Below are 1121776 nucleotides of genomic sequence, written 5' to 3'. Positions count from 1 at the left end.
ATCTGCTGGCGAGCTTCAAGCACTACTAGCGGCATGCTTTTGAATTGGCTAAGTGAAAGGAAACGTTTGCGTAACAAATTGGCGTAGCGCAATTTACGAGCGACCCTTTGCAAGACGAGATGTAACTAATCTGTTCCTTCTGACACCTTTAACTTCGAAGCGAACGCGAATGACTTCGCACCCAAATTTCCTTCACAGTAATTTACAGTGTCGGATATCGATATACTATACTACAATAATCTAAAATGTTTACATGTATTTTACTAGATACTGGGCCTTTCGAAGAATTTTGATAACATGCAGCAGTCTTCTATAACTTGGACTGCAGATACAGTAAATTAGCGGTAACTACACTGATCATTCACGAAGAGCTTGTGGTCTGTGTTACCTTTTGCATCCGCTGAGCGCACTATCACCTTGGAAGTAATTCCTCGTTTTGTTGGTCTATAATTATTTACTTTAATCTGGAACCGTGAACTGAATTATTTTTTTACAGTAATTTGTTGATACTGAAAGAAAAAAGAAAAGAAGTTTACATTAACAAAACAGCTTGAGTATAAAAATAAATCGCAGCGGTCGTGACTAACATTTGAATGTCATTTAAATGGCGGATGGTGCCTCGTTCATAGAATGTAAAACGCAGCCTTTGACTCTTAACGCTCTAATTGACTGCGTTACCGTCTTGTATACATTTCAGGTTGCGGCAGCAGGAGGGTACACAAAATAAAAATGCATTACAGGTCTTCGATGTTATTCAGAATTCAAGTTCAGTTGTTTTCGAAGCTTACCACACTTCAAAAAGGTATCTAGAAAGTTTTGCGGCTGGACTGAATAATTTTCATGCAGAACACAGAATGATATACTGCACTGAGATTGAAACTAAGATTTGATTTCTGATGTGCTCCAATAACTCTGACAGAAGCATTACTGTTACTTATTAATGACTTAGCAGTGTGATATAATTCTCTCGAACTCGCCGCTCTTTTCGTAAATTCGAGATCGATTGCAACTAACCACTCTATTTCTAATCGATAACTTCAGATGAATAGCCCTTTGTAAGGGGTGCACTCACCAAAACTAGAGTAAGTAGTACGATAATTACGGGTAGTACTGGTAGCATTTTTAGGGAAAGAGACACTGGCACCTTTTTTGTTTGTTTTGCACATAATGAGGACCGCACATCGTTCAGTGCTAGTCAATTGTGTATTTTACATCCTTTGCAAAGTGTAACTTATATTTATAAGTAACATAAATTAGGGGAAGTGGCAATAAAACGACTATTCACGTTGGTGTATAGAATATATGAGTCTGGCGATATACCATCTGACTTTCGGAAAAGCATCATCCACACAATTCCGAAGACGGCAAGAACTGACAAGTGCGAGAATTATCGCACAATCAGCTTAACAGCTCATGCATCGAAGCTGCTTACAAGAATAATATACAGAAGAATGGAAAAGAAAATTGAGAATGCGCTAGGTGACGATCAGTTTGGCTTTAGGAAAAGTAAAGGGACGAGAGAGGCAATTCTGACGTTACGGCTAATAATGGAAGCAAGTCTAAAGAAAAATCAAGACACTTTCATAGGATTTGTCGATCTGGAAAAAGCGTTCGACAATATAAAATGGTGCAAGCTGTTCGAGATTCTGAAAAAAGTAGGGGTAAGCTATAGGGAGAGACGGGTCATATACAATATGTACAACAACCAAGAGGGAATAATAAGAGTGGACGATCAAGAACGAAGTGCTCGTATTAAGAAGGGTGTAAGACAAGGCTGTAGCCTTTTGCTCCTACTTTTCAATCTGTACATCGAGGAAGCAATGATGGAAATAAAAGAAAGGTTCGGGAGTGGAATTAAAATACAAGGTGAAAGGATATCAATGATACGATTCGCTGATGACATTGCTATCCTGAGTGAAAGTGAAGAAGAATTAAATGATCTGCTGAACGGAATGAACAGTCTAATGAGTACACAGTATGGTTTGAGAGTAAATCGGAGAAAGACGAAGGTAATGAGAAGTAGTAGAAATGAGAACAGCGAGATACTTAACATCAGGATTGATGGTCACGAAGTCAATGAAGTTAAGGAATTCTGCTACCTAGGCAGTAAAATAACCAATGACGGACGGAGCAAGGAGGACATCAAAAGCAGACTCGCTATGGCAAAAAAGGCATTTCTGGCCAAGAGAAGTCTACTAATATCAAAAACTGGCCTTAATTTGAGGAAGAAATTTCTGAGGATGTACGTCTGGAGTACAGCATTGTATGGTAGTGAAACATGGACTGTGGGAAAACCGGGACAGAAGAGAATCGAAGCATTTGAGATGTGGTGGTATAGACGAATGTTGAAAATTAGGTGGACTGATAAGGTAAGGAATGAGGAGGTTCTACGCAGAATCGGAGAGGAAAGGAATATGTGGAAAACACTGATAAGGAGAAGGGACAGGATGATAGGACATCTGCTAAGACATGAGGGAATGACATCCATGGTATTAGAGGGAGCTGTAGAGGGCAAAAACAGTAGAGGCAGACAGAGATTGGAATACGTCAAGCAAATAATTGAGGACGTAGGTTGCAAGTGCTACTCTGAGATGAAGAGGTTAGCACAGGAAAGGAATTCGTGGCGGGCCGCATCAAACCAGTCAGTAGACCGATGAAAAAAAAAAAAAAAAAAAAAAAAAAAGTTGACTGCGTAACTTCGGCGCTTTTATGTAACAAAAGCAATTAGTTTTGATGTAAGTATATTTTGCAAGCATGAACATAAAAAGTCTATTTTATTATTTACTATTGTTGTTATTTTGTACTCAATGAAATGTTCTTCATCATGATCAAAGACAAGAGTTTCCTATTATTAATGATAAGTGCGAAAGGTGTCTATGAATATCAGAACTATTTTTTTTAAAGCTAGATGAAGAATGGAACCGAAGTTTGACTGACACGTTTTTCTTTCGCGTCAGTTGCTACGAACTGTGACCTCTCTCACAGGAAATCACAAATCCAATCACATAACTGATACGATATTCCATAAGCGCGCAATTTCACTGCAAGCCGCATGTGTGGTACAGTGTCAAAAGCCTTCCAGAAATCCAGAAATACGGAACCGATCTGAAATCCCCTATCAATAGCACCAAACACTTCATGTGAATAAAGAGCTAGTTGTGTTTCACAAGAACGATGTTTTCTAAACCCATGTTGACTGTGTGTCAATAGACGGTTTTCTTCCTACGTAGTACAAAAATGTTCCGCAGATTACGGGGCCCTTTATATGTACATCCTGATTCAGGTTGTAGACAGTTCACCGCTCGTGGTTTCTGGGAAACCTTGTGAAACTCTGATCATACACGCAAACAAAACGATCGAAATCAGATAACACCCGGTAGGGGTGCTACACCCTAAGCTACAGATAACGCGATTGCGATGTTAACTGACCAAGGCTTCTAGGGAAACTACCTTCGTCTAGCTTACTTATGATGGTCTACGGTGGCCTAAGGTAGTTTTGCTACTCCTTTGTAAACTATAGCTTAAAATTATACGGAATAAAAGTTGACTCTGATGTAGCATAATAACCATTTCCGGGCACTACATAATATTTCTTTATATTATCGTCCCTTTCCTTATCGGTCTTCCTACTTACATTTACGTCGTCAGTTTCTTTCCTGTGATACTTGTATCCTATTCGGTTTATCTTTTATAAATTATATCCAGCTTTACTAACGTGCATTGGAAGTCACATCCACATCTTATTTGCAGTGACACAATAGCTTTTGTGGGAGTGACCTACTATCAGCTATTCCTCCAAAGCCTGATATGCTCATCTTAATTTTGACACTTTTCTGCAGAAGGCTTTTGATGCAGCTGATGTATTTGAGCCAAAGCACAAGGTCAAAATACTACTTTTAGTTATGAAATGATATTTAATTACTACCAATTAATGAAGATGATATTTTAATTACTGTTAATTACTTAAAACATCGAAACTCGAGTAATAATCATTTATGTACAGGGTATCCAAAATTTTATAGTTCTAGTTTCAAAACGCTGTAGAAAGAGTACCACTCTCAGAATGACGTCAGATTTGACGAGTATACTATTGATGCAGGGGGAAGCGTCATGGAACAATAAATAAATAAATAAATAAAATAAAAAATTAACTACGATTTTACCAGTAGATAGCGCTTAAGCGTCTTAACGTAAACAGGATCGACTACAAATGACAGATGAATCGCAATGTGGTTTGAGCTGCACATTACACCACCCGTAATGTGCAATGTGAACGACAAGTTCAGTTGCCAACAGTTGTAGCACTATTAACAGGGTTAGGTAAGACCATCCACCATGGCAAGGTCGTATCACATCGAATGGAAAAAAACGGTTTTCGACTATCCTGAGGCCAAAACAGCATAAAAAACAAAATTATATCAGTTTTTAATAGTCCTAGGGCCAAAAACCGTATAAAAAGCAAAATGACATCGGCGTTCAACTATCGTGAGACTGTCCATCGATTTCTGTCACAAGCTGAAATAGCGTGGTCCGCAACACATGGAGTGTCTCGTGAGTCACTTTCAGAATGCGTTGCGCGATGCGTGCCCGCAGGTCATCTACGTTCGTAAGTGGAGCACAGAACACATCTTGCAGATAGCCACGGAGCCAGAAGTCACACGGATTAATTGTAAATGTAGGCTTCCGCGGCCGGTGTCACAGTCAATAAAATTCTTCTGGGTTTGACGCCGCATTGTCAAGTTACCAGTACACCGTGAGGAAGGCGTCTTGCAATAGTCGCCGAAACGTCAGAATTTTATAGTTGATAATGCGGCCTCAAACCCAGAAGAATTTTATTGACTACACCGAAGTTCAGGTGATGTGGACGGGCAGGCTGTAGGGAAATGAAGCGCCAAAGAAACCGGTATAGACACGCATATTCAAATACAGAGATATGTAAATGGGCAGAATACGGCGCTGCGGCCGGCAACGTCTATATAAGACAAGTGTATGGCGCAGTTGTTAGTTCGGTTACCGCTGCTATAATGGTAGGATAATCAAGATTTAAGTGGGTTTGAATGTGGTGTTATAGTCGGCGCACGAGCGAAGGGGCGCAGCATCTGCGAGGTAGCGATGAAGTGAGGATTCTCCCGTACGACCATTTCACGATTGTACCGTGAATACGAGAAATCCGGTAAAACATCAAATCTCCAACATCGCTACGGTCGGAACAAGATCCTGCAAGAACGGGACCAACGACGACTGAAGGGAATCGTTCAACGTGACTTAAGTGCCACCTGTAATATTATTGGGATTCCCGTCGTATGAAAGCTCTGAGTACCCTTGTAAAGGCACTCACCTATCTGTATATTAAATGATCAACGTATGAGATGAGACCTATTCTTTGAAAGACGTTTGTTTTATACAATTTACGTAACTGTAAAGATGCGCATCTAGCGCGGACGCTAATACATCGGTCCGCAGCTCGTGGTCGTGCGGTAGCGTTCTCGCTTCCCACGCCCGGGTTCCAGGGTTCGATTCCCGGCGGGATCAGGGATTTTCTCTGCCTCGTGATGACTGGGTGTTGTGTGCTGTCCTTAGGTTAGTTAGCTTTAAGTAGTTCTTAGTTCTAGGGGACTGATGACCATAGATGTTAAGTCCCATAGTGCTCAGAGCCATTTGAACCATTTTTTTGCTAATACATCGATTGCGCAGTCAAAGAAACATTTTAACAGAAGCTGAACTGAACGTTCCGCTTCGATCTAAATAAAAGATGACAGTAAAAACTTTTGTAGATCTTCAGATTTTATCGTACGTCTGCTTGTAATGTGAAAGCGTAAAGAAGGTCGACTTTAAGCCATAAAAGTGAGCGGTCTTGCCAGCGTGCAGACAACATTATTAATTAATAAAATTCCAGTAATTTATTTTCGATACTGTAAACCGGCGAGTTATAGTTATGAAGGTGTTGAACGGTGCAAGGATTGTCTTGAAGGAAGGAGAAAAGTAATGACTGTAATTTGTGACAAAAACGTGAACCAAGGAGGTAGCGCAGGACAGGCTGAAATCTGACGGCACCATGCAGCTAGAAAAGAACTTACTTAAATTTATACTGTTTATAAATAAGCTCTAATTGCTTGTGAGAATTGTTTGAATATATTTGGTGTTTACCAGATTTCTTATTCTATTCTTTTCCTTTATATTTTTTTATCTCCATATCATATTATTTTTATAAATGTCAAACAGCCTTTACTACAGCAGAGAATACTGCGGCATCCTGGTCGTAGACAGAAGGCCGCTCCTTGTCTTCTATACAACTCATAGCTGCCCCATTTATTAATGATTTCATGTGCAAATGCAATTTTTTTATTGTTCATTGTTAAAGGCCCCTAGGTGATTATAAATGTCATACTGATTACGTAAAGAAATCCGGGTTGTTATTTTCCAAATAATATAAGTCTTTGCGTAATCAAAAAACTAGCCTCCTTCTGACAACGATCAGGAGTCGACCAGAAGACGGACGTCTTCGACCGCTTTCGTGTTTCCTGTGGCAAAGCTGTGTCAAACTATATAATATATATAATTTTCAGATTAAAATTGAAAGAATTGAAATATATTTAACTTATTTGTTTTTTTTCTTTTATCATACTAGACACCCTTCCGCAAATTGCTGCATATTTCAATGCTGGGCCATCAACAAGTATCAGCGTGCGAACCATTCATCGAAACATGATCGATATGGGCTTTCGCAACACAAGGCCCACTCGAGTACCATTGGTGACAATACGTCACAAAGCTATACGCCTCGGCTGGGCCCGTCAACACCGACATTGGACAGTTGATGACTGAAAGTATGTTGCCTGGTCTCGTTTCAAATTATAACGAGCGCATGGACGCGTACGGGTATGGAGACAACCTCGTGAATCCATGGCCCAACCATGACAGCAGGGACTGTTCAAGCTGGTGGAGGCTCTGTAACGGTGTGGAACGTGTGCAGTTGGAGTGGTATTGAAGCGCTGATACGTCTAAAGACGACTCTGACAGGTGACACGTACGTAAGCATCCTGTCTTATCACCTGCATCCACTGATGTCCACTGTGCATTCCGACGGACTTGGGCAATTCCAGCAGGACAATGCGACACCCCACACGTGCAGAATGGCTACAGAGGGCTACAGGAACACTCTTCCGAGTTTAAACACTTCCACTGGCCACCAGACTCCCCAGACATGTACGTTATTGAGCATATCTGGGATGCCTTGTAACGTACTGTTCAGAAGACGTCTCCATCCCATCGTGTTCTTACGGATTTATGGACAGCCCTGCACGATTCATGGCGTCAGTTCCCTCCAGCACTACTTCAGACATTAGTCGAGTCCATGTCACGTCGTGTTGCGGCACTTCTGAGTGCTCGCGGCGGCCCTACACAATATTAGGCAGGTGTACCGGTTTCTTTGTCACTTCAGTGTAAATTTCCCATGTTTGGCGTGATCCTTCGCGCAGGAAATTGCTACCTCGCAGCTCCAGACTATAACTTCGAATGCAGGAATGTAGCCTTGTTATGTTCGACAAAAGGCAGGATGCTCCTAATGTAATTGATCCCACAAACTGCACGGGACATCCGCCGCTGCAGGCGTGAGATCTGATCAACATGCGTACGTCACGCAGACTGAGGCGTTCGCCTGCTGTGACGCGCGGCGTATTCCGCTCGCGCTGCTTCCCGGTTCCCAGAAGCTGTGCGACGGCTCGTCACGCAACGCAGAGCAACGGAATTTTTTTCACTTGTATGCTACCGCCGCTGTCACTGCAGCTTTCAATTTTATCTTTGGCGTTCGCTAAATTTGTGGCTAACCGGGACTGGCGGGAAGGGGGGGGGATGGGGTGGAGTGGAGGTGTTGTACACAAATACTTAAGGGGGAGGACAGTATGACGGCCAAAATATTGTTAAAATTGAAGACTTTTTTTATTCTCACTGGAATGTATTGTAAGTAGGCTGTTTATGTTTTCTTATTGGCAACGTTACGTAGCGCTCTGTATGAAAATCACTGGCTGTGCTGTGTGCAGTCTGTGGCTAGTTTGCATTGTTGTCTGCCATTGTAGTGTCGGACAGCGGCAGCTGGATGCGAACAGCGCGTAGCGTTGCGCAGTTGGAGGTGAGCCGCCAGCAGTGATGGATGTGGGGAGAGAGATGGCGCAGTTTTGAAATTTGTAAGACTGTCATGAACTGCTATATATAATATTACTATTAAGGTAAATACAGTGTTTGTTCTCTATTAAAATCTTTCATTTGCTAACTATGCCTGTCAGTAGATAGTGCCTTCCGTAGTTAGAATCTTTTATTTAGCTGGCAGTAGTGGCGCTCGCTGTATTGCAGTAGTTCGTGTAACGAAGATTTTTGTGAGGTAAGTGATTTGTGAAACGTATAGGTTAATATTAGACAGGGCCATTCTTTTGTAGGGATTATTGAAAGTCAGATTGCGTTGCGCTAAAAAATATTGTGTGTCAGTTAAAGCACAGTCTTGTATAATTTTTCTAAGGGGACGTTTCAGTATTAAACATTGAAGTTTTTACTGCTATTTTCTTATTGAAAAATATTAATATCTTCACTGTGTAATTGGGATCTTCCAGCAGCAGCTCTGAAAGGAGGTAGATCGACGGTTGTCCTGTAACTCCGGTGAACCTGAAACATGACATTAACGTAAAACAATGAACTGGTAGCCAAGATCGCAGGAATTCTTTTTATTCCATGATTACCGGTTTCGGCGAAACTAAAGCCGCCATCATCGGGTCTTAGGACACATACACGTTACAACATCAAGGCAAACAATGGTGATATTAATAGTTGCCTGTAACATGCAGGCCTTACAAAATTGCCGTACGTAGCACATAGGCGTCCTAGAGAGATGACATTATAAATGTTAAGTGTCTCCATCACATACAAGCGCAAGCCAGGTACTAGATACTAGGTAGTATCTAGCTGCATGCCACAACACAGTCACAAACAACACAACAGTCATAAAAAAATAAACACCGGCACCACATACTAAGACTGTAGTAATAAGGTAATGGCGCTTGGGAGGAGAAGGCTCGAAGAACTTTTATTCGGAGGCTCCTCCTCCCCAATGGCATGCTGCATAGTGTTTACAGTACACTGCACACAAGCAGTCATGTATTGCTGGTTTCACTGTATGCAGACAGAAGTATATTCTCTTCTCTATTCAAAGCTATAATCAATGAATTTTATATGTCAGAAATGTATTAAGTTATTTAAGGAATAAATCATTCAAGTAGCAATTAACTATATTCTATTTCAACTAACAAGCTACAAACGTAAGTGTATTTCTCATGTGAAGCTAAAATTCATGTATTCCATGTATGAAGTGCTCAATCAGAATTTAATCCTTGTAATCTGTGTAAACATACATTAGCGCAAACTATTTCAGATAAGAATAGCTCGAGGTTGTACCGAGACCTTCTCATCTGAAATAGATAGAAATACGCCATTACCAACCAACATGCTACTTAGACTGTATTACTCATCCAAATACAGCATATCACTTCCCTCTATATACACTCCTGGAAATTGAAATAAGAACACCGTGAATTCATTGTCCCAGGAAGGGGAAACTTTATTGACACATTCCTGGGGTCAGATACATCACATGATCACACTGACAGAACCACAGGCACATAGACACAGGCAACAGAGCATGCACAATGTCGGCACTAGTACAGTGTATATCCACCTTTCGCAGCAATGCAGGCTGCTATTCTCCCATGGAGACGATCGTAGAGATGCTGGATGTAGTCCTGTGGAACGGCTTGCCATGCCATTTCCACCTGGCGCCTCAGTTGGACCAGCGTTCGTGCTGGACGTGCAGACCACGTGAGACGACGCTTCATCCAGTCCCAAACATGCTCAATGGGGGACAGATCCGGAGATCTTGCTGGCCAGGGTAGTTGACTTACACCTTCTAGAGCACGTTGGGTGGCACGGGATACATGCGGACGTGCATTGTCCTGTTGGAACAGCAAGTTCCCTTGCCGGTCTAGGAATGGTAGAACGATGGGTTCGATGACGGTTTGGATGTACCGTGCACTATTCAGTGTCCCCTCGACGATCACCAGTGGTGTACGGCCAGTGTAGGAGATCGCTCCCCACACCATGATGCCGGGTGTTGGCCCTGTGTGCCTCGGTCGTATGCAATCCTGATTGTGGCGCTCACCTGCACGGCGCCAAACACGCATACGACCATCATTGGCACCAAGGCAGAAGCGACTCTCATCGCTGAAGACGACACGTCTCCATTCGTCCGTCCATTCACGCCTGTCGCGACACCACTGGAGGCGGGCTGCACGATGTTGGGGCGTGAGCGGAAGACGGCCTAACGGTGTGCGGGACCGTAGCCCAGCTTCATGGAGACGGTTGCGAATGGTCCTCGCCGATACCCCAGGAGCAACAGTGTCCCTAATTTGCTGGGAAGTGGCGGTGCGGTCCCCTACGGCACTGCGTAGGATCCTACGGTCTTGGCGTGCATCTGTGTGTCGCTGCGGTCCGGTCCCAGGTCGACGGGCACGTGCACCTTCCGCCGACCACTGGCGACAACATCGATGTACTGTGGAGACCTCACGCCCCACGTGTTGAGCAATTCGGCGGTACGTCCACCCGGCCTCCCGCATGCCCACTATACGCCCTCGCTCAAAGTCCGTCAACTGCACATACGGTTCACGTCCACGCTGTCGCGGCATGCTACCAGTGTTAAAGACTGCGGTGGAGCTCCGTATGCCACGGCAAACTGGCTGACACTGACGGCGGTGGTGCACAAATGCTGCGCAGCTAGCGCCATTCGACGGCCAACACCGCGGTTCCTGTTGTGTCCGCTGTGCCGTGCGTGTGATCATTGCTTGTACAGCCCTCTCGCAGTGTCCGGAGCAAGTATGGTGGGTCTGACACACCGGTGTCAATGTGTTCTTTTTTCCATTTCCAGGAGTGTATTACAAATTATTCTTAACCACGCTCATCGTATTACATTTTTTTCTGTGACATTTGCTTTGTATAAATTAAATTATATTCTCATCAACCAGGTAGTAACAAATTATATGGAACCATTTTAACAATTGTTAAGCATTCAATTCGGTGCAACCTCAGAGAAGTCTTTACATATTATGTTCTTTATATTATTAAAAAAAGCATTAACAACTGTATACCAATAAGACAAAAACAATGAGAAGTCTTTGGTATTAGATTCAGAAGCATCCGATCCACCTTACATTTCAAGGCGGTGGGTTACTCTGTACTGTTAATGAAATAAATAAATAATACCTTCACAGAACAGGTGCACTTCATCGCCGATTTTGATTTGAAGGGCATTTGCCACGTGCATTAACGCAGTACGGCCTACACTGAGTAGACATGCGGCCAAATCTGAAGCGACGTTGACTATTTCGCTTGAGCTGGATGTTATTTTCGGAGCGTATCTCCAAATGAGACTATTGGAACTTCAAATTTTGAGTAAAATCGCCCAAACAACGCTCCAGCAAATCAGATTTACTGAGATCGGTATAAATAGGGGTGATGGTATGGATAACGACTTGTGGCAACCGGCTCTCTAACATGAAACATGAAATTGGCGTATCATCCTAATCCTTACAGATAAAATTTTAGTTCATCCTAGGGAATTGGGAAAAAAAGTTTTTTGGCGAAATTATAGATATTTGAAAAAAAAAACGGGCACTCGGCTTCAAATGGTCACAGAATCGTTACTTTTCGGAGTTCGCGCGTAATATTTTGGGACATAATTCTTCAATGGGTATACACTCGAATTCCGTACTAAAAAATGTCGAGTTTTTTTGACTGTCACACTTTCGCTCCCCCTTATGACTGAAGTTGAAGCTGATGCCAACCACTGTCAGGATGAAGTTAAGCCGAGGTTGCTTACCTGTTGGCGTCATCCCAAAGTATGCAATAGTACAGATCCGGAATACATGTCGCATCGCACATTGCATCCCGCCCGCAGCAGAGTTCTGAAGACAATCCTGTCTAGTGAGCGAAATATGCGATAAAGAAAAAATTGTATCCGACGTACGATTGCTCCACAATTTTTTCTGCATTCCCTGTTTCCCCCTGCAAGCGATGCTTGCTAATTTTTTGTTCGTTCTATTTATTTAACGTGATCACATTAAGGTACTCAGGCGCTCTCTTACATCGGAACAGGGTTTTACACGGACAATACTTTTTACCTCACGGTTTTCTGTTGTTGTGGTCTTCGGTCAAAAGGCTGGTTCGATGCAGCTTTTCATGCTACTCCATCCATTTTCACCTCCGAATAATCACTGCAGAGCACAATTTTAAGAAAAAAAGGATCTGTAGCACTGACACTTTGCGATCTTAGTAAGGCGTTTGACTGCATTCTTCATAAGATACTCCCAAAAAGCTCAGTGAGCATGGAGTTGTAGGCACTGTTCTGACAACCCTCCAATCTTATTTGGGAAACAGGATGCAGATTGTATCAGTCGAAGGATCACTAACACAAGGGTCGGTAATGAGCCCCTCCCATTCCTAGTTTCTGTAAATGATTTAAGCTCTCACGGACAGTACTTGCAATTCGCAGATGACACGAAAGCCACTGATACCAGCAAGGCTCAATAAGAAGCATATGCTTTGGAGGAGGATATTGGTGGTTTAACGTCCCGTCGACAACGAGGTCATTAGAGACGGAGCACAAGCTCGGATTAGGGAAGGATGGGGAAGGAAGTCGGCCGTGCCCTTTGAAAGGAACCATCCCGGCATTTGCCTGGAGTGATCTAGGGAAATCACGGGAAACCTAAATCAGGATGGCCGGACGCGGGATTGAACCGTCGTCCTCCCGAATGCGAGTCCAGTGTGCTAACCACTGCGCCACCTCGCTCGGTAAGCATATGCTTTGTTTGATGTTACAAAGGAATGGTTTTGTTATAAACAAAGCGAAAATCAGTGAAGAAAAAATTCAAAAATTGACAAGAAGACACTGTACATGTGTGTGACAAACCATCACGAGTCATATTTCTCCTGAGGAAACTGAAACATGTGATAACTAAAAAAAAAAATGGCTCTGAGCACTATGGGACTCAACATCTTAGGTCATAAGTCCCCTAGAACTTAGAACTACTTAAACCTAACTAACCTAAGGACATCACACACACCCATGCCCGAGGCAGGATTCGAACCTGCGACCGTAGCAGTCCCGCGGTTCCGGACTGCAGCGCCAGAACCGCTAGACCACCGCGGCCGGCATGTGATAACTGATCAGTATCTGCTGATGGTACTGAACATATCTTTACTCCACAATGTCATTCAGTATCTCGTCATTAGGTACTCGATTTACCCACCTGAGCTTCAGCATTCTACAGTAGCACCACATTTCTAATCTTTTCTTGTCCACAGTCGAGTCAGGTATGGCCTGTTATGCTCGCCCGGTTAGCCGTTCGGTCTAACGCACGGCTTTCCGGACTGGGAAGGAGCACCTGGTCCCCGGCACGAATCCGCCCGGCGGACTTGTGTCGCGGTCCGGTGAGCCGGCCAATCTGTGGATGGTTTTTAGGCGGTTTTCCATCCGCCTCAGCGAATGCGGGCTAGTTCCCCTTGTTCTGTCTCAGCTACACTATGTCGGCGATTGCTGTGCAAACAAGTTCTCCACGTACGCGTAGACCACCATTACTCTACCACGCAAACATAGGGGTTACACTCGTCTGGTGTGAGACGTTCCCTGGGGGGGTCCACTGGGGGCCGAACCGGGGAATAACCCTGAAAGAGAGGTTCGGTGTGGGGCGGCGGAGGGGTGAAGTAGACTGCGGCGGTCGTCGTGGGGTTGTGGACCACTGCGGCTGCGGCGGGGACGGAGCCTCTCCGTCGTTTCTGGGCCCCTGGTTAACATACAATGGCCTGTTACCATGGGGTCACTCTACAGGCTACAAGAAAATAATGCTACAGCAAAAAAAAAAAAATAGCAATAAGGATCTTAATATCAAGCAGAAAACTGCACCACTGCAAACCCATCTTCACACGTTGAGGCGTGGCGCCTTATACCTCTCCTGTCTAGAGCCTGTGTATCGGGAGAATGACTCATGCGTGCACGGTGACAGATGGTCTGTAGCGGGTTCAGTCGAGTACGTAGTTCTAATTTTCATCTGCTAGAGGATAGTAGCGGACAGGACGAAAGAGAAAGAATTGTAATGTAGTTAATAATTTTGACCACGAGAGTCCAGTAGTGCACAGAGACAATTCAAGAAACAGGTCAAAAGAAAGTTTTTGTGAATTGTTCTGTTTATTTCTTGAAGACTTTTTTGTTTATTTATGTTTGTACAGTTTTGTATATGCTTTTTGTAGTGTGAATGATGCGTGAATGTGGTCTAAAGTAAATATGTAATCATTGTTCTACTGATGAACGCTGTAGGGTGAGAAAGTTTTAAGATAATATGAATGCAGACGACGGGGAACTTTGTACCATTATATGGTAAGTAAGTTTATGGTAAAAGGAAAGTTAATTCGAGTACAAGTGTGTTATTTGTTGATTGGTTAGTCATGAAAAGCGCGGACCAACGCGGGAGAATAATGTTTTTGTTTTGGCCTTAAAGAAAACTGACTAATCTGAAGGGAGTGAGTATTCTTCGCGCGTCTTTTCTCTTGGAGATGTAGAATGCTTACAGCAGTCTAAGGGAGTCGGAGCCCAGTCTTTCATTGGTACAGTCGTGTAAAATGGTTCAAATGGCTCTGAGCACTATGGGACTCAACTGCTGAGGTCATTAGTCCCCTAGAACTTAGAACTAGTTAAACCTAACTAACCTAAGGACATCACAAACATCCATGCCCGAGGCAGGATTCGAACCTGCGACCGTAGCGGTCTTGCGGTTCCAGACTGCAGCGCCTTTAACCGCACGGCCACTTCGGCCGGCCAGTCGTGTGTAGTACGAGCTCCGAAGGAAGTCATAATTTGCCGGTCTTAGTTGTGCTACATGTTTCAGAAGTGTTTTAAAATGAAGGCATATTTATTCCGGTATGTTTTTAGAAAGTATGGATGTTTTAAGTAATTTTGTGTATGAGAAAAAACAGTAATTCAGCGTTGCATATTGAGCAGATCGGTGAATAAAACCTTGTGAGTGCTTTAGACACCGATAAACTTAATAGTATGGAGAGCATTTTCATTTAAGAACAATCTGTGCTTAGTAGCTTTTCAGATTTCGGGAAATACGTTAACATAAACTTGCTAACGTGCATGACTGTGTGAGTATTAGCACGTCTTGGCGGTGAGCGTGTACATTATCAAGGTTCAGAATATACCGAAGTTTTGCCAGTATTTCCACCTTTCATTCAAAATTAAGACCTTTTCCCTATTCTTAGAATAGTTACGTTGTATGCAGCCTGGAGCGAATTGCAGTACCATAGGTTTCTGCTCGGCTTTCCTACCGGCGATCTGCTGCAACGAGTTCACAGGTAGGTGCAGGTAAAGGACGAACGAAACCGCGCCGCCGCAACGTCTAGGAGTGATGATAATTTTCAGTCAAAATGTCTTCATCTGTCTCAGGTAAGTGAAAGAAAATCATGAAACATTCACCAACCGGAGTGACGTCCACAATTACAAAACGCGCAATAAGGACAACATAGACATCCCAAGCTTTCGAATCTACATGGCTGGGACTGTTCTCCAACAGTAGCTGTTAAAATGTTCAACCGTCCAAGCCCTAAAATGCAGCCCTTGGAAATGGTGAAATTTCGAGGGAAATTGTCGCAAAATCTACACCAAAAACCACTGTACCGTTTCAATGAGTTCTTTGACAGTGAAACAGCGAACTGGATTGCCCTAAAAGTGCTCTACTCAATGAAATGAACTGAACATGAAATTGTTAAAAAGTTCTCACGCTATATGTCAGTAAGTGTTACGCTATACTCATGAAAATTTGTTCTTGCATTATTATGCACACTTATGCTAATTTGTTCTTGTATTGTAATGATTGTGTAACCTTAACCTTGTAACACTGACTCAGCCTATCCAGTGGACTGGCGTCCGATGTAACTATTATAGCATAGACTCCAGAGAAAAAAAGAGTATAAATTAAATTATCGATACACAACAATGGAAGCTATATGTGCGCTCTCAGAATTTGGTACAAAAGGGATGAACGTTTTTTGTTTCATTGTCTTCTTGGTTCTGATGTTCTAGCTGACGGATGCTTATTGTTCACGGTCTGTAACTAATACAATTATCTGTAGTAATACTAGTAATATTTTGAATATATACAGGGTGTCCCAGCTATCTTGTCTACCCAAAATATCTCTGGAACAATAACAGCTATTGGAAAACGACTTTCACCGGTATCAATGTAGGGCTGGGGTCCATGAATGTACATATTTGGAAACATTCTAAAACGAAAGCATATGTATTTTTTAACACAAACTTATGTTTTTTAAATGAACCTCCCATATTTTTTCTTCAGCAATCCATAGCATGACAAAGCACATACACAATGGCGTTGATTTCATCGCCATATTCCCATTACATCCCGAGATATTGAGACGCGAAGTTGACGCTTGAAACACCCGACATGCGCTGCTAGCGCACGTCCTGAGACTCAGGCGTGAACCCCATGCTGCCCGTAATCGCGATGTGATTGACATGCGTAATCACACTTCCGTACTTACCAAGAGGTCCGAAACGAATAATACGGTCTGCTGCCATCCTGCCTTAACGTCGTACATTCCAGCAGGTATTTATCCCATAGGCTAGGGGTGATGCGGTTCTGTAACATATCTGTGTACCGCAACATTAGTCACAAAGATAACTTCGCTTATCGTTAATCCGTTACTAAAAAGGTAATGCCGTTCAACGTTAAAACTTTACTTTACTGTAGATCTAGCGCAAGTGAGAGTTAATCGTTCACTCGTAATAGTAAAATTCATGTTGATGGTTTTAGTGAAACGAGCAAGTGGACTAAAAGTTTTACCGTTTTTTAGGTAAAAATGTTTTGATTTGGGAAGTTCAGGTAGGACATAGAAGGTGAATGTAAACATGTTTAACCAATTAGTTTTATTATCACATAATTATCAATGTTATGTTTATCTAATGCGTTAAATGACAAATTGTTGCAAACAAATGTTTCTTAACATCACTGGGTAAAATGGCCCTTTGTAGAAACTTCCACTGTGATACCAGCACTACATACTAAACATAGCGTTCACATCTCATGCTCAAAGTGATGCCCATTGGCTTGCATACATAGGGTCACTCTGCGGATGAAGGATGCCCTACTTCGTGCTACTGTTTCCTCTTTGATGGTTGTACAAGCATCAATAATGCGTTGCTTCATGTCCTCTGGTGTTGTTGGTTCATGTTGGTAAACAGCATCCTTCACTGCTCCCCAAAGAAAATAATCCAGCGGTGTAAGGTCCGGAGATCGGGCAGGCCACCAAACTGGGCCACCTCGTCCAATCCATCTACAAGGGAACTTACGGTTCAGACGTCGTCGTGCTCGTAAGGCGTTATGTGCAGGGCATCCGTCATGCTGATACCACTTGACCATTCTCCGGTTCAGAGGTACGGTGTCCAAGAGAACAGGAAGATTGTGTCGTATAAACCTGGAGTATTGTCTGCCATTGTGGATGCCATTTATAAAGAAAGGTCCGATAATGGTATCTCCAATAATCCCACACCAAACATTAACTTTCCACGGACGTTGATGCTCTACCTGACGGAGCCATTTTGGATTGTCTGCGGACCAATAATGCATATTATTCATATTGACAATTCCTTTGTTGGAGAATGATGCCTCGTCGGCAAAGAGAACATCTGCAAAAAAATTTGGATTTGTCAGAAGTTTTTGCTGAGCCCACCGACAAAATGTTACCCTATTGCGGAAGTCATCTCCATGAAGATCCTGGTGTAAATGAACATGGTAAGGATGAAATTTATGACGTTTAAGAATACGCTGTGCACTTGATTTCGACACACCAACTTCACGTTCAATTTGACGTGTGCTGATTTGAGGATTCACAGCTATGGTAGCGGGCACAGCAACTTCAGCACGTTCATCTGTGCGTGTTCTAGGACGATGTCGAGGTCTTGGATTTAAGCTTCCCGTTTCACGTAGACGAGATGTGAGACGACCAAACATCCGGCGCGAAGGCGATGGCTTGTCAGGGAATCGTCTTCTGTACAGTCGTTCTGCCTGAACAGCATTTCGTCCACCTACAACAGGGTACAGTACAGGTATGTAGAGTAGGGTAGAAAACAGACATATTAACTTAATAATCATAATGTTCGCTAACAGCACTATCAACAAACAAGCAATCTCATAACGTATTTCCCGTCAACGTACATTCTTCATGTGTGTACATTATACTGTACAGTATAAGTTCCACAACACAACGTTTATTCACAATTTGTACTACCTCCGTGCCGTCACTAGATTACTCTGATGCACTACACTGGCAAGCGGTGTACTGTACGCCAAAGCAACAACAAATGGGATGCTCGGAGGGTGGTGGAGTACAGGAGTTTGCATGGGTCGCAAATCATAAACAAGGCGAAGTGGTAACTTCAAATGGCTCTGAGCACTATGGGACTCAGCTGCTGAGGTCATAAGTCCCCTAGAACTTAGAACTACTTAAACCTAACTAACCTAGGACAACACACACATCCATGCCCGAGGCAGGATTCGAACCTGCGACCGTAGCGGTCGCGCGGTTCCAGACTGTAGCGCCAGAACCGCTCGGCCACCAGCGGCCGGCGAAGTGGTAACTGTGGCAGTAGTGCGAACCACGTTGGACACTTGACTAGGTAGAGCCAGGCCCTGCGCGACAGTCACAATGGGTCATATAACGCATTAGATAAACCTTATTTTGGGTGTGCAGGATAAACAAGACAACCCGACGGGTGTACACCGATCGGTACTGGTTCATATTGTGTACGTAGATACGTAAAACGTGCAAGAGGGAAACCATTATGTGCTTATGAGAGTTGATGGCAGCAGACCGTAGTATTCGTTTCAGACCTCTTGATAAGTATGGAAGTGTGATTACACATGTCAATCACATCGCGATTACGGGCAGCATGGGGTTCACGCCTGAGCCTCAGGACGTGCGCTAGCAGTGCATGTCGGGTGTTTCAAGCGTCAACTTCGCGTCTCAATATCTCGGGATGTAATGGGAATATTGCGATGCAATCAACGCCATTGTGTATGTGCTTTGTCGTGCTATGGATTGCTGAAGAAAAAAATATAGGAGGTCCATTTAAAAAAAACTTAAGTTTGTGTTAAAAAACACATATGCTTTCGTTTTAGAATGTTTCCAAATATGTACATTCATGGACCCCAGCCCTACATTGATATCGGTGAAAGTCGTTTCCTAATAACTGTTATTGTTCCAGAGATATTTTGGGTGGACAAGATAGCTGGGACACCCTGTATATAAAAATAATCATTCAAAATTGTGTTTTTGTCAATAGCAAGTACCTTCCCTACCCACGATTTAGTTACGTAATAATTAAATGTTGCCCTGGCCATTTTGTATGGGCTGATTGTTGAAGCGACGCCATTAATAATAAAAATGATATATGCTATTTTAATAGTCATTTAATGCTAAAAGTATTAAAAGAAATAATCTCAATAATTACAAAACGGCGTCTTGTAATATTTTCCAATTCATTTTTGGCCAGAGGTACAGTTTTATTAAGACTAATTTCTATAAATGTGTACGCTGCCATTGCAAATAGGCAGCAATCCTGGAGCATCAAGCCTCACAGAAAAAAATGATTAAACACTGTGTTTAATTGGCTTATCGTGTAATATTAAAGAAAGATGTTTTTAATCCATCGTTGGAGTACATATGATATTTCTGGCGATAGCGCCCTGAGAAAATTTAGCCGTGGCTTTTAACAAACATAAAGTATTTTTTAACAAAACATTTCATTCAATTATCAGAATATTCTCTTTCATTAAAAGAAAAGTTACGTGATACTATGGTGATAGATGGTAAACCTACATCCATTTGAACATAGTTATCGCATTCGAACCTTAGTATCTCTCTCTACAAACTGATGATTTCTTGAGGCCCCAGGCTGTATTCTACCAGTACATTCCTTCTTTTAGTCAACTTGTACCATAAATATCTTTACTCCCCAATGTCATTCAGTACCTCATGGTGTAGAGGCTTATCTCACTAGGGGTAAGATAAATACTGCCTACAGGAAAATTAGAGACCTTTGGAAAAAGGAGAACTACTTGTATGAACATCAGGAGCTCAGATGGAAACCCGGTTCTAAGCATAGAAGAGAAAGCAGAAACGTGGAAGGAGTATATAGAGGGTCTACACAAGGGCGATGTACTTGAGGACAATATTATGGAAATGGAAGAGGATGTAGATGAAGATGAAATGGGCGATACGATACTGCGTGAAGACTTTGACAGAGCACTGAAAGACCTAAGTCGAAACAAGGCCCCGGGAGTAGATAACATTCCATTAGAAATACTGACGGCCTTGGGAGAGCCAGTCCTGACAAAACTCTACCATCTGGTAAGCAAGATGTATGAGACAGGCGAAATACCCTCAGACTTCAAGAAGAATATAATAATTCCAATCCCAAAGAAAGCAGGCGTTGATAGATGTGAAAATTACCGAACTATCAGTTTAATAAGTCACAACTGCAAAATACTAACACGAATTCTTTACAGACGAATGGAAAAACTGGTAGAAGCCGACCTCGGAGAAGATTTGTTTGGATTCCTTAGAAATATTGGAACACGTGAGGCAATACTGACCTTACGACTTATCGTAGCAGCTAGATCAAGAAAAGGCAAACCTACGTTTCTAGCATTTGTAGACTTAGAGAAAGCTTTTGACAATGTTGACTGGAATACTCTCTTTCAAATTCTGAAGGTGGCAGGGATAAAATACAGGGAGCAAAAGGCTATTTACAATTTGTACACGAACCAGATGGCAGTTATAAGAGTCGAGGGGCATGAAAGGGAAGCAGTGGTTGGGAAAGGAGTGAGACAGGGTTGTAGCCTATCCCCGATGTTATTCAATCTGTATATTGAGCAAGCAGTAAAGGAAACAAAAGAAAAATTCGGAGTAGGTATTAAAATCCATGGAGAAGAAATAAAAACTTTGACGTTCGCCGATGACATTGTAATTCTATCAGAGACAGAAAAGGGCTTGGAAGAGCAGTTGAACGGAATGGACAGTGTGTTGAAAGGAGGATATAAGATGAACATCAACAAAAGCAAAACGAGGATAATGGAATGTAGTCGAATTAAGTCGGGTGATGCTGAGGGAATTAGATTAGGAAATGAGACACTTAAAGTAGTAAATGAGTTTTGCTATTTAGGGAGTAAAATAACTGATGATGGTCGAAGTAGAGAGGATATAAAATGTAGACTGGCAATGGCAAGGAAAGCGTTTCTGAAGAAGAGAAATTTGTTAACATCGAGTATAGATTTGTCAGGAAGTCGTTTCTGAAAGTATTTGTATGGAGTGTAGCCATGTATGGAAGTGAAACATGGACGATAAATAGTTTGGACAAGAAAAGAATAGAAGCTTTCTAAATGTGGTGCTACAGAAGAATGCTGAAGATTGGATGGGTAGATCACATAACTAATGAGGAGGTATTGAATAGAATTGGGGAGAAAGTACTGGGAGATGAAGAAGCTTGCACAGGATAGAGTAGCGTGGAGAGCTGCATCCAACCAGTCTCTGGACTGAAGATCACCACAACAACAACAACCTCATCATTAGTTAGTTCGTCTATCCAAATGATCTTCAGCTTTCTATAGCAGCACCACATTTAAATATTTTTCTTGTTTGAACTGCTCATCGGCCTCATTAGCTTTTAATTTCCGTTCAAGCGTACACGCCAGACAAATACCTTCAAGAAAGACTTCGTAACACATAGATTTATATTAAATGTCAACATATTCCTGTTTTTCGGAAATGGTTTTCGTGCTGCAGCCAGTCTACATTTTGTATCCTCTCTGTTTCGGGAATCTTCAGTTACATTTTCTGCTTAAAAAGCAAAACCCTTCATCTACTTTTAGTGACTCAGTTACTACTACCCATTTCCTTCAGCAACGCCTGATTCAGTTCGACTGCATTCATGACTCTTGTTTCACATTTGATGATGTTAATCTTATAGGCACTTTTCAAGACACTATCCATTCCGTTCAGCTGCTCTTTCAAGACCTTTGTCGTCTCTGGCAGAATTACAAGGAAGAGCGGGGATTCCTAACTATAAGGCCAAAGCATTCACTAGAGCAGGCCAATGTGAACACTGGCCAGCATCGTTCGGTGGTTCCCTCATGTTGTTTGAATCACAAAGCCATTCCTGACACTTCCGTCATATATTGGCGAGAACAAATGTTTAAGGTCGGTGTTTGGCATAAAACATCGCTCGAAATTGTTCCAAATGATTTCTCTGAAAATTATCTTCACGAAACCTCCTGGCAGATTAAGACAGTGTGCCGGACAGAGACTCGAACTCGGGACCTTTGCCTTTCGCGGGCAAGTGCTCTACCAACTGAGCTACCCAAACACGACTCACTCCCCGTCCTCACAGCTTTACCTCTGCCAGTATCTCGACTCCTACCTTCCAAACTTTACAGAAGCTCTCCTGCGAAACCTGAAGAACTAGCACTCCTGAAAGAAAGGATATTGCGGAGACATGGCTTAGCCGCAGCCTGGGGGATGTTTCCAGAATGAGATTTTCACTCTGCAGCGGTGTGTGCGCTGATATGAAACTTCCTGGCAGATTAAAACTATGTGCAGGACCGATACTCGAACTCGGGACCTTTGCCTTCAACGGGCAAGTGCTCTACCAACTGAGATACCCAAGCACGACTCACGCCCCGCTTTACAGAAGCTCTCCTGCGAACCCTGCAGAACTAGCACTCCAGAAAGAAAGTATATTACGGAGACATGGCTTAGCCACAGCCTGGGGGATGTTTCCAGAATGAGATTTTCACTCTGCAGCAGAGTGTGCGCTGATATGAAACTTCCTGGCAGATTAAAACTATGTGTAGGACCGATACTCGAACTCGGGACCTTTGCCTTTCGCGGGCAAGTGCTCTCTCGCAGGAGAGCTTCTGTAAAGTCTGGAAGGTAGGAGACGAGATACTGGCAGAAGCAAAGCTGTGAGGACGGGGCGTGGGTCGTGCATGGGTAGCTCAGATGGTAGAGCACTTGCCCGCGAAAGGTAAAGTTCCCGAGTGCGAGTCTCGTTCCGGTACACAGTTTTAATCTGCCAGAAAGTTTCATATCAGCGCACACTCCGCTGCAGAATGAAAATCTCATTCTGGATTATCTTGACAAGTTAGTTTAGTAGCCACTCGGTGTGTAAATGGTAGTGAAACCATACTTAACCTCTTAGCAACAAATAATCCTGAGCAAACAAGGGCCGTCATGATGGATACAGGGATTAGGGACAATAAAAGCGCTGACTGAGACCGAATACCGTGACAGCCAGTTCGCGAAAAATAAACCGAAATTGTACCTATTTAAAAAACCAGATAAAATTTTGGTTGACGTCTTAAACAGACAGTCTCCTCTCCTCCCAAACTAAGAGTAGACCAGATGTGGCTTAAATTCAGAGGAGTAGTGTCGATGTCAGTTGACATATTTATACCAAAAAGGTTGATAGAGATGGGACTGATCCTCCATGGTACGCAACACAGGTCAGAATTGTGTTGCAGAAGCCGGCAGTTGTGACCGAGTGGTTCTAGGCGCTTCAGTCTGGAACCGCGCCAGAACTTCAGTCGCAGGTTCGAATCCTGTTTCGGGCATGGATGTGTGTGACGTCTCTAGGTTAGTTACGTTTAATTAGTTCTAAGTCTAGGGGAGTGATGACCTCAGATGTTAAGTCCAATAGTGCTCAGAGCCATTTGAACCATTTTGTGTTGCAGAATCAACTAAAAAGGCATTCCAAACTTAAAGAAAGTGGAAGATTTCCAATATTGGCCATTTTCAGCTCATACTTCAATAAGAGATGTTTTTAATAGTTTCCATAACGAAACTCTCTCGTAATCTGGCAGAAAATCCAAAGAGATGCAAGAGACACTCTATGCTTTCGCTGTCCGATACCAATGGTAATGTTTCTAAACACAGTTTTGCGAATTCCTTTCACCAAAGAAGACGACGGAAATATTTCAAAATTCGAATTAAGAAGAGCTGCAAACGTAAGAAACGTATAATTCGAAGTCTGTGTGGCGAAGCAGCTCATATCACTTAATAAAGGCAAGTCTTCTGGACCAGATGGTATACCAGTTAGATTCCTTTCAGAGAATTTTTATGTAATAGCGCCATGCTTAGCAGTAAATACAACAGTTCACTCGACGAAAGGTTTGTACCTAAAGACTGGAAAATTGCGTAGATCACACCAGTAGTCGAGAAAGGAAATAGGAGAACTCCGCTGAATTACATACTTTTAACACTGACGTCGATCTGCGGAAGGGTTATCGGAGATATACTGTTTTCAAACATTAGGAATTGCCTCGAAGGAGACGATCAATTGACACGTTGTCATCACGGATTCTGGAAATATCGTTCTTGTGAAACACAACTAGCTCTTTATTTACATGTACTAGTAAGTATTATTGACGGGGGATCTGAAGTTGATTCAATATTTCTATATTTCCTGAAGAATTTTGACATAATTCTACACAAACTATTTGTAATAAAATTTCGTGCCTCTGGAGTATCGTCTTTGCCCAGGAAAGTGTTATACGCCTTCTGCGGTTCTTAATCTCAGCAGACAATTTGAGCAGCCCTCTTAGATTGTTCGCTAACGTTTACCGCGTAATGAAATCTTCAAAAGATCAAAACGAATTGTGAATTGATTTAGACAAGATATCCGTTCAAATGTTCAAATGGCGCTAAGCACTGTGGGACTTAACATCTGAGGCCATCAGTCCCCTAGGCTTAGAACTACTTAAACCTAACTAACCTAAGGACATCACACACATCCATGCCCGAGGCAGGATTCGAACCTGCGACCGTGGCAATCGCAAGATATCTGTATAGTACAAAAAGTGTCAATTGACTCCAAATAATGAAAAGTATAAGGCCATCCATGTGTGTAGTGAATGGAATCAGTTAAATTCGATTAGACGATAAATGATATAAATCTAAAGCCTGTCATTCAGCTAAATACTTGGGGATTACAATTACGAACAACTGAAACTGGAACGATAACACAGATAATATTGTGGGGAAGGCGAATCAAAGACTGAGTTTTACTGACAGAACAGAAGTTGTAACAAAGGCACTAAAGAGACTGCCTACACTACGCTTGCCGGCCGCGGTGGTCTAGCGGTTCAAGCGCTCAGTCCGGAACCGCGCGACTGCTACGGTCGCAGGTTCGAATCCTGCCTCGGGCATGGATGTGTGTGATGCCAGGCTAGTTAGGTTTAAGTAGTTCTAAGTTCTAGGGGACTGATGACCACAGATGTTAAGTCCCATAGTGCTCAGAGCCCTTTGAACCATTTTTTTACACTACGCTTTTTCGTCATCTGCTAGAGTATTACTGCACTGTATGGATCCTTACCATATCGGGTTGACAGAGACCATTGAAGAAGTTCAAAGAAGGTAGCTCGTTTTGTGTTATGACGAAACAGGGAAGAGAGTGTCACGAACATGATACGCGAGTTGGGATGCACTCATTAAAACAAAACGCGTTCTTTGTTGCGGCGAGACCTTTCACAAAATTTCACTCACCAAACTGGTCCTCCGACTGCGAAAGTATTTTCTTGTCGCCCACCAGCATGGGGAGAAGTTAAAAAATGGTTCAAATTGCTCTGAGCAGTATGGGACTTAACTTCTGAGGTCATCAGTCCCCTAGAACTTAGAACTACTTAAACATAACTAACCTAAGGACATGACACACATCCATGCCCGTGGCAGGATTCGAACCTGCGACCGTAGCGGTCACGTGGTTCCAGACTGTAGCGCCTAGAACCACTCGGCCACCCCGGCCGGCTGGGGAGAAGTGTCCATCGTAATAAAACAAGAGAAAACAGAGCTCGGACGAAAAGATTATATGTCCGCTTTTCCCGCGGACTGTTATGGGCTGGAACGGTACAGAAATAATACGTAGGCCGTTTGATGCACTTTCTGTCAGGGATCTAACTGTGAATTCTAGAGTAGTCATATGGATGTTGCTACGTGTCATTTAGTGAGATGCCTAAGAGAAAATACGTTCCGAAACAACAAGAGAAAGATTTATTAACAAAACAATTGAACACTGCAAAACAAAAACTTCTCACAAAAATTAATTCAAAACTCTCTCAGGCTTCTATCAAGCGTGCGCCTGGAAAATAACTAAGTGAATTAAGATGACAGGATGTAGAGACTTATCCAGTTTCCCACGGGAAAGAAGTAGAGTGCGCTCGGCAGAAACCGCCCGAAGATACTTCTCGTGGGCGAATCTGGAGGCGTCCGAAATCCCGCTGCTGTGCCTCCTATTGGTCTCTGATTAGGATCAGCCGGCACATGTGTTGGCACAGAGCATCTGCGGAGAACTGCGGATGACTGGAATTGCACCGCTGTAAATAGATGGTGCGCGGAGGCACACTTGTGGATCTATTTTCGCGCACGTAGGGAAGTAGATCCCCAGCGAGGAGAACTGGTGATGGAGTTAGTCGTGCCGTCTGGGAGGCGACGCCTTGGAGGTATGTAAGTATGCGATGCCCCTCTGTCCGAAGGATTGCCGATGCCTCAGGCATACGGATCGTACGAGGGCTGTCCAGAAAGTAAGTTACGATTGATCGCGAAATGGAAACGACTATGAAAATCCGATAAAGCTTTGCAAAGATGTGTTTGGCAGTGTCTCTAGTATGACTCTAGGTAGAATTATGTCGCTCTTTTCATTCCTGAGCTCTTAGTGAACGCGTAAAGATGTTATAGAAAATAGTGTCTCCCGCCAAGTACGAGGGCCTGGTGACAATTTTCCCCTGAAGCTATGCAACCAACATTACATAACGGTCGTGCGGTTTCTTCTTCAAGACAATTCTCAGCCTCATTCTGCAGGGGCAATGAAGTTGTTCCTGCATCGTTTCAATTGGAAATGTTTGGTTACCCACAATACAGCCCGTAATTGTCTCCCACTGAGTTTAATCTCTGCTCAAACGAAACGCTGGCTATGAAGACAACGTTTTGGCACAGACAACGAGCTTTAGGCCAGCGTAGAGAATTGGCGGAAAGCACTGGCGGCTGCCTTCGATGATGAGGGTATTGGAAAGTTGGTACAACGCTACGACGAATGTCTGAGTCAGAACGGCGACTACGTAGAGAAGTAGCTGAAAGGTGTAGCTGTTACAAATGAAACATTTCTGATTTTCACTGTGATTTTCATTTCGCGATCAATCGTAACTTACTTTCTGGACAGCCCTCGTATATGATAGATGTGGATCTCGTTTCCCAGCCTGGTCACGCCATAGCACAACCGTTCAGACATTTGTCTAGTGCGTTTGACATGGACGCATTTGACCTGCAATCTTCGGTAAAACAGTGTGACTGCAGTAAGTATCGAGCATTCGGGCTGCATTCACATGATAGGAAACCGAGGGAGTATTGAAATTAGGTAAAACCATGTCCTTACGCGTTATATACTAAAGCGCCAAAGAAACTGTATTCAAATACAGAGAAATGCAAACAGCCAGAATATGGCGCTGCAGTCGGCAACGGCTATATAAGATAATATGTGTCTGATGCAGTTGTTAGATCGGTTACTGTTGCTATAATGGCAGGTGATCAAGATTTAAGTTAGTTTTGACGTGGTGTTTTAGTCGCCGCACGAGCGATGGGACACAGCATCTTCGAGGTAGCGATGAAGTGGGGATTTTCCCGTACGACCATTTCACGAGTGTGCCATGAATATCAGGAATCGAGTAAAACATCAAATCTCTGACTTTGCTGCGGTCGGAAAAAGATCCTTCAAGAACGGGACCAACAACGACTGGATAATCAAAAAAAAAAAAAAAATGGTTCAAATGGCTCTGAGCACTATGGGACTCAACTGCTGAGGTCATTAGTCCCCTAGAACTTAGAACTACTTAAACCTAACTAACCTAAGGACATCACAAACAACCATGCCCGAGGCAGGATTCGAACCTGCGACCGTAGCGGTCTTGCGGTTCCAGACTGCAGCGCCTTTAACCGCACGGCCACTTCGGCCGGCTGAAGATAATCGTTCAACGTGACAGAAGTGCAACCCTTCCACAATTACTGCAGATTTCAGTGCTGCGCCATCAAAAAGTGTCAGCGTGCGAACCATTTAACGAAGCGTCATCAATATGGGCTTTCTGAGCCGAAGCTTATTCGTCTACTGCACGACACAAAGCTTTATGGCCCGCCTAGACCCCTCAACACCGACATTGGAGTGTTGATGACTGGAAACATATTGCATGGTCGGACGAGTCTCATTTGAAATTGTATCGAGCGGACGGATGTGTACGGGTATGGAGACAAGCTCATGAATCCATCGACCCTGCATGTCAGCAGGGGACACACAAGTTGGTGGACGCTCTGTAACGGTGTGGGTCGTGTGCAGTTGAAGTGATGTGGGACCCTGATACGTCTAGATACGACTCGGTCAGGTGTCACGTATGTGAGCATCCTCTGATCACCTGGATCCATTCAAGTCCATGCCGACGGGCATGGGCAATTCCAGCAGGACAACGCGACACCCCACACGTCAAGAATTGCTACAGAGTGGCTCCAGGAACACTTTTCTGAGTTTAAACGCTAGCCACCACACTCTCCAGCAATGAGCATTATTGAGCATATCTGGGATGCCTTGCAACGTGCTGTTCAGAAGAGATCTCCATTTCCTCGTACTCTTCTTTATGGGCAGCCCCGCAGGATTCATGGTGTCAGTTCCCTCCAGCACTTCTTGAGACATTAGTCGAGTCCATGCCACGTTGTGTTGTGGCACTTGTGGGTGCTCGCGTGGGTCGTACACGGTATTAGTTTCTACGGCGCTTCAGTGTATTTTGCATTGTAAGTAGGTTGTTTATGTGTCTGTATGTTGGCAGCGCGATAGACTGCATTAATAACTCTATAAGAGACTCTGTGGCCTGTCGCACTAGCAGTTGGAACTTAACAGTCAGCGGTGATTGAAGTTAGAGGTGAACAGCCAGCAGTGATGGTAGCTGGGCGTGAGTAGTCAGCAGTGTTGGAAGTTTGCAGTATTAGCGTGAGTGGACGGTCTGAATGTACGTTCGTTATTGAGATTTATTACAGATGATTATATAATTTTTGAACTGGATATCACATTATTAAGGTAAAAATACATTGTCTGCTTTGCAACAAAATCTTTCCTTTGTTAACCATATGCCTATTAGTAGTTAGAGCCTACAGAAGTTAGAATCTTTTATTTAGCTGGCTGTATTGGCGCTTGCTGTATTGCAGTAGTTCGGGTAATGAAGATTTTTGTAAGTGACTTATGTAGTGATTAGATTATTGTTAGGATTTCTTCTTATTCAGGACCATTCTTTTGTATTAATTATTTGAAGTCAGGTTATCATTTTTGAGCAGTCAGATTACGTTGCGCTAGGATATTGTGGATCAGAGTTGTAACGATAAGAATAAGTAAAGAGAGAGTAGGCTCAAGTACGTTCAGTTTCACTCAGCAGTTTAAGCGGGTTCACTTGCATTCAGCAGTTTAAGTACACATTTTTTATTAAGAAGTTTCAGCATGTAGACTTGCCGTGCATAATGCTGTACCTTTATTCTCGTTTTCGTTGCTTTCAGAACATGTGTTGACAAGAGGTGTGCACATTCCGCTTTTAACCTGGCCATGCTTGCCTGCTAGCCAGGCAGGCTGGCTGCCGCACGTTATCAGTAGAACTGGCAGTCTGCTTTACTCTCATTCAAGCCAAGCAGGCTAAAGGATTGTTGCTCGGCTGCCCGTGTTCCCGCGGTGCTACGCTACGCAGCAGTTTATTCCGTACTTTTTCCGTATAGCGCTATAAGTAGGGTTCAGACGTTTTTTACCCGAGTATCACAAAACGAGGCCCAATATACTATATATACTCGTTTTGGGTAATTTTACTCCAGAAAGCTGTGGATTTTATTTGTCATTCTTCCACTTATCGTCGTATTTCGGGCTTATTTATTTACGTTCGCTGAATTCATTCTAAGTGGCCAAAGTAGTTAACTCTAAAATCCTCAAACATGGAGTTCGTTTTTCATACTATGTTAATCTAAAAAGTACATATCTGAGAGAAGAAGATTTTCTTCCATACCAAGCTTTCTTCGTACTACGTTGCATACCACTAGAATTCCGTTTTTAATATCGATGAGTCGTATATTTTTCCTATTTCAATCAATGTTAGCCATAAATTTGGAAAATGTATGTACTGATAAATGACCTCAAGTCTTTAGCACAAATTTCCACCCACTTGTTAGCCACTAAGTCTTGTCCTCTTTAAAAACATTATGGAGTGAGGAAACTGCTGGTAAAATTTTCAAGTATGTTGCAACGTACTCGAGGTTCTCGAATCAGTGTTTAGTAACATTTTACACGATTTGCATTGCGAGACACCTACCGATTTATTTGAATCTGCCTCACAAACACACGAAAAATTTCCCTATGCTGTACTTGGGCTCTGTTTCGTCACTGGTATTTATTACCTAATTCTTAATTTCTCATGTTTGTTTTGTTTGTTCACCTAGCTGCTCCCACCTTTAAAATACCTGAGCTACAGACAGACGTAGCTATTCTATTGTCACGCTGGATCTGTTGCGAGGTGCAGCGGGCTGAAAGGGTTCCGCGAGGCTTGTCATGCCGCGCCGAGGTAACTACATCTACATCTACATTGATACTCCGCAAGCCACCCAAAGGTCTGTGGCGGAGGGCACCTTACGTGCCACTGTCATTACCTCCCTTTCCTGTTCCAGTCACGTATGGTTCGCGGGAAGAACGACTGCCGGAAAGCCTCCGTGCGCGCTCGAATCTCTCTTATTTTACATTCGTGATCTCCTCGGGAGGTATAAGTAGGAGGAAGCAATATATTCGATACCTCATCCAGAAACGCACCCTCTCGAAACCTGGACGCTACACCGCGTTGCAGAGCGCCTCTCTTGCAGAGTCTGCCATTTGAGTTTGCTAAACATCTCCGTAACGCTATCACGGTTACCAAATAACCCTGTGACGAAACGCGCCGCTCTTCTTTGGATCTTCTCTATCTCCTCCGTCAATCCGACCTGGTACGGATCCCACACTGATGAGCAATACTCAAGTATAGGTCGAACGAGTGTTTTGTAAGCCACCTCCTTTGTGGATGGACTACATTTTCTAAGGACTCTCCCAATGAATCTCAACCTGGTACCCGCCTTACCAACAATTAATTTTATATGATCATCCCACTTCAAATCGTTCCGCACGCATACTCCCAGATATTTTACAGAAGTAACTGCTACCAGTGTTTGTTCCGCTATCATATAATCATACAATAAAGGATCCTTCCTTCTATGTATTCGCAATACATTACATTTGTCTATGTTAAGGGTCAGTTGCCACTCCCTGCACCACGTGCCTATCCGCTGCAGATCTTCCTGCATTTCGCTACAATTTTCTAATGCTGCAACTTTTCTGTATACTACAGCATCATCCGCGAAAAGCCACATGGAACTTCCGACGCTATCTACTAGGTCATTTATATACAGGGTGTTTCAAAAATGACCGGTATATTTGAAACGGTAATAAAAACTAAACGAGCAGCGATAGAAATACACCGTTTGTTGCAATATGCTTGGGACAACAGTACATTTTCAGGCAGACAAACTTTCGAAATTACAGTAGTTACAATTGTCAACAACAGATGGCGCTGCGGTCTGGGAAACTCTATAGTACGATATTTTCCACATATCCACCATGCGTAGCAATAATATGGCGTAGTCTCTGAATGAAATTACCCGAAACCTTTGACAACGTGTCTGGCGGAATGGCTTCACATGCAGATGAGATGTACTGCTTCAGCTGTTCAATTGTTTCTGGATTCTGGCGGTACACCTGGTCTTTCAAGTGTCCCCACAGAAAGAAGTCACAGGGGTTCATGTCTGGCGAATAGGGAGGCCAATCCACGCCGCCTCCTGTATGTTTCGGATAGCCCAAAGCAATCACACGATCATCGAAATATTCATTCAGGAAATTAAAGACGTCGGCCGTGCGATGTGGCCGGGCACCAACTTGCATAAACCACGAGGTGTTCGCAGTGTCGTCTAAGGCAGTTTGTACCGCCACAAATTCACGAAGAATGTCCAGATAGCGTGATGCAGTAATCGTTTCGGATCTGAAAAATGGGCCAATGATTCCTTTGGAAGAAATGGCGGCCCAGACCAGTACTTTTTGAGGATGCAGGGACGATGGGACTGCAACATGGGGCTTTTCGGTTCCCCATATGCGCCAGTTCTGTTTATTGACGAAGCCGTCCAGGTAAAAATAAGCTTCGTCAGTAAACCAAATGCTGCCCACATGCATATCGCCGTCATCAATCCTGTGCACTATATCGTTAGCGAATGTCTCTCGTGCAGCAATGGTAGCGGCGCTGAGGGGTTGCCGCGTTTGAATTTTGTATGGATAGAGGTGTAAACTCTGGCGCATGAGACGATACGTGGACGTTGGCGTCATTTGGACCGCAGCTGCAACACGGCGAACGGAAACCCGAGGCCGCTGTTGGATCACCTGCTGCACTAGCTGCGCGTTGCCCTCTGTGGTTGCCGTACGCGGTCGCCCTACCTTTCCAGCACGTTCATCCGTCACGTTCCCAGTCCGTTGAAATTTTTCAAACAGATCCTTTATTGTATCGCTTTTCGGTCCTTTGGTTACATTAAACCTCCGTTGAAAACTTCGTCTTGTTGCAACAACACTGTGTTCTAGGCGGTGGAATTCCAACACCAGAAAAATCCTCTGTTCTAAGGAATAAACCATGTTGTCTACAGCACACTTGCACGTTGTGAACAGCACACGCTTACAGCAGAAAGACGATGTACAGAATGGCGCACCCACAGACTGCGTTGTCTTCTATATCTTTCACATCACTTGCAGCGCCATCTGTTGTTGAAAATTGTAACTACTGTAATTTCGAAAGTTTGTCCGCCTGAAAATGTACTGTTGTCCCAAGCATATTGCAACAAACGGTGTATTTCTATCGCTGCTCGTTTAGTTTTTATTGCCGTTTCAAATATACCGGTCATTTTTGAAACACCCTGTATGTTGTGAGAAGCAATGGTCCCATAACACTTCCCTATGGCACGCCAGAGGTTACTTTGTCTGTAGACGCCTCTCCATTGAGAACAACATGCTGTGGTCTGTTTGCTAAAAACTCTTCAATCCAGCCACACACCTAATCTGTTACTCCGTAGGCTCTTACTTTGTGTGGTGTGCGTACTGTGAGACCATCAGTACACACACCATGAGATTATTTGACTGGTCGCTCTAACTAAGTAGGCGAGTGTCAGCAATATGTCTGGTGGTCTTATCGTGGCGTGTTTATCTTCTGTCATTAGGTCAGACGATAGAAATGCCACTTGCGCACTTAGAGTAGCAGATTGACGGTGACCAACTTTAAACAGAACTGGATTAATTTTCAAACACATTTATTAAAATAATAACAAGCATAAAAATAAGTTAACTTGGTTCTGGATGCTATTTACAATTGACAATCTGAAGTTCCTTTGGTCTTTCTACGTTAATCTTATTCTCACATATCTCTGATACTTGACAAAGTGTCTATACATTTATCTTCATGGCTATGTAGATAATAGGATAATCTTATTAGGCGCAGACGGAAACTTGATTACAGACTAATGCAGACTAATGCAGACTGGTGCAGACAAATGCAGACTGAGTAATCGGAGGTCTGTACACTCATTATAATACCTCGAGCGTTCAGGTATCACTGCGCGAGTGTGATCCGCGAGGAGAAAAGGTTCTACGTTAGCAGCAATCTCATTGGCTGCATTACATATTAATACGCGGATCGGCAGAAGCAGAATTTGGTCCGTCTCTAAGACGCCGCCATCTCGTAGAGCGGAGACGGACGAGCGCTGCACCTGTGCTGTTGTGCTTAGCGGGGCGCGCTCTAGTGGGAAAGTTGTGTACGCGCTGACTACGCGGAACTATGTACACAACACTTTGTTTATCAGGCGACAGTGCCGAACTGTATCGAACGCCTTCAGGAAGTCAAGGAAAATGGCATCTACCTGGAAGCCTGTATCTAATATTTTATGGGTCTCATGAACAAATAAAGTGAGTTGGGTCTCACACGATCGCTGTTTCAGGAATCCATGTTGATTCCTACAGAGTAGATTCTGTGTTTCCAGAAATGACATGATACGCGAGCAAAAAACGTGTTCCAAAATTCTACAACTGATCGATGTCGGGGATACTGAGATGCAGCACGAGCCGTAGATGACAGGGACGAGCGATGGCAGAGGAGATGTGTACGGGAGAGCAGACGTGCAACTGTTGAGCAACTGACCACACAGGTGAACCAAGCGGCCACCAACAGTGTCTCCTCAACGACCGTTCAGCGAACGTTGCTGCCTATGGACCTACACAGCCGGCGCCTTCTTCAAGCACCCATGTTGACTGCTGTTCATCGGTGAAAGAGGCTGGAATTTGCGCGAATGTACCGCAGCTGGGCGTCCACCGAGTGGCGACAGGTGGACTTTTCAGATGAATCTCAATTTATGCTCCGTCGGATAGATGGCCGTTGGCGTGTACTGTGCGAAACGTCTGAAAGAAAACAAAGAGGAAGCGTTCTGGAATGGGGAATATTTTTGAGGCATTCGCCGGGTAATCTCGTCAATATAGAAGGCACAATGTATCAGTACAACAACGCATCTACCCTCAGAGATCATGTTCATCGCTATATGTACGAGCGTAAGTCAATTATTGTCCGCAGAGTACACTACTGGCCATGAAAATTGCTACATCAAGAAGAAATGCAGATGATAAACGGGTATTCATTGGACAAATATATTATACTAGAACTGACATTTCATTACATTCTCACGCCATTTGGGTTGCATAGATCCTGAAAAATCACTACCCAGAACAACCACCTCTGGCCGTAATAACGGCCTTGATACGGCTGGGCATTGAGTCAAACAGAACTTGTATGGCGTGTACAGGAACAGCTGCCCATGCAGCTTCAACACGATACCACAGTTCATCAAGAGTAGTGACTGGCGTATTGTGACGAGCCAGTTGCTGGGCCACCATTGACTAGACGTTTTCAATTGGTGAGAGATCTGGAGATTGTGCTGGCCAAGGCAGCAGTTAAACATTTTCCGTATCCAGAAAGGCCCGTACAGTGCAGTCGTGCATTATCCTGCTGAAATGTAGGGTGTCGCAGGGATCGAATGAAGGGTAGAGCCACGGGTCGTAACACATCTGAAATGTAACGTCCACTGTTCAAAGTGCCGTCAATGCGAACAAGAGGTGACCGAGACGTGTAACCAATGGCAAATCATACCATCACGCCGGGTGATACGCCAGTATGGCGATGACGAATACACGCTTCCAATGTGCGATCACCGCGATGTCACCAAACACGGATGCGACCATCATGATGCTGTAAACACAATCTGGATTCATCCGGAAAAATGACGTTTTCCCATTCGTGCACCCAGGTACGTCGTTGAGTATACCATCGCAGGCGCTCCTGTCTGTGATGCAACGTTAAGAGTAACTGCAGCCATGGTCTGCGACCTGATAGTCCATGCTGCTGCAAACGTCGTCGAACTGTTCGCGCACATGGTTGTCTTACAAACGTCCCCATCTGTTAACTCAGGGATCGAGAGGCGGCTGCACGATCCATTACAGCCATGCGGGTAAGATCCCTGTCATCTCGACTGCTAGTGATACGAGGCCGTTGGGATCAAGCATGGCGTTCCGTATTACCCTCCTGAACCCACCGATTCCACATTCTGCTAACAATTGGTTCTCGCCCAACGCGAGCAGCAGTGACGCGATACGATAACCGCAATCGCGATAGGCTACAATCCGACCTCTATCAAAGTCGGAAACGTGATGGGCCATCACAGAAGTTGGGAAGGAAAACATAGGTACAAAGAAGGTAGCTGCGAAGAAACCATGGTTAACAGAAGAAATACTTCAGTTGATTGATGAAAGGAGTAAGTACAAACATGTTCCGGGAAAATCAGGAATACAGAAATACAAGTCGCTGAGGAATGAAATAAATAGGAAGTGCAGGGAAGCTAAGACGAAATGGCTGCAGGAAAAATGTGAAGACATCGAAAAGATATGATTGTCGGAAGGACAGACTCAGCATACAGGAAAGTCAAAACAACCTTTGGTGACATTAAAAGCAACGGTGGTAACATTAAGAGAGCAACGGGAATTCCACTGTTAAATGCAGAGGAGAGAGCAGATAGGTGGAAAGAATACATTGAAAGCCTCTATGAGGGTGAAGATTTGTCTGATGTGATAGAAGAAGAAACAGGAGTCGATTTAGAAGAGATAGGGGATCCAGTATTAGAATCGGAATTTAAAAGAGCTTTGGAGGACTTACGGTCAAATAAGGCAGAAGGGATAGATAACACTCCATCAGAATTTCTAAAATCATTGGGGGAAGTGGCAACAAAACAACTATTCACGTTGGTGTGTAGAATATATGAGTCTGACGATATACCATCTGACTTTCGGAAAAGCATCATCCACACAATTCCGAAGACGGCAAGAGCTGACAAGTGCAAGAATTATCGCACAATCAGCTTAACAGCTCATGCATCGAAGCTGCTTACAAGGATAATATACAGAAGAATGGAAAAGAAAATTGAGAATGCGCTAGGTGACGATCTGTTTGGCTTTAGGAAAAGTAAAGGGGCGAGAGAGGCAATTCTGACGTTACGGCTAATTATGGAAGCAAGGCTAAAGAAAAATCAAGACACTTTCATAGGATTTGTCGATCTGGAAAAAGCGTTCGACAATATAAAATGGTGCAAGCTGTTCGAGATTCTGAAAAAAGTAGGGGTAAGCTATAGGGAGAGACGGGTCATATACAATATGTACAACAACCAAGAGGGAATAATAAGAGTGGACGATAAAGAACGAAGTGCTCGTATTAAGAAGGGTGTAAGACAAGGCTGTAGCCTTTCGCCCCTACTCTTCAATCTGTACATCGAGGAAGCAATGATGGAAATAAAAGAAAGGTTCAGGAGTGGAATTAAAATACAAGGTGAAAGGATATCAATGATACGATTCGCTGATGACATTGCTATCCTGAGTGAAAGTGAAGAAGAATTAAATGATCTGCTGAACGGAATGGACAGTCTAATGGTTTGACAGTAAATCGGAGAAAGACGAAGGTAATGAGAAGTAGTAGAAACGAGAACAGCGAGAAACTTAACATCAGGATTGATGGTCACAAAGTCAATGAAGTTAAGGAATTCTGCTACCTAGGCAGTAAAATAACCAATGACGGACGGAGCAAGGAGGACATCAAAAGCAGACTCGCTATGGCAAAAAAGGCATTTCTGGCCAAGAGAAGTCTACTAATATCAAATACCGGCCTTAATTTGAGGAAGAAATTTCTGAGGATGTACGTCTGGAGTACAGCATTGTATGGTAGTGAAACATGGACTGCGGGAAAACCGGAACAGAAGAGAATCGAAGCATTTGAGATGTGGTGCTATAGACGAATGTTGAAAATTAGGTGGACTGATAAGGTAAGGAATGAGGAGGTTCTACGCAGAATCGGAGAGGAAAGGAATATGTGGAAAACACTGATAAGGAGAAGGGACAGGATGATAGGACTTCTGCTAAGGCATGAGGGAATGACTTCCATGGTAATAGAGGGAGCGGTAGAGGGCAAAAACTGTAGAGGAAGACAGAGATTGGAATACGTCAAGCAAATAATTGAGGACGTAGGTTCCATGTGATACTCTGAGATGAAGAGGTTAGCACAGGAAAGTAATTCGTGGCGGGTCGCATCAAACCAGTCAGTAGACTGATGACAAAAAAAAAAAAAACGCATTTCTCCTTACTCGAGGCATCACAATAACGTTTCACCAGGCAACGCCGGTCAACTGCTGTTGTGTGAGTATGAGAAATCGGTTGGTAAGTTTCCTCATGTCAGCACGTTGTAGGTGTCGCCACCGGCGCCAACCTTGTATGAATGCTCTGAAAAGCTAATCATTTGTATATCACAGCATCTACTTCCTGTCGGTTAAATTTCGCGTCTGTAGCACATAATCTTCGTGGTGTAGCAATTTTAATGGCCAGTAGTGTAGTTATAAAATTTTATTGTAATCAAATACGAAACTTACAAGAACATCTTTTTGGACATAGTCTCCTTGCGTTTCAACGCGCTTGGTCCATCGTTGTAGAAGCTTCCTGATGCCCTCATAAAAGGAGGTTCTCGGTTGAGCTGCGAGCCAGGAATACATCGCTTCTTCCATTGTCTCGTCCGAGTCAAATCGACGGCCCCTGAATGCCTGTTTGAGTGGACCAAACAAGTGATAGTCAGAAGCGGCAACATTGGGACTATATGGAGGATGATCCAGTTCTTCAAATTAGAGTTTCTGGATCGTTTGAGCCGTTTGGGCAGCAGTATGAAGACGGGCACTGTCGCGCAACAACACAACACCTTTTGATTGCAATCCTCGGCGTTTGCTTCGAATTGCAGGCTTTAGCCTGGCAGTAAGCATCTCACTGTAACGTACACTGTTTATTGTGTCCCTTTCCCCTAAATGGTCCAGTACTGGACCTTGTGCGTCCCCAAAGATCGTAAGCATGAGCTTTCCTGGCGACGGTTGGGTCTTGAACTTTTTCTTGCACGGCGAATTTGGATGTTTCCATTCCATACTCTGTCGTTTACTCTCCGGCTCGTAATGATGGACCCATGTTTCGTCACCAGTAATGATCCTGTCTAAGAAGTTGCCCCTTCGTTACCATAGCGATCCAAATGTTTTTTTGCAGATATCCAAGCGCGTATGTTTATGCAACTGTGAGAGTTGTTTTGGGACCCATCTTGACAAACTTTGTGAAACCCAAGTCTGTTGTGGATGATTTCGTAGCCAGAACCCCGACTACTTTCCAGACGATGTGCCACTGCGTCAATAGTTAATCGTCTGTCTAAGAAGATCATTTCACGTGAACGCTCAATGGTTTCTTCATTTGTGGCGGTAAATGGTCGTCCGGCTACTTTATCGTGCGCAACATTTGTGCGACAATTTCGGAATGTTTCAATCCATTCGTAGATACTCCGTTGTGGCTTACTGTACCGAAAGTCTTCGTTGAATTTTGGCCCCTGATACGCCTTCCGACCACAAGAAACGGATCACTGAACGTTCCTCTTCTTTGGTACAAATAGACAGCGGAGCAGCAATGATTAACAGCACGGCAGCGATAACGAAACTAACCTAGCAGCTTGAAAATTGCAAAGATATAACAACAAATAAACAAAGAATGCGTCATCAACCTAAAACGATTGTACTACCAAAATAAACAAAAATACAACTAAATTTCGGATAATAATTGACTTACCCTCGTAGTTTGTTTTCCTGCACACGAGGAAACAGCAGGTAAACGCAACGTGTCACACAGCCCTGAGTGTAAGTGTGTGGTTCAAAGAGCACTAGAATCAGCTTACCTTACTCCCCTTGCCACCAGACTCGCTGAATTAAAACCCAGTCGAGATTCTGCGGGACCACCTCGGTCAGGTTGCCTTCTTCTGTTGCTATTCTAAAGTCAAATCGTGTTATTCATGGACATATTCAGTGTCTGGAATTATATTTGAGGACATAAACTGCGTTGTATGAGCACACAGGTATAGTTTTGGAAGGTAAGGCAGCTTACAACATTAGATGTGCGAACCATTCACAAAGTTGGGTTGCCCAACGAAGAGTGGACATGTAATGGAACAGAAAATAGCCTATGCTCACTGCCCTAGACAGTGTGGTGGTTCCCGGGTACTGGTCGCCGCTGAGAAACGCCCTGCCTGTTCAGTAATTTCACCAACAATAAGTGACTTCCAAGCCAATCCTCCCGCAAGTGAATGACCATTCTTTAGGAAGCTTGCGCAATTCGACCCTTTAACCTGAGCCAGCCACCGAACCTCAGTCACCAGTCTGTGTTCCTGAAGTTCTGCATGACACAGAAACATGGTTCCTCCTGCCTAGTCGGCCCCGAGCAGCTGCATTTAAACCCTTGGGGGCCACCCCATTGTCATCAGACATTAGGGAAATAATGTGACATCCAATCTGTTCCCGCCAGCGCTGTAGCAATGCCGCTGCCATCCCTACCATTGTCAGGCTTCGAACCTCTGCCCACCATGTGACCACCCGGGCGCTTGGGCAGCTGAGAACTCTTCCGCCTTCAGGGACCCTGATGTGAGGGATTGACAACCTATCGCTGCTAAGGTTCCAACGGAGGAGCCCTGTGTCACTGGGGACAAAATGCAGCCTCGCCGGGTTGACCAGCTGTGGACTGGGTAATGAGAGACTACATCACCGATCAGCAGTCACAGTGGCTGTGCACAGCCTGCAGGAGATCAGCATACCGTGAGATACTGTGTCAGTGTGTTAGGCATACTCGCCGTCAACACCAGCAGCATTGAAGTCTAATGAATGTAAATAGACAGCAATAAAGGGGTTTCTGTTTTCACGAGCTACCTTTTCTGCTCTACCTGCATGCATTGGTGGTGGGAAATCACAGCTCATGTCATGTCATCCTACACATCCTTTTACAAAAAATGTTTGTTGAGAAGAAACAAATGGATAACAGAAAAGGCAGGTTCTGAGTTCACGACGTGATGATGACTGGTAGGAAACTCAAATGGAGGCGGCTGCCCACGTGGGAAGATAAAATGATGGGAGGTGAAGGAGGACATTTTGTGATGGACAAGAAAAGACCTAGAGAATGATCTAATTGAAGATGACATACAGAAACAAGGAGGACAAATTTGGAGGGGGCAGTAGATTTCAAATAGATGACAATGACAATGTGTCTCTGTTATAGACTGTGGAATGACTTTTGACTGTAGGGAGTTATGTATCGGTTCCTGGCCCCACCCAACGCTCAGTGGTGGTCGTAATTCTGATCCCCAGCGCAGGATTTCTGAGTTCCAGGGGACGAGAACTATTCTCAAACCTGGAGGTAGTGATGAAAGTGAATATGGTATAGAGATGTAGACATTGTGACGTAAGGAAATTTGGGTCGGTCCAGGAGGTGTGCACGATGAGTCTAATGGTAAAGCGATCGCTCGCAAAAAGCGGGAAACCAGGGTTCGAGTTCCAATTCGGCACAAATTTTCATCTGCCACGAGTAGGTACACTATGTGATCAACGTATCCAGACACCCCCAAAAACATACGTTTTTCATATTAGATGCATTGTGCTGCCACCCACTTCCAGGTGCTCCATATCAGGGACCTAAGTAGACATCGTGAGAGAGCAGAATGGAACGCTCCGCGGAACTCACGGACTTTGAATGTGGTCAGGTGATTCGGTGTCACTTGTGTCACACGTCTGTACGCGAGATTTTCACACTCCTAAACAATCCTAGGTTCACTGTTTCCGATGTGATAGTGAAGTGGAAACTTGAAGGGACATGTACAGCACAAAAGCGTACAGGCCGACCTCGTCTGTTGAGTGATAGAGACCGCCGATAGTTCAAGAAGGTCGTAATGTGTAAGAGGCAGACATCTATCCATACCATCATACAGGAATTACAAACTGCATCAGGATCCACTGCAAATACTATGACAGTTAGGCGGGAGGTGAGAAAACTGGGATTTCGTGGTCGAGCCACACATCAGGCCGGTAAATGCAAAACGACGCCTTGCTTGGTGTAAGGAGCGATTGAACCGTAGAGAAATGTTGTGTGGAGTGACAAATCACGGTACACAATGTGGCGATCCAATGGCAGGGTGTGGGTACGGCGAAATGCCCGATGAACGTCATCTGCCAGCGTGTGTAGTACCAACAGTAAAATTCGGAGGCGGTGGTGTTATGGTGTGGTCGTGTTTTTCATGGAGGGGATTTGCACCTCTTGTTTTGCGTGGCCCTATCACAGCACAGGCCTACATTGATGTTTTAAGCACTTTCTTGATTCCTACTGTTGAAGAACAATTCGGGGATGACGATTGTATCTATCAACACGATCGAGAACTTGTTCATAATGCACGCCATGCGGCGGAGTGTTTACCCGACAATAACATCCCTGGCCTGCCCAGGGTCCTGACCTGAATCCTATAGAACACCTTTGGGATGTTTCGGAACGCCGTCTTCGTACCAGACCTCAACGACCGATATCGATACCTCTCCTCAGTGCAGTCCTCTGTGAAGAATAGGCTGCCATTCCCCAAGAAACCTTCCAGTACAGAGTGGAAGCTGTCATGAAGGTTAAAGGTGGGCCAATACCATACCGAATTCCAGCATTACCGATGGAGGGCGCCACGAACTTGTAAGTCATTTTCAGGCAGGTGTCCGGAAACTTTTGATCACATAGTGTAAGAACATCTGTACCTAATACTTGTTCAGTAAATTTAATTCGAAAAGAATGCTGGAGAAACGTTGTGTGGAGTGACGAATCACGGCACACAATGTGGCGATCCGATGGCAGGGTGTGGGTATGGCGAATGCCCGATGAACGTCATCTGCCAGATAGTGTAGTGCCAACAGAAAAATTCGGAGGCGGTGGTGTTATGGTGTCTTCCATTAATCCATCTACACGTGTGGCTGTTTTCAATTACGAGTGATTATTTACCATGAGGTGGCAGACACCTTCTAACACTTCTGTAGCTTCCACATGGTATGGAACACAGCCATTCATAAAGGTGCACCGAGCTGCCTCTAAAATAACTCAGGCGCCTGCAGTTAGGGTTAGCCTTTTCAGAGAGCGCAACTGGCTATATCTATATCATGCTCCCACCACATTGTTCTGCAGATATTATGGTCGAGATGAATAAAGGGACATAATGTATTAACTACTTGATGGATATGGATGAAAGTGCGGCACACGGTCTGCTAGTCACGCACAAGACGTTACATGCCAGATGGCGTAATGTCAGCGTGACTGTAGAGTCTAATGCGGCTGACCCCGTAACACGAGGCAATAGAAGGAACTGGAAACGACAGTGTGTGTTAATCTCCGAGCAGTTACGGTGCTCTCTGGTGGCTTTCTTCTTTATCATATGGCACGGAGGCAACGTCTGAATGACTTCACAGGGGCAAGAAACGTAGGGAAACTGGAAGAAGAATGAACTGTGACGAGTGTAGACCAGGAGTCTGGTATTTGCTCACAGCATTGTTTCACGAGAGCTGGGAGCGTTACCTATCACAGGAACTGCCCAGACGATAGGAGGTGGTCGACCTCGGTCAGCTACAGCAGCAGCAATACGCCATGTTGTGCAACAGTCGAGAAGGACCGACATCAAACAGTGGGTGCAATTGGAACTACATTTAACAGGACTGTAAGGCACTAATCTCACGCTCCACAGTCGCACGGCGACTGCATGGAGGTTGTCTCTCCGCAAAACTCAGAGAGATACAGCTACCTAAGGCCCTGTAAGATAGCCTCTCGCGCTACTGTAGAAACAGGGTGGTTGAATGGCGCGCGGGAAGTCAGAAAATGATTAAAAGAATCAGCAAAGGTTGCCCACGAGGGTTGATCTGTGGTCCCGTGTTTTGTGATATCACGTTTGAACCCCTCCTACGTCATCTGGATGAGGATAACCGTGAAAACTGGACGAAAGCCTACGGAGATGACCTTCTACGTTTGGTCTCCGCGGACTCAAGAACACAACTCGAATCCCAGCCAACACAGCTACTCACAAGCATCAGACAATCGTGCAAACATAATAAACTTCAGATGACTCTGCACTAAACAGTTCATATACTACTAAAAGGAACACTACAAGGTGGAATATTTACTTCGAAAGAAGACGAAGTAAATACACTCCTGGAAATTGAAATAATAACACCGTGAATTCATTGTCCCAGGAAGGGGAAACTTTATTGACACATTCCTGGGGTCAGATACATCACATGATCACACTGACAGAACCACAGGCACATAGACACAGGCAACAGAGCATGCACAATGTCGGCACTAGTACAGTGTATATCCACCTTTCGCAGCAATGCAGGCTGCTATTCTCCCATGGAGACAATCGTAGAGATGCTGGATGTAGTCCTGTGGAACGGCTTGCCATGCCATTTCCACCTGGCGCCTCAGTTGGACCAGCGTTCGTGCTGGACGTGCAGACCGCGTGAGACGACGCTTCATCCAGTCCCAAACATGCTCAATGGGGGACAGATCCGGAGATCTTGCTGGCCAGGGTAGTTGACTTACACCTTCTAGAGCACGTTGGGTGGCACGGGATACATGCGGACGTGCATTGTCCTGTTGGAACAGCAAGTTCCCTTGCCGGTCTAGGAATGGTAGAACGATGGGTTCGATGACGGTTTGGATGTACCGTGCACTATTCAGTGTCCCCTCGACGATCACCAGTGGTGTACGGCCAGTGTAGGAGATCGCTCCCACACCATGATGCCGGGTGTTGGCCCTGTGTGCCTCGGTCGTATGCAGTCCTGATTGTGGCGCTCACCTGCACGGCGCCAAACACGCATACGACTATCATTGGCACCAAGGCAGAAGCGACTCTCATCGCTGAAGACGACACGTCTCCGTTCGTCCCTCCATTCACGCCTGTCGCGACACCACTGGAGGCGGGCTGCACGATGTTGGGGCGTGAGCGGAAGACGGCCTAACGGTGTGCGGGACCGTAGCCCAGCTTCATGGAGACGGTTGCGAATTGTCCTCGCCGATACCCCAGGAGCAACAGTGTCCATAATTTGCTGGGAAGTGGCGGTGCGGTCCCCTACGGCACTGCGTAGGATCCTACGGTCTTGGCGTGCATCCGTGCGTCGCTGCGGTCCGGTCCCAGGTCGACGGGCACGTGCACCTTCCGCCGACCACTGGCGACAACATCGATGTACTGTGGAGACCTCACGCCCCACGTGTTGAGCAATTCGGCGGTACGTCCACCCGGCCTCCCGCATGCCCACTATACGCCCTCGCTCAAAGTCCGTCAACTGCACATACGGTTCACGTCCACGCTGTCGCGGCATGCTACCAGTGTTAAAGACTGCGATGGAGCTCCGTATGCCACGGCAAACTGGCTGACACTGACGGCGGCGGTGCACAAATGCTGCGCAGCTAGCGCCATTCGACGGCCAACACCGCGGTTCCTGGTGTGTCCGCTGTGCCGTGCGTGTGATCATTGCTTGTACAGCCCTCTCGCAGTGTCCGGAGCAAGTATGGTGGGTCTGACACACCGGTGTCAATGTGTTCTTTTTTCCATTTCCAGGAGTGTATTCCAGAATTTCAAACCAGAACAGCTGTTAGCATGGGTGACATAAAAGTAGATATCTTACAAGGGAACCTCCCCATCGCACCCCCCTCAGATTTAGTTATAAGTTGGCACAGTGGATAGGCCTTGAAAAACTGAACACAGATCAATCGAGAAAACAGGAAGAAGTTGTGTGGAACTATGAAAAAAATAAGCAAAATATACAAACTGAGTAGACCATGCGCAAGATAGGGAACACCAAGGATAGTCTAAGCCCATGAGCGCCGTGGTCTCGTGGTTAGCGTGAGCAGCTGCGGAACGAGACGTCCTTGGTTCAAGTTTTCCCTCGAGTGAAAAGCTTAGTTTTTTATTTTCAGACAGTTATTATCTGTCCGTCCGTCCGATGCGAGGTAATTGCGCCGTAGTATGGGGACGGTACACCTAAACGGAGAAATTTGAAAACGTTAAAAACATATGTTTTGACAGAGCACAGGGAAAACTGTGCGACTGTGAAACTGTTGCATTCATTTATTGCAGTTTATGTGACAAACTCTTATTTTCATCACTTTTTTGGGAGTGATTATCACATCCACAAGAAAACCTAAATCGGGCAAGGTAGAAGAATCTTTTTATCCATTCGCGAAGTGTACAAGTTAGGTGGGTCGACAACATATTCCTGTCATGTGACGCACATGCCGTCACCAGTGTCGTATAGAATATATCAGACGTGTTTTCCTGTGGAGGAATCGGTTGACCTATGACCTTGCGATCAAATGTTTTCGGTTCCCATTGGAGAGGCACGTCCTTTCGTCTACTAATCGCAAGGTTTTGCGGTGCGGTCGCAAAACGCAGACACTAAACTTCTTACAGTGAACAGAGACGTCAATGAACGAACAGACAGATCATAACTTGGCGAAAATAAAAAATTAAAATTTTCTCTCGAGGGTAGACCTGAACCAAGGACCTATCTTTCCGCAGCTGCTCACGCTAACCACGGGGCCACGGCGCTCATGCGCCCAGAGTATCCTTGATGTTGCATATCCTGGACATGGACTACTCAGTTTGTATATTTTGCTTATTTTTTTCATAGTTCCACACAACTTCTTCCTGTTTTCTCGATTGATCTGTGTTCAGTTTTTCAAGGCCTATCCACTATGCCAACTTATAACTAAATCTGAGGGGGGTGCGATGGGGAGGTTCCCTTGTTAGGTGTTGCGAAACAACTCAAATTACTTAAGAAAGGCAAGTCTTCCGCTCCAGATGGTATACCAACAGGTTCCTTTCAGAGTATGCAGACACAATAGCGCCTTTCTTAGCAATCATATACAACTGCTTACGTGACGAAAGGTCTGTTCCTAAAGACTGGAAAGTAGCAGAGGTCACACCAATATTCAAGAAAGGAAATGGGAGTAACTCATTGAATTACAGACCCCAATCACTGACCTCAATTTGCATTAGGATATGGAGCATATACTGTACTCGAACATTATGAGTCACCTTGAAGAAAATGATTTATTGATACATAACCAACACGGATTCAGAAAATATCGTTCTTGTGCAACACAGCTAGCTCTTTATTCCAATGAAGTAATGAGTGCTGTCGACAAGGGATCTCAGATCGATTCCATATTCCTAGATTTCCAGAACGCTTTTGATACCGTTCCTCACAAACGATTATTAATCAAATTGCGTGCATGCGGAGTATCGTCTCAATTGTGTGACTGGATTCGTGACTTCCTCTCAGAGAGGTCACAGTTCGTAGTGATAGACGGTAAATCATCGAGTGGAACAGAAGTGATATCTTGCGTTCCGAAAGGTAATTTCATGGGCCATCTGCTGTTCCTGATTTACATAAATCATCTAGGTGATAATCTGAGCAGCGTCCTTAGATTGTTTGCACATGACGCTGTAATTTACCGTATAGTAAAATCGTCAGTCAATCAATTCCAATTACAAAATGATCTAGAGAGAATTACTGTATGGTATGAAAAGTGGCAATTCGCACTAGTCAAAGAAAAATTCGAAGTCATCCACATGGGTACTAAAAGAACAACGGTAAATTTCGGGTATACGATAAATCGCAGAAACCTAAGGGCTTTCAGTTCTACTATATACCTAGGAATTACAATTACGAGCAACTTAAATTGGAAAGATCACATAGATAATATTGTGGGGAAGGCGAAACAAAGACTGAGCTTTGTTGGCAAAACACTCAGAAGAAACCCACTGAACATACAGCCTACATTAAACTTGTCCGTCCTCTGTTGGAATATTGCTGCGCGGTGTGGGATCCTTACCCAGCAGGATTGACGGAGGACATCGAGAAAGTGCAAAGAAGGGCAGCTCGTTTCGCGTTATCGCGCAATAGGGGTGAGAGTGTCACTGATATGATACGCGAGTTGGGGTGGCAGTCACTAAAACAAAGGCGGTTTTCTTTGCGGCGAGATCTAGTTACGAAATTTCAGTCACCAACTTTCTCTTCCGAATGGGAATATATTTTGTTGACGCCCACCTACGTAGGGAGAAATGATCATGATAATAAAATAAGACAAATCAGAGCTCGAACGGAAAGATTTAGGTATTCCTTTTTCCCACGCGCCATTCGAGAGTCGGATGGTAGAGAAGTAGTATGAAAATGGTTCGATGAACCCTCTGCCAGGCACTTAAGTGTGAATTGCAGAGTAACCATGCAGATGTAAATGTAGATGAAGGTAATCCTACCATAAAACTACACGACATCAGCATACACAGACAACGGAAAATACGATATCTTGATGTGCAACTCGACGAACGACTGCCATTTGACGAACACATCAGTACAACGACTGAAAAGGCTGCCAAGATCGTGCACAAGTTGGCCAGACTCAGCGTAACACACAGTGAGAACTTACCATTGTGCGCTGTTTGAGTGTGTGGTCTGTTCTGCAGCCGGTGCGTGGGCCCATCGAGTTCGTCTGGTGATGAGTAGGAACATCGTGCGGTGAGGGTAGAGAAGTGCCCTGGTAAGGCTGTCAGGAGATTTCAACACCACGTCGGTGGAATCACACTGCGCGGTGCTTGGACTCTTCCCTATCGACATAACTATTCGATTTCGGGCTGCAATGTTCTGGCTGAAGACAGGGAGACAGTAGAGGGTAATCGAGATTACCGGACAGGACATTACCCATAAGTGCCAACTCGTTAAATGGTGGGTAGATACCTGGCGAAGGGAATGGGAGTCAAGCGGCAAGGACTGTAGGGTATATCATGTCTTCCCGGATATCAGAGAACGTCTGAGACCGATCCGTATCAATCCCAGCCACGGTATGATTCACCTTATGACAGGTCACGGCCCTTACCCTGCGCACTTACACCGCGTAGGTCGCAGCCGAAGCTCTACTTGTACATGTGTTCTAGCGTTAAAAGTTTTTTTTTTGGCTTTTCGTATTTAACCAAATATAACATTGATGATGATAATTTATGGCAATGTTTGCTGACAAGATAAAGAATGCAACCTTTTAACACTAGATTGCGTACTCACGGCAGTTCTCCTTGGCCGTTTTTTTTTTGGTACGACTTGGAAAGAGAGAAAAATTAATGAATGATCGACGATGCGTCGGTTCTCGATTGTGTTCAGGAGACGTACAGATTGATTGCGTGAAAATAGTTTCTCAAATGACCTCTCAACCCGGATTGCTTTCACGCAATCAGACTCTTCAATGAAATTACCTAAGGGACCTATTTGAATAATAAAAAAAAATGCAAAACAGTGAAATTTTGTAAAAAAAGTTGTCAGATCGGAAACTGAACACATTAATGGTCTCCCAAATACAATCGAGACACCGCGATAAAGAGCGAACCTGTAACAAAGTTCATTTAAACATAAACATTATTTGTGGTTAATTTAAAGAAAAGAATAAGCATAGATTTTCTGTACAGTGAAGCATCAATATATTCTTAAAGAACAAAGGCGTTAAACTATAAACATTAACAAATGTACAATGTATACAAAACTTACATTTTTATGTTTTTCTCATACATGGAGCAGTCCAACAATCGCTGCTTTTGTATGTGTGATATTTTGTAAAAATTAAATATCCTGGCGTGCGCGTAAGTATTTTTTATCGTCACAAAGTTTACAAAAGCTTTTTTTCTTGGTGATAACGTGGTTTTTCACACTAAATGAAATATAACTTGTAGCGGTGCTACACAACACGTCTTAACAAGTCGGCGACCAAACATCGAAGGTAATGAAGTACATGTTAAGATATCGGCGACCAGAAGTACAACTAACTATAAAGACTCTAGAATTTTCCTAACAAATGATAAATTGTTCTTTCTTCTGTTTCGCAGCTTCTTGCTATCAAGCGCTGCGGCAATGATTTTAAATATCTGCGCCCAGCGAGTCATAGTGTTTAAAAGTACCTTGGTATAGGCGCACGTTATAAACAGATTTCGTTTCTTTACTCTCGCGTTGTCATGCTTAGTATCATTACAAACTACAGCTCGATGGCTGTCCTTTTCTCATATGCAAAATGTCTGAAATCCAATAATATCACAGTGTGGAACATCGAACCCAGAACACATACTTTTTCACCGTCACCGATACAGACCAGCACACCAAACACCAGCGCCGAAACTGATGGTCTTCCCTCTCGGTAGTACAACGTGGCGATCCGCAACTCGGTCTTCTTGCGACCGTACATTATCATGAACATCTCTGCCAGCAATCATGTACAATGGCTACATTCCCGCCAAGTCTTTCTGCAATATCACAGAAGGAACTACCAGCTACTCGTAGCCCTATTACACGACCTCGTTCAAACTCAGTGAGGCGTCTTTGTCGCCTTAAATGCATTCTTAACTAACATCAACTCAACACGTTCAGTCTCAGAGCTAAACAACGCTCATGACCTTTGCAGCGTGCGTTTAAAGCAAACCTGATTTGCATCCTCACAGTGGCGCTACTAGCGGCAATCTTCTGTGAATGGCGAGAAATCTGAATAAATACCATCTTTCAGATGTAGAAATACGTCTACCCACTTCCGTTTACGTAATAATTTGGAACACCTGCAGCCGTCCTTTCGACGTTATTTATTTCACAGCTACCAGTTTCGGCGATTCAGTAGAGCATCTTCAGGCGTTAACGGACGCCGTGGGGGTGAACTCCGTTTGTGTTGCGGTTTTTTTCCCGCTGTACTGGTCCGTGACTGGCAGTACCCAAGAACGATTGACAACGACAAGGGATCGCACTGTACCAACGTCTCTATGCCGTTACTGCAGAGTATCCTGTTGCGCAAAGTACTTAGGCCACCAGTCGACCACCACACCTTCAATTAGGTACAGTTTCTTACTTTTAAATAGATGTTAAGACTGCAGAACGCTATCTAGTTGCAGGAGATTCCAGTTGGAGAGGAGCCTCTGATGACAAGAATCTAGCCCGCGCCGCAATCACACTGGTGGCAATGAACTAATCGGACACGAAATCAGCCTTGGTACAATTAATATTGCAGCCACCTCAACCGCTGACCATGCAAACAGCCTCTCTGCCACAAAATGAGAACAACACGCTGCCTAGACACGACGCCGAAATCGTACCAAGCCACGATAGAACTACGAATAATCACTTAACAAAATTCACACACCAATTGATTACTGAAGTTAAGCAGTAGTGAATAACTGGGCCTATTTCATGAACCACTATCGTTGTCTACGATACTGATCTAGTCGGAGCAACAAATTACTTTAATTTCAGTACCTGATGAGCTCACAACGCAGTACGTACTCTCTGACATAAACTCGGAACTACATTATTACTTGTACTAAAATACCAATCTGTCTACCGTCTTGTAATGATTATTCTGTTTATGGACACTTCCATTACTATTGTTAGGAATTAAAACATTTTTAATTCTCCCTTAAATATTTTTCCAACTCGACGCAGCGATAATATATAAGTGATGAGACTTCGCATGCGCCACAGAATAACGAATCTTTGTTAGTAGCAAAATCTTTGGCCTTTCCGTAAATAATTCAATTACTTCAACTAAACTTATTCATCATTTAGAAAACTTTTTCTCTTAATTGAAATCTTTTCTTTAATATTGAGAAGATCTATTTTCAGTAGCTTATTTATAATTTCATTCGTTCAAGGACCTTTTACCAAACACATTAAAAAACACCATATTATACGCGATATCGACTCCACTGTATGAATATCTCTGAATTAGACTCGTTTATACTTCCGAAAATTCTATAGATATATTCACACTAGATACCAATTAAATAGTCTGGAAGGTTTCCTTTGTTGTTGTTGTTGTGGTCTTCAGTCCTGAGACTGGTTTGATGCAGCTCTCCATGCTACTCTATCCTGTGCAAGCTTTTTCATCTCCCAGTACCTACTGCAACCTACATCCTTCTGAATCTGTTTAGTGTATTCATCTCTTGGTCTCCCTCTACGATTTTTACCCTCCACGCTGCCCTCCAATACTAAATTGGTGATCCCTTGATGCCTCAGAACATGTCCTACAAACCGATACCTTCTTCTGGTCAAGTTGTGCCACAAACTTCTCTTCTCCCCAATCCTATTCAATACTTCCTCATTAGTTATGTGATCTACCCATCTAATTCTTCAGCATTCTTCTGTAGCACCACATTTCGAAAGCTTCTATTCTCTTCTTGTCCAAACTATTTATCGTCCATGTTTCACTTCCATACATGGCTATACTCCATACAAATACTTTCAGAAATGACTTCCTGACACTTAAATCTATACTCGATGTTAACAAATTTCTCTTCTTCAGAAACGCTTTCCTTCCCATTGCCAGTCTACATTTTATATCCTCTCTACTTCGACCATCATCAGTTATTTTGCTCCCCAAATAGCAAAACTCCTTTACTACTTTAAGTGTCTCATTTCCTAATCTAATTCCCTCAGCATCACCCGACTTAATTAGACTACATTCCATTATCCTTGTTTTGCTTTTGTTGATGTTCATCTTATATCCTTCTTTCAAGACACTGTCCATTCCATTCAACTGCTCTTCCAAGTCCTTTGCTGTCTCTGACAGAATTACAATGTCATCGGCGAACCTCAAAGTTTTTATTTCTTCTCCATGAATTTTAATACCTACTCCGAATTTTTCTTTTGTTTCCTTTACTGCTTGCTCAATATACAGATTGAACAACATCGGGGAGAGGCTACAACCCTGTCTTACTCCCTTCCCAACCACTGCTTCCCTTTCATGTCCCTCGACTCTTATAATTGCCATCTGGTTTCTGTACAAATTGTAAATAGCCTTTCGCTCCCTGTATTTTACCCCTGCCACCTTTAGAATTTGAAAGAGAGTATTCCAGTCAACATTGTCAAAAGCTTTCTCTAAGTCTACAAATGCTAGAAACGTAGGTTTGCCTTTCCTTAATCTTTCTTCTAAGATAAGTCGTAAGGTCAGTATTGCCTCACGTGTTCCAACATTTCTACGGAATCCAAACTGATCTTCCCCGAGGTCCGCTTCTACTAGTTTTTCCATTCGTCTATAAAGAACTCGTGTTAGTATTTTGCAGCTGTGACTTATTAAACTGATAGTTCGGTAATTTTCACATCTGTCAACACCTGCTTTCTTTGGGATTGAAATTATTATATTCTTCTTGAAGTCTGAGGGTATTTCGCCTGTTTCATACATCTTGCTCACCAGCTGGTAGAGTTTTGTCAGGACTGGCTCTCCCAAGGCCATCAGTAGTTCCAATGGAATGTTGTCTACTCCGGGGGCCTTGTTTCGACTCAGGTCTTTCAGTGCTCTGTCAAACTCTCCACGCAGTATCATATCTCCCATTTCATCTTCATCTACATCCTCTTCCATTTCCATAAAATTGTCCTCAAGTACATCGCCCTTGTATAAACCCTCTATATACTCCTTCCACCTTTCTGCTTTCCCTTCTTTGCTTAGAACTGGGTTTCCATCTGAGCTCTTGATATTCATACAAGTCGTTCTCTTATCTCCAAAGGTCTCTTTAATTTTCCTGTAGGCAGTATCTATCTTACCCCTAGTGAGATAAGCCTCTACATCCTTACATTTGTCCTCTAGCCATCCCTGCTTAGCCATTTTGCACTTCCTGTCGATCTCATTTTTGAGACGTTTGTATTCCTTTTTGCCTGCTTCATTTACTGCATTTTTATATTTTCTCCTTTCATGAATTAAATTCAATATTTCTTCTGTTACCCAAGGATTTCTACTAGCCCTCGTCTTTTTACCTACATGATCCTCTGCTGCCTTCGCTACTTCATCCCTCAAACCTACCCATTCTTCTTCTACTGTAGTTCTTTCCCCCATTCCTGTCAATTGTTCCCTTATGCTCTCCCTGAAACTCTGTACAACCTCTGGTTCTTTCAGTTTATCCAGGTCCCATCTCCTTAAATTCCCACCTTTTTGCAGTTTCTTCAGTTTTAATCTACAGGTCATAACCAATAGATTGTGGTCAGAGTCCACATCTGCCCCTGGAAATTTCTTACAATTTAAAACCTGGTTCCTAAATCTCTGTCTTACCATTATATAATCTATCTGATACCTTTTAGTATCTCCAGGGTTCTTCCATGTATACAACCTTCTTTCATGATTCTTAAACCAAGTGTTAGCTATGATTATGTTGTGCTCTGTGCAAAATTCTACCAGGCGGCTTCCTCTTTCATTTCTTAGCCCCAATCCATATTCACCTACTATGTTTCCTTCTCTCCCTTTTCCTACACTCGAATTCCAGTCACCCATGACTATTAAATTTTCGTCTCCCTTCACAATCTGAATAATTTCTTTTATTTCATCATATATTTCTTCAATTTCTTCGTCATCTGCAGAGCTAGTTGGCATATAAATTTGTAATACTGTAGTAGGTGTTGCTTCGTATCTATCTTGGCCACAATAATGCGTTCACTATGCTGTTTGTAGTAGCTTACCCGCATTCCTATTTTCCTATTCATTATTAAACCTACTCCTGCATTACCCCTATTTGATTTTGTGTTTATAACCCTGTAGTCACCTGACCAGAAGTCTTGTTCCTCCTGCCACCGAACTTCACTAATTCCCACTATATCTAACTTCAACCTATCCATTTCCCTTTTTAAATTTTCTAACCTACCTGCCCGATTAAGGGATCTGATATTCCACGCTCCGATCCGTAGAACGCCAGTTTTCTTTCTCCTGATAACGACATCCTCCTGAGTAGTCCCCGCCCGGAGATCCGAATGGGGGACTATTTTACCTCCGGAATATTTTACCCAAGAGGACGCCACCATCATTTTTCCTTTAACCCCAATAAAATTGGATTTATTTTCCCTCTAGGTATCTCAATATACGTTGGTTATCACCATTGAACGAGTGCCAGCAAATATATTATCAGTCCCCACAATACGGAAACAAGTAATAAAAAAAATCAAACAAAAATCCTAAATGTCACCGCCACTTTTCAACTAACCTTAAGTTACAATTTAAAAGCAAATCTTGACCTCCAGGCGTTGACCACACGCGACCCGCTAAGTTCCCTAACATTTAAATCGGCCACTCGTCACCTTGATGAATCAAGTTTTAGTTTAGCTACGTGTAGCTCGTTGAATGGTTCCTTCAATTTACTATCGCTTGTCTACTCAGTGATACGTACACACCATCACCGTATAGTGAAACAGTTCGTCGTTCTATGAGCTAATTCGCTGTCTGCTGCAAGCTAGTGGTCTTGAAAATACAACTACCAACACGTGTTCGAGACTTCCCTTCTCGATACACACACGCACAATACGCAGACCACCTCAATAAAAACGACAAGCAACCCAACTACCTCTGGGCGCGTCGCGACCACTCAACATACAATGCAGACGGGATATCGGTCACAGCGATTCCACAAAACTCAGCACCTAACAAATCAATCTCTCAATTAAGTCAGGCTCACGCGGGACTCACCCCAGCAAATTTTACGAACGAGACTGTTCCCACAACTATAATCGACAAAATTCCGTGCACTCTCCCAAGACTTAGGTGTCAGCTGAGTAGCCTCACTACACCACGCAGTGAAACGCTGTAAGATCAGACCTGATATACACCACTACCACCACTTGGTCGGTGAGAGGTCTATCCGGGAACTAACTAACCCTTTTCGTTGCACAATAGGAACCATTTAAAACGAACAAACACGCAACGGCACGTCAACTTTTAACAATTAATGTAATAACCATCGATGCTGTCGATTCTTCGCAATAGCGGCCGGCTGCTGCACGTCAATCAGGCAGCATCTCTGGACGCAGCGAGGGCGATATGGTATATCGCTGCAGTCGCGCGTGCTCGCCACCTGCTATTCCGTAGACGCTCCCATATCATCTAGAACACAATTTGATTTTGGTTTTACCACATCATACGCGTATATTATCGTGACCACCAGGTGTTATCATTGATTTATCACGCAGGACGCTCAGCACCAGTAAGGGCGAACGTACCCCGTGCGTTTTGACACAGCACACCGCCAGTGTATATGCAAGCACTAGGAAGATGGCAACAAGTGTGTTTCCATAAATTTCGCGGAGAACTTATGACATGATGTGGGGAGACACCTGACAGTTCTATATGTTATAAATATGCCGGGAAAATACCAGGTAACACATCTGCGAAATTGAATTCGTGGGTTATAAGCTTACCCCACACATTCAAAACTGTTTTGCTTCTTTGTAATGATACTTCCAAAATAAATTAAGAAGAGGTGCATTTTTAGCTTTTCTCCCCCAGTCATCCTCAGCTGCATGTAATATTATAGTGACAACTTTTAGTGTCGTCCATATGTATACATATGAGTAAAACCAATTTTATCATCAAGAACTCCACTCAGAAATGAAGGAAGAATATAAAAACATAAAGATCACACTTTAAAAAGAAAAAAAGGCAAATAAATTTTTTTCAAAAACTGGTTTGATGCAACTCTCCTTGTCTCTCTCCTGTTCAAGACTCTTCATCTCCGAACGTCTACTACAACCTACATCTTTCTGAATCTGCTTACTGCATTCATCTCTTGGTGTCACTCTAAGGTTTTTACCTCCCGTACTTACTTCCAATATTAAGTTGGTGATCCCTTGATGTCTAAGAATATGTCCAGACAACCGATCCCTTGGTTTAGTCCAGCTGTTGGACAGGTTTGCGTGACCTTGATGCTATAATGCCAGACGCATCACCCAGCCAGTCAGCGCGCTTTTGTTCACTGCCAGGTCTCCGTAGACATTCTGCAAGCACCTCAGAAGGTCTGCGATGCTCTGGTTCTTCGCTAAAATAAACTCAATGACAGCTCTCTGTTTGAAACGCATCTCTGCTATAGACGTCATTATGGAGGCTACGTAAAGCGCCGCCACCTATCGGAACTTCATGAAGCTGTATGGGCTGAAGCAGGAATATTTCACGATGTCCCATAACAGATTCCACAATTTTTTCAGCTGAATTATGGCGAGAAATAGTTTTGGGTTACTTATCGGTGCCCCTTGTACGTTGTAGAAAGTCAGAAAATGCCAGAACTGTTTCTAACACGAGAGAAAGTGTTTAGTATGTAAGCCAAAGTAGTATACATACAAATGTGTTTATATTTCAGGGCCTTTATGATGCGTTTCACAAAATAAAGGCGAAACTCTTATGGCATAATGAAATTGGTTTTATTCAGTTGCACTTGACGGAAAAAACCTGAAAAATGTCAGTTTGAAAAATAAATTAGTTTACTGGACGTTCTTAGAAATATCAGACGTCACGCAAAAAGCCAATACAAATGCTCCCCCAGTGTAATGGAAAAGTGGTGCGAGGTGAAAGGGCGCAGAAGGTGAAGGCGCTAGCTGCCTGAGCGATGGTTCCCGCAGGAGTGGAGAGCGCTAAAGAACGCTAGCAGCGCGAATACGCGCGAGCTGTGAGCTTCAGCGGCAGTTTGCACTAACGGCTATCCTTGCCCGGCTGAAATTTTGATGGCGCGCAAGAAAAGTAGGAGTCCAGGGAGAAGGGAAAAAGTGCAGCACTGGCCGTGGAGAGAGAGAGAGAAGAGAGAGAGAGAGAGAGAGAGAGAGAGAGAGAGAGAGAGAGAGGAAGGGGGGGGGGCAGGGAGGGAGCGAGAAGGAACGGGACGTGAAACCTCACGGGGAATGCTACTGCACGCGACCTGCATTCAATTACGTGACCAGCACCGGCGTACACTGGGGCCCCTTACCGTTATGCAACCCAACTGTCAGCACAGTTGCGCCGGCTGCCCTTAGCTAGGCGGAGCACTGCAGAAAGAGCGAGGTCAACATTACAGTTCCCAAGCTGTTGGCTCGTGGTTAAATACCTTCACTTTCTTGTGCACTAGAAATTACTCCATGGAAGAAATTCTGTGCAAACGAAAAACATCCGCTAAATCATCCATTCTTTTCTTTATTCATACAGGGTGAGTCAGTTGCTCCTATGGGTTTCCTCTTATGCTCTTAGTGTTATATGTGGCCTTCAAAAACAACGCTAATTTAAGCAAGCCCGTGAGGGTAATGAAGGAGAAACTACTTTGTAAATTTAATAACGTTTACAATTCGACCGAAGCTTAACCCTTACAAGCACAATGGTTACTTAGTACGGAGTCCTAATGTAATTGCTTTTTTTATGCTGTTAAAATTCGCAAAATTGTTAGGTAAAATTTACACAAACGTCAATTTTACAATTTTTTACTGCTCGACCAAGCCGGTGGCAAAATGAAGCCGGTCAACGAAAACCAAAAAAAGTTAGAATGTGAGAAATAATTCGTGCAGTCGCAAATTTTTTCTACAGTGGTAGGAGGGAAAGCCATGAACAACATACTAGAAATCCAGAGCGCTGGGGTCTGAGTGTGGGAGTGGGGGTGCGTGAAGGTTACCCTCGTACGTTTTTCTTGAAGAACTCGAGAACTACTGCCTCTAGCGAAAACGTATCCCATGACAAAATTTCACTATCTTAAATTTCCTTCAAAAAGCTCTGTTCAGTTTTTCTGTAGCGGGCGAGGGAATTCGAAATTCTCGCAATGGTATATGAAAGTCAGATATAACATTGTGGGATGCATAAAACGAGGGCACTAGGGCCGTTGAATCACCCTGTGCACCTAATATATTTGATGTGGTACAGGTCTAACACGTGTGAGACTGATTCTGATCTATCTTCCTACCACAGTCGCGCAAGGACGCTCTGTGAGTGTTGAATCTACAGGCTGCAAGGTAGGACGGTACCATCTCACGCATGCAGAGTTCGAAAGAGTGCTGCAGGACGGACACTGATGTAATTAGACAGTGATCTCAACGTCGGTTTCACTACACTCCCTGTAAAGGAAACATTATTGCTAACAGAAATTAGTGTATCGGTTCAGGCGTAACTATATGTTAGAAAAAAAAAAAATGGAAATCTTAGATTTTCGTTATTAAGGTTTATTCTGACTCTAAGTATGAAATCATGAAATAGCAATTTCAACAAAATTACGTACAGGGTGGTAAAATATTCATACTGGGTGTTCACAACTTTGAAGCGAAATTCCTAACTATTATAAGGTTCTTTAATGGTAATATGGTTGATGACCATATCTGGGGGTCGATAAAAATACAAACAAACTAAATACAATTGAGGCCAGAGATATCAATTAAACTAAAATGCACAATGAAAATACCCAAAATTGAATGGGGGTTGTAGCATTACACGGGTAATCGTCCGTATAGCCCTCGAAATCTTTAAGGAATAATCTTGTGGGGATGTCCTTTGCAGTCGAATATACCTTGTGCCACTTGAGAGTAGGAGAGTCAAAACAGGTAGTAATCCATGAATTCATCTCAAGTCGATATTTTTTTGTTGTGAAATCTTTTTTGAGTGATTGTCACAGTATACATGTAAATCATTTCAAAATTTTTTTAGTTATTTATGGAGTAAAGAATTTAATTAAGTATAATATGTTTTAGGATCAATAGGTAATGAGTCTTTATGAGATGGACATAAATGTGTTTTGACATAGCAGATGACAATGCTGCGTTATGCGTTATATTTTTTCTCTTTGGGAAGGATGATACCTTCTGAGTTGCTCGAGTGCGCGGACAAGTCGTAATCGAGTGCAGGTCCTCTGTAATTTTTATGAATGGACATAGAACTGAAAATTCACAACCCGGAGATGGTTTAGAAAATATTCTAGGGAACCCCGGTTAAAATTTTGCTACAAACAAATCGCGAGCGGTCTTCGAAATATCGGCGCGAAGTTTGAGATACGCGGTAGGCTATCGCGCGTTATAGTCGCGTGAAGGATTAAGTGACACTCACCGTGATTTATTGACATTAATAATAATAATAATAATCAAAGGATTATCGGAAGGGACAGTAAGTGTTCTTGATGCTTAAAGCAAGTGTGAGTTTGAATACGACAGATATTAATCACGGAATAGTCAGCTAGTTGATACGTTGCTTAGCAACCTATAAACAGATTGTGATAGAATTACCGGAACGATCATTTCAATCATTAGTGGCCACTACACACACACACACACACACACACACACACACACACACACACACACCAGAAAACTAACTACTCTCATTGTGAATGGCATTTGGAACGGATGAGTTTTGTTTCAGCTCCATGGGATCAATAAACTTCATCCGAAGTTGAAACTTTACAAACTGTGTCGTGTTCATTCAGTTTGGTAGAACGATAGACATTATAGTCTACACTAATATTGACCTTTTTTTCTGAAAGGGAGCACTTACCTTTTTCTTTTAGAGGAATGTTTCTGTTTCAGTCATCAATCTTCTCAAAACGGAGATAAGGGTTACACTCACACATAGCACTGCGTCACCGTGATGAACCACCCTGCCTTTTTATGTTGAAAACCCTGAGATATAGCCGCGGTACGACGAAGGAAGAAGGAAGAGGAGAAAAGAAAAAAGGAGAGAGGTGCGAGAGGAGAGAAAACAGGAAAGAAAAGAGAGAGGAAGAAAAGAAAGAGAGGGGAGGTCACGGGCTCGGTAAAGAACAATCAAAAAGAAGTACAAAATTAAAACAATTCATAACTCTACAGTGGCTGATCAGTCCTTTTTGTTAGGTCGGACATCTCACGTGCCTGCTTCAGTTAAGCCCGAAATCGTGAATATGTTTAACTACAGGTCATGGTTGAGTGTACGAAAATTATGAGTGATTGAGACGACTGCAGTTCTTAGTGTCAATTGAATATCGCTTGCTGACGTGGCTCGAGTGCGTGTGTTTACCTTGTGTCGCTGGCGGCAGTGGCGGCTGTATGCGCGAGCTGTGAACCTGAGAAGCTATTCTAAATCTGTGTCGACTGTTAAACACCAGTCTGATACATTCCTACATCTTCGGTGAAGTCGAGACACCTATTTGTTCCCTAGATAACTTAGTTGGCATGGTACACGCAATTCGGCTGGAATAGCGCGTACGTCGTTGCTTTCAAATCGCTTGCAAGCGTTAACTGTCAGTGCTCGGTGCGATTCTCCGTACTAGGAGAGATTGCAGTTTAACTCCTTACGAGTTAAGACGAGCCTGTGAACAAGTGTTCACATAACGACTCTCGCAATCGTCTCAGCTCTGCGCGAGTCCAAATGGTTCAAATGGCTCTAAGCACTATGGGACTTAACATCTGAGGTCATGTCCCCTAGACTTATAACTACTTAAACCTAACTAACCTAAGGATACCACACATAGCCATGCCCGAGGCAGGATTCGAACCTGCGACCGTAGCAGCAGCTCGGTTCCGGACTGAAGCGCCTAGAACCGCTCGGCCACAGAGGCCGTCTCTGCGCGAGTCACTTTGCTCAAACAGTCGACGATTTTCTGCAATACAAGAAGCCAAGTACTCTGTCCGCAGTTTGCCTATATCAAAGCTGGTGGCCATGCATTTTCTTTGTGGCCAATCAGGGCGTTCGTACTTGTTATAACTCCACCCACTAGACTTTTTGTGGTCTATCACAGGTGTTGTTTCTTTTGTAGGGCAGAGTTTAACTTAACGTAATACTGAGATAAACAGCTTTTACTTTCATGCGAGTTTTAACGCAGGTGGCTACAGTGAACCACCAGTGTTTAAGAGTTGGGTTTTTCCGGACGTTTATCTGTGATCTCCGGCTGTGACCCTGTAGAAAGGCTTTGTGAAGGGTCGTCGTTAAAAGCAGGGATAAGGGCTGCTTTTGCCAGCGGCCTATGCGGTGGCTGCGGCGTCTCTTGTGTACGCGTAAAATTCTCCTTTTCTTCAGAACTGCGTCTCGTGGCTCGGGCTACGGAAATCTCTTGCACGCAATTATTAGTGTGAGTGTTAGTGGTTTATATTCATGAAATGTCAGTTTGTTTATTCGCTTCGCTTTGCCTATCAATAAAATTCTTACATTTTCACATACCTATGTCGTGTGACTTATCGAGTTGGCTGGAATTGTTTCGGGAATTCAATGTAAGGTGTGTTATTTGTTTGACAACTTACACAGGTTACTCACAGCTTGTGCAGTAAAACGACTGAGGTTGCTAGAATAGAAGGTCAAGAAAAGGAAGCAGGTCTAGAGAAAGATGTGGGCCAACGTTGTACGTCATCCCCCGTGTAACTCAATCTGTACATTGAGCAAGGTCTGAAAGAACCAAGAAAAATCTGGAAAAGAAGTTAAAGCTTAGGAAGAAGAAATTAAAGCTTTGAGGTTTGCTTGTGATGTTGTAATTCTGTCAGTGACAGCAAAGAACTAGGAAGAGCAGTTGAACGGAATGTATGGTGTTCTGAAAAGAGGTTATAAAGTGAATATCAACAAAAACAAAACAAGGTTAATTGAATGTAGTCGAATTAAATCAGGCGGTGCTGAGAGAATTGGATTAGGATATGAGACGCTGAAGGTAGTAGATGAAGTTTGCTATCTGGACATCCGAAAAACTGGAGAGGTAGACTGCCTCATGCAAGACACCATTTTGTAGTTTTATTTTACGCAGACGTGTTTCAGACTTTTGTGTGCTATCTTCAGTAGGCTTTTGTTTATTTTAATTTTGAAAAATTATTGTTACAATAAATCTCTTGTCTTCGTTACATGAAATTTATTCTAAAAATTCTTTACATTTGCAAGAAGAGCGATAATTAAGTGTGAAACATTTTACGTTACTGTACATATACTACAAGGTTAAGACTATGTCACTGAGTTTAGGCATTACGTGTTGTTCATTTACGAAGTGGTTAAAGATTTTGGTTTTGTATCAGATTTGGAAATAATGTGGATGTATACACTTGTCTACATACGTCGCATGACACTGTTAAATGTGTACCTTGGTAGCTTTAAATTTGCCATGCATTCTACGGCTACAATCAGCAAACAATGAAATGTAATTTATTTTTGTGTTTGTTGTACATTTCTGAGTGGGAATCGCTATATACCGCATTATTCAGTGTTTTATTTACCGTTTTTGATGTTGTGGTGTGGTGTGATATTTTATTTTGACGTATTGATATGTTCATTTCTTTTACTGTTATCGTTACACCCGCATTTGCCAGACATGCACAGAGTTTGTCGCCTTTTGACTCGTTGTTGTGTCTGTGTGGTGTTTTTTTTTTCGTTTTGTGTCTGCTTGGGGTGTAGCGCGCGAATTTAAAGCGTTGTTGACGTATGGTATGTTTAGCCTAAGCGCGCACACGTTTGTGTTTGTGTGTGTGTGTCTGTGTGTGTGTGTGTGTGAGGGAGAGAGAGAGAGAGGGAGAGAGAGAGAGAACAGAGGGAGAGAGGGGGGGGGGGTGAGTGAGGGTGAGAAGGAGTGAGACGAAGAGGCAGGTAGAGTGAATGATGTGCAGAAAGTGGGAAGAAAATTTAATTTTAGAGGATGGACCCTATGCAGTTTGGGTGGGGGGTGTTATTTATACACTTATTCTACTGTCGCAAAGACGGTTTTAATTCACAATGTGTTCATTTAGTACTTTATTTCCTTGGGCTATTGATTTTTAGAAGCGATAATTTTTTCTTTTGTTAATTTCTTTGGTATAGGCTGTTAGTAGTACTAAGAATTTTTAAATTTGTCTCCGTGTACACTGGGCTATTAGGTGATCAGTAAATGATGAGTGTGCTATTAGTTTTCAGTGCTCTGTGATGTTCTGTATACTATGTTCTAAAGTTCCTGGACGTTTAACCCATGTACAGTGATTGGCAGCAATTGCCATTCTGGCTGTATTTGTCTATGTTGGTGGTATGTCTTCTATGTCTATTCTGTATTGTGTTGTTGATTCATTATGCTATGTCTCTTTAGGATGTTGCTCACCCTGTGTGTAGCTTTGTCGTTATAAGGTATTACGTGCCATTTGTTGCTTACTTTCTGCTGATTTGTTGTGGGCTGTTCTTATCTGCATCTGTGTGTATGTTCTCTGATTATGTGTTGCCTGTATTCTTATTTTGTTGTTTCTTTTATCTACTGGCTATCAATCATACTGATTCATATGTGCACTTTCTTTTTTTTGTGCTTACTTCTTAGGTGTTCTTCAGTCTGTGTAATTAGTTTCTGAAACTGGCTTGTTTATTGGTTATGGGGTGAAAGGATTGGTCATAAATGATTATGCTGATGACTGCGGTTTTGTCGCGAATTCATGTTTGTTATTTCTCTTGAGTATGTGAGGTCTAATAAATAGTCTTTTATCTGTTGCTGTTTCGATGATGAACTGTATTTGTAGATGGATTTTGTTTTTGTCATGGTGAAGTACTTTTGTATGAATATTTGGTTCATGTAGTAGAAAAATTATATTAGGCCTATCTACATATCGTTTCCAATATTTTATTTTTATTTGCTTTGGTTTTATATTTTTGTAAAAGATTTGATGTTCTGTGTGATTCACCAATATGTCAGATAGGAGACCACTGATTGGTGATCCCATAGGCAGTCATTCTTGTTGAGAGTAGAACTTATTGTCGAATGTGAAGTAGTTTTGTTCTGTGATGAGCTTGACTATGGCTAATTTTAGTTGTATGTTTGTTGTGGGCACGTTTCCTTGTAGTTGCCGTTTCTTTCTGGGGTGCTGATAGTCTCTTATGTTGGGATGGGTGTGCACATGGAAAATATGTCAAATGAAATTAATGTTGCTGTGTTTGGAAAGATTCCATTTCTTATTTTTTGTTTTTTATGTGTTTGTATATTGTCTGTAGTAATGTGCATGTCTGTTTGGCTGGGTCGTAGGTATGTGTATTTGTGAAGTTCATCACGGTCTTATAGGGATATTTTTTGTGAGTTTTAGGCAATGATTTCAAAGTATGGGTCTCGGGATTTTTCTGAGCATCTTTTTAATCTGCGTGTCTGTGAAAATTGTTTCTATGTTGTTCAGAGTTTTATGTAAGTGTCTGTAGGAAGTTTAAAACCCGGCGGACAAAACACCTCATAGTACTGAAGCGTAATAGCTTCGATCCGTCGTTTAGTGATCACTTAATACACAGAATCACCACCAATGATCATAAAAATGATTTAAAAATTCTTTAAACTAATAACACCCTATACCAAAAATTTGCAGTACAAGAAAATTATCACATCCAAAATCAATAGCGCAAGAAAAGAAAGTAATAAACGAATACATATCACTGTGAAATAAAATCCTCTTTTCCACAATAGAAGAGTTATATAAATAACACTCCCCCCCCCCCCCCCCCCCCACCCATACTGCATACTCCAAAAATTTAATGTTCTTCCCCATACTCCATACTATTCACTCTACATGTTTCTCTGAAACACACATACAGCCTAAGTTAAATATCCCAAACGTCAACAACAAGTTAAATTGACGCACCACACTCCAAACAAATATGACACGAAACAAATTAACAGCACATAGGCACAACAACAAGTGAAGTGGCGGCAGAAACGCGGTGCTTGGCTGACAAATCATACAAAATGCGAGTGTAACGACAAGAGCGAAAGAAATAAACTTATTAACACGACACAAGCAAGGAAAAAAACACCAGAACAACAAAAACCGCAAATAACACGCAAAAAAATTGTAAATTTGTGGTTAAGGTCTTTTGGGACCAAACTGCTCAGGTCATCGGTCCCTAAGCTTACGCACTACTTAATCTAACTTAAACTAACTTACGCTAACACACATACCCATGCCGGAGGGAGGACTCGAACCTACGATGGGAGGGGGGGGGGGGGGACCATGCGGACCGTGACAAGGCGCCCAAGACCGCGCAGCTACCCCTCAAAATAACGCGAGATACACAGAGGTGGCAAAACTCATAGGGTAGACATATGCACATGTAGAAATGGCTGTAGTATCTCATACACAGCGTAAAAAAGGGCAGTGCATTGGCGGAGCTGTCATTTGAACTCAGGTGTTTCGTGTGAAAGATTTCAGACGTGATTATGGCCGTACGACGGGAATTAAGAGACTTTGAACGCAGAATGGTAGGTCTAGCTAGACGCATGGGACATTCCATTTCGGAAATCGTTAGGGAATCCGCAGTGTCAAGAGTGTGTCGCAAATAACAAATTCAAGCATTACGTCTCACCACGGACATCGCAGTGGCCGACGGCCTTCGCTTACCGACCGACAGCAGCGGCGTTTGGGTAGAGTTGTCAGTGCTAATAGACAAGCAACACTGCTTGAAATAAACGCAAAAATCAGTACCCGTTAGGACAGTGGAGCGAAATTTGGCGTTACCGGGCTGTGGTAGCTGACAACGAACACGAGTGCCTTTGCTAACAGCACGACGACATCGCCTGCAGCACCTCTGCTGGGGTCGTGACCATAAGTAACGTTCCCTGGCAGCACACACACTATTAATAAACTAAAATTTAATTGTACTATATACGTCGCTATGAAGCAATTTGTATATACTGTAATTATTTAACAAAACATATTATTTAATTTTGTATAAAGGACATTCGTTATTATTGTAATATTTCCTGTAATAATATTCTCGATGTATTTATGATTGTAATATTTCTATACTCATAATGTAATTACGAAATGTGTCAATATCTGCGATAACAAAAAGATAAAATACAGCCGCAGATTGCAAAGAGACATTAACGGTTGACAGTGATATAAATAGGAATACATAGTGTGCATTCTTTGCCTTCTTCCTCGAGAGCTGAGAGAGAGAGGAACCTGTGACGTAGCATTTTATGAATGGGTAGACTTCATCTGTCTGTATCTAGATTTAGCCGCCATTAGAGGAGAAATTACAAACTAATGTAAGTTGAATTATTGTTGTGGTCTAAATACATTATAATTTATCAAAAGTGTGTATTACTAATGTAAATTAGCTTGCCCATGTCATCTATAATATTTCTTTAAAGAATTTTCATGGCAATTATCGCTGGTGTTGCTGGGCTGTGCCGCGACCGAACGATTTGCAGCGTCGGCACATTTAAAAAACTGTTCCGCTAAGAAAAATTTAACCAAACCCGTAAATCGGGAGCAGATAAAAATTAGCAGTGAATTAAGAAAATGTTTTTCTTTTACAGCGATCCTGAGACTGACGGAATTTATTACTAGTTTCACATTTGTGCATTCATAGGCGGATAGTTAACGTTGAAATTTAACAATTTGTTGGTTCTTTCAAATAACTTAAATGTATAGTGAAGTGTGTTTTATCAATGATAATTAAACGTCGGCTTGGAAATATTTAACCATTTTCTGCTAATAGAGACAGTCTTGTGTTCCATAGCTAACGCCGGGAAAGAATTCAGTAAATATTTTTTAAAAAAAACCCACTGCATTTAGAAAATGTGTGCCAAGGCCGAATTATGCAAAAGATATAATTCTCAACTAAATATTCTTAATCAGTTAATATGAATTTATCAGCATGAGAGGGTTGGCTAAGTTCACGTAATTTTAAATGTACTTAATTCTGTCTAAATGAATTTTTATTACCACACGAAAATAAGAGGTTCTACAACAAAGTTCGTACTGACTGAAAGAAAGCAAATAATAATGACAAAAAACAATTTAAAAAAAAGGGTAACTATTTATTTTTTTAATTTAATTTCATTAAACATACCATACCATAGTTGCCTACAATAACTGACAAACTCCACAGCAGAAAATAACAAATTCACAGAATATTAATCCCCACTACAATCACTTCAACACAAGTTCGCAAAGAAGTCAACCAAATATACTGTGATCCCATAAATACGCCCTGTACCTAACAAACTTAGTTAAAAAGAAGCATACTGAAATGATATCCTCAATTAACAACAATCTAAAACAAGAAGTAAACCATGATATACACTAAAGCGCCAGAGAAACTGGTGTAGGGAAGCGTATTCAAACATAGAGATATGTAAACTGCCAGAATACGGCGCTGCGGTGCGCATCGCCTATAAAAGACAAGTGTCCGGCACGTTAGGTTGGTTACTGCTGCTACAACGGAGGTTATGGAGATTTAAGTGAGTTTCAACGTGGTGTTACAGTCGGCGCGCGAGCGATTGGACACAGATCACCGAGGTAGCGATGAAGTGGCGATTTACCCTTACGACCATTTCACGAGTCCACCGTGAATGTCAGGAATCCGGTAAAACATCAATTCTCCGACATCGCTGCGGCCGGTAAAAGATCCTACAGGAACGGGACCAACGACGACTGAACAGAATCGTCCAACGTGACAAATTGCTGCAGATTTAAATGGTGGGCCATCAGCTTGCGAACCATTCAACGAAAAATCATCGATATGGGCTTGATGACAGCTCGACACAAAGCTTTAGGCCTCACCAGGATCCGCCAATACCGACATTGGACTGCTGATGTCTGGAAACATGTTGCCTTGTCGGACGAGTCTCGTTTGAAATTGTATCGAGCGAATGGACGTGTACGGGTATGGAGACTGCCTCATGAATCCATGGACACTGCATGTCAGCAGGTGACTGTTCAAGTTGGTGTGGGCGATGCAGTTGGAGTTCTATGGGACCCCTGATACATCTAGATATGATCTCTGAGAGGTGACACGTACACAAGCATCCTGTCTGACCACCTGCATCTATTCATGTCCATTGTGCATTCCGATCGACTTGGGAAATTCCAGCAGGACAATGCGATGCCACACATGTCCAAAATTGCTACAGAGTAGCTCCATGAAGACTCTTCTGACTGTAAACACTTCCGATGGCCACCAAACTCCAGAGACATGAACCTTATTCAGCATATCTGGGATGCATTGCAACGTGCTGTTCAGAAGAGATCTCCACTCCGTCGTACCCTTACGGGATTCATTGTATCAGTTCCCTTCAGCACTACTTCAGAGATTAGTCGATTGCATGCCACGTCGTTTTACGACAATTCTCCGTTCCCGCGGGGGTCATACACGATATTATTCAGGTGTACCAGTTTCTTTGGCGCTTCAGTGTAAATCCTTACAATGCTCCCCACAGTAAATCGGGAATACGCAAGCCGAATGAAATTGGTGCCAGAAGTTTGATATTGGTCAGACTGGTGTAAGTTTCGAGATAAAGCACGAAGAGCACCCTGATGCTTTAAAACTTCCTGACCTAATCTGCATCTGCAGCTGCCATGTTATGCAGCTGCCATGCTAAACAGAAACAATGCAGTGAGAAACATTGAGAACATGTATTTATTACACCTAGCATAGGAAGGAGCCTCTGCGATTCGGTTAGAAGAACACACAGATGGACACACACACACACACACACACACACACACACACACACACTAATCGTATTCTCTACGAGCAGGAAGTGTTGGGTTATACTCTTTTCCCAAAACGTGTGCACAGTGCTTTTCACACTGCACTATAAATAAAGTTACGCCGCATACCTTCAGATCAAGTCATTTGTCTTCCAATATTGCATGTCTTTGCTGTAGCCAACAGGTTTTAAGGTACTAAAAATGTGATAAATGTGTAGTTTATCGTTGGCAACAAAATTCAGACGATATACGTGGTTTCAAATGGACTTTTAATCACATAAAATGCGATGAGGAATTAAATGTGATAATTTTAACAAGTTTGTTTGCGTGGACTTCCTCCGCAGCAAGCATAGAAATACTTGTTTTGTAAATAAAACTGCCTTTTGCTGCTGTCACTTCATTTATTTTTCCCAGAAGCGTTTCTCGTTTTTCTTGTTCTAAGGCATCATCAGTGGGATCTCTAATACCACCCAATATCTTTAGACTCACTTATCCATGAACTCTCCACAGAACACTGAAACTAAAAGTCAAATCAGCTGTCACCAAAGCTTCCACACACACACACACACACACACACACACACACTCTCCAGCTTAATCTCTCTGTCTCATAAACACACACAATATAAGCATCACGAATAGAAGTTGTTTTGAACATATAATTCGTTAGATTGCCAACAAGTAGGTAAACACACCAATGAGGAGGAAACATGTAATGAAGTTGCAATATTTACTTTGTTGAAAGCACAGTGGCCGAATAATAGTTTTATCGAGTGCCAACTGAACAATAGTACACCACAGAAAAGAAGGAGAGACATGGTGAACAATGTTAAAAATGTCGGAATTCTGTGCTTATATGTCGGTAATAAAGACCAGACCAGATGATAGGAAACCCAAATCGTAATTAATTACTTTTTTACATTAAAATCGCGCCGTGAACTCTTTGATAATCTAAAAATAACAAAACTGTATCGTTATGGATCTCACTGATGATGCCTTAGAACAAGGAAAAGGCGGTTTTATTTACAAAAAATGTGATAATTTTGATTTCTATGTTATTTTGTCAAATCAGTCAATAATGCTCGAATACTCTAAATGTCATTTTTCCTCTCTCTATATGCTGTATGCTAATTGTAAAATACCTGCATCAATCTTTCTCAGCAGTAGTACATCCATAATTTTCTTGGACAGCCGTGTGTCATAGCATCTTTGAAGCTCATATACCTTCTCTGTATTTGTTTAAGTCTGATATAAGAGAGTCAAAGGCAGTGTGCCTGGATAATTAGCCTTGTTGCCTAACTAAAACCACTGTATGTGAAAAGATTAACAAGAATATGGATGGTGTTCACTGGACAAACACAGTGAAAACATACGTTGCAACGGTCATCTCACCTAAGTTGTATCCTAAAATGAGTTTCTGGCGCAACCATCGCAGTCACAAGCGATTGCAGGTTTCCTCGGCGTATTATTACGATGAAATCTTCTCGGTTGATCAGTCCATCATCTTAGTTTGAAGATGATGGTTGCGACACTCATCGAAACGTTGCGACAAGACGACACTACCACTCGTCGATCACCGAGAAGATTTCATCATCACTGTGACAGTTTTGAAACGGAAAATTTCTATTTATTCTAGGGCAACTCGCCTACAGATCCAAGTATGGCGTATTTTGATAAAAACTCGTAAGCCAACTAACGATGAATACTGGAATTTTAAACAGGTAACGGTTCTCTTTTAATATAGTAAACCAAAACCAACTTGCGATTGGATGCTGCGGTATGGTATAAGCATACTATCTCCCATAGCAGGCACGGTTCTCCAAGCATGCCATTATTTGAGAAAACAACAATCTCATCTGGTTGCCCGTAGCAATTCTGGCTACTCGCTTGTTATTTTCGCTTCATATTTATTGAAAAAATATTCTGCTTGACAACACGAGGTTGAAAATTCATCAGCTAGATAGCCACAAGCATCTTATGTCTTTACGTACGACTATTTCTTTCAGAGAATGTAACATACGGCCCCTCAACCCCTCTGTGCTGTCTGTCTGCGACTAGGGTACGAGAAGCAAGTCTGTTGGCTGTAACATTTTGGTAGGCAGAAATCGCGTCCTGCTCGTGGGACAGAGTAGGAGAGTACGCCGTCAAAAGAGCGAGCTGAGTTAGACGTGGTGTCTGTTTGCGGAATCCAAACTGATCCCCTTAGAGAAGATCTTCGTTCGGTCAGAATACTCGGGCGTAAAACGTGATCCAAAAATCTACAACAGAATGACGTCAGCTATAAAGACCTATAAATATTTCTAATTTTCCCATTACCCTTCACGAAAACGGGAATGACTTTCACCTTTTTCCATTCGTTTGCAACTCTTTCTTTTCACAGTGATCTACGATAAACTGCTTCTAGAAGAAGAGCAAGCTCTTGCCCATAATCTATATACGGGGCGAGGCACTAACTATTGCCCCCTAGAATAACTCCGAAAGTATGATAGTAGCTGAAAAGTTTGTGGGACTAGACAAATGTTGCATGAGACAACGGGCGCCATAATATGACGTTGGTTTTTTGTTGCTAGGTGGGGTAGCGTCAGAGATATGAAGGTCAACTTTGTTTTTTTAAATGGGATGCTATAGTTTGGTACTTATTTTCTGATAGCGGCTATCGAGACGAATCCAGTGACGTGTAAGGTCTTTGAAGGTAACCGAAGGTAACAAAGGTGGCATGAACGTCCATTTACAGAAGGTGTTCGAAGTGATGACCATGGTATCAATGCAGTGCTACAATCTTCTTGTCATGGATTGAGTGGTATTCCTTATCACAGCGGCACTTATCGAAGCACAGGCTCTGACAATTCTCTCTCGCATGTCTTCAGATGTAGTTGGAACGCCTTTATAAACAATGTCTTTTACGAATCCCCACAAGAAAAAATCCAGAGGTGTCGAGTCTGGCGAGCTTGGCGTTCGTGAGGGAGGGAGGAGACTCCAGTCTTCATCCAGACATCCTGATTTAGACTTTCCGTGGTTTCCCTAAATTACTTCAGGTAAATGCCGGGATGGCTCCCATCTTTTCCGAACCAGTCCTGCTAGTAGGTAAATATCGGTATGTGTGAGGTATGTTTCTTCTGAAAGCAGGTTAATTTTATTCAGGATTATAATACTTCATATTATTTCCCACTCTTATTTTTTAACATAATCTCCGTTCAGTGCGACGGCCTCACGTCACCTTACTGCGAGGGCTTGAATGTCCGCACTGTACCATCCTATTGGTCGGCGTCGGAGCCAACGTCTTGCTGCATCAATAACTTCCCCATCATCTATGTACGGTTGCCCGCGGAATGCATCCTTCATTGGACCGAAAAGGTGGAAGGTCCGACATCCGGGATTTAGGGTGGATAAGGAAGAACAGTCCAATGAAGTTTTGTGAGCTCCTTTCGGGTGCGCAGACTTGTGGGGGGTCTTGCATTGTAATGGAAAAGAAGTTCGTTTGAATATTTGTAGCGACGAGGACGCTGAAACTTCCTGGCAGATAAAAACTGTGTGCCGAACCGAGACTCGAACTCGGAACCTTTGCCTTTCGCGGTCAAGTGCTCTACCATCTTGTGTGAAGTTTGGAAGGTAGGAGACGCGGCACTGGCAGAACTGAAGCTGTGGAGACAGGTCGTCGATCGTGCTTGAGTAGCTCAGGCAAAGGTCCCGAGGTCCCGAGTTGAGTCTAGGTCCGGCACACAGTTTTAATCTGCCAGGAAGTTTCATATCAGCGCACACTCCGCTGCAGAGTGAAAATCTCACTCTGAGGGCGCTGAAGTCGTTTCTTCAATTTTCTCAATCGTTGACAGTAGCGCAATATACTTCACATTTGATCATTGCACCAGGAGGGTGGACATCAAATAGAATAACCCCTTCAAAGCGGTCGCCATTGCTTCACCGCTTGATGGTGCGGCTTTGAACTTTTTCTTCGCAGGAGAGGTGATGTGGTGCAACTCCATGGATTGCATTTTGTTTCTGGTTCGATGTGGTGAGCCCATATTTCATATGACGATATCCAACAGAAATTTTTCACGATGAGCCTCGTAACGCGAAAGCAGTTCCGAACAGGTGGTCGTTCGCTGCTCGTCGTGGTCTTGTGTTAGATGGGGAGCAACCCAGCGGGCTCACATCTTTGATTACCCCAAGCTGTGGACAAGTGTATCAGAACCACCTATGGGGACATCCAGTTGGGAGTTTGTGATCCGTCGGTCACCTCGTATGAGAGTGTCCACACGTTCCAACATTGCAGGTGTCGCAGCTGTGTCTGAGCGGCCTGCAAGCAGGAGAAGGTACAGGTTTGCTCGATGTTAACAGGCATATGCCCAACGACTCGATGTGCTTTTGTTCACTGCCATGGCTCCGTAGACATTCTGCAAGGTCCTATGAATATCTGCGTGTTCTGTTCTTCCGCGAAAACAAACACAATGACTGCTCTCTGCTTGTAACGCACTAGTGTTACAGACGTTGTTTTGAATGCTGCGCACACTACTGGCCATTAAAATTGCTACACCACGAAGATGACGTGCTACAGACGCGAAATTTAACCGACAGGAAGAAGATACTGTGATATGCAAATTATTAGCTTTTCAGAGCATTCACAAAAGGTTGGCGCCGGTGGCGACACCTACAACATGCTGACATGAGCAAAGTTTCCAACAGATTTCTCATACACAAACAGCAGTTGACCGGCGTTGCCTGGTGAAGCGTTGTTGTGATGCCTCGTGTAAGGAGGAGAAATGCGTACCATCACGTTTCCGACTTTGATAAAGGTCGGATTGTAGCCTATCGCGATTGCGGTTTACCGTATCGCGACATTGCTGCTCGCGTTGGTCGAGATTCAATGACTGTTAGCAGAATATGGAATCGGTGGGTTCAGGAGGGTAATACGGAACGCCGTACTGGATCCCAACGGCCTCGTATCACTAGCAGTCGAGATGACAGGCATCTTATCAGCATGGCTGTAACGGATCGTGCAGCTGCGCCTCGATCCCTGAATCAACAGATGGGGACGTTTGCAAGACAACAACCATCTGCACGAACAGTTCGACGACATTTGCAGCAGCATGGACTGTCAGCTCGGAAACCATGGCTGCGGTTACCCTTGACGCTGCATCACAGACAGGAGCGCCTGCGATGGTGTACTCAACGACGAACCTGGGTGTACGAATGGCAAAAAATCATTTTTTCGGATGAATGCAGGTTCTGTTTACAGCATCATGATGGTTGGATCCGTGTTTGGCGACATCGCGGTGAACGCACATTGGAAGCGTGTATTCGTCATCGCCATACTGGCGTATCACCTGGCGTGATGGTATGGGGTGCCATCGGTTACACGTCTCGGACACCTCTTGTTCGCATTAACGGCACTTTGAACAGTGGACGTTACATTTCAGATCTGTTACGACCCGTGGCTCTACCCTTCATTTGATCCCTGCGAAACCCTACATTTCAGCAGGATAATGCACGACCGCATGTTGCACGTCCTGTACTGGCCTTTCTGGATACAGAAAATGTTCGACTGCTGCCCTGGCCAGCACATTCTCCAGATCTCTCACCAATTGAAAACGTCTGGTCAATGGTGGCCGAGCAACTGCCTTGTCACAATACGCCAGTCAGTACTCTTGATGAAGTGTGGTATCGTGTTGAAGCTGCATGGGCAGGTGTACCTGTACACGGCATCCAAGCTCTGTTTGACTCAATGCCCAGGCGTATCAAGGCCGTTATTACGGCCAGAGGTGGTTGTTCTGGGTACTGATTTCTCAGGATCTATGCACCCAAATTGCGTGCAAATGTAATCACATGTCAGTTCTAGTATAATATATTTATCCAATGAATACCCGTTTATCATCTGGATTTCTTCTTGGTGTAGCAATGTTAATGGCCAGTAGTGTCAATCCATCCGAAGTTAATGAAACTATAGGTGCTGAAGTAGGAACATCCCACAATGTCCCACAAGAGACCCCGCATTTTTTCAACTGCAACTGGCCGAGAAAAAATATGAAACGTTTCGCATTACTTATTGAACGCCCCTTGTACATCGTCCTGTTGATGGTCACCAAATCTGTTTATCACTCATCTCATTCATTCTCTTCTCATTACTTTCGCCTCACTGCAGTTGACTCTCACTGTATATTTTCAGGTCTTTAGACTGCTATGCAATCCATTTTACAATTCTCCCGTAGAAATTTCAAGTCGTCAGCGAATCTTATCATTCATAACCTTTCTCTCTGAAGTCCACTCTTCAGAATTTCGTTTATTTCCGTTGTTGCTCCTTCGACGTATTGATTGAACGACAGGAACCAAAGCAGTTCCTTCCAAATAACGTCTAGGCGTATGCGTATTTAGCGATTTACAGTGGAACGACCTGATAAAATTAATCGCAACACAGACAGATGCCAGTATGGATGAATCCTCAGGAAATGAAGTCCATCAATAGTTGGATGATGCTCCTTAGTATGAGGTCGGTATCAGATAGGCTTGATAGAGGAAATAGAGAAGATCCAGAGAAAGGTGGCGCATTTAGTTACAGGTTCATTTAGTAGGCGCGAAGGCGTCACAGTGGAAGACTGTGCAAGAGAGGCATTCTGCATCACTGTGTGGTTTGATCCTAGAAGAGTCAAGAAACATAAGATATCCTCCCACGTATATCTCGCGTAAAGACACAAAGATAAAAGATAAAATTAGACTCGAACTCTCACGGACGCTGATCTGCAGTCTGTGTCACCTCAAACAATCCGCGGCTGCAACAGTAAAGTGGGAAGTTACAGAGGTACGCAATGTACTGTCCGATACACACTGCTAGTATAGAGCAGAAGTATAGAGGCTCCATCCTCGTCTTTCACCCGCATTAATCCTAGCACTCGTTCCCGGTCTTGGTGTTAAATAAATACGAGGAAATTGGCTTTTGCAGCAGCCGCATGCCTCTCGCTCGCCCGTGCGGTTAATCTCTATAGCACATGGTACGCAGTAGCGGCTTGGAACGTGTGTCGGAGTGACGTGTTAGTGAGTTAGGCGCGTCCCCGCCGGCGAGGAAAGACGGGGAAGTAAATGAAGGCGGCCTCCGAGTCGCGGTGATACCCTCGCTCAAAGCCGACAGAGCGCCAGAGCAAATTTACTCCACGCGAGGTCGTCCGCGTTCTGCCAGACCCAGGGGACGAGGGCGGAGGCGGAGGCTTCATCATGTCTCCCACCGAGGCGCAGATACCACGTTTACTCTGCAGCCGCGGTCGCCGCCGCCCCACATACTACTGGCAGCGGCGAATATTCGCAGTAAGGCCGTGAAGTGTTTGCAGTTCCACAAACCGTGTAGGCGAATAGGATATAGGTGCACCAGTTCCGTCAGTACATTCTTTTTTTTTACGAATTCGTTCAAAGAGTGTCAAATGTACACTGCTGGAAACAAATGAAGTACCCTCGACGACTCGGCACAGTTGCACTACGCTATAATATTAGGTTGGTGCGTAAGTTAGTAGCGCTTTTTTGCGTTCAAACTTTTGGGACTAGAGGCTATGGTCGGTGTAAAAATTGCTTCCTAATGTTTCGTCTCCAAGTGCGGGAGACATCTCACGAGGTAGGAGCGGCTACTGACAGTAAGGCTTCAGGGGCTATCCCATTTATAGACGGCGTAGAGGGTACGTCAAGTGATGAGGGCTTTTCGCTTAAAAATAATCGATTGTAATTCAGTTTGTGCGAAGTTGACATCCATATTTTATCTAAGTTCAAACCTTTTTCTTTTCTATTACAGTTATTAGGGTGTAGAGAATATCTATTGCTTAGTATTGGTTTTGGATAATAATGCGGTGTCCTTGCTAAAACACTCGTCTCATTGTATTTTTTTTTTAGTTCCCATCTCGAAAAACATGTTCTCCTACGGCCAATTTTTCGATATGCCTCAGACTATAGTTCCTTTTGGTTTGGCTATGCGGGTGTAAACGAAGACCGTCTCCCACTCGTGGTGATACCCACCCATAAATCTGAGAGAGCGCCAGTTTCAGTATACACTGAAGAGCCAGAGAAACTAGTACGCCTGCCTAATATCGTGTAGGACCCCCGCGAGCACACAGAAGTGCCGTATTACGACGTGGCATGGACTCGACTAATGTCAGAAGTAGTGGTGGAGGGAATTCACACCATCAATCCCGCAGGACTGTCCATAAATCTGTAAGAGTACGAAGGCGTGGAGATCTCTTCTGAACACCGCGTTGCAACGCATCACAGATATGCTCAGTAATGTTCATTTCTGGAGAGTTCGGTGGGCAGCGGAACTGCTTAAAATCAGAAGGGTGTTCCTGGAGCCACACTGTAGCAATTCTGGTTGTGTGGGGTGTTGCACTGTCGTGAAGGAATTGCCCAAGTCCGTCGGAATCCACAATGGACACGAATGGATGCAGCTGATCAGACAGGAGGCTTACGTACGTGTCATTTGTCAGAGACGTATCTAGACATACACTCCTGGAAATGGAAAAAAGAACACATTGACACCGGTGTGTCAGACCCACCATACTTGCTCCGGACACTGCGAGAGGGCTGTACAAGCAATGATCACACGCACGGCACAGCGGACACACCAGGAACCGCGGTGTTGGCCGTCGAATGGCGCTAGCTGCGCAGCATTTGTGCACCGCCGCCGTCAGTGTCAGCCAGTTTGCCGTGGCATACGGAGCTCCATCGCAGTCTTTAACACTGGTAGCATGCCGCGACAGCGTGGACGTGAACCGTATGTGCAGTTGACGGACTTTGAGCGAGGGCGTATAGTGGGCATGCGGGAGGCAGGGTGGACGTACCGCCGAATTGCTCAACACGTGGGGCGTGAGGTCTCCACAGTACATCGATGTTGTCGCCAGTGGTCGGCGGAAGGTGCACGTGCCCGTCGACCTGGGACCGGACCGCAGCGACGCACGGATGCACGCCAAGACCGTAGGATCCTACGCAGTGCCGTAGGGGACCGCACCGCCACTTCCCAGCAAATTAGGGACACTGTTGCTCCTGGGGTATCGGCGAGGACCATTCGCAACCGTCTCCATGAAGCTGGGCTACGGTCCCGCACACCGTTAGGCCGTCTTCCGCTCACGCCCCAACATCGTGCAGCCCGCCTCCAGTGGTGTCGCGACAGGCGTGAATGGAGGGACGAATGGAGACGTGTCGTCTTCAGCGATGAGAGTCGCTTCTGCCTTGGTGCCAATGATGGTCGTATGCGTGTTTGGCGCCGTGCAGGTGAGCGCCACAATCAGGACTGCATACGACCGAGGCACACAGGGCCAACACCCGGCATCATGGTGTGGGGAGCGATCTCCTACACTGGCCGTACACCACTGGTGATCGTCGAGGGGACACTGAATAGTGCACGGTACATGCAAACCGTCATCGAACCCATCGTTCTACCATTCCTAGACCGGCAAGGGAACTTGCTGTTCCAACAGGACAATGCACGTCCGCATGTATCCCGTGCCACCCAACGTGCTCTAGAAGGTGTAAGTCAACTACCCTGGCCAGCAAGATCTCCGGATCTGTCCCCCATTGAGTATGTTTGGGACTGGATGAAGCGTCGTCTCACGCGGTCTGCACGTCCAGCACGAACGCTGGTCCAACTGAGGCGCCAGGTGGAAATGGCATGGCAAGCCGTTCCACAGGACTACATCCAGCATCTCTACGATCGTCTCCATGGGAGAATAACAGCCTGCATTGCTGCGAAAGGTGGATATACACTGTACTAGTGCCGACATTGTGCATGCTCTGTTGCCTGTGTCTATGTGCCTGTGGTTCTGTCAGTGTGATCATGTGATGTATCTGACCCCAGGAATGTGTCAATAAAGTTTCCCCTTCCTGGGACAATGAATTCACGGTGTTCTTATTTCAATTTCCAGGAGTGTATTAGGAGTCCCATATCACTCCATGCTCCACATCATTACAGAACCTCCATCAGCTTGAGCAGTCCCCTGCTGACATGCAGGGTCCATGTATTCATGAGGTTGTCCCCATACCTGTACACATCTATCCGCTCGATACAATTTGAAACGAGACTCGTCCGACCAGGCAACATGTTTCCAGTCATCAACAGTCCAGTGTCAGTGTTGACAGGCCCAGGCGAGGCGTAAAGCTTTCTGTCGTACAGTCATCAAGGCAACACGAGTGGACCCTGGGCTCCGAAAGCCCACAGACTCTTGTAGATGTCCCAGCATTGAAATCTGCAGCAAATTGCGGATGGATTGCACTTCTATCACGTTTAACGATTCTCTTCAGCCGTCATTGGTCCCGTTCTTGCAGGATCGCTTTCCAGCCGCAGCGATGTCGGAGATTTGATGTTTTATCGGTTTCCTCATATTCACGGTACACTCGTGAAACGGTCGTACGGGAAAATCCCCACTTCATCTCTACCTCGGAGATGCTGTGTCCCATCGCTCGTGCGCCGACGTACAAACTCACTTAAATCTCGACAACGTGCCATTGTAGCCGCAGTAACCGATCTAACAACTGCGCCAGACACTTGCCGACCGCAGCGCCGTATTCTGCCTGGACACGCATGCCTACACAGTTTCTTTGACGCTTCAGTGTACAGACACTTGTCCGCAACTACAGTGTCTCCAGACCTTACAGGGCAATGACGGGCCTGACTTTAACTCGTGGAGCTTCTCTGAATGTTCTGACTACGGAATAGGAATAGAAAAGCAACTGGAATCACTCAACAGAGGAAAGTCCACTGGACCTGACGGGATACCAATTCGATTCTACACAGAGTAGGCGAAAGAACTTGCCCCACTTCTAACAGCCATGTACCGCAAGTCTCTAGAGGAGCGGAAGGTTCCAAATGATTGGAAAAGAGCACAGGTAGTCCCAGTCTTCAAGAAGGGTCGTCGAGCAGATGCGCAAAACTATAGAACTATATCTCTGACGTCGATCTGTTGTAGAATTTTAGAACATGTTTTTTGCTCGAGTATCATGTCGTTTTTGGAAACTCAGAATCTACTCTGTAGGAATCAACATGGATTCCGGAAACAGCGATCGTATGAGACCCAACTCACTTTATTTGTTCATGAGACCCAGAAATATTAGATACAGGCTTCCGGGTAGATGCTATTTTCCTTGACTTCCGGAAGGCGTTCGATACAGTTCCGTACTGTCGCCTGATAAACAAAGTAAGAGCCTACGGAATATCAGACCAGCTGTGTGGCTGGATTGAAGAGTTTTTAGCAAACAGAACACAGCATGTTGTTATCAATGGACAGACGTCTACAGACGTTAAAGTAACCTCTGGCGTGCCACAGGGGAGTGTTATGGGACCATTACTTTTCACAATATATATAAATGACCTAGTAGATAGTGTCGGAAGTTCCATGCGGCTTTTCGCGGATGATGCTGTAGTATACAGAGAAGTTGCAGCATTAGAAAATTGTAGCGAAATGCAGGAAGATCTGCAGCGGATAGGCACTTGGTGCAGGGAGTGGCAACTGACCCTTAACATAGACAAATGTAATGTATTGTGAATACATAGAAAGAAGGATCCTTTATTGTATGATTACATGGTAGCGGAACAAACACTGGTAGCAGTTACTTCTGTAAAATATCTGGGAGTATGCGTACGGAACGATTTGAAGTGGAATGATCATATAAAATTAATTGTTGATAAGGCGGGTACCAGGTTGAGATTCATTGGGAGAGTCCTTAGAAAATGTAGTCCATCAACAAGGAGGTGGCTTACAAAACACTCGTTCGACCTATACTTGAGTATTGCTCATCAGTGTGGGATCCGTACCAGATCGGGTTGACGGAAGAGATAGAGAAGATCCAAAGAAGAGCGGCGCGTTTCGTCACAGGGTTATTTGGTAAGCGTGATGGCGTTACGGAGATGTTTAGCAAACTCAAGTGGCAGACTCTGCAAGAGAGGCGCTCTGCATCGCGGTGTAGCTTGCTCGCCAGGTTTCGAGAGGGTGCGTTTCTGGATGAGGTATCGAATATATTGCTTCCCCCTACTTCCAAGGAGATCACGAATGTAAAATTAGAGAGATTCGAGCGCGCACGGAGGCTTTCAGAGAGTCGTTCTTCCCGCGAACCATACGCGACTGGAACAGAAAAGGGAGGTAATGACAGTGGCACGTAAAGTGCCCTCCGCCACACACTGTTGGGTGGCTTGCGGAGTATAAATGTAGATGTAGAAATGTCAGCCGAGTTAGCGTCGGTTGCCGCAAAATTCTGCTGCAATTCGTGTGTTTATCAGTCTGTGAAGTTTTAGCTTGTTGACGCTGCATGTCTGGTTGTAGCAGTGGTCTGTGGAACATTCCCACACCTGCAGACCAGCTTCTGGACGTCCGCGTAGTACACAGGCATGACAAGGTGGACACATTGTGCGAGCAGCGTGGCCGACCGAACATCTACCAGGGACCATATCCGGGCACACTTTGCACTTAACTGTGTCATCCTGGGCCACTAGTAATCGGCCGCAGGACTAACAAGGGAACCTCCCCATCGCAGCCCCCTCACATTTAGTTATAAGTTGGCACAGTGGATAGGCCTTGAAAAACTGAACACAGATCAATCGAGAAAACAGGAAGAAGTTGTGTGGAACTATGAAAAAAAAATAAGCAAAATATACAAACTGAGTAGTCTATGTGCAACATATGCAACATCAAGGACAGTGTGAGATCAGGAGCGCCGTGGTCCCGTGGTTAGCGTGAGCAGCAGTGGAACGAGAGATCGTTGGTTCAAGTTCTCCCTCGAGTGAAAAATTTAATTTCTTTATTTTCGCAGTTATGATCTGTCCGTTCGTTCATTGACGTCTTTGTTCACTGTAATAAGTTTAGTGTCTGTGTTTTGCGACCGCAGCGCAAAACCGTGCGATTAGTAGACGAAAGGACGTGCCTCTCCAATGGGAACCGAAAACATTTGATCGCAAGGTCATAAGTCAACCGATTCCTCCACAGGAAAACACGTCTGATATATTCTATACGACACTGGTGACGGCATGTGCGTCACATGACAGGAATATGTTGTCGACTCACCTAACTTGTACACTTGGCGAATAGGTAAAAAGATTCTTCTACCTTGCCCGATTTAGGTTTTCTTGTGGATGTGATAATCACTCCCAAAAAAGTGATGAAAACATAAGAGTTTGTCACATAAATTGCAACAAATGACTGCAACAGTCGCACAGTTTTCCCTGTGCTCTGTCAAAACATATGTTTTTAACGTTTTCAAATTTTTCCGTGTGTAGACCGTCAAATCCTTCATATGTCCAAGTAAATCTGAACATGTCCTGGAATTTTGGAGAACGAAGTTGATTGTGTGTGTGTGTGTGTGTGCCTGAACTTTGATAATTGTCTGAAAATAAAAAATTAAAATATCTACTAGGGGGGAAGATTCGAACCAAGGACCTCAGGTTCCACAGCTGCTCACGCTAACTACAGGACCACGGTGCTACTGAGGTAGTACTATCCTTAATGTTACATATCTTGAGCATGGACTACTCAGTATATTTTGCTTATTTTTTTCATAGTTCCACACAACTTCTTCCTGTTTTCTCGATTGATCTGTGTTCAGTTTTTCAAAGCCTATCCACTGTGCCAACTTATAACTAAATCTGAGGGGGGTGCGATGGGGAGGTTCCCTTGTAAGATCACGTATGCCTCTGGCCAGCCTGACTACACGACACCGCGAAGCACGGCTACTCTAATGTCGTTAAAGAGTTGACTGGGGAGGGGATTAGCGCTCTTATGTCTTCAGTGACAAGAGTAGACTCTGTCAGTATGTGACTTCAAGTGGTTCAAATGGCTCTAAGGACTATGGGACTTAACATCTGGGGTCATATCCCATAGACTTAGAACTACTTAAACCTAACTAACCTAGGGATATCACACACATCCATGCCGGAGGCAGGATTCGAACCTGCAGCCGTAGCAGCAGCTAGGTTCTTGACCGAAGCGCCTAGAACCGCTTGGCCACAGAGTGTATGTGAGTGATGGACATGCAGGTATACGGCGGAGACCTGGTGAGCTGGCTGCTCCAGACTGCGTTCTCCCTCGTGCCACAGTTCCCAGCGCAGAATTCATGGAGTGGGCCATCAGTTACAGCTCGGGGTTGCTTTTGGTGTTTCTCCAGGTAACAATAACCAGCACCTGCTGCAATGCACAGGCTGTTATCCCCGTGCTACTGCCTTTTTTTCGACAGGAAGGTGATGTACATTTTCAGCAGGACAAAGCACGTTATCATACGACTGCTGCTTCGTGGTGTTCAACTGCCCCGGCCAGCGAGATCTCCAGATCTGTCACCAGATGCTCGTGTGGGACACGATGAACCTGGAATTTACTCGTTCTCGAGCGCCCGCGTGAACCACTGCTGAACTTCAAGAAAAGGCACCTTTACAATCGTTTGCATGCGGGAGTACACGCGTGCGTTGCCGCCAGTGGAGGGTTAAACTGAGTATTGGTGCGACTGTTTGGGCACCCTTTATCGCGACGTGTGTTTCTCTTGGTCTGAATTTGCTATCGTATATTCCCAGAACGATGAACTACCTGTCACCTCACTTGTCAGTAAAATGACCGTGACCTCTAGGGAGTTGCATATTTTTATGGCATTATGTTGGGAGCTCATGTGGGTCACGTCATACGAAGTGGGAAAAATTAAAGAGGCCGCCTAGAGTGGATGATGCAAGTAGGGTTGCCATCTTAACGTAAATGAAATTGTTCTGAGCCAGTCTTATGCTGCCCACTCGGTACAACGAGAGCTTCTAATAAATTGACTCACCGGACAAAACAGTCATTCCTTCATGAGAGGAAACTGGTCGCTTTGGAGCACTGTAGGTGGTGTCGAACTGCTACAAGGTCATGGGACCCCCCACTGGTGATGTACAGGGTTGGACAAAAATATGGGAACACCACGAGTAATGGGTGCTTGAACATAAAGGCAGATGTCAGACAAGCCTGCAGATCGCACTGTTGTGTTTGACCACGAATGGCACCTGTGCAGTGTGCTCAATACATTGCAAGAGTTTATTGTAGTTAGAACAGTGTCCTTAAAGTAGACAGTGCCATATGCTGGAGCTAAGTGAATTCGAACATGGTCAAATTGTTGTTCGTATGACGGTTGCTTCCATAAACAAAGTAGTCAAAGTATTTGGTGTTTCGAGAGGCACAGTATCGAAGATTTATACCTCATATAGGGAAAGCAGGAAAACACCATCCGATTAAGACACAGCGTGAACGGAAGGGTGTATGTATAATTGTTCGAAAGGGGACGTTTCAAACTGCATGGATTGCATTTTGTTTCTGGTTCGATGTGGTGAGCCCATATTTCATATGACGATATCCAACAGAAATTTTTCACGATGAGCCTCGTAACGCGAAAGCAGTTCCGAACAGGTGGTCGTTCGCTGCTTGTCGTCGTCTTGTGTTAGATGGGGAGGAACGCAGCGGGCTCACATCTTTGATTACCCCTAGTTGTGGACAAGTGTATCAGAACCACCTATGGGGACATCCAGTTGGGAGTTTGTGATCCGTCGGTCACCTCGTATGAGAGTGTCCACACGTTCCAACATTGCAGGTGTCGCAGCTGTGTGTGAGCGGCCTGCAAGCAGGAGAAGGTACAGGTTTGCTCGACCTTGTTACGATGATGACAGGCATATGCCCAACGACTCGTTGTGCTTTTGTTCACTGCCATGGCTCCGTAGACATTCTGCAAGGTCCTATGAATATCTGCGTGTTCTGTTCTTCCGCCAAAACAAACACAATGACTGCTCTCTGCTTGTAGCGCAGTACTGTTACAGACGTTGTTTTAAATGCTGCGCACACTACTGGCCATTAAAATTGCTACACGACGAAGATGACGTGCTACAGACGCGAAATTTAACCTACAGGAAGAAGATGCTGTGATATGCAAATGATTAGCTTTTCAGAGCATTCACACAAGGTTGGCGCCGGTGGCGACACCTACAATGTGCTGACATGAGGAACGTTTCCAACCGATTTCTCATAGCAGTTGACCGGCGTTGCCTGATGAAACGTTGTTGTGATGCCTCGTGTAAGGAGGAGAAATGCGTACCATCAAGTTTACGACTTTGAAAAAGGTCGGATTGTAGCCTATCACGATTGCGGTTTATCGTATCGCGACATTGCTGCTCGCGTTGGTCGAGATCCAATGACTATTAGCAGAATATGGAATTGGTGGGTTCAGGAGGGTAATACTGAACGCCGTGCTGGATACCAACGGCCTCGTATCGCTAGCAGTCGACATGACAGGCATCTTATCCACAAGGCTGTAACGGATTGTGCAGCCACGTCTCGATCCCTGAGGCAACAGGTGGGGACGTTTGCAAGACAACAACCATCTGTACGAAGAGTTCGACTACGTTTGCAGCAGCATGGACTGTCAGCTCGGAGACCATGGCTGCGGTTACCCTTGACGCTACATCACAGACACGAGCGCCTGCGATGGTGTACTCAACGACGAACCTGGGTGCATGAATGGCAAAACGTCATTTTTTTCGGATGAATCCAGGTTCTGTTTACAGCATCATGATGGTCGCATCCGTGTTTGGCGACATCGCGGTGAACGCACACTGGAAGCGTGTATTCGTCATCGCCATACTGTCGTATCACCCGGCGTGATGGTATGGGGTGCCATTGGTTACATGTCTCGGTCACCTCTTGTTCGCATTGACGGCGCTATGAAGAGTGGACGTTACATTTCAGATGTGTTACGACCCATGGCTCTACCCTTCATTCGATAGCTGCGAAACCCTACCTTTCAGCAGGATAATGGACGACCGCATGTTGCAGATGCTGTACGGGCCTTTCTGGATTCAGAAATAGTTTGACTGCTGCCCTGGCCAGCACATTCTCCAGATCTCTCACCAACTGAAAACATCTGGTCAATGGTGGCCAACCAACTGCCTCGTCACAATACGCCAGTCACTACTCTTGATGAAGTGTGGTATCGTGTTGAAGCTGCATGGGCAGCTGTACCTGTACACGGCATCCAAGCTCTGTTAGACTCAATGCCCAGGCGTATCAAGGCCGTTATTAGGGCAAGAGGTGGTTGTTCTGGGTACTGATTTCTCAGGATCTATGCACCCAAATTGCCTGAAAGTGTAATCAGATGTCATTTCTAGTATAATATATTTGTCCAATGAATACCCATTTATCATCTGCATTTCTTCTTGGTGAAGCAATTTTAATAGCCAGTAGTGTATCAATCACATAGTAATGCTACCAATAACACAAACAAAACCTATACCAAACCAAACAAAAATAACAGTAGCACAAATTACTGCTATGAATACGTACCTTGTTACTTATATTTTGCTGAGAATGTCACTGCGTTCAGAAGAGTTTTGCTTTTCAGAATCACTCTGTAGAAATCTTCACATGCCATTTCCAAATTCATCTGAATAAAAATCTCTGCTTTCACAGGTTCAACTGACATTTTGTTTCTAGTATCCGGCCACAACACTCGTTCAACGTGCGCGTTACTGACAGGAATTGCGAGCACATGCATTGTTTTGAACAGATTTGGTGCATCTGCTTTTTCGAAAACTCACTCCACAGTTAACAATAATTATCATTCTTCCTATCTAGATTGGATACTACCGATTTGAAAACAGAAAACTCGTGATACAGTTCGTTTCCATCGAAACTAATTTTCAATTTCTTTCGCTCTTCAAACAAGTCATTAAATGAAAATAGTTTTGGTTGACATGAATATAGCACGGACACAATTTTGTACACATTAACATTTCAAATGAAGTTATACCATTTAATAAGACAGTTTTATAATCTGTCGTAAGCAAGTATACACACTTTTACTGGGACATTCTTTTCTTCTTATATAAGGTATTCTGCAGATGTGCTAACTTCAAATACATAAAAATTATCCTCTTTATGACGGTCTATTTGGTTCTTTATTTCCAACATAACCTCGTGAACGTCTCTGGAAAGTGTATCCTCTTTCTCCAAAAGTCAAATTGCTTAACAAAATACAGGTAAAATGGCTTTAAAAAACACAGAAAACACTCTGGTAGTGTTACTGAATACTCGTTCGTTTCGTCTTGTTGTGAAAAATTTCCAATTAATATTGTATGTTTTTTCCTTCACCCCGTGCTACGTAAAACATCTTAAAAAGTGGCTACATCTTATCAAGACGCTCCATAGCTGTTTGCCTGGACAACAATCGCAGTACGTCGCAGTATTTGACTGTAGTCAAGCTGAGCAACTCGAAAACTGTTTTTAGTTGGTCCGAGTTTTTTGACAACGAAGAAAATTCCGAATATGTTTTAAAAAACTAGATTTCTACATCGTATTTTAAAAGCTTGAATTCAAGTTTGGCACAATTATGTAATATATGACAACAACAGTTGGCTTTGATAAGTGTGCGTTTTCTTCTTTTAATATAGTAAAGACAGAATTGCGTTTACCGAAATTAACTGAGGCGTTGATGGAAGAATAAAAGACTACATTGTTTAGCGTTACTCAATTTCCAGCAAAATATATTTTAGTTTATTTGAAATGGCTACTGCAGATTCGTTTACATCATCAGAATCAATAGTTTCGTCACATTTTCCCTTGTCTTTGGAGAGGTACGTTACAACTACCGGGTAATGTCTTTCATGGGCCTTATTTGAAGCGTGTGAACCTAATGAAACATTTTGCTTCAATTGGCTTAGTAGCTTCTCTTTAGCATAACGCAGAAGCACGTTACTAACGTCTCACTTTTATTTCGGCCACAGCTTACTTTCGTTACTACAACCTGAAAACATGTGGATATAACTTATTACCACAATTCGAGGCTGTAAGAATGGTGGTGTTGCACACCGTGATAAGTCAAAGTTAATTCCGTTGCAGTGGTTTTATCGACTTCTTAGAAAATTATTTTGGTAAGAACTTAAGAAGAGATTGATTTTACTTTTGAGCGGTAATAATCGCTTTGTGTTTTTCTGATTTTAAACGCTTGGTGACGGAATTCACGCTGCCATATTTAACAGTAAATGAGATACTGCATATTCTGCACTTATACATATACTCATCACTATAAACTTTTTGTAACCACTCTTTATACTACTCTTCCTGCAAACCATTCTTCACGTAACGAACTTAAATATCGTCTCTTCACGTCTGTTTAACGATTCACTACTGTGAATAATGAAATCTAGACTATTCACGCACGAAGCGAGTGTTTCAACAATTGCCGACAAACTGACAGCTGACAATGGACGAACGAACACAAAGAAATAGGCGTTACTAGTTGACACGTAGCCGCGATTTAACAGCATTTCTTTGATAATGTGCTAGCCGAAATTACAGACACAACAATGAAAAGTTGTGAAAGTAGTAGAAACGTAGCGGTTTGTTGCAACAAATTAGTGTTGGAACAAAATCATTCAAAATGATTAAAGAGTGAGGTTATATTCAAACCCGTAGATTAAAGTCACTGGCCCATATACTCGGAGAATTCATTTCAGATCCAGACATTGCCAACGCTCGGCACACGCCGACCCACACTTACGATGAAGACTGCTTAGTGGCAAGAGTAAAACATGGCGGAGGTTCGGTGAAGATTTGGCCAACTATATAGCAGTATTCCGTTGGCCCCACGGTTACTGTCCGAGGTCGCACTATTGTCAAGGAGTACGTGGAAATTCTGACTGATGAGCCCGTCCCCTGGTGCAATGGCGATGGCGTGTTCCAAGAGGGCAGGGCCGCTGACTACACGCCTCACAGCACCCAGGACTGGTTCTGTGAGTACGGGGATCAACTGTCTCATCTCACCTGAACGCCACGGTCACCAGAGCTCCATATTATTTAGTGAGCCGTGGTAAAAAATTGCTGTTTTGAAGAGCGCGCCGCAGCGCGTTGTGTGAAGCAGTCGCCCTCCGTTTCTGGCGGTGGCGCCGCTGTGGCAATCGCAGCTTTGGTGTCTCCCTCTGGTGGGAAAGGGGAAAGGTGGCCTGTTCACGTGCATTTAAGGGGCGCTATGAGCTCGGCAGGGAGGGGTTACACCCCTCTACCATCCTCCACACCTACAAATCCTTAATCCGTCCCATCCTCTGTTATGGCAGTCCTGCCGGGATATCTGCCCCCCCCCCCCCCCCAAATTCTATAAGTCCCTCCAGATCCTTGAGCGTCATGCACTCCGCCTCGCCTTCCGTACACGCCTCCCGTCCCCCACGCGGATCCTCTATGATCTCATTCCTTTCCCCCATCTGCTCCTATTCCTCGAACATATCCGCATCCTCTACACCTCCCGCCGTCTTGAACCCCCTCACCCCCTGGTTGCTCCTCTCCTCTCCCATCCCCGCCCCCTGCCACGTCTTCACCGTTGTGTCCCCCCTACCCTCTATCTCTACACCCTAGATCTCCTTTCCTAAGGTGGCTTCCATCAACTCCCCCTCCCAGATGATGCCGTCTCTCCCTCCATTTATCCTTCCTATCAACTCTGATCCTCACCCCCCTCCTTTCCTCCGTCCTTTCCCTGGGCTCCCTCTTCCTCCCCCCTTCCATCCTGTATTTTCTCCCCGCCTACCCTCTCTCCCTTCCCCCCCCCCCTGAGTCCTTTTGTACTCCCCTCCTCTGCCTTCCCCACTCCCTGGCACGTCTGCTCAGCACCCCCCACCCCTCTTATGGATCCTCCTCTTCCATTGGCTCCTCCCCCCCTCCCCCTTCACTTTTCCTCTCCTTCCCCCCCCCCCCTTTTTCCCGTCATCTGATCAGTTTCCCCCCACCTGCTCTCGGGTGTCGTATGTCATATTTGTGCCAACTTTTAGCGCAGTGTTTAAGTGAATGTTCAGTGTTGTGCGTCCTTCCACAGTGTTACGAACAGAAATCATGCTGTCGCTGGGTGTGCTTTTTATATCTCTTGCGAACAGAACCGAGACTGTCGCCGTGTTTTTTAATTGTCTGTCTATTATTTTTCTGCTTCCTGTGTATTTTTATTAGCATCATCCACCCTGTGTTTTATGTTTTACGCTCCAGAATTTTCTGCCATTTTACCTTTAAGTCACCGATTTTCTCGCCAACTGTTATTATTTTTTATTATCTTCATCTTTTTAAAACAAATTCTGTAGGCTGAAGAGCGGCGTAATAAGCTGCTGCCAGCCCGCCCCCTTTAGGGGGAATCGAAACTCAGTAAAGGAAAAAAAAAAAAAAACTCGGCAGGGAGTCAGTCGGAGTGAGGCTAGGTCAGTCTCGCGTCATCAGTTGCTGGTCTGTCTCTCGTTCGCATTTGTGCGGCAGTTAGTGTCTGTCTGTCGACGCAGTGCTTGTCTGTTGTTTGGATCAAACTTTAAGCCAGAAAATGAGAGTCTTGCCACTCCGCCAGTAACAGAACTCAGCTAGTGGTCGCCCGGTCGGGGCTGAGTTCCTGCATCTGCGCGTTAGGCCGCCAGTCTGCTCGAGTTGCTCGGGCAACGGTCATTGGCGGTTGGATCGGTCGGTTGGTCGGTCGCGCACCGAGACACGAGATGACTTGTCCGCCTTGAGCGTCGGCGCATGTGAGGTCCCCGCGTGACTCCAGTGGGCAGCGCCGTATAGAAACGGCTAGTGGCTTCGCGGTTCACAAGAGAGCAACAGGAGCGAAACCACGACATCGGGCTGGCCGGTGCGAGCTGCGACGCAGTGCGACGGGAGATCGGCGCGCCTTCCTGCGTCAGTTGAAGCGGCTGACAGCGGACGGTTCGGGAGAGCATTTTGGGGGTGCTGTGCCAGGTCTTCTCGAGAAATCGCAGTTTATTAGAAGTTAAGTGATTGGAGATATGTTCTTTCATTTACTTGTTAAATTCTACTTGTTTTCTTGGTGAGGTCACCAGCCGCTTTATTTTGGGGTCGGCCCACCATTCTTCTCCGTTTGCCCAGCCGCGGGAAGGTGGTTATTTGTGAATTGGGTGATCCGTTTTTCCCTTGTGGAACTGGGGAGGTTTAGAGCAATCTGCGGTTCGGGTTGTTTAGTGATCCTCCTGTCAATCTACCATTCATTAATAGCTGCCTCTGTCATGTTTGTCGAATTCGGTGTTAACGAGTTTATTGCTTAAAGACCGAATTCTGAAATATCTTGCCTATCATCTTGCGAGGTGGTATATGTGTAATGTAGAGCATGTTGTACATCTTTTGTTAGTCTGCACTTTACGGGTTTTATTTAAATAGTCATTTTAGATTGTAAGGTTGCCACCCTTCCACCGTAAGAGTCCTTTAAAAAAATTGCACTTTCGGTGGCAAATAATTTGAGTGCTGTACCATTTCCATCCCTCTTACGGGGTGCAGAGATAACGTGTTTGTGTGAGTTGTTAAAATTTTTTTAGTTTGAAGTAGTCTGGTGTGTTGCAGATTTGCACCAGTGTACCCTTTCAGAGGTTGTTGCGAGCGGTCATGACTACGGCCTTGTTGGAAGGGAGCAGGCAAGCTTCTCAGCCCGAAGGCCCCTACTGTTAACATTGTTCTTTCTGCCTCTAAATAAAATTTTAACTTGATATTTCGAGGGTACTTTTCTGCTTATAATTTTTGTTTTTGGAAAGGCTTTTAGGAATAAAATTCACATTTGTTAAAGGTAATTTTATTTTCCATCAGTTACTTCCTGGCAACTACTTCCACGCTCATCTAGTGTGATTAAATGTGTTAATGTTCTTGATCAATCGCTAGTAATTAAAGTGAATTCTTTAAAAAAAATTGAAAGTAAATTCACGGCTCGTTTAGACTTTGTGGCCTACTTTGGAAAAAAGAAGCGCTTTCGCTGTTCGCCTCCATCATCGTTGCCTGAACTTGGCGCTATTTTTCTGGAAGAAGATTCCTTTGAAAACAATACAGAACCCGTATTTATCCATTCCGAGAAGACTGGAAGCTGAATTGAAAAAAAAAAAGGTTCAAATGGCTCTGAGCACTATGGGACTCAACTGCTGTGGTCGTAAGTCCCCTAGAACTTAGAACTACTTAAACCTAACTAACCTAAGGACAGCACACAACACCCAGCCATCACGAGGCAGAGAAAATCCCTGACCCCGCCGGGAATCGAACCCGGGAACCCGGGCGTGGGAAGCGAGAACGCTCCCGCACGACCACGAGATGCGGGCAGCTGCATTGAATGCCAACAGTTCTCCTACACCGTATTAGGCAAGTTAGTGTCTTGTGTTTCTGGTATTTCTATAGTTTGGTCTACTCCTGTATGACGTAATTATACTGTTGCTGTTGTAGAAATAAGGAATACCAACAACCGTAATTCATGAAATATGTTAATTACGTGACCAGTTTCGACAGAACATTTGTGTCATCCTCAGGCCTCTACTTAGACCGAATGGTGATATCCAATCCTCGGTGCATTAGGACAGGTACCACGTACACTAAAGCGCCAAACAAGCTGCTATAGCCATGCGTATTCAAATACAGACATATGTGAAGAGGCAGAATACGGCGCTGGGGTCGGCAACGCCCATGAAAGACAAGTTTGTCGAGCATTGTTAGATCTGTTACTGCTGCTACAATGGCAGGTTATCAAGGTTTAAGTGCGTTTGAACGTGGTATTATAGTCGGCGCACGAGCGACGGGTCACAGCGTCTCCGAGGTAGCGATGAAGTGGGGATTTTCCCGTACGACCATTTCACGACTGTACAGTGAATATCAGGAATCCGGTAAAACATCAAATCTCCGACATCGCTGCGGCCGGAAAAAGATCCCACAGGAGTGGGATCAACGACTACTGAAGAGAATCGTTCAGTGTGACAGAAGTGCAACCCTTGCGCAAATTGCTGCAAATTTCAATGCTGGACCATCAACAAGTGTCAGCGTGCAAACCATTCAACGAAACATCATAGATGTGGGCTTTCGGAGCTGGAGGTCCACTCGTGTGCCCTTGATGACTGCACGACACACAGCTTTACGCGTCGCCTGCGCCTGTCAACACCCGACATTGGACTGTTGACGACTGGAAACATTTTGCCTGGTCGCACGACTCTAGTTTCATATTATATCGGGTGCACGGGTATGGAGACAACCTAATGGATCCACGGACCTTGCATGTTAGCAGGGGACTGTTCAAGATGATGGAGGCTCTGTAATGGTGTGGGGCGTGTGCAGTTGGAGTGATAGGGGACCCCTGATACGTCTAGATACGACTCTTAACAGGTAACACGTACGTAAGCATCCTGTCTGATTGCCTGTATGCATTCATGTCCATTGTGCACTCCAACGTACTTGGACAAATCCAGCAGGACAATGCGGCTCCCCACAGTCCAGAATTGCTACAGAATGGCTCCAGGTACATTTTCCTGAGCTTAAACACTTCCGCTGGCGACCAAACTCCCCAGACGTGAACATTATTGAGCATATCTGGGCTGTCTTGGAACGTGCTGTTCGGAAGAGGTCTCCACCCCTCTTACTCTTTCTGACTTATGGGAGAATTGCAGAATAAATGGTGTCAATTCCCTCCAGCACTACTTGATACATTAGTCGTTTCCATCCCACGTCTTGTGGCCCTACACGATATTAGGCAGATGTACCAGTTTCTTTGTCTCTTCAGTGTATATTCACTGCTGTCATGGATTTTTATTTACATGACGAATGCACTCCAATCGTCTAATAACTGTCACAGTTGTTGTTAGATGGTTGGTGTGCACTCATCGTTCCAGGGCCAGTATCCAGGATCTCAAGGTCCAGTTACAACATTTGTGGGCCAAGTTGGCTCAGCAGAGGATACAACGGCTTGATATACTCTTCCCAACAGGATCGGTCCATGGATTCGTGCAGTGGTGGTGCAACATCATACTGATAAGTGAGCTCATTCTGCCAAGTTGTTTGTAAATTCCACTCGATTCTGTTATCATTGAAATAGCTTCACATATCGTTCTAACCTGCGAGGTTTCGTTTCCTTCTTCTCTTCACTATTTTCAGCATGTAGTGTTCAACGAGGGCTCAAAGATGTCGCTCTTCCGAACTGTGGTTGTCTGTAGAGTTTTGCATTATTCGACGCCCCTTACCATGATCTTATCTTTTTATTAGTCTTTTCTGTGACCTGTAAACAGAGGTTATGGCTGCTTGGCATGTACATCAAAAGCCACTATGAAATGATGATCGCTTACGTGTTAGAGACGACGGCAATGAAAGCATTCTGACAGCCTGCATTGTCGAATTCTGGAATAGACAAGTGGTTATTGTTTAGGACTCCATCTACCGTGAAGTGTTATTGCGTATGTGCTGAGCGGAACCTCAACAGCCCTTCAACACCAGGGAGATTGTAGAGCCCAATCCGTTGTATGATGACCTGAATATAATTCAAAACCACAAAATTTCTCTGTATTTTTGGAAGGAAAATATTAACTGTTAGGAAAAAACTGTCAGTATTAGAGAGTAATAAAGATATATGACTGCGATTTTTCTGTGGGGATATTTCTAGGATATTTATGGCGTGAAACGTACGTCAGGGTGAACAACAGAATTTTATTTATTTGTTTTTCTATTTTTAATACTATAAAGACCATCATCAATGGGTAGGAGCAGTTTATAATTGTACCTAATATATTGAATATAACACAAAAATAAGGACACACAAAAGAGACTCACTGTCTTACTTCCTCCATGAGCTTCAACAGGACTGTTAAACACTAAACACATTCCTCCTTTGGTAATTCCCATCCCAGTAGAAACATTAGGAAATGGCAATTTTCCTATCACTTCAGTCTTACTAATAAGTGAAATGTGTTCTCCATCTATTTTAAAAGTATTTTAAAGACGACCAGAAATAATTAAACCTTAAACCCAAATACGAAATAACCTTTATAACACGAAAAATACCATAACCACCTAACTTTAATAAAACAGCAGTAATAATTACTCTACCTGAAATAGGAGCCTCTCCTAGCTCGCAGCGTCTGGAGCCATAATTTCTAGGTAATTTTCCAGCACTTTTTGTGTGGTGCAGACATATCTGTAGCTGTATGAATTCGCCTTTCCTCCCCAAAATGGCTTAGCCATGTCTCCGCAATATCCTTTCTTTCAGGAGTGCTAGTTCTTCAAGGTTCGCAGGAGAGCTTCTGTAAAGTTTGGAAGGTAGGAGACGAGATACTGGCAGAAGTAAAGCTGTGAGGGCCGGGCGTGAGTCGTGCTTCGGTAGCTCAGTTGGTAGAGCACTTGCCCGCGAAAGGCAAAGGTCCCGAGTTCGAGTCTCGGTCGGGCACACAGTTTTAATATGCCAGGAAGTTTCATATCAGCGCACACTCCGCTGCAGAGTGAAAATCTCATTCTGGAAACATCCCCCAGGCTGTGGCTAAGCCATGTCTCCGCAATATCCTTTCTTTCAGGAGTGCTAGATCTGCAAGGTTCGCAGGAGAGCTTCTGTAAAGTTTGGAAGGTAGGAGACGAGATACTGGCAGAAGTAAAGCTGTGAGGGCCGGGCGTGAGTCGTGCTTCGGTAGCTCAGTTGGTAGAGCACTTGCTCGCGAAAGGCAAAGGTCCCGAGTTCGAGTCTCGGTCGGGCACACAGTTTTAATCTGCCAGGAAGTTTCATATCAGAGCACACTCCGCTGCAGAGTGAGAATCTCATTCTAGTTTCCTTTCTTTTCTTTGCATTTGCCAGTTTTGGTCACAGACGTAGCTTTCCCGCTCTCCTGCTTTAGGCCTACTCCTTTTTTGTTTGGACGTTTTTCTTTTCTGGCAGCGAATTTACTGCGGGAGGTGTGGTCGCCCGCAATTGTGCTGCTGGCGTATTGGAAGGGCGGTAACACCCGTCAAGTGTCTGGGTGTGACTATTCGAAATGATCTCAAATGGAATGATCAGATTACCCAAGTAAGGGCAAGGCGACATCTAGATAGCGGTTTATTGGTAGAATCGTGAAGCGATGCAGTCCTTCAACAAAGGAAATTGCCTACAATTCTTTAGTTCGTCCAGTCTTATTGTTCGTCTGTATGGGACCGTTACCAGTCGGGTCTGATTCAGGAGATTGAGAAGGTCCAAAGAAGAGCGACAAGATTCGTGACTGGTAGATTTAACCATCGCGAGAGGGTTACAAATCTCATTGAAAGTTTGAAATGAGACACACCTGTAGATAGATGACGCGCTAAACGGAAGGGACTGCTCACAAAATTCCGAAATCCGATCATCGCCGAGGATGTAGAGCATATATTATCATCTTTCAAATCGCGCAGTGATTACCATTCAAAGATAAATTAGAGCTCGTACTGAGGTGTTCAGACAGTCGTTTTTTCCTCACGCGATGAGCGTGTGGAACGCGGGTGGGGGGGGGGGGGGGGGGGAAATATGACTTTGGCGCGAATTGTGCCCTCCGCCACACACCACTTGGTGGCTAGCGGACTATATACACTACTGTGATTGTATACTGCTTTATAGGTGTGGATGGACAACGGTGGTTTTCCAGTCTATCGCTTTGAGCAGAATTTAGCACGACTGGAAGTCCCCTGCCCTTATGTTTTCTCTATAATTAGGTGTTTCCTTCCTGATACTCAGATTTACCTCGAAGGCCTCCTGGAGAAAGCCGCAGTTAGCTGCAGGATCCGGTAGAACCGCTGTGGGAAGAAGAGAACACGTTAATCAGGAGAATGGCTGGGCTCCTCCAATCAGGCGGCCGCTGGTGAGGGCGTAATGCCGCCGGACAGCGACTCGTCCCGCCAACCAATCCCCTGATTAGCGCCGTCCAGGGACGGCCGTGGGTGGCGGGGACCGCGTATTAGCGGCTCCGTAACGTCACCGGCAGGAGAGCGCGCCACCGACACAGCAAAGTAGGGCGTACGTCTCTTCCAGTAAAGGTTTCAACGTATATACTGCCGGCCATTAAAACTGCAGCATCGGGAATGATGGCAAGTAATGAAATTATACACTACTGGCCATTACTCCAAAAAGAAATGCGGATGATAAACGGGTATTCATTGGATAAATATATTATATTAGAAGTGACATGTGATTACATTTTCACGCAGTTTGGGTGCATAGATCCTGAGAAATCAGTACCCATAACAACAACCTCTGGCCGTAATAACGGCCTTGATACGCCTGGGCATTGAGTCTAACAGAGCTTGGATGGGGTGTACAGGTACAGCTGCCAAAGCAGCTTCAACACGATACCACAGTTCATCAAGAGTAGTGACTGGCGTATTGTGACGAGTCAGTTGCTCGGCCACCATTGACCAGACGTTTTCAGTTGGTGAGACATCTGGAGAATGTGCTGGCCAGTGCAGCAGTCGAGCATTTTCTGTATCCAGAAAGGCCCGTACAGGACCTGCAACATGCGGTCGTGCATTACCCTACTGAAATGTAGGGTTTCGCAGGGATCGAATGAAGGGTAGAGCCACTGGTCGTAACACATCTGAAATGTAACGTCCACTGTTCAAAGTGCCATCAATGCAAACAATAGGTGACCGAGACGTCAAGGGTAACCGCAGTCGTGGTCTCCGAGCTGATACTCCATGCTGCTGCAAACGTCGCCGAACTGTTCGTGCAGACGGTTGTTGTCTTGCAAACGTCCCCATCTGTTGTCTCAGGGATCGAGACATGGCTGCACGATCCGTTACAGCAATACGGATAAGATGCCTGTCATCTCGACTGCTAGTGATACGAGGCCGTTGGGATCCAGCACGGCGTTCCGTATTTCCCTCCTGAACCCACCCATTCCATATTCTGCTAACAGTCATTGGATCTCGACCAACGCGAGCAGCAATGTCGCGATACGATAAACCGCAATCGCGATAGGCTACAATCCGACTTCTATCAAAGTCGGAAACGTGATGTTACGCATTTCTCCTCCTTACACGAGGCACCACAACAACTTTTCGCCAGGCAACGCCGGTCAACTGCTGTTTGTGTATGAGAAATCGGTTGGAAACGTTCCTCATGTCAGCACGTTGTAGGTGTCGCCACCGGAGCCAACCTTGTGTGAATGCTCTGAAAAGCTAATCATTTCCATATCATAGCATCTTCTTCCTGTCGGTTAAATTTCGCGTCTGTAGCACGTCGTCTTCGTGGTGTAGCAATTTTAATGGCCAGTAGTGTACTTGTTCTGGAAACACATTACGCTGAGGTGACAAAAGTCACGGAGTATCTCCTAATATCGTTGCGGATCTCTTTTTGTCCGGCGTGATGCAGAACCTCGATGTGGCATGAACTCAACGAGTCGATGGAAGTCCCCTGCAGAAATACTGAGCCATGCTGCCTCTATTCGTGTTGTGGTCTTCAGTCCAGAGACTGGTTTGATGCAGCTCTCCATGCTACTCTAACCTGTCAAAGCCTCATCATCTCCCAGTACCTACTGCAACCTCCATCCTTCTGAATCTGCTTACTGTATTCATATCTTGGTCTCCCTCTACCATTTTTATCCTCCACACTTCCCTCCAGTACTTAACCGATCCCTTCTTCTAGTCAGGTTATGCCACAAATTCCTCTTCTCCCAAGTTATATACATTAGCTATTCAGTATTCTTTTCTAAAGCTTCTATTCTCTTCTCGTCTAAAGTACGAGGGCTGTTCAGAAAGTAACCTCCGATTGGTCACAGTGCGGGTTGTGGGGGGAGTAGCGACGCCATCTGTGCGTTCACGCACTCAACAGGTCAGTCGGCATCAAGCCGTGGTCGAGTGAACGTCGTACCTGCGCTAGTTTAGTTTTTGTGGCAGTTTGAAATGTGTGCTGCAATAGAAAACCCCGCCAAATGTGAAGTGCGTGCTGTCATAAGGTTTTTTACAGCCAAAGGATATTCTGCAGCAGCTATTCATTGTGAGCTTTGTGCCGTGTACGTACCAAGAGTTATGAGTGAAGGAGTTGTCCGTGAATGGGTACGTTTATTTAAAAGTGGACGAGAAAACGTTCATGATGAAGAGAGGAGTGGTAGACCATCATTGCTGACTGATGATGCAAAAGTTCGTGAAAATCGACGTTTCTCAATGTCGGAGTTGTCTACTGGTTTTCCACAGATTTCTAAGACTCTCTTGTACGAGATAGTGACAGCAAGATTGGGTTACCGTAAGTTCCGTGCACGATGGGTGCCCAAAATTCTTACCGACCACCACAAAACTCAAAGAATGGCCTCTGCATTAGACTTTCTGTCACGTTATGAGGACGAAGGAGAACCATTGTTAAACAGAATCGTGACCGGTGACGAAACCTGGATTAAGTACGTGAACCGTGAGACAAAAGAACAATCAAAGTTGTGGGCACATTCAAATTCGCCTACCAAACCAAGAAAAGCCTCGCAAGATTTTTCTGCCAGAAAACTGATGGCAACGGTGTTTTGGGATGCCGAATGGGTGTTGTTGGTTGAATTCATGGAACGTGGTACGACCATTAATCAAGACGTGTACTGTGAAACAATAAAAAAGTTACGACGGGCTATACAGAACAAACGCCGTGGTATGCTGACTTCCCGTATCGTTTTTTTGCACGCTATCGCCCGTCCTCACTCTGCTCGCAGAACAACGGCCCTTCTTGAGTCCTTCAAGTGGGACGTTATCAACCATCCACCTTACAGCCCAGACCTGGCGCCAAGTGATTTATCACCTCTTCATGCATTTGAAGAAATGGCTCTGGTCACAGCGGTTTGATGACGACGAAGAGCTCAAAGATGCGGTCACAGGCTGGCTCCAGGCACAAGCGGGTGATTTTTATGCAGAAGGAATTTCAAAGCTTGTGAAGAGATACGATAAGTGCCTCAATCGCTATGGAGGCTATGTAGAAAAATAGTGCAAAGATGTAAGATGTATATATTAAAATATTTTTATTTAACTTGGTGTATTTTTTTAAATCAACCGGAGGTTACTTTCTGAACGGCCCTCGTATTTATCATCCATGTTTTGCTTCCATACACAGCTACACTCCATACAAATATTTTCACAAAGGACTTCCAGACACTTAAATCTATACTCGATGTTAACAAATTTCTCTTCTTCAGAAACGTTTTCTTTGGCATAGCTAGTCTACATTTTATATCCTCTCTGCTTCGACCATCATCAGTTATTTTGCTCCCCAAATAGCAAAACTCATATACTATTTTAGGTGTCTCATTTCCTAATCTAATTCACTCATCATCACCTGATTTAATTCGGCTACATTCCAGTATCCTCGTTTTGCTGTTGTTGATGTTCATCTTATATTCTCCTTTCAAGACACGGTCCATTCCGTTCAGCTGCTCTTCCAGGTCCTTTTCCTGTCTCTGACAGAATTACAATGTCGTTGGCAAACCTCAAAGTTTTTATTTCTTCTCCCTGGATTTTAATTACTTCTTCCAACTTTCTTTTGTTTCCTTTACTGCATGCTCAATTTACAGATTGAATAACATCGGGGACAGGCTGAGCCATGGCTGGCTCATGCTATGCGTTGGATTAAACCTTGGTTGCTATTCTGTGTTTAGTCTCCCTCGATTATCGCGATTGTGCTGTTATCCTCTCTTTCTGCAAGTGGCAGCAGCGGTGTGTATCGGTATCCGTACCTTGGACTATCTTTGGCCTGGCGCTTATAGTTTCTGGCTGGGCTGTGTGCGGGCAGTTGGTCGGTTGGCGTGGAGCAAAGTGGAAATCTCCGTGGCGCGTAGTTTTGCCAGGCCCGCTGGCGGTCTCAATGCAGTGTTGGAGTGTGTGGTGCTGTTTCCATTGCTACGAGGTTCGTGGCTCACCGATCCTGGACATGAAAGTTGAGTTTTGACTTAAGCTACTGCAAGTCACGACTGTTCACTTTGTGTCGTTTGGAGTTCGTCGTCGGCTGATGAGATATTCCCGCAAGCAACAACATGTGTTTTCATGTTGGCAAATTTTAGCCACCCTCTGGTGGAGTTTAACTGTACTTGGTTATCTGAATTGAATGCATAGCAGAATCTTCTGCCTTGTGGTCGTTAACGGTCCGGTTAACTGCCCTAGCTGTTGATGTAAATTCAGGCAGTGTATTTTCGTCATCGTGTTGTCGCTGTCCAGCACGGTGTGTAGTTTGACAGCTCAATGTTTAATTGGTTCTGGGCGCCAATACTTTATACGTTGTCCCATTGAACTCCGTGTTGTGTGCTGGTCGGGTGGAGTGGAAGTTATCTTGTCGGTGGGTCCATTGACTGTCTGTCGGTTGGGTTGTCGTCGGATCGACAATGGTTGGGCCGACTGCCTGTCTCACCTAAGCGAGCGTTAGTGTTTGAATTCCAGGCCGAGCTTAGGAAACTTCTGAGCGCCTTTGGGTGTACTGTCTTTTCTTGTTTGTCCTTGTTGTTTGTTCTCGTATGGCTTCTAGTCGATTTTTAGATTGTTGTTTTGCCCTTAAGGCGTCAGATGGTTTGGGCCTTCAGCCTAATTTAAGAACAGTTTTACGTAAAGCCTTTGGCATTTTTAAAATTAATGTTATTGAGTCTTAAGTGTTGGGCCTTCAGCCGGTTTTGAATTTAAATTGTTTGCTCTTAAAGTGTCAGATTCTTTGGGCCTTCAGCCTAATTAAGGAACTTTTTTAACACAAGGATTTGACTTTTATATTTCTGATTTTGGATGAGCTTTAAGTTATTAGCTTTCAGCCGTTTTTAAATTAAAGTGGTCTTACCCTTAAGGAATGAGATTGTACGGCGCATTCAGCGGTAATTAAGTTCCAAAACTAAAGCTGTGTTTTTTTTAAAAAAAAAAAAGATTTTCTTGGGTCTTGTAACGTCTGATCAAGTAAAAGGTTGTATGTTCGAGTGTAACAGCCGCTATTTTGGCCCCTTTCCACAACTTAAACTACCTGTCCTGTCCTGCGTCTTCAGCAGGGCGTTTCACAGGCTACAACCCTGTCTCACTCCCTTTTCAACCACTGCTTCCTTCTCTTGCCCCTCGACTCTTGAACTGTCATTTGGCTTCTGTACAAGCTGTAACTAGCCTTTCGCTCCCTGTATGTTACCCCTCACACCTCCAGAATTTGAAAGGAAGTATTCCAGTCAACATTGTCAAAAGCTTTCTCTAAGTCAACAAATGCTAGCAACGTAGGTTTGCCTTTCCTTAATCTTCTAAGATAAGTCGTAGGGTCAGTGATGCCCTTCGTGTTGCAAAATTTCTACGGAATCCAAACTGATCTTCCGCGAGCTCGGCTTCTACGTTTTTTCATTCGTCTGTAAAGAATTCGTGTTAGTATTTTGCAACAGCGACTTATTACACTGATAGTTCGGTAATTTTCACACCTGTCAACACCTGTTTCCTTTTGATTGGAATTATTATGTTCTTCTTGACTTCTGAGGGTACTTCGCCTGTCTCATACATCTTGCTCACCACATGGACGATTTTTGTCATGGCTGTCTCACTCAAGCCTATCAGTAGTTCTAATGGAATATTGTCTACTCCCGCGGCCTTGTTTCGATTTAGGTCTTTCAGTGCTGTGTCAAATTCTTCACTCAATATCATATCTCCCATTTTATCTTCATCTACGTCCTCCTCCATTTCCACAAGATTGCCCTCAAGTACATCGCCCTTGTATAGACCCTCTATATACTCCTTCCACCTTTCTGATTTCCCGTCGTTCCTTAGGACTGCTCTTACATCTGAGCTTTTGATATTCTTACAGATGCTTCTCTTTTCTCAAAAGATCTCTTTAATTTATGTAGGCAGTATCTGTCTTACTTTTAGTGATATGTTTCTACATCCTCATTTTTGAGACATTTGTATTCGTTTTTGCTGCTTCATTTGCTGCATTTTTATATTTTCTCCTTTCATCATTTAACTTCAATATCTCTTCTGGTATCCAAGGTTTTCTACTAGCCCTTGTCTTTTTATCAAGCTGATCCTCTGCTGCCTTCACTACTTCATCCCTCAACGCTACCCATTCTTCATCTATTGTATTTCTTTCCCCTGATCTTGTCAATCCTTCTCTAAAGCTCTCTCTGAAGCTCTCTACAACCTCTGGTTCTTTCAGTTTATCCTGGTCCCATCTTCTTAAATTCCTACCTTTTTGCAGTTTCTTCAGTTTTAATCTACAATTCATAACCAATAAATTGTGGTCAGAGTCCACATCTGCCTCTGGACATGTCTTACAATTTAAAACCTGGTTCATAAATCTCTGCCTTACCCTTATATAATCTATCTGAAATCTTACAGTGTCTCCAGGCCTCTTCCATATATTCAACCTTCATCGTGATTCTTAAACCAAGTGTTAGCTGTGATTAAGTTTTACTCTGTGCAAATTTCTACCAGGAGGGCTCCCTCTTTCATTCCTTACCCCCACTTCATTTTCTAATCTTTTTCCTAGTATCGAATTCCTGTCCCCCATGACTTTTAAATCTTGGTCTCCCTTAACTACTGTATATGAATAATTTCTTTTATCGGATCATACATTTCTTCAATCTCTTCATCATCCGCGGAACTAGTTGGCATATAAAGTTGTACTACTATGGTAGGTGTGGGCTTCGTATCTATATTGCCTACAATAATGCATTCGCTATGCTGTTCGTAGTACCATATACGCGTTCCTATTTTTTTATTCATTACTAAACTTACTCCTGAATTTTAAAACTCACTACTCCTGCATTACCCCAATCTGATTTTGTATTTATAACCCTATATGCACCTGGCCAGAAGTCTTGTTCCTCCTGCCACCGAACTTCACTAATTCTCACTATATCTGACTTCAACCTACTCATTTCCCTTCTTACATTTTCTAACCTACCTGCCTGATTAAGGGATCCTACATTCCAGACTCTGATCCGTAGACCGCCAGTTTTGTTTCCCCTGATAACAACGTCCTCCTGAGTAGGCCCGGCACGAAGATCCGAATGGGGGACTATTTTTCCTAAGAGGTCGCCATCATCATTTAACCATACAGTAAAGCTGCACCCCCTCAGGAAAATTATGGCTGTAATTTTGCCTTGCTTTCAGACGTTCGCAGTATCAGCACAGCAAGGTCGGTTTGGTTGATGTTACTAAGCCAGATCAGTCAATCATTCAGACTGTTGCCCCTGCCACTACTGAAAAGGCTGCTGCCCCTCCTCAGGAACCACACGTTTGTCTGGCCTCTCAACAGATACCCCTCCGTTGTGGTTGCACCTCCGGTACGGCTATCTGTATCGCTGAGGTACGCAAGCCTCCCCACCAACGGCAAGGTCCATGGTCCGGGGGAGGGTGTGTGGGTTGCCTCTATAATTTCGAAAGTGTTTTCGGTGTATTTGTTACGTTCCGAGTTACAAAATGTAAATTTAGGATACACGTGACGTAAGAAACGGCGTATATTACAGAACGAAATGTCAGAATGAAATTAGCAAATAAAAAAAGTGCTCCCCAATCCAGGATCGAACCCATGCATGTTAACCCAAAACTCTATCCGCTGCACCAACTGTGTAGCACAACCGATATCTCCTAACAAAGCTAGTTACCATACATGTGGTTACAGTGTTGCCAAATTGCCGCTGTTTAACGTCCTTTTGCTGCTGGCTGCACTCGCTGGACGAAAATTTGCGAGAGATTTTTTCATCGCTGGCATGTGAGGAGTCGAGCTGCGAAGCCCGAGTGCGCAAATTTCGCTTCAGCCTGTATAATGGAGCAAAACATGATTGACCCACCTGAACCGTGGTAAAGATTGTTGTTTTGAAGAGCGCGCCGCAGCGCGTATTGTGAAGCGGTCGCCTTCCGTTTCTGGCGGTGGCGCCGCTGTGGCAATCGCAGCTTGGGTGTCTCCCGCTGGTGGGAAAAGGGAAAGGTTGCCTGTTCAGGTGCATTTAAGGGTCGCTATGAGCTCGCCGGTTGGTCTGTCTAGGTGAGTCTGGAGTCAGTCTGGGGTCAGTCGGTCAGTCTGCGTCAGTCTCTCGTCCCCAGCTTGCTAGTCTGCCCCTCGTCCGAATTTGTTAGGCAGTTAGTGTCTGTCTGTCGTTCGGAGTGCCAGTATGTCTGTCGTTCGGATCAACCTTTAAAGCCGAGGATAGTGGCTTCGCGGTCGACACGAGAGCAACAAGAGTCAACCGACGACATCAGTCTGGACGGTGCGAGCTGCGATGCCGTGGTGTAGCTTCATCATAGGTTTAAGAGTAGTCGAATCATAGCTGATAAGGAAAAGCTGAACGAAGCGAAAAAGAGCGTAAAGAGAGCAATGAGAGAAGCATTCAACGAATTCGAACATAAAACATTGGCAAACAATCTAAACAAGAACCCTAAAAAGTTTTGGTCATATGTAAAATCGGTAAGCGGATCTAAATCCCCTATTCAGTCACTCGTTGACCACGATGGCACCGAAACAGAGGACGACCGAAGAAAGGCAGAAATACTGAATTCAGTGTTCCGAAACTGTTTCACTGCGGAAAATCGTAACACAGTCCCTGACTTCAGCCGTCGCACGGACGCCAAAATGGAAAATATTGAAATAAACGATATCGGAATTGAAAAACAACTGCTATCACTTAGTAGCGGAAAAGCATCCGGACCAGACGAGATACCCGTAAGATTCTACAGTGATTATGCTAAAGAACTTGCCCCCTTTCTATCAGCAATTTATCGTAGATCTCTGGAAGAACGTAAAGTACCTAGCGACTGGAAGAAAGCGCAGGTCGTTCCCATTTTCAAGAAGGGTCATAAATCAGATGCGAATAATTATAGGCCTATTTCGCTTACGTCAATCTGTTGTAGAATAATGGAACATGTTTTATGTTCTCGTATTATGACGTTCTTAGATAATACAAATCTCCTTCATCATAACCAACATGGATTCCGCAAACAGAGATCATGTGAAACTCAGCTCGCCCTATTTGTCCAAGAAATTCACAGTGCCGTAGACACTGGCGAGCAGATTGATGCCGTATTCCTGGACTTCAGGAAGGCATTTGATACGGTTCCGCACTTACGTTTAGTGAAAAAAATACGAGCTTACGGAATATCGGACCAGGTTTGTGATTGGATTCAGGATTTCCTAGAAGAAAGAACACAACATGTCATTCTTAACGGTTCAAAATCTGCAGATGTAGAGGTAATTTCGGGAGTACCGCAAGGAAGCGTGATAGGACCTTTATTGTTTACAATATACATAAATGACTTAGTTGACAACATCGGTAGCTCCGTGAGGCTATTTGCAGATGACACGGTTGTCTACAAGAAAGTAGCAACATCAGAAGACTCGTACGTACTCCAGGAAGACCTGCAGAGGATTAATGAATGGTGCGACAGCTGGCAGCTTTCCCTAAACGTAGATAAATGCAATATAATGCGCATACATAGGGGCAGAAATCCATTCCAGTACGATTATGCCATAGGTGGTAAATCATTGGAAGCGGTAACGACCGTAAAATACTTAGGAGTTACTATCCGGAGCGATCTGAAGTGGAATGATCACATAAAACAAATAGTGGGAAAAGCATGCGCCAGGTTGAGATTCATAGGAAGAATTCTAAGAAAATGTGACTCATCGACGAAAGAAGTAGCTTACAAAACGCTTGTTCGTCCGATTCTTGAGTATTGCTCATCAGTATGGGACCCTTACCAGGTTGGATTAATAGAAGAGATAGACATGATCCAGCGAAAAGCAGCGCGATTCGTCATGGGGACATTTAGTCAGCGCGAGAGCGTTACGGAGATGCTGAACAAGCTCCAGTGGCGGACACTTCAAGAAAGGCGTTACGCAATACGGAGAGGTTTATTATCGAAATTACGAGAGAGCACATTCCGGGAAGAGATGGGCAACACATTACTACCGCCCACATATATCTCGCGTAATGATCACAACGAAAAGATCCGAGAAATTAGAGCAAATACGGAGACTTACAAGCAGTCGTTCTTCCCACGCACAATTCGTGAATGGAACAGGGAAGGGGGGATCAGATAGTGGTACAATAAGTACCCTCCGCCACACACCGTAAGGTGGCTCGCGGAGTATAGATGTAGATGTAGATGTAGATGTAACTGGTTCTCCGAACGCTTCTGGGCCCCTGCAGTTAGCATCTTGTGGAGCTTGGCTCGGTCCTTACCTCGTGCAGGGATGTCGGTTAACCAGTGGGCGTGTTTCCTCTGCATGGCTGGGTCCGAGCCAGTATTTGAACCGTCGTGTGTCTGGAAGTGAGTGGGAGACGCACCAGCAGGGCAGTCGCGACGGAGCAGCAGTCGCGGACGGAGCAGCGGGCAGTCGGTCGGTTGGTGCGGACCAGGAAAGACGGCAGATCGGCGCGCCTTCCTGCGTCCGTTGAAGCGGCTGGCAGCGGACGGTTCGGAAGAGAGATTTGGGGGTGCTGCGCCAGGTCTTCTCGAGAAATCGCAGTTTATTAGAAGTGATTGGTGATATGTTGTGTGATTTACTCTTGTTAAATTCTACTTCAGGTTGCCCTCCATGGGGTGGGTGCACGCAACGACTGTGGTTATATTGGGTTAGATAGAGCAGCAATCAGTCGTAGAATTAAGTTGCTTTAATATGACATTTATAGTCACAACGCAGATCAGATTTCGACCTGTGTCGGGTCATTATCAATGCAGTGCGGAATTGTAGCAGTTGTTTTCTTGGTTAGTCTCTCGTCCCCAGCTTGCTCGTCTGTCTCTCGTCCGCATTTGTTAGGCAGTTAGTGTCTGTCTGTCGTTCGGAGCTGCCTCTGTCATGTTTGTCGGATTTGGTGTGTTAACGAATTTATTGCTTGGAGCGTAACGGCCTAATACCTGAAATATGTTTCGACCTTGCCTATCATCTTGAGATGCTGTATATGTGTACTGTAGAGCATGTTTGGCCAACCTTGTATAATTTTGTGTAAGATTGCATTTCATGGGTTTTTATTTAAGTGGTCATTTTAGTATATAAAGTTGCCACCCTTTCTTATAACTTAAAATCAAGTTGCACCTTCGGTGGCAAGTTAATCTTTTAGTTTTAGTGTTTTGTACCATTTCCATCCCTCCTACGGGGTGCATAGTTTGTGTACTTGTGTGAATTGTTAAAACTTTAAGGTAATCTGGTGTGTTGCAGATGTCTTTCAGAGGTTGTTGTGAGCGGTCGTGACTACGGCCATGTAAAAAGGGAGCAGCAAGGTTCTCAGCCCGAAAGCTCATACACTCAAAAATCTGTTTCTTTCTGCCTCTGAATAAATTGTAACTTGATATTTAGAAGGTGCTTTCTGCTCATAATTTTAAATCTGTTTCTTAAAAAAAAAGGCTTTTAGGAATAAAATTCCCATTTGTTAAAAGCAATTTCATTTTAATTTCATCAGTTACTCCCTGGCAACTACTTCCACGCTCACATAGTGTGCGTAAATGTGTTAATGTTCTTGATGAATCGCTAGTAAATAAAGTAAATTCTTAAGAAAAAGTTTTGAAAGTAAATTCACGGTTCACCACCTTCCACCGGGCTGCCTCCACACCCTTCTGTGGCGATCGTTGGGAGTCAGGCAAAACTAGCATCGGTCAGTGAAGAGAATCCGGGTTCCATACCTTCTGCATGCTCCCATCATGGTATGGTTTGGGGGTCAGGATGGTTTGGTGGTAGTGCCAACGCCCCATGAAGCGCCTCTGGGGCACCCCGTGCTCTCGCCCTTCCCCATCTCTCGCCCTCCTATGCTTCACTCTTCCTGTCGCCCCGGCGTTTCTATTGCCTCTTTTTTTTTTACCCGTTTTCCTTTCCCATCGACTGGACTGTGCTGTTGATGATGTTCCTCCGTTAGTTGTTGACAGTTTGGATTGTGGGACTGATGACCTCGTTGATCGATCCCTCCTTCCCCTCCCTTTCCTAATTAACCAACCAACCAATATTCTGTATGCATAATGTTGCTCAGCGCTCATGTTCCAAGTTGGAGTTAACTTAGTTGTTTGAGTGGAGATATACAGCCCAGTCACATTAACCTGGCCACTGCATATGTTCGACATCAGCTTGCAATAATCATTCACAGATGGCAGGTGGCGGAACTAGTAGTGAAGGATATATAGGGGAACTCGGGGCGGAACGGGATACTTAACGTTTAACAATTTCTATAAAATAAGGGACCACAAGGAAACACTTCTTAAAGAGATAAAAAAACACCTTGTAGTGTAACCTAATGTACCTTATTTTAAAACCACTTAAAACAATACATTTTGCATGTTTTACGATTATTCAAAGAATGTCTTGCTTATTTGAAAGTCTTGCATATTTCCCGTTCTGCCCCACCCACGGGGCAGAATGAGATTAATGTATTTTTTGTTAAATTTTTGCATAAACGTTGAATTTGAATTACGAATATCGTATTAAACTATGGCAAAATGTTGTATAACAGGCAATTGAGATTAAGGAATGTGTAATTTATACAATTAAAAAGTCATTCTTCAAAATAAGAAAATATTTTAGTGTCAATCTGAAAAAAGTACATTGCTTAATAACCACTAAACCACTAACTACCAGCCCTTTCGACAAATCAGTATTTCTTCTTCATCTTCACTGTCTATGCCAGCACATGAATTGTGTGCCCACTCTGGCATGCGACCCAGCCCTCGTTTGAAACGGACTAGAAGTCCCCACAGTAGAGACACTCAGCATCCTCTCTCTCTGATTCTCTCTTCTCCATCATCTTCTTCCTTTTATTTTTCTTATGGTCTTTGAAGTCCTCTGTTTTGGTTTTTTTGGGTGTACAGTATTTCGTCTTGTAGTCCACCGAGTCTGCACTGTCCTGTTCCGCCCCAAGAGCACCTTTGAGGTTAACATCTTTTATGGAGTGTAATAACTGACGTATTTAAACGCATTAAATAACTAAAGTACAACAAATGCCATGCAGAATGAGATTTTTACTCTACAGCGGAGTGTGCGCTGATATGAAACTTCCTGGCAGATTAAAACTGTGTGCCCGACCGAGACTCGAACTCGGGACCTTTGCCTTTCGCGGGCAAGTGCTCTACCAACTGAGCTACCGAAGCACGACTCACGCCCGGTACTCACAGCTTTACTTCTGCCAGTACCTCGTCTCCTACCTTCCAAACTTTACAGAAGCTCTCCTGCATAACGAAATTCTGTCAAACATCATTCGTTACCACACTTGTCAATTTAGTTATCGACAGAAGCGGAAAAAGTAGGCTGTAACAAGTATGAAATTCTACAAGATATATTGACATCCACAAGTCGCTGGTTCACAATAAAGGTAGCAATAAAACGCATTGGGGGCGCAGGAAATTCCTTAAAATGGTTTTACCGATAGTCTATCTGCATCCATCGAGATTAGAACCGAAAACAAACCAGACCTCCCTTGCAGTAGCAAATACCTTTCACTACATTAACAGACAACCCAGGCTAACAACCCTCTATTATTACCCCAGACACGAATAAGCCGGCAATTTGGCGATGAAAATGACAAAATAATCTGCAGTTCCTGTTGCATAGACTTTCTGGACTAAAAAAAAAAAAAGAATTTTCTACCTTTATGTCACCGCTTATGTGACGATCATTCGGGATGTTTATCGAAATAACAAAATACTGTTGTTAGCGAGTAACTTTAGTATGATAATTCTGCACCACCCCAGGAAATAAACGGCGACATAGCTGCCAAACATATTCTATAATGTTTCGAATTCTCCATTAGACTCACCACAACCAGAAAACGTTCATTAGCCGAAGTGTTTCTTAAGCTAGCTAGCAATGGGAATACTCTCACTTCTAAAACACGGTGGCATTAATAGTGGTATCTGAATTACCACGTGTATAGGCAAATGGATTTTATTTGCATTCCTATAAAGGTGATTTGGATCGAAAGCGTAGCTACGATTAATATGCTGATGTATCGACTGCAGCTATAACATTTCGAATAAAGAGTAGGGTGAATTATTCATGTGGCCCCCATCTTCAGTAACTGTCGAAGCTATTATCGATTTAGGATTTCGTCACCTAAATCGGTAAAAATGGAACCCTACTAGTCTCACTTTTTTGGTCATCTATCTGTCTACCCAACCCTTGAAATCCGTTTACCTCCAGTACGGGCAGATATAACAAGCGGAAATGTGTTGCGCTTCCTGCGGTATACCGTCCCTTGGTGGAGTAAAAAAGTGAGCTTCTATGTCAACGCAATCTGAAGATACGACCGATATGTAAATTTACGCGAAAGGGCAAAAAATTGCTCTAAGAACTATGCGACCAAACTGCTTAGGTCATCAGTCCCCTAGACCTAGAACTACTTAAACCTACCTAAGCTAAGGGCCTCACACACATCCATGCCCGAGGTAGGATTCCAACCTGTGACTGAAGCAGCCGTGCTGTTCGTGACTGAAGCGCCTAGAACCGCTCGGCCACCACACCCACTGAAAACCTTTCCACCATTAACAGAATTTCGTTATGAATCTTCACGCTTTGCTAAATTTGCACACTTTCATGGTAGTTCAGCAACGGTAATCCAGTGTGCCTGGTCTGAACGATGACACAGACCGTTTCGTGGCCGAATGCGCGTAATATTTTGCTAATTCGTAACGATGTGGGGTACTTTGTCTTACTAAAACAGTTATCTCGATAAACTGGAATTCATTTTTACTAGTACAGATCATACTAATTAGCGTTTCTTCTTTTATTTATATTTTATATTTCCGTGTTGTGTTTAACACATTAATCAGCGTTAATACAGTCTTACACATGATTGAAATCAGTCTGACAAAGTTCGGATACTTTTTCAATTTCACGCCTGTGCATAGTATGTTGGTAGCACTTCGTCGCCTTGCCTGTTATGCTGTGTATCACACTTCAAAGCTGTGCGGTTCAGCATAACGAAAAGGAGGGGGCTCTCGCTCATTTTGTCCACGACTGTAAATGTACAGACAAACAAATGAGTACAATTTCAGAAAAATTGGGTGATCTATTCAGGAGAAAGAGCTTTACAAAATAATCATCTTGTGGTACAGTTCTTCTTGTTGTCTCCGTGCTTGCTAAGAAAATGGGATGAGAAGTTCCGCCTTATGGAAGACACCTTTTTTGTTTAGTTTCACCCATACATGTTTCAGCACTTTTGTGCTATTGTCAGTGGGCTCATTTTTCTTAATTTTTAACTGTAAATTTGTTGCTACATACTAACATTTGTGTTGTTTACAACATTATGTGGAAGTTACATTTATAACTTAATTGGGGAAAAGTGGGTGTAAGCATTAGTTAACGTACCTTACATGATGTTATTGTCCGTTTATTTTGATAGCTATTCTGCTACACAAAATACAACTTGTCATCTGCAAAACAGCAAAACGTAATCTATTTTCTGTTTGTTATGCATTTACGAACGGAAATAAGACTGTAATGCTTACACCCACTTTTCGCCAATTAACTTATAAATGCAACTTCCACATAATGTTGTAAACAACACAAATGTTAATATGTAACAATAAATTTACAGTTAAAAATAAAAAAAATTGAACCCACTGACAATAGTACAAAAGTGCTGAAACATGTATGGGTGAAACAAAACGAAAAAGGTGTCTTGCATAAGGCGGAACTTCTCATCCCGCTTTACAAATTCATAAAGTCAATAACGCATTGGTCCACGTCTAGCCCTTATAAAAGCAGTTACTCAGCTTGGCATTGATGGACGGAGTTGTATGTCCTCGTGAGGGATATGGTGCCAAATTCCGTCCAAATGGCAGGTTAGATCATCAGAATCCCGAGATGGTTGGGGAGCCCTATCCTTGACACTCCAAAAGTTCTCAACTGGATGGAGATCCGGCGAACATGCTGTCCCAGGTAGAGTCTGGTAAACACGAAGATAAGCAGTAGAAACTTTCGCCGTCTCCATGTGGGCATCCTCTTGCTGAAATATAAGCACAGGATGAGTTGCTACGAAGGGTAACAAAATGCGGCGTCGAATGTCGTCGATGTACCTCTGTGCAGTAGGGGTGTCGCAGATGACTAAGGGGTGCTGCCATAAGAAAAAAAGGCACCCCACACCATCATTCCTGGGCTGTCAGGTCGTATGGCGGGCAACAGCCAGGTAGGTATGCCTCTGCAGTCCAGGGAGTCTCTAGACACGTCCTCGAACTGGAATCTCGTTGGAAGTGTACTGTCTTCACTGATTTGTCCCGCTTCGAATTGAGCCCCGATGTCCAGCAAAGACGTGTCTTGAGACGTCATTTTCAGCAGTGTGATACCAGCTTCGCTCTCGCCCGCCATCAGCCGACAATTGGACAGATTTGGGTACGACATCCAACAGCTCTAGCAATCAGGGCCAAGCTGAATAACTGATTGCGTAAGGGCAGAGACGGACCAACACGCTTCTGACTTGCTCAATTTGTAAAGATGTTCCCCTTGAATATATCACACAATTTTTCTGAAATTGTAATCATTTGTTTGTCTATACATGAACGTCACGTCTACTGATTTCCGTCTCATTCGAATAAATCCTTCGTGGTGAGCCTTTTTTGGCTTAGAGTGTATTTTGATTAGAGTGAGCAATAAAACAAAATCAATAATTCTATTCACGACTGCAGGGACAGTGCGTTCTTTTCAACCGCAATGGTGGGTTACTTCTGCCTCATTTATACACACTGAAGTACGCAATCTACATATACATCTACGTGTTTACTGTGCTATACACAATAAAGCGCGTGGAAGAAGGTTCAATGAACCACCTTCAAGCCTTCTCTCTACCGTTCCACTCTCGAATGGCACGCGGGGAAAATGAGCACTTAAATTTTCTGTGCGAGCACTGGTTTCTCTTATTTTGTCGTGATGATCATTTCTTCCTATGTAGGTGGGTGCCAACAGAATGTTTTCGCAATCGGAGGAGAGAACTGTGATTGAAATTTCGTGAGAAGATCTCGTCGCAACGAAAAACGCCTTTGTTTTAATGATTGCCACTCCAATTCACGTATTATGTCTGTGACACTATCTCCCCTATTTCGCGATAATACAAAACGAGATGCCCTTCTTTGTACTTTTTCGATGTCATCCGTCAGTCCCACCTGATGCGGATCCCACACCGCACAGCAGTACTCCAGAATAGGGCGGACAAGCGTGGTGTAAGCAGTCTCTTTAGTACACCTGTTACACCTTCTAAGTGTTCTGCCAATGAATCGCAGTCTTTGGTTTGCTCTACTCACAATATTACCTATGTGATCGTTCCAGTTTAGGTTATTTGTAATTGTAATCACTAAGTATTTAGTTGAATTTACAGCCTTCAGATTTGTGTGACTTATCGCGTAATCGAAATTTAGCTGATTTCTTTTAGTACTCATGTGAATTACTTCACACTTTTCCTTATTCAGGGTCAATTGCCACTTTTCGCACCATACAGATATCGTATTTAAATCATTTTGCAAGTCGTTTTGACCATCTGATGTCTTGACAAGACGGTAAATGACAGCATCATCTGCAAACAATCTAAGATAGCCACTCAGATTATCTCCTATATCGTTAATATAGATCAGGAACAATAGAGGGCCTATAACACTTCTTGGGGAACAACGGATATTACTTCTGTTTTACTCGATGACTTTCCGTCTATTACTACGAACTGTGACCTTTCTGACAAGAAATTACGAATCCAGTCGCACAACTGAGGCGATATTCCATAGGCACGGATTTTGGTTAGAAGACGCTTGTGAGGAACGGTGTCGAAAGCCTTCTGGAAATCTAAAAATATGGAATGAATTTGGCATCCCATGTCGATAACACTTATTACTTCGTGAGTATAAAGAGCTAGTTGTGTTTCGCAAGAACGATATTTTCTGAAACCGTGCTATGTGTCAATAAATCGTTTTCTTCGAGGTACTTCATAATGTTCGAATGTTTACCTATGGTCAAAAAGAGTATTCAGGCCAATCATACGGAGAATTCATGAGAAAGTTTTCATTTGAAATATCTATCTGTATTAACTAGGACTATACTTCGTACAAAAGTCAGAGGGAGCTTGTGGGAACGCCATAGCGGTAATCTTGCGAACAGCTCGTTGGCGGTCACATGATTACTAGAAGGTCTTTGCTTCTACACTGGTACACAAAACTTAAGGACGAAAGTAATTTTCGCATGTGCTATTGCCAAGAAACATGGTTCGAGGGATCTTAGACTACACAGAAAAAGAACTGCTACAGTAGAATACAGAAGGTAACTCAAAGAAGTACGCAATGAGACTATCAGAAATGACATTTTTATTCAAATTATTACACTGAAGTCATAGCGATTTATAATGATGCCCAGGACATGGCTCGTAACATTATGGACGGAAATGCATACTATACAACTTCCTCCCATGCTGGCCACAAGTTTAGTAAGGAGTTCTTCTGGTAGATAGTTCCATTACTCCACTAGTTTGGTTGACAACTGCTAGCTGGTCATTGGTCCGCATAAACATGTTGCAATACGTCTCCGCAACGCATCCCACGCCTGCTAGACGGGATGTATGTTGTATGTCAACTGAGGACCTAGGAACGACGGAGAGGCTCCGTCCCCGCCGCAGCCGCAGTGGTCCACAACCCCACGACGACTACCGCAGTCCACTTCATCCCTCCGCCGCCCTACACCGAACCCAGGGTTATTGTGCCGTTCGGCCCCCGGTGGACCCCCCTCCCCCAGGGAACGTCTCACACCAGACGAGTGTAACCCCTATGTTTGCGTGGTAGAGTAATGGTGGTGTACCGCGTACATGGAGATCTTGTTTGCGCAGCAATCACCGACATACTGAGGAATAACCAGCCCGCATTCGCCGAGGCAGGTGGAAAACCGCGTAAAAACCATCCACAGACTGGCTGGCTCACCGGACCTCGACATAAGTCCGCCGGGCGGATTCGTGCCAGGGACCAGGCGCTCCTTCTCGCTCCCGAAAGCCGGACGTTAGACCGCTTGGCTAACTGGGCGGGCAGACGGGATGTAAGTTAGGGCAAAGGGCACGTTCATCCTTTCACCCAATATCCTCTCGTTCCCCCACTGTGCTGTTCGACTCAGTCGCGCACTGTTATTCATAAAAATCAAGTCAATGTGGAATGCGCCTCTGGAAAGACACACATGGGAAGGAGTACAGCGTTACGATAATGTCGACCGGTGCGCGTACCTTGTTTGGGGATCTGGAAGTCAGTACGCCGTGCTATATTATGCCTCCCCACATCACAACACCAGGGCCACAAAATCGATCATTTTCTGCAGTGTTCCTGAGTGCACTACTTGTTCCCACATTTCGCCATATGAAGGTACGTCCAGAACCACTACTGAGACAGAATATGCTCTCAGCCAAGGTGGGGACACGACCCCATTGTTCTTTGGTCCGGTCCCTGTGCTCTTGGCACCATTCCGAAAGGTGCAGCTGATGTGCAGGTATTGACAGCATACAAGGTACTGGTTCGTCAGGTAAACTGAACACTCCCACGCTGTCGCCTTGTCGGTGTGGAGCGTGAGACTACTTTTCTTGCAGTCGTGTGAAATGTCGTTGGCATTGCACCCGCTTTTTGACAAGTGTCCCTTCGTGGCTGTTGCTCAACGTAGCGGTCACCTGCTGCCATAGTCGACCTCCTGCTCCCCTTCGCACACCAGTGCTTGTTATTCTGAATGCTCTCCATGCACGTGGAACAGTACTGTGAGCAAACGTCTGCGCTACACTCGTCACACTCCATCCCTCTTCCAGTTTCCTGATGATCCTCCGCTGTGCAAAGCCATCCGAATGTTGCCTCTGGCCTTTTTGTAATGTGCGTCATTACAGGTCGTTGACTGCCACGCGCTGTCTTTCCCTTCCCTTCAGCTACCTCGTGTTGTGGTGCCTGCCCCATTTGACGATATAGTGATGCTGATCTCAATCCGAGCCCCACGAGAAAGGCAGGCCGCGGCGCGTACGTCACAGCACAGAGCCAACAGCCGTCTCCGGCAGGGAGCGAGTAACTATTTCAGACGAGTTTCATAATTTTGGGCCGGCCGGTGTGGCCAAGCGGTTCTAGGCGCTTCAGTCTGGAACCGCGTGACCGCTGCGGTCGCAGGTTCGAATCCTGCCTCGGGCATGGATGTGTGTGATGTCCTTAGGTTAGTTAGGTTTAAGTAGTTCTACGGGACTGATGACCTCAGATGTTAAGTCCCATAATGCTCAGAGCCATTTTGAACCATAATTTTTGTCTGCATGTTCAAATGCATGCAAGTTCTCGACAGCACACGACAAAATTTAGACCTTTAGTTGGAATATTTTCAATTAAATTTTGATTTCCCGTGGAACCTGCACGGAGCCGAGCATTTGTGAAGTGTGCTGGACAAGCCCACTGGTGTGACGTCACAAGTTAGTTGTACGACCCTTATATCTCTCTAGCCCCGCCTCTTGCGATGTGACGTTCGGCTTTCTGTGCGTGACTGGGAGACCTCTGGCGACATGTCCGCACACGTTCGTTCATTCCCATCGAGTAGTTGATACGTAATGTTACTTTGTCTATCTCGTCCTTAACGTCTGCAGAGCGATGTATTATCAGGTACTTTGATCTGTGTCAGTTTTTGTCATTAATTATGAGACATCCCAGTGTGCGTGGTTGGCAAGATTGGTAAAATATCAAAGCCGATCGCAGAATATATGGTATATTTCCAGACATCAAGGAGAGGATGCTTATGCGCCATGTGAATCAGTCTAGAAGCATGATTCACTACCTGATGGGATATGGAGCAAACCCTGCATATTTAAATCGGATAAAGGAATGGCCAACGTATTTGTTTATATGTGGTGACATTGGTACATCTACGAAGATTGTGAACTCAAATAATAGGCACTCATGTACTAAGTCACATTTTTAGAGTCAAAGACAGACGGAAACTGGTGAACAACGTAGGGAACTTTGAAAATATTTAGAAAATAAAGGCACTGCAAGAGACAACCAATTGAAACTGTGAGTGAGAGTATATCAACGTGGATTCGCCAATGCCACAATTAATTTTGTACAGAAGGGGACGGGAGGCAGTAGATATGTGACCAACACAATGCAGGTATAGCAGAAGAAGGAGAATTAATGGGAACTTGCAGGTCACTTATGTGTATCTCCAGCGGGAACAGACTGCGGGGGTCGGTGCGGTGGATCCGTTAGGTCGCACTGGTTGACCTCACTGGCACCAGCTCATCTGTGGCCCCATCTCGGAGCTGACGTGCAGTGGGTTCGAGATTGTCTGGAGATGGCACGGGTTGCCTAGAACTCCAGGTCTACAGATGAAGCATGCTGTGTTCACATATCAGGGAGTTACTCGCATAGAAGAAAGTAATGGTAGCATCGATCATTCGCAACAGGCGCTTCTTGGAGAATATATTTCCTGAACACTGCTGTGTCCCAGTGGTAAAAATTAAGAACTGTGAATAAACCATCTGCAGCAATGGTAGAGTACATGATTAACAAATGTAGTTTTATGATTTAAGGACTTTGTGTGTTTTTCTTTACATGTCATATTTCATAAATTTTCAATTTCCTGCATATTTAAATTGACGAATTATTGAAAATGTTTACATAACAAACCTTGAAGCAAATATTAATTATAGTTTTATAGAACTATCTGTAGCTATGTGAAAACACGACTCGCAAGAGATTCCAGACGTCGGGTGTCGAATCGTAAGCACTCTACAATGTGAAACGTCTACTTAGGAAAATTATGAATCACTGTGCTGATAAACCTCTACGTTATTTGATTTTCAAACAGCTGAGCAGAACTGAACGTACTCAGACATTTCGCTCTTTACCTATTCTGATCAACACTAAACTGCACACAATATTTTTAGCGCAACGCAATCTGACTTTCAAAAATCCCTACAAAAGAGTGGCCCTGACTAACAATAACCATATACCTTTCACGAATCACTTACCTCACAAAAATCTTCGTTACTCGAACTACTGCAATACAGTGAGCGCCAATACTGCCAGCTAAATAAAAGATTCTAACTACTGAAATCACTAACTACTGATAAGGCATCAGTTCATGAGATTCAGTCTTACAAATTTACTGTCTCTGATGGACACACGTCCAGATCATCCGCTCTCAAAACTCCGCCATCTCTCTCCCCACATCCACCATTGCTGGCGGCTCACCTCCAACTGCGCAACGCTACGCGCTGTTCACATCCAACTGCCCAAGCGAATGTTCCAACAGTGCCAACCAGCCACAGACTGCACACAGCACAGCCGGTGATTTTCATATAGAGCGCTACGTGGCGTTACCAGCATAAAAATCTAAACAGCCTACTTACAAATGTACAACACAAATGAAGGATGCCTTTTTCGAGACCACGTAATTGTTTCCCAGTGCGACGCACAACTATGATATTTGGGTCACCGTTGCCTACGGCCTTCCTGTCTAACGGTGCAAAGGCTTGGCGGCCTCTGATGTCGGGCTCTGCGGCGCTTCCAACAGCGAGGTGGCCGCATCTGCGAAAAGAGAGGCCACAGCTCAGAAGTGCACGTGACGTGTAAGGTGGATTAATGATGTCAGGTTGGCAGCAAATTTCACGACAAGTCTGCCCACGCCACACGCCACTGTGATGTGTCCCACTACGGGACGGCCGTCACATACCCTCTTACGCACATTTCATTTCTTTTGAAGTCCTATGGCGGTCAGAACCCCCATGACCAACGTTGAAATCACGAGATTTTGTTATGGGTGGCCGAGGAAAGCATTTGAGACACCACTACTAAGGATAAACAAGAAAAATTGTTGTCATGAGGGGTGTCAATGAAATCACCCCTTCCCTTGGGGTATTGTTTCCCACACATTTTGCTGTCGCAGACGACAGTTCGCTATGTGATGAGCAACAAGAGGACGTTCTTGACAATGTTCGACATTGCTGATACCCTCCCGGATGATTCAACCTTTCTCTAAGGACACTGTGTCCGGCAACCACTCTGAACGACGTCTGACACCGTTGGGGTGTTTGTGCGACCCCATTTTTGCTCTCGTATACAGAGTGGAACCGTTGGATGAAATCTGAAAGTGAACCGAAGCAGCAAAGGAAGTTTATGTTTGCTCAGCCCTCCATTTTCATGCCCTGCTGCTGCATAATGACAAGTGTGTGTACAACATTGACACGTGAGTGAGTAAAACGGCAGAGGGTCCCCCTAAGACCCCACAGTTCGGTAACACCTACAGTGATGCCTCCTGTGGGCGTCTGTCAATGTCGCACCGCCCTCCCCCACGGGATCCCGCGAAACAGGAACGCTGGAAAAGCATAAACATTCTTTGTTGCCTTGGATCACTCTTACATTTCCTCCAGCGCTTTTGCACGGTCCCTACTGGCTCCACTCTGTGTACCATAGCATCCGCAGGTGCCGGTTGCGGATATATCCGCGGATATCCGCGGTATTTGTTACTTGGCGGATAAGATCGCGACCGGCGCGGATATCCGCGGGTCATCTGCGGATAATGAGCAAGGCATCTGCCCAGTACGTATGTTGCAATGTTAGTTCAAAACTTCAAGTCTGTTGACATTCTTGGAATCTTTCAGGGCCAGGATGGAGCGGATATCTGTTGTCCTTAGCCCCTGGCTACGACCGACGTAGTTGTACCCAAGAGACCTACGCCTAATCCGTTTCCGCGACCGTGTCTTTTGTGTGGCCTGTGAAGTGCTCTTTGGGTGGCAAACCTGCCCACTGTCTACCAGACAGGTGCCTGTTGCAATTTTCCGCTGCCTTCAGTCAGCGCTTTGTAGTGACCGAGTGACAACGTGCATCGTAGCAAATATCAGTGAGGGTCCTTTCTTCAAATGAACACCATAACGCTGGATACAATTTCGTGTAAGGTGAAAAAAGGTGATTTTACATTAGTGAAGGAAAACAAATTGAAATCGCCAATTTGGAAAAAAATTCGCATACGTGTTTGATGGCAACGAAAAGATAAAAGATATAGTGGCTTGTTTTGCATGTAAAAAAGTATATTCCTACACTGGACACAAAAGTGGAACTTCAAATTTGCTAAAACATTCGTGTGAGGCTCCACAAAGCAGCATAATTACTTATTTAAATACTAAGAGAGACGTGAAAGTTCCTGAAGTTCCGCCAAATTTGAAGACAGCCGCGACAGAAAAACTTATCAATCTTGTCAGCAAAGAAATTTTACCATTCGGAGTTGCGTGTGGATCTGGGTTTTTCTAGACGACACAGTTTCATATTGATGTGGGGGCCAAGCACGGTGCAGTGAGTGCTAATGAACTGCTACCTCATCCAACCACTCCTAATTTCTATAACCACTGATTTTGTTGTCACTCTTCGGAAGACGAATTATTTCTTCCAGACAACGTCAATTATTGCTGGCAGTTTAACTTTTTCACAGGTGCGACAGAGTTTTGCAGTGAAGACCAAATACTGCAAATATTTTCACCTGGAAATGACGAGGACTGAACGCGTAAGCTATAATATAATCATCAGCTGACATGAATGGCTTCAAAATTTGACACATCCAAGCAGTGAGTACAAAAGAACTGTCGGTAAATGATGCAATGTGCTAGTAACAAAAACCATCGTCATTTTCAGCTGCCTTGGCACAAGAGCAACGAAATATAGTTGTTTCTATACACGTATTTTCATCATTTAATACTATTACATTGAATTTTATTTTTTTAAATAGCGTTTCCAATCTCACGAGATCCGAGCCGCTACTATGTGTGCTCCGGAGCGCCAATGCTTTCCTGTTTGGAATGGTCTGCTTTAGAGTAGGTATAGAGCATTTCCTGTGATTTAAGAAGTCAAAAGTAGTTAAGTTGTCGCAGAAATGGCACCCTAAAAATAACTATGTCATTACGTACCATAATTCTAAGTACTACTGTCTATTACTATTAATTACTCATTCAAAACTTAAATATATGCAAATGCTGATAAGGAACTTGCGGATGCGGATTAATTGCTGCGGATGCGGATGCGGTTGCGGATTAGGACCTTGTGGATGCGGTGCGGATGCGGATTGCACTTTTCTTATCCGCGCAGACCTCTAGTTGAAGTGTACGGCGAGGTGTCAGCAATGTCGAAAGTTGTTGCTCATCGCACAGCAAACTGTTGTCTGCGATCACGCAGTGTGTGGGAATCAACGCCCCAAGAGAGGGCATGATTTCATTACACGCCCATTATACCACTTCCTATGGGCTTTCCTTGTCTATTTTGAGCGGCGGTGTGTCTGAAATGAGTCAAATTTCGGTGTTAGGAGACAATTATGGGGTTTGGAAAAAGTGATTCTGTATTGCACAGTATGTGGTAGTACACTGAAGAGCGAAAGAAAGTGGTACACTTGCCTAATATCGTGTACAGCCCCCGCGAGCACGCTGAAATGCCGCAAAACGACGTGGCATGGACCCGAATAATGTCTGCAGTAGTGCTGGAGGTTTTTTTTTTAATTTATTGTGATTTTAATACCCGTACAACAACAGGTAGGCTGGCAGCAGCACGTTACGCTGCTCTTCAGCCCAAGATATTACAATGGTAAAACAGAGAAGACACATGAGTTGGAACAATCGGCGGGGAAGAAAAAACAGTAGACACATGAACAAAAAAAAAGCATGAAGCCGTTCACACTCGATGACAATCCACACTACAAACTGTTGACACGACGCACAAGCACTGATGATTTCGATGGTACACGTGAACGATGTAGCGTGACGGTGAACACTGAACACAAAACACGACGGCACACACGAGACACGGATGGCGATGATCTCCTGCGCGCGAATGTCCACGTAACGTGTGCGAGTCTGGGGACCTGCCCAGAGGGGATGAACGGTGAGGGGGGGGGAGAGGGGGGAACAAAGATGCCAATGGCAGAGGAGATGGGAGGAGGAGTAGAGGGACAGGGGTTGGGGAAGCCCAGGGGAGGAGTGGGGAGAAAGGGAGGAGGGAGGGGAGAGAAGGGAGGGAGGGTGCCCAAAGGAAGAACAAACACACAGGAAGAGGGAGGGAGGATCAAAGTTGGTAGGAGGGGTAGATGGAGGGGAGGAGGGCATCATCAGGGAGGGTGAACTGGCGGAAGCCACCTTGGCAGAGGGTAAGGAGGGTGGAGAGATGGAGAGCAGGTGGGACGTGGGAATACAGGTGCAGCAGCGGGCGGGGGTGGGAGAAGATGGGGGAGACAAGTGGGTGAGGAGGATCGAGTTTACGGGAGGATCCATATCCGTTTAAGGAAAAGGAGGAGGTGGGGGAACGGAATGAGGTCGTACAGGACACGCGTGGGGGAGGGGAGACGGATGCGATAGGCGAGGCGGAGTGCATGGCGTTCAAGGATCTGAAGGAATTTGTAAAAGGTAGGGGGGGGGGGGCGGAGATTCAGGCAGGATGGGCAGATGAGGGATTTAAAGGTGTGGAGTATGGTGGAGGGGTCCAGACCCCATGTACAGCCGGAAAGGAGCTTCAGGAGACGGAGTCGGGAGCGTGCCTTGGCTTGGATTGTCTGGAGATGGGGGGTCCAGGAGAGGCGACGGTCGAGGGTGACCGTGAGAAGGGTGGGGGTGAGGGCGATAGGACGGCCATAGATGGTTAGATAGAAATCGAGGAGACAGAAGCAAGGGGTGGTTTTGCCTGCAATGATCACCTGGGATTTGGAGGGATTGACCTTAAGCAACCACTGCTTGCACCAAGTGGTGAACTGGTCAAGATGGGATTGGAGAAGGTGTTGGGAACGCTGCAGGGTGGGGGGCTGGAGGGAACTGACACCATGAATCCTGCAGGGCTGTCCATAAATCTGTAAGAGTACAAAGGGGTGGAGATCTCTTCTGAACAGTATGTTGCAAGGCATCCCAAATATGCTCAGTAATATTCATGCCAGGGTGTTTTGTGGGCAACGGAAGTGTTTAAACTCAAATGAGTGCTCCTGGAGCCACTCCGTAGGAATTCTGGAGGTGTGGGGTGTCGCATTGTCCTGCTGGAATTGTCCGTCTGAATGCACAATGGACATGAATGGATGCAGGTGATCAGATAGGATGCTTACATACCCGTCATCCGTCAGACTCGTATCTAGACGTATCAGGAGTCCCATATCACTCCAACTGCACACGCCCCACACCATTACAGAACCTCCACAGCTTCAACAGTCACCTACTGATATACAGGGTCCATGGATTCATAAGATTGTGTTCATACCCGTTCACGTAGATCGGCTCAATGCAGTTTAAAACTAGACTCGTTCGACCAGGCAGCATGTTTCCAGTCGTCAACAATCCAATGTTGGTGTTGGCGGGCCCAGAGGGCCGTAAAGCTTTGTGTCGTGCAGTCACTAATGGTACACGACTGGGCCTTCGGCTCCGAAAGCCCATATCGATAATGTTTCGTTAAATGATTTGCACACCGACACTTGTTGATGGCCCCACACTGAAATCTACTGCAGTTTGTGAAAGGGTTGCACTTCTGTCACGTTGAACGATTCTGTTCAGTGGTCGTTGGTCCCGTTCTTGCAGGATCTTTTTCCGGCCGCAGCGATATCAGAGACTTGACGTTTTACCGGATTCCTGATATTCACGGTACACTCGCGAAATGGTCGTGCGGGAAATTACCAACTTCATCGCTACCTCGGTGTTGCTGTGTCCTATCGCTCGGGCGCCGACTATATCACCACATTCAAATTCACTTAAATGTTGATATCATGCCATTGTAGCAGCAGTAACCGATCTAGCAACTGCGCGAGACACTTGTTATCTTATATAGGCGTTGCCGACCAGCGCCGTATTCTGACGATTTTCGTATCTCTGTATTTGAATACGCATACCTACATCAGTTTCTTTGGCCCTTCAGTGTACAATGTTTTCTTGGAACCCGGTATCAGTTGGAGATTTCTGTCTAACGGCTATCAGCGGAAACAAAAATTTGATTTTCAATATTTAGAGTAATTGTCGACCAAATTTGAAAATTTGAAATGCTGTCGTGCTCTACTCACTAAAACGAATAATTTTGTTTTAAAGTTCAACACAATAAGAACAAGTTTCGGACCGAGTAACGATAAGTTTTCCTTGAGGCAGCGTAACTGAATATCAGGGCTCTATACATCTAGTATTTGAGAATGAGAGCAGTTAGCGGTAGGGAGGGGAGCTGCATCCCGTCAGCCTTGCCCAAGGACACCTCCAAACCTCCGCACCGTTCTTGCTGAGGAATGTAAAGAGATCATTTGAACCGCCTCGTAGAGAGCAGGTCACGTGGCTGTGGAGCACGTGTGGCTCTTAGGGGTAACCATATCCCCTCTTAACAGCTGCATTTGTTGTGCAAGATATTTCCCAGTTGCTATTTTCTTACAAATGTGTGTCTAGGTTAGCTATCAGAATATCGTGTCTCTGGAACGTTGTATGGCAGATGCATAGTGACTGAGCTGTAGACGGTTGCTTTCACATCGCCTCCGCTGAACACTAGCGCATCCGCGGCGCCACACGCGGACAGGTAATTAGTATGGGGGGAGTGCGGCAGGCACCCGCCGCCACTCACCTCCGCGACCTCCGCCCTTCGCAGCGGCGCGTTGCACCTGCCAGTGTGTGCCACCTCGGGCCTCTTTGTGCTCCACTCCGCCTTTATACGGCGGCCTGGAGGCCCAGGCGGGCCCTGTTAACATGTAATGCGCACGCCGCCAGCGCAGATGGGCCGAGAATTCAGCGCCGCGCCGCCAGAAGAGATTTTAAAAAGAAATAGCGCTCGTACGCAGTTCCCGCACCATCTCGCCGTCGTACGCTTTGCTAAATGCATACCATAAACGTAGGCATGACGTTCCTAGGGAACTAAGACGCTCCATCCGGGAGGAACGGAGCAAAGTGGTAGGAATAAACCGCAAGAGAAAGCATGTTCGACGCTCAAAGGGATCCCGCATTGCGGTCCTGGGCAAGTTCCAGCCTGTTACGAAGTCCCAGGCGTGTCTCTGTGTCGTGCAGATGACTGTGGTCAGTGACTGTACAGTATAATGTGTTTGCGTTGTTATGGGAACTCAGTGTCACAGGTGTCCCACTGTGCCCGATCTTCTCGCACACCTTGAATTCCCGATTGGCGCGCAACCACTGTGCAGCCATCGCCGTACTGCTCATAAAAAAAAGGGTTCAAATGGCTCTGAGCACTATGGGACTTAACATCTGAGGTCATCAGTCCCCTAGAACTTAGAACTACGTAAACCTAACTAACCTAAGGACATCACAAACATCCATGCCCGAGGTTCCAGACTATAGCGCCTAGAACCGCTCGGCCACTCCTTCCGGCGTACTGCTCCACCGCCTGGTGCCACTGAGACACCTCCACCACCAGGACAGCACTAGGCTGAACGTGAAAATATTAAGTTTATTTTACAGTTCCGTCTTGAACACCCAAACTTTTACACTTCGCTATTACCGGTTTCGGCTACAGCCACCTTCTGATGCAGACAAAAACAGTCATGTAACCAACTAAGTTCAGTTAGCTGAAGCGGTCTGTAACAGGCCTGATGGAAATGAGCCCCTTACGCGGCAGGTCCGGCCGCCTTGGTGCAGGTCTTACTACATTCGACGCCACATTGGGCGACCTGCGCGCCGTATGGGGACAAAATGATGATGAAGACGACACAACACCCAGTCTCTGAGCGGAGAAAATCCCCGACCCAGCCGGGAATCGAACCCAGGCCCCTTAGGACTACAGTCCGTCACGCTGACCAGCTATCTTCTTTTTTTTCTTAATCCAATTTTGTTTGTTTTCGTTCGTTGCATCTGCTCCAGGCGGACATCGCAAGACACCCGTTTCATTTCGTCGTTGATCCATTAACTCAGTTTTTTTATTACAGAAGGCAGCTAACTCTCTGACCGAACACGCTGAGTTACCGTGCCGGCATGTCACTAAAGATATTAACAACCGTGCATGATTAGCGCCTATTAGACGGAGGGGGTCCGACAGCCGATCAGTTTCAGTCGGATTCGATCGCGTCTCCATTATTACTTTGTGCCAAGAAGCGCTCTCAGCAAGGGAAGTCTCCAGGCGTCTCTGAGTGAACCAAAGCGATTTTGTTCAGACATGGAGGAGATACAGAGAGACAGGAACTGTCGATGGCGTGCCTCGCTCAGGCCGTCCAAGGGCTACACTGCAGTGGATGACCGCTACCTACGCATTATGACTCGGAGGAACCCTGACAGCAACGCCACCATGTTGAATGTTCGTCCAGTCACAGGACGTCGTGTTACGACTCAAACTGTGCGCAACAGGCTGCATGATGAGCAACTTCACACCCAATGAGTGTCGCATATGCCTTCAATCAGACAATCGTCGGAGACGTGTTTGGAGGCAACCAAGTCAGGCTGAACTGTCCAGCGAGTGCAGCAAGGTGGAGGTTACCTGCTGTTTCGGGGTGGCATTATGTGGGGCCGACGTACGCCACTGGTAGTCATGGAAGGCGCCTTAACGGCTGTACGATACGTGAATGCCATCCTCCGACAGATAGTGCAATCATATCGGCAGCATCGTCTTCATGGACGACAATTCGCGTCCTCATCGTGCTCATCTTGCGAATGACTTCCTTCAGGAAGGAGTGGCCAGCATCTTCTCCAGACATGAACCCTCTCGAACATGCCTGGGATAAATTAAAAAGGGCTGTTTATGGACGACGTGACTCACCAACCACTCTGAGGGATCTACGCCGAATTGCAGTTGATGGAGTGGGACAACCTGGGCTAACAGTGCCTTGATGAACCTCTGGATAGTATACCACGACGAGTACAGGCATGCAGCAGTGCAAGAGGACGTGCTACTGGGTATTAGAGGTACCGGTGTGTACAGGAATCTGGCCACCACCTCTGAATGTCTCGTTGTATGGTGGTCCAACATGCAATGTGTGGTTTTGATGAGCAATTAAAAGGGCAGAATGATGTTTATGTTGATCTCTATTCCAATTTTCTGTATAGGTTCCGGAGCTCTCTGAACCGAGGTGATGTAAAACTTTTATTGCTGTGTGTATAAGAAAACTAAAAAATATTTGCTTGATTGACAGCCATGCGTACCAGCTATATAGGTATCAACGTCATATTATACATATAGGTGCAAAGTAAGTGCTGGTGTGACTTTGATGTGTCTGGTATTTACACAAATAAATGAGGCCAGCATAGGACACTACAGTCAGGGTAGATGAGTAACCAGTATCGTAAATGTAATATTTAAGTCAGTATGCGTAGTCATTACCTAAAATTACTTCACATGGTAAAATGAGTATCTGACAATAAAACCTGTACTGACATCTAATATTTGGAATTAGATCCATACCTAAAATCCACATGAAAAGTGCAAATAGGAATAATGGGAAGTTCTTAGCCTGGCAAAATAAAACACAAAAGTGTGTAAAAGCGAGTATAAAAAGTTTCAAAATAAAATCACATCTATAAATCGAAACCTTCCAGCAAGACAAAACAATTAAACCATAACCGTAACGGCAAGGAAATTAACGAACATCCGGAGTGAAATCTCAATGTTATTTCTTTTGTCATGCTGGAAGATTCCGATTTATAGATGTGATTTAATTTTTAAAATTCCTATACTGGCTTTTACACAATTGTATGATTTACTTTGCTAGGCTAGGGCTTCCCATTTTTACTATTTGCAGTTTTTATGTGGATTTTAAGTGTGGATCGAATTCCACATATTGGATGTTAGCACATGTTTTATTGTCAGACGTTCATTTTGCAGTGTGAAGTAATTTTAATTGATGACTACGTATACTGTATTTTTACTATTAAATTTCCAATACTGGTTACGCATGTGCAATAGCTATAGTGCCGTATGCTGGCGTCATTCATTTGTATAAATACCAGGTCATCACCAGGACTTACTATGTACCTACGTGTATAATTTCACGTTGATACTTACATCAGAAAATTTTATGGTATGTATGGCAGGAATGCATGGCTGTCAATCATGTAAATATTTTTTTATTTTGATGTATCACCGGGCCTGTTATAGGCTTCGCTTAAGCTAGTTGAACCTAAGTTGGTTACAGCACTGCTTTTGTCTGTAGCAGGTCTGAATCTGGCAGTAGCCGATGCAAGTAATACTGAAGTGTAAAAGTTTGTGTGATTAAGATGGACCTGTAATACACTCCTGGAAATTGAAATAAGAACACCGTGAATTCATTGTCCCAGGAAGGGGAAACTTTATTGACACATTCCTGGGGTCAGATACATCACATGATCACACTGACAGAACCACAGGCACATAGACACAGGCAACAGAGCATGCACAATGTCGGCACTAGTACAGTGTATATCCACCTTTCGCAGCAATGCAGGCTGCTATTCTCCCATGGAGACGATCTTAGAGATGCTGGATGTAGTCCTGTGGAACGGCTTGCCATGCCATTTCCACCTGGCGCCTCAGTTGGACCAGCGTTCGTGCTGGACGTGCAGACCGCGTGAGACGACGCTTCATGCTCAATGGGGGACAGATCCGGAGATCTTGCTGGCCAGGGTAGTTGACTTACACCTTCTAGAGCACGTTGGGTGGCACGGGATACATGCGGACGTGCATTGTCCTGTTGGAACAGCAAGTTCCCTTGCCGGTCTAGGAATGGTAGAACGATGGGTTCGATGACGCCGGCCGCGGTGGTCTCGCGGTTCTAGGCGCGCAGTCCGGAACCGTGAGACTGCTACGGTCGCAGGTTCGAATCCTGCCTCGGGCATGGATGTGTGTGATGTCCTTAGGTTAGTTAGGTTTAAGTAGTTCTAAGTTCTAGGGGACTGATGACCAAAGCAGTTGAGTCCCATAGTGCTCAGAGCCATTTGAACCATTTGGTTCGATGACGGTTTGGATGTACCGTGCACTATTCAGTGTCCCCTCGACGATCACCAGTGGTGTACGGCCAGTGTAGGAGATCGCTCCCCACACCATGATGCCGGGTGTTGGCCCTGTGTGCCTCGGTCGTATGCAGTCTGTGGCGCTCACCTGCACGGCGCCAAACACGCATACGCCCATCATTGGCACCAAGGCAGAAGCGACTCTCATCTCTGAAGACGACACGTCTCCATTCGTCCCTCCATTCACGCCTGTCGCGACACCACTGGAGGCGGGCTGCACGATGTTGGGGAGTGAGCGGAAGTCGGCCTAACGGTGTGCGGGACCGTAGCCCAGCTTCATGGAGACGGTTGCGAATGGTCCTCGCCGATACCCCAGGAGCAACAGTGTCCCTAATTTGCTGGGAAGTGGCGGTGCGGTCCCCTACGGCACTGCGTAGGATCCTACGGTCTTGGCGTGCATCCGTGCGTCGCTGCGGTCCGGTCCCAGGTATACGGGCACGTGCACCTTCCGCCGACCACCGGCGACAACATCGATGTACTGTGGAGACCTCACGCCCCACGTGTTGAGCAATTCGGCGGTACGTCCACCCGGCCTCCCGCATGCCCACTATACGCCCTCGTTCAAAGTCCGTCAACTGCACATACGGTTCACGTCCACGCTGTCGCGGCATGCTACCAGTGTTAAAGACTGCGATGGAGCTCCGTATGCCACGGCAAACTGGCTGACACTGACGGCGGCGGTGCACAAATGCTGCGCAGCTAGCGCCATTCGACGGCCAACACCGCGGTTCCTGGTGTGTCCGCTGTGCCGTGCGTGTGATCATTGCTTGTACAGCCCTCTCGCAGTGTCCGGAGCAAGTATGGTGGGTCTGACACACCGGTGTCAATGTGTTCTTTTTTCCATTTCCAGGAGTGTACAAAGTGCCACAGTATGATCACGGATTAATTCTCAGACTTCAATTGATAAAGCATTAATCGATGGTGCTGTATTTTCACTGTGCTCCGTGTGCTAGACATAACTTTACAGCAAAAATGTAAGCACAAACTTTCTGTACACAGCTCAATTTCGGTTCATATCTTCACTGAAACACATAGCATTACACTTGTGCATGTGACTGTAACGCACATAATGAGGATCATTCCTATCAACAATGACGATGGGAAGAGAAGTTTTCTAGTAGAGTTGATCATTATTATTTTAATGTACCTGATGATAGCTCCACGCTGCCGAAACGCGTCGTGGTAATATATGTAAGTAAAAAGCAACTGAAGCAGTAAAGAATGTGGCATACAGTCGCTGACCTCAAGCAATTCCATGCGACTTGGATAAATCTAATCTCGTGGATATTTTATGCGTTTGATAATAGGCTTTTCATTGTATGATGGCATGTGCTCCACTAGTTTGAGGTTGCAAAAAACCTAGTATCATTACTAAAACATCTTTATAACAGCCATGCTGCAAACAAAGGTGGATAGTGGATACTCGGAGTTTTTCGGTGTGACAATTGGTGTGAGAAGAGGTTGTATACCATCTGTCACCTCATCTCTATAACATCTACGCCGAGTATGTCGTCAGGAGCGCACTGGATGGATGGGATGTGGCAGGAAAATCGACAACCTAGGCTTTACGCTTTGCAGATGATGGATACTACTCTCATTGAAGGGAGGAAGAACTTAGAGATCTGATTTGTGGGGTTAGTCTAAGTTTCGGTGAGGTGAGAAAAAGCGTACACATGGCTATTGCCAAGATTTAGATCAAATCCAACTCACAGAATGCTTAAAGGATCTGGATGTCATGAACGATTAAATGTATCTAGGAACTCTGATCAATGACACAAGAAAATACAATAAAGAAATACAACGACAATTGGACCTGGGAAGAAGTGCAATGCTTAAACTCACTAAGAACTGGGAAAAATTCCAAAGCAAAGAAAATGCGCTCGGTGGAGGCGATGGTATTCGATGTGTTCTTGTGCGGCTGCGAGACCTGGACGGTGAAAGCCAGTAATAAAAGCCGAATTGATGCCTTAGAGATGTGTTGTTGGCGGAAGATGATACACGTACCATGCACAGAAAGAAGAACCAATGCTTCCATTGTACACTGAAGAGCCAAAGAAAGTGGTACACCCGCCTAATATCGTGTAGCACCATCCGCAAGCACCGCAAGTGCCGCAACACGACGTGGCATGGACTCGACTAATGTCTAAAGTAGGACTGGAGGGAACCGTCACTATGAATCCTCCAGGAAGAGGGTGGAGATCGCTTCTGATCAGCACGTTGCAAGACATCCCAGATATGGTCAATAATGTTCGTATCTGGGGAGTTTGGTGACCAGCGAAAGTGTTTAAACTCAGAAGAGTGTTCCTGCAGCCACTCTGTAGCAATTCTTGCCGTGTGGGGTGCCGCACTGTCCTGCTGGAATTGGCCAAGTCCGTCAGAATGCACAATGGACATGAAAGGATGCAGGTGATCAGACAGGACGCTTAGGTACGGGTCATCGAGACACAATGGTATCCAAAAAACAATGCCGTATACGTAAACGTTATGTACATATCTGATATATTTGCTTACCTATTTTCCGGCCGCGGAGGTAGCCGCGCGGTCTGGGCATCTTGACACGGTTCGCCCCTTCGGAGGCTCGAGTACTCCTTCGTTCGCCCCTTCGGAGGTTCGAGTACTCCTTCGTTCACCCCTTCGGAGGTTCCAGTACTCCTTCGGAGGTTTGAGTACTCCTTCGTTCGCCCCTTCGGAGGTTCGAGTACTCCTTCGTTCGCCCCTTCAGAGGTTCCAGTACTCCTTCGTTCACCCCTACGGAGGTTCCAGTACTCCTTCATTCGCCCCTTCGGAGGTTCCAGTACTCCTTCGGTCACCCCTTCGGTGGTTCGAGTACACCTCCGTTCGCCCCTTCGGAGGTTCCAGTACTCCTTCGTTAGCCCCTTCGGAGGTTCCAGTACTCCTTCGTTCGCCCCTTCGGAGGTTCGAGTACTCCTTCGTTCACCCCTTCGGAGGTTCGAGTACTCCTCCGTTCGCCCCTTCGGAGGTTCCAGTACTCCTTCGTTCGCCCCTTCGGAGGTTCAAGTACTCCTTCGTTCGCCCCTTCGGAGGTTTGAGTACTCCTTCGTTCGCCCCTTCGGAGGTTCGAGTACTCCTTCGTTCGCCCCTTCGGAAGTTCGAGTACTCCTTCGTTCGCCCCTTCGGAGGTTCCAGTACTCCTTCGTTCGCCCCTTCGGAGGTTCGAGTACTCCTTCGTTCGCCCCTTCGGAGGTTCGAGTACTCCCCGTTCGCCCCTTTGGAGGTTCGAGTACTCCTTCGTTCGCCCCTTCGGAGGTTCGAGTACTCCTCCGTTCGCCCCTTCGGAGGTTCCAGTACTCCTTCGTTCACCCCTTTGGAGGTTCCAGTACTCCTCCGTTCGCCCCTTCGGAGGTTCGAGTACTCCTTCGTTCACCCGTTCGGAGGTTCCAGTACTCCTTCGTTAGCCCCTTCGGAGGTTCCAGTACTCCTTCGTTAGCCCCTTCGGGGGTTCCAGTACTCCTTCGTTCGCCCATCGGAGGTTCGAGTACTCCTTCGTTCGCCCCTTCGGAGGTTTGAGTACTCCTTCGTTCGCCCCTTCGGAGGTTCCAGTACTCCTTCGTTCGCCCCTTCGGAGGTTCGAGTACTCCTTCGTTCGCCCCTTCGGAGGATCGAGCACTCCTTCGTTCGCCCCTTCGGAGGTTCCAGTACTCCTTCGTTCGCCCCTTCGGAGGTTCCAGTACTCCTTCGTTCGCCCCTTCGGAGGTTCGAGTACTCTTCCGTTCGCCCCTTCGGAGGTTCCAGTACTCCTTCGTTCGCCCCTTCGGAGGTTCGAGTACTCCTCCGTTCGCCCATTCGGAGGTTCCAGTACTCCTTCGTTCACTCCTTTGGAGGTTCCAGTACTCCTCCGTTCGCCCCTTCGGAGGTTCGAGTACTCCTTCGTTCGCCCCTTCGGAGGTTCGAGTACTCCTCCGTTCGCCCCTTCGGAGGTTCCAGTACTCCTTCGTTCACCCCTTTGGAGGTTCCAGTACTCCTCCGTTCGCCCCTTCGGAGGTTCGAGTACTCCTTCGTTCACCCGTTCGGAGGTTCCAGTACTCCTTTGTTAGCCCCTTCGGAGGTTCCAGTACTCCTTCGTTAGCCCCTTCGGGGGTTCCAGTACTCCTTCGTTCGCCCCTTCGGAGGTTCGAGTACTCCTTCGTTCGCCCCTTCGGAGGATCGAGTACTCCTTCGTTCGCCCCTTCGGAGGTTCGAGTACTCCTTCGTTCGCCCCTTCAGAGGTTCGAGTACTCCTCCGTTCGCCCATTCGGAGGTTCCAGTACTCCTTCGTTCACCCCTTCGGAGGTTCCAGTACTCCTTCGTTCGCCCCTTCGGAGGTTCGAGTACTCCTTCGTTCACCCCTTCGGAGGTTCGAGTACTCCTTCGTTCGCCCCTTCGGAGGTTCCAGTACTCCTTCGTTCGCCCCTTCGGAGGTTCGAGTACTCCTCCGATCGCCCCTTCGGAGGTTCCAGTACTCCTTCGTTCGCCCCTTCGGAGGTTCGAGTACTCCTCCGTTCGCCCCTTCGGAGGTTCCAGTACTCCTTCGTTAGCCCCTTCGGAGGTTCGAGTACTCCTTCGGGCATGGGTGTGTGTGTTGTCCTTAGTGTAAGTTAGTTTAAGTTTGATTAAGTAGTGTGTAAACCTAGGGGCCGATGACCTCAGCGGTTTGGTCCCATAAGAACTTACCACAAATTTCCGAAAATTTCTTATTTGCCGACAGACGCTGCATTCGATGCACCTGTGTTGTTCCCTGTAGTGGTGTGATGTCCACAGCGAACGGCAAGCATTGCTATATACAAAACATGTGGTTCCTGCACGTCAGTGCCTTCGTGAAATTGAAGTGTGCACATCGCTAGTATGACTCCACGAGTGGAGTGCTGCAATTGTAGACTTAGATCTATTCGCCAAATTGCGAAACAGTGTAGTGTGTCTTTAGGGAGAGTGCAATACACCCTTCACCGCCAGAAGACAACAGGTAGCAATAAGGACATACGACGACCAGGACGACCTCCTAAAACAACTAAAAGTTATCATAAATATATTAGAATTACCAGTAAGAGAAATAGATTCAAAACAGCGTCCCAAATTCGTGCAGAATTGGTAGAAATGAACAAGACAACAATATCTGTTGCAACAGTAAAAAGAAGACTGACTGAAGCCGGCTTGAAAGGATGTGTCACAGCGAGAAAACCCCTTCTAAGGCCCACAAATACTTGAATGGGCTAAAAACATCTTAAGTGGACATCGGAAGAGTGGACGAAGGTCTTATTCGCCGATGAATCGAAGTTAGAGATTTTTGGAACCAGAAAGAGAATATTTGTTCGCCGATATGTAGGGGAAAGGGTAGCCCAGCAGTATGTTCTGCCTACACTTAAACACGGTGGAAGTTCTATTATGGTTTGGGGATGCTTTGCTGGAGATAGAGTTGGCGACATTGTGAAAATAGAAGGATTTATGGATCAGAAGCAGTACCATCACATACTTTAGTATCATGCAATATCAGAAGCATTGTGCTTAGCAGGAAAAGGGTTCACCTTACAACAGGATGATGACGCAATACATCGGTCGGCATACTGTAAGAATTACATTGCATCAAAGGAAAAACAGACGTATCAGGGAAGTTAATATATCCAGCAAGGAACATCTCTGAAATATTGTTAAGGCTGTGTGAAATCATATGGTTTCACCATACCTACAAAAATTGATTGACCGCATGCCTCGAGTTTGTGAGGCAGTCATTAAATCCAAAGGAGGATACTTTGATGAAAGTAAAGTATAATGGTTGTGATTGTATTGTACATGTGGAAGTTAATATAATTATATTTTACGAGAAATAACGTTTGATTTGTGTTGTAAATCTGAAATACCAGGGTGTATTGAAATTAATGAACGGTAGTGCACTTCTCACCTTGGTTGTTTTGGAATAAAAAACACAGTTGCATCAACGAAGCGAAATGCGTCGTATTACTGGATAAAATATGCATAAAAGCGTCTGAGAAGACCTTCCTGACGCTGCGTTATCCACGAAAGCACTGTAGCGATTTCTATTTAAAACAAATTTTGTGAGGTAACAGCAGAAATTAATAACTGTAAGCAGTGACAAACAGTAGTTTGATAACTTTTTGGGAGATTCAACACAGAGGGGCCGGCTTCGAAGCAACGTACAGAGTAAATCTGTAGCACCAGCATCCCTTACTACACATGCCTGATATTCTCGCTCCACTCTCCATTTCCCGCATTTGTGACAGTAACATCAGCCCCAGGGGACGTCCGTTTACTAACAGTAAGGCAGGCCACTACTATAGTATAATTCGAGTTTCGTCTGAACCGTGATGTGGATTCAACAGATGAATAATTCTTTCCGGATTTTTAAATGGGCAGGTTTTGCACTGTAGTCGTGCTCCTTGCTCGTCACAAAGACCTACTACACTGAAGAACCAAAGAAACTAGTACAGCTGCCTAACATCGTGTAGGGCCCCCACGAGAACGCAGAATTGCCGCAACACGACGTGGCATGGACTTGACTAATGTCTGAAGTAGTGATGGAGGGCACTGACACCATCAATTCCGCAGGGCTGTTCATAAATCGGTAAGAGTACGAAGGGTGGAGGTCTCTTCTGAACAGCATGTTGCAAGGCATCCCAGATATGCTCAATAATGTTCATGTCTGGGGAGTTTGGTGGCCAGCGGAAGTATTTAAACTCAGAAGAGTGTTGCTGGAAAGGGCACGGCCGACTTCCTTCCCCGTCCTTCCCTAATCCTATGAGACCGATGACCTTGCTGTCTGGTCTCTTCCCCCAACCAACCCAACCAACCCGGATGGTAACCCATCCAAGTTCTAGCTAGAGATGGGTAGTTCGCGAACGAACGGGTGCAAAGGAACGGTTCACCAAGATGAACGAAAGGACCGAGGAACGAATTCCAAGGAACGATCGGTTCATAGTTGACTTCGGTCGCGGCGGTCTACTTATAGTTCCCGGGAACGAGGAACGATGGCTTCATAGGTCACTTCGGTCTCGGCGGTCTACTTATAGTTCCCGGGAAAGAGGAACGATCGGTTCATACTTCACTTCGGTCGCGGCGGTCACTTGGGCACTTCTCGTTCCAGCCTCGGTCGCGTCCTCGTCTCAGCCTCGGTCTCCCTCGGCCGCACTCGTCGTTCTTCGCATGACCACCTGTCTCAGTTCCACTGCCGACTGCTCCTAGATAGTTCAGTATCCAGTTGTTCGTTTCGTTCACTGCGCTCGCCCATTTTACATGTGTTCCAAACTGTTCTTGGGTGTGGCTATTCAGCGTCCAAGACCGGTAATCAAAAAGTATTTTATAGTTACGTAACTTACATAAAAATCACGTTGTATGTAATAGGTACGTCTTTTCAGGTAACTTCATTATATCGATGAACAGCAGAAGACATACTTATAACAAGTCAAGTTTTTTTTTTTTTGTTATTCATATATTTTTTGGTTTCATCGACTTGATTTAGCAACTAACTTTCAATAATATGCTTAATTTTTAGTGTAATAAAATTCATATAAAACGATTGTCGCGTATCTTTCATATAGAGAACATTACATTTAGGAAGGCTCTAATTATTTTTAGGTTTGGTGGTTTCCAATTTGCATTACCTGCTAGTTTGGTTTCTTTGGAAAAAAAGAAGTGGGTCATTTTGGCTCAGTAGGAAAAGCGGTGTCTCTCCATTTGAAAAGACATAGAGTACATTAAATCGTATTTACTTATTATCTCAAAAACATTTGTTCAGAAGGAGCTTTCAAACCAAAAACTTTATTACTGCGAACTTAATTATTATTATTATTATTGCTGCATTAACTTTAATAATGCAACATAAAAACCTAATTTTTACTAAGCGTGTGACGCAAGTATGATGAGAAAACCACATTTTTTTTATGCTTCCGTGAAGTCTACTTCGCCTACGAACTCAGAGACAACGCGAAGTATATATAGGGTGTAAACGATTATTGTTTACAACTTACAACGTAGCATAGCTATGTAGTGGAAGTCGAAACGAAGAATTTTATACAAGACACTTGTGGTCTATTAAGTTGGGAAACAGCCACCAAAAGATTTACAAGACTATATGTGCTATAGCCCATGCGCGTGGCGTGAGATTTTCATGTTCTCTTCTCCAGCTCTCTACACATCGTCATCGATTGTTTCGCCATTGTTGCTTGCATTAGCTTGTTATTTCTTCACTGCTTAATTATTACATGTTTGTCTGTTTGTTGTATCTGTTATGAGTAAAAACTCTGTACTCCAGGGGAGAGGCACGTGCCCCCTCTTGGTGCCCTCCATCCTTCAGTCATCTACACTACTGTTGTTGTTGTTGTGGTCTTCAGTCCTGAGACTGGTTTGATGCAGCTCTCCATGCTACTCTATCTTGCCCAAGCTCCTTCATCTCCCAATACCTACTGCAACCTACATCCTTCTGAATCTGCTTAGTGTATTCATCTCTTGGTCTCCCTCTACGATTTTTACCCTCCACACTGACCTCCAATGCTAAATTTGTGATCCATTGATGCCTCAGGACATGTCCTACCAACCGATCCCTTCTTCTAGTCAAGTTGTGCCACAAACTTCTCTTCTCGCCAATCCTATTCAGTACCTCCTCATTAGTTACGTGATCTACCCACCTAATCTTCAACATTCTTCTGTAGCACCACATTTCAAAAGCTTCTATTCTCTTCTTGTCCAAACTATTTATCGTCCACGTTTCACTTCCATACATGGCTACACTCCATACAAATACTTCCAGAAACGACTTCCTGACACTTAAATCTATACTCAATGTTAACAAATTTCTCTTCTTCATAAACGCTTTCCTTGCCATTGCCAGTATACATTTTACATCCTCTCTATTTTGACCATCATCAGTTATTTTGCTCCCCAAATAGCAAAACTCCTTTACTACTTTATGTGTCTCATTTCCTAATCTAATTCTCTCAGCATCACCCAACTTAATTTGATTACATTCCATTATCCTCGTTTTGCTTTTGTTGATGTTCATCTTATATCCTCCCTTCAAGCCACTGTCCATTCCGTTCAACTGCTCTTCCAAGTCCTTTGCTGTCTCTGACAGAATTACAATGTCATCGGCGAACCTCAAAGTTTTTATTTCTTCTCCCTGGATTTTAATACCTACTTCAAATTTTTCTTTCGTTTCCTTTACTGCTTGCTCTATATACAGATATACTAGTTTTCAGTTTTTCATGAGAACCATATACCAAGCACAAATGAATGGTGAACGAGTAAAAATAAACGGTTCCCAAAAAAAGAACGATCAGCAGTGAATTAGTTCCCAGTGATGAACGAGTTTGCCCATCTCTAGTGCTAGCCCAGCCTGACAGCGCTTAACGGAGACGATGCCCCACTGCGGCGAGACCATTGGCACAGTTGGCCAAAATTAATGTTGCATATTGCTCGGACTACCGTTTAAAACAAGGCGACGAGTACCTATCACTCCCAACGTCCCCGCAGCCGGAGACACCGGAGCGGCAGCCATGCCTCGCCTCGGTGCAGAAACGCGCGGCAGGTGGGCTCCAGTTTCCCTGCGAGTGCCCTAATGGGCCCCCGGCGCCGGTGCTACGCTGGAGGCTGCGCCGCACCAATTAACGCCGGCGCCAGACGCGCCCTGCAGCGGAGCGCTCGTGTCCCGCTGCAACGAGTCCACTTGCCGCGCCTTCCCGTCCCGTCAAGGTCGCCGTTCCTGACGATGGCTATTACTCCGCGAGGCGACGCGGCAGCTGCGGAACAGCTCCCCTTCTTCCCCGCCATTCCGTTCGAGAACAAAGCGAATTACACTACTGGCCGTTAAAACTGCTACACCACGAATATGACGTGCTACAGACGCGAAATTCAACCGACAGGAAGAAGATGCTGTGATATGCAAATGATTAGCTTTTCAGAGCACTCACACAAGGTTGGCGCCGGTGGCGACACCTACAACGTGCTGACGTTTCCAACCGATTTCTCATACACAAACAGCAGTTCACCGGCGTTGCCTGGTGAAACGTTCTTGTGATGCCTCGTGTAAGGAGGAGAAATGCGTACCATAACGTTTCCGACTTTGATAAAGGTCGGATTGTAGCCTATCGCCATTGCGGTTTATCGTATCGCGACATTTTTGGTCCAATTCCAATGACTGTTAGCAGAATATGGAATCGGTAGGTTCAGAAGGGTAATACGGAACGCCGTGCTGGATCCCAACGGCCTCGTATCACTAGCAGTCGAGATGACAGCCATCTTATCCGCATGGCTGTAACGGATCGTGCAGCCACGTCTCAATACCTGAGTCAACAGATGGGGACGTGTGCAAAACCATCTGCACGAACAGTTCGACGACGTTTCCAGCAGCACGGACTATGAGCTCGGAGACCGGTTATCCTTGACGCTGCATCACAGACAGGAGATCTTGCGATAGTGTACTCGACGACGAACCTGGGTGCACGAATGGCAAAACGTCATTTTATCGGATGAATACAGGTTCTGTTTACAGCATCGTGATGGTCGCATCCGTGTTTGCCGACATCGCGGTGAACGCACATTGCAAGCGTGTATTAGTCAATGCCATACTGGCGTATCACCCGGCGTGATGGTATGCGGTGCCATTGGTTGCACGTATCGGTCACCTCTTGTTCGTACTGACGGCACTTCGAGCAGTGGGCGTTACATTTCAGATGTGTTACGACCCGTGGCTCTACTCTTCATTCGATCCCTGCGAAACCCTACATTTCAGCAGGATAATGCACGACCGCATGTTGCAGGTGCTGTACGGGCCTTTGTGGATACAGAAAGTGTTCGACTGCTGCCCTGGCCAGCACATTCTCCAGATCTCTCACCAATTGAAAACGTCTGGTCAATGGTGGCCGAGCAACTGGCTCGTCACAATACGCCAGTCACTACTCTTGATGAACTGTGGTCTCGTGCTGAAGCTGCATGGGCAACAGTACGCCATCCAAACTCTGTTTGACTCAATGCCCAGGCGTATCAAGGCTGTTATTACGGCCAGAGGTGGTTGTTCTGGGTACTGATTTCTCAGGATCTATGTACCCAAACTGCGTGAAAATGTAATCACATGTCAGTTCTAGTATAATATATTTGTCCAATGAATACCCGTTTATCATCTGCATTTTTGCTTCGCGTAGCAATTTTAATGGCCAGTAGTGTATAATATAGTCTTATGTCTCACAGACACTTTCTCTTACTGCATCATATGTCTTTTTTGTGTTACACACGCGCATGAAATACGGCAGGGAGCTGGTGTTGAGTGGAAATGTAATGAGCCATAACGAATTTATTAACGTTTCTAAAAACACTAACGTATTAATTTTTAAAAAGCAAAGAACCTAGAATAACAATAAATACCTCCAGAACTGAAAAAACTATATTTCAGTAACACAACTGATAGCAAACACCTCAAAACGGCAACAGTATAAAATCGCTTCCTTTTAGTAAAGTATATTAAATGAAGTAAAAATAGATTTACATTATAAACAGCAAAATATATAAGCAAATGAATATGCCACAAATATCAACCATCGGCTATTGCCAGTAATTATCAAAACGCCATTGCCTTCGCAGTAGCCAAAATGACTGACAACTCTGGTTCAAATTTATGATGATAGAGGCGGGGGCAGAGGCAACGCCAGTAGCAATAATTCCTCTTTCTCTGTCTTCGCTACCACATTACTACAAACCTTCATTAAAAATTTCAGTCATGGTACACAGGCATCTTTAACTAGACCACAGTTAACAAGAGATAGAATCACCTATCCTGTAACACAGAGAACTCGTTAATTATTTAGTAAAAATTAAAGATACTGCAAATGCACAAAAGTACGAACGTTGTGCAGGAGAATTTGACTTGACTACTGAGGCATAAAACTTTTTAAAATTTTTTGCAGTAGATGCTAACAATTTAGTAAGCAGCTCGAGATTGTGATACTAGCCAACAGGTAACTATAGACATACCTCAGAAATAAGATGGCTAGATTAAACAATTTTCACTGACTATAAAGTGGAATTCGTAAATCAGAAGAATTGCGTCTGCATTCTATACCCTTAGATTCTAAAGTTAGTTTGGAGGAGTGACAGCCACAAACCCACGCACATTGACAGAACTGAACCCACGTACTACCAGGCAAAACATTCATAAATAACGCATTTATATGTATAACAATGGGCAGCCAGGATACGGAGTCAAAATAGCCACCACGAGACGCAAAGTGACTTGTACACTAACCGGATGCTCACCGTGGTACCTCGTAAAAACCAGCGCCCATTGACAAACGCTTGCTTAGATAGCGCCGAGAGAAGGATGTAACGAAGATTACTCGTGGTCGGAAACCCACGGGTATCATCCAGCAGACGCCACAGCGTCCAGTACTTGCAAAGGTCACACCGGACTCCAACCTGGCACCACAGTGGACACAAACTGCTTGCAACTTCAGTAGCACAGGAACGCGGAATACTGTGCGTCGTGCGAAGTGGCTTTTAACGATTATTGTCCACGGTTGCGACCAACGCTCGGCCCCGCCAAACCCGCAGTGAGCAAAGGCACATCACTTGCCAGCGGGCAACGGCAGATGCTTGGCCACGACAACGCGCCGCCTTACTTGCTCTCCCGGCCGCCCGTGTCACACTCTCCTTCTCTCTAGGTCCCACAGTCCTTAACTACCTTCTCCTCCGACCTCCCCCCTACCGGGGACAGTAACGCTCCATGCGCTCTTGCCCCCAGTATATATATATATATATATATATATATATATATATATATATATATATATATATATATGGTGTTACAAAAAGGTACGGCGAAACTTTCAGGAAACATTCCTAACACACAAATAAAGAAAAGATGTTATGTGGACATGTGTCCGGAAACGCTTAATTTCCATGTTAGAGCTCATTTTAGTTTCGTCAGTATGTACTGTACTTCCTCGATTCACCGCCAGTTGGCCCAATTGAAGGAAAGTAATGTTGACTTCGGTGCTTGTGTTGACATGCGACTCATTGCTCTACAGTACTAGCATCAAGCACATCAGTACGTAGCATCAACAGGTTAGTGTTCATCACGAAAGTGGTTTTGCAGTCAGTGCAATGTTTACAAATGCGGAGTTGGCAGATGCCCATTTGATGTATGGATTAGCAGGGGACAATAGCCGTGGCGCGGTACGTTTGTATCTAGATAGATTTCCAGAACGAAGGTGTCCCGACAGGAAGACGTTCGAAGCAATTGATCGGCGTCTTAGGGAGCACGGAACATTCCAGCCTATCACTCGCGACTGGGGAAGACCTAGAACGACGAGGACACCTGCAATGGACGAGGCAATTCTTCGTGCAGTTGACGATAACCCTAATGTCAGCGTCAGAGAAGTTGCTGCTGTACAAGGTAACGTTGACCTCGTCACTGTATGGAGAGTGCTACGGGAGAACCAGTTGTTTCTGTACCGTGTACAGCGTGTGCAGGCACTATCAGCAGCTGATTGGCCTCCACGGGTACACTTCTGCGAATGGTTCATCGAACAATGTGTCAATCCTCATTTCAGTGCAAATGTTCTCTTTACGGATGAGGCTTCATTCCAATGTGATCAAATTGTAAATGTTCACAATCAACATGTGTGGGCTGATGAGAATCCGCACGCAATTGTGCAATCACGTCATCAACACAGATTTTCTGTGAACGTTTGGCAGGCATTGTGTGTGATGTCTTGATTGGGCCCCATGTTCTTCCACCTACGCTCAATGGAGCACGTTATCATGATTTCATACGGGATACTCTTACCTGTGTGCTAGAACATGTGCCTTTACAAGTACGACACAACATGTGGTTCATGCACGATGGAGCTCCTGAACATTTCAGTCGAAGTGTTCGTACGCTTCTCAACAACAAATTTGGTGACCGATGGATTGGTAGAGGCGGACCAATTCCATGGCCACCACGCTCTCCTGACCACAACCCTCTTGACTTTCATTTATGGGGGCATTTGAAAGCTCTTGTCTACGCAACCCCGGTACCAAATGTAGAGACTCTTCGTGCTCGTATTGTGGACGGCTGTGATACAATACGCCATTCTCCAGGGCTGCATCAGCGCATCAGGGATTCCATGCGACGGAGGGTGGATGCATGTATCCTCGCTAACGGAGGACATTTTCATTTCCAGTAACAAAGTGTTTGAAGTCACGCTGGTACGTTCTGTTGCTGTGTGTTTCCATTCCATGATTAATGTGATTTGAAGAGAAGTAATAAAATGAGCTGTAACATGGAAAGTAAGCGTTTCCGTACACATGTCCACATAACATATGTTCTTTCTTTGTGTGTGAGGAATGTTTCCTGTAAGTTATATATATATATATATATATATATATATATATATATATATATATATATATATATATATATATATATAGGGTGAGTCACCTAAAATTAACGCTGGATATATTTCGTAAACCACATCAAATACTGACGAATTGATTCCACAGACCGAACGTGAGGAGAGGGGCTAGTGTAACTGGTTAATAGAAACCATAAAAAAATGCACGGAAGTATGATTTTTAACACAAACCTACGTTTTTTTAAATGGAACCCGGTTAGTTTTGTTAGCACATCTGAACATATAAACAAATACGTAATCAGTGCCGTTTGTTGGAGTGTAAAATGTTAATTACATCCGGAGATATTGTAACCTGAAGTTGACGCTTGAGTACCACTGCTCCGCTGTTCGATCGTGTGTATCGGAGAGCACCGAATTACGTAGGGATCCAAAGGGAGCGGTAATGGACCTTAGGTACAGAAGAGACTGGAACAGCACATTACGTCCACATGCTAACACCTTTTTATTGGTCTTTTTCACAGACGCACATGTACATTACCATGAGGGGTGAGGAACACGTACACACGTGGTTTCCGTTTTCAATTACGGAGTGGAATAGTGTGTGTCCCGACATGTCAGGCCAATAGATGTTCAATGTAGTGGGCATCATTTCTTGCACACAATTGCAATCTCTGGCGTAATGAATGTCGTACACGCCGCAGTACATCTGGTGTAATTTCGCCGCAGGCTACCACAATACGTTGTTTCATATCCTCTGGGGTTGTAGGCACATCACGGTACACATTCTCCTTTAACGTACCCCACAGAAAGAAGTCCAGAGGTGTAAGATCAGGAGAACGGGCTGGCTAATTTATGCGTCCTCCACGTCCTATGAAACGCCTGTCGCCCGTGTTTGTTACAACACGCAACTGAAAGTAGGAGGTTCCAAGCGTCAACTTTAGGTTACAATATCTCCGGATGTAATTAACATTTTACAATGCAACAAACGGCACTGATTACGTATTTGTTTATATGTTCAGACGTGCTAACAAAACTAACGTGGTTCCATTTAAAAAAACGTAGGTTTGTGTTAAAAAACATACTTCCGTGCATTTTTGTATGGTTTGTATTTAACAGTTACACTAGCCCCTCTCCTCACGTTCGGTCTGTGGAATCGGTTCGTCAGTATTTGACGTGGTTTACGAAATATATCCAGCGGTAACGTTAGGTGACTCAGCCTGTATATATATTGCTGCTATTCACAATATATATAAATGACCTTATGGATAACATCGGAAGTTGACTGAGGCTATTTGCGGATGATGCTGTAGTATATCAAAAGGTTGTAACAATGGAAAATTGTACTGAAATGCAGGAGGATCTGCAACGAATTGACGCATAGTGCAGGGAATGGCAATTGAATCTCAATGTAGACAAGTGTAATGTACTGCGAGTACATAGAAAGAAAGACCCTTTTTCATTTAGCTACAATATAGCAGGTCAGCAACTGGAAGCAGTTAATTCCGTAAATTATCTGGGAGTAGGCATTAGGAGTGATTTAAAATGGAATGACGATATAAAATTACTCGTTGGTAAAGGAGATGCCAGACTGATTCATTGGAAGAATCCTAAGGCAATGCAGTCCGAAGAGAAAGGAAGTAGGTTACAGTACGCTTGTTCGCCCACTGCTTGAATACTGCTCAGCAGTGTGGGATCCGTACCAGATGGGGTTGATAGAAGAGATAGAGAAGATCGAACGGAGAGCAGCGCGCTTCGTTACAGGATCATTTATTAATCGCGAAAGCGTTATGGAGATGATAGATATACTCCAGTGGAAGTCTCTGCAGGAGAGACGCTCAGTAGCTCGGTACGGGCTTTTGTTTAAGTTTCGAGACCATACCTTCACCGAGGAGTCGAGCAGTATATTGCCCCCTCCTACGTGTATCTCGCGAGGAGACCATGAGGATAAAATCAGAGAGATTAGAGCCCACACAGAAGCATACCGACAATCTTTCTTTCCACGAACAATACGAGACTGGAATAGAAGGAAGAACCGATAGAGGTACTCAGGGTACCGTCCGCCACACACCGTCAGGTGGCTTGCGGAGTATATATCGGGTGGTTGTAATTAAACTTCTCCTGTTTTATACGTAACGCGGAAACTAATTACCGTATCAGTAGCAAACATGGTAACATTAAAGTTATGGGGTCCATGATTTCCATGCGTCACAGCGTCACCGTCCAGTTCCAACGACGGCCACCAGGTACCGTGATCAGTCATCGTGATTCGCAGTCCCACACACCTGACCAGTCGCAGTGCACTTGTTGACATGTCAACATGATCTTGGATAAAGGGAGCAGGGCAAGTTCTGTTATCAAAACAATAATAATACTGCAGCTGCACTTCGAGAATATCACCGGCTGAAAGGATTACGGAAGGGTGTTCTTTCTCTGCCTGCTGTGCGGAGCATGATGAAGAAGTTCGAATCAATTGGAGAACGAGGCGGACGAGTGGTTGCATCACAGGTAGTTGATGAAATCCCTGTTGCTATGGCAGACAACGCTGTGCGCAATTCCAGATCGTCAGGCAGTGCGCCTGCTGTGTCACGACAGCTGAACATCCTGTTGCCCACCGTACGGAAGGTGCTTCGAACCATTCTCATATAGTATGCGTTCAAGATCCGTATCGTACAGCAGCTTGCACTACCGAACGCACGACAACGTGTTGACTTCGCTCTCCACCTTCTTGAAACGATTAACCAGGGCTTGCCCTGGACTATCCTATGGACAGACGAAGCTCATTTTTCTCTGACGGGTGAGGTGAAAACACAGAACTGCCGAGTATGAGGCTCTTCACATCCAGTCGCTGTGCATGAGGTTCCTCATTGGCCCACTCTTTTTTGAACAGATTGGCGCTCAAGGGACAAAGACGTGCAGTTTGACTGGCCAGCGTTACTGCGATCTGCTTCGCCAGCATGTCATACTCGCCTTAGGCGTTGAACTCAACGGCTTTCTTGCAAGATGGTGCCCCATCGCACATAGCTCCTGAAGTTCACCTGCTTCTCCGAAACACATTTGGAAATACTTGGCCGGCACGACAACCTGATCTCACTCCCTGCGATTTCTGGTTGCCGCGCTACCTGAAAGACAGGGTTTACCCAGGGGAACATTCACACGTATGCTAATCTGAAGCGCAGCATATCTTGGATTTTGAAATTGCATTCACATAATTTTTAAAATAAAATTTTGACAGAAAGTATGAGACGTTCTCCATGCTTGTTGGTGCGTTTGTGTGCTGTGTATGGGCCTGTTATTTGCCTGTACTTTTTCCCTTTGCATAGTTGTGCACTGAAGTCTCCTACTACAATTTTAACATGTCTTTTTGGTTCAAAATGGGTCAAATCGCTCTGAGCACTATGGGACTTAACATCTCTGATCATCAGTCCCCTAGAACTTAGAACGACTTAAACCTAACTAACCTAAGGACATCACACACATCCATGCCCGAGGCAGGATTCGAACCTGCGACCGTAGCGATCGCGCGGTTCCAGACTGTAGCGCCTAGAACGGCTCGGCCACACCGCCCGGCTGTCTTATTGGTATTTCATTTGTTGTTTCTTCCATGTCTTAGCAAAAGTCTTCGACTTCTTGTGGTTTCATTTTGTGATCGTTTGTCGGTGCATGTGCATTGGTGATTGTGTGTCTTTTGTCTCCTGATTTGAAGGTTAGTGTGCAGATTCTTTCTAGTACTGAACTGAAATCTAGAACGTTATCTATGACTCATTTGTGAACCGCAAATCAAAACCTGTTGGTGTTCCTCTCCTGACAGCAGGTTTTTCCTTTGTATGCTGTGGTTTTCTGTGCTGAATTGGCTTTCGTCTGTGAAACACGTCTCTTGTATTGCGAGGATTTCGCTGTGAAATTTTTCCAGAACAAATGTAAGCTGTTTGAGTTTGTCTATGTTGACCAAGCGTATTTGTATTGACCGTGTCAATACAGTATGTGCGAAGAGGTTTCGAGAAGCTGCCACCCTTCTCCTTTTCGTGATGTTCCTGGTCGCCCCCCCCCAACCCCCCCCCCCCCCCCTGGCCGCTGTGGGCGAGAGGTTCTAGGCACTTCAGTCTGGAACCGTGCTGCTACTACGGTCGCAGGTTCGAATCCTACCTCGGGCATGGATGTGTGTGATGTCCTTAGGTTAGTTAGTTTTAAGTAGTTCTGAGTCTTGGGGACTGATGACCTCAGATGTTAAGTCCCATAGTGGTTAGAGCAATTTGAACCTGGCCCCCCCAGAATCTGATGACCAGGAAAGTCCAGTATATTTACTGGGGCTTGTGGTAGTGGATATTTTTCCTGTTGTTTCAGCATGATCGTTTGAGGTTGAAGATGGTTGTGATGACCTCTGTTAGCTATCACAAATGTTAAAGACTTGAATGTTAAGATCAAGACATATTTATAGCAGCTGCACCAACTAGGTGAACAAACGCTGACTTCTAGCCGATGGATGCCAGAACAGACACTAATGGGTTTAGGCCTATATTAGTATTTGGTCCTCACTGGGAAATTCATTTCCCCAGCAGCACCCGTATCTGGGAGGCTTGCCCCTATCCGTCACCAGGGGAGGCGTCCGATGGGGGATCTAACAACGTCACACAGGAGGCTGTTATTATTACTTTTAATCCATACTTATTGTAAATACGATATAGACATTTACATCCTTTGTTTATGAATTTTACGCAACGGAAAGGATACCAGCCGCTGAACAAGGCGAGAAAGATAGTGAAAAAACGAACATTTTCATAACGTCAGAGGAGGCCCCAAGTATTGCCCTATTGTCGACTGAAATGTGATGAAGAAGAGAAGCCACATAAAAAACAAGGCGATGACGTGGTGAGCGTAAGGAAGGGCTTCAGGGGAAGAAAAGAATGGTGAGTGTTGTAATCTAGTCCTTATTTGCGAACCGCATTTTGTTCCTCTTATTTTCGAAATTTACATTTTACGCCGCATACACTGAGCTGAAGCAGTTGTGCAAAACGCAAGATTCCAGTTCTCACGCTAGCTGACGTAGCCGCTGGACTATCTGGCACTGCCAGGGAACGGTGGATCAGCGGCAGTGGCTAGCCGTAATAAAGACAGGTACATCAGCGCACACGCTACGTAGGGAAACCACAGCCAATCTCGAGCGAAGGAAGTGATTTGGTTTAGCAAATATTTACTAATAAAGTCGAACGTTTCCACTACAGGCAGTGGTGGCTCGTAGATATACATTCTGGGTATTCACAAATTTTTGAATTCAGGTAAAGATGGGAGTGCGAAATTAATAGCATGTGCTATAATAATAACATGCATAGCTTGTCTGAAAAAAGAAATGTTTTTGTGGAATTTTGTTGTTTTGCAAGCAATGAAGTACGGCTTATGGCAAGAACGGAATAATGTTTAAACTTTCGTTACTCTCCATTTCGCGTTTTTGTGTAACTGGGAGTTTTCGTGCTTTTCTATTTTTTCGGAAAAATGTATAAGATCCGTAATTCATGTGTTAGTTAACGAATTAGCTTCCAGGCTGAAAATCAGGCATTATTAGTTGCACCCACACAACAACTTATGCTTATTACACAGTTCTTTGTTAAACATTCACTTGTAGTCACGCCTGTTTGATTTAGTCACGTTCTCGGACAACGCATTTAGTCTGGGAGATCCTACTTCCTTTGCGGCTAACTTATCCTGAGAATTTTCGTTTCATGTTACCGCTTAATACAGGTTCAACAGAGTTCATATTGATACTTGAAACCTCCTTTGAATGTAAAGAATTAATGTGCTGGTAAAACTTCTACGTTACTTGATTTTCAAACTCCAGAGTAAAACCGAACGTACAGAGACTGTTTTCTCTTTACTTATTCTCATCACTAAACTGACACACAAAATTTTAGTGCGACGCAATCTGACTTTCAGTAATCCCTACGAAAGAATAGCCCTGAATAACAATAACCTATACCCTTCATGAATCACTTACAAAAATATTCGTTACTGGAACTACTGCAATACAGCGAGCGCCAATACTGCAAGCTAAATAAAAGATTCTAACTACTGAATGCACTGACTACTGATAGGCATATAGTTAGCAAATGAAAGATTTTGATAGAGAACAAACAATGTATTTACCTTAATAGTGTTCAAATGTCATAATATATACACATAAATTCTTGACATCCAGTTTAACAGATTTCCTTTTTCTGACGGACACACGTCCAGATCGTCCGCTCATATCAACGTCTCATAACTCTGGCATTTCTCTCCCCACATCCACCACTGCTGGCGGCTCATCTCCAACTGCCCAACACTATACACTGGTGAATAACTTCCAATAACGACTCCAACCAGCCACAGACTGCACACAGCGCAGTCAGCGATTTTAATACAGAGCGCTACGTGGCTTTACCAACATAAAAACCTAAACAGCCTACTTACACACTGAACCGGAAAACCGATTCATGCGACCGCTACGGTTCGAATACTGCCATCGGGCATGGATGTGTGTGATGTCCTTAGGTTAGTTAGGTTTAAGTAGTTCTAAATTCTAGGGGACTGATGACCTCAGAAGTTAAGACCCATAGTGCTCAGAGCCATTTGAACCATTTTGAACCGATTCATGCACAGTAAATTACCAACTCCAAACACAAACTACCATTTGCGGAAATTATTAAATTCAAGTAGTACTCTCTAACAAAAATGTCACATGACAAGAAAACAAATGAGGTGCTGAGAGCCGTAAGGGCCAGAAGCACACTGTCATCGTCCACCCATATTGAGAAACCAGTAAGACAGCTTTTCGAGAATGTTCAGATATGTGTACAATGTGGGCCTACAGTACAGAGAAACAGATTTCAGAAGCATGAATAAATGCTACAGTCTCACAATAGACGGTGATGTGCCTTGTGTTTCTTAGCGCCTCAAACGGATTACTGTATGATAAAATACCAAACTTATTGTACTATATCTCATTCAGAATCCCAGAAAATAGGTTTTTGCATCAGTGTAACTATAACACATACCGATGTCCGATCTAATTTTACTATACATTGAGTGAACTGCCGTATGTGTGGCGTGTGCTACTGCCTAGCGGGATTTATGGCATCGAACGTGGTGTAAGTATGCTGCAGCGTGCTACAACCTGGGGGCATTAACGTAAACTTGTAGTTGAGTGTTGGGGGATAGCAGCCAAGCTGTGAACCGTGCACGTTGTTTATCAAATCCCTATGTATTTGGCCTGTAAGGTAATTACGTCACTCAAGTTGCAAATGCGCAGAAGTTCCTTAAAATGATGCCAAGTTTCACCGAGTCTTAGAGGACCAATACAGTACAGTGCAGTAGATTTACACACATCAAAAAAAGGTTTTTCATCACCTCTGTTACGAGAGTTTCGTAACCTGTACAGAAAAATCGATTAGAGATCAACATAAACATCATTTCCGCCCTTTATATTGCTCATGAAAACCAGACATTGCCTGTTGTACCACCATACAACGAGACCTTCTGAGGTGGTGGTCCAGAGCGCTGTACAGACCCGTACCTCTAATACCCAGTAGCACGTCCTCTTGCATTGATGCATGCCTATATTCGTCGTGGCATACTGTCCACAAGTTCATCAAGACACTATTGGTCCAGATCGTCCCACGCCTCAACGGCGATTCCGCGTTGATCCCTCAGAGTGGTTGGTGGGTCACTTCGTCCATAAACAGCCCTTTTCAATCTATCCCAGGGAGTTTCGATAGGGTTCATGTCTGGAGAACATGCTGGCTACTCTAGTCGAGCGATGTCGTTATCCTGAAGGCAGTCATTCACGAGATGTGCACGACGGGGGCGCGAATTCTTGTCCATGAAGACGAATGTCTCGCCAATGTGCTGCCGATATGGTTGCACTATCGGTCGGACGCTGGCATTCAAGTATCGTACTGCCATTACGATGCCTTCCCGACCACCAGCGGCGTACGTCGGCCCTACATTAAGCCACCCTAAAACAGCAGGGAACCTCCACCTTGCTGCACTCACTGGACAAGTGTGTCTAAGGCGTTCAGCCTGACCTGGTTGGCCCCAAACACGACTCCGACGATTGTCTAGTTGAAGGCATATGCGACACTCATCGGTGAAGAGAACGTGATGCCAATCCTGAGCGGTCCATTCGGCATGTTGTTGGGCACTTCTGTACCGCGCTGCATGGTGTCGTGGTTGCAAATATGGACCTTGCCATGGACATCGGGAGTGAAGTTGCGCATCATGCAGCCTACTGCGCACAGTTTGAGTCGTAACACGACGTCCTGTGGCTGCACGACAAGCATTATTCAACATGGTGGCGTTGCTGTCAGGGTTCCTCCGAGCCATAATCCGTAGGTAGCGGTCATCCACTGCAGTAGTAGCCCTTGAGCATGTCATCGACAGTTCCTGTCTCTGTGCATCTCTTCCGTGTCCGGACAACATCGCTTTGGTTCACTCCGAGACGCCTGGACACTTGCCTTGTTGAGAGCCCTTCTTGGCACAAAGTAACAATGCGGACGCGATCGAACCGCGGTATTGACCGTCTAGGCCCGGTTAAACTATAGACAACACGAGCCGTGTACCTACTTGCTGGTGAAATGACTGGAACTGATCGGCTGTCGGACCCCCTCCGTCCAATAGGCGCTGCTCATGCATAGTTGTTTACATCTTTGGGCGGGTTTAGTGACATGTCTGATCAGTCAAATGGACTGTGTCCACAGCCAACGTCTATCTTTAGTTCTGGGAATCGGGGTGACGCAATACTTTTCTTGATGTGTGTATTTGAGATTACCGCATATACATTATGTTTAACAGCAGTGAAAGAAAACAATAAATCCGCAAGGTATCAAAAGTCAGGGTGTTCACGTGCTCCTGTGCTCTTACACAACAACCGCCACTGACTACAGGTATTAGGTGAAGCCTACCGGACATTCGTACTTTCTTACACCAATGTTGCTACGCAAGAAATCAGACTTTTCAGTCAGCAAATGAATAATGTTTCAGGTAACGAAGTTGTACGAACAGCTACGGTCTTGCACGATTGTTAAGTACGAGATCTCCACTGCGCACCGTACTCGCCAGTTGCCAATATGACGTCTTCCAAGAGAGTTCTGCCGTATGAGCATGCTCTCGAAAGGCACTAGTTTTTGAGTTAATAAGTGATGTATTGTTTTAATATATAAGAAATATCAGCCTCGATTGCGGTAATGAAACCAAGCTTTACCTAGGTTTCAGCCCAAGTAATTGAGCCTTCTTCAGAAGATATACCTGAATCTATAATTAGTCTAAGAGGGCGTGGTATAGAAATAAAACTAAAACAGCCTGAACAGGCGTAGTCACATTTTAAAAATGCTGTACATAAGTACTAAGTCAACACCAAGACTTGACTTGAGCTCTGGCGTGCGTCTCGTCTCCATGGACGCAGTGCGGTGGGCCTCGGGAGCTCATGTGAAACTTAGTAGGACTAGGTAACGCGCTGCACATCAACACGGCAGCGCTTAACAGTTATTACTGACGCGCACTGCGCAAAACGGAGAACACAAAACGGTTTGAGTTGTCCAGGCACCATTTTTACTAGAACTGAAGTGGGTGCACACTGCTGCTAACTAGCGGGAAGCATGTAAAACTCGAGAATTTCCTCTTTCCAACAGTACGTTGTTCACGGACATATCCCAAATAATGTAATACTTATGATTTTTTTTAAAAAGTCAGATGATTCTTTTTGATATACCCTGTATTTTGCGGGACACAACAGCAGCATCAGCGAAAAATCTTCCAGTGCTGCAGATACTGGCTCAAATGGTTCAAATGGCTCTGAGCACTATGGGACTTAACTTCTAAGGTCATCAGTCCCCTAGAACTTAGAACTACTTAAACCTAACTAACCTAAAGACATCACACACATCCATGCCCGAGGCAGGATTCGAACCTGCGACCGTAGCGGCCACGCGGTTCCAGACTGTAGCGCCTTTAACCGCTTGGCCAATCCGGCCGGCGCTGCAGATACTGTCCGGCAAATAGTTTAATTAGGTATTTTCACGTTCCATGGACCATTAGTATGATTAATCGTAATGACGTGTAACAAATCATTTTATATTCATATTGTACATACATTTGGAAATGTGGCTTCATGCTGAAGATTTATTAGATTTTTTTAAAACGTACAGATATGAGTTATTGATTCCTGTCCACCACCTTCTACACATTAGAAAATTATAAATTCTTTTACGGAATACAAGGAACTGTCAACGAGAAACCTTTGTCAGTTTGTTTTCACATTTTGCTACGCCGGCCGGAGTGGCCAAGCGGTTCTAGGCGCTACAGTCTGGAACCGCGCGACCGCTACGGTCGCAGGTTCGAATCCTGCCTCGGGCATGGATGTGTGTGATGTCCTTAGGTTAGTTAGGTTTAAGTAGTTCTAAGTTCTAGGGGACTGATGACCACAGCAGTTAAGTTCCATAGTGCTCAGAGCCATTTGAACCATTTTTTTTACTTTGCTGTCTTTCAAACATTTTATGTCACTGGTTCAGCGATTAAAAATTTTATTTGCAGCACTCCGCATCATTTTTTGTGCAATAGACAACCTTAGTGTGCAGTAATAAAGGTCATTTTTCCTCTGGTGTTCATTTTGCACTGCAGTGTATTATTTACAATATACATCATGTGGGGAATAAATATACTGCGAAGCACTAAGCAGAATGCCCATCTTCTTAAACACAATGTCTACAAGATGATCGTGTGTGAGCTCCGCATTGCACTCTTACAGATCATTTTTGAGCAATGAAGACTTTCTATCTTAAACATATGCTGTGTGACATTACTGAATGAAAATTCGCGGAACGTATCAACTTACTGACTTGTCTCTGTCCAAGATTTGCAATGATTCGAAGCGCAAATGTGGCTGATCTAAGATCTTTCAGAGGTTTCGAAATGTGTTTTTTGCAGTTTAAATTCTCATCAATATGGAAACCTAAAATTATAAAGTTTCCTTCCCATATGTCACTGTTATCACTGGTGCAGTACCTCTATATGTGCAGAACTGAATACCTAATGTCTTTCTGAAACTGAAGGTGAGAGCATTTGCGGAAAACCACTCAATATTAAACTTCCTGGCAGATTAAAACTGTGTGCCCGACAGAGACTCGAACTCGGGACCTTTGCCTTTCGCGGGCAAGTGCTCTACCATCTTTTTTTTATAATTTCATTTTGTTCGCTGTTGTTCGTTGCATCTGCTCGGGGCGGACGTCGTAAGACATCCATTTACGTTCGTTGTTGATCGATTGACTCAGTTTTTTTTTATTACAGAGAGCACATAACTCTCTGACCGAACACGCTGAGCTACCGTGCCGGCTCTGAGCTACCGAAGCACGACTCACGCCCGGTACTCACAGCTTTACTTCTGCCAGTATCTCGTCTCCTACCTTCCAAACTTTACAGAAGCTCTCCTGCGAACCTGGTGAACGATATTTTCTCGTGAAGTTCATTAAAGAAATTGTTTCTTTCTTTTTTTTGTACTGCTAGTCAGCATTTAAAAATAAAAAAAAAATTTCCTAAAACTTTGTACTTGTGTTATAGGCCAGTTTGAATGTTTTACTTCTGATGAAAGCACTCTTAATAGTTGCCGAAACCTAGTCAAAAGACTTCACTTTTGCGACCGAGGGCTTTATTGCTTTAATTTTAATCTGCTTTCGTATTCGAAAAATGTAACAACGAAGTTCTTGTTTTGTTTTTCATTTTTCTGTCACACCTTCCGTCTAGCGGCCATTTGAATTTCTTTTAGTATCCCACCAGGAAAGAAACACAGAAATAAAAGTGACATCTAAACAAAAGAACATCGAAATACGGAAAATAAACGACAAAAGCTCTTAATAACTCAAAAATCTTACGTGTTGGAATATTTTGAATGGTCGATTCGGATTCTATACACCAAAATAAACTCTAATTGATATATCACTTCCCAGATGCAAAATGGCTGTTGAGTAATGTAACGGAAATGGCAAATTACAGCCATTATAACGGGTAGACCTCTTTTATTTAGATGGCTTTTCGTGCAGAACTAGCGTAAACAATTTAGGTCAAGAAGCCTAGATTGTGCGGCGATTGGGTCCGGAGCGGATCCAAGTAAGTGTGTACCGAGCACTAACCTGGGGCAACATATTCAGATACAGTCTGCGCGGAGAAAAAGAGTCCAGGCAGAAACATTACAACCTGTTTCTCCCCCTTCCATCCACGCACCTCCCCACTCATATTGCTGTGAAAACTGCTATCGGCAGTTCTACGCAGTAGATACATGTATCGGGATAGCATGTTGGGCGAAGAGGTGTGACTAGTTCGAAAGCTGCGCTGTGTGCAAAGATACTTGTTCTCCTACATCGCACACCCCTCCACTGCCGCTGGAAATTGCTCAGCCGGGTACTCTAGGCGATAGATACGGCTAACAGGCAAGCACGTCGTGCGAGGAGGTGTGGACAGTTCTAGCGCTGTTCTATGATCATAGATACCTGATCCGCACTCCCCCCTGGGCCCGGAGACCGTGCCGTTTCCAGCTCCAGAATGCTAACTATCCAGCTCTAGGCGAGAATAATAGTTGCGCCGACCAGGCGACTATAAGCTGCATGGAAGTGTATCGCAGTTCTACGCGGGTCTAGGACGATGGAGTGGGTAGTTTTGGTGCTGGGAGCGGAGATGTTGGCGTTGGAAATAGTTGCAGGGACCAGGACTGCACGCTGGGCGAGGAGGTCTTTCCTAGAGCAGCGAGCGCGGCGCGTCCTAGACAAGCCCCCCCCCCCCCACCAGCACCCGGCGGCAGCGGGAAAATAGACCAACGCGAAGCGGCACTCGTCTAGCCCCGGCCGCTGCACGCCGGCGAGTGTGGAAGGGGAAAGGGCTGCCGCGCATGCGCAGATCGCCGACGCACTAGCTAGAGTAACAGTCAAAGAGCAACGTACCGCCCATACAGTATATATACATGAGTGGAGTGAGTACAGACTACACCGCATGTTCTCGACGTCAAATCGTGTTAGTCACGTGATTTTAGGGGCGACACCTCTTGTTTACAACTTGCGGTAATAGCGAAACTTTAATACTACACGTATTGGCCTTGTTTAATGTGAAATTTAGTAACGAAAAAAAATGGCTCTGAGCACTATGGGACTTAACATCTGAGGTCATCAGTCCCCTAGAACTACTTAAACCTAACTAACCTAAGGACATCACACACATCCATGCGTGAGGCAGGATTCGAACCTGCGACCGTAGCCTAGAACCGCTCGGCCACTCCGACCGGCAAATTTAGTAACAGCTACGGTGCAGTGCTGTCGTTGCTGTGTATGTAAAGAGAAGTATGTGGAAGGAGGACCAGTTACTTTTCATAGTTATATACAGTCAAGCAGGGTAACCTTGTACCACTTCTTTCCATTTATTGAAAATACTGAACACAAGATAGGTTACACATCACAACAGAAATTGCAAGTATAAAATATAACATCAATAATTACTGAGTGCTTGAGAAAATGAAATGTACATTAACTATGCCCTATTAGAGTAAAATTTTTATTTTATTTCTATTACAAAGTTGTACTGTAATTTAGACTAACTTTAGACCAGCCTTAAAAAAATGTGTTTTTCCCATATCTAATGCTCTGGATAAATTTCGATCTTGCCAGGAGAAAATCAAGTGTTAAAAAGAAGTAAAAACAAACATTGTTAATTCAGTATTGCAAGTTTGATTTGAAGTATCAAGCTGTTTGTATAGATCTGGCGTTGTTCAACTTAAATCACTGTTGCCAGAAGCTCACTTCACAGCCCATGCAATTAGAGCATAATCACCACCGTGAGAACTAAGATGGAAACAAAACTGGAATATTAACTAGGAACCCCAGAGGTAATAAAACTGTTACTTTTAGTACAAAATAATGCAAGTATGTGGAGCTGCATCCATTTGAAACAAAAGTTCTAAGTGGTACAAAGGTACCCTGACTAGTAAAAAGTTACTCCGATTGACTGTACAACAAATGTATAATTGTAAATGTCATAGTGACATGAGACACCTTAAAAATTGGCTCTCAGCACTATGGGACTTAACATCTAAGGTCATTAGTACCCTAGAACTTAGAACTACTTAAACCTAACTAACCTAAGGACATCACACACATCCATGCCCGAGGCAGGATTCGAACCTGCGACCGTAGCGGTCGCACGGTTCCAGACTGAAGCGCCTAGAACCGCTCGGCCACTTCGGCCGGCTGAGACACCTTATATGTTGAAAAATATCGAGACACGGTTTTATAAAGTCTTGTATTGTAAATATAATTTCTGCGATTTTACGGCCGTACGTTTACGAGGCAAGTGCTAGATAAATTTGCAAGTGTGTTTGAGTGAACTGCCGGTGAGTGTATACATATCGGTGCTATGTTCGCATGCAGACAAAATGTGTGATTAATTTCCTCCAATTTATAGAGGCTCTCAAACACTTGCGTGTATGTAACTGTTACTGCACAAGATAGTTTCCTATGAGGAATCGTTGTAACGTAATTAATTAGAAGAGATTCGACAGTGTGATCAGCGCAATAGAAAAGGTAAAAAAATATATTGTTGTCTGCCACTTCATTTATTACTCCAAAACGGGTCCTGTATGTTTTATTTTTTTGTGCATAGTTCATGGTTTTACTTTTCTGATGACATGGCAAAAGAATGTTACAGATATTTTACTTGTCTATAAAGAGCAGAAGGGTAAATAGAGAAAAAATTGAAAATAATAATGGACACGCAGGTGGTGCAAATCGCTTACCGTATTTACGAGTACTATAACAGTGTAACCGTTTCATAGTTCCAAATGCGTTGCTTCTTCGTAACCCTTGGTGCCTCCACAGTGTCATTGTAACGAAATTAATTACAACAGAGATTTGACAGTATGAATAGGCACAGTACAAAACATAAAAAACATAATATTGGCTGCCACTTCTTATCCCGTTACCGAAAAAACTGTAAATAAAGTGGAATCTGAGCTATGTCACTGTGATGAAGAAGCACAATACCATTGCTCTTCACGTCTGTAAGCCAACTTCATTTCCTGGTATCACATTGTTGAGACGTCTGTAAAACGCATATACAAAGTTTCATGGTACTTCCGTAGGTGATCTATCTGTAGCAGCAGAGTAATAACACTCCAACTACGTTAAGCGCTATACGGTCTAAAATGCACCGTCCCAAAAGCACATGACTTGAGCTACAGGAGACACTTTCTGACAGAATTCTCATTCTGCGCATTAGAATGCTCAATCCATAGCCGTTTATACTCTGTGGTACCGCCCACTGGTAATGTTGTTGTTGTTGTTTCGGTCACTAACCCCATAAGGTTGTTTCGACGCAACTGCCCGTCCGTTGCGCGTGCCAGCTACTCTCCATTTCAGTACAAGAGCTGCATGCAGATCAACAGCGGTCTGCCTCATGTGCCCATAATCCAGGTCTCCCCCACAGATTCATTCCATCTTCCATCTCTCGAATTACAGTTTTCAGCAATGGCGCATTTTGTAATATGCATGCAACCATTCTCCTCATTTCAGACACTGGTCTCAGTGAACACACTAGTCTATATAGTATGTAAGCAACTGAGGCACTGAGCACCATAAGAAGTAAAGCACAGATGCAAAGTTCTGAGATAAAAATGTTCGTAGTGCCACCCACCAGTCTCATAGGTGTTCCTTGTATTTCAACCAACATCCAACATTTCCTATGAAACAATGATGTACGCACTGTATGTTACGAGATTTTAATTAATATTTAGAATTATTATTATTAATGTTAATTCACAAAATTTTCATGTATAAGCTAGTGTCTCTGTGACAGTTGTGAGTTTATTAATTAATGTGAAACCATAATCATAAAATAAAGAATAGTTACCTAGATGCACCACTCACGCACAATTACGACCCATTCCAGCACTTCACAGTTCTCATTACCATTTTCTTTAAAACTAGAGTACTAAACCCTTGTAAAACTTACGATTGCAGCTGGTACCAATTCACGATTCCTGCCAATCTGGTATTGTCAGTATAGGGTGCCAAATGGGACATTTTGGAATTATTTGTATGTGACGTACCTTTGGAGACCCTATACCTGTAATCAACTGGTGCATAAACTGTGAATTATGACTTCCTTTGAATAAAATGTGCAGTAGTAAAATTTACGATTTCTTAGTAACAATATGACCTTTCCTCCTTTAGTGTTCTAGGGTTACTTTAAGATAAAACTGTTTGTCTATTTTAGGCATAAAATCTTGTACTTTTGTTATGTCTTTGTGATTCAAGGTTGAGATTTGCCTTCCACCTACGTATTTGGGCACTGGATTTTGCAAAGCATATATAAACTATGGGGAAAGGACAAACTGTGGTCTTCCTCGACTAGATCTGCAGAAAATGGGGTCCTTCCAAGACTCCAATGAAGAATATGTCACTTTAAACAACAGTTTCCGCCAACCTGTTGAAAACATCGTCATTGGATAATTTCTGAAATGAACATGGTTACCATGTACGGCATTTTGGTTTAGTCGTGAGGTATGGTAAACATTCTTAAAGGTTGTCGAATCCTCAGTAACCATTTTACAGGCTATCTAAGGTTTATTTCAGTTTTGTGAAATAAAGACATGGAGCTGAAGAAAGTGCAAAAAGGAAGGAATGTAAGTAGATGCGACCTGGATAAACTGAGAGAACCAGAGGTTTTAGGGAGCTTCAGAGCATTAGACAACGACTGACAAGAACGGGGGAAATAAACACAGTAGAAGAAGAATGGGTAGCTTTGAGAGATGAAATAGTGAAGGCAACAGAGGATTAAGTACGTAAACAGACGATGGCTAATAGAAATCCTTGGGTAACACAAGAAATACTGAATTTAACTGAGGAAAGGAGAAAATATAAAAATGCAGTAAAAGAAACTGGCAAAAAGGAATACAAACGTCTCAAAATTGGGATCGACAGGAAGTGCAAAATGGCTAAGCAGGGATGGCTACAGGACAAATGTAAGGATGTAGAGGCGTACATCACTAGGGGTAATATAGATACTGCCTACAGGAAAATTAAAGAGACCTTTGGAGAAAACAGAACCACTTGCATGAATATCAAGAACTCAGATGGAAACCCAGTTCTAAGCAAAGAAGGGAAGGCAGAAAGGTGGAAGGAGTATATAGAGGGTCTATACAAGGGCGATGTTCTTGAGGACAATATTATAGAAATGCAAGAGGATGTAGATGAAGATGAAATGGGAGATATGATACTGCGTGAAGAGTTTGACAGAGCTCTGAAAGACCTAAGTCGAAACAAGGCCCTGGGAGTAGACAACATTCCATTAGAATTACTGATAGCCTTGGGAGAGCCAGCTCTGTTAAAACTCTACCATCTGGTGAGCAAGATGTATGAGACAGGCGAAATACCCTGAGACTTCAAGAAGAATATAATAATTCCAATCCCAAAGAAAGCAGGTGTTGACAGATGTGAAAATTACTGAACTATCAGTTTAATAAGCCACGGCTGTAAAATACTAACAAGGATTCTTTACAGACGAATGGAAAAACTGGTAGAAGCCGACCTCGGGGAAGATCAGTTTCGCTTCCGTAGAAATGTTGGAACACGTGAGGCAATACTGACCCTATAACTTATCTTAGAAGCTAGATTAAGGAAAGGTAATCCTACGTTTCTAGCATTTGTAGGCTTAGAGAAAGCTTTTGACAATGTTGACTGGAATACTCTTTCAAATTCTGAAGGTGGCAGGGGTAAAATATAGGGAATGAAAGGCTATTAACCATTTGTACAGAAACCAGATGGCAGTTATAAGAGTCGAGGGACATGAAAGGGAAGCAGTGGCTAGGAATGGAGTGAGACAGGGTTGTAGCCTCTCCCCGATGTTATTCAATCTGTATATTGAGCAAACAGTAAAGGAAACAAAAGAAAAATTCGGGAGTTAGGTATTAAAATCCATGGATAAGAAAGAAAAACTTTGAGGTTCGCCGATGACATTGTAATTCTGTCAGAAACAGCAAAGGACTTGGAAGAGCAGTTGAACGGAATAGACAGTGTCTTGAAAGGAGGATATAAGATGAATATCAACAAAAGCTAAACGAGGATAATGGAATGTAGTCGATTACGTCGGGTGATGCTGAGGGAATTAGATTAGGAAATGAGACACTTAAAGTAGTACAGCAGTTTTTCTATTTGGGGAGCAAAATAACTGATGGTGGTCAAAGTGGAGAGGATATAAAATGTAGAGTGGCAATGGCAAGGAGAGCGTTTCTGAAGAAGAGAAATTTGTTAACATCGAGTATAGATTTAAGTGTCAGGGAGTCTTTTCTGAAAGTATTTCTATGGAGTGTAGCCATGTACGGAAGTGAATCATGGACGATAAATAGTTTAGACAAGAAGAGAAAAGAAGGTTGCGAAATGTTGTGCTACAGAAGAATGCTGAAGATTAGATGGGCAGATCACGTAACTAATGAGGATTACTGAATAGAATTTGGGAGAGGAGGAATTTGTGGCACTACTTGACTAGAAAAAAAAGGATCGGTTGGTAGGACTCTTTCTGAGGCATCAAGGAATCACCAATATAGTACTGGAGGGAAGCGTGGAGGGTAAAAATCGTAGAGGGAGACCAAGAGATGAATACACTAAGCAAATTCAGAAGGGTGTAGGTTGCAGTAGTTATTCGATGAAGAGGCTTCACAGGATGAAGTAGTATGGAGAACTGCATCAAACGAGTCTCTGGACTGAAGACCACAACAAACACAAACTGTAATCTGAGTCTACATAAGCTCCTGGGTATGCCTTACAATCCGATGTCAGATTTCGGAATCTCCGCCTGCCCATTATGTGATCTAACTGAAGTCTTGCCGTACCTCAAAGTCTTTTTCAAGTATACCATCTCCTCTTGTGATTCGTGAACAGAGTATTCGCTATTACTGAGATTTACTGCAGAACTCAATTAGTCTTTCCCCTCTCTCATTCCTAGCACCAAGACCATATTCTCTGGTAACCTTTTCTCCTACTCCTTCCCCTACAACCGCATTCCAGTGCGCGAAGACTATTTTTCATCTCACTTTACGTATTGAATTATCCTTTCAATATCCTCATATTCTTTGCCTATCTCTTCGTCTTAAGTCTGCGACGTCGGCATGTATACCTGAACTATCGTTGTCGATGTTGGTTTGCTGTCGATTCTGATAAGAACAACGCTATCACTGAATTGTTCACAGTAACACACGCTCACCTTCCTAATCATAACGAATCCTACTCCCATTATACCATTTTCTGCTGCTGTTGATATTAGCCTATACTTATCTGGCCAGAAATAATTGTCTTCTTTCCATTTACCTGCACTGTTCCTCACTACATCTAGATTGAGCCTTAGCATTTCCCTTTTCAGATTTTCTAGCTGCGCTACCAAGTACAAACATCTGACATTCCACGCCTCGATTCGTAGAACGTTATCTTTTCGTCGCTTATTCAATCTTTTTCTCCTGGTCGCTTCCCCATTGGCAGTCCATTCGCGGAGGTCCGAATACGGGACTCATCCGGAATCTTTTGCTAATTGAAAGGTCATCACCATTTTTTTAATTAACGGGGCTACATGTCCTGTGCATACACATTATGCGTTTTTAACGCAGTGGTTTCTGTTGCCTTCTGCATCCTTATATAGTTAATCATTGCTGACTCTTCCTCTTTTAGGGTCAAGAGAGTGCTCTGAATCTCTGTTCGTTCCTCCGCCCTCTTTGACATTGACTCTGTTAGATTGAAGGTGATTCTTACCCCGGAAGTCTTCGACCATCATTGCTGCAGATTGTTATTTAAGCTTTAAGCAGTGGTGTGATTCTAACCTGGGACCGAAAATGTTTTGTTTACTAGTTAAAGACGGTACTCCTAGACCATGGGTGCACCGTCTGAAAACAGAGATCGTGTGAAACGCAACTCGCACTTTTCCGACATGACATCCGAAAAGCCATGGATCAGAGCAGGCAAGTAGATCCAATATTTATCGATTTGCGGTAATCGATTGACTCACAGGAAACCCCTTCAATGCGAGGTCGCGAAAGCCCAATAATGTTTACGGCGTTTGACGCCCCACGTATTGTCTAGCATGCAACCACAGTATTCGCTGCTGATGGTAGCAGGGGGGCGATGCTGGAGTTATCCAATGGTGAGCGCAACATGAGGCTACGGAGCGTAGTTGAACTGGTTAGTCGTCGAGTAAGTCACGACAGTGCTACAGTTCCAGTGGTGTTGATACAAAGCAGAGCAATGACAACGATAAAAAAGCGAACATTCCATTTATATCCACAACAACACCAAGGAATTTCTCAGCGTGACTGAGCTGGTGCGCTGCTGGCACCAGTCTCCATCGACTCTCATGACTATCGTCTGTGTCGAATTTCGATGCCTGCTTGGCTTCGCACCTTTGGCGGAGGCTGTTTAACTGCGGCCCGCGCGCTCTCTTCCCTTCAGTTGCGCGCTCTCTTCCCTTCAATTCGGGTATCAGCTGTGTCAGCCGCAGTCACGTGTGCCGTGGTGTCCGTATGCAGCTTGGCGAGTGGTCGACGAAGGAGTGTGGGCCGCTGCCGCGGCGTGTTCAGCCGTTGTAACGCAGATCCGCTGCCGACTGTGATTGGGGTTCTCGGATACGTGAAGGACAGATTTCCTTGGTGTCTCTTGCATGTGATTCAAAGTCAATGAACTGGGGTCGTCGAAGTGTTCATCGGTGGGTTCTGTTTATGATAACTGAATACCCCTGTGCAGTGAAAACTATCTTGGCTGTTTCAGTTACCTTTGATCTTGCTGCCTGATACGTTGACGGCCATAAGGGAGTGCTAGTGACGTACAGCCAATAGACATGAAGCCGTGTTTAATGCATACCAAGTAGTGCGTAAGTTTGTGCCTGGCGTTCAGAAGCGGGCCGAAATATTTCCCCTAATTCATTTTCTATTTCATTTGTTGTTTTAGAGGTTGTCTAATCAAATCTTAAGAGTCACTGTCATGTACGTTAAGTCTGCTTAGGGCTCATTTGTGCCGCGTAGAATTAAAGGTTTATTGATAACTGGTTGGGTTAATATCCTGTGTACCTCGTGTGTCGGAATGTTGTCTGGCGCTGATGTGTATATAAATCGGATAACTGGCGGTGGTCGACGCGAGGAAGCTCCGATCGGGGTATCACGGTGGCAGAGATAAAATGAAGGACCTGGGTTGGTGTCTATGGTTACGTTATTAACATGCGGAAATTCCATCTTGCCGGTGGAGCGTTATGGTTTTCCGCAAGCTTACTTCTAGATCAAAGTTGAGTATATTTTTATTTCACCTTCTGGTCCGTGCATCTCCTGTGTCTGTTAGATCCTTTCGGTTTGCTCGCGTCCATCAGAAATTTACCGTAAAGTTGAGGCGGTCCCATGTTAAGACGATTCCATATGTTATTATTATATTGAATGTATTATAATCCTGATAAATAGTCAGAAATTTTAAGACCAATTTTGGAAAGATCTGAGCTTATTGGACTTGATTAATGTTCATAGCAGGGTCCTGAGTTACATGAAAATCGGTTTCTATGTCAGTTGAAGCATGTTTGAGATTTGATTAATTATGGTTTTATGAATATTGTTTTAATTAATGAAAGTTGGCTAAGCAAATTGTGAAAGATCTTAGTTTGTTGGACTTAATGCATTCTTTAGCTGTTGGAGGCAGCCAGAGTTTTGATGTGAGTCATGTGAAAAACGGTTCCATCTAAGTCATGACGGTTGTGTGATTTAGTTCACTTAGTCATATTTGATTAATGAACATTGTTTTAATCATTGAAATTTGGTTGACACAATTTTGAAAAATGTGTGTTGCTGCTGTTAATTTGATAAGAGCAATATGTTTGTAACAAAGAAGTCTTACAACTAAAAACTGGTTATGTGTTTAATTTCGGTGTGTCGAAAGACTCCATGCATCAGTGACAAAGAAGTGACAGATGAAATATTAGCGTTTCTGCATGGTAAGTCAGTGGAATATGTGTTGTTCCATACGCTCGACTTTGCGGATTATGTACATGAAGAGTACTATGATGACGTTACGTGCTTAACAAGTGAAAGTGATATTGAAAGAGGTGACGAGCCATGCATTTCGTCATCGTTGTCGGACAGAGAGCCACAAATCCCGTCGCCGGTGAAAAGTAGTAAACGACAATCTTTGTTCGAGGAGAGGGTACTAAACATTATTACGTACATGGAAGATCATCCGCAGCATTGTAAAAAAAAACAGTTATGAGCAGATTGGGAATAAGAAAAACTACAGATATTCAAGGGACGACAAGGCGCAGTTTGTTATCAATACTGGAGTCTTCGCTTTTGTGAGTTAACGAACATTTCGCTTTCATTTAAATATATGGCCGAAAGAGTCAGCCTACAGGAATTATAAAACGAACCCTGTCGTCCAGGACCGCGAGCCACAAACGGCGTACGAGATGGGGAAACTCACAGGCTTCTATTGTGTACTAAGCGCTGTAGCGTGCGAGTGAGACAGACGAGAACCTGCGTCGTAGGGAAACCCAGTAGAAGGCTTTTGTGGCCAGGGAGATGTAGCACTGTTAAATATGGCGGACCTAAGATCGATCATAAAGGGAAAGATTTATGGAAACTACTTCATTCTATAGTAATTCAGGGAATGGAGTCACAGGAATTTTAGTCTGCCATCCTCCATAAATTTTCATGGTGATCCCAATAAAACTTGAACATTAATCATATCTATAATAGTTTAACACTTACTGTTAAAGTGAAATTAACAAGTTTTGAAACAAAGACCTGAATGCTAAAATCTCAACGCTTTGGTCGATTTTAACGATCGATATTTCATATAGATACTAACCTTACGACTTATCTTAGAAGAAAGATTAAGAAAAGGCAAACCTACGTTTCTAGCATTTGTAGACTTAGAGAAAGCTTTTGACAACGTTAACTGGAATACTCTCTTTCAAATTCTGAAGGTGGCAGGGGTAAAATACAAGGAGCGAAAGGCTATTTACAATTTGTACAGAAACCAGATGGCAGTTATAAGAGTCGAGGGGCATGAAAGGGAAGCAGTGGTTGGGAAAGGAGTGAGACAGGGTTGTAGCCTCTCCCCGATGTTATTCAATCTCTATATTGAGCAAGCAGTAAAGGAAACAAAAGAAAAATTCGGAGTAGGTATTAAAATCCATGGAGAAGAAATAAAAACTTTGAGGTTCGCCGATGACATTGTAATTCTGTCAGAGACAGCAAAGGACTTGGAAGAGCAGTTGAACGGAATGGACAGTGTCTTGAAAAGAGGATATAAGATGAACATCAACAAAAGCAAAACGAGGATAATGGAATGTAGTCAAATTAAATCGGGTGATGCTGAGGGGATTAGATTAGGAAATGAGACACTTAAAGTAGTAAAGGAGTTTTGCTATTTGGGGATTAAAATAACTGATGATGGTCAAAGTAGACAGGATATAAAATGTAGACTGGCAATGGCAAGGAGAGCGTTTCTGAAGAAGAGAAATTTGTTAACATCGAGTATAGATTTAAGTGTCAGGAAGTCGTTTCTGAAAGTATTTGTATGGAGTGTAGCCATGTATGGAAGTGAAACATGGACGATAAATAGTTTGGACAAGAAGAGAATAGAAGCTTTCGAAATGTGGTGCTACAGAAGAATGCTGAAGATAAGGTGGGTAGATCACGTAACTAATGAGGAGGTATTGAATAGGACTGGGGAGAAGAGAAGTTTGTGGCACAACTTGACTAGAAGAAGGGATCGGTTGGTAGGACATGTTTTGAGGCATCAAGGGATCACAAATTTAGCATTGGAGGGCACCGTGGAGGGTAAAAATCGTAGAGGGAGACCAAGAGATCAATACACTAAGCAGATTCAGAATGATGTAGGTTGCAGTAGGTACTGGGAGATGAAGAAACTTGCACAGGATAGAGTAGCATGGAGAGCTGCATCAAACCAGTCTCAGGACTGAAGACCACAACAACAACAACAACATTTCATATAGAAGAGCTTAATTAAAATGACAAATGTTGTAGCCGGCCGATGTGACCGAGCGGTTCTAGGAGCTTCAGTCTGGAACCGCGCGACCGCTACGGTCGCAGGTTCGAATCCTGCCTCAGGCATGGATGTGTGTGATGTCCTTTGGTTAGTTAGGTTCTAGGGGACTGATGACCTCAGATGTTAAGTCCCATAGTGCTCAGAGCCATTTGAACCATTTTGTAGTTCATACCAACTAGAACCACTGGACACATTCAACCTCTGGATGTTTGTTTTTTCCGTGTCTATAAAACATATTATCGCCTTACCTGTAGCTGCGGCTTGAAGGATAGCCAGTTTCGCAGTAATCTCCACTACAGATTGTGTCAGATTTGGTTGCATGCTATCACATTCCATCAGTTCTCATTACCCCGTGACACCAGTATGATTCTATATGAATTCTTTAAGAGTGGATACTGAACGTAATTCCCAAGGAGTTCGAGTTCGATCTTGATGGTGCGAATCTTTGTGATAACTATGGCGGGCCATTTTCGATTCGATGTTCCTGTTGGAAGTTAATGGTTTCTTTGGAACTTTTCTTGTGTATCGACAATGTGAAGAGTAATATATACATCCATTAGAAGGTTGATGTCTGGACCTCCTGGACCTTATTTTCTGTCGCCTTCCTGATGCACATGGTGAGTCATTAGCAGCTAATATTTTTTGCTGTCAAAATTGTTAGCAAAACACTTTCAAGTGAGCCTTACTAAAGATTGAACTTGTGACCACGCGTTTAAGGGGTTTCTTGTCAGTACCATACCTGCGCTTATTATCAAAAGTACCGTAATATAGGGTAAGTAACGAAATTTTTGACTGGACTGATGATATTTTGGTAGGGGGGACAGAAAGTTATGTTGGATACAATCATCTATTGATGTAGAAGTATCTTCGATTACGTACCAGGGACCCTTACTATACACAGTTTATATTAATGAGCTTGCAGATAACATTAGTAGTAGCCTCAGATTTTCCGCATGTGATTCACTTATCTACAATGAAATGCTGCCTGAAAGAAGCAGCACAAAAATTCAGTCAGATTTTGATAAAATGTCAAAGCGGTGCAAAGATTGTTAACTTGTTTTAAATGTTCAGAAGTGAAAAAATGTGCACATCACAAAACGAAAAAGCTAATATTCTATGTCTATATCAATGAGTCACAGTGGGAATCGTGCCACTCACCAAAATACCTACGGGTAACACTTTGTAGAGGTATGGCATGGAATGGTCACACAGGCCCAGTCATGAGTAAAGCCGGTGGTAGACTTCGGTTTATTGGTAGAACACTGGGGAAGTGAAAGTAGTCTACATGGGAGATTACTTACAAATGGCTCGTGCAACCAGTACTGGAGTGTCGCTCATGTGTGAGGGACTGGCAGAGATATTCAACGGATACAAAGAATGACAGCAACAATGGCCAGAGATTTGTCCAATTCGTGGGAGAGTGTCATAAAGATGCCGGAAGAATTGAAGTGACAGACATTTGAAGACAGACGCAAAACGGAAAGTCTTTTTTGGCAGGGATAGTCCACGAGCATCAGAAAATTATGTGATGTGTTTGCGGGAAGACAGTTAGATACAGTGCAAAAACAACTAACACAAGCTGAAGGGGGTACATGTTATCAGTGCTGACAATATCTGCACCTATACCCCTAATACCGTCTACGCTACAACCACGTACGTATGACTGAGGACAAGATTACTTTACTTACAGTACACACAGAGGCACTTAAGCAATAATTCGTCCTATGCTCCATAGTGTGGAATGGGAGAAAGGCCCTAACACCTGGTACAATGTGACCCACCCTCTGCCATGCACTTCGCAGTGGTTTTGCAGAGTATAGATGTACATGAAGATGCATCAGGGGATGTCTTGTAAGTCCATTGGCGTCTCTGACAGCATTACAGTGTCAATGGCAGACTGCAGAATTTTGTTCCCGAATTTTGATATCCATTCCACATTTCTCCTTGGTTTGTCTACTGCTTGACTAAAACAAGGGAGAGGTGACAGCCCTGTCTCACACCTTTTTCACTTACTGATCCACTTTCATGTCTTTCGACTCTTGTAATTAGAATATGATTTCCATAGAGACTAGATAACTTTTCTCTCCCTGTATCTTACCCACGTTGCCTTTTGAATTTCTTAGAATGTGTTCCACAGAACAGTGCGAAATTTTTGTTCTGAATCAACAATGCTAGAAACGCACGTTTACCTTTCGTCAACCTATCTTCTAAGATATGTCGTATCTAATAATCTTGGGCGATTGGAAGCCGGTTCCACAAGAAACAGGTATGCGACAATTTCGTGTGGGCTTGGAGTAGGAATGAAAAAGGAGGAAGACTAATTTAGTACTGTAATTGCTTGCAGTTCGTAACAGCAAATACTCTGTTCAAAAATTACAAGATGAGCAAATATACTCCGAAAAGGCCTGGAGATACGGTTCGAGCTGGATTACATCTTGGTCAGACACAGATTCCCAAATTAGATACTGAATTGTAAGTCGTACGCTGGAGCAGATATGGACTCAATCACAATTTAGAAATGGTAAAGAGTAGTCTGAAATCTAACGCAATCGTACGGAAGAATTAGTGTGGAAGGAAGTGGGAGACAAAAGTAATGAGGGATCATGAGAAGCGTTTGAAATTAGCTAAAGACCTAGGCTATGTACTACATAGGGAGATACTTAAGAGACAACACGTTCCAGACCAATAAAGGAAAGGTTTATTAACCAAAGCAACAGACACTTCTCACAAAAAAGGATACAGAAATCTCTCAGTCTTCTATCAGGGTTGCGCCTGGAAAACAACAAAGTCATTTAAGATGACGGGACGTAGAGACTAATCTAACGAAGATTCCCACGGGAAGGAAGTACAGAGTACTCGGCAGAAGCCGAAGATACTTCTCGGGAGCGATGTTGAGAGGTCCGAAGTTGAGCTGCACTGTCTCCTACAGGGCTAGCATTAGCCGGCACGTATGTTGGCCCAGAGCGTCGGTGAAGAACTGCGGATGATTGTAACTGCGCCGCTATAAATAGCCGGTGAGCGGAGGTACACTTATGGATCTATTTCCGAGCACGTGACTCGACAGAGGGAAGTAGATTCCCAACGAGAAAGACCTGTAGCGGCAATTATTACGCCGTCTACCTCTTTCGATATGACTGTCACCGCTGTCCAGAGTCCCCGGACGTGATTGCCTCGGAGGTCGGCAGAGTGCGATGCCTTCACGTCTGAAGGGTTGCCGATACGCAAGGCGTACCGCTGGTGTTGTGTTGTGTTGTGGTCTTCAGTCCTGAGACTGGTTTGATGCAGCTCTCCATGCTACTCTATCCTGTGCAAGCTTCTTCATCTCCCAGTACCTACTGCAACCTACATCCTTCTGAATCTGCTTAGTGTATTGATCTCTTGGTCTCCCTCTACGATTTTTACCCTCCACGCTGCCCTCCAATGCTAAATTTGTGATCCCTTGATGCCTCAAAACATGTCCTACCAACCGATCCCTTCTTCTAGTCAAGTTGTGCCACAAACTTCTCTTCTCCCCAGTCCTATTCAATACCTCCTCATTAGTTACGTGATCTACCCACCTTATCTTAAACATTCTTCTGTAGCACCACATTTCGAAAGCTTCTAAATGGCTCTGAGCACTATGGGACTCAACTGCTGAGGTCATTAGTCCCGTAGAACTTAGAACTAGTTAAACCTAACTAACCTAAGGACATCACAAACATCCATGCCCGAGGCAGGATTCGAACCTGCGACCGTAGCGGTCTTGCGGTTCCAGACTGCAGCGCCTTTAACCGCACGGCCACTTCGGCCGGCTCGAAAGCTTCTATTCTCTCCTTGTACATACTAGTTATCGTCCATGTTTCACTTCCATACATGGCTACACTCCATATAAATACTTTCAGAAACGACTTCCTGACACTTAAATCTATACTCGATGTTAACAAATTTCTCTTCTTCAGAAACGATTTCCTTGCCATTGCCAGTCTACATTTTATATCCTCTCCGACCATCATCAGTTAATTTACTCCGTAAATAGCAAAACTCCTTTACTACTTTAAGTGTCTCAATTCCTAATCTAATTCCCTCAGCATCACCCTATTTAATTTGACTACATTCCATTATCCTCGTTTTGCTTTTGTTAATGTTCATCTTATATCCTCCTTTCAAGACACTGTCTATTCCGTTCAACTGCTCTTCCAAGTCCTTTGCTGTCTCTGACAGAATTACAATGTCATCGGCGAACCTCAAAGTTTTTACTTCTTCTCCATGAATTTTAATACCTACTCCGAATTTTTCTTTTGTTTCCTTTACTGCTTGCTCAATATACAGATTGAATAACATCGGGGAGAGGCTACAACCCTGTCTCACTCCCTTCCCAACCACTGCTTCCCTTTCATGCCCCTCGACTCTTATAACTGCCATCTGGTTTCTGTACAAATTGTAAATAGCCTTTCGCTCCCTGTATTTTACCCCTGTCACCTTTAGAATGTGAAAGAGAGTATTCCAGTCAACATTGTCAAAAGCTTTCTCTAAGTCTACAAATGCTAGAAACATAGGTTTTCCTTTTCTTAATCTTTCTTCTAAGACAAGTCGTAAGGTTAGTATTGCCTCACGTGTTCCAACATTTCTACGGTATCCAAACTGATCTTCCCCGAGGTCCGCTTCTACCAGTTTTTCCATTCGTCTGTAAAGAATTCGCGTTAGTATTTTGCAGCTGTGACTTATTAAACTGATAGTTCGGTAATTTTCACATCTGTCAACACCTGCTTTGTTTGGGATTGGAATTATTATATTCTTCTTGAAGTCTGAGGGTATTTCACCTGTCTCATACATCTTGCTCACCAGATGGTAGAGTTTTGTCAGGACTGGCTCTCCCAAGGCCGTCAGTAGTTCTAATGGAATGTTGTCTACTCCCGGGGCCTTGTTTCGACTCAGGTCTTTCAGTGCTCTGTCAAATTCTTCACGCAGTATCGTATCTCCCATTTCATCTTCATCTACATGCTCTTCCATTTCCATAATATTGTCCTCAAGTACATCGCCCTTGTATAAACCCACTATATACTCCTTCCACCTTTCTGCATTCCCTTCTTTGCTTAGAACTGGGTTGCCATCTGAGCTCTTGATATTCATACAAGTGGTTCTCTTCTCTCCAAAGGTCTCTTTAATTTTCCTGTAGGCAGTATCTATCTTACCCCTAGTGAGACAAGCCTCTACATCCTTATATTTGTCCTCTAGCCATCCCTGCTTAGCCATTTTGCACTTCCTGTCGATATCATTTTTGAGACGCTTGTATTCCTTTTTGCCTGCTTCATTTACTGCATTTTTATATTTTCTCCTTTCCTCAGTTAAATTCAATATTTCTTGTGTTATCCAAGGATTTCTATTAGCCCTCGTCTTTTTACTTACTTGATCGTTTGCTGCTTTCACTACTTCATCCCTCAGAGCTACCCATTCTTCTTCTACTGTATTTCTTTCCCCCATTCCTGTCAGTTTTTCCGTTATGCTCTCCCTGAAACTCTCTACAACCTCTCGTTCTTTCCGTTTATCCAGGTCCCATCTCCTTAAATTCCCACCTTTTTGCAGTTTCTTCAGTTTCAATCTGCAGTTCATAACCAAGAGATTGTGGTCAGAATCCATATCTGCGCCTGGAAATGTCTTACAATTTAAAACCTGGTTTCTAAATCTCTGTCTTACCATTATATAATCTATATGATATCTTTTAGTATCTCCAGGATTCTTCCAGGTATACAACCTTCTTTTATGATTCTTGAACCAAGTGTTAGCTATTATTAAGTTATGCTCTCTGCAAAATTCTACAAGGCGGCTTCCTCTTTCATTTCTTCCCCCCAATCCATATTCACCTACTATGTTTTCTTCTCTCCCTTTTCCTACTGACGAATTCCAGTCACCCATGACTTTTAAATTTTCGTCTCCCTTCACTACCTGAATAATTTATTTTATCTCATTATACATTTCATCAATTTCTTCATCATCTGCAGAGCTAGTTGGCATGTAAACTTGTACTACTGTAGTAGGCATGGGCTTTGTGTCTATCTTGGCCACAATAATGCGTTCACTATGCTGTTTGTAGTAGCTAACCCGCACTCCTATTTTTTATTCATTATTAAACCTACTCCTGCATTACCTCTATTTGATTTTGTATTTATAACCCTGTAATCACCTGGCCAAAAGTCTTGTTCCTCCTGCCACCGAACTTCACTAATTCCCACTATATCTAACTTTAACCTATCCATTTCCCTTTTTAAATTTTCTAACCTACCTGCCCGATTAAGGGATCTGACATTCCACGCTCCGATCCGTAGAACGCCAGTTTTCTTTCTCCTGATAACGACGTCCTCTTGAGTAGTCCCCGCCCGGAGATCCGAATGGGGGACTATTTTACCCCCGGAATGTTTTACCCAAGAGGACGCCATCATCATTTAATCATACAGTAAAGCTGCATGTCCTCGGGAAAAATTACGGCTGTAGTTTCCCCTTGCTTTCAGCCGTTCGCAGTACCAGCACAGCAAGGCCGTTTTGGTTAATGTTACAAGGCCAGATCAGTCAATCATCCAGACTGTTGCCCCTGCAACTACTGAAAAGGCTGCTGACCCTCTTCAGGAACCACATGTTTGTCTGGCCTCTCAACAGATACCCCTCCGTTGTGGTTGCACCTACGGTACGGCCATCTGTATCGCTGAGGCACGCAAGCCTCCCCACCAACGGCAAGGTCCATGGTTCATGGGGGGGAGGGTACTGCTGGTATATGGCGTGAATGCTACGATAAGGAATAACGCAGCAGACAGTTCAGTTGAACAGTAGTGCACATCTCTAAAAACAGCAATCACGGATGTTAGAAAGACATATCTAGCTACGAGGAAGGTACCTGGGAAGAAACGTTGGGTAACACATGGAATACTTCATCAGTTGATCGACGAAAGAAGGCAGTACGAAAGTGCTCAGGGGGAGACAGGAATACACCAAGCAATACAAACGACTCAGCAACGAAGAAAAAAAGGTAATGATCGTCGGAAGGACTGACTCAAGCTGCAGAAAAGCCAAAAAATCATCCTTCGGTGAAATTAAAAGTAAAGGCGGCAATGTAAAGATTGCAATGGGAATTCAGCGTTAAACTCTGAGGAGAGAGCAGATATGTGGAAAGAGTACATTGAAAGCCTGTATGAAGAAGAGTCATTGTCTGATGACACGATAGAAGAAGAAATTGGAGTCGATATGAAAGAGATAGGAGTTCGCTAAAAACCGGTGTAACTCTTGTAATTCGGCGTTGTAGCATATTCTACAGCCTTCTTCCTCCCTTATTGGCCCATAGATTTTTCGTAGTATTTTCCGCTCAATGGTTCTTAGTGCATTTTTATCGTGTTCTGTCAACGTCCATACCTCTGACCCGTATGTGACAACTGGGCGGACTAGGGAATTATATATCAGCAGTTTAGTTTTCCTTCTAACAAGGCTATTTTTGAAAAGTTGCTTGTTTGCAAAGTAAGCTCTGTTTCCTGCTTGTATTCTTTCCCTTATAGCCTTTCCTGTTATTTGTTATTAGGGTGCCCAAGTAGTTGAAAGAGGACACTCCTTTGAAGCATTTCCCATTGATGTTTAGGTTTTCAGGGGTTCTTCTGGCCTCAGATTGTGACATTACCATATATTTTGTTTTGTTTTCATTTACTATGAGGCCAATTTTTAAGGCTTCTTTTTCCATTGCCCGGTATGTTTCTAGGAGTGTATTGGTATTTCTTCCTACTATAGAATGTCATCAGCGTATGCACATATCTGGCTAGTTTTCATAAATATGGTGCCCCCTTTGTTGATTTTATTTGCTACAGTATGAAGGGCTATGTTGAACAGGACAGTGGAGAGATTGTCACCTTGCTTCACACCTTTATTAAAGTCAAAGCTTTGACTTGTTCTGCTAAGGACCTTTACTTTTGCTCTTGTCTCTGTCATGGCCATTCTGATTAGTGTTACTAGTTTAACACATATACCAACTTCTTTCAGTACTCTGTATAGTTCTTGCCGATTTATGCTGTCAAAGGCTTGTTTGAAGTCAAAGAATAGGAAATTCAGATCTATATCATATTGATAGAACTTTTCTATCATTTGTCTTGCCACAAATATGTGATCAGTTGTTCCTCTGTCTGGTCGAAAGCCACACTAATATTCCCCTAGTATGCCTTCTGCACACTTCTGTATCCTTTCGTTTAATATACTTGTGAAGATCTTATAAGTTGTACTTAGGGGTGTTAGTCCTCTATAGTTTTCACATGCTGTTCTGTCCCCTTTCTTATAAATGGGCATTATTATTCCAGTTTTCCAATTATCTGGCATAGTTTCCCATATATCTGATATTAATGTGTTCAGTTCCGTTATTACAGCCTCACCACCAGTTTTTATTAATTCAGCAATTATGCTGTCTTCCCCAGGGGCTCGATTGTTTTTTGACTTGTGCACAGCCTGGGAGACCTCTTGTAATGTTGGCTTTCTTGCCTCATTGGTTTCATTGTCTACTTCCAGCTCCACTCTTCCCTCCTTTGCAGCTGTCTCTTCATCTTCTAGGCTGGTGCTTAGTGTATCTTTGAAATACTCTGCCCATTTTCCCACTATCTGTTCTTCCTCCCTTATCATTTTCCCATCTTTACTGGAACAGGCCGTTGTTTTTGGTTGGAATCTATTCTTCATTTTGCCTATGGCTTGATAGAACTTTCTTATTTCACTCTGTTCCTTTAGTTCTTCTAGTTCTTGAAATTTCTTCTTATTCCACTCTCTTTTCTTTCTCTTGTACAGTCTGTTAGCTCTTCTCCTTAATTCTCTACATTGTTCCACATTGTTTCTGGTTTCTCTCTGTCTGCTTTTCCACTATTTTTCATGTATTTTTGGCAGTTGATTCACGAAATACAAACCTATCATCTATCCCTCTTGTAACAAGAACATGCATTTTACCCCACCCAAGAGCAAATGTAAATTATGTATTAGACTATTTGCACATGATGATGGACCCACAGAGGCGGAGATGCATCGGGTAATGTAATAAAACACGAAAAAATGGTGACTGAATGCCTTTTTATTCTTACTTCCTGTGAATTAAACAGAAGCGACAGTTCTTCTCCGAGCGCCTGTTATTGGCAGTTTCCTCGGAATTCAGATGAAACTGCTAGGCGAAATTCGTTAGAGATGAAACAGGTACGCAGATACATGTGACATACAGGGTAAGCACAAAGTCTTGCCCTGATTATAAACATTTATAACAGGATAACCGTTTGACATAATAAGTTACATTTGATGCCGTTACATGGGTTAGTCTTACTAGTTGTTGTGACCAATAGATGGCGCTATTTCTTCAGAACACCGACGCCGTTTGGTAGGTCACGTTAGTTGCTGGCGAAATGGCGGCGAAGCAGGAGAAAGCGCAATGTGTGCTTTGGTTTCACGAAACGAAATCGCCCATCAGTGTTCAGTGTAAATTTAGGGCTTCTTATGGACGCAGCCCTCCTGACGTTAAATCAATAAAGCGATGGTGTGCAAAGTTTAACGAAACAGGCAGCGCTGAAGATCGCCCCCGAAGTGGCAGGCCTCGTGTGAGTGATGCAGCTGTTGATCATTTTCGGCAATTGTTTCGACGGAGTCCGTCTAAATCAACTCGTCAAGCATCACGTGAACTTCAAATACCGCAAGCAAGTGTGGTGAAGAGTCTTCATGAAAGGCTTAGGTTGCATGCTTACAAAGTGCAAATCGTGCAGGCCTTGCAACCGAATGATTTGCTGACACATGCTGAATTTGCAACTGAGATTCTCAACAAGATTGATGGCGCTAACAGTTACTTAAATCGCATATGTTTTACCGATGAATCCACCTTTCATATCAGTGGAAAGGTAAATAGGCATAATGTCGGTGTATGGGGTTCAAAGTCTCCACATGGTACTGTACAGCTGCAGCGAGACAGCGAAAAAGTGAGTGTTTGGTGCGGCCTCATGCATAGCAAGGTTTTTGGACCGTTTTTCTTCGCGGAATAATCCATTACCGCTAATATTTACTTAGACGTTTTGCAACAGTTCATTATCCCACAGTTAGAAGAATATCAACCATGGATACTTTTCTAGCAAGATGGAGCACCCTCTACCACACATTACTAAATACATAAACAAATTAAATATGCACATATCAAGGAAATAGCAACAAAAGGTAGGCCAGTAGCCTAATGTCTCTGTGCTTTCTAAAACACAGTAAATATTTAACCAATTTCTTCATGAATAGTATATATCGGAATAAACAAAGACATATATGAATAAATATATTTATAAGGATGCTGCTACCGTTTTTTCGTGTAACTGTGGAGTACTTATGGCCTGACACGATCGATAGTAATCGGTCACTTTCACCTTCAATAACTCAGGTACTATTAAAGTTACATGCCTGTAATTTATAAAAAAAATTAGGTTTACACTAATAGCTTTCTAACGACACATCGATCGACGAAATCGGATGAACCGTTTAGATTTTGGAAATTCGTTACTGGGTGTTACTTATATAATTTACCATCAGATACTAAACTTTAAACTAATAAAGATATTGAAAATCTGATTACACCATCAGAATCGTCGCGCAAATAATAGTCATATATATGTTTGTTTTTGAGGTATCATGATTCATCTGGCTACTATTACTTTCTATACGAACTGTGAAATGTATGCCATGATGGTTTCAGAAAGTTCGCCATCTTTGGCACTCTCGGCATACAAGTCTCTTTCATCGACACGGCGTCACCATGGAATTCCCAGCCACGCGCTCGGGCTCGACCCCTCTTGCTTTGGCCAGCGCCCGGCACCACGGTGGTCGGCCTGCCGAGCAGCCCGTGCGGCCACTCCAACTCCGAACTTAGAATATTTTCAGGGCGCCACAATTCGTCTGTTACCTGACAGGGTATAACGTGTTCATACTGAGGCGTTGCAGTGTTACTGACTCTTTTGTCACGGTCATTGACGGCGCTCAGGAGGCGTTTATGTGCTCCCTCTGTTTTGACTCTGCAGGCAGTAACTGCGCTGTTTAGAGGTAGCTAGTGAACGGCCTATTCCGAAGTGTATTCGCCCACGACACACAGGTTCCAATTAGTGCTTCTTGGTATGACCTGCGATCAGTTACAACTCGCGGTCACATTTTGTGTAACCATTTGCCGCTATATTGTACATGCTGTCCCGCTGCTACTGCCATTTCTTCGACAGGTAGGTGACGTTCTTTTCCAACAGGACAACGCGCGTCACACACGGCTGCTCCGACTCAGCGTGCCCCTCGTGGGGTACCCACAACTGCCCCGGCCAGCGAGATCACCGCAGCTCTCGACGACTGAACACGTATGGGATATGATGAAGCGGGAAATTACTCGTGCTCCAGAACCTGTAAGAAACATTGCCGAATGGCAGCAAAAGGCGTAATATACAGTCATACTCATAAATTAAGGATAATGCTGATACATGGTGAAAAAACGCTCTGGTGGGCGGTTTGCGGGTTTAAATCACCTCGCGGTATGACCATGCGGTGCATTTGACCTGCGGTCGTCGCACGGTGACGCTGGCAGCAGTCCACATACGCAGAGGTGTGTTGGTGCATGTCAGAGTACGGTGCAGCGAGTAAGTGTGCAGACGTTTTCAGACTTGCTAATGGTGACTGTGTGTTAAAAATGGCTCAAAGAACACATATTGCCGGCCGCGGTGGTCTCGCGGTTCTAGGCGCGCAGTCCGGAACCGTGCGACTGCTACGGTCGCAGGTTCGAATCCTGCCTCGGGCATGGATGTGTGTGATGTCCTTAGGTTAGTTAGGTTTAAGTAGTTCTAAGTTCTAGGGGATTGATGACCACAGCAGTTGAGTCCCATAGTGCTCAGAGCCATTTGAACCATTTTTTTGAACACATATTGATGGCGTTATGAGGCATTGAATACTAGGGCGACTGGAGGCTGGTCAAACACAGAAGGCCGTAGCACGGGTCCACCGTGTGGCACAAAGTGTGATCTCAAGATTATGGCAACGATTCCAGCAGACAGGAAACGTGTCCAGGGGCTACAGTACGGGACGTCTACAGTGTACAACACCACAAGAGGACGGATATGTCACCATCAGTTCCCGCAACAGACGACTACGGTCTACTGCAGGTAGTCTTGCTCGGGACCTTACCGCAGGAACTGGAACAGTTGTCTCCAGACACACAGTCTACAGACGACTGAACAGACACGGTTTATTCGCCCGGAGACCTGCAAGATGCATTCCACTGACCCCTTGTCACAGCAGAGCCCGTAAAGCCTGGCGTCAAGAACACAGTACGTGGTCATTGGAACAGTGGTGCTAGGTTCACGGCCGAGTCCAGATATAGTCTGAACAGTGATTATCGCCGGGTTTTCACCTGGCGTGAACCGGGCACCAGATAGCAACCCCTTAATGTCCTCGAAAGGGAACTGTACGGAGGTCGTGGTTTGATGGTGTGGGGAGGGATTATGATTGGTACACGTACACCCCTGTATGTCTTTGGCAGAGGAACTGTAACAGGTCAGGTGTATCGGGACGTCATTTTGCACCTTTTCAGTGTTGCAGTGGGTCCCACCTTCCTCCTGATGGATGATAACGCACGGCCCTACCGAGCTGCCATCGTGGAGGAGTACCTTGAAACAGAAGATATCAGGCGAATGGAGTGGCCTGCCTGTTCTCCAGACCTAAACCCCATCGAGCACGTCTGGGATGTTCTCGGCCGACGTATCGCTGCACGTCTTCAAACCCGTATGACACTTCAGGAGCTCCGACAGGCACTGGTGCAAGAATGGGAGGCTATATCCCAGCAGCTCCTCGACCACCTGATACAGAGTATGCCAACCCGATGTGCGGCCTGTGTAAATGTGTATCGTGGTGTCGGGGCACATGCGCAGGAAATAGTGGCGTTTTGTAGCACATGTGTTTCGGGACGGTTTTCTCAACTTATCACCAATACCGTGATCTGTGTCGTGTGTGTTCCCTATGTGCCTATGCTATTAGCGCCAGTTTTGTGTAGTGCCACGTTGTGGGGCACCACATTCTGCAATTATCCTCAATTTATGCGCATGAGTGTACTTGCGATAGTCAATCGTAGGATGCCATTTGGCACCTTTATGATCGTTTGCATACGAGACAGACGCCTGCCTTGTCGCTAGATGTAAGGGACTGTGCGAACCGTTTACTGTGACATGTGTGTTTCATTTTGTCAGAATTTGTTGACCATGTTCTCCTGCCATGATGAACTACCTTTGGTAGCACTTGTCAATAAAATGACCTTGTCTTTTAAGGATGTTTCACTTTTTCCTGCAGTTTGCAACGACTGTTCAGAATTGAAGCATCATTTATCGAGCGTGCCTCGTAACTGAAAAAAAAGCAACTTGGTAGTGTGAAGAAAATAATTTTCTGTCGTAAAACTACAGCAAATGATGATAGAAACGCCACTACCATGTTAGCAGCATTACCCAACGGTCCAAATGTCACTACAAGGTTTAAGGGGAAGCCAAATGTAGCGAACGGTTTGGTTATCGCTACAACTCGCATTTCGGATATCCGAATACTTCCGGCAGCCAAGCGTCTTTCACTGTTCCCCTGCAAGATGACAGTTTTTCTGCGCAGTCCTTAACACTACTCATGTGTTTCGTAATCCATTTACTTAATGCGGCTGCATATAATTGATCAGTTAGCATTTCACTCTCTTTAAGGCTCTTCTGAATATTTATTTATTTGCTATTTTCGTTTGGTTTATTATCTGTGTACATGAACAGACAGTAGGTTGCACACGAAGTGCCATGAATATAGCAAATAATATTTTAACATAATTTCAACCGCATTAGTGCAAAGAAATTTTTTGTAGCCAAGATAGCGTTCAAAACTGTTTTTTATAGACTGGTTTCGACAGGTAAGACTGTCACGTTCGGATCTTTAAAATTTTTTTTGGGTTGTATGGCATGTGTTTTAGTGAAGAGCATATGGCACATTCCAAACAGGTTTGTCAAAAATAAAACTGTTGACAGGTTTGTCACTAAAAATTAACACAGCTGAAATGCACCCTGTGGAGCCTTGGATATCTACACTCCTGGAAATTGAAATAAGAACACCGTGAATTCATTGTCCCAGGAAGGGGAAACTTTATTGACACATTCCTGGGGTCAGATACATCACATGATCACACTGACAGGACCACAGGCACATAGACACAGGCAACATAGCATGCACAATGTCGGCACTAGTACAGTGTATATTCACCTTTCGCAGCAAGGAAGGTGCTATTCTCCCATGGAGACGATCGTAGAGATGCTGGATGTAGTCCTGTGGAACGGCTTGCCATGCCATTTCCACCTGGCGCCTCAGGTGGACCAGCGTTCGTGCTGGACGTGCAGACCGCGTGAGACGACGCTTCATCCAGTCCCAAACATGCTCAATGGGGGACAGATCCGGAGATCTTGCTGGCCAGGGTAGTTGACTTACACCTTCTAGACCACGTTAGGTGGCACGGGATACATGCGGACGTGCATTGTCCTGTTGGAACAGCAAGTTCCCTTGCCGGTCTAGGAATGGTAGAACGATGGGTTCGGTGACGGTTTGGATGTACCGTGCACTATTCAGTGTCCCCTCGACGATCACCAGTGGTGTACGGCCAGTGTAGGAGATCGCTCCCCACACCATGATGCCGGGTGTTGGCCCTGTGTGCCTCGGTCGTACGCAGTCCTGATTGTGGCGCTCACCTGCACGGCGCCAAACACGCATACGACCATCATTGGCACCAAGGCAGAAGCGACTCTCATCGCTGAAGACGACACGTCTCCATTCGTCCCTCCATTCACGCCTGTCGCGACACCACTGGAGGCGGGCTGCACGATGTTGGGGCGTGAGCGGAAGACGGCCTAACGGTGTGCGGGACCGTAGCCCAGCTTCATGGAGACGGTTGCGAATGGTCCTCGCCGATACCCCAGGAGCAACAGTGTCCCTAATTTGCTGGGAAGTGGCGGTGCGGTCCCCTACGGCACTGCGTAGGATCCTACGGTCTTGGCGTGCATCCGTGCGTCGCTGCGGTCCGGTCCCAGGTCGACGGGCACGTGCACCTTCCGCCGACCACTGGCGACAACATCGATGTACTGTGGAGACCTCACGCCCCACGTGTTGAGCAATTCGGCGGTACGTCCACCCGGCCTCCCGCATGCCCACTATACGCCCTCGCTCAAAGTCCGTCAACTGCACATACGGTTCACGTCCACGCTGTCGCGGCATGCTACCAGTGTTAAAGACTGCGATGGAGCTCCGTATGCCACGGCAAACTGGCTGACACTGACGGCGGCGGTGCACGAATGCTGCGCAGCTAGCGCCATTCGACGGTCAACACCGCGGTTCCTGGTGTGTCCGCTGTGCCGTGCGTGTGATCATTGCTTGTACAGCCCTCTCGCAGTGTCCGGAGCAAGTATGGTGGGTCTGACACACCGGTGTCAATGTGTTATTTTTTCCATTTCCAGGAGTGTACATATGTAGCAATGCTCTGATACTTTTCAGCTTTTAAAATCCACAATATATACTGAAAGTGCACATTTATGCCAATGTTTATATTTAAATGACGAATTAAGCAAATCTTAGAGCCTTCTCGCCTGAAATATGAGAAGGTTTTCATATCAGTGAAATTATAACTTAGTATTTATATTTTAGTTGAAAGTATGTTAAATAGAGAGAATGTTTTATAATTGAGATGACTTCTATTGACAGTAAATAGTAACTTTTATAAGTTAAGTTAGTTACATGAAATTTATCTTTTGCAGTTTCTGTAGCGAAGTTCTGGAAGAAGTCATTCAGCGGTAAATATGTTTTTTGGCTGGTATACCGGCTAGCTTTTAAAGAGCAGGGTAAAACTTTGCTAAGAAAAATACTTTCTCTTATTAGTGTCCAGAAGTGGGGTCGACTAACGATGAAATATAGAATATGTGAGACTCTGGAAATCTAACTAATAAATAATTTTGTAAAAACCATCCCGTTTTTATTTTACAATAATTCTGATTATTATTTAGAAAAATTGTTTCGTACACGTACAAGTTTCATGGCAGACATCTTCTGCAAAGAAAATGCAATGGAATTTGCCAACTTACGGCGAAAATTGGTTATCGTGTACAAAGTTTAGGTCTGTTTAGAAATTAGAATGCCCATCAGCAGAGGAAATCATCGTGGAAAATAATAATATCACAGTAATTGCGATGCATGATATGTCATAAGACACAAGGAATAATTACAATATTAAGAAATAGAACTCACGAGAACTAAACTTTCTGACAATATAGAAGCTGATAGTTCGAGATGCTAACAGAAAGACGGTAGAACAATGGAGAGCGCAAAGTCGGTCACGCACGTAACTTATAGTAGTAACAGAGATGTTAATGCCGCGCCGATCACAGTAAGCTTGGCATTAACACTCAATCAGCGTTACGTGGTCGCTGTGGTTAGCGCAAAATATATATTTCCTTAAACATAAATAGTTAATTATTTCTACCGGGTCACGGGAGGTGTTATTTCACAGCAGATCCCCACCCTCTCCACAATAGCAACCTCTTATTACAAAGTTTCTGCTCCTTCCGTCTCAAGTGACCAAGCATATCAATGACCTATTAAAAATTGTGTCATAATGTAATACATAGCCAGCATTAATGACAAAATTTAAGCAACTCCATAGAGCTAAAACACATCAGTAGAAGATGTCCACTTGTGGCCGAAACATTGGTTTCTCCAGTATTGTTCAAATGGTACAAATGGCTCTGAGCACTATGGGACTTAACATCTGGGGTCATCAGTCCCCTAGAACTTAGAACGAGTTAAACCTAACTAAGGACATCACACACATCCATGCCCGAAGCAGGATTCGAACCTGCGACCGTCCAGTATTGTGTTATAGTCATTTTTCTGGTATTTCTAGTTTTATACAACATTGGAGGAGAACAGCCATCTTATTGTAATAAAATTATTTCAAAGCAGTCCTGATTGCAGCCTATGTTAACTTCTGACTCGGCCTTTTAATTTCGGGCCATCATCAGAGTTTTCACTGTAATAACAAAAGTAACAGTGCTATATTACGTAGAGAATCCAATGTTGTAAAAGTATAAAACGATATATCATTACCCATCTGTAGGACGGCGATAGCGCCTGACCTGCTGTGGATGCCTCAGTCATTGTAACTGATGCTGGTGGCCAAGCAGCCACGCGTTATGTAGTGCACAGGGTTAAACTAACTGGAACAATTAGAAATTTCTGTTTACTATAGGAAAAGCTCACTAGCTCTGTTAAATGAGCAGTTAGATTTTCATGAAAAAATCCTATTTGAATTATTCGAAGACGTCTTTTGAAATAGAAGCTACTTGCTCCTGCAACTATTTATGGTTCTATTTCATTTTTGAGTTTCTATGTTACAGCCACTTTCACGGTTTTTAGCATCAAATAGACAATAAATCTTACAAATATTCCTCATCATTTTAATAGTTGTGACTGTCTTCTGGAACAGTCGCAGGAATATTAATTTATAGTACCAGAGACGTCAACGATTTTACAAACGACATGTATACATAATTTCCACATTTTTACTGCTCTTCTTAATACTTATTTTTATTCTAAGCTCCAAATGTTTCTAAATTATTTGTAACAGATCGTTTCCACTAGCAAACAGTGATTTATTCCAGGTTATCAACAACAACATAATGGGGCTACACTGGGGCCACTTCTGTAAACAATGCCTCTTTTATCTTTGGTGAGTGATCTCCAGTGTTATACAAGCGTCAATTACATCTTTGACAACTGACAGACATATCAACCTGGATGTCTCCAAGGAAACGCTGACGTAATATGTTATAACAAGCACCAAGAGATGGCACAGACATACAACGATGCATTAGGATTCTCCATTGCTTTTTAAGACTTTAAATAACTGACAACTAATAAAAATATGTCAATATGTATAATTTTCATATTAATACCCCATACATTTGCTTTCATTATGAATAAATAGCAGTAGCTATAGAACTAACGATCTTATAGTGCTAATTATTTCATTCAGACGACGCTCTGGACCTCACTTAACACATTACACTAGACTGTCGTGCATTTTACGGGTCTGGCTGTAATGTACACTACTGGCCATTAAAATTGCCCGGCCGGTGTGGCTGAGCGGTTCTAGGCGCTTCAGTCTCGAACCGGGCGACCGCAACGGTCGCAGGTTCGAATCCTGCCTCGGGCATGGATGTGTGTGATGTCCTTCGGTTAGTTGGGTTTCATTAGTTCTAATTTATAGGGGACTGATGACCTCACCGTGTTAAGTCCCATAGTGCTCAGAGCCATTAAAATTACTACACCACGAAGATAGAGGTCGCCTATAGCGATTGCGGTTTATCGTATCGCGACATTGCTGCTCGCGTTGTTCGAGATCTGTTTGCAGAATATGGAATCGGTGGGTTCAGGAGGGTAATACGGAACGCCCTCGTATCACTAGAAGTCGAGATGACAGGCATCTTATCCGCATGGCTGTAATGGATCGTGCAGCCACGTCTCGATCCCTGAGTCAACAGATGGGGACGTTTGCAAGACAAAAACCATCTGCACGAACAGTTCGACGACGTTTGCAGCAGCATGCACTATCAGCTCGGAGACCATGGCTGCGGTTACCCTTGACGCTGCATCAAAGACAGGAGCGCCTGCGATGATGTACTCAACGACGAACCTGGTTGCACGAATGCCAAAACGTCATTTTTTCGGATGAACCTAGGTTCTGTTTTGCAGCATCATGATGGTCGCATACTTTTTTGGCGACATCGAGGTGAACGCACTTTGGAAGCGTGTATTTGTCATCGCCATACTGGCGTATTACCCGGCGTGATGGTATGGGGTGCCATTGGTTACACGTCTCGGTCACGTCTTGTTCGCATTGACGGCACTTTGAACAGTGGACGTTACATTTCAGATAGAAGAAAGATTAAGGAAAGGCAAACCTACGTTTCTAGCATTTGTAGACTTAGAGAAAGCTTTTGACAATGTTGACTGGAATACTCTCTTTCAAATTCTAAAGGTGGCAGGGGTAAAATACAGGGAGCGAAAGGCCATTTACAATTTGTACAGAAACCAGATGGCAGTTATAAGAGTCGAGGGGCATGAAAGGGAAGCAGTGGTTGGGAAGGGAGTAGGACAGGGTTGTAGCCTCTCCCGATGTTGTTCAATCTGTATATTGAGCAAGCAGTAAAGGAATCAAAAGAAAAATTCGGAGTAGGTATTAAAATTCATGAAGAAGAAATAAAAACTTTGAGGTTCGCCGATGACATTGTAATTCTGTCAGAGACGGCAAAGGACTTGGAAGAGCAGTTGAACGGAATGGATAGTGTCTTGAAAGGAGGATATAAGATGAACATCAACAAAAGCAAAACAAGGATAATGGACTGTAGTCTAATTAAGTCGCGTGATGCTGAGGGAATTAGATTAGGAAATGAGACAAAGTAGTAAAGGAGTTTTGCTATTTGGGGAGCAAAATAACTGATGATGGTCGAAGTAGAGAGGATATAAAATGTAGACTGGCAATGGCAAGCAAAGCGTTTCTGAAGAAGAGAAATTTGTTAACATCGAGTATAGATTTAAGTGTCAGGAAGTCGTTTCTGAAAGTATTTGTATGGAGTGTAGCCATGTATGGAAGTGAAACATGGACGATAAATAGTTTGGACAAGAAGAGAATAGAAGCTTTCGAAATGTGGTGCTACAGAAGAATGCTGAAGATTAGATGGGTAGATCACATAACTAATGAGGAAGTATTGAATAGGATTGGGGAGAAGAGAAGTTTGTGGCACAACTCGACCAGAAGAAGGGATCGGTTGGTAGGACATGTTCTGAGGCATCAAGGGATCACCAATTTAGTATTGGAGGGCAGCGTGAAGGGTAAAAATCGTAGAGGGAGACCAAGAGATGAATACACTAAGCAGATTCAGAAGGATGTAGGTTGCAGTAGGTACTGGGAGATGAAAAAGCTTGCACAGGATAGAGTAGCATGGAGAGCTGCATCAAACCAGTCTCAGGACTGAAGACCACAAAAACAACACGACCCGTGGCTCTACCCTTAATTCGATCCCTGCGAAACCCTACATTTCAGCAGGATAGAGCACGACCGTATGTTGCAGGTCCTGTACGGGTCTTTCTGGATACAGAAAATGTTCGACTGCTGCCCTGGCCAGCACATTCTCCAGATCTCTCACCAATTGAAAACGTCTGGTCAATGGTGGCCGAGCAACTGGCTCGTCACAATACGCCAGTCACTACTCTTGATGAACTGTGGTATCGTGTTGAAGCTGCATGGGCAGCTGTACCTGTACACGCCATCCAAGCTCTGACTCAATGCCCAGGCGTATCAAGGCCGTATTACGGCCAGAGGTGGTTGTTCTGGGTACTAATTTCTCAGGATCTATGCACCCAAATTGCGTGAAAATGTAATCACTTGTCAGTTCTAGTATAATATATTTGTCCAATGAATACCCGTTTATCATATGCATTTCTTCTTGGTGAAGCTATTTTAATGGTAAGTAGTGTAGATTACGAACCTTAATTGAATATAACCTCTTTCTGGATTAGTTAAATTTAAAAAATAAATATTTAAAAACGAAGACTCAAAACGTTATGTAAACCGTTCCCCATTGGCTGGCGGCGATGTCTTGGGCTCTGCAGCGCCCTCTCTCTACCCTATACAACTCAAGACTGCTTAGCCATCAGCATCAGTTAACAGTGACTGACGCCTCCACAGCGGGTCTGGCGCCATGGCGGTCATCCAGTCCAATTCTTTCCTAGAATAAAACTACGATATCTACTTTACACGAAGAGCTTGACTCCGTCGCCCAACAACGTCATCTACACAGTGACATACCAAATCAAAAACAGTAGCTTTAGAATTTTACAACAAAGTGTGATCAAAAAGTCGCGCACGTAAGGATCACATATTATTTGGGGCACTTAAGACAGGGCACCGGAATAACTGAGCCACTGTTAGAGATGGAAGAAAATCTGTCAAACAGAAGCTGCTTAACTTGAAGGGGAACATAGTTCGGTGTTAATCATTTTTTCGTAGACAGTTGGTAGACGAGACAATAATGATAGTCAACTTTATTTTCTTAAACGGATTGGCATGTTATTTATTTATTTACTTACTTGAGTAATCCTTTTGGAGGGTACGATAAATCAACTTTGGTTTGGCTTTCTTCTGTTTAATTTTGGTTGCTCCCAGAGTTCCTTCACCCTTCGAGAGTTTGAACCTTTTCTTCCTGGGTCCACTTTCTTCCTTTTGCAGTCCTCTTTCTTTTCTAAAATCCTGCCGTTTTTGTTGCTTCTCTAAAAAATATTCTGTTGTCTATTATTAAAATTCTACTTCCAGTATTTTTCATATTTTTCTCTTAATTTCGGTGAACCATGTGGACTTGGATTTGCAGCTGTTGCTTAGTCTGTTATTATCCAAATGTTTCCATGAAACTGTAGTTTTTTCCTCATCACATCCGGTACCTTTTCCATTTTCAAATAGAGCTCTCTGTTTCGTTTTAAGTTGTGTTCAACTATAACATTACTTCTAGTTCTCGGTATTTTCCTTAGAATTCTTCTTTCAGATTTTTCCAGTTTTTCAAGGTGCACAAATCTTGTTAGTTTAAGTATTTATACTGCATGCATTGTTTGATGGTGCTATGATTATCTTTTCTTAGATTGTGTTGTTATGATTTTTAACATTTGAATGGGCATCATTGAAATTTATCATGAAGTGCGTTTGTTTCAAATGACTTTTAGTTCTATTTTGTCTCTTGTTTCTGTAGTTCTGTGATTTGTCATTTGGTACTATCCGGTGAATCAGCAATTAATGTCATGTTATCTGCAAAATCTAGAAAATCTATGTGACTCTATTTGGGTTTCTTCCCAGCTGATGGATTTTCTCCATTTTTTACTATCTTCTCTAACTTGCAGTTGAAAGGTAGGGCTGAGAAACCATCTCCTTTACTTATTCCTGATTCTATTTCTACAGGTTTTGGCAATTCCCCAATAAACTTTATTTTTGATGTTGTGTTTCTTAAAGTTCCTTCAATTATTTCTATTGTTTTATTGTCGAGACGATTCCCTTTACGTTGTCGATTAGTGTATTTCTATCAACTGAGTCGTATGCCTTTTTAAAAATTGCGAAAGTTATCTACTGTTTCAACTTTCTGATTTTCATCGTTTCTGTTATGTTCTCTAGATATACTATTTGCTCCGCACCATATCTTTTCCTAAATCCTGCTTGATACTCTCCTATTTCTGGGTCGAGTATACATTCAGCTCTCCTTAAAAGTGCCATGGACAAATTCTTATAGGTCACTGGCAAGACGGAGATCCGTGTATAGTTGTCAGGATCAGTTTTTTTCCTTTTTTATGTAGTGATGTATTAATGCCTTTGCGCATTCAGATGTAAGCTGTCTATTGTCCAAATTTCGTAAATGATCTCTGTTAGATATACAATAATGTTGTCACTAGAGTATTTCCACAATTCGGCAATTACATTATCTTCGCCTGAAGCTTTGTTATTTTTAAGTTGTTTTATGATTTTCATGATTTTTCTCTATTGTTTGTGGCTTTGAGTCTGGTTGTATTTGCATTCATTTATCAAAATGAAATTGTTAGTTCGCAGTTGTATAGTTCTTTGTAGTAGTTAGCACGCATTCTGCAGTTCTCGCTGTTGTTGTATGCAGTCTTTTGTGTTTTTGAATGTGTAAACTGTAAACTTGATGGTGTGTACGTCTTTTTGATTGTTTTATGAATGTCCGTTGTGTTGTCATGTTTTAAATATGACTTAATTGATGAAAGTTGATCTTTCATATGTTGTATTCTGATCTTTTTGAGGCTTTTTGATGCATGTTTCCTTGCTTCTATAAGACGTTTCCTGTTCTTAGCATTGTTATTTGTGTTTCAGATATTTTAGGATCGTTGTCTCTTTGTAATTAACATGTCACAATCATCATTCCACTGGCCAAGTTTTCATTTCTTTTTATGAGAAATAATTTATTCTGCAGTCTGAATCATGTCTTTTTGAAATTGTTACCACCATGTAGATATTCTTTCGCAATCATTTACTGCAGATAACTTACGTGTGTCAAACTTTCAGGCATGGTATTGGTTCTCTTTTCTGAATACTGGTCTAACCTTGAATTTAATGATAGGTAGGTGGTGGGCTGAATCTAAACCAGCGCTCTTGACAATTTAGCATTGAGTACCTCCATTGCAGAGTGTGTATTTACAGCAACGCGATCGAGTTCTTTTTCACCACAAATCAGATTTGGTAATACCCACGTAGTTTGTTTTCTAGGAAGTTTTTTTGAAGAATGTAGATTTCAGTAATGTGTTATGCTGTCAGCACGGGCTTAAAAGTCTTTCTTCTTTGCATTCGTTCTTTCACGTGTAGGGAATTTTCCTACAATTGATCTGCGCTGCCGTTCTTTGCCAGTTTGTGCATTAAAGTCACCAAACAGTAATACTTTATTTTTAGATGGAATGTTATGTTATTTACCTTTTAATAATACGTTTGAAGACGTATACAGTGCATTAGGTTGAACAATTATTATCTTAAATAAGACCGCGGTGTTGACCTTTTGCAACTGCATTAACAAATTCACACAATGAGATTACGATGAAACGTATAGTAAATAACTTAATGACAGTAAATAACTTACTGACAGTACGTAACTTAATTACATCAGATAACTTTATTACAACACATGTTCAAAATGCTGGCCATTAGCAGTAACACATGCTGTAAATTGATTGGATGTGACAATACCGCACACTGAATTTCAACTGAGCTGATAGCAGAACAAGCTTGTGTAATATGATCTTTCATGCCTTCCCCAATGATTGGAATTTCATTGAAAACATGTTGTTTTAATTTACCTCACAAGTAAAAATCCAGAGGCGTTAGATCTGGCGTACATGGATGCTATTATGTGTTGCCAGAGCGATGAATCCAACTCTCTACGCATCGGTTGCTCATAACCTCTGTAATTATCCTTATAGGATGTGCAGAACACCCATCTTGTTGGTACCACATCCCTTGCCTTATGTCCAGCGGGATGTATTTTACTAATAATGGCAGTACCTCTGTTAACTCAAAATACCTCTCACTACTTAAGTTCGAATCAATAAAATAGGGACCAATAATTCTATTACTCAGACGACTGCACCATACGTTGACTGACCAAGGACTTTGTTTGTCCACTTTTCCCAGCCACAGTTGATTTTCAGAGGGTCAGAATTGCATGTTGCGAAGACTGACGCGCCAATGGTTTGTAAATGATGGGCCGGCCGAAGTGGCCGCGCGGTTCTGGCGCTGCAGTCTAGAACCGCGAGACCGCTACGGTCGCAGGTTCGAATCCTGCCTCGGGCATGAATGTGTGTGATGTTCTTAGGTTAGTTAGGTTTAACTAGTTCTAAGTTCTAGGGGACTAATGACCTCAGCAGTTGAGTCCCATAGTGCTCAGAGCCATTTTTTTTGTAAATGATGCTTCATGTTCAAATGACAAAAACATGCCATCTGTTTGCAGTTTCCGTAGCTCTCACATGGAGAATTGTACCCTTCGTCGAAAATCAACGCTAAGGAGCTGCTGATGAAGTGACATGTGGTGTGGCTGAAATTTATTGGAACGTAATATTCGCAAAACACTTCTTTGATTGAGTCCTGGCTCGCATTCCAGCTTTCTTGCACTAACATGTAGATAATGTGCTACAGCTGCTAAGATATCAACTACATGTTACCCGACAGTTGCTGACTTGAGCCAGTTACGTTTTTTATCATCGACGTTTCCTGTTTCCTGAATTGTTTGTATTATGTAAAAAAGATAGATCGCGAAGGTGTTGCACGTTCAGGATATCTTTCAGCATACAATCGCACTGCTGCTCTAACACACTAAAGCGCCAAAGAAACTGATCTTGTCATGCGTATTCAAATAGGGAGATATGTAAACAGGCATAATACGGCGCTGCGGTCGGCAACGCCTGTATAAGAAAACAGTTGTATAGCGCAGTTGTTAGATTGGTCACTGCTGCTACTATCACAGGTTATCAAGATCTAAGTGAGTTTGAACCTGGTACTGTAGTCGGCGCACGAGCGATGGGACACAACATCTCCGAGGTAGCGATGAAGTGGGGATTTTCCCGTAAGACCTTTTCAGAGAATATCAGGAATACGGTAAAACGTCAAATCTCCGCCATCGATGCGGCTGGAAGAAGATCCTGCAAGAACTGGGCAGTTGACTCCTTCAATGTGACAGAAGTGCAACCCTTCCGTAAGTTGCAGCTTATTTCAGTGCTGAGCCATCAACAAGTGTCAGCGTGCGAACCATTCACCGAAACATCATCAAAAAATGGTTCAAATGGGTCTGAGCACTATGGGACTCAACTGCTGTGGTCATAAGTCCCCTAGAACTTAGAACTACTTAAACCTAACTAACCTAAGGACAGCACACAACACCCAGCCATCACGAGGCAGAGAAAATCCCTGACCCCGCCGGGAATCGAACCCGCGAGCCCGGGCGTGGGAAGCGAGAACGCTACCGCACGACCACGAGATACGGGCGAAACATTATCGATGTGGGTTTTCGGAGCCGAAGGCCCACTCGTGTACCCTGGATGGCTCCACGACACAAAGCTTTACGCCTCGCCTGGACCCGTCAACACCGACACTGGACTGTTGATGACTGGAAACATGTTACCTGGTCGGACAAGTCTCGTAAAATTGTATCGAGCGGATGGACGTGTACGGGTATGGAGATACCAGCTCGTGGAGGCTCAGTAATGGTGCGTGTGCATTTGGAGTGATAAGAAACCCCTGATTCGTCTAGATATGAATCTGACAGGTGACACGTACGTAAGCATCCTGTCTGATCACCTGTATCCATTCCTTTGTGCATTCCGACAGACTTGGGAAATTCCAGCGGAACAATGTGACCCCCCAAACGTCCAGGATTACTACAGACTGGTTCAAGGAACACTCTTCCGAGTTTAAACACTTCCGTTGACCACCAAACTCTCAAGCCATTGGGCATATCTGGGATGCCTTGGAACGTACTCTTACGTATCCTCTCGTAATCTTACGAATTTATGGACAGCCTTGCAGGATTCATGGTGTCAGTTCCCTCCAGCGCTACTTAAGACATTAGTAGAGTCCATGCACTTCTGCGTGCTCACAGGAGCCCTACATGATGTTAGGCAGGTGTACCAGTTTCTTTGGCTCTTCAGTGTATTTTGGCGACATTCGCCATAAACAAAACCGTATCAACTTTCTCAGCTTTTTCTTAAAACATTGTGGTGATCTAATAACTTTATGAAGACTATGTCTACTCGCTACGACGACAAACCACAGACCAACCATATAAACACTTGATCTCTGAAGTGAGTGGAATGTTGTTTACATTCGACAGTCTTCATGTAACAGATAAACACACGAAACCTGCAGTGAGTGAAATGATGTTTACTTTCGAAAGGGACCTGTCAATAATGCGACAACGTAGTGTACCTGTTCTTTGCTGCTGATACTCTATGATTAACGGAGGCTCATACTTAGACAAACCTAACAGAACCTAATGCACTGTGTATTCAGAAATATTAATAAAAGGTCACATATATAAGATGTCAATCCATTTAAAATAACAAGCTCGCTATCTTATCTCCTCTACCTTTCCACCTACGGAAAAATGATGAACCCAACACTATGTTTTCCTTTAAGCTAAGAAGCTTAGTTTGAAAGATTTTCTTCTAAGTATGAGAATGAAAACAGTCCAAGTAGGATGTAATCTGTTTATTATGTGCACTATTGGCCAATTTCAACCGGGGGTCATTTTCAGGGACATATTTTAAGCTTCAGACTTCATTTCACAATCTTTTCCACCGATGGTATACATGAAAAATAACTTAACAAAAAAATTCGATACGTTCTGCCGATTCCGCGTTAATTGACACTGAAGTTAGCCAATCACACCGTTGCGCGCACAGATTCAAGCGCCTCGCCAGATACAATATTACTGCCAGTTGCTCGCATAGCGTAAATGATAGCTCACGAGACTGCTCAGCCTTTGGCTCGGGTTAGATCTGTACTACCAACCATGTCCAATGTTTGTATCGCTCTGTTGTCCGGTCTCTGACAGGACTCATTAATTTGCGCTTTCAACGGCCTGATTGAATAACTTTAATGGTAATTAACCCAGAAACGGCGCCACACATTGGATTTTTCTCTTAACAATGATTTCTCAGCACAGTTTTCCCTACAACACCCTTACAAGCTTCTCAGCCTGTTTCTGCCTACCCTATATATATATATATATATATATATATATAGGGGTATAAGTGCAGAATTTTTTCTATTGGTGACCGAGACAGTACACAGAACAATATTACATCATTATTTACTTCATTTGAGGACTAATAATTATAGCTATTCCGAGTATGTCTTTAGGTTGATTAATACCCCCCAATAAGTGTGACAAGAGCAAGCCGTTTTTAATGCTTATTTCTTCCTGGGCAGCAGATTGGTGTTGGAGTTTGGACGCAAATGATTACTCTGTATTAGGGCTGTCGATATTTTTAAAAATATCAGGAATCAGATATAACGATATTCAAAAAAACATGTCATTATAAGCTCTCGACATGTCGACAAAAAGTATCGATATGGACAAAAAATATCGACGTATGGACGTACAAAAATATCGTCAGCACTTTGTAAATATACTGTCGTTTTTGGAGTAGATTTATTATTAGATTTTCTGTACATCAACAAGCTAGGGGCCTGCGTTAAAGCAAGAACTGAAAGAGAAACAATTAATTTGAAAGTCTGGATACATATGTTTATACATTTTGGTTGTTTTAAGTTAAGAACAGCGTTTTGTTTATACAGTTGGTGTGCAGGTTACTTACGGTGTTTCTTTACATATCCTGCTCCTTCCGTCCCTGCTAGCAGCTGTTGACGACGAAAGACTTCGATTCACATTTGCACTTAGCAGTTTTTGCCATTCTGCAGTGGCTACACAATGGACTAGCATTCGGGAGGACGACGGCTCAATCCCTCGTCCAGCCATCTTGATTTAGGTTTCCCGTGATTTCCCTAAATCGCTCCAGGCAAATGCCGGGATGGTTCCTCTGAAAGGGCACGGCCGACTTCTTCCCCGTCCTTCCCTAATCCGATGAGACCGATGACCTCGCTGTCTGGTCTCCTCCGCCCCAAACAACCCATTCTGCAGTATTTCTTCCGCTGCATTATTTACACTTGACTTTTGCAAGGTGTTTCTCATTCTGCACAGTAAAATTGTGTGTCTCTTCGTTTGTTTTCGTTAACGTTGTGAGCTCACAAGAAGTGCCTCTACTGAAGTGTTTGATTTGACATGATATATACACTACTAGCCATTAACATTGCTACACGAAGAAGAAATGCAGATGATAAACGGGTATTCATTGGACAAATATATTATAATAGAACTGACATGTGATTACATTTTCGCGCAATTTGGGTGCATAGATCCTGAGAAATCAGCACCTAGAACAACCACGTCTGGCTCCTGGGCATTGAGACAAAGAGAGCTTGGGTGGCGTGTACAGGTACAGCTGCCCATGCAGCTTGAACACGATACCACAGTTCATCAAGAGTAGTGACCGACATATTGTGACGAAGCACTTGCTCGGCCACCATTGACCAGACGTTTTCAATTGGTGAGAGATCTGGAGAATGTGCTGGCCAGGGCAGCAGTCGAACATTTTCTGTATCCAGAAAGGCTCGTACAGGACCTGCAACGTGCGGTCGTGCATTATCCTGCTGAAATGTAGGGTTTCGCAGGGATCGAATGAAGGGTAGAGCCACGTGTCGTAACACATCTGAAGTGTAACGTCCACTGTTCAATGTGCCGTCAATGTGAACGAGAAGTGACCGAAACGTGTAACAAATGGCACCCCATACCATCACGCTGGGTGATTCGCCAGTATGGTGATGACGAATACACGCTTCCAATGTGCGTTCACCGCGAAGTCGCCAAACACGGATGCGACCATCATGATGCTGTGAGCAGAACCTGGATTCGTCCGAAAAAATTACGTTTTGCCATTCGTGCACCCAGGTTCGTCGTTGAGTACACCATCGCAGGCACTCCTGTCTGTGATGCAGCGTCAAGGGTAACCGGAGCCATGGTCTCCGATCTGATAGTCCATGCTGCTGCAAACGTCGTCGAACTGTTCGTGCAGATGGTTGTTGTCTTGCAAACGTCCCCATCTGTTGACTCAGGGATCGAGACGTGACTGGACGATCCGTTACAGCCGCGCGGACAAGATGCCTGTCGAGTGCTAGTGATACGAGGCCATTGGGATCCAGCACGGCGTTCCGTATTATCCTCCTGAACCCACCGATTCTATATTGTGCCAACAGTCATTGGATCTCGACGAACGCGAGCAGAAATGTCGCCATACGATACACCACAATAGCGATAGGCTACAATCCGACCTTTATCAAAGTCGGAAACGTGATGGTACGCATTTCTCCTCCTTACACGAGGCATCACAACAACGTTTCACCAGGCAACGCCGGTCAAGTGCTGTTTGTGTATGAGAAATCGGTTGGAATCTTTCCTCATGTCAGCACGTTGTAGGTGTCGCCACCGGCACCAACCGTGTGTGAATGCTCTGAAAAGCTAATCATTTGCATATCACAGCATCTTCTTCCTGTCGGTTAAATTTCGCGTCTGCAGCACGTCATCTTCGTGGTGTAGCAATTTTAATGGCCAGTAGTGTAGAACCCTGTGGAACTACTTTGTGTGTGTGTGTGTGTGTGTGTGTGTGTGTGTGTGTCACTGAAAATTTGTGAAACTATCTTGTACTAGGTAGAAACGTGAGAGGAGTGGACCTGAGTTGACGATTTTTTTTTCACAGGTTACCAACACTCACAGTGTGAACGATACAAATGAACAGACATAAACATTGTTACTGTGTGGATTGAGAAACAGTTTGCAATAGTGAAGTGTAAATAATGCACCTCAAAAAGTACTGGATAATGGCGAAAACTGCCAAGTCCAAATGTGAATCGGCGTCTTTCGACGTCAAACGCTACTAGCAAAGAGGGAAGGCGCAGAACATTTAAAGAAACACCGAAAGTTACTTCCACACCAACTTTATAACAAAATGATTTTCTTAAACTACAACAACCAAAATGTACAAACATATGTATCCAATCTGCAGAATAACCACGGAAGATGCCTTATGAACTGAAGCGAAACATGTCTGGTGTAAGCCGCCCATGGTGGCCGAGCGGTTCTAGGCGCTTCAGTCCGGAACCGCGCGACTGCTGCGGTCGCAGGTTCGAATCCTGCCTCGGGCATGGATGTGTGTGATGTCCTTAGGTTAGTTAGGTTTAAGTAGTTCTGAGTTCTAGGGGACTGATGACCTCAGATGTTAAGTCCCATAGTGCTCAGAGCCATTTGAACCAATTTTTTGTCTGGTGTAATTCTTTTTAATTAAATTGCAGTCAGCTCAAGACGGATATCCAACAGCAACAGAAAAAATATACGGGGTGATTCAAAAAGAATACCACAACTTTAAAAATGTGTATTTAATGAAAGAAACATAATATAACCTTCTGTTATACATCATTACAAAGAGTATTTAAAAAGGTTTTTTTTTCACTCAAAAACAAGTTCAGAGATCTTCAATATGGCCCCCTCCAGACACTCGAGCAATATCAACCCGATACTCCAACTCGTTCCACACTCTCTGTAGCATATCAGGCGTAACAGTTTGGATAGCTGCTGTTATTTCTTGTTTCAAATCATCAATGGTGGCTGGGAGAGGTGGCCGAAACACCATATCCTTAACATACCCCCATAAGAAAAAATCGCAGGGGGTAAGATCAGGGCTTCTTGGAGGCCAGTGATGAAGTGCTCTGTCACGGGCTGCCTGGCGGCCGATCCATCGCCTCGGGTAGTTGACGTTCAGGTTTATACCAACGTTTAATACACCACCTATCAGGAGGTTTAACACCATACTTCGTTCGAAATGCACGCTGAACAACTGTCGTCGATTCACTTCTGCCGTACTCAATAACACAAAAAGCTTTCTGTTGAGTGGTCGCCATCTTAGCATCAACTGACGCTGACGCCTAGTCAACAGCGCCTCAAGCGAACAAATGTACAACTAAATGAAACTTTATAGCTCCCTTAATTCGCCGACAGATAGTGCTTAGCTCTGCCTTTTGTCGTTGCAGAGTTTTAAATTCCTAAAGTTGTGGTATTCTTTTTGAATCACCCTGTACATTGGGTCTCTTTATGCCAGGACAAAGTATGCCATGACATGTTACTATACGAATGTATTGTAGAAATAGATTAATATATGCGAGCAGAAAGCCCATCGTCTTTTAAAGTGCATTTAGTGGTTTGTCCGAGAACTCCTGGCCACGCGCTGTGTGCGAGGAAGTTGGCATTCAGCACACGACTCGCATTCACACCGCTCCACGTACACCGCCTCCCGCACTGGTGTTCTGCCACTGAAAGCCGGGCGGGATTCCGGTGGCACGGTGACCCACATCTCCAGCCAGACTCATAAATCGGATTGTCGCCAGCAGAGGCGCTGCAATTAGCTGCGGTCTGTCCCGCTGAAGCGGCCGTTAAATTGCAGGAACAGCAGAGTCCTCAGCGAGGTCGCAAATCAGTGGCTAGTGGGGCCGTCCCTCTGTGTCAGAGGAGGGAGCGCCTCTGGCCAGGGCGCACGGCTATGGGCGGCGCCGAGCCTGCGACTGCGTTTACATGCGTCACATCTTCCGCAAGACGAAATTTCGGAAACCGTTTTTCGTTGTCGAATTTACATTTTAAGGTCTGAAGCGGATTTGCTAGTCCTGTTAACTTTTAAATATAACACTTATTAGAATATGGACCCCAAAGTATTTCTACTTATATTTATCACATTTTTTTGAAATTTTAGAAAATATTTTGTTTACGTATTTCTCATGTACATTTAATCGTGCTGAAACAATTTTTGGTTGGAAAACATGTCTTATCGAATTTTAGTAGCAATTTTCAAAATATGTTACATTCTTATTTACTAAAACGTATTGATTTCCAAAAACATAATAAAATTTGAAATTTTAAAAACTGGATTGAATCTACTTATATTTTCAGAAAGTACACAAAAAGTAGAATGATTTAGTGTTTTTGGAAAAGTGAAATCATTTAAAGATTGTCTTATAATACCACACAAAAAAGTTACTTTTTTCTACGAAAATTACCCAAATCCTATTGCATCATAGTTATAGGCTCTTATGAAATAAAAAACTAATTAAATCGGTTACCAGGAGTTTTATATACACACTATAAACTACATTTATTTCACATAATGTTAATAAAATTTTAGATCATTGAATTCTAACAAAGTTAATTAACCGTTAAGTGAAAAATGTAAGAAAAATTGATGCCGGCCGGGGTGGCCGAGCGGTTACAGGCGCTACAATCTGGAACCGCGCGACCGCTACGGTCGCAGGTTCGAATCCTGCCTCGGGCATGGATGTGTGTGATGTCCTTAGGTTACTTAGGTTTAAGTAGTTCTAATTTCTAGGGGACTGATGACCTTAGAAGTTAAGTCCCAAAGTGATCAGAGCCATTTTTGAAAAACTGATTATTTGCCTTGAAGTGGTTTTCTACTCCGTACAATCTCTGCAAACCGTTGCACGATGTTCCTGACACATAGCACATCGGCATGATGAACAGAGGAGTTTTGCTTACCGATCTCTTGCTCGAGGACAGAAGGAGCAGCGTTGTTTTCTAGGTGGTTCGACGTCATTTGCAACTTGACGTTCTGCTGGAATCTGCAGTATTTCTCGAATAGCAAGTTTGATTCCTCTCTGAATCGTCGGAATTTGCAGTCGTTCATAGAGCCATGGTTTTATCAAGAGGCTACAGGTCCACTCACCCCACTGCCGTCCCACACCGGTTCGGCACCCAGTGGACCCCCCCCCCCCCCCTTCAGTCTTCACGTGACAGTACACCAACTACGAGATCAGGCCTGAGATGACTACCGCCTCCGAGACTGCCATGTGTCCGAGTAATGGATATGGAACACCACAGCCGTACTTTCAAAATATTTATTATTCCGACTACTTTCAACGCTACGTTTGCCTCATCCTCAGGTCCTACAAAAAACCAAATAAGCACTTCCAGTCATTGGCTCATATATCATATTGAGCCAAGAGTGGCTGTGTTCCTGCCATCATGTATTTTACACCCTGTTTTTAACGTACTTCCACCTCACTACGTTAATTTAAATTACTACTGTCACTGAGTTGCTGCTTTGCCTGACCGTGAGCGGCGTTAGCAGCGCATATCGATATATCCCCTCTCGTAGTATCTTCGCTCGACGGGTATTACTTCCCGGTCGTTGTCTGTCGTAAGCGAGTTCGGATTGCGAGTTCGGGTTGCGAGTTCGGATCTGCCAGTCAGTTGGAACGTGTCTGGAGCACAGTCGGGACCTGCCAGTCGGGGAATTGCATTGCGGCACTAGTGTAGTCGGGTTGGAGCAGCAGTGAGGTCTGCGTCGACATGGCTCGCCCCACCATTGCCGCCACGCATCACTTGAGCCGGGCCACGTCCTACCGGACGATCCGTTTTGGCTCGCCGATCGTTCGTGAGTCGTGTGTGTGTGTGTGTGTGTGTGTGTGTGTGTGTGTGTGTGTGTGTGTGTGTGTGTGTGCATCGACTCCCGATTTGTCTTCGTGCGTGCTTAGTTACTGTTGGGTATTGTTCAGGTCTTCGTGCAAGTGTTTGTCAGGTTGTGTGTGTAGTTGGTGTTATTTCCACTGACAAGTTATTTTAAATGTCGTCGGCGTATTGGCTCTGAGAGGTCGCTCGTCTCATCGGGTGACGACTAACTGGTTCTCCCTGCGCTTCTGGGCCCCTCCAATTACCATCTTGTGGAACTTGGGTCGGTCTCTTCCCGGGGCAGAGATGTCGGATAGCCAGTGGGCGTGTTTCCTCTGCATGGTTGGGTCCGAGACAGTATTTCCTCCGTCGGGTGTCTGGAAGTGAGTGGGAGACGCACCAGCAGTGCAGTCGCGACGGACCAGCAGGCAGTCGGTCGGTTGTTGCGGACGAAGGAAGTTATCTCCACGCGGTGCGGTCGGCTGGGGCCGCTGGCAGCCCCTGCACCGTGTAGGAGCGTGCGAGGCTGTCCGATCGCCACGAGCTTCGTGGTTGACCGACCCAGGACGTGAAAGTTAAGTAGCGGTTTCAACTACCCAAGCCACGCCCATTCATGTTGTGGTGGTTCGTTTCGGTGGTTTGCTGTTGGGGAGGTTTTCCTGTGACCAACACCGAGTGTTTCTACTGCTGAAATCTAGCAGCCATTTGGTGTAATTATCTATTTTGGTCGACTACTATTTGAATCCAACAGTGGAATTTTCTGTCTTGTGGTTGTTAGTGTTCTGGTTACCTGCCCTGGCCACCTGCGTAATTTCAGGCAGCGCCCTTTCCTCACATGTTGTCGCTGTCCAACATTGTGTGTAATTTTGGCAGCTAATACATACTCCAGTGTGGATTATCACGTTTGTAATCTTTCCAGTTTGAGTTCTCATGTACTGACTGACGGGAACCACGTCGTTATGTCGGTCGGTCCGTGGCTGCCCCCTGGTTGGGTTCCGACGGATGAAGTATAGTTGGGCTCACCACCTGTCTTGCCTAAGTGAACGAGGGCAGACCGATCTCCCTGGAGGCTTCTGAGTGCCACCGGTGTTTAATTATCTGATGTCAGCTACTTTAAATTCAAGGCTTACCGTTATTTTTTTTTATTTTCTTAAAATTTTGCAAAATTAATTCTTACATTTATCTTTCAAGGTTAAACATTGCGGCCTTCTGCCTTCAGAAGATTATGGTAATTTATTTTACAATTTTGAATCTTAATTGTGCCATTCAGCCATTCGTATTACACCTTGCATATGTTTGTTCTATCTGCTTAGCCTTAAGGCTTTCCACGTAGCCATGATAAGTTTTTTTTATTTATTTGATTTGCCTCTTTAATTGCGTTTTAATCTTGTTGTTAAACATTCTGGCCTTCTGCCTTTAAAACTCTATGGTAATAAATTCTAAAATTTTGAAATTTAATTGTGGCCCTCAGCCATTTGTATTGCACTTTGCATATGTTTGCTTGTTTTCTTTTTAAATTATTTTATTGATAGCTTAGTTGGGTTTTAATCTTGTTGATTTGTTAAGATTTCTTGTTTGGAGGCCTTCAGTCGTGAAAGAGTTGCATTCGGTAAAGGTCCGGCTATGTGCCGCTTTGGTTGTAAAGGTTATTGAATGACAATTGGAAGGAGAAAATGACCTCAACCTTTGGCCCTTTCCACAATCCTATTACCTGTTCTGCCCAGCGTGTTTAGCGGGCGTATCACATACGAACTACACAATGGCTATTCATCGGGAGTGTATTATTCGACCGTGTTGTCACCACTGTTCAACTGAACTGCCTATTGAGCTATTCATTATCGCAGTATCTAGAACTTCAGAGTACTTCAAACATCTCTCTTCATTGCTTAGTACTTTCGTATCTCGCATTAATTCTTCCTGACATGTCTCTTAAGCTTCAGCAGTTTCTATCATTACTAAATTGAGATGTGCGTCTATATCTGCTCCTGGGTACGCCTTACACTGCAGTATCTCATATCGCATTCTTTGCCTGACCGTGTAGTAATCCAACAGAAATTTCCCCATATCACTGTGCCTTTTCCAAGTATACTTCTTACTCTTGTGATTTCTGAACAGTGTATTCGGAGTTACTAGCTGAAATTTATTGCAGAAGTCAATTAGTCTTTCTCCTGTCCTACTGACATTACGAAGCCCACAATCTGCCGTAACCCTTTCTTTTACTCCTTTCTCTCCAACCGCAGTCCGATTCCTATTGATTATTAGATTTACATCTCGCTTTATGTACTGAATTACCGGTTCAATATCCACATGTACGTTCTCTTTCTGTTCATCTTGTGCTTGCCTGGACTATCGTTGTTGGTGTTGGTTTGCTGTCGATTCTGATGAGAACAACCCTGTCACTGAACTGTTCACGGTAACACACTCTCTGCCCTACCTTTCTACTCCTAACCAATCCTATTCCTGTTATACCACTTTCTGCTGCTGTTGATATTATACTGTACTGGTCTGACCATAAAAACTTGTCTTCTTTCCACTTCACTTTACTGACCCCTACTACACTCCTGGAAATTGAAATAAGAACACCGTGAATTCATTGTCCCAGGAAGGGGAATCTTTATTGACACATTCCTGGGGTCAGATACATCACATGATCACACTGACAGAACCACAGGCACATAGACACAGGCAACAGAGCATGCACAATGTCGGCACTAGTACAGTGTATATCCACCTTTCGCAGCAATGCAGGCTGCTATTCTCCCATGGAGACGATCGTAGAGATGCTGGATGTAGTCCTGTGGAACGGCTTGCCATGCCATTTCCACCTGGCGCCTCAGTTGGACCAGCGTTCGTGCTGGACGTGCAGACCGCGTGAGACGACGCTTCATCCAGTCCCAAACATGCTCAATGGGGGACAGATCCGGAGATCTTGCTGGCCAGGGTAGTTGACTTACACCTTCTAGAGCACGTTGGGTGGCACGGGATACATGCGGACCTGCATTGTCCTGTTGGAACAGCGAGTTCCCTTGCCGGTCTAGGAATGGTAGAACGATGGGTTCGATGACGGTTTGGATGTACCGTGCACTATTCAGTGTCCCCTCGACGATCACCAGTGGTGTACGGCCAGTGTAGGAGATCGCTCCCCACACCATGATGCCGGGTGTTGGCCCTGTGTGCCTCGGTCGTATGCAGTCCTGATTGTGGCGCTCACCTGCACGGCGCCAAACACGCATACGACCATCATTGGCACCAAGGCAGAAGCGACTCTCATCGCTGAAGACGACACGTCTCCATTCGTCCCTCCATTCACGCCTGTCGCGACACCACTGGAGGCGGGCTGCACGATGTTGGGGCGTGAGCGGAAGACGGCCTAACGGTGTGCGGGACCGTAGCCCAGCTTCATGGAGACTGTTGCGAATGGTCCTCGCCGATACCCCAGGAGCAACAGTGTCCCTAATTTGCTGGGAAGTGGCGGTGCGGTCCCCTACGGCACTGCGTAGGATCCTACGGTCTTGGCGTGCATCCGTGCGTCGCTGCGGTCCGGTCCCAGGTCGACGGGCACGTGCACCTTCCGCCGACCACTGGCGACAACATCGATGTACTGTGGAGACCTCACGCCCCACGTGTTGAGCAATTCGGCGGTACGTCCACCCGGCCTCCCGCATGCCCACTATACGCCCTCGCTCAAAGTCCGTCAACTGCACATACGGTTCACGTCCACGCTGTCGCGGCGTGCTACCAGTGTTAAAGACTGCGATGGAGCTCCGTATGCCACGGCAAACTGGCTGACACTGACGGCGGCGGTGCACAAATGCTGCGCAGCTAGCGCCATTCGACGGCCAACACCGCGGTTCCTGGTATGTCCGCTGTGCCGTGCGTGTGATCATTTCTTGTACAGCCCTCTCGCAGTGTCCGGAGCAAGTATGGTGGGTCTGACACACCGGTGTCAATGTGTTCTTTTTTCCATTTCCAGGAGTGTATATCTAGATTGCGCCTTAACATTTCCCTTTTCAGATTTTCTAGCTTCCTTACCAAGTTCAAACTTCTGACATTCCACACCCAGATTTGTAGAACGTTATCCTTTCCATGGTTATTCAATCTTTTTCTCATTGTCACATCCCCTTTGGCAGTCCCCTCCTGGAGATCCGAATAGGGGACCTGCCAAGAATCTTTCGCCAATGAAGAGATCATCATGGCAGTTATTCAGTTACAGGCCACATGTCCCGTGCATGCACATTATGTGTCTTCAATGCAGCGGTTACCACTGCTTGTGCGTCCTCATGCTATTAAAATAAATGTCGTGTGACTAGGGTCTCCCGTCGGGTACACCGTTCGCCGGGTGCAAGTCTTTTGATTTAACGCCATTTCGGCGACTTGCGCGTCGATGGGGATGAAATGATGATTAGGACAACACAACACACAGTCCCTGAGCGGAGAAATCTCCGCCGCAGCTGGGAATCGAACCGGGCCGTTATGGTTGACATTGTGTTGGGCTGACCACTGAGCTACCGGGGGCGGACCTCATGCCGTTGATCATTGCTGATTCTTCTACATTTTAGGGACAGATTCCGACCCCATGGGTAAGAGAGTGCCTCTGCCCTCTTTTACAAGGTCGTTGGCAGACCGAGGGTGACCCGTTATGCCGGAGGTCTTCGACCGCCATCGCTTATCAAATGATGCAAATGGCTCTAAGTGCTAGTAGATTTAACATCTGAGGTCATCAGTCCGCTAGACTTAGAACTACTTAAACATAACTAACATGAGGACATCACAAACATCCATGCCTGAGGCAGGATTCGAACCTGCGACCGTAGCGGTCTTGCGGTTCCAGACTGCAGCGCCTTTAACCGCACGGCCACTTCGGCCGGCTAAAGCCACTCGGGCACAGCGGGCGGCCATCGCTTATCATTTTTATTCAAAATTTAACCAGTGGTAAGGTTCGGACCCTGGTCCGAGCACGTTTTGATTGGTAGCGAAAGAATAAATGTTCAAACGTATGTGAAATCTTATGGAACTTAACTGCTAAGGTCATCAGTCCCTAAGCTTACACACTACTTAACTACACTCCTGGAAATGGAAAAAAGAACACATTGACACCGGTGTGTCAGACCCACCATACTTTCTCCGGACACTGCGAGAGGGCTGTACAAGCAATGATCACACGCACGGCACAGCGGACACACCAGGAACCGCGGTGTTGGCCGTCGAATGGCGCTAGCTGCGCAGCATTTGTGCACCGCCGCCGTCAGTGTCAGCCAGTTTGCCGTGGCATACGGAGCTCCATCGCAGTCTTTAACACTGGTAGCATGCCGCGACAGCGTGGACGTGAACCGTGTGTGCAGTTGACGGACTTTGAGCGAGGGCGTATAGTGGGCATGCGGGAGGCCGGGTGGACGTACCGCCGAATTGCTCAACACGTGGGGCGTGAGGTCTCCACAGTACATCGATGTTGTCGCCAGTGGTCGGCGGAAGGTGCACGTGCCCGTCGACCGGGGACCGGACCGCAGCGACGCACGGATGCACGCCAAGACCGTAGGATCCTACGCAGTGCCGTAGGGGACCGCACCGCCACTTCCCAGCAAATTAGGGACACTGTTGCTCCTGGGGTATCGGCGAGGACCATTCGCAACAGTCTCCATGAAGCTGGGCTACGGTCCCGCACACCGTTAGGCCGTCTTCCGCTCACGCCCCAACATCGTGCAGCCCGCCTCCAGTGGTGTCGCGACAGGCGTGAATGGAGGGACGAATGGAGACGTGTCGTCTTCAAGGATGAGAGTCGCTTCTGCCTTGGTGCCAATGATGGTCGTATGCGTGTTTGGCGCCGTGCAGGTGAGCGCCACAATCAGGAATGCATACGACCGAGGTACACAGGGCCAACACCCGGCATCATGGTGTGGGGAGCGATCTCCTACACTGGCCGTACACCACTGGTGATCGTCGAGGGGACACTGAATAGTGCACGGTACATCCAAACCGTCATCGAACCCATCGTTCTACCATTCCTAGACCGGCAAGGGAACTTGCTGTTCCAACAGGACAATGCACGTCCGCATGTATCCCGTGCCACCCAACGTGCTCTAGAAGGTGTAAGTCAACTACCCTGGCCAGCAAGATCTCCGGATCTGTCGCCCATTGAGCATGTTTGGGACTGGATGAAGCGTCGTCTCACGCAGTCTGCACGTCCAGTACGAACGCTGGTCCAACTGAGGCGCCAGGTGGAAATGGCATGGCAAGCCGTTCCACAGGACTACATCCAGCATCTCTACGATCGTCTCCATATGAGAATAGCAGCCTGCATTGCTGCGAAAGGTGGATATACACTGTACTAGTGCCGACATTGTGCATGCTCTGTTGCCTGTGTCTATGTGCCTGTGGTTCTGTCAGTGTGATCATGTGATGTATCTGACCCCAGGAATGTGTCAATAAAGTTTCCCCTTCCTGGGACAATGAATTCACGGTGTTCTTATTTCAATTTCCGGGAGTGTACTTAACAATTTTGGGAATAATTTCTACACAGGAAGCACAAAACGAAAATTAGCGTGGACAGTAACATACAATTTCAAACAGTGTTACGTTCGTACCACTATTGTCTCTTATGTTTCGTGAGAACCGAGTTTCATTACGAAAAATTTAGTTTATACTGAAATAAGAGCTATCGGGTACGTATGGATTAGGTGCTGGAGATTAATCTCTGATTTATAAACAAGGGGATATTAAAGAGAATTATATCACAATGCTAGGAAAAAATTACAAGTGTGTAGAAGATAATTCTTGCTTAGCACAATGTCAATTGCCGCAAATCTTTTTTGGATCGATGGAGTAGCTGAGAAAATATTAGATGTCCGTCTTCCGCAGAATAAGTAAAGAATGAGAAGAAGCGACCCACTGATGTAGTAGCGTTATGTAACGCCATAACCCTATCCAACTCAATAGGTTATGGGATTCGGAGTCCAATAAATTTCCAAAGCGTTCAAGAGCATCGGAAACGGTGGCTTCTGGCGTCCGCTAAACCTGTATACAGAATTCAAGTCCTCCCTCCCTGACCGGCGCGCACTCTAAGAGATTGCACCGCTAGACTCCGCGAGGTAACCTGCGGGTAATGAAATTAAAGGGACCGCGGAAGTCGCTTCGCTAAAGACGAAATGCGCTGCAACCTCTCTTCCTTTATGAAACAGTGGGAGTAGTTTCATGGAATCAAGAACCAATTCCCCTTGTAGTCCTGTGGAAATAAATAAAGGATTCTAAGTTAGAGATATTTCCAGTCCGGATCTAGCAAAGCTCAGATTCTATTCAGTAACGAAAAGCTCTAAGGAATTTTCAGTTTTGGATAGTATTATGCAACCTTCTACAGAGTCGTAGTTAGTTCTTAGCTCATGCTTAGGTCATTTCACGATGCTGTAGTTGGCAGCTCAGTACCACAATAAAATTTTTTGTGTGTGTGCAGTTCGGGTCTGCTCCACAGAAATGAAACGAAAACGTCGGGATAAAATTGTAACAAGTCGTTCGTATCAATATGTAATTTGGCTTTAGCAGAGTAATATAACGGTTACAGAGCAGCTAAGTCACAAGTCTGGATTGTCGCTAAGCGCTCTATGCCCGATGGGCGGGCTACGTAATATCTTTGCGCCGTTAGTCCAAAGCATTCGGTTGGCACTGGACTCTTAGATTTTTTTGGATTTCTTTCCAAGCGAGCTTTCCCCTGGCTTTTGTTTTCTATAATTCTGATCATGTTGACGTGTCGTATGAAACGACGTCTTATTACATTTTATTGTTTTCAGTGCAATACGGATTTCCACTTACGAGGTCTGTGCAATAAGTAATGCAATACATCTTTTTCTCGGCCAGTTTCGGTTGACAAAATGCTGAATTTGTTGAGAGACATCATGGAATATTGGACTTCAGTCCCTATAGTTTCATGAAGTTCCGTTAGGTGGAAGCGCTATATGATGATCAGCGCCCATACAAAGTCCCAATTTTTACATGGTCCAATCTAGCCACTGTCACAAATGATGATGAAATGATGAGGACAACACAAACACTCGTTCCCCGGGCACAGAAAATCCTCAACCCGGCCGGGAATCGAACCCGGGACCCCGTGATCCAGAGGAAACAACGCTAGTCACTACACCACGATGCACTGTACGTCTGCAACGGAGGTGCCTTCTAAGCAGAGAGCTGTCATTGAGTATCTTTTGCTGGAAAACCACAGCATCGCAGATATTTAAAGGCGCTTGCAGAATGTCTGCAGAGACCCGGCAGTGAACAAAAGCACGGTGAGTCGTTGGGCGAGGCGTATATCATCGCAACAAGGTCGCACAAACCCGTCCGATCTCCAGCGTGCCCACCGGCTGCAGACAACTGTGACTCCTGCAATGTTGGGACGTGCGGACAGTCTCATTCGAAATGATCGACGAATCACAATCAGACACCTCGCTGCACAACTGGACGTCTCTGCCGGTGGTACTGACACACACGTTCACCATTTGGATTACTCAAAAGTGCGTGCTCAGCGGGTCCCTATCAAAAGACCATAAGGAGCAACGAAGGGCCATCTGTTGGTAATTTCTTGAGCATTTCGTGTCTGACAGAGACAATTTTTTGTCGAATATCGCCAGAGGTGATAGAGCAGGGTTCATAACTTGGAACCGGAATTAAAACAGCAATCTATGGAGTGCCGTGACACATCACCTCCGAAGAAAAAGTTCAAAGCAGCACTCTCAGCCATGGCGAGGGTCTTCTTTGGTTGTCAAGGGGTTATTCTGTTTGGTGTCCTCCATGGTGCAACGATCAACTGTCAGGTGTAATGTAGTACCCTCAAGAAAGTGAAGAGACGACTTGGTCTTCGGTGGCTCAGTCGGATAGAGTGTTTGCCATGTAAGCAGGAGATCCCGGATTCGAGTCCCGGTCGGGGCACACATTTTCAACTGTCCTCGTTTATATTTATTAACGCTTGTAAGCAGCTAATAGTCTGGATTTCATTGTAATTTGATTGAAAGCATTCGTGCCACAAAAACGCAAACGAGCTTGTTCTTCTCCATGAGAGCGCAAAGCTTCACACGGCTCTACACCCCTGAGATGAGCTCACAAAACATCCACACTACAGCCCGGATATCGCAACTTCCACTTGTTTGTCCCAGTGATAGATTCACTCCACGCGAGGCAGTACGTGGATGATGCAGCAAGAGGTTGGCTCCGACATCGATCATTAGAGTGGTTCCACGTGGTCGTACAAGTCCACCCGGTAAGGTGCGTAAGGCCATCGCAATGACAGAGATTATGTTGTAGCCAAAAGAATGGGGAATAATAAGATGTATTGCAATCCTGAACTGAATCAAACTGCTTTCAGAAAAAAAATGTATTGCGTTAATTACTGAACGTCCCTCGTATATTCCGGCGAATATTTTAATTGTCTCGTCTTGGATCGCAGTTGGGCCTCGCGATATCATCGCAAATACACTGAAGCGCCAAAGAAACTGATATAAGCATGCGCATTCGGCCGGCCGGTGTGGCCGTGCGGTTCTAGGCGCTTCAGTCTGGAACCGCGTCACCGCTACGGTCGCAGGTTCGAATCCTGCCTCGGGCATGGATGTGTGTGATGTCCTTAGGTTAATTACGTTTAAGTAGCTCTAAGTTCTAGGGGACTGACGACCACAGATGTTAAGTCCCATAGTGCTTGGAGCCATCCGCATTCAACACAGAGATATGTAAACAGGCAGAATTCAGCGCTGCGTTCGACAACGCCTATAGAAGACAAGTGTCTGGAGCAGTTGTTAGATCCGTTACTGCTGCTACAATGTTTATTATATTTTAATTAATTAATTGATTAATTTATAAAATTTGTTTAAGAAATTCTCTGCTTCTTATTTATTTTTGATATTTTTAGTTATGATTTCCAGTGGTTTTATTTAGTTTTTAGCTTCAGTCTTTTAAAAGCTAAAGTTTGGTTTTAAGTACCACAGGAGAGCTACATATACACTCCTGGAAATTGAAATAAGAACACCGTGAATTCATTGTCCCAGGAAGGGGAAACTTTGACACATTCCTGGGGTCAGATACATCACATGATCACACTGACAGAACCACAGGCACATAGACACAGGCAACAGAGCATGCACAATGTCGGCACTAGTACAGTGTATATCCACCTTTCGCAGCAATGCAGGCTGCTATTCTCCCATGGAGACGATCGTAGAGATGCTGGATGTAGTCCTGTGGAACGGCTTGCCATGCCATTTCCACCTGGCGCCTCAGTTGGACCAGCGTTCGTGCTGGACGTGCAGACCGCGTGAGACGACGCTTCATCCAGTCCCAAACATGCTCAATGGGGGACAGATCCGGAGATCTTGCTGGCCAGGGTAGTTGACTTACACCTTCTAGAGCACGTTGGGTGGCACGGGATACATGCGGACGTGCATTGTCCTGTTGGAACAGCAAGTTCCCTTGCCGGTCTAGGAATGGTAGAACGATGGGTTCGATGACGGTTTGGATGTACCGTGCACTATTCAGTGTCCCCTCGACGATCACCAGTGGTGTACGGCCAGTGTAGGAGATCGCTCCCCACACCATGATGCCGGGTGTTGGCCCTGTGTGCCTCGGTCGTATGCAGTCCTGATTGTGGCGCTCACCTGCACGGCGCCAAACACGCATACGACCATCATTGGCACCAAGGCAGAAGCGACTCTCATCGCTGAAGACGACACGTCTCCATTCGTCCCTCCATTCACGCCTGTCGCGACACCACTGGAGGCGGGCTGCACGATGTTGGGGCGTGAGCGGAAGACGGCCTAACGGTGTGCGGGACCGTAGCCCAGCTTCATGGAGACGGTTGCGAATGGTCCTCGCCGATACCCCAGGAGCAACAGTGTCCCTAATTTGCTGGGAAGTGGCGGTGCGGTCCCCTACGGCACTGCGTAGGATCCTACGGTCTTGGCGTGCATCCGTGCGTCGCTGCGGTCCGGTCCCAGGTCGACGGGCACGTGCACCTTCCGCCGACCACTGGCGACAACATCGATGTACTGTGGAGACCTCACGCCCCACGTGTTGAGCAATTCGGCGGTACGTCCACCGGGCCTCCCGCATGCCCACTATACGCCCTCGCTCAAAGTCCGTCAACTGCACATACGGTTCACGTCCACGCTGTCGCGGCATGCTACCAGTGTTAAAGACTGCGATGTAGCTCCGTATGCCACGGCAAACTGGCTGACACTGACGGCGGCGGTGCACAAATGCTGCGCAGCTAGCGCCATTCGACAGCCAACACCGCGGTTCCTGGTGTGTCCGCTGTGCCGTGCGTGTGATCATTGCTTGTACAGCCCTCTCGCAGTGTCCGGAGCAAGTATGGTGGGTCTGACACACCGGTGTCAATGTTCTTTTTTCCATTTCCAGGAGTGTATGTCCCACAGTGTCTATTTCGCTGATACTCCTCGTCGGAACTGCTCCACCTGAAATCTCTAAAATGTTCATTTCGCTACGAAGATCGTTCGGTACAACACAACTAGGTGCTATATTGCATGATGCGTATGGATTTATGCGTATGAATTGATGTGTCAAACTTTATTGTTTCTGAAATATTCTCTCGAAGAATATTGACCATGAAAAGATGCAGGCTGGCACCATCATTCCACACGGCACGTGATATTTGAAGAATGTTTGTAAAATCTTTCATAAAATGATAAATAAACGCCTTGAATGCATATTATTTTCTTTAATTTGTTTATTGTGCCATCGACTAACTAAACATTCACAATGGAGCTTAATAGCGTCGAACAACAATAGCAAAATCTTTCCAAGATAAAACACGTCCAATCTCTGTAATCGCTTCACACAGAGTCCTCAAATATATATTTTTGGTTACTTATTCCAGAGAGATGCGTCCGTAGCACGGAATGTCCATTTCTCGCAGGCAGTTTGTACAACTCTCGGGATTAATAATTCGCCGCAGTTGGGTCCTCATGTTTTACTGTTTACAGTCGATGACAAACTGAAGGTTCTTAAACTTTGAGCGAGTTCTTACTCGTTATAGGCGATGGGACACATCATCTGCGGGGTAGATGTCTACTCCCGACGTCCATATTTATATGACACTATGCAGTGTAATACAGATGGGCCCAGCAACATGCCAAATGTCCCACTCAGGATTGGCATCACGTTCTCTTCTCCGATGAGTGTTGCATATGGCTTCAACCGGACAATCGACGGAGACGTGCTTAGAGGCAACCCGGTCAGGCTGGACGCCTTAGACACACTGTCCAGCGAGTGCAGCAAGGTGGACGTTCCCTGCTGTTTTGGGGTGGCATGATGTGGGGCCGATGTACGCCGCTGGTAGCCATGGAAGGCGCCGTAACGGCTGTACGATACGTGAATGCCATCCTCCGACCGATAGTGCAACCATATCGGCAGCATATTGGTGACGCATTCGTCTTCATGGACAACAATTCGCGCACCCATCGTGCACATCTTGTGAATAAGTTCCTTTAGGATAACGACATCGCTCGACTAGAGTGGCCAGCATGTCCTACAGACACGAACTGTATCGAACATGCCTGGGATAGATTGAAAAGGGCTGTTTATGGACGACGTGACCCACCAACCACTCGGAGGGATCTACGCCGAATCGCCGTTGAGGAGTGGGACAATCTGGACCAACAGAGCATTGACGAAAATCGTGACTGGTAGCAGATGAGTTATTTATAAACAAACCTATTGTTTTCACAGTCGCAGCCTTTCAGATCCATTTATAATGAATCATATCAGGCTCTTATTCTAGAATCTAATATACAGAAACGAATTGTTGTTCGTTCGTCTTTTGTGTGCTCCTATACCAGTCATCCGAGTTGTATTGTGCACGCCCTAGAAAGTTTCTGTGGGTGTGAGAAACTACTCGCAGGGATTGGGGTGGAAGTGACATATAAATATATTGATTGGCGACTCCATAGTGTCCTGTGCACTACGACCAGATAATGGGTATACTTGAAAGGAGAGACAGCATTGGTCGTATATTTTTGTTTATTATCGCAAAATCGATTTTCTGTCACTTAGTGACCATCTTCAGTGCTGTAATATATATTTTTGTTTATTATCGCAAAATCGATTTTCTGTCACTTAGTGACCATCTTCAGTGCTGTAATATATAACTTAAATTAGTAAGCACTGGTGTCAATAAGCTTATGATCGCCGTAAGCTTATTGACACCAGTGCTTACTAATTTAAGTTATATATTACAGCACTGAAGATGGTCACTAAGTGACAGAAAATCGATTTTGCGATAAACAAAAATATACGACCAATGCTGTCTCTCCTTTCAAATATAAATATATTCTTCAACGACCGACATTAGCAAAACCATAGCTTGCGGGGTCACTAGACTTACTGGTGGTGATACAGGAGCGCGTGTTTCAGGGCCAGAGATTATGCTATACAGCTCAATACCATAGAGTAAATATCTCTGGAGTGAGCATTGCGTTCTGCGCATGTTGTCAACATTAAACCAGGATTGTCACGTGATCTCGGGACTTCGCTGTGTCTGTCTGCTTTCTGCAGCGTTTGAAGTTTATAATACCAAGAGTTTTTGTTGTGTTTCACCGTTTGTTGATAGTGTAATAGCGATGGTGAATTACGTTGTTGCTACGGATGCAAAGAAAAATATGTGAAAGGAGGGATAGGAACTTTTCATGGGTACATTCCATATAGCTCTAATTATAGTTTTCATTTTAGTAAGAGACACTGTATACGTTTAAAAATTTCGAGACGCATTATAATTAAAACTTGATTCTGTAGACCTATTTTTCTACCATTTTATGACTATAGAATAGATATTACGGCTCGTACAAAAGCTTACAAACAATCGCTTCCTCTCGTAAATTTGCTAGTGGAACAGGAAAGGGAAAGGTTAGTTGTTTCAGTAAATACTATCCTCCATGCATTTATCAGTGACTTGTCAATTATGTATATAGCTTACTCCGTCTACTATTTATTTAATGAACTGCGAGCAAGTACTTAAAATGCGTTAAATAAATACCTCAAAGTGCCACCAGTAAGAAAAATTGTGCTTTAGGTCGCAAAAACGATAAAATAAATACGCAGAAATACAAGAAAAAAGGAAGAATTAGCAGGGATATAATCGCTAATGTGTGGTAAATTCGGTGTTTTTCGGACACTTGCGAAAGTACAACGTACTGTCAAGTCGTTTTGCAGGACTATCACTGCAAAAATGTACTTCAGGCTCTGTAATACTATAAAGTGCGGTATCATACCAAAAACTACCAAAAATCGAGTGCATCCGAACTATGACACGTATCGCAAAGAAGCTGAATGTAATATCACTTGCCCTTAAAAGTTACGTAGCTGGTTTATTCCCGGTATCAAATGGATACTGTTAAAATGTCTGCGCAACATATATAAATAATCCACGACACGTACGAAAAGAGTCCGTCTGTACTAGGGATGTAGTGACATTCTAAATATACAGGGCGCTATACGAACAAACACACGACGTCCCGAGGTCACGTGACCAGGCCGGCAATGTATGTTGACAACACAAAATCTGTTCTGCGCATGTGAGTGCTCACTCCAGAGATATTTACTCTATGCTCAATACCACAGTTCCATGTAACATCTCCCCTACAGTCGCACGGTGTAAAACAGCAGAGAATTAAACAGTTGCTGGCGACAGTCCTTGAAACGACAATCAGTTACTGACTGAATTATAAATTTCGTTAGAATTCAGATGAAACTTCAGGGCGAAATTTGCTAGAGCCGAAATGTGCGTATAAATTTATGGGAAATACATTAAATGCATATGAAATATATGTGCATGTTACGTAATAGGGAATGGTAGGGCTTGGCAGAACTGTGAGTGATCATAAGTTTTGAACTTTCATTTAACAACATACCAAAGAATCAACATTACAACAACCTTAATTACTTATGGGAGCATTACGTTAAAATCCAAAACAGAATCGCAAAATAACAAGAAATTTTCAGTAACAGTCTGATACCCTCTCAATCAGACCAAGATACAAAAGTCTTGACACCAAACTATTTCAAATTCAAAATCAGGTAACAGGCCACAATGATGCCAAGCACAATATTTAAACAAATAACGTAACAAAGTTACACTGGGGAAATCCACGAAATAACCACAGTTTAAGAACACACAACAGATTCAGAGCACCACATACAATCATAGCCATCAGAACACATGTATGAAAGTTTCCTCTAAAAAATTGTGCCCACGGTCTGCTCAGTAACACAGAGAGAACAAATCAGAAATATGAGAAGGTATAAGGAATATCATAACAATACAAAATTCCAAAAACAATGAAAAACGTTTTCAATACGTCTCAAAATAGTTTTAGGCCTTATACTCAAAGTGAGATCATGGGAAAGAACATTTCTACATCGACATCTACATGGATAATCCGCACATTACACGTAAGTGCCAGGCAGAGGGTTAACAGAACCACAATAATTCTCTATTATTCCACTCTCGAACACCGCTTGATAGAACCACAATAATTCTCTATTATTCCAAACACCGCTCGGTATTAAACGAACACCTATATGTTCCCGTGCGAGCTCTGATTTCCATTATTTTATTATGGTTCTCGTTTTTCCCTATGTAGGTCGGCTTCAGCAAAATACTTTCGCATTCGGAGGAGAAAGATGACTGAAATTTCGTGAGAAGATTCCTCCGCAACAAAAAACGCCTTTGTTGTAATCGTGTCCAGAGCAAATCCCGTACCATGTCCGTGACAGTCTCTCCCTTATTTCGCGATAATAAAAAACGTGCTGTTCTTCGTTGAACTTTCTCGAAGTTCTCCGTCAATACTGTCTAGTAAGGATCCGAGACCGCGCAGCAGTACTCCAAAAGAGGACAGAAAATCCCAGTGTAGGCAATCTCTCTAGTAGATATGTTGCATCTTCTAAGTGCTCTGCCATTTAACAGGAATAAGCAGTATTCATAACGCAAACCAGTGCGACAATTACAAGGATACTAACATCAGAGCCACCAAAATATGCCAACGGCTTACTTTACTTAGCCCAGCTTACGTCACCTGAGTACTTCTGCGCAGCTGGCCGAAGTGGTTACGGTGAAGAATCGGAAAGAAGAGTAATTTATAAGAAAATGGATAAGCCACGTAATAACGAAAGTCACCCTAATCCAGACAAATGGTTCAAATGGAAGCACTATGGGACTTAAATTTGACGTCATCAGTCCCCTAGGCTTAGAACTAGTTAAACCTAACTAACTTAAGGACATCACACACATCCATGCCCGAGACAGGATTCGAAGCTGCGACCGTAATTTCAGGCAATGTTCTTTTTTGGGTGAAGTTAACTATATTACAGTATTTCAAATTCAAGGGTACCAGCGGAATTTTCTGCCTTGTGGCCGTTAGTGTTCCGGTTACCTGCCCTGGCCACTAACGTAATTTCAGGCAGCGACCTTTCCTCACCTGTTGTCGCTGTCCAACATGGTGTGTAATTTTGGCAGCTAATACATACATCATTGTGGATTATCGCGTTCGTAACCTTTTGTGTTTGAGTTCACATGTACTGATTGATGGCAAGCAAGTCGTTGTGCCGGTCGGTCCGTGGCTGTCCCCTGATTGGGTTCCAACGGATCAAGTATACACTCCTGGAAATGGAAAAAAGAACACATTGACACCGGTGTGTCAGACCCACCATACTTGCTCCGGACACTGCGAGAGGGCTGTACAAGCAATGATCACACGCACGGCACAGCGGACACACCAGGAACCGCGGTGTTGGCCGTCGAATGGCGCTAGCTGCGCAGCATTTGTGCACCGCCGCCGTCAGTGTCAGCCAGTTTGCCGTGGCATACGGAGCTCCATCGCAGTCTTTAACACTGGTAGCATGCCGCGACAGCGTGGACGTGAACCGTATGTGCAGTTGACGGACTTTGAGCGAGGGCGTATAGTGGGCTTCGCAGTTTTCGAGATACACGTTCACAGGCTTCCGTAAGAATAATCTGCTCTTGTCCGAGTCGTTAATCTCAATGGATTTCCCCATTTGCAGCCCATATCTTCGCTAGGGTGATTTCCCCATTTGCAGCCCATATCTTTTCTAGGGTGATAATCCGTCCTTGCCTGTTCTGCGTTGCTGCGTTTTGTGATGCAACAAACCGTAAATAAAATGTGACTAACTATTAATATGACCATAAATGTAAAATTCTGTGGATTTTAAGCATCTCCGTACTAACTCCATAACAAAGACATACAGTCTGTATTACGCTACGGCAAAGAGATAATTATCCCATGTTGGAGATTGAAAGAGAGATGTTCTGTGTCGGGTGCAGAGTAGATTGTTGTAAGCCGGGTGGACGTACTGCCGAATTGCTCAACACGTGGGGCGTGAAGTCTCCACAGTACATCGATGTTGTCGCCAGTGGTCGGCGGAAGGTGCACGTGCCCGTCGACCTGGGACCGGACCGCAGCGACGCATGGATGCACGCCAAGACCGCACCGCCACTTCCCAGCAAATAAGGGACACTGTTGCTCCTGGGGTATCGGCGAGGACCATTCGCAACCGTCTCCATGAAGCTGGGCTACGGTCCCGCACACCGTTAGGCCGTCTTCCGCTCACGCCCCAACATCGTGCAGCCCGCCTCCAGTGGTGTCGCGACAGGCGTGAATGGAGGGACGAATGGAGACGTGTCGTCTTCAGCGATGAGAGTCGCTTCTGCCTTGGTGCCAATGATGGTCGTATGCGTGTTTGGCGCCGTGCAGGTGAGCGCCACAATCAGGACTGCATACGACCGAGGCACACAGGGCCAACACCCGGCATCATGGTGTGGGGAGCGATCTCCTACACTGGCCGTACACCACTGGTGATCGTCGAGGGGACACTGAATAGTGCACGGTACATCCAAACCGTCATCGAACCCATCGTTCTACCATTCCTAGACCGGCAAGGGAACTTGCTGTTCCAACAGGACAATGCACGTCCGCATGTATCCCGTGCCACCCAACGTGCTCTAGAAGGTGTAAGGCAACTACCCTGGCTAGCAAGATCTCCGGATCTGTCCCCCATTGAGCATGTTTGGGACTGGATGAAGCGTCGTCTCACGCGGTCTGCACGTCCAGCACGAACGCTGGTCCAACTGAGGCGCCAGGTGGAAATGGCATGGCAAGCCGTTCCACAGGACTACATCCAGCATCTCTACGATCGTCTCCATGGGAGAATAGCAGCCTGCATTGCTGCGAAAGGTGGATATACACTGTACTAGTGCCGACATTGTGCATGCTCTGTTGCCTGTGTCTATGTGCCTGTTGTTCTGTCAGTGTGATCATGTGATGTATCTGACCCCAGGAATGTGTCAATAAAGTTTCCCCTTCCTGGGACAATGAATTCACGGTGTTCTTATTTCAATTTCCAGGAGTGTATATTTACTTTTACACTGAATGACTGAAATATCTGTCTGCATGAGACTGGTGTGACAATAGCTTTAAATTTGTTACCTGTGTTATTCAAAAGAGCCTGTGGTCGCAATGCTACAATTGTTTACCAACTACAGACAGCTCCCATCCCCAAATTTATTAATAAACAAGACCCTTTACACTGGTCAACCAGAACATTACGACAACTGCTGACCGCGTCGTTGGATGCCATCCGGTGGCGTTTCGGGCATGTAACGCGGTAACGAAAGTACGTAAGCTTTAAAGTTTTTATTTTTATTTTCTCTATTATTTAATGAGCGTTTTGTTAATGTGATTCCGTATTATTATTAATTGATTTTTTGTTATTGTTTGGTTTTGCGATTCCTTTTCACTGTTTGCTGCTTTTATTTGAGTCCTTTTAATTATGTTTGCGGTGGTTATGAAGTCTATATTGCTTACTGTTCTCCGTAAATTAAAGAACACGGTAATACCGTATGCGTTTCGCAGCAGCAGATCTCGTTGAGTCTCCTTGCTGGAACTTCTCCATCTGCAATCGCTAAAGATAATTTATAGCTCTACGGAAATCGATCGGTACAGCCAAGTGCTATGCTGTGTCACGTGTATTGCATGTGGCGTTCAACTTAATTTCGTGAAATGATTTTTGGTCTTCGGAGAAATATTCTAGACGAATCCCAAACCCGTGTAAAACTGCAGGTTCGCACCATGAAACCACACAACTCTTCCGAACGACTTGCGTCTTTACAATGACTGAATATTTCTTTTGAAATGATTAAGGGTTATGAACTATACACATCTGATACTCCTTTTGTGCTATTATGTGTATTTATTTTCTTCAATACCATAAAATATAGATTGAAACTTCCCCTTTTGTATGAAAAGAATGACTGACCTCGTAAAACTTCTACGTTACTTGATTTTCAAACTCCAGAGTGAAACTGAACGTACTGAGACTGTTTACTTATTCTGATCATCGCTAAACTCACACACAAAATTTTAGCACGACGCAATCTGACTTTCAGTAATCCCTACAAAAGAATAGCCCTGACTAACAATAACCTATACCCTTCATGAATTACTTACCTCCCAAAAATCTTCGTTACTCGAACTACTGCAATACAGCGAGCGCCAATACTGCCAGCTAAATAAAAGATTCTAACTACTGAAGGCACTAACTACTGATAGTCATATAGTTAGCAAATGGAAGATTTTGTTAGAGAACAAACAATGTATTTACGTTAATAGTGTTCAAAAGTCATTATATATATATATATATATATATATATATATATATATATATATATCCAGTATAACAGATTTCCTTTTTCTGACGGACTCACGTCCGGATCATCCGCTCATATTAACGTCTCAAAACTCTGGGATTTCTCTCTCCACATCCATCACTCCTGGCGGCTCACCTCCAACTGCCCAACGCTACGGGCTGTTCACAGCCAACTGCCCAACACTACACTGGCAAATAACTTCCAATAACGAGTCCAACCAGGCACAGACTGCACACAGCGCAGTCAGCGATTTTAATAGAGAGCGCTACGTGGCGTTACCATCATAAAGCCGGGCTGAGTGGCCGAGCGGTTCTAGGCGCTACGGTCGCAGGTTCGAATCCTGCCTCGGGCATGAATGTGTGTGATGTCCTTAGGTTAGCTAGGTTAGATAGTTCTAAGTTCTAGGGGACTGATGACCTCAGATGTTAAGTCCTACAGTGCTCAGAGCCATTTTTGAACCAACATAAAGACCTAAACAGCCTACTTACATAGAAACCTAAACAGCCTACTTACAAGATTACTGCCTTAATGGCGGCTTACAACAATCTACTCTGCACCCGACACAGAACATCTCTCTTTCAATCTCCAACATGGGATAATTATCTCTTTGCCGTAGCGTAATACAGACTGTATGTCTTTGTTATGGAGTTAGTACGGAGATGCTTAAAATCCACAGAATTTTACATTTATGGTCATATTAATAGTTCGTCACATTTTATTTACGGTTTGTTGCATCACAAAACGCAGCAACGCAGAACAGGCAAGGACGGATGATCACCCTAGAAAAGATATGGGCTGCAAATGGGGAAATCCATTGAGATTAACGGCTCGGACAAGAGCAGATTATTCTTACGGAAAGCCTGTGAACGTATATCTCGAAAACTGCGAAGCTCGTCGAATGTTGACTTGTTGCTGTCGTGAACATACACAGGGTGAGGTAGAAGGACTGCGAGACAACCGCTAGACGCTAAAGGTTGGACGTGCACGACTCTTCACAGTACGTAAAGTAGGATAGATGATGATCTGTGGCATCTCTGCCGAAATAGCACAATGTTAGAGCACGCACAAGTGTTCCGGAGCACACCGTTCATCGTACACTGTCGAACATGGAGCTCCGCAGCAACCGTGCCTACGTGTTCAGATGTTGACCCAACGAAATCGTCAATTAAGATTGCAGTGGGCACGGGACCATCGGTATTCGACCGTCGATCAATGGAAACGTGTCGGCTCTTTTGGTGAATCACATTCTTGTGACACTGGATCGACGGCGTCCCCACAAACGCCATGATCGGGGCGAACGACGATTCAAACCGAGCAGCGCGCCACGGAGGCAGGCCCCTGGGAGCAGAATGAAACTAACTGTTACGGCTGAAGCGGGAATATTCCGCGATATCCCACAGCAAATTCCGCATTTTCTCAACTGAAATTGGCCTCGAAAAAAATATATTGCGTTACTTATTCAAAGCCCCTCGCAATTTTTGCGTTAACCCTTAGTTTCTGAATAATCTTTAAAAAAATAGATTTCTGTATCTAGATTTGAGTGAGCTGTGACAGTCTGAATATTGGTGCGGGAAAATAGATGTTTTGAGATAATGTTTTTTGAAGTTTCACTTTATTACCCTTGTTTAATTTTACTTAGGAAAAAAACTCTGCATATATCTTACCCTTCAAATAGCCCTTTTTCAAATGGTGTGGACTTTTTCAGTTAGCATTAAACATTAAGTGGTTAACTCTATAAGATCTTCAGTATATTACAATGTACAAAAACCAAATAAATTAGACCCAAACTGAAAAAAATTTCCGTCCCCTGCACGGCTTTTTTTTTACTATTTGCAAAGCATTGGTATTTTTACTCTGTGATACGGATTTCAGTCAAAACTTTGATTTTGAAGCCATTAATGGGCTCAAAAGCATCTAAAAGTTTGAATTCACAAAACTCCCCTAAATGGATTACTGAGATCCTGTGTTTCATAATGGCCAAGGGATTTGATTTTCCACTCCGAAAATACTTGTGTCCGATGGAGTTCAAGATCGTTCACAAAGAGCCTTTGTTTCTGAAATATCTGGCTTGTAAGGTAGTAGCAGTAGTAGTAGTAGTAGTAGTAGTAGTAGTAGTCGCTTTTTTCATCTGCTAGATCTCTTTTTACGAGGATATAGGACATATCAAAGTATTTATAAGTTTAGACCAATTTAAAATAGCTAATTCGTATGCACATACATTTACGGACTTCTAGTTAGAGACAATCATTAGATTTACTCCTGGTATACAATACTTTTTCTACAAATAACTTATTAAATAATGTAATGCCACACTGTTGACTCATATCTATCAGTCACTGCACACACTTTACACACATTGTTTCATAACACTTCGCTCACTACACACACACACACACACACACACACACCGGTGATCTCTGGGCCATTTTCCGCACCACAGCTTCCCATTTGCTACACTAAAAAACCGAGTCAGTATCCCTCTATAATGAGATGTTGGGCTCAGAAAGAGGAAGAGGTATTATGAAAAGGAAAAAAGAAGGGAAAAAAACAGTGTGAAGGTGTTATGTGGAATATTGGATGTTTTATAATCATTATTATTATTTATGTATAACATTTTTTTTTACCAAACCCCTGCTCCGGTTCTTCTTGAGAATTCTTATTGAGCTTCTGCTTATACTTGAGGACACAAAATGTCTTTTTCTTACTCCTTGCAGTAAGTCCTGATGTTTTTAAAAAGATAATCTTTTCGCTGTCTTGTCACCCTTCTGTAATTTCTGCACCAGGAAACACAGCGGGTGCATTGTCTTCGCGAAAGATGCGGTGCGCAAATTCATTTCCATCAATGTCCATTTCGCAATGTACGCTCCATTTGTAGCTAACGATAATCTGAAAATGGATATATTTGGTAATTTAAGGTACTTTGTTAGCATTATTATTTTTCAAGACATTTAGCCGGTCATATGCTCTCACATCAACTTCACCTTTTTCATTTCTAGCAGTAAAGTAGGCTAAACATATATTGAAGGTGTAGGTTTTTATTGCTAGAGTAACGCCAGCTGTCAACTGACAGTTTTAGGGCTGTCAAGCGCAAATTGGTGATATCTGTAGGAATTTATAACTCTCGTATGAAAATGGACCACTTGTCTTTTTCAACATTACAGAATTCGCAAAACGTTCTTTATGCATAGCTTCTCAAGTTCTTAAAATGCCTATAAAATTTAGAAGATACTATTTTGTGTAGCTTAAACATTGCACACGTAGCTGCGAGATTTAGAAAAGGCAACTGTTGTTGGGCCAATGTTATTTACCTATAATGACCAGAGGTCCTTCTTCAGTATACTGACATCGATTGCTTTCAATTATATTATTTATTGCTGTCATATTCCAAGAACTTTAAACTCGTTACAATTGTTTACAAAATGAAGTAAATTACTACAACACACAAAAAATCGAACAAATATTTTACATATTATCGAGCATTTTTGATGGTGCTGAAAATTTTACTTCTCCAGCAAGAGGTCCGTTTTCTCTCCCTGTCTCCAAATTTAAAACGCTGCCTTAATCTACTCGTGTGTTATGTTAAGGGTATGAAGCAGTAAATAAAATATTAAAGTTACAAACTGAGTGTGCGTCTTGAGGTAGAGAACTCACAGTGCAAAATTACCCTGACTATACTCAGCCATTACTAGCTGCACGTAACATGCGCTGCCTGGCCTCTTATCTTTCTAAGTAGGTACACATATACAACGCACACACATTTATACCTACAGAATAAATGAAAGACTATTATTTCTTGTGCGTTAAATTAGTTTGTTTGTTTGCTCGCTGCTTCGCTCGCTTAAGCTGATGTGATTTACAGGGTGTTTCAGAAATGTTGCGACAAACTTCGAAGGGTTGAAGAGAATGTTTTGAGAAACAAGTCAAGGATAGGAACCCGTGTCGGGAAACGTCATCCAGCGACGATACAGAGCGTCGAAGTTACAGGCGCCGGTGTCTGTCACCCCCTCGGCAGCAGACGTGACGTTATACGCTGACGGACCGTAGGCGCAGGGTCTCACAATGTACACTCATGCTCATAAATTAAGGATAATGCTGATACAAGGTGAAACAACACTCTGGTGGGCGGTTTCCGGGCTTAAGTCACCTCGGGGTAGGACCGTGCGGTGCATTTGACCTGAGGTCGTCGCACGGTGGCGCTGGCAGCAGTCCACATACGCAGAGGTGTGTTGGTGCATGTCAGAGTACGGTGAAGCGAGCAAGTGTGCAGACGTTTTCAGACATGCTAATGGTGACTGTGTGTTGAAAATGGCTCAAAGAACACATATTGATGTTATGAAGGGTAGAATACTAGGGCGACTGGAGGCTGGTCAAACACAGCAGGTCGTAGCACAGGCCCTCCGTGTGCCACAAAGTGCGATCTCAAGATTATGGCAACGATTCCAGTAGACAGGAAACGTGTCCAGGCGCTACAGTACGGGACGTCCACAGTGTGCATCACCACAAGAAGACCGATATCTCACCATCATTGCCCACAGACGGCCACGGAGTACTGCAGGCAGCCTTGCTCAGGACGTAACCGTAGCCATTGGAACAGTTGTCTCCAGGCACACGGCTTACAGACGACTGAACAGACATGATTCATTCGCCCGCAGACCTGCAAGGAGCATTCAACTGACCCCTGGTCACAGGAGAGCCCGTAAGGCCTGGTGTCAAGAACACAGTAAATGGTCATTGGAACAGTGGTCCCAGGTTATGTTCACGGACGAGTCCAGGTATGGTCTGAACAGTGATTCTCGCACGGGTTTTTATCTGGTGTGAACCCGGAACCAGATACCAACCCCTTAATGTCCTTGAAAGGGACCTGTATGGAGGTCGTGGTTTGATGGTGTGGGGTGGGATTATGATTGGTGCACGTACACCCCTGTATGTCTTTGACAGAGGAACTGTAACAGGTCAGGTGTATCGGGACGTCATTTCGCACCAGTATGTCCGCCTTTTCAGGGGTGCAGTGGGTCCCACTTTCCTCCTGACGGATGATTACGCACGGCCCCACCGATCTGTCGTCGTGGAGGAGTACCTTCAAACAAAGATATCAGGTGAATGGCGTGGCCTGTCTGTTCTCCAGACCTAAACGCCATCGAGCACGTCTCGGATGCTCTCGGTCGACGTATCGCTGCACGTCTTCAAACGCCTACGACACTTCTGGAGCTCTGACATGCACTGGTGCTAGAATGGGAGGCTATACCCCAGCAACTGCTCGATCACCTGCTGCAGAGTATGCCAATCCGTTGTGCGGCCTGTGTACGTGTGCATAATGATCATATCCCATACTGATGACAGGGTACATGCGCAGGAAAGAGTGGCGTTTTGTAGCACATGTGTTTTGGGACTGTTTTCTCAACTTATCACCAATGCCGTGGACTTACAGATCTGTGTCGTGTGTGGTCCCTACGTGCCTATGCTATTAGCGCCAGTTTTGTGCAGTGCCACGTTGTGTGCCACCACTTTCTGCAATTATCGTTAATTTATGAGCATGAGTGTAGTTTGTGACTCAGTGATCGCAACTGATTGCTACGATGTTCGGTGGAAAAAATGGAGCTATCTGCTGTGTACAAGAGCCCTGTCTCCAATGAATGTGATGCTCTTTTGCCTCAATGGATGACGGTTTCGCAGTAAAATTTTCTCCTGCAACCCGCTAAAATCACCGATATTTTTCGGTATACAGGGGGAAAATAAACTGCAGATACAAACCCATATCCGAAAGCATCATCCACCGCGGCAACAGAGCATCGCATTCATAGGAGACAAGGCTTTTGTAGGCAGTAGTTAGGTCCATCTTCTTCAGTGACTGCTGCAAACCCGTTCTGTCTCATTCCGCCCACGTTCCGTCCTGGCGATAAGGGCCGATTTTACATCATTATTTTTTTAAGTTGCTTTGGCCTAGTAGGACCACATGAAATAATTTATGCATTCTTTCTTTTCTCCTTTCTTTCTTTCTATTGATTTTTGATTCTTTCCCTACATTTTTCTCTTCTTTCTTCTGTCCGTATTGCACCTTTTTCTTTGTTTTCTCCTGGAAGCCTTTGGCCTTTGAAACCTTCTGCTTTTAAGCTTTCTCTTTCTCCTATTTCTTCCTACATTGTTTCCATTTCCCTCAGGTCTGCTTTAACTTCTTTTATCCACGTCATTTCAGGCCATGTCACAAATTTCCAGTTCCATTTATGAAATATCCTCGTAACTGCTTAAAGTCCCGCCATGGCGAATTGATCACATATATAGTCTTGCGTTTCATTAGAGCTGCCTTAGAATATAAGACCGCATCTTGAATGGTTTTGTAGTAACTTGGCCGGTGGGCTATGATTATAAACTAAAGACATGTAAACCGAAATATAGTGAATTTTTAAACAGTTGCTAGAATAAAAATTTGGGCCGTTGCTGTTTTCGCTAAGACTAAAACTATTGATTGGCGACTCCATAGTGTCCTGTGCACTACGACCAGATAATGGGTATACTTCGAAGGAGAGACAGCATTGGTCGTATGTTTTTGTTTATTATCGCAAAATCGATTTTCGGTCACTTAGTGACCATCTTCAGTGCTGTAATATATAACTTAAATTAGTAAGCAGTGGTGTCAATAAGCTTACGGCGATCACATAGACTAAGCTTATTGACACCAGTGATTACTAATTTAAGTTATATATTACAGCACTGAAGATGGTCACTAAGTGACCGAAAATCGATTTTGCGATAATAAACAAAAACATACGACCAATGCTGTCTCTCCTTCAAAGACTAAAACTGTTGCTTTCTTTCAAAGAAAATTTATGCCTGTGTATTAATTTCAATTACTAGAATGTCTTAAGAATTGTTTTCTTTTTATTACCTTTTCTATTCTCTCGTGTTAAGGTTGTTCTGGTAGGTTTCTCCTACGTTTACAGTCTTGGTGAAAGTCTTCAAGACTATCTGTGTGGCATACCCGAAGGGACTTAATCTAAAATATGCACTGATGAGCCAATACATTATGACCACCTGGTTAAAAGTTTGTTTGGCCGTCTTTGGAACGAAATACGTCACTCATTCTGCATATCAGGGATCCGGCAGTTTCTTGGGAGTTTTGTGGAGCTATGTGGCATTGGATGTGTACAAACAGGTCATATAATTCGTCTAAGTAACAGCCCGCTGATTTCAAATGGTTCAAATGGCTCTGAGCACTATGGAACTTGACATCGGAGGTCATTAGTCCCCTAGAACTTACAAGGGAACCTCCCCATCGCACCCCCCTCAGATTTAGTTATAAGTTGGCACAGGGATAGGCCTTGAAAAACTGAACACAGATCAATCGAGAAAACAGGAAGAAGTTGTGTGGAACTATGAAAAAAATAAGCAAAATATACAAACTGAGTAGTCCATGCGCAAGGTACGCAACATCAAGGAGAGTGTTGGCTTACGACCGCCGTGGTCCCGTGGTTAGCTTGAGCAGCTGCGGAATGAGAGGTCCTTGGTTCAAATCTTCTCTCGGGTGAAAATTTTAATTTTTTATTTTCAGATAATTATCAAAGTTCAGGCACTCACACATAATCAACTTCGCTCTCCAAAATTCCAGGACATGTTCAGATTTGCTTGGACATATACAGAATTTGACGGTCTACGCACGGAAACATTTGAAAACGTAAAAAAACATATGTTTTGACAGAGCACAGGGAAAACTGTGCGACTCTGAAACTGTTGCATTCATCTGATGCAGTTTATGTGACAAACTCTTATGTTTTCATCACTTTTTTTGGAGTGATTATCACATCCACAAGAAAACCTAAATCGGGCAAGGTAGAAGAATCTTTTTACCCATTCGCCAAGTGTGCAAGTTAGGTGGGTCGACAACATATTCCTGTCATGTGACGCACATGCCGTCACCAGTGTCGTAAAGAATATATCAGACGTGTTTTCCTGTGGAGGAATCGGTTGACCTATGACCTTGCGATCAAATGTTTTCGGTTCCTATTGGAGAGGAACGTCCTTTCGTCTATTAATCGCACGGTTTTGCGGTGCGGTCGCAAAACACAGACACTAAACTTATTACAGTGAACAGAGACGTCAATGAATGAACGGACAGATCGTAACTTTGCGAAAATAAAGTAAAATTTTCACTCGAGGGAGGACTCGAACCAAGGACGTTTCGTTCCGCAGTTGCTCACTCTAACCACGAGACCATGGCGCTCATCAGCTAATATTCTCCTTTATGTTGCCTATCTTGCACATGGACTACTCAGTTTGTATATTTTGCTTATTTTTTCATAGTTCCACACAACTTCTTCCTGTTTTCTCGATTGATCTGTGTTCAGTTTTTCAAGGCCTATCCACTGTGTCAATTTATAACTAAATCTGAGGGGGGTGCGATGGGGAGGTTCCCTTGTTAGAACTACTTAAACCTATCTAAGGACATCACACACATCCATACCCGAGGCAGGATTCGAACCTGCGACCGTAGTGGTCACGGGGTTACAGACTGAAGCACCTAGAACCGCTCGGCCACACCGGCCGGCCCGCTGATTTCCCTACGTAGTGAGGGCGCCCAATAGCGACCCAGATGGGTTCCATAAGGTTTAGATCAGGCGAATTTTGTTGCCGAGACATCAACTTGAGCTAACTATAATGCTGTTCCAAGCACTGTAGCACGGTTCTGGCTTCGAGACTCGGACAAGTATACTGCTGAACGATGACATCGCCGTCGGGGAAGACATCAAGCATGAAGAAATGGAGGTGGTTCGCAACTGTGAGCCTATCCCACGCAAACGCAGGAGAATGTCTCCCAGAACGTGAACGTGAACGTGAACAAAAGCACGGTGAGTCGTTGGGCGACGTATCTGTCAATCCGTCATCAACGCAACAAGGTCGCGCAAACGTGTCCGATTCCCCGCACGCAGCTGTGGTTTCTCCAATGCTGGATTGTGGACACTCTCACTCGATTGGCAAATCGCAATTAAACACCTCGCTGCACTCCTGGCAGTGCTGCCACTGTTGGCAATGCTGACACACTCGTTCACCAGTTGTGGGGTACTCATAGGTGGGTTCCTAACAGGACTATCTGTGTTGAATTGCTTACGCCTTAAGGGGCTCCGGAACGCCCTATACTTGCAATGTTAAAATAACGCTTTTAAATTACATCTTTCCTCACAAAGTATTTGAGGTAGGAAGTTGAACTTTTTACAGATTATTTATTGGAATATGGGCTACAACTTAACACAGGGATTTTACAAATTTTTAGTTAAGTTATTAAAGATGATTTTTTTTCAATTGTAATGAAAATTCACAACATTTTTTTTGCAATTTTTTATTTATATATTCAAAAATATACAGTTTTTTGGAAAAAGGCTGTGTTAAATTATGCAGAAGGTACTGTGTAACATTTACTGAAAGTTTGAAACAAATGTTTGGAAGATCCTTAGAAAACATGTAATTAGTATGAGAAAATAAAAGTTTTGGGAATCGAGCGACAAAGATTGGATTAACTTTTTAGTGCATTCCAGGTCCATAGGATGGATTATCTTCATCCTCTGCAAACTCCTCCTCCAGCTTCCTCTTGTTCCTCCTCCTGTTTACTCTTGCTTGTATTTCTAGACTCTTTACAGCCCTGTCTGCAGCCCGAAGGCGTTCCTTGTCTAAAGCAAGCATCGCTCGTACCATGTTAGAACCTATCTTCATTCCCATATTTCTAAATACCTTGCACCTTACAATGTTGCCATCATTGAAAGTCGCAACAGCATCATACACACCAAAGTGAAGTGTTTCTATTCCAACAAATACAGTCTTGGGGATTCTCGAGCATATAACACTAGTTACACTTTCATTGGGGTTTTGAGTTTTTCCGTGAATACACTTTTTCAACAGTTCAGGTGCTGCTAAGTCTCTGAAAATAGGTTTTATCACCTCCATTATTGCATAATATTGCATAATATTGCATAATAACACCATTTGACAGCAGTTTAACAGCGCCACAGTGGGTCACGCCCATGTAGAACACATTTCAAAAAAAAATTTAAAAATAGTTGTAGTCGTCGGAATTGAATAAATTATATATCTATTAAAAGGTAATAGTCTGCAGATTCAGAAAACGCAAAAAAGTACAAATTGAACTTTCCATGATTTTGAGCCTTTCCGGAGCTCCTTAAGAGGCTACCCCTAATGTTGTTGAATATCGCCACAGCCGATGATACATGGGTTCATCACTTCGAACCGGGAACAAAACGGTATGGAGTGGCGTCACACCATCTCACCTCCGAAAGCAAGGTTCTAACGCGCAATCTCAGTGGGTAAAGTCATGGCGACGGGCTTCTGGGACTGCGAAGGGGTTCTTCTGTCTGATGTCCTCTCTCGTGGTGTAACGATCAACTCGGAAGTGTATAGTGCTATCCTCAGGAAATTGAAGAACGACTTCAACGTGTTCGTCGCCACAACAACGGGGACGAACTTTTCGTTCTCCATGACTACTCAAGTCCTCACACAAATCTGTGTACCGAGAAGACTGTTCTTCCTCGTCCACCCTTCTCACTGGCATCTTCCGACTTGCATCTGTTTGGCCCAATGAAGGATGCGATTTTCAGGAAGCAGTGCGTGGATTAGGGGCAAGTTGTTGATGCTTCAGGACGTTGGCTCCTACACTGACCAGTAGAGTGTTACCATGCGGGCGTACAGGCCGTCCCAGAAAGGTGGCGTAAGGACATTGAACGGAAATTATGTTGAAAAATAGGGTTTATAACCAAAAGAGTGGGCAATAATATGGTGTATTGGCATCCTAAATAAAAACAAACTATTTTCAGAAAAAAAGCGTGTTGCGTTACGTATTGATCGCTCCTCGTATATGCAGAATTTGTTCTTAAATATGCCAAATTAAACAACGATAATAAAATGAAGCTTTAAAACTCATTAGCCAACGGCGATACTGCAGTGATAACATCGGTTCCCGTCAGGTTACCGAAGTTAAGCAGTGTCGGGCTGGGCTAGCGCTTGGATGGGTGACCGTCAGCTCTGCCGAGATCTGTTGGCAGGCGGGGTGCACTCAGTCCTTGTGAGGCCATTTGAGGAGCTACTTGACTGAGATGTAGCGACTCCGGTCATCAAAATTGACAACGGCCGGGAGAGCGGTGTGCTCACTACATGCCCCTCCGTCTCCGCATACGGTGACGCCTGAGGCCGGCCGCTGTGGCCGAGCGCTTCTAGGTGCTTTAGTCCGGAGCCACGCGGCTACTACGGTCACAGGTTCGAATCCTGCCTCGGGCATGGATGTGTGTGATGTCCTTAGGTTAGTTAGGTTTAGGTAATTCTAAGTCTAGGGGACTGATGACCTCAGATGTTAAGTCCCATAGTGCTTATAGCCATTTGTACCATTTTGACGCCTGTGGGCGGAGCATGATACGGCGGTTGATCGGTACCGTTGGGCTTTCTACATCTACATGGACACTCTGCAAATCACATTTAAGTGCCTGGCAGAGGGTGCATCGAACCACCTTCACAATTCTCTATTATTCCAGTCTCGTATAGCTCGCGGAAAGAACGAACACCTATATCTTTCGTACGAGCTCTGATTTACCTTATTTTATCATGGTGATGGTTTCTTCCTATGTGGGTCGTTGTCAATAAAATATTTTCGCATTCGGAGGAGAAAGTTGGTGGAGAAGATTTCGTCGCAACGAAAAATGTCTTTCTTTTATTGATGTCCAGCCCAAATCCTGTATCATTTCTGTGATAATACAAAACGTGCTGCCCTTCTTTGAACTTTTTCGATGTACTCCGTCAGTCCTATATGGTAAGGATCCCACACCGTGCAGCAGTATTCTAAAAGAGGACGGACAAGCGTAGTGTAGGCAGACTCCTTAGTAGGTCTGTTACATTTTCTGAGTGTTCTGTCAATAAAACGCAGCCTTTGGTTAGCCTTCCCCACTTTTCTGAGTGTTCTGTCAATAAAACGCAGCCTTTGGTTAGCCTTCCCCACAACATTTTCTATGTGTTCCTTACAATTTAAGTTGTTCGTAATTGTAATACCTAGGTATTTAGTTGAATTTTACGGCTTTTACGTTAGACTGATAATGGACTGTTCGGATGGAGTTTAGTTCTTATAAAACGCGTTATCTCAAAACACTTATTTTCCATCACTAATATTCAGCCTGTCATAACTCACTGACATTTTGATATAGAAGTCAGTTTTTTCACAGATTGATCAGAATTTAATGCTCAATGTAAAAATGACAATAATTCAAAACTCAAAATTTTCGTCAAGTGGTCTGTTTTCGCTTTCCGTTTCCCGTTTTTAAAAAATGGTTCAAATGGCTCTGAGCACTATGGGACTCAACTGCTGTGGTCATCAGTACCCTAGAACTTAGAACTACTTAAACCTAACTAACCTAAGGACATCACACACATCCATGCCCGAGGCAGGATTCGAACCTGCGCCGTAGCAGTCGCACGGTTCCGGACTGCGCGCCTAGAACCGCGAGACCACCGCGGCCGGCTTCCCGTTTTTAAATCTGGTTGTTTTAAATGTTTTTGTTACGTCTACAACTTCTTCTACACCTACATGGATACTCTGAAAATCACACTTCAGTGCCTGGCAGAGGGTTCATCGAACCACCTTCACAATAATTCTGTATTATTCCACTCTCGAGCAGTGCGCGAAGAAACGAACACCTACATCTTTCCGTGCGAGCTCTGATTTTCCTTATATTGTTATGGTGATCGTTTCTCCCTATGTAGGTTGGGGGTGAGCAAAATATTTTCGTATTCGGAGGGAAATATTGGTGACTGAAGTTTCGTAAGAAGATTCCGCGCAACGAAAAACGTCTTAATGATGTTCACTCAAAATCCTGTATCACGTCCGTGACACTCTCTCCCCTGTTTCGTGAAGATACAAAATGTGCTGCCCTTCTTTGAAGTTTCTCGATGTACTCCATTAACTCTATTTGGTAAGGATCCCAGACCGCATAGGACGGACAACCGTAGTGTAGGCCGGGTTCGATTCCCGAGCGGGTTAGGGATTTTCTCTGTCCGGGGACTGGGTGTTTGTGTTGGCCTCATCATTTCATCATCATCATCATTTGTGACAGTGGATAGATTGGACTGTATAAAAACTGGGATTTTGTACGGGCGCTGATGACCGAGCAGTTGAGCGCTCCCTAAAAATCAAACTAGTGTACGCAGTCTCTTTAGTAGATCTCTTGCACCTTCTAAGTGTTCTGCCAATAAAATGCAGTCTTTGGTTCGCGATCCCCACAATATATTCTATGTGTTCTTTCCAATTTAAATTGTTCGTTATTGTATTTCCTAGGTATTTAGTTGAATTTACGGCATTTATATTAAACTGATTTTTCGTGTAACTGAAGTTTAACTGATTCCTTTTGGATGATGATGATGATGATGTTTGATTTGTGGGACACTCAACTCCGCGGTTATCAGCGCCCGTACAAATTCCCAACCTTGCCAGTCATCTCGAGGCAGGTGAAAATCCCTGACCCCGCTGAGAATCAAACCCGGGACCCCGTGCTCGGGAAGCGGGGTTCCTTTTAGCACTCATGTGCATGACCTCATACTTTTCATTTATTTAAGGGTCCATTTCCAATTTCCACACCATTCAGATGTTTTCTCTAAATCGTTTTGCAATATTTTTTTATCTTCTAATGACTTTTCTAGACGATAAACGACAGAATCATCTGCAAACAAGCTAAGACAGCTGCTCAGAGCTTCTCCTAAATCGTTTACCTAGATAAGGAACAGCAGATGGCCTAGAACACTACCTCGGGGAACGCCAGAAATCACTTCTGTTTACTCGGTGATTTTCCGTCAATTACTACTGTGACCTTTCTGACAGGAAATCACGAATACTGTCACATAACAAACCGCCCCCCCCCCCTCTAGCCCGCCCCTCCATCAGATAGGCAACTTGCAACTGGGACCGTCTAACTGATTTATTCGATCAGTGATACAACTACGCTCTAGGAATTTCAACAGTAAACTGAACCGTGAAGCACAATACATCTCTTGTGGCGTCTTTATTGATATCGGACAAATTTCAGCGGACAATGGTAACACGGTATTGCTCTAATTTGACCTCCTCCTAGTGTAATCCGCCAAGCGAGTGCGTCCAGTGCATCGAGGCGAAACTGCATACCCACCCCCGACCGTGTTGTGTTGTGTCATTGGCACGCGCCTGCCTTGCTAACATAACACAGTTAATAGCGCCTGAACTGAGCTATCTTTCACGGGCGAGCATTGGCGATCGCGGTGCACGCAGAACGAGGATCCGCAGCGCAGCGAAATACGAGGATTCTACCATCCATCGTGTTTCCACAACGGGGAGAGAGCTGGAGCGAATTCCCGCCTCTGGATTGCAAATGGGGCGACCGCTTCGAGCGCAGACCGCTGAAGTGCGGTAAACTGTCTCCTATTCCGCGCGAGTTTTTCCGGTACATGGGCAACACCACTAATTCTGCCTTCCGGATGGAAATGCGTCCCGTTCGCTTACCAATGTCATTCCGGTATTCTTCACGCTGCGGCAGTGCTCTCGCGAATGGCGAATGTACGAAATGTTTTTTTTTTTTTTTTTTTTGTCATCAGTCTACTGACTGGTTTGATGCGGCCCGCCACGAATTCCTTTCCTGTGGCGCTACAGTCTGGAACCGCGCGACTCCTACGGTCGCAGGTTCGAATCCTGCCTCGGGCATGGATGTGTGTGATGTCCTTAGGTTAGTTAGGTTTAAGTAGTTCTAAGTTCTAGGGGACTGATGACCTTAGACGTTAAGTCCCATAGTGCTCAGAGCCATTTGAACCATTTTTTTCCTTTCCTGTGCTAACCTCTTCATCTCAGAGTAGCACTTGCAACCTACGTCCTCAATTATTTGCTTGACGTATTCCAATCTCTGTCTTCCTCTACAGTTTTTGCCCTCTACAGCTCCCTCTAGTACCATGGAAGTCATTCCCTCATGTCTTAGCAGATGTCCTATCAGCCTGTCCCTTCTCCTTATGTGTTTTCCACATATTCCTTTCCTCTCCGATTCTGCGTAGAACCTCCTCATTCCTAACCTTATCAGTCCACCTAATTTTCAACATTCCTCTATAGCACCACATCTCAAATGCTTCGATTCTCTTCTGTTCCGGTTTCCCCACACTCCATGTTTCACTACCATACAATGCTGTACTCCAAACGTACATCCTCAGAAATTTTTTCCTCAAATTAAGGCCGGTATTTGATATTAATAGACATCTCTTGGCCAGAAATGCCTTTTTTGCCATAGCGAGTCTGCTTTTGATGTCCTCCTTGCGCCGTTCGTCATTGGTTATTTTACTGCCTAGGTAGCAGAATTCCTTAGCTTCATTGGCTTCGTGACCATCAATCCTGATGTTAAGTTTCTCGCTGTTCTCATTTCTACTACTTCTCATTACCTTCGTCTTTCTCCGATTTACTCTCAAACCATACTGTGTACTCATTAGACTGTTCATTCCGTTCAGCAGATCATTTAATTCTTCTTCACTTTCACTCAGGATAGCAATGTCATCAGCGAATCGTATCATCGATATCCTTTCACCTTGTATTTTAATTCCACTCCTGCACCTTTCTTTTATTTCCATCATTGCTTCCTCGATGTACATATTGAAGAGTAGAGGCGAAAGGCTACAGCCTTGTCTTACACCCTACTTAATACGAGCACTTTGTTCTTGATCGTCCACTCTTATTATTCCCTCTTTGTTGTTGTACATATTGTGTATGACCCGTCTCTCCCTATAGCTTACCCCTACTTTTTTCAGAATCTCGAACAGCTTGCACCATTTTATATTGTCGAACGCTTTTTCCAGGTCGACAAATCCTATGAAAGTGTCCTGATTTTTCTTTAGCCTTGCTTCCATTATTAGCCGTAACGTCAGAATTGCCTCTCTCGTCCCTTTACTTTTCCTAAAGCCAAACTGATCGTCACCTAGCGCATTCTCAATTTTCTTTTCCATTCTTCTGTATATTATTCTTGTTAGCAGCTTCGATGCATGAGCTGTTAAGCTGATTGTGCGATAATTCTCGCACTTGTCAGCTCATGCCGTCTTCGGAATTGTGTGGATGATGCTTTTCCGAAAGTCAGATGGTAGGTCGCCAGACTCATATATTCTACACACCAACGTGAATAGTCGTTTTGTTGCCACTTTCCCCAATGATTTTAGAAATTCTGATGGAATGTTATCTATCCCTTCTGCCTTATTTGACCGTAAGTCCTCTAAAGCTCTTTTAAATTCCGATTCTAATACTGGATCCCCTATCTCTTCTAAATCGACTCCTGTTTCTTCTTCTATCACATCAGACAAATCTTCACCCTCATTGAGGCTTTCAATGTATTCTTTCCACCTATCTGCTCTCTCCTCTGCATTTAACAGTGGAATTCCCGTTGCACTCTAAATGTTGCCACCATTGCTTTTAATGTCACCAAAGGTTGTTTTGACTTTCCTGTATGCTGAGTCTGTCCTTCCGACAATCATATCTTTTTCGATGTCTTCACATTTTTCCTGCAGCCATTTCGTCTTAGCTTCCCTGCACTTCCTATTTATTTCATTCCTCAGCGACTTGTATTTCTGTATTCCTGATTTTCCCGGAACATGTTTGTACTTCCTCCTTTCATCAATCAACTGAAGTATTTCTTCTGTTAACCATGGTATCCAGTGGCAAATGCACGCCGGGCAAAACGTACACAACCCCTAAGAGACATCCTGCTCAAACTATCAGTTGACAATATTCAGAAAATATCGTTCTCGTGAAACACAGCTAGCTCTATTTACTCGAACTAAGGAGTGCTGTCGTCAGTACATAACAAATTGATTCCACATTTATAGATATGCAGAACGCTTTTGACACTGTTCTTTACGAGCAGATTCTAATGAAATGGCGTGCCTACGGACTCCCTCTCAGTTGCGCAGCTGGGTTCGTGATTTCTTGTTATAAAGGCCACAATTCGTAGCAAATGACGAAAAGTCATCGATTAAAACAGAAGTAATACTGGCGTTCCCCAGGGAAGTGTTATAGTGTCACTGCATTTCCTAATCTATGATTTAGGAGACAATCTAAACAACAGTCTTAGTTTGTTTTTTGCTGATGAAGTCATTTACCATGTATTAAAACCATCACAAGATCAAAACCAACTGCAAAATGATTTAGGCAAGCTATCTGTATGGTGTGAAATGTGGGAGTTGGCTCTAACTAATGGAAAGGTTGAGGTCATCGACATGCGTACTTAAAGCAATTTGTTAATTTTCGATTACACGATAAATCACACAAATCTAAAGGCTGCCAGTTCAGTTAAATAGCTAGTGATTACAATTACGAACAACTTAAAGTGGGAGGAACACATGCACAAGGTGTGGGGAAAGTGTTTTACTGGTAGAACATTTAGAAGATGCCACGGATCTATTAAAGAGATTCCTACTCCACGCTTGTCCGTCCTCTTCTACAGTACAGCTTCTGGCTTACATCCGCAGGACGCCGAAAAAGTTCAGGGAAGGGTAACTCATTCTGTATTATCGCAAAGCAGGGGAGAGAGTGTCATGGACAGGATTAAAGAGCTGTGGTGGCAGTCATTAAAAAAAGGTGTTTTTCGTTGTGGGCAAGATCTTTTCACGCAAATTCAACCACCAACTTTCTCCCTCAAGAGCGAAAATATACTTTTGGTGCTCGCCTACATATCATCATAATAGAATAAGAGAAATCACAGATAGAATTTGGACAGTTCTCGGGTATCCGACCGGGTAGTGTCGTAATTTCATCACAATATTTCGGCAGACGTACACGCTGCCATCTTCAGGTGGTTCCTGACGAATGCTGTGCTGTTCCTCTCGGCACCCTATATATTCTAGCCGTTACCCCCTCCACCGTTCCTCTACTGGTGTCTTTAGTGCGGCCGGCGCGGCGGCTACTGGAGGTTGTGGGGGAAGCGGCGCCTGGGTCTGCACTGGGGTCTGCAGTCTCCCTGCTGCCGCCGTCGGGGGCGGTCCTCGATCTCTGGGCCCGAATCTTTCTCTCCAGGCTGAGTGCAGGGTTCCAAGTCTGGCTACGTCGAAGGCCGCTGTCTTTATTAATTAGCTCCACAATCCTCCTGGGACTGCGTCACTAAAGAGGCTATCGAAATCCGACTACAGGACGATCTAATTAATAAAGACAGCGGCCTTCAACTTAGTCAGGCTTGGAACCCTGCACTCAGCCTGGAGAGAAAGATGCGGTCCCAGAGATCGAGGACCGCCCCCGACGGCGGCAGCAGCGAGACTGCAGACCCCAGTGCAGACCCAGGCGCCGCTTCCCCCACCACCTGCAGTAGCCGCCGCGCCGGCCGCACCGAAGACACCAGGAGAGGAACGGTGGACGGGGTAACGGCTAGTATATATAGGGCGGCGAGAGGAACAGCACAGCATTCGTCAGGAATCACCTGAAGATGGCAGCGTGTACGTCTGCCGAAATATTGTGGAGAAATTACGACGCTACCTGGTCGGGTACCCGAGAACTGTTCAAATTGGAAATACGCCGGGGAAACTACAGATAGCAAATCACAGAACTGCAAGATTTAAGTATTCGTTTCTCTCGCGCCCTCTTCGAGAGTGGAACGGTAGAGAACTAGTCCGAAGGTGCTGCTATGAACCCTCTGCCAGGCGCTTAAGTGTGAACTGCAGAGCAGTCATGTGGATGTAGAACAGAGTGAAAGCTGCTCTGCTGCCTGTTTATGTAGGGTCGGTGAATAAGTTCGTACCGTGTTTACAAAGCGAGGATTTTATGTTATTAGTATTAAATACACTGTATTGCACTATAATGCAATACACAATAACAAGAGTGATATGTTACACACTGATGAATCACTATCTTCGTCACTGACCGCGTGCCAGTGCTCAGGTAGGAGTTCACTGTCCCTCATGTAGAAATGTTGTCGTTTCGACTTGAAGAAATATGTTAAGCAGTTGCTGAGGAATGCGTCATCATGAAACACTTGTCCCTGAATTATGTTAGTGACCAGAAAATATAATAATCATAAGGGGATAAGTCTGGTTAATATCGAGGGTGAGGAAGTGGTTCCCTATCAACAAAGTTTTCAACATGGCTGCTTAGGTTCAGTGACCGTTTATAAAATTAAAGTTGAAACAAATGAGCCCTCAGTCACAATTTTTAGTCTTATTAACCGGGTTTCAACGCATCTAAGAGTGCCTTCATCAAAATTTAAGTGTTTAAAGTGGCCTATAACATAATTACAAATTCCAGAATGAGATTTTCACTCTGCAGCGGAGTGTGCGCTGATATGAAACTTACTGGCAGATTAAAACTGTGTGCCCGACCGAGACTCGAACTCGGGACCTTTGCCTTTCGTGGGCAAGCGCTCTACCATCTGAGCCACCGAAGCACGACTCACGCCCGGTACTCACAGCTTTACTTCTGCCAGTATCTCGTCTCCTACCTTCCAAACATTACAGAAGCTCTCCTGCGAACCTTGCAGAACTAGCACTCCTGAAAGAAAGGATATAGCGGAGACATGGCTTAGCCACAGCCTGGAGGATGTTTCCAGAATGAGATTTTCACTCTGCAGCGAAGTGTGCGCAGATATGAAACTTCCTGGCAGATTAAAACTGTGTGCCCGACCGAGACTCGAACTCGGGACCTTTGCCTTTCGCGGGCAAGCGCTCTGCCATCTGAGCTACCGAAGCACGACTCACGCCCGGTACTCACAGCTGTACTTCCGCCAGTATCTCGTCTCCTACCTTCCAAACTTTACAGAAGCTCTCCTGCGAACCTTGCAGAACTAGCACTCCTGAAAGAAAGGATATAGCGGAGCAGGAGAGCTTCAGATGGTAGAGCACTTGCCCGCGAAAGGCAAAGGTCCCGAGTTCGAGTCTCGGTCGGGCACACAGTTTTAATCTGCCAGGAAGTTTCATAATTACAAATTAATGGGAAAAGAAAATTTTTTACATAAAAGTGTAAGTAAAATGGAAATGCCGAGCGGCTAGGGTCTCCCGTCGGGTAGACCGTTCGCCTGGTGCAGGTCTTTCGAGTTGACGCCACTTCGGCGATCTGCGTGTCGATGGGGATGAAATGATGATGATACGGACAACACAACACCCAGTCCCTGAGCGGAGAAAATCTCCGATCCAGTCGGGAATCGAACTCGGGCCGTTAGGTATGACATTCCGTCGCGCTGACCACTCAGCTACAAGGGGCGTACAAAGTGTAAGTACTGGCTAACAATACAAGTCAAAGACAGTACTTTTCCCATAAATTTGTAATTATGTTCAAATGTTCAAATGTGTGTGAAATCTTATGGGACTTAACTGCTAGGGTCATCAGTCCCTAAGCTTACGCACTACTTAACCTAAATTATCCCGAGGACAAACACACACACCCATGCCCGAGGGAGTACTCGAACCTCCGCCGTGACCAGCCGCACAGTCCATGACTGCAGCGCCCCAGACCGCTCGGCTAATCCCGCGCGGCTTGTAATTATGTTATAGGCCACTTTCAACATTTAAAATCTGATGAAGGCACTCTTAGAATTGTTGAAACCTGGTTAATAAGACTAAAAATTGTGAATGAGGGCTCGTTTGTTTCTACTTTATTTCCCAATCAAGTTCGGTAATTGCATCCGTGGAGTAACGACACAGGTTTACGAATGGCCAGACTTATTTCCTGTTCAATACAAGCAGCAGCTTTTGCCGTTGCGTTTCTTGGTAGTAGTTCATGACGAACCATACCAGTTTTAGTTCCACCAAAGGCACATGATTTGTTGAAGGTGTGCCCCATTCTTCACATGGAGTGTTGATTTCATTGACGGGCTAAGCTATTCTTTCCTGTTACTGAAGTTCAGATATAGGCATCAGTTCTGGTTAGTTGTAGGAGTGTTTTAAATGGCTCTGGGCACTATGGGGCTCAACATCTGAGGGCATCAGTCCCCTAGAACTTACATCAGTCCCCTAGAACTCACATCCATGCCCGAGGCAGGATTCGAACCTGCGACCGTAGCGGTCACGCGGTTCCAAACTGAAGCGCCTAGAAACGCACGGCCAAAACGGCCGGCGGTGTTTTAAAGGAATGGCTTTTGTCTATGGAAGCCAAACGATGACGGGCCAGCAACGAACGCATGAGTATTTGCTGATTTTTGTTACTGTCGCTTGACACATGTAGATACCATGTACCCAGTTTCTGTACCTTAATAAATGGAAACGGAGCACAATGGTTGTGTGATCGGACGCGATTCTCTCAGCAAATTCTTGTCTCCCATGCACACCACAAACTGTTCTCCATTAAACTCGAGAGTGAAATCTTTTAGAAGTCTTCAGTTTTCTCTGCTTTGCACTCCAAACGACTAGTCTTGAAAATAGCCAGAAACAAGCTGTTAACAAGATACAAGCTCCTGTTCACAACAATAAACTCCAAATGGAAAAAACAATGGAATAACTAGTAATCAAAATTTGAAAATGCAGTGGTGCCAACCCAAAGAAGAACTCCACGGACTTTTAGTTTACCTGAGAGTGCATAGCAAGCTATGACTCTGGTATTAACGCCCTGAAAATATTGCCCTTGCTTTGAAAATTCGCCCAATAATGAACAATAATGCGGTCCGATTATTGTTAATGAACTTAAGCGATGTACTTTCCATATTGTGGCTGGTCACTTATATTGATAGTAATTGTTCATGGCGAATATCTTTGACCTGTTGCTGGGTAACGGAAGGACGCCTTCCCAGCAGGAGTCAAGGAAGTGGTGATTACAGCTGCATATGGAAGTACACGGCATACTCGGGAAGTCTTGTTCGGTTGGTAGACCTATGTACAGTTCGGGGTCTGCTGTGCTGCGGACCTGTTGACGTCCCCGCGGGCTGAACATCACGTGAAATCGGCAGCCTCGTTTGTGGTGTGTATTTATGCGCTGAGAGGCCGCCAGCTACTCAACCGTCTGGGAAGAAAGAAACTTGGCTTGGGAATCTTCCTTGCCTCAGGACTGTGGATTTTATGGTGAGCACCTATTTCCAGCTACGAACTGTAATTTTGAATGTGATAGACAAGTATTGTGGTCCTAGGAATTCTGATTATTTTTCTAACTTGCGAGGGATTTTTCGATAATTTCCAAGAATGATTGCCTATCGAAGTCGGGGGGTCCAAACGATACATGTCGAACGTGCGATCGTAAATCGATCATGCGACCCCGGTGGCGGGCGTTGTGAGTAAGTTTACAGGGGTCGCTACAGCAACGACTAAAGAACACCAATGCAAAAATACTTGTAGTTGCAAAGGAGACGACTTACCTTACTCGTTTCGGTGTTGTCATCATGTGAAAGTCCATTACGGTGGTCTGGATGGATAATTTGGAAGAATCGAACCATGTATTCTTCCTGATACTCGTTCGTTTTCCGCACTGTCCGCAATGAAATTGTAAACGGTATTTCAGCATCGAAACTGTTCTTATGAAGTTTTACACACTTCGCACCACCACCTTGTACATAGTTCCTTCTTTCCTCGTCCGTTGGTACTCCACACTTGCGACAAAAAGTCGAACAATTTTCTACGCTGGATAAACATGGAATTACATTTTTGCATGTGACAGGATCCGCCCAAGAAACGTCAAGAACACCAGATACCCCACTCATGGTGGTGACTGTGGTGGTGGTGGTGGTTAGTGTTTAACGTCCCGTCGACAACGGGGTCATTAGAGACGGAGCGCAAGCTCGGGTTAGGGAAAGATTGGGAAGGAAATCGGCCGTGCCCTTTCAAAGGAATCATCCCGGCATTTGCCTGAGACGATTTAGGGAAATCACGGAGAACCTAAATCAGGATGGCTGGAGACGGGATTGAACCGTCGTCCTCCCGAATGCGAGTCCAGTGATGTCCCACTCACTAACGACATAAATCGTCTGGGGTTCTCTAGCAACTCTCAAATAATTCGGAGAGGTAGGTAATTTAGAGCAACTAAAGGAATGACGGAAAACAGATAAAAATGACGATCACAAATAGTTGATCACAACGCCCGCCACAAGAGCCGCATGATAGACTTACGATCGCACGTTCGATATGTATCGTTTGACCCCCCCGACTTCGATAGGCAATCATTTTTGGAAATTACCGATTTTTCTGTGACTGGGCGGATGTACTGTGGGGCGTATATGTGCTCGTTTGCTTCTGTACTGGGCTACTTAGCCACTTGGAGGATGTTTTGTGACTTGTGGCAAATGTGAGCTAATTATTAAAATTTCAATTGGCTATTTTGAAATCCTGTTGTCATACTACTGAGTGGTGTGATGTGTTAGCTTCAGTACAAGCTACGCGTTTTTATATTGTTTGGGGACTTCTTATGCTTTCTTGACACTTATGTTTTTTGTGCTCGTCAACCTTTCCCTACTAGTGGGTGCACGTGTTTTCTTGTTTTAGTAGTATTAGTATGTTGCGTGGAGCTAAAGGTCATTTCATAATTATTCTTGTATTGAATTTAAGAGGGAGCTCGGAAGAGGGCCTTGCTGTATTGTCCTGTATGTCGTAAGTGAAACTACGTTCACAGCTAATAAAAAAAAAAAAGGAGAGCTAGAGGCACCTCGGGGTTCTGTTTAATCCTTTATAAACTACTGGACAGAAGTGTCTGGCTAGCCAATTTCATGTGTGCATTTACCATAAACTGTTTACTGTTCTGCTGCGTTTCTGTGTGCTCGTCCCTTGTGCTGTTATTACGCTGCATGTTTTTTGCCTCTCTCTGCAACCCCAGTGGGCTTAAGCTGAATTATTTAGTGTTTGTGTTGTTGGCTGTAGACAGCCACTAACTGTTTTAACTGTTACTTCCTCTAGTTGAGCTTTTAACTTAATTTTATTCCCTGAAAAAATTCTCTTTTAACTTAAAACTGTGCAGGCAGGCGAACTTTCTCTATAATACCTAGTAGTGATCACAGTTAATTTCTTAGCTTTCATAACAATGTAAATGACTGGTATTAACCCTAATTATTATCGGCTACTGATGTCAAACCCTTTTGCTAAAGTTATTTGTTAAAGTCTTTGATAGTGCCACCGAGAGGTGAATGTTGATATATTACTGCAATTGTCGCTTTCAGACTGTTTTAAAATTTAAAATGAGTTTCACGTTCACCTGTACCTAAGTTCGGTACTCTGTGCATGTTTAACGTTTTGTGAGGTCTCACTTGTTACAAACATTTGCTTGGCTGCGACCTGAGCATTGTGTGTTAAAAAGAATTTGACGACCATTTTAATATATCTCGACAAACGCCATTTACAAAGTTTTACAGGAGACATGTTTTAGTTTAGTATTGATGACTCAAAAAATTTAGAAAAATACAAAACTGGTCACCCATGTAACAGGGATGTATGAAGGAATAACTGAATTTCATCACTAACCTCCCTTATTGAGAAAAGAAATTACAAACTGCAAATTTTTATGCAACTCAACATATCCAGTATTTCATGCGTTTGTCGTTTACTGTATTATGCTAGGTGTTGTAAATATACATTGTAAGTATTTAAATTCAATGAGCTCTTAAGTATATCACATTTTATAAGTAATGTAATTTAACAATGTAATAGTAAATTTATATTTTTATTGTAAGTTAACATACAAACAAAAGTTTCCACAGTAACAAAATCTGCTTCTCACATTTTAAACCTATTATCAAACTCATAGTGATAAGTTTAAATGACAATTAAAACACTAACACATATTTTAATACAGTGGTTAGATTTAATGCTGAGTGAAATCCAAAACAATACTGAAACACAGTCATCTTTAATGTAAAGGGTTTTCCTTATACAGAACTTCCTATTCAGTAACATTAGCATTTCCTTCTACATCTTTTGAACAGAACTGTTTACATTCCTCTAAAACATTTTCAAAAAAATACACAAACTTGTTCATGTTATTAGGTTTACTTTTGCTTACATGATTCACTAATGGAACTTGAGGCGCTTGGAACTGAAGCACCTTAATATCTATCGGCTAAACAAAGTATTTGGAAAATGGCGTTGTGACCTGATTTTAGGTCTTCTTCCAAATTGCAGTACTCTTGCCTCAGATACACTAAAAGGCAATTTGGTTTTCATTACATAAATGGAGATTGATTTCAAAGCATAACTTTACCCCAAACGTTAAGAGCCCCAAATTTTCCCAGAATATCAGTATTCTGAGAGCAGATTTATTGCTTCGTGTTTTTGTAGCTCTCTTTCAATAAGAAATAGTTATGCCCTCATTTTGCAAAAATAATGCTAAATTCCTTTAAATATCTTTGAGGTTTCAATGTAATTCATAAGCATTGCCGTTACTGTGGAGTTTTTGTTTTGGAAACCATAAGAACCAGAAAATAATCTGAGACTAAGATTTTCTCTTACTCTTTTGACGTTGACGACTCCTGTTTTCCATTACCTTTTTCACCTCTTGGACTGTTTCATAATATTGTGAATCATCTTAATAATGAAATTCCAATCAGAACGTTCTACAACAGCTACTAACCGCATAGTGAAACAGGAGCTGACACGAAAGAGCATCACGTGTGACAATGTGCTTTGTTGTCTAATAATTGCTTAGCAAACGGCTGGTTTATCTTGAAAGATTTTGTATGATTGCCCGACAATAAACGCATGCTACTTTAAAGGCTACTGGATTTAATTTTTAAACTTTATGTTCAAAATTTTAACCCTGAAAGAAGGATTAGTTGAGTTTTGTGAAGCCTTGAAAAATGGCGATGTCAAGTTGTGTGAAAATTTTCTATATTCAAGTAACTGTTACAAAAGGAAACATTCAGTTTTGTTATTTATGGACATGTTATGTAATTTGCCCAGAGCCTTACTACTTCCCATCCACCTCCCTACCGCTTCAGAAAAGTGAGGCAGTAAGCAAATTTTTATAGCACTATGGAATATGCAAAGAGGGCTTAAACATTAATTAAAGGAACACAAACTGCAAGCCATATTTTCAACCATTCTATGCAAATGTACGAGTAACTGCACAATTTATGCCCAAATACCTAACAACATGAAAATGGTTCATTCAGTTGCGGTGTGGAAGCGTCAGTTGCTGCGAATTTTGCGCTGAGGTTATTTAGCTGTAAAATGTAAATAAAACAGGAAGCTGCCGTGTCTGCTGAGTGCAGATTATCGGTATAGTAAGTCTGCTGAAGTTAGCTAATTTTATATATGTCGTGCTTGCACCTGCTAATAATAATAATACAGGATTTACAAGAAATTAAGAAAGCAGAGAGAAAGATTATTAGAAATATTCTGGGACCACGATACACACAGGACTGCAAACCATCGAGACAACAGAAAAAGTATCAAAAATCGAAATTGACATCAGGAAGAGATGAATGAGTTCTATGGACACCTAGACAGATTACCTGGAAACAGAGTAACTAAACGTCTATTAGACTATGTGACATCCCTTAAAGCATCAATACCTTGGGTAACTGAAGTTAAGAAGGTTTTGACAAAAGCAAAAATTGACGTAACAAACACATCAGACAGGGATACATTCAGTAGCAAAATTGGTAAGTGGAAGTTTATTCCAGAGATGGAAGCAAAACGATACCGACCAAAATGGACTGAAGAAAGAAAGAAGGCCTTCGGGGAGAAAATGAAGAAATATTGGGAAAATAAGAAGAACCCTAAGAAAGATTGAAAATCACCTGCTTATAATTCTCCAAGGGGACATTCGCTAATAATAATGATAATGTTAATGATAATGATATTAACAGAGGATAAACGAGAACATGTTGAAATGAACTTGATACATACGATTGAAAAATGGCTTTCCTAGGGAAATTACTCGTGAGAGATTTTAAATCAACTACAGTTGTTATTTCGAAAACACACAAGGAAACTGGTGAACTGTATATACTAATGTCCTCTAACGGACCACGTGGGTGTACACTATGGCACATTCACAGGTGAGTGACTGTAGGATAATAAAAGATGACTTAGACAAATTGGTATGAGTGGAAAAATGTAAGTTAATGCGGATAAGTAGGAAAAACAAACCCGTAATGTTCGAATACGGCATTAATAGAGGCCTGCTCGACACGTAACGTTGCGAAGCGATACGAAATGGAACGAGGATATGAGGATTGTGGTACGGAAGGCGAGTGGTCGACTTCGGTTTATTGGGAGAATTTTAGGAAAGTGTGGTTCATCTGTAAAGGAGACCAGCTATAGGACTAGAGCTCTGCATTTCGATGAAAACAACCGCTCGAGCACTTCCCATTTCGTGCCGCTGCTCGACGGCTGGGAAAGGCCCACGCTGCGATACGACTGTGGCCGTCTAATGCACCATGTGGCCAGTTGTCCTCCACCTCCCGGTTATCGGTTGGACTGTCGAGCACTGCCGGGCGCTCGAGCGTACTCACAATCTCGGCCGGTGGCAGTACAACCGCCGCGCGCTGTACAGTGCCGATTCGCATTAGAAACCGTGTGTCAACGCAGTTGACGACCTGGCTTTGAGCAGCGCGGACAGCGTTATGGATAAACCAAGTATAGGTCGTAAACGTTCCATTCATGAAACGAAGAGAAGTATTATGGAGAGAATTAGGAGCGGCTTATTAGTCCTGAAGGAGAAGCTTCTGCTGGTTTCGTGCAATGTACCGCATGTGATACCATACTTTCGTACCAGTCACGCACAACAGGTATGATTCGGCACTGCAAAAGTAACTGCGGAGCAGAAGTCCACCGGCCACTTGCAGTACCAAGTAGCATAAAGAAAGTTGTTGATAGGTTGGTCGATATGAGTGGAATAGATTTGCTACCGTTAAATACTTGTAGTAAGGTTCAAATGGTTCAAATGGCTCTGAGCACTATGGGACTTAATTTCTAAGGACATCAGTCCCCTAGAACTTAGAACTACTTAAACCTAACTAACCTAAGGACATCACACACACCCATGCCCGAGGCAGGATTCGAACCTGCGACCGTAGACTTGTAGTAAGATTGGCTTCAAGAATTGTTCGCAGGAGCTCATCAATGTTGGCGCCACTTACGGCAAAGTCAGTATAGATGTTCTTCCTCACCCTACCACTGTATCGCGGCATATTAAAGAAAAGGCAGACAAAATACGGGTGACAATGGTGCCCAAGCTAATATGTGCCTTAAAGAACAAAATGTGCGCTTTAGACGCTGATCTGTGGCCTGATAACTACAAGAAGAGAAATTTTTTGACTGTGACGTCGCATTATGTGAATGATGAGTGGCAGCTAGAAACGCTTGTTTTTATAACAGCCGAGTTTCCGGACGTACCTAAGACAGGAGAGAACATACGGCACGAAATCGAAGAGCGGATGCTTGAGTTAGGAATTAACAAGAATGATCTTACGAAATGTTACTTTGTCACCGACCAAGGGGCTAATATGAAGAAGGCACTTGAATCTTACGACCGTTTGCTTTGCTTTGATCACTGCTTGATGACCGCGCTTCGCCACCCATTTCAAGAGACGTTCTTAGAAGACGAAGCCCCTGAAATCCTGTCGTGTCTACTATCAGCAAAAGCTATAGTAGGCTATTTGAAGAGATCGGGTCACTCGGGCCGTCTGCGTCACTCTGTGAAGCAAGAAGCTGCAACTCGGTGGAACAGTATACTGTTAATGCTCAATTCCGTCATAAGTCAAATCGACGATATTCCAGATCTACTAGAATCCCGGGGGCAATCGACACTGTTAGAAACCTTCCAAGAAGGGTGCGTACGAGACGTTGTCGCTTTTCTAACCCCCTTTAAAGAAGCAAGTTTGGATTTGGAAACTGCAAAGGTAACAACGCTGGAACGTGTGCTGCCGTGGTACAGGAGTCTGTTACATCATTGTGAACCAATAGACAGTGACAACGAGGTAAGAACACTTTCTATAGGTTACGATCCTTTATACAACTGTTGAATTATCAGAGTGCAGTTATCTATATTGGGTTTCCTTTCCAGCTCATGGCGAAAATAAAAGGGAGAGCAGCATATTTCATCACAGAGAACTCCAAAATTGAGGGTATCCATTACGTTACCACGGTTCTATGGCCATTTGAAGAAACTTACAGCAGACGAAAAGCAAGCCGCGTATGCTGAAGTTCGACGATTGTACTCGGAACTGCCCGCAAATGGTAAGGTTCATTCACTGAAACCAATTAGTAAACGAATGTTTGTTTGTCTAATCTGCCATCATTCGTTAGATCAACATTTATTACGTCTACAATGTGATATTTGGGAAAGGTTTCGCAGCTTAAACATTCCACAATGCGTTTGATGTAATTTGTGCGATATATATAAAATGTCACCGTAAATATAGTCGTTTAGTAAACAGTAATTCTAACTACGGTGTATACATATTTGAAGGTGACAGGAATATCTTACGGATGTTTTCATTCATGTTTAGAGTCCATTCAAGCAAACAGTGACCAAGTTCTTCCCATGAAAAAGTCCAGGATGGACTGGAGTTCGGATGAGGACGACGAAGATGGACACAAAGTTACTACCAATGAACTCGACAGGTACCTTTCGCTCTCCAAATCCGACTGTAGCTGTGCCGAAGGACAAATTTTGCAGTGGTGGAAAACGCACGCGGGGTTATTTCCAAGGCTGTCGGTAGTAGCCAGAAGAGTTCTCTGTATTCCTGCCACCAGTGCTGCCAGCGAGAGAAATTTTAGCCAGGCCGGTCATCTGATGTCCAGATAAAGATCGTGCTTGGTATCAGACAAGGTGGATGATCTCTTATTGATCCATCACAATTACGTAAGTATTCACAACATACCACGTAATCACAAGGAAGGAAACATTCCTCAAACTATAAATGTATGATTCCACTTTCATTGACTTCACAGGAAGAAGTTCAAACCGCCAGCTGTAGTAATAGCTTCAGGAACACAAATGACGCATGTGTATCAGGGAGCACCAATGACGAAAAACGTATTGTATAGTCATGATTCACTTGTAACGTTATTTACAGGTCAGCTTTTTGTTCAGAAATTAACGTTTCTGCAACAAAATTTCGTGAGTATTACTTTTAACTCCGTCATTCCTTGTAAGGTGTCAGGCAAATCCAACACCTTCCATGAAAACCCTGACATGATAAGCAAATCCAGTAGTATGTCACATAGCTCCGAATAAATCGTGACATTAAATTAACCGAAGTAATACGAGTAACGAGTGAGCAAATGGAATACCACAGACTAACACAAGAATGCCTAAATGCATGTCATACCTTCCCACCGTGAGACGGACGCAGTTCCGAGGGGAGAAACGAGAACAGAAGCCGAGAGCAGAACCGTGTTAAGCGAGAAGGCCCTACGATAAGGGACGGACACCCACGTCGCCAGCTAACCGCTAGGACCACCCCAGACGCAAGTTTTAGCGTGAGACTTTTTCGCGTCTCTGTTACGTCAGGACCACCCCCCAGTCCATGTTAAAAGCTAGAGCCCTCCAGAAGAACAGTATAGATCTTACGATAACACCCCAGCCCGCAAGTTTTAGCGCGCGACTTTTTCGCGTCTCTGTTACGTTGCAAACTTTAAAAACATTGCCCCACCACGAAAAGTATAACGTTTCTCATTGGATAGACAGAATTTTTGTAGGCGGAGCTTAAGGTTAACATTGAGACCCTGATTGGTCAGATGAGAACACAGCCAGATAGTTTTTTTAAACCAACTTCGGTAAATTGTAGTAAGGAGAAGTTAGGACAGGAGTTGCTTCCGAGACGGCGAGGTGAGCGGAGCTGTGTTGCTCGCCGCCCCCGGACGAACACCGACAAGGTAATGAACGCACGCGATGCCGCATAACAGCGCATAAAGCTTCACTCAGAACTGCAGAAGTCTCATCTGTTACACCCCCCTTTTTGCGTAATACTAGTGTCGATCGTCAATTAAAGCTCATGGTGTTCACATTTGCCACTTGAAGTAAAAATCTGAAACTCGATGATTTTTCTGTTATATAGTTATTGAGAAGCCACATCAGCCACTGTAATTTACGACAAGTTAGATAAATAATTAAAGATAATTGAGGGTCACTGTAGACCATTTTGATAGTTTTCTCTTTTGTGAAACTTAATTTAAACCTAGATTATAGATGTGATATGGCATAGGTCATCCTTTGATCCATTGCAGAACTTGGAAACCCACTCAGGGAATATTCGTTCACATTTTTGTTGAACGCAGTTGGTTTTTACCATCCTGTATTAAAACATTTCCTTTTATCAATAGTGCAATTTATAAACAATGTTTTGTGAGTAGAATAAAATTTCCAGTGGCAAACTTAACTGCTTTTTCGACGTTATTTTACCAGCTAACTAAAAATAGGAAAGCCTCGAACCCCTTCCACTAAATTTAGTTAGTATTAAGATTGTTTTACAGGGAGTGCAGTGGAGCTGACGCCGAAATTATTAAGTATTTGGTTATATCATCGCTACTCTCACTGAACTCTTCTGAGTTCTACACGTCATGTGTGGTCTGACGTCTCCTTACCAGCAACAGGTCCCAGGTTCAAACTAGTCAATTCCCTAAACAACACGCTCAGAGCGTCGTTGCGCGAAAGTGGTAGGGAGACACGATATAGAACAAACAGACACCACGCAGAATGTTAGATCCTTCCCGATCCTGCATTCAATGTTAGTACAACGTATACGTGGCCGAGTTTGGAGATAGGCTACACATAGTCCACGATTAGACTGCTGTGTTCCAGTTTTTCTACCGAACGGAACAAAATACTTCATAAAGACATTATAGTTTTTAACGTTACAATTACTGGAATACATGATAACCTCAAAGGCGAAACTCCAGTAGTCTGCAACATATTAACAAACATCAAATGTAACATATACAAGTGTATTGTTTAGGTCATAGAACTGGTAGTAAACAACGAAAGACATTTGTAAAAGAAATAAGTGAGTTGTTAATGTGAAGCGGTGGCCTCTGATCTCAAGGAGTGTTACGAAGCGCCGCTCGCTGTCACTGAGTCCACCGGTTACTGGCGACCGGCCGAGCGCTGGCCATCGGCTGCCCACAGCCAGCGGAAGAGAACGCTCGGCCGCATACCCCCGAGAGCCAGAGGGGCGAGCGGGACTCGCCGGTAAAAATCGGAGATAATGCAGACCTCTATATAGGACGCTACTGCGACTTATTCTCCAATGGTGCTCGAGCGTTTGGGATCCGTACTACGTCGGATTAAAGGAAGATATCGAAGCAATTCAGAGGCGGAGTGCTAGATTTGTTACCGGTAGGTTTGTAGGTTCGAACAACACGCAGGTGTTATAGAGTTGCTTTGAGAGCTCAAATGGAAATTCGTGGATGTAAGGCGACGTTCTTTTCGGGGAACATCACTGACTGGTTTGATGCGGCCCACCACGAATTCCTCTCCTGTACAAACCTCTTAATCTCAGAGTAGCACTTGCAACATACGTCCTCTATTATTTGCCGAGTGTATTCCAATCTCTTCGTCTACAGTTTTTGCCCCCTACAGCTCCCTCTAGTACCATGGAAGTGATTCCCTCATGTCTTAACAGATGTCCTATCATCCTGTGCCTTCTTCTTGTCAGTGTTTTCCGTATATTCCCTTCCTCTCCGATTTTGAGCAGAACCTCCTCATTCCTAACCTTATAAGTCACCCTAATTTTCAACATTCGTCTGTAGCACCACATCTCAAATGATTCGTTTCTCTTCTGTATCGGTTTTCCCCACAGTCCATGTTTCACCACCATAGAATGCTGTGCTCCAAAATTTCTTTCTCAGTTTAAGGACTATGTTTGATACTGGTAGATTTCTCTTGGCCAGGAATGCCCCTTTTTGTCAGTGCTAGTCTGCTTTTGATGTCCTTCGTGATCCGTCCGTCATGGATTATTTTGCTGCCTAGATAGCAGAATTCCTTAACGTCATATACTTAGTGGCCATTAATTCAGATGTTAAGTTTCTCGCTGTTTTCATTTCTGCTACTTCTCATTACTTTCGTCTTTCTTCGATTCACTCTCAGTCCATGTTCTGTACTCATTACATTGTTCATTCCATTCAGCAGATCATCTAATTCTTTTTCACTTCCACTGAGGATGAATGTCATCAGCGAATCATATCGCTGGTATCCTTTCACCTTGAACTTTAATCCCACTGCTGAACCTTTCTTTTATTTCCATCATTGCCTCTTCAATGTACATATTGAACAGTAGGGGCGAAAGACAACATCCCTCGCACGGAGGTATATACACAGTCGGTTTCCCTGTCTGTGAGCGGAGCAAGAAAGGATACATTCAGAAGCAAAACTGATAAGTGGAAGTTTGTTCCAGAGATGGAAGCAAAACCATACTGACCAAAGTGGACTGAAGAAAGAAAGAAGGCCTTCGGGGAGAAAATGAAGAAATATTGAGAAAATAAGAAGAACCCTATGAAAGATTGAAAATCCCTCCGCCAGGCACCGTACGGTGGCTTGCGATGTATTTTCGTAGATGTTGATGTATATAAACACTGAAAAATAGTGCCATATACTTCACAGTCCCCATAACATTACGTAAAGAATAGGAAAGTAATGTCAATGACCAGCTATACCCTTGGATGACTCAAAGAAAAGTATTGATCCTTGCACAGTGAAGCAAGGACACGGGCCGAGCAAAGACCTAACCCTGCTCCCATGGATACAAGAGTATCCTGCACTTGCAACGCGAGCAAGCTACGATCTTACTAAAAATTCTGAATGCTGCAGTTTAGTATTGTCCACATCAGTAATATTGTATAATGAAATAATAAGCAACCAGTTGACAGATTTCGGGCACCTGGAGTCCTTCTTCAGAAGGTTATGCCTATCGCATTATTTGCGAGTGTCAGTAATAAAGTGCACACAGCACAATGTCGTGGTTCCAAAAAATACACTCCTGGAAATTGAAATAAGAACACCGTGAATTCATTGTCCCAGGAAGGGGAAACTTTATTGACACATTCCTGGGGTCAGATACATCACATGATCACACTGACAGAACCACAGGCACATAGACACAAGCAACAGAGCATGCACAATGTCGGCACTAGTACAGTGTATATCCACCTTTCGCAGCAATGCAGGCTGCTATTCTCCCATGGAGACGATCGTAGAGATGCTGGATGTAGTCCTGTGGAACGGCTTGCCATGCCATTTCCACCTGGCGCCTCAGTTGGACCAGCGTTCGTGCTGGACGTGCAGACCGCGTGAGACGACGCTTCATCCAGTCCCAAACATGCTCAATGGGGGACAGATCCGCAGATCTTGCTGGCCAGGGTAGTTGACTTACACCTTCTAGAGCACGTTGGGTGGCACGGGATACATGCGGACGTGCATTGTCCTGTTGGAACAGCAAGTTCCCTTGCCGGTCTAGGAATGGTAGAACGATGGGTTCGATGACGGTTTGGATGTACCGTGCACTATTCAGTGTCCCCTCGACGATCACCAGTGGTGTACGGCCAGTGTAGGAGATCGCTCCCCACACCATGATGCCGGGTGTTGGCCCTGTGTGCCTCGGTCGTATGCAGTCCTGATTGTGGCGCTCACCTGCTTGGCGCCAAACACGCATACGACCATCACTGGCACCAAGGCAGAAGCGACTCTCATCGCTGAAGACGACACGTCTCCATTCGTCCCTCCATTCACGCCTGTCGCGACACCACTGGAGGCGGGCTGCACGATGTTGGGGCGTGAGCGGAAGACGGCCTAACGGTGTGCGGGACCGTAGCCCAGCTTCATGGAGACGGTTGCGAATGGTCCTCGCCGATACCCGAGGAGCAACAGTGTCCCTAATTTGCTGGGAAGTGGCGGTGCGGTCCCCTACGGCACTGCGTAGGATCCTACGGTCTTGGCGTGCATCCGTGCGTCGCTGCGGTCCGGTCCCAGGTCGACGGACACGTGGACCTTCCGCCGACCACTGGCGACAACATCGATGTACTGTGGAGACCTCACGCCCCACGTGTTGAGCAATTCGGCGGTACGTCCACCCGGCCTCCCGCATGCCCACTATACGCCCTCGCTCAAAGTCCGTCAACTGCACATACGGTTCACGTCCACGCTGTCGCGGCATGCTACCAGTGTTAAAGACTGCGATGGAGCTCCGTATGCCACGGCAAACTGGCTGACACTGACGGCGGCGGTGCACAAATGCTGCGCAGCTAGCGCCATTCGACGGCCAACACCGCGGTTCCTGGTGTGTCCGCTGTGCCGTGCGTGTGATCATTGCTTGTACAGCCCTCTCGCAGTGTCCGGAGCAAGTATGGTGGGTCTGACACACCGGTGTCAATGTGTTCTTTTTTCCATTTCCAGGAGTGTATATGGTGGACCGTGACGCTGTGCTGTATGTACTTTATTATTGACACTCGCAAATAAGGCGGTAGGCATAACCTTCTGAAGAAGGGCACTAAGTGCTCGAAACGGGTCCAGAAATTAAATTTCTCATATGGAGCTTATTATTTCATTATATACGACTGCAGTTGCTGAATACGGACAAAATACTAAACGTCTCAGTAACACAAGAGACAAAATGTCTGCAAATCGTTAGCAAGTAGTAAGACGTCAGCAACTCCAGGCGGCCATGAAGGGAAGAGGTTAGATCGAATATCTCGCAGGCCTTGCTGTCCCACCATACTTGAAACTCTGCTGCACTCGAAGTACAGGGGGAAGATATGCTTTTTCTCTAACATATCACTGACAAGCGGCCAGGAAGCCAGTCCGCAAGTTTCTGCACGTATGCAACATCCAGTCGAATGCACTCCTTGATGGTTAGATACTCTACAGCTACCAGTTTGTAGGGACGTTGCTGTTCGAAATAGTCGCTGACATTTTCTATGGGATTAAGATCTGGTGATTTGCCAGGCGATTTGAGGTGTGGTACGATGCCCGACTATTTGTCAAACCAGGAATATGTGCGTGCAGCCCTGTGAAGACGGAAAGGGAGTTGCTGCAGTCCACAGTTTAGACGAGAGGACCACATTCGGTCGCCTAAGGATGTTGAAGTAAACATAACAGTTAATTCAAAGTAGCCTGAAAGAGTGGACCCAACGAATGGTGCGAAAAACGTCCCAAAAACATGACAGATACACCTCCAGTCTGAAATACTCCCTCCACGCACTGTTAAACGGTTCACCAGGCCACCGATGCATTCGACCCCTTTCTTCATTTCCCATTTTTTCAACACTCTGTTAGTGGAAATGGCATTAGAACCATTACCCATTGCACAGAACTTATCCATCGCTCTGCACGGCCAGAAATTACCTTACGTTACGGTGATTTTTAGGCAGGATTAATTTTTGTAGACGTCAGTTGCCACAAGCGGTAGGTTTACGCGGGAGGGGGGGGGGGGGCGAAAAGTTTCTAGCCCGAGATACGAGGGTTGGAGCTTAAATAGTGGCAACTATTTATTCACAACCGATACGAAAGAGTTACATGTTTGCACCTGTTACTGTCCTTCAAAGTAGTCACCAGCGTTGTGTAGAACCAGTTGCCAGCGACGTGGAAGGCGTAGTATACCGTTAGCAGAGCCTGGTCTGTTGATGGTGCGAATGGAGCGGTCTACTGCCTGTCGAATCTCTGGAACAGCTCTGAAGCGAATGCCACGAAACGGTTCCTTCATCTTCGGAATCAAATCAAAGCCACATGGACTTAAGTCCGGGAAGTATGATGGATGGTACAGTAATTCCCAGTCCCACCGACCGAACAGAGCAGCAACAGCTTGCGCTATATGCCCCCGCGCGTTGTCGTGCAAAATGATGGGTCTCGTGCGCAGAAAGTGTCGCCGCTTCTTTCGCGAAACTGGTCGTAGGCGATGCTCCAAAAACGAACAGTAATACTGCGCACAGACGGTCTGCCGTGGAGGAACGTAATGCGTTGGGGTAACAGCATCACAGTCGTACACGAGAATTACCATAACTTTCACCATACCGGGGCTCTGACGCACTTTTAACTTTCGTGGCGACCCATAATGACGCCATTCGTTGGATTGGCGTTTCAGTTTTGGCTCGTACGATGGGGCCCGTGTCTCATCCAGCGTTACGATACGGCGTAAGAAAGCCTCTCCTTCGCGCTCATAGCGCTCCAGCTGCGTCTGAGCAGCGTCGTAACCCATCCACTTATGCATTTCCGTCACGTCATGTGGAACCCATCGTGATGCAATTTTTCGCATGCTCAGGCGTTCCTTCAGGATGCGAAGCACAGTCGTATGCGCTAACCCGGTTTCGTGGGCGAGCTCACGAATCGTATGGCGTCGATTACTGTCCACTAGTGCGGCAACAGCATGCACTTCTTCAGAGACGCTAGGACGACCTGCCCGATGCATGTCTGCCACAGTTTGCCGAACTTCGTTGAAGGCTTTTATCCAACGTGCCACTGTTTTGTACGGCAATGCCGATTCCCTGCACGCCTCTTGAAGACCTTGATGACACTGTCATGCTGTCTGACGTCTGACACTTTCAATCTTGGTCCAACTCCGTTGTTCCAGTTACTAAACATAGTGACACCGTTACGTTAGACCGCTCGCTCACAAGTGACTGTTTTTCCCTCGATTGTGCGCACGCCGGCGACGTGATCGGGCGAGTCCACTTGCTCGGAGGTAAGGTAGGTATGTCAACAACGTGTGCTATCAGTGACAATAGTAGATTCTATTGCGTAGTGTCTCTACAGCAGTGTTGCCACTATATAAGTTCCAACCTACGTGATTACCGCAATCTGTCGCACAAACAACGCTACCTACTTTTGCAGTGACCCTTTGTGTGTATGCAAGTTAAATTTCGCGGCTCCGGCTTCGTTGGTTTTGCCCCTAGGATGCGTTGTATACCTTAGTGTAAGAAAAATGGCGGATATAGAGAGAATCAAGAACCGTGTTGAAACTGAATATCTTCATTTCAAGGGAATGACGTCCAAGGAAATAGCGGAGGACATGCGGAATAAACGACAGTGCTCCGTCTAACACAACAGTGAAAAACTGGGTGTCCTCTTCAGACGTGGAAGATGCTCGAAGGAGTGGAAGGCTTGTCACCGTTGCCACTGAAGAAACAGTGACTGCAATTCATGATACGATATTGCAGGATCGTAGAACAACGTTGCAGCACATTGGAACCACATTTGGAATCTCCCACGGGCGTGCTTATGACATTGTTGTGGATATTTTGGGAATACGGAAAGTTTCATCTCGGAGGGTTTCGAAAGACTTGAATGCAGATCAGAAAGGGGAGCATGTGCAGTGTTGTGAATAAATCGTCCGCCAATTTAAAGCGGATGAAGACGGCTTTCTTTGAAGGTATGTTACAATGGACGAAACCTGGGTACATCACTTTGATCCTGAGACAAAACAACAGTCACAACAGTGGAAACATCCTTCATCCACTACACCAAACAACATTCCGGGGCCGGCCGTGGTGGTCGTGCGGTTCTAGGCGCTCCAGTCCGGAGCCGCGCTGCTGCCACGGTCGCAGGTTCGAATCCTGCCTCGGGCATGGATGTGTGTGATGTCCTTACGTTAGTTAGGTTTAATTAGTTCTAAGTTCTAGGGGACTGATGACCACAGATGTTAAGTCCCATAGTGCTCAGAGCCATTTGAACCGTTTGAATTTGAACATTCCGGGTGCAAAAATTAGCCGGTAAGGTGATGGATCGGTCTTCTGGGATATAGAAGGGGTAATTATGGTGGATTATTTGAAAAAGGGCGTAACTATCAATGCACCCTCCTGCGCCGTTCGAGAGAAGAGATAAAGAAAAAAAGCGTGGAAAATTGCCTCGCAGAGTTCTTTTCCATCAGGACAATGCACCAGCGTACAAAGACCTCACAACACTGGAAAATCTGACTGACTGCGGGTTCGAATTGCTACCCCTTCCGCCGTATTTTCCAGATTTGGCTCCATCAGACTTTTTTCTTTTCCCAAACCTAAAAAAAGATCTCAAAGGACGACGACTTGACAATGATGCAGTGATTAATGCTGTGAACGCTAGGTTGGACTCGAAATCGAAGACCTTCTATTTGAATGTTAAAAAATGACGTAATTCCTCCAGCTGTATTAAGGTGTTGGTATTATTGGCAACTAGTTTCGATGTAGTAACATCATCATCTTCAGGCCCTAAATACAACATACCATACATAAACAACCAATGCAACAACAGTAATTTATGAGTTATTATATACAAAACAATTCTATTATAACCATATTACATAATCGATAATTTTAATGAAATTAATTATATTTTTTATTATTTTATTATTTTATATTTATTATTTTATTATTTATTAATTATATTTTTGGTCATTTCCATTAAAATGCCATCACTCTGGACATTAGCCATTTACGTGGTATCGTCGGTAGTCCATATAAGCAATGAGTGGACCAACATTTTATCCATTATAATAACGGCTTGTCGCTTAAGCTTTTATATACTTCCATTTTTTAATACCTGATATTAACCTATAATAAAACGATTGTGCATGTACAGCTTCATTTGTATTTAGTGATACCACGTAAATGGCTAATGTCCAGAATGATGGCATTTTAACGGAAATGACCAAAAATGTAATTAATTTCATTAAAATTATCCATTGTGCAATATGGTTATAATAGAATTGTTTTGTATAGTACCTCATAAATTACTGTTGTTGCATTGGTTGTTTATGTATGGTATGTTGTATTTGGGACCTGAAGATGATGTTGTAACAACATCGAAACTAATTGCCAATAAAACCAACACCTTAATACAGCTGGAGGGATTACGTCATTTTTTAACATATATTAAACCAGCTGACGTCCTAAGTCGTCCATTTTAATTATTGATATACGAAGATTTTATTTGAATGGTTTGAAGAAGTTATCTGACCGTGCCCGCTAGTGTATTAGTGTACAAGGGTATTATATTGAAAAATAAATTGGTATTATAAAATTTCTGTCATTCTTTGTATGTTAGGCTAGAAACTTTTCGACTCCCCCTCATATAGGCACCGTTGACACCGGCTGGCAAAAGACATACGACAAGTGGGCTATTGTTTGACCCCTCAAAAGCAACAAGCATCTGACTCAATTCAGCTCAGCTTATAACATGCTATCCAGTCAGAACTGTTCCCTTGTCAATTATGTCTCTTGCAAATGACACTGCAACCGCGGCTGTGCTTCATCACACAGTCGCAGGCGAGCAACAATCATTCTTCTTATAAAAAACAACTGAGGGTAAGCAGTTGATTTAGGACAGAGAACTGATCACTGTATACAAGGCACTAAGGAGTAAGGCACTTCAACGATGACATTGGTGGTGGTCCACTCACTGCTTATATGGACCACCGACGACTTGCAGATTCCATACGTAATCCAACAAAACACTGTGCTCCACGCTAAATCGGACACTCACCTTACGTTGCACAATTTACTAGTGACGTTAAACGACTGATGGGCGTGGACAACGTCGTGGTTGATTATCTATCTCCAGTTCACATCAGCAACCAAAAACTCGACAAGGCCCAACAACAGAATACACAAATCTGCTATCTCCTACAGGATACTACGACTGGTTTGGAGCTTGAGTGACGTGCTGTTCCTGGTCCCTCCACGCAAAACTGGTGCGGTGTGTTGCAAAACTGCTTCCACCCACTAGTCCCACTCACTGTGAGGAAGCATACTTTCGATAGCTTGCATGGGCAGTTAACCTGGGAGGTCGCCCCACAGCCATATTTTTGATGGACTGAGGACTGATTTGTCTCGGTGGATATGAAGCGAGATTGTAAATTGTAGAACCCAACCGTCCACGACTTGCCAACACTACAAAACTGGTCGACGTGCACTTTCGAAACAACGGCGATGAGAAACACCCAACCGTCGGTTACAACATGTCCACCTCTGCCTGATCGACCTCCTAGCAGAGTCGGGAGGAATCCAGTACATTCTTTCCGTGATCGGTCATGTCAACCACTGGGTCGAGGCAACACCCATTCTGGACATAACGGCGGAAACAATGGCGAGAGCGTTTGGTACAACTGTGGATATCCAATCTCGGCTACCCAGCATCTACACTACTGGCCATTAAAATTGCTACACCAAGAAGAAATGCAGATGATAAACGGGTATTCGTTGGACAAAAATATTATACTAGAACTGACATGTGATTACATTTTCACGCAATTGGGGTGCATAGATCTTGAGAAATCAGTGCCCATAACAACCACCTCTGGCCGTATTAACGGCCTTGATACTTCTGGGCGTTGAGTCAAACAGAGCTCGGATGGCGTGTACAGGTACAGCTGCCCATGCAGCTTCACACCATATCACAGTTCATCAAGAGTATTGACTGGCGTATTGTGACGAGCCAGTTGCTCGGCCACCATTGACCAGACGTTTTCAATTGGTGAGAGATCTGAAGAATGTGCTGGCCAGGGCAGCAGTCGAACATTTTCTGTATCCAGAAAGGCCCGTACAGGACCTGCAACATGCGGTCGTGCTTTATCCTGCTGAAATGTAGGGTTTCGCAGGGATCGAATGAAGGGTAGAGTCACGGGTCGTAACACATCTGAAATGTAACGTCCACTGTTCAAAGTGCTGTCAATGTAAACAAGAGGTGACCGAGACGTGTAACCAATGGCACCCCATACCATCACGCCGGCTGATACGCCAGTATGGCGATGACGAATACATGGTTCCAATGTACGTTCTCCGCGATGTCGCCAAACACGGATGCGACCACCATGATGCTGTAAACAGAACCTGTATTCATCCGAAAAAATGACGTTTTACCATTCATGCACCCAGGTTCGTCGTTGAGTACACCATCGCAGGCGCTTCTGTCTGTGATGAAACGTCAAGGGTAACCGCAGCCGTGGTCTCCGAGCTGATAGTCCATGCTGCTGCAAACGTCGTCGAACTGTTCGTGGAGATGGTTGTTGTCTTGCAAACGTCCTCATCTGTTGACTCAGGGATCGAGACGTGGCTGTACGATCCGTTACAGCCATGCGGATAAGATGCCTGTCATCTCGACTGCTAGTGATACGAGGCCGTTGGGATCCAGCACGGCGTTCCATATTACCCTTCTGAACCCACCGATTCAATATTCTGCTAACAGTCATTGGATCTCGACCAATGCGAGCAGTAATGTCGCGATACCATAAACCGCAATCGCGATAGACTACAATCCGACCTTTATGAAAGTCGGAAACGTGATGGTACGCATTTCTCCTCCTTACACGGGGCATCACAACAACGTTTCACCAGGCCACGCCGGTCAACTGTTGTTTGTGAATGAGAATCGGTTGGAAACTTTCCTCATGTCAGCACGTTGTAGGTGTCGCCAACGGCGCCAACCTTTTGTGAATGCTCTGAAAAGCTAATCATTTGCATATCACAGCATCTTCTTCCTGTCGGTTAAATTTCGCATCTGTATCACGTCATCTTCGTGCTGTAGCACTTTTAAAGGCCATTAGTGTAGGATTCCAGTACACCATATGATTTGCTACGTTCTGGACTACAAAACCATATTCTTCAACATAGTGTAATTCTGCTCAAGGCAACGGCCTTACTTAACCTTACTGTGACAGCCTGTATGACCGCACTGTACAATTCGGCTAGTCGACGTAGGGAACCAACACTTTGCTACATCAATAACCTCCCCATCATCCACGTATTGCTTTCTGTGGAGTACATCCTTCATTGGGTCAAAAAGGTGGAAGTCAGGAGGGCCGAGTTTCGGGCTGTAGGGCGGATGGGGAGGAACAGTCTAATGAAATTTTGTCCGCAGAGGAGAAGTTTGTTTGCGTTTTTGTGGCGACGGAAACGGTGAAGTCGTTTCTCCAGTTTCCTGAGGGTAGCACAAAACACTTCAGAGTTGACTGTCGCACCAAGAGGAGGAATTACCAGTTCAGAGCCCCAGAAGACCGTCACCATGGCTTTACCAGCTGAGGCTCCGGCTTTGAACTTTTTCTTCAGATGATGATGACGATGATTTTTGGTTTGTGGGACGCTCAACTGCGCGGTTATCAGCGCCCGTACAAATTCCCAACCTTTGCTCGGTTCAATCTCGCCACCTTCATGAATGATGAGGACAACACAAACGCCCAGTCATCTCGAGGCAGGTGAAAATCCCTGAACTCGCCGGGAATCCAACCCGGGATTCCGTGTTCGGGAAGCGAGAACGCGATCGCGAGACCACGAGCTGCGGACTTTTTGTTGAGAGGTGGTGTGACGCCACTCCATCGATTTCATTTTGTTTCTGGTTCGAGATAATGAGCCGATGTTCCGTTGCCTGTGACGATGTTCGACAGTCGCGACCAGTCTCGTAACGCGCAACCAATTTCACACAGATGGTGCTTCGTTGCTCTTAATGCTCTTCTGTTAGGCGACGGGTAACCCCCTTCGAGTGCCCCAAATGGTGGACTAGTGTGTTCACACTACCTACTGAGACGCCCACTTTAGCGTACAGATGTCTGGTTGTGACACGTCGGTCACCTCGAATGAGAGTGTCCGCACGTTCCAAGACTGCAGGAGTCACAGCTGTGTGCGAACGGTCGGCACACGGGTGATTGGACAGGTTTGCGTGACCTTGTTGCGATGATGGAAGACGCCTCGCCCAACGACTCACCGTGCTTTTGTTCCGTGCAATACACTGATTTTCCACCGAAAGACACAATGAAAACTCTCTGCTTGGAACGCACCTCCGTTACAGACGCCATTTTGAAGCCTACTTATAGCGCCTTCATCTATCGGAAATTCATGAAACTATAGGGCTGAAACGGTAACATTACACGTTGGCCCACAACAAATTCCACTTTTCTGAGCGGAAATTGGCCGAGAAAAAATATGTGTTACATTACTTATTGAACGACTCTCGTTTTGCCGGCCGCGGTGGTCTCGCGGATCTAGGCGCGCAGTCCGGAACCGTGCGACTGCTACGGTCGCAGGTTCGAATCCTGCCTCGGGCATGGCTGTGTGTGATGTCCTTAGGTTAGTTAGGTTTAAGTAGTTCTAAGTTCTAGGGGACTGATGACCACAGCAGTTGAGTCCCATAGTGCTCAGAGCCATTTGAACCATTTTTTTGACTCTCGTTTTGGAAAGTTAGACTCTTTGGTGGGGAGTTTAGTCTCTCGCTGGAAGAATATCTTTGTCTTGCTCATTTCGTTCTTAACAGTTGTATCACGTACTCGTGTTTCTTTGTGTGTGAGTCTTTATCAGTAAAGTGTGTGCTAATTGCTTTTACCGGCGTTCTACTTTTTCCTGTAAGCGTTCCCTGCTGGAATGTCCACAAACACTTCGAACATCAACATTACCCACCAGACATTACTCCGAACAATTTTCATGCGTTTGCACACACCAAAGAAATTCTTCTCAAGACATATCCATGCACTTCCGAAGCTGTGGAACGCGCGTCTTACACGTCATGTGAACCAGACTCGTATAGACGGAGGAAAGAAAATACTACTATTCAGTTTTAGCAACGTGCTCAGATATTTGAGCTGTAAATGGAGAAAAACAGATTTAACGTGAAACTTTTTTTGAATAAAAATAGATGATATGTTGAGTACTGTGTACTATATCTGATTTGGTTTCCTGTCTTTAATTTCGTACGTGTTTTTGTTGTAATCCTGAGCAAACCGAGTGGTGTAACTGCAGAAATCTAGTCCAATAACAATGAATCGTCAAAAGTATCGCAAACTGTATAATTGTATTCGAATTAAAATTTTTACCAAATAAATTGGGAAATTTAGAACTCTCTGTTAAATAAGCTGGTCTGTGAGACTGTGTTGTGCAGTGCAGTGGACACTGATGCAGTTTGTGACGTCACTACCAGACCCGCAATTTCAACACACACAACTAACAGAAAAAATGCTTCGTGAAATTAAAGAACGAATTTTGAAAGAACACATAACCAAAAATGTTTCCCCAAAAACACCCTTTGATTCTATATAAGCAGCCGACTAAATAAAATTCCAGACGCTAGATAACATACATGCAAATGTAGCACAGCATTGTGCATATAAGTCTGTCTGTCTTTCTTTCTTTTGATTACACCTGAGTCCCAGAGTTTGCAGGGTCGGAGTGGTTACTATCGGATTTGGCGCGCTTAATTTGAAGGGGAGGCTGGATGCCCTTCCTGCCGCCACCCCATACCCCCCAGGACACAATCTGTGTACCCCAGCTGTCTGCGTCTAGTGTAAATCATGAAATGATGCGAAAGTGTAACTGAGGCGAGACGTGGGGACCAGCCCGATATTCACCTAGTGGGATGTGGAAAACCGCCTAAAAACCACATCCAGTCTGGTTGGCACACCCGCCCTCGTCGGGTAGATTCGATCGTGGGCCGGCGCACATACCTGAGTCCAGGAAGCAGCGTATTAGCGCCCTCGCCTAATCTGGCGGGTCTGTATAAGTCTGCGTCATAAATGAAATCTAAGCCGATCTTTACCTAAACTGAACCTGATAACAACTTTGAAATGCAATGCGTGACTGTGAATGATTTAACTGTGTCCTGACTGTAATTTTAAAGTGGCCCTAAGAAATTTATGTGTCTCACCTATGACAACAGAGTCTCGGCACTGCTCGAAGTGATGTCGTAAAATACGTAGCGCAGCAGCGAAACAGCTGAAAAGAGTAACGCCTTCCGCAGTGCATTAACCTCCCCATCATCCATGTACTGACACCTGTGGAGTTTATCCTTCATTGGGCCAAAAAGGTGGAAGTCGGAAAATGCGAGACCTGGGATGTAGAGTGGATGAGGAAGAATAGCCCAATTTTAAATAGGTCATGCTTTAGCTTCAGCCTCAGTGTTCCAAAGTGCAATCCGGCGACATACATAATCAGAAAATAAAATTTGTGAGGAATGGCGTCAAATATTGCATTTACTGAATAATGTAAGAGAGACTAGCATTCAAAAACTTTATTAAAACTCTGACCTTAACAATCGCAGTTATCTATAGGAAAATGACCTTTTTGTATAACAAGTAATAAACCGGGGTAAATGAGCCGTAAATTTAAAGCTTTTGAATGCAGGCCACGTGCACTGATAACTTTACTTAAACGCTTCTGAACAATGCAACTAACTAACTCGAACCAACAAAGAAAAATTCCTCTAAAATTTTCCATTTTCCACACATATCATAAATTCCAGAATGAGATTTTCACTCTGCAGCGGAGTGTGCGCTGATATGAAACTTCCTGGCAGATTAAAACTGTGTGCCCGACCGAGACTCGAACTCGGGACCTTTGCCTTTCGCGGGCAAGTGCTCTACCAACTGAGCTACCGAAGCACGACTCACGCCCGGTCTCACAGCTTTACTTCTGCCAGTATCTCGTCTCCTACCTTCCAAACTTTACAGAAGCTCTCCTGCGAAACTTGCAGAACTAGCACTCCTGAAAGAAAGGATATAGCGGAGACATGGATTAGCCACAGCCTGGGGGATGTTTCCAGAATGAGATTTTCACTCTGCAGCGGAGTGTGCGCTGATATGAAACTTCCTGGCAGATTAAAACTGTGTGCCCGACCGAGACTCGAACTCGGGACCTTTGCCTTTCGCGGGCAAGTGCTCTACCAACTGAGCTACCGAAGCACGACTCACGCCCGGTCTCACAGCTTTATTTCTGCCAGTATCTCGTCTCCTACCTTCCAAACTTTACAGAAGCTCTCCTGCGAAACTTGCAGAACTAGCACTCCTGAAAGAAAGGATATTGCGGAGACATGGCTTAGCCACAGCCTGGGGGATGTTTCCAGAATGAGATTTTCACTCTGCAGCGGAGTGTGCGCTGATATGAAACTTCCTGGCAGATTAAAACTGTGTGCCCGACCGAGACTCGAACTCGGGACCGTTGCCTTTCGCGGGCAAGTGCTCTACCAACTGAGCTACCGAAGCACGACTCACGCCCGGTCTCACAGCTTTACTTCTGCCAGTATCTCGTCTCCTACCTTCCAAACTTTACAGAAGCTCTCCTGCGAAACTTGCAGAACTAGCACTCCTGAAAGAAAGGATATTGCGGAGACATGGATTAGCCACAGCCTGGGGGATGTTTCCAGAATGAGATTTTCACTCTGCAGCGGAGTGTGCGCTGATATGAAACTTCCTGGCAGATTAAAACTGTGTGCCCGACCGAGACTCGAACTCGGGACCTTTGCCTTTCGCGGGCAAGTGCTCTACCAACTGAGCTACCGAAGCACGACTCACGCCCGGTCTCACAGCTTTACTTCTGCCAGTATCTCGTCTCCTACCTTCCAAACTTTACAGAAGCTCTCCTGCGAAACTTGCAGAACTAGCACTCCTGAAAGAAAGGATATTGCGGAGACATGGCTTAGCCACAGCCTGGGGGATGTTTCCAGAATGAGATTTTCACTCTGCAGCGGAGTGTGCGCTGATATGAAACTTCCTGGCAGATTAAAACTGTGTGCCCGACCGAGACTCGAACTCGGGAATTACGCGCAGGCAAGCAGTGCAGCAACAATACTGCCTGGATATCTTCAGAGTTCTCAAAGTAGCCTTTACCAAATTATGTTTCCAAAATCCTCTTTATATTTATCTCAATGTTCTGGAAACTATGTGATCAACGCTCGACTCACTTACTTGTCACAAAATTCTCTTGAGACCGATGACCACGCTGTCTGGTCTCCTTCCCCAAAACCAACCAACCAACCAACAAAATTCTCGTAACAACGACAATGATAGTGACTGCCAAAGATCACATTGCTTCTACTCACAAGGAGAGTCCAAGACGTTGCGATCACGGATTATTTCAAACCTTGTACATCTTCAATAGGCCATAAAAACAACATAATCTGCAGGTAGTAAGGTGCACATCTCTGGCAAATCCGAGAAAATCGCGAGAGAAGTTTTAGGTATGTATTATGTAACTGATGTATCTGTGCGTAGGTGCCGGACGTTGGTATTCATGCCAGTCAAGTGGTTAGCGTTCGAGCATAGTAGGACGAACTTGTATGAGGCCACAGTTCGAGTGCCGCTCAAACCGGCAAGTGTAGATTATGTGACATTCAAAAAATTTGCACTTACGCTACTCGTTCTTGCTACATGAACAACATCTCACCTCTACTCAGGTTGACGGCCAAATGCGGCCTGCCTCTGTGTCTGCAGCTCGAAGCGTCGAAGTGCGAAGTAGTTCCGGGTACCTTACCAGATTGCATGTACACACATCAAAAAAAGTTTTGCATCACCGCCGTTCCGAGAACTCCTGAAGATAGACGTTCACTGTGGATGTTGTATCACAGACACAGTCCCTTTGACTCTTGAGAGATGTCATTAAACCCGCCCAGAGATGTAAACAACCATGCGTGAGCAGCGCCTATTAGACGGAGGGTCTCCGGCAGCCGATCCAGTCATTCCACCAAGAAGCAGGTAAACAGCTCTCGTTGTCTGTAGTTCAACCGTGCCTGGACGGTCAATACTGCTTTTCGGTCGAGTCCGTATTGTTACGTTGTGCCAAGAAGGCCTCTATAATGATGAAGTCTCCCACGCACGGGTTCCCGGGTTCGATTCCCGGCGGGGTCAGGGATTTTCTCTGCCTCATGATGGCTGGGTGTTGTGTGCTGTCCTTAGGTTAGTTAGGTTTAAGTAGTTCTAAGTTCTAGGGGACTTATGACCACAGCAGTTGAGTCCCATAGTGCTCAGAGCCATTTTTGAATGATGAAGTCGATGCATTAGCCAAACAAGCGGCAACCTTAGGCACCGTCCTGGATCTGCACCTTCCTTGTACAGACTACTTACGTGAAGTCAAGGATCACGCAAGACAACAATGGCAGGAAATGTGGAACGTTTCTCAACAGACAAAAGGCGGTTATTACGCAGTGCTACAACCTCGGATTCCTTCACAGCCGTGGTTCATGAGGACACATCTGGACCGATCCACGATTTCTACCATCATAAGGCTCCGTTACAATCATGCCTCTTTCCCACAACATCTACATCGGATCAACGTTTACAGTTTACCAACATGTGAGTGTGATCCTGAGTCGGAAGCTGATGTCAGCCACATCTTATTTATGTGCCCCAAATTTGACGGTGAACGGTTGGTCTTTCTGAAGACATTGCTGAGTATGGGCTACCATCTTCCTCAATCAGCTTCTTCTCTTTTGTGTACTAAAGACGTTCGTCTATATAAAGTGATAGTTAACTTCATCAAGAGTACTGGTTACAATCTGTAGGTTTTAATGGTGTACGTAAACTATAAATATGTCTTGCTGATGAAGATGTTTCAGAAGTGGTGTGAATTGTAACCCAAGACATTTTTAATTATTTTCCAATTCAATTCAATTAAATTTTTAAAACATCTTGTACAAAACTGTAACAGTTAAGCTTTTTATTCTTGTAAATATGCATTTCTGTATTTGTTTATTCAATTATGTGTACATTGTCACTATGTGTTGCCGATGGCTAAATTGAGTACACACTCAAAGGCCAAATAAAAAAATAATAAAAAAAAAGGGTTCTCAACGAGGGAAGTTTCCAGGCGTCTCGGAATGAACCAAAGCGATGTTGTTCGTACATGGATGAGACAGACAGATAGGAACTGTCGATGACATGGCTCAGGCCGCCCAAGGGCTACTGCTGCAGTAGATGACCGCTACCTACGAATTATGGCTCGGAGGAACCCTGACAATAACGCCACCATGTTGAATAACGCATTTCGTGCAGACACAGGACGTCGTGTTACGACTCAAACTGTGCGTAATAGGCTGCATTATGCGCAACTTCACTCCCGCCGTCCATGGCGAGGTCCATCTTTGCAATCATGACACCATGCAGCGCGGTGCAGATGGGCCCAACAACGAACCGAATATACGGCTCAGGATCGGCATCACGTTCTCTTCACCGATCTGTGTCGCATATGCCTTTAACCAGACAATCCCCGGAGATGTGTTTGGAGACAACCCGGTCAGGCTGAACGCCTTAGACACACTGTTCAGCGAGTGCACCAAGGTGGAGGTTGCCTGAGGTTTTGGGGTGGCATTATGTGGGGCCGACGTACGCCGCTGGTGGTCATGGAAGGCGCCCTAACGCCTGTATGATATTTGAATGCCATCCTGCGAGCGATAGCGCAACCATATCGGCAGCATATTGGCGAGGCATTCGTCTTTATGGACGACAATTCGCGCCCCCATCGTGCACATATTGTGAATGGCTTCCTTCAGGACAAAGACATCGCTCGACTAGAGTGGCCAGCATGTTCTCCAGACATGAACCCTATCGAACATGCCTGGGACAGATTGAGAAGGTCTGTTTATGGACGACGTGACCCACTAACCACTCTGAGAGATCTACGCCGAATCGTGGCTGAGGAATGGGACAATCTGGACCAATACTGCCGTGATGAACTTTTGGATAGTATGCCACGACGAATACATCCATGCATCAATGCCAGAGGACGCGCTACTGGGTATTAGAGGTACCTGTGTGTACGGCAATCTGGACCACCACCTGTGAAGGTCTCACTGTATGGGGGTACAACTTGCAATGTATGGTTTTCATGAGCAATAAAGAGGGTGAAAATGATATTTATGTTCATATCTGTTCCAGTTTTCTGTACGGGTTCTGGAACTCTCGGAAGCGAGGTGATGCAAAACGTTTTTTGATGTGTGTACAAAGGATTTCGCGAATCACGACAGGCACACATTTTCAGGAAAACTCCATGGATTTTTTTATTTGCGTGTCGAGTTATAAATATGTTTGTTCTAATAATTAAATTTAATTAAAAATAGTAAGTTGTCAAATAACATTAAATTCACTAAATATTCATGCAAATACACCTGGCTTTTTAAAATTATATTACCTCTCAAAGTCATATAAGTTAAATAATATACCAGTGATGAAAACAATATAGGTTAAAAATTGAGTTCGTCCTACGAACCTCGAACGCTATCCACTTTTTTTATATCTCATTTTGTTCGTCATTGTTCGTTGTATTTGTTCGGGCCAGACGTCCCATGATGCTTGTTCGAGTTCTTAGTTGATTCATTATCTCAGTTATTATAATACAGTGTGTCTAACCCTCTGACCGAACACGCTGAGCTACCGTGCCGGCATCCACTTAATCACCATGAACTTTGACATCTAGCGCCTACGCACTGGGACATCTGTTACCTAATAGACGTGTAAAATTACTGATGCTACTTTCTCGGAATTGCCAGACTAATGCACTTTACTACTTGCACATTATGCTGTTTTAATGGCCTTCTAAAGCCTTACAAAGTTTGAAATAAACACCCCGATCCCAACGCCATGGCTATGCGAGAGGCGTTCAATGAATTCGAAAGTAAAGTTCTATGTACTGACTTGGCAGAAAACCCTAAGAAATTTTGGTCTTATGTCAAAGCGGTAGGTGGATCAAAACAAAATATCCAGACACTCTGTGACCAAAATGGTACTGAAACAGAGGATGACAAACTAGAGGCTGAAATACTAAATCTCTTTTTCCAAAGCTGTTTCACAGAGGAAGACTGCACTTTAGTTCCTTCTCTAGATTGTCGCACAGATGACAAAATGGCAGATATCGAAATAGATGACACAGGGATAGAAAAACAATTAAAATCGCTCAAAAGAGAAAAGGCCGCTGGACCAGATGGGATACCAGTTCGATTTTACACAGAGTACGCGAAGGAACTTGCCCCCCTTCTTGCAGCGGTGTACCGTAGGTCTCTAGAAGAGCGTAGCGTTCCAAAGGATTGGAAAAGGGCACAGGTCATCCCCGTTTTCAAGAAGGGACGTCGAACAGATGTGCAGAACTATAGACCTGTATCTCTTACGTCGATCAGTTGTAGAATTTTGGAACACATATTATGTTCGAGTATAATGACTTTTCTGGAGACTAGAAATCTACTCTGTAGGAATCAGCATGGGTTTCGAAAAAGACGGTCGTGTGAAACCCAGCTCGCGCTATTCGTCCACGAGACTCAGAGGGCCATGGACACGGGTTCACAGGTAGATGCCGTGTTGCTTGACTTCCGCAAGGCGTTCGATACAGTTCCCCACAGTCGTTTAATGAACAAAGTAAGAGCATATGGACTATCAGACCAATTGTGTGATTGGATTGAAGAGTTCCTAGATAACAGAACGCAGAAAGTCATTCTCAATGGAGAGAAGTCTTCCGAAGTGAGAGTGATTTCAGGTGTGCCGCAAGGGAGTGTCGTAGGACCGTTGCTATTTACAATACATATAAATGACCTTGTGGGTATTTTGCGGATGATACTGTAGTATATCGAGAGGTTGTAACAATGGAAAAAAGTACTGAAATGCAGGAGGCTCTGCTACGAATTGACGCATGGTGCAGGGAATGGCACTTGAGTCTCAATGTAGACAAGTGTAATATGCTGCGAATACATAGAAAGAAAAATCCTTTATCATTTAGGTACAATATAGCAGGTCAGCAACTGGAAGCAGTTAACTCCATAAATTATCTGGGAGTAGGCATTAGGAGTGATTTAAAATGGAATGACCATATAAAATTAATCTTCGGTAAAGCAGATGCCAGACTGAGATTCATTGGAAGAATCCCAAGGAAATGTTGTCCGAAAACAAACGAAGTAGGTTACAGTACACTTGTTCGCCCATTGCTTGAATATTGCTCACCGGTGCAGGATTCGTACCGGATAGTGTTGATAGAAGAGATAGAGAAGATCCAACGGAGAGCAGCGCGCTTCGTTACAGGATCATTTAGTAATCGCGAAAGCGTTACGGGGATGATAGATATACTCCAGTGGAAGACTCTGCAAGAGAGACACTCAGTAGCTCGGTACGGGCTTTTGTTGAAATTTATAGAACGTACCTTTACCGAGGAGTCAAGCAGTATATTGCTCCCTCCTACGTACATCTCGCGAAGAGACCATGAGCATAAAATCAGAGAGATTAGAGCCCACACAGAGGCATACCGACAATCTTTCTTTCCACGAACAATACGAGACTGGAATAGAAGGGAGAACCGATAGAGGTACTCAGGGTACCCTCCGCCACACACCGTCAGGTGGCTTGCGGAGTATGGATGTAGATGTAGACGTAGATGGCCTCTTGTGGTGCAACATATCGACTATTGAAGACTACTGGTCGCCAAATGGCCAAAGTGCAAATATGATGTACGACGCATGGAACCAAAATATGGAGCTCACATCACATTACTTGAACACCAAAAATAAACTAGGGTAGTGAAGGCCGATCTGACGTCTATAGAGGAAATGGACGAAGGCAGCTATTGTGGGAGGTATGGTTCAAATGGTTCAAATGGCTCTGAGCACTATGGGACTCAACTGCTGTGGTCATCAGTCCCCTAGAACTTAGAACTACTTAAACCTAACTAACCTAAGGACATCACACACACCCATGCCCGAGGCAGGATTCGAACCTGCGACCGTAGCAGCAACGCGGCTCCGGACCACCGCGGCCGTGGTGGGAGGTATTATGGGAGTTAAATAACAGCACTGAATCAAGGAAGCTGCTAGGCATCATACTGGCAGACTATATAGTCTCACGGCGACGCTCCAAATATGCAATTAGCAACTAATTACTGTAAAGGCAGCACTATGAATTCCAGCATGACGTGGCTATGCCAGCTGGATTCCTAGGGTGCCCACGGAAGGTGGCGGCGTACAGAAACAGCTTAAATATGTGCAGGCTGGCGCGGTCTTCGTCGCTGCAGGAATCTCCCATTAAGATTCTTTCCGGAGCATGCGACGAAAATTGCTGGGAGAAAATCAGTACGCCCCGCTCGGACATCGAGGTGATATATCGGCGGGGTAGAGGCACTGCTTCAGAGGTGAGAGGTGCAGACGTTAGACCCTTAGTGCAAGGATAACGCAAGAAAATTTAACGCACTGCGCTTAGGTAGGCCAAAAGACCCATTATTTTCGCTGGATACAACAACGAATGCGTAATATCTAGGAGAACGCATCCGGAGTGAGCCAAGACGAAACGACCGCACAAAACTTATAGGAAAAGTAGAAGTCACTAGGTGAAACCTAGATCAACACTGAAATTTTAACTAATCAACATTGCAGTTTCACGATTTATAGCTAACACTGAAATGAAGTTCTCCTCCATACACACTTTATTCAACATTTATTTAGTCAACATTTGCTTTTCTACGACCGTCATTGATCTAGATGGTTTCAAAATTTGTTGTGGAGCATGAATAAATTTTCAAGCTTCATTATGGTAAATCCAGCTGTCCAAAATGTTCACGTCAATTGAAATAATGGTAAGGCAGAAATGAGCATTGTCACCCATGCCCTTCTAGGAACAATAAATACAGTGGTAGGTATTAAAACGTTTCTTAGTTTCTCGCGTTGCGTGCTAATATAAAACCAAGAGATGGCGTCGAGGTTTCGTCAAGCCATCTTAAGAACCATCGTTACCGCTACAGGGCGGAAAATGTGGCCATTAAGTGGTTCCTCTAAGTCTGAAGGTTCTCTATCAGAAAAGTGATAGTAATTTCAGACGTTCACCTCTATCCAGTTCTGTGAAGATGTCTAATAAATTTTCTTGTTCCATTCTTAAACTGCAGCATTCACTTCATGTGTGCTACAGTCTTTTTCTGAAATTATAAAATTTGCTCGGAAGAATTAAAAATTTTGTCGAAAGAATTAAGGTTTTTCCAAACCTGAGAAACTACTCAAAGTCACAACATGTACCTAGGAACAAATTTCCTATTCAGATTTAAAAGTTTTGCAGTCGAGATAATCTTGTCAGTACTGTGTTTCATAGTCTATATATTACATTGATAGTACTGCACATCAATAATAAGCAAGTTAAATCAAATTAAGAAGAAGTATTGTGAAAACCGATTAAAAGTTAAAAACATTTTGAAATACACTGACGGAAAAAGTTGCAACACGAAAAAATAATGTAGAGTTATGCAACTGCGGGAATACATAATGTAAGTGATTAACATTCCAAGATCCTAAGTTAATGTAGCTGCGAGATAAGCCGTCGCGAATGTGAAATGCTGGTGCAGTAACAACCGGTGTTGCTGCCGGAATGTTGAATGCAAGCATGCAAAAGTGCATGCATTGTGTTGTATAGACGCCAGATGTCAGTTTGTGGGATGAAGTTTGTGAGTAGTCTGTTTGTGTGTTTGTATGTTGGCAGCGCTATAGACTGCATTAATATCACTGACAGCGCTCTGTGGCCGGACGGAGTTGCAGTTGGAAGTTAATAACAGTGATGGGGGTTAGCAGTGTTAGCGCGGGCGGTGGTTTTGACGTGTGTCCGTCATGGAGATTTAATATTGGATGGAAATGGATTGTAAAATCATTATTGATGTATTTGCTAATGTCTCGGAAGTGGAATTAGTGATGATTATATAATGCTTGGAACTGGATGTCACATGATTAAGGTCAAATTTGCTAAATACATTGTTTGCTCTTCAACAAAATCTTTCCTTTGCTAACCGCATGACTATTAGTAGTTAGAGCCTACAGTAGTTAGAATCTTTTTATTTAGCTGGCTGTAGTTGCTGCTTGCTGTAGTTGGTGTCATGAAGATTTTCTGTGAGGTAAGTGAGTTATGAAATGTATGGGCTATTGTTAGGATTTCTTCTAATTCAGGGCCATTCTTTTGTGTGAACGATTTGAAGTCAGATTGCGTTGCGTTTGTTTATTGTGGGTCATAAAGGAATAGGATAACTTTGGATTGTACTTGTCAATGAAAATTCTGTAGGTTAGAGTTGAAATTATGAAAACAAGTAAAGTGGCTGTAGGTTCAGTTTCACCCAGCGGTTCAAGAAGGTTCAGTTGAATTCAGCAGTTTAAGAGACAAACGTAGAAGTATCAAGTTGATGCCAGTTGCATTTGGTCGTTCAGTACAGGGACAGTTAATGCTGTTTGTGCATGGCTTTAGAATTGTCGTCCGATGATGTCCCATATGTACTCGACTGATATGGTGATCGAGCAGCCGAGGGAAACATGTTGACACTTTGTAGAGGATGTTGCGCTACAAAAGCGGTATGCGGGCGAGTGTTGTGCTATAGGGAATCCCCCTGGAATGCTGTTCATGAATGACAGCACAATAGGTCGAATCACTAGATTTTCATACAAATTTGCACCATGAGAGCGTTCCTGCTGTCATACGAAATCACACCCCAGACCGTAACTGCAGTTGTACAGCACCCTGATAATGATAATTTATTAATTTATTACAGAATTACTGTTTGACATAATAATGTGTTACTAGCTTTTTTAAGACCACTTATGTTAGTAAACCTCAACTTGTGCTCCCTTGGTAGTTCGGAGAATGTCAAGGCGGTATTCCAGTTCCCTCCAGGTGTTTCTTAACATGTGTTCTGTCACAGTACCCACAGCATCTTGTATGCTAGCCTTCGTCGACGTCAGCAACTGGTGTGACGAAGACTCTGCCCTTGATATAGCCCGATAATGTAAAGTCAAGGGGCGTAATGTCTGGAGAGCGGGGTGGCCAGGGTGTTGGACTGTTCCTTCCTGCCGGCCGCGGTGGTCTAGCGGTTCTGGCGCTGCAGTCCGGAACCGCGGGACTGCTACGGTCGCAGGTTCGAATCCTGCCTCGGGCATGGGTGTGTGTGATGTCCTTAGGTTAGTTAGGTTTAAGTAGTTCTAAGTTCTAGGGGACTTATGACCTAAGATGTTGAGTCCCATAGTGCTCAGAGCCATTTGAGCCATTTGAACTGTTCCTTCCAGTTCACCGATCCGGAAATGTTTCATCCAGGAAATCACGCAGTATCAAAGCCCAGTGGGGCGGTGCTCCATCTTGCTGGAAAAGTATCCATGGTTCATATTCTTCTAACTGTGGGGTAATGAATTGTTGCAAAACGTCTAAGTAAATGTTAGCGGTAATGGATTTTTCCGCGAAGAAAAACGGTCCAAAAACCTTGTTATGCATGAGGCCGCACTAAACATTCACTTTTTCGCTGTCTCGCTGTAACTGTACAGTAGCATGTGGAGACTCTGAACCCCAAATACGGACATTATGCCTGTTTACATTCCACTGACATGAAAGGTGGATTCATCGGTAAAACATATGCGATTTAAGTAATCGTTAGCGCCATCAATCCCGCTGAGAATCTCAGTTGCAAATTCAGCAACTGTCACAAATCATTCGGTTGCAAAGCCTGCACGATTTGCACTTTGTAAGCATGCAACCTAAGTCTTTCGTGAAGACTCTTCACCACACTTGCTTGCACTATTTGAAGTTCACGTGATGCTTGACGAGTTCATTTAGACGGACTCCGTTGAAACGATTGCCGAACACGATCAGCAGTTGCATCACTCACACGAGGCCTGCCACTTCGGGGGCGATCTTCAGCGCTGCGTTTTTCGTTAAGCTTTGCACGCCATCGCTTTATTGATTTAACGTCAGGAGGGCTGCGTCCACAAGAAGCCCTAAATTTACACTGAACACTGGTGGGCGATTTCGTTTCGTGAAACCAAAGCACACATTGCGCTTTCTCCTGCTTCGACGCCATTTCACCAACAACTAACGTGACCTAACAGACCTCGTGTTGTGGAGCACTAGCGCCATCTATTGGTCACAACAACTACACTACTGGCCATTAAAATTGCTACACCATGAAGATGACGTGCTACAGACGCGAAATTTAACCGACAGGAAGAAGATGCTGTGGTATGCAAATGATTAGCTTTACAGAGCATTCACACAAGGTTGGTGCCGGTGGAGACATGAGGAAAGCTTCCAACCGGATTTCTGATACACAAACAGCAGTTGACCGGCGATGCCTGGTGAAACGTTGTTGTGAGGCCTCGTGTAAGGAGGAGAAGTCCGTACCATCACGTTTCCGACTTTGATAAAGGTCGGATTGTAGCCTATCGCGATTGCGGTTTGTCGTATCGCGACACTGCTGCTCGCGTTGGTCGAGATCCAATGACTGTTAGCAGAATATGGAATCGGTGGGTTCAGGAGGGTAATACGGAACGCCGTACTGGATCCCAACTGCCTCGTATAACTAGCAGTCGAGATGACAGGCATCCGCAAGGCTGTAACGGATCGTGCAGCCACGTCTCGACCCCTGAGTCAACAGATGGGGACGCTTGCAAGACAACAGCCATCTGCACGAACAGTTCGAAGACTTTTGCAGCAGCATGGACTATCAGCTCGCACACCATGGCTGCGGTTACCCTTGATGCTGCATCACAGACAGGAGCGCCTGCAGTCGTGTACTCAGCGACTAACCTGGGTGCACGAATGGCAAAACGTTACTTTTTTGGATGAATCCAGGTTCTGTTTACAGCATCATGATGGCCGCATCCGTGTTTGGCGACATCGCGGTGAACGCACATTGGAAGCATGTATTCGTCATCGCTATACTGGCGTATCACCCGGCTTGATGGTATGAGGTGTCATTGGTTACCCGTCTCGGTCACCTCTTGTTCGCATTGACGGCACTTTGAACAGTGGACGTTACATTTCATTTCAGACGTGTTATGACCCGTGACTCTACCCTTCATTCGATCCCTGCGAAACCCTACATTTCAGCCGGATAATGCACGACCGCATGTTGGAGGTCCTGTACGGGCCTTTCTGGATACAGAAAATTTTCGACTGCTGCCCTGGCCAGCACATTCTGCAGATCTCTCACCAACTGAAAACGTCTGGTCAATGGTGGCCGAGCAACTGGCTCGTCACAATACGCCAGTCACTACTGTTGATGAACTGTGGTATCGTGTTGAAGCTGCATGGGCAGCTGTACCTGTACACGCCATCCAAGCTGTTTGACTCAATGCCCAGGTGTATCAAGGCCGTTATTACGGCCAGAGGTGGTTGTTCTGGGTACTGATTTCTCAGGATCTATGCACCCAAACTGCGTGAAAATGTTATCACATGTCAGTTCCAGTATAATATATTTGTCCAATGAATATCCGTTTATCATCTGTATTTCTTCTTGGTGCAGCAATTTTAATGGCCAGTAGTGTAGTAACACTAACCTATGTAACGGCATCAAATGTAACTTATTATGTGAAACGGTTATTCTGTTATAAATTTTTATAATCAGGGCAAGACTTTGTGCTCACCCTGTATGTCCAGTGTGTCTAGCACGTAGACAGCTTGGTTGCAGGTGCTGAACTGGCCACCTTCTAACTAACACACGGGCATCAATGGCTCCGAGGCTGAACCATCTTTCATCACAAAACACAATAGACTTCTTCCCGGCCCTCCGATGGGCTCTCATTTCACGCCATTGATGTCCCAAATGGCGGTGCTTGCGGTCGGTGGAATACACGCTACCGCGCGTCGGACTCGTAGTAGTCCTCGATGTAACCGAATTATAACACTTTTTTGTATCTCTGTAGTGTCAACTACAACTCTAATTACTGCTGCAGACGCAGTACGATGCGCCAGAGCCATACGCCGAAAACGATGGTCTTCCCTATCCGTAGTACCGCGTGGCCATCCAGAACCGTATATTCTCGTTACAACCGCTGCCAGCAGTCAAGTACAGCGGCTACCTTCCTGCCAAGTCTTTGTGCAGTATCGCAGAAGGAACATCCAGCTTCCCGTAGCCCTATTACACGACCTCGATCAAACTCAGTGAGGTGCTGATAATGGCGTCTTGGTCACTTTAAAGGCATTCTTGACTAACATCAGCTGACAACGCCCAGTGTCAGAGGTCACGGCCGGTGCAGAATGTATTTAAAGCAAACCCGATTTTGCATCCTCATACTGCCGCTGCTTGCACCACTCCGGTGTGACTGGTGTGAAATTTGTGTAGACATCATCTTTCAGATTTAGAAACGCGACTACCAACTTTCGTTTATGTCGCACAACTTCTTCTTTGTGTTGCGATTTTTTTCCGTTATTGTATTTTATTAAAATAAAGCTGTATTTACTAGTCTATGTGTTACATCATTACTCTACTACACGTCAGTAATCACTAAGTTAAATCAAATTAAGCAGAACTGTTATGAAAAACCAGTTACACGTTAAAAAAATTTTGAAATAGAGGCTGTTGGCAACCAACACATATTTCCATTTTCAAGAGAGGGAAAATTGTAGAAGACGTTAACGGGAGACGAAGAAGATAGAAAGAAGGATCCTTTATTGTATAATTATATGATAGCGGAACAAACACTGGTAGCAGTTACTTCTGTAAAATATCTGGGAGTATGCGTGCGGAACGATTTGAAGTGGAATGATCATATAAAATTAATTGTTGGTAAAGCGGGTACCAGGTTGAGATTCATTGGGAGAGTGCTTAGAAAATGTAGTCCAGCAACAAAGGAGGTGGCTTACAAAACACTCGTTCGACCTATACTTGAGTATTGCTCATCAGTGTGGGATCCGTACCAGATCGGGTTGACGGAGGAGATAGAGAAGATCCAAAGAAGAGCGGCGCGTTTCGTCACAGGGTTATTTGGTAACCGTGATAGCGTTACGGAGATGTTTAATAAACTCAAGTGGCAGACTCTGCAAGAGAGGCGCTCTGCATCGCGGTGTAGCTTGCTCGCCAGGTTTCGAGAGGGTGCGTTTCTGGATGAGGTATCGAGTATATTGCTTCCCCCTACTTATACCTCCCGAGGAGATCACGAATGTAAAATTAGAGAGATTAGAGCGCGCACGGAGGCTTTCAGACAGTCGTTCTTCCCGCGAACCGTACGCGACTGGAACAGGAAAGGGAGGTAATGACAGTGGCACGTAAAGTGCCCTCCGCCACACACCGTTGGGTGGCTTGCGGAGTATGAATGTAGATGTAGATGTAGACGGATGGGAAGTGTGCTTCAAAAATTCGATTTTTAAATTTTAGCATATTTGATGCGCCTGGTCTTTCCTGCGTGAAACAGTTTTTGTTTTATATAAATACGACAATTGTTTCGTGAGATATGATGGTTTTCCTGACACTCGGTCTTTGCCCGAATGATCCTCACACTTGGTGCAAGTACAGGAGAAGTGCCAGATATGACCACAAACATTCTTTACCGGCATCAGTAATGAATGAAATTAAACCCATATTTAGAGACCTTTGTAAAGATACCTTGTTGAAGAAATGTCTTCATGGGAAAACCCAAAATTTAAATGAATGTGTGAATTCTGTCATTTGGAACCGGTTAGCGAAAACTGTATCCGTTCAGCTTACAACTCTCTAATTTGATATTTATGATGCTATTTTATGCTTTAATGATGGTGTAATTAGAAAATTGGATGTTTTGGAATTATTAGGCATAAAATCTAGTGGAAATATTGAAAAATCCTTGGTGCAAATAGATAAAGAGAGAATCCGAAAAACAGATATTGCTAATTTAAAATGCCCAAAAGAAGCCAGACGGGAGAGAAGAGGGATCAAGAGAAGAAAAGAGAACTATGATTCAGATGATGCTCAATATGGTACAGGAAAATATTAGTGGTAAATAATTCTCATCAATAACTATACTAGAATTGCATAATTAATCTTTACATGGATTTTTCTCAAAATTACATTTTTCTACTTTCAGGTACGATTATTTGATAAACTAATGGGGTTAGAAACATGAAATTTGGTCAATTTGTACTGCAGATGGTAATAAGTTATTACAAGTAAATTAAGAACCATGAAACAATCAGAAACTGCACAACTGTACAAAAAAAATCAGTTTTACTAATGAAAGAAAATTTTTTTCTTCAAAACAATAAGAGGTATTATGGTCATTTTACTTGTAAAGTGACGCATATATGTTGTATACATGCAGTAAAAATTTTCATTGTTTTATCACTTATAGTTCTTTTGAAAAGTGTACCTATTAAAGGGTAAAAGAGGATTGGCAGAATAGGGATAAAAATTGCCTTCCGTTTCCCCTTAAATAAACTGAGTTCATTTACAAATATCTAGTGTTCCATAGTAGTAAGCCTTGTTCTGCTTCAAGGTACAAGACGGCGCACGATTGACGAAGTATGGCTTAACCCTCTATTGCCCAAATTATTATTTCCTGAAAAAAAAAATATTTATATGCACAGAATGTTAGAGAATAATGTATTTAACACATATCAGGTGAATTTTTGTTTTTGAAAAAAATTATTTTTTAAAAATAGTTCTGTGACTCTGAGGTCACAGTGGGCAGTTACATTGTTTGTATATAAAGCAGTCATATTGTAACACTCAAGTCACACTGGTCAAGAAAGAAATAACGATCCTAATGCGAAATATAACGATAAAATTTGACGTGACTTCAGAGTCACGGTGGGCAGTAGAGGGTTAAGAGTCCACACATTATATAGCTAGTTTTTTTAAAAAAAGCACAGGATTTTACTCACCAGGAAACTCCGTAACTGAAGGGTTAACAGGATTTTTCCAAATAGCTTTAATATATTATCGAAATGAAGTCCCATGCTTCTTGACAGAGCGTAGGGGAACGATGCGGGAGACCCGCACCGCACCGCAACGCAATGTCCGAATGGAGGTGGTTTGCCGTTGCCTTCCTCCGACCGTAATTGGGGTGAATGATGATGATGAAGAAGACGACATAACAACACCCAGTCATCTCGGAGGAGGTGAAAATTCCTGACCCCGCCGTGCTACACAGTAACAAACTGTTCTAACACCCCCCCCCCCCCCCGCCCCCCGCCCAGGAAACCTAATCTTTGACCCGAGCCTCGATCAGCAGCGGATCATACCTAATCCGTATCTCGAAGTTGCTCCGAACAAAGTCGTCAGCTTAGGACGTGGTCTAGTAATTGTCAGTCTCTGCTCGCACTCGGCCCTGCCGCCGCATGTGCGGCAGCGTAAACTCGGCGGCGCTGCCCGGGCTCAGGGGGCGGCGGTCTGGAAACTCGGCCCGCTGCACCTCTGAGGGAACTTGGCCCGCCGACCGCTGCCCCAGTGTCTACAAGGGCGAGAAAAGGGCGCGCGCGGCCCCGCAGTTCCCTCAAAGGGCCGTCCTCGCCTCGGCGGGCACGCAGACCGGGAGGAACGCCAGCGTCGCTCCGCTTAAACTGCCCCGCGAGCGAGCAGCTCAGCTCAGCTCGCGAAGTTGATTGCGCCGGTGGCAGCACACTTGACAACGTGCCACCAGATAGAGGGGAGGGCGCGTCGGATTTTTCTGCCTTTTTTTTTTACATCACATACAGCTGTAATAATAGACGCGTGCACTGATGCACGGCTACATACAGTCACTGTTTTTGAAGTTTTCTCTGTGTGAGGTTTTGCGGTAACAATGAGCACTTACCGAAAAACAGTAATATCAGAAATTGAGTCCGCCTGGATGCAAAACACCTTGTTATTCGTTTATTTCTTTATTATCCCAAACTAGTTTCGGCGACAAATGTCACCATCATCAGAGTTCTTTTTTTTTTTTAATCTTATATATTGTATTGGCCTGAGGACTTTCTGACAACAGTAATGATTCCATTACCGAAGAAACAAGGAACCAAGAAATGCAGCGAGCACAGGACAATCAGCCTCATTTCACATGCAGCCGAAGTGATGTTAAGAATAATTAATAAAATACTTGAAAAAGTAATGGAGGAGAATCTTGGCGAGGAGCAGTTTGGCTTTAGGCGGAATACGGACACCAGAGATGCAATAGGGCTCCTACGAATCTTGGGAGAAAGGTTTATTGAGAAAGGAAGAGACCTATATATGTGCTTCATCGATCTAGAAAAGGCATTTGACAGTGTGGTTTGGGACAAGCTGGCGACTATAATGAGGGAAAAGAGAGTGGACTGGAAAACCAGAAGACTTATAAACTCATTATATCTTAATCAAAAAGTTTGAGTTAAAGTGAGAGGAGAAAGTACAGACTGGATCAGACTAGGAAAAGGAATAAGACAAGGATGCTGTTTATCACCTACTCTTTTCAACCTCTACTTGGAAAATATGATTGGCCAATGCTCATTAGATGACAAACGAGTAGAAATTGGAGGAAGAAGAGTAGGGTGTTTGAGATTTGCTGATGACATGGTCCTTCTAGCCACAGGGGAAAAAGAATTACAGGATTTGGTGGACACCATTGCAACTAACGGAAAAAAATATGGAATGAAAATTAACACAAATAAAACAAAAGTATTGGCACTAGGAGGAAATAAGGAAATAAAAATTATGCTGAATGGAGAAATACTAGAACAGGTGCAAAATTTTAAGTATCTTGGAAGTAGGATAGACACCGACTGGAAGTGCACCACAGAAATTAAAACAAGTATAGCAATGGCAAAAGAGGCGTTTTATAAGAAAAGGAGAATCTTCTGCAGCGGTTTGGACAGAGAACTCAGAAAGAGACTCATAAAATGTCTTGTATGGAGTGTTCTTCTATATGACGTTGAAACGTGGACTATGAGGAAAAAAGACAGAGAAAGGCAGGAGGCTTCTGAGATCTGGACATGGCGGAAGATGGAAATAATAAGTTGGATGGACAGAGTAAAAAATGAAGAGGTACTGAGAAGAGTGGCAGAGAAAAGACAGTTACTAGATCTAATAAGGAGAAGAAAAAGAAATTGGATTGGGCATATATTAAGAAAGAATGACGGACTGATAAAAACAGTTTTAGAAGGTTATGTAGAAGGGAAAAGGAAGCGAGGAAGGAAGAGATTCCAGATACTGGATGACATGATGGACGGTACAACATACAGCAGCCTTAAGAAGGAAGCAATGGATCGCAGAAAATGGAGAGGCAAAGGACCTGCTAATATAGCAGATAACTGATGATGATGATATTGTATGTTACAGCATGTTTTAAGCAATTATTGGCGCTGTTTGCGACATATTTCCTGTGCTCTTTTTTTCTGTTGCCGTCTTTTTACTTAGCGAACATCATGTCATGTTCGTTGGATGGTATGTGGCTGCTTTTATACACATAAAATCAAAACTTTTGCAGTTTGTTTCTGATCCAGAATATTACGTAAGCAATCAAGATGGCGTAATATTCTGGATCAGAAACAAACTGCAAAACTTTTGTTTTTCTGTGTATAAAAGCAGCCACATACCATCCAACGAACATGACATGATGTTCGCTAAGTAAAAAGACGGCAACAGAAAAAAAGAGCACAGAAAATATGTCACAAACAGCGCCGGTAATTGCTTAAATCATGCTGTAACGTACAATATATAAGATTAAAAAAAACCCACTGATGATGGCGATATTTGTCGCCCAAATTAGTTTGGGATAATAAAAAAATAAACGAATAACAAGGTGTTTTACATCAAGGCGGACTCAATTTCTGATATTACTGTTTTTCTATGCAAACACGGACCAAATGGAAGAGTTCCAAGGTAATATTATAGCACTTACCAAGTACGCGAGCGAGCTTCCTGGTAGCTTCTTTCTGGTCCCGACCGGCGTACGGATGACTATCTGCTGCTTCAATGCGGTTGCCACTACAGTTTGTGAGTTAACGAGCATTTCGCTCTCATGAAATATATGGCCGAAAGAGTCAACTTTCAGGAGTTGAGAAACGAACCCTGTCGTCCAGGACTGAGTACCACAAAGGGCGCAGATTCACCACGAGATGGGGAAACTCACAGGCGTCTATTATCTGTTGAGGCCTAAGCGCTGTAGTGTGCGAGTGAGACAGACGAGAACCTACGTAATAGGGAAACCCAGTAGAAGCCGTTTGTGGCCAAGGAGACGTAGCAGTATTACATATGGCGGACCTAAAATCGGCCATAAAGGGAAACATTTATGAAAACTATTTAATTCTGTAGTAATGCAGGGAATCAAGCCACAGTAATTGTAATCTGCCATCGTCAATAAATTTTCAAGGTGAACCCAATAAAACGAATACTGACCATACCTATAATAGCTTAGGATTTACTGTTAATGTGAAATTAACAACTTTTGTAGCAAAGATCTGAATGCTAAAATCTGAATGCTTTGGTCGATCTTAACGATCGACATTTCATATAGAAGCGCATCATTAAACTGATAAATGTTGTAAGTATCATGCCAGCCATTGTGGCCGAGCGGTTCTAGGCGCTTCAGTCCGGAACCACGCGGCTGCTACGGTTGCAGGTTCGAATCCTGCCTCGAGTATGGGTGTGTGTGACGTCCTTAGGTTAGTTAGGTTTAAGTAGTTCTAAGTGTAGGGGACTGATGACCTCAGATGTTAAGTCCCATAGTGCTCAGAGCAGGGCCGCACAAGGTGCATGCACCGGTGAATCGCACAGTGCAGAGTGCAGAAGGCGGCTGCGCTATGTTGACGACGGTGCAGACCCCCCACTCCTCGGCTTTGCGCAACAGCGGTGCCTCTCACTTCCTTAGCTCGTGTCGCTCGCGCCGCCTGTCTCGACCTGTTTCAAAGCTTTTATCCTGTTGTCTTCGTCATTGCCAAATACTAATGTACACTAGGTGGAGAGCTTAGTTTGGTGTACCGGTACAAAAGAGATTTATATAATAAATGTAATAGTAACAATTTTAAATTTGGTTTCAACACAAATGTATCTTCCTATGTGCTCTTTATTTTATTTGCAATTATGCTACTAAGATCAGGAACAAGAGATTGGCTGACAGCAATTCTGAGAGAATTTTTTAAATTACAATTAGAAATACTCGCACGCAATCTAGTTTTTGTACAAGACAAAACAGAAAAAAACCTTTCACATACACAAGTGGAACCAGACATAGAAATAATCTTTCGTGCTTCTCTGTGTAACTTGGGAAATTCTTCCTTCGGCAAATTCTGATAGAATTGGAGCAAACCTTTTGTATTCTAAAACACATCATTTCGGTGAACATCGCTTTGCAAATCAATTAGTTAGAAATGTAAATCTGAAGGCGCACTTCCAATATCCATCGAAAAAGGTTTCACAAAAACATCGAGAATTGGCTGCAGGTAGGTAATTTCCTGAAACAATAACAGAGCCAATGTTAATAAATGAAAGTAATGTAAGCCGTTGTTTCGAAGTACTAAAATGCGATAGATTTCAATAAACATGTAATGTGTACTATGGGTTTTAATGTAAAGTTACACTTGCATATGTAACGCAATCTCCTTTATTTAGCTGTATGTCATATACCGGCACATTACCTGAAATCGGTCGTTAAACGCATTTTCAAGGGATTGTAGCACCTCGACGTATTTTTCAAAGCGCGCTCCTTCCTGCACAGATGCTGTCAAACATAAACATAGTACCGTTTTGATTAGAGCGGTTATAAAAATCAGGCTGTTTTAATAAAGGTACAATTTATATCTCGCCTACCTAGTTCAGGAAACTGTTGCGTATTTTTCTCTAAAAGGTTGTTTTTGAAGAGCTTCAGTTTATACTGGAAAGCGTTTATTTTGCTGATCATATCGTTGATGAGATTGTTTTCTTTTTGGAGTTTCAGACTTAAATCATTTGGGAGAGCCATAATGTCTGCTAAAAATCCTAAATCAGCTACCCATTCAGTGTCATGAAAAAGTGGCTCCGGACGGCCTTTGCTCTCCAAAAACTGAGCCACAGTGTGACGTAGTCGAAAAATTCAGGAAATCATTTTCCCTTTGCTCAGCCAGCGCACCTCAGCGTGGTAGGGAATATCTGGATACTCCTCTTCAAAGGAAATCAAAAATTCTTTGAATTGACGACGAGCGAGTCCATGAGAACGAATGTAGTTCACGATACGCACCACTACCTTCATCACATCTTGAAGACCGATAACTTTCGCACAAAGAGCCTCTTGGTGTACAAAACAACGAACGGAAGGTAAATTCGGCATGTTAAGTTTTTTTTCGCAGTAGGCCAATAAACCCTTTTGCTGTACCGCACATTGCTGGTGCCCCGTCTGTGGCTACGGAAAACAGCTTTTCCCAAGGCTGTCCTATTCCTTCAGCAGCCATTTCAACAGCTGCTAAAATATCCGCTCCTGTAACAGTGTCCTTCAACGAAATCATGTCCAGGAGCTCTTCCGTTACATGTAGGTCGTCGTCCACGCCACGCAAAAATATTGCTAACTGAGCCGTGTCGTTAATATCCGTAGACTCATCAAGTGCGATGGAGTACGCTGGGAAGTTTTCAATTTTGGCTGCCAGTTGTTCATGCAAATTCTCAGCAATGTCGTTGGTTCTCCGATGTATTGTCATTCTGGAAAGTGGTATTCTGCTGTACGCGGGAGCTAATGTGGGATTCATTGTCTCTACTACGTCCAACAGTTATTTTTATTAATGGCCCGTCCATAAATGGCCTCCCAGCTCTTGCTAAACGTAGAGCAACTTTGTAACTAGCTCTGAGAGCCCTTTCGGAATACCTCTCATCTTCTTCACCCTAAAGTAGAGAAAAAAAAATGTTATAAATAATTTATGCGAAAACGAAAACTAAGGAATCCAAACAAATGTTATTTCGTTTCGCATGACCTTTAACCAAAATATACATGCTAAAGTACTTGCAACAAACCTCGTTTGTAGATACAGGCCGGCCGCGGTGGTCTAGCGGTTCTAGGCGCTCAGTCCGGAGCCGCGCGACTGCTACGGTCGCAGGTTCGAATCCTGCCTCGGGGATGGATGTGTGTGATGTCCTTAGGTTAGTAGGGTTTAAGTAGTTCTAAGTTCTAGGGGACTGATGACCATAGATGTTAAGTCCCATAGTGCTCAGAGCCATTTGAACCATTTTGTAGATACAGAATTCTCTTCCGCAAGAGTTTGCAACTTCCGTAATTCTTCCTCTCTGGCATCCTCTGTTATATCACTATACTTTTCTGAAAGCAATTTCCTGTAGTGACTTTCAGTTGACGATTTTCTGACACACGTAATTATTGTACCGCAGATTAGACATTTGGCTTTATCGTCGCAACGCACAAAAAAGTAGGAGAGTTCCCATTCCGGTTTAAATTGACATTCGGCAATTTTCTCTTTTTTTGGAGCAGATGGTACCATTATTCCGGTAATTGTCTTGCACTTACGTATTCCAATGTTGACGAAGCCGTCTGGCAGCGCATTCGGCAGCGCACAGCGTCGGCCTCACCTAGCAAGCCGAGTTGAAGCGAAGTATGCCGAGTTGAACCGATGCACTGTGCAGGCACCAACACCGACTCAAAGGAAGGCCTCGGCGCTTGTTGGTGACGTCACGTCAGCTAGGCACGGCGAACGCTACGTCTGTTGCAGGCAGAAACACCTGGGCGTGCTTAACACTATAAATCTCTTATTTTTGGACTAAATGTTTGGTATTGTTTTGGATTCTGCAGTTTTATTTAGACGAAAGATTTTCTTACTATCGTAAAGCTATAGATGAAGATCATAGTTCTGTATTAATGAGTCCTGTCGAAACAAATGTAGATCAATATGAGATCCTTTGCCCCATTGCAAGTTTCGGAAATTTTACATTCAAGTAACTATATTTACTTGATCCATTTTGCTATCGAAACTTACCCCAACCCCATTACAATGAACTCGTTTCTTTTATTTATTTATTTATTTTCGTTTGACATCGTCACTGGAAATGTGAACTAATTTACATGTGTAAATGTCCAACTGTTGCCAGTCATTAGATTACAGTCGTTTCCAACGAAAGGAATTCTAAACAGGAAACAAAATAGCTTCATACATCGAAAACACTGCTGAGCTTAAACTTTTTTAAACATGCACATTAGAAAAGATAAACATTTCCCTCTTGCAACTGAAAGGAGCAACTTTATAAGATAAAAAAAATTTATTTGATAAAACAAGTATCCCTCTTTTGCCTCTTCTTCTGTCCCCCACCCCCTCCCCCAACGTATGCAATCGCAAGATATTTCATTAACATTAAGTGCTCCTCACCCCATAGTCAACCAAGATACCTAAAGAAGAGCACCAAAATGTTCACAGTTTCTTGTAAAAGCAACCCAGTACAAACGCAACTTCCTCAGATTTACAAATAAGGTAAAGAAGCACGAATTCTGTTGCTGTTGGACCATGAAGTTGTTTTTGTACGTCAGTCCTTAAAAAAGGTGGAAATTTAAGTTCAGGAGTACACTATTTGTTACGAAGTGTAATGAATTGCACAATTAATTGATTGCAGAAATCTCTCAGAACAATGTGTGTTGGTCAACTACCGCCAATAGTTTCACATTTTCCTGTGTCAGAGAGGGAGACACCACCATTATGAGTATGCCTGCAACAGACTTGGCTTTCGCCGTGCCTACCTGACGTGACGTCACGAACAAGCGCCGAGGCCTTCCTTTGAGTCGGTGTTGGCAGGCACTCGCTGCACCTCGCTTTGCAGGCGTGCGGTTTTCCGTGTTTGTACGGCCCTGGCTTAGAGCCATTTGAACCATTTTGTAAATATCAACTCTGTAACTTTATTTGTCTAAAAGATATAGTAAATTTAAATTATCAGTATTTTCAGTTAAGCATCAGATCATCATTTCCTCCGCACAAAAGACATTGAACGATGACAGCATGACACATTATTGATCATTAGGTAATAGAATATTTGTTATAAGTTTAGTGCACAACAGTTACTCTTGTTCTTTATTTATTTATCAGAAAGCACACTGGTGCAAGGCTACTGGCCGTGACATTCAAAGTTAAGAAGGAAATTGTATTAGTTTTATGTAAAAGAATTTAATAGTGTATATTGTTGTTGCTTTGTTTAGAACGTGAAAGTGGTCAAGCTTTGATTATTTAAAAATGTTAAAATGTAAAGTAAGGTAGACTAAGCGCTAGCCAATCAGATGGACGGCTTCAGGAAAGGGAACTGTGCTAGACAGTTGAGCGAGGCGGTTCGGTGCACGGAAAGAGTGGCCGGAGACGGGAAGAGGGACAGTTCGGCTGGAGACACCAAAGTGAACATTTCGGATTGACACGCGAAAGCGGACAGTCGGTCTTTAGGCAGCTAGGAAGTGAAACGACTTAGGAAATTTCGCGTTGTGTGGTATCGCGGGGCCGGCCGTGGTGGCCGTGCGGTTCTAGGCACTTCAGTCCGGAACCGCGTGACTGCTGCGGTCGCAGGTTCGAATCCTGCCTCGGGCATGGATGTGTGTGATGTCCTTAGGTTAGTTAGGTTTAAGTAGTTCTAAGTTCTAGGGGACTGATGACCTCAGATGTTGAGTCCCATAGTGGTCAGAGCCATTTGAACCACTTGGTATCGCGGGACTCACAGCCTGAGCGGTGAGCAGTCGAGCACCTGGTGTGAACTGTAACTTTTCGTGTAAATGACGAGGTGGAGTATAAGACTTGTGTTTCGCGATGAAATTGTGAATGATCGAACTGTCTCAAATGGATATGCGCTCGAGTGTAACTCTAATTACAACCACTTTCGCTATTGGTTTGCTTTCTGAATAAACATTATTCTAACCGAATCGCAACTGTGTGGCCTACATCATTTATGGGTCGTTAATTTAGTTCCCGATATTATTATTACTGTTAATATACGTTACATTAACTTTCGCAAACTGTCCATCAGTCAGACAGTCACAAGTGTCTAATTTAGGGCGTGTAATGCGACACGTGCTGTTCAACCCCTAGACGAGTTTGAGCCAAAACATTTCGACGAAGAGGAACCGCATGTGAGCTCGAACACCTTTGGGATGTTGGCTCGCAAGTTTCACAAAACGTTGCACTGTTCCCTCGGATGTGCAGCATGCCCGATGGAGCGGGCACTGCGGCGACTACAGCCACTATGAAATACCTGAAACGTATTCGCAATTGCGAATACGGACAACCGTCAGCTGTATAATGGAATAACGACAGTGAAAATTTGTGCCGGAACGGGACTCGAACTCCGATTTCTCGCTGGTTGTTCACTAGGGCACTGACCGACTTGTCTCACAGTGGGATAAATGTATTAAGAGTTATGGCGATTAGTTTTGAAATAATAAACAATTTACATACTCTCTCCCATGTGTATCGTTTTGAATTGAGTACCTTTTATGCAACTGCGACAAGGATTTCAGAAGAAATAAGACTGTGCGTCCCACCCCTTTGGAAGACGAAACGGTAGAAAATATTCTTTGATATCGTTACTTTTCATTGCGACATTTAAATAACCGTACCGTAATGTGCCTCACTCTGAAAAAAAAACTGTGTTCAAAGGGCTACATACGGAATGTTACATATACCTGCTCGTGCAGCTGTGCTGAACTGCTAATCATTTGCATATCCAAGCATACAATACACTTCATGCCGATTTGACTTTCGCCGCATCACGGCTTTATGATCAGTAGTTTTAATGGGCACATGTATGCAGGAAGTCACGCCTACTGTCCCACTCTGGGATAGACAAGAACAGTGTTAATTCTGACGCTACAAGGAAATGTTTCAGACGAAGGTTGTTTGATTCCAGAACTATACGATTAAGATTATATACGTCTTTTTTTTAAAAAAAAAACCGCTGTCACTAACGTTTTTCGAATGGGGCTATGGACAATTTTATGGCAGAATAACGAATCTGTGTGGGACAAATTCAGTGTTGTAACAATTTCGTGGACATGAAAATCAATCAGAGACTAGAAGTGCGCTGAATGTAGGGAGTTTTTCGTGCTATTGAAGCGGCCGTTTGAACGCAGCGCTGCACACTCACGGAAACCAGTGCGGGTGAAGTAAGCGGCGCGTCTTCATCCACATCTGCCCCAGCAAAGCGCTGCGAAGTGCACGACAGAGGGTTCCTAGCGTCCTACCACATCTTAGGGTTTCCTTCCACACCATTCGCGAACCGAGGGCGGGAAGAATGAGTATTTAAGTGCTTTTGTGCTCTCTGTAATTTTATTTTTCTTTTTTCCGCCTGCTGGGGATGTGGTACATTCCTAGATTCTTCACTTGATGCTGGTTCTTTAAACTCTGTACGTGCCATTTCGCGGGATAATTTGCTTCTATCTTCAAACGTTCTGTAGTCGAGCTTTTTCGTTATTTCCCTCATGCTGTCTTACTAATTACGCAAACCTATGAACCTATGAACATTACAACATTTTTGTTCATTCCTCATTACTAGAAGGGCATTCTGTTAGAAAAAAGGTGAATGGCCTTTCAGATCATGATGCGCAAATTTTAACTTTAAAAGATTTTTATGCTGCAACTCGTGTTAAATATAGTCATCAGCTGTTCAGGAAAGCTGATCCGGTTGCTGTAGAGACCTTTGTAAACCTTATAAAGGAACAAGAGTGGCAAGATGTTTATAGCGCTGAGACAGTAAACGATAAATATAATGCTTTTCTAAAGACCTTTCTCATGCTCTTTGAAAGTTGCTTTCCGTTACAACGTTTAAAACAGGGTACTAGCACAAACAGGCAGCCTGGGTGGCTGGCTAGAGGGATAAGAATATCTTGTAGAACAAAGTGGCAATTATATCAAAACGTTAGAAACAGTCAAAATCTAAATGCAGCAGCCCATTACAAACAGTATTGTAAGGTGCTTAAAAATGTTATTAGGAAGGCAAAAAGTATGTGGTATGCAGATAGAATAGCTAAGTCTCAGGATAAAATTAAAACCATATGGTCAGTCGTAAAGGAAGTTGCTGGTCTGCAGAGACAGGTCGAGGATATAGAATCAGTGCGTAGTGGGAATGTCCGTGTTACTGATAAGTCGCATATATGTACAGTATTTAATAATCACTTTCTGAATATAGCAGGTGAACTAAATAGAAACCTAATTCCAACAGGGAATCATATAGCGCTCTTAGAAAAAAGTGTTCCGAGACTGTTACCTGAAATGCTCCTACATGATACTGACAAGAGGGAGATTGAGTTAATAATTAAATCACTAAAGACCAAGAACTCTCATGGATATGACGGGGTGTCTAGCAGAATACTGAAGTATTGTTCTATGTATGTTAGCCCAGTACTTAGCCATATCTGTAACTTTTCCTTTAGGAGTGGTCGGTTTCCTGATCGATTAAAATACTCGGTAGTGAAGCCACTTTATAAAAAGGGAGACATTGATAATGTTGACAATTTTAGACCTATTTCTATGCCATCGGTGTTTGCTAAAGTTATCGAGAAGGTTGTATATACAAGGTTACTGGAGCATTTAAATTCACATAATTTGCTGTCAAATGTTCAGTTTGGTTTTAGAAATGGTTTAACAACTGAAAATGCTATATTCTCTTTTCTCTGTGAGGTTTTCGACGGATTAAATAAAAGGTTGCGAACGCTAGGTGTTTTCTTTGATTTAACGAAGGCTTTTGACTGTGTTGACCACAAAATATTACTGCAGAAGTTGGACCATTATGGAGTAAGGGGAGTAGCTTACAATTGGTTCGCCTCTTACTTTAAGAACAGAAAGCAGAGGGTAATTACCCGCAATATTGAGAGTGGTAGTGATGTTCAGTCCCAATGGGGCACTGTTAAGTGGGGCGTTCCCCAAGGGTCGGTGCTGGGGCCACTGCTGTTTCTTATTTATATAAATGATATGCCTTCTAGTATTACAGGTGATTCAAAAATATTTCTGTTTGCTGATGACACCAGCTTGATAGTGAATGATCTTGTGTGTAATATTGAAACAGTAACAAATAATTTAGTTCATGAAATAAGTTCGTGGCTTGTGGAAAATAATTTGATGCTAAATCACAGTAAGACTCAGTTTTTACAGTTTCTAACTCACAATTCAACAAGAACTGACATTTTAATCAGACAGAATGGGCATGTTATAAGCGAGACGGAACAGTTCAAGTTCCTAGGCGTACGGATAGATAGTAAGCTGTTGTGGAAAGCCCATGTTCAGGATCTTGTTCAGAAACTAAATGCTGCTTTATTTACCATTAGAACAGTATCTGAAATAAGTGACACTTCAACACGAAAAGTAGTCTACTTCGCATATTTTCATACGCTTATGTCGTATGGTATTATTTTTTGGGGTAATTCTTCTGTTTCAAAAAGGGTATTTTTGGCTCAAAAACGGGCTGTTCGAGCTATATGTGGTGTAAGTTCGAGAACCTCTTGTCGACCCCTATTCAAAAATCTGGGAATTCTGACATTGCCCTCACAGTATACATTTTCTTTAACGTCGTTTGTTGTTAGCAATATTAGCCTATTCCCAAGAGTTAGCAGCTTTCACTCAGTTAATACTAGGCAGAAATCAAATCTGCATGTAGAATGCAGTTCCTTGACTCTTGTGCAGAAAGGAGTGCAGTATTCTGCTGCATCCATTTTCAATAAGCTACCACAAGAACTCAAAAATCTTAGCAGTAGCCCAAACTCTTTTAAGTCTAAACTGAAGAGTTTCCTCATGGCTCACTCCTTCTATTCTGTCGAGGAGCTCCTGGAAGAGCTAAAAAATTAAGCAAATTCCAGTGTTACATTGTTGATTGTCTTCATTTAAACTTATGACTTGTCACCTGAATATGTTTCTTTTTCTATATTTCATTTTATCTGTTTCTAATATCGTGTTATAATTTCATGTATTGACTCGTTCCATGACCATGGAGATTTCTCCTTAATTTGGTCCCACGGAACAATAAATAAATAAATAAATAAATTAATTAATTAATTACGCCCCTTAGTTGCATACGTTCCGTATCCACTGTGAGTTTGAAAGCTAATTATCTATCTTCTTCATTAAGACCGACCGAAAGTAGTACTACACTGCACAACATAATTAAAGGGTCACTGTTTTGAAAATCAGCAACTGCCTCCCATTGCAATGCATAAATTTGAAATTTAGCTCAAAGGCGCCTAAAACTTTCCTTTGTAACGGATCAAAAGGGTCGTACGTTGCGGCTCAGATATGCTTCAGACATAGAGCTGTTGACATATGCGGAAAAAGGCCACAGTTCAGAAGTACATGTTAGGTTCGGGTGGTTCAAAATGGCTCTGAGCACTATGGGACTTAACATCTGAGGTCATCAGTCCCCTAGAACTTAGAACTACTTAAACATCACAGACGTCCATGCCCGAGGCAGGATTCGAACCTGCGACCGTAGCAGTCGTGCGGTTCCCGACTGAGGCGCCTAGAACCGTTCGGCCACCGTGGCCGGCAAGGTTCGGGTGGGTCGAGGATGTCACATTGTCACCAAATTTCAGCACAATTTCGCCAGCGCCTCCCCGGACTTGCCACACGGTGGGAGAATCATCGGACCTCCCGTTACCCGCATTTCACCCATTCTTTTGACGCCTCTCCGAGGGAGGTCAAAACTGCGACGCCCATGGTTGAAATCAGGCGGATTTCTTATGTGTGGCCGAGGAAAACATGTTAGCCGCAAAGCCGCTCAGAACAGACAACGAAAAGCCCTCATGAGGTGGCAGAAGGAGCGTCAGTGATGCAACCCCTTCCCTTGAGGCGTTAATTCCGGCACATTTCGCGGTCCAAAACGGGAGTACGCAGTGAAATAAGCAACAGGAAGAAGTTGTCGACAACGTTCGACATTGCCAACACTTCCCGGGACGATTCAGCACCATCTCTGAGGTCACCGTGGTGCTGCAACACCACTGAACGTGGTCTGATCCCTCTGGAGTATAGCGCGACCGCAGTTTTTGCTCTGGTATGTAAGGTAGGTCCACTGCTGACTGTTCAAAACCGTTCGACGAAATTGGAACAAGAATCGCAGAAACAAAGGGTGTTGAAGCTTTTTCAACCCTCCTGTTTCGCGCCCTTTTTTGGTGTGATCTGGGGGGAGGGGGGGGGGACGACGACGACGACGACGACGACGACGACGACGACTTGAAACATTGACAGGTGTTTGAATACAATGGCAAAGATTCCCTCTAAAACCCCTCAATGCAGCAACACCCTAGGTGCCATACACACATCTTTGTTGACAACGTTACAAATGTACGTGTACAGAGACTTCGACACTCATTGAGCCGAGAGGCCCTTCATTGTTGCTAAAGAGCCTGCTTAAGCGTACACAGAATCTAAGGTGTGTCGAAGGGGATGCCTGCTCTCAGGCGTTGGAGCATCAGCTGAGACGTGAAGGGGTAGACAACAAACCAACTGAATTTCTAAAATCATTGGGGAAGTGGAAACTAAAAGATTATTCAAGTTGGTGTGTAGAGTCTATGAGACTGTCGACGTACCATCCGACTTCTGGAAACATATCATCCATACAGTTCTGGAGATAGCAAGAGCTGATAAGTCCGATAACTACCACACTCAGCTTTACAGTTCATGTATCTAAGTTGCTGACAAGAAACATAGAAGAATGAAAAGAAAACTTAGTGTCTGTTGGATGACCATCAGTTTGGGTTTAGGAAATCAAGACTGAAGAGAAATGGAAACACGCTCATTGGATTTTTCGAACTATAAAATGTGTGACTGACAGTGTAAAATGATGCAAGGTGTTCGAGATTCTGACTGAAGCTGCAGGGAAAGATGGGCAATATACAATGAGGCTGGAAGACCAAGAACGAAATGCTCGGATTAAAAAGAGTGTAATACATGGATGCAGTCTTTCATCCCTATTGTGCAATCCGTACATCGAAGAAGCAATGACAGAAATGAAACAATATTTCCTGGACCGATTTCGAACTCGAGACCTTTGCCTTTCGCGGGCAAATACTCTGGGTAGGAGACGAGATAATACCAGAGGTAAAGCTGTGAGCACTGGGCGTGAGTCGTAGTTGGGTCGCTCAGTCGGTGGAGCACTTGCCCGCGAAAGGCAAAGGTCTCTGGTTCGAGTCTCAGTTCGGCACACAGTTTTAATCTGCCAGGAAATTTCATATCAGCGCACACTCCGGTGCACAGGGAAAATCTCATTCTGGACTGTTTCAAGAGTGGGATTAAAATTCAGAGTGAAAGGATATCAATAATGAAATTCGCTGATGACATTGCTATCATGAGTGAAGGCTGAGAGGAAATTACAGGGTTTATCGAATGGAATGAACAACCTAATGTACAGAATATGGATTAACAGTTAACTGGGAAAAGAAAAACGTAGTGAGATGCAGCAGAAATGAGAGTATCGAGAAATTTCACATCGAAATTGGCCGTCAGGAAGTATACAAAGTCAAGGAATTCTGCTGTCCTGAAAGGAAAATAATCCATGACCGGACAGGAAGACATCAAAAGCGGACTTGCACAGTCAAAGAGGACATTCGTGGCCAAGAGAAGTCTACTAGTATCTAACATAGGCCTTAATATGAGGAAGAAATTTCTAAGAACATACGTCTGGAGAACAGCATCGTATGGTGGTGAAACACGGATTGTGGGAAAACCGGAACAGAAGAGAATCAAAGCATCTGAGATGTAGTGCCACAGACCAATGCTGAAAACTAGGTGGACTGATGAGGTAAGGAATAAGGAGGTTCTGCGTAGAATCGGAGAGGAAAGGAACATGTGGAAAACACTTACAAGGAGATAGGGTGAGAGGGTATCCGTTAAGACATCAGGGACTGACTTCCATGGTACTAAAGGGAGCTGTAGAGGGCAAAAACTGTAGAAATGTACGTTTGGAGCACAGTAGTGCATGGTAGTGAAGCATAGACGGTGGGATAACCGGAACACAGGAGAATCGAAGTGTTTGAGATGTGATTCTACAGAAGAGTGTTGAAAGTTAAGTGGTCTGACGAAATTAAGGTATTAAAACGTTTTTCGTAGAATCGGCAGAGAAAGGATCTTTCGAAAACAAGAAGGAACGGGATACAGGACGTATGTTAGGACAACAGGGAATGGTAATACAGGGAGCTGTAGAGGGTACAAACTGAACCGGAAGACAGTTTGGAATGCATCCATCACATAATAGGTGTACTGAAACGTTGTTGTTGTTGTTGTGGTCTTCAGTCCTGAGACTGGTTTGATGCAGCTCTCCATGCTACTCTATCCTGTGCAAGCTTCTTCATCTTCCAGTACCTGCTGCAACCTACATCCTTCTGAATCTGTTTAGTGTATTCATCTTTTGGTCTCCCTCTACGATTTTTACCCTCCATGCTGCCATCCAATACTAAATGGGTGATCTCTCGATGTCTCAGAACATGTCCTACCAACCGACCCCTTCTTCTAGTCGAGTTGTGCCACAAGCTCCTTTTCTCCCCAATTCAATTATATACCTCCTCATCAGTTACGTGATCTACCCATCTAATCTTCAGCATTCTTCTGTAGCACCACACTTCGAAAGCTTCTATTCTCTTCTTGTCCAAACTATTTACCGTCCATGTTTCACTTCCATACATGGCTACACTCCATACAAATACTTTCAGAAATGACTCCCTGACACTTAAATCTATACTCGATGTTAACAAATATCTCTTCTTCAGAAACGCTTTCCTTGCCATTGCCAGTCTACATTTAGTATCCTCTCTACTTCGACCATCATCAGTTATTTTGCTCCCCAAATAGCAAAACTCCTTTACTACTTTAAGTGTCTCATTTCCTAATCCAATACCCTCAACATCACCCGACTTAATTCGACTACATTCCATTATCCTCGTTTTGCATTTGTTGATGTTCATCTTATATCCTCCCTTCAAGACACCATCCATTCCGTTCAACTGCTCTTCCAAGTCCTTTGCTGTCTCTGACAGAATTACAATGTCATCGGCGAACCTCAAAGTTTTTATTTCTTCTCCATGGATTTTAATACCTACTCCGAATTTTTCTTTTGTTTCCTTTACTGCTTGCTCAATATACAGATTGAATAACATCGGGGAGAGGCTACAACCCTGTCTTACTCCCTTACCAACCACTGCTTCCCTTTCATGTCCCCCGACTCTTATAACTGCCATCTGGTTTCTGTACAAATTGTAAATAGCCTTTCGCTCCCTGTATTTTACCCCTGCAACCTTTAGAATTTGAAAGAGAGTATTCCAGTCAACATTGTCAAAAGCTTTCTCTAAGTCTATAAATGCTAGAAACGTAGGTTTGCCTTTCCTTAATCTTTCTTCTAAGATAAGTCGTAAGGTCAGTATTGCCTCACGTGTTCCAGTATTTCTACGGAATCCAAACTGATCTTCCCCGAGGTCGGCTTCTACTAGTTTTTCCATTCGTCTGTAAAGAATTCGTGTTAGTATTTTGCAGCTGTGGCTTATTAAACTGATTGTTCGGTAATTCTCACATCTGTCAACACCTGCTTTCTTTGGGATTGGAATTATTATATTCTTCTTGAAGTCTGAGGGTATTTCGCCTGTTTCATACATCCTGCTCACCAGATGGTAAAGTTTTGTCAGGACTGGCTCTCCCAAGGCCGTCAGTAGTTCCAATGGAATGTTGTCTACTCCGGGGGCCTTGTTTCGACACAGGTCTTTCAGTGCTCTGTCAAACTCTTCACGCAGTATCGTATCTCCCATTTCATCTTCATCTACATCCTCTTCCATTTCCATAATATTGTCCTCAAGTACATCGTCCTTGTATAGACCCTCTATATACTCCTTCCACCTTTCTGCCTTCCCTTCTTTGCTTAGAACTGGGTTGCCATCTGAGCTCTTGATATTCATACAAGTGGTTCTCTTCTCTCCAAAGGTCTCTTTAATTTTCCTGTAGGGAGTATCTATCTTACCCCTAGTGAGACAAGCCTCTACATCCTTACATTTGTCCTCTAGCCATCCCTGCTTAGCCATTTTGCACTTCCTGTCGATCTCATTTTTGAGACGTTTGTATTCCTTTTTGCCTGCTTCATTTACTGCATTTTTATATTTTCTCCTTTCATCAATTAAATTCAATATTTCTTCTGTTACCCAAGGATTTCTACTAGCCCTCGTCTTTTTACCTACTTGATCCTCTGCTGCCTTCACTACTTCATCCCTCAAAGCTACCCATTCTTCTTCTACTGTATTTCTTTCCCCCATTCCTGTCAATTGTTCCCTTATGCTCTCCCTGAAACTCTGTACAACCTTTGGTTCTTTCAGTTTATCCAGGTCCCATCTCCTTAAATTCCCACCTTTTTGCATTTTCTTCAGTTTGAATCTACAGGTCATAACCAATAGATTGTGGTCAGAGTCCACATCTGCCCCTGGAAATGTCTTACAATTTAAAACCTGGTTCCTAAATCTCTGTCTTACCATTATATAATCTATCTGATACCTTTTAGTATCTCCAGGGTTCTTCCATGTATACAACCTTCTATCATGATTCTTAAACCAAGTGTTAGCTATGATTAAGTTGTGCTCTGTGCAAAATTCTACCAGGCGGCTTCCTCTTTCATTTCTTAGCCCCAATCCATAATCACCTACTACGTTCCCTTCTCTCCCTTTTCCTACACTCGAATTCCAGTCACCCATGACCATTAAATTTTCGTCTCCCTTCACTATCTGAATAATTTCTTTTATTTCATCATACATTTCTTCAATTTCTTCGTCATCTGCAGAGCTAGTTGGCATATAAACTTGTACTACTGTAGTAGGTGTGGGCTTCGTATCTATTTTGGCCACAATAATGCGTTCACTAAGCTGTTTGTAGTAGCTTACCCGCGTTCCTATTTTCCTATTCATTTTTAAACCTACTCCTGCATTACCCCTATTTGACTTTGTGTTTATAACCCTGTGGTCACCTGCCAGAAGTCTTGTTCCTCCTGCCACCGAACTTCACTAATTCCCACTATATCTAACTTTAACCTATCCATTTCCCTTTTCAAATTTTCTAACCTACCTGCCCGATTAAGGGATCTGACATTCCACGCTCCGATCCGTAGAACGCCAGTTTTCTTTCTCCTGATAACGACATCCTCTTGAGTAGTCCCCGCCCGGAGATCCGAATGGGGGACTATTTTACCTCCGGAATATTTTACCCAAGAGGACGCCATCATCATTTAATCATACAGTAAAGCTGCATGCCCTCGGGAAAAATTACGGCCGTAGTTTCCCCTTGCTTTCAGCCGTTCGCAGTACCAGAACAGCAAGGCCGTTTTGGTTATTGTTACAAGGCCAGATCAGTCAATCATCCAGACTGAAACGTAAAGGTCCGAATATTTTATGTGAAAACTCTTAAGGCTTTTTAGATAAAACAAACGATGCTAACATGCCTACATATTTGCAGTCCTCTGCCGCTAGAATTGTAGCGTGTAAACTAGCGGCGTGTACCGTAATTATGTCAGTGCATGAGAAAGAGCGTGCTGCAATGGAGACCGAATTCGAAGAGTTCGTCCACACACGGAGTACCTTCTCCTTAAGCATGACAACGCCAGACCTCACACGGCCGCTGGGACATCTGCAATTATCCGATGCCTTTGATTCACTGTCATCGAACATGCTCCATACAGTCAGGACATGACCAAATCCAATTTTCGTCTGTTTCCGGAACTTAAAGAACACCTTCGAGGACTTCACTTTAATAGTGGTTGGTTGGTTGGTTGTTTGGGGGAAGAGACCAAACAGCGAGGTCATCGGTCTCATCGTATTAGGGAAGGATGCGGAAGGAAGTCGGCCGTGCCCTTTCAAAGGAACCATCCCGGCATTTGCCTGGAGAGATTTAGGGAAATCACGGAAAACCTAAATCAGGATGGCCGGACGCGGGATTGAACCGTCGTCCTCCCGAATGCGAGTCCAGTGTGCTAACCACTGCGCCACCTCGCTCGGTCACTTTAATAGTGGTGAGGCGCTGCAAGCAGAGGTGACTTTGTGGCTCCGTCAACAAAGTTAAACATTCCACGGTGACGGTATCAACAAACTGGTCTTTCGTTGGAGAAATGTGTTCGTCGCCAGGGTGACTATGTTGAGATGCAAGTTTGTAGACATGGAGAATGAAGACGGAGACGTTAATAAAGTTTATTTTATTTAATAAGTTTCACATAAAAAATTCGTGGTATTACTTCTCAACACACCCTCCTGCAACCTGAGTGATGAACCACACATCGTCAGTTGCACTAAAATTAAAAAGGCTGGAATGGGGAGAAGAGCTTCCAAGATGCTACTCGAGGCGGGTGTAAAATGAATGCGTGCAACGAAAATAATGAACGCTAAAATGAAGATTTGGCCCTGTCTGACTACCCCCTGAAGCAGATCTTAGGATTTCTTAATGATGATATCTCCTCAAAAAAAAAATGGTTCAAATGGCTCTGAGCACTATGGGACTCAGCTGCTGAGGTCATTAGTCCCCTAGAACTTAGAACTAGTTAAACCTAACTAACCTAAGGACATCACAAACATCCATGCCCGAGGCAGGATTCGAACCTGCGACCGTAGCGGTCTTGCGGTTCCAGACTGCAGCGCCTTTAACCGCACGGCCACTTCGGCCGGCCGATATCTCCTCCTCCTTGCTCTTTAACATATAAATTACAACATAAACATAAATGTATGATTAAGGGAACTAGTAACTATAAAATGATACATGCTGTTTCTGCTTATACATTTATTGTAGATTAAAACCCCTTTATATTACAACTGTTTATATATCAATGTCCAGTGGACATAAATAGATATAAATGAATTTCATTACCAATACGATTGATCAAGCCCAAATCTGCCCCTTTTTTCCGCTACGCTATCTAATATAAATAACGCGAGATGACTGACATCATTTACGTACCAAACACTAGAAGACAGTACTTTCAAAGATGATCTACAGTGGTGTGCAGCCTCGGTGGAAATAAAATTTACGTGATCACAGCTGTTTATAGCTCTAATAATCCGAAGCAATTAGCAATATCATCATATGTACTGTGTCCAGTGTGTCGGAGTGATGGTTCTCGTACACGTCTGCAACAACGGAAGAACTTCAGCCACAAAATATATAAAAAAAAACCACATTCAAACACTAGGACGGCACAAGACGGCCCTCTGACTAATATAACGTAATACTGTCTTCTCCTCTCTGTGTTCTGCAGACGAGAAACGCGAACTCCCAGCTACAAGTACGGAGTTCAGATAACGTCTCAACGTGAGTATATGCAGAAGAAGTGCTGTCAATCACTGAACGCTGCGTACTCAACGACGACTCCCAACCCGGAGGCGAAGTCCAGAATCGTATAAGTTCGCAACAGTACAGTGCCTAACCGTTATAACTATAAAATCTCCTGAGAGAAAAGACAAGTCCGTCTGTACCAACAAAAACTGATACTCAGCGACCGTCAAACACAAGTACTCTAAATGGAAGATCTCTTTCTCTCCACCGCTGGCTTCCCAGCAAACCTTCCCTCCCTCGTAACTGCAGAAGGCGAGTCATATTCTCGAAACCACGGAATATTCTCCCTCTCTACAGATTCTTCCGAATGCCGACCAACCATATTTTAGTCTTTTGTCGTACGGTTCTCAGAATAAAATATTCTTGGAAATAACCCAGCCTGCGATTTCCGAGGTCACGCTTCCTCATTCCTCTCTGCTGCGTCCAAAATTTTCGAAGTTTCCGAAGTATTATCCGGTTATCCTTTCGGCCCTACTACAACACCGGCCGGCCGCCGCTGTATTGTGCTTCCGCGCTCAGATGCCCAGACCGTCCGTCTTGGCACTTCCTATGTGAAACAGGACAAACAGACCTGTGCTGGCTTTTCCACCCAGGGCTTGAGTTACACCTGCCGTTTCATTTCCACTGGCGTTCCAGCCTCTACTAGTATAGGCAATCATTCATTATGCCGTTTTGCACTCCATCACTTTTCATGCAATAAGCGTTAACAACTATTTACAAGGTGTACATGACAATGTCAGCCTTCTTTAACTATTCATATATACGATGTACAAACTATCAAATGATACCTAATTCCGGTTGTAAATCACACCTAAGTATGTAGACGAGTGCTTGTAAGGTGCAAAATTATTGCCACCTTGCAAGCTGGTGACAGAATAATTAAGAAGATATTCAGTGCGCTGCCTGAAGCAAAGAGGACCTCTGGATAAGCAAAGCTAATCTCAGAGGAAGGTACGACAACTATAATTCAAAATTGGAAGAATTCGGCTATGAACAGGGAGTACTGGAATAATGTTCCACTGATAGCCACGGCTCATAAAGGAGTGTCTTGCCACTGAACATGATGGTGATAAGGCAATATGATCTCAGTCAAATACAGCCTAGGACCTTTAACTGGACGCAAAGGAGATATACGAAGGTAACAATACCCAGGGTAGTTGTGAATTTGACCCCGCGAGAAGTGGCATGCACTCGAAGTAGTGCTGGAGGGAACTGACACCAAGAATGCTGCAGGGCTGTCCATAAATCCGTTAAGAGTACGACGGGGTGGAGATCTCTTCTCAACAGCACGTTGCAAGGCATCCCAGATACGTTCAATAACGCTGATGTCTGGAGAGTTTGATGGCCAGCGGAAGTGTTTAAACTCAGGAGAGTGTTCCTGCAGCCACTATGTAGCAATTCTGGACGGGTAGGGTGTTGCATTGACCTACTGGAGTAGTCCAAGTCCGTCGGAATGCTTAATGGGCATGAATGGATTCAGGTGATGAGACAGGATGCTTACGTACGTGTCACCTGTCAGAGTCGTATCTAGACGTGTCAGGGGTCCCATATCACTCCAACTGCAGACGCCCCACACCGCTACAGAGCCTCCGCCAGCTTGATCAATCCCCTGCTGGCATGCAGGGTCCATGGATTCGTGAGGTTGTCTCCATACCTGTACACGTCCATCCACTCGATACAATCTGAAATGAGACTCCTCCGACCAGACAACATGTCTGCAGTCAGCAACAGTCCAGAGTCGGAGGGTCCAGGCGAGGCGGAAAGCTTAGTATCGAGCAGTCATCAATGGTACGCGAGTGGGCCCATATCCATGATGTTTCGTTGAATGATTCGACAATTGTTGTCGGGCCAACTTTGAAATCTGCAGCAGTTTGCGGAAGGGTTGCACTTCTGAAGAATTCTCTTCAGTCGTCGTTGGTCCCATTCTTGCAGGAAATTTTTTCTGGCGCAGCGGTGTCGGAGATTTGTTCGTGTTTCCGGATTCCTAATATTCACGGTACGAAAGTGCTGAGACGCAAGTGCTGCGTCCCTTTGCTCGTGCGCTGACTGTTACACCACATTCAAACTCACTTAATTCTTGATAACCTGCCATTGCAGTAGCTCTTACCGAGCTAACAACTACGCCAGACACTTGTCTTACGTAGGCGTTGCCGCCCCCGGCGCAGTATTCTGCCTGTTTACATACCTCAGTATTTGATTACGCATGCCTACACGTGTTTCTTTGGCGCTTCAGTGTAGTACACATAGGTGGCCACGTTCACCTTTGAACTTTAGATTTTCCTCTTGTTCCGACCAAGCGTAAATTCTGGTGCTAGTATAACTGCGTCAGCTTTCTGCATAAGGGAAGCAGAAAGCCGCATAGTCCTGTTGTTTACACGCTGGCCACACAGTTGTGCATTTGCTTGCAACTTGCGAGTTGGTGCCGAGAGGAACGGGCTGAGGAAGGGCCTAAACCGCCAACACACAGCACCACAGCACTTTTGCTGTAGTGCGGAGCGAGTGTTGCCTCTGACGTCACGCACAGTAGCGGGTGGGCTGCCAAGAAGTTGCTATTCTATCTCTTTGCAGCAACGCAGCTTCCAGCTAGCCACAGAGGCTACCTCACGCCGTAAGCACAAAGAGACCTGGAGGTAAGCATCCACGACAGTGGTCAAATCACCTCGTGCAATAGCACCTCTAGGCCTGATAACGGCTTCAATTCGGTGAAGAAGATAGTGGAGGCGATAGGAAATACTATCAGAAATATATTTGCCGAACATTAGACATAAAAATATTTCGAAGGTAATAGTACAAAAAATTGAAAAAAACTCAAAATTTTTGTGAAATGATTTATTTAAAAATAAGACATACACCGAACAGAGAGATAAACTGGTACACCTACCCAATATCGTATAAGGGCCCCGCCAGCATGCAGAAGTGCCACAACACGACATGGTATGGACTCGACTAATGTCTGAAGTAGTGCTGGAGGGAACTGATACCATGAAACCTGCAGGGCTGTCCATGAATCCGTAAGAGTATGAGGGGTGCACATGTCTTCTCAACAGCACGTTGCAACGTATCCCAGATGTGCTCAGTAACGTTCGTGTCTCGGGAGTTGGGCGGCAAGCGGAGGTGTTTAAATCCAGAAGAGTGTTCCTGGAGCCACTCTGTAGCAATTCTGGACGTGTGGGGAGTCGTATTGTCCTGCTTGAATTGCCCATATCTGTCGGAATGCAAATTGACATGAATGGATGCAGGTGATCAGACAGGATGCTTATATACGTGTCACCTGTCAGAGCCTTATCTAGACGTATTAGGGCCCCATGTCACTCCAACTGCACCTGCCCCACACCATTACAGAGCCTACGCGAGTTGAACAGTCCCCTGCTGACACGCAGGGTCCATGGATTCATGGGGCTGTCTCCATACCCGTACACGTCCACCCGCTCGATACAATTTGAAACGAGACTCGTCCGATCTTGTAACATCTTTTCAGTCATCAACAGTCCAGTGTCGGTGTTGAGTGGCCGAGGCAAGGTGTAAAGCTTTGCGTCGTGGTACACGAGTGGGCTCATATCGATGATGTTGCGTTTAATGGTTCGCACGCTAACACTTGTTGATGGCCCAGCATTGAAATCTGCAGCATTTTGCGGAATGGTTGCAGTTCTGTCACGGTTGACGATTCTGTTCAGTCGTCGTTCGTCCCGTTTTTGCAGGAACTTTTTCCTGCCACAGCGATGTCAGAGATTTGACATTTTACCGGCTTTCTTATATTCACGATACACTCGTGAAATGGTCGTACTGGAAAACCCCGACTTCATCGCTACCGCGGAAATGATGTGTCCCATCGCTCGTGCGCCGACTGTAGCGTCACATTCAAACTCACTTAAATCTTGATCAGCTGCCGTTGTAGCAGCAGTAACCGGTCTAACAACTGCTCCAGACACTTGTTGTCTTATATAGGCTTTGCCGTCCACAGCGCCGTATTCTGCCTGTTTTCATATCTGAATACGCGTGCCTATACCAGTTCCTTTGCCGCTTCAGTGTATAAGGGGCGTTCAAAAAGCTTGTGTTTGAGGGCATTGCTCAGCGTACACTCCTGGAAATTGAAATAAGAACACCGTGAATTCATTGTCCCAGGAAGGGGAAACTTTATTGACACATTCCTGGGGTCAGATACATCACATGATCACACTGACAGAACCACAGGCACATAGACACAGGCAACAGAGCATGCACAATGTCGGCACTAGTACAGTGTATATCCACCTTTCGCAGCAATGCAGGCTACTATTCTCCCATGGAGACGATCGTAGAGATGCTGGATGTAGTCCTGTGGAACGGCTTGCCATGCCATTTCCACCTGGCGCCTCAGTTGGACCAGCGTTCGTGCTGGACGTGCAGACCGCGTGAGACGACGCTTCATCCAGTCCCAAACATGCTCAATGGGGGACAGATCCGGAGATCTTGCTGGCCAGGGTAGTTGACTTACACCTTCTAGAGCACGTTGGGTGGCACGGGATACATGCGGACGTGCATTGTCCTGTTGGAACAGCAAGTTCCCTTGCCGGTCTAGGAATGGTAGAACGATGGGTTCGATGACGGTTTGGATGTACCGTGCACTATTCAGTGTCCCCTCGACGATCACCAGTGGTGTACGGCCAGTGTAGGAGATCGCTCCCCACACCATGATGCCGGTGTTGGCCCTGTGTGCCTCGGTCGTATGCAGTCCTGATTGTGGCGCTCACCTGCACGGCGCCAAACACGCATACGACCATCATTGGCACCAAGGCAGAAGCGACTCTCATCGCTGAAGACGACACGTCTCCATTCGTCCCTCCATTCACGCCTGTCGCGACACCACTGGAGGCGGGCTGCACGATGTTGGGGCGTGAGCGGAAGACGGCCTAACGGTGTGCGGGACCGTAGCCCAGCTTCATGGAGACGGTTGCGAATGGTCCTCGCCGATACCCCAGGAGCAACAGTGTCCCTAATTTGCTGGGAAGTGGCGGTGCGGTCCCCTACGGCACTGCGTAGGATCCTACGGTCTTGGCGTGCATCCGTGCGTCGCTGCGGTCCGGTCCCAGGTCGACGGGCACGTGCACCTTCCGCCGACCACTGGCGACAACATCGATGTACTGTGGAGACCTCACGCCCCACGTGTTGAGCAATTCGGCGGTACGTCCACCCGGCCTCCTGCATGCCCACTATACGCCCTCGCTCAAAGTCCGTCAGCTGCACATACGGTTCACGTCCACGCTGTCGCGGCATGCTACCAGTGTTAAAGACTGCGATGGAGCTCCGTATGCCACGGCAAACTGGCTGACACTGACGGCGGCGGTGCACAAATGCTGCGCAGCTAGCGCCATTCGACGGCCAACACCGCGGTTCCTGGTGTGTCCGCTGTGCCGTGCGTGTGATCATTGCTTGTACAGCCCTCTCGCAGTGTCCGGAGCAAGTATGGTGGGTCTGACACACCGGTGTCAATGTGTTCTTTTTTCCATTTCCAGGAGTGTATATGCAACGTAGCGCTACTCCGATGCCGGTGTATGAGCAGCAACATGTTGACAAGGGACTGGTTTGGTATTCGTGTCTTATCGTCGTGCGTATGGTAAATGTCACTACAATATGCGTCTCAAGAGGACCAACGTGCTATGAATGTTTTCTTGGCTGCCGAATGCCAAACACCGGTATACTCTCAGACTAAAATGAAGACTGTGTATGGGGCATCATGAGTGTCAAACACCACCATTATGTGATGGTGCCCCAAGTTCCGTGCTGGTCACGATTCGACATCGCCATATCGCAAAGGTCGTAACGCAGGTTTTAAGCCAACGCAAGTGGGAGATACTCGAGCAGTCGCCCTATAGTGCTGAAGTCTCCCCATGTGACTATCTCTCCCTCGGTCCCTTAAAAAAAGATCTTGCAATGTCGACGATCATCTTGCAATGTCGACGATTCCTACCGAATGAGGATGCACGGCAGGCAGTTACGGACTTCTTCAAGCATCAGAACACGGTGTCTTACCAGATGGATATCTTTAACTTGATCCGTCGGTGGGATGACTGTCTCATTGCTTACGGCGATTTTGCCTGATTGACATATCGATTCAGAAGCATTTGACCTGACTTTGAATGATGCCTGATATCATAAATAGCAAACGAGATGCCGACTCAGAACTGAAAGTTCAATGTTTAATTTACGATCTAGGACATATTTGCTCCGTATGATATCGAGCATCATTCAAACGCGTGTCAAGCGTTTCTCTAATCTATTTGATTTATTACGTTCAGACAAATCCTTTCACAAAACACTCAACCGTTTAATTAATTTTTTTTTAATTTCTAGTTTTGTTCAGAAAGCGTGAAATATTGTATATTTAAATGTCGATCGGTATGCTATTATTTTCTTAATGAACGTGATTTTTTTCAGCAATTAAATTTTGTTTCAAATTAATAATTAATTTTTTCTAAATTGCTCTGATTAATTTCAAGCAATTATACCGTTTTTTGTAAAACTACACCTCACGCTGATCAATTTGATACCCCATTTATCCATTTGCCTATCTTCGTTTGGCCATGAAAATTCGGTTCAAATAGTTCGAATGGCTCTGAGCGCTATCGGACTTAACATCTGAGGTCATCAGTCCCCTAGAACTTGGAACTACTTAAACCTAACTAACCTAAGGACATCACACACATCCATGCCCGAGGCAGGATTCGAATCTGCGACCGTAGCAGTCCCGCGGTTCCGGACTGCAGCGTCTAGAACCGCACGGCCACCGCGGCCGGCGCTCCTGTCTGTGATGCAGCGTCGAGGGTAATTGCAGCCACGGTCTCCGAGCTGATAGTCCATGCTGCTGCAAACGTCATCGAACTGTTCGTGCAGATGGTTGTTGTCTCTTGACTGAGGGATCGAGGCGTGGCTGCACGATCCGTTACAGCCATGCGGATAAGATGCCTGTCATCTCGACTGCTAGTGATACGTGGCCGTTGGGATCCAGCATGGCGTTCCGTATTACCCTCCTCAACCCACCGATTCAATATTCTGCTAACAGTCATTGGCTCAAATGGCTCTGAGCACTATGGGACTCAACATCTTAGGTCATAAGTCCCCTAGAACTTAGAACTACTTAAACCTAACTAACCTAAGGACATCACACACACCCATGCCCGAGGCAGGACTCGAACCTGCGACCGTAGCAGTCCCGCGGTTCCGGACTGCAGCGCCAGAACCGCTAGACCACCGCGGCCGGCTAACAGTCATTGGATCTCGACCATCGCGAGCAGTAATGTCGCGATACGATAAACCGCAATCGCGATAGGCAACATTTCGACCTTTATCAAAGTCGGAAACGTGATGGTACGCATTTCTCCTCCTTACACGAGGCATCACAGCAACGTTTCACCAGGCAAGGCCGGTCAACTGCTGTTTGTGTATGAGAAATCGGTTGGAAACTTTCCTCGTGTCAGCACGTTGTAGGTGTCGCCACCGGCGCCAACCTTGTGTGAGTGGTCTGAAAAGGCTGCTTGAAAGTGAAGTTATTCACATGAGTACTGAAAGAAATCATCTAAATTTCGATTACGCCATAAGTCACACAAATCTGAGGGCTGTAAATTCAACTAAATACTTAGGGATTACAGTTACAAATAACCTAAACTGGAACGATCACATAGATAATATTGTGGGTAGAACAAACCAAGGACTGTGATCCATTGGCAGAACACGTAGAAGGTACAACAGGTCTACTAAAGAGACTGCTTACACCACGCTTGTCCGCCCTATTCTGGAGCATTGCTGTGCGATGTGGGATCCGCTTCAGGTGGGAATGACGGATGACATCGAAAAAGTACAAAGAAGGGCAGCTCGTTTTCTATTATAGCGAAATAGGGGATATAGTGCCACAGACATGATACGTGAACTGGAGTGACAATGATTAAAACAAAGGCGTTTTTCGTTGCGACGGGATCTTCTCATGAAATTTCAATCACCAGTTATCACCTCCGATTGCGAAAACATTCTGTTGGTACCCACCTACATAGGGAGAAATGATCATCACGATAAAATAAGAGAAATCAGGGATAGCACAGAAAATTTAAGTGCTTGTTTTCCCCGCGTGCTGATCGAGGTTGGAACGGTAGAGAGACAGCTTGAAGGTGGTTCATTGAACCCTCCGCCAGGCTCTTTATTGTGAATAGCAGCGTAATCACTTACATGTAGATGTAGACGGCACACTACCTTGCTTGTGTATTGTATGTTAACCGGGGACCTAGAAACGACAGAGAGGCTTCGTCCACGCCGCAGCCGCAGTGGTCCGCAACCCCACGACGACTACCGCAGTGCACTTCATCCCTCCGCCGCCCCACACCGAATCCAAGGTTATTGTGCGTTTCGGCCCCCGGTGGACCCCCAGGGAACGTCTCACACCAGACGAGTGTAACCCTTACGTTTGCGTGGTAGAGTAATGGTGGTGTACACGTACGTGGAGAACTTGTTCGCGCAGCAATCACCGACATAGTGTAGCTGAGGCGGAATAAGGGGAACCATCCCGCATTCGCCGAGGCAGATGGAAAACCGCCTGAAACCCATCCGCAGACTGGTCTGCTCACCGGACCTCGACACTAGTCCGCCGGGCGGATTCGTGGCGGGAACCAGGCGCTTCGTCCCGCTCCGAAAGCCACGCGTTAGACCGCTCAGCTAACCGGGCAGGCCTGCTTGTGTATTAGCGATATCGACGCGGCTGTCGGAGAAAGGTAAGGGACGAACCAGAGCGGTGTAAACACTGGACATGTACAACGACGCGGCACGGCGGTCAGCTGCTACGGAAACAAGCAATGTAAACAGTCACTGGGTCGCCAACAACGTGTAATTCGTCTTACGTAAACAATGAACTAAGTACGACCAGATATTGTCTCTTTTACAACATAACCATAACGAAGGTGTGGTAGTAATAAAAACTGACATCAAATAAAATGTGTTTTCCTTACAAGGGAACCTCCCCATCGCACCCCCCTCAGATTTAGTCATAAGTTGGCACAGTGGATAGGCCTTGAAAAACTGAACACAGATCAGTCGAGAAAACAGGAAGAAGTTGTGTGGAACTATGAAAATAATAAGCAAAATATACAAACTGAGTGGTCCGTGCGTAACATAAGCAACATTAAGGAACGCGGCAAGTAAGGAGCGTCGTGGTCCCGTGGTTAGCGTAAGCAGCTACGGAACGAAAGGTCCATGGTTCAATCCTATCTCAAGTGAAGAGTTTTAATTTTTTATTTTCAGACAATTATCAAAGTTCATGCACTCAAACATGATCAACTTCAGTCTCCAAAATTCCAGGACATGTTCAGATTTGCTTGGACACATGCAGGATTTGACGGTCTACACACGGAAAAATTTGAAAACGTATGTCTTGACAGAGCACAGGGAAAACTGTGCGCCTGTGAAACTGTTGCATTAATTTGTTGCAGTTTATGTGACAAACTCTTATGTTTTCATCACTTTTTTTGGGAGTGATTATCACATCCACAAGAAAACCTAAATCGGGCACTGTAGAAGAATCTTTTTACCCATTCGCCAAGTGTACAAGTTAGATGGGTCGACAACATACTCCTGTCAGGTGACGCACATGCCGTCACCAGTGTCGTATAGAATATATCAGACTTGTTTTCCTGTGGAGGAATCGGTTGACCTGTGACCTTGCGAGCAAATGTTTTCGGTGCCCATTGGAGAGGCACGTCCTTTCGCCTACTAATCGCACGGTTTTGCGGTGCGGTCGCAAAACACAGACACTAAACTTCTTACAGTGAACAGAGACGTCAATGAACGAACGGATGGATCGTAACTTTGCGAAAATAAAGATAGTAAACTTTTCATTTGAGGGAAGACTTTAACCAAGAACCTCTCGTTTCGGAGCTGCTCACGCTAACCACGGGACCACTGCGCTCCTGAGCTAACGTTATCCTTAATGTTGCCTATCTTGCGCATGGCCTACTCAGTTCGGGTAGTTTGCTTATTTTTTTCATAGCTCCACACAACTTCTTCCTGTTTTCTCGATTGATCTGTGTTCAGTTTTTCAAGGCCTATCCACTGTGCCAACCTATAACAAAATCTGAGGGGGGTGCGATGGGGAGGTTCCCTTGTTAGTACAAAACCTATTTCCAAGTAATTTGTTGTGCGTTAATTACAATAGGCTGTTTCCTCTTCGTACAACACTACAGTAAGTATTCAAAATGCCCACTGTTCGATTTGACACGTGCTTCGTTAAGACGAACCCAGTTTCGTCGCTCTCGTTAACACACACGCACATTCGCCTTTATGGTACTGGCACCATCGAAAATCCTCTGCGCAAGTTCGTCCTCATTATTTATTTGCTCAGCATAAATAAGTCCCTTCATAGGGCACGAAAAGTAAAAATTCAGTGGATCTAAAGCAGGACTCCACGCTGGCCGTCAGTGTGGACCAAAACTTCCTAGCCATCATCTACAGCAATAGATACATTCATACCGCATAACTTAATAAGAGACGGGACTGATCCACCATGGAACACGAAACACGTCAGAACCTTGTTGCAGAAGCAATGAGAAAAGCATGCCAAATTCGGGAGAACGCAAAATGCCGAAGACTGTCTAAGTTTCACGGAAGCTCGAAATTTGGTGCGGACGTCAATGCGAGATGCTTTTAATAGTTTCCACAATGAAACATTGTCTCAAAATATGGTAGAAAACCCAGAGATTCTGGTCGTGTGTAATGTACACCAGTGGCAAAAAACAGTGATAGCGTGACTGCGCGATAGCGATGAAAATGTTACCGTTGATGGCGCCACTAAAGCGAGGTTACTAAATACAGTTTTCCGTAATTCCTTCACGAAAGAAGACGAAGTAAATATTCCAGAATTCGAACCAGAACAGCTGTCAGCACGAGTGACATAAAAGTAGATATCTTAGGCGTTGCGAAACAAATCACTTAAGAAAGGCAAGTCTTTCGGTCTAGATGGTGTACCAATCAGCTTCCTTTCAGAGTATGCAAACACAGTAGCGCCTTTCTTACAAGGGAACCTCCCCATCGCACCCCCCTCAGATTTAGTTATAAGTTGGCACAGTGGATAAGCCTTGAAAAACTGAACACAGATCAATCGAGAAAACAGGAAAAAGTTTTGTCGAACTGTGAAAAACATAAGCAAAATATACAAATTGAATAGTCGATGTGTAACATAAGTCACATTAAGGACCATGTTATAAGACGAGAGCCGTGGTCTCGTGGTTAGCGTAAGCGACTACGGTACGAGAGGACCTCGGTTCAAGTCTTCCCTACAGTAAAAATCTTAACTTTTTTATTTTCTAACAATTGACGTGTGTCAATTATTAAAGTTCAGGCACTCACACAATCATCTTCGCTCTCGAAAATTCCAGGACATGTTCAGATTTGCTTGGACATATGCAGGATTTGACGGTCTACACGGAAAAAATTGGAAAACGTTAAAAACATATGTTTTGACAGAGCACAGGGAAAACTGTGTGACTGTGAAACTGTTGCATTCATTTGTTGCAGTTTATGTGACAAACTCTTATGTTTTCATCACTTTTTTGGGAGTTATTATCACATCCACAAGAAAACCTAAATCGGGCAAGGTAGAAGAATCTTTTTACCCATTCGCCAAGTTTACAAGTTAGGTGGGTCGACAACATATTCCTGTCATTAGACGCACATGCCGTCACCAGTGTCGTATAGAATATATCAGACGTGTTTTCCTGTGGAGGAATCGGTTGACCTATGACCTTGCGATCAAATGTTTTCGGTTCCCATTGGAGAGGAACGTACTTTCGTCTACTAATCGCACGGTTTTGCGGTGCGGTCGCACAACACAGACACTAAACTTATTACAGTGAACAGAGACGTCAATGAACGAACTGAAAGATCATAACTTTGCGAAAATAAATAAAGTAAAATTTTCACCTGAAGGAAGACTTGAACCAAGGACCTCTCGTCCCGCAGTTGTTCACGCTAACCACAGGACCACGGCGCTCCTGAGCTCAAGCTATCGTTGATGTTGTATATATTGCATATGGACTACTCAGTTTGTATATTTTGCTTATTTTTTTCATTGTTCCACACAACTTCTTCCTGTTTTCTCGATTGATCTGTGTTCAGTTTTTCAAGGCCTGTCCACTCTGCCAACTTATAACTAAATCTGAGGGGGGTGCGATGGGGAGGTTCCCTTGTTAGCAATCTTATAAAACCGCTCACTTGACGAAAGGTCTGTTCCTAACGACTGGAAAGTAGTACAGGTCGCACCAATATTCAAGAAAGGAAAAACCCGTTGAATTACAGACCCATATCAGTGGCCTCAATTTGCAGTAGGATTTTGGAGCGTATACTGTACGCGAACATTATGAATCACCTTGAAGAAAATGACTCATGTGCAACACTCTTTATTCTCATGAAGTAATGAGTGTTGTCGACAAGGGAACTCAGATCGATTGCATATTTCTAGATAACCAGAAGGCTTTTGATACCGTTCGTCACAAGTGACTACTAATGAAATTGCGTGCATATGGAGTATCGTCTCAGTTGTGTGACTGGATTCATGATTTCCTCTCAGAGTTCACAGTTCGTAGTGATAGACGGTAAATCATCGAGTAGAACAGAAGTGATATCTGGTGTTCCGCAAGGTAGTGTCATAGGCCCTCTGCTGTTCCTGATTTACGTAAATGATCTAGGTGATAATCTGAGCAGCCCCCTTAGATTGTTTGCAGATGACGCTGTAATTTACCGTCTAGTAAAATCATCAGTCAATCAATTCCAATTACAAAATGATCTAGAGAGAATTACTGTATGGTGCGAAAAGTGGCAATTGGGACTAAACAAAGAAAAGTGCGAGGTCATCCACATGGGTACTAAAAGAAATCCGATAAATTTTGGGTATACCATAAATCGCACAAATCTAAGGGCTGTCAATTCGACTAAGTACCTAGAAATTACAATTACGAGAAACTTAAATTGGAAAGACCACATAGATAATATTGTGGAGAATGGGAAACAAAGACTGCGCTTTGCTGGCAGAACACTTAGAAGATGCGACAAACCCACTAAAGAGACAGCCTACATTACACTTGTCCGTCCTCTGCTGGAATATTGCTGCACAGTGTGGGATCCTTACCAGGTAGGATTGAAGGAGGACATCGAGAAAGTGCAAAGAAGGGCAGCTCGTTTCGTGTTATCGATCAATAGGGGTGAGAGTGCCACTGATATGATACGCGATTTGGGGTAGCAATCACTGAAACAAAGGCGTTCTTCTTTGCGGCGAGATCTATTTACGAGATTTCAGTCACCAACTTTCTCTTCTGAATGCGAAAATATTTGGTTGGCACCCACCTACATAGGGAGAAATGATCATCATAATCAAATAAGAGAAATCAAAGCTCGAACGGAAAGATTTAGGCGTTCCTTTTTCCCACGCGCCATTCGAGAGTGGAATGATAGAGAAGTAGTATAAAAAGGGTTCGATGAACCGTCTGCCAGGCACTTAAGTGTAGGCTGCAGAGTAACCATTTAGATGTAGATGTAGATCCTGGAAATCGTCTAGTCAAAATTCTTCGTAGTCTGTGACCAATGGGAGGTGAGACACCATCGTGGAGGAACCACATGTTATGACGTACGGCTAACGGAATATTTTCTAATGAAGGTACACTCCTGGAAATTGAAATAAGAACACCGTGAATTCATTGTCCCAGGAAGGGGAAACTTTATTGACACATTCCTGGGGTCAGATACATCACATGATCACACTGACAGAACCACAGGCACATAGACACAGGCAACAGAGCATGCACAATGTCGGCACTAGTACAGTGTATATCCACCTTTCGCAGCAATGCAGGCTGCTATTCTCCCATGGAGACGATCGTAGAGATGCTGGATGTAGTCCTGTGGAACGGCTTGCCACGCCATTTCCACCTGGCGCCTCATTTGGACCAGCGTTCGTGCTGGACGTGCAGACCGCGTGAGACGACGCTTCATCCAGTCCCAAACATGCTCAATGGGGGACAGATCCGGAGATCTTGCTGGCCAGGGTAGTTGACTTACACCTTCTAGAGCACGTTGGGTGGCACGGGATACATGCGGACGTGCATTGTCCTGTTGGAACAGCAAGTTCCCTTGCCGGTCTAGGAATGGTAGAACGATGGGTTCGATGACGGTTTGGATGTACCGTGCACTATTCAGTGTCCCCTCGACGATCACCAGTGGTGTACGGCCAGTGTAGGAGATCGCTCCCCACACCATGATGCCGGGTGTTGGCCCTGTGTGCCTCGGTCGTATGCAGTCCTGATTGTGGCGCTCACCTGCACGGCGCCAAACACGCATACGACCATCATTGGCACCAAGGCAGAAGCGACTCTCATCGCTGAAGACGACACGTCTCCATTCGTCCCTCCATTCACGCCTGTCGCGACACCACTGGAGGCGGGCTGCACGATGTTGGGGCGTGAGCGGAAGACGGCCTAACGGTGTGCGGGACCGTAGCCCAGCTTCATGGAGACGGTTGCGAATGGTCCTCGCCGATACCCCAGGAGCAACAGTGTCCCTAATTTGCTGGGAAGTGGCGGTGCGGTCCCCTACGGCACTGCGTAGGATCCTACGGTCTTGGCGTGCATCCGTGCGTCGCTGCGGTCCGGTCCCAGGTCGACGGGCACGTGCACCTTCCGCCGACCACTGGCGACAACATCGATGTACTGTGGAGACCTCACGCCCCACGTGTTGAACAATTCGGCGGTACGTCCACCGGGCCTCCCGCATGCCCACTATACGCCCTCGCTCAAAGTCCGTCAACTGCACATACGGTTCACGTCCACGCTGTCGCGGCATGCTACCAGTGTTAAAGACTGCGATGGAGCTCCGTATGCCACGGAAAACTGGCTGACACTGACGGCGGCGGTGCACAAATGCTGCGCAGCTAGCGCCATTCGACGGCCAACACCGCGGTTCCTGGTGTGTCCGCTGTGCCGTGCGTGTGATCATTGCTTGTACAGCCCTCTCGCAGTGTCCGGAGCAAGTATGGTGGGTCTGACACACCGGTGTCAATGTGTTCTTTTTTCCATTTCCAGGAGTGTAGTTGCAATGTTTTCTCTAGAGAGTTCCGGTAATTGTTACTAGTCAGTCGTGCAGAAAAAGCGGCGCTGAAAATGCGTTGCTACTACTGGGCGCTGATTGTGTACGCTTCACGTGTGTGTGTTATGGAAATTCGTTATTTCGTCGCGAGTGAAGCGCGTTTCATCTGTGCCTAGTATTTAGTTTACAGTATCATGCAGCGCACTTTGTAACAAAAACCACGCTGAGAATTCTGGTCACAGAGGGAAATCTTGCGCTTCCAACGCTTGTACGTGTTGAATGTAAGGCTTCAGATGCTAGTCTTTGAAAGTGCGAGTCAGCGATACACCCACTTGGCGGGCAATACTTCGAGTACTGTGAGTAGGGTTTTCGTGGATGCGGTCCAGGATTTGTTCCTCAGCTTCCAACTTAACGTTTCTCTCATTGTGGGCCTCTGCCTTCCGCGCAGGATAGTAAAGAGCCAGTACCTCTCAATCTATGCAAATTAAATATGAGGTGCGACAATAAAGTAATGAGACTGATTTTCTTTGCAAGATGTGGCAACCCTGCAGGCTTGCGTGTGCACAATATCTTTGACCTCGGTCTATAAGCTGCTTCTAGTCCAAGCGGCACATCGATGCAACTGCTCAGTCGTGAGTTGTGCTGTAATAAGTTGACACGTGTTTGTGTCTCTCGTCACGGAAATTGAACCGCATAATATTGCGCAACGGTATGCCATTTCTGTTTGGTTTAAATTGGGTGAAAGCGCGACGACAACTTACGGTAAACTTCAGAAGGCTTTTGGAGAGGAGGTTATGTCAAGAGCTCAAGTTTTTCGTTGGCATAAAATGTTTAGTGAAGGCAGAACGAATGTTGAAAATGAAGACCACAGTGGACGACCATCAACCTCACGGACGGATGTCAACTTGCCCACGGTGCGTGAACTCGTACGATCTGATCGAAGATTATCCGTGAAAATGATTGCAGAAGAACTGAACATCAATCGAGAAGCGGTTCGTCTAATAACTGAAGATCGAAGATTATCCGTGAAAATGATTGCAGAAGAACTGAACATCAATCGAGAAGCGGTTCGTCTAATAACTGAAGATCTTGGTATGAAATGCGCCATCCCATACTGCTCTGTCAGTACAGCAATTTTTAACCTCGAAACAAATTTCAGTACTACCACAGCCACCCTATTCACCAGACATCGCTCCGTGCGACTTTTTTCTATTTCCAAGAGTCAAAACGGCGGTCAACGGACTCCATTTTCAAACAACACAAGATGTCCAAAAAGCTGTGACGAGCGTCTTGGAGGATATTACAGAAGGTGAGTTCCAGAAATGATATCATCAATTGCAGAAGCGCTGGAAAATGTTTGTACAATCAGAAGGAGACAACACTAAACTTGACTAAAATGGTAAGCAACAGTTTTATTCACATCAGTCTCAATACTTAATTGTTGCACTTCGTATGTACTCGCAAGCAGTATTCTGTCGTGATTTATTTAATAACAAAACGGAAGGGTATCAGAACAGAGAATACGTTGGATATACAGAATTAAACGTAAACATAAACTACTGTACTTTCTTACGAATGAATCGCAAAGTAATCGAGTAAAAATATAAAAGTAGAGAATTGTGATGATATATACCTTGGGTGAACAGCGACAAATGTCGATCGTGCAGGAAGTATTGGTTGTGGGAAGCGTTGTCGATAAGTACGTACAGCTACCCTCGCAACACCTTTTGCCTCGCCATAAATTAAATGTATATCACGTCGTTCAGCGATAGCAAACCTTCCTTCTATTCTGATGCTTAACGGAGTTGCAGTAACGTCTGCACAGGTAACTCGACATCTGTCGATGATCGGCGTATTTCAGTGACGTTGTTGCCCACGTGTTTGAGACTGACGCTTGTAATGTCAGTATGTGCAGCGGTAATGTCTACTTTTCCAAAAACGTCGTCCGAAAATGAACTATTCTTTTCCGGGACAACCGTAGGAAATTGACAAACATGTTAACAAAACAGTTCCCCACAGACGTTTAATGAACAAAGTAAGAGCATATGGACTATCAGACCAATTGTGTGATTGGATTGAAGAGTTCCTAGATAACAGAACGCAGCATGTCATTCTCAATGGAGAGAAGTCTTTCGAAGGAAGAGTGATTTCAGGTGTGCCGCAGGGGAGTGTCGTAGGACTGTTGCTATTCACAATATACACTCCTGGAAATTGAAATAAGAACACCGTGAATTCATTGTCCCAGGAAGGGGAAACTTTATTGACACATTCCTGGGGTCAGATACATCACATGATCACACTGACAGAACCACAGGCACATAGACACAGGCAACAGAGCATGCACAATGTCGGCACTAGTACAGTGTATATCCACCTTTCGCAGCAATGCAGGCTGCTATTCTCCCATGGAGACGATCGTAGAGATGCTGGATGTAGTCCTGTGGAACGGCTTGCCATGCCATTTCCACCTGGCGCCTCAGTTGGACCAGCGTTCGTGCCGGACGTGCAGACCGCGTGAGACGACGCTTCATCCAGTCCCAAACATGCTCAATGGGGGACAGATCCGGAGATCTTGCTGGCCAGGGTAGTTGACTTACACCTTCTAGAGCACGTTGGGTGGCACGGGATACATGCGGACGTGCATTGTCCTGTTGGAACAGCAAGTTCCCTTGCCGGTCTAGGAATGGTAGAACGATGGGTTCGATGACGGTTTGGATGTACCGTGCACTATTCAGTGTCCCCTCGACGATCACCAGTGGTGTACGGCCAGTGTAGGAGATCGCTCCCCACACCATGATGCCGGGTGTTGGCCCTGTGTGCCTCGGTCGTATGCAGTCCTGATTGTGGCGCTCACCTGCACGGCGCCAAACACGCATACGACCATCATTGGCACCAAGGCAGAAGCGACTCTCATCGCTGAAGACGACACGTCTCCATTCGTCCCTCCATTCACGCCTGTCGCGACACCACTGAAGGCGGGCTGCACGATGTTGGGGCGTGAGCGGAAGACGGCCTAACGGTGTGCGGGACCGTAGCCCAGCTTCATGGAGACGGTTGCGAATGGTCCTCGCCGATACCACAGGAGCAACAGTGTCCCTAATTTGCTGGGAAGTGGCGGTGCGGTCCCCTACGGCACTGCGTAGGATCCTACGGTCTTGGCGTGCATCCGTGCGTCGCTGCGGTCCGGTCCCAGGTCGACGGGCACGTGCACCTTCCGCCGACCACTGGCGACAACATCGATGTACTGTGGAGACCTCACGCCCCACGTGTTGAGCAATTCGGCGGTACGTCCACCCGGCCTCCCGCATGCCCACTATACGCCCTCGCTCAAAGTCCGTCAACTGCACATACGGTTCACGTCCACGCTGTCGCGGCATGCTACCAGTGTTAAAGACTGCGATGGAGCTCCGTATGCCACGGCAAACTGGCTGACACTGACGGCGGCGGTGCACAAATGCTGCGCAGCTAGCGCCATTCGACGGCCAACACCGCGGTTCCTGGTGTGTCCGCTGTGCCGTGCGTGTGATCATTGCTTGTACAGCCCTCTCGCAGTGTCCGGAGCAAGTATGGTGGGTCTGACACACCGGTGTCAATGTGTTCCTTTTTCCATTTCCAGGAGTGTATATAAATGACCTTGGGAATAACATCGGAAATGCAATGAGGCTTTTTGCGGACGTTGCTGTAGTATATCGAAAGGTTGTAACAATGGAGAATTGCACTGAAATGCTGGAGGATCTGCAACGAATTGACGCATGGTGCAGGGAATGGCAACTGAATCTCAATGTAGACAAGTGTGATGTACTGCAAGTACATAGAAAGAAAGATCCTTTATCATTTAACTATAATATAGCACGTCAGCAACTGGAGACAGATGCCAGGTTGAGATTAACTGGAAGAATCCTAAGGAAATGCAATCCGATAACAAAGGAAGTAGGTTACAGTACACTTGTTCGCCCACTGCTTGAATACCGCTCAGCAGTGTGGGATCCGTACCAGCTAGGGTTGATAGAAGGGATAGAGAAGATCCAACAGAGAGCAACGCGCTTCGTTACAGGATCATTTAGTAATCGCGAAAGCGTTACGGAGATGATAGATAAACTCCAGTGGAAGACTCTGCAAGAGAGACGCTCAGTAGCTCTGTACGGGCTTTTCTTGAAGTTTCGAGAACATACCTTCAACGATGAGTCAAGCAGTATATTGCTTCCTCCTACGTATATCTCGCGAAGAGACCATAAGGATAAAATCAGAGAGATTTGAGCCAACACAGAGGCATACCGACAATCTTTCCTTCCACGAACAATACGAGACTGAAATAGAAGGGAGAACTGACAGAGGTACTGGAGGTACCCTCCGCCACACACCGTCAGGTGGCTTGCGGAGTATGGATGTAGATGTAGATGTTTTACATCAATTACTTGAGCTCTACCAACAGGATTTTTTTGGCACCTTATACCATTTACACCCTATACAAAAGAGGCGACGTAAAATACGAAATAGAGTCGCATTCTGCGAGTGTACATTGAGGTCAGCTGTTTGCGTCACATGAAAATTCATGCTGGACGGGAATACGAACCCGGATTGCCCGCTGATCGCTAGCCTTGACCACATCAGCTATCCGGGCACACCTCATCCGAAGGGAATTTATAGTCGCACAGCTATCATTGTCAATGACAGTATTTGTTGCATCACACATGTCTGAAGTCGGTGACTGCCTGCTGCACATCTTCGTCTGACAGGAATCGTCGACCGCTCACGGCCTTTTATTAGGAACCAAACACGTGATAATCGCACAGGAAGAGATCGGGACGATAGGATTGGCGCTCGAGTGGCTCCCACTTGAGCGGCGTAACAACTGCGTCACGACATTTGCTATTTGGGGCGCACGCTACATGAAGCAGCAGCACCCAGCACGAAACGTGGCGCACGATTCCACAACAGATGTCTGAAGTCGGTGACTGCCTGCTGCACATCTTCGTCTGACAGGAATCGTCGACCGCTCACGGCCTTTTATTAGGAACCAAACACGTGATAATCGCACAGGAAGAGATCGGGACGATAGGATTGGCGCTCGAGTGGCTCCCACTTGAGCGGCGTAACAACTGCATCACGACATTTGCTATTTGGGGCGCACGCTACATGAAGCAGCAGCACCCAGCACGAAACGTGGCGCACGATTCCACAACAGATGTCTGAAGTCGGTGACTGCCTGCTGCACATCTTCGTCTGACAGGAATCGTCGACCGCTCACGGCCTTTTATTAGGAACCAAACACGTGATAATCGCATAGGAAGAGATCGGGACGATAGGATTGGCGCTCGAGTGCCTCCCACTTGAGCGGCGTAACAACTGCGTCACGACATTTGCTATTTGGGGCGCACGCTACATGAAGCAGCAGCACCCAGCACGAAACGTGGCGCACGATTCCACAACAGATGTCTGAAGTCGGTGACTGCCTGCTGCACATCTTCGTCTGACAGGAATCGTCGACCGCTCACGGCCTTTTATTAGGAACCAAACACGTGATAATCGCATAGGAAGAGATCGGGACGATAGGATTGGCGCTCGAGTGCCTCCCACTTGAGCGGCGTAACAACTGCGTCACGACATTTGCTATTTGGGGCGCACGCTACATGAAGCAGCAGCACCCAGCACGAAACGTGGCGCACGATTCCACAACAGATGTCTGAAGTCGGTGACTGCCTGCTGCACATCTTCGTCTGACAGGAATCGTCGACCGCTCACGGCCTTTTATTAGGAACCAAACACGTGATAATCGCACAGGAAGAGATCGGGACGATAGGATTGGCGCTCGAGTGGCTCCCACTTGAGCGGCGTAACAACTGCGTCACGACGTTTGCTATTTGGGGCGCACGCTACATGAAGCAGCAGCACCCAGCACGAAACGTGGCGCACGATTCCACAACAGATGTCTGAAGTCGGTGACTGCCTGCTGCACATCTTCGTCTGACAGGAATCGTCGACCGCTCACGGCCTTTTATTAGGAACCAAACACGTGATAATCGCATAGGAAGAGATCGGGACGATAGGATTGGCGCTCGAGTGCCTCCCACTTGAGCGGCGTAACAACTGCGTCACGACATTTGCTATTTGGGGCGCACGCTACATGAAGCAGCAGCACCCAGCACGAAACGTGGCGCACGATTCCACAACAGATGTCTGAAGTCGGTGACTGCCTGCTGCACATCTTCGTCTGACAGGAATCGTCGACCGCTCACGGCCTTTTATTAGGAACCAAACACGTGATAATCGCATAGGAAGAGATCGGGACGATAGGATTGGCGCTCGAGTGCCTCCCACTTGAGCGGCGTAACAACTGCGTCACGACATTTGCTATTTGGGGCGCACGCTACATGAAGCAGCAGCACCCAGCACGAAACGTGGCGCACGATTCCACAACAGATGTCTGAAGTCGGTGACTGCCTGCTGCACATCTTCGTCTGACAGGAATCGTCGACCGCTCACGGCCTTTTATTAGGAACCAAACACGTGATAATCGCATAGGAAGAGATCGGGACGATAGGATTGGCGCTCGAGTGCCTCCCACTTGAGCGGCGTAACAACTGCGTCACGACATTTGCTATTTGGGGCGCACGCTACATGAAGCAGCAGCACCCAGCACGAAACGTGGCGCACGATTCCACAACAGATGTCTGAAGTCGGTGACTGCCTGCTGCACATCTTCGTCTGACAGGAATCGTCGACCGCTCACGGCCTTTTATTAGGAACCAAACACGTGATAATCGCACAGGAAGAGATCGGGACGATAGGATTGGCGCTCGAGTGGCTCCCACTTGAGCGGCGTAACAACTGCGTCACGACGTTTGCTATTTGGGGCGCACGCTACATGAAGCAGCAGCACCCAGCACGAAACGTGGCGCACGATTCCACAACAGATGTCTGAAGTCGGTGACTGCCTGCTGCACATCTTCGTCTGACAGGAATCGTCGACCGCTCACGGCCTTTTATTAGGAACCAAACACGTGATAATCGCATAGGAAGAGATCGGGACGATAGGATTGGCGCTCGAGTGCCTCCCACTTGAGCGGCGTAACAACTGCGTCACGACATTTGCTATTTGGGGCGCACGCTACATGAAGCAGCAGCACCCAGCACGAAACGTGGCGCACGATTCCACAACAGTGGCATTTGACAGGCGTGGTGTCCCATAAGCATTCTTCATTTTCTGTTGGGTATCTGCTGATGATTGTCTTTCGTTAGCCAAGAAAAAAAATGTCAGCACATTGGTCCTGTTTGGATGCATTTGGTAACAGCTTCGCTGTGGTTAACGTTTCCGCATTTACGGCACGCTCGTCGGAAGGACATGAGTGCCACAATAATCCCTTACCAACATGTTGGTTCTCACATGTTGAGAGCAAAACCATTATGACCATCTCGTAAGGTGCCCACAAAATGATTCAAATGGCTCTGAGCACTATGGGACTTAACATCTGAGATCATCAGTCCCCTAGAGCTTAGAACTACTTAAACCTAACTAACCTAAGAACATCACACACATCCATGCCCGAGGCAGGATTCGAACCCGCGACCGTAGCGGTCGCGCGGTTCCACACTGTAGCACCTACAACTGCTCGGCCACCCCGTAAGGTGTCCACATTTTCGGGCCTTACATAAGCTGCGTAACGACGATACCAAATAAAATCCCCAGCAAATAACGATATTATTGACAACACGAAATAATTAGAGCCATCTCATGTACAGAATAAGAAAGGATTTACCCTTTTACGACAGGGGCATGAGTAATACAGGGTGATTCAAAAAGAATACCACAACTTTAGGAATTTAAAACTCTGCAACGACAAAAGGCAGAGCTAAGCACTATCTGTCAGCGAATTAAGGGAGCTATAAAGTTTCATTTAGTTGTACATTTGTTCGCTTGAGGCGCTGTTGACTAGGCGTCAGCGTCAGTTGATGCTAAGATGGCGACCGCTCAACAGAAAGCTTTTTGTGTTATTGAGTACGGCAGAAGTGAATCGACGACAGTTGTTCAGCGTGCATTTCGAACGAAGTATGGTGTTAAACCTCCTGATAGGTGGTGTATTAAACGTTGGTATAAACAGTTTACAGAGAATGGGTGTTTGTGCAAAGGGAAAAGTTCTGGACGGCCGAGAACGAGTGATGAAAATGTAGCACGCATCCAGCAAGCATTTGTTCGCAGCCCAGGAAAATCGACTCGCAGAGCTAGCAGAGAGCTGCAAATTCCACAATCAACTGTATGGAGAGTCCTACGAAAAAGGTTAGTTATGAAACCTTATCGTCTGAAATTGGTTCAAGCACTGTCTGCAGCTGATAAGATTAAAAGAATCGATTTCTGTATTTTTATCCTTGCTCAAATGGAAACAGATGAATCTTTCGTTTCAAAGATTGTGTTTAGTGATGAAGCAACTTTCCACACTAACGGGAAAGTCAACCGTCACAATGTCTGTATATGGGGCACTGAGAATCCGCGGGAAACAACTCAGTATGAACGTGACTCGTCTAAGGTGAACGTTTTCTGTGCCATTTCAGCCAATAAAGTTTTTGGTACCTTTTTCTTCGAAGGTGCTACTGTAACTGGACTACAGTATCTGGAGATGTTAGAGAATTGGCTGTTCCCTCAGCTCTAACAAGAAGCACAACAATTCATATTTCAGCAGGATGGAGCGCCACCACATTGGCACTTATCTGTCCGTAACTACCTGAACGTCAACTACCCGAGGCGATGGATCGGCCGCCAGGCAGCCTGTGACAGAGCACTTCATCACTGGCCTCCAAGAAGCCCTGATCTTACCCCCTGCGATTTTTTCTTATGGGGGTATGTTAAGGATATGGTGTTTCGGCCACCTCTCCCAGCCACCATTGATGATTTGAAACGAGAAATAACAGCAGCTATCCAAACTGTTACGCCTGATATGTTAAATGTAGGAATTGTGTAATGCGTGAGCAATTTCGCTGTTAATCGAAGAATGATCCAACATGGTACGTAATTCTGTCATTGACTTCCTGTCACCCACATGTCGTTGGCTGCACAGGCAGTGAGTGCTATCTGTTCTTGAAGAAAATCGTGTCAGGCTAAGCATTTGTTCGTGTGGAGATTTGGTAGGATGTTCTGTTAGTTTTTATGTGTTTTGTGTCGTTTATTTTTGTGTGCTCCATTGCCGCTTGCTGTCAAATAGTATCTTGAGATTACGTCCTCACTGTACCCCCCAAATTCAATATCCGTAGCCATATTTTGTGCATAATTATCAGAACCAGTAGCCAATAACCAATGTATGAGTATGGAGGTTACGTATGAAAAGCACTTCAATGCCGTGAACAGTAAATTACGAGGCCACTTGGGTGTAGATGTTGAGCACCTCAGCGCATGAAGTATATTGTGTATGCTTTGTTCACCTTTGAGGTTTGCTCAGAGTCCCATAGTAAACTGCATCTTTAAACGATAATTACCATTAAATGTTCACGCTAGTAATTTCAATCACCTGATACCGCCAGTAATACAATCCTGAAGAGATTCATCCCCTAAAATTACACTGAGTCAGTAACTGAATTAGAATCTCGTGTGAATATTTATCGCGACAGACTGTGCTGGAAACGGTCTTATTCATTTACTTTGGTTGCGTTGTCCGTCCCCTTTGCGTTACCCGTTGTGCCACGCTGTTTAATTCTGCCACGTTGTTTAATTCAAGATTAAAGTAAGTAATTAATTAAATGAATAAATATTCGAGCCATCCTCTATTAATCATCAACAAGCACTGAATCAAAAAAAGGTAACGGGTTCGTGAGCAGTTATAGAAGCTCTAACGCACGCCGTCAGGCAACGAGTAATGAGAATATTCGACAAACTGTAGGCTTTCATCTGTCGAGTCCGTTTCACTAGAATATAAACAAGTGAAAGGTAGGAGGCTTTCAACGTGACAGAATGGCAGAAGGGAGTTGTTTGTGTTTGGACGTGCGCCGTGAACTTATCAATACTGTCTACACGAGATGACGTACATCGCGCAATCATGTGACGCGGATTAAAACGAGTGGTCGTAAATAGACCCTAACCGACAGGAACCAGAAGCTACTTTCAAGCACTATTAGAGATAGCCGGTTTCAAACTCGATAGGAATTAGAATGAGATTTTCACTCTGCAGCGGAGTGTGCGCTGATATGAAACTTCCTGGCAGATTACAACTGTGTGCCCGACCGAGACTCGAACTCGGGACCTTTGCCTTTCGCAGGAGGGCTTCTGTAAAGTTTGGAAGGTAGGAGACGAGGTACTGGCAGAAGTAAAGCTGTGAGTACCGGCCGTGAGTCGTGCTTCGGTAGCTCAGTTGGTAGAGCACTTGCCCGCGAAAGGAAAAGGTCCCGAGTTCGAGTCTCGGTCGGGCAGACAGTTTTAATCTGCCAGGAAGTTTCATATCAGCGCACACTCCGCTGCAGAGTGAAAATCTCATTCTGGAAACATCCCCCAGGCTGTGGCTAAGCCATGTCTCCGCAATATCCTTTCTTTCAGGAGTGCTAGTTCTGCAAGGTTCGCAGGAGAGCTTCTGTAAAGTTTGGAAGGTAGGAGACGAGGTACTGGCAGGAGTAAAGCTGTGAGTACTGGGCGTGAGTCGTGCTTCGGTGGTAGAGCACTTGCCCGCGAAAGGCAAAGGTCCCGAGTTCGAGTCTCGGTCGGGCACACAGTTTTAATCTGCCAGGAAGTTTCGATAGGAATTAATAATCGTAAACATGCTCCGTTGTAGGCTGTCATGCGATTAGCTAATTTCGACCAAGCGTCATTGTCAAGCACCTGTAAAACCAACATGTAAAAGCGTTACATTGTCTGCAGACATCGCCATGTATGCAGACAATAACACTTTACACATCTCACATTAAGATAAAACATTATTGTACAAAATGTTACTTACATAAGTTTTTTATGTCATTTTCAAATCAGTCTTAATTACAAGTAACAAGTAGCCATATTCCGTCATTTTACGAAAGGATCCGCATTACAGTGACACCTTTTTAGATCGTATTCTGTACTTTGCTCTATGAACAACACCATGGTTACTGAAGGCAGCTGGTAATTTGTTGTCACAGATACATATTCATTCAAAGACTTTACGACTCTCGATAGCACTTTTCATAGACACGTTACATATATTGCTGGCGTGCCAGACTTGATTGATGTCATGTCTGACAACATAAAGGGATACAAAAGGACATTAAATATTGCATACATTATTTTAAACACCATATTAACAAATATATATATATATATATATATATATATATATATATATATATATATATATATATATATATGAGGCACGTACAAAATCCCACATATAATTGAAATAGAATATTCCATCAACTGCTGGCGTTCCAGGTATAATGATTGTTTTATATCGTGAATCATGAGTGTCTGAGAGCTATTTCTAGACACACTGAAGCCAGACCTGACTATTTGTACAGAAAGGTAACCCACAGATGATGATGGAAGCAGAAGAAATGAATTAACATTTGTGCCACGGCCGGGACTCGACCCTCGGTCTCCTTGCTTGCAAGGCAGGACAGCTAACACAGCACTGTAGTCAACATTGCTGCATGCAAGTCGAGTGCCCTCCGCAACACAAACTTCATATTTTCAGGTTATTTTTCCCCTAAAATGCCACTACTGCCAGGGCTCTCCTGCATTGGAATAGTACCCCAGTGTTGGATGTAATGGGAAAGAACTGTACCATCGGTGATCTTACAGATCTTATAATTAAATTTTTCGCCTGGCAATAGTGATAATGTAGGGGGGAAAATAAGCTGGAGATGTGAACTGAAGTTTTATTTGGGAGATCACTCGACTTTAGCTCGTGCAGCAATGTTGACCACAGTGCTGTGGTGGTGAAATGGTTAGCATTTCTGCATGGTAAACAAGGAGACCCACGTTCGAGTCCTAGCCGTGGCATAAATTGTGATTAATTTCTTTTGCTTCCATAACTATAGCATATAAAGGTGAGACTTAAATACACTCCTGGAAATTGAAATAAGAACACCGTGAATTCATTGTCCCAGGAAGGGGAAACTTTATTGACACATTCCTGGGGTCAGATACATCACATGATCACACTGACAGAACCACAGGCACATAGACACAGGCAACAGAGCATGCACAATGTCGGCACTAGTACAGTGTATATCCACCTTTCGCAGCAATGCAGGCTGCTATTCTCCCATGGAGACGATCGTAGAGATGCTGGATGTAGTCCTGTGGAACGGCTTGCCATGCCATTTCCACCTGGCGCCTCAGTTGGACCAGCGTTCGTGCTGGACGTGCAGACCGCGTGAGACGACGCTTCATCCAGTCCCAAACATGCTCAATGGGGGACAGATCCGGAGATCTTGCTGGCCAGGGTAGTTGACTTACACCTTCTAGAGCACGTTGGGTGGCACGGGATACATGCGGACGTGCCGGTCTAGGAATGGTAGAACGATGGGTTCGATGACGGTTTGGATGTACCGTGCACTATTCAGTGTCCCCTCGACGATCACCAGTGGTGTACGGCCAGTGTAGGAGATCGCTCCCCACACCATGATGCCGGGTGTTGGCCCTGTGTGCCTCGGTCGTATGCAGTCCTGATTGTGGCGCTCACCTGCACGGCGCCAAACACGCATACGACCATCATTGGCACCAAGGCAGAAGCGACTCTCATCGCTGAAGACGACACGTCTCCATTCGTCCCTCCATTCACGCCTGTCGCGACACCACTGAAGGCGGGCTGCACGATGTTGGGGCGTGAGCGGAAGACGGCCTAACGGTGTGCGGGACCGTAGCCCAGCTTCATGGAGACGGTTGCGAATGGTCCTCGCCGATACCACAGGAGCAACAGTGTCCCTAATTTGCTGGGAAGTGGCGGTGCGGTCCCCTACGGCACTGCGTAGGATCCTACGGTCTTGGCGTGCATCCGTGCGTCGCTGCGGTCCGGTCCCAGGTCGACGGGCACGTGCACCTTCCGCCGACCACTGGCGACAACATCGATGTACTGTGGAGACCTCACGCCCCACGTGTTGAGCAATTCGGCGGTACGTCCACCCGGCCTCCCGCATGCCCACTATACGCCCTCGCTCAAAGTCCGTCAACTGCACATACGGTTCACGTCCACGCTGTCGCGGCATGCTACCAGTGTTAAAAGACTGCTATGGAGCTCCGTATGCCACGGCAAACTGGCTGACACTGACGGCGGCGGTGCACAAATGCTGCGCAGCTAGCGCCATTCGACGGCCAACACCGCGGTTCCTGGTGTGTCCGCTGTGCCGTGCGTGTGATCATTGCATGTACAGCCCTCTTGCAGTGTCCGGAGCAAGTATGGTGGGTCTGACACACCGGTGTCAATGTGTTCTTTTTTCCATTTCCAGGAGTGTATCTCGGGAAATAACTTAATTATAGGATAAGCAGCGCCCTCACACTGAGGTAAACGTAGTTCCGAGCATGAAAGAACTTCACCGCAATTCGACAACTCAGCTACAGCAGTCAACAAGGTCGTGTAAGACAGTTAAAGTTTCTGGTGCGATGTACTTTCCTAAGTACTGAATATTGTGCTGCAAGAGAACAGTTTGTTAATCTGTGCATCAAGTGATGTTTTAATAGTCATGATATGGGGCTGAAGATAATTTCATGGGCAGTTCTTCAGTATTTGGATGTCATCAGAGATACTGTGTCGCTTGGAGGCTTGCTTGGACCATGTCTGTTCTGCATGATGCGCGGGAGATGACGCGCACTGTTAATTGTGAGATGAGGAGAAACAGTTGTCGGCAGTGGTGTGTCATGAGTACGCCATAGGCCGAGTGGTACGGTTGTAGTTGTATTCTGAGGAAGTGGAACATATTGATTTGCTAATTGATCATTTGATATGGGAAAGAGACAGAAGCATTTTGAGAAGAAGAATTTGTTGTGATTACTTCAATCAGTGATAGAAGACGATTTAATTTAATTGACTTGAGATTTTGTATTTGATTGCGGTAGCTCGTAGTTACACATTTTTGGTTCAGACATCCAGAGACTTGAGCTTAGGGAAAAATTAGCAGCTAAGCATAATTTTCAATATGAATTTGGGAGCAGGGATAACTGTTGAATATTTAATCTCATTTTCACGAGTCGCATTTTTGAAAAGATCTCATTTGATGTTAAAGACTGCTTACGTTTGTCAACTCATGGACTGTAATCTTTTGTGTATTAATATTTGCGAAGCAAAGAAAGATAACTTTTTAATATAGAACTTTTTTGATCAGAAAACTAATTACATTTGCTATTATAATTTATCCCAAGACATTTTCTGCAACCAAAGTCCTTGCCCAAATATGAGTTATCATTTTCACTTATTCAGATTTGTTATGAACGGGGTACACTTTGCCCTTTTTTTAAAGAGAGTGCATTGCCCCAGGCAAATCTCATTGTCAGTAGTTAGTTGCAGCTCAGCTAATGCGACGCGCTTTCAAGACAGAAGCAGTGTCACGGTGTTCCCATTGAGCAGAACGAATTTATCAGTTTAAAAGTTTAATGATTCACAGCGTTGAATTCAGAATTACGAATGTTTAAACAGACAGGGACTCAAATAGGCGCTTTCAAGCTACTTTCTCACGGTGAATATGTTCAAAGTTTTCGAATTCCTATATTGAAAGTCTACGTAAGCTTACAGATGGCTTGCATTACTAGCAAGCGAAGCTTTTAATGAATAACAACAATCATATTATTTTTATTAAGGTAAACTGTCAGTCAGTAACAGTTGTAACTTATCAAGCTATACTGTCGCAAAGATCTGTATCAGTGTTAAGTAAATCTTTTATTTACTAATATTTCTGTGTTCTAGTATGATAATCATTCTCCCAGTGCAGTCAAAGAAGTCACAGTTGTGGCTGGACCAGAGGAGTTCCTCGTAACGACAACAAGTGATCTAAAAGAATTACATAAAATTTTTAAAAAATTCAATAAAAATCTTTGAATAGTGAAGGTCAAAAGTAAATAACTCTAAGTCATGACTACTTTCAGCTGGTTATACAATCCGCCGTGTATTCAATGAAATCCCTTAAAGTTATATGTTTGCGATCTAGACTGTTAAAAGATTGTATTAAAATATTTGGGAGTCTCACTGACATAAATTACACGTAGTATTACCATTGGTACTTGGAATTTTATTAGCGATTCTTCCCTCACCTTTTTATACAGGGTTCTGTATGTGGTCCATGAATGTGACTGAATCTTCAATTTTTTTCGGAATATCCTTTTCGTTTCTGAAGGAGATTGTATTTCTGAGGAAGTGGAAGTCATTCTCTATTTTCTGGTCGTTTATTAAAATTTTGTTAGTCTTGATTGTGGTGTCACCGCCAGACACCACACTTGCTAGGTGGTAGCCTTTAAATCGGCCGCGGTCCGGTAGTATACGTCGGACCCGCGTGTCGCCACTGTCAGTGATCGCAGACCGAGCGCCGCCACACGGCAGGTCTAGAGAGACTTACTAGCACTCGCCCCAGTTGTACAGCCGACGTTCATAGCAGTGGTTCACTGACAATTACGCTCTCATTTGCCGAGACGGTAGTTAGCATAGCCTTCAGCTACGTCATTTGCTACGACCTAGCAAGGCGCCATTACCAGTTATATTGAGCTTATTATAAAACCTGTACCGTCAAGAGCGATGTACACCAATCATGGATTAAAGTTAAGTATTACATCATCTACGTACTTTATTTGCAATTCTCAAGACATTGCCCTGTTCCAGACCTCACGCCAGTCTGCGTGTAGTTAAACGCGTGCATTTCGGCCTCCTCTAGCAACACGGTGTTGGCACTTCTGCCAACACTTCATATGGCGACGAAGATTTAACGGTCGTATTGCTCTAAATTACATGTGCCATGGCTTCGTCACAATCTCCAGATGTACTGTCCGAATTTTATCGCTTGCAGAATCAGCAGACGCAGGCCTTACTGGATGCCCTTGGACAGCTCGTCCAGGGTCAACGTGCGATGCAAAACGATGCGGCGGCCGCCACTCCACCACTACCGCAGCCACAACACGCAGTTGCACCACCTTTTCGTCCTTTTGATGCGGCACTGGAAAGCTGGACGGAGTGGTCACGCCAATTTGGATTTCATCTCGCCGCCTACAGAATTCAAGGTAATGAGCGGCAGCCATTTCTTCTTTCCGCCGTAGGCGTCCACACGTACCGAGTGATAGTGAAATTGTTTCCCCGACGCGACGTAGCAACTCTGTCCTATGACGAAATTTTGTCTGCATTAGATGCATATTTCAAAGAATCAGTCAATGTCGTTGCAAAAAGGTATACGTTCTTTCGTACAAAACGTACGGCCGGTCAAACTAATCGGGAGTGGGTTGCAACTTTGCAAGGCCTTACTAGGGATTGTGCTTTTGAGTGTGAATGTGGACTCCCTTATTCAGATACTATGGTGCATGATGCAATTGCACATAACGTTTCTGATGTTCGTATCAGGGAACAGATATTGAAACTAGTCAATCCCTCCCTTCAACAATTGATGGACATATTGGATCGGCAAGACACACTTGACTTTGATCAGGAATCATTTGCAACTTCGCCAGCCGTGTGTCACGTTAACCGGCCCACCGGGCGCGCTGCACGGAACAGTAAACAGCCCTCGCGCTCGTCCGCGCAGCTGCTGCCAAGCACTACGCTACGTTTGCCGCGCCAGAAAGCTAATGCAGTGCTAAAATCATGTCCGCGGTGTGCTACTAGACATTCGCGTCAGAATTGCCCATCACGCCAAGCTATTTGCTTTTTCTGTAATAAAAAAGGACATGTTCAAAGTGTTTGCCAGAAAAAGCTACGAACGGACACTCACAACCATTCCAGGCCCTTTGCTTCGCGCCGGAATCGGAATCGAACCAAGACTACTCAGGCTCGTGACCCTTTGCCCATGGAAATTCATGTAGTTAATTCCACTCCGCCCAGTGCCGCTCTCACTAACAGTGACTGTGTTCGTCCCACAAATAGTGTGCGTCGACGTCGACGGAAATCACGTGAATTAGCAAGTGATTCTGTACCAGTGTTTGTTCACGTTGCACGAGACAGCCGCTCTTGTCGTCAGCAGGACAATAAACTTTTTGTAGACTTGGACATTCATGGCCACGTAATTCCATTCCAGCTCGATACCGGAGCTGCAGTTTCATTGATCAATAACGACACGTACAACCAGCTGGGCAAACCTCCGTTGCGAGCCGCAAATGTTAAGTTAACTACATATTCAGGACAAGCTATCCTTGTGTTAGGACAGTGCAGCCTTCTTGCAACATACAAGGGACAAACAAAACTTGTGTCATTTTACGTCCTTCGTTCTTCTTCTGCAGTGAACTTGTTTGGTTTAGATTTATTTCAGTTGTTTAACTTGTCTATAGTCATCAGGTCCTGTCAGTGACCCAGACTGTGCCTTCAGCCAGTGATTCTCGTCTGTGTGACGAATTTGCGGACATTTTTGCACCGGGCCTTGGTTGCGCTAAGAACTATAAAGCTAATTTGGAACTGAAAGTCAACGCGCAACCAAAATTTTTCAGAGCGCGCAATGTTCCCCACGCATTGCGTGATGAGGTCGCAAGAACATTTACACAATTTGGAATCACAAGGTGTGATTGAACGTGTGCAGGCTTCTCTCTGGGCATCACCCTTAGTAATTTTGCCAAAACCTTCCGGAAAATTGAGACTTTGTGTGGACTTCAAGGCAACAGTAAATCCACAACCAGTGATTGCAACTTTTCCTTTACCCCGCCCGGAAGATCTTTTTGACAAACTGTGCCCGGGCAAATATTTTTCGAAGTTGGACCTCGCAGATGCGTACTTGCAAATACCAGTGGACGATGAATCCCAGCGCATCTTGGTGGTTAACACGCATCTTGGTTTGTATCGATTCAAAAGACTGCCATTCGGGTGTGCATCCGCCCCTGCATTGTTTCAGCAATATCTGCAAACTGTTTGTGCGTCGGTCCCTACGGCAGCAAACTATCTGGACGGTATTGTGATCTCCGGAAAGACGGAAGAAGAACATTTAGCCAATCTCAGATCATTATTTCAGGTCTTGCGACAAAATGGTCTTCGCTTGCGGAAGGACAAATGTGTGTTTTTTGCTCGTGACTTACCCTATCTGGGACATGTAATCAATGTCCACGGCATACATCCCAGTCCAGAACACCTCCGTGGCATACAAATACTTGCCTTACGCCATTCGATCCCCAGAAACCCCTTTTGTTGATGGTGGATGCATCGGATTTCGGGATCGGTGCTGTGCTTGCGCACAAAGATGGATCGCATGATCGACCTATTGCCTTTGCGTCCAAATTGCTCTCGTCTGCGCAAAGAAATTATTCTCAGATCGAGAAAGAAGCATTGGCTCTCGTGTTTGGTGTTACTAAGTTTCGTGATTTCTTGTATGGTCGTCACTTTACCATCATCACAGACCACAAACCTTTGACATCGCTTTTTCATCCGAACAAGCCTGTACCTCCACGTACAGCGCAGAAATTCATTCGCTGGTCTATTTTCCTCTCGCAGTACCGCTACGATATCTTGTATCGGTCCACTGCTAAGCACGGAAACGCCGATGCGTTGTCCCGTTTGCCTGTTGCTGAGGATAGAGCATTCGATTCTTCCGAATTTGCTTGCATGTTCATAGATTCGGAAACCGATGACGTGGTCGAATCGTTTCCGATTGATTTTCGTCGTGTAGCTACAGCCACAGCTGCTGACCCTGTCCTTGCTACCGTTTTGCGTTTTGTTGCTACGCAATGGCCCTTGTCAAAGTCACGGATCGAGGATCCGATGGTTCGCCGATTTTTTGCTCACAAGGAGAGACTTTTTGTTCGACGTGGTGTTTTGCTGTTGCGTTCTGATTATGATCAGTCCAGGGTCGTGGTCCCACGTTCGTTACAGTCCTCTGTCTTACGGCTTCTCCACCGAGGACATTGGGGTATAGTGCGCACGAAACAACTTGCTCGTCAGCACTGTACTTGGTTCGGAATTGATGCTGCGATTACGAATATGTGCTCTTCTTGCATGGCGTGTGCCGAACAACAATTCGCACCGCCGCGGAAATTCTTTGCATGGCCAAACGCCACTTCCCCTTGGCAACGCTTACACATTGATTTTGCTGGTCCATTCTGGAATGCTAGATGGTTGGTTCTGGTCGATTCATTCAGTAATTTTCCTTTTGTTGTCAAGATGCCTTCCACGACGTCATCTGGCACCATCCAAGCGTTATCTGCTATCTTTTGTATTGAATGTCTTCCACAGACTATTGTTTCCGACAATGGCCCACAATTCAGGTCCGCAGAATTTCAGTCATTCTGCCAGGCCAATGGTATTCATCATCTTACATCCGCGCCGTTTTCGCCTCAGTCAAACGGTGCCGCTGAACGATTGGTCCGGGCTTTCAAGTCACAGATGTTGAAGTTGAAAGAGTCGCATTCTCAGGAGGAAGCGTTATTGCTCTTTTTGTCCTCGTATCGCTCTCCGCCCCGAGATGGTCGTTCGCCGGCTGAGTTGCTCCACGGTCGTCCTCATCGAACCTTGATGTCTTTGCTACATCTGCCGCATCAGGTTCCTGTGCAGCGGCAGCCACCGGCTTTTGCTCCAGGCGACGTTGTCTATTATCGCAACTATAGAGGTTCACGGCGTTGGCTCGCAGGGCGCATTCTTCGCTGCGCATTCTTCGCTGCCTCGGCCGCGCTATGTATCTGGTTTTGGGGGCCTCTGGTAAGGTGCGTCGGCATCTCAATCAGCTGCGCCTCTGTCGTCGCACGGGTTCTGGCGCTCCCCGTCTGCTTTCAGCGACGGTGCCATCAGGTCAGCACCCTGGCGACCCATCTACTGGCTCGCCTCATCCCCAGGTGTTACCGACGCTGCCTTCCATTTTGCCCCATGGCGACGCGACGCCGCCGCCGCCTGTTCTCCCGCCGGCGACGCCCGCAGTGGACGCTTCGCTCCAAGCGCCAAGCGCCTCCCTGGGTCACGCGCCGCCGATCGCTTCCCGTGACCAGCTGTCCCCCGCAATGGAACTCTTGCCCGCTCCGGACCAGATGTCGTCTTCGCCCGTCGGGTGCGTCGCCCCGATGGAGGTCGACCCTTCGGCCCCTCCTGTCTCTCTGCGGGCGCATACACCGGATGTTGGCGTGCACTCTGGACTAGGTTTTCAGGCGTTTCCTAGCTCCCCTCGGACCGAATGGCCGGGTGCGGGTGGCACAGCCTCGCCTGTTGTTAGGCTCCCCACCTCGTCGCATGCGTCAACATGGGGTCCTCCCCACGGCGGGCGGAAGCCTTATAACACAACCGTACGCCGATTTGCGGGGGAGGAATGTGGTGTCACCGCCAGACACCACACTTGCTAGGTGGTAGCCTTTAAATCGGCCGCGGTCCGGTAGTATACGTCGGACCCGCGTGTCGCCACTGTCAGTGATCGCAGACCGAGCGCCGCCACACGGCAGGTCTAGAGAGACTTACTAGCACTCGCCCCAGTTGTACAGCCGACGTTCATAGCAGTGGTTCACTGACAATTACGCTCTCATTTGCCGAGACGGTAGTTAGCATAGCCTTCAGCTACGTCATTTTCTACGACCTAGCAAGGCGCCATTACCAGTTATATTGAGCTTATTATAAAACCTGTACCGTCAAGAGCGATGTACACCAATTATGGATTAAAGTTAAGTATTACATCATCTACGTACTTTATTTGCAATTCTCAAGACATTGTCCTGTTCCAGACCTCACGCCAGTCTGCGTGTAATTAAACGCGTGCATTTCGGCCTCCTCTAGCAACACGGTGTTGGCCCTTCTGCCAACATTGATCTCAAAAGCCATAACATTTATTTCTTGGGCCGAGATTATTAAGCTGTAATTCTTGGCAATAATATTTAATTTATAGATAGTTCTTTGAAGGGTGTCATTCTTGACAGATAAAGGAAAAGAGTGAGTTCATTGGATCATTTAGTTGGTTATAGCTATCGCTATAAAACTATTTCTTGTACCTAGTGTGTCTGTTGTGGCTGTCTGTCCCGACCACCTGCATACTAGGCTTCCCTCAAACAACGCTAGGTATAGGGGACACCAGAGTCGCCAGGCGAAGCGAGACAACCAGCAAATTCTAGCGGCCTGTTGCAGAGATTGCTAGCAGAGGAGAACTACATTGAAGCACCAAAGAAACTGTTATAAGCATGCGTATTCTAATACAGAGAGATGTAAACAGGCAGAATACGGCGCTGCGGTCGGCAATGCCTGTGTAATACAAACAAGTATCTGGTGCAGTTGTTAGATCGGTTACTGCTGCTACAATGGCAGATTATAAAGATTTAAATGCGTTTGAATTTGGTGTTAAGTCGGCGCACGAGCGATGGGACACAGCATCTTCTAGGTAGCGATGAAGTGGGGATTTTTCTGTACGACCATTTCACGAGTGTGCTGTAAATGTCAGGAATCCAATAAAACATCAAATCTCCGACATTGCTCTGGCCGGAAAAAGTTCCTGCAAGAACAGGACAACAACGATTGAAGAGAATCGTTCAACGTGACAGAAGTGCAACCCTTCCGCAAATTGCTGCAGATTTCAATGCAGGGCCTTCAACAAGTGTCATCGATACGGGTATTCGGAGCCGAAGGCCTACTCGTGGATCCTTGACGACTGCACGACACATAGCTTTACACCTCGACCGGATCCGTCGACACCGACCTTGCACTCTTTATAACTGGAAACATGTTTCCTGGTCGATAGAGTCTCGATTCAAATTGTATCGTGCGGATGGAGGTGTACGGATATGGAGACAACCTCATGTACCCATGGACCCTGCATGTGAGCTTGGGCTAAGCTGGTGGAGGCTCTGTAATGGTGTTGGGCGTGTGCAGTTGGAGTGACATGGGACTCCTGATACGTCTAGATACGACTCTTACAGGTGACACGTACGTAAGCATCCTATCACCTGCATCCATTCATGTCCACTGCGCATTCCGACGGACGTGGGAAATTCCAGCAGGACAATGCGACAACGGACACGTCCAGAACCGCTACAGAGTGGCTCCAGGAACACTCTTCTGAGTTTCAACACGTCTGCTGGCCACCAAACTCCCCAGGCATGAACATTATGGAGCACATCTGGGATGCCGTGCAACGTGCTGCCCAGACGAGATCTCCACTCAGTGGTACTTTCAAGGATTTATCGACAGCACCCCAGGATTCATGGTGTCAGTTCCCTTGCACTATTTCAGACATTAGTCTTGCCGCACTTCCGCGTCCTCGCGGGGCCTTACACGATATTAGACAGGTGAACCAAGTTCTTTGGCTCTTCAGTGTGTAATCTCACTATCTGATACTTGATAAGCTTCATGCATTCCAGCACCCCGAGGGCAAATGGCAAATGCACCAGAGGAAAAATCCCAGATCTCTCCCTTCAAAGAAATCCAAAGCTGTTCACCCAAGTTGCGGCGAGGTCATGGCAACCTCCTTCATCGACTGCATGGGCTCTCCGCTCGTGGAATTCCTCGAGTGTGCAGCCACACTGAATGCGCAGTGCTGTGAACACACTCTGCAGAAACTTGCAACGCGCCACGATATCAAAACGCCCTGGAATGCTGTCGGGCGGAAACACCCTATTGCACGATAACTCGCACCCCCACCCTGCCAATCAGACGAAGGCTGCTTTTCTGCGATTTGGTTGGGAAAATCCTCTGCACAGCTCGGGTCTTTGACCGTGTGATTTTCACATCTTTGGCCACCTGAAGAAAGACTGAGCGGACGTCGGTCTCAGTCGGAAGGGGAAGTAGAAGACTGTGTGTGATTGTGGATCCGTCAGCGGACGACCGTGTTCTACGAAACAGCAATTGGTTGTCTTGTCTCCCAGGGGGATAATTTTTTTAAGGCATGTGGCGCTTACTTTTGAACGGAACGATACCATGGTCCTGCTATGGCGGGTGTTCGGTTTTCATTTGACTGCCCCTTATAATAATCAATAAGTCCTTGGTCGCTTTCCGGAGGAAGTGGCACCAGCTGTGTATACACAGGTCACGCGATTCCCGTGAATTACGAGCCTGTGGTTAGAAGGTACGCCGTTGGCACCCAATAGCGACCCCCATTGTGTTCCATGGGGTTCACATCAGGCGGACTTGGTGGCCAAGGCAGCAGCAAGAGTGCACAGTCCTGCTCCTCAGACGCTGTACCGCGATTCTGGCCTTCAGACACGGACACTTATCCTCCTGGAAGGCGCCGTCTTCATAAGGAAAGACATCAGGAACGTATATAGGCGACCTCAATAGTGATATGTAGTCTCCATCTGTCGTCGTGCCTTCGATTACTGCCGCAGGTCCCTCAGAATCCCAGGTGAATGTCCCCCTTAGCGTAATATCGATCCCCAGGCCTCAGTCTGCGGCATTGTGCGTGTTCCGAGTCGAGTTTTTGATACAATATCGATATATACACTCCTGGAAATTGAAATAAGAACACCGTGAATTCATTGTCCCAGGAAGGGGAAACTTTATTGACACATTCCTGGGGTCAGATACATCACATGATCACACTGACAGAACCACAGGCACATAGACACAGGCAACAGAGCATGCACAATGTCGGCACTAGTACAGTGTATATCCACCTTTCGCAGCAATGCAGGCTGCTATTCTCCCATGGAGACGATCGTAGAGATGCTGGATGTAGTCCTGTGGAACGGCTTGCCATGCCATTTCCACCTGGCGCCTCAGTTGGACCAGCGTTCGTGCTGGACGTGCAGACCGCGTGAGACGACGCTTCATCCAGTCCCAAACATGCTCAATGGGGGACAGATCCGGAGATCTTGCTGGCCAGGGTAGTTGACGTACACCTTCTAGAGCACGTTGGGTGGCACGGGATACATGCGGACGTGCATTGTCCCGGTGGAACAGCAAGTTCCCTTGCCGGTCTAGGAATGGTAGAACGATGGGTTCGACGACGGTTTGGATGTACCGTGCACTATTCAGTGTCCCCTCGACGATCACCAGTGGTGTACGGCCAGTGTAGGAGATCGCTCCCCACACCATGATGCCGGATGTTGGCCCTGTGTGCCTCGGTCGTATGCAGTCCTGATTGTGGCGCTCACCTGCACGGCGCCAAACACGCATACGACCATCATTGGCACCAAGGCAGAAGCGACTCTCATCGCTGAAGACGACACGTCTCCATTCGTCCCTCCATTCACGCCTGTCGCGACGCCACTGGAGGCGGGCTGCACGATGTTGGGGCGTGAGCGGAAGACGGCCTAACGGTGTGCGGGACCGTAGCCCAGCTTCATGGAGACGGTTGCGAATGGTCCTCGCCGATACCCCAGGAGCAACAGTGTCCCTAATTTGCTGGGAAGTGGCGGTGCGGTCCCCTACGGCACTGCGTAGGATCCTACGGTCTTGGCGTGCATCCGTGCGTCGCTGCGGTCCGGTCCCAGGTCGACGGGCACGTGCACCTTCCGCCGACCACTGGCGACAACATCGATGTACTGTGGAGACCTCACGCCCCACGTGTTGAGCAATTCGGCGGTACGTCCACCCGGCCTCCCGCATGCCCACTATACGCCCTCGCTCAAAGTCCGTCAACTGCACATACGGTTCACGTCCACGCTGTCGCGGCATGCTACCAGTGTTAAAGACTGCGATGGAGCTCCGTATGCCACGGCAAACTGGCTGACACTGACGGCGGCGGTGCACAAATGCTGCGCAGCTAGCGCCATTCGACGGCCAACACCGCGGTTCCTGGTGTGTCCGCTGTGCCGTGCGTGTGATCATTGCTTGTACAGCCCTCTCGCAGTGTCCGGAGCAAGTATGGTGGGTCTGACACACCGGTGTCAATGTGTTCTGTTTTCCATTTCCAGGAGTGTAGATACTCCCTTCCAAAGATTTCGCTGTATATCGGCGATAATTCCCCTCCATTATATCTGCATAACGATACATAAATGCCACAATAGTGTGGCGATATTTTTATTTTGTATTACAGTTTTTCGCAGTGTTTGGAATATATTTGAAACTGTCCTTGTGCAAGTGTAGTAAAACATAATTTTAGTTTCACTGTGTGAAGGGGTTTTGTTACTTTTTGAGCTTTCATCACGTCTAGTCTTTCTTTTGACTGTGTGAAGTAAGTATAGTTGGCATACCGACAGAAACTGTATGGTGTAGTAGCTTGGGTCAGCAACTTCGGTTAGTTAGTAGAACGAAAAGCCAGTCCAAGTTGCTAAGTATTACTTTTTATTCATTCGGTGACTTACATTTTCAGTGCATATCTGTATACACTGTAATTGTTTACCGCACAGTTATGACGTCTTCGGAAATGCCATTTTGGACTTGGTTTGAAAATTGATCTCGTCCCGCAACTTGTCATCGAATGAGTAAAAAACAATAATTTGAAAGTTTGACTGGTTTTTCGTTCTACTGAAAACTGCAACGTTTAACTTCACCGAGCAATTTTGACACTACATTTGTTAGGTCGCTGGCATTTGCAGAAATAAAAAGCAGGGAAATCGACATGAAGCGCTCCAGACAAATCCGACATGTGACGAAACCGAACTACGGACCATCGAACACCTTTCATTGTGCCACTTGCCTACATTTACCACTATTAGGAAAGCGGTTATCGCTAAGCGTGAATATGCCGCTATCCTTACAATTCTTGCTCTTTGGGGGTTAAGGAGGCCGCTAGTTTGTTGATGTACAGTATATATAATAATAAATCAATACTTAAATGTACACGTCTGAAACCGGTGGTAGATTTACAATGTGCAGCCTATATTTTTATAGGCTGATACGACGATATTTTTTCGCCGATACTTCATTTTTTTCTCTATATCGAGGGCCAATAGTGAAATATCGATATATCGGATTCCCGGTATTTTTAAAAACATCAACAGTTATAGATTCGAGCAGCCGTTGCCCCTGATGACGGCTTATCCGGATACGAGCGTCGCGCTGATGGAGCAAGCGACGGGGTGTATCTGACTACGTCACATATTGCTATTGTTCATCATTTTGATTTGCAGCTCCTTGCGTTGCCCGTGTTTGCAGTTAAAATTGTTGGATGTGAGGTCCGCCAGTTATGCAAAACACCGTTTCTTCTCAGTACCCAAACATGTTACGACACCACTGTGCCATCATAGGCGGATTTTCGTTTTTATTTATTCTGTAATGTGAACATTTTTGTTAAATGATTATAAAACTATGTGCATCTTTAGTTCAAACAATAGATCGTTTCTTTTTGTAAATACCTTTACATTTGGTGTGCATGAATTTTCTTGATCACTTGTGTCTTAATTACTACAGGTACCTTGTCATCTGCAACCAGACGATGTTGATGAGAAAGTTTTTTGCTGGGAGTTAACCTATCTTCTAGAATGTAAATTAGTTTGTACGATGTTTTGGCGCCTATATTCGTTTTTACTTACGTTTTCGTGTGGCAAGCACTTCAATTCTCGCATCATTTGAATTTTGTTTGTTTGTGTGTGTGTGTCTGTGTGTATAAAATGCAAACAAAATTAAAATTTGGCGCCGAGCTCTCTGGTGAACAAATCAACACTGACTGGGCTGGGACTTGTTGAAAAAACTTGGAAAATTGCTGCTCTCTCTTTCTATACATGTATATGCCGGTTCCAACTGCCAATAAATTCTTTTCTTTTAATCTAGACCCAAGTAATTAAGCTTTTCTTTCTTTAAGCCCAGATCCATAACCAAATCATTAAGCTCGGTCTGAGCAAACAATTTGAGCTCTAGACTTTCTGTATTACAATGGAATTTATCATCATCTGGTTCATCTAAATAACATTTACATTCTGTTGGAATAGAATTTAAATGATCTGGTGGTTCAGGAACTGGCAAATCTACACCATGCCCTACTGGTCGGATGGCGGACGGAAGGTTAGGGTAGCTTATTACCTTCTTGTTTTTCGAATTATGTCCAGTACTATCAACACTTCAAAAGTAGAAATCATCAGAATGATTTCTTGACTCTGTCCATATCTTAGGAACAGCAAATCGAAAGGCTTTTTTCTCCTTTTTGCATCATTTCTCAGATCTTCAACATACACATAACATACTTTATGTGGCGCTCAAGAGTTATCTTGAACACCAAGTTTAGATCCAAAGTATGGTAGATAAACATTTTTCACAAAGTCTGTAATGTTTCTTTGGTGTTTTTTAATCACAATTTCACCAAAAATACAACAAAAACTGTCAGCAGAGTTTTTACGACCACGATTAGACATTATACTGAACACATGTACAGGAAACGGGAAAGTGAGGTTAGATTGTAAACAAAAAACCATCTAGAATGAGATTTTCACTCTGCAGCGGAGTGTGCGCTGATATGAAACTTCCTGGCAGATTAAAACTGTGTGCCGGACCGAGACTCGAACTCGGGACCTTTGCCTTTCGCGGGCAAGTGGTAGAGCACTTGCCCGCGAAAGGCAAAGGTCCCGAGTTCGAGTCTCGGTCCGGCACACAGTTTTAATATGCCAGGAAGTTTCAAAACACCATCTGTTAACACAAAAATAGAATCAACCTTTTTTGCCAGCAAATGTTTTTCAGCAGTCCTACCAACGTCATCTACGGTCATTACACCTCAATTTTAAATTATTTTAACTATAAAAAGCTGTTAAATTCTTTAAAAACCGCTTAATTTAATAACTTTAACTATGAAACGTGAAGAAATGGTGATACAGTTTTTTAAGTATCATATTGGATTTCCCACCCTAAAAAACGTAAGTTGTTGTTGTTGTGGTCTTCAGTCCTGAGACTGGTTTGATGCAGCTCTCCATGCTACTCTATCCTGTGCAAGCTTCTTCATCTCCCAGTACCTACTGCAACCTACATCCTTCTGAATCTGCTTAGTGAATTGATCTCTTGGTGTAAGAATAAGGTATTTTCAGGAGCAAAGTTTTCCCATCGTTGGCGTGTGTTGTTTGAGAACTCTTCGAGCCACTTACATGATTGCTCAGTCGCCTCTGCTACGCTTACATACTGCGTCGCGCACCTGCAACGACACCAGATGGCACCAATCTAGCGGTGGGCGGTGATCATAATGCTGAGGCAGTGTATATTTACTAGTGTCACTTGAAGGCTTAACCGGCACGTAGTTCAAAACGTGGAGGGGAGATAGTCACAGGCGATAACTGGGAGCGTAGACGGGGGAGGGGGTGGTGTTGCGTGTGCGTGGCCTGAGTCATGCTGTGACTGGGGGGGGGGGGGAGAGGGGGCGGCGTATTGATTCGCACACGGCTGCACGCCTCGGTCACGCGAGACGCAAAAGCAGACGCCGCCGCGCAGACAGGCCAACTATGTGTCGGCTAGGGAGGAGAGCGGTATGTGTGGTAGTGGGGGGGGGGGGGGGGAGGGGAAGGAGGCGTCAGCCGCTGTTGGGGCTCACGCGCACACACACGCACACACAACTAGTCGAATTCGCCAGGCGTCTTACTGTTAGGCCGGTTTTTACAGGCGTTTTCATCAATGTTATCAGATACGCTGATGACACTGCCTTACTTGCAGTCGGGCTGGAAGATCTGCAAGGATTACTAACGGAGTATCGCTTCAGCTGCGCGACTGGATATGTGATACCCTGTCAAAAAGGTCACGGTACGTAGTAATCGACGGAAAATTACCGAATAATACAGAAGTAACATCCAGCGTTTCCCAAGGAATTGTTACAGGCCCTTCGCTGTCCCTAACCTACATAAATGATCTAGGAGGCAATATGAGCAGCCCTCTTAGATTGCTTGCAGGACATGCTGTCATTTACCGTCTACTAAAGTCATCATAACATGAAAACAAATCCCAAAATGTCTTACACAAGACATGTGCATGCTACTAAAAATGGCAATTGTCTCTCAGTAAAGAAAAGTGTGAAGTCACTCCAGTGTAGAAAAAGAAATCCGCTAAATTTCAGTTACACATTAAATCACACAAATTTAAAGGCTGTCAATTCGACCAGGAATTACAATTACGAACAACTTAAAATTGGAAGGATCACATAGTTAATGTTGTGGGGAACGCAAACCAAAGATTGTGTTCCATTGGCAGAACATGTAGTAAATGGAACACGTTTACTAAAGAGACTGCCTACACTACCCTTGTTGGTCCTCTGCTAGAGTATTGCTGTGGCGTATGGGTTCCTTACCGGATGAAATTGACGAACGACATCGAAAAAGGTCAAAGAAGGGCAGCTCGTTTTGTATTATACCGAAATAGGGGTGAGAGTTTCAAGGATATCAGAAGCGAGCTGGGATGGCAATCATCAAAACAAAGGTGTTTTTGTTGCGGCGAGAACTTTTCACGAAATTTCAATCACATTCTCCGCTGATCTAAAAAAAATTTTGTTTTCGCCAGTCTACATAGAGAGAAATGATCAGCGTAATAAAATAAGACAAATCAGAGCTCGCACAGAAAGATTTAAGCGTTCATTATTCCCACGCGCTGTTAGAGAAGGGAACGCTACAGTAATAGTGTGAAGGTGGTTCGGAGAACCCTCTGACAGGCGCTTAAATGTGAATTGCAGAATAGTGATGTAGATGATGTTGATGTAGACTGTTGAACGCTGTTACTGAGGAGAGAAATGCCCTGCCGTTACCTTTAAACATCATAAAGAGAGAGGGACTGGCTGTCATCAGAGTTCGAGATGACGTTTGGGGCACTCTTGCACTCGCTAATTATAAGATCGAAAATATTCCATCTTACAGCACGCGAGGAGACATTTAAGCAGTCATTCTTGCCGCGCTTCGTTCGTTCTGGAACGGGAAAAAACCGTGATACCTGGTACAGTGGGACGTACCCTCTTCCATGCGCTACACAATGTTTGCAGAGCATAGATGTAGTTAGTTAGTTACTCTCATGTTCCATGGATAATTTTGCACGACAAATCATCATGATGTGGAACGAGTCGTTTTAAATTCATATAGCAAATTAATTTGTAAATCTGCACTAATGCTCATAAATTAAGGATAATGCTGATATATGATGAAACAACGCTCTGGTGGGCGGTTTGAGGGTTTAAATCACCTCGGGGTATGACCATGCGGTGCATTTGACCTGCGGTCGTCGCACGGTGGCGCTGGCAGCAGTCCACATACGCAGGGGTGTGTTGGTGCATGTCAGAGTACGGTGCAGCGAGTAAGTGTGTTGAATATGGCTCAAGGAACACGTATTGATGACATTATGAGGGGTAGAATACTAGGGCGACTGGAGGCTGGTCAAACACAGTAGGTTCTCCATGTGCCACAAAGTGTGATCTCAAGATTATGGCAACGATTCCAGCAGACAGGAAACGTGTCCAGCGCTACAGCACGGGACGCCCACACTGTACAACACCACAAGAAGACCGATATCTCACCATCAGGGCCCGCAGACGGCCACCGAGTGCTGCAGGTAGCCTTGCTCGGGACCTTACCGCAGTCACTCGAACAGTTGTCTCCAGACACACAGTCTACAGACGACTGAACAGACATGGTTTATTCCCTCGGAGACTGTGCAAGGTACATTCCACTGACCATTGGTCACAGGAGAGCCCGTAAAGGGTGTCAAGAACACAGGACATGGTCACTGGAACAATGGTCCCAGGTTATGTTCACGGACGAGTCCAGGTATAGTCTGAACAGTGATTCTCGCCGGGTTTTCATGGGGCGTGAACCAGGTACCAGATAGCAACCCCTTGATGTCCTTGAAAGGGACCTGTATGGAGGTCGTGGTTTGATGGTGTCGGGTGGGATTATGATTGGTACACGTACACCCCTGCATGTCTTTGACAGACGAACTGTAACAGGTCAGGTATATCGGGACGTCATTTTGCACCAGTATGTAAGCCTTTTCAGGGGTCCAGTGAGTCACACCTTCCTTCTGATGGATGATAACGCACGGCCTCACCGAGCTGCCGTCGTGGAGGAGTACCTTGAAACAGAAGATATCAGGCGAATGGAGTGGCCTGCCTGCTCTCTAGACCTAAACCCCATCGAGGACGTCTGGGATGCTCTCGGTCGACGTATCGCTGGACGTCTTCAAACCCCTAGGACACTTCAGGAGCTCCGACAGGCACTGGTGCAAGAATGGGAGGCTATACCCCAGCAGCTGCTCGACCACCTGATCCAGAGTACACCAACCCGTTGTGCGGCCTATGTATGTTTGCATGGTGATCATATCTCATATTGATGTCGGGGTACATGCGCAGGAAATAGTGGCGTTTTGTAGCACGTGTGTTTCGGGACGGTTTTCTCAATTTATCACCAATACCGCGGACTGACAGATCTGTGTCGTGTGTGTTCCCTATGCGCCTACGCTATTAGCGCCAGTTTTGTGTAGTGCCACGTTGTGTGGTACCACATTCTGCAGTTATCCTCAATTTATGAGCATGAGTGTATTTGTACTGTAAACATCACCATATAATATTTGAAACATAGATAAAAACGTCTGCGGAGTCAAATAATGAAAACTGTGACTTTTCTCAATAAATTCGCTGTAGAATTGAACACCTCAGAAGTGCTTTCTAGAAAATGGAGTGGCTCGAACTATCCGTGACGTATTACACTTCGCACTCAACAACGAAGTGTGGATAACTGCTATGGTTTGATTGAATTGCGGAACCTGGACTGTTCTTTTCTGAAAAAAATCATCACGGGCGACGACACTTGGTGTTATCAATGCGAACCTACCACACAACTACAAAGTGTGGAAATTCGCATTAAGGGTCAACGCTTTGCCGACATAGTCAACATTCAAACCAGTGTGAACAATATCACTTTTCGGGCAGTTTCTCATCGTTGTATGTATGATCATTTTGTGCATTGTACTCAAATAGTGAAAGAGGGGGTGGGGGTGGGGGTGGGGAGAATATGTAATCTGAAGCATTAAAACCACCATCTCAACTTTCCTCTATTTTTTATTAATATCTTCTCAAAACTTTTTAGACTGACAAGATATTTAGCCTTCTGAGCTGGAACATATCCACAATATCACCACCAAAATGGGATAACGAAACATTTGAAAACATTCACGAACATTCTGCAACGTTCTAGTTTTGCAACATTCTAGAAAATTCTTGAACTTTCTAAAAGATTCTATAACTTCCTCAAATCTTCTACTACATTCTTCATACAGTGTCTAAGATTATAGAAAAAACATGGCACCAGTCTCGGCCACTTAGCACTCGATTCCCAGCTGCTTCACTGACTTCCCATGGAGGCCTTTGGTACAATGCCCTGTTCCACACAAGGAATAAGAGAGGAGACAGAGTAAATGAGTTCTGTAACAAGTTTCAGCAAGTAACAGCGAATACTCTGTTCAAGAATCACAAGAGGAGGAGATATACTTGGAAAAGGCCGGGTGGTACGTGAAGATTTCAGTTAGTTTACGACATGATCAGACAGAGATTCCGAAATCAGATACTGGATTGTAAGGCGTACCCAGGAGCGGATATAGGCTCAGATCGCAATATAGTGATGATGAAGAGTAGGCTGAAGTTTAAGACATTAGTCAGGAAGAATCAATACGCAAAGAATTGGAATACATAACTACTAAGGAATGACGAGATACACTTGAAGTTCTCTAAGGCTGTAGAAAAAGCAATAAGGAATAGCTCAGTAGGCAGTACAGTTGAAGAGGATTGGACATTTCTAAAAACGGCCATCACAGAAGTTGGAAAGAAAAACACGGGTACAAAGAAGGTAACTGCGAAGAAACCATGGTAACAGAAAAAATACTTCATTTGAGCGATGAAAGGAGAAAGTACAAAAACGTTCCGGGAAACTCAGAAATAGAGAAATACAAGTCGGTGAGGAATGAAATAAATAGAAAATGCAGGGATGCTAAGATGAAATGGCTGCATGAAAAATGTGAAGACGTCGGAAAAGAAATGATTGTCGGAAGGACAGACTCAGCATACAGGGAAGTCAGAACAACCTTCGGTGACATTAAAAGCAAGTGTGGTAACTAAGGGTAGAACGGGAATTCCACTGCTAAATGCAGAGGAGAGAGCGGATAGGTGGAAAGAATACATTTAGAGCCTCTATGAGATTTGTCTGATGTGATAGAAGAGAAAACAGGATTCGATTTAGAAGAGATAGGGGATCCAGTATTAGAATTAGAATTTAAAAGAGCTTTGGAGGACGTAAGTTCAAACAAGGCAGAAGGGATAGATAACATACTATCATAATATCTAAAATCATTGGAGGAAGTGGCAACAAAACGTTGGTGTGTAGAATGTATGAGTCCGTCAACATAGCATCTGACTTTTGAAAAAGTATCATCCACACAATTCCGAAGACTGCGGTAATTATCGTGCAGTCAGCTTAACAGCTCATGCATCCAAGTTGCTGACAATAATGGAAAGGTAAATTGAGATGTGCTAGAAAAGGTAAAGGCACGGGAGAGGCAATTCTGACGTTACGGTTGATTATGGAGGCAAGACTAAAGAAAAATCAAGACACGTTCATACGATTTGTCGACCTGGAAAAAGCGTTCGATGATGTAATATGGTGCAAGATACTCGAAATTCTGAGAAAAATAGTGGTAAGCTATAAGGAGAGACGGGTAATATACAATATGTACGAGAGCCAAGAGGGAATAATAAGAGTGGACGACCCAGAACGAAGTGCTCGGATGAAACCAGGTGCAAGACAGGGATGTAGTCTTTCCACCATACTGTTCAATCAGTACATCGAAGAAGCAGTGATGAAAATAAAAGGAAGGTTCAGGGGTGGAATTAAAATTTGAAGGTGGAAGGATATTAATGATACGATTCGCAATGACATTACTATCCTGAGTGAAAGTGAAGAATAATTACATCATCTGCTGAACGGAATGAACAATCTAATAAGTACAGAATATGGACTGAGAGTAAATCGAAGAAAGATGAAAGTAATGAGATGCAACAGAAATGAGAACAGCGAGAAACTTAGCATCAGGATTGGTGGTCACGAAGTAGATCAAGTTAAGGAATACTGCTACGGCCGCGTGGGATTAATTGAGCGGTCTAAGGCGCTGCAGTCCCGGCGGTTGGTCCCGGCGGAGGTTCGAGTCCTCCCTCGGGCATGGGTGTGTGTGTTCGTCCTTAGAATAATTTAGGTTAAGTAGTGTGTAAGCTTAGGGACTGATGACCTTAGAAGTTAAGTCCCATAAGATTTCACAGACCCAAATCTGCTATGAAGACAGTAAAATAACCAATGACGGATGGAGCAAGGAGGACGTCACAAGCAGACTAGCAATGGAAAAAAAGGGCATTCCTAGCCAAGAGAAGTCTACATCAAACATAGGCCTTAATTTGAGGAAGAAATTTCTATGAACGTACGTCTGGAGAACAGCATCGAAAGGTAGTGAAACATGGACTGTGAGAAAACTGGAACAGAAGAGAATCAAAGCATTTGAGATGTAGTGCTACAAACGAATGTTGGAAGTTAGGTGGACTGATAAACTAAGGAATGAGGAGGTTCTGCGTAGAATCAGAGAGAAAAGGGATATGTGGAAAATACTGATAAGGAGAAGGGACAGGTTGATAGGACAGCTGTCAAGTCATCAGGGAATGACTTTCATGGTACTAGAGGGAACTGTAGAGGGCAAAAACTGTAGAGAAAGACAGAGACTGGAATACACCCAGTAAATAATGAGATGAAGAGGTTGGCACAGGAGAGAAATTTGTGGCGGGCAACATCAAACCAGTCAGAATGATAACACAAGAAAAAAAATCTTTGAAGCCTACACACACTACCAGGTTATCCGATGGCGCTAATGAGCTACTGCATGGACTTGGGTAGGCGCTCCGGTGCTGGATCGAATTCGCTCAGCGGATTAACGACGAGGACCGGTGTGCTGGCCGGCCTGGATTTGGTTTTTAGGCGGTTTCCCACATCCCACTAGGTGAATATAAAGTTGGTCCCCACATCCCGTCTCAGTTACATGACTCACAGACATTTAAACACGTTCGCACTATTTCCTGGCTTACACTAGACGCAGACAGCTGGGGTACACTAATTCCGTCACAGGGGTGGGGGAGGTGGGGAGGTGGGGGGGGGTGGTGACAGGAAGGGCATATGGTCACCCTCTGACTCTGCTGCTGTTGTTGTGGTATTCAGTCCAGAGACTGGTTTGATGCAGCTCTCCATGCTACTCTATCCTGTGCAAGCTTCTTCATCTCCCAGTACCTACTGCAACCTACATCCTTCTGAATCTGCTTAGTGTAGTCATCTCTTGCTCTCCCTCTGCGATTTTTACCCTCCACGCTGCCCTCCAATACTAAATTGGTAATCCCTTGATGCCTCAGAACATGTCTTACCAACGGATCCCTTCTTCTGGTCAAGTTGTGCCACAAACTTCTCTTCTCCCCAATCCTATTCAATACTTCCTCATTAGTTATGTGATCTACCCATCTAATCTTCAGCATTCTTCTGTAGCACCACATTTCGAAAGCTTCTATTCTCTTCTTGTCCAAACTATTTATCGTCCATGTTTCACTTCCATACACGGCTACACTCCATAACAAATACTTTCAGAAATGACTTCCTGACACTTAAATCTATACTCGATGTTAACAAATTTCTCTTCTTCAGAAACGCTTTCCTTGCCATTGCCAGTCTACATTTTACATCCTCTCTACTCCGACCATCATCAGTTATTTTGCTCCCCAAATAGCAAAACTCCTTTACTACTTTAAGTGTCCCATTTGCTAATCTAATTCCCTCAGCATCACCCGAGTTAATTCGACTACATTCCATTATCCTCGTTTTGCTTTTGTTGATGTTCATCTTATACCCTCCTTTCAAGACACTGTCCATTCCGTTCAACTGCTGTTCCAAGTCTGTGACAGAATTACATTGTCATCCGCGAACCGCAAAGTTTTTATTTCTTCTCCCTGGATTTTCATTCCTACTCCGAATTTTTCTTTTGTTTCCTTTACTGGTTGCTGAATATACAGACTGAATAACATCGGGGAGAGGCTACAACCCTGTCTCACTCCCTTCCCAACCACTGCTTCCCTTTCATGCCCCTTTACTCTTATCCTGTTTCTGGTTTCCGTACAAATTGTAAATAGCCTTTCGCTCCCTGTATTTTACCCCTGCCTTGTCAAAATCTTTCTCTAAGGCTACAAATGCTAGAAACGTAGGTTTGCTTTTCCTTAATCTATCCTCTAAGTGAGTTAAGCCTCTACATCCTTACATTTGTCCTCTTGTCATCCCTGCTTAGCCATTTTGCACTTCCTGTCGATCTCATTTTTGGGACGTTTGTATTCCTTTTTGCCTGCTTCATTTACTGCATTTTTATATTTTCTCCTTTCCTCAATTAAATTCAACATACCTTATGTTAGCCAAGGTTTTCTACTAGCCCTCGTCTCTTTACCTACTTGATCCTCTGACACTAATATCCTCAAATCCGTAGTAACCAGGCCGTCGCTGCATTGAAGTGGGACAAAGGTCCAAAGAAAATGATGATGATCTTTGAAGCCTACACATGGAGTTCGAATATAAATGGTGTTTCATGGATTGGTATAGAGGGGTGCCGTACTATATATCCCCCTTGAGGTTCCGAGGATGGTTTGTGGAATAATAGCAGGACATTTGGACATACCACACTTACATTTATGATAAGGGTGTAACGAGTGCATGAGCAGACATTTTTATATGTGCTATCTTAATGCGTCGTCAGCACAACAGTATGATGGTTGATTTTTCTCTGCATCAAACAGTGTGCCCACAAGCATGTTACAAACCTGATGTTTAATACACGGTAATAATGCACCACTAAGTTGATTTCACCGGTCAATATAGACTAACCACGTTACAAACATTATGACCTGAAGTTTTCTGCACATCATAATGCATCACTAAGTTGAGTATCAGTATAGACTAACCGTTTTGTGTCAATGCATCCACACTTCAATACCTGACTTGCTGCTCAGGGGAAAATAAACATTAATGGCTTGCTCCTGCCACGTGTACTTGGAGTTACTAGCCAACCCAAAAACATAAAACTTGTAATAGCTATAATTATTGGTCCGCAAATGAAGTAAATACTGATGGAATTTTGTTCAGTGATCATAGTGAAGGACACAGAGATCTCCCGTAATATTGTGTCACCACCACCTAACAAAGTGTGAAAGGGCATCGTTGTGATTCTCCATTTGCACAACTGGTCGAAATGTGCAATATCCAGGTTTGTAGGATTTTCGTATATGACAGCAGCCCAGTGGTGAACTGCATGCCAATTTGAAGGTTCTAGAAGACCACCACGAGGGAGTATTGCCATACTGCGCACCAGGTATAATGCAAAATCCTTACAACTGTGTCTGCCATCCAAGAACAAATAGTGGACTCCCTGCACGAACTCTAACCACTATGGACGGCCACAGGGATTTCCATAAACACTAAACTACGAATATTTAGAACAAACGTGAAAGCAGAGCTGATATACGGTGCTTGAATCACCAAGAGTTTGCAAGTCTTGCTTAATAGATATCATAAGAAAATTCTTAAAATCTTTTGATAATTATGAACTCTAATGAAAACCATTGGATTCGAACAAGAGGAGAGGATATCGCCGTCCAATTCAACACAAGAAATGGAAGTGGATTGGACACACTTTCCGAAAAAGCAAGCTCTCCGCTGGAACCCACAGCACAAAAGGAAACGTTGGAGACCAAGAACATCATGGAGGAGGATAGATCGAGAAGAGACCAAAAAGGAGGGGAAAGCATTTGCAGAGTGCAACATCCTCGCCCGAAACTAACTTGCGTTGGTGGAGCTTTGTGGGAGCCCTATGCTTTGCACGAAAGCAACAGGAAATAAGTGTAATAAGTCAAGGCGCAAACAGCTGACTTTGGAGTGGTGCCGTGACTGGACTGTGAAGCTTGGACTGGTGACATATGTTGTCGCATTGTGTTCAGCTACGAGTCGTGGTTCTCCACTACCCCTGACGATCCTCATCGGCCATTACGGTGACGACCTGGACAGAAGTATCGTTCTCAGAATACTTTGAAGAGGCACTGAGATGCTACTCCTGGCGTCGTGACGTGGGGGGCCACTGGCTGTGACTTCAGGTCACAGCTGATAGAGCGAATTCCGACGACGGAACGCGGAACATACTGCGTCGCCATGTGCTACCTCTCATCCGACAGTACGATGTCTGATCAAAAACTTCCGGAACTGTCCACAAAATTTTGCCTTTTACTTATTGTGGATGGTATCCTCCAAAATTGACACATCGCTCTGAACGCCATTTCCGGAAGCACTCTTCGTACGCTTTTTGCTGGATCGCGTAGAGCGCCGCTTGCCAATTTTCTTTTATCTCGTCTATCGTTGCAAATCTTCGTCCTTTCAACGGGGTTTTGAACTTTGGAAATGCAAAAAAGTCCTCAGGTGTAAGGTCTGGAGAGTACGGATGATGAGGCAGCGCAGTGATTTCGTTTCTTGTGCAACAGTCACGCACCAGCAGGGATGAATACGTGGGTGCCTTATCGCGATGCAAGACCCGAGAATTGTCTCGCCACATTTCAGGCCGTTTCCTTTCCACATTTTCTCGCAGCCGCTCCAACATGTCCCGATAGTACCACCGTTTAATAATTTGTCCATGTGCAACAATTCATGATGAACTAATCCTTCAGAGTCAAAGAAAACCATCAGCTTGGCTTTGACATTTGACCTTACCTGATGAGCTTCTTTCGGCCTTGGAGAATGTTTCCCGACCCACTGTGAAGACTGAACCTTGGTCTCAACATCATAACCGTAGACCCACGCCTCATCACCAGCTATGACTCTCTTAAGGAGCATCTCTTTCTCATCTGCACGATCCCAAATCTCTTCAGAAGCTGCGACGCGAAGGTCTTTCTGTTCTTGACTTTTGAGCCGCGGGACAAATTTGGCGGCAATTAGATACATTCCGAGATGCTGTGTCAGGATTTCCTGACATGAACCAACTGAAATGTTACCTCCATTGCAATCTCTCGGACAGTCAGTCTTCGAATGGCACGCACAATTTCGTTGACATCGAAGGGCGTCCATCCGGCCATTTTTAAATCGTAACACCGGGTACGGCTTAAGCACTCACCACCGTAGGCTGTCTGCTCCATTTGGTGCGTCTCCGTAAGGGTTTTCTTAGATTTCAAGCAAAATTTAATGCAGATGCGCTGCGCTTCTAACTCTGCCATCTGGAAATTTGCAAACTGTGCGACACAACTCTCTACTCTATCCAGCACTGAACAGTAACTATAACATACAACAGTGAAACTTCCGGCAGTTACACATTAAGCACAGACGTGTGCAGGGATGCCAACAGCATTTCGCTCCAACACACCACTGGCGCGAAATTACGAATGTTCCGGAATTTTTTGATCAGACCTCGTAGTGTCATGCCGTTCTTGAAGAAGACAATGGTTGTCCACACATGTCTCATTGAACTGCCTGCATTATGCTGAGATAGTCCTGTGGCTAGCAAGATCCCCAGATCTGTCCTTTATGTAACGTCCCCTTTGGAAAAATTTTGAATGACAGTGCTGGTAACACTCTTACGTTATTTTATTTTCAAACAGCTGAGCAAAACTGAACGTACTCAGACATTTCTCTCTTTACTTATTCTGAGCAACACTAAACGGACACGCAATATTTTTTTAGCGCAACGCAATCTGACTTTCAGTAATCCCTACAGAAGACTGGCCCTGACTAACAATAACTTATACCTTTCATGAATCACATGGTGTTTCTGATCATGGTGCACAGCTAGTTACAATATATGACATAGCTCCATTCAGCAATACTAAACAGTCCTCCAAAGTAGTACGTTCAGTCAATGATTTAACAATTGCAAAGTTCAGGGAAAGCCTACAGCAGTTAGACTGGGATGAGGTGTACCGTGAACCTGATGCCAATTTAAAATATAATTTATTTCATGACATTTTTGTAAATGCATTTGAAAACTGCTTCCCCAAGAAAATAGTTAAATATACTCGTAAGAAACCTTGTAACAAACCATGGCTTACTAAGGGTATAAAAATATCTTGTAACCGGAAAAGGGAAACGTATCTGACAGCAAGAAAGAGTAGTGACCCAGAAACTATCAAAAATTATAAAAACTACTGTGTTATATTAAGAAAAGTTATTAAAAAATCCAGGAGTATGTGTATCATGTCTGAAATCAGCAACTCTGATAATAAAATTAAAACAATTTGGAATATTATTAAACGAGAAACAGGTCAACCAAGAGCAGAGGAAGACAGTATTACCATCAAATTGAATGAAAACTTTACGAACAAAAAGTCAGAAGTTGAAAATATTTTTAATAATCATTTTCTAAATGTTGTGGATATACTAGGATCCAGGTGTTCATTAGAAGATGCTAGGCTGTTAATGGAAGAGGCCATACCCATGCAATTTGATACAATTGAAATCTCACCCACTTCTCCCTCTGAAATTAGGAAAATAATAAACTTGCTTAAAAGCAAAAACTCACATGGAATTGATGGCATTTCCAGCAAAATACTAAAAGCTTGTTCTCAACAGATAAGTAAGATTCTCAGCCACCTGTGTAATAGCTCTCTGGAACAGGGCATTTTCCCTGATAGACTGAAATATGCTATTGTTATACCTTTGCATAAAAAGGGGGATAGATCTGATGTCAACAATTACCGTCCAATCTCCCTTCTAACAGCTTTATCCAATATTTTTGAGAAAGTAATGTATTCAAGAGTAGCTTCACATATCTGTAAAAACGAAGTACTAACAAAGTGTCAGTTTGGTTTCCAGAAAGGTTTTTCAACAGAAAATGCCATATATGCTTTCACCAGTCAAATTTGGAATGATATGAATAACCGAACACCACCCATTGGGATTTTTTGTGATCTCTCAAAGGCTTTTGATTGTGTAAATCATGAAATTCTGCTAGACAAGCTCAAGTATTGTGGCATGAGTGGGACAGTGCACAAATGGTTTAATTCGTACCTAACTGGAAGAGTGCAGAAAGTTGAAATAAGTAGTTCTCATAACATGCAAAGATCAGCAAATTCCTCAAACTGGGGAACTATCAAGAATGGGGTTCCACATGGGTCAGTCTTGAGTCTTTTGTTGTTCTTATTATATATTAATGACTTGCCATTCTATATTCATGAAGAGGCAAAGTTAGTTCTCTTTGCTGATGATACAAGTATAGTAATCACACCTGACAAACAAGAATTAACTGATGAAATTGTCAGTACTGTCTTTCAGAAAATTACTAAGTGGTTCCTTGTAAACGGACTCTCACTGAATTTTGATAAGACACAGTACATACAGTTCCATACAGTGAATGGTATGACGCCATTAATAAATATAGACCTTAATCAGAAGCATATAGCTAAGGTAGAATATTCTAAATTTTTTGGTGTGTCCATTGATGAGAGATTAAATTGGAAGAAACACATTGATGATTTGCTGAAACGTTTGAGTTCAGCTACTTATGCAATAAGGGTCATTGCAAATTTTGGTGATAAACATCTTAGTAAATTAGTTTACTACGCCTATTTTCACTCATTGCTTTCATATGGCATCATATTTTGGGGTAATTCATCACTGAGGAATAAAGTATTTATTGCACAAAAGCGTGTAATCAGAATAATAGCTGGAGTCCACCCAAGATCATCCTGCAGACATTTATTTAAGGATCTGGGGATATTCACAGTAGCTTCTCAGTATATATACTCTCTTATGAAATTTGTTATTAACAACCAAACCCAATTCAAAAGTAATAGCAGTGTGCATAACTACAATACTAGGAGAAAGGATGATCTTCACTATTCAAGATTAAATCTAACTTTGGCACAGAAAGGGGTGAATTATACTGGCACTAAAGTCTTTGGTCACTTACCAAATAGTATCAAAAGTCTGACAGATAACCAACAAGTATTTAAGAAGAAATTAAAAGAATTTCTGAATGACAACTCCTTCTACTCCATAGAGGAATTTTTAGATATAAATTAAGAAAAAAATATAAAAAAATAAAAAAATAAAAATAAAAAATAAAGAAAAACAAAAAACACAAAAAATATAGTTGTTATATTAACTTAAGTATGTTGTTAAATTAACCTAATTATGTCATGTATTGGAAAATTCGACTCGTTCCACATCATTACGAAATATCGTATTCATGATCCATGGAACTTGTATTAATCTAATCTAATCTAATCTACTTACCTCACAAAAATCTTCGTTACTCAAACTACTGCAATACAGCGAGCGCCAATACTGCCAGCTAAATAGAAGATTCAAACTACTGAAGGCACTAACTACTGATAGGCAAATGAAAGATTTTGATAGAGAACAAACAATGTATTTACCTTAATAGTGTTCAAAGTCATTATATATATATATATATATATATATATATATATATATATATATATATATATATATATATCAGTTTATGACATCCAGTCTCACAAATTCCCTTTTTCTGACGGACACACGTCCAGATTGTCCGGTCTCAAAATTCTGCCATCTCTCTCCCCACATCCACCACTTCTGGCGGCTCACCTCCAACTGCGCAACGCTATGCGCTGTTCACATCCAACTGCCCAACACAACAATAGCGAATATTCCAGCTACCCAAACCATCCACAGACTGCACACAGCACAGTCAGTGATTTTCATACAGAGCGCTACGTGGCGTTACCAACATAAAAACCTAAACAGCCTACTTACACTTGGTACATCACGTATGGGACCAGCTTGGACACCAACTCCCAGTGCCAGTGCCTAGGATATCGAGTACCAGTTGTGGGCTGTCTTGCATCAGGAGAGAATACGATGGCTGTATGACACCATTCCCAGTCCAAACACTGGACAGGTCGAGGCCGGCGGTTGTGACGAAGTACTGATAGGTGGGCGCTTAGTGCCAAGTCGTTTGTAATGTTGGCCAACGTTGTAATCCCTGAAATAACGTAACATTCCACCGAGCGAGGTGGCGCAGTGGTTAGCACACTAGACTCGCATTCAGGATGACAACAATTCAAACCCGCATCCAGCCATCTTGATTTAGGCTTTCGCTAAATCGCTCCAGGCAAGGTTCGGGATGGTTCCTTTGATAGGGCATGGCCGACTTCCTTCCCCATCCTTTCCTAATCTGATGGTGACCGATGACCTCGCTGTTTGGTCCCCTCCCCCAAATCAACCAACCAACATCACGTACCCTCTCAAACCGTGAAGTTTTATTTCTTTTCCACTTCCATTGTAGGTGCTTCAGTTTCCTTGTATGGCAGCATATTTAGTAAGGTGGGACATCCAATCCCAGACAATAAATTTTCGAGTGATTTTGAGAATTGCGTCACAGTGCTTTAGGAAGTGGTGTTCGCTCACTGAGCTTAAAATTAGAGAAATATGAAGAAAATGGAAGAGGGCGTGGGTGTTAGGTCCTTTTGTTGCGTGAAATGAGAAGTGAGTCAGACAGGGAAGCAATGGTTTGTTTAGGTTTCGCGCTGTGAAGGAGACAGAGAGAATGAGTGAGACGGAGAGTGAGGGGGAGACAGGGAGACGGATGAGCAGGCAGGGGCAGGAGATGGATGAGCGCAGCTGCTGGCCGCCGCCCGCCATCCGTCACGCCGCTGCGGTCAGCTGTCGATGCCACCGCACTCGGGTTGAGGCTTCCAGTCGTGCTGCACCGGGCCCTCGCAAAAGCCCATCAGCAGTGGCCACACTGCAACGCACGACCAAGCTATTACTGCAGTCTAGCGTATACAGTCCCGACACTCAATGCTGTGGAAACTGTTACCTTCTTCTGTTAGAACGACACTAGCGCCCCTAGCGGGAGAAAGTCAACCGTGAGATTAATGCTTACTTTTCTAGTTGATTAACGAAATAGCTACTATATTTTTGCGTTACAAACATTAATAAATTACAGTGGCGTAGCGTGAGGGGAGACTTTGAGACTTAGTCTCCCCTGTATTCTTGCTTAAAAAAGACGCAATAGTAATTCATAACAAAAATATCAACAACTTTCTACTAAGAGCACTAAACGTGCGAAGACATCCGTTTTGTAGCCCGCGTAGCCGCGCCCTCAGTATTGGTTTATCTGCCTGCTTGAGACTCGACTGCTCTCAGTCTCTGCCTCCCTACTCTTCCCTTACCTGGCTGTGTTAGTGGCATTCTCGGCTCCCCTCCACTTCCCTTCTTTCACGAAGGCCGGTGCGCTGCACTTGCTAGCAGCTATCGAGACTAGTCTCTGCCGCTTCTATGCTGGCTTTTAACACGGAAGTGAACAGTCGCGCCGTTTGTGTTCATAGTCATTCTTGTGTGATTTTAGTGCATATTTTTGTTGTGTCGCCAACATGAGTGAGCCAGAAACTGAACACCTCATAGAATTTTTATTAAAAATGCATTTTTCTACATTAACATACGAAAAAAAGTGCGAATTGAAGGACAAACTACCTGCTCCTATACTCAGTGTAAGTGAAGCCAAACAAGAACGCACTTTTCAGACAGCCTCGTACGAAAAGTATGCTTGGCTGCCTGCGAATGCAGTTAATAACAGATAATATTTGTTATATATGTCTTCTGTTTGATGGTGAAAAGGAATGATGCAATGAGGACATTTGTACAATAAAGAACTTTGACAGGCAAGCACAAAAGTATCAAGAACCTTCAACATTGCAGCGCGTCAGCAATCGTTGGTTAATATATTAAAAAACTAGAAACCCGCCTCGACTGCGAAAAAAACACCTAGTGTTTACCTAGGTTTCGGCGTAGATAACTACACCTTCTTCAGAGCAATAAAACCCACAAGTGCCTAAGAAGACCTTTGTCAATGAAAGTTGCATCCAGCAGGAGAGTATTGGCTCGTCTTATTCAGGCAATTGTATTTCTTTGTAAAAAAGAACTAGCATTTCGCGACCATCGAGAAGACGAATCCTCCAGAAACAAAAGTAACTATCTGGAATTGTTGGATTTACTAGCTCAATGAGAGCAGTTAATCCGAGACCATCTGTCATCATCTTCAAAGAAACTTCTCCAGATATACAGAATGATACAATAGAAATAAATGATAACTCTGGAACTTAATGAGAATATTAAATCTGTAATTCATAACTGCAATTTCATTTCGATTCAGGCTGATGAAACATTAGACGTGTCATGCAAGAATCAAATGAGTATAGCATTCAGGTATTGTATTGTAGACAAAATTGAGGAAAGATTGGTTGGATTTTACGATGTTTCTGGAGATAAAACTGCTGAAGGTTTGTCAAACATTGTTCATGCAGTATTGAAAGAATGGAATGTGGAAGGAAAAGTGGTTGGTCAAACATATGGCGGGCAGAGAAAGAGGACTACAACAATTGGTGAAGCAGTTTTGTCCCTATGCGATGTTTATTCATTGTTACACACTTCAACTGAATTTGGTACTGTTACATGCCTCCAAAATCATACGATAAGTAAGCATGTTTTGAGCTTACTGTATCCCATTCGTTTTTCAGCAAATCATCAAAACGAACTGTATTGCTAACTGAGAAAGGATTGAAACTGCCACATGCAAGCAACACACGCTGGAACTTTGTTCCAGGGAAGTTTCAACAACATCTAGTCATTTCTTAGGGCTATATAGTGTTTTTAATTATATATTTGATGATACAGACTCTCAGTGGGACCCAGAATCTTTGGGCTGTGCTGTGGGAATGAAACGATGGATGGATGATCCTACGTTTGTGTACTTGCTTTGCTTCTACCGAGGGTGCGTTATGTTGATCATCTCTTTAATGTTCTTCAGTCAAAATCTGTCAGTATAACTGCTTGCCACGACGAAATAAGAACTGTTTTGAGAAACTTAGCCAGCCGCGGGTGGCCGAGCGGTTCTAGGCGCTTCAGTCTGGAACCGCGCGACCGCTACGGTCGCAGGTTCGAATCCTGCCTCGGGCATGGATGTGTGTGATGTCCTTAGGTTAGTTCGGTTTAAGTAGATCTAAGCTCTAGGGGGCTGATGACCTGAGATGTTAAGTCCTATAGTGCTCAGAGCCATTTGAACCATTTTTGCTCAGAGCCATTTGACAAATTTACGACAATTAAGAACGGAAACATTTGTTGATCAATGCATTAAATGCACCTTGTGTTTGAATGGCAACTTATCATTCTGTGACAGTCAAAAGACATATCTCAGGGCACTAACTTACGAGATACTGGATTTGCAAATTGTTCAGATGGAAAGAAGGTTTCAAGACTTTCCCCAAATTCGGCTTGTTGAACTTTTGAACGAAAAGTGTTTCCCGAACTATCAAAAACAATGTCCAAAGTTGAAACTGCTTCAGTTATTAGAACAGTACCCTTTTTTCAAACAAGAACAACTTGAAAATGAACTGTGTAACATATACGCTGGTGAGAAAAAACAATCTCCAACAATCCTCTTAAAGTACATTTTCAACAATGATTTAGACTCTGTTTATGAAGAAACAACGAAGTTCCTGCGTTTGGTTTTGACCCTATCCGCAACTACAGGAAGCAGTGAACGAAGCATGAGTGCTCTTAAGCGAGTGAAGAATTATTTAAGGAATTCAATGTCCAACACCCAGCTGTCATGTTTGAGCACGTTAGCAATAGAAAAGACACTACTTGGAGAGCTATCCAATGATCAGATCTTTGTACACCGAGTTATAGACTTATTCCTAGAAAGAAAAGTCAAGCACATTGCACTTGTGTACAAGGAAATATAAGTGCTTCTCTTGCTGCTGGAGTTCTACAAATTTGTCATCGTTTCTTGAACAAGTTATTTATTATTATTATTATTATTATTATTAATATTATTATTATTAGTGGCGGTGGTAGTGGTAGTAGTAGTAGTTGTTCTTGTTTTATTTGATCCATTTTGTTTCATTTGTTTAAATTATTGTTTATTGTACTATTTTGTCTCCCTATAATAACTGCAGTGTCTCCCCGACCTTTACAACCACGCTACGCCACTGGTAAATTATCAAGAGTCATGAATCATCGTGAAATACCGTATCTCACAGACTATACAGACGCTGTTTTTTCTCCTAAAAATTTTCTCCAAAATTCAGGAGCATTTTGCACTAGAAATTAATGTAAAAAGGCCCAGTGGTTGATTTAAAATTCCGGCCAGTATTAAAAAAATGGCCTTTATTCGATGCCTTGAGAAAGCTATCTGTACACGGCAGCAATGGAGCGATGCTACGAACATGAGATGTGGGGATTCATAAGTTTGCTAACACTGTCTCACTCCCATTCCGCCATCACTGTCTAGCCCATTACGAGTCACTGCAGTCTACTGTGCCAGTGAACTTGAAGTGAAAGTTATTTGTGTTATCTGTTGTGTCTAGTTCATACAGTCTAGACACAATGAGTGTAGCTAGGTGCACGCTAAACTAACGCAGACGGGCTTGAAGTTCTGGAACATGAGACTTATTAATGAATAAGAAGAAAAGTACGTAGCGTTTTTAATACTTATCTTTAATTCTCTTGTTGGAATACATCTCTCTTGAATATTAGTAAGCTATAAGCACTGATACAAATGGCGCCTTGCTAGGTCGTAGCTATGGACTAAGCTGAAGGCTATTCTATCTGTCTCTCGGCAAATGAGAGGAAAGCTTCGTACGTCTGGTCGCAAGCTATGTCTTCCGTACAACTGGGCGAGGTCTAGTCCGTGTCTTGTGACCTGCCATATGGTGGCGCTAGGTTGCGATTACACAGTGGCGACACGCGGGTCCGACATGTACTACAGGACCGCGGCCGATTTAAGTTACCACCTAGCAAGTGTGGTGTCTAGCGGTGACACCACATTATCGGTAATAGTACAGTATTTTTGTAAGCACCTAATTTCGTGATGGAAAAAAACAAAAGGTATTCATATGATGCGGGTTGTAAATTGAAAGTAATAGCATATGCAGAAGAACATGGAAACAGAGCAGCTGAGTAGTATTTCGGCACTCCACAACAGAAAAAATCCATTTCCAATTAACCGCCTGGTAAAGAAGCAATGAAAAAAAGGAAGACTAAAAATGTGCAGATAGAGCACTCAATGTAAAATGGCCAAAACTAGAGCATGACAATTTTCAGGGATTTTAAAGTTCAGGTCGATTTTGCAGATTAAGAATTGGTTTTTGGTTGGTAAAAATAATATTTTTTAAAAAATTTCTTAAAGAAATTAGTCGTAGAATCTTATAGTCCGTAAAACAGGGTAAATGTAAAACGAATGCATCTCATTGATTCAGTATATAAGCTACAACTCATTGATGAAGAAGTCCTTTCGAATATCTGTATAACTGCAGTTTGTTCTGCTGAGATGGTTGGGACATACACTTAGGAAAGCAAATGAACATATCGCGAAGGAAGACCATTATTAGATCCTGCAGGGATGATGAAGACGAGGCAGCGCCAAAATGATGCGGAGACTATCACTTGAAGTAGAAAAGCGTTCCTGGAGCCACTCTGTAGGAATTCTATACGTGTAGAGTGTCGCATTGTCTTGCTGGAATTGACCAAGTCTGTGGGAACGCACAATGGACATGAATGGATGCAGGTCATCGGACAGGATGCTTACGTACATTTCACCTGTCAGAGTCTTATCTAGAGACGTATCAGGGGTCCCATACCACTCCAGCTGCACACACCCCAGCCATTACAGAGCCTACACCGGCTTGAACAGTCCCCTACTGACCTGCAGGGTTCATGGATTCATGAGGTTCTTTCCATACCTGTACACGTCCATCCGCTCGATGCAAATTTGAAACGAGACTCGTCCGACCAGGCAGCTTGTTTGGAGTCATCAACAGACCAATGTCGGTGTTGCGCCCCAGGCAAGGCGTAAAGCTATGTGTCGTGCAGTCATCAAGTGTACACGAGTGGACCTTCAGCTCCGAAAGCCCATATCGATAATGTTTCGTTGAATGGTTCGCACGCTGACACTTGTTGATGGCCCAGCATTGAAATCTATAGCAATTTGCGGGAGGTTTGCACTTGCTCCACGTTCAACGATTCTCTTCAGTCGTCGTTGGTCCCGTTCTTTCAGGATCTTTTTCCGGCCGCAGCGACATAGGAGATTGTTTTACCGGTTTCCTGATATTCAAGGCATACTAGTGAGGTGGTCGTACGGGAAAATCGCCGTTTCGTCACTACCTCTGAACTGCTGTGTCCCATCGCTCGTGTGCGGACTGCAACACCACGTTCAAACTCACTTAAATCTTGATAACCTGCCATTGTAGCAGTAGTAACTGATCTAACAGCTGTGCCAGACACTCAGACACTTGTCTTATATAGGCGTTGCCGACCGCGCTGCCGTATTCTGCCTGTTTACACATCTGCATCTACATCTACATCTACATCCATACTCCGCAAGCGACCCTACGGTTTGTGGTGGAGGGTACTTTGAGTACCTCTATCGGTTCTCCTATTCCAGTCTAGTATTGTTCGTAGAAAGAAAGATTGTCGATATGCCTCTGTGTGGGCTCTAATCTCTCTGATTTTATCCTCATGCTCTCTTCGCGAGATATACATAGGAGGGAGCAATATACTGTTTGACTCTTCGGTGAAGGTATGTTCTCGGAACTTCAACAAAAGCCCGTACCGAGCTACTGAGCGTCTCTCCTGCAGAGTCTTCCACTGGAGTTTATCTATCATCTCCGTAACGCTTTCGCGATTACTAAATGATCCTGTAACGAAGCGCGCTGCTCTCCGTTGGATCTTCTCTATCTCTTCTATCAACCCTATCTGGTACGGATCCCACACTGCTGAGCAGTATTCAAGCAGGGGCGAACAAGCGTACTGTAACCTACTTCCTTTGTTTTCGGATTGCATTTCCTTAGGATTCTTCCAATGAATCTCAGTCTGGCATATGCTTTACCGACGATCAACTTTATATGATCAGTCCATTTTAAATAACCCCTAATCACTCCTAATGCGTACTCCCAGATAATTTATGGAATTAACTGCTTCCAGTTGCTGACCTGCTATATTGTAACTAAATGATAAAGGATCTTTCTTTCTATGTATTCGCAGCACATTACACTTGTCTACACTGAGATTCAATTGCCATTCCCTGCCCCATGCGTCAATTCGTTGCAGATCCTCCTGCATTTCAGTACAATTTTCTGTTGTTAGAACCTCTCGATATACCACAGCATCATCCGCAAAACGCCTCAGTGAACTTCCAATGTCATTTATATATATTGTGAATAACAACGGTCCTGCGTCACTCCCTGCGGGTCGACCGAAGTGGCCGTGCGGTTCTAGGCGCTGCAGTCTGGAACCGCGAGACCGCTACGGTCGCAGGTTCGAATCCTGCCACGGGCATGGATGTGTGTGATGTCCTTAGGTTAGTTAGGTTTAACTAGTTCTAAGTTTTAGGGGACTAATGACCTCAGAAGTTGAGTCCCATAGTGTTCAGAGCCATTTGAACCAACTCCCTGTGGCACACCTGAAATCACTCTTACTTCGGAAGACTTCTCTCCATTGAGAATGACATGCTGCGTTCTGCTATCGAGGAACTGTTCAATCCAATCACACAATTGGTCTGATAGTCCATATGCTCTTACTTTGTACATTAGACGACTGTGGGGAACTGTATCGAACGCCTTGCGGAAGTCAAGAAACACGGCATCTACCTGGGATCCCGTGTCTATGGCCCTCTGAGTCTCGTGGACGAATAGCGCGAGCTGGGTTTCACACGATCTTCTTTTTCGAAACCCATGCTGATTCCTACAGAGTAGATTTCTAGTCCCCAGAAAAGTCATTATAGTCGAACATAATACAAAATTCTACACTACTGGCCATTAAAATTGCTACACCAAGAAGAAATGCAGATGATAAACGGGTATTCGTTAGACAAATATATTATACTAGAACTGACATGTGATTACATTTTCACGCAGTTTGGGTGCATAGATCCTGAGAAATCAGTACCCAGAGAAAGCACCTCTGGCCGTAATAACAGCCTTGATACGCCTGGGCATTGAGTCAAACACAGCTTGGATGGCGTGTACAGGTACAGCTGCCCATGCAGCTTCAACACGATACCACAGTTCATCAAGAGTAGTGACTGGCGTATTGTGACGAGCCAGTTGCTCGGCCACCATTGACCAGACGTTTGCAATTGGTGAGAGATCTGGGGAATGTGCTGGCCAGGGCAGCAGTCGAATCTGTATCCAGAAAGGCCCGTACAGGACTTGCAACATGCGGTCGTGCATTATCCTGCTGAAATGTAGGGTTTAGCAGGGATCGAGTGAAGTGTAGAGCCACGGGTCGTAACACATGTGAAATGTAACGTCCACTGTTCAAAGTGGCGTCATTGTGAACAATAGGTGTCCGAGACGTGTAGCCAATGGCACCCCATACCATCACGCCGGGTGATACGCCAGTATGGCGATGACGAGTACATGCTTCCAATATGCGTTCTCCGTGATGTCGCCAAACACGGATGCAACCATCATGATGCTGTAAACAGAATCTGGATTCATTCGAAAAAATAACGTTTTGCCATTCGTTCACCCAGGTTCGTCGTTGAGTACACGATCGCAGGCGCTCCTGTCTGTGATGCAGCGTCAAGGGTAACCGCAGCCATGGTCTCCGTGCTGACAGTCCATGCTGCTGCAAACATCGTCGAATTGTTTGTGAAGATGGTTGTTACCTTGCAAACGTTCCCATCTGTTGACCCACGGATCGAGACGTGGCTGCACGATCCGTTACAGCCATGCGGATAAGATGCTTGTCATCTCGACTGCTGGTGATACGAGTCTGCACGGCGTTCTATATTACCCTCCTTAACCCACCAATTCCATATTATGTAACAGCCATTGGATCTTGACCAATGCGAGCAGCAATGTCGCGATACGATAAACCCGCAATCGCGATAGACTACAATCCTACCTTTATCAAAGTCGGAAACATGATAGTACGCATTTCTGCTCCTTTCACGAGGCATCACAACAACGTTTCACCAGGCAATGCCGGTCAACTGCTGTTTGTGTATGAGAAATCAGTTGGAAACTTTCCTCATGTCAGCACGTTGTAGGTGTCGCCACTGGCGCCAACCTTGTGTGAATGCTCTGAAAAGCTGATCATTTGCATGTCATAGCATCTTCTGTCGGTTAAATTTCCCGTCTGTAGCACTTCATCTTCGTGGTGTTGCAATTTTAATGTCCAGTAGTCTACAACTGATCGACGTTGAGATATAGGTCTATAGTTCTGCACATGTGTATGTGAATGCGCTTATCTAGACGAGTTTCCTTGGCGCTTCAGTGTAAATACGGGGCCGTCACATCATACCAGATTCGTTAGCGGCACAGTTCTCTTGGACGACGGTGCCTTGCTACAAGGGCGAAGGTTGCAACGGAGGTCCACAGTTTCTCTCTGTGGCTGGTCCACGGTTCGACCATCTCTGTTCGCAAGGGGCTCGGAGCCAGCCATCAGTGGGCCAGACCGGGCCTTTGAGCACTGTAGTCCTGGTGGGAGGTAGGGGGTGTCGCATCCCGGCTGCTGCAGAGGACACCCACCATTCAGTGTCCGCCTTCCACTCTCGCACAGAGAGCGGGTGGGCGTGGCGCGAGTGCTCCTGGTCACCAGAGGCCGGCGTGAGGACATCATGGAAGTCCGCAGCTGTTGTGGAGCGCCTGTCGCAGTTCAGCCTGGGGCGACGGTGCTGCGTCCCCAGCAAATCGGGGCGACCAAACCGCGGAGTCAGCGGAATTCGACGTGAGCGGAACGGCCGCCCGTCGCAAAGAAAAGTGAAATAATTTTTTCATAATGTGGGGCCACAGTCATAATATATTTCTTTAAAGACAGTACCGCAATTAGACTGTTTTCTATTCGCAGTGTTACATTTACACGATCATGAACGCAGCATGTCATTCTCAATGGAGAGAAGTCTTCCGACGTAAGAGTGATTTCAGGTGTGCCGCAGGGGAGTGTCGTAGGACCGTTGCTATTCACAATATACATAAATGACCTTGTGGATGACATCGGAAGTTCACTGAGGCTTTTGCGGATGATGCTGTGGAGTATAGAGAGGTTGTAACAATGGAAAATTGTACTGAAACGCAGGAGGATCTGCAGCGAATTGACGCATGGTGGAGGGAATGGCAATTCAATCTCAATGTAGACAAGTGTAATGTGCTGCGAATACATAGAAAGAAAGATCCCTTACCATTTAGCTACAATATAGCAGGTCAGCAACTGGAAGCAGTTAATTCCACAAATTATCTGGGAGTACGAATTAGGAGTGATTTAAAATGGAATGATCATATAAAGTTGATCGTCGGTAAAGCAGATGCCAGACTGAGATTCATTGGAAGAATCATAAGGAAATGCAATCCGAAAACAAAGGAAGTAGGTTACAGTACGCTTGTTCGCCCACAGCTTGAATACTGCTCACAAGGGAACCTCCCCATCGCACCCCCCCCCCCACCCCCTCAGATTTAGTTATAAGCTGGCACAGTGGATAGGCCTTGATAAACTGAACACAGATCAATTGAGAAAACAGGAAGAAGTTGCGTGGAACTGTGAAAAAATAAGCAAAATATACAAACTGAGTAGTCCATGGGCCACATAGGCAACATCATGGACAATGTGAGCTCAGGAGCGCCGTGGTCTCGTGGTAGCGTGAGCAGCTGTACAACGAAAGGTCCTTGGTTCAAGTCTTCCCTCCAGTGAGAACTTTACTTTCTTTATTTTTACATCGTTTTATCTGTCCGTTCGTTCATTGACGTCTCTGTTCACTGTAATAAGTTTAGTGTCTGTGTCTTGCGACCACATCGCAAAACCGTGCGATTAGTAGACGAAAGGACGTGCCTCTCCAATGGGAACCGAAAACATTTGATCGCAAGGTCATAGGTCAACCGATTCCTCCACAGGAAAACACGTCTGATATATTCTATACGACACTGGTGACGGCATGTGGGTCACATGAAAGGAATATGTTGTCGACCCACCTAACTTGTACACTTGGCGAATGGGTAAAAAGATTCTTCTACCTTGCTCGATTTAGGTTTTCTTGTGGATGTGATAATCACTCCCAAAAAAGTGATGAAAACACAATAGTTTGTCACATAAACTGAAAATAAAAAAATTGAACTTTTCACTCGATGGAGGATTTGAACCAAGGACCTCTCGTTCCGCAGCTGCTCACGTTACCACGAGACCACAGCGCTCCTGTACTCTTAAAGTCCTTGATGTCGCCTATCTTCCCATGAACTACTCAGTTTGTATATTTTGCTTATTTTTTCACAGTTCCACACAACTTCTTCCTGTTTTCTCACTTGATCTGTCTTCAGTTTTTCAAGGCCTATCCACTGTGCCAACTTATAACTAAATCTGAGGGGGGTGCGATGGGGAGGTTCCCTTGTCAGCAGTGTGGGATCCGTACCAGATAGGTTTGATAGAAGTGATAGAGAAGATCCAACGGAGAGCAGCGCGCTTCGTTACAGGATCATTTAGTAATCGCGAAAGCGTTACGGAGACGATAGATAAACTCCAGTGGAAGACTCTGCAGGAGAGATGCTCAGTAGCTCGGTACGGGCTTTTGTTAAAGTTTCGAGAATATACCTTCACCGAAGAGTCAAACAGTATATTGCTCCCTCCTACGTATATCTCGCGAGGAGACCATGAGGATAAAATCAGAGAGATTAGAGCCCACACAGACGCATACAGACAATCTTTCTTTCCACGAACAATAAGAGACTGGAATAGAAGGGAGAACCGATAGAGGTACTCAGGGTACCCTCCGCCACACACCGTCAGGTGGCTTGCGGAGTATGGATGTAGATGTAGATGTAGATGTAGATTGAACCGTATCATCTTCATCTTTGCCTAGGTGGGGTGTGTCGTCTTCCGGAGCCTTGGCTTTGCTCTGCCGCGACTGGTCCGTTTGCTTTTAAATTCCGGAGGGGGAGAGACCAGCTGACGACGAGAGTATCGAGTGCTGCTGCCGGAGTGAGACGGGGAGTTTAGTTTCCGATCGTGTGGCAGCGCAATGTTGCGTGAAAGGTGGTATAACTGCCTGTGAACGCACGTGATTGCTACGAGAGTGTGTACTCGGGACGGCGGCAGTCGTTCTGGACGGGCTGTGTGATAAGGAAGCTCGGCGTTGCAACTGTTGACGCGGCGTGTCCGCGTTGCTATGGCGGAACTGGGGCGATTGACATAAGTCGAGTTGGTGCTGGTTGCAACTATGTCGCCGAATGCTTGTCTGCCTTCTGGACTAACGGTGAGAATTTCTTGACTTGACGTGTCTCAGTCAATTTCTGCCCGTGTCGTCGGGTGTGTTTTTCTCTAAGGTCGTGTGCCATGGTGTTTCGCAATTTTAGTAGGCTCAGGCGTGCCCGAAATCCCGATTCAATGATCTGCTGTTATATTGTCAAGTGTAACCATCACTAGAAAAGAGTGTCAACTCTCTGTGCCTTAATAACTGAGCCTAAAATATTATCTGTGGTTGAAATTTTATTCTGACCCAAGTGCAATAACGATCTTGTGTTTTACAATTTGTTAAGTGGTATTATTATTTAGTACTGGGCGTCACATTTACTAAGTCGAAGATTTACGAAGGCCAGTGGGCGTCATTAACAGTTCCTGCCTAGATAGGCGTTATATTTAGAACCATGTGTTTCAATGTTTAGTAATTTTTGTTTTATGTGTTATAGAGAGTTGCTGTCATGCCCTATGTAGACGATTCACCACGTTGGTGAAGCTTCTAGTTGTTCTGCAGGTCTGTGCCATATTGCTAAAGCAGGCAGTTCTAGCACAGCTGATTGTAAATTTTTCTTAGTGGTGAGGAGCACGGGCTGGCTTTAAGTGCTAACTCACTAACTTCAACCATTCTCAAATATTTATTACTACTGATATTCAGGCCCTTCAGGCCGAGTGCCGACATCAATACCTCTTTTTGGTTATTAATTTTATCTTGTTAGCTTGTATCTGTCTGGGAGACCCGGAAGCATGACTTCCCCGTTCACTGGACCTGAATCCGTTGGATTTCAGGCTATGGCGACATGTAAAGGCATTTGTCTACACCCAATCCATCAACCATGGACATCAGAGAAGCGGGTGACCAATGCCTGTGACGCAATCTGAATGGAGCTAGGTGCACTGGAAGGGTTCGTGGTTCACAGCGATGTGTGTCAGGGCTGCTTGGTAAGCACATACAGGCAGCACTGCCTACCGTATCTGTATCCACGGGACAGACAGATGGTGTTGCGGCGTAAGGTCAAGCGCCGGCACGCCAGTCGGGAACGATGGAGCAGAGAGGGCTGTGAACAAGACGTCAGCCAATCGAACGCTGACCGACCCCTCTCCAGGACGACAACGCGACAGCCGCGGCCTCTATGCGCAGAGAACATGCGTGCAGTAGCATCGAGACCGGGCCCTTCAAGACCAGCTACTTAGGAATCGTTTATACTGAAGAAGCGTTTGGGCTGTGCACGACTCGTGTTCATGCCATATACCATATTGTTCGTCATCTTCCATTACGGCACTGCCGCCTCGTTTTCTTATACCATTTACCGGCGTCACTAACTTCCTGCCTTACTTGCCGGCGATCGGCAGCAGCAGCTCGTATCGATAAGTGCACTGTCGTATCATCTCTGGAGCGACCGATAATACACTCCTGGAAATTGAAATAAGAACACCGTGAATTCATTGTCCCAGGAAGGGGAAACTTTATTGACACATTCCTGGGGTCAGATGCATCACATGATCACACTGACAGAACCACAGGCACATAGACACAGGCAACAGAGCATGCACAATGTCGGCACTAGTACACTGTATATCCACCTTTCGCAGCAATGCAGGCTGCTATTCTCCCATGGAGACGATCGTAGAGATGCTGGATGTAGTCCTGTGGAACGGCTTGCCATGCCATTTCCACCTGGCGCCTCAGTTGGACCAGCGTTCGTGCCGGACGTGCAGACCGCGTGAGACGACGCTTCATCCAGTCCCAAACATGCTCAATGGGGGACAGATCCGGAGATCTTGCTGGCCAGGGTAGTTGACTTACACCTTCTAGAGCACGTTGGGTGGCACGGGATACATGCGGACGTGCATTGTCCTGTTGGAACAGCAAGTTCCCTTGCCGGTCTAGGAATGGTAGAACGATGGGTTCGATGACGGTTTGGATGTACCGTGCACTATTCAGTGTCCCCTCGACGATCACCAGTGGTGTACGGCCAGTGTAGGAGATCGCTCCCCACACCATGATGCCGGGTGTTGGCCCTGTGTGCCTCGGTCGTATGCAGTCCTGATTGTGGCGCTCACCTGCACGGCGCCAAACACGCATACGACCATCATTGGCACCAAGGCAGAAGCGACTCTCATCGCTGAAGACGACACGTCTCCATTCGTCCCTCCATTCACGCCTGTCGCGACACCACTGGAGGCGGGCTGCACGATGTTGGGGCGTGAGCGGAAGACGGCCTAACGGTGTGCGGGACCGTAGCCCAGCTTCATGGAGACGGTTGCGAATGTTCCTCGCCGATACCCCAGGAGCAACAGTGTCCCTAATTTGCTGGGAAGTGGCGGTGCGGTCCCCTACGGCACTGCGTAGGATCCTACGGTCTTGGCGTGCATCCGTGCGTCGCTGCGGTCCGGTCCCAGGTCGACGGGCACGTGCACCTTCCGCCGACCACTGGCGACAACATCGATGTACTGTGGAGACCTCACGCCCCACGTGTTGAGCAATTCGGCGGTACGTCCACCCGGCCTCCCGCATGCCCACTATACGCCCTCGCTCAAAGTCCGTCAACTGCACATACGGTTCACGTCCACGCTGTCGCGGCATGCTACCAGTGTTAAAGACTGCGATGGAGCTCCGTATGCCACGGCAAACTGGCTGACACTGACGGCGGCGGTGCACAAATGCTGCGCAGCTAGCGCCATTCGACGGCCAACACCGCGGTTCCTGGTGTGTCCGCTGTGCCGTGCGTGTGATCATTGCTTGTACAGTCCTCTCGCAGTGTCCGGAGCAAGTATGGTGGGTCTGACACACCGGTGTCAATGTGTTCTTTTTTCCATTTCCAGGAGTGTATTTCCGGGTCATCGTGTGTCTGGCAGTCAGTTCGGGACGGACCAGCAGTGCAGTCGGGACGCAGCGGCAGTGAAGTCGGGGACGGAGCGCCGGTGAGGCGCCGACAGCCAGTGCTCGCCGACCGCTGGCGGCACACTTGAACCGACCGACGGAGGGAGCGGGACGACCGGTGGTTGGTCGCCTCATCGGCCGCCGTATACTTGCTCCTTTCACCGTTTCCGGGCCTGGGAAGTTGGTCGGTTGGCGCGGAGCAGAGAGGAAGTCTCCGCGCCGCATTGTTTGGCCGTGGCCGCTGGCGGCGTCCACGCACGGTCTGAGTGTGTGGTGCTGTTCCCATTGCTACGAGGTCCGTGGCTCACCGATCCCGGACACGAGAGTTGAGTTTTGACTTAATCTACCAGCAAGTAACGACTGTTCACATTGTGTCGTTTGGATTTCGTTGTCGGCTGTTGGGACATTCCCGTCAGCAACAACGTGTGTATTCAAGTTCGCAAATATTAGCCAACCTCTGGTGGAGTTTAACTGTACTTGGTAATTTTGAATTGAAGTGCACCAGTACAATCTTTTGCCTTGTGGCCGCTAACGTTCCGGTTACCTGCCCTGGCCGTTGACGTAAATTCAGGCACTGTATTTCCTCATCGTGTTGTTGCTCTTCAGCACGGTGTATAGTTTGACAGCTCAATGTTTGATTGTTTGTGGGCGCCAATACTATCTATGTGGTGTCACCGCCAGACACCACACTTGCTAGGTGGTAGCTTAAATCGGCCGCGGTCCATTAGTACATGTCGGACCCGCGTGTCGCCACTGTCAGGATCGCAGACCGAGCGCCACCACACGGCAGGTCTCGATAGACTGACTAGCACTCGCCCCAGTTGTACGACGACGTTGGCAGCGACTACACTGACGAAGCCTTTCTCTGATTTGCCGAGAGACAGTTAGAATAGCCTTCAGCTAAGTTAATGGCTACGACCTAGCAAGGCGCCATTTGTACCCTTGCATGTATCTCAAGATAGTCTCACTTGTATCATCAAGAATGCTGTATAGCAAAGGACGATATAAAAGTTAAGTGTTCTAGTAGCTACGTTCTTTTCTTTATCACATTCATTACGAATCCTGTTCCAGACTTCGCGCCAGTCGGCGTGTGTGTACGTGTGCCCTTTCGGCTACCCGTCTCTGTGGACTGGCTGCCTTGTCAGTCCACTACAATCTACGTTGTCCCATTGAACTCCATGTTGTGTGCTGGTCGGGTGGAGCGGAAGTTATCTTCTCAGTGGGTCCGCTGACGGTCTGTCGGTTGGGTTGTCGTCGGATCGAGAATGGTTGGGCCGACTGCGAGCGTTAGTGTTTGAATTCCAGGCCGACCATCGGAAACTTCTGCCTTTTCTTATTTGTTCTTGTTGTTTGTATTTGTATGGCTTCTAGCCATTTTTAAATTAAGGTTGGCTCTCTGGCTCTGAGCACTATGGGACTTAACATCTGAGGTCATCAGTCCCCTAGAACTTAGAACTACTTAAACTTAACTAACCTAAGAACATCACACACATCCATGCCCGAGGCAGGATTCGAACCTGCGACCGTAGCAGTCGCGCGGTTCCGGACTGCAGCGCCTAGAACCGCGTGGCCACCGCGGTCGGCAAATTAAGGTTGTTTTGCCCTGAAGGCGTAAGATTGTTTGGGCGTTCAGCCTAATTTAAAGAACTGTTTTAATTTTAAATTTAATTTTGTTAAGTCTTAAGTGGTGGGCCTTCAGCTTAATTTGTCCGCAGGTCGTGGTCGTGCCGTAGCGTTCTCGCTTCTCGCGCCCGGGTTCCCGGGTTCGAATCCCGGCGGGGTCAGGGATTTTCTCTGCCTCGTGATGACTGGGTGTTGTGTGATGTCCTTAGGTTAGTTAGGTTTAAGTAGTTCTAAGTTCTAGGGGACTGATGACCTCAGATGTTAAGTCCCATAGTGCTCAGAGCCATTTTTTTAATCAGCCTATTTTGAATTAAAGTTGTTTTTCACTTAAGGTGTCAGATTGTTTGGGCCTTCAGCCTAATTAAAGAACTGATTTAAGATAAATTCCTGATTTTGGTTATTAAGTTCTAAAAATTAATGTGTTTTTTTTTAAATATTTCTTGGCTCTTGTAATGTTTGGTCAAATAAATAAAGTTGTATGTTCGAGAGTAAGTGACAGCCGCTCATTTTGGCCCCTTTCCACAATTTAAACTACCTGTCCCGCCCTGCGGGTTTAGCAGGACGACTCAGCATTATTATTTTGTATGTCGTCATTTGCTTGCGACACATCTGTGTAAATCTAAAGTTAGGTACTGTCAATTACTTATCGTAATAAAACTCATTAATACGATTTGTTTGAACTGTTTGTCTAGCGACCAGAGAAAGAAGGTTTCCTAGACACCCCATATTCGACGACTAGCCAGGATTCAACAGATGGGAAATGAGAGGAGAGAATGGCCCACGTGTCGACAGGTGTCTTTTTTCCAGACATATCGCGTAGTACTGTCAATGAAATTCTGCTGTTGACCACAATGTCAATACATAAAACTGCCCGACGTTTAAGCCACTGTTGCAAATGGCCTACCTCGGGGCTTTCTGCTGAGCTGACTGCTGGTTGAGAGAGACTTTAGATCTTGAAAGCTATTCTTTCATGGGACGCCACAATGAAAGTTAACCCCTGGGGTGACTATATAAATTGACTGAGAAGGTATGAAAAATTTAGTTTACTAACAACATGTATTTTTCAAAAGAAAAAAAACATATAGTTACTGATTGAATGCTGTAAAGAACTAACAGTTGGGTTAAGAGAACAATGGTCAAGGATCCTGGATGGCAGAAGCGAGTCAAGCATTCTCGCCCTAAAAATGTAGTAAGCGAGGTCGGGTGACGAGTTCGGGCTTCCAGTCAGTGGGAACGCGTCTGGAGTGCAGCCTGGACCTGCTAGGAGTTGCAATGCGGCACTGGTGCAGTCAGGTTGGAGTAGCGTCGACGTGGCTCTCCCGACCATTGCCGCCACGCATCACTTGAGCCGGGCCACGGTCTTTCTGGATCGTCGGTCGGTCGTCCTACCGGTCGACTTGTGTTGGCTCGCCGATCGTTCACGAGTCGGCCGTGTGTGCGTGCATTGACTCCCGATTTGTCTTCGTGTGTGCTTAGTTACTGTTGGCTATTGTTCAGGTCTTCGTGCAAGTGTTTGTCAGGTTGTGTCTGTAGTTGGCGTTATTTACACTGACGACTATTTTAGATGTTGTCGCCATTCTGAGAGGAGTCGGTCGGTTGCTGCGGACCAGGGAGGATATCTCCACGCGGTGCAGTCGGCTGGGTCCGTTGGCGGTCCCTGCGCAGTCTCTGGAGCTGTCCGATCGCTACATGCTTCGTGGTTCACGGACCCAGGACGTCAAAGCTGAGTAGGGGTTTCAACTATCCAAGCCATGTCCATTCATGTTGTGTGGTTCGTTACGGTGGTTCGCTGTTGGGGGGTTTTCCTGTGAGCAACACCGAGTGTTTCTATTGCTGAAATTCGAGTGCACCTGCGGAATTTTCTGCCTTGTAGCCGTTAGTGTTCTGGTTACCTGTCCTGGCCACTAACGTAATTTGGGGCAGCGTCCTTTCCTGACCTGTAGTTGCTATCCAACATGGTGTGTAGTATTAACAGCTAATACATATTTCATTGTGGATTATCACGTTCGTAACGTTTTGTGTTTGAGTTCTCATGTACTCATTGGTGGCAAGCAAGTCGTTGTGTCGGTCGGTTCGTGGCTGTCCGTCGCCTGGTTGGGTTCCGACGGATCAAGTGCAGTTGGGCTCACCACCTGTCTCACCTAAGTGAACGAGGGCAGACCGACCTCCCTGGAGGCGTCTGAGTGCCGTTTTCTTTATTGTCCTTCTCACAGGTGTTTAATTGTCTGTTTATAATCTATCATAGCCAATGATTTAAAAATTCTTGTTTCTAATGGACTTAATGTATTTTTGAATTTTGGAAAATCAATTATGGGCCTTAAGCCGCTTAAAACCCTATTCATGAAATTAACCTTTAAGCAAAAACATTACGGCCTTCTGCCTTAAACGATTATGCTAATAAGTTTTAAAAATTTCAATTTAATTGTGGCCCTCAGCCGCTTCTATTGCACCTTGCATATGTTTGTTCTATCTACTTTTGCCTTGAGGCTTTTCAGCCTAATTGTGATACCATATATATTTTAATTATTTTATTTGCTATTTTAAATGCAATTTTATTTTGTTGACTTTTAAGAATTCTTGTTTGGAGGCCCTCAGCCGTGAAATAATTGCCTTTTTGAAAATTGTATTTCTAAAGGTTCTGCTATGTGCCGTTTTGGTTGTAAAGGTGTTATTAAATTACAATTAAACACCTTATTTGGCCCTTTTCATAATCCCAATCACCTGTTCTGCCCTCCGGGTTTAGCGGGCGTTTCACCGTGCTTGATTACTCTGTGCATTATTTCTTGCCATTGGTGGAAACAGGCGAATTAGAAAAGGGACGGTAGCTGTGACGCAGCGCTGTCCACTTCCTGTCATGTGCGAGCTGCGGCGTGCCTGCGCCCAGTGTACGTGCAACCAACGCGGTCTGCCGCGCGCTGTCCTCCAGTAGAGGTGTCACTGCCAGGACGCCGAAGTCTTTGCTGGTCCTCTCTATTCATGTTGACGGGTCGCTTGGCTATTTCTACTGCGCCTCTAATCTTCCTCCTGAACGTAAATGGCTGTATCGCCAGTACGCGGGCTTCGCGGAATATTATCTCTTTATCGCAGTCATCCTTGTGCTCCACCACCGCTGACCTGGTGCGTTTCCTGCAGTTCGTGTGCTGATCGAGCGGCCCGCCTCGCCTACATACGCCAGTCCACATTCGCTATTTGGTAGACTCCTGCAGTATTTAGCTTGTCGACCGCATCTTTTATTTTGCTATTGCTACGAAAGATTGCCTTGACGTCAGCTCGGCGGAGAATTTTGCCCACACTTTCAATGACTCCTTCTACAAATGGTAATAGCAATACGTTCTGTGCTTCCTTCTGCCCTTCCCTATTGCCTTCATCTGTCGTCATACTTTTATCTGTCCAATTCTTGCCATAACTATTGGCTCCAAAGATGGATGTGAGATTTCGTATTTCCGCCTTCAGGCGTTCCATCATCGCTAAAGTGTCAAGGGAGGACTTCTTCTCCATAGGATAATGGTGCAAGGAGTCGTGCAGGTACCAAACCTGCTAGTCGCCTTCGTGTGTACTCTATACCAATATTCAAGAAAGGTAGTAGGAGTAATCCACTAAATTACAGGCCCATATCGTTAACGTCGATATGCAGCAGGATTTTAGAACATATATTGTCTTCGAACATTATGAATTACCTCGAAGAAAATGGTCTATTCACACACAGTCAACATCGGTTTAGAAAACATCGTTCCTGTGAAACACAACTATCTCTTTGTTCACATGAAGTGTTGAGTGCTATTCACAAGAGATTTCAGATCGGTTCCGTATTTCTGGATTTCCGGAAGGCTTTTGACTCGGTACCACACAAGCGGCTCGTAGTGGAATTGCGTGCTTATGGAATTTCGTCTCAGTTATGTGACTGGATTTGTGATTTCTTGTCAGAGAGGCCACAGTTAGTAGTAATTGACGGAAAGTCATCGAGGAAAACAGAATTGATTTCTGGCGTTTCCCAAGGTAGTGTTATAGGCCCTTTGCTGTTCCTTATCTAGATAAACGATTTGGTAGACAATGTGAGCAGCCGTCTTCGGTTGTTTGGAGATGACGCTGTCGTTTATCGACTAATAGCCTCATCAGAAGATTAAAACAAACTGCAAAACGATTTAGAAAAGGTATCTGAATGGTGCGAAAAGTGGCAGTTGGCCCTAAATAACAAAAAGTGTGAGGTCATCCACATGAGTGCTAAAAGGCTCTGAGCACTATGGGACTTAACTTCTAAGGTCATCAGTCCCCTAGAACTTAGAACTAATTAAACCTAACTAACCTAAGGACATCACACACATCCATGCCCGACGCAGGATTCGAACCTGCGACCGGAGCGGTCATGCGGTTCCAGACTGTAGCGCCTAGAACCGCTCGGCTACCCTGGCCGGCAGTGCTAAAAGGAACTCGTTAAACTTCGGTTACACGATAAATCTGTCTAATCCAAAAGCCGTACATTCAACTAAATACCTAGGTATTACAATTACAAACAACTTAAATTGGAAGGAACACATAGAAAATGTTGTGGGGAAGGCTGACCAAAGACTGCGTTTAATTGGCAGGACACTTAGAAAATGTAACAGGTCTACTAAGGAGACTGCCTACACTACGGTTGTCCGTTCTCTTTTAGAATACTGCTGCGCAGTGTGGGATCCATACCAGATAGGACTGACGGAGTACGTCAAAAAATTCGAAGACAAGCAGCACAGTCTGGAACCGCGCGACCGCTGCGGTCGCAGGTTCGAATCCTGCCTCGGGCATGGATGTGTCTGACGTCCTTAGGTTGGTTAGGTTTAAGTAGTTCTAAGTTCTAGGGGACTAATGACCTCAGACGTTAAGTCCCATAGTGCTCAGAGCCATTTGAACCATTTGTATTATCGCGAAATGTGGGAGAGAGTGTCACAGAAATGATATAGAATTTGGGCTGGACATAATTAAAAGAAAGACGTTTGTCGTTGCGCCGGAATCTTCTCACTAAATTCCAATCACCAACTTTCTCTTCCAAACGCCAAAATATTTTGTTGACACCGACCTACATAGGGAGGAACGATTACCACGATAAAATGAGGGAAATCAGAGCTCGTACGGAAAGATATAGGTGATCATTCTTTCAGCGCGCTATACGAGATTGGAATAATAGAGAATTGTGAAGGTGGATCGATGAACCCTCTTCTTGGCACTTTAATGTGATTTGCAGAGTATCCATGTAGATGTAAATGTAGACGTAGATAGTCTGTCGCCAATTTTACCATCAGGCTTTTGGTAAACTACCTCGTCGAGGAAAGACGGCACCCCACTCTTTACAATCTCCACAACAAATTGTAGTATTCTGTGCTGTTGATTGAGATGTTGGTAGAACTTGTGTAGTTATTGCTTTGCATCTGCCCGGATGACGATAGTATCATCAACATATCGGAGCCAGCAATCAGGGCGTAATGGTGCGGACTCGGGGGCTGTTTCGTCAAATGTCTCCATGAAGATGTCTGCTGAAACAGGCGAGAGAGGAGAACCCATATCTACAACGCCCGTCTCTTCATAAAACTCCCCTTTCCACCTGAAATAGGTGGTCGTTAAACAGTGGAGCACTAGTTCACACATGTCAGCTGTCACATGTTCTTTTACATGATCATCATGTCTTGCTGCTACATCCGTGAATAAAGACTTCACGTCAAAATTAACAATCACATCGCTAGCTAAGACACACTTATCTTTTAAAAGGGTTACGAAATGGGTGGAGTGCTTGACACACGAATCTGAGTGGCTCATTAGCAGTCGAAGCTTCGGTGACAGTTCTTCTGCTAGTTTGTAGGTCGGTGAATTAATACTATTTGATACATGATTCCTTAATCGTAGTGCCCTACGGTTGCAGGTTTGAATCCTTCCTCGGACATGGGTGTGTGTGATGTCCTTAGGTTAGTTAGGTTTAAGTAGTTCTAAGTTCTAGGGGACTAATGACCTCAGCTGTTAAGTCCCATAGTGCTCAGAGTCATTTCAACCATTTGAACCTTAATCGTACAACACTTACACACCATATCTTAAATACCATAAGAGGAAGCGGGATGGAATCATGGTTGGTAGCCACAATTTATAATTAAGACAGTTTATTGACATTGCCCCTTAAAAAATTGACAACTACAAACTGTGGACGAGCCACTAGATAAAACTTTCCAAATACAGTTACAAACCCAACGTACTCAGTACTCTAACAAACAATTCCAAATTAAGAAAACAACAGAGCTACTGATAAATTTGAGAAATTCAAACTCCCATATAGGACTTCCCTCAAAATAGATATAATGAAACAATTAGAGGCAATGGGTGACTTAATAACGCTTGAACGCTAGTGCCAAGCTAAGATGCCATTACATAACATGATAGAATCACTTAAATAAAAAAAATCTATAACAGAGACACTGATATTTAAAAAAATATATGTTTACGTGCTCAGATGTGTTAATAAAAAATTAGTAAAAAAGGCTGCACAAGGATCTCTGCAGATGCTATGCAGCTTAAGGTTTAGCCAGTTGGCAGTCCCTAATATTTATGAAAACAAGTTCATATACAAACAGGCTATATATATATATATATATATATATATATATATATATATATATATATATATATATATATATATATATATGCTTAATCCGCCTTGACGGGGGGAAGATAAATACTAAACTTTGGAAGGCGATATGTGAACAACTCCCGGTAGTGGCCAGGTTCTTAAACACTGCCAGGCCTCGATCTCGGACGACATTTCACTCCCCGCAAACGCGCTGGCACAGTTAAAAGTTTCTGGCCGAATCACAAAGACATTCCAATAACTCTTGAAACATAGAAACACTCGTCAGAATCCTTGACTCACTTACACATGGACAACTGTATTAATAGAGTACAGGCTTTAAAAACAGCAACATAAAATCATCTGATTTGCAAGAGACACAAAGCACTAGTAAAACTTCTGAGAAAATTTTCAAATAACGACCACCATTTAACTAGGCCAACTGAACTCTTCCACACCGTCTTAAGTTTCGACTGTGAAAGTCTCGCCATAATAATAGTTTAAAATCTCTGAGTGCGTCTGTGAACAAACAATTACGACGACTTACTCCATATCAGGTACACAATACGAGCGAGCGGGTTCCACAGCTTCAAATTTTGTTCCCAGCGAAGTCAGAGAACTTGTATCCCCAAGCTGCCCACGTCGGCAAAACGCCCGATCAATTTCCCACCATAACATATAACGGTCATCACACTCTTTCGGCAGCTGTTGACACTCGTCTCCCCGCGAACGTCACGGGATCTCGAGGGTTACCCGTCGAGGGCTTACAACCAGCTCGCTTTGCCTGCGAAGACGCAAGATAAGACACGCGAGAAGCAAAGACAGCGTACCACAACCACAATCGATCTCAACGATACATGAACAAAATAAGACTGGCGCCAGCTCACCACGGCTCACTATTCACTATGTGAGCCGTGGCGCCATTCAGTTCGTAGACCTGCCTGGCTCCACTAGTTCAAGGGCAGTAGGCTATCGACTATCCCTCTTACTGCCCTGGTGCCAATATCTATGAGGAAGAGTTGGTATCTACGGCTTGTGTCCTCAGAAGCTCTTTGCTTGCCTTATATATATATATATATATATATATATATATATATATATATATATATATATATATATATATACTCCTGGAAATGGAAAAAATAACACATTGACACCGGTGTGTCAGACCCACCATACTTGCTCCGGCCACTGCGAGAGGGCGTTACAAGCAATGATCACACGCACGGCACAGCGGACACACCAGGAACCGCGGTGTTGGCCGTCGAATGGCGCTAGCTGCGCAGCATTTGTGCACCGCCGCCGTCAGTGTCAGCCAGTTTGCCATGGCATACGGAGCTCCATCGCAGTCTTTAACACTGGTAGCATGCCGCGACAGCGTGGACGTGAACCGTATGTGCAGTTGACGGACTTTGAGCGAGGGCGTATAGTGGGCATGTGGGAGGCCGGGTGGACGTACCGCCGAATTGCTCAACACGTGGGGCGTGAGGTCTCCACAGTACATCGATGTTGTCGCCAGTGGTCGGCGGAAGGTGCACGTGCCCGTCGACCTGGGACCGGACCGCAGCGACGCACGGATGCACGCCAAGACCGTAGGATCCTACGCAGTGCCGTAGGGGACCGCACCGCCACTTCCCAGCAAATTAGGGACACTGTTGCTCCTGGGGTATCGGCGAGGACCATTCGCAACCGTCTCCATGAAGCTGGGCTATGGTCCCGCACACCGTTAGGCCGTCTTCCGCTCACGCCCCAACATCGTGCAGCCCGCCTCCAGTGGTGTCGCGACAGGCGTGAATGGAGGGACGAATGGAGACGTGTCGTCTTCAGCGATGAGAGTCGCTTCTGCCTTGGTGCCAATGATGGTCGTATGCGTGTTTGGCGCCGTGCAGGTGAGCGCCACAACCAGGACTGCATATGACCGAGGCACACAGGGCCAACACCCGGCATCATGGTGTGGGGAGTGATCTCCTACACTGGCCGTACACCACTGGTGATCGTCGAGGGGACACTGAATAGTGCACGGTACATCCAAACCGTCATCGAACCCATCGTTCTACCGCCGGCCGCGGTGGTCTAGCGGTTCTGGCGCTGCAGTCCGGAACCGCGGGACTGCTACGGTCGCAGGTTCGAATCCTGCCTCGGGCATGGGTGTGTGTGATGTCCTTAGGTTAGTTAGGTTTAAGTAGTTCTAAGTTCTAGGGGACTTATGACCTAAGATGTTGAGTCCCATAGTGCTCAGAGCCATTTGAACCATTTGAACCATCGTTCTACCATTCCTAGACCGGCAAGGGAACTTGCTGTTCCAACAGGACAATGCACGTCCGCATGTATCCCGTGCCACCCAACGTGCTCTAGAAGGTGTAAGTCAACTACCCTGGCCAGCAAGATCTCCGGATCTGTCCCCCATTGAGCATGTTTGGGACTGGATGAAGCGTCGTCTCACGCGGTCTGCACGTCCAGCACGAACGCTGGTCCAACTGAGGCGCCAGGTGGAAATGGCATGGCAAGCCGTTCCACAGGACTACATCCAGCATCTCTACGATCGTCTCCATGGGAGAATAGCAGCCTGCATTGCTGCGAAAGGTGGATATACACTGTACTAGTGCCGACATTGTGCATGCTCTATTGCCTGTGTCTATGTGCCTGTGGTTCTGTCAGTGTGATCATGTGATGTATCTGACCCCAGGAATGTGTCAATAAAGTTTCCCCTTCCTGGGACAATGAATTCACGGTGTTCTTATTTCAATTTCCGGGAGTGTATATATATATATATATATATATATATATATATATATATATATATATACGGGTTCGGTGGCCCGAGGGCAGAGGCACCAAGTTTGGGGATTGGCGGTAGCGTCACGACAAGAGCCGGTCATCAGGTCCGAACGGCCGAAGCCACGAGCTGCGCAAGGAGGGCCAGCGCAGTGCGAAGATACCGGAGCACTTCACCGGGGTCAGCATCGACTACAAGGAGCAGGCCGACATCCCGTCGGTTGGTTGGCAACATTAGTGGCCGACGACCGCTCGTGGCCTGGCTGCCCCCTTCTACCTGGCTGTCATCGTCACCACTCAGTAACAGCCGCGACGCATCGTGGATTCAAGGAGCTGTTTGCTGATAAAGGGGAGTAACATTCTGTAATCCTCGTGGTGATTTGTTTCATTGTCTACCTGCCCCCCCTTATTATTTTCTGGCTTGTACCCGACCGTCAGAGTTTTACTCAGTCGGCTCTTTGGTCGTAAATATAGGCCGTAGTATTGTACTAAGACACTGGTTGTCGTTTAAAAATTTGCCCCGTTACTATATCGCCTTTCTTTATTATTTTCTGGTGTGTACCCGATCCTCAGACTTTTACTCGGTTGGCTCTTAGGTCCAAATATACACCGTAGTATTGTACTAGACACTAGTTGTCGTTTGAAAATTTGTTCTGATATTATATTGCCCTTACTTCCTAGTTCATACCCGATCGTTAATATTTTAATGAATCAGCTCCTGTTCGGAAATACAGTCGGAACAAATGTACCAAGGCACTTGTTGCCGTTAAGCAGATAGGTGTCTTGTGGTTAGATTTAGAGATTAACCGCTTCAATTCCTTGATTGTAATTGTATTTTAGGTAATCTGAACTATCTGTTGTACTAAGCTGTGCGTTCCTGTCTTTCAAAGACCGGGCCACTACTGGTGTAATTTTAACAAGATCTTGTGGTTCCGACGAGTGAGTTCTCTTGTAATAAGTGCTCATACGTAATGTTCTAAAACGTTCCTTCAGAACGGCCTTCATAACTGAGAAGCAATTAAACTTTTCACATATTAACGGCCAACTGTCACCAGGGCTTTAGCCAGAAAAAGATTGTCAAAAGGGGCGGGTTGGGATCCAGCCACACCTTGTTGCTGATTGAGATGAAAAGGTTTCTCCCTTTGAAGCAAGCCTCATCATTGTCATAGTTGTTTCCTAATTTGTTTAACTTTTACCATAGGTGCACATCTTAACCCCGAACCTTTCCAAATTTAAAAAAAATTACGTCACTTGTTTGAGTAATTGAACACTCTTCTCATCAATATTACTTATGTGTTTTCGTGTGTTGCAGAAGGGCATTTAATAAGAAAAACGCAATCGTTAACTCCGCTGTTTCACCCGATAACGGGCGTTCTGCAGGTCCAGGCCCTTGTAATTATTGTCATGTTGTTCCTGTTTTGATTTCTCTTGTAAATGCTTCTTCATTTCACAAATTTGTTGATTTGTAAGGAAAACAAATTTATGCTTATATGTTGTTAAAGAAACATGTGTGAAAAGAAAGTTACATTGGTGAGTCCTCCCTTCCACGTTTTTCTTAATACCAGTAAATACCACGTATCACTATGGACCTTAAAGGAAAATCCTCTTTCTGGACCTCCATTCCTCCATACATCCTCGGTGCCTGTGAAACTTGCGGGATGAATCTGTTGACCGTGTCGAAGTTCATTCTAGTTTGGGTCATATACACTCCTGGAAATGGAAAAAAGAACACATTGACACCGGTGTGTCAGACCCACCATACTTGCTCCGGACACTGCGAGAGGGCTGTACAAGCAATGATCACACGCACGGCACAGCGGACACACCAGGAACCGCGGTGTTGGCCGTCGAATGGCGCTAGCTGCGCAGCATTTGTGCACCGCCGCCGTCAGTGTCAGCCAGTTTGCCGTGGCATACGGAGCTCCTTTAACACTGGTAGCATGACGCGACAGCGTGGACGTGAACCGTATGTGCAGTTGACGGACTTTGAGCGAGGGCGTATAGTGGGCATGCGGGAGGCCGGGTGGACGTACCGCCGAATTGCTCAACATGTGGGGCGTGAGGTCTCCACAGTACATCGATGTTGTCGCCAGTGGTCGGCGGAAGGTGCACGTGCCCGTCGACCTGGGACCGGACCGCAGCGACGCACGGATGCACGCCAAGACCGTAGGATCCTACGCAGTGCCGTAGGGGACCGCACCGCCACTTCCCAGCAAATTAGGGACACTGTTTCTCCTGGGGTATCGGCGAGGACCATTCGCAACCGTCTCCATGAAGCTGGGCTACGGTCCCGCACACCGTTAGGCCGTCTTCCGCTCACGCCCCAACATCGTGGAGCCCGCCTCCAGTGGTGTCGCGACAGGCGTGAATGGAGGGACGAATGAAGACGTCTTCACCGATGAGAGTCGCTTCTGCCTTGGTGCCAATGATGGTCGTATGCGTGTTTGGCGCCGTGCAGGTGAGCGCCACAATCAGGACTGCATACGACCGAGGCACACAGGGCCAACACCCGGCATCATGGTGTGGGGAGCGATCTCCTACACTGGCCGTACACCACTGGTGATCGTCGAGGGGACACTGAATAGTGCACGGTACATCCAAACCGTCATCGAACCCATCGTTCTACCATTCCTAGACCGGCAAGGGAACTTGCTGTTCCAACAGGACAATGCACGTCCGCATGTATCCCGTGCCACCCAACGTGCTCTAGAAGGTGTAAGTCAACTACCCTGGCCAGCAAGATCTCCGGATCTGTCCCCCATTGAGCATGTTTGGGACTGGATGAAGCGTCGTCTCACGCGGTCTGCACGTCCAGCACGAACGCTGGTCCAACTGAGGCGCCAGGTGGAAATGGCATGGCAAGCCGTTCCACAGGACTACATCCAGCATCTCTACGATCGTCTCCATGGGAGAATAGCAGCCTGCATTGCTGCGAAAGGTGGATATACACTGTACTAGTGCCGACATTGTGCATGCTCTGTTGCCTGTGTCTATGTGCCTGTGGTTCTGTCAGTGTGATCATGTGATGTATCTGACCCCAGGAATGTGTCAATAAAGTTTCCCCTTCCTGGGAAAATGAATTCACGGTGTTCTTATTTCAATTTCCAGGAGTGTAGTAACTTGTCTTCTAGTTTTGACCAATACTCTGCTACGCGATACCGTTCTCACCACGTGTGGACAGCGGCCGGTGGCATTCCACGCTCGTTTGTCACCTGGTTACTGTCTTTGGCCGCGTCACGGGTTTGTCTCTCAGCTGCTTTCTTCCTTGTCGTCGTCATCGTCGGGACGAGGACTTCGCGTAGCGGCTCGTCCTCGTCTAGGTAGTTTGTCCTTCTCCTGGTCTGTTGCCCTGCTTGCAGTCCGTCTGTCTTTCATAAAATATTCCAGGCTATTGTGCCTTGGTCTGATGAATTTCACATTAAAACCGAACGTTTCGTCCTCATATGCGGAGGACATTGACAAGGGGGGTCGTAGCTGCTTTGAATGTTCGATTCATACCCTGGCTGTCTTGTTACAAGATTACGCGTCCTCCCGGGAGGTGACATGACGTCACATGCTTTGTATACCCGGCGCAGTCGTCCGTTGTCTGCTGTTGCTGTGACCCAGTGGTGGAAGACGAGTACACATCTTCCCGAGCACCGGATCGAGCGAGGTGGCGCAGTGATCAGCACACTGGACTCGCATTCCGGAGGACGACTGTTCAAACCCGCGTCCGGATTTAGGTTTTCCGTGATTTTCCTAAATCACTTCAGACAACTGCCGCGATGGTTCCTTTGAAAGGACATGGCCGAAATTTTTTCCCCAACCTTTCCTAGTCTGATGACCTCGCTGCTTGGTCCCCTCTCCCAAATCAAACAACCAAGCAGCACCTACATCCAGATGTCATTCAATCTCACGCCCTTCTCTTTCTTACTGAAATTCTTGGGGTGTTTTAAAATCGCTACGTCCTCTCTTATAGCCTTTCATAGCATGCGCTTGTGGCTGCCAGTATTTGACTCCTATCAAAATGAATGTCGTGGTCTCCTGGCTGTAAAGTACGTTTCACAGCAGGTGGTACGTCAGTCTCCCCTCTTCTACAACAGCCCTTGTGTTCTTTATGATCGTGATAGGTACAGAAAGCTGGCTGAAGCCAGAGATAAATTCTGCCGAAATTTTTACAAAGGCAGAGACGGTATTTAGAAAGGATAGATTGCATGCAACCGGTGGTGGCGTGTTTGTCGCTGTTAGTTGTAGTTTCTCCTGTAGTGAAGTAGAAGTGGAAAGTTCCTGTGAATTATTATGGGTGGAGGTTACACTCAACAACCGAGCTACGTTAATAATTGGCTCCTTTTACCGACCTCCCGACTCAGCAGCATTAGTGGCAGAACAACTCAGAGAAAATTTGGAATACATTTCACATAAATTTTCTCAGCATGTTATAGTCTTAGGTGGAGATTTCAATTTACCAGATATAGACTGGGACACTCAGATGTTTAGGATGGGTGGTAGGGACAGAGCATTGAGTGACATTATACTGAGTTCACTATCCGAAAATTACCTCGAGCAATTAAACAGAGAACCAACTCGTGGAGATAACATCTTGGACCTTCTGATAACAAACAGACACGAACTTTTCGATTCTGTAAGTGCAGAACGGGGAATCAGTGATCATAGGGCCGTTGCAGCATCCCTGAATATGGAAGTTAATAGGAATATGACAAAATGGAGGAAGGTTTATCTGTTCAGCAAGAGCAATAGAAGGCAGATTTCAGACTACCTAACAGATCAAAACGAAAATTTCTGTTCCGACACTGACAATGTGGAGTGTTTATGGAAAAAGTTCAAGGCAATCGTAAAATGCGTTTTAGACAGGTACGTGCCGAGTAAAACTGTGAGGGACGGGAAAAACCCACCGTGGTTCAACAACAAAGTTAGGAAACTACAGCGAAAGCAAAGAGAGCTTCACTCCAAGTTTAAACGCAACCAAAATCTCTCAGACAAACAGAAGCTAAACGATGTCAAAGTTAGCGTAAGGAGGGCTATGCGTGAAGCGTTCGGTGAATTCGAAAGTAAAATTCTATGTACCGACTTGACAGAAAATCCTAGGAAGTTCTGGTCTTACGTTAAATCAGTAAGTGGGTCGAAACAGCATATCCAGACACTCCGGGATGATGATGGCATTGAAACAGAGGATGACACGTGTAAAGCTGAAATACTAAACACCTTTTTCCAAAGCTGTTTCACAGAGGAAGACCGCACTGCAGCTCCTTCTCTAAATCATCACACAAACGAAAAAATGGCTGACATCGAAATAAGTATCCAAGGAATAGAAAAGCAACTGGAATCACTCAACAGAGGAAAGTCCACTGGACCTGACGGGATACCAATTCGATTCTACACAGAGTACGCGAAAGAACTTGCCTCCCTTCTAACAGCCGTGTACCGCAAGTCTCTAGAGGAACGGAAGGTTCCAAATGATTGGAAAAGAGCACAGGTAGTCCCAGTTTTCAAGAAGGGTCGTCGAGCAGATGCGCAAAACTATAGACCTATATCTCTGATGTCGATCTGTTGTAGAATTTTTGAACATGTTTTTTGCTCACGTATCATGTCATTTCTGGAAACCCAGAATCTACTCTGTAGGAATCAACATGGATTCCGGAAACAGCGATCGTGTGAGACCCAACTCGCTTTATTTGTTGATGAGACCCAGAAAATATTAGATACAGGCTCCCAGGTAGATGCTATTTTCCTTGACTTCCGGAAAGCGTTCTATACAGTTCTGCACTGTAGCCTGATAAACAAAGTAAGAGCCTACGGAATATCAGACCAGCTGTGTGTCTGGATTGAAGAGGTTTTAGCAAACAGAACACAGCATGTTGTTATCAATGGAGAGACGTCTACAGACGTTAAAGTAACCTCTGGCGTGCCACAGGGGAGTGTTATGGGACCATTGCTTTTCACAATATATATATATATATATATATATATATATATATATATATATATATATATATATATTACCTAGTAGATAGTGTCGGAAGTTCCATGCGGCTTTTCGCGGATGATGCTGTAGTATACAGAGAAGTTGCAGCATTAGAAAATTGTAGCGAAATGCAGGAAGATCTGCAGCGGATAGGCACTTGGTGCAGGGAGTGGCAACTGACTATTGACATAGACAAATGTAATGTACTGCGAATACATAGAAAGAAGAATCCTTTATTGTATCATTATATGATAGCGGAACAAACACTGGTAGCAGTTACTTCTGTAAAATATCTGGGAGTATGCGTGCGGAACGATTTGAAGTGGAATGATCATATAAAATTAATTGTAGGTAAGGCGGGTACCAGGTTGAGATTCATTGGGAGAGTCCTTAGAAAATGAAGTCCATCAACAAAGGAGGTGGCTTACAAAACACTCGTTCGACCTATACGTGAATATTGCTCATCAGTGTGGGATCCGTACCAGATCGGGTTGACGGAGGAGATAGAGAAGATCCAAAGAAGAGCGGCGCGTTTCGTCACAGGGTTATTTGGTAAGCGTGATAGCGTTACGGAGATGTTTAGCAAACTCAAGTGGCAGACTCTGCAAGAGAGGCGCTCTGCATCGCGGTGTAGCCTGCTGGCCAGGTTTCGAGAGGGTGCGTTTCTGGATGAGGTATCGAATATATTGCTTCCCCCTACTTATACCTCCAGAGGAGATCACGAATGTAAAATTAGAGAGATTCGAGCGCGCACGGAGGCTTTCAGACAGTCGTTCTTCCCGCGAACCATACGCGTCTGGAACAGAAAAGGGAGGTAATGACAGTGGCACGTAAAGTGCCCTTCGCCACACACCGTTGGGTGGCTTGCGGAGTATAAATGTAGATGTAGATGTAGGTAGAACATGTAATAAGATTGCTATGCATTAATGTCACAGTACGTCAGAGAAAGGCAAAGGTATTCTTTATCACTTTGTGCCGTAGTGCGCTTAGATACTCGTAATTATTTTTAGATAGTATAGTCATGGGTGACTGGAATTCGTCAGTAGGAAAAGGGAGAGAAGGAAACATAGTAGGTGAATATGGATTGGGGGGAAGAAATGAAAGAGGAAGCCGCCTTGTAGAATTTTGCACAGAGCATAACTTAATCATAGCTAACACTTGGTTCAAGAATCATAAAAGAAGGTTGTATACCTGGAAGAATCCTGGAGATACTAATAGGTATCAGATAGATTATATAATGGTAAGACAGAGATTTAGGAACCAGGTTTTAAATTGTAAGACATTTCCAGGGGCAGATGTGGATTCTGACCACAATCTATTGGTTATGAACTGCAGAGTGAAACTGAAGAAACTGCAAAAAGGTGGGAATTTAAGGAGATGGGACCTGGATAAACTGAAAGAACGAGAGGTTGTAGAGAGTTTCAGGGAGAGCATAAGGGAACAATTGACAGGAATGGGGGAAAGAAATACAGTAGAAGAAGAATGGGTAGCTCTGAGGGATGAAGTAGTGAAGGCAGCAGACGATCAAGTAGGTAAAAAGACGAGGGCTAATAGAAATCCTTGGGTAACAGAAGAAATATTGAATTTAATTGATGAAAGGAGAAAATATGAAAATGCAGTAAATGAAGCAGGCAAAAGGGAATACAAATGTCTCAAAAATGAGATCGACAGAAAGTGCAAAATGGCTAAGCAGGGATGGCTAGAGGACAAATGTAAGGATGTAGAGGCTTGTCTCACTAGGGGTAAGATAGATACTGCCTACAGGAAAATTAAAGAGACCTTTGGAGAGAAGAGAACCACTTGTATGAATATCAAGAGCTCAGATGGCAACCCAGTTCTAAGCAAAGAAGGGAAGGCAGAAAGGTGGAAGGAGTATATAGAGGGTTTATACAAGGGCGATGTACTTGAGGACAATATTATGGAAATGGAAGAGGATGTAGATGAAGATGAAATGGGAGATAAGATACTGCGTGGAGAGTTTGACAGAGCACTGAAAGACCTGAGTCGAAACAAGGCCCCGGGAGTAGACAACATTCCATTAGAACTACTGATGGCCTTGGGAGAGCCAGTCATGACAAAACTCCACCATCTGGTGAGCAAGATGTATGAGACAGGCGAAATACCCACAGACTTCAAGAAGAATATAATAATTCCAATACCAAAGAAAGCAGGTGTTGACAGATGTGAAAATTACCGAACTATCAGTTTAATAAGTCACAGCTGCAAAATACTAACGCGAATTCTTTACAGACGAATGGAAAAACTGGTAGAAGCGGACCTCGGGGAAGATCAGTTTGGATTCCGTAGAAATGTTGGAACACGTGAGGCAATACTAACCTTACGACTTATCTTAGAAGAAAGATTAAGAAAAGGCAAACCTACGTTTCTAGCATTTGTAGACTTAGAGAAAGCTTTTGACAACGTTAACTGGAATACTCTCTTTCAAATTCTGAAGGTGGCAGGGGTAAAATACAGGGAGCGAAAGGCTATTTACAATTTGTACAGAAACAAGATGGCAGTTATAAGAGTCGAGGGGCATGAAAGGGAAGCAGTGGTTGGAAAAGGAGTGAGACAGGGTTGTAGCCTCTCCCCGATGTTATTCAATCTGTATATTGAGCAAGCAGTAAAGGAAACAAAAGAAAAATTCGGAGTAGGTATTAAAATTCATGGAGAAGAAGTAAAAACTTTGAGGTTCGCCGATGACATTGTAATTCTGTCAGAGACAGCAAAGGACTTGGAAGAGCAGTTGAACGGAATGGACATTGTCTTGAAAGGAGGATATAAGATGAACATCAACAAAAGCAAAACGAGGATAATGGAATGTAGTCAAATTAAATCGGGTGATGCTGAGGGGATTAGATTAGGAAATGAGACACTTAAAGTAGTAAAGGAGTTTTGCTATTTAGGGAGTAAAATAACTGATGACGGTAGAAGTAGAGAGGATATAAAATGTAGACTGGCAATGGCAAGGAAAGCGTTTCTGAAGAAGAGAAATTTGTTAACATCGAGTATAGATTTAAGTGTCAGGAAGTCGTTTCTGAAAGTATTTGTATGGAGTGTAGCCATGTATGGAAGTGAAACATGGACGATAACCAGTTTGGACAAGAAGAGAATAGAAGCTTTCGAAATGTGGTGCTACAGAAGAATGCTGAAGATAAGGTGGGTAGATCACGTAACTAATGAGGAGGTATTGAATAGGATTGGGGAGAAGAGAAGTTTGTGGCACAACTTGACTAGAAGAAGGGATCGGTTGGTAGGACATGTTTTGAGGCATCAAGGGATCACAAATTTAGCATTGGAGGGCAGCGTGGAGGGTAAAAATCGTAGAGGGAGACCAAGAGATGAATACACTAAGCAGATTCAGAAGGATGTAGGTTGCAGTAGGTACTGGGAGATGAAGAAGCTTGCACAGGATAGAGTAGCATGGAGAGCTGCATCAAACCAGTCTCAGGACCGAAGACCACAACAACAACAACAGTAAGCTTTTGTTCTTGTTAAGATTTAATTTCTTGAGAGAGGAGTCTGTTCTTTATTGTGTAGTACAAATCGACGCCATTGCAAGATCTTGAAGGAAATTTGTATATACATCTATATATATGATAGAGAATCGCTAAGTCATGTGCTAGAAGACTTGCATTGACACTAAATTCAATAAAACTTCGTTCATTGAAAAAGGTACGTGTTATTTCCACAAACGACGTATACTCAAGTGTGATATATTAATGAATACCAGCTCGAGAACAATTCCGACGGGAGCTTTCAATTCTAATTGATTTGATGCTTTCTTCGGAAAAGAAGTGATATCACGGATAATTTTTTTTCCGACAATATTTCTAAGAACTGAAGGCAAATCTGATTGCTATGCAACAGAGCCCCGACGAATATTTCTCCGCAACTTTGATTAACACTTTCAGCTTCAATACAGCATCTGCAGCACCTGGAGCAGATCGCTATGACAACTGAAGCGTATAGTGTGAAAGCAGTTTCACTCATCGCCCTGTGTCCCACCAACGGTGTATGTGTGCACTACAACAGCACACACACACACACACACACACACACACACAAACACACTTTTGTAGTACCCACATACATCTCCCCATAAATACACGCAATCCTATAAATACCTGTTTATTCCAGCGGTTTGTGAGCCTCCTTGGCCAGTTTTAGGTGACCCCTCTCTTCCGTGTGGACTTACAGCTTACAGCGACGCTGCCTTTTGCCACAATTTCTGCTGTAGGGTCAGCAACGTCAGGCAATGTCGGGTACCTGTGCATCGCTATAATTTTTGAGCGGCGGTCTTAACGCCGTTTCTAATTCAGCGGACCAATAACCACTCTTAATCAGTGCACTGATGAAGTGTTTTAATTCAGCGCCAAGCAGTTCTGGTTCGCAAATGTTCCTTTCCCTAATCACCAATGTTTTTACAGTGCCTCGCTTTGGTTGTGGACGGTGAAGAAATAGCACAGCAGTTGCGTTAAAAAAAAACATTTCAACTCGTCTAGTGTATTGTTTCTTCACATCTGCATTCTTCAAAAACAGTGGTTGAAAATGATGAACAATAATGTAAATTATAATGAAATGAATACTTCTAGCTGCATACAGACTTTGATATAAGTCAACGGGGACAGTTGAAAATGTCTGCCCCGACCGGGACTCAAACCCGGGATCTCCTGCTTACATGGCAGATGCTCTATCCATTCTTTTTTTTTAGATCTCATTTTGTTCTATATTTTTCGTTGAATTTGTTCGGGGCGGACGTCCGATGACAGCCGTTCAGGTTCTTTGTTGATCCGTTTTTTTATATTTTTTATTACAGAGCGTAGCTATCCCTCTGACCGGGCACGCTGAGCTACCGTGCCGGCAGTCAATGTTGATGATGAAGGACACACAACACCCAGTCCCCTGCCGGGAATCGAACCCAGGCCACCGAGGAGACAGAGGATAGTGCGACTGCACGGACTACCGTGAGACCCACATTCCCAACTTATTCTCCGGCACCATATTGATAGTGCCCCTGCCCATTATACTCATTACTGGCGGCGTTTTGCCGATTCCCGTAAGAGTTCGGGCACGGTTTGTGCATCCGCACAGAAGAAGTGGTCAAATGGCCGGTGAGCCTTAACTATGTATATATATGAAGATGGTTCCGACATGTCCGAAAGAACAGATACCGTCTTCATATACAGGGTGATTCAAAAAGAATACCACAACTTTAGGAATTTAAAACTCTGCAACGACAAAAGGCAGAGCTAAGCACTATCTGTCGGCGAATTAAGGGAGCTATAAAGTTTCATTTAGTTGTACATTTGTTCGCTTGAGGCGCTGTTGACTGGGCGTCAGCGTCAGTTGATGCTAAGATGGCGACCGCTCAACAGAAAACTTTTTGTGTTATTGAGTACGGCAGAAGTGAATCGACGACAGTTGTTCAGCGTGCATTTCGAACGAAGTATGGTGTTAAACCTCCTGATAGGTGGTGTATTAAACGTTGGTATAAACAGTTTACAGAGAATGGGTGTTTGTGCAAAGGGAAAAGTTCTGGACGGGCGAGAACGAGTGATGAAAATGTAGCACGCATCCAGCAAGCATTTGTTCGCAGCCCAGGAAAATCGACTCGCAGAGCTAGCAGAGAGCTGCAAATTCCACAATCAACTGTATGGAGAGTCCTACGAAAAAGGTTAGTTATGAAACCTGAACGTCAACTACCCGAGGCGATGGATCGGCCGCCAGGCAGCCCGTTACAGAGCACTTCATCACTGGCCTCCAAGAAGCCCTGATCTTACCCCCTGCGATTTTTTCTTATGCGGGTATGTTAAGGATATGGTGTTTCGGCCACCTCTCCCAGCCACCATTGATGATTTGAAACGAGAAATAACAGCAGCTATCCAAACTGTTACGCCTGATATGCTACAGAGAGTGTGGAACGAGTTGGAGTATCGGGTTGATATTGCTCGAGTGTCTGGAGGGGGCCATATTGAACATCTCTGAACTTGTTTTTGAGTGAAAAAAAACCTTTTTAAATACTCTTTGTAATGATGCATAACAGAAGGTTATATTATGTTTCTTTCATTAAATACACATTTTTAAAGTTGTGGTATTCTTTTTGAATCACCCTGTATAAATAATCTAAATGACAAGATTTGCCTTTGCGGTGGGCGGAGACGTGTGAGAGGAAACGCTGACGTAATCGGCGTTGCTGATAGGAATTGCAACTTTTAACTTCACAGCGCAGTTTTGACACTACAACTGCTAGGTCGCTACCGTTTGCAGAAATAAAAAAAAAGACAGGGAAGTCGACATGAACTGTTCCGGACAAATCCGACACGTGACGTAACCGAACGACGGACCCCGGGCAGCTTTTATTGTGCCACTTACATGCAGTTACCATTGTTATCAAAGTGGTTACCATCAAGCAACATGCATTGTTTTCCTTTCAATTCTTGGTTTAAGGGAGATAAACGGGCTGCTAGCTTGTTGATGTACAGAATAGCAATAAATCAATACTTAAACATAAAGATTTAAAACCGGAAATATATTTACAATGTGCAGCCGATATTTTTATAGGCTGCTACGTGTATAGCTTTTTGTCGAGATATCGATATACCTACTATCTTCTCCGACATATCGAGGACAGATTATAATACTTCTTTTAATATCGATACGCCGGATTCCCAATATTTTCAAAAATATCAACATCCCTACTGGCTACCGACGAATGAGCATAGCTAGGTTCGGTTTTTAAGTAGGCTGTTTAGGTTTTTATGTTGGTAACGCCACGTAGCGCTCTGTATGCAAATCACAGTCACTGACTGTGCGGTGTGCAATCTGTGGCTGACTGGACTCATTGTCGGAATATTCGCTTGTGTAGAGTTGGGCAGTTGGATGTCAACAGCGAGTAGCGTTGCGCAGTTGGAGGTGAGCCGCCAGGAATATATATATATATATATATATATATATATATATATATATATATATATATATATATATATATATATATACTCCTGGAAATTGAAATAAGAACACCGTGAATTCATTGTCCCAGGAAGGGGAAACTTTATTGACACATTCCTGGGGTCAGATACATCACGTGATCACACTGACAGAACCACAGGCACATAGACACAGGCAACAGAGCATGCACAATGTCGGCACTAGTACAGTGTATATCCACCTTTCGCAGCAATGCAGGCTGCTATTCTCCCATGGAGACGATCGTAGAGATGCTGGATGTAGTCCTGTGGAACGGCTTGCCACGCCATTTCCACCTGGCGCCTCAGTTGGACCAGCGTTCGTGCTGGACGTGCAGACCGCATGAGACGACGCTTCATCCAGTCCCAAACATGCTCAATGGGGGACAGATCCGGAGATCTTGCTGGACAGGGTAGTTGACTTACACCTCCTAGAGCACGTTGGGTGGCACGGGATACATGCGGACGTGCATTGTCCTGTTGGAACAGCAAGTTCCCTTGCCGGTCTAGGAATGGTAGAACGATGGGTTCGATGACGGTTTGGATGTACCGTGCACTATTCAGTGTCCCCTCGACGATCACCAGTGGTGTACGGCCAGTGTAGGAGATCGCTCCCCACACCATGATGCCGGGTGTTGGCCCTGTGTGCCTCGGTCGTATGCAGTCCTGATTGTGGCGCTCACCTGCACGGCGCCAAACACGCATACGACCATCATTGGCACCAAGGCAGAAGCGACTCTCATCGCTGAAGACGACACGTCTCCATTCGTCCCTCCATTCACGCCTGTCGCGACACCACTGGAGGCGGGCTGCACGATGTTGGGGCGTGAGCGGAAGACAGCCTAACGGTGTGCGGGACCGTAGCCCAGCTTCATGGAGACGGTTGCGAATGGTCCTCGCCGATACCCCAGGAGCAACAGTGTCCCTAATTTGCTGGGAAGTGGCGGTGCGGTCCCCTACGGCACTGCGTAGGATCCTACGGTCTTGGCGTGCATCCGTGCGTCGCTGCGGTCCGGTCCCAGGTCGACGGGCACGTGCACCTTCCGCCGACCATTGGCGACAACATCGATGTACTGTGGAGACCTCACGCCCCACGTGTTGAGCAATTCGGCGGTACGTCCACCCGGCCTCCCGCATGCCCACTATACGCCCTCGCTCAAAGTCCGTCAACTGCACATACGGTTCACGTCCACGCTGTCGCGGCATGCTACCAGTGTTAAAGACTGCGATGGAGCTCCGTATGCCACGGCAAACTGGCTGACACTGACGGCGGCGGTGCACAAATGCTGCGCAGCTAGCGCCATTCGACGGCCAACACCGCGGTTCCTGGTGTGTCCGCTGTGCCGTGCGTGCGATCATTGCTTGTACAGCCCTCTCGCAGTGTCCGGAGCAAGTATGGTGGGTCTGACACACCGGTGTCAATGTGTTCTTTTTTCCATTTCCAGGAGTGTATATATATATATATATATATATATATATATATATATATATATATATATATATATATATATGACTTTTGAACACTATTAAGGTATATACATTTGTGGAATGAGAATAAAAAATATTATCTTCGGAACCAGAACACAATAAATTCTCTATTCCATGTAAATCCAAATCATTTATGGTTTTTTTATATAGTTCTAAACCCATATCCAAAAACCGTTTGAATTTTGGGTCAATCAAGTTAATAAAATATGGATGACCTGATGGTATTACATTCACTAAATTTTCTGGTGGTATACAATTGTATGACATTAATATGGAAAGTACCTTTTTTGCCGTCGTTTCAGGGTTGCACCTTTGGTAGTCAGAGATTGGCTTGCGCTTTGTATGAGGCCATTTACGTGACCCATCTCTGGTGAGTTCTTGTTGCAACTGATCATTAATTCGAGGGTTTTCCCTTTCCAATACTGAGAGGGATCCCTCGATGAAACTGACCCATTGTACAATTTCAAACTCACCAGGCACTCTCTTATGGGTTCCTCTAATCCAAACTTGTCCCCGACTTGGCCTTTTTTGCAAGAAGAAATATATGAGTATATTGAACCAGTCGAGGTCGGACATTGCTGTGATTGCTCTCCTTCGTCGTGGACATTTCTTAATTCTGGTGGCAATAAATGGGTCAACCCTAAATCGGCATCTACATCGTCTAGAGGAGTACGTGCAATCGTGGACGAGGTGGATGTGGTCGTCATCATGTTTCCATATGATAATTTCTCCAGGGTAGACTGATGCGATAGAAGCAATTCGTCTACTAAATTCATCAATATCGTTCGGTCCTCTGATGACAATGACATCAGTGTAATACCATCGTTCTGAGATTTCAGATATTCGCAAAAGTTCTGGCAACCAAACGATAATTGTGAACAAGAATTTTCGAATTTCGTCAAACAATTCAAAATTGTTAATATGTATGTCCCTAAGGGTCCATCGGTTGCTCCCAACTAGCAGTTCAATCTCGTAGCAATCCAAATGAAGACTTTCAGGGTTGGGTTCGTCAGGTGAGCGTGAACCAGCGTGAAGATCGACTGGAAGATCTCTGACAGCGTCTCCATTAGAACTCTGCAAGTAACAGACCAGGTACATCATCATCATCGTCTTCTGAATCAAAGACTGCGCCCAATGAGCCACCGCAACGTACACTTCTGAATAAAGGACTATTGGCACAGAACATGCACCAATGACTGTATTGCTTCATTTGTGGAGGACAAATTACACCATTTGAAAAATATGGTGCCCTCGTAGCCATATTAATTTTCATACCATTGAGAAGCGGTTGCAGTAACGAATTGCGCCAAGAATTTGTTAATTTATATAAACAACTTTCACAAATAGTAAATACCAATTGTTTATAAGTAATTTCATAAAAAAAGATTTTAATTTTAAATCGACTCTGCCAGAATGTAGCAGTGTCTAAGAAAGACATAGTGATTAAAGCGAGAATGTCCCATGGAACTGGAACTCCAGCTCTTATTTTAGAAGATGCTTCTATTGCATCACTGATAATTTCGTTAACCATTGGGACATTTTCGCTTCTATCAAAAATATAGCATTATGGCAGACGATACGAATTTAACATAAAATTGAATTTTGAATATCGGAATTGGAGTAAAATGTCTTCTCGTACCGTTTCTGGTACTTCTAATTCATATACATCTAAAGCATTTGTAAGTCTTCCACAAACAGCAATCCGTGCAAGTTTGTACAAACTGTCCATTATTTAGAAATGTACTTACTATTTCTGGCAGCTCTTCACAGACAATAGATGTGTTGGGCGTGTAGTCAGAGGACATACTGTGAAGGCAACAATTTTAAGCCCCTTATATACTAAACAATTTCCGTTATCAATACCCACATGACTGTCACTCCAAAAAGAGAAGTTTCACACGCGCCAACCTTTTGCTGGCGTGGGTGCTTGCTCAGATAATTGTCCTTAAAGGACAAATTATCTCGGCGGGACAGTGACGCCGCCATCGCGACCTTCGGACGACCCGGGGGGCCCCTTTTTTTTTATCAGTTGCTGACCCTCGAATCATGAAACGACGCGACGCGTCATGTTTCGATTCATTTGCTAACTATGCCTATCAGTAGTTAGTGCTTTCAGTAGTTAGAATATTTCGTTTAGCTGGCAATATTGGCGCTCGCTGTATTGCAGTAATTCGAGTAACGAAGATTTTTGTGAGGTAAGTGATTCATGAAAGGTGTAGGTTATTGTTAGTCAGGGCCATCTTTTGTAGGGATTATTGAAAGTCAGATTGCGTTGTGATAAAAAAAATATTGTGTGTCAGTTTAGTATTGATCAGAATAAGTAAAGAGAGAAATGTCTGACAAGGGAACCTCCCCATCGCATCCCCCTCAGATTTAGTTATAAGTTGGCACAGTGGATAGGCCTTGAAAAACTGAACACAGATCAATCGAAAAAACACGAAGAAGCTGTGTGGAACTATGAAAAAATAAGCCAAATATACAAACTGAGTTGTCCATGCGTAAGATAAGCAACTTCATGTAGAGCGTAGACTCAGAAGCGCCGTGGTCCCGTGGTTAGCGTGAGCAGCTGCGGAACGAAAGGTCCTTTGTTCAAGTCTTCCCTCAAGTGAAAAGTTTACTTCTTTTTTTTCGCAAAGTTATGATCTGTCCGTTCGTTCATTGACGTCTCTGTTCACTGTAATAAGTTTAGTGTTTGTGTTTTGCGACCGCACCGCAAAACCGTGCGATTAGTAGACGAAAGGACGTGCCTCTCCAATGGGAACCGATAACATTTGATAGCAAGGTCATAAGTCAACCGATTCCTCCACAGGAAAACACGTCTGATATGTTCTATACGACACTGGTGACGGCATGTGCGTCACATAATTGTCTGAAAATAAAAAAATTAAAATATTCAGTCGAAGGAGGATTTGAACCAACGACCTTTCGTTCAGCAGCTGATCACGCTAACCACGAGACCACGGCGCTCCTGCACACGAGTTGTCCTTGATGTTGCTTATGTTGCACATGGACTACTCAGTTGTATATTTTGCTTATTTTTTTCATAGTTCCACAAAACTTCTTCCTGTTTTCTAGATTGATCTGTGTTCAGTTTTTCAAGGCCTATCCACTGTGCCAACGTTTAACTAAATCTGAGGGGGGTGAGATGAGGAGGTTCCCTTGTGAGTACGTTCAGTTTTGCTCAGCGGTTAGAAAATCAAATAACGTAAGAGGTTTGCCAGCACAGTCATTTCATAATTTTTCTAATGGGACGTTACATGCCTTGTCTTGGAAGCGGACGTACACTGATGAAAGAAAAAAATCGCAACACCAAAAATGAATGATGTAGAACAATCAAATTTACGGAATACGTCTTAGTAACATATTTAAGTCAGTAACATTGCAAGATCACAGGTCGATGTAACCGCAATATAAGCCATTCCAAATGTCAAATGTTGGAACATTAAAATCCCGTGTAACAGGCAGAATATTGTGTAGAAGCATTCAAACGTGCATGCATGTGGGATGGAGTTCCATGCTTTTGTATGTCCGTCCTGTTAGCAGGAAGTCTCTGGGACGACGGCCGTTTACTGTCGTGACAAAAATAAAAACACCTAGAGCCGTCCTTACGATTTCATTTTATTTTGTTAAAAAATGCAAGAAATGAAATCACAAGGACGGCTGTAGGTGTTTTTATTTTTGTCACGAGTTCCGTGCCTGTCGCGTTTAGGCGGTCAATACAGGGACGGTTGATGCCATTTGTTGATGATGCTGGAGTCGTCGTCCGATGATGTTCCATACATCGATTGCAGACAGATCTGGTGATCGAGCAGCCTAAGGCAACATGTCTGTAGAGCAGAGTTACAACAGCGATATGTGGACGAGCGTTATCTTGTTGGAAAACATCCTCCGGAATCCTGATCATGAATGTCAGCACAATGGGTCGAATCACCAGACTAACGTACAACTTTGCAGTCAGGGTGCTTGAGGTAAGCACGAGAGTGCTCTTGCTGTCTTACGAAATCACACTCGAGACCGTAACTCCAATTGTAGGTCAAGAGTGTCCAGCACGTAGACAGATTCGTTGCACGCGTCTAACCAACAGCGGTATCGAGGCAGAACCAGTTTTCATCAGAAAGCACAACAACCTCCAACTTGATCTCCAACGAGCTCTCGTTTGACACCAATGAATTCTCAAATGGCGGTGTTTTGGGGTCGGTTGAATGCACGCTACAGGGTGTCTGACTCGGAGCTGTCCTTGAAGTAGCCGATTTGTAACACTTCGTTGTGTCACTGTGGTGTCAACTGCTGCTCATATTGCTCCTGCAGATGCAGTACGATGCGCCAGAAACGTACGCCGAACACTATGGTCTTCAGTCTCGGTAGTCCGAAGCCCGGTCTTCTTGCGCCCGGAAGTTCTCGTTACCACTGCTGCCAGCAATCATGTACAGTGGCGACATTCCTGCTTTCTGCAATATCTCAGAAGGAAATTACAGCTTCTCGTTGCTCTGTTACACGATCTCATTCAGACCCTCAATGAAGTGCCGATAACGGCGTCTTTGTCGCCTTCAAGACATTCTTGACTAACATCAGCTCACCACGTCCCATCTCAAAGGTCACAAACGCTCAGGACCGTTTAAGCGTGTAGTTAAATCTGATTTGCATTCCTGATTTTGCTACCAACGTCACTCCGATGCGACTGGCACGAACTTTGAATGGGCTTCATCTTTCAGATGTAGAAGCGTTTCTGTCGCACAACTCCTTGGTTTTGCGACATTTTCCCCTCACTGTATATACTTATGTCGCAACATTTGAAAAGGAAAAAGCTCTTTTTTAGAGCGATGGAAAGTAGTCTGACGGCCGGGTTAGAAACTTGAAAGCGAAGACCACACAGTGCAGGATATTTGTATGTTTGTGGTATGTGATGGTGTCCTGATATGATTAGATTAGATTAGATTAATTATTCATTCCATAGACCGACAAAAGAGGGGATCCTCCTGGGTGTGCAACATGTCAGATAAACACATTACAAAAATGTAATTAGAAAAACATGAGTTTCATTAATTTTAATGATCCTCAGTCAATAAACAGTAAAATTATGTACATGAATTAAAATTAAACTTCTAATATTCACAGATTAACAATTACATCTGCTTTCATTAAAGCCATCATCCACACAGTAGCTAGTTACTTGGCTATTAGCCGGCCGCGGTGGTCTCGCGGTTCTAGGCGCGCAGTCCGGAACCGTGGGACTGCTACGGTCGTAGGTTCGAATCCTGCCTCGGGCATGGATGTGTGTGATGTCCTTAGGTTAGTTAGGTTTAAGTAGTTCTAAGTTCTAGGGGACTGATGACCATAGATGTTAAGTCCCATAGTGCTCAGAGCCATTTGAACCATTTTAGAACTTGGCTATTACAACCAAGTATTGTCAAAAATTAAATTATTCATTTCAATGATCCTCAGTTAAGAACAGTCAAATTATGTACAAGATTTAAAATTGAACTTCCGCTATTTACAGACTTAAGACATACATCTGCTATCTGTACATCCATCATTCACACAATAGGTAGTTACTTGGCTGTTACAACCAAGAGTATTGTTAAAAATTAAGCCCACCAGGTTGGCCGTGCGGTCTAACGTACGGCTTTCCAGGCGGGAAGGAGTGCCGGTCCCCGGCACGAATCCGCCCGGCGGATTTGTGTCGAGGTCCGGGAAGCCGGCCAGTCTATGGATGATTTTTAGGCGGTTTTCCATCTGCCTCGGCGAATGCGGGCTGGTTCCCCTTATTCCGCCTCAGCTACACTATGTCGGCGATTGCTGCGCAAACAGGTTCCCCCCGTACGCGTACACCACCATTAGTCTACAACGCAAACATAGGGGTTACACTCGTTTGGTGTGAGACGTTCCCTGGGGGTCCACCGGGGGCCGAAACGCACAATAACCCTGGGTTCCGTGCGGGGCGGCGGAGGGGTGAAGTGGACTGCGGTAGCCGTCGTGGGGTTGCGGACCACTGCGGCTGCGGCGGGGACGGAGCCTCTCCGTCGTTTCAAGAGCCCCGGTTAACATAACATAACATTGTTAAAAATTGAAGTATAATAAATTTTCATTAAAATGGTCTACTGCACTTGTTTAGAAATTCATCGATGGAATAGAAGGAGTAGGTCACCAATAATTCTTTTAATTTATGTTTAAATTGTGCCTTGTCTGAAACTAAATTCTCAATGGTTGCTGGTAACTTATTGAAAATATGTGTTGCTGAATATTAGACTCCTTTCTGGGCAAGAGTAAGTGATTTTAAAACTTTATGTATATTGTTCCTATTCCTAGTATTGATACTGTGTACTAAGCCGTTAGTTGGAAAAAGAGATGTATTATTTACAACATACTTCATTAAGGAATAAATATACTGAAAAGCTATGTTTAGTATGCCCAGTTTTTTGAATAGGTTTCGACATGACGCTCTTGGATTCACACCACACATTACTCTTATTATACGCTTCTGTAAGCTAAAAAATTGTTCTCGGTTTGTGGAGTTGCACCAAAATATGATACCATATGACACAATGGAGTGAAAATAAGTAAAATATGTCACCTTTTATATTTATATCTCCAATGACTGACATCATTCGCATTGCAAACACAGACTTGTTTAGGCGCGTTAGCAGTTCGTTAGTATGTTGCTCCCAACTGAATTTATTATCAAGTTGTAATCCCAAGAATATTACTCTCTCAACTTCTTCTATTTCCATGCCATCATATTTTATACACACACTAGAAAGAAATAGCTCCGAGCACTATGGGACTTAACATCTGAGGTCATCAGTCCCATAGAACTTAGAACTACTTAAACTAACCTATGGACATCACACACATTCATGCCCTAGGCAGGATTCGAACCTGCAAACGTAGCGGTCGCACGGTTCCAGGATAAAGCACCTAGAACCGCTCGGCCACAGCAGCCGGCTAGAAGGAAATATATTGGAAGTTCTGAACTGTATATAGTGGGTCTTCTCAAAGTTTATTGACAGTGAATTGGCTATGAACCACTTATTAATGTCAGCAAAAATTTGATTAGCTGCCCTTTCTTTATATTTGATTTACTATTTACTGCAATGTTTGTATCAGCTGCAAATAAGACAAACTTGCCATCTGGTAATGTAACAGATGACAGGTCATTAACATATCAAGAAAAAGTAGTGGACCCAGTATGGAACCTTGGGGAACACCACATGTAATTTCTTCCAGTCAGATGATGTCTGATTGCCTACTGCTGAAGTGTTACATAATGACACCCTTTGTTTTGTATTAATAAGATATGACTGAAACCACTTTGCAGGACTACCAGTGATGCCATAATATTTTAATTTATGTAAAAGAATCCCGTGATTCACACAGTCAAAAGCCTTTGACAGGTCACAGAATATGCTTAGTGTTATTCAGAGCTCTGAACATAACGAAGAAATTCAATTTACAAAAACTTTATAATTCCTTCCACCAGAGGATTATGCACACTTCGCGAACAGCGAGAAGCGGAGGTGCCAAAATTAAATAAAGACTGTGAAGTGATGTGACTGAATGAATTATTCATAAAATGAGAGCAGAGAAATAAACGTCTGAATAATTTTCTGCAGCATTTTAACTGTGAAAATACAGTTTTGTTTTGAGGACGAACATACAAGAATGAATCTGCAGTTCGAGGAAGTTGCCGTATTGCCTTTCAGTTTGCATCTTCACTGATTTCCAGTTGATGTTGACAACGTGGAAAGTGAGCTACAGTTGGCTGGAACTTGTGAGTGCAGCCCTGCAGTGTGACAGTCGCGTGATAAGTGGCATACTAAAAGTCAGTCTTCCGGACTTACTTCCTCATTATACATACATTTGCAAGACTTAACAAGTCTGCAGCTATGATAATGTCTACATTTGGATCTACATAACTGTGCTAGTAACTTTTCCCGCAATAAAGAGAACGAAACCAACCCAAAGAAGGTCACTGACAGCAAACTTAAAAGCTTGTCTTTGAATTAGCAGTGCTGAAAAAGTGGTACCAGACATTGATGCTTTAGTGAGAAGCAAAATAAGTAATATTCAGGGACATCCTGTTCTTCTGTGTTAAGCGGAGTCATATCGCCGTATGTTTACAATGTTAAAATGCTCCGTTTTCTCAGGAACCTGCTAAGTATGTAAATATGAGATTTTTACCAAATATTCTCACATGTCTTGTGAATGTACTACTCTACATTCACTTTAAAACGTCAGTTAGGAAAGACGTTATGATTTTTTCCGTAAACATATAATTTTTTGATGTAAATTTTCACAAATTTAATTTCTTGACCTTTAACTATTAGAGTAAATACAACTAAAGTAGACCTACAACATCACGGTACTATCTACGTTATGTGGCAAATAATTCATAAGTGTAGATTCAGAAGTTTCTGAGAAAAAGGAGCATTTATACTGAAAAATTTCATTTTGAGAAAATTGTGTTTTAAAGAAAAAATTAGTACACAATCGACTGATACATACAAAATACGTTAGTATTCTCATGAGTGGTAGTCTTCATCTACTTCTTCATCTTCCTGAACCAAAGCTACCTTTCTTTCCTTTATTTGGATCTGGTTTCCTTTCACATCTTGTTTGCTGCAATCTCTGTCTTCATGACTCGCTGTTGGTACAAGTCCATGCACTGTTAATAGTGTTTTAACCTTTATGTACTCCAAGAAGTTCCAAAACCTATAGTGTCAAGGAATAGCCATCATTAAAACAAAAGACTGGCCTTTCAATAAAAACATTTTTGGTATCCTTGACCATACAACATTGTTAAATGATTTGTTTGCATTCTGTGTTTTGCCATTCAGACATGTCTGTAACAACTATGGATGGGGAAGTTGCCGAAACACAGGTTTCATGGCAAGCACAGCATTTGGTATACTAATTTTCAATTGATTCAAATGGCTCTGAGCACTATGGGACTTAACTTTTGAGGTCATCAGTCCCCTAGAACTTAGAACTACATAAACCTAACTAACCTAAGGACATCACATACATCCATGACCGAGGCAAGATTCGAACCTGACAGAAGCGCCTAGAACCGCTCGGACACCCCGGCCGGCTACTAATTTTGTAAGAGAGGGTCTACTTATCTTCCTCTTTTGCCTTCAGGTATATTCACCAATCATTGGAACACAGGTTGTGGATTGGTTCAGCATCTGTAGGCAGCGTGTGGAAATAAACTGCCCAAACAGCTCTCTTCATACCATCTAAATTTCCCTGTTACTTCTAACAGCTATACCGTAATACTGTGTAATCTGATCAATTTGTTTGTCAGTCGACGCCTTATACTTAGACCATCTGATAACTTAGTACTTCCAAACTGCTGTTTTAATCTACGCATTCTCGTACCCAACCTCTGACGTGAATAATGCGTTCTAGTTTTGTAACTGACAAGTCACTACGGGGTTTACTCTCCACCACTGACGCAAAACAAATTATCAGAAATGTCAGTGCAAAATTATTTTCAAATATTTATTTAAAATTGTGAATATTAGAATATTTCAATACAACATACACCAAATTAAACAAAAATATCCATATTTTCATAAATTGCGTAAAAGTAAAAATGTCAAACTTTGTCATTTTTGGGCCGTACAAGTCCCGTTAAACGCCTAAATAAAATCTTGACGAAATACAAGCTTGTCTATCGTCCTAAAACGGTATTCATCATAAGGCTGCATCGATTGTAAGAAATATTACGTTTCGTACTTGGATGCCCGATTTTCCTTGCTTCGTCAAAAAATTAAAAGAGATGATTCATTTTATTGTCATTTCTTATTAATTCAATTGTTTTAGAAAATGAATTTCCCATGATACGCTTTAGTGAGCCAGCTTGCAGCGATAACTGAACCACATAACATGACTTTACCGGCCGTAGAATTAAGACTCGTTGCGAAGATATCTATCTGTGATACCGCCCTGCACTACCTTCCCTTCTACATCTACATCTACATTTATACTCCGCAAGCCACCCAACGGTGTGTGGCGGAGCGCACTTTACGTGCCACTGTCATTACCTCCGATTCCTGTTCCAGTCGCGTATGGCTCGCGGGAAGAACGACTGCCGGAAAGCCTCCGTGCGCGCTCGAATCTCTCTAATTTTACATTCGTGATCTCCTCTGGAGGTATAAGTAAGGGGAAGCAATATATTCGATACCTCATCCAGAAACGCACCCTCTCGAAACCTGGCCAGCAAGCTACACCGCGATGCAGAGCGCCCCTCTTGCAGAGTCTGCCACTTGAGTTTGCTAAACATCTCCGTAACGCTATCACGCTTACCAAATAACCCTGTGACGAAACGCGCCGCTCTTCTTTGGATCTTCTCTATCTCCTCTGTCAACCCGATCTGGTACGGATCCGACACTGATGAGCAATACTCAAGTATAGGTCGAACGAGTGTTTTGTAAGCCACCTCATTTGTTGATGGACTACATTTTCTTAGGACTCTCCCAATGAATCTCAACCTGGCACCCACCTTACCAACAATTAATTTTATATGATCATTCCACTTCAAATTGTTCCGCATGCACACTCTCAGATATTTTACAGAAGTAACTGCTACCAGTGTTTGTTCCGCTATCATATAATCATACAATAAAGGATCCTTCTTTCTATGTATTCGCAATACATTACATTTGTCTATGTTAAGGGTCAGTTGCCACTCCCTGCACCAAGTGCCTATCCGCTGTAGATCTTCCTGCATTTCGCTGCAATTTTCTAATGCTGCAACTTCTCTGTATACTACAGCATCATCCGCGAAAAGCCGCATGGAACTTCCGACACTATCTACTAGGTCATTTATATATATTGTGAAAAGCAATGGTCCCATAACAGTCCCCTGTGGTACGCCAGAGGTTACTTTAACGTATGTAGACGTCTCTCCATTGATAACAACATGCTGTGTTCTGTTTCCTAAAACCTCTTCAATCCAGCCACACAGCTGGTCTGATATTCCGTAGGCTCTTACTTTGTTTATTAGGCGACAGTGCGGAACCTTCAGACACCTTTCCGAGCCATACGCCCCCGCGAGCCAGCCTGTTGCTCACTGCTCGTAGAGCACATTGGTAAACAGGCCTGCCTTAGAATTTGTCCGACTAGCGCCGCCTCACGTGCTGGGTGCGGTATAAAATTACCTCGTGGTTTCGTGGCGACCGCTCACTCCGACTTGCGCGCTGGGGATTAAGTGTCGCGTCCAGGCGTGCGCTGGTGAAGCGAAATACCAGGGGTCGTAACCGTGAAGGGGAAAGAGTAGATTGTGGCGACCTGCCAGGGTGAAACTGCGCGGCGGGTCAAATGGGGCAGTACAATGGGGGCGGGAGAGAGGGGGAGGTAGGTGACACGGAGGGTGACCGTAGCCAGGGTCCCGCAAAGGTCAGTGGGTCAGGGCTGTAGGGCGTAGGGCAGGGTAGGGATGTGGCGTCACAGCCGCATTTAAAGATTTGCCCCTTTCATCAAAATGAATGACAACGTCAGGTACTTGAGAAATAAAAACAATATCTAATTTTCTGAAAATATGTCGTCTGTGAAAGACAGCGATATGTGAATCTTGGCATTAGTGTCTGTCGTAAATTGTAAGATACTAATGTATATGAAACCATTATAAATATTATGCACCAACGTACAATATAACTCTCGGGGCTAAGTCTAATAGACGATAAGGTCTCCTTGGAAATTACGAGGGCCGTTTGATAAGCCTGGTAGAAAAGCAAGGCAAAACTTTGGTTTCGTAAACGATTCACCTTATTCCTCGACATAGTCTCCTTTGAGAGAGATGCACTTTGTCCAATAATCCTCCAGCTTTTTCGACGCCTCGGAAAAATACGAGGGTTGGAACTTTAATAGTGGCAGCTATTTACTTAGAGCTCATAAAAAATAGATACGTGTTTCAAAGTTTTACTAAGTAGTCACCAGCATTGGGTATAACCCGTTTCCAGCGACGTGGAAGTCGTAGGATACTCTTAGCAGTGCCAGTTGTGTTGACAGCTCGAGCGGTTCGGTCTATTGCCCGACGAATTTGTATCAGTTCTGAAGCGAATGCCGTGAAGTGTTTCCTTCAGTTTAGAAATCGAGTTAAACTCACAAGGCCTTAAGTCAGGGGGGTGCAGTAGCACTTAGCAGCCCCGTCAGTCAAACTAATCAGTAACAGCTTGCACTGTACGTGCTAGAGCATTGTCCTGCAAAATGATGGTCAGGTCCTGCAGAAAGTGTCATCACTTCTGTCCCTAAGCTGGCTGCTAAGTGCTATACCACCTACTGCAGTCCCCTGACTTAAGCCCTCGTGAGTTTAAATCGATTTCTAAACTGAAGGAAACACTTCACGGCATTCGCTTCAGAAGTGCTACAAATTCGTCGGGCAGTAGACCGCACCGCTCCAACTGTCAACAGAACTGGCACAGCTAAGAGTATCCTACGACTTCCACATCGCTGTCAACGGGTTATACACAATGCTGGTGACTGATTTGAAGGCCAGTAAAGCTCTGAAACACGTATCTATTTTGTACGAACTGTAAATAAGTAGTTGCCACTATTAAAGTTCCAACCCTCGTAGGTTCTGTCGAACTCTGCAAAACACACGTTGAATGCAACTATTACTTCCTAATTTGATGAAAATTTCTTCCCAGCATGCTAAAGTTTCAAGGGATCAAGAATAAGTCACTTGTTGCTAAGTTTGGTGAACGAGAAACCAATTCAAAGCCCAGTTCACGCCACTATTTTCGCTGATGTGTGGAATGGTTCATTATCCTTGTTTAAGTGCCAACCATGATCTTATTTTCAGACAACGCAAATTTCAGACGATCCAGCAATGAAACATAATAGGGTCCAGTTAGGGTTCTGTCTTTTTCCAAGTAAACTATGAGGATTGTTCCCTGCGAACCCAAAAAAAACAGTGGCAATTACCCGCTAATTAAGCGGTCTTTACCTTTTTCATTAGCCTTTGCCCGTTGTTTTGACTGCCATTTTGACTCTGGAATGTGATGATGGGTCTGGGTTTGGTCAACAGTCACAAATGGGCACAAAAAGCATTGCAGATTGCGATTAAACATCGCCAAATGTTGTGCCAGTTGCGCTTTTGGCTGAGTGTGTGCAACCGTGGCACCGCACTCAGCTTCTACAGAGCCAATTCTGCTTGCAGGATATTTTGCACTCCCTCAGTGCAAAAGCCTAAAGTCTCAGAAATCTCACGAGTTCTTCTTCGGTGCCCTTGCATTGCCATAGTAGACTTGTTAGTGATTTCATTTGTGGTGTCCTCAGTTGGACGATCGGAGCGCATTTCATCTTCGGTGCTTCATTAATCCACCTGTAAATGGTCTTAAATGATGATGCAGAGTCCACGTGAACTTCACCCAATTCTGTTTTGATTAGTGTGGCAGTCCAAGGCTTCAAAGGACACTGTTTAATAGGAGCAAGACACTCGGTTTTCTTCATTTCCAATCGCAGTCGACACACTGACTATTCAGACGGCTGTCAACAGAGAACTGTGACCTATACATTTGTTGAAATTCTTTATACAATCCTTGGAGTAATCAAGTTTACCAACCATGAAGACGCAACAAAAATGTTCCATCCCTTCATAGAAGTTTACCACACTTATCACAGAACTCTCGTAGCTATTTCTTGATCGCCGTCGCTGAGCTGTATCATTAAGTGTGGGTCCGATTTACACGTGTAGGTTGAATGTCCATTAAAAGTATAAAGAATTCTTTTTGCACTAAGACTACTTCATTAGAAGAACGTATTTCATTTTATATGAAAAGAAAAGACAAATTTCATTTGCTGCAAATGCGGTAATTAAATACAAAAACCCTTCGTTTGGTTCGCGATTATTTCAAAAGCCATTTTCTGAGTGATTGCTATTTGCGTATAACATTAAATAAAAAAAATTATTTTCCTACAAGTCCGATAACTTTTCTCAGTGTAATTATTCGGAGAGGAAAGTTCATTTCTTTTTAGGGTCAGTAAAATAACAAACGAATTCTTTCCAAGCTATCTATGGGCCGTAACTATTTTGCAGTTTTGAAATAAATGAAAGTTAACAGTATTATTATCGTTATTTTTGACTTTTACAAAAGTAATTGTTTGCTGATGATGCTCTCATTTACCGTCTCGTAAAGTCATCAGATGATCAAAACGACTTGCAAAATGATTTAGGTAAGATATCTGTACGGTGCGAAAAGTATCAATTGATCCTGAATAAGGAAAAGTCTGAAGTTATTCACATGAGTACTACAAGAAACCAGCTAAATATCAATTACGCGATAAGTCACACAAATCTGAAGGCTGTAAATTCAACTAAATACTTAGGGATTACAATTACGAATAACCTAAATTGGAACGATCACACAGATAATATTGTGCGTAGAGCAAACCAAAGACTGCGATTCATTGGCAGAACACTTAGAAGGTGCAACAGGTCTGCTAAAGAGACTGCTTACACCACGCTTGTCCGCCCTATTCTCGAGTATTGTTGTGCGGTGTCGGGTCCGCATCAGGTGGGACTGACGGATGACATCGAAAAAGTACAAAGAAGGGCAACTCGTTTTGTATTATCGCGAAATAGGGAAGATAGTGCCACAGACATGATACGTGATTTGGAGTGGCAATCATTAAAACAAAGGCGTTTTCGTTGCCACGGGATCTTCTCATGAAATTTGAATCATCAGTTTTCTCCTCCGATTGCGAAAACATTCTGTTGCCACCCACCTACATAGGGAGAAATGATCATCACGATAAAATAAGAGAAATAAGGGCTCGCACTGAAAAATTGAAGCGCTCGTTTTTCTCGCGTGCCGTTCGAGAGTGGAACGGTAGAGAGACAGTTTGAAGGTGGTTCATTGAACCCTCTGCCAGGCACTTTATTGTGAATAGCAGAGTAATCACGTAGATGTAGATGTAGATGTACACTGACGTGACAAAAGTCCTTGAATACCGATACGCACAAAAACAGAGGGCGCAGTATGGCGTGCACAAAGTATGAGAGGGCAGCGCATCGGCAGAGATGTTATTTGCACTCGGGTGATTCATGTGAAAAGGTTTCCCACGATTTTATTGCAGCCCGACGGGGATTAACAGACATTGAACGCGGAATGGCAGCTGGAGCTAGACGTATGGGACATTCCATTTTAGAAATCGCCAGGGATTCGCAGATATACAGTGTCAAGAGTGCACCGAGAATACCAGATTCCAGGCGTTATCTCTCAGCACGAATATCTGCTGGGCCGATGGCCTTTGCTTAAGGACCGACAGCAGCGGCGTTTGCGGAGAGTTGTCAGTGCTAACAGACAAGCAACACTGCGTAAAATAACTGCAGAAATAAATGTGGGACGTACGAAGGACGTATCCCTTAGAACAGTGCGGCGAAATTTGGCGTTAATGGGCTGTGGCAGCAGGCGACCGACGCGAGTGCCTTTGTTAACAGCGCAGCGTTGCCTTCGGCGCTTTTCCTGAGCTCGTGACCATATCTGTTGGGCCCTAGACGACTGGAAAAGCGTGGTCCGGTCAGACGAGTCCCAATTTCGGTTTCAAATGGTGGGCTTCGAGTGTGGACGACACCCACGAAGTCGTGGTTCCAAGTTAATAAGTCACTGTGCAGGCTGGTAGTGGCTCCATATGGTGTGGAATGGACTTGATCGGCGGCCGCGGTCGTCTAGCGGTTCTAGGCGCTCAGTCCGGAACCGCGCGACTGCTACGGTCGGAGGTTCGAATCCTGCCTCGCGCATGGATGTGTGTGATGTCCTTAGGTTAGTTAGGTTTAAGTAGTTCTAAGTTCTAGGGGACTGATGACCACAGATGTTCCCATAGTGCTCAGAGCCATTTGAACCGTTTTTTTGGACTTGATCCTTTGGTCCAACTGAACCGATCACTGACTGGAAATGATTATGTTCGGCTACCTGCATACCATTTGCAGCCATTCATGGAATTCATGAAAATGTGTCATCTCACCGAGCCACAACAGTTCGCGGTTGGTTTGAAGGCCATCCTGGACAATTAGAGCTAATGATTTGGGCAGTTCGATTGCCCGACTTGAAACCCATAGAACATTTATGGGACTTAAACCGGCAACACTTTCATAATTATGGACGGCTATGGAGTAAACATAACTCAATATTTCGGCAGGGGGAATGTCCCAAAGAACAGATACCATCGGTGACCGTGCACCTCTCTTAGAATGAAATGATAATTAAATCAAGACCATAAGCTGTCGACAGGCCTTGATATACATCAACGGGGATAGTTGAAAATGTGTGCCCCGACCGTGACTCGAACCCGGGATCTCCTGCTTACATGGCAGACGCACTATCCATCTGAGCAGCCGAGGGGACAGAGGGGATGTGGGTCTCACGGGCAGCGTGCAAGGGATAAGTCCCTGCAGTCGCACTATCCTCTCTGCCTTCGGTGGCTCAGATGGATAGAGAGTCTGCCATGTAAGCAGGAGATCCCGGGTTCGAGTCCCGGTCGGGGCACACATTTTCAACTGTCCCCGTTGATGTATATCAACGCCTGTCGACAGCTTAGGGTCTTGATTTAATTATCATTTCGATATTCGGAGGTATCCCGTGACTCTTGTCACCTCAATGCAATTTGGCTCCAGTTTTCTTGTAACGTTAGCGCCAATGACAGAGAGTTCCAATAAATAATTTTGCATAACAGTGAACATTCGTTATTACCAGATTCATAACATAAAGTCAATTTCACATGCGGTAATACTTTGGTGATACGTTCGGCCGCCAAACTCCTACCCGCAGAGTGTGGGGGAGCGCTGGCCATGGGGTCCTTATGTCGCATCTCAGCGAGCGTTGATTAGTTCCAACTAGGTTTCTACCGTCTGCTGGCCACTGAATTTGGAACAACAGGAAGGACAGGGATAACTAAACTTTACTTGTGCATGTACAGAGTTTGTTCAAAAGTTTAGAGAGTAAAACTATCCAGCTAACCAGAATCGATAGAGCTACGCGATTTTCCGTACGAACGACGGTGTGGGTTCTTGTCTAACTAGCGGGAATTGGCGCCGTCGCCTTCTGTCAGCGACAGAGTGAGTATTTGAGTTTCGCTTGTAGTGTGTTTTGGCGACGCGTCGAGATGAAGCGGTTAATCGACCAGCGATACGAAATCAGATTTTGCTCTGAGCTCTAAATAATCGGGCTCTGACACGTTGAGACTGATTTAGGAAGCCTTGCAGGCGGAAGATAATTCCCAGGCCAGATTTTACGAGCAGCACAAGGAGTTGCCGGATGGCCGAGGAAACGTCGACGACAAAAACAGCTTCTGGCGTGCGTCAGCGTCCCGAATAGACGAAAAAGTGGAGAAAATTATCTGATTTTGTCCATTATTAATGGTTTTGCGAAATCCTGCGATGGTGAAAACAATGATGTTTTTTACAAATAACTTTCCTGCTGGAACTTCCTGGCAGGTTAAAACGGTGTGGAGGACCGAGAATTGAACTCGGGACCTTTGCCTTTCGCGGGCAACTGCTCTGCCATCTTAGCTACCCAAGCACGACTCACGCCTCGTCGTCACAGCTTGACTTCTGCCTCGTCTCCTAGAGCACTTGCCCGCGAAAGGCAAAGGTCCCGAGTTCGAGTCTCGGCCCGGCTCGTAGTTTTAATCTGCCAGGAAGTTTCATATCGGCTCACACTCCGCTGCAGAGTGAAAATCTCATTCTGGACACTTTTCTGCTACCAGTCACGATTTTCTTTTATTTGTATTTCCAAATGATTGCCATTTCCAAGCGTGTTTTCCCTTTGTATTATGCCATTTTTACGTAATGTTTTCGATGTTTGAGGTTCTGCTTTGTTCAGTTGACTTTGTTGACTTTGCTGCAATGGATATGATGATGAGGTCCCATACTTCGAGGAACGCACCGCCGACTAGGCAAGGTCCTAGTGGAGGTGGTTTGCCATTGCCTTCCTCCGACCGTAAAGGGGTGAATGATGATGACGATGATGATGACGACACTATAACACTCAGTCATCTCGAGGCTGGAAAAATCCCTGACCCCACCGGGAATCGAACACATCTATTTTTAGTTATCGAATTTTACATGTACACTCCTGGAAGTGGAAAAAAGAACACATTGATACCGGTGTGTCAGACCCACCATACTTGCTCCGGACACTGCGAGAGGGCTGTACAAGCAATGATCACACACACGGCACAGCGGACACACCAGGAACCGCGGTGTTGGCCGTCGAATGGCGCTAGCTGCGCAGCATTTGTGCACCGCCGCCGTCAGTGTCAGTCAGTTTGCCGTGGCATACGGAGCTCCATCGCAGTCTTTAACACTGGTAGCATGCCGCGACAGCGTGGACGTGAACCGTATGTGCAGTTGACGGACTTTGAGCGAGGGCGTATAGTGGGCATGCGGGAGGCCGGGTGGACGTACCGCCGAATTGCTCAACACGTGGGGCGTGAGGTCTCCACAGTACATCGATGTTGTCGCCAGTGGTCGGCGGAAGGTGCACGTGCCCGTCGACCTGGGACCGGACCGCAGCGACGCACGGATGCACGCCAAGACCGTAGGATCCTACGCAGTGCCGTAGGGGACCGCACCGCCACTTCCCAGCAAATTAGGGACACTGTTGCTCCTGGGGTATCGACGAGGACCATTCGCAACCGTCTCCATGAAGCTGGGCTATGGTCCCGCACACCGTTAGGCCGTCTTCCGCTCACGCCCCAACATCGTGCAGCCCGCCTCCAGTCGTGTCGCAACAGGCGTGAATGGAGGGACGAATGGAGACGTGTCGTCTTCAGCGATGAGAGTCGCTTCTGCCTTGGTGCCAATGATGGTCGTATGCATGTTTGGTGCCGTGCAGGTGAGCGCCACAATCAGGACTGCATACGACCGAGGCACACAGGGCCAACACCCGGCATCATGGTGTGGGGAGCGATCTCCTACACTGGCCGTACACCACTGGTGATCGTCGAGGGGACACTGAATAGTGCACGGTACATCCAAACCGTAATCGAACCCATCGTTCTACCATTCCTAGACCGGCAAGGGAACATGCTGTTCCAACAGGACAATGCACGTCCGCATGTATCCCGTGCCACCCAACGTGCTCTAGAAGGTGTAAGTCAACTACCCTGGCCAGCAAGATCTCCGGATCTGTCCCCCATTGAGCATGTTTGGGACTGGATGAAGCGTCGTCTCACGCGGTCTGCACGTCCAGCACGAACGCTGGTCCAACTGAGGCGCCAGGTGGAAATGGCATGGCAAGCCGTTCCACAGGACTACATCCAGCATCTCTACGATCGTCTCCATGGGAGAATAGCAGCCTGCATTGCTGCGAAAGGTGGATATACACTGTACTAGTGCCGACATTGTGCATGCTCTGTTGCCTGTGTCTATGTGCCTGTGGTTCTGTCAGTGTGATCATGTGATGTATCTGACCCCCGGAATGTGTCAATAAAGTTTCCCCTTCCTGGGACAATGAATTCACGGTGTTCTTATTTCAATTTCCAGGAGTGTAGTTGTTGGCGAAATATGGGAGAACTTGTACTTAGACTCCATTTGTACATGTTGTACGTTACACACAGTTTTCTGCGCATAGTATACATTGAAAATATCTTTCATAAACAAACAGTTACAAAGACGTTTCTGACGTAGTTGACATAATGTTACACGTATTCCACAGACTGTGATATGCTTTTACATAGAGGGTATTTATCTTAACAATATGGATCACAATTTGCTTACATCTATTTTATAATGGTGCTTATTTCTATGTGTTACTGTTGATATACGGGAGCTATTTGGAAAGTAAGGTCCGATAGGGTGCGAAGCGAAAACCGAAGTGAAAATCCGATGAAGTTTTGCACAGGTAAGTCGGGCAGTGTCTCTAGTATGCCCGTCGATGGCGTCACGTCGCTCTTTTCAGTTCTCAGCACACAGTGAGCATGTAAAGATGCGTACAACAGTAGTTTCCCCCGCCAAGATTGAGGGCCTCGTGTGAGATATCACCTGAATTCATGCAGCCCACATAACATAACTGTCATGCGTTTCATTCTGCATGACAATTCCCAGCCGCACTGTGCAGGGGCAATGAAGTCCCACCTGCAGCGTTTTCTATGGAAACTGTTTGATCGCCCACAATAATCCCGTAACTGACTCTCTCTGAGTTTCATCTCTGCTCACATGAACCGCTAGTGTTGTGTACATAGTTCCTCGTAGTCAGCGCGTACACAACTTTCCCACTAGAGCGCGCCCCGCTAAGCACAACAGCGCAGGCGCAGCGCTCGTCCGTCTCCGCACTACGAGATGGCGCTGCCATAAAGACGGACCAAATTCTGCTTCTGCCGATCCGCGTATTAATATGTAACGCAGCCAAAGAGATTGCTGCTAACGTAGAACCTTTTCTCCTCGCGGTTCACACTCGCGCAGTGATACCTGAACGCGCGAGGTATGATAACGGTTGTACAGACCTCTGATTAGTCAGTCTGCATTAGTCTGCATTAGTCTGTACCAGTCTACATTAGTCTGTACCAGTCTATAGTCAAGTTTCATCCTGTACCTAATAAGATTATCATATTCCTGTACATAGCCATGAAGATAAATGAATAGACACTTTGTCAAGTATCAGAGATATGTGAGAAAAAGATTAACGTACCAAGACGAAAGGAACTTCAGATTGTCAATTGTAAATAGCATCCAGAACCAAGTTAAGTTATTTTTATGCTTCTTCTTATTTTAATAAATGTGTGTGAAAATTAATCAAATTGGTCACCGTCAATCTGCTACTCTAAGCGTGCAAGTGGCATTTCTATCGTCTGACCTAACAGCAGAAGATAAACACGCCACGATAAGACCACGAGACATATTGCTGACACTCGCCTACTTCGTTAGAGCGACAAGTCAAATAATCTGATGGTGTGTGTACCGAAGGTCTTACAGTACGCACACCACAGCTAGCTATGAAGACAACGTTCTGGCACAGATAACGACCTCTAGATCAGCGTAGAAAATTGCCAGAAAGCACAGCCGGCATCCTTTTATGACGAGGGTATTGGAAAGTTGGTACAATGCTACGACAAACGTCTAAATCGTCCGTGTCTGCTCCGCTTAAATACCTTCATTACGGCGTTACGTGTCCGCATCGCCATCAGGCGCCATCCAACGTTGCGGTGGGCAGTGTTCATGATGTTTTGGCTTATCATTGTACACCAGGGCTTCACAACATACGTGCTCGCGGAGCAAGCTGTGAGCAGCAAGGGGCGAGCACGGAGTAGCGCGAGCACGCTACCCCCACTACCGGACCAGAGCGGAGAGTGGGGAGAGTCACGTGGGGTACACAACAGCTGCCGCCAGTCGACGTAAATCCGCGGCCACCTGCAGGGATATCACTCACGAATTGTTACTGCGACAAATAAAACAAATAAAGGAGAATGTAGATGTGCCACATAATTTTACTAGCTTAGTGTATGCCTCTACCATTTGTAGACACTGAAACTAAAGAATTCCACGAAAATCCTATATTTTCAACACTTTCTTCGCTACTTAAAATATCACCTCCGGTTGTAGTGTTCTTCATGGCTACTACATCGAGGAGCTCCTCCCTCACCTGAAGATCTCTATTAACACCTCTAATAAATATGGCAAGCTACGCTGTTCCAGTGATATCAACACTTTCGTCCAGAGCTAGAGAATACGCCATAAAATCTTTACAGATATTTGCAAGCTGGCTCTGGACGTCGTCTGCCATATCCTGTATGCGACGCATAATGGTCATGTTAGATAATGGCACAATCCGAAATAGTTCAACTTGAGATGAACACAAATGCTCCGCTGCAACTACCAAACATTCTTTTATTAAATCGCCATCAGTTAAGGGGCACAGGGATTTTACTAAAAGCAAAGCAATTTTGTAACCCACTCTGAGAGCTGCCTCAGTTGATTTTTCTTCATCATCCAGATCTTCTTCGGATAGCTTCCTTTTAAGTTTAATAACTTCCTGTGCACGATCTGGTTAATCACATTTTCCACGTCCGTAGTCTTTCGCGTGGTACGACATATAATGTCGCTGCAAATTAAATTTCGTAAAAGAATTCAGCGTTTTGTGACATACTAAACATTTTGCAACACCATCTTTTTCTGTAAACAGATACAATTCCTCCCATTGGGGGTTGAACTGCGAAAGCATGGTTGGGGTTACACAACGGCGACTTCACATGATTCTTAACCAGCGAAGTGACTGTTAAGAGCTGATCTTAGTACTTTAAACGTTACACAGTCGGCGCGAATTCAATAGGCACGCTGCGGCCCTATTCAAACGTGCGCGCGCATTTCCCCTCCCTCCCCTCCCTCCCTACTCCGCGACCTTGCAGCTGCTCGCGAGCACGTGCCTGAGCAGACGCGAGTACTCGCGCTCAAAACCGGCCATTTGTTAAGCCCTGTTGTACACTATGGTTAAAAAATTAACAAACACTTAAAACTGAAAGTTGAGGATACTTACGTGGAACAGTGGGCACATTCAACAACATAAAGTTGTGACATGCTGGAACATAGATCCCAGTAGTGTATAATCTTGTATATGTCGTGCTATAAATCCGTACGTTGAATCATATACCATGCGAGCAGGCATGGAAAACCTCAAGTCCAAATCTCGTGTCACTGACTTGGCGAACACATAATAACGGCGGCGAAATGACAAAGATGTTGAAATGAGTGTGAATTCCTCAGGGACCAAACGTCTGAGGCCATCAGTCCCTAGACTTACACACTACTTAAACTAACTTATGCTAAGAACAACGCACACACCCGTGCTCGAGGGAGGACTCGAACCTCCAGCCGCTCAATCCGTGACATGGCGGCCCAAACCATGCGGCCACTCCGCACGGCGGACATAGATGCAGACACCCAAATAACGTCAGCCTGAAAGCGAAAAGGCGCTGGTATACAGAGCCAATGTCACGTGGTTTGTAGAACGTGTGTTTAGAAAGAACAAAAGTGGCAGAAGTAAGTGTAGAATAAAAACGGAATCAGCAAGTATGAATCAAAGTTTAATTTAAAGGGCATGGATGTGTGTGATGTCCTTAGGTTAGTCAGGTTTAAGTAGTTCTAATTTCTAGGGGACTGATGACCTTAGAAGTTAAGTCCCATAGTGCTGAGAGTCATTTGAACCATTTAATTTAAAAGTGAGTAATGCTTAAATACGTAATTCTTTTAAGATGATGTCTACTGCAACTAGGCAAGTCATTTTAAGGGGACAATGTACGTGAAATTCGCTGGAATTCGACGTTTTCTGTTTTTTACTCCATAATGTACTTTGGACTTTCCTGAACATTTTCATATATAATACATTGAAATCAGACAATTGTGAGACCTTTAAATAATATTTTGAATGTTGACATGTGACTGTCATATTTCGCGGCTACGCTTGTACTGCCACAGTTAAGCAGTCGTATCTTGGGAACTACTCTGTCTAGGCGGCTGTGAATTGCTTTGGTTGTTTGCCTACTCCTATGTCTCAGAAGTTGGCATTACGAATAAACCTAAAAACCAAGCTGTGTAGCACAAAACTGTCTCATGGCAAGACAATAAAATGTGCTGGAAGACTAACGGACAAAGTTATTGATGAAGTACAGGAATATTATGGGAAGGCCATTAGAGATAACTGTGACAATTTAGAGACGATGAAAAGAGCTGTGCGAAGCACTTTCTTTCATCGAATATCAATCGATGAAAAGCCGTCATGCTTTGTGTCCATCTCCTCCAAACACTTGGTGTAGATATAGGCAAACTTAATTTTCTGCCACCCTGCATGAATTTACGCATAAAGATTCTCTTCCTTTGGCAGTAATGGAGGCAATCAAACCTATTTACAGAGATTTGGCAAATCCTGAGCTACTAAAGAAGGATTTACATGGGAAGACCCAGATTGTGAGTAAGTCCTTCAATAACGTTGTGTGGTGCCGTGTGCCTAAAAATGTATTTGTTGGCCTTCTGACTCTACGGATAGCAGTGTCTGATGCTGTAATAACTTTCAGTGGTGGGAACTATGAAAGACTTAAGGTTCTAGAGAAGTTAGGGGTAAGATTTGGACAGAACAGAGCTAAAGGACTGCGGGAACTGGATGAGCTTCGTGTACGTGAAGCAGACTTAGCTGCTCAGCAAATGAAAAAAGAAGCAAGAAAAAAAGGAGGAGGCAAGCTCTAGGCTGTTAGGCTGTTGTGACACAGAAGAAGACGCAGACTATGGGCCAGGTCAATTCTAGTGCATAAAAGACGCAGAAATGTAAGTCTGTACAAGAATTTGTTGTAAAAAAGGTTTTAAATCTCAATATCTATGAACTACATTTTTTGAAATAAACGACTCGTTTTCTAAAAAAGTACTGATGGTAGAGACATGAAGTTTTCACAGCATGCCAACTGTGAGATTCAACACATATGAAACTAGAATAATTAATAAATAATTAAAATATCCTCAGTTGTTCTGTTTTTATATTCATTTATTTACAAAATTCTGTAAAAAATGAGTATTTGAAAAAAAGATAAAATGTCCCACAATACAATTTTAGTAATAATTCTAGTTCGGTGTATCTGGAAAGGTGCATTCAATAATTATAGACATTTGTAAGTTGGTGACTTAAAAAGTTTCCAAGAAAATTCGATAATTTAACATTGGCGACATAGGACATACAATATTCCCATAATTTTACTGTTTCATGTATCGGTTACGATTAGTTCAAATGTGTGTGAAATCTTATGGGACTTAACTGCTAAGGTCATCAGTCCCTAAGCTTACACACTACTTAACCTAAATTATCCAAAGGACAAGCACACACACCCATGCCCGAGGGAGGACTCTAACCTCCGCCGGGACCAGCCGTATAGTCCATGACTGCAGCACCTAAGACCGCTCGGCTAATCCCGCGTGGCGTTACGTTTAGATGTACTTCTGTGTTTAGACTTTACCTACTTTTAAGTCACTGTTTCCATTTTCTTTGCGGATTCCATTTTTATTTAGCACACACTTCTATCAAATGGTTCAAATGGCTCTGAGCACTATGGGACTTAACTACTGTGGTCATCAGTCCCCTAGAACTTAGAACTACTTAAACCTAACTAACCTAAGGACATCACACACATCCATGCAGGAGGCAGGATTCGAACCTGCGACCGTAGCGGTCACGCGGTTCCAGACTGTAGCGCCTATAACCGCACGGCCACGCCGGCCGGCACACTTCTATCACTCTAGTCCTTTCTACGCACACTGTCGTGTCCCGAGTGAGAAGGACACGTAGTAATTACAAGGGCTTACATCGATCGATGTAATCGATGGACGAATTTCGCGTAGGCAGCCTTCAGAACTCCGCCCTGTAAAGAATCTAGATACTAAAGAGGGTGTTCAGGGACACGGAACTCGGTGTACAGTCTAATCAAACTCAGACTAATAAACTTCATTGTAAGTTCACTTCAGGTACAACTGACTTTAGCTTCTGCTATTGCCGGCCGCTGGTGGCCAGGCGGTTCTGACGCTAGTCTGGAACCTCGCGACCGCTACGGTCGCAGGTTCGAATCCTGCCTCGGGCATGGATGTGTGTGTTGTCCTTAGCTAAGTTAGGTTTAAGTAGTTCTAAGTTCTAGGGGACTTATGACCTGAGCAGTTGAGTCTCATAGTGCTCAGAGCCATTTGTACCATTTGACCCTTCTGCTATTCGATGCACAAGGTTACAATATACGTAACTCTGTCAGTTGTACAGACCTCCGATTAGTCAGTCTGCATTAGTCTGTACCAGTCTACATTAGTCTGTACCAGTCTATAGTCAAGTTTCAGCCTGCACCTAATAAGATTATCATATTCCTGTACATAGCCATGAAGATAAATGAATAGACACTTTGTCAAGTATCGGAGATATGTGAGAAAAAGATTAACGTACCAAGATGAAAGGAACTTCAGATTGTCAATTGTAAATAGCATCCAGAACCAAGTTAAGTTATTTTTATGCTTCTTCTTATTTTAATAAATGTGTGTGAAAATTAATCAAATTGGTCACCGTCAATCTGCTACTCTAAGCGTGCAAGTGGCATTTCTATCGTCTGACCTAACAGCAGAAGATAAACGCGCCACGATAAGACCACGAGACATATCGCTGGTCTGTCTGCGGTGTTGCCGTTGCAGTAGGCGTCTGCGGTGACTGCAACAGGAGGTGCTGAGTATGAAGGCTTCGCTACAAAGAGAGAGTGGATGAAAGGATGTAGAATGTTCCGTATTGAAAGAGTGCGCGAGTATTTTTGATGAGGAAGGCGGAATAAGGGCTGAGGCACTGTTTCCGTACTTTTCTGTCAGAGCCTTTGAAAGAGGAGCATTTACGCCATTTTCGCCCTCTGAGAGGAGCATTTTCCGGCTGTTAATAATTTGCATCTCGCAAGTAACAGACGAATCCAAAAACGTTAAGCGCTTCATAAAAGTAGTTTTCATGCTCAGCAGGCAAAAAAAGCTTGCGGAGACGATAATACTTCTAGTTGACGTTGGTGACTTCAGCTGTGAGCTAAGTTCGTATTGCAATATATGTGTTATTGAGAGAACACTGAGTTTAAACACTTTCGCTGACCACCAAACTCGCCAGACATGAACATTATTGAGCATATCTGGGCTGCCTTGCAACGTGGTGTTCAGATGAGATCTCCACACCTCGTACTCTTACAGATTTATGGACAGCCCTGCAGGATTCATGGTGTCAATTCCCTCCAGCAGTAGTTCAGACGAGTCCATGCTACGTAGTACTGCGGCACTTTTCTTGCTCGGCGCGTCCTACACGATATTGGGTGGGTGCAACAGTTTCTTTAGCTGTTCAGTGTATTATGCAACGTTCATAATCTGCTTCAGTACTGATATTTAGTTGTTTAGTTTTCATTGTGCACATAATTAATTTCTTCTGATATTTAATTAGATTCGTCTTTTATTTCAAATTTTGCAATTAATGAAGTTTAAAGTTTTGTTTCACGACACTATTCACACGCGCAACACAGGACCAACCAGCCGACCGGAGTGGCAGAGCGGTTCTAGGCGCTACAGTCTGGAACCGCGAGACCGCTACGGTCTAAGTTCTAGGGGACTGATGACCTCAGCAGTTAAGTCCCATAGTGCTCAGAGCCATTTGAACCATTTTGAACAGGACAAACAGTCAGTTTTGCTCAGCAATTGCATATGTTACCTACAGTACGTGTTACGCGAGCAGAAATGGTTCAAATGGCTCTGAGCACTATGGGACTTAACATGGACATCACACACATCCATGCCCAAGGCAGGATTCGAACCTGCGACCGTAGCGGTCGCGCAGTTCAGGACTGAAGCGCCTAGAACCGCTCAGACACATCGGCCGGCACACGAGGGGGACGGTTTTTGAAGTAAGGATACTCAGTTTTCTCACGTGCAGACATTGTTTTACAAATATCTTAGAGTGTTTGACGACCAGTAGTCCGTAGCTTTATCGGCACGACTCTCGTTGCTGCAGCAACGGTGGTCGCCCTGTTGACAGACATCGGAACTCGAGACGTGTGGATACTAGTCTTGCTGCACAAGATCGTATGGCATGGCTGCACGACTCTTCACGCAGTGCAAACAATATGACTGTCTCTTTAAAGTCAGTACCGCCATTAGCCAGTTGTTTATTTACAGTGTTACATTTACACTTACAAAATGATGATTTCGGCTTCAAAGTGCCATTGTCAAGTGTTTTAAGTGTTATACGTTTTCTAAGATGGCGTACTGTCGTATTAAAATACACTATAACATGATTGTGTAAATGTTACACTGTAAATAAACAACAGTCTAATGGTGGTACTGACTTTAAAGAAATATATTATGACTGTAACCCCGCATTAAAAAATGGTTCAAATGGCTCTGAGCACTATGGGACTTAACATCTTAGGTCATCAGTCCCCTAGAACTTAGTACTACTTAAACCTAACCAACCTAAGGACATCACACACATCCATTCCCGAGGCAGGATTCGAACCTGCGACCGTAGCGGTCCCGCGGTTCCGGACTGCAGCGCCTAGAACCGCACGGCCAGCGCGGCCGGGCCCGGCATTATGAAAAAATTATTAATATGACTGTCCTTTAGGGCGCTGACGCAGGCGCGCTCGTATGTATGTGTGTGTGTGTGTGTGTGTGTGTGTGTTTGGTCAGTCACCTAAAACTTGCACCACAGATATTGCGGAAAGGAAAGTGTTATTGAAGTGCGATTTTCAGAGAATGTGTTGGCAGGCAAGGATTGCCGGCCGGGGTGGCCGAGCGGTTCTAGGCACTACAGTCTGGAAGCGCGCGACCGCTACGGTCGCAGGTTCGAATCCTGTCTCGGGCATGGATGTGTGTGATGTCCTTAGGTTAGTTAAGTTTACGCAGTTCTAAGTTATAGGGGACTGATGACCTTAGAAGTTAAGTCCCATAGTGCTCAGACCTAACACCAACTGACATTTTCTTCTGGGGTGCAGCGAAAGCAACTGTCTATAAAAACCGCCCAAAATCCATCGATGGATTGAAAACTGCAATACCCACTTTCACTGCTTCTGTTAGAGTAGAAATGTTACAGCTTGTGTTTGGAAACATGGTTAGACGAATTGAACTGTGTATTCAACAACGGGTGGGCGTGGGGGACACACGTTCAACATTTAACGTGAAAATTTGTAATTAAAAATGAATTAATAACTTGCACTTCAGTGAGTTTCATTTCGGTATATTCACTGTGGCATACAGCACGCGCGGCTAACAATCGTACGGCACTGCGGAGAGACCCCGTATAACGCGCGTGTGTGTGTTTAATGTGACATGAACTCGCAGATTAAAAGAGGGCAGTCTTCCAGTGTTAAACGGAGGGAGCTGGCTGAGTTGGCAGGAGGAGGCGGCATTTCGGATGTATCGCCTTACCCTGGCGGGGATAACTTTGCCCAGCTGCCAATACCACCGCCGCTAATGACTGTGGGGAGCAGTGGGGCGTGACGGCAGATAGCGGAGGGAACCCACTGCCACAGTCGCTGGCTCTGCTCGCCTTTATCTCTTCCTCTCGTTCGGACGGGTGTCAGAGGGCACGTACCGGCAGAGGGGTAGTTGTGTTCTGCCGGCGACTGAACTGGACAGTTGTGGAACAATCGCTGACCGACAGAAAAGCAGGAACCGGCACGTAGGCGGATGTTAACCGACACGCGCTAGGCTACAACGAGGGTAGTGCACCAAGTCATCTAAGCGAACCATAGACCGATGTGCCCATTGGAGGTATAATAATGACGACACAGACTTGAAGACAACGTCCGCCGTGCCAGTAGCCTCAAACATTAGCTCCTAGCTCCTAGTTTTTGTCAAAAATGCCACATTACGTCATCTGCGGGGGTACTGAAATGTAAAGGATCAAATTTCATTTGTAAGTGCGCTGTTTTAAGCGAAATTTTCTTACATATACATTAGGTGACCCGGCCACGCGCTCCTGTGGCTCAGTAGTTATAATAAGTTGAACTAATTTTCGACTCCTCTTTTTAATACAATCAAATTAATATTCACTAATAACGCTGAAAATACTTCAGCCAACTTTAAAACATACGGGACTGAAAATGAAACGTTAGGCAAAATTTGCCGGCCGCTGTGGCCGATAGGTTCTAGGCGCTACAGTCTGGAGCCGCGCGACCGCTGCGGTCGCAGGTTGAATCCTGCCTCGGGCATGGATGTGTGTGATGTCCTTAGGTTAGTTAGGTTTAAGTAGTTCTTTCTAAGTTCTAGGGGAATGATGACCTCAGAAGTTAAGTCCCATAGTGCTCAGAACCACTTTTTTAGGCAAAATTTGAAAGTGATTGGTAAAGTATCGGTATGCTGAAATTAACCACAAACCAAAATACAATTTTTAAATTTACGTTTTATTCATCTCATATTCAACTATAGTTTGTAATCAATGACTTATTTACAAATACTTGTTAAATTAATAACATGTAAAAACTGAATTTTATAAATGAGGTACATAACATTTATTTTTAACTATTGTTTCCATTATTTTAAATTATTACAATCTAAAATTTTCGATTATCTAAGCTCGAATTGGTGCACAATATTTTTGGTTAACCTGTGTTTTGCTAACACGAATGGATTTGATCGTTTCCCCACAAGTGAGCAGGCGACATATAGTTGCCCATGGGAGAAACACGGATTTTCCAAGGCCAAACAGTTAATAGACATTGTTTGGCCTTGAGACTTATTGATGGCCATCGCGAAAGCGAAACGAATCGGAAATTGAAGCCTTCTAAATGGTAGTGGAGATTCTGCCGGTATCATCGGAATACGTGGCAACAGGACGATTTCTCCTTTGAACTTTCCCGTCAAAATCGTTGCTTCGAGAACATTTCCGCTGAGCCTTTTTATGACCAAACATGTACCGTTGAATAGTCTAGGTGGGTTTAAATTATGGAGAAGAATAATCTCTGTATCAGTCTTCACCTGAAGATTGTGTGGTGGCATTCCTGATACATCCAGGGATTTTAAAAATTCAATTGAAAAATTTACGGCTTCGTTTTCATCAACTATTGTGTCGATTGATTTAAAAGACATAAAATCACAGGGCAACAACTGTTGTATCTGGAAATCAACATGTCTTGCTGCCAGAATATCACGATTATTAAGCCAATTATGACCTAAGTAATTATTCAATATATCCAGCAAGACACTCTCAATTAGTTCAGAACAACAGTGCAGAAATTTCTGGCAATCTGATCTATTGTGTATTTTGATGCAGATCAGTTACATCCATTCCAATATCCAGTAATTGCTTATAAAATACTTGTGCCAATGGATCATTGTGCAATTGTACTCGCATGTTCATGGTCAATCGAAGTATCTAGACACTTCGCCATTAACAACGATTGTTTTAAACATGCGTTAATCTCATCGGCAAAAGTAGAGCGAGGAATGACTGGTAATGACTGTTGGAAGTCACCCGACAGTAGTAAGACAGTATCACCGAAAAGTTTATCGTTGCTTTTCAAATTTTGCATACTTCTATTAAAATGCTTCGAGTGAATGTTTATGAGCCATAGTCCACTCATTCCGAATTATAATGGACCTCTGTTGCAACACTGCAGCCATTCCGTTCTTTTTTTTTTAATGTTACACATTGCGTTTGGTTTGTTATGAACCTCTTATGGCAACTTAAATGTTGAATGTGCCGTTCGTCCAGCATCTAACGATGTGGCAGCCATGTCTGATGATGCAACTGCCAATGCAATTTTCTGTTGCGACCGTATCTTCTCAAGGATTAATGATATTAAAAATGTCTTACCGGTTCCACCTGGTGCGTCTAAGAAAATAAAACCGCCTTTTTCAGCATCAACGGTCAGCATGATCCGATGATAAATTTTTTTTGTTCAGGTGTTAGTAATTACTCATTATTCGCATTAATTGTAGCTAAGTCAACGTCGTTATACTGTTTTTCTCGTTGCAAATCACTGTTAAGTAACTCGGTGGCCGGGCGATCAAGTGATGGCAAATTTGAAAATGCATAAATCTCCGATCAACACTAATGCTTCATTATATATTTCTGGTATGAAATCTAGATTTGGACATTGGTATGTTTGTTTAATTCGGTGCAATATGTATTCAGTCATATAGCTTTTATATTTTTCTCACAAAGTCGTGACTGTGTTGGTTAACGTGTCGTTAAAATAACTGCAAGCAGATGACGAATGCTATTCGGCGTGGATGTCGAAGCTTCATCAACAAGCATCGAGTCCCAACGATTGTCTTCTTCCAGTAGTTGCAACTCGCGACAGGCATCTTGATATGTATTGAACACTCGACCATTAACTGTTCGCAAAAATTCGAAAGATGTTGGTGCGGGAATATTCACCGACAACAAACGCAAAAAAAAAGCATTCACGTTGTTTTGGATGTATCGTGTAAAATCCTCCCAATGCCTTGGCTTTAAATATGCCTGAGATTGATGAATGTGATTTTCCTTGTTTACGTGGCTCCCATTTTTTCCCTATTTTATTTCATGTAAAATAGCGTGTAACATCGGCATTTAATGATGTTTTCCGAATCGGCTTAACACAACACATTTTTGACAAAATGTGAAAACTTCAGTTAGTGTCATTTTTGGTGGCTCAAGTGCTCTTTGGAGAATATTTTCTTCAGTAAAGTATACACGTTGACCGTTTTCGAGATGTACTGCCAGACCCTGGATAGAATGGTTTCCTACGTGTGTGGGAAAACTAAAAATACCCCACATAGCTTTGTTGCTGTTGATATACCCACCCATCTAGTATCGTGTTATTTCGTCATTTTTGAGCCGTGGCGAGCTGGCGCCAGCGTTATTTTGTTCGTGTATCATTGAGCTCGATTGTGTTGGAGCTATCTCTGCTTGTGTCCATTATAATTATCCGGGCTGTTATGCCGTGGTCGGTTGATGAATTCTGTCTCAGAGCTAGAAATATTTGTGAACCTGAGTTGCTCGACGCTGAGATGGGACATCTCCACAATGCACTAATGAAGAACGAATATTCGTCCGCCGAAATAAAACGTGCGTTGAGGCAGCCACGCAGAAATCATACTGACGTACAGGCTACTGCAAAATCTAAGGTTTTCCTGCCGTTTGTTAAAAATGTAACGGAAAGAATAGGGAGGATCTTGACGAAGCGGAATATTACCGTAATTTACAAGCCCACCAGGAAGATACAGCAATACCTTAAGCCTGCGAAGGACGCTCGCAAACCTTTGGAAAAAGCTGGAGTGTATAGGATCCCATGCAGCTGTGGTGATGTTTATGTGCGTACAACTAAAAGAACTGTTTCCAAACGTTTGGAAGAGCACAAGGGAAATTGTAGAAGAGGAGAAACGGAACGATCAGCTGTTGCGGAGCATGCTTTCCAGCTAGGGAACCACAATTTTCGTTTCGAGGAGACGCAAGTACTAGCGGCCACAAGCGGATACTACGAAAGGCTCTACAGGGAGGCAATCGAAATCGCTAAACACCCAAATAATTTCAACCGAAAGGAGGAGTGCGTGAAATTAAACGGTATATGGATACCGGTGCTAAAGAAGATGTGTACCACCCGTCCACTACTGGGTGGTGGCAACGGCGATCGACGGCGACGGACAGCGGCCAATTGCACTGACGTTTTCAAAACACGTGACGTCACACCGCGGCGCTGGAGCGAGCGGACACGGAATTTAGCGGCAGTCAGTAGCGAGCCAGTGGGTGTGTTGGACCTTCCATAGACCTACGGACCCCCTTGAAGATGTCTCCCGCAGTCGGAGACGAAACGTTAAAAGGGAATTGAGACAAAATTCATCAACCGACCACGGCATAACAGCCCGGATAATTGTAATGGACATGATATTTACGGCCGTGAAAGTCTACATTTTACTGTCTTCTGGGTTGGTGGGCGAAGGGATTTGGTTGTTAGCCTTCGACGGGTAACCCCCGAGATCTCGTGACATTCGCGGGGAGACGAGTGTCAACAGCTGCCGAAAGAGCGTGATGACCGTCACATGCTGTGGTGCGAAGTTGGTCGGGCGTTTTGGCGACATGGGCAGCTTGGAGATACAAGTTCTGTGATTTCGCTGAGAACAAAATTTGAAGTGAAGCGGTGAAACTGTGTAACCCGGTCCTTCGTATTGTGTGCGTGATATGAAGTAAGTGGTCGTAATTGTGTTTTGTTGACCGACGCACTCAGAGGCATTTATGTTTTATTATTATGGTGAGACTTTCTTAGTCGAACTAAGTTGGTGTGGAAGAATTCAGTTGGCCTAGTTAAATGGTGGCCGTTATTTGAAAGTTTTCTCAGAAGTTTTACTAGTGATATGTGTTTCTTGTAATCAAATGATTTTATGTTGGCGTTTTCAAAGCCTGCACTCTATTAATACAGTTGTCTATGTGTAAAATGCTTAAGGTCAAAGTTGAGAATTTTTCAGTAATGTAACGTGTTCCTTTACACGCTTACTCATATATCGGGTCAAAGGTTCTGCCGAGTAGTTCTGTGTTTCAGAGTTATTCGTATGTCTTTGTGATTCGCGCAAAAACCTTTGACTGTGCCAGCGCCTTTGCGGGGAGTGAAATGTCATCCGAGGTCTAGGCCTGGCAGTGTTTAAGAACCTGTCCACTACCGGGAGTAGTTTACAAACCGCCTTTCAAAATTTAGTATTTATCTTCCTTCCGACAAGGTGGGTTATCTTGTAGATGTATATAAATATACAGGGTGATTCAAAAAGAATACCACAACTTTAAAAATGTGTATTTAATGAAAGAAACATAACCTTCTGTTATACATCATTACAAAGAGTATTTAAAAAGGTTTCTTTTCACTCAAAAACAAGTTCAGAGATGTTCAATATGGCCCCCTCCAGACACTCGAGCAATATCAACCCGATACTCCAACTCGTTCCACACTCTCTGTAGCATATCAGGCGTAACAGTTTGGATAGCTGCTGTTATTTCTCGTTTCAAATCATCAATGGTGGCTGGGAGAGGTGGCTGAAACACCATATCCTTAACATACCCCCATAAGAAAAAATCGCAGGGGGTAAGATCAGGGCTTCTTGGAGGCCAGTGATGAAGTGCTCTGTCACGGGCTGCCTGGCGGCCGATCCATCGCCTCAGGTAGTTGACGTTCAGGTAGTTACGGACAGATAAGTGCCAATGTGGTGGTGCTCCATCCTGCTGAAATATGAATTGTTGTGCTTCTTGTTCGAGTTGAGGGAACAGCCAATTCTCTAACATCTCCAGATACTGTAGTCCAGTTACAGTAGCACCTTCGAAGAAAAAGGGACCAAAAACTTTATTGGCTGAAATGGCACAGAAAACGTTCACCTTAGGCGAGTCACGTTCATACTGAGTTGTTTCCCGCGGATTCTCAGTGCCCCACATACAGACATTGTGACGGTTGACTTTCCCGTTAGTGTGGAAAGTTGCTTCATCACTAAACACAATCTTTGAAACGAAAGATTCATCTGTTTCCATTTGAGCAAGGATAAAATCACAGAAATCGATTCTTTTAATCTTATCAGCTGCAGACAGTGCTTGAACCAATTTCAGACGATAAGGTTTCATAGCTAACCTTTTTCGTAGGACTCTCCATACAGTTGATTGTGGAATTTGCAGCTCTCTGCTAGCTCTGCGAGTCGATTTGCCTGGGCTGCGAACAAATGCTTGCTGGATGCGTGCTACATTTTCATCACTCGTTCTCGGCCGTCCAGAACTTTTCCCTTTGCACAAACACCCATTCTCTGTAAACTGTTTATACCAACGTTTAATACACCACCTATCAGGAGGTTTAACACCATACTTCGTTCGAAATGCACGCTGAACAACTGTCGTCGATTCACTTTTGCCGTACTCGATAACACAAAAAGCTTTCTGTTGAGCGGTCGCCATCTTAGCATCAACTGACGCTGACGCCTAGTCAACAGCGCCTCAAGCGAACAAATGTACAACTAAATGAAACTTTATAGCTCCCTTAATTCGCTGACAGATAGTGCTTAGCTCTGCCTTTTGTCGTTGCAGAGTTTTAAATTCCTAAAGTTGTGGTATTCTTTTTGAATCACCCTGTATATTGTATGTTATCTGTTCTTACACGAAACTGTTTCCTTACATGTTAGCCACTGGCAACTGGCTAAACTTTAAATTGCATAGCATATGCTGAGTTCCTTCCGCAGCTCTTTCTAGTAGTCTTTTATTAACGCGTCTGAGCACGTGAATATTCATTTTTAAATATCAGTGTTTCTGCTGTAGTTTTTTATGTAAGTGATTCTATCATGTTATGTAATTGGATCTTAGCTTAGCACTAGTGTTGAAGTTTCATTAAGTCGCCCTTTATTGATAACTGTTTTCATTATATGTATTTTGAGGGAAATCCTATATGGGAGTTTGAATTTCTGAAGTGTGCCAGTAATTCTGTTTTGTTAATAAGGGAAAGTAAAGCTAGGGGTATTGGTGCCTGGAAACGTTAAGTTTGTAATTGACCTTTTAACAAGTGCTTCTTTAACGGATTGAAAAAGTAAGTTTATAAGGGTATTTTAGTGAAGAATGTTAAGTGTGGCCATCTTTGTATAATAACTGGGTTTATGGAGTTTGATGAAGTGACTATGTGAAGTAACTGATAATTGCTATGCTTAAGGTTTCTATAAATGACTGGCACATTAAGTTCTTTTTCTCTTAAGGGACTGTTTATTTGAGTACTGAGTACGTTGGGTTTCTAACTGTATTTGCAAATATTTACCTAGTGGCTCGTCCACAACTTGTAATTGTCAAATTCCCTAAAAGCCGTAATGTCAATAAACTGTCTCAATTATAAATTGTGACTACCAAACATGATTGGATCCCGCTTTCTCTTTTATGGTATCTAAGGTATGGCGGGTAAGTGTTGTGCGAAAAGGGTCCACGTACCAATTTTTATTTATGTGTTGTACATCAAATACGGCCAAATCACTACCTTTATTAACGTATTTGCATGTGTACTTAATGGATTTTACGGAACTGCAAATCTCGACATTAATATGAGACCTATACGTTTTTGAAAGCACTAGTAAGTATGGTGCTACCCACTGATTGCCGATTTCAACTTGATTTGTAGAATGTGATATTCGCAATGTAAATGTATGGCCACCATTCTCAGCGTTTCTGCGGCGATACAATGGCTAACAGTCGATTCTCACTTTTTCCACCTTCCATGCATGGCGATGTCATGTTACAAACACTGCACGGTCCGTGGATCAGGTGACTGGTAACAATATCAGATAATTCTGGGTCAATTAATGAATCCGGAAATTCGGCAGAAATTATTTCATCAATTTCTTCTGGGTGGTGTTTATCTTCAAGCCAAATCAAAATGTGAGAATGGGGCGAACTTCGCTTTTGCCACTTAACACAATACAGCCAGCAAAGTGTGTTACCGAAAACAAAATGTTTTACGATTAAATCAATTAATGATTTTAATTTTTGTTTGAACACACTTGCAGTGGTATCATGACGATGTATTGCTTGTTGGTCTGGTACTAACAAAGTTTGTACTATTTCCTCCCATTTCGGATTACATGGAAATGTAATAAACAAATCAGGACGACCATAATTACGTACGTAAGTTATCGCATCCTGTATGTACTCCTGCATGTTCCTTGGACTGCCTATGTAATTTGAAGGTAATATAACTGCAGTACCGATGACAACGGCGTTTAAATTATACCGGTGTTTCAGCATCTCGCAAATGGATGTATTCCTCCTATCGTAATGTAGCCTGGTTGAATAAAATAAATAATAAATGTCCACTTTCGATCTTAACGTACACATCCACAACGTACTGATGACATCGAAGGACATAATTATCTTGATTAAGTCTAATCATCAATTGGCGCACGTAGTAGTTCATTGAACTTCTTCATTCGTTTCATTGCCTAAAAAGTGAGTTATTAAATAGTTAGAAAAATTAAGAATAAGAAATTAAAATCAATAAAATAAGGAATTAAATAGTTAAATATCAAACTTACCAGTAACTGGATCACAGTTTTTGATGTTGATGTGATATTCATTATGCCCTTGACAGAATATTAGAGGGTATGAAAGTGTGTCGTACGAACGGTGTAGGACTGAAATTGTACTAACAGGTCTCTCTCGACGTGTGATTTTGTTGTCTCTGTATTCAACTGGATCACCAATCATAATACCAGCGACATCATCTACGGTTGGTGCGTTGAACCTGCCAGCGTATTCTCCTGATGGTACTTTGTCGGCTTTGATGACGATTAGATAGTTGTCGTTTCATAATTGAGGGAACACTCTTTTAAACAACAGAATGTGTTGAGTATCATTTTGCAAAAAATGTTTCAACAATTCCAGAATTGCTTTCTCACTTCCTTGTTCGATGTAATTATACTGGCACCGAGTTGTCTCGCGTTCCTCATAACTGCCCATAAAATAAGTTTAGAGAAACTTCGGATCATCATTGGGGATCGGCATCAGCGACTCAATCTTATGATACACCTGGCCTTGGATTTTGAATATAATTTCAGAATTATGCCCATCAGATATGATATCGCAAATTTTAGTTGCCCCAAAGGACGTGATTTGAAAGTAAGAATTGTATTTGCGTATAATGAGTAAAAACAATTTCGAATCCTTTGAGCCGGCTGGGGTGGCCGATCGGTTCTAGGCGCTACAGACTGGAACCGCGAGACCGCTACGATCGCAGGTTCGAATCCTGCCTCGGGTATGGATGTGTGTGATGTCCTTAGGTTATTTAGGTTTAAGTAGTTTGTTTAAGTCACAGCTGCAAAATACTAACGCGAATTCTTTACAGACGAATGGTAAAACTGGTAGAAGCCGACCTCGGGGAAGATCTGTTTGGATTTCGTAGAAAGTTCTAGAGGACTGATGACCTCAGAAGTTAAGTCCCATAGTGCTCAGAGTCATTTGAACCATTATTGAATCCTTTGATTCGCCAGCAAGAAGTAAGTGTAAAGGTTCCGGCGGAGTAGAAAGAGGTGACAGTACAACTTTTCCTGATGTACAACACATACCGAATGCTTCACTGAGGAATTTTAACGATTGACAGTATTGGCATATTTTGTCCATCGCACCAATTATAATTTTAGGACGTGCAGAGTAATCAATGTCTGGGACATATTCGAACGCGTGGCGAACAAATGATGCATGTCTTAATTTGCAGGGCTGGTTTGCTGCCTCTCTCTTTCGCGTTTTCTCAATGTGGTCATGTGACGTTCTCACGCCGTTCTTGTCCTCGATTTATTTTGTCACAGACGTTCATCCCGCTGTTCTTGAGATTCTTGTCTACGAATTTCAGCTGTTCTGATTCGCTGAGGTGCGTTACTTGCCACGATTTCTTCTTCCGATTCAAGAGCTCTCTCAACAAGTTTGCGTCGTGCTTCTGTGATTCACGCGTCGTTAAGGTCAGAGTAGTTCCACGGCGTCATATGTTTCAAATAGCTCTGAGCACTGTGGGACTTAACATCTGAGATCATCAGTCCCCTATTACTTAGAACTACTTAAACCTAACTAACCTAGGGACATCACACACATCCATGCCAGAGGCAGGATTCGAACCTGCGACCGTAGCAGCAGCGCGGTTTCAGACTGTAGCGCCTAGAGCCGCTCGGCCGCGACGCTATACTAAAACTGAAAAAATGATAATATTTATTACTTCAATAAATAAATTAGATGAAATTAATGAATGAATTAATTAACAATTAACAGATTAAAAATCAGTATAAAATATACAGGGTGTTACAAAAAGGTACGGCCAAACTTTCAGAAAACATTCCTCAAACACAAAGAAAGAAAATATGTTATGTGGACGTGTGTCCGGAAACGCTTAATTTCCATGTTAGAGCTCATTTTAGTTTCGTCAGTATGTACTGTACTTCCTCAATGCACCGCCATGATTTCATACGGGATACTCTACCTGTGCTGCTAGAACATGTGCCTTTACAAGTACGACACAACATGTGGTTCATGCACGATGGAGCTCCTGCACATTTCAGTCGAAGTGTTCGTACGCTTCTCAACAACAGATTCGGTGACCGATGGATTGGTACAGGCGGACCAATTCCATGGCCTCCACGCTCTCCTGACCTCAACCCTCTTGACTTTCATTTATGGGGGCATTTGAAAGCTCTTGTCTACGCAACCCCGGTACCAAATGTAGAGACTCTTCGTGCTCGTATTGTGGACGGCTGTGATTACGCCATTCTCCAGGGTTGCATCAGCGCATGAGGGATTCCATGCGACGGAGGGTGGATGCATGTATCCTCGCTAACGGAGGACATTTTGAACATTTCCTGTAACAAAGTGTTTGTAGTCACGCTGGTACGATCTGTTGCTGTGTGTTTCCATTCCATGATTAATGTTATCTGAAGAGAAGTAATAAAATGAGCTCTAACATGGAAACTAAGCGTTTCCGGACACATGTCCACATAACATATTTTCTTTCTTTGTGTGTGAGGAATGTTTCCTGAAAGTTTGGCCGTACCTTTTTGGAACACCCTGTAAATATCAAAATAGAAAGCAAACAAGAAATACTTACACGTTTTCGGAATGGTATGGACAGCAATCGAACTATCACTTTAACAAGTCACAGCTGCAAAATACTAACGCGAATTCTTTACAGACGCATGGAAAAATCTGGTAGAAGCCGACCTCGGGGAAGATCAGTTTGGATTCCGTAGAAATGTAGGAACACGTGAGGCAATACTGACCTTACGTCTTATCTCAGAAGAAAGATTAAGGAGAGGCAAACCTACATTTCTAGCATTTGAAGACTTAGAGAAAGCTTTTAACAATGTTGACTGGAATACTCTTTCAAATTCTGAAGGTGGCAGGGGTAAAATACAGGGAGCGAAAGGCTATTTACAATTTGTACAGAAACCAGATGGCAGTTATAAGAGTCGAGGGACATGAAAGGGAAGCAATGGTGGGGAAGGGAGTGAGACAGGGTTTAGCCTATCCCCGATGTTATTCAATCTGTATACTGAGCAAGCAGTAAAGGAAACGAAAGAAAAATTCGGAGTAGGTATTAAAATCCATGGAGAAGAAATAAAAACTGAAGTTCGCCGATGACATTGAAATTCTGTCAGAGACAGCAAAGGACTTGGAAGAACAGTTGAACGGAATGGACAGTCTCTTGAAAGGAAGATATAAGATGAAAATCAACAAAAGAAAAACAAGGATAATGGAATGTAGTCGAATTAAGTCGGGTGATGCTGAGGGAATTAGATTAGGAAATGAGACACTTAAAGCAGTAAAGGAGTTTTGCTATTTGGGGAGCAAAATAACTGATGATGGTCGAAGTAGAGGATATAAAATGTAGACTGGCAATGGCAAGGAAAGTGTTTCTGAAGAAGAGGAAATTGTTAAAATCGAGTATAGATTTAAGTGTCAAGAAGTCGTTTCTGAAAGTATTTGTATGGAGTGTAGCCATGTATGGAAGTGAAACATGGACGATAAATAGTTTGCACAAGAAGAGAATAGAAGCTTTCGAAATGTGGTGCTACAGAAGAATGCTGAAGACTAGATGGGTAGATGACGTAACTAATGAGGAGGTATTGAATAGAATTGGGGAAAAAAGGAGTTTGTGGCACAACATGACAAGAAGAAGGGACCGGTTGGAAGGGCATGTTCTGAGACATCAAGGGATCACAAATTTAGTATTGGAGGGCATCGTGGAGGGTAAAAATCGTAGAGGGAGACCAAGAGATGAAAGCACTAAGCAGATTCAGAAGGATGTAGGTTGCAGTAAGTACTGGGAGATGAAGAAGCTTGCACAGGATAGAGTAGCATGGAGAGCTGCATCAAACCAGTCTCAGGACTCAAGACCACAACAACGACATGAACAGCAAAGGAAAAAAATTACCTATAAAGTTTTATGTTATTATTTTTCTGTTAAAAATGGTAATAATATACAAGCGCCACAAAGCACAATTACATTAAAGCGCCAAAGAAACTGGTATAGTCATGCGTATTCAAATTCAGAGATATGTAAACACGCAGATTACGGCGCTGCTGTCCGCAAAGACTGTATATAACAAGTGTCTGGTGCAGTTGTGGATCGGTTACTGCTGCTACAATGGCACGTTATCAAGATTTAAGTGAGTTTGAACGTGGTGTTATAGTCGGCGCACGAGCGATAGGACACAGCATCTCCGATGTAGCGACGAAGTGGCGATTTTCCCGTACGACCATTCCACGAACGTATCGTGAATATCAGGAATCTGGTAAAACATCAAATCTCCGACATCGCTGTGGCCGGAAAAGATCCTGCAAGAACGGGAATAACGACAACGTAAGGGAATCATTCAACGTGACAGAAGTGCAAACCTTCCGCAAATTGCTGCAGATTTCAGTGCTGGGCCATCAACAAGTGTCAGCGTGAGAATAATTCAACGATACATCATCGGTATGGGCTTTTGGAGCCGAAGGCCCAGTCTCATACCCTTGAGGACTGAACGACACAAACGTTTACGCCACGCGTGGGACCGTCAACACTGACATTGAACTGTTGATGATTGGAAACATATTGACTGGTCGGACGACTCTCGTTTCAAAGTATATCGAGCGGATGGATGTGTACGGGTGCGGGGACAACCTCATGAATCCATGGACCGTGCATGTTAGCAGGGGACTGTTCTAGCTGGTGGAAGCTCTGTACTGGTGTGGGGCGTGTGCAGTTGGAGTGCCATGGGACTCCTGATACGTCTAGATACGACTCTGACAGGTGACACGTACCTAAGCATCCTGTGTGATCATCTGCATCCATTCATGTCCATTATGCGTTACGACGGACTTGTGCAATTCGAGAAGGACAATGCGACACCCCACACGTCCAGAATTGCCACAGAGCCGCTGCAGGAACACTCGTCTGAATTTAAACACTTCCGCTGTCCACCAAATGCCCCAGATATGAACACTGGGCGTATCTTGGATGCCTTGCAACGTGCTGTTCAGAAGAGATCTCCACCTCCCTCGTACTCTTTCAGATTTATGGGCAGCCATACAGGATTCATGATGTCAGTTCCCGCCGGCACTAGCTCTGACATTAGTCGAGTCCATGTCACATCGTGTTGTGGCACTTATGCGTGCTCGTGGGGGCCCTACATGATATTAGGTAGAAGTACCAGTTTGTTTGGCGTTTCATTGTATAACACAGTACGGAGTACATTTATAAAATTGGTACACGAGGAATTAAAATAGCACTGTTCTGTCGTAAACACAAAAAAATATCGCGTGAAATAGATTCCAGCATCTAGAAATCGAAACACGACACCATATGCTGCATGTCTTCCCAACCTAGATGTCAAAAGATGTTATCGTGTTGTGTCGATGAATTAACTTTACACCGACGTCTGTTAGCAAACGTAGAAGTTACAAATAAGTGCACATTGTTGTCATATAATAAACAATTAATTTGCAGTAACAAGTACTGAGGACAATAATCGAAATAAAGGTATCCTGTCTTTATAGTTGGACCAAATTACACATAGTCGCAAAATTTCAAGATCGATTTAGTAGTTTCAGCGTTTATCCAGGACATACCATTGTGACACGAGATTTGTATATATACAAGGTGGACTATTGATAGTGACCGGGCCAAATATCTCACGAAATAAGCATCAAACGAAAAAAACTACTGTGGTGTCACCGCTAGACACCACACTTGCTAGGTGGTAGCTTTAAATCGGCCGCGGTCCATTAGTACATGTCGGACCCGCGCGTCGCCACTGTGTGATCGTAGACCGAGCGCCACCACACGGCAGGTCTCGAGAGACGGACCAGCACTCGCCCCAGTTGTACGGACGACATTGCTAGCGACTACACGTACGAAGCCTTTCTCTCATTTGCCGAGAGACAGTTAGAATAGCCTTCAGCTAAGTCCATGGCTACGACCTAGCAAGGCGCCATTAACCATATCTGGAGAGAGTCTCACTTGTATTATCAAGAGAAATGTACCACAATGAATTAAAAGTTAAGTATACGAGAAGCTCCGTTCTTTTCTTTGTAGCTTTCATCACGTATCCTGTTGCAGACTTAACGCCAGTCGGCGTGTGTGTACGCGTGCCTTTCGGTTACCTGTCACTGTGGACTGGCTGCCTTGTCAGTCCACTACAACTACAAAGAACGAAACTCATCTAGCTTGAAGGGGGAAACCAAATGGCGCTATAGTTGGCCCGCTAGATGGCGCTGCCATAGATCAAACGGATGTCAACTGCGTTTTTTTAAATAGGAACCCCCAGTTTTTATTACATATTCGTGTAGTACGTAAAGAACTATGAATGTTTTAGTTGGACCACTTTTTCGCTTTGTGATAGATGGCGCTGTAATAGTCACAAACGTATAAGTACGTGGTATCACGTAACATTCCGCCAGAGCGGATGGTATTTGCTTCGTGATACATTACCCGTGTTAAAATGGACCGTTTACCAATTGCGGGAAAGGTCGATATCGTGTTGATGTATGGCTATTGTGGTCAAAATGCCCAACGGGCGTGTGCTATGTATGCTGCTCGGTATCCTGGGCGGCATCATCCAAGTGTTCGGATCGTTCGCCGGGAAGTGTTCAGCCACATGTGAAACGTCAACCACGACGTGCAACAAATGATGATGCCCAAGTAAGTGTTTTAGCTGCTATCGCGGCTAATCCGTACATCAGTAGCAGACAAACTGCCCGAGAATCGGGAATCTCAAAAACGTCGGTGTTGAGAATGCTACATCAACATCGATTGCACCCGTACCATATTTCTATGGACCACGAATTGCATGGCGACGACTTTGAACGTCGTGTACAGTTCTGCCACTGGGCACAAGAGAAGTTACGGGACGATGACAGATTTTTTGCGCGCGTTCTATTTTGCGACGAAGCGTCGTTCACCAACAGCGGTAACGTAAACCGGCAAAATATGCACTATTAGGCAACGGAAAATCCACGATGGCTGCGACAAGTGGAACGTCAGCGACCTTGGCGGATTAATGTGTGGTGCTGCATTGTGGGAGGAAGGATAATTGGCCCCCATTTTATCGATGGGAATCTAAATGGTGCAATGTATGCTGATTTTCTACGTAATGTTCTACCGATGTTACTACAAGATGTTTCACTGCATGACAGAATGGCGATGTCCTTCCATCATGATGGAAGTCCAGCACATAGCTCGCGTGCGGTTGAAGCGGTATTGATTAGCATATTTCATGACAGGTGGGTTGGTCATCGAAGCACCATACCATGGGCCGCACGTTCACCGGGTCTGACGTCCCCGGATTTCTTTCTGTGGGGAAAGTTGAAGGATATTTGCTATCGTGATCCACCGGCAACGCCTGACAACATGCGTCAGCGCATTGTCAATGAATGTGCGAACATCAGGGAAGGCGAACTACTCGCTGTTGACAGGAATGTCGTTACTCGTATTGCCAAATGCATTGAAGGTGACGGACATCATTTTGAGCATTTATTGCATTAATGTAGTATTTACAGGTAATCACGCTGTAACAGCATGCGTTCTCAGAAATGATATATTCACAAAGGTACATGTATCACATTGAAACAACCGAAACAAAATGTTCAGACGTACCTACGTTCTGTATTTGAATTTAAAAAAAAAACCTACCTGTTGCCAACTGTTCGTCTAAAATTGTGAGCCATATGTTTGTGACTATTACAGCGCCATCTGTCACAAAGCGAAAAAAGTGGTCCAAGTAAAACATTCATGTTTTTTTACGTACTACACGAATATGTAATAAAGAATGGGGTCTCTTATTTAAAAAAAACGTAATTGATATCCGTTTGACCTATGGCAGCGCCATCTAGCGGGCCAACCATAACGCCATCTGGTTTCCCCCTTCAAGCTAGACAAGTATCGTTCTTTGTAGTTTTTTCGCTTCATGGCTATTTCGTGAGATATTTGGCCCGGTCACTATCAATGGACCACCTTATATATAAGGTTGCATTGTCACTATTCTCTGTGTCTTCTGAGGCTCAGTCGGATAGAGCGTCTGCAATGTAAGCAGGAGATCCCGGGTTCGATTGCCAGTCGGGGCACAAATATTCATCAGTTCGTGTTGATATTTATCAACGCCTGTAAGCAGATAACGGTCTGGATTTCACTGCAATGTCATTCTTCGAGAGCTGTAACTCTACCAATGGTATCTGTTGGGCGGATTGTAGAGGGACAAGAAAGCTTGACTACCGTCATCAGTGGTTTTCCGCCAAAACAAAATCTTTAACATGAAACTTCCTGGCAGATTAAAACTGTGTGCGGGACACAGACTCGAACTCGGGACCTTTGCCTTTCGCGGGCAAGTGCTCTACCATCTGAGCTACCCAAGCACCAATCACGACCCGTCCTCAGAGCTTCAACTCTGCCAGTACCTCGTCTCCTACCTTCCAAACTTCACAGAAGCTCTTCTGCGATCCGTGCAGAACTACTATTGCCGGAAGAAAACTTTGCAGAAGAGCTACAGCGTTGCAGGTATTCGTAGGCGCTTGCGGAATGTCTACGGATACCTGTCAGTGAACAAAAGCACGGTAAGCCGTAGGGCGAGGCATCTCTCATCATCCCAACAAAGTCGCGCAGACCTGTCCGATGTCCGGTCGGACACATCTGTGACTCCTGCAGTGTTGGAACGTGAGTACACTCTCATTCGGTGATCGGTGGATCACAGACACCTCGCTGCTCAACTGCACGTCTGTGTTGTTAGTTCAAATGGTTCAAATGGCTCTGAGCACTATGGGACTCAACTGCTGAGGTCATTAGTCCCCTAGAACTTAGAACTAGTTAAACCTAACTAACCTAAGGACATCACAAACATCCATGCCCGAGGCAGGATTCGAACCTGCGACCGTAGCGGTCTTGCGGTTCCAGACTGCAGCGCCTTTAACCGCACGGCCACTTCGGCCGGCTGTGTTGTTAGTTCTGACAGACTCGTCCACGAGTGGGGTGCTCAAAGGAGAATGTCCACCGGGTTCTTCGCCGCCTAACAGAAGGCCATAAAGAGCAACGAAGGACCATCTGTGGGGAAATACTTGCACGTTACGAGGCTGACTGTGTCAATTTTTTGTGGAACATCGTTATAGCCGATGAAACATGGGTTCATCATTTCGAACCGGAAACAAAACGGCAATCCATAGAGTGCCGTCACATCACCTCTCCTCCAAAGAAAAAGTTCAACGCCGTTAAAGTCATGACGACGGTTTTCTGAAGGCGTTGTTCTGTTTTATGTCCTCTCTTGTGGTGCAAATATCTACTCATAATTGTATGCTGCTACCATCACGAAATGCATGAAACGACTCCAGCGTGTTCGTCTCCATAAAAGTGCAAATGAACGTCTTCTTCTCCGTGATAACGCAAGGCCTCATACAAGTCTGCGCGTCCGAGAGAAGCTCATGAAACTTCATTGGACTGTTCTTCCTCTTCAGAGATTATGTAGAAAGATAGGAATACTGAATAAAACAGACCTGCTTTTAGGAGTAATGTGTTGCATTTCTTATTGAAAACCCCTCATATATTGTTGTTATAGCTTTCAGGCTGAAGACTGGTTCCCTGCAGCTCTCCAGACTACTCTGTCATATACAAGCCTTCTCATTTCCCAGTAAATGCCGCAAACTACTGTAGTGCCGCGGAACAGTAAAGAGTTGGAAATGTGGAATATTGTCAGAGTTTCGTTGCCTATGACGAGAGCCAGAGGCAGTAGGTTAGCCAAGAGGTAAGAGGATTGCACATGTATCGGAATGTGTCGTCACGCAGGGGCAGTGGCCTGGTTACACACAACGGGTGAGAGAGAATTGCTTAGCACGCGGGTTTGTGTTAGACGGAGACTTTCGTAAAGACAGAGGTATAGCGTCAGCTCTACTGCATTTCACAACTTCGCCGTCGCTCGTGCTTCCTTTAAATACGCCAGCTTTGATAGCAACAAGGCACTCGCAGTTAGACTTGCACTGCGTCACTGCGTAGCGCTCAGATCGGTGATCGACATGTGAATCTTTATTAAGGAGATGTTGCAGTAAGGGCGGCCCATCCAGCAGTAGACGTGAGGGGACAGTACCAGCTCTGGTCCTCTCTGCTGCCGCTGTCAGTCATCGACCCAGGATTAGCAGACATCGCGGCAGACTCGCTCGCCTCCAATGCTGACCACATCAGTGAGCCGTCGTCGAGATCGTGCGGGGCCTAGGCCCTGTGCATCCGCCGTCACGACCGGGTGAGCCGACGACACTGGGGGATTGCAGCCCGTTCCGCCCATCCACTGCGGACGAGCCACCAGGAGGAGCAGGGAAGAACACGGGGTGGGATACACTCCGCACTACGAGAACGCCTCTCGTGCCGACAGCGCCGGGACTCCAACCCGGAGCCTCCTGTTGTCCGCCGCCGAGCCGACCTGCCAGCCGGACGCCGTCAGCCACGCGCGGCCGAAGTAAGGGCATTCCTCCGCTACGTCACAGCACGCGGCGCTGCGCTAGCAAGACTGGTGCGACCAGGAGGTGGTGTCAACTACGAGTCAGCGAGGACTCAGGGAAGGTCGTTGATATCACCAAGCTCAGCCAGCCTGTGTAGGCGGGCCACATTGTACTCGGCAGGAATAAATGTTTCTTTTTCGTTTCTGACGCGTCCACAGTCATTTCCTAGCATCCTGACAGCTGGAGAGGTCACCGCTCGGCCTCCACTCCACCGTAGGCGACCGGGACCACCGGGGCGCCTACAATACATCAGTTTCAACCTGGTGACAGTAGTGAAACTTTGGTGTCTTTCTACAATCCGCCCCCTCCCCCTTCAGACATGTCTGAAAGAACAGATACCATTGGTGATCTTGCAGCTCTCGAAGAAACAGTGAAATCCAGACCATTAGCTGCTTACAAGCGTTGATAAGTATCAATGGGGACATGTTGAAAATGTGTGCCCCAACTGGGACTCGAACCCGGGATCTTCTGCTTACATGGCAGATGCTGTATCCAACTGAGCGATCGAGGACACAGAGGACAGTGCAACCGCAGGGACGTATCTCTGGCTTTCTCCACGTGAGACCCACATATCCAATGTACTGTCCATACACTACATTTGTAGTGCCCTGCCCATTATACTCGTTACTCACGGTAGTCAATCTACCGATTCCCGTAAGAGTTCGAGCAATGTGAGTGCATCCACTGAACAAGATCATGGCCGGTAAGCCTCATCTATATGAAGATGGTATCTGTTCTTTTGGACATGTCCAAGTAAAGAGTATAGTGGACAGGTGCACTACAAATGTAATGTGTGGACTGTAAGTTGGAAGTGTGGGTCTCACAGGGAGCATGCCAGAGATAAGTCCTTGCATTCACACTACCCTGTGTGTCCTCGGATGCTCAGTCGGATAGAGTGTCTGCCATGTAAGCAGGAGATCCCGGGTTCGAGTCCTGGTCAGGGCACAAATCTTCATCTGTCCCTGTTGATATTTATCAACGCTTGTAAGCAGCTAATGGTCTTGATTTCAAATGGTTCAAATCTCTCTAAGCACAATGGGGTCCGCAGCTCGTGGTCGTGCGGTAGCGTTCTCGCTTCCCGCGTCCGGGTTCCCGGGTTCGATTCCCGGCGGGGTCGGGGATTTTCTCTGCCTCGTGATGACTCGGTGTTGTGTGCTGTTCTTAGGTTAGTTAGGTTTAAGTAGTTCTAAGTTCTAGGGGACTGATGACCATAGATGTTAAGTCCCATAGTGCTCAGAGCCATTTGAACCATTTTTAGCCACAATGGGACTTAACATCTGAGGTCATCAGTCCCCTAGAACCTAGAACTACTTAAACCTAACTAACCTAAGGACATCACACACATCCATGCCCGAGGCAGGATTCGAACCTGCGACCGTAGCAGCAGCGCGGTTCCGGACTGAAGTGCCAAGAACCGCTCGGCCACAGCGGCCGGCGGTCTGGATTTCATTGTAATTTCATTCAGCACTTGTTTTGGTCAAGTTGCGCCGTAATTTTCTTTTTTGCTCAATTGAATTCTGTACTACTTCATCACATAGTTGATCTGTCCATTTAATATTCAGCATTCTCCTGCAACATCCTATCCTGTATCCCCTATATTGACGATCACGGATCCTGAAGATCATGCGCCGACCTTACTGTGTTCCCCCATAGATGGCGATGCTGTGTACTTTGGATCCAGTTTTCATGGACAGCCAGCTACTGAAGTTGCTTTTCCAGTTCATACTATCACTTCCTTGGTCTTCCAATTGGACGCATTCCATCAGATTTTCCCATTAGCATGCCTTTCTAATGGCATGTTTCTGGTCTGCTTAAAATGTCCCCTAATAGGCTTTCATTTTTTGCTCAATGTTCTCTTGTTTCATTAGGCCGAGCATCTGGTTCCTTCTTTGTCTCCATGTGTTCTCTCTGTGGATTGATCCAAAGATCTTTCTCATGATTTTCCGTTCAAAGATCAGCAGGTTCTCTTTATCTTTTTTTGTGGTACTTAATGTTTCTGTCCCATATAACAACACTGGCACTATCACTACAATACAGGCTTTACATTTTATCTTAACAGCAGATTTTTGGATGACATTATCTGCTTCAGACACAAATAAGTTTTAGACCCATTGACTATACGTTGATTCGTTTCTTGTTCTTAGGTTATTATGCTTGTTGAACCAGCTGCCAGGGTAGTCAAAAAATTTTACACTCTGGTTGTATTCCGTATTCCAACCTGCAATGCGGCATTATTAGGGGCTCCTCTGAATACTTCTCTCATTTCAGTCCTCTCCAAGTTAATCCTGAGACCATCTTACTGGTATTCTTTGCCAAGTCCTGTAACACCAAATTTCGAAAACTATCTTATTGTCTGTGTTGCTTATCATTACTATATTACTTCCGTAAAAGGCTACACTCCAGACAAATATCTTCAGAAAAGACTTCCTAACATTTAAATTTATTGATCAAATGAATAACGACGTTGTCTGCTCGTGGGCATTGAAATTAATCGATGGGTAAGGTTGAAAAAAATGTGCCGAACCTGGATTTTCCGTGTCTCGCGAACGGTCGCCTTGACCGCCTCGGCTATCCGGACACCTTCCCTAACTGAGCGCCGGCCGCGGTGGTCTAGCGGTTCTGGCACTGCAGTCCGGAGCCGCGGGACTGCTACGGTCGCGGGTTCGAATCCCGCCTCGGGCATGGGTGTGTGTGATGTCCTTAGGTTAGTTAGGTTTAAGTAGTTCTAAGTTCTAGGGGACTTATGACCTAAGATGTTCAGTCCCATAGTGCTCAGAGCCATTTGAACCATTTGAGCCTAACTGAGCCAAAGTCCCAACTTATCCACACACTACTGACGTAGCACCCCTGACCATTACACTCACTACGCGTAGCGATTGCTGATTCCCTTAGGAGTTCGAGCATTCTTGTGCATCAATACGGAAAAGATCATTGGCCATATCGCCCTAGTTGTGTGGATAAGTTGGAAATTTTGGTGGCTGTGGATTGATGTCCGGATAGCTGTGGCAGTCAATGACGACCGTTGGGGAGTACCGGAAATTCTGGGTTCGAGTCCCAATCCGCACATATTTTCAATTTTTCCCATTGATTAATTTCAATGCCCACTAACAGTCAATGTCGTTATTCCTTTGATCAGTTGTCATGTAAAGGTGCAGGATCAATGCTGGGGTCTGTCCGAAAGAACAGACAAAACTTATATAAACTGATGGAAAATAAATAAATAAAATCGCAACACCAAAAAGGAGTTGTGTGACATGCACGAAAGTTGGAAGGAGTGTTTGCACATCAGAAAGAAGATGTCTATTCTAAAACAGCATAAGTGTGGCGCTAGCAGTTGATGTTAGTCAAGAATACCTTTAAGATGACAAAGACGACATTATCAACATCTTGAGAGAGGATAAGTTACTCTCTCACCTATTTTCCGCATACAGAAAATCGTTAAAGATTTTATTACAATCTGACACACCTTGAGCGAGACTCTAGCAAATTAACAGCCTGAGCAGACCTTAATGGAGCCTGGTAGGTAGCTAAAACCATGAGGTATTTTTATTGTTCTTTGCTCGTAGAAACGGCTTGTTCGGAGTTGAAAGCAATTGGCGGCGATCCCATCTCTCAGTTGCTGGACAGGCCCACTGCTGTACAGGGCAGTCAGGGCAGCCACTCATTGAGATGGATCTCCAGCAGAACAGTGCCGCAATACCTGCCATGGTGCCAGCCGAAGCGTGGGCTGGGGGCGATGGTTTGAAGGATACGTCTACACAGTGGAGTTGTAAGCCAGGCATTGTGTGCAGAGCCACGCGTAATAAAAATTCACAAGTTTTCGTGTTTGCCGATACTGCAAATAGGCCTGTGAACCATTTCCATTGGCTGCCTCTATAGTATAACAAATTCCGACATCTGAGAAACGTTTTTGAGATAGAATCCTTATTACACCTCATAGCTAGGAATAACAAGCTCCAAGGCAGAGGTGATTTAGATTAAGATCTTTAAAATTGTATCTGTTTGCTTGTTGCCATGGGAAGAGATACAGCTTCGGAGAAAGTTTTCCCCCTCTGCGAAAACTTAAAAGCCAGTAATTGGCGGTTTCCTTTTTTTTCCAGAGATGCAGATTTGTTAACTCTTGTCCTGGTTCGACATGAGTTTGTGCTTTCATGTTGGGGCAGATTTAGCGTCTCTAGAGCGCTGTGATGAGCTCAAGACGGGGCGAAGGAGGTCTCTTTCGTGCACTCTACGGGAAAACGGATTTCTTTCTTGAGAAGTGCGAAGCACTTGGGTTCGGGACTTTGGTCTGGTAAGGACTTCTAGTCAAGGCTCTGTCATGTGTGTTTGGTACTTGGGACCTGTCCTGAGACTGACTTCACTTGCGAGTGGTTTAGACTGTGGAGCCTGTGGTGTTCTTACTGTTAGGAAAGTTTATTAGCTTTTAAATGAAAGAAGTAAATAAGTAAGTAAGTGAGCTCAAGTCTGTCTAAAAGGTAGATGGTATCGACATTGCATTACTTGTACAGTACTTCCAAGGGGACTAGATTCATTATAATCATTTAAAGAATCAGGCGGGGGGGGGGGGGGTTCCAGTTTGTGCTATTGCCTAGCGAACATATTCACTATTATAACAGAAAAAAAAACAAATGATCATCATCATCATCATTTAAGACTGATTATGCCTTTCAGCGTTCAGTCTGGAGCATAGTCCCCCCTTATAAAATTCTTCCATGATCCCCTATTCAGTGCTAACATTGGTGCCTCTTCTGATGTTAAGCCTATTACTTCAAAATCATTCTTAACCGAATCCAGGTACCTTCTCCTCGGTCCACCCCGACTCCTCCTACCCTCTACTGCTGAACCCATGAGCCTCTTGGGTAACCTTGCTTCTCCCATGCGTGTAACATGACCCCACCATCTGAGCCTGTTCACCCTGACTGCTACATCTATAGAGTTCATTCCCAGTTTTTCTTTGATTTCCTCATTGTGGACACCCTCATGCCATTGTTCCCATCTACTAGTACCTGGAATCATCCTGGCTACTTTCATATCCGTAACCTCAACCTTACTGATAATGTAACCTGAATCCACCCAGCTTTCGCTCCCATACAACAAAGTTGGTCGAAAGATTGAACGGGGCACAGATAGTCTTGGTACTGACTCCTTCTTGCAGAAGAGAGTAGATCGTAGCTGACCGCTCACTGCATTATCTTTGCTACACCTCGCTTCCAGTTCTTTCAATATGTTGCCATCCTGTGAGAATATGCATCCTAAGTACTTGAAACCATCCACAGCTCTGAAATATTACTTTGCAAACTTTCCATCGAATCTGCCATCACAACTAAGTCTCCGCATATGCAAGACTGCTTATTTTGTGTTCACATATCTTAATCTCACCCAGCCAGTATATTGTTTTCAACATATGATCCATAAATAATATGAACAACAGTGGAGACAGGTTGCAGCCTTGTCTTACCCCTGAAACTACTCTGAACCATGAAGTCAATTTACCGTCAACTCTAACTGCTGCCTGACTATCTATGTAAAGACCTTTAATTGCTTGCAAAAAAATGGTTCAAATGGCTCTGAGCACTATGGGACTCAACATCTTAGGTCATAAGTCCCCTAGAACTTAGAACTACTTAAACCTAACTAACCTAAGGACATCACACACACCCATGCCCGAGGCAGGATTCGAACCTGCGACCGTAGCAGTCCCGCGGTTCCGGACTGCAGCGCCAGAACCGCTAGACCACCGCGGCCGGCCAATTGCTTGCAAAAGTTTGCCTCGTATTCCATAATCTCGTAGAACAGACAATAACTTCCTCCTAGGAACCCGGTCATATGCCTTTTCTAGATCTATAAAGCATAGATACAATTCCCTGTTCCAGAACTAATTTGCCGTAAGCTAAAGATCTGGTCCTGACAACCTCTAAGAGGCCTAAACCCACACTGATTTTTCTCCAATTTGTCCTCAACTAATACTCGCACTTTCCTTTCAACAATACCTGAGAAGGTTTTACCCACAACGCTGATTAAAGAGATACCTGTGTAGTTGTTACAATCTTTTCTGTTTCATTTCTTATTATATTTCTAGATTTTATCTGTGTAGTTTACTGATATAAAGAAAATACGAAACACCAGAAAGTTACTAGTTCCCAACTGATATGGGAAAGCCTTTGAAACGGAGCCAGTCTCGCAGAGGGCAAATCTCGCGACCGAAGCATTCGTCTTGTCAGGCTCGGTTATTTGTAATCAGAATTCGCCTGAATTTGCAGCGACGCGTAGCATTTAAGCGGCGAGTTATTTAAACTGTCCGTGCGAAAGAGTGACGTTCTTTCTCGCCGCGACTTGCATTTCTAGTGGGGCAGATCGTTGTGCGTGCCCCTGCCCCCACCAGACCGCGTCCACGGCGCCTATCGATTGGATAACAGCGCGCACGCGCGGGTTTCTACGCCAGCGACGACGGCGCCGCGCAGCGGTCCGGTTCCGAAACTGCAGCTCCCTCGCAAGCGCGGAGCGAGCAAACTTCAGTTGTCGCCTGACTTCCGCGCAAAGAGCACGTTATAGAGAAAAGAAGTATCGTTTGCGACCGATAGAAGCGCATTTGATTACAGAAGGCAGGCGCGTACAAGAGCACGCTACTGCTGTCGCTTTTCCGTCGCTCCGGTGAGTAGCCTTCTAACTTTGCTAATCGAACATCACCTCCGGGTATTGGATATTTACTTTTTACTTTCGTAGTGCGCACTCCACACAACAGAACAAATCCGCACAGCTGGAACAGGATGCAATAATTTCACGCCCACGAACAACTTTTTCACTCAAATAAAGTCCTTATTTACTGACGTAATAATTTAGAAACAGTGTTAAGCCAAGTCCCGACGAGTAAAGGAAAGAAAAATCTGCACAATTGTATTTCTTTGACAGTTTCGTCGCTGTAGTCTACACTTGTTGCCAGGTTTAAATTTTTGAGAACTAAGTAGTACAGTACTTTTCACAACATATTTTTTATGCTGTTTTCGAAATTAGTATGTAATGCGTAGACACACAGCGTCAAAGAGCTATTTTGCTCGTAGACAGCATGTTGCATGTAACTACTGTTCTATGGGAAGTTAATTTACTGCGGAAAATTCACATCTACTCAGTTTTATTTTATTTTATCTTCGTGGTTTGGTTGTACTCAGTAGAAGAAATCGAGACAGCAGAAACTGCATACAATTATTTCGCTCCTACCTATTTCTTAACGCTACCAAATTCCCCTTTTACCAGTATAATGATTTTGGGACTATTTTTAAAAGAATGCATGTAAAATATCGTCTCGTAGAGCAAAGTAAGAAATCGGCGCAGTTTTATCGTTTGACAGTTCTGTCGGAGCAGTCCACACTTACTGTTTGGTTTATTTTTGGGTGTGTGCTGTATATTAGAATGAGAATTACCATCCGCCTGTGAAGGAATGTTATCTTCGCGGTGTGCATTCAGCTCAATAGACACCTGGAACTACTAAAAACTGAAACTGCCCGAACTACTAGTACATGCGATAGTGTCACGCCCACTTACAGCTTCTTCAATCAACCGAAGTTCTTATTTCCTAAACAAACCATTTTGTAACAAATTTAAAAGAACCCTCGTAAAATGTTACATGGAGCAATGCAAAATACATAGCCTGTTCAGTTTCATCTCGTTAAGAATTTCGTCGGTGTGGTGTGTTCAAAAATGGTTCAAATGGCTCTTAACACTATGGGATTTAACATCTGTTGTCATCAGTCCCCTAGAACTTAGAACTACTTAAACCTAACTAACCAAAGGACATCACAAACATCCATGCCCGAGGATTCGAACCTGCGACCGTAGTAGTCGCGCGGTTCCGGACTGAGCGCCTGAACCGCTAGACCACCGCGGCCGGCCGGTGTGGTGTGTACACGTATTGTATGGTTAATATTGTTGAGAATCAGGTACTACTGTACTTCTTACAAAAACATTGTGTTGATTGTGAATGTTAGAATGAGCTAATCTACGCTGGGAATGAACGAATTTCTGTTACAGCTAGGGTTACCGTATTTCGAAGTGAACAGACCGGGCGTATTACAAACAATCTTTATGCGAACCCTAATGGCTTACCTTTTTACGAAAGCATATTTCTCGTTTCCTCGAACCTTCTTAAGTAACTCTTTCTTGGATTTGATGTTATCATAGTACAATCCACAGTACCTGATCTCCTACCATGTGATATAGAGAAGAAACACCCGGAAGGAAATAAACTTGAGACGATACTAGTAATGAGCTATATATAAGTTACACATGGACGCAGGACGCAAAGCTGCAGCTTTTGTGTGCCCTGTTTTCGAGCTCATAATTATATTCATTTATACTAGCTGACTACCTACCTATTTCTCTATCTCCACCTTCCCCCTCTCTTTGTCCATCTATTTCTATCTCTCCTCTCTCTCTCTCTCTCTCTCTATCTCTCTCTCTCCATCTCCTCCTTCGTCTCTTCTCTGCCCAACTTCTCCTTCCTCCTCTCTCTCCATCTCTTTCGTCCTCTGTCTTCTTCCCCTTCCTCCATTCTCTGCCCATCTCCTCCCATCCCTCTCTCTGTCCACCTGCTATTCCTCCTCTCTCTGCTCATCTCTTCCTCCTCCACTCCTCTTTTTCCATCTCCTTCTCTTACATTTCTCTGCCCATCTCCTCCTCCCCTTCCCTCTGTTCATGCCCTTCCCTCATATCTCCTGAATTGTGTATAGTACAAGTACATTCAACAGCATTTGTGGATACTGTCTGCTAAATGTGTTGCGAATAGAGTTGGTACCAAAGAGGCAAGAAATGTAAACGTAATTTTTTGCCTAATGCAGCAGTTTTACGGCATGAGCAACAAAATGTAGTAAGCGAAAACCTTTTTTCGTTTAGTCATCTTGTGGAGGAGATCAGCGAGAAAAAGTTTCGTAAAACTTTGAAATTATATGTAAAGTTTGTTGCAAGTCACTTAGTTCTCTCGTTCTCAAATACTGCATAGTAGATAGACCTATAGCTTATGCAATGTATACATTATGCAACAAGTAGTGTGGAAGTATGCAATAAACACATTGAATATTGTATCATAATTGTAGTCATTATTCTGAATCGTATCGAGTAGCACATGCTAACCAAGAAAGGAATTTTCACCAGTATGATATAGTTCAAAAATCAGAGTTAATAGCTGTCTCAAAGAGTAAATATCTTCTCATTATTCGCGTAATATTCTTCAAATCAGTAAGTATCTTGTACTACACACTTTCTAAAGTAGCCTGTGTTCTATCTCAGGGCTCAAGCGAGCTGTCTCTTTACCAAATAACGGTAAATAAAGACAGCCAAAACAGTTGCAGGATAAAGATTTATTAAAATTCTTGACCACGGTTTCGGTATATGTAAATATACCTTCATCAGAAGTAAACTACCTAAAATCACATCCAGCAATGGAAATTCATAAAACAATTGTGCCAAAGGCGTCGTCACAATTGTCGGCACAATTGTTTTATAAATCTTCATTGCAGGATGTGATTTTAGGTATTTTACTTCTGAGGAAGGTATATTTAGATATACCGAAACCGTGGTCAAGAATTTTAATATATCTTTATCCTGCAACTGTTTTGGCTGTCGTCATTTACCGTAAAGAATTTCAACAGTTTCTGTTTCAGCCATGTTTAAAATCTTTACCAAATTTCATCGAAATTGATTCACTAATGATAAATTTAAACGTCACGCATGATGTGGCAGTTTTTGACACATCTTAGTGTTTATGACATATATCCTGAACTATCTGCGGTACATAGATACTGCTCTGCAGGTACATTCAGTAGTCACCATTGTCTGCAAAATGTGTTGCGAATACAGTTAGCAGTAAAGAAGTAATAAGTTAAAACGTCATACCTGATGTGAAAATGAACAGCGAAAATGTAGTAAGGGCTAAACTTTTTTCCTTTCATCATTATGTGGGGACTAGCAGCGATAATACGTTTCGTAAAGGTTTGAAATTATGTATAAAGTTCGTTGGAAGTCACAAATTGCCCTCGTTTTTCAAATAATGGATAAATAAATTCTGCGCATACGCGCATCTTGGTCTACAGTATCTTTTTTCTTTTTATCTCCAACCCCGCTCCTCTGATAGGTAGGTGGTTGTTACCCTCACAGCGATTTTTTTCCAGACAGTTAGTGATGTGTGTACCAGATTTGGTTGAAATCGGTCCTGTGGTTTGGGAGGAGACGTGGAACCTACGTACATCCATAGATCCATACATTTCTATAGTATGTACGAGTATTATATATACATATATATATTTCGTGTTGCGATTTTGATGAAATATGACCTATACAGCGCCCCTTGCTTTGGTAAAGTTATCAGTGGAAACCGAATAAAAATTCGTTTAATAGGTTAGGAGATTAGCATGTTCAGACAGTCAGACAGACAAGAAAGTTTTAGTAAACTTTAAAGCACGGTTTATTTTTTTCGTGATCTGATTTAGAGGAACAAACTATGCTCAGATTTCATTAAAATTTGTCTAGTAGTTTTTGAAGACTACTGTGTTAAAAGACAAGCAAGACAGACATCATTGCTTTACAGTTTTGTTATTAGCATGGATTTGAAACCTAACTGCACATCAAGCATTCTGCATCATACACAGTTGTTCCTTTCCGCAGAAACGGGAATTCCCTCAGCTAATTGCCCCTAAATTTGCATTTACAGTTACCTTCAGTCATATTTGAAACGCTCTTTATAATCACAACAGCTAATATCAACGTTGCGGCCGCAAGGACGTCCATCTCGATACGTGGCCCGCTAACTGCAGAGCAACCAAGTTGAAGGTCGAGACACAGTGCCATGACAGTCGAGGATCGCCACAAATGTTGGTAAACTGTTTTAATTTCTTCCAATTTGTGCCCAGTCTCTATTTCACTCCACCAGATCACATTTGACATCATAGAACAACAATCTGACTTGAAAGTCCAAAAATCGGGTTCTCCTTACTGTTTCATAAATTTATTAGGTCTACAACTTTGCTTCCGCCGTTTTGCAATAGACGGCTGTAGCGGCAAGTGAGATTCGGGTTATTGGTCATAGGTGTAATACAATAATCTTAGTCATCTGTAACACTGGACTCGCATTCGGGAGGACGACGGTTCAATCCCGTCTCCGGTCATCCTGATTTAGGTTTTCCGTGATTTCCCTAAATCGTTTCAGGCAAATGCCGGGATGGTTCCTTTGAAAGGGCACGGCCGATTTCCTTCCCAATCCTTCCCTAACCCGAGCTTGCGCTCCGTCTCTAATGACCTCGTTGTCGACGGGACGTTAAACACTAACCACCACCATAGTCATCTGTAAACATAATGCCATAAAAATATTAGTCGGTTTGTGATTGCATCATGAGGTTAAAGTACGTCAACTTACGTACCCATTTCTCGCCATTTGCGGGAAGTTTTAATTTTCTGCTTTAACATGAATAAATCTGCGGCTGTAGCTCTTAAAATGCTGGTTAAGATCAATGGTGAGGGAACTATTAGTGGAAGAACGTGCAGAGAGAGTTTTCTATGCCTTAAGAACGGTGATTTTGATGTCCAAGACCGGCATGACGGCGGCAGACAGAACGTTTTCGTAGCTACTGAAACAGACGAAGACAGTCACAGGACATCATTATCGAAAGCAACTGATGCGTTAGAGCCCAGCACTGAAACACAAACGGCCACAATACAGCGATAGACACGTGAAGGTAATTTTGCAGCAGGTGAGTGCTCGACCCCATGTCGCAAAACCCGTCAAAATATACACGGAAATCTGTAGATGTCATGCACATGTACGCACAAACATATAATTACAATGTCAGGGAACTGGCCGATGTATTCAAAAGAAAGGGCTTAACAAATGGTTCACATGGCTCTAAGCACTATGGGACTTAACATCTGAGGTCATCAGTCCCCTAGAACTTATAACTACTTAAACCTAACTACATCACACACGTCCATGCGGGAGGCAGGATTCGAACCTGTGAGCGTAGCAGCAGTGCGGTTCCGGACTGAAGCGCCTGGAACCGCTTGGTCACAGCGGCCGGCAGAGGTTAACAAACTGAGCAAGTAAATAATGCGTTGATCCACCTCTGGCACCTATACAAGCAGTTATTCAGCTTGGCATTGGTTGACAGAATAGTTGGTTGTACTCCTGAGGGACATCGTGCCAAATTATGTCCAATTGGTGCGTTGGATGTTCAAAATCCCATGCTGTTTGGATGTTCCTTCCCATAATGCTCCAAACGTTCTCAAATGGGGATCTCCAGTGACCTTACTGGGCAAGGTGGGATTTGGCGAGCACGAAGACAGAAATTATCCTGCCCCGAAATATAAGTATACGATCGCTTGTCATGAAGGGCAACAAAACAGGGCATAGAATATCATCCGTGTGTGTTGTAAGGGAAGCTGAATGGTCCTTGTGACAGACTGTCAATCTTCTGGGCCCGGGTTCGATTCCCGGCTGGGTCGGGGAAATTTTCTCCACCAGGGAAAGGATGTTGTGCTGTCCTCATCATCATCCTATCATCGACTGCAGGTCGCCAAAGTGACATCAAATTGAAAGACTGGCACCTGGCGAACGGCCTGCCCAGCAGGGGGCCCCAGCCATATGATTAAATAAAATAGTAAGGGTGCCGCAGATGACAACGAGATGGGGGCTGCTGTGAAAAGAAATGGCAGCCTGGACTATCACTTCTGGTTGCTGGGCCGTATGGTGGTCAAAGGCCAGGTTATTATTTCGTCACTGTGCGGCACGTCTCTAGACATGTCTTTGGTCTGGAATCTCATTGACTGGAGTAGAATTGCTTTCAGTGAAGAGTGCCGCTTCAAGCTGAACACTGATGACCAGTGAAGAGGGGAGACACCCCTGAAAGCAGTGGGATACCGACCCGACTGCGGCCCACCAGACAGCCCGACAACCAGAAGTGGTGGTCTGGAGTGCCACAGTACAGCGATACGTCGACAATATTTTGCGTCTCGTTTTGTTGCCCTCCGTGGCAAGCCATCCTGGGCTTGTCCATTATAATTATCCGGGCTGTTATGCCGTGGTCGGTTGATGAATTCTGAGGTGATTCCCAACGTTTCGTCTCCGACTGCGGGAGACATCTTCAAGGGGGTCCGTAGCTTGATGGAAGGTCCAACACACACACTGGCTCCCTACTGACTGCCGCTAAATTCCGTGTCCGCGCGCCCCCGCGCCGCGGCGTGACGTCACGTGTTTTGAAAACGTCAGTGCAATTGGCCGCTGTCCGTCGCCGTCGATCGCCGTTGCCATCACCCAGTAGTGGACGAGTGGTACACATCTTCTTTAACACCGGCATCCATATACCGTTTAATTTGACGCCCTCCTCCTTTCGGTTGAAATTATTTGGGTGTTTAGCGATTTCGATTGTCTCCCTGTAGAGCCTTTCGTAGTATCCGCTTGATATTTCCGGCCGTGAAAGTTTACATTTTAGCATCCTGGGCTTACATTTCAGTAAAATAATGCCTGTCTGCACAAGGCAAGAGGTTCTGCTGCTTGACTTCATGTTCGTCAAACCCTAACCCTGGCCAGAGAGGTCTCAGGATCTCTCCAGAGTTGACAATCTTTGGAGTATCATGGGTCAGAGTTTGGCACGATATCCCTCGGGAGAACATCCGACAACTCTGACAATCAATCCCAAGCCAAATACCTGCTTGCATAAGGGCCGGAGGTGGACCAATGAGGTTATTGACTTGCTCAGTTGTGAAACTCCTCCTCTTGAATACATCACCCTATTTTCTGAAATTGTAATCATTTATTTGTCTGTGCATAAACATTTCTACCTGTTTCCGTCCCATTGGGATATTTCTTTCATGGTGCGCCGCTTTTTTCCATCAGCCATTATTTTTGAAACATTTGTTTAGTTTACCACAAGGGTTGGAACTTTAATAGTGGCAACTATTTATTTATACCTCGTACAAAATAGACACATAACGTCGATGAAGAAACAATTCCGCGTAACTGACAAATTGCCGATTTTTCGTTTTTCGGTCAGATGATGTCGTTGACCGTACATGCATCTACTCTTAACGCCAAAATGCCGAATTTTTAATTATTTACCATGAAAAAATTATCTAAAACAATACCGCGTATGTGACACAGCAAATAAACAGATGGCAATACCGCGTAACTGTAGAGAATTAAGTACCACGTATCTACGATCTATAAGATACTGTAAAAAATACCGCGTAAATACAAAAGCACGCGCAGCCACAGCACATTGTTACTGCCTTACTACGTATTTAATAGTGTTCGAAAGTGGTTCCATGCTTGTAGCTTCATTCGTGGTAATGGACAGCGATATACACTCCTGCAAATTGAAATAAGAACACCGTGAATTCATTGTCCCAGGAAGGGGAAACTTTATTGACACATTCCTGGGGTCAGATACATCACATGATCACACTGACAGAACCACAGGCACATAGACACAGGCAACAGAGCATGCACAATGTCGGCACTAGTACAGTGTATATCCACCTTTCGCAGCAATGCAGGCTGCTATTCTCCCATGGAGACGATCGTAGAGATGCTGGATGTAGTCCTGTGGAACGGCTTGCCATGCCATTTCCACCTGGCGCCTCAGTTGGACCAGCGTTCGTGCTGGACGTGCAGACCGCGTGAGACGACGCTTCATCCAGTCCCAAACATGCTCAATGGGGGACAGATCCGGAGATCTTGCTGGCCAGGGTAGTTGACTTACACCTCCTAGAGCACGTTGGGTGGCACGGGATACATGCGGACGTGCATTGTCCTGTTGGAACAGCAAGTTCCCTTGCCGGTCTAGGAATGGTAGAACGATGGGTTCGATGAGGGTTTGGATGTACCGTGCACTATTCAGTGTCCCCTCGACGATCACCAGTGGTGTACGGCCAGTGTAGGAGATCGCTCCCCACACCATGATGCCGGGTGTTGGCCCTGTGTGCCTCGGTCGTATGCAGTCCTGATTGTGGCGCTCACCTGCACGGCGCCAAACACGCATACGACCATCATTGGCACCAAGGCAGAAGCGACTCTCATCGCTGAAGACGACACGTCTCCATTCGTCCCTCCATTCACGCCTGTCGCGACACCACTGGAGGCGGGCTGCACGATGTTGGGGCGTGAGCGGAAGACGGCCTAACGGTGTGCGGGACCGTAGCCCAGCTTCATGGAGACGGTTGCGAATGGTCCTCGCCGATACCCCAGGAGCAACAGTGTCCCTAATTTGCTGGGAAGTGGCGGTGCGGTCCCCTACGGCACTGCGTAGGATCCTACGGTCTTGGCGTGCATCCGTGCGTCGCTGCGGTCCGGTCCCAGGTCGACGGGCACGTGCACCTTCCGCCGACCACTGGCGACAACATCGATGTACTGTGGAGACCTCACGCCCCACGTGTTGAGCAATTCGGCGGTACGTCCACCCAGCGTCCCGCATGCCCACTATACGCCCTCGCTCAAAGTCCGTCAACTGCACATACGGTTCACGTCCACGCTGTCGCGGCATGCTACCAGTGTTAAAAGACTGCGATGGAGCTCCGTATGCCACGGCAAACTGGCTGACACTGACGGCGGCGGTGCACAAATGCTGCGCAGCTAGCGCCATTCGACGGCCAACACCGCGGTTCCTGGTGTGTCCGCTGTGCCGTGCGTGTGATCATTGCTTGTCCAGCCCTCTCGCAGTGTCCGGAGCAAGTATGGTGGGTCTGACACACCGGTGTCAATGTGTTCTTTTTTCCATTTCCAGGAGTGTAGATCTTTTTACTGAAGAAGAAATTGTTTCTCAGCTGAAATCAGCTTATGAAAGCTGAGAATCGTTCCTGAGAGTGACTGACAGCGGTAAGAAAATTGTTTTACTATTCACGTTTGAATGTTAGTAGCACCGCAAGTGTCTTATTGTGATATAAACCAGAACGCCCCCACTTCGCTCGTTCTGTGCTTTATTCATTTCTGCCAAACATTTATAGACTGCCCACTTTCTTGTGGGATCTCCTATAAATGCAGAACAAACAACAGGCGAGAAAAGTCGTAACGCTGAAGTTACACTCACCGAAGAAGAATTAATTTCGTATATGGGGTTCTCGGTTACTGTTCCTGCAGCATATAATGGCGCAGGTAGATTTTCTTGGCATTATTGTTAACAGTATTACCGATGCCGTCGTTCTCATAAATACATCAATTTGAGCTTCATCTTTGTCTGCTTAAATTAAGTTATATATATTTTTCCATCTAGAAACTTCAGTGGCTGTATCCAACAACGCTCAAAATGAAACCGCAGTCACAGTTTCCACTAGAGAACGACAGTACTTCACAGTCATCGCTATGCGATGGTGCTCATTGTTTGCCAAACACTCTGGATAAATTATCGGAAGATCACGGCAGCAATAATGATGCTGACAGTGAAGGCCAAGAATTTTATGGTGACGTAAGCAGTGACAGGAAAAGGAAGTCTAAACCACATCCTGATGATTGGAAGAAAAATGCCAATAAAATTCTGAGAATGCGTGGACAGGCGTATATTGGATACAAAAGAAGTCGAATTGGTAAAATCACTCATGATACTCCAAAAGAGGAGCGAAAATTAGGTCCAACATGTACTTCGAAGATGTACCAGAAATCCGTTTAAAGGAAGTGTCATCAGTTTTCTGCTGATGATAGGCAGGCATATTTAACACATTTTGGGGAACCATGTCATCAGATCAGAGGAAGGTTTACGTTATCAACCTTGTGGACGTAATTCCAACCAAACGTCCAGGGAAGAACACTGGCGAATCCAGGAAAAAAAGGACGCTCATTTATCATTTGAAAAACGAGCTGGGGAAACATAAAGTATGCAAAAAGATGTTTCTCAATACTCTCGGGATCAAAGAATGGACTGTCCTATATTCGCTGGGTAATTCCACACATGGGATGAGTCCTGATACAGAATCCTTCATGAAAGAATTCCTGGACACTCTTCCGAAACTTCCGTCGCATTACTGCAACAAATTCTCCTCGAATTTGTACCTTGAGCCTATTCTACAATCCAAACAACAGCTGTATGTACTCTATGTGGAAAAAGGTCATGCGGAGAACGTTTCACCATTAAGTCGGGCTACCTTTAACTTTATTTTAGAAGATGGTAATATTACCTTATTTTCCCCCAAGAAAGACCAGTGCGACTTGTAGTTACAGGCTTGGTAACTTGAGTGAAGACATGTGGAAGCAACACACAGAACGGAAAGAGAAGGCAAGGATGCAAAAAGATGCTGACAAGAAAGAAGCCCAGCAGAAGTTCTGCTCAGTGTACATCACGGACTTACAGGCCGTTAAAGTAGCTCCATTTTTAAGTGCAAGTGCAGTTTATTATGAAACAAAGTTAGCTGTTCATAACTTGTTCGATGAAGTATCATGATCCATCACAGGTGATATGTGCCTTGCAAGGTCTTATTCCAACATTTTGATTACGACTGTAGTAACCGGATTCCATAGAAATCTTCCGAACAGTGTGTAGTCTCCGCACATATAAAAGTAACAATAACGGCTGGCGGTATTTCTACAGCAGTTAAGTAATTCGTTTATGATCATCACTTCCTTAAAACATTCACTTCATACTTAGTCGACTACCAACGTTAGTGTTTTACGTGGTTTAGCGCCGTGGTGCCGGTGAAATGGGCCAGTTTCTTTTCTGAACCTGTCAGTCTTCACCCGTTATATAATGCTGACTTATGTTTAGCATCATTTACCACCTTTTTGCAGCGCAGCTACAGAAGTGTCAGCTGATGTGCATAATGTGACACCATGCACGCGTGGAAAAGCAGAGAACAAGATCTGACGTGCTCTAACACGAATAGCTCAACTATGCCTATCATATATATTTTTCAGTTAGGTGATAGTACAAAATCAGTAATGACGACAAAACGATATAAATATTTCATCAGTTCAGTGGGCGACAATACCTTCACAATAACATATTTTTTGTTGGAAGAAATGTATTCAGAGTTGCGAATTGAATTAGACTTCAGATGCACAATTTATTAGTGGCAAATGGAAATTTCTCCGGGACCTGAGCACGAACGTGGGTTTCTCACTTTGCGCAAACGGTCGCCTTAACCACCTTTCCTTATTTTAGTAGTACCTACCTGTTTCTTCGTCATTATTTGTCATTCGGCCTTTGCGGATGTCGCATTACACCTCTTCAAATTCATCGATGAACTTCACTTAGTCTTTCTTGTAACAGAACACGCTGAGCTATTCCGCTGTCCCAGTTCGGCTATCCTTGCACGCCTCAAGGACCGACCTAAATCTCCATGTGCCATTGAGTGACCACGTCATGTATCGATATGTATTACACCAATGTAGATGTTTTGAAATAATGTTCATTGATCATAGTTATTACTTTGTGAATTTTCTGTATAGACTTTTTTTATATTTGCGTCTTGTTGTTGGCGATATGGTTCTATAAACCCAATCCAAATAAATAGAAAAAAAGACATAATTAGTAGTGAGATTAGGAGTTTTATAGGGGACTGCTGAAGTCACACATCACACGTGTTATATGTCTTGCATAGGTCTTATTGCAACATTTTGATTACTTCACGTAACAGTTTGATAGTGCTATTGCAGTCGACACTTAGAGCCAAACTAACCTCTATACAGACAATCGAATTAGAGTAATCGGCTATGTTTTAACTGATATTGATTTACTTAACATTAGTAATCCCCATGCCTGATGCTTTACAAAACTGAACTGCCATGCATAAAATAGCTTCAAACATTTCATTACAAATGAGTTAAAGTGCTAAATATTTGACGTTAAGCACGCAAATCCCTTATGCCTGAAAACGAAAGGCCCTAATTATGCTGGTTTATTATTTGCGGATTATTCAGCCATAGAACATTGAAAAACTCAAAAAAAAGGAATGTTTTAACAAGAGCTGGTTTTTCATGCAGCTCTCTTATTTATGCGGTCACGTGTGCTGAAATGCGTACCATGCAGTGATATAATTTTGTAGATACATTCAGTGCTACATGCGGATACTCTCTGGCAAATATATTGAAAAAAGAATTAGTATTGAAGACGTAGTAAATCAAAACATCATGTCTAGAGTTGTGCTGTGCGAAATCTGCGGTTCCGTAGTCTCGGTACACTACATAAAATGACGTAGTAAATTGTAGGCTAACCGGTGGTATTGGAAGCACTGCCAGGGATAGAAACTTAAATGAATGTGTAAGAGAAACTGAGAGTCGATGATTTCTCTCTCTCATTTTCATTTCTTTTTTTTTTTTGTTCACAATTAAACAATTAAACCGCACATTATTCAATGTTACTCCATTGTGTATTTTATATCCTTACAGAATATAAATTGCTTTTTACAAGTAATAAAAATTATTTGATCACGTAACTTCCGCACTTTTACGTAACGAAAGCAGTTTGTCTTAACGTAACTAGAGTCTGCACTCAATAGAACATTCTTCATCCTCATCAAAGTCAAGAGTTGCCTCTTATTATTGATAGACGTGAAAGTTGTTTGTGAATAAGGGAGACATGTTTTATGTAAGTTAGACGAAGTATTGAAGAGATGTCTGATATATTTTTGTTTTGCGCCTGTTTCTTATTTCAGCTTTGTGTTGAGGAAATTTGCGTTTTGTAGCTCTGTATGACAAATCTGTATTTTTTCTTTATTTTTATTTTAGCATCCCACTGTCTCACGTTACAAATTAACAGTTTTCGAGTAAAACGTGAATCAAACATTGACAATTTCAGTTTTCCTATGGATACTTTTTACTTTTAAGTAACAGACAAGACGATGACTATTTTGAGCAAACATGTTCTGTGAGTTACCTGGCCCTTTAAGTATCCGCCCTCAGTTTTTTCAGGGGAATCTAGTAAGACACTGATCGTATATGTAAAGAAAGTGATCGTTATGAGGTAACGCCTGATAGGTATGCAACACACCCAATGTACGGGTAATGCAGGTACGACTTCAGCTGACCACAGCTATTAAGCAAACTACCGTTGTCTAAGCTTGCTTATGACAGTCTCCAGTAGCCTACAATAGCTTTAAGTCTCATCATGTCTGGTGCTGAAGTTTTCTGCATGAACAGGATAAATGTGATAAGCGATAAACTTTTTTCCTTTTGTTATTTTGTGTGGGGTGGGAGAGCGGAGTTGTCATCGAGGAAAAAAATTCGAAAAGGTTTCAAATAATGCGTAAAGGTTGCTGGAAGTTTCTGTCTCCTCTCATTCTCAAATACTGGAAGAACGGAGTCTGAGCGATAAGCTGCTCTCTCTCTGAAGACATGTTCACTGTTTTAATACAGCTGCCAACGCATCCCGCATCTCTGTCGCCAAACGCCTCCATCTCGCATTCTTCCTCGTCTTCTTCTATTCCTGTTGTCTCGATCGCTTTTTGGATACATTTTCTATTGTATTGTATGGAACTGGTGACCTAGAAACGACGGAGAGGCTTCGTCCCCGCCGTAGCGGTTCACAACCCCACAGCAGGCTACAGCAGTGCTCTCACACTACCGCAGACCCACACCGAACCCAGGGTTATTGTGCGCTTCGGCCCCCAGTGGAACCCCCAAATGGTTCAAATGGCTCTGAGCACTATTGGACTTAACTACTGAGGTCATGGACTAGAAGCAGCTTATACACCAAGGTCAAAGATATTGTGCCTATGCAAGTCTGCAGGGTTGCCACATCTTGCAAAGAAAATAAGTCTCATTACTTTATTGTCGCACCTCGAACATACTCAGCAAAAGACTGTGACAGAAAAAGAAAGTAAGTCAGATTCACATATTCGTTATCTTGTTGGACGTGGTGCAAGGAAGTTTGTCACTTACACAAGAGCACATACTGAGGAACTGATACAGCAGTTAACAGCCTGTTAAGTGAATGTAGCAGAATAAGGACACATGCATTCATTAAAGGGCTCCGGAACGCCCTATACTTGCAATGTTAAAATAACGCTTATAAATTACATCTTTCCTCACAAAGTATTTGAGGTAGGAAGTTGAACTTTTTACAGATTATTTATTGGAATATGGGCTACAACTTAACACAGGGATTTTACAAAATTTTAGTTCAGTTATTAAAGATGATTTTTTTCAATTGTAATGAAAATTCACAACATTTTTTTGCAATTTTTTATTTATATATTCAAAAATATACAGTTTTTTGGAAAAAGGCTGTGTTAAATTATGCAGAAGGTACTGTGTAACATTTACTGAAAGTTTGAAACAAATATCTTTGGAAGATCCTTACAAAACATGTAATTAGTATGAGAAAATAAAAGTTTTGGGAATCGAGCGACGAAGATTGGATTAACTTTTTAGTGCATTCCAGGTCCATAGGATGGATTATCTTCATCCTCTACAAACTCCTCCTCCAGCTTCCTCTTGTTCCTCCTCCTGTTTACTCTTGCTTGTATTTCTAGACTCTTTACAGCCCTGTCTGCAGCCCGAAGGCGTTCCTTGTCTAAAGCAACCATCGCTCGTACCATGTTAGAACCTATCTTCATTCCCATATTTCTAAATACCTTGCACCTTACAATGTTGCCATCATTGAAAGTCGCAACAGCATCATACACACCAAAGTGAAGTGTTTCTATTCCAACAAATACAGTCTTGGGGATTCTCGACCATATAACACTATTTACACTTTCATTGGGGTTTTGAGTTTTTCCGTGAATACACTTTTTCAACAGTTCAGGTACTGCTAAGTCTCTGAAAATAGGTTTTATCACCTCCATTATTGCATGAGGCAGACTATGCTTATGAGTGTACACTTCACCAGTTAGCAATCCTTTGTTATATTTACACCAACTGTCTTCTTCTTTGGGACACAAGCTATGTTGGGGATTTTCATCGTCTTTATTGTTTACAGTAATAACACATACCTTTGGCTTTCCAATATTTCTCCTTTTCTTAAAAGCCTTCAGAGGATTTCTAATAACTTTACTTTTATTCATTATTATACTTCAACAAAACAGAGACTCAAGAAACAGAATTAATTACGAATATTTTCGAGATAACGACAGAGTAAATAAACATGAAACAATCGACAATCACACCAGCGATACATATTGAACCATCACAGGTTAGCCACAACACATACTTTATCTCACATCACTAAAATGTACCTGATGAACACGGACGTTAATAATAACACCATTTGACAGCAGTTTAACAGCGCCACAGTGGGTCACGCCCATGTAGAACACATTTAAAAAAAAATTTAAAAATAGTTGTAGTCTTCGGAATTGAATAAATTATATATCTATTAAAAGGTAATAGTCTGCAGATTCAGAAAACGCAAAAAAGTAAAAATTGAACTTTTCATGATTTTGAGCCTTTCCGGAGCCCCTTAAAAACTAAGCCTAGTGTCATATCATTATGCTAGTTCCCTTTAACTATTCCAGCATTCCAGGTCTTGTCATGAGTTGATCATTGGTTCAAAAATGGCTCCGAGCAGTATGGGATGTAACTTCTGAGGTCATCAGTCCCCTAGAATTTAGAACTGCTTAAACCCAACTAACCTAAGGACATCACACACATCTATGCCCGAGTCAGGATTCGAACCTGCGACCGTCGCGGTGGCGCGGTTTCAAACTGTAGCGCCGAGAACCGCTCGGCCACTCCAGTGGAACCGCCTCCCCCCCCCCCCCTCCCTCCCCCCCCCCCGCCCCCCTGGAACATCTCACACCAGACGAGGGTAACCCCAATGTTTGCGTGGTAGAGTAATTATGGTGTACGCATGCGTGGAGAAAGTGTTTCCGCAGCAGTCGCCGACATAGTGTAACTGAGGCGGAATAAGGGGAACCAGCCCGCATTCGCGGAGGCAGATGGGAAACTGCCTTAGAACTCATCCACAGGCTGGCCGGCACACCGGACCTCGACACAAATCCGCCGGGTGGATTCGTGCCGGGGACAAGGCGCTCCTTCCAGCCCGGAAAGCCGTGCGTTAGACCACACGGCTAATCGGGTGGGCTGGACGCCTATTAGCCATCCCTTTCGTGGGCTTCTTCTTTTCTACGTGAACACCTCTGCAATTCACACTAAAGTGCCTGCAGAGGGCTCTTAGAACTATCTTCATACTGTTTCTCTACCATTCCACTCTCTAACAGCGATTGAGAAAATGAACACTTAAATCTTTCTGTACGACCTTAAGATTTATATTATTTTATTACGTTATCGTTTCCTGCCATGTAGGCGGGCGTCAATAAAATATTTTCGCATTCATAGAAGAAAGTTGGTGATTGAAATTTCGGGAAGAGGTCTCGCCGCAACGAAACACGCTTTTGTTTTGATGACTGCCACCCCAATCCGCTTATCGCATCCGTGACTTTCTCTCCCCAATTTCGCGATACAGCAAATCGAACTCTCCTTCTTTCGGCTTTTTCGATGCCCTCTATCAATCATATCTGGTAACACTAGTTACCCCCACGATCGGTTATTTACAGAACCGATTTCCACGCCATAAAACAGCTTCAAACATGTGATTACTTTACAGCTGAGTTAATGTGTTAAATAATCGACGTAAATAAAAACCAATAGGCTTGAAGAATAATACTACCAGAAGACGAACAAGCGCAATGTAGGCAGTCTCTTTAATAGACGTGTTGCATCTTCTAAAAGAACTGCCAATAAAACGCAGTTTTTGGTTTTCCTTCCCCACAACGTTTGCTATGTCAACGTACCAATTTAAGTTGTTCGTAATTGTAATTTCTAGGTACTGAGTTGAATTGGCACCCTTTAAATTTGTGTGCTTTATTGTGTATCCGAAATTTAACTGATTCCTTTTCGTACTTAGGTGGGTTTCCTCACACTTTTTCTTATTCCGAGATAATTGCCACTTTTCGCACCATAGAGATATGGAATCTAAGTCATTTTGCAATTAATTTTGATCTGTTGATGACTTTACTAGACTGTAAACGACAGCATCATCTGCAAATAATCTAAGAAAGCTGCTCGTATTGTCTCCTAAACCGTTCATGTAGATAGGGAACAACATGATTTTCCGTCGATTTCTACGTGTGTGTGTGAATTCCTGAGGGATCAAACTGCTGAGGTCATCTGTCCCTAGGCTTACACACTACTTAAGCTAATTTATGCTAAGAACAACAGACACACCTATGCCCGAGGGAGGATTCGAATCTCCGGCGGGAGGGGCCGAGTAATCCATTACACGGCGCCTCAAACCGCGCGGTCACCCCGCGTGGCGATTACTACGTACTGTGCCCTTTTTGGTAGGAAATCGCGAATCGAGTGGCGGAACTGATGAGATACTGCATCTTCATGCAATTTAATTAGAAGTCTCTTGTGAGCAACTGTCTGAAAACCCTTCTGATATCATCTAGATACACAGAGGAAATCAATTTGAGTTCCCCTGTTGATAGCACTCATTACTTCGTTCGAGTGAAGAACTAGTTGTGGTTCATAAGATCGATATTTTCTGACTACTTGCTAAATGTGTGTCAAGAGATCGTTGCCTTCGAAGTACTTTTACTTCTGTAAAATATCTGGGAGTATGCGTGCGGAACGATTTGAAGTGGAATGATCATATAAAATTAATTGTTGCTAAGGCGAGTACCAGGTTGAGATTCATTGGGAGAGTGCTTAGAAAATGTAGTCCATCAACAAAGGAGGTGGCTTACAAAACACTCGTTCGACCTGTACTTGAGTATTGCTCATCAGTGTGGGATCCGTACCAGATCGGGTTGACGGAGGAGATAGAGAAGATCCAAAGAAGAGCGGCGCGTTTCGTCACAGGGTTATTTGGTAACCGTGATAGCGTTACCGAGATGTTTAATAAACTCAAGTGGCAGACTCTGCAAGAGAGGCGCTCTGCATCGCGGTGTAGCTTGCTCGCCAGGTTTCGAGAGGGTGCGTTTCTGGATGAGGTATCGAATATATTGCTTCCCCCTACTTATACCTCCCGAGGAGATCACGAATGTAAAATTAGAGAGATTAGAGCGCGCACGGAGGCTTTCAGACAGTCGTTCTTCCCGCGAACCATACGCGACTGGAACAGGAAAATGAGGTAATGACAGTGGCACGTAAAGTGCCCTCCGCCACACACCGTTTGGTGGCTTGCGGAGTATAAATGTAGATGTAGATGTAGATGACGAAGTTCGAACACAATATACAGCGTGAAGAACAATTTCGCACTCGGAGTTCGCTGCACGATTCATCACGTAGTATCAAGTGTTGAGTGCTGTTGACAAGGGATTTCAGATCGATTCCGTATTTCTGGATTTCCGGAAGGCATTTGACACTGTACCACACAAGCGGCTCGTAGTGAAATTGCGTGCTTATGGAATATCGTCTCAGTTATGTGACTGGATTTCTGATTTCCTGTTAGAGAGGTCACAGTTAGTAGTAATTGACGGAAAGTCATCGAGTAAAACAGGAGTGATTTCTGGCGTTCCCCAAGGCAGTGTTATAGGCCCTTTGCTGTTCCTTATCTATATAAACGATTTGGGAGACAATGTGAGCAGCCGTCATCGGTTGTTTGCAGATGACGCTGTCGTTTATCGACTAATAACGTCATCACAAGATAAAAACAAACTGCAAAACCATTTAGAAAAATTAGCTGAATGGTGCGAAAAGCGGCAGATGACCCTAAATAACGAAAAGTGTGAGGTGATGCACATGAGTGTTAAAAGGAACTCGTTAAACTTCGGTTACACGATAAATCAGTCTAATCTAAAAGTCATAAATTCAACTAAATACCTAGGTATTACAATTACGAACAACTTAAATTGGAAATAAGGGATAGAAAATGTTGTGGGAAAGGCTAACCAAAGACTGCGTTTTATTGGCGGGAGACTTGAAAAATGTAACAGCTGTACTAAGGAGACTGTCTACACTACGCTTGTCCGTCCTCTTTTAGAATACTGCTGTGCGGTGTGGAATCCTTACCAGATAGGACTGACGGAGTACATCGAAAAAGTTCAGAGAAGGGCAGCACGTTTTGTATTATCGCGAAATATGAGAGAGAGTGTCACAGAAATGATACAGGATTTGGGCTGGACATCATTATAAGAAAGGCGTTTTTCGTTGCGACGGAATCTTCTCACGAATTTCCAATCACCAACTTTCTCCTCTGAATGCGAAAATATTTTGTTGACACCGATCTACATAGGGTGGAAGAACCACCAAGATAAAATAAGGGAAATCAGAGCTCGTACGGAAAAATATAGGTGTTCATTGTTTCCGTGCGCTATACGAGATTGGAATAATAGAGAATTGTGACGGTGGTTCGAAAAAACCCTCTGTCAGGCACTTAATGTCATTTGCAGAGTATACACGTAGATGCAGATGTAGATGTAGATGTAGGAGTACAGAAATGTCTGTCACTGAATATCGTGCTGCGCATATTTGGGGCAGTAAATGGACGTACAGGATTGGCAATCCGGCAACAGTGTAATCATGTATACAGAACTACCTCTGTCAGGTTTTATCAGTTGTGGTCAGTAGTTGGTGCAGTGGATAGCGCTTTGGGTTAGCATACACGAGATCGAGGTTGCAATGCTGGGTCGAGGCTTATTTGTTTTTATTTGCTAAAAGTGGTTTGCCTGATACGGTATCTGGCGTCTTAATCGTTATATAGCGATTAGAGTGGGCCTTCTGCAAAACATTTGCAATTACGTACTACGAGCACAGAAATGGAAATCCAATCGTTTTCATTGGTCAGCTTTTAAGGAAACCTTCAGCGGGTCGTGAACGCGAATTTTTTCGTATCAAGGCATCTGCTAGATCCCAAACTAGTTTTCTGTGCACTCTCCCCCAATGGTCCCATCGATTAATACCAACTATTATTCTTGCCACGTTCAGGTCCATTACACTTCGTTAGGGCCTTACGTCACGAGTAGGGCTAGAAAAGTGCTTTGCAAATAATGTTGTTGTTGTGGTCTTCAGTCCTGAGACTGGTTTGATGCAGCTCTCCATGCTACTCTATCCTGTGCAAGCCTCTTCATCTCCCAGTACCTACTGCAACCTACATCCTTCTGAATCTGCTTAGTGTATTCATCTCTTGGTCTCCCTCTACGATTTTTACCCTCCACGCTGCCCTCCAATACTAAATTGGTGATCCCTTGATGCCTCAAAACATGTCCTACCAACCGATCCCTTCTTCTGGTCAAGTTGTGCCACAAACTTCTCTTCTCCCCAATCCTATTCAATACTTCCTCATTAGTTATGTGGTCTACTCATCTAATCTTCAGCATTCTTCTGTGGCACCACATTTCGAAAGCTTCTATTCTCTTCTTGTCCAAACTATTTATCGTCCATGTTTCACTTCCATACATGGCTACACTCCATACAAATACTTTCAGAAATGAATTCCTGATACTTAAATCTATACTCGATGTTAACAAATTTCTCTTCTTCAGAAACGCTTTCCTTGCCATTGCCAGTCTACATTTTATATCCTCTCTACATCGACCATCATCAGTTACTTTGCTCCCCAAATAGCAAAACTCCTTTACTACTTTGAGTGTCTCATTTCCTAATCTAATTCCCTCAGCATCACCCGACTTAATTCGACTACATTCCATTATCCTCGTTTTGCTTCTGTTGATGTTCATCTTATATCCTCCTTTCAAGACACTGGCCATTCCATTCAACTGCTCTTCCAAGTCCTTTGCTGTCTCTGACAGAATCACAATGTCATCGGCGAACCTCAAAGTTTTTATTTCTTCTCCATGGATTTTAATACCTACTCCGAATTTTTCTTATGTTTCCTTTACTGCTTGCTCAATATACAGATTGAATAACATCGGGGAGAGGCTACAACCCTGTCTTACTCCGTTCCCAACCACAGCTTCCCTTTCATGTCCCTCGACTCTTATAACTGCCATATGGTTTCTGTACAAATTGTAAATAGCCTGCCGCTCCCTGTATTTTACCCCTGCCACCTTTAGAGTTTGAAAGAGAGTATTCTAGTCAACATTGTCAAAAGCTTTCTCTAAGTCGACAAATGCTAGAAACGTAGGTTTGCCTTTCCTTATTCTTTCTTCTAAGATAAGTCGTAAGGTCAGTATTGCCTCACGTGTTCCAGTGTTTCTACGGAATCCAAACTGATCTTCCCCGAGATCGGCTTCTACTAGTTTTTCCATTCGTCTGTAAAGAATTCGAGTTAGTATTTTGCAGCTGTGGCTAATTAAACTGATTGTTCGGTAATTTTCACATCTGTCAACACCTGCTTTCTTTGGGACTGGAATTATTATATTCTTCTTGAAGTGTGAGGGTATTTCGCCTGTTTCATACATCTTGCTCACCAGATGGTAGAGTTTTGTCAGGACTGGCTCTCCCAAGGCTGTCAGTAGTTCTAATGGAATGTTGTCTACTCCCGGAGCCTTGTTTCGACTCAGGTCTTTCAGCGCTCTGTCAAACTCTTCACGCAGTATCGTATCTCCCATTTCATCTTCATCTTCATCCTCTTCCATTTCCATCCTCTTGCAAATAATATCGATTGGCTATTGTAGGAGGGTACACAGAAAACAGGTTTGGAATCTAAGAGACGCAGTGGCGCGAAACAATTCGCGTACACTACTTGCAAAAGGTTTCTTTATAAGCTGACCAGTGAAAACGATTGTATTTCCATTTCTGATACCGGGTGGGAGGGTGGAGCGCTGACCACGAGCCGCACCCTAGTGCCGGCGTCGGTTAACGCCATTGGTTGACGGTGACACGGCTGGACGTTGGTACGGATGGTCGCGCCAGAGCCTGTGGGCGGACGTTATTCTACTTTCCGCACAGCGTACGTGACTGCAACAGGAGGAACCTGCTAACACTTGCTGCAATAGGAAGCACACTCCATCATATACTTTGCAGTTATTTTGCAGAGTACGAATGCAGATGTACTGGAATGGTACACATGTTCTAGCGTTTTCCATAAGTTTAATAACCACAACAGATACGCTTAACAGAGATTTAGTCATCAATAATACGCTGAAGCGCTAATGAAACTCGTATGGGCGTGCTTATTCGAACACATATATACACTCCTGGAAATGGAAAAAAGAACACATTGACACCGGTGTGTCAGACCCACCATACTTGCTCCGGACACTGCGAGAGGGCTGTACAAGCAATGATCACACGCACGGCACAGCGGACACACCAGGAACCGCGGTGTTGGCCGTCGAATGGCGCTAGCTGCGCAGCATTTGTGCACCGCCGCCGTCAGTGTCAGCCAGTTTGCCGTGGCATACGGAGCTCCATCGCAGTCTTTAACACTGGTAGCATGCCGCGACAGCGTGGACGTGAACTGTATGTGCAGTTGACGGACTTTGAGCGAGGGCGTATAGTGGGCATGCGGGAGGCCGGGTGGACGTACCGCCGAATTGCTCAACACGTGGGGCGTGAGGTCTCCACAGTACATCGATGTTGTCGCCAGTGGTCGGCGGAAGGTGCACGTGCCCGTCGACCTGGGACCGGACCGCAGCGACGCACGGATGCACGCCAAGACCGTAGGATCCTACGCAGTGCCGTAGGGGACCGCACCGCCACTTCCCAGCAAATTAGGGACACTGTTGCTCCTGGGGTATCGGCGAGGACCATTCGCAACCGTCTCCATGAAGCTGGGCTACGGTCCCGCACACCGTTAGGCCGTCTTCCGCTCACGCCCCAACATCGTGCAGCCCGCCTCCAGTGGTGTCGCGACAGGCGTGAATGGAGGGACGAATGGAGACGTGTCGTCTTCAGCGATGAGAGTCGCTTCTGCCTTGGTGCCAATGATGGTCGTATGCGTGTTTGGCGCCGTGCAGGTGAGCGCCACAATCAGGACTGCATACGACCGAGGCACACAGGGCCAACACCCGGCATCATGGTGTGGGGAGCGATCTCCTACACTGGCCGTACACCACTGGTGATCGTCGAGGGGACACTGAATAGTGCACGGTACATCCAAACCCTCATCGAACCCATCGTTCTACCATTCCTAGACCGGCAAGGGAACTTGCTGTTCCAACAGGACAATGCACGTCCGCATGTATCCCGTGCCACCCAACGTGCTCTAGAAGGTGTAAGTCAACTACCCTGGCCAGCAAGATCTCCGGATCTGTCCCCCATTGAGCATGTTTGGGACTGGATGAAGCGTCGTCTCACGCGGTCTGCACGTCCAGCACGAACGCTGGTCCAACTGAGGCGCCAGGTGGAAATGGCATGGCAAGCCGTTCCACAGGACTACATCCAGCATCTCTACGATCGTCTCCATGGGAGAATAGCAGCCTGCATTGCTGCGAAAGGTGGATATACACTGTAGTAGTGCCGACATTGTGCATGCTCTGTTGCATGTGTCTATGTGCCTGTGGTTCTGTCAGTGTGATCATGTGATGTATCTGACCCCAGGAATGTGTCAATAAAGTTTCCCCTTCCTGGGACAATGAATTCACGGTGTTCTTATTTCAATTTCCAGGAGTGTATGTAAACGGTCAAAATACGGCACTGCGGTCGGCACCGCCTGCATAAGACATGTGTCTGGTGCAGTTGTTAGATCGGTTACTGCTTCTAGAATGGCAGGTTATCAAGATTTAAGTGAGTTCGAACGTGGTGTTACAGTCGACGCACGAGCGATGGGACACAGTATCTCCGAGGAAGCGATGAAGTGGGGATTTCCCCGTACGACCATTTCACAAGTGTACCGTAAAATCAGGAATCCAGTAAAACATCAAATCTCCGACATCACTGCGGCTGGAAAAAGATCGTGCAAGGACAGGACCAACGACCACTGAAGAGAATCGTTCAACGTGACAGAAGTGCAACGCATCCGCAAATTGCTGCAGATTTCAATACTGGGCCATCAACGTCAGCGTGCTAACCATTCAAAGAAACGTCATCGATATGGGCTTTCGGAGGCGAAGGTCCAGTCGTGTACCCTTGATGACTGAACAACACAAAGCTTTACGCCTCGCCTGCACCCGTCAACACCGACATTGGACTGGAAACATGTTGCCTGGCCGGACGAGTCTCGTTTCAAATTGTATTACGCGTATGGACGTGTATGGGTATGGAGACAACCTCTTCAATCCATGGATCCTGCATGTCAGCAGGGAAATGTTCAAGCTGGTGGAGGATCTGCAATGCTGTGGAATGATTTGTAACCCCTGGTATGTCAGATAGGTGAAACGTACATAAGCGTTCTATCTAATGACCTGAATCCATGAATCCATTCAGGTCTGTGCATTCCGACGGACTTTGGCAACTCGAGCAGGACAATGCGATGCCTCACACGTCCAGAACTGCCACAGAGAGGCTCCAGGAACACTCTTCTGAGTTTAGACACTTCCGCTGGCCACCAAACTCCCCAGACATGAACATTATTGAGCGTATCTGGGATGCCTTGCAAAGTGCTGTTCAGAACAGAGCTCAAGCTCGTCGTTCTCTTACGAATTTATGGACAGCCCTGCAGGATTCATGGTGTCAGTTCCCTCCAGCACTACTTCAGACATTAGTCGAGTCCATGCCACGTCGTGTTGCGGCACTTATCCTTTATCGCGGTGGCCCTATACGATATTAGGCAGGTGTACCAGTTTCTTTGGCTCTTCAGTGTACATTCTCCTTCATTCATTGCAACAGTGTGCCAGCGTTGGGGTAACTGTTCGAGTCGTCGACTGTAGAAATCACGTGGGTTTTGACCCGAAAGGCTCGCTCGTCAATACATATTCGGAGCGCATTTCATCCGAAAGGAAGTTCAGTGAAGGTTGTTGTATAGAGATCGGGAAAGGTGAGAATCTGAGGGCGCAAGATGGGGTGGGTATGGTGCGTGCGGAATGACTTCCCAACGCAACTCCAGTGTGTTTGTCCGTCTAGCAGAATGCGGGCAGGCGTTATCGTGGGATAGCATAACTTCACGCAGTCTTCCTGGTCGTTGTCCTTTGACTGCTTCTGCAAGACGTTTCAGTTGTTTACAATAAAAGTTAGCAGTGATGGTTACATCTCGGGGAAGCAATTCGCAGTACAGCTCTCGGTCGCTGTTCCACCACATAAATAACATTATCTTTTCTTATTTCTTAAATAGAGGTGGAGCTCCTCCACGCCCACACCGACATGATGACCAACTCCGAACGTCTACTGCCATCTCTGCATAAGGGTTAGTTTTCACTAAAGTCAGGTATCGCAAGATGTGGGTACTGCGATGTTTGCGTACGTCTGGTTAAGGTTAACCATTTATACTCGCTCATCTGGAGATAGATTGGGTCGAAGTCGAACGAAGGGTAGCGGTTTGAAGGGCAGAGGAAAAAAAAAATGCCAAGGCAAGGGCCAAGGGAAAGCGATGGTTAGGTCCGGTGGTAAGAGCAGTAGCGGATGTCTTGCTGCCTGCGATAGGTCGTGCAAGGGTAGGCTTTGTTAGTAGTGGGTACCATGCATGTCGATACCTTTGGCGTTGTGCGGTGTGTTGCTCGGCGGCTGCCGCTGGGAGCCGGTGTTGAGCTCTCGTTCAGCGTCAGAAGACCTGTAACAGCTAGGTTCGTTTTGGGTCCGATAGGTCATATATCGCATGCACAGTGTAGGGCGACGTTGGCGAATTGTTTGTGCGTCAGTGGGCGAGCTCGTCGGTGTACCTGCTGTGGGCTACTAAAAAAAGGACTCCGTCTTCAGGCCACGAGTGGCCTACCGGGACCATCCGACCTCCGTGTCATCCTCAGAGGAGGATGCGGATAGGAGGGGCGTGGGGTCAGCACACCGCTCTCCCGGTCGTTATGATGGTATTCTTGACCGAAGCCGCTACTAGCCGGTCGAGTAGCTCCTCAATTGGCATCACGAGGTTGAGTGCACCCCGAAAAATGGCAACAGCGGATGGCGGCCGGGATGGTCACCCATCCAAGTGCTGACCACGCCCGACGGCGCTTAACTTCGGTGATCTCACGGGAACCGGTGCATCCACCGCGGCAAGGCTGTTGCGCTGGTCAGCTCCAATAGCAGCTGGTAATTACCAGTCAGTGCTGCTGATACGCAGGGGCTTGCCGACGTTTGTCGCTTGTTGGTGTAAGTTTACCACAGGTGGCTATGCCCTAGCTAGTAGTGTCTTTGTCCGCTTGTGCTTCCACCTATGGTTGTGATCGTAGTTTTCCAGAGTGAGGATGAAAGGATTGTTCGAGTGTCTCGAGTTCCTGTATAGTCGTGTTGCGTGTTTTTTAAATACTTCCTTGAGGGTTTCAAGGCGGTACTCTTGGTGAAGATCCACGGTGCGTGTGTAGCGTGGAGCGTTGCTAATGATTCGTAACACTTTGTTCTGTATGATCTGCAGGCGGCGCAGTCGTGTAGGAGCTGCATATCCCCAGACGGGAGCTGCATACGTCATCAGGGGTCTAACCAGTGTCATGTATACGGACCTCTTTTGTGGATGCGCGCAGGACTTTATACGGGGAGTTGCTACTATCTTGTATGGGGAGCTGCTACTTTCTTTGGGGTGAGCCATTCCATTCTCTTCCTTCTGTCAGTATAAAGACGCTATTTGTCACCAGTAACGAAACGGGATGAGAATGGTCGGTCTTGTTGCTGATCCAATTGATAACCAGCAAGGAGAGATGAGCATGTGGCCACCCACTGATTAATTTGTGATGCGGTACCGATAGACCCGACTTTTTAATCTTCTCCATGCCATGCAAATGTCGCACGGTGATGGAATGATCACCGTTCATCACCTATGTCAGTTCTCGACTACACTGACCTGGATCGCTGTGAATTAATGCGTTTAAACGATCACCATCTAACGCCGAAGGTCTTCCGGAACGTGGAGGATCACTAATGTCAAAACGATTACCCCCGCTCGGTTGGCCGTGCGGTCTAACGCACGGCTTTCCGGGCGGGGAGGAGCGCCTGGTCTTCGGCACGAATCCGCCCGGCGGATTTGTGTCGAGGTCCGGTGAACCGGCCAGTCTGTGGATGGTTTTTAGGCGGTTTTCCATCTGCCTCGGCGAATGCGGGCCGGTTCCCTTTATTCCGCCTCAGTTACACTATGTCGGCGATTGCTGCGCAAACAAGTTATCCACGTACGCGTACACCACCATTACTCTACCACGCAAACATAGGGGTTACACTCGTCTGGTATGAGACGTTCCCTGGGGGCGTCCACCGAGGGCCGAACCGGACAATAACCGTGGGTTCGGTGTGGGCCGGCGGTGGGGTGAAGTGGACTGCGGTAGTCGTCGTAGGGTTGTGGACCTCTGCGCCTGCGGCGGGAACGGAGCCTCTCCATCGTTTCTTGGTCCCCGGTTAACATACAATACAATACAATGTCAAAACGATTGTCTTTAAATTGTGAAAATGAATTTTTTTTTTCGTGCTCTGTCCAGCGGTATTACCCCCTTCCCGACGCAAATATTTCTGACTGCGCGTCTGAAATCTCTCTACTGAACTCATTTCAGTTGGCACACCATTTTCTAGCGTCCACAGCTCCACTCAATATCTCTAAACGATAACATAACTCAAAAAGCCGCAGTGAACGACAAATAAAAAAATGACAATCGGTAAGCCGGCCGGGTGGCCGAGAGGTTCTAGGCGCTACAGTCTGGAACCGCGCGATCGCTACGGTCGCAGGTTCGAATCCTGCCTCGGGCATGGATGTGTGTGATGTCCTTAGGTTAGTTAGGTTTAAGTAGTTCTAAGTTCTAGGGGATTGATGTCCTTAGAAATTAAGTCCCATAGTGCTCAGAGACATTTTTTTTTTTACAATTGGTAAATAAACCCATGGCAGCCGGAATAACAACACGCAAAACAGAAACGCTACAAATGCACCAAGCTAGTAGAAGTCTCGTCTTTATACTGGTACCACCCGCTAAGTCATTAACACGCACATAGCTCCTGCACACATATTCAGATTGGGAGCTACTATCACATAACGTTTTTCGGAAGAAAACCATTATTTCGTGCGTGGTTTTTTTCAGCACTGCAAATTAAATTCTCGTTACTGCTCTTTGGTAGCTTTTGTGCATTTCGCTGCGGCTTTCGATTCATAATTTACAAACCCTCGCCCCGCGAGCGCGCTTTGCCGTTTTTGTGGCGAAATTGCGTTCGCTTTTGCGGGTACGTTTTGCGCGTATTGGCTCTTTTTCTGGTTGAAAACAAAAAACGCTACTAGAAGCTTTCATGTTAACATTGCCAGCACAGTATCGGTTGGTGTCGTCGAGTTTCGCTGCTGACATCTCGAAAATAATCGCATTTTTTCCCATCATCGTTCGCTGAACACGAGAAATTTACATATTCGCAGATGGAATTCATCTGTGTTCGTTCGTGTGCAGCTACTGCGATGCGTGACGAATTTGTCGATTATCGACATGCGTCACACGGGGATGCAACGAAAGTGCATACGTCGGTACAGGTCTGTACGTCGCTTTGCACGTGATGTGAACACCCGTAATATTACGCAAACGACGTGTTATCTGTTTGCAGTCGAGATGACACCAATTATTTATAGAAGAATGGAAAGATTGGTGGAAGTCAACCTTGGGAAAGAGGGTTCTGGAGAAATGTCGGAATGCGAGAGGCAATGCTAACGCTCTGGCTAATATTAGAAAATGGACTGGAGAAAGGATGATGTACGTTTAAAGTAATTCTCTCCGTAGAGACAGCTGTTCACAGTGACGGTTGGAACATGTTTCTTGGAAATTTGAATGTAGCAGGCATAAAATGCAGAGAATGAATGATTATGTATAACTTGTAGCGGAAACCAAACTGCAAGTATAAGAGACGAAGGACGTGAAAGAGAATCATTGGTTGAAAAGGGAGTGAGAAACATATTTGTTCAAAATGGTTCAAATGGCTCTGAGCACTATGGGACTTAACATCTGAGGTCATCAGTAGCTTAGAACTACTTAAACCTTACTAACCTAAGGCCATCACAGACATCCATGCGTGAGGCAGGATTCGAACCTGCGACCGTAGCGGTCGCGCGGTTCCAGACTGAAGCGCCTAGAACCTCTCGGCCACTCCGGCCGGCCAACATATTTGTGCCCAATTTTATCCAGTATGTACCTTGAGCCAACAGTAAAAGAAATCAAGGAGTAATTTGCAAAAGGAATTGAAGTTCAGACGGAAGAAATTAAAACTTTAGTGTTCTCCGACTTCATTGTAATTCTATCAGAGGCAGCAAAGGACTTGGAAGATCAGTTGGACGGAATGGATAGTGTCTTGAAAACAGGCTACAAAATGAATGCAAAAGAAAGGAAAGCAAAAAGTTATTTAATGTAGTAAAATCAATTCAGGCGCTACTGCGGGAATTAGATGAGGGAGTGAGGCTCTAAACGTAATTGATGGGTAGCAACGTAACACACGATTACTTGTCTCACTTGAAATTTTGGATTAATAGTGGAAAACAACGCCCAATGTGTCCTCATCTGAACAGACTATGCCGTATAATAGGCAAAATAATGACCCAACGGAATCTGACTTCAGCACAAGGTTAAAAATACTTAAGCAGCTGACATTTTACTTCACACAGAAAATCATGGGATACATTGATACGAGGGTCACTACAAAACAAACGCACACTATTTTTGTAAAAATACAGTTTTCATTTTGCATGTGTGAAAGTTTTACAGTGTGTAGATGCATCCTACCCGCTTGTTTTCAAACTTCGTTCAATCTGTTCCCGTGAGTGGCGCCGTCACAGCATGTCTTCAAGATGGCTGCTACACTTGACGTTCGTGAGAAGCAACGTGCTGTCATAGAATTCCTGTGGTGTGAAAACGAGACAGTGGGAAACATCCACAAGAGGTTGAAAAAGGTTTATGGAGATGCTGCTGTCGATCGCAGTTCAGTTAGTCAGCAGTTAGTCGATGGGGAAGCAGGCTACGTGATGAAAGCGGGCACGGCAATATTGAGGATTGTCCTCGCAGCGGCAGGCCTCGTACTGCACACACTCCAGACAATGTGCAGAGAGTTAACGAATTGGTGACTGCTGACAGACGCATCACAGTGAACGAATTGTCACGCTACGTTGGGATAGGGAAAGGAAGTGTCTGCAGAATACCGAAAGTGTTGCCGTTAAAAAAGATTTGTGCCAGATGGGTTCCCAGGATGTTGACAGTGGCTCACAAAGAAACAAGAAAAACGGTATGCAGCGAACTTTTGGAACAGTACGAGAATGGTGGAGATGAATTTCTTGGAAGAATTGTGACAGGTGATGAAACATGGCTCCATCATTTTTCATCAGAGACGAAGAGGCAATCAATGGAATGGCATCGTGCAAATTCACCCAAGAAAAAAAAAAAATCAAAACCACACCTTCTGCTGGAAAATTTATGGCTACGGTGTTTTTCGATTCCGAAGGACTCTTGCTTGTGGACATCCAGCCAAGTGGAACCACCATAAATTTTGATGCATATGTGACGACACTGAAGAAACTTCAAGCTCGACTGAGTCGTGGTCGACCACATCAGTAAAAGCAGGATGTTTTTCTGTTGCACGACAATGCACGGCCACATGTCAGTCAAAAAACCATGGAAGCGATCACAAAACTCGGATGGACAACACTGAAACACCCGCCTTACAGTCCTGACCTGGCTCGATATGGCTATCATCTCTTTGGAAAACTGAAAGACTCTCTTCGTGGAACAAGGTTTGAAGACGATGACTGCCTTGTGCACGCTGCCAAACAGTAGCTCCAACAGGTTGGTCCAGACATTTGCCGTGCGGGTAGACAGGAGCTGGTTCCAAGATGGCGTAAGGCAGTTGAGAGGAATGGAAATTTTGTGGAGAAATGCAAATATTGTACCTAAAGAATGTATCTACACACTGTAAAACTTTCAAACATGTAGAATAAAAGATGGATTTAAGAAAAAATAGTGTGCATTTCGTTGAAGTGAGCCTTGTACATCCTAATATCATGTCGTACCTTCTTCTGTCTGGCGTAGCTCAGCGGTTGGACGTGGCATGGATTCAACAAGTCGTTGGAAGTCCCCTGCAGAAATATTGAGCCATGCTGCCTCTACGGACGTCCATAGTGGCGGAAGTGTTGCCGGTGCAAGATTTTGTGCACGAACTGACCTCTCGATTAAATCCCATAAAAGTTCGATGGGATTAATGTCGGGCGATGTGGGTGGGCAAATCATTCACTCGAATCGTCCAGAATGTTCTTCAAACCAATCACGAACAGCAGAGGTTGACAATACCGCTTCAGTTGTAAATTACTTTATTTTCACACGACCGGTTTCGGACTGTTATAGGCCCATCCTCAGGTGTCGTAGCAGTGCTGTGGTCCCCGAGCGCCGTGTGTACCAGGCGCGGTGTGCTGCTTATGAGCACAGAACAGGGAGTCCTCCCTGTTGCACGATGTTGCTTTGACCAGTATGACAAGGTTACTGATCTGTATGTGGGATGAAACTTCACACTTCGCACTAATAATGGACGGCGCCACCGTCACCTCTCTCGTTTTTAGCGCAGTTTTCAAATTTGAAGAAATGGTTCAGATGGCTCTAAGCACTATGGGACTTAACATGTGAGGTCATCAGTCAAAAATGTTCAAATGTGTGTGAAATCTTATGGGACTTAACTGCTAAGGTCATCAGTCCCTAAACTTACACACTACTTAACCTAAATTATCCTTAGGACAAACACACACACACACCCATGCCCGAGGGAGGACTCGAACATCCGCCGACACTAGCTGCACAGTCCATGACTGCAGCGCCATAGACCGCTCGGCTAATACCGTGCGGTGGTCATCAGTCCCCTAGACTTAGAACAAACCTAACTAAGGACACCACACACATTCATGCCTGAGACAGGATTCGAACCTGCGACCGTAGTGGCAGCGCGGTTCCGGATTGAAGCGTCTTGAACCGCACGGCCACAGCGGCTGTTCAAATTTGAAATCGTCAAAACATTGTGAAACATCTAGCAAAATTGAATCGTTACTTCAGATTGGCAGTGTAGTGAAATATGTTCAGTGCACAACCAGACATGTTAGATAATTTGTAAATACATAGTGATCACGTGAATAAAATTCCACACATGAAACTTGTACTGGAGTAAGCTGTGGTCAGCATGCTGCTCAGCAAAGATGTAGCGCAAAGATCCATAGTAGGTGCTGGATCAAGAGCGCGTATCATGCGAGAGGCCAGAGACACACCGACAGGCAACACGCCGCCAACGCCCTATCAATAGCACGTGTTTAGGCCGCCGCCGCTGACTGGAATGCCTCACTGACTCACACTCCAGTTTGGCGTCTGTCAGTTCAACCGAGGAGCAGGTACAGTCCATCACCAGCTACGACAGTACATAGCGGCCGGCACTGTGACAATAAGTAGATTACTGATATTGTTCACAAGAGGCCTGTTACTGATGAACTTATACCACAACATATACTCTGTTCAAGATAAGAAGATACTTCAAGATCATGTAAATAAAGAGCCATATTAATTCACATCTGCATTTGTGTTGTAGAAGTGGATACCACACACCCTTAACAACATCCTCTCCTTTGCTTCCATTACGGTACAAAGACTCTATAGTGGCTACGAGTGTACTAGAAAACTAAACATTTAACGAGCAGGACTGGGGAGAAAAGTGACTATATTGACCGTTATATTCTTCGGATTGACTAAAATCGGATTCCGTGCCAGACCTCGCAACGGCTGACTCACAAAGGCAATGGACTAGACTCTACACACGGAACATGACTTCTCGTACGGTATTCATAACAAGTTCGCATCGCTAATCAGTGAAAGTTTAACTACGGATATGAAATACCTCAAGAATGTGGTTATTCAGTTACTCTCGATGTATTTGTTGGATGAACACTCCATGGGTGTACTGCCATTGCATAGTGTCCAATGGTCACAATATTCCGGCGATCAGACATGTCGCCATCGTCAGGTGCGCTGACGAACTGAGTTCCTGTGGACATGAGACCCACTTTTATCCTCTCCCATAGTAAACCACTGTCACCCCACTCCCCACCCCCCTTGGTCCACACTGTGGTGGCATACATTGTCTCCCACGAACTGGTCGGCAACGATGTAGCACGAAGATCGATAGTAGGCCGGGATCAAGGGCGTCTAATACGAGAGAGGCCAGAGACACGCCGACAAGCAAGGGGCCGCCAACGCCCCCTCAATAGCAAGTATTTAGGCCGCCGCCGCTGACTGGATGGCCTCACTAACTGACTGACTATTCCAGTTGGCGTCTGTCAGTTCACATCGCAGCTTACGACAGTACATAGCGAGCAGATTAATGTAACAGCAAGATTACTGATATTGTCTGCAAGAGGACTATTACTGACAAGCTTGTGCCACAACACATGGACTCCATTCAAGTTAAGTATCCAGTACAAGTAAAGAAAGAACCGTGTTAATGTATGTGTGCATTTGTGTTGTAGAAATACGATACTGGCCACCCGTAACAAAATCCTCTCCCTCTCTTCCTTGGTACCAGGCTCTACAGTGGCGACACACATCCTAACAATTTCCCAGGGTCAGCATTGGGAGCCGCACGTGAGCAAGGACCCCCATTATCAAATCCGGACGCCCTCTATTATCCCAGGGCCATTTTCGGGAGCCTCAGATAGGGTCATCGTGGTTGGGAGCCCCCACCCCCACAGCCACCACGCCCACAGGCTTAATGCGCAGCACACATGGAACACTGATAGCACGGGCGATACATTGGATGCGCAACACAAATGGAGCACCGGTATGCCTTTAGTGGTCAAATTCCGGGGTCCTCGATCGGCAGTTGCAGAGACGTTTGCATCGGCATCTATGGTGGCTTCGATGTAGATGCCCCGTCCACCGTGGGCGCCAGATTGTTTTGTTAGCTGATCGTCTTCTTCATTAGACCCAATGCTGGTACCAAAGCCCTGCTGAGATTGTAGCAGCAGTTCCGATCGATAAGATCATGCCTGATGTGAATTTGGATGGTTTCCCTGTCATAGTATTTGGAAGACTGCGCTAAAATCCTGCTACGGTCACATTCCGTCGCCCGATTCTTTGCCAAACAGTGCCCTGCGACTGCCGACTTCTTGGGCTACATTAGTCGAGAATGCCTCTGGTGTTCTCGGCATCGATCTATGATGGTGCGCACTATTTGTCCAATGTGTGTCTTGCCAATTGGTGCAGAATCTGATATACTCCGGCCTTCCGCAAACGAAGGTCTTCTTTCACACCCCTCAGTATTGCCCGTGTTTTTTCAGGTGGACAAAGCACAGTTCTTATGTGGTGCTTTTTCAGTATGCGCCCGACTTTTCCCGATAGCGGGCGGGTGTACGATATACAGGCCGTGGCTATCTCTTCCTCCGTGATTTCTTTCGTCTTCACTTGTACTGTAGTGGTAGGACGAAGTGCGCGCTTAATCTGCCATTCTGAGCATCCGTTTTTTCGGGACTCTGTTCTTAGCTGTTGCAGTTCCTGGGGCAGACTTCCTGCGTCTGAGATGGAGTGTACTAGTAATTTTTTCATAATGTGGGGCCACAGTCATAATATATTTCTTTAAACTCAGTACCGCCATTAGACTGTTGTTTCTTTACAGTGTTACATTTACACTTACACATTCATGATGTGTGAACAGTCTAATGAGTACAGAACGTGGATTGTGAGTAAATCGGAAGAAAGACGAAAGTATTGAGAAGTAGCAGAAATGAGAACAGCGAGAAACTTAACATCAGGATTCTGGGTCACGAAATAGATGAACTTAAGGAATTCTGCTACCTACGCAGCAAAATAACGAATGAGGGGTGGAGGAAGGAGGACATCAAAAGCAGACTAGCTCTGGCAAAAGTAGCATTTCTGGCATAGAGAAGTCTACAAGTATCAAAGACAGGCCTTAATTTCACGAAGAAATTTCTGAAGATGTCCGTTATTATACAGCATTGTATGATAGTGGAACGTGAACTGCGGATTAACCGGAAAGAACAGAAACGAACCATTTGAGATATGGTGCTACAGAAGAATTTTGACAATTAGGTGGGCTGATAAGGTAAAGAGTGAAGAAGTTCTGTGCAGAGTCGGTGAGTGAAGGAGTACAAAGAAAACACTGACGAGGAGATGGGACAGGACAATAGAACATCTGTTGAGACGTGAGGGACTGACTTCCATGATACTAGAGGGAGCTGTAGAGAGGAAAAACTGTAGAGGAAGACAAAGATTGGAATACACCCAGCAAATAATTGAGGACGTATGTTGCAAGTGCTACTCTGCGATGAAGAGGTTAGCAAAGGAGAGGAATTCGTGGCGGGCCGCATCAAACCAGTCAGAAGTGATGACTCAGAAAAAAAAGTGCTTTTAGCATCCCATTACTCTGCGCAGCTTGGTGCCAACTATCTGCTTGCAATGGCTTTGAGCACTATGCGACTTAACTTCTGAGGTCATCAGTCGCCTAGAACTCAGAACTAATTAAACCTAACTAACCTAAGGACATCACACACATCCATGCCCGAGGCAGGATTCGAACCTGCGACCGTAGCGGTCGCTCGGTTCCAGACTGTGGCGCCTAGAACCGCACGGCCACTCCGGCCGGCTGCTTGCAATGACGGCTCCGTAAGCAGCCACAAACGTTTTGCCATGAAGGCAGTGAATGTCTTGTATTGCAATGGGATAAATGTATTAACAGTTGTGACTATTATTTTTTCCATTTCTCGCGTTTCATGTGCCTGCGCGCTATATTATAAAACTTCTTGTAAATTGTTGCTAACCTGTGATGGCAATTATTTATGCCTCGACTGTTAGCTAATTGTACTTCACCCTTCGTCGAGGTGATAGTGTTGCCACTTGCACGCCAGACGCGTTATAACAGCAACAGTCGGTGGCAGGGAGTTCTCTTCGTGTGTGGGTAACTCCTGCACCATTTCAGTGCAGTAATGTGGTCATTGCAAATAAGTATGGCAGTAGTTCAAAAAACGGTTCAAACGGCTCTGAGTACTATGGGACTTAACTTCTGACGTCATTAGGCCCCTAGAACTTAGATCTACTGAAACCTAACTAACCTAAGGACATCACACTAATCCATACACAAGGCAGAATTCGAACCTGCTATCGTAGCGGTCGCGCGGTTCCACACTGAAGCGCCTAGAACCGCTCGGCCACAGCGGCTGGCATTTCAGTAGTTCTGTTATATGTTTGTTGCCTTACAAATAAAAAAATATATTTTTAAAATTTTAAATTCAGTGCATTAATGGGATGTTAGTAAATGATTGTTGTAAAATGATCCTTTCATATAGTGTTCATTAAAAAAAAAATTACGATCATTCTACTTGGTACCTGTGGAAGGTACATTAGCTTATTTGTTTTAGTTGTAAATATTTGTCATGTATTATTGTTTTTCTGACATGTTTTACATACTCACTGCGGATCAATTTGAATGAAAGTAGATCTAATATAATCCACATCCATATCTGACGCCAAGTGCATTTGGTAAATGCAATGAAGAGGTGTTCTACTGTCTTTACTTTAAAAAAATCATCGTTCTGGAAAATTTCATTTCACTTCGGATGTAGTTGCTAATTATATAGTTTATAACGAAATCACATTGTGTCAGATAGATCCACATATGAATACACTGCGAAAAAAGAAGACCCATGGGATTAAAGTATTACCCTACAAAAAAGGAGTCAAAATATATGTTTTCGTTAGCCTGTGTTATCATTAACCTTCGTAATTGCGACTTCTCTTTTGAAGTAGGAAAGCGGCGTGGGAGAGGGTTAGGGGTGAGCTTTCGGCCAGGCTGCCGCGGTGTGGCTTAGCGGTTATCTGCGGTTGTAATCGTGAGGAAGCGAGAGAGCTGAGGGCAGGAAACGCTTTCATGGTCGCCGCGGCGGAACAGAAGAGAAACGTCCCTGTCTGTGTGTGTGTGTGTGTGTGTGTGTGTGTGTGACCACTTGTGGATACAGACTGCCGTCTGAGCTGTGGCGAACGCTTCACATAGCCAAACCTGCTCTGCTACTGGCTTGCGCTAACGCAATTTTTATTGGTTACGCTCCGTGCGCAACGTAATGCGAGCTTAAATTATTTAATTAGCACCACACATTTTTCTTCAGTTCGTGGAGTCGGCTTACAGTGCGTTCCGATTTCAGTGGAGCCATTTGTTCCTCGATTTTCCTACATCTCTCTTTACCTATTGGTTTATAACACATTTTCTTGATATGCTGTTTTTAATTTATGCAGTTTTCCTCTACTTTTGTCTTAGTGTGTGTATACAGGGCATAGGCAAAATAATGTGGACTACTGTACTTATTTGGAAATGGTTCATTAATAAGGGGTTGGACCCCCATTTGTCCGTAATACAGCTGCGATTCTTCTTGGAATTCTGGCATGTATAGTTTCCAGTGGAATGTTATGCCAGTCTTCGATCAGAACCTCTTCTAACTCTGTAAGTGGGCTGCTTCTGTGTTGGCAGCGCTGTGTAGCGCTTTGCATTGGATCTGTGACTGCGCTTTCTTTGTAAGAGACTCTGTGGCTGGTTGGACTCGTTGTTGGAAGTCGACCGCCAGTAGTGTTGGGCAGTTGGAAGTTAGTCGCCAGCAGTGATGGAAGTAATGTTGGGCAGTCGGAGGTGAACAGCCAGCAGTGATGGATGTTAAATGTGAGAAGTTAGCATTGATGGAGGGTACAGGTCTGAAGTGTTAGCGTAGGGTAACGATCTGGAAGTATCCGACTAGGAGATTGAAAATTATTCATGATTATACGGGGTGTTACAAAAAGGTACGGCCAAACTTTCAGGAAACATTCCTCACACACAAAGAGAGAAAATATGTTATGTGGACATGTGTCTGGGAACGCTTACTTTCTATGTTAGAGCTCATTTTATTACTTCTCTTCAAATCACATTAATCATTGAATGGAAACACACAGCAACGGAACGTGCCAGCGTGAATTCAAACACTTTGTTACAGGAAATGTTCAAAATGTCCTCCGTTAGCGAGGATACATGCATCCACCCTCCGTCGCATGGAATCCCTGATGCGCTGATGCAGCTCTGGACAATGGCGTATTGTATCACAGCCGTCCACAATACGAGCACGAAGAGTCTCTACATTTGGTACCGGGGTTGCGTAGACAAGAGCTTTCAAATGCCCCCATAAATGAAAGTCAAGAGGGTTGAGGTCAGGAGAGCGTGGAGGCCATGGAATTGGTCCGCCTCTACCATTCCATCGGTCACCGAATCTGTTGTTGAGAAGCGTACGAACACTTCGACTGAAATGTGCAGGAGCTCCATCGTGCATGAACCACATGTTGTGTCGTACTTGTAAAGGCACATGTTCTAGCAGCACAGGTAGAGTGTCCCGTATGAAATCATGATAATGTGCTCCATTGAGCGTAGGTGGAAGAACCAACTAAAATGAGCTCTAACATGGAAACTAAGCGTTTCCGGACACATGCCCACATAACATCTTTTCTTTATTTGTGTGTGAGGAATGTTTCCTGAAAGTTTGGTTCAAATGGTTCAAATGGCTCTGAGCACTATGGGACTCAACTGCTGAGGTCATTAGTCCCCTAGAACTTAGAACTAGTTAAACCTAACTAACCTAAGGACATCACAAACATCCATGCCCGAGGCAGGATTCGAACCTGCGACCGTAGCGGTCTTGCGGTTCCAGACTGCAGCGCCTTTAACCGCACGGCCACTTCGGCCGGCCTGAAAGTTTGGCCGTACCTTTTTGTAACAACCTGTATACCTTTGTACTGGATGTCAATGACGATTTATACCCGTGTTTGAACTGGATGTCACATTATTAAGGTAAAAAATACGTTATTTGGTTTGCAACAAAATCTTTCCATTGGTAGCCACATGCCTACTAGTAGTTAGTGGATTTAGTAGTTAGAATCTTTTATTTAGCTGGCAGCATTGACGCTGGCTGCATTGCAGTAGTTCGCGTAATGAAGATTTTTGTTAGGTAAATGCTTAATGAAATGTATAGGTTATTGTTAAGATTGATTTTTAGTCAGGGCCATTCTCTTGAATTAATTATTTGAAGTCAGATTGTAATTTTTTTGAGCAGTCAGATTCCGTGTCGCTAGAATGTTGTGGTTCAGTGTTGACATGATGAGAAAAGCTAAACAGAAAGTAGGCTCAGTACGTTCAGTTGTACTCAGCTGTTTGAGAATCAAATAATGTAGAAGTTTCATCTTCTCAGTCATTCAGCAATTTGAGTACAGTCACAGAACTTTGAATAAACAAGTTTCAACTCGTGCAGTGACGAGGGAGGCGGAAGTCTGCTCCGGAGCCTGCGCTCCAATACCGCCCAAATGTGCTGGCCGGGGAAGTCGCTACAGTTCAGTTACATGCTCCTCATACCCCTGTACTGTCCTGGCTGTGTGAATGGGTGCATTATCGTCTTGGAATATGGCATTATTGTTGGGTAACAACAAGTAAATTATGGGGTCCACCTGATCGCCTAGAATGTTTACATAATCGTTGGCTGTAACACGACCTATGAGAGTAATGATGGAACCAGCAGAATATCATGATATGGCGGCACACACCATCACATTTCCTCCTCCATCCTTAACTGTTGGAATCAAGCAAATTGTAGGCTTCTTTTGGCATTCTTCGGAGTTAAACCTGGCGCAGTGTTGGAAATACCGAAAACGTTGACTCGCCGGACCGTATGACGTGTTTCTACTGATCAGCGTAAACGTTGACTCGCCGGACCATACGACGTGTTTCTACTGATCAGCCGTCCATGCTCCCGACATCGTGTTTCACGCTTGCGCTGGTTGTCGTCACTAATGGTTGCGGTACAGCCGTTCGTTTACGAATATTCGCTTTTTGGAGTTCTCGACGGACAGTTTCGATAGATGCGGAGTCTCGAATATGGTTATTGATCTCTGCAGTCACTTTAGACGCTTCAGTTTTGGAATTTTTTTACACAATTCGTGTTAGCGTACAACGATCTCTGTCACTTAGTTTTGACTTGCGCCCACTATTACGTTTACACAATGGCGTCTTTTCCATGATTTGTGTATGTTGTCATGACTATTAAAACAGTTGCTCTTGAAACATTCCATAAGTTGTCTGTCTCGGTTATTGATGCTCAAGAAAATCGGACCCCCACAATCTGCCCGTTTTGGAACTCTGTTAGGTCTTTTATTCCACGTCAACCTCGGCCTCTGGATGCAAATATGTACACTTCTCGTAAACAGCCTGCACTGATGCCTAGTCCGTACTGAACACGCACAGTCCAGCGCCACACGTGCCTTACCTGCGTTGTTGACCGTCAAACGCAACCATCCCATTACTACCACTGTCCACATTATTCTGCCTAACATATACAGGGTGAGTCACTAACTGTTGCCACCAAGAATAACTCCAAAAGTAGGATAGGCGTGGAAAGTCTGTGGGACAAAAAAGCTGCATGGAACAATGGGGGTCATAATAAGACGTTGTTTTTTTGTTCCTAGGTGGAAGCGCTTCAGAGATAGGGAAGGTCAACTTTGTTTTTTTTTTTAAATGGGATGCTATGGTTTGTACTTATTTTCTGATAGCGGCTATAGAGACGAATACGATGATGTGTAACAGCAAGGTCTTTGAAGGTCAACAAGTTGGCATTGACGTCCATTTACAGAAGGTGTTCGAAGTGATGACCACTGGTATCAATGCAGTGCTGCAATCTTCTTGTCATGAATTGAGTGGGATTCCCTATCACATCGGAACTTACTGAAGCACATGCTGTGACAATTCTCTCTCGCATATCTTCACGTGTAGTTGGAATGTCTTTATAAACACTGTCTTTTACGAATCCCCACAAGAAAAAAGTCTGCAGAACGAGCCGCGTCCAGTCCAAGATTTGGGAATTGTCTCTGCAGCTTATTTCTAGCCATCAGCGAAAAATGTGCCGAACACCCATCGTGTTGATACCACATTCTGTTCCTTGTTCCTAAAGGTATTTCTTTCAATAATAGAGTTAGTGTTTCCTGCAGGGATGTGGTGTACTTCCTACCATTAAGATTTCATTCGATGAAATAGGGGCCTATAATTCTGTCCTCCAGCACCCCACACGATACATTCACCGACCACGGTTTTTGGTGTGCAACTTGCCGCAACCAAAATGGATTTTCAGTTGCCTAATAATGGAGGTTAACATTTCCATGGTTCGTGAATGTAGCCTCGTCAGTAAATAAAATCAAATTAATAAATGTGTCATCCCTCTGAATCTGAAGCTGTGTCCATCGGTAGAAGTCAATGCGACGCATACAGTGCGTACCCGTTAATTCTTGGTGGAGACTGATATGGTAAGGATGATATTTATGGCGATGCAGAACACGAACGACACTACTCTGGCTCATGCCAGATTCCCTTGTGATTTGAGGCGAACTAACACAAAGATCTCGAACCACTGTGGCAATAGTACCAACATCCGTTTCCTCGTTAGTAATTTTTCTTTGCCGGATATCTTACCGATGCGTTAAAGATCCAGTTGTTCTCAATTTATCATACACATATTGAAATGTATGACGTGTAGGGTGAGTACGTTGGGGGTATCTTTCATCGTATAAATCTCTAGCTCTAATTGAATTTCATTGGCATTCTCCATAAATGACAAGCATATCGACTTGCTCTTCGAAGGAATACATCATTCACATTCGCTCCATTCGACGATACTAGTCTTACCGTTCCTAGTAGTGTTGTATTGCGAAACCGTCGAATGATGTTTACATGTGAATGGCACGGTAAATGGATACGCAGTGTTCGGCGAATATTTACTATTTGAACGATATACGATAGAGAATTGTCAGAGCATGTGCTTCGGTAAGTGCCGATGTGATAAGGATTACCACTCAATCCATGATAAGTTTTAGATACCTATAAACACGGCCTATTACAATTCAACGTTGTGCCAAAATTTCAAAAGGGTCGGTCAAGAACTTTCAGACATTAATGATATGAAATACTGTTGTGATTCAATTCGACAAGCTAAAACTGTGTTTTATTGTTTAAAATGGTAACCATGTTCCAGAGAATCATTTACAAATGTTTTTCAGAAATGTCAGCTATAATTGTAATTACATAATCTTATGCTGCCTAAATATTTTGTATTAAAATATAAGATACTATTCAAAAAATTCAATCGGGGTGTACAAATCTACAGTGTCTACAGTTTGAATATTTCGTTTGTTTCTAATCAACCCACAGCTGAAGTTTAACTCTATGCAGAGTGCAAAAAGGTCACAAATCAACCCGCTCAGCACGATTTCACTGGCAGCTGAGTATCGTTAAAGATACAGAATGGGCATACCAAGCAAAGCTATTCCCTTTCTGGAAAGTAGATAATGATGGTGTTTTATTGTGGTAAGCTTGAATGTATGTATGTCACTCTGATTTTTTCCTCTTGTTCCTATTGCCTAAAATATAATATTAAATTTACTAAAATGTGATCGAGCAAAGAGGAATTGGTGTGTGGTAAGAGAAAGAGCCATTAACCGATGTACTGGAGAGATGTAATTCAAAATGCTAGATTAAAAAGGGGAAGAATATATAATTTGGAAAGCCAAGAAGTTAGAAGGTGGGAACCATACACTAGTTCGTTTCTTGCTAAATAGGTTAATAACGATACACGGAAAATTATAATCCATTATCTCCCTGTACGAATACATTGCTTTCTGCCCTGTGACAAGGACTTTAGGGCTGTTAAGCGGCTCATCGGAAAGAGTGACAGACTGCATTCAGTGGAAGAGCACTGTGGGCTTATAACAAAGGGCAGTGCGTCTCGGCGTTTTCCCGTCTGACTGGTGAAGTCAGATGACATATTAAGTTTCAAAAAAATAGTAAACAATTCAGAATAAAAACTTGTGTCTATAATATCAGGCAACAGAAGAAGGTATTCCTAAAGAAATGAAAATTATTTCTTAACAGTCCAAGTTGAAGGATATTGACTATAAATCAGATATGAAAGGGAAGATTGTTAATGGAGTAGTCAAGCACACATTTTCTCTTAACTGCTAAGTACACATCGCTGGCAATCGTTCTAATAGCGATAAATAAAGTAAAGAGTCAGCAAAAACTTGCCCAAGATGTTCCTGCAGTATACAATGAGCTTTATGACGCTTTTGAAATATCCCACAATATACACTGAAGAAGACGAGAGTAAGTAATAAGGAAAAATGTACATAAATGCCCTACACATTTGTTTCTCTGAAGATTCCTAGCAGTTTTGCTCCCTTCCTAATTATATCATGTGAAATAATATTACAATATCTTCTAGCAGTTTATTGTATATTTCGTTACAATTTTTAAAATTCTTAGCACTGTAAAAACGTTATGTTACCATAGCCATATGTGTAATATACGAATGCACAAGGATTGTAGGTCGGAATAGTTTTCCTTCCAGTGTTGTGATAAAACATGATTGTAAAGCCACAGAAAAGTTTCATGAACAAACTTTGTGTTTCAAAATTATCTATGAAGCTCTTTCATCTACTGAAAAATTTCACTTTTGTCAATTATGTTCTTTCCGTGTTTTCTTTTTCAAAGGATAACATTTTGTGCAAGAGAAAGACTCAGTAATAGCGCAAGTACAACACAGACAGTGAAAGGAGGATAGAAAATATAATTCATAAGGTTTAAAAACAAGAGAGTAAAGAAGAGAAACTACAGAATGAAACCGGAGAAGAGCGAGTGCGACTTGAACCACGAGTTATTAAAAAAAATGGCTCTGAGCACTATGGGACTTAACATCTGTGGTCATCACCTAAGGACATCACACACATCCATGCCCGAGGCAGGATCGAACCTGCGACCGTAGCGCGAATTATTTCTGGCGACTATTCACCTCCCTGAGAGGTGAAGGCTGGGTTAAAACGAAAAATGAAAAATTCGTGGTACGATCGAGATTCGACCCAACGACCTCTCGGTGTTACCGCACGCGCTACACCCCTGAACCACCAGACTCGAGATATATCTAGGCAGTTCATCGAGTGAGCTTACGAGCATCGAAATGTGTAACTCATATGGCCATATCTTTTGACTGTATTGACTCAGAAGCTTAAATGTTTTATAGCGCCAACAGACAATAGGCAAATCGATATCTCTACCCCTTCCTTGAAGAAGAAGTGTTAACAGTCGGATAGACAGACAGATGGTAGGCAGATAAACAGACAACAAAGTAATTCAATGAGGGTCCCGTTTTTACCGGTTGAGGTTCGGAGCCCAAAAAAATGGAAAAGAGAAAGAAAAACGGGACGGAGAGAGAGAGAGAGGGAGAGAGAGGAGAGAGAGAAAGGGAGAGGTAGAGAGAGAGAGAGTAGAAGAAGGTGAGAAGAAAGAACCGTGAATCGGATAGTAGGTCCGCGCCCAGCGGCCGTGACAATTACGCTGTATCAATATTTGTCGGTCGCTGGACGATGGGGCGACATCTGGCCGGGGTACAATTCCTTCCCCCCATCCCGGCAGTACGGCAGCCCACAGAGCAAACAGTGGCGTACGATAAGGCGGCTCGCCGCCCATACCAGCGCTCGGCTGACCGCACCGGCCCGCGGTTGCTGGCTGGATACATAATTCCACACTCTGGGGACGCGATATCGCGCACCACAGGTATCTCCACCCTTCCACTACTAGGGGATCTCTGGTCGGAAAGAACGGGAGATGATATGGCGCTGTACAGTGAATATATTCGTTGTTGGCTTAGTAAACACGCTGGCGAAAAGAGAAATACGCGGTAGACAAAATAAAACTGGGTCGAAAAATACTTCATCCACCTTATAATAGGCAACCCAGCTTTACACCATTCGCTCTAGGCGCCAGGGTGCCGTTGACACGTCGACATATCGATATTTTTCCACTAAAATCGACATTGATGGGCGGTATACTGTTTTATTCAACAAACATCGATGTATCGATATGGACAGGGCGATGTCGAGTGCCTATATATATATATATATATATATATATATATATATATATATATATATATATATATATATATATATATATACTCCTGGAAATGGAAAAAAGAACACATTGACACCGGTGTGTCAGACCCACCATACTTGCTCCGGACACTGAGAGAGGGCTGTACAAGCAATGATCACACGCACGGCACAGCGGACACACCAGGAACCGCGGTGTTGGCCGTCGAATGGCGCTAGCTGCGCAGCATTTGTACACCGCCGCCGTCAGTGTCAGCCAGTTTGCCGTGGCATACGGAGCTCCATCGCAGTCTTTAACACTGGTAGCATGCCGCGACAGCGTCGACGTGAACCGTATGTGCAGTTGACGGACTTTAAGCGAGGGCGTATAGTGGGCATGCGGGAGGCCGGGTGGACGTACCGCCGAATTGCTCAACACGTGGGGCGTGAGGTCTCCACAGTACATCGATGTTGTCGCCAGTGGTCGGCGGAAGGTGCACGTGCCCGTCGACCTGGGACCGGACCGCAGCGACGCACGGATGCACGCCAAGACCGTAGGATCCTACGCAGTGCCGTAGGGGACCGAACCGCCACTTCCCAGCAAATTAGGGACACTGTTGCTCCTGGGGTATCGGTGAGGACCATTCGCAACCGTCTCCATGAAGCTGGGCTACGGTCCCGCAAACCGTTAGGCCGTCTTCCGCTCACGCCCCAACATCGTGCAGCCCGCCTCCAGTGGTGTCGCGACAGGCGTGAATGGAGGGACGAATGGAGACGTGTCGTCTTCAGCGATGAGAGTCGCTTCTGCCTTGGTGCCAATGATGGTCGTATGCGTGTTTGGCGCCGTGCAGGTGAGCGCCACAATCAGGACTGCATACGACCGAGGCACACAGGGCCAACACCCAGCATCATGGTGTGGGGAGCGATCTCCTACACTGGCCGTACACCACTGGTGATCGTCGAGGAGACACTGAATAGTGCACGGTACATCCAAACCGTCATCGAACCCATCGTTCTACCATTCCTAGACCGGCAAGGGGACTTGCTGTTCCAACAGGACAATGCACGTCCGCATGTATCCCGTGCCACCCAACGTGCTCTAGAAGGTGTAAGTCAACTACCCTGGCTAGCAAGATCTCCGGATCTGTCCCCCATTGAGCATGTTTGGGACTGGATGAAGCGTCGTCTCACGCGGTCTGCACGTCCAGCACGAACGCTGGTCCAACTGATGCGCCAGGTGGAAATGGCATGGCAAGCCGTTCCACAGGACTACATCCAGCATCTCTACGATCGTCTCCATGGGAGAATAGCAGCCTGCATTGCTGCGAAAGGTGGATATACACTGTACTAGTGCCGACATTGTGCATGCTCTGTTGCCTGTGTCTATGTGCCTGTGGTTCTGTCAGTGTGATCATGTGATGTATCTGACCCCAGGAATGTGTCAATAAAGTTTCCCCTTCCTGGGACAATGAATTCACGGTGTTCTTATTTCAATTTCCAGGAGTGTATATATATATACTACTGGCCATTAAAATTGCTACACCAAGAAGAAATGCAGATGATAAATCGGTATTCATTCGACAAATATATTATACTAGAACTGACATGAGATTAAATTTTCACGCAATTTGAGTACGTAGATCCTCAGAAATCAGTACCTAGAACAACCACCTCTGGCCGTAATAACGGCCTTGATACGCCAGGGCATTGAGTCAAACAGAGCTTGGATGGCGTGTACAGGTACAGCTGCCCATGCAGCTTCAACACGATACCACAGTTTATCAAGAGTAGTGACTGGAGTATTGTGACGACCCAGTTGATCGGCCACCATTGACCAGACGTTTACAATTGGTGAGAGATCTGGAGAATGTGCTGGGCAGGGCAGGGCAGCAGTCGAACATTTTCTGTATCCAGAAAGGCCCGTACAGGACCTGCAACATGCTGTCGTGCATTATCCTGCTGAAATGTAGGGTTTCGCAGGGATCGAATGAAGGGTACAGCCACAGGTCGTAACACATCTGAAATGCAACGTCCACTGTTCAAAGTGCCGTCAATGCGAACAAGAGGTGACCGAACCGTGTAACCAATGGCACCCCATACCATCAGGCTGGGTGATACGCCAGTATGGCAATGGAGAATACACGCTTCAAATGTGCGATCACCGCCATGTCGTCCAACACCGATGCCACCATCATGATGCTGTAAACAGAACCTGAATTCATCCGAAAAAATGACGTTTTGCCATTCGTGCACGCAGGTTCGTCGTTGAGTACACCATCGCAGCCGCTCCTGTCTGTGATGCAGCATCAAGGGTAACCACAGCCACGGTATCCGAGCTGATAGTCCATGCTGCTGCAAACGTCGTCGAACTGTTCGTGCAGATGGTTGTTGTCTTGCCAACGCCCCCATCTGTCGACTCAGGGATCGAGACGTGGCTGCACGATCCGTTACAGCCATACGGATAAGATGCCTGTCATCTCGACTGCTAGTGATACGAGGCCTTTGGGATCCAGCACGGCGGTCCGTATTACCCTGCTGAACCTACCGATTCCATATTCTGCTAACAGTCATTGGATCTCGATCAACGCGAGCAGCAATGTCGCGATACGTTAAACCGCAGTCGCAATAGGCTACAATCCGACCTTTATCAAAGTCGGAAACGTGATGGTACGCATTTCTCCTCCTTACACCAGGCATCACAACAACGTTTCACCAGGCAACGCCGATCAACTGCTGTTTGTGTATGAGAAATCGGTTGGGAACCTTCCTCATGTCAGCACGTTGTAGGTGTCGCCACCGGCGCCAACAAAAAAAATGGTTCAAATGGCTCTGAGCACTATGGGACTCAACTGCTGTGATCATCAGTCCCCTAGAACTTAGAACTACTTAAACCTAACTAACCTAAGGACACCACACACATCCATGCCCGAGGCAGGATTCGAACCTGCGACCGTAGCAGTCGCACGGTTCCGGACTGCGCGCCTAGAACCGCGAGACCACCGCGGCCGGCCCGGCGCCAACCTTGAGTGAATGCTCTGAAAAGCTTATCATTTGCATATGACAGCATCTACTTCCTGTCGGTTAAATTTCGCGTCTGTAGCACGTCATCTTCGTGGTGTAGCCATTTTACTGGACAGTAGGGTGGTCGGAAATTCCCGTTACAGACTTCTAGGACTTGTAGAGGGGAGCTATGACCATTCGTTCATCTTCGCTAATGTGAAACGCATCTCCTCTACTGAGGAAGCGTTCATAGCTCCTCAGGTATGCAATTTAGAACCCACGTTTACGGGACATTTTTTCTCGTTTTTGTCCACACTACCACCACTGAAAGTTACCAGCCCTACACTCTTCGCAACACGAGAACCAGTACATGTATTCAGCTGTCAGAGGTATCAGAACGGTTTTCGCTTATAACTTTCGAATCATTCGTTTTCGCTACAAGGATCCCTACTTCAAATTAATACATTTATCGTTCTCCATCATCCTAGAAAGTCTGTAACATCATCACGGAATCATCCCGTGTATACGTACATTTACAGACGCCCACGCCTATAACTTTGACGCTCTGTAGTCTCGTTCGATGACGTTTCCGGACATGGGTTCCTATTCAAAATACGATGTACTCACTCCCCTCTACAAGTCGTAGAAGTCTGTTACGGGAATTTCTGACCACCCTGTACATATATGTATAGTGTGCGTCACCAAGTATTGCCGCCCAGAATAACTCTGAAAGTATGATAGTAACTGAAAAGGTTTTGGGACAAATGTTGCATGGGACAACGGGACCATAATATGAAATTGGTTTTTTGTTGCTAGGTAGAGTCGCGACAGAGATATCAAGGTCAACTTTGGTTTTTTAAATGGGATGCTATAGTTTGGTACTTATTTTCTGATAGCGGCTATCGAGACGAATCCAATGGTGTGTAACAGTAAGGTCTCTGAATGTCAGCGAAGGTCAAAAAGTTGGCATGAACGTCCATTTACAGAAGGTGTCCAAAGTGATGACCATTGGTGTCAATGCAGTGGTGCAATCTTCTTATCATGGACTGAGTGGTATTCCTTATCACTCCGGCAGTTATCGAAGCAAATGCTCTGGCAATTCTCCCTCGTATATCGTGCAAATAGTAAATATTCGCCGAATACAACTTGTCCGTGAGGTCAGCGAAAAGTGCACATGTTTTGCAATAAATGATTTAAAGAACTGAAGATGACAACATATTCTGTTGAAACCAGTTGTCTTAAGTAAAAAAAAATATTTTATGCGATCCTGGCTGTTCAAAGGTTTTTTAACAACTGAGCGTGGTCTTCTCAGACGAGAACGTATTCAACCTGTGTAGAGCCTCTGTACGTATTTTCATATGGGACTGATCCGAGAACGGGACTCACAACCCGAACCACACGCCACTGTTAAGCACTAATGAAGGACTGGGTCCCTTACTTCGATTCCACATAATTCATTAAGGTCAATCCAACACATTTATTTCAAATAACATAAATGAAGTTACATTTGAATCTATCTGACATTAAACAGGAATAAAAAAAATAATTTCAATATTAGCTGATTTAGTGCGTGGAGCTCGAGTTAAGCCAATAACCAGATAAACTAAACAATTCTCCGTAATTCAAAAGAAATAGAAAAACAAAATTGAATCAGTACTGACAAATATCCAAAAAACCTTACAGTACTACTCAAAACAATACACTGACGTGGGGAGGAGTCATTCACCCGATAGAGCCAATAACACAGCTGTGTGCCCCAGAAAACTGCAAGACATTAAATACACTTCATTTGACGAATAACAAATACTCATTAACATTACGCCACTCCTGTTTGAACTGCGGTGTCCCAAAGAAACAGGCGCTTATTTTGAAAGAACAATTTTTTATATGTTTAAATTACAGCATTAAGGAATTCCAAAAGACGTCCAATCGAACCCCCCCCCCCCCCTTTCAGTTGAGGCACAAATCCTTCCCCTTTCTAGGCGGAGGCTGAGCCAGAAACACGGAATGCCACAAAAACACAGTTTTGCTGTGAAATCTTACAGGACACCCGGAAGCAGTAACGAACAAGGGGTCGGCACCCGCAAATAACACAGGCTACGAGTCAGGCTGGGAGCACAACCTAGGAGAACCTGTTCACTCTATGCTCACCACAAACTGTAGACCTTCCGGCCGAACATCCGCTTGCGGTGGCTGCCAGAAGGACGAAGCAACCGACAGGCCCACGCCGTGCTTCTCACACAGGCACCTCAGTTTGTACAAACATCTCGGCCAACACCAACCCCGGACTCCCCTCTCACTGCCAGGCTTGGCACATTTTATATCAAATGCCTTCCAGGCAACCAGCAACCGCCGCAGGAGTTCAGGATTAGCAAACAGCCCCAGCGTAACAGACATCACACGTGTGCTTACGCCCGAGCCACAACTCCGCCAGTCTCACCGGCCGCCCCAAACCGACTGCCTCTCGCCGTCCCGCGCGCTCCAGCCGAAAACGCAAAGATGCTCATACCCGGGGACGCGCCAAAGATAACAAGCCGATCGCTGATGATCGACCAGCGATCTGGCGCAGGGGCGAGTTGGAAACACGTAATGCACCCAGGAACATTGACGAACATGATGTTCTGTTGTCATGGAAGTACTCACCTCCAAATTTTTGGAGTCGGTACCCTGGCAGTCAGCGTTGTTGTGTTCTGTACTCCTAAACCACTTGTGTCTCTTCAGGGGTGCATTCAACCCTGACCTTATTTCCACTGTTGACAATGCCCGACGGCATCGAACATCGCAGCTCTTGGAATGAAAGGATATAGTTAGAGGGACCCCCCCTTGGGCGAAACGATAAAATACCTGACGGCTTACCAGAGAGAACATCAGCATCGTTGATAAAGAACGTCCGTCCTCAGAGACCAAAAACAGGAAAAGTTAACGTAATATTGGTAAACTGCAGGAGTATCCAGGGCAAGGTTCCTGAATTAGTATCGCTTATTGAAGGAAATAGTGCGCATATAGTATTAGGAACGGAAAGTTGGTTAAAACCGGAAGTGAACAGTAACGAAATCCTAGACACAGAATGGAATATATACCGCAAGGATAGGATAAACGCCAATGGTGGAGGAGTATTTATAGCAGTAAAGAATTCAATAATATCCAGTGAAGTTATTAGCGAATGCGAATGTGAAATAATCTGGGTTAAGTTAAGTATCAAAGGTGGGTCAGATATGATAGTCGGATGCTTCTATAGACCACCTGCATCAGCAACCGTAGTAGTTGAGCGCCTCAGAGAGAACCTGCAGAACGTCGTGAAGAAGTTTCGTGATCATACTATTGTAATAGGGGGAGACTTCAATCTACCAGGTATAGAATGGGATAGTCACACAATCAGAACTGGAGCCAGGGACAGAGACTCTTGTGACATTATCCTGACTGCCTTGTCCGAGAATTACTTCGAGCAGATAGTTAGAGAACCAACTCGTGAAGCTAACGTTTTAGACCTCATAGCAACAAATAGACCGGAACTTTTCGACTCCGTGAATGTAGAAGAGGGTATCAGTGATCATAAGTCAGTAGTTGCATCAATGACTACAAGTGTAATAAGAAATGCCAAGAAAGAAAGGAAAATATATTTGCTTAACAAGAGTGATAGGGCACAAATCGCAGAATATCTGAGTGACCACCTTCAAACGTTCATTTCTGAGGAAGAGGATGTGGAACAAAAATGGAAAAAATTCAGAAACATCGTCCAGTACGCCTTAGATAAGTTCGTACCGACTAAGGTCCAAAGCGAGGGGAAAGATCCACCATGGTATAAGAATCATGTACGAAAGGTACTACGGAAACAAAGAAAGCTTCATCATAGGTTTAAGAGTAGTCGAATCATAGCTGATAAGGAAAAGCTGAACGAAGCGAAAAAGAGCGTAAAGAGAGCAATGAGAGAAGCATTCAACGAATTCGAACATAAAACATTGGCAAACAATCTAAACAAGAACCCTAAAAAGTTTTGGTCATATGTAAAATCGGTAAGCGGATCTAAATCCCCTATTCAGTCACTCGTTGACCACGATGGCACCGAAACAGAGGACGACCGAAGAAAGGCAGAAATACTGAATTCAGTGTTCCGAAACTGTTTCACTGCGGAAAATCGTAACACGGTCCCTGACTTCAGCCGTCGCACGGACGCCAAAATGGAAAATATTGAAATAAACGATATCGGAATTGAAAAACAACTGCTATCACTTAGTAGCGGAAAAGCATCCGGACCAGACGAGATACCCGTAAGATTCTACAGTGATTATGCTAAAGAACTTGCCCCCTTTCTATCAGCAATTTATCGTAGATCTCTGGAAGAACGTAAAGTACCTAGCGACTGGAAGAAAGCGCAGGTCGTTCCCATTTTCAAGAAGGGTCATAAATCAGATGCGAATAATTATAGGCCTATTTCGCTTACGTCAATCTGTTGTAGAATAATGGAACATGTTTTATGTTCTCGTATTATGACGTTCTTAGATAATACAAATCTCCTTCATCATAACCAACATGGATTCCGCAAACAGAGATCATGTGAAACTCAGGTCGCCCTATTTGTCCAAGAAATTCACAGTGCCGTAGACACTGGCGAGCAGATTGATGCCGTATTCCTGGACTTCAGGAAGGCATTTGATACGGTTCCGCACTTACGTTTAGTGAAAAAAATACGAGCTTACGGAATATCGGACCAGGTTTGTGATTGGATTCAGGATTTCCTAGAAGAAAGAACACAACATGTCATTCTTAACGGTTCAAAATCTGCAGATGTAGAGGTAATTTCGGGAGTACCGCAAGGAAGCGTGATAGGACCTCTATTGTTTACAATATACATAAATGACTTAGTTGACAACATCGGTAGCTCCGTGAGGCTATTTGCAGATGACACGGTTGTCTACAAGAAAGTAGCAACATCAGAAGACTCGTACGTACTCCAGGAAGACCTGCAGAGGATTAATGAATGGTGCGACAGCTGGCAGCTTTCCCTAAACGTAGATAAATGTAATATAATGCGCATACATAGGGGCAGAAATCCATTCCAGTACGATTATGCCATAGGTGGTAAATCATTGGAAGCGGTAACGACCGTAAAATACTTAGGAGTTACTATCCGGAGCGATCTGAAGTGGAATGATCACATAAAACAAATAGTGGGAAAAGCAGGCGCCAGGTTGAGATTCATAGGAAGAATTCTAAGAAAATGTGACTCATCGACGAAAGAAGTAGCTTACAAAACGCTTGTTCGTCCGATTCTTGAGTATTGCTCATCAGTATGGGACCCTTACCAGGTTGGATTAATAGAAGAGATAGACATGATCCAGCGAAAAGCAGCGCGATTCGTCATGGGGACATTTAGTCAGCGCGAGAGCGTTACGGAGATGCTGAACAAGCTCCAGTGGCGGACACTTCAAGAAAGGCGTTACGCAATACGGAGAGGTTTATTATCGAAATTACGAGAGAGCACATTCCGGGAAGAGATGGGCAACATATTACTACCGCCCACATATATCTCGCGTAATGATCACAACGAAAAGATCCGAGAAATTAAAGCAAATACGGAGACTTACAAGCAGTCGTTCTTCCCACGCACAATTCGTGAATGGAACAGGGAAGGGGGGATCAGATAGTGGTACAATAAGTACCCTCCGCCACACACCGTAAGGTGGCTCGCGGAGTATAGATGTAGATGTAGATGTAGAAGTGGCCTGCTCGTTCCGCCGATTTACGTCCCGTGGAGCACGTGCAGCAGTGTCAAGCGCGCCGGCGGAGGAAAAGAATTCATTACCAGCCTCGTGGGCAGATCATAGGAGCAAGTTTGCGGAGCATTCACTGCCGTCTGTGGTAATCACACACCCCATTAAGAAGCATGTGGTGGTGGTACATTCCTCTGGGACCAAACTGGTGAGCTCATCCGTTCCTCGACTTACACACTACTTAATACAACTTAAAATAACTAGCGCTAAGGAAGACACACACACACACACACACACACACACACACACACACACACACACACTTGCCGGAGGGAGGACTCGAGCCTCCGATGGGGCGAGCCGGGTGAATCATGGCAAGGCGCCATAGACCGCGCGGCTACCCCGCTCGACTAAGAACCATGTCCCGCCTTTTGTAACGTCCAGAGAACCACTGTAATTCGGGATGACGAGTGTAATTATTGTCTTTCAATAAAAGTGTCACTTCCCTTTGTGTTACAATTTTTCTCTTTTTCTTCATTCTGGGTGTTGTGTGATGTCCTTAGGTTAGTTAGGTTTAAGTAGTTCTAAGTTCTAGGGGACTGATGACCATAGATGTTAAGTCCCATAGTGCTCACAAGAGAACCTCCCCATCGCACCCCCCTCAGATTTAGTTATAAGTTGGCACAGTGGATAGGCCTTGAAAAATTGAAAACAGATCAATTGAGAAAACAGGAAGAAGTTGTGTGGAACTGTGAAAAAATAAGCAAGATATACAAACTGAGTAGTTCATGGAAAGATAGGCAACGTCTAGGAGACTAGGAACGCAGGAGCGCCGTGGTCTCGTGGTAACGTGAGCAGCTGCGGAATGAAAGGTCCTTGGTTCAAATCTTCCATCGAGTGAAAAGTTTAATTTTTTATTTTTCAGTTTATGTGACAAACTCTTATGTTTTCATCACTTTTTTGGGAGTGATTATCACATCGACAAGAAAACCTAAATCGGGCAATGTAGAAGAATCTTTTTACCCCTTCGCCAAGTGTACAAGTTAGGTGGTTCGACAACATATTCCTATCAGTGACGCACATGCCGTCACCAGTGTCGTATAGAATATATCAGATGTGTTTTCCTGTGGAGGAATCGGTTGACCTATGACCTTGCGATCAAATGTTTTCGGTTCCAATTGGAGAGGCACGTCCTTTCGTCTACTAATCGCACGGTTTTTCGATGCGGTCGCAAAACACAGACACTAAACTTATTACAGTGAACAAAGACGTCAGTGAACGAACGGACAGATAATAAGTAGGCAAAAATAAAGAAAATAAGATTTTCACTCTAGGGAAGCTTTGAACCAAGGACCTCTCGTTCAGCAGCTGCTCACGCTACCACGGGACCACGACGCTCCTGAGCTCACTTTGTCCATGATGTTGCCTATGCGACCCGTGGACTACTCAGTTTGTATATTTTGCTTACTTTTTCACAGTTCCACACAACTTCTTCCTGTTTCCTCAATTGATCTGTGTTCAGTTTATCAAGGCCTATCCACTGTGCCAACTTATAACTAAATCTGAGGGGGGTGCGATGGGGAGGTTCCCTTGTCAGAGCCATTTGAACCATTTTTGAACTTTTTCTTCATTACCTTCTGTATTGTACTGGAAGTTTCATCGAGCTATGTCAGTTAGCAGTGAGACAGCATTCGAAAGTAGCTTTCCTCTTTACGTTCTGCACACCAAGGGGTTTTACTTTGCCGACTCCGTAATCACAGGGTGATTATAATTGAAGGGCTTATTTCAAGAGTGGTACAAGTCCAATTTTGTTCATTCTGAGATACAGAGTCCTAAAGTTAAATGAGCGCTGAAAAATTTGCAGTTGTGATAACAGAAACATTCAAACATATGGCTTCTTCCTAGAGATGAACCTTTCTTTCTGTTTGTTTGGACCATTAATGTCAGAAGCATTATAGACAGAAAAGTGAAGGTAATGGACTTGTACCACTATTGAAATAAGCCCTTCAATTAAACTTGAACTTTGAAACTGCTGCAGAAATAACAGCACTGGTCAGAATGACATCAAATTGGAACGGAATATTACTGGAGAAGGGGGGGAAAACGTATGGCAGAAGAAAACTAAATAGTTACAAATAGACGACGCTGTAAGCATCACACTTTACTAGTGGTCGACTACAAATGACAAATGTATCATACAATGCCTAAGGTGTACGTCTGACGTTAAACTACCTGCGCTGCTCAGTGTGCATGGGTGTACAGGTGTGATACCGTTAGTTTCGTAAGCTCATCCACCACGGCAAGGTCATATCACCTCGGATGGGAAAAATCTGTTTTTAATTCTCCTGAGGCCAAAAAACACATAAAACATAAATAAAAATGAAATCGGGTTATTAATTTCAATGAGACTGATGCAAAACATATTCAATATGCTGTCCACTGTTTTCTGCAACAAGTTGAAATCGAGAGACAGCATGTTCCACAACTGATCGAAGTGTTTCCCGAGTCATGTTCAGAATGTGTTGCGTAATGCGTGCCTTCCATGCAGCTAAGTTTGCAATCGGAGCACTGGACACAACACCTTTCAGACAGCCCCAGAGCCAGAAGTCACACAGATTAAGATCAGGTAATCCGGACAGCCAGGCTGTAGGGAAGTGGCGGCTGATAATTCTAGCATTTCCGAAAAGGCGCTTCAGCAGCTGCATAACTGGATTTGTAATGTGCAGAGGTGCACAATCTTTCAAAAAATTATCCCATCCATACACCCACGGTGTTGGAAAGCTGGAGTGACGTGGTTGGGCAAAAGACCCTCATAGCGCTTACCAGTGACGGTACAGCTAACAGGACCGCAAGCACCTGTCTCTTAGAAAAAAATATGGCCCTATGATAAATGATGCCGTAAACCACCACACAGAGACCTCTTGAGAATGAAGTGGTACTGGTTGATTTGCGTGTGGATTTTCCGTTGCCCATATTCGACAATTCTGTGTACTGACATATCCTGTCAGATGGAAGTGGACTGTCCACACAATCTTCCACGGGTAATCATAGTCCACTTTCTTGCGAGCAAGAAATTCTAAAGGAAATATCTGTCTTGTTGGCAGGTCAACAGGAAGCAACTCGTGCACATGGGTCATTTTGAACGAGTAGCAAAGAAGCTGCGGTCGCAGGTTCGAATCCTGCCACGGGCATGGATGTGCGTGATGTCCTTAGGTTTAAGTAGTTCTAAATCTAGGGGACTGATGACCTCCGATGTTGGGTCCCATAGTGTCTAGAGCCATTTGAACCATTTTTTGGTACCAAAGAAGGATCTTTCGTAGGATTTTACGCACCGTGCTCACGGGTATGTCCAATGTTCGGGCAAATCTCCGCGCACTACACGTTCGCACCCCACCACTCGTCTCCTCCTGCATTGCTGTGGCCACTGCTTCCGCTGACATCGAATCAATTCGTTTCCTCCCTCTACCAGGTTGCACACCAAAAGAACCCGCCTTTACGAATTTCCGAATCATTTTCTCCAGACCGACGGTAGTCATCGGACTAACGCCTTTTTTCAAACCCTTCAGTGTCTGCAGAGCGACGTGTGCACAGTCACCATTCTCGTAATACAACTTTAGAAATAGAGCGCGATCCTGCATTGAGACAGTCATGGCGAACGTCGCAGACGCGAATGGAGGAAAAGCCGTGTACTCGGCGTGTTTATACCAACATCAGTGGGTCGTGCGTATGACAGGTGTTTTTATTTACGTATTCTGAGACATACAGCGCCATCTATTGATCAATTTTCACACTATTTTTTCTTCTGCCATACTTTTTACCATTTCTCCGATAATATTCCGTTGCAATTTGACGTCATTCTGTCCAGTGGTCTTATTTCTACAGCGTTTTGAAAGTTTAACTTAATTATAATCACCCCGTACGTATGTGGCATTGCAGTATCTTCGCACGCCAGTTTTGTGAAAGTATAAATATGATTTTTATTCTTCATCTTTTCGATTGTCTGCGTCTTTGAAGACATCCGAGCAACAGTAAAGGTGACCTTACGCCCGTGCGCCTTGCGGCTAGTCACGGCGAGGCAGTGTTTGCCCCACACGGAAGCAGCGGGAAGCGTGTGCCTCTCTCTCAGCTTGTGCGCACGCGAGATATTATTCACACCTGGATTCTTTGCCCGCGTCGGCGCACTATTCTGCTAGAACGACGCCGCGCACGCATCAGCTACTATAAAATCTTTCTCAAACGATATTACCGAAACTACTGGATGAAAAATTTTCGTTCTTCTTTTATTTGTTGCCCTATGTATCAGTTTCATGATGGACTACCAGTGTTTTCGTTAACAGTCATAGCTCTTGTGATATTTAGGGATTATGAAAGTCACAACACAAAATTCGAATGGTTTGCAATGAAAAATAGGGCTCGCTATGTGTTTGCATTTGGTGCATGTAAGGTAATATATTGCTGCGTATCAAATGTAGTTAACATTCTCAATTTTTCTTTAGACTTAGCAGAAGGTCTATATGTGTCAACGATGTTGAGAAAATGGATGGTAGATTTCACGCTCACTTCCGCCCTTGCCTACAACGATACAGCTATAGTGAACTATTAACAACATGTGTCGTATTTCTTAAATGGTTAAAGATGCCAAAACGATGTTTTAGTAGATGGTAAAACATAAAGAGAAGAGTATTTTTGGAATGTCGTTAATAGGCGAAACTTTTATATATATATAGCATCGGGAGTAAGTACATAGTTTTGAAAGGAATATTTTTTCGTTCATTTTGAATACCTACATCGTTTTATATAAATTTCATCAAGTATATTGTTGTGTACATAGTTCAGCGTAGTCAGCGCGTACACAACTTTCTCACTAGAGCGCGCCCCGCTAAGCACAACAGCGCAGGTGCAGCGCAGCGCTCGTCCGTCTCCGCACTACGAGATGGCGCTGCCATAGAGACGGACCAAATTCTGCTAACGCCGATGTGATTTCTGCTAACGTAGAACCTTTTCTCCTCGCGGATCACACTCGCGCAAAGATACCTGAATGCGCGAGGTATTATAACGAATGTAGAGACCTCTGATTAGTCAGTCTGCATTTGTCTGTACCAGTCTGTAGTCAAGTTCCAGTTTGCGCCTAATAAGATTATCATATTCCTGTACATAGCCATGAAGAGATATGTATAGACACTTTGTCACGTATCAGAGATATGTGAGAGTAAGATTAACGTACCAAGACCAAAGGAACTTCAGATTGTCAATTGTAAACAGCATCCAGAATCTAGTTATGTAATATCTATGATTTTAATTAATATTAATAAATGAGTGTGAAAATTAATCAAATTCTGTTTAAAGTCGATCACCGTCAATCTGCTACTCTAAGCGTGCAAGTGGCATTTCTATCGTCTGACCTAACGGCAGAAGATAAACACGCCACGATAAGACCACGAGACACATCGCTGACACTCGCTTACTTCTTTAGAGCAACAAGTCAAATAATCTGATGGTGTGTGTACCGAAGGTCTTACAGTACGCACGCCACATATATGAAAGTTAACACAAATATAATCGTTATTTTAATGAAAAACGCATGTCTTCTTGTTAATAATTACATTTCAAACGCAAAATTATTGAATTCATTGCCGGCCGGAGTGGCCGAGCGGTTCTAGGCGCTACAGTCTGGAGCCGAGCGACCACTACGATCGCAGGTTCGAATCCTGCCTCTGGCATGGATGTGTGTGATGTCCTTAGGTTAGTTAGGTTTAAGTAATTCTAAGTTCTACGGGACTGATTACCTCAGAAGTTAAATCCCATAGTGCTCAGAGCCATTTTTAACTAGAATTCATTGCAAAGACAAATTCTTAAATGTTGATATTTTATGAAAGCTTGTTAATAGATGTGTAATGTTTTTTATGTGCCCAGTCTTTATCAGCAATGTTTTATATAATATCGATGGTTAATAATTAATTTTTGTAATTGAAATTTGAATTTTGTGTGTGATATGCAATAACAAGCAAAAAGATGTGCATTTCTCATAAAAGTAACGATTAGATATTTGTGAATTAGCATATATTTGACGAATTTCGTGTAAAATAATGCAAGTATTCGAAATGATCGGAAAAAGAAGAAAAAAGAACACCTCAGCAAGATTCGAACCAGTGCTCCATGCATTACTAGTTTACCATGACCCAGGCTGCCTGTTGTGCACATTGCGTACATTTTGGAGGATTATAGTGAAAGTTCCTCGAAAAACTTCAAAGTCAATTTTCTCCTGAAATTTTGAGAGTTCATTGAACTGTATTTGCGTCTGAACTTCACATACAACAAGCATAAAAAATTAGAAAAATCCGGTTGTCAGGTGATATTCCTGTAAGCCACTAGCGTTGGAAATTGGAATTCGTGAAGCAGAGAGTCAATCGTGTACGCCTCTTTCTAAACATGTGCAAATGCGTGATTTGATTCACACACGGAGAGACCACATACGCTATTGGAGTGACAAGATGTCTGCTCTGCTAGCAGCAGCTGCCGCCGCACATGCACATGCACATGCACATGTTTAGAAAGAGGCGTACACGTTTGACTCTCTGCTTCACGAATTCCAATTTCCAACGCTAGTGGCTTACAGGAATATCACCTGACAACCGGACGAGGTACTGGCAGAAGTAAAGCTGTGAGGACGGGGCGTGAGTCGTGATGGGATAGCTCAGTTGGTAGAGCACTTGCCCGCCAACGGCAAAGGTCCCGAGTTCGAGTCTCGGTCCAGGACACAGTTTTAATCTGCCAGGAAGTTTCATATCAGCGCACACTCCGCTGTAGAGTGAAAATTACATTCTAATTTGTGTGATATTTAAAAACCTGACGCGTTTGTCATCGAGTGATTTCGAGGCAATAAGACTTCGTCTTGTTGGACGAATGATAGCAAAGGAGAATAAGATATACGCGTACGCTATACCAGTGGCCTCAAGGTTAGGTGTGACACTTCGGTTTCTTGCTACTGTAGACAATTACCCCAGTCTGACATTCTAGATCAAGATATCTACAGCGTAGATATGTAACGTAATATCAGACGTTTACCAGGCTCTGGTGGAATCCCTGGAAAGCTACATTAACGTAAGTTGACGGCCTCTTAACGTTATTTATCTGGAAAACTAACAACTTAGTTGATGCTTAACGTTTACATTTAAGAATATGCGAGTATATTGTTATTTCGGCTGAAAGGATAAGACACCTCCATTTACTTCTACCTCAATAAAATCCCGGCAGGTTTGACGTGTGTGTGTGTGTTTGTGTGTGTGTGTAGGGAGGACAGAGTGTCTGATTTTTATCAGAAGCGTTTACATACATCATCTGAATTATTTTGTTTACTTTCAGCTTCCAAACTCTAGAGAAGAGTGGTTGGATGTCATGTGTGATTTTGAAATGAGTGGAATTTCCTGTACAGGTTGGGAACCGTGTGGTTCTACTGTGACCACACAACAGTGGAAGCAGTTACACTGAGTGTTCAAAAGTATCCGTACACCACAAAAACATACGTTTTTCAAATTAGGTGCGTTGTGCTGCCACCTACTGCAGGTAGTCCATGCCAACGGCCTCAGTAGTCATTAGACATCATGAGAGAGCAGAATGGGGCACTCCGCGGAACTCACGGACTTCGAACGTGGTCAGGTGATTGGGTGTCACTTGTGTCATACATCTGTACGAGAGGTTTCCACACTCCTAAACATCCATAAGTCCACTGATTCCGATGTGATAATGAAGTGGAAACGTGAAGGGACACGCACAGCACAAAAGCGTACAGGCCGACCTCGTCTGTTGACTGACAGAGACCACCGACAGTTGAAGATGGTCGTAATGTGTAATAGGCAGACATCTATCCAGACCATCACACAGAAATTCCAAACTGCATCAGGATCCACTGCAAGGACTACGACAGTTATGGCGGGAGGTGAGAAACCTTGTATTTCGTGGTCGAGTGGCTGCTGATAAGCCACACATCACGCCGGTAAATGACAAACGACGTCTCGCTTGGTGTATAGAGAGTAAACATTGGAAACAGTGGAAAAACTTTGTGTCGAGTGACGAATCACGGTACACAATGTGGCGATCCGATGGTAGGGTATGGGTATGGCGAATGCCCGGGGAACGTCATCTGCCAGCGTGTGTAGTACCAACAGTAAAATTCGTAGGCGGTGGTGTTATGGTGTGGTCGTGTTTCTCATGGAGGGGGCTTGCACCCCTTGTTGATTTGCATGTTACTATCACAGCACAAGCGTCCATTGATGTCTTAAGCACGTTCTTGCTTCCCACTGCTGAAGAGCAATTCGGGGATGGCGATTGCATCTTTCAAAACGATCGAGCACCTGTTCATAATGGACGGCCTGTGGCGGAGGGGTTACACGACAGTAACATCCCTGTAATGGGCTGGCCTGCAGAGAGTCCTTGACCGGAATCCTACAGCACACATTTGGGATGTTTTGTAACGCTGACTCCGTGCCAGGCCTCACCGACCGACATCGATACCTCTCCTCCGTGCTGCACTCCGTGGAGAATGGGCTGCCGTTCCCCAAGAAACCTTCCAGCACCGGACTGAGCGTATGGCTGCGAAAGTGGAAGCTGTTATCATGGGCCAACACCATGCTGAATTCCAGCATTACCAATGGAAGGCACCACGAACTTGTAAGTCATTTTCAGCCAGGTCTCAGGATAGTTTTGATCACATAGTGTATTTCAACTATAAGCAAAATATCAGTGTAGTTTTCTTTTCTATCGTCGACGCAAATTATTTATTTCGGTATGCGAACGTAGACGAAAATATATCTTGTGTTCTACACACCACTGTTCAATGGTACGCACAGTTTGCCCGACCTAAGACCGTCCACATCCACGTGGTGTTTTTTATACTCCTGGCGTTCTGAGGCCTACGTCGTCCTTCACAGGCCTCAAGAGTTGTAGAATTTTTTCTGGAGCCCTTAAGACCGAATCGATTTTATGCTTCTAAAGAAGCCGGCTGATCTTTCCTGTTATTGAGCCACAGAACGGCAAGAATGCAAACTTCTTCCTGTCTTTCTTCTTACGTATTTTCGGAAAAGTAGCTTGCGAAATCTGGCGATTGTTGTAGCCGTTTTCCTTGAATACCTTCTGGAAATGGCTCAGTTCCTTCGGCAAGTTTTCAGAATCTGAGACGGTTTCGGCTCGATGCATTAAGGTCCTCAGAACATAATTTTTCTGCGACGGATGGCGATAGCAGTTAGCGTGCAGGTATCGGTCTGTGTGGTTGGGTTTCCGGTAAGCGCTGTGGCTGAGACCCCATTTGCTTTGCAGCGGACGAGGACATCAGAGAACGGCAAGGCACCATCTCTCTCTACCTCCGTCGTGAACTTGGTCACGGATGTTATTGATGTGGTCCAAGAATTCTCCCATATTTTCACGTCCATGAGACCAGATAACGAAAGTGTCGTCGACGTAACGATAAAAGCAACTATGCTTTCCAGGAGCCGTGTCCAGGGAGATATTTTCAAGATACTCCATGAACAGATTGGCTACAACTGGAGCTAACGAGCTTGTCATCACAACGCCGTTCGTCTGGTTGAAATATTCAAATGGTTCAGATGGCTCTGAGCACTATGGGACTTAACATCTGAGGTCATCAGTCCCCTAGAACCTAACTAACCTAAGGACATCACGCACATCCATGCCCGAGGCAGGATTCGAACCTGCAACCGTAGCAGTCGCGCGGTTCCGGACTGAGCGCCTAGAACCGCTAGACCACCGCGGCCGACGGTTGAAATATTCTCCATCACATAAGAAATACGATGACGTCAGGGTATGCGTTAATAAATCCACGACACTGTCGTCAAATAACTGGGAGAGCAGATCTAAAGAGTCTTGAATGGGAACGCGCGTGAACAACGACACTACATCAAAGCTGAGCATAATATCCCCTTCAACAAGACGCAGGCATCTAATTCGACGAAGTCGGGTGTATTCTTGATGTCGTGCACACAGTGACCAGCGTGCGGAGTAAGGAGGTTGGCCACATGTTTCGAGAGTCTATAAGTCGGCGATGCAATGGTGCTCACGATGGGGCGTAGAGGAGTGTTCTCCTTGTGGACCTTTGGAAGGCCATACATTGTAGGTGGTCGAGGTGCCCGAGGGAGGACATTTTTGATGACATTCTCTTCCGGCGAAAACCTTTAGAGAAGCTCCGACGTCCCTCATTATTCTTCGGTCCTTTGACAGTGTTAGACTGTTATCGTGGCCAGCACCCTCTCCAGGTGTCTCACCAACTGGAAACGTCTGGTCATGGGTTCCCAAGAGGTTCACACGTCATCAGTCACCAGCCACTATGGCTGCTGAACCCTGGGATAGAGTTGCCAAGACACTAGGACATCACCAACCACTAGCTACTACGACTGCTCAACACTGGGATCAAATAGTGTTGTTGAGAGACTACCACATCACCATTCACTTGCCACAATCACTGCTGAACTCTGGGATACATGTGTGTTGTTGAGAAACTAGTGCATCAATCAACCCCTAGCCACTGTGACTGCTGAACTCTGGAAAAGTGTTGAGTTTCTGAGAGACTATAGCAAATCACTAATCACTAATCACTATGGTTGCTGAACCCTGGAACAGACCTGAGTTGCCAGGAGACTAGCACATCGTAACTCAGCAGCCACAAAAACTGCTGAACTCTGGCACTGAAGAAGTGAATAATGTCGTCTACAGTCACTTTGTGAGAAAAGGTGAACCCAAATGACTATGTCAGAGATACCAGTGCATCTGTGAGCGTAGTGTACTGCCCTTTCACAACCTTCACACCCCTGATCCACTCACATGGCTCACATCCACTGGGTGGTCCCCTCACTTATGCCACCTGGAGACAAACTTGAAGTGTGGCTATTCATCCTTGTGCTGCAGTTTTAATGGCCAGCAGTGAATGTATCGTTTAGTGTAGTACAATCCAACAATGCCTTCAAGATATGATGACTCTCATCCAATGTCAACTGGGTTAGAACCAACATTGGTGCCAGGTGTGGGGTATGTATACTAAATTTCAGACCCTGTATACCCCCAAACTATCTAAACATTTAATCATGCATTTTTTCAAATGTACCGTATATACCTAAGATGTAATTTTTTTCATTTGCTATTCTAACGTGTGTTGCAGTTTTACAGAGGGGTCTGAACAGAGACACCTCTGTAGAAGTCAGGACAGTTGTTGTGAATTGGTGAACTGTCGTACGCCTGCTTAGCTGGGTGGTAACGTATTCGCCTCCTATGCAAGCAGGCCCGGTTTCGATTACCAGCTGGGTTGGAGATTTTCTCCGCTCACAGACTGGGTGTTCTGTTGTCTTCATCATCATTTCGTCCTCATCATCGGCGCGCAAGTCGCCAAAGTGGCGTCGGATGAAAGAAGACTTGCACTTGGCTGCGAATGGGGGCCTCCCGGCCAACGATGCCATACGCTCATTTCATTATTTGTGAGCTGTCTTTGATCCTAGTAAAACATTATTAGTGTTCAATCATTTATTCACAATGTTTACAAGTCGTTGTTCTTCTGCACCCCCCTCACCTGTTTCTTGTTCAACTGTGTGTTGGATTCTACCCGATGTCTGTCATGTCAGCTCATTATCTGCATGCCCAGGCAAGGTGTTAGTAACATCAGCGGCACGGTGGGTTGTCGGCTAGCAGGTGTGGCTGTTGCGTAGTGCAAAGTGGTCTCATGCTGGCTGCTGTAATGTCCTTGGTTCCACTCCAAATTCTATGATGACCCATCAGGACCCATCTGTGATACATCTGTGTCAGTAATTGTGTGGTCTGTGGACCTCGTCCCTACTGCCTGGTACATTTCAGCACCTGTGGCGCCAGAGTGTCGAACAGGAATGCTGGACCTCAATAGACCCTGTTCCTGACTTCTACATTGAAATTCAGTGTCGATAGCACCCTGTGATGTGGTGTTGTTGGAAGGCAGTCAGTTTCTCCATCAGCGTACGGTAAGTGGTGAAGAGCATGAAGTTCACTATGTGAAGACCATAGTCACGACTATGCTGTCGGCTAGATCATAGACTGTGCTGGAGTATCTAGAAAATAGTTCACTACATTATCATAATTATGGAATCGAGGGCTATTAGTGCGAATGCCATCGAGCCCAATGATCAACTCATGACAAGAGCTGGAATGCTGGAGTAGTTAAAGGGAACTACACTACTGGCCATTAAAATTGCTACACCATGAAGATGACGTGCTACAGACGCGAAATTTAACCGACAGCAAGAAGATGCTGTGATATGCAAATGATTAGCTATTCAGAGCATTCACACAAAGTTGGCGCCGGTGGCGACACCTATAACGTGCTGACATGAGGAAAGTTTCCAACCGACTTCTCATACACAATCAGCATTTGAGCGGCGTTGGCTGGTGAAACGTTGTTGTGATGCCTCGTGTAAGGAGGAAAATGCGTACCATCACGTTTCCGACTTTGATAAAGGTCGGATTGTAGCCTATCGCGATTGCGGTTTATCGTATCGCGACATTGCTGCTCGCGTTGGTCGAGATCCAATGACTGTTAGCAGAATATGGAATCAGTGGGTTCAAGAGGGTAATACGGAACGCCGTGCTGGATCCCAACGGCCTCGTATCACTAGCAGTCGAGATGACAGGCATGTAACCCGCATGGCTGTAACGGATCGTGCAGCCACGTCTCGATCCCTGAGTCAACAGATGGGGACGTTTGTAAGACAACAACCATCTGCACGAACAGTTCGACGACGTTTGCAGCAGCATGGACTATCAGCTCGGAGACCATGGCTGCGGTTACTCTTGACGCTGCATCACAGACAGGAGCGCCTGCGATGGTGTACTCAACGACGAACCTGGGTGCACGAATGGGAAAACGTCATTTTTTCGAATCCAGGTTCCGTTTACAGTATCATGGTGGTCGCATCCGTGTTTGGCGATATCGCGGTGAACGCACATTGGAAGGGTGTATTCGTCATCGCCATACTGGCGTATCACCCGGCGTGATGGTATGGGGTGCTATTGGTTACACGCGTCGGTCACCTCTTGTTCGCATTGACGGCACTTTGAACAGTAGACGTTACATTTCAGATGTGTTACGACCCGTGGCTCTACCCTTCATTTGATCTTTGCGAAACCCTACATTTCAGCAGAATAATGCACGACCGCACGCTGCAGGTCCTGTACGGGCCTTTCTGGATACAGAAAATGTTCGACTGCTGCCCTGGCCAGCACATTCTCCAGATCTGTCACCAATTGAAAACGGGTGGTCAATGGTGGCCGAGCAAGTGGCTCGTCAGAATACGCCTGTCACTACTCTTGAACTGTGGTATGGTGTTGAAGCTGCATGGGCAGATGTACCTGTACACCCCGTCCAAGCTCTGTCTGACTCAATGCCCAGGCGTATCAAGGCCGTTATTACGGCCAGAGGTGGTTGTTCTGGGTACTGATTTCTCTGGATCTATGCACCCAAATTGTGTGAAAATGTAATTATATATCAGTTCTAGTGTAATGTATTTGTCAAATTAATTTCTTCTTGGTGTAGCAATTTTAATGGCCAGTAGTGTAGCATAAGGGTATGACACGAGGCTTAGTTTTAATGACTGCAAATGCCCTCCTTATTCTTCTACATTCACTTTACAGGCTGTTAACTTCTGGATCAGTTCCTCAGTATGTGCTCTTGTGTAAGTGATAGACTTTCTTTCACCACGTCCTACAAGCTAATGAATATGTGTATCTGTCTTCCTTTCTTTTTCTGTCGCAGTTTTCTGCTGAGTATGTACTGTCATTCAGCAGATGGTGTGATAATGTGTTGAGGGCCTGACCCACTTCCGACCTACCAGCTCACTTCCTGCTTCCGCCTCTGTCTTAAGCATTACTAGATTTTGTCTGTGGCGATGCTAATGAGTTTTAATAAAAATTTATAATTTTCTATCACTTACTATCCAGTGCCACAACAGTTTTAATGGTGAGAAGTGTATGTATCAGTTAGTTCCAGATGGCATAGTACACTCCTGGAAATTGAAATAAGAACACCGTGAATTCATTGTCCCAGGAAGGGGAAACTTTATTGACACATTCCTGGGGTCAGATACATCACATGATCACACTGACAGAACCACGGGCACATAGACACAGGCAACAGAGCATGCACAATGTCGGCACTAGTACAGTGTATATCCACCTTTCGCAGCAATGCAGGCTGCTATTCTCCCATGGAGACGATCTTAGAGATGCTGGATGTAGTCCTGTGGAACGGCTTGCCATGCCATTTCCACCTGGCGCCTCAGTTGGACCAGCGTTCGTGCTGGACGTGCAGACCGCGTGAGACGACGCTTCATCCAGTCCCAAACATGCTCAATGGGGGACAGATCCGGAGATCTTGCTGGCCATGGTAGTTGACTTACACCTTCTAGAGCACGTTGGGTGGCACGGGATACATGCGGACGTGCATTGTCCTGTTGGAACAGCAAGTTCCCTTGCCGGTCTAGGAATGGTAGAACGATGGGTTCGATGACGGTTTGGATGTACCGTGCACTATTCAGTGTCCCCTCGACGATCACCAGTGGTGTACGGCCAGTGTAGGAGATCGCTCCCCACACCACGATGCCGGGTGTTGGCCCTGTGTGCCTCGGTCGTATGCAGTCCTGATTGTGGCGCTCACCTGCACGGCGCCAAACACGCATACGACCATCATTTGCACCAAGGCAGAAGCGACTCTCATCGCTGAAGACGACACGTCTCCATTCGTCCCTCCATTCACGCCTGTCGCGACACCACTGGAGGCGGGCTGCACGATGTTGGGGCGTGAGCGGAAGACGGCCTAACGGTGTGCGGGACCGTAGCCCAGCTTCATGGAGACGGTTGCGAATGGTCCTCGCCGATACCCCAGGAGCAACAGTGTCCCTAATTTGCTGGGAAGTGGCGGTGCAGTCCCCTACGGCACTGCGTAGGATCCTACGGTCTTGGCGTGCATCCGTGCGTCGCTGCGGTCCGGTCCCAGGTCGACGGGCACGTGCACCTTCCGCCGACCACTGGCGACAACATCGATGTACTGTGGAGACCTCACGCCCCACGTGTTGAGCAATTCGGCGGTACGTCCACCCGGCCTCCCGCATGCCCACTATACGCCCTCGCTCAAAGTCCGTCAACTGCACATACGGTTCACGTCCACGCTGTCGCGGCATGCTACCAGTGTTAAAGACTGCGATGGAGCTCCGTATGCCACGGCAAACTGGCTGACACTGACGGCGGCGGTGCACAAATGCTGCGCAGCTAGCGCCATTCGACGGCCAACACCGCGGTTCCTGGTGTGTCCGCTGTGCCGTGCGTGTGATCATTGCTTGTACAGCCCTCTCGCAGTGTCCGGAGCAAGTATGGTGGGTCTGACACACCGGTGTCAATGTGTTCTTTTTTCCATTTCCAGGAGTGTAGTACCTTCTGGATACGGTGATGGCCGACAATGACGGTCAGAGCAAACATTGGGAAATTTGGATGGGACCTTTAGAAGTAGTCGGACGGCTCTCACAAATTGGAAAATTTTTCCCCCCTTAACGGCTGACTGCTCGCTGCGGCATCGCTTTGTGCGTTCTCGCTGCGGCCGGTTTAACTGCGCAATTTCGTCGCACCCCGCGTCGCCACAAAACGCGGTAATTGAGTAACGATCGACGCGGCGTGATTAACGTTCTTGACTCGTTAGCAAGTGGCACGCTGGCAAAGCGGGCTGCGCGGCTCCAATCTCACGCCTCGCCGGCTCCGAATAACCGCGTCACAAATAGCGGCGCTTCTATCTGCCCTGTCGGAATCTGGACACCCCTGCTGTAGGCGCCCGTGTCGCCGTGGACATCCACTGTGTGGTCCCCGCGCTTGCCTCACCTGCCTGCATTTGAGAGGCCTACTTTTAGCGTGGCAGCCATAAAACCTGCACTTGTAACGGGTCTACGTTTTGTGACACTAGATATTGAGCGTCAGCGACAGAGGAGAGCAATGGTCATTATTTTGTCAGGGAGGACGGAAGGGAAAGCGACACTTTGTGGTGGTGGAACACGTTCTTTCAAATGGTTCAAATGGCTCTGAGCACTATGGGACTTAACATCTGACGTCATCAGTCCCCTAGACTTACCAGGGAACCTCCCCATCGCACCCCCCTCAGATTTAGTTATAAGTTGGCACAGTGGATAGGCCTTGAAAAACTGAACACAGATCAATCGAGAAAACAGGAAGAAGTTGTGTGGAACTATGAAAAAAATAAGCAAAATATACAAACTGAGTAGTCCATGCGCAAGATAGGTAACGTCAAGGAGACTCTGAGCCCAGGAGCGCCGTAATCCCGTGGTTAGCGTGACCAGCTGCGGAACGAGACAAGCAAACAGCAGAATATTAATAACACGTACAATACTTCTAACCTATAGCAAACTAAGGTATCACGTAATAGAATATCGTCTTGAGCTCATAGAATACTCAGTTTGACTTGCCTGTTTATAGGTCTTACAACTCACCAGTGTCAGCTTAAGCAAACCTGGGAATACAAAACTCTAAATATGACAGGAATAATGACTGAAGCCACTGACAATGCTAGACTGCCACAGAGAGGAGACAATAGTAATTTACAGCGGCACATAACCGACCTTACATCTCCAGTTTAGTATAACCAGAATAAAGAATTTTGTGTATAATAATTACTTTCAGTACCATGACAACCTCCGAATAACACTTATTACCCAAGGTAGGTGCTGATATCGAAAGGCACCTTTAGTAATACAGAGTTAGAGTGTATTCACTTATTGGAAGGGTTTCAACTGTAGATCCCTTCCCATATAGCTCTCTGTTTACACACTTCTATAACTTCTGCAACTAAAGAAGGGCATATAAATGCACATATAACTGACACAGATTTAAACAGAATAAAATAGTACCTTAGTATGGCGCAAATGGCTTCATTTGCTTTACACGTGTGATATCTTCACTATTCAGTAATTCCGAAGTATATTCAACAGCGCGTGGGAACAAGACGTCGCCATGGTATGAGCTATTTACTTCACATAAATTCCTGCACAGACACAAGGCAAACGAAGCGGTTTCACATACAACAGCGGCGAGCATCACACATTTCCTCCGTCACGCCATAGACACATCTCAATTTCAATGGCCAGTAACAAAAACCTATACATGCCATAGCAGCAGAAAAGCCCCAAAACACAACAGTGCACCACCGCGATACCAAACCCGAGGCCCCATAAAGTCACTGCCGGGATCTGTCGCTGACCCTGCCCATAGGGTACAGGCGTCGGACCACAGGCCTCACGGTAAACGTCAACAAGCCACCTCCGACCCTGCGAATCCCTTCGCTGTCTCCCTTCTCTGTCCGTTAACCGCCCGACCACCGGCCTGAATCACGGAAGGCAAAGATGGTGACCCTATAATTGATGGCAGTGATGCCACTGTAAGTGCGAGAACACTGGCGCCAGCAGCCCCACGGCTCACTCATGTTGGGCGGAAAGGTGACCAATGTTGACACATGCGCCGGCTTTCCTTGTTTTACCTGCATGTTGGCGTGGTCAGACACTGCCCTGTCCTCCTCCTCCGATCGCCAGATATGTCACGCATTTGAGTTCAATATGCTGACGGTTCCTGGAGCATTGACGACTGATATGCCAACTGTGCTGGTCGTTGTTCTGCTTGTAAGCATTGCCCGTCTGCTCGGTCGTTGCTCTGCCGAAGTGCTGACTGCCGCTGCGTGAACTCTGCTGGTCATCGGTCTCCTTGTTCGACTGCTGCCGATTACGAATATTATGGCTTAACGTGTCAAAGTCTCTGAAATGTTTACATAATCTATGATAAGTCTTTACGTATTTTTCTCTCAGATCTACATCTACATCCATACTCCGCAAGCCACCTGACGGTGTGTGGCGGAGGGTACTTTGAGTACCTCTATCGGTTCTCCTATTCCAGTCTCGTATTGTTCGTGGAAAGAAAGATTGTCGGTATGCCTCTGTGTGGGCTCTAATCTCTCTGATTTTATCCTCATGGTCTCTTCGCGAGATATACGTAGGAGGGAGCAATATACTGCTTGACTCCTCGGTGAAGGTATGTTCTCGGAACTTCAACAAAAGCCCGTACCGAGCTACTGAGCGTCTCTCCTGCAGAGTCTTCCACTGGAGTTTATCTATCATCTCCGTAACGCTTTTGCGATTACTAAATGATCCTGTAACGAAGCGCGCTGCTCTCCGTTGGATCTTCTCCATCTCTTCTATCAACCCTATCTGGTACGGATCCCACACTGCTGAGCAGTATTCAAGCTGTGGGCGAACAAGCGTACTGTATTCTACTTCCTCTGCTTTCTGTCAACATCCATAAATATCATACAACTATTATACACGACCGTAATAAGACATATTATATACCTGCGGACAAAGCAGCCATAACAATATTTGTCCATTAATCTTCTTTCTTCACTATTATGCGGATCGCACTGCCTTATGGAGTCAAGGGAACAGTCAAACATCCCCTGCATTTCCCATCCCCTGACAGCTGATTTTATTGTGACTGGCTGCCTGAAAGCCAGATATTGTATGGTGCACTTTAACCGTAGCCCGCTGTGTTTACCGAGCGACGTTCCGCAGTTGCTTGGACACTGACCTCGCTGTTTGGTCTCTTCCCCCAAACAATCCAATCCAACAATCTTAGCATTTCCTTTTTCAGATTTTCTAGCTTCCATATCCATTCAAACTTCTGATATACCGCTCACCGACTCGTGCAGCGCTAAATTTAACGAAATAAAATATCTGCCAATGAAAAATTGTGCAAGATGTTTGAAATTCTGAGAAAGTAGGGGTTATGTATTTATTCGTATGGCTACGGCTCCCAGCCGGGCAGACTGTTCGCCGAGTGCCGGTCTTTCAATTTGACGCCACTTCGGCGACCTACAGTCGATGAGGATGATAGGATGGTGATGAGGACAGCACAACATCCAGTCCATGGGCGGAGAAAATTCCCCGACCCAGCCGGGAATTCAGCCCGGGGCCAGAGGATTGACAATCCGTCACGCTGACCATTCAGCTACCGGGGGTGGACAAATGAGGGGTAAGCTGTAGGGAAAGACGGGTAATACAGAACATGGGAATAATAAGAATCAAATTATAATGAAATCACTACGCTTAGCTCCATACAGGCGTTGACATACGTCAACGGGGACAGTCGAAAATGTGTGCCCCGACCGGGACTCGAACCCATATATATATAAGGCTCACCGGCCATTTGACCCAGTCCCCGAACTCTTGCGGGAATCGGCAAAAACCGTGAGTAACGAGTATAAAGTGCAGGGGCACTATGAATATAGTGCGGGACAATAAGTTGGGAATGTGGGTGCCGGAGAAAAGTCCCTGCAGTCGCACTATTCTCTGTGTCCTCGGTAGCTCAGATGGATACAGCGTCAGACATGTAAGCAGGATATCCGTGGTTCGAGTCCTGGTCGGGGGCACCCATTTTCGCCCCCGTTGACGTATGTCAACGCCTGTATGCAGCTAAGCGTAGTGGTTTCATTGTAATTTCATTCTAAAAAGCGGGCTGCATGGTCACCACATGTCCGAAAGAACAGATACCATCTTCATATATAATAAGAATCGACGACCAAGGAACGAAGTGCTCGAATTCAAAAGGTGTAAGACATGGATTAGTCTTTCGCCTCTAGTGTTCAATCTATACATTGAAGAAGCAATGAATGAAATGAAAGATAGGTTCAAGAGGGCGATTAAAATTGAATGTGAAAGGATATCACTGTTAAGATTGGCTGATGAAATTGCTAATCTCAGTGAGGATGAAGAGCAATTACAGGATCTGCTGAATGGAATGAACTGGCTAATGAGTACAGAATATGGATTGAGACGAAAGTAATAGCAAGTGATGGAAAGGAGATAAACAAGATACTTATCATTTGAGTTGGTAATTATGAAGTAGGAGAAGGAATTCTGCCAACTAGGCAGCAAAATAACCCGTGACGGACACAGCAGGAAGTATATAAGAAGCAGATTAGCACTCGCAAAAAGGGCATTCGTGGCCAAGAGAAGTCTACCGGTCTCAAACATAGGCCTTAATTTGATGGAAAAAATATCTGAGAATGTACGATGGGAATACAGCGTTTTATGGTACGAAACATGGACCGTCGGAAAATCGGAACAGAAGAGAATCGAAGCATTTGGGATGTGGTGCTACAGACGAATCTTCGCAAAATCGGCGGGGAAAGAAACATATGGAAAACAGTGAACATAAGAATGGATAGGATGATAGGACATCTCTTAAGGCATCAGAGAATGACTTCCATGGTGCCAGAGGGAGCCATAAGGGCAAAAACTGTAGAGGAAGACAGAGACTGGAATACATGCAGCAAGTAACTGAGGACGTAGGTTACAAGTGCTACTCTGAGATGAAGAACTTGACACGGGAGAAGAATTCGTGGCGGGCCGCATCAAACAAGTCAGGCGTGGCGAAACAGAAATATTAGAATGTCATCAAACTGTACTACAACTGCATTGTCTTTACAATTAGAAGAGCAGCAGAAAGAAACCATCGATTTCACCGCTAGGTAACGAAATCGTTTAACATTGTATTTTTCGGGAGTGGTAAGCCGAGGACGTAAAGTCGTATGGAAATTATTTGAGAATGTACGAGAGTAAATTTCATTGTGTGCTCAGGAAAGTGGCTCTTTATCTTAAGGAGCAGAACATTCACTTCAGAAATTCTGTATTCTTAAAAGACAGGGCGTCAGATTCTTCTTAGACTAAACAAAAGACGATGACTTTCTTTGGTAAAACCTAAGGCGAAACGCTAAGCTTGATCAAATAAATTTCACAAACGACAACATTTGATGGAAGTTCCCTATTATAGTTCGTCAAATATATTTCACAAACCGCCGCCCGGGTTGGTCGAACGGTTCTAGGTGCTACAGTCTGGAACCGCACGACCAATACGGTCGCAGGTTCGAATCCTGCTTCGGGCATGGATGTGTGTGATGTCCTTAGGTTAGTTAGGTTTAAGTAGTTCTAAGTTCTAGGGGACTGATGACCTCAGAAGTTAAGTATCACAGTGCTCAGATCCATTTGAACCATATTTCACAAACCAACTGTGTCAAAGAAATGCGATAATGTAATACCACAGTCTAACATGTACTGTCACAACACACCTGCTTATTTTTGTTATAAACTGCAACAGCGGCGCTCCAATTGGTTAGAAAGCTACACTTCTGAATACGAAATTAGGTGGGGCTGAGTAGTATCGTTTATAATTATCCGTAACATGGTTTTCACGATACGAAGCGTGGCATGAAATCAGGAGTGACTAAAAAATGGCACCACATTTGATTTCTTCAACTTCCTAAGGACCCTGAGGGATATGAAACGGTACATTACATTTTATTTTGGACTTTATTGTAAGCTAAAGATACTTAATGAAGAATGTCGTTTACTTTTAAGAGCCAATAACAGCTAATGAATAGCGGAAGGTCAGGTCTTTTGCAGAAAAACGTCGTATATTTACTCAACAACGTGAAGTTTTGTTAACTATGTTTCCAGTCAACTCAGTAAATGTGGAACGAAGAAAACTTGTAAGGAGTGCAATACCAACATTATTTGATGTACCAGAAAGCGAACACAACTAAAACTGAAGGGAAAACTACACAGGCGTGATACTGAAATATCAAAAGGAGTAAAACTGTTTTACAACGCAAAATAAATAAAATCCAGAATTGCTGCTCTACCCAAGCCACAAGCCACAAACGACAATAATCTTCAACACATTCGCATCTGAAGCAAAAGTAATGACATTTACAAAAATATTCGTGTCTTAGAAAGGCGAGCGAAATGTAAGAATGTGCGAATTATTAGATTACGTGTCCGCCCCTGGTAGCTGAGTGGTCAGCGCGACGGAATGTAACACCTAACGGCCCGGGCTCGATTCCCGGCTGGGTCGGAGATTTTCTTCGCTCAGGGACTGGGTATTGTGTTGTCCTTATCCCATCGACACGTAAGTCGCCGAAGTGGCGTCAACTCGAAAGACTTGCACCGGGCGAACGGGAGGCCCTAGCCACACGGCATTTCCATTAGATTACGTACAAAGTTGTGTCAAGGAAAATTGAGCACTATGGGACTTAACTTCTGAGGTCATCAGTCGCCTAGAACGTAGAACTAATTAAACCTAACTAGCCTAAGGACATCACACACATCCATGCCCGAGGCAGGATTCGAACCTGCGACCGTAGCGGTCACCCGGCTCCAGACTGTAGCGCCTAGAACCGCACGGCCATTCCGGCCGGCGGTCAAGGAAAGTGCCCCTCATAATAAGAACGGACAACAACAGAAATATACGCTTCTCATACATGAATTATTTATATTCTGTTGCTAATATACATGTTCCAAAGCATTTCTTCATGAAAGTTTTGTAGCTTATGTCACTGAATCACAGAAATTCTGCTGTTTGTACATTAATTTCAAGATAATTCAAGTCGCTTGATCATTTACTAATGCTTAGTTAAAATTTAAGTGAAATTTACTTCATTGTTCTGTAGTCAAACTTGACTGTGTTTGAAAAATAATATAAAAAACGTAGAGAATAGTAAAGTCTCTAAAAATAAATAAGAAATGTATTAATTGACACTCGATGATATCTGAATGAATGGAATACTGCTAGTTTTATTGGCATGCAAACCTAGATGAATTTGAGCAAATTAAAGAATGAGAACACTAACCAAGAAATAATTTTATTTCGAAATTTTAGGAAGAGACAATGGCTTTCTATACCATAGCATTCGATTACTTAGAGAAATGGGCTATTCTTTTAATAAATATGAAGTCTTTGATTGGATGACTCTATCTGAAACCCTAGATAGCGTAATAATTGAAAACACTATTACATACCTGACTAAAAATGGTGTAAAGATTTCAGGCGACAATTGTTTTCAGGAATATATGTATCTGAAGAGCTTTTTAGAAACGAAGCGTGACTCGGATGAATGGAAGTCTAAACACTCCGTGGAAGAAAGATGGAAACACCAGTTGCTAAAATTTTGCGAGTATTTGTTTTCTATTCCCTCACGCAACGCCACTGTGGAAAGAGTGTTCCCGCTTATGTTCTCCGAGTCGACTGATGATTGAAATCACTGCTCCCAGGAATCGTGGAATTGGTCTTGCAAAAAAAAAAAAAAAAAAAAAAAAAAATCAAATGGCTCTGAGCACTATGGGACTTAACATCTGAGCGTTCCAGACTGAAGCGCCTAGAACCGCTCGGCCACCCTGGCCGGCTCGGTCTTGCAGCGCCAGTTTAACTACAAGCTGACTTGCATGGAGATTTATAAATACGTAAATAGGAAAAAAGACTTGTTGAAAAAGCTAATTCTGCCGAAGCAAGTTCCATGTAATTGTGTTCTAAATAAAAAGTAATTATATTAAATAATTTTTATTACTTGATTTCTACACCCCATCTCAAAGTGTCCCAACGAGGTCCCAACTAAATATGGTAATGCGGACTAGCTGATACGCGGAGCTGATTGATCCCTTCGCTTGTGAGCTTCCGAAAAAGGCTGTAAACTCGCCATGTTAGCGCTTTGTACTCTCGGTCAGCGTCATGCTGGATAATGAAATCTGGTCAACAAATAATGTCATAAAGCTCTCTTCTTTGTGCACTAAAATGGTTCTGATCCCGGGGGCACCAATTTAAAGTTATAATACGCTCGATATATTAATTAACGAACTTGGAAACTAAACATGTTAAAAGTTTGATTAAAAAATAGTAATACTGTTAGATGAAAGCGTTACAAGACATGTTAGTCACAAAGTTACAGCGAATAACCGCACGCGTCCACAGCGAGTTTGTAAAATTACCACATTGTCTATACCTGCTCCGGTGAGTGTGAGAAGGCGTCGTATCGCAAGAACTATATTTACCAACTAATACATCTACAGATACGTGACTACTCTGCAATTCACATGTAAGTGCCTGGCAGAGGGTCTTCGAACCGCTTTCAGACTATTTCTGTACCGGTTGGTTGGTTTGGGGAAGGAGACCAGACAGCGAGGTCATCGGTCTCATCGGATTAGGGAAAGACGGGGAGGGAAGTCGGCCGTGCCCTTTGAAAGGAACCATCCCGGCATTTGCCTGGAGCGATTTAGGGAAATCGCGGAAAACCTAAATCAGGATGGCCGGACACAGGATTGAACCGTCGTCCTCCTGAATGCGAGTCCAGTGTCCAACCACTGCACCACCTCGCTCTGTATTTCTGTACCGTTCCAGTGTCTAACAATGCGTGGAAAAAATAAGCACTGAAATTTTTCTGCATGAGCTCTGACTCCTCCTACTTTATTACAATCATCGTTATTTGTGCACCATCAATATGATGCCTCAAACCACTTTTCTTATTGAGATTAAACTTTTAATGTACGATTATACCACTTAATTAGTTCAAATGGTTCAAATGGCTCTGAGCACTATGGGACTTAACATCTATGGTCATCAGTCCCCTAGAACTTAGAACTACTTAAACCTAACTAACCTAAGGACATCACACAACACCCAGTCATCACGACTTAATTAGTAGATTATAACAGCATTTTAAATGTTTCACCTCTGTCAATAAGTAGATTATAACAGCTCTCTAAATTTTTCAGCTCTGCCAATAACTACGAGAAATTTTAAAAAATCAAGTTTTTGCTGCCCCTGGAAGCCGTTAGATACGCAGTCATAAATTGATACCGTGTTCCGGGTTTCGTGATAGTCGCTTACGAGGAGACCACACGGCAGTCTAATTTTTATAATTCTCTGTACTGAAGGCTCGGAAAGCTTAGAACTTAAATATCGATTCCCAAAAGTAGTTTGATGCAACAGTCCTCCAAAGTAGTCAGGAATTCTCGAGAAAATCGACTTTGAAATTTTCCGAGCGTTGGTAATACCCTAAAATAAGATCGATTTTCTCTACAGGCATTGCTGGTATCTAGTACAATACTCCCCTGCTGTGTAGAGATACTGGGTTCGTTTGCTAGGTCACCACCTAGCAAACGAACCCAGTATCTCTACACAGCGGGGGAGTATTGTATTTTTAAACAGAAGTACATGCTCTACTAACATTTCCGTGACTCGTAAAATACATGAAAATGAAAGAAAATCATTAGTGCTCGGGGCTAGTAATTCTCATTTTGGTAAATTAAATATAAAATTCATCCAATAATCGCTCAGTAACACATATGTAATTGTAATTTTTATGAAAGTTGCGCGTCTTATTGTTTATAATTACGTATCTGATACAATAATCCAGTTTCCGTTTCAGATATAAATTCTTTATTGCAAATGTTTTATAATAGATTGTTAATAAAAACTGTTTTAATTTTTTAAAAATATAAATTAATTTTTTTTTCATCCTTATGGCCTGCCGGTGTGGCCGAGCGGTTCTAGGTGCTTCAATCCGGAACCGCGCGACTGCTACGGTCGCAGGTTCGAGTCCTGCCTCGGGAGTGGATGTGTGTGATGTTCTTATTTTAGTTAGGTTAAAGTAGTTCTAAGTTCTAGGGGAATGATGACCTCCGATGTTAAGTTGTATAGTCCTCAGAGCCATTTGAACCATTTTGTACCATCCTTATGTAGTTTAAGCTTCACGGAAATATTCATTGCTTAAAATTTTGCCGCAGTCGGGAATCGAATTCAGACCATCCACATGATAGACAATTGCCAGTACACCATTCAGCAATTACACGAACATGACTAAACATACCTAGGAATGTTAGTGTAATTGCTGAATTGTGTAATTCCATATGTAATTTGTCAAAAAAACAGTCACGTTGGGGCAAGGACCGATACATTAAGAAGTTGAGGTGTTATCTTTGGCTTTTCATTGTGTTTATCTTTGATTTACCATCTCTGGAATCAGTAAGGTACTTGAAAATGGGCTTGTAACCCGAACCTAGATTGTGCAGTAACCATAAAAAATATGCGAAAGAAGGTAAAAAACAGTGTTTGTTTAGTTAATTTACAATGTTTCACCAAGAATCCACAGTTGATTCAATTAAAATAATAAGCACAAATACTGTTGTAAATCAAAATCTTTCGCACACACAATGAAACTGACATCAGTTCACCACACAGCTGTAGTATCAGAACTGTTAGATCGCTCAGGTTGGCGGGAACCTGAAACATATCACAGTCGACCTGACGTGTTAGGAAGGGTGCCGACTTTTAACGAACTGTAGGTAATTTCCGAACATCCATCTTCTAGTGGATAATGGGACAGCAGCTGTTTTATTTACAGTCAGTTCCACAAGAAAATGTACGCCGTTATCTATGAGGGTTGGAACTTGAATAGTGGCTACTATTTATTCACAACCGATACGAAAGAGTTACATGTTTGCATCTCTTACTGTCCTCCAAAGTAGTCAACGGCGTTGTGTGGAGCCCGTTGCCAGCGATGTGGAAGGCGTAGCATACCGTTAGCAGAGCAGAGCAGATCAAAATGGATCTATTTCATGAGCAAACTCCGAAAAGAACCTATCTGATATACTACACTACTGGCCATTACAATTGCTACACCACGAAGATGATGTGCCACAGACCCGAAATCTAACCGACAGGAAGAATGTGCCGTGATATGCAAATGATTAGCTTTTCAGAGCATTCACACAAGGTTGGCGCCGGTGGCAACACCTACAACGTGCTGACAGGAGGAAAGTTTCCAACCGATTTCTCATACACAAACAGCAGCTGACCGGCGTTGCCTGGTGAAACGTTGTCGTGATGCCTCGTGTAAGGAGGAGAAATGCGTACCGTCACGTTTCCAACTTTGATAAAGGTCTGATTGTAGCCTATCGCGATTGCGGTTTATCGTATCGCGACATTGCTGTTGGCGTTGGAGGGTAATACGGAACGCCGTGCTCGATCCCGACGGCCTCGTATCACTAGCAGTCGAGATGACAGGCATCTTATCCGCATGGGTGTAGCGGATCGTGCAGCCACGTCTCGATCCCTGAGTCAACACATGGGGACGTTTGGAAGACAACAACCATCCCCACGAATAGTTCCACGACGTTTGCAGCAGCATGGACTATCAGCTCGGAGACCACGGCTGCGGTTACCCTTGACGCTACGTCACAGACAGGAGCGCCTGCGATGGTGTACTCAACGACAAACCTGGGTGCACGAATGGCAAAACGTCATTTTTTCGGATGAATCCAGGTTCTGTTTACAGCATCATGATGGTCGCATCGGTGTTGGACGACATCGCGGTGAACGCACATTGGAAGCGTGTATTCGTCATCGCCATACTGGCGTATCACCCGGCGTGATGGTATGGGGTGACATTGGTTACACGTCTCGGTCACCTCTTGTTCGCATTGGCGGCACTTTGAACAGTGGACTTTACATTTCAGATGTGTTACGAGCCGTAGCTCTACCCTTCTTCGATGCCTGCGAAACCCTTCATTTCAGCAGGATAATGCACGACCACATGTTGCAGGTCGTGTACGGGCCTTTCTGGATACAGAAAATGTTCGATTGCTGCTCTCGCCAGCACATTCTCCAGATCTGTCACCAATTGAAAACGGGTGGTCAATGGTGGCCGAGCAATACAATACGCCAGTCACTACTCTTGATGAACTGTTGTATCGTGTTGAAGGTGCATGGGCAGCTGTACCTGTAGGCGCCATACAAGCTGTTTGACTCAATGGCCAGGCGTATCAAGGCCCTTATTACGGCCAGAGGTTCTGGGTACTGATTTCTCAGGCTCTATGCACCCAAATTGCGTGAAAATGTAATCACATGTGAGTTCTAGTATAATATATTTGTCCAATGAATACTCGTTTATCATCTGCATTTCTTCTTGGTGTAACAATTTTAATGGCCAGTAGTGTATTTGGACTGGAGGACTTGCCTCTGATGAATGACGTAAGTTTCTCCTCACATCGAGCTTGCGTGCTTCTACGTTTTTTACGTTCGCTGGGATTTGGCCCCGTAATCCACTCGCCATGTTGCTAGTGAGCTCCCTCGCTGCACCACAATAACGGCTCTGAGCCGAAGTCACACGCGTCATGGTTCTGGAAACAGAGTGCTCGATGCCCTGTAAAGGTTCCCTTCTACCGTCACTGTAGTAGTTGTGACTGGCGCTTCTTTTGACTGGCTCGCCACTATTTCCTCTCCTGCGCCAACCTCTTCATCTCAGAGTACCAATTTTAACCTACGCCTTCAGTTATTTGCTGGATTCCAGTCTCTGTCTTCCTCTACATAGCCTCTAGACCTCCCTCTACTACCATGGAACTTATTTCACGAAGTGTTAACAGTAATCAACCTGTCCCTTCTTCTTGTCAGTGTTTACCATATATTCCTTTCCGATTCTGCGCAGAACCTCCTCACCTTATCAGTCCACTTAATTTTGAACATTCTTCTGTAGCACTACATCTCAAATGCTTATATTCTCTCTTGTTCCGATTCTCTCACAGTCCCAGTTTCACTACCATACAGTGATATGCTCCAAGCGAACATTCACAGAAATTTCTTCCTCAAATTAAGGCCTATATTTGATACTAGTAGATCTCTTTTCGCCAAGAATGCCCTCCTTCCCAGTGCTAGTCTGCTTTTTATATCCTCCTTCCTTTTTTGCTGCCTAGATAATAGAATTTCTTAGGTTCGTTTACTTCGTGATCCCCAATTCTGATGGTAAATTTCTCGCTGTTCTCATTCCTGCTACTTCGCATTACTTTCGTCTTTCTCCGACTTACTCTCGATCCTCTTTCTGTACTCATTATACTGTTTATTCTATTCAACATTTGCTTTTATTCTTCTTCACTTCCACTGAGGATAGCAAAGTCATCAGCAAATTTTATCATTGATATCCTTTCACTTAGAATTTAATCCAATTCGTGAACTTTTCTTTTATTTCCGTCATTGCTTCTTCGATGTACACTCCTGGAAATGGAAAAAAGAACACATTAACACCGGTGTGTCAGACCCACCATACTTGCTCCGGACACTGCGAGAGGGCTGTACAAGCAATGATCACACGCACGGCACAGCGGACACACCAGGAACCGCGGTGTTGGCCGTCGAATGGCGCTAGCTGCGCAGCATTTGTGCACCGCCGCCGTCAGTGTCAGCCAGTTTGCCGTGGCATACGGAGCTCCATCGCAGTCTTTAACACTGGTAGCATGCCGCGACAGCGTGGACGTGATCCGTATGTGCAGTTGACGGACTTTGAGCGAGGGCGTATAGTGGGCATGCGGGAGGCCGGGTGGACGTACCGCCGAATTGCTCAACACGTGGGGCGTGAGGTCTCCACAGTACATCGATGCTGTCGCCAGTGGTCGGCGGAAGGTGCACGTGCCCGTCGACCTGGGACCGGACCGCAGCGACGCACGGATGCACGCCAAGACCGTAGGATCCTACGCAGTGCCGTAGGGGACCGCACCGCCACTTCCCAGCAAATTAGGGACACTGTTGCTCCTGGGGTATCGGCGAGGACCATTCGCAACCGTCTCCATGAAGCTGGGCTACGGTCCCGCACACCGTTAGGCCGTCTTCCGCTCACGCCCCAGCATCGTGCAGCCCGCCTCCAGTGGTGTCGCGACAGGCGTGAATGGAGGGACGAATGGAGACGTGTCGTCTTCAGCGATGAGAGTCGCTTCTGCCTTGGTGCCAATGATGGTCGTATGCGTGTTTGGCGCCGTGCAGGTGAGCGCCACAATCAGGACTGCATACGACCGAGGCACACAGGGCCAACACCCGGCATCATGGTGTGGGGAGCGATCTCCTACACTGGCCGTACACCACTGGTGATCGTCGAGGGGACACTGAATAGTGCACGGTACATCCAAACCGTCATCGAACCCATCGTTCTACCATTCCTAGACCGGCAAGGGAACTTGCTGTTCCAACAGGACAATGCACGTCCGCATGTATCCCGTGCCACCCAACGTGCTCTAGAAGGTGTGAGTCAACTACCCTGGCCAGCAAGATCTCCGGATCTGTCCCCCATTGAGCATGTTTGGGACTGGATGAAGCGTCGTCTCACGCGGTCTGCACGTCCAGCACGAACGCTGGTCCAACTGAGGCGCCAGGTGGAAATGGCATGGCAAGCCGTTCCACAGGACTACATCCAGCATCTCTACGATCGTCTCCATGGGAGAATAGCAGCCTGCATTGCTGCGAAAGGTGGATATACACTGTACTAGTGCCGACATTGTGCATGCTCTGTTGCCTGTGTCTATGTGCCTGTGGTTCTGTCAGTGTGATCATGTGATGTATCTGACCCCCGGAATGTGTCAATAAAGTTTCCCCTTCCTGGGACAATGAATTCACGGTGTTCTTATTTCAATTTCTAGGAGTGTATATATTGAACAGTAGAGGCGAAAGTTACATCACTGTCCTCCGACAACTTAAACTGGAAGGAACACATAGAATATGTTGTGGGGAAGGCTAACCAAAGACTGCGTTTTATTGGCAAGACACTTAGAACATGTAACAGACCTACTAACGAGACTGCCTACAGTACGCTTGTCCGTCCTCTTTTAGAATACTGCTGCGCGTTGTGGGATCCTTACCGTATAGGACTGACGGAGTACATCAAAAAAGTTCAAAGAAATATTGGATAGAGTATCTCAGAAATGATACAGGATTTGGGCTGGACATCATTAAAAGAAAGGCGTTTTTCGTTGCGACGGAATCTTCTCACGAAATTCTAATCACCAACTTTCTCCTCCCAATGCGAAAATATTTTATTGACACCGACCTACATAGGGAGGAACGATCACCACGATAAAATAAGGGAAATAAGAGCTCGTACGGAAAGATATGGGTGTTCATTCTTTCCGCGCGCTATACGAGAATGAAATAATAGAGAATTGTGAAGGTGGTTCGCTGAACCCTCTGTCAGGCACTTGAATGTGATTTGCAGAGTATCCATGTAGATGTAGATGTACACCCTTTTTAATCTAAGTTCTTGGTTCTTGGTCTCCCAGTTTTATTGCTCCCTGGGCATATTACCCGCCTTTCCTGTAACTTACCCCTACATTTCAAGAAATTTAGAACGTCTTGCAGCACTTTACATTGTCGGACGCTTTTTCAAGCTCGACAAATACTATGAACGTGTCTTGACTTTTCTTCAGTGTTGCTTCCGTTATCAAACGCAACGTTAGAACTGCCTCTCTTGTGCTTTTGCCTTTCGTGAAGCCACGCTGATCGTCATCTAATGATTAAACCAAAATATTTCTCGGTTGACAATGTTATGTTTAATAGAATCACAGACAGTCATTTCTTGAAATGCGTCAGAATTCTAGAATGACAAAAAAATATGTACCCGGAATTCAGGAAGAGCCTATGGATTTAGCCTTTCAATTTTCCCGTCTCCTATCAATGAATGGAACGGGCAGGGGGCGTAGTACGTGGTACAAAACGTTTCCTCTTGCCTCGCAATTCATACACTGATCCTCCGAATTTTGACCTCGATGCTCGAAAAACGGAAGCGCACATTGGAGTTGCTGCACGGTTTATCGCACCCTGCGCTCTATCGGCAACAGTTGCGGCTTATCCAGGAAGTTCATATCACCTTCCTGTTGCTCCATTTCTGTATCCAATCTCGCAACGTTTTAACTACCTTCGAACATGGGTTACGTGCAAAGTCTGAGCACTACGCATTGGCCACTTTTCCCTTAAAACAAATCGTTATGTTCGACAACTTGCGCCGCAGTCAGCTGTCCACATAAAATGAAGCGCCAAAAAAACTGGTATAGATATGCGTATTCAAATACAGACATATGTAAACAGGCAGAATACGGCGCTGCGGTTGGCAACGTCTATATAAGACAATAAGTGTCTGCCGCAGTTGTTAGATCGGTTACTGCTGCTACTGCTAGACTTTGAAAGTGGTGTTATAGTCGCCGCACGACGGATGGGACACAGAATTTCCGAGGTAGTGATGAAGTGGGCATTTTCCCGTTCGACCATTTCACGAGTGTACCGTGAATATCAGAAATCCGGTAAAAAATCAAAGCCGGCCGCTGTGGCCGAGCGGCTCTACGCGCTTCAGTTCGGAGCCGCGCTGCTGCTACGGTCGCAGGTTCGAATCCTGCTCGGGCGTGGATGTGTGTGGTGTCCTTAGGTTAGTTAGGTTTGAGTAGTTCTAAATCTAGGGGACTGATGACCTCAGATGTTAAGTCCCATAGTGCTTAGAGCCATTTGAACCATTTTTTGAAAACATCAAATGTCGACATCGCTACGGCCGGAAAAAGATCCTGCGAGAACTGAACCAACGACGACTGAAGAGAGTCGTTGAACATGACAAAACTGCAACCCTTCCGCAAATTGCTGTAGATTTCAATTTTGGGCCATCAGCAAGTGTCAGCGTGCGAACCACTCAACGAAACATCGTCGATATGGCCTTTCGGAGCCGAAGATCCACTCGTGTACCATTCATGACTCCACGACACAAAGCTCTAAACCTCGCCTGTACCTGTCAACACCGACAGTGGACTGTTGATGACTGGAAACATATTGCCTGGTCGGACGAGTGTCTTTTCTAAATTGTGTCAGCGGATGGACATGTAAGAGTATGTAGACAACCTCATGAAAAAAATGGACCCTGATTGTCACCAGGGGACTGTACTAGCTGGTGGAGGCTCTATAATAGTGTTGGGGGACCCCTAATACGTCTAGATACGACTCTGACAGATGACACGTACGTAAGCATCCTGTCTGATCCCTTGCATCTGTTTATGTCCATAGTGCATTCCGACGGACTTGGGCAATTCTAGCAGGACAATGCGATACGTCTAGAACTGCTACAGAGTGATTCCAGGAACACTTTTCTGAGTTTAAGCAGTTCCGCTGGCCACCAAACTCAGCAGACATGAACATTATTGAGCATATCTGGGATGCCTTGCACCGTGCTGTCCAGAAGAGGTCTTCACCCTCTCGTACTCTTACGAATTTACGGACAGCCCTACAGGATTCATGGTTTCAGTTCGAATCATTTCCAAGTCATGCTGCGACAGCACTTCGTGCTCGCGGGGGCCGCACATGGTATTAGGCAAGTGTACCAGTTTCTCTGACTCTTCAGTGTATCTGTGGTATTACGGGTGATGCTGCGGTACTGGAATGCCGGAAGAGGTAGCTTGATAACTCTACAACATGCCGATGCTGTCCTCTGCATGTTATTCGTGACAGCGCCTGAATGTCGTAAAGGCAGTCAGATCTTCTGCTACCTAAAGCTGGAAAAAGAAGAAGCTAAATGTAGAAGTCGGTATTCATTGATTTATTTCCTTACCTGTAGCACCATACGGTTGGTGGCGGAGGGTATCTGACACCACAGCTAGTCATTCACTTTCCTGTTCACTTACAGACTGAGCTAGAGGAAAATGATTGTATACGTCCGCAAGATTTCTAACTTCTCGTACCTTATATTCGCTGCCCTTACATTCCCAGCAGTAGAATCGTTCTGCAGTCAGCTTTAAGGGCGGATGCCCTAAACATTCTCACTGGCGTTTCAGGCAAGCAGCGCTGTCTTCCTTGCAGTGATTCCCATTAGAGCCCATGAAGCATCTCCATGTTGGTCGAACCTACCGGTAACAAATCTAGTAGCAAAACTCTGAATTGCTGGGACATCATCCTGCTATGGATCTCAAACACTAGGGCAGTACCTAAAAATTTGCCGGACTAATGTTACGTACGCGATCTCCCACATACACTGACGTCCATCATTCGTCTTTCCCACAAGCGACTTTAAGTGGTCGTTCCATTTCATGTCGCTCTGCAGCGTTTCTCCTAAATATTTAACAGACTTGAATGTGTGAAGAAGGACAGCACTAATAGTGTATTCGATCATTACAGGCATGTTTTCCCTACTCATCTGCGTTAACTTATATTTATCCACATTATCCGGTCGGAGTGGCCGAGCGGTTCTAGGCACTTCAGTCTGGAACCGCGCGACTGCTACGGTCGCAGGTTCGAATCCTGCCTCGGGCATGGATGTGTGTGATGTCCTTAGGTTAGTTAGGTTTGAGTAGTTCTAAGTGTAGGGGACTGATGACCTCAGAAGTTAAGTCCCATAGTGCTCAGAGCCATTTGAACCAAACGTTGTTTTGCCATATAAATGATCTCTAGTCTCTAAGAATAATGTATACGTGTTACACAATGTATAAGTGTAACACAATAGCCGTTGTTGGCGGGACACAAACAATAATAAAGGCCGAAAACTATGTAGGAAGTGAGAAAAGGCTTAGGGGGAAGTTCGGCAGCATCGGCCGCTATTAGTTCTACCGTTTCTACGGTAGATCGCGCGGATTTAACAGCTGCAGCCGATACACGGCTCGTTCATGAGCATACAAACGTAGAAGCAATTTCGTGCGGAAACGTGTTCGCCAGCGTTATGAATAAGGGCAAGCACACACGCATAGATTTTTATTGTACGTAAAAATAATATACGATTACACTCTTTTAGAGGAACAAAGGAGAGCATAGGAAGTTCTTTGTTCCACGAAAAGAATTTGATCGTACGATATATTTCCGTACGATAAAAATCGACGCGTATGCTCTAGGCCTAAATGTCGGTTTGGCGAATGACGCGTGCTACCTAGTTAAACTTCTCGGTCTAGTTACGTCGATTCAAAGAGGGATATTCGTGTCGTTACTTTTGGTACGTTTTCTTCAATTACCTATCTATCGAATAGTGAAAGGCTGTTACCGGTAGACACCTGGCGGGGATAACGGATCAAGTGATAATTGATCAGCTATCGACCAGGGTTGAAAATGATTAAATTACTAAAATCGCTATTAAAAATAGGGGTCGGTGGTAGAAGGGTGAAAATTTAGGGTTGTGTGTATTTTTTAATGCCACATCATAAAAAAAATAAAAATAAAAATTTCTCTTCCCTTTGCATATACAGGAGTCACTTGCGGTTTTTGTCGAGTCTCTCTGAACTTTGAGCTGGCCGAGAGATTCTCGGTACACCTACATCTACGTGATTACTCTGCTATTCACAATAAAGTGCCTGGCAGAGGGTTCAATGAACCACCTTCAAGCTGTCTATCTACCGTTCCACTCTCGACCGGCACGCGGGAAAAACGAGCACTTAAATTTTTCTGAGCTAGCCCTGATTTCTCTTATTTTATCGTGATGATCCAGTCACACAACTGAGGCGATACTCCGTAGGCACGCAGTTTGGTTAGAAGACGCTTGTGAGGAACGGTGTCGAAAGCCTTCTGGAAACCTATCTAAGGGATTCATGCATGACTTCTGTATATCGACGTCCGTCAAGTATTTTCGAATGACGTTATAGCGACTAATGTTAAATCTGGTGTGCTGTGCTCTCTTGTACATTTTAGCAACAAGTTTGCTAGGGATCAACGTCAGCCTCGTACTACAACACTTAACACGCTTGAAAATGATTAAATCAGGGGCTTCGGCTAACGCAGCTACTAACCCCAGTCTGGGCATGGAATGCCGAGAGACCGACATGCCGCCTCTCGTCAACCACTATGAGTGATGACCGCTGGCTTGGAGTTGTAGCAGAGATGAATGACTTACTCATGTTGTCGTTTTCGTGGTGCTCATTCTGAAGACTTGTTTTATGCAGCTCTCCATGCTACTATATCCTGCACAAGCCTCTTGATCTTCGAGTAACTAAAGCAACCGAGATCCTTCTGAATCTGTTTAGTGTATTCATCTCTTGGTCTCCCTCTACGATTTTTGCCCCACGCGCTCCCCTCCTGTTCCAAATTAGTGATCCGTTGATGTCTCAGAATGTGTCCTATCAATCCTTCTTCTAGTCACGTTGTCACAAATTTTTTTTGTCCCCACTTATATTCAGTACCTCATTAGTTACGTCATTTACCCACTTAATCTTCAGCATTATTTTGTAGCACCACATTGCAATAGCTTCTATTCTCTTCTTGTGTAAACTGTTTATCATCCATGTTTCACTTACATACATGGTTACATTCCATACAAATACTTTCAGAAAGGACTTCCTGACGTTTAAATCTGTTGTGTTGGCAGAAGAGCCAACGCCGTGTTACTAGAGGAGGCCGAAATGCACGCGCTTTAGCTCACGCAGGCTGGCGTGAGGAGGGAAGAACTACACTCCTGGAAATTGAAATAAGAACACCGTGAATTCATTGTCCCAGGAAGGGGAAACTTTATTGACACATTCCTGGGGTCAGATACATCACATGATCACACTGACAGAACCACAGGCACATAGACACAGGCAACAGAGCATGCACAATGTCGGCACTAGTACAGTGTATATCCACCTTTCGCAGCAATGCAGGCTGCTATTCTCCCATGGAGACGATCGTCGAGATGCTGGATGTAGTCCTGTGGAACGGCTTGCCATGCCATTTCCACCTGGCGCCTCAGTTGGACCAGCGTTCGTGCTGGACGTGCAGACCGCGTGAGACGACGCTTCATCCAGTCCCAAACATGCTCAATGTGGGACAGATCCGGAGATCTTGCTGGCCAGGGTAGTTGACTTACACATTCTAGAGCACGTTGGGTGGCACGGGATACATGCGGACGTGCATTGTCCTGTTGGAACAGCAAGTTCCCTTGCCGGTCTAGGAATGGTAGAACGATGGGTTCGATGACGGTTTGGATGTACCGTGCACTATTCAGTGTCCCCTCGACGATCACCAGTGGTGTACGGCCAGTGTAGGAGATCGCTCCCCACACCATGATGCCGGGTGTTGGCCCTGTGTGCCTCGGTCGTATGCAGTCCTGATTGTGGCGCTCACCTGCACGGCGCCAAACACGCATACGACCATCATTGGCACCAAGGCAGAAGCGACTCTCATCGCTGAAGACGACACGTCTCCATTCGTTCCTCCATTCACGCCTGTCGCGACACCACTGGAGGCGGGCTGCACGATGTTGGGGCGTGAGCGGAAGACGGCCTAACGGTGTGCGGGACCGTAGCCCAGCTTCATGGAGACGGTTGCGAATGGTCCTCGCCGATACCCCAGGAGCAACAGTGTCCCTAATTTGCTGGGAAGTGGCGGTGCGGTCCCCTACGGCACTGCGTAGGATCCTACGGTCTTGGCGTGCATCCGTGCGTCGCTGCGGTCCGGTCCCAGGTCGACGGGCACGTGCACCTTCCGCCGACCACTGGCGACAACATCGATGTACTGTGGAGACCTCACGCCCCACGTGTTGAGCAATTCGGCGGTACGTCCACCCGGCCTCCCGCATGCCCACTATACGCCCTCGCTCAAAGTCCGTCAACTGCACATACGGTTCACGTCCACGCTGTCGCGGCATGCTACCAGTGTTAAAGACTGCGATGGAGCTCAGTATGCCACGGCAAACTGGCTGACACTGACAGCGGCGGTGCACAAATGCTGCGCAGCTAGCGCCATTCGACGGCCAACACCGCGGTTCCTGGTGTGTCCGCTGTGCCGTGCGTGTGATCATTGCTTGTACAGCCCTCTCGCAGTGTCCGGAGCAAGTATGGTGGGTCTGACACACCGGTGTCAATGTGTTCTTTTTTCCATTTCCAGGAGTGTATATTGACGTGAGGTCTGGAACATGACAAGAAATTAGAATTCAGAAAGCGGACGTAATTAGTTTGATACTTAACTTTAATCCATTAATGATGAACGTCGCTCTTGACGGTACTTGGTTCACAATATCAATATCAATAGTAACTGAATATGGCACCTTGCTAGGTCGTAGCAAATGACGTAGCTGAAGGCTATGCTAAACTGTCGTCTCTGCAAATGAGAGCGTATGTAGACAGTGAAACATCGCTAGCAAAGTCGGCTGTACAACTGGGGCGAGTACTAGGGCGTCTCTCTAGACTAGACCTGCCGTGTAGCGGCGCTCGGTCTGCAATCACTGATAGTGGCGACACGCGGGTCCGACGTATACTAACGGACCGCGGCCGATTTAAAGGCTACCACCTAGCAATTGTGGTGTCTGGCGGTGACACCACAAAATCTATCCTTGATGATAACAAAATTTCTCTTCTTCACAGAAGCCTTTTTTGCCAGTGCCAGTCTACATTTTATATCCTCTCTACTTCGACCTTGATCAGCTATTTTTCTCCCCAAATAGAAAAACTCATCTGCTACTTTAAGTGTCTCATTTCCCTATCTATGTCCTTCAGCATCATTTAATTTAATTCGATTACGTTCCATTATCCTCGTTTTGCGTTTGTTCATTTTCATCTTTCATTCTCCTTCAAGTCACTGTCCATTCCGTTCAACTGCTGTTCCAAGTCCTTTGCTGTCTCTGACAGAATTATAATGTCGATGGGAAACCTCAAAGTTTTCATTGCTTTTCCCTGGGCTTTAATTCAAACTCCAAATTTTTCATTTCTTTCCCTTACTACATGGTCAATAAACTGATTGAATAACATCACGGATAGGCTAGAACCCTACTCACTCCCTTATCAACCACTGCTTCCCCTTCATATCCCTCGACTCTTACAACTGTTCTCTGGTTTCTGTAAACTTGCCTAAGTCTACAAATGCTAGAAACGTAGGTTTGCCTTTCCTTAACGTATCATCTATGAGAAATCGTAAGGTCAGTATTGCCTCGCGTGTTCCTACATTCCTCAGGAATCCAATCTGATCTTTCCGAGATCGGCTTCTACCAGTTTTTCCATTCTTCTGTAAAGAATTCGTGTTAGTATTTTGCAAACGTAACTAATGAAACAGATAGTTCCGTAATTTTCATATTTGTGAGCACCTGCTTCCTTTGGAATTGGAGTTGTTATATTCTTCTTGAAGTCTGAGGGTACTTCGCCTGTTTCGTACATCTTGCTCACCACATGGAAGAGTTGTGTCATGCCTGGCTCTCCCAAGGCTTCAGTAGCTCTAACGAAATGTTGTCTACTCCCGGGACCATGTTTCGACTTAGATCTTTCAGTACTCTGCCAGATTCTTCATGTAGTACCGTATCTCCCATCTCATCTTCATCTGCATCCTCTTCCATCTCCATAATATTGCCCTCAAGTATATCTCCCTTGTATAGACACTGTATGTAATCCTTCCACCTTTCTGCTTTCCCTTCATTGCTTAGGACTGGCTTTCCATATGCAACCATATGTGCATTCAATCACAAATCGACTCAGCGCCGAGTTGGGTTAGGGACGTTGCTCGTACTAACGATGTCGGCTCTTTGTACCAAATTGCGCACTCTGTGTATCCTCAAACTAGCCATGGTCCAGACTCAAAGTTCCTGCTGTTCATTATGAAATCAGTTACAGTACTTTAATTTGGAATAGCTCCGACGTCAGGTGCAATATCTGCATGGTTACGTGGGTACAGGCACATAGAACTACTTCACAGGTTGTCTCTGAATTGCAAAACTTTCAGTGTAGAAGGGAGGGTGCCATCGAAGGTGTTGTCGAAATTGAGGGGTGATAGAGGGAACTTTCGCCTTTTTATTCAAATGTGTATCACTGTCCCACTCCTCCATTATCACACCACGGGAGGGCATGAAACAGGAAACCTGAAAAAACGCAAACACCCTTTACTGATTCGGATCACGTTCAAATTTCGTCGAATGATTTTGAATGGGCCCTAGTGGTTGCGATCGCATGTACTCCAAAGAGGTGCAATCACACTCAGTGTGGAAGCAACACCGCATTTTCCTTACGGGCTGAAACATGCGGGGTGGGGGTGGTGGTGGGGTGGGGTGTGTTGTGTTAGCAGCGTCCCAGGTTGTCAAGAACATCCTCCTGTTGCCCATCGCACAGACAGCTGGCGTTTTCGTCAGGGAAATGTGTGGGACACAACTATCCAAGGGAAGAGGTGATTACATTGACGCCCTTTATACTACCCCCTCAGACCTCTCCGAGTCTATTCTGAGCGGCCATGAATCTGATATCTTTTCGTAGCCCACACAGAAGAAAACCGCTTGGTTTCATCACTGAGGGTCGCCTTTGTGATGTCGTCGAAACATCAAACGAAGGGGTGAAATATCGGTAGAAAGGGCTGTGACCACCTTCCCATCACGTAACACGTCCACGGTGCCGTTGGACAAGATCGTAGTAAAATTTGCTGCCAATGTGACATTATTAACCCACCTTTCGCGTAACATGAGCTTCTGATCTCTGGCCTTTCTTTCGCATGTATCGACACAGTGCTGTTTGAAGTGTCGTCGGGTTCGAGGTGATGTCTCAGTGCGCCATGACTTTGCATCATTGCAGAGGGAAGTTGTAGGCACGTTCGAGCCGAATTTCAACTTTATAAGAAGCAGTGGGAGACAATTAGGGGGTTTCGAAAAAGTGATCCTATAATTGCGTTGTGCAATGCTGAAGGTTGGACAGCGGCTCTGGAAATAGACCTACCGATAAATTCTACAGTTGACTCCTCCTTTTCGGCCCTAAAAGCCACATCAATACGCGACGAGCGGAATGATAACGAACAAAACTCTGTTTTCGCACTGAGTTCAAAATGGTTCAAATAGCTCTGAGCACTATGGGACTTAACATCTATGGTCATCAGTCCCCTAGAACTACTTAAACCTAACTAAGGACAGCACACAACACCCAGTCATCACGAGGCAGAGAAAATCCCTGACCCCGCAGGGAATCGAACCCGGGAACCAGGGCGCGGGAAGCGAGAACGCTACCGCACAACCACGAGCTGCGGACCCCACGTGAGAGACGATGCAATGTAGGCCGACAAATGTAGGCCAGAACGGGACTACGGCTTTAGCCGCCCATCGTCTCGCTGCGTAGCGCCTGCTTAGTAGACTACCCAAATGACGCTGATGTTCCGCGTGGAGTCTTGGTGCCCCTTGTGGTGAAGCAAAATCTGTGGAACAATACAGTAACACCTGCACGTAGAGGAATACCGCATGTGAGCAGTTTTCTGTGACGGGAATATTTTGGTTCATGTTGGCGTTGTTACTTTGGTTCATATCATAGCTTGCAGTATCTACAGCAAAATCAAGGGATGTCCAGAAGCTGGGAATTAGGAGGCAGGATTAGAACCTGCGACCGTAGCGGAACATTAACACATTTAATCACACTAGGTGAGCGTAGAAGTAGTTGCCAGGAAGTAACTGATGAAAATGAAATTACTTCTAGCAAATGTGAATTTTATTCCTAAAAGCTTTTTCAAAAACATATTTAAAATTATAAGGAGAAAAGCACCCTCGAAATATCAAGTTACAATTTTATTTAGAGGCAGAAAGAACAATATTAACAGTATGAACCTTCGGGCTAAGAAGCTTGCCTGCTCCCTTTCTACACGGCCGTAGTCACGACCGCTCAACAACAACCTCTGAAAGACTACACTGGTGCAAATCTGCAACACACCAGATTACTTTAAACAAAAAAATTTTTAACAACTCACACAAACACCTAAACTATGCACCTCGTAAGAGGAATGGAAATGGTACAAACACTCACATTAAAAAATTATTTGCCACCGAAAGTGCAATTTTTTAAGGACTCTTACGGTGGAAGGGTGGCAACCTTATAACCTAAAATGACTATTTAAATAAAGCCCATGAAATGCAGACTTACATAAAATGTACAACATGCTCTACATTACACATATACCACCTCGCAAGATGATAGGCAAGATAAAAACATATTTCAGGAATTCGGCCTTTAAGCAATAAATTCGTGAACACCGAATCCGACAAACATGACAGAGGCAGCTATTAACGTATGCCAGATTGACAGGGAGGAGGGGGGGGGGGATTACTGAAGAACCCGGACCGCAGATTGCTCTAAACGTCGCCAACTCCACAAGGGAAAACCACCTTCCCGCGGGTGGGCAAACGAAGAATAATGGTGGGACGACCCCAAAACAAAGCGGCTGGTGACCTCACAAAGAAAACAAGTAGAATTTAACAAGTAAATGAAAGAACATATCTCCAATCACTTAACTTCTAACAAACTGCGATTTCTGGCGAAGACCTGGCGCAGCATCCCCAACGCTCTCCCGAACCGTCCGCTGCCAGCCGCTTCAACGGACGCAGGAAGGCGCGCCGATCTCCCGACTCACGGCGTCGCATCTCGCCCCGGCCAGCCCGATGTCGTGGTTTCGCTCCTGTTGCTCTCGTGTGAACCGCGAAGCCACTACCCCTTTCTATACGGCGCGGCCCATTGGACTCGCGTTGGGACCTCACATACGCCGACGCTCAAGGCGGACAAGTCATCTCGTGTCTCAGTGCGCGACCGACCAATCAGACCGAAAATGACCGTTGCCCGAGCAACTCGAGCAGACTGGCGGCCTAACGCGCAGACTCAGATGCAGGAACTCAGCCCCGACTGGGCGACCACTAGCTCTGTTACTGCCGGAGTGGCAAGACTCTCATTTTCTGGCTTTAACGTCTGACCCAAAGGACAGACATACTAGCACTCCAACGACAGACAGACACTAACTGCCGCACAAATGCAAACGAGAGACAGACCAGACACTGGTGACGCGAGACTGACGTAGTCTCACTCCGACTGACCGACTGACTAAGCTCGCCGACTAAGACTGACCAACTGCCGAGCTCATAGCGCCCCTTAAATGCACCTTCCCCCTTTCCCACCAGAGGGAGACACCAAAGCTGCGATTGCCACAGCGGCGCCACCGCCAGAAACGGAGGGCGACTGCTTTACACAACGCGCTGCGGCGCGCTCTTCAAAACAGCAATTTTTCCACGGCTTATTCAGTGTATCAAACGGGGCACAGAAAATGATGTGTTTCCATTGTCTTTTTGCAAGGCTTATAAGCAAAGACTAATAATTGTAGATGAGCAAATAAAATCAATAGGAAAAGAACCTACAGCACTATCCACCGTTCTGATGCAGGGAGTTAAAATGGCCCATACTGAAGCAAATATTTGTTACCCGATATTCGTTTATAGCACTTTCGTTTCCAGTGCTGTCCAGTACCATCACATATAAACTGTATACCCGCTGGTTTTTCCCAGCTGACGTCGGTCCTGATTGGCTGTTTGAGGAACGTAGCGGCGCGCGTGAGTAGTTGTGTTGTCTTAGTGTAACGAGCCGAAGGCGGCTCCTTTGATCTCGCCGCAGTGGGGCAGCCCCAGCAGACGCGTCAGCTGTGACGTCAGAGAGGTGCGGACACGGAGGGGAGCGTGTGCTAACCCGGCCTGGCGTGACCTGGGCTGACGGCCCATTCCCATTATACCGTCCCCTCCCCTGGCCGCGTTATATGGGCCACGATGACCTAGGCTAACCTCGCGGGCCCCATATGACGCCTCCCTAGTGTGTGCCTGTACCATGTAAAAGGCCAGCCCGACAGAATAATTATCCAAGTAAAGCCTTCTGTGTAGTTGGATTTTTAAAGCAGGAGAATGTACGTGCGTCTCCACACCGCCCCACCCTTACACTCCCGCCTCCATCCAAAAGTCGCCAGGCACATTTTGTATCGTGTTTTGGCAGGTATTTGGAATTTAACTTTTGCTGTGTGTAACCTGAGGCAGGCCAAACAGATACTACTCATCACACGTTTCGTGCGACGCCAAATGTCAATGGGAAGAGTCGGTTTGCTTTTCATTGCATACAGATTACAACAGTGCGTTGTACGGTTTAACGCAGGTAAACATGTCCAATGGACCGGCCCGTGCTGCACTCGATTCTACTACCCGCACACAGCGCATCGCTACTCGCTGTTGCAGCACTGGCTATTTTTCCTGTTTCGGTGTCCCTGCCAATACATATCGTAAAACGGAATGTAGCAGAAGACTAATTTGGGACTGTTCTACAGAATTGGAGAACCAATTTATTTGTAACAAGAAACAAATCTAGGTCTCACATTGACATTGAGCGCCACATGAAAGCTGTAGTGTGTGTTCCGTCCCATTCGGATTATTTCTTCGTGGTGCGTCGTTTTCTCTTGTATTTGAGCATATACAGGGTGGTAGGAAATTCCCGTTACAAACTTCTAGGACTTGTAGAGGGGAGTGAGTACATCGTATTTTGAATAGGAACACATGTCCGGAAACGTCATCCAACGGGACTACAGAGCGTTGAAGTTACAGGCGCGGGCGTCTGTAAATGTACGTACACACGGGGAGATTCCGTGATGATGCTACAGACTTCTAGGATGATGGAGAACGATAAATGTATTAATTTGAAGTAAGGACCCCTGTACCGGAAACGTACGAGTCGAAAGTTATAAACGAAAACCGTTCTGATACCTCTGACAGTTGAATACATGTACCGGTTCTTGTGTTGCGAAGAGTGTAGTACTGCTAACTATCAGTGGCGGTAGTGTGGACAAAAACGAGAAAAAATGTCCCGTAAACGTGGGCTCTAAAGTGCGTACCTTAACAGCTATGAACAGTTGTTCAGTAGAGGAGATGTGTTTCACATTAGCGAAGATGAACTAATGGTCATAGTTCCTCAAGTATGCAATTTAGAGCCCACGTTTATTGGATTTTTTTTCTAGTTTTTGTCCACACTACCACCATTGAAAGTTACCAGCCCTACACTCTTCGCAGATAACTTGTTAACGACTATTAAATAACGTGCTGATATACGCAGTAGCAAATACAAATGAAGGACTAGCACTGTGTGACAACTTTTAATCGGACTGAAATATATACTCTGCAACAGTCTTGTTTCTTTTTACCCCAAAGCAATCACACACGTTTTAAGATTCTACATGCACTAATTCTGGAGTATGTGTGGTAATACCGCATTTCATTATTCAGGTATGGAAAGCACGAAAAATTTTGTGAATATAAATGGAAGACATATATGGACTCGATTACTGTGAAACGTCCCCTTAGAGAAATTTATGAATGACTGTGCTGATAAACCTCTTACATTATTTGATTTTCAAACAGCTGAGCAGAACTTTACTCAGACATTTCGCTCTTTACTTATCCTGACCAACACTAAACTGACACACAATATTTTTTTAGCGCGACGCAGTCTAACTTTCAATAATCTCTACAAAAGAATGGCCCTGACTAACAATAACCTATACCTTTCATGACTCACTTACCTCACAAAAATCTTCGTTACTCGAACTACTGCAATACAGCGAGCGCCAATACTGCCAGCTAAATAAAAGATTCTAACTACTGAAGGCACTAACTACTGACAGGCATACTTAGCAAATGAAAGATTTTGATAGAGAACAAACAATGTATTTACCTTAATAGTGTTAAAAAGTCATAATATATAGCAGTTCATGACATCCAGTCTTGCAAATTTACTGTCTGTGACGGACACACGTCGAGATCATCCGCTCTAAAGTCTCCGCCATCTCTCTCCCCACATCCACCACCGCTGGCGGCTCACCTCCAACTTCGCAACGCTGCGCGCTGTTCACATGCAACTGCCCAACACTACAATGGCGAATATTCCAACAATGCCAACCAGCCACAGACTGCACACAGCACAGCCAGTGATTTTCATACAGAGCGCTAGGTGACGTTACCAACATAAAAACCTAAACAGCCTACTTACAACTGTACCATCGATGAATTAACAGACAAGTATAATTAATTCGAATACGACGAAGGATTCAAGTGTTCGCTACAGGTTTATGTTGCTCAAAGATAAAACAGTAATGACCACACATTGCAAACTTCATCACACGCTGTAAATTATAGTTTCCTCGTCAACAGAGAGCCTGTCTATTCTACTTTCACATCAGTTCGAATTCTACCTGACTTGCCCAACAGCCAACATCGCGAACGATCGAACGAGCGTGACGTCACTGCCTTTAACGGTTCGGGTGGAAACAAATTCTACCTTGGAATTCGGTGTACGGCGCTGCCTCATTGCATTAGTGCCTTGAAAATGGTGCGAAATATCGACGGTTGCCGAAGACGTGACCCGGCTACATTCTCGGAAGTTGTTTGATGATGTTATATGCCGGAGAAGGGGGGGGGGGGGCGGAAATAGATGTAATCACCTACTATTGTACTTTAAGCGCACAATCAGTAGTAGAATTTAGTTACTTGCTGTCCGTCCAGATGTTGCAGTTTTAACGGCCTGCAGTGTGCCGTTTCGACCCGCTGAGACCAGAGAAATGACGTGGAACGAACGCGCTCGATAAGATATACTGCCGACGCTGGGAGAAATATTTTTTGCCGCCGCCGCCGCATACATTTATTTTTATCGCGTTTACGCAGACAGCTCCGGAAGCTAATTACCGCAAGGTTCGTGTGTGCGTGCGTGTGTGACGTGTGGGGGAGGTGGGGGTAGCGCAAGGGTGTGGGTGTGAGCAGAATGGAGACGCTGGTGTGTGTGAGTAACGGCGCCCACAGGGCCGATCAATCACAGCTATTTGCCAGGCGTCGCCGCCGCCCCCGCTGCCTGTATCTCCATTAAGCACCGCGCTTTAAGCGAACCACCCACTCTCCGAACGACGATGACAATGTGGCGCATCCAAAGCCAAAATACAAGTGAGACAGGAAAAAAGCTCGTTGGTTTTTATTCCGTACTTTCACTGCCAGCCAATTAAAACTGCAACACCATGGAAGATATTACGAAAATGAATTACTAGTTACACAGCTCTTTATATGAATTTCATTGGTTAAATCGCAGTGGGGCTCATTTCGGCATATTACCATCGTCCAGTGATCTGTAAATACATTAACAGCTCATAGTCTAAATACTATAAGCTGTAACTTCGATCGTAAAGGTTTTATACTTGCGATTGGTGTTTTTACTTTACGTGTAATATCGATGTTGCCATTTGCTGCCTTTTTTGTGATTTGTATTTAGACGTACTGTTATACCTGATTTTAGTTATAGATTAGTTTTGTGCGTTATTTTCCCTCTTCATAGCTTTATTGGCAAATGTATCAGCGATATTTCATGTTTACGCAGTTACCACTATAAGCAGGTTATGTGTGGAAATTCGGCTATGTTTTGATTGCTTCCTTAAGTTTGCTTCCTTATGTTTTTTTATCAGAAATTTCGTTTGGTTTGTGTTGAAACTATTATGTTTTATTCTTATTTCCTTTACGCTATAATTTTGTTATGATTTGTAATGTTTTTTGCTGTTATATCTTTGTTGTACGGTGTTTATGCTGTTACTATCTTTGTGTGTCACATAGGATCTCTGGTTTGTTTATTTTACCCGTTTATTTACTTTATAACATCAATAATGTTTCCATTATATTTTTTGTGCTTCAGTTCAGTTTGTTCATTCAGTAAATTTAGAGGTTTATTGTGTGCATGACTGCTCCGTTTGCGTAACTGGAGGTTTCCAGTGCTTCGTTTATGGAGTTTACTTTGTGTTTCTCTGTTTTCGGATGTTAAAATAATTTGGATGGGTTGTTTTCACTGTCTATGGTGTGTTCTTTGTATCTAATGTTGAAGTTTCTGCCAGTTTGTTCTATGTTGAATTTGTGACATGTATTACATGAAGTTTTATAAATTCAGAGGTCGTTTATATATGTATTATTGAATTTCCTTTATAGATTTAGTGTTTGAAAGTGTGTCTGTTTTGATATGCTGAGGCGACATTGGTTTTGTTGAATAATTTGTTAATTTTATTTGAGATGATTCCTAGATAAGTTGTGGTTACGTATATTGCTTTCTTCTTTTTCGTTATGTATATTCTTAATGTTAGATAGAACATAATGAAATTTTATCTATTGCGCGTTTTGTCTTGTATTCGCCAAAAGGTTTTTGAGCGCAACATAAAATTCTGTGAATAAACCGTGTATATTACTATTCCTGTATGAGTCTGCGATCAACGTGAATATTTTGTGAATAAAACCATCAGGATCGCTATTTAATTTTTTTCACTGACTAGGCCGTTTGTGCTACTGCCGCCATCAAATATCAGGAAACTTAGAAGTGAAGTTGACAACCTGATGAGGCATAGATTTCAGTTCTAACACTGAACCTTGTTCTGCAGTTCTGTATTTCCGGCACTGTAGACAACTACAAGAAATGTATTCGCAATTGCGAATTTGAAGCATCTGTGGCTGTATGGGGATGACGACAATGAAAATTTGCGCCGGAGTGGGACTCGAATCCGGATTTCCCGCTTCACCCAGCGCTCGCCTTAGCAGTTTCGGTCATCCGATCACGAATCACGCCCACATCCAAACTTCCACATGTCGAACAAAGTCCCTGTGCCACAACCTACACTCGCACGTTACATACGAGGGTTGACAGAAAAGTAATGCCTCTACCTTCGTAACTTTACAACAGTTGGCAGCATTGGTATACGGTAGGTGCTGACTTGTTCCGTAGCCTCTTCTCTACAGCTCCAGTTTGCGGGAAGCCTTAGCACTGAACGGTTGTGTTGTTACAGTGCAAAGTATGGAACCCTGAGCAGACGGTCGGTCAATGCGACTTAAGCAACGTGTAGTCATTGAATTCTTGACAGCAGAAGGTGTCACCCTAAAGGAGATCCATCAGAGAATGAAAGCAGTTTATGGTGATTGTGTTGATGTAAGTACTGTGCGTCGTCGGGCGAAGAAGTGTAAAGATGTTGAGCTAGAAACATCTGACCTGGGTGACAAACAAAGAGTTGGACGTCCTATGACAGCAACCACCGAGTTTCACAAGCAAAATGTTGACAGATTGATTCAGGACGATCGTCGTATCACTCAGAGAGAAACTGCAAGCACAATCGGCATTTCACAAGAACGTGTGGGTCACATGATTGCTTTGCTTGGCTATCGGAAGATCTGTGCACGATGGGTACCCCGGATGCTGACTCCTGAAATGAAAGCGCACAGACTTGAAATTTGCCAGGAACTCCTCTCGCGTTACGAGAGTGAAGGTGATGCCTTTCTCCATTCAATTGTGACGAGAGACGAAACGTGGGTACACCATTACGACCCGGAAACGAAATGCCAGTCTATGGAATATCGACACAAAGACTCGCTTCAGAAAAATTCAAGACGCAGCCCTCAGCTGGAAAAATCATGGCCACAGTGTTCCGGGACGCAGATGGTGTTATCCATGTTGATTTGCTTGATCGTGGAACAGCAATAAATTCAGAGCGTTACATCACAATGCTGCGAACTCTGAAACGATGGCTAACAAACGTCCGAACGGAAGAGGGAAATGTTTTCCTGCACCATGACAATGCCAAACCACACACTTCACGTGCCACCACAGCAGAAGTTCAGAGACTGAATCTCACCGCCGTACGGCATCCTCCATACAGTCCAGATTTAGCACCGTCTGACTGCCATCTGTTCCCGATAACGAAAGACGATCTGCGTGGACATCATTATGCTTCTGAAGACTCCAGAGAGCTGTGAGACTGTGGTTGCGGAAACAGAGCGTCGATTTCTTCCGTGACGGCTTCAGGAAACTTGTTCATCGTTGGTAGAAATGTATCAAATTCGCTGGTGATTATGTGGAAAAGTGAATATTGGTAATTAAAGATCACATTCTAAGGATTATTTCTGCGTTTTATTTATTAAAATATTCCCATCCGAATCGAATCAACAAAGGTAGAGGCGTTATTTTTCATTCAACCCTCGTATATTCCCATCCAGGAGGGACATATTTGTTAAGGGTCGAAGGCCTGTTTTTTGGCTAATAAATACGATTGTATGCATGTCACTGCTATTTCGTATTTTTGGCAACGGCTGGTAGATGCGACAACTGGATGGCAGTTGGCCGAGTGAACTTGTGCGTTTGCTTCCATCCGTGATCGGAGAACGAATGTGAATTTGTGACCCACTCGGCAGATTCTGAAAGCAGTCTTCGGTTTCAGCTCTTTCTGTGGCGGATACTTGCAACTATTTGATTGTCTTGTGGGGAAGCATGGTAAGGTCGCTGACAAGTGTACCGTTTATGTGACGACTGATGATGCTGTGTGGAGCCACAATAGTGCCTAGCGCGTGGTGCTCTCTGTAGGTATAGCTGAGCACATACATTGGTGGACTCCGCAGTGTGTATTCGGCATACTACGAAAAATGCGTGATTAAACTTCAGTAAGTTTTTTCGGTTAATATGGCCATAGCTGCAAACTTATTGCAATACAATCCAATTTTCTACGTTCGCTGTTACACAATCGCTGTCAATCATACCAGCCTCAATCGATTTCGTGTGTTTCTCATTTTCAACTGCATACGAATACTCTCGTGAACTTAAACTGTCACCCTTTGTGGGCGTATACAACTGTATATGTGTCTTAAAACTTACTGTTCCACATCTTTAAATTTTATGTCTTACACATTCCTTTCCCAAGACAGTGTAGAAATCGCCGGCAGCTGGGCTGGAAACCTCTACTATTTTGTTGGTGTGCAGACCGAGAACCTGTGTGGCGCCATTGGACGCAATAAAACGGTGTTCAGGATTATTCCCTGTACACTGAAGTGCTACAGAAACTGGCATACGCATGCGTATTCAAATACAGATATATGTAAGCAGGCAGAATACGGCGCTGCCGTCGGCAACGAATATATACACTCCTGGAAATGGAAAACAGAACACATTGACACCGGTGTGTCAGACCCACCATACTTGCTCCGGACACTGCGAGAGGGCTGTACAAGCAATGATTACACGCACGGCACAGCGGACACACCAGGAACCGCGGTGTTGGCCGTCGAATGGCGCTAGCTGCGCAGCATTTGTGCACCGCCGCCGTCAGTGTCAGCCAGTTTGCCGTGCCATACGGAGCTCCATCGCAGTCTTTAACACTGGTAGCATGCCGCGACAGCGTGGACGTGAACCGTATGTGCAGTTGACGGACTTTGAGCGAGGGCGTATAGTGGGCATGCGGGAGGCCGGGTGGACGTACCGCCGAATTGCTCAACACGTGGGGCGTGAGGTCTCCACAGTACATCGATGTTGTCGCCAGTGGTCGGCGGAAGCTGCACGTGCCCGTCGACCTGGGACCGGACCGCAGCGACGCACGGATGCACGCCAAGACCGTAGGATCCTACGCAGTGCCGTAGGGAACCGCACCGCCACTTCCCAGCAAATTAGGGACACTGTTGCTCCTGGGGTATCGGAGAGGACCATTCGCAACCGTCTCCATGAAGCTGGGCTACGGTCCCGCACACCGTTAGGCCGTCTTCCGCTCACGCCCCAACATCGTGCAGCCCGCCTCCAGTGGTGTCGCGACAGGCGTGAATGGAGGGACGAATGGAGACGTGTCGTCTTCAGCGATGAGAGTCGCTTCTGCCTTGGTGCCAATGATGGTCGTATGCGTGTTTGGCGCCGTGCAGGTGAGCGCCACAATCAGGACTGCATACGACCGAGGCACACAGGGCCAACACCCGGCATCATGGTGTGGGGAGCGATCTCCTACACTGGCCGTACACCACTGGTGATCGTCGAGGGGACACTGAATAGTGCACGGTACATCCAAACCGTCATCGAACCCATCGTTCTACCATTCCTAGACCGGCAAGGGAACTTGCTGTTCCAACAGGACAATGCACGTCCGCATGTATCCCGTGCCACAAAACGTGCTCTAGAAGGTGTAAGTCATCTACCCTGGCCAGCAAGATCTCCGGATCTGTCCCCCATTGAGCATGTTTGGGACTGGATGAAGCGTCGTCTCACGCGGTCTGCACGTCCAGCACGAACGCTGGTCCAACTGAGGCGCCAGGTGGAAAGGGCATGGCAAGCCGTTCCACAGGACTACATCCAGCATCTGTACGATCGTCTCCATGGGAGAATAGCATCCTGCATTGCTGCGAAAGGTGGATATACACTGTACTAGTGCCGACATTGTGCATGCTCTGTTGCCTGTGTCTATGTGCCTGTGGTTCTGTCAGTGTGATAATGTGATGTATCTGACCCCAGGAATGTGTCAATAAAGTTTCCCCTTCCTGGGACAATGAATTCACGGTGTTCTTATTTCAATTTCCAGGAGTGTAAGACAATAAGTGTCTGGCGCAATTATTAGATCGGTTATTGCTGCTACAATGGCAGGTTATCAAAAGTGAGTTTCAACGTGTTGTTATAGTGGGTGCACGAGCGAGGAGACACAGTATCTCCGAGGTACCGATGAAGTGGGGATTTTCCCGTACGACCATTTAACGAGTGTACCGTGAATATCAGGAAACCTGTAAAACATCAAATCTCAAACATCGCTGCAGCCGGAGGAAGATCCTGCAAGAACGGGACCAACGACGACTGAAGAGGTTCAGCATGACAAAAGTGCAGCCGCTCCACAAACTGCTGCAGCTTTCAATGCTGGGCCATCAAGTGTCAGCGTGCGAACCCATCGATAGGGGCTTTCTGAGCCTAAGACCCACCAGTGTACCCTTGCTGACTGCACGACACAAAGCTTTACGCCTGCCCTGGCCCGGCAGCACCGACATTGGACTGTTGATGGCTGGAAACATGTTGTCTGGTCGGACGAGCCGCGCGGGATTAGCCGAGCTGTCTAGGCGCTGCAGTCCTGGACTGTGCGGTTGGTCCTGGCGGAGGTTCGAGTCCTCCCTCGGGTATGGGTGTCTGTGTGTTTGTCCTTAGGATGATTGAGGTTAAGTAGTGTGGTAGCTTAGGAACTGATGAACTTAACACACACATTTGAACACATTTTGGTCGGACGAGTCTCATTTCAAATGGACATGTACGGAAACCCATGAGTCCATGGACCCTGCAGGTCAGCAGGGGACTGTTGAAGCTGGTGGAGTCTCTGTAATGGTGTGGGGCGTGTGCATTTGGAGTGATATGGGAGCCCTGATACATACGTAAGCATCCTGTCTGATCACCTGCATCCATTTTTCCATTCATGTCCGAGCATTCCGACGGACTTCAGCAATTCCAGCAGCACAGTGCGACACCCCACACGTTCAGAATTGTTACAAGGAACAGTCTTCTGAGCTTCAACCCTTCCGCTAGCCACCAGACATGAACATTATTGAGCATATCTGTGATGCCTTGCAACGTGCTGTTCAGAAGAGATCTCCACGCCCACGCATTCTTACGGGTTTATTGAAAGTCCTGCAGGGTTCATAGTTCAATTGCATCCAGCACCACTTCAGACGTTAATCGAGTTCATGCCACGTCGTGTTGTGGCACTTCTGCGTGCTCATCGGGGCTCTACGTCCTATTAGGCAGGTGCACTAGTTTCTTTGTGTCTTTAGTGTTTTACTCACAATACAAGTTGTTGCCGTGTCTTCTGCGACGGGTGGTGGCTACGTAATCTGGAAATGAATCTGTTGAAGCCCACAGCGGACACTTGATCAACTCGGAGTGGAGGTCTATTACACGCTGGTGCGGCGGTTTGCGCCCGCTAGCGATGTAGGTGCGCCCCATCGATAGTGCTGACTGGAGATGTCGGTGATCGTGACATATGTTTTTCATTCGCACATCATTTCAGGGAGTACTAAAGCCCTTGCAGATCACTGCTGGTGTGGTCCCATCAGATGGACCGCGATGTTGAACTGGGTCGCCTGTACAGTAGGTCAGTGGGCTCGTGGGACGCAGGAGTTTTAGGGAAGCTTCTGTCGTGGAGCCTTGTTGGTAAAACCAAGGACTACCCATCGGTGCTGGCTGCTGTGCTGACTTCAGCTCTGGGTGCTGGACTTCATTATCCATGACTACAGATCACTGATCGTCTCATAAAGCAGCAAGTATAAGATCGACATTAGACCAGTCACACACTTGAGGTATTACCAAACAGAATAGAGTGCGAACGACATGAATGCCATCGAACCCACTTACAGAGTGCTCTAGTGTAGTTGAGGTGGTGTATGCTCTCATTCATAATGACCGAATCTTCTGATCTTCTCGAGGCTTCAGAGGTATTCAGTTCCGCTACATTTGATTAACTATATATGAAGGTAGTATCTGTTCCGGAAACAACAGATACTATTGATGAACGTGCAGCTTCACTAGAATGAAATGATAATTAAATCGACATCCTACCTGCCAACAGGCATTGTTATACCCATACGTGTAATGGGCAAACATCTATTAGGCGCACTACGAATGTAGTCGTGTGGACATTTTGAGAATGTGGGTCTCACGTGAAGCGTGCAAGGGATAAGTCCCTGCAGGCGCACTATCCTCTGTGCTCTCGGTGGCTCTGAAGGATAGAGCTTCTGCCATGTGAACTGGAGATCCCAGGATCGAGTCCCGGGCGGGGCACACATTTTTCATGTCCCCAATGATGTATAACAACGCCTGTTTGCAGCCAGGGTGTCGATTTAATTATATTACATTTGATTAACGAATTTGTTATAGCGTCTGCACACTTGTAACGATTTTCTGCCGAGCTAGCCTGCAGCTTCATTCAAGATTGTTGAGGTTGGTGCCTTCCAGACCAAGTAATGTTACTGAAATGCTTATGCTTCGCAGGTTAGTGCCTATTGATACTTCGGTGCGACTGAATAAAGCCAGCTGTTCAATGTTAGACAATTGTCTCTCCCATTTCCTTAGTAACTTGTCGCATAACAATAGTCACAGGCGCGAACGGATTTTTCCCAGTCAGAGACCAGTTTGTTATTACCATCACTGTGGAATGTGTGACTTTGTTGTTGGAGCCACAACCTCATCATTTCTTGCACCACTTCATCACTATCAAAGTGAAGTCCTCGAAATTGTTCTTTAAAAATCATCAATATCAAATAGGACCAAGTTTAATTATAAGAACAAATAATAAAAGTAAATAGTAATAATAATAGTAACAATAATAACAGCTAGAATAAAAAACATTAAGCAATTTCTTATACATACATTATGAAATAATTAAGTCAATCAATTTAAATACATTGCCGAGGTAACGCAGAAGAAATAGCCGTGAGAGGAAGATTAACAAACTCAGGATAAGGAAGGGGATATGATCTTTCAGATGTCTAAACGTGTATCCAATAATATATCTCCTCTCAAGCAAAATCCCAACTCTACGTTACAGTAACATGTTCATGTGCAGTTGAATGCCTGGATAAGAGTAAGATGGGAGAAACAGAAAACATGTGAAAGAAAGAGGGGAAAGTCCAAAGAAAAATACTGGGCTCAGTGAAACAGAATGGTGTATGGGGAAAGAGAGTAATGAAGAATCGTACAAGAAAACTAAACTAATAGAATGATGAGAAAACGTATAATAGTGTTTTACGGAGATCTAGTTAGTATGAATGAAACATTTTTGAAAGTATCAACTGGAAAAAATCTTCCTCATACGAGTGGCTTCAAGGAATTGGAAGTGATCTAAAAGACAATATTCTCCAAATAATTGGAGCAAAGTGCTGAGAAGTTCTCAAACAATACTACTGTGATGGAATGAAATACTATTGCAAAAAGTTACATCAGAATTAGTTACTTACGTGGTCCATAAGAGGCCCAGTTTGAGTAAAAACAAATACATTACCTATAACAATATTATTCATAACTTTAGCACTCTTGAAGCTGTGTTTAACATCATCAGGAACAAAAGGACTAATTTCACAAGCTGCGACATTGTCGTGAATAAAACAGTGACCTGTAGACTACATAGAACAAATTTCCTTTACTTTACGTCTATGGTCACAAAATTTTTTGTCAACAGATTACCGGTTTCGGTCTACAATTTGTTTTGAACAGTAGTGCTGCTGACAACATGACTCGTGCATATGCTGTTATTTATATATATTTGACTATTCTGGTACTGATTTTGCATTTAATGTGGCTGCAGTACATTAGGACATTGTTTTTATAAAACAGATCTGAAGATGGTCATTATAGACCAAAACCGGTAATCAGTTGACAAAAAATTTTGTGACCATAGACGTAAAGTAAAGGAAATTTAAAAGCAGTAATGACACAGGAGAAGACTGAAATGGCAGTGAGTGTTTCGGTAGCAAAATCTGAGATCAACTGAACCTATCGATACCAGATGACGGCTTCGTATCATAACGTAATGATGGTGTGGTGCGTGATGTCATACGTGCGCAAAGACATAGAGAACAGAACACTGTCACATTTAGTTTGCACATGTATTTTCTTTTTAATATACATTGTGGTGTCAGAATGATATGTAGCATAGCCTGGGGTGTAGGTTGGATTGGAAGGTACTATTCTACTCTCAGTCCACACAGGCTTCGGATGGCCGAATGGTAACGACCGACCACCGTGTCATCCTTCCCCGGTAGGCGTAATTGGATGCAGATATGGAGGAATATATGGTCAGTTCTCCCGTCCATCGTCAGTTTTCGTGACTGGAGCCGCTACTTCTCAATCATCTAGCTCAACAGGTGGCCGCTCAATGGCTGAGTGCACCCCGCTTGCCAACAGCTCTCGAAAGACCCGGACGTTGACCCAATCAAGTGTTAGCCAAGCCCAACAGCGCGTAACTTCGGTGACCCAATGGGAACCGATGTTACCACTGTAGCAATCCCGCTGGCACGTTGGAAGGTGATAGATCGAACATTCGTAAAATAGTGTCGAATACTTGAGTTAATCCAAAATCTGTAGAGAAGGAGATAAGTGGGTGGGGGAAGACACTAATTGGAGTGAGCTGCTGACGAGCATTGTTGCATCTGGTGGACCCATATCAGCAGTTTCACGTTGGAAAAGAGCTTAATTTGTCTAGTATTTTGAGGAAAATCTCATAGATTTTAATGATCCATCGGCTCACGATAGGTTGGCCAAATATTTTGGGTAACATTAGAGAACTTATATTCGAGGAGAACTCTGCAACAAATCTGCTGCAACCATTTTATATCCGCTTTACGGTTCATGGCCAGCGGCCTTGCCACAGTGGTAACACCGGTTCCCGTCAGATCACGGAAGTCAAGCGCTGTCGGGCTGGGCTAGCACTTGGATGGGTGATCATCAAGTCTGCCGACCGCTGTTGGCGAACGGGGTGCTGTAACTAACCTGTTTCTACGGGTTATTACGTTAAGAGTGGAAATGAAAATGCTTATTGATTGTGAAATTAACGTGAGAAGATTAGGGTTGCCACCGACTCTAACCATACAACTAATCAAGGGTTTGGCCGAGTCGGAAAATAAATTAATTTGATCACAGACTAAAAACTAATAAAAATACGTACGTCGTGATATCGTTCATTGGGGATGCGATGTACTTTATAATATTTTCCGTGCACTGACCACGAGAATCAACCATTTAAAATAACATAGCACATGCATGAACACTGTGCAGAAGATCAGCTCCCAGCAACACACCTGAAAATAAGACTTAATCTAAAGCATTTGTTTTAAAATAAAAGGGGAAACTAATCACTGGACCTGTGCGTAAGGAAACGCGTTGGATGTACTAACAGGAAAGCTACGAGGTGAGTGGCTTAGGTGCAAAAACGTTACCTCGGAATACAAGAGGAAATTGTGAATAAAATCATTTATTCTTAAGATGTGGATGTGAGGCATGTACACAATTCCTGATAACATTAATTCCTAAAACATTAAAGAAAAGCATCGATACATACACCGTTATAATCTACACCTAAAATCATTGGTGTGAATCATTGATACAACTGCTGTTGCCTGATAACTGATCCCAATAACTCGTGAAACGGTACACGTTTCGCAGTACTCCCGCGTGCCAACGTGGTTTGTGGATACGCAATTTCCAGGTATCGTGGCCAAGTTGCAACAATATCACATCACACAATCATGAACAGTTAACATTCTTTAAAACAAACATGAGACCGGACAGCTAGTGATGACGGTAGCCTAACAAACTTTAATGTTCAACCACGTGGTCGGCTTCCCACGGACGAAAGATACATAAAGCAAGCAAAATTTACGAGAAGGCAAAGCTATTAATATTTAGAAAAATGAAAGCTTATACAGGCACAGCTGAAGGCGAACAGACATTCATACAGAAGCGAGTGCTCACTTCTTATCGACACCTTTGTGTGGCGCTCTTCCGGTGGATCCAAGTCTGCTATAGAAATTTACTAAAAGAAAAATCTGCATTCCTTGCTGCGACAAGGCAAAGCAATTTTTCAGAGTTGAACAGCGAGACCAAAAGCTAACAGCTCTCCCCTCGCCCAGTAACAACGCGCCACGCGGTCAGTCTAACTCACCCTTCTCCGACTGGAGCACAGCTGTGGACGCTTCCCGTACCGGCGGCAGACTGCCTCCATTTTTCATCTCCAGCCTCTTCCACGCTCCGCGTGGACCGGAAAATCCAAATATGCCATTTCCGCCACCAACCTAACGTAGGTGGATTTCTCACAAGTAGCACAAACCTCTTTGCCTACTTGACCACTACCAGAGTTGGCTATTCTGTACAAATGCTGCTGAATCTATATCACTATCGCAGACTTTCTGCAGCAGGCTACGCCACCGTCTAGCAGTGTGACACACAACCACATTCATTCAATCACACCAATATGAGAGTTATGAGAAAAGAGAAACAAGGAAAAGAAAGAGAAATGCTAGTGAAAATTGGCTACCAGACTAATTTGGCTACAGGACCCTTTCAGTGCACTCAGCCCTTGTGAGGCAAACTGAGGAGCTACTTGGTTGAGAAACAGCGGCTCCAGTCTCGGAAACTGACATACGGCCGGGAGAGCGGTGTGCAGACCACATGCCCCTCCATATCCACATCCACTGACGCCTCCATGGCTTAGGATGATACGGCGGCCGGTCATTACCGTTGGGCCTTCATGGCCTGTTCAGGAGGAGTTTAGTTTTAAGGTTCATGAGAATAAAGTAAGAGGGATTAGGGAGTGTAGAGAATAGGTAGATACACTCCTGGAAATTGAAATAAGAACACCGTGAATTCATTGTCCCAGGAAGGGGAAACTTTATTGACACATTCCTGGGGTCAGATACATCACATGATCACACTGACAGAACCACAGGCACATAGACACAGGCAACAGAGCATGCACAATGTCGGCACTAGTACAGTGTATATCCACCTTTCGCAGCAATGCAGGCTGCTATTCTCCCATGAATACGATCGTAGAGATGCTGGATGTAGTCCTGTGGAACGGCTTGCCATGCCATTTCCACCTGGCGCCTCAGTTGGACCAGCGTTCGTGCTGGACGTGCAGACCGCGTGAGACGACGCTTCATCCAGTCCCAAACATGCTCAATGGGGGACAGATCCGGAGATCTTGCTAGCCAGGGTAGTTGACTTACACCTTCTAGAGCACGTTGGGTGGCACGGGATACATGCGGACGTGCATTGTCCTGTTGGAACAGCAAGTTCCCTTGCCGGTCTAGGAATGGTAGAACGATGGGTTCGATGACGGTTTGGATGTACCGTGCACTATTCAGTGTCCCCTCGACGATCACCAGTGGTGTACGGCCAGTGTAGGAGATCGCTCCCCACACCATGATGCCGGGTGTTGGCCCTGTGTGTCTCGGTCGTATGCAGTCCTGATTGTGGCGCTCACCTGCACGGCGCCAAACACGCATACGACCATCATTGGCACCAAGGCAGAAGCGACTCTCATCGCTGAAGACGACACGTCTCCATTCGTCCCTCCATTCACGCCTGTCGCGACACCACTGGAGGCGGGCTGCACGATGTTGGGGCGTGAGCGGAAGACGGCCTAACGGTGTGCGGGACCGTAGCCCAGCTTCATGGAGACGGTTGCGAATGGTCCTCGCCGATACCCCAGGAGCAACAGTGTCCCTAATTTGCTGGGAAGTGGCGGTGCGGTCCCCTACGGCACTGCGTAGGATCCTACGGTCTTGGCGTGCATCCGTGCGTCGCTACGGTCCGGTCCCAGGTCGACGGGCACGTGCACCTTCCGCCGACCACTGGCGACAACATCGATGTACTGTGGAGACCTCCCGCCCCACGTGTTGAGCAATTCGGCGGTACGTCCACCCGGCCTCCCGCATGCCCACTATACGCCCTCGCTCAAAGTCCGTCAACTGCACATACGGTTCACGTCCACGCTGTCGCGGCATGCTACCAGTGTTAAAGACTGCGATGGAGCTCCGTATGCCACGGCAAACTGGCTGACACTGACGGCGGCGGTGCACAAATGCTGCGCAGCTAGCGCCATTCGACGGCCAACACCACGGTTCCTGGTGTGTCCGCTGTGCCGTGCGTGTGATCATTGCTTGTACAGCCCTCTCGCAGTGTCCGGAGCAAGTATGGTGGGTCTGACACACCGGTGTCAATGTGTTCTTTTTTCCATTTCCAGGAGTGTATTTTACAGGTGCCGGGTGTCAGTCTGTGGGATGGAGTTCCATACCTGTTTCAGTTGGTCGGTCAAAAGCGGACGGTTAATGCTGGTTGTGAATGAAGCTGAAGTTTTCGTCCACTGGTGTCCCATTGTAAGGTGCCAGGACATGGGCACTTACGTGTTAGCTTACCAGCATTAGTATTAATAATAAAGGGACTGGCAAGGGCATCAGATCATGACTATTATGATAAATATGAGGCACTCTCGAGCAGTATTCCCTGCATGTCTGCATGATTGAGCCACTAACTTAAAGCGTTGGTGAAAAGTATCGGAAGTTGAGAATTGTGATATGAGTCTGCAGCTGGCGTGAGGTCTCCACAGTACATCGATGTTGTCGCCAGTGGTCGGCGGAAGGTGCACGTGCCCGTCGACCTGGGACCGGACCGCAGCGACGCACGGATGCACGCCAAGACTGTAGGATCCTACGCAGTGCCGTAGGGGACCGCACCGCCACTTCCCAGCAAATTAGGGACACTGTTGCTCCTGGGGTATCGGCGAGGACCATTCGCAACCGTCTCCATGAAGCTGGGCTACGGTCCCGCACACCGTTAGGCCGTCTTCCGCTCACGCCCCAACATCGTGCAGCCCGCCTCCAGTGGTGTCGCGACAGGCGTGAATGGAGAGACGAATGGAGACGTGTCGTCTTCAGCGATGAGAGTCGCTTCTGCCTTGGTGCCAATGATGATCGTATGCGTGTTTGGCGCCGTGCAGGTGAGCGCCACAATCAGGACTGCATACGACCGAGGCACACAGGGCCAACACCCGGCATCATGGTGTGGGGAGCGATCTCCTACACTGGCCGTACACCACTGGTGATCGTCGACGGGACACTGAATAGTGCACGGTACATCCAAACCGTCATCGAACCCATCGTTCTACCATTCCTAGACCGGCAAGGGAACTTGCTGTTCCAACAGGACAATGCACGTCCGCATGTATCCCGTGCCACCCAACGTGTTCTAGAAGGTGTAAGTCAACTACCCTGGCCAGCAAGATCTCCGGATCTGTCCCCCATTGAGCATGTTTGGGACTGGATGAAGCGTCGTCTCACGCGGTCTGCACGTCCAGCACGAACGCTGGTCCAACTGAGGCGCCAGGTGGAAATGGCATGGCAAGCCGTTCCACAGGACTACATCCAGCATCTCTACGATCGTCTCCATGGGAGAATAGCAGCCTGCATTGCTGCGAAAGGTGGATATACACTGTACTAGTGCCGACATTGTGCATGCTCTGTTGCCTGTGTCTATGTGCCTGTGGTTCTGTCAGTGTGATCATGTGATGTATCTGACCCCAGGAATGTGTCAATAAAGTTTCCCCTTCCTGGGACAATGAATTCACGGTGTTCTTATTTCAATTTCCAGGAGTGTACAATGCATGCACGTTTGAACGCTTGCATTCAACATTTTGGTGGCTACACTGGTTGTTATTGCAGCAGCATTTGATGTTTACAATGGCTTATTTCGCCTGTGAACTTGCAATTTAAATCACTATGTTCCTAGAAAAATGTATTCCTGAAATTTCATTGCTCTACCTTAATTACTTTTTGGACTGCGATTTTTTCCGCCAGTGTTCTTCACATCAATCAGCTTATGGACGAAATGGGACAGACAATCGCTGATATTGGTACAAAGTACCCTCCGCGGTAGTCCAGAGGCTGGTAGTCGTTGAACATGCATCTGTAACTGAAGCACATGTTCCCCCGAGATGTCCCCCCCACCCCAAAGGCTCCGCTCGGCTACTCGCATTGACTGTCGCCCACGTCCCAGCAGATCTGCCCCTCTTCCCGCCTGTGGAGACAATCCGCCGGCCTAATGGCGCCAGCTGGCCCGCACCGCCGGGAATTGGATTCCGCGCCCCGCCGGCAGATGGCAGGCGGGGTAATTACGATCCAGTAATCGGCTGTCCCCCAGGGCTCGACGCTCGGCCCATTTGACAGTCCCCTCCCACGCAGCGGCCCGTCTTCCACCATTTTTTCATTCGCAACGACGTAAACAAAACCAGTGCGTTTGTTTATTACGTTACTCACCAGCGCGTGACAAGTGAAAATCCATTTGACTGTTTCCTCAGCCCATCTGGAAAACTGAATATACCCTAAAGACTCGAAGCAGAATTTATACAGTGAAGCGATCTGTCGAAACCGGTTGTCGTAAACAAGTAAACATTTACGCGATCTTGGCGTTAGAAAGTTTTTACGAAATAAAACAGATCACCCTTTTCGATTTCTCAACATGAGAAAATGCAGTCAAAGCATTTTTAAAGACCTGAAGATGACAGCAAAGACTGTAGAAACAGGTTGTTGTAAATAAAGAAATATTTATGCGACCTTGGCTTCAGAAAGTTTTTATGACAGTAACGATTTTAGTCTGTCGATTGGCTCCAGTGATGCCAGTCAGTCATGGGGTTTCACATCCACGTCCGACGAACGCATTGGAGGGCAGGACCAGCAACCACAGCGCTAGCCTGGACAGCACGACACGGAAGTGTCCATGAGTTTGTTTGACGTCGGTGTGAGCACCCCCCCCCCCCCCCCCGAGCTGTCACCCATTTATGTCCCCACAATTATGTGAGAAGATAAAGCTTTATGCTTCGAAACCGGTCCTGGAGTAAATTATTACTGGCAACTGATGCGGATTTTTTCTGTAAAGAACTGAAGAGCATTTAAAATGAAAATCCTGCGAAAAAATTATGGGCTCTTGAGAGCGGCAGATGGTTGGATAATAAGGTGCAACCACGAAATATAAGATCTTATGCAAGGGAAAGATAAAAAATTTGTTAAATCTCAAACAATACGTTGTTTAGGATAAATGGAGAGGATGATAGATGACAGAATACCCAAGCGAATAATGAAAGCAGATGGTATTTCACCAGAAGGAAGAGTCAATCAAGAACTAGACGTCTGGACAATGTGTGGCTGACCTTACCAAGGAAAAAGCCTGAGGATGGAAGAGAAAAGCAGAGAACAGAGACTTATGGAGCAAGATTCTTTAGGAGGCCAAGCCCATCAAGGGCTGTAGTACCAAAGAAGAAGAGGAAGACTACAGTAAGATAATCCTAACAAACCTAGGCCTCGAAAGCAGTGATTTCCCCGATACGATGTATGCATAAGTGCAGTCATGCCAGTATTACAACACTATTAACGGCTGTTTAGGTGCTTTCCCTCTTGCTGGAAGGATGCATATGTGATGCATTTACGATGGTGCACCGGCACACGTTCATGTGCTTGTTGGGAAATAAGTGGCTCGAATCCTCGACAAGTGTATCGCTTATTGTTCGCCAGTGCCATTGTCTTCCAGGGCCTCCATCTTAAACTCGTTTGATTGTTTTCCTTGGCGATATTTAAAAGCTTTGGTGGATTGCAGCCTTGTAGTATGTCGATGAAATTCATCAACACACGGTGGATTGTTGTGATTGCATTCGAAACACGCCTATGATTTCTGATCGTTTACAGGCATCGATGAAGAGAAGGGCTGAAACCTGCATTCACATGAACCACGGCCTTGTGGAACGCTTGTTGTAATGTGTTTGTCCTCAAGTGTTACCCTCAAGTGTTGGGGACTCTGTTATGAGGTGTTCGGGTGCACGGTCATAATACACACATCAAAAACAGTTTTGAATCACTTCGGTTCAGAGAGTTCCGGAATCTGTACAGCAAATTGGAATAGAGATCAGCATAAACATAATTTCCACTTTATTGCTCATGAAAACCACACGTTGCCTGTTGTACCACCATACAGCGTGACCTTCAGAAGTGGTGGTCCAAACTGCTGTACACACCGGTACCTCTGATACCCAGTAGCACGTCCTCTTGCATTGATGCATGCCTGTGTCCGTCGCGACATCCTATCTACAAGTTCATCAAGGCACTGTTGGTCCGGATTGTCCCACTCCTCAATGCCGATTCGACGTAGATCCCTCAGAGTGGTTGGTTGGTCACGTTGCCCATAAACAGCTCTTTTGAATCTATCCCAGGCATGTTCGATAAGGTTCATGTCTGGAGAACATGCTGGCCACTCTAGTCGAGTGATTTCGTTATCCTGAAGGAAGTCATTCACAACATGTGCACGATAGGGGCGCGAATTGTCGTCTATGAAGATAAATGCCTCGCCAGTATGCTGTCGATATGGTTGCACTATCAGTCGGAGAATGGCATTCACGAATCATACAGCCGTTACGGCGCCTTCCATGATCACCAGTGGCGTACGTCATTCCCACATAATGCCACTCCAAAAAAGCAGGGAACCTCCTCGTTGCTGCACTCGTTTCTGGAGATTTGTGGCACCAGACGTCTAGGCAAAGGTCATCCAGATCACATATATAATGTGCTGGTGGTTTGAGGATGCGGAGCTGGCCCCCCGTAGCATCCCAGATGTGTTCCATCGGGTACAAGTGAGGCGAACTTGATAGCCAGTACATCAACGTCAGTTCAGCACGATACTCCTGAAAACGCTTAGCACGATTCTGACTTACTGACTGTTGCCCTGCTGGAACATGCCTTCACCGTCGCAGACGACTTCAAGCATGAAGGGACGCAGATGGTCCAGCTGCTGTCATGGGGGCTTTCCATGGAAGCCGAGGCAAGTACTGCTCTCACCGGCCTGTGTCCGTGGCTCAGTGCATGTTTTGGTTGGTTGGTTGATGTGTGGGAAGGGACCAAATAGCGAGGTCATCGGTGCCATCGGAGTAGGGAAGGATGGGGAAGGAAGTCGGCCGTGCCCTTTCAAATCCCGGCATTTGCCAGAAGCGATTTAGGGAAATCATGGAGAATCAAAATCAGGATGGCCGGACATTTTTATACCGAATGCGAGTCCAGCGTGCTGATCACTGCACCACTTTCCTCGGTGGTGATGGTTTTACGACCATCAACATGGTGTAACTAGAAACGTGATTCATCTGACCAGGTAATACATGTCGATTGATCCAAAGCCCAATGTCAATGACCCTGTGTCCACTGCAGTCGTAATTGATGGAAACTCTTAGGAGTCGTGTGCTGCCCATGTTCAACAATTTGCGCTTCACGGTGTGCTTCAAAAAACCGTTGCGTTCGCCAGCACTCTACTCTGCCGTCAGATCTGCCACAGATCATCGCCTGTCCTGCTTCACAGAAAGAAGAAACCACCTCTGTCCTGTCTGTGATAAGGAATGGACGTCCAGCACCTTGTAACCTGTTTGTGATTTCACTGTCGTTCAACCATGACAGTAGCAATCGTACAGCTGACCAGCTTGCAGATGGTTGTTTCGAGCCGCCAAGCCATAACAAACTGTCTTTTCTCAAAGATGCTGATGCTAGTGGATTTTCCCATTTGCGATCCATATCGTCGATACAGTGATTCCTAATTCATCTCCGTTTCAGTTTCATGTACTTTCCTTACCGCGTCATGTGCCCACAACGTCTCCAGTTGGCATTCGGTCTTACGGTGGGCCATAATCAAAATATTTTGACAGATCAATGTGTCTCAATGACACTGTCGGAGTATTATCGAATTTACCTTTACCTGTCATCTTTGTTTGGTTCGCCTGTCGTTTTTCTTGCCCATAAATAAAAACAAACACTGTCCGAACAGGCCCAATGGCACCGACCGACCGTCGTGTCAGCCCATAGGCGTTACCGGGGGTGGATATAGAGGGGCATGTGGTCAGTACACCACCCTCCGAGGCGTTGTGAGTTTTCGTGACCAGCACGGCCACCTGTCAATCAAGTAGCTCCTCAGTTGGCCTCACAACGGCTGAGTGCACCCCACTTGCCAACAGCACTCAGCAGACCTGGACGGTGACCCATCCAAGTGCTAGCCAATACCGGCAGCGCTTTACTTCATAATCTGATGGGAACTGGTGTTACGACTGTGGCAAGGCTGTTGGCTTTTCTTGATCACACACAAGTGTAAATAAACCTTGACGTACACTCAGTTGTGCTTGCTGGAAGTACACTCGCTGGCAGAATGGTGCATTCTTTGGTAGGTCTGGAAGGAGACCGAGTCGATACCATAACGCATAAATTATTAGTTCACTTAATGGCAACACAGATAAGAAAGCTTACTTAACATTGTAGAGTCCATTTCCTCAGGAATGTCATGAGTATTTACAAATATCTATAAGAATTCATGTATCAATTGATGCAGACAAAATACAAGTCTGTCACTGAGAGTAGATTTGATGGTAACTTTTACTTTGGTGTTCAGCCTAATACATTGTTCAAACAGTTGTGCTACTGTACTTAAGGCGCGTGCACACTAGCCCGACGAAGGCAAAAAACGACATTGGTCGCCTAACCATTAGCGTTCTGTTTAACATCGTCACTAAACCAAGGACTTGATTCAAAAATGGTTCAAATGGCTCTGAGCACTATGGGAGTTAACATCTGAGGTCATCAGCCCCTAGAACTTGGAACTACTTAAGCCTAACTAACCTAAGGACACCACACACATACATGCCCGAGGCAGGATTCGAACCTGCGACCGTAGGGAAGAAGAAGATCTAGCAGTCAACACACATGCAGCACTTATTTTACTGCAAGAAGTTGCTAATCAGAAAAATAAGTCGAAAAAGAAACGACGCTGGTGGAAAAAAATGGTTCAAATGGCTCTGAGCACTATGGGACTCAACTGCTGAGGTCATAAGTCCCCTAGAACTTAGAACTAATTAAACCTAACTAACCTAAGGACAACACACACATCCATGCCCGAGGCAGGATTCGAACCTGCGACCGTAGCGGTCGCGCGCTTCCAGACTGTAGCGCCAGAACCGCTCGGCCACCAGCGGCCGGCCGACGCTGGTGGACGATCGTTTTAAAAAGTAGAGAACAGTGCGATGTGACAAAATTGACGTCTTACCTGAAAGCTGAACTGGAATATGGACTACTTCATAATTTTTTTTTTGCGAATTAGTTCTACCGGTTAGGAACTGTTATTGAATTGTGTAGGCCTTAAAATTTCCAATTTAGGAGAGATGTATCTGCCCTACAAAGATGCTCATAAGGATTCTATTTTATTTTTCACATCATGCACATTGTTTTCTAACAGCTCACTTATTCCTCTCCCAGCAGCTAATCTTTTCAATTTTTACAATAGCAGTTCCATAAACATTCCCATTCACTATAAAACTATCAGCCTTACTGCTGTCTCCAAATTCCACTCAATACTCCGCTAGTTTTTACATGATCAATACATACACATTAAATAGACACTGCAAATCGGTACTGAACCAACGAACATTGGACCCGGCGTCCACACGAGGAGGTGTGTTCGATGCCCAACGCCTTGATGTTACCGTCGGCAGTCCGAACCGTAACCAAGACCAGCCGCTGCATTGTCTCCGATTGCCGCTCGTACACTCTAAGCAAATCTCGGACAACGAAGCAGTTGCCTGCCGTCCGTTGGCTTTCGTTGGTCTATTATAGGCTACAGGTACCGTCTTTTTGCAAAAACTCTGTTTCTTTCTTTATATCCACACATGTTTTGGCACCTCTGTGGCGTCGTAAGTGGGTTTCGTTTATTAATAACCGTAAAAACTTAACTTCTTTTAGGTTATAAGTGATCTTTCAAAGTTTTGCGAACTAAAAAGGCGTTTATAATAAACGAAATTACACAAATGGCTCTGAGCACTATGGTACTTAACTTCTGAGATCATCAGCCCCCTAGAACTTAGAACTACCTAAAACTAACTAACGTAAGGACATCACACACATCCATACCCGAGGCAGGATTCGAACCTGCGAACGTAGCGGTCGCGCGGTTCCGGACAGTAGTGCCTAGAACCGCCTGGCCACCCCGGCCGGATGAAATTACACAAAGGCCCTTAATATGTGTGCCCAGTGCCCCCAGAACGCAGACGAAGAAGAAGGATCAGTCACAAGGAAACGCAAGTAATAACAAACATATACGCAAAACATTTTGCCACGCCAAAATCACATTTCGTTTCTTTCTTTTTTTTTTTTTTTAAGGGATGTGTCAACTTGTTGGTGAAATTCACTTTTACATCGTTTGGATTGCAGATGACAAGCCATCAGTGCGGGACACCATACAGATGCTCCAGCGAAACCATATAATGTAAAATCACAATAAGAAGAAAAACGAACAAAAACTTTCTTTTCATCTCACTTTGTTAGATCAGTTACAACCTACAATATGTTCACGGTTTTCAGTAAACAAATCCCACTGATGATGACACAGAGGTGCTGAAGCATGTTTGGGTATAGAGAAAAAAGCAGTGGTTTTGCAAAAAGGCGGAACCTGTAACCTATAATTTAACTGCAAACGCGGAAATGAAGACAGGAGCTGCAGATCGAAATGATGGATATTTCGTTACCGTGCAGTGCAACCGTGTTTAGTCAGTGATCGCAGACTGGTTGAGTAGTAACTGTGCCCGGCCGTAAGTAGAAGAGTGGTTGCGGCTGCCTTTGTGGGCGTGGCTACGCCACTGTCTCACATTCGGCGCGGCCTGCAGCAACTGTTGCTCCTTGTGATTGCATTGCGAGGTTCCAAACCTCACTTGGACCTCGCTCTTTGGACGGCACCGTATGTAAGCTAGGGCGTTCCGGTTGGTACCTGTCGGGAGTTCGGGAATTAGCCATCTTGCAAGACCTGCGCCGCATAAAGCCGGCATTGTCCCTTTGTCTGTGAGAGGAGAGGCGCCCATCAGGCCACGACTGCTTATCAGACCTCCCTCCCCTCCCCCTTCCCCACCCCGTCCCACACCCCCACCCCTAGCCAGACATCCCTCTGGCTTCCGCCTTCGCCCCTCTTTTCTTTATTTCTGCCATAGTGACGTCATCGCCGGTCCCAGGTTCCCTTTGTAAGGGATGCGACGCTTTGTAGTCTGCGCGATGCGGAAGCCCGCAGACGGAGGGAGGAAAGCGCCGAAAGAAATCTGCTCTGCTAATTAGCTGCCAGGATGACGGGACCCACGAGAGAAAGCAGACCCGCAACTGTCTGCCCCACAATACTCCATTCGACTCCAGACCCCGAAAGCCGAGCGCAGTCAGATGGGGAAGGCGCGATTCCAGGAGTCGGGGGCGCGGATGGATGCGGTGTCGCTTCATCGCGAGTAATTTGGCGCGCTGAAGTGCTCGAAACGTAATTAGACAAACCCTCAACAGTAGTTATGTTGGGCACGTTCGGATGACTTGCAAGTCACGTCTTAGAAAGCTGCTCCAGTGTAAGGGATCCAAGCCAAATCACTTTAACAGGAAACAGTGAACATACACGAGGGTCACTCCAAAAGAAATGCACACAATTTTTTTTTTAAATCCATCTTTTATTCTACACGTTTGAAAGTTTTACAGAGTGTAGATACATCCTTTAGGAACAACATTTCTCCGCATAATTTCCATCCCTCTCCACTGCCTTACGCCATCATGAAACCAGCGCCTGTATACCCGCAAGGCAAATGTCTGGACCAACCTGTTGGAGCCACTGTTTGGCAGCGTGAACAAGGGAGTCATCATCTTCAAACCTTGTTCCACGAAGAGAGTCTTTCAGTTTCCCAAAGAGATGATAGTCACATGGAGCGAGGTCAGGACTGTAAGGCGGGTGTTTCAGTGTTGTCCATCCGAGTTTTGTGGTCGCTTACACGGCCGTGCATTGTCGTGCAACAGCAAATCATTCTGCTTTTGCCGATGTGGTCGAACACGACTCAGTCGAGCTTGAAGTTTCTTCAGTGTCGTCACCTATGCATCAGAATTTATGGTGGTTCCACTTGGCATGATGTCCACAAACAAGAGTCCTTCGGAATCGAAAAACACCGTAGCCATAACTTTTCCGGCAGAAGGTGTGATTTTGAATTTTTTTTCTTGGGTGAATTTGCATGCCGCCGCTCCATTGGTTGCCTCTTCGTCTCTGGTGTAAAATGATGGAGCCATGTTTCATCACCTGTCACAATTCTTCCAAGAAATTCATCTCCACCATTCTCCTACTGTTCCAAAAGTTCGCTGCACACCGTTTTTCTTGTTTCTTTGTGTGCCACTGTCAACATCCTGGGAACCCACCTGGCACAAACCTTTTTTAACGCCCAATACTTTCAGTATTCTGCACACACTTCCTTTCCCTATCCCAACGTAGCGTGGCAATTCGTTCACTGTGATGCGTCTGTCAGCAGTCACCAATTCGTTAACTCTCTGCACATTGTCTGGAGTGTGTGCAGTACAAGGCCTGCCGCTGCGAGGGCAATCCTCAATACTGCCGTGCCCGCTTTCATCACGTAAGCTGCTTGCCCACCGACTAATTGTACTGCGATCGACAGCAGAATCTCCATACGCCTTTGTCAACCCCTTGTGGATGTTTCCCACTGTCTCGTTTTCACAGCACAGGATTTCTATGACAGCACGTTGCTTCTGACGAACGACAAGTGTAGCAGCCATCTTGAAGACATGCTGTGACGGCGCCACTCACGGGAACAGGTTGAACTAAATTTGAAAACAAACGGGAAGGCTGTATCTACGAACTGTTAAACTTTCACAAATGCAGAATGAAAACTGTATTTTTACAAAAATAGTGTGCATTTCTTTTGGAGTGACCCTCGTACATGATGAGTATGCTCCTATAGCGTAAACCCGCCGGTACACCGACTGTGCACTCGAACGTTGAGCGTTGAGAGTGCCGAGTTTCTGACATCATAGCGTGGAAAAAGCACGTTGGGGAGTCTTTCCGAACAAACAGAGCAATATTTAGCCTGACGAATAGCCTGTTCTGAAGCACCTTTTGAACGTTGACAAATGAGATGGAATAACGCCACCTGCATCAGATGCACGTTATCTCTCTCTTCAGTGCAGAGTCGCTAGACGTCATATTGGCTTTCAGTAGAAGCCCATACGCATATCTGTCGCATCTAAGCATCAGAAAACTGAGAATTTTTCGAAAACTCGTCGTTAATTGTATGGTTTGTTGTAATAAAATGTCGGGAAGCGTCATGTGGGTAGTTAAGGAATTATTGTACACTGGAGAGCCAAAGAAACTGATACACCCGCCTAATATCGTGGTAGGACCCCCGCGAACAAGGAGAAGAGCCGCAACACGACGTGGCATGAACTCGGCTATTGTCTGAAGCAGTGCTGGAGGGAACTGACACCACGAATACCGCAGGGCGGTCCATAAACCCGTAAGAGTACGAGTGGTTGGAGATCTCTTCTGAACAGCATGTTGCAAGGCATCCCAGATATGCTCAGTAATGTTCATATCTGGGGAGTCTGGCGGCCAGCGGAAGTGTTTAAACTCAGAAGAGTGTTCCTGGAGCCACTCTGTAGCAATTGCGGACGTGTGCCGTGTCACATTGTCCTGCTGGAATTGTCCAAGTTCGTCGGAATGCACTGTGGGCATGAATGGATGCAGGTGATCAGACAGGATTCTTACGTACGTGTCACCTGTCAGAGTCGTATCTAGACGTATCAGGAGTGGTTTATCAATCCATCTGCACACGCTTGAACAGTCCCCAGAATAATGTGATCATCTACTGCGAAGTGTCGCGAGAACAAATATCTGCTGCTGGCGTCTCCATCTTGATGCGGAAAGCGTTAAAGAACAGAATACATTCGTACACTTTTAGAAATGAAAGAATAATAGTGCTACGTCTTAAAACTGATAGAGAATACGTCTCCATATTGACTTCGTGTAAGCCAGAATTATGAATTTTACGACATGCCACAGAACACTATAGGAAAAATAAATCAGTTTACCTTCCATTAGGAAAATGGGTGCACTCAGCGACTGTTCTGTAATTTATAAATGATGGAGCGCAGCAATCAATCGTCCTTTTTGCTGGTTTTATTGCGCAAATCCAGATTTCGGCTAGTGGCTAGCCATTATCAATGCACTATTTTTTTTAATCTCGATGCATGTTAGTTCCCTGCTGTTCGGTCGTCAGTCACAGTTCCTTGAATACTGTGACTGAAGTAACATGCATCGAGATTTAAAAATCTCGATGCATGTTAGTTCCCTGCTGTTCGGTCGTCAGTCACAGTTCCTTGAATACTGTGACTGAACTAACATGCATCGAGATTTAAAAATAGTGCATTGATAATGGCTAGCCACTAGCCAAAATCTGGATTTGCGTAATAAAACCAGCAAAAAGGACGATTGATTGCTGCGCTCCATCATTTATAAATTGAAAATGATTATATACTTCTTATGGGAGACTTACTTTCGAGTAGGTAAGACACCCATTAAGGGTAGGGTATGTACAGAGCGTGAAAATACACTGAACAACAATGGAAAGAAGCGAACTGAGTTTGTCACACATCATTAATTAAGAATAACAAACATATTTCTTCAACGTTATGTTCCTGCAAGTAAAACGCAATGGGTAGGAATGAAAGACACAATATATTACAGTAGGCTGGATGTATCACCACATGACTTTTTAGTAGGAAGTGACATAATTTTTTTTTAAAAAGTTGGAAGAAACCGCACATAAACATCCAGTCGGACGTAAGAATATATAAGGTGCGCCTCCTCTAAGATAACAGTATCGTACTATTTACCGAAAGATACTAAACCAGAAATATCACATGAAACCAGTAAATAATAACATGAATGCACAATGGAATGCTGTTAAGGAAATTACAACGCACGTAGCTGCTGAAGCATGATGAACGAGAAAAAATAAATGTTCTCTAAAGGGATTAACCACTTAGAATGACCATATTTGAATGCTAATAAAAAACAAAAAGGATCAAACGATATGTTTTCACTGGAGACCATAGTTTTCGAGTTAAAAGTGACATTCAAGCGCAGCCCCAGTCACCGGTCAGGATTTCTAGTATGTTGTTGATGGCACTCCTTCCTACCCCATACCAGATTTAACTACATTAAGTTTCTCTGTAGGACTAATAGTTTGATAGTAGCGAGCAAGAAAATATGAATACTCCGTGCGTATAGACTTTGGAAAATTAAAATCATCCAGGATAAACGATATAGGATACAACTTGAGCAGCTCTCTTCAATTGTTTGCAGATAATGTCGTCGATTACCGCCTCGTAAAGACATCAAAAATTCAAAATGTTTTTGCAAAATTATTTAGACACGATACTGTTTGGTGCTAAAAAAAATCTGCTAGATTTAGGCTACACTATAAAGAACACAATTTTAAAGATGATCGTCATCATCAGAGATTAGGCCTTTTGGCCCTTTTCGCCTCAGAGTTGTTAGCAGTATCTCTTTCAGGGACGTCCAAATTCCTCTTGCGGATTACGTTATATTGCATTGCACCTGTAGTTATCCTGTCATTATACGTATGTTGGACACAGTCTTTCCATTTCGGTCGGAATTTTTCAGCTCTATTTGTAATGGGTTCAGTATTTAATTCTTGTCAAATACCCATATTTCTTTTATGGTCCAACAACAATTATCCCGTTTCAGAGCACAGGAACTTCAGCTCTGATGGTTCGATTCATCGTAACTGGTAAGATGTTAGGGTTCAACACTGCTACCGTACACTAGGAAAGGAGGGTTGTAACATTGTAGAGTTTAATGAATGTTTCTCTCCGTGCGTTATGTTTTAATGTACGTTGTATCTGAATCTGGCCAATTTTACATCTGCATCATTTGACTTTGGAAAATTAAAATTGCTCCCAAAAATTTTAACTTTCCTATTTCCTCAACTATTTGCCCGCCTGTAAAAATTGTGGCTCTTACGTGCTACAATTTATTCTTGAAACGCCAGCACTTTTGTTTTATCCGTAGATGTTCTCATTCCACGTTTCGCGGCAATTTGACATAAATTATGTATTGGAATTTCAACCTTTTTTCGAGATACTCCTATCATCTGATCACCATTGGGCTGGAAATCGTTAAAAGAAAGGCGTTTTTCGTTGCGACGGAATCTTCTCACGAAACTGCAATCACCAACTTTCTTCTCCGAATGAGAAAATATTTTGTTGAGACCTACATAGGGAGGAACGATCGCCACGATAAAATAAGGGAAATCAGAGCTCGTAAGGAAAGATATAGGTGTTTATTCTTTCCGCGCGCTATACGAGATTGGAATAATAGAGAATTGTGAAGGTGGGTCGATGAACTCTCTGCCAGGCACTTAAAGGTGATTTCCAGAGTATCCATGTAGATGTAGATGAAACAGTATCGTCATGAAAGAAAAATTATCACTTCTCAATGAGTTACTTTATAAAATCAACCGTTAACGAATGATAATGTCAATATAAATATTCAAAAGGGTGAGGAAGAGAGGGCATCTTTGTCTAACTCCATGATTAATATCAACAGATTCTACCCAATCTTACAATATTTACTATTTTTGTGTAATGACTGATTTGCTGTAATCATATGTTCTGGAACTGCCATTTCAGTAAGTGATTCCCACATCATTTTCCGCATTGTCTTGTCAAACGCCTTTCACTGTCAATAAAAACATAATAAATTGCCAGTCTGCGAGGGCCGTTCAATAGGTAATACGACACCTTTTTTTCTGAATGCAGGGTGGTTTTATCAGGATTCCAGTACACCATTTATTCCCCACGCTTTTGGCTACAAAACCCGATTTTTCAACATAACCTCCGTTCAATGCGACGGCCTTACGCCACATTACTGGAAGGGCCCATATCCCCGCATGGTACCACTCTAGTGGTCAAAGTGGGAGCCAACGTCTTGCTGATTCGTCACTCTTTATCGTCTTCTGTTAGGCGTTTAGGATCCCAGCGGGATCACACATTTCAGGCCCCAAATGATCGATGAGCGTGCCAGTACTACCAACAGAGACGTCCAGTTCAGTAGCGAGGTTTGATTGCGATCCATCGATCACCTCGAATGAGAGTGTCCGCACGTCCCAACATTCCAGGAGTCACAGCTCTGTGTGGCCGCCTGGAACGCTGGAGATCGGACACGTTTGCACGACCTTGATGCGATAATGTCAAACGTCTCGCCCCCAAATGCTCACCGTTTTTATGTCCTCGGAGTCTTTCGCGACGGCATACATGAATAAAACGTTCTCGGTTTTCCAGCCGCGTCAATTCGAATAAAATGCTCGATCTTTCGATGGCCATCCCCGCCATCGTCGTCAGGAGTTCACTGACTGCTGGGGCTGTTACGGTCTCTTGCTTGTATAGGCATGATGACATCATCAGCAGCCAATCAGATCGATGCAATGTGGCGCGCGCGTAGGTCGATCAGGGCAGCTAGCGGAGCTATTGCCCGCGGCAGCACCGGTGACGTCACGTGGCGCCAGGGGCCGGCGCCACGTTTGAAACTTCCGCTCCCGCGTCGCGCATCTGTCTCTGCTTTCCTTCGATGTCCAACACCCGTCCCCATGCCCTGCTGAGAGTGTATCCCTGGTCTCTGTTGAAATTGTTGTTGTTTAAGCGAATTTCGGCCGCTTCCTTTATAACGGAGTCCCAATATGTAGACGAATGAGCCAACACTTTTGTATTTTCGAACTGTATTTTATGTCCGTTTTTTAGGCAGTGCTCCGCTATGGCCGACTTGTCAAGCTCCCTTTGTTTTATATGGCGCTTGTGCCCAGTACAACTCTCCACAACTGTGCGAATTGTCTGTCACCGTTTTTTTGTGTACAGCCAGGGCTCCGTAGACATTCTCCAAGGCCCTACGAATATCTACGATGCTCTTGTTTTCCACCAAAACAAACTCAATGACAGTTCGCTGCGGAACGCACGTCTGTTAAAGACAACGTCTTAAAGGCTGTCCATAGCGCCGCTACTTAATGAAACTATATGGGCTCAAGTAGGAAAATTCCACGATGTCCCACAACAAGCTCCACAGTTTTTCAACCGAAATTGATCGAGAGAAACCGTGTTGCAGCACTTACCGAATGCCCCTCGTAAATTCCCTTCTTTTCTTGATTACATGTGCCAAAGCGAACATGATCCACATTTTCTAAAACCATATTGTACCTCTATTGGTATTAATCTCTCGTTTATAACTTAAGCATACGCTTTGTAACAGGAATTCAGCAGACTAATTCACTGGTAATCTGCGCATTGTGATTTATCGTCTTTCTTGTAAGTGGAATATACTACGAGGTGCGGCTAGAAAAAAACCGGACTGATGCTGGAAAAATCATTTATTTACAATTTCATGTTATCTCCTTCAATGTACTCTCCTCCTCGGTCTCTACACCGCTCCATACGAATTTTCCACTGTTCATAGCAATGCTGCAGATCATTTTCGGTAAGTCCATACATTACTTCCGTCGCTTTTTCTTTTACTGCTTCAACAGTCTCAAATCTAGTTCCTTTCAAAGCTGACTTGACTTTAGGGAAAAGAAAAAAGTCACAGGGGGCCAAATCAGGTGAGTAGGGTGGATGATCTAAGATGGGAATGTTGTGTTTTGCCAAAAATGTCTTCACTGACAACGCACTGTGAGCTGGGGCATTGTCTTGGTGAAGGATCCATGACTTTTTTCTCCACAAATCGTTCCGTTTTCTCCGTACTCGCTCACGTAGGGTAGCCAGGACGCTAATGTAGTAATGCTGATTCACTGTTTGTCCATCTGGTACCCAATCAATGTGCACAATCCCTTTGATGTCAAAAAAAAAAAAACAATCATCATTGCCTTGAATTTCGATTTTGACATTCGTGCTTTTTTTTTGTCGTGGAGAACCAGGAGTTTTCCAATGCATCGATTGGCGTTTAGTTTCGGGATCGTAAGTAAAAAACCACGATTCATCGCAAGTAATAACATTTTGTAAGAAGGTGGGATCACTTTCAATGTTTTCCAGGATGTCAGAACAAATCATTCTTCGGCGTTCCTTCTGTTCAATTGTGAGACACTTTGGAACCATTTTTGAACACACTTTGTTCATGTTGAAACTTTCATAAAATCTGCCTAACACTTTCCTTGTCAACTCCTGTTAACTCAGACACTGCTCTGATTGTTAAACGGCGATCTTGTCGAACAAGTTTACCGATTTTTTCAATGTTTGCATCAGTTTTTGCTGACAATGGTCTGCCAGTGCGAGTGTCACCACTGGTGTCTTCGCGGCCATCTTTAAATCGTTTAAACCACTCAAACACTTGTGTTCGCGATAAACAATCATCGCCGTACACTTGTTGTAACATTACAAAGGTTTCACTTGCAGATTTTCCTAGTTTGAAACAAAATTTGATGTTAACACGCTGTTCTTTCTGTACACTCAACATTTTCCGACGCACAGACAAAACGTCAACTACTTAAAACAGACGCCACGGGCAGACTGAGTGCAGGAGGCAGATGAAACTCGAGCAGTAGGCGGAGCGAGAGTCACGTGACAGGCCACGCGACTTTCAGCCTTATTGTATTCGTTTTATTGTTTCACCAGTACTAGTCCGGTTTTTTTCTAGCCACACCTCGTATATTGCATTCGTCTGTCACTTCGTTCCATTCGTCTGCCACATGTCCCCTTAGCCAGCAGACGTCCATAAAATTTAAAAATATATGCTTCAGTTGATCAGATACATATCAGTTGATCAGATACATATTTAATGAGCGCCGTGTTTGTGTTGCCAGTGCCCGGCGACTATATGCTTTTTGTTTCTTGAATCACATTTTGCAGCTGCGTGAATTATACCCCACATTCTATCTTTTTCTGGTCTTCATTCACCAGCTTTATTAAGCAACTGGCGTAGTTGATCACCTACAAATTGTAAAAATGACATTTGAGTAAATATTATCCAACAATTTTAACAGCATAAAATAAACAATTACATCGTTGTAATCTTCAGGCCTTCTGACTGCGAAACTGCTGTGATTACATCGAATTGTCCACGTGATTGTTTGTAATGTTACTTTAAAAAGAAATTGTTTTTCTTTCATTAACTTCACGGGCGTGTTTAAATTAATAATGTTAGTGCAGTAGCAGACTGTTATGTTCGCGTAATACCCCAATCAACTAAGACGAAAAGTCGAATTTCGGGAATAGATCGTGTAGTCGAAAATTTTTGTATAGTGGTAGGAGAGAGTGCCACGACCAACATACTAGAAATCCTGACTGCTGAGTTATCAGTGTGAGGGTGGAGGTGCGTAACTTTTGTACATTTTTCTTAAATAAATCGAAAACCATAGCCTCCTGCGGAAACGGTTTCCAGTACAAAATTTAACTGCATTAAATTTCCTAGAAAAAGTTCTTGTTAACTTGTTATGTACGACTAATAGTTTTGGCATAGCGAGCCACAAAATATGAAATTCTCGCTCATGGTTTTGAAGACCGGACATAACATAGGAGTTGCGCGAAACTACATCGGTAGGGGCAGCTCAATCGACCTTTATACACTCCTGGAAATGGAAAAAAGAACACATTGACACCGGTGTGTCAGACCCACCATACTTGCTCCGGACACTGCGAGAGGGCTGTACAAGCAATGATCACACGCACGGCACAGCGGACACACCAGGAACCGCGGTGTTGGCCGTCGAATGCCGCTAGCTGCGCAGCATTTGTGCACCGCCGCCGTCAGTGTCAGCCAGTTTGCCGTGGCATACGGAGCTCCATCGCAGTCTTTAACACTGGTAGCATGCCGCGACAGCGTGGACGTGAACCGTATGTGCAGTTGACGGACTTTGAGCGAGGGCGTATAGTGGGCATGCGGGAGGCCGGGTGGACGTACCGCCGAATTGCTCAACACGTGGGGCGTGAGGTCTCCACAGTACATCGATGTTGTCGCCAGTGGTCGGCGGAAGGTGCACGTGCCCGTCGACCTGGGACCGGACCGCAGCGACGCACGGATGCACGCCAAGACCGTAGGATCCTACGCAGTGCCGTAGGGGACCGCACCGCCACTTCCCAGCAAATTAGGGACACTGTTGCTCCTGGGGTATCGGCGAGGACCATTCGCAACCGTCTCCATGAAGCTGGGCTACGGTCCCGCACACCGTTAGGCCGTCTTCCGCTCACGCCCCAACATCGTGCATCCCGCCTCCAGTGGTGTCGCGACAGGCGTGAATGGAGGGACGAATGGAGACGTGTCGTCTTCAGCAATGAGAGTCGCTTCTGCCTTGGTGCCAATGATGGTCGTATGCGTGTTTGGCGCCGTGCAGGTGAGCGCCACAATCAGGACTGCGTACGACCGAGGCACACAGGGCCAACACCCGGCATCATGGTGTGGGGAGCGATCTCCTACACTGGCCGTACACCACTGGTGATCGTCGAGGGGACACTGAATAGTGCACGGTACATCCAAACCGTCATCGAACCCATCGTTCTACCATTCCTAGACCGGCAAGGGAACTTGCTGTTCCAACAGGACAATGCACGTCCGCATGTATCCCGTGCCACCCAACGTGCTCTAGAAGATGTGTCAACTACCCTGGCCAGCAAGATCTCCGGATCTGTCCCCCATTGAGCATGTTGGGGACTGGATGAAGCGTCGTCTCACGCGGTCTGCACGTCCAGCACGAACGCTGGTCCAACTGAGGCGCCAGGTGGAAATGGCATGGCAAGCCGTTCCACAGGACTACATCCAGCATCTCTACGATCGTCTCCATGGGAGAATAGCAGCCTGCATTGCTGCGAAAGGTGGATATACACTGTACTAGTGCCGACATTGTGCATGCTCTGTTGCCTGTGTCTATGTGCCTGTGGTTCTGTCAGTGTGATCATGTGATGTATCTGACCCCAGGAATGTGTCAATAAAGTTTCCCCTTCCTGGGACAATGAATTCACGGTGTTCTTATTTCAATTTCCAGGAGTGTAGATTGAGAACAGCAGAGGGCCTATAACGCTGCCCTGGGGCAAATCAGATATCACTTCAAGGCAAAAAAAAAAAAAAAAAAAAAGAGTTTAAGTCATAAGCTGCCAGTAGGCATCGATTTATATAAATCGGGAAAGTTGAAAATTTTTTCGGACCCGGATACGAACACAGGTCTTACTAGGCAGATGCACTGACCACTGCGCCATGGTCATCGCAACTACGCAGACTATCGTAGCACGCATCCTGTCAGACCCAAATTCTCAGCTTGTCCACACACTACTAATGTAGTGCGCTTGCCCATTATCCTCACTGCTCGTGGCAGTTCGCCGATTTCCGCAAGAGTTCGAGCATACTGTGCATCCGCACTGAAGCCATTACTGGATATCCTCGCTGTAGTTATAAATATGCGGTGCCTATTTCTTCAACGTGAGTCCCCGTGTCGGCAACACTCATCACTTTGAGTTAATAAAGAGCCAATTGTGTTTCACAAGAACGATATTTTTTGAATCTGTGGTCATTAGGTATTTTTCTTCGAGGTATTTTGAAATATGGGAACAAAATATGTGTTGAAAAGGCCTACTACAAAATGGTTCAAATGGCTGTAGGCACTCTATGGGACTTAATATCTAAGCTCATCAGTCCCGTAGAGTTAGAACTACTTAAACCTAACTAACCTAAGGACATCACACACATCCATGCCCGAAGCAGGATTCGAACCAGCGACCGTAGCGGTCGCACGCTTCCAGACTGAGGCGCCTAGAACCACTCGGCCACTCCGGCCGGCTAAGGAGAAGTCTCCATGGTCGTGGAACGAGTCAATACATGAAATTATAACACGATAGTAGAAACAGAGAAAATGAAATATAAGAAACATATTCAGGAGACAAGCCGTAAGTTTAAATGAAGAAAATCAACAATGTAACACTGGAATTTGCTTAATTTTTCAGCTCTTCCAGGAGCTCCTCGACAGAATAGAAGGAGTGAGCCATGAGGAAGCTCTTCAGTTTAGACTTAAAAGTGTTTGGGCTACTGCTAAGATTTTTGAGTTCTTGTGGTAGCTTATTGAAAATGGATGCAGCAGAATACTGCACTCCTTTCTGCACAAGAGTCAAGGGAGTACATTCCACATGCAGATTTGATTTCTGCCTAGTATTAACTGAGTAAAAGCTGCCAGATCTTGGGAATAAGCTAATATTGCTAACAACAAACGACGTTAAAGAAAATATATACTATGAGGGCAATGTGAGAATTCCCACACTATTGAATAGGGGTCGACAAGAGGTTCTCGAACTTACACCACTAGCTCGAACAGCCCGTTTTTGAGCCAAAAATACCCGTTTTGAATCAGAAGAATTACCCCAAAAAATAATACCATACGACATAGGCGTATGAAAATATGCGAAGTAGACTACTTTTCGTGTTGAAATGTCACTTATTTCAGATACTGTTCTAATGGTAAATAAAGCAGCATTTTGTTTCTGAACAAGATCCTGAACATGAGCTCTCCACAACAGCTTACTATCTATCCGAACGCCTAGGAACTTGAACTGTTCAGTCTCACTTATAATATGCCCATTCTGTCTGATCAAAATATCGGTTCTTGTTGAATTGTGAACTGTAAAAACTGAGTCTTACTGTGATTTAGCATCAAAGCCACGAACTTATTTAATGAGCTACATTATTTGAAACTGTTTCAATATTACACACAAGATCCTTCACTACCAAGCTGGTGTCTTCAGCAAACAGAAATATTTTTGAATCACCTGTAGTACTAGAAGGCATATCATTTATATAAATAAATAATATTTCAGTGGAGAACAGCTTCTAAATGTGTGACTCCGAACGAAACTTGTTCAGTTCTGCTGCTAGTTCAGTGCTTACGCAAATTTGCAGCTGGCAGCTTTGCTGCCTTCACGTTACTCCGAACTTTCTTCAATCGAGTGCTGTAGGAAAGGAGCCAGTGCTGGCAGCTTAGCATCTGATTTTTTTACGATGATTATATTTCCATCATATTTCTTGCGTATTGGAAGCCATGGGGGGAGGGGGGGCGGCAGTATTTTCTTTCGAGGCAAAAGTCAGAGAGAGAACTTGCGAGGTTTCTGGTGGCCATTAAGAATAAGATTGCTGCTGCTCTGCGATCAAATATCGCGCTCATGTTCGAGAGACTAACGAACGCACAGGTTGGCACCCTACTCTGGTTTCCTTTCGGTACTGAGGCAGCAGCAGACTGATGCGTCTCCGAAATAACGACTAATGGCGTGTGTGCGTGTGTTTCTACGCCGCTCAACCAAAGAGACTACCATAGCGACCGCTGGTGTGCGTGTGTGTGTTTGTGTGTGTGTGTGTGTGCTTCTTTACGCCCTAAACCGAACCATCCTCCTTGCTAAAATAATCCGAAACTAATATGGTTACAACAGGCATAGCTGAAAATAAATACAAACTCACTTATATTCGCAATTAGGTGAGAGAGTTGTAGCTTGGTACACTTTTCAGACGTTTGTGTCTAGCCAACCATGTAATAATAGTATACTGTATTTCATTACTACGTATATTGTTAAACGATGGAAGACACTTTTATTTGCCGCAGTCTTTTTGCGAAATTACAGAGAATGTTTCGTAAAATTAAGGTTTTTCCAAATGTGAAAACTTGTTCCGAGATACGACATCGTCTTGTACCTAGGACCAGATGTTCGACTGAAATTTACAATCGTTGCAGTCGAGAAGATTTTGCCAATACTGCCAATACTGCATTTAGTACTGCATCTGTTAAACTGTCACTTTGCTATACACCAATAAGCAGTAAATGAAATCAAGTTAAGAAGAAGTATTATCAAAAAAAATTCGCTAAGTGAGTGTAGGACTGACGCTCTGAGGGCTCCATGCGAACGTAGGTTTGCATCACGCCGATTCCCAGAACTCCTGAAGATAGACGTTGACTGCGGATATTGTATCACAGACACAGTCCCTTTGATTGCTCAGAGATGTCACTAAATCCGCATGAGCAGCGCCTATTAGACGGAGGGGTCCGACAGCCGATCACTTCCAGTCATTCCACCTGGAAGGAGGTACACGGCTCGTGTTGTCTGTATTCAGCCATGCCTATACGGTCAATACCGCGGTTCGATCGCGTCCGCATTGTTACTTTGTGCCAGGAAGGGCTCACAACAAGGCAAGTGTCCAGGCATCTCGGAGTCAACCAAAACGATGTTGTTCGGACGTGGAGGAGATACAGAGAAATAGGAACTGTCGATGACATGCCTTGCTCAGGCCGCCCAAGGGCTACGCTACCTACGGATTATGGCTCGGAGGAATCCTAACAGCAATGCTTCTCGTGCAGCCACAGGACGTCGTGTTACGACTCAAACTGTGTGCAATAGGCTGCATGATGTCCAAATTCACTCCCGACGTCCATGCGAGGTCCATCTTTGCAACCACGACACCATGCAGCGCGGTACAGCTGGGCCCAATAACATGCCGAATGGATCGCTCAGGATTGACATCATTCTCTTCAGCGATGAGTGTCGCATATGCCTCCAACCAGACAGTCGTGGGAGACGTGTTTGGAGGCAACTCGGTCAGGCTGAACGCCTTAGGTACACTGTTCTGCGATTGCAGCCAGTTGGAGGTTCCCTGCTGTTTTCGGGTGGCATTATGTGGTATCGACGTATGCCACTGGTGGTCATAGAGGGCGCCGTAAAAGTTGTACGACACGTTAACGCCATTCTTCGACCGACAGTGCAACCATATCGGCAGATATTGCGAGGCGTTCGTCTCCATGAACGCCAATTCGCGCCCCCATCGTGCACATCTTATGAATGACTTCCTTCAGAATAACGACATCGCTCGACTAAAATGGCCAGATATGAATCCTATCGAAGATGCCTGGGATATATTGCAAAGGGCTGTTTATGGACGACGCGTCCCACCAACCATTCTGAGGGATCTACGCCGTATCGCCGTTGAGGAGTGGGACGCTGGACCAACAGTGCCTTGATGAACCTGTGGATAGAATGCCATGAAGAGTACAGGCTTGCCTTTGTATATGTAGATACAGAGGATTTAATAAAATATCTTTTATTTAATGATTAAAACTTGACTGAGTCTTCAAGCTGTAATGTGCGTCTGTTATGCTTTTCATGGATGATGAAAGATCTAATGGCAAAAAGAAATTTTCCGTGGGGTACAGCATCTCCGACGTAGCGATGAAGACTGAATTTTCCCGTACGACAATTCCACGAATGTACAATCAGGAATCCGGTAGAACATCAAATCTCTGACATCGCTGCGGCCCGAAAAATATCCTCCAAGAACGGGACAACGTCGACTGAAAAGGATCATTCAACGTGACAAAAGTGCGACCCTTCCTCAAATCGCCGAGGATTTCAATGCTGGGCGTGCGAAACATTCAGTGAAACATCATCGATATGGGCTTTCGGAGCCGAAGGTCCACCCGTGTACCCTTGATAACTGCACGACACGAAGCTTTACGCCTCTCCTGGGACCGTCAACACCGACATCGGACTGTTGATGACTGAAAATATGTTGCCTGGTCGGGCGAGTCTCGTTTCAAATTGTATCGAGCAGATGGACGTGTACGGTACGGAGATAACCTCATGAATCCATGGTGCCTGCATGTTAGAAGGGTACTGTTCAAGCTGGTGGAGGCTCTGTAATGGTGTGTGACATGTGCAGTTGCAGCCCTGATACGTCTAGATACAAATCTCACAGGTGACACATACGTAAGCACCTTGTCTGATCACCTGCACCCATTCATGTCCTTCGTGCGTTCCGACGCACTTGGTCTACTCCAGCAGGACAGTGCGACACCCCACACGTCCAGAATTACTACAGAGTGGCTGCAGGAACACTCTCCTGAGTTTAAACACTTCCACCGGCCACCAAATTCCCCAGACACGAACATTATTTTGCAAAAACAGACATAATATCTGATAGGATAGCCTCAATCAGTGATTTTACCATGATATAATCTACATCTACATCCATACTCCGCAAGGCACCTGATGGTGTGTGGCGGAGGGTACCTTGAGTATCTCTATCGGTTCTCCCTTCTATTCCAGTCTCGTATTGTTCGTGGAAAGAAAGATTGTCGGTATGCCTCTGTGTGGGCTTTAATCTCTCTGATTTTATCCTCATGGTCTCTTCGCGAGATATACGTAGGAGGTTGCAATATACTGCTTGACTCCTCGGTGAAGGTATGTTCTCGAAATAAAAGCCCGTACCGAGCTACTGAGCGTCTCTCCTGCAGAGTCTTCCACTGGAGTTTATCATCTCCGTAACGCTTTCGCGATTACTAAATGATCCTCTAATGAAGCGCGCTGCTCTCCGTTGGATCTTCTCTCTCTCTTTTATCAACCCTATCTGGTACGGATCCCACACTGCTGAGCAGTATTCAAGCAGTGGGCGAACAAGCGTACTGTAACCTACTTCCTTTGTTTTCGTATTGCGTTTCCTTAGGATCCTTCCAATGAATCTCAGTCTGGCATCTGCTTTACCGACGATCAACTTTATATGATCGTTCTATGTTAAATCACTCCTAATGCGTACTCCCACGTATGGAATTAACTGCTTCCAATTGCTGACCTGCTATATTGTAACTAAATGATAAGGGATCTTTCTTTCTGTGTATTCGCAGCACATTACACTTGTCTACATTGAGATTCAATTGCCATTCCCTGTACCATGCGTCAATTCGCTGCAGATCCTCCTGCATTTCAGTACAATTTTCCATTGTTACAACCTCTCAATATACTACAGCATCATCCGCAAAAAGCCTCAGTGAACTTCCGATGTCATCCACAAGGTCATTTATGTATATTGTGAACAGCAACGGTCCTACGACACTCCCCTGCGGCACACCTGACATCACTCTTACTTATGAAGACTTCTCTCCATTGAGAATGACATGCTGCTTTCTGTTGTCTAGGAACTTTTCAATTCAATCACACAATTGGTCTGATAGTCCATAGGCTCTTACTTTGTTCATTAAACGACTGTGGGGAACTGTATCGAACGCCTTGCGGAAGTCAAGAAACACGGCATCTACGTGTGAACCCGTGTCTATGGCCCTCTGAGTCTCGTGGACGAATAGCGCGAGCTGGGTTTCACACGATCGTCTTTTTCGAAACCCATGCTGATTCCTACAGAGTAGATTTCTAGTCTCCAGAAAAGTCATTATACTCGAACATAATACGTGTTCCAAAATTCCACAACCGATCGACGTTAGAGATATAGGTCTCGATTGCAAAATGTTTATTCATATGACCGGTTTCGGTTCCTCTAGAACCATCTTCAGATCTGATATTTCGGTTACAGGAGTAACCCTTCCAAATACAGCAACTTTCACATGCTGCGTCACTGTATTAGACGGGTTACTCCTGTAAACGAAATATCAGACCTGAAGATGGTTCTAGAGGAACCGAAACCGGTCGTATGAATAAACATTTTGGAATCAAGACGGATTATAAGTAACATTATACGAACATTATTGAGCATATCTGAGATATCTTGCAACGTGCTGTGCAGAAGAGAATATATGGACAGCCATGCAGGATTCATGGTGTCAATTCCCTCCAGCACTACTTTAGGCATTAGTCCACGCGAGGTCGTGTTGCGCACCTCTGCGTGGTCGCGGGGACCTAAAGGATATTAGGCAGGTTTACCAATTTGTTTGGTTCTTCAGTGTAGATGGAGGGATTCTTTCGAGAATGAATATTTACCCTGCTAAAAAAATATACGGGACGAAGTTGATTGTTTGAACACAGTGAGTCTGCTTTCATGGTGAAAGATTCATTGTGGCAGCACTGTGGTGTGTGTAGTTTTCGTTTTATTCGGGAGGACGTAGGAGTAAATGTCCCTCGTGAGGGCGTCACCTGGCATGAGGCCAGCAGGCGTGGTGGACGCAGCTGTCCCAGCGCGTCGGGATGTCACTCTGAGGGGTGCTGCGACAGGTGGGGTTGCCAGGGCAATTAGGACAACGCCGATCCCCCGCGAGATTTATTACCCTCAGAGAGAGGAAGCGAATTACTCTGCAGCGAGCTGACAGGTGGCCCTGTAACTCGACATGATGTGCACGTCTGGAGGAGGGATGAAGAAGACATCAGGTGGTCTAATGCCGGCTTACTACCACCATTAAGGAAGTAATCTGTACTAATATATATTCAAAATTTTGTTTAACGTTCTTACTAAGGACCTCGAAAAGTTCTTCGGTTAATTTCATGTGTTTACATGAAACTTTAATGAATATTAGGACAAACAGAAGTTATATATATTTTAATATACACTACTGGCCATTAAAATTGCTATACCAAGAAGAAATGCAGATGATAAACGGGTATTCATATTTTACTAGAACTGACATGTGATTACATTTTCACGCAACTTTGGTGCATAGATCCTGAGAAATCAGTCCCAGAACAACCACCTCTGGCCGTAATAACGGCCATGATGCGCCTGGGCATTAGGTCAAACAGACCTTGGATGGCGTGTACAGGTACAGATGCCCATGCAGCTTCAACACGATACGACAGTTCGTCAAGAGTGGTGACTGGCGTATTGTGACGAGCCAGTTGCTCGGCCACCATTGACCAGACGTTTTCAATTGGTGAGAGATCTGGAGAATGTGCTGGCCAGGGCAACAGTAGAACATTTTCTGTGTCCAGAAAGGCCCGTATAGGATCTGTAACATGCGGTCGTGCATTATCCTGCTGAAATGTAGGGTTTCGCAGGGATCGAATGAAGGGTAGAGTCACGGGTCATAACACGTCTGAAATGAAATGTAACGTCCACTGTTCGAAGTGCCGTCAATGCGAACAAGAGGTGACCGAGACGTGTAACAAATGGCACCCCATACCATCACGCAGGGTGATACGCCAGTATGGTGATGATGAATACACGCGTCCAATGTGCGTTCTCCGAAATGTCGCCAAACACGATGCGACCATCATGATGCTGTAAACCTGGATTTATGCGAAAAAATGACGTTTTGCCATTCGTGCACCCAGGTTCGTCGTAGAGTACACCATCGCAGGCGCTTCTGTCTGTGATGCAGCATCAAGGATAACCGCAGCCATGGTCTCTGAGCTGATAGTCCATGCTGCTGCAAACGTCGTCGAACTGTTCGTGCAGATGGTTGTTGTCTTGCAAACGTCCCTATCTGTTGACTCAGGGATCGAGACGTGGCTTCACGATCCGTTACAGCCATGCGGATAAGATGCCTCTCATCTCTACTGCTAGTAATACGAGGCCGTTGGGATCCAGCACGGCGTTCCGTATTACCCTCCTGAACCTATCGATTCCACATTCTGCTAACAGTCATTGGATCTCAACCAACGCGAGCAGCAATGTCACGACACGATAAACCGCAATCGCGATAGGCTACAATCCGACCTTTATCAAAGTCGGAAACGTGATGGTACGCATTTCTCCTCCTTGCACGAGGCATCACAACAACGTTTCACCAGGCAACTCCGGTCAACTGCTGTTTGTGTCTGAAATCGGTTGGAAACCTTCCTCATGTCATCACGTTGTAGGTGTCGCCACCGGCGCCAACCTTGTGTGAATGCTCTGAATATGCTAATCATTTTCATATCACAGCATCTTCTTCCTGTCGGTTAAATTTCGCTTCTGTAGCATGTCATCTTCGTGGTGTAGCAATTTTAATGGCCGGTAGTGTATAAATATATAGGTAATATGTAAAGGAGAAATGTGGTTACCAAAAATCACGAAAAGGTCTTGACCGATTTATTTCAAATTTTTTCATGATAATTATATGAGAATTTGGACTGAGACATGCTAGATATTTGTTAATATATACAATGAATAAATATATATGTGCCATGTAAAAGGGATAGGTTGTTATCAAAATTTTCGAAAAGTTTAGGACCGATTATTTCAGCTCTTTACACGATACTTTAATAATCATTCGGACGATAAACATTTTAGACAAGAAGAGAATAGAAACTTTTTAGATCTCGTGCTACAGAAGAATACAGAAAATTAGTAGGGTAGATCACATAACTATTGAGTAGGTAAACAGAATTGGGGAGAAGAGAAATTTGTGATAAAACCTGACTAGAAGAAGGGATCGTTTGGTAGGACACATTTCGAGGCATTAACGTATCACCAATTTAGTACTGGAGGTAAGCGTGAGGGGGTAGGAATAACAGAGGGAGACTAAGAGTTGAATACAGTAAGCAATTCAGAAGGATGTAGGTTGCAGTAGGTACTGGGAGATGAAGAAGCTTGTACAGGATAGAGTAGCATGAAGAGCTGCATTAAACCAAACTGAAGACTGCAACAACAACATAGGCTATATATTTTTTAATATATACTACATATAAATATATACAAGTGACGCATAAAGGGGAAATGTTGTTACTAAAAACCTCGAAAAGTTTTGGACCGACTATTGGGGTTGTCTCATAAGTTCGTTCGCTTTGCTCGCACGTTCCATCTGTAGTGCCTGCAAACGGTGCACCCGCCGAGTGCCACAGAGTGACGCATTGCTTGACCGCCCCTACGACGTAGAGGTCGACAGTCTGCCGTGCCGCTGGATATGTCAATGTGTGTTTGTACCTGCCGATGGATGAAACGGCATGAACGTGTGTTTACAAGCTATGCGTAGCATGATGGCCCATTTACGTCTACGTCTACGTTTATACTCTACAAGCCACCCAACGGTGTGTGGGGGAGGGCACTTCACGTGCCACTGTCAATACCTCCCTTTCCTGTTCCAGTCGCGTATGGTTCGCGGGAAGAACGACTGCCGGAAAGCCTCCGTGCGCGCTCGAATCTCTCTAAATTTACATTCGTGATCTCCTCGGGAGGTATAAGTAGGGGGGAGCAATATATTCGATACCTCATCCAGAAACGCACCCTCTCGAAACCTGGACAGCAAGCTACACCGCGACGCAGAGCGCCTCTCTTGCAGAGCCTGCCACTTGAGTTTGCTAAACATCTCCGTAACGCTATCACGTTTACCAAATAACCCTGTGACGAAACGCTTCTCTATCTCCTCTGTCAACCCGACCTGGTACGGTATGGATCCCACACTGATGAGCAGTACTCAAGTATAGGTCGAACGAGTGTTTTGTAAGACACCTCCGTTGTTGATGGACTACATTTTCTAAGGACTCTTCCAATGAATCTCAACCTGGTACCCTCCTTACCAACAGTTAATTTTATATGATCATTCCACTTCAAATCGTTCCGCACGCAGAAGTAACTGCTACCAGTGTTTGTTCCGCTATCATATAATCATACAATAAAGGATCCTTCTTTCTATATATTCGCAATGCATCACATTTGTCTATGTTAAGGGTCAGTTGCCACTCCCTGCACCAAGTGCCTATCCGCTGCAGATCTTCCTGCATTTCGCCACAATTTTCTAATGCTGCAACTTCTCTGTATACTACAGCATCATCCGCGAAAAGCCGCATGGAACTTTCGACACTATCTATAGGTCATTTATACATATTGTGAAAAGCAATGGTCCCATAACACTCCCCTGTGGCACGCCAGAGGTTACTTTAACGTCCGTAGACGTCTCTCCATTGAGAACAAAATGCTGTGTTCTGTTTGCTAAAAACTCTTCAATCCAGCCACACAGCTGGTCTGATATTCCGTAGGCTCTTACTTTGTTTATCAGGCGACAGTGCGGAACTGTATCGAAAGCCTTCCGAATGTCAAGGAAAATGGCATCTACCTGGGAGCCTGTATCTAATAGTTTCTGGGTCTCATGAGTAAATAAAGCGAGTTGGGTCTCACACGATCGCTGTTTCCGGAATCCATGTTGATTCCTACGAAATAGATTCTGGATTTTCACAAACGACATGATACGCGAGCTAAAAACATGTTCTAAAATTCTACAACAGATCGACGTCAGAGATATAGGTCTATAGTTTTGCGCATCTGCTCGACGACCCTTCTTGAAGACTGGGACTACCTGTGCTCTTTTCCAATCATTTGCAACCTTCCGTTCCTCTAGAGACTTGCGGTACACGGCTGTTATGAGGGGGGCAAGTTCTTTCGCGTACTCTGTGTAGAATCGAATTTGTATCCCGTCAGGTCCAGTGGTCTTTCCTCTGTTGAGTGATTCCAGTTGCTTTTCTATTCCTTGGACACTTATTTCGATGTCAGCCATTTTTTCTTTTTTTGCGAGGATTTAGAGAAGGAACTGCTGTGCGGTCTTCCTCTGCGAAACAGCTTTGGAAAAAGGTGTTTAGTATTTCAGCTTTACGCGTGTCATCCTCTGTTTCAATGCCATCATCATCCCGGAGTGACTGGATATGCTGTTTCGAACCACTTACTGATTTAACGTAAGACCAGAACTTCCTAGGATTTTCTGTCAAGTCGGTACACAGAATTTTACTTTCGAATTCACTGACATCTAATGTTGTTTTACTGTCGTATGGGGAAAACCGCCTCATAATGACGGCAGAAATTTGTGCTGCGGTAACGGTTCGAGTATGTCAGAGGTGATTTATTCGATTTAGAGCAGGAAATTTCGCCGTAACAGACAAACCTCGATCAGTGCGCCCTATGGTTACGGACATGGAACGGTCTAATGACGTGGTAGTCAACAATTGACGAATGACAACGCAGGTTTTGGCTCTGGAGGTCAGTGTCGCTCGTGCTACTGAAGCCAGAGGAAGCTGGGTTACGTAAATATTCGCGATGTGTGGTACGAGCATGTGGAATGAGTTGTCAGGTATGTGAGGGACTCGAATGCTTCTTAAGTAACAGTATGTTGTCCTCGACGGCGAGTGTTCATCAGACACTAGGGTATCGTCGGTAGTGCCCCATAGAAGTGTGATAGGACCCCTGTTGTTCTGTAGATACATAAATCATTTGGTGGACAGGATGGGCAGCAATATACGGTCGTTTGCTAATGATGGTGTGGTGTACGGTAAGGCGTCGAAGTTGAATGACTGTAGGAAGATACAATACGAGTTAGAGAAAATTTCCAGTTGGTGTGGTGAATGGCAGTTGGCCATAAATGTGGAGAAATGTTACTTAATGCGGATGAGTAGGAATATCAAACCTCTAGTGTTCGAGTGCAAAATGGCTAAGCAGGTATGGCTAGAGGACAAATGTAAGGATGTAGAGGCTTATCTCACTAGGGGTAAGATAGATACTACCTACAGGAAAATTAAAGAGACCTTTGGAGATAAGAGAACCACTTGTATGAACATCAAGAGCTCAGATGGAAACCCAGTTCTAAGCAAAGAAGGGAAAGCAGAAAGGTGGAAGGAGTATATAGAGGGTCTATACAAGGGCGATGTACTTGAGGACAATATTATGGAAATGGAAGAGGATGTAGATGAAGATGAAATGGGAGATACGATACTGCGTGAAGAGTTTGACAGAGCACTGAAAGACATGAGTCGAAACAAGGCCTCCGGAGTAGACAACATTCTATTGGAACTACTGACGGCCTTGGGAGAGCCAGTCCTGACAAACCTCTACCATCTGGTGAGCAAGATGTATGAAACAGGCGAAATACCCTCAGAGTTCAAGAAGAATATAATAATTCCAATCCCAAAGAAAGCAGGTGTTGACAGATGTGAGAATTACCGAACAATCAGTTTAATAAGCCACAGTTTCAAAATACTAACACGAGTTCTTTACAGGCGAATGGAAAAACTAGTAGAAGCCGACCTCGGGGAAGATCAGTTTGGATTCAGTAGAAATACTGGAACACGTGAGGCAATACTGACCTTACGACTTATCTTAGAAGAAAGATTTGGAAAGGCAAACCTACGTTTCTAGCATTTGTAGACTTAGAGAAAGCTTTTGACAATGTTGACTGGAATACTCTCTTTCAAATTCTAAAGGTGGCAGGGGTAAAATACAGGAAGCGAAAGGCTATTTACAATTTGTACAGAAACCAGATTTCAGCTATAAGAGTCGAGGGACATGAAAGGGAAGCAGTGGTTGGGAAGGGAGTAAGACAGGGTTGTAGCCTCTCCCCGATGCTATTCAATCTGTATATTGAGCAAGCAGTAAAGGAAACAAAAGAAAAATTCGGAGTAGGTATTAAAATCCGTGGAGAAGAAATAAAAACTTTGAGGTTCGCCGATGACATTGTAATTCTGTCAGAGACAGCAAAGGACTTGGAAGAGCAGTTGAACGGAATGGATGGTGTCTTGAAGGGAGGATATAAGATGAACATCAACAAAGCAAAACGAGGATAATGGAATGTAGTCGAATTAAGTCGGGTGATGTTGAGGGTATTAGATTAGGAAATGAGACACTTAAAGTAGTAAAGAAGTTTTGCTATTTGGGGAGCAAAATAACTGATGATGGTCGAAGTAGAGAGGATATAAAATGTAGACTGGCAATGGCAAGGAAAGCGTTTCTGAAGAAGAGAAATTTGTTAACATCGAGTATAGATTTAAGTGTCAGGAAGTCGTTTCTGAAAGTATTTGTATGGAGTGTAGCCATGTATGGAAGTGAAACATGGACGGTAAATAGTTTGGACAAGAAGAGAATAGAAGGTTTCGAAATGTGGTGCTACAGAAGAATGCTGAAGATTAGATGGGTAGATCACATAACTAATGAGGTACTGAGTAGGATTGGGGAGAAGAGGAGTTTGTGGCACAACTTGGCCAGAAGAAGGGATCGGTTGGTAGGGCATATTCTGGGGCATCAAGGGATCACCAATTTAGTATTGGAGGGCAGCGTGGAGGGTAAAAATCGTAGGGGGAGACCAAGAGATGAATACACTATGCAGATTCAGAAGGATGTAGGTTGCAGTAGGTACTGGGAGATGAAGAAGCTTGCACAGGATAGAGTAGCATGGAGAGCTGCATCAAACCAGTCTCAGGACTGAAGACCACAACAACAACAACAGTATGGTGTCCTCGACGGCGAGTGTTCATCAGACACTAGGGTATCGTCAGTAGTGCCCCATGGAAGTGTGATAGGACCCCTGTTGTTCTGTAGATACTTAAATCATTTGGTGGACAGGATGGGCAGCTTTAATCGATCGTTTGCTAATGATGGTGTGGTGTACGGTAAGGCGTCGAAGTTGAGTGACTGTAGGAAGATACAATACGAGTTAGAGAAAATTTCCAGTTGGTGTCGTGAATGGCCGCTGGCCGTAAATGTGGAGAAATGTAAGTTAATGCGGATGAGTAGGAAGGTCAAACCTCTAGTGTTCGGATACAGTATTTCTAGTGTCCTGATTGACATACTCATCTCGTTTGAACACCTTGGGGTAGCCGGCCGCTGTGGCCGAGTGGTTCTAGGAGCTTCAGTCCTGAACCAAGCGGCAACTACGATTGCAGGCTCGAATCCTGCCTCGAGCATGGATGTGTGTGCTGTCCTTAGGTTACTTAGGTTAATGTAGTTCTAAATTTAGGGGACTGATGACCTCAGATGTTAAGTCCCATAGTGCTTAGAACCATTTGAACCTGGGGGGGGGGGGGGTAACGTTGCAAAGATTAGATTAGATTAGATTAATACTAATTCCATGGATCATGAATACGATATTTCGTAATGATGTGGAACGAATCAAATTTTCCAATACATGACATAATTAAGTTAACTTAACAACATAATTAAGTTAATATAACAACTTTTTATTTTTTATTTTTTTAATAATTTTTTTGTTTGGTTTTTTCTTAATTTACATCTAAAAATTCCTCTATGGAGTAGGAGGAGTTGTCATTCAGAAATTCTTTTATTCTTAATTACTTGTTGGTTATCTGTCAGACTTTTGATACTATTTGGTAAGTGACCAAAGACTTTAGTGGCAATATAATTCACCCCTTTCTGTGCCAAAGTTAGATTTAATCTTGAATAGTGATCATCCTTTCTACTAGTATTGCAGTTATGCACACTACTATTACTTTTGAATCGGGTTTGGTTGTTAATAACAAATTTCATAAGAGAGTATATATACTGAGAAGCTACTGTGAATATCTCTAGATCCTTAAATAAATGTCTGCAGGATGATCTTGGGTGGACTCCAGCTATTATTCTGATTACACGCTTTTGTGTAATAAATACTTTATTCCTCAGTGATGAATTACTCCAAAATATGATGCCATATGCAAACAATGAGTGAAAATAGGCGTAGTAAGCTAATTTACTAAGATGTTTATCACCAAAATTTGCAATGACCCTTATTGCATAAGTAGCTGAACTCAAACGTTTCAGCAGATCATCAATGTGTTTCTTCCAATTTAATCTCTCTTCAATGGACACACCTAAAAATGTTGAATATTCTACCTTAGCTATATGCTTCTGATTATGGTCTATATTTATTAATGGAGTCATACCATTTACTGTACGAAACTGTATGTACTGTGTCTTATCAAAATTCAGTGAGAGTCCGTTTACAAGGAACCACTTAGTAATTTCCTGAAAGACATTATTGACAAAGGAAAGGAAAGGAAATGACCATTACTGATACAGGGTACCCTCTGCCACGCACCGTACGATGGCTTGCAGATTTTCTACGTAGATGTATGGGTCCCTCATGAACTGAGTGAAGGGAATGTGGCTCAGCGCGTGTCCATCTGTGACTTCTTATTCGGACGCAATCGGAATGCTCCTTTTCTCAGACGGCTGGTAACTGGAGACTGGAATTGGATCGTGTACAACAACGCCAGGAAGAGTAAATAGAGGAGCAAGACGAGGGAGCCAATACGTTCGGTTCCTAAACAACGGCTGCATCCGAGAAAGGTTCTGCTATGCATTGGTGGGACTACAAACGCGTCGTGTGTTACGAACTTCTTACGAATGACACTATCGCTTCCGACATACACAGTTCGGCGTTGGATAGTCTCAAGGCAGCCACTGATGAGAAACCACCGGATTTGGGGCACGATACAGTCTTTCGCAACGACAACGCCGGACTCTACGGTGATCCGACACATTGACCCTTGGGACTTAGATCTATTCCGTTCCCTGCAGAATTTCCTGATTGTCAAACGCCTCACCTCCTTGAATGACTACAGACTGAACCTCGAAGAATTCATCAACCTGAAAACCCCCACATTTTGGAAGAATGGCATTTATAAGCTTCCAAATAAATGGCAATATATTGTTGATAATAATGGTGTGTACTGTAGGAAATAAATAGTTTGCTTACAAAACCCATTCGCCTTATTTAGTTGTGTTTGTGCGACCTTGTGTGTGAAGTGAATAAGCAGACAAGCCGGCACCCACTCTTTCGTAGCTGTGCTGCAGAGAGGTATGTTCCCAGGCGTTCTTTGTGACTGCACTGTAACGAAAAGCGAACGAACTTATGAGACAACTCAATACTTCAAATTTTTACACGATACTTTAACGAACTTAGGGACAGGCGTGGCTGTATATTTTTTAAATCACACAATATATATATATATATATATATATATATATATATATATATATATATATATATATATGTGTGTGTGTGTGTGTGTGTGTGTGTGTGTGTGTGTGTGTGACATATAAAAGGTAAATGTGACCAAAATGACTCGAAATATTCACTACCGATTTACTCCGACTTTTTACACGATATTCTAATGAACATTTTCATAGACATAGGCTATGTATCCAAAATGAGATTTTCACTCTGCAGCGACGTGTTCGCTGATATGAAACTTCCTGGCAGATTAAAACTGTGTGCAGGACCGAGATTCTAACTCGGGACCTTTGCCTTTCGCAGGCAAGTACTGTACCATTTGAGCTGTGAGGACGAGTCGTGAGTCGTGATTGGGTAGCTCAGATGGTAGAGCACTTGCCCACAAAAAGAAAAGGTCCCGAGTTCGAGTGTCGGTCCTGCACAAGTTTTAATCTCCCAGGAAGTTTCATATCAGTGAACACTCCGCTGCAGAGTGAAAATCTCATTCTGGAAATATACACCAGGCTGTGGCTAAGCCATGTCTCCGCAATATCCTTTCTTCCAGGAGTAAAGTTCTGCAAGGTTCGCAGAAGAGCTTCTGTGAAGTTTGCTAGGTAGGAGACGAGGTACTGGCAGAAGAGAAGCTGTGAGGACGGGGCATGAGTCGTGCTTGGGGTAGCTCAAATGGTAGAGCACTTGCCCGCGAAAGGCAAAGGTCCCGAGTTCGAGTCTCGGGCCGGCACACATTTTCAATCTGCCAGGACGTTTCATAGGCTATGTATGTAAACAGGCAAAGAAACGTATAGGCATGCGTATTCAAAAGCAGAAATGTCTAAAAATGCAGGATACGGCGCTGGGTCGGCAACGCCTATGTAAGAAAAAAAATGTCCGGAGCAGTTGTAAGATCGGTTACTGCTGCTACAATGGCAGGTTATCAAGTTTTAAGTTAGTCAGAACGTGGTGTTATAGTCGGCGCACGAGCGATGGAACTCACCATCTCCGAGGCAGGGATGAAGTGGCGATTTTCCTGCGCGACCGTTTCACAAGTGTTCTGTGAATATCACGAATCCGGTAAAACATCAAATCTCCACATCGCTACGGCACGAAAAAGATTCTGCAAGAACGGGACCAATGGCGAGTGAAGAGAATCGTTCAACGTGACAGAAGTGCAACCCTTCCGCAAATTGCTGCAGATTTCAGTGCCGGGCCATCAACAAGTGTCAACGTGCGAACCGTTCAGCGAAACATGATCGATATGGGCTTTCGGAGCCGAAAGCCCACTCGTGTACCCTTGATGACTGCAAGACACAAAGGCTTATGCCTCACCGGGGCCCTTAAACACTAACATTGATGACTGGAAACATGTTGCCTGGTCGGGCGACTCTCGTTTCGAATTGTATAGAGCGGATGGTCGTGTACGGGTACGGAGACAACCTCATCAGTCCATGGATCCTGAATGTCACAGGGGAGTGTTCAAGCTGGTGGAGGCTTTGTAATGGGCATGTGCAGTTGTAGTTTAGATACTTCTAGGTACGACTCTGACAGGTGACACATACGTAGTCATTCTGTCTGATCACCTGCATCCAATCATGTCCATTGTGAATTCCGACGGACTTGGCCAATTCGAGCAGGACAATGCGACACTCCACAAGTCCAGAATTGATAGAGAGTGGCTGCAGGAACACTCTTTTGAGTTTAAACGCTTCCGCTGCCCACCAAACTCACCAGACATGAACAGTATTGAGCATATCTGGGATGTCGAACAACATGCTGTTCAGAAGAGATCTCCACGTCCTCGTACTCTTACAGATTTATGGACAGCCCTGCAGGATTCACGGTATCATTCCCTCCAGCATACTTCACACATTATCCATGCCACATCGTGTTGCGGCACTTCTGGGTGCTCGCGGGGGCGCTACACGATGTTTGGCAGGTGTACCAGTTTCTTTGGCTGTTCAGTATATATGGGAAACATTGTTACCAATAATCTCGAAACGTTTAAAATTTATAACTTAAAATGGACATAAACTACATAAGAGCATACAAACGTAATAATATCTTCTATGCAGTACGTTAACAATTGTATATGAAATAACTGCAAAATTCACAAAATATTGTAAAATGAAGACTCCATTAACTGCTAGCGATTGGTAGTTAACGAATGCCTTATATCGGTGACACACAGAAGCCAACCGATTGGAATTTTTTGTGGAAACGTAATGCATCAAAATACAGTTTTCTTACCTTTTAAATTATATGTGTGTATTTGCCCTGTATTTCGCTAACATGGGAAAAGGTTGGGAATATAAATGGCACACACTTTTTACGTGTAGTGAGAAATAATTTGAGAATTGCGACATGTAATACGCAATATTACACAAGCAAGTATGAAGGTTCGTACTTTAATGTGAGTTGTGTAATGTGGCGATGTATGGATATGTATACAGACAATGTGATGCACTTCCACTTGGTTTACAGGTGCGTGAAAAATGACAAGTCGTCTAAATTAGCTAATGGCACGATTTCAGTAATGGTCGCCTACACTACAACGTACTGCAGATCATGCTTTGAAACTTCCTGGCGGATTAAAACTGTGTGCCGGATCGAGACTCGAACTCGGGACCTTTGCCTTTCGAGGTCAAGTGCTCTACCATCCGAGCTACCCAAGCACGACTCACGCCCCGTCCTCACAGCTTTACTTCTGCCAGTACCTCGTCTCCTACCTTGCCCGCGAAAAGCAAAGGCCCCGAGTTGGATTTTCGGTCCGGCACACAATTTTAATCTGCCTCGAAGTTTCAAATACAGCATGCTGTTTCTTACGCAACGACACCACTGCATTACGCACAGTCATGATACGTGTTACAATTCGGAGTCCCCTATCGGCAGAGGGCTGCAGATACACTGCAGAGTCAAGGGAACTGGTTCACCTGCCTCATAGCGTGCAGGACCCCGACGACCACGCAGAAATGCCACAAAACGACGTGGCGTGGACTCAACTAAACTCTGAAATAGCGCTGAAGAGAATTGACACCATGAATCCCGCAGGACCCTCCAGAAAGCCGTAACAGTACGAGGGAGTAGAGATCTCTGCTGAGCAGCACGTTGCAAGGCATCCCAGATATGCTCAATAATGCTCATGTCTGGGAAGTTTGCTGACCATCTGAAGTGTTTAAGCTCAGAAGGCTGTTTATGGAGCCACTCTGTAGCAATTTTGGACGTTCGGGATGGCGCATTGTCCTGCTGGAATTTCCCGAGTCCATCGGAATACACAATGAACACGAACGGATGCAGGTGGTCAGACAGCATACTTACGTACGTGTTACCCGTCAGAGTCGTATCTGGACATATCAGGAGTCCCATATCACTCCAACTGCACACGCTTGAACAGTCCCCTGCTGCCATGCAGGGTCCATGGATTTATGAGACTGTCTCCATTCCCGTACACGTCCGTCCGCTCGATACAATTTGAAACGATAATCGACCTACCAGGCAACATGTTTCCAGCCATCAACAGTCCAGTATCGGTGTTGGCGAGTCCAGGCGAGACTTAAAGCGATGTGTCGTGCAGTCATTAAGGGTACACCAGTCGCCCTTCGCCTCCGAATCCCATTCGATGATATTTTGTTGTATGGTTCGTACGCTGACACTTGTGGACTGCCCAGCATTGAAGTCTGCAGCAATTTTCGTGAGGATTGCACTTCCATCACGCTGAACGATTCTCTTCAGTTGGTGTTGGTGCCGCTCTTGCAGGAACTTTTTCCGGCGGCAGCGATGTCGGAGATTTGATGTTTTACCGGATTCATAATATTCACGGTACACTCCCCACTTCATCACCTTCCTCGGAGATGCTGCGTTCCATCGCTCGTGCGCCGACTATAACAGCACGTTCAAACTCACTTAAACGTTGATAACCTGCCATTGCAGCTGCAGTGACCGTCTTATGCAGGCGTTGCCGACTGCAGCGCCGTATATTTGAATACACATACCTATACCAGTTCCTTTTTTGGCGCTTCTTTGTATGAAAACATTAAGAATAAAGATGTAGAATGTTGACAACAATTGTTTTATTTAAAAAGCTTTAAGAATTGTCACCTAAAAAGTCGAAGCATGATTTTCAGCACTCCTTCGTATACTGTGTTCAGTTTTGGACTCTGCACAGGTCAGTCCATTTCAAGGATGTTATTGTCCAGAATCCATTGTCTCAATGATGTTTCATTCTGACCGACTGAATTGTCATGATGATTCTATCGCAGTCTCCGAACTGTTCTACTGCACGCTTATCACACTGCAGTGAAATTTGTTCATAAGCTTCCACGTTTTACGTTACCTTAATCACGAATGGACAGTGTCTTGAAAGGAGGATGTAAGATGAACATCAACAAAACCAAAAGGAAGCTAATGGAATTTAGTCGTATTAAATCAGGTGATGCTGAGTGAACTAGTTTAGGAAATGAGACACTTAAATAAGTAGACGACTCTTGCTATTTGGTAAGCAAAATAGCTAATTTACGTCGAAGTAGGGAGGATATAAAAAGTAGACTGTCAATTGCAAGAAAAACATTTCTGAAGAAGAGAAATTTGTTAACATCAAGTATAGATTTAAATGTAAGGAACTCCTCTCTGAAAGAATTTGTATGGAGTGTAGCCATGTATGGAAGTGAAACATGGACGATAAGCACTGTAGACAAAAAGAGAATAGAAACTTTTGAGATGTGGTGCTACAGAATAATGCTGAAGATTAGATGGGTAGATCACGTACATAATGAGGTACTGAATAGAATCGGCGAATAGAGCGATTTGTGGTACAACCTGACTATAAGAAGGGATCGGTTGTTAGGACACACTCTGAGATTTCAAGGCATCACCAATTTAGTATTGGGGGGAAGCGTGGAGTGTAAAAATAGTAGAGGGAGACAAAGAGACGAGTATTGTAAGCAGATTCAAAGGGATATTGGTTGCAGCAGTTGTTCGGAGATGAGGATGCTTGCACAGGATAGAGTAGCATGGAGAGCTGCATCAAACCAGTCTTTAAACTGACCACAACAACAATCAGAATAAGGGGACCACACCGAAGCAACGAAAAACATCATCCATCCTTCACTGTTGGTACTACACATGTTGACAAGTAGGGTTGTCAGGATATTCACTAAACCCAGACACTTCCATCGGATTGCAACAGGGTATGGTATGACTCATCGTCCAGATCGCGAGTTTCCAGCCTGTGGATTCGCTCTTTGCCCCAAGCCTCACTTACCACTGACGACAGAAATCTGTACGATATTGCACTGCTGGTGTTATTCCAAACTACGATGCAAAGTTCCTTCGGACATGTATGCATGTCTGAAGGAATAGCCACTGTGGCGACTACAGCCGTTATGAAATACACGAAATATATTCGGAGTTGCGAATATGGATAACCATCAGCTTTATAACGGAATGACGACTACGAAAATTTGCGCCGGACTGGGATTCGAAACCGGATTTCACGTTTATCACGCGCGGTCGCCTGACCATTTGGCTACCCCAGCACGGCTCACGGTCAGACGCAAACCTTGTCGATAGCCATGCGTCTACAACCTGGACTCGTACGTGCATTATGTGGGTTCCCGTACGGGGGCGGCATTTTACATGTAAGTAGCTTGCCCAGTGTCGGCAGATAAATACGATGTTGCATGTGTAATTCCGAATTACGATGTAAGGTTCCTGGCACTGTGGCGACTAGACCCGTTATGAAAGTCATGAAGTGTATTCGCAGTACCGGTGGTAGATATATAGTTGTCGACATATGAAAGTATGGGTCTGGCCAGCCCGCCGGTTTGGCCGGTCCCCGGCACGAATCCGCCCGGCGGATTTGTGTCGACGTCCGGTGAGCCAGCCAGTCAGTGGATGGTTTTTAGGCGATTTTCCATCTGCCTCGGCAAATTCGGGCTAGTCGTCGTGGGGTTGCGGACCACTGTGGCTGCAGCGGGGACGGAGCCTCTCCGTCGTTTCTAGGTTCCCGGTTAACAAAACATAACATAACATGGGTCTGGCCGCGAATCCTGCTCGGATAGCCTAATTGTAAAGCGACCGCTCGCGATAAGCGGGCAATCGGTTCGATTCCAGGTCTAGAACAAATTTTCGTTGTCGCCATTTCACTGTACAGCTGATCGTCATCCATTTTTGTAACTGCGAATATACGGGGTCGTTCAGTAAGTAATGCACCACATTTTGTTTTCTCAGAACATATTTACTATCAAGAGTCAGAATTTGGTGACTATATACATCAGCATGTCGTGTCCATGCGTATTCTCCATCACGTTTTTGGCCGTACGCCAACGTTGTGAAAGAGCATATATTCCCTGCTAGCAAAAGCTCTTATCCTGTAGGCGTAGCCATGGTTTCACTACATGACTGACACTCTCGTCATCTTCAAAGTGTGTCCCCGGTAGAGAATCTTTAGGCGGTCCAAAGAGACGGAAGTCCGAGGGTGCCATGTCCGGACTGTAGGGTGGATGAGGCAGTGATCTCCTACCCAATTTTGCGATGTGTTCCCGGATTCAGAGACTTCTGTGTGGGCGTGCATTATCGCGTTGGAGCGAGATTTCTGCTGGCCTCTTGTCCGACCGAACACGTCGGAAACGGTTCTTGAGTTTATTAAAAGTCTTCACGTATGCGTCTGAGCCAGCCGGAATGGCCGAGCAGTTCTATGCGCTTCAGTCTGGAACCGCGCGACCACTACGGTCGCAGGTTCGAATCCTGCCTCGGGCATGGATGTGTCTGATGTCCTTAGGTTAGGTTTAAGTAGTTCTAAGTTCTAGGGGACTGATGACCTCCACTGTGCTCAGAGCCATATGCGTCTGAATTGATGGTTGACCCTGTTGGCATCACATCCACGAGAATGACACCATCACGATCCCAGAATGTCACCATGACTTTATCGGCAGAGCAGGTTGTCTTGAATTTCTTCTTTTGCGGTGAATGAGGATGACGCTATTCCATGGACTGCCTTTTTGTTTCCGGCGCAAAGTGGTGCACCCAGCTTTCGTACCCATTAACGATCCGTGACAGAAAGGCCTTTCCGTCGGTCTCAAAACGCTCCAAAAATTGAGATGAAATGGCCTTTCTTTGAATCTTGTGGCCCACTGTGAGCATTGGTGGAAACCATCGTCAGTACCTCTTTGAATATCCGAGTCCCGATCATTGCAGACGCACTTCCAGTGCTGACCGACAACTGTAGAGCCAATTGTCGAGTTGTCGGCACGAATAATGGCATCCGCACGATTCAGCATGTCTGGAGCAGTGGCTGTGACAGGACGTCCTGAGCGTGGAGCTCTGTTTCTGCATTTCATGAGGTTTTAACTTTCTTTACCCATCGCCAAATTGTACTCTTATCAACTGTAGCATCGTCCTACACTGCACACAAACGTTTATGGATATTCACCACGGCTTCTTTTTCTGCTCACAAGAATTCAATAACAGCACGCTTCTTGTAACGTCGTATGTAGATGCCACTTTGACACTGTACTACAGCTCCGCCTTCTGCCAGAACGGTTCGAAACTTCACCGGCGCGCAGAACAAATATCAAATGTGAAGCACCAACGGGTACGTTCGTCTATGTATATTAATGGTTTCTTTTAAAAAAAAATTACTTACTCAACGACCCTCGTATAAGTCACTTTCCACAGTGAAAGTCATATTCAATATTTTCAGTTTTAGGACCTTACTTAGGCATTGTTATGTCCTCAAAAATCATATTGGGACTGAAAGTAAATAACAATTAACGAAATTTACGTTTTTCTTTGGTGGTGGTGATGAAAGTACCGCAGCTCGGTGCTACATGTTACTGAAAATATGTTGATATTGCTAAGAGTGTGCTAAAAGATATTTCAGGTTCTGGATCCTACTTAAACATCCTACCTGTTTAAATTATGTTGTTAATACAAATCAAAACAATTAACGAAACTGATTTTTAACGTGTTTCTGTGGCCATGAAGTACCCCCTGCCCCTCCCAATCGACTCCTTGCTAATACGCGTTGAGCAAAATGCCTTGCTATTGCCCGGGTTAAATAGCAACACCAAGAATCAGATATGCAACAAATGTCGGCATGAGATGTACAACCAAATTTCTGTGGCCGCCCACCTCATACATCGTAGGGCCTACTGCATCGGCATCCCACTTGAAGTCCGACCAACACGGGATGCTTGCATCACAGGGTGTATATTTACCAGGAAAATCTACGTCGCTTGTGTTGTCAACACAAATATTGACCGGCGGCCGCAAGACAACACACCAGGTCTCTACCAACAGTCACTAGGGACCGCTACCCGTTTGCGAAGCCTGCAGAACAGCTTCACCAGAGGTCGCAGCTATCCCAGGAACTATTTTGATACACCAGGCACGTGATCGCAAATAGTTCCGACAGATACATTCGCCAAACGGGCTTTATAGGACCGCTTGCCCCCTTTCAGTGTCTCTGCACTCCCTCCTGCCCTGTCTTCCCTCTTCATCTCCCGCCCCACGTTTCTCCTGCCTCTTCGTGTACCTGCTTTGCCCCTCCTCTCTTCATCCCACCGCTTCCTCTGCTGCCCCTTGCTCTCCCCTCCTTTTCCATCCTCTCTGACCTTTCCCTCGGCAGGTCCCACCTGGCAGTTTTATTCTTCGTCTTGTGTGCTCCAAGTGGGTTTTAAGTGTGTTTCTCTGGAGTGTTTTTAATACTGTGGCCGACTTTTAACCTGTGCAAGTCCATTCAGCGTCTTCTCTGTGTTTTAAGAATCGCCAGCTGTGTTTTTTTTTAACTTTCTGGTGACTTTTTTAACTGTCCCCCATGAACGTCTCCATGTCAGTCTATTCTTACCTCCATTTTCTCCCGTTACTCTGTTTTATGTTTCCCTTTTTTATCGCCTTATGTATGTAACATTTTATTCTTATTTTAGTTGTCATGTCACTCGGCTGAAGAGCGGCGGATTGTGCCGCTGACAGCCCTCCCCTGTCCATATAGGGCAGGGGAATGAAATCACAATAAAGAAAAAGAAATTATAGGACTGCGCACTTCCAGCAAAGGACAGTTCGACGCAAGGCTTGGAACTATACAGTGCTGCCACCTCGCTGCCGCGGCCAGATGCCTCTTCTAGCTAGCCGATCTCTTGCAGATGGTATAAAAAATGTTCAGATGTGTGTGAAATCTTATGGGACTTAACTGCTACGGTCATCAGTCCCTAAGCTTACACACTATTTAACCTAAATTATCCTAAGGACAAACACACACACACACCCATGCCCGAGGGAGGACTCGAACCTCCGCTGGCACTAGCCGCACAGTCTGTGACTGCAGCGCCTTACTGCAGATGGTATAGTCGACGAACATCTTGACTGTTGATTATTTGTTATTGTATATTTGTGACGATCCGCAGTTGGGATCGGGTCTGTTGTTCTTTTGGAGATATTATTGTTTCGTTTTGGTGAGGCCAATAAATTGTTTTCGGACTTGTGTTTTCTGCATTTCTATTCTGCTATGTAAGCTATGCTAAACTGTCATAAGCAACATACACTACGTTAGTTTTCCTAGTAGCTTTGGTCAATTAAGGTCTTTCGCGCATTACCAGCATGCAAGGTGTGTTGCACACGTATTGGGTGTTACGTCATAACGATCGCTTTCTTTACGTATGCGATCAGTGTCTTTCTAGACTGCCATAAAAACCGCAAGCGGTAAACCGTCTAGGAACTGAGTGAGGATGTACAAAGGGCAGGAACATTTTTGTTCTACATAGTTATCCTTCCGAGTGTTAAAAGGAAACAACCAGTATTCCAGTATTAATAGCAAAATATAAACGGTCGCTGTTTAATTCAGAGTTTATTCGAAAATTGTTGATTTGTAATGTGAGGCGAAGGGACGTTGTAGTAGCAGTAAAAAAAAATAATAATAATAGGTCACACAGCGCTGGAAAATGTAATTTCTTCAACAAAATCGTAAAATAAGAAAAGCAAAACAAAAATATCTCAAACGTCGCTTCAATACTTTCGTCGAACTTACTATAAAACATGTCTCAGTTGCTGATAATCGAATTCCGCATTTATCAATAATAACAGAAAACGCTTGCCTTTGAACATGATGAACGTTCTACTGAGTACAAAATAACAACGACAATTATATAAATTTGTTAATGTTTATGTATGTAAATTGTGTTTGCATCAAAAGTACTTTCTGTCATTACATAAAAGCGCCGAAGTTACGCGGTCAACTGATTTTTGCTACTTATAAAATACAATTTGTATTCTGTAAGGACATAAAAGATACAATGGACTAACCCTAAATGATTTGCAGTTCTAATTATGTGAAAAAAAGAAAGAAAGAAAAGAAAAGGTAGAGAGAGAGAGAGAGGGGGGGGGGGGGGAAGGATAAATTCTCGGCTCCCAGTTTCTATCTTAGACATTTATTATGTTTCTTTCCCTAGCAATGCTACCAATACTTTTGGTAACCCTACTGTTTACTACCGAACAGTAGTTTTGGTAGAACGCAGATCTAGTGACTTGTCGAAACTACAGTCATCGTTCCGCCATGTTACTGCTGGGAAGCTACGTCAGTCACACGAATACTGAATCGATGTTTTAAGAGGACCTTACTCAACACCATGCAAGATCCCAACGCCAGCACACTACTAGCATCCGAGAGGACAGACACACTGACCTCTCAGCTTGATCATAGAGCCACAAAAGGAAGTTGAGGCAGGAACTGTACGTGGTTGCAATAAGACAGTTACCCACACGGATATCGCGACAGCGCCTGTAGCAGCTGGGTCTGTCAGCAAGCGACCACTGTAGTGGCTTCCCTTGACGCGACAGCAGACTGAAGCTCACGGACAGCGTTGGACCCATCCGCAACATTCGACGCACGAGCGGCGTGGCGTCGTCTTTTCAGACGATATTAGGCAGGTGTACCAGTTTCTTTGGCTCTTCAGTGTATTATCGGCTTAATATGCCTTAGAAAAATTTCGTTATTTGGTATCCTCCCTGCTGTCGCAATTTTACTGGCCAGGAATGTGGGCATAACATCAAATGGAATAAGAACATAAGACCAGTGCAGGGAAATTTATTGTGGAGTTCTAAACTCTCAGTATTGCTTTCAGTTGCGTCGCACATAAACAGGAGATAGCTTAAATAAGCGGCGATCAAATGGCAATCGAACCCTAGATACAAAGGGACCATGGAGATGCTCCATTCAAACGTAATCATCGCACTCGTTAAGTCATTCATCGAACTGGGAGACGAGACGATCAGTTTCCGTTCCGCAGAACGCGGACGGTCGCTGACGGTTTGACAACAGTACCCACTCTCGCACTTCCTCGTCTGACTGAAACCGACGTCCGCTCCTGTCTTTCTTCAGGTCGCCAAACATCCGAAAATCATATGGTGAACGATACTGGCAGTGTGTGGGCGGGTGTTATCGTGAAAGACAATGCTTGTGTCGCACAGCATTTGATGACGTTTTGACTTTGTACAGCGTCGCAGTTTCTACAAAGTGTATTCGTAGCACTGTGCATTGATCGTGATTCCACGCTCGAGGAACTCCAGGAGCAGAGGGTCCTTTCAGACGGAGATCACCGGAACTTCTATGACTAGCCTTGAATTACTTTGGGGGGGGGGGGGGGGGGGATGTTTCTACCGTTGGCTTTGCCTTCGGCTGTCTGAATGCTGTGAGATGGAATCATCCTGTCGCACGATAACGCCGGCCCCACAGTTCCCACCGGACGAAGGCTTCGGTTCAGCGGTTTAGTTTGGAAATACTGCAGCAGTCTCTGTACAGCCCGGATGTTTCCTCGGCGACCTGAAGAAAGACGTGCACGGTCGGTGGTTTCAGTCAGACGAGGAAGTGCAAGAGTGGGTGCGGTTGTGAATCAGTCAGCGGCTGACCGCGTTCTACGGAACAGGAACTGACCTTCTCATGTCTCGGTGGAGTAAAAGTCTCAACGCGTGTGGTTGTTACTGTTGAGTGGAACCATTCCATGGTCCTGTTTAATGGGTGTTCGGTTTTCATTTGACTGCTCCTCATGGAATGGGTGTGTGATCCATTCTTGAATACTGATCGAGTGTTTTTGCTTGGACACCAGGTCCTCTGGTCTAAGGACGACATCGAATGGCTATTTGTATGTCCATCTTTTTAGAGATGGTTGCGGGACTCGGCTCTTCGATACAGGATGTCAAATTAAATACCTTTCAGCCGTCTGGTTTCCAAACTTATTGTATTTGCCTACCAGTTTCGGCGTTTCTACTACGCCATCTTCAGGCCCCTGAACGACGTGTAGGATGGTTCTACCTCGGTTATGATTACAACAGGGGCCAGAAATATTGGTATTAGTAGATTTTTGCTATAGCGATCACTTCAACCATGCCGACTCAGTTGATCAGAACCGAGGAAGACTCTTCCTTCACATCGTTCAGGGGCCTGAAGATGGAGCAGTAAAACGCTGAAACTGGTAGCCAAATAAAATAAGTTTGGAAATCAGACGGCTGAAAGGTGTTTAATGTGACATCCTCTGTCCCGGCATCGAATGAATCCAGAGGTGACGTGCCAGAGTTGTCACCTCAATGTTTCATCATTACAATAGTGTTACGGAAATCTTTCGTGGGTGTTAATGGGGGTGAAGAAGACGACCTTTTCCCAATTTGCTAACTTCATAGAACTAGCGTTGTCGATAGACTGCAGTGAGATTATAAATAAACTGGAAGCAGTCTTGATCGCATACCTTATTTAATGTGGTGACCGGTTTCGACCTTTTTATAAGATCATCTTCAGACCTACAATAAACAGGAATTGATATAACCATATAAAGGACGAAATCATATACTGATAAAACGGTAAATAACGCTGATATACCACGAATGTCTGCCGGAGGCGGTGCCGCATGGCAACCCTCTTGCTTCTGGCTGGTGGTGTACTGCAACGTGAAGAACACGAGCCGCTAATTAAATACTTGAAGCCCCGTCCACCGTCTCCGGCATTACGTCATGGATAGCCAATCACGTAAGTTGCATTTCTGCCGCTTAAGAAAGTAATTTGATAGTTCCTGTAAGTCATTACTACCATCTATAGGACTTAAAAACACTTTAAAATCTTATAGATCATAAAAATATAGTGTAAAAAGTGCGACCTAAACAGTATGGCCCTCTATCATGTACTGTTATCGACCAAAGCAAAGATGATGGCAAGTACGCCACTGTAGTAACCATGGCTACCTACTCGTCTTACTAGGGCCAAAGAGGCTACCTGTGGGGAAAGCGTCCTGGTCGCTCTAATGTCGCCAGGGAGGCTCAACGAAGGTCGATCAGTACATGACTATGGTTACTAGAGTGGCGTTCTTGCCATCATCTTTGCTTTGGTCGATAACAGTACATGATAGAGGTCCACACTGTTTAGGTCGCAGTAATTACCTTTTTACACTATTTTTTCAAGCTATAAGATTTTAACTTGTTTTATAAGTCCTACAGATGGCAATGATGACTTACAGTATCTGAAATGGCTCTGAGCACTATGGGACTCAACATCTTAGGTCATAAGTCCCCTAGAACTTAGAACTACTTAAACCTGACTAACCTAAGGACATCACACACACCCATGCCCGAGGCAGGATTCGAACCTGCGACCGTAGCAGCCCCGCGGTTCCGGACTGCAGCGCCAGAACCACACGGCCACCGCGGCCGGCACTTACAGTATCTATCACGTTACTTTCTTAAGCGGCAGAAACGCAACTTACGGGATTGGCTATCCATGACGTAATGCAGGAGATAGTGGGTGGGGCTTTATGTATTTAATTAGCGGCTGGTGTTCTTCACGTTGCAGTACACCACCAGCCACAAGCAAGAGGGTTGCCATGCGACACCGCCTCCGGCAGACATTCGTGGTATATCAGCGTTATTGACTGTTTTATCAGTATATGATTTCGTCCTTTATATGGTTATATCAATTTCTGTTTATTGTAGGTCCGAAGATGATCTTATAAAAAGATCGAAACCGATCACCACATTCAGTAAGGTATGCGATCAAAACTGCTTCCAGTTTATTTATAATAATTACAGATCGCTGTTTTCCTACATAAGCACTATGTTCTTTAAAGTGTTAAATGCAGCAAGATTGTATTCCTTCATCTTGCTTAAGGCCCTCAGGACGAAACGAGACGGTTTAGAGCTCGTGAAAACAGGTAATGTCAGTTTATTCCCTCCCTCAGCGTTGCGTTAGGAGAAGGAAACGAATGAGTAACAGTGGGACAAATGAAATACGTCATGCAGTGCGGAATCTCTAATTCAGTTGCCCCTGAGCGCGTGGTACATAGACATATCCCACCAACCGTGCATTACAGAAAATATGATTTGTGGGTGAAGATCTTCTAATAGCTATATCTGACTTAAGTGGGGCCGAGACACAAATTGAAGCCGAGGAATTCGCTCGCTTCTCCACAGCAGAGTACAGAGAGTGCAGTACCTGCCTGCCTGTAACGCGTAGCGTCAACACTGAGCAAAGTTCAGCGGATCAACAAACCCGCACTGTGCAAATGTCAGACCGTGCCAGCATCAAATGTCAGGCCCCGGCTACACAACAACATTGCCACAAATGCCAGCCCCACTTAGCAGATACCAACAGGGGCCCCACGAGGGAATCTGACATTTCTAATTCGTCTATTCAGATTAGTTCAGCTCGTATGACACAATTTTCATCCTTGCAATACAGTCGGAAATCACGTATTGAAGGTGTAATGCAGTTCCAATTTCCTGCTACTTTTCTCCAGCATGCTCGACTCTATGGCTCGAAATCGATATTTACTTAATACACTACTGGCCCTTAAAATTGCTACACCACGAAGATGAAGTGCTACAGACGCGAAATTTAACCGACAAGATGACGATGCTGTGATATACAAATGATTAGCTTTTCAGAGCACTCAAACAAGGTTCGCGCCGGTGGCGACACCTACAACGAGCTGACGTGAGGAAGGTTTCCAACCGATTTCTCATACACAAACAGCAGTTGACCGGCGTTGCCTGGTGAAACGTTGTTGTGATGCCTCGTGTAAGGAGGAGAAATGCGTACCATCACGTTTCCGACTTTGAAAAAGGTCGGATTGTAGCCTATCGCGATTGCGGTTTATCGTATCGCGACATTGCTGCTCGCGTTGGTCGAGATCCAGTCACTGTTAGCAGAATACGGAACGCCGTGCTGGATCCCAACGGCCTCGTATCACTAGCAGTAGAGATGACAGGCATCTTATCCGCATGGCTGTAACGGATCGTCCAGCCTTGTCTCGATCCCTGAGTCAACAGATGGGGACATTTGCAAGACAACAACCACCTGGACGAACAGTTCGACGACGTTTTCATTACCCTTGACGCTGCATCACAGACAGGAGCGCCTGCGATGGTGTACTCGACGACGAACCTGGGTGCACGAATGGCAAAACGTCATTTTTTCGAATGAATCCGGGTTTTGTTTACAGCATCATGATGGTCGCATCCGTGTTTGGCGACATCGCGGAGAACGCATAATGGAAGCGTGTATTCGTCATCGCCATACTGGCGGATCACCCGGCGTGATGGTATGGGGTGCCATTGGTTACACGTCTCGGTCACCTCTTGTTCGCATTGACGGCACTTTGAACAGTGGACGTTACATTTCAGATGTGTTACGACCCGTGGCCGTACCCTTCGTTCGATCCCTGCGAAACCCTACATTTCAGCAGGTTAATGCACGACCGCGTGTTTCAGGTCCTGTACGGGCCTTTCTGGATATAGAAAATGTTCGACTGCTGCCCTGGCCAGCATATTCTACAGATCTCTCACCAATTGAAAACGTCTGGTGAATGGTGGCCGAGCAACCGGCTCGTCACAATACGCCAGACACTACTCTTGATGAACTGTGGTATCGTGTTGAAGCTGCATGGGCAGCTCTACCTGTACACGCCATCGAAGCTCTGTTTGACTCAATGCCCAGGCGTATCAAGGCCGTTATTGCGGCCGGAGGTGGTTGTTCTGGGTACTGATTTCTCATGATCTATGCACCCAAATTGCGTGAAAATGTAATCGCATGTCAGTTCTAGTATAATATATTTGTCGAATGAATTCCCGTTTATCATCTGCATTTCTTCTTGGTGTATTGGCTCAAATGGCTCTGAGCACTATGGGACTTAACATCTATGGTCATCAGTCCCCTAGAACTTAGAACTACTTAAACCTAACTAACCTAAGGACATCACACAACACCCAGCCATCACGAGGCAGAGAAAATCCCTGACCCCGCCGGGAATCGAACCCGGGAACCCGGGCGTGGGAAGCGAGAACGCTACCGCACGACCACGAGATGCGGACTCTTCTTGGTGTAGCAATTTTAATGGCGAGTAGTGTATTACAGTTGAATTTCGATTGCAGTTGACGTGTGCGTAGTTCATACATCACGTTAATTTTGCATAATGTCATTTTTAGCCGTGCCACAATGATGATGAATTAAAAACATAACAATACAATTTGTTTGTTCGTTTAATCCTAAACATGTTTCATCACAGCTGTGACAACTTCTGTGGTTTTATTTTATTTTATTGTTTTTCAAATAGTTACTGCGTCTGACAAAAAAGTGAAATAGCCGGAAGACATGGTTAGATATCAGTGTAACTTCGTGCAGTCACACAGCATCGGCGGTTATGTAAACGATTAGAACAACGGTTGTTTATGACTGCTGGTATGGCCACCAGTGTACAGTAGCATTGTTCGTGATTAGTTTTGTTACCAGGAGCTGAACAGTGTCAGATGTTGAGTGACGGGGAAGGACACGGAGATGCCACTTACTCGTGTGAGGAAGCATTATCAGTACCTGACTGAGTCTGAAATGTACCTCATTGTGGATGTCCAGTTGCCTGTTCGGTTGAATCTTCCAATATTAAGATTTGTGCGGCAATTGTATGTGACAGTGGTACGACGTTGGACTCCATTGGAACATGTGAGAGGGCGTACCCTTACTCAACGTTCCAGTCGACCACGTCTGGCCACCATAAGGAAGGGCACCGTATTGTACACGAGGCAGATTGTAACATCTTCGTATCTGCACTGCCATCCGAAAAGAAGTAAAGCTTTGTGTTCAACATGCTGGGTCATCCTACAACACTGGTCTGAGACTAGGAGCAGCTGGATTGGAGACTTACCGTTCCATGTGTAGGATATCATTAACACAACACGGCCAGCAGCTACACCAGGAATAAGTGCAGCAGTGGCGTTGGGGAATTGTTATAAATTTCGTACATGGAAGGTGGTTATTAACGGATCGACATGCAGTCCGGAACCGCACTGCTGCTGCGGTCGCAGGTTCGAATCCTGCGTCGGGCATGGATGTGTATGATCTCCTTAGGTTACTTAGGTTTAAGTAGTTCTAAGTTCTAGGGGACTGATGACCTCAGATGTTTAGTCCCATAGTGCTTAGAGCCGTTTGAACCATTTTTTGACACACAGTCAACACGGATTTAGAAAACATTGTTTTTTTGAAACACAACTAGGTCTTTACACACATGAAGTGTTGAGTGCTATCGACAAGGGATTTCAAGTTGATTGCGTATTTCTGGAAGGCTTTTGACACTGTAACACGCAGGCGGCTTGTAGTGAAACTGCGTGCTTATGGAATTTCGTCCTAGTTATGTGACTGGATTCGTGATTTGCTGTAAGAAAGGTCACAAGTCGTAGTAATTGACGGAAAATCATGGAGTAAAACAAAAGTGAATTCTGATGTTCCTCAAGGTAGTGTTGCAGACTTTTTGCTGTTCCTTATCTATATAAACGATTTAGGAGACAATATGAGAAGCCGTCTTAGGTTATTTGCAGATGATGCTGTCGTGTAATGTCTAGCAAAGTCATCAGAAGATGAAATTGCATAACGATTTCGAAAAAAGATCTGTATGGTGCGAAAATTGGCAATTGGCCCTAAATAATGAAAGTGTGACGTCATCTACATGAGTACTAAAAGGAATCCGTTAAACTTCGGTTACAAGATAAATCAGTCAAATCTAAAGGGCATAAATTATACTAAATGCCTAGGAATTACAGCTACGAACATTTTCAATTGAAAGGAATACATAGCAAATGTTGTGGGGAAGTCTAACCAAACACTGCCTTTTTTGGCACGACGCGAAGTGTAACAGATCACTAATGAGGCTCCTTACACTATGCTTATCCGTCCTCCTTTAGAATACTGTTGCACGGTGTGGGATTCTTGCCAGATAGGGTTGGCGGAGTACATCGAGAAACTTCAAAGAAGGCATCACGTTTTGTATTGTCGCGAAATAGGGGCGAGAGTGTCACTGAAATGATACATGGTTTGGAGTGGACATCATTAAAAAAAAAAAACGGTTTTCATTGCGGCGGAATCTTCTCAAGAAATTTCTATCTCCAATTTTCTCCTCCGAATGCGAAAATATTTTGTTGACTCCCATACACGATCATCATAATGAAGTAAGGGAAATCAGAGCTCGCATGGAAAGATATGAGATTGGAATAATGGTGAATTATTGTGAAGGTGGTTCGATGAACCCTCTGCCAGGTACTTAAATGTGATTTGCAGAGTGTCCATGTAGATTTACATATATTACAGAGTACTCCACTTGTCCCTTCCAGAGGAACTACACTCCTGGAAATTGAAATAAGAACACCGTGAATTCATTGTCCCAGGAAGGGGAAACTTTATTGACACATTCCTGGGGTCAGATACATCACATGATCACACTGACAGTACCACAGGCACATAGACACAGGCAACAGAGCATGCACAATGTCGGCACTAGTACAGTGTATATCCACCTTTCGCAGCAATGCAGGCTGCTATTCTCCCATGGAGACGATCGTAGAGATGCTAGATGTAGTCCTGTGGAACGGCTTGCCATGCCCTTTCCACCCGGCGCCTCAGTTGGACCAGCGTTCGTGCTGGACGTGCAGACCGCGTGAGACGACGCTTCATCCAGTCCCAAACATGCTCAATGGGGGACAGATCCGGAGGTCTTGCTGGCCAGGGTAGTTGACTTACATCTTCTAGAGCACGTTGGGTGGCACGGGATACATGTGGACGTGCATTGTCCTGTTGGAACAGCAAGTTCCCTTGCCGGTCTAGGAATGGTAGAACGATGGGTTCGATGACGGTTTGGATGTACCGTGCACTATTCAGTGTCCCCTCGACGATCACCAGTGGTGTACGGCCAGTGTAGGAGATCGCTCCCCACACCATGATGCCGGGTGTTGGCCCTGTGTGCCTCGGTCGTATGCAGTCCTGATTGTGGCGCTCACCTGCACGGCGCCGAACACGCATACGACCATCATTGGCACCAAGGCAGAAGCGACTCTCATCGCTGAAGACGACACGTCTCCATTCGTCCCTCCATTCACGCCTGTCGCGACACCACTGGAGGCGGGCTGCACGATGTTGGGGCGTGAGCGGAAGACGGCCTAACGGTGTGCGGGACCGTAGCCCAGCTTCATGGAGACGGTTGCGAATGGTCCTCGCCGATACCCCAGGAGCAACAGTGTCCCTAATTTGCTGGGAAGTGGCGGTGCGGTCCCCTACGGCACTGCGTAGGATCCTACGGTCTTGGCGTGCATCCGTGCGTCGCTGCGGTCCGGTCCCAGGTCGACGGGCACGTGCACCTTCCGCCGACCACTGGCGACAACATCGATGTACTGTGGAGACCTCACGCCCCACGTGTTGAGCAATTCGGCGGTACGTCCACCCGGCCTCCCGCATGCCCACTATACGCCCTCGCTCAAAGTCCGTCAACTGCACATACGGTTCACGTCCACGCTGTCGCGGCATGCTACCAGTGTTAAAGACTGCGATGGAGCTCCGTATGCGACGGCAAACTGGCTGACACTGACGGCGGCGGTGCACAAATGCTGCGCAGCTAGCGCCATTCGACGGCCAACACCGCGGTTCCTGGTGTGTCCGCTGTGCCGTGCGTGTGATCATTGCTTGTACAGCCCTCTCGCAGTGTCCGGAGCAAGTATGGTGGGTCTGACACACCGGTGTCAATGTGTTCTTTTTTCCATTTCCAGGAGTGTATGTCAAGAGTCGGAGGGAAAAGTATAAATAATCGAGCCCAGAGCTCAAATGAGGCGTCTTGCCGCCATTTTGTCCGCGTCTAGTACCGGAGAGAATTACGATTGTTTAAGTTACAGGCCAAGCACGATGACCTTGTAGTGACGGATATCAGCGGCCAACCGGTCCGCTGAAGCTACCTGCAAAACCTCGGCTGCACGGACGCGTCATTGCTGTGACGAAGCTCGTCGCACCTAGGAGCTGCACCTGCGCGAGGAGTGAGAGGGCTGCTGGCCTCTGCGCTCCGGCGACTGGGAGCTGCCATCTGTAGGGGCGAGGTCGGCGCGCGAACTCGCGGCCTCACAGGTGCAGAGCTGCCTGCGGTCATTGAACGAGCTGCCCTGGGCAGATACTCGGAGCTGCTAAGGCCCACTACAACGACGGCGGTCGTCTGTATCCCTTCGGCGCTTTGTAAGGGGGCTATCGGCCGCACCAACACACGCGGTAGCTACAGGCGAAATAATGTGAATAGTGGTGATAATAGGACGGTTGTGCTTGACGGTCAAAAACGCGGGTAAGACACCTGCCGCGAGGGACTGTGCGTGTTCAGTACGGACTAGGGATCAGTGCAGGCACTTTACGAGTAGTGCACACTTCGTGTTTGCATTCAGAGGTTGAGGCTGATGTGCAATGAAAGACCTAACAGAGTTCCAAATAGGGCATATTGTGGCCGGCCGATTAGCTGGAGCATCAGTAACCAACACCGCCAACTTAGTGCATGTTTCAAGAGCAATTGTTTCAACAGTCATGACAGCCTGCATAAAACATGGAAAGACGTCATCGTGTAAATGTAATAGCGGTCGCATATCAAAACAAAATGACAGAGATCGTCGTACGCTAACACGAATTGTGCGAAAACAGCAAAACTACGTCGGCTAAAGTGACTGCAGAGCTCAATACCCATCTTCGAGACCCCGTATGTATCGACACTGTCCGCCGAGAACTCCAAAAAGTGAATATTCATGGACGAGCTTAGTATTAGGAAAACAGTCTTAATCGCGTTTATTTACTTATTTAGTTCAAAAAATGTTCAAATGTGTGTGAAATCTTATGGGACTTAACTGCTAAGGTCATCAGTTCCTAAGCTTACACACTACTTAACCTAAATTATCCTAAGGACAAACACACACACACCCATGCCCGAAGGAGGACTCGAACCACCGCCGGGACCAGCCGAACAGTCCATGACTGTAGCGCCTTAGCGCCTCAGACCGCTCGCCTAATCCCGCGCTGCACTTATTTAGTGCCGACCGGTTTCGGCCTATGGCAGAGGCCACCTTCAGGGCGAACATATGGTCGACTGCTGGTGACGTCACGTCTACAAAGGTGTGGCAAGAGGCACCTTCGTAGATGTGACGCCACCAGCAGTCGACCAGCGGTATGTTCGTCCTGAAGATGACCCCTGCGATAGGCTGAAACCGGCCGGCACTGAATAAGTAAATAAATGCGATTAAGACTGTTTTCCTAATACTAATTTTATATCAATCGCTCTTACTCCACAACCATATTGTCCAAACATGGACGAGCTGCTGCGCTGAAACCCTCAGTGACGACAACCAACGCAAAGAAACGTAAAACATGGTGTCAGGAGCATAAATCCTGAACAGCTGATCAGTGGAAATACGTCATATGGTCCGACCAGTCAAGGTTTTCGTTATTTACAACATCGGACCGGATTTGAGTCCACCAGAAGAAGCTACAATCCTGATTGATTCCAACGGTTAAGCAGAGAGGTGGAAGCGGTGCGGGCTGCCGTATCATGGTATTCTGCTGGTTCCATCATTACTCTCAAAGGCCGTGTTACAGCCAACGATTATGCGAACATTTTATGTGATCGGGTGCACCCCATCATTTTAAACGTTGTTCCCCAGCAATGGTGCCATATTCCAGGACAATAATGCACCCATTCACACAGCCAGGACAGTACAATCGAGGTAGCAGGAACACGCAACTGAACTGCAGCACGCCAGCACCTGGCCAGCAGAGTCCCCGGACTTGAACATTATCGAACGCTTGTGGGCGGAGTTAGAAGAGGTTCTGGTCGAAGAGTGGCAAAACATTCTACTGTGGGCTATGCAATAATTATATGCCAGTATGCCAAGAAGAATCGCAACTGTATTACGGACAAATGGGGGCCCAACCCGTTGTTTATAAACCATACCCAAGTAAGTACAGGTGTTGCCTATCCCCTGTACTTAGCCCTGGAGTCACGAGGAACGCTGCGTCCGCAAGTCTGCGCGACCAGGTGCTGACACTGCAGATTCAGTCACTGGCATGGGCGCTAGAGCTGACCCCAGCACGTATGGTACCCGGCGCCATCGCCGAATTCAGCGCGAGGCCCCCTGCGTATCTTCGATGTAATAAATTAGTGACACATTTCCCTGTGTTTCTCTACACGCTTCGGCGTGAGTCACCCCTCCCTCCTATATCACACGTCTCTGTCGTTCTGACATATTACAACCACTCAGCTCGCGGTCATATGCTTCAAACGGCTCTGAGCTCTATGGGACTTAACATCTGAGGTCATCAGTCCTATAGGACTTAGAACTACTTAAACCTAGCTAACCTAAGGACTTGAGACACATCCATGCCCGAGGCAGGATTCGAACCTGCGACAGTAACGGTCGCGCGGTTCCAGACTGAAGCGCCTAGACTCGCTCGGCCACACCGGCCGGCCTCAGCTCGGGGGTTATAACACTCCGCTGCCATCCAAGAGGAAGTAATGCCTTCTCTCCAACATTGCGTGTCATCCCATAACATTGGTCTGAGGCTAGGAGCAGCCCGATTCGACAGTTACTGCCCCGTGAGTAAGATAGCATTCGGACCACGACACAGGCAGCAGAGTATGGACAGGTGCCGGGACCTGCATGAATGGACAGTTGATGAACAGCGTTGTATTGTGTTCGGCGGTAAAATAAATGTCGTGTGACTAGGGCCTCCCGTCGGGTGGACCGTTCGCGGGTGCAAGCCTTTTGATTTGACTCCATTTCGGCGACTTGCGCGTCGATGGGGATGATGATGGTTACGACAACTCAACACCCAGTCGGTGAGCGGAGAAAATATCCGACCCAGCCGGGAATCGAAACCGGGCCCTTAGGATTGACATTTTGTTCATGAGCATTTAAATGTTTGCCTGCTTTTTACTCAAAACTGAAGGTACTGTACTCTGTTATAAAAAGGTTGAACTCAAATTGCCATTGCGAGCTGTGTCTTAGTGCACACATTTACATAATTCGTAACAATTTTCTTCAGCAAAATCCTCGTCCAGTATACACTACGCTGAAAGTTCTACCACCTTACTCCGTATCCAACACTCGACTACCCTCTACAGCAGAGCCATAGATACACAACTTCAGAGGTACTACTGTCACTGCCGTAAGTCCATTGTTCCAAACATGTCACACGCGACTGCCTCACTCTCGTGACATAAAATTTCCACTCATTCTGAAACTATCCAGTCCATCTATATAGGTGCACCTGTCAGTACCCTGACGGACATCCTGCGTCTTCGAGAGTTACTTGTCGTGCGACAACATAATGCGGCTTGTTCTGTAACAGGAAAATGCTCGTTCACACACGGTACGGCAACTCGTGTACCCTTGATGACTGCACAACACAAAGCTTTACGATTCGCCCGGGCCCGTCAGCACCGACATTGGACTGTTGATGACTGGAAATATATTGGTCGGACGAGTCTCGTTTCAAGTTGTATAGAGCAAATGAACGTGTACGGGTATGGAGACAACCTCATGAATCCATGGACCCTGCATGTCAGCAGCGGACTTTTTAAGCTAGTGGAGGCTGTGTAATAGTGAGGGGCGTGGGTAGTTGGAATGGCATAGGACCCCTGATATGTCTAGACACGACTCTGACTGGTGACACGTACGTAAGCATCCTGTCTGATCAACTGCATCCATGCATGTCCATTGTGCATTGCAACGGACTTAGGCAATTCCAGCAGGACAATGCGACACCGCAAACGTCCAGAATTACTACAGAGTTGCTCCAGGAACACTCTTCTGAGTTTAAACATATCCGTTGGCCATCAAACTCCCCAAACATGAACATTATTGTGCATATCTGGGATACCTTGCAACGTGCTGTTCAGAAGAGATGTCCACCCGCTCGTACTCTTACGGATTTATGGACGGCTCTGCACGATTCATGGTATTAGTTCACTCCAGAACTACACTACTGGCCATTAAAATTACTACACCATGAAGATGACGTGCTACAGACCCGAAATTTAACCGACAGGAAGAAGATACTGTGATACGCAAATCATTAGCTTTCCAGAGCATTCACACAAGGTTGGCGCCGGTGGCGACACCTACAACGTGCTGACATGAGGGAAGTTTCCAACCGATTTCTCATACACAAACAGCAGTTGACCGGCGTTGCCTGGTGAAACGTTGTTCTGATGCCTCGTTTAAGGAGGAGAAATGCGTAACATCACGTTTCCGATTTTGATAAAGGTCGGATTGTAGCCTATCGCGATTGCGGTTAATCGTATCGCGACAATGCTGCTCGCGTTGGTCCATATCCAATGACTGTTAGCAGAATATGGAATCGGTGCGTTCAGGAGGGTAATACGGAACGCCGTGCAGGATCCCAACGGCCTCGTATCACCAGCAGTCGAGATGACAGGCATCTTATCCGAATGGCTGTAACGGATCGTGCAGCCACGTCTCGATCCCTGAGTCAACAGATGGGGACAACACCCATCTGCACGAACAGTTCGACGACGTTTGCAGCAGCATGGACTATCAGCGTCTGCGACGGTGTACTCAACAACGAACCTGGGTGCACGAATGGCAAAACGTCATTTTTTTCGGTTGAATCCAGGTTCTGTTTAGAGCGTCATTATGGTCGCATTCGTGTTTGGCGACATCGCGGTGAACGCACACTGGAAGCGTATATTCGTCATCGCCTACTGGCGTTTCATCGAGCGTGATGGTATGGGGTGCCATTGGTTACACGTCTCTGTCACCTCTTGTTCGCATTGACGGCACTTTCAACAGTGGACGCTACATTTCAGATGTGTTACGACCCGTGGCTCTACCCTTCATTCGATCCCTGAGAAACCCTACATTTCAGCAGGATAATGCACGACCGCATGTTGCAGGTCCTGTACGGGCCTTTCTGGATATAGAAAATGTTCGACTGTTGCCCTTGCCAGCACATTCTCCAGATCTCTCACCAACTGGAAACGTCTGATCAATGGTGGCCGAGGAACTGGCTCATCACAATACGCCAGTCACTATTCTTGCTGAACTGTGGAATCGTGTTGAAGCTGCATGGGCAGCTGTACCTGTACACGCTCTGTTTGAGTCAATGTCCAGGCGCATCAAGGCCGTTACTATGGCCAGAGGTGGTTGTTCTGGGTACTGATTTCTCAGGATCTATGCACCCAAATTGCATGAAAATGTAACCACATGTCAGTTCTAGTATAATATATTTGTCCAATGAATACCCGTTTATCATCTGCATTTCTTCTTGGTGTAGCAATTTTAATGACCAGTAGTGTACTTCAGACAGTAGTCGAGTCCACGCCATGTCGTGTTGCGGCACTTCTGCGTCCTCGTGGGGCACTAAGCGAAATTAGGCGTTCTGCCAGTTTCTTTGGCTCTTCAGTGTAAAATGGGGTGGAGGAGGAGGAGGGAGGGCGTTGGAGGCTGCTTTTTGGTTCCTTACTCCAAATTGCTCAGTTTTTTACTCATGAAATTTTTACCGCCATGTATGTGGTTCCTCGCAGTGTCCCGGGTGTGCCTGAGTCTTCTGCACCCGCCTGCGTGCCACTGGCGCTGAGAAGCCTTACCAGCCGGCCGCAGTCCTCCAGACTGGTCACAGGCCGACCATTCACACGAAGGCGGCGGCCTGCGGGGCTTCGGACGTCACTCCGTGCAGATGAGTCACGCCACACGTGTGGCAGTGGCGGGCCGGCCAGCAGCTTAAAAACAACACAATTACAGCGCCAGGGGGCCCCCGAACCCACAATCCAATTACCCTTGTCTGCCCGCCTCACTCCAACGACCGGGCAGTCCGGCTCGAACAACTCCCTGCCTCGAGAAAGGCTCTGGCGTGTCCCACAGGCCGCTTTTGTCTGCCATCAGTCTTTCGCTTGGTTAGATGCGTGACCCGCCACACCTTCTTTTTCTTTTTTTTTTTCCTTTTCTTTCGCAACAGATGACGAAGACTGGGTCTAGGCACCAACGGTCAACAGTGAAGTGGAAAGCGTGTGCAGCAACAGTTTGCTTAATTTTAATCCACGAAATACAGTAATAGGAGCGCAATACAACAAAAACAACTTAAATCACTTCATAAAAGCAAGTCTTGTGGTACATTCCTTTCAGATTATGCTGATGCAATAGCTCCATACTTAACCCTCTAACGGTAAGGTGAAGTTTCCTGACATAAACGGTAAGGTGGGGTTGGATCAGACCCCACCCTCCAAATATCGATTTTTCGGGGTAAAAAAAAAATGTATAATGGGAAAAGTTTTATTATCAATTAAACACATATAATATTTGTTATAACAACAAGTTTTTTATATTATTATAGTCAATAAGTAAGAATATAAAGTACTTTGGAAAAAAATAGGAACTTGATTACAAAAAAATACCTTAATAGAAATATTCTCTATAAAATTATTGAAAACATAGTAAAAATCAATAGGTTCAGTCATCAACTAGGAACTTGAGTGCTTTCGAAATTTTAAAGATAGGAACTAAATGAGAAAAATCTCTTACCAATTGTAGAAAATAATTGTAGTGTCAGCAGTTTCTCAATAATAAATGCCTTTGTACACATAATGTAATAGGAACAAATAATAAATGTATAATGTTATCCTGGAAACGATCACATACAGCCCTGAAAATACATATTTGGCACAAATTATCACATCTCTGTTTCTTTAGAGCCAGGGCATATAATAACTTTATGCTCCCCACATATAGTACGATTACACTTACTACAAAAAGCATTCCCCTTCCTATCTTGTGATCTGTCACAAAAATTACATCTTTTCTTTAGTGGCTGTGCTTGGGTAGGCTTGTCTAATTCGATTGGTTCTTTTTCTAAAAGTTTTCCAATAGACGAACGGAGCTCACGGGGAAGATGTGTTATTCAACCTCTTTTCCATAAGAGGTTTTGTCAAAGAAGGGCAAGATTTTTGAGAAATGATATTCTCGCGTCATTTTTTGCTGTCCATTTTGCTATTCCTTTTGTAAATGATAAAACTATATGTCTAAAATAGCATAAAAGTACCGTATCGGCCATCTTCTTGATTTTCTTTTTGTGGTCCTGCTGTGGCAAAGCATATCTAATACATCGACCCCTCGTTTAGTTAGATTGTAGAACTCCACAATTTCAGGCTTACTTGATTTTTCATTTGTCTCTCCAGAGAAGTGCATAGACGATATCAGTAAAACTTTTTTCTTTTTCTTTTGGGTAAATGACGCGAAAGTTTTGTCGTCCTGATACATAAATGTTGAAGAGCCTACTGGGGCGGAGAGCAGCGTTGATGGTGGTATTTGCGCTTTGTTCCTCCTCAATGCACCTACAAATGTGAGTTTCGTTTGGAGGAGGGTGTCAGTCACCTCCAGTGAGGAGAACCAATTGTCCGCTGTAATGTTTCTATTAGAACCCCTGATAGATTCCGTCAGGCGCAAAACATACTGGGCAGGTAAACGCAAATCTCCAGGTCTCCTCTTTATTCTGTTGTCTTTGCCAGTGTACGGAATGCCACGCAAAAAATAGAATATCCTTGCGTCGCATAGTGACATTATTTTCAACCCATATTTGTCGGGTTTCGATGGGATATACGTTTTGAGTGGACAGGCGCCCCGAAAACTCAGTAGAGTCTCATCTACTGTGACATATTCAGATGGAATATAATTTATTTCACTGTTAGATTCAAACATGTCCCACACTTCTGTGAAAGCCACAAATTTGTCGTTGATTTTTCTGGCCTCTCTGGTGGCTTTATCATCGCATCGGAGGTTTTCTAGAAGAAATGCAAACCTTTTCTTGCACATAGTGCAACGGAATACCGGAGGTTCATAGGTTGCTGAGAACATCTCATCTACACTGAGCATAGAATTTTTTAGGACACCACTCACGAAGAGAAGGCCCATCAACCCTTTTATTTCAACGCTCTCTGTTGGTGAATGAAACCACTGGACCGTATTGTAGTTTTGCCTAGATTTCTCGATTTCATGATTTGTGTACAAAAGAATTATTTCTATAATTTTCGAATCTATAAATAATAAAAATATTTCCAGTTTACTAGTGACCCCCCCCCCCCCTTCCTTCCCCACGTGGACCAGGGAGATGAGTTATAATATTTGACGCTGGTATCCTAAAAATTTTGAATGGATGGGTTTATTGGCCCATATTGTCTCTAAGTCTTTACCTAGCTCAAAACTTCTCTCATCATCTACATGTGACTGAGAATTATCGAACGACTGCTCCTGCCGCACAATGAAATACATCATCCTCGTCATCAGTTCTTAGGAGTTGATGCGCCATTTTAGTAAGATACTAGAAGAGAAAACAAAACTTAGATGTAATATAAACATCAATATGGGATTGAATCCTGCCCATAAAATAAACTAGTAAGTGTGACGTAAACAGTAAGGTGGGGTCGGATCCAACCCGAGCGCGGGTAATGTAGGTTTCGGTTAGAGAGGGTAGCTGCAGACTGACGTGGCCTCCTCGGCGTTCTCGGGACGACTGGCTGGAATCACAGCGCTCTCAGAAAAGGGAGTGGGGAGCTATAAACAAAACAGACTCGCTGGGGTCGGATCCAACCCCAACCTTACCGTTAGAGGGTTAACAATCATATACAACCGTTCGCTCGACGAAAGATCCGTACCCAAATACTGAAAGTTGCACAGGTCATACCAATATTCAAGAAAGGTAGGAGTAATCCAGTAAATTACAGGGCCATATCATTAACGTCCATATGCAGCAGGATTTTGGAACATATGTGTTCGAACATTATGAATTACCTTGAAGAAAATGGTCTATTGACACACAGTCAACATGGGTTTAGAAAACATCGTTCTTGTGATACAAAACTAGCTCTTTATTCGCACGAAGAGTCCTGTCCACAAGGGATTTCAAAATGATTCCGTGTTTCTAGATTTACAGGAGGCTTTTGACACTGTACCACACAAGCGGCTTGTAGTGAAATTGTGTGCCTATGGAATATCGTCTTAGTTATGTGACTGTATTCGTGATTTCCTGTCAGAGTGGTCACAGTTCGTAATAACTGACGGAAAGTCATCGAGTAAAAGAGAAGCGATTTCTGGCGTTCCCCAAGGAAGTGTTATAGGCTTTTTGCGGTTCCTTATCTATATAAACGATTTAGGAGACAATCTGAGCAGCCGTCTTAGGTTGTTTGCAGATGACGCTGTCGTTTATCGACTAGCGAAGTAATCAGGAGATCAAAACAAATTGCAAAACGATTTCGAGAAGATTCATGTATAATGCGAAGAATGGAAACCAATCCTAAATAACGAAAGTGTGAAGTCATCCACATCAGTGCTAAAAGAAACTTCGGTTACACGAAAAATCAGTCAAATCTAAATACCTAGGAATTGCAATTATGAATAACGTAAACTGGAAGGAACAGATGGAAAATGTTGTCAGGAAGGCTAACCAAAGACCATTTTATTGGCAGGACACTTAGAAGATGCAACAAATCGACTAAATAGACTGCCTGCACTACGCTTTTAGAATACTGCTGCGCAGTGTGGAATCCTTACCAAATAGGATTGACGGAGTACATCGACAACGTTCAAAGAAGAGCAGAACGTTGTGTATCATCACGAAATAGGGGAAAGAGTGTCACTAAAATGGTACCGGATTTGGGATGGTCATCATTAAAACAAAGGCGTTTTCATTGCGGAGGAATCTTCTCACGATATTCCAATCACCAACTTTCTCCCCCGAATGCGAAAATATTTTGTTGACACCGACCTACATAGGGCGGAACGATCACCACGATAAAATAAGGGAAATCAGAGCTCGTGTTCATTCTTTCCACGAACTATACGAGATTGTAATAATAGAGAATTGTGATGGTGGCTCGATGAACCCTCTGCCAGGCTCTTAAATGTGATTTTCATAGTATGCATGTAGATGTAGATGAAGAAAACATGTCGTGCTGCCAAGCCATAAAACTGGCAATGGCAAGGAGAGCGTTTCTGAAGAAGAGAAATTTGTTAACATCGAGTATAGATTTAAGTGTCAGGAAGTCGTTTCTGAAAGTATTTGTATGGAGTGTAGCCATGTATGGAAGTGAAACATGCACAATAAATAGTTTGGAAAAGAAGAGAATAGAAGCTTTCGAAATGTGATGCTACAGAAGAATGTTGAAAATTAGGTAGGTAGATCACGTAACCAACGAGGAGGTATTGAATAGTGTGGTGTCACCGCCAGACACCACACTTGCTAGGTGGTAGCTTTAAATCGGCCGCGGTCCATTAGTACATGTCGGACCCGCGTGTCGCCACTGTCAGGATCGCAGACCGAGAGCCACCACACGGCAGGTCTCGAGAGACGTACTAGCACTCGCCCCAGTTGTACGACGACGTTGCTAGCGACTACACTGACGAAGCCTTTCTCTCATTTGCCGAGAGACAGTTAGAATAGCCTTCAGCTAAGTTAATGGCTACGACCTAGCAAGGCGCCATTAGTAACTTCATGTATCTACAGAGTCGCATTTGTATCTTCAAGAGCGATGTAAAACTATGATGGAATAAAGTTAAGTATTACTGCAGCTACGTACTTTTCTTTGTAGCATTCATTACGTATCCTGTTTCAGACTTCACGCCATCCTTCGTGCGCTTATAGCGTGCATTTCGGCCCCCTCAAAAACACTGTGTCGGCACCTCTTGTCGACACAACAAATAGGATTGGGGAGAAGAGAAGTTTGTGCCACAACTTGACTAGAAGAAGGGATCGGTTGGTAGGACATGTCCTGAGGCATCAAGGGATCACAAATTTAGCATTGGAGGGCAGCGTGGAGGGCAAAAATCGTAGAGGGAGACCAAGAGATGAGTACTCTAAGCAGATTCAGAAGGATGTAGGTTGCAGTAGGTACTGGGAGATGAAGAAGCTTGCACAGGATAGATTAGCATGGAGAGCTGCATCAAATCAGTCTTAGGACTGAAGACCACAACAACTACTTTCCTATAACATCACTGGTTAGTCACTTAAGCGTTTTTCTTACGTCTCTTAAAGTTATTTTATGACGCAGCTTTCATAGGCTATATTTGTTGGAAGTTATAGCCTGAATTTTATTTGTTGTGTGTGGCAATTTTTAGTTTGACGTTTAACCAACGATGTTATAAGTTTACATCAGAGAAGTTACTTATCGATTTCCCTTAATTACAGTGTTGTTTATTTTTATCTGTGAATGTGTGATACATCCAGCAAATAACTGAGGACGTAGGTTGCAAGTGCGACTCTGAGATGAAGAGATTGGCACAAGAGAGGAATTCGTGGCGGGCTACATCAAACCAGTCATAAGACTGATCACCCCCCCCCCCCCAAAATGGGGGGGGGAGGGATAGGCAGGCTGCTAACTTGTTGATGTACAGAGTATCTAATAATAATCAATACTTGAATATGCAGCTTTAAAACTGGTAGTGTGTTTACAATTTGCAGCCGATATTTTATGGGCAGTAGGTCGATGTTACTCCCGTCGATAAATCCTAACCTTGATACCTTTTTCTGTACTCTGAGGGCCTACAATGATTATTTTTAAATATAGATATATCGGATTCCTGATATTTTAAAAAAATGTCAACAGTCCTACCACGTGAAACATCCTGGCAGATTAAAACTGTGCTCGACCGAGACTCGAACTCGGGACCTTTGCCTTTCGCGGGCAAATGCTCTACCATCTGAGCTACCCAAGCATGACACACGCCCCGTCCTCAGAGCTTTACTTCCGCCAGTACCGTCTCCTACTTTCCAATCTTCAGATGGTAGAGCACTTCAGATGGTAGAGCACTTGCCCGCGAAAGGCAAAGGTCCCGAGTTCGCGTCTCGGTCCGGCACAGAGTTTTAATTTGCCACCACTGTTTGACAAACAACTCAACTGGGAACCCATGCGCGCTGGACATTTATGCTTTTGTTGTCACGTACTTTCACCTCTCTCAGTTTCCACCACAGTCTGTGTGAAAATCTTACAGTTGTGACTCCCTGGTCCCCTTATCAGCTTCTCGCCCCAAGGTGCCATTGGTCAACCCTGTGCATAACTGTCCAAATCTGAATGGGTAACATAAACAAAGTAATAACAATACCTAACGTTATCAGATAAATTACAAAAAAAATTTGCCTAACTTTATCGCAAACAATTAAAATTTGAAAACTAGTTTCGGTTGCTCATAAAACCGTCTTCAGATCACTCATGGTAAAATGTAATGTCTACGTATAGAATACGGATGGACCAAACCGCCTATATAACGTAGTACAGGTTCATATAAGAGACAGCTTCCATAGATTTCTCGCTATAGCAACGAGACAAAAAAGACTTATTCCTAAGCCGTGCGTATTAAAATTGAATTCGGGTGTAAAATAATTATAGTGCATATTTTTTGTCTGATTGCAGTTTTAGGAATGGTATTTTAGAATCAGTGTATATGGTATGATCTCGTTGGCATAGCTATCAATTTATGGAATTTAACTCTCATACGAACATGTACCAAATTATCCAAACAATGTGGATGAGACGTATTCTATACGCTGACGTATTTCCAAGAGTGATCTGAAGATGGTATGTAGACTTATACAAAAATTCGTCTCTTTGTGACACATCCAATTAGTGAGTTTTTCTGGTTTCTGTGACAAAAATGATGTTCTTGTTCCGAAGTCAACACAACTTTTACATTTTAACTCCTTAACGCACCTTTATTAAACTAATCGTTCAAATTTATGTTGAACCCTAAACGATTAGATTAATGTATTATTTCTATTTCTCAAAAATTATCATATTGTATCAAGTTTTCATTTATTGTTGCTGTTCTCCAAAGTGCAAGAACCTTGATCTCGGCAGCTGTTTTTGACACTCGTGAAACAAAAATTACACTATAATCTCGCAAACTGCAACACAGTCGTGAATGAAACATCGATCCAAAATGTGTAGAATTTGTTTCGTTTCTTCCAGTCTATGATTAAAAAAAAATTGTACTCAGACTCGATTTCCGTCAGAGGTGACCGACTACATATCTTGGAAGCATGAGGAAAACCAAACGCAACTAATGGGTAGCCTTAATCTTAAAACAAAAACTATGCCATAAGCAAAAGTATTAATTTCTCTATAAACTTAAATGATTTTTCGGATAGGGTAGGCAGCAATCTGCTGATGAGGCTGTTATGTACGGTAAGGTGTCGAAATTGACAAGACGACGTAGACAAAATTTATAGTTGATCTGATGACTGCTAGCTAGCTCTTAATGCGGAAAAATGTAAGTTAATGCAGCTGAGTAGGAGGAACAAATCTGTAATGTTCAGATACAGTATTACTTGTGTCCTGCTTGACACAGTGAAACTGAAATATCTGGGCGTAACGCTGCAATGCGATATGAAATTTAACGAGCATGTGAGGGCATTGGTAGGGAAGGCGAATGATCGATTTCCATTTATTGGGAGAATTTTAGGAAATGGTGGTTCACCTGTAAAGGAGACCTCATGTAGGACACTGGTGCGACCTATTCTTGAGAACTGATCAATTGTTCGGGATCCGCACCACGTCGGACTGAAAGAAGATAACGAAGCACTTCGGAGGCTTTCAACAGCACGTAAGTGTTACGAAGATGCTTCGTGAACTGAAATGGAAACTCCTGGAGGGAAGGTGACGTTCTCTTCGAAAAACTCTATTGAGAAATTTTAGAGAACCGGCATTTCAAGCTGAATGCCAAACTATTCTACTGCCGCCAATATACACTGCGGTTAAGGACCACAATGATAAGATACGAGAAATTAGGGCTGATACAGTGGCATCACAGAAGTTGGGAAGGAAAACATAGGTACAAAGAAGGTAGCTGCGAAGAAACCATGGGTAACAGAAGAAATACTTCAGTTGATTGATGAAAGGAGGAAGTACAAACATGTTCCGGGAAAATCAGGAATACAGAAATACAAGTCGCTGAGGAATGAAATAAATAGGAAGTGCAGGGAAGCTAAGACGAAATGGATGCAGGAAAAATGTGAAGACATCGAAAAAGATATGATTGTCAGAAGGACAGACTCAGCATACAGGAAAGTCAAAACAACCTTTGGTGACATTAAAAGCAACGGTGGTAACATTAACAGTGCAACGGGAATTCCACTGTTAAATGCAGAGGAGGGAGCAAAAAAAAATGGCTCTGAGCACTATGGGACTCAACTGCTGTGGTCATCAGTCCCCTAGAACTTAGAACTACTTAAACCTAACTAACCTAAGGACATCACACACATCCATGCCCGAGGCAGGATTCGAACCTGCGACCGTAGCAGTCGCACGGTTCCGGACTGCGCGCCTAGAACCGCGAGACCACCGCGGCCGGCAGAGGAGAGAGCAGATAGGTGGAAAGAACACATTGAAAGCCTCTATGAGGGTGAAGATTTGTCTGATGTAATAGAAGAAGAAACAGGAGTCGATTTAGAAGAGATAGGGGATCCAGTATTAGAATCGGAATTTAAAAGAGCTTTGGAGGACATACGGTCAAATAAGGCACAAGGGATAGATAACATTCCATCAGAATTTCTAAAATCATTGGGGGAAGTGGCAACAAAACGACTATTCACGTTGGTGTGTAGAATATATGAGTCTGGCGATATACCATCTGACTTTCGGAAAAGCATCATCCACACAATTCCGAAGACGGCAAGAGCTGACAAGTGCGAGAATTATCGCACAATCAGCTTAACAGCTCATGCATCGAAGCTGCTTACAAGAATAATATACAGAAGAATGGAAAAGAAAATTGAGAATGCGCTAGGTGACGATCAGTTTGGCTTTAGGAAAAGTAAAGGGACGAGAGAGGCAATTCTGACGTTACGGCTAATAATGGAAGCAAGGCTAAAGAAAAATCAAGACACTTTCATAGGATTTGTCGACCTGGAAAAAGCGTTCGACAATATAAAATGGTGCAAGCTGTTCGAGATTCTGAAAAAAGTAGGGATAAGCTATAGGGAGAGACGGGTCATATACAATATGTACAACAACCAAGAGGGAATAATAAGAGTGGACGATCAAGAACGAAGTGCTCGTATTAAGAAGGGTGTAAGACAAGGATGTAGCCTTTCGCCCCTACTCTTCAATCTGTACATCGAGGAAGCAATGATGGAAATAAAAGAAAGGTTCAGGAGTGGAATTAAAATACAAGGTGAAAGGATATCAGTGATACGATTCGCTGATGACATTGCTATCCTGAGTGAAAGTGAAGAAATCTGCTGAACGGAATGAACAGTCTAATGAGTATACAGTATGGTTTGAGAGTAAATCGGAGAAAGCCGAAGGTAATGAGAAGTAGTAGAAATGAGAACAGCGAGAAACTTAACATCAGGATTGATGGTCACGAAGTCAATGAAGTTAAGGAATTCTGCTATCTTGGCAGTAAAATAACCAATGACGGACGGAGCAAGGAGGACATCAAAAGCAGACTCGCTATGGCAAAAAAGGCATTTCTGGCCAAGAGAAGTCTACTAATATCAAATACCGGCCTTAATTTGAGGAAGAAATTTCTGAGGATGTACGTCTGGAGTACAGCATTGTATGGTAGTGAATCATGGACTGTGGGAAAACCGGAACAGAAGAGAATCGAAGCATTTGAGATGTTGTGCTATAGACGAATGTTGAAAATTAGGTGGACTGATAAGGTAAGGAATGAGGAGGTTCTACGCAGAATCGGAGAGGAAAGGAATATGTGGAAAACACTGATAAGGAGAAGGGACAGGATGATAGGACATCTACTAAGACATGAGGGAATCACTTCCATGGTACTAGAGGGAGCTGTAGAGGGCAAAAACTGTAGAGGAAGACAGAGATTGGAATACGTCAAGCAAATAATTGAGGACGTAGGTTGCAAGTGCTACTCTGAGGTGAAGAGGTTAGCACAGGAAAGGAATTCGTGGCGGGCCGCATCAAACCAATCAGTAGACTGATGACAAAAAAAAAAAAGAATGGCATATAGACTGTCGTTTTTCCTTCGCTCTATTTGCGAGTGGAATAGGAAAGGAAATGACGAATAGCGGTACAGGGTACCCTCCGCCAACCACCGCACGGTGGCGTGCAGAGTAGATGTAGATGTAGATACATGTAATATACATGCGCCTAAAATATGGCGAAGCCCACCTACTGCAACATCCCTAGTACGATGAAGTCAGAGCGACATCGACAGAAAATACAAACAAAATCAGCTTGCCATCGTCGAACATTGTCGTTTCTATGCTGCAGCATATTACAATTATTTTCCACGATGCCAAGTATTGATTATTTTTTTGTCTCCGAATATTCTCAAGATTTTAAACATGGCTGACAGCAGGAACTGTAAATAAATTTTCAATATATAAAGTATACAGACATCCGGCTGCATAAATTTATGGTACAAACCTTGACAAGGTTTTTGGATTTTCTTTAAAAGGAGAGTCACATAAATAACGTAACCTTCGAAATGCAAGCAAAGTACATGATGAGCTAAGGAGCTCAAGTAAAACATTTGACCTGAGACCCTTAGCTCATCAAATATGTTTACAATTTTAACGTCATGTAATTTATGTGACTTTCCTTGTGAGGAAGATACCTTCATTGGTACTAAAATACTTTCCAGATTTTTCACTAGATTTGGGCAACCAGTTGGCTGTATACTCTATACACCGAAAATCTCCTGGTATTATTCGCTGATACACTGAAGCGCCAAACAAACTGGTATAGGCATCCGTATTCAAATACAGAGATATGTAAACAGGCAGGATACGGCGCCGCGGTCGGCAACGCTTATGTAAGACAACAAGGATCTGGCGTAGTTGTTTGATCGGTTACAGCTGCTACAACGGAAGGTTGTCAAGATTTAAGTGAGTCTGAATGTGGTGTTATAGTCAGCGCACGAGCGATTGGACACAGTATCTCAGAGGTAGCGATGAAGTGGGTGTTTTCCCGAACGACTATTTCATGAGTGTACAGTGAGTATCGGGAATTCGGTAAAACATCAAATCCCCGACATCGCTGCCACTGGAAAGAGATCCTGCAAGAATGGGACCAACGACGACTGAAGAGAATCGTTCGACGTGACAGAAGTGCAACACTTACGCGAACACTGCACGACACAATGCTTTAAGCCTCGCCCGTCAACACCGACATTGGACGATGAATTTAAACAAGTTGCCTCATCGGACGAGTCTCGTTTCAAATTGTATCGAGCGGATGGACGTGTGTGGGTATGGAAACAACCTCATGAATCCATGGACTGTTCAAGCTGGTGGAGGCTATGTAATGGTGTGGGGCGTGTGCAATTGGAGTGATATGGTACCGCAGATATGTCGAGATACGATTCTGATAGGTGACATGTACGTAAGCATCCTGTCTGATTACTTACAACCATTCGTGTCCATTCTGCGTTCCGACGGAATTGGACAATTCGAACTGGACAATGCGACACGGCACACGCGCAGAATTGCTACAGAGTGGCTGTAAGAAACACTCTTCTGAGTTTAAACACTTACGCTAGCCACTAGACTCCACAGACATGAACATTATTGAGCATATCGGGGATGCCTTGCAACGTGCTGTTCTACAGAGATCTCCACCCGCTCGTACTCTTACGGATTTATGGACAGCCCTACAGGATTCATGGTGTCAGTTCCCTCCAGCACAACTTCAGACATTAGTCGAGTCCATGCCACCTCTTGTTGCGGCACTTCTGCGTGCTCAAGGGGCCCTCCGCGATATTAGGCAGGTGTACCAGTTCCTTGGCTCTTCAGTGCAAATTACGTGACGTTAAAATTGTAAAGGTCCATGACGAGGAAAGGAGCTCAAGTCAAACAGTCGACTTAAGTTCCTGTTCACAATTTTTATGTCATATAACTTATGTCAGTTTCCTGTTGAGGAAGATACCCTCAGTGGTAGTAAAACCTTGTCAAGATTTTTAAAAAATGGTTCAAATGGCTCTGAGCACTATGGGACTTAACATCTATGGTCATGAGTCCCCTAGAACTTAGAACTAGTTAAACCTGTTTATTACATAGTTTAATTCGTAATTTCTTTGCGTGTTTTTGGGTACTTGCATTGTTTAATTCATAAATTTCGGGCCTATTATAGTATTTGAGAGTTGTAGCATCGCGCTTTAGTGTTTACTTCGTAGATTCTTACTAAAATTGCGTGTGAGTTTCGTATAGGAGGTGTAATTTCGAGTTTTAGTTACTGTAATCGTAAATTCAGGCAGATTGTAGCGCAGTCGTTAGGCATTTGTACAGGTTAGTTAGTATAGTCTTTGCGTGTTTCCCTTGCGTTATCTAGGCACTGACTCGTGTTTCAGTAACTGTTGTTCAACATCGACTAGAATGGACAGGGACTGTGATTGCTGTGTTCGGATGAGGGCTGAGTTGGCATCCCTTCACTCACATCTGCAAGCGGCGCTGACTTCGGTCGCGCAGCTTGAGGCTGTTGCCAATGGGCACCACTGTGGGGAGCCGGACTTGGGTATTACGGGGATGTCAACCTCGTCCCGTCTGTCCCCAGATCGGTCTGTCGCTGTGGTTGCCCCGGTTGCTGCCCGCAGTGGGGCTGAGCCCTCGCCTGTGGTTGATTGGGAGGTCGTTCCAAGGCGTGGCAGGCAGCGAAAGACGTCCCCGGAGGCTGATCAGAAAGCCTCCCCGGTGCGTCTGACACAGGTTTCAGGCACTGTCTCTGGCTGAGCCAGATGCAGCTGCCTGCCCTGTTTCAGAGGTCCGGGCAATCACAGAGGGTGGGCTTATTGGTAGTTGGGAGCTCCAATGTTAGGCGCGTAATGGGGCCCCTTAGGGATATGGCGGCTAAGGAGGGGAAGAAATCCAGTGTCCACTCCGTGTGCATTCCGGGTGGAGTCATTCCTGATGTGGAAAGGGTCCTTCCGGATGCCATGAAGAGCACAGGGTGCAGCTAGCTGCAGGTGGTGGCACATGTCGGCACTAATGACGTGTGTCGCATTGGATCTGAGGAAATTCTCTCTGGATTCCAGCTGATATCTGATTTGGTGAAGGCTGCCGGTCTTGCTTACCAGATGAAGGCAGAGCTCACCATCTGCAGCATCGTTGACAGAACCGACTGCGGACCTTTGGTGCAGAGCTGGGTGGAGGGGCTGAATCAGAGGCTCAGACAGTTTTGCGACCGTGTTGGCTGCAGATTCCTTGACTTGTGCCGTAGGGTGGTGGGGTTTCGGGTTCCGCTGAATAGGTCAGGAGTTCACTACACTCAGCTGGCGGCTACACGGGTAGCGGAGGCTGTGTGGCGTGGACTGGGCGGTTTTTTAGGTTAGAAGGCCTCGGGAAAGTACGGGGTGGGCTGCAATCTCAAAGGGTGCATGGCAAATACAGGACGTGCTTGGATCAAGGAACAGTCGGAATTGTAGTTCTAAATTGTTGTAGTTGTGCTGGGAAAGTCCCTGAGCTTCAAGCGCTAATAGGAAAGCACAGAAGCTGAAATCGTTATAGGTACAGAAAGCTGGCTAAAGCCTGAGATAAGTTCTGCAGAAATTTTTACGAAATCTCAGACGGTGTTCAGGAAAGATAGATCAGGCAGAATTGGCGGTGGAGTGTTTGTGTCTGTCAGTAGTGGTTTATCTTGTAGTGAAGTCGAAGTAGATACTCCGTGCGAATTGGTATGGGTGGGGGTTATACTTAACAGCCGAACTAATAATTGGCTCCTTCTACCGACCCCCAGACTCCGATGATATAGTTGCGGAATAGTTCAGAGAAAATTTGAGTCTCGTAACAAATAAATACCCCACTCATACGGTTATAGTTGGTGGGAACTTCAACCTTCCCTCGATATGTTGGCAAAAATACTTGTTCAAAACCGGTGGTAGGCAGAAAACACCTTCCGAGATTGTCCTAAATGCTTTCTCCGAAAATTATTTCCAGCAGTTAGTCCACGAACCCACGCGAATTGTAAATGGTTGCGAAAACACACTTGACCTCTTAGCCACCAGCAATCCAGAGCTGATAGAGAGCATCATGACTGATACAGGGATTAGTGATCACAAGGCTCAATACCGTTTCTTCCAAATCCACCAGAAACAAACGCAAAATAATTTTATTTAAAAAAGCGGATAAAGTGTCACTAGAAGCCTTCCTAAGAGACAATCTCCATTCCTTCCGAACTGACTATGCAAATGTAGACGAGATGTGGCTCAAATTCAAAGATATAGTAGCAACAGCAATTGAGAGATTCATACCTCATAAATTGGTAAGAGATGGAACTGATCCCCCGTGGTACATAAAACGGGTCCGAACTCTATTGCAGAGGCAACGGAAAAAGCATGCGAAGTTCAGAAGAACGCGAAATCCCGAAGATTGGCTAAAATTTACAGACGCGTGAAATTTGGCACGGACTACAATGCGAGATGCCTTTAATAGGTTCCACAACGAAACATTGTCTCGAAATTTAGTAGAAAATCCGAAGAAGTCCTGGTCGTATGTAAAGTACACAAGCGGCAAGACGCAGTCAATACCTTCGCTGCGCAGTGCCGATGGTACTGTTACCGACGACTGTGCCGCTAAAGCGGAGTTATTGAACGCAGTTTTCCGAAATTCCTTCACCAGGGAAGATGAATGGAATATTCCAGAATTTGAAACACGAACAGCTGCTAGCATGAGTTTCTTAGAAATAGATACCTTAGGGGTTGCGAAGCAACTCAAATCGCTTGATACGGGCAAGTCTTCAGGTCCAGATTGTATAACAATTAGGTTCCTTTCAGATTTTGCTGATACAATAGCTCCCTACTTAGCACTCATATACAACCGCTCGCTCACCTATAGATCTGTACCTACAGATTGGAAAATTGCGCAGGTCACACCAGTGTTTAAGAACGGCAGTAGGAGTAATCCATCTAACTACAGACCTATATCATTGACGTCGGTTTGCAGTAGGGTTTTGGAGCATATACTGTATTCAAACATTATGAATCACCTCGAAGGGAACGATCTATTGATACGTAATCAGCATGGTTTCAGAAAACATCGCTCTTGTGCAACGCAGCTAGCTCTTTATTCGCACGAAGTAATGGCCGCTATCGACAGGGGATCTCAAGTTGATTCCGTATTTCTAGATTTCCGGAAAGCTTTTCACACCGTTCCTCACAAGCGACTTCTAATCAAGCTGCGGGCCTATGGGGTATCGTCTCAGTTGTGCGACTGGATTCGTGATTTCCTGTCAGGAAGGTCGCAGTTGGTAGTAATAGACGGCAAATCATCGAGTAAAACTGAAGTGATATCAGGTGTTCCCCAGGGAAGCGTCCTGGGACCTCTGCTGTTCCTGATCTATATAAATGACCTGGGTGACAATCTGAGCAGTTCTCTTAGGTTGTTCGCAGATGATGCTGTAATTTACCGTCGAGTAAGGTCATCCGAAGACCAGTATCAGTTGCAAAGCGATTAAGAAAAGATTGCTGTATAGTGTGGCAGGTGGCAGTTGACGCTAAATAGCGAAAAGTGTGAGGTGATCCACATGAGTTCCAAAAGAAATCCGTTGGAATTCGATTACTCGATAAATAATACAATTCTCAAGGCTGTCAATTCAACTAAGTACCTGGGTGTTAAAATTACGAACAACTTCAGTTGGAAAGACCACATAGATAATATTGTGGGGAAGGCGAGCCAAAGGTTGCGTTTCATTGGCAGGACACTTGGAAGATGCAACAAGTCCACTAAAGAGACAGCTAACACTACACTCGTTCGTCCTCAGAATATTGCTGCGCGGTGTGGGATACTTACCAGGTGGGATTGACAGAGGACATCGAAAGGGTGTAAAAAAGGGCAGCTCGTTTTGTATTATCACGTAATAGGGGAGGGAGTGTGGCAGATATGTGAGTTGGGATGGAAGTCATTAAAGCAAAGACGTTTTTCGTCGCGGCGAGATCTATTTACGAAATTTCAGTCACCAAATTTCTCTTCCGAATGCGAAAATATTTTGTTGAGCCCAACCTACATAGGTAGGAATGATCATCAAAATAAAATAAGAGAAATCAGAGCTCGAACAGAAAGGTTTAGGTGTTCGTTTTTCCCGCGCGCTGTTCGGGAGTGGAATGGCAGGGAGATAGTTTGATTGTGGTTCGAGGAACCCTCTGCCAAGCACTTAAATGTGAATTGCAGAGTAGTCATGTAGATGTAGAACCTAACTAACCTAAGGACAGCACACAACACCCAGTCATCACGAGGCAGAGAAAATTCATGACCCCGCCGGGAATCGAACCCGGGAACCCGGGCGCGGGAAGCGAGAATGCTACCGCACGACCACAAGCTGCGGACCAAGATTTTTACATTCACCTTTTGTAACCAGCTGGCTGTATACTTTATACATTGAAAAACTCCGGCTATTGCTTGCTTATATGTGAGCATACATACTTCTATTAAAGTATTCGATCCAAGGAATAAAGTATTGTAGTATATGATACACTGCCAAATTCAATATTGTAGAATGCGATACATGGATTTGATCGTTATAGTATCCCTAACATGTAGTACGCACAGTGCGTACCATTTTGTTATTTCTTGCATGCCTCTTTCAAGGTGTTGCATTTTAATGACAAGCAGTGAACGCGACTAGTCGCTACGGACGACCGGTGTACACACTGTTACCACGCTACCTGCTGCTCCGGATATCTCCGGCCATTATTTGCTGATATTTGAGCCTAAAAACATCTATTGAAGGACACGATACGCATAGAATGTGTTGTAGTATCTGATACATTAAATCAGTATTGTAGAATCCGATACACGGGTTTAATCGTTTTAGTACTCCTAACATGTAGTACACACATTCCATACCACTTTATTTGTTGCATGCCGCTTTCAGGGTGCTACATTTTCAATGACCAGTAGTGAACGCGCCTTGTCACTACACTCTGCAACCCTGCTCCCTCTACTCCGGGTATTATTTGCTGATATTTGAGCGTTCAACTCCTATTGAAGAGCACGAAACGCGCCAAAGGTATTGTAATATCTGATACATTAACCAACTGAATATTGTAGAATCCGATATACGGCTTTAATCGTCGCAGTACCCCTAATAAAGGGTACACACACTCCGTACCATTTTGTTGTTTGTTCCATGCCACTTCACGATGCTACATTTTTAATGACCAGCAGTGAATGCGGCTGGTCGCTGTGGGCGACCTCTGTATGGCCTGCTAGCCTGCCCCCCGCTGTGGCTTTCGCCGGAGACCAGCTTCGCCTTTCTCCGCAGCCCTGCCCCCACCCCCCACCCCCACCTCCCACGCGGAGAAGCGTAACCCGGTCACGTCCCCTGCGGGCCGGGTGACACCGCGAGTGGACACACGTGTTAAGCCGGCGTGGGTGGTGTGTGTACACCGGGCCTCATTAGCCGGCGCGCGGGGTCAGACAAAGCCCGCCACCCCCCAGCGAAACTCAATCTCCGCCCGCCTGATTAGGCTGCAGCCTTTCCCGTCGGCACGGCGCCGGCCAATATCAACACGGCACGTGACCGCGCCGCAATATTCCACGGTCTGCTACGTCACATGCTGCCGGACGTACACTGTGCAACTACGGAGTTGGTTTCGTCCCAGTGCTCACCAAAACTGTTACTGGCAGTACCGGTTGCGTCTGACTATATCGTTATCATCAGTCCATAAATATTGCTTAGCCCATAACATCGTAGGGGTCTTAATTTCACTGAGAATCTATCTTGTGGTAACATAAATGAAATTTTGGCTCCTAGCATGGTTAGAAGCAGTCATGGAATAAGCAATATTTATGGAATGATAACAATGACAGCCATGGGAGAGCCAGTCCTGACAAAACTCTACCATCTGGTGAGCAAGATGTATGAAACAGGCGAAATACCCTCAGACTTCAAGAAGAATATAATAATTCCAGTCCCAAAGAAAGCAATTGTTGACAGATGTGAAAATTACCGAACTATCAGTTTAATAAGTCACAGCTGCAAAATACTAACGCAATTCTTTATAGACGAATGGAAAAACTAGTAGAAGCCGACCTCGGGGAAGATCAGTTTGGATTCTGTAGAAATGTTGGAACACGTGAGGCAATACTGACCCTACGACTTATCTTAGAAGCTAGATTAAGGAAAGGCAAACCTACGTTTCTAGAATTTGTAGACTTAGAGAAAGCTTTTGACAACGTTGACTGGAATACTCTCTTTCAGATTCTGAAGGTGGCAGGGGTCAAATACAGGGAGCGAAAGGCTATTTACAATTTGTACAGAAACCAGATGGCAGTTATAAGAGTCGATGGACATGAAAGGGAAGTAGTGGTTGGGAAGGGAGTGAGACAGGGTTGTAGCCTTTCCCCGATGTTATTCAATCTCTATATTGAGCAAGCAGTGAAGGAAACAAAAGAAAAATTCGGAGTAGGTATTAAAATCCATGGAGAAGAAATAAAAACTTTGAGGTTCGATGATGAGATTGTAATTCTGTCAGAGACAGCAAAGGACTTGGAAGAGCAGTTGAACGGAATGGACAGTGTCTTGAAAGGAGGGTATAAGATGAACATCAACAAAAGCAAAACGAGGATAATGGAATGTAGTCGAATTAAGTCGGGTGATGCTGAGGGAATTAGATTAGGAAATGAAGCACTTAAAGTAGTAAAAGAGTTTTGCTATTTGGGGAGCAAAATAACTGATGATGGTCGAAGTAGAGAGGATATAAAATGTAGACTGGCAATGGCAAGGAAAGTGTATCTGGAGAAGAGAAATTTGTTAACATCGAGTATAGATTTAAGTGTCAGGAAGACGTTTCTGAAAGTATTTGTATGGAGTGTAGCCATGTATGGAAGTGAAACATGGACGATAAATAATTTGGACAATAAGAGAATAGAAACTTTCGAAATGTGATGCTACAGAAGAATGCTGAAAATAGGATAGGTAGATCACATAACTAATGAGGAGGTATTGAATAGAATTGGGGAGAAGAGGAGTTTGTGGCACAACTTAACTAGAAGAAGGGATCGGTTGGTAGGACATATTCGGAGGCATCAAGCGATCACCAATTTAGTCTTAGAGGGAAGCGTGGAAGGTAAAAATCGTAAAGGGACACCAAGAGATGAATACACCAAGCAGATTCAGAAGGATGTAGGTTGCAATAGATACTGGGAGATGAAGCAGCTTGCACAGGATAGAGTAGCATGGAGAGCTGCATCATGCCAGTCTCAGGACTGAAGTCCACCACAACAACAACAATGACTAGCCGGACAACATATAATTATTTGTTAGTTGGAGAAGTTCGTAGTGTTTTTGTTTTGCATGTTTGTAATCCCGCCACGTGGTCTGGGACGCCTTGCCACGATTCGCGCGGCTTCCGCCGTCGGAGATTCGAGTCCTCCCTCGGATATTGGTGTGTGTGTGTTGTCCTTAGCGTAAGTTAGTTTAAGTTAGAGTAAGTATTGTGTAAGCCTAGGGACCGATGACCTCAGCAGTTTGGTCCCACAGGAACTTACCACCACCACTGTTGGTATTCCCGTTCCTGCGAGTGTATTTATCGAATATACTTTTTTATATGTAGTTCACCGTTGCTATTTGAGTTTACGTTTTGTAATTTGGAGATAGTGAGTGGAGCTGTGGGTGCTGGAAATTGGAGTGCCATCTCGAGAAATCGGAACGTTTCCGATTTCAGTAGAGTGGCAGCAACGGAGGCGAGTAGAAACTTTTGTGCCGTGTTTGGGTGTAATACCATTGGACAGTGCACGGCAAGAAATGGTTTTCTCGCTTTAAGGAGGATCGTTTGGCATTTGTGACTCTCCAAGTTCAGGAAGATCTTGGGGTTTGATAAAAATTGCCGGCCGCTGTGGCCGAACGCCGGCACGGTAGCTCACCGTGTTCGGTCACAGGATTAGATGCCCTCTGTAATAAAAAAAAACTGAGTTAATCGATCAACAATGAACTTAAACGGATGTCTTACGATGTCCGCCCCGAGCAGATGCAACGAACAAAAGCGAAAAAAAAGAGATTTAAAAAAAAGCGGTTCTAGGCGCTTCAGTCCGGAACCGCACTGCTGCTACGGTCGCAGATTGGAATCCTGCCTCGGGCATGGATGTGTGTGATGTCCTTAGGTTAGTTAGGTTTAAGTAGTTCTAAGTTCTAGGGGACTGATGACCTCAGATGTTAAGTCCCATAGTGCTCAGAGCCATTTTTTTCTGACAAAGGTGTTTAAACGCATTACTGCACGTCAGTATACTCGAGAACTGGCAAATGTGAGGAACTGTGATCGTTCCACAATCGTGCGACATATGTATCCAGTGGGGAGAGTTCAGTCTGAAGTTTAAAACTTGTTGGAAGCCGCTAAGCGCCCTCATCACTGAACGCCGTATGAGGATAGTCCGGGTAACCTCAGCTCCGTTTTAAGTAAACCTCAGTTTCTGACGCGTCTCAGTGTTTGATACATCGTATTTCCTCAACTATTTGTCGTCCAATGACATACTTTTGCAGTTTATATAATATACTTCATAACTAGATAATCTTGCTCATGCACTCCTACGGTGTTTATCATTTCTTTTCTCGCAGCGGAATGCCGGTCACATTCCCCTAGCCAATTCTCGCCTATGCGGCGACCTGGCGTTAGCGCCAACAGAGGGCGCCGATTATGTGCGGCAGTCTGTTTCCATTTATTGGGCTTCTTCAACTATTTGTTTGTAATTTTTATATCATTCTGTGAACTCGGAAAGCTGTTTATTATTTATATCATTATCTATAAATCGCCACTTGAGCGTATGTCAATTACTGTCTCTTAACTTTTTCCTTTTTTAACAATCCAACTTTTGTCGTTGTTTATTTCATTGCTTTTTTTATTACTGAAATGTTTTTCTTAGACATTGTAAGCCCATTACAGACATCAGTCATGGTATCTATTTTACATCGTCGAAGAACATATGTACGCCTACAGTAGCGACATCTGGCGAACTTGCAACACAAATATTTTGTTGCTACTGTACGACGGTTTGTTTTGAACAGTAGTGCAGCTTAAATTTCCTTTAATTTACGTCTGTGGTCACAAAATTTTGGTTCACAGATTCCCAGTTTCGGTGTCTAATGACAATCTTCAGATCTGTGTTTTATTATCTTTATAGACCGAAACCGGTAATCTGTGAACAAAAAATTTGTGACCACAGACGTAAATTAAAGGAAATTTATTCTGTATACGGGTCACTGTTTTATTCGCGAGAACTTCGCAGCTTGTGAAAGTAGTGCAGCTGACAAGATGACTCTTGTGCATATCATTATTTATATACGTTTGAAGATGCTGCCGCTGATTTTGTGTTTAGCTTTTGACAATGCAACTATGGCTCCAGTATATTAGGGTATGTTTTTATGCCTCATCATAAAGCTCACAAACGCTCATGTATGCCAGTAATACTTTTCATCATGGCCTATTTTATTAAGCTGTAGACAATGTGCTAGTTGTATTTGTCTTTTTCCATATTTTGCTGCAGATCTGAAGATGGTCATTATAGACCGAAACCGGTAGTCTGATGGCAAAAATTTGTGACCATAGATATGAAGTAAAAGAAAATTATTCTATTTCCGGGTCGCTTTTCAATTCGCGACCATGTCGCAGCTTGTGAAACTTTTGCAGTTATTTGGTTGTTACGTAAGCTCGTAGCGTTTTTCCATAAGTTTAATAAACACAACAATGCACATAACAGAGACTTCAGTCGTTAGTAGTGCATTATCAGTAAATATTTACAGCAGTCTATCAACGCCGGGGTAAATTCTCGACTCCGTGACTGTAGAAACCACGTGGTTTTGAGGCGAAGAACTTATCGAGTCATGTTCGGGGCGCATTTTCATTCAGGAAGGAAGTTCATTGAAGGTTGTTCAATACAGAGCGGAAAAAGTGAAAATCTGAGGGTGCAAGATCAGGTGAATGAGGTGGGTGTGGAATGACTTCCCAACCCGACTGTTGTACAGTGCCGCGCGGGATTAGCCGAGCGGTCTTAGGCGCTGCAGGCATGGACTGTGCGGCTGATCCCGGCGGAGGCCCGAGTCCTCCCTCGGGCATGGGTGTGTGTGTGTGTGTGTGTGTGTGTTTGTCCTTAGGATAATTTAGGTTAAGTAGTGTGTACGCTTAGGGACTGATGACCTTAGCAGTTAAGTCCCAGAAGATTTCACACACATTTGAACATTTTTTTGTTGTATAGTGTTTTTTCGTCAGTCTAGCAGAATGCAGGCAGTCGTTATCGTGGAGAAGCATCACTTCACGCAGTCCTCCTGGCCGTTGTTCTTGGATTGCGTCTGGTAGACGTCTCAGTTGTTGACAATAAATGTCAGAAGTGAAGGCTCCGCATCGGGGAAGCAATTCGTAGTACACCACAATGTCGGTGTTCCACCAGATGCATAACGTTATCTTTGGTGGATGGACGCAGGTTTTTGTACGGGGAGTTGCTGCATTGTTTAGCTTAACCATTCCTTTGTTTTCCTTATGTTAGCATAAATACACACTTTTACGGGATAGGAATGGTCATGAACCAATTGATGACGCGTAAGCAGAGTTGCACAAATGGTCACCCACTTATTTTTTGACTTGGATTAGAGCATGCCATACCCATACAACCGATTTTTAAACCTTCCTCATGCAACTGTCGCACCATGGTCGAATGATCACAAATCATCACTGTTACGCCCGATAAACCCGCTGGGCAGAACAGGTAATTAGGATTGTCGAAAGGGCCAAATAAGGTTGCGGTCAGCTTCACCTTTTAATTGTAATTTATTGTAATTTAATAACACTTTTACAACCAAAGCGGCACATAGCTGGACCTTTACCGAATGCAACTCTTTCACGGCTGAAGGCCTCCAAACAAGAAATCTTAACAAATCAACAAGATAAAAATCCAATTAAGATAGCAATAAAATATTTAAAAAATCACAGCAAGGTAGATAGAACAAACATATGGAAGGTGCAATACCAATGGCTGAAGGCCACAATTAAGTTTAAAAATTTTAAAATATATTACCATAATCTTTTAAAGGCAGACGGCCGAAATGTTTAAACTTGAAAGATAAATTTAAGAATTAATTTTGCAAAATTTTTAAGAAAAAGAACAATAACCATAATCCTTAAATTTTAAGTAGCTGAAAACAGATAATTAAACACCGGTGGCACTCAGAAGCCTCCAGCGAGATCGGTCTGCCCTCGTTCACTTAGGCGAGACAGGTGGTGAGCCCAACTAAATCCGTCGGAACCCAATCAGGGGGACAGCCACGGACCGACCGACACAGTGACTTGCTTCCCGTCAGTCAGTACATGCGAACTCAAACTGGAAAGATTATAAACGTGATAATCCACAATGGAGTATGTATTAGCTGCCAAAATTACACACAATGTTGGACAGCGACAACAGGCGAGGAAAGGACGCTGCCTGAAATTACGTTAGTGGACAGGGCAGGTAACCAGAACACTAACGGTCACAAGGCAGAAAATTCCGCTGGTACACTTGAATTTGAAACACGGTAATATAGTTAACTTCACCCAAAAGAACACTGCCTGAATTTACTTCAGTGACCAGGGCAGGTAACCAGAACACTAACGGCCACAAGGCAGAAATTTCCACTGCTGCACTCTAATTGTAGTCAACCAAAACATTAAATTGCACTGCATGGCGGGTAAATTTCAGCAGTAGAAACACTCGGTGTTGCTCACAGGAAAAACCTCCCCAACAGCAAACCACCAAAGCGAACCACCACAACATGAATAGACGTGGCTTGGGTAGTTGAAACCACTACTCAACTGTGACGTCCTGGGTCGGTGAACCACGAATCTCGTAGCGATCGGACAGCTCCACACACGCTCCGACACTGCGCAGGAGCTGCCAGCGGACCCAGCCGACTGCACCGCGCTCAGGTAACTTCCCTGGTCCGCAACAACCGACCGACTTCTTCAGGATGCCGACAACGTCTAAAGTAGTCGCCAGTGGACATAACACCAACTACACACACAACCTGACAAACACTTGCACGAAGACCTGAACGATATCCAGCAGACACTAACAACGCACGAAAACCAATCGGGTGTCGACGCACACAAACACAGCCGACACATCAACGATGGACGAGCCAAAATGCGTCTTCCGGTACGACGACCGACCGACGATCCACCAAGACCGTGGCCCAGCTCAAGTGAAGCGCGGCGGCAATGGTCGGGCGAGCCATGTCGGCGCAGACCTCACTGCTCCAACGCGACTGCACTAGTGCCGCATTGCGACTGGCAGGTCCGGACTGCGCCCCAGACGCCTTCCAACTGACTGGCAGCCCGAACTACCGACGAACTGGTCTACGATTTTTTTTTCTTTATTGTAATTTTAATCACCTCATACAAGGCGGGCTGGCAGCAGCTTAATACGCTGCTCTTCAGCCTTATGGGGTACAATAATATGATATAGGTGACACAGACAATACAAAAAATGGCGGGCAAAGAAAGTAGTTACAAAAAACCAAAAACAAGAAGCCGTTCACGTTGGACGATAAAAACACTAACACTTGTTGACACGGCGCACAAAACACGGAGAACGGCGACGGCACATGTGAACAGTTGAGTTGTAACTGCACGAAACACAAAACGAAGCACACACACTAGACACTGATGGCGATGATCTCCGGCGCGCGAATGTTCACTATGCGTGTGCGAGTCCGGGGACCTGCCAAGAGAGGAGGAGGAGGAAGGGGAGTGGGAGAGGGAGAGGGGAGAGCAGAGATGCCACGAGCAGGGGAGAAAGGGGGGAGGGAGGAAGGGGGAGGGGAAGCCTGGGGGGAAGAGGGGTGGAGGGAGGGGACGGGGGAAAAGGAAAGAGAAGGGAAGGGAAGGGAAGAGAAGGGAGGGTGCCTAAAGGAAAGGACACCGGAAGTGGGGGGTGGGGCAGGGTCAAAGTTGATAGGAGGGGTAGATGGAGGGGAGGAGGACATCATCAGGGAGGGGGAGCTGGCGGAAGCCACCTTGGGAGAGGGTAAGGAGGGTGGAGAGATGGAGACCAGGTGGGACGTGGGCATACAGGCGCGGCAGCGGGCGGGGGTGGGAGAGGATTGGGGAGACGAGCAGGTGAGGAGGATCGAGTTTGCGGGAGGTGTACAGGATCCGTATCCTTTCAAGGAAAAGGAGGAGGTGGGGGAAGGGGATGAGATCGTACAGGATCCGCGTAGGGGAGGGGAGACAGATGCGATAGGCGAGGCAGAGAGCATGGCGTTCAAGGATTTGGAGGGATTTATAAAAGGAAGGGGGGGCGGAGATCCAAGCCGGATGGGCATAACAAAGGATAGGGCGGATGAGGGATTTATAAGTGTGGAGGATGGTGGAGGGGTCCAGACCCCACGTGCGGCCGGAGAGGAGCTTGAGGAGACTGAGTCGGGAGCGTGCCTTGGCTTGGATTGTCCGGAGGTGGGGAGTCCAGGAGAGGCGACGGTCAAGGGTGACGCCAAGGTACTTAAGGGTGGGAGTGAGGGCGATAGGACGGCCATAGATGGTGATGTAGAAATCAAGGAGGCGGAAGGAAGGGGTGGTTTTGCCTGCAATGATCGCCTGGGTTTTGGAGGGATCTGGTCTACGAGAGACAACGACCGATAAGTAATAGCTGCCAAGCAAAGATACTACGAGAGGGGATATATCGATACGCGCTGCTAACGCCACTCACGGTCAGGCAAAGCAGCAACTCAGTGACAGTAGAAATTTAAATTAACGTAGAGAGGTGGAAGTAAGTTAAAAACAGGGTGTCAAATACATGATAGCGGGAACACGAGACACGCACGGCTCAATCACGTATTAAATTCTCGAGTACACTGACATGGATGAATGTGGATTAATGAGTTTAAACGATATTCATCAAACCCCGAAGGTCTTCCCGAACGTGAGAAGTCATTAATCTCATAACGATCCTACTTAAAACGAGAAAACTTTTTTCCTTCCCCTCCTGTGTCCACACACGGTGCCAGTGTTTCTGGCTGCCTCCGCCGCTGTCACCCCTCTATTGAAGCCGGACATGTTTCGATTTCTCCACTTGGCACTCCAACATCTAGCGTCCACAGCTCCGCTCAGTATCTCCAAATGACAAAATATAAACTCAAATAGCGACACTGAACTACGAGTAAAAATCGACAATTGATAAATAAACCCGTAGCATCGGGAATACCAACATGCAAAACGAAAATGCTAAGAACTTATGCATGTATTAAAAAATAGATGTATAAAAACACACATGTTTTCGAATGCAACGTAGTGGTAAAATTTCAAAGGAATCAGTACACAACTTTCGGAGATTTACTGTTTCGTTCTAGTGAACCTTTATATTTTTATTAATTACCCCTATAATTATGACATATATATTTATGTATTACATGTGGCACTCTAGTATTTATACAGAAACACGCGGGTATTCGAATGCCGTGGTAAGTCAGAATTTGAAAGCATTCGGTGAATAAATTTCGGAGATACAAGATTTTGAACACACCTACGTTTACATCTTAATATGGATAGATGTAAAGGTTCGTGTGTACAAAATTGTAAATCTCCGAAATTTCTTCAACGAATGCTTTGAAATTTTGACACGTCATTCGAATACACCCGTGCTTTTATATGCCTACTTCTGCGCCATATGGTTTGTGTACAAGGCATCAGGGAATGACTTCCATGGTACTAGAGCTAGCTGTAGAGGGAAAAAACTGTATACATAAACTGGAATATATAAAGCACGAGTTGAGGACGTCGGTAGTAAGTGCTACTCAGAGATGAAGAAGTTGACCCAGGAGAGGAATTTGTGCCGGGTCGCATCAAACCAGTCTGAAGGCTGATGACTCAAAAAAAAAAAAACACAAACACAAACACAGTGTGTGCTATTATATAAAACGAATATTGTTGATCAGTAAAGTTTTGGCAGTTTATTTATATACTTTGGAACATATAAACAACAAATAAGTACGAATACTATAAGGTTAACTCAAAACCGCCTCCCATCCAACGCAAGTTCACTTAACGCCACTTTTCATAAAAATGGACAAAATTTTGAGGCTACACCTACAGTGTAGCTAAAAATGTTTGCTTTCCAAGTACAAAGAATGTCGTATGATAAAATAATTATTGTAAGGTGCTTACGCCGCCAGATGGAGTCGTCCAAGCCAAGACAGCCTGTATAGCCTTGAAGAGCCGATAATACAGACACGGCGCATCATTAAGTTTTGATGGTGAATAGACGATGACTAGAAACATACATTGTTGATCTCTGACCCTTGCATTATCCCGAAACCATTGTCATGTGTTCACTAAGACAGTTAAAACTACATTTATGACTATGACCGAATATTATGTTTATATTTTGTGTGCATAATTGAACTTCTGGCTCTTGGGCGGATGATATCGGAAAAAGTTTGAAGGTTCCCCGAGAACTTTATCATAAGATCATATGGAAAAAATTTCGACGATCTGCCATGAATGAAGACTGCAGAAGTGGCTGTCGTCATAACTGGTATTTTTCGTACACAAAGTAGTGGTTCTTCGATATTTTCATAGAAACAGCTCATGAACAAATTGTGCTTCTATAAGTGTTCCACATGTAATGCAAAAGAACCGACCGATTTGCTCAGTTGCGCTGGGCTGCGGGAACTGAGTTATGTTTAAATTTCGACCCTGTACTGTAAGGATAGCTACAGTACACACGTTCTTCCGGTAGGTATATAAATGTTTGCTATCCCAATGGCTGTCCACAACGCTTGATAGCGTATCTCCGTGATGCTGTCAGTTTCTCTTCATTAAGAGGTATAATATTACGTTAAAAGCTTAACAAAGACAGGTACGTACTACAGCTAGAAATTGTACCGCTTGAGGCAGCATAACGCGTGGCGCACAAATTAACCAGACTATATTCATCCACTATTTGAGAATGTTAGCACACAGCGACTTGCAACGAACTTGACACATAGTTTCAGACCTTTTCGAAACTTTCTTATCCTTGACAGCCCCCCACAAAATAATGAAAGGATAAGCTTTATCTCTTATTACATTTTCGCTGTTCATGCAGTAGAAATTCAGCATCAGGCTGGACGTTTCAATTTATTACTTCATTACTGCTTACTCTACTCGCAACACATTCTGCAGACACTATCCACATACGCTATTAAATGTACGTGCAAAATTATATCATTGTACGGCACGACGTTCGGGAAAAACTGCGTCGTAAAGATTGATATGCTTGAAAAATTAGCTTTTCTTGAAGCGCAGGACAAATTCCCCAAAATATACCCACCTAATGTTTTATAACGACAGCATTTAGCGACTTCCAACAAATGTTAAACGTGAACTCAAACCTCGTCTGAACTTTTTCTCGCTTACAGCGCCACAAAATAATCAAAGGGAAACTATGATCAAGCCAAAAATAAACGGTTTGACATTACGCACTATTTCCCAAAAAATGTCTTACAACTACGAGTATACATTGGGGCCCATATATTTATAGGGAGGGAGCTGGAACTGCGACCACACAGTATTTTTAATATTTTGGAAGATGAATGGCGACTTGTAAATAGCCATAAAAGAGTAACAGTTCTGCCACTTTGAAAAACCTGCACATTAACGAATTTAAAATGACTTTCTGGAATGAAAAACTCCTGGCTACATTAAATTTTAGCCTTTCCCTGAGAGTGGGTGGGGGAGGGAGGGGAGGGGAGGGGGGAGAGTGAGAGTGAGAGAGTGGGATGGTTCGCAGACCCCCTTGCCCCCGGGTATGTATGCCCTTGCAACTATCCATACTATAAATTAAAGTCACACGCCATATTATTTTATCTGAATGTGAAGGCTAATCTCAGGAATTACTGTATGGTTTTTGATCTGATTCAGCTGCCACTACCTAAATACAATCCCTTCAAAAACCATGCACGACATTTTCATATTCTCCCGCTTGCTACGGGCAAACTATTGTTCCTGCAGAAACAAATTAAAAGGACCTTTATGTTTTGTATTGGGATATGTTTTCGTTGGAGCCTATGGTGTTCGAATTATTCAAGAAAATCGCGTTTTGTGGTAACTTTTTTACTCATTCTTGAATAATTCGAAAACTACAGCCCCTTCCTGTAGCGAAGAAGAGAATATCAAAAGGTTCCTCATGGTATTTGAAGGGGTTGCAGGTTGCCTAAAACCCATAGGTAGGGTCAGCTGAAACAGCCTGTAGATGATGATGCTGATGTTAGTTTGTGGGGCGCTCAAATGCGCGGTCATCAGCGCCTGTACAAAGTCCCAATTTTTACATAGTCTAATTTCTTTTACACAGTCCAATCTAGGCACTGTCACGATTGATGATGATGATGATGATGATTATGAAATGAGGACAAGACAAACAGCCAGTCCCCAGGCAGAGAAAATCCCCAATCCGGCCGGGAATCGAACCCGGGTATCAGCCTGCAGATAGGCAGACCCACGGGAGGCTTAGTGTGTATAATGTACGAATATTTCATGCAAATTAGCTCAGTTGTGATCAATTAAAGTTTCCTGCCTCGTTTTTCTGGCTGTATGTGAAGGTTAAGCTCAGAAACTGCTCCAGGGATTCTGATACGGTTGTCACTAAGAGACTGATTCACGAGGAGCTCTGTGTACATAATGTATTACCACTATTGTCCTACATAGCAAACCATCCGCCCGTAGATACTTGTGCTACCAGAGCGAAGTAGGGCGGATTGCCAGTGAACATATAAAGGGAATATCAATTTTTTTCTTTACCACTTTTTGTTTTGGCATTTTCATTAGTCTGTGGGTGAATAATCCAAAACTATTAAAACCATCGTAATTAAGAGGTTGGCGGTTTCAATTATAAACGTTTTGCATGTTTAATGTCAAATGCACAGGTTAGCCAGAACGTTATGACCACCTACCTAACAGAGGCATCTAAGCATGGAAGCAATGATGTCTTGGTAGGTCGGTAGAGGGAGTTGGAACCATATCTGTACACACAAATCACCTAATTCCCGTCAATTGCGGGGAGGGGACGACGCGACATTCAATCACATCCCAAATGTATTCTACCGGGTTCAAATCTGGCGAGTTGGTGGGCCAGCACATCAACTAGAACTCGCCACTGTGTCCCTCGAACCACTCCATCACACTCCCGCCTCTTGACATGGCGCATTATCTTAATGAAAAGCGTCACAACTGTCAGGAAACGCCGGCCGCTATGGCCGAGCGGTTCTAGGCGTTTCAGTCCGGAACCGCTCTGCTGATACGGTCGCAGGTTCGAATCCTGTGATGTCCTTAGGTTAGTTAGGTTTAAGTAGTTCTAAGTCTAGGGGACTGATGACAGATGTTGTCCCAAAGTGCTTAGAGCCATTTGAACCATTTGTCAGGAAACATGGTCGTCATGAAGGGGTGTACGCGATCTGCAACCAGGGTACGGTACTCCTTGGCCGTCATGGTGCCATGCAGGAGTTCCACCGACCGCAGGAATGCCGACCCGAATGTTCCGCAGAGCATACTGCAGCCTCCGCCAGCTTGTATCTGACCCGCTGTGCAGTTGTCAAGAAGCTGTTCCCATGGAAGACTGCGGATTCGCACCCTCCTATCGGCATGATGAAGAAGGTATCGGGATTCATCAGAGCATCCAACGCTCTGCTACTGTCGTAGTGTAACGATGTATAGTTTTGTATAAATGATTTTCTTTTGACATATGACCATGTGCAGACTTCGTCACCTACGTCAGTTACAACACACTTCAAAATTATTTAAATTCTTTTTAAATTGTCTCTGAATGGTTCTTGAACAAACTGTAACTAAAACATCATCATTTGAGTAGTATGCGCAGAATTACGTCACTCAGTCCAATTGGTTTGCGTAAATTTTTTCAATTTAATGTCGTTTGTTTCTTCTCAGAAATTATATTAATGCAAAAAAATGGTTCAAATGGCTCTGAGCACTATGGGACTCAACATCTTAGGTCATAAGTCCCCTAGAACTTAGAACTACTTAAACCTAACTAACCTAAGGACATCACACACACCCATGCCCGAGGCAGGATTCGAACCTGCGACCGTCGCAGTCCCGCGGTTCCGGACTGCAGCGCCAGAACCGCTAGACCACCGCGGCCGGCGAATATTAATGCAAGTGATCTGCTTTAATAAATATTAGAACCAGATTGAATAAACTTTCGAGATTCAAACTCGTGATGAACGTTGTCAAAATTTAATAATCTTGTCAAATAAATTCCGTAACATAATTCTTCATAAATAAATTCTCGGAACACGTATTTAAACTTTTGAAGCATCCACTAGTTTATTATCTTCCTACATATAGACGTGAACCTGAGCCTTGACAAAACAGAACTGAACATTTACAACATGATTAAACTTTCTATGACGTCATTGTTGTAGAAATATTACAAATTCTTAATTTTCAATTTTTAGAAGCACGACGCAACAACTCGGTTTCAGGATCTTCTGTTGCTCTTTGGATGTCGACCCGCGACGTATAGTGGCCAGCAATTTTCTCTCTGGTCCCGGCAGCGAAGATGCTGTCTCCGTTCGTTGCGCCGCCCTCTCCGTACATGAAACATAAAAAATAAATACAAAACTTTAGACAATTCACAACCATTACAAATATTACAAAAATACATAAACAAAAAACTAAATTAGACTTATATTCACCTGCAAACTGGGCTGACACTGGTGGATGGGTGACGCTTCAATTTCGCGTCCCACTACACAGTGCCCATGGTCACGTGCCCATATCAGTCTTAGTTGCCGATTTCGTGGTGTTAACATTGGCATATGGAAGGGTCGTCTGCTGTGGTGGCTCATCGTTAGGAGTGTTCGGCGCGCTGTGTGTTCAGACACACTGGTACTCTGCCTAACTGTAAGGTCTGATGTTAATTCCGCCACGGTTTTCCGCCTGTCCTTTTTACCAGTCCGCCTAGCCTACGACGCCTGCCGTCTGAAATGAGTTGTGGCCGCCCAGCACCACGTTGCCTGGTTGTGGTTTCACGTTGGTTTCGCCATGTCTTGAAGATACTCACAACAGCACTCCTCGAATACCAAGTCGTGCAATTTCCGAAATGCTAGTGCTCAGCCGCCGGGCCATCACAATCTGCTCTCCGTCCAAGATCGCGCGCCTTCCCCATTGTACACACGGACAGCACGCTCACACGCTCACTGTTGTTCCACGCAGAGTGCACGTGTCTGACTAGCGGTCACTGCTCGACACGTGTCGCGGATAACGACTGGACGGGTTTATGTCGATAGCAGGTCGGTCATCATAATGTTCTGGCTGATCAGTGTATTTAACAGGTTAACACATTTGTAATTAGACACCTGATATTTTAAAGAAAAAGGGATTTTGGGGAGGGGTAAGAGGTCGTTACTCAACAGTCCTGTTGTGACGTCCCCTCTCCCCTTTTGCTGTCGCTGTTGATGTTGAGCCGCTACTGCTACAGCTCGGTCGGTGGAATAGAGACGCGACGCGCAGTGATGGTTGTCCCTGTCGGATAACGTGGAGCAGCACCTGAAAATCTCTAAAGAAAATTGCTCCTCGCGTAATGTATGAAAGTTCGTTTGGGAGTCCGCACAGTCTTCTCAGCGATGCGAGCTGCTGATTTTAATTGTCTATTATGGTTTTATGATAATTTGTTGTGCCCGGTTAGTTATTTATTGCAGTATTGAGTGAATCATTAATCACCGGCGTCGTTTCACGCCACTGAAGCGAGAAAAAATTCATTTTCGGTTCAGTAGTTGTTACGTTGCTAGGCAGAATTGTTCACTAAGCAAATCCGGAGATAATCTATAATGCTCTCTTGCTTTCGTGCGTTGTGATATTATTTCGGCAAAACACTCCCTTTCAATGCCCGATGCTAATCAAGCCACTCTTTCAATTAAAATGTTCACAGTTAATTAATTTTGATCATCAACTATCACACAGTTCAATTAATGTTGGAGCCAACACGTGAGATTTCCATTACTGACGAACAATTTTATTGTTCCTTCTTAGCAATTAGTTTATAATCATCACACCACACGCACACCGATGAACCAGATCAATTACGATTCTTTTCAGTTCGGTGATCGTGACAATTACGACAAATTTTACAATCGGCGTATTTGTATTATCTTCGTGTGTTCGTATAAATGTTTCCTACTCCAGGCTAGTCAGGTATTGCAGTCTTCGATACTATGTCCATTCTTCGTTGTAACTGTCCACTTTGGTGAAGGTTGAGTCCAACAATAATATCTCCAATAATCAAAGTTCATTAACTCATCGTACATTATCAAAATATCACTTCAGTTCAAGTTCTCAAGTCAGAATAACTGAGAACAAAGTCCGAGCATCTCCGTCACACAATATTACTTTTTTTTAAATACAAAATATGTCGTAGCGTTCCGTTTGTAGTACTATAAACGGTGATCTCTCTCGACTTGGTAGCAAGGAAGCTAGCAAGCGACTAACTTTTCCATGATCGAGCATTGTAGACGCATTGAATTTCCGTTTAGCTGCGTTTACAACTCTCTTTCACAATAAATGTTATCTCTGACCGACATATTACTTTGGACTTAATTTGCGCCGTATTGATTTGCAGTTATTACTAAGATGTTTGATAGCTAATTAAAAGAAATTTTCTTTCTTTCTAGCTTTCTTTCATGTCATAGTAATTATTGAAATTGGTGTTCATCAAACCTTTAAGGTGTTCTATTATTGTCAAAGTTGTCGTACCTGTCAGGATAACACTGTCCCCTACTTTAAATTATCATGACATTCTTATTTGGGTCTTCGGGTTTCTTGGGGTGTTACACTGTGTAATGTGATGTTTCGAATTTCTTGCTTCTGTTAATTGCTCTACGTACTCTCCCTTTTGTAAAAACCATTCTAAAGACCGATATAAACAACAGGCCTGCTACTCACCTTCATCGGATATATATCCAACAGCGAATCTTACAGGCCGTTTGAAGCTCTGCTGCTGCAGTTTACAACGAAAATTTTATGTGACCTTGCTACTGTCCGCCTTAGACTGTGGTGGTACCAGGGTTTTACCTGTACCCTTCCCATTATTTCCTGGCATATTCGTTGGCAGGTGTGTATGTGTATGTGACCTCTGCAATTATCCTCCCACCTACTATAGATTTGGTAAGTCTTGTGGATGACAGCTACCCTCTCTTTTGTTGCAGGATGAGAAGCAGCAGATGGAGCAAGAGGAAGCAGTTCTAGACGAATCGGCCGACAGGAACGTCGGCTCCTGAAGAGACATCCCACTGCCTTCCCGAAACGTTTCCGATCTGAAGCGCATTCATCGATCGTCGTACATAAACAGTAGTGTTGGACCATTTGCTAGCAGTAGTGGTAGTTCTGTCACAGCTCAACCTCCATCTAACAGGCCTCTCCATCTGAGGTTTACATTTGCGCCTAACATCCTGGGGAAGACATACTGGCTTTGAAAAGACAGATGTGAATACAAAAATACAGGAAGTGGTGTTTTTCAGATAAGATAAAGCTGCCTGTTACTGCCTTTACAAGAATATTCACTGTGCACAATCATTTGCCATCTGCTTGTTTTCCAGTTATCAGTTATTCAGAAAATACGGAGCAGTACAGAGAAAGTTCTGATGCACTGGTCAAAGAGGATCTGAAAATTCACTAGGCCTCATCTGATTTAGTGACCACCAAAAGCACTTCAGACTCTCCTGGAAGAGTGTCTGTTGTTAATATAGCACTAGAGCGTAGTGCTCGCAGGTGGCTGATACCGTGCTCCACGTTCCTCCCATCCCACGGCATATTAGGAAGTAGGGAAAGAGTCTGGTGAATTTCTTCTCGAGAAGTCTCCCGTTCATCCTCTGCCCAGTTGCACGACTGCACGAGTGGTGAGCAGTAAGGAGAAGATTTATTGTGCCAAAAGTGCCCAGCTGTATAGAGAGATTGGCCTGAGTAGATTCGAGCACGACACAGTAGTTTTGGCAACAGGTGAATCTGCGGCAGACGAGTAACTTGGCCTGTTGGGATCCTGCCAGTTCATCAGTGGTCTGGTTGTTGGTTAGCCCAGTAATCTGGTGACCAGCTGGAAGCTCCAGGTTGACTGATTCTCCAGTGATCTGGTGACCTCCTGGAACCTCCAAGTGAATGCTTGGCCAGTAATCTGCTGGAAGCCCTAGGCTGCTGGTTAGCGCAGTACTTTGGTGGCCTGCTGGCAGTTCCAGACAGTCGTCTCCCCAGTGCTCTTGTCGGCCTGAGACTCCCGCCTCCAGCCCGGTCCTCCAGTGGATGAGCGTCCAGTCTGGCTGACCCCCCCGAGGCTCGCCAGGCGCATCAGCAGAGCGTGCGACGCAAGACCCGGCGGACTTCGCTGCTGGGATCTCTGGGCTTCGCCCGCCACCAGGGGCCCTCTGCTTCTTCCTCGGCAGCCGTCTCGTCCTTCCAGCAAGTGAGCGGCATGTACCGCACGGTGCGCCACGGAGAGAACTCGCTGCAGTACACAATCCTGCCACAGCAGGATGACCTTGGTAATTCCGGCGCGGCCTCCGGTGCTGGACCAGCCGGTCGAAGGTAAGTCTACAAGTTTACCATATGAAGATTCCTGGCAGATTAAAACTGTGTGCCGGAATGAGACTCGAACTAGGGACCTTGGCCAACTAGGGACCTTGGCCCCAGTTAGAGTCTCGGTCCAGCACACAGTTTTAATCTTCTAGGAGGTTACATATCGGCGCACACTCTGCTGCAGAGTGAAAATTTCATTCTGGAAACATCCCCCCAGGCTGTGGCAATATCCTTTCTTCCAGGAATGCTAGTTCTGTAAGGTCTGGAGGCGAGCTTCTGTGAAGTATGGAAGGTAGGATAGGAGGCGCTAGTGGAATTAAACCTGTAAGGACGGGTCGTGAGTCGTGATTGGGTAGCTCGGTTGGTAAAGCACCTGCGCGCAAGGCAAAGGTCCCGAGTTCGAGTCTCGGTCCGGCATACAGTTTTAATCTGCTACATTTCATATCAGCGCACACTCCGCTGCAGAGTGAATACTTCATTCTGAAGTTTACCATATCTCCTGAATCGTTCACACGCAGATCCCCTTCAAAACTTGAAGTATCGCGATTTGTATGCGAAACGCCGAAGTCGCTCCGAAACTTCGTCCTGAATTCACCGTTTCTCACGACAAATACTTTATTAACGTGCCTACACTGCCAAATTGAGATGATACCTGCTTCGTACAAACACCTCCCGCCCCCACCCCCTTTACTTCGTAACCACACTCTCGCGTCTTGGCTTCCCCCCCCCCCCCTCCCCGTATGGGTCTGCAACCGACACTGCCGTGATTCATCAAACTTCTTCATGGGAAGATCCGCCGTTTTTTCCTATTATGAACTCAGAAAATACGTAGCATTTCTTGTTCTTCCATAAGTGGCGATATTAATAATACCCATTAGCGTCGTCTAATTTTGAGCGTAATTAACGTGAAAACATTTACATTTATTCTAATAGCAATCTGTTAATACTTGTGAATGCTACTGTGTTTAAATTCTGTTAATAATGAAGCTTCCCAAAGGTAATGAAATATGGTAATTTTGACAGCCTACAGGTAGTTAAACATGTGACTAATATGAGTGAATATCGGAGATTAATCTGTTGGCTCACCGCTGAGCGTCGTATCAGTTTATTAAGTTCAATAAGTTTCAGGGTATAGTAATGAAATATGTTATTTTTTTATTTACCCTGTCACTGGAACGAGTGATAGCGTTAGACAGCTCCAATATTTCCATCTCAACTTTATCATAAATTTACCGTTTTTACCTCCGTCGTGAAGTATCACACCTGATGTGATCAATATATAATTCCACCATTCCATTTTACACCATTTTTTAATTCGCACAGCTCACATGGTTCTGAAAGGCTTGGTTTTTCTCATCCACAGATAAAGATAGCACACTTTCTAGGGTGATGTAAGATACCCTCTCTCCAAGAACGTGTAAATGTCGGGAAGCCGCCAATCTTTCGTAAATCAGAAAACCACCACGTCATCGCTGACACACTGCATATACATATCGCCACGTCGTCTGACGAAAACCTCGCCTTGTTACGTCACACAGTCCTCGCTTAGTGCAGTCAGATGTGTTTGTAAGAACACTGATGGTGTGTGTAGTTCCCTGTGTTTTTGTTCGATCTAAACTCAGACCGCTGTCATATGCGGAAGCATCCAGTCACACATAAACCCACAATAACTCTCGTTCAAGACTTTGTCATGAGCTGTTAATGTTGTCTCACTAGAATGTACGGTTTTCTCCAGGGTCCCCTCACAAAGTGACGTAGCTGTCGCTCTTTACATATCCTTTCAGGTGCAATTACATTCTGACATTACTAAATCACTCGGCCTGCCGTTCTAGTCGCCAAAAGTTATTTATTTGCCACCCTAACACCGTCTCCAGGAAGGAGCCCACAAGTTTCTTCAGGTAAGTAGTATTCGGCTAAGTGACTCTTACAGACAGAGAGCAGTATGTCGTCCTGAATGAGGAGACTTAAACAGAAACACGCGTAACTTTCGGTGTGCGCCAGGGCAGCGTAGTAAGTCCGCTGCTTTTTACGATTTACATAAACGATCTGGTTGATGTTATTGACAGGGGCATTATACTGTTTGCCGATGATGCTGTAGTCTACAGGAAGTTGTGAGCAAATCAACTAGGATTTGCAGAAGATAAATGCGTGGTGTAATGACTGGCAGTTATCTCTCAATATTAGTAAGTGTAACCTATTACGTATAAGAAGGCGAAAATCCCCATTAATGTACGAGTAGAAAATAAATGCCTAGTCTTTGGAAGCGGTAGCATCCGTCAACTGTCTGGGCGTGATTGTTCGAAATGATCTCAAATGGAATGATCAGATTACACAAGTAACGGCAAGGCGAATTCTAGATTGCGGTTTATTGATAGATTCCTGAAGCGATGCAGTCCTTCAACAAAGGAAATTGCTTACAATACGTTAGTTCGTCCAGTCTTAGAGTATCGTTCGCCTGTATGGGACCCTTACCACTTGAGTCTGAGCCATGAGATTGAGAAGGTCCGAAGAAGAGCGGCAAGATTCGTGACTGGTGCATTTAGCCATCACGAGAGCATTACAAATCTCATAGAAGTTTGAAGTGGGACACACTTGCAGATAGACGGCGCGCTAAACGGAAGGGGCAGCTCACTAAATTACGAAATCCGATCTTCGCCGAGGATGTAGAGCATATATTATTACCACCAACTTTCAAATCGCGCAATGATCACCATTCAAAGATAAGGGAAATAAGAGCTCGTCCTGAGGCGTTCAGACAGTCGTTTTTCCCTCTCGCGATCCGCGAGTGATACGGAAGGGAGGGGGGGGGGGGGAGGGAATATGACTTTGGCGTGAACTGTGCCTTCCTCCACACACCGCTTGGTGGCTAGTGGAGTATATATGTAGATGTAGATGTTAATGGTAAGTTCCCATTAAGCTACCAAACAGTGGGCATGTTGATTATTAGGATTCACCCAGTGTACCAAACAGTTCTGCAGATCTTCTGCGGGATTAGGATCGACTGATTTAGCCGGTCAGTCAAAGCCCAATAGAGTGGCTGGGAGGACCGACTGAGGTGAAGTGCCAAGGATCTAGTCATTAAACAAATGGAGGAGGAAATACTAGCATTACTTTTGTCCCCAATGACTGCATGGACAGATAAGGCGATGCTAGATGCACTGGCTATGAAAGAATAACTCAAGTATTCTCAGGTCCACGGTAGTCATTTCCCTTCCCCATGCAACATGGACTGCAGTGAATGGTTCCTAAATCACTGTGTGTGTCATATTCTGGCAAGGTGACATCAGCTTAAATAAAGTCAAAACTGGGAGCATTTCCTCCTTTTGTGTCTGACTGTCTGCCACGAATGTACGTTTGTAGCTCTGTGAACATGGTTGTTGTCATCTGGGCAGATGGGAGTGTGTACAGCAACCTTGTTATGGATATGTAAAAGATAGGCCTACTGTTGTTCACTGAGAATGTTGAAAGGAAGATCCTGTTTCATGTTTGCGTAACCTGAGTGATAGACACAATTCGTTAAATGAATAACACCGCGAAACATCACAGCACCATCACCGCTCTCAACCACCCTGTCCACACACGCCGTAGATTAAATGAATCACAGCACCTTTAGTACCCTCGACACTTTGCATTCTTTTAAAGAGGGAGAGTCGCTACTCGTCGGACCACACTGCGGAGCTCCAGCATGCTACTGTCCGTTTCCCGTATCGTTTGGTGCATTCACGACCTGTACCTTTATGTGTGGTTCTGAGCAATGGCGCTTTGCTAGGTATTCGACTGTAAATGTCCGTGACATTCAGTTCAACTCAAAGTGTTCGCTCGGTTGAGGTGGACTTGCATTCACTGACAGCGGCAAATCCTGATACTCCGGTTCGGGTTGGTTAGTATCTGTTTACGACCACCTTTCTTACACTGTGTTAAGTGGCTGCATGTGGTACGCCATCCCTTGCAGACACATTGGACAGTCCGAATTAACACTCCAACGAATGGGGCAACTTCGTTCACGGTGTGGTAATCAGCTCGTTCGAACACTACATATTCGCGTCGAACCACTTTACTGCACTGATCCATACAGTTAACTGGCTCCTGAACACCACTACACTGCCTTTGCTTAGGCCAGCGGTGCAGAACCATATATCTATGCGCTACCGCTCAACAGTGCTGAACAGCGACGAGTGTTGTCTTTTAAGGAGTAACTTAACTTTTTGTCCTGTGTGCTTATATATAATATACACTTAAGAGCCAAAGAAACTGGTGCTCCTCGTAACATCGTATAGGGCCCCCGCGAGCACGCAGAAGTGCTGCAACACAGCGTGGCATGGACTCGACTAATCTCTGAAGTAGTGCCGGGAGGAATTGACACCATGAATGCTACAGGGCTGTCCATAACTCCGTAGGAGTACGAGGGGGTGGAGATCTTCTGAACATGACGTTCCAAGGCATCCAAGATATGGTCAATGATGTTCATGTCTGGAGAGGTTGGTGGCCAGCGGAAGTGTATAAACTCAGAAGTGTTCCTTGGGCCACTCTGTAGCACTTCTGGACGTGTGGGGTATTGTCTTGCTGGAATTGTCCGTCGGAATACACAAGGGACATGAATTTCTTGATGCAATAATTTACCAACAGCCGTATATATTGTAGAAGTTTATTTTATGAACTTCTTATGTGCTACCATTTTCGACATTACATTGTTGCTATCTTCAGGCCCCACATGTCATAGTCGTAAAAACGCTATACACGGGAGGAGCCATATAACTGGATCCGTGAATCAAATCGTTATGCAACAGCTCTTGCTGGCATGTCTTTGACAGAGAACTGTAACAGGTCAGGTGTATCGGGGCGTCATTTTGCACCAGTATGTCCGCCTTTTCAGGGGTGCAGTGGGTCCCACCTTCCTCCTGAGGGATGATAACGCACGGCTCCACCCAGCTGCCATCGTAGAGGAGTACCTTGAAACGATATCAGGTGAATGGAGTGGCCTGCCTGTTCTCGAGACCTAAACCCCATCGAGCACATCTGGGATGCTCTAGGTCGACGTATCGCTGCATGTCTTCAAACCCATAGGACACTTCAGGAGCTCTGGCAGGCACTCGTGCAAGAATGGGAGGCTATACCCTAGTAGCTGCTCGACCACCTGATTCAGAGTATGTCAACCCGCCCGTTGTGCGGCCTGTGTACGTGTGTATGGTGATTATATACCATATTGATGTCGGGTTACATGCGCAGGAAACGGCGGAGTTTTGTAGCACATGTGTTTCGGGACGATTTTCGCAACTTATCACCTATACCGTGGACTTTCTAACAACCCTACCACAACAAAGGTCAAAATTTTATAGCGATTGTGGTGTTGCTCACGCTGCTAAATACTGCATTTTCGGGCAACAACAGTCATACTATGTGGCAGGTGTCATTAGAGCACAGTTAATAGTCATTTCATGTAATAATGAAAAAACTAGGCACTCATCTTTTCGTGTTTCCCACGCTGGTCTCGTCGTAAAACCGTGTCTCAATCGTTGAAAATCTAGGTGGATATGATCCCAAGCTCGGATGCAGAAAGGCCTAGATTTTATTCTGCTTCATTCAAAAGTTTTGTAGATGCGCTTCTCAAAGCATTCTTGGAGATTACACTTTTGCTGGACAATCGTGATGTAAAAAAATAATCAGCACTCCGAAATTAAGTTACACTTCCTTTTAATTGCTTTTATTGCAATATCACGTAAACACAAAACATCACTTCACAATACAAAACATACTTGAAAACATCTCTCTCACAGTCACTGTTAAAGTTCGCATTTTATAAGCTGACTACGCTATGCGTCTTTCCAACATGACGTCCAACACTTGACTTTCTCAAGGTCCGACTCTCTAACAACTCAACAACTAACTGATAATCGCTTACGCGCCCAAAAATCAGAGTTACAAGTACGCCAAAGATCATAGCGACAAAAGAAAGAATACACATAAGAATAATATCATTGCAATATAAACATATCGATGTATCACAAATGAAATCAAATGTGAATGTTGTCTCAGAAATACACTCCTGGAAATTGAAATAAGAACACCGTGAATTCATTGTCCCAGGAAGGGGAAACTTTATTGACACATTCCTGGGGTCAGATTCATCACATGATCACACTGACAGAACCACAGGCACATAGACACAGGCAACAGAGCATGCACAATGTCGGCACTAGTACAGTGTATATCCACCTTTCGCAGCAATGCAGGCTGCTATTCTCCCATGGAGACGATCGTAGAGATGCTGGATGTAGTCCTGTGGAACGGCTTGCCATGCCATTTCCACCTGGCGCCTCAGTTGGACCAGCGTTCGTGCTGGACGTGCAGACCGCGTGAGACGACGCTTCATCCAGTCCCAAACATGCTCAATGGGGGACAGATCCGGAGATCTTGCTGGCCAGGGTAGTTGACTTACACCTTCTAGAGCACGTTGGGTGGCACGGGATACATGCGGACGTGCATTGTCCTGTTGGAACAGCAAGTTCCCTTGCCGGTCTAGGAATGGTAGAACGATGGGTTCGATGACGGTTTGGATGTACCGTGCACTATTCAGTGTCCCCTCGACGATCACCAGTGGTGTACGGCCAGTGTATGAGATCGCTCCCCACACCATGATGCCGGGTGTTGGCCCTGTGTGCCTCGGTCGTATGCAGTCCTGATTGTGGCGCTCGCCTGCACGGCGCCAAACACGCATACGACCATCATTGGCACCAAGGCAGAAGCGACTCTCATCGCTGAAGACGACACGTCTCCATTCGTCCCTCCATTCACGCCTGTCGCGACACCACTGGAGGCGGGCTGCACGATGTTGGGGCGTGAGCGGAAGACGGCCTAACGGTGTGCGGGACCGTAGCCCAGCTTCATGGAGACGGTTGCGAATGGTCCTCGCCGATACCCCAGGAGCAACAGTGTCCCTAATTTGCTGGGAAGTGGCGGTGCGGTCCCCTACGGCACTGCGTAGGATCCTACGGTCTTGGCGTGCATCCGTGCGTCGCTGCGGTCCGGTCCCAGGTCGACGGGCACGTGCACCTTCCGCCGACCACTGGCGACAACATCGATGTACTGTGGAGACCTCACGCCCCACGTGTTGAGCAATTCGGCGGTACGTCCACCCGGCCTCCCGCATGCCCACTATACGCCCTCGCTCAAAGTCCGTCAACTGCACATACGGTTCACGTCCACGCTGTCGCGGCATGCTACCAGTGTTAAAGACTGCGATGGAGCTCCGTATGCCACGGCAAACTGGCTGACACTGACGGCGGCGGTGCACAAATGCTGCGCAGCTAGCGCCATTCGACGGCCAACACCGCGGGTCCTGGTGTGTCCGCTGTGTCGTGCGTGTGATCATTGCTTGTACAGCCCTCTCGCAGTGTCCGGAGCAAGTATGGTGGGTCTGACACACCGGTGTCAATGTGTTCTTTTTTCCATTTCCAGGAGTGTATGTCAACTACTTTGCAGAAATACAGTAGAATATAGTTGGTATTCGAGAGGTTCAGGTGAGGTGGCGTAATGGTTGCGTAATTAAAGTACCATTACAACTTACAGATCTGTTTCGCTTGTGTTCCCTATGTGCCTATGCTATTAGCGCCAGTTTTGTGTAGTTCCACGTCGTGTGGCACCACATTCTGCAATTATCCTTAATTTATGAGCATGAGTGTAGCTTGGACGACGATCCGCAGACGGTGACACGGTGGGTGTCTGTTCGCAGGACGCGGAAGGCGGGCGGCGGGCGACTGAAGCTGGCGCTGGTGCTGGGCGTGGCGCTGGTGCTGGCGGCGGGCGCCGTCACGACGGCGGTGCTGGTGCCACTCATGATCCCCCGGCCGCACGGCGCCGCCCACCGGCCGCTCACCAGGCACCACCACCCGCCACAGGTAGCCGTCTCTCTGCATCCCTCCTCTGTGGCAAGTAGTGGAGTAGTCGCTGGTGTAGATACTATGCATCTACTGCAGTTCACGTACTAGAGAAAGCCCTTGCACAATATTAGTTTGCTTCGTTAATTGCCAGCTGAGAAACGTCCTCCTCCGAGCATATATATATACAGGGTGTTACAAAAAGGTACGGCCAAACTTCCAGGAAACATTCCTCACACACAAATAAAGAAAAGATGTTATGTCGACATGTGTCCAGAAACGCTTAATTTCCATGTTAGAGCTCATTTTAGTTTCGTCAGTATGTACTGTACTTCCTCGATTCACCGCCAGTTGGCCCAACTGAAGATTTCCAGAACGAAGGTGTCCCGACAGGAAGACATTCGAAGCACTTGATCGGCGTCTTAGGGAGCACGGAACATTCCAGCCTATGACTCGCGACTGGGGAAGTCCTAGAACGACGAGGACACCTGCAATGGACGAGGCAATAATGCGTGCAGTTGAACCCTAGTGTCAGCGTCAGAGAAGTTGCTGCTGTACAAGGTAACGTTGACCACGTCACTGTATGGAGAGTGCTACGGGAGAACCAGTTGTTTCCGTACCGTGTACAGCGTGTGCAGGCACTTTCAGCAGCTGATTGGCCTCCACGGGTACACTTCTGCGAATGGTTCATCCAACAATGTGTCAATCCTCATTTCAGTGCAAATGTTCTCTTTATGCATGAGGCTTCATTCCAACGTGATCAAATTTTCACAATCAACATATGTGGGCTGACGAGAATCCGCACGCAATTGTGCAATCACGTCATCAACACAGATTTTCTGTGAACGTTTGGGCAGACATTGTTGGTGATGTCTTGATTGGGCCCCATGTTCTTCCACCTACGCTCAATGGAGCACGTTATCACGATTTCATACGGGATACTCTACCTGTGCTCCTAGAACGTGTGCCTTTACAAGTACGACACAACATGTGGTTCATGCACGATGGAGCTCCTGCACATGTCAGTCGAAGTGTTCGTACGCTTCTCAACAAAAGATTCGGCGACCGATGGATTGGTAGAGGCAGGCCAATTTCATGGCCTCCACGCTCTCCTGACCTCAACCTTCTTGACTTTCATTTATGGGGGCATTTGAAAGCTCTTGTCTACGCAACCCCGGTATCAAATGTAGGGACTCTTTGTGCTCGTATTGTGGACGGCTGTGATACAATACGCCGTTGTCCAGGGCTGCATCAGTACATCAGGGATTCCATGCGACGGAGGGTGGATGCATGTATCCTCGCTAACGGAGTACATTTTGAACATTTCCTGTAACAAAGTGTTTGAAGTCACGCTGGTACGTTCTGTTGCTGTGTGTTTCCATTCCGTGATTAATGTGATTTGAAGAGAAGTAATAAAATGAGCTCTAACATGGAAAGTAAGCGTTTCCGGACACATGTCCACATAACACCTTTTCTTTATTTGTGTGTGAGGAATGTTTCCTGAACGTTTGGCCGTACCTTCCTGTAACACCCTGTATATGTGTGTGTGAACATGGTTTTCTTTCAAATACTCTTACAGAAAATTGGAGAACAAGCTGCCTTAACCCTCACTCCGATTTCCACCCATAAAGATTGCATGCAAACATATTCGCGACCTTATAACACAGAACATGCTAAGCCTTAATACTCAACATCTCCCTCTCCTGCAACTGTCTACATACCTCTCTCTCTCCCACTGTCTCTTTTTCCTCTGCTTGAATTACAGTGTATTCCACTGCCACTGTCTCCTCTCTTACGTACACTATCTCCGTTTGTTTTTCGTTCCTACTGCTACTATCTCTACCATACCACGACAACAGAAATACTTTCGGATGGTCCAACTTATTGTTTTCTCTATACCCACATGTTTAAAATTTCGGTCCAAAACATATCGTCCGTTACACCTTCGTGTGTTCGCTGGTGTGGGAAGGGTCAGATCTCTCCTCCCCCCCCCCTCCACAAGCCTATGTGTGGTCTCTATCCACCTCTCTTTTTCATCCCCATTGCCTCCTCTCCTGCTCCCACTGCTGCTATCTCCACCAATCTCTTTCTCCTTTACTGCCACTCTCTCTCACTGGCCATCACTATCTCCTCTCTCTTTCTCCCACTGCAATTGTCTTCATCTACCTCTCTTCCTCATCTTTTTCATTCCCATTGCCTCCTCTCCTGCTCCCACTGCTGCTATCTCCACCAATCTCTTTCTCCTTTACTGGCACTCTTCTCACTGGCCATCACTATCTCCTCTCTCTTTCTCCCACTGCAATTGTCTTCATCTACCTCTCTTCCTCATCTTTTTCATTCCCATTGCCTCCTCTCCTGCTACCACTGCTGCTATCTCCACCAATCTCTTTCTCCTTTACTGCCACTCTCTCTCTCACTGGCCATCACTATCTCCTCTCTCTTTCTTCCACTGCAATTGTCTTCATCCACCTCTCTTTCTCATCTTTTTCATTCCCATTGCCTCCTCTCTTCCTACCACTGCTGCTATCTCCACCAATCTCTTTCTCCTTTACTGCCACTCTCTCTCACTGGCCATCACTATCTCCCCTCTCTTTCTCCCACTGCAATTGTCTTCATTTACCTCTCTTCCTCATCTTTTTCATTCCCATTGCCTCCTCTCCTGCTCCCACTGCTGCTATCGCCACCAATCTCTTTCTCCTTTACTGCCACTCTCTCTCACTGGCCATCCCTATCTCCCCTCTCTTTCTCCCACTGCAGTTGTCTTCATCCACCTCTCTTTCTCTTCCCCTGCAAGTTTCTCTCTCCCACCTTGACTCTCTTCTTTCCTCCTCTCCCACTGACAGTATCTCTCGTTCAACACAAAAAGCGCGAATGCGTTCGTATGAGAGAGGCGAAATGAGAATGTAGGCCTCTGGTTCGCCATTTTTCTGTCAGAGTCTGTTAAAGTTAAGTACGTTCGCGTTCTTTGTACTCCAATAGGACCATTTCTCAGCTGGTTCCCTTCTTTTACCTGCCACAGCATGATGTGCAGCTTACACCTACATAAAACGAATTCTACAGGTAAGCAAAGCTTTCACAATTTTTTACATATTTAGATACATTTATACACCTTGAGATATGTAAACAACAAATAAGTACACATAATATAAGGTTACACAAAATCGTCTACCATTCAATGGAAATTCACTTTACACTCCTTTACTCTAGGATACACATTTTTAGCCAATACTTCCAGTACTACAAAAGATGTGGTGTTTTATGTGCATGTAAAAAGAATTTCGTATGACAAAATAATTTTTTTAAGGTGCTTACTGTGACAGGTGGCACCATCGAAGAATTTCCCGGTCAAGATAGCGTGCCTAGGCGTAACGCGCCCATTACACACAGACAACGTGTCAAAAGGTTTTCTTGGTGATAAAATACTGACCACAAACATAGTTTGCTAACACCAGGACCCTTGCTGTGACAACAAAACTGTGTGTGTACGCACCACATCATCTAACACTACATTTACGCCACAGACCTAATATTACGTTCAAATTTTACGTGCGTAAGCACGGTAACTTTGAACATCTGCATTCCAGTAACGCGTAATGAGATTAAAAAAAGAATTCACGGTTCCCCGAGAACATCATCTTGAGAACACTCAGTAAAAATTTCGACGATTTGCCATAAACAGAAATTATAAAAGCGGCCATGCCCACGATTGGTACTTTTGGAATCCAATGAAAAAGTTTTTCGTGTGTATCTTGGAAACGAATAAAGAGTTTAAAAAGCGGAAAAATGGCGGTCGTAGATAAATGTCTAAAGAATGTACAGTTACATTAAATTTGCTATCTAAGTTATTTAGGTAACTGCCGGCCACCATGCAAAAACTGGTAATAACCGGTTTTTGTAGTTTTTTTTGCAAATGTACGGTAACTTTGAACCTCTGTATCTCCCCGAGAGCATCACCTTAATATCATATCGTAAAAATTTCAACGATTTACCATGAATGGAAATCACAGAAGCGGCCATCCCCACAATTGGTACTTTTGTATCCAAAAATCATGTTTTTTGGGGGTTTTCTGGGGAACCACCCCATGAACAAACGTGGCTTTTACAGGCAGCCTAAGGCTTACTGTAGACGACACCTAATGCAGAAGAACCGACCAATTTTCTCGATTTGATGGAGGAAGGGTGCAATGTTTAAATTTTGACGCTGTGCTGTAACTACGCTATAATATGCCCGTTTTTCTGATAGGTATAGAAATGGTCGCTAGGTTAAGGGCTATCCAAAACACGTGACTCTTTATCTGTGTGATCACTGGACCCCGAGATATGACCCGTGAAAAATCGCAGTTTCGTGCGCAGTTTTTGGAACATGCGCTGTCGTGCGCGGACTCATTAATGTAGAAGGCCGTGTTGAGCTGAAAAGCAATCAATCTGAATTTTTGATGTGAAAACTCTTAAACGATTTTTAAATAAGATAAACTCTTTTAACATTCTACGTCTTTATTACTCATGTCTACACATTTATTTCTCAACACAGTCATCCTGGCCATGAACAGATTACTCCTAACGAGCGACTAGTTTGTTGATACCATCACTGCACAATGTGTGACACTACCCCATCTTTCCTTGCACCGCTTCACGACTATCTAGCAAGGGAAGGCCACGCCGGTGGGATCACGGATTTACTTCTCTGTACTCCTTTAGTAGCCCATTAAAACAACGTAATGTGTCAGTTAGTAAGGTGCGCTACTGTGACTATTCCGAGAAAGTATCTGCGCGAAGGCGCCGTCCGCAAGTGGTCATTATGGTCAAGCGGAGTTCCCTATGCTATCCTTGGTTCCTGGAGGGTTGGAGGGTGGGAACGGGAGATAGCCAGGACTCGCGTTGCGACCCCTGCCCACTTTCCCCCCAGGCCTCCCTCTGGGTGCCGGAAAGTTCCATAAAAATAAAAAACAAACAGCGTACGTGCATCACTAACAGGTCATGGAGGAGGTGGTGGTTCGAATCTTCTTTCTATCCCTTTATGTTTTTAATCAATATTGTATTCACTGCTGGTCACATTAATTTTTATATGATGTTTCAGAGATAGTATAATGAAAAAGAAACACGTCTAGTTACATGAAGTTTCAATTTATGTTTTCCACATCTGTATGACAAATATCAACTTGCAACATGTGATGTGGAGAGCACAACCGACGAGTAATTGTACATTACTCTTGTGGTCTGCCATACTGTGGCTTACTATATTACCGATTGTGAATAACGTCATTAGCATCGCGTAGGCTTCCGCGGCCAGTCAGTCGACATAAAAGTTTTCTGAGTGTGGTACCGCGTCATAATGTATCAAACTGCTGCGCTGGAGAAAAACCAATGTTTCGGTCGAAACAGTATACTGGTAGATCCAGAAGAAGGCCGCTGCATGCGTGGCCGGAACGTTGGTTTTTCTCCAGCAGCAGTAGTTTCTTACATCATGACGTGCTACCACATCCAGAAAACTTTTTTCTCGTCGTCAACACCATTACTTATCGAGCCTTGATTTGCCCTTTTCAAGCCCATGCCTCGTCCTTGAAAATTTAATTACAAAAAGTAAATAGCCAAATGAGATAAGAAATTCACTACAACTTCATGAAAATGCACCTGTTTTCTTTTTTCATTATGTTACCTCCCAAATGTCATGTTATTGTTGTTGTCTTCAGTCCAGAGACTGGTTTGATGCACCTCCCCATGTTACTCTATCTGGTGCAAGCTTCTTCATCTCCCAGTACCTACTACAATCTGTTTACTGTATTCATCTCTTGGTCTCTCTCTACGATTTTTACCCTCCACGCTGCCCTCCAATACTGAAAGGTGCCGGGGCCAGCAGTGTATTTAACTCTAAATTCTTCTAGAATCTTCATATTTAAATGATGCTCTAAGCCCCCCTATTCTAACTCCGACTTTTGCTGTTGCACATGGATTAAGAAGAAACGCGAACTGACTGTAATCGACCCTGCAACTGGAGTGGAAAAGAGTTTGGCACCTGCAATAATTTAATTTGAGAGAAATTAATCAAATAAAGGAAAGTTTCATTAACGTAGTGAGAAATGAAAGGGTTGCTCTACCGATCAACAGACTGAAAGTTCTGTCCAAAATAACAATTTGATTTATTATGACTAAACTCAAAATAATAAACAAAACATATGAAACATTTACAATACATCAAATTAGATACTCAAATAAATGCTGTCAAGGTGAAGTTGTCCATAAACTAGATTGTGACCTTTGTGACGAAGTGGTATGTGGAGCCAATTCCTTGGAACTCAAACCTTAAGAGAACCACACAACCGACCCACATTAATTGCTGCTACATTAGTGAGAACTCAGACAATGAACACCCAAGACAGAACAAAGTTAGAAAAGACGAACATGCACGCTCTGCTGAGCTCTGATTATCACCTAGTAACATGCCCTAATCTGCCAGTGCTGCGGACATACATTACTGAGCTGTCTTCTTAACTGCAAGGACACGATCTGGCATACCAGAGGCGATGGCTGGTGATGATAATGACGCGAGTATAGCCCAAAACAAATTATCCTGGTCTGGTTGTTCCAGGCTAAAGACTTCCTAGCAACACAAATGCGCCTCTGAGGGAGACGAAAAAGTCTCGCCGCACAATCACTGACGGTACAGTGATTGATTTTAACAAGCGAAGTCACACAGTAACTCCGATACAGTCAACTTTAGCCAAAACTGCTCAAGACGGACAACATAGGCCGCTTGTACGCAGAACGCTCAGTTGCCAACTGTACTCGGAAAGTTATGTTGAAGTCGGAACTTCAGCAACCTTGTCAAACAGTTACGATTAAATGAAAGCATATTAGACAGCCAACAGAAGGCAGACTGTCCAGAGCAGCGAGAGCTCAGTCTTGTAACCTACCCCGACCGAAAAGCGAGAGCAGACTCTCTCAAGAGCATCCGTACAAACCGAACACAGAACATTCCCGCCCTCACGACAGTGGCAGTGGTTGAACGTTCCAATCAGCAACTCGAAAACCGGCGGAAAATTCCACTCTATTGCCGAACCACCACCATTCCATCAATGGAGATTCTTGGTGCCAATTTCTGCGCCGATTTTTCTGCGTCACAGAGCTATGCCCTGAGCAAGCCAATCACACTTGCGATTTTGCAGAAAACGCGGGAATTTGCCCACCAAGACTGCCTGGGAACACAAATCATTCCCACGCTTCGCTGTTGGCCTACCAGAAAGTGTTTTCACTAAGTTTCTGCGAAGTAACGGAATCTCTAGCCCAGCCACCCCTTCTGGCCCCTCTGGGCGTGTCGCTCCCGCTCTTATGACAATGTCGGCGTCTGGAAAGCATCCACTCGTCTCCCTCACGCCCGTCAGCTTAACCCTTTCAAGCTCAGCAGAACTCGCCTGTCACCGGACCATCCGGGTGACGAGAGACGCTGCGTGGGAAGTCCGTGTGTGAAGGAATAGCAACTTTTCACCGCATGGAATTGGAGAGGAAAATCGAATTACTCAGAGTAAGATAGAAGTATGAGAGGGGGCTCATGCCACCTCTCATAGCCCCTACGCCCTTTTAGATTGTAATTGGTAAGCAGTTGGCTCACTTAGGGGCAATATAGTGAGTCAATTGCCCAAGAACAATCTTGCAAACTGACTCCACTTGCCGCACTCTATAAAAAAAAGGTCACTGCAACAGAAAAATGCAGCTCATAGAGGCAGGATTATTTTGATGTAGCCAACTTCACCTTCTTAATATGGAAATCTAACACTCACATCACACATCCATACCCAGGGAGCCCCTTCCAAACACCGATTCACGCAGACATTCACGCTCTAAAGATGGCCCAGGCATGTGAGGCAAATATGGAGCAGTTTATTCTTTACAATCATAGCTGGAGTGCTCCGCAATGAAAGGCTCAAGACGTTACAACAATTTCAATCATTTAACTAACCTGAACTCAATCACACATGATACTATTTAAGTTAACAATCTCTTTGTGAGCTTTCAGAATCTACTTACAACCTCCGATTCATTATGTCTCCCTGCAGCAAGAATAACCTTTACAAAATGTTCCCTGAACTGATGGTCCATTCATAATGACAGTGGTGGTATCTGCTTCAGTTTATGGGGACTTCAGGCACACTGTTTGCATACACACAACAATAAATACAGAATACAAAAAAAACATTGTGTAGAGAACAATACAGTAATTTGTGCGCCCTACTCAATCACTTACGTAAGAGTTACAGTGCAAAACACAAACACATACAGAGTGTAACATACATTACAAAAACAACACTTAGAGAAAGAAATTTAAGAAAAAAAAACGAGGTTCATGGGGTGTCAAGTTGTGCTTTCACATTGCACAATGTTCACAACTGTGCTGAGAATGAGGCACTAAATCACATTGTTAAAAATCTTCGAAGCACTTCACAAATTCGTTGGTTTCTCTGACGGGGTTGGTATGTTGAGTCATATGCATTGATGCATGTGGTTCCATGTCTTGAGCATCAGAGGGGGGCTTTTGGGATGGGGCCACGTTACTGACACACATAGGGCTAAACGTCGGATGTTGTTGTTACTTTGTTGCAACTGCAATAGGGTGTGCTGGAGCATCTGCAGTACGCTGTTGAGACAGCAGCAAGACCCACGCATATGATCACAGCAGTACGGTAGGAAGACATAGTGATAGGCTCTTCTCACGTCGATTAATTGTCTCTGAAGTCTACTAGTTGGGATGCATCACTAGTCCAGATCTCTACTCTCCCTGGACAGTACTTTACGTTTCCCAATACTGAAGTTCAACGTGGGATGATGGCACGAGGAGTGACTCCACAAGTGTGTGAGGTCATCCATACAGGATCGAACTAGGAGCGACGATTGCTACAACTGCTCTCTAATAGAGAGGAGAAGTTCGTATTGTGGCACGATACTGCTTTGTGTATGCAGATCGGCCAGTGCTAGTGAGTTGTAAAAACCCAAACAGGTGAATATAGCGTCCCTTTCTGTCCTGAGGCACATGAGACGCCGGTTATGACACCATATGTGATCTTCTTCGTGTACTCACGACAACGTGGCCTGCCGCAGGGAATCCCTCCAAACGGCTGCCGCGTCCGGAGAGCTAGCTGGCTGTTGCGTGCTGGTCACGTGTCAGTGTCAACGGCCAGCCACACTTTCGCTTGTGGCCAGGCGAGGGTTGTCACCCACCTAATCTCTCAGGTATAGGCTACGGCCTGATGACTAACAGCTTGTAGGACCGGACGCTCCCGCGCCCTTCTCGTCAGGTGGCGCGCTGACGCTCCCCTTCTTGCAGGTAGCCGATGACCTCTTGTTTCTGCTCCGGCTGGCCTGTGCATTGCCAGGATACCCGTCATCTGCACAATTCTGACAAAAATCTTATGCCGAACTCTTTCCCATGACCTTCTATGTTATAATAAATTTACATAACGATAAATTGATGTTCTGTCATTTCAGACACTCTTATTTTAATTTTATAGTTACTAATCTATGGCTATCATTATAACAAAATCTCGGTGTATCTAACCTAGACATGGGAATAATTTATCTTGATATTTGTGTAGAGACCGATCTCACTACTGTACATGGTTTGTGACGCTATTTATTAGATGAACAACTAAATGTGCGGGCCCACACTAATATTACTATTACTTATATAGAGCGGCAGTAGACATGCTCAAGAGTTAACTACCATTTGCCAACGATCTACATTCTATGTCTTTTGAATAAATTATGTTATTATGCAGGTGGAAGTTTTACTGAGTAATAAAGAACATGCAACTGTTCTACGTTCGCTCGCCCCTCGTCCCTCCATCTCGTGGTCTGTGGTTTGGTGACCTGAAAAATAGCATCCCAACAGGCGCGCGCCAAACATTCCTACTTGTAGTAGAAAACCCCCACAATATTAAGGATCTAGTTATTGCTAAAGCCTAAAGTTTAATGTATCCTAGTATATGGTACTTTTTTTATCTTATACAATACTCTTACATAATTCCTGTTACGCTGAGATGTCTCGCTGCTCGCCGCTGTTGACGACGACAGTGATGTGTGCGCCGTACGACATGGCCTCCGAGTTCTCACTACGCCTCACTGAAACTCCAGAAACTGGGTTAGCCATGGCTATACAAGACAATAAATTTATAGTTGCAACTTCTTTTTCTATGTGATGCTGTTTCAGCGATCAAAGGGCACCTTTCCAGAGGCAATGTAATATGACCAAGCCAAGACTGGTTCCTATTGAGGATTCAATCGCCCACCGCACGCCAGCTACACAGTATGTCACGAATCTCCAAGTATAATTCCTTGGTTATTCATCTGTGACAGTCACGAGCAGCACGCTAAATCTCCAACCAGCACATTGGCATGGTAGGCTTTATGCCCGCATTTCTACCGTCTAGGGCACCATTGGAGTCAAACACTCATTGGTTCACCCCGACTTGCAAGACAACGATGCTGGGGCATCTCTGTAAAAACTATACTGCCCATATTCATCCTCCAAATCACGCAATATACCACAATCTTGCAGTGCACTGACGCGTGCCTGCAAGCATTGGTATAAACGTCTCACGAACTGGTTGTGGCCGCTATGGAGCGTATCACGACATCCCAGAACGCTTCTAGGAGCACGTTCTGGTATGCGCCCGTTTGTGCGACATCTCCTCACTCATCATTATCCCTCAACATGGACACCAGACAGGAAAGGACAAAAACATTGCTCATGGAATGTTAGTGCCTCCTACTCCATCGACATTGGAAGTCGCGAACATAAACCAAAAAAAGACTAGCAGCAGTAAATTCTTTTACAAGACAATGCAGCGTGTTAATACTTTAACAATCTTAATCTATTAATGCAACGATTATTGTTCCCCGAAGAATTTTCATATATTTGCCTATTCTACTATGTACACCACTTAAACTATTATTATTCCACGAACTTCTTTGTGTGAGAGATGTGGTGGAGTCCTATGGACTAGCGCCAGTCCCTTGTTAGACTCCCTCTCCTCTGACGTGCATTAGGATTTGAAGGTCTAATTTCAATCTCCTGGTTCTCCTGTTGTCCTTGGTTTCGCTCTCTCCAATTACGGTCGCTTTGCCGTTCGTTATTCCTCCTGTCCCCGCTTCGTTGTCTGGATGGGCCCTGTTCCCTGACGTTCTGGTTTCCATGTCTCTGGTTTCCAAAACCTTGGTTAGCGTAATCTTGATTTCCATAACCCTGGTTTCCTAAATGACCAGTGTGATTATGCCATCTGTTGTCGTCCTCCCTTGCTGGTCGTTGGTATTTGTTATTTTGCCCCTTCTTCCTGTCTTTTGCGTCTTGTTTGTGAAAGACAACTTCGAGTTCACGCAATAGACTCTTGCATACTTCTATGTCAGATCCACACTTCCCGACAAGTGTCTGTTGGTACCTAACTGGCAATTTGGAAAAACAAAATATGGACTATCTAAAAATTGATTCTTATTGAGTAAATCATCAAAAAATTGGGTTGCGCTCCTTTGCCCGGACACTTCCAGTTCAGTACAAAATATTGTTTCCTCTTTAATCCTGTCTTGCGTTTCCTTTGACCAGTAGGTCCCCAGGAACGCATCAACAAATTCCTGATAAGTCTGACACGTCGCTGCCACACCCCGCATCTTTTCTGCGGCTTGTCATTCGACGTGTACGCACATGAATTCTAATTTTTCCAGGGTTGGCCATGATGACGGTAATGAATTTGTAAACTGCATCACCCAGCTCTTGGGATGCATTGACCCTCCATTATCTCTGAACTTTTGGAATTTTAGTATCGACAGGAAGTGATTGTGTTCAAAATCCTGTCCGATCGTCGCACTGGTGTTGTCACTCGTTTCCGATGCTTGCACGTTTGCTGAGTGTCCTGATCTATCTTGCTGATAACTGCGAGGTGCTACCTCTGTATCACAGTGGAAGTGGCATTCAGCATTCACTCTTCTAAGTGGGCTGCAATTATTGGAGCTATTACTCGCTGTTTCTGCGTATGCGCTCTGTCACTGGGCTAGAGAACGGCGAGCTTTTCCTTGGAGGCACAATTCTGTGTACTCCATCATTGGTATCCGAATGCGCAGTGCTCGTGTGCCCGTTTCGCTCTAGTTTTGCTATCCGACTCTCTACTTCTTTCATTCGTTTCGTGATGTTCGTAACCGCGATATTACCTTGGGTTTTTAAGAACGCTAGGGATTTTGAGTGGACTTATGCTGCACGTCGCAAGCGCCCTGCGAATTGAGAAGTTACTTTTGCTATTTTCATTGCCCCTGTTGCTGCCGTTTTGGCTAGTTCTTTTAGCTTCGCTCGATGATCATTCATGAAAAACAAATTTATCTAAAATGCACAATAAAAATAATCTACTCCATATATTTTTCCACATAGACATAAAATTTCAACAACGCCATTCCAACGCTGTAATTACATGCACGATTTTTTGTGATACAGAAACCGCACACATACCCAACGAAGTGTGATGTGGTACGGACACCACATCAAAGAAACACATAAAACAATGAACAAACAAAAAAAGTATATATGCTGAAAACAAAAACTGTAATCATGCGCCGGTACTTAAAAACTTATCGCAGAACAACAAGAAAAAGAACTTGGGTATTAAATAAAAGTAGAGAAAAAAATTTGAATGTTCATACTAGGAATACTGTTTGCTTATCAGTGATTCATAGGAAAGATCCGAGGCTAAGGGTCGCCATTTTATGCGAGGTGCCGGGGCTAGCAGTGCATTTAACTCTAAATTCTTCTAGAACCTTCACATTTAAATGATGCTCTAAGCCCCCCTATTCTAACTCCGACTTTTGCTGTTGCACGTGGATTAAGAAGAAATGCGAACTGACTGTAATCGACCCTGCAAGTGGAGTGGAAAAGAGTTTGGCACCTGCAATAATTTAATTTGAGAGAAATTAACATAGTGAGAAATGAAAGGGTTGCTCTACCGATCAACAGAATGAAAGTTCTGTCCAAAATAACAATTTGATTTATTATTACTAACATCAAAATAATAAACAAAACATATGAAACATTTACAATACATCAAATTGGATCAAATTGGATACTCAAATAAATGCTGTGAAGGTGAAGTGGTCCATAAACTAGATTGTGACCTTTGTGACGAAGTGGTATGTGGACCCAATTCCTTGCAACTCAAATCTTAAGAGAACCACACAACCGACCCAACATTAATTGCTGCTACATTAGTGAGAACTCAGAGAATGAACACCCAAGACAGAACAAAGTTAGAAAAGACGAACATGCACGCTCTGCTGAGCTCTGATTATCACCTAGTAAAATACCCTAATCTGCGGGTGCTGCGGACATACATTACCGAGCTGTCTTCTTAACTGCAAGGACACGACCTGCCATACCAGAGGCGATGGCTGGTGATGATAATGTCGCGAGTATAGCCCAAAAACAAATTATCCTGGTCTGGTTATTCCAGGCTAAAGACTTCCTAGCAACACAAATGCGCCTCTGAGGGAGACGAAAAAGTCTCGCCGCACAATCACTGACGGTTCAAATGGTTCAAATGGCTCTGAGCACTAGGGGACTCAACTGCTGTGGTCATAAGTCCCCTAGAACGTAGAACTACTTAAACCTAACTAACCTAAGGATAGCACACATATCCATGCCCGAGGCAGGATTCGAACCTGCGACCGTAGCGATGGTGCGGTTCCAGACTGTAGCGCCTTTAACTGCTCGGCCACTCCGGCCGGCTCACTGACGGTACAGTGATTGATTTTAACAAGCGAAGTCACACAGTAACTCCACTACAGTCAACTTTAGCCAAAACTGCTCAAGACGGACAACATAGGCCGCTTGTAAGCAGAACGCTCAGTTGCCAACTGTACTCGGAAAGTTACATTGAAATCGAAACTTCAGCAACCTCGTCAAACAGTTACAATTAAATGAAAGCATATTAGCCAACGGAAGGCAGACTGTCCAGAGCAGCGAGAGCTCAGTCTTGTAACCTACCCCGACCGAAAAGCGAGAGCAGACTCTCTCAAGAGCACCCGTACAAACCGAACACAGAACATTCCCGCCACCACGATAGTGGCCGTGGTTAAACGTTCCAATCAGCAACTCGAAAACCGGCGGAAAATTCCACTCTATTGCCGAAGCACCAGCATTCCACCAATGGAGATTCTTGGTGCCAATTTCTGCGCCGATTTTGCTACGTCACGGAGCTATGCCCTGAGCAAGCCAATCACAGTTACGATTTTGCAGAAAACGCAGGTATTTGCCCACCAAGACTGCCTGGGAACACAAGTCATTCCCATGCCTCGCTGTTGGCCCGCCAGAAAGTGTTTTCACTAAGTTTCTGCGAAGTAACGGAATTTCTAGCCCAGTCGCCCCTTCTGGACCCTCTGGGCGTGTCGCTCCCGCTCTTATGACAACATCGGCGTCTGGAAAGCATCCACTCGACTCCCTCAGACCCGTCGGCTTAACCCCTTCAAGCTCAGCAGAACTCGCCTGTCACTGGACCACCCGGGTGACGAGAGACGCTGCGTGGGAAGTCCGCGTGTGAAGGAATAGCAACTTTTCACCCCATGGAATTGGAGAGGAAAATCGAATTACTCAAAGATAGAAATATGAGAGGTGGCTCATTCCACCTCTCAATACTAAATTGGTTATCGCTTGATCCCTTGAACATGTCCTACCAACCGTTCCCTTCTTCTAGTCCAGTTGTGCCACAAATTTCCTTCTCCCCAATTCTATTCAGTACCTCCTCATTACTAATGTTATCTACCCATCTGATCTTCAGCATTGTTCCGTAGCACCACATTTCAAAAGCTTCTATTCTCTTCTTGTCCAACCCATTTAGCTTCCATGTTTCACTTCTATACATGGCTACACTCCATACAAATCCTTTCAGAAACGACTTCCTGACTTTTAAATCTATTAAATAATGCGACCAGTTATAAAAAAATTTCATTAAAAAAATTAAGGGTTAAAAGACTTCGAAAGACGAATCGTTCATAATGCGCGTAAGCTAACACCCCTCCCACTTTTTATACTTTTCCTCATTTTGGTCTGGGCGGACGCCACAGGACAGCTGTTCAAGTTCATCGTTGATTCCTTTACGCAGTTTTTTGTAATTTCAGAAGGTAAACCATCCATGTGACCGAACACGCTGAGCTACCGCGCCAGCACCCCTTACCACAATGACTTTTTACGACCGGCGCCTTCGAACAGGTACATCAGTTACATAATACTAGTTATCAAATTTAAACTTTTTTCTGCATTCGGTTTGTAATGGGTGGGGTGCTGAATACAATGGTAAAATCAGTTTTTCACTATGACATCACATTTCCTAGATACACAGCAGAATATAAAATGGTAAGTGCGAAAATTGATGCAATTAATTTAAATGAAAATACACATTCATAACGTTTGATATCAATACTATTTTGTATGTATATATGGTCATGATGCCAATAAAAGGTCGAAATAAGTTCAGAAGATATTTTCACCTTTAATCGTCTTTGGTTTTTGAAAAATGCGACGACGGAGCTCTTCTTCTGGAGGTATCATTGCTTGTTTGATAATTAGTTGTGGCTTGGGAATCTTTACATGGCATAGATGCGGCTTCAATATCGCTATGGAGACCATTGTGTGTTTTCCATTGTAGCATATTTAGTTGTATATCAGTGTCCCAGAATACGGTGACAGGAACGGTGGTTTGATAACGTCCGATTGGGGCACAGTATGGGAAGATCATTTTAAATCCTTATGGATAGAATTTGGTCGAGTTCCATTTCTGGTTCCACCTAGTATATCAGGTCGAGACGTCCCTTGTCGTAACTGAGCGATACACGTTTGTATTGAGTCAGCCCCTTGTAATACTGGCTGGTAGTGGGAGCCATAACATCAATAGGCAGAATTACTAGTTAACATTCATTATCTTAATACACTCTAAGATAAGAAAACGGCACCACGAAAGAATTATCCAAATAAGACGGAAATATGTAGTTGTGATAGACTTGTACAGACAAGAGAAAGAGTGTCACAAATTGAGCAAGTCCACATCTGGCCCTTGTGCAAGCTGTTATTCCTCTTGGCATTGATTGATACTGTTGTTGGATGTCGAGGGATATCGTGCCTTCTGTTTAATTGCCTCATTAGATTGCCAAAATCCCAAGCTGGCTGGAGGACCCTGCCCATAAAGCACCAACTTGCTCGATTGGGCAGAGATCTGGTGTTGCTGGTCAAGCTAGGATTCACCAAGCACGAAGAAAAGCTCACCATCTGCAGGCGAGCATTACGTTGCTGAAATGTATGGCCAGAACGGCGTGCCATGAACGGCAACAGGATGGAGCGTAAAATACCGTTGACTTACTGCTGTGTTGTAAGGATTCCGTAATGACAACCAAAGGTGGACCTACTATGAAAAGAAATGGCACCGAAAACCATCATTCCTGGTTGTCGGGCACTATGGTGGCCGAAAATCAGGTTGGTATCCAATCTCCGTCTGGGGCATCTCCAGATATGTTATTGGGGCTCATTTCTAAACGGGACTCGCCACTGAAGGCAATTCTGTTCCAGTCAATGAGATTCCAGCCGAAGACGTGTTTGAAGGCCCCCTGGACAGTGGTCGGATACCAACCTGAGTATCGGCCACCATATGGTCCGACATCCAGGACTGATGGTGTGTGCACCATTTCTTTTCACAGCAGGACCCCTTTTGTTGTCATGCACGGAAACTTATAGCACGGCAGTTCATCCACGATACTCTACACCCTGTTTTTTTTCGCCCTTCGTAGCAGTCCACCGTGGGCTTAAATATGAACAAGATTATACCCGCCCACTCACAACGACAGTTTCTAATGCTTCATGTTTGCGAAACGCTATCTTTCCCAGCAAGTTCGACAGATCTCTCCCCAATTGAAAAAGTTTTGATTAATATGGGCAGAGCGCTCCAACCATATCGGGATTTTGACGACCTAATGCGGTAGTTGCACAGGATTGGCGCGATATCCCCCCAGGAGGACATTCAACAGCTTACTCAATGCCAAGCTGAATAACTGCTTGCAGAAGGGTCAGAAATGGATTTGCTAAATTTGTGAAGCTCTTTTTCTTGAAGAAATTAAGATTTCAGTGTTGAAAGTATAGTGTGACTGGGTTGTAGCCTGTTTGTAGAGGGACAGACTGTGACAAGAATCCTAGCCACTGGCAGGTCGGCTACACTGGTGTTCTTGCCCCTGCTAGTAGGCATCCAGAGTTGGAAGGTTGATGAGGGGCTGCCTGCTCCAAGTGCCAAGGGCTCCATCACAGTTTATCTCTGTACTCATACATTTCTAATGTGCTCAAATAAGGCGTGCTGAAGGCATCGGGGGTGATGCCGAACTATTTGGGGTTTGAGGGACACTTTGCTGTTTTATTCACGCATGTGTCGAAGTCGCACCCCTCTGTGATAAAGCCATAGCAGCGTGTAATACATGGGTATTGAAAATGTATAAGCACTCTTTGCTGCTTTGGATCTTGCTCAAACTTCAAAAAATGGTTCAAATGGCTCTGAGCACTATGGGACTCAACTGCTGAGGTCATAAGTCCCCTAGAACTTAGAACTACTTAAACCTAACTAACCTAAGGACAACACACACATCCATTCCCGAGGCAGGATTCGAACCTGCGACCGTAGCGGTCGCGCGGTTCCAGACTGTAGCGCCAGAACCGCTCGGCCACTAGCGGCCGGCTCAAACTTCATCGAAAGGTTTTGAAGGGTCTCTAGTGCTTCTAACCTGTAAATTAGAGCCAAAATTTAGATCACACTTCCGCTCTAAAGGGCTCAGATCTCGTTTAATGGGGACGCAGGCCCACTAGATGGATTGCAAGAACGTCGTCCTTTCTTTCATTGCTAAATATCTTGGAGTCAACACCCCAAGGAATGAGGTGGTTCCTTTGACGCGCTGTATGCCACCGCCATGAGGCCTTACCGGCTCGAGTCTGATCGTTGACGTGTCTGAAACGCTTATGCCGTGCCACCCATAAGAAAACCGCGTGATTTCAAATAATCCTGTTGCAGTACCTCGAAGAAAACGATTTATTGACACATAGCACGGATTCAGAAAATATCGTTCTTACGATCACAACTAGCGCTTTATACTCATGAAGTAATGAGTGCTATCGACAGAGGATGTCAAATTAATTCTATATTTTTAGATTTCTAGAAGGCTTTTGACACCGTTCCTCACAAGCGTCTTCTAACCAAACTGCGTGCCTATGGAATATCGCAACTGTTGTGCGACTGGACTCGTCATTTCCTGTCAGAAAGGCCACAATTCGTAGTAGTAGATGGAAAGTCATCGAGTAAAACATAAATAATATCCGGCGTTCCCCAAGGAATTTTTATAGGCCGTCTATTGTTCCTGATCTATATTAACGACATCGGAGACAATCTGGTAGCCGTCTTAGATTGTTTGCAGATGATGCTGTCATTTACCGTCTTGTAAAGTCATGAGATAATCAAAACGACTTGCAAAACGATTTAGATAAGATATCAGTATGGTGCGAAAAGTGGCAATTGACCCTGAATAAGGAAAAGTGTGAAGTTATTTGCATGAGTACTAAAGGAAATCAGCTAAATTTCGATTACGCGATAAGTCACAAAAATCTGAGGGCTGTAAATTCAACTAAATACTTAGGGATTACAATTACAAATAACCTAAATTGGAAAGATCACATAGATAATATTGCGGGTAGAGCAAACCAAAGACTGCGATTCATTGGCAGAACACTCAGAAGGTGCAACAGGTCTACTAAAGAGACTGCTTACACCACACTTCTCCGCCCTATTCTGGAGTATTGCTGTGCGGTGTGGGATACGCATCAGGTGGGACTGACGGATGACATCGAAAAAGTACAAAGAAGGGCAGCTCGTTTTGTATTATCGCGAAATAGGGAGATGGTGTCACAGACATGATACGTGAATTGGAATGTCAAACGTTAAAACAAAGGCGTTTTTTGTTGCGACGGGATCTTCTCATGAAATTTCAATCACCAGTTTTCTCCTCTGATTACGAAAACATTCTGTTGGCACCCACCTACATAGGGAGAAATGGTCATCACGATGAAATAGGAGATATCAGAGCTCGCACAGAAAAATTTAAGTACTCGTTTTTTCCGCGTGCCGTTCGAGAGTGGAACGGTAGAGAGACAGCTTGAAGGTGGTTCATTGAACCCTCTGCCAGGCACTTTATTGTGAATAGCAGAGTAATCACTTAGATGTAGATGTAGATCTAGGTGTAGACGAACATCCGCAACTGAGCATTATACTAGAGGTAGAACAGGGAGCCTGCGCTCATCGGCAGCAAACCGCGCCTAATACACGTCCGCCGCGGAGGTCGGGGTCCACAGCACAGGTGCGACACCTGAGGATGGGCTTGTGAGAGCCCGAAACCGATCGTGATAATAAAACAAATTTACAACTGAAGCGGTATTTTCGACCTCTACTCACGGGATTTCAGCTCTGGGCATCGTGGTTCAGACCTTCATCGCAGATGCGTCAAAAGAAGGGTTGAAATATGACGTAACAGAGAGTGCCACGGCTTTACCATCGTGCGACACGAGCACGGTGGCATCGGTTAGAATTGTGGTGAAATCTGGTGCCACTGTGTCATCATTAACCCATCGTACACCTCACTCGAAACGCTAACCCCTCTACTTTTTATCAGGTGTGTGGATGGCTGGCTCTGAGCACTATGGGACTCAACTGCTGAGGTCATTAGTCCCCTAGAACTTAGAACTAGTTAAACCTAACTAACCTAAGGACATCACAAACATCCATGCCCGAGGCAGGATTCGAACCTGCGACCGTAGCGGTCTTGCGGTTCCAGACTGCAGCGCCTTTAACCGCACGGCCACTTCGGCCGGCTTCAGGTGTGTGGAGACCTTGCTGTTTGAAGAGTAGCGGACGCCGAGGAGGCCGGCCGGTGTGGCAGAGCGGTTCTAGGCGCTACAGTCTGGAGCCGCGCGACCGCTGCGGTCGGAGGTTCGAAACCTGCCTCGGGCATGGATGTGTGTGTTGTCCTTAGTTAGGTTTAAGTAGTTCTAAGTTCTAGGGGACTGATGACCTCAGCAGTTAAGTCCCATAGTGCTCAGAGCCATTTGAACCATTTTTGACGCCGAGAATGTTGTCGCAGGGCGCCATGCTTTTTCACTGTTTCAGAATGTGGTTGTAGGCAACTTTGAGCGGAATCCCAAACTTCTGTATCGGGACGGGAGGCAATTACGGCGTTTCGAAAAAATGTACCTGTGTTGCACAGTTCTCATCTATGGTGACGGTTATTGAACTATATGAAATGAAATCGTCATTACTTCTGAACGGTTTGCGTTACGACGTTCAAAATGTACGGTTGGCCGCGGGGAATGATGGGAATTAGTGTGCGCATGCGCACGTGCCTTGTTGTTGTTCGTACCGAACGGGCAGACAGACCCAGACCGAAAAATTAAGTACCATCCACCGCACACCAGACTCGAAAGCGATTTAATATTCCAGTATTATCCAGTCCTTATACCAATTACCTACCCTCTGCCACACACCAGAAAAGAAAACGAGTTAATATCGAGCGGTATTGTATTATCGCGAAATATGGGAAAGAGTGTCGCAGAAATGATACAGGATTTGGGCTGGACGTCATTAAAAGAAAGGCGTTTTTAGTTAGGACGGAATCTTCTCAGAAATTCCAATCACCAACTTTCGCCTTCGAATGCGTTTTCTTGAAAAGCTTGGCCTCCAGCGAAAACGTTCCACAGTACAAAATTTAACTGCTTTATATTTGCTATAAAAAGGTCCCATTGAATTTTTCTGTAGAAGTAACAGTTTCACCGTAGCAAAGAAGAGAATCTGAAAGTCTTGAGAGTGGTTTTTGTAGGCGTTGCGGGTTTCATAAAACCCATGGTATGAGTGGCTGAATCACGTTATATAGTGAATCATTCACGTTGTAGTCATAGCATTAATTTTTTCCGTTTTGTGTGCAGCGCAATTTTACGTTCCTGTACATCAAAATTGGGCAGCCTTTGCACCACTTTCGATGAGTAAGTTAAAATCTACAACAATATATCATCCTCTTTCACGTACAGCAGAGAAGGAAGTCGAATGAATCTTTTTGGAACAACCCTGTGACTTATTGGAATGTTTTGCAGTGAAATCGACAGACAGCGAAGAAATTGTTGCGTTGGGAGGTACCGCTGTGAACAGAAAGCCAATTCGCGAGAGCAATAACACTGTGAACCCATTGTTCCCGCATGGCTGGCGCAGCACTTGGCTGCAGCGCGGCGAGCGATACGTGCCAATTTGGGAGCGCGCTATACCCTCGGCTAGACAATTAATCTGGCACTGCGAAATCAATCTGATTTACTGAAATAAATAGGCAATTAGTTGCACAGCAGGGCTTTAATCGCGTTACTGCCACCCGCGCTGGCAAATTATCGCTTCTGCGCCTCCGTGGGAAATGTTTGGCGCCGGCCGGCGTATATCGTCGGACATGTTCACCACGTCACGCATGTGTGTGTGTGTGTGTGGGTGGGTGTGTGTCTGCGGATCAGATATCGACATCTGCCAGTATCACCGCACGCCGTACGTCAGTGCACCGAATACGGCTCGCCAAATTCTGCGAGGCCACAAATAAATTTCACGAATTAGGCTGCATTATAAAGGATTTATTTATTTATTTACCACCGTCATCTGGTACGAAAAACAGGCCAATAAAAGTCGGGCGTCAATCATGTTCAACGATGAAATCCTATTAGCTTTCAAGCTCATGGGTAATAGCGCAGAACAACAATGATTTTCCCACATCGTATCTTCTGTATTGTTATTCATGAGCTTGACAACTAAAGCGATTTTATGGTTGAACGTGATTGATAAGTGACATGTATTGGCCAATTTTTCGTGCCTGAAATTGGTCGTTGACCGAAACCGACATTAAATAAATAAATTGTTCTAATGGAGCCTGAAACATACGCATCCTCGCAAATCCACGAACAAATAATTAATAAAACTAGCATATGGCACATTTTTAGCTTTCCATGCCTCAATCTGTGAAAACGGAACCGTTAAAGAGTCACTTTGTTATCAATCTGCCGGTCAGTCCGATGGTTAAGAACGGGTAGACGTATTGTGTTCAAATTTACGTCATATACACACATCAAAAAAAAGTTTTGCATCGCCTCGGTTCCGAGAGTTCCGGAACCTGTACAGAAAGCTGGAATAGAGATCAACATAAACATCATTTCCGCCCTATTTATTGCTCATGAAAACCACACATTGCATGTTGTACCACCATACAGTGAGATCTTCATACGTGGTGCTCCAAATTGCTGGTACACACCGGTACCTCTAATACCCAGCAGCACGTCCTCTTGCATTGATACATGCCTGTATTCGTCGTGGCATACTGTCCACAAGTTCATCAAGGCACAGTTGCTCCAGATTGTTCCACTCCTCAACGGAGATTCGGCGTAGATGTCTTAGAGTTGTTGGTGGCTCACGTCGTCCATAAAGAGCCCTTTTCAGTCTATCCCAGGCATGTTCGAGCGTTCATGTCTGAAGAATGTGCGAGCGATGTCGTTATCCCGACGGAAGTCATTCATAAGACGTGCACGATGGGTGAGCGAATCGTCGTCCATGAAGACGAATGCCTCGCCAATATGCTGCCGATATGGTTGCACTATCGATCGGAGGACGGAATTGAAGTGTAGTACATCCGTTACGACACCTTCCATGACCAACAGCGGCGTACGTCTGCCCCACATAATGCCATCCTAAAACAGCAGGAAACCTCCGCCTTGCTGCACTCGCTCGACAGTGTGTCTAAGGCGTTCAGCCTCACTGGGTTGCCTCCAAACACGTCTCCGATTACTGTATGGTTGGAGGCATATGCGACACTCATCGGTAAAGAGAACGTGATGCCAATTCTGAGCGGTCCATTCGGCTTGTTGTTGAGCCCATAAGTACCGCACTGCATGGTGTCGTGGTTGCAAAGATGGACCTCGGAAATGGGAAATTTGTGTTAATGACTATAGGACCAAACTGTTGAGGTCATCGGTCCCTAGGCTTACGCACTCCTTAAATTAACTTAAACTACGGTATGGACAATACGCACACCCATGCCCGAGGGAGGACTCGAACCTCCGACGGGGGAGGGGGGGGGGGGGGGGGAGCCGCGCGAACAGTGACAAGACGCCTCAGACCGCACGACTACCATGCTCGACGATGAACCTAGCCAAGCACGTCGGAATGAAGTTGTGCGTCATGCAGCCTATTGGGCACAGTTTGAATTGTAACACGACTTCCTGTGGCTGCAGGGAAAGTATTATTCAACATGGTGGCTTTACTGGCAGGGTTCCTCCGAGCCATAATCCGTACGTAGCGGTCATCCAATGCAGTAGTAGCCCGTGGGCGGCCTGAACTAGGCGTGTCATCGACAGTTCCTGTCTCTCTGTATCACCTCCATGTCCAAACAACATCGCTCTGGTTCACTCCGAGACACCTCGAAACTTCCATTGTTGGGAGACCTTCCTGGCACAAATTAACAATGCGGACGCGATCGAACCGCGGTATTGACCGTCAAGGCATGGTTGAACTACATACAACACGAGCCGTGTACTTCCTGGTGGAATGACTGGAACTGATCGGCTGTCGGACCCCCTCCGTCTAATAGACGCTGCACATGCATGGTTGTTTACATCTTTGGGCGGGTTTAGTGACATCTCTGGTCAAAGGGACTGTGTCTGTGATACAATATCCACAGTCAACGTCTGTATTCAGGAGTTCTGGGAACCGGTGTGATGCAAAACTTTTTTTGGTGTGTGTATAATAGAAAAAGCAATTTTTGTCAGTTTTTAACCACTTGTTTGTCTTTGAAGACCTCTGTTTCTCTGAAATAGGTTGGCGTATCAAGTTCAAATTTACTCACATGGCCCCTTGGCGACTTAAAAATTGTAAGTTTCCAAATCAATCAACAGATACGGCCATTTATGTCACGTATTCAGATACTCGAAAACTCAGTCATCAAAGCCTGTAGGGTGTTAATCCTTGATTTCCATAATTAAGATTGTACACAACCGTAAGAGTGCGAGCCCTACTCGCAATTGAGCAATTTTTTCTAGTCATCAGTTTTTGAGCCGCCATTAATTCCTCTCTTACGCCAACCTCCTCACCTCAGAGTAGCACTTGCGCCGTAAGTCCTTACTGATTTGATGCCCCTACAGTTTTGACCCTGTACAATTCCCTCTAGTACCATCGACGTTATTCCTGACACTGTAACACATGTCCTGTCATCCGGTCTTCTTTTTTTTTTTTTTTTTTTTTTGTCAGTGATTCCCACACGTTCCTTTCTTCGCTCATTCTACGGAGAACCTCCTCGTTACCTATCTTATCAATCCACTTACTTTCAACATTCTTCTTTAGCGACATATCTCAACCGCTTCTATTCTGTCCCGCTTTACCCATAGTCCATGTTTCACTACCATACAATGATGTGCTCCATACGAACATTCTTACAGATAGATTCCTCAAATTAAGGTCTATATTTGATACTAGTAGAATTCTCTTGGGCATGAATGCCTCCTTTTCCTGTGCTACTCTGCTTTCTAAGTCTTCCTTGCATTGTCCGTCATGGTTTATTTTGCTTCCAAGGTAACAATATATCTGAACCTCGCCTACTTCTCTATATTTTTATTTCTGATACTTCTCAGTATTTTCGTTTTTCACGGATTTATTCTCAGTCCATATTCCGTACTCTTTAAACTGTTGATTCCATTGAACAGATCCTGTTATTATTCTTCACTTTCTCTGAAAATATCAGTATCATCAGAGTGGAACATATACTGTATTCGAACATTACGAATTACCTCAGAAAATATCGTTCCTGTGAAACACAATTAGCTCTTTAGACTCATGAAGTAATGAATGCTATCGACGGGGGATGTAAAATTGATTACATATTTTTAAATTTGCAGAAGGCTTTCGACACCGTGTAACCTCCCCCTCACTTATCGACCTTAATGACAGTAAAAAATTAAACTGCGTGTACCTAATGGAAATTTGGGAAAAACAATCGTCACCGAAGTTAATCTGACGGTAAAGAGGGAGGAAAGGGTTACATCTAAATGAAAGGAAAAATGCAAATGAAATTGGTGGAAATTAATTTTGAGAAAAGGGTAAAATTAATAAAGAAAGTAAATGTGCGGTCGTCACGTTAACAATTAAATGGCGTTAATTAGATATTTGAGATTTGGGGAAAATTACGGTCGCCAGGCCTATGGACAACTACTATAATAATTGAAAAAGAAAAGTTATTGCACATATAATTAGCACTAAAAGCGTGGCAACTGAAGGTTGACACGTGTTGTGTGAAAACTGAAAGTTTGTCTGAAGTAATAAATTTCGCTACACTCTGACTTAATTTAGCAAAAGAATTAATAAAACCGGAAAATTGGAAGTTAATTTAGTGACTGAATTTAATAGTGAGATTTGTTTCTGACGCACTACGGAATTCAGTAAAATAAGGTTAGTCTTGGGCTACCTCAACAATCATTTCAAAAGCTACTTGAATCTACGCAATTTCGAAATAAGAGATTTAACTTTGAACTTGAATTAAATGATTCTGGACAGTTAACAATAGTAACATTTTGTACGTACCAAGCTGAGCTGCAGTCACAGGTAAGCTAAAATATGCTAACAAAACTCGCACTCTTAATTTGTGCTTGTGTAATCTAAATATTGTAGCCAGCTATGAATACCTCAACCGAACTTTGAAATTAAAGCAGTGAAATGGAATGATATTACTTTAATGCTGGCGTCTGAATTTCAACGACACTCGGGTTCATTTCGGAAAAGGAAGGGACCCTGCTTGGTAATGCAATTGGGACAATGAGCAACAAAGGTTCATGCTAAGTTGCTGTAATTTTGTGATGCAACAATTTTAAAAGCTGAGGTCTGCCATACAGTTCTAAAACTTTACGTGCTTCCAGTCTTCCTTGTTGGTTGATTGAAGGTTTGAAGCCGTCGATCGAGGAGGTGGCGAAAGTCACTCATTGTCGACCGTCGCTGTAGCAGAAGCTGGATGTTGGCGCACCTTCTTCTCCACACGGTCACCAGGCGAAACGGGCTCTAGATGTGCGTCAGCGAATGCTTCCCGACCGCGACACCGTGTCAGAAACTATCATAGCAATTCGAGCGCAATTACATGCTGCCAAACCCCGAAAGCGCGGCAACTCGCGGGAGCGTCACACAACACATCTGCTCCACTGCACTACTCCAGCCAGACTCCACTCTGCCCGCGCTCCACGCGGCAGAGTTCACACTCCCAAAGATCCTTAACACTTTGGTTCTCCACACGACCTATCGATGTAATCGTTCGATAGCATAGTTTTCCCTAGGCCAGACCCAGCGTAAAAATACAAATAATATTTACAAAACAAACCAGTTATACATCGACATAAAAGCATAAATATGTACATACAAATAGTAAAACAATTACAATATATAAAGACACAGAAATGTTATATCTTCAGGTAACAAAATAAGAAAAAAATTTATAGTACAATAGATGGAAATAGGAGGATATGCATTTCCGTCGTTACAACCGTTCCTCACAAGCGTCTCCTAACCAAACTGCGTGCCAACGGAGTATCGCGACTGGATTCGTGATTTCCTGTCAGAAAGGTCACAGTTCGTAGTAATAGACGGAAACTCATCGAGTAAAACAGAAGTAATATCCGGCGTTTCAAAACGAAGTGTTATAGGCTCTCTATTGTTCCTGATCTATATTAACGACATAGGAGACAAAATGAGAAGCCGTCTTAGATTGTTTGCCGATGATGCTGTCATTTACCGTCTTATACAGTCATCAGTTGATAAAAACGACTTGCAAAATGATTTAGATAAGATATCTGTATAGTGCGAAAACTGGCAATTGACCCTGAATGAGGAAAAGTATGAAGTTATCCACATGAGTACTAAAAGAAATCAGCTAAATTTCGATTACGCAATAAGTCACACAAATCTGAAATCTGTAAATTCAACTAAATACCTAGGGATTACAATTACAAATAACCTAAATTGGAACAATCACATTGATAATATTGTGGGTAGAGCAAACCAAAGACTGCGATTCATTGGCAGAACACTTACAAGGTGCAACAGTTGTACTGAAGAAACTGCTTACACCACGCTTGTCCGTCCTATTCTGGAGTATTGATGTGCGGTGTGGGATCCGCATCAGATGGGACTGACGGATGACATCGAAAAAGTCCAAGGAATGGCAGGTCGTTTTGCACGCTACTGGCCATTGAAATTGCTACTTCACGAAGATGACGTGCTACAGACGCGAAATTTAACCGACAGGAAGAAGATGCTGTGATATGCAAAAGATTAGCTTTTCAGAGCATTCACACAAGGTTGGCGCCGGTGGCGACACCTACAACGTGCTGACATGAGGAAAGCTTCCAACCGATACACAAACAGCAGTTGACCGGCGTTGCGTGGTTAATCGTTGTTGCGATGCCTAGTGTAAGGAGGAGAAATGCGTACCATCACGTTTCCGACTTTGATAAAGGTCGGATTGTAGCCTATCGCAATTGCGGTTCATCGTATGGCGACATTGCTGCTCGCGTTGGTCGAGATCCAATGACTGTTAACAGAATATGGAATCGATGGGTTCAGGAGGGTAATACGGAACGCCGTGCTGGATCCCAAAGGCCTCGTATCACTAGCAGTCGAGATGACAGGCATCTTATGCGCATGGCTGTAACTGATCGTGCAGCCACGTCTCGATCCCTGAGTCAACAAATGGGGACGTATGCAAGACACCAACCATTTGGACGAACGGTTCGACGACGTTTGCAGCACATTGGACTATTAGCTCGCAGACCATGGCTGCGGTTACCCTTGACACTGCATCACAGGCAGGAGCACCTGCGATGGTGTACTCAACGACGAACCTGGATGCACCAATGGCAAAACGTCATTTTTCCGGATGAATCCACGTTCTGATTACAGCATCATGATGGTCGCATCCGCATTTGGCCACATCACGGTGAACGCACGTTGGAAGCGTGTATTCGTCATCGCCATAGTGGCGTATCAGCCGGTCTAATGGTATGGGGTGCCATTGCTTACACGTCTCGGTTACCTCTTGTTCGCGTTGACGGCACTTTGAACAGCGCACGTTACATTTCAGATGTGTTACGACCCGTGGCTCTACCCTTCATTCGATCTCTGCGAAACCCTACATTTCAGTAGGATAATGCACGACCGCATGTTGCAGGTCCTGAACAGGCCTTTCTGGATACAGAAAATGTTCGACTGCTGCCCTGGCCAGCACATTCTCCAGATCTCTCACCAATTGAAAACGTCTGGTGAATGGTGGACGAGCAACTAGCTCGTTACAATACGCCAGTCACTACTCTGTATGAACTGTGGTATCGTGTTGAAGCTGCATGGGCAGCTGTACCTGTACACGGCATCCAAGCTCTGTTTGACTCAATGCCCAGGCGCATCAAGGCCGTTATTACGGCAGAGGTGGTTGTTCTGGGTACTGATTTCTCAGGATCTATGCACCCAAATTGCGTGAAAATGTAATCACATGTCAGTTCTAATATAATATATTTTTCTAATGAATACCCGTTTATCATCTTAATTTCTTCTTGGTGTAACAATTTTAATGGCCAGTAGTGTTCATAGCCGGTGTTCACCATGGTGCTTTTGGTACACCTTGGACATAGACAACCTCGTCCTCTGTGGTGTAATATGGGTTGCCCGCCCTCAGGGGCTACCTTGGCTCCAGTATAACAATGTACACTCCTGGAAATTGAAATAAGAACACCGTGAATTCATTGTCCCAGGAAGGGGAAACTTTATTGACACATTCCTGGGGTCAGATACATCACATGATCACACTGACAGAACCACAGGCACATAGACACAGGCAACAGAGCATGCACAATGTCGGCACTAGTACAGTGTATATCCACCTTTCGCAGCAATGCAGGCTGCTATTCTCCCATGGAGACGATCGTAGAGATGCTGGATGTAATCCTGTGGAACGGCTTGCCATGCCATTTCCACCTGGCGCCTCAGTTGGACCAGCGTTCGTGCTGGACATGCAGACCGCGTGAGACGACGCTTCATCCAGTACCAAACATGCTCAATGGGGGACAGATCCGGAGATCTTGCTGGCCAGGGTAGTTGACTTACACCTTCTAGAGCACGTTGGGTGGGACGGGATACATGCGGACGTGCATTGTCCTGTTGGAACAGCAAGTTCCCTTGCCGGTCTAGGAATGGTAGAACGATGGGTTCGATGACGGTTTGGATGAACCGTGCACTATTCAGTGTCCCCTCGACGATCACCAGTGGTGTACGGCCAGTGTAGGAGATCGCTCCCCACACCATGATGCCGGGTGTTGGCCCTGTGTGCCTCGGTCGTATGCAGTCCTGATTTTGGCGCTCACCTGCACGGCGCCAAACACGCATACGACCATCATTGGCACCAAGGCAGAAGCGACTCTCATCGCTGAAGACGACACGCCTCCATTCGTCCCTCCATTCACGCCTGTCGCGACACCACTGGAGGCGGGCTGCACGATGTTGGGGCGTGAGCGGAAGACGGCCTAACGGTGTGCGGGACCGTAGCCCAGCTTCATGGAGACGGTTGCGAATGGTCCTCGCCGATACCCAAGGAGCAACAGTGTCCCTAATTTGCTGGGAAGTGGCGGTGCGGTCCCCTACGGCACTGCGTAGGATCCTACGGTCTTGGCGTGCATCCGTGCGTCGCTGCGGTCCGGTCCCAGGTCGACGGGCACGTGCACCTTCCGCCGACCACTGGCGACAACATCGATGTACTGTGGAGACCTCACGCCCCACGTGTTGAGCAATTCGGCGGTACGTCCACCCGGCCTCCCTCATGCCCACTATACGCCCTCGCTCCAAGTCCGTCAACTGCACATACGGTTCACGTCCACGCTGTCGCGGCATGCTACCAGTGTTAAAGACTGCGATGGAGCTCCGTATGCCACGGCAAACTGGCTGACACTGACGGCGGCGGTGCACAAATGCTGCGCAGCTAGCGCCATTCGACGGCCAACACCGCGGTTCCTGGTGTGTCCGCTGTGCCGTGCGTGTGATCATTGCTTGTACAGCCCTCTCGCAGTGTCCGGAGCAAGTATGGTGGGTCTGACACACCGGTGTCAATGTGTTCTTTTTTCCATTTCCAGGAGTGTATGTTCCACATCTTTCCCTAAACCACTGGAGCGATTTCAACCAAACTCGGTACACGTGTCACTTACTGTCTGGAAAGGATTGCTGTGGGGATAAGAAACACCTACCTATCACAGGATGAGGGGCGAAGAAGTGTAGCCCATGACGCTCGAATACCCAGCCGTCATACATCCAGGATTTAGAAATAACAGCGCTTAGTCGCTTGCAACAAGCTTTACACATAATTCCAAACCTATATGAAACTTTTTCTCTTTGACAACCCTCAAAAAGTGACGGTAGGAGTTTATTGCTTCCTACATTTTCGCTGCTCATGCAGTAAAACTACCGCAACAGGCGTGACGTTTTCATTCACTACTTCTATACTATCAACTCTATTCGTGACACATTTTCCAGGCAGTATGCATAAATACCGCTGAATGTAAAATGGTTCAAATGGCTCTGAGCACTATGGGACTTAACATCTGAGGTCATCAGTCCCCTAGAACTTAGAACTACTTAAAGCTAACTAACCTAAGTACATCACACACATCTATGCCCGAGGCAGGACTCGAAACTGCGTCTGTAGCAGTCGTGGTTCCGGACTGAAGCGCCTAGAACCGCTCGGCCACCGCAGCCGGCCGCTGAATGTACCTGTAAAATTATATCACTGTACCGTACTTCTATCAAGAGATAAGACGTTGCAAACACTGAGGCGTGTGAAAAACTCCCACATCATGCATGACGTTTAAATTAATTACTTAACTCTATTAGCAACACATTTTGCTAACAGTATCCTCATATGGCCCTAAATGTACGAAAATTACACTATGTGATCAACAGCATCCGGACACCACAAAAACACACGTTTTTCATATTAGGTGCATTGTGGTGACACGTACTCCATAGCAGCGACCTCAGAAATGATTAGACATCGTGAGAGAGCAGAATGGGGCGCTCTGCGGAACTCACGGAATCCGAACGTGGTCACGTGATTGGGTGTCATTTGAGTGATTCGTCTGTACGCGAGATTTCGACACTCCTAAAAATCCCTTCGCCCACTGTCTCCGATGTGATAGTGAAGTGGAAACGTACAGTACAAAAGCGTATAGGCCGACCTCGTCTGTAAACTGACAGAGACCGCCGACGAAGAGGGTCGTAATGTGTAACAGGGAGACATGTATCCAGACCATCACACAGGAATTCCAATCTGCATCAGGATCCACTGCAAGTGCAATTACAGTTAGGCGGGAGATGAGAAAAGTTGGATTTCATGGTCGAGCGGCTCCTCATATGCCACACATCACGCCGGTAAATGCCAAACGACCCGTCGCTTGGTGTAAGGATCGTAAACATTGCACGATTGAACAGTGGAAAAACGTTGTGTGGAGTGACGAATCACGGTACACAATGAGGCGATCCGATGGCATGGGTATGGCGAACGACCGGTGAACGTCATCTACCAGCGTGTGTAGTGCCATCAGTAAAATTCGGAGGCGGTGGTGTTAAGGTGTGGTCGTGTTTTTCCTAGAGGGGGCTTGCACCCCTTGTTGTTTTGCGTGTCACTACCACAGCACCCGCCTACATTGATGCTTTAAGCACCTTCTTGCTTCCCACTGTTGAAAAACAATTCGGGGATGGCGAATGTATCTTCCATCACTATCGAGCACCTGTTCATAATGCACGGCCTGTGGCGGAGTGGTTACGCGACAATAACGTCCCTGTAATGGACTGGCCTGCACAGAGTCCCGACCTGAATCCTATAGAACGCCTTTGGGATGCTTTGGAACGCCGACTTCGTGCCAGGCCTCGCCGACCGAGATCGATACCGCTCCTCATTGCCTCACTCCGTGAAGCATGGGCTGCCACTCCCCAAGAAACCTTCCAGCACCTGACTGAACGTATGCCTGCGAGAGTGGAAGCTGTCATCAAGGCTATGGGCAGCCCAACACCATACTGAATTCCAACATTACCGTTGGAGGGCGCCACGAACTTGTAAGTCATTTTCAGCCAAGTGTCCAGATACTTTTGATCACATAGTATGTATCATTGTGCTGCAGTAGTTCACGAGACACAGCGTCATAAATATTGAGCTAGTGAAATAGAAATTGCAGGGCAAAATTCGCTAGAGATATGGCTGAATTATGTCTACAAATATGTCAAACATACGTGAGGGGTGTGAAGCTCCTACTAAACTCGTAGATGTATTTCAGTCAAAACTCGTTTACATCCTTCTTGCAAGCTTGAAAGACATACTTCAAATGGTTCAAATGGCTCTGAGCACTATGGGACTCAACTGCTGTGGTCATAAGTCCCCTAGAACTTAGAACTACTTAAACCTAACTAACCTAAGGACATCACACACATCCATGCCCGAGGCAGGATTCGAACCTGCGACCGTAGTGGTCGTGCGGTTCCAGACTGTAGCGCCTTTAACCGCTCGGCCACTCCGGCCGGCACGAAAGACATACTATGGGGGTAAGAACCAGCAACCTTCTATTGGGGTAGGAGAAGATGAACAGAGGGAAATGAACGCAAAGGGGAAAAGAGGTGATAGACAGATTGAAGAGGAGAGGACTAAGAAAGAGGGGAGGAGGAGATAGATAGACAGCGGGTAGGACGAAATGGACTAACAAAAGCCTGGAATAAATAAATATTCGGGCAATTCGGGGTACTCTGCTAGTTACCGTTATAAACTGTCTGAATATATGTCTTAGGGAAGCTTAGATCTAAGTGCGCAGATACCTCGATTATATTCATGCAGTATTTGAGAATGAGAGCACTTATTGTTAGTGACTTGCACATAATTTTGAAATTACGAAACTCTAGCTCGCTGAAACCTCCGCCTCCTCCCCCACAAGGTGATTAAAGGAAAGAAGTTTATCGCCTACTACATTTCACTGTTCATGCAGTGAGACTGCCGCACCTGAATGACGTTTTAATTTATTTCTTATTTTCTACTAGCTGCATTCGCAACACACTTTTCAGTGTCCAGATGTAGCACTGAACGTAACTAAAGCACTCCGTCTTCAGGCCACAAGTGGTCCATCGGTACCATCCGACCGACGTCTCGTCCTCAGCTGAGGATGCGGTTGCGACTGGCATGTGGTCAGCACACCGCTCTCCCAGTCGTTATGATGGTTTTCTTTGACCGGAGCCGCTACTACTCGGCCGAGTAGCTCCTCAATTGGCATCACGAGCCTGAGTGCACCCCGAAAAATGGCAACAGCCCACGACGGCGCAGATGGTCACCCATCCAAGTGCCGGAAACACTCGACAGCGCTTAACTTCGGTGATCTGACGGGAACCGGTGTATCCACTGCGGTGAGGCCGTTGCATTGAATGTAAGTGCAAAGTCGTATCATTAAACGAGACATGGTTCAGGAGCTATGACGTCACAAACATGGACGCTGCTTCCAAAACTAGCTTTTGCTTAAAACGAAGCGCAAATTTCCCAGAATATGCTCTAAACCTTTTCTCGCTTACGGGCTTAACGTGAAATATTTAACGCATTAGCTCATTTGCATGCAGCTTTACTGTATGATTAAATGATGTTGTTGTCCTCTTGGGTAAAATATTCCGGAGGTAAAATATTCCCCCATTCGGATCTCCGGGCGGGGACTACTCAAGAGGATGTCATCATCAGGAGAAAGAAAACTGGCGTTCTACGGATCCCTTAATCGGGCAGGTATATTAGAAAATTTAAAAAGGGAAATGGATAGGTTAAAGTTAGATATAGTGGGAATTAGTGAAGTTCGGTGGCAGGAGGAACAAGACTTCTGGTCAGGTGAATACAGGGTTATAAATACAGTATCAAATAGGGGTAATGCAGGAGTAGGTTTAATAATGAATAAAAAAATGGGAGTGCGAGTAAGCTACCACAAACAGCATAGTGAACGCCTTATTGTGGCCAAGATAGACACGAAGCCCACGCCTACCACAGTAGTACAAGTTTATATGCCAACTAGCTCTGCAGATGTCGAAGAAATTGATGAAATGTATGATGAAATAAAAGAAATTATTCACATAGTGACGGGTGACGAATATTTAATAGTCATGGGTGACTGGAATTCGGTAGTAGGAAAAGGGAGAGAAGGAAACGTAGTAGGTGAATATGGATTGGGGCTAAGAAATGAAAGAGGATGCCGCCTGGTAGAATTTTGCACAGAGCACAACTTACTCATAGCTAACACTTGGTTCAAGAATCATCAAAGAATGTTGTATGCACGGAAGAACCCTGGAGATACTAAAAGATATCAGATAGATTATATAATGGTAAGACAGAGATATAGGAACCAGTTTTTAAATTGTAAGACATTTCCAGGGGCAGATGTGGACTCTGACCACAATCTTTTGGTTATGAACTGTAGATTAAAACTGAAGAAACTGCAAAAAGGTGGGAATTTAAGGAGATGGGACCTGGATAAGCTAAAAGAACCAGAGGTTGTACAGAGTTTCAGGGAGAGCATAAGGGAGCAATTGACAGGAATGGGGGAAATAAATACAGTAGAAGAAGAATGGGTAGCTTTGAGGGATGAAGTAGTGAAGGCAGCAGAGGATCAAGTAGGTAAAAAGACGAGGGCTAGTAGAAATCCTTGGGTAACAGAAGAAATATTGAATTTAATTGATGAAAGGAGAAAATATAAAAATGCAGTAAATGAGGCAGGCAAAAAGGAATACAGACGTCTCAAAAATGAGATCGACAGGAAGTGCAAAATGGCTAAGCAGGGATGACTAGAGGACAAATGTAAGGATGTAGAGGCTTATCTCACTAGGGGTAAGATAGACACTGCCTACAGGAAAATTAAAGAGACCTTTGGAGATAAGAGAACCACTTGTATGAACATCAAGAGCTCAGATGGAAACCCAGTTCTAAGCAAAGAAGGGAAAGCAGAAAGGTGGAAGGAGTATATAGAGGGTCTATACAAGGGCGATGTACTTGAGGACAATATTATGGAAATGGAAGAGGATGTAGATGAAGATGAAATGGGAGATACGTTACTGCGTGAAGAGTTTGACAGAGCACTGAAAGACCTGAGTCGAAACAAGGCCCCCGGAGTAGACTACATTCCATTGGAACTACTGACGGTCTTGGGAGAGCCAGTCCTGACAAAACTCTACCATATGGTGAGCAAGATGAATGAAACAGGCGAAATACCCTCAGACTTCAAGAAAAATATAATAATTTCAATCCCAAAGAAAGCAGGTGTTGAGAGATGTGAAAATTACCGAACTATCAGTTTAATAAGTCACAGCTGCAAAATACTAACGCGAATTCTTTACAGACGAATGGAAAAACTGGTAGAAGCGGACCTCGGGGAAGATCAGTTTGGATTCCGTAGAAATGTTGGAACACGTGAGGCAATACTAACCTTACGACTTATCTTAGAAGAAAGATTAAGAAAAGGCAAACCTACGTTTCTAGCACTTGTAGACTTAGAGAAAACTTTTGACAACGTTAACTGGAATACTCTCTTTCAAATTCTGAAGGTGGCAGGGGTAAAATACAGGGAGCGAAAGGATATTTACAGTTTGTACAGAAACCAGATGGCAGTTATAAGAGTCGAGGGGCATGAAAGGGAAGCAGTGGTTGGGAAGGGAGTGAGACAGGGTTGTAGCCTTTCCCCGATATTATTCAATCAGTATATTGAGCAAGCAGTGAAGGAAACAAAGGAAAAATTCGGAGTAGGTATTAAAATCCATGGAGAAGAAATAAAAACTTTGAGGTTCGCCGATGACATCGTAATTCTGTCAGAGACAGCAATGACTTTGAAGAGCAGTTAAACGGAATAGATAGTGTCTTGAAAGGAGGATATAAGATGAACATCAACAGAAGCAAAACGAGGATAATGGAATGTAGTCGAATTAAGTCGAGTGATGCTGAGGGAATTAGATTAGGAAATGAGACACTTAAAGTAGTAAAGGAGTTTTGCTATTTGGGGAGCAAAATAACTGATGATGGTCGGAGTAGAGAGGATGTAAAATGTAGACTGGCAATGGCAAGGAAAGCGTTTCTGAAGAAGAGAAATTTGTTAACATCGAGTATAGATTTAAGTGTCAGGAAGTCATTTCTGAAAGTATTTGTTATGGAGTGTAGCCGTGTATGGAAGTGAAACATGGACGATAAATAGTTTGGACAAGAAGAGAATAGAAGCTTTCGAAATGTGGTGCTACAGAAGAATGCTGAAGATTAGATGGGTAGATCACATAACTAATGAGAAAGTATTGAATAGGATTGGGGAGAAGAGAAGTTTGTGGCACAACTTGACCAGAAGAAGGGATCGGTTGGTAAGACATGTTCTGAGGCATCAAGGGATCACCAATTTAGTAGTGGAGGGCAGCGTGGAGGGTAAAAATCGCAGAGGGAGAGCAAGAGATGACTACACTAAGCAGATTCAGAAGGATGTAGGTTGCAGTAGGTACTGGGAGATGAAGAAGCTTGCACAGGATAGAGTAGCATGGAGAGCTGCATGAAACCAGTCTCTGGACTGAAGACCACAACAACAACAGCTCATCTGTAATGTAATCAGAAGTATGCAGCTGTTTTATACATAGGAGTTCGACTCTGTAAAGAACCAGGAGTTTACTGGCATTTGCTACCAGGCCTGGTAACAACGCTAAACACGCTTCACGCTTTCCGCTCGCCGTTCTACCTGTCAAAGAGAACTGCAATTCGTAGATCATTCGCATACAGACCGATGGTGCGTACGTGTACGCTTCATTTTTGAGACAGTATTTCTAACACCTTTGTATCTTAGAGATCATATGCAACAGCAACGTAGTTACTCCCAGAACGTATGACCTGTGACAATCTATTGCGCTTTTTCCAGTACTTTACGCTGATTTGCTTCCAGGCTAACAAAGCTACAGGATTGAATTTTCCTTTAACGCAGATTGCTATTATTAGTTCATCACATTTCTTACCTTTAGGGTACAACGTGAGTCTAGGGTACAATTTTTGATTTTAAGAACTTGTTATCCTTCCTTCATCAGAATTATCGGGTAATTGAGGGCCGTTGAGGTAAAATATAAGAATCTTAGTCTCACTCGTAAGAATTTTTGGATAATTGTTGAGCGTTGGCGTTAAATATTAGAAATTTGGTTTACGAGACAATGCATGACGCTTTTTTTTTAATGTGATATGACGCTATGAGAAATCCAAGAATAAACGATCAATAAAACAATACGACTGCGAAAAATAAATCTGTTTTCAATACAATTTGCTTACGGTATCTGACTCCGTATCAAAATAAATGTGCAAAACGTTGATCCTCCTGTATCGAATCTTTGTTAGTTTTGAAAACAACTGCTGTACCAGAACTATTATCGTAATTGTACAACAAATTATCACTGAATAAAGCGCAACTAACATTATCTGTTAAATCTAAATCCGAAGCCGGCCGGTGTGGCGGAGCGGTTCTAGGCGCTCAGTCCGGAACCGCGGGACTGCTACGGTCGCAGGTTCGAATCCTGCCTCGGGCATGGATTTGTGTGATGTCCTTAGGTTTGAGTAGTTGTAAGTTCTAGGGGACTGATGACCTAAGATGTTGTCCCATAGTGCTCAGAACCATTTGAACCCTTTTTTTTTTAATCCGAAGGTAACACTTTCAAAAAATACTCCTCTCACAATAAACCTCTGGACTTATACCGATATTGTCATTGTGTTGATGAAATTTATGGCTTACCTGTGCGAAACGGACCGGTCGTCTTCTCTGCAACATAGGTTTTTATAAAAATAATGACTTCACTGTCAAAATTAAGTTTCACCTGCGGTACCGCGGTGTGGAATGCAAAGCGGGATTTCATCATTACTCAAAAATGTTACTCAGCAGACAACTCGCGATGTGCAACGTGAGTGCGCATGAATGCAAATGAAAAATCGAGAGCTAATCTCACCGACAAAGAAATAACTGAATCGACACTAATATTTAATCGAGCTTCATTAAGCCATAGCAACAATACAAGTTTCCACACTTCTAAAACATGAATTCGCAATATGACTCTTCAGCATTTATCACTGTAGTGAAAGACAACCATATAACCTCATTACAAAAAACCTTACACAAAATCTAAACCGTAAGTACTGTTGTAAGTGTAAGTACACTAAATAATTACGAATATAACAAAACCACGTTACCTTTAAATGTTAGGAACCTCATTCATACAATATTATAATCCTTCTGCTTAATATCTCTCTTTAAGCATCATATTACAAAAATTGCATCAAATAATGCTGCCTCCATTGCAGGCCAGGCCAGCTTCCGTCCATTTCGAACCAAATACATTACCACACAGTTGCTACTCGCTCACACTGATGAAGTAAACTTAACCACTCCGACCAGCATCTCCGCTCTCGAACATAGTCCCAAAGTATATGATTATAAGAGCAATGTTAAAGCGATATTACAAGGCCTGAGAACGTTTATCAAATTTACAAATTAGTCCATATTTGTGGACCATGACATATTCAGAATCATCATAGCGAATAGGACGGCCACCATTCAAAGTCAGCAAATTTTTTTCAGTGCACTGAGGCCTGGTCAATGCATTAGGTTTAGTGGGCTTAGCGCAACGTTGAAGCTCTCAGCGTAAGTTTTAGAATCCTGTCACCGTAGCAGGCTATGACGAAAGACGCTGTAGATGTTCTCGATACTGGTGCATTTCCTCTTCACGACCAAGATTTTCATATATTCTTCTTTCAGAATAAAATTGCCTGCTTGTGTAGCAACGTCTGTCCCTTGTTTGCTGTGTTTGCTGTAGTATCCGGTTGTGGTTGCCAGGGCATGAGTCTTATCAGACGGAATGTTGCGGTTTACAGCTACAAGGCGAGGCCCGGTAATTTTATGTTTCCTAACTCAACAGTTTCGTTACGCCTCTTTGTTCGTTTTTCGAACATTTCCTAAGTAAGTTATTGGTGCATCTAATGTCAGTTGTTAATGCTAGCCTAATGTCTGAAGAAGCTTAAGTGTATATAATAACAGAGTACTTATTTGGGCATGTGGGTACGACATCGTCGTGTGACGATGACCAAACAAGCCGAAACCAGGTTCACTACCAAATAAATATACACGATGTACCAAAAAGAATCATTCGATTTGGCACGTCTATATTTCTGAAACTAATAAAGATATATACTGAATTTTGTTTTTTGATGAACGGGAAAGTCGACAAGGTTTTTTTTTCATACCTTTTCATAGGTGTTCAATATGCTGCCATTGAGATGCACGGCGTATGTCAACGCGGTATTCAAATTGTTCCCACACTGTAACGAGCATGTCTTGAGTTACAGCTTCCACAACTACTGTCATGCGATGTATCAGTTCATTCATTGTTGTTGATAAATAAATCACGTACAGTCAGGTCCGGTGACATTGGAGCCCAGTAACGTAAGTGGGAGCGATGCACCGTTCAGTAATCCTTTGATTTAAAAATTCCCGCACTTGAGGTGCAGTGTGGTGGTGCCCCATCCTGTTGGTAAACGAAGTCGTTCGAATCAGTCTCCAATTGTGGGAAAAGAAAGTTCTCATGCGTACCGAAGTAAGTGCTTCCTCTCTTCCTGTAACAGTGTTCTCACCAAAGAAAAATAGACCATACACCTTTTCGCGTGAAACTGCACAAAACACATTAAATTTTGGAGCATCCCGCTCATGTACAACTTCCTGTGTGTGTTCCGTATCCCATATTCTCACATTATGACGGTTCACCTTTCTATTTAAATGGTCTGTTGCCTCGTCATTAAACACTAAGTGAGGAAGAAATCTGTCATCCTCCGTCTTACCAAGAACGAATTTACAGAACTCCACACATCGTTGTTTGTCACCTCCACGAAGAGCTTACAGTAGCTGAATTTTGTATGGTTTCATGTGTAAACGTTGACGCAACACACGCTAGATGGATATCGGGGACATATTGAGCTGTCGAGCTGCACGGCGAACGGATTTTTGCGGACTCCTTGAGAAACTATGGCGGATGCGTTAGACGTCTGTGTCAAATATTCGGGGTGGGCCCGCGATTTGTCTTTACACAGACAACCTGTTTCTCGGAATTGTTTACGGCATCGTCTAATGCTCTGTGCTGTAGGAGGATCCACACCCCACCTAGTACGAAAGCCACGCAGAACAGTTATTACTGACCCACACTACGCAAAACGTACAACACAAAACGCTTTCTGTTGTCCCGACACCATTTTTACTATAACTGACGTATGAGCACACTGCTGCTATCTATCGGGAACCATGTAAAACTCGAGTTTTTGCTCTTTCCTACAGTACGTTGTTCACACACATATCTCAAATAACATAATAGTAATAATTTTTTTTAAAATTGGGTGATTATTTTTGATACACCCTGTTGTTTTGCGGAACACTAGGAAGTGTTCCCTATCTGATACTGTTATGTTCTGCGAAGCACCGACGGAAAACTCAGCTAAACAAATTTTAATTTTTCGCTGTCTTTTCACTTCTTTCTATTCTCTGCCGCAGTCTAGTTTTGCCTCTGCTGCGAAGGTAATACAGAGTAAAAAAACAGGAGACTTACTGAATGCTGGATCTTTTATTTACTTTATTTATCTGCCAGGCTCCGTGGGCCCATGTGAACCAAAGCTGCTAGGTTATGGAAACAGTCAGAACATACTTTACCGAATAATCATTAGAAAATTTATACGATGGCTGGAACTTTCATAGTGTCAACTGGTTATTTACAACTTAAACAAAGTAGATACATGTTTCAAAGCTTCACTGTCATTCAAAGTAGTCAGTGTTTAACAGGGGCGAATCTAGGTGCCCTGACGTCATCGTTGGCAGAACACGATCGTACGGACACCTGATTGACAGTTTGAACCATTATATCGTAAAATACACACAGGACTGGGAAACAGCGATTTGTTGCTTCAATTTTGGACACCTGTGTAGGCATGTGCTTCTCACTCCACTCGAAAGTCGTACACAGATCTGAAAGCCCAGTTCCTCTGCTGTGAAATAGGTCTCGTGCCGCTGTCCGCTATACTGCACGAGCAGAACTATTGTCCTATCTTCGTCAACAGCGAGAGGTAATTGAAGCTTCCATAGTTGTCAAAATATGTGAGGTGACATCGAAGGTTTCCGAAGGTACGGTCGGCGTACAGCGGCCGCCTAATCCCACGAAAGGCGTTGTGTGTATAATAACGTGATAAGCGTCACAAAAAGTTGTATCTGAGTACCACAGATAGCTTTTGGAAGTTTGATACACTTCCGACCTAGCGTACAGTTGTTGTTGTTGTTGTTGTGGTCTACAGTTCAGAGACTGGTTTGATGCAGCTCTGATGCTACTCTATTTTGTGCAAGCTTCTTCCTCTCCCAGTACCTACTGCAGCCTACATCCTTCTGAATCTGCTTAGTCTCTCAGTCCCCCTCTAAGATTTTTACCCTCTACGCTGCCCTCCAATACTAAATTGGTGATCCCTTGATGCCTCAGAACACGTCCTACCAACCGATCCCTTCTTCTAGTCAAGTTGTGCCACAAATTCCTCTTCTCCTCAATTCTATTCAATACCTCCTCATTAGTTACGTGCTCTACCCATATAATCTTCAGCATTCTTCTGTAGCACCATATTTCGAAAGCTCCTATTCTCTTCTTATCTAAACTAGTTATTGTCCATGTTTCCATACATGACTACACAGTACACTCCACACAAATACTTTCAGATACGATTTCCTGACATTTTAATCTATTCTGGATGTTAACAAATGTCTCTTCTTCAGAAACGCTTTCCTTGCCATTGCCAGTCTACATCTCTACTTCGACGATCATCAGTTATTTTGCTCCCCAAATAGGAAACTCCTTTACTACTTTAAGTGTCTCATTTCGTAATCTAATTCCCTCAGCATCACCTGATTTAATTCGACTACATTCCATCATCCTCCTTTTGTTTTTTTGTTGATGTTCGTCTTATATCCTCCTTTCAAGACACTGTCCATTCCGCTCAACTGCTCTTCCAGTAGAAACGGATAAAAGAAACCGCTTTTCCCGCAGAACCTGCTGCCGGCGCGCCGACCGCTGCACCAGTCGCTGGAGGACCCGGCGCCGCCCCCAGTGGCCGCCGCCCACCGGGACGCCGCCCCCGCCTCCTCCACGGAGGACCCCTCCCTGTCCGCAGTGTCCTCGGTGTCCCCCGCTGAAGACTTGGCGGCCAGCAGCGCCCTCTACAGCGAGCCCGCGGCCACCGAGGCGCTGACGTCGACGCCCGCCACGCCGGCCGCCACCAGCACCCAGGCCACCACTACCACCACCACCAGCACCACCACCACGACCACCACCACCACCACCACCCCTGCGCCGACCACCGCCGCCGCCTCAACGGCTGCAGTGAGTGCCTCTAAGGGCAACGCAGATTCCACTGCAGGTCAGTCCGCAGTTGTCCAGCCGCTATCCTCGATACTTTCACCTGCTGGTCAGTTAGTTGATTTTCCATGGATTACTCTTCTTCTCTGTTTGTGATTTTGCCCATCGGCATGGTTATGAACGCATTTAGTAAGGTCAGTTTAAGGGGTGTCTGATAAGGCTGTTGATAATATATCGAGCATCGATTTTTTTGCATTGGCTATCGACATACAGTATATCGGAGAGTTTCTGTCATGTGTTTATCGATACATCGGTATTATATTTTAACTAAAGTTCAGTCTTGATCACAAAACTTATGTCTCAATAACATAGGTGACCGGTTTCGGTTATATTTATATAACCATCTTCAGACCTGTGAATTAATTTTAGAAAATACGAGAGACCAATCTTAAAATAAAATGAAAAGTGTCTAATGAGAACAAAATTTGAACAAGATAAAATTAAACTTATTATACCCATGGCTTCCTTGGAGGATGGTAGGCGGAGCGCTCCTCAGCTGCTACGAAGTCAACTGATGGTTATGAGTGCTGAGCATGAGCTTAAACATGCAGAGGCTCCGCCTCCTTCCTCTCACACTACTTCACAACTGCCAATCTGCGTTCACAATATGACCGTATCTTCAAAGTATAAAAGTACGAAATACGCTAATAACATACAATTGATTCATTTAAAATGTCTGGTTAACAGATAGTTAGTATGTGTAAAACTTGTTTATATTTTAGATAAAAACGGTAAACTACTATGTGTAATAGCTGTGCCCTCTATGAGCAACCTTAATACTATTACAGTGTCAGTTAAATCAAAGATGTAAAAGTCCTTGGAGTTGTGGTATATTATAGCGAGTCGCCTACATCACAATTGCATCTTTGATGGATGTTGCAGAATCGTCTTACTTTAACTGTAGCTTTCATAGTTCAAATGGTTCAAATGGCTCTGAGCACTATGGGACTCAACTGCTGAGGTCATTAGTCCCCTAGAACTTAGAACTACTTAAACCTAACTAACCTAAGGACATCACAAACATCCATGCCCGAGGCAGGATTCGAACCTGCGACCGGAGCGGTCTCGCGGTTCCAGACTGCAGCGCCTTTAACCGCACGGCCACTTCGGCCGGCAGCTTTCATAGTGACATTCTTTATAACAGTAGGGTAGCTGCCAACAGTACGTCTGAATAACTGATGAGACCGCTGATTAAATATTTAGAACTCATCGATCTAATAGTTTTTATAATAATCAATCTCAATTTAATAAAAATTTTATATGGTCTATAGCATATTTTTCATACATAGCTTTTGCCATGGGTATAACTAATCTTATATTTTAAAACAAAAGAGTGCCGATATTTTATTTAACATATTTCTTTCGCAATTTGCGATAAATATTTGAAGTTTTCAGTTGAAATTGTAGCAGAACGTAACTTTACTTTCACTGTTTCAACGAGTCTTACTACTTTTTGAGCTTTCACCACGTCCAGTCTTTCTTCTTGACTGTGTGAAGCAAGTATAGATGGCACAAATGAAGCATTCCGATTGCACTAGTGATGGCAGTATGAATGGAATAACAAGATTTCCGATGTGATTTATATTTGGTGTATTTTTTGTTTTCAGGCTGTAACCTTTTCGGATGTGATTAATATTATATCTGGAACTGTACATTGGTGTTGTTACATTTCTGTACATTTGCACAATAATGAGGAGGTCCAGAATAGTTCGAAAAAAAAAAAAAACAACGCTGAATGCACTTAGATTTTTCGCAACAAGCACAGAGAAGAATTATAATACCACTTCATATATGTTTCAGTTTCATACTAACGATGGTATACGTTTTGCTATTAGTCAAATGTTGAAATAAAAAACATAATAGTAGGGGGGATTTCGAAAAAAATGACTTGATAAATTTAGGTGCACAGTTGTAACATACATTAAAATCCATGGACCGTTTATTAGAAGGTTTTTTTATTTATTTTTGTTGTGTGTTACCGTTTCTATGGTATTCATTGTTGTTGTTGTTGTTGTGGTCTTCAGTCCAGAGACTGGTTTGACACAGCTCTCCATGCTATCTATCATTCTTCATCTCCAAGTACCTACTGTACCCTACATCCTTCTGAACCTGCTTAGTGTATTCATCTCTTGATCTCCCTCTACGATTCTTACGCTCCACGCCGCTCTCCAGTACTAAATTGGTGATCCCTTGATGCCTCAGAACAAATCCTACGAACCGATCCCTTCTTCTAGTCAAGTTGTGCCATAAATTCCTCGTCTTCCCAATTCTGTTCAGTACCTCCTCATTAGTTACATGACCTACCCATCTAATCTTCAGCATTCTTCTTTTGCACCACTTTTCAAAAGTTTCTATTCTCTTCTTGCCTAAACTATCTATCGTCCATGTTTCACATCCATACATGGCTACACTCCATATAAATACTTTTACAGAAGACTTCCTGACACTTAAATCTGTATTCGATGTTAACAAAATTTTCTTCTTAAACGCTTTTCTTGCCATTACCAGTCTACATTTTATATCCTCTCTACTTCGACCATCATCAGTTATTTTCCTTCCCAAACAGCAAAACTCATCTACTACTTTAAGAGACTCATTTCCTAATCTAATTCCCTCAGCGTCTCCTGATTTAATTAGACTACATTCCACTATCGTCGTTTTGCTTTTGTTGATGTTCATCTTATATCCTCCTTTCAAGACACTGTCCATTCCGTTTACTGCTCTTCCAGGTCCTCTGACAGAATTACAACGTCATCGGCAAACCTCATCCCTTCTCCATGCATTTTAATTTTTGTTTTGTTTCCTTTACTGCTTGCTCAATATACAGATTGAATAACATCTGCGATAGGCTACAACCCTAACCCACTCCCATCCCAACCACTGCTTCCTTTTCGTGCCCCTCGACTCTTATAACTGCCATGTGGTTTCTGTAAAAAGTGTAAATAGCGTTTATCTCCCTGTGTCTGATCCCTGCCGCCTTAAGAATTTGAAAGAAAGTATTCGATTTCTCTAAGAAAAATATTCATTAAGAAACATAAAACTCAGTCTTTTTCAAGGGGCCTTTCCATCCCGTTAATGGTCGTATGGGCCCGTATAAAAAACGTGTCTCTAATTTGGTTCTACATGACAACATATTCAAAGCCCATCAAACCGAAGTGTATCCGTTGGGTAGGTTCACTTGTCAGAACGGGTGGAATCCATGCAGTAGAGTACACCAGCTGCATTAAAAAACAATTTTTAACCCAACGAGTGTGCTATTTCTTCACATTGGCAACAGCAGCTGATGAACAAAAATCTCAGTGACAAGACTGGTCTTTGCTGGGGACGGAGACTTGTGAGGGGAAATGCTGACGTAATCGGCGGTCGTCGCTACCAACAGAAACTGCAGCGTGTAGCTTCACCACGCAATTTTCACACTACAAATGCTAGGTCGCTGGCATTTACAGAAATGAAAAAACAGGGCAGTCGACACGAAGTGTTCCAGACAAATCAGATATGTGACGAAACCGAATGACGGACCCGTTGGACACCTTCCAGCTAGCTTGTTGATGTACAGAATGTCTAATAATAAATCAGTACTTAAATATACAGCTGTTAAACTGGCAGTATATTTTGAATGTGCAGCGGATATATTTTTTGCATCGATATACCGATATTTTTTTCCGATGAGTCGATGGCTGTCAATGACATTACTTTAAATATCGATGTATCGGTTTCCCGATACTTTCAAAAATATCAACAGTCCTAGAGTCTGCACGCCCTTACTGTCACTTCACCCTTAGCCCCGTGGGCTGTATACGTGTACCCCAACGGCACAAAAGGAGAGTAGGGAACGAAAGTTTTGTAAACGTTTTCGAAATTGTATTACTTAGACGGCACTTGTGCACTAACTCGGTGTGTGGGATGTGGAAAACCGGCAAAAAGCCACTTCCATGTTGACCGGCGTAGCGATCCCCGCTGTTAATGCGCGCGGGCCGTTTCGATACGGAGCCTGCGCACTTCCCCAAACCCGGAAGCCACGATTAAGACGAACAGCTATCCGGTAGGGATGGCAAAAACCGCCCAGTTAAAACCGATACCGGTGTTTTAGGTCTGAACAACCGATTTTTTCGGGAGTTATTTGGCCTCAGTTATAACAGGAGTTCTTTATTTTTTGCTAATTATTATTACTATCCGGTTTCACAACGTAACATTTAGCATTGTCCAGTACCCCAAGATTACGCATGAAATTTAATTTTCATCCTCCGTTTTTGTCTATCTGTTCACAAATTTTCTTCAATATTTCTTCTTCAGTAGTGTCCTACTAATATGTCTCTGTAATTTTTTCTTTATCGTTATTGACACTCCTCGGTTTGCCATTTGATGTTTTTGCACCCCACCCTATAAGTGTATATAGGATCCTTTATTTTCTATGCCGTATCCCTTATTTTTTGTTTCTGATAACCCAATAATGTGCTTTTTTCTGTTTCCTAATTATTTAGTCTTCTCTATTCCTTAGTCCTCAATTGTTCCATGTTCCAATTTTCATATCCGGTTACCGTAGCTTTATTCGTTTACCATTTAATCCACACGGCTTTTTATCATCTATGTCTTTTAACATTGTATCTTTTTCGAATGAAGGGAGTTGGCCCATAGCATCAATCCCCATCCTGGAAGATCAGATTTTTTTTTTTCAAGGTTATCTTCCTTTAGCCTTTGATAAGCCGGTATCTAACTACAAGGTAGCAGCTGTTAGTTTTGCTAATAGCTGGGTTAAAAACGAAACATCAGTTAGCCGTACCATTACTGCTAAAATGTAGTTTTTAAATACACGTTTTTTCACAAAGGAGTAATTTTTATATATATTTGGAATGGTTCGAAATACTACTGTAGAAAATGGGGAAAGCGATCAGTGCTATTTTTATAACAATGCCGACAGAAACAAGCAACAAACGCGTGGCATAATAAATGGTACGTCATTGTTGAGACAATGCTGTAACTGTTATCTTGTGGCGTGGCTACGCACGTGCGAGCAGCCTGCAACAGTTGATCGTCAGGTATCTACGGTAGTTCCTCACTGTCGTCGCCGGACGTCAGTTGTATTACACGATGCCACCATCCCTATCCTGCAAAACTGTGGTGGCAATGCTTTTGCTTTAAAAGATTAAAAACAAGAAGAGCCACAACAAACTTGCGATATCATCGCGGGAGAAACTTCAAAACTTAACGATTCATTCATAGCTTACGATAAAAATGAAAAGTAATAGTTTACGGTAAAAGTAAAAAGTAGCTGATCTGCTTTCTGTCTGCGTTACGTGCCTTTATCTGCTTGTAGCCCTTGAAAAAGGACAAATTAACGCGGAAAATAGAGTTCTCCAACCTCAGTTTTCACCCTTTAGCAGTGACTATTCGTAATGACCAAATAGTGGTGTGATACAGGATTACATCATGAATTTTGAGCAGAGTTTCAGAGATTTTTTGTGGTATGCAACCACTCGTCACGTGCCGATAACGGTGGACGGACTAACTTTTTTTGTTTGCGTATTTCATTTAATTTTTTCATCCCGTGTATCTTGAAACTTTGAGAGCCAAAATTTCTCAGTCCTTGTTCGATTTCTACAATTATTACAGGAAATAATAGGAATAAAAAACAGAAAATCGGTTATTTCAGAAACCGTTTGTTACCGAAAACCGGTTGTTTCACCTATAACCGTCGTCCCTGCTATCCACACGAGTAGTTTTTCATAGATTACTAATGCCGACATATCCGCCGTGATACATTCCCAAACTGTGCTGATATTTGAAACTTATCGTTTTAGTTTAATGCTGCTTTCTGGTGTGCTGCCGAATTGTCAATTCCATTTTTCTGCACAATATCGTTATATTGACGAACGGACCATCCGTCTCCTTCTAGTGCCGCCGAGTTTGCTGTTACGTGCACTCGCCTGCCTGGATTCCAACCGTCCTGAAAAAGGAACCTATCCAAGGAATACACTTCAGTTTTGATGGACTTTGAAAATGTTGAATTGTAGAGCAAAATTAAAGACACGTATTTTTTTATACGTGTTCATACAGACGTTAAGGGGGTGGAACGACCCCTTGAAAAAAATTGAGTTTAATATTTCTGGATGAACACCGTTGAAATCAAAATAAACGTTCTATGTATTTTCATGTACTTTACAATGATGCATTCAGATCTGTCAGAAAAGTCATTTTTTTCGAAATTCCCTGCCCACGCTATTTTTTTATTTCAGCATTGGACTAAGTACCGTTAATACTAAATCCAGACATTAAAACTGAATTCAAACATATACGATGAACTGATATTACAACTGTTTGTTGTCCTTGGAGCTCAAAATCAATGTGCATTGAGCATTTTTTACACCCGAATTATTCTGCACTTCATTATTGTACAGATTTACAGTAATGTTAGAACACTAACGTACAAACAATTTCAGGTATAACATAATCCAATCCGAAAAGATTACAGCTTCAAAGAAAAAAAATACACCCTATATAAAAAGAAAACACAAATACAATACAGAATACTTTATATTTTATAAAATTAAATTCGGAAATTTGTGGTAAAGTTCTATGGAACCAAACTGCAATGGTCATCGGTCCCTAGGTTTCCACACTGATTAAACTAACTTACGAATTTGTGTGTGTGTGTGTGTGTGTGTGTGCGTGCAAAATATGCAATTAGAATATGTTTATCTGGCAAAGACGTATTACACAATCCAACATTTCAATTGGTACCGAAGTGAACACATATCGGGCACACGAAGAACTATATAGAAATATCTTCTAGCCTGTTTTCACCAAATGCATCTTTGGAATACCACTTCATCATATGCGATTGAATTTGATATTATCGATTCTATACGTTTTACAATTAGTTAAATGTCGATATATATATAGGGTGGTTCATTGATCGTGACCGGGCCAAATATCTCATGAAATAAGCGTCAAAAGAAAAAAAACTACAAAGGACGAAACTTGTCTAGCTTGAAGTGGAAAACCAGATGGCGCTATGGTTGGCCCGCTAGTAGACGCTGCCATAGGTCAAACGGATATCAACTGCGATTTTTAAATAGGAATCCCCATATCAACTGCGATTTTTAAATAGGAATCCCCATATCAACTGCGATTTTTAAATAGGAATCCCCATATCAACTGCGATTTTTAAATAGGAATCCCCATTTTTATTTCATATTCGTGTAGTACGTAAAGAAATATGAATGTTTTACTTTCTAACAACCCTACCACAACAAAGGTCAAAATTTTAATAACGATTGTGGTGTTGCTCACGCTGCTAAATACTACATTATCGGGCAACAACAGTCATATTATGTGGCAGGTGTCATTAGAGCACAGTTAATAGTCATTTCATGTAATAATGAAAAACCTAGGCACTCATTTTTTGTGTTTCCCACGCTGGTCTCGTCGTAAAATCATGGCTCAATCTTTGAAAATCTAGGTGGTTATGATTCCAAGCTCGGATGCAAAGAGGACTAGGTTTTATTTTGCTATATTCAAAAGTTTTGTAGATGCGCTTCACAAACCATTCTTGATGATTACACTTTTGCAGGATAATGGTGATGTAAAAAACGCAATCAGCACTCCGAATTTAAGTTACACTTCTTTTTAATTCCTTTTATTGCAATATCACGCGACACACTAAACATCACTTCAGAATACAAAACATACTTGAAAACACCTTCCTCACAGTCACTGTTAAAGTTCACGTTTTATAAGCTGACGACAATATTCGTCTTTCCAACATGACGTCCACGCCTTGACTTTTTCAACGTCCGACTCTCTAACAAGTTAACAACTAACTATCGCTTACGCGCCCAAAAATCAGAGTTACAAGTACGTCAAAGATCATAGTGACAAAAAAAAAAAAAGAAAACAAATAAGAATAATATCATTGCAATATGAACATATCGATGTATCAAAAGTGAAATCAAATCTGAATGTTGTCTCAGAAATATGTTAAGTAGTTAACAGAAATACAGTAGAATATTACTGGTATCGAGAGGTTCAGGTGAGGTACCATAATGGTTACGTAATTCAAGTACCACTACAAGTTGGACCACTTTTTTCGCTTTGTGTTAGATGGCGCTGTAATAGTCACATACGTGTAAGTACATGGTATCACGTAACATTTCGCCAGTGCGGACGGTATTTGCTTCGTGATACATTACCCGTGTTAAAATGGACCGTTTACCAATTGCGGAAAAGGTCGATATCGTGTTGATGTATAGCAATTGTGATCAAAATGCCCAACGGGCGTGTGCTGCGCATGCTGCTCGGTATCCTGGACGACATCATCCAAGTGTCAGGACCGTTCGCCGTATGGTTACGTTATTTAAGGAAACAGTAAGTGTTGAGCGACATGTGAAACGTCAACCACGACCTGCAACAAATGATGATGCCCAAGTAGGTGTTTCAGCTGCTGTCACGGCTAATGCGCATATCAGTAGAAGACAAATCTCAAAAACGTCGGTGTTGAGAATGCTACATCAACATCGATTGCACCCGTACCACATTTCTATGCACCAGGAATTGCATGGCGACGACTTTGAACGTCGTGTAAAGTTCTGCCACTGGGCACAAGAGAAATTACGGGACGATGACAGATTTTTTGCACGCGTTCTATTTAGCGACGAAGCATCATTCACCAACAGCGGTAACGTAAACCGGCATAATATGCACAGTGGGCAACGGAAAACCCACGATGGCTGCGAAAAGTGGAACATCAACGACCTTGGCGGGTTAATGTATGGTGCGGCATTATTAAAGGATAATTGGCCCCCATTTTATCGATGGGAATCTAAATGGTGCAATGTATGCTGATTTCCTACGTAATGTTCTACCGTTGTTACTACAAGATGCTTCACTGCATGTCAGTATGGCGATGTACTTCAAACATGAAGGATGCCCAGCACATAACTCGCGTGCGGTTGAAGCGGTACTGAATAGCATATTTCATGACAGGTGGATTGGTCGTCGAAGCACCATACCATGGCCCGCACGTTCACCGGATCTGAGTCGCCGGATTTCTTTCTGTGGGGAAATCTGAAGGATATTTGCCATCGTAATCCACCGAAAACGCCTGACAACACGCGTCAGCATATTGTCAAGGCATGTGCGAACATTACGGAAGGCGAACTATTCGCTGTTGAGAGCAATATCGTTACACGTATTTCCAAATGCATTGAGGTTGACAGACATCATTTTGAGCATTTATTGCATTAATGTGGTATTTACAGGTAATGACGCTGTAAGAGCATGCGTTCTCAGAAATGATAAGTTCACAAAGATACATGTATCACATTGGAACAACCGAAATAAAATGTTCAAACGTACTGTATTTTAATTTAAAAAACCTACCTGTTACCAACTGTTCGTCTAAAATTGTGAGCCATATGTTTGTGAATATTACAGCGCCATCTATCACAAAGAGAAAAAGGTGGTCCAACTAAAACATTCATATTTCTTTACGTACTACACGAGCATGTAATAAAAAATGGGGGTTCCTTTGAAAAAACCGCAGTTGATATCCGTTTGACCTGTGGCAGCGCTATCTAGCGGGCCAACCATAGAGCCATCTGGTTTACCCCTTCGAGCTAGACGAGTTTCGTTCTTTGTAATTTTTTCGTTTGGTGCTTATTTCGTGAGATATTTGGCCTGGTCACAATCAATGGACCACCCTTTATATAGCGCCACCAGCTACCAAAATGGCTCTGAGCACTATGGGACTTAACTTCTGAGGTCATCAGTCCACTATAACTTAGAACTAGTTAAACCTAACTAACCTAAGGACATCACACACATCCATGCCCGAGGCAGGATTCGAGCCTGCGGCCGTCGCGGCAGCGTGGTTCCACACTGAAGCGCCTAGAACCGCTCGGCCACGCCATCTGGCCGCCAGGTTCCGGGACGTCAAGAAACTATACGGGCTGAAGCGGGAAAATTCTACGATTTTCCACAACAAATTCTGCATTTATTCAACCGAAAGTGGTCGAAAAATAAATTTGTTGCAATACATATTAACCGCCTCTCGTACATTAAGGCCCATCCTTCACATTGTTTACGTCATGCAGTAAGGTGTCAATAAAATTAATTTTATGTTGTTCTAGTCGCAGATTAATTTTGTGGTTTTTATACTTTATTGTTGTGAAAACTGGTAATGCAAATCTTTCTCTCATGAAGTGAATCAGTTCTGATAGTTTAGATTTGTATTTTAGAGAGGTATCAGACTGAAGTTTCGTCAACTCGCCCAGGAAACTAACAGCGGCAAGACAATGCTAAGCCACGTTTGCAAGTAAATAATTCGCATTCTTAAGAATGAGATTTTGGATAGAATTTACAATTTTTGAAATATGATGTTGCTCCAATAATATTTGAAAACAAATTCTTATTAGAAAGGACGATGGATGTTCGTGAATTATCCTATTTCTGAGATTTTATTCGAACTTACTGAACAATTTCTTGAAACATCAAACTTTACCGTTATTCACAGCTTCCCTTACACAGTCCCAGGAACTTTTCATCTGCACCACTGTACTCATCTCATCGTATTTCACTTCACGGTTATATTGTTATATTCGATGCAGTGCCCGTTGGCAGCTGGTTTGCTTGGCTGTTTGTCTGGTGTGTCGGTACGTTCATTGCACATTTCCTCGATGTTCTGACAGCCTGCCCCACGTACGATATGCCACATTCGCATAGAACGCGTTACGCAGTCGGAGACTAGAATCGCTTATCTGCCATATACTGGCCCAATATCCGGCAGACTCCTAAAGGAAATATGGCATACAGTGTACGAGGTGCGCCTAGAAAAAAACCGGACTGATGCTGGAAAAAACATTTATTTACAATTATTTACAATTTCATGTTATCTACTTCAATGTACTCTCCTCCTCGGTCTCTACACCACTCCATACGAATTTTCCACTGTTCATAGCAATGCTGCAGATCATTTTCGGTAAGTCCATACATTACTTCCGTCGCTTTTTCTTTTACTGCTTCAACAGTCTCAAATCTAGTTCCTTTCAAAGCTGACTTGTCTTTAGGGAAAAGAAAAAAGTCACAGGGGGCCAAATCAGGTGAGTAGGGTGGATGATCTAAGATGGGAATGTTGTGTTTTGCCAAAAACGTCTTGACTGACAACGCACTGTGAGCTGGGGCATTGTCTTGGTGAAGGATCCATGACTTTTTTCTCCACAAATCGTTCCGTTTTCTCCGTACTCGCTCACGTAGGGTAGCCAGGACGCTAATGTAGTAATGCTGATTCACTGTTTGTCCATCTGGTACCCAATCAATGTGCACAATCCCTTTGATGTCAAAAAAAAAAAAAAAACAATCATCATTGCCTTGAATTTCGATTTTGACATTCGTGCTTTTTTTTTTGTCGTGGAGAACCAGGATTGTCGTTTAGTTTCGGGATCGTAAGTATAAAACCACGATTCATCGCAAGTAATAACATTTTGTAAGAAGGTGGGATCACTTTCGATGGCCGCCCGACGTGGCCGTGCGGTTAAAGGCGCTGCAGTCTGGATCCGCAAGACCGCTACGGTCGCAGGTTCGAATCCTGCCTCGGGCATGGATGTTTGTGATGTCCTTAGGTTAGTTAGGTTTAACTAGTTCTAAGTTCTAGGGGACTAATGACCTCAGCAGTTGAGTCCCATAGTGCTCAGAGCCTTTTTTTTCACTTTCAATGTTTTCCAGGATGTCAGAACAAATCATTCTTCGGCGTTCCTTCTGTTCAATTGTGAGACACTTTGGAACCATTTTTGAACACACTTTGTTCATGTTGAAACTTTCATGAAGAATCTGCCTAACACTTTCCTTGTCAACTCCTGTTAACTCAGACACTGCTCTGACTGTTAAACGGCGATCTTGTCGAACAAGTTTACCGATTTTTTCAATGTTTTGCATCAGTTTTTGCTGACAATGGTCTGCCAGTGCGAGTGTCATCACTGGTGTCTTCGCGGCCATCTTTAAATCGTTGAAACCACTCAAACACTTGTGTTCGCGATAAACAATCATCGCCGTACACTTGTTGTAACATTACAAACGTTTCACTGGCAGATTTTCCTAGTTTGAAACAAAATTTGATGTTAACACGCTGTTCTTTCTGTACACTCGACATTTTCCGACGCACAGACAAAACGTCAACTACTTAAAACAGACGCCACGGGCAGACTGAGTGCAGGAGGCAGACGAAACTCGAGCAGTAGGCGGAGCGAGAGTCACGTGACAGGCCACGCGACTTTCAGCCTTATTGCATTCGTTTTATTGTTTCACCAGTACTAGTCCGGTTTTTTTCTAGCCACACCTCGTATTTCGCTCACTACAACTAACCAGGGGAGGTCACGACGTTGGGATCACTTCGTACAACTTCAGTAGGCCATAAAAACAACATAATGTGCAAGTAGTCAGGCGCACTACTCTGGCAGTTCCGAGAAAATCGCAAGAGAAGTTTTACGCGTTATGTAACTGATGTGTCTGCGCGTAGGTGGCGGACGTTAGTGTTCATGGTGGTAAAGTGGTTAGCGTTCGAGCTACGTAAGACGAACGTGTATGAGGCAACGAATCGACTACCAGTGAAACTTAATTATTAATCTATTTTTCATCACTTGTCATATTAATTGATTTATATGGCATTTGAGGAGTAACACAATGGAAAAAAAACTACGTTTATTTGCATGAAGCTACAATCCATGTTTTCTACGTCTGTATGACAAATACCATTGTGCAACATGTGATGTTGAGAGTGTGGTGTCACCGCCAGACACCACACTTGCTAGGTGGTAGCTTAAATCGGCCGCGGTCCATTAGTACATGTCGGACCCGCGTGTCGCCACTGAGTGATCGCAGACCGAGCGCCACCACACGGCAGGTCTCGAGAGACTGACTAGCACTCGCCCCAGTTGTACGACGACGTTGCTTGCGACTACACTGATGAAGCCTTTCTCTCATTTGCCGAGAGACAGTTAGAATAGCCTTCAGCTAAGTTAATGGCTACGACCTAGCAAGGCGCCATTAACCATTTGTAACGTTGCATGTACCTCAAGATAGAGTCTCACTTGTATCATCCATAATGCTGTATACCAAAGGACAATATAAAAGTTAGGTGTTCTAGTAGCTACGTTCTTTTCTTTATCACATTCATTACGAATCCTGTTCCAGACTTAACGCCAGACGGCGTGAGATGACGCGTGCCCTTTCGGCTACTTCACTGTGGACTGGCTGCCTTGTCAGTCCACTACAGAGAGCACACCCGACGACCAATTCTATGTCTGGCAAATTGTTACTCATTATATTACTGATTGTGAATAACCTAATTCGCATCATTATTTATTGAGGTTTGACTTGGGCTTTCCAAGACTGCCCCTCATCCTTGAAAATATACAAATAGTAAATAGTCAAATAATATATGAAATTCACTTCAACTTCATGAAAATGAGCGCGGGTATTTTTTTTCATTATACTACTTCTCAAACTTCAGACAAACTAAATAATGTGACCATTCATGGACCGACCGAGGTGGCGCAGTGGTTTGGGAAAGCGACCGTTTAAACCTGCGTCCAGTCATCGTGATTTAGGATTTCCATGATCTCCCTAAATCGCTTCAGACCAATGCAGGGATGGTTCCTTTAAAGAACACGGCCGACTTCCTTTCCTAATCCGAGGGAACCGATGACATCGCTGTCTGGTCCCTTCCCCCATACCAATCAGCGAACAAACCAACCAACCAGTGATCAAAAAATATAAATTAATAAGCGCTCCCAGGATAAGAAACGTCACCTCGTCCGCGACCCGCTTGCCAAGCGCGAATGCTAACCATTTTGTGTGAAAGGATCCTTCTTGGTGCCCAAAGGGAGGGTTGGGGGCAAAATGGGCAGGGGTCGGAACCCGAGGCCTGCCCACCATGTCCCGTGAACATCATTAATTTATTTATTTTTCTTTTCGTTCATTTTTGTTATTATTTATTTTTGTCATTGATACCACCGAGAATATCAGGAACCCGGCATCACGCGAGGAGTAGGGAGCAGCAAGACGCCATACTAGTTTAGACAATCAACTTGTTTTGAAAGAAAATTCCGATTACCAGTGAATGTATCGGTTCTAAGTGAGGGACAGCCGGGGATCAACTCTTCACGACAGGAACACCCTAGCTGAGGGGTGGGTTAAGGGAGACACTTGTGACGAAATAAATAAAAAAATTAAATTTATTGATTTTTTGAAAAGAGAAAAAAATTATGGATATGGAACTGTAACTTTAGAATTTTTGACAGACTTTTTTACGGACTGTATTGACCGGCTTGAATGCGGACAAATTTAGTGCTGCGTGAAATTTGCCTGTAATATAATCTACAATTCCGATTAATTACATTTTTCAATTCTACGTCATTGTTGATTTAATCAGATTTCTCACCTTAGACGGAGAATTAATCCTTCTGCCAATTCATTAGTCTCCATCGATGTTCTTCTCTTTGTTGACTGTATCTTCCTAAGTCGGCACCAGCTTACTTCACGAAGACGGTGGAAACCAACGAATACAATGCTACGTCGCTTTAAATAATTGTCGTAAAACTTTGATACTTCTCACTATTTTTTATTCACAAGACAATAAGACTTGCTCTGCTCGTCGCACAAACCATAAATACTAACAAGATGGCTGCCTATCCACACACACCAAAAATTATGTCCATCCCCTACAAGGTAACAATCCAAAGTGTATCTTAACTTCTTCTTGGAGTATGAAACAAAAGAGAATCCAATATGAACATTACAGAGATTATATTCCACATCCCTCTCAATTTAATCTTTGACGCTGCCTTTAAGGTATTGTATGTCTCTGCGTCGGATTGCGTCATTACACACTGAAGAGGAAATTGGAGAAAATTGTCTATATTTTGGATTGCGGACAACTGTACAATAGCGTTCATTAAGGAACAAGTAGAGAGCTGCGTGTCCACGAATCCACCTCACAGAGTTAGTCTTCGCTTGCGGGAAGTGTCCCTCGTCCAGGAAGAGCCGCAGTTGAGTAGGTATCTGATGAGGAGTGGTACGGGTAACTAGGGACAACATCTGCCGCACCAAGAACCAGACACCTCTCTCCGATCTGCACACCAGGCGGTGCTCGTCTGTGTCCTAACATCACAACGGGGTGTACGCGAGGCGAATCCTGTGAAGGCGTAACCGGAATATTTGCTTCCCATTCACAGTACGGTACCATGCAGAGACGTGTCAAGATAAGGAGCGCATACAGATAACCAAACAGCATGCACTTAACCACAGTGACTTCATAAAGTCGGCACCTTTCCGTAGATACACCAGTTACACAATAGACGCGTTAAACTTCTCTTGTAATTTTCTCGGAATTGACGCCGGCTACAGGTTTCAGAAACAAAATTGCAAATACAAGTCGGGTACACAGTATATATGAAATATTAAGACATTATAAAGGCATAATATGCAGTACATTTGTCACACAGTTTTGATATTTACTTTCTACAATATAAATTCCAAGGAAGTTGGTGCAGTACTACTGAAATTCTTACGAATTTTCTCGTATTTTTCTTTTGAATAATCATTGTAGGTGCCCCTTATTTGTTAATACCCTAAGCGATAAGCTGCTTGATTTGTGTTAGGTTATTGCCATGCGAAGAGGGTATTACAGACACATGTTTTAGAAAATACACGAAAATTCTATTACATATAGCTGGCACCGAAACTGGCACCCAAATAAATTTTGAAAACACTTTAAAATTCGCTTAAAAGCAGAAATTATTACAATTAGGAAATTAGAAAAACCATAAAAAATAGTTAAAAGGTAGGTCTGGTAACAATGATTGGTAGAATTAGAAGAATTGTAGGAGAGCAGCACTGGGTATTTATCCGTAAACCAATAAAAGGCGAACAATGCAATTTATAAAAATTAAACGTAACTGTTATACGTTATTTGTCAATAGTAAATGACAAATTTAGACTAAAGAGTTCGGTATTTTAAAAATGTGGATAAAGTATATATAAGATATATGTTACCCGTGGGTTAGAATTAAACTTTCCCTATTTGCATCTGTGGTACACACACCTAATTCAGTGGACAGATATGCCGGCCGGAGTGGCCGAGCGGTTCTAGGCGCTACAGTCTGGAACTGCGTGACCGCTACAGTCGCAGGTTCGAATCCTGCTTCGGGCATGGATGTGTGTTACGTCCTTAGGTTTAAGTAGTTCTAAGTTCTAGGGGACTGATGACCTCGGAAGTTAAGTGCCATAGTGCTCAGAGCCATTTGAACAATTTTTTGACACGGAAGCTAGTTACCGTATGAGTACCGAACTTGGTAGCATTAACGTCCAGAGTGTGGGGTCCATGATTTCCATGCGTCACAGCGCCACTGTCCAGTTCCAACTACGGCCACCAGGTTCCGTGATCAGTCATCGTGGTTCATAGTCTCACACACCTGACCAGTCGCATGCGCACTTGTTGACGTGTCAACATGAGCTTGGACAAGAGGAGCAGGGCCTTACTGGTGAAGCTGTACGAGGTGCATTCAAGTTCTAAGGTCTCCGATTTCTTTTCTAATTAACTACTCACCCGAAATCGATGAAACTGGCGTTACTTCTCGACGTAATCGCCCTGCAGACGTACACATTTTTCACAACGCTGACGCCATGATTCCATGGCAGCGGCGAAGGCTTCTTTAGGAGTCTGTTTTGACCACTGGAAAATCGCTGAGGCAACAGCAGCACGGCTGGTGAATGTGCGGCCACGGAGAGTGTCTTTCATTGTTGGGAAAAGCCAAAAGTCACTAGGAGCCAGGTCAGGTGAGTAGGGAGCATGAGGAATCACTTCAAAGTTGTTATCACGAAGAAACTGTTGCGTAACGTTAGCTCGATGTGAGGGTGCGTTGTCTTGGTGAAACAGCACACGCGCAGCCCTTCCTGGACGTTTTTGTCGCAGTGCAGGAAGGAATTTGTTCTTCAAAACATTTTCGTAGGATGCACCTGTTACCGTAGTGCCCTTTGGAAAGCAATGTGCAAGGATTACGCCCTCGCTGTCCCAGAACATGGACACCATCATTTTTTCAGCACTGGCGGTTACCCGAAATTTTTTTGGTGGCGGTGAATCTGTGTGCTTCCATTGAGCTGACTGGCGCTTTGTTTCTGGATTGAAAAATGGCATCCACGTCTCATCCATTGTCACAACCGACGAAAAGAAAGTCCCATTCGTGCTGTCATTGCGCGTCAACATTGCTCGGCAAAATGCCACACGGGCAGCCGTGTGGTCGTCCGTCAGCATTCGTGGCACGCACCTGGATGACACTTTTCGCATTTTCAGGTCGTCATGCAGGATTGTGTGCACAGAATCCACATAAATGCCAACTCTGGAGGCGATCTGTTCAACAGTCATTCGGCGATCCCCCAAAACAATTCTCTCCACTTTCTCGATCATGTCGTCAGACCGGCTTGTGCGAGCCCGAGGTTGTTTCGGTTTGTTGTCACACGATGTTCTGCCTTCATTAAACTGTCGCACCCACGAACGCACTTTCGACACATCCATAACTCCATCACCACATGTCTCCTTCAACTGTCGATGAATTTCAATTGGTTTCACACCACACAAATTCAGAAAAGGAATGATTGCACGCTGTTCAAGTAAGGAAAACGTCGCCATTTTAAGTATTTAAAACAGTTCTCATTCTCGCCGCTGGCGGTAAAATTTCATCTGCCGTACGGTGCTGCCATCTCTGGGACGTATTGACAATGAATGCGGCCTCATTTTAAAACAATGCGCATGTCCATATCTCTTTCCAATCCGGAGAAAAAAAATCGGATGCCTTAGAACTTGAATGCACCTCGTACTGTCAAAACAACAGTAATTCCGCAGCTGCTCTTCGAGAATATCGCCGGCTGAAAGGATTACGGAAGGGTCCTCATTCTCCACCTGCTGTGCGGAGCATGTCGAAGAAGTTCGACTCAACTGGAGATGTGGCCGTCGCTCTGGGAACAGGCCGACGACCGGTTGCACCACAGATGGTTGATGAAATTGCTGTTGCTATGGCAGACAACGCTGCGCGCAATTTCCGACCTGCTGTGTAACGATAGTTCAAGATCCCGGAAGGTGCTTCGAACCATTCTCAAATGGTATCCGTACAAGATCCGTATCCTACAGCCGCTTGTACCACAGGACACACAACGACGTGTTGACTTCGCTCTCCACTTTGTCGCAAGAATTGAAATTGACAAGGGCGGGCCCTCGACCTTCCTATGGGCAGAGGAAGCTTACTTTTCTCTGACGGGTGAGGTGAACACGCAAAATTGTCGAGTGTGGGGATCTTCACCTGTAGCCACTGTGCATGGAGATCTTGTGTATGGTGAACGTGCAACTGTGTGGTGTGGCTTCACGGCTTCGTTCATCATTGGCCCATTCATTTTTGAACAGGCTGGCGCTCAAGAACCAAAGACGTGCAGTGTGACTGGCCAGCGCTACTGAAATATCCTTCGCCAGCATGTCATGCCTCCACTACAGGAGAAAGCCGCATGGAGCTCAATAGTTATCATGCAAGATGAGGCCTCGCCGCACATCGCTCGTGAAGCTAACCGGCTACTCTGATACACATTTGGAAACGATCGAATTATCAGCCGATCGTTTCCAAATGCTTGGCCAGCACGATCACGCCGGCACGATCACCTGATCTCGCTCCCTGTGATTTCTGGTTTTGGGGCTACCTGAAGTACAGGGTTTAGCAGGGGAACATTCACATGGGTGCTGATGCGAACCGAGGAATACAAGAAAGACAGGCCGCAGCGCGTACGTCACGAAGGTAGTCCTGCGCTCGCTCGCTCGCTCAAATCAGCAGACGAACTACGTTTCTACACCTGTTAACTCGTAACTAGGCGTGTCCGTACAAACGAAAACTGGAACTTCTACTGGAATCCGCTATTATGGAATCTTACTGTTATTAGTCCTACAACGATGGGAAGTCTATGGGTCTACTTATAATTTTTTACGCCTTTACTGCCCTACAATTAAATAAAATCATGCTAAAGTGATTGCATAAGGCACCACTTCCAGAATGTAATGAGTACTGTTAAGCAGAAGAGACTAATGCTATAAAGACGCCGTTATACCATTTATATCGAGTATTGATCTTAAAATTTGCTGTAGTACTGTTAATCAGTAAGACTTCATAATATTAGATTCCAGTGGAAGATGCAATTCTCGTTAGTACTTACACGCTCGGGTGTGAGTTAACAGGATTAGAAACCCCATTCTGTCTCCTGAGCTGAGCGAGCAAGCGAGTTCAGGACTACCTTCGTGACGTACGCGCCGTGGCCTGTCTTTCTCGTGGGCCTCGATCCAAACCGCACCATATCAAGACAGGTGGCCAGCATTGCTACGGACATGCTTCGTTCTCCTGTTCAGAACACAGTCCTACGCTTTCAGACTCTTCTGGACACTGATGGCCGCCATATTTGTAGGACTAATGGTAACGATATGTAATGATATGGTAAACCGCAGCATTACATTACAAGTGCTTCAATTGAATTGATTCTGCATTATTTCTCTTCCTCACATCCTTGCCATTACTTCCCCCAAGTTTGGTACCTGTACAGTAATTAGTTGCCGCGTTGTAACTTGTTAAACAGGGAAAGATTAATTTTAACCACCCAGTATATCCACTTATTTGCTGTTACCACCCAGTCTCTCTGTTTCTGGTTCAAATGGCTCTGATCACTATGGGACTTAACTTCTGAGGTCATCAGTCCCCTAGACTTAGAACTAATTAAACCTAACTAACCTAAGGACATCACACACACGCATGCCCAAGGCAGGATTCGAAGCTGCGACGTAGCGGTCGCGCGGTTCCAGATTGTAGCGCCTAGAACCGCTCGGCTACCCCGGCAGGCTCTCTGTTTCTCAAGTGTAAAAATAACGCCGCTGCCACTCTGACAATGCCTTCAGACCATTCAGCTGCATAATAGCAGCTCAAAACGTCTTTACAACCACGACAGGGAGCGTTTTCCACAACGTAGATGCTTACTGGTCTTGGCTTGTGTCTCACGTACAGGAGGCGGCGCTGTGACGGAGGCGGTGGTGCATTTCGATGGGGCAGACAACGGCACTGACGGGGGCGGCGTAGATGCGGCGGACATCGACGACGCAGAAGTCGACGGTCCCGGGGACGGTGGGCGTGCCCGCGGCTCCGGCAAGCCGAGCACCTGGCTGGAGTCCAGGTGGCCATTCGGGGACGCATCCGCCTACTTCGAGTGGACGGTGAGTACCCAGCATTTCGTCTTGTACTACACTGAAGAGCCAAAGAAACTGGTACACCTGCCTAATATCGTGTAGGGCCCCCTCGAGCACGCAGAAGTGCCGCAACACGACGTGGCATGGACTCGACTAATGTCTGAAGTAGTGCTGGAGGGAACTGACACCATGAATCCTGCCGGGCTGTCCATAAATCCGCAAGAGTACGAGGGGGTGGAGATCTCTTCTGAACAGCACGTTGCAAGGCATCGTAGATATGCTCAATAATGTTCCTGTCTGGGAAGTTTGCTGGCCAGCGGAAGTATTTAAACTCATATGATTGTTCCTGGAGCCAGTCTATAGTAATATGGACGTGTGGGGTGTCAAATTGTCCTGCTTGATTTGCCCAAGTTCTTCGGAATGCACAATGGACATGAATGGATTCAGGTAATCAGACAGTATGCTTACGTACTTGTTACCTGTCAGAGTCGTATCTGGACATATCAGGGGTCCCATATCACTCCAACTGCATACGCCCCACACCATCTGAAAGCCTCCACCAACAGTCGCCTGGTGACATACAGGGTCCATGGATTCATGAGGTTGTCTCCATGCCGTACACGTCCATCCACTCGATACAATTCGAAACGAGACTCGTCCGACCAGGCAACATGTTTCCAGTCATAAACAGTTCAATGTCGGTGTTGACGGGTCCAGGCGAGGCGTAAAGCTTTGTTTTGTGCAGTCATCAAGGGTACATGAGTTGGCCTTCGGCTCCGAAAGCTCATATCGGTGATGTTTCGTTGAATGGTTCACACGCTGACACATGTCGATGACCCAGCATTCAAATCTGCAGAAATTTGCCAAAGGATTGCAGTTCTGTCAGGTTGAACGATTCTTTTCAGCCGTCGTTGGGCCAATTCTTGGAGGATCTTTTACCGGCCATAGTGATGTCGGAGATTTGATGTTTCATCGGATTCCTGATATTCACGGTACACTCGTAAAATGGTCGTACTGGAAAATATCCTCTTGATCGCTACCTCGGAGACGCTGTGTCCCATCGCTCGTGCGCCGACTATAACACCACGTTCAAACTTACTTAAATATTGATAAGCTGCCACTGTAGCAGCAGTAAGCAATCTAGCAACTGCCTCAGACACTTGTTGCCTTATACAGGCGTTGCTGACCGCAGTGCAGTATTCTGCCTGTATACGTATCTCTGTATCTGAATACGCATGCCTATACCAGTTTCTTTGGTGCCTCAGCGTACATCACAACTGTGCATGACTCATACGTGTAGGCGCGTGCCTCTCTCTCCGCTGGTCATTATGCTCCCGAAGTTTCTGCCCGATGTAATCAGGTTGGTGCATCTCGTGTGGATTGCAATATGATAGGCAGAACGGGACAGGTGGACTCATAGCTGATGAGGAATGTCGTTAATGTTGAAACTAACCACCTGAAACTTTGTAACTGTGTCTGACAACACCTCATGCTTAAGGATATTTCTTATCGCCATTATTGTATATCTCGTACACTATAGCACTAACACGAACTTTTATTTTACTGTTTATACAGGAATAGAGTGTCTCATTTTATTGCTAGCAACGTGAAACCAAGGGCACTAAACTCCGATTACAGAGTCGCCCATGAATTTGATCTGGAACAGCCTTTGCTGCCTTACTTTTGAACACTATTATTAACGGTGCAAATTACTTTCAGCGTCTGTGGTGGTAGGTACTCTAAACTGTATCTGACTAGAACTGAAACTGAATACAAAGGATAGCTATCAATAATACATCCTCATCAAACAACCACAACACACTGACAAATTATGACGTATAAAGCCTGTGCCGTGTTTGAGAAATGTGAAAATTTTACAAATTAATACAGTTCCTAATTCCACTTCACAAAATCTGTTTAGGCCCTACGATTGCTTCTTACCTGCAATGGATAACTGAGCCTTGCTTTGTCTTGTTCAGTTGTAAGGATGTGAAGTGTTGAACTGCATGTCATGAAATAAATTGCTGCGTGACTAATAACCTTAATCATTTACCTTAGGCTTTGTTGCCATTTGAGAATTTTATTATCTTTCTAAAATACGCAGCTCACTATCCATACAATAGCGCAAGGCGTGATAATGCAGTAATGTTACCATTTGTATTAAAACTGTGGGGATAACATAGCGAAATGCTTGCAACGAATGTAAAGGTTATTTTAGATTGGAGTGGTACTCGGACCTCTTTAACAACACAGAAGTGAATCACATTAACAGTAACCCAAATCTTTACTTCTAATTGTCATACAAAGAGCGAACTGGTTCAAACAAACACTTAGGGGGTCTCGGGGCCGGAATGGTATACTTAATGTTTAACAGTTTTTTGTAAAATAAGGGAGTATAAGAAAACATTTCCTAAAAGTATAAAAAAGTCACCTTGTAGTGTAGCCTAACGTGCCTTATTTGACAGTCACTTAAAACTATATTATGTATTGTTTACATTTTTTCAAAGAAATGCGTAGATGTTTTCCATACCGCGCCGTTCGTCATTTATTGCATAAACGTTGAAATGATTAAGAGTATCACGTTAAAACTAAGACAAAGTTGTTTAGTGAACAATATACACTACTGAATATGGAATCTAAAAAACGTTAACAGTAAGAAAATATTTAATATCATTATCTACGATAATTTTTAATGCTTAATACTGTTGCTCTGTTGAATCTCATCGCTCGTGCACCAGGTGTATTTTCTGGCTTGTGAATAGACAAGATAGTAAACGTAGTAAAAAATCCTATAGCCCATTCATGCGTAGCTAGACAAGTTTCATTGTGACATCTGTGTGGTAAGACATTTCTTTGATCTAGCTGATAGGCTAATGATCTAACAATGAGATGTTTCATCGCTGGACTAAAATATTTGATGCCTGTTTATTTCATATATGCTATCAGTCGCCTTTTCGTTCTTCAGTGAACAAATGTTTAAATTTACCATCTGAGTTGTCAACTCTGTTGTGGGGATTATTCTTCGTTTTACTAAAATACCTTTTCAAAGTTGACGTGGGTAAGTCAGACTCCTCATATGCTTATAAAAAATAAGATAAAATAGTCGAAACTGCCATTTCCGTTCATTTAATGTGCAGCTGCTGTCCATCAGTCATTCTAATGTGAGTTCACACCACCTGGGAAAGAAAGGAAGAAAAACGAATATGTTTTCAGTTGAAACTTCCTGCCTGAGAGGCCGTGGTCGATGTATAAAATTTCCAACTGAGTTTCGTCTCCATCTGCGGGAGACATCTTCTGAGGTCGTCCGGCTACTGCCACTGAGGCTGCAGGTACTCTCGCATTTATAGAGCGCATAGAGGGCACCACCATTCGTCACGTGATGCCGACGGTATGCCTATCTTTGGAAGGCGTCATCATTCTCGATTAAGAGTAATCGATTGTCATTCTGCTGGCACAACGGCGACATCCATATTTTGTCCAACTTTAAAACTTTCTCTTTTCTATTAAAATTGTCATGGTGTTTGTGAATTTCTATTGTTACTCTACACATGCGCGCATTATAATGGGATGTTCGTGCTAGAACGCTTGTCTCGTTAAATTTAATTTCGTTATTCCCATCTCAGCTACGGCCGATTTTTCGATGTGTCCTAAGCGACAGTTTCTTTTATGTTCGGCTAAGCCGGTGTTTACACTTCTTTTCGTTGTTCCAATATGTACTTATCCACAACTGCATGGAATTTTGTATACCCCAGGTCTTGCTAGGCAGCTATGGGATGTCGGGCGTCTTTTGCAGTTCTTAAATATTCCTTAATCTTCTTGGAGGGTCTTGTAAGTAGGCTGTTTAGGTTTTTATATTGGTAACGCCACGTAGCGCTCTGTATGAAAATCACTGGCTGTGCTGTGTGCAGTCTGTGGCTGGGTGGCATTGGAATGGTCGCTATTGTAGTGTTGGGTAGTTGGATGTGAACAGCGCGTAGTGTTGCGCAGTTGGAGGTGAGCCGCCAGCAGTGGTGGATGTGGGGAGAGAGATGGCGGAGTTTTGAGAGCGGATGATCTGGACGTGTGTCCATCAGAGAGTGTAAATTTGTAAGACAGGATGTCATGAACTGATATAATGACTTTTGAACACTATTAAGGTAAATACATTGTTTGTTCTGTATCAAAATCTTCCATTTGCTAACTATGCCTATCAGTAGTTAGTGCCTTCAGTAGTTAGAATCTTTTATTTAGCTGGCAGTATTGGCGCTCGCTGTATTGCAATAGTTTGAGTAATGAAGATTTTTATGAGGTAAGTGATTCATGAAAGGTATAGGTTATTGTTAGTCAGGGCCATTCTTTTGTGGGGATTATTGAAAGTCAGATTGCGTTGCTCTTATAATATTGTGTGTCAGTTTAGTGATGATCAAAATAAGTAAAGAGAGAAATGTCTGAGTACGTTCAGTTTTGCTCAGCTGTTTGAAAATCAAATAACGTAAGGGGTTTACCAGCACAGTAATTCATTAATTTTTCTAAGGGGACGTTTCAGTCTGAAGATTGTTTCGATCCCATACTTGGTCAGAATTTTCCCGATACGGTCCGTGACCTTATTAGTGAACGGTAGGAAAACTTTTCCAGTAGGTGACTGTTGTTGCTCTGGACTTCTGGCTTCTTTTCTTCTTTGATGGAGGGCTCGATCAATTTCCTTGCTGGTATATCCGTATTTCATAAAGGCTGCTGCTGGGCCACAAGGTTTATAGAAAGAACACTCACACGGTTCGATACCTCCACAAGGAATCTAACCATCATCCTAGGCAAAAGAGAGGTGCCATGAAAACCTTGGTGGGCAGAGTCAACAAAAGCTGCGAGCCGGCTCACTTACAAGATGAACTGGATCACCTACGGTCAGCATGAAATCCCATCCCTCGTTCGCCGATTATAACATCACGTCCAAACTCTTTTAAACCTTGATTAACCGCCATTGTAGCAGCAGTAATCGATCTAACAACTCCGCCAGACACTTGCTGTCTTATATTGGCGTTACCGTCTGCAGCGCCGTATTTTGGCTGTTTACATATCTTTGTATTCGAATACGCGTGCCTATTCCAGTTTCCTTGGCACTTCACTGTAATAGCTAGCAGTGCAGTTTCCGTGATGATTTGTTTGAGTCTGTACAGCCCAAATAGCAGGTCAGTGCTGTAGCGACATTAAGTGGGTACTGCAGAAGAGCAACTGCAGGCATCCGCGTGGTGTATGGGGGACAGACGGGCAGACGTCACGGCCAGCCGCGCTCTCCCATTAATTATGCCGCCACGCCGTCCCATACAGCAGTACAACAGCGCCTGTATTATATACACAGCAGGCGTGGCCGCAGTGAATAGGGACCCTATCATTACGTCACATCACAGCCCAACACGGCGCTCTCTCTGGGTCTGAATAGCCTGCAGTCTCTCACTGCGATAACTAAATTCCGATTTTTTTCTAAAAAAAAAAAAAAAAAAAACGAACATGCAAAGGCGAACGAGAATTCTCTCTGGTGTAAACGATAGGCGCGTATAAGCAGACGGAATTCGGTCGTGTTCGGTCCGCATTCGCTTGCGTTCGCTCGTGTTCAACTGGTTGTCCGCCTTTTAGCGAACGATCAAAGGAAATTCGCGTCTTCTCCCCTTCGGCGTTATCAGTAGACAAAGCTTTCGTCTGCTATCTTTTCTGAACCGCGATTTATTTTCAAAGAATATTCTTAAGAATTTATTTTATTTACTAGCGATTCATCAAGAACATTAACACATTTAATCACACTATGTAAGCATGGAAGTAGTTGCCAGGGAGTAACTGATGAAATCATAACCAAATTCCTTTTAACAAATGGGAATTTCATTCACTTTAATAGTGCCTAAAAGCATTTTTTTAAAGAAACAGATTTAAAACTATAATCAGAAAGCACCCTCTAAATATCAAAGTTACAATTTATTCAGGGGCAGAATGAAACAAGTTTTGACTGTATGAGCTTTCGGGCAGAGAACCTTGCCGCTGCCTTTTGACACGGCCATAGTTACGACCGCTCACAACAGCCTCTGAAAGATTACGCTGGTGCAAATCTGCAACACACCAGATAACTTTAAACTAAGAGTTTTAACAATTTACACAAGCACACAAACTATGCACCCACCGTAGGAGTGATGGAAATGGTAAAAAACAGTAACAATTAAAATATTAACCTTGCCACCGAAGGTGCAACTTGATTTTAACTTCCAAGAAAGGTCTTATGGTGAAACGGTGGCAACATTATGTACTAAAAAGATCATTTAAATAAAAGCCCATGAAATGCAATCTTATATAAAATTCTACAAGGTTGGCCAAACAATACTCAAGATGCTCTACAGAACACAGACACCGCCTCTCAAGATCATAGGCAATAATATCGAAGTGTCCAAAGATCAAAACGTATTTCAGGTATTTGGCCGTTACACTCCAAGCAATAAATTCTTTAACACACCCAATCCGACAAACATGACAGAGGCAGCTACTAACGTACGGTAGATTGATAGGGAGATTACCGAACAACCCGAACCGCAGGTTGCTCTAACCCGCTCCTTCTCCACAAGGGAAAAACGGACCACCCAATTTATAAACAACCACCTTCCCGCGGGTGGGCAAACTGAGAAGAATGGTGGGACGACCCCAAAGCAAAACGGCTGGTGACCTCACCAAGAAAACAAGTAGAATTTAACAAGAGTGATTCAAACAACATATCACCAATCACTTAACTTCTAATAAACTACGATTTCTCGAGAAGACCAGGCGCAGCACCCCCAAATCGCTCTTCCGAACTGTCCGCTGCCAGCCGCTTCAACGGACGCAGGAAGGCGCGCCGATCTCCCGTCTCACGGCGTCGCAGCTCGCACCGGCCAGACCGATGTCGTGGGTTGACTCCTGTTGCTCTCGTGTCGGCCGCGAAGCCACTACCCCTCGCTATACGCCGCGGCCCACTGGACTCACGTGGCGACCTCACATGTGCCGACGCTCAAGACGGACAAGTCATCTTGTGTGTCAGCGAGAGCGACCAACCTATCGATCCAACCGCCAATGACCATTGCCTGAGCAAACTCGAGCAGACTAGCGGCCTAACGCGCAGACTCAGATGCAGGAACTAAGCCCCAACCGGGCGACCACTCGCTGAGTTGTCTTACTGATGGAGTGGAAAGACTCTCATTTCGCCGGCTTTAAAGGTTGATCCGAACGACAGACATACTAGCACTCCAAATGACAGACAGACACTAACTGCCTAACAAATGCAGACGAGAGACAGACTAGCAAGCTGGGGACGAGAGACTGACCCAGATTGACCCCCTGACGAGCTCATAGCGCCCCTTTAATGGACGTGAACAGGCAACCTTTCCCCTTTCCCACCAGCTGCGTTTGCCACAGCGGCGCCACCGCCAGAAACGGAGGCCGACTGCTTCACTCTACGCTCGCACTACGCTCTTCAAAACAGCAATTTTTTTATCACGGCTCATTTTTCTACTTGCGTCTACTTGTATTGCTCCTGACATGCGCTGGTTCGAAGATTAATTTTTCTGGGATCCAAGAGATAGACAGCATAAATGCCGAAGAAAGAGGTATGCGCTTGGTGGACAATTGCCGAATCACTCAAAGGTCCTACATGTACCGTGAGAAAGACGATAAAGTCATTAGATGCTGGCACCATGCGGCAGCAAAGTGAATAGACACAAGTTTTGTGTTTATCTTTTATTAAAAAGGAAAAACACGGAATAGTTAGGTGAAAGTAAGCAGCTGTAAATATGTGTCTATTATGCTGATTAAAATAAAAAATACAGGGTGGAGCAAGTAAAAGTGGCCAGAGCGAGTGTATTGGACGTGGAAATGTGCATGTAGCTACACCACCCCACATGTTCACCCGCCACGTGATCAACACCGGTTCAGAGCGTAGTACGGACTGTGTCAGTGTGAGTGAAGCAGTGCAGAGGAGCGAGCAGCGGCTGTTTGCTGTGGCAAGTTACATGACAACAAAGTCGTGGAAACGTGTGGTCAGTTATTTACTTAGTAGTTTAATGATTTGAGAGCGCCAGTAAAGAGCGCCATATACGCGTAGGCCGAAAATGGAGCCAGACAGGATCTGTGTAGAACAAGTCAAAAAACATTCCGACACGTGCCAGCATACCGGAAAATGTGGCTGGAGTTGACCAGAAAACGCTTCAGAGTCCTACCAAATCAATCCGACGCTGTCACCAGAGACCGTCATATGATGCCGGTTAATACTCCACCTTCATCTAAAATGAACTTTTCACTCTGTAGCGAAGTGTGCGCTGATATGAAACTTCCTGGCAGATTAAAACTGTGTGCCGGGCTCAGGACCGAGTTCGAGTCTCGGGCCGACACACAGTTTTAATCTGCCAGGAAGTTCATATCAGCGCACATTCCGCTGCAGAGTGAAAATTTCACTCTGGAAACATCCCTCAGGCTGTGGCTGAGCTATATCTCCGCAATATCGTTTCTTCCAGGAGTGCTAGTTTTGTAAGGTATGTAGGAGAGCTTCTGTGAAGTTTGGAAGGTAGGAGACGAGGCACTGACGGAATTTAAGCTTTGATGACGGGTCGTGAGTCGTGCTTGGATAGGTCAGATGGTAGAGGAATTGCCCGCGAATGGCAAAGGTCCCGAGTTCGAGTCTCGGTCCGGCACACAGTTTTAATCTGCCAGGAAGTTCCTGCACATGCATCCCTACCGAGTGTCTGTTGTTCGCGCATTACACCTACCGGGTGCTCCTCAGCGCTTCCAGTTTTGTGAGTGGCTGTTCACTAAGATAACAGTGATTGGCTTGGACATGGATCTTTTCGTGTCTGATGAAGCCTGGTTTCATCCGAGTGGTTATGTCAGCTCACAGAATCACAAGTTCTTTGCACCACTGATTCCGCATAACTTCCACGAAACACCATCACCAGTGCATGATCAGAAGGTTGGGGTTTGGTGTGCGGTGTCCGCACGCCGCTTTGTTGGTCCCATCTCCTTTTGTCAGACGCGGACCTCAGCGCATTATATTCCCAACATTTTGAAACCATTTGTGTCCGCATCTCGTGGTCGTGCGGTAGCGTTCTCGCTTCCCACGCCCGGGTTCCCGGGTTCGATTCCCGGCGGGGTCAGGGATTTTCTCTGCCTCGTGATGACTGGGTGTTGTGTGCTGTCCTTAGGTTAGTTAGGTTTAAGTAGTTCTAAGTTCTAGGGGACTGATGACCATAGATGTTAAGTCCCATAGTGCTCAGAGCCATTTGAACCATTTGAAACCATTTGTGGCAGCATTAACGGAAAAGGAAAAGACCTACAGTCACTTCTAACTGGATGGAGCAGCCGGCCGAACCCTGGAGCACATTACAAAAAAAAACTTCACGTGTGTCTGAGTTGTTAGTAGGAGTCAGTCTGGTTGCGGCCCAGGTCACCTGATCTGTCAGTGCTCGGTTACTTTATATGGGGAGCCCTAAGGTGTAAGGTGTATCGTAGGAGGAGATTGGGTTTAACGTCCCGTCGACAACGAGGTCATTAGAGACGGAGCACAAGCTCGGATTAGGGAAGGAAATCGGCCGTGCCGTTTCAAAGGAATCATCCCAGCATTTGCCTGAGACGATTTAGGGAAATCACAGAAAACATAAATCATGATGGCTGGAGACGTGTTTGAACCGTCGTCCTCCCGAAGTCGAGTCCAGTGAGCTAACCACTGCACCACGCCGCTTGGTAAAGATGTATCGGAACAATTCTCATTGTCTTCAAGAACTGCAGCAGAACATTTTGGATGAAATTGCAGCTATTCCAGCAGTCCAGCTTCGGCCTGCCTTCAGTAACTTGTTGGTCAGGACCCAAAAGTGGCAAGAGATGAGTGGTGGTCACTTTCAACGTCTGCTATAGTCAGGTTAGCACTGTATTTCCTTTCCTCTGCTGTTTTTGTTTCGTACCTTGGAACTATGGGTTCAAATGGCTCTAAGCACTATGGGACTTAACATCTGAGGTCATCAGTCCCCTAGAACTTTGAACTACTTAAACCTAACTAACCTAAGGACATCACACACATCCATGCCCGAGGCAGGGTTCGAACCTGCGACCGTAGCAGCAGCGCGGTTCCGGACTGAAGCGCCTAGAACCACTCGGCCACACGGAACGGCCTGGTACTATGTCCTGTGGGCCACTTTTATTTGACCCACCCAGTATATGAAAGACCTGATCATCCTTGTTGCTTCTGTTTTTGTGACGCAATATGGATGGTTGTCTCTACAAATGCCGTCATCGAGGTGAATGGCAGCTCGAAACGTGCAGGGTGCCACGGGCGCAGGCTAGTGGAAACAGTGTTATGCTATGGGACATATTCTCCTGCGCTCGCATGTATCCAGTGGTAGTAATCGAAGACACACTGACAGCTTCGAACCACTTGCATCCATTCAAGTTTGATTTCTTCCGTATAACTGCCTGTGTCTCAGAGCCGGAACCGTGCTACAGTGGTTTGAGGAGAATTATACCGAACTCACATTGATTTCTCGGCGACCAAATTCGCCTGATGTAAATTCTGATGTGAATCCATGTGGGTCGGTATCGCGCGTCATCACCGCGTACGCAATTCAGAGACCAGTAATTTACGCGAATGAAAATACCTGTGCGTAGACATTTGATTCCACATACCTCCACAAATCTACCAACAGACTATCGGATGCTTGATATGTAGATTCAGTCATGTATTTCGTTCCATTTACATAAATGATCTAGGTGATAGATAATTTGAGCAGCCCCCTTAGATTCTTTGCAGATGACGCTGTAATTTACCGTCTAGTAAAATCATCAGACGATCAATTCCAATTACAAAACGATATAGACAGAATTTCTGTATGATCCGAAAAGTGGCAATTGGCACTAAACAAATAAAATTGCGAGGTCATCCACATGGGTACTAAAAGAAATCCGGTAAATTTAGGGTATACGATAAATCGCACAAATCTAAGGGCTGTCAATTCGACTAAATACCTAGGAATTACAATTACGAGCAACTTAAATTGGAAAGGCCACAAATATTGTGGGGAAGGCGAAACAAAGACTGCGCTTTGTTGGCAGAACACTTAGAAGATGCGACAAACCCACTGAACGGACAGCCTACATTACACTTGTCCGTCCTCTGCTGGAGTATTGCTGCGCGGTGTGGGATCCTTACCAGGTAGGATTGACGGAGGTCATCGAAAAAGTGCAAAGAAGGGCAGCTCGTTTCGTGTTATCGTGCAATAGGGGTGAGAGTGTCACCGATATGATACACGAGTTGGTGTGGCAGTCACTGAAACAAAGGCGGTCTTCTTTGCGGCGTGATCTATTTAAGAAATTTCAGTCAACAACTTTCTCTTCCAAATGCGAAAATATTTTGTTCACACCCACCTACGTAACGAGAAACGATCGTCATAATAAAATAAGAGAAATCGGATTTCGAACGGAAAGATGTAGGTGTTCCTTTTCCTCACGCCCCATTCGAGAGTGGAATGGTAGAGAAGTAGTATGAAAATGGTTCGATGAACCCTCTGCCAGGCAGTTAAGTGTGAATCTCAGTAATCATGTAGACGTAGATGTAAATGTAGAGACGGCCAAACAAGCTAATAAGCAGGTGGTCATAATGTTTCGGCTCGTTAGTGTCTGTTGGTGCGTGAAAAACAGCGTGCTGTAGTCGAGTTTCGAATTCGAAGAGTTCGTCCACATATGTAGCATACTGTGCTTCAGCATGACAACGCCAGACCACACACAAGTGGAGCGACATCAGCAACAATCGGACGCCTTCGGCTTACTGTCATCGACCATCCTCCATACATTCCCAGCTTGCCCTCATCTGTTTCCAAAAACTTAAAGAACGCCTTCGTGGACTTCACTTTGATTGCTTTGAAGTGGTGCAAGCAGAGTTGAGGTTATGGCTCCGACAACAAAAATTCTACAGTGACGGTGTCAACAAACCTGTCTGTTGGTGGAGGAAATGTGTTCTTGGCCAGAGAGACTATGTTGAGAAATAAATACGTAGACTTGAAGAATAAAGATGTCGAATGTTAATAACGTTTGTTTTACTTAAAAAACTTTATTGAGTTTGCTCACGAAACATTCGGAGGGATTACTTTTCTCCACGCCCTCTGTGGTGAAGGTCAGGTGCTGTAGCGTGGACGCTTGGATGCAAAACGGTGAGTCTATAGTGACAGGCATAGTCCCCTTAGTGGTACAATTACAACCATGCAGAAAACATCATTTTGTTAAGTTTGTAATTTGTTTGTGGGAAAAGTGTTTGATGCAGCTAAAGAACAACCAACACACTCAAGCGTGTACATATTAAGGTATCACATATAAAAATGTCTGCCTTTACATCTGTTACGCCCTATACATTGACACCTCTACGACATATCGAATCTTACTCTTACCCGTCTCTGTGGGACCCTAGATCGTAGGCCGCGTCTGGAGGATGTGATGTGACCTTTTGATGCCGACAGACAAAGACGTGTAGGCAGGTGGGGTGCGACATCGGCAAATGAAGTGATGTACAGTTGGGGTCACGGTATAGTTGATCCAATACAGACGTGAAGTAGTTATTCTATAATTAGTATAGTGCAATATAGAATAGTACGGGAGAGTGTTGTAGAGTGAGGATAGAGTAGCTAAGATTAGATGGTGTTTCTTGGCCAATGTTTTAGTCTAGTGACATGAAGGAACACGCACTAGAGGCCGCCATAAGCAGTTTCTGACATATGGTTTTGTTACTGTGAGACATGAGGTAGTGTATCGGTTAGGATTTATTACTTCAAAATGTTCAAATGAGTGTGAAATCTTATGGTACTTAACTGCTAAGGTCATCAGTCCCTAAGCTTACACACTACTTAACGTAAATTATCCTAAGGACAAACACACCCATGCCCGAGGGAGGACTCGAACCTCCGCCGGGACTAGCCGCACAGTCCATGATTGCAGCGCCCCAGACCGCTCGGCTAATCCCGCGCGGTTGGATTTATTACTGTTTTGAGCTATCTACATTTAAGTGCTGTATAATATGGGTATATAAAAGCTATTTGGGAAATATTGTTAATTCTTCAGTTAAAGAATTTTATGGAGAGTAAAATACTGTGTATTTTTGAAACTAGTTATATAAGCCACATTTCGTCGGTTTGGTACTATCTTGTACCTTAGAATGGAAGGTCTTCTACAATCGAAAACGTGACATTTACAAACGATCTGAGTTTTTTTAATTTCCCCCACCTTTAAAATGGAAATTTGTGTTGAGTGCTAACAGCTTTTACTTCAAAAAGTTTTTAACTTGCAACAGATTTTCGATTATACTTCGTTTTAATTTGATTTCACTTACTGATTATTGGTGTATATTAGAGTAATAATGTAACAATTAAATTCAGTTCAAATGGTTCAAATGGCTCTGAGCACTATGGGACTTAACAGCTATGGTCATCAGTCCCCTAGAACTTAGAACTACTTAAACCTAACTAACCTAAGGACAGCACACAGCACCCAGCCATCACGAGGCAGAGAAAATGCCTGACCCCGCCGGGAATCGAACCCGGGAACCCGGGCGTGGGAAGCGAGAAATTAAATTCAGTATTAGCAAGATTGCAATACAATATTTTCCTAGGTACATGACCATGTTATACCTTCGAAGATGTTTTCAAATTTGGAGAAACATTAGAGGAAAGTACTGCCATTTTAACACTTTTCAGAATTTCGTTTCTAGGCAGTCCTGTAATAGGAGTACTTTTCTTTCGTTTCACCTCTTTGAAATACGACGAATCAGTCATTTCTCTGATTGTCGTTCCTTCCTTTGGGTCCAGTATTTCTTCATTCTCTCTGACCTCCCTCTCCTGTTCCGAGACGTTGGGTTTCAACTTTATTTTAAATCTGCCTTGGAAACTTATTTTTTCGTCATTAGTACTTACCTGAGCCATCATGTCGAGTAATGACTTTCTGTAATTTTTAAATCTAATTAATAGAAGTATATTTACGCAATTTTTAAGTGATACTATTCGCTTTTTATGTGGCCTTGTCTTTTTTCTGAAAGTGCTGGTTGGTATCGAAGGTTTCAGAACGTGCTTCACGCTTGATTACATCACAAGGTATCTCGGGTGTAAGTTGTTCGAAAAACGCTGTCTACAAATAGTCCGACGCAGAGTTTAAATGTAGTTGCAGAAATTGGAGAGAGCATGCCGAAGATCAAGCAGGTTTCTGTTGGACTGACGTATTCAGTCCGTGAGCTTTTATAACCAGTCTTGTGTTCTTCCGGCCGACGTCTACCGCTGAGAGATTGAGGACTTCCAACTGCAGGGTTGTCTTCTGCGGACTTCTGACGCACTTCCCATCCCCGGACCAGAAGGATGGGGGGCGGGGGGGGGGGAGGAGGAGGGGGGAATACTAGAGCCACCATCGACAGTCGTAAATCCTTATAACGGAGTCGGTGTCCTCGGAGACTTGGAACCCACCGCACTTCTGCGCGAAATATAGACGTCTGGAGTTCCGAGGGCAAGCGCCGTTGCTGCCCTTTCGGCGAATGGCGGTCATTCAGGTCAGAATAATGTGACAAGAACAGTATAGGATGCAGTGTCGTTTCGTCTTGTTGCACTGGGAACGGAATCGTCCAGCTCGACATGTTGAAACCTGTCTTGAAAATTTTTGTACAAGAATAATTCCCCTAAAGAACTGCACTGCCAAGATATTAGCTGCTAAGACGCTCTGCAAGTATTTCTGAAAAAAAAATGTTTAAAATGGCCGCTCCTATTGGAGCTTTATAGCATCTGCATAAGTGTAGCGATCCAGGCCCATAGCCTTGGTCGCAGCGCATTTATAAACAGCGAATACGACACGACCCAATCGTAATTTGTAAAGCGCATTTGCACTGATAATTTCTTCGACACTACTCTAAACACTATTCTCTGGATATGCATAAAAATCATCAATTGCTTTTTGCAATATGGTATCGTTAAGTGCTAACATCAGAGAAAAAACTGAAATGATATTCATTGTGTCTTTGTGATACATTCCAGCTAATAGCATCTCTCTTTATGTTCCACAGTTTCACAGTAATGTGGAATCCAGTTAAAATTCCCAATTTTGCTAATATGAAGAACATGGTTTCCAATCTAAATCACCTGCTTCTCCTAAAGACATACATTTGTGTTATTTGGTAGTTAATTTCTTGGAAATTCATTCGAATGACGCCGAGATTTCGTTAGAAAATGTGGAAGATTTAGAATAAATAGGAAGTAACTCTGATAATATCTTAACAATAGTCAGGACGAGAACAATTGTCTCTATAAGGGGCTGGAACAAGAATACCCTCCTGGCTCATCGAAAACACGTACATGATTGCGATTTCTGTTCGTCTCACTGAGTATTTCTTCGTTACCTTCTGTATTATACAGCAGCAGATATTTCGATGTAAGGTCCGAATTTCATCGAGCTGCGTCACTAGATAGTGACACATCATCCGAAAGCTATTCTCGCCCTTAAGTTTTACACACACCACCAACGAATGATTTTTTGGTACTCATGAACATTTCTTATAAAATGTTTGTGTATACTGAGTACATTAAAAGCCATATTACACTTCCTTGGGGCACACCCTACGATGTTTCGACGAAAAAACAGCATATTCAATGATTTTTTTAATTTGCTGTCTACCAAATAACAGGAAACAGATTTTTACTGTTGTGCATATAGAATTTTAGTTTTTTAGTGGCGTATTCACAAATTGAATCAGAATATTTTTAATATCGAAAAACAAAAAGAATAAAAAACAATTGTGTTTCAGTTTGTGAATAGTATACAAGAAACTGGAATTCTGTGTATACAATCAGCAAAATCCTTATTTTCATGTTATTAGATAGAAAGCAACTAAACAAACCCACTAAAGGTGCTGTAATTTCAGCGAAATTTCTCTGCATAGAAATGAAGAAAAAAATGTTTTTCCTCAAGAGTGAATGTATGCAAGAAAACAAATTTAAGGTTCTACTAGCCAAATGTTGGTGAATTAAATGATGAAGAATTATTCAAAATACGTTAATTTTATGTATAGATATTTGTAGATAGCTACTTAAACATTTTGAAGAGAAACAAAAAAGAAAAGAAAACTTAATTTGCGATGTGGCACGAATGACACTCACTTGCGCTGGATTATTTCGCATTCTGCTCCGATTTGCATTTCATTATAATATCATGTATAGTGGCGCAACTGCAAATTAATCAGCATTCAATAGCTCCACATGTGCCTGATGAATACTGCCGACTTTTCTCGCATTTCGCAGTGTTTATCGGAACCGTCTGACAACGTAATTTAATAAACGACCTGATAGACGAGCGATTAAAAGCTATATATCCATATGTAGCGCCATACATTGATTTAGGAAGTTATTTACGAATAACTTAATTTTACGTTTCACCCGCTGTATCTCTTTTCCCGTACACCCGGATCGTATTTCATCGGCAAACGTGATTATCAGTCCAGCGGCTGATATAGCTCGAAATTCCGGTATATTTTTAGAGTAATTTTCGTTCGTTTTCGGAAAGTGTAGGTTTTCATAAAACTAATTTTGACGCAATTACGATTGGTGTACGGAGCCATCTGGGGGATTCTAATAATGTACAGAAAATTATTTAAGCTTTTGCGTAAGCTCTTTCATTTCCTGAAAGAATAATGACATGGAACTATCGTCGCCGAATAGCTGCAGCAGCATGTTCCGAACGAATTAGACGAAACTGCCGAGTGGACTGAATAACGTGTTGCTTTATGTGTAGTTTTATGGTAGTCTAAGAAAATGCAGGAGGCATATAAGAGTACTTTCTCTCAGTGTACAGATTAGTCGCTCTCCATAAATGTGGATACAAACTCAGCAATTTTGTTCCTCAAGTTTTAAGGCATCATGTGATAATGTCACTGACTTATGTTTCACATTTTTTAATTATTTGGCCTACGGGCAGGGTCTTTGGCTAGTAATTACGCCCTTTGCCCTGGCTTCAATCGCAGCCTCCGATTAAGTTTTGAATGAAAATCAAGAATCGCAGCCGAAGGCTTCGGGGATATGACGTCACGCACGTGCTGCCAACGGCGCTGGAGGAGCGGAAAGAAGTTAAAGGCACTCTTTTGTCCTTTGGAGGGGGAGGGAGGGAGGGGGGGGCGAAAGGCGGAAGAATCATGTTCAACTGCATGAGGATGCTGAAGGCGAAGGAAACCAAAACGTTGAAGAAACACAATGTATATCCACAGGACATGTGGCTTATAGCTAAAAAGATGTCATGATGGTCTCTCCAATGGCAAAAGCGTCCTTGTTAGTCTTCCTTTCAGATCTTCGGGAGGGGACTGCCAAGAGGGAGGTGACGTGAGAAAAAGATTCAATAAATGAAACGGTAACATTCTAAGAGTCGGGTCGTGGAATGTCAGGAGACTGAACATTTTAGGGAAGCTGGAAAATCTAAAAATAAAAATGCAAAGGCTCAGTCTGGATATTGTGTAAGGGTCAGTGAAATGAAATGGAAAGAGGACAAGGGTTTCTAGTCAGAAGAATATAGGGTAATATCAACAGCAGCAGAAAATGTAAAGGGTGTGAGACTTGTCACGGCTAGAAAGGTGGGGCAGATAACGTGTTACTGCGAAGAGTTAAATGATAGGATTACTCTCGTCAAGATTGACAGCTAGTCTACACCAACAACAATAGTTCAAGTTCACATGGCTATATTACAAGTGGAGGATGAAGAGAAATAGAAAGAATAAGAGGATATTAAGCGGGCAACACAGCCTGTAAAGGCATATGAGGATCAGTATTGCATCATAACTCGTAATTAATGTTACAGTTTATTCCATTTTGTGATGCAACATTTCTGCAATACCGTATCTCGTAATACACGTATCTGCGCGCACAGCACTTACAGGGTGTTTCAAAAATGACCGGTATATTTGAAACGGCAATACAAACTAAACGAGCAGCGATAGAAATACACGGTTTGTTGCATTATGCTTGGGACAACAGTACATTTTCAGGCGGACAAACTTTCGAAATTACAGTAGTTACAATTGTCAACAACAGATGGCGCTGCAGTCTGGGAAACTCTATAGTACGATATTTTCCACATATCCACCATGCGTAGCAATAATATGGCGTAGTCTCTGAATGAAATTACCCGAAACCTTTGACAAAGTGTCTGGCGGAATGGCTTCACATGCAGATGAGATGTACTGCTTCAGCTGTTCAATTGTTTCTGGATTCTGGCAGTACACCTGGTCTTTCAAGTGTCCCCACAGAAAGAAGTCACATGGGTTCATGTCTGGCGAATAGGGAGGCCAATCCACGCCGCCTCCTGTATGTTTCGGATATCCCAAAGCAATCACACGATCATCGAAATATTCATTCAGGAAATTAAAGACGTCGGCCGTGCGATGTGGCCGGGCACCATCTTGCATAAACCACGAGGTGTTCGCAGTGTCGTCTAAGGCAGTTTGTACCGCCACAAATTCACGACGAATGTCCAGATAGCGTGATGCAGTAATCGTTTCGGATCTGAAAAATGGGCCAATGATTCCTTTGGAAGAAATGGCGGCCCAGACCAGTACTTTTTGAGGATGCAGGGACGATGGGACCGCAACATGGGGCTTTTCGGTTCCCCATATGCGCCAGTTCTGTTTATTGACGAAGCCGTCCAGGTAAAAATAAGCTTCGTCAGTAAACCAAATGCTGCCCACATGCATATCGCCGTCATCAATCCTGTGCACCATATCGTTAGCGAATGTCTCTCGTGCAGCAATGGTAGCGGCGCTGAGGGGTTGCCGCGTCTGAATTTTGTATGGATAGAGGTGTAAACTCTGGCGCATGAGACGATACGTGGACGTTGGCGTCATTTGGACCGCAGCTGCAACACGGCGAACGGAAACCCGAGGCCGCTGTTGGATCACCTGCTGCACTAGCTGCGCGTTGCCCTCTGTGGTTGCCGTACGCGGTCGCCCTACCTTTCCAGCACGTTCATCCGTCACGTTCCCAGTCCGTTGAAATTTTTCAAACAGATCCTTTATTGTATCACTTTTCGGTCCTTTGGTTACATTAAACCTCCGTTGAAAACTTCGTCTTGTTGCAACAACACTGTGTTCTAGGCGGTGGAATTCCAACACCAGAAAAATCCTCTGTTCTAAGGAATAAACCATGTTGTCTACAGCACACTTGCACGTTGTGAACAGCACACGCTTACAGCAGAAAGACGACGTACAGAATGGCGCACCCACAGACGGCGTTGTCTTCTATATCTTTCACATCACTTGCAGCGCCATCTGTTGTTGAAAATTGTAACTACTGTAATTTCGAAAGTTTGTCCGCCTGAAAATGTACTGTTGTCTCAAGCATATTGCAACAAACGGTGTATTTCTATCGCTGCTCGTTTAGTTTTTATTGCCGTTTCAAATATACCGGTCATTTTTGAAACACCCTGTATGTGCGGCGGCGCAGCCGGGAGAAAGTGTTCATACCGGCAGCCGATACGTATCGCTTACCTGTGCTCTTCTCTCCCGAGGGAGCTGCCTCCCCGTGTTTACCCCGGCCGCGCCCGCAGGATGAAGTGCAGCGCCGCCCCTCTCCCAGGAGGGAGGGACGAGCCGAGTATAACTTCAGGTTTTCCCGCTGGGAGCGCTGCAGGGCCGCTCCTCCCGTATGAAGACGCATCGCGTAGATTACGCCGGAGCTGCCGGTCCATTCCAGACGGCGGGGCGGCGGAAATTTATTCTTAACCTTGGGAGGCGTAATTGAGGAAAGTTGCTTCGTGTGTTCTCCGTACGTCAGCGGATATTTGCTCTCTGTCACTAGGCGACAAACGATTCACAGGCCACCGTCATTATAGAGGTCCAAAGTCTACATCTGCATTTACAGGATGGTCCATTGATGGTGACCGGGCCAAATATCTCACGAAATAAGCATCAAACGAAAAAACTACAAAGAACGAAACTCGTCTAGCTTGAAGGGGGAAACCAGATGGCGCTACGGTTGGTCCGCTAGATGGCGCTGCCATAGGTCAAACGGATATCAACCGCGTTTTTTTATTACTTATTCATGTAGTATGTAAAGAAATATGAACGCCTTAGTTGGACCACTTTTTTCGCTTTGTGATAGATGCCAATGTAATAGTCACAAACGTATAAGTACGTGGTATCGCGTAACATTCCGCCAGTGCCGACGGTATTTGCTTCGTGATACATTACATTACCTGTGTTAAAATGGACCGTTTACCAATTGCGGAAAAGGTCGATATCGTGTTGATGTATGGCTATTGTGATCAAAACGCCCAACGGGCGTGTGCTATGTATGCTGCTCGCTATCCTGGACGACATCATCCAAGTGTCCGGACCGTTCGCCGGATAGTTACGTTATTTAAGGAAACGTCAGCCACGACCTGGAACAAATGATGGTGCCCAAGTAGGTGTTTTAGCTGCTGTCGTGGCTAATCCGCACATCAGTAGCAGACCAATTGCGCGAGAACCGGGAATCTCAAAAAGTCAGTGCTTAGAATACTACATCAACATCGATTGCACCCGTACCATATTTCTATGCACCAGGAATTCCATGGCGACGACTTTGAACGTCGTGTACAGTTCTGCCACTGGCGGCAAGAGAAATTACAGGACGATGACAGATTTTTTGCACGCGTTCTATTTAGCGACGAAGCGTCATTCACCAACAGCGGTAACTGAAACCGGCATAATATGCGCTATTGGGCAACGGAAAATCCACGATGGCTGCGACAAATGGAACATCAGCGACCTTGGCGGGTTAATGTATGGTGCGGCATTGTGGGAAAGGATAATTGGCCCCCATTTTATTTATGGCAATCTAAATGGTGCAATGTATGCATATTTCCTACGTAATGTTCTACCGATGTTACTACAAGATGTTTCACTGTATGACAGAATGGCTTTGTAATTCCAACATGATGGATGTCCGGCACATACCTCGTGTGCGGTTGAAGCGGTATTGGATAGCATATTTCATGACAGGTGGATTGGTCGTCGAAGCACCATACCATGGCCCGCACGTTCACCCGATCTGGCGTCCCTGGGTTTATTTCTGTGGGGAAAGCATTAGGATATTTGCCATCGTGATCCGCCGACAACGCCTGACAACATGCGTCAGCGCATTGTCAATGCATGTGCGAACATTACGGAAGGCAAACTACTCGCTGTTGAGAGGAATGTCGTTACACGTATTGCCAAATGCATTGAGGCTGACGGACATAATTTTGGGCATTTATTGCATTAATGTGGTATTTACAGGTAATCACGCTGTAACGGCATGCGTTCTCAGAAATGATAAGTTCAAAAAGGTGCATATATCACAATGGAACAACCGAAATAAAATGTTCAAACGTACCTACGTTCTGTATTTTAATTTAAGAAAACCTGCCTGTTACCAACTGTACCTCTAAAATTGTGAGCCATATGTTTGTGAATATTACAGCACCATCTATCACAAAGCGAAAAAAGTGGTCCAACTAAAACATTCATATTTATTTACGTACTACACGAATATGTAATAAAAATGGGGGTTCCTATTTAAAAAAACGCAGTTGATATGCGTTTGACCCATGGCAGCGCCATCTAGTGGGCCAACCATAGCGACATCTGGTTTCCACCTTCACGCTAGACCAGTTTCGTCCTTTGTAGTTTTTTCGTTTGACGCATATTTGGGCAGGTCACGATCAATGGAGCACCCTGTATACTCTGCGAACCACTGTGAAGTGAGTGGCAGAGGGTACATCCAACTGTATGAGTTAGTAGGACGATTCCTGTTCCATTCACATATGGAACGCGGGAAAGATGATTATATAGATGCCTCTGTGCGTGCTGTAATTGAATCGTATCGTCACAATAATTGAATCGTATCGTCACAATCCATGCGGCAGCGATTTGTAAGGGTTTGTAGCATATTCCTATGTTGTTGTGGTCTTCAGTCCTGAGACTGGTTTGATGCAGCTCTCCATGCTACTCTATCCTGTGCAAGCTTCTTCATCTCCCAGTACCTACTGCAACCTACATCCTTCTGAATCTGCTTAGTGTATTGATCTCTTGGTCTCCCTCTACGATTTTTACCCTCCACGCTGCCCTCCAATGCTAAATTTGTGATCCCTTGATGCCTCAAAACATGTCCTACCAACCGATCCCTTCTTCTGGTCAAGTTGTGCCACAAACTTCTCTTCTCCCCAATCCTATTCAATACCTCCTCATTAGTTACGTGATCTACCCACCTTATCTTCAGCATTCTTCTGTAGCACCACATTTCGAAAGCTTCTATTCTCTTCTTGTCCAAACTAGTTATCGTCCATGTCTCACTTCCATACATGGCTACACTCCATACAAATACTTTCAGAAACGACTTCCTGACACCTAAATCTATACTCGATGTTAACAAATTTCTCTTCTTGAGAAACGCTTTCCTTGCCATTGCCAGTCTACATTTTATATCCTCTCTACTTCGACCATCATCGGTTATTTTACTCCCTGAATAGCAAAACTCCTTTACTACTTTAAGTGTCTCATTTCCTAATCTAATTCCCTCAGCATCACCCGACTTAATTTGACTACATTCCATTATCCTCGTTTTGCTTTTGTTGATGTTCATCTTATATCCTCCTTTCAAGACACTGTCCATTCCGTTCAACTGCTCTTCCAAGTCCTTTGCTGTCTCTGACAGAATTACAATGTCATCGGCGAACCTCGAAGTTTTTACTTCTTCTCCATGAATTTTAATACCTACTCCGAATTTTTCTTTTGTTTCCTTTACTGCTTGCTCAATATACAGATTGAATAACATCGGGGAGAGGCTACAACCCTGTCTCACTCCTTTCCCAACCACTGCTTCCCTTTCATGCCCCTCGACTCTTATAACTGCCATCTGGTTTCTGTACAAATTGTAAATAGCCTTTCGCTCCCTGTATTTTACCCCTGCCACCTTCAGAATTTGAAAGAGAGTATTCCAGTCAACATTGTCAAAAGCTTTCTCTAAGTCTACAAATGCTAGAAACGTAGGTTTGCCTTTTCTTAATCTTTCTTCCAAGATAAGTCGTAAGGTCAGTATTGCCTCACGTGTTCCAACATTCCTACGGAATCCAAACTGATCTTCCCCGAGGTCAGCTTCTACCAGTTTTTCCATTCGTCTGTAAAGAATTCGCGTTAGTATTTTGCAGCTGTGACTTATTAAACTGATAGTTCGGTAATTTTCACATTTGTCAACACCTGCTTTCTTTGGGATTGGAATTATTATATTCTTCTTGAAGTCTGATGGTATTTCGCCTGTCTCATACATCGTGCTCACCAGATGGTAGAGTTTTGTCATGACTGGCTCTCCCGAGGCCATCAGTAGTTCTAGTGGAATGTTGTCTACTCCCGGGGCCTTGTTTCGACTCAGGTCTTTCAGTGCTCTGTCAAACTCTTCACGCAGTATCTTATCTCCCATTTCGTCTTCATCTACATCCTCTTCCATTTCCATAATATTGTCCTCAAGTACATCTCCCTTGTATAATCCCTCTATATACTCCTTCCACCTTTCTACCTTTCCTTCTTTGCTTAGAACTGGGTTTCCATCTGAGCTCTTGATATTCATACAAGTGGTTCTCTTCTCTCCAAAGGTCTCTTTAATTTTCCTGTAGGCAGTATCTATCTTACCCCTAGTGAGACAAGCCTCTACATCCTTACATTTGTCCTCTAGCCATCCCTGCTTAGCCATTTTGCACTTCCTGTCGATCTCATTTTTGAGACGTTTGTATTCCTTTTTGCCTGCTTCATTTACTGCATTTTTATATTTTCTCCTTTCATCAATTAAATTCAATATTTCTTCTGTTACCCAAGGATTTCTATTAGCCCTCCTCTTTTTACCTACTTGATCGTCTGCTGCCTTCACCACTTCATCCCTCAGAGCTACCCATTCTTCTTCTACTGTATTTCTTTCCCCCATTCCTGTCAATTGTTCCCTTATGCTCTCCCTGAAACTCTCTACAACCTCTGGTTCTTTCAGTTTATCCAGGTCCCATCTCCTTAAATTCCCACCTTTTTGCAGTTTCTTCAGTTTCAATCTGCAGTTCATAACCAATAGATTGTGGTCAGAATCCACATCTGCCCCTGGAAATGTCTTACAATTTAAAACCTGGTTCCTAAATCTCTGTCTTACCATTATATAATCTATCTGAAATCTGTCAGTATCTCCTGGCTTCTTCCATGTATACAGCCTCCTTTCATGATTCTTGAACCAAGTGTTAGCTATGATTAAGTTATGCTCTGTGCAAAATTCTACAAGGCGGCTTCCTCTTTCATTCCTTCCCCCCAATCCATATTCACCTACTATGTTTCCTTCTCTCCCTTTTCCTACTGACGAATTCCAGTCACCCATGACTATTAAATTTTCGTCTCCCTTCACTACCTGAATAATTTCTTTTATCTCGTCATACATTTCATCTATTTCTTCATCATCTGCAGAGCTAGTTGGCATATAAACTTGTACTACTGTAGTAGGCATGGGCTTTGTGTCTATCTTGGCCACAATAATGCGTTCACTATGCTGTTTGTAGTAGCTAACCCGCACTCCTATTTTTTTATTCATTATTAAACCTACTCCTGCATTACCCCTATTTGATTTTGTATTTATAACACTGTAATCACCTGACCAAAAGTCTTGTTCCTCCTGCCACCGAACTTCACTAATTCCCACTATATCTAACTTTAACCTATCCATTTCCCTTTTTAAATTTTCTAACCTACCTGCCCGATTAAGTGATCTGACATTCCACGCTCCGATCCGTAGAACGCCAGTTTTCTTTCTCCTGATAACGACGTCCTCTTGAGTAGTCCCCGCCCGGAGATCCGAATGGGGGACTATTTTACCTCCGGAATATTTTACCCAAGAGGACGCCATCATCATTTAATCATACAGTAAAGCTGCATGTCCTCGGGAAAAATTACGGCTGTAGTTTCCCCTTGCTTTCAGCCGTTCGCAGTACCAGCACAGCAAGGCCGTTTTGGTTAATGTTACAAGGCCAGATCAGTCAATCATCCAGACTGTTGCCCCTGCAACTACTGAAAAGGCTGCTGCCCCTCTTCAGGAACCACATGTTTGTCTGGCCTCTCAACAGATACCCCTCCGTTGTGGTTGCACCTACGGTACCTCCATCTGTATCGCTGAGGCACGCAAGCCTCCCCACCAACGGCAAGGTCCATGGTTCATGGGGGGGGGGCATATTCCTATAGTCATCATTTAAGGCCGGGTCTTGAAAGTTTGTTCGTCGCCATTTCTGGATATTTCCTGCCCAGAACACACGAAACAAGATGGCGGAACAGGTAAGTATCTCTTGCAAACAGTGAAACGTCGTGTTAGAAAGTACAATTTGGACAGAAGCGTGACAACCTTGAAACAACAAAAAGTAAGTACATACTCAAAACGTCGCTCTTAGCGGAACAAAATCGACAGACACAATGAAGCGCCAAAGAAACTAGTAGAGGCATGCGTATACAAATACACAGGTATAACAGTCAGAATACGGCGATGCGCCTGTATAAGATGACAAGTGTCTGGCGCAGTTGTTAGATCTGTTACTGCTGCTGCAATGGCAGGTATAGATATTTAAATGAGATTGAACGTGGCGTTATAGTCGGCGCACGAGAGATAGGACACAGCATGTCCGAGGTAGCGATGAGGTAGGGATTTTCCCGAGCGACCATTTCATGAGTGTACCGTGAATATCCAGAATATGGTAAAACATCAAATCTCCGACATCGCTGGGTCCGGAAAAAGATTCTGCATGAACGGGACCAACGACGATTGAAGAGAATTGTTCAACGTCACAGAAGTGCAGCCCTTCCGCAAATTGCTGCACATTTCAATGTTGGGCCATTAACAAGTGTCAGCGTGCGAACCATTCAACGAAACATCATCGGTATGGGCTTTCAGAGCCGAAGGCACACGAGTGTACCCTTGATAACTCCATGAAACAAAACTTTATGCCTCTCCTGGACACGTCAACACCGACACTGTGTGGGGCGGCGGTTAGAATTTAGGAAAAATAATGATTGCTGTATAAATGTTTGAATTTTGAATCAGTTTCTGGCTTTTAGAATGTTATTAATGCTGTCTTTCGCCGTTCTCAACACTGGCTCTCTAATTACTTTTAGCAACCAGAAAGTGATTTAACAAAACGTGAAGCCCGTAATTAGAATTCCTAGTGCCCACTTCATCTGAGAATACAATTATAGCTGCAGCTTATAGCTCTGAGGAATTAGGAGATTGTCCGGGATTTAAAATCAAAAACGATTTTCCAAAACAGTTGAGTATATTCTCAAAGTCACAGATGAAAACCAAAAGTATCCCTACAACCTAACTAACAGAGCATTTCAGAGTCTAATGCAACTATAAATGTCCGAATAAAATGTTAAAATGAATGCTCGCCATAATTTGATGAGAATATTTCATCAAACGCCACACTAAATAATTGGTAGAATGTCTGTCCCGCGACGGCACGTGAAAATACGACAATACGCAAACTGAAGCTAGATAATGAAAATCATCCCAGAATTAACACTTCACTTGAAATGATTTCATGGTTCCGCGTATCTCTAGTAACTTAATACGGCACCCGAGGCTGTTTGTAGCAGTGATACCGATGCGACGCGACTCCCGACACAGATGGCGTGTTATTCAGCGTCTGGAGAGAACTGGGGCCTTGCTTCCTCGCGCAGCGTTCTTATATATAAAGCCGCGGTGCGGACGGCTAAGGGAACGCCTGATCAAATCGGCTCTCCCGACTAGCCGCTGGGCTAGTAACGCACCACTTCAAGTTACATAATAAATTATAGCTTCTCTTGCTGATGGCCGATGAAGCTCTTAATTTAAATGTGCATTCAGCACGCAGGTAAGTATTGATAATAAAATTTTGATGTGGCTAAGTTAAATATTTTGGGCGAGAGAATTAATTTAATTACACTCCACGCAGTAGATGAGCTCTGAACTGGCCCTTTTGAGATCCGCTATCGCTATAATTTTATAGGTATTCAAAACAAACTTCTCACATCTTCATAGTCATAGCGGATCTCCAACCTATTTAAATCTAAACATCCTAGCCTTATTTATTAGTCTACTTAATCTATCTTGCTTCCTTAAGATTTGAAACGAAAACCAGAAAATCATGAATTTCCATTAAAATTTTAATTTGTGAAATCCAAAGTACTGTTTTTATTAAATCATTATGAAAGATGAATCTAAATATAAATTTTGAAGTCTCTAGCTCTTTTCTGTTGCGCCAATGATTTTTTCAGAAAAACGTCCAAATTTCAAAAATGGCTAAAGTTATCGAACTGATATTTAACACACATTAATTTAGTATTACTTCTGACATGCTAGAAAGGTTTTAGGTTATTTGCTTGATTTTTAAAGTATTGCGCAACATTTATGACGTCAGAGCTAGTTACAGCAGACTGGCTGGCACAAAATGGAAAGGCTGATGTGAGTTTATTACGGCGTGAGTAGGCTGCTTCCCTACAACTGGACTGTTGATGAGTTGCCTGGTCGGACGAGTCTCGTTTCAAATTGCATCGAGCGGGTGGACGTATACGGGTATAGAGACAGACAACCTCATGAATTCATGGACCCTGTATGTCAGCAGGGGATTGTTCAAGGTGGTGGATGCTGTGTAATGGCTTGGGGCGTGTGCAGTTGGAGTGATACGGGTCCCCTGATACCTTTAGATACGACTCTAGCAGGTGATACGTACGTAACCATCCTGTATGATCATCTGCATCCACTCATGTCCAGTGTTCATTCCGACTGACTTGGGCGATTCCAGCAAGACAATGCGACAGCCTGCTCGTCCAGAATTGCTACAGAGTAGCTTCAGGAACACTCTTCTGAGTTTAAATACTTGCACTGGCCACCAACCTCCCCTGAAATAAACATTATTGAGCATATCTGGGATGCATTACAATGTGCTGTTCAGAAAAGATCTCCATGCCCTCGTACAATCGATTTATGGACAGCCCTGCAGGATTCATGGCGTCAGTTCCCTCCAGCACTACTTCAGACATTAGTCGAGTCCATGCCACGACGTGTTGCGGCCCTTCTGCGTGTTTACAGGTGCGCTACACGATATTAGGCAGGTGTACCAATTTCTTTGGGTCTTTTTCTTCCCTGTATGAAGGTAATGATCTACTGAAATGCGTCGGAAGCTCTTTAAAGTTGCTCGCAAATGATGTAGTTGTCTATAACAAGGTATCAGTGGTAAAAGACAGTAAAAATTGGCATAAGGGCCTGCAGAGGATTGGTGAATTGTGCAGGCTCTGGCAGTTGATCCAGAAATTCAAAGAAAATGTGCAATATGCTCTAGCCTAATGTGTTTCGAGTCAGATATTAATGGACTCGAAAGACCCACCATGGCTTGAAATGCTTGTTAGAAAACTGCCACATAAAGAAAGAGAACATCATCTCAGATTCAAGAGAAGGAAAAACATAGCTGACAAACAAAAGCTCAACGAAGCAAAATGACAGTGAGGAAAGCAATGCGAGAAGCGTCAATGACTTTTAAAGTAAAATTTTGTCAAACGACGTGAGTAAAAACCATAAGGGATTTTGGTCGTGTGTAAAATCAGTAAGAGGGTCAAAATCATCTATTCATTCTCTTAGTGACCATGCTGGCACAGAAACGGAAGACAACATAGAGAAGGCCGAAATACTGAATTCGGTCTTCCGAAATTGTTTCACCGCGGAAGATCATAACATGGTCCTTTCAATCGTAGTACGAATTCGAAATGGCAGATAGAGATAACCGAAAGCGGAATAGAAAAACAACTGCAATAGCTTAGTAGCAATAGAGATACCTATAAGATTCAGCAATGATTATGCGAAAGAAATTATTCCCCTTCTAGCAGTAATTGATCGTTAATCGTTTGAGCAACGAAGGGTACCTACCTATTGGAAGAAAGCGTATGTCATTCATGTTTTTAAGAATGGCAGTAAAACAGATGCACAAAATATTATAGACCTATATCGTTGACGTCAATCTGTTGTAGAATAATGGAACATATTTTATGCTGACGAATTGTCACGTTCTTGAGAAACAAAATCTCCTGTATAAAAATCAACAGAGATCCTGCGAAGCTCATCTACATCTACATATATACTCCGCAATCCACCATACGGTGCGTGGCGGAGGGTACCTCGTACCACAACTAGCATCTTCTCTCCCAGTTCTACTCCCAAACAGAACGAGGGAAAAATGACTGCCTATATGCTTCTGTACGAGCCCTAATCTCTCTTATCTTATCTTTGTGGTCTTTCCGTGAAATTTAAGTTGGTGGCAGTAAAATTGTACTGCAGTCAGCCTCAAATGCTGGTTCTCTAAATTTCCTCAGTAGCGATTCACGAAAAGAACGCTTCCTTTCCTCTAGTTCCCACCCGAGTTCCTGAAGCATTTCCGTAACACTCGCGTGATGATCAAACCTACCAGTAACAAATCTAGCAGCCCGCCTCTGAATTACTTCTATGTCCTCCCTCAATCCGACCTGATAGGGATCCCAAACGCTCGAGCAGTACTCAAGAATAGGTCGTATTAGTGTTTTATAGGCGGTCTCCTTTACAGATGAACCACATCTTCCCCAAATTATACCAGTGAACCGAAGACGACTATCCGCTTTCCCCACAACTGCCATTACGTGCTTGTCCCACCTCATATCGCTCTGCAATGTTACGCCCAATATATTTAATGGACGTGACTGTGTCAAGCGCTACACTACTAATGGAGTATTCAAACATTATGGGATTCTTTTTCCTATTCATCTGCATTAATTTACATTTATCTAGTCGGCCGCGGTAGCCGAGCGGTTCTAGGCGCTCAGTCCGGAAACGCGCGACTGCTACGATCGCAGGCTCGAATCCTGCCTCGGGCATGGATGTGTGTGATGTCCTTAGGTTAGGTTTAAGTAGTTCTATGTTCTAGGGGACTAATGACCTCAGATGTTAAGTCCCATAGTGCTCAGAGCCATTTGAACCATTTGAACATTTATCTATATTTAGAGTTAGCTGCCATTCTTTACACCAGTCACAAATCCTGTCCAAGTCATCTTGTATCCTCCTACAGTCACTCAACGACGACACCTTCCCGTACGCCACAGCATCATCAGCAAACAGCCGCACATTGCTACCCACCCTATCCAAAAGATCTACCGCACTTCCCAGGAGCACTTCAGATGATACCCTCACCTCCGATGAACACTCACCATCGAGGACAACGTACTGGGTTCTATTACTTAAGAATTCTTCGAGCCACTCACATACTTGAGAACCAATCCCATATGCTCGTGTCTTAGGAGTCTGCAGTGGGGCAACGAGTCAAACGCTTTCCGGAAGTCAAGGAAGTCAACTCGCTCTCTTTCCCCATGAGACCCACAGAGCCTTAGACACTGGCTCTCATGTTGTTGCCATATTCCTTGACTCCAGGAAGGTACCTCACACCGTCCCGCACTGCTGTATTGTGAAAAAAAAAAAAAAAAAAAACACGAGCTTATCGAATATCAGAGCATGTTTGCGACTGGATTCAAGATTTCTTTACAGACAGTGAGAGGTGGCATGAGCCCCCTCTCATATTTCTATCTTACGATTCTCCTCTCTAATTGCATGCGGTGGAAAGTTGCCATTCCTTCACACGCGGACTTCCCACGCAGCGTCTCTCCTCACCCAGGTGGTCCGGTGACAGGCGGGCTCCACTGATCTCGAGAGGGTTAAGCCGACGTGTGTGAGGCAGTCGAGTGAATGCTTTCCAGACGCCGACATTGTCAAGAGACACGCCTGCCGGGGCCTGAAGTAGCGGCTGGGCTAGAGGTTCCGTTACTTCGCAGAAACTTAGCGAAAACACTTTCTGGGGGGCTACCAGCGAGGCGTGGGAATGACTTGTGTACCCAGGCAGTTGTGGCGGAAAAATTCCCGTGCTTCTGCAAAATAGTAACTGTGATTGGCTTGCTCAGGGCATAGCTCCGTGACGTAGCAAAATCAGCGCAGAAATTGGCGCCAAGAATCTCCATTGGTGGAATGGTAGTGCTCCGGCAATGGAGTGGAATTTTCCGCCGGTTTTCGAGTTGCTGATTGGAACGTTTAACCACGGCCACTGTCGTGGGGGCGGGAATGTTCTGTGTTCGGCCTGTACGGGTGCTCAGGGTAGTCGGCTCTCGCCTTTCGGTCGAGGACGTCGAAGCAACCAGCCATCGCCGCCGATACGCCAGATCGTGTTCTGGCAGTCAAGAAGACAGTTTGGTAATGTATGTCCACAGCACCGGCAGATAGGGATTTTCCTAGTCAATCAGAGCTCAGCAGAGCGCGCCTGTTCGTCTTTTTCTAACTTTGTTCTGTCTTGAGTAGCAGCAATTACTGTTGGGTTAGCTGTGTGTCTCTCTTGAGATTTGAGTGGCAAGGAATTGGCTCCACATACCACTTCGTCTTAAACCTCACGAGCTAGTTTAGGGACAACTTCACCTTTACAGTGTTTGTATGAGTCTCCAATTTGAGCCAATTTGATGTATTATAAATATTTCATGTGTTTTTTTTATTATTTTGTGTTTAGTCTTAATAAATCATATTGTTATTTTGGACAGAACTTTCATTCTGTTAATCGGTAGAGCAACCCATCATTTCCCACTATGTTAATGAAACCTTCGTTTATTTAACTTATTTATCAAATTAAATTATTGCAGGTGCCAAACTCTCTTCTACTCCACTGGCAGGGTTGATTAGTCAGTTCGCGTGTTTTTTTTTTTTTATCCTTGTGCAACAGCAAAAGTCGGAGTTAGAATAGGGGGGGGGGGCTTAGAGCATCATTTACATATGTAGATTCAAGAAGAATTTAGTGTCAAATACACTGTTAGCCCCGGCACCTCGCAACAGAACTCAGCACGTCGCTTTTATCGGAGCAAAGTCGACAGATGTAAAGGTAATTTCCGGAGTACCCCCGAGGTAGTGTGCTAGGACCTTTACTGTTTACAATATATATAAATGATCTAGTAGAAAGCGTCGGATGATCTTTAAGACTGTTCGCAGATGATGCGGTTGTCTACAACAAATAGTAATGCCAGAAGATAGTTAAGATTTGCGGAATGACCTCCAGAGATTTGATGAATGTTACAGGCTCTGGCAGTTGAACCTGAACGTGAACAAATGTAACATATACAAAGGAAAAGAAAGCCCTTAATGTACAAATGTACAATTGGCGACAAATTGCTGGATACAGTACCTGCCGTAAAGCACCTAGGCGTAACCATCCAGAGCGACATTAAGTGGATTGAGCACATAAAACAAATAGTGGGAAAATCAGATTCCTTGGAAGAATCTTAAATGTAACTCATCCACGAAGGAAGTGACTTATAAGGCGCTTGTGCGACCGATTAATGAGTACTGTTCATCTATATGGTATCCTCAGCAGCTAGGACTCATAGAGAAGATTCAGTGAAGAGCGGCGCGTTTCGGCACGGGATCGTGTAGTCGACTCGAAAGCGTTAACGGAGTTACTCAACAAATGCCGGTGTGCAGACGATACAAGAGAAGCGTTGAGAGACTTACTACTGACATTCCGAGAGGGTACATTCCGGGAAGATTCGCTCAACGTATTACTTTAAGCTAAAAGACAGAAAATTATTGTTGACAACAGAACGTAAGATATTGGAAGTTCTATATCTCAACGTTAATAGAGCGGAATACAGCAATAGTTTCATTTTAGGTCTAAATTTAGATAATTTATGCCTATTATAATATTAAGACACCCTGACTACTTGCAAATGAGAAACTGGAGCAACATGTAAGCTGTACTCCTAGCGAAAGACATTAACAAACATAAATTTCCTTTAATTTACGTCTATGGTCACAAACTTTTTGTTAACAGATTACCGGTTTCGACCTATAATGACCATATCAGATCTGCAGCAAAAAATGAGAAAAACATAAATACACTCGCAGATTGTCTACAGCTTAACAACAATAAATAGACCAAAATGAAAAGTACTGCTGGCCGGAATGGTCATGCGATTCCAAGCACCGATCGACCGCTACGGTCGCAGGTTCGAATCCTGCCTCGGGCATGGAAATGTGTGATGTCCTTACGTTAATTAGGTTTAATTAGTTCTAGGGGACTGATGACTTCAGAAGTTAAGTCGCATAGTGCTCAGAGCCATTTGAACCATTTGTGAAGTACTACTGACAAATATATGTATTTGTGCGCTTTAAGTATGAAGAGGCATGCCTGTTTTATAAAAGGCAAGTCCTAATGTACTGCAGCCATAGTGGCATCGTCAAATATTAAATGCAGAATCAGCACCAGCATCGTCAAATATACGTCTATGACTAACATCATATGCACGAGTCATGTTGTCAGTAGCATTACTGTTCATAACAAGCTATCGTACAGTAGCCACAAGATGTTTGTGTCGTAAGTTGACCAGATGTCGCTAATGTCGGCATACAGTAGTTTCCAATAATTAATTGGACAACGAAAATAAAGGGGTATACAATAGTTGAAGTCTGTAATGAGCTTATAACATATAAAAGGCATTACAGTAATGAAAAGCAATAAAAATAACACGAAAAAAGTAAGTTTGTTAAAAAGAAGAAGAGTTAAGAAACAGTGGTTGACATATGCTCTAGTGCCAATATTCTAGATAATGCCACAAATAATAAACACCTTTGGTAGTGCACCGGATAATATTAAACAACCATAAAAGAAACATAAATTTGTGATTTGGAGATTTGCGGTAAGTTCCTATGGGACGAAACTGCTGAGGTCATCGGACCCTAGGCTTACACACTATTTAATCTAACTTAACCTAACTTACGCTAAGTGCAACACGCACACCCATGCCCGAGGGAGGACTCGACCATCAGACGGGGGGAGCCTCGCACACAGAGGGAAGGCTCCTCGGACGACGCGGCTATCTCGCGCAGCTAAATATGTGATATTAAGGTACATATTTTTTTAATAACGCTGTGAATTAAAATATAATAATATGAAAACTAAATACAGCGTGTTCGAAAATCACTTTTGACGGAGACGATCTTCACACACACACACACACACACACACACACAATCCTAAAACCTACTGTCACACTCACTCTCTCTCTATCTCTCTCTCTCTCTCCCTCTGTCTGTCTGTCTCTCTCCTTCCCTTTTCAAACACACACACACACACACAAATCACAGAAACCTCTGAAAGATTCAGAACAATCTTCAACTGATTCTGTTCCACTGCCGCCAGCCGGTGAAGCCGTGCGCGGTTCTAGGCACTTCAGTCTGGGACCGCGTGACCGCTACGGTCGGAGGTTCGAATCCTGCCTCGGGCATGGATGTGTGTGATGTCCTTAGGTTAGTTAGGTTTAAGTAGTTCTAAGTTCTAGGGGACTGATGACCACAGATGTTAAGTCCCAAATCAGAGCCACTTGAACCATTTTTTTTTTTTGTTCCACTGTCAGCCATCTTGTTTTTACACCGTCACCTGTTCACTGCCCACCATGTTTGTTTTTACAGCTGGTAAACAGTGACATTGACAGTGAGAGCGGCAACTCAATATATAGCGTTTGACAGTGATAAAGATGAGGAAAAAGAAAAAGTAACGGAAACATAATGTAAATAGACACACACACACAGAATTAATTAATTTCAGGCATAGAAATAACTGAAACTTCCTGGAAGATTAAAAACACACAGTTTTAATCTGCCAGGAAGTTTCATATCAGCGCACACTCCGCTGTAGAGGGAAAATTTCATTCTATAGAAATAACTTTCAAATCGTAATTTTGGCTCAAACAATTTATCTACTTTAAGGTGCAAGTGGCAGTGGCAGTGGCAGATGACAAACTGTGAAACAAAACAGTCACTGTAGAAACACAACACATCAGGAAAACCACACCATGTGGTAAACAGGTATGAACTCACAATTTGTGTTTTTTCAAATATCTGTAATTACGACTTAAAAACTAATAGTTACATGTACACAAACACTAGAGAAAATTCTTTAACAGATGAAAAATAAAAAGCCCACTGAAGATGCTGCAACTGCAGTGAAACATGTTTGGGTTAAAAAACAAAATTGTGTTTTGCTGCCGGCCGCAGTGGCCTAGCGGTTCTAGGCGCTTCAGTCCGGAACCGCGCGACTGCTACGGTCGCAGGTTCGAATCCTGCATCGGGCATAGATGTGTGTGATGTCCTTAGGGTAGTTAGGTTTAAGTAGTTCTAAGTTCTATGGGACTGATGACCTCAGATATTGTCCCATAGTGCTCAGAGCCATTTGAACCATTTTCGTGTTTTGCTAAAGGCGGACCCTATCCAAAAACATACGTATTGTTAAAACAAACACGGAGGAAAAATGAGCTGCAACCCCAAGAGGATTATTTACAAGATCACGTATATTCCAGAAAAGGGGATTGGTGGAAAGATGCGGCTTTGAGCATATTCTTGAGACGCACCTGAGTTTTAGCAGCCGTTTAACAGAGTTCAATGTGTGCGACATCCACGTCAGGCAGGTTATCTACGCGATATTCCACTTTCTCCTATGTCCGCCTTAGCATGTCCTTATGAACGTGTGCCATTGCTGTCCGATTGTCGGGCGTGATGGCCGTGTGCTTCTGAAAGCGCCGCCTTTCTGCTTATCCCTATTTCTGGAATATACGTCATCAGCGTTACGCAAATCATTTTGGAAACACAGTGTATCATGCAAAATTTTTACCTATTATTCGTAGAAAATAAAATAAGCCTGCTGATGATGGTAGAACTTGACCGCAACACATATGTCAGTTAAAGAAGAAAACTGTGCTTGCTGAGGGCAGAGTCCTGTTCACACAATTCAATATGATTCAGAAACCTTCAGATGTCTCAGGTCATTGTCTGTTGCTGCTTCAGTACCTAGTAGTAGTAACATCGTGTAACTCAGAAATTCTGAAGATAGTGGAGATAAAATACAGGGAGCGAAAAGCTGTCTAGAACCTGTGGTTATTATGGTAGGAATCCCGGTCGGGGCACACATTTTCAACTCTCCCCGTTGACTTATATCAACGCCTGTATGCAGCTGAGGGTATTCATTTCACTGTAATTTCATTCTAACGAGCTGCAGGGTCACCGATGGTATCTGTTCTTCCGACATGTCCGAAAGAACAGATACCATCTGCATAGATATAAAGTACAATTTATTATTGTGAGCATCGTAAATATAAGTTTAAACCATACTGTACCGTCACTCAGGTCAATTTCCTTACCAAACTTTGTACGGTACCACTCACAAATTTTCAAAAAAAAAAAAAAAAAAAACGGCTCTGAGCACTATGGGACTTAACATCTATGGTCATCAGTCCCCTAGAACTTAGAACTACTTAAACCTAACTAACCTAGGGACAGCACACAACACCCAGTCATCACGAGGCAGAGAAATCCCTGACCCCGCCGGGAATCGAACCCGGGAACCCGGGCGTGGGAAGCGAGAACGCTATCGCACGACCACGAGCTGCGGACCACAAATTTTCGTTTTACGTTCTAATAGTAGCAGTTTTATCTCTAAGATTTCTAATTATCATTAGCTCTTTTGACACCTTTTTTTTGTTTTGCTATTGGAATGGATTGGAAAATAACAGAAATATAAAAAGGAGACAAAGACAAAAGGCCAGAAATGAATAAAATTAACAGAATGGTTGACTCGAGTTCCTGCAACCTTTCCCATTGCGACCATTATTCTCCTTCTTGTTGCATTCTCCCTTCTGAAAGAATTCTGTACAGTTTTCCTCCCTTTCCGCTCCAAAACTAACAGCCAAAAGCACTGCACTGATACATTATTCTACTTAAAACTTCTATGCTTCACACGTGACGCCTGGGCCCACAATGGCTGCTAATGTCACGTGACGCTGTTTCAGCCAGTCCTGAACTGCGGACGGCGGTAAACGCAGGGGAAGATTATAGCCATTCTTTCCTTTACACAGAGCTTTAGTAAATCCAACGTAGTGAGACTCCGACGCGGCTATATGAGCACCGACATGTAGGCAATGGGGTCAATATGGCATTCCGACGCGCGAGCTAAATGCGGAAAAGTGAACGATGGCGACTTGCTGTTGTTTTATTTCATCCTGTAGAATAAGCACCGGTAGACACACACTGGAAAATGTAGAATGTGTATGGGGGCTCCATCTCTGTCAAAAACCACCGCTGTGGAATTAAGGTGAATGGTTCCGGAAAACTGCGCAATGTAGTGGTGGTGGTGCTGCTGCTACATGATAACGTACGTCCCCATGCGTAGCGCAGATGTTACCCCACTTCGAGTGGGAGACACTCGAACTCTCACCCTATAGTTCTGACCTCTCCCCAAGCAATTATCATGCCTTTGGTCTCTTAAAAAAAGCCCTCACGGGCGAGGATGTGCAGCAGACAGGAATGGATTTCTTCACGCAGCAGCACACGGTTTTTACCACACGAGTATCTTCAATGTGGTGCGGCAGAGGGATAATTGCCTTAATTCTCAAAGCGATTTTTCTCGGTAGTCGTACCAATTCTGGACTGTGCGGCCTTCGAAAGCAAACTTTTTGATCGCACCTTATACTTAGTCTGACAATAGCTCGTCGTTAGCCGGCCTCTGTGGCCGAGCGGTTCTAGGCGCTTCAGTCCGGAACCGCGCTGCTGCTGCGGTCACAGGTTCGAATCCTGCCTCGAGCATGGATGTGTGCGATGCCCTTATGTTAGTTATGTTTAAGTAATTATAAGTCTAGGGCACTGATGACCTCAGATGTTAAGTCCCATAGTGCTTAGAGCCATTTGAACCATTTTTTGAGCTCGGCGTTGTAGTTGTTGACTCTCGAGACGTGGAGACGGGTTCGGTTCCCGGATGGGTCGCGGATTTTCCCACTAGTGACTGGATGTTTTTGTAAGTTGTCGTCCGCAGCTCGTGGTCATGCGGTAGCGTTCTCGCTTCCCGCGCCCGGGTTCCCGTGTTCGATTCCCGGCAGGGTCAGAGATTTTCTCTGCCTCGTGATGACTGGGTGTTGTGTCATGTCCTTAGGTTTGTTAGGTTTAGGTAGTTCTAAGTTCTAGGGGACTGACGACCATAGATGTTAAGTCCCATAGTGCTGAGAGCCATTTGAACCATTTTTTTTGTAAGTTGTCCTGATCATCATTTCATCGTCATCGATGCGCAAGTCGCCGAAGTGGCGTCAAATAAAAATATGTGTGGCATACTTCAGAACATCCCGGATGGGAGTTTCCAGCCAACAGAGCCATACCATCAGTATGGGGTACTTCACCCGTGTCCGCCCCAGTAGCTGAGTGGTCAGCGTGTCGGATTGCCGACCTCTGGGCCCGGGTTCGATTCCCGGCTGGGTCGGAGATTTTCTCCGCTCAGGGACTGGGTGTTGTGTTGTGTTCATCATCATTTCATCTCCATCCGGCGTGCAGGTCGCCCAATGTGGCGCCGAATGTAATAAGACCTGCGATATGGCGGCCGGACCTGCCCCGCGAGGGGCCTCCCGGCCCATGACGCCAAACGCTCATCATCATCACTTCACCCGTGACACGTTTTCGGATTTTTTCAGCCGTCGCTCGGCTCGCTACATGAATACCGCTTTCTTATTGGCCGTGCAGCCTGTAAAAGTCTTTGTGAGCTCTGTTGTCACGGTCCGAGCAGTTTCTGCCATCTCGTAGAGTGCTAACAAAATAGGACTCCCACCTGTTGCCTGTAATGGTACGGAAGTTTAGGGACCCTCACACGTTCAATACCATGGTCATTACGTCAATAAAATGACTGTCTGGGAGCGATTATTGTCGTATTGTCACTATTAGAAATATTGACGAACAGTATTGATGTCGACCAAAATATTACCAATAGGTATCGAGCGTCTGACACCTGGTTTTATCGGTTTGACAAATCGCCTTTCTGGTGTTCCAATTTTTCCATTGTGACTTCTGTGTAATGCAGGCCATAAGTGCTAAGTTCAACCAACTTAGACTTTTTAAACTTCTTAAAAGAAGCAAACCTGGATTCGGTTAAGAATCATTTTGAAGTGTCAGGCTTAACATCAAAAGAGGCACCAATGTTAGCACTCAATAGAGGATCATGGAGGAATTTTATAACGGGGACTATGCTCTAGACTGAACGCTGAAAGGCATAATCAGTCTTAAATGATGATGATGATGATGATGATGATAAAAGAAACAAAGAAATGATGGCTTAATTTATTTACTGTTACAGAAAGATCAATCATCAAAACTTCTTTTTGGCAAATGCCTGCTAATGGCGTTTTTGGAAATGAAGACACTAAATTTCAAACACTTGGATGATCTGCCAGTGGCCAAAAATCGTGAAGTTACTTTTAACTGCCTGTCGGCTGCAATGTCCTAGCATTTGATTGCTTTATTTTGTTTTTCTGTTCCTTCTCGTATCAATATTAGTAAATAATTCTTGTCCGTTGTGGACATATTGGAACACTGCATGTATTAAAGTTGTGCATAATTTACGATGAATTCACTGTTAAGGCCGTGAGTAGTCGGACTACTGCTTTAGAGTATATTATTTTCTTAGGAACTTTGATGCAAATAATCCACTGCTCTTCAAAAGGAACAATGATGTATGTTTCAATACCAGAAGGAAAAATGACATTCGTCACTCCATATTAAGGTTGCGTTTTGTGCAAAAGGGGGTGCGCAATGCCGCAACTAAAATTTTTGATTGCTGCTCTGACTGACAGAAGAGTAAAATATGAAAACAAACTGAAAAAGTTTTAGTTCAGGAACTTCTCTTCGGTAGAAGAATTTTTATTGTTATACTTCCGTATATTTAATAATAATAACAAAAAAACTTTCAAATGTTGAGCCTGTACCTGTGCTCACAAATTAATCTGCGACGTGAATGTAAAATGACTGGTTCCACCTCATCTCGATTTACTGAGCAAATGATCCGTGGAACATGTAACTAGTTAGCTAACTAAGAAGCTAAGTAATATTTCGTACTTTGCTAACCTTGCTGGAGTTTTAATTTTAATGGCGAGCTGCGTACTTCAACTGAATCTCGCATCAGACTGATGTCTGGCCACTTAATAGATTGAACTAAGAACACCTACGTCTTAAAAAAAAACTGGAAATATTTTTTAAAAAATCTGAAATAATTGGAAGTAGCTATGTGAACATTTAAAAAAGACACCCTATGTGTGTGTGTGTGTGTGTGTGTGTGTGTGTGTGTGTGTGTGGAAAAGACGAGGCAATAGACTAACAGTGAAAGCCTACAATATGTAAGGAATCTAGCACTGACGAGATTAAACTTAAAGCCTTTTTACTCGAGAGTCTCATGTTTATAAATTGTATGCTGGACAGTCTATGGAATTCTGACCGTTAATGTGCATAAATATTTAACTCAGAAGCATAACGAAGTAACATTTAATTACCTTGAGGACTGGAGAAACCAGTTTCTATACAGATATCGCTATGAAATTCGCGTTCGCAATCAATGAACAAAATCTCTGAAAGTATTAATTACGAAAATATTATGAACAACTTTGCAAAATAAACCAAGCAAATCGTAATATTGACCAAAGATAATTTAAAAAGTAAGGAAGCTCATGCATCACTTTGTTCAAATACGTCGAGTTCCAGCACGGAGTAAACACGACTTCCTATCATCGTACAGCTGTTAGATTTAAAACCTGTAACCACCCTTCTGTCTCCATAGTGTTAGCCTAGCAATGGATAAGTACAGTCTGGGAAATTTACACTCCGTTTTAAGAAAATATACATTTTCACGCACGCCAATGTTTATGATCGCTTTTCTCCTAAGGATGTTTCGTACAATGATAACATGTTGCAGGGATCTTCCATGGTACACGTATATACGGCCTGCAAGATATGTCGCGAATACAGTTGGTAGTAAGAAAGTAAAACGGCATGTCTGATCGTGAAGTACTACCGTATGAAAAGCGAAAATGTGATAAGCGGTAAACTACACTCCTGGAAATTGAAATAAGAACACCGTGAATTCATTGTCCCAGGAAGGGGAAACTTTATTGACACATTCCTGGGGTCAGATACATCACATGATCACACTGACAGAACCACAGGCACATAGACACAGGCAACAGAGCATGCACAATGTCGGCACTAGTACAGTGTATATCCACCTTTCGCAGCAATGCAGGCTGCTATTCTCCCATGGAGACGATCGTAGAGATGCTGGATGTAGTCCTGTGGAACGGCTTGCCATGCCATTTCCACCTGGCGCCTCAGTTGGACCAGCGTTCGTGCTGGACGTGCAGACCGCGTGAGACGACGCTTCATCCAGTCCCAAACATGCTCAATGGGGGACAGATCCGGAGATCTTGCTGGCCAGGGTAGTTGACTTACACCTTCTAGAGCACGTTGGGTGGCACGGGATACATGCGGACGTGCATTGTCCTGTTGGAACAGCAAGTTCCCTTGCCGGTCTAGGAATGGTAGAACGATGGGTTCGATGACGGATTGGATGTACCGTGCACTATTCAGTGTCCCCTCGATGATCACCAGTGGTGTACGGCCAGTGTAGGAGATCGCTCCCCACACCATGATGCCGGGTGTTGGCCCTGTGTGCCTCGGTCGTATGCAGTCCTGATTGTGGCGCTCACCTGCACGGCGCCAAACACGCATACGACCATCATTGGCACCAAGGCAGAAGCGACTCTCATCGCTGAAGACGACACGTCTCTATTCGTCCCTCCATTCACGCCTGTCGCGACACCACTGGAGGCGGGCTGCACGATGTTGGGGCGTGAGCGGAAGACGGCCCAACGGTGTGCGGGACCGTAGCCCAGCTTCATGGAGACGGTTGCGAATGGTCCTCGCCGATACCCCAGGAGCAACAGTGTCCCTAATTTGCTGGGAAGTGGCGGTGCGGTCCCCTACGGCACTGCGTAGGATCCTACGGTCTTGGCGTGCATCCGTGCGTCGCTGCGGTCCGGTCCCAGGTCGACGGGCACGTGCACCTTCCGCCGACCACTGGCGACAACATCGATGTACTGTGGAGACCTCACGCCCCACGTGTTGAGCAATTCGGCGGTACGTCCACCCGGCCTCCCGCATGCCCACTATACGCCCTCGCTCAAAGTCCGTCAACTGCACATACGGTTCACGTCCACGCTGTCGCGGCATGCTACCAGTGTTAAAGACTGCGATGGAGCTCCGTATGCCACGGCAAACTGGCTGACACTGACGGCGGCGGTGCACAAATGCTGCGCAGCTAGCGCCATTCGACGGCCAACACCGCGGTTCCTGGTGTGTCCGCTGTGCCGTGCGTGTGATCATTGCTTGTACAGCCCTCTCGCAGTGTCCGGAGCAAGTATGGTGGGTCTGACACACCGGTGTCAATGTGTTCTTTTTTCCATTTCCAGGAGTGTATATTACTTTCGAGATACCGCCGTATTCTGCCTGTTTACATATCTCTCTATTTGAATTCGCATGCCTATACCAGTTTCTTTGGCGCTTCAGCGTAGTACAATTACTACAAAAAAACATGCAATTGAAATAGTGCACACCCCAAAATAAACGTTTTAACAATAAATATGTAGCACAACATAATAACAGTGACACATGGTTGTAACTTTCATTATAGAACAATCATGTATGTTGACAAAGATATAAACTGAGTAGTTTAATAAAACGCCTTTTGCATGCTGCACATAAAGTTTTTTGTTTAACTTTTGCGGCCAGACGCATAGTGCCTTATTTAGAAGGCATCTTCAGTGGGTGTCTCGAAATTTTAAACTACATTTTCGTTTGTTTGCCGCAAGGTTTCTACCAGTTTCCCCATATGAGAGAGCTTTTTGGCTTACAAATCGTGAACCGGACGCTGATATATTAGTACTTTTCCATTTTATTACAAAAAACTTCAGTGAACTGTTTTAAATCTGTAACCTACACGTGAAAGCGATAACCAGTATGTCGAAACGAAAGGAATCGTGTATCATGTCAGAACACCCGCTGCCGGCCGTTGTGGCCGAGCGGTTCTAGGCGCTTCAGTGCGGAACCGTGCTGCTGCTGCGGTCGCAGGTTCGAATCCTGCCTCGGGCATGGTTGCGTGTGATGTCGTTAGGTTAGTTAGGTTTAAGTAGTTGTAAGTCTGGCGGACAGATGTTGTCCCATAGTGCTCAGAGCCATTTGAACCATTTTCAAGAACACCCGCTGAAGATGCCTTGTAAATAAGGCAAAAATGCTTCTGGACACAAAAGAAGAGCATCATAAAAATGCCTTTTCTCTTTTAAACTACTAAAGTTTATACACAGCTGTTGAGAAAATGGCCACCACAAGAAACTTTTTTTGGCCAAGATGTATACGAGGGTCATTCAACAATTAAAGAGGCAAATTGGTCTGGAGAAAAAAGCGTTTACTTTTACAAAACAATACTTTTTCTACTTTTCAACGTAATCCCCTTGAAATTTTATGCACTTGTTCCAACGGGCTACAAGCTTTTTTATTCCGGCTGCAGAGAACTCTTTATCTTGATATTTTAACAAATTCCCCACAAACATTTTCACGTCCTCGTTCTCCTAGAACCTCTTCCCACGTAATGCCTCCTTCAGTGAACAAAACAAATGAAAATCACTAGGTGCTAAATCAGGACTGTAAGGGGAATGAGGCAGTACTTCGCAGCCCATTTTGTCGATGGTTTCACGGGTTGGTTGAGCAACATGAGGACACCCCTCCTCTAGATCCACGACGTCTCTCCCTCATGGCATGGGTGGCTTCACCTTGTTTAAAAGCAAATCCGAATAGTATTGGCTGTTCATTGTACGGTCCTCTTCGAGATAATCACAAGACTGGACCTTCACCATCCCAAAACGCCGTCAACATGACTTCCTGCTGATGCTTGCGTTTTGAACTTTTTCTTGACAGGTGAGTTGGTGTACTTCCACTCCATGCTTTGTCTTTTTGATTCTGGCTCATAACAGTGAACCCAAGTTTCATCATAAGCTAAAATTCTGTTGATAAAGTGCTCACCTTCTCTTTCACAACATTCCTTTAGCTCTGTGCCCACTCTCAACCTTGTTTCCTTGCGCAGCCGCATCAACTCCTTTGGGACTCAACTTGCACATGTTTTGCGGTACTTCAGCTTGTTACAGATAATGTTATGAACTGTACCAGCATTTACTTGAACCTTATCAACTATCATTTCCGCAGTCACACGGCAGTCGGCACGAATAATGTCATCAATTCGACTTTCAGGTAAGAGAGTTGAAACTGCAACTGGTGGGCCAGAACGGTGTTCGTCAGTCACTGAGTCGCGACCATTTCAGAACGGCTCTACCCACTTGAAAAAACTTGCACGATTCATACAACCTTCACCATAAACTTTAGACATTCTATAGTATATATTCACTGGTTTCTCGCCTTCAGCAAGTAAAAAACGAATAACAAAAAGCTGTTCAACTAATGTGGACGTTTCAAGCGGACTCCCCATATTGAAACGTATTTTTGAGGTTATAAACAAAACAATGTTGATACACCAGCTGATCAGGGCTCATCCCAGTGACACCAACTTAAAGCCATAAAAGTTCCAAACTTGCCCTATAACAGTTTTTTCCCCAGACAATTCGTCTCTTTAATTATTGAGTGACCCTCGTATAATGTTTCCATACTGCAGTGAAGTAAAAAGATAAAAACAGAGAAAAAGAGATTAGTACTACTGAGAATTAGCAGTCTTGTCACAAATGTCGTAATTATCAGCGCAAGCGAGAATATTTGACACAAGGACTTTGTGTAGCGATGGTATGTCTGTACAAAACAAAGATCGTATAGTTACGCTCAGGTGGTGGATTTCTATAGCGCCCCTCGCCTATGCATTGCAGCCCTTATTCGGCCCCTTCGTTGTCTGTTAATTACTCGCTCTCCACACGAGCTGTCTGTCACTGATACACGAGTGTCGCACTCCATGCGCCAGGGTCCATCGTCGGAAGCGATCAGCCACATTACTTCTAATAAACCGGTCATCAGGGCGCAACACAAAGTGTCGGTAGGCTGAAATGTCAACCACGCGGACACACAGGGTAACTCGTGCGAGGACAAAGTGAAGAGCAATCGAGAGCGGCCCGGGGGCGGTGTTGATGTTACTCATGTGTGGCGCTCGACACCAATTAGGCTGAGTATCATCAAAATTTGCTCAATAGCGTTGTTTGTAGAAGTCGTCTGGTGGTTGATCCTCGGAGTTTTTAGCATACGGCCAGTAAAAAAAAAAAAAAAAAAAAAGAGGGGGGGAACAGGGGGGGGGGGGGACGGGCAGGCGCAGTACACCTGAGAAACCAGTCTTGGCAAAAACACAATTTTTCTTCTTCTACCCAGACATGTTTCGCTGATGTAACAGAATCATCAGTGGATTTCTATTTTCTTTGTATTAATAACAGGAAAAATGCTGTTCACTACCTGCACATACACAAATTCGGATTTGTAAGAAAACACACACAAAGTTAATAAGTAATTATATAAATTGTTGTGGCGTAACAAGCTAGCTACGCCACACTGAAGTAGCCGGAAGGGCACGCGTCAACTCTCGCCGTCTTGCGTTAAGTCCGAAACAGGATACGTGATGAAAGCTATAAAGAAAAGAACGGAGCTTCTCGTATACTTAACTTTAATTTCTTTGTTGTACATTGCTCTTGATAATACAAGTGAGACTCTCTCCAGATATGGTTAACTGCGCCTTGCTAGGTCGTAGCCATGGACTTAGCTGAAGGCTATTCTAACTGTCTCTCGGCAAATGAGAGAAAGGCTTCGTAGGTGTAGTCGCTAGCAACGTCGTCGTACAACTGGGGCGAGTGCTCGTACGTCTCTCGAGACCTGCCGTGTGGTGGCGCTCGGTCTACGATCACACAGTGGCGACACGCTGGTCCGACATGTACTAATGGACCGCGGCCGATTTAAGCTACCACCTAGCAAGTGTGGTGTCTAGCGGTGACACCACATAAATAAGAACCCAAATAGTGTCAGTTACATCCCAGAAAAATTTAAAACTCCTGCCCAGGACGTTTTCAACTCTTCAACACCCGCGCTGGGTAGCCGCGTGGTCTCAGGTGACTTGCCACGGTTCACGCCGCTTTCCCTGTCGGAGGTTCGAGTCCTTCCTCGGGCGTGTGTGTGTGTGTTGTCCTTAGCGTTAAGTCAGTTTAAGTTCGATTAAGTAGTGTCTAAACCTAGGGACCGATGACCTCAGCAGTTTTGTCCCATAGGAACTTACCACAAATTTCCAAAAAATACTCTTCAAATCGCTGGCCGCTGTGGCCGAGCAGTTGTAGGCGCATCAGTCTGGAACCGCGATGCTGCTGCGGTCGCAGGTTCGAATCCTGCCCTGGCATGGATGTATGTGATGTCCTTAGGTTAGTTAGGTTTAAGTACTAAGTCTAGCGGACTGGTGACCTCAGATATTAAGACCCATAGTGCTTACAGCCATTTTTTTAACTCTTCAAATGTCCGCCATTTTGTTTTCCAAGTTTTCTAAACAGTGATCACTGGAAATTCAGAAAGTGTCGTTTTTCATGTTGAAGATAATGGGGAAACCAGAAAAAATGAAACACATCGCATACGCGCTCGCACACACACACACACACACACACACACACACACACACGCACACATGTACGCAATCACACACACACACCACAATATTTCATAGAGTATTAATTAATGTTACGCCTGACCATAGTGTCCGCAGTCGTAATTAAGTTCTGCACGGTTTCAGAACACGAACTGTGATAGGGAAACAACTTTAATGCAAAATATAACACCATAAAAACCAGAGCATGTCATGACGAGTTATATATTAAAAAAATCTTGTCCAGTTCACATTTATGAATGTTGTCTCAAATACCCAAATTTATCTGTGTACAGGCAGGCCACAAGAATAGAAACAGTGAGTAATACCATCAAATTAATCTTACAATTTTAATATTCTTTCCACATACAGTACTCACTTTTACATCTCTGTATTTGCCACGATGAACAACTCCCACAATACACCAAACTAAATTGTATCATCTGATGATGAATCGCTAGGCGATTCGAAACCGGTCATGAATAAATAAAAATTGAAGAAAAAGAAAATAAAAACCTACTCAAGATGCTCTAATTTCACTCAGTCATGTCTAGCTGAATGAAGAAAAAAATTGTTTTCCTCAAGGCAGATTCCATCCAAAAACAAATTTATTTTTAAGCAAACACTGAAACAGTACTTTAAACCTGAAGTTGTTTGCTAAATTTTGCATCTTGTATACCACCAAATCATTTACAAATCTAATGATGTTTTCTGCGTGCTATAATGAATACACAGAATAATCAAATCTAGTTATTTGCTACCCTTTGTGGCGTTGCAATTTGATGCCTTCCAGAGTAGAACCGCTCGCATTCTTACAAGGGAACCTCCCCATCGCACCCCCCTCAGATTTAGCTATAAGTTGGGACAGTGGATAGGCCTTTAAAAACTAAACACAGATCAATCGAGAAAACAGGAAGAAGTTGTGTGGAACTATGAAAAAATTAGCAAAATATACGAACTGAGTAGCCCACGTGCAACATATGCAACTTCAAAGGTGCTGTGCAGTCAGGTGCACCGTGGTCCTATGGTTAGTGTGAGCAGCTGCGGAATGAGAATTCCATGGTTCAAGTCCTCCCCCTTGTGAAAAATTTACTTTCTTTATTTTCGCAAAGTTATGATCTGTCCGTTCGTTTAGTGTCTGTGTTTTGCGACCGCACCGCAAAACCGTGCGATTAGTAGACGAAAGGATGTGCCTCTCCAATGGGAACTGAAAACATTTCATCGCAAGGTCATAGGTCAACCGATTCCTCCACACGAAAACACGTCTGATATATTCTATACGATACTGTTGACTGCATATGCGTCACATGACAGGAATATGCTGTCGACCCACCTAACTTGTACACTTGGCGAATGGGTAAAAAGATTCTTCTACCTTGCCCGGTTTAGGTTTTCTTGTGGATGTGATTATCACTCCCAAAAAAGTGATCGCATCGGACGGACAGATAATAATTGTCTGAAAACAAAAAAATTAAAATTTTCAGTCGAGGGAAGACCTGAACCAAGGACCTCTCACTCCACAGCTGCTCACGCCAACCACAGGACCACGGCATTCCTGACTGCTCATCACCCTTAAAGTTGCATATGTTGCACGTGGACTACTCAGTTCGTATATTTTGCTAATTTTTTTCATAGTTCCACACAACTTCTTCCTGTTTTCAAGGCCTATCCACTCTGCCAACTTATAACTAAATCTGAGGGGGGTGCGATGGGGAGGTTCCCTTGTTAGGAGATTCAGACATATTTTCAAACACGGTGAAAAGATCAGGCAGTTTTTCACTTTATCCAAACATGAGCTTCCCTCTTACTAAACTACAGCAGGACTCAGTTTTTACAGTTTCTAACACACAATTCAACAAAACCTGACGTTTTAATTTCACAATCTGGCATATGATTAGTGAAACGGAACAGTTGAAATTTCTAGTAGCTCAGATACATAGCAAACATGCAGTGTCATTTGCATTCCGACGGACTTGGGCAATTCCAGCAGGACAATGCAACACTCTACACGTCCTGAATAGCTACATAATGGCCTTAGGAACACTCTTCTGAGTTTAAACACTTCCATTGACCACCAAACTCCCCAGACATGAACATTATTGAGCATATCTGAGACACCTTGCAACATGCCATTCAGAAGAGATCTCGGCCCCCTAGTACTCTTACGGATTTGTGGACAGCCCTGCTGCATTCGTGGTGTCATTTCCCTCCAGCACTACTTCAGACAATAGTCGAGTCCTAGCCATGTCGTGTTGTGGCACTTTTGCGTTTCTTTCGCGCTTCAGTGTAGAATCTCGTTATGTAAACATTCCAACGAAATGAGTTACACTGGTCAGACAGGATAATTAGAACTACTGTCGCGCTTAGCATCCGTTTGAAATTCTGCAGAACAAATACAAAACAGCCCGGCAGTTAAATGCGTTCCCTGCTGCAGGTTCGCCGGGCTCAGGTATCGACCCTCGAGTGCCACTTGCGCGCAGGAGGCGGTCTGGAAACTAATTTCACGCTCGCCGCTACGCGGGGCTGTAAAGCGGGGCAGTAGAGGGCTGCGGCCGTGGCTGTGCTCGGAGCTGTGGTATACGAAGGCTCGTAAACCGCCGGCGGGGTAAGCACGCCTCACGTGGCCAGCTGACGTGTGCGCTGTTAAATCGCCCGGAGTCGAACCTCCGCGCCAGAGAAGTGCGGCACCACAGTTGCCCGTCCCACTCCATGAAATTCCGTCGACCGCAGGTGCAGTAGGTTAGCCTCGGTAGTGACGTCATTTTCGGTTCTTTATCCGAAGTTATTATTCTGTAAGCTGTTACCGATCGGTCCTCCTGCCGATTTTTCGACAACTGTACCGAGAGGTTTTGGATTTCGGTATGGCCTTCTCGTTCGATTCGTTGTGATTTATTTACACATAGAATCTGGTATTTTAAACATTTTGAGCAGTTTTAGCTTCGATTTTACTGATTGTGTTACTGAAGAATGACCAGGGCGCGACCAGGTGGAAAGTGAGTTCATAACACACTACTTTCCTTTGTTACAAATATGATTTCTGTTGTTGTTATTGTGAATTATTGTAACATAAAAAACAGTTTCGGTCAATAATCTCACAAAACATCTGTTATTTTTAATTAATTAAAAGTTTAAAACATCATTAAATTACAAGGCTGTGCTTTCTTATATGTGATGAGAGTTAACTGAAATTATTAGTGACTTCGAGTAGTTTTTTCCGCAAATGGTTTACTTACTAATTATAGAATGCGTTTAAAACTTTTAAGTAACAATGAAAGGAATTTTGTGAAGGCTGATAAAGGAAAACTTCCAAAATTTCATGCATTTAAGGCTTACGCCAGCATCATTCGGCAATGAAATCAGCCTGCGCCTCTGTCGACTGCAACAGTGAACTATAATAGCACAGTGGGCAAGGCAACGAAATGCTGCGTGAAAGGTTCTAAGTTCGTGTACAGCTGCACACAAATATTTTTTTTTCCTCTTCCTGTTTGTAACACATTCTAAGACTTCGTTAATCGTCAAAGTTAAGCATTTTTCTGATATATTCATTGTTATTTACATGTAAGAGCACGTTTCTCGGTAATGAGTATCTTCGATTTCGTGACTTCCATATGTTTAAGAAATGGAAGATGAAACTGTTGTGTGTCAAACAATTGACAGTGACATTTATACTTTTCTTGTCACAAATAATTCACCATTTTTTTCTGAGTACGTAGCGATTTCCGAGTGTGGGGTCAGACAGGAATCTAAGAGCACAACTTAAATTACTGTGAATGAAACTAGCAGCAATCGTCTTTATACTTTAGCTTGCCACAAATATTTACTTGCGATCAAACCCTTAACAACAGTAGACAGAGAAGAATGGTTCCCGCCACAATATTCTTAGACTATACCACCACATATGAAACATTTGATTCATCAGATGCATGTTATAAACTACAACGAACTTCTATAACTGTACTCGCCACGCGTTCTCAAAATGCCGTATTTTTTTTACAATTTTGTTTTTATGAACAAGTCGTTGATGCATCGTGTAGGGAAGTAGGCTACTTCATCATTTGGATCTCCAGGAGCGAGTTACAACCACATTCTATGTTTATTCTTTGGCATTCTCTTATACAATTTTTCGGGTTCGTGGAGGTGTGTTCCATCTGTGCAACTAATTGAAGGCAGTTTGTTTGTTGCCAAATGCATTTCGCTTCTTTTATTTGTGAAGCATCTTCAAGAATAAAAGAAACGAAACGTGTATGGCAGTAAACAAACTGCCTTCAATTAGATGCACAGACGGAACGTAACTCCGCGAATTTTGAAGCAGCTGAGAAACGACGGAAAACAGAAAAAATGAAGAATTTTTCGGGTGTTTCTATACATCTTATTTGTACAGTGTGGTACTACACGCCATTCCTAACTCATATTCTGAAACGCAAAATCCAAAACAAGACGTCAATGTGAATGAGGTTGGGATTATTTTTCGAGCCTTTTTTTTAATCGGTGTAGATTCGTTTGTTAGTCATTTTCGAGCACTTACGTTTTACTTCGTATAAAAAACAAGCAGAATGACAAGTTCAGTAGACAGGAAACAAGCACGTGCTTTCAGACTGTTTAACCATAAACGAATCATGATACGAAGAGAAATCTTGTTCAGTAGAATATTTCAGTTGATATTAATGCCAATCCCATCGGTAACTATTATTTTATTACATTGCTTGCATTCCAACACTCAGATGCACCAGAGCACCAAACAATAAATCGTAGTTTTAATATTTATGGCACGCTTTTGTATGTATGAACCCTAAAAATAGACTGTCTAAGGAACGTTTTAAACCAGTAAAAAAATTAGGCTAAAAAAATTTTCTCCCTCTTTATCCCTTTAATGAGATTCTCATAAGTATGGTATCTGATCGAAATTCTAGATAATATTTTGAGAAAACTCATCTGAAAATGAATTATAGGTGTTCTTGAACAGTTGTCCAAAACATTTATAGTCCATGTATTCTGTGTACGGTGAGCTCGATCTACACCGACGGAATTCCGAAGGTTGTTCACGCTTTTGTGCTTATTTCGATATCAGAGACCTGTACTATTTTTTTTTGTGTTTTTACCCCCATTTATCTTTGTACTTGTACTAACGACTGTTATCGGCACGTGCCTAGGCATGTACCGTTCGCACATGGTAGTTGTTGGTGACGACAGTGATGCCAACTTCACCCTTCGCCCTCAGGCTTGCGTTCAGTACTGCTCTGGTCTGTGTCTGCTTTGTTTTTCCAGAGGAGTTAATAGTGATACACTGCAGCACCATTAATCTCTTTCAAGGCCCAATCCCTTCCTTTCAACAACAGCTTTAACGGTATCTGTCAATATCACAATGTCAGTATACCAACACAACAAAATCAAAAATTCATCGATTCCCACTTGATTACCACTGGCTACAAAAGTTCTAGACAAACAAAAATTCACCGATTTTGACCTGATTACATCATTTAACAACATGTACAAACGTAATGAAATCCAGATTACATTTATTATCACCTGGTTACCTTTCTCTACGACATGTGTCAACACCTAAGAACAAAATGCATTTTTGCTTACCTTACTGTGCAACATGTACCAACATTACAGAATTTTTTTTATCCTTCAGTCTTCTTACTGGTTTGATGTGGCCGCCACGAATTTCTCTCCTGTACCAATCTCTTCATCTTAGACTAGCAATTTCAACGTACGTCGACAATTATTTGTTCGACGTGTTCAAACCTCTCTCTTCCCCTACAAGTTTAATCGTCTACAGCTCCCTATAGTACCATGGAAGTTATTCCCTAATTTCTTAGTAAGTGTCCTATCATTTTGTCCCTTCTTCTTGTCAGTCTTTTCCATATGTTGCTACTTTCCTCGCTGATTCTGCTGAGAAGCTCCACATTTCTTACCTCGTCAGTGTACCTAATTTTCAACATTCGTCTGTACACCATATATCAGATGCTTCTATTCTCTACTTTTCCGTTTTTGCCACAGTCCATGATGCTGTACTCCAGACGTACGGTCTCAGAAATTTCTTCCTCATATTGAGGCCTATGTAGACGTCTTTTGGCCATGCCTTCTTTTCTTGTGCTGGTCTGCTTTTTATGACCTCCTTGGGTCGTCCATGGTGCGATATTTTGCTGCACAGATAGTAGAATTCCTTGACGTCGTCTACTTCGTGATCCCCAATACTGATTTTAAGTTTCTCGCTTTTCTCATTTGTGCTATTCCTCAGTGCTTTCGTATTACTCTCAATCCATATTCCATACTCATTAAACTGTTCTTTGCATTCAATACATGCTGTAATTCTTCAACACTTCCACTGAGATCGCCCATTGTGGATGCACAGATGAATCTTGAAGCCTTTACAGATGGCGCAGCGATCGAGTCATGTGCTCAACAATCCGCGTATTACCTATGCTTGAGCATAAGGCAGTAGCGGTCATCGAGACATTTACGTTTCGAGCGGACATCGTACGCCGGCCGCGGTGGTCTCGCGGTTCTAGGCGCGCAGTCCGGAACCGTGCGACTGCTACGGTCGCAGGTTCGAATCCTGCCTCGGGCATGGATGTTTGTGATGTCCTTAGGTTAGTTAGGTTTAAGTAGTTCTAAGTTCTAGGGGACTAATGACCACAGCAGTTGAGTCCCATAGTGCTCAGAGCCATTTGAACCCGGACATCGTACGTAAACATTGGTAACCGAGCGAGGTGGCGCAGTGGTTAGACACTGGACTCGCATTCGGAAGGACGACGGTACAATCCCGCGTCCGGCCATCCTGATTTAGGTTTTCCGTGATTTCCCTAAATCACTCCAGGCAAATGCCGGGATGGTTCCTCTGAAAGGGCACGGCCGACTTCCTTCCCCATCCTTCCCTAATCCGATGAGACCGATGACCACGCTGTCTGGTCTCCTTCCCCAAACCAACCAACCAACCAACCAACCATTGGTAAATGTAAGGACGCGACACAGTGGCAAAGAGGGACTATCGTGTCCAGCCGTGCCCCCGGCCATACAGCCTATGAAGCTGCTCGGTCTGTTGGTGTTTCGTAGCGGGTTGTTCAGCATATCTATAATCAGTGGTGTAACACGACTTGACCACGAAACACGACGTGAGAGCTGTGGTCGGAAAAATATTCTGGGTAAGAGGGACCGCAGACGCATTTCACGGCCTTTGTTTCAAAATCGCTTCCAAACCCGACAGGAATTTCTGCTGGCAGAACATTGCGACGGGAATTGGAGGCGATGAACATTTGGAGTCGCCCACCCTCACAGGAGGGGCCGCTGTTCGCACAGGCCCATAAAGACGACAACAGCAAAGCTCATCGGACTCGAATAACATGTCACTGCTTTTCTGAAGGCTCCTCTATCCTGTTACACCACGACTAGCTTAGCGGCCACTAAATCTTTCACGTAGACTGTATGTCCAGCAGAGATTGCAACACCTTATAAGCTTTTCACGCTAATTAAGGCTATATAAGCATTATCTTTTCTAAATGTACTTCTGACCTAACAGCGGTTCTGATAGCTTGAGCCTAAAGTTTTTGTTAATCAAAGCTTTTGCGTTCTTGTGGAGATATTTCCATAGCAATTTTCATCGCCCAACAAATATTTCTTTATATATAACCGAGAAGTGAAACACCAGCTTTCATAAATTTAGCCTTAATACATTTTTAATGCAACGAAATAATTTCTTAAACATTTTCGTTCCCTATTGCACTCCCTTAGGGGTTGCATTTCCAGGAACACTGAAGCACTTTCTTTTTTTATTTTATTTTCAACCGAGAAGTCAAATACCAAGTGTCATAGATGTGACCTTAAAAATCCTTTAGTAGTTCTTTAGTAATTATTTATTTTTAAAAAATCTATTTTACCCTCCCCCCCAGTGGCTGAATTTCCAAAAATCCTAAAACACGTATTTTTTATTTTCTGCCTCAGAAACCGCATACCAGTTTTCGTAGTTCTAGCTTCAAAATTCCCTTAATAGCGACACTTTATAAAGAGAAACATCCCTTCGTGAACTACGCCTGCAGTGAAAGACGGAGATAAACGATTTTGAACAAACGACACTTACATTTATAAATATATCGATTTTCGGTCATCAAATGTTGTCGTTCCTTCTATCTTCATGACGAGTATGTTGTGGAAACAACAGCTGTGTTGAGAGGTTTGCATGTGTACTTTCTAAGTCTGACAAAAACCCAGATTCTGACCCGTTAAAATGGTTCAAATGGCTCTGAGCACTATGCGACTTAACTTCTGAGGTCATCAGTCGCCTAGAACTTAGAACTAATTAAACCTAACTAACCTAAGGACATCACACACATCCATGCCCGAGGCAGGATTCGAACCTGCGACCGTAGCGGTCACGCGGTTCCAGACTGAAACGCCTTTAACCGCACGGCCACAACGGCCGGCCTGACCCGTTAAATTACCCGATCTTAATTACATATAATCTATCAAGAAAAACTTGATATAGTGTGTGAAACGCAGGGTGCGTGGGATTAGCCGAGCGGTACCATATCACTACAGCTGCACACGCCCCACACCATTAAAGAACCTCCACCAGCTTGAACAGTCCCCTGCTGACATGCAGGGTTCTTGGATTCATCAGGTTGTTTCTATACACGAACACGTCCATCCGCTCGATACAACTTGAAACGAGACTCATCCGACCAGGCAATATCTTTGTTGTTGTTGTTGTTGTGGTCATCAGTCCTGAGACTGGTTTGATGCAGCCCTCCATGCTACCCTATCCTGTGCAAGTTTCTTCATCTTCCAGTACCTACTGCAACCTACATCCTTCTGAACCTGCTTAATGTATTCATCTCTTGGTCTCCCTCTACGATTTTTACCCTCCACGCTGCCCTCCAATGCTAAATTTGTGATCCCTTGATGCCTCAGAACATGTCCTACCAAACGGTCCCTTCTTCTCGTCAAGTTGTGCCACAAACTTCTCTTCTCCCCAATCCTATTCAACACCTCCTCATTAGTTATGTGATCTATCCATCTAATCTTCAGCATTCTTCTGTAGCACCACATTTCGAAAGCTTCTATTCTCTTCATGTCTAAACTATATATCATCCATGTTTCACTTCCATACATGGCTACACTCCATACAAATACTTTCAGAAACGACTTCCTGACACTTAAATCTATACTCGATGTTAACAAATTTCTCTTCTTCAGAAACGCTTTCCTTGCCATTGCCAGTCTACATTTTATATCTTCTCTACTTCGACCATCATCAGTTATTTTGCTCCCCAAATAGCAAAACTCCTTTACTGCTTTAAGTGTCTCATTTCCTAATCTAATCTAATTCTCTCAGCATCACCCGACTTAATTCGATCTTATATCCTCCTTTCAAGACACTGTTCATTCCATTCAACTGCTCTTCCAAGTCCTTTGTTGTCTCTGACAGAATTACAATGTCATCAGCGAACCTCAAATTTTTTATTTCTTCTCCATGGATTTTAATACCTACTCCGAATTTTTCTTTTGTTTACAGTCATCAAAAGTGGAAATTTCAAGTTTATATCCACAGCAATTTCAGTTGGCAATGGTGAATGAGTCAGTCAGGACATTAAATTTTATACATAGGGAAGATGTAACCCAAGAGAAAATCTGTGGAGAACGTGGTAACAGCGAATAAAACGCCGACATCAACATCCCCGCATCTGGGTGGAATTGCGCGATGTAGCTGCTCAAGCTTGTGTACTCATTTCCTAGCCGAATCCAGGTGGTAACAAACTCCAGGCGCCGAATTATACGGTATCAAATTATGCTTTTAATGATTTCTCTACGGATGAATAGTTTTTGTCCAGTAAACTTAAATTTCATTGCTGGCAGCATTATTTTCGTGCCAGCCTGTCCCCTTGCATAACAGTGCTCTGGAAACAGCCGCAGGTGTCGTCCCACTGCAGTGCGGTTTACACAGCTGTGCTTGCGCCGGAAGTACACGGCCTACGACTGCTGCCACTTGTGCCAGACACCTCATTTCGTTACTCACTCAACAGTTTGTTACTACTGATCGCCAGAATTTCGTTTTTACAAGCCAGTGGAATAAAGCGCTAATCAGTGAAAGACTAGCAACGTGGATCCGGACGAAACGTTAAGTTCGTCTGTGGAACTGCTCGAACATACATTAGTTCTGAAAACAAAGTAGGATGATGAAATGGGGCCCCAAGAATATGGGATGGACAGACTCAGTGTTTGCACAATTGATAATGGCGGATTAGTTGTGGGCCGGAGGTGTACGAGTACATTGGCGCCCAAAGCGTTAGGACGGAGCTAACTTCCGCATGACGCGTCACTGCCATGAAACACAGGTCGATAGAACTTGGACCAAATGTAGGAAGAACTGCTATGGTACAGTACAGAATGAAGCTGAAGGACACGCGCCATGAGACGAAGATAAAATCACCCCGTTTACATGGGGCTTCCAAAACCGGATTTCGTAAACCAATTTCTCAGTACCGCTTCTGGGTGGTCATGTACACACTTCAAAACCGATTCTGGAAATCCGCTTCTAGTTGCCCGTTTTCCAATTCCCCAATCGATTTTCGCTTCCAAGTAAACGCAACCGAATTTGAAACGTGCTTGGATTGTCAAGTTACGTCTTGTTTTCAGAATATCCGCTTGATACGTACTCATTGCAGTGATGGAGAAGCAGAAATATTATAGTGAGCGTGAAGCTGTCTATCGGTATTATTTAAGTGAAGAGAAATAACGACTGTGTTGACTGAATTGGAAACTGGGTCAGCTGTTTTCCAGGCGCCATATTTAACTGGGCTAACAAATCCGCTTCAGACATTGACAGGTAAACACGACAGCGAAAACCGGTTTCCGAAATTCGGCTTTAGTCTTTCGGAAGATGTGTCGCATATAACCGCAGTGAATGCACTTTCGTCAATAATGGTTGGTGTGGAACAGAATCGAACGCTGTTCGAAAGTCAAGTAACAACTGACTGTATTGATACATGGCTTTCAGAATGTTACGTGAGAAAAGCACCTTTGTTTGTGGAATCCACGCTGGTTACCAATGAGGACAAAACATGGTTGAAATGGCTCTGAGTAATATGGGACTTAACTTCTAAGGCCATCAGTCCCCCTAGAACTTAGAACTACTTGAACCTAACCTAAGGACATCACACACATCCACACCTGAGGCAGGATTCGAACCTGCGACCCAATGAGGACACCGTTCTGTTCGAGGTAGCACAATATGTTGGGTTCAGATGGTTCAAATGGCTCTGGTCTCTATGGGACTTAACATCTAAGTTCATCAGTCCCCTATAACTTAGAACTACTTAAACCTAAGTAACCTAAGGACATCACACACATCCATGCCCGAGGCAGGATTCGAACCTGCAACCGCAGTGGTCGCGCGGTTCCAGACTGAAGCGCCTAGAACCGCTCGGCCACACCGGCCGGCAATATGTTGGGCACGTAAGTAATTTGGAATATATTGCACACACACTTTACTTAACAATCAATGTTATCTATATTTGAACCATCAAAAGCGGTGATAATGCAGTGTTCTTAAAAACGAAGATCGATGTTTTAAGGCTTTGTAGCATTTATTACATTACAATTACAGGGTAACAATTATATGAAAAACATGAAAATTAGTTACAAACTACGGCGTGCAAAAACTTTATTCAACACACAAACGTCAGTACAGATATTCGGATTTAGGCTATGACATGTTCGATATGTCTGCCATCATTGGCGATGATGTGGCGCAAACGAATAGGGGTAATTCCGCATGACCCGCTGAAGTGTCGAAACATCGATGCTGTCTATGACCTGCTGAATGGCTGCTTTCAGCTCAGCAATGGTTTTGAAGTTATTGCTAAACACCTTGTCTTTAATGTAGCCCCACGGAAAGAAGTCGCTTGTGTTCAGATCCGGGAAATATGGCGACCAATCGAGGCCCGTGCTAGTGGTTTCTAGGTACGCCAGAGGCAAATGCGGTCCCGAAAGTGCTCCTCCAGGACATCAAAGACTCTTCTGCTTCGATGGGGTCGAGCTCCGTCTTGCATGAACCGCAGTTTCTCAAAATCAGGCCCACTTCGGGTAATGGGGATGAAATCATCTACCAAAACCTTGACATCACCGTGCCGACGAGGAATATTTTTTTTTTATTTTATTTATTTATTTATTTATTGTTCCGTGGGACCACATTTAGGAGAAGTCTCCATGGTCATGGAACGAGTCAATACATGAAATTATAACACGATTGTAGAAACAGAATGAAATGAAATATAAGAAACATATTCAGGCGACAAGTCGTTAGTTTAAATAAAGAAAATCAAGAATGTAACACTGGAATTTGCTTAATTTTTTAGCTCTTCCAGGAGCTCCTCGACAGAATAGAAGGCGTGAGCCATGAGGAAACTCTTCAGTTTAGACTTAAAAGTGTTTGGGCTACTGCTAAGGTTTTTGAGTTCTTGTGGTAGCTTATTGAAAATGGATGCAGCAGAATACTGCACTCCTTTCTGCACAAGAGTCAAGGAAGTGCATTCCACATGCAGATTTGATTTCTGCCTAGTATTAACTGAGTGAAAGCTGCTAACTCTTGGGAATAAGCTAATATTGCCAACAACAAACGACATTAAAGAAAATACATACTGTGAGGGCAATGTCAAAATTCCCAGACTATTGAATAGGGGTCGACAAGAGGTTTTCGAACTTACACCATACATAGCTCGAACAGCCCGTTTTTGAGCCAAAAATACCCTTTTTGAATCAGAAGAATTACCCCAAAAAATAATACCATATGACATAAGCGTATGAAAATATGCGATGTATACTACTTTTCGTGTTGAAATGTCACTTATTTCAGATACTGTTCTAATGGTAAATAAAGCGGCATTTAGTTTCTGAACAAGATCCTGAACATGGGCTTTCCACAACAACTTACTATCTATCCATACGCCTAGGAACTTGAACTGTTCCGTCTCGCTTATAACATGCCCATTCTGTCTGATTAAAATGTCAGTTCTTGTTGAATTGTGAGTTAGAAACTGTAAAAACTGAGTCTTACCGCGATCCAGCATCAAATTATTTTCCACAAGCCACGAACTTATATCATGAACTACATTATTTGATAATGTTTCAATATTACACACAAGATCCTTCACTACCAAGGTGGTGTCATCAGCAAACAGAAATATTTTTGAATCACCTGTAATACTAGAAGGCATATCATTTATATAAATAAGAAACAGCTCCGATTATCCCGTGACTGGACACTGCACACGCCACAGTCATCCGTTGAGGCCGAAGAGACTTTCCGATCACGAAATGCGGATTCTCAGTCCCCTACCGAGCGAGGTGGCGCAGTGGTTAGACACTGGACTCGCATTCGGGAAGACGACGGTTCAATCCCGCGTCCGGCCATCCTGATTTAGGTTTTCCGTGATTTCCCTAAATCACTCCAGGCAAATGCCGGGATGGTTCCTCTGAAAGGGCACGGCCGACTTCCTTCCCCATTCTTCCCTAATCCGATGAGACCGATGACCACGCTGTCTGATCTCCTTCCCCAAACCAACCAACCAACCTCAGTCCCCTAAATACGCCAATTTTTCTTATTGACGAAACCATCGAAATGAAAGTGGGCTTCGTCGCTAAACCAAATCATACATGCACATGCACATGCCAAGTCTGCAGTTTGAACGTCCTAACGCAAACCTTTCAGAAGTTATGACGATTTTATTTCATATTGTTCAGTAATTGTCATCCTGTGTATTATCTCGCATTTGTACACATTCGAAGGAAGTTTCTGTTTTTACCGCTTTGCACTTGTGCTCCTTGGTGACTGCCGCGCTCAAAATATGAAACTGGAAAGCCGTGAGAGAGTTTTTTCCTTTTTTTTTTTTTTACCTAGGGCTGCGATGCAAACACTTCCCTCGCCTGATTTATCGTCACGCGATGTTACGTGATCGGACCTGCAGCTCAATTGATCGCATCCGTGCAACGTGAGGCCCTTATCAACACGCCGTAAATACTGAGATACGGTTTCACGTGTTATTACGGTAGTATTGTTCGACTTTGTCGACCAATTCGTTTCGTTCAAGGTTACGCGGAGAGCGACAAGTAACACTCAGCACTCTTCGCAAATTATTCTCAACTTTGGTGCTGCACCTACATCTACATGCACATCTATACTCTGCAAGCCGCCTAGAGGTGTGTGACGGAGAGTGCTTATGTACCACTGGCACTCCCCCTTTTCCCTGTTCTACTCACGAATGGTTTGCGTGATGAACTACTGCTGGGTCCTTGTGGGGTCGAATCCCTCTTATTTCATCGTCATGGAGTTTTCACGAAATACACGTAAAGGAAGCAGTATATCAGTTGACTCTTCTAGGAACATATGCCCTCGAAACTTTAACAGCAGACCGCGACGTGGTGCAGAACGCCTCTCGTGCAGCGTCTGCGATTGGAGTTGGCTGAGCACCTCTGTGATGGTTTCGCGCTTACTAAACGAATCTGTAACGGGACGTGCCACTCTTCTTTGGTTCTTCTCCGTTTCCCCCATCAGTCCTCTTTAGCACCTATCGCAGACTGACGAACGATATTCAAGTACTGGCCGAACGAGTATTGTAGAAGCTACCTCCTTTGCGGGTGGACTACATTTCCTGAGAATTCTTTCAGTGAATGTCAGTCTGGAATCCGCTCTTCCCGCGATTAGTTTTTGTCATTCCACTTCAAACCGCTCCCCACGCATCCTCCTACATCGATGTGATTGCTTCCAGTGATTGTTCTGCAATCGTGTAATCAGCAAACAATACTGGGTCTTTCTGCCTTCTTTTACGCGATGTGTTACATTTATGTTGAGGGTCAACTGCCACTAATTGCACAAGGCGTCGATACTCTGCACGTCTTCTTGCATTTCGAGGCAGTTTTCTAGTGTTGTAACGTCTCTGTTTTCAATAGCATCATCCGCGGAAAAAGTCATAGAACTTCCGACGTTAACCGCTAGGTCATCTGTATATATTGGGTAGTTGTAATTAAAGTGCACCTACACACAGAGGTCCAGAGTGGGCTGTAATTATCGTATGGCAGTGAAACTAGCCTGATATTCTAATGCATTAACGCCAAACCTATGTACTCTGGAAAAAAAATGTGCCTATTTTGGCAAGGACGTGCATATCTGGCGCTGTGAATCGAAGAAAGACATCTAGAAATGTTTGCCTACGTAAAGGGTTACGTTCATAAATTTTGACATCATATTCCACGGAAAGCAGCGACCTAATTCTATATTTAAAAATGAGCAGTCGAGATCGCAATAATGCACACATCAAAAAAAGTTTTGCATCACCTCGTTTACGAGAGTTCCGGAACCTGTACAGAAAATTCGAATAGAGGTGAACATAAACATCATTCCCGCCATTTTTATTGCTCATGAAAACTGCACATTGCATGTTGTAACACCATACAGATAGACCCTTCAGAGGTGGTGGTTCAGATTTCTGTACACACCGGTACCTCTAATACCCAGTAGCACGTCCTCTTGCATTGATGCATGTCTGTATTCGTCGTGGCATACTATCCACAAGTCCATCAAGGCACTGTTGGTGCAGATTGTCCCACTGTTCAACGGAGATTCGGTGTAGATCCCTCAGAGTCGCTGGTGGGTCACATCGTCCATAAACAGCCCTTTTAATCTATCCCAGGCATGTTCGATAGGGTTCATGTCTGCAGAACATGCTGGCCACTCTAGTCGAACGATGTCGTTATCCTGAAGGAAGTCAGACACAAGACCTGCACGATGGGGATGCGAATTGTCGTCCATGAACACGAATGCCTCGCCAGTATGCTGCCGATATGGTTGCACTGAGCGAGGAACGTCATGGACAGTTCCTGTCTCTCTGTATCTCCTCCACATCCGAACAACATCGCTTTGGTTCACTTCGAGACGCCTGGACACTTCCCTTGTTGAGAGCCCTTCCTGGCAGAAAGTAACAATGCGGACGCGATCGAACCACGGTATTGACCGTCTAGGCATGGTTGAACTACAGACAACACTGTACGTATTCCTCCTTCCTGGTGGAATGACTGAAACTGATCGGCTGTCGGACCCCCTCCTTCTGATAGGCGCTGCTCATGCATGGTTGTTTACATCTTTGGGCGGGTTTAGTGGAATCTCTGAACGCTCAAAGGGACTGTGACTGTGATACGAGGTCTGTTCAGAAAGAAAGCTCCGATTGATTGCCAAATTGAAACCACAGTGAACATCAGAAATGTTTTACTTGTAACAATTAGCTACACCTTTCAGCTACTTCTCTACGTAGTCGCCGTTCTGACTTAGACTTTTGTCATAGCGTTGTACCAACTTTTCAATAGCCTCATCATAGAAGGCAGCCGCCAGTGCTTTCCGCCAATTCTCCACGCTGGCCTACACCTCGTTGTCTGTGTCAAAATGTTGTCTTCAAAGACAGCGGTTCATGTGACCAGAGATGAAACTCAGGGGGAGACAATTGCGGACTGTATTGTGGGTAATCTCACATTTCCATTTGAAAACGATGCAGGAGCATCTTCATTGCCCCTGCAGAATGCGGCTGAGAATTGTCTTGAAGAAGAAACAGCACGACAGTTATGTAATGTTAGCTGCATAGCTTCAGGCGAAATTTCTCACCAGGCCCTCGTACTTGGCGGCAGACACTATTTTCTAGACATCTTTACGCACTCACTGCGAGCTCAGAAATGAGAAGAGCGACGTGATGCTAACTGGGGTTATACTAGAGACACTACCCAACACATCTGTGCAAAGCTTTATCGGATTTTCATAGTCGTTTCCATTTCGCGACCGATCGGAGCTTACTTTCTGAACGCCCCTCGTACAATATCCACAGGCAACGTCTATCTTCACGAGTTCTGGGAACCGGGTGATGCAAAACTTTTTTCGATGCGTGTATTCCTTTATTAACCGGTTTCCGCGCTTAACTACAAGCCATGTTCAGAATTTTTTGCTCCCTTATGGGAGCCGCCAGCACCACCATAGCGAGGAAAAAAAAAATCTGAAGAAGGCTTTCAATATGAGCCGAGGATGTGACGACGAAATGTTGTATAGCGCCAGATTTGCACCTGGTGGCCAAAATTGGAACTAAATTTTGTCCAGCTTAAATCGGTTCCGCATTAACGCATTAGCATATCTATAAAGTTTCGCTGCCATACGATAATTACGGCGCACAAAGGGTCTCCGTAAGTAGCTGCACTTTAATTATAACCACGCATCCTACTGTGGAAAGTAATGGACCTTTAACACTGCCTTGGGGCATGCTTGAAGTTACTTTTACGTCTGGAGATTTTTCTCCGTTGAGAATGGCATGCCGTGTTCAATTTACTAGAAACTTTCAATCCAATTACACAGTCGGTCTGATATTCCGTGCTCAAGTACTTTGTTCGTTACGAGGCAATGCGATATGTACCAAATACCTTACGCAAGTAGAGGAACACGGCATATAGCTGTGTGCCTTTATCAACTTTGCATCGCAGTCTCTGTTGAAAGTCTTGGTATTCTGAAAGCACTTTCGGTGAACACACGTAAACACAGTCCGCGACAAAAAAGTACACTCCGTTTAAGTATATCGTTGACTGACTCATTATAAAGTTCTATTTACACTACTGGCCATTAAAATTGCTACACCAAGAAGAAATGGAGATGATAAAAGGGTATTCATTGGACAAATATATTATACTATATCTGATATGTGATTACATCTTCACACAATTTGGGTGTATAGATCCTGAGAAATCAGTACCCAGAACAACCACCTCTGGCCGTAATAACGGCCTTGATACGCGTGGGCATTGAGTCAAACAGAGCTCGAATGGCGTGTACAGGTGCAGCTGCCCATGCAGCTTCAACACGATACCACAGTTCATCAAGAGCAGTGACTGGCGTATTGTGACGAGCCAGTTGCTCGGCCACCATTGACCAGACGTTTTCAATTGGTGAGAGATCTGGAGAATGTGCTGGCCAGGGCAGCAGTCGAACATTTTCTGTATCCAGAAAGGCCCGTACAGGACCTGCAACATGCGGTAGTGCATTATCCTGCTGAAAAGTAGGGTTTCGGAGGGATCGAATGAAGGATAGAGCCACTGGTCGTAACACATCTGAAATGTAACGTCCACTGTTCAAAGTGCCGTCAATGCAAACAAGAGGTGAACGGGACGTGTAACCAATGGCACCCCATACCATCACGTCGGGTGACACGCCAGTATGGCGATGACGAATACACGCTTCCAATGTGCGTTCACCGCGATGTCCCAAACACGGATGCCACCATCGTGATGCTGAAAACAGAACCTGGATTCATCCGAAAAAATGACGTTTTGCCATTCATGCACCCAGGTTCGTCGTTGAGTACACCATCGCAGGCGCTCCTGTCTCTGATGCAGCGTGAAGGGTACCCGCAGCCACCGTCCCCGAGCTGATAGTCCATTCTGCTGCAGACGTAGTCGAACTGTTCGTGCAGACGGTTGTTGTCTTGCAAACGTCCCCATCTGTTAACTCAGGGATCGAGACATGGCTGCACGATCCGTTACAGCCATGCGGATATGATGCCTGTTATCTCGACTGCTAGTGATACGAGGCCGTTTGGATCCAGCACGGCGTTGCGTATTACCCTCCTGAACCCACTGATTCCATATTCTGCTAATAGTCATTGGATCTCGACTAACGCGAGCAGCAATGTCGCGATACGATAAACCGCAATCGCGATAGGCTACAATCCGACCTTTGTCGGAAACGTGATGGTTCGCATTTCTCCTCCTTACACGAGGCATCACAACAACGTTTCACCAGGCAACGCCGGTCGACTGCTGTTTGTGTATGAGAAATGGGTTGGAAACTTTCCTCATGTCAGCGCGTTGTAGGTGTCGCCACCGGCGCCAACCTTGTGTGAATGCTCTGAAAAGCTAATCATTTGCATATCACAGCATTTTCTCCCTGTCGGTTAAATTTCGCGTCTGTTGCACATCTTCGTGGTGTAGCAATTTTAATGCCCAGTAGTGTACTTCTGTTACCTCGTTACCTGCCAGCAGCGCCAACAGGCGGCATCCAACTTTGCGATGGGCAGTGGTCGTAATGTTTTGGCTCACCAGTGTAATATCCGCGTTTGTGACATTGTTGACAGATAAAAAAAAAAGGAAAGGAAGAGTTGCATTTTGGCCGAATCCTAGTAATTCACTAAAAGGTCTCCTCCTCTTAATCTGTAGGGCATCTGGAAGCATATGGAGTGCAGGACGACGTGTGAGAACCCGCACAGCCAGAACGGCGGCCCCTCCTCCACCACAGATTCCGCCCCCGCTACCAGGTCTCCCTCCCTGGCCAGCGCGGCACATACCCCCACCCTACCTCCATCCGCACTCCCTCTCTCTGCTAGAACTGGGTCGGCCCGTGCCGCTGAATACATTTCGCCACGAGGCCACTGGAGTTCCGGCGGAAAGCTCTTGCCGTGGCTAGTCTCGTCACAGCAGCGAAAGCACCCTCTGCCAGTGTCCGGCGAGAGTTTGGGAACGCTAAGTATCGCTTATTAGCTGAACAAACATTCTGCTCCAGAATCTTCATCCAAACGGTATTGCAAACCAATACTAACGCGAACCTGTTGGTCGAAAATCCACGAGAAGGTTTCGCCTCAGATCGTTCAGTCGTACCATCGTTTGACCCTCGCTCCGGTTAGCATGTGGATAAATTAGAAATTAGCAGCCCTGACGCAGAGAAGCACCTGAAGGAGATTGGTTTTCGTGATGTGCGCATACAGCCATTTCAACAGTGGAGTGTCGTTTACGACTATACGAACGTAAAGACCACAGAACACTCTGTCTCCGGGCAGAGAAATCCTCCGACTGGGCCGGGAATCTAACCCGCTTAGGAACCCGCCTCGCTGACGCCGCAGCTACAAAGGCGCACAATTGAAAGAGTTGAAAACAAATGGGTCACCAGGTCCGGATGGAAGTTCAGTTCGGTTTTACAGACAGTTTTGACCTCTTACATAGATTACATGTATGGTGAGTCTGTCGAGCAGCGCATAGTCCCCAGCGGCTGGAAAATTGTGCAGGTTGTAACGGGACATCCTCCTCTAGCATTACTTTTCCTCAACAGTAGTTGTCGATACCAGTAGTATCTTTCGAATTTTGGACAGGTTAATATTATATCAGTTGCTTTTCTGAAAACTTTCATATAATTTTATACACAGTATGCTATATTCAAGATAAAATTTATGAAAAAGAATTACTGTATAAAATATTTTGGTTTTGATGCTATAATCGATAAATACTAGTTCTGAATGTACAGTTAAAATTACTTTTTTAGAAACATTTAAAATTACGAATTATTTGCACATTTAAAATTTCTATTATTAATTACGCAATCCTCTACTGCATACTATGTTTATTTCTCAATTCATTTATGAAATAATAGTCGAAATTAATAATGTAACGAAAACTAGAAGGAATTCATTTGTTAAGAAAAATTGTAAACCTTCTGGAATATTGTTATTTCCGGAGACTGTGAGACTTATAACCTTGCGTCTGATATGATCGGGCGTATTTTTGCATAGAAGGTGCGAACAGTGTAAATTCGTCTTTGTTAATATGAAAACTCGAAATGATACACTAAAATGTGAGACAATCAGTGGAAAATATACTTACGTAAAAAATTCTGCAACAACAATCTTCCAATTTATTTACTTCAAACCAACGGTGAGCACCTGATGTTGGATTTTCAGCTTCAAGAATCTGACCCCTTCACAAGAAGAACTGGAGCTGTCTCAACATGAAACCCTAAGTAAACCTGAAAGTTTATTGTAACCTTCTCTCCTCTCAAATCTTCACAAAAGACTTCGCATTGTTTAATGTGGGCAATAGATGGAAGAAGGAAGGAGGGGGGAGATTACAAGGTGACTCCTGTATATGAGAACAGGACGAACTCGCAAAACTACAGGCCAAAATCCTTAACATCGTTTTGCTACAGAATTCTTGAACATATATTCAGTTCGATTATAAAAAATTTCTAATTTTGTTTATAACCGTAGTTCCGAGTACCTGCGGAGTATTTGAACAAAGATAAAAAAATAACTCGTCAGCTGCACAGAAACCTATTATTTTGTTCACTTTTTTGGTATTAACAGTTTAAGCTATCTTCGCCAAGCTAACGTCAAAACGTCAAAATAAGAACCGGACGGCAGTGTCCTGTTAATCGTTTCCCATCTCCCACAGTACTTTGTCGCTTTGAATTTCAGTAGCTCTTAATTTGCGGTATCAATTTCAGCAGTACGACTTTTCTCTTGCCTCCGCAAACTCTAAATATCTAAAGGATAGTTTCGTTAAGAGCTGCCATTCAGTCTTCTCCACTCCGTTGGTGTCACCTGCAACGCAGACCATTTAAAATAAATCTTAGTATCTCCATTACGTAATGGGACACCCTTTTCTAACATAACCTTTTTTATATATAAGTAGCTGATACCAGTATAAATCCCGGATTCTCGGCTATTTCACTGAAAAAATTTCATTTGATTTAGTACACGATGTATTATATTTCAGGCTAAAATGTATAAAAAGAAATTAATTTGTTAGTACTCTGTACGTACAGTTAAAATTACTCTTCGTGTAAAAATATTTGAAATTACGAAATATGTGCCATATTTAGAACTCATATTATTAATCGCACACTCCAACGCCAGTTATAAAATTTATTCCTGGATTCATTTGTAAAATAATGATGTGGCTTAGTAAAGATTCTTCTTTTGTCGAGAAAGTATGTAAACTCTGTTGCTCTGTAGACTCTTTGGAATACTGTGAGTACCGCCGAATGTGGGAGTAGTGGGCATGCCTCTGATGGAAGTACACGTGTTTTTAATTTTGTCTTCAACAGTGAAATTCATGGTTTTTTGAAAATGGAGACTGTGAAGTCATTGTAGTATAGAAGAATGGGATAAAATAAAAAGATATTCATAGCAAAAGAAAGAATTTCATTGGTTACTCAGTTCAACAAGAACCTACAAAATCAAAATTTCACCCGCAAGAATGTATCCTAGACGCATTACACTGCAGCCAACAAGAAGAGAAAATGAAGATAAGTAAAAAGTTTTTCTTTTGTATATCTTACGCCTCATGAAGCTTTTAGAAACAGGGAATTTTAATGGTGATTTGTTGGAGGGTAAGATTACAATTGGGAACTTATATTTGTGTGAGACACGTTACCAAAGGTATAAGAATGTGAAAGAGGAAACAGTTTGTCACTATACTGCAAAATGTTGTACATGTATAGGATCACACACGGGCTTGCCGCTTCTTATGGCAACTCACGTGACAGTTTCAAAGTCGGAGAGAAGATGTTTCCACACACAGTAAATCGGCGTGCAGGACGACCCCAAGTGCCTGGCGAACGGACGTCACATCATAATCGTAACACGATTACCATTCTGGTCCAGACTGAATACCAATTACGTTCCTTTCAGAGTATGTTGATGCTTTAGCTCCATACTTAACAATCATATACAACCGTTCGCTCGACGAAAGATCCATACCCAAAGACTGGAAGGTTGCACAGGTCACACCAATATTCAAGAAAGGTAGTAGGAGTAATCCACTAAATTACAGGCGCATACCGTTAACGTCGATTTGCAGCAGGATTTTGGAACATATATTGTGTTCGAACATTATGAATTACCTCGAAGAAAACGGTCTATTGACACACAGTCGACATGGGTTTAGAAAACATCGTTCCGGTGAAACACAACTAGCTCTTTATTCACATGAAGTGTTGTGTGCTATTGACAAGGGATTTCAGATCAATTCCGTATTTCTGGATTTCCGGAAGGTTTTTGACACGGTAGCACAAAAGCGGCTTGTAGCGAAATTGCGTACTTATGGAATATCGTCTCAGTTATGTGACTGGATTTCTAATTTCCTGTCAGAGAGGTCACAGTTCGTAGTAATTGACGGAAAGTCATCGAGTAAAACAAAAGTGATTTCTGGCGTTCCCCAAGGTAGTGTTATAGGCCCTTTGCTGTTCCTTATCTATATAAACGATTTGGGACACAGTCTGAGCAGCCGTCTTCGGTTGTTTGCAGATGACGCTGTCGTTTATCGACTAATAAAGTCATCAGAAGATCAAAACAAACTGCAAAACGATTTAGAAAAGATATGTGAAAAAAAGTGGCAGTTGACCCTAAATAACGAAAAGAGTGAGGTCATCCACATGAGTGCTAAAAGGAGCTCGTTAAACTTCGGTTACACAATAAATCAGTCTAATCAAAAAGCCGTAAATTCAACTAAATACCTAGGTATTACAATTACGAACAACTTAAATTGGAAGGAACACATAGAAAATGTTGTGGGGAAGGCTAACCAAAGACTGCGTTTTATTGGCAGGACACATAGAAAATGTAACAGACGTACTAAGGAGACTTGCTACTCTACACTTGTCCGTCCTCTTTTAGAATACTGCTGCGCGGTGTGGGATCCTTACCAGATAGGATTGATGGAGTACATCGAAAAAGTACAAAGAAAGACAGCACGTTTTGTATTATCACTAATTATGGGAGAGAGTGTCACAGAAATGATGCAGGATTTGGGCTGGACATCATTAAAAGAAAGTCGTTCTTCGTTGCTGCGGAATCTTCTCACGAAATTCCAATCACCAACTTTCTCCTCGGAATGCGAAAATATTTTGTTGACACCGACCTACATAGGGAGGAACGATCACCTGTTGAAATAAGGGAAATCAGAACTCGCACGGAAAGATATAGGTGTTCATTCTTTCCGCCCGCTATACGAGATTGGAATAATAGAGAATTGTCAAGATGGTTCGATGAACCCTCTGCCACGCACTTAAATGTGATTTGAAGAGCATCCATGTAGATGTAGATACAGGGCGAACGGTGGTCTACTCAGAGTCAGATCGCCTGCGGTTTGGTAGTCAGGAATCCATTTCTACTGGGACTGTACGGAGACAAATGGCAGTGGGTGTTGGGAGCGATTTAAAGTGGAACGATAACGTAAAATTCATCGCAGGAAACACATATGCGAGGAAGTAGCTCACAAAAACCTATTTCTTGTTAGTGAGGGAGTCGTACCAGAGAGGATTGATTGAAAGTATAAAGAAGATCCCAAGGAGAGCAGACCTTTTCTTGACAGGTTCGTTTAGTTATCGCGAAATCGTCACGGAAATGTTCCGTCAGCTCCAGTGGCAGACATTATGACAGAGGCTCTGTGTATCGCGCTATTGTTTCCTGTGTGACAATTATGAGCTCGTAGATTCCTAGAAAAGTCAACCGATACACTACTGCTATCTGATATACGATGCCAAGCTGAAAAGTAATGCCTGCTAAGGTTTCCTCTGCCGCTAGAGTGTTCTTAATTGTAGCATGGCAGAGTGTAACGCTACTCTGTCGGTGGGTAGTGAGAAAAAGTGTGCTGTAACTCCGCTTCGAATTCGAAGAGCTCGTCCGCACACGGGGCTCCCTTTCCTTCAGCATGACAACGCCAGAACGCACGCGAGTTCTGCGACACCAGCAACAGTCCGCCGCCTTGGATTCACTGCTATCGATCAACCTCCGTACAGTCCCGGTTGGTTATCTGCGTGGTGTCTGTTCTTTCGCAGAGACACCATTTTGACCCTGCAGCCACTATGAATCAGGATGTAGGGGAGTTAAAGACATTGATTTATATCAATGGGGCAAGTTTAAAATTTGTGCCAGACCAGGATTCGAAATGAGGTCTCTTGCTTACCAGGCAGATGCGCTGACCACCATGAGCCGTAGTAAAGTTAGCTTTGAAAAGCACGTAGCGTGAAGCAGTCGCCCTCCGTTTCCTGGTGGTGGCGCCATTGTCGCAATTGAAGGCTTCGGTGTCTCCCTCTAAAGGAGAAAGGGGAAAAGTGGGCTGTTCGTGTGGGTTTAAGAGGTGGCTGTATGGTCTCTCGTGGAGAGTTGGCAGTCGGGGCATCAAGAAGCGACGTCTCAGCCGGTGCTAGAGGGACAGCACGCAGACCGCGGCATCAGCGTAAGCGACGCGAGCAGCGGCTCCGTGGTATGGGGCGTTAACTGCTCGTCGCGAAAGGAATCTTCCTGAGCGTGGGTCCGCGAGGGGCCTAATCTGCAGTTCGGCCGTATGCTGTCGATCGACGAGGAGGTTCTGAAAATCGGCGCGCCTTCCTCCGTCCGTTCAAACGACTGGCAGCGCGCGGCTCGGCAGAGCATTTGGAGATGCTGCGTTGGTTCAGTCCTGGGAGTCGTAACGCACCAGATTGTTAACAGATTTTATGAAGTTAAATTGAATTCAATTTACTTATTCTTGTTAATTATACCAGCCGTATATTTTGGGGTCCCCCCCCCCCCCCATTCATTCTCGTCTGCCCACCCGCGGGAAGGTGGTAATATTAGAAATGGTGGTCCGTTTGTCCCCTTTTGAGGACGAAAGGGGGGGAGTAAGAGTAAATCTGTGGTTCAGATTGCTTAACTAGCGGTTTATTCAACTGTTAGCCTCTGCCATGTCTGTGAAAGTCTAAGGCACCAATGACTGTACTGTTTAAAATGCAAGGCACGAAGACCTGATCCATTCTCTCGCCTGCCATAACTAGTATTACTTGACTCACGTGTAAAAGGTACTCTAAGAAAGAAGAAAAATTCCTTTTGTCTCGTGGTAAGAACTAGTCAATTGCATAACGAATTCCTGTTCATCTGGAAACTGTAACTTACGTAAATTTGTGTTTATGTATATTTGGCTATAATTGAGCAAGGTTAACGTACGACGTAGTGGATTTTTTATATGATTTCTAGTCAGCAAAAACTGTTGTGTGTCTTTCCAATTCAATACCTTTTAAGGCTTTTACTCAACGTGCTTATGTGTTTTATACAGGTAGTTGATTATTAGTGAGTTTTCTTACCATGCAAAAGTTTGCCATTTCATTACGGGTAGAAATTATTGCCTTGAAAGAAGAGTGCTGTAAAAGTTCGCAAGTCCTACCTGGCGAGCATGTGTGTTTTCCGAACGTTAACTGGCAGAAATCTGAAAAATTGTTTTTTTATATTTTTCAAAATGTTAATGTTATTAACTGTGAATGCCCCCCCCCCCCTGTGCATTTTGGTTTTTCGATTTTGAGAACTTTTGTGAACAGGATTGTGTTTATATGTTGCAGACAAGTTAGATTCTGCGCCATTTAATGAATGGAGTGAAATTTCACCTGTAATTTAACTGAGCTTGAAATATTATACAGCGTCGCGATGTATACGTTAAATTGCTTGCCTTTACTTGCCTTTTACTGGCTTGAAATTTTTTATAATAATTTAATAATTCAAAAGTCCTTTCCTATCGTAAATTGTGACTTAGTTGTTAAATGATTGTTGTTCTTTTTTAAATATCGTAAAGTCTTGCACCAAATTTGAATAAAGTGTTAATGAAAACTGCGTGTAATTTCACCAGTTATTCCTTGGCACCTACTTCCACTTTACATTTTGTGTATTGATTGAGGTTAATAACCTTTGGTGAACCAGTAGTAATTTTACGGTTCACACTACAGCTTGTGGACTCAGAGCTCACCACAAACACACCGCTGTGCGCTGTCTCGTGTGGAACTAGTGCAGTCTTGCGTAAGTTTCCGCTACTATGTTTATAGGCTATTTGCTTGCTACGTATGGAGGACATACCGTCAGTGGTCGAATACAACAGCTCAGCCTGCAGGCACGGCTAACATCTGCATTTATGTTCAAACATGCATTTCTAGCGGTATTTCCCTACTTTTTGTCCAGCACCTGTAGGATCATCAGCGCTGTAATAATGTTTGCTGTGAAAGCTGGTATTGACGGTCGTAAGAGTCTGCACGAACACTTGGACAAAATTTCCACTTTGTGTAATTAATCAATACAGTGTGTAGTTTTCCTCCGATACGGGCCGCGAGTCGGAGAAACAGAACCGAACAGCGAACTGCAGCTGCTTTTGCAACAACTGGGAAGCGTACCTGAGTAAACTGCGGGCCACGAAATGGAAAAAAATCGGGCAGCCGCCGAGGAAATACGTCTGCGGTTTTATCTATCTGGGCAGGGAGCAGCGCGCTGGGGTGGGGGTTCAATTACCCCCGCCCTGGGAGGCGAACGGCGGGCGCCTGATAGCCGGCATAAACTGCGGCGCAGCGGAGTTGTGTGGGTTGCAGAAGCGGCAGGCGCTCGCCGTAAAATATTCTGCTGGCGCGCGGGCTGTTGAAAAGAGAAACTGCCGTATCGCGGTAAAAGGCCGTGGTAGGTGAATTCGCGTCATCTTCAGGAGCTCACTCGTTAAATACGGCAGAGTGAAGAGGTGTAGAAAGTGGCCATGAAGGCGTAAATAGCAGTCTCCCCGCTAATGGACACTTTGGGACGACAGCCTGTAATAAGACACCTATTACCACTTTAATAATACATTAGATTTATTTTTCGCTTAAGAAGCGTAACCAACGAGCTACTTTGTTACGAGGCAAGTGCAGTGTGAGGATGTCAGTATCAAGTACGCTGACACCATCTAGGGGCAGACATCTATATGATTGCTATAACATAAACTGCCTATTGTGGTTCCAGGTATAAATGATGAAGTGAATGTTATTTCACACCGATTATTACACTTAAAATCATGTTTACTAATTGTGAAATGATTTCGTTCTTAGGTAAATTACGTTTGGTGGAAACAATAAAGGTTGCTGTAGACGCAACTTAGCGTATTTAAACAGGGGGTAGAGCCGATAGGTTGGTAGGAGTAGCATGTAGACCAAAGATATATAACAATGAAGTGGATCCCTAAAAGAAAAAACAAGAGATGCGTATCGCCGGCCAGACTTTTCTAGGAGTAGTTCTAGGAGGGTGCGTGGTAAGCTGTAAAGCCAAACTGTATCTCGCTTGTGTGACACTGATATCAATAATTAGTGATCAAATTTGACAGTTGAAATAGCGAAACCAGCAGAGGATCAAATAGGTAAATAGACAATGTATAGTTGAGATCCTTAGATATCACAAGAGATATTGAATTTAGTTGAGAAACGGTGAAATATAAAAAATGCAGCAAACGATGCAGCCGAAGGGGAATACAAACGTCTAATGAAATAGAAGTGAAACATTGCTAAACAGGGATGGCTAGACGACAGAGTGTCCATAATTAAAGTTCTGGTTCGAAAACGCTGTACATAGAGAACCACTGCTCTGAACGACGTCAAACGTGAATAGCATATTACTGACGCTGGAAGAAACGTCATGGAAGAAACGAAAATTTGACCAATAGATAGCGCTGTAAGCGTCTCAACGAAATGACAAATGAATCTCTATAATACACCATCCGTACTGTTCAGTGTGCATGACTACACAAATTCAGCAGTCAACAGTTGTGGCACTATTAGCTAAATCCAACCACCACGGCAAGGTCGTACCACATCGGATGACAAAAAAAATTGTTTCTAATTGTTCTGAGGCCAAAAACCGCATGAAAAGCAAAATGACATTGGTTTTTTATTTGTCATGGGACCAAAAGCCTCCTAAAAAGGAAAATGATGTCTTTATAAAGTGCCTGTAACACTTTCATTTCACGATTCTTTATTTCGGCCTTAGGCTATTATCAAGTGCAGATTTTTGTGGCTTTAAGCCATGTCAATTTAAAATGAGCTGACACATTTATCTGTCGTCGTCATTACTATTAAATACATTTTTTACAGTGTTACATATTGCGAGCACACATATCCATATGTCATAAAACAACATAATCAGTAGACACATTCGTTAGCCCATAACTAGTCACTTACGCACTAAACTATGCAGTAACGAACATGAGTGTCTACAGATTATGTTGTTTTATGACATATCGATATGTGTGCTCGCAATATGTAAGAGCGTCAAGAATGTATTTAATAGTAGTGACAACGACATATAAATGTGTAAGCTCATTTTAAATTGGAATGGCTTAAAGCCACAAAAATCTGCACTTGGTAATAGCCTAAGGCCGAAATAAAGAATCGTGAAATGCAAGTGTTACGGTCACTGGCGTAAATATGTCTTTTATAAAGTTCTACATGACTGTGAATCCCAGGTACAAAAAGCTAAAAAGGTAAAAAAAGAAAATGACATCAATTTATGATTGTCGTTAGACTGGAGCAGTAAATGTTCAAATTTGCTGTTCACCGTTTTCTGGCACAAGTTGAAATCGACAAGCACATGTTCCACAACAGATCGGAGTGTCTGCGTGTATTAATTTCATCTACGTTCGTAGCCGGAGCGCTGAACACAGCATCTTTCGAGTAACCCCACAGCCAAAAGTCACACTATTAAGATCAGGTGATCTGGATGGTCAGCCTGTAACGAAATGGCGGCTGAAAGTCCTAGAATTTCCGAAGTGTCTCCGCAGCAGCTGCTTCACTGGTTGTGCAATGTGTGGAGGAGCGCCATCTTGTACCGAAATGATCCTACCCAAACATCAACGCTGTTGAAGGTCTGGAATGACGCTGGTGCGCAATAGACTCCCACAGCGTTGATCAGTGACCGTACAGGTAACAGGACCCGCACGACTCATCTTCTAGAAAGAATACGGCCCTACGATAAACGATGACGTCAGTCGCCTCTCCAGAATGAAGTGGTTCCGGTTGACGTGTGTGCGGGTTTTCCGTTGTCCATATTCTGCAATTCTGCGTGTTGACATGTCCTTGGAGATGGAAATGGTCTTCGTCTGTCCACATAATGTTCAATTATCATTCATTGTCCATTTCCAAGAGAGCAAGAAATTCCAAAGCGAAAATTTGTCTTACTGTCAGCAGTAACGCAAAATGTTTCGTAGGATTTTATGCACCGTGCTCGCAGTCATGTCCAATGTTCGGGGGGAATTTCTCTTGCGTGGCATGTTTGCACACCACCGCTCGACTCCACCTGCAACGATGTGGCGATATCTCCGAGAGATTTCAGACCAGTTGTTGTCCCTCTGTTGCACTGCACGTCAAAAGAACCTGTCTTTTCAAATTTTGTAATCATTTTCTCCAGACCATTAGCAGACATCGGACTAATGCCTTCCTTTCATGCAATTGACTGTCCGGAATTTGTACAGGGCTACTGGCGCACAGTCATCGTTCTCGTGAAACAGCTTTACCAGCAGCGGGCCGTCATCATGGAGACAGTCTTGTTGGGCGTCTCGGGCGCAAACGCAGGGCAGCCGTGTGCAGCACGTCTGTTGTTGTGCATAATTTGACGCTTACGACGTTCAAATTTTCGTTATTTTTTCCGTTCCATGATGCTTTCCCCTGCATAAATAATATGCCGTACATATTTGACGTCATTCTGAGCTGTGGTTCTCTTTTCGCAGCGTTTTGAAACTGGAACTTTAATTAGCGACACTCCGTGGTTACATTTCCACTTCCAGCCAGTTTCACTTTTTAGACGTTTGTACTCCCTTTCACCTGGTTAATATGCTGCATATTTATATTTTGACGTTTCAAAATGGTTCAAATGGCTCTGAGCACTATGGGCTTAACATCTGAGGTCATCAGTCTCCTAGACTTAGAACTACTTAAACTTAACTAAGTTAGGGATATCACACACATCCATGCCCGAGGCAGGATTCGAACCGTAGCAGCAGCGCGGTTCCGGACTGAAGCGCCTAGAACCGCTCGTCCACAGCGACCGGCTTTTGTCGTTTCATCAGTTAAATTCAATATTTCTTGTGATATCTAAGGACTTACAGTAGGGGTAGTCTTTTTACCTATTTGATAGTCTTGCTGCCTTCATAACTTCATCTCTCGAAGATCTTCTTTTGCATGTTACTGTGTTCCTTTCCCCTATTGTAGTCAATCGTCACTTAACGTTTCCTCTGAAACTTTCAGCAACTTCTGGTTTTCTCGACTTATTCAGATCTCATCTCTTTAATTTACTAACTTTTTTGAGGTTCTTCAGTTTACAGTTCATAACCAATCAGTTGTGGTCAAAGTCCACGTTTGCCTTTGAAAATACTTTACAGTTTAAAATCTGACTCCGAAATCTCTCTCTTAACAGCATCGCTGAGGCACCAAAAACGTTCTGGTGTCTCCAGGTCACTTCCACGTAGACAACCTTCTTTAATGATTCTTAAACAAAGTGTTAGTTATTGTTAAATATTTGCACAGAATTCTACCAGACGACTTCTTCTTTATTCCACCTCCCTCCCCCCTTCCCACCAGTCCATATCACTTCACGTAGACTTCGTGTCTATCATGCCTTCTATAGTGCGTTCACTATGCTGTTCATAGTAACTTACCTGTATTCCTTTTGTCTTACTCCTTATTAGACCTACTCCAGCATTACCCCTATTTGATTCTGAATTTATAACCCTGTACTCACCTGACCAGGAATCCTGTTCCTCCTGCTAATAAACTTGACTGTTTCCCACTGTATCTAACTTCAAGTTATCCAATTCCTTTTTTTTTTAATTTTTAACCTACTTGCCCCATTAAGCTATAGTTTTCCCTTCCTTCAGCCGCTCGCAGTACGAGCACAGCGAGGCCATCTTGGCTGACGTTACAAGGCCGGACCAGTCAATCATCCAGACTGTTTCCCCTGCAGCTACTGTAAAGCCTGCTGCCCCTTTTCGGGAACGACGTGTTACTATGGCCTCTCAGCAGAAGGACCCTCCGCGTCGTGGCATCTAGGGTACGGCTATCTGTGTCGCTGTGGCACGTAATCCCCCCACTACGGCAAGCTCCTTGGTTCATCGGGAAAAAAAAAACACAAATTGATTTCGAATTTTCCGTGCAGAACACTTTCTCTGTGTTAGTTGATGTGTTTCTTGAACTGCCTTTACATGTAAATTAGAGTGTACAGTAGAATTCTAACAACCGGAACAGATTCTTTTTCCCAAAATAGGAATCTGACGTGACTTAAAAGTAAGTGGACATGTGGTTCTTACACTGGTGTTATGACGGACTTCTTCGAATTTGTTGCAGATGAAAGTTACGTGTCCAAAGTTTTGTTAATTAAACTGTACACACCAAGGCCTGTAAGCTACGCTTATTGGGACCTTGTGCTTATAATGCATGACCTAAGGCCATTTCTCACATTCCTACCAAAAGAAGAAATCGTCCAGAACTTGCGCAAAGACATATACAATTAATTCGCCAATATGTCTGAAAGAATTAACCACGTGCGGAATATAATGGCTGAGAGAATGGAAAACAGGAATAATTTGTTGATTTTCGTCCATATTATCAATGACGTACGAGTTGAGTATGGGCTGATCCTTATTTATCAAAAAGTATTGAAGAATCCAACATGTTCACTACATAAATGTTAACTTGATGTCATGAAAATGTATCAAGATTGTCTACAGTTAATTGTGTTCTTCCCGTACAATCATTTTTAGGAAAAGTAAGAATTAAAACTACACTTTAACTTTCAAACCTACAATGCTTTTTGGGATTCCTTTTTTCTTTGCATGTAGGGTTTCGCAATATTCCCATTGTAGTACACTGAAGAGCCAAGCCAAAGAAACTGCCTAATATCGTGTAGGTCCCCCGCGAGCTCGCACGAGTGTCGCATCTCGACGTGGCATGGTGCTGGACGGAATTGACACCATGAAACCTGCAGGACTGTCCATAAAATCGTAAGACGGGGTGGAGATCTCTTCTCAACAGCACGTTGCAAGGCATCCATGATAGGCTCAATAACGTTGTCTGAAGAGTTGTGTGGCCAGAGGAAGTGTTTAAACTCAGGAGAATGTTTGCGGAGCCACTCTGTAGTAAGTCCGGGCGTGTGGAATGTCTCATCGTCTCCTGGATTTGTCCAAGTCCTTCTGAATGAGCAACGGACATGAATGGATGTAGGTGATCAGGCAGGATGTTTATGTATGTGTCACCTGTCAGAGTCGTATCTAAACGTATCAGGGGTCCCATATCACTCTAACTGCACACGCCCCACGCCATTACTGAGCTTTCACCAGTTTGAACAGTCCTCTGCTGACATGCAGGGTCCATGGATTCATGAGGTTTTGTCCACTCCCGTAGACGTCCATCCCCTCGATACAATTTGAAACGATAGTCGTCCGACCAATATATTTCCAGTCATCAACAGTCCAGTGTCGGTGCTGACGGGCCCAGTCGAGGCGTAAAGCTTTGTGTCGTGCAGTCACGAAGGGTACACAAGAAGCCCTTTGTCTCCGAAAGCCCATATGGATGATGTTTCGTTGAACGGTTCGTCAACTGACTCTTGTTGATGGCCCAGCATTGAAATCTGCAGCAATCCGCGGAAGAGTTGCACTTCTGTCGCGTTGAACGATTGTCTCCCGTCGTCGTTGGTCCCGTTCTTGCGGCAGCAATATGAGACATTTGATGTTTTACCGGAATAATGATATTCACGGTACAGTCGTGTCATGGTTGTGCGGAAAAATCCCCAGTTCATCCCTACGTCGGTGATGCTATGCCCCATTGCTTGCGCGCCGACTATAACGCCACGTTCAAACGTACTTAAATCTTGATAAACTGCCATTGTAGAAGTTGTAGCCGATCTGACAACTGCGCCGCACCCGTTGTCTTAAACAGGCGCTGCCGACAGCAGCGCCGTGATCTGGCTGTTTACATATCTCTGTATTTGACAACATTCTGTAGACAACATTCCATTAGAACTACTGACAGCCTTGGGAGAGCCAATCCTGACAAAACTCTACCATCTGGTGAGCAAGATGTATGAGACAGGCGAAATACCCTCAGACTTCAAGAAGAATATAATAATTCCAATCCCAAAGAAAGCAGGTGTTGACAGATGTGAAAATTACCGAACTATCAGTTTAATAAGTCACAGCTGCAAAATACTAATGCGAATTCTTTACAGACGAATGGAAAAACTGATAGAAGCCAACCTCGGGGAAGATCAATTTGGATTTCGTAGAAATGTTGGAACACGTGAGGGAATACTGACCCTGCGACTTATCTTAGAAGAAAGATTAAGGAAAGACAAGCCTACGTTTCTAGCATTTGTAGACTTAGAGAAAGCTTTTGACAATGTTGATTGGAATACTCTCTTTCAAATTCTGAAGGTGGCAGGAGTAAAATACAGGGAGCGAAAGGTTATTTACAATTTGTACAGAAACCAGATGGCAGTTATAAGAGTCGAGGGGTATGAAAGGGAAGCAGTCGTTGGGAAGGGAGTGAGACAGGGTTGTAGCCTATCCCCTATGTTATTCAATCTGTATATTGAGCAAGCAATAAAGGAAACAAAAGAAAAGTTCAGAGTAGGTATTAAAATCCATGGAGAAGAAATAAAAACTTTGAGGTTCTCCGATGACATTGTAATTCTGTCAGAGTGCCAAGGACTTGGAAGAGCAGTTGAACGGAATGGACAGTGTCTTGAAAGGAAGATATAAGATGAACATTAACAAAAGCAAAACAAGGATAATGGAATGTAGTCGAAATAAGTCGGGTGATACTGAGGGAATTAGATTAGGAAATGAGACACTTAAAGTAGTAAAGGAGTTTTGCTATTTGGGGAGCAAAATAACTGATGATGGACGAAGTAGAGAGGATATAAAATGTAGACTGGCAATGGCAAGGAAAGCGTTTCTCAAGAAGAAAAATTTGTTAACATCGAGTATAGATTTAAATGTCAGTAAGTCGTTTCTGAAAGTATTTGTATGGAGTGTAGCCATGTATGGAAGTGAAATGTGGACGATAAATAGTTTAGACAAGAAGAGAATAGAAGCTTTCGAAATGTGGTGCTACAGAAGAATGCTGAAGATTAGATGGGTAGATCACATAACTAATGAGGAGGTATTGAATAGAATTGGGGAGAAGAGGAGCTTGTGGAACAACTTGACTAGAAGAAGGGATCGGTTGGCAGGACATGTTCTGAGGCATCAAGGGATCACCAATTTAGTATTGGAGGGCAGCGTGGAGGGTAAAAATCGTAGAGGGAGACCAAGAGATGAATACACTAAGCAGATTCAGAAGGATGTAGGTTGCAGTAGGTGCTGGGACATGAAGAAGCTTGCACAGGATAGAGTAGCATGGAAAGCTGCATCAAACCAGTCTCAGGACTGAAGACCACAACAACAACAACGTATTTGAATACGCATGCTTATACCAGTTTCTTTGGCGCTGCAGTGTTGACTGAGATCGGTAGGTGCCGGATGTAATATCCCCTTGTAAGCAAATATGGCGAGTTACCGCTTATGTTTTAGCGCTACATGTTGGCTGCCCTGCTGCTGTCAGAGGGCACGCTACTGTGTTGCGAGACCCACCTCTGACTGTCGAGAACCGGAGATCGACCTGTGGAATGGTAGCCCCGGCCGCTCTCTCCCGAGGAGATCGTTAGGGCTGCCTGCGTGCGCCTAACGAGCTCTGAGTATGCAACCCCGTTAGCGCGCCTGCCAGCTTGGTTGCCGCAACGGCGGGCGCGCAGCTAACGGGGTTCCATCAGCGCGGACGGCAACTGCATCGTCGGACGCTGTTACTGGAACTACCCTACCGCAATAGCGGTGCTGATGATGCAGCGCGCCACGCACTCCTGCGCAATGGGATTGCTCGCTGCGGTTCCAAATCCACGAGCGCAGCCGGCTACGAATAGCCGACGCGTGTTATCTTCCGGGCATCGGCTCTTCGTAATGGCGGGGCACAACTGCAGACGGCGGCGTAAACAGATATGCGTATCGCGAGCGGTGCAACGGCAAACTGCAGAGTATAGAGGTGTAGGTTTCAATACAACCGTGTTACTGCGATTCTCTGACACTTCATTAACTGGAAATGTGATATTTTACTTAGCGAATAATATATTAATTAATGGTGTGCTTCCTGGCGTTTTGCAGATTTTTTTTTGTTTTTTTTTTTTCATTTTATGCACTATATTTCGTCGAGTGGCTCAGCCGTCTGCTTCCGCTGCTGCGAGTTAATCTTTTATGTGTAATCGCTGCCGGGACGCCAATTAGGCTGTGAACGTAACAGTTTATTGGACGGAAATCCACAGTCAAACTTTCGCGTGTTAAATAAAAGCCGCTGCAGTTGTTGTAAAACCTTTATTAAAGGCAGGACCGGTTTCGCAATTTCAATTACATCATCAGGTGCAAATATGAGTAAAAGGAAGGAAGAAACCGTAAGCAGTATTATGAAAAGACCATTTCACAATGACCTGTCCTCTGGACTGAATACCTACATCATATTTGTCATCCTACTTTTACAATCCGACCTCTACCGTCTCCTTACAAATTGGGTTAAGACGCAATAATGAAGCTGGAACGTACGAACGAACGGGACGAGAGAAAAGATGCACCAGAAAGAGGGAGAGGGATGGACGAAAAGACAGTATAGAGTAAACACAACTTCAGCTCAAGCCGCGCCGCGCCGGAGCGGAACGCTTCCACTGCCATACTCAGTCTGACGGGATATACGAGGAACGTTGAATAAGTAATGCCCCACATTTTTTTTAAATAGTCCTTAATATTCATAGACAAATGTTCTTGTTGGTGCTTCACATCTGATATTTGCTCTGTGTGCCGGTGAAGTTTCGAACCGCTCTAGCGGATGGCAGAGCCGTAGTACAGCGTCAAAATGGCGTCTGCATATGACCCACGGTACAAGCAGATGCTGTTACTGAAGTCTTGTGTGCAAAAAAGAAACAGTGGTGTATATCCATAAACGTTTGTGTGCAGTGTACGGTGATGCTGCAGTTGATTGGAATATAATTGGCTGATGGGTAAAGAAAGTTACAGCCTCAGGAAATGCAGAAACGGAGCTCCATGATCAGCCACGCTCGGGGCGTCCTGTCACAGCCACTGCTCCAGACATGCTGAATCGTGCAGATACCTTTATTCGTGTCGACCGGCGCATCACAACTCGATAATTGGCTCTACAGTTGTCGGTCAGCATTGGAAGTGCGTCTGCAGTGATCGAGAAGCTCGGATATTCAAAGCGCTCACGGTGGGTTCCACGAACGCCCACAGCGGACCACAAGATTCAAAGAAAGGCCATTTCGTCTGAATTGTTGGAGCGTTTTGAGACCGGCGGAGAGGCCTTTCTGTCACTGAACGTTACAGGGGACGAAAGCTGGGTGCATCACTTTGCGCTGGAAACAAAAAGGCAGTCCATGGAGTGGCATCGTCCTCATTCACCGCAAAAGAAGAAATTCAAGACAACCACCTCTGGCGGAAAATTCTTGGTGACAGTCTTCTGGGATTGTGATGGCATCATTCTCGTGGATGTGATGTCAAGAGGGTCAACAATCAATTCAGAGGCATACGTGAAGACCCTGAACAAACTCAAGAACCGTTTCCGACGTGTTTGACCGGACAAGAATCCCGCATAAACCTTGCTCCAACGATAATGCACGCCCACACATAAGTCTGAGAACTTGGTAACACATCACCAAATTGGGTTGGACATTATTGCCTCATCCACCCTACGGTCGAGACCTGTCACCATCGGACTTCCATCTTTTTGGGGAGCTCTGTGGAGACACACTTTGAAGATAACGAGAGTGTCAGTCATGCAGTGAAAACATGGCTACGCTTACAGGACAAGAGCTTTTACCACCAGGAAATACATGCTCTTCCACAACGTTGTCGTTCGGCCACAGAACATGATGGAGACTACGTAGAAAAATAGGATATGGACAAGACATGTTGATGTATATTGTCATCAAATTCTGACTCTTAACAATAAATACGTTCTGAGAATAAAAATGTGGGGCATTACTTATTGAAAGACCCTTGTACATTTCCTGCCAAAAAATGTGAACCACCCGGAAGACATGGTAGACTGTTGATGTAAATTAGCACCTGTGCACATCATCGGCAGATATGTAAGTGATTGATTTCGTATTCTCTGTGACAGGTAGAACAGTCACGGGAGTGGATTAGTGTTGATCGTTTTAGTGTTTTTACCGTGCCTGGTAGGGTATATGAGGGGCGTGAAGAGCGTCAGATGTTGAATGAACAGTGTGAAGGACAAGGAATGCCACGTGTGGCGTAGTGTTATCCGATACCTAGCAGAGTTTCAAAGGAGCCCCATCGGGATTGACCATTTGGCCAGATATTCGAATTGTCCAATATCCAAATTTGTGGGACATTCGGATGTGACAGTGGCCCGATATTGGACTCCATGGGAATGGTGGTCCACGACTGAGCTACTTAAGGGAGAATCAGCATTGGGGACCAAGCACACCGCAGCCCCTTCACATCTGTGTGTGACGTGCGAGAGCAAGTAATGGACTCTTGCAACATTCTGCATTATCTCACGCCGTTGGTCGGACAAAGCAGCAGTTGGGAATTACCGTTCACTGCACAGACTGCCGTTAACAAGACGACACAAGCGGCTGCCTTTGGTGTGGTCGTGACCGTGACGCATGGACTGCTCACGGATGGTGTCGTGCTGTATTCAGCCATGAATCGCGGTTCTGCACTGCCCTACATGACCATCGTCGCTGAGTATGGTCGCGACCTGGGGAGACTACCCATTCTTCTCGTATTTTGGAGAAACACAGCACTGTTATCCCTGGCCTCACCGTCTGGAGAGCCATCTGGTATGATTTCAGGTCCCGACTGACAGACTGAGGGAACTCCGACGGCACAACGGTTTGTCACAGACACCTGCGTCCTCAGACGTTAGCTCTCAGCGACATTACAAATGGTTCAAATGGCTCTGAGCACTATGGGACTCAGCATCTGAGGTCATCAGTCCCCTAGAATTTTGAACTACTTAAACCTAACTAACCTAAGGACATCACACATCCATGCCCGAGGCAGGATTCGAACCTGCGACCGTAGCGGTCGCGCGGTTCCGGACTGAAGCACCTAGAAGCGCTCGGCCACCCCGGCCGGCTGCGACATTACCGTGGGGCTGTTTTCCAACAAGACAATGCGAATATACAAGTGGTACCAGCCTCTACGAACCGTGATGTTTGGAGAGAGCAAGCAAGGTTTTTGTGATAACCTCTCCAGCCGAATCATTGCATCCATCCGGGCCAGACTGGGTGCGACTCCACACTGATAAGGTCTCATACCATCAGTTTACTTCTCAGTTCCAGTAGATTCTGTAAACAGATATTCTCTCAACCTGTGAAGTCCCAATTTGTTATTCCTGCTTTTCTGGTTTCTCCGCTTTTTCGCTAGGCACTGTACAATGCCGTTCCTTTAATATTTATTGTACTTGTGGACCACAATCTTTCGTACCAAGTAATTAATTTCGATGTATCATGGCCACCTTCGGGACCTGAGTACAAACAGTTTTTCAGTCACTTCAAATCAGCATTGTCTATACCACTGACTTGAAGATGGACATCATACAAAGAAGCGCCGAAGAAACGGATATGAGCATGTGTATTCAAATTCAGAGATATGTAAAAAGGCTGAATACGGCGCTGCGGTCGGCAACGCCTACATCTTTGGTAATTTGTAGTAAGATCCTGTGGGACCATACTGCTGAGGTCTTCGGTCAGTAAGCTTACACACCCGACTTAGCCTAACTTAAACTAACTTACACTAAGGACAACACACACACCCATGCCCCATGCGGACTTGAACCTCCGACGGGGGGAGGGGGGGGGGAGCCGCGTACACAGTGATAAGGCGGCTCAGAACGCGCGGCTACGCCACGCGGTGGCAACGCGTATATTCAACAAGTGTGTGGCGCAGTTGTTAGAGCGGTTACTGCTGTTACACTGGCAGGTTATCAAAATTTAAGCATCTCCGAGGTTGGCGACGAAGTGGGGAATTTCCCACACGACCATTTCACGACCGTACCGTGAATATGAGGAATCCGGTGAAATATTAAATATTCGACATCGCTGCGGCCGGAAAAAGATCCTGCAAGAACGGAACCAACGACGACAAAAGAGAATCGCTCAACGCGACAGAAGTGCAACCCTTCCGCAAATTGCTACAGATTTCAATGCTGGGCCTTCAACAAGAGTCAGCGTGCGACCCATTCAACAAAAAAATATTCCATATGGGCTTTCGGAGGCGAGAGTCCACTCGTGTACCCTTGATGACTGCACGAGACAAAGCTTTACGCTTCGCCGGGACCCATCAACACCAAAATTGAACTATTGATGACTGGAAACATGTTACCTGGTCGGAGAGTCTCGTTTCAAATTTTATCGAGCGGATGGACGTGTACGGGTATGGAGACAACCTCAAGACAATGTCAACTCCCCTGCATGTCAGCAGGGGAGTTTTTAAGCTGGCGGAGGCTCTGAGCGGCGTGGGCAGTTGGAGTGACATGGGACCCCTGATATGTCTAGATACGACTCTGATGGGTGACACCTAGGTAAGCATCCTGTCTGATCACCAGCATCCAGCCGGCCGGGGTGGCCGAGGGGTTCTAGGCGCTACAGCCTGGAACCGCGCGACCGCTACGGTCGCAGGTTCGAATCCTGCCTCGGGCATGGATGTGTGTGATGTCCTTACGTTAGTTAGGTTTACGTAGTTCTTAGTTCTAGGCGACTGATGACCTCAGATGTTAAGTCCCATAGCGCTTAGAGCCATTCGAACCATTTGAAGAAAATAAGCAAATAAACCCATTAAACGTAGCGCAAAAAGTGCTGAAACATGTCTGCGTGGAAAGAAGACTACAAAACGGTGTCTTGCACGAGGCGGAATTCTTCTCCAATAACTACTTTACTTAATTTCATTTGATTGGAAGACGCTGAGCACCTGATGTGTAGTTTCATTTCAAGCCTGTGACAAAACCCGCATAAATGCTGTGTTTTTCTTATTTTACATACAGAACTGACATTGATTTGAAATCAATTACAAAACGCGCGTAAATGTTGTTTTTTTCTTATTTTACATACGGAACTGACATTTGCGAGGGTTGTACCTGTTAGTAACATGATGATTTGAAATCTTTGTGGAAGATACCATTAGAAGGAGCTTTCTCCACATAAATGTCTGGAAGATCAAACGGTACGTGACAGTATGGTCCAAATTAGCTAACAGCAAAAGCGAAAAAGTGTTTGAAACTTCCTGGCAAATTAAAACCGTGTGCCGGACCGACATTCGAACCCAGGACCTTTGCTTTTCGCGGGCAAATGCTCTAGCATCTGAGCTACCCAATCACGACTCACTGCGCCTCCTCACAGCTGTACATCGTCTCCTAACTTCGAGTCTCGGTCCGTCACATAGTTTTAATCTGCCAGGAAGTTTCATATCAGCGCACACTCCGTTGCACAGTGAAAATTTCATTTCAGAAGAGTGTTATTTCAAAAAGAAAAACAGCCTGTGCAGAAAAATGAGTTGTCTCGACAGATAGGATAGCCTAATTTGGAGAGCTGCTTCAAACCAAGCTTAGGACTGAAGTCAACAACAACAACATTTGCTGCTACATCTGCTTGTCTGCCGGGTCGCGTGTAGTAGAGTTACAGCTTTGCGCCATTGCACCGTACAAGTGTTGCAGAGAACGGCATATCCACCCAGTGACACACCGGCGGGCAGACATGGCCCAGGGCCGTATTATCTGTTTCCGTGTTCTCAGCTCTTCCCTCCCCCATCAAGGTCGTGATTCACAATGGCGGTGAGTCACCGGGAAGGGTGATGACGAAAGGATCTGATGGGCTGATTAGCCACGGCACGATGACAAAATCTACTCTAGGGCCAGTCACGTTTGTCGGTGTTAAGGGCGCGGCAGTGGCTGTAACATTTCTACTCACACTAGCTTTTATATCATGCCAATTCCATTTTTCCACCTTTATCACTGTCATTAATCACGACCAGATGATTTCAGGCGCTGGCAATATTCAAACGCTGCTTCTGCCATCGTAATTTACACCATCAAGTGTTGTGGGTGTACAAAGTTGCGTGTGTCACCGTAATGTGTAATCACTCTCGTGATACACACGAGCGAGAACGCTTCGAAGTAACATTACTGCCACAGTGAAGTATTTAATCTTATTTTGAATCGCATATATGGGGCGAACCAGACCTCCACCGACAAATTTGTGAGGGTGTGGTATAGACTAAAACAAGGAAAAAAAGTATAATAAACGTGGGCTCGAATATGCATACCTAAAAAAGCTATCACCACTTCTTCATGGTTCAAATGGCCCCTAGCACTATGGGACTTAACATCTGAGGTCATCAGCCCCCTAGACTTAGAACTACTTAAACCTAACTAACCTAAGGACATCACACACATCCATTCCCGAGGCCGGATTCGAACCTGCGACCGTAGCGGTCGCGCGGTTCCGGACTGAAGCGCCTAGAACCGCTCGGCCACTTCGGCCGGCTCACTTCTTCATCTATGATTGTCTGAAGCACATCTCTTCCATTACGAACTCCTTGCTTCCCGTATTCGCAAGGTAGTATGGGCGAAATCAAGGGAACAAGTGAACGTCACCTCGAAAATTCTTACCTTAAGCGCTACGAGCACTTGTAGGAGAGATGAACATAGCTCTTAATGTATCCATTTTAGAGCCCCTTAGTAATAAAATCGTATTACTGTGTACTTTTTCATTTAGATTAGGTACAGTTAACTGAAAATAGCGTCATTGACACAATGAAAGTACCATTTCTAGTGTATCTTACAAAATGTGCTCAAACTGACGGCCATGCAAACATGACATCGGCGAACAAGATTCTGACGCACCCTGACAAATATCACTGGTGTGTTTCGAATCACATCGCAGGTAGCTACAATTCTCTCAACTAATTCCTTCTACGTATCCACTGGGGTCTCATACACAAATGACTTGAGATATCCCCATACGAAATAATCAAGGGGGTTCAGGCCAGGTGACCTAGCAGGCCATGGAATAGGACCTCCAGTTCCAAAGCAGCGATCAGGAAATACAGCATTGAGAGGGCTGTGGACATCCACACTGAAGTGAGGTTGGTGATAACTGGTGCCACTCGCGTGAAGCTGGAGCAGTTCGCTAGTTTCTGCATATGCCATCATTAGGATTGCTTGCTGCTCCACCCTCGAAGGTTGCCGTGCAGATTGGTCTCTCGTTGCATTTGTGCCTCGAATATCGACGAGGTCTTCACGTGTGGAAATATCAGCCATTGTCGATGAAGTTGCCAGGGTGGGTTCTGGTTACCCCAGGAGAAGCTCAACTCTCACTCATCACATTTTGTTCGTGGTGGAACAGGTGTTGGCATCGTCATGAATGGGAAGGCAGGTGAGTGGGTGAGTTTCTACAAGCAGCTCGGTGGCAGAATCTTCCACCTGTTAAGTGGGTCGAACGCGTAGCCAGATAGTGGCATAGAAGTACACACTGGTACGAAGGTGTGCTCAAAAGTAATGCTTCTGAATTTTTTGTGTGAAAACTTTTAAAGCATTTTAAATAAAACAGTCTATAGATCAATTTTCACGTCTACATACAGGGTGTTTCAAAAATGACCGGTATATTTGAAACGGCAATAAAAACTAAACGAGCAGCGATAGAAATACACCGTTTGTTGCAATATGCTTGGGACAACAGTACATTTTCAGGCGGACAAACTTTCGAAATTACAGTAGTTACAATTTTCAACAACAGATGGCGCTGCAAGTGATGTGAAAGATATAGAAGACAACGCAGTCTGTGGGTGCGCCATTCTGTACGTCGGCTTTCTGCTGTAAGCGTGTGCTCTTCACAACGTGCAAGTGTGCTGTAGACAACATGGTTTATTCCTTAGAACAGAGGATTTTTCTGGTGTTGGAATTCCACCGCCTAGAACACAGTGTTGTTGCAACAAGACGAAGTTTTCAACGGAGGTTTAATGTAACCAAAGGACCGAAAAGCGATACAATAAAGGATCTGTTTGCAAAATTTAAACGGACTGGGAACGTGACGGATGAACGTGCTGGAAAGGTAGGGCGACCGCGTACGGCAACCACAGAGGGCAACACGCAGCTAGTGCAGCAGGTGATCCAACAGCGGCCTCGGGTTTCCGTTCGCCGTGTTGCAGCTGCGGTCCAAATGACGCCAACGTCCACGTATCGTCTCATGCGCCAGAGTTTACACCTCTATCCATACAAAATTCAAACGCGGCAACCCCTCAGCGCCGCTACCATTGCTGCACGAGAGACATTCGCTAACGATATAGTGCACAGGATTGATGACGGCGATATGCATGTGGGCAGCATTTGGTTTACTGACGAAGCTTATTTTTACCCGGACGGCTTCGTCAATAAACAGAACTGGCGCATATGGGGAACCGAAAAGCCCCATGTTGCAGTCCCATCGTCCCTGCATCCTCAAAAAGTACTGGTCTGGGCCGCCATTACTTCCAAAGGAATCATTGGCCCATTTTTCAGATCCGAAACGATTACTGCATCACGCTATCTGGACATTCTTCGTGAATTTGTGGCGGTACAAACTGCCTTGGACGACACTGCGGACACCTCGTGGTTTATGCAAGATGGTGCCCGGCCACATCGCACGGCCGACGTCTTTAATTTCCTGAATGAATATTTCGATGATCGTGTGATTGCTTTGGGCTATCCGAAACATACAGGAGGTGGCGTGGATTGGCCTCCCTATTCGCCAGACATGAACCCCTGTGACTTCTTTCTGTGGGGACACTTGAAAGACCAGGTGTACCGCCAGAATCCAGAAACAATTGAACAGCTGAAGCAGTACATCTCATCTGCATGTGAAGCCATTCCGCCAGACACGTTGTCAAAGGTTTAGGGTAATTTCATTCGGAGACTACGCCATATTATTGCTACGCATGATGGATATGTGGAAAATATCGTACTATAGAGTTTCCCAGACCGCAGCGCCATCTGTTGTTGAAAATTGTAACTACTGTAATTTCGAAAGTTTGTCTGCCTGAAAATGTACTGTTGTCCCAAGCATATTGCAACAAACGGTGTATTTCTATCGCTGCTCGTTTAGTTTTTATTGCCGTTTCAAATATACCGGTCATTTTTGAAACACCCTGTACATATAAGTGCAGATATTTTTATATGTGATTCATTAATATGTGCACGCATCAGTGTGTTGTTTGTTTTTTTTTCTTCTTTGTGTTGAACAGTCTTCCCACAAACACATCACAAACTTTACTACCTGATGTTTTCTGCGTGGCCGTAGCTGCAGCACTAAGTGGACTACGCCTGGTCAGCAAGGCTAACCGTTTTGCAGCCATGTGTCCACACTTCAACATGTGGCCCGCTGCCCATGGGATAATAAGCATTGTTCAAATGTGTGAAATCTTATGGGACTTAACTGCTACGATCATCAGTCCCTAAGCTTACACACTACTTAACCTAAATGATCCTAAGGGCAAACACACACACCCATGCCCAAGGAAGGACTCGAGCCTCCGCCGGGACCAGCCGCACAGTCCATGCCTGTAGCGCCTAAGACCGCTCGGCTAATCCCGCGCGGCAAAATAAGCATTAATGGCTTTTCGTTGCCACAGATATTTCGAGGTATTAACCAACTTCAAAATATACTACTCCTAGCAGCGGTAATTATTGGTCTGCAAATGTACTAATGAATTAGTTAAGGTGGTTCAGTACATCATCTTTTGTCATCAGTAGAAATATCTGCACTTACGACAACACCCATTACACCATGTATTTGCAGCCCTCTGCCACTAGTGGGCTCCGAACTGGAACGTGGTGGATAATGAAACTATCCTGGTGGCTGAGAAATATCGTGCTATTGTCGAGGTCCACAAACTGAACACCCCTTTCCTTCAGTATACCAATGCCAAACCACACATGAGCACTGCGGCGATCTGACGCCTTGGCTTCACTGTCATCAGTCATCCTCCATTCAGTTTTGACTTGGCCCTATTCGTGCACAGTCTTGCACCGGCAACACTTTCGCAAATATTGTCGGCTATACAGGCAGCATGGCTCAGTATTTCTGCAGGGGACTTCCAGCGACTTGTTGAGCCCATGCTACATCTAGTTGCTGCACTGTTGTTGTTGTTGTGGTCTCCAGTCCTGAGACTGGTTTGATGCAGCTCTCCATGCTACTCGATCCTGTGCAAGCATCTTCATCTCCCAGTACCTACTGCAGCCTACATCCTTCTGAATCTGCTTAGTGTATTCATCTCTTGGTCTCTCACTACGATTTTTACCCTCCACGCTGCCCTCCAATACTAAATTGGTGATCCCTTGATGCCTCAGAATATGCCCTACCAACGGACCCCTACTTCTAGTCAAGTTGTGCCACAAATTTCTCTTCTCTCCCATTCTGTTCAATACCTCCTCATTAGTAATGTGATCTACCCATCTAATCTTCAGCATTCTCCTGTAGTACCACATTTCGAAAGCTTCTATTTTCTTCTTGTCTAAACTACTCATCGTCCACATTTCACTTCCATACATGGCAACACTCCATACAAATACTTTCAGAAACGACTTCCTGACAGTTAAATCTATACTCGATGTAACAGATTTTTCTTCTTGAGAAACGCTTTCCTTGCCATTGTCGGTCTACATTTTATATCCTATTTAGACCATCATCTTGTCAATCGTTCCCTTATGTTCTCCCTGAAACTCTGTACAACCTCTGGTTCTTTCAGTTTATCCATGTCCCATCTCCTCAAATTCCCACCTTTTTGCAGTTTCGTCAGTTTTAATCTACAGTTCATAACCAATAGATTGTGGTCGAGTCCACATCTGCCCCTGGAAATGTCTTACAACTTAAAACCTGGTCCCTGAATCCCTGTCTGACTATTATATAATCTATCTGAGACCTTCCAGTGTCTCCAGGTTTCTTCCATGTATACAACCTTCTTTCATGATTCTTGAACCAAGTGTTAGGTATGATTAAGTTATGCTTTGTGCAAAATTCTACCAGGCTGTTTCCTCTTTCATTTCTTCCCCCCAATCCATATTCACCTACTACATTTCCTTCTCTCCCTTTTCCTACTATCGAATTCCAGTCACCCACGACTATTAAATTTTCGTCTCCCTTCACTATCTGAATAATTTCTTTTATCTCATCATACATTTCATCAATCTCTTCGTCATCTGAGGACGTAGTTGGCATATTAACTTGTACTACTGTGGTAGGCGTGGGCTTCCTATCTACCTTGGCTACAATAATGCGTTCAAAATGCTGTTTGTAGTAGCTTACCGGCATTCCTATTTTACTATTCATTATTAAACCTACTCCTGCATTATCCCTATTTGATTTTGTATTTATAACCCTGCATTCACCTGACCAGAAGTCTTGTTCCTCCTGCCACCGAACTTCACTAATTCCCACTATATCTGACTTTGACCTATCCATTTCCGTTTTTAAATTTCCTTACCTACCTGCCCGATGAAGGGATCTAACATTCCACGCTCCGATCCGTAGAACGCCAGTTTTCTTTCTCCTGATAACAACGTCCTCCTGAGTAGTCCCCGCCCGGAGATCCGAATGGGGGACTATTTTATCTCCGGAATATTTTACCGGCCGGCCGTGGTGGCTCGCGGTTCTAGGCGCGCAGTCCGGAACCGTGCGACTGCTACGGTCGCAGGTTCGAATCCTGCCTCGGGCATGGCTGTGTGTGATGTCCTTAGGTTAGTTAGATTTAAGTAGTTCTAAGTTCTAGGGGACTGATGACCACAGAAGTTGAGTCCCATAGTGCTCAGAGCCATTTTTGAATATTTTACCCAAGAGGACGCCATCATCATTTAACGACACAGTAAAGCTACAAGCCCTCGGAAAATATTACGGCTGTAATTTCCCCCTGCTTTCATCCGTTCGCAGTACCAGCACAGCAAGGCTGTTTTGGCTAGTGTTACAAAGCCAAATCAGCCAATCATCCAGACTGTTGCCCTGCAACTACTGAAAAAGCTGCTGCCCCTCTTCAGGAACCACACGTTTGTCTGGCCTGTCAACAGATACCCCTCCGTTGTGGTTGCACCTACGGTGCGGCTATCTGTATCGCTGAGGGACGCAAGCCTCCCCACCAACGACAAGGTCCATTGTTCATGGGGGGGGGGGGGGGGGTAAAACTAGATGCGATACGATATTAGGAGGCATCCCACGGCTTTTTTTACCTTAGTGTATGTTGAGCACTGAATATGTGGAGCTGAAAAATAAAGGTATAAAATTTTAATAACATTTGTTTTATTTAAAAAGCTTTAAGAGTTTTCACATATAAAATTCGAATGCATTGTTCTTCAGCACGACCTCGCATTTTTAGCGCACCGTGTCCACTCCAGGGCTGCTACGCTGGTCTCAGGAGTCGCATTTCTGCCCATGCCGTACCGGTACTGTCTTTTGTATCGTCGGTCTCCCTCCCTCTCTCCCTCTCTCATACACTCACTCTCTGTCTCTCACTTTTGTGCCGTGAGTCGGGGCAGACAATGGAGACCTCCCACTCCACTCTCTCCTCGGCTGGTGCCCTACACAGCAGGTGGCAGCGTCGATACTGCGTTATCGATCTGTCTGTGCGTGTCGATTGCCTCCGGCACTACAGCGAAACTCCACCAGGATCGCCGGCCCAGCCGTCTAGCAGTCTGGTTGCAGCAGTGGCACGCTGGATAGTGTAAAAATTATGAATGTATTTAGGAAAACAACCTAGATCACACAAATTACGTTTATTGCTGAATAATTTCAGTCCAAAGGCGGACCATCTTCCGTCTATACTGTGGAATATAGAGTAGGATAAACATAGAGGTACTTACAGATAAAATATAAACTAGTAGTATTAGTAGCTTTATTCATCCGTAGATCTCTTTTTACAAGGATGTAGGACATGCCAAAGTATTTACAAACTTAGATCAATTTAAAATAAGCTAATTCGTACACACATATATTTACAGACTTCTAGTTAGAGACAATCATTAGATTTACTCCTGGTATACAATACTTTCTTTTTTTTTTACAAATAACATATTAAATCATGTGATGCCACATTGTTCACTCATATCTCACTATCAGTCACTGCACACACTATACACACATTCTTTCATAATACTTCACTCATTACACACACACACACACACACACACACGCACACACACACACACACACTATGTCATGAAAATAAAATCAAGTTATACCCAATGTGTGGAGGATGATCCAAAGAGCATGACCTGCAGAAGCCTCCAGATGCTGGCAGCTGCTGGAGAAGCAACGATGTGGTGTGGCCGAATAGTGGAAGCTCCGACCCCTAATCTTCTCTGGATGGCATTCGTAGCTAATAGAGTGAATGATTATTTAATACATGACGAAAAAATTTTGTTACTGATTTAAAAATGCTGTCTATTTATAGTACTGGCACCCAGATTATGCACTATTATATGTGTGATGCAATACAGTAAAAAGTCATGACCTACACTGCCCTCTATGGCATAGACTCAGTGAAAGTACGAGGCGTCACTGATTACTTAGCAACGTGTTTAACATGGTTACGGAATTTCTTATTACCACCTTGCTTATGGTATTTTGTTATACTATCGGCTTAAGTTGCTTATTTTAAGTTTACATTGTAAAATATAACAGATACAAACGTAAATTAGCGTAAAGTAAGCCAGTAACCTCTAAAGCTCTGTATAAAAGAAAGTATGGCCATCCTTTTCCCCTTCGTTTGCCTCTGCCCGCCGTTCAGGATTGGCGGAAACTGCGGCACGTGACATTAGCAGCCATTGTGGGCCCAAGCGTTACGTGTAAAGCATAAGAAGTGTTGTGAATCTTCGAAGTTTTAAGTAGAATAATACCTCAGTGCTGTGCTTTTGGCCGTTTCGTGGTGAAAAGGGAGGAAAAATGTACAGAATTCCTTCCGAAGGGAGAGACGCAACAAGAAGGAGAATAGTGATCGCAATGGGAAAGGTTGCAGGGACTCGACTTAAACATTCAGTTAATCTTATTAATTTCTGGTCTTTTGTCTTTGTACCCTTTTTACATTTCTGTTGCTTAGTTTCCAATCTACCTGAACAGAAAAAAAGTCAGAAGAGCTAATACGATGGTTTAATGGCAATTTGATTACAAAATAGAAATCTTAGAGATAAAACTGCTACTGTTAGCACATAAAACGAAAAATAGTGGGCGGTACCGTACAAAGTTATCGTGACAGGTAAAAAAATTGACCTGATTGACTGTACAGTATGGTTTAAACTTATATTTACGATGCTCACGATAATAAATTGTGCTTTTTTACACACAAGTAAAGCACACAAAAAATTACAGTAGGGAGCTATCCACCCTATGACCCTTCAATCAGTAACCACTAACATTATAGGGAGGCTGTTATTACTGTTGCAACCTGGTCGCTTATATACATTCTATTAATACGAATACAGTTGTTACTGTTTCTTGCAGCCTACATTTGATCGTAGACGTAATTTTATTCGAACACATTTTAAGAACATTGTATTCTCCTGTAGTTTCGTAATTATTCTCCCAATGTCATACAACAATTTGGAGACAAAATTTTATGGAATAGATCTGACAAATACATAAAGCATCCCTAATCATATAGGCACGTTTATCAATTCTGTTTACTAAGGTACTCCGCATATATATTTGAATCCACTGCTTTATTTCGTATAACAAAAGAGAGGTCGGCCTAATTTTCGTAGCACCGAGTAGCAGGAACAAGAAGTAAGTCGATATAGTGCTTTAAATTAGCGATGGATTTTTTCTTGCACTTGCAAACTAATATTGGTTCCCTTTTGTTGACTATTGGATAGAAACAATTTAACACTAATTGCCACTAAACAAAGAAAAGTGCGAGGTCATCCACATGGGTACTAAAAGAAATCCGATAAATTTTGGGTATACGATAAATCTCACAAATCTAAGGGCTGTCAGTTCGACTAAATACCTAGGAATTACAATTACAAGCAACTTGAATTGGAAAGACCACATAGATAATATTGTGGGGTAGGCGAAACAAAGACTGCGCTTTGTTGGCAGAACACTTAGAAGATGCGACAAACCCACTAAAGAGACAGCCTACATTACACTTGACCGTCCTCTGCTGGAATACTGTTGTGCGGTGTGGGATCCTTACCAGTTAGGATTGACGGAGGACATCGAAAAAGTGCAAAGAAGGGCAGCTCGTTTCGTGTTATCGCTCAATAGCGGTGAGAGTCTCACTGATATGATACGCGAGTTCGGGTGGCAGTCACCGAAACAAAGTCTGTCTTCTTTGCGGCGAGATCTATTTACGAAATTTCAATCACAAACTTTCTCTTCCGAATGCGAAAATATTTTGTTGACACCCACCTACGTAGGGAGAAATGATTATGATACTAAAATAAGAGAAATCAGAGCTCGAACGGAAAGATTTAGGTGTTCCTTTTTCCCACGCGCCCTTCGAGAGTGGAATGGTAGAAAAGTAGTATGAAAATGGTTCGATGAGCCCTCTACCAGGCACTTAAGTGTGAATTGCAGAGTAACCATGTAGAGGTAGATGTTGTTGTTGTTGTTGTTGTTGTGGTCCTCAGTCCTGAGACTGGTTTGATGCAGCTCTCCATGCTACTCTATCCTGTGCAAGATTCTTCATCTCCCAGTACGTACTGCAACTTACATCCTTCTGAATCTGCTTAGTGTATTGATCTCTTGGTCTCCCTCTACGATTTTTACCCTCCACGCTGCCCTCCAATGCTAAATTTGTGATCCCTTCTTCTAGTCAAGTTGTGCCACAAACTTCTCTTCTCCCCAATCCTATTCAATACCTCCTCATTAGTTACGTGATCTACCCACCTTATCTTCAGCATTCTTCTGTAGCACCACATTTCGAAAGCTTCTATTCTCTTCTTGTCCAAACTGGTTATCGTCCATGTTTCACTTCCATACATGGCTACACTCCATACAAATACTTTCAGAAACGACTTCCTGACACCTAAATCTATACTCGATGTTAACAAATTTCTCTTCTTCAGAAAAGATTTCCTTGCCATTGCCAGTCTACATTTTATATCCTCTCTACTTCGACCATCATCAGTTATTTTACTCCCTAAATAGCAAAACTCCTTTACTACTTTAAGTGTCTCATTTCCTAATCTAATCCCCTCAGCATCACCCGATTTAATTTGACTACATTCCATTATCCTCGTTTTGCTTTTGTTGATGTTCATCTTATATCCTCCTTTCAAGACATTGTCCATTCCGTTCAACTGCTCTTCCAAGTCCTTTGCTGTCTCTGACAGAATTACAATGTCATCGGCGAACCTCAAAGTTTTTACTTCTTCTCCATGAATTTTAATACCTACTCCGAATTTTTCTTTTGTTTCCTTTACTGCTTGCTCAATATACAGATTGAATAACATCGGGGAGAGGCTACAACCCTGTCTCACTCCTTTCCCAACCACTGCTTCCCTTTCATGCTCCTCGACTCTTATAACTGCCATCTGGTTTCTGTACAAATTGTAAATACCCTTTCGCTCCTTGTATTTTACCCCTGCCACCTTCAGAATTTGAAAGAGAGTATTCCACTTAACGTTGTCAAAAGCTTTCTCTAAGTCTACAAATGCTAGAAACGTACGTTTGCCTTTTCTTAATCTTTCTTCTAAGATAAGTCGTAAGGTTAGTATTGCCTCACATGTTCCAACATTTCTACGGAATCCAAACTGATCTTCCCCGAGGTCCGCTTCTACCAGTTTTTCCATTCGTCTGTAAATAATTCGCGTTAGTATTTTGCAGCTGTGACTTATTAAACTGATAGTTCGGTAATTTTCACATCTGTCAACGCCTGCTTTCTTTGGGATTGGAATTATTATATTCTTCTTGAAGTCTGTGGGTATTTCGCCTGTCTCATACATCTTGCTCACCAGATGGTAGAGTTTTGTCATGAATGGGTCTCCCAAGGCCATCAGTAGTTCTAATGGAATGTCGTCTACTCCCGGGGCCTTGTTTCGACTCAGGTCTTTCAGTGCCCTGTCAAACTCTTCACGCAGTATCTTATCTCCCATTTCATCTTCACCTACATCTTCTTCCATGTAGAATTACGAAAACCGGTGTTCAAACTCGATACTGCAACAAAAACTGCAAAATGTGCTTTCGCTATTAACAAAGGATAGCAGGGAAAAAACTGTGTCTCATGCTCGCTACAACAAATGGTTTTCGACTTATTTAGCTTAAATTTGTTGAAAATTTTAGTTGTTGCTAAATATCTGACATGTTGCTTTTAAAGCCACTGATCGGTTTTAGCAGTGCACTTCCTAACGGATACCTTTGTCGTAGGTCCCACATTGATTTCTGCAGTTATTTCTCGCAGCTTTGCTGTCTTTTAGCACTGACAACTCTACGAAATGGCCAGTCCCCTTGGTCATAAAGCGAAGGCTGTCTGCCTCTGCGTCGTCCGTCGTGAGAGGCAATGTCTGAAATTTGGTGTTCTCCGCAGACTCTTGACACTGTGGATCTTGGAATATCTAATCCCCAAACGATTTCTGAAACGGAATGTCTATCAACGGATAACTAGGCCTTTTGGCGTGCTCCGATCTCAACGATCTCTTCGTCCTCTTTTCCACGCTAATTCTTCCAATAACTTTGTGTTTCATTTCTGGTCGAGATATTCTCTGAGGTTGCATACCCAATACATGGTCTTTCTACTTTTACTCTCTTTCCGTTACTATTTCAGTTAATGGCTGTCCCCATAACTGTTTCATTATTTCTTCATCCCTCATTTTTTCTTGTCTTACGCAGACCTTCCCTGCTCTAAGAAACATTATTACTGATGCTTTAAACGAGGTTAAATCTTCCTTAATATCCAACTTTCTGCTCCATATAGTACCGCGTAATTACCATAACATTATAAAATTTTATTTGTGTTCCTCTTCTCGATTTTCCCTTCAGTGTCCTTCTTATCATGCCACATTATAAAGGGTGTCTCTGCTAAGAATCGTCAGGCGCATTTTCTATGGTGTTTCAGCAGATACACTACTGGCCATTACAATTGCTACACCAAGAAGAAATGTAGATGATAAACGGGTATTTATTGGACAAATCTATTATACTAGAACTGACATGTGATTACATTTTCACGCAATTTGGGTGCATAGATCATGAGAAATCAGTACCCACAACAACCACCTCTGGCCGTAATAACGGCCTTGGTATGCCTGGGCATTGAGTCAGAGCTTGGATGGCGTATACAGGTACAGTTGCCCATGCAGCTTCAACACGATACCACAGTTCATCAAGAGTAGTGACTGGCGTATTGTGACGAGCCAGTTGCTCGGCCACCATTGACCAAACGTTTTCGGTTGGTGAGATATTTGGAGAATGTGCTGGCCAGGGCAGCAGTTGAACATTTTCTGTACCCAGAAAGGCCCTTACAGGACTTGCAACATGCGGTCGTGCATTATCCTGCTGAAATCTAGGGTTTCGCAGGGATCGAATGAAAGGTAGAGCCAGGGGTCGTAACACATCTGAAATGTAACGTCCACTGTTCAAAGTGCCGTCAGTGCGAACGAGAGGTGACCGAAACGTGTAACCAATGGCACCCATACCATCACGCCGGGTGATACGCCAGTATGGCGATGACGAATACACGCGTCCAATGTGCGTTCACCGCGATGTCGCCAAACACGGATGCGCCCATCATGATGCTGTAAATAGAACCTGGATTCATCCGAAAAACTGACGTTTTGCCATTCGTGCACCCAGGTTCGTCGTTGAATACACCATCGCAGGCGCTCCTGTCTGGGATGCAGCGTCAATGGTAACCGCAGCCACAGTCTCCGAGCTGATAGTCCCTGCTGCTGCAAACGTCGTCGAACTGTTCGTGCAGATGGCTGTTGTCTTGCAAACGTCCCGATCTGCTGACTCAGGGATCGAGACGTGGGGCACGATCCGTTACAGCTATGCGGGTAAGATGCCTGTCATCTCGACTGCTAGTGATACGAGGCCGTTGGGATCCAGCACGGCGTTCCGTATTACCATCCTGAACCAACCGATTCCATATTCTGCTAACAATCATTGGATCTCGAGCAACGCGAGCAGCTATGTCGCGATACGATAAACCGCAATCGCGATAGGCTACAATCCGACCTTTATCAAAGTCGGAAACGTGATGGTACGCATTTCTCCTCCTTGCACGAGGCATCACAACAACGTTTCACCAGGCAACTCCGGTCAACTGCTGTTTGTGTCTGAGAAATCGGTTGGAAACCTTCCTCATGTCATCACGTTGTAGGTGTCGCCACCGGCGCCAACCTTGTGTGAATGCTCTGAATATGCTAATCATTTTCATATCACAGCATCTTCTTCCTGTCGGTTAAATTTCGCGTCTGTAGCACGTCATCTCCGTGGTGTAGCAATTTTAATGGCCAGTAGTGTATTTGCAATTTCGGTTTTGCATTGTACAGCTGGAATGAACCCAAACAAATATAGCCCATCACGTCTATTGTGCACAATGTTGACGGGAAGCGTTAGTCTATTTGCTGTTGCAAACAAAGTGATTTCGAAAGTGGAATTTTATGTGGCCTTTCGATAGAGCGGTCGCAGACTGGTCTAGTGCGATACTTGTTTTATCGATATGCGGTAACAGGGTCGGCAAAACACGAGGAATAGCCAGTACTGCAGCAGCGAGAGCACCACCCTGGCCCGGGCTGCCTGCTACCGCCGTGCGTGCAGCGCTGTTGGATTCTTGTTTATTCTTCGCGCTTTACTGTCCCTTTTAACACATATCGATACAACGGACGTCGGACTACACTACTTTGCGAGCTCTGTTTCGAATGGGCAGATAAGCAACCGGTTTAAAAATAATTTTGTTTGCAATGGGAAAAAAACGATGCTTTAAGTTGACACTGGGCGTTGCATAGAAGACGTGACGAGCAGTAATTGTTTGGGCTGACTCCAGCTACACAACGCGAAAACAAAATTGCAGATATCTCCAGAAACACCAGAGAAAATACACATGACGATTCTAAGGAGAGACACCCAATATTTTGATAGGTGCTAATTTTCTTACTTACGTCGTTATCTTCTTCGTAAGTTATGTTACATCCGAGGTCTAGAAACCGGACCTCTGTTTTATTATCATGTTACTGACGATAGTCTCAGCACTTTTTTCTGGAATTTTCCTTAAAATTCCATTGCTTTTATTTCTGTTGTTGAAATCAACAGGTTATAATAAAGACTTAGATTGTTTAGTCTGTATGCAGCTGTTTCTAATATGTCAGCACTGCCCTGTATGATTACCTGATCGTCGGCAAACAACACCGTATTCAGAAATTAATCTGCTCTGGTTCTTACACTTTCACGTATTCTGTCCTTCTCCCATTGCCTGGCCAGATCGTTGATGTGGAAGACGGTGTTCGTACATGCTACAGCCTTATTCCCTGGTTTATCTCCACTTCTGGTGTCAGCTTTTTCCGAGTATATATTCTCATTTTGGTGTTGCTATATGTCTGGAACCACGCGACCGCTACGGTCGCAGGTTCGAATCCTGCCTCGGGCTTGGATGTGTGTGATGTTCTTAGGTTAGTTAGGTTTAAGTAGTTTTAAGTTCTAGGGGACTGATGACCTCGGAAGTAAAGTCCCACAGTGCTCAGAGCCATTTGAACCATTTGATTTTTGTTGCCATATAATGTTTGAGTATTTCGTTAATCTCGATCGCTTTTGTCCCGAGACGCCGTACGGTCGTCGTGAACACACTGAGTAGGCCTTGGAGTCGATGGCTCTTGATATTATCCTTGCCTGGTCGTCGTCCATGATTTCCGGCTTTTATCCAAGCCTTATTTTGAGGCATGTGAGTATGAAGGTTATTGGACTTTTTGCATAACTTCTCAACTTTGAGGGAAAGCCTGTAAAGATTTTCTCCCTAGGAAAAGTCTGGCTTCACCACGCTTGAGCATGTCTCCCTCCCACTTGGAAGATAAGACTAGAGAACCTCTGCTCTCGCATGAGCAAATGGTGCTTTTATAAGCCGCCTAAGGTCCATCCTAGAGCACACGTCATGCCAAGAAACCATTCGATTTTCCCAACTTGCCTGGGCAGGAAAGAGTGTAAAATGTTCAGATTTTTACACTGTATACTGTGCGGTAGCTACAGTATTCCCGGTTTTGCGATAGGTATCCAAATGATCTCTAGGCCAAGGCCAATCCTCAATAATTAATCTCTTATGGACGATCGATAGAGCACGATACGATCTCCTGAAAAATCACACGTGCGCTCCCGGCGTTTTGAAACCAACTGGTACCGTGCACTGTCGTGCACAAAAGTCTGATGTTGCTGTTACTTTTGTCTCCCAGTTCATTAAAACGGAACGTGAGAGGCAAGGGTTTCAAAGCACTTCCCTGGAGCGCATCGGAATTTGCTTCTACAAGAGGTGTTCAGTAAGTAGTGCAATACAGTTTTCCCTGAAAGCAGGTTGGTTTTATTCAGGACTCCAATACGCAGTGTTATTCATCACTATTTAGTCTAGAAAACCCTATTTTTTTCAGTATAATCTTCGTTCAATGCTGCGGCCTCACACCGCCTTACAGGTAGGGCTCCAGCGGTCGGCGTCGTGCCAGGGTCCTGCAGCATCAGTAAAGTACACATCATCCATGTACTGCTTGCCACAGAGTGCATCCTTCATTGCGCCACACAGATAGAAGTCGGAAGGTGAGAAATTATGGCTATACGGTAGACCAGGAAGATCCGTCCTGTGAAGTTTGTGAGCTCCTCTCGCGTTCGCAGACTTGTGTGAGGCCATGCGTTGTCACGGAGAAGGAGAAGTTAGTTTGTATTTCGGTAGCGACGAACACGCCCAGTGTGTTAAAAGGGACAGTAAAGCGCGAATAATAAACAAGAATCCAACAGCGACTGAGCAGCGCTGCACGCACGGCGGTAGCAGGCAGCCCGGGCCAGGGTGGTGCTCTCGCTGCTGCAGTACTGGCTGTTCCTCGTGTTTTGCCGACCCTGTTACCGCATATCGATAAAACAAGTATCGCACTAGACCAGTCTGCGACCGCTCTATCGAAAGGCCACATAAAATTCCACTTTCGAAATCACTTTGTTTGCAACAGCAAATAGATTAACGCTTCCCGTCCACATTGTGCACAATAGACGTGATGGGCTATATTTGTTTGGGATTCATTCCAGCTGTACAATGCCAAACCGAAATTGCACCATGAGGGAGGACATCGGAGAGAGTCCCAGAAGACCGTCGCTCTGGCATTACCGGCTGAATTGAATTTTTTCTTCAGAGGAGAGGTGTCGTGGTATCACTCCACGTGTCGCCGTGGTGCCTCCGATTCGAAACGATTAACGCATGTTTCATCTCCTGCGACGATGTTCGTCAAACAATTGTCACGATGAGCCTCGTAACGCGCGAAAAGTTCCGCACAGATGGCCTGAGTCGCTCTTTATGGCCGCGCGGGATTAGCGGAGCGGTCTGAGGCGCTGCAGTCGTAGACCGTGCGGCTGGTCCCGGCGGAGGTTCGAGTCATCCCTCGGGCATCGGTGTGTGTGTTTGTCCTTAGGATAATTTAGGTTAAGTGATTTCACACACATTTGAACATTTTTGAACACTCTTTATGGTCTTCTGTTAGCCAGCTAGGAACTCAGCAAGAACACGCCTTTGACTACGCAAAATGGTAGATGAGTCTATCAGCACTACCAACAGAGTCGTCCCGTTGTGCAGCGAGGTCTTTGATGCTATCCGTCGATCACCTCGAATGAGAGTGTCCGCACGTTCCAACATTGGAGGACTCAGAGCTGTGTGCGAGCGGCCGACACGCGGGAGATCGGACAGGTTTGCTCGACCTTCTTGCGGTGATGACAGACGCCTCGCCAACGACTCACCGTGCTTTTGGTCACTACCAGGTCTCCGTAGACATTATGCAAAAGCCTACGAATTTCTGGGCTGCTCTGGTTTTCCGCCAAAAGAAACTCAGTGGCAGCTGTCTGCACGGAACACATCTCTACCACAGAGGCGATTTTGAAGACTACGCATAGCGCCGCCTCCTGTCGCAACTTGATGAAACTTTTGCGGCTAAAACGTGAATTTTCATGATGTCCCGCAGCAAATTTCGCATTTTTTCAACCGAAGTCGGCCGAGAAAGAAAAGTGTGTTGCATTAGTTACTCAACGTCCCTTCTACATTTTCGAACGATGATATCGGTGCCTCAGTGTCATAACTCGCCTGTTGTCAAGCACATTGTAACATAGGCCTGTTCTTCGGTGCAGAAAGTTGACTGGGTAAAACAGAGTGAATTGTGATGACTGACGAAAGTGCAACTTAACTTATCGTTTTTACACACACTGTGTGATCAGAAGTATCCGGACACCTGGCTGAAAATGACTTACAAGTTCGTGGCGTGCTCCATCGGTAATGCTGGAATTCAATATGATGTTGGCCCACCCTTAGGCTTGATGACAGCTTGCACTCTCGCAGGCATACGTTCAATCACGTGATGGAAGGTTTCTTGGGGAATGGCAGCCCATTCTTCACGGAGTGCTGCACTCAGGAGAGGTATCGATGTCGGCCGGTGAGGCCTGGCACGAAGTCAGCGTTCCAAAACATCCCAAAGGTGTTCTATAGGATTCAGGTCATCACTCTGTGCAGGCCAGTCTATTACAGGGATGTTATTGTTGTGTAACCACTCCGCCACAGGCCGTGTATTATAAATAGGTTCTCGATCGTCTTAAAAGAGGCAATCGCCATCCCCGAATTGCTCTTCAACAGTGGGAAGCAAGAAGGTGCTTAAAACATCAATGTAGGCCTGTGCTGTGATAGTGCCACGCAAAACAACTAGGAGTGCAAGCCCCCTCCATGAAAAACACGACCACACCACAACACCACCGCCTCCGAATTTTATTGTTGGCACCACACACGCTGGCAGATGATGTTCACCTGATATTCGCCATACCCACACCCTGCCATCAGATCGCCACATTGTGTATCGGGATTCGTCACTACACACAACGTTTTCCACTGTTCAGTTGTCCAATGTTTACGCTCCCTACACCAAGCGTGGCGTCGTTTGCCATTTGCCGGCGTGATGTGTAACTTACGAGCGGCTACTCGACCATGAAATCCAAGTTTTCTCACCTCCCCCCTAATTGTCATATTACTTGCAGTGAACCCTTATGCAGTTTGGAATTCCTGTGTGATCGTCTGTCAGCGGACTCTGTCAGTCAACAGACAAGGTCGCCCTGTACGCTTTTGTGCTGTACATGCCCCTTCACGTTTCCACTTCACTATCCACTAGGGATGTTTGCGAGTGTGGAAATCTCGCATACAGACGTATGACTCAAGTGACACCCATCACCTGACCACGTTCGAAGGCCGTGAGTTCCGCGGAGCGCCCCATTCTGCTTTCTTACGATGTCTAATGACTAGTGATATGGAGTACCTGGCAGTAGGTGGCAGCACAATGCACCTAATATGAAAAACGTATATTTTTGGGGATGTCCGGGTACTATTGATCACATAGTGTATTAGTCTTCTAGTTTATTGGTCATATAGTGTAAATATTTAAAGGGGAGGAAAATATAGCAATTAGTGTTGACGTTGAACTATGTTTGTTTTCGGTCCTGTTGTAATAATTTTTGTTTTCGTGTTACCGAAATACGCCTGTTAGATCTTGAATAGGGGATCATGCAAATGTCTCTCATGGTAGCACACCCATTTCAGTATGTGAATGGCTTGTACCACTGCTTTTCGGGATGAGCGTATTCTGAGCACATTTTGGTGTAGTTCTGAGCTTTCGAGTTCACCCGTGGTCCTTGTTAGATTCCACAATATGTGGATGGGAAAGATTTTGGAAGATAGTTTTGTCCATCACTTAATTTTAAATAAAAATTGAAAATACAAAAGAGTGAAACTCGATAACTGGTGCGGGAGGGGTGTGAGGGCGTACTGAAAAGTTCTCAGTATCGGTTGAGGTGTCAACGTGTCACGCACGTTAGTCGGTCGACTTTCCCGCTTTGTTGACGCAAGTTGCCTCCCTCTCCCGCTAGATGGCTCAGAATTCTAGACTGTGACATGGCGGCGTGTAACGTAACTACATCGATGACTGAGAAACGACGTGCTGTAATCGCGTTTCAGGATTCGAAGAGTTCGCGCACACAGGGCGCATTCGCTCCTTCAGCGTGACAAAGCCAGAGAACACACGACATATAGCTACAGTCCGACGCCGTGGGTTGACTGTCATCAATCAACCTCCGTACACTCTCTTCATCGGTTTCCAAAACGTACAAAACGCCTTCGAGAAATTTACTTTGATAGCGATAAAGTGGTACAAGCAGAGGTGATGTTGTGGCTCCGTCAACCTACGGTGTCAAAAAGCTGGAGAAATGTATTCATAAAAAAAAGTATGTGAAATCTTATGGGACTTAACTGCTAAGGTCATCAGTCCCTAATCTTACACACTACTTAACCTAAATTATCGCCGGCCGGTGTGGCCACGCGGTTAAAGGCGCTTCAGTCTGGAACCGCGCGACCGCTACGGTTCAAAATGGTTCAAATGGCTCTGAGCACTATGGGACTCAACTGCTGAGGTCATTAGTCCCCTAGAACTTAGAACTAGTTAAACCTAACTAACCTAAGGACATCACAAACATCCATGCCCGAGGCAGGATTCGAACCTGCGACCGTAGCGGTCTTGCGGTTCCAGACTGCAGCGCCTTTAACCGCACGGCCACTTCGGCCGGCTACGCCCTTGTGTTTTCTTATTGTTTGGCCTAGTGAGGACCACATTGAGGTGTCAGGTCAGATGGGTGTTCTGAACACAATTTCGACACAAAGCAGCTCAATAGGCTGTGGAGTGGAAGGGGTAGGCTAGCAATAGAACAGTGCATCACTATTGACTAGACACTCATTTATTGAACGCATAAGTCAGGTATTACCCAAAAGGAACAATCAGTACAGATTACAAAATAACATTCTTTTCCTTTAAGTCACTCAAACATTTAAACAGGCAAATAGCAATCACTTAACTGAAAGCCTTTTAAGAACGCAAGACTAGAAAATTTAAGTAGGCTCTGACCGAGCACATACTTCCTTTAAGGAACCAGCGATCAAAATTACATAATCCTCAATCACCATATTACATCCAAGACGTTTAAGATTAAACAGTAATATATAACGTCAGAGAGCTGCAGTCCCAAGTTTTAAGCAGCACGTTTCAGATGGACTGCACTACAACAGTACAATACAAGTCCCTCAGAGGATCTCCCCACACAGGAAGTCATTGCCGCAATCGACAAAATATCAACATCATTCCACGTACAGACCTAAAACAAACTAAAAGCTCTCTTAAGTTTGGTACAGTTAATTCTCTTTCAACATAACATACATCACAAGTCTAGCCGTAGGACGGCAACGACACCCCGCAATTTAGCACACGAAAACTACAACGATGCACTCATCACGTATCCTTACAAAATCCAAGAACAGAGAGCCGGCTCCCCAATAGCGGAACATTTAACCACGCGAAGCGTGCGGGTTTGCGGGATGCTGATCTCGCCCTTAACCTCAACACCAGTTCAAATACTAGTCAGCCTACAATCTTGAACCACCATACACATTCCTTCAGTTACTGCATAGAAAGCCAATGTGATAGGCAAACAGACCAGCATATGATAAAAGCTTAAGCAATTTCCTTACTAGACAACCCTTATGAATAGTAGCCGAATTTTTTTTTTAAACGTGAGCACACCCACAACGCCAATCATAAGGACAATAGCAGATAAGTAAGTAGCAATGGTAGCTTCTGCTTAGACTGGCTACAAATCAGCGCGTGATTTAACACACCAGAGAAAAGTCTTTACAATATAAACATCAATACAATAGCAAATTACTCACACGTGTACTCCCCCACGATTTCGATTCGCAAAGTCATAGACAAAACGTGGAGATCGTGTTACTTAGACCAACATAATGGTGCTCCCTCAGTTAGCCCAAATAACTGACTCCCTTAGTTGCACAACAAAGAACCAGACCTAATGAAATCAACACAGTTTTCGCCTCTAAATTGTCACAGTACAAGTGAGACTCAATCACAAATGTAATTTTACATCACCAGTTCTCGTGTAGTCAATACAAGCGCCTGATTTTCACCCGTTTATAACGGCAGGCAACAACATCGTACGGAAAAGAGCGTAGACACAAGCTCTTACCAATTCTCCGAAAGCAGCCACCGCAACTCTTGGGAACCACTGGGACATCCAATGCAAAATCGTTACTCCTTCACACAAATCACAGGACGCCCGCTTCCCGCTGCTTGCTACGGCGCCTTCCGTTCAGAGCCAACTTGTATATCTCCATGCGATAGGTCCGGTCCCACAGTCGCTGCGTCAACCCGACAACAGTCTTCCACCACGTCCCGGAGCACACCCCCCACAGGACCTCGCCTCGTTACTCCTCGCGTAGGCCCCAGAGGGCGCTGCTTACCGCCCTGACCGTGGCAGGAAAGATAAACCACCAGAGTGGCACTATCGATATGAGCCGCCTCGGCTCACACATAAAATAACATATCTCCTTTCTTTTCTCCTTTCTTTATTTCCAGTAGTTTTTTATTGTTTCCCTGCGCCTTTTTTTCTACTGTCCATATTGCGCCTGTTTCTTTCCTTTGTTTTCTCGTGGAAGCTCTTCAAACTTGTTGCTTTAGCCCTCGCCCGCCTCTGGTAGCCGAGAGCGTACTCGCTTCGGCGGTACATACACTAAAACTGGAACGATAGCCGCCACGGTATCTCAGCGTGTTCGGTCAGAGGGTTAGCTGCCCTCTGTAATAAAAAGAACTGAGTGACTGGATCAATAACGAACTTCGACGGGCGTCAGGGGCCGTCCGCCACGAACAAATGTAACGAACAAAATGAGATTTAAAAAAAGTGGTCAGTGCGACGGAATGTCATACTTAACGGCCCGGGTTCGATTCCCGGCGGGGTCGGAGATTTTCTCCTCTCAGGGACTGGGTATTGTGTTGTAATTATCATCATCATTTTATCCCCATCGACACGCAAGTCGCCGAAGTGGCTTCAACTCGAAAGACTTGCACCAGGCGAACGGTCTATCCGACAGGAGGCCCTAGCCACACGCCATTTCCATTACTTTAGCCCTCAACTTTTTCAATTTTTTCTGTTTCTTCCTCCGTTTTGTACAGTTCTCTCGGTGCTGCTTTAAGATCCAAGTCATTCAAATCTCAAGCATTCCATCAAAAAACATACAGATGTGTTCAAAAAAATGTATCCACTGTTTAAAAGTCCATAACTTGCAAACTAATTGACGGAGTTGTCTAATTTTGTTGTAACACACGACGGGAATTAGCTGGACTTGTTACTGTTACAGGTCGTCCAGATCGTTGTTTGTGTAAATTTTTAACACAGCATCCGGCTTCAAATTTGTCTCGAATACGACGAATCGTTAAACGTGTCTGTGCCTCTGTTTGATACTCATTGCCGTTGAACCTCATTAATGTTTTCGTACTTAAAATACCACTTCAAAACTGACTTCCTTTCATCGAATGTAAGCCTTGCGCCAGCCATGTTTACTCGAGTAACTAGGTGCAACTAACAAGGGAACCTCCCCATCGCACCCCCTTCAGATTTAGTTATAAGTTGGCACAGTGGATAGGCCTTGAAAAACTGAACACAGATCAATCGAGAAAACAGGAAGAAGTTGTGTGGAACTATGAAAAAATAGGCAAAATATACAAACTGAGTAGTCCATGTTCAAGATATGCAACATCAAGGTTAGTGTGAGCGAAGCAGCGCCGTGGTCCCCTGGTTAGCGTGAGCAGCTATGGAACGAGAGGTCCTTGGTTCAAGTCTTCCCTCAAGTGAAAATTTTACTTTATTTATTTTCGCAAAGTTATGATCTGTCCGTTCGTTCATTGACGTCTCTGTTCACTGTCATAAGTTTAGCGTCTTTATTTTGCGACCGCACCGCAGAAACGAGCGACCGTGTGATTAGTAGACGAAAGGGAATCGAAAACATTTGATCGCAAAGTAATATGTCAACCGATTCCTCCACAGGAAAGCACGTCTGATACATTCTATACGACACTGGTGACGGCATGTGCGTCACATGACAGGAATATGTTGTCGTCCCACCTAACTTGTACACTTGGCGAATAGGTAAAAAGATTCTTCTACCTTGCCCGATTTAGGTTTTCTTGTGGATGTGATAATCATTCGCAAAAAGTGATGAAAACATAGTCACATAAACTGAAAATGAAGAATTAAACTTTTCACTCGAGGGAAGACTTGAACCAAGGACCTCTCGTTCCTCAGCTGCTCACGCTAACCACGGGACCACGGCGCTCCTTCGCTCACACTCTCCTTGATGTTGCCTATCTTGGACATGGACTACTCAGTTTGTATATTTTGCTTATTTTTTCATAGTTCCACACAACTTCTTCCTGTTTTCTCGATTGATCTGTGTTCAGTTTTTCAAGGCCTATCCACTGTGCCAACTTATAACTAAATCTGAGGGGGGTGTGATGGGGAGGTTCCCTTGTAAGAACAAAACACTGACTATCTGGCGACTGCCATCTGACAAAACAAAACAACGCAATAAAACGCTTGTGTGGCGATTGCCGGAACTACAAACTATTTCACTACCAAAGATGAGACAGTTCTGTCAATTAGTTTGCCAGTTATGGACTTTTAAACGGTGGATACATTTTTTTGACCCCTCTGTATTTTTTTTTTTAAATCTTTTCTCATCTTGGCCTTTTAGGTTTCCACAGAAACAGTTCTCCTCTTCCTCACTGTATCTTACATTCGTTCATAACCTTCTTTATTGCTTCTTAATTTACATTTCCCATTGTCGTGCTTTGATCTCAACTTTTTTCTGAATGTCGCACTTACAAGTAAAATATCGCGGTTCAGACTGAAGTGGAAGGGGAGAGAAAGGCAGACAGACCGAGAGAGAGAGAATAGTGGGAGAGGGAAGTCCGGGCCCTCCCTTATCGTAATTCAGCGCCAAGTCGCTCCCTTCACCCGTCCAGGCCCTTACCCCTCCCGCCCCTCTGGCCGTGATTTGCATGTAATGGCGCCCGCGAGTTTTAATGGGTTTTCTTTCAGCCCCTGCAGTAATTAACACGGATCGCCCACGGCGCCGGCATTCGCTTCATTGGCCACTCGCATTATTTGCCGTCCCCTCCCCCCTCCCCTCTTCTCACCCACCGGCCCTGATTTCAATGGAAGGGGCGGGCTGGTGGCGGGAAGCTAAAGAGGCCGCTCTAACTTTCACAGCGCTGCCCCCTCCGCCTCCCTGCCATCAACACCCCTAGAACATTGACAGGCTTTGTTTTGCCGGACAAACGGTATTTACTGATATATACTATTATACGCTGGGACAACAGAAGCCATGGGGTACTACACTACAGACCATTAAAATTGCTACACCACGAAGATGACGTGCAACAGACGCGAAATTTAGCCGACAGGAAGAAGATGCTGTGATATGCGAAAGATTAACTTTTCAGAGGATTCACACAAGGTTGGCGCCTGTGGCGACACCTACAACGTGCTGACATGAGGAAGGTTTCCAGCCGATTTCTCATACAGAAACAGCAGTTGACCGGCGTTGCGTGGTGAAACGTTGTTGTGATGCCTCGTGTAAGGAGGATAAATACCTACCATCACGTTTCCGACTTTGATAAAGGTCGGATTGTAGACTATCGCGGTTGCGGTTTATCGTATCGCGACATTGCTGCTTGCGTTGGTCGAGATCCAATGACTGTTAGCAGAATATGGAATCGGTGGGTTCAGGAGGGTAATACGGAACGCCGTGCTGGATCCCAACGACCTCGTATCACTAGCAGTCGAGATGACAGGCATCTTATCTGCATGGCTGTAACGGATCGTGCAGCCACGTCTCGATCCCTGAGTCAACAGATGGGGACGTTTGTACAACCATCTATAACAACCATCTACATGAACAGTTCGACGATGTTTACAAAAAACCAAATGGCTCTGAGGGCTATGGGACTTAACTTCTCAGGTCATCAGACCCCTAGAACTTAGAACTTCTTAAACCTAACTAACCTAAGGACATCACACACATCCATGCCCGAGGCAGGATTCGAACCCGCGACCATAGCGTTCGCGCGGTTCCAGACTGTAGCGCCTAGAACCGTTCGGCCACTTCGGCCGGCCGACAATGTTTGCAGCAGCATGGACTATCAGCTCCGAGACCATGGCTGCGGTTACCTTTGACGCTGCATCACAGACAGGAGCGCCTGCGATGGTGTACTCAACGACGAACCTGGGTGCACGAATGGCAAAACGTCATTTTTTCGGTTGAATGCATGTTTTGTTTACAGCATCATGATGGTTGCATCCGAGTTTGGCGACATCGCGTTGAACGCACATTGGAAGCGTGTATTCGTCATCGCCATACTGGCGTATCACCCGGCGTGACGGTATGGGGTGCCATTGGTTACACGTCTCGGTCAGCTCTTGTTCGTATTGACGGCACTTTGAACAGTGGACGTTACATTTCATTTCAGACGTGTTACGACCCGTGGCTCTACGCTTCATTCGATCCCTGCGAAACCCTACATTTCAGCAGGATAATGCACGACCGCATGTTGCAGGTCCTGTACGGGCCTTTCTTGACACAGATAATGTTCGACTGCTGCCCTGGCCAGCACATTCTCCAAATATCTCACCAACCGAAAACGTTTGGTCAATGGTGGCCGAGCAACTGGCTCGTCACAATACGCCAGTCACTACTCTTGATGAACTGTGGTATCGTGTTGAAGCTGCATGGGCAACTGTACCTGTATACGCCATCCAAGCTCTGACTCAATGCCCAGGCATACCAAGGCCGTTATTACGGCCAGAGGTGGTTGTTGTGGGTACTGATTTCTCAGAATCTATGCACCCAAATTGCGTGAAAATGTAATCACATGTCATCTGCATTTCTTCTTGGTGTAGCAATTTTAATGGCCAGTAGTGTACTACTACTACGTGATCAGGCCCAGTGGACCGCACCCATCTACAAGTTTTCCTCCTCCACTGTATTCTGTCCATTGCTGCTATGCGCCTTCCGTCCACATCTATTGACTTGGTTTAAATCTTCATGGAGTCCATCCCTCCATCGCTTCTTGGGTCTCACTGGCGGTCTCTTTCCTGTAGGTGTGAAATCCAGGAGCTTCCGAGGGCATCTGTGATCGTCCATCTGGGCCACATGGCCGGCCCACTGCATTCGTTTGGCTTTGACAGTTCCTACTATGTTGGGCTGCTGGTATAGTTCCTCAAGCTCTTGGTTGTATCTGATCCTGCATTCCCCTGTATCTGCATCCAGAACCGGACTCAAGATCTTCCGAAACACTTTTCTCTCAAAAACAAGGAGCTTATGGAAGTCCTATTTGCGGATACTCCATGTCTCACAGCCATATAGAACAACAGGCTGGATCAGGGTTTTGTACAGTCGAATCTTCAACTGTCTGGAGAGATGTCTGGACCGAATCAGTTGTGCTAGGCTGTGGTAAGATCGGTTTCCTGCTTGTATTCTGGCATTGATCTCTACTTCACATGACGTGTTCTCAGTGAAAACTGCCCCTAGGTATTTGAATTCTTGCACTCTCTTGTAGGACTGGTCCCCAAACTGCAGTGATTGTAGATGATCAGCAGTCTGACAATGACGACGCGTCATAACGAGGTACTATCTTGGCTTCGTTTATGTTTAGCCCAAATTTGCTGGCAGCCTCCTTTAGTGCTTTGGTCATTTGCTCCAATTCCTCTTCCGACCTAGGGAGTAAACAGATGTCGTCTGCATAGGCTAAGTACGCCAGTCTCTTTCCTTCGATTTCAGTCACTTCGTTCTCTTGGAAGGTCTCGCGTACGATGTTCTCGAGGGCAAAATTGAACAGGATAGGGGACAACCGATCTCCTTGCCTGAGTCCTGTCACAATTTCAAACTCCTCAGTTACGCGATTTCCCGTCTTCACCTTTGCACGTGTCTCGTTCAGACAGATCTTTATCAGATTGATGAGTTTCTCTGCTATGCCAAACTCCAGTAAACAGTTTAGCAGGCTCTTGCGATGTACGCAATCATAGGTCTTCTTAAAATCAACGAATAAAGTATGCAAATCTTTACCATATTCACCCAGTTCCTCAGTGAGCTTCCGGAGACTGAAGATGTGATCTACTGTTGACCGTCCTGGCCGGAAACCTCCCTGGTACTCCCCAATCACCGATTCTGCCACTGGCTGAATTCTATATATGAGGCAATTGGACAGGATCTTATAGCAGACGTTAAGCAGGGCTATTCCTCGATAGTCGTCACATTTCAGTTTGTCGCCCTTCTTATGTATTGGACAAATCAGAGTTGTTTTCCATTCTCCTGGTAGTTCTTCTTTGGTCCATATTGTCTATCCGCCATCCGTCCACATCTATTGACTCTTGGTTTAAATCTTCATGGAGTCCATCCCTCCATCGCTTCTTGGGTCTCACTGGCGGTCTCTTTCCTGTAGGTGTGAAATCCAGTGCAAGTTTCTCTCCTCCTGCCAGGATCATTTCAGCCTGTATTCCATCTTCACCTGGACTCTTATTGTTTAAGGTGTCTGATTCTGGTTTTTATCTCATCCAGGGTAGTTGGGGGATAGTCTGCATCGGCTGTAATTGGGTACTGGAAATTAAATTGCAGTTAGGGTTCGTCACAATTTAACACCTGCCGAAAGTACTCTTTCCATCGCTCAGCTATGTGCCTATCGTTCGTCAGGATCTTATCATGGGAATCTTTGACAAATTTCTGCTTGGCCTGGTGACCTTTCCAGAGGTACTTCACCTTCAGAAGCCATGGGATACCTGCCAATATCGTATCGGACCTCCTTTTCGGGCGTAGTGCAGCAACTCTCTGTTATCTTACATCAATTTCGATAGGGTTCATGTTTGTAGATCTGGGTGGCCAGATAATTCGATCGAATTTTCCACAATGTTCTACAAACCAGTCGCGAACAATTGTGGCCCAGCAACATGGCGCATTTTCATCCACAATAATTCCATTGATCTTTGCTAACTTGAAGTCCATGAATGGCTTCAAATTGTCTCCAAGTAGCCGAACATAACCATTTCCCAGTCAATGATCGGTTCAGTTCGACTAGGGGATCCAGTCTATTCCATGTAAACACAGCCCACAGCATTATACAGGGTGATTAAAAAAGAATACCACAACTTTAGGAATTTAAAACTCTGCAACGACAAAAGGCAGAGCTAAGCACTATCTGTCGGCGAATTAAGGGAGCTATAAAGTTTCATTTAGTTGTACATTTGTTCGCTTGAGGCGCTGTTGACTAGGCGTCAGCGTCAGTTGATGCTAAGATGGCGACCGCTCAACACGAAAGCTTTTTGTGTTATTGAGTACGGCAGAAGTGAATCGACGACAGTTGTTCAGCGTGCATTTCGAACGAAGTATGGTGTTAAACCTCCTGATAGGTGGTGTATTAAACGTTGGTATAAACAGTTTACAGAGAATGGGTGTTTGTGCAAAGGGAAAAGTTCTGGACGGCCGAGAACGAGTGATGAAAATGTAGCACGCATCCAGCAAGCAGTAACTGGACTACAGTATCTGGAGATGTTAGAGAATTGGCTGTTCCCTCAGCTCGAACAAGAAGCACAACAATTCATATTTCAGCAGGATGGAGCGCCACCACATTGGCACTTATCTGTCCGTAACTACCTGAACGTCAACTACCCGAGGCGATGGATCGGCCGCCAGGCAGCCCGTGACAGAGCACTTCAGCACTGGCCTCCAAGAAGCCCTGATCTTACCCCCTGCGATTTTTTCTTATGGGGGTATGTTAAGGATATGGTGTTTCGGCCACCTCTCCCAGCCACCATTGATGATTTGAAACGAGAAATAACAGCAGCTATCCAAACTGTTACGCCTGATATGCTACAGAGAGTGTGGAACGAGTTGGAGTATCGGGTTGATATTGCTCGAGTGTCTGGAGGGGGCCATATTGAACATCTCTGAACTTGTTTTTGAGTGAAAAAAAAACTTTTTAAATACTCTTTGTAATGATGTATAACAGAAGGTTATATTATGTTTCTTTCATTAAATACACATTTTTAAAGTTGTGGTATTCTTTTTGAATCACCCTGTATAGTCAGCAAGAGCTTACACAGTGCCTTGTTGACAACTTGGATCCATGGCTTCGTGGGATCTGTGCCAAACTCTAAACCTACCATCAGGTGTTACCAACTGAAATCGGGATTCAGCTGACCAGACCACGGTTTTCCAGTCGTCTAGAATCCAACCGGTAGTGTGCTGCAGGCGAAGTCGTCCTGCTAGCAAAGGCACTCGCGTCGGTCGTCTGCTACCATAGCCCACTAACGCCAAATTTGGCACCACTGTCCTAATGGATTTGCTTTTCGTACGTTCCATATTGATCTTGTGGCTATGTCACACAGTGTTGCTTGTCTGTTAGCACCGACAACTCTACGCAAACGCCGCTGCTCTCGGTCGTTAAGTGAAGGTCATCGGCCACTGCGTTGCCTGTGGCGAGAGGTAAAGCCTGAAATCTAGTGTTCTCGACTTACTCTTGACACCTTGCATCTCAGAGTACTGAATTCACCTAACGACGTCCGAAACACACACTTCAAAAAAAGTTTTCCATTACCCTGGTTCGCAGAACTGCTGAAGATAGACGTTGACTACGGATATTGTATCACAGACGCAATCCCTTTGACTGTTTAGAGATGTCACTAAACCCGCCCAAAGATGTAAACAACCATGCACGAGCTGCGCCTATTAGACGGAGGGGGCCCGACAGCCGATCAGTTCCAGTCATTCCACGAGGAAGGAGGTACACGGCTCATGTTGTCTGTAGTTCAACCATGCCTTGACGGCCAATACTGCGGTTCGATCGCGTCCGCATTGTTACTTTGTGCCACGGAGGACTCTCGGCAGGGAAAGTGTCCAGGCGTCTCGGAGTGAACCAAAGCGATGATGTTCGGACATGGAGGAGATACAGAGAGACAGGAACTGTCGCTGACATGCTTCGCTCAGGCTGTCCAAGGCCTACTACTGCAGTGGATGACCGCTACCTACGGATTATGTCTCGGAGGAACCCTGACAGCAATGACACCATGTCGAATAATGCTTTTCGTGCAGACACAGGACGTCGTGTTACGACTGAAACTGTGCGCAATGGGCTGCATGATGCACAACTTCACTCCCGACGTCCATGGCGAGGTCCATCTTTGCAACCACGACACCATGCAGCTCGGTACACATGGTCCCAACAACATACCGAATGAACTGCTCAGGAATGGCATCACGTTCTCTTTACCGATGAGTTTGTCGTATACCTTCGACCAGACAATCGTGTTTGGAGGCAACCGGGTCAGGCTGAACGCCTTAGACACACTGTGCAGCGAGTGCAACAATGTGAAGCTTCCCTACTGTTTCGGGGTAGCATTATGTGGGGCCGACGTACGCCGCTGGTGGTTATGGATGGCGCCGTGAATGCCATCCTCCGACCGATAGTGCAAGCATGTTAGCAGCATATTGGCGAGGCATTCTTCATGGAAGACAGTTCGGGCCCCGATCGTGCACATCTTGTGAATGACTTCCATCGAGATAACGACATCGCTCGACTAGAGTGGCCAGTATGTTCTCCAGACTTGAAACCTATCGAACATGCCTGGAATAGATTGAAAAGGGATGTTTATGGAAGACGTGATCCACCAACCATTCTCAGGAATCTATGCCGAATCACCGTTGAGGTGTGGGACAATCTGGACCAACAGTGCCTTGATGATCTTGTAGATAGTACGCCACGACGAATACAGGTATACATCAATGCAAGAGGACGTGCTTCTGGGTATTAGAGGTACCGGTGTGTACAGCAATCTGGACTACCTCCTCTGAAGGTCTCGCTGTGTGGTGGTACAACATGCCACGAGTCGGTTTCGTGAGCAATAAAATGGGCGGAAATGATGTTTATGTTGATCTCTATTCGAATTTTATGAACAGGTTCCGGAACTCGGGGAACCGAGGTGTTGCAAAACTATTTTTATGTGTGAAAAATGTGCCATACATCTAGCTACAACTGCCACTCCGCGGTCAAAGTCTGGTAATTCCCGTCGTGTGGAAACCTTTACACTTGAATCATCTGAATACAAATGACAGCTCCGGCAATTCTCTGCCCTTTTACACCTCGTGTACGCGATACTACCACCATATCTAAAAGTGCATATCGCTCTCCCATTACCTTTGTCACCTCAGTGCATAGCCATGTAGAGCTCGAAACGTTCAAACTGTTGAGGTCATCGGTCCCTCCCTCCTCCCCCCCCCCCCCCCCAGACTTACATACCACTTAAACTATGTTAAGAACAACACGCACAGAGCCATGCCCGATGGAGGACTCGTACCTCCAGTGGTTGGGGGTGGGGGGGGGGGGTGAGGGGGGGGGGGGGCGCAATCCGTGACATGGCGCCTTTCATCGCGCGAAATGTAGAGAATACAGTGTATCCCGTATAGGTTCCTTATACATAAGTACGCAAAAAAGTCTAGTAAGGTTGGTTTCTAAAATGCATGCCATTGATCCGTTGTTCATCTTCGCTAATGTGAAACACGAGTCTAGTGAACAAGTGCCCGTAGCTCTTAAGGTAAGCATATTAGAACTGATATTTGCTAGACATTTTTATTGTGTTGGTCCATACTACTTCCTCCCAAAATATGAAAAGTAAAGAACTTGCAGCAGAAGATATGTGTTTCACAGTAACAAAGATGAACAAGTGTCCATAGCTGTTAAGGTCTGCGCTTTAGAGCCCCTGTTTACTGGACATTTTTTCTTGTTTTGCTGTAAGGAACCTGTCTCTGAAGTCTGGAGATGTTTTTTAGGACATCCTGTTTATAAAAGTACACTCATATTTACTGACAAAGTAATAAAAGCACGATTTCAAATCACAGGTAGCAGTCCATTCACAAATGCACATGGGGAGTGTTTCCGTGTCTCAGTAGAACTAGATCAGCTAGGTTACTGACATCTCGTACAAACTACAAGAGTGTGCTCTAAAGTAATGCCTGAGAATTTTTTATGTGAAAACCTTCAAAGCTTTTCATATAAAATAAACATTATTCATCATGTCTGCATATTTATTTCTCAACAAAGCCACCCTGGCGTCGAACACGAGAGACCAGTTTGTTGATACCGTCACTGTAAAACGTTTGATTTTGTCGATGTAGTCACAACCTCGCCTCTACCTACACCACTTCATCACTATCAAAATGATCCTCGAAGGTGTTCTTTAAGTCTTGGGAACAGATGAAAATGTCTCGAGGCCAAGTCAGGACTTTCCGGAATATAGTGGATGGTAGTGAACCCAAGGTGTCAGATTGTTGCAGATGACGTAGCTTTCGTGTGGTCTGACGTTGTCATGCTGAAGGAGTGTCCTCAATGTGTGGACGAACTCTTCGATTTCGAAACTCAGTAACATAACGTTGTTTCTCACGCATAGTTACGTCACACGCTGCCACTTTGCACTATACAAATAGGAGTCGTCCAGCGGCAGACAGCTGTAAATTTCGAGACATGAAGAACAAATATGTAAATTGTTAATAACATTCGTTTTGTTTGAAAAGGTTTTAGGATTTTCGCAAAAAAATCCTGAGGCATTACTTTTTAGCGGGCCCCGTAATAACTGACGATGAACTAGCAGCGCAAGTTTCTAATAACTTACGATCAACTGGTAACACAATTTTCAAGCTTCACCTATCTTGGTTGTGATTCACATTTTAACGATGATGAGGAAAACAAAAACCCTCAACGATTTCGGAATATTTGTAGAACAGTTCGGCTAAAATTGAAGGCTGGTAGGAGAGAAGAGACTCAGACTGTATAAGGCTGTGAATGTGTCGACGTTAATGTATGGAAGCGGGACGTAGGTGAATAAAATAAATTATCGAATCAAAATACAATCGTGTGAAATGCGGTTCCTCGGATCAGTGAGAGGCTCTTTGCAGAAAGACAAAAATGACGATGAAGAGATAAGGCAGCAATAAATATATTATTATACGATATTGATTCCGCCTTTTTTCAAACACATTGCTTTTTTTTTTACCCAAACATGTTTCAGTGCCTGTGTGCCACCATCAGTGGGTTCTTCTGTTTATTGAAAAACTGTAAATAGTGAAAATATTTTAGGTTATAATTGATTTAAAAAAGTGAGACCTCATGAAGGGTTTTGTTCGTTTTGCTTCTTACTGTGATTTTACATTATGTGGTTTTGCAGGTCCAACTCTATAGTTTCCTGCACTGATAGCTTGTCATCTGCTAACCAAACGATATAAATGTAGATTTCATCAGCGATTTAACACATGCATTGATTTTTAAAAGCCGGCCGCCGTGGGCGAGCGGTTCCAGGCGCTTCAGTCTGGAACCGCGTGACTGTTGCAGTCGCAGGTTCGAATCCTGCCTCGGGCATGGATGTTTGTGATGTCCTTAGGTTAGTTAGGTTTAAGTAGTTCTAAGTTCTAGGGGACAGATGACCTCAGATGAGTCCCATAGTGCTCAGAGCCATTTGAACCTTTTTTTTAAAAAAACATTATGTCTAGCGTGTCAAAATGTTTTGCTCGTATATTTGTTACTACTCACGTTTTTATGTGACAGATGTTTCTTCTTTTGGGTTCCGAGGGCATTGCACACACATATTAATGGATTTATTTCTTTATAAACGCCTTTTTCCTTCGCAAGATGTTGGGAGCACTTCTTACACTTTTTCAGTAAACAAAAAATCCGCTGATGATGGCACAGAGATGCCGAAACATGTTGGGGTAAAAAGAAAAAGCAATCTGTTTGCAAAACGGCGGGATACATATCCTATAATTTAACTGCAAATGCGGAAAGAATGGACGAGAGCTGCAGATCCAACAGATGAATAACTGTATTATAGTTGAAAGACAAAATTATCTCAAAACTCAAGAAATTCGGAAAACCGCGTTTTTAGAATGGAGAACGATAGAATTCTTAAGCATGCCCTTAGATATCATGGCCGATCCATTTAGAGATGGAAGGAAAACTTAGGAATAGGCTAAAGTCTAATACTGGAAGAGGAATTCAGTGTCACACTGATAAACGATAAATTGATCATAACTATCATTGCGCGAACTCTCTTAAAACTACACACGGGTAACTACCCCTACTGCGGTCTTTTATATATTTTAAACATGACTTCACCTGCACTCAACACTATTTTATATCAGGCCACCCAGCAATGTTGCTAAAATATTGACAACGGTGTTTGCCTGCTAAGACATTTGGATGGAGTGCAAACTACTGTATGTTTTTAACACCTGTCGAACCACACAATGTGAAGATACCTTAAACAAAGTGAAACGCATTATTGACAAAATATAAAATAAAGCTTGTTTTACAGCGGAGACTGTTTATCTCTTCAAAGCACGAGGGATGCTGCAGAAGCAAAAATTACAGCACAAGCTCTCCGTCTTCAGGCCACAAGTGGCCCATCGGGACCAGCCGACCGCCGTGTCATCCTCAGGTGAGGATGCGGATAGGAGGGGCGTGTGGTCAGCACACCGCTCTCCCTGTCGTTATGATGATTTTCTTTGTACGGAGCCGCTACTATTCGGTGGAATTGCTCCTCAATTGGCATCACGAGGTTGAGAGCACCCAGAAAAATGGCAACAGCGCATAGCGGCCCAGATGGTCACCCATCAAAGTGAGAAATTAGAGGGCGAGCAGGAATTCCCAACCCGCTCGCTAGTGATGGGCGTAACGGGAGAAAGTTGTGCTGAAGACCCTCAGTATGGAGCAATGGAAGAAACCAATTTGGTATGAGGTGTCTTGTTTCACACCGTTTCCAACTTCTGGCCTAGTTTACGTCCCAAGAGTGAAACTTGACGAGGTGCTGCTGATGATTGGGGTAACCATGTCCGACAGCTTAGCTGTTTGCCTACCATGCAACGGACCTGCGTTCGTTTCCCGGCAGGGTGGGACATTTTCTCCTCTCGTGGACTGGGTGTTGTGCAGTTATCATCACTGACGCGCGGGTAGCCCAATGTGCCATCACCTGTAACAAGACTTGCACCTGGCGGCCGAACTTCCCAGAACGGGGCCTCCGGCCATCAATGCCACACGATCTTTCTTATTTTTTTTATTTTTGGCAACCATATAGTGTTATTCAATGGAAGCCATGGTTATTCTCCAAGATAGCATTATTGCCAAGAATTATGTGACCATTTCGGCTGATCAGGTCCGTTCCATGGTACAGTGGTTGTTCCCCAATGTTGATGCTGTGTTCCAAGACGAGAGCGTCCCCGACCACACTGCCCACATCGTCCAGGACTGGTTTTCTGAGCACGGGGATGAATTGTTGCATCTCCGGTGGCCACTGCAGTCACCAGATCTCACAAGGGAACCTGCCCATCGCACCCCTCTCAGATTTAGTTATAAGTTGGCACAGTGGATAGGCCTTGAAAAACTGAACACAGATCAATCGAGAAAACAGGAAGAAGTTGTGTGGAACTATGATAAAAATAAGCAAAATATATACGAACTGAGTAGTCCTTGCGCAAGATAGGCAACATCAAGTACAGTATGAGCGCAGGAGCGCCGTGGTCCCGTGCTTAGCGTGAGCAGCTGCGGAACGAGAGGTCCTTGGTCCAAGTCTTCCCTCGAGTCAAATGTTTAATTTTTTATTATCACTTTATGTGACAAATTCTTATGTTTTCATCACATTTTTGGGAGTGATTCTCACATCTACAAGAAAACCTAAATCGGGCAAGGTAGAAGAATCTTTTTACCCATTCGCCAAGTGTACAAGTTAGGTGGGTCGACAACATATTTCTGTCATGTGACGCACATGCCGTCACCAGTGTCGTATAGAATATATCAGACGTGTTTTCCTATGGAGGAATCGGTTGACCTATGACCTTGCGATCAAATGTTTTCGGTTCCCATTGGAGAGGCACGTCCTTTCGTCTACTAATCGCACGGTTTTGCGGTGCGGTCACAAAACACAGACACTAAACTTATTACAGTGAACAGAGACGTCAATGAACGAAGGGACAGATCATAACTTTGCGAAAATAAAGAAAGTAAACTTTTCACTCGAGGGTAGACTTGAACCAAGGACCTATCGTTTCGCAGCAGCTCACGCTAACCACGGGACCACGGCGCTCCTGAGCTCATAGTATCTTTGATGTTGCATATCTTGGTCATGGATTACTCAGTTTGTATATTTTGCTTATTTTTTTCATAGTTCCACAAAACTTCTTCCTGCTTTCTCGATTGATCTGTGTTCAGTTTTTCAAGGCCTATCAACTGTGCCAAATAATAACTAAACCTGAGGGGGGGGGGGGCGATGGGGAGGTTTCCTTGTCAGTAGAATTGAACCCTTGGAGTTCTACTTTGGAGAGAAGGATACGTGGTCGCTATGCACCTCCATCACCGTTGCCTGAACTTTCCTCTATTTTGCAGGAATAATCGTGTAAGATTCCATTGAAAATGTCATGGGACTTGTAATTATCCATTCCGAGACGACTGGAGGCTGTTTTCAGTGGCAACAGTCTTCCTAGGCCGTATTAGGGATGGTAATGTGATGTGTTTTTGGCGCTTCCACTTTTTGTCCACTTCCCGTATACCACAAGGTTTTAGATGTGAACGTCATCGAGTAGTTAGAAGGTGTGGAGAAGAAAATAACAGCAAAAGTTCCGCTGCGGAGGGAAGATTTATTCTATTTTTGTCGCGCCCCGCGTCGTCGGCAGATAATCCCAGCGGAAAGCCGTACCCGAACGGACAAGAGATCGCAGTTCTGTCGCGTCTGAGAGCTGCACCTCGTGGAGAGGAGAGGAGATATTAAAAGGCGAGGCAGCCCGGCCCTACCGGCTAGGTACCCTCCGCACCGTTTTTCTTCGTCCATTATTCTTTCTGTTCGCGGTCCGATTCTTATCCCGGCTGAATGCGACCGCGGCTTAATGGTCGCCGGAACCGAAGGCGGGCAGCGTCTTAGCGAGATGGAAAGACTGCAGCACAGGGTTAAAACATCTGAAACACACTGTCCTACCGAGAAGGTTGTACCAGGTGGTTATAATCAAAGCGCAGCTACTCGCGAACGTCTAGTGTGGGCAGAGAAGCTTGGTACATATACTAATGCGTTAATGCGGAACTGATTTACACTGAAAAAAAATTAGTTCCAGTTTTGGCCACCAGGTGCAAACCTGGCGCTGCAAAGCATCTCGTCGACGTCTGTTGTGCTCATATTGAACAAATTGCGTAAGCAGCGGTTAATAATGAAATGAGCAATATGCCTTTTCCCTTGCTTGTCTTTTTCTGTGCATTCACAGCGCTAGATTTGCATCTGGTGGTCAAAATTGGAACTGCTTGTTTTTTCCAGGCCAAATCGGATCCACATCGATGCATTAGATTAGCTACCGAGTTTTGGTGCCGTACGATAATTACAGCCCACAGTGGACATCTGTGGGTAACTGCACTTTACTTATCTGCCACCTACAACTGTATTCTGTGAATCTCTGTGCGGTCTGAGGCAGAGGGTACTTTTAACTTACCATATACAGGGTTTATATTAGTGAACGGCTAAAACACTCATCAACTCCTAATTGCAGATTGCCTGTCTTCAGGCTTCCTGTGGCAACAAAAATAATGGTTTTCAGTATTTGATAACATGAAATATAATTATTGACCGAATTTAAAAAATTTAGAATGCTGTCATTGTGCACTCAAGAGGTATTATTAAGTCATGACTCCGGCCGCGGTGGACGAGCGGTTCTAGGCGCTTCAGTCCGGAACCGCGTGACTGCTACGGTCGCTGGTTCGAATGTGTGATGCCGTTAGGTTAGTTAGGTTTAAGTAGTTCTAAGTTCTAGGGGACTGATGACCATAGCTGTTAAGTCCCATAGTGCTCAGAGCCATTTGAACCACATTTTAAGTCATCACACGCTATTTTTCAGTGAAATCAGTGGCGAGTAAGATATATCTGCTCATGGTCGATATGTGTCATTTTCGGTGGTTGTCACCATGAGGAAGGATAAGATGTGTGGCTATAGATGCGCGCGCCGGCCGCGGTGGTCTCGCGGTTCTAGGCGCGCAGTCCGGAACCGTGGGACTGCTACGGTCGCAGGTTCGAATCCTGCCTCGGGCATGGATGTGTGTGATGTCCTTAGGTTAGTTAGGTTTAAGTAGTTCTAAGTTCTAGGGGACTGATAACCACAGCAGTTGAGTCCCATAGTGCTCAGAGCCATTTGAACCATTTGAAGCTATAGATGCGCGAATGTGACAGTGCTCTTACAAGGAACCACTTCAGTGCGAGGTCGCAAACGCCAATGATGTTTGCGGCATTCGACGCCCTACATATCGTCTACTATGCAACCACAATATTGCTTGATAATGGCAACAGGGGACTGTACTGTAAGTCTCCAATGGTGTGCATAGTTTGAGGCTATGGAGGGTAATTTAAACTGCTTAGTCGAGGAGTAACTCACAACAGAGAGCGGTAACAAGTGGTAGTGGTGTCAATACAACAAAGAACAATGGTAACGATAAACAAACATTGCAACAACATTGCCGAAGTTGACATTTCGTCAGAAAACAACCCAAGGAATTTCACAGAGTGAGAAGGAAGTGGCAGATAAGTGTCTTTACGAAATGAGTCATGGAATGTGCGGCGTCGCATATGCATGGCTACGTGGACGGTGTACACGAGGAGTACAAGATGACGATAGGAGATTAACAATTGAAAGTTATAATGAAACACGTGTCGAGCCATGTAAATTATCATCACCGTCCTACAGGGAGCCTTCATATTCCATCAGTTCTCATCACCTCCTTACACCAATATGATTATCTGAACTTCCTGAACGATTTGTAACACCTTCGATTTTGCTGGCGTGAACCTTTGTGATCATTGTGGTGCGCCATTTTTTATTCGGTGACCATGGTGCAAGTTACTGGTTTGTTTTAAACAATTCTTTAATGTCGACGATGTCCATTTTTTTAAGTGCAGTACATGCACCCGTAGAAGGTTGATTTCTTCACCTCCCGGACACACGTGGTGAGTGATCAGCAGCTGTTACTCTTCATGTTAACACAGGCAACGGCCTTGCCGCAGAGGCAGCGCCGGACCCATCTGATCACCGAAGTTAGGCGCTGTCGGGCTGGGCTAGCACTTGAATGGCTGACTATCCGGTTTCGAGCGCTGTTAGCAAACGCGTTGCACTCACAAGGGGAGGCCGCCAATGTGAAATTCAGATTCGATTCATACTGCGCATAATAAAAGCTCATGGACAGAGGTATAATGTGGCAAAGCACCAAGATGCACTTCTCAGCCGTTGTCGAGAAAATCGACAGTTAAAAGAAACCGTTGCGGTGAAATACTCTCTACGATTAATGATTTTCTACAGCGGCGTGGCGCAGCGGTAAGCGCTGGAGTTCGTAATCCGAAGGTCGCCGGATCGAATCTCGCGCCATGCAATTTTTTTTATTATTATTTTGCAATATATATATATATATATATATATATATATATATATATATATATATATATATATATATACCACCTCCATGTTTAACAGGGTGTACCAAAGCTCTCCCGTCCGCACTGATTTTCGACGATGTTAATAAGTTGGGCTAGGGACCGCATCTACCTTCTTTCGAAGTTAGCACGCAACTACGCTGTTATGCGGCGGCTCGTTTCGGCCCATTCAACATCTGTCCTTCAAGTGTAACGAGCGAGTAACGGAGTTTATATTTCATACCTGCCACAGCAAGTTTGTGTTCGTGGGGTCTCTATTCTAATTCGAACGTTTGACTTAACGCTATACGTATTTGTTTCGGAATATCGTCTTCCGTTAACTATACGTGGTTAACATTATGATGACAATTAATAACATTTGTGAAATACAACTTTGTTTGCGGAAGACATAATGATGTTCGAAGTCGCCAGTTTTTCCACAACAAACGACTTTTAACAACTTATTATAGGCATAATTGTTGCAACTGATTGCCGGGAATTTTCTGTGTATATATATATATATATATATATATATATATATATATATATATATATATATATATTTGAAATACTAAAAAAAAGGTTGAATGGCGCGAGATTCGATCCGGCGTCCTTCGGATTACGAACCCGAGCGCTTACCGCTGCACCACGACGCTGTAGAAAGTTACCAATCGTAGAGATTATTTCACCGCAACGGTTTCTTTTAACTGTCGATTTTCTCGACAACGGCTGAGAAGTGCATCTTGGTGCTTTGCCACGTTACACCTCTGGCCATGAGCTTTTATTTTGCGCAGTATGAATCGAATCTGAATTTCACAATTGGCGGCCTCCCCTTGTCAGTCCATGTGAGACTGCACGCTTGTAAATTTGAGTTCCACATAATTAAGTGCTGTAAATCATATTAAACCTATCTAGAAGATACTGTTCATTCTCCAATTATAGAGATTTGTGTTAAGCAAAATTCTGTATATTTTAAAAATTATTTACATAATGTGTAGATGATCAAGCCATACTTGGTCAGTTGTGCACCATCTTGTATCTTGAAATGGAAGGACGTATTACACCATGGAACACTTCAAATGTGCGGATAAACTTTGTTTCTTTAGTGTCTTAACAGTTTTAAAATTGAAACCTGTGTTAGTTGCCAACAGCTTATATTTCAAAATGAATTTGATTTTTATTGGGTTTTCATCACACCTCTTGTTAATTTGGATTCTCTTGTTGATTATTGGTATGTAATAGAGTAATAGTGTAATACACAGCCTAGTAAATGAAGTACTCACAGAATTTCGCCAACTGCAACACTTTTAAATTTGAATAAGTACATGACCACATTTTGCCATGGAACGTTTTTTTCATATTTGAAAACCCTTTTTTCTGAATGGAATAATAAAATACATTAATCTTCTGTTACTGGGCAGCCTATAGACGAAAATCTGCAAGGTACAAGTCTCTTCCTATGTCCAGCAGTACGTCATTTTACGACACAGTTCAGGAGCAATGACGTCATAACTCGGAAATGCGTGAAAAACGAGTTTTTATTACAATGGACAGCATTTTATTCAGGCGGGACTCATCCAGTTAGTTTTGACTTTTTCATTATTCTATGGGTGAATAGTGTCCAGCTGACGAAACCAGCATACTAAGAATTTTAAATCATCGGTATAATGGTGCATATGGAGTGCATATGGAGTATCGTCTCAATTGTGTGACTGGATTCGTGATTTTCTCTCAGAGAGGTCGCAGTTCGTAGTGATAGACGGTAAATCATCGCGTAGAACAGAAGTGATATCTGGCGTTTCGCAACGTAGTGTCATAGGCCCTCTGCTGTTCCTGATTTACGTAAATGATCTAGGTGATAATCTGAGCAGCCCCCTTAGATTGTTTGCAGATGATGATGTAGTTTACCGTCTAGTAAAATAATTATACCATCATTTCCAACTACAAAATGATCTAGAGAGAATTTCTGTATGGTGGAAAAGTGGCAATTGGCATTAAACAAAGAAAAGTGCGAGGTCATCCACATGGGTACTAAAAGAAATCCGATAAATTTTGGGTATAGATAAATCGTACAAATCTAAGGGGCTGTCAATTCGACTAAATATCTAGGAATTACAATTACGAGCCACTTAAATGGGAAAGACCACATAGATAATATTGTGGAGAAGGCGAAATAAAGACTGCGCTTTGTTGGCAGAACACTTTGAAGATGCGACAAACCCACTAAAGAGACACTTGTCCGTCCTCTGCTGGAATATTGCTGCGCGGTATGGGGTCCTTACCAGGTAAGATTGACGAAGGACATCGAAAAAGTGCAAAGAAGGGCAGCTCGTTTCGTGTTATCGCGCAATAGGGCTGAGAGTGTCACTGATATGATACCCTATGTTGAGTGGTACTTAAGTAAATAAGTTAGTGAAATCAAAGTGAACTAGAAATTAGAATATAAATGAAAAACTTGGTTTAGTTTAGAGAGTTACATACTGACAAACAGCGGGCAAAACAGCAGAACAGAAGAGACAATGACCGTGAAGTCAGCAAGTTCCACATAAGCGGGCGCTGTCGATTCAGCCGTCAGGGCATCGCCCGACTGGCTCACGTGTTTCTCAGTTGTCGCATGTGAGCAAAGGCCCTCGCCTACATTCCAAGAGCCAATGACCGACGTTAAGAAGATTCTTCGAGGAGCTTCTCAACGTGACAGAAGAGGCAATGACCGTGAAGTCGTTCACCTCCAGTAAACTGAAGTGAATAAATACGCGAGACGCAGTGGGCCAGACAGACGGAGACAGAGACGGAGTCGGAGACGAGAGACGAAGAAGACGAAGAAGTAGCAGTAGTTTTCAGTCGGTTTCGGTGCTGAAGACCGTCATGCAAGAAGAGTCTACATCATGCACAGACGCACCAAGTCCGTCTCTGTAATGGAATAGCAAGCAGCAGCCTCGGCGCCAGAAGACAGAAGTTAGAAGGTATTTGAAGTCTGATTTTTACATACCCGGGTGACTCGTGAGGACGGGAAGGAGACGGCCTCAGATCAGCAGTTACCTGTGAGCTGGGATGAAGATCTGACAGCCGAAGACTGGCAAGCGGGAGTCCGTTGTTCGAGTCCAGGACACTGGGCTTCCCCCGCCGCGCCGCTCCGCTGGCCGATGCACAACACTGACACACGCGGCCGCTTAGAGAAGAGAAACACTGGGACGCCACATCCAGAGTATCACCATCCAATGTACGACTTCGTTCGCAATAATTATACGGGCCACCTCGCGCTGCGCGTCTCCAGTCAGCTTGGCGAGACGGCGACACGAGATACATACTGCCACGCGTAATCAGACGCCGCCGCCGCAGCCGCCGCTGCCGCAGCAGAAGACTTCGCAAACGACACAGCTGCCGCTCTCCGAGCCAGAACATCGAGTAAGAAACAGTTGTACAAATCTTCAATAAACGTTATCTTATGTAAAAATGATCTTTCATCCGACCTCATACCCGAGCCAAGGAAGAACCCACCCTGCCCACATGTTGTTAAGAGAGAAAAATTAATTAATTTAGTATTTTCACCCTGACATAATGCTTTAGAATGCTCATCCTGACAATTGACTAGCATCAAAAGAGAAAACCCAGTTACATTTAGTAGCACAACTATTACACCTAGATCGGGTGGCAGTCACTGAAACAAAGGCGGTCTTATTTGAAATTTCATAAACAGATTTCGCCGCAATCACGAACTTTCTCTTCCGAATGCGAAAATATTTTGTTGACACCTACCTACGTAGGGAGAAAGGATCATCATAACAAAATAAGAGAAATCAGTGCTCGAACGGAAAGATTTAGGTGTTTCTTTTTCCCACGCGCCCTTCGAGAGAGTAATGGTAGAGTAGTATGAAAATGGTTCGAGGAACCGTCTAGCAGGCACTTAAGTGTGAATTGCAGAGTAACTATGTAGGTGTAGATGGTATTACCTGAGTAACGTCAGATATTCAACATACTAACTAATTCCTAAGATAACGAAATACCTGTCTCAGCAGTTACTATATAGAAACAGTTAAAATGCGATAACGCGCACAGGGCAATGTTTACACACTTCACAGACAGACGATAAACACAACTCGCGTTCAGGTTCACTGTCGATTGTAGGGCTCGAAGGATATTCGACGACGGAGTTAAAAGAGAATGAAATGCGGTAAAAACGCGTTTAGTTTAGAAGAATTATAGGGCAAAGGCACCAAGAAAAATAACAACATGTGACAGGTTGAAAAGATGAAAAGAATTGTAAGAAAAGAGAGCAAATGAGATGCAACTTCAACTAAAGACTGTTCACTGACTGTCCAGTGTGAATATTGAATTTATTTTCATTTCTTTATTGCCAAATCATGCATTTGGACGAGTTACATCGAGTGGACGATTTACGTTACGTTGAATTACAATTGAAAGTATGATGACGTATTGTTATGCGCTGTCGTCCATGTACGTACTTGCAGCGAAACTCAGCGTTGCGCAGGTATTTGCACTGAAGAGCCAAACAAACCGGTACACATGCCTAATATCGTGTAGGGCTCTGCGAGCACGCAGAAGTACCGCAGCAAAATGCCGCAACACGACGTGGCGTGCACTCGACTAATGTCTAAAGTAGTGCTGGAGAGAACTGACATCATGAATCCTGCAGGGCTGTCCATAATTCTATAAGAGTACGAAGGGTGGAGATCCTTTCTGAACAGCACTTTACAAGGCATCCCAGATATGTTCAATAATGTTCATGTCTAGGGAGTTTGGTGGCCAGCGAAAGTGTTTAAACTCAGAATAGTGTTCCTGGAGCCACTCTGTAGCAATTGTGGACATATGGGGTGTCGCATTGTCCTGCTGGAATTGCCTAAGTCCGTCGGAATGCACGATGGTCATGAATGGATGCAGGTGATCAGACAGGATGCTTACGTATTTTTCACTTGTCAGATTCGTATCCAGACGTATCAGGGGTCCAATATCAGTCCAGCTGCACACACTCGACACCATTACAGAGCCTGCACGAGCTTGAACAGCCCCCTGTTGGCATGCAGGGTCCATGGATTCATGAGGTTGTCTCCATACCCGTAAACGTCCATCCGCTCAACATAATCTGAAACTAGACTCGGCCGACCAGGCGACATGTTTCCAGTCATCAACAGTCCAATGTCGGTGTTGGCGGAACAAATGGCTCTGAGCACTATGGGACTCAACTGCCGTGGTCATTAGTCCCCTAGAACTTAGAACTACTTAAACCTAACTAACCTAAGGACATCACACACATCCATGCCCGAGGCAGGATTCGAACCTGCGACCGTAGCAGTCGCACGGTTCCGGACTGCGCGCCTAGAACCGCGAGACCTGGCGGAACAAGGCGAGGCGTAAAGTTCTGCGTCGTGCAGTCATCAAGGGAACACTAGTGGGTCGTCGGCTCTGAAAGCCCATAGCGATGATATTTTGTTGAATGGTTCGCACACTGACACTTGTTGATAGCCCTGCGTTTACAGCAATTTGCGGAATGAGTTGCACTTCTGTCCTGTTGAACAATACTCTTCAGTCGTCGTTGGTGCCGTTCTTGCAGTATCTTTATCCGGCGGCAAAGATGTGGGAGAATTCGTGTTTTACTGAATTCCTGATATTCACAGTACACTCGTGATATGGTCGCACGGGAAAATCGCTACTTGACCGCTACCTCGGAGACGCTGTGCGCCATCGCTCGTGTGCCTACTATAACACCACGCTGAAAATCGCTTAAGTCTCGGTGACCTGCACTAACCGATCTAACAACTGCGCCTGACACTTGTCTTATATAGGCGTTGCTGACCGCAACGCCGTATTCTGCCTGTTTACGTATCTCTGTGTGTGCATACATGTCCATACCAGTGTCTTTGGCGGTTCAGTGTATATACGAGGTGCATTCAAGTTCTAAGGACTCCGATTTTTTTTCTCCAGACTGGAAAGAGATAGAAACATGCGCATTGTTTTAAAATGAGGCCGCGTTCATTTTCAATACGTCCCAGAGATGGCAGCACCGTACGGCAGATGGAATTTTACCGCCAGCGGCGAGAATGAGAACTGTTTTAAATACTTAAAATGGCGACGTTTTCCTTACTTAAACAGCGTGCAATCATTCGTTTTCTGAATTTGCGTGGTGTGAAACCAATTGAAATTCATCAACAGTTGAAGGAGACATGTAGTGATGGAGTTATGGATGTGTCGAAAGTGCGTTCGTGGTTGCGACAGTTTAATGAAGGCAGAACATCGTGTGACAACAAACCGAAACAACCTCAGGCTTGCACAAGCCGGTCTGACGACATGATCGAGAAAGTGGAGAGAATTGTTTTGGGGGATCGCCGAATGAGTGTTGAACAGATCGCCTCCAGACTTGGCATTTCTGTGGGTTTAGTGCACACAATCCTGCATGACGACCTGAAAATGCGAAAAGTGTCATCCAGGTGGGTGCCACGAATGCTGACGTACGACCACACGGCTGCCCGTGTGGCATGTTGCCGAGCAATGTTGACGCGCAACGACAGCATGAATGGGACTTTCTTTTCGTCGGTTGTGACAATGGATGAGACGTGGATGCCATTTTTCAATCCAGAAACAAAGCGCCAGTCAGCTCAATGGAAGCACACAGATTCACCGCCACCAAAAAAATTTCGGGTAACCGCCAGTGCTGAAAAAATGATGGTGTCCATTTTCTGGGACAGCGAGGGCGTAATCCTTACCCATTGCGTTCCAAAGGGCACTACGGTAACAGGTGCATCGTACGAAAATGTTTTGAAGAACAAATTCCTTCCTGCACTGCAACAAAAACGTCCGGGAAGGGCTGCACGTGTGCTGTTTCACCGAGACAATGCACCCGCACATCGAGAAACGTTACGCAACAGTTTCTTCGTGATAACAACTTTGAAGTGATTCCTCATGCTCCCTACTCACCTGACCTGGCTCCTAGTGATATTTGGCTTTTTCCAACAACGAAAGACACTCTCCGTGGCCGCACATTCACCAGCCGTGCTGCTATTGCCTCAGCGATTTTCCAGTGGTCAAAACAGACTCCTAAAGAAGCTTTCGCCGCTGCCATGGAATCATGGCGTCAGCGTTGTGAAAAATGTGTACGTCTGCAGGGCGATTACGTCGAGAAGTAACGCCAGTTTCATCGATTTCGGGTTAGTAGTTAATTAGAAAAAAAAATTGGAGGCCTTAGAACTTGAATGCACCTCGTACAGCTGTGCGTCCATGCCGCTACCACGTAGCGCGTAGCGTTTGGCTATGTGGACGATGTTTGTGCGTCGTATACCTTGAAGGTGTAGTACAATGCAGTTTTGCTGCATGAGCAGTGAAAAGTAGTAAGCTATAAACTCTTTTCTCCTTTCATCATTTTGTGAGCATTGTCAGTGATACAAAATTTCGTAAAGGTTTGAAACTATCGAGAAAGTTTGTTGCAAGTCGCTAAATGGTTTCACTCTCAAACACTGGTTATACGAGATTGAGTCAAATGAAAACCTTAAATTTTTAATAAAAAATCGAAATTTCACGCCGTTATCCTGTAAGTTGGTAAGCGTGCTACAAACTGCTGCAGAATGGCCTGTAGATGGCAGCACAGTGCAGATGCACACATACCGTCGCAGTTTCAGTATAAAGATGGCCGCCCCACTTGCGACTTGCACCAGGGAAGAACGGCGTTCTGTTATTCCGTTTTTGCGTAGTGATGGTGTGAAACCTACTGAAATTCATCGACGAATGAAGGTTCAGTACGGTGATGCATGTTTGTCACAGCAGCAAGTCTACGAATGGAGTAGGAAGTTCGCCAATGGTGTGACTTCAGTGGAAGATGCTCCTCGTCCAGGTCAGGTACAATGACTGTGACTCCACAGAACATTGCAGCAGTTGAAGCCATAGTGAAGGAACACTGTGAAGTAACACTGAAAGACATTGGAGCGTGTTTACAGATTATTCATGTTTCAGCACACCACATTGTGCATGATGTGCTCCAGTTTCACAAAGTATGTGCAAGATGGGTGCCACGGCAGCTGACTCCTGAAATGAGAGAACAACGTGTTGATGCTTGTGAAGAACTTCTTCGGCGCTTTGAACGAGAAGGTGATGGCTTCCTTGCAAGACTCGTTACTGGGGACGAAACCTGGGTTCACTTCCACCAACCGTAAACGAAGAGAGCGAGCAAGGAATGGCGCCATTCCTCATCACCAAAACCAAAGAAGTTTCGAGCAGAACCATCAGCAGGGAAGATAATGCTGACTCTCTTTTGGAACGAAAAAGGCGTCATTTTGGAGTATTACATGGCTAGAGGGACCACTGTCACCAGTACATCATACACAGATCTCATTAAAAATCATCTGCGGCCTGCAATCAAATCAAAGCGTCGTTGATTGGTCTCAGCAGGTGTCCTTTTGCATCATGACAATGCAAGGCCCCACACTGCCCGTACAACAGTTGCAACAACCACAGACCTGCATTTTGAGTGTCTTCCTCATCCACCGTACTCACCAGACCTTGTCCCAAGTGATCTCCATATGTTTGGACCACTCAATGACGCAATGGCAGGAAAGAAGTTCCGTTCTGATGAAGAAGTACGCCACGCGGTGCATGAGTGGTTGAGCGGACTACCAAAAGAATTTTTTTTTCTAAAGGAATTTATGCACTTTGTAAGCGCTGGAGGACTTGCATTGAGCGTGGGGGAGATTATGTTGAAAAGCAGTACAGCTTTGTACGACTTCTGCACAATAAATAATATTTAAAAAATATATTTAAATTTTCATTTGACTCACCCTCGTATAAAGTGTGGGTATTTGGGCGTTGTGGGCTACACTGCTTTTCAGCCCCCACCCCCATATCTTTCCTGTTTCCTGACAGTAACTATATACGTATTTGGTTGAAATAGATCCAGTGGTTCAAGAGGTGTGGAACACATACATCTTTATAGTATGTATGGCTAATCCATGTAATAGTCTCTCTTTAGAGGAGGTTTTGCTAACGGATTTCCTTCTTGTGATATGGTTTTGTTGTGTTTGTACATACTTTGAATTACACTTATTAGATTTTGGGTGTACCACTCTTTTCTAAAATTCCCCATAATTTAATTTCCACATCTCTGCAATGCCTCCAGTACGATGGTACCACCAGCTAATCAGGTTTCCAGTTTTTGGGCAGGACTGAAATTCCGGCGTGTAGCGGTGGTTGCTGGGAGGTAATTACCGGGGCGCGCGGCCACCCCACATGTAGCGCGGCGATCAGCCGGCGCGATGGACCGAGGCGGCCAATCACGAGGCCTGATTGAAAACACGGCCCCGGCCCCCACCACCAGCGCCACCATCACTCCCTCTTTCTCGTCTTCCTTACAACCCTACACCAGAGTCGCCCCACACGTACAAACGCCCACACCACCAATATACACACTGCCTAACACTCTCTATTTTTTTCCGAACTTTGTTACAGTTTTCAGAACGGCTCTGTTCCTCAGATAAAAATTGCAAACGTGAAGCCAGTTTCATTCAGTCTGTGCTGCGATTTCTACTTCAATTTCTTTTTCCACCTGTGTGTTGCCAGGGGATGGGAATTGCATGTGTTGTATGTGTGACGTACCGTACGCCTGTCAGTCCAGGCGAGCTAATGCCGAGCGGATAACAGCGCGACCAGACGGAACTTTCACTCGAAACTCCGTATCCAACAGATACGTTCCTGTCTACATCTCATTCCTTCTCTGCCTTACTCTCTTTAATCAACGGCCGCATTTCGTACCTCTTTCTGCCCTCTCTAACTTAGCGGCTTCATGTGTAATGCTATTACACATAGCGCAAATAACATCGTAACGACTAATGAGCGTATTTAAACTTTTCTTTGACCGTTTATTGCTACAATTACGCTACATATTTAAATAGTTCGCAGACTGCTGGCCGGAGTGGCCGAGCGTTTCTAGGCGCTTCAGTCTGGAACCGCGCGTCCGCTGCGGTCGCAGGTTCGAATCCTGCCTCGGGCATGGATGTGTGTGATGTCCTTAGGTTAGTTAGGTTTAAGTAGTTCTAAGTTCTAGGGGACTGACGACCTCAGCTGTTAAGTCCCATAGTGCTCAGAGCCATTTGAACTATTTGAAGTGGTGGACTTTGAGATGGAGCAAACTGTGAATCGATAATATTTTTGATTATAACCTCGTGTCTAAAATCATCATAATTTACTTGATGACTGTCTCAGTTGCTAAGACAGTCAACGGTAACAGACGGCAGCGCGGGATTAGCCGAGCGGTCTGAGGCGCTGCAGTCAAGGACTGTGCGGCTGGTCCTGGCGGAGGTTCGAGTCCTCCCTCGGGCATGGGTGTATGTGTGTGTGTGTTTGTCCTTAGGATAATTTAGTTTAAGCAGTGTGTAAGCTTAGGGACTGATGACCTTAGCAGTTAAGTCCCATAAGATTTCATACACATTTTTTTTGGTAACACAGGACCACCTAACCCTAATTAATATTGCACAATATTTCGTGATACACAATAATACTGAACGTGTAGGCGTGCAATTAAGAAATTCCACAATAATATTGAGAACATAAAAAACTTTTGAAACATATGGCGCTGCTCGGAATTACTGACGATATTCTTGACACCTCTCGCGAACTACAGAGACCAAGCAGTATACGTTTGTTCTTATTGCACGAAAAATAAGTTCAAAACAAGACGAAAGAGCTTTATTATTATTATTATTATTATTATTATTGTGCATCGATATTTTGACGAAAAATATCCTATGAAAAAACAGAGTATGTAGAACACAAACATAATACAGAAAACTTTATGAAAACGAAGTATGGAAAAATTAAAAGAGTGATGGATTCAAATACCCGGGGGGGGGGGGGGGGGGGGGGGGAAATCCAAACCAATGGACTGGATACCACAACAAATAAAGAAAGAATAAAAAAGTTAGCATTTGCATATAAATTAACACAAAACTACAACAATAAGTAATCAAAATCCATACAAGCGAAGATTAGACATCATAATTCAGTTATTAGGACACAAGAAACGTATGGATCAGAGTGCCTAACATTGAATAAAAATACTGAAAAGATCACAGGTACAATGAGGAAGAGACGGCTAAAATTTTATGGACATTTAAAAAGAATGGAAGAAACACGAATTACAAAGAAAAATTTTAATTACGTTAGTAAGCTGAAAAAAACTGTGGGATGGACAGAAGCAGTAAAGAAAGACGCCAACAAAATAGGTGTTACAGAAGAAATAATACGTGACAGGAATCACTTCAGGCTAGTGATAGAAAACGCAAACTATGAAGAAGATGAGCCAAAACCTCGACCCAAGAGAGTGTGGACAGATGAGCAGAGACGAGCAGTTGGCGAGAAAATGAAGAAGTACTGGGAAGAACGGAAGAAAAAGAAACACCATAACTTAAGTTGTACGCGGTCCATAGCTGGCCAAATTCATAAATAAAAAAAATTGTTCATCGAAATGTATAAATTATTTCCGGCATTGTGCGATGTTAGAGGCAGATGAGTACAAAAACAGAAGAGTTAAGAACGATGAGTTGTATGATTTGTTGTTAGAAAATATAGGGAATGGCCAAAGCGAAAGACGTCTTTAAAAAAATTTAATTAATGCAAAGTTTTGAATAAAAGCATATATGTTATCTCTGTGTATACTTTTCGTACCTGAAAATGATCCTGCAGCGCACGTATTGTTGGATTGTACGTTTCCATAACTACACTCCTGAAAATTGAAATAAGAACACCGTGAATTCATTGTCCCAGGAAGGGGAAACTTTATTGACACATTCCTGGGGTCAGATACATCACATAATCACACTGACAGAACCACAGGCATATAGACACAGGCAACAGAGCATGCACAATGTCGGCACTAGTACAGTGTATATCCACCTTTCGCAGCAATGCAGGCTGCTATTCTCCCATGGAGACGATCGTAGAGATGCTGGATGTAGTCCTGTGGAACGGCTTGCCATGCCATTTCCACCTGGCGCCTCAGTTGGACCAGCGTTCGTGCTGGACGTGCAGACCGCGTGAGACGACGCTTCATCCAGTCCCAAACATGCTCAATGGGGGACAGATCCGGAGATCTTGCTGGCCAGGGTAGTTGACTTACACCTTCTAGAGCACGTTGGGTGGCACGGGATACATGCGGACGTGCATAGTCCTGTTGGAACAGCAAGTTCCCTTGCCGGTCTAGGAATGGTAGAACGATGGGTTCGATGACGGTTTGGATGTACCGTGCACTATTCAGTGTCCCCTCGACGATCACCAGTGGTGTACGGCCAGTGTAGGAGATCGCTCCCCACACCATGATGCCGGGTGTTGGCCCTGTATGCCTCGGTCGTATGCAGTCCTGATTGTGGCGCTCACCTGCACGGCGCCAAACACGCATACGACCATCATTGGCACCAAGGCAGAAGCGACTCTCATCGCTGAAGACGACACGTCTCCATTCGTCCCTCCATTCACGCCTGTCGCGACACCACTGGAGGCGGGCTGCACGATGTTGGGGCGTGAGCGGAAGACGGCCTAACGGTGTGCGGGAACGTAGCCCAGCTTCATGGAGACGGTTGCGAATGGTCCTCGCCGATACCCCAGGAGCAACAGTGTCCCTAATTTGCTGGCGGTGCGGTCCCCTACGGCACTGCGTAGGATCCTACGGTCTTGGCGTGCATCCGTGCATCGCTGCGGTCCGGTCCCAGGTCGACGGGCACGTGCACCTTCCGCCGACCACTGGCGACAACATCGATGTACTGTGGAGACCTCACGCCCCACGTGTTGAGCAATTCGGCGGTACGTCCACCCGGCCTCCCGCATGCCCACTATACGCCCTCGCTCAAAGTCCGTCAACTGCACATACGGTTCACGTCCACGCTGTCGCGGCATGCTACCAGTGTTAAAGACTGCGATGAATCTCCGTATGCCACGGCAAACTGGCTGACACTGACGGCGGCGGTGCACAAATGCTGCGCAGCTAGCGCCATTCGACGGCCAACACCTGGTGTGTCCGCTGTGCCGTGCGTGTGATCATTGCTTGTACAGCCCTCTCGCAGTGTCCGGAGCAAGTATGGTGGGTCTGACACACCGGTGTCAATGTGTTCTTTTTTCCATTTCCAGGAGTGTATGTCTCAAATATTGTAAGGTGAAACTGCACTTGTAAATTTCAAGTTTTCGAAAGAATTTCCAGTAGCAAGGTATCTTAGCGTAATAGATATGAGCGCTGACGCGGTGGATCTGCGTCTGTCGTTGTATTGTTTTGCTTTTTGTGATGGGGATTTGGGTGTCTGCAGGAATTTATCCAAGGAGGGAGTGTGGTGGCAAGTGTCTTATCTTAGGGGACACCAATACATGTGGACAACCACACCCAGTAGTGTATCAGATTTTGCACCATCAGCACAGAAAAAGTTATAATAATTTTTTTCTCTGCGTAGCCTCAGTTCGCACAAGTTTTGATGAGTGATCTTTGACGCTCCTTGAACGAGTTTATTTGCTTGCAACGAAGTAGTGCAATTAGCAGAACAGCAGCGTCTTTACGAACCACAAGATTATTGCACAATATTACTAATAACATAACTGAATATATAAGTGAGCAGTCTAGTGTGTACGCCAGTAATAAGGCACAATATTATTGTGCAATATTATTGAAAATCTAGCACCCGGCTTAATACTACGCTCTGCTCCGTTGCATGGACAACCGAAGGTAAAAATATTGCGCTCTGCTAAAGTCACTGAATCTCAAGATTGTGCGTTAGCACTAAAATACGAAATTAAACTATTTTCACTGTAGTGTACAGTTAGTTAAGAAAAGTCCTGAGATACTTCCTACTATTTAAGCCCGGCGTACTGCAGCAAGTAGACTTGTCATGTACTCAACTAGTACCGAGCGAGGTGGCGCAGTGGTTAGACACTGGACTCGCATTCGGGAGGACGACGGTTCAATCCCGCGTCTGGCCATCGTGATTTAGGTTTTCCGTATTTTCCCTAAATCGCTGCAGGCAAATGCCGGGATGGTTCCTTTCAAAGGGCACGGCCGACTTCCTTCCCCGTCCTTCCCCGTCCTTCCCCGTCCTTCCCTAATCCGATGAGACCGATGACCTCGCTGTCTGGTCTCCTTCCCCAAACCAACCAACCAACTCAACTAGTAGTTGGAAGTCCGCTGCAGAAATATTGAGCCATGCTGCCTTTAAAGCCTTCCATAACTTAAAAACTGTTGCCGGTGCAGGATATTGTGCACGAACTGACCTCTCCAATATGTTTCATAAACGTTCAATGGGGTTTGAAATCTGTTTCGCAGGACAGAGCGGATCAGGTTGTGGAAAGGATCAAGGTGAATTACTGTTAGTTATACAAGAACACACAACTTTATTCCTCGAGCCAAAGCACAGTTTCCTCTCTAAAGATCAATTCACGACTGAGGGCCCAAGCAACTTCTCCAGAATAAGTTTAAATGATTGATTTCAAAACACCAGGATACAGAGTAACGACTAAAGGCCGAAATAATATTTCAGATGAACTAAGAAAATTCTTTAAAAGCCAAGCATTTACAAATGCCATATTAAGGTAAATTCAAGTTAATTCTTCGGCTGAAAGCCCAATAAAAATGTTCTTTATATAATAAAGGAGAGGCTTTAAAGACAAGCTTTTACACATTACAACGGAAAAACATCTTAAGAAAACTTGAAGTATCTTGCCGACTGAAGGCCCAAACAATCACTAACGTATAATTAAAGACAACCTTAAGATAAACATTTACAGAACACGGCTGAAGGCCGTTTCAAGAATTCAAGATAATTAAAGAGAAACTTTACAGACAAGGATTTACATATTAAAGTCACAGATTCTGAAACAAAAGCGGCTGAAGGCGTAAATACAGAGCAACAACTATTTTGCCACATATGCTCAATAATGTTCGTGTCAGGGGCGTTTGATGGTCAGTGGAAATGTATAAACCCAAAAGAGTGCTCCTGTAGCCACTCTATAGCAATCCTGGACATATGGAGTGTCGCATTGTGCTTCTGGAATTACCCGAGTCCTTAGGAATGCACAATGTACATGAATGGATGCAGGTGATCAGACAAGATGCGTACGTACCTGTCACCCGTCAGAGTCGTATCTCCATGTATCAGCGGTCCCATATCACTCCAACTGCACACATCCCACACCATTACAGAGCCTGCAGCAGCTTGAACAGTCCCCTGCTGACATGCAGCGTCCATGGATTCATGAGGTTGTCTCCATACCTGTTCACGTCCATCATTATGGATACAGGAGTGGGCCTTTGGCCTCAAAAGCCCGTGTCGATGATGTTTCGTTGAATGGTTCGCACGCTGACACTTGTTGATGGCCCAGAATTGAAATATACAGCGATTAGCGGAAGGGATGCACTTCTGTCACGTTAAACGATTTTCTTCAGTCGTCGTTGGTCCCGTTCTTCCAGGATCTTTTCCCGGCAGTGTTGATGTTGTACCAGTTTCCTATACTCGTGAAATGGCCGTATGGGAAACTCCCCACTTCATCGCTGCGTCGGAGATGCTGTGCGCCGACTATAACACCACGTTAAGACTCTCTTAAATCTTGATAACCTGCCATTTAGCAGCAGTAACCGATGTAACAACTGCGCTAGACACTTGTCTTATATAGGCGTTGCCGACCGCAACGCCGTATTCTGCCTGTTTTCATATCTCGTATTTCAAAAATGGTTCAAATGTCTCTGAGCACTATGGGAATTAACATCTGTGGTCATCAGTCCCCTAGAACTTAGAACTAGTTAAACCTAACTAACCTAAGGACATCACACACATCCATGCCCGAGGCAGGATTCGAACCTGCGACCGTAGCAGTCGCGCGGTTCCAGACTGCGCGCCTAGAACCGCTAGATCTCGTATTTGATTACACATGCCTGTATCAGTTTCTTTGACGCTTCAGTGTATACATGTAGTTGTAGATACTGGCTCGTCACGTCACGGATCAAATCTGACGAGCTGTATCGTATTCTTCAACACTTGCTTGTGCAGTGGGGCGGTGTTCTTAGGTTTATTTTCTGCCCGCGCTCCGCCGCTATCGCTTTCCTGGCGCGGCCTGGAGGCGCGCAGGAATCGGTCCCCCACCCCCGCACCCTCTGCCGTCGCGGGAGATCGAAGCCAGGACCCGCGCTATGCGGGGCACGTCCGCCCAGGCCCGCACCACATCGACCATCCACCTTGGTGGCGTCCCGGGGGATCCCCGGAACCCTGAACGACCATCGAGCGGCTGCCAGAGACAAAGGCGTGTGGAGAGCACAGAGGCAGCACGCGGAGCGCGCTTTGTGATCCGCCCCACACTGCCGGGGAGAGAGCCGCGGAGTGGCAGGCGGGGGAGAGTGAGAAAGCGAGCTGTGTGGCCGCACTCGGCGTTCACGTCCACTGTACGGCTACCGTGTAACAGGCCGAATGACACGCCCACTCTGAGGATTCGGCATCATTTACGTTGTGGCGTGCTCAACTCTTTACAATATTTCTTATAAAACATACTGCATCTATAAAGGGTACCGAACAGTAACTAACATGTGTAGAGGCGTTTAGAACGCCCTCTTCATATAACAGAAAAATTGCACCGTGTACAAACTCTAGGGCCGCCCGCTGTGGCCGAGCGGTTCTAGGCGCTTCAGTCCGGAACTGCGTGGCTGCTACTGTTGCAGTTTCGAATCCTGCCTCGGGCATGGATGTGTGTGATATCCTTAGGTAGGTTTAAGTAGGTCTAAGTGTAGGGGACTGATGACCTCAGAAGTTAAGTGCCATAGTGCTCAGAGCCATTTGAGCCGGCCGCGGTGGTCTCGCGGTTCTAGGCGCGCAGTCCGGAACCGTGCAACTGCTACGGTCGCAGGTTCGAATCCTGCCTCGGGCATGGATGTGTGTGATGTCCTTAGGTTAGTTAGGTTTAAGTAGTTCTAAGTTCTAGGGAACTTATGACCACAGCAGTTGAGTCCCATAGTGCTCAGAGCCATTTAGAGCCATTTGAACCATTTGAACCATTTGAACAAACTCTAATCGATAAGAAGATACGGAACCAAAAGATCCAATGAACTCGTGTCCGGAAATGCATGGTTTGCATGCTAGAGACTTCGGTCTATTATGCGTTGTACCATGCAGCCACAGTTGCAGTATGCGTGGTTTCCTCCGAAAGGATGGTGCTGTTCCTCATACATCATGCCCTAGCGCCCTCTCCTGCCATACTAATTGGTAATGCCAGTCTCTTTGACCTCAACCTAAACTGAAGTTCCGTTAATTCCATTTTTGTTTTACGTAAGGTATGTTTCTATAGGCAGCATGACACGGCTGATTACTTGCTAATTCCGAATACTGTAAAGTCCTTCTGAAATCTTATTTTCAAATCTCTGTAAGAAATCCCTATTTTGAATGTTGCAACCAGGTAAAATCTGTGTCTCATGTTTTGCTATGATCTGAACTGAGAATCTATAGCAGTTAAAGATGACGGTGGGCTAATAGGTTTCACAGAGGGCCTACTCTTTTGACTAATTACAAAACTGAATCGCGTATTGAGAAAGGGATTCGTATAGCAATATCAAAATTCAAGTGAAAGATATTTTAAAAAGTACAGATCATACAGTCATTTTTTTGAGATGAGAAGAATGTTTTACACATACAAATGGACCTCAGACCCATCAGGTGAATTAATATTAATAAAATATGAGGGGTGATTTAAGTGTCAGGAAGTCGTTTCTGAAAGTATTTGTATGGAGTGTAGCCATGTATGGAAGTGAAACATGGACGATAAATAGTTTGGACAAGAAGAGAATAGAAGCTTTCGAAATGTGGTGCTACAGAAGAATGCTGAAGATTAAATGGGTAGATCACATAACTAATGATGAAGTATTGAATAGAATTGGGGAGAAGATGAGTATGCGGCACAACTTGACAAAAAGAAGGGACCGGTTAGTAGGACATGTTCTGAGGCATCAAGGGATCACAAATTTAGCATTGGAGGGCAGCGTGGAGGGTAAAAATCGTAGAGGGAGACCAAGAGATGAATACACAAAGCAGATTCAGAAGGATGTGGGCTGCAGTAAGTACTGAGAGATGAAGAAGCTTGCACAGGATACGGTAGCATGGAGAGCTGCATCAAACCAGTCTCAGGACTGAAGACCACAACAACAACAACAATGAGGGGTGTTCAATGAGTGATGCAACACATTTTTTGTGAAAGCAGGAAGGTTTTATTCAGTTTTCCAGTACATCATATAATTACCAACTCTTGTGCTTACAAAACTATATTTTTTAACAAAATCTCCGTTCAATGCCGACAGCATTACGCCACCTTACTGAGAGGGCCTGTATGTCGGGATGGTACCACTTTCCTGGTCAGCATCGAAACCAACATCTTGCGCCATCAATTAGCTTCCCATCGTCCATGTACTGCTTCCGGCGAATACATCCTTCATCGCTGTTTATGGTCTTCTTTTAGGCAGTCAGAAACTCAGCAGGTACCCATCTTTCACTACTCAAACCGGTGGTCGAGTGTGTCTCCAATACCAGCCGACATGTCCAGTTGCACAGCGAAGTGTTTGATTGTGATCCGTTGATCACCTCGAATGAGAGTATCCGCACGTTCCAACATTGCAGGAGTCAGCTGTGTGAGGCCGACCGGTACGTGTGACATCGAACAGGTTTGCGCGGCCTTGTTGCGATGTTGACATGCGCCTCGCCCAACGACTCACCGTGCTTTTGTTCACTGTCATGTCTCCGTAGCCACTCTGCAGGCGCCTCTGAATATCTGCAGTGCTTTGTTTTTCCGTCATGAGAACCTCAGTCACAACTCTCACCCTGGAACGCATCTGTCTTACAGACGCCATTTTGAAGGTTGCGTATAGCGACGCTACCTGTCGGAACTTCGTGAACCTGTATAGGCTGAGGCGAGAACACTCTACGATGTCCCTCAACAAAGTCAGCGTTTTTTCAACCGAAACTGGGCGAGAACATTCCTCTTACATACTCGTATTTGTTCTTCGCTTTTGTGACCCCACATCCCTAACTGGTGAGGAGAGGCATGCCTGTATATGGAATTATAAGGAACGCTACGAGCAGTTTTAATTGATGTTGAATTAGGTCGTTAATACCTTCAGTAGTTTACGTTTGAGCAGGCCTGTCAAAATTAAGACGGAGACAGTGAAAAAACGTGGGCGATGGTTGATGTTGTGAACTGTGAACTCTGCGAATTCTCTTTACTAATGAACCACGCGTTTTGAATACATTATGTCAGTGTTTTTTCAACCTGTAGGTTGCGACCCCCTAAGGGGTCCCAAAGACTTTCTAAGGGGATCGCGGTCGCAGGAGAAAGCACATGCAAGATAACTGTCGTCATAAAGTCTATTTGCCGGCCGGAGTGGCCGAGCGGTTAAAGGCGCTACAGTCTGGAACCGCACGACCGCTACGGTCGCAGGTTCGAATCCTGCCTCGGGCATGGATGTGTGTGATGTCCCTAGGTTAGTTAGGTTTAAGTAGTTCTAAGTTCTAGGGGACGTATGACCACAGCAGTTGAGTCCCATAGTGCTCAGAGCCATTTGAACCATTTGAAAGTCTATTTTTTTTTTTCGATTTTGATCCGCTTCCGACACTGTCATTTGTACCAGACGTGTAGGGCTGCACAGAAATTTTAAGAAACTTGTCCAATTTATGCTCGCTCAGAGAGAATCGCAAAGACAATTATCACGTTCGTATTCGTTGGCGTACTCGGACAACTGACTGTAGTGGCCGAAAACGCACTCTATGTCCCCGATGACGCCTTCTCACCTCCAGGCCTCTACCGCGGCAAAGAATATGAATGTATCTCTGCCCGCAGAGCACTGCAAACCCTTTTCACATTGCACTTGATTTCTCGATCAGTATGATATCAATAGAAAGAAAATTAAATACGTTGCCTTTGAAATCGCTGACATACTTTTATTATAGTTCTGGGGTCGTCAGAATATTTTTACTTGGAAAGGGGTCGCGTATTCAAAAAGGTAGAAAAACACTGCATTACTTGATACGTGGAATACAGCATCTTCACCACTAGTGAACTCCGGCATCAATCTCCTGGAATTGACAGCCAGTTTAATTCGTTGTTCATATCGATAAAATCGGATTTTTGACTCAGAATTTAATTACTTATATGAGGTGCATTCAAGTTCTAAGGCCTTCGATTTTTTTTCTAATTAACTACTCACCCGAAATCGATGAAACTGGCGTTACTTCTCGACGTAATCGCCCTGCAGACGTTCACATTTTTCACAACGCTGACGCCATGATTCCATGGCAGCGGCGAAGGCTTCTTTAGGAGTCTGTTTTGACCACTGGAAAATCGCTGAGGTAATAGCAGCACGGCTGGTGAATATGCGGCCACGGAGAGTGTCTTTCATTGTTGGAAAAAGCCAAAAGTTACTAGGAGCCATGTCAGGTGAGTAGGGAGCACGAGGAATCACTTCAAAGTTGTTATCACGAAGAAACTGTTGCGTAACGTTAGCTCGACGTGCGGGTGTGTTGTCTTGGTGAAACAGCACACGCGCAGCCCTTCCCGGACGTTTTTGTTGCAGTGCAGGAAGGAATTTGTTCTTCAAAACATTTTCGTACGATGCACCTGTTACCATAATGCCCTTTGGAACGCAATGGGTAAGGATTACGCCCTCGCTGTCCCAGAACATGGACACCATCATTTTTTCAGCAGTGGCGGTTACGCGAAATTTTTTTGGTGGCGGTGAATCTGTGTGCTTCCATTGAGCTGACTGGCGCTTTGTTTCTGGATTGAAAAATGGCATCCACGTCTCATCCATTGTCACAACCGACGAAAAGAAAGTGCCATTCGTGCTGTCGTTGTGCGTCAACATTGCTCGTCAACATGCCACACGGGCAGCTGTGTGGTCGTCCGTCAGCATTCTTGGCACCCACCTGAATGACACTTTTCGCATTTTCAGGTCGTCATGCAGAATTGTGTGCACAGAACCCACAGAAATGCCAACTCTGGAGGCGATCTGTTCAACAGTCATTCGGCGATCCCCCAAAACAATTCTCTCCACTTTCTGGATCATGTCGTCAGACCGGCTTGTGCGAGCCCGAGGTTGTTTCGGTTTGTTGTCACATGATGTTCCGCCTTCATTAAACTGTCGCACCCACGAACGCACTTTCGACACATCCATAACTCCATCACCACATGTCTCCTTCAACTGTCGATGAATTTCAATTGGTTTCACACCACGCAAATTCAGAAAACGAATGATTGCACGCTGTTCAAGTAAGGAAAACGTCGCCATTTTAAGTATTTAAAACAGTTCTCATTCTCGCCGCTGGCGGTAAAATTCCATCTGCCGTACGGTGCTGCCATCTCTGGGACGTATTGACAATGAACGCGGCCTCATTTTAAAACAATGCGCATGTTTCTATCTCTTTCCAGTCCGGCGAAAAAAAATCGGAGGCCTTAGAACTTGAATGCACCTCGTAGATCTCAGGTGACAGGTAAACCCGCAACTGTCACATTTGCGAATCGTTTGCCACTGAGGTTACTATGCGCCTTACTGATTTCGGGCAACACGTCGGACATGTAGTAGTCAAATCAGCACGCTTTTCAAAATATGACCTCGATGTGATGAAGCTGCATCAGACCAAGGTTACAACGCGAGATATCTAAGATATTCACCAGCAGGTGACGAAGAAGGTGGCTAATACACTTTCTGACAAAAGAAGTGAATCATCCAGAAGAAGAGGCGCAGGAAACAAAAAGGAGACTCAACGAATTGAGATGGTATGTAACATCACAGTATTTAGTCAAACTTTCAGAGAACTTGGCAGTATCGGCCCACTTATCTGTATGACGTTGCATACTCACTAGTCTGTGTGCGGGCACTGTTTCTGTTGTGAAGCGTGTCATTAGACCTGGACGTAGAAAGGAATCGAACAAACTGTTTTATAGCAACTGATTTCTTGTAGACTTCGTGCAATCATAAATTTCATCAACTACATCTACAGCTACATCCACATATACTCTGCTGGCCACCAAGAGGTCTGTGGCGGAGGGTACAATTCGCGCCAATATCATATTTCCCCCCGTCTGTTCCACTCGTGGATCGTGCGAGGAAAAAACGACTGTCTGAACGCCTCAGTACGAGCTATAATTTCCCTTATCTTTGAATGGTGATCATTGCGCGATTTGAAAGTTGATGGTAATAATATATGCTCTACATCCTCGGCGAAGATCGGATTTCGGAATTTAGTGAACAGCCCCTTCCGTTTAGCGCGCCGTCTGTCTGCAAATGTGTCCCACTTCAAACTTTCTACGAGATTTGTAACGCTCTCGCGATTTCTAAATGTACCAGTCACGAATCTTGCCGTTCTTCTTTGGACCTTCTCAATCTTTTGAAGCAGACCCAACTGGTAAAGGTCCCATACAGACGAACAATACTCTAAGACTGGTCGAACTAACGTATTGTAAGCTATGTCCTTTGTTGAAGGACTCCATCGCTGCAGGATTCGACCAATAAACTAGAGTTCGCTTGTGTAATCTGATCATTCCATTTGAGATCATTTCGAATAGTCACACCCAGATACTTGACGGATGTTACCGCTTCCAAAGACTGGGCATTTATTTTGTTCAAAAATGGTTCTAATGCCTCTGAGCACTATGGGACTTAACTTCTGAGGTCATCAGTCCCTTAGAACATAGAACTACTTTAACCTAAGGGCATCACACACATCCATGTCTGAGGCAGGATTCGAACCTGCGACCGTAGTGGTCGCGCGGTTTCAGACTGTAGCGCCTAGAATCGCTCGGCCACTCCAGCCGGCATTTATTTTGTACTCGTACATTAACGGGGATTTTCGCCTTGTTATATGCAGTAGGTTACACTTACTAATATTGGGAGATAACTGCCAGTCATTACACCACGCATTTATTTTCTGAAAATCCTCTTTGATTTGTTCATGCTGTGATATCCGATATTCTGGGCTATATTTCACAACCAGTTAAGTTCATTTTCTACTGCATGAGTATGTAGTGTCAGTTTAAGGAGTCTATTTATTGCTGACCGAAAGAAGACGTTTTAAATCGAGCAGGATGACATGATGCGGCAGTAATAAGAAATATGTAGGTTTATGATAAATTCTAAAAATATGTGTGTATTGATTACGACAATGGAAATGTCAAGAAAATTAATACTGTAAGTAATATGATTTGGCATTTTACCAAAGACATTTCCAAATTGGACGATATATAATAAGACGAGAACATCATCAACATACCGTTTGTAGTACGCTATACACGCATTAATTTCAAGGTGACTCAGGAAGAATTTATTTTCCAAATGATCGGGGAAAATATGTGCCAGTGTATCTTTCAAGGGAGACGCCATAACTAATCAATTTTTTAGAAGATAGATCTTGTTTCTAAAAGTAAAATGGTTTTGCTTTAGTACTCTTGTCGACGTGTCATGTGCGTTGACAAAGTTTCGTTTATAGCAATATTTGTCTTTTTTTGGGGGGTCATCAGTCTTTTGACTGGTTTTATGTAGCCCGCCACGAATTTCTCGCCAATGCCAACCTCTTCACCTCAGAGTAGCACTTGCAACCTACGTCCTCCATTATTTGCTGGATGTATTCCAGTCTGTGTTTACAGTTTTCACCCTCTACAGCTCACTCTAATACAGTGGAAGTTGTCCTCTGATGTCTTAACAGATCTCCTGTCATTGTGTCCCTTCTTCTTGGCAGAGTTTTTCATAAATTATTTTCCTCCCCAGTTCTGCGCGGAATGTCCATTCCTTGCCTTACGAGTTCACCTCATTTTGAACATTCTTCTGTAGCACCACAAATCAAATGCTTCTCTTCTGTTCCGGTTTTCCCACAGTCAATGTCCCACAGCCACACAACGCTGTACTCTAGACGTAAATTCTCAGAAATTTCTTGCTCAAATTAAAAAAATGGTTCAGATGGCTCTAAGCACTATGGGACTTAACATACGATGTCGTCAGTCCCCTAGACTTAGAACTGCTTAAACCTAGCTAACCTAAAGACAACACACACATCCATGCCCGAGGCAGGATTCGAACCTGCGACCGTAGCAGCAGCGCGGTTCCAGACTGAAGCGCCTAGAACCGCCCGGTCACAAAGACCGGCCTTTCTCAATCAAAGCCCTATGATTGATACTATTAGGCTTCTCTTCGCCAAGAATGCCCTACTGCCAGTATTAGCCAGCTTTTTATGTCCTCCTTGTTCGTATGGGTTATTTTGCTGCGTAGGTAACAGATTTGCTTAACTTTGTCTATTTTGTGAGCCCCAAACCTGATGTTAAGTTTCTCGCTGTTTTCATTTCTGCAACCTCTCATTACTATCGTAGACTGTGCATTCCATTCGGCAGATCATGTTAATTCTTCTTCACTTTCACTGTAGATAACAATGTCATCAGCGAATCGTTTCATTGATATCCTTTCAGCATGAATTTTAATCCCACTCCCGAACTTTTATTCTATCTTTATCGTTGGTTTTTTGATATACGTGTTGAACAGCAGGGGCGAAAGACTAAATTCCTGTCTTACACACTTTTTAGTCCGGCACTTCGTTCTTGGTCGTCCACTTTTATTATTCCCTCTTGGCCCTTGTACACGTTGTATATTATCCGTCTCTCCCTATAGATTACCCCTATTTTTCCCAGATTTTCAAACATCTTGCACCATTTTACGTCGTCGAACGCGTTTTCCAGGCCGACAGATTCTATGTATGTGTTCTTATGTTTCTTAAGTCTTGCTTCCATTACCAGCCACAACATCTGATCTGCCTCTCTGGTGCCTTTACCTTTCGTAAAACCAAACTGGTCGTCATCTAACGCATCCTCAGTTTTCTTTTCCATTCTGCTGTACATTATTGTTGTCAGCAGCTTGGATGCATGAGCTGTTAAGCTGATTGTGTTGAAAGTCTCGCACTTGTTATTTTTCGAATTTTGTGGATGACGTTTTTTTCGAAAGTCTGATGGTGTATCGTCATCTTATGCAATCTCAATCTACGCACCAATGTGAATAATTTTTTTATTACCAATTCCCACCATGATTTTAGAAATTCCAGTGCAGTGTTATCTGTCCCTTCTGCCTTATTTGACCTTCAGTCGTCACAAGTTCTTTCAAACTCTGTTTCTAATACTGGTCCTCTATCTCTTACTTATCGACATCTATTTCTTCTTCCATCACGCCCCTGCCCCCCCCCCCCCCCCCCCGTCACACAGGACTTCAAAGTATTCCGCGTGTAATGAGGTAGTACTCGACATCGCTGGTGAGATGGTGCCGCGGCATCTGAACCTTTGAGGTCAAGCAGAAAAGTAAGAATGTTGCACTCAACTGAAGGCATGCGCGGAAAAATGGCTTAACTGAAGACATGCGCGGAAAAATGGCTTAACACTCAAATGTAGAAGCTTAGAGATAATTGTTGTCATCTACTGCAGGGTACGGGAACTATCAAAATTGACATTGGTCTCACCCATAAATATTATTTTCGGTTGAGACCAATGTCAGTTTTGGTAGTTTAGATTTCGTTGAGGATTCCGAATGATTTCATTCCATTGATTGGCGGGTTGTTTCTGGTGTGAAATGTGACATCCAGGTCTCATAACCAGTGACAATGTGATTCAAAAATTCATCACCATCCTTTTCAGAGCGACCGAGAAACGTCAATGCAGCTGCCATTCGTTTGGTTTTGTGCTTGTCTGACAAAATGCGAGAAACTCACTTGACACAGACTTTTTCATTGCCCAGATCTGCACTAACAATCTCGTACAACACAGTTCCTCGAATATTTGGAAAGAATGAGTATAGTCCACTAATTGTGAAACGCCAGTCATCTTGAACTTTTGTTTCAGTCCTTACTTTGAGTCCCTCAGTCACCACTGAGGGCTGGCCCGAGCAATCTCCATCGTGAACATGCTTCTATCTGCCATTAAACATGATTCACCACATCCGAACCGACACTTGGTTCATCACATTAGCGCAAGCCTCAACTACCTGTATTTAAATTTCAAGGGGTCGGACTTTTTGCGCCTCCAAAAAGCAGGTAACAATGCGCACCTCACACTTGGTGGGTCGTCAGTTTTCTTACGCATTTTAAAGTCGTTCAGCTGAGCAGTAAGCAACCGTATTGGATCTTTGTTGCTGCCAAACTGAAATGGGTGCGTACCCAAGATAAGTTGTCGGTCAGCGGTGGTATTGGCGGTACCAGGTCAGGTCTAAAAATCAAACGTTATCCACATTCCGAATGACCGTCTTATTTACCAGATACCGTCTTTACACGCGGACAACTGTAAGTAACCTTCTCAAGGGTAACTAAATCAACAAACATTTTTGTATCCCTTAAAGAAAATTAAAAACAGAAAAATACACAAACATTACAATCTTACCTCAAATATCGTTTACACTGAGTTATTGTAATGCTCTGCAAAGATTTTTTTCAAAATTATGTGCATGGAAATGGGCGAGGGTTGGAACTTAAATAGTAGGAACTATTTATTCACAACCGATACAAAAGAGTTACATGTTTGCAGCTGTTACTGTCCTTCAAAGTAGTCGCCAGCGTTGCGTAGAACCCGTTTCCAGCGATGTGGAAGGCGTAGAGTACCGTTAACAGAGCCTGTTCTGTTGATGGTGCGAATGGTGCGGCCTATTTATTGCCTGTCGAATCTCTGGAACAGTTCTGAAGCGAACGCCACGAAGTGGTTCCTTCATTTTCGGAATCAAAAGTCACAAGGACTTAAGTCCGGGGAGTATGATGGCTGCTACAGTACTTCCCAGACCCATCGACCGAACAAAGCAGCCACAGCTTGCGCTGTATGCGCCCGCGCATTGTCGTGCAAAATGATGGGTTTGTTGCGCAGAAAGTGTTGCCGCTTCTTTCGCAAAGCTGGTCGCAGGTGATGCTCCAAAAACGAACAGTAATACTGTGCATTGACGGTCTGCCGTGGAGGAACGTAATGCTTTAGGATAACACCATCACAGTCGTACACGAGAATCACCATAATTTTCAACATACTGGGGCTCTGACGCACTTTAGACTTTCACGGCGACCCATAATGACGCCATTCGTTGCATCGGCGTTTCAGTTTTGGCTCGTACGATGTGGCCCACGTCTCATCCAGTGTTACGATACGGCGTAAGAAAGCCTCTCCTTAGCGCTCCAAGTGCGTCTGAGCAGCGTCGTAACGCATCCATTTCTGCATTTCCATCAAATGTGGAACCCATCGTGATACAATTTTTCGCATGCTCAGGCGTTCCTTCAGGATGCGAAGCACAGTCGTATGCGCTAATCCGGTTTCGTGGGCGAGCTCACGAATCGTATGGCGTCGATCACTGTCCACTAACGCGGCAACAGCATTCACTTCTTCTTCAGAGACGCTAGGACAGGGCTTAACAACTGGCCGGTTTTGAGCGCGAGTACTCGCGTCTGCTCAGGCACGTGCTCGCGAGCAGGTGCAAGGTCACGGAGTAGGGAGGGAGGGGAGGGAGGGGAAATGCGCGCGCACGTTTGAATGTGATCTCGCGTTCTTAGCAGATTTAACTAGCCATCTGAATGCTTTGAACATTTTACTACAAGGTAAAGATCTGCTAATTACTCATTTCACAGATCGAATACGAGCTTTTAAAATGAAATTGACACTTTGGGTGAGTCAGCTGGAAACAGGAAACCTAGCTCATTTTCCTAAATTATCATCCATGCAAGATGTTCAAAAAGACTGTGAATGTTATTCACATAGTTTAGTTGATCAGCGCTTTCAAGACCTGACAGCACTAGACAGTGATTTTGATCTGTTCTCTCCATATTCAGCGAATATTTAAGAGATTCGTCCTGAGCTGCAGCAAGAAATTATTGACCTGCAGTGTGACAGAGAATACAGAGACAAATTTCAGAACAAGAAAAACATTTTGGAATTCTACAGACACTTCCCTCAGGATAGATTTCCTCGTTTGCACAAACTGGCGGCTACAATAATATCAATGTTCGGTTCCACGTATGTTTGTGAACAACTGTTCTCTGCAATGAAATGTAACAAGACGCGCCTGAGAAACGCATTGTCTGATCGAAATTTAAACTGCACGCTGCGCCTAAAATGCACAAGAACAATTACTCCGAACATAGACACAATTGTAAAGGGCAAAAAGTACAAGATAACCGAGAATCCCACACTTCAGTGACACCTTTTGTTGTGTAACAGTTCACAAATTAATGCGAATTTAGAGGCATACACTAAGCTAATAAAATTATGTGGCATGTGTACATTCTCTTTTATTTGTTTCATTTGTCGCAGTAATAATTCGTGAGTGATATCCCTGCAGGTGGCCGCGGATTTACATTGACTGGCGGCAGCTGTTGTGTGCCCCACGTGACTCTCCCCACTCTCCGCTCTGGTCCGGTAGTGGGGGTAGCGTGCTCGCGCTGCTCAGTGCTCGCGCCTTGCTGCTCACAGCTTGCTCCGCGAGCACGTATGTTGTGAAGCCCTGTGCTAGGACGACCTGCCCGATGCATGTCTGCCACAGTTTTCCACTTTCGTTGAAAGCTTTTACCCAACGTGCTCTATACGGCAATGTCGATTCCCCGCTCACTTCTTGAAGACCTTGATGACACTGTCGTGCTGTACGACCTCTGGTAGATGCAATCTTGATTCAAATTCGTTGTTCCTGTTTCGAAAACATAGTGACAACGTTACGTTAGATCGCTCCCTCACAAGTGACTGTGTTTCCCTCGATTGTGCGCATGCCGGTGACGTGGGACGGGCGAGTCTATTTGCTCGGAGGTAAGGTAGGTACATCAACAATGTGTGCTATCAGCGACAGTAGTAGATTCCATTGCACAGTGTCTCCACAGCATTGTTGCCACTACTTAAGTTCCAAACTATGTATATGCAAGGATAGGTCATAAATTCATGGTTATCATTTCACGTCGTTCTGTTCATTTCTAAAGATATTGTCTCTTCATTCCCACCACTACCCTTACCGCAACGACTGTACTTGATCCAAGTACTATCATTATTTAAAACTGTGAAAAACTGCCAAAGTTTCTCACGTATCCCCTGTTTTGTAATTATTGCATAGTGTGTATCAAAAAGATGATCCGATTTTAAAAATTCATAACATGTTATGTTATTTGAGATATGTGCGTGAATAACGTGCTGTTGGAAAGAGCACGCGCTCGACTTTTACATGGTCCCCTCTAGGTATCAGCAGTGTGCGCCCACTTGAGTTCTAGTAAAATTGGTGTCGGGACAACGGAAAGCTTTTTGTGTTCTACATTTTGAGCAGTGCGGGTCAGTAATAACTGTTCAGCGTGAGTTTCGTACAAGGTATGGTGTGGATCCTCCTACAGTACAGAGCATTAGACGAAGGCATGAACAGTTCCGAGAAACAGGTTGTTTGAGTAAAGGCAAATCGCCGGGCCGTCCCCGAGTGTCTGACACAGACGTCTTACGCATCCGCCACAGTTTCGCAAGAAGTCCGCAGAAATCCGTTCGCCGTGCAGCTCGACAGCTCAACAGCTCAACATGCCCCCGATATCCGTCTGGCATGTTTTGCGTCGACGTTTATACATGAAACCATACAATATTCAGCTACTGCAAGCTCTTCGTGAAGGTGGCAAAGGCCGGCCAGAGCGGCCGAGCGGTTCTAGGCGCTACAGTCTGGAACCGCGCGACCGCTACGGTCGCAGGTTCGAATCCTGCCTCGGGCATGGATGTGTGTGATGTCCTTAGGTTAGTTACGTTTAAGTAGTTCTAAGTTCTACGGAACTGATGACCTCAGCAGTTAAGTCACATAGTGCTCAGCGCCATTTGAACCATTTTGAAGGTGGCAAACAGTAACGTGTGGATTTCTGTAATTTCGTTATTGGCAAGATGGAGGATGACAGTTTTCACGCCGCGCGGAGTGGCCGCGTGGTTTGAGGCGCCATGTCACGGATTGCGTGGCCCCTCCCACCGGAAGTTCGAGTCCTCCCTGGGGTATGGGTGCGTGTGTTGTTCTTAGCATAAGATAGTTTAAGCAGTGCGTAAGTCTATCGACCGATGACCTCAGCAGTTTGGTCCCTTAGCAATTCACACACATTTGAACATTTGACAGTTTTCTTCCACACTTAATGTTTAGTGACGAGGCAACATTCCATTTAAATGGAAAGGTGGACCGTCATAATGTAAGATTGCGGGGTACGGAACAACCACATGAAGTTGTACAACGGGAGAGGGACTCTCCAAAATTTAATATCTTTTGCGCAGTTTCAGGGGGAAAGGTGTACGGTCCATTTTTCTTTGACGAGAAATGTTACAGGAAGCACATATCTCGTTGTGCTTGAGAACGACTTCATTTACCAACAGGATGGGCCATCGCCACACTGGCATCCGCAAGTGCAAAAAATTTTTAAATCAAAGGATTACAGAACGGATGGATCGGCCGCTCTGGACCAATTGGTTCAGCCTCACATTACTGGCCTCCAAGGTCACCGGACCTGACTGTGTGTGATTATTTCTTGTGGGGGTTTATAAAAGACTCTGTTTATGTGCCTCCGTTACCAACAACAATGAATGAACTGAGACACCGCATAACAGCAGCTGTGGAAGCTGTAACTCAAGACATGCTCGCTGTAGTGTGGGAACAATTTGAGTACCGCCTTGACATATGCCATGCATCTCAAGGGAGGTATAGTGAACACTGATAAAAAGATATGAAAAAAAATTTCAAGTTTCTCGTTCATCAACAAACAAAATTCATTGTATATGTTTATTAGAGGGTCTATTCAGGGGCGATGTACTTGAGGACAATGTTATGGAAATGGAAGAGAATGTAGATGAAGACGAAATGGGAGATACGATACTGCGTGAAGAGTTCGACAGAGGACTGAAAGACCTGAGTCGAAACAAGGCCCCGGGAGTAGACAACATTCCATTAGAACTACTGATAGCCTTGGGAGAGCCAGTCCTGACAAAACTTTACCATCTGGTGAGCAGATCTATGAGACAGGCGAAATACCCTCTGACTTCAAGTGTTGATAGATGTGAAAATTACCGAACTATCAGTTTCATAAGTCAAAGCTGCAAAATACTAACGCGAATTCTTTTCAGGCGAATGGAAAAACTGGTAGAAGCCGACCTCAGGGAAGATCAGTTTGGATTCCGTAGAAATGTTGAAACACGTGAAGCAATACTGACCCTACGACTTATCTTAGAAGAAAGATTAAGGAAAGGCAGACCTACGTTTCTAGCATTTGTAGACTTAGAGAAAGCTTTTGACAATTTTGACTGCAATACTCTCTTTCAAATTCTGAAGTTGGCATGGATAAAATACAGGGAGCCAAAGGCTATTTACAATTTGTACAGAAAGCAGATGGCAGTTATAAGAGTCGAGGGGCATGAAAGGGAAGCAGTGGTTGGGAAGGGAGTGAGACAGGGTTGTAGCCTCTTTCCGATGCTATTCAATCTGTATATTGAGCAAGCAGTAAAGGAAACAAATGAAAAATTCGGAGTATGAATTAAAATCCATGGAGAGGAAATAAAGACTTTGAGGTTCGCCAATGACATTGTAATTCTGTCAGAGACAGCAAACGACTTGGAAGAGCAGTTGAAAGGAATGGACAGTATCTTGAAAGGAGGATATAAGATGAACATCAACAAAAGCAAAACGAGGATAACGGAATGTAGTCGAATTAAGTCCAGTGATGCTGAGGGAATTAGATTAGGAAATGAGACAAAGTAGTGAAGGAGTTTTGCTATTTTGGGGAGCAAAATAAATGATGACTCTGAGCACTATGGGACTCAACTGCTGAGGTCATTAGTCCCCTAGAACTTAGAACTAGTTAAACCTAACTAACCTAAGGACATCACACACATCCATGCCCGAGGCAGGATTCGAACCTGCGACCGTAGCGGTCTCGAGGAAATAAATGATGATGGTCGAAGTACAGAGGATATAAAATGTAGACGGGCAATGGCAAGGAAAGCGTTTCTGAAGAAGAGAAATTTGTTAACATCGAGTATTGATTTAAGTGTCAGGAAGTCGTTTCTGAAAGTATTTGTATGGAGTGTAGCCATATATGGAAGTGAAACATGGACGATAAATAGTTTCGACAAGAAGAGAATAGAAGCTTTCGAAATGTGGTACTACAGAAGAATGCTAAAGATTAGATGGGTAGATCACATAACTAATGAGGAGGTATTGAATAGAATTGGGGAGAAGAGAAGTTTGTGGCACAACTTGACTAGAAGAAGGGATCGGTTCGTAGGACATGTTCTGAGGCATAAAGGGATAACCAATTTAGTACTGGAGGGCATGGTGAAGGGTAAAAATCGTAGAGGGAGACCAAGAGATGAATTCACTAAGCAGATTCAGAAGGATGTAGGTTGCAGTAAGTACTGGGAGATGAAGAAGCTTGCACAGGATAGATTAGCATGGAGAGCTGCATCAAACCAGTCTCAGGACTGAAGACCAAAACAACAATAACAACATGTTTATTAGTTTCAGGAATGTAGACATGCCAAATGGGACGATTCTTTTTGATACACCCAGTATAATGTAGTTATATACTGAAAACAAACATGAGCTACAGGTCACTGAAGATGCTTCACAAATGAAAAGAAGCGAAATGCGTATGGTATAGAAATAAACAGCATTTCATTTAGTTGCACAGACGGACGACATGTGCTTGAAAAATGTGTCAGCTGGTCGCGGTGAGAGTCCAACTGGTTCCGTGACTGCGACCGGCCTGTGTAGCGGCGCTTACGACGAGAGCGGGCTGGCGCTGTTTAAGTTTACGGTCAGCTCGCGTGCGGCATGCACTGGTCGGGACTTCCCCGCGAGGAAATGAGCCAGCCAGTCAGCGCCCACGCCTCCCCTCCCCTCCCTTCCCCGCCCACTACCCTGACGACGTCACAACAGCGAACCTCAAAGGCACCTGCTCCGCTATCAGCGCTTAAGGACCCAGCTCCACTGCTAAATCTCCTTGACGTCATTCCAGGCACGACTCCGACACGTAAACATAAATTCCGTGCTCCGACACTAGCACATCGGTACCGACCGACTGCCGTGTCATCTTATGCCAATGGTGTCATTGGATGCGGTATGGAGGAGTGTGCAGTTAGTGCATTGCTCTCCATGCCGGTGCCAGGTTTCGTGACTCCAGTCCTCCCACCAAGCTAAAATCTCTGGCAGTACTGGGCGTCGAACCCCCTCCTTCCACATGGCAGTCAACCGCACTGACCACTCAGCTACCGTGGTGGACGACTTTGACACGAGTCGCATCAAATTTAGAGAGAGAATATCGCTGTAAGCAAATATTTTGTGGAACACGTTGAAACTTCATTCTAGAGGCACGCACGGCAGATTCAGCGCCTCACAGGTTACGAACGCTCACTTACTGCTACTCCTAGCGAAGGAATTTTAACATCCAAGGAGGCTTCTCTCGCATTTCCAATCTGCCTCAAGCTATCAGCAATGGCGCAGTCAGCGGTTTACAGCAAAAGAAAAAAAAGAGGACACTTTCGTCATCTCCAATTTTCAGTCTTGTTCTCTCTGGTGTAAACGAAAGGCGAGCGCGAACTAACAGCATTGTCTCCTGTTCGGTTCGTATTCGGCGGATCTCACTCGTGTTGCGCCCGTTGACGGTCTTTCGGCGTAACATTAAGCACAATTCCGCTCCACTTTGGTGTAAACAAAATATTTTCGCATTCGGAGGAGATTGGAATTTCGTGAGGAGATTCCGTCGCAACCAAAAACTTCTTTCCTTTAATGATGTCCATCCGAAATCCTGTATCATTTCTGTGACACTCTCTCCCATATTTCGTGATAATACTAAACGTGCTGCCTTTCTTTGAACTTTTTCGATGTACTCAGTCAGTCCTATCTGGTAAGGATCCCAGGGAACGTAAATAGCACAAGAGTAAACTTCGTAATTTTTTTTATTGAAGAGGAACAACAACCGAATTTCCTAGGAAGTAAACAAGTACGGATTTGTACCTGTTACGCTGATTATAAGGTATATGAGAGACCTGATCATTCTCGTTGCTTACGTTCATGCTGATTACATGGCTAAAGTACCACTGCTAAGTTTGAGAGTTTTGATGCTATGTAGAAATCGTTTACACGGAATCCCGCTATCCACCCAACAAACTACGAGGAGAGTTCAATAAGTAATGCGACACTTTTGTTCTTGACGAGTTTCGGCTCAAAAAATTCCGAATTTGTTGTGAGAGATCGTAGAATGTTCTCGCCTCAGTGCCTGTAGTTTCGTGGAGTTCCGATAGGTGGCAGAGCTATACGTAGACTTCAGAATGGCATTTGTAACATTCGTCCAGTATTAAGAGTATTGTTCGTCTGTATTGGACTCCTACCAGTTGGGTCTGATTCAAAAGATTGAGAAGGTCCAAAGAAGAGCGGCAAGATTCGTGACTGGTACATTCAGCCATCGCGAGAGCCCTAAGGAAATCGTCGTCACAAATACAAACGAACTTCTCCTCACACAAGTCCGCACACACAAGAGGATCTCACGAAACTTCATTGTACTTTCAAACAACTAACGGGAGTTCAGGCAGGTAATATTAACAGCGATCGCCAATATTTCGGCGGGAGCACACCCCGCCATTTTCAAGGAAAACTGCAACGGACAGGCGATGTACAGGCAAATTTAAAGCCTCGGTTTTTGGACTAATGCAGGAAATATAACACACGCACAGAACACTAGTGCGACGAAAAATGACCAAAGTCACCGACATCGATAGTGAGACTACGAACTAGCAGGTGAGGTAACATTGACTCTATCCCTCTGTTTTTTGACAAGGGAGACAGCAGGATTCCAAACAGTTAAAAAAATCCTCCATCCCTGTTTACAAAGTTGCTCGCTAATTTAATCTCAACCGCCTCCTTAATAACACTGTCCCAATAGCTGGACGTGCATGTTATTACATAACATGGGGTGACCAGTATGTTCGGCAATAGCAGATCTACTTGGCTGCTGTAATCGTGTGTGCCGTTTATGCTCAGTGGATCGGTCCTCCACGGACCTGATAGTCTGACCTATATATGCCATGCCACAGCTACAAGGAATGCGATGTACTCCCGCCTTACGCAAACCAACATCATCCTTAACGGAACCCAAAGCCGGCTGCTGTGGTCTAGCGGTTCTAGGCGCTTCAGCCCGGAACCACGCGGCTGCTACGGTCGCACGTTCGAATCCTGCCTCGGGCATGGATGTGTGTGATGTCCTTAGGTTAGTTAGGTTTAAGTAGTTCTAAGTTTAGGGGACTGATGACCTCAGATGTTAAATCCCATAGTGCTTAGAGCCATTTGAACCATTTTTTAACGGAACCCAAAAGGACTCCAATTTTAGATAGAGGTCGGAAAACACATTTCACATCGTATTTCCCTAAAATGCGATCGATCTTGTTGGAAGTGCTTCCTGCGTAAGGGCAAAAAGGCATTAGACTTAGGTGTCGACTCAGTACTATCATCAATCACGCGATGCACAGTTGGTTGATAGCGCAACGCATGTACAATCTGTCTTTCACTGCAAACATTTTGACGAAACGTGGCCTCAAGATTGGACAGTTCGGCTGGCAAAGTCTCAGTGTAAGAAGTGACATGTGCCCTGTGTACTAAGGTACTAAGTACCCCTTCACGCTAAGCCGGATGGTGACAACTATTAGCCTGTAAATACAACTCGGCGTGAATACGTTTCCTGTAAACTGCATGTCTGAATGATCCAAAACGTCAAGAAAGGGAAGGCAACCATCCTCTTACACCTCCATCGTAAAACGAATGTTCTGGTGGATCGAGTTCAGATGTTCTAGAAAGGCATTCAAATTCTCCCTACCATGAGGCCAAACAACAAAAGTATCATCAACATATCTGAAAAAACAGCTGGGTTTCAAAGGCGCGGACTCTAATGCACGTTCCTTGAAGTCTTCCATAAACAAATTTTTGATCACAGGAGACAACTGACTACCCATCGCAACTTCGTCCGTCTGTTCCTAACACTGGTCGTTGAATAACAATTAGGTGGATGTCAACACATGCCGAAATAGATTAGATAGAGCACCAAACCTAACCTCAACCACAACAAATCAGACAGAGGAACACGAGTGACGAGGGAGACCACATCAAAACTTACTAAAATATCATTCAACTGCAGTCGCTCCAAAACACTTAAGAAATCAGCTGAGTTCCTGATAGGATCTTCACACTGACCAACTTGTGGACTCAACAGAGAAGCAAGATGCTTGGCTACACGATATGTCGGAGTGCCGATACTACCCACTAAAGGACGGAAAGGAACCCCTTCCTTCTGTACCTTCGTATAAAGCCAATTGTATGAAGTAGTCTATGCGACAGTTTGCACACACACACACACACACGCCAGATCAGCTGAGGGCGCTAATGTGCTGCTTCCTCGAATCGGGTAGGTGCGCCGGCCTCGGATCGAATCCGCCCAGCGGATTGACGACGAGGGCCGGTGTGGCGGCCAGCCTGGATGTGACTTTTAGACGGTTTTCCACATCCCATTAGGTGAATACTGGGCTGGTCGGTTACCATGTCCCGCTTCAGTTACACGACTTGCAGACATTTGAAAACGTCCGCACTAATTCATGGCTTACACTAGATGCAGACATCCTGGGCTACACTAACTCCATCCCCAGGGGGGTACGGGGTGGTGACAGGAAGGGCATCTGGCCACCCTCTGACACTAACATCGCCAGATACATAGAACAGGGCCGACCCCATGTTGAAGTGGAAAAGATGCCCAAAATTTCATTAATCATATTTTTTGACCTCATCGTCATTGAACGTCATAAAATCACTGAACTGCTTCACATCTGTCACCGTGCACATCAGGAACTATCTGTGATACAGCAGCTATTGAAATGCGAAAGTCACTAATAAATGTCTCCAGTTGCCAATAATCGTAGTGTGCATGCAAGCTTTCCTTTAGGTTGTGACGGCCATTGATAATTAATGTTCTGATTTTAAATTTCTTTCCTCGAGTGTAATGAGCAGCCAGCGGAAAGCGCCATCCAACATATGTGCAGAGTTTTGGAATAATGCTGAGGAAAACTGGAGTTGCAATTTAGTGTTAGGTGCACTATCGCCACACATTTCACGCTGACGAACAAACTGAGACACACACTTCTTCCTTCCCTGAGCCATTTTGCTTTTCTCATCAAAAACAGTGCGCTCACTATGCAAAATGATCCTCTCTGAATGCCCAAGTTCTTGCCACGTGGCAGCAGCTACATCGTGTTGTATGCTGTGTGGCGATTATTAGCACCAAGGAACAGTAACGTAGCATTCATCGGCTGCGCTCTTCCCATATTCCCTTCCGTTCCCTCTAGTGTAAAATTTCGTTCACATGTACAGGAAAGTGGTAGGAAACAATGCGGAATTGTCTGCGAATTCTAGCTCGCTTGTGTTCGGTACCATTCGCTCCGGTGTAAAGGGAGCTTTAATGCGCGCGGGACGTATTCTCTATCTACACCTTCATACGCGAAGACTGCAGCTGTAAAGAATGCCAAGGGACATCCAGTGAGAAAAAGAGGTGTTTCGTGTAGAACATTGTTCGTGGTACGCTTTATTCATATTAGTCGACTAACTCAACGCGCGCTGCTTCAACCACATCATCTGTATGGTCTGCACAGGTGTTTTTGTGTATTTTCCCTTTTGTTTTTCTGTAGTTGAAGTTTTGTGTTGTTCACAAACTGCAATACCTTCTAAGCGTGACATGCACATTGTGAGCTAAAAGTGATTTCGATACTTGCAGGCGGAAATCTTTGTTAATCATCCCATTTGAGTTCTTGTGGTGCTATTTGCATAAAAACTTTCACCCCTAACACATATTTCTTTAGACGACAAATAGCACTTTCCGCAGCTTTACAGTTAAAAATGTTTTAATGTAATGAAATATTTGCATAAAAATTACACGATTTTTCCTTTCTTTTTCCAAGAATCCAAATACTAATTTTGTTAGTTCTAGCTTTAGAATTGCCTTAAAAGCGACACATTTTCGAGAAAACCTTTCGTCCCCTGTTTTATTCCCTTGGGGACGCAATTTAGAAAAATCCCCTCGTAAACTACGGGTACGCTATAAGATCGACACCGTCTAAAAATTTCAAGTTTCCGTTCTTAGCGGATTAGGCTGGATGATAATGAGTTTGTCATTAGGGACATTTCCTTTTATGTATATACCCCCCCATGAACCATGGACCTTGCCGTTGGTGGGGAGGCTTGCGTGCCTCAGCGATACAGATGACCGTACCGTAGGTGCAACCACAACGGAGGGGTATCTGTTGAGAGGCCAGACAAACGTGTGGTTCCTGAAGAGGGGCCTCAGCCTTTTCAGTAGTTGCAGGGGCAACAGTCTGGATGATTGACTGATCTGGCCTTGTAACATTAATCAAAACGGCCTTGCTGTTCTGGTACTGCGAACGGCTGAAAGCAAGGGGAAACTACAGCCGTAATTTTTCCCGAGGACATGCAGCTTTACTGTATGAGTAAATGATGATGGCGTCCTCTTGGGTAAAATATTCCTGAGGTAAAATAGTCCCTCATTCGCATCTCCGGGCGGGGACTACTCAAGAGGACGTCGTTATCAGGAGAAAGAAAACTGGCGTTCTACGGATCGGAGCGTGGAATGTCAGATCCCTTAATCGGGCAGGTAGATTAGAAAATCTAAAAAGGGAAATGGACAGGTTAAAGTAAGGTATAGTGGTAATTAGTGAACTTCGGTGGCAGGAGGAACAAGACTTTTGGTCAGGTGAATACAGGGTTATAAATACAAAATCAAATAGGGGTAATGCAGGAGTAGGTTTAATAATGAATAAAAAAATAGGAGTGTGGGTTAGCTACTACCAACATATTAGTGAACGCATTATTGTGGCCAAGATAGACACAAAGCCCATGCCTACTACAGTAGTACAAGTTTATATGCCAACTAGCTCTGCAGATGATGAAGAAATTGATGAAATGTATGACGAGATAAAAGAAATTATTCAGGTAGTGAAGGGAGACGAAAATTTAATAGTCATGGGTGACTGGAATTCGTCAGTAGGAAAAGGTAGAGAAGGAAACATAGTAGGTGAATATGGATTGGGGGGAAGAAATGAAAGAGGAAGCCGCCTTGTAGAATTTTGCACAGAGCATAACTTAATCATAGCTAACACTTGGTTCAAGAATCATAAAAGAAGGTTGTATACCTGGAAGAATCCTGGAGATACTAAAAGGTATCAGATAGATTATATAATGGTAAGACAGAGATTTAGGAACCAGGTTTTAAATTGTAAGACATTTCCAGGGGCAGATGTGGATTCTGACCACAATCTATTGGTTATGAACTGCAGATTGAAACTGAAGAAACTGCAAAAAGGTGGGAATTTAAGGAGATGGGACCTGGATAAACTGAAAGAACCAGAGGTTGTAGAGAGTTTGAGGGAGAGCATAAGGGAACAATTGACAGGAATGGGAGAAAGAAATACAGTAGGAGAAGAATGGGTAGCTCTGAGGGATGAAGTAGTGAAGGCAGCAGACGATCAAGTAGGTAAAAAGACGGGGGCTAAGAGAAATCCTTGGGTAACAGAAGAAATATTGAATTTAATTTATGAAAGGAGAAAATATAAAAATGCAGTAAATGAAGCAGGCAAAAAGGAATACAAACGTCTCAAAAATGAGATCGATAGGAAGTGCAAAATGGCTAAGCAGGGCTGGCTAGAGGACAAATGTAAGGATGTAGAGGCTTGTCTCACTAGGGGTAAGATAGATACTGCCTACAGGAAAATTAAAGAGACCTTTGGAGAGAAGAGAACCACTTGTACGAATATCAAGAGCTCAGATGGCAACCCAGTTCTAAGCAAAGAAGGGAAGGCAGAAAGGTGGAAGGAGTATATAGAGGGTTTATACAAGGGCGATGTACTTGAGGACAATATTATGGAAATGGAAGAGGATGTAGGTGAAGACGAAATGGGAGATAAGATACTGCGTGAAGAGTTTGACAGAGCACTGAAAGACCAGAGTCTAAACAAGGCCCCGGGAGTAGACAACATTCCATTAGAACTACTGATGGCCTTGGGAGAGCCAGTCATGAAAAAACTCTACCATCTGGTGAGCAAGATGTATGAGACAGGCGAAATACCCTCAGACTTCAAGAATAATATAATAATTCCAATCCCAAAGAAAGCAGGTGTAGACAGATGTGAAAATTACCGAACTATCAGTTTAATAAGTCACAGCTGCAAAATACTAACGCGAATTCTTTACAGACGAATGGAAAAACTGGTAGAAGCGGACCTCGGGGAAGATCAGTTTGGATTCCGTAGAAATGTTGGGACACGTGAGGCAATACTAACCTTACGACTTATCTTAGAAGAAAGATTAAGAAAAGGCAAACCTACGTTTCTGGCATTTGTAGACTTAGAGAAAGCTTTTGACAATGTTGATTGGAATACTCTCTTTCAAATTCTGAAGGTGGCAGGGGTAAAATACAGGGAGCGAAAGGCTATTTACAATTTGTACAGAAACCAGACGGCAGTTATAAGAGTCGAGGGGCATGAACGGGAAGCAGTGGTTGGGAAAGGAGTGAGACAGGGTTGTAGCCTCTCCCCGATGTTATTCAATCTGTATATTGAGCAAGCAGTAAAGGAAACAAAAGAAAAATTCGGAGTAGGTATTAAAATTCATGGAGTAGAAGTAAAAACTTTGAGGTTCGCCGATGACATTGTAATTCTGTCAGAGACAGCAAAAGACTTGGAAGAGCAGTTGAACAGAATGAACAGTGTCTTGAAAGGAAGATATAAGATGAACATCAACAAAAGCAAAACAAGGATAATGGAATGTAGTCAAATTAAATCGGGTGATGCTGAGGGAATTAGATTAGGAAATGAGACACTTAAAGTAGTAAAGGAGTTTTGCTATTTAGGGAGTAAAATGACTGATGATGGTCGAAGTAGAGAGGATATAAAATGTAGACTGGCAATGGCAAGGAAATCGTTTCTGAAGAAGAGAAATTTGTTAACATCGAGTATAGATTTAAGTGTCAGGAAGTCGTTTCTGAAAGTAATTGTATGGAGTGTAGCCGTGTATGGAAGTGAAACGTGGACGATAACTAGTTTGGACAAGAATAGAATAGAAGCTTTCGAAATGTGGTGCTACAGAAGAATTCTGAAGATAAGGTGGGTAGATCACGTAACTAATGAGGAGGTATTGAATAGGATTGGTGAGAAGAGAAGTTTGTGGCACAACTTGACTAGAAGAAGGGATCGGTTGGTAGGACATGTATTGAGGCATCAAGGGATCACAAATTTAGCATTGGAGGGCAGCGTGGAGGGTAAAAATCGTAGAGGGAGACCAAGAGACGAATACACTAAGCAGATTCAGAGGAATGTAGGTTGCAGTAGGTACTGGGAGATGAAGAAGCTTGCACAGGATAGAGTAGCATGGAGAGCTGCATGAAACCAGTCTCTGGACTGAAGACCACAACAACAACAACAACAACACTAAAGCGCGGAATAAACTGGTACACCTGCCTAATATCGTGTAGGGGGCCCCCGCGAGGCCCCAGAACTGCTGCAACACGACATGGCATGGACTCGACTAAAGTCTGAAGTAATGCTGGAGGCAAATGACACCATGAATCCTGCAGGGCTGTCCGTAGACCAGTAACAACACGAGGGGTTGGAGATCTCTTCTGAACGTTGCAAGGCATCCCAGATGTGCTCAATAATGATCGTGTCTGGGGAGTTTTGTGGGCAGCGGAAGTGTTTAAACTCAGAAGAGTGTTCCTGGAGCCACTCTGTAGCAGTTCTGGACGTGTGAGATGTTACATTGTCCTGACGGAATTGCCGAAGTCCGTCGCAATGCACAATGGACAGCAGTGGATGCAGGTGATCAGACAGAATGCTTACGGACGTATCACCTGTTAACTAAACCTATCAGGGGTCCCATATCACTCCATCTGCACCTGCCTCACGCCATTACAGAGCCTAGAATAGTTCCCTGCTGACATGCAGCGTCCATGGATTCATGACGTTGTCTTCATAGCCACACACGTCCATCCGATCGATACAATTTGAAACGAGACTCGTCCCACCAGGCAACATGTTTCTAGTCGTCAATAGCCTAATGTCGGTGTTGACGAGCCCAGGTGAGGCGTAAAGCTTTGAGTCGTGCAGTCATGAAGGGTACACGATTGGACCTTCGGCTCGGAAAACCCATATCGATGATGTATCGTTGAATGGTTCGCACGCTGGCACATGTTGGTGGCCCAGCATTGAAATCTGCAGCAATTTGCGGAAGGGTTGCACTTCTGTCGCATTGAACTATTCTCCTCAGTCGTCGTTGGTCCCGTTCTTGCAGGACCTTTTTCTGGCCGCAACTATGTGGGAGGTTTGATGTTTAACAGGATTCCTGCTATTCACGGTACACTCGTGAAATAGTCGTACGGGAAAATCTCCACTTCATCGCTGCCCGGAGATGCTGTGTGCCATCGCTCGTGCGCCAGCTATAACACCACGTTCAAACTGAGTTAATTCTCAATACCTGCCATTGTAGCAGCAGTAACCGATGTAACAACTGCGTCAGTTGTGTTATATAGGCGTGGCCAACCGCAGCGCCATATTCTACCTGTTAACGTATCTCTGTATTTGAATACGCATGCCTGTACCAGTTTCTTTGGCGCTTTAGTGCAACTGCATGATTAAGCAAGAAATGGAAGCTGTATCTCTAATTTCGGATTCTCGCTAATGGCAGTCTTGTTAGCATGTGTGCATGTATACAGTGATAAGTGCAAGAAAAATTGCTGGTAGTAATAGTACCGTGTGCGGTGTTCGCGCCAAGAAACTCTATTCAGGGACGGTTTGGACAAATGCGAGGATGATGAGAATTCCTCGCACTCACATTAAGATCGTGAATATGTTCCTGAATGCAAAGCCGTTTCTAATCACATAAATGTGAATAACTCTTTAAGCATGTAAACAATGTTAGGTTGTCTTCCTTCCCACTGTTTACCTGAATTTACGAGGTGTGGCTAGAAAAAAACCGGACTAGTACTGGTGAAACAATAAAACGAATGCAATAAGGCTGAAAGTCGCGTGGCCTGTCACGTGACTCTCGCTCCGCCTACTGCTCGAGTTTCATCTGCCTCCTGCACTCAGTCTGCCCGTGGCGTCTGTTTTAAGTAGTTGACGTTTTGTCTGTGCGTCGGAAAATGTTGAGTGTACCGAAAGAACAGCGTGTTAACATCAAATTTTGTTTCAAACTAGGAAAATCTGCAAGTGAAACGTTTGTAATGTTACAACAAGTGTACGGCGATGATTGTTTATCGCGAACACAAGTGTTTGAGTGGTTTAAACGATTTAAAGATGGCCGCGAAGACACCAGTGATGACACTCGCACTGGCAGACCATTGTCAGCAAAAACTGATGCAAACATTGAAAAAATCGGTAAACTTGTTCGACAAGATCGCCGTTTAACAATCAGAGCAGTGTCTGAGTTAACAGGAGTTGACAAGGAAAGTGTTAGGCAGATTCTTCATGAAAGTTTCAACATGAACAAAGTGTGTTCAAAAATGGTTCCAAAGTGTCTCACAATTGAACAGAAGGAACGCCGAAGAATGATTTGTTCTGACATCCTGGAAAACATTGAAAGTGATCCCACCTTCTTACAAAATGTTATTACTTCCGATGAATCGTGGTTTTTTACTTACGATCCCGAAACTAAACGCCAATCGATGCATTGGAAAACTCCTGGTTCTCCACGACAAAAAAAAAGCACGAATGTCAAAATCGAAATTCAAGGCAATGATGATTGTTTTTTTTTTTTTGACATCAAAGGGATTGTGCACATTGATTGGGTACCAGATGGACAAACAGTGAATCAGCATTACTACATTAGCGTCCTGGCTACCCTACGTGAGCGAGTACGGAGAAAACGGAACGATTTGTGGAGAAAAAAGTCATGGATCCTTCACCAAGACAATGCCCCAGCTCACAGTGCGTTGTCAGTGTAGACGTTTTTGGCAAAACACAACATTCCCATCTTAGATCATCCACCCTACTCACCTGATTTGGCCCCCTGTGACTTTTTTCTTTTCCCTAAAGTCAAGTCAGCTTTGAAATGAACCAGTAAAAGAAAAAGCGACGGAAGTAATGTATGGACTTACCGAAAATGATCTGCAGCATTGCTATGAACAGTGGAAAATTCGTATGGAGCGGTGTAGAGACCGAGGAGGAGAGTACATTGAAGGAGATAACATGAAATTGTAAATAATTGTAAATAAATGTTTTTTCCAGCATCAGTCCGGTTTTTTTCTAGCCGCACCTCGTAGCTTACATATGATGGCAGGATTGTTGTAGTAATGCAAAAGTCAGTGTCATCATCTGAATCAATTTGAACATTTTACATTTGTATTTTTGAGAGGTTTCACAGTAATGTTTCGTTACTTCGGCCAGCAAGCAAACGGTGGTAAGTCAACGGTAACTAGTGTTATGTGCACCCTGTTTGCAAGTGACCAATATTAAGTACCTATTAATTTCTAAGAATAAAATTTTGCATATAATTTACTGTTTTAAAAATATGTTGTTACTCTAGCAATATTTGAAAAGCCCGCCCGGTTAGCCGCGCGGTCTTACGCACTACTTTCCGGGCGGGAAGGTGTGCTGGTCCCCGGCACGAATCCGGCCGGCGGATTAGTGTCCAGGTCCGGTGTGCCGGCCAGCCTGTGGATGAGTTCTAAGGCGGTTTTCCATCTGTGTCGGCGAATTCGGGCTGGTTCCCCTTATTCCGCCTCAGTTACACTATGTCGGCGATTGCTGCGCGAACAAGTTCTCCACGTACGCGTACACCATAATTACTCATTCCGTACTGTCGCCTAACTAACAAAATACGAGCGCACGGAATATCAGACCAGCTGTCTTACTGCATTGAAGGGTTTCTAACAAACAGAACACAGCATGCCATTGTGAATGAAGACAAATCTTCATGTAAGTAACTTCGGTCCTGCCACATGGTAGTGTTATAGGAACATTACCTTTCTCAATATATATAAATGACGTAAGAGATGACCTCGGAAGTTCCAAGTGTGGTGTCTTGTACCGTAAGGAAGCAAAGGAAGACGATGTTGGTATGGGTGACTGGTATCCTCTTTCTAAAACACAAATGCACACCTGGTTTATTAAGGTTCTTCATTTGCTTGTACTGGATACTTTACTTGTATAGAGTCCATATGCTGTGGTACAGGCTCAACAGTAATAGTCCTCTTGCAGACAGTGTCAGTAATTGTGGTGTCACCGCCAGACACCACACTTGCTAGGTGGTAGCCTTTAAATCGGCCGCGGTCCGTTAGTATACGTCGGACCCGCGTGTCGCCACTGTCAGTGATTGCAGACCGAGCGCCGCCACACGGCAGGTCTAGAGAGACTTCCTAGCACTCGCCCGAGTTGTACAGCCGACTTTGCTAGCGATGGTTCACTGACAAATTACGCTCTCATTTGCCGAGACGATAGTTAGCATAGCCTTTAGCTACGTCATTTGCTACGACCTAGCAAGGCGCCATTATCATTTGCTATTTATCTTGTGATGCATGTACCGTCAGACCGATGTTCACCAATTATGGATTAAAGTTAAGTATTCCAGAAGCTACGTACTTTGTTTGCTAGTCTCCATTACTTGACCTGTTCCAGACCTCACGCCAGCCTGCGTGAACTTAAACGCGTGCCCTTCGGCCTCCCGTCCTAGTGGATTGGCTGTCTTGCCAGTCCACAAAAGTAATCTTGCTGTAGCCACAAATCTGGTGACTGTGTACTGTCGTAACCTGTGACGTGAACTGAGCCGGCTCCGCAGATAAAGGCGCCAACCGTTGTCAGTGGGGCCCTCTCGTCAGTGGTGCCGGCCTAAAGGCATGCTCTCGAGAGGGCATTGGCGGCGTCTTTCTTGCAGGTGTGTCTCTGGCCTCTCTCGTGACAGGCGCGCTTCATCCAGCGCCTACTATTGATCTTCCAGCTACATCTTTGCCGATAGATTACGCCAGTACGCCAAGAGGCTATTCACGGATGATACTGTTGGACACAGACATGTCTCGATGCTAGAAAATTGTTGCGAAATGCAGGAAGACCTGTCTCGATGCTATAAAATTGTTGCGAAATGCAGAAAGACCTGCAGAGGAATGACCTGTGATGCAGGGAGTGGAAACAGACACTAAAAATAAACAACTGTAATGTACTATGAATACATAGACAGAAAGATCCTTTGTTGTACGGTTATAAAATTTCACAAGAGTCACTGGAAGCAGTTATTTCCATCAAGTATGTATGAGAGTGTATATGGAGCGATCTGAATTGGGATGACAACATAAAATTGTGTGTAAGGCAGATGTCACTGAGATTCAAGGAATGGATCTTCAGGCCAATGAGTCCATCAACAAATTACTTCTCCGACCAGTACTTGAATACTGCGTGCCAGTATTGCAACTGCACCATACAGGACTGATACAGGGAATAGAGAAGATCCAAAGAAGAGCAACACGTTCCGTCACAGTTTCATTTAGCAAGTGCAGAAGGGTCACAGAGGTGCTCAGTCAACTGCAGTGGCAGACGCTGCAAGGGAGGCGTTGTGCACCACGACGCGGTCTACTGTTAAAGTCCACAGGGCGTACATTCCTAGAAAAGTCAACCAATATATTGCTTACTGAAACCACAAGACAGGACAGATAGAACAAATTGTGGAAAGGGGCCAAAATAAGGGGCTGTCAGTTCCATTCGAACAGATATAACTTTATTGAGTTGCCCAAGCATTACAGCGCAAATTTTATCCTTAAATAATATTTCAAATGAGCCTGAAGGCCCAAACAATGCAAGACTTGACATGTCACGAACTTTCCATTTTAAAGTGGCTGAAGGCGCACGATTGAAAAACACAACTACAATAAATTTTCAAAAGGCAGAAGGCTAAAAGCCTCATCCAGAAAAAAAAAATTAATTTAAATGAGACTGAAGGCACAAACAGTGCAAGACTTGACAAGTCAGGAACTTTCCATTGTAAAGCAGCTGAAGGTCCATTATTTAAAACTCGACTAATAGCATACAAATTCAAACCATCGGCTATGAGCCATTAAAATACACAATCAAATACCAATAAGAAAAGGCAGTACAGCCAGTGGGTCGGTCTGCACTATAAATATTAACGTTCGCTTAGGGGAGACAGATAGTCGGCCCAACCATCCACAATCCGGCGACAACCCAACCGACAGACCGTCAAGGTGAGTTCCGCTCCACACTTGCACCAAGGCTCCGCTCCGCTCTTGCACCAAAGTTCCACCGACGCTGGCAGCAGAGACTGTGGAGCCAAACAAGAACGGATCCCAGACAAGCTGTGGACGACCCGAAAACCCACGTCGTTTAATCAAACGACCGTCTAACTCAGAGACTGTACGCCGAGAACAGTTAAATAAACTCGTCAGTGAAAATCACATAACTACACACAGCCCCACGAACATCTGCACGAGGACTAGACGATGCTCACGGCAGTGACTGTGCAATAACTAGGACGAACCACGAGTCGTTGCACACGGCCAACCCGTAAGCAATCGCCGGCCCAATACACGTCGTCTAACAAGACGACCGACCGACAGTCAACCTAAGTCGTCCCCACTCAAAACATGTGAGCAATCATCGGGCAAGTGATGGCTATCTGCCTCTTCCTGACGCTGCATGCCCCACTGGTGCTGCGTCACGACTGCGCCAACCGACCAACTGCTACACACCAGCACGGAAACAGCACTGGGCAGTCGACATCACAAGCTGCACACAATATCACAAACACTTGGACGAAGAACGAGACCAACGGTAAAAGCAGTGACTATGCAGTGACGAGGACGAACCACGAGTTGAGACACACACACCTCCAACCCATAAACGATCGGCGAACAATCACGTCATCCGGTAAGACGACCAACAGACGATCAACCAAGATCGTTCCTATTGAAACCATGTGTGCCGGCAACAGTCGGGCGAGTCATGGCAACCCGACCGACTCCTGCCGCGTCCCAACTGTCCGACTGCCAGGTGCGAACTCCACTGCCGGCGCGTTGCGACTCACTGCCAGATACGAACTAACTTCTCAACACACGACAACCGGGAAGAAATAGCAGTCCAGCAGTGGTAATACGGCGGAGCATATATACACCACTGGCCATTAAAATTGGTACACCACGAAGATGACGTGCCACAGACGCGAACTTTAACCGACAGGAAGAAGATGCTATGATATGCAAATGATTAGCTTTTCAGAATATTCACACAAGGGTGGCGCCGGTGGCGACACCTACAACGTGCTGACATGAGGAAAGTTTCCAACCGATTTCTCATACACAAACAGCACTTGACCGGCGTTGCCTGATGAAACGTTGTTGTGATGCCTGGTGTAAGGAGGAGAAATGCGTACCATCACGTTTCCGACTTTGATAAAGGTCGGATTGTAGCCTATCGCGACATTGCTGCTCGCGTTGGTCGATATCCAATGACTGTTAGCAGAATATGGAAACGGTGGGTTCAGGAGGGTAATACGGAACGCCGTGCTGGACCCCAACGGCCTCGTATCACTAGCAGTCGAGATGACAGGCATCTTATCCGCTTGGCTGTAACGGATCGTGCAGCCACGTCTCGATCCCTGAGTCAACAGATGGGGACGTCTGCAAGACAACAACCATCTGCACGAACAGTTCGACGACGTTTGCAGCAGCATGGACTATCAGCTCGGAGACCGTGGCTGTTGTTACCCTTGACGCTGCATCACAGACAGGAGCGCCTGCGATGGTGTACTCAACGACGAACCTGGGTGCACGAATGGCAAAACGTCATTTTTTCGGGTGAATCCAGGTTCTGTTTACAGCATCGTGATGGTCGCATCCGTGTTTGGCGACATCGCGGTGAACGCACGTTGGAAGCATGTATGAGTCATCGCCATACTGGCGTATCACCCGGCGCGATGGTATGAGGTGCCATCGATTACACTTCTCGGTCACCTCTTGATCGCATTGACGGCACCTTGAACTGTGGACGTTACATTTCAGATGTGTTACGACCCGTGGCTCTACCCTTCATTCGATCCCTGCGAAACCCTACATTTCAGCAGAATAATGCACGACCGCATGTTTCAGGTCCTGTACGGGCCTTTCTGGGTACAGAAAATGTTCGACTGCTGCCCTGGCCAGCACATTCTCCAAATATCTCACCAACCTAAAACGTTTGGTCAATGGTGGCCGAGCAACTGGCTCGTCACAATACACCAGTCACTACTCTTGATGAACTGTGGTATCGTGTTGAAGCTGCATGGGCAGCTGTACCTGTACACGCCATCCAAGCTCTGTTTGACTCAATGCCCAGGCGTATCAATGCCGTTATTACGGCCAAAGGTGGTTGTTCTGGGTACTGATTTCTCAGGATCTATGCACCCAAATGGCGTGAAAATATAATCACATGTTAGTTCTAGTAAAATATATTTGTCCAATAAATACCCGTTTATCATCGGCATTTCCTCTTGGTGTAGCAATTTTAATGGCCAGTAGTGTAGATAACCTCTGCTGTTTCCCCTCACGGGCAGGCAGGGCAGCAACTCAGTAACACCAGTAATTGAATTAATAAAACGAGGTGGCAATACAGTAAAAACAGAATGTAACAAAAGAGAGAGATGGCATGAACACGAGCCACGCACAGCTCACTTACTCGTACGCACGTCTCTGCGGAAAGATTATCAAGACCAAACTAGAGAGATTTGAACTACATGCAGGCATATCGGCAATCGTTCTTCCCGTGAACCACACGCGACAGGAATAGGAGAAGAGGAACTGCTACTCAAAGCGTCCTGCATTACGCCATAAGGTGCTCTGTGGAGTATAGATGTAGATATAGGAGTATATGTCGATAAAGCTGATCTATGGGATCATGTATTTAACTAAAACACGACATCTCGCCTGAGAACCATTTTAAAACCGTGTCTTACTTCTGCACCGCCGTTTCACGCAGTAAGTAGCTCGATAACTAACGCGGCCACACGCCCCTAACGCCTACGCATCAGCGTGGCGCTGTTGTTGAGGGCCGTGAAACCCAATAGGGGAAGGGCTGCCCTCACGATAAGACGGGCCCTAAATTAAAGGGTCGCGTGCTGCCCTGTTCCGCCGGACCACCTGCCTTTCTAACCCGCGATAGCACGCCGGCCAGGAAGGTAAATTTGGCTTGCAAATGGTGCTCCCCCTGCGCGTATCGACTGAGCCCTGGTGGTCAGGAGAGATGGAAGTCCTTGGCCCGTCCTCCGAGCCCTTAGCTGCGGCCCGCTGCACGCGCCTGCACTCCACACTATACATCCCCTCGAGGACACACGCCAGCGTGGCTGGAGGCCGTTAGCGCAGCAGCCATTTCCTCCGCCACACTCCACTAAACTGCAGTTGCTCCGAAGCACATAATGTCCTTTACGTACACTGATGAGACCAAACATTATGACCACTGCCCACCGCGAGAATGAATACAACCTGGTGGCGCTGCAGCCCATGACGCGGTAAAGAAAGTACACAAGCGGGACAGAGGGGAAGAGACAATCATTGTAGCGACGACAAGGGTCACCAATGACGCTATACGTAGTCTTCAAAATGGCGTCTCTAACGGAGATACGTTCAAACCATAGAGCTGGGAAACCTAAGATATCAATGGGAAGTTACAGACCTGGCACTTAACAAAAGCACGGCGAATCGTTGGGCAAGGCGTCTGTCATCATCGCAACAAGACTGCACAAACCTGTGCGATCTCGAACGTGCTGGCTTGCCTCACACAACTGTGACTCTCCACAGCTGGATCGTGCGGACACTCTCACTCGAGGTGATCGACGGATCGCAGACGATCATGTCTCTGCTCAGCTGGACGTCTGTGTTGGTAGTGCTGAGACACTGGCCCGTCAGTTGTGGTACTGGAAGGTGTGTGTCCACTTTGGACAATAGTGTATTGTCAACTGTCATGTGTATGGCGTACGTTGGGGGCAGAACCAACTGTAGTTAATATTCCTTTGCCAGGATGGGTACCCTCAACTTGAATGTCTTTGCTCAGCGTTCCCTAACCTAGAAGGCTGCTCCCATGAGTGGAAGCTAGCACAAGCAACCACATACTCCGAGCAGCCCTGGTAGAACTGTTTCCCTGGAACCCTTGATGTCGCCAACAGAGCCCCATCGTTTAAGCCATCCGAGCAATTCATAGGATGGCGTTGTAGTTGGTGGGACCCACAAAAGGACCATTTGGATTTCTTCTGCTTGTCCATCCGTGTCAGTTCGCGTTCCCTATTTCGTCTGTTTCTCCCACGTTAAAACTGGTCGCTGTACTCACAGACCAAGGCAGCTTTTTTATTTCGATTAATTGTTCATGCCTGCCATTCTGATGACGTTATGGGTCATACCAGACAGGTACTATCGGCAGCTTCAATATATTCGAAGTTGTCTACCTGCCTATGTAATACTTCCACTGTCCAGTTGGACCAGTACTGCACTTGGCCCAGCCCACTGCTCAGCATGACCCTTCGGTGTGGTGTTTCAGGGCTTCAACGGGGAGGACAGCGTGCTGCTGCCACTGGCGCTGGCTGGGGTGGTGCTCGTGCTCGTCATCATCATCGCCGCCTGCTACGCCATCCGCAGACACCGCCACAAGGTCAACCGCCGCCAGGCCATTGGGGTGAGTCTGCGCCACCAGTTGATGCCCATTGTCATGTGTATAGCGTATACTCCTTTGACAGACTGGGTACCCTCAACTTGAATGTCTTTGCTCTGCATTGTGTGTTACCGCAGACGATGCTGTGTACTGCAAGAAGTATAAGTGTTCCACAGGGATCAGTGCTAGGTCCAGTATACTTTTTCCTGTATATTTTGTATCTACCCAGCGCTAGTGTACTCCAAGGTTATGTGGTAGTTACAGCTGTCACTGTGCATATCAAGCTACATAGACAAATTATGGCTGGAGCCCACTCATGCCTGTCAAGGATCATTTTCAGGACTGTTGCTACTTTTTCCCTATCTCAAGAACATACCTGCCAGCTGTGGATTGTGATGCTACATCATCAACACAGCCAACAGTTTGTGCTTCATATCACAAATTTTGGATGAAGATGCAAGTGTCCCCCAATGATTACTATTAGCCCCATTGTGATTTCCTACACATAAACCTACCCACCACTGTTGGATACCAAGACTGAGTCATTACAACAGAAGGTACCATACATCTCATGCCATCTACATACAGTATGATCGAAAAGTGCTTGCGTCTCTCAGAGATCACTGTTAGGATCCTACTGTATCTGAAGGACCTCCAGACGACCAGTGGACTTTAAAGCCATCTCATTAGCACAACTGGAACTGTGTACCTCACGCCAAATAAATAAATTGTGGGGTTAAAATACAGGTGGCTTCTGAGACTCATTATAAGTATCATAGTTATTTTACGTGTTTCTTAAGGGCCTACACACCACCAGTTGACAATGAAGCTAAGTCAGCTGTGAAAGTCAGGCCACCCATATAAATCACAGCTGACTGTATTTGTAAAGAAACATTCAACAGCGTGGAACGCATAAAATATTTTTTTTAGTTAAGACAACCTGTTTCGACAGACTTTGCTGTCATCTTCGCGTCTTAAAAATCTTTTTGTTGTGAAACGTGATCATTTTACGTTGTACCTCAAGCCCCATTATCATGTGATGTGAGGTTCAACGTAAAATGAACATGTTTCACAACGAAAAGGTTTCTAAGACCTGAAGATTACAGCAAAGTCTGTCAAAGCCGGTTGTGTTGAATAATGAAATATGTTATGCAATCTAGGTTAAATGTAGCAACTAAAACGACTCTCTTTTCCAATATTCTCAGATTGAGAAAATTCAATCAAATTGTACTTGTGTGCCTCAAGGATCACTGTCAGCACTATTGCTACTTTTATTCCATCTAAGGATCCTCCCCACCACCAGAGGCCTTCCCAGCTATCTCATTAGCACAGCCTGCACTGTCTATGTCACGTTCATAAATAAATTATGAGGTAAAGATGTAGATGTTCCCCGAGGATTGTCATACTTCATGTACCTTAAAACACTACCCAGCACGAATGTAACCCAAAGTTATGTCATTAACACAACACTGTCCATCTCTCACCACCTACCAAATCGCAGCCAAATGCACTGGTGCACTTCTATGATCACCTATGTTATTCAGCACAGTTAGTTTTGTGCACTTCAAGCCACAAGCACAAAATCAGTATATATAATTGGGGTGTTCCTCGAAGCTGTGACAGTCGCAATTTTTCCTATATCTTAAGGATCAAACCACCAACAGTGTACTTGGAAGCTAAATTATAGCCAAAAGGAGCTGGCGCCCTCAAGGACCATTGTTAGGATTATTGATTCTGAACAGTGGCCTTTAACGCTATGTCACAGGCGCAGCCAGCGCTGTGGACGTCTTGTTACATGCATAAACTTTGTACACAATGTACAATCACGGTCAGGTCCTGTGTTATGTTTCCTATACGTTAAGGAATTACCAATCACCAGTGGACTCTGAGGTTATTCCACTACCATACCATTAACTGTGCACTTCACGTCATATAACTGATTTATTGCTTAAAAGTTAGGTTCATTGGTGTATTTCCAATGTCTTAGGAACCTACCCACCACTGTTGTTGTTGTGGTCTTCAGTCCTGAGACTGGTTTGATGCAGCTCTCCATGCTACTCTATCCTGTGCAAGCTTCTTCATCTCCCAGTACCTACTGCTACCCACATCCTTCTGAATCTGCTTAGTGTATTGATCTCTTGGTCTTCCTCTACGATTTTTACCCTCCACGCTGCCCTCCAATGCTAAATTTGTGATCCCTTGATGCCTCAAAACATGTCCTACCAACCGATCCCTTCTTCTAGTCAAGTTGTGCCACAAACTTCTCTTCTCCCCAATCCTATTCAATACCTCCTCATTAGTTACGTGATCTACCCACCTTATCTTCAGCATTCTTCTGTAGCACCACATTTCGAAAGCTTCTATTCTCTTCTTGTCCAAACTGGTTATCGTCCATGTTTCACATCCATACATGGCTACACTCCATACAAATACTTTCAGAAACGACTTCCTGACACTTAAATCTATACTCGATGTTAACAAATTTCTCTTCTTCAGAAACGATTTCCTTGCCATTGCCAGTCTAAATTTTATATCCTCTCTACTTCGACCATCATCAGTTATTTTGCTCCCCAAATAGCAAAACTCCTTTACTACTTTAAGTGTCTCATTTCCTAATCTAATCCCCTCAGCATCACCCGATTTAATTTTACTTTACCCACCACTAGTACACTGCAATGCTGCATCAATTGCAGAGTCGTTAGCACCTCATTCCACCAGCATAATGTGCAAAACGTACAGATGGCCGTCGAGGATGAATATTGTACCCATATCTTAAGGACCTAATTTTTGCCTTCCACAGGATACAAATATTGTTCTCTCAGCGCCCAGCAGAGAGCCTTACTACGCAGTGCACTGAGTAAAGTTCAGTCTCGCGCAGATCAGATTCAGGCTTGCATGAAGGGTAACAAAACCGGGCGTAGAATGTCGACGACATACCACTGTACTGTAAGGATACTACGGATGACAACCAAAGGCGTCCTGCTGTGACAGGAAATGGCATCACAGACCTTCACTCCTGGTTGTCGGGCAGTATGGTGGGCGACAGCCACGTTGGTATTCCACCACTATCCGGGGAATAACCAGAGACGTCATCGGCCTGGAATCTCATTGACTGGAGTAGAACTGTCTTCAGTGACGGGTTCCGCTTCGAAATAAGCCCCGAAAACCAGCGAAGATGTGTCTGGAGATGCCCCAGACAGCGGTGGGACATCAAATTGATTGTTGGCTGCCAAACAGCCCAACAATTAAGTGTGATGGTCTGGGTGCCATTTATTTTCATAGCACGACCCTTTGGTCATCATCTGTGGTGCCCTTGAAGCACAGCGGCACGTCGATGATATTCTACGACACCTTCTGTTGCCCTTCATGGCAAGCCGTCGTGGGCTTTTATTTCAGTAAGAAAATGTCAGCCTGCTCACGGTGAGAGTTTCTACTGCTACTGGCTTGCCCAACAAGGTCGCCAGATCTCTCCCCAATCGAGAACGTTTGGGGCTTTATGAGTAATTTTGACGAACTTCAGCGTTAATTGGACAGAATTTGTCACGATATCAATCAATGCCAAGCCGAACAACTAGCCGAATAAGGTCTAGAGGTGCACCAATGCATTATTCATTCGCTCAATTTGTAAAGTTCTTTCTCTTGAATAGATCATCCAATTTTTCTGGAATTGTAATCATTTGGTTGTCTATATCACTCTACCCACTTCTATCCCATTCGGATATTTCCTTCGCGGTGCGTTGCCTTCTCTTTTTTTCTTATCTTAGACTGTAAATCCATATCCATGGCTAGGTAATCAACACAGTAATTTAATGGTGAGGAATTGAATGCTTCATGTACGATAGCTGCGTTGTCAGCGCGACGGAACGCGATGCTAAGGGGCTCGGGTTTGATTCCCGGTTGGGTCGGAAATTTTTACGCTAAGAGACTGGGTGTTGTGCTCTCTTCATGATCATCATTCCCATCGACGCGCAAGTCGCCGAAGTGGCGTCAAATCAAAAGACTTGCACCAGGCGAACGGTCCACCCGACGGGAGGCCCTAGCCACACGAAATTAGACTGTTGCTTTCCGGCCATGTGCGAGCTTGTTCAAAGCGTCCAAGAATTGCACATCTGAGTGGCGCATACACGCGGCCGTTAGTGCCGTGCAGATCAATGATTCTTGCTAAGCGCTTGATTGAGGTGATTAACAGACGCCACCTCTACCTCGCTGCCCCTAGGTAGGATAATCGCCGCTGTTTGGTGGCGACAGAATAGACACACCACTTGTCGATTCTGAGACCATGTCATTAGGACAAGCCAAACTGTTCTCCTTGTGGCCAAAAGATGTACATATCATCCCAGGATCACTGTTAGGACCATAATTCATTCTAATGTATCCACATGAACTAATTTATCATAGTTCAACTAATTTGTAGGAAATATTTTTGAATAATTCAAAACCTGGATTTATCTGGGTACATATTTATTACATCTGCTTCCACCTCGCACTGTCCATCTACTCCGTCCTCCTCTCTGTCCATCTATTTCTCCACCTCCTTTACGTTCACTCTATTCATTCGTTCCTGTCCCTCTCTCTGTCCATCTGCTCCTCTCCAATTTTTCTGCCCATCTCGTCCTTTCTTTATCCATCTCCTCCTCCTCCCCCTTCTCACTATCCATCTCTTCCTCTTATCTTTGCCTTTCCACTTCTCCCTTTCCCTTATCTCTCATCTGCTCCTTGTCCATATGTACCCATGCCCTACATCCCTCTCCCTCTCTGTCCATCACTTCTTCTCTCCCCACATTATCACCAAAGGGACAATAAGAGATTGCTGGTTCTTACCCCCTTACTATTTCTTTCCAGACCAGTTTTGGCTGAAATCGATCCAGGGGTTTGGGATAAGCCTTTTACCCGTGGCCTTGCCCACATACGCACACGTCACATATACACTGAAGAGCCAAAGAAACTGGTACACCTGCATAATGTCGTATGGGGCCCTCGCGATCATGAAATGCCGCAACACGACGTTGCATAGACTCGAATAATGTCTGAAGTAGTGCTGGAGGGAATTGACACCATGAATACTGCAGGGCTGTCCATAAATCCTTCTGAACAGCACATTTCAAGGCATGCAAGATATGCTCTATTGAGCATGTCTGCGGAGTCTGGTGGCCAGCGAAAGTGTTTAACATCAGAAGAGTGTTTCTGGAGCCACTCTGTAGCAATTCTGGACGAGTGGGGTGTCGCATTGTCCTACTGGAATTGCCCAAGTCCGTCGGAATGCACAATGGACATGAATGGATGCAGGTGATCAGACAGAATGAATACGTACGTGTCACCTGTCAGAATCGTATCTAGACGTATTAGGGGTCCCACATCACTCGAACTTCACACGCCCAACACCATTACACACCCTCCACCAGAATGAAAAGTTCCCTGCTGACATGCAGGATCGCCGGCCTGAGTGGTCGAGCGGTTCTAGGCGCTACAGTCTGGAACCGCGCGACCGATACGGTCGCAGGTTCGAATCCTGCCTCGGGCATGGATGTGTGTGATGTCCTTAGGTTAGTTAGGTTTAAGTAGTTCTAAGTTCTAGGGGACTGATGACCTCAGAAGTTAAGTCCCATAATGCTCAGAGCCATTTGAACCATTTTGAACATACAGGATCCATGGACCCCTGAGGTTGTCTCCATACCTGTACACGTTCATTTGCTCGATACAATTTGAAAAGAGTCTTGTCCGATCAGGCAACATGTTTTCAACCATCAACCGTCCAATTTCGTTGTCGACAAACCCAATCGGGGCGTAATGCTTTGTGTCGTGCAGTCATCAAAGGTACACGAGTGGGCCTTCGTTGAATGCTTCACGCTGACACTTATTGATGGCCCAGCACTGAAATCTGCTGCCATTTGCGGAAGGACTGCTGTCACGTCGAACGATTCTCTTCAGTCGTCGTTGGTCCCGTTCTTGCAGGATCTTTTTCCGGCTGCAGCGATGTCGGAGGTCTGATGTTTTACCGGATTCCTCATATTCATGGCACACTCGTGAAACTGTCAAACAGGAAAATCCCCACTTCATCGCTATCTCGGGGATGCTGTGTCTGTCACTCGTGTGCCGACTTTAACATCACATTCGGACTCACTTAAATCTTGATAAGCTGCCATTGTAGCAGCAGTAACCGATCTAACAACACATGTTGTCTTATATAGCCGTTGCCGACAGCAGTGCCGTATTCTGCTTGTTTACATATCTCTGTATTTGAATGCGCGTGCCTATAGGAGTTTCTTTGGCAGTTCACTAGAGGGCACAGAATTCAACATCACTAATTTCTCTCGTTTCGTATCAACTCCGCTCGAGACTGCGGCGTCCGAGATCAGTAACGTCTCTAGTTCGGATCGAGGATGAATGGGCTGCCATACCTCCACAGACGTTCAAGGACCTCAGTGAAAGAGTGCCCTGCAGATTTCAAACGGGCATGGAGACGAAGTGTGGGAGTCCCTCATCCAGTGTGCACTAATAGGTTATTCACCGTTCTTGTTTCTTGAAAATTTTTTATAATGATTGTAAACACAAATCTTGAGGGCTTGGCGCGTCCAGGATAAACTTCAACACACAACTGAATGACTGCACTAACAGTCTGGCGATATTCGGTGGCTGTGTTGATGATGGTAAATGGCTCTAAGCACTATGGGACTTAACATCTGAGATCATCAGTCCCCTAGAACTTAGAACTACTTAAACCTGCCTAACCGAAGAACATCGTCCGCAGCTCGTGGTCGTCCGGTAGCGTTCTCGCTTCCCACGCTCGGGTTCCCGGGTTCGATACCCGGCGGGGTCAGTGATTTTCTCTGCCTCGTGATGACTGGGTGTTGTGTGCTGTCCTTAGGTTAGGTTTAAGTAGGGGACTGATGACCATAGATAAGTTCTAGGGGACTGATGACCATAGATAAGTCCCATAGTGCTCAGAGCCATTTGAACCATTTGAACCTGAGAACATCACACACATCCATGCCCGAGGCAGGATTCGAACCCGCGACCGTAGCAGCAGCGCGGTTCCGGACTGAAGTGCCTAGAACCGCTCGGCCACAACGGCCGGCTGATAATGGTAAGTTCCTATGGCACCAAACTGCTGAGGTCATCGGTCCCTAGGCTTACACGGTACTTAATCTAACTTAAGCTAAGGACAACACACACACCCATACCCAAGGAAGAACTCGAAGCTCCGAGACGGGGAACCACACGAATCGTGGCAAGGCGCGTAAGACCACGCGGCTACCCTGCGCGGCGATATTCGGCATATACAGGGTGGTCAGGATGAGTTTGAAAAGTGTAGTAGAGTAGGTTGCGCTGAAAAATAATTGTTAAGAAAAAAAATCTCGATGCGTTGAGCCGATTCCGATTGAATTAGCGTTGAAGTTAGCCAATCAAGCCATTGAGGGTGCTAACTAAAGCCGATCACCAGATAGACTATGTGATCAAAAGTATCCGGACACCCCAAAAACATACGTTTTTCATATTAGGTGCATTATGCTGCCACCTACTGCCAGGTACTCCATATCAGCGACCTCAGTAGTCATTAGACATCCTGAGAGAGAGAGAGAGAGAGAGAGAGAGAGAGAGAGAGCAGAAAGGGGCGCTCCGCGGATCTCTCAGAATTCGAACGGGGTCAGATGATTGGGTGTCGCTTGTGTCGTACGTCTGTAGGCGAGATTTCCACACTCTTAAACATCCCTAGGTCCACTGTTACCAATTTGATAGTGAAGTGGAAACGTGAAGGAACACGTACAGCACAAAAGCGTATAGGCCGACCTCGTCTGTTGACTAACAGAGATCTCCAGCAGTTGAAGAGGGTCGTAGTATGTAGTAAGCAGACATCTATCCAGACCATCACACTGAATTCCAAACTGCATCACGATCAACTGCATGCACTACGATAGTTAGGCGGGAGATGAGAAAACTTGGACGACTGAACAATGGAAAAACGTTGTGTGGAGTGACGAATCACGGTGCAGAATGTGGCGATCCGATGGCAGGCTATGGGTATGGCGAATGGCCGGTGAACATCATGTGTAGTGCCAACAGTAAAATTCGGAGGCGGTGGTGTTGTGTGGTTGTGTTTCTCATGGAGGGTACTTGCACCCCTTGTTGTTTTGGTGGCACTATAACAGCACAATTCTACATTGATGCTTTAAGCACCTTCTTGCTTCCCACTGTTGAAGAACAATTTGAGGACGGCGATTGCATCTTTCAAAGCGATCGAGCACCTTTTCATATTGCACGGCCTGCGGCGGAGTGGTAACACGACAATAACATCCCTGTAATGGACTGGCCTGCAGAATGCCTTTGGGGTGTTTTGGAACGCTGACTTCGTGCCAGGCCTCACCGACCGACATCGATACCTCCCCTCAGTGCAGCACTCCGTGAAGAATCGGTTGCCATTCCCCAAGAAACCTTCCAGCACCTGATTGAACGCATGCCTGCAATCGTGAAAGCTTTCATCAAGGCTAAAGGTGGGCCTACACCAAATTTAATTCCAGCATTACCGATGGAGGGCGCCGCGAACTTGTAAGACATTTTTTCAGGTGTCTGGACACTTTTTATCACATAGTGTACAACACTAATGTCAGCTGATCTCACAGCATAGATGATAGCGCACGAGACTGCTCACCCTTCGGCTCGGGTTCGATCTTTACTACCGTTTTATGTCCAATTTTGTATCGCTCTGTTTTTCGGTAATACGAAACCAAAGGAAGAATTCGTTTGGCGACACAGCCTTCGGCGGTCAGATTTAGTTTACGCGCTCATCGGTCTGACAGTTTAATTTCGGTGCTAAATAACTCGGAAACGGTGCAAAGTATCGAATTTTTTTCTTAACAGTTATTTCTGAACGTAGCCTACTGTGCAATAATCTCGCAAGATTTTTAGACTGTTTCTGATCTCCCTGTATGAAAATCCTATCCATTTTCTCGACCGTCGTGTACATTGTGACAGTCTCCGCAGCTACACGAGCAATTAGGCTGATCTCTACAATGCCAGATCAGCGACAGATAGCCACCAACAGCACAGGTAAACTCGAAAACCGTGTCTAACTTACTTCTGCCGCGCACGGTAGTCGCGCGTTCTTAGGCACTTTCCCACGGTTCGCACGGCTTCCACCTGACGGAGGTTTGAGTCCTCCCTCGGGAATGTGTGTGTGTGTGTGTGTGTGTGTGTGTGTGTGTGTGTGTGTGTGTTGTTCTTAGCGTCAGTTAGTTTAAGTTAGATTAAGTAGTGTGTAAGGCTAGGGGCCGATGACCTCAGCAGTTTGATCCCATAGGAACTTACCACAAATTTAACTAAGTTGTTTGCTTATGGCGGGACAGCGCTTTGCGACGCTGTGGCCGGCCGCAGTGGCCGAGCGGTTCTAGGCGCTTCAGTCTGGAACCGCGCGGCTGCTACGGTCGCAGGCTCGAATCCTGCCTCGGGCATGGATGTGTGTGATGTCCCTAGGTTAGTTAGGTTTAAGTAGTTCTAAGATCTAGGGGAGTGATGACCTCAGATGTTAAGTCCCATAGTACTGAGATCCATTCTGCAACTCTGTTGTTTCTATTTGATGGACTTATACATATTCCATGTCGCTGAAGTGCCCCAGTGCTCTTTCCTGTTCCACAGAAAAAAAATGTTTTCCATGAACTAATACTCGTTTCGGCTTTCACTTTTCTTTCCGTGGTGGCTGTTCTGGAAAATTCCGGCCAGCACTTTTCGCAGCTACACACGACACACACGACTTCGCCGTTGACACAGAAATACCGGCCGCTCGAGCCAATACTTTTTAATCAGCACTCGCCGATGAATTAGAAATACTTCCGCTCGCATGCCATAAATCGAATCGTTCCAGCGCGTCGCTTTTCAAATCACTTGCCGATATTTGCAGACGGCTGACCTCGTCCGATGCAATTTCCCCTCTTTGGTTTTTGTTTTTGTCGTCCGCAAAGAGTGTTTATTGCGCTGTCATTCATGGCTGAGCTTTTCAGGGGTCTGTGCTTTTCCCCTCGTTACTGGTCAGTTTCTGCACCTGTACTGAAATATACTCAGCTTATCGCCATTCAAATTACACCCTTTTCTTCTGGCAGGAGAAAACAATTTTGTCACACACAGTTTCACAATACAGAAAGTTTGCGATCAAGCGAATTGTTTGGATGGTATTTACGTCATTCCCTCTAGTTCATTGTTAGGGGACGTAGGCGTGTGCTCTTTTTCGCGTTGTACGCCTTGCTCGTCAAGGGTCTAGCATTTAAATCTGCAGCACTTCTGTCACGTTGAACGTTTCTTTTCAGTCGTCGTTGGTCCCGTTCTTGCAGGATTTTTTCCCGGCCACAGCGATGTCGGAGCTTTGATGTTTTAGGTGTTTTACCGGATTCCTGATATTCACGATACACTCGTGAAATGGTCGTACGGGAAAATATGTGCTTCATCGCTACCCCGAAAATACAGTGACCCATCGCTCGTGCGGCGACTAAAACATTACGTCCAAACTACCTTGATCCTGAACTTGATAACCTGCCATTGTAGCAGCAGTAACCGATCTAGCAACTATGCCAGACACTTGTTCTGTTATATAGGCGTTGACGACCGTAGCGCCGTCTTCTGCCTGTTTACATATCCCTGTATTTGAGTACGCATGCCTATACTAGTTTCTTTGGCGCTTCAGTGTATTATCATCGTACAGAAATTGTGGGATAAATTGTACCAATGAATTGACGATAGCAAATATATACTTTCTGACATATGTATGCAGATTAGTGATCTACATACAGAATTTTTAAGTAACATCATACTTCATTTTAAAAAAGAAGTCCCAGAAAAGTGAGCACATAGACTGAATACAGAACGGATTTCACACATATATGCATATTTGATAGTGTCGTTGTGTCTCTTAAAAGAGAACAATTGCGAAACTGACGGTGGCGATTGTGCTAAACGAAGTCCTGTAGGCGACGCCATCATTGACCATAGAAATGAAAGAGTTACTTCACAAACAAACCATACTCAGCCATGAACTACACGTCAGGACATAGTGGACAACTTCACAAAGATATCGTTATGCTACTTATTTAGAGAACAATCTCATACTGACATTAGGTAAAATTTACATGACACGAAATGTGCGTCGTAAGGTAACATCGTGAGTAACGTAACAAAGATACAAATGAGGTAACATGGTGAACGACGTCATATGCTCCTTAGTCAAAATATAAGACGCCTTTGCAACCATTAACTGGTGTATTACAACGGAAATATAAAACCGAGCCGCGTGGGGTAGCCGCGAAGTCTCGGGCAAGTTGAACGGTTCGCGCGGCTGCCTCCCCCCCTTGTGGATGCGCGTGTGTGTGTGTGTGTGTTGTCCTTAGCACAAGTTAGATTAAGTAGTGTGTAAGTTTAGGAACCGATGGCCTCAGCAGTTTGGTCTCATAGAACCTCACCACAAATTTCAAAAAAGAATATATACACTCCTGGAAATTGAAATAAGAACACAGTGAATTCATTGTCCCAGGAAGGGGAAACTTTATTGACACATTCCTGGGGTCACATACATCACATGATCACACTGACAGAACCACAGGCACATAGACACAGGCAACAGAGCATGCACAATGTCGGCACTAGTACAGTGTATATCCACCTTTCGCAGCAATGCAGGCTGCTATTCTCCCATGGAGACGATCGTAGAGATGCTGGATGTAGTCCTGTGGAACGGCTTGCCATGCCATTTCCACCTGGCGCCTCAGTTGGACCAGCGTTCGTGCTGGACGTGCAGACCGCGTGAGACGACGCTTCATCCAGTCCCAAACATGCTCAATGGGGGACAGATCCGGAGATCTTGCTGGCCAGGGTAGTTGACTTACACCTTCTAGAGCACGTTGGGTGGCACGGGATACATGCGGACGTGCATTGTCCTGTTGGAACAGCAAGTTCCCTTGCCGGTCTAGGAATGGTAGAACGATGGGTTCGATGACGGTTTGGATGTACCGTGCACTATTCAGTGTCCCCTCGACGATCACCAGTGGTGTACGGCCAGTGTAGGAGATCGCTCCCCACACCATGATGCCGGGTGTTGGCCCTGTGTGCCTCGGTCGTATGCAGTCCTGATTGTGGCGCTCACCTGCACGGCGCCAAACACGCATACGACCATCATTGGTACCAAGGCAGAAGCGACTCTCATCGCTGAAGACGACACGTCTCCATTCGTCCCTCCATTCACGCCTGTCGCGACACCACTGGAGGCGGGCTGCACGATGTTGGGGCGTGAGCGGAAGACGGCCTAACGGTGTGCGGGACCGTAGCCCAGCTTCATGGAGACGGTTGCGAATGGTCCTCGCCGATACCCCAGGAGCAACAGTGTCCCTAATTTGCTGGGAAGTGGCGGTGCGGTCCCCTACGGCACTGCGTAGGATCCTACGGTCTTGGCGTGCATCCGTGCGTCGCTGCGGTCCGGTCCCAGGTCGACGGGCACGTGCACCTTCCGCCGACCACTGGCGACAACATCGATGTACTGTGGAGACCTCACGCCCCACGTGTTGAGCAATTCGGCGGTACGTCCACCCGGCCTCCCGCATGCCCACTATACGCCCTCGCTCAAAGTCCGTCAACTGCACATACGGTTCACGTCCACGCTGTCGCGGCATGCTACCAGTGTTAAAGACTGCGATGGAGCTCCGTATGCCACGGCAAACTGGCTGACACTGACGGCGGCGGTGCACAAATGCTGCGCAGCTAGCGCCATTCGACGGCCAACACCGCGGTTCCTGGTGTGTCCGCTGTGCCGTGCGTGTGATCATTGCTTGTACAGCCCTCTCGCAGTGTCCGGAGCAAGTATGGTGGGTCTGACACACCGGTGTCAATGTGTTCTTTTTTCCATTTCCAGGAGTGTATATATATATATATATATATATATATATATATATATATATATATATATATATATAAACCGATGTAAATCACGGTATAAGATGTAAGTTGAGAAAGAATAAGTTTATAGCCATCACAAGATAAAACGTTACTCATACTCACGTACGTCAGCTGTTCGATTATAGTAATGTGGCTACAGTTGGTCATACTCAAGTAGCATTCTAGCTTGTGATGGTTGTAAGCGTATGACAGCTCTATTGTTATTACGGTCTAGTGCTATAGAATTACGTTTCTTTAAAAATAATTAAAAGTCCTTTTAATTGTAACATTAGATTCTATTTTATTTCAGTTTGTTGCCACTCAGGCTTACCTTAATGGTTCTGTTGTGTGTTACTTATTGCATGTTCGACTACTGTAATATTTTGTAAAGCCTCGTCGCCAATTTTATAAAGGCCTCGTTGCTACTGATCTGGAAGCCGAGGTGCCACTGTTGCTACGACAGGCCGAGTTTGTGAGTTCGTGAAACGGCTTCTGGTGCAGTACACCGTTAAGACAATTTCTCCCTGCCACTATTACACAGCTATGCCCCAGTGTCAGGTAACAGAATAGGAGAACGAAGGTTCTACAACAATCCAACAAATTAGCAACCAAGTCACACAGATAAGTTAAAAAGGTTTACTTATGTATGTGATTGGTTAAATGATTAAGCCTGAACAATGCATTACTATAACACAAAAAAGTTCCTCAATGGCTAAGTAATCATAGGTAAACTTCACAGTACATAGCGAATGCAATTTGCAACAACCGTCTTTTCGCTTCTAAGAGTTCACTAAACGACGTTCTCTGTCTAAGTCAGCCCTGGACGATGATTTACGAGGGTTATTCGGAAAGTAAGGAACGAGCGGTCGCGAAATGGAAACCACAGTGAAAAATCCGATGAAGTTTTGCACAGGTGTGTTGGAGAGTGTCTATAGTATACCCGTCGATCGCCTTACGTCGTTCTTTTTAGTTCTCAGCACACAGGGAGCACATAAAGATACCTAGAACAATAGTGTCTCCCGCCAAGTACGAGGGCATGTGAGAAATTTCGCCTGAAGCTATGCAGCCAACATTACATAACTGTCGTGCATTTTCTTCTTCAAGACAATTCTCAGCCGCATTCTGCAGGGGCAATGAAGATGCTCCTGCATCGTTTTCAATTGGAAATGTTTGGTTACCCACAATACAGCCCGTAATTGTTTCCCTCTGAGTTCCATCTCTGCTCACATGAACCGCTATGAAGACAACATTTTGGCACAGACAACGAACTGTAGGCCAGCGCAGAGAATTGGCGGAATGCACTGGCGGCTGCCTTCTACAGCGTGAAAAGTATTTAAGCCGACAAACTCTGGGAAGTTGTAGGGGACATCAAAACAAATTTTTTTCCCTAATGTCATTTTTTCCTAAGAGGGATATTTCAACCGGTAGAGGAAGATTTCTCTGGTGACAAATTAACTAAACCAAAAAACACTTTTCCATTTTTTTATGACCAAGATGCAACACATTAACACAACCCAATTTCAATTACAGTAGATTTTCAAAAATGTCTCCATTGACACGTAAAAAAAGGTTAAACCGTCGGATCATGTTGTGTCTGACACGAGCAAAAACCCCAGGAGTACCCTGAATTGTTCGTGCTGCTGCTACTATCCGAGCAACCAGATCCTCTTCTGAGGCAACAGAGTTGCATAAACAAGGCTGTGCATCCCTCCGCACACAAAAACGTCCAGAGCGGAAATATGTGGGGATCGAGCAGGCCACGGTACAGGACCACCTCTGCCAATCCACGTTTCTGGAAACCGTCGGTCCAGGAATCGACGCACACGACGACTGAAATGTGCCGGCGCTCCGTCATATTGGAACCACATGCGTTGTCTTGTAGGGAGCGGGACGTCTTCCAGCAATTCTGGCAATGCTCTGGCGAGAAAATTGTAATACTGCCTGCCATTTAAGGGCCTACGTATCAGATACGGCCCAATTAAACAGTCCTCAACAACACCGACCCGCACATTTACGAAGAACCGCACTTGATGAGCGCTAGTAACTGTGGCATGTGGGTTATCCTCACTCCAAACATCCGAATTGTGCATGTTGAAGACTCCATCACGCCCGAACGTTGCTTCATCGGTAAATAACACTTCACACTGTTCCAGGTACCACCGCGAGAACTGCGCTCTGGGTGGATAATCAACTGGTTCGTGGACACGCTGTACGTGAAATGGACGTAAAAATTGCTCTCGAAGAACTGTTCTTACGTTCGTCTGATTCGTCCATATGTTACGTGCAATTGCACGAGTGCTGATTGAAGGATTCCGCTCTACATGCTGCAAGACAGCTTCCTCAAATTTCAGCGTTCTAACCGTGCGACGGCGTCCCTGTCCAGGTAATCTGCTAAATGACACGGTCTCACGCAGATGTTGGTACACAGCAGCTAAGGTCGTATGATGCGGGATACGGCGATTAGGATATTGTTGTTGATAAACCCGTTGTGCAGCTCGTCCATTGTGGTGCGCTACGTAGTATGCACCAATCATGTCAGTGTACTCACTCCAGGTGTATCGCTCCATTAGTAAACACAGACAATGCACTACTACACTGGTGGACAGCAGTTGCCTACAATTGACGAGCGTAATACGCCCTCTAACAACTGAAGAGCGTAATATGGCCTCCACTGGTTGAAATAATCCTCATAGGAAAAAATGACATTAGGGAAGAATATTTGTTTTGATGTCACCTACAACCTCCCAGAGTTTGTCGGTTTAAATACTTTTCATCCTGTATAGCGAGGGTATTGGGAAGTTGGGACAACGCTACGTCAGACGTCTAAGTCGGATCGGCAACTGTGGAGATAAGTAGCTGGAAGTTGTAGCTAACTGTTGCAAATAAAACAGTTTTGATTTTCACTGTGGTTTCCTTTTCACGACCTATCGTCCTTACTTTCCGAATAGCCCTCGTACAAGCAAATGGGCGAGAGCTGCTCTTCTGTCTTCCGAATAGGCTTTTATCGGTTGTCGTCCGGTCATTGGCGCATTGTACTCGGCTGGCAATCGGCCGAGGCGAAGTCGATATCTTTATCCTCAGCGTCGACCGGGGCGCTGCTGGAACTCGCGGAAGTGACGAGTCTCTGTGGCTCCGGCGCCAGCTCACGTCTTTGTGCTTTTACCCTGGCTGTGTCTTGTTCGGACGACACGGCGTAATATGTCTGCACTTGGTCATACTCATCTAATATCTGACTTTGTCAGGGTTGTAAACTTATTCTTTCACAAGTTCTATTTAATTTTATTTTGTGATTTATATCAGTTTTATGTTTCCATTGTACTATACTAGTTAATGGTTGCAAATATGTCTTCTGTTTCCATAACGAGTATCTCTGTTACGTCGCTAACGATTTTTCTTAAGACTCACATTTCAAGATATGTACATTTAATCTAATGGCAATACAGTTCCTTATCTACATATGTTGTCTCTCCTAAGCATTGTCAGGGGCATTTACACTGGTGTTTCGGCTGATATCTGCAATTTCGTTTTTGCAATGTGTAACAGGAGTCAGCACAAACAAATACTAATCACCAGATTGTTTCCCATTGTGAGTGTGTGGGTTTCATTTTTTTGAAGTTGTGCAATGAATTGATCCAACAAGTACCCTTTGGCTCCTGCAAGAAACAATTTTCCCCTCACACTACTACAGAAGTCAGACAGACGCTCCTAATGTATCAACAAGAACTGCTTGAAAAAAATTCTGCAACAAATATCTTTCCACTGTAAGGAAAAGACACAAAAGTATTCTGTATTCTTACGTAACTAGTGGAATACTTGGGTACTGGAGTATCGCTACTTAGTGTAAGATAAACATTAAACGAACGAAAAATATTATTTATTGCAAAAAAAATTGTGAGAAATCAAGTGAAACTTTTTCCTATAAATTAATAAATTTGCTTTGAAGTCGAACACGGGGGTCGTTATCCCTTCACTCTGGCAAAAGCTGTCCTCTCTATGGGCGGTCGCTCCGGCCGAAGTAGGTGTGTGTTGACTCACCCCTCTGAAGGGACGGGCCACCCAGTGGGCTGGTCGCATCTTTAGAACGAAAATTCCTGTGGCCGTCATGTTGTGTACACCGGCCTCGACTTTTTCAACCTCGGTGCGCACTTGTGATTTACTTATTAGATTTGAATATCGCTTACATGAATTCATACAAAATTGACTCTACCTGATCGAGTTTGGGTTCGAATAAAGCATCTTGATGTGCAGAGTACGATTGTGAGGACGGAATATGTAAGAAATGAATGTCAGGAGACCACGCCACCTTACACCATTACAAACAAAACGATTTTTAATGCGGAAATTTACATGCCCATTCGACAGAGCGGCCCAAGATTAGTCCAGTCCAACATTCGTTTCATCGATAAGTATTAAAAGGAGCAGTAAAACACGAAGAATAAATAGCAGTCCAGCAGTGATAGCACCAGTCGCTGCTGCTGGAGTATTATTTATTCTTCGTGTTTCACTGTCCCTATTAATATCTATCGACAAAACAAATATCGAACTAGATTAATCTGGGGCTGCTCTACTGTATATGCACGTAAAATATCATTTTGTTTGTAATGGAAACAATTAGGCGCCGTATGAAACACATGGTAGGTCGCTGTACATCCATCTTTTTAGAGATGGTTGCAGCTCTTGGCTGCTCGATAGAGGATGTCGAATTAAACACCTTTCAGCCGTCAAATTTCCAGCCTTATTTCATTTGACAACCAGTTTCAGCATTTTGCTACTCCATCTTCAGCCCCTGACCGACATGTAGGAACAATCTACCTCGGATGCACAAGTAACAATATTGTATAATGCAGGAAGCTGGTCGTAGGTTGTGTTCGAAAAATGAACAGCATAGAGACAGAAGTGATGACACTTTCTGCAGGACCTGATCATCATTTTGCAGGACAATGTTCAAGCACGTACAGTGAGAGCCGTTACTAATTTGTTTGACTGATGGGGCCGCTAAATGCTATACCACTTACGGCACTCCCCTGACTTAAGCCCTCGATTTCTAAGCTGAAGGAAACACTTCACGGCATTCGCTTCAGAACTGCCACAAATTCGTCGTCCAATAGACAGCGCCGCACGAACTGTCACCACGACTGGCACTGCTAAGAGTGTCCTACGACTTCCACATCGCTCGCAACGGGTTATACACAATGCTGGTGACTACTTTGAAGGTCAGTAAAACTTTGAAACACGTATCTATGTAGTACGAGCTGTAAATAAATAGTTGCCACTATTAAAGTTTCAATGCTCGTACAAGTGACTACAGTTGACGCTTCTATTCAGGATGCTAGTTTTGAAGTTTCTCCTCGCGGGGCAGCGACCAGTCGGCCGCGGCGCTTATGTCCTCTTCAGATAGGGGACGCTGCTGTCGCATTGTCGTCCTGGAGAGGGGTCGGTCAGCGTGCAATTGGCTGACCTCTCCTTCGCAGCCCTCTCCGCTCTATCGCTCCCCATTGGCGTGTCGGTGCTTGACTTTACGCCGTAACATAGTTCCTGCACACTTTCGCAATTATGGATGGATCTCCATCGACTTGTTGAGTCCATGGCACGCTGAGCTGCTGCACTACGCCTGGCAAAAGGAAGTCCGACACGATATTACGAGGTATCCCATGGCTTTTGTCACTGCCATGTATACAGGGTGTTACAAAAAGGTACGGCCAAACTTTCAGGAAACATTCCTCACACACAAAGAAAGAAAATATGTTATGTGGACATGTGTCCGGAAACGCTTACTTTCCATGTTAGAGCTCATTTTATTACTTCTCTTCAAAACACATTAATCATGGAATGGAAACATACAGGAACAGAACGTACCAGCGTGACTTCAAACACTTTGTTACAGGAAATATTCAAAATGTCCTCCGTTAGCGAGGATACATGCATCCACCCTCCGTCGCATGGAATCCCTGATGCGCTGATGCAGCCCTGGAGAATGGCGTATTGTATCACAGCCGTCCACAATACGAGCACGAAGAGTCTCTACATTTGGTACCGGAGTTGCGTAGACAAGAGCTTTCAAATGCCCCCATAAATTAAAGTCAAGAGGGTTGAGGTCAGGAGAGCGTGGAGGCCATGGAATTGGTCCGCCTCTACCAATCTATAGGTCACCGAAACTGTTGTTGAGAAGCGTACGAACATTTCGACTGAAATGTGCAGGAGCTCCATCGTACATGAACCACATGTTGTGTCGTACTTGTAAAGGCACATGTTCTAGCAGCACAGGTAGAGTATCCCGTATGAAATCATGATAACGTGCTCCATTGAGCGTAGGTGGAAGAACATGAGGCCCAATCAAGACATCACCAACAACGCCTGCCCAACCGTTCACAGAAAATCTGTGTTGATGACGTGATTGCACAGTTGCGTGCGGATTCTCGTCAGCCCACACATGTTGATTGTGAAAATTTACAATTTGATCACGTTGGAATGAAGCCTCATCCGTAAAGAGAACGTTTGCACTGAAATGAGGATCGACACATTGTTGGATGAACCATTCGCAGAAGTGTACCCGTGGAGGCCAATCAGCTGCTGATAGTGCCTGCACACGCTGTACATGGTACGGAAACAACTGGTTGTCCCGTAGCACTCTCCATACAGTGACGTGGTCAACGTTACCTTGTACAGCAGCAACTTCTCTGACGCTGACATTAGGGTTATCGTCAACTGCACGAAAAATTGCCTCGTCCATTGCAGGTGTCCTCGTCGTTCTAGGTCTTTCCCAGTCGCGAGTCATAGGCTGGGCTGTTCCGTGCTCCCTAAGACGCCGATCAATTGCTTCGAACGTCTTCCTGTCGGGACACCTTCGTTCTGGAAATCTGTCTCGATAAAAACGTACCGCGCTACAGCTATTGCCCCGTGCTAATCCATACATCAAATGGGCATCTGCCAACTCCGCATTTGTAAACATTGCACTGACTGCAAAACCATGTTCGTGATGAACACTAACCTGTTGATGCTACGTACTGATGTGCTTGATGCTAGTACTATAGAGCAATGAGTCGCATGTCAACACAAGCACCGAAGTCAACATTACCTTCCTTCAATTGGGCCAACTGGCGGTGAATCGAGGAAGTACAGTACATACTGACGAAACTAAAATGAGCTCTAACACGGAAATTAAGCGTTTCCGGGCACATGTCCACATAACATCTTTTCTTTATTTGTGTGTGAGGAATGTTTCCTGAAAGTTTGGTCGCACCTTTTTGTAACACCCTGTATACTTTATCAGGCCTGGTAACAGCGCAGAACACGAACAGTACTGATGCAGTCTGGTAACCGCTGTACAGGTGTAAGGTGGCCATAATTTCGCACCTTAGAAGCACTCATCCACATACTTTGCCGTGAACCACAATTAGGTATCATTTGATAGGATGTACATCGTATATATGAATATTAAAAGGAGACTGACATTGTCACGTACGCCTTGTAAATAATTGTTAACGCTTATTGCACGAAAGGTGACGGAGTGTCTTTATAAGCAGAATGGCGTAATGAATGAACGCCTATACTAGCACAGGTTGGAACGCCTGTGGAGATGAAACGGCAGGCAGAACTCAAGTTCTTTGTGGAAGGCCCGCACTGGTGTTGGTCCTGCTTAAAAACAGGAAGTATCTAGAAGGACATCGTGGCACCTGAGCTCTGGAGCACAATATGGTGACGGCCGGCTACTATTATTGCAGGACCATAAGGATAACCGGGAACTCTGCAAATCTTGGACGCAGGTGAGAGGATCGAAGAAGCGGTTTTTCCCCGCAAACTTTCCGCGGTGGACTTTGTTTTTGTCATCAGTCTACTGACTGGTTTGATGCGGCCCGCCACGAATTCCTTTCATGTGCTAACATCTTCATCTCAGAGTAGCACTTGCAACCTACGTCCTCAATTATTTGCTTGACGTATTCCAATCTCTGTCTTCCTCTACAGTTTTTGCCCTCTACAGCTCCCTCTAGTACCATGGAAGTCATTCCCTCATGTCTTAGCAGATGTCCTATCATCCTGTCCCTTCTCCTTATCAGTGTTTTCCACATATTCCTTTCCTCTCCGATTCTGCGTAGAACCTCCTCATTCCTTACATTATCAGTCCACCTAATTTTCAACATTCGTCTATAGCACCACATCTCAAATGCTTCGATTCTCTTCTGTTCCGGTTTTCCCACAGTCCATGTTTCACTACCATACAATGCTGTACTCCAGACGTACATCCTCAGAAATTTCTTCCTCAAATTTGATATTAGTAGACTTCTCTTGGCCAGGAATGCCTTTTTTGCCATAGCGAGTCTGCTTTTGATGTCCTCCTTCCTCCGTCCGTCATTGGTTATTTTACTGCCTAGGTAGCAGAATTCCTTCATTGACTTCGTGACCATCAATCCTGATGTTAAGTTTCTCGCTGTTCTCATTTCTACTACTTTTCATTGCCTTCGTCTTTCTCCGATTTACTCTCAAACCATACTCTGTACTTATTAGACTGTTCATTCAGTTCAGCAGATCATTTAATTCTTTTTCACTTTCACTCAGGATAGCAATGTCATCAGTGAATCGTATCATTGATATCCTTTCACCTTGTATTTTAATTCCACTCCTGAACCTTTCTTTTATTTCCATCATTGCTTCCTCGATGTACAGATTGAAGAGTAGGGGCGAAAGGCTACAGCCTTGTCTTATACCCTTCTTAATACGAGCACTTCGTTCTTGATCGTCCACTCGTATTATTCCCTCTTGGTTGTTGTACATATTGTATATGACCCGTCTCTCCCTATAGGTTGGTTGGTTTGGGGGGTTAAAGGGACCAGACTGCGACGGCCATCGGTCCCTTTTTCCAAAAAAAAAAAAAAAATTACAACCGCCCAAAGAGAATAAAAACGAACAACAGGGAAGACGTCAGACGACACGGGACAAGAAAGACTCCGACAGAGATCAGACAAAACGAAATAAAATCACACAGAGTGTGACGAAGATAGGCCGACCACAGGAACAAAAAAAAGGAAAAGCCAACCACCGAGAACACATTAAAAACTCAGTTGACAACCGTAGGCGAAGGCCAGAATCAACACAAAACAATCAAATAAAACATAAACACTCATATTAAATGATAAAAACCCCCTGCCCAAATAAAACGTAAAACTAAGTCAGCCATAGCCGAGTCATCTGTTAAAAGGGCAGGGAGCGTGTCAGGCAGTGCGAACGACTGCCTGAGCACAGCTAAAAGTGGACAGTCCAATAAAATGTGGACCGCTGTCAAAACGGAGCCGCAGCGACATAAAGGTGGATCCTCACGTCGCAATAGGTGGCCGTGAGTCATCCATGCGTGCCCAACGCGCAGCCGGCAGAGGACAACAGACTCCTTGCGAGAGACCCGCAGGGAGGAGCGCCACACACCGGTAGCCCCCTTGACGGCCCGAAGTTTGTTGCGTGAAGGCAGGGCGCGCCATTCAGTGTCCCAAAGGTCCAGAATTTTGCGGCGTAGGAATGCTCGCAAATCTGTCTCCGGGAGGCCAATGTCCAGAGATGGTGCACTAGTCGCCTCTTTCGCCAGCAGGTCAACATTCTCGTTGCCGGGGATCCCAACATGGCCTGGGGTCCACACGAAGACCGCAGAGCGGCCGCAACGCGCAAGAGTATGCAGGGACTCATGGATAGCCATCACCAGACGGGAACGAGGAAAACACTGGTCGAGAGCTCGTAAACTGCTCAGGGAATCGCTACAGATAACGAAGGACTCACCTGAGCAGGAGCGGATATAATCTAGGGCTCGAAAGATGGCGACCAGCTCAGCAGTGTAAACGCTGCAGCCAGCCGGCAAGGAACGTTGTTCGGAATGGTCCCCTAGAGTGAGCGCATAACCGACTCGACCAGCAACCATCGAGCCGTCAGTGTAAACAATGCCAGAGCCCTGATACGTGGCCAGGATGGAATAAAAGCGGCGGCGGAAGGCCTCTGGAGGGACTGTCCTTCGAGCCCTGTGCCAAGTCGAGCCGAAGGCAAGGGCGAGGAACACACCACGGGGGTGTACGCAGAGGTGCCCGGAAAGGAGGTGGAACAGGGAAAAACCCAAGCCCGGAGAGAAGCTCCTTGATGCGTATGGCGATCGGACAACCCGACCGGGGCCGACGTTCTGGCAGATGGACGACGGACTGCGGGAACAGGACACGGTAATTTGGATGCCCGGGCGAGCTAAAAACATGGGCAGCATAAGCAGCCAGTAATTGTTGGCGTCGGAACCGCAGTGGAGGGACACCCACCTCCACTAGGATGCTGTCCACAGGGCTGGTACGGAAGGCACCAGTGGCAAGGCGTATCCCGCTGTGGAGGATTGGGTCCAACACCCGTAACGCAGATGGGGATGCTGAGCCATAAGCCAGGCTCCCATTATCCAGACGGGACTGGATTAACGCCTGGTAGAGCCGTAACAGGGTAGATCGGTCGGCGCCCCAGCTGGTGTGGCTCAAGCATCTCAGAGCATTTAGATGCCTCCAACACGCCTGTTTAAGCTGCCGAATATGAGACAGCCAAGTCAACCGAGCATCAAAAACGACCCCCAAAAACCTGTGGGCCTCCACCACAGCAAGGAGTTCGTCGGCAAGATAAAGCTGCGGCTCAGGATGGACTGTTCGGCGCCGGCAGAAATGCATAACACGGGTCTTGGCAGCCGAACACTGAAAACCATGCGCTACAGCCCAAGACTGCGCCTTGCGGATAGCGCCCTGCAGCTGACGTTCAGCAGCTGGAATGCCAGTAGAGCTGTAGTAAAGGCAGAAGTCGTCAGCATACAGGGAAGCGGAGACAGAGTTTCCCACGACCGCAGCGAGCCCGTTAATGGCTATTAAAAACAGGCAGACACTTAAAACAGATCCCTGGGGCACACCGTTCTCCTGGACTCAGGAGGAACTATGGGAGGCCGCGACTTGCACGCGGAAGGTACGATACGACAGAAAATTGCGGATAAAGATCGGCAGAGGGCCCCGAAGACCCCATCCATGAAGCGTAGAAAGTATGTGATGGCGCCATGTCGTATCGTACGCCTTCCGCATGTCGAAAAAGACAGCGACCAGGTGCTGACGCCGGGCAAAGGCAGTACAGATGGCCGACTCCAGGCTCACCAGATTGTCGGCGGCGGAGCGGCCTTTACGGAACCCACCCTGAGATGGAGCCAAAAGGCCCCGTGATTCCAGTACCAAGGTCAACCGCCGGCTCACCATCCGTTCAAGCAACTTGCAAAGAACGTTGGTGAGGCTAATGGGACGGTAGCTGTCCACCTCCAAAGGGGTCTTCCCAGGTTTCAGAATGGGGATAACAATACTTTCCCGCCATTGCGACGGAAACTCGCCCTCGACCCAAATGCGGTTGTAAAGGTCGAGAAGCCATCGCTGGCAGTCCACTGAAAGGTGTTTCAGCAGCTGACAGTGGATGCCATCTGGCCCAGGAGCGGTATCAGGGCAAGCGGCTAGGGCACTGCGAAATTCCCACTCACTGAATGGAACATTGTAAGATTCTGGATGGTGGGTGCGAAACGAAAGGCTCCGACGTTCCATCCGCTCTTTAATGGAGCGGAAGGCCAGGGGGTAATTCGCAGAAGCGGAACTCATAGCAAAATGCTCTGCCAAGCAATTTGCAATGACGCCGGAGTCAGTACAAACTGCTCCATTCAGTGAGAGCGCAGGGACGCTGACAGGGGTCCGATAGCCGTAGACGCGACGAATCTTGGCCCAGACCTGCGATGGAGTGACATGGAGGCCAATGGTGGACACATACCGCTCCCAGCACTCCTGCTTGCTTTGGCGGATAAGGCGGCGGGCCCGCGCACGCAGCCGTTTGAAGGTGATGAGGTGTTCAATGCAGGGATGTCGCTTGTGACACTGTAGCGCCCGCCGGCGATCTTTAATCGCTGCAGCGATCTCAGGCGACCACCAAGGCACAGTCCGCCGCCGAGGGGACCCAGAGGAACGGGGAATGGCAGATTCGGCGGCAGTAACTATGCCGGTGGTGACCGATTGAACCACCGCATCAATTTCATCATTAGAGAGAGGCTCAATAGCGGCAGTGGAGGAGAACAAGTCCCAGTCAGCCTTATTCATAGCCCATCTGCTAGGGCGCCCAAAAGAGTGACGCCGTGGTAGTGACAGAAAGATCGGGAAATGGTCACTACCACACAGGTCGTCATGCACACTCCATTAGACAGACGGTAAGAGGCTAGGGCTACAGATTGAAAGGTCAATGGCGGAGTATGTGCCATGCGCCACACTGAAGTGTGTGAAGGCACCATCATTTAAAATCGAGAGATCGAGCTGCGACAATAAATGCTCAACGGTGGCGCCTCGACCTGTTGCCACTGACCCACCCCACAGATGGTTATGGGCGTTGAAGTCGCCCAATAGCAAGAAAGGTGGCGGCAATTGGGCTATCAGCGCAGCCAGGACATGCTGCGAGACATCACCATCCGGTGGAAGGTAAAGACTGCAGATGGTAACAGCCTGTGGCGTCCACACCCGAACAGCGACAGCCTCTAAAGGTGTTTGGAGAGGGACAGACTCGCTGTGCAGAGTGTGAAGGACATAGAGGCAGACGCCACCAGACACCCTTTCATATGCTGCCCGGTTCTTATAATAACCCCGATAGCCACGGAGGGCGGGGGTTCGCATTGCTGGAAACCAAGTTTCCTGAAGAGCAATGCAGAAGAAAGGGTGAAGGCTGATAAGTTGGCGGAGCTCAGCTAGATGGTGGAAGAAATCGCTGCAGTTCCACTGGAGGATGGTATTGTCCATTGCGGAGAAAGGCGTGACGGGACTGGGAAGGCAGATTACGCCGCTGGGTCACCTGCTGCCTCCGATGGAGCACCCGTGCAAGTGCTATCCATTGCGTCTGAGGGATCGGTGAGATCGAGGTCCTCAGCGGACGCAAGGATCTCCACCTCATCTTCGGATGCAGAGTGAGAAGGTTGCGGTGGGACAGGTGCCACCGCTTGTCAGTATGCTTGGGAGCCTTTTTCTTGGTCTGCTTTGCGCGCTCTGCCTTAGGTTGTTCTGGCTGGAAGGGCCGCACCGGGTCAGTCTCAGGGACTGAAGACGACCGTGACGCCCTACGACCAGCGACCGGTGGATGTTTCAGATACTTGCGGGTGTCTGCTGTGCCGCTGGTAGGAACATGGGAAGGGAGTGACCCAAGGGATCCCTTCCGAGCGAGAGAAGCTGAAGAAGACTTACGCTTCTCTGGCTTAGAAGTGGGGACTGGTGTCCCCGTTGGTTTAGTGGGTGCTGCTCCCGAGGTAGATGGTGTGGGAGCAACAGCGAGAGAAGGGGCAGGTGAGGTCCTCTGACTCTGAGAGCTGACGGTATATCTTGCAGCTGAAGGAGCTGGAGCAGGAGTGACAGTGGAGGCATAAGATGACATCATGCGCACGGGATGTAGCCGTTCAAATTTCCGCTTAGCCTCAGTGTAAGTCAGTCGGTCCAGGGTCTTATATTCCATGATTTTGCGTTCTTTCTGTAAGACACTGCAGTCCGGCGAGCAAGGGGAATGAGGCTCTCCACAGACGGGAGGCGAAGCACATGGAGTATCGGGATGAGATGGGCGTCCACAATCTCGACATGTGAGGCTAGAAGTACAGCGAGAGGACATGTGACCGAACTTCCAGCACTTAAAGCACCGCATTGGGGGAGGGATATAGGGTTTGACGTCACACCGGTAGACCATCACCTTGACCTTCTCTGGTAAGGTATCACCTTCGAAGGCCAAGATGAAGGCTCCGGTAGCTACCCGATTGTCCCTCGGAACCCGATGAACACGCCGGACGAAATGTACACCTCGGCGCTCTAAATTCGCGCGCAGCTCGTCATCAGACTGCAAAAGGAGGTCCCTATGGAAAATAACACCCTGGACCATATTTAAACTCTTATGTGGGGTGATGGTAACGTGAACATCCCCCAACTTGTCACAAGCAAGTAACCTGCATGACTGGGCAGAGGATGCCGTTTTTATCAAAACTGACCCAGAGCGCATTTTGGACAAGCCCTCCACCTCCCCAAACTTGTCCTCTAAATGCTCTACAAAGAACTGAGGCTTCACGGATAGAAACGAGTCACCATCAGCTCTGGTACAGACGAGATACCCGGACGAATACACGTCACTGTCATTCATTGCCTTTCGTTCCTCCCATGGAGTGGCCAGGGATGGGAACGATTTGGGGTCATAAACGTCAGCTTTAAAATGAGCCCTCGAACGCTTAGAGACTGCTGGTGGCTGGCCGCCAGCGAGAGATGACGTACCACGCTTCATCGCGGGTCATCCGCCCTGATGCCACCTACTCCGACCAAGGGCCCTCCCCACGGGCGCCACCCAGCCGCAGCAATAGCCACCTGGCAGGATGGCCATTGCCGGGAGTCCTGATGCCCCAGGGAGATGGGCATCTACTCCTTGGCATACGTGGGGAGTTAACGGCGCAGGCATCAGTAGAGCGATCCCTGTGTTGTCAGGGGGCTACAACCAACAGGGTACATGGCGGCCCCACCACAACGGACTGGCTACCGTGCTGGATCTTAGGTGCAAAAATGTCCAAGGTCGTCGTCGCAGTTAAAAGCAACACTGCAGAGTGCAGCGCGGTAATCGCACCCAGGGACGTATCCTAGCCCAAGAGATGGAAAACGAGCGGGACACCATTGCAACGACGAAAAAGCCGGCTAAAGGTCTCAATACACGACGGATACAGTGCACCATGTAAGGCGCCCTTCCCCAATTGGCTCGCTCTTCGGAATAATTTAGAAAGATGGAGGTCAAACCCGAGAGGGGACCATCACATAAGGCCGAAACATTTGAGACTCCTTTTAGTCGCCTCTTACGACAGGCAGGAATACCGCGGGCCTATTCTAACCCCCGAACCCGCAGGGGGTCGTCTCTCCCGCGGTGGTCTAGCGGTTCTAGGCGCGCAGGTTCGAATCCTGCCTCGGGCATGGATGTGTGTGATGTCCTTAGGTTAGTTAGGTTTAAGTAGTTCTAAGTTCTAGGGGACTGATGACCTCAGAAGTTAAGTCCCATAGTGCTCAGAGCCATTTGAACCATTTGATCTCCTACTTTTTTCAGAATCTCGAACAGCTTGCACCATTTTATATTGTCGAACGCTTTTTCCAGATCGACAAATCCTATGAAAGTGTCTTGATTTTTCTTTAGCCTTGTTTCCATTATTAGCCGTAACGTCAGAATTGCCTCTCTCGTCCCTTTACTTTTCCTAAAGCCAAACTGATCGTCACCTAGCGCATTCTCAATTTTCTTTTCCATTCTTCTGTATATTATTCTTGTAAGCAGCTTCGATGCATGAGCTGTTAAGCTGATTGTGCGATAGTTCTCGCACTTGTCAGCTCTTGCCGTCTTCGGAATTGTGTGGATGATGCTTTTCCGAAAGTCAGATGGTATGTCGCCAGACTCATATATTCAACGGTGGACTACAAAAGACTAAAATATGGTTTGTCGGCGTTCTGGAAGAAGAATCTGTAGACAGGGAGAATATTCCGCGATTTCGTGAATATGATTCGTTTTCGGAATTACGGGGGTGGGGAGCTAGCTGTGGGGAGACGAGGTTTTCCGTTGTGAGCGCCCGTGTGTGACGGTCGCTCAGTATCAGCTTTGTTGGTGCAGACGGACTTGCTGTCTTTGCTCTCAGGAGAGTTTCTAGTTAGAACAGTTAGGCATTGTACTGTTGCGAGCCTATACGATTCTAGACTTCACCTCCGGATTGGAAACCGTCGTTGAGTACGCAGCGTTCAGTAATTGAGAGCACTTCCTCTGCCTATACTTGCATTGAGACGTTATCTGAACTCCGCCCTTGTGGTTGGGAGTTCGCGTTTCTCGTCTGTAGAACACAGAGAAGAGAAGACAGTATTGATTAGTCAGAGGACAGCCTCTTCCATCGTCGCAGACGAGTACGAGAACCATCACTTCGACGCATCGGACGCAGTACGTACGGTGGTATCGCAAATTGCTTCGGCTTATTAGGGCTATCAAAGCTAAACAGCTGTAATCACGTTAGTTTATTTCCACTGAGGTTCCATACCACTGTAGACCTCCTTTGAAAGTAGTGTCTTCTAGTGTTTTGTACGTAGATGCTGTCAGTCATTTCGCGTCAGAGATATTAGACCGTGCAGTCATAACAAGGGTCAGAGTTGGGCAATTGATTAATAATTTTAGTTAGGAAATATATACCTAAAGGGTTGATTTCAATCTATAATAAATACATATTGAACAACAACGTTTATCATTTAGTAGTATTAGTTGCTTTCATCATTCATTTATGTTTAGATTGTAATTTATATGTTAAAAAGAGCATTAAGAGATTCTAAGATCTGCTTCAGGGGGTAGTCAGACAGGGCTAAATCATCATAGCGTTTATTATTTTCCGTTGCGCACATTCATTTTCACACCTGCCTGTAGTAGCATCTTGGACTGGTCACAAAAACTCTTAATCATTTACTTGCCCGCCAATACCGTGTTCGTGTACGAAGTGCTACTCACATTGGATCATGTCTAGGTGCTTTCCTTTTTTGTTAGGCAGTGTATTTGTACATAGAAAGTGTATCTTCTTTGGAAATCTGTTGGCACGTTCCACATTCTAACGATCCACATAACACGCAAATAAATGAATCAGACACTTCCATTAGCATAAATCTGTCAAGGTCTTGTCGCAGTGGTAACACCGGTTTCCGTCAGATCAATGCAGTTAAGCGCTGTTGGGCATGGTCAACACTTGGATGGGTGACCGTCAGGAACTGCCGAGCGACGTTACCAAGAGGGCTGAGCTCAGCCCTAGTAAGGCGAACTGAGGAGCCACGCGACTGAGAAGTATCGGCTCTGGTAACGAAACGTTACAACGACCGGGAAGTGGTGTGCTGGCTACATGCTCCTCCAAATTCGCATGTATTGATGTCTCTCGGATTAGGATGACTTGGCGGCCGGTCGGTGCCGTTCGGCCTTCCGAGACCTATCCGGACAGAGCTTTTAGTTTATAAGAATAAGTCTGCTTTGCAACGGTCCGGCCGTTTACAAAATTTCTTGCTCTTTTATTGGCATTATAAAGCCACTATCGTATTGAGAGCAAGTAACGTACGTCTGTGGATAGCCTCCGCTTTGATCCACGAAACCCCCGATGTTTACACTGTCCAATTGCGCAGCTGATTAGGCGCAGCTGAGTCTCATCAGCGAGTCCGCTTTCTGCGAAGATTTTCAATTGCGGAATCGCAGGATCCACTCTTCTTTTACTTCTTGTTTCCTTGAATCATTCCTGCAATTCTCCCGCTTCTTCCGGAACTACCTGGCATCTCTCTCTCTCTCTCTCTCTCTCTCTCTCTCTCTCTCTCTCTCACTCGGTCCGTCACTCATATTTCCATACTGCTTCTCTTTTTCTTGTGAAGCGGATTTCAAATTAGAGAGCGTAGTAGTTATGAAGCAAACGAAGAGTGAGAGAGAATGTTCCTTATTTTGATGATGCTGCGTTCTTTTGCCATCGCGGCTGTGTGGTGTGTGTATGTGTGCCCTCGAGTATTCAGTGCTGATGTTTTAATTAAACCCTGTGCTAAATTTATACTGCGCTCCTGGAGCGTCACCTCCCCTGCGTCGAGAGTCAACGCGCGCGTCCCTTCCCGGTTCTATTTTCGATGCCTTTATCTGGCGCCACCTTCTCGCCTGCTGACAAAAGCCTTTCCCGGGCGAGGAGGCATCGCCGCTACCCTCACGTCACTCTTGTTCATTTTTTTCCCGCGAATATATAGTCCGCAGAGGGATTATTTTCACCCCTCGAAACCCGGTGTTTATCCCGACGCCGCATCCCTGGCTGAATATTTTCCGGAACTAGTTGACGTCAGAGGCCAGTCAATAGGTAAAGCTGGCTAGTCCGTACCCGGGGGCGGCGCAGCTTTCTGAAATATTCGTGGTGTACACTTACCCTACAACTGCATTATCGGGTCTCTGCGCTTCTCTACACAAGGTCTATACAAGGGCGATGTACTTAAGGACAATATTATGGAAATGGAAGAGGATGTAGATGAAGCTGAAATGGGAGATACGATACTGTGTGAAGAGTTTGACAGACCACTGAAAGACCTGAGTCGAAACAAGGCCCCGGGAGTAGACAACATTCCATTAGAACTACTGACGACCTTGGTAGAGTTTTGTCAGGACTGGCTCTCCCATCTGGTGAGCAAGATGTATGAGACAGACGAAATACCCTCAGACTTCAAGAATAATATAATAATTCCAATCCCAAAGAAAGCAGGTGTTGACAGATGTGAAAATTACCGAACTATCAGTTTAATAAGTCACGGCTGCAAAATACTAACACGAATTCATTACAGACGAATGGAAAAACTGGTAGAAGCCGACCTCGGGGAAGATCAGTTTGGATTCCACAGAAATGATGGAACACCTGAGGCAATACTGACCCTACGACTTACCTTACAAAATAGATTAAGGAAAGGCAAACCTACATTTCTAGCATTTGCAGACTTAGAGAAAGCTTTTGACAATGTTGACTGGAATACTCTCTTTCAAATTCTAAAGGTGGCAGGGGTAAAATACCGGGAGCGCAAGGCTATTTACAAATTGTACAGAAACCAGATGGCAGTTATAGGAGTCGATAGGCATGAAAGGGAAGCAGTGGTTGGGAAGGGAGTGAGACAGGGTTGTAGCCTGTCCCCGATGTTATTTAATCTGTATATTGAGCAAGCAGTAAAGGAAACAAAAGAAAAATTCGATGTAGGTATGACAGTCCATCGAGAAGAAATGAAAACGCTGAGGTTCGCCGATGACATTGTAATTCTGTCAGAGACAGCAAAGTACTTGGAAGGGCAGTTGAACGGAATGGACAGTGTCTTGAAAGAAGGGTGTAAGATGAACATAAACAAAAGCAAAACGAAGATCATGGAATGTAGTCGAATTAAATCGGGTGATGCTGAGGGAATTAGATTAGGAAATGAGACACTTAAAGTAGTAAAGGAGTTTTGCTATATGGGGAGCAAAATAACTGATGATGGTCAAAGTAGAGAGGATATAAAATGTAGACTGGCAATGGCAAGGAAACCGTTTCTGAAGAAGAGAAATTTGTTAACATCGACTATAGATTTAAGTGTCAGGAAGTCGGTTCTGCCCGCATCTCGTGGTCGTGCGGTAGCGTTCTCGCTTCCCACGCCCGGGTTCCCGGGTTCGATTCCCGGCGGGGTCAGGGATTTTCTCTGCCTCGTGATGGCTGGGTGTTGTGTGCTGTCGTTAGGTTAGTTAGGTTTAAGTAGTTCTAAGTTCTAGGGGACTTATGACCAAAGCTCAGAGCCATTTGAAGTCGGTTCTGAAAGTATTTGAGTGTAGCCATATATGGAAGTGAAACATGGACAATAAATAGTTTGGACAAGAAGAGAATAGAAGCTTTTGAAATGTGGTGCTACAGAAGAATGTTGAAGATTATGTGGGTAGATCACGTAACTAATGAGGAGCTATTGAATAGAATTGGGGAGAAGAGGAGTTTGTGGCACAACTTGACAAGAAGGGACCGGTTGGTAGGACATGTTCTGAGGCATCAAGGGATCACAAATTTGTCATTGGAGGGCAGCGTGGAGGGTAAAAATCGTAGAGGGAGACCAAGAGATGAATACACTAAGCAGATTCATAAGGATGTAGGTTTCAGTAAGTACTGGGAGATGGAGAAGCTTGCACAGGATAGAGTAGGATGGAGAGCTGCATCAAACCAGTCTCAGGACTGGAGACAACAACAACAACAGCGCTTCTCTGGAAAATAAAAATAAACACCCAACACTTGAGAGTTTTCGGGTGATCATCCGAGATGTTAATTATATTTTTATGAACTCTCCGATGCCTTTGAACTAAACGCGGAGAAGTTGGTTTGTTTCACTGAACTCTTTAGACACGTGCTCACGTCACGGATTCCGTATATAGAGATATAGCGGAAAACATTTCGCCCTGTCAGGAACGGGCAACGGCCTTGCCACAGTGGATACACCGGTTCCCGCCAGATCGCCGAAGTTAAGCGCTGTCGGGCGTGGCCGGGACATGGATGGGTGACCATCCAGGCCACCATGCGCTGTTGCCTTTTTTCGGGGTGCACTCAGGCTCGTGATGCCAATTGAGGAGCTACTCGACCGAATAGTAGCGGCTCCGGTCAAAGAAAACCATCGTAACTACCAGGAGAGCGGTGTGGTGACCACACGCCCCTCCTAACGCATCCTCAGCTGAGGATGACACGGCGGTCGGATGGTCCGGATAGGCCACTTGTGGCCTGAAGTCGGAGTGGTTGTCAGGAACGTCGTGATTTACCGCCAAGAGCTAATGACAAAAATTTCATTACTGGACAAACTCTTCTGGTCCACAGGCGGTCATCAGGTTGCTGCATACCAACTGAAATAACGCTTAAAGAGTATTAAAAGGTTAAACTGACGCAGTAATGTTAACTGAGACACATGCCAACGAAATCCCACATGTAAAAAAATCTGACATACATAAAACCCTTCATACCATAATACTAGGCAATATAAAATCAGTGGCGTTAGATAACAAAGTTCGTCGTTGGCAGTTAAACTAAGCCACACAGAATAATGTAACCAGCTATGAAAAAAACAAAGCGTACAATCAGAGATACATCTTATTTATACACAATTACGTATCGTCACATAGAGAGTTAAATTACATTGTCAATCATAAAATGTCCCAGCCAGTGCATTCGTTCATGCTACATCAACAATCAGCATTAACAGTACCAACAGAGGCATTCTTCTCTTTTAGAGATGTCCGGAAGAACAGACATCTTATGCAGTCCAGTGGCCGTACATACAAATATTTATTCAAAGGTTTTCAATTGCGTTAGCCGCATGTAGGCGCTGAAACGAACCAATGGCAACAGGTGGAAATTTGCACCGTAGCGGGACTCGAACCCGAATCTCCCGCTCAACGTGAGCGCTCTCCTTAACCACATCGGCGATCCGAGCACACTGCTCATGCGAACCAAATTCGCAGCCTCTTAACAACACAAGCGTAGCGTCGTCCACCCACTAACACTCACACGCCATTTCGGATTCCCGCAACAGGTCGGGCTTGTTGTGGAAGAATGGATCTTTGGTAGTCACACCGTATTGACATACGAGGCGCGATCAGTAATACATCACATTTTTCCTGAAAGCAGACTGTTTCATTCAGGATTCCAACGCACCTTAGTATTCCCCGTTCATTTGGCTACAAAACCCTACTTTTCAGGATAATCTCCGTTCAATGCGATGGCTTGGTTCAAATGGTTCCAATGGCTGTGAGCACTATGGGACAACTGCAGTGGTCATCAGTCCCCTGGAACTTAGAACTACTTAAACCTAACTAACCTAAGGACATCACACACATCCATGCCCGAGGCAGGAGTCGAACCTGCGACCGTAGCGGTCGCGCGGTTCCAGACTGTAGCGTCTAGAACCGCACGGCCACTCTGGCCGGCCAATGCGATGGCCTCACGCCCCCCAAACTGGGATGGCCTGTTTGCCCGCATGGTACCACTCTACGAGGAGCGTTTGTAATGCCCGTGCAAAAATAAAAACTACTTACGTGTTTGAAGTAAACCTTTTTTTTTTATTTTTCGACATAGTCTCCTTTTAGACTTATACACTTCGTCCAATGGTGTTCTAATTTCTTGATCTCTTCCAAATAAGAGGAATTGTCCAAGTCTGCAAAATTGGTTTGTCCCACCAGCTATTTCTTCAAAGTGGGGGACAAACAGTAGTCCGAGGTAGCCAAGTCTGCAGAATAGGGAGGATGTGAAACGAGTTGGAATCCTATTGCCATTAATTTTGTGACCACAACTGCTGATGTGTGTGCTGGTGCATTGTCGTGATGGAGAAGGACCGTTTTGCAGTCCAAGCCGGCGTTTTCTTGCAGCTCGTTTTTCAAACGATCCAGTAACGATGAATAATATGCTCCTGTAATAGTTTTACCCTTTTCCAGATAGTCGATGAGGATTATCCCTTGCGAATCCCAAAAGACAGTCGCCATAACCTTTCCGGCCGAAGGAATGGTCTTTGCCTTTTTTGGTGGAGATTCTCCCTTGGTAAGCCATTGCTTAGATTGTTGTTTGGTCTCAGGAGTTTAGTACTGTATCCATGTTTCATCCACAGTGACGAAACGATGCTTAAAGTCCAGCGGATTCTTCCTGAACAGCTGCAAACCATCCTTGCAACACTTCACACGATTCAGTTTTTGGTCAAGCGAGAACAATCGCGGAACCCATCTTGCGGATAGCTTTCTTATGCCCAAATGTTTATGTAAAATATTATGTACCCGTTCATTCGAGATGCCCACAGCACTAGCAATCTCACGCACCTTCTCTTCTGTCATCCACTGCCATATCACGGATTTTATCAATGATTTCTGGAGTCGTAACCTCCACAGGGCGTCCAGAATGTTCAGCATCACTTGCACCCATAAGGCCACTCCGAAAATTTTGAAACCACTTATAAACTGTTTTAATCGAAGGTGCAGAGTCAGCGTAATGTTTGTCAAGCTTCCCTTTAGTCTCCTGAAGCGTTTTGGCTTTCATACAGTAATGTTTAATCACCACACGAAATTCGAGACTTTGATGGTGGCATCTCTCGGACTTCGCACGGACTTTTCATACGCCCTCGTACTGATCGATGTCGGATTCAACATCTTTCTGCATCAGTAACGTCTCCATCATCCACGTACTGCTTCCCATGAAGTGCATCCATCATTGGACCAGACAGATGGAAGCTGGAAGGTGCGAGATCTGAGAGAATGAAGAACAGTCCGATGAAGTTTTGTGAGCTGTTTTCGTGTGCAAAGACTCGCGTGAGGCCTTGCGTTGTCGTGAAGGAGAAGTTAGTTTGCATTTTTGTGGCGACGAACACGTTGAAGTCGTTTCCTCATTTGTTTGAGAGTAGCAGAATACACTTCAGAGTTGATCGTTACACCATGAGAGAGCACATCAAACAGAATAACCCTTACAGAGTCCCGGGCCACTTGTGTAGCGAAGTGTTTGGTTCTGATCCGTCGAGCACCTTGAATGAGAGTGTCGACACATTCCACCGTTGCAGGTGTATGTGGCTGGCCGGACTTTGTTGCGATGATGGTGGATGCCTCGCTCAATGACACACCATGCTTTTTGTTCACTGTTAGGTCTCCGTAGGCATTCTGCAAGTGACTATGAACATTTGCGATGTTCTGGTTTTTCGCCAGAAGGAACTCAATGACAACTCTGTTTAAACGCACCTCAGTTCCAAACACCATTTTGAAGGCTACGAGTAGCACATTCTTTTAAGCGAAATGGGCCGAGAAAAAAATAGTGTTGTATTTTTATTGACCACCTCTCGTATGCACAGAAGTAGCTGGAAGGCGTAGTTTGAGGTTGACAGTAGAACATTTTTCATTTTCACTGTGGTTCCCATTTCGCGACGGATGGAACATTGAAAAAAAAGCCCTTGTACATGGCTGTTGTGTTCTTTTCCTCTTTCGATGGGGTAAGAACAGTTTTGAAGCTTTTTTATCAAATTCTTTACATGACGACAAAAATAGACACCGCAGGGTTCCAGGAGCAGAGAGCATTTGCAGGGCATCACCTTACCTGCGCGATGGCAACCCTTCTTCATCTTGACAAGTCTTGTCATATAGTTTAGAACTCTTTGTCTTCCCAACGAGTCAGTTACGAGAAGAAATTTGTGCTCTTTAACGTTGTACAAAACTTGTAAGCTTCCCAGATTTTGGAGGAGTAACACCGACATTTCTGTATTTTGCCGCGCGTATACACACCGTTTTTTTGCATCCCCAGTCCAAAAGAGCCTGGAAGTTGTTGCAGGCGTACGTAGACAACTGACAATTTTCCAGAAAGAATTATACTCGGTACGTCCCATAAGTAAAACAACGTCTTGTTTGTTTTCAGTAGCCAGTTGAGATTGAAAAAGGGCAGAATTAGTTGTGGGGCATTGTGCAACATTCCCGCTTCAGCCCCTGTAGTTTCATGATTCAGATATGTTGCGTCGCTATACGTAGCTTCAAAGTGGCGTTCTTAACAGGGATATTTTCCAGGCAGAGGTTCTTGCGACGGAAAAACCATATATTCAGACGCTTTTTGACTCCGCCCCTGGTAGCTGAGTGGTCAGCACGACGGAATGTCATACCTACCGGTCTGGGTTCGATTCCTGGCTGGGTCGGAGATTTTCACCGCTTAGGGACTGGGCGTTCTCGTATTGTCCTGATCATCATTTCATCCCCATCGACACGCAAGTCGCCGAAGTGGCGTCTACTGTTAGAATATTGCTGCGCGGTGTGGGATCCTTACCAGGTGGGATTGACGGAGGACATCGAAAGGGTGCAAAAAAAGGGCAGCTCGTTTTGTATTATCACGTAGTAGAGGAGAGAGTGTGGCAGATATGATACGCGAATTGGGATGGAAGTCATTACAGAAAAGACGTTTTTCGTCGCGGCGAGATCTATTTACGAAATTTCAGTCACCAACTTTCTCTTCCGAATGCGAAAATATTTTGTTGAGCCCAGCCTACATAGGTAGGAATGATCATCTAAATAAAATAAGAGAAATCAGAGCTCGAACAGAAAGGTTGAGGTGTTCGTTTTTCCCGCGCGCTGTTCGGGAGTGGAATGGTAGAGAGATAGTATGACTGTGGTTCGATGAACCCTCTGCCAAGCACTTAAATGTGAATTGCAGAGTAGTCATGTAGATGTAGATGTACTCGAAAGACTTGCACCAGGCGAACGGTCTACCCGACGGGAGGCCTTAGCCACACGTCATTTCCATTTTAGAGGCTTTTGCAGTGTGGCAACGGAGACACTGCAGTGAACAAAAGCACGGTGAGTCGTTGGGTGAGGCGTCTTTCATAATCTTAACGAGGTCGCGGAAACCTGTCCGATCTCCCGCATCGAGGCGGCCGCATACGGCTCTGACACATGCAGTACTGAAACGTGCGGACACTCTTTCGAAATGATCCACGGACGACAATCAAACATCTCGCTGCACAAATGAACGCCTCTCTGTTGGCAGTGCAGGCACACTCGTCCAACAGTTAGTCTACTCAGGGATAATGTGCCCACTGCGTTGTTCGCTGCCTAACTGAAGACCATAAAGAGCAACGAAGGACTATGTGTGCGGAACTGCTTGTGCGTTACGGGGCTGACAGTGCCAATGTCGAACATCGGTGAAACGTAGATTCATCACTTCGAACCGGAAACAAAAAGGTAGTCCATACAGTGGTATCACACAATTTTGAAGCCGCACCATCAGCAGTCACGGTGACGGTCTCCTGGAACTGGAGGCGTTATTCTGCTCGATGACCTCCCTCATGTTGCAACGATCAACTTTGAAGTTTATTGTGCTACCCTCAGGAAATTGAAGAGACGACGACTACGTCGTGTTCGTCGCCACAAAAATGCAAACGAACTTCTCATCCTCCATGACCATGCAAGACCCACAAGTCAGCGCACCCGAGAGGAGCTCACAAAACTTCATTGGACTCTTCTTCCTCATCCATCCTACAAGCCAGATCTCTATCCTTCCGACTTCCATCTTTTCGCCCAATGAAGTGTGATCTCCAAGGGAAGCAGTGCGTGCACGATTGGAAGGTTACTGGTGCAGCAAGAGTTTGGCTCCGACGTTGATCAGTAAAGTGGTACCATGCGGCTGTACAGTGGGTAAGGGCGTTGCATGGAACGGAGATAATGTTGAAAAACAGGGTTTTGTGCCAAAATAGTGGGTATTAGAAACCTGAATAAACCTGAGTCGTGCGTGGCTCGTGTTCCCGCCATCATGTATTTTACACCCTGTTTTTAACGTACTTCCACCTCACTACATTAATTTAAATTACTGTCACTGAGTTACTGCTTTACCTGAGATGGGACCTGGATAAACTAAAAGAACCAGAGGTTGTAGAGAGTTTCAGGGAGAGCATAAGGGAACAATTGACAGGAATGGGGGAAAGAAATACAGTAGAAGAAGAATGGGTAGCTCTGAGGGATGAAGTAGTGAAGGCAGCAGACGATCAAGTAGGTAAAAAGACGAGGGCTAATAGAAATCCTTGGGTAACAGAAGAAATATTGAATTTAATTGATGAAAGGAGAAAATATAAAAATGCAGTAAATGAAGCAGGCAAAAAGGAATACAAACGTCTCAAAAATGAGATCGACAGGAAGTGCAAAATGGCTAAGCAGGCATGGCTAGAGGACAAATGTAAGGATGTAGAGGCTTGTCTCACTAGGGGTAAGATAGATACTGCCTACAGGAAAATTAAAGAGACCTTTGGAGAGAAGAGAACCACTTGTATGAATATCAAGAGCTCAGATGGCAACCCAGTTCTAAGCAAAGAAGGGAAGGCAGAAAGGTGGAAGGAGTATATAGAGGGTTTATACAAGGGCGATGTACTTGAGGACAATATTATGGAAATGGAAGAGGATGTAGATGACGATGAAATGGGAGATATGATACTGCGTGAAGAGTTTGAGAGAGCACTGAAAGACCTGAGTCGAAACAAGGCCCCGGGAGTAGACAACATTCCATTAGAACTACTGATAGCCTCGGGAGAGCCAGTGATGACAAAACTCTGCCATCTGGTGAGCAAGATGTATGAGACAGGCGAAATACCCACAGACTTAAAGAAGAATATAATAATTCCAATACCAAAGAAAGCAGGTGTTGACAGATGTGAAAATTACCGAACTATCAGTTTAATAAGTCACAGCTGCAAAATACTAACGCTAATTCTTTACAGACGAATGGAAAAACTGGTAGAAGCGGACCTCGGGGAAGATTAGTTTGGATTCCGTAGAAATGTTGGAACACGTGAGGCAGTACTAACCTTACGACTTATCTTAGAAGAAAGATTAAGAAAAGGCAAACCTACGTTTCTAGCATTTGTAGACTTAGAGAAAGCTTTTGAAACCTTAACTGGAATACTCTCTTTCAAAAACTGAAGGTGGCAGGGGTAAAATACAGGGAGCGAAAGGCTATTTACAATTTGTATAGAAACCAGATGGCAGTTATAAGAGTCGAGGGGCATGAAAGGGAAGCAGTGGTTGGGAAAGGAGTGAGACAGGGTTGTAGCCTCTCCCCGATGTTATTCAATCTGTATATTGAGCAAGCAGTAAAGGAAACAAAAGAAAAATTCGGTGTAGGTATTACAGTCCATCGAGAAGAAATGAAAACGTTGAGGTTCGCCGATGACATTGTAATTCTGTCAGAGACAGCAAAGGACTTGGAAGAGCAGTTGAACGGAATGGACAGAATCTTGAAAGGAGGACATAAGATGAACATCAACAAAAGCAAAACGAGGATAATGGAATGTAGTCAAATTAAATCGGGTGATGCTGATGGGATTAGATTATGAAATGAGACACTTAAAGTAGTAAAGGAGTTTTGCTATTTAGGGAGCAAAATAACTGATGATGGTCGAAGTAGAGAGGATATAAAATGTAGACTGGCAATGGCAAGGAAATCGTTTCTGAAGAAGAGAAATTTGTTAACATCGAGTATAGATTTAAGTGTCAGGAAGTCGTTTCTGAAAGTATTTGTATGGAGTGTAGCCATGTATGGAAGTGAAACATGGACGATAACCAGTTTGGACAAGAAGAGAATAGAAGCTTTCGAAATGTGGTGCTACAGAAGAATGCCGAAGATAAGGTGGGTAGATCACGTAACTAATGAGGAGGTATTGAATAGGATTGGGGAGAAGAGAAGTTTGTGGCACAACTTGACTAGAAGAAGGGATCAGTTGGTAGGACATGTTTTGAGGCATCAAGGGATTACAAATTTAGCATTGGAGGGCAGTGTGGAGGGTAAAAATCATAGAGGGAGACCAAGAGATGAATACACTAAGCAGATTCAGAAGGATGTAGGTTGCAGTAGGTACTGGGAGATGAAGAAGCTTGCACAGGATAGAGTAGCATGGAGAGCTGCATCAAACCAGTCTCAGGACTGAAGAGCACAACAACAACAACTGACCGTAAGCGTCGTTAGCAGCGCGTATCGACATATCCCCTCTCGTAGTATCTTTGCTCGACTGCTATTACTTCCCAGTCGTAGTCTGTCGTAAGGAGTTTGGGTCGCGAGTTCGGGTCTGCCAGTCAGTGGGAACGTGTCTGGAGCGCAGTCCGGACCTGCCAGTCGGGGAGTTGCAACGCGGCACTGGTGCAGTCGGGTTGGAGCAGCAGTGAGGTCTGCGTCGACGTGGCTCGCCCGACCATCGCCGCCACGCATCACTTGAGCCGGGCCACGGTCTCGGTGGATCGTCGGTCGGTCGTCTTACTGGACGACGCGTTTTGGCTCGCCGATCGTTCCTGAGTCGGCTGTCTGTGTGTGCATCGACTTGTCTTCGTGCGTACTTTGTTGGGTATCGTTCAGGTCTTCGTGCAGTGTTTGTCAGGTTGTGCGTGTAGTTGGTGTTATGTCCACTGACGACTATTTTAAATTTTGCAAAATTAATACTTACATTTATCTTTCAAGCTTAAACATTGCGGCCTTCTGCCTTTAAAAGATTATGGTAATATATTTTAAAATTTTGAAACTTAATTGTGGCCTTCAGCCACTGGCATTGCACCTTGCATATGTTTGTTCTATCTACTCTGCGGTGATGTTTTTTAATTGTTTTATTGCTATCTCAATTGGATTTTTATCTTATTCATTTGTTAAGATTTCTTGTTTGGAGGCTTTTAACCTTGAAAGGATTGCATTCGGTAAAGGTCCGGTTATGTGACGCTTTAGCTGTAAAAGTGTTATTAAATTATAATTACAATTAGAAGATGAAACTGACCCCAACCTATTTGGCCCTTTCTACAGTCCTAATTACCGGTTCTGCCCAGCAGGTTTAGCTGGCGCCTCTAAAGCAACATTCTTTCAGAAAAAAGTGTTGCCATTATTTGTTGAACGCCCCTTGTAGCCTGTTGGCGTGTTAGTAACGTAAAAATTGAAAGTAAAAAATTTCCTCATAGGGACACGACTCCACGATCCCTGGAGTGTGGTTCTGCACTCTTTCGCCAACCGCTGCCTAGAAACCACGCTAACCCAATGGCAGATGCTTCGCCCGACCCGCTCCAAAAAATGCCTTGTTTTTCCTAAACACTTGTCCATGTGGAGCTGCCACTTCTGTCACTTTCATTTCGGCCAACCGCCGCATCTAACAGATATCTGGATGTAGTCGGCAATGACGATTACGCGTGGGCCTCTTGTCAGTGCATATCACGGTAGTCGGGATTGGGAGTTTTGTTAAATTCTATATATGCAGTGGTTAATGAAAAAAATAAATACTGAATACTGCAATTTTTTTACTCTGCACTGCAATATTATTTACTCTGTTAAATATTGTGGGCCAGCATGAGACTCTCAAATAACCCAATAGCACGTTAACATACGTACGGACATCGGCTATTCCGAAGTACACACGAAATAACATTTTATACACAGCGCGCGACTCACTGCCTTCTAACAGATAGTTCGCGTGAGGGCTTCTATTATGGAGAGAAAATATGCGTGCTTTTACGCAAACTGTAATGATAAATTTGATTCTCAGGAGCTACTGGTCATTTATGTACCAACTTTCACAAAGAAACTGAGATATTTTTTATGCTTATTAAACGGAATATTTTTTCTGTATTTATTATTCGTTATCTGCAAGGCAAAAACTGAGGAGAATCTCATCTGCCGTTAAGCGGCCAATCTTAAACATACTGAAATTATTCAATACGAAAATATTAATGAATGGAATTTGTCTTTACCTTGCCAGCTTTGAAACTATTAAAAGATTAAAATAGCGAAGTCTCCCGCATTTACATTTAATATTACACACTGGATTTCTAACTAAAAGATATGGTCAGCGTAATGGCCGACCAAATGCTGCTAGGGAAAGAGAGCTCCCCGCAACACGAAGTTCTGAAATAGAGTTATTAATTACAATTAATGGTAGCTATAATGGGAGGTGCTGACTACTTCAATAACCAACACTTTCTAATAACAATTGGATATATATTCTGATAACTTACAGACAGACTAACATTAAATATCAGACTGTGATACAATGGCGGCCTTCCACTAGACGAAACAAGCTAGGAAAAAGAAGTCTAACCCCCCCCCCCCCCCAAAATATCTGTGCTCTTCTTCATCTACATTACACAGATACTATAAACAAAAGGCTATTTGTTAAACGGATCGCTGTTTGCGAGCTTTACAGATAATAAACTACGCTTTTTAATATTTGATGTTCATCGCGCCCACGGACGCAGTCTTTCGTCACATGGATTGAGAACCCAATAATAATAATAACCCTCGTCACTTGGAAAGGTGCATATCACAAGTACAACAGCAAAAAATCCCCAGAGAGCTTACAGGCTTCCAATGAAATACGAAAACAACCGCAAAAATTGTCAGACAAGTCAAGAAAAAAATTAATGAAAGAACAGTTGGACTCCATAGAGGACGACTTCCGTAACTCCAACACAAGAGATTTCTACAGTAGGTTTGCAGGGCAAGTCAGAACCTCTGCTTAAGGAAAAGTTATGGAAAAGTGGCACTGACAAATAAAGATAATTGCAAGATGCTGGCACAGTATTTCTCAGAACTTCTGAATTGCCCAGAACCCACAGAGAGATTCCTAGAGGAGGACCGACAGGGAAGCACACAGACTCACTACCCCCAACACAAGAGGAGGTCCACAGACACATCCTCAAACTCAAAAACAACAGGTGGTGAAGATGGTATAGTTGCCGAACAACTGTAAAACCTCGGACCAAACTGACTTAGAGAACTCACACACATTATCACACACATCTGGACATCAGAAAAGCTGCTAGATGACTGGAAATGCGCACTGATTCATCCATTACATAAAAAAGGCGACTGCACAGACGTAAACAATTACAGGTGTATTTCCCTACTATAAGTCACATACAAGATCCTTTCAGCATGCCTACTCAAAAGGACACAGGACCACCTGGAACACAAGATCGGCGAGTGCCAGGCGGGCTTCCGACCTGGTTGCACCTGTGCAGAACAAATCTTCAATTTGAAGACTACACTCAAAATCTAAGCCCTCATAAATACGCCAGACATATCCACTTTCGTTGATTTTGACCGCCAGTCATTGTTCCTCAACCTATACAAATAAGGTTCGGACAACAAGACACTGCGACTGATCGGACACTGACAAACACGACGTCAAAAGTGAAACTTAGGGGGGAAATCTCTGAACCCTTTGAGATCAGGACAGGCGTGTGTCGAGGTGATGGTCCCTCACCTCAACCTAGTGTTGGACAAAGTCATTAAGGAATGCGAGAAAGAGCTGAAATTAAAAGGATACTGGAAGCCAATGCCACTTGGACGACCCAAGGATGAACTGGAAGTTGGCTGTTTAGCCTTTCAGACAACGAAACCACAGCAATCAGGCAGGTAGAAGTACTCAAAGAGTGATCAGAAAATAGGGCTACAGATCTCCTTCTAAAAAACAGTTCTTCTGCACGAAATTCAACATACTGAATTTAAACACAAAATATGGCAAGATCAACAGAGTAACACATTTTAAATACCTACGGGAAGTGCTCGGACCGACAGGAAAGGAGAAAATCACGCAAAACATCAGGTTACTGAAGATGGAGAGAGCCTTATACAAAAAACACAGGGTATCTACAACAAAAAATGTCTGTTTACCTCCATCAAAATTCGTCACTACAATACGGTAATCAAACCTGAGGTGCTATAAACCTGCGAGACACAGACGCTACACACCAACGGCGACCTAGAGAAGATCTCCACAGACGAAAGAAAAATTATCGGGAAAATTATTGGATCAAAACTCAGAGACGAAGGATGCACACTCCAGAGACGCCACAGAGAAGTTGTCCAACCTCGCAGCGGACATCATGAAAAGGCGACTAAAATTTTACGGAAACATCATCAGACTCTCACAGACCAGACTCACCAACAGAATACTCAAATTCATACAGAGACTCAAAATCACTACACCTTGGATGGCGCAAGTCAAAATTGTTCTGGAAAAATCACAAGCAGATTCAGCGGACATCGTATACAAAAGCGTCTATAGACACAAAATACACAAGCGTAGGCTAATGTCAGAGAAGACAGCACCTAAAGCCCAAAGACCGAAGTGGACCGAAGAAAGGAAGAGGGCCTTTAGCGAAAGAATTAAAGAGTACTGGAAGAACAAGTAGTCATAAATGCTTCGAGTGGTCTGGTAAAGCCCTGTAACTCGTCTAATAATAATAATAATAATAATAATAACCGTAGTGCGTTAATCACGTAACTGGTCATTATACAACTAACCACACCGTTTTGCAAAGCCTTTAACCGCCGGTACAATTTTCCCCTGGTGCCTCGCTATTTAGTGGCTCCAGAGAGAGCCGGGACCCTGTGATGGAGACAGAAGTGGAGAACCGCTACCGCCGCCTTACGCCCCGTCGCCGGAGTTTAATTGGATTACGTGGGGTGGGAAGCTCCGCGGGGGCGTCACAGGAAGTCGGCCTGAAATACCGAATTACGACGGGGTTTCGCGGCCCGTCGAATTCAGCCGCCATAATGAAGAGTGCCCTCTGACTTGGTTCTCTCCTCAGTTCCTCCAGTGACACAGCGGCTGTTATAAGACTCAACCTCCACACGTCTCCACGATGGCGCCCCTATAGCACGCTACTTCGCAATTCATATGCGAATATTTTGTGATCTGCACAAGGATAATTTATCCATTGTACTGGTTGTTGACCACCGTGGCTGTGGACTACATTATTCCAAGAAACACAGCAACCGATCACTTTTTTACGTACACTCTAAGACGAAAAAAGCGACGCGCCAAGAAGGGCTTACTCAAATGGGACGTAAATCGATAGATGTGACGTGCGTGTATAGACAAACAAGTGATGACAATTTTAGAAAAAAAAGGTGATTCCTTCAAGAGAAACAGGTTGGCAGATTGAACAATAATGCATTGGTCCACCTCTGGTCCTCCTGCAGGCAATTATTACGTTTCACATTAACAGTTGTTGGATGTCCTTCCGAAGGATGTCGTGCCAAATTTTGTCCAATTGGCGAGACGGAATCCTGAGCTGGTTGCAGTTCCCCGGGTACAATGCTCCTAACGTTCTCAATTAGGGAGCGATGTGTTTATTCCTGTCCTACCACTGAAAGTACTTATATTAACATGTCTAATATACATCTATCAGAATTAGTTCTTTTTGCAGAAGACACTAATACATACAGCAATGAAATGTTTTATTGACTAGTTTTGTGCTAATGGTCTCCTTTATATCCTCGCCAATGGCTGATACTGACAGCTACTCAAAGGCACTACACATCGCAGTGGACGACCGCCATCAGGGCTGTGCTACACATATGATGTGCTAGACATTTCACTCGCATGAACTGCTTCAGGCGGGCAGCCGTGGTTCAGTGTAGTAGAGCCTGTTGCATGAGCTACTATCAATCACTCTCTTCTCCTTATTGGATTTTGACCATGCATTGTACCTGGACTTTCTTGTTCTCGTATTTGCATTTCATTTAATGGTCTGCTCTTGGTCAGATTGGCTTTATTTACGAATCACACGTTCGTCTCAGGTGTGGACAGAAAAGAATAAAAATTCATTTCGGAAACAGATAACGTATTAAGTTTTGCACATCTGGATTTACAACTCCAGAGATAATAACTCGTGTGAAGGAAGTAATAACTAGGGTGAAAAATTCAAAACGTTTAGTTGTTGAGAATTTGAAATGCCAAAAAATGCACTTTTGAACATTAGAAAACACATGTTAACCATCAGATGTCTTAGTCAACCTATATGTATAATCCACCGGTTTCGATCACACACCATTGCCACTGGATGTAAGTTCGCAGCTCGTGATCGTGCGGTAGCGTTCTCGCTTCCCACGCCCGGGTTCCCGGTTTCGATTCCCGGCGGGGTCAGGGATTTTCTCTGCCTCGTGATGACTGGGTGTTGTGTGATGTCCTTAGTTTAGTTAGGTTTAAGTAGTTCTAAGTTCTAGGGGACTGATGACCATAGATGTTAAGTCCCATAGTGTTCAGAGCCATTTGAACCATTTTTGAACTATCCACACAGCTATCGTAACACGTCCTTGAAATGCACTGAAGAGCCAAAGAAACTGGTACACCTGCCTAATACCGTGTAGGATTTCCGCGAACACGCAGAAGTGCCGCAACACGGCGTGGCATGGACTCTACTAATGTCTGAAGTAGTGCTGGAGGAAACTGACACCATGCATCCTGTAGGGATACCCATAAATCCATAAGAGTACGATGGGGTGCAGACCTGTTCTGAACAACGCTTTGCAAGTCATCCCAGATATCCTGAATAATGTTCATGTCTGGGGAGTTTGGTGGCCAACGGAAGAGTTTAAACGCAGAAGAGTGTCCCTGGGCCACTCTGTAGCAATTCTGGATGTGTGGGGTGTCGCATTGTCCTGCTGGAATTGCCGAAGTCCGTCGGAATGCACAGTGGACATCAATGGATGCAGGTGATCAGACAGGATGTTTACGTACGTGTCATCCGTCTATCTAGACATATCAGGATTCCCGTATCACTCCAACTGCACACGCTCCACACCATTACAGAGCCTCCACCAGCTTGATCAGTACCCTGCTCACGCAGGGTCCATGAATTCGTGAGGTTGCCTCCCTACCCGACCGAGCGAGGTGGCGCAGTGGTTAGACACTGGACTCGCATTCGGGAGGACGACGGTTCAATCCTGCGTCCGGCCATCCTGATTTAGGTTTTCCGTGATTTCCCTCAATCGCTCTAGGCAAATGCCGGGATGGTTCCTTTCAAAGGGCACGGCCAACTTCCTTCCCCGCCCTTCGCTAATCCGATGAGACCGATGACCTCGCTGTCTGGTCTCCTTCCCCCAAAACCAACCAACCTCCCTACCCGTACACGTCCATCAGGTCGATGAAATTTGAAACGAGATTCGCCCGACTAGGCAACACGTTTCCAGTCATCAACAGCCCAGGGTCGGTGTTGACGGGCACAGGCGAGTCGTAAAGCTTTGTGTCGTGCAGTCATCAAGGGTACACGACAGGGCCTTCTACTCCGAAAGCCGATATCGATGATGTTTCGTTGAATGGTTCACATGCTGACACTTGTTGCTGGCCCAGGATTGAAATCTACAGCAGTTTGCGGAAGGGATGCACTTCTGTCACGTTGAACGATTCTCCTCAGTCGTCGTTGGCCCCGTTCTTGCAGGATCTTTTTCCGGCCGTAGCGATGACGGAGATTTGATGTTTTACCGGATTTCTAATATTCACGATACGCTCGTAAGTGGTCGTACGGGAAATCCCCACGTCATCGCTACCTTGGAGATGCTGTGTCCCATCGTTCGTGCACCGACCATAACACCACCTTCAAACTCACTTAAGGGGCTCCGGAAAGGCTCAAAATCATGAAAAGTTCAATTTTTACTTTTTTGCGTTTTCTGAATCTGCAGACTATTACCTTTTAATAGATATATAATTTATTCAATTCCAAAGACTACAACTATTTTTAAATTTTTTTTGAAATGTGTTCTATATGGGCGTGACCCACTGTGGCGCTGTTAAACTGCTGTCAAATGGTGTTATTATTAACGTCCGTGTTCATCAGGTACATTTTAGTGATGTGAGATAAAGTATGTGTTGTGGCTAACCTGTGATGGTTCAATATATATCGCTGGTGTGATTGTCGATTGTTTCATGTTTATAATAATGGTAACAGAGATTTGACTGCAGCGTTCGATGGTACCTGGCATAAACGGGGACACACATCTCTTCATGGTGTAGTATCTGCCACCAGTATGTATACAGGGAAAATTTTAGATGTAGCAGTAATATCAAAGTATTGTAGATGTCCACAAAAATATAAAGGTACACATGAAAATAATTGCAAAGCTAACTATAGTGGCAGTAGTGGACGAATGGAAGTGGCTGGTGTTGCCAGTATATTCCAGCGTTCTGAGGCGTGTGATAAAGTGCGATATGTTAATTACCTTGGTGACGGTGATTCTAAAAGTTTCAAACATGTTCAAGGACTGAAGCCCTATGGTGATGATGTTGTAGCGCAGAAATTTGAGTGTATTGGACACGTACAGAAGCGAATGGGAACAAGACTTCGGCGATTGAATGCTTCGTACAAAAAACAAAAACTCAGTGATGGTAAAGGGTTGGATGGGAAGGGAAGGTTAACTGACAGTGTAATTGACAAAATACAGAACTATTATGGAATGGCTGTTAGGCAAAATACACAAAATGTCGACGAAATGAAGAAGGCTGTTTGGGCTCTTTTTTTTCATACTTCTTCAACCGATGAAAATCCCCAACATAGCTTGTGTCCCAAAGAAGAAGACAGTTGGTGTAAATATAACAAAGGATTGCTAACTGGTGAAGTGTACATTCATGAGCATAGTCTGCCTCATGCAATAATGGAGGTGATAAAACCTATTTTCAGAGACTTAGCAGCACCTGAACTGTTGAAAAAGTGTATTCACGGGAAAACTCAAAACCCCAATGAAAGTGTAAATAGTGTTATATGGTCGAGAATCCCCAAGACTGTATTTGTTGGAATAGAAACACTTCACTTTGGTGTGTATGATGCTGTTGCGACTTTCAATGATGGCAACATTGTAAGGTGCAAGGTATTTAGAAATATGGGAATGAAGATAGGTTCTAACATGGTACGAGCGATGCTTGCTTTAGACAAGGAACGCCTTCGGGCTGCAGACAGGGCTGTAAAGAGTCTAGAAATACAAGCAGGAGTAAACAGGAGGAGGAACAAGAGGAAGCTGGAGGAGGAGTTTGCAGAGGATGAAGATAATCCATCCTATAGACCTGGAATGCACTAAAAAGTTAATCCAATCTTTGTCGCTCGATTCCCAAAACTTTTATTTTCTCATACTAATTACATGTTTTCTAAGGATCTTCCAAACATATTTGTTTCAAACTTTCAGTAAATGTTACACAGTACCTTCTGCATAATTTAACACAGCCTTTTTCGAAAAAACTGTATATTTTTGAATATATAAATAAAAAATTGCAAAAAAATGTTGTGAATTTTCATTACAATTGAAAAAAAAATCATCTTTAATAACTGAACTAAAATTTTGTAAAATCCCTGCGTTAAGTTGTAGCCCATATTCCAATAAATAATCTGTAAAAAGTTCAACTTCCTACCTCAAATACTTTGTGAGGAAAGATGTAATTTAAAAGCGTTATTTTAACATTGCAAGCATAGGGCGTTCCGGAGCCCCTTAAATCTTGATGACCTGCCTTTGTAGCAGCAGTAACCGATCTAACAACTGCGCCAGACACTTGTCTTACATAGACGTCGCCGACTGCAGCGCCGTATCCTGCTAGTTTACATGTCTCTGTACTTGAATACGCTTGTCTATTCCAGTTTCTTTGGCGCTTCAGTGTAATTGCGGATTGTTAGTTTTGGTAATGTAGGGCATTTCGGGGGTAGTAATTGTGGGAGGGAGACAAAGGGTAGGGTCAAATGGATGTATTGCAGTAATGCAGGGATGAAACTCAGCTTGCCCTTTTCTCACTTGATATCCTGCGAACCATGGATGAAGGGCAACAGACGGAGTCCATATTTCTAGATTTCCGGAAAGCTTTTGACACGATTCTTCACTGCAGAATGTTAATGAAAGTACAGGAATAGGTTCCCAGATATATGAGTGGCCTGAAGATTTTTTTAAGTAATAGGACCCAAGGTTCATCTGACAAGAGTATCCCAGGAAAGTGAGACAGGACGGCTATTATTTTTTAAATATGTAAATGATCTGTCGTACAGAGAGAGCGGCAGTCTGCGGTTGTTAGCTGATGATGCTGTGGTGTATCGGATTGTGTCGAAGATGACTGGCAGTAGGATGGTAGAAGGCGGCTTGGACAAAATGTCTTGTTGGTGTGATGAATGGCAGCTAGCTCTGAATGCAGAAAAATGAAAGTTAATGCGAATGAGTAGAAAAACAAACCCGTAATGTTCGGATACAGTAGTGCTAGTATCCTGCTTGACACAGTCAAGTCATTAAAATCTCTGGCGGTACGTTGCGCAGCCATGTAAACCGGAACGAGCACGTTCGGATTGTGGTAGGGAAGACGAATGATCGGTTTATTGGGAGAATTTTAGGGAAGAGTGGTTCACCTATAAAGAAGACCACTGGTGCGACCTATTCTTGAGTATTGCTCGAGTGTTTGGGATCCGTGCCAGGTCGGACTGAAGGAACACATCGAAGCAATTCAGAGGCGGGCTGCTAGATTTGTTTTTGGTAACTGATGAGGTTGATGTTGTTTGGTTTGTGGGACGCTCAACTGCGCAGTCAGCGCCCGTACAAAGTTCCAAATTTTTCACAGTAAAATTCTTTACACAGTGCAGTCGAACCACTGTCACGAATGGTGATGATGAAGATGAAATGATGAGGACAACAAAAACACCCAGTCCCTGGGCAAATAAAATCCCCAACCCGACCGGGAATCGAACCCGGGACCTCATGATCCTGAGGCAGCAATGCTAGTCACTTTTTCTTTTAATTCCACAAAAACAGTAACAAAAATGGCTAGAATGAAATGACATAAATAAGGTGACAGATAATTGCAGTCATAAATTACAGCATTCAAAGAATGAGGAATCATAAAAAATGGTTCAAATGGCTCTGAGCACTATGGGACTCAACTGCTGAGGTCATAAGTCCCCTAGAACTGAGAACTACTTAAACCTAACTAACCTAAGGACAACACACACATCCATGCCCGAGGCAGGATTCGAACCTGCGACCGTAGCAGTCGCGCGGTTCCAGACTGTAGCGCCTAGAAACGCTCGGCCACCAGCGGCCGGCGAGGAATCATATTCAGTCTTTAGCAGCAGCACACATTTAGCACCTAGACCACGAGCTGCTGACGTTTCTCATAGGCTCGAACAACACACAAGGGTTACAGAGTTATTTCGGAAACTCAAATGCGAATCCCTGGAGGGAAGGTGTTCGAGGAACGTTATTGATAAAATTTATTGAATCGGCGTTTGAAGTTCACTAGCTTCATAACCTCTTCGTAGAATTCAAGCGGGCCTCTGATAGTCTCCATATAGCACAAATGCTAAATTATTTGCTGCTGCTTGGTATACCATCGCAGTATGTCTCGCTTATTTCAAGCAACATTCGTTGGTTCCGACGCTGCAGTGTGAGTGGATGGAGAAGTGAGTAATTGGTTTAGCATTAGTAAAGGAGCCAGACACGACGACGGACTCTCTACAATGCTTTTCAATCTAGCTCTTGAAGAAGCTCTCATAGGCACAAAGTCGGCTCAGATATGCGCATATGCTGATGATTTAGCATTTATTAGTAGAAGAAGGGTATCACTAAAGAGGACAATATGTGAGCTGAAAGAAGCCACAGGACCTAGAGGCCCTTCCCCCCATTTTTTTTTTTTTTGTCATCAGTGTTCTGACTGGTTTGATGTGGCCCGCCACGAATTCCTTTCATGTGCTAACCTCTTCATCTCAGAGTAACACCTGCAACCTACGTCCTCAATTATTTGCAGGATGTATTCCAATCTCTGTCTTCCTCTACAATTTTTGCCCTCTACAGCTCCCTCTAGTACCATGGAAGTCATTCCCTCATGTCTTACCAGATGTCCTATCATCCTGTCCCTTCTCCTTATCAATGTTTTCCACATATTCCTTTCCTCTCAGATTCTGCGCAGTACCTCCTCATTCCTTACCTTATCAGTCCACCTAATGTTCAACATTCGTCTGTAGCACCACATCTCAACTACTTCGATTCTCTTCTGTTCCGGCTTTCCCAAACTCGATGTTTCACTACCATACAATGCTGTACTCCAGACGTACATCCTCAGAAATTTCTTCCTCAAATTAAGGCCAATGTTTGACACTTGTAGACTTCTCTTGGCCCGGAATGCCCTTTTTGCCATAGCGAATCTGCTTTTGATGTCCTCCATGCTCCGTCCGTCACTGGTTGTTTTGCTGCCTAGGTAGCAGAATTCCTAAACTTCATTGACTTCGTGACCATCAACCCTGGTGTTAAGTTTCTCGCTGTTCTCATTTCTACTACTTCTCATTACCTCGTCTTCCTTCGATTTACTCTCAATGTATACTCGGTACGAATTAGACTATGCATTCCGTTCTGCAGATCCTATAATTACTCTTCACTTTCACTCAGGATAGCAATGTCATCAGCGAATGGTATCATTGATATCCTTTCACCTTGTATTTTAATTCCACTCCTGAACCTTTCTTTTATTTCCATCATTGCTTCCTCGATGTACAGATTGAAGAGTAGGGGCGAAAGGCTACAGCCTTGTCTTACACCCTTCTTAATACGAGCACTTCGTTCTTTATAGTCCACTCTTATTATTACCTCTTGGCAGTTGTACATATCGTATATGACCCCTCTCTCCCTATAGCTTACCCCTAATTTTTTCATAATTTCGAACCTCTTGCACCTTTCTATAAATGAAAGAAAGACTAAGTACATGAATTTCACCAGGAATGAAAATAATAACTTGGATAGATCATCAGCAGACGGTTTCAAGTTTAAACATTTGCCAGACTTTGACTATTTGGGCTCTAATATTAAAAACACAAATTCCATGTCAACTGAAATAAAACTGCGCATCCCAAGTGGTATTAGATGCTACCACACGTTAAAGAAATTGATGGCCTGTAGGTTATTAAATAGGCAGCTGAAGTTACAACTGTATAAGGTCATGCATGATCAGGCGAGTTGTAACATATGAGCTGACGAGCAACAGCTCAGGACATTTGAACGTAGAGTGCTGCGTAAGATCTATGGGGCAGTTCAGGATGATAATGGTTTCTGGAGGTCCAGGACGAATACTGAGCTGGACCGACTCATGCGAGGGGCTGACATCGTAAGAATCATAAAAAGTAGAAGAACAGCCTGGCTTGGGCATGTCCTCAGGATGCATACTGGAAGAACAAGTAAAAATATGTTTGAATGGAGGCCAACCGGAAGAAGACAGAGAGGAAGGCAACGATAACGGTTGATAGATGATGTGGAAGATACAAAGTCTCTCAGAGTCAGAGGATGGCGAAGAACCGCGCTGGAGAGGGCAGAATGGAGGAAACTTTTTGATGCTAAAACCCACATAGGAAAGAATAAGATTTTAAGCTGACTGCAAAAAGATACAACTGCCGGCATCATACACTGCGCATAAGCACCACTAAGATAAGATACGAGAAATTAGGGCTCATTCGGAGGCATATAGATAGTCGTTTTTCCCTCGCTCTGTCTGCGAATGGAGCGGGAAAGGAAACGATTAGTGGTGCTACAGGGTACCCTCCGCCACGCACCGTACGGTGGCTTGAAGACTATATACGTAGATGTAGATGAAGTAGGTTGAAACGCCCGCTAAATCACGCAGGGCTAACAAGTAATTAGAGTTGTGGAAAGGGCCAAGGGAGTTGCCGTTGGATTCATTTCACAATTGTAATGTACTATCATTTAGTTCACAAATACACTTTTGAAAGAATTAAATTTGCTTCGCGGCTGAAGGCATCCAAACAGATGCTTTAGAATAAGCTCAATTTTGAAAAGACATGACACACAGTTAAATGTGCGAATAAGATAAATCGAATACATACATGAGATCAGCATGCGGAGCGGGTGAAGGCCGCCGGATTAAATCTTCAAAATTCCAAATATACTATGATGATTACTGAAGGCACAAGGCCACAATGTTTTATGATGCTAACAGGGCTGATGGCCCTTAAGGTGTCCAGAAAGAGATAAACAAACGCAATGAGACGGCTGAAGACCGCAAAGTTAAATTCTGAAAATTAAGTATATATATTGCAACAATCGGTAAAACAATACATTAAGTTTACAAATTTCCTTTTGCAACACCAACGGCGGAAGGCCCACAATGCTTGTAAAATCATTCAGAGGAACAATAACCTTTCAAGAGCAGAAGGCGATAATGTTTGGACTTCAAGGAAACTCTGAGAAGATGTTTCCAGGGCTGAAGGCGGAGAACTAACCTTGCCAAATTAAAAATACAAAATATAGTTAAATTACAACGACATTAAGACTGCCAAAAGGATAATTAAGAGAACGGCGCTCACAAGTCTCCAGTGGATCGGTCTGCCCTCGTTCATTTAGGCGAGACAGGCGGTGAGTCCAATTACACTTAATTCGTGCGAACCCAACCAAGGGACAGTCACGGACCGACCGACCAACCGCTTGCTTGCCACAATGGAGTACACGAGAATTCAAGGCCCCAAAAAAATTACAAGTATCACTACCCCCGAACAAACGTGTATGTGGAGCTGCCAAAACTGCACACCATGTTGGGCAGCAACAATAGGTGAGGGAAAGGCACTGCCTAAAAACTACGTTAGCGGCCAGGGCAGGTAACCAGAACACTAACGGCCCCAAGGCAGAAAATTCCGCTGGTGCACTTGACTATGGATAAATTAATTTGATCAATAGCACCTGACGGCGGCTATCTCGAATACTTCACTCGTTGCTGCTCACAGGAAAACCTCCACAACAGCAACGCCGGAAGCAAAAACGTAATGCTCAAAACAACTCAACCTTCGCGTCCTGGGTCGGCGAGTGACGATGCTCGTACCGATCGGACAGCTCCAGACCGACACTGCGCAGAGACCACCAGCGGCCCAGTCGACTACGCCGCACGCAGATGTCCTCGGACCAACCGACCGACCGACCTACGATCCACCAAAGGTCAGCTCCGGCTTAAGTGATGCGTGGCGGCAACGGTCGGGCGGGCGATGTCCACGCAGGGCTCACTGCAAGCCGGCGACTGGCTGGCCCGGGCTGCGCTGCGGACGCGCTGCAGCTGACTGCCAGGGCCCAACTCACGACCCGAACTGCCGCCGTGAACTCTCCCCCTCGCACGTTCCGACTCACTGTCAGACCCGAACACCCGATCCGAACTCGCAACCCGAACTCAATGACTTACGACAGACAACGACAGCGAAGTAATAGCAGTCAAGCAAAGATACTACGAGAGGGGATATATCGATACGCGCTGCTAGCGCCGCTCACGGTCAGGCAAAGCAGCAACTCAGTGACAGTAGTAATTGAAATTAATGTAGTGAGGTGTAAAATCATAGAGCAAATATCTCTGGAGTGAGCATTGCGTTCTGCGCATGTTGTCAACATTAAACCAGGATTGTCACGTGATCTCGGGACTTCGCTCTGCCTGTGTGCTTTCTGCAGCGTTTGAAGTTTATACACTCCTGGAAATGAAAAAAAGAACACATTGACACCGGTGTGTCAAACCCACCATACTTGATCCGGACACTGCGAGAGGGCTGTACAAGCAATGATCACACGCACGGCACAGCGGACACACCAGGAACCGCGGTGTTGGCCGTCGAATGGCGCTAGCTGCGCAGCATTTGTGCACCGCCGCCGTCAGTGTCAGCCAGTTTGCCGTGGCATACGGAGATCCATCGCAGTCTTTAACACTGGTAGCATGCCGCGACAGCGTGGACGTGAACCGTATGTGCAGTTGACGGACTTTGAGCGAGGGCGTATAGTGGGCATGCGGGAGGCCGGGTGGACGTACCGCCGAATTGCTCAACACGTGGGGCGTGAGGTCTCCACAGTACATCGACGTTGTCGCCAGTGGTCGGCGGAAGGTGCACGTGCCCGTCGACCTGGGACCGGACCGCAGCGACGCACGGATGCACGCCAAGACCGTAGGATCCTACGCAGTGCCGTAGGGGACCGCACCGCCACTTCCCAGCAAATTAGGGACACTGTTGCTCCTGGGGTATCGGCGAGGACCATTCGCAACCGTCTCCATGAAGCTGGGCTACGGTCCCGCACACCCTTAGGCCGTCTTCCGCTCACGCCCCAACATCGTGCAGCCCGCCTCCAGTGGTGTCGCGACAGGCGTGAATGGAGGGACGAATGGAGACGTGTCGTCTTCAGCGATGAGAGTCGCTTCTGCCTTGGTGCCAATGATGGTCGTATGCGTGTTTGGCGCCGTGCAGGTGAGCGCCACAATCAGCACTGCATACGACCGAGGCACACAGGGCCAACACCCGGCATCATGGTGTGGGGAGCGATCTCCTACACTGGCCGTACACCACTGGTGATCGTCGAGGGGACACTGAATAGTGCACGGTACATCCAAACCGTCATCGAACCCATCGTTCTACCATTCCTAGACCGGCAAGGGAACTTGCTGTTCCAACAGGACAATGCACGTCCGCATGTATCCCGTGCCACCCAACGTGCTCTAGAAGGTGTAAGTCAACTACCCTGGCCAGCAAGATCTCCGGATCTGTCCCCCATTGAGCATGTTTGGGACTGGATGAAGCGTCGTCTCACGCGGTCTGCACGTCCAGCACGAACGCTGGTCCAACTGAGGCGCCAGGTGGAAATGGCATGGCAAGCCGTTCCACAGGACTACATCCAGCATCTCTACGATCGTCTCCATGGGAGAATAGCAGCCTGCATTGCTGCGAAAGGTGGATATACACTGTACTAGTGCCGACATTGTGCATGCTCTGTTGCCTGTGTCTATGTGCCTGTGGTTCTGTCAGTGTGATCATGTGATGTATCTGACCCCAGGAATGTGTCAATAAAGTTTCCCCTTCCTGGGACAATGAATTCACGGTGTTCTTATTTCAATTTCCAGGAGTGTAATACCAAGAGTTTTTGTTGTGTTTCACCGTTTGTTGATAGTGTAATAGCGATGGTGAATTACGTTGTTGCTACGGATGCAAAGAAAAATATGTGAAAGGAGGGATAGTAACTTTTCATGGGTACATTCCATATAGCTCTAATTATAGTTTTCATTTTAGTAAGAGAATCTGTATACGTTTAAAAATTTCGACACGCATTATAATGAAGACTTGATTCTGTAGACCTATTTTTCTACGATTTTATGACTATATAATAGATATTACGGCTCGTACAAAAGCTTACAAACAATCGCTTCCTCTCGTAAATTTGCTAGTGGAACAGGAAAGGGAAAGGTTAGTTGTTTCAGTAAATACTATCCTCCATGCATTTATCAGTGACTTGTCAATTATGTATATAGATTACTCCGTCTACTATTTATATAATGAACTGGGAGCAAGTACTTAAAATGCGTTAAATAAATACCTCAAAGTGCCACCAGTAAGAAAAATTGTGCTTTAGGTCGCAAAAACGAGAAAATAAATACGCAGAAATACAAGAAAAAAGGACGAATTAGCAGGCATATAATCGCTAATGTGTGGTAAATTCGGTGTTTTTCGGACACTTGCGAAAGTACTAACGTACTGTCAAGTCGTTTTGCAGGACTATCATTGCAAAAATGTACTTCAGGCTCTGTAATACTATAAAGTGCGGTGTCATACCAAAAACTACCAAAAATCGAGTGCATCTGAACTATGACACCTATCGCAAAGTAGCTGAATGTAATATCACTTGCCCTTAAAAGTTACGTAGCTGGTTCATTCCCGGTATCAAATGGATACTGTTAAAATGTCTGCGCAACATATATAAATAATCCACGACACGTACGAAAAGAGTCCGTCTGTACTAGGGATGTAGTGACATTCTAAATATACAGGCCGCTATACGGACAAACACACGACGTCCCGAGAACACGTGACCAGGCCGGCGATGTATGTTGACAACACAAAATCTGTTCTGCGCATGTGAGTGCTCACTCCAGAGATATTTACTCTATGTGTAAAATACATGATGGCGGGAGCACGAGCCACGCACGGCTCAATGCTCGTACACGACAGACCAATGTGCTGAGCTGCATGAAGCCAGTCTTCCGGCTGAAGACCGCTTACTTTTGATGATACTGGCGTCACTCCTCTTCGCCTTTGTCCCGTTTCTGTACAGAGATCGAGTAACCTACATCGGAACCTTTTTTGTCGGCACTTATTTGACACCCCCAGTACTACGGTATGCCTCTCACACCCTCTCGACACCCCGTACACGACGACAGTGCTGTGCCTGAAGCGGTACAGTATCCGGGAGCAATTTCATTAAATATTTTTTTCGCTACTAATATATCAAACGTGTTAGTCCCCAACGCGCCCTATAGCGTCCGCTTAATTAAATTCCTGTCTCCTGTGGCGAATACCTTTGCTGTTCCGGTGCGGCGGGAACCTGCCGTGCGTGTGCGCAGTGCCGTCTCCACACGAGATTTCAGCCGCAAACGGCAGAGAAGTGGGGACTTCGCGAAATATGGATCACACATATGACTATGTAGAGGAGAACACCGAAGCATAGGAGACGACCAACGTGAAAATGTTATTGGTAGAAACACAACCTTTACGACTCGCTCAATACGAGAAGTAATTGTAAAGTTGAATTATCAATGTCAAAGAATCATCGTGGCACTGTGAAACTGGGTGATGGTGGTAGTCCTGATGGTGGCAGCCCTTGTCGCAATATTCGACTTTCAACTGCGTGTACCGGGTCTCGTCAGGCGCATTTTCTGTGGTATTTCGGCAGATATTTGCTGTTTCATTTTTGCAACGTCTCGCTGTAGTCAGGCCGAACAAATTCTGCTACCACGTCTCACGTACGACGCTTAGCTTCGATGGAAGGCGTCGGTTTGTTTCCCAATAAAAACAAGATGATTTTTAAATCGTAATTTTAGGTGTCCATTCGACAAAGCGGCCCGAAATTAGTCTAGTCAATGCGTGTTAACGGGAGCAGTAAAACACAGAGAATACCCAGTACTCCAATAGCGACTGAGTAGCGCTACTCGACAGCAGTAGCAGCGCAGGCCAGGACGCTGCTCAGGCGCTGCTGGAGTACTGGTTATTAACCGTGTTTTACTGCTCCCTTTAACACGCATTGACTAGACTAATTTCAGGCCGCTTTGTCGAATGGACACCTAAAACTACGATTTCGTTTGTTCGAAATGGTTCAAATAGCTCTAAGCACTATGGGACTTAACATCTGAGGTCATCAGTTCCAACAATTCGATTTCTCAGCTCTTGAAGAGTAGCTACCACAGATGGGAAAAAAACTCTTTTAGTTACCGCCCACAGAAAACAATAGTAAGGTATGACGTCTGGTGACGTAGGAAGCCAAAAGCAATGAACAAGATCTTGTTGTCCACCGCTACAAATCCAGCGTCATGTTCTTACACTAAAGAGCCAAAGAAACCGATAACATCGTGCGCGGCCTCCGTGAGCACGCAAAAGTGCCGCAACACGACGTGGCATGGAATAAAGCGCTAATGTCTGAGTAGTGGTCGAGACAACTAACACCATCAATCCTGCATGGCTGTCCATAAATCCTTAAGAGGACGACGGGGTGGAGTTCACTTCTGAACAGTACGTTGCAAGGCATCCCAGAAATGCTCAATAATATTCATGTCTGGGGAGTCTGTTGGCCAGCGTTTAAACTCAGCAGAGTGTTTCTGGAGCCACTCTGTAGCAATTCTGGATGTGTGGAGTGTCACATTGTCCTGTTGGAGTTGCTCAAGTCCGTCGGACTGCACAATTGACATGAATGCATGCAGGTGATCAGAGAGGATGCTTACGAATCCGCCCAGTGGATTAGTGTCGAGGTCAGGTTTGCCGGCCAGCCCGTGGATGGTCTTTAAGGCGGTTTTCCATCTGCCTCGGCGAATCTGGACTGGTTCCCCTTATTCCGCCTCAGTTACACTGCGTCAGCGGTTGCTGCGCATCACTTTCTCCACGTACGCGTACAGCATAATTACTCTACCACTCAAACATTTGATGTTGCACTCGTCTCGTATGAGACGTTTCTGGTGGGGTCCGTGGGGGCCAAACCGCACAATAACCCTGGGTTCGGTGTGGGGCGGCGGTGGGGTGAGTGGACTGCTGTAGCCTGTTGTCGGGTTGTGAACCATTGAGGGCTACAGCGGGGACGAAGCCTCTCCGTCGTTTCTAGGTCCCCAGTTCAACACAAAATACACACAAGGTTTGGCAAGCACGAAGGAAGGCAACAGAAACTCTCACCGTGTGCGGGCTGCCATTTTCTTACTGAAATACACTCCTGGAAATTGAAATAAGAACATCGTGAATTCATTGTCCCAGGAAGGGGAAACTTTATTGACACATTCCTGGGGTCAGATACATCACATGATCACACTGACAGAACCACAGGCACATAGACACAGGCAACAGAGCATGCACAATGTCGGCACTAGTACAGTGTATATCCACCTTTCGCAGCAATGCAGGCTGCTATTCTCCCATGGAGACGATCGTAGAGATGCTGGATGTAGTCCTGTGGAACGGCTTGCCATGCCATTTCCACCTGGCGCCTCAGTTGGACCAGCGTTCGTGCTGGACGTGCAGACCGCGTGAGACGACGCTTCATCCAGTCCCAAACATGCTCAATGGGGGACAGATCCGGAGATCTTGCTGGCCAGGGTAGTTGACTTACACCTTCTAGAGCACGTTGGGTGGCACGGGATACATGCGGACGTGCATTGTCCTGTTGGAACAGCAAGTTCCCTTGCCGGTCTAGGAATGGTAGAACGATGGGTTCGATGACGGTTTGGATGTACCGTGCACTATTCAGTGTCCCCTCGACGATCACCAGTGGTGTACGGCCAGTGCAGGAGATCGCTCCCCACACCATGATGCCGGGTGTTGGCCCTGTGTGCCTCGGTCGTATGCAGTCCTGATTGTGGCGCTCACCTGCACGGCGCCAAACACGCATACGACCATCATTGGCACCAAGGCAGAAGCGACTCTCATCGCTGAAGACGACACGTCTCCATTCGTCCCTCCATTCACGCCTGTCGCGACACCACTGGAGGCGGGCTGCACGATGTTGGGGCGTGAGCGGAAGACGGCCTAACGGTGTGCGGGACCGTAGCCCAGCTTCATGGAGACGGTTGCGAATGGTCCTCGCCGATACCCCAGGAGCAACAGTGTCCCTAATTTGCTGGGAAGTGGCGGTGCGGTCCCCTACGGCACTGCGTAGGATCCTACGGTCTTGGCGTGCATCCGTGCGTCGCTGCGGTCCGGTCCCAGGTCGACGGGCCCGTGCACCTTCCGCCGACCACTGGCGACAACATCGATGTACTGTGGAGACCTCACGCCCCACGTGTTGAGCAATTCGGCGGTACGTCCACCCGGCCTCCCGCATGCCCACTATACGCCCTCGCTCAAAGTCCGTCAACTGCACATACGGTTCACGTCCACGCTGTCGCGGCATGCTACCAGTGTTAAAGACTGCGATGGAGCTCCGTATGCCACGGCAAACTGGCTGACACTGACGGCGGCGGTGCACAAATGCTGCGCAGCTAGCGCCATTCGACGGCCAACACCGCGGTTCCTGGTGTGTCCGCTGTGCCGTGCGTGTGATCATTGCTTGTACAGCTCTCTCGCAGTGTCCGGAGCAAGTATGGTGGGTCTGACACACCGGTGTCAATGTGTTCTTTTTTCCATTTCCAGGAGTGTAGAAGCCCACGATGGGCAACAAAACGGATCGTAGAACATCGTCGACGTACTGCTGTGCTGTAAGGGTGCTGTGGATGACAACCAAATGGGTCCTGCTATGGTACCCCAGACCATCACTCATCGTTGTTGGAGCGCATGGGTGGGGGGAGTGGGGGGGGGGGGGGCGGCGACAACCACGTTGGTATTCCATCACTGGGTCCTCTCCAGACACGTCTTCGGTGGTCTTCAGGGCTCAGTTCGAAGCGTGACATCACTGAAGGCAATTCTACTCCAATGAGGTCCCGCGTCGAAGACGCATCTGGAGAGGCCCTGGATACAAACCTGACCGTCGCCCACCATACAGCCCCACAACCAGGAGTGATGGTATGGGGTGCCATTTCCATTCATAACAGGACCTCTGTGGTTATCATCTGCGGCACCCTTACAGCCTGGCGGCACGTCAGAGATATTCTACTCCACATTTTGGCCCCATTCATGGTAAGCCATTCTGGGCTTACATTTCAGTAGGGTAATGCCCGACCACACACGGTTTCTACTACTTGTCTTCGTGCTTTCCAAACCCTACTTTGGCCGGCAAGGTCGCTACATCTCTTCCCAACTGCGAACGTTTGGAGCAGTATGAGCAGGACCTTCGAACGAGCTCGGAATTTTGACGGTGTAACGCGCCAATTGGACAGAATTTGGCACGATGTCCCTCAGGAGGACATCAAACATCTCTGTCAATCAATGCCAAGCCGTATAGCTGCTTACAGAGGAGCAGAGGTGGACCAGCGCGTTATCGACTTTCTCAATTGGTGAAGGTCTTCGTCGTGAGTAAACAAGCCATGCCGGCCGCTGTGACCGAGCTGTTCTAGGCGCTTCAGTCGGGAACCACGCGGGTGCTACGGTCGCAGGTTCGAATCCTGCCTCGGGCAGGGATGTGCATGATGTCCTTAGGTTAGTTAGTTTTACGTAGGGGAGTGATGACCTCAGATGTTAAGTCTCATTGTGCTTACAGCCGTATGAACCATCTGAACAAGTTGTAATGACTTGTTTCTTTGTGATGTAAATCTCACCTACCCATTTCCGTGCCTTTCGGCTACTCCCTTCGTCGTGCGTTTCTTAGAGTGTATATTTGCAACGAAACCTGGAGTTTTGTGTGCGATATGTAATCAGAAGCAATACGACGTGCATTTTTCATAGAAATAATAGTCATATATGTGTTAGAATATATTTGATGAACTTTCTATTTAAATGAAATAGGACTTCGAGCTGAACGGATGAAAAGCCAAATAAAGTAATGATCGAATCGAGAACGAGATTCCGACCAGAAATTAAGTCTCGTGCGCTACTGATTTTTTTCGATATTTACGTATTTTAAACTTCAAGAATTGACAGTAGGACAGTCACCTCAGTTTAAGAATGAGCATCAGTCGCGAGTCGAATCCAAAACCCCCACGTGGCAGGCGAGCGTTTACTCACTCAGCCTCGCGGCTCGATGTAGCGTTCGGAAAACTTCAAAGGCGGTTTTCTCGAGAATTTCGGGATTTGCATCGAAATAATTTGGGTGTTTAATATTTGAATTGTGAACCTACGTACCATAAATATAAAAAAAATTACAGAAATCCGATTGCCGTGTGGTCCCCTTGTAGCTGGAAACCGCTGTCCCGGCTCACAAAATCGTGATGTACTTACATTGCCACTGCTTCTTCGATGACCGAATCCTGGAACTCGTTAAAACAGCACGAAACCTTAGTCTGAACAAAACCGTCTCCTTAGTTGATACAGCGCCCGACCACTGCACACTTGCCAGTCCTCTCATGCACTGTTCTGCAGGATGGAACTCTACTTCTGGCCGACGTAATGCCTGCGATACTCGCGACTAATGCTGTAGACGCCAGATCTGACTGACCGAAACATATTCTCGATTTTAACCGTGAGCAGAAATTGGTTTTGATTATGTGCTTCTCCATGATCAAACTAGGAGCGTTCAATAGGCAGTGCAACACGTTTATTTCTCAGAGGTGGTTGGTTTAACTCACAAGGGATCATCCCCATCGCACACCCCTCAGATTTAGTTATAAGTTGGCACAGTGGATAGGCCTTGATAAACTGAACACAGATCAATTGAGAAAACAGGAAGAAGTTGTGTGGAACTGTGAAAAAATAAGCAAAATATACAAACTGGGTAGTCCATGGGCCACATAGACAACATTATGGAGACTAGGAGCTCAGGAGCGCCGTGGTCCCGTGGTAGCGTGAGCATTGGTAGCGTGAGCATCTGCAGAACGAGAGGTCCTTGCTTCAAGTCTTCCCTCGAGTGAAATTTTTACTTTCTTTATTTTTGCATAGTTATTATCTGTCCGTTCGTTCATTGACGTCTCTGTTCACTGTAATATGTTTAGTGTCTGTGTTTTGCGACCGCATCGCAAAACCGTGCGATTAGTAGACGAAAGGACGTGCCTCTCCAATGGGAACCGAAAACATTTGATCGCAAGGTCATAGGTCAACCGATTCCTCCACAGGAAAACACATCTGATATATTCTATACGACACTGGTGACGGCATGTGCGTCACATGACAGGAATATGTTGTCGACCCACCTAACTTGTACACTTGGCGAATGGGTAAAAAGATTCTTCTACCTTGCCCGATTTAGTTTTTCTTGTGGATGTGATAATCATTGCCAAAAAAGTGATTAAAACATAAGAGTTTGTCACATAAACTGAAAATAAAAAATTAAATTTTCACTCGATGGACGATTTGAACCAAGGACCTTTCGTTCCGCAGCTGCTCACGTTACCACGAGACCACGGCGCTCCTACGTTCTCACTGTCCTTGATGTTGCCTATCTTGCGAGGAACTACTCAGTTTGTATATTTTGCTTATTTTTTCATAGTTCCACACAACTTCTTCCTGTATTCTCAATTGATCTGTGATCAGTTTTTCAAGGCCTATCCACTGTGACAACTTATAACTAAATCTGAGGGGGGTGCGATGGGGAGGTTCCCTTGTCAGGATGCCAATACACCGTATTATTCCGCACTGTTTTGGGTACAAAATCCTACTTTTCAACATACTGTCCATTCAATGCGGTGGCCTTACGCCACCTTATTGCGAGAGGGCTGTATGCCCACTTGGTACCGCTCAACTCGTCGAAGTCGTGGCGAACGTCTTGCTGCATCAATAATCCGCCCATTGTCCACGTACTGCACACCGCGTAGTACATCCTTCATTGGGCCACAGACGATCCTTCATTGCTCTTTGTGGTCTTTTATTAGGCGGCGAGAAACCCAGTGGGTACACATTTTTGAGTGCCCCAACTGGTGCACGAGTGTTTCAACACCACCAACGGAGACGTCCATTTGAGCAACGAGGTGTTCGTTCCACAAAATTTCGGGCGAACTGCCGGATGTTTGCAACTTCCTGCCACAATATTTCGGCGCAGAGTCTTCTGGTCATCTTCAGGTGATACTAGCGAAAACTCCCTGAGCTCTGGTATTTAAGGCCCCTCCGGCACATGCGTGATGGATTCACTTGTCGTTGCGCGTGCGCTACTTGAGCGCGTTCGATTCTGCTGCCTCGCTCGCCCTCTGTGGTGAAAACTCGCCGCATCGATATCAGTTCGACTGTCTTCCTGCGGTTCCATCACAGACATACGCCGGCTACGGAGAACACGAAGTTGTTCGACAAATGGATTCCACGCCGAATTCAATTGGTTACCGCTGTCACGATTAATAAGAGACTCATTGTCAGACAGCAGTATTTCCACGGATTCCAAAAGTTAGACGTATGGGCCACAATTTTTGTCTCATTGTAGTTCATGGCATGACCAGTGGAAATAAGTGTTCGGCGGTGGCAGACTTACAAGGCTGAAGAAGGCGAGTATGCCGCTGATGTTCTACAATGTGATGCTGCACAGTACGCGTCGTTTGCCCCATATAAGATTTGCCGCATTCACACGGAATCCCGTAAACACCTGTCTCGCGCAGCTCTAGGTCGTCTTTGACAGATCCCAACAGCGACGAAATTTTTGCATGAGGGCGAAAGATTGATTTATATTTTCTTAGTATTCTGCCTATTTGCGCTGAAATATTACCAATATATGGTAAATAGGCAGTCGTTTTAAAGATCTCTTCCTCTCCTTTGTTCCGTCGTTTACAGGTCTGCAGCGCTCCCTCCACTTGCTGGGACGAGTACCTATTCTTCAGAAATACAGTCTGCAGGTGCTCCAGTTCCGTTTGCAAACTATCGGTGTCAGAGATAACGTGGGCTCGGTGAATCAATGTCTTCCAAACAGCCATCGTTAGTAGAATGAGATTTTCACTCTGCAGCGGAGTGTGCGCTGATATGAAACTTCCTGGCAGATAAAAACTGTGTGTCCGACCGAGACTCGAACTCGGGACCTTTGTCTTTCGTGGGCAAGTGCTCTACCAACTGAGCTACCGAAGCACGACTCACGGCCGGTACTCACAGCTTTACTTCTGCCAGTACCTCGTCTCCTACCTTCCAAACTTTACAGGTACTGGCAGAAGTAAAGCTGTGAGTATCGGGCGTGAGTCGTGCTTCGGTAGCTCAGTTGGTAGAGCACTTGCCCGCGAAAGGCAAAGGTCCCGAGTTCGAGTCTCGGTCGGGCACAGAGTTTTAATCTGCCAGGAAGTTTCATATCAGCGCACAGTCCGCTGCAGAGTGAAAATCTCATTCTGGAAACTTCCCCCAGGCTGTGGCTAAGCCATGTCTCCGCAATATCCTTTCTTTCAGGAGTGCTAGTTCTGCAAGGTTCGCAGGAGAGCTTCTGTAAAGTTTGGAAGGTAGGAGACGAGGTACTGGCAGAAGTAAAGCTGTGAGTACCGGGTGTGAGTCGTGCTTCGGTAGCTCAGTTGGTAGAGCACTTGCCCGCGAAAGGCAAAGGTCCCGAGTTCGAGTCTCGGTCGCGCACACAGTTTTAATCTGCCAGGAAGTTTCATATCAGCGCACACTCCGCTGCAGAGTGAAAATCTCATTCTGGAAACTTCCCCCAGGCTGTGGCTAAGCCATGTCTCCGCAATATCCTTTCTTTCAGGAGTGCTAGTTCTGCAAGGTTCGCAGGAGAGCTTCTGTAAAGTTTGGAAGGTAGGAGACGAGGTACTGGCAGAAGTAAAGCTGTGAGTACCGGGCGTGAGTCGTGCTTCGGTAGCTTAGTTGGTAGAGCACTTGCCCGCGAAAGGCAAAGGTCCCGAGTTCGAGTCTCGGTCGGGCACACAGTTTTAATCTGCCAGGAAGTTTCAGCCATCGTTTGTGCCGGATGGTGACAAGTATCGGCCTGCAAGTAAAGGTTTGTGCGAGTGGGCTTTCTATATACCGAATGACCGAGTGTGCCATCCAATTGTCGAAAAACTTTGTGTCCTCCGTAGCCGGTGTATGCCTGTGATGGAACCGCAGGAAGACAATCGAACTGATATCGATGCGGCGAGTTTTCACCACAGAGGGCAGCATAATCGAACGAGATCAAGTAGCGCACGCGCAACGCCAAGTGAATCCATCACGCATGTGCCGGAGTGGCCTTAAATACCAGAGATCAGGGAGGTTTCGCCAGTATCACCAGAAGATGGCCAGAAGACTCTGCGCCGAAATATTGTGGCAGGAAGTTGCAAACATCCGGCAGTTCGTCCGAAATTTTGTGGAACAATATGTACTCCGGGAAAGTTTTAAACCTCACAGCGAGGTGTTTGATTGCGGTTCGTCGATCACACCGAATGAGAGTGTCCGCACGTTCAAGCAGAGCAGAAGTCATAGCTGTGTGCGGCCGGCTGGCACGCGGAAGATCAGAGAGCTTCATGCGACCTCGTTGCGATGACGACAGACGCCTCGCCCAACGACTCGCCGTGCTTTTGTGCGCTGCCAGGTCTCTTTAGACATTCTCCATCGCCTATGAATATGTGGGATGCTTTGGTTTTCCACCAAAAGAAACTCAGTGACAGCTCTCTGCTTGGAACGCAACTCCGTTACAGACATCATTTCGAAGGCGTACAGCTACGTCCCTATCGGAACTTAATAAACTACAGAGGCTGAAGCGAGAATATTCCACTTGGCTGTGAACGGCAGGCACATCGTTTCTTCTTTGATTGTTTTCTCTCAAAAGATAGACCAACTGTCTGATTCAGTGTAGCGACTGTTCCTTCTCCCACCCCAAACGCCTTCCACACCCTCTCCCCCCCGCCTCCCCGCCCCCACAAGACACTGATTCTCACGCTGCATGGGTAGTTAGTCTCCTGATAATCGTTGCAAAAAGTTGTTGTCGTGTGCAAATAGGATTTTCCCCGTATCCTAACACCGCTTGGAAAGTCATTTTTGCGGATCAGCTAAGGTGCTATCTTGAGGAACTAACATGTTACAGCATTTCGTACTAAAAAACGTGGCCATTATACACAACTGGCCATTAAAAGTCCTACACCAAGAAGAAATGCAGATGATAAACGGGTGTTCATTGGACAAATATATTATACTAGAACTGACATGTGATTACATTTTCACGCAATTTGGGTGCATAGATCATGAGATCGGGCCGGAATAACGGCCTTGATACGCCTGGGCATTGAAGCAAACAGAGCTCGGATGGCGTGTACAGGTACAGCTGCCCATGCAGCTTCAACACGATACCACAGTTCATCAAGAGTAGTCACTGGGGTATTGTGGCGAGCCAGTTGCTCGGCTACCATTGACCAGGCGTTTTCAATTGGTGAGAGATCTGGAGAATGTGCAGGCCAGGGCAGCAGTCGAACATTTTCTGTATCCAGAAAGGCCCGTACAGGACCTGCAATATTGCTGAACTGTAGGGTTTCGCAGGGATCGAATGAAAAGTAGAACCACAGGTCTTGCCGTCAATGCGAACAAGAGGTGAGCGAGACGTGTAACCAATGGCACCCCATACCATCACGCCGGGTGATACGCCAGTATGGCGATGACGAATACACGCTGCCAATGTGCGTTCACCGCGATGTCGCCAAACACGGATGCGACCATCATGATGCTGTAAACAGAACCTGGATTCATCCGAAAAAATGACGTTTTTCCATTCGCGTACCCAGGTTCGTCGTTGAGTACACCATCGCAGGCGCTCCTGTCTGTGATGCAGCGTCAAGGGTAACCGCAGCCACGGTCTCCGAGCTGATAGTCCATGCTGCTGCAAACGCCGTCGAACTGTTCGTGCAGATGGTTGTTGTCTTCCAAACGTCCCCATCTGTTGGCTCAGGGATCGAGACGTGGCTGCACAATCCGTTACAGCCATGCGGATAAGATTGCAGTCACCTCGACTGTTAGTGATACGAGGCCAGCACGGCGTTCCATATTACCCTCCTGAACCCACCGATTCCACGTTCTTCTAACAGTCATTGGATCTCGACCAACGTGAGCAGCAATTTCGCTTTACGATAAACCGCAATCGCGATTGGCTACAATCCGACTTTTATCAAAGTCGGAAACGTGATGATACGCATTTCTCCTGCTCACACGAGGCATTACAACAACGTTTCGCCAGGCAACGCCGGTCAACTGCTGTTTTTGTATGAGGAATCGGTTGGAAACTTTCCTCATGTCAGCACGTTGTAGGTGTCGCCACCGGCGCCAGCCTTGTGTGAATGCTCTGAAAAGCTAATCATTTGCATATCACAGCATCTTGCGCCTCTCGGTTAAATTTCGCGTCTGTAGCACGTCATCTTCGTGGTGTAGCAATTTTAATGGCCAGTAGTGTATTAGACGGCCTCTGCCATAAGGCTGCTTGTGTTTTTCTTCAGGTTCATTTGTCTTCCGGCCTGCGGCGACGTGGAGAAAGCATTACACGCGCAGGGTGGCAAGAAGCGGACAAGTTTAGGGAAACACCTTGATGTATTGTTATTATGTGCCAGGAAGTTAGAAATACGACCCTCCTGCCGCAGGAGAGAGGGCGGTATTCGCCGAAAACAAGACGACGCCGGCGAAAAGAACAGCCCGCGTGGGGAATGGGGAGGGACGGGACCTGTACACCTTACTGTTGACGAAAAATAACGCAGCCAGTGTAAGAGTTAGAAACTGTATGTGTCTTGAGGCAGCATAATTCACAGCGCAAAAACTACCCAGACTACGTCATCATGAAAAATTGGATTTAGTGGCTTTAATCCGCGTCGCACTTGCACCTGATGAAGACTGAGTTAGGCGGTCGAAAATTACCGGCAGAAAATACGATTTTTCAAGATGACAACGCCTCGCCGGGAAAGCCGAAGATCTGCCCAGACTGTATTCATCCAGTATTTTAGAATGAGAGCACGTAGATACTTCTAACAAACTTCTGGCACCGGCCCCACATAAAATTTTGAAAGAAAAAAACCTTACGGCCTACTATATTTTCGCTGTTCATGACGAAAACTTTACGATCATGTATGATGTTTAAATTTATTATTTCTTTAAGCAACACATATACCACTGAACGTACCCGCAAAATTATATCATTGTACGACTCACAGTTCGGGCGATACGGTGTCATACATACTGCCGGCTGTTGTGCCCGAGCGGTTCTAGGCGCTTCAGTTGCAACCGCGTGACCGCTACTGTCGCAGGTTCGAATGCTGCCTCGGGCATGGTTTTGTGTGATGTCCTTAGGTTGGTTAGGTTTAAGTAGTTCTAAGTTCTAGGGGACTGATGACCTCAGATGTTAAGTCCCATATTGCTCAGAGCCATTTGAACCATTTGTGCTACTGATAGTTCAGGTGTGTGGAAACTAGCTTTTCTTAAAACAAATTGATTCATTTGTATAGCAATCCGTCGTTTGAACTCTTGTATAAGGGAATTCGATTGTTCAAAGAATCGGGAGTGGAAGAGTTGCTGCTGCCATGGGTGCTGAAATATTTGACTGGCTCGAAGAATTTTCAATAGCACAGGTCAACGATGAAAATAAGTGTTTCCTCTCCCCGTTTATTGGAAATGATCTAACGATCTTCGACGACCAGTCATAAAGTTTTAATTATAACCTCGAAAAAATAAAATTCTCCTTCTTCTTTCGTCATGGTCTAGGCCGTAGGCCTGTTCCGTCGTCGAAGTATCCAGGCGTCATTTTCTTGGTGTTTCTACGGATCTTGAAGATCTGAAATTTAAGACCTGTTTTCGTAATCTTGGAAACTGGAAATTTATGGTAAGGACTGTGGGACCAAATAGCTGAGGTCATCGGTCCCTAGGCTTACACACTACTTAATCTACACTCCTGGAAATTGAAATAAGAACACCGTGAATTCATTGTCCCAGGAAGGGGAAACTTTATTGACACATTCCTGGGGTCAGATACATCACATGATCACACTGACAGAACCACAGGCACATAGACACAGGCAACAGAGCATGCACAATGTCGGCACTAGTACAGTGTATATCCACCTTTCGCAGCAATGCAGGCTGCTATTCTCCCGTGGAGACGATCGCAGAGATGCTGGATGTAGTCCTGTGGAACGGCTTGCCATGCCATTTCCACCTGGCGCCTCAGTTGGACCAGCGTTCGTGCTGGACGTGCAGACCGCGTGAGACGACGCTTCATCCAGTCCCAAACATGCTCAATGGGGGACAGATCCGGAGATCTTGCTGGCCAGGGTAGTTGACTTACACCTTCTAGAGCACGTTGGGTGGCACGGGATACATGCGGACGTGCTTTGTCCTGTTGGAACAGCAAGTTCCCTTGCCGGTCTAGGAATGGTAGAACGATGGGTTCGATGACGGTTTGGATGTACCGTGCACTATTCAGTGTCCCCTCGACGATCACCAGTGGTGTACGGCCAGTGTAGGAGATCGCTCCCCACACCATGATGCCGGGTGTTGGCCCTGTGTGCCTCGGTCGTATGCAGTCCTGATTGTGGCGCTCACCTGCACGGCGCCCAACACGCATACGACCATCATTGGCACCAAGGCAGTAGCGACTCTCATCGCTGAAGACGACACGTCTCCATTCGTCCCTCCATTCACGCCTGTCGCGACACCACTGGAGGCGGGCTGCACGATGTTGGGGCGTGAGCGGAAGACGGCCTAACGGTGTGCGGGACCGTAGCCCAGCTTCATGGAGACGGTTGCGAATGGTCCTCGCCGATACCCCAGGAGCAACAGTGTCCCTAATTTGCTGGGAAGTGGCGGTGCGGTCCCCTACGGCACTGCGTAGGATCCTACGGTCTTGGCGTGCATCCGTGCGTCGCTGCGGTCCGGTCCCAGGTCGACGGGCACGTGCACCTTCCGCCGACCACTGGCGACAACATCGATGTACTGTGGAGACCTCACGCCCCACGTGTTGAGCAATTCGGCGGTACGTCCACCCGGCCTCCCGCATGCCCACTATACGCCCTCGCTCAAAGTCCGTCAACTGCACATACGGTTCACGTCCACGCTGTCGCGGCATGCTACCAGTGTTAAAGACTGCGATGGAGCTCCGTATGCCACGGCAAACTGGCTGACACTGACGGCGGCGGTGCACAAATGCTGCGCAGCTAGCGCCATTCGACGGCCAACACCGCGGTTCCTGGTGTGTCCGCTGTGCCGTGCGTGTGATCATTGCTTGTACAGCCCTCTCGCAGTGTCCGGAGCAAGTATGGTGGGTCTGACACACCGGTGTCAATGTGTTCTTTTTTCCATTTCCAGGAGTGTATCTTAAACTATCTTACGCTAAGGATAACACACACACAGACCCCCATGTCCGAGTGAGGACTCGAACCTCCGACGGGGGGAGCCGCGCGAACGTGACAAGGCGCCTGAGACCGCGCGGCTACCTCGCACGGCTACCTCGCGCAGCAGTAGTCTTGAATCTTACATTCTTTGTAGATGTTTTAACCCGCTTTGTTGCCCAGACTTAATATTCTCACTTATAGCATAGGTCCCAACCTCCTATATCTTCGTTTCTTAGTCTGTCTAATCTTGTACGGCCCTCAACTTCTCTTAGAAATTTCGTTTCTGGCACTTGAGTTTCACTTTCTTTACTTTTAGTAGGTGTCCAAGTTTCACTTCGGAATACCAATATGCACGTGGCCATTCCCTTATAAAACATTTTTGGGATTTTTCTCACTTTCTTTCTCACTGTTCTATTGATTGTTCCGCATATCATTTGATATTTATGCAGTTTGTTATCAATGTTCATTCTGCAGCTTATAATATTTTACAGGTAAGTGAAGTGACTAGTTTGTCCAATGGTTTTATTTCCTATAATGATCTACACTATGTGATCAAAAGTATCCGGAGACCTGGCTGAAAATGACTTACAAGTTCGTGGCGCCCTCCATTGGTAATGCTGGAATTCGACATGGTGTTGGCCCACGCTTATCCTTGATGACAGCTACACTCTCGAAGGCGTACGTTCAGTCAGATGCTGAAACGTTTCTTGGGAAACGGCAGCCCATTCTTCACGGAGTAATGCAGTGAGGACAGGTATCGACGCGGGTCGATGACGCCTGGCACGAAGTCGGCGTTCCAAAACATCGCAAAGATTTTCTATAGGACTCTGTGCAGGCCAGCCCATTACAGGTATTTTATTGTCGTGTAAGCACTCCGCCACAGGCCGTGCATTATGAACGGCGTTCGATCGTGTTGAAAGATGCAATCGCCATCCCCAAATTGCTCTTCAACGGTGGGATGCAAAAAGGTACTTAAAACATCACTGTAGGCCTCTGCTGTGAGAGTGCCATGCAAAACAACAAGGGGTGCAGGCCCCTCCATGCAAAACACGACCACGCCATAACACCACCGCCTTCGAATTTTACTGTTGGCACTACACACGCCGGCAGATGACGTTCACCGGGCAGTCGCCATACGTAACCACTGCCATCGGATCGCCACATTGTGTACCGTTATTCGTCGCTCCACACAACGTTTTTCCACTGTTCAATCGTCCAATGTTTACGCTTCTTACACCAAGCGAGGCGTCGTTTGGCATTTACCGGCGTGATGTGTGGCTTATGAGAAGCCTCGACCATCAAATCCAAGTTTTCTCACCTCCCGCCTAACTGTCATAGTACTTGCAGGCCTTCACGTTTCCACGTCACTATCACATCGAATACAGTGAACCTAGGGATGTTTAGGAATGTGGAAATCTTGCGTACAAACGTATGACACATTTGACACCCAATCACCTGTCCACGTTCGAAGTCCGTGAGTTCCGCGGAGCGCCCCATTCGGCTCTGTCACGATGTCTAATGACTACTGAGATCGCTGATATGGAGTACCTGGCAGTAGGTGGCAGCACGATGCACCTAATATGAAAACGTATGTTTTTAGGGGTGTCCGGATACTTTTGATCACACAGTGTATGTCCTCAGCGGTTTTGTCCCTTGGAAAACCATCACTTTTGTTTATGGATTGTTTATTTTCGTATTGTACTCCTTAGAAATTTGGTTTAATCTACAGATGGATCTTTGTAACTAAGTTTGGTTATCCTTTACAACTGCAATATCATCTGCAAAAATTTATCATGTGATAATATCAAACCCGGATCAATTTGTTCCTCCACTTTTCAATCATACCGTCAATGCATATTTTAAAAAGAATGGGTGACAAGCTACAGCCTTCCCGAACCCGTTGGTTTATTGGTATGTCTTCTAATATAGCGTGGTTAGCCTTTATTCCCATTTTTGAACCTATCTGTTGGCTTTCGAACTACTATGTAAAATGTTCCATAAGATTTTCTTATCCACGTATTCGAAGGCTTTTCTAAATCTACAAATGCGATTTATGTTTCTTTGTTGAACTCTCTTTGTTTTTTTATAATTTATTCGTTAATACGCGACTGCCACGGTCGCAGGTTCGAATCCTGCCTCGAGCATGGATGTGTGTGATGTCCTTAGGTTAGTTAGGTTTAAGTAGTTCTAAGTTCTGGGGGACTGATGACCACAGACGTTAAGTCCCATAGTTCTCAGAGCCATTTGAACCATTCGTTAATACATAATTAGTAGAGGATCTTGCTTTCTGTAACAACTTTGTCCTTCAGGGAGCTATTTCGGCAACAATTTGTAGACGTTGATTTTTATAACTTGGCGTAAATCTTACACGCTGTGTTTATTAATGTTATACACCACGATACTTACTGCATTCATTTCGTTTATCTGTAAAGTCAAGTAATTGATTTTTTCAATGATTTTCATAACGTCTGTGTTTGTAGACCGTCTGTATGGCATGCATACGTGTCACTAATATAATGCACAGCTGATGTGGAAACGTATTGGTAGTCTGCGAATCAATTTTGTAAAAAATAAATTTTTGAGCAATTTTTAAGTAGATGTATGCAGTCCCGGGACGTATCCAAATCCCCATGCCAAAGCACCGTAACACGCCACCGGAGGAGCCGAAAGAAAATGTCACAGCCATTTCGTACAGAGGAGAACCGTTCGGTAATTAGTTTTCTGCATTTGAAAAGGAAGAAGGTTGAAATATGGCTTAGTGAGTTGGCTATAATTGCACGGAAACACTGTACCGTTATATGACACAGGGGTTGGGTGCTGGAGACGCTTTCACTGTTGTCAAACAAGTGAGAATAACGAAGAACTAAGTGACAGACCACTTCTGTGTGAAGAACCTTGAATCGCAGGACAAGTGGAAGCCCTGGAGCTCGAAGACCGCCTGTGCTACAGTGGGAAAAGCGAGAATCAGTTCCAGACCGGTTTTATCTCGCTTTTTTTTTGAGACAAGACAAAGATCGCTACCCGCGGGCTTTCTTGGCTGCTCGTCCTCTATCCAAAACGCTCGGCGAACTAAATCAAGCCGGCCGGAGTGCACGAGCGGTTCTAGGCCCTACAGTCTGGAACCGCGCGACAGCTACGGTCGCAGGTTCTAATCCTGCCTTTGGCATGGATGTGTGTGATGTCCTTAGGTTAGTTAGGTTTAAGTATTTCTAAGTTCTAGGGGACTGATGACCTCAGAAGTTAAGTCCCATAGTGCTCAGAGCCATTTGAACCATTTTTTAACTAAAGCAGCGGCTCAGATTTTGGAGCTGTGTAAGGAGTCTTTCACCATGGACAAGCTTTTGGTGTATGACTATCGCCCCAAGGCAAGGGAGCAGAGGAAGCAGTTTGAAATATGTCGATTCTCCACTGCTGGGAACTGGGAAGATCAAATCATTACCGTCTTAATTGATGCTGAGTGTTTTTTTTTTTTTCGGTATGACCGCGAGGCAAGGGATACATACAACAGCTTCAAGTAGTATTGTAGCAGGGTTCAAAAATATATACACGAATTAATTGCAGAATACATACGACACCTTCGCACATCGTTAAAATCTTTCTTAAAATGACAATATCATACATAACATAGTTCAATTGAACGATGATCACAAAACTGAAAATACACTTTAATACTGAGAAGAGGCAGCGGAAATGAAAGAACAATATTTGTATAAGGAACTATCCACTAAAATGTAGAAGATATCGTCTTACCAGAGGCTTTACACCGTTAAAACTTAGTAACTGACACAATCAGTGTTACATCATCTCGTAACAGAGATCATCATACATATGTTACTGTAACGTGGTACACGTCAGTAGTATGGCAGCTGATGGACGTTACAGCTTTCAAGAAACACAACGTGCGGTATATATGTATATACACTTGTGTGGCCGTTACTGTAGCGATTCGGGGACTGTGTGCCACTGGGTTTTGATACCTTGTTTGTGGCGTTAGCAGCTGGCTATATAACTTACACAAAATCTACAAGATGTAATGGCCATCAGCTGCCATACTATTCATATGATCACGTTACAGCAACACGTACATTGGTGTCCAAAATTAAAGCAACAAAGTGCTATTTCCCAGTCCTGTGTCTAATTCACTATACGAGGTGCGGCTAGAAAAAAACCGGACTGATGCTGGAAAAAACATTTATTTACAATTATTTACAATTTCATGTTATCTCCTTCAATGTACTCTCCTCCTCGGTCTCTACACCGCTCCATACGAATTTTCCACTGTTCATAGCAATGCTGCAGATCATTTTCGGTAAGTCCATACATTACTTCCGTCGCTTTTTCTTTTACTGCTTCAACAGTCTCAAATCTAGTTCCTTTCAAAGCTGACTTGACTTTAGGGAAAAGAAAAAAGTCACAGGGGGCCAAATCAGGTGAGTAGGGTGGATGATCTAAGATGGGAATGTTGTGTTTTGCCAAAAACGTCTTCACTGACAACGCACTGTGAGCTGGGGCATTGTCTTGGTGAAGGATCCATGACTTTTTTCTCCACAAATCGTTCCGTTTTCTCCGTACTCGCTTTCCTTGTCAACTCCTGTTAACTCAGACACTGCTCTGATTGTTAAACGGCGATCTTGTCGAACAAGTTTACCGATTTTTTCAATGTTTGCATCAGTTTTTGGTGACAATGGTCTGCCAGTGCGAGAGTCATCACTGGTGTCTTCGCGGCCATCTTTAAATCGTTTAAACCACTCAAACACTTGTGTTCGCGATAAAAAATCATCGCCGTACACTTGTTGTAACATTACAAACGTTTCACTTGCATATTTTCCTAGTTTGAAACAAAATTTGATGTTAACACGCTGTTCTTTCTGTACACTCAACATTTCCGACGCACAGACAAAACGTCAACTACTTAAAACAGACGCCACGGGCAGACTGAGTGCAGGAGGCAGATGAAACTCGAGCAGTAGGCGGAGCGAGAGTCACGTGACAGGCCACGCGACTTTTAGCCTTATTGCATTCGTTTTATTGTTTGACCAGTACTAGTCCGGTTTTTTTCTAGCCACACCTCGTATAATCATGCAAACTGTCAATAGATGACGTACGATCGCGTTCTGCACGGAAGGTGGCATTCCGGTCAACGGATAAAAACGGATGACGTCAGGGCACCTATCAAACGGTGTAGTGTTTGCCGTGTAGCCCCACATCCACAGTCTCTGTGTTCACAGTCACAGACGGTGCAGTACGGTACAGAGAAGACACCTACCAGACTCTCTCTGATGGATTGCCAGAGAAAGAATGGCAGCAGGACAGTCGCAAATTGATGAGGCCCGTTACCTTACGTGAATCGTTCTTTTGTGTCAGGGATGTGGTGACAGTTTTCAGAGATCTAAATTTTACTCCGAAGACCAGGGCAGGGCCGATCACGTATGATATCAGAAAGAGAGGACGGTTATTTGGCTGTAAGGGCACGACGGTGCCGCCTTACTGCACGGCAACTGGCGTCTGACCTCGCAGCATCCACTGGACGTGTTGTATCGAGGCAAACGGTGTGCAGTAGGAATTCGGCAGAGTGGCCTTTATTGTCGGAAAAATGGAAATGAGCGTTTGACGTCATTGGCCGGGAGGCCCCTTACGGGGCAGGTCCGGCCGCCTTGGTGCAGGTCTTATTACATTCGACGCCACATTGAGCGAACTGCGCGCCGGATGGGGATGAAGACAACACAACACCCAGTCCCTATGTGGAGAAAATTGCCGACCCAGCCGGGAATCTAGCCCGGGCCTGTAGGAGGGAAATCCGTCACGCTGACCACTCAGCTATTGGGGTGGAGTTTATTGTCGGAGACCTACTGTATGTCGACCTCTGACGCGTCTTCACAGGAGGGAACGTCTGGAGTTGAGTCGTTCACATGCCACTCGGACGGTCGAACCGTGGGCCAATGTTATTTTCACAGGTGAGTCCCAATTTCGTCTGCAGAGTGATTCCCGACGGATTCACATCTGGAGGCAAGGTGGAACACGATTTCTGAACCCAAACGTTGTGCAAATGGATCAATATCGAGGGAGATCACCAATGGTGTGAGCAGGGATTATGTTGACCTGTCGAACACGTCGTTATGAAATTGTACGGACGAATCGGCAGGCTTTAATTGCTGTCAGGTATTGTGAAGAGATTTTGAGACTTGATTGCGTTTGCTGCATGGTGCCGTGGGGCCAGACTTCGTATTAATGGACGACGATGCTCAATCTGATAGACGTTTTCTTGGAAACAGAAGATATTGCACGCATGGCGTGGTCTGCTCGCTCTCTCAATTTGAATCCGGAATGCAATAGGGAGACAGGTTGCATCACGTCAGCATCCACCAACTATTCTCCAAGACTTGCGAGCAGCTCTCCTGGAAGAATGGGCGTTGTTGCCTCAACTTGAGATTGATGACGTTATTTACAGCATGCCCTATCGTTGTCAGGCGTATATTGCGGCCAGAGGTGGTCAAACCCCACAATCGGCACATGAACCAGCTGTGTTCCAATCCGGTAAGATGTAAAAAACCAAGAAAATTTTTGTCTTCCGTTATGCAGCTCTTCACGTTCTGTATTCCTTACATTGTTTTTAGTTTACTATCACCTGTTTATACTGTTTTGCGTCAAAATAAATGTAACCTTGGAAAATTTCCGTTTGTTGCTTTAATTTTGGACTCACTGTATACGATGATCTCCTCTACCAGATGATGTAAATACTGATTGTGTAAGCTACTAAGTTTTAACTGCATAACGCCTCTGGTAAGTCAATACTTTTCACGTGTAGTCATTTCTAGTGGATAATTACTTACGCAAATAGTGTTCTTTTATTGCCCGCATCTCGTGGTCGTGCGGTAGCGTTCTCGCTTCCCACGCCCGGGTTCCCGGGTTCGATTCCCGGCGGGGTCAGGGATTTTCTCTGCCTCGTGCCGGCTGAGTGTTGTGTGCTGTCCTTAGGTTAGTTAGGTTTAGGTAGTTCTAAGTTCTAGGGGACTGATGACCATAGATGTTAAGTCCCATAGTGCTCAGAGCCATTTGAACCATTTTTTCGTACTTTTATTTTCACTCTCCCTTCATTATATTAATGTAAATTTTTAGTTTTATGACCATTGTTGAATTAAACAGGATACAAACGATAAAAAGCTGATTTTTAACTGCGTCATGTATGGAAGTTGTCGTTTTAAGAAAGGTTTTAACGATGTGAAAAAAATGAAGGCATAATCACACCAACACTGATCGAGAATGCTTTATGCTATGCATTTCGTAATTAATTCGTGTGTATACTCTTGAACCCTTCTACAATGTTACATGCAGTTCTGTAAGCTGTTGTATGTGGCTAACACGAGAAAAAATCTGTTTTATGTCTTAGATCTGAAGACGTTAGATTGATAGACGTAATCCATCCTAATGTAGAAGATTTCATATTCGATCTTGACTCAATGGGTTTTCAATACCTAATGTAAATAAAAACCTTACAACAGATCACGAACCTCCTATTTCATAATGTCAGCAAACTTGATAAATGTAAAGGTGCTGAATCGAATTAGGGGAAAAAAGAAAATTATGCACAACCTGGCTTAAAGAAAGGATAGATTTATTACACACGTCCTGAGGTGTCAAGGAATAGTCAGTTTGCTAATAGAGGGAAGTACAATGGGTTAAAAACTGTAGAGGGAGACCAGGAGATGATTACAGTAAGCTGTTTCGGATGGATGTAGGTTGAGGCAATTATGCAATTGGTTAGCATGGAGATCTGTATCAAACCAGCCTTCGGACAGCTGTATAATCTGACAGGGGTTCCATCAGGTCTCGGTGCCCTGTTCAATTTTGTCGCTTACAACTCTTTCTCAGCGCCACTGATACTAATATCTAGACTGACGACCTCAGATGTTAAGTCCCATAGTGCTCAGAGCCATTTGAACCATTTGATAAGCAACGTATTGGTGTGAAGTTCCATGTGAAACTTGGAAAAAGTGCCGCCGAAACCTATTTTTACTAAAAGAAATGTAAGGCGAAGACTGTTTATCAAATATGCGAATTTTTGACAGGTTCAAGCGTTTCGAAGATGGTCGAGAAGACGTTGAAAATGACTCGCGCACGGAACGCCATGTTGCATAAAAAATTATGAAAATATTGAAAAAGTGGATAATGTCATTCGATCTGACCGTCGGTTGAGTATTCGATCGATAGCTGAAACTGTAGGAATTGACAAAGAATCTGTAAGGCAATTTTACATAAGCAGTTTGACAAATCAGGTAGTTTTTCCCCTATTTTCTCATGGAGTTGTTGAGCGAGCACCTCCAGGTAGTAACGTTAGATAATAGTTTGACCTTCAGCAAACCAGTGAAGGTACACAGTTCCACGAATGTCGAAAAAAAAGGTCATCACTAGAGGTTTCTTCACTGTCGGTGAAGTTGGGCCCAGTGTTTGCGAAACTGGTGCCGAAAGTTCTCACGATCGAACAAAAAGAAGCTTGTGAAAAGGTTTGTAGTGACATTTTGAATACCGCTAGCAATGGTGCCAATTCCTTGGAAATAGTGATAACATGTGACGAATCTAGCTTTCTCACTGATGAACGAGAAACTAAGCGCCAATCCATGCACTGGGAGGGGCCAACTTCACCGAGGGCGAAGAAGGCTCGAATGATGATGTTTTTCGATACTCATGGCACTGTCTATCCTCTCTGCGTTCCTGAAGGTCAGACTATTAACCCTTTCATGGATAAAATTCATTTTTTACAGATTTTTAAAATATTAAGGTGATAACAGTATCTTTTCAGTCCCATTATTATATTTTCACCACCAAAATATTTTTTAAGTTCTCCATTTTTTTCACGACAGGAAGTGGGACAGACATGTCCCATGAACCAACGCAAGATACCTTTTCTGCTGACTGACTGATTTTGGAATTTTATTTTTTTAGCCATAAACAGGATTTTGCAGAGAATAAAATAACTACAAATTATACATCCAAGTAATCTTTTTATTTGTGTAGAGCCAGTGTAAAAAATATTCATTACATTTCAGTTTTCATGATACATGATCAATACTTACAGAACTTTACATGCCATGAAACTTGGAAAAACATGGTGTGCCACAGAGTGGTACACCACAAGCAGTGCGAACAACTTTTGTTCTCTTCTCTTTAGAGTTTGTGCTGTAGAATCTGCATCGCTTCCTGGTGCCACTGTCTTTCGGTACATGTCTGCTTACGTTCACGAGCCGGACGTCATCTCGCACACTAGAGACTCCTCTCTTTGCTGGGAAGAAAGTGGGCGTTGATCCCCTCTTTTTCCTGGGTGAATACCCATTAATCAATTGTCTTGCTAATCTTTACAAATAATGTCTGCTGGGACACATGTGTTCCATTAATTTTATTTCGATTATAAGATAGTACAGTCGCTGAGAAGTACATTCCACACTGTATCTGTGCAAAAAATGATTATTAAGTTAATAATAAGATGAATTACTTACTTCAGACATCGCTGGAAAGTGAGAAATGATGAAAACTGAAGAATGACACAAATAAGTGGCGTTGCAGCGGCCATATATACACGCCAGTCAACAAAAGTAGTCACCGCTTCTCTATTGCCTTTGCAGTGCAGTCCCGATTTTTTTCTTAGGTTCAGTACAGTCTGTCCCTAGATGGCAGCACCGTGCAGAGCTGGGTAACATATATCCCGACACTCGAACTGGCGCTCAAAGTTAGTGGGACATATATGACCCATCAACAACGAAAGGGTTAACCAACATTATTACCTTCAGGTTCTTACTAAACTCCATGGAAAAATATGGAGAAAACGACCCGAGTTTTGGAACAATACGTTATGGGTTCTACATCAAGACAACGCAGCAGCTCATACCGCATTGTCTGTTTAAGAGGTTTCCAGCGGGGTACAGCATCCCAGTGTTAGACCACCCACGCTATTCGCCTTACATTGTAGAAAGTGACTTTTGCCGATTCCCTAATATCTAATCTGCATTAAGATTTCCAAAATGTTGTCTTCAAAGCCAGCGTTTCATGTGAACTGAGATGAAACTCAGGGGCACCAAGTTAGGGGCTGTGTTGTGGATGATCAAAACGCTGCAGGAGTATCTTCATTGCCCCTGGAGAGTGCTGCCTAGAATTCTCTTGAGGAAGGAACGCCGGCCATGGTGGCCGAGCGCTTCTAGGCGCTACAGTCTGGAACCGCGCGACCACTACGGTCGCAGGTTCGAATCCTGCCTCGGGCATGGATGTGTGTGGTGTCCTTAGGTTAGTTAGGTTTAAGTGGTTCTAAGTTCTGGGGGACTGATGACCTTAGAAGTTAAGTCCCATAGTGCTCAGAGCCATTTGAACCAATTCTGAGAAAGGAAGCGCATGACAGGTATGTTATGTGGGCTGCATGACATTGGGCGAAATCTCTCACCAGCCTTTCGTACTTGGCTTGAGACACTATTTCCTAGGTATCTTCACGTGCTGTGCACTTAGAACCGAAAATGACGTGATACGATCGACGGGCATACTAGAGACACTCCATCGGATTTTCACAGAGGTTCCCATTTCGCTACCGATAGGAACTTACATTCCGAACAGCCATCGTATTTTTTAAATAAAATTTTTTACAGCAATACTCCCTTTATTTTATAGCCACACCTCGTACATCACTAATCTCGGAGGTGGTGCGAGGAAATTAAACTGCGGAAGACGGCGAAGTCCAGTAAAAAACATAAGAAATTAGGAAAGGCATGACATGTAGTAACAAGGTATAATTACAAAACTTTCTGCCTTAAAAACTCAAATTTGTGTGTGTAGAAGTAGTAAGCAGCATTTTCCGTGTTTAATAGAAAGAAGATAGAAACCCGCTGGTGACGCTGGAACTTCAGCGGAACATGCCTAGCAAAAAGAAGAAAAGATAACATGGTGTTTTGTTCAAGGCGAACCCGTACAAAAACAAATCTATATGTAAGCAAACGCGGACATAAACGGCTTCAGCCTCAAGACTGGAGCAGAATTGCTGTATCTTCCTCTGTAAAGGAAAGTTTGGTGTAGGCGGAATGCGGCATTTCTGCTTTCGCCAAAATTATCACTGGAACTGCGTAGCGCCAGGAAAAGAAAAAAAAGAAAAGTCGCGGGATACCGGGACAGGGCGAGTTGTGGAGGGCAAAAAGAGCCCTCTTCATTTTGCGCGCTGCGTTCTTGGAGATCTCAATGAAGGACGGTGGCGCGCCGCTGTACAATGGTGGAAGGCGACGGCGTGGAACAAGGGGGGGGGGGGGGGGGGAGTACACGTCCCGTGTCGCGGCTTGCTTGGCTTCCCGAGGCGGAACTTTTCATTAGACGGGGGGAAGACAGGAGGCGGCGAGAGAGAGAGAGAGAGAGAGAGAGACGGGGAGAAAGGTTCAGTCCTTCCCTCAGAAGACGGAGGAACAGAACACGGCGGTGTGACGCACGAAACAGTGAAAGGGCGCACGGCTTCATTCAGCACACGTTGCGGGTGCTGTCGTAGGGCTGGGCTAAATTACACGCGGTGCGTTCTAATCAGTAACCCCACCTCCTGTGTGATTCATTAACGAGTCGAACCGCCAATGTGTAAAACAGCTTTAAATTTCATGATGAATTTGCCCGTTAAACATGTGCAACCTTTGCTGTTGAAGACGCAAAGCCCTTATTATATTGATTTTATTAGGATCGGGTTACTCACTTGTATAGTAACGAAAAGCATTAATCAAAGAAGTAATAAATTACTACGTTATGTCTGATGCTGAAGTTTCATGGCATGAACAACGAGCACTTAGTAAGCAATAAACTTTTGCTATTTTGTGGGGGTGTCAGTGAAACAACGTTTCGAAAAGGTTTCAAATTATGGGTACAGTTTGTTGCATGATTAATACTGATCATTATATCTATACATCTTTGTAGATAGGGCAACCACAGCTATGAGAACTCATCTTGGGTATTAATAACCGCTTCAGCTGTATTTTGTTGTTATTGGATCACTACCGGATATATACAGGTTGAGTCATTAACTATTGCCACCTAGAATAACTCCGAAAGTATGATAGGAGCTGAAAAGTTTGTGGGACAAATGTTGCATGGGACAACGGGGGCCATAACATGACGTTAGGTTTGTGTTGCTAGGTGAGATCGCCTCAGAAAAATGAAGGTCAACTTTGTTTTTTAAAATGGGATGCTATAGTTTGGTACTTATTTTCAGATAATGGCTATCGAGACGAATCCAATGATGTATAACAGTAAGGTCAATGAAGGTCAAAAAAATGGCATGAACGTCCATTTACAGAAGGTATTCGAAATGATGACCATTGGTATCAATGCAGTGCTGCAATCTTCTTATCACGAATTCAGGGGTATTCCTTATCACTTCGGCACTTATCGAAGCACATGCTCTGATAATTCTCTCTTGTATATCGTGCAAATAGTAAATATTCACCGAATACAGCGCATCCATTTAAAGTGCCATTGACATGTAAATATCGTTCGACAGTTTCCCAATACAACACTAACAGGAACGATAAGACTAGTATCGTCGAATCAAGCGAGTGTGCATGATGTATTCCTTCGAAGAACAAGTCGATATGCTTCTCATTTATGGAGAATGCTAACGAAAATCAGTGAGAGCTAGAGACTTATACACTGAAAGATATCCTCAACGTACCCCAAACGTCGTACATTTAAATAGTGTACGATAAATTGAGAACAACTGGATCTTTAACGCATGGGAAACATATCCGGCAAAGGAAAGTTACTAACTACGAAACGGAAATGGGTACTATTGCCACTGTGGTTCGAGATCCTTGTGTTAGTTCGCGCCAAATCGCAAGGGAATCTGGCACGAACCAGAGTAGCGTTATTCGTGTTCTGCATCGCCGTGAATATAATCCTTACCATATCAGTCTCCACCAAGAATTAACTGGTACGGATTGTATGCGTCGCATTGAATTCTGCCGATCGGCTCAACTTCAGATTCAGAGGGATGACACATTTATTAATTTTTACTGACGAGGCTACATTCATGAACAATGGAAATGTTAATTTCCATAACATGCATTATTGGGCAAACGAAAATCCATGTTGGCTGTGGCAAGTTGCACACCAAAAACCGTGGTCGCTGAATGTATGGTGTGGGATTCTGGAGGACAGAATTATATGCACCTATTTCATCGAAGGAAATCTTAATGATAGCAAGAAACATTAGGTCTGTAATTGGAAGAAATACCTTTAGGAACAAGGAACAGAATGTGGTACCAACACAATGGGTGTCTGGCACATTTGTCACTAATGCTTAGAAATGAGTTGGAGAGACAATTCCCAAATCGTTGGATTAGACGCAGAGGCTCGTTCGCCAGACTTGACGCCTCTCGACTTTTTCTTGCGGAGGTTCGTAAAAGAAATTATTTATAAAGAGGTTCCAACTATACCTGAAGATATGCGAGAGAGAACTGTCAAAGCATTTGCTTCGATAACTGCCAATGTGATAAAGAATACCACTCAATCCAGTATAAGAAGATTGCAGCACTGCATTGATACCAATGGTCATCACTTCGAACACCTTCTGTAAATGGACGTTCATGCCACCTTTGTGACCTTCGTTGACCTTCAAAGACCTTACTGTTACACATCATTGGATATTCGATTCGTCTCGATAGCCGCTATCAGAAAATAAGTACCAAACTATAGCAGCACATTACACACACACACACACACACACACACACACACACACACCAAAAAAAAAAAAAAAACACCAGATTTGACCATATTTCTGAAGCGACCCCACCTAGCAACAAGAAACAAACGTCATATTACGGCCTCCATTGTCCCATGTAACTTTTGTTCCACAAACTTTTCAGCTCCTATCAAACTTTCGGTGTTATTCTTGGTGGCAATAGTTAGTGCCACATGTGTGTGTGTGTGTGTGTACCACATCTCCTCTCTAACCACTGGATCGATTTCAACCACACTGGCTACACATATTCCTTACTGTCAGGCAACAATCGCTGTGGGAGTGAAACCCACCTACCTATCACAGTTCAGGAGATATGACGTCATACGCATGGCGGTGCGTGAAAAACCACCGCATTATACTTCACGTTTAGTTGCTACTAACTCTATTCTTAACACATTTTGCAGGCAGTATCCACATATGCCACTGAATGTACCTACAAATTTATACCATTGTATCATTCATAGAACATGATACATGACATCATAAATACTAAGATGCGTGAAAAACTCCCTCATCATGCACAACCATTACATTTATTTACTTCTTTTCTACTAACTCTCTTCGCAACGTACCAAGTGATAAAAAAGTCAGTATAAATTTGAAAACTGAATAAATCACGGAATAATATAGAGAGGTACAAATTGACACACATGCTTAGAATGACATGGGGTTTTATTAGAACCAAAAAAATACGAAAGTTCAAAAAATGTCCGACAGATGCCGCTTCATCTAGTCAGAATAGCAATAATTATCATAACAAAGTAAGACAAAGCAAAGATGATTTTCTTTATTCCTCAACAATAGTTGTAGTGGAGGAATAATGTTGTGAAGAGCACTGTAAAGCGTGTCCGGAGTTACGGTGAGGCATTGAGTCGGATGTTGTCTTTCAGCATCCATAGAGATGTCGGTCGATCACGATACACTTGCGACTTCAGGTAATCCCAAAGCCAATAATCGCACGGACTGAGGTCTGGGGACCTGGGAGGCCAAGCATGACGAAAGTGGCGGCTGAGCACACGATCGTCACCAAACGACTCGCGCAAGAGATCTTTCACGCTTCTAGCAATATGGGGTGGAGCGCCATCCTGCATAAACATCGTACGTTTCAGCAGGTGTTTATCAGCCAGGCTGGGGATGATGCGATTCTGTACCTCTCACTCGTCACGGAAGCAGTTAAAAAACTAGAATCACGCATTTCCTCGTAGAAAAAAGGCCCGATAACGGTAGATGTGGTAAATCCAACCCGTACCGTGACTTTCTCGTCAGTTCTAGGATTTTCGGTAGCCCAAATTCTGCAGTTGTGGGCGTTCACAGACCCTCGGAGCGTGAAATGAGCTTCGCCGGTCCACAACACGTTACTCAACCAATCATCATCTCCCGCCATCTTTTGAAACTCCCACACCGCAAATGCCCTCCGCTTCACTAAATCGCCAGGTAACAGTTCATGATACCGATGGATTCTGTACGGATAGCACCGGAGAGGGTACGCCTCAGTGCCAACCAAACAGTGGTGTATGGAATGCCGGTGGGACGTGCGACTGCACGAGCGCTGACTTCCCCGTGCATAGACGAACCCGCTACAGTCTCCATTTCTTCCTGAACTGTTCAAATTGCTCTGAGCACTATGGGACAACATCTGAGGTCATGAGTCCCCTAGAACTTAGAACTACTTAAACCTAACTAACCTAAGGACATCACACACATCCATACCCGAGGCATGATTCGAACCTGCGACCGCAGCGGTCGCGCGGTTTCAGACTGAAGCGTCTAGAACCGCTCGACCACTCTGGCCGGCTCTTCCTGAACTGTCTCAGCAGCATTACGCCTTGTGCTCGGTCGGCCACTACGGAGTCTATCGTCTAAACAACCCGTCGCTTCGAACTTCGAAATCATTCTCGCCACAGCTGCATTTGTCAACGGACCTTCACCCGTTCGAATCCCCTTCCTATGGCGATAGGATCGTAACGCTGAACTAACACACTCCCCATTCTGATAATAAAGCTTCACTAAAGCTTCACTAAAAGCGCCAGGTAACGTCAACATGCTGCGACAGCTGGCGCATCTGATTCTCTCTCTCTCTCATTACAGCTCTTTTTATACACGATTGTCATGCACAGTCACTGACGTTTTGCTGTCCAGAACCATCTGTCGGAAATTTTATGAACTTTGTTTTTTTTTTTTTTTTTGTTATCGTAAAACCCCATGTGTCAATTTTTACCTCTCTATCTACATTATTCCGTAGTTTACTAAGTTTTCAAATTTATACTGACTTTTTGATCACCCGATACACATATGCCGCCGAACGTATCTATACAACTACATCATTGTACGATTGATAGTTAAAGGTATATGACGTCATAAACACCGAGATACGTGAAAAAAGGCCGCACCGTGCATGAAGTTTTAATACTTTTATTCTTTACTAGTAAGAACCTCTACAGTCGATTCAAGGATATCCCTGACACCTGCCCCTGCTTTTGACAGCTTTCAGCTGCTAAAAGAATGTCCAACTGGTTGTAGGCGAGAACAGTATCCGTCTGTAGAGTTATGAACAGGCGTTGCCATAGAAATGTTCACAAAATCGAGTTGTGGACACGAGAAACAGCTGCATGCAGCGTGCAGGAATTGTCCGGTATCGTGTTGCTTAATTTGAATATTCTACTTATATTTTTGTACATTATGCATATTTCTGTGTACGACTTCAATGTGTTTTCGCGAGTATATGGTAATGAAATTTTTTCGACACTTCACTACACAGTTCTTTTGTTTCTAATAGAAAATTGTCAAAATGAGTACGCTGACAATGCCGGGTTTTGTCAAGTAGTTCTTAAATAAGGTGATTCGAAATGAGGAGGCAGTTAGAATTCGTTTCTTCTAAAGGCGGTTTCTATACAGTTATCGGTGTAGCAGCAGTCACTTCCAGACATCACGTCGTCTTCCTCCAGCGTACGGCATAGGTCACTCCTGACGTCATTCGGCCTCCACTCCAGTTCTCCGCCCCTGTTGCTGCCATCACAGTATAAACCCCTGGCGTTATCAGGAGTGACATTCCAGCTGCATGGGCGTCTGTGCATATGTGTGCTTCTCTTACCACAACAGCAAGTACCCGACTCCGAGCGGGCGATTGCTGAGCTATTGCCTAGCTCAAACGATATAAATATTTATGTATAGAAGTTTATTTTTGTAAACACTTATCTATATAAATAAAGACATTAATGTTCGTTTGTTCAAAATCTAGAATCACCGAAAGTTCTTCACCGACTGCTGAGAAATTTTGCTCCAGTTGTTCCACCCACCGCAGCACACCGCACCTCCCACGTTCCTGACGTTTCAATTCTTTTCAGAGTTTTGCTTGGTGACTCTGTAGACGTTCTGCTTTGAATGTTTCTCCAGTCAGTTGGTAGTTGATGTTTCGAGAGACAGCATTGTTGTTACAGGTAGTCTGCGAAAACCAATTGATAATCACTGAAGAGCCAAAGAAGCTGGTACACCTGCCTAATATCGCGTAGGGCCACCGCGAGCACGCAGAAGTGCCGCAATACGATGCGGCATGGACTCGACTAAGGTCTAAAGTACTGCTGGAGGGAACTCACACCTTCAGTCCTGCAGGGCGTCCATAAATCCGTACGAGGCGGTGGAGAACTCTTCTGAACAGCACATTGCAAAGCCTTCCAGATATGCTCAATAATGTTCACGTCTGGGGAGTTTGACGGCCAGCGGAAGTGTTTAAACTCGGAAGAGTGTTCCTGAAGCCAGTCTGTAGCATTTGTGGTAGTGTGGGGTGTCGCATTGTCCTGCTGGAATTCCCCAAGTCCTTTGGAATGCACAATGCACATGAATGGATGGGGGTGATCAGACAGGATGCTTACGTACATGTCACCGTCAGAGTCGTATCTAGACGTATCAGGAGTCCCATATCACTGCAACTGCACACGCCCACACCATTGGAGGGCGTCCTCCAGCTTGAAGAGTTCCCTGCTGACATGCAGTGTCCATGAATTCATGAGATTGTACTGGAAAATCACTCTTCATCGCCACGTCGGAGATGCTGTGCCCCAACGCTCGTGCGCCGACTATAACACCAGATCCAAACTCATTTAAATCTTGATAACCTGCCATTGTAGCAGCATTAATAAATCTAACAACTGCGCCATACACTTGTTGTCTTATATAGGCGTTGCCGACCGCAGCATCGTATTCTGCATGATTACGTATCTCTGTATTTTAATACGCACGCTTATAGCAGTTTTTTTGGCACTTCAGTGTATTACACAATAGCATCTAGCTTGGTAATACTGGGTGCAGTTAGAAGAGTATTTCTTCCATCTACATCGCTGTCATTCTCGTAAAATTTCGACATGATTTTGGATTTCCCATTAGAAGCTCTACAGTGAGATTCTTGCGTGCTGCAAAACCACCACCGAGCGAGGTGGCGCAGTGGTTAGACACTGGACTCGCATTCGGGAGGATGACGGTTCAATCCCGCGTCCGGCCATCCTGATTTAGGTTTTCTGTGATTTCCCTAAATCGCTCCAGGCAAATGCCGGGATGGTTCCTTTCAAAGGGCACGGCCGACTTCCTTCCCCGTCCTTCCCTAATCCGATGAGACCGATGACCTCGCTGTCTGGTCTCCTTCCCCAAAACCAACCAACCAACCCCCCAACCAACCAAAACCACCCCGCCGCCTAATCCGCTCTGTTATCTAACACGAAGTCCAACCCCGGTAGCTGAGTGGTCGATGCGACAGAATGTCAATCCTAAGGGCCCGGGTTCGATTCCCGGCTGGCTCGGAGATTTTCTCCGCTCAGGGTCTGGGTGTGGTGTTGTCCTAATCATCATCATTTCATCCCCATCGACGCGCAAGTCGCACCTGGCGAACGGTCTACCCGACGGGAGGCCCTAGAAACACGACATTTACATTTTACCAACACAAAAGCGGTCGCTTAAGCTTTTTTTATGTATTAAAACTGCAGCTGCAACACGAAGCTCTACCTTGTCAGCCTCTTCCCCCATGCACAGAACTACGACAGAAAAATCTCGCGATGGCTGATCTCTCAGCTCTGACAGACATTCTCACCCTGCTGCGTGTAAACGATTCTAATATCTGCTCTCACGAGACTTTCAGATACTTGCCCAAAGTACTCGCAATGAACTATCATACAGCAAGTAGTGAAAATTCTGAGAGTACTATTTGAGAGTTGTTTGTAAAATGTCTTTCTCTACTTACAAGGCGAATTACCCATTGCACCCCACCTTCCTCCCTCAGATTTAGTGGTAAGTTGTCCTATTGCATAGCCCGTCAAAAACTGAACATAGATCAATCATGAAAACAGGAAAACGGTGTATTGAACTGTGAAAAAAAAAGCAAAATAGAAACAGTAGACGGTCCACATTTAATAAGTGTATTATCGAACAACATAACTCATCGTAGGGACTTGGTTGTGTGGTCACGGTGTTAAGAGCTTGCAGTGGAAGTCCCGAGTTCAAATCTCCCTTACTTCCCAATTTTGTGTGTGTTCGCTGTATTCAGATTTGTGCATGTGCCGTGGCGTAACGTCTGTTTGCAACGGCGACGTGTAACGAAGGGACCTCCAGACGTACGGGACCCCCAGACGCACAGAACGTACCTCTTATTTGTTCTACACAGGTACATGTTGCCAATGGTCGTGTCGCAATGGTAACACCGGTTCTCGTCAGATTACCGAAATTAAGCTCTGTCGGGCTGAGCTAGCACTTGGATGGGTGACCATCCGGTCTGCCGAACTCTGTTTTGGTAAGCGGGATGCATTCGGCCCTTGTGAGGCAAACTGAGGAGATACTTAAGTGAGAAGTAGCGGCTCCGGTCTCGGAAACCGACATACGGCCGGGAGAGCGGTGTGCTGACCACATGCCCCTCCATATCCAGTGACGCCTGGGGCCTGAGGATGACACGGCGGCCGGTCGGGACCATTGGACTTCATGGCCTGTTCTGACGGAGTTTAGTTTAGTTTTTAGGTACCACATCTTATGCCTCTTGCGTTCATTTTCGGAAATTTTGACTATTGAATCCCTTCGTTGTATCATAGTTGGCACACGTTTATTTGTTGTTTTCATTTCAGTGAGAGGTCTATGCGGCATCTCGCCTGTTGACACTACATTTACTTGCGACGGTAATACACTCCTGGAAATGGAAAAAAGAACACATTGACACCGGTGTGTCAGACCCACCATACTTTCTCCGGACACTGCGAGAGGGCTGTACAAGCAATGATCACACGCACGGCACAGCGGACACTCCAGGAACCGCGGTGTTGGCCGTCGAATGGCGCTAGCTGCGCAGTATTTGTGCACCGCCGCCGTCAGTGTCAGCCAGTTTGCCGTGGCATACGGAGCTCCATCGCAGTCTTTAACACTGGTAGCATGCCGCGACAGCGTGGACGTGAACCGTATGTGCAGTTGACGGACTTTGAGCGAGGGCGTATAGTGGGCATGCGGGAGGCCGGGTGGACGTACCGCCGAATTGCTCAACACGTGGGGCGTGAGGTCTCCACAGTACATCGATGTTGTCGCCAGTGGTCGGCGGAAGGTGCACGTGCCCGTCGACCTGAGACCGGACCGTAGCGACGCACGGATGCACGCCAAGACCGTAGGATCCTACGCAGTGCCGTAGGGGACCGCACCGCCACTTCCCAGCAAATTAGGGACACTGTTGCTCCTGGGGTATCGGCGAGGACCATTCGCAACCGTCTCCATGAAGCTGGGCTACGGTCCCGCACACCGTTAGGCCGTCTTCCGCTCACGCCCCAACATCGTGCAGCCCGCCTCCAGTGGTGTCGCGACAGGCGTGAATGGAGGGACGAATGGAGACGTGTCGTCTTCAGCGATGAGAGTCGCTTCTGCCTTGGTGCCAATGATGGTCGTATGCGTGTTTGGCGCCGTGCAGGTGAGCGCCACAATCAGGACTGCATACGACCGAGGCACACAGGGCCAACACCCGGCATCATGGTGTGGGGAGCGATCTCCTACACTGGCCGTACACCACTGGTGATCGTCGAGGGGACACTGAATAGTGCACGGTACATCCAAACCGTCATCGAACCCATCGTTCTACCATTCCTAGACCGGCAAGGGAACTTGCTGTTCCAACAGGACAATACACGTCCGCATATATCCCGTGCCACCCAACGTGCTCTAGAAGGTGTAAGTCAACTACCCTGGCCAGCAAGATCTCCGGATCTGTCCCCCATTGAGCATGTTTGGGACTGGATGAAGCGTCGTCTCACGCGGTCTGCACGTCCAACACGAACGCTGGTCCAACTGAGGCGCCAGGTGGAAATGGCATGGCAAGCCGTTCCACAGGACTACATCCAGCATCTCTACGATCGTCTCCATGGGAGAATAGCAGCCTGCATTGCTGCGAAAGGTGGATATACACTGTACTAGTGCCGACATTGTGCATGCTCTGTTGCCTGTGTCTATGTGCCTGTGGTTCTGTCAGTGTGATCATGTGATGTATCTGACCCCAGGAATGTGTCAATAAAGTTTCCCCTTCCTGGGACAATGAATTCACGGTGTTCTTATTTCAATTTCCAGGAGTGTGTATTCTTACCGCATGACTCACATTCCGTGATGAATAGTGAGAGCAGGTGAGATGCCGCATAGTTCTCCCACAGAAACGAAAACAACAAGTAAACCAATGTGAACTATGTCCGCCGCTGGTAGCTGAGTGGTCAGCACGACGGAATGTCATACTTAAAGGCCCGGGTTCGATTCCTGGCTGGGTGTTGTGTTGTCCTTATCATCATCGTTTCATCCCCATCGACACGCAAGACGCCGAAGTGGCGTCAAATCGAAAGACTTGCACCAGACGCGCGGGCTTCCCGACGGGAGACCCTAGCCACCCGGCATTTCCATTTTAATGTGAAATATGTTGCAACGAAGGAATTCAAGAGTCAGAACTTTTAAAACGGAACGCAAGAGGCATAACATGTGGTACCTGTGTAGAACAAATAGGAAGTACGTACATCTGGAAGTCCCTTCGTTACGCTTCGCTGTTGCAAACGGACATTACTCCACGACACATACACAAATTAGGATACAGCGAACATACGCATCAATGATTGGACGGACAGTTCGTCATTTCGTGAAAAAAAAAGTTGTCATGATGGAGATTTGAACCAGGACCTTCTACTCCAGAGTCTAACGCGGTGACAACACAACCAAGACATTACAATGAGTTACGTTGCTCGATGTTGCACATATTTAATTTAGACCTGTTCACTGTTTCTATTTTCCTTCTTTTTTCCACAGTTGAGTACACGTTCCTCCTGTTTTCATGCATGGTCTGCATTGAACCAACTTACCAACAAATCCCTTGTTAGAGGCACTCACTCTTAATGTTTCCTTGTTGAAATAACTTTTATCGGTGTAATGGGGTACGTATTAAGTTACAGACCTGGTTAGTAGACCTCGCCAGTACTGTGAAACCTCGTCGTTCCAGGACCGGGCGAATTCAGTGGAAAGACGTCTAGCATCGCCAGAAAGCGTCGACCAACATTTTGTATCTAAGAAAAGTCGTTCCTCATAATGCAGTCTATTACACCTAGACATTAGACGCAAACATTGCACACATTTTGAACATTAACGGTCCTGTAACACTTCCTTGAAAAACGCTCCAAAAAATGGTTCAAATGGCTCTGAGCACTATGGGACTCAACTGCTGTGGTCATTAGTCCCCTAGAACTTAGAACTACTTAAACCTAACTAACCTAAGGACATCACACACATCCATGCCCGAGGCAGGATTCGAACCTGCGACCGTAGCAGTCGGACGGTTCCGGACTGCGCGCCTAGAACCGCGAGACCACCGCGGCCGGCAAAAACGCTCCAAGTTACTTTCTAATCTGCCGCCCTCTCTAAGTTAATAATTACGGGGGCGAGCGAAAAGAAATGCCTCCAGATTTTTTGCTTGAAAACTCTTAAACACTGAAAAATAAAACAAACTTGATTAACGTTGTACACCTTCATTCTTCATGTCTATTTTTGTAGCCGTTTGCCGCTACAGGATTCAAATTCGTTGGGTACAACGTGGCGGTAAGTAATGTAACTATTTCGATGCGTAGAAACAGCATGCTGTAGTGGAGTTTCGAATTTAAAGAGGTCGTTCAAACATGGAGCACTCTCTGCTTCAGCATGACAATGCAGGACCACACACGAGCGCAGCGATTTCTGCACCAGTCCGACGCCTTGGGTTCGCAGCCGTCACTCATCCTTCATACAGTGGCGACTTGCCGCGATCAGATTTTCATCTCTTTACAAATAACATCTTCGAGGACTTGGCTTTGGTAGAGATGAAACGGTGCAAGCAGAGGTGACGTTGTTGTGGCCCCGTGAAGAATGTCGAACACTCTACAGTAACGCAGCAGCAAACTGGTCTCTCGTTGGGAGGAATGTGTCCGTCACTAGGGTGATTATATAGAGAAACAAATATGTAGACATAAAGAATACAGATGTAGAATGTTAATAACGTTTGTTTCTTTAAACCTCCAGTGACCACTGGAGGTACCCAAAACCATGTTCTGAAATAGTGTTTTGTTTCTTCACAAGACAGTTGCACAAGTTCCTCCAAAAAATCGTAACACAACACATCCACACACAAATGTCATACTAACAAACGTTAAGTCCACCTGATGATGGAGGTTTAAACCTTTGAAACGCGTCGTGGAGATAGATAAACAATGACAGGTAACAGAAAACTTGTTGTTTCGTTTAATGTCAATAACCTAAAATGTTCGCATTTAAACGTTTTTTTCATTTATAAATCTTTAACAGTTTTCACAAGGGAAGCAGTGGTTGGGAAAGGAGTGAGACAGGGTTGTAGCCTCTCCCCGATGTTATTCAATCTGTATATTGAGCAAGCATTGAAGGAAACAAAAGAAAAATTCGGAGTAGGTATTAAAATTCATGGAGAAGAAGTAAAAACTTTGAGGTTCGCCGATGACATTGTAATTCTGTCAGAGACAGCAAAGGACTTGGAAGAGCAGTTGAACGGAATGGACAGTGTCTTGAAAGGAGGATATAAGATGAACATCAACAAAAGCAAAACGAGGATAATGGAATGTAGTCAAATTAAATCGGGTGCTGCTGAGGGAATTAGATTAGGAAATGAGACACTTAAAGTAGTAAAGGAATTTTGCTATTTAGGGAGTAAAATAACTGATGATGGTCGAAGTAGAGAGGATATAAAATGTAGACTGGCAATGGCAAGGAAATCGTTTCTGAAGAAGAGAAATTTGTTAACATCGATTATAGGTTTAAGTGTCAGGAAGTCGTTTCTGAAAGTACTTGTATGGAGTGTAGCCATATATGGAAGTGAAACATGGACGATAACCAGTTTGGACAAGAAGAGAATAGAAGCTTTCGAAATGTGGTGCTACAGAAGAATGCTGAAGATAAGGTGGGTAGATCACGTAACTAATGAGGAGGTATTGAATAATATTGGGGAGAAGAGAAGTTTGTGGCACAACTTGACTAGAAGAAGGGATCGGTTGGTAGGACATGTTCTGAAGCATCAAGGGATCACCAGTTTAGTAAAAAATGGTTCAAATGGCTCTGAGCACTATGGGACTCAACATCTTAGGTCATAAGTCCCCTAGAACTTAGAACTACTTAAACCTAACTAACCTAAGGACATCACACACACCCATGCCCGAGGCAGGATTCGAACCTGCGACCGTAGCAGTCCCGCGGTTCCGGACTGCAGCGCCAGAACCGCTAGACCACCGCGGCCGGCACCAGTTTAGTATTGGAGGGCAGTGTGGAGGGTAAAAATCGTAGAGGGAGACCATGAGATGAATACACTAAGCAGATTCAGAAGGATGTAGGTTGCAGTAGGTACTGGGAGATGAAGAAGCTTGCACAGGATAGAGTAGCATGGAGAGCTGCATCAAACCAGTCTCACGACTGAAGACCACAACAACAACAACAGTTTTCACATAAAATTTCGGACGCATTTTCAGCACGCCCTCGTATTTGCTCTGTGATAATATCTAGGAAATTTTTAATACGATCAAAAACCTGATTTTTCGTCGTCGTCGTCGTCGTCGTTGTTATTGGTTATGAGCTGGTGGTGGTCTTGAGTCCTGAGACTGGTTTGACGCAGCTCTCCATGCTGCTCCATCCTGTGCAAGCTTCTTCATCTCCCAGTACCTACTGCAGCCTACATCCTTCTGAATCTGCTTAGTGTATTCATCTCTTGGTCTCACTCTACGACTTTTATCCTCCACACTTCTCTCCAGTATTAAACTGGTGATCCCTTGATGTCTGTCGTATCAACTGATCCCTTCTTGTACTCAAGTTGTGCCGCAGATTTCTTGTCTCCCCAACGCTATTCAGTGCCTCCTCATTAGTTACGTAATCTTATGCTCGTATTTTGTTCATCAGGCAACAGTGCAAAGCTGTATCGAACGTCTTCGGGAAGTCAGGGGACAAGTTATCAATCTGGGTGACAGAATATACTGCCTTGTGCGTCTCGTGGGCGGGACTTTACAGAGTGCTATCGAATTTACCTCTCCTTTTTATTCATTTAAGACTATTTGCTTTCGGTGGCTTTTTTGTTTTCCCCTGGGGACCGGCGGGAGGAAAGTTGCCTAATGAGAGGGAAGACCATTATCTGTGCTGGCGGCACTAAGAGGATTGTCGCAACTCCGGCAGCTCCAGTACGCTCTCTGCGAAAAGGTAAGGGAGAGCATGCGGGCGACCGCCTGCGGAAGAAGCAACTCCAACAGTGGCTGCCACATTCTATCCTTGTCGTCTTTCTGACAGCTTTCGGGTCACACCGGAGGATAAAGCAGCAGCAGGATTCCACACGTTCTCGATGGGATTTAAGTTAGGAGTCGGGCAGGGCAGTCCGTTCGCCGAATATCCTCTCGTTCCAAGACCTCCTCCACCATCACTGTACGATGCGGTTGCGCATTGATATCCATAAAATGAACTCAGGACCGGATGAATCCCCTACAAGACACACATGGGAAAGGAAGTGTCGCAATAATGTTGACTTCGGAGTGTACCGCGTTCAACGATTTCGAGGTTAGTACGCCCACGCAACATTATCCCTCCCCACATCATAACTCTTGGACTACCGTAACGATCACGGCCGACTATATTTAGCAATTATATACAACCGCTCGCTCACAGAATGTTCCGTACCTAAAGACTGGAAAATTGCTCAAGTTCGCAGCAATACCCAAAAACGGAATGGTAGTAATCCGCTGAATTACAGGTCCATATCACTAACGTCGATTTGCAGTAGGGTTTTGGAACATATACTGTGTTCGAACATTGCCCGACAGGGTAGCCGAGAGCGCTAACACGCTGATTCCTGGACTCGGGTAGGCGCGGCGGCCCCGGATCGAATCCGCCCGGCGGACTAACGACGAGGGCCGGTGTGACGGCCAGCCTGGATGTTGTGTTTAGGTGGTTTTCCACATCCCACTAGGTGAATACCGGGCTGGTCCACACGTTCCGCCTCTCAGTTACACAACTCACAGACATATGCAACGCGTTCGCACTCTTCCGCGGCTTACACTAGATGCAGACAGCTGGGGTACACTGATTCCGTCACAGGGGGTACGGAGTGGCAACAGGAAGGGCATCCGGCCACCCCTTAACATTAACATGCCACGTCCGTTTAACCATAACAGCAGACCCCGCAAGTCGGGATTAATGCTTGGAAAGAAATAGAGAGACTGTGTTCGAACATTATGAATTACCTCGAAGAAAACTACAGGGTGGTCCAAAAGTCAGGAAACACCCTGATAAAATCCAAATGGAGTAGCAAACAAGGAAACATAGTCCCTACACACGAGGAATGGGAAGGGGGAAACTTTATAGGCTATGCCACCAACATGGCGGCCATCTTGAAAACCGCCATCTTGGATTCAACTCCAAAATTACAAATGGGAATGTGGTCATGTGACATATCAAGCAGATAGAGAATTTCACCAGAAAAACAATTCCGTTGTTATTTTAAACATAGCTTTATTCATTCTTGGGTTATAGCCAATTACTTGCGGCAGCAGTGGGACGCTCGGCAGCGTGAGTATTACGCACTGAGAAGTCATAAAATGGAGTCTGAAACGGTGCAAAGTGACTATCCCATGCCTGATATGTTACATGTGTGTAACTCTTAGGTATCTTTTACTCATGCTAACGTTTTAGTCATTGTTTCCTTATTTACAGGTTACAAAATGTCCTTAACTTATGAAGAATGCATTGAAATCATCTTGATATCAGGAGAAAGATGCACACGGGTCATGGCTGAGGATTTCAACAGTCGTCACCCAACCAGACAGCCCATCATTCACAGCGCAGTTGCCAAGCTTTTGGCCAAATTCCGAGCAACAGGTTCTGTTGAAGATAAACCTAAGGCTGGAAGTCCAAAATCCGCCACCGATGAAGCAACCACAGTGAGCGTGTTGGCATCATTTAGCAGGAGTCCGCAACGGAGTACTCGTCGCCTGTCACAAGAATGTGGGGTTAGCCGTACCTCCATACTGCGAATTTTATCGCAGCACAAATGGCACCCGTACAAAATTCAGCTGCTCCAGCACCTGAACGAGGATGAACCAGACCGTCGGGTACAGTTCGCAGAATGGGTGACACAGCAGCTGCAGATACACCCACGTTTCCCCTATCAGGTGCTGATCAGTGATGAAGCCATTTGGTTTATCAATGGTGAAGTGAACAATCAGAATCACAGATACTGGTCCGACACAAATTGGCACTGGATTGATTCTTCCAAAACGGTCGACTCACAAAAAGTGATGGTCTGGTGTGGTGTGTGGGGTACCAGAGTCGTTGGACCATTTTTTTATTGATGGTACGTTAACAGCCAACGGTTATCTGAGGCTATTGTATGAAGAAGTGTTTCCCTCATTGTTAACGGAGGACGGGACATTTTCGGAATGCTTCCACCATGAAGGAGCCCCACCACATTATGGGCACAATTTGCGAGCATACCTGGATGTGCAGTTCCCTCAAAAGTGGATTGGTCGTAGGGGTGCTGTGGAGTGGCCACCACGTTGGTGGTCTCTCGGGACTGTGTAACATCAACGTAATGTCTCTTCGGCACATAACACACATGCTACCGAGCGCCCCACCGCTGCCACACGTAACTGGCTATAACCCGAGAAGGAATAAAGCTATGTTTAAAATAACCAAGGCATTGTTTTTCTGGTGAAATTCTCTATCTGTTTGATATGTCACATGACCACATTCCCATTTGTAATTTTGGAGTTGAATCCAAGATGGCGGTTTTCAAGATGGCCGCCATGTTGGTGGATTAGCCTATAAAGTTTCCCCCTTCCCGTTCCTCGTGTGTAGGGACTCTGTTTCCTTGTTTGCTACTCCATTTGGATTTTATGAGGGTGTTTCCGGACTTTTGGACCACCCTGTATTTATTGCACATAGCATGGATTCAGAAAATATCGTTCTTGTGAAAGACAACTAGCTCTTTATACTCATCAAGTAATGAGTCCTATCAACAGGGGATGTCAAATTGATTCCATATTTTTAGATTTACAGAAGCCTTTCGACACCAGTCCTCACAAGCTTCTCCTAACCAAACTGCATGCCTATGGGATACCGCCTCAGTTGTGCAATTGGATTCGCGGTTTCCTGTCAGAAAAGTGACAGTTCGTAGTAATAGACGGAAAATCATCGAGTAAAACAGACTTAATATCCAGTGTGCCCCAGGGAAGTATTATAGGCCCTGCATTGTCCCTGATCTGTATTAACGACATACGAGACTATCTCAGTAGCCGTCTTAGATTGTTTGCAGATGATGATGTCATTTACCGTCTTGTAATGTCATCAGGTGACCAAAATGAATTGCAAAATAATTTAGATAAGATGTCTGTATGGCGCGAAACGTGGCAATTCACCCTGAATAAAGAAAAGTGTGAAGTTATTCGCATGAGTACTAAAAAAATTCGCTAATTTTCGATTACGCGATAATTCAATCACACAAATCTTAAGGCTCTAAATTCAACTAAATAGTTAAATAGTTAGGGACTACAATTACAAATAACGTAAAATGGAATGGTCATATAGATAATGTTGTGGGTAGAGCGAACCAAAGACTGCGATTCACTGGCTGAACACTTAGAAAGGTCTGCTAAAGAGACTGCTTGCACCGCACTTGTCCGCCCTATTCCGTTGTATTGCTGTACGATGTGGGATCCGCTTCACGTGGGACTGAGGGATGACATCGAAAAAGTTCAAAGAAGGACAGCTCGCTTAGTACTATCGCGAAGTAGGCGAGATAGTGATCACCAGTTTTCTCCTCCGATTGCGAAAACATTCTGTTGGCATCCACCTACATAGGGAGAAATGATCGTCACGATAAAATAAGAGAAATCAGGACTCGCAGAGAATAATTTAAGTGCTCGTTTTTCCCACGCGCCGTTCGAGAGTGGAACGATAGAGAGACAGCTTGAAGGTGGTTCATTGAACCCTCTTCCAGGCACTTTATTGTGTAGCGCCTAGAACCTCTCGGCCACCCCGGCTGGCTGTGAGAGGTACTAAAGGCCGATTCCCACTCACTGGGGCGTGCGGCAGCGACAAGCGTTTTCCGCTGTGACGCAGCGGCTCGCGGAATTGGGGTTCCCACCTGGGAGCAGCAGGTGCTAACGGTAGCCACTTATGGACCGCCACTGAGGTATGGGGCGGGACCCACTGAAACGCCCGGTGCATTTGATTAACGATACCGTAAACCTACAAGGAAGAAAGACATATCAGTTTTTTTTTATTTTCTTTACGATGTACTCTTTCGCATACTTCACATCATTCGTATTTTGTTACTTCGCCATAAACAGACCCATGATTACTGTTCATAACTGTTTACTATCTCATTTAGAAAATCGATCGCCCCGGAACATAAACGTATTGTTGCTTTTATAATAACATTTAGTATTGCAAATTGCAGTACTTGAACGCAATTTACTATGATGATAGTGCACTATCTGTTATGTGGAAGTCATTTATTTACAACTGAAAATGTCTGACAGTTGGTCCTCAGTATTTGCTGTGTTAAGATCATGTATTTTAAGCACTCTGTGAGTGTGAGCTATTGAAACTACCAATGAAGTAGTATCACAACACTCAGCTCCATTTCTAAAAATACAGCCGCGCGGGTGAGCAGCGCGGTCTGGGGCCTAACGACTCATAAAATGTTGTGCTAATATAAATTATTTTATTACTAACCAAATACATTACGCATGCTGTGGTGCATGCATTAAATGTTGGTAAGTCTCAATCGGTGTTTATCCCACGTCAGTCATTCTGGGCGAACTTTCCGTATTGAGAAACGCTGGATCCCACATGCCAAGCTATGTGGCCCATCCCAGGTTACCTGGGTCTCTACCTGCAGCGACGGGTTAAACCGTCTTGACCTCTCGTAACGGAATACCAGAGCGTGTCCAAACTATAATAGCCCTTTTGCCTTGACAGATTGGAAATTCCTTAGCCCTTTTACACATAGTGATGTCCTGTCCTGCAGTATTTCTAAAAGTACAGCCATAAAAGGTTTCTAAACCAAATTTGAAGCTCACAGCTTAATACTATCACTCTCAAGAGCTTTCCACTGGTCGTACCTCGCTGGAATTATACAACTTATTGGGAAAACCACACTCAGTAGTTCTTTTGTGACCATCTGTGTGGCTTGCAGCTTTTGTCCAAGCTACTTAGACCCACTCACTGTTCCACTTATACCAAACCACAGGCGCCGATTCAGTGGTGAGAACCTGGTTTACAATACAATAACCGATTCCAGCCAACTTGCCTGTCAGTGCAGCCAATTATCCGGACACTGTTGTAGAAGGTTTCAATGCTGACATTATCAAGTTTCATATTTGCAGCACTTGTATTATCATGGGCTGTCGAATGTCGTTAAAAAAAGGATATAATTCCAATCAGAAAAAAATCTTCAATATCTCAGCTGATACAAAATTTAAGGCGAGTAACTTTGCAAATAAAATTACGTACCTCTCTGCAGACAATAGCTTTCCGAAAACCTCGTTCCGGTATATTGAACCACTTACAAAATAAGAAGTACAAGTTCCAGGTGACTTACCCTAAATATAATGATGGCATCTCTTACTTTACACAACCCATGACGACATCAATAGCATGTACAAGATCGATAAAAAAGCACTCCGTCATCAGGCCACAAGTGGCCCATCGGGACCATCCGACCGCCGTGTCATCCTCAGCGGATAATGCGGATAGGGGGGTGTATGGTCAGCACACCACTCTCCCACTCGTTATGATGGTTTTCTTTTACCAGAGCCGTTACTATTCGGTCGAGTAGCTCCTCAATTGGCATTACGAGGCTGAGTGCACTCCGAAAAATCGCAACAGCGCTTAACTTCGGTGATCTGACGGGAACCGGTGTAGCCACTGTGGCAAGGCCGTTGCCACAAGATCGATAACTGAATAAATTAATAAAAATTCCTGTGAATAATCGGATGAAATACATTGCCTGACCAAAAGACGAAACACCCAGAAGGACAGTATTGAGCCTACTTAACGACATAAGTTGCACCCCCATGGGATGCATGCAAGCTCTGATTCGTTTGGGAAAGGTGCCATGAAGCCGTTCTGTCCTCTCCTGTGGCAAGCCAGCCCACGACTATTGTAACTAGCCCTTGATATCCTGGCTACTACCATCCACTGAGCCACATTTGAACTGGTCCAAAACATGTCCTATTAGACAAAAAATCTGGGGATTTTTCTGAGATTACCTCAACATTATGCAGACAGTTCATGAAAACACATGCCACGTAGAGTTACCTGTCACTACCAGCTGTTGCCTGAGGCTATTCTCGATGACAACTCACAACATAACTCCAGTAACACGGCTGTGCGTCTCCAAAATATTGGAATAAAGTCACCTCCACCAGGTCTCCATCATCCTCGCTGACAGTGATCGTCTGAGGTACATCAGCAGTCCATACTTTCGAGTCAGTACAACTCCAACGAGATGTTCATGGCAGTCCACACAGGCATCGGTAATTTCCTATTCCAATTGCTGCTGCCCTCCAACCGCTTGTTCTCCTATGGCAGCTGTAGATGTGAAGAGGTTACAATGTGCTCGGCGCACGGTGTGGCAATCCTCCTCTGTGGTGATCAAACGAGGACGACCAGAACCTTGACGACAAATATGCCGATACTCAAATTCTGATGCAGTCCATAACTGGGCCACTTTCACCATCGAATGCACCTAAAATCTTCAAATTGCACGACTCGACCACCATGAGGCCAGTTTCAGACTTTTCCGGGAGCTGTCAACACTGTTTCACAATAGTCAGCAGCATCTCCATGTCCGTGATCACTCAACATCTAACGCTGTTCACACTCCATTATAACCGACCAGTCCTGGTAACAGTACTGTACAACAGTACATGACCAAGACTAATGGACTGTGGAGGCTGATCTACCTGTCACACAGAATTGCAACTATAATTCTTTATGCACCCACTTCTGCTGTGTACATGTACAAATTTACATTTATATCCGACCATATCTTCTGGGGGTTCACCTTTTCAGTCAAGCAGCACATTAATATCGGCAATATTATCGTGATAATATCTCAAAATCATCTCTAAGATTATCCAAACTGAATATTATTCTTAAAAATGTGGTTGTACTCACAAATGACTCTTTTTATTCTTGTCGTTTCTTTTCCTTTTCTGTCACAGAAGATGTCGAACGAGCTGCAGTCTGGCGACAAGGCAACACTGCTTCCTGATGGTTCAGAAGACGAGTAAAGAGCTACCTGCTGTTCCCATCGTAATGGTCGGCAGGCTCCAGATGTGGCCTGCTATTGGTCGGTGGTCCACCAATTGCAAGGGAGGCGCTGAAGCTGCCACGTTGCCACGTCTCCGCTGGAACTCTAGCTTCTGTTTTGGTCAGACTCGCAGTTTACAGAAACCTCCCCACCAGCCAGAAAGTGGTTCGCCAAAGCTGTGGAGATCTGCCGAACGAGCAGGGTGCTTGCTGCTTTGTGGTTTTCGAGATGTTTCAGAACAGTTATGTTTGCTGATTATGACCAAACTGTTGCATCATAGTATTAACAGAAAAAGAACTGCTTCTTTGCTCTGCTTTATCATTCGAATAAGTCTTGAACCACGACTTATGCTGTGTAATCTCTCGTCAAGTTTCAGTGTTTACTGTAAATAATAATCCTGTTAAGCTTACAACAAAATATGGGCAGTTGAAATGTGATGAAGTTACTGGAAAAAAATGACATATCAGATCCCTCTGCAATGGAGGGAAATGTCAGTGAATGGAACAGATGTTTATCATTGTATTCACAGAGTTTTGTTGATGTTACATTCCAGTCTCCTTAATTTATAACAGTGTAATAAGTTTGTATTATGTATCTAGTCGTACTATAAAGACTTTCCACACACATATATGTGCAAGCAGTCATGTTTACTGTTTATGAAGACAGAATTTTTATGCATTTTAATGGACTTTAAGTATCCTGAGAAAATAACCAGCTATGAAGGGCTACAGGGTAGTCCACAAATGTGGAACAACACTTCTAAAACCAAAATTTGTTGATAAATAGTAATTTAAAGTCAAGTAGTACAAGACATGTTTGTGCAGGGGGGGGGGGGGGGGCACCTTCGAGGTTATGTTGCCAATATGGGGATCATTTTGGAAACCACCATCTTGGATCCAACTTGTAGTTTTCAAAGGGAAAGGGGATCATGTCACATATCAAAATAGTAGGGTCTTTCATTTGAGTGTAGCTACGTCGCATTTTATAGAGAACGAGACACATGCCAGTAGTAACACATAAAGGTTACAGAATGTTTTCGATGTGTTGTACAGCACGTTGTATGGTGGATGTTATTTGATTCGCTCATTGCTCATGGACTTACACTGACTTACTTACTTCACCCAACGGTATGTAGCATATTGGGCAACCAATTTCCTCCAGCAAACTAGATCATCTAATAGGCTACTAAGTCTTCAAATTTCGACCAGTTTATGTCTATACATTCAATAACCATTGCAAAACTTCGTTTCCAAGTGTTACGAGGGCTTCCTCTACTTCTGTATCCACCTGTTGGTTTCCACAACAGTGTTGACTTGGGTATTTTTCCATCTTTCTCTCGTGGAATGTGCCCCACAAGCTTCAGCCTTCTCTCAGCAACGATTTTGTGGAGGCTGTGTGGACCACATCTTCTTAGCATGTCATTATTTGAAATGTGGCCGTGATAACTGATCTGCAAAACTCACCTCAAGCATCGTCGGTGGAAAACGTTGAGCTGACGTGATGATTGCTGATTTTTCCAGATCTCACATTCGTATGTGGCCATCGGTACGACGATAGAGGAGTAGATTTGTGGGCGCACTTAGAGTGTAATTGCTATATGGATCGCATTCATTGGAAGACTGTACAAGCTCTCCCATTTCTACTGATGTATGCATCTGTCTTCTCGTTATTACAAATAAGGTTGCTGGGGTATGGTAATGGGTCAGTACCTTCTTTTTCGTGTACATACGCAGAGTGAAGCGAGGAATGATAATTTATAGCATGGCTGTAATGGAGCAGCATCTCGCCACTGAACGAAACAGGGGATCCTGCCTGAAACCCAGGCATAAGTGCTGTAAAATCAAGCAGGATCCCCCGTTTCGTTCGATGCTAAGATGTTATTCCGAAGCAGCTGGAGGGCCTGAGCTATCCTGCTCGAGTTTAGGGGAAATAACCAAGTGGACTACGCTATGAATGTGAATTTGGACTGAGGGTGGGGGCATTCTAGGGCAGCCTGTGCAGTTATGCAAAGCGACTGTGCCCTAGTGCCGTAGCTGCTAGTGCATGTGCCTAGTGAGCAGCAGACCTGGGTTCGATGCCTGGCCTTTGTACAAATTCACTTCCGTCTGCATATATATGTCATAGATGTTCAAGACTTGAAGGAATCTCTGAAACCATATAGTTCCATTTGATTATCGTCTGTTTCATTATAATTTGGGTTGGCAGGTTTCCACTTTTCATGCACATTGTGTTTGTCTTATCAGCATTTATTTTTTCAGACCTACAGAACTTGATAATCCAGCATGGTAGTCAATAGTTGTAAACTCTGTGGTATTTCTTCAGAAAAATCCAGATCCGAAGGCCTTGATTCCTTATTCCAATGTATGCCCATGTTGTAGTTGTCAATAGTTTTTCTTATTATGAAATCTGTGATTAATATGAAAAGGACTGGTGGCAAAAAAGCAGCAAGTGAACCAAAATTCTCCCTATTGGTGTATGGCTGACTCCTGCAAGATTCGGCTGGACTTCCACTGGACAATACCAAAACAGCAGCTGATGATTCTTCATCCGTAGCCGTTTTTGATCTACAGTTTGTCAATTTTCCTGCGGCAGAGCCACTTTTAAGGAATTTTGCAATAAGTTTTACCACCGCGCTGTGGATATTGGGCGTTCTGTCTGTGGTGCGATGGCTGAAATCCTATGCGATAACACGGGTACTCTTCTCTCGCGAAATCAGGAAGTTCTCAATGCGTTCAGTTTGTGTTAACGACATCGGTTTTCACGACACGTGTAAGGAAGGAACGTCGGTCATAACACGAGAAACAACAAATATGTGTACGTAGGAAAGACAGCATTGTTTTCCTCGTGTAATTGTCCACCCATTTGATATGTCACATGATCTTCTATCCATCTGATAATTATCAGTTGTGTCCAAGATGGTGACTTCCAAAATGGTCGCCATGTACGTAGCATCTCAGGTTTTCCCACTTTCCGTCAGCACACTACTTGACTATAAATTTCTATTTATTCACTTGCTTTTGTTTTATAAATCTAGTTCCACACATATGGACCAGCCTGTGTAGTTGGCTGCGTGCTGAGTGAATACTGTACAAAACCTTAGACTAAGCCTATGCACTTAACAACTGAATGCACTCTGTGCCAGACTCATGCAAAGGAAAGCAGTGCGGCACTATCTGGGCACTTTAAAAAGACAAAATACTATATATATATATATATATTACAGCCTAACTTTTCCTTTAAGTTTGTGCTTTTAGAGTGGTCTGACTGACAAATTTAGCTAACATCATGTAATGTACCACGCTGTTCTTTCCTCCTTTCATGGGATGATATATTCCTGCATATCTGATCTATTTATTCACCGAAAAAAATTAAAATTTTGTATTTGTTATGTTCTCATTGCTAATTCTTTGGGAAAGATGGACTGTCTGACTCAGTAATGACTCGTTTCTCGACAGGGGAATGAAATTTTTCCTACTCCTAAATCCTTCCACACATATTTATTCACGTTCTCCAGTAGATAAAATAGAACTGATAATTTTTTCATTACAAACTGTAGGTGTCAAAAGCCAGTCAATATCCTCATTTCAGATGGAAATCTATGTCTCTGCTGTTCAAAGAAATTGGTATTATGTGTGAGAACATCAAGAGCTGGAGATTGCTGCGTGGGCAGAAAGATGCTGACACTCATCATGGAGACATAACGATTGCAAAAAAAAAAAAAAAAAAAAAAACGAAGGGAAACGTTAATAACACACCGATACAAACATCTCAAGCTTTCAATGATGCAGGTCATTTCAGCAGGAGACGCAGAAGGAGAGACACTATAGAAGTTATGAAGAAAATTGACCTCGATAAGAGCATGAAACGGTATGGATTTGAGGCGAGATTGCGTCCTCATAAATAAGTGTGCTATCGAGACTTGCATGCATTCAAGTGTGCAGTCAAGAATTATTAAACTCATCCGAAAATGTCGGAGGTGGGTGCTGGCACTCGGAAGCCCTGTAGCATCAAAAAAAAATGGTGCAGATGGCTCTGAGCACTATGGGACTTAACATCTATGGTCATCAGTCCCCTAGAACTTAGAACTACTTAAACCTAACTAACCTAAGGACATCACACAACACCCAGTCATCACGAGGCAGACAACCCTGTAGCATCACGCAGTGTGTTGTTTGTGCCATGACCTGTCTTTCTCATGGGTCTGAGGGTAGCAGAAGATCACGGTGCTGCCCAGAATCCGAACTGCTGGCTAGACTCTGGTGATGGCGAACGATCCCGAAGCCTTGGCAGCTGGAGCAGTGTTGGCTACCTAGGACGGGCAGTCAGGCAGAGGTCCCTCCTTCGAAGCCTGATGGCAGGAGAGTTACGAAAACAATGCAGATAGACACAGACTGGGCATCATTTCAATAAGTGACGCCCAGTCTGTGTCCATCTGTAGTGTCGTTGTAGCTCTGGCCGAACACACTGACAGGGTGGTACTGCCATTGTTTTGTACTGATTCTGTGCGCTGACATTTTTGGAATGCGCGACGTTTTGCTGTCACACGGAGCCATCTGGAACAGAGCAGCGCTGGGATCTGACGTAATTAGCAGTGTGTATTGGCAACGCAGATGTCAGTCAAGCCAGAGTGGATTCTTGAATACTGGCCCCAGGACACTGACGCCTGGAACGGTTTCGCGGAAGTCTTACTGCTGTTCATGGGTTCTGAACAAGCGTGGGCGACGGCCAGCTGCAGCTGATGCCGTTGGCTTGTGGCCTGATTTCGGCTGTGGCCTCGTCAAAGTACTGGGCTACGTCTTCTGCTTCAAGTTCTCCTATACATCTCTCTCTCTCTCTGTTTCTCTCTCTTGAAACTGACTCTCTTTCATGCGTCCACTCTACTATTCACTCATTCCCTCATAGAGCATTTCGCCAAGTTTTAAAGTCAAGTTGCTAGTGTAGAATATGGGCACTGCAGTATGTGTGTGGATCTCATTGCATTTGGTGACACGGACTGCTGGGGAGGCATGACAGCAGACTGCTTTAGAAATCTGTCCACTCGGTTGCCTATTTTTAGGCGCAAACTAATTTTGCGACAAAATGGAACGGATGATTTGGCTACGTTTTATGACACGCCTGCCACCGTAGTGCAGCTACGCATGGTGCATATTTCGAACCGAATCCTGGAGAGATGCTGTGACTCTATATTTAAAAGGAAATGTCCTGACTGACTGATCACCACCCAGCAAAAATTACTAACGAGAGAGGGAGTTTATTGTATACTGTAGGCAACGTTTAACAAGAACTTTTTGAAATTCCGTTCCTAAGAGGTTGAAACATGGGATGAAAGGTTTTTTGAAAACATGACCCTGTTAAGCTAGAACTACTAAAATGTATATATTTCTTTCTCGGTCGGAAATAAAGAAATACATGTTTCAGCATTTTTGGAAATTTAATCCCGGTGGGGAGGGAGGGGGGGGGCGAACTAGTGGGTGAAAATTAATTTTGAAAGCAGATAATTATCAACGAACTAATGAAGCATTTTTAAAGCTACATGTACGAAAATAGGCATTTGACTTATCAGTTACAAATTTTATTAAAAATGTTTCCTTGTCTTTGGAAAGTCAAGAGAGTAAAACAGGGAATGAACATATTTTTGGAAATATTGTGTTAAAATATATTTAAAGCTAAATTAATCAAAACTAGTATCTGACTTCTAAAGAAATGTGTGTCAAGGGATGAACTTTTTTATGGAAACATCACCACAAGAACTCAAAAGACAGGATTAACAAAGATCTACAACTTCAGCTATCAGAGTCGATTTTTGGTCAGAAGTACATTCAAAAAAGACCATGCTTCTGAGCCCTTAATTAGCGTCAAACGTTTAGATGATGTTGCAAATTGTGAATAACATAAAAATTTCATTAAAAAAATCTGTGCACACCATACAGACTATGCGAGCGAAGCAGTCGGCACTAAGCTCGTCCTATTGTATGAGGGCGTGCTGAAAAATAATGTCTCTCAATTTTTCATTCTGTTTTCAGTATCGGTTGAGGTACTACACGCACTGCATGCTGCTCGGTCGACTTTTCCACTCTGCTGACGCAAGTTGCCACCTTCTGCCACTAGAGGGCTCCGAATTGTAGCGCGTAACAAGGCGCTGTGTGATGCAACTAAGTTGTCGCATGAGAAACAGCGTGCTGTTTGTAATCGCAGGAGAGTTCGCCCACACCTGTGCCACTCTCTCCTTCAGCACGACAATGCCAGATCGCACACAAGCGCTGCGACATCAGCAACAAACCTACGTCCTGGGTTCTCCACCATTGATCATCGTCCATATAGTCCCGACTTGGAACCATCCGATTTACTTGTTTCTTCAGAACTTACAGAACACTTTCGTGGACTTCACTTTGGTAGTAATGAAGCGGTGCAAGCAGAGCTTAGATTGTGCCTCCGTCAACAAGCATTCTGCAGCGACGGTATCAACAAACTGGTCTCCCGTTGGGAGAAATGTCTTCGCCACCAGGGTGACTATGTTGGGAAGTAAATACGTAAACATGAAGAATAAAGCTGTAGAATGTTAATAAAGCTTTACAGAATGAGATTTTCACTCTGCAGCAGAGTGTGCGCTGATATGAACCTTCGTGGCAGATTAAAACTGTGTGCCGGACCGAGACTCGAACTCGAGACCTTTACCTTTCGGGGCAAGTGCTCTACCAACTGAGGTCCCAAGTTCGAGTCTCGGTCCGGCACACAGTTTTAATCTGCCAGGAAGTTTCATATCAGCGCACACTCTGGTGCAGAGTGAAAATCCCATTCTGGAAACATCCCCCAGGCTGTGGCTAAGCCATGTCTCCGCAGTATCCTTTCTTTCAGGAGTGCTAGTTCTGCAAGGTTCGCAGGAGAGCTTATGTAAAGTTTGGAAGGTAGGAGACGAGGTTCTGGCAGAAGTAAAGCTGTGAGGACGGGGCGTGACTTGTGCTTTGGTAGCTCAGATGGTAGAGCACTTGCCCGCGAAAGGCAAAGATCCCGAGTTCCAGTCTCGTTCCGGCACGTTTTAATGTGCAGGAAGTTTTAATAATGCTTTCTTTATTTAAATAGCTTTTAGAGCTTTCACAAAAAACACTCTGACCAATTCATAACGTTGCTACGAAGCTTTGCCCGACAGATTCCTTGCATAAAATGTCCGTGGTTTGTTTGCCGCGCCAATTCGAATAGAATTCCGAGCTTTCGTTGTTGCCTCCATCGTCGTCGTCGACGTCACGAATTGGCGAAGCTCCTACTTGTTTATCCACTGGATGGCATCTGATTGGCTGGATTACGTCAAGACGACATTGCGGAAATAGCGCGTACTGAGGTGGCACCCTCTACGTCATAGATTTTGTTTGTGCTCTCCATCCGGCATTGCTTGCAACGCCATCCCACGCAGCAGGCAGTTAACTGCAAGGAGACTTCCTCTCTGTCCTTTCTTTCTAAAGTGCACCGTTTCATGCATTTCTAGGTGCATAGCAGGTGCCTCTATCGACGTTCTTTTCACATAGTCTAATTTCAACTGACTCCCTAATCACAGACTCTCAATAGGTCACTGTGTGAGAAAACATTCTCGTTTGTCCATATTGGTTCCCAGATTAACTATCTGATGACGTGTTCACAAACAACGGGTGTTCTGTCCGTGATACTACATCAACAATGTCGAGGAAACAAAGCTGTTCAAACAAGCCACAAAGGCCGACATATGTCATGGCTTCCATTTCGCAGTTCAACATCCAATAAGTTAGATAGAATCCTAAACAGGCAAGGAATCAGACCAGTCTTCCTGGTACCAAGAAAAATTAAAGAGATGTTGCAACCGGTTAAAGATAACGTCGGTCTGAGAGTGCCGGAATTTGTAACACTCCTTTCGAGTGCGGCAGAATAGATGTTGGCCAGTCCATATGAATGGCTACCGATCGCTGAGTCGAGCATCAGCGTCACCCTAATTACAGGCTTCTGGATAGAGCCTTTTCTGCTCTTATTGTTATTCCATTCCCTTCGACCCATATGGTGGGAGGGGGGGGGGAGGGGGAACTGTTGGCTGTCAGGGGATACAATTCGCCGCTCTAAAGATCAAAGCAAAACGATAGTAAAATTTTTAAAGCATTTTATAAAATTGGACATGGAAGTAGGAAGAAGGAAATGTTTTACACAATAAAAAGTCAGATGGGCATTTGCATAAGTTAAAAGATAAAAGGTTAATTCATTGTTTAATTAAAATACATAGACAACTGAATGGAAAATGAATGTCTCACACAATACAAAGAACAGATGGTCAGTTGCATAAGTTAAAAGGTAAAAGTTGATTTGTTGGCTGATTAAAATTGATTCATAGGTGAGTGAGGTGTTGAGTGGATGTAGACAGCCTGGGACAGGCGTATAAGGGGAATGTAGCATTCGAGTTAGTGTGTAGAGGGTGTTTGTGTGGGCAGATGTTTGGAAGATGGATCTTGGAAAGTGAAGAGGGATGCGGTTCTGAACCAACTCTTAGTATGTGGTGCAGGGGAGTGGAGAGGAAGGAGCTCTGGCCTGATCAGGGGAGGAGAAGTGGCTTCCCCTCGATCAGGTACTGGATAAGATGTTCGTAAATGGCAACATAAAGCTTGTGGCGGAGGAAGCTGTTGGTGTATTGGAGTAATGAGTTCTGCCAATGGGATGCGGTTGAGCTACTACAAGCTAGGAGTGAGGGATGAGAGGGAGGTATTGATACACTCATGGACTCTTGGGAATAAGCAGTGATCGAAGTGGTGGTCGAGGGGGTGGTTGTTGTGTGTGAGAGGATAGAAGGGAGGGGGGTTGTTGCCAGTAAGACAGTGAAATGCCTTCCAGTACGTGGAAGAGGTTATGGGCAGTGTTGCATTGAGGTTGTTGCATATTTGGCGCCAAACTCGACTTTTCTTCGTGTTCAACAGATTCTTGATGTGTCGTCGTACTTGTCGGTGGCATATAAGTATGTCTCGGTCATGGGTCCGCAAGACAGATTGTTATAGGCGACGGGATTGATGGAGGAGTAAGAGAACACACGGAGGGAGTGTGGGCTGCTGTGGATGGTTGGACTTTGTCGGAATGTGGTGAGTTATAGCGTTTGACGAGGTTTGTTGGAGGAAGGTCACAGTGTCGTTGATATCATTTGGGTGTTGAAAGGATAATGGATGGCTTCTGAGATAGGTACCAATGGATTCTCTGTATCCATCCCAGTTGGTATGTGAGTAGTCCTGTGTGTGTTTGGGAAAGGCGGAAGGAGTGGGTGTGTGGCATAGGAGATGGTGAGTACGCAGGGTGATGGTAGTAGATTCCAGTGTGGTCGAGGACTGCTACAGTAATACACTCGAGGAGGTTAGGAGATATGAGGGTAACATCAGGAATGGCTCTCAGGGGAAGTTTGCTGTGGGACTATATCAGTCAGTAAATATACGCCACCACTGGAGTTCAGCGTGAGAGCAGCTATGGATGATAAGCCAAGCAGCAATAATACAGAAGGTGTGGTCTGTGTTGTGGTCTGTGTTGGTGAGGAAGTTCTATGAAATGGACGATACAGACAGATACAGATAGTCATACAGGTTATGGTTTTGAGGAAGAGAGTGACAATGAGGTGTTCAGTAGGAGTGTTGTAGTAGGGTTCTTGTTGTGGACAATGGCAACTCCACCTCTGGCCGTAAGAAGCAGGTTATCTGTTTGGTAGAGGATATATGATGAAGTGTGGATAGTACTATGAATTTGGAGGAAGATTTCATTCAGGATGATAGTATCGACGTGGTGGTGGGACAGGGTGTGCATAAATAGGGGTTTTTTGGCTAATAAGAAGTGGTTATTGTGGAACAGAAATTTATACTGCTGTCGAGCAATGATTTAGGGAGAGAATGTGGATGGGTGGCTGAGGTGGATTTAAATTAGGGTGCAGAGAAAGGTGAAAACAAAGTGGACCTGCTTGGGGGGAATAGGTGGCTTGTGTGTTGAGGCAGAAGACTAACTGGGCTGTAAAAGAAATTTGTTTCAGGGTATATGGACTTTGGCAAGGATGGATGTTTTGGAGGACTATGGTTATAAAGCGGATGATGTCTTCAGCTGTGGGAGGTGGGCAGAGGGATTTGTTTGGGTGTGGGGGATTGTCAGTAGGTTGGGAATTGTCAGTTCAGGTAAGGAAACTGGAGGCTGAGGTTCACACTTACTTTTCCAAGTCAGGAGCGGGGTAGGTCACATGTATTACATGTGGGAGGAGAAGCGAGGATAGGGCACTGCTTGAGGAAATGATGCGATGTACAATGGGCAGGTGGTAGAGTATTTTCAGTGGTGAGGTGGTTGCTATACATGAGGACTCTTTGACTGGATCTGGGAGGTTCAGCAGCTTGTCTTCGTTTGTAGATCATAGCCCCATTGTGTAAAAGATGGGCATTTGTAGATGGGGCATCAGTGAAGATGTGGGCTTTCAAGATTGGTCTGGAGTCGTCAATTTCGGACCTCTTCGAACTTCAAGGTCAGGGTGGGTCTTAAAATCGAACCAATCCTCCTCCACCGTGGTTTCTGGATCGAGCCATTTAATTGTGGCACTGAGAGGCTGTGATGAGAAGGCGAGGAGGTCGTGGTTGCTTGGTCCAGGTGGTTGTGGAAACAGTGTGGTTTTTGCATGGGACTATAAAGTAATGTGGGGAATCCTCTGGAAGTCTGGATGAGGTGTTTTGAGTAGGACAGTCATTTCTGGAGATGATCTGAGTGAAGGTTAAGGAAGAGATATATTCTGGGTTTTCGAGGGGGATGGCTTAGGCTTGAAGAAGTTGGGGTTCAGACAGGCAAGGAGGAAGGTAAGTTCTGTAGTGGTGGTGTCAGATGGAATGGCCTGGCAGTCTATAAAGTATGGTCTTTCTGTTGGTTTGGATTTTTTAAATCAGAAGTGGGAGTGATGTCAATGCTACAGTGTCAGATGAAACTACACTCAGTGCTGTGTTCTTTCGTTTGCTCCGGTAGGAGACTCAGTGGGACTATAACACACGAAATATTAGGTCACTTTCCTACAATGTAGATATGAAGTTTTGCTCAACTTTGTACAATCCATTTCCACAGGAATGTTTTGAGTATTTAGAGCTGTCTCTGAAGAAAAAAGTATCCCTTGATACAGACAAATTTACAATACTCTTCACTTGAAGTATAACTGACATAATCTTCACAATAAATTTTGCCTATTTAATACACTGCCAACCTATCTGTCGTCTTGATCGGTGACTGCGAATCGTAGCTGAGAGTTCCTCTGCTCAGCCGTAACTAGACCATCGACCTCGGTGGTGTAGCGGAATCTTAGGAGACGTGGCTGCACTGGCGTTTCTCATTCATCAGTACAGCAGAGACTATTGTTTCCTGTGGCTTCGTTGCGAGATACCAATCTTTGTTTGGCACCCTGTTCCTCGGGAGACACCAGGAGCCCTGAGGCGTTTTCAAGATTTCCTAATGGGTGAGGGGCAATGATGTGGTGAAAGCGGGTAACTGGTGGAAAGGTTATTTTGAATAGCGTTTGGACGAGGGTACCATAGTCCAGGAACTGTTGTAGAATAAGCTGCGTGAGTTGTTGGACATGGCACGTCTGGTGGCAGTTCAGGAGTTGATGCTGCTCTATATTACGCTGGTTCTTGTGCTGGAAGTGCTGAATCTAAAGGCGATGCTACTGAGGGTACCATGTCTGGAGAGGAGGGGACTGGGAGAGGGGTTAGCCCTGGTGGATTGTCGACGTGCTCCATGTCGGGGTTGTGGGGAACTGGCTCGGCAAGTGTAAACACTTGTGGTGGTGGGAGAAAGCTTGATGGTGTGGCGATACGAGGAGGTGATCGCCGGGGGACAGTTGGGGCAGTAAGCAGTTGATACGTGAGGGATGTCTCTGGTGGCAGCAGCAGGAGCAGCAGCGACGAGACGGCGGCGAGATAGAGGTGGCGGCAGTGGCAATGATGCACAAAATGATGTGTCTATGAACACGCACACACACAGAATACATGATAAACTACATGGGCGGACAGTTTCGGGCTCAAAGCATAGCGGAGTACCCCTAACAGTCTCTTCGTATGCGACAAGGTGAGTAGCAACAAGTAAACTAGTGTCGCGTTCCCAACGTGAGTTTTACTTGACACTGGGTGATCTCAATGGTTGACCTCAATGAGAGGGAGTCGTGATCTGACTACGTATCTAAAATTCCCTCACTATGAAAGGCAGTGACTGGAATTAGTACTGAATGACAAACACTGAGCGCGTTTTACAATTTACGACTTTATTCAGAATATACCTAGTATAGAATTGCTCTAAATGAGTTATATTCACGAAAAACAAAGTCTTTTACACAGAGACGGCGACTAACTAGCACTGTTACGTCTATTAAAAGAACCTGTCAGCAGTAACTGTGGCCGCACCCACGAGACGACACACAAGAGTCTTCAGTCACCCAGCTAGAGCTCCATCCACTGTTCCGAACGACTGCAGACACTTCTGCTCAGCTCTGTTTGGCTGATAACTTCAGCTGTTTCTTACTCTCTCTTCCACTACGACCTGCCTGTCCTATCTGTCCTCTACTGCTGTCTGCTCTAAGTGCCGTGACCCTCTCTTCGCAGCGTCTGCATCCGATTTTTAATAATTTCCGCTTCGCCCCCTCCAGTCCTTCTCTCGGTGTAATGTCGAAGGGCATTCGCCAACTCATTGCCTCTAATTACGAACTGTTTTTCAGAAGATGAATGGAGGGAAGGAGGCGTCTGTTGTACATTCATGTCCTGGACCAGCTGTTGGCTCTTGTATAAATGCCCCTTACAGTTATGTACCGCTTATAACGTTGTTTCTTAACAGTGGGTGGCGTCTCTATGGCGGCACCCGCTAAAAATATTTCCTTATAAGTGCCTCGAAGAGCCTGACAATTTATGTAAGCCTGTTGCCGTGCTCGTGCTCAATACTGACTGCCTGCCTAATTTTTGTTAAGCTTTCGCCTGTTGTCAATTCTTAAGACTTGGCTGTCATTTCAGTGGGTGCAAGGGGCTAGTCCTAAGGAGAACCGTAACTCATCTAGCTGGATGGTGCTCGGGCAGGATGTCCGTGGTGACAGAGCACATCCTATTACACTCCTGGAAATTGAAATAAGAACACCGTGAATTCATTGTCCCAGGAAGGGAAAACTTTATTGACACATTCCTGGGGTCAGATACATCACATGATCACACTGACAGAACCACAGGCACATAGACACAGGCAACAGAGCATGCACAATGTCGGCACTAGTACAGTGTATATCCACCTTTCGCAGCAATGCAGGCTGCTATTCTCCCATGGAGACGATCGTAGAGATGCTGGATGTAGTCCTGTGGAACGGCTTTCCATGCCATTTCCACCTGGCGCCTCAGTTGGACCAGCGTTCGTGCCGGACGTGCAGACCGCGTGAGACGACGCTTCATCCAGTCCCAAACATGCTCAATGGGGGACAGATCCGGAGATCTTGCTGGCCAGGGTAGTTGACTTACACCTTCTAGAGCACGTTGGGTGGCACGGGATACATGCGGACGTGCTGTTGGAACAGCATGTTCCCTTGCCGGTCTAGGAATGGTAGAACGATGGGTTCGATGACGGTTTGGATGTACCGTGCACTATTCAGTGTCCCCTCGACGATCACCAGTGGTGTACGGCCAGTGTAGGAGATCGCTCCCCACACCATGATGCCGGATGTTGGCCCTGTGTGCCTCGGTCGTATGCAGTCCTGATTGTGGCGCTCACCTGCACGGCGCCAAACACGCATACGACCATCATTGGCACCAAGGCAGAAGCGACTCTCATCGCTGAAGACGACACGTCTCCATTCGTCCCTCCATTCACGCCTGTCGCGACACCACTGGAGGCGGGCTGCACGATGTTGGGGCGTGAGCGGAAGACGGCCTAACGGTGTGCGGGACCGTAGCCCAGCTTCATAGAGACGGTTGCGAATGGTCCTCGCCGATACCCCAGGAGCAACAGTGTCCCTAATTTGCTGGGAAGTGGCGGTGCGGTCCCCTACGGCACTGCGTAGGAGCCTACGGTCTTGGCGTGCATCCGTGCGTCGCTGCGGTCCGGTCCCAGGTCGACGGGCACGTGCACCTTCCGCCGACCACTGGCGACAACATCGATGTACTGTGGAGACCTCACGCCCCACGTGTTGAGCAATTCGGCGGTACGTCCACCCGGCCTCCCGCATGCCCACTATACGCCCTCGCTCAAAGTCCGTCAACTGCACATACGGTTCACGTCCACGCTGTCGCGGCATGCTACCAGTGTTAAAGACTGCGATGGAGCTCCGTATGCCACGGCAAACTGGCTGACACTGACGGCGGCGGTGCACAAATGCTGCGCAGCTAGCGCCATTCGACGGCCAATACCGCGGTTCCTGGTGTGTCCGCTGCGCCGTGCGTGTGATCATTGCTTGTACAGCCCTCTTGCAGTGTCCGGAGCAAGTATGGTGGGTCTGACACACCGGTGTCAATGTGTTCTTTTTTCCATTTCCAGGAGTGTAGATAAGCACAAGAATGCGACTCTGTGATCAGACGCTTGATAAAGAAAGAGCACAGAGGAAGACTTCTCACAGTTTGTTGCCTGACGCGAGGGATGGCGCTGGAAGCAACTCTGGCTAGAGAGAGTAAACAAAATTATGGATGCAGAGAGCGCCACTTCAGTACGCGCTATGCCGGCCGCGGTGGTCTAGCGGTTCTAGGCGCTGTCAGGAACCGCGCGACTGCTACGGTCGCAGGTTCGAATCCTGCCTCGGGCATGGATGTGTGTGATGTCCTTAGGTTAGTTAGGTTTAAGTAATTCTAAGTTCTAGGGGACTTATGACCACAGCTGTTGAGTCCCATAGTGCTCAGAGCCATTTGAACCATTTTTCAGTACGCGCTATTTCTTTGTTGCCGTCATGACATAATACAGCCAGTCACATCCCGTCTCGTTGTTATAAAAGTGGGAGCCTCGACGACCCACGACCCTCAGTCTTAAACCCTGATGATGGAGGCAGTCATCGAGAGTTTGCGATTTTATCCGTAGTTGACGCACCAAGTAAATCAAGAAACTTTTATACCGTGCGTAATGTTAATAACTTCAACAGGAAACCTGACTGCACCACACACTCTGGTGACAAAGGCCATGGGATAGCGATACGCACTTATATAGATGGCAGTAGTATCGCGTATACAAGGCATAAGATGGCAATGTATTGGTGGAGCTGTCATTTGTATTCAGGTGATTCATGTCGAAAGGTTTCCGACGTTTCTATGGCCGCACGACGTGTATTAACAGATATACAACGCGAATTGGTTGTCGGAGCTACATATGGGGCATACCATTTCGGAAATCGTTAGGGTATTCAGCGTTCGGAGATCCAGAGTGTCAAAAGTGAGCCGAGATTCCAAATTTCAACCATTTCAGTGCCCAGCGGCCTTCACTTAACGACCGAGAGCAGCGGCGTTTGCGTAGAATTGTCAGTGCTAACAGACAAGCAACACTGCGTGAAATAACAGCAGAAACCAATGTGGGACGTACGACGAACGAATCCGTTAGGACAGTGCGGCAAAATTTGGCGTTAATGAGCTATGGCGGCAGACGACCGACGCGAGGGCTTTTGCTAAAAGGGAGACATCGTCTGCGGCTCGTCTCCTAGGCTCATGACCGTATCGGTTGGACTTCACACGATTGGAAAACCGTGGCCTAGTCAGATGAGTCCAGAATTCAATTAGTAAGAGCTGATAGTAGGGTTCCAGTCTGGAGCAGACCCGACGAAGCCACAGATCTAAGTTGCCAACAAGGCACTGAACGAGCTGGTGGTGGCTCCCTGTATAAGCTGTGTCTACGTGTAGCGCAATACGTCCTCTGTTCCAACTGGACCGATTATGCTCAGCCAGCTGGAAATGATTTCCAGTCATTCATGGATGGATGAAAATTGTTTATAGTTGGTTTGAAGAACGTTTTAGGCAGTTCGAGTGAATGACACGGCCACCCAGATCGCTCGACATCAATCCTATCGAACTGTTATCGAGATGTCGTCCACCCCTGGCAGCTGAGTGGTCAGCGCGACGGAATGTCATACCAAACTGCTCTGGTTCGATTCACGGCTGGGTCGGACATTTTCTCCGCTCAGGGACTGGGTGTTGTGTTGTCATAATCATCATGATTTCATCCCCATCGACGCGCAAGTCCACGAAGTGGCGTCAAATGGAAAGACTTACACCAGGCGAACTGTCTACCCGACGGGAGGCCCTAGCCGCACGACATTTACATTTATCTAAATGTTAGTTCGTGCACAAAATCCTGCACCGGAAACACTTTCGAGTTATGGATGGCTATAGAGACGTCGTTATCAGGAGAAAGAAAACTGGCGTTCTACGGATCGGAGCGTGGAATGTCAGATCCCTTAATCGGATAGGTAGGTTAGAAAATTTAAAAAGGAAAATGGATAGGTTAAAGTTAGATATAGTGGGAATTAGTGAAGTACGGTGGCAGGAGGAACAAGACTTCTGGTCAGGTGACTACAGGGTTATAAACACAAAATCAAATAGGGGTAATGCAGGAGTAGGCTTAATAATGAATAGGAAAATAGGAATGCGGGTAAGCTACTACAAACAGCATAGTGAACGCATTATTGTGGCCAAGATAGATACGAACCCCACGCCTACCACAGTACTACAAGTTTATACGCAAAGTACCTCTGCAGATGACGAAGAAATTGAAAAAATGTATGATGAAATAAAAGAAATTATTCAGATAGTGAAGGGAGACGAAAATTTAATAGTCATGGGTGACTGGAATTCGTCAGTAGGAAAAGGGAGAGAAGGAAACGTAGCAGGTGAATATGGATTGGGGCTAAGAAACGAAAGAGGAAGCCGCCTGGTAGAATTTTGCACAGAGCACAACTTAATCATAGCTAACACTTGGTTCAAGAATCATAAACGAAGACTGTATACACGGAAGAAGCCTGGAGATACTGACAGGTTTCAGGTAGATTATATAATGGTAAGACAGAGATTTAGGAACCAGGTTTTAAACTGTAAGACATTTCCAGGGGCAGATGTGGACTCTGACCACAATCTATTGGTTATGAACTGTAGATTAAAACCTAAGAAACTGCAATAATGTGGGAATTTAAGCAGATGGGACCTGGGTAAACTGAAAGAACCAGAGGCTGTAGAGAGTTTCAGGGAGAGCATAAGGGAACAATTGACAGGAATGGGGGAAAGAAATACAGTAGAAGAAGAATGGGTAGCTCTGAGGGATGAAGTAGTGTAGGCAGCAGAGGATCAAGTAGATAAAAAGACAAGGGCTAATAGAAATCCTTGGGTAACAGAAGAAATATTGAATTTAATTGATGAAAGGAGAAAATATAAAAATGCAGTAAATGAAGCAGGCAAAAAGGAATACAAATGTCTCAAAAATGAGATCGACAGGAAGTGTAAATTGGCTAAGCAGGGATGGCTAGAGGACAAATGTAAGGATGTAGAGGCTTGTCTCACTAGGGGTAAGATAGATACTGCGTACAGGAAAATTAAAGAGACCTTTGGAGAGAAGAGAACCACTTGTATGAATATCAAGAGCTCAGATGGCAACCCAGTTCTAAGCAAAGAAGGGAAGGCAGAAAGGTGGAAGGAGTATATAGAGGATTTATACAAGGGCAATGTACTTGAGGACAATATTATGGAAATGGAAGAGGATGTAGATGAAGATGAAATGGGAGATAAGATACTGCGTGAAGAGTTTGACAGAGCACTGAAAGACCTGAGTCGAAACAAGGCCCCGGGAGTAGACAACATTCCATTAGAACTACTGATGGCCTTGGGAGAGCCAGTCATGACAAAACTCTACCATCTGGTGAGCAAGATGTATGAGACAGGCGAAATACCCACAGACTTCAAGAAGAATATAATAATTACAATCCCAAAGAAAGCAGGTGTTGACAGATGTGAAAATTACCGAACTATCAGTTTAATAAGTCACAGCTGCAAAATACTAACGCGAATTCTTTACAGACGAATGGAAAAACTGGTAGAAGCGGACCTCGGGGAAGATCAGTTTGGATTCCGTAGAAATGTTGGAACACGTGAGGCAATACTAACCTTACGACTTATCTTAGAAGAAAGATTAAGAAAAGGCAAACCTACGTTTCTATCATTTGTAGACTTAGAGAAAAATTTTGACAACGTTAACTGGAATACTCTCTTTCAAATTCTGAAGGTGGCAGGGGTAAAATACAGGGAGCGAAAGGCTATTTACAATTTGTACAGAAACCAGATGGCAGTTATAAGAGTCGAGGGGCATGAAAGGGAAGCAGTGGTTGGGAATGGAGTGAGACAGGGTTGTAGCGTCTCCCCGATGTTATTCAATCTCTATATTGAGCAAGCAATGAAGGAAACAAAAGAAAAATTCGGAGTAGGTATTAAAATCCCTGGAGAAGAAATAAAAACTTTGAGGTTCGCCGATGACATTGTAATTCTGTCAGAGACAGCAAAGGACTTGGAAGAGCAGTTGAACGGAATGGACAGTGTCTTGAAAGGAGGATATAAGATGAACATCAACAAAAGCAAAACGAGGATAATGGAATGTAGTCGAAATAAGTCGGGTGATTCTGAGGGAATTAGATTAGGAAATGAGACACTTAAAGTAGTAAAGGAGTTTTGCTATTTGGGGAGCAAAATAACTGATGATGGTCGAAGTAGAGAGGATATAAAATGTAGACTGCCAACGGGAAGGAAAGCGTTTCTGAAGAAAAGAAATTTGTTAACAACGAGTATAGATTTAAGTGTCAGGAAGTCGTTTCTGAAAGTATTTGTATGGAGTGTAGCCGTGTATGGAAGTGAAACATGGACGATAAATATTCTGGACAAGAAGAGAATAGAAACTTTCGAAATGTGGTGCTACAGAAGAATGCTGAAGATTAGATGGGTAGATCACATAACTAATGAGGAAGTGTTGAATAGGATTGGGGAGAAGAGAAGTTTGTGGCACAACTTGACTAGAATAAGGGATCGGTTGGTAGGACATGTTGTGAAGCATCAAGGGATCACCAGTTTAGTATTGGAGGGCAGTGTGGAGGGTAAAAATCGTAGAGGGAGACCAAGAGATGAATACACTAAGCAGATTCAGAAGGATGTAGGTTGCAGTGGGTACTGGGAGGTGAAGAAGCTTGCACAGGATAGATTAGCATGGAGAGCTGCATCAAACGAGTCTCAGGACTGAAGACCACAACAACAACAACATAGAGACGGCATGGTTCTTCGAAGGAATACACCATTCCATTCAAACCGTTCCTATTAGAGATGCATTGCGAAACCCTTGAATGGTGTTTACATGTCAATGGCACGTGCTTCGTTAAGTGCCGATCTGATAAGGAATACCACTCCATCCATGATAAGAAGATCGCAGCACTACACTGATACCAATGGTCACCACTTCGAACACCTTCTGTAAATGGACGATCATGCCACCTTTTTGACTTTCGTTGACCTTCAAAGACTTCACCGTTACATATCATTGGATTCGTCTCCGCTATCTGAAAGTACCAAACTATAGCATCCCATTAAAAAAAAAAGTTGACCTTCAGATCTCTGAAGAGATCCCACACAGCAACAAAAAACCAATGTCATATTATGGTCCCCATTGTCACATGCAACTTTTGTCCCACAAACTTGTCAGCTCATATCTGACTTTCGGAGTTAGTGACTCACCCTGTATAATACTTTGGAAAACATGCAGCTACAGTAGCCCTTTTGTATATCTTGTTATGAAAAGAAACACATTAATTCTCCATCCGTGGAGTTTCAGTTCTCGTCATTTTCCTCACCCGCCACTTTGCTCGTCTACAGCCACTTCGCCTGTCGATAATCCAGTCCCGTCTTCATCTATTGATACTTCTCAGCCTATCCCTGTCACCCGCCGTGTGGTGCAGCCACCCAATGAGCGTAAGATGAGTCATTCGAGGCGCGGTTTTCGAATTTCTCGTTCCGTTTCAGCGTGCCTGGAAAACGAAGTGTTTTGTGTCCTTGCAAAGAAATATAAACCAGAACTCTCAATAAAAACCTAAGGAAAACATGTTGCACTGCGAAATAACCACCTGTTGTAATGTCCACTAAAATCGATATCTATTAATTTCTTTTAATTGATATTTATCTATAGTCTCTCATTTGAAACTGTACTTCTATAGAGTCATTTTCAGGCAAGTGAAATGCATTAAACTAAAAAAAATCATTTCCTTACATCAACTATGGAATAAACTGGGAGCGGGGGAAGTACTCTTTACAGCAATGTTAACTAAATATTTTGTTCGTGGTAAGTTTTCAAATAAAATATACTACATTATGATTTTTTATCGTTTTTGTACCGGCTTAGTGGGGGTGGGGGGCAGGTCCAACACTTATTTTCGGCACATTTGTTATATTTTGTTTTCTATGTGTTCTTATGTTTTGCATCTGACGTAGTAGTGAAAGCATTGTCAACAATGCCACTGCTACTACCTTTTGAGTAGCATAAATATTGGACTGGGAGGGGGGGGGCAGGATGATGTAAAACCTGTGCCATATCCTTTGGAATAACCGCAGGCTCTAACCTGCACGTCAAGTTATTTAAAAAATAGTCTTGGCAAAAATTGTCTTTACGGATACAACTACAAATTCTGTTGTTGTTGTTGTTGTTGTTGTTGTTGTCTTCAGACCACAGACTGGTTTGATGCAGCTTTCCATGCAGCTCAATCCTGTGCAAGCTTCTTCATCTGACAGTACCTACGCAACCTACATGCTTCTGAATCTGCTTAGTGTATTCATCTCTTGCTCTCCCTCTACGATTTTTTGCCTCCACGCTCCCCTCCAATACTAAAGTGGTGATCCCTTGATGTGTCAAAACATGTTCTACCAACCGATCCCTTCTTCTAGTCAAGTTGTGCCACAAGCTCCTCTTCTCCCCAATTCTATTCAATACCTCCTTATTGGTTATGTATCTATCCACCTAATCGTCAGCATTCTTCTGTAGCACCACTTTTCGAAAGCTTCTATTCTCCTCTTGTCTAAACTATTTATCGTCCATGTTTCACTTCCATACATGGCTTTAGTCCATACGAATACTTTCAGAAGCGACTTCCAGACACTTAAATCTATACTCGATGTTAACAAATTTCTCTTCTTCAGAAACGCTTTCATTGCCATTGCCAGTCTACATTTTATATCCTGTCTACTGCGACCATCATCATTTTGCTCCCCTAATAGCAAAACTCATCTACTAGTTAAAGTGTCTCATTTACTAATCTAATTCCCTCAGCATCACCTGATTTAATTTGATTACATACCATTATCCTAGTTTTGCTTTTGTTGATATTCATCTTATATCCTTACATCCTCCTTTCAAGACACTGCCCATTCCGTTCAACTACTCTTCCAGGTCCTTTGCTGTGTCTGACAGAATTACAATGTCATCGGCGAACCTCAAAGTTTTTATTTTTTCTCCATGGATTTTGATTCCAAATCCAATTCTTTATTTTGTTTCCTTTACTGCTTGCTCAATACACAGATTGAATATCACTCCCCAACTACTGCTTCCCTTTCATGTCCCTCGACTCTTATAACTACCATCTGGTTTCTGTACAAATTGTAAATAGCGTTTCGCTCCCGGTATTTGACATCTGCTACCTTCAGAATTTGAAACATAGTATTCCAGTTAACATTGTCAAAAGCATTCGGTAAGCCTAAAAATGCTAGAAACGTAGGTTTGATATTCCTTAACCTACCTTCTAGGATAAGCCGTCGGGTCACTATTGCCTCACGTGTTCCAACATTTCTACGGAATCCAAACTGATCTTCCTCGAGGTCGGCTACTACCAGCTTTATATTCGTCTGCAAAGAATTCATGTTAGTAAACTGATAGTTGTCATTTTCACATCTGCCAACACCTGCTTTCTTCAGGATTGGAATTATTATATTCTTCTTGAAGTCTGAGGGTATTTCGCCTGTCTCATACATTTTGCTCACCAGATGGTAGAGATTTGTCAGGACTGGCTCTCCCAAGGCTATCAGTAGTTCTAATGGAATGTTGTCTACTCCCGGGGCCTTGTTTCGACTCAGGTCTTTCAGTGCTCTGTCTAACCCTTCACGCAGTATCATATCTCCCATTTCATCTTCGTATGCGTCCTCTTCCATTTCCATAGTATTGTCCTCAAGTACATCGCCCTTGTATAGACCCTCTATATACTCCTTCCACCTTTCGGCTTTCTTTTCTTTGCTTAGAACTGGGATTCCATCTGAGCTCTTGATATTCATACAAGTGGTTCTCTCTTCTCTAAAGGTCTCTTTAATTTTCCTGTAGGCAGTAGCTATCTTACCTCTAGTGATATATGCCTCTACATTCTCACATTTGTCCTCTATCCATACCTGCATAGCCATTTTTCATTTCCTGTCGATTTCATTTTTGAGACATTTGTATTCCTTTTTACCTGGTTCATTTACTGCGTTTTTATATTTTCTCCTTTCATCAGTTAAATTCAATATTTCTTGCGTTACTCAAGGATTTCTACTATCCCTCGTCTTTTTACCTACTTGAGGCTCTGCTGCCTTCACTATTTCGTCTCTCAAAGCTACCCATTCTTCTTCTACTGTATTTCTTTCCCTCATTCTTGTCAATCGTCCCATAATGCTCTCCCTGAAACTCTCTATGAACTCTGATTCTTTCAGTTTATCCAGGTCCCATCTGCTTAAATTTCCACCTTTTTTCAGGTTCTTCAGTTTTAATCTACAGTTCATAACCAATAGATTGTGGTCAGAGTCCACATCTGCCCCTGGAAATGTCTTACAATTTAAAACCTGGTTCCTAAATCTCTGTCTTACCATTATATAATCTATCTGAAACCTGCCAGTGTCTCCAGGCCTCTTCCATGTATTCAACCTTTTTTCATGCTTCTTGAATCAAGTGTAAGCTATGAAATGCTCTGTGCAAAATTCTACCAGGCGGCTTCCCCTTTCATTCCTTACTCGCATTCCATATCCACCTCCTACTTTTCCTTCTCTTCCTTTTCCTACTACCGAATTCCAGTCACCTATGGCTATTAAATTTTTGTCTTCCTCCACTATCTGAATAATTTCTTTTATCTCCTCGTACATTTTATCAATCTCTTCGTCATCTGCGTAGCTAGTTAACATATAAACTTGTACTATTGTGGTACGCGTGGGCTTCGTGTCTGTCTTGGCTACAATAATACGTTCACTATGCTGTTCGTAGTAGCTTACCTGCAATCCTATTTTTTTATTCATTATTAAACCTACTCCTGCATTACCCCTAATTGATTCTGTATTTATAACCCTGTATTCACCCGACCAGAAGTCTTGTTCCTCCTGCCACCGAGCTTCACTAATTCCCACTATATGTAACTTTAAACTATCAATGTCCATTTTTAACTTTTCTAACCTACCTATCCGATTAAGGGATCTCACATTCCACGCTCCAATAGGTAGAACGCCAGTTTTGTTTCTCCTGATAACAACGTCCTCCTGAGTAGTCCTCACCTGAAGATCCGAATGGGGGACTATTTTACCTCCGGATTACTTTATCCAAGAGGATCCCATCATCACTTAACCATACAGTAAAGCTGCGTGCCCTCAGGAAAAATTACGGCTGTAGTTTCCCCTTGCTTTCAGCCGTTCTCAGTACCAGCACAGCAAGGCCGTTTTGGTTAGTGTTACAAGGCCAGGTCAGTCAATCATCCAGACTGTTGCCCCTACAACTACTGAAAAGGCTGCTGTCCTTCTTCAGGAACCATACGTTTGTCTGGCCTCTCGACAGATAATACACCTCCGTTGTGGTTGCACCTATGATACGGCACGCAAGCCTCCCCACCAACGGCGAGGTCCAGGGTTCAGGAGGGGGGGGGGGGGGTCAAATTCGCTTGTAGTGCAAATTATTTTACAAATTCGATTATAGAGCAAATTAATTTCCATTGATTTAGCACTTCACCCTCTAATGCAGCTGGGAATTTACAGGAATGTTTATTCTATATTTATTATTTTGAGTTTATGTTTAAAAAATAAACACTCCTGCATGCAGAAAAGTTATATGAGTATTTCAATCTCAAATTCGATTTTTCCGTTACTGTATTGACCACTGCCACTTTTTTTAAATGCTGAAAGAGAAGAGTGTCAGACTCAACGCACATGAAAGATAAATTAATTTCACTTTCGGTTTTCTTTATCAGACTTCTGCAATTCAATTTAATTTTTGTTTAAGTGCTGTGACTGATCTGCTTTGGATACTATTATGAACGTTTACATTCCATTGACATACAATAATATTTACAATAAGTTAACCACACTGTATTAATATTTTACAAAAAGATAGATTTTTTATAAAAACAGAAAAAATATTTTTGAATCTAAACTGCTGTTGTGGGATGGTGGAGCTGAGGTGAAGGGCATCTTTTTTTTGGGTGTAGGGGTTGTGGATAATGAGTGAGCTTGTACTTTGAAGTGATAAATGCCAGTAGCAATGAAGGACGGTAAAGGACAGGAAGTGGAAAAAGTGAGTCTGTGTTTGTTTAATGCCACTGCGTTTGTACACAGAAAGGATATGCAGCTCTCCTGTACTGACAGACGATAATTACTGCCATTTAATTACGGTCCTTAATCTTGGCGATACGCTGCTACTAGTAAAAAGAAAAAATATAAATATTTCTCGTTTCCACTACGTATTTGTACATATGCTACTCGTTATAGTGTTGTACCTATTGTTCGCTTCAGCACTCAAATACATACGGCTGCAAACTATGATAAAGGCAAAATCCAGCTACATATCACGATGAGTAATTAGGTTTAATGCTCTAAATCTACTACATATGGCCATTATACAACTATAAGCGGTACATTTTAGAGGCAAAAGATTGCTGCTACACTGAATATTAACACCAGAATGTGTGTGAGTATCATTCTAGTTGAAGGACCTGTTTCATGTGATTTTGTAACAGAGGACAAGGTGTTGCTGACTTATTATGTGAGAATATAATCTTCGTGAATATGGCAGTAATGAAGACTTTGAAGCAGAAAGACAGTCGTACATCATGCACAAGATCTATTGTGTAAACAAAGAAACAAAACAGAAACAGCAGCTCTCAAGACAGTAGAATTATAGATCGACATATGGGTAATACGTAACATCATTCAGTGCAGTTCAGCTCCTAGTTTAAGGTACATTGTAATATTAACCAGCACAGTAGAAATTGCTTAGAATTGCTAAATATGGAACAGCTGTTACTCAGCCGTCTTCATACATTATTAATGGGTACTAAAAGCAGTACAATTTACCAGAAATCAAAGCTCTAGAATTATGCTCCCATTGCAATGAAAGTTTCAAAGAGAATAACACTTAAAATATAGGGCATATCACCTCTGTCCAGTCACGTTTTCATCATTGGATGTAATACTGAATCCTGTATAACTAAAGTTAACTATATGCACTAGCATTCAGTACGGTGGAATTATGTTCACACTATATTACGCAGAATGTTTTGGCTGTGTGATAGTACATGGCCTAACTGCTTATTGTTTTACTAAGATTACAAAGCACACACAGTGGCAAGACCAATACCATCCAAAGTAAATTACATATTTATTGTGTGACAGGAGGTAATGAAGTTGAATATCAGTTGTGTCAACAAATACCAACTCCATTAATTGCGAGAAAGTGTGAAAAATGGCTGTAAGCAAAGCATAATACAAGCAGTATATTACAATGGAATTAAATCATACAGTACACACATGGATTCGTAGGCACGAAGAAATACATGCGAGGCCAGAAAAAAATAGCCAATACTGTAGTCATTTACATCACTCAGTATTACGGAATCAACCGAAAATCAGATGGAATTTGAGCACAAACTTCTATATTGTGTGTAACGAAAAGGAATGTGAAAGAACTGAACCAGTCATAAAACGATACAGTTAAACTTGCAGCTCTCCATATGTGCTACCAGACGTCTCTACATGATTTTCATCCTTAGGCTGCAAAACTCTCCTCAATCACTCTGTGTCCCACAAACAGCATCGCTCATCTCTTCTGACATAGAGAACTTGTAGACCTCAATACCCACTACAGACACAATAAAACTAATTGAAGAAAACTTACTGAGATACAACAAACTACCTGTCGTTACCTGCTAAACACTGGTGGGACAGATGCGTCATTTTCAATGTCTCCAGCACCCTCTCCTCCGCACAACGGGAGAAGTGCCTACTGATTTTGGCGCCAGCTGCTGCTTGGGCCACGACTTCTGCAGTGCCTGTAGAGTGGCGGCGAGATGGGTCTATGTTCCATTCTGTCTCATTCCACCGCGGTAATAATTATTCAATAATTGATTTTATGAGCCAATGTGAACTGCAATTACTCAGTTTGGAAAAAGACGATGTGGTAGCAAATTTTCATTTACTACTAGCCTTTTCCTGCAGCTTCACTAGCTTACGCATTCGATGCACATATTGCACATACCTCCACCTTCCCCCTCTCTTTGTCCGTCAGCCTCTCAGTCCACTTCAGCTTCCCACTACTATCTGTCCACCTCTTTCCCATTCTCTCTGTCTATACACCTCTATACGTATCTTCATTCATATCCCCCCTCTCTACACTCAAGCTCCCTTTCTCTCACTGTTCATCTCTTTCCCCCTCTATTTGCATGCAACACACTTCCTCCCCTCACCCTCTGTCCATCTCCTCATCTCAGCTCTGTCGTCTCTCTGTCCATCACACCTTGCCCTCCCTGTCTTTCCATCTCCTCCTCTCCACTTTCTTTGTCCATCTCATCCCTGTCTCTCCACAGCTGTGCTCTTCCGCTCATTTAGCCCCTTCACAGCATGCCAATACTACCCACATAACACACCTGTCGAACAGACCAGCCTACGCAACAGGGGCTGAATAACACTTTTTTTTGCCAAGATCTCTGCTCCTGTGAGATCTAGGAAGTTCTAAGCAACATAATGCTAATTCTCATAGTGCAAGCAATACATCTACCATATTTTGTTGATATCAGTCTAGTGGTTTAGGAAGAAATGTTGTCTAAAAGGATTGCATTTCCATGTAATTGATGTCAAAAGCCAACGCAAGTTCAAAGTATGCACGAGGGGACTGTGTATGCACCAAAGCTTTGACAACCAAGTTGGCCTACTTCACGGTGCTTTCTCTCCAGAAATGGGTCTATAGTCGTCAATAAACTACTAGACGCACTGGTGGAATAACACTGTAGTTCTTCTTTGATGACAGCCTTTCCCTGCAAGAATGTTACCTGAATGGGGTAATGTCAAAAAGTACTGCGAAGCTTTTTCGTATCTTACAAGCGCTGTTCTTAGAGCTGGAGAGAGGTGTCTGACGATAGGTGCTTGAACTGAAGACCTCAGCTGTAAAGAGTAGTAAGAGGTAAGTTGTTGTTTTGAGGGATTGTGCAGTAAAGCTTCAATAAAATCTAATAAATAAAATATTTCCGGCACATTCTTTGTGATTTTATTATTAAATAAGTCATTGTTTTCCACTATTTCTAGAGTAGCAACGTACTTCTGAAATCATAAATTCTTAAAAGTACACCAATGGATACTCATCATTGTTAACTTGGAAAAAATGGAAATGAGAGTACGCCATTGTGGGTCGGAAGTCCCTCATTCAGGGAAGTTCGGCCACTGAGGGCAAGTACTTATTGCATTCGACGCCACATTGGGCGACTTGCTCGTCGGGGATGAAATGATGATGAGGACAACACCCATTCCATGACTGGAGAAAATCTCTTGCCCTAGCTGGGAATCGAACCCGGCCGCTTTGACGTGGTAGTCCACCGCATTGACCACTCAGCTAGAGAGGGCGGACGTTAAGTAGCAAATTGAATGTACTTAACGTGGGTTAGCTCTTACTTACCTCTGTTTACTTGGTCGACGAATTGCCGAAATACTATAGAGGATACTCTCAATAATACAAACGTAAAAGGTCGGAATTCTTTCAGTTTTATAAAAAGTTTTTGCATTAACACTTTTTACAGTAATATAGTATTACAACCTCAAGAAATAGTGTACAAATTAACACAATATGAAATAACTTTTTATCGCCATACTACAACACTTAAACAATGTTAAGGATGGCTCTTAACATTTCTTTGATCACAAAATCACGTAAAGTGATGGAACTAGGGAAAGGGACACGGCTTAACATTGTTTACGTGGTTAAGTAATAATTCACTTTTACCTTATTCGCAAAATTTTGTAAAGTGTATTTTCGTTGAGGAACATATTCACAATACTTATATGAGTCACAGTTGGCCACATCAGCCCAAGATTTGTACGTATCGTCCCTGAAAAGCATTTTCGTGGCACGAACATCTCACATGTTACTACTACTGGCAGCCATATTTTTGCCACTTACCACTGTTTTCATGAACACACCCTGACAAGCTTCCAATAGTGAGAATCTGAGATTAGAGACAGAGTAGATATCTCCCGGTTTCTACTGAAACTATCGACTAATATGAATTAAGCTCTTCATGTACCATGTTTTACACGAAATAGTTCTGTTTCTCATCAACTGCGCCTCACCATCGTTTACAGCTGCGGCCTTCAGTTAACGTTATGAAACTCACTAGGTATTTGTAAATAACGACACAGGCAAAGTAGCTAGTTCTCCTGCCTGAACAGAGGCTTTCTGCTTTTCAGGTCGAGGGCGTTGTGAGCGATCCCTCAGTGGAGCAAACTGTCACCCATCACTCCAACCAGAAAATCTGTCGAAGTCCTCTTGCATTCTCCTACAGTCATTCAACTTCGACATCTCCCCATACATCACAGCATCATCAGCAAACAGGGCAGATTCTGCCCAGTCTGTCTGTCAGATCATTTATGTAAACAGAGAACAACATCGGTCCTGTCACACTTCCCTGGGGCACTCCTGACGATAGCCTTGTTCCTGATGATCACTCTCTGGTAGGGACGCGCAAGAGCAGGTCTAAGATTTGACTCCCTCTGCTTTGATGCCAGAAGCCCTTCTAACTTCGTGGATTACGGTGTTTTAGAAGCTGCTGCCGTTTCCTGTGGTTCCTGTCACAAGATGTATCTCATCTGACTCGTCCGTCGATAAAAGCAAGTGTTCACCCCTCTTTACCTATGTGATGGTGAGCGGTGAAGAGCAAGGGTATCAAATGGCGTATTCCAGCACGATAATACGAGACGCACACTGCAGCTGACACTACAGACGCCTTAAGGAATGTGCTACCATGTTAAACAGTATCCGAACTACCTATACTGCGTCCCGTCTGTACGCAGTCCACACAGCGTAGCTTTCTTGCAGGTATCGACAGGCAGGTGTCGTAGGACTCCAGTCCTTCAGTCGACAGGGTGATTCACAACACCGAGGTAAGTACATTTAATACGGGGTCCATTCTCACGCTGTCTGGGTACGAGGAAAGAGGTGCGGTTACGTGCTTTACATCGTTCGCCAAGCCTCACAGGACGAAAAACGCTATGGTGCATGCCGCAATTATCGCGACACAAGCTCACAAATGAATGGTCGGAAAAACATAAAACTGACAAATTTTCATATAAAATGATCATGTTATAAAGTTTTCGTGGAGTTTTTTCGCCACATTGATCGCAAAATTCACTCCTGGAAATTGAAATAAGAACACCGTGAATTCATTGTCCCAGGAAGGGGAAACTTTATTGACACATTCCTGGCGTCAGATACATCACATGATCACACTGACAGAACCACAGGCACATAGACACAGGCAACAGAGCATGCACAATGTCGGCACTAGTACAGTGTATATCCACCTTTCGCAGCAATGCAGGCTGCTATTCTCCCATGGAGACGATCGTAGAGATGCTGGATGTACTCCTGTGGAACGGCTTGCCATGCCATTTCCACCTGGCGCCTCAGTTGGACCAGCGTTCGTGCTGGACGTGCAGACCGCGTGAGACGACGCTTCATCCAGTCCCAAACATGCTCAATGGGGGACAGATCCGGAGATCTTGCTGGCCAGGGTAGTTGACTTACACCTTCTAGAGCACGTTGGGTGGCACGGGATACATGCGGACGTGCATTGTCCTGTTGGAACAGCAAGTCCCCTTGCCGGTCTAGGAATGGTAGAACGATGGGTTCGATGACGGTTTGGATGTACCGTGCACTATTCAGTGTCCCCTCGACGATCACCAGTGGTGTACGGCCAGTGTAGGAGATCGCTCCCCACACCACGATGCCGGGTGTTGGCCGTGTGTGCCTCGGTCGTATGCAGTCCTGATTGTGGCGCTCACCTGCACGGCGCCAAACACGCATACGACCATCATTGGCACCAAGGCAGAAGCGACTCTCATCGCTGAAGACGACACGTCTCCGTTCGTCCCTCCATTCACGCCTGTCGCGACACCACTGGAGGCGGGCTGCACGATGTTGGGGCGTGAGCGGAAGACGGCCTAACGGTGTGCGGGACCGTAGCCCAGCTTCATGGAGACGGTTGCGAATGGTCCTCGCCGATACCCCAGGAGCAACAGTGTCCCTAATTTGCTGGGAAGTGGCGGTGCGGTCCCCTACGGCACTGCGTAGGATCCTACGGTCTTGGCGTGCATCCGTGCGTCGCTGCGGTCCGGTCCCAGGTCGACGGGCACGTGCACCTTCCGCCGACCACTGGCGACAACATCGATGTACTGTGGAGACCTCACGCCCCACGTGTTGAGCAATTCGGCGGTACGTCCACCCGGCCTCCCGCATGCCCACTATACGCCCTCGCTCAAAGTCCGTCAACTGCACATACGGTTCACGTCCACGCTGTCGCGGCATGCTACCAGTGTTAAAGACTGCGATGGAGCTCCGTATGCCACGGCAAACTGGCTGACACTGACGGCGGCGGTGCACAAATGCTGCGCAGCTAGCGCCATTCGACGGCCAACACCGCGGTTCCTGGTGTGTCCGCTGCGCCGTGCGTGTGATCATTGCTTGTACAGCCCTCTCGCAGTGTCCGGAGCAAGTATGGTGGGTCTGACACACCGGTGTCAATGTGTTCTTTTTTCCATTTCCAGGAGTGTAGACGAAAGTTTCAGTAGTTAACCAAGTGAAAGTTTGTTCATACATTGTCGTGTTGCTCCCTTTTCTAGCCACAGGTGATTTCCAAAACTCGTTTTAGACAAGAGAAATTAGAAGTTAATAGTCGACTGAAACGCTGAACAAGCAAAAAATGGAAGAGAAAATTATGTCTTCAAATTACATGCACTTTGAAAATGAGTGATTATTGTATGCATCGGAAAACTAAATTTTGTATACATCAAAGTTCTTCAGTTGTACCGGCTCCAAATTTGCACCACTGCTATAAAATTCGTACCTGTTGCATTATACGACAGTCAGTGTTGTCAGCGCCAGCTACGTGCTTGTCGGAGCTGTATTATCAGCTACGAGTTCTGTAAATCTACATCTACATCTACATGGATACTCTGCAAATCACATTTAAGTGCCTGGCAGAGGGTTCATCGAACCACCTTCACAATTCTCTATTATTCCAATCTCGTTTAGCGCGCGGAAAGAATGAACACCTATATCTTTCCGTACGAGCTTTGATTTCCCTTATTTTATCGTGGTGATCGTTCCACCCTGTGTAGATCGGTGTCAACAAAATATTTTCGCATTCGGAGGAGAAAGTGATTGGAATTTCGTGAGAAGATTCCGTCGCAACGAGAAACGCCTTTCTTTTAATGATTTCCAGGACAAATCCTGTATCATTTCTGTGACATTCTATCCCATATTTCGCGATAATACAAAACGTGCTGCCTTTCTTTGAACTTTTTCGATGTACTCCGTCAGTCCTACCTGGTATGTTGCGGAACATAGCAGCTGAAGATTTCGTTGATTTTGTTGTACTTTCCCTCTAGCTTTTGCGTACGTGGCGAAAAGAACTACCGCTATAAAGAAAGTGACAGTATATTGACTGAATATACATGAAATAACCATAGTTCTCAGACAGTCAAGAATATTTACTCGTTGTGGTTATTTTGTAGGAAGTAGATAAATGGCGATGTTGCGTATAATGTACCGCTACGTGATCCCGATATTATACCGGTACGGTTTAAGAATCTTGTTCGTATAGTAAGCTTTAAAAATGCCTTTAGCATTATTAGAGCAACATAATGCTTAGAAACTATGTAGTGAATTTTCGATGCGTTCCTTATCCCAAGGTATTAACCGAATAAGTATTTTGTATTACCATGCGGCAACGGAAAGGCGTTGCGAAAAATGGAGTTGAGTTGAATTGCAGTTAGCCGTAACAACATATCTAAATGGGTACTATGAATTAAATGAATGTGCATGCGTACATAACGTGTCTAAGCTAACAATTAAGAGGAATACAGAAAATAAAAACGAAAATGCTAAACGGGGATATAAAAATGTATGGCCCAGTAAAGCGTTTTCCAACGAACTTGAAAACTATCTGGAAGACCATCTAGACTATCTTCTTACGTTTGAAGGTACGATGTTCGGTTTAAGCATATCGGATGTAAGAAAACTTAGGTGTGGCATTTCAGAAATTAAACGGATCGCTCCATAATCTCAGTGCGGAAGAAGCCACGGGATGCAAATAGTGATCTAACAGCTCCAACTGTGACAATCAAGTATTTTGGAGATTCTGTGAGTAAGCTACCACAGAAACTCATTACTAAAAAAGAGGAATAGGTACTGTGTAAGGAAGGTCGAATGGAAGAAAAGAGCAGATTGCATTAAACAAAAACTGTGGACTGATGCAAACGGTATAGGTGTGAGGGAAGGAGTGAGAAAGTTATACTGCAATGCCTGGAAATAGTAAAGTAAGAAGTAAAATATACAATATTGCGTTAAAGTTAGACTACCACCTATTTTTAAGCTTAGGGATGTTTCTCGAATGAAATTTTCGCTCTGCAGCGGAGTGTGCAAATTAAAACTATGTGTCGGATCGGGACTCGAAGCAGGGATCTTTTCCTTTCGCAAGCAAGTGCTGCGGCAGGAAGTCTTATACCGGCGCACACCCCGGTGCAGCGTGAAAAATTCATTCTGGAAATATCCTCCAGGCTGTAGCTAAGGCTTGTATCCGCCATATCCTTTCTTCCAGGAGTGATAGTTCGGCAAGTTTGACAGGAGAATGTGTAGTTTGGAAGATGCAAGAGGGAGCCATTCGATTACTCATTTGGTACAGCATTCCCCACCCCACCCCCCCCTCCACCCAAATACAATGGTCCTCGATTCGAGTCTTGGTCCAGCAAAACAGCTTTAATCTGCTCACTGATGTAATTTACACTGAAGCGCAAAAGAAACAGGTGTATTCAGATACAGGGATATCCAAACAGGCAGAATACGGCGCTGCGGTCGCCAACGCCTATGTAAAACAACAGGTGTCTGGCACAGTTCTTAGATAGCTTACTGCTGCTACAATGGCAGGTTACCAACATTTAAGAGAGTCCGTAGGTGATGTTATAGTCGGCGCAAGAGCGATGGAAAATAACGTCTGCGAGGTAGCGATGAGGTGGGGATTTTCCAGTACAACCATTTCATGAGTGTACTGGGAACATCAGGAATCCGGCAAAACATCAAATCTCCGACATCGATGCGGTCGGAAAAAGACACTTCAAGAACGGGACTAAAGAAAACTGAAGAGAATCTTTCAGCGTGACAGAGGGCTGCAGATTTCAGTGCTGAGCCATCAACAAGTGTCAGTGTGCAAACCTTACAACGGAATGTCATCGATATGGGCTTTCGGAGCCGAAGGCCCACTCGTGTACCCTTGATGGCTGGACGACACAAAGCTTTACACCTCGCCTGAGCCCGTCAGCGCAACATTGGACTGTTGATGACTGGAAACATGTTGTCTGACCGGACGAGTGTAGCTTCAAATAGTATCGAGCGGATGGACGTGTATGGGTATGGAGAGAACTTCATGAACCCATGGCCCTTGCACGTCAGCAGGGGACTGTTCAAGCTAGTGGAGGCTCTGTAATGGAGTAGGGCGTGTGCAGTTGGAGTGATGTGGGATCCTTCAAACGCCTAGGTACGATTCTGACAGGTGACACGTGCGTAAGCATCCTGTGTGATGACCTGCATCCATACATGTCCACTGTGCCTTCCGACGGACTTGGGCAATTCCAGCAGGACAACGCGACACCCCACACGTCCAGAATTGCTACGGAGTGGCTCCACGAACACTCTTGCGAGTTTAAACACTTCTGATGGTCACCAATCTCCCGACACATGAACGTTATTGAACATATCTGCGACGTCTTGAAACGTGCTGTTTACAAAAGATCTCCACTCCTTCGTACTCTTACGGATTTATGGACAGCCCTTCAGGATTCATGGTTTAAGTTCCCTCCAGTGCTATTTCAGACATTAACCGAGTCCATGCCACGTCGTGTTACGGCACTTCTGGGTGCTTGCGGTGGCCCCACACGATATTATGCAGGTGTACCAGTTTCTTAGGGCTCAAATGGAGACATATAGACAGTACGTAGATGTGGTGTGAAATGAGACTGATCCCACCCAATGATATTCTTCCATTGCTCCATAGTACACGTTTTTTTTCTATGGCGTCACGTTTGCCTGCTATGGGCACCTGCATCAATTCCCTGCTTGATGAGACCTCTTCATGTCGTTTTGGTGCTTACAGGGTTTGCCAGTGCTACGTTCAGTTCTGCATCGACTTCTGCATCTGTCGCCCTCTTGTTTTTCGTCACAATCGTCTTCAGTGACCGTCCGCCACGATCACTCAAACCAGACCTTCGTTCACGCTGTTACTTAGCGGATGATATGTTTGCATTTTCGCTATGTGCGCTATAAATCTTCGATACGATGCCTCTTGATACACCAAACTCTTCGGCTACCTTGGTTACGGAAGGAACCACCATTCCCAGCAGCAAAAATTTGCCCACGTTCGAATTAACTTAGCTCCGACGTACTGCAAACACAACTATACAGAATACTGATCTGAGCGCGACTACCACTTGCAACGTATTGAGAACAGGAGTTTCATAGGTTCCGTTCGTGGTGTAACATACCCTGTGTGATCAAAAGTATACGGACACCCCCAAAAACATACTTTTCCATATTAGGTGCATTGTGCTGCCACCTACTGCCAGGTACCCTATATCATCGTAGGAGAGCAGAATGGGGCTCTCTGCGGAGCTCACGGACTTCGAACGTGGTCAAGTGATTGAGTGTCACTTGTGTCATTCGTCTGTACGCGATATTTCCACACCACTAAACATCCCTAGGTCCACTGTTTCCAATTGCATAGTGAAGTGGAAACGTGAAGGCACACGTACAGCACAAAAGCGTACAGGCCGACCTCGTCTGTGACTGACAGGGAGCCGGCCGGGGTGGCCGAGCGGTTCTAGGCGACCGCTACGATCGCAGGTTCGAATCCTGCCTCGGGCATGGATGTGTGCGATGTTCAAATGGTTCAAATGGCTCTGAGCACTATGGGACTCAACTGCTGAGGTCATTAGTCCCCTAGAACTTAGAACTAGTTAAACCTAACTAACCTAAGGACATCACAAACATCCATGCCCGAGGCAGGATTCGAACCTGCGACCGTAGCGGTCTTGCGGTTCCAGACTGCAGCGCCTTTAACCGCACGGCCACTTCGGCCGGCTGTGTGCGATGTCCTTAGGTTGGTTAGGTTTAAGTATTTCTAAGTTCTAGGGGACTGATGACCTCATATGTTAAGTCCCATAGTACTCAGAGCCATTTGAACTGACAGAGACCGCCGACACTTGAAGAGGGAAGTAATGTGTAATAATGGAATTCCAAACTCCATCAGGATCCACTGCAAGTTGGTTTATGCGTGACGTGAGAAAACTTGGATTCCATGGTCGAGCGGCTGCACATAAGCCACACATCACTCCGGTAAATGCCGAACGTCGCCTCGCTTGGTGTAAGGAGCGTAAACATTGGACGATTGAACAGTGGAAAAACGTTGTGTGGAGTGACGAATCACCGTACACAATGTGGCGATCCGATGGTAGGGCGTGGGTATGGCGAATGCCCGGTGAACGTCATCTGCCAGCGTGTGTAGTGCCAACAGTAAAATTCGGAGGCGGTGGTGTTAAGGTGTGGTCTTGTTTCTCATGCAGGGGGCTTGCACTCCTTGTTGTTTTGCGTGGCACTATCACAGCACAGGGCTACACTGAAGTTTTAAACATCTTCTTGCTCCCCACTGTTCAACACAAATTCGGGGATGTCGATTACATCTTTCAACTCGATCGAACACCTGTTTATAATGTACGGCCTGTGGCCGAGTGGTTACACGACAATAACACCCCTGTAATGGACTGGCCTTGACAGAGTTCTGGCCTGAATCCTATAGAACACCTTTGGAATGTTTTGGAACGCCGACTTCGTATCAAGCCTCACCGACCGACACCGAAACCTGTCCTCAGTGCAGCACTGCGTGAAGAATGGGCTGCCATTCCCCAAGAAACCTTCCAGCACGTAATTGAACGTATGCCTGCGAAAGTGGTAGCTGTCATCAAGGCTAACAGTGGGTCAACACCATACTGAATTCCAGCATTACCGATGGAGGGCGCCATGAACTTGTAAGCCATTTTCAGTCAGGTGTCCGGGTACTTTTGATCACATAGTGTAACAGCGCATCATTTTCTCGCGATGTTTGCACATTTTTGTCCAACCCCCGTATTCAAAATTTTTTCATACACATTACACATGACGTTACGGAAATTACATCTAACCAAGCATTAAACAGTGATTCACACTCAGAAACCGCTTGTAACTTCATAATTGTGGACGTATTACATGTTTACATCACACTTCCAGGCTATATGAAAATAGCAATGATAAAATAGGCATTCGTTGCAACCGCTAATCCTTTCCTTTACGGGCACCTATTAACGATAAAAGTTGTCTATCAACTTCGGTTTTGGTTTTCACGTGTTTGTCAAATAAGTGCGCAGACGTACAAATCGAATTCGTCAAACTTAACGCCCCTATTGTCGCAGCCCCCTCCTTTATTCCGTCGTGAAGTATTTTGAGGCAAGTGGGTGTGACTACCAATGCCCACTACACATTTCTTGCCTTGACTTGAGCGCTGTGTATAAGGAAAAAGAAACCAAGGCGCTCTTCCAGGTTACAGTTGAAACTGAGTGATGAATGTACCCCTAAAAACATGCTGCAGGAAAAAGTACGCCCAGAACCTGATGATTACATCAGTGCAAATGGGGACTCAAACCTCTAATGACCTGTTGGAATTACTTCGCCCTCGTAATACAAGACACAGTAAAGCAAAAATATATTCCAATTGTCCAACGGTTATCTGGTGTGCTTGTAAACCATGTCAGTTCTTTAAAACATTATAACGTTGGCTTACTGAAAGTTGTATGTTTTTATCATCAAAAATTGTAATAATCATTATTAGCCTGGTGAAAGTCGTACGGAAATGTGTAAAACACAATCTCTGACAATATTATCGTTATCTGCACTTTCTGTTAAATATAGCAAAGCAATCTAGTTAAACTGCATTATCGTTATCATAAAATCGGATGAGGAGCCGTACAACTTGTACTACGAAAACTCTTATTCCGACATGTCAGTATTCAAACATTTTCTGGAGCTTCCTACTGTCGGACATGTTAGTATTCTGGTAGAGAAGTAAAACAGAAATTAATTACTCTTCGGACAAATCATGATGAATTCTCTAGTACCTGACTGCAAATATTAAAATACTCTCTAACTTCTCTTAACAATTCTACAGCAACGCTCCAGTCACAGAAGACACGACTTTCTTCGTCTTTCCGCTGCCTCTGCTTGACCAGCAACAAGCTAAAGTAATCCAAAAGAAATACTGCAATCCACGTAGAGGGCAATGCACGGTTACAACTACTAATATACACTCCTGGAAATGGAAAAAAGAACACATTGACACCGGTGTGTCAGACCCACCATACTTGCTCCGGACACTGCGAGAGGGCTGTACAAGCAATGATCACACGCACGGCACAGCGGACACACCAGGAACCGCGGTGTAGGCCGTCGAATGGCGCTAGCTGCGCAGCATTTGTGCACCGCCGCCGTCAGTGTCAGCCAGTTTGCCGTGGCATACGGAGCTCCATCACAGTCTTTAACACTGGTAGCATGCCGCGACAGCGTGGACGTGAACCGTATGTGCAGTTGACGGACTTTGAGCGAGGGCGTATAGTGGGCATGCGGGAGGCCGGGTGGACGTACCGCCGAATTGCTCAACACGTGGGGCGTGAGGTCTCCACAGTACATCGATGTTGTCGCCAGTGGTCGGCGGAAGGTGCACGTGCCCGTCGACCTGGCACCGGACCGCAGCGACGCACGGATGCACGCCAAGACCGTAGGATCCTACGCAGTGCCGTAGGGGACCGCACCGCCACTTCCCAGCAAATTAGGGACACTGTTGCTCCTGGGGTATCGGCGAGGACCATTCGCAACCGTCTCCATGAAGCTGGGCTACGGTCCCGCACACCGTTAGGCCGTCTTCCGCTCACGCCCCAACATCGTGCAGCCCGCCTCCAGTGGTGTCGCGACAGGCGTGAATGGAGGGACGAATGGAGACGTGTCGTCTTCAGCGATGAGAGTCGCTTCTGCCTTGGTGCCAATGATGGTCGTATGCGTGTTTGGCGCCGTGCAGGTGAGCGCCACAATCAGGACTGCATACGACCGAGGCACACAGGGCCAACACCCGGCATCATGGTGTGGGGAGCGATCTCCTACACTGGCCGTACACCACTGGTGATCGTCGAGGGGACACTGAATAGTGCACGGTACATCCAAACCGTCATCGAACCCATCGTTCTACCATTCCTAGACCGGCAAGGGAACTTGCTGTTCCAACAGGACAATGCACGTCCGCATGTATCCCGTGCCACCCAACGTGCTCTAGAAGGTGTAAGTCAACTACCCTGGCCAGCAAGATCTCCGGATCTGTCCCCCATTGAGCATGTTTGGGACTGGATGAAGCGTCGTCTCACGCGGTCTGCACGTCCAGCACGAACGCTGGTCCAACTGAGGCGCCAGGTGGAAATGGCATGGCAAGCCGTTCCACAGGACTACATCCAGCATCTCTACGATCGTCTCCATGGGAGAATAGCAGCCTGCATTGCTGCGAAAGGTGGATATACACTGTACTAGTGCTGATATTGTGCATGCTCTGTTGCCTGTGTCTATGTGCCTGTGGTTCTGTCTGATCATGTGATGTATCTGACCCCAGGAATGTGTCAATAAAGTTTCCCCTTCCTGGGACAATGAATTCACGGTGTTCTTATTTCAATTTCCAGGAGTGTATCTACTCCTATGTTCTTTATATAGAAATTGAATGTTCAGGATGGGTTTGGTGAACCAAGCGTTAAGCGGAGAAAAAAATTAAAGAAACTTTTAATTTACTATATTATGAAAATGAAAATTCATACATTGACAATCTTTTCTCAGACGTTTCTTTTCCTTGAACAGTTCGAAAACTTTGATTACTCCACAATGCCTTTTATCAACAATCACTTATGTGGTCACAACAAAGATTCCAGTATTACTCCAATGTATGCATGCACAATGTATCTGACTGTAAAAATCCCTCCAGTGCGGGAGCAGCAACAACTACGTGCAGCAAAAAGGCAAATTACCCAAAATCCTCGGTTAGTACCAAAGTCTTCTCCGGCGCTAATAGCACGGTCACAGCAGGCTGCGAGTTCTCCACGCCAGACTGCGTCAGATTCCACTCAACGACTGTGCGCTCGCTACCACTCTCGATAGTAATATCTCAGACTCATAGTTTGTGTATGCACGGAACAGAAGAATCAGCAGCCAACATTCCAAAAAACATTATCGTCCACCTTTCAATACAAGAATTGGTTTGGGTGAACAAGAAAGCCTCGATATCCTTATTTTGTTACACGAAGCTTATATATTGCTTCCTTTGTACCTTCCTTTGTTATACTGAGATGGGAAAGTCGTAACATCTCTGCCACTGATCATACAGCATGCACTTTCAAGACTATATTTCCATCCTTGGTGATATTTGTTTTATGGGACCTAACCCATTTTCGTAAAGGTACGTGATTTTTTATTCTTGTCTGTATATTGCTTTGATCTTAGTTTCCACATTTGTGGGAATTCACGATACAACGAGATGATTCGTATTTCGCTCAAAATGCGCGGGGAAACATCGAAACGCGTGCGGTTCGCCATCTGAGAAGTTTCGTAAGCAACTGACTATCGTTTGACAAGTTCTTACACAGCAGAAATGTATTAATGCAAAATATGCTCGAAGTCCTCTGCAGGCAGCGTCAAGCCAATTCAAGCCAGGCCAACTTCCCGTCTCAAACAAAAACGACAAACAGGTAGAAAGCCGACATTGGAAATAACAGAGAAAACCCGGAAGATATTGTCTCATCTCACTCGAGCGAAAGGCTTGAATCGGAAACTCAGCAGCATTACCTCATCGAAGACATCATTCTCACAGTACAGTTTGGTTCCTCAAGAGAGAGTAAAAGTTTCACAAGCAGGCCTATTACATCTACATCTACATCTACATGATTACTCTGCAATTCACATTTAAGTGCTTGACAGAGGGTTCATCGAACCACAATCATACTATCTCTCTACCATTCCACTCCCGAACAGCGCGCGGGAAAAACGAACACCTAAACCTTTCTGTTCGAGCTCTGATTTCTCTTATTTTATTTTGATGATCATTCCTACCTATGTAGGCTGGGCTCAACAAAATACACTCCTGGAAAAGGAAAAAAGAACACATTGACACCGGTGTGTCAGACCCACCATACTTGCTCCGGACACTGCGAGAGGGCTGTACAAGCAATGATCACACGCACGGCACAGCGGACACACCAGGAACCGCGGTGTTGGCCGTCGAATGGCGCTAGCTGCGCAGCATTTGTGCACCGCCGCCGTCAGTGTCAGCCAGTTTGCCGTGGCATACGGAGCTCCATCGCAGTCTTTAACACTGGTAGCATGCCGCGACAGCGTGGACGTGAACCGTATGTGCAGTTGACGGACTTTGAGCGAGGGCGTATAGTGGGCATGCGGGAGGCCGGGTGGACGTACCGCCGAATTGCTCAACACGTGGGGCGTGAGGTCTCCACAGTACATCGATGTTGTCGCCAGTGGTCGGCGGAAGGTGCACGTGCCCGTCGACCTGGGACCGGACCGCAGCGACGCACGGATGCACGCCAAGACCGTAGGATCCTACGCAGTGCCGTAGGGGACTTCCCAGCAAATTAGGGACACTGTTGCTCCTGGGGTATCGGCGAGGACCATTCGCAACCGTCTCCATGAAGCTGGGCTACGGTCCCGCACACCGTTAGGCCGTCTTCCGCTCACGCCCCAACATCGTGCAGCCCGCCTCCAGTGGTGTCGCGACAGGCGTGAATGGAGGGACGAATGGAGACGTGTCGTCTTCAGCGATGAGAGTCGCTTCTGCCTTGGTGCCAATGATGGTCGTATGCGTATTTGGCGCCGTGCAGGTGAGCGCCACAATCAGGACTGCATACGACCGAGGCACACAGGGCCAACACCCGGCATCATGGTGTGGGGAGCGATCTCCTACACTGGCCGTACACCACTGGTGATCGTCGAGGGGACACTGAATAGTGCACGGTACATCCAAACCGTCATCGAACCCATCGTTCTACCATTCCTAGACCGACAAGGGAACTTGCTGTTCCAACAGGACAATGCACGTCCGCATGTATCCCGTGCCACCCAACGTGCTCTAGAAGGTGTAAGTCAACTACCCTGGCCAGCAAGATCTCCGGATCTGTCCCCCATTGAGCATGTTTGGGACTGGATGAAGCGTCGTCTCACGCGGTCTGCACGTCCAGCACGAACGCTGGTCCAACTGAGGCGCCAGGTGGAAATGGCATGGCAAGCCGTTCCACAGGACTACATCCAGCATCTCTACGATCGTCTCCATGGGAGAATAGCAGCCTGCATTGCTGCGAAAGGTGGATATACACTGTACTAGTGCCGACATTGTGCATGCTCTGTTGCCTGTGTCTATGTGCCTGTGGTTCTGTCAGTGTGATCATGTGATGTATCTGACCCCAGGAATGTGTCAATAAAGTTTGCCCTTCCTGGGACAATGAATTCACGGTGTTCTTATTTCAATTTCCAGGAGTGTATTTTCGCATTCGGAAGAGAAAGTTGGGGACTGAAATTTCGTAAATAGATCTCGCCGCGACGAAAACCGTCTTTGCTTTAATGACTTCCATCCCAGCTAGCGTATCATATCCGCCACACTCTCTCCCCTATTACGTGATAATACAAAACGAGCTGCCCTTTTTTGCACCCTTTCGATGTCCTCCGTCAATCCCACCTGGTAAGAATCCCACACCGCGCAGCAATATTCTAACAGAGGACGAACGAGTGTAGTGTAAGCTGTCTCTTTAGTGGAATTGTTGCATCTTCTAAGTGTCCTGCCAATGAAACGCAACCTTTGGCTCGTCTTCCCCACAATATTATCTATGTGGTCTTTCCAACTGAAGTTGTTCGTAATTTTAACACCGAAGTACTTAGTTGAATTGACAGCCTTGAGAATTGTACTATTTATCGAGTAATCGAATTCGAACGGATTTCATTTGGAACTCATGTGGATCACCTCACACTTTTCGTTATTTAGCGTCAACTGCCACCTGCCACACCATACAGCAATCTTTTCTAAATCGCTTTGCAACTGATACTGGATGACCTTACTAGATGGTAAATTACAGCATCATCTGCGAACAACCTAAGAGAACTGCTCTGATTGTCACCCAGGTCATTTATATAGATCAGGAACAGCAGAGGTCCCAGGACGCTTCCCTGGGGAACACCTGATATCACTTCAGTTTTACTCGATGATTTGCCGTCTATTACTACGAACTGCGACCTTCCTGACAGGAAATCACGAATCCAGTCGCACAACTGAGACGATACCCCGTAGGCCCGCAGCTTGATTAGAAGTCGCTTGTGAGGAACGGTGTCAAAAGCTTTCCGGAAATCTAGAAATACGGAATCAACTTGAGATCCCCTGTCGATAGCGGCCATTACTTCGTGCGAATAAAGAGCTAGCTGCGTTGCACAAGAACGATGTTTTCTGAAACCATGCTGATTACGTATCAATAGAGCGTTCCCTTCGAGGTGATTCATAATGTTTGAATACAGTATATGCTCCAAAACCCTACTGCAAACCGATATCAATGATATAGGTCTGTAGTTCGATGGATTACTCCTATTAGCCTGGTGATATGGCGGGAAAGCTACAAGCCGAAGCCGTGAAAGCCATTCGTGGGAAATAGAACGATGGTGAAGGCCGCTGATTGATTAAAAGAACAGTCGAGATCGCAATAACATTTGTTTATTATTAGCGGTTTCGGCTTATGTTGAAGCCATCTTCAGATTTCTTGGGCCCCCAATGGCTGGTGCCGCTGGCTCCCCGGTTCTCCATGTGATACCGCACCATCCATAGGGAGCCCAAAAAATCTGAGGATGGCTTTAACATAAGCCGAAACCTGTAATAATAAACAAATGTTATTGAGATATTGACGTTTTAATCAGAGTTAGAACCAGATCGCTGCGTTCAGCAGACAAATTTTCTATATTTATGTAACGTCATTGCCTTAGACGAAGAGGAATAAATACTCGGGCTTCCAAACTTTCACATGGATTACGTCGCAGCTGACCAGCTGTGTGGCCAAACCTATGATGTTCTGCCACTGTTCGCTGATATGGCTTCCGCCTTCGACACTGCTGCTTGTCCGGTCTGCCGTACTTAATCTCTGCGAGCTGCCGGCCGCGGTGGTCTCGCGGTTCTAGGCGCGCAGTCCGGAGCCGTGTGACTGCTACGGTCGCAGGTTCGAATCCTGCCTCGGGCATGGATGTGTGTAATGTCCTTAGGTTAGTTAGGTATAAGTAGTTCTAAGTTCTAGGGGACTGATAACCACAGCAGTTGAGTCCCATAGTGCTCAGAGCCATTTGAACCATCTCTGCGAGCTGCCGACCTCTCAGGCACTGATGAGAGGACTGGAGACTTCTGCCTCTGACTTGTTGAGCCGACGTGATGGTGTTGAGGTGCGCTGTCCAGCCGTCGCTGTAATCGGCAGGCGCACTAACCGTAGCTAACCCCCCCCCCCCCCCTCTCTACCTCCACCACTGACTAGCACCGGAAAGCAGTAATCGGCATTTCCGGCGAAATTGCTATGCTGCAGTTCATTTCCACAGCGTGCAGAGCTACTGAGATATTACCAGACCACAGCTCATCGATATCCATAAGAGTGCTTTGGTAATTCGCATAGGGATTCCGAAAAAAATCGATATATCGCTATTTTTCCGAGAAAGTCAATATATATCGGCGATATTATATTCACATATATATCGATACCTAAATGGGAATATCGACTGCCGATATTTTTACTTTTTTATTATGTTTGTTTCGCAATTTTCGGTAATTACACTCCTGGAAATTGAAATAAGAACACCGTGAATTCATTGTCCCAGGAAGGGCAAACTTTATTGACACATTCCTGGGGTCAGATACATCACATGATCACACTGACAGAACCACAGGCACATAGACACAGGCAACAGAGCATGCACAATGTCGGCACTAGTACAGTGTATATCCACCTTTCGCAGCAATGCAGGCTGCTATTCTCCCATGGAGACGATCGTAGAGATGCTGGATGTAGTCCTGTGGAACGGCTTGCCATGCCATTTCCACCTGGCGCCTCAGTTGGACCAGCGTTCGTGCTGGACGTGCAGACCGCGTGAGACGACGCTTCATCCAGTCCCAAACATGCTCAATGGGGGACAGATCCGGAGATCTTGCTGGCCAGGGTAGTTGACTTACACCTTCTAGAGCACGTTGGGTGGCACGGGATACATGCGGACGTGCATTGTCCTGTTGGAACAGCAAGTTCCCTTGTCGGTCTAGGAATGGTAGAACGATGGGTTCGATGACGGTTTGGATGTACCGTGCACTATTCAGTGTCCCCTCGACGATCACCAGTGGTGTACGGCCAGTGTAGGAGATCGCTCCCCACACCATGATGCCGGGTGTTGGCCCTGTGTGCCTCGGTCGTATGCAGTCCTGATTGTGGCGCTCACCTGCACGGCGCCAAACACGCATACGACCATCATTGGCACCAAGGCAGAAGCGACTCTCATCGCTGAAGACGACACGTCTCCATTCGTCCCTCCATTCACGCCTGTCGCGACACCACTGGAGGCGGGCTGCACGATGTTGGGGCGTGAGCGGAAGACGGCCTAACGGTGTGCGGGACCGTAGCCCAGCTTCATGGAGACGGTTGCGAATGGTCCTCGCCGATACCCCAGGAGCAACAGTGTCCCTAATTTGCTGGGAAGTGGCGGTGCGGTCCCCTACGGCACTGCGTAGGATCCTACGGTCTTGGCGTGCATCCGTGCGTCGCTGCGGTCCGGTCCCAGGTCGACGGGCACGTGCACCTTCCGCCGACCACTGGCGACAACATCGATGTACTGTGGAGACCTCACGCCCCACGTGTTGAGCAATTCGGCGGTACGTCCACCCGGCCTCCCGCATGCCCACTATACGCCCTCGCTCAAAGTCCGTCAACTGCACATACGGTTCACGTCCACGCTGTCGCGGCATGCTACCAGACTGCGATGGAGCTCCGTATGCCACGGCAAACTGGCTGACACTGACGGCGGCGGTGCACAAATGCTGCGCAGCTAGCGCCATTCGACGGCCAACACCGCGGGTCCTGGTGTGTCCGCTGTGCCGTGCGTGTGATCATTGCTTGTACAGCCCTCTCGCAGTGTCCGGAGCAAGTATGGTGGGTCTGACACACCGGTGTCAATGTGTTCTTTTTTCCATTTCCAGGAGTGTATTTGAAGTTGTCCTTTTGAAATTGTAGTAGAACATAATTTTACTTTAGCTTTTCGCAGGAATCTCACTAATTTTGGAGCTTTCATGGCGTCCAGTCGTTTTCTTCGACTGTGTGAAGCACGTATAGAAGAAGTGCGACTGCATTTGGGGAGGGGGGACTGCGAATGGAATAACAAGATTTCCGATGTGAAGAAATACCACACCAGTTGCGTAAAAAAAGTTTATAACGTAACTAGTGTGCTATTTCTTTACACTGGCTTTCTTGAAATACAGTTGCTGAAAATGATGAACAAAAATCTAAATGAGACGATTGGTCTTTGCTGTGGGCGGAGACGTGTGAGGGGGAAATGCTGACGTAGTCGACGCTCAGCGGTATCAACAGAAACTGCAACGTTTAGCTTCACCACGCAATTTTGACACTACAACTGCTATGTCGCAGACGTTTTCAGAAATGAAAAAAAAAAAACCAGGAAACTCGACATGAAGTTGCAATGCCGTTTGTGGCATTGTAGCGAGAGGGAAGCGACTCTGCCTTACTTCTCTGGTTTCTGTATCACTAACCTGGTTGTCTTGCTGCTTCGGTAGTCCCACTTCGCACAACAGTAGCGCTCAGGCGCCAGGTTCAACGTAGGTTTGTGATCCTGCTGACGTGGGGTGGTCGGGATGCCAGTTGTTAATTGTCAACAACATTTTTTTTCCTATACTCATTGTAATAAAGAAAATACTTTGAGGCACACTTCACAGAATTTCCAATATGGCGGCTCTTGGCTAAGCCGTTATATTCAACCCCTTACACATTAACACATTTCTCACTTTCCATACTCGTGATATACATTGCCCACGACACGTCGAGTTCACCGATAACTAACCTTCTCTTTATATCATGTTTAACAGCTGGAATATTTACTCACGACCGTTCTTTTGGAAACGCCCCCGGTTACTCGACCGTGCGTTTTGAGTGGCGCCTCGCTACTAACTCTCGACTGACAAGAGAGACCCACCTTTCTCCCTCAGCCAATAAGGGCACTTCACGCGTTTCCTATATATATATATATATATATATATATATATATATATATATATATATATATATATATATATATATACTCCTGGAAATGGAAAAAAGAACACATTGACACCGGTGTGTCAGACACACCATACTTGCTCCGGACACTGCGAGAGGGCTGTACAAGCAATGATCACACGCACGGCACAGCGGACACACCAGGAACCGCGGTGTTGGCCATCGAATGGCGCTAGATGCGCAGCATTTGTGTACCGCCGCCGTCAGTGTCAGCCAGTTTGCCGTGGCATACGGAGCTCCATCGCAGTCTTTAACACTGGTAGCATGCCGCGACAGCGTGGACGTGAACCGTATGTGCAGTTGACGGACTTTGAGCGAGGGCGTATAGTGGGCATGCGGGAGGCCGGGTGGACGTACCGCCGAATTGCTCAACACGTGGGGCGTGAGGTCTCCACAGTACATCGATGTTGTCGCCAGTGGTCGGCGGAAGGTGCACGTGCCCGCCGACCTGGCACCAGACCGCAGCGACGCACGGATGCACGCCAAGACCGTAGGATCCTACGCAGTGTCGTAGGGGACCGCACCGCCACTTCCCAGCAAATTAGGGACACTGTTGCTCCTGGGGTATCGGCGAGGACCATTCGCAACCGTCTCCATGAAGCTGGGCTACGGTCCCGCACACCGTTAGGCCGTCTTCCGCTCACGCCCCAACATCGTGCAGCCCGCCTCCAGTGGTGTCGCGACAGGCGTGAATGGAGGGACGAATGGAGACGTGTCGTCTTCAGCGATGAGAGTCGCTTCTGCCTTGGTGCCAATGATGGTCGTATGCGTGTTTGGCGCCGTGCAGGTGAGCGCCACAATCAGGACTGCATACGACCGAGGCACACAGGGCCAACACCCGGCATCATGGTGTGGGGAGCGATCTCCTACACTGGCCGTACACCACTGGTGATCGTCGAGGGGACACTGAATAGTGCACGGTACATCCAAACCGTCATCGAACCCATCGTTCTACCATTCCTAGACCGGCAAGGGAACTTGCTGTTCCAACAGGACAATGCACGTCCGCATGTATCCCGTGCCACCCAACGTGCTCTAGAAGGTGTAAGTCAACTACCCTGGCCAGCAAGATCTCCGGATCTGTCCCCCATTGAGCATGTTTGGGACTGGATGAAGCGTCGTCTCACGCGGTCTGCACGTCCAGCACGAACGCTGGTCCAACTGAGGCGCCAGGTGGAAATGGCATGGCAAGCCGTTCCACAGGACTACATCCAGCATCTCTACGACCATCTCCATGGGAGAATAGCAGCCTGCATTGCTGCGAAAGGTGGATATATACTGTACTAGTGCCGACATTGTGCATGCTCTGTTGCCTGTGTCTATGTGCCTGTGGTTCTGTCAGTGTGATCATGTGATGTATCAGACCCCAGGAATGTGTCAATAAAGTTTCCCCTTCCTGGGACAATGAATTCACGGCGTTCTTATTTCAATTTCCAGGAGTGTATATATATCCAAGCTTTCAGCTAATGGGCGTTCAGATCTTTGTTGCTAGGCGGATCTGACGTCACGTTTGCGTACATTGTGACGGAAGCTTGTCTCGGAACACTGTCTCAGATTGTAGGAGCCTAGTCCCGAATAGTCGGATCTTGTCCTTACTAAGGTTGCGCAACATTGCCTCCTACGATATGACGGATGCTCCTTGCTGACACATAATCGTCAGGTGAACAAGTAGCCTGGCTGCTACTGAGCATTAGAGACCGAATAAATGTGCGTAATACTTGGCCTAAACACGTGAAGGGTATGCAATATGCATTACAAAGTGTTCCACACGATTCCGATATGTGATGAAACCGCACGACGGACCCATCTGACACCTTTTATTGTGCCTCTTACATGCAGTTACCAATGTTAGCAAAGTGGTTATGTGTGAACGTGCATCGCTTTCCTTTCAATTCTTGCTCTGAGGGGGATACGCAGGCTGCTAGCTTGATGATGTACAGAATATCTAATAAAAAATCGATGTTTAAATACACAGCTCTAAAACGCTCTAAAACGGGCAGCATACTTACAATGACCAGCCGATATTATTATAGGCCAGTAAATTGATACGATTTCCGTCGATACAATAATAAGTTTATTGCAGCCAAATAGCCACAAAATTTCAAAATCCAATGATAATTGATAATAATAAAATAAATTAGAAATTTTATATATCGTGATTTGCATAGTCACTTATTGACCGTGCCCTTTTGGAACAGAGGTCTATATGGTAACGTATGCATATTTTATGACACAGTTTACACTCACAAATTTCGTTTGGTTCATGGCATGACGTGTTGTTGCAAATAAGGTGATGGAAAGCATGGAGTGCCATTCTGGTGATAATGTGTCTCACTTCGAAGTTTTTTTTTGTCTATGTTCGGTCAATTATCGCGCCTGTGCTGTAAGATTCTGGAGGTATGTTTCCCTTTTTTCCTTCAGAGTCTTAAGTAGACTTTCCAAAGCGCTGCTGTTGGGTAGCATCAGGTTTGTCCGAAGGTCTTCAGTGAGGAAGGGTTCCCTCGCCAGTAGGTATACAAATCTTGATCGTGTTGACACTCCTATTGCTTTCTTAATATAGCTCGCCTCCACTTTTCCTAGTGTTGTCAGGTTTTTCACTGTAACATGTGGTCCGATAATTTCTATACCGTAGGTCAGTATTGGGATGATTTTGGCTCTGAATAGTGCCATTGCTAGGCTAAGGGATCTTATGTATTGTATCTCATCGATTTCCATTATTGCTTGCATTGCTTTCTCTGTTACATGTTTTGCGAAACATTTTGCAGTTGTTTGTATTGTGACCTCAGGTAAAATTTTCAGTTTTCTCTCCCGTATGAATATCTCAGCCTAATGCAGGTGCTCTTCCTCCATTTCTGAGTAATATCATTTCTGTTTTCGCTACTTTTATTTCGAAGCCACACTAATCTTCCATATCGTTTATCGCTTCTTTTAAGTTTGCAATGTTCTTTGCGCCTATTACAATATCGTCTGCATATGCACATTAGATTACACCCACCCTCTGGGGTATTCTTACAATTTCTTCAGCTGCAAGGACTCCCTGTGGTACTCCGTTTGATTGGAGTATCGGCTCCGATAGTGAGAGGTTGTCCGATATCCTTATTTAGTTCCATCGCAGTATTGCGCTTATAATTTGTGTCCATATGTTGCTTTTCCTAGGGTTCCCTTTAGTTTTTTGGTCATTAACTTTCTGTTTATGAATTCAAAGGCTTTTTTGAAGACTACAAATACAACATAGAGCTTCTCCCTGTCTTCAAGGGCTGCCCATACGCTCTTTAGCAGGAGTTCTATTGCAGTCAGAGTTGATGTTCCCTTCCTGAATCCAAATTTGGCTTTCGGGGAGGTCTCGTCGATTGTTTGCTTTATTCTTTCTGTTATTATTTTTGGGAACGCTTTGAAAGCTAAGTTTTGTAGGGCTATGGCTTTGTATTTTCTAGGGTCCATGAGGTCTCCCGATTATATAGCACTTTTACTATTGTCTATCTCCATTATTCAGGAATAGAGGCTGTTTCTATGCATTTATTGTAGAGTTTTGTCCACATTGGCGTTAGTATTTGGGCAGTGTCTTTTAAATATTCGCTATATAGTCTGTCAGGGCCTTCAGCTTTTTTGTTCTTAGTGCTGTTAATAGTATCTTCGAGCTCTTCCGTGGTCAATGGGATCCATTCCACAGTTTGTAACTTCCTTTTATAATGAAATAATAATAACTTTACGATTACGTTGGAAGAATGTCTGAACTGAGGAAAAGATACAGAACTCGAATTGACGTGTTTCGCGTTGTGAGTGCAATTGGTGTGCTTACTCTGCGTTATTGTTAGCAAAACTTGATACGAACTGACTGGTTAATGCAACTCCCAATACCAATAAAGAAATACAGTTGGCGCAAAATACATTCAGCCCCTTAGGCACTCAATCACCTGGCCCTGTTCAAAACTGATAAATTTGGTCCCTGTGCACATAACAAATAAATTAAATTGTCTTACGTCTAGAGCAGCAACAGAGTAACGTGCTATATTCTGGTCTCTCATAAAAATATGAATATGCTAATTACAGGCTCAGCAGTGTGCAATGCTGGTCATCATACTTGAAACGCACTTGAAATTCTTTTGGCTGATAAACAGAACATTTAAGAAAATTCAAATTCTTTGAAAACTATATTATCTGGACTGGGAGGCGGTACTGATTATGGTGAATTACTAACTCACAGGTTTTTTAGCAAAATTGTATCGCAAGTTAAGTTTGGCTTTTCAAAAAAAATCTGACAATTGAAGCTACATTACTCACAACTGATTCACAAACAATGAGATTTCAAGAGCAAGTATTATCTACTTTATTAATCCAACATAAATATAAATCATCAAATTACAAACAGCTCTTTCAACAAATCTTAAAAGCATTACAAAAATGAAATATCTAACTACTCTTTTTCTCAAAACAGTTCGCGCACATTCTGAGGCTACTCAACAATTACAAATTATCAGACAACTCTTCTGTACTAGCGCGCTGGCAACAACAAAAATCATAATTATTTAATATTTTACCTTGGTTGCATGAAGACTTCTGCTTCCATGTTCAACAATACTGACATGCCTAAATTAACCTAACTCTTGGTGGCTTCACACAGCACACCCCAAAGACTGCCTACTCCATCGTCTTCCCCTCACAGACATCTACCTACGACTGAGCGCCCAGCGCTCTCTTACTCCAACAGTGAAGTACAGTATCTTTCGCTCTGTGGTCGCTCACAGTCAGCGATCCACATTATCGAGCCTATCAGAGACATGCATTGTCTATAGTACGAGGGTGAGTCAAATGGAAACCTTAAGTACTTTTTTTAATACTATTTATTGTGCAGAAGTGGTACAAAGCTGTATCACTTTTCAGCATAATCTCCCCCACGCTCAATGCAAGTCCTCCAACGCTTACAAAGTGCATAAATTGCTCTAGAAAAAAATTTTTTTGGTAGTCCGCGCAACTACTCATGCACCGCGTGACGTACCTCTTCATCAGAACGGAACTTCTTACCTCCCATTGCGTCATTGAGTGGTCCAAACATATTGAAATCACTTGGGACAAGGTCTGGTGAGTATGGTGGATGAGGAAGACACTCAAAATGCAGGTCTGTGATTGTTGCAACTGTTGTACAGGCAGTGTGGGGACTTGCATTGTTATGTTGCAAAAGGACACCTGCTGACAGCAATCCACGTCACTTTGATTTGACTGCTGGCCGCAGATGATCCTTTAGATCTGTGTATGATGTACTGGTGACAGTGGTCCCTCTAGGGATGTTGTTGTTGTTGTTGTTGTGGTCTTCAGTCCTGAGACTGTTTGATGCAGCTCTCCATGCTACTCTATCCTGTGCAAGCTTCTTCATCTCCCAGTACCTATTGCAACCTACATCCTTCTGAATCTGCTTAGTGTATTCATCTCTTGGTCTCCCTCTACAATTTTTACCCTCCACGCTGCCCTCCAAAGCTAAATTTGTGATCCCTTGATGCCTCAAAACATGTCCTACCAACCGATCCCTTCTTCTAGTCAAGTTGTGCCACAAACTTCTCCCCAATCCTATTCAATACCTCCTCATTAGTTACGTGATCTACCCACCTTATCTTCAGCATTCTTCTGTAGCACCACATTTCGAAAGCTTCTATTCTCTTCTTGTCCAAAATGGTTATCGTCCATGTTTCACTTCCATACATGGCTACACTCCATACTAATACTTTCAGAAACGACTTCCTGACACTTAAATCTATACTCGATGTTAACAAATTTCTCTTCTTCAGAAACGATTTCCTTGCCATTGCCAGTCTAAATTTTAAATCCTCTCTACTTCGACCATCATCAGTTATTTTGCTCCCTAAATAGCAAAACTCCTTTACTACTTTAAGTGTCTCATTTCCTAATCTAATCCCCTCAGCACCACCCGATTTAATTTGACTACATTCCATTATCCTCGTTTTGCTTTTGTTGATGTTCATCTTATATCCTCCCTTCAAGACACTGTCCATTCCGTTCAACTGCTCTTCCAAGTCCTTTGCTGTCTCTGACAGAATTACAATGTCATCGGCTAACCTCAAAGTTTTTACTTCTTCTCCATGGATTTTAATACCTACTCCGAATTTTTCTTTTGTTTCCTTTACTGCTTGCTCAATATACTGATTGAATAACATCGGGGAGAGGCTACAACCCTAACTCCCTTCCCAACCACTGCTTCCCTTTCATGCCCCTCGACTCTTATAACTGCCATCTGGTTTCTGTACAAATTGTAAATAGCCTTTCGCTCCCTGTATTTTACCCCTGCCACCTTCAGAATTTGAAAGAGAGTATTCCAGTTAACGTTGTCAAAAGCTTTCTCTAAGTCTACAAATGCTAGAAACGTTGGTTTGCCTTTTCTTAATATTTCTTCTAAGATAAGTCGTAAGGTTAGTATTGCCTCACGTGTTCCAACATTTCCACGGAATCCAAACTGATCTTCCCCGAGGTCCGCTTCTACCAGTTTTTCCATTCGTCTGTAAAGAATTCGCGTTAGTATTTTGCAGCTGTGACTTATTAAACTGATAGTTCGGTAATTTTCACATCTGTCAACACCTGCTTTCTTTGGTATTGGAATTATTATATTCTTCTTGAAGTCTGTGGGTATTTCGCCTGTCTCATACATCTTGCTCACCAGATGGTAGAGTTTTGTCATGACTGGCTCTCCCAAGGCCATCAGTAGTTCTAATGGAATGTTTGGTTTTGGTGATGAGGAATGGCGCCATTCCTTGCTCGCTCTCTTCGTTTCCGGTTGGTGGAAGTGAACCCCAGTTTCGTCCCCAGTAACGATTCTTGCAAGGAAGCCATCACTTCTCGTTCAAAGCGACGAAGAAGTTCTTCACAAGCATCAACACGTCGTTCTCTCATTTCAGCAATCAGCTGCCGTGGCACCCATCTTGCAGACACTTATGAAACTGGAGCACATCATGCACAATGTGGTGTGCTGGCCCATGACTAATCTGTAAACATCATGCAATGTCATTCACTGTCACTCGGCGGTTTTCCTTCACTATGGCTTCAACTGCTGCAATGTTGTGTGGCGTCACAACTCGTTGTGCCTGACCTGGACGAGGAGCATCTTCCACTGAAGTCACACTATTTGCGAACTTCCTACTCCATTAGTAGACTTGCTGCTGTGACAGAGATGCATCACCGTACTGAACCTTCATTCGTCGATGAATTTTAATTGGTTTCAGACGTTCACTACGCAAAAACCGAATAACAGAACGCTGTTCTTCCCTGGTGCAAGTTGCAAGTGGGGCGGCCACATTTATACTGATGCTGTGGCGATATTTGTGCATCTGCACTATGCTGCCACCTACAGGCCATTCTGCACGCTGTTTGTAGGACGCTTACCAACTTACAGGATAACGGCGCGAAATTTCGATTTGTTATTACAAATTTAAGGCTTACATTTGACTCACGGACGTACACTAGTTTCATTTTAATTTATTAATATTCGTATCTTATTCTGGTGCCGCATACAAGTGTGCCCCAGAATACTACTTTCAAGTTGTCTGTAGCATTGTATCCTGTCTGCCCCCTGGTCCCCCCCTATTCCTTCCTTGTTCAGTATGTTGTCGAAGTGCGTCTCCCATATTTTCATCTCGATGTGATGTGTTTCAGCTCGTTTTGTGGGGCGTAGTGCAATAGATGGGTCTTTCGAGGCTTCAAATGGTTCAAATAGCTCTGAGTTCTATGGGACTTAACTTCTGAGGTCATCAGTCCCCTAGAACTTAGAACTATTTAAACATAACTAACCTAAGGACATCACACACATCCATGCCCGAGGCAGGATTCGAACCTGCGACCGTCGCGCGGTTCCAGACTGTAGCGCCTAGAACCGCTCGGCCACTCCGGCCGGCTTTCGAGGCTTCCTCCACTACTTTCTTTCCTTCTCTTCCCCAGAAAGTTCTCTTCTTTCCCATTGTTCTTACAGATATTTCGTTTCTCGGCTTAAGTCCTGAGGAGTATAGGTTCTCTGCGCACTGTTTTAATTGGCGTAGGCTTTCTAGTACGTCTTTCCTTATACTGTAACTCGGTGTTGATCCACTTTTTCGCTCATCTTCCGTACCTGGTATTAACGGCTTGTCCTGCGAGTTCTCCTATTGCTTCTGTTGCTTCCTCTAGTAGCGAATTGTCTTTTAGCATTTAGATTTGTTTTATGTCATCGGAATTTGATTCCACTTTCCCGCCGTCTATTGTTCTCATTTTCTTGCGCTTTTCGCCATGCACCTTCGATATTTATGTCCGTCGATATATCGATACTGTTTCTGTATGTATCGATGCAGGTCAATGCTCTTTTAAATATCTATATATCGGATACCCGATGTTTTTAAAAATATCAACAGTCCCAATACGCAGTCACTCTCTGGCAGCAACACCTGTCGTCCGGGCTGCACCAGACTCCAGCGAGACCTGCCGCCCGCCCGACGCCATGTTTACGTGTAAGAATGTCACCGGGCCGACGTCCACCGGGAAGAGTACAAAGTTGCACTTATACAGGGTGTTTCAAAAATGACCGGTATATTTGAAACGGCAATAAAAACTATACGAGCAGCGATAGAAATACACCGTTTGTTGCAATATGCTTGGGACAACAGTACATTTTCAGGCAGACAAACTTTCGAAATTACAGTAGTTACAATTTTCAACAACAGATGGCGCTGCGGTCTGGGAAACTCTATAGTTCGATAATTTCCACATATCCACCATGCGTAGCAATAATATGGCGTAGTCTCTGAATGAAATTACCCGAAACCTTTGACAACGTGTCTGGCGGAATGGCTTCACATGCAGATGAGATGTACTGCTTAGGCTGTTCAATTGTTTCTGGATTCTGGCGGTACACCTGGTCTTTCAAGTGTCCCCACAGAAAGAAGTCACAGGGGTTCATGTCTGGCGAATAGGGAGGCCAATCCACGCCGCCTCCTGTATGTTTCGGATAGCCCAAAGCAATCACACGATCATCGAAATATTCATTCAGGAAATGAAAGACGTCGGCCGTGCGATGTGGCCGGGCACCATCTTGCATAAACCACGAGGTGTTCGCAGTGTCGTCTAAGGCAGTTTGTACCGCCACAAATTCACGAAGAACGTCCAGACAGCGTGATGCAGTAATCGTTTCGGATCTGAAAAATGGGCCAATGATTCCTTTGGAAGAAATGGCGGCCCAGACCAGTACTTTTTGAGGACGCAGGGACGATGGGACTGCAACATGGGGCTTTTCGGTTCCCCGTATGCGCCAGTTCTGTTTATTGACGAAGCCGTCCAGGTAAAAATAAGCTTCGTCAATAAACCAAATGCTGCCCACATGCATATCGCCGTCATCAATCCTGTGCACTATATCGTTAGCGAATGTCTCTCGTGCAGCAATGGTAGCGGCGCTGAGGGGTTGCCGCGTTTGAATTTTGTATGGATAGAGGTGTAAACTCTGGCGCATGAGACGATACGTGGACGTTGGCGTCATTTGGACCGCAGCTGCAACACGGCGAACGGAAACCCGAGGCCGCTGTTGGATCACCTGCTGCACTAGCTGCGGGTTGCCCTCTGTGGTTGCCGTACGCTGTCGCCCTACCTTTCCAGCACGTTCATCCGTCACGTTCCCAGTCCGTTGAAATTTTTCAAACAGACCCTTTATTGTATCGCTTTTCGGTCCTTTGGTTACATTATACCTCCGTTGAAAACTTCGTCTTGTTGCAACAACACTGTGTTCTAGGCGGTGGAATTCCAACACCAGAAAAATCCTCTGTTCTAAGGAATAAACCATGTTGTCTACAGCACACTTGCACGTTGTGAACAGCACACGCTTACAGCAGAAAGACGACGTACAGAATGGCGCACCCACAGACTGCGTTGTCGTCTATATCTTTCACATCACTTGCAGCGCCATCTGTTGTTGAAAATTGTAACTACTGTAATTTCGAAAGTTTGTCCGCCTGAAAATGTACTGTTGTCCCAAGCATATTGCAACAAACGGTGTATTTCTATCGCTGCTCGTTTAGTTTTTATTGCCGTTTCACATATACCGGTCATTTTTGAAACACCCTGTATGAATGCATGGCGTCTGTTCCATCGGAGATGTCCACAGCAACAGATGGATTGCCATGGATTCGTGTGACTGCTGTAGCTGAGTGGTCAGCGCGACAGAATGTCAATCCTAAGGGCCCGGCTTCGATTCCCGGCTGGGTCGGGGATCTTCTCCGCTCAGGGACTGGGTGTTGTGTTGTCCTTATCATCATCATTTCATCTCCATCGACGCGCAAGTCGCCGAAGTGGCGTCAAATCGACAGATTTGCACCAGGCGCACGGTCTACCCGACGGGGGGCCCTAGTCACACGAAACAACAAGTGTGACTGATTCGCCAGACGGGCAATGAGTCCACAGCCTTCAGTGGAGATGCACAGTATATTTCGGCCACCAGCAGCAATCTAAAGTTAGCGAGCACGGAGGGACTGGGAATAGGTGGCGCTGGGCGGGAGTGTGAGTCGGCTGGGAAGTGTGCCGGGACAGTCCGTGCAGTTTGTCTCGCAATCCACTATTAAGGGATGGAGAACGGCTTTAAAGTCCAAGTTGAAAGCTAGAGGCTGTTTCAAAGACGACGGAACAATTGGAGCAATCGAGTATTCAAATAGCGACAGTCTGGCGCAGGTCGGTACACACGGAAACACCCTCTGGTCAGCCAGCGCGTTACCGAGGTCCCGTGTAGCAGCTCTTGACAGTGACACAAGTGTCTCGTGAGTTCCCCATGTACGGTGATGTACACTACTCGTTGGCGATGTGCGTCAGAGGGCGACGAGCATAATGAAAAGGGGACCCGCCGCAACCCAACGGGAAGCACAGTTGGTAGTTGTCTGGGACGCTACCCCTGTGCCGAGAATCGCCAGATCGCCAGATCGGGATCGAGATATACTGAGAAGATAGTCTCAGGACCGCGAGACGGAAGGCAGTTGACAGCGTTACGTGGAGCCGTATATCGTAACATTATGGGTTGAATAGAAGAAGCTAAAGCCAGTGGTGCCAGAAGTGAACTTCCAATGTATTTTATTAGTCTGAGTTTGATTAGACCTGAGCAGTCTTGCCCTGTACACGAGTTCTGTGTCCCTGAACACCCTCCTTGGCTTTTAGATTCTTTACAGGGTGGAGTTCTGCAAGATGCCTAAGTGAAATTCGTCCATCGAGGTGAGCCCTTGTAATTACAACGTGTCCTCTCGGGACGCGACAAGTTGCAGTGTCCAAATGGCGCACTGGTTAACACAACTGCCTAGTAAGTAGGAGGTCCCAGGATGGAGTCCCAGCCGAGCACACATTTCCATTGCCCCCGCTGACTCCACATAAAGTCCCAATGCAGCTGATATCATCAGTTCCTTCCCTTTCCTGTTCTTTCTCCACCCTCCACCTTCGATTTACACAAACCTGTCAACTTTAATGTAATACGTTCCTGTCTTGCTGTTAATGCATCACTAGCGCCAAGCGCACCAACAGGCCAGCTCCTTCGCACTCCATGCACCATCATCCTAATAACAGTAGGGGTCTCATCCCACGCCCCTATAAAATGCTGGCATTAACCTTCAGACTTGTGTGTCAAATAGGACGTAATCCCAGATTTCTCTCAAACACACGAAACACGGTCTTTGTTCAGCAGTCACATCAAACAAAGCAACGCATTACCGTGTAATTTAACAAACTGGCAAACTATTTGATCCTCTGGGGGTCACATTTTTAAGAGGAAATTGAAGAGGTGGTTAGTCTAGAGTTCTTTCTTTGAAGTTAGGACTAAGAGCTGTGAGGCAGTGGTAAGATATTGGCAAAGGATATTTCCAAAGGCCAGTGGTTTAAGCCCCCCCCCCCCCCCTCGGCCACAATGTCAAAAACGGTTCAAATGCCTCTGAGCACTATGCGACTTAACTTCTAAGGTCATCAGTCGCCTAGAACTCAGAACTAATTAAACCTAACTAGCCTAAGTACATCACACACATCCATGCCCGAGGCAGGATTCGAACCTGCGACCGTAGCGGTCGCTCGGTTCCAGACTGTAGCGCACAGAACCGCACGGCCACTACGGCCGGCGCCACAATGTCATTTAGGTCTTGTGTGATTACCTTAGATTGTTCCAGAATAAAAAGAGTCTTGGTTGCGAAATTATTTCACATCAATCATGCGTTTGTCCATTTTATATGGCTTTTTTTTTTACACCATCTGATGATTTCCCAAAAAGGTGAAACGGGTCGGTGAATACCTGGATGGACTTTTTGAATGGTATGACAAATGTCCTCACTCATCCTTGAGTGTGCTCTGCCTCTAATGACCTTGCCGTCGATGGGACATTAAACTGTGTACAGTTTTACCAACTTCGACAACACCACATTAGCGATACAAATGATAACTTCAAATGACTCTGAGCACTATGGGACTTAACATCTATGGTCATCAGTCCCCTAGAACTTAGAACTACTTAAACCTAACTAATCTAAGGACAGCCATCACGCCGGGAATCGAACCCGGGAACCCGGGCGTGGGAAGCGAGAACGCTACCGCACGACCACGAGATGCGGGCAAATGATAACTGTTACGGCGCTTAGCGTCAGCGCCAAATTATATTGTCCGAGTGGCAGACATTCCTGACACACAAAACCTGTGTGCCGGAAGGAGACTCAAACTCTAGACCTTTGCCTTTCATGGGCAGGTGCAATTAGATTGTAGGAAAATGAAGAGAAGGAAATATAGGAAGAACATATGGATGAGGGAAAGGTATGAAAGAACAAGTCATCTGGTAGAATTCTGCACCGAGCATAATTTCATCGTCGCTAACGCTTTCTTTGAATATGATGAAAGAATGTTGTATATCCGGAAGAGACTGGAAATAATGGGATCTTTAAGGTTTATTATATACTGGTAAGACAGAGCTTTCGGAACCAGATTTTAAATTGTAATATATTTCCTGCGGAATATGTGGATATCGAGCACAATTAGGTGGCTATGATCTGTAGATTAAAGCAGAATAAACTGAAAAAAATTAGGAAATTAAGGAGAAGGGGCATGGATATGTTGAAAAAACCAGAGGTTACTGAGAGTTTCAAAGAGAGCATTAGATAACGATTCACAATAACACAGGAAATGAATACGGAAGAAGAAGAATGGGTATCTTTGAGAGATGAAATAGCGAAGGCAGCAGAAGATCAAGACAAATAAAAAGACAGGACATAGTAGAAATTCTTCGGTATCACAATATTGAATCTGACTGATGAGAAAGTACAAAGGGGCAATAAACAAAGCGGGTGAAAGGCAATACAAACATCCAAGAAATGATAATTACAGAAAGTGCAAAATGGCTGAGCAAGAATGGGTAGAGGACAAATGCAAGGTTACAGAAGCATGTAAAATTAGGAGAATAATAGATGCCGTCATAAGAAAATTAAAGAGGACTTTGGAGAAAAGAGAAGCAACTGTATGAATATCAAGACTTCAGATTCAAAAACAGTACCAATTAGAGAAGGGAAAGATTAAAGGTGAAAGGAATATATAGAGGGGCTATACAACGGATGTAAACTTGAAGGCAGTAATATAAAGGAATAAGGTACGGTCAAGATGAGATATAATGAGATACAATGAGATAAGAATTTGACAAAGCAGTGGAATATCTGAGTGGAAACAAGGTCCTTGGAGCAGACGACATCCCCTAAGAACTTCTGATCGCCTTGGGAGAGCCAGCCATGACAAAAGCATTCCACCTGGTGCGCAAGATGTGTCAGACACGCGAAATATCCACAGACTTCATGAAGCTTTTTAGCTATGTTCGTTAAATAAACTGTTTTGTTCTCAAGTAAACCCCCCTCTCTTTTCAAGCTCTTTTATCGTCACAAGTGAAATACCATTCATTCCGCTCACTCTCATCCTACCTGTAGCTCCTATGCTTTTGCTTTGAAGTTCCTGCATTAGTGGAAGAGAGGTGAAGAAATTGTCGCAAAATAGTTATCCATTATATGACTCCTTCATTTTCCACTGCTAGGAAAAAAATTGGTTCAAATGGCTCTGAGCACTATGGGACTTAACTTCTGAGGTCATCAGTCCCCTAGAACGTAGAACTACTTAAACCTAACTAACCTAAGGACATCACACACATCCATGCCCGAGACGGGACTCGAACCTGCGACCGTAGCAGTCGCGCGGTTCCGGACTGAAGCGCCTAGAACCGCTCGGCCACCGTGGCCAGCCTGCCAGGAAAACATGCCAATGAAAGCTTAGTGGAAACAAAACTAAAATATATTTTATTTTGCTAAAACGTTAAAATATATGTTACCTTAATGATTATACTTAATATATTGCATGGGGGCTTAATTAAAATTGAATGCAAATAATTTTAATTTTTTGATTCAGTAGCTGTCTGTGCGGTTACGAAGTCTCGTAACGGTTGGCCCTGACTAGTATTATTACGCTATCTGACTGCAAAGAACAACAACAAAGAATGAAATGGAAATTTTCATTAACACAATTAATTAATTAAGTCCCCAGCAACTATAAAACCTACGAAACCAAAGCACAAGTGTAACTGTTCTGTGTGTGGAAGTATGACTCAACGTACGCATCTGGCACGGTTCTTCTTCAACAACACAAGAAATTTTAAATATCATTTATACTGAATTAATTAAAGAAAATAGAAATACCATAATTACTCAAGAAAACCAGAATTACACTCTAATACAAGAACACAAGCCAGATGCTTTGTTGACTGAACCTGTAATGACGCATTATTCAGGACATTGAAATAATGAGAAAGAAAAGAAAAGTAGTTTGTTACCTTAATTTATATTGATGAAAAGCACTCTAGACATTACAATCTCTCCACACCGACTCGCTACTATCACATCTCAACAAGAACTTTTCAGTATCACATCTCAGCAAGCACTGCCTACTAGCTCATCTCAACAAACACTCCTCACTACGACATCTCAGCATTGACTACCACGAGCTCTCCCCAAGCACTGCCCACTACGAGTTCTCAATAATCACTGCCAGTGGAGGCGGCGGAACAATACTCTCTAGCGCGATCTCTGGCGCTGTGGCTCAGTGTAGCCACCTTTCATATGCCCTTCCTCCACAGGCTAGAATTTGATGGTATTTTTGCCAGCATTGGTGGTGAAAATACCACCAAATTCGTCAAAAAAAAATACAGACAAAAATAAAAGATAATATTAATGCGTAAATATCATATAACTAGATAAAATTTTGGCTTTGCACTGACCTTTCAATAACCTAATATACAAAATACAGTAAGCAATACAAATTCCTTCATACATGTGACTTTACATAACAGTTTACACAAGTATTATGTGGTTAAACAGTTCAATCAATAGCGTCAGCAATGACGAATATGTGCAGGTAAGAGTCTCATAACTTTTCACAAACAGTAATACACAAAAAAATCAGTTTATACAAATATTCACATAAACGCTTTCCATAGCTCAAGAATAAGCAGTTGACAGTTCCAGCAGTAGCACCCAGCAATGGTCAACAGGTGCAAAAACCAACAAGTGACATTTTTTCAGTAGAAACAGTCCATCAGTGGCACCCAGTAATGTTGAATAGGTGCAGACACCAACAAGTAACACCATTTCAGTATAAGCAGTTCCATTAGTTGCACCAGCAATGTTGAGCAGGTGCACACAGCAACAGGTGACATCTTTTCAGTAGAAGCAGTCCACCAGTGGCACCCAGCAATGTTGAGCAGGTGCCGACACCAACAAGTGACATCATTTCGGTAGAAGCAGTCCATCAGTGGCACCCAGCAATGTTGAGCAGGTGCAGACATCAACAAGTAACACCGTTTCAGTATAAGCAGTTCCATCAGTGGCACCAGTAATGTTGAACAGGTGCAGATATCAACAGGTGACATCTTTTCAGTAGAAGCAGTCCATCAGTGGCACCCAGTAATGTTGAATAGGTGCAGACACCAACAAGTAACACCATTTCAGTATAAGCAGTTCCATTAGTGGCGCCAGCAATGTTGAACAGGTGCAGACCGCAGTCCATAATATTCACTTTCACTAATCACACTGTTCATCAGCAGAAATTAAACATGACTAAATGTCACACATCATGTTGAAAAGTGCAGCACCATCACTAATCAGACAGTTCAGGCATGAACAATAGTTTGAATACACATACAATGCTTTTACACTAAACATACAAATCATAACAAACACACAAATGATATCAGATAATTGTCCTATTAACTATTACAATACACAAATACCAGTAAACCTATAATATTTATGGGTGTCAGTGCAAGCCACAACAAACAAGTAAAATAATATTTAGGAGATAGGTTGGGATCACTTCTCTGGGATTATAAAAGGAAAACACACAAAACACACTCACTCATCTTTCATCCACATTTAGTGCTACTGTGTAGTTGAATAGTGTTAACTGTGTAAATGCAATTCTGTCAAAATTTTATGTTCATCATGTCCATTAAGTAGTAGTGGCAGCAATGTATAACAGTCAATAATAGTTAGTCAATGTCATAGTCATCATGTCAAGACCAATGTTTGCCAAGCCAGATCAAAATGTACGGTTCTGAACAACTGTCAGTGAGCCAAGATATGCAATTACTTCCTCTCTCCAAAAAAAATATATACTGCTTAGTGATTTAACAAAGTGTGTGTGTAGACAATCTTCTTTCTACTTGAGTGTTCTAGTCTGCCATCTTCATCCTCCTTGTTCCATATAAACCAACAAAAAAAATATGCTCCTCACTTACTTTACCTCTTATCCACCAAAACTCCAATAATCATCATCATCACTTAATCTTAATACTTCAATAATACCTCTTACGTCTACATATAAACCTTATCATCAATATCACCTCTTCAATACGTCGATACCTATAAACCTCAGCACCAATATCATTTCACTTCCATAACAACTCTTCCCTATAGTCAGTCTCCTCGAACAAGTACAGACAAAATCCTAGTGCAAACTTCAATTCATCATCCCATGCAATCCGGAGACACAGTGTCAACACACAACCTCTGTGTAATCCATCTGACCCAAATCTTCTACTCATTATAAATTATAAGATACATTTTGGTTTCCTTGTTCATCATTAAATAAAAGAAATGCATACCTGACCTCTAACAGACTTAGTTCGAATAACTCTCAGTAATTAAGTACGATTACGGAGTGTGAATGATCATAATATTTCACAGTGTGTACACCACTTCAAGAATTATGGCAAACAGAAGCAAACATGTGGAGTATTTCTTGTGTCGAGTGTCACTTCCTATTTCAATTGCTCACGAAGAATGCAGTGTAATAACTGTCAATGGTCTAAACCTAATGTTGGTATGTCATGTCGTTAGCTTCCTTCCTAGTAACATAAATTTATACAGCTTCCATAAAACCTCCAGCTCATGTGACTTCTATGAAGTTTCTTGTACTAATGTCGTTCGTCGAATTACTGCAGTTCATTTTCTTATCTTAAAAATATAAGGCACTGAGCATAAGCAAAACAAGCAATAGCGAGTAAATATACCAGTAGAGAACAGAATGTCAACAAGTGGATGCAGCACAATCCCTACAACGAGGCTCTGCCAAGCGAACAATCTATAATTAATACCACAGTGTGACCTAAACTCCATGTTCATACACAGTATGTGAGCATTTCTATATACCTAATTAAAGAGTAATTATGACAACAAAACAGAAGTGTGTAAATATGCAATCCATACGCACAGCAGCAAACATATATCTTACGTAATAAACAAGTCATTAGCATCATTCAGCATAAGCAAATAAATGTTCATATGTAATCTTAATAAGTAAACATGAAGGCGCAAGCACATAAATCACAAAGTGTAACCTACATACCTAACTACAGTCAGCACAATTAATCAGGTGACAATTATAATTTAAATAAATAAGCACAGCAGGCACATAATAGAAAAATATGACATCGGTGAAAAAGCAGTGCAGCCAAGCGATGCATAATATATACAAATAACAAGCCTGTTCATTAATCAATCATCGTCAAAATCAGTTAATGTGCGTAAGCACGTCGCTTCACAAGTAAATTCATAGAACATGAAATTTAGCACAAAGTATGAGTCACGTAATCGCAAGCAGCAAATTACGTCTAAAGTACGTACCTAAGTGGAAATATGTTACCTGAAAAATAAACTCAATTAATCGTTACCTTTTTTGTTTATTACTTTCTTCTTCGAAATGACATTCTTCCTGAAATTTTCTCAATAGCAAGTCGTCTTAACATCGGACACGCACAGAATTTACCTGAAGTTCTTAAATATTTTATAGAACCATATCCTGAAAAATACTGAACGTTAATAACATAATTTATAAAGTCACCATAGCTTATACAGAATTTAATCGGAGAAATTAGACTGTGTATTTGTTTACGGCTGTCAGTGCATTCACACTGTGCGCTCGATCAGCTGTAGGCGCGTGACGTATGAAGTAATTGTTTGCGGTCAACGACTGCCTTTTGCGGCGCGCAGACTTCACTGTTGCTTTGAGTATCTGCCGCCGCCGGAACACGGCGCGGTATCCTTGCATTCTCCACCTGTTTACGTATAACTGTTGGTTTCTCAAAAGTATGTCATTCCACAAAAATTTTTACGTTCGATATATGATGTATTCCCTTAGAGCGCCGAGATTTAAGAGTTTCTACTTCAACAGTGTTATCATGAATAATTTTGCGAATCCTATATGGACCGTTATAAAGCAGAAAAAATTTGCGACACAAGCCTTTTCCTTTGTGAGACAAACGATGAGACTTAATTAACACCTTCTGACCAACTGACAAGATTTTTAAACGACCAGGACGTTTAGCTGATTTCTCTCTTCTAGCAGCCGCAGATGCAATATTTTGTAGAGCCAGGTTGACAACTTCAGAATGCCGCAGTTTCCGTGAAGGCGGAAATGGAACGATTTCAGAAATGCGATTTGTTGGTACTTTATTTTTTAATATCAATAGAGGCGGTAAAGAAGTTGAGTCATTAGGAAGTTCATTCAGAATGTTTTGGAAAATATGAAGATACTGATCCCAAGTTCTGTGATTCTGATGACAATAAAGACGGCACAATTTATTGATTTCCTTCATCCATCTCTCTGAAGCATTAGATTGAGGGTGAAAAAGTGAAATGAAGATTGGTTTAATTTTACGATGCCGTAGAGTACGAAGCCAAATTTTAGAGCGAAACTGTGATCCATTATCTGATATAACCTTATCAACATGACCCACTTCTTTAAGCAAATGTTTGATGAAAGCATTAGATACTGAACGAGCTGTTGCTTTGCGTAAAGGTGTAAAACACACATATTTTGATGTTAATTCCACTGCTACGAAAATGTACGCAAAACCATTAGTAGAACGAACCACTGGACCGAACAAATCGACTGCAGCCATGTCCTTTAATTTCGCTGGAATGATAGGAAACAACGGTGCTCTGTGAGAAACAGTTGGCGGCTTAGCCTGTTGACATAATTTGCATTTCGCAAGAACAGAACGAATACGTTTTTCCATATTATTGAAGTAGCAATTTTCCCGTAATTTATGAAAGCATTTTCTGGGACCAAAGTGTGCATAACTGAAATGCGTATACCAAATCAGCTTATTAACCCACTCATCAGGAATACAAACTAACCAAACACAGTTGTCGACCGATTTTCGTTTAAAAAGAATATCATTGCGAACTAAATAATACTGTCTGATCGCTACGCTTTCCTTTCTCCTCCACTTCTCCTTAATGTCCTTCCAGATTGGATCCTTATTTTGCTCCTTAGCGATGTCCTGGAGCGAAGATGAAATAAAGTTCTCAAACGCAACACCTTGAATGTACATCAAACAATAATGGTTTTCTTTGCAGTCCTCTTCAGCACTTTGTTTCAAACCCATAGGTGCACGTGATAAAGCATCAGCAACAATATTTGAAGATCCCTGTATGTAAACAATACTAAAATCAAATTCCTGTAGATACAGCGCCCATCGTGACAATCTGCCATGAGTTAATTTTGTCGACATAAGAAATTCCAAAGCTCGATGATCAGTGTAAACCTTAGTATGTCTACCGAACAAAAATTTGCGAAATTTTGTGAAAGCCCAAACAACAGCCAAAGCTTCAAGTTCCGTAATCGAATAATTCTTTTCGGATTTAGAGAGAACACGACTTCCAAATGCAATAGTCTTCTGTACTACAACGCCGTTTTCTTCTATCTCTTGAAATAAATGTGCACCTAGGCCTTTATATGATGAGTCCGTCGCCAAACAAAAATCTTTAGATAAATCCGGATGTGAAAGAAGTGGAGCAGCAACTAAAGCATCACGAAGTTGTTCAAATTCTGACTGGGCTTCCTCATCCCAACACCAATTAGATTTCTTTCCAGATAGTTCACATAAACGAGGTGTGGCCAAATTGTCCAATCTAACAAAGCGTCTAAGAAAATTACAGACACCAAGGAAACTACGAACATCACGTTTTGTGGTAGGAACAGCATAATTACGAATAGCGTCTAGTTTCTCTGGATCAGGGAGAATACCTTCTGTAGAAATAATGTGACCGAGAAATTTCACCTGAGAACGACCAAATTCAGATTTTTCCAAGTTCACTGTAATGCCAACTCTTGCAAAAATACGTAATAATGAATCCAAAATTTTGTTGTGCTCACTCCAAGAACGTTTAGCAATAAGAATATCGTCAACATACGAAGTAATATTGTCACGAAGATAAACAGGTAAGATTTCGTTTAAACTACGAATGAATGCTGCAGAAAATATAGTAAGTCCAAACGGTAATTTCCAAAGTCACTTTTGGGTAAAACAGTCAGATCTGGTTATTCTTTACCTACTGTCTAGATAGATGGATAGTAGAAGAGTTGTTTTTATATATGCAAAGAATAGTGAAAGAGTAGGCAGCGGTGCAGAAAACTAGAAGGGAAATAGCACCACTACAGCTCGGGGCCCTGTGAGCGCTACAGCACATATTCACTTAGTGTAGTGAATCCCCTGAGGACTTTAATAACTGCACATAAATTTCAGTTTGTGACTCAGTGGCAAATCTGGCGGAAGTGCGCACGTAAATCGATCCAACCATGAACATGGACGTATGTCATTCCTAGAATTGCAAAAGATCTTAAATTTCCGAACAGTCAAAAAGTGTTTATAGTCAAAGCTTCCGCCTCGCGGCGACAAAGACCTACCGCGTCTGTCCCAGTCACAATGACGATTATTGTCAAGTTCGCGCGCCTGGCGCTCCCTTGTTGCATCCCGTAAATGAAACAAATTATTTTCTTCAAACCCCTCCGCTAACTGTGATTCCAAATTTCTTTTGCTGTCCTTTCCTACGATCTCACCTTCAATTTGTTTTACTTGCTTTCGTAATGCCTCAACTTCCCTTTTAACGCGTTCATTAATTTTTCCCTGATTTTCAACATGCTTACTTATGTTCTGGTACTCTTCGGTTTCTGCAAATGGTAATGGAGCTGTATCATCTGAATCTCTATCCCCATTTAAACTAAGACTTGTCAATTTATCTGAAATCTCCTCAACTCTTTCCGATAAGTCACCTATTTTTTCTTTCTGTTTACCTACGTCTTCCGTAAGTGTCGCGACTTGGGCTTCAGTGTTGACACATTTGGTAGTTAACTGTTCATATTGTTGTGTCAGGTTATTTAATCTGTCATTTGGTACGGATTCCTCGATTCTCTCAAATATTTCTTCCTTATCGTGTGCACGTTGTAAATTTAACTCTGAAAATTTTTGTACTATCACGCGATCTCTTTCTTCCTGTTCTCTATCTTGTTCCCTTTGTCTAATCTCTACTGCAATTAATCTATTATTGTGAGCATTCAAAATCGGTTGTACTCCTTCTCTGATTTCTTTCTTTAATTCATCTTTCATGTTTTTGAAACATGTCCCTATTCGTGAATCTAACCGTGTTTCCATTATTCCCATCTGTGTTTTTAATTCAGATCCAAACCGTGTTTCCATTGTTCCCATATCAGTTTTTAATTCAGATCGTAAAGTTCCCATCTCTGTTTTAATTGTTCCTATTTGTGATCCCAGTGATTCCATTGTTCCCCTCTGTGTTTTTAATTCAGATCCAAACCGTGTTTCCATTTTTAATATAGCACTCATCAACTGCTCCATAGTAACTGATTCGAAACTCCTTTCGCCCCTAACATTTCCCGCAAAACCAGTTTCCTTCGTCATAGCTGTAAAGCTATCTGTGTTCGATACTATTTCAGACTCTTCTATCGTTAATCTCGTATTCTGTGAATTTCCTGATTGAGAAAAATTTTGAAATGGTTCCGGACTATTTTCCCGACTTATTAAATTGTTTTCCACTCCATTATTCATCATACTGTTGTCCTGTGTTGGCGAGTTCGCCATGTCAACAATTTCGTCATTCTCACTGTCCATCATTTTTGCCTTTTTCATCGACCGCGTAATCATTTACAAAACATACAAAACTCGTCACTATATGAAATTACACACAATGACACTTTATCTCCAACAATACCATTCACACGAAATGTTTCCCTCAAACACGATTAATCGAACAATTGAAATAATTGCACTAATTGTCAAACCCATAGACAAGACAACAGAAATGAAATTTTGCAAAAAAAAAATACCATTAGAAGAATGACAATTACCAAATCTACACATGCAAAATAGACTACAATTGCTAAACTACAAATCACTACAACAATACTACTGTCTACTATTTTTACAATCAGAAGATACCAAGGGACGATCCGAAGCAGCGGTCGCCACGTGCATGGGGGCTTAATTAAAATTGAACGCAAATAATTTTAATTTTTTGATTCAGTAGCTGTCTGTTCGGTTACGAAGTCTCGTAACGGTTGGCCCTGACTAGTATTATTACGCTATCTGACTGCAAAGAACAACAACAAAGAATGAAATGGAAATTTTCATTGACACAATTAATTAATTAAGTCCCCAGCAACTATAAAACCTACGAAACCAAAGCACAAGTGTAACTGTTCTGTGTGTGGAAGTATGATTCAACGTACGCATCTGGCACGGTTCTTCTTCAACAACACAAGAAATTTTAAATATCATTTATACTGAATTAATTAAAGAAAATAGAAATACCATAATTACTCAAGAAAACCAGAATTACACTCTAATACAAGAACACAAGCCAGATGCTTTGTTGACTGAACCTGTAATGACGCATTATTCAGGACATTGAAATAATGAGAAAGAAAAGAAAAGTAGTTTGTTACCTTAATTTATATTGATGAAAAGCACTCTAGACATTACAATCTCTCCACACCGACTCGCTACTATCACATCTCAACAAGAACTTTTCAGTATCACATCTCAGCAAGCACTGCCTACTAGCTCATCTCAACAAACACTCCTCACTACGACATCTCAGCACTGACTACCACGAGCTCTCCCCAAGCACTGCCCACTACGAGTTCTCAATAATCACTGCCAGTGGAGGCGGCGGAACAATACTCTCTAGCGCGATCTCTGGCGCTGTGGCTCAGTGTAGCCACCTTTCAATATATAAATATGGAAATGGATTAGCGTGACTTGACAGTGTAAGTCATCGTTACAAATTGCTGACACGAATTATCAACTGAGGAAAGGAAAAACTGGTTGTAGCGAACCTGTGAGAAGATCAGTTTGAACTGTGGAGAAATATAGGAATACCCTCGAGGCTGTACGAAACCTAAGATTCAACCTAAGAGATAGTTTGAAGAAAGGGAAGCCTGCATTTATAGCATTTGTAAACTCAGACGAAACTTCGACAGTGTTAACTGGAATACTCTCAATTCTGGAGGGAGCAGGGCTAAAATACAGGGAGCAAAAGGCTATTTACAACTTCTGCAGAAATCACATGGTAGTTGTAAGAGTCTAGGGACCTAAAAGCGAAGGATCGGCTGAGAAGTAAGTGAGACGGGGTTGTAGCCTTCCCCGATGTTATTCAATCCGTACATTGAACAAGAAGTAAAGAAAAATTTGGAGGAGGGGTTAAAGATGAGGGAGAAGAAATAAAAACTTTGAGGTTTGCCGATGACATGGTAGCTCTATCAGAGACAGCGAAGGACATGGAAGAGCAGTTGAAGGAAGGGACAGTGTCTTGAAAAGGAGGATATAAGAATAAACATCAACAAAAGCAAAACAAGGGTAATGGAATGTAGCAGAATTAAAACATGTGATGCTGATGGAATCAGGTTAGGAAACGAGAGACCTAAACTAGTAGACGACTTCTGCTGTTCGGGCACAAAATAAACTGATAACCGTCGAAGCAGGGAGGATGTAAGATTTTGACTGTCAATGGCAATAAAAGTGTTTCTGAAGAAGAGAAACTTGTTAACATCGAGTACAAATTTAAGTGTTAGGAAGTCTTTCCTGAAATTATTTGTGTAGACGATTCGGACAAGAAGTAAGTAGAAGTCTTAGCGGTGTGGCGCCACAAAAGAACGCTGAAGGTTAGATGGGTGGATCGTGTGACTGTTGAGGAGGTATTGAATAGAACTGGAGAGAAAAGAAATTTGTGGAGAAACTTTACTAAAAGAAGGGATCCGCTGGTAGGACACATTCTGCGACATCAAGGAATTTTCTATTTCGTATTGGTGGGAAGTGAGGAGGCAGGGGGAATTGTAGCGAGTCATAGGGGTGAACACAGTAAGCAGATTCAAGTGAATGGAGACTACCGTAATTATTTGGAGACGAAAAGTCTTGCACAGGTTAGAGTAGCGTAAAGAGTTAATCAAACCAGTCTTCAGACTGAATTATACAACACCAATACACACACCTTTCTTTTCATTTCTGTGACAAATTAAGTTTTTAGCCGACACGCCAAAGGACATCACATCCGCAACAAAAAGCGACGAATTTAAATTATCTCACTAATTACAAATGGAAACTCCATAGTTACGACACACATTTTGTGTTGAGCTACCAAAATGATATAGGGAAAGGTAAAGCAATTTAACTGTAACGATGACTCGTACATATAGAATATTAACCCAGATTGCTTTCCTACAGTGAATGCCTGTTTTTCTATATATTTTTGTCACCGTCGGGACAGGTTTTAATTAAACCCTGACGGAGCGAGTGCAGCCGAAATTAATTCCTTTTGGTTCGTTTCATCCATCCTTTTTCATTTATTAGGCGCAGAATGTTGCAGCCACATTTTTCTATTATTACTGCCAGATTTTCTTTTTCACGTCTGATTCCACAAGCTCATCCAACGGGCGTGGAAACAAAATTTTGTTTTTCTGACTTGAACGACTCAACGTAACACAGTTCCTCACACCAATGGGGAATATTTTTTAAAAGAAGTCTTCTATATCTACTCTGTAACAGCACGCAATGTGATACATTTTAACAGATTTTAATAGGGTGCGTGGCACCTCATATCCAACTGGAAAAGAAAGCCCTATTCTCAGATGGAGCTCGTGCCGGAAGAATCCCTCCTGCAACTGCTGCAAATGGAATAAAACGACGACTGAAACTGAATTCTTTTGATTATTCTCTTAGAAATCTGATCAGTATGATAGCTACAGGCATCAGACTCTAAACATTCTGCGTGGTGTCTGTTTGTTCTATATCGTGACTCCGTACCACTTCCGCGCAACGACGCTCTGAGCGTGTTTTTTAGGGAATTGACTAGTTTGAACCTGGGACCTGTTGCTGGTAAGGAGACGCCAGACCACACATGACATGTAGAATTCAGTGAGACTAGCGATGATATAACCAAATACTTAATGATTTCAGCGTCAGCTCCACAGCACTCCCTGTTAAAGAATCTCAATACTAACTAAATTTAGTGGAAGGGGTTCAAGGCTTTCCTATTTTTAGTTAGCTGGTAAAATAACGTCGAAAAAGCAGTTAAGTTTACCGTTGGAAATTTTATTCTACTCACAAAACATTGTTTATAAATTGCACTATTGATAAAAGGAGATGTTTTAATACAGGATGGTAAAAACCAACTGCGTTCAACAAAAATGTGAACGAATATTCCCTGAGTGGGTTTCCAAGTTCTGCAATGGATCAAAGGATGACCTATGCCATATCACATCTATAATCTAGGTTTAAATTAAATTTCACAAAAGAGAAAACTATCAAAATGGTCTACAGTGACCCTCAATTATCTTTAATTACTTATCTAACTTGTCGTAAATTACAGTGGCTGATGTGGCTTCTCAATAACTATATAACAGAAAAATCATCGCGTTTCAGATTTTTACTTCAAGTGGCAATGTGAACACCATGAGCTTTAAATGACGATCGACACTAGTATTACGCAAAAAGGGGATGTAACAGATGACACTTCTGCAGTTCTGAGTGAAGCTTTATGCGCTGTTATGCGGCATCGCGTGCGTTCATTACCTTGTCGGTGTTCGTCAGGGGGCGGCGGGCAGCACAGCTCCGCTCACCTCGCCGTCTCCGAAGCAACCCTCTTCTAACTTCTCCTTACTACAATTTACCGAAGTTGGTTCGAAAAAAACTATCTGGCTGTGTTTTCATCTGACCAATCGGGGTCGCAATGTTAACCTTAAGCTGCGCCTACAAAAATTCTCTCTGTCCAATGAGAAATGTTATACTTTTCGTGGTGGGGCAATGTTTTTTAAAGTTTGCAACGTAATAGAGACGCAAAAAAGTCTCACGCTAAAACTTGCAGCTGGTGTGGTCCTTTTAGCTTTATCATAAGATCTATACTGTTCTTCTGGAGGGCTCTAGCTTTTAACATGGGCTGGGGGGTGGTCCTAACGTAACAGAGACGCGAAAAAGTCTCACACTAAAACTTGCGGGTGGTTTGGTCGTAGCGGTTAGCTGGCGACGTGGGTGTCCGTTCCTTATCGTAGGGCCTTCTCGCTTAACACGGTTCTGCTCTCGGCTTCTGTTCTCGTTTCTCCCCTCGGAACTGCGTCTGTCTCACGGTGGGAAGGTATGACATGCATTTAGGCATTCTTGTGTTAGTCTGTGGTATTCCATTTGCTCACTCGTTACTCGTATTACTTTGGTTAATTTAATGTCACGATTAATTCGGAGCTATGTGACATACTACAGGATTTGCTTATCATGTCAGAGTTTTCATGGAAAGTGTTGGATTTGCCTGACACCTTACAAGACAACAGAAATAGATGAATATTCCCATGCATTACAATATTCTGCTATAGGGCAATTTCAACAGTTGATTCTCTTCTTTTTCATTTTTGACTTTGCCGCTGTATGTGTAGACTAATTCCTCCTCCCTTTTCTTCTTCGTTTTTCTCACTTGCAGAAGTTGTGACGGACGGATAAGATCCGCCATGGTTCGACAATCGTGAAGCTACTAAGAAAGCAAAGGTAGCATCACTACGAATTTCAAAGTAGACAAAGCCTCGCAGACAAACAAAAATTAATCAAATCCCAAATTAGCGTAATGAGAGCCACGTGTGAACGTTTAGCGGATTAAGAAGTAAAATTTTGTGTACCTGCTTGATAGAAAATCCTAAGAAGTGTTGGTGTTACGTCAAATCAGAAAGCGGGTTGAAGCCCCCTGTCGTGATGTTCTGTGTTCATAATGGAACTGGAACGGACGACGACACGGAAAAGGCCGAAATATGAAAAGTCTTTTCCAAAAACTGTTTCACAGCGTATGACCGCAATTAGTACCTCATTTGCGTGCGTTGCCGAGAAAGTAACGCACCGCATTTTTTTTTCCTCAGCCGAAAGCAATGCTTTGAAAGCGAAACGTTACGTATGTAATCGTGGGAGAGGAGGCAAACATTTGTGCCCTTAAGGTTGAATTAGAAATCGCGAATTTGGAATCAAGTAAGCTAAGGGAGGAAAAGGACTCTGGGCGCTGGGAAAAGGTAGCAAGCTAAGGGCGAAATAGGGGAAACAATTGATAAAACTTCTGAAATTCAGTTAGCAAATCAATTTGGCTTGCTCTCTGAAGTAGGGAAGGAGGGGCCTCATTCAGATGTAGTTGAATGTAGGTTGAAACAAAATACTAGCTTAAAGAAAAAAGACAGGTCGGGATCAAAATGGCAAATGGTTCAAATGGCTCTGAGCACTATGGGACTGAACATCTGAGATCATCAGTCCCCTTGAACTTAGAACTAGTTAAACCTAACTAATCTAAGGGCATCACAAACATCCATGCCCGAGGCAGGATTCGAACCTGCGACCGTAGCGGTCGCGCGGTTCCAAACTGAAGCGCCTAGAACCGCTCGGCCACACCGGCCGGCTCGGGATCAAACTAGAATAGAAAAAGAAGAATTCTGCTTATAGGTAGCAGTCATGGGAGGGGTGTGGGCCAACGGCTTCAGGAGAAATTAGGGACAGAGTACCAGGTCACAAATTTTGTGAAACCAAGTGCTATCCTTAACCAGGTGACAGAAAACTTAGGTCAGCTATGCAAGGATTTTGAGAAGGAATATCAGGTAATTATAGTTGGGGGAGCAGGAAACAGCCTGGCTATGAATCCAAGATATACTATTAGGAGTTGATATTAGCAACAGTGTACAGGTCTCCACTAGGAGATTGGGAGCTATTCATAAAAAAGTTTGACTCCCTATTATGCTGTCTGTCAGACAAAAAGAAGAAGTTATTAATCTGTGGTGATTTCAATGTTATCTTTCTAAACAATTCTGATAGGAAAAGTGAACTAGAACCGTTGTTAACAACATATAACTTAAAATTACTGATAAATTTCCCTACACATATAACTCGCGACAGTAGTACTGTAATAGATAATGTATTTGTGCAGCAAGAGGATGTAGAACAAACACATGCTTTCCCTGTGGTAAATGGATTATCTGATCATGATGAACAACTGGTTAACTTACAAAACCTAACAGGGTGTACGCTGCAGAAATCATTAAGCAAAAGTGTGAGGGTGCTCAACCCAGTATCTATAGATCACTTCAGAGAAAGTTTAGGAAATGTAAACTGGGAAGATGTATACAACGAGCCAAATGCTAATGATAAATGCAGCATATTTCTTGATAAATTTATTTCCCTTTTTGAACATTGTTTACCAAAGAAAATTACTAAATGTAACACCACAAACTTTTCAAAGACACCTTGAATTACTACAGGTATTAAAGTGTTTTCAGAAAGAAAAAGAAAACTGTATGAGACAGCAAGAACTAGTAAAGATCCAGAAGTAGTTTCACACTACAAAAATTATTGTAACATGCTGAGAAAAGTTATAAGGAAATCAAGAAATATGTAAGTTAGAGAAGAAATTTACAACTACAGCAATAAAATCAAACCAATATGGAATGTTTTTAGAACGGAGACAGGAAAAGTAACCACTGGGGTAGGTGGTATTACTGTTAAAGAGAATGAGACCATCTTAACCAACAGTACACAGGTAGCCAATGTATTTAACAATCACTTCTTAACTGTAGGAGAAAATATTGGTGAGAATAATTCAAAAGAAAAAGCCAGGCAGTACACGGAAGAGTCAGTTTTGAAAAATTTTAGTCAGATTAAGTTTCATCTAACAACCTCTTGTGAAATAAAGAAAATTATTAAATCTTTGGAAAATAAATGTTCTATTGGAGTAGATGACATCTCTAACAAGTTATTAAAACAATGTGCAGCAGTTACAGCTGATGTTTTGAGTCACATATCTAATGCATCACTGACTCAAGGTATTTTTCATGACAGGTTAAAATATGCCACTGTCAGGCCTCTCTACAAAAAGGGGGAAACCACAGATGTCAATAATTAGGGGCCAGTATCCTTGCTTACAGCATTTCCAAAAATCTTTGAGAAAGTAATGTACTCAAGAGTGGTTAGTCATCTCAACAGTAATGGGATACTCAGTAAATCACAGTTCGGATTTCAGAAATGCTGTTCCAGTGAGACAGCAATATACAATTCTACTGTACACATAATAGAGTCTTTAAATAGTAAAATGTCACCAGTAGGAATATTCTGTGACTTATCCAAAGCATTTGATTGAGTGAACCATGACATTATGATACAGAAATTACAATTCTATGGTATAAATGGAACAGCATATGAATGGTTTAAGTCATATCTACAGAACAGGAAGGAAAAAGTCTCTTTATATGCTTCAAGTGATTCAAAGGAGTTTGCGACTTCATCTAACTGGGGTGAAGTTACATTAGGTGTTCCACAAGGTTCGATCATGGGTCCCCTCCTGTTCTTGATATATGTGAATGACCTCCCTTCTTATGTGAAACAAGATGCTGAACTGACACTGTTTGCTGATGATACAAGCATAATTATTAATCGAGTAAAAGAAAGTCCGATAGAAAATGATACAAATAAGGTCTTTGGAAAAGTTATTAATTGGTTTTCTGCGAATGGGCTTGATCTGAACTTTGAAAAACACAGTACATCCAGAATGAGATTTTCACTCTGCAGCGGAGTGTGCGCTGATATGAAACTTCCTGGCAGATTAAAACTGTGTGCCCGACCGAGACTCGAACTCGGGACCTTTGCCTTTCGCGGGCAAGTGCTCTACCAACTGAGCTACCGAAGCACGACTCACGCCCGGTACTCACAGCTTTACTTCTGCCAGTACCTCGTCTCCTGGCTTCCAAACTTTACAGAAGCCAGGAAGTTTCATATCAGCGCACACTCCGCTGCAGAGTGAAAATCTCATTCTGGAAACATCCCCCAGGCTGTGGCTAAGCCATGTCTCCGCAATATCCTTTCTTTCAGGAGTGCTAGTTCTGCATGGTTCGCAGGAGAGCTTCTGTAAAGTTTGGAAGGCAGGAGACGAGGTACTGGCAGAAGTAAAGCTGTGAGTACCGGGCGTGAGTCGTGCTTCGGTAGCTCAGTGGTAGAGCACTTGCCCGCGAAAGGCAAAGGTCCCGAGTTCGAGTCTCGGTCGGGCACACAGTTTTAATCTGCCAGGAAGTTTCACAGTACATCCAATTTTCTGCTGCAAAAAGTATAATTCTTTCAATAAACATTACACATCAAAAGAAGTCAAAAGCCAGGGTAGAGCATACAAAGTTTTTGGGTGTACATGTAGATGAGAATCTTAATTGGAAAATTCATATTTTAGATCTCCTAAAGCGACGAGGTTCAGCAACTTTTGCAATCAGAATAATTGCCAATTTTGAGGATGTAGAAATTAGTAAACTAACATACTTTGCATACTTCCACTCTCTGATGTCATATGAAATAATATTCTGGGGCAACTCAACACTTGGGCAAAAGGTATTCACTGCTCAAAAGAAAGTAGTTAGAATAATGTATGGGGTTCATAGTAGCACATCTTGTAGGCATCTGTTTAAAAGGTTAGGAATTCTTACAACTGCTTCACAGTACATTTACTCAGTAATGAAATTTTTTCTCAACAACATGGACCAGTTTAAAATCAACAGCGACATTCATGATTACAATACCAAAAAATAAAAAGACCTACACTATCCTTTACTTAACCTATCTTTGGCACAGAAAGGGGTAAAATATGCTGTTATAAAACTTTTTCGTAAATTACCAGATGAAATAAAATGTCTGACAGACAGCAGTAGTAGTTTCAAAAGCAAATTGAAATTATACCTCCTTGACAATTCCTTCTATACCATAGATGAATTCTTGAATATGAGTAAATAAATCTGGAGATATAATATATGCATTTTGTGCCATTTAAGGGGATAGGATAGATAATAGAAATATTTTGGTATAACACTACAGTGTAAACAAAAAAAGAAAAGAAAAACTTGTTTCCTGTGCGCATTTCTTGTGCATTTGACACGTTCCACATCATAGCGGTTTTCCGTGCTATTGATCAATGGAACACGTAACGAACTAAATAACTAACTAACTTGAGGTCCCCTGAATGAGCTCGCCAAGTTCCCGTCGCTTCCGACAGATAGCGTAGCTGCTAAACAGTTTCAAAATGGCGTCTGTAGGTAATGTACCTTATAAGCAACGTGCCTTCATTGAGTTTCTCACTGCAGAGAAAGAATCTGTGCGGAATATTCACAAACGCTTGTCCAAAGCCTATGGAGCATCAGCTGTCGACAGGAGTACAGTTAGTCGCTGGGCACGGAGGGTGAGGTTATCAGAAGGCGGTTCGGCGGAGCTCCACGATTTGCAGCGGTCGGAGAGACCATCAACGGTTGTCACACCTGACATGTTGCAGCGACCTGATGTTGTCATTCGTGAGGACAGACGCATTACGACTCGGCAGTTGGCGGTGCACCTGCCAATCAGCAAAGGAAGTGTGGATGCAATTATCTGCACTCTTTGATATTTAAAAATGTGTGCAAGATGCGTCCGACGGTGTCTAACAGTGGATCACAAATCGCAAAGAAAAACATTTGTCTTGATTTGTTGCAACGTTTTGAAGCTGAGGAGGTGGCCTTCTTGTCATGGATTGTGACAGCTGATGAACGTGAGTGCACCATTTTGAGCCCAAAACAAAACGACAGTCGATGGAATGGCATTATTCCCACTTCCCATAGAAGAAAAAATTCAAAGCAACTGCCTCCGCCGGTAAGGTCATGATCACCGTGTTCTGCGACTGTGAAGGTGTGATTTTCATTGATGTGATGCCAAGAGGTGGTACCATTAATTCAGAAGCATATGTGAACATACGAAACTCAAGGCTCACTTCCGGCGCCACAGCAAACCAGGAGATGTTTTGGTGCAACACGATAACACTCGGCTTCACACAAGACTGACGACTGCTGAAACGGGGTTGGAAGTGTTAGCCCATCCACCCTATAGCCCTGACCTAGCCCCCTCTGACTTCCACTTGTATGGACGATTAACGGATGCCATTCATGAAAGATATTTTGAGGACGATGAGGAGGTGCTTCACACAGTGAAGCAGTGGCTCCACCACCAGGACAAGGAGTCGTACCGACAGGGCATGCACGGGTCTCATTGTTGTTGTTGTTGTGGTCTTCAGTCCTGAGACTGGTTTGATGCAGCTCTCCATGCTATTCTATCCTGTGCAAGCTTCTTCATCTCCCAGTACCTACTGCAACCTACATCCTTTTGAATCTGCTTAGTGTATTCTCCCCCTACGATTTTTCCCCTCCATGATGCCCTCCAATACTAAATTGGTGATCCCATGATGCCTCAGAACATGTCCTACCAACCGATCCCTTCTTCTGGTCAAGTAGCGCCACAAACTTCTCCCCAATCCTATTCAATACTTCCTCATTAGTTATGTGGTCTACCCATCTAATCTTCAGCATTCTTCTGTAGCACCACATTTCGAAAGCTTCTATTCTCTTCTTGTCCAAACTATTTACCGTCCATGTTTCACTTCCATACATGGCTACACTCCATACAAATACTTTCAGAAATGACTTCCTGACACCTAAATCTATACTCGATGTTAACAAATTTCTCTTCTTCAGAAACGCTTTCCTTGCCATTGCCAGTCTACATTTTATATCCTCTCTACTTCGACCATCATCAGTTATTTTGCTCCCCAAATAGCAAAACTCCTTTACTACTTTAAGTGTCTCATTTCCTAATCTAATACCCTCAACATCACCCGACTTAATTCGACTACATTCCATTATCCTCGTTTTGCTTTTGTTGGTGTTCATCTTATATCCTCCCTTCAAGACACCATCCATTCCGTTCAACTGCTCTTCCAAGTCCTTTGCTGCCTCTGACAGAATTACAATGTCATCGGCGAACCTCAAAGTTTTTATTTCTTCTCCATGGATTTTAATACCTACTCCGAATTTTGCTTTTGTTTCCTTTACTGCTTGCTCAATATACAGATTGAATAACATCGGGGAGAGGCTACAACCCTGTCTTACTCCCTTCCCAACCGCTGCTTCCCTTTCATGTCCCTTGACTCTTATAATTGCCATCTGGTTTCTGTACAAATTGCAAATAGCCTTTCGCTCCCTGTATTTTACCCCTGCCACCTTTAGAATTTGAAAGAGAGTATTCCAGTCAACATTGTCAAAAGCTTTCTCTAAGTCTACAAATGCTAGAAACGTAGGTTTGCCTTTCCTTAATCTTTCTTCTAAGATAAGTCGTAAGGTCAGTATTGCCTCACGTGTTCCAGTATTTCTACGGAATCCAAACTGATCTTCCCCGAGGCCGGCTTCTACTAGTTTTTCAATTCGTCTGTAAAGAATTCGTGTTAGTATTTTGCAGCTGTGGCTTATTAAACTGATTGTCCGGTAATTTTCACATCTGTCAACACCTGCTTTCTTTGGGATTGGAATTATTATATTCTTCTTGAAGTCTGAGGGTATTTCACCTGTTTCATACATCTTGCTCACCATGTTGAATAAAGAACTGTTGAAGAAAAATAAATCTGATGCATTACATTCTGGGCAACCCTCCTAGATTGTCACGCAATCAACAAAATGGTTGATATCTAAATAAGTAGCCATGCAACAGAAAAGCAACTGAAACCACTCGACAGGGAAGTGGCCACAGGACCTGAGGGGACACCAGTATGATCGTATATAATGAGGATGAACTTGCCCCTTTTCTAGCAGCAGCGTACCATAGCTCTCTGGAGGAACGAAGTGTTCCTGACTGGAAAAAGCACAAGTCATTAAAGTGTCTTCAGGTAATAACAGTTTGCTATGTAGCCCCCTCCAAGCCACCCTTCTTCCCCCAACCCACCCCTCTTTCCCCCACCCCACCCCCAGAACAGCTTTTTTCACAACGATGTGGCACTTGCAGCGTCACTACGTACAGGTTGGTGCTGGCCGGAGAGCATGTCTATTGCAGCAGCTATAGATTACACGGTGTGTACATTATATACTGAAGAGACAAAGAAACTATTACACCTGCCTAAAATCGTGTAGGGTACCCGTGAGCATGCAGAAGTGCCCCAACACGACGTGGCTTGGACTTGACTAATGTGTGAAGTAGTGCCGGAGAGAACTGACACCATGATTCCTGCAGGACTTCCATAGGAAGGAGTGGAGATCTCTTCTTAACAGCATGTTGCAAGGCATCGCAGACAGGCTCAATAATATTCATGTCTGGGGAGTTTGATGGGCAGCGGAAGTGTTTAAACTCCGAAGACTGTTCCTGGAGCCACTCTCTAGCAATTCTGGGTGTGTGGGATGTCGCATCGTCCTGCTGGAATTGCCCAAGTCCGTCGGAATGCACAATGGACAAGAACGGATGCAGGTGACCTGACAGGATGCTTACGTACGTTTCACCTCTCAGAGTCGTATCTAGATGTATCAGGGGTCCCATATCACTCAAATTGCACACACCCAACACCGTTACAGAGCCTCCATCGTCCTGAACAGACCCCTACTTACATGCAGGGTCCACGGATTCATGAGGTTGTCTGTGTTGTGTTGGCAGAAGAGCCAAAATCCAGAGAGCACGCGTTTTAGCTCACGCAGGCTGGCGTGAGGAGGGAAGGACTATACTGACGTGAGGTCTGGAACATGACAAGGAATTAGAATTCAGAAAGCGGACGTAATTAGTTTCATACTTTAATCCATTAATAATGAACGTTGTTCTTGACGGCACATGATTCACAATATTGGCTGTTCAGAAATCATTCTAATTACTGAATAAGGCGCCTTGCTAGGCCGTAGCAAATGACGTAGCTGAAGGCTATGCTAAACTATCGTCTCTGCAAATGAGAGCGTATGTAGGCAGTGAATCATCGCTAGCAAAGTCGGCTGCACCACGGGGGCGAGTGCTAGGGAATGCTATGTGACGGCGCTCGGTCTGCAATCACTGATAATGGCGACACGCGGGTCCGACGTATACTAACGGACCGCGGCCGATTTAAAGGCTACCACCTAGCAAGTGTGGTGTCTGGCGGTAACACCACAGTCTGCATACCTATCCACTCGACAGAATTTGAAACGAGACTCGGCCGACAAGGCAACATGTTTCGAGTCATCAAGAGTCCAATGTCGGTGTCGACGGGCCCAGGCGAGGCGTAAAGCTTTGTGACGTGCAGTCATCAAGGATACGCGAGTGGGCCTCCGGCTCCAACAAAAGCCTATATCGATGATGTTGTGTTTGAAAGTTCGTATGCTGACAGTAGTTGATGGCCCAGCACTGAAATCTTCAGCAATTTGCGGAAGGGCCGCGCTTCTGTCAGGCTGAACGATTGTCTGCAGTCGTCATTGGTCCCGTTGTTGCAGGATCGTTCTCCGACCGCAGCAGTCGGAGATTTGATTGTTTACCGGATACCTGATATTCACAGTACACTCGTGAAACGGTCGTACGGGAAAATCCTCACTTCATCGCTACCTCGAAGGTATGTCCCATCCCTGGGGCGCTGACTATAACGCCACGTTCAAAGTCACTTAAAACTTGATAACCCACAATTGTAGAAGCAGTTACCGATCTAACAACTTCGCCAGACACCTGTTGTCTTATATAGTCGTTGCCGACCACAGCATCGCATTCTGCCTGTCTACATATCTCTGTATTTGAATATGCATGACTGTACCAGTTTCTTTAGCGCTTGAGTGTACATGAAATTTAACAAATTCTTATCATGGCCTATATTCACTAATATGGTTTCATTGAAATCGTATGAGCGGTTTAGTGGTGAAAACTTAACAGACAGACCTAGTTTGGCACTTGCAATACGAGGGGCGCTGAATAAGTAATGGAACCCATTTTTCTCGGCCAATTTCGGTTGAATAAATTCAAAGTTGTGCATAATCCCATAGCAGCCGCTATAGCTTCATGAAGTTCCGATAGGCGCCACACGTAGCCTTTAAAATGGCGTCTGTAACGGAGGTTGGTTCCAAGCAGAGAGCTCTCATTGTGTTTCCTTGGCAAAAAATTCCTTGGGTGAGGCATCTGTCGTTAGAACAACGTCGCGTAAATATGTTACTCATGCTATTTCGGAAAATGGGGACCTCTCATTCGGGGTGATAGACGGATCACAATTAGACACACTGCTACTCTGTTGGTAGTGGTGACACACTCGTCCACCAGTTGGAGAATTCTAAGGTGTATGCGCGCTGGGTTCCTCGCCTCCTAACAGGAGACCATAAAGAGCAACGAACTACATCTACATCTACATGATCACTCTGCAATTCACATTTAAGTGCTTCGCAGAGGGTTCATCGAACCACAATCAAACTATCTCTCTACCATTCGACTCCCGAACAGCGCGCGGGAAAAGCGAACTCCTAAACCTTTCTGTTCGATCTCTGATTTCTCTTATTTTATATTGCTGATCATTCCTACCTATGTAGGCTGGGTTCAACAAAATATTTTCGCATTCGGAAGAGAAAGTTGGTGACTGAAATTTCGTAAATAGATCTCGCCGCGACGAAAAACGTCTTTGCTTTAATGACTTCCATCCCAACTCGCGTATCATATCTGCCACACTCTCTCGTCTATTACGTGATAATACAAAACGAGGTGCCCTTTTTTGCACCCTTTCGATATCCTCCGTCAATACCACCTGGTAAGCAATATTCTAACAGAGGACAAACGAGTGTAGTGTAAGCTGTCTCTTTAGTAGACTTGTTGCATCTTCTAAGTGTCCTGCCAATGAAACGCAACCTTTGGCTCGCCTTCCCCACAATATTATCTATGTGGTCTTTCCAACTGAAGTTGTTCGTAATTTTAACACCCACGTACTTAGTTGAATTGACAGCCTTGAGAATTGTACTATTTATCGAGTAATCGAATTCCAACGGATTTCTTTTGGAACTCATGTGGATCACCTCATACCTTTCGTTATTTAACGTCAACTGCCACCTGCCACACCATACAGAAATCTTTTCTAAATCGCTTTGCAACCGATACTGGTCTTCGGATGACCTTACTAGACGGTAAATTACAGCATCATCTGCGAACAACCTAAGAGAACTGCTCAGATTGTCACCCAGGTCATTTATATAGATCAGGAACAGCAGAGGTCCCAGGACGCTTCGCTGGGGAACACCTGATATCACTTCAGTTTTACTCGATGATTTGCCGTCCATGACTACGAACTGCGTCCTTCCTGACAGGAAATCACGAATCCAGTCGCACAACTGAGACGATACCCCATAGGCCCGCAGCTTGATTAGAAGTCGCTTGTGAGGAACGGTGTCAAAAGCTTTCCGGAAATCTAGAAATACGGAATCAACTTGAGATCCCCTGTCGATAGCGGCCATTACTTCGTGCGAATAAAGAGCTAGCTGCGTTGCACAAGAACGACGTTTTCTGAAACCATGCTGATTACGTATCAATAGATCGTTCCCTTCGATGTGATTCATAATGTTTGAATACTCCAAAACCCTACTGCAAACCGACGTCAATGATATAGGTCTGTAGTTCGATGGATTACTCCTACTACCCTTCTTAAACACTGGTGCGACCTGCGCAATTTTCCAATCTGTAGGTACAGATCTATCGGTGAGGAATTCCTTTCGCTTTACGATGCTGGTCGCGACAATTTTTGTCTGTCACACCTCATGTTCACCGAAAAATTGTTCGATGCCACACCCTCAGCCGGTAAAATGTTGACGGTCTTCTGGGACTCTGAATTGGTTATTCTGTTTTATGTCCTTCAAATGGTACAACGATCTACTCTGAAATGTATTGCCCTACCCTCAGGAAGTTGAAGAAACGGCTTCAGCCTGTTCGTCGCCCCAAAAGTGCAAACGAATTCTCCCTCTCGATGACAATGCAAAGCCTCACGCCAGTCCACCAGAGAGGAGCTCACAAAGCTTCATTGGAGTGCTCTCCCACATCCACCCTAGATATCGCATCTTCTGATTTCCATCTGTTTCGCTCAATATACTCCGCAGGAATACGTGGCTGATGGGGAGGTCATTGATGCAGCAAGGCGTTGCCTTCGACTTCGACCAGTAGAGTGGGACCACACAAGGTGGGCGTAACACCATCGCTTTGAACCGAGATTATGCTGAAAAATTGGGTTTTGCAGCCAAAAGGGTGTGATATAATATGCATTGGAACGCTGAATAAAACCAACCTCCTTTCAGAAAAAGATGCGTTGCATTACTGACGCGCCCTGCTAAACCCGCAGGACAGGACAGGAGTTTAAATCATGGAAAGGTGCCAAAATAAGGGGCTGCCAGTTTCACTCGAACATACAATTTTATTATTTGATCGATCACTACAAGAGCCCAAAAAAATTTTTATACTCCACAGCTTTAATCTTTGGAACTTAATAACTGGCTGAAAACCACTTTAATTTAAAAACGGCTGAAGGCCAATAACTTAAAACGCAAGCATAATCAGAGTTTTTAAAGGCACCTTAATTTAAAAACGGCTGAAGGCCAATATCTTAAAACGCAAGCATAACTGGAAATTAAAAAGGCAAGTCATATCTTAGAACAGTTCTTTATTTAGGCTGAAGGTCTAAAGAATCTGAAATTTTCAGCGCAAACAATTTGAATTCAAAATCGGCTGAAAGCCCAAGACGTAAGGCTAAACAACATTAAGAATTAAAAAAAACACACAAGGCCTTACGTAAAACAGTTCTTAATTAGGCAAAACTCAAGCAAAACAGAAATTTAAAAGGCAAAGCCTTATCTTAAAACAGTTGCTTAGTTAGGCTGAAGGCCCCAAGAATCAGACACTTCAACAGCAAACAAGTTAAATTCAAATCGCCTAAAGGCCTAACACTTACAACTCCCTAACATTAATTTTTTTAAATACCAAAGGCCTTACGTGAAACAGTTCTTTAATTTAGGGTGAAGGCCTTAAGAGCAAAAAAACTCAGACTCAAATTGGTCTGAAGGCCCAACACTTAAAATTCAACAACATTAATACCTTTAAAATGCCAAAGGTCTTACGTGGCACAGTTCTTTAAATTAGGCTGAAGGCCTAAAGAATCTTACGCCTTAAGGGCAAAACAACCTTAATTATTTAAAAAAAAAATCGGCTAAAAGCCGAAGAAGTACAAACAACAAGGATTTTTTTTTTAAAAAAAGGCAGTGCACCCAAGTGCGCTCACATGTTCGAGGGACGCTCACTTAGGTGCGACAGGCAGTCGGGCCAACCATTGCCGATGCGACGACAACCCAACCAACAAACAGTCAACAGACCAATGATCAAGATCAGTTCCGCTCCACACTTGCACCAAAACTCAAACGATGCTACCAGCGGAGATTGGAACAACAACCAGAACGGATCACAGACAACCCATAAGCGATGGACGACCCAAATACACGTCGTCTAATCAGACGACCGACCAAACGGCGAAGCAAGGTCGTTGCCACTCAAACGTGTGTGTCGGCAGTCGTCGGCCGACTGATGGCTATCCTGTCCTCCCTCGCTCCTCCACGCCAACCGACCAATTCAGAGCCAGTACGCCGACAACCTTTAAATAACTTGTCAGTCAAACCACGTAAACTACACAAAGTTTCACGAACACTTGCACGAAGACCTAGACAATGCTAACGGCAGTGACTGAGCAAAACGAGCACGAATCACGAGTTGGCACACACAGCCAACCCATAAGCGATCGCCGGCCAAATATACGTCGTCCGACAAGACCACCGACCAAAGTCGTCCCCACTCAAATCATGTGTGTCGGCAATCATGGGCGGGTGATGGCTATCCGCGCCTCCCTGACGCTGCATGCCCCACTGGTGCTACGACGCGACTGTGCCAACCGACCAACTGCTGCACATCAGCACGGAGACAGCACTAAAATAACTGGGCAGTCGACATCACAGGCTACACACAATTTTACAAACACTTGGACGAAGAACGCGACCAATGCTAAAGTACCGGTAGTGACTGTGCAATCACAAGGACGAACCACGAGCCGGAGTGGCCGTGCGGTTCCAGGCGCTACAGTCTGGAACCGAGCGACCGCTACGTCGCAGGTTCGAATCCTGCCTCGGGCATGGATGTGTGTGATGTCTTTAGGTTAGTTAGGTTTAATTAGTTATAAGTTCTAGGCGTCTGATGACCTCCGAAGTTAAGTCGCATAGTGCTCCGACCCATAAGCGATCGGCGAGCAAATACACGTCGTCCGGTAAGACGACCAACCGATGATCAACCAAGACCGTCCCCGCTGAAGCCATGTGTGCCGACAACGGTGGGGCGAGTCATGACTATCCCAACCTCAGTGCCGCTCCAACCCGACCGAACTTCTGCCACGTCCCAACTGTCCGACTGCCAGGTCCGAACTCCATTGCTGGCGCGTTCCAACTTCCCCCGACGGGAAGTAACAACAGTCCAGCAAAGATAATACGACGGGGCTTATATCGATAAGCGCTGCTGCTGCCGCTCACGGGCAGGCAAGGCAGCAACTCAGTGACAGAAGTAATTGAAAATTAACATAACGAGGTGGCAGTACGGTAAAAACAGTGCGTTAAATAAGAGATGGCACGAACACGAGCCACGCACGCCTCGATTACTTACTGAACAGCTCTCGTATTATGTTTTATAATGTGGAAGAATGGATTAAACTCGTTGAGGATTGCACAAACATTGCATTCATTACGTTAAATCGTATTATGTACAATATATCAACCAATGAAAGCAATATCACAAACATGACAAAGTTCAAAATTCAAAGAGTAAATGGCTTTGTCCAAGGGCAAATATTTTTTCCATAATTCGCTTAATGTTCTTCCGTATTGTGCCTGGTGGGCCAATTAGTTTTCTATCGAGATTAATAGCTGTTTATGCACTGTTGAATGCGTTCTCTGGATTATCAAAGGTCAACGGGCGCAACAAGCACAGCATGCGTAATTTGCTTGTTTGGCTGGATCCCGCCTTTTTGCTTGTATGTTTCCACAGTATGAAAAGAAGGAACAACGCAAAGCAATAAACGGTGAGTTTTACAAAAAAAAAAAAAAAAAAAAAAAGGGCAAATGGTTCTGAGCACTATGGGACTTAACATCTGTGGTCATCAGTCCCCTAGAACTTAGAACTACTTAAACCTAACTAACCTAAGGACATCACACACATCCATGCCCGAGGCAGGATTCGAACCTGCGACCGTAGCAGTCGCGCGGTTCCGGACTGAGCGCCTGAACCGCTACATGAGTTTTACAGTTTAGTGCGCAATTACTTGTCAGGTTCTGTTATTGATGTACGTCGGTAATTAACTTTGTTTTATATTTGGATGTTATTCGGAAACGTTTGTGTGCTAGCTGTATACTGCGGGTTATAACTCTGCTTTGCTAGACTGCTCACCAACATCTTAAGCCTTTAATTTTGGCTGATATATTTAATCTGGTGTTCTCCTGGCTATTTTTTATTGATGTATTCAAAGTTCCATGTACTTACGTGGCCTATTTCTTGTTAAGTTTAGTAGTAGATTTTATTATGAAAGAACCATCGATGTATCTCTGAGACATGGAAGAAGACAAAACTATCCAGGTTAAATACAGTTTATCTCTGATAGAAACTAATCACAGCTGACAATGTCTTTCACTATCTGGTTTTATAGTCTTGGACCTAGCAAGCTCAAATGTTCTTTGCTTATAGTTTAAAACTACTTTATCGTAGCAAACATGACTTAAGTGCTTGCTTTCTACAGTGACAAAAGAAGCTAGGCAGCTAATTAATACTAGCCGAGTACTGGACAATGGACTATGGCTGCACTGCACTACGAAGCGATTTAAGAGTAATCTTTTCTCAATACAGTTTTAAAATAAATCATTCAAGGTTGATTAAATATAAAACTGCAACTCTTTTTTAGTTAACTTTTCCTCATATTACGTCTTCATAGGTAGGGTATTTTTCAGTAATTACTGTTTGTCGGTCCTTTTGATCTCATATATTTTCACGACTCAAGATACATTACTCACGCGAACTACCACTGAACCAAAATGGGCACTCAAACAGGAAACAAGGTGACTGTACCAAAATAGGCCAACAGAATGATCTGAAAATAGGGACAGCGAGACAAAAGCCTCTATTGCTTGTAGATTAATACAAACAAACGAATTCTAATCTAGGTTATTCTTACTCCTTTTTTGTAACTAATACTTAAATATTTCAATTAAAGTTTATTTTTTATTAACATTACGGCTTAAGGCCGCCAAAGCGTGCCAACACTGCTTGCCGTTAAGCATCTTGATTACTCATGTTGGTGGTTATTGGTGCAGTGTTTTTAAAATTACATATCAATAGGTACGATTATTCTAGCTAAATGATTTTAAATTATTTTCAAAGAGAAATATATTTTTGTGGCTTTGTCTTGTTTAAGATTTGTTATCTGTTTTTCTTACAAAGAGACTTTGGCTACTCTGTAATTCATTTCACTCCAGATGATTTTGAGATAGTTTTTTTTTAAATATTTTCATCTCCAATACTTTGGCGAGGTAATGGTAAAATCTTGTTTATTTAAGCCTTAGTCAAGAGTAAAATTTTTGTACAGTTCAAGATGTGTTTTAGATTGTTACTCGGTTTTCAAATTACATTACGCAAATTGTTTCACTGTCTTCTACCAAGGGGCTTTTGTGTAAATTATTCCCTTATTTTAGCGTGTAAAAGGTTTCAGTTGCTTATTCTTTTTGAAGACATTTATTGTAATTGCTTTTTACGTGTGTTTCAGAACAGAATGTGATCCACTCTTCATTGACATATGTTTGAGAAGGGAACATGCTTGGAATAAAAGATGCAGTAGTTACTGTGTAAAAGCTGTTGGAAAATGTTGCATCCACAAAGCAATTGTTACGAGGGCTATCCACAAAGTACATTACGTTTTGGAATTAAAAATAAATAAAGATTGGAATTTTTTTTTATTATATACAGTTGAAAGCCACACTTAAATACTACTTTTCTACATAGTTGCCATTTAAATTAAGGCACTTATCGTAGCGATGGACGAGCTTGGAAATTCCTTCGTCGTAAAATTCGGCTCATTTAGAGCTCATTTTAGTTTCGTCAGTATGTACTGTACTTCCTCGATTCACCGCCATGATTTTATACGGGACACTCTACCTGTCCTGCTAGAACATGTACGACACAACATGTGGTTCATGCACGATGGAGCTCCTGCACATTTCAGTCGAAGTGTTCGTACGCTTCTCAATAACAGATTTGGTGACCGATGGATTGGTAGAGGCGGACCAATTCCATGGCCTCCACGCTCTCCTGACCTCAGAGACTCTGTGCTCGTATTGTGGACGGCTGTGATACAATACGCCATTCTCCAGGGCTGCATCAGCGCATCAGGGATTCCATGCGACGGAGGGTGGATGCATGTATCCTCGCTAACGGAGGACATTTTGAACATTTCCTGTAACAAAGTGTTTGAAGTCACGCTGGTACGTTCTGTTGCTGTGTGTTTCCATTCCATGATTAATGTGATTTGAAGAGAAGTAATAAAATGAGCTCTAACATGGAAAGTAAGCGTTTCCGGGCACATGTCCACATAACGTATTTTCTTTCTTTGTGTGTGAGGAATGTTTCCTGAAAGTTTGACCGTACCTTTTTGTAACACCCTGTATGTGGTGTCTGCTCTTTCAAACACTCCTGGCCCTGGAGCCTTACGTATACATGACAGATGATGAAATGAATAAGAGCAAATTCTTATACCGGCCCCAATTGGGCACTGAAATGAATTAAATGGTGATAAATGATAATTTGTGTCCGACCAGGACTCGAACCGGGTTTTCCTGCTCTACGCGAGCAGTATCCGTAACTGTTACAGTAATCTTAGCATGCTTTCCGTCCGACCCAAATCCCCGTCGTGTCCCTATCTGGCCGTATCATGCTGGATTCTCCACAAGATCTCAAGAGAGAGTGCATCTGCACTGAAATGATCTCAATGTCCGTCAAGCAGTATATATTTATAAAGGGTAATGCAAAAGTAACAGTACACACTTCGTGGGTGTAATGCATGCATGAAAGTGAGAGTAAACGGTTAAATAAAGTTTTGTGTGAAACTGCTGGATTTCCGTGTTACGGTGGATAGTGTCATCTGCGCTAGGTGTTACGCCATGGGCCGGTACAGGCTTTTGGGGCATCGTGTTCTCCTTCATATCGACTGGTCTTGCTTGGTACAGCCCTCTACACTGCTCAGACGATTCTGGTGTCAAATGCCTTGCTTACTTCACTCTGCTGTGGTCCATTGTACTCTTTGGCGCTGTGGGGAACGCGTGGGCGTATGATAATCCTGGCGTAATTACAGTACACGTATATCAAGATCGTTTTGCAGTGAACATCTGGGGCAGTATAGTGGACAACCAGGAACTGGGACCGCGTATTATTCCACAGCACCTGACTGGCAGGGTGTATCGACAGCTATTGGAACATGTAATGGGTGGTCTGCTTCATGACGTCCCATTCGCTACATGAACCAAATTATGGTTTATCAACGACGGTGGCCCTGCACATTTCATTTGTGAGGCAAGAGAGTACCTCATTGTTACTTACCCTTATAAGTGGATCGGTTGAGCACCAGATATCGGGATCTCAACCCCTGGACCTCTACCTTTGTGGCCGTCTCAAGCAGCTCATATATGGTGTTACAACTGAGACTGTAGCACAACTACAGCAGCGAAATGAAAATGGTTGTGGAACTGTGCGGAATAAGGTGAACGGAGCTTTCAACATTCTGAAAGCGGTAAGACGTCGAGCACGCAGATGTCTTCGTCTACACGAATATCAATTTGAACATGTTCTGCGTTAAATGTACAGTACATATTGTTGCGCTGATTTGTCTTCGTGTGTGCTTAGTTACTGTTGTTGTATCGTTCAGGTCTACATGCAAGTGTTTGACAGGTTGTGTGTGTAGTTGGCGTTAGTTCCACTGACGATTATTTTAAATGTTGTCGGCGTACTGGCACTGAGAAGTCGGTCGTCTCGCCGGGCGACGTGTAACTGGTTCTCCGAGCGCTTCTGGTCCCCTTCAATTACCAACTTGTGGAGCTTGGGTCGGTCCTTTCCTGCTGCAGGGATGTCGTTCAACCAGTGGGCGTGTTTCCTCTGCATGGTTGGGTCCGAGCCAGTATTTCCGCCGTCGTGTATGCAAGTGAGTGGGAGACGCACCAGCAGTGCAGTCGCGGCGGAGCAGCAGTCGCGGACGGACCAGCAGGCAGTCGGTCGGGTGGTGCGGACCAGGGAGGACATCTCCGTGCGGTGCAGGCGGCTGGGTCCGCTGCCGGGCCCTGCACAGTGTTGCAGCGTGTGCGGAGCCGTCCGATCGCTACGAGCTTCGTGGTTCACCGACCCAGCACGTCAAGGTTGAGTCGTAGTTTCAACTCCCCAAGCCACGTCCATTCATGTTGTGGTGGTTCGTTTCGGTGGTTCGCTGTTGGGGAGATTTGGTGCTCGAATTCTCATGTACCGATTGGTGGTAAGCAAGTCGTTGTGTCGGTCGGTCCGTGGCTGTCCCCTGGTTTTGTTCCGACGCATCAAGTATAGTTGGGCTCACCACCTGTCTCACCTAAGTGAACGAGGGCAGTCCGACCTCCCTGGAGGCTTTCTGAGTGCCACCGGTGTTTTTGATTTTTTTTAAAAGATTTCTTGTTGGCCTTCTGCCTTTAAAGGTCTACGGTAATACATTCTAAAATTTTGGAAATTAATTGTGGCCCTCAGCCATTTGTATTGCACTTGGAGAATGTTGTTTTTTGAATTATTTTATTGCTATCTTAATTGGATTTTTATCTTGTTAAGATTTCTTGTCGGAGGCCTTCAGCCGTGAAAAAGTTAAAATGAATTACAGTTAGAAGCAGAAACTGATCTCAACCTGAGGCGTAGCGCCGTATACCGATCCTGCCTTTGAGGCGGTTAAGTGGGAGAAGTGTCTCAGAGCTGGATAGTGACAGATGGTGACGCGAGACTGGACGTGCACGTAGTTTATGTATCAGCCGATAGAGGACAGTATTGGGTAGGGGTCTGTGATTTAGTTTCGATGGTGCCCACTAGAGGGCACTAAAGTAATAGAATGTTTTACATAAACTGTTCTGATATTTTCATAAAGTGTTATTATGTCTTTTTGTGTATGTAAAATGTTATAAATGTGTTTTAGCAGCATGAATGATGCGTGAGTTTGATTTAAGGTTAATATGAAGATAATTGTTTAACTAGTTATGTAGTGGGATTTAGTGTGGGAACATTTCGAAGAAGTATGGATGTGGACAAAGGGGATTTTAGTAGAATAGATTTGTAAAGTAAGTTTATGGTAAAGGGAAAGTTAATTCAGGTATAAATAACAATAGTAAATAATTTTATGGATAAACAAAACTTCAGCATATTAGATAATTACGTCGGTAAAAAGTGCAGTCGTTAGGTTTACTATTTTGCGATTGGTTATTGATGAAAAGCGCGGAGTGACGCGGGAGAATGTTGTTTTGCTCTTGGCTGTTGAGTAAACTGACCAGCGGTAAAGCTGTATTCTTCGCGCGCCTTTCTCTGCTGGTAGAGAAGACTTAGAGTATTCTAGAGAGGAGTCGGAGCCTAGCCATAAACAGTTCGGACGTGTGTAGTAGTAGTTCCGATGGAAAGGATAAGTTGCCGTATCTAGCAGTGTTTCATGCATCAAAGGTGTTGTAAAGTGACGGCACAATTATTCCGATGGATGTATAGAAATTTAGGAATTTTTTATTGAATTTTGTGACGAGAAAAGATATAAATTCCGCGTGGCGTATTGAGCAAGTCGGTGGCTAAAAACTGTGACTGCATTAGGTACCGACAGACTTAATATTTGGGGAGCATTCTCAATCAAAAACAATCCGTATTTTCTGTAGCTATTACGTTTTCGGGAAATGCAACACCACAAACTTGCTAACGGGAGTTCAAATGGTTCAAATGGCTCTGAGCACTATGGGACTTAACTTCTTTGGTCATCAGTCCCCGTTAGACACTGGACTCGCATTCGGAAGGACGACGGTTCAATCCCGCGTCCGGCCATCCTGATTTAGGTTTTCCGTGATTTCCCTAAATCGCTCCAGGCAAATGCCGGGATGGTTCCTTTCAAAGGGCACGGCCGACTTCCTTCCCCGTCCTTCGCTAATCCGATGAGACCGATGACCTCGCTGTCTGGTCTCCTTCCCCAAAACAACCAACCAACCATCATCAGTCCTCTAGAACTTAGAACTACTTAAACCTAACTAACCTAAGGACATCACACAGATCCATGCCTGAGGCAGGATTCGAACCTGCGACGTAGCGGACGCGCGGTTCCAAACTGTAGCGCCTAGAACCGCTCGGCCACTCCGGCCTAACGAGAGTGAAAGGGATTGTGAGTGACTGTGTTAAGACTAGCACGGGCTTGGCAGTGATACTTGTTGACCAAAGTTCCAGAATATATTAATTAAGGACAAAATTTCCAACCTTTCATTTCGTGTGAAAACTTTCTCCCGAAAGGTAGATTAGTGACTTTAATTGCAGCCTGGTTCACATCGAAGTACAGTAGGTTTCACTCGGCTTCCCTACTGATGATCTGCTGAGACCATGTTCACAGGTAGGTGCAGGTCCGTCGTAAAGGGACGGAAGGAACCGCGCCGCCGCACGTGATGCATCGGTGCCGGGAAACACTAAAGCCGTAGTATTTTGAATCCGCGGTCGAGAGAAAGATTTTGATGGACCGAACAGTGAACGTTAGTGAAAGGATTTACAGGGCAGCGCGGCCAGCCTACACGACGAGCGGGGGGCACGGAAACTGACACGGCAGCCGCAGGGGATCAGACTCGCAGTTTCAACACGCCAAGGCTGCAGCATTCGACAAAAGATAAGTCAACATTGTTACATCTATTGTGTGTGTGTGCTGAAAGACTGAGAAACATGGCAAGTGATAAAGATTTTGTGAATACGGTGAAGGAGGAAGAACTTTTATTCAGTGGGACTGCTTCACACACTAGCACGCCTGAACAGAGAGGAGTAGATGTTAAAATAAAAGGGGATCTTTTTGATGATATTTCTATGTTATTTACGGACAGTGGAACTGAGTCTCCTTCAAGTATGTCTCTTAATGTAACTAGTGGGGATAATACCAATCCCAAAAGTGACATTAAGCATGAACTCAGTAACGATCGGTTGTGTGATGATAGTGTTGGTAATGTTACTGAATCAAATGTGTCAAACGTGTCAAATGTGGATACCAAATTTGGTATAGTTCCGGTGGAACAAGGTAAACAAGAAACAGTGATGCCAAAAATGGAAATTTGAAGTATGCAGGAAATGTTTGCAGATTTAATGGGCTCTGTACAAGGACAAACTAATTTGGCGGAAAAATTAATAGTAAACTCGAAAAACTTGACAGTGGTTTTACTGAAAAAATTAGTAAACTTGACAGTGGTTTTAATGAAAAAATTAGTAAACTTAATAGTGGGTTTAATGAAAAACTTGAAAAGCAAACTGCTGTTTTAAAAGAAATGTGGGAAAACGAATTGAAGTCCTTAGAAAATAAAGCAGATGACAAAATTTCTCAGGTTGAGAATAATTGCAAAAGATCTGTCAGCATTGTAAAAGGTAAATTAACAGAGGCTTTGAAAAGAGTTGCTATTGGAAACAAATAAAGAGTAAATGAAATTAAAGAAGGTATACAAAAAGTACAGGTTAAAATAGCGGCTGTAGAATCTGTATGTGAAACTGATCACAAAGTGTTAGCCAGTAAAATCAGTTCTGAATCTGACATACGTATGAATGAAGTAAAAATTGTGTCTGAGCTAGTCGATGAGTCTGATAAAATTGCATTACCAACAGAGACGTCCAGCTGAGAAGCGAGATGTTTTATTGTGATACGTAGATCACAT

General features: G+C 44.7%; 1 protein-coding gene and 1 pseudogene across 2 annotated transcripts; both read left to right on the top strand.

Annotated features, from left to right (window-relative positions):
• The first annotated feature begins 457651 nt into the window (after window positions 1-457651).
• On the top strand, window positions 457652-1028727 carry LOC126210148 (uncharacterized). Of its 2 annotated transcripts, none has more exons than XM_049939299.1 (7): window positions 457652-457799; window positions 668035-669403; window positions 677124-677289; window positions 719514-719883; window positions 739958-740163; window positions 919524-919658; window positions 1025113-1028727. In XM_049939299.1, exons 2-7 carry the CDS (start codon window positions 669291-669293, stop codon window positions 1025176-1025178), a joined length of 1056 nt encoding a protein of 351 aa, XP_049795256.1. In that variant the 5' UTR covers window positions 457652-457799; window positions 668035-669290; the 3' UTR covers window positions 1025179-1028727. The 2 variants fall into 2 exon arrangements, with proteins under 2 accessions (XP_049795256.1, XP_049795255.1); XM_049939298.1 differs by having other exon boundaries at window positions 1025110-1028727.
• Window positions 952536-952653, top strand: LOC126210821 (5S ribosomal RNA; annotated as a pseudogene).
• Window positions 1028728-1121776: the final 93049 nt, after the last annotated feature.

The sequence above is a fragment of the Schistocerca nitens genome, chromosome 10, assembly GCF_023898315.1.
Source record: "Schistocerca nitens isolate TAMUIC-IGC-003100 chromosome 10, iqSchNite1.1, whole genome shotgun sequence".
In the NCBI taxonomy this organism is placed as follows: Eukaryota; Metazoa; Arthropoda; class Insecta; order Orthoptera; family Acrididae; genus Schistocerca; species Schistocerca nitens.
This window is presented reverse-complemented; position numbering and strand designations above follow the sequence as displayed.

Excerpts from the sequence above, each read along its gene's own strand:
- LOC126210148 (XM_049939298.1), top strand. The coding sequence starts at position 669,291 with ATGTACCGCACGGTGCGCCACGGAGAGAACTCGCTGCAGTACACAATC. Across the intron at positions 677,290-719,513 it reads GGCACCACCACCCGCCACAG|AACCTGCTGCCGGCGCGCCG; the intron begins GTAGCCGTCTCT and ends CTTTTCCCGCAG. Across the intron at positions 919,659-1,025,109 it reads ACCGCCGCCAGGCCATTGGG|AAGATGTCGAACGAGCTGCA; the intron begins GTGAGTCTGCGC and ends TTTCTGTCACAG.